A 1,147,361-nucleotide genomic window follows, 5' to 3' on the forward strand; every position below is an offset into this window, starting at 1 on the left:
CTTGCTCATACTCGCTGTCTATGGGAATGTGGAGGAGTTGAGGATCAGAGCTTTTTTATAGGGTTAGGCTAGAAAACTGGCAATCCAATAATAAAAATGTAGATAATTTTAGAAAAACTGCCATGTCTATGAGTGTGTAGAACATTAGCTGTATTCACACACTATGCCCCTTTGCAGATTTTCAGTATATTTCATACCTAAAATGAGATTATTTTGTTTTACTGATTAACAAAGCAAACAAAAAACAGCTACTACACACAGCTTGAAAGTGTCACATCCAAATTACCATGTGCATTGTGTGTTTTGTAACAGCTGTGGTTAGCAAATGGACAAAGCAATGTGAAAAATAGAAATTAAAAGTTCTCTTAAAACATCCATAGTCTCACGGACCATGACACTGAAAACAAAAAGTGCTCTTTATATGTTATATATGTCTCTACATAGACAATAGAATATATGACACAAAACCCTTGGTCCCTGAAATTAATGGCACACATGTTAAATTTTTAGCATCTAAGTATCATCCATCCTTTGATATGTGCAGCTCTAGTTACGTTTTTATGTTTCAGCTTGTTCTCACGTATTTTGTGGAAAGTGTCTATAAGCGATTGTTTGAAAATGTCCTCAGTTATAGAATTTCATTTTCTTACATCTTCATTAAGTGTTTTATCTGTAGTATCTCTTTTCATACATCACCAATAACTGTTGCTGATCATCTTTGCTCTCCATTCTCTATGATGTCCTATCGCACTTTGCTCGTTCAGAAAATGCCTTCTCAGAGGAAATTCAGTTCTAGCCTTCCCTTGCTGTTATCTGGGCTCCCTCACATCTGTCTGCATCAGGTCGAGTCTGTTTGGAAAATAACAATTTTATGTGTGCTTTTGGCAAGCAGAATCAAACTCTGTCACTCTCTGTTGCACTTAACACACTTTCTGCCTGTCAGACCTCCGCAGACCTCTTTGGTTTCTTTTCTTGTATCTGAGGAGTGCAAGGGTTTTTGTTATTATAGCCTGCCACTTCTCTGACATTAAAAGGTTTGGTAACTGCAGCATCACAAAATAATCCATTGTTCTTGGGCTTTGTGGTACAGCATGCTGCTGAATTCCAGGATTCATTCATTGTACTCATGACCTGTTTTTGCAGGACATTTTTAATATTTGACACCACCATTAGTTAATTAGCCTATCAATTAACCAATAAGCAGGTCATTATTGATTTACTACTTATCAATTTTAAACACAGAAATGTTTTCTTGGACACAGATTTTTAAAAGGCTACTGTACTGCTACACATTTCATGTGCATTTACAGAAATTCAGCTCTGCTGAGTAAAGTCAGGGCCATGAAGCATCCCTCCACACGTGTCTTCATGTCTTTGAAAATCAGTTCTCTGCAGATTCTCACAAGTTCACTGGGCTTTTTTTTTTTTTTTTTTTTTTTCCCAACATATAGCTTTTACTAAAAAGCACATTTCAGGTATTTTGAGATGGGGGTGGTGCCTGTACTATCTCAGAACAACACACTGTGTCCACACAGCACCATGCAATGCCATGCAGCAGCCCAGGTCCCAAAAGCTCTCTGGTAGCTCTGCACCTCACCCAGGTTTGGTGCTCATTTAACAATGCCCTGTTCCTGGAGCAAAGTATCTGCTGCTGGCTCTTCCCTTTGCCTCCTGCTTCACTGCATGGTGCAGAATGACCCTGGGACATGTTAGAAGTATTCTAGAACACCACCATCTCTATCTGAAACCCTGAAAGAAACAGAATTACAGTACGCAGAAAAAAAATAAATATTAAGCTTTTGAAAGTGATGGGCAGCTGATTGATGCTTGATTCATGCTTCAGAAAAAATAAAACATAAGCAAAGAGCAAATAAGATCAACCCTTTCTTATCTATTTTGCTCTTTATATTTCAGTTATGTCAAGATTTCTGTGTTTCTTCCATGTGGTTTTTCTGGTATCTGGTTTTCTGACTGCATTTTTATGGTGTTGTTATCACCTTCCTCTCCTGCAGTGGTGGTAACTTCCATAGTTAGAAAGTACCATGGGGCCAACACTGGTCTAGCAACTGACTCAGTGCTAAATCTAAGCATATATTTGCTCTGCTCCTGAATCTTCATTATTTCTAACCTTTTTAAAAAGGTACTTTAATCCACTAGAGTGAACTATTTTTGATCAGCTATTTTCAGGCCATTAAAACTGCTCATTTATTTTAAGGTTATGATTGACAAAATCACATGGTGCCAGTCTTGTCCAGAACAGCTCTTGAAGCTCTTGAAGGTCTGACTTTAGCCATGTCTACTGAGACTTACATATATGTAGTCCAAAAGTAAGACTTGGTTTGGCAAACATCAAACTAGATATTGATTTGTAGCAAGACAAGTAAAACAAAAATAACAAAACCAGCCATGCTCAATTTGATCACAGGAAAAAAGAATGCATTAATTTTCAAAAGAATTTACTGTGGATCTTTTGCATTTGTGGAGAATATGTATTGTTCTGTTTACTGGAGAAAAGCTACATGGAGCAATCTATGGATGAGATTCCACCAAGCTCTGATAGTGCTCTGTTGTACCAAACTCTGTCAGATAATCTTTGGGGTATGTATTGTGAAAGGACACAGTAAGTGGGTCTTTAAGATTTAGATGAATATTGCTCTTCTGTACCAAGCTCTATCAAGTGAATTTTGGGTTTCCTGTTGAGAAAGGACGGATTAAGTGGGTCTTTAAGCTTTAGATGAACGAAGAATATCAAATGTGCACCACTCACTGGCGCCCTACATTTGTTTTTAGGTTCAATGGTAAATGGCTGGGGTTCTGCGTCTGATGAGGACCGTAACTTTTCTAGTCATAGATCTAGTGTAGGTAGCTCCTCAGATGACTCCATCTTTACCAGCGGCACTTTTGCACAAGCACTGGTTGCAGCAGCAGATAAAGCTGGGTTTAGGCTGGATGGAACCAGCCTGACAAGAACAGGTTTGTAGACTCAAAGTTGATGCTTTTTGCATGAAGGGTGTCTCTGCCTATCCTTCTCTCAGTGAAACCGAGTCTCACACTTGTCTAACATGCATGGGATAAGGTGGATGGAGATACTTTTATCGGTATATTTTCAGTGAAACCTTGTGTTATGTTTCACTTTTAGTGATTTGAAGTAGTGAATAGCACAAGCTTTTAATCTGCACCTTTGATCTGCTGCAGTTCCCCTCAATGCTGACTCTGCTCTACATTTACTGACATATGCTCATTTAATATTTCGGTGAAGAGGTTACTAATTCTGCCTTGCAGCCTTTGATAATTTCACTTTCTGAAAAATCTCCTCACAATCATTCACATTTCCAGTGAACATCGCATTTAAACTGTTATCTCCATCCCTGCTCTTCTCTTGCATTTCATCTTGCAAAAGTGTGTTTTTCTGTGAAGTTTTTCTGAGCATGGGGTGAATTGATGTGCTCTGATTGTTAACAATACAAACTGTTTAAAGCTTAATTAATAGCTGATTTTAAAAATCCTTAATTAAATAAGTTAATATATTTTGATAACATTTAATTTTGGTTATGTCGACTGAATCAGCCAAGTAAAATGTAACACAGGTAAAGTGGATATTACATTTGAAAACAGCCAATCTTCTGAAACTAATTAATGAAAACTAAATTTATTATAGTTCTTATTTTTAAATCTCCATATGTTTCATTTCTGATTAAAAATATAAAGAAATATTATCTTTATTCTGGTAATAAAAGAATACATTTGCATTTTCTTAGTCTTGTCAAAATAGCAACAATAACTAATTATTTAAATCCACAAATCTAATAGCAGAGTGTGAACTTGTGTCATATTTTTTGTTATGCTTCCTCAGCTAATTCTGGATGACAGATCCCATAGTATTCCTATCATTTAAACTTTTTAGACTATTTCTCCATGAGGTCTATGAAGTTTGTCCTTCAGTAAAATGTGAGCATTTAAGGGAAAATCTCACATGTTGGGGCTGAAAACTGTAGGCTTTCTGCATGCAATAACTTCATGGCAAAGACTGCCTTTTAGGAACATTAGGAACAAAGGAAAGAGTTGGTGGCAAAGCCTTAAGCCCAGCTTTTTTCAAATCACTGGGACTTTTACCACTGGCTTTGGTCAGACATAGTCATCCTTAAAAGATTATTTCACCATAGCTGAAGCCCTCAGTTGTTTCCTTCTATTAATGGAAAATTGAGCAAATCTGACATATGACTTAAAAAAACAAAAAAACAAAACCACAGACAAAAAAAAAACAAAACAAGAAAACTCATGTAGACCTTAACTTACCTAGTATGGACACATCTGGCCAAACTATAACTTAAAATATACTGTTTTCCTTGAGGAGTCTCCCAGATTCTGAATGAAAAGAGCAAATCTTTTCCAACCTTTTTTTTTTTTTGGTGGTGTTTGCTGTAATAAAAGTTAATGCAAAGATTCACCAAAATTACTGTCACTCGTATTGAACCTCTGAGAAGTGCAGTTTCCACCACAAACACGCTCGTAACACAAGTAAATGGACACACAAACACAGACACTTTAGAATAAATGTTTTTTTTTTATTGTTGTTATGTGAATGTAAACTAGAAGGAAAGGATGAGAGCCCCCTTGTCAGCTGCATTTTTCTAGCTTGATTAGGTCACACATGCACTTAGAGTGAGTGTGTGTGTAATTCCTCAGACAGATCATTAGAACACAGGGGTACAAAAAAGGATCCAGTGGCTGTGCTACTCGATGATAATTACTCTCTTAATGATCCAGCAGGCAAAATGGAAATAAAATAAAAACCCACATGTGAACAAAAAGCCTGCTTTTCCTCTTTTTCCTTTTGCTCAGGAAATGGAAGTGCTCCCCCTGCTCGCTGCGGTGTCATTCGGATGTGTCACCTGGCAGGGCAGGGTGGCTGGGTCAGACACCCCAGAGTGCTGCACGGTGTCTGGCAGTGCAGAAGCAGCAGTGTTATCCTGCTCATTGCTCTGGAGGGAGCCTGAAGGTCCTGACTCTTTATTCCTCTGCAGTCTGGACAGTTACTTCCACCCATTTAGAACAGCTGTGAAATACTCTCAGAGGAAGATAGTAAAGGAGATGTCCACCTTGATAGCCTCACGTGGGAATGTTTGATTGCCGAGCATGGAGGCACTGGTGAATCCAGATGCAATGCGTCTCTCCTGCCAGACACTTTGATTCCAGTTTCCAGAAGCCATCATGTGATTTGCCATGAAGTTCAAACAGCTTTCCTTTTTAACACCCTTGGGAAATTAAATCAAGAATTAGTGGATTCATCCTTGTCTCCACTTAAACACACTAAATCTGCTGCAGAAAGTCTGACACTGCTCAGCAGTTCTTACTGGAAGGGCTGCATACAAATATAAGATGCTGTAACCAGTTATTATTAAGTGCACTGAAAAATGTGATAGGGGCACATCATTTGTGTTTGCCCCATGTATGATTTAGGTGCTATTTACTTTGCCTCATTTTTGTGAAGGGATAAAGGAGAATGTGTCCATTTATTTTTAAAACCAACATTCTGAATGAACAATCACATCTCTTTAGTTAAAAGAATAAGTGTGAAGAATCTGTGTCCTGCACTCACTAGTAACACTTTCATGTTGTGAGTTTATTTTTGCAAAACATCTGTGCAGCATGCTGTGAGTTGGGATGAAATTTCAGGCTCACATCTGAATTTCTTTGCATTAGGAGTCTTTTTTATTTTTATTTTTAAATGAAATTTTAATATTTTGTCTGTGTTCATCTGCTGTGTTATCCTTATCCATGGAACAAGGGCTTGATCACTTGTCTTTGTCTGGCTGCAGCTGTGCCAGCTATAGAGAGGTTAATGTTCCCAAATGCTTATTCCTTGCTTTCTCCCAGCTCCAGAATTAGCTGCTCATGTGGGTGTTCTGTAACCCAATTTTGGTTAAAATGAGCTAGGTTAGCAAAGGCATTGTTTTCAGACTGTATAAATTCAATTGGGCTTTTTTTTTAGCTTTTTTCTTTGCTTTTTTTTTTTTTTATGTAGAAGAGGTTTAGAGAACATCCAAATGAGGGTTCAAACGTGGTAACCTCCAATTGCTGGCAGAGGTGTGCAGCTGGGGACAAACCTGTCTGAGAGCAGTGCCCTCCTCAGGCTGCACAACAGTCAGGAGGTAGACAGCCAAGCTATGAAATCTCTGAAGTCCAACAATGAAATATTGCCCTAACATGTGTGCTTTAATGTGAAACAACATGTTAGAGAGAATATGGCTACTTTTTCACTTTGCCTTCTTGGTGCTGAGAGTATTTCAAATCAGATGCTGAGCTGCATATTACTCCCTGTTAGGCTTTCCTAGATCAGATTGTATGTGACAGCATGTTGGAAGTAAGCACATCTGCTGGAAGGTTTTACTAGAAAATGTAGCCCACTGCGAGGTAAACCATGGTCTAAGTTAACCAGAGGATAAAAAGTCCTCCTTTTTACCATGGGCCCAGTTGACCAGAAAAAAAAACAATCACCCATTTTGCCCATTTCTGTCATCTCTTACACCATTTGGGGCCTAAAGCAGCATTGAAAGAGCAGAAGTTCAGACTGGCTTAAGCATTTTCCACTGCAGATAGCATTAAAATATGTAATTACCAATTCTAAATGAATTGAGATGTTAACATCTCCAAAATTTTGCAGGAATAACATACACATGAACAAAAGAAAGTCAAAAATGGTGATTTTTAGTTTTCATCCATTATCATTAAATATTAAGTCTAAATATTAAGTCTAATCTAAATGTTAAGTCTAGTTAACAGAATAAAAATATCAGAATAAGAGGAAGTTAATGTAGTAAATGAGCTGTGCTCTTTAAATTCCAAGGCTTTTAATCATCTGCTCCATAGAACAGCATCAAAGATATTTCTTTAACAGAAACCATATAGCTTTAATAGTGTCTGTATATATACAGAACAGATATAAAACGATATATACATAAATCTGAGGTCACAGTATATATTTTTAACAAATAGAACTACTAAAAATTAACTGGAAAATTTTATCTTTTAAATATACCCCCATTTTTATTTCTTGAGAAAAAAGACCCCTTAAGTATACAGTGCTGCAATGCTACATAGCTTGCAAAATCAGATATGTTTATCTTGCTGGAGTTACTCCAGATATACAGTGCATATGGGAGCCCCTAAAATGAGAATCTGGCTCAGAAAACATGAAAGTTGGAAGGCAGGAGGAGATAAATTTGATATGATTGCAGAACTGTTTTCCCTCCCTGCTCAAGGCTGAGGAGTTGTTATGACACATCTGTTCAGCACACAGAGCAGGTAGGAGTTATGTGGCATACAGTAGTTTTATCGCAACAGATGGAATAATTTTAATTATAAAAGTTAAAGACAAAAGAATGCCAAGTTCCTCTACTTCACTTGTTGTGGTGTGTCTTAAAGCAGTTGTTATCAGTGGGAACCTTGAGGGGACACTTGCCTGCCTCTGAGAATTAGACCTGATTTAATGTTTTGGAGCAGACATTAATAGAACAGCCCATTTCAAGGCAATAACATTTTTTCATCTGGTTCCTCTCTTCTTTTTTTTTTTTTTTTTTTTTTTTCCCTTCTTTAGGCAAAGCATATTCTTCCTCTCAGAGACCTCGGCCAGGCAGTCCTTTTTCTACTGACAGCAACACCAGTGCAGCTGTCAATCAGGGTCAGAGGCCAAGGCCCACGAAAAAACACAAGGGCGGACGTTTGGAGCAGCCCTCTTTGCCTCATCGCCGGGAGGGAATCACGGACGGTGAGTGCTGGGGGAGGAAAACCTGCCACAGGCAGCTGTGCATGGCAGGGGAAGGCAGAGCCATCTCTTCAGGAATGTAGGTTACAGTCAATTACTGCTTTGCTGGAGCTGGTCCCCAGGTTGCCACCTGAGCAGTGTTGTAGCTCCAGCAGTGTGGGGCTTGGGTGAGTGTTCAGGGAGCCTTTCCCCATTTCTGCTCTGAATATGTCCTCATCTCCTAGGATTTCTCAGATCTTGATAAAAATCTTACCCCAAAATGACTGCATTGCACGAGTTGACATTGAAAAATGGCCTGTGGATAATTGTAGATTTTATGAAAGTAGCCACCAATGGCAGTAGCTGAATGAATTCCTAAGGAGAAGCAGAGAGCTGCTCCCACAGGACTTGTTCGGTTTGTGCTGGTTTTGACAGACACCCAACAGCTACAGAAATATGTGCCATGTTTTCCCATGATTCTGCCTCACCTCTTGTCTGTGCTGCTTCAGTCCTGACATCCACTGACCTCAGTGACTGTGTCTCCCTCTTTTACATCTCCACTTTCTCTTACGACTACTTCCCATCTGGAAATTTCAGGCGTGTCTGTTCTGCTCTTCTAAAAGATAAGATCAGCTGTCTTTCATTTTCTTTGTCTACCCTTCTTGAGTCTGGCAAAAGACACAGTTAGTGCCTGTTAGTTTTTGAGGAAGACTGGATAGGAAGGTGGCCAGCTGGCTACCTTCCCCTCATTTCTTCTGATCCCTGGCCTTGCACCTGTAGGTGTTGAAATGATCAGTGTTCACCAAAGGTGTTATTGTTACATCTCCTGCTCTATGGCTCATTCTCACTGTGATATTATTTGTGGAAAGGCTTAAAGTGGCTTAGATTCTGCTCCTATGGATCCAAGTTCCTTTAAACACTCATTCCCTGCCCTTGTGGATATAATGCAGAGGCCTCTCTATTACACAAATCCATTGAATAGATGTGTCTATGAGAACAGTAACTGGAAAATGATGGATGTCACTTCTATGCTGGCCATACTCTTTCTGTACATGTTTTGTTAACCCTTCTGAGTGCCATATCCTGTCACCCTGAACTGTGAGCATCATAGGGGACAAATTCTGTGTACATGTGAGTTTGTAGTGCACTAATCCTTTTGCTTCTGAATGCTATTGCTACAGAAGTGACTTACAGTCGTGTGGGTACCAGAAAATTAATGAGGATCCAGTTCAGGTCATGAGGCAGATGGAAGTGGGGCTCCTCAGGGAGTGACTCCATCATATAATTTCACATTGTTTTAAATTAGTGAAAGAGATCCAATTTTAAGATTTGTTTTAAAAGAGGAAACTCGTATTGCCTTTTCTTTATCCTATATAAAATACTAATCTTACTGGAGTTTCTTTCATACATTTCAATCAGAATATCAATGATATACTATCTCCTTCAACCTCTCAGGCATGGGCAGTAACCATAAAAGCTTTCGGATGCCATTAGATTAATATTTGTCTTTTATAAACCTAGTTAAAGTCCTTGCTATATGTTGCAAAAATTTATAGTGTCCTGGAGCAATAGAAAAACAGTTCCCTTCCTGTATTAACACAGGAACAAACAAACAAACACAAATGGTACAGTTTTCCGCTTCAACTCCTACTGAATATGAGTCATTAAAGTGTAATGTCAAATCTGAGTCATAGTTAAATTTGAAAAAGATCATTTGTCAATTAAGGAAGCTAAAAGTTGCTGCTCCCACCTGCATGTATGTAAACAATTGAATTTGGGAATCTCTGGTCTGTAAAATTAAAAATGGTAACTGGGTGATTTCTGTGGAATATTGCAATGAACTTTGCAAAGACAGACAATGCCACTGGGCTTAAGCTGTAGCTAGAAGGAGCAAGTAAGAGAGCCTCAGATAGGTCCAGCAATTCCAAGCCCTAATCCAAGCCAGTCCATTCAGCCCTGGGCCATCCTGATTTCTGTGAAAAGCATCACTATACATTTTCTCTGTTTTTTCAGATGTCTCAAATCCATTCTCTTATAGCTGCTTCCTCTTGGATTTGTCTTGTGAGAATATACTTGGTTTGCCAGTTGTTTTCAAATTCCCCAGTTGGATGAGTCCTGGTATCCTGTATTTAAGTCTCATCACATACCGGATGTCTGTCATTTTCAATTCTCATTGACCAAGAAAGCTCCAGCTTTCTCTGCCCATTCCCATACACGTCCTAAGTGCTTCCTCCTTGTTAACTGTAACCATGTGGGACAGTGGAAAAGACCTAAGAAACTGTAATATTTAACACATAGCACACACATCACAGACCATGTAAGCATTTGAGGGTTCAACTTCATGCTTAGTTTTGACAGCAATCCACACAAATCCCCTAAAATCCTGCTTCCTCATTTCCTTCAGCTGCAGATCAGAATCCTCTAGAGACTGACTCTAGATGGAGTCTTCATATTTCTCTTGCTGTACAACTTCTTTTTTTCACTTCCACATCCTGGAAGACTATGGAGACAACAGCAAATCTACTGAGGAATAATATGTTATGAATCCCTCAGATGATCAAAACCTTCATTCTAAGCTCACAGTCCACCATAAAAAACAGAACAAACAAACAAAAAAAAAAAAATACAAGAAATGTTTTAGTGTTAATGCTCAAGGAATAATTTGTTTTCCAAGAAACAACATAGTCATGAATTGTAAAACAGTGGAATCTGTCATATAGTTTGCAGCATCATAACTGCCTGACTGAAGTTGAAAGCCTTTCCTTAACTGAGCACAATATGCAAAAAAAATCAAAGAGGAGGCAGAAGGGAAATATGCTTAGAGTTTGAAAAGGCAAGCTGGAACATAAGACTTATATTACCATGCCTTGCTACTACCTTCCTACTGCGTATTAAAAATAACTTTTAATGTCAAGAAAATACTTACCTTCTGATGCTAGAAAGTGTTTCAGAGGCTTATTAAATGTCACAGTAATTATCACTCCTAGGAGAAGAAATCACTGACACAGATAGAAAGGTGTGTCCTTATAGTTGTAGGTTCTTGCTGCTTTTTCTAGTTAATGATGAGAGGCTGTGCCAAACCTTGACTGGTGCCTGAATCATTTAGCCAATGCTCTGCCTTCCAAAGGAGGGCTCAAGTAATCCCAGACTGAATATCCCTCTCCCCCTTACCAGGTACTCTGATGTCCTACAGCTCCTCAATCACAATCCCTCCATTACTAAATCAATAAGACCATCATCTCCTCACCAATGCACTTAAGAATTGCCTTACAGGTTTGATAATCCAGCCATTAGAGGCTTCAAAATGAAAGTCTGGATGACTTCCTACTGACCTAGAAAGCTACTAGCTCAGTGCAGGCTTTCAGGTATTTTCCTTACCACTCGAATGATAAATGGGATTCGGATGGAAGTAGGGTGAATCGGTGTTACCACTCTGGGTATCCTCACTGAAAATCCCACTGAAGTCCCTACATTTCTAAATTCAGAACTTCTCTGAAGGGGTTGACATGATGGAATGATTGATATGATCGCCTTCATGTGGTAATAAGTCTTCCTGTAAGGATGTGAGACTTCTAACTCAGCTGACATTTGTTACCCCTTTAACCAGGGTAGGAAAGCCAAGGCAGGGCAAGACTATTCTCAGTGGTGTTGGAGGAAGACACTCATAATTCCAGATGCATGGGATCTTCCTATCAACCCAGGCAAGAGAGCAGGAAATATTTAGTTATTTACTAAGGCACAGGATTTACAGTATAGAGCAAATCAAAAGCAACATTTTCAAATGAAGCTCTCTTCCAGCTTCTTTTATTAAAAAGGACAGGTAGGTGTTACTGCAGCTGCCAACCTGAGTAAGGAGGTGAAGAAACAGTAAGTTTGTATTCAGGCCAGAGTCAGTTTATGTTAATTCCAAAGTACCTGTGGCTCTTCTAGAATTCTGTGAAGCTTCGTTACAAGATAAATTTTATTTTCTTCTTCACATCTTCCATAGGTTTTGAGCACCCAAGGAAATTCACAAACATGGTGTTTCATTTCACTTCTATGCATAAGTCAGTCTTTATGATTATTTTGTGGATGGATAAAAGCAATAATCAGGTTAACAGAAGATCAGCACTATAACTCTACAGTAATTCCAGGAGTTGCAGCCAGCTCTAGAGAATGCAGTATAGTTTAAGCACAGGCCTTCTTTCCTTTTAAGTATCTAATTAATAACAACTATTAGACACCAATTTCTGAAGTAGGATAGTCTGTTTAAAGTTTAATACTGCAATAATTTTAACATTTTTTTTTTCTGTGCTACTACTTGAAAATTTTTGCTTATATTGAACAGTAAATATTTTATCCGGGAAAATTGTATAGTTGCATGTCATGTTATGGCTGTGTTTATTGGATTCAATGCATCTCCACAAAGTGCTTATAAATCACAACTTCAGTAATCTCTATTTCAGGTTGCATAAGCAGATGCCAGTGTTGTGGTTCTGTACATTAACTGGTTATGATGGCAATAAAATCAATTATAAGAAATGCCATTTTGGAAGCCAGCACTATAAAGCAATTTTAACATTGGCAAGCTCCCATACCCTCCTGCTTCCACCTACAGTAACTCAAGTGTAGTCATTGTCATGAAAGGTCGCATCTGTATTCATAACCAAAAATTTCTCAAATAAATTAGTGCTGAACATAAAGCATGCACCAAGCTCACTGACAGATTATTAAAAGGCTGCTCTCGCCAGAGGGTGCTTATCTTAATCTGGGACACAGCACTTCAGCTGTGAGCAAGGGGCAGGAGCATCACTGGATACAACTTTTTTCTCTTGCAAACACAAATAACCTGCACATGCTCATTTCTCTGCAAGAGACAGTGTTGGCTGGAATGACATCTCAGCAACTGTGGAAGCATTTCTGCTCCATGTGTGAGGTATAAGTATCACCTCTAACAGTAAAGACATGAAAAAAAAATTCTGTGTAGCATTATATAAAGCAATATATAAAGCTGGATTAGAGACTTTGAAATAAACTCCCTCCAAAGGCCTCCTGACCAATTTATAAAATGAATTTCAGTTACAAACATCAGACTTCCCTGCAGGCAAAACAGAGGTTTACTTTTCCATGCCTGTTACTGAGCCAAGTTCAATTCCTTGATAAACCTTCACAATACAATAAGATAGAAAGGACTAGAAAACAGATCAGACACAAATTTACTCTAAGGTAACACAGGTTTTTGTTAAGTTGGCTGCAGAGATTTATTTGGGCTATCCATTGCCCTGAAACAGAATTATCAAAAAGTGTTCCTTGTATAAAATGTGTATATGATATAGAAGAATTTTCATTATGATACTAAAGGTGCTTCCATTTTCTGATTTTTTTTTTCTTTTAAATAATCTAGGCTATTGTGAGTCTATCATAGAGTTTACATGAAAAAGTTGCATTTAGAATTAGAATTATACTGAGTCTATAATTATCTTGGGTCGTGGACTAATAAAAAAGTTCACTTTTGCCCCCACAAATGTGTTTGGAATGTTGACCTTCAATTCTACAAGCATCTTAATAGTCCAAGTCGCAAACTTGAAAAGGACAGAAGTTGTTAGAGACCAGGCAGGTGCCTTTCTGTCAGCTGAAATTGTATTTTATTTGGTTATATTTGCAAGACTGCTAAAGTAGAGTGGCCATTCTCTAGTCTCTGAAGAGTCTAGCTCTTCATTTCATTGACTAAAATGCTCACCCATTGTTTGGTGGTTCCATTTGAAAACATTGGTCAGAGTTATGCTTATGCTTTTTCAATGCCAGTAGGTTTCACAATTATTTTTTCCCAATATTTGTGGCATTTTATTAATTTTGATGAAGTTCTGTATTAGATTTTGGGTTTACACCTTGAGCTGAAAGTGTAGCCCAAAAACAGGATGGAGCAAGCCCCAGTATGGTGGAGGGAAATTGTCAGGTGGCACAGGTCAGTCTTCCACAGCCTTTCTTAATTCCTTGCTGTTACTGAGCTAAACAGCTGGAGTACACCCCACAGAAAATAAATCCCATGCTTGGAAGTGTAAGTCAGGGTTCAGATTTATATGGAAGTTAGAAAGAGGTAGAAACACAGCAACCAGAATAAAGAGCTAGCAGAAGTCAAAACCCTTTTCAGATTAAAATGAAATTTCCTCCTTTTAAAACCAACCAACTTAGCGGCTCGTACCTTTTGCAAGGCACTTTCCTTTTCAGCGTCGAAAACAGACCTTCTGTTTCAATTAAAAAAAATCAGTTCATCTGAATCTTATTCACATTTTTTAGATCTTCCACCACCACCCGACCCGCCCCCCGGTCAGGGTTTAAGGCAGCCCATAGTGCCGGGCCAGCGCGGAGGCTCAGCCGAGAGGAAGGGGAGCTCTCTGGAGAGGCAGCACGCAGCAGCCAACGTAGATGACACAAAGAGCTCCCTGGACCGGCCCGCTAGGACATCACTAGAGTGGCAGCGACAAGCCCAGGAGTGGATAAGCCCTACAGACCGCCAAGAGGATTTCAGGAAAGCCCAACACAAACAAGCCTTCGGATCAGGTGTGTGCGCGCTGCACCGGCCGAGGCGAGGCAGGCGGCTGCTCCCCACCTCTGCCGAGGGGTTCTGGGCCTGGCAGGGCTCCAGGATCACCTCACACCTCTCTGGGAGAGCGCTGGCCAGGGTCAGGCTGGAGAATAAGGAAAGGCAAAGTGAAACGAGAGCTTGTGATCCAACTACCTTCCCTCCTGCAACAATGAAATTCCATGAGCACCTGACTTGGTGCGCTCTTCGCAGTGTTTTGGATATTAATAATGTTCTCAAGCGTAGGGATGGAGAAAACAGCTTCAGGTCAGCAAGAAAGGAGAGAGATTTTTAGAGTATCTTTCATTAGATGTATTTATTTCTACATATAGGGCCATATTTTCCAGTTCTTTCAACCTGCTTCCAAGTTGGCAGCAGTTTTTACATGTCTGCAAGAAGGCTGATCCTTCTGAGCTGCTGACATTCCTGTATTAAAAACCCTCACTTCTCTTTATTCAAGGATATGACAAAGTAGCATTCATCTCTTAAGCCCAGCAAGATGACAGCACAGGTTTTCACCTTCATACAGGACCTGCACCTTGCCCCAAGCTGACTTCAGCACCTAAATGGATTTCAAGTCTGCACAAATGTGCACAGGAGGTGATGCTGGGCTGGAGTTGTATTTCTACAATATTCACAGTTTCCCTCTCTCAGCCTGACCTGAAGTAAAAGCTGCTGTTTCATCCTAGGGTGTTTTCTTTAACCCATTAATCATCTCATCCCAATGCAGTGCTGATTAGAGGGATACAAGAAGACAGATAAGATTTAAATAAAGAAATTATACTGTGTGTGGAGGTTTTTGTAGGGTTACACTGTTTCTCCACTTATGCATGTAGCTCCCACAGTCATACTAGTGGTACTCTTACCATCCATACTTTTCTTGATTTGATTCACTCTTAAAGCTCCTTGTTAATCTAACATATTAATAACATTGACATACTAAAAAAAGAATAGTAGTGTGCAGACAAATCTGTTATGGGGACAGGAACTACTGGATAAAGTCCTCCTAGGGAAAATACTGCTACCTGTATTTTAAATGTAAACATTTTAAATACAATCCATATTTTAATATATAACAATAATGATACTCTTAAAACCCCCTAATATGTTGGCTGCATAAAGAAATGAGTGGCTGTTCATGTTCTGAAATCATGATGTGAAGTCACAGTTTAAAAATAGCATGTGAAATTCATACTGCTTGGTGAAATGGCAATTTTAATTGCAATTTAGAAGATGTACATACACATAGAAAATAGCCCAAATATATGCCTTGCACTTCTCATTTCCTTGGAAATCATTAAGGATGCTTCTCTGACCTTCTCAGAAGAAAGGCCCTTCTTTTTCCTCTGCCTCATAAGTGTACAAATAGAATTTGTCATTTTTTCTGTGATGCAGAGCTTATAGAGTAGTAAAATTCCCATCCTGCAGGGCACGCATTTTTCTGTCCATAAATAAAGAGAATTTGATCTTGACACTTCCAGTGCCCTGCACTGAAGTGGTTATAGGTACTCTGTTCTTGTCAAATTCAGAATGCCAAGAGCAAGTGAATATCCTTTATGCATAAAGAAGGATGCCTCTAGGAGATGTTACGAGTTTATCCTGGTGTGAGGAGTTCATAAAGTTTGTGCACAAGATGGGCCAGGGCTTCATATCTCTCTGTCTGCATTCTCATTCCAGCCCCTTGCACTACATTCTTGTCTCTGGTAGGTTTTAAAAAGACTACTCCTGTGCACGATGCTGGTTTAGATCACTAAATGTGGGTGTTTTAATAATATTAATTGCGCTTCTTCCCTTTTCCGTTATTAATGGAACAGTTCTTTGGAAATCCATTCTGTCACAGTTTTCAGTACATTTCCAAAAAAGACTTATTATTAGTTATCTGTTTCCAGAAAATAGATAACTTGCAACTTAGGGGGTTTCATTCAGATGTTAGCAAGCTGTGGTCCAAACTTTGAAAGCAAGACCTTTAGTTTGAAGTTGAATAGAATAAAAATACCTTGGTCTGGGATATGTTTCCACTGGTTGCTTTCAGTATAAACAAGATCACTAAGTTCCTGGCAGTGGCTTCATTGTAGAACTGCAGTTAAAGCACATCAAATATGACATTCTCAGCTCTGATGAAAGTGGTGCTAGATCAGGTTACAATTCTTTTGATAAGAGGAAAAGCCTTTTGGTTATTTTCTGAGGTATAGAAGCATTGTTACGCACACATATCCTGATTTCACAGGGGCTAGAATTATATCTTCAAATTAATGGCTCAGCCTTTCAAAGAGAAAGGCACCAGCAAAGCCTCCCCATATTCTTTGCAGGCCTGGACTCTGTTTGGAGAATTTAACAAATGTGAGCCCATTCTCAGAACTGGAGACAACTACTTCTCGTGTGCTAGAATGTTGTGTAAAACCTAGCCTTAGTTTATGTCACAATTCCTTATTTTATGGATTATGTTTATTTCTGAGGCCACAACAGATAATTGAACATACCATATGCTGTATAATGATAATGCACTTTATATTTATTCATGGTTGTTTTTCCTCAATATTTCATTGAACCCGAAGGAGGCCTTATCCTGAGTCCACAAGCTAGAAAAACAAATCAATTGACTATATATGTCATCTTCCAACTCTTTTGCAATGCTAGTGACTTTTGTTTTCGTCCTTTAAAAATGTATCCATCTTTCTGCTAAACTGAGTTATGCTGCTTGCTTTATTTCTGCTTTAATGCAAACTGCTCTATATTTTACCCAGCTTTTGGAAACCAGATTTGCATCTGACTCTCTTGTTAGGTCTTGATATATAAAAAAAACAAAACAAGTAACATAATTTAGGAGAGACCGTGGCTGTTAAATGCCATTTTACAGTGTCTTTCAAGCATTTCTTTTTATTTTAGCAAGGACAGCACACAGTCATAGCACAAAACACTGATAATGCCCTGAAGTCCTGCAGCACAAATACTCTGGTCCCTTGGGCAGGACCAGAGTGAGATACTCTGGCAGGGAAAGAAGTCAGCTGCCTGCCCTCTTCTGCAACAAATTTACCTTAAAAACAGGCTCAGTTCAACAGCAGCTCATGTGGGGAATCCCCACATCCTACTCTTTTGTGGCAAATAATGAAATCCTGAGTTTCTCCCACAAATTTGTTCTCATTTAGCACTTCTCCAAGTTAATTATGTCTCTGCTGAAGTCTTTGAAAGGGCTTCAAGCTTGTGAATAAAAGCGTTTTTATCTCCTCTTTCTTTCCAACCATCCCCACCTACTTTTCCTTCTGTGTTCCTTGCCCTCTGTCAAAGAAAGTCCATTTCTCCTCAAAAGGTTGTTTAAGAGTGAAGACAATTGGAAAACCAAAATAAAGAAAACCCTTTTGGCCTAAATTCACTTTGAAAAAGGGCAAGATTCAAGCAGTAGAAATCCCACTGATTTCAGAAGGGACAAAGCTGTGTTTGAGGTTAGGCATATATATACTCATATTCTTTCTTCAATCAAACTATATTTAGCAAGATCTCTTTCTCCAGCTTCTGAGATGGCAAAAGTGGATCAGATGCAGCAAAGAAATAAAATAGTGCTTCCATTTCAATGTTAAATCAGTGCTGCTGTTTTGCTTCTTAGATTTGGACTATTCCAACAGTATCTCCAGGAAATGCTAATCAGAAGTGATGTCTTGTTTTACTTGATGCTATGTGAAGACATAAAGTCTTATGCCTTATTGCCATTAATCCTGCTCTTGAAAGCAGTTCATTATTACAGGTCTTCACGAAAAAAGAATCCAAGTGAGCAAAAGTAGGTCTTTTGCTCATAATGGAACATGAAACAGGCTGCAGGATTATTTATCCACTCCAACTGCAATGTATAATATAATATTTTCCAATGTAATTCAACACCAGTTAAAACAAAAATGTTGGTGTACTTTGCATCATTATAAATTACTGAGTACCTTGTAGATAATTAAATTAGCTGATATTGTAGTTCTTTGTCTAAACTGATTGAGTTAATGTTGCCATAATTAAAGCTAAAGAAAAGGAAAAAGCATGTTTATGTAGGCTGGAAGCAAAAGCCCAATCATAGCTTCATTGTGTCGGAAATTGCATGTTCACCTATTTTTATTAAAGTATCTATGATTCATGATCTCTTATTCATAATGAATGTAGACTTTTTATAATTAATACAAACTGACTTAGGAGTTCATAGGGAAGCAAGATTTAAATTCATACTGGCTTCCCTGTCCTTGGGATACAAACAACTCTTAGTTGTGTATTTTCTTAAGTAAAATTGTTATGCCATAAAGCAAGACAGATATGAATGAGTATGATGTGCATAAATGAATAGCTTGTTTATTCCTACTTCTAGGATTATTTATTGGTATTTACTTTGCTTTGTCTTGCTTTTCTAGAAGAGGCACTCGTACCATATAGTAAACCCAATTTCCCATCCCCTGGTGGCCACAGCTCTTCAGGAACATCTTCTTCTAAAGGATCAACTGGACCTAGAAAAGGTGAAGTCTTGCGAGGAGGTCACCAACGCAATGCCAGTGACCTTCTCGATATAGGCTATGTGGGATCAAACAGTCAAGGACAGTTTACTGGTGAATTATGTAAGTTTACCTCTAGCTCCAGTTAAAACTATCAAATAGATAAAAGAAAAGAATTATAAATCTGTTGTGAAGGGAGTAGGGAGTTGTGTGTGATAATCAGATTAAGCTTTATCCAGACCTTTTTGCCTTCTGAGGCGTATTGCATGTGATGGCAAACAAATGTCATCCTTCTTTGGAGCAGTTCAAATCTGTGTAAGCCATGCCAAAGCTAACTACATGGTACATCTCTCACTGTGTAATGCTAGTGAAGCATGGGGAAATGAGAAGGAATTCTAGTAACTTAGAAATTTTTTTTTTTTTGGCAAAGTGTAGTGTGCTTGTCTTGGAAATGCCAATGATGGATTTCCTCAGCCTTCCCCTTCATTTCCTGTTGGTTGATGAGAAGTGTTCTCTTAGATGGAGGTCCTCTTTTCTTGATTGTGTAGAGCAGTTTTGCAGTTTTACATCTCCACTCTTTTCCTCAGCATCCCTGGACAGGGAAATTGTTTTCCAAATTTGTTTTCTGTTATCACTCAATATCTGTTAAACTTTGTGTGAAACCATGTTGATGCTGCCTGTGTGCTGGCAGTACCAGCTGCCCAAAGGCTTGACTGTGTTGTTTGAAAAAGTACATCAAAACCCTAGCATGCTCAGGCATACTGGTGTGTTTAACAGACTTATTAATGGTAAAAAAAGCAGTGGAGCTATGGGCATGTCTGCATCCTCCTGCTGCAGTCAAACCCTCAGCACCTCCTGGCAGTTACTGCCCCATAGCTGTAAGAGAGCTAATGGTGACCCATGAGCCCTGAGGAGTGCAGTCTCACACATGGTGTTGGTAAGTGCTAAATTTTAGCATCCCTGGCTTTTCATCTTAGAAGCAATTAACCCTGTTCTCACAACCTATTGAATATTCATCCTGTGCTGCAGTAATATTGCCATAGGCTTTATTTGTGTGGGTTTTTTTCCCCTTATTACAACCTCTTTCTCTCTCTTTTGTTTCTCTCTATAGAGTAGTTGAGAAGACACATTGCAAGCTGCTCTGATGGACCATCAGGTCTGAACTCATGGAAGTGATGACACTAAACAGTGCAATGAACATTTTCTTTATTTATGTACTATTAAAAGAACTGTAAATGCAATGTAAAGACACACAGCCACACATATCCCACAGATACTTTACTTGTGTTCTTCTCTTTAATACACCATCCACCTTAAACTATTCCTTGTCAGGAGTATATAAAAAAAAAGAAAGAAAAAAAAAATCACCCTCCAGGATTAAAAGGATTTCCTTCTGTATATAATTTCTTTTGTTGCATTGCTATGCAAGCTCACCTTCTTTTTAGCTATGTTCATATTCATGTCTGTTTTTACTGGTCTGTTGTACTATATGTGAATTAATAGGCTGTGGTGCCATATATTAACTTTTAATTGTGTAACTTTTATGTTTAAAGTTTGCACTGCAATTTTATTTGGTGATAAGCACAAAACTCTACTCCTCATGACATGAAGAAAAAAGAGACTGAATGTGTGAAGAAGGTTTACGTCCTGTAAGCTACTTTGGATAACTCTGGATGTAAAGGAGTATGTTAGGTGGTTTTCCATTGGGGTGTAGAAATGAGAAAGTGACAGGCAAAACTGATGTCAGTGAAGACATTAGAGACAGATTTTAAACCTTTTAAACCTTTTAAAAGCAAGCAACATAGTTGCTCTTCCTATTTAAGAAGGGGTCAGAAGTTGGAAGTGTGAGATTAAAGAGTGAAAATGAAAACTAAAGGGAGCATGAGATGGCCTAGACCCTTTCACTAGAATGATACCTTTAGTATCTGCTTTTAGCCATCCCATGCCACTAAGTAAAGGGGAAGAAAAACAAACCTTGCTACAAATAAAAGAACTTAAGGTGTTTCACTAAAGCTGTTTTTATTTTGCAGTTTTAAAAGAATTATTACCGTTAATTTCTCCAGCCCAAAATATAGGACAGAGATTTTCCAGGAGAGACAAACCATATAAACACAAGGGATACCTAGTAAGAAGATAAGAATGCAATTTATTATTAAGACATATTCAGGCTGCTTCCAAAAAATTGAAATGTCATAGTATCTTATTTCATCTTTCCAATACATGTACAGTACGATAGAGGATAAAGCTGCACCACTGAAATTCATGACATTAATTGTTTTGATGCAGTCTACACAACCCTTTCTGTTCCATACCTGAAGTCTGCAAGAGCTGAAGTTGGATCCACTAAATTTGTAGTAAAATGTTTAGTGTTTGGATGGAAAGAAATGGTCAAATTATTTTTGGCTTGCATTAAGAATGTTTCAGGCAATACAATTCATCCAAAAAGTTGGATATAAGCAAAGGAAATCTTTGACCTGTGTTTTAGTGAGTGGCTTCAAACTCTACTATGGTGAGGAAATAACGCATGTTTATACACTTTTTGAATAAATCAGACTCTGTAAGTGGACATTAATGACAGCATCCTGTCTCTTCATTAATTTTCATTATTTTGTCCAAGTCTTCTTTACCTGTCAAATCTCAAAGAGTAAATTGTCAAGCTTTTCTTAGAATATTGTGTGTGGCTAACCCACCCATTATTTCGATGCTTAATTTAAATATTGCATCTTAGAGCTTATTTCTGTTAGTTATCTGACCATGAACACAAGTTTCCATTGAATACTCTTTTTATATAACCAGTCTATGTTGTTTTATATTTTGCCTTGGAGCTCACCAGTATTAAGAACACTTTTTGTCATGGCAGAATTTTAGAAAAGTAAATTCCGATGCTAAGTATGTGTTGCTTTTCATTTCATTAACTTGTTCCATGATAAGATAAAACACTACAGCCATCAACTATTACTCAGCACTATTGAATATTGAAAAATGCTAGTTAACTCCCTTAAGGTCAAGATGAGTTATTTAGCAAGCTACAAAGAAAAAGTTGAGGAAAAAAGTATGAATTTATTTACATATGTGACCAATGAGTATATGCCATTTTCCTGCTTATTAAAACACTGTAGTTAAAAACAGAACTTAAAATTGTGCAAAAATGTTCAAGTAAGATAAAAAATGCAGTGTAATTACATATACATGTTTTTTATTTTGGTATTACCATATGGAGAGAAGACTAATCAGAATACAATTCAATCTTAATTCTCTGGAAAATGTTTAACTCAGTCACTGATAGTTGGTTTTTCCCCATTTAATTCAAAAGCTTGTGCTGAGCTTTGGTGGAACACCTTACTCACTCTCTTCTATTCAAAATTCAGTATCATTAGAGGTTGATAAAGCCATTCAAATTACTTTCAAATATGTGTTTTATCTCTTCCACTGGAAAGTAAATGTGTGTCAGTATTAAAGCTGTTCAGTACCATGATATTCACTAACTTGTCCATCTGCTTCTGTACATTTTTGTTCATTAATAATTTGCTTACAATATTACATAAGGTGTTGTTGTGTATGGCAAAGTGTTTCCATTATCTTACAGGTGATGTCTCTTCTTTTTTTTTCTCTCTCTTTTCTATACAGTGTACTTCCAATGAACCACAGTACATATTTTTTAAAATGCCATTTGATTTACTATTTTAAAAGAAGTATTCTTCTTTTTTTAAAAAAAAATTAAAACATTTATTGTGAATAATGTGTTTAAAGAAAAGGGATGTTGTGGCAGCACTTAGAATTGTTTTTTAATTTGTTTTTTTTTTAAAAAAAACTGTTTATTGGCTACAGTTTGTTCACAAAAAAGTATGACCTCTTAATGTGTTTCATTGGTATTGTTAGTGCAGCAAAGTTTAATTGGCATAAGAAGTTGGTTAATAGTACTGTTGAAGTGTGTATTGTATATTTACTGGGGAAAAAATAAAACATATTCACATTTCAAATCTATGTTAAAAGACCTTGAGTAAGGAGTCGATATGTGAAAACCCAAACAGGAATAACCAGGCAGTAATAACATAGACTGAGCTATAATCATCACTGTCCACTTACAGGTGACAAGGAACATTTTATATGCTGTTTTTTGAGCTAAGCAGTAAACACTGCCTGTCCTAGGGGTTTGTGTTTAATGTCCTGTCTGTACTGGAACAGTTGTAGCGCTGTAATTACACTGATACAGCTATTCCAGTGAATATTCTGCTTTATGTGAATATTCTCAGAGTGTGGGGGCTCTGCCTAGAGCCCACAGAGCAGTGGATGTGTAAAACCTGGGCTGAACCCTCACACCTGGGGTTTGGTACTGCTGGAGCTACTGCCAACCCAGTAGAGAATACCCTAAAATGTATGGACAGGTGCTAGGTCAATTTTTCTCAATCTTTGCACTGAATAACTGCTCAATTTTAAATGCAGGTGGGCTGAGGGACCAAATAATGAATTGTTCCATGTGCTTCAGTGGTGTATTGCTGTATGGGCAGCCAGTTCAGTGATGCAAGGAACAGACATTTCCTATTTTTATATTTCTTTTTTAATTTTCTTTTTTTTTTCCTCAAGTACACATCTAAGTCAGTAAATCTTTAGAGTACCTTTTGATTGTCACCTGAAATGCAACAGAAACACCATTCCTTGGGAAAAGATAAGGTGCATGGAATGTTTTTGAGGATGTTAATTTAACTACACACCAGTGCAAAAGGAAGGCATGACTGTTTGAAATAATTGTGTGCTGGTTTATGCTTGCCTCTCAGCCCATGCATTGCCAGCCACAAGAGGTGTGTACTGGGGCTGAGAAAGAGTCCTCACAACTGAAAGAGGAAAGGGAATAGGGTAGGGGGAGATTTTGGCAGGAACTTTTATTTTAAAAAGAAAAATTACAGGCAGCTACTTTGGCTAGTCTACAATATATGCAGTCTGGGTTTTTCTTATGGTTAATGACCTTGTGGAGTTTTAGCAGGGGAACTAGAAAGAAAAAAGTTGACCTCCTTATGTAAAGATTTTGGGGTACTTGTTTGCTGAGGGAAGGCTTTAATTTCATTTTTATATTTTTAACTTGTTTTGTGTTCCATCTATCTGGAACACATTAGCTAAAAAAAATAAATTGTTTTTGAAAACCATGCAGGCGGCGAAAAATTCATTTAGGAGGCACATTCAAATAGCAGGAAAAAGGGAAAAAATAATACTAAAATAAGGAACACATAATGATTTCGAGACAGCCAAGTCCTCCACAGTTTCACATGCAATTTTGAACAGTACAATAATATGTATAAACCTCATTACTTTTGGTTTCCATACCAAAACAAAGTACCCAAAGTCCATAGGAGGCCTAGATCCTTGGGACACTAAATCTGGTGCTTTGTTTTAAATATGTGGTTAATCCAGGCTGGTGAGAGAGGAGAATTCTCAGGGTTGTACGAGGCCCCAGCCCTGGCTGCTCAGACCCCAGCAAGCCTCCAGCCCTCCTGGCTTTAGGCTCAGTGGGTTCCAGTGGATCCCAGACAGGTCAGCATGTAGAGGAAGGTCACTTCTCTGAGGATGGAGTTTTCAGGGCAGGGAAGGTTTCCAATGCCTGTGGCACCATGGTGGTCTGCATGAGCTCACTTAGTCAGGCACTTAGTCTCACATTTTGGGACTGGCCTCCCCAGCTCTTAGTGCTCTCCTGCTGCGGTCTGTGCCCTCAGTGCTGATGCTGTTCCCTGGATCTGGGGTGTCTGCCATGGGGGCTGCAAGAGCAGAAGGGCCATGGAGGTGCTCTGCATACATTGATGTCTGGATGTATGGATAAATGCTTTATCAATTCAGGGGGAATGGGGACACAGCAGAGCAGTGGCACCAAACACCTGCTCTGCTGTGTCTAGCTTGTTTCCCGCTTCTCTTGAGGACTGAGCTCTTTCCTGCCAACACTCCTCCACCCAAATTAACAGGTACAACTCACATGGGACCCACAGGAGATGTAGGGCCATGCCCACATGCACAGTGGACTGGTTATTTGGGGAGAAGTAGCTCTGAGTTCCACAGCTGGCATGAGAACTAGATTCCTCTTCAGCCTGACTTTATTTTACTGTGTAGCTATGTCCAGGAAGAGCTAAGCATAAAACCAGTTCCTAGAGCAGAGCTCAGCATTGCAGCATCTCTTCTGGTGTGTGGTTCCTTATTCAGTCTGTTGTTCACTGCTGAATTCTCATCACATCCTGAGGACTCAGGTGGCTTATGCTGACATCTTGACATGTGGGATTGTTCCTCTTGCTTTAGCACAATGAAAACAAAATCAACCAAACAAAAACAAAAACAAAAAAAAGCCAAAACTTAAACCTTTCTCTTTAACAAAAAACTTTTGAAACAATGTTCAAAAATCCTAGAAAACAGCATTTCAGATGTATGTTTGACTTTTTTTTTTCCTTTTTCTTGGTATTTTACTTTGGCTACCATTTAAATGATCAATTTGGTTTTTTTTCAGAGCTGTAACACTGTCCCTGTAACACCCCCTGCATTTTCCAGTACTTATCTTTCATCTGTAAAGAAGTTATGGTAGAGAATAATGACATTTGTGTACTTACATTGTTCTAACTTTAAGCAACAAGGTGCACAGTTGCATTCAGTTCAATTGATCAAAGCCAGATGGGTGCAAAATGTTTGTGGGGATTTTTTTCTAAAAAGGCCTGCTACTATTTGTGCTGATATTTGTTCCCCATTTATGCTGATCAGTGCATCTTTTGCCTTCAAGGATGCCATTAGTAATTCTCCTTTGTGTTTAAAAGCAGGAATCCATTGTGCAGCACTTGGAGAGCCACTCGGATGCAGGTAAAGAATATAACAGCTTGAGCAAGTGCTAATTAGAACCAATTAAAGTTAATTGACCTCCTTTGGCAGTAAAATGCATAATAGAACTTTTGCTCTGTCCTTGCAAAATGGAGATCTTGCCTCTAAGCATAAGAGTGAAGCAGGGTTTCATGTAGCAGCCCGTAGTAATTATGTGGGTATAACAACCAGGAAGCTGCTTGCTACAATTTGTTTTAATAACTGAGCTCTACTGTATCAGGGCAGCGCAATAAAAGTGAGATTTCTGCTCCAGTCTATTTAAAAACCTAATTTTTACAGAGCAAATGAGCATCCCAAGATACCGATACTAATCTCTAGGAATGAGTTGGCAGAAAAATAGAGTCCCTTTTATAGGTAAGTAATGGTGTGAGCATAAAAAAAAAGGCAGTTTTACGCCTGCTGGTTGGAAATAGCCCTGATGCTCAGAGTTTGCATCCATCCTGGGCAGTGGTGGAAGCTCTGGCAGGCCTGCACTGATGATTTGTCTGGGTGAAAGGTCTGCCCACAGTTCAGTGGGGCTCCCCGCTGAACCTTGCCATGAGGTTTCCTTCTGCAGACTTCTGTTGGAAAAGGGGCACTGGCATCCATCCAGCTGAGGTTTGTGGTGCTGCAGGACTACACCACTGCCAGGGGCAGCACTGTGGACATGGTCAGAGGTAGCCAAATAAAAGAGAGAGAAAGCAGAGGAAAGAATGAGCGGTAGGAAATGCAAAATTGTCTGAATTCAAAAGCATCAGTGGTGGGTGCTAAACTGTACATCGCTGTGAAAAGTTGAAAAGCCATTTTTATTAGTAAACCAGAATTGATCCAGTTTCCATGACCATGCTTTGATGACTTTTTGCTTGGCAGGAACTGAATGCGACTGATTTTGCTGCTAACTTGGCCTTACTATGAACAGCAATAAAGGTGTTAGTCAGGTGGGGACTTTGATGTGACCAGTAACATCACTCTCCCTTCAGGGAATGTTCTGTGCTGGCTTGTTAATGAATTTCTTTCCTAATGAGTATCATTAAAAACCCTTTGATTAGCTATTTGTGTGAATGCCCTTCCTTTTTCCTCTAAGCTGCTACTTGCACGAGTGGCAGCAGGATTTTGCCCTAGGCAGAAAGCGTGCAGCTCTATTCCTCACCTCATGAATACAAGTCTGAGGCAAACAGCAACAGGAAAGAGGGTGAAAAGAAAAATAAGAAAAATTAAAAAAGACCTCACGGATGAGTTGAAGTTATTTTCTACACGTGTACAACCTGAGCAGGCACCGGCATTCAGATGGGACTGTCATTAGGGGAAATGAAGAGCAATAGGTGGTGATGTTGAAGCATGCAACAATAATTTACATACACCTCGAGTGCCAACAGGCAGAGAAACAAATAAAGCTATAACCTGGGGAAAGGGAATGCCAGAGAATAAATGGGCCGCAACGAGCAAACAAAAAATGCCATGTCATAAAATGTAGCAAAAAGCCTGGAAAACAAAATTAAAAACAAAACAAGGCATTTCAGATCCAAGGCACCTTAATGAGATATTGATGGCACAGAAATTGCCTACGCCTATGCAAGACAAAAGAAGACTGAGAAACACAAAAACAATTAGGAAACAGATTTGGCCATCTAAGGTTTAATAGAAAGAGATGTGGCATAGCAGAGTACAATGAATCACCAATTGCCTGAAACACTTTCCTCTCCCAAACTACTGCAGAACTGTCTCCCCTGCTCCCAATCGTAACATGACACACACCCAATCCAGTCTGTATTTTAAATAAACCTCTGCCATTCCTTTCTCAGTCCCTCAAATCTCCCAGTGAATTGCAGACACTGATAAATAAATATTTTGTATTTACTCTGGTGTCACAGGCTTCAAACTACCTTCAGTCTACCCATCCCCTTCTTTCTTTTCTTTTCCCACCAGGCATAAACTTCATCTGCATATTTTCTACCTTGTTGTTAGGCATATAATGAGGCTTTTCTATTTTTGTCCCTCTTTGCCCAGAAAGCTGTCTTAGCCACATCACACTCAGGGATGTATAAAAGTTCACTTTATATTAGATCTATGTGGAACATGAGCTTTAAGTTTAAACTGGGTCACTGGGTGCCTTTAGAGCATTTGTAACTAAGGGAGAGCCACTGATTGATGAGTCCTGATTTGAGTGGCTCAGCCCTGTATTCAGAGCCTGAGAAATCCAGGGGAATGATCAGGGCTGCAGAAGGATTTCAGCCATGTGTCGCAGCCCTGTCTGCTGTGCCACGCGTGATTCCCCGCGTCGGCGTCAGCACAGAAATGCACCTTAAAACACCTGGAACACTAAGTCACTCTCAACAGTGGTGACCTGCAAGGAGATCATGGGTCTGGGGAAATCTGTGGAAAAATTTTGGTATTTCCTTTAATTGAGATGAAGGATTAGTTTCTGTCACGTATGAGCAGATTTTTTCCCTTTGAAGTATTGCCTTTCTACTCTGTGCACTTTGCAGCCCTGGGACATTCACACACATTCTGATTTTCTCTACACAAATGTTAGGGTACATTAAGAACCTACTTCCAAACGTGGGGCTTTGAATTCCCTTCTATCATAGTTGATATGTTCTTTTAGATCTTTTGAGTTTCCCAAACCCCAAGTGTTTTCACAAACACTTACCACTAAGAATATTCAAATAACCCTTTCCATATTTTCATATACTTTGCAGTCTCCTCCAGACCCATAAAAGAGAACAGATAAAAATTTCAGCTTTTGATTGCTGATATGTTACACTTCTGATTTCATGGAGGGATTTAGGAGGCATGATTTTCATAGAAGCCAATGTCAATTAGTTAATTGGAAACTTAACAGTAAAAGTACTAGACCTCTGAGATCTGGTAAGTACCCTTGTACTCTAGCTGAGTACAACCTTTCAGTACTTGTGCAACTGCTTTTTCCTTAATTAATTGGATCATAGAATTACAGTATTTGGTAATATTTCTGGTAGAGTTTTCTGGGTGAACAAACCTTACTTTGAAACTGAGTTGCTCTGATCAGAAATTCCCACTTGGACCAATATATTGAATTTTTGGGACAAATGAGGAAAGTGGGGCAAGTGAATCTCACATGCCTTTATAGCAGTAGCAGCACTCTTGGAAAAAAAAAAAAAGGAAGAAAAAAGAAAAATGCAGGTAAGCTCAGAGCCCTTTAGTGAATAAGTGTCATAAGGCAGGAAAAGTTTTTTTTGGCAGGGATGTCTTTGTGCCTGTCCTGGCACCTCACTGGTGGCACTCAGAGCTGGAGCAGCCATGGGAGTGGAGGGCAAGGAGAAGAAAAGGAAAGTGAGAGGAGAACAAAAGGGTGCAGTATTCAAACAACACTTTTCAGGACAAAAAATAATTCTTCTTTATTTCCCTAGATGGTTCTATAGCCCATTATGGAACCAGTACACAGAAATTCTCCTTTTGCTCACTGCCCATTCTCTTTCTTTAGATTTAGATGAATTTAAATACTTGCTCAGAAAAGAAAATTTCAGAAAAAGAAACCCCTTATGTTAAAAATCAAAACAATGTGGGTCTGCTCTCAATGCAGCCCTCTGACTATCAATATTAGGATCTGTCAGTGAATTGATTGTTTGTAAACTGTTCCTAGTGCTGACAATAATAATGACAGAGTGCTCTTAATTGGTCCCAGGGAACAAAAAAGAGACACAAAATTCTCCCTTTTTTTTTTTTTAATGGTAAATAGATAGTTTTTTTCCCTCTACTACTCAATATTTTCGTTGTAGTCTTAAGGGTGTTTTGAAGCATCTTACACTGTTCACTTCCTTACATCCATTTCTTAAACTGAATGCTGCTGAGCATGAGGCTGACATTTGGTGGTTCTCACGCAGTTTCTAATAGCTGCAGGGTGCTCATTTTTGGAAGCAGTTTTATGATGCTACAGAATGTCTTCTCTGCTTTTGCTGGCACATACCGTGCCATATAGCTGAAGCAGGAGCTGTCAGGACAGCGTGTCTCTATTTAGCAGACCATTGTTTGTCATCGAACAGATATTCTTGGAGTTTTTTCAACTGTAGCATTGTTGCCAATGGTTAAAATTTCAGAGCTTCATAAATGACTGTGCACAGGGAGATGAATCCAGCTGGCAAACTTTCTACTTTTATGATTGTTGTAGAAGTCATCAACGGGGGAGCCAATAATTTTCACTCTCTGATGAAGCCTTCATTGTGGAGCGTCTGAAACCGTGTTGTAATGTGGATGACTTTGACATTACATCTGCAGTTATGTGCTTGCACATCTAGTAGCACATACAGTGGGAACTGAGCACTGCAAAGAGCCCCTGAAAATAGAGCAACTACATTTTCCTCTGCATTTATGCAGTGTACAGGTTTAGGGAGGTTCTCTCATGTTATTTACAATGTCTTTGTCAGATTCTTTTTATTTTAATTTCCAGGTATATAAAACCTGCCAAATGTCAGCACTTGTAACTATCAGCTCTCAATAAACACAATGTGCAGGGAATGTGAGTCATGTTGGGCACAGAAAAGGGTAGGTAATGAACAATTCCATAATGAACAACTGCAAAGAAAGGACAAGTTAGCCCAAGACACATTCTGTGTTTGTCAGATTTAATTTGAGGTTTTGTCTGTGCACAGATTCGGGAACACTTTTCACAGGTGCTCAAGACATGCAAAGAACAACTGCAGTGAATAATAAGGTTATTGTGTTATAATGGTGCCATTACACCTGAAGCAGCCACAGTAGCTGTTGTTTCATCCTTCTTCAGCATTGATTATTTTTTATTCTGAAATGAAATTGTTGCAGCTTTGACCTGCTAGTGGATTCTGTGATACTGAGGAAATGTTAATTTTTTTTTTTCTCTGTTTCTCTTCTTTCTTTTATTTTTTTTTAATTTTTTTTTTTTTTGTCTTCTACTTCCCTGCAATAGACTCAGGCTGATCTTACTTGAGGTGTAGCCAATTATCAACACAATCCTGCTGATAAATCACTCCTGGATGGCTGCACTGAAAAAAGAAACTTAAACCAATAACAATTGGCCAGTTCTGCTAAAAGAAGCTGTATGTCCTTTCTCTCTCACAGAAACTGAACTTTTGTCAGTTTTCACATGTCTTCAGCAAGGAACTTCTTATTCAGAAAAACAAATAAAATTTTCCTTCAGAGAAATAGTTTGATCCAGGCATTAATTCACTGCCAGACAGGATCTGATCCTTATTCTTTAATACACTTTTAGCAGCATCTTACCTGCAACAGTCTCAGACAATAAGTGGGGTTTGCTCAGAGTGCAGTGTCTATCTCATCCTGCTTATACAAGCCACCTGGACCTTGTTTACTCATGTAATTCAGTTTTCACACCACTGTTCTTAAATTGATTATTTCCTACCATTGGGACCATAGCACTTTAATGTATTCTGGCTTCAGTATTCTTAATTTTCTTATCCTCAATTTTCCTTATGTTTTTTAAATGTATGATTTTATTCTTTGATCCCCTTCTACTTCTTTGCTGTTTGCTTGAGAAAAATCAGGGCCTGATGTTCACCCAGAGCAGACTAATTTACAGGTTACCTGCACTAAACCTGTTAGAATCCCTGTTGCCACTTTTACATGTGTATCTGGTATATGTTCAGATTTTCCTTCCTTAAGTAACTCACGTGATGTGAAAAATCCTGGCCAAATAAAATTCTGACTTTGAAGAGCTTTTTCCTTTGTGATATGTTGTATTTACAAAGTGCAATGCAGCCTTGAACAGTTCCACAAAATTTCTTCCAAAATTTTCCTTCAAGTAAAAAAGTTATACCTGGAAATTCAATGAACAGCTTCAGCCTCTCTGAGCATGCATCCACACAGCCCAGAAGGGATTTGGGATGGCTTGAGTTCAGCACAGCTAGTTAGGGAGAGACAGAACATGGCCAGCATCCTCACTCAGCTGTAGTCATAAATCATCATACAACCTGGCACTGACAAATTGATCTTGGCCTAGAGCACCCAGGAGCTTTCTGAGAAACCTGGCCAGGGCAGGGGCTCAAACATTAGCAGCAGGCATCCTGGGATATGCTTTCAAACTTCTGTGTGGAGGGCTATATGTGAACAATACACATTGCAGGGAAATTTCCAGAAAAATCTACTGAAATTCTAAATTTCTCTTCAATTACTTTTCCTGGAATTTTCCTCCAGCTCAGTTGCTGTCTTTGCTGTCCAAACGAGCAGGAGCAAGGTGGACCTCAGATGATAATCAGACTCATCTGTCAGCACTGATATGAGAAAAATGGCAGGCCAGTTGCAACTGAGTGCATCAATCATGGCTGTTAAAGGGTAACCAGCTCAGGTAACTTTGCTGAAAATGATGAGGCTTTGGGGTGGCACTTTCGGCTGCTGGAAGTTGGAAAACTGTTCTAATCGGACTCCGAGGCTGAGTAGCTGTCACATATGGTAAATCTCCACAGAGACTGAAAATAAACTGAGAATTAATGAGCTGCTAATTTCAAGACTGATGTCTTTTGAATGTCCCCTTTTTTTTTTCCTAGATTTTTTTCCTTCTCCCTTCTCTCCCCCTTCCCCAGTCCTACCCTTTCCTTTATACAAATTCCTTATCTCCCAAGCAGCCATTGCAGCACTTTTCTGTTCATGTGCCTGTGTGTGTACAATAGAGCTTAACCTGAATGGTACAAGGAGGCATTTTGGTATCTTAATCTACCAGCAAGTGATTGGCACAACTGGAGGGCTGGGGGCCACAGCCCCATTAAGCTATTCTGTGAGAAAATGGCATCAACTTTGTCCATAAGAACACATTTCTTATTAATTAGTGTCATTGAAATGCTGCTTTCTGTACATTTTAATGTTTCTGCTAGCTGCCAATCTCTATCTGTTCACTTTAGCTCTCCCTCAGATTCTTTATTACCTCTTCCAGTCTTCTCTTCTATGGAGGGTTTTCCTCCCTTTTCTAATTTCATGGTTTTGCTTTCACCATTCTGCCTGCCCTCTACTAACCTTCTTCTCTGCTTTATCTAGGATTTCCAACTCTCATCCTACTCTCCAAATCCAGCCTTCCCACCATCTAATTTTCCAAGATTATTCGTTCCTCCATCTGCATTGCTAATGTGAAATTCACTACTTTAAATATGTCATTCTAATATGTGAATAGCTAAATCTCTGAGCATGCACAGAGAAGCTAGATGTCTTCAGGAAAATGAGGAGAATCAAATTCGCTTGACTGCTAATGTGACTGATAGCCCTGTTTTATCATCTACCTGATTTCTGCTTGCTACAAAACCTTAAAGGATTTTCTTACACCCTGTATGTAGGTGTACAGCCATAGGAGAGGAATTAAGAACTTGCTGAAAACATACAAGTTCTTAAAAAAGGTCTTGCAGAAAAACATCAATCTTTTGGAGGGGTGAGGGGCAGAGCACGCTGGTAATGCTTATTTCTTTTTTGTAATCTCCGTGGTGCTGTTACAGAAAGATTTAGAATTGTTTACATGCCTATTGGCTGGGTAGTGTAAGATGTGAGTACAGTAAAATAGTATTCTTTTTCCTCATTAAAGTATTATGAGTCCACTTTGACATAAAATCCATAAAACATATGGATTTGGGGAACTCTGAATCATTAATAACACAATGGCTTTTTTGTGGAATAAATATAAGAGAGAGATGAAGTGGAAATTAAATGTAATTGAAAAGGAAGTGAATTTTTGCTAAGATAATATACCTTACCAGTATGGTTTAGTCTACCAGTTTTAGGGGGAGACTGAGAAGCTATCAGGGTGTTGGAAGCAAGGAAGCTGGATCTCCTTTCTTTGTCCCATGTGCCAGATCTTTCTTCTTCACTCCCTTCCGGATCCTGTGAGGTTTGTGCCAACTGGTCTAAGTTATGGAAATGGTTCATCTTCTGATTTTTGCTGCTTGCATGCTGAAAGGTAAGCCTCCTTGGTACAAAGATCAACAAAATCAATCACAGTGTAAAGTTGCTGTGTTCTCATTTTCCCTTTTCCAGCATGAGATAATGGTTTCTGTGTTGACTGGAACCACAAAATTACATTGACAGTTTCTGGGGTGCTCTTGTCCTCTGGCACTGCTGGCTGGGAGCACAGAGATTTCACAAGCAAATCTTCATTTCCATGAGTTATTTAAATAATCTGTTAAAACTTTTTATATAGGTAGGTAATGGGATTTTTTTGACAGTTTGTTTTCTTGAGAGCTGCACTGCTGAACTTGAAGATTGGATGGATTTGTTGCTGGTATTTGTTACATCAATTGCCTTATTCCAACCCTTCTGAAAAATCCAGTTTTTCTGATGTGTGCCTTACAAATTGCTGGGCAAATGTTTTCTATTGACACCAAACTAGTGAAATGGCAGGTGAATTGTTTCACAGAGTAGATTACAGGCTGGCAGAGTTACAGAAGTAGCCAGCTGATATTCACAGCATCATTTACCATTAAGGATGGCATCAGGTTAAACTGGGTACCTCAAACTGGTTTTGGTCAAGGTTATACCATCATTTTATACCAAACCATGAAGATAAAAGAATATTATATTACTAAAAATACTTTATTACCTATCAAAAATATGCATTCTATCTAATAGATATCTGAATACTACAATATATGAGTACATTAACATTTTACAAAGATTCATAGATAAAGTAAGAAACAAAAAAGTTTTTGCTCTCTGTTGCTCTGCTGCAAAGATAATAACTAACAAAAACATGCTGAAAAGAGCCCTCACAACCTGAGTAAAATTTATATTTTGACAAAATAGTGCTCCTTGAGGCAGGTTTAATGAACCAATAAGGCAATCCATGGATGTGTGAATTATAGAATTACCTATTAAATGAAAAAATAAATGCCAGAGGTTTGGGGGAACATTACGTTTGGTGTCATCGTCTGATAAATCTCCTTTAAAATGTAAAAGGCTTTAAAGAGATCATTACTTAGTCTAGGATTAGTTATAAATAAGCAAAAGCTTTTTTGCTAAAGCCCTAGGTGAACAATGGCACTTGAAAATGAAACACTGGCGTGATGCCCACCTCCTCTGGGAAAAGACGGGAGAGCCAGCGGTTCCTCTTTGTAAGCAAACAGCCCACAGAACGCCAGCGCCTTCCTGGTGCATTAAGAGCGTGTCAACAGGGCACACTTTTTGTGTGGTTTTGTGATTACCTGTTTAATCATAAGTGATGGTTAAATTCAGAGGCAAATACTGGGCTGCTGCATTTTTTCCATCTGTTCTTTGAGGGTCATGTGTTTACATCTAAGCTCATTTTTCCCTCATCTGTGTGTATTTGGTTTTGGTTTCTTAATTTCCTCCTCCAAATGTGTCTCGCAAGAATGAAAATATTGAAATGTGACCACAGACTTTTAAGAACTGATTTTTCTCCCACATGTTTTTAATTTTTTTTAATATATGTCTTACTGGAACCAGACACATTCCAGTACAAACACACACACAGAGGGCAGAATTTTCCTACTGCAGTAGTTGTGGCACAAGACTTTTGCACAGCTCCTCATAATGAGCTACCTGAGTGAATGGGGTGAGGAGGATTCACACGTTAAAAAAAAAAAAATATGATGCCAAATTCAGCATTTTGAGGAAATGAATGAAATTTTGAGAATTTTAGGAAAAAATTCTCAACTGGGGCTCACAGGAAGAGGTTGTCCATAGGAGTTGTGGATGCCTCATTCCTGGAAGTGTTCAAGGCCAGGTTGGATGGGGCTCTGAGCAACCTGGTCTGGTGGAAGGTGCCTTGACCATGGCAAGGGAATTGGAACTAGATGGACTTTAAGGTCCCTTCCAACCCAAACACTTATGTGATTCTATGAAATGGGAAAAAGCTGATCATCCTGTGTTTTTTGGAAAAATGTGACTTGGATTGTTTCTTGCATCCATAAATCCAGGTTAGGTTTTTGTGCAGAAGAAATTTTTTTAAGATCATATATTTAAGTTTTTGATGAAAACAGCTAAAATGTTGTTTGATCCACCTCCTTAAAAAGATCAGTGGCATGTATAAACATGGCAACAAGTTCCTGGAATTCTCCTATTTGGGATACAAAAATCCCCATTTCACCAGTATACGTTGCTGGCATTTAGATGCCATGAAATGAAAGCCATGGCTTGCACCCATCTTCTGTTATTTATGCCTGGTACTATTTAAAACTAAAAACACTAGAGAGCTTAAAGAGCAGGTCCCTCAGGGAGATGAACACCAGAGGATGGAGCCCCATTACCTGTAATTTCTGCAGGCACCTGAGGAAGCACTGGGGTTTCTGGCAGCCATGGCCATTGGGCCAGAGCGGACTAGAAGCAGCAGCAAGAGGAGTTCACTCCCCCATCTCTAAGGATTGTAAGGCAGGAGGAGCTGGTTTATCCTGCCCTGGCTATCCCACCATCCTAGGGCAAGGACTGCTGGGTTCCTGTGCTCAGGCCAAGAGTGGGTCTGAGGGGAAGGACCCCCATGGGCACGGATCCCACACAGAGTGTGTTGGCAAAAACCTGTGGTTCTTCTCACATCAGGGGCTCTCTGGTTTCTTACATGGATATCTGAGCCAGAGTTTTCAACCTTGTTTGGCTGTTCAAGAAAAAAGTGTGTTTGTTTCCACTTCCTGCAGGATTCTGAGAATCTACTGGTGGTGTAGGATCACCTCTACAAGAGTAACCAAAGAAGTATTACTTTAATGCTTGGGATCTGGTTGGGGGAAAGGCTGTGGCTTGCATACAAAAGAGGGGATATGCTACCTTGGTGTAAAAGTGGCCCATACTGAGCACCTGCACTGGGAACTGCATCCAGGACCAACAATTCCCTGTCCTCAGGGCCAGGTGATGCAGAAAAGTTGCATTTGTGCTGCTCTGTACCAGCTTCCCTCAGAGCCTGCTGACGACTCTGCTTGGCTGCCCGTGGTATCTCCACAGTGCTGAAACCTAATTATTTTCTGCAGGTTTCTCCTGGAGTTTACAGTGTCTGAAACACAGTGAGAATCGTGCTGTGCCATGGATGTCTTTATAGCCCAAAACTGAGGTACTTCATGGGAGCCATGGGACCTGCAAGGCAGCAGAAGCACTTGGGACAGTGGTGAGAAAGTGTGCTTGTTTCAGAGGGAATTTTGTTTATATTGCTTAACCCTGATATGGAACAGAGTAGCAATATATTTAGATTATCCCTACAGCAAAAAAAGAAACAATTTTAAACCTCCCTGAAGTCAAAACACATATTTTTCTAAATTTCTAGCGACAGATGGGAGGCTGTGTTACCCTCCTGGCTGTGAGGGTGCCTCTGAGGGCGTCCAGGCTCTGCAGTAATAAGGATCTGAGTAACCTCAGAGGGGTGTCTGGCTCTGCAATAATACTCTGAATGCAACAGTGCTTTGGTCACCGTTGCTCCTGTTCCCCAAAATTGCTCCTATTTTAAGCTGTCAATTTACAGACTCAAACCACACTGTCTTTGTAATGGATACATGTACTCCCCAAGCAGATAATGTTTCCAGATAGGAGATTTCATCCAGTTTCTGAGCCCTGTGCACCTGGATGACAGCAGCGTGACAATGCATAACAGCAGATTTTGGATTCCCCCTAATAACTTCTGTAAGTGGGTGCTTTAGCTTTACCCCAAACCAAGGAACAAGCACAGGGCTTTCTGCATTCCATGAAAATGGATAGACCTCCCTTTTTTCTGTGTACGTGTGTGTCACAATTGTAGTTTCTAAGGAACAAGTCAGTGGAATGCTGATATATGCTCATGGAAAAACATTTCTATTTTCCACATGCCTCTGGTGCTATGGATTAAGAGAAGGTTTTAACATTTTTTTTTCCCATTAAATTCAAACAGTTAGTTTGTTGTGCTGTTTTTCTTTTTTTTCTTTTTTTTTAATGGAACAGAATAATTTCCCTATTTATATTCTGCATTTCGTATCTGAAGCTTTTGGTGTTAAGTATGCGTTGTGTGTGTGTTTTACAATGACTGCCCCAACACACACACTCCACATATGCTTCCTCTCCTGATTTGAATAGAAATCTAACACTGCAAGTGAAGTACACTGAACTACTGTTTCACAAGCTGTCATTTAAGTGATAGATGGTAAATTGGAATTTTGCCATGCAAATTAGTTAATGCTCAGATGAAGCCAGTGTTTAACTATTCAAATAAGATCTCAGTCTTGATCAGCTGTTTCAGCTTATATCTCCAGTGAAGCAGACAACTAGCTTTCAGCTGGAGCAGACAACTAGAACTCCACAAAACCATCAGCTCTGCTCACTTAGAGCCATCTCAGTAGATCAAATGATGTTCAAACAGCACTGATCTGTAGCTATCAGCTGGAAACAGCCAAAGATGCTGTTTCTTCAGGCAAAAAATTGTGATAGTTTGTAGTATTTTGAAGAGAAAATTTACATCTCTGGAATCCACTACATTGAGAAATGTAAAAATATAACAAACTCACAGTGTGACCTTTCTTTTAACGAGAACATATGTAAAATTCACACACAAAGAATAATATATTTAGAATCATAGTGGGAGCCAGGAATAACTCCTATAGCAAAGTTCCCTAAGCCTACATTTTAAATGCATGTAACCTTTCTTTCAGCAGTTTGCTACTGCTTTTGTGCACAGGAGACCTTTGAAATCCGGGAGGAAGAAAGCCCCTTGGCTATACAAAATGCCCTGTCTTTACCTGAGAAAACTCTACGCTGTTTCACATTTATAGCACTTCATTTAAACTTATTTTTCTTGGATTCCTTAGGGAAATTTCAACCTGTCAAGTAACTGAGAAGGAGACATCCACAGAGCCAGTCCTGCTCCCTCACCAGGAGATTTGCAGCAGCCCTGCTTATCCCTGAGAGGTACCAAAGTCTTAATAAGGATGGGGGGAAGGAGAGCATCTTTCCCACTGCAGATCTTCCTCATGGCCCTTCACTGGAGTCTCCTGGAAAGAACTGCCACAGTCATTTGGAGGTGAGGAATAACTTCAGCTGAATTAAACTGCTCCTGGCTCCTCACAGTCATTCTCAGCAGTTCCAGTGTTTGCCTTTCTCACGGGCCAGAGCGACGGCTGCTTTTCCAGCCAGGGCACTTGATCCTGCAGTACAGGTGATAGTGATGTGTGCTGGGAGTTCTTATCACACTGCAAGTGATGATGGATGATGGGAGCACAGCAAAAGTGTTGTGCTTTTTCAAGAAAAGAGGGCACAGAAAAAAGGGGTTTCTCTCCACTGCAAAAAAAGAAAAAAGAAATCTCATCACTTCTGCCTCCAACAATGTGAGTGCCACAATGCATGTGAAGGGTGACATTTTGGCATCAATGCTGCTTTTTTTCAACCTCCTCAAACTTTCTCTAGAGAGGTTTTTAGCACATATCTTCTAAAAGTTTGAAAATATTGTGCACAGTAGAGACACACTGGGTCTTTTCTTACGTCCCTCAAGACTACATCAAAAAGTTAGATACTGCAGAGTCTGGCAGGGACAGAAGGACCAGTTCCAGCCACTCATTCTTCCTGAGGTGATGCATGCAGCTGTGGTCAGCAGGGACAAGCTAAACAAGTTTCTGAAGAAAGACAGAGTGCTGGGTTTTCCAAAAGAAGGAATCACTGAGGGAACAATAGCAGAAGAAAGGAAACTGGGTTTGAGATGTCTGTGAATGGGCAGAGAAGTGGGAGGAGGAAACCAAAGAGTGGGAGAAGCGCCAGAAGAAAGGACTTAGAGAGTGTGGGGTTACAGGAATCAGCTCCAGATTTTGTAAGTCTCCAAGAGGAGGGAGGAGACAGCAAATGATGCTTGGACAAGAACTCAATTTAAAAAGGAAGGCTGTTAGTTTATACAGTTAGCAATCCTAACAAAGTCCTTTGAACAATCTCTTTTATGTAGTTTTATGTGTATATGTATGGAATGGGCCATTTTCTTGTTTACTAATGTGTATTCTCATCACATCCCATTCTTTATAGGCATCTTAACAGCATCTACACTCTGAAGACATCTGCTGAAAGTGGTGTAGGTACCCAAATCAGTTTGGGCTAGCCTGGCATTTCTCCCAGTGTTCTGACTCAAAGATGAAATGTGTTGCTATCGTTTGCAAGATGTTCACAAAGTTACAAAAGGAGTCTGTACAGCGTGCCACCATTTAAAATCTCTTTAAAATGTTTTTCCATTGAAACAACAAACCTTGGCAGCTACCATCTACTCTTTTCTGATTTACAGCCAGCCAATTATATCACTTAGAATGCACTTAATTAACAGGGATGGAAATTCAAGGCATTGCCTTTATGCTTTATGTAGCTCTAGTTGTGCCTTAGGAAAAACTTACTGTGTGTTTATTTCCTCCACTGTTTTTGTTAATCTCTCCTACATGCAATAACTCCCTTGTAAATATTATTTTAGTAATGACCTCAGAGTGTTCTGAGCGCCTTCTAAAAGTCAGGTATTAAAAGAATTCAGTTGCCTCTAATCTCTTTGTGTGACCTTCAGTCACAACAATAGCTCTGATACTTTGAGAAGGAAGATCTGCTAGAGAGAAAACTGGTCCAGTGAATCTGGGCCTGACAAACCATGTTCTGTTTTTGTGGACTACCAGATGGAAGAGCTACTGTAAGGTCTGCAATCAGAGGGGCACACATGCTGGCTGTGGAGGGGATGGAGACAATAGGATGGCCTTCAGCATGGTCTAACCATCCAAGCACAACCAAATGACCTTGCTGAGCATTTATGATGCACTGAGCCCATAGCAGCAGCCTGGTTTCTTTGTTCTCAAACCATAACTGCTCTGTGTGGTGGGCTGTGTCACCCTCTAAAGCTCAGTGAAGAGGAGGCTCACTGTGATTTAGGTGGCCCTGACCACAAATATACACAGAAACACACAAGCATCTCATGAACTGTGTTAGAATTGATGCCTGACATAGTCACAATGTTTACAGAAACTAGGCTGTGGTTCAACATTGTGATACAAATATCACAGTTTCAGAAAAGCTCTAGATGAAAGGCTTTCCTATCATTATAATATTTTTTCTCTTGGTGAAGGCATAAGAGTGATAAATTTCTTATGGCCCTTAACAAAACGAGTGCCACAAAGCACAAGTTTGGAACTTCATTTTCCTGTGGTTTCAATAAAAGCAAGATCATAGATTGTGAAGAACAAAGCACAGATACAATAGTAGTGGGCATTAAAAAAAATTAGGAACACAATGAAATTTTCAATTTAGTATGATTCAATATGATTTACTGAAACAATGGGTTTAAAATTTTGCATTGAGTCCTACAGATAAAGTAAATTAATATGGGTCTTCAAGTTTTATGAAAATACTTCTTGTTTTTTCTCTCAAAATGTTTGCAAATATGTGCTTTCCTGCTCTACTGACTTGTCTGATGCATCTGACATCCCAGTCACATGAGATTTCAATTTTGCAGTGGGAATTCTGTTTTTAACTTTGCTTGAGTATGTTCAAGACTTTCTGATTTAAACCTAATTCTCCTGCCTCTAAATAAGATTTAAGTATTAAACACCCTTAATCAAAACTGTATTTTCCACAGGGGGTCCCTGGCCAACTTTTTCTTTATGCCTGTTCAGATTATATCACAGTGGCCCCAGGCCCTGTCTGCCTGTGGACTGCCATAGGAAAATATGATAACAGTAATAAATTTCAGCTATGCATTCAATCCCCCATGAAAGCCTTCATTAGTCTCTCTCCCTGCTGTAGCACTGCGATGGGAATGCCAGAATGAGAGCTGCCAGGAGGAGCAGAACCCAAAGTCTTGGCAAGAGCCACACAAGTGCTTGACAGTGGACGGTGGCTGGCGTGAGGTGGTTGTCAGTGGTGCTGCCTCCATGGGGTTTGCTTTGCACTTACTCCAACCAGAGACCACAGACACACTGTCTGACCCTCCTGGTTTTGTCTTCTTCCCCTCTGCCCCACAGCAGAAAGTACAGCATTCACCGATTCCACGCAATCACAGATTGGGTAAGGCTGGAAGGGAACACTGTCCAAATTCCCTGCTCAAGCAGGATTATCCTAGAGCTCATTGCACAGGGTTGTGACCAATGGTTCTTGAATATTTCCAGTGAGGGAGACTCCACACCCTCTCTGGACAGCCTGTTCCAGTGCTTGGTCGCTGCACAGTGAAGAGGTTCTTCATCATGTTCAGGTGGAACCTCCTGGGCATCAGTTCCTGCCCATTGCCTGGCACCACCAGGCAGAGCCTGGCTCCATCCTCTTGACACCCTGACACCTTCAGATGTGGGTACAGTTCTACCTCCTTTCGTGCTGCTCATCTTCTTTTCAGCTGAAGTGCCTCAGGAAAAAGCAGTGTGAGTCTGAAAACCTTATTTTCATGAAAGATGTTAACAACACTGTTAAAGACACCACTGAGCTTTCAAACAAGAGGTATAAGCTGCATGAAAAGCCAATCCTGAAAATAATTCAGGTGCTGGTTTCTTTCTTTGTTCATGACACCTTTCTTTTGTCTTCAGCACCAAGAACACACTGCAGTGTGAAGTTTTCCTTTATTTGTAACATTTTTCTTTCACGTTGCCATAACCAAGCAGAACAAATCTGTTTGCAAGTAAAGGAAGAAAATAGACTGGATGGTTTAGGTTTTAAGTTAAATGTTTTCAGAAGTCCAAGTATCATAAACTGCAATTTTAGGATCAAATCTGACTTGATTTTGTCTCATTAAATGGTTCAATCAATTTGGGGTGTCTTCTTCTATACTTGCTTTAGAGGTATTTTCTCAACAGATGGACATGACACTTTTCCATTTTATCTAATGTTTCTCATGAAGACTGTAGCAGTATGATCAATTGTCACTAGAAATAACTTTGAATTTTCTCATTACTGCAAGACATTAAGATGTCAGGATATGATTTACTACAGCAAGCGACTTTTATGTCATCTATTTTTCAGAAATCCTGTGACTAGTTTAAATTTCCATTTCCCTGGCATTGTATCTATGTGTGTAGTGAAACAAAGAAAGAATTGACTAACACACTGAAAGCGCTAAGCATTTGAAGCTGTCTTGCTAGACAAATACAACAGCAGCACAGTGCACCACATGAAACTGAAGCAACCACCTGGAAGAGAAGGAGAGAAGAGCTCAGGCTATTAGCACAGTCTTTGAAACCATTTTGTCAGCAAAATACTCTTTTTCAGTTTGACTGCAAAGATAAGAAGTGACATGAAAGTGGAAAACTTAGGATTTCCAGACATCTTAAAAGTCTGAAAATATGCAGTGTATTTCTTCTGGTCTTTTGCATCTGATATAACTTTTGTTGACTTCCTGGCAACAGGAATTTCCCCTTACACAGCTTGATTAATAAAAGTGCAGTGAATGGCTGTGTAAGAGTCAAACCATACCCATGGGTTGGCACACACCATACTGGCTGCACTGCAGATTCCTCAGGTTGCTGTTTGCTGGAGAAGGGCTCTGAAAATGAGGCTGGTGGCAACTGCTGTGCCTACCACATCAGATTCATGATATTTAACTGAGTTCACACAGGTAAAATGCAGTGGTGTTGCAGCAGTCAGGTGGGATTGGTGTTATTCATATCCACAAATGTCCCTGAGGAGAAAAAGTTTGAATGAGAGAGTTATTTCTTGTTGTAAACTCAGACCTCAATATCTGCAAAATCTCTTGCTGATTTTCAAACCAAGTACACTCTGTTGTTTGACAGTCTGCTATGTTCCAGTGGGCACCTTCCTCAGCATCACAGGCATGAAGCAGCTCTGCTTGGCTGCCTGGAAGAGGCATCCCTCCTGCCTGGGCATGTGTGGAGAATGGCTCTGCCAGCGGCAGTGCTGGCCAACCCTTCTGGAAGGGACTCAGTGATTTCAGTCACTGGGAAAGACAGAGGTGGCTGTGGCAGTAATAAAGAGAAGAGTGTTTTTTTCCTGGCACCCAAAGGTATTTTATCAGGGGGGTTTAATTTTAAGAAATAGGCTGGGGTACAGGTGTGTGGTGGGATGCTACACTCATGTGAAACTGATAAACAGAGTTACAGCATTTCTGTTCAGGGTGACTTTCAGAAAGAGGAGCTCAAGTGCTGTTAGTTTTCTGTGACTATTTAGCAATTAACTTGGCAATGAATTTTCATAGCTACCTCTGTGATTTGCATATCTGCTTTATTTTACCAGCCAAAGAATTTAAGTCTAAAACCACAGACAGAACCTTTAGAAACAGAGCAAAGCATTATTTAAAATCATTTAACGGTTTCACAGTTGAAAAATAGACTTAAAACATTTAGGATTAATAGGGAAGCCAACTTTGTCACCAAAATATAAAGCAGCTATAATAGCACAGAAGCCTCCTGGAACACAGAACATTGTACCTTTAATTGGGTTGCAGGTGTACCTCAATGACTAATGGATTGCTCTGGATGCTGCTTGCATAGCAAGTTTCCCCTATAGCTGGTGGAGAAAATGGCTTTCTGTCCCTAGCCTCTGTTTTGGTGACACTGCACAGCCACATGTGCAAATAGACACATAAACCAAGGTGGAAATAGTGACTGAGTGATGAAAGGGCACGCCACAGTGCAGTGTATCCAGAAGAAAGGCTGGGTCAGATCTTTGCTCTCTGACAAATCGGCAGCATTAGCTATTGGAACAAATCAATGTTTCCTTCTGAAACAAAAATGGACACAAAGGGCACTTTCAGGTTTTTTCTGTCCATCAGATTCTCACCCAGGAGTGATGACTGCAGGGTTTGCCATGGAGCAACACCTACTGCACAGCATGGAGAGAGAACATTCATGGCCTACTTGGAGCTGCACAAATTGACCTGCCAAAAGAGCACCTGGGATAGTGAATGTCTTAATATGTTTCACTTGCTTTTTATTTTCTCCTTGACACTTAACTTTTCCACATAAATACCACATAGAAAATAAAAGCTCTCTCTTTACATAATTTTAGTCTTAATATGGCCCTGAACAATTATTTTGTAATGTGCATTTCAAAGTGTCTGAAATACTGTGATACTTTGATTACTCTCTGGATATATTTAGTTTGCCTGAAATATAGCCAAATGAACAATGAGATATATTTGGGGGAAAAAAAATCAGCTATTAAAAGAGAATTAGCATGTTATCTTAGTTAAATATGGAAGATTCTTTCAGAATATCAAAGCAGTGTATAGAGTTAATATATTGTTCACCAGGAGCTTTGCACACTGTAAAAATGCAGGACAGTGAGTCAGTCACCTATAGAATTTAATGGGAAATGCTGCTCTTGGATAGGACATAATTAATGCACAGCCTTTTCTTCCCCTTACACCCTCGAAATATCCCACAGAGATTGGGTGAAAGTCTTTCCCTTCTAAAACCAGTGAGGAATTAGGACTATATTGTGAAATGCTGGTGTGGGTGCTCTTTTTGTATGGTCTCTAGCTGATAAGGACACTCAGGATGCTGTTCAGCATCTTTTATCTAAGAGGATTTGAACTGAAACCTCTCAGGGGAGTGCCCTAATTAGCACTCTGTGGGCTAAGCTGAGGTTTCACACTCATTACCTTTTGTTGGAGCTGCTCTGACGTCTGTCAGGTTTTATGTTTGTGGAATTTATGTTTAAGCACCTGTACATGTCCTGACCATCAGGCCAGATGGTTAAAGTGTGATGTGAGTCTGCTGTCTCACAGCAAGGTATGTAGGGGATTATTCTGCTGGGAAGTTTGGGTTGCATGGCTGTGCAGTGTCATTAGGGTTAGGGATAGTTTTTAAGGATATAAATCAGGCATCTAATTGATAACTTTAGAAGCTCAAATCTCTTTTAATTCCCTATGGGATGTATTCTTGAGGTTTTCCCAAGAAACACCTTCTTTTTCAGCTGAGTAAGAAAATTATGCAGAGAAGCATTGCCTACAGGCTTATTATAAAATCCTGACTGTGCAGTACAGATGCAGCTGCTTGCAATTCATCATCTAACTTTCCTGAAGTTCTATTTGTGGATGGCTTTAATAGACACATTTCTGCCAGTAAATGTAATACTGCTTGCATTTTTGTGCAATATTTAAAAATACATGTGTACCTGCATGAAGCACACAGGTTCTGTTGTGCTTTGTTTTGGGGTTTTTTGGTTGCTTTGTTGGTTTGGGTGGATTTTTTTAAAAAGTAAAAACTTGAATAAAATGGCACATTTTTGTCCAGTTACAAAAAGGAGCTGTAATTTTGTTATCTACATGGAAAACCTGATTTGTATCAGTGAGATTTCATGCTACTGAGGCCTGGCTGTGTTTAAGTCCATGTTCACTCACTGTTATCCTTATGCATGATATATGTTCTGTTTATTCTGGTTGAGGTGAGCAAAACCTTCCTGTCAACCTTATCCTAAAGTGCTTTTTTGATTAGAATGGACTAATCAGATGACAAAATCTATACACCCCCTTGTGACAAAAAATTATAAAAAATAATAAATTTTAAAAAGGAAAATAAAAAATTGAAAAATAAAATAATAAAAATAAAAATTAAAAAATAGAAAAAATTATAAAAAATTAAATTGATACACCATATCTCAGTGACTGGTTTTGAAATTTTGAAAAAAATATTTAATTAATTATTGCATAATTTTAGTAACAATTTGTTAAGAACTTTTCTGCTGAATGATAGCACTTATTAAATGAGACAGAATAATTCCTACCTTTGCCTCTGTGACTTAGATGATTTGTGGGAACTCCCATGCTATGCTTCAAAATGGTTTCTCCCTGCATGTGCTGAACTAAGAGACCCTGTTGCTCAGTCAGCTGAAAATAATGTGGAGAAAAACACTATTCCTTTAGTGTTATAAGACTTATAAGAAGTAGTAAGTCTGTAGCTTCTACAAATGATGAGCTAAATCCTTGTTTTGATTTTGTATGAAAAAGGAAGTGTTTGTGGATGCAAAATCAGGCATATTTTTCTGTTAAGAAATAAACTATGTTTGTTCCTCTTGCAGTCCTTGTTCATTTAGCACAGCTACAAGAGAAAGTTAAATGGAGATGATGACAAATAACTTACATGTGCAAGCTTCCTTTTTTCTTTTAGTGCAATGCTCAGTGTGCAGACAGATGCAAACTGGTACTTCAGAGGGCTTGACTGATAAAGGACTTCATCTTGACCAGAAAAGAATGACTTGGTGATGAATATAGGAAATGTTCTTATGGTTCATGGCCTTTCACTTCCACATTTAATTAAAAAAAAAAAATAAAAATTGCCAATTATCTTTGGATGAAGCATTTTCAGTATAGATTACGACTTACTCAGAAATCAACCCCAAACTTAATTTCTGTGATTAATCCTTTATGGATTTTCTTTTGTTATTCAATGCCACCAGCTAATGATTAATACCACCTGGGAGAAGGAGATTATGCAACACTAGAGTGGCATGGTGTCCATACACTGGGTCTGTGTTAATTCACCATGCAGCTGTCCAGAATAAAGCCAACCCAGCAAAAAGGCATATGGGAATGTATCTGGAAGGGAGGAGGGGAATAATGATAATTGTTTTGACAAGAAATAAAGTAAACCTTTCAAAATCTATGTAGGCTTCTGCTGGGTAGGCAACCACTGCATAGCCAGATGTCATCAGTGGTTTCTTGGTATGGAGGCGCATTTACCCTCTCCAAATACCTGCAGCCTTTGTTCTTACACTGAGTGTGTGACAGGCATCTTACCCCACAACTTTCCTACAAAATAAAACCACAGTTCAGCCACAACTTCTACAGTAGCCAGCTTACAATAAGCAATAAGCACTGTATAGCATTTCTATTGTGAGAAAAACCACTTATTGTCACGCAGCCTTAGTTTTAAAAATCTCAGAACAGATGGCCATACTTCGAAATCATGAGTATTCTCCACAGACAAAGGGCTTTTGTCCAAATGGATCTGAGTGCTTATATATATGGAAATACAGACTTGTACAATATTACACAACAGGGTCTGTTGGTACACGGGGAGTGTAAGAACAGAATGCAGTGCCACAGTCTAGGTGACAGTGTAAATGCCTTGAAGACTGTGCAAAGCTTATTCTGTTCAAATATAAATCTTCTTCATCCAGGGAAAAGTTTAATTGTGAGCTAAAAGAGAGGGCAGAAGTCTTACTAAGGAATTTTCTCCTCTCGAAACCCATTCACTTATGCCAGAATATGAGTTACAAAATTAAGTCTATAGCAATTATGAAAAATAAAAGGGAATCTTGAGATTATAAGTATGAAGGTTTTATGCAAAAATGAATACCATTGTTTTTGACATTCATATATTCTGGACTTCAGTCCCTTGAGTGGAAATGATATAAAGCCCTTAGGTGTTTTTTTTGTTATCACCTTTTCATTTTGATCAAAGGAGTCATTATGCACCACAAATGTCAGGTTTTGCTCAGTGTGGTTTTCCCAGCTTTATTGGGAATTTATTGAGTTAGAAAATATCTCGATTTTTAAGTACTTAGAAAACTGCCCAGATGTTTGGTGCAGGTTTGGTTTTTTTGTTTGCGTTCCTTCACATAGAAGGGATTGTGAAGGACATATGAAGGAAATATTTGAAAAGTAGAGGGAATAGGAATTGGTGAATAACAAGGGGGGCAAACCAAGCTGACCAAATTGTGACTCTGAGGCAACTGCATAGTTAACGTTGTCTTTACAGTCAGACTCTTTTTCTCTCCTTGTTGTCTCTTAGACATATCATAAACTAGCAATATTTTGGGACAACAGTTCCTATCAATAAGAACTGCTTTAAAATTTCTAAGTAAAACCACATAAAAGTTTATTGGTCTGTGATTCTTGTTATATTAGTAACCAACATCAAAATGAAAAGGAGAAAGTGTGAGTAATGAAATGTCTGAGGTTCTTACAGGGCAAATATCTTCTCATAGATGAAAAAATCAGCTGTCTTGTTAGTAAGTTTGTTTCTTTTAAGTTGTAGAACTGTAAAAGACAGAATAATAAGTCAGTTTAAAGATTTAGACAACTTCACAAAGTGTTTCCAAAGAGTAGGCTACGTGCTCATGTCCATTTTTACCAAGAAAAATTATATGGATACCTGACAACATTTTTGTCACATTCATAATTCTGTGAACTCCATGCATGCTTCAAATACTGGCCTTCAGTGGCACCTGAACTTCGAATGATTTGGGACTCAGCTGATGAAAAAAAGATGTGCCATGAGTTACAATTAATTTAACTTTATTTTTGTCATTTTTCATTGGCAATAGTCCGGTACCATCCACACAATTCCTCATGTTTCACTTCCAATCCCTAATAGCCTATGCAGTCAGACCTGCCCAAGTTTGTAGAGCTTTAAAAACATTTTGCAAAAAAGTTCATAGACAGTGAAGGGAAAATAGTGAACATTTACAGTTATTTTTATAGCACAGAGAACAATGTTCATACTTTTGGGAAATTACTGGAAGACTCTGTTATGATCCCTCAATAGAACAGCATTTTGTAGAGTTTCAATTCTTTGTCAAAATAACTGAAGTACTTTCCTGTCCCATGAAAAACGTCTGAGAATTTGCTGCTTTTTAGCAATGACAATCTAAATAGGATCTGCTAGTTTTATTTCAGGAACACAGTCCTTAAAATGTCAATTCACAAGATGTCTTTCTGTAAAAAAATGAATAAAAATGAGTATGGGATACAAGTTAGTGGGTATTGAGCATCAGACTGATAATTTGATTGAAAGCTATTAATATTATCTCATTAGAAGCTTTAGAAGAAATAACTCCCATTATTAGGCTTCTAGTTTCTCAAAAGGACTATGGCTAGGTAAGAGACACTCTTTTCCACTCCTGCATTTATTAAAATTTTCACTGAATACCTGTTTCTATATTTAGGTGATGATATCACAGCTCATTACCAGTGAACAAATTAGTTTGAATCAGAATCCAATCTACCTGTCGTTCAAGGGAATAGCGTGCATGGGAAGTGTTCTCAGTGGTGCTCTGCTAGGGATCACCTGCATTTTTGCTCACTAGAACAAGTCAGTAAGGGACAGGAAAGCACCAGTGATGAACTGTTTGTTCCTCTGACCTGGGATGTGAACATTTTGAACAGAAAAAGTGGTTTTTTTCTCATCAGTGTGAACTTTTTCTCTTTGAACTCTCTCCCTTAACATTTTCTGGATGAATCAAATCCTTTCTCAGAGCAAATATCTGGGTCATGTTTGGGGAATCTTTAGTTAATTCTAACCAGAAGAGGTAAAGACATGGCTATAGGTGCAGTGACAAAGCTGCAGGAGGTTGGGTCAGCTTAGAACTGAGCTTATTAAAAAGCAGGAGACTCAAATTCATTGAGCCCAGTTTTGGGGCACTGACATTTCAGCAGCTCCAGCACTGGGGTCACTGTCATTGCTAATTTTCATTCCTCTGGCCCCCAGTAAATATGTTATTACCCCACACCATGTAGGAAAGCTGTAAGCAGAGGGTATTGTGAAAGATCACTGAGTCTGATGGCTTGGGCCTGCCAGGAGCAGCAGATATGGGTTTAAGCAGAAGAGCAAAATAAACTTTGGTGCCTTCCACTTCCTCCATGGTTTATCCAACCCCATCACTAATAAAACTGAGTCCCAGGCCTTCTGGCTTTCACAGGGAATGGGAATGTGTATCTGTGTGTGAGAGAGAGAGAGAAATCCAGTAGAAACATTTTGATGGATTTGACCCAGTTTTGCGACTATTTTTCAGGTCAGCTGAACCTGTTCTTTTTTGATGAATAAATCATTTGTCTATATTCTTCTGCTCTGCTCTAATGGGGTGAAAATTGATGGTGGTGAGGTGATGTATAACATTCATCCATCTTACTAGATGGTCACAATAACTGAGCTAAGTAGTTAATTAAGGTGGATGTACCCCAGCAGTGCATCTACTTCAACCAGTGCAGCTTCACCCTGAGCAAAGGGAAATGAAGGAATAATTGAGGACTGTTAAATGTTTTGGAGCTTTTGAAGGTTACTTAAAGACTGAGTGAACATCTTGACCAGGATTTTGCCAGTCTAAGCCCGTTGTCAGACATCATACCACAGAAAATACTTCTGTCCACCTTTTCCTGAACTGATTATTTGCAATCAAAGGCAATTCCTCTTTGGAACAGTGCTTCTCTCTTAATTGATGAAAAAAACAAAAAAAAGATATTTCAGTCATGAAATGAGGAAGACATTTGCTAAAAGTTGAGCAAAATTTAAGCATTTTGTTCTTTGGGTAAGTCGCATTGTGGATCATCTCAGCTGAGTAACTGATTATCTCTTCTGAGTTTTTGCATTTCTTTGATCTTGAAGTTTTTGGGATGAAAAAATCCTGGGAGAAAAAGTTGCCAAAAATGCCGATTTCCACCCCCCCCCCCCCTCTTATTTCCAAATAACTTAACTGGAATTAGGTCTTAACCAAAATTTGATGCAAAAAATAAAAGAAAAACTGGAAAGCAGGTACAGACAGTGTTTGGGTTTATCCTTCTAACAGGCTGTTATTTAAAGTGAATGTGTGGTGCAATTGACAATTACATCTTACATATCCACAAACTTGAAATTGTTATGAAGATGTTTAGACCTTATCACACCCTAATTTTCCTTTTTACAGTTACAGTGTAATGATGGATATAATGCAGTAAACTACAATGCAGATGGATTACTCTTAAAATTCCTGGAGTAGTATTGTGAGAACACAGTGGGTTTTTTATGCCAAGCAAGTTATGAAACTATCATGATAAAAATGACTTATGAATTTATTACTTTTTTTGCAAGTGCTGTCTGTCAGATAATATCTTGTCAAAATAGACTTGTGACATGAAAATAACAACATCAATTTTGGTAAAAAGAATGCTCTTAGAAGGGCAAAGGTAATTTGTTGACTAAACCAAGTAGACTACCCATGTTGTATTGGATTGCTCTTGGTTCAATGTCCCTTCTTTGCCAAGGAGGGATGAGACTAACTTCTCAAAACAAAGGAAATATCTATTTGAATCTTGATTTCCCTATCTCTTTGTTTGATTAATTTGTTCCTCTAGTAAAAAAGCACTGATATTTTTGTGCTCTCACATCACAAAAATGTAAATGGGTTTTAGACCCAAATCTCAATGCAGGATATTTTCAATCCATGCAGAAAGAAAAAAATTACAATCAATTTTGATAACAATATCACTTTTATATTTGTACTTAATTTGCATCCAGAGATGTGATTTAAGGACAACACTGTGGAAAGTACAGTATGAACACATGGCACTGCCCAGAAAAAGTTAATTATCTAAATAAAAATGTCAATAAAGGATGAAAGGACTAGCCATAGGCCAACAACCAGGGTTTTTGATTTCCATTTGTGTACACTGACTCACACCACCTTTTGCAGCACACACCTCGTATCTGCTCTGACTAATTTCTTCTGGGGAGGCAGGGGTAGCATGAAATCATCTGTGCATTACACAAGTGATCCAACCGTGGCTCGTTTCTCTGATTTCCCTCAAAATAATTTCGATGTGATTACCCAAGCATGCAAAACGGACAATAAGTAGAACATAGAAAATGAATTTTCGGATACCAAATTCAGTTGTTCCAGTGATTATGAATAAACTTCTGAGTCATATGAAATTATTTAGGTTTCTCTTGAGAACAGAACTAAAGTAAAACAATTAGGAGCATTCCAGAGAATGCAGAATTTGGAACATGTGAAGAATGGGAATTAGTTGTTGATGTTCCAGGAGCAATTGCTCCCAGGGATCCCATACCTCTTAAATCAGCAAGAAGACCATCTGCTCCAAAAGATTTATCAATTACTATATTTCTTTTTTAAGCAGTTTAAAGTATACAGTTATACTTCTCCCTGTCTCCTTTCTGTTGAAAAGCTTTATTGCTTTATTTTAGTTTTTAATGAAAAACTTTCATGATGAACATCCAACTAAAATGTGGCCTGATGTGTCATCACCCACCCAGATGCAGGCTCCATTTATAATGATTCCAAAATCTGCAGTGTTTGAAACATAAAGTGTATAAAAATTTATAGCTGTTGTGAACTAAAAAAATACCCCATTCCTTTTTGCATTTTATCTTGTGTTAGGCAGTAGTGAAAAGAAAACAGGGCCAGCTTCTTGACTGGATGTCTGGCTTTCAATTCTTAAATACACAGGGAAGTTTATGTTTCCAAGCATCTGCTATTAAAATAACCTTGGAAACTTTTCCACAAAACTTCTGCCCCAAAATGATTTCAGCCCACAATTTTAAGATTTATACATTCTTACAAACTTACTTAAGCTGGTCTCCTGGCCTCTTGTCAGTATTGAATATTATAGGCCATATAACAGGATTATAAAGAAGTTCTTTACAACTTATCATTAGATCTCAGGGAACTAGGGGATTGGGCAATAATGAAAGCATAGTCCTAAAAGTATTTATTAAATAACTCACATATTTTATACATATAGAGCTGTTGTTTCTGCCTGTAATCATTACATCAAAATCTTTGCTATAAACACTTCATCTTTAGGATATTTTCTTTCATCTAAGTTTTTGTACTTGATCTCACTTCTTGTTTTAGCAGACCAGCAAAGGCATGTGTCCCTCCACACTGCTTGGGGCTGGGCTCTGGACTGCACCAGGAAATCCAGAGCCATCTGGGTCTGTCCTGGCACTTGGATAATTTCATCACCAACCCATGTTGCTGGTTGTTTTCTTTCTGTTAAAAAAACCATTTCTATTTATTAGGAAATGCGTGCTAGACAGTACGACACTAGAATTTGGCGCATGTCTTTGGGTTAACTTGGCCAAAGTGATTTATAGGTGTTCATGACCAGCATCCATTAGTGGAAAATGCTGTCCAAGTGAAATCCCACAGGAGAGGAGCACAATGGGGCATTGTTAGGAGCTATCTGCACAGCCAGAACCCCAGCCACCACTGAGTGCAGGCACAATTACCTGATGGCCTTGCTCTGGACATGCAACCACACTGTTAGGGACCTTTTAAATTCTGTTCCTATTCTTATTTTGCCTTCCTGAATTTTCAGAGAAGGCTACAATTCAGCCTCAGCACTGAGTAGCTGCTCTGCAGAAGGAATGAGCCAAATTATGGGCTGCAATCTGATGCTGTTCCGGCGATTAGCACCTGATCCTCCTGTAGTCCTATTAAAACTTCCTAATGTAGTAAGCATGAGTAAGCATATCATTATCCAATCCTGGCTGAACATGCACCCTTCACATCTGATGGCATCTCTCATTTAGCACAAATGAATGCTTCGTCCTCATATTCATTAAATATGAGATGAGGGAGGGAGGAAAAGGGGCAGTAAATGCTCTTCCCCATGGTAGGCTGAAGAGAATGGTTGGATCATAGCCTCTTTATCCTGTGGTAAAGTACTTTGTAAATAATATAGGAGCTAAAGTATACTACAGGAAATTGAGGAGCTAAGAATGAAAATGGACCTCCTGAATAGATGCACATTACAGTAAGCACTGACTGCCAATTTTGAGACAAGCTAGGTCATGACTGCCTTTATACTTTCACTGTTTCATGACTAGGTAAAAGATTCCAGCAACACTGGAATTCATTCAATGTATTATAATGGAGTTTTCTCCTGCAAAATTGTGAAAGCAAGTAGACTGATGCCCTGCCTACATTAAGGGGAAATTTCTGATGTGACAGGGCACTTTACATCCAGGATTATAAACCTGTTGGGATAACTACTGGGCCTTGGAAATAAACAGGCACAAGGGAAACACTGCCACCACCATTTTCAGTTCTATGAGAAATTATTAGTCTGAAAATATAGATACTGAGGTCCATCTCTGTAAAATCTGATAATGTATTAAATCTATGGGATTTTGAGGTTCTTTTTGTGTGGTTCTTTGGACTTTGGTTTTTTGTTGCATTCTTAAACTTATTTGGGAATTTCTTAGCCAAAAAATTATTCTGAACCCAATGCCTTTAACCCTCTCTCTGTCTAGCTCCCCTGCTAATCAATACTGGTTTCCAATTAACCTCCTAGAGCTACAGAGGTATTTTGAAACCATGGTACCTGTGGTGGTAGCTAAGACACGGAATTTAAACCCAGACTTAAAAGATTTAACAAAAAAGGGTGTTTCAAGAAAGAAACAAAACCACTAACCTTCTACTGCTCTTCTCTCCTGGGAAAACTTTCATACCACAACACTGGTAAGCTTACCTTCCATTCAGACATTCTACAATCATTAAAACATATCTGTGCATAATAATAGAGAAATATTTTAATAAGGAAAATAACTTAGAGGCTTAAATATCTATATTTCAATTTTTTCTACAGTTTTTTTATATTTAAGAAAGTGAGCTATACTTGAAAAATAGTTTATAAGGGTTTTTTGTCTTTAGCCTCAGTTCAAGGAAGAATATATTTATGCAGTAGTTTCTTAACTGATAAACTCTCTCTTACCTGGGATCTAATACAATAAGAAAAGCATACATAAAAATACTAAAACTTATTATTTTTTCTATATTGTGGTCAAAGAAGCCCTCTCTATGTCATACTATATATTTTCAGCATCTGTTTTTGATGCCTGAAAATGTTTCTTTCTCCAATGTGTCTCTCCTCCCTTGCTCTCTCCTCACGCCTGAAACTAAGCATTGACAATAATTCACCTTGGTGTTAATTTTAAAAGCAACAGAATTTTTTTTTTTCCTTTTTTGGCTTCATAGAACAAAGTTTAATTAAAAGGAGGAAAAAATAACCCCTTTTTGAAACTACAGAGTAAACACCTGGTGCACACAATAAATACCTCTCATGTGTGCAGGAAAAAGGAAGAGAACAACTGGAATGGTTTCAAAAGGCCACCAGATGAATAAAGGTGTCATCAAGGAACAGCAAATCACTTTGAGCACATTACGGGAATACTTCACCTTTCTCAGAAACACTAAGCATAGACCATTTTCAAGAACCTCACCAGAACTTGCTGTTAATCTTAATTATGTGCCTTAGCCTACTTGCTAGGAAGAGGGAGTCTTCAGAAATGTTTGCAGCTGATGGCAGGCACAAAACAGGAACACCTTGCACATGAATGCTGTGCAGCCTTGCTGTGTGCAAGGCTCGGATACTTTCAGTGGAAGATTAGTCTTTTTAGTCTTTATTTTTAAATAATTTCAAGAAAGCTGTTATTACATACACTTGCTGACTGTGTGACAGCATAAAAATTGCACGGGAGTTTTATGGTGTGTTGTGGCAGAAAACATAAAATTCAGCACAATGGATGAACAGTGTGTGTATCCTATTACTTTGGTATGCAATTAATAGAAAACCTGGTGCTGTGTGTTTGATTTAGTGAGTTGCAGTGCTGTGCAGTAGATAACTGGCTCACGAAGCCTTCCCCATGAAGTCCTGCCAGAGGAAGGTGCAGTGGTAAATCTCACTTTTGTCAATGAAACCTATTTAGGGGGAAAGATTTATGTTAAACTGCTTTGTGCTTGCAGCCCTTCTCAAAACTGTAACCAGGTTTCTCTCGTTACCTGCCTTTCACATGAGAGTAGCTGTTGCTATCATAACCCCCCATTCCTGCCCCTTCCCCTCTGCTGTCTATTGTCTGTGTCCACACTCCTCCCTGCTTTATAATCGCTCACTCACACTCATTTATCACTGGCTTACTCTGTCCTGCCTACACTATCTCCCATTTTTGTCATGGTGCACTGGTACATTACAAATACAATTAAACCTTTTACGATACCGCAGCTTTTGGCTAATGCATCCCAGCTTCAAGGTTGAAAGATTTCTGATATTACCACTGATATCAGTTCTTCCCCATTTATCGGCAGTGTCCGGACTAATGCAGAAGTGTTGCATTAATTAAAGGAAGCATCCAGTAATGCTGCTGTTTTTGCCAGTCTGACACTGAATTGGAGCTTGATGCCTGCTCATGTTTTAAGAGCCATTCATCACACATGTCATCCCAAAGCAGCCAGCTGTCTGAGAAAAGCCTCATTTGCATTTCATCAGCTACACTCTCCCTCTTCTCCCCACCTTTTGTATGGAGCTTTGGCTTTTTTTAAAAGAGCATAGTCTTCAAAAGCAGCTTAGCTAAAATTAGTATTCCATTTAGAAAGATTATTTTCTTTAGTTCAGAGGTCTTAGAATTGATCTGAGTGGGGAAAAAAGTGTCATACAAACATATCCATGCAATCTGTCTGTATAAAGAAATTAATGCCTTATAGGAGAAGACAAAGATTTTATGATGAATGGACTACACCTCTATTAGTTCTGTACATTAAGCTGTTAGAATTAATAAAACATTTCATTTATTTTGAAAGTTTCTCAAAGGGCATGGGATTTTTAAATCCCAGCAGTTCTGAATGATTCTGCATTATGTATTTTGATTTCCTTTATTGTTAGACTGAAACTGTCTGTGTCAGGTTATATTGAAGCCATTTTAGGAGTTCAAGGAACACGTGAAACTCTCTCAGTGTGCTGAAACCAGCTGGAGAAAAGAGAAAAAAATGAAATTAAATGCTCACACTTTCGTTCAGTGACTGACTTCACAAACTAATTTTTTGCTTTTGTTGCCTTAGTGAATAGTGTAGAATATGTAAAGAAACATATCTACCATATAGCAAAGTGACCAAAATGCAAATCTGTCTGAATATATCTTTGTATTTCAAATATAAAATGTTGTGTACATATGTACATGTGTATGGTCATGTGTCTTCAATTTTTGTGCACTGTCAGGACTTGTTTAGGGGAAAAAAACACCAATCACTTCAAATTTGGCTCCTGTGTCCATTTAAATAAACAGCAATTATAGAGAGAGGTTATAGTTCAATATAATGTAGTTTCCAGTTGAAAAATAAGGGGATACCTTTTTTTTGAACTGTTTAAGACCACCAAATGTTTTTTTTTCTTCCTTTTCAGAAGCATTGAAAATCTATTCTTCCATCATCAGAGGAGATGCATCTGTCACCAGCAGAGACAGACAGGGCTGTGTATGTACAGTGGGTGTCTACAGCTGAATCTAATTGGGGGCTTGGAACTAGATGATATTTAAGGTCCCTTCTAACCCAAACCATTCTGTGATTCTGTAATTTTAGGGGCAGGTGCTTTAGGGAGTGCTGGGCTGTGAGATGTATCTGATGTACCTGAGTTTGTCTGTCCAGAATGCACCTCCAGTCAAAACTGGCATGCAGAGGGGTATCTTAGTTCACCTGATCTTATTTTGACTGCTTCTGGAAATGGCTGGTGTATGCATTTGGAAAGATCCTGGAGTTTTTACATAACTTGGACTAGATGGTGACTTTTTAGAGAACTCAAGATTCATTGGGTGTCATGTGTTTGTTTTATGCTGAATTATTGGTCAAAACCCAATACTTACCTCAATCTAGATTAATATTAGCCAACAAATATATACACTTTATGTGTATATACTTAAGCCCTGTTCATCTCAAAGAGGTTTAGGAAGTGTTTTGCTACATAGGCTGTATTGTTGAACTGTTAAAAAGAAAATTTGTGTTTGCATTGTCAGTACAAATGTTAACTTTTATTTATTCTAATTTTTCTTATTTTAGCTGCCACATTTGACAATGAATTTTAAATACTTGCAGTTAATTTAAATCCTAGTAAAACTTACTGTAAGTCAATGTCTAATCCCAGCAAAAGTAAAGGAAAAGTAAACATCTCAGAAGTCTGGCTTGTTGTAATAGTAAGTGTGGAAGGGATCTGCAGTTCAGAGAGGCTTTGTGGGGGATTCTCTGTGCTTGCTTGGTCACAGAGCAAATACAGGATATGGCACCTTGCTTCTCTCTTCTCCACAAACATGGTTTATTTAATTGTCTCCATCTTGACCAGCCAAGCATTGGCAGTACCCTCAGGGAGACAGAGAAGGGACTGGCAATGAAGTGGGATGTAGAGGATGGGAGTTGTGGAAACAGCCAGGAGCCTGTGTCATTTCTTTCTGGGAGTCAGGTCGTGATCTTAGCTGGTGTCTCCTTTTCAGAGATGTGTTCATGATGCATTTCAGCAGAGTTGCAGCAGGGACTTAGTTTTGTATGGAGATGATTTCGCTCTGTGTTTTGTCAGCCATGGGAAAAGAAGACACCTTAGAGTCAGGTGAGCACTGGACTCCATCCATCTCTTTTCCTAGGTTATTGTGCATGAGTTATGGGAATATATTGCCTGTATTTCCAGGAAAAATTTCCTCAAATGAAAAAAAATTAAAAGCAAGAAATATGTCTATGCACAGCTACAAGATGTGTTCTGTTTATACTTCAGAGTGAGCAAACTGGAAAGAAACATAAGTCTTACATATATATTTTTATAGCTCATGATTTCTTCAAAGAATTACTTATTATTTTTAGTCAATAGGGAAAGAGACCCTCAGAGATATCATTTTTCTATGATACCTTTGGTAGCAGCCACTCCCTGTCCTATTCTTTCTTTTGTACAGTACCACAGCTGTTCTTTGTGTGACACTGTAGCTGCTCCTGCTATTTCTACCACAGACCTGGAAAAAACAGCAATAGTTGGCTTAGCTTTTGTACATGGTTAAAATTCAATACATTTGTAGCTGTTGTTCCTTATATAGCTCCTCCACAAAGTTATTTAATATCACATTTGGGAGTGTGGAGGGCAAAAACTTGAACATGCACTATAACACTTCAATGTTTCTTGTCATTTTTCACATTGTCTTTTAAGTAGCATAAATATTTTAAAATAAAATTTATTTCAGTTTCCTGGTTTTAGCATGTTAAGGACTATCTCACCAATACATTTAAACTAACTGTGTGTATATCTTTATTGTAAAACAGTAAAACACAGCATAAGGTCATCTTTGGCTTTTGACACCTGCTATGAATTTAGAGCTTTTTTTGATTTTTTTTTAATTCAGTCATCTCACTGGGTAATCATTTATCTATCCCCCAAATTGTACAACTTCTCCCTTGCTCTGACGTGCACTTAATTTGCTTTACTTTATACAGATTATTTTCTGCTAATATGATTAGTGGTTTGGTTTTTTTTTTTAGGGATTATTAACAGAATCAGATCTGCTTTTAAATTCTTTAAAAGTTGTCATCTCTCTTTTGTCCAATTTATCAGATACATAATTATAGAACCTTTTTTTTTTTCCAATCTCAGAGCAAAATATATATACACACAAGCTTATCTCTATTTCCAGCTGGAAAATGGGAATTATTTGTAAAAGTAATTAAGAAGGATTGATTCTTAATGAAATTAAAATACTTGGGAGCCATATTCTGTGAACCCAATTGTCATTTAAATAGTGCCTGAATTGGTACCTGAATAGACTAATAGTTGTGAAGGCAAAGCAATGATTTTGGTCCTTTATAAAGCAATGACTTATAGGCCTGAGCAAATACGTGCCAGCAGCAGCACATATGAAGAGTTTACAGTCCATGTGCAGACAAAGCCTGGGGGATTAGATCCTGGCTGAGACAGGGTGGAGACAGCCTGGTAGGGAGGAGAATGAGCAGCAACTTCAGGAGCAATGTGTGGGGAAAGCACTTTCCATATAAAAAGCAGTCTGGAGAGGAGAGAAGGGGGTCCAGGGGGAAGGTGTCTGGCAGAGACCAGCTGTGGGGAGAGTGGAATGGCCTGGAGTGGGAGGAGAGGCAGACACAGGTTGTGAGCAAAAAAGGATCAAGTAGAGCCACAGAACTCTGTTCTGAAGGCTGCAGGTTCCAGCAGGAGGTGATGTTTGTGCGGAGTGTGTCCCCACTGCAGGTTCCAGCAGGAGGTGATGTTTGTGGGGAGTGTGTCCCCACTGCAGGTTCCAGCAGGAGGTGATGTTTGTGGGGAGTGTGTCCCCACTGCAGGTTCCAGCAGGAGGTGATGTTTGTGGGGAGTGTGTCCCCACTGCAGGTTCCAGCAGGAGGTGATGTTTGTGCGGAGTGTGTCCCCACTGCCTAAGAAGACAGTGTTCACTCCCAAAGAATGGATGCAGGGCAGCAGGGGAAGGCCACATGCACTCAAGGTCCCTCATGCCATAGGGAGGTAAGAGGAAATTGTGCACAGCCCCTGAGATGAGGAGAACTGAGTCCTGATTTGAACAGCTCATGTATTCACAAACCTAGAGTAATTTGCTGTGTTCCCATCCAAGCAACTTTGTAGTGAGATTTGTAGGGGGAATTTAATTTCCCCCTACATTCACATGTCAATGAAAGAATCCAGTGGTGTTGAAATGGCAGTGGATGATAGAACAGCTGAGAGCAAGCGAGCCACGGGCACCGTGGTGCAGCAGGGAGGCCTCTGAGATAGAGGAGAGGAAGAGAAGTGTCAGTCTGTGCCTGGTACCAGAAGAAGAGCATCAGGGACTTGTGGGAGGAGTGCAGTAGCACTTTCTTCCTGGCTTCATGCAGATTTTTGGGGTTTTTTCTCTCTCTAGCTTTGCCAGTCCTCCAACTCTTTACTGAGAAATGCGAGTAGCTTGGGCACTCTGGCAACACAGGGAAAGCCTGACTGAGGGAGGCTGAGCTGAGACAAGAAAAGCACCTACACCATGACAAGAAAATGCAGAAAATACAATAAGACAGAAAAAGAAAGGTCCCAGGAATATTACAATCAGCTTTATGCAGCTGCTTCTCTTGCCCCACCCAGAGGATGATGTTTGGCCCAAATCTGCAATTTCTTTGTATGTCTCTGTGCTTACCAGCTTCTCACTTCCACCCTTCTGTTATCTTTCACTCCTTGTATTTCCATAATCATATTTTTCTGGTTCTCCTGGACATTTATTTCTTTTCTGATTCTTCAAAAAGACCATATGAGGCAGAGGTAAATAGAAATACATAAAAAGGGTTTGCTGATTTTGGCCTTAGTCAATTGCCGTTGGGTATATCCTCTTTTAAGTTTTATTTCTAAAGAAAAATTTTAGATCTCAGAATCCTGATTGTGCAATATGTAAATATAAAAGAGACTGTTGACAAAGAGGATTGGAAAGCCTTAATTTTTGTGAGCAGAAAATTTGTGTATTGAATTGTCTTAAAAGGTTCTATTTTTGTTTGCATTTCCATTTCACTAAGAATAAATTTTAGAAATTAAAACTTATATTAAACCATGAGGAATTAAACTACAACTGTGAATGGTTGTAATGAAAACTTATTTTCTTAATAATTGCATTTGTTTCAGTAAGAAACACAAAAATAAAAGTTGGAAAAAAGCTCTTTCATTTGACAAAACAACACAGTTGCTGTGACTGCTATAGGATAATGGTCAGGACTGGTTAAAGCTCTGGAATAGTGAGATAATTTCCAAAGTAAAATCCATATGCAAATTAGTTGATCAAATCAGTACACTATTTTTTCTAGTGTTTGAATTGAAAGAAGGAAAAGGCAAGACAAACTGCAGCAGAATGACATAATATACGTTATTATTGCTAACATAATGTAATAAATGTAATAAACACAAGGAAAATGAAATCTCCAGCCCTCGTGGGGTTATGGACAGCAGCAATTTCAGTGACAATGCAGTGCATAGCTGAGATTGCATCTGATGCACAAGCAGCTAGGGATGGCATTTATTCCATCTGATTTACATTATCTGCAGTGTTGTCATCTGGATTTCTCTTACAGGCAACAGAGAGAAAATAGCTTGTACAGGACAACAGTTCAGGCTGCACATGGCAGGCTGGTCCTCACATCCCTTGCTGGTTCTCAGTAGAAAATTAGTAACTAGATTATTTCCAACAACCTGGCAAATGTTATGTGTTGATTATTATTATTTGTTAGACTTTCACACCTTTATGTGTAATGTCCTGGAGGTTTTTCTGGATCTTATTATAAGGTATTATCATTAATATATATAATATATAAAATATAATATATAATAATATAAAACATATAATAAATAATATCCTTATTATTATAAGGATATGATATATTTTATATATTATTTCATATATAATAGTATCCTTATTATTATAAGGAAAACTTTCAATGAGAGGAAGGCCTATCTATACTCATGTAACATTTTTATTTGCAATGAGGAAATCAATACTGAGAATAAGTCATGTTAGTTTTCATTTTGAAACAAAATGCTTGCATTTTGTAGGAGAAAAAGCATATCCAGAACCCAAAAATTTGCTAAAATCAAGTAATGTTTGGCAATATACTAAAAAATGAGATTTTTGGTTTTATACTAGGTCAAAAAGATGGCAGGTATTTATTGAAGTAGCTTTGTTTTGACTAGTATGTATGCTGAGGTATTTCACTATGAAATTAAAATTGATAAAAGAGAGTGATCAATGGAGAAGAATGAAAATGCCCATTTTGAGTAACAGAAATGTTGATTTTTTTTTATCTAGTCTCTTTATTCCACACCAGAAGTGGAATATGGCAAGGGAATTTTTATCCACTGTTTGAAATCTTAAATACCTACCATGAGATAATTAAATATATAGCAACACTGTATTAATTTAAAAAACATTAGACTTCCAGAACTGAAAAAATATAGTTGTGGCAATTTGTAATGACAGTCCTTCTGCTCCACTGTTTACTCAATACACTGTATCAGCTGCTTAGAAAAAGCACTTTGGAGTTGGACTTAAAATCTCTGGAAAGCATCGTATCTGTATGGGATTCATAAACAGGATAAGATAATTTCTCATGCTGTATACATGCCAAATGAATTAGCATTACTGACCGAAAAATTTTAATGGCACTAAAGGATGAGGTTCAGTTCTCTCGAGAAAACCCAGGGAAGGAAGTGGCCATCAAGCCAGACTTCATCACAGAACGACTCTCATTAATTTTAAAAATCTGCTGACTTTTTGGAATGGTTACAGCAAATGACTTATGAAATGAAAAATTCTTTCCCAACCCAGTGAGCTTTTCAATCAATGTTCTCCATGATGTGCTGTTTGCTAGCTGTCTCAACTCAGCAGCCCTAAAAATATTTAGCAATATAAATGTACATTTTAATAGCTTGCTCTGATCTCTCTTTTGATATCTGGCTTTCATGATCTGCCTCCATTCATCCACAATCTCTGGTGCCATCAGCTGAAAAGTCACTTTCTCTCCAGGGTTCACCTGAAGGCGTCTGAATTACTCAGCTCCCCCCAGCCCCCACCCCAGCACTGCTCCACATCCCCATCAGTCTCACCAAATCTTTTTAAATTTTTTCCTCTCTCATGAAAAATATAATAACAGTTTCTTCCTGTTGGCATATCACTCCATGCCCTGAGGAGAAGATTAAATAAAATTAAAACTTAAAAGAGGCTTTACCAATGGCTTAAATTTCTAGTTAAACTGCCTAAGCTACAAATAAGTTTTATGCAGGTTATTGTTCTTTAGCTAAAGCACCATTACTGTAAGGCTTTGTAGCAGACAGACTAATCACTGCTGAGGGAGAGAGGATTTGTGTACTGACTGGCCATAATACTCCTTGCTGATCAACTTTTCCACCTTTTTGTGACTGTTTAACTTGCTTTTTTCTCAGTGGCCAAACAAGTAAGATCTGGGAAGCCACCAAGTACTGTCACTGTGGGGAAGGAGGGCATTTTGCACCAGGAATGAAGTTATTTGAAGAAAATGTTTTACACAGCTCACAGGAATCATCAGGGTCAGGAAACTGTGTTTCCTATGCATTTACTCTGTGTTTTAGTTACTGTCACTATTGGAGAGGTGTTTGTCTCTCAGCCAGACAATGCAGGTGCCTAAAACAGCCTGGTGTAAGCCCCAGCACCACAACTGCTGGCTCAGAGGAGCAGCAGGGAAGATCAAAAGCCTGTGGAGATGCTCTGAGCAGGCGTGTGCTGTGCTGTGCACGGGCCCCATGGCAAAGGTGGCTGCTTCAGCAGGAATCTGTCTGCCCTGTGAATGGCACAGCTCTGCATCCTGGTGGGGAGGGAGTCAGTCCTGCTGGGGTGACAGCCCTGGTGACGTTTGCTGAGAGAACACTCAGTGCAGAGGTGGGTACTTCAGACACAAAGGGATATTGGTTAGGTACTGCTTCAACTTTCTCTGGTATTCTCCATTTCTTTTTGAGTGTTTTGTGGGATAAGCTGAGGTTCTCCAAGGGTAACAGTGTCAGGGCCAGTCCTGTTCAATGTCTTTATTGATGATCTGGATGAGGGGATTGAATCTACCCTTCAGAAATTTCAGAGACAACACTAAGTTGATCTGCTGGAGGGTAGGATGGCTCTATAGAGGGATCTGGACATGCTGGATTGATGGACCAAGGCCAATGGGAAAAGGTTCAACAAGGCCAAATGCTGGGTCTGTACTAGAGTCACAACAACCCCAGGCAGAATTACAGGTTTAGGGAAGAAGTTTTGGCTGGAAAACTCCCCAGCAGAAAAGGAGCTGGAGGTGTTGGTCAACAGCAGCTGAACATGAACCAGCAGTGCCCAGGTGGCCAAGAAGGCCAGTGGCACCTGGCCTGTGTCAGCAGGACCAGGACAGTGACCGTCCCCCTGGGCACTGCTGAGGTTACACCTCAAATCCTGTGTTCATTTCTGGGCTCCTCACTACAGAAAAACATTGAGGTGCTGGAACATGTCCAGAGAAGGGAGCAGAGCTGGGAAAAGGGTGTTGGAGCACAAGTCTGATAAGGAGAAGCTGAGGGAGCTGGGGATGTTTAGCCTGGAGAAAAAGAGGCTCAAGGGGAACCCTATTACTCTCTACAGCTCCCTGACAGAAAGGTGGAACCAGGTGGGACTCAGCCTCTTGTACCAGGTAACAAATGACCGGATGAGGAAAAGGCCTCAAGTTGTGCCAGGGGAGGCTCAGGTCAGACATCAGGAGTAATTTCTTCAAAGAAAGGGTTGAAAAGCACTGGAACAGGCTCCCAGAAGAGGTGGTGGAATCACAAAAAAAAAGGTGGAGTCACCTAAAGATGCTCAAGAAATTCCTGGATGTGGCACTCAGTGCCTTGGCCTGGTTGGAAATGTGGTGGCCAGTCAAAGGCCAGACTCAATTATCTTGGAACTCTTTTCCAGCAATGATTCTGTGATTCTGTGTGCACAGCTGGGGAAAGACGCTGGAGGATTATGTACCTTCAACATTGAAAAGCTGCTGGAACAAGTGATTGCTGTGTAGCACAGACCAGTTTTTGGTGCTGGGTATGTCTGAGAATTCTGTGCTTGACTGCTATGCATGAAGGTTTCTGTCAGCCACCTTGGCTCCAGATTGAATGGGAAAGCCACAGCCCTCCTGGTATCACAATCAAAGGTATTTCTGCACTGATAAAAATGAAAGCGCATAGTGTTATGTCACTAATGAATAATAGAGATGTGTAGTGCTTGTGTATGTAATAAATCTTGCCTTTCTCTGCTGGGTAAATAAAACTGATTTTCTTGCAATGACTTACATCCTAGGCCATCATAAAAGAACACATTTTAGTCTAATAAATACAAACTGAGAAAATCTGAAGCAATAGGGATTGCCAGATAACTTTCAACAAAGTGAGCAAGCAAGATGATTTTTTAAAACCTGCCCTATTTTTTCAGCTATTTTGTGTAGGAATGATAAAATTTTAAACAATATGTCCTTGATTGCATATCCCTGTAAGACACATAGGACGGACAAAAGAGCCATGGAAAAGTCAGGAATGAAAGAGCAGAGAGGTTTGCACCTTTACAATTTGTTGGCATGAAACTGAAGCAGAATCCTAAAAGTCTGCACTTGTTTGTCAGTGAGAAGAGTCTGTTTGGAAGTACAGCATGTGATAATATAATCCTTGCTATTAGTACAGCATGAATGATGTTCTGCTGTGGATTAAAGAGAGATGAGGAGAAACAGCAGGTTTCAGAGCTGCTGGCCATGGCACCATCAATTACCTGTCTTGCTTAGGTCCCAGGAGGTCTGGCATTTTCCCAGCTATAACTCCTTTGAGGCAACATCCGTGTTGGAGCTGAGAGGCATCACTGCTCTGCCTGCCTGATGTGTGGCAAAGTCCTTGTGCAAAAAGTTCAGATCAGTGTAAAATTATGTGGAAGACAGCATGTGAGGCAGCACAAAATTATCTTAATGAATTGGATTTTTTTTCCTCTTTTTTTTTTCACAGCAATGGCCAGACATTTTATCAGCTAATCAAAAAATGGCAATCAATAGACTGAGCCAGAATTTGAGCCTCACAGAATGTTTTCAGATTAATTGATTCAAACAACTGGCCTTTTATTTTCCTTTATCTTGTATACAAGCATATGCAACAGCAAATACTAAAGCCCCAAACTTGAACCACAGATTTAACCTTGTTGAAAAACATGAAACTTGACCCTGCTTACTTTTCTCCTTTTTCACAAAGGTGTTCTCTTCAATAGGACACAACCTTAAAGTAAGAAAAGAGGATACCAGGTGTGGTTTGAAATGGCATCTTCACATTCTAGAAGAGCTATGAGGGATATCATGTTCCAGGAAAAGAGATGTAAATCTTCCCCCTGATTTTTGATTACAGGTCCCTTTATGAGCAAAATGTCAAAATCTATGCCAGAGTGATAGTTTTTTCCTTAAGTATGGTGTTAACATTTTTTTGTGTTTTTCCATTCTCTTCCATGATCCCTGAACTCCATGTTTCAGTCCTACCAGTCTTGCATTATGCTTACATATGTGCTGCAGTAAACACATGCACTGTTCTGTCTAAAGTCTTCCAGATTCTTACAGTCTCAGGAGAGAAACATGAGGATGGCCTCAGGAAAGGAATCATAAATAGGTGCATATTTGCTCTTGTGACTGTATACTTTAATCTAATTGAGCATTCATGGAAAAAAAAAAAAAAGTCTGCTTTATTACTTACCATAAATTCAAGATAATTCTATTTAATGTTTCTTTAACTGACAAAAAAGGATAAACATAGCTAACCATAAACATGACATAAATAAAATCTGGCATTCCTCCCATTCCCCACCCATTGTCCCAGTTGGCTATTTTATCATATCACTCAATATAAAATTTAACAGTATGGTATATAAATGATCCTTTTTTTTTTTTTTTTTTCTTTTGCATAATAATTGGATGGCTTCCAGTAATAAAGAATAGTAAAGCTAGAATTTATCCCAAATCATAAACCTCTTTGTTTTATGTGTGCTTCTTTGCTTTTATTGTGGAGAAAACAATACAGCAGCCAACAGAGAGCTACATCAGCAAATAGCAATAGTTGTTTGAAAAGAACTAGAGCCACTTGAATTCTGTCTGAATTTAGCTGACTTAGTGTCTTACTCCTTGGCTCAGAGAAGTAGGGGAGATGCTAAAATGGTGACACAAATTGATGTTAATAAATTAGTACGCTCATAAAAGGAGACTCCCAATTTTAGTGCTAACAGCACACCATTATACAGAGCATAATGTAGTTTAAAAGGCACACTGATAAGTGGCTGTATTCAAATCCATTTCTGTGCCCTTTTGTGTTCTTATCTACCCTGGTCCAGCAGACAATCCAGCTTTTCACTAACCTTTGGCACTCCACCATCAGCAATAATCCGTGCTCTCCTTTATATGCCCGTAGCTCCCGTAATGAGCATCACCTGTGGTATGTGACATTTGGAGCTGCAGCAGCAGCAAAAGGGGCCTGCTCTGGTGCCTGCTGGTGAAAGAGGCTCCACTGCTCAGGGCCCATGGGAACCTGTCTGTGTGCCCCAAAGCAATGCCAGGGAAATGGCTAAATACCTCTCATCTCCACCTCAGCCCCTAATCCGTGTAATTGCTGCTTGCTAAGAGGAGATCACCACACGGGGTCCTGAACCCACGTAGGGTGCTTGGCCTGCCTCTAACAAAACTAGAGAATAGCTTGCATTTGAGATAAATTCCTTATTTGAATCAAATGGATTACTGTGGCAGAACCTCAGTTTTAAAGGAATTGGTTTCCTTTAAAAATTAACTTTAAGGGGGTATTTCTGTAATCATATGTATTTTTTAAATTCCTTTCGTACATTTTTAAGTGTATTTATACTGAAATTAGAGACATCTTCCCTCTAGGAATATATATACATATATATATCAATAAATATGAGCATGAACATTCATATGTATGTAAACAACTTTGAATTGTAGCAGCTCTGTAAGGGAATAAGTGGGCTTGTAATTTTTTTCAAAATTACAGTTAACAATGAACAACACTTTGAAAAGGATAGGTTTTCTAGACCTATAAGACGAATGCCATAGCATAAGAAAAAATAAAGGAGAGTAAGAAAGCAGAAGAATAAGAAGCTGAATAAAAATATAAGCAGAATACCAAAACCAGAAAGACTTGCAGAATTGGCATTCCAATTGTCTGAAGAGTATGCTTTTCTATCCTTTCTTTTTTTGTTTGGTGGGTTGTTATTTTGGTGGTTTTGGGGGTTTTTTTAGTTGTTTTTTTTTTTCAGAAGAGAAATCTAGCTGAGAAGTTTAATAAATATATGTTCTTAAAGCAAAGGTCAGTCTAGCACCAAGACTGCTATACTCAATTGTAAACTTCGAGACATGGTCACAGGATTTTCAATGTGGCAGCAAACATTCCTCCAAAGACAGAAGCCTACCAAAATAAAAGCTCTTTGTTGCTGGACTGATATGTTGAAAGTAGAATTCAAGTCAAGAAATATCCAGGACTAAAAACAATTTCTCTAGTAGTATAAATACAAGATTGCAAGGGCTATAAAACAATACTGTTCTGTCTCGTGATACAACTTGCAATAAAGGAGGTAATATTATTTTCTCTTTCAGAAATTCACCAAGACAGGCAGCAAAGAAATAATGTATTTTGAACTGTCAGATATGCTTACCACAGTTTGGCGTCTCATTTGTATATGTTTGACATCTGATTTTGCTCTGGACTTCCCCAAAGAAATAGATGTATGGTCTCAAAATATTGCCTTTTAAAAAGAGAAAAATATTCAGTCATGTGATGAATCAGCAGGCAGAATATTCTGACTCTTGAAATTGAGTGACTGACTAGCAATACTCCATAAGTTGTAATCCTGCTATGCACATCTTTATTTTTTTATTGGAGGAAGTGAAGGAGTGGTCATGTTAGAAGTACCACATTAACTACTAACTATTGATTGGCTGGTTTTTTAGTTTTTTGTTTTTTTTTTTTTTTCTTAAAAAACTCATAGCAAGATATGTGTGTGGAGGTAAAAAAAACATATAAGGAGGAATTCTGTGAACACAACAATCTAAAATCTTTTACTAACTAAAGGAACTTGCTACTCTAAAGCTTGGAGTCCTGGACATTACTCATCAGAGAACATAAACAATAATACCAGGATTACAATGCCACCCACCACTACTGAGGATTAGTATGGCAAAGGTTTGGTTCCCCCATGCTGGTGCAAAATAATTCTGCCTAGCAGGGAAAAACAGTCCTCTTTTAGCTAATGTGCTCATCTGCAAAGCAACTTGTATAATTTATGTTTCTTCAGACTTTGCCCCTGGCTTGTGAGTACAAGACTTGGGGCTCCTAATTATTTTACAGACATTAAAAAAAAAAAGGGCTTTCAGTGAGATCACTTTGTTTTCTCATCTTTTACAACCACCTGACAGTTTTGTAAAGGTGTAGGAGGGCTATAAAAACACCCATCAAATGCAGCTCTGTTGCATTACAAGGCCAGCCACGTTGCTGCAGCAAAGGGAGACATCCACATAGCACATGAATCTCAGAAAAACCTCCTTAAACTGGGGGAAATGTGGGTTCTTTAGAAAAGAAACGTAACAACAAAGAAAATACGTAGAGACCTGTCAAGAGTGTAGTCCTATTGTGAGTTCCTCTGGCTGCCCTGTGGTCAGTGATGTTAGGCCTCTTAGACTGACCAAGTTTTTTGTCCAAAATCAGTGGAATACTTCAGGTTTAGCTGGTCACAGGAATCAATCCAGATCAATATCACTTTTCTCCTTCACTTCCACATAAGTGCATCCACAGAGAAGCCATGACAGGGTAAAGAGTCAAACTGAGATTCAGAGCCCCTTGATGCCAGCTTCCATTTCTCGGTAAGAATTCGAGGTTACTGTTTTTGCATTAGCTCCCCTGCCCTTCAGAACCAGGAGAACTGGAACATAGCAAGCAGGCAGTCCCAGCCAGTGATGCTGCCAAATGGTGCCTGCAGCACACGAGCAGCAGGGCTGGCTGAAGCTGGATGTCCTTGGAGCTCCCTGGAGAAAGAGGCAGCTGAGGTGGGTGTGAGGGGTCTGATACGTGGGGCAGGAGGCTGACTCCTAAGTTGCTACTGGAGGTTTCTTCTCTTGTTGGTAAACTGCACAGAAATTCGTTCCTTTCACAAGGAGGATTTCTTGGATCTTCCTGATTCATTAGGAGCCTCCTTCTCATGCACGGGATCCCTTTTGTGGGAGAAGAGGATAAGAGTAGAAGGAATGGGAAATTGTTGTGAAAGCTGGGGTTGTGCAAAAATTGCAGGGTTCCAGTGCTGTTGTTACTTTAATTATTCAAATAAACAAGAGACATAAATTATCTTGACAGTGCCTGCTGGCCACCTGCCTAGCCAAATGTTGGAGAAAATATGTATGATATTCAAAGAGGAAATACAGTTGAAAATGGCCTTGTACTTTTCCAATAAGCTTTACCTGCTATTAGTGTTTAATTAGTAACTATACAGTTTTCTTCTTAATTATTGAGTGGGATTTTTAAATAGTGACTATACTAGGTAAGAATAATTGAGGAACTATTCTGAAAATAATCTCAGCCTTAGTAAAAGTAGTGGGGATATTTCTTCTTTTCCCTCACTTATTGTGTTGAAAGAAGCCAAATAAACAAAAACGTGCTTAACAAGCTCAATGAGGCTTTACTGGAAATACTTTTATCCTCAATAAATAAAATAATTTCACTAGTGAAACAAAGCTGTTTAGTCAAAAATTAGCAATAGACTTATAATAATAGTTTTGTTGTTGTTACATATTTATATCTTTTCACCACTTCATTGTATATGTTGCCTCAAGATACTGAAGGGCTTTGTTAATTCCAGGAAGCCCCTACCCCATGAACTCTTCTTGTAACAACCTTTTAGTCTCACTGGTACCTTCATCCAGTATCCTTCCACAGACCAGGGAACAGGTCTCTTCTTGAAGTGCTTCTTCCTGCTTTCTGGTCCTGTCTCAGCTCACAAAGCTGGCTGCTCGTGCTGGAATAAAGGAGGATTTCTGTGGTGCAGCTGAAACAAAAGCCATACACAGTAAAACAACAACACGACCTCCAGCCACAGTAGGCTTCTGTGAGCTGAATAGCCTGACACATGGTGATGGTTTTCGGCCAAATTAGTAGTGGCATGTCTTCTGGAAAGGGAGAAATTCATATTTTTGTGATGAATATCAATAAAGGACTTCTGTTTATCTTAACAATGTTGCAATGAGAACAAGGCCAGGGCAGAGTAAAGGAGAGAAGCTTTAAGCAGGAACAGTTTAGAGGCTAAAATTATTTCCATATTCATTAAATAACTAAGATTTATAGAGTTTACTATGAGCATATATTTGCTTATTAGAGATGTATGAGAGAAAAAAATAGCCGAGGTGGTTTTAGGATAAGCTGTCCAGAAGTAAATAGCTTTTGAATCTCTCTTTTTAAATATTAAAATTCCTCTCAGTTGTATTTGAAGTGTTTAATGAGAGAGAAAAACAACATAGTCTATTCCAATCTTTTCCCCAGCTGAGTTACAAATTTGCTCACAAACTTATTGTTATCATGAAGATAATAATCACGGTGACAGCAGAGAACAGTTGGAGTGTGTGAAGCTTTCGTTTCTGCTGGGTTCAGGATCCTGCTAATGACTCCAATTCTCTCTTTCCATCCCTCCACCTCTGGAGCTGTGTCAGGTGCCCACCTCCTCTCAGAGCACATTAAGCCTAATGTGGGACTTGAGAGCATGGAGAGTGCTGCCCAGTGGCAGAGCTCTCTGGCAGAGCAGTTGTTGGAATTAAAATCACAGTTAACTCTTTAGTGGAATTAAAATAAAAGAGTTAGACAGAGAGAGCCTGCTTGATTTCCTCCCGAGGGCTTTGCCAGCCCGGTGTCTGCACACAGCCATCGGACACGGCACATGCCTGATAACAAGGGGAGCAGGAGAGAGCAAAACCTGGGCTTCTGACTCTGAGACATCTCTGATCATGCTTGGTTCCACAATACATGATCAAAACTATTTAGTGAAAAGCCATGAACAAGTTGGAAAGTAAAAGAAAGGCAGGCTGCAGCCAAGCTGACCTTCAATCACCTAGGAAAGGAGATGTGACTTGGACCTTTCATATCACAAGTGAGATGTTTTGGCTCATGAAGAAAAATCTATGGCTTTTCATTATGAAACATAAATACTGCGTATTTTAATGAAAAAAAACCAACAACCATGCAACCAATAAAAGCAACCCAAGGTGTTCATGAATACAGCAGATATTTTTCCTCAGTTAGGGGAAATGTTGCAACATTCAAGTGAATGCATTTCTTGTCTCATTCAGGAGCCAGATCAGCTGACAATATATTAAAATTAAAACCTTTTCCCAGGATTTTGACACAGTACATAGAGCAGTTAGGAGCAGAATAAATGTGCTTCAAACACAGTATCTGGCCTCTGACAGGGCCAGTTTGAGAACTTTCTGATCTTAAGAAATGGAGAACATGGGGTAATTTTTTTTGCCATTATATTCTCCAAATTCTGTAATTTGTAATTCATTCAAATTGTAATTCATACAAGTAAACTGTAGTTTGTGATTTGGTGCTCCAGAAGTTCAGTTACATCATTGTGTTTCATAGACATTCACGGAGATTTCCTTCATTTTGTCTTATTTCTGCTTTACTTATTCTAAGCAGATTTAAAAAATGCTACTGCCATGAGTAACATCATCTAATTATAGCACAAGTAGTAGAGTTTCTTTCTCAGATTTCCCTCTCAGTCTTATGTTACAAACATGAATGTTTTTTCTTTACTTTCTCTAAGCCTTCATGATTTTGGTGCAGTTGTTTGATTACATTTTATTATTGTATTACAGCTGTTTTACTTTATATTATATTTTATTATCTCATTTATGTTCTTTCATTTATCTCATTTTTAAACTGTAGAGTTATAGCAGACTTCAGTTCCCCTATAGAAAAAAAAGGCATGACAGTTATTCTTTCTGCCCCTTCCCAGTGTCTTGCCTCTCACTAAAATGCAAACTTTAGAATGGCATGACCAGGTTTGCACACAGTCAGAACATGGGCAGTCTTTGCTAGAAGAGATGTCATTTTACAGGGAGCCCAATCCATTCCAGAGAATGTATTCTCAATTATCCTGATTTGACTATGGCAAATAGATGATAGGGGGAGGGGATGAGGCCTCAGCTGAAGACAAATCCTTCAACTTTTTGTTATGATTGCTTGATTTTACAACCTTAGTAGTAATGTTCTAGCATCTATTTTCATACTTACCAGAAGGGGTTGTTACCTCTTCAAAATGTGATCATTCACCAGAAGAGAAGTGTAGTAAGAGGCTTAATGATTCTAAAAGCACTATTTCAGATCAGTTCAACAAAAGCAAATATTCTGACATTGGGGTTTAAAAAAATGCAGCCAAATTTCAATTCTGCAGAACTTTATGTTCTCTTGAATTCTGAGTATTCATGTTGAATATGAACACCTACCATGAATACATGCAAAAGCAGAAAACTTTGTCAGATCCACTATTTAGAAGATAGGAAAGAAAAAAGCCGAGGTTGTGACTTGGTCCCCTTAGTAATAAACTAATTATAATTACATGAACATGTAGATTATGTCCATAGGATCCTTTCTTTACTCAGTGTACAAAATTAACAGCACTCCCTTACTGATTCAATACTTTGTTTCATCCTCCATGGTCAATACAAGGTCATGGGCTTTACTTAACTGCAGTCCATTAAAACTCTGCTCCAGAGCAAAAACTATTAATTCCTGATGGGCTTTTCTCTCCTATCACCATTCTAATGTTTTAATGTTTTAGAGACATTAATGAATGCATCTTGCCTGTGCAGTCACTGGGAGCTGGCTCACAGAGATGAAAGTTTAAAGTGTACAGTCACTCTGGGGTTCAACTTCACATGTATGACTGGTTTTCAAGGGTACTTAAAGCTATTTTGGATGTTAAAGCAAAAAAAAACATTGTTTCAGTTGCAACTCTAGGGCTTAAACATTTTTCTCAATGAGTTCCATCTCCAAGGAGAAATGTCCAGCTGATCCTGGTCAACTTCTTGCCTAAAGCACACGGGGAGTTGGCGGCATCCTGGACAGGGCATTCCTCTCCACCCTGGACAGGACACAAAATTCCCTCTGTCTCCCTTGAAAAGGGTTTACAGAGAAGTTGTTGATGCATTCCCAGAACAGGAGCCGTCCTCTGAGAGCTTTGTTCCTGCTCTGCAAGGCTTGACTTTCAAGGTATTTTAGTTAACTAAAGTCACACTTGCATGTACAGAAGTAATTTATTTGTAAAAATTGCTGTTGAATTGCAGAAGAAAAGCAAAAGAAAAATCCAGTAAAAAGAGAAATCCAGTAATCAGTGGACCCCATTCCAGCTGTCTTATAAAACTGCAGATATCATTTCTTTTCAAGGGATGTTCATTGAGTGTTTTAGGTGGGTGAAATATTATCTGTCTTGCTGTAGAAATGGTAGAGGTGTTTTCTATGACAATTCAACTAGAATGGGAAAAACTCAATTTCCATGTTTAAACTTCAGTAAAATGACATGCTACTGAATAGGTTTTACCATGGAAAATGAGAGAAAGCTTGAGCAGTGAGCAGTATTAACATGCTTAACAATGAAAAATCATTAGAGTTCCATATGAGTTTCTCTGGACAGTGAACTTGATTTTCTGTAAAAGGTGTAAAAATGTTGCAGCATTTAATTCAAACAAAGACCTTCAGTATTTTTTACCCCCTCCAAGCATTAGAAAGTGCCCTTGAATTTTTGTGTTGTGTATTATGTAAATTTATTTGTTTATGGTTATATTTATCTCCTTATATTCTGTCTGAATCATCTAAATTACAAGCTGTAATTAATTCACTATTACTGCATTATGTGCTGAAAACATACATAAATAATGAATATATTTTGGATGTGTCTTCTTGTTTTCAACATTTCACCTAAGCCTTCAGAATTTCCTCAGGCCTTCACTTGTGCTTTTACTTCTTGTGAAAAATATGTAATATTTAATAGTAGAGTTCCTTTTTTTACTGCATTAGTTGCTGAGTTTTATGTCAGGAACTATGATAGCTTTAGCACAGCAATTGTTGAATTATTGGATTTGAGTCTGAGCACTGATTTACATTAAAACATAAATGTTTTAATCAATTGCTCTAAAATTTCACAGGTAAATTTCAGAGCCACCTAACTTTCACAGAGGTTAACCATGAACTGACCCAACTCACTTTCAAATATTTTAAATTACAATTGCTGGCAGAAATTAGGCTATGGCACAACTGCTATAGCCTTTACTCCTTTAAAAACACTAGAATTCAAGCAAGAAAAGATCTTTCCCTCCTGCAGTTGTTGGTCACCCCTCTTAATCAGCTTTCAACAAGCATGGCCACAAGGAGTGCAAGCCCCCCAGGCTGTGTTTTACACTCTCCAGTGTAGGGCTGTCTGTTTTTCCACCAGCAGAGAATTCCCCTGGCTTTCCTGCCCACCACATTGTCCTGCTGCTTTGTTCGCTCTATTGTTTTTTCCTGCAGAGTGATGCATTGCTGTATCTTCTCTTGCTGCAGCTGAAGTAGAGCCATCCATCATCCCAATCACTGGAACTAAGGACCTTATGGACTGGGAGTAAATTATGTAGCTTTGGGGAGGGAGAGAGGAAAAGAGCAAGAGGGGTTTTTTGTGTGTTTGGGTTGTGTGTTTTGTTCTGTTTATTTTCTCTCCCTGAACCTGATTTTTTGTGTTACTGTTTTCTTTTTGCATAATAATTCTGCCTTGCTTAGGATCATGATAAGGTAAATGCAGCAGAAGTAGTTTCATTATTTCCAGAATGTAAATTTAATCAATACAAATGCAGTTAGCAGCTCCATAGCTGACTCGACTGTTGCTTGAGTCTGAATTTGAGTTTCATTTGTGTCTTTCCTTTCAATTTCAATGTAATGCAGATGCAGACCTCATTGAAATAAATATCCAGTAAACTTTAAAATAATGTTGTATAGGTGCTGAGTCCAATTTACTGTTACAGGCAAGGTCTTCTTCCCATTCAGATAAAATCCAAGGGAGGCTCCTGGTTTTAATTTTAAAGACTACAAATTATTGAAACCTGAAACTTTGCCCTCAATCTAGGTCATATCTTGGCACTTAAAATTAAGTCTTAAATTTAACTCATAAACTAAACCAGAGCCCAAAATCTCAGCAGTGCATCCTGTCTAAGCAGGACCACTGAAAACAAAGGAAATGATTAGGCCTAATTTTCACTCCCATTCCTGAGTATTCCCAAGTGTCTCTTCCTTCTGGAGCCTTACAATATCTCTGGCCTTTCACTCCACACTTCTGGCTTCCCACCTCTCTCCCTGACAGGAGAAGTGAAAAGTACTTCTTACCCTTCAAAATTTTTCAATGCCTTAAAGGGATTTTTTCAATTTGAACTAAGCTTCAAGTTTATACCAATTAAATTGCTTATAAGGATCCAAGGGACAGAGCTACAAAGGGCACTGTAAGATTTGGGTATTAAGGTGAGGATCTGTACCTCTAGCAAGGCCACACTAGGTTTGATATTGCAGCTACTCTTCAGATTGTCTCTTGATGTTCGAGGCACATCTGAAATAACGGAACAAATGAATAATGAAACTGCAGTTTTGTGACAGGAGCACCTTGTTTTTTATAGACTTTTCATGGAAATTGTGTAAAAATAAATTTGAGTGAGCTTTGTTGGTATAGTTAATGAAACAATCAAAGATGCTCCTATGATGTCTTTGATAATTACCAATGAATCTTAATGCCACCATTGATTCAGAGAACAATGAAATATCCTTTCTAGAGTTTCAAAGTAAAATGAATTTGCTCTGCATTTGGTAAACTTAGAATATCCATTTCAAAATATGCTCAGAGAACTGCACTGTAAGTCCATCAGCCTTCAGCTAACCTTTTTGGGAGAGACAGTATAAGGAGCTTCCCTCTGTCAGAGGTGATTAAACCTTAGATACATCTGGCAAAGACTTAACCAAAAATCACCTTCTCTTGGCCTTAAGGTCTGTTTTGCTGGAGGATGAGGCTGAGGAACTGGGCCCTGCTGGGCCACAAGTCAATCACATCTCCTTACTGAAGCTTTGGTGTAATGTGTGAGGAGTCATTCATGCTTCTGGCTGCACACCAAGTGCTGGCAGGTTTACCTGAGAATTTACTTTCTTCTTTGTGGAAGGAAGTACAGTTCTCTGGGGCTTTGTACAGCTTATAAAATGAACAGTACTGTGAAATTGGCATTAGTTTATTCTTTTCTAGGGTATGAATAAAAGACATGTGTACAATGTAGATTTTTTTTTAAATTTTACTACAAGATTAAGACCTTTGGGTGGGTGAAATCTTTTTTACAGCTGTCTTATTTTACACCTTTACTCAAATTCAATCTGGTTGACAGAACAAAACAAGACACATTTGCTCCAGCCAAGGAATGTTATAGATAGACCCACAGAATGTGACCTGGTACCTCTCTGAAGTTCATAGCTCCAGGGCCATGTAAAAGGATGGAGTATTGTCCCACTGAATACAAGCAAGTACATTTACCTTTGTGATGAGTGTCATTGCTGATTACCGAAAGAGAAGATGGTAAAATGAGATAGTGCCTCTCCTATCTGTGTAAATTTAAGCTAGATGCAGTATGATGCCTACCATTGGAGAGATGGCAGGTACCTGTGGGGTTATAATGCAAAATGATGGAGAATTTCACCCACTGGCCATCAATGTGTGTTAATTATCCACCCGTATATGGTAGACCAAATTATATGCCATCAACTAATTTCTCATACTGAGCAAAAAATATTTACTCTAAACCAAATTATTTAGAATTCATTTTTGTTGAGGTGAATTTGTGGATGCAATTTCCAGACAGAAACCCTTGAAGTAATTTCACACCCTCCACTGAACAGTCATCAGACTGTTTTACTGATATTTTGGGCTGGATTTAGTGGTAGAAGGTGTCATGAAACACAGTTCATGTCACTCATTGGAATCACTAGTCATCACATTTCCCTTTCAGTTGTCAAAGGCCAATATTTCCATTTCCTCACCCTGTTCCTTGATGTCAGAAATGAAATTTTTTATTTGACAGTGATTACTGGGTCTGTATTTCCTTTCTTTACTTAATAAGTGTGGTTTGTTTTTTGTTGGTTTCTTTGATTTTGTTTTGGTTTTGGTTTTTTTTTTTCCCCCTGACAATGTGTTTGTTTTGAATATTCATTTATTTGCAGGATCTTGCAAATATACTTTTTACTGAAAACAGAATAATTACATCTATTTCTGTTCCAGCTCTGCTGTTCTTGGACTCATTCTGTTGCTGAATTGACCTGACATATTCCTTAGCTAAGTAAGGAATGTTATTAGCAATTCTAATGTGTTTCATTTGAAATCCACATGAAGAAGTAAAAAGTTTTACAAATATAAGGAAGAGTAAAATACTGATCCCTATAGGATAATCACTTTCAAAATGGAGGGAACATCATCATAGTTAGAATTTTTCTTCTGGAAATCATTTTGCTTGGTAGAACAGAAAGATTGGGAGAAACAAGAGCTATTTAGCTTTATTTATTTGTTTTCATACAGATTTTCCTCAATGTTCCAGTTCCATAATCATTGCTCAATTATTGCTTTTTCTGGATTGGATTTATGGCCTCTGTGTTCTTGTGTGCTTTACCATAAGTTGTCCTGTGACTCTCATTTTCCTCTTAAAGTGGCAGCCCCTGGGATCATCAATCAGGTTATTGTTTGAAACATGCAAAACATTTTTTTGCTACCTTTTCTTTCCTTTTCTTTCTCTCTCTCTCTCTTTTTTTTTTTTTTTTTTTTTTTTTTTTTTTTTAAAGAAACTTTACCAGCTCTCCCAGGTTGTTCTGAAAAGTTTTAAAATTGTGAAGTTTCATGATTCCAAGACTAGAGCTCAACGTTTTCAGATTTTAAGATCCAAACCATAACTTGGGGAGCTAGGAATACCTTAAAATTTTTAAAACCTGGCATCTCTTGTCATCTACTGCGTGTTTCTTTTGCCCATGAATGGCTGAATGGTAGAAGCTGTCACCATCATTTTCAGTACCAAAATAACATTTCTGATTGCAGGTGTGGCCATAAACACAAAGGAGGACTGGGGAACTTGTGAGACCCTCTTGAGTGAATTTCTGTTGTCTGAGCTGGAAGTTCCTGGAGGAATTCAGGAAAATAATATTTTTATCCTCATCTAAAAAGACATTTTTATGGTGTCAGTAACTACGTTGTCTTCACATACCATGTCTGGAATCTGGTCCAATGGGATGCCAAGTAAAGGGACAATCTTGCCAGTGTGTGGAAAAAGAAAGAGGAATATTTATTGTATATGTTAAATATTATTTATTATTATTTTAGATCTGCCACTGGTCCAAATGTTCATATTTTGCTTATATAAAATTATGACAAGACTCCTTTGTGACAGAAGTACTTAGGTATTGACTAGAATCTTTTGTTTGTATCTGTTTTTTTCTGAATACAGAATAAAATCAACATTTTAAGCCAATAATAGAAGGAAAGAATTCTGATAATGCTCAGCTGGAAGAAGTGAAAGAGTAGAACTGTTTTTATGAGAAAGTGTTCAGGTAAGTGAACAAATTGTGCTTCTCTGTTGTATTTAATACAATCTAGATAGGGAGAATATAACAGTAGATGCTTTTTATATATTTCTATTTTTTTTCCTCTCCTAAACATATAGGTGTGTTTAGACCATGTGGATCTTTGTTTTGATCTCTGTTGCCTACAGAAACCCCACTGATACAGCTTCTGGTTCCATCTTCAGTGTCTCCATTTCACTGCCCCTTCCCCAGCAAGGATAGCACTTATTTATCCTTTTGAGATATGGCTAGCTGAGGCTAGATTTAAACATCCTTGATTCCCAGAAACAAAGAAGAACAGCCTTGAGGGAAGAATCCCAGTTTAGATTATTTTAAATACAAACAGGACAAATGAATGGTATAGCACTGGGAACACACCTTTGGTGTGCCTCTTTCCATCCAGAAACTGTCTTCAGTATGAGGAGCAGCAATTTCAGCACTAGTTTACAACTCTCAAAAATTCTCAAGAGTGAACAGAAACTGACTTTTCTTACAAGTCAGATAGGCACTGGGCTGTTGGACTGAAGTCCAGAGAAAGCTGATCTGGGATGAAGAGAAGAAGGTGCAGGGAGGAGAGGGGCTCAGACACTGAGTCTCACTGCTGTGTCGCTGCTGTGGGACTAGGGAAGAGCCCTGGAGGCAGAGGTGCCCCAGCTGCTTTAATGGGCTGCCTCCCTGGAAGCATGGGCACTCTGTCCTCCAGATGCTGCTGCCCACCCAGCTCTGGGTGACAGGGCAGTGCACACTGCACTTTTTCAGAGTAGTTTTACAGGCTTAAGCATTGCCTGTTTTGCCTTTCACACAGCTGGCTTGAACAGTTTAGTAGGGAAATTGTTTTGTGGATGTATCAGGATCACATGGAGCAATTCCCATATTCACACAGCATCTCTGGGACAACTCCAGCCATTGTTTTTAGGCAGCTTTATATTAGGAGCTGTTTAATGTCTTTTAGCTCTTTTTAATGCAATTTGGCATGAGAAAACAACTCAGATGGGGTTCCATCAGCCAATTCACTGCATGCCAGGGTTTGGAAATCTTGGCTATGTGTCACCCTTTGTTTCATACACCCACCTCCCAGCTTGGGTGAGCTCTGCCTGACCTGGCTCCTCTCACCCTCTGGACGTTGCCACAGCTTCTACTTCCCAAGCTAAAGTGGGCAACAGGACTCCAGTGTACTGGCTGGTGGCCCTGGGACCCCTCAGGGCTGCAGCTGAGCTCAGACCCTGCCTTTCCAGGTTTCCAGGCCATTCTTCATTGTCCTCACTGGGAAAGAGTAAGTATTCAATTGGCTTGTGCAGTTGCAGCATGTTGTGCAGTTTACAGGCTGTAATTTCTATTTGTTTGTGCCTGGTGTGGTGTCCATCTCTGTCTGGCTGTTACTTTGCCTACAATGGCAGGTCTGAAGAGGGCTCAAGAGCCAGGTGCTCAGCTGGGATAGATCAGCATTGATGTGTTTACATCAGTGAAATGTTACTGTTTTAACATAGCTACAACATTCTGAAAATGTTTCCTCTAGGTAGTACCCATGTTGGTGATCACAGCAGAGCTGTGCCTTGTTGCTCACAGAGCGTCCTGCTTGCATTTATTGCAGCCTTTCCTTGTCCCACACCCTGCTCCTTCTGTTTGGCTGTCCTTGTTGATACAGCTCGGAAATATTTTTCAACAAAACTTGTTTTTCCCAAACATTCATTTAGCATTGCCTGAGTTTTATGAGACTGACTTGGAAATGCTGAATAAAATTCTGACTTGCAATGCTGTCTGGACCTCTACTAAACCTCCAGGGCAATGTGCATGAGAAGTGACAGGTTTTAAGATGAACTTTTTCTAAAGGAGGTGTTTAATCCTCCTAAGAAAACCCTTACAAATCCAAAATTGTAATATATTTCCTTAAACTGTTTGATCTATAAGCTTTTCTGGTTTCTTGTTCTCTGCAGGAAAGGTTTTGCCTCACATGTATTTACATTTTCAGTTTTTGCTTATGTTTCCCTGAATTTTTTGCATTAATGGCTTTGAAATGTGTGAAGATAACTAAGTGCTCAGAGGTCTAACTACATATTCAGGGGCTAAAGTACATGTTATTTAAAAGTTTGCTTGTTTGCTGGAGAAAAGTGTTTTTTTCTGACTGAATTAATTCTTTCAAGTGGCTGCGCAGGCAGGGTAGGAAGGCCTTCCCCTGACTGCACTGCAGTTTATAATAATTTCAGCATGAGAATACATGAAGTGTAAATGTCTCATTGGTTTGACTTCTCCATTTGAAATTTTATACCCAAAATAAGTTATCCAAAGCATTTTTTTCCTGAAAGTTATGAATAGGTTGATCTGTAACACCGTGTTCTGTAAAAAGGTGCAATGAGATGAACTCACAACTAAGAGAAACTTCTAGCTCCAGCAAGGTAGTGCAGATCAGCTCAAGCTGGCCTGCTCTGCAGTGCCTGGAATATTTCTGTGGGGGTCTCTGCTTGCTTTGATGAGAGGCAGAGACTCCCCAGGAGAAGCAGCAGGATTCTGATGTTCAAAACAAAGCAATGGTGGCATGGCATGATGCTGCACAAAGGGCACCCACCTGAGCAGTGAGCAGTGCTGTGATGATTTGTAACTGCTGGTGAGTGATGCAGCTCCACAGTTGCTCTATACAAGCAACTACATTACTGTTATTATATTATAGCCCTGCTCAGCTTTCTTTCTGAACATGATAGGAAAAAACCTACATCTTTATTCCCACCCTTGCCCCTTCCCACAGCTAAAATGTTTCTTTAAGCTTTCAGGACTTTTGAAGCAATACCCCACTGTGCCCAAGTCGCCCACCCTGTGTACACACAGCAGAGACTTCAGCAGACAAAAATAAAAAAATCTGTTAGGATTGTTTTTTTACTGCTGCACATGCTCGAGGGTCTCCCAGCTGATACATTTTCCAGGCAGGAATAAATGCACACAAAAAGTGCACGTGCATTGGGAATCTGAAGCGCTCAGGATGTGTCAGGGCTCCTGCACACACACCACACAGGTGACAAAAGCGTGTGCAGCAAGGCGAAGATGTCCTGGACGGACTGAATTTCCTGTGCATACACAAATTGTCTCCACGGCACACAGGAACTAGATGATCTGTCACAGATGAGCCATTGTCACTACACTTGCACTGCTGTGTTCAGGTCTGGCTGCCTGTCAGCTCCCTCTGAGCTCGTGCTTCTGGGAACCACTGGCCAGAAGAGATGGATGGAAGGAGCTGCCACAGCAGCAGAGGCTCAGAGCATGGGCTCAGAGGACTACTAGAGCCATAATAGGGACTAGCAAAAATTCTCAGCTTCCTGAATCCTGATTAAATAGCTTACCCACTGGATTGTCATGTGAAGATACATAATTTCACAGCCTTTTATTGTGTGTTCTAAAATATTCAGTGAAAAAGTAAATTATTGTGTATTGGGGAAAATACCACATGCTAAAGATGTCATAAGAGAAATCAAGAGTCAGCAACTCCCATGATCTATGGGATAGGGGTGATTAACTGGAACAGATGCCTTTGTGAATCCTGCAAGGAACTATTATCATGCTGAAAGAAAAGGGAAAGAGCTGAGAACCAGATATAGCTTTTAAAGTAAGTTGTGCCTTTTTTTATGCTACTGTCAGAAAATTCAATAAGGAATGACCATAAAGAGCTATTTATGGTATCACTTCTTCCTAGAGATACAGAGACTCAAAGGACTCACCCTGCCACTGTAGGGCAAAACATCTAGGGTCTTCTCTGTGTATGCTCAACCCTTCTGTGGGGGTGTGATGGCTCTGTAAGTCTGTGTGTCTGTTTTTGGGGCCTCTGCTCCTTCTTGGTCAGCACTTATAACTGAGGGATGCTCCTTTGGGTAAACTGTTGCCTCATTAGTGTGCTTCATAGTGCTGTTTCAAACGTACATTTAACATAGCTTGGAAGCAAAAGCAAAGCAGTCCCATGGTTTAATATATCCTAATACTAAAATTAATGCTGTAGTTAAAACTTCATTCCTACACAGAGACTGCATGGAGGCACGTACAATGAAAAGCCAGCTGTCCAGAGTTCACCAGTTTTTCAGAAAGGAGATTATCAACCCTGCATGCCAATACAAACAAAAGAAATTGATATAGCAACCTCTGTTAAAATTACTTTCAAAACATAAGTGTTGAGGGGATAAGGTGTAGATGGAAATAGGCCCCTGCCTCACAAACAGCCAACCCATCAGAATGCAGAATACTGAAAAGGTCATCCTGAAATGGCATAGGACTGTATTTCATAAAATATAGGCATTACATTTCTGGAACCTCATTTGTGTGACAAAAACTGTGACAAGAACAGAGGTTGGCACAAAATCAATATACTCTGGCAAGGATGTAATAAATAATAAAAGTGAAGAACAGCATAAATTTTAACCAGTTTTCATTACATGTTAAAGCTGGTCTGATTTTCTGTGTGATCTCTTGAAGCTACATAATTTCCAAAGAAACATCAGCAAAGGTCTATTATTCATTTTGGATGAAAGGTGCTAAGGCAAATATCAGAGAGAGAGAGAGGGTGAGGGATGTTTATTGCCTTTACTTGCACTTGGGCTTGGGTGTTACCAGCAGGACTGGAGGTGTAGAGAAAGGGGTGGGAGACAGGTGAGGGTTACCAAACCCCTTCACAGTCACAGTCCTCAGGGTACCAAGGAACTTTGGCTGTCTTGGTGCTCTTCACCTCCAAGTAGTTTATGTAAAGCTGAGAAACTTCTCACCCATGAGCGGCTGTGCCATAGCAAAAGCCCCAGTTTCAACCATCTCTTTACAGAGACAGCTCAGCATCCACATCCTGATGCCTTCATTTTCCAGTCAAATGTACCAGAAATATCAATTAACAAGCATAATCCTCTTGTGATAATCTGTTGCTATCCTCTAAAATTTCAGCGGCGCTGCGGCTGCTGCAAAAGGATAAACCCATTAGTTGCAATTTTATCAGCCCAAATGGACACAAGCTCCTCCACTTGGCTCAGCCAAGGAGGCAATTGTCTCACTCAGGCCTCCTTGGGCAGGAGTGATTCAGCTCCTGTGGCATCCCTCCCTGGGGGAGTCCGGGAAAGCCGAGCCTGGTCCCTCCACAATATGTCTCCATTTAGATTGACAAGTTCCCCTGACTGCAGGTTAACCTTGTTATGACAGCACAGCTGCAGTTGCCATCTCTCCTCACTGCACACGAGAGCTCAGCCTTCCCCCAGTAATAGCAGCTCTCAGAATCATGGATTGCAGCGGGTGTTTCATCTCTGCTGTTGTTAGTTAGCCCCAAATCACTCTGGCATCAGCTTCTAATGGGGCAGACGTGCTTTTCTCTGATTTCCCTTGAGCGAGGGGTTTAGCAGGGGATAGCACCTGTTATGCTGTTCTGTTTTCTTATTTTCTAGTGAAAAATATAAAATTGTGTTCAGTTTCATGTGTCCATTCAACAAGTGCTTTGTTACTTGAACACCATTTCTACTCTGATATCAGTAGTAATGGTGCTCAGCGTCATCTGTACATCACCATACATTGCATCTATTTCTGCCTGGAAAAATTACATCCTTAATACAAATCCTGTTTCAAAATTTTGTTTTTACTTGGCTTTCACAATTTATTTGGGGTTTTTTTTAAGTTAAAAGAGGGTTTCTTTATATTTTTTGTAGACAGGCAGAAAAATGTGGCAGAAAGACTGGTGGCACCTGTGGACAGTGTAGTTTTTTACTATCAAAATAATTCAGATAGAGGGCTTGTTTAATTATAATCCTCATTTTTCAAATTACCCTTTCTTTAATGTGTTCCTTCCATTACATTACAACACTTGTCAAACACAACTCAGACTTACAAGATTTGATCTCTGACCATTGATCATTTTTCACAAATGTTAGCAGACCCATGTGTTCTCTCTTTATCTTCTGGATATCTCCCTAGTTAAGTACATTTTCTGGATAAACATCACTTTGCCTTCTCAACAACTACTACATGATGTTCATAACTGGCCAAATGTCTATACAACGATTTTATCTGTAAAAAAATCTGATAATAACTGTGTGCCTTGGGACTGACTAATATTGGACAGAAATAACTTTTGTGAGTGGATATTTTTATTGTTGACAAATGTAGAGTGCAGCATTATTGAATTTGTTCAGTTGCCCTCTGTGTCTGAGGAATGTGCCAGACCCAGAACAGCTTTTAATTGCTTCACTCTCTAGTCAGTAATTTTCCTGCTGTTAGGAGTGCAGGCTGCTCAGCAATCACTTGGAGCCAAGACATTTGTAGGACATTTCCTTTGTTTAGTGTCTGTGTCCTCCCTCTCAGCTCCCTGTAACGCAGTTCTGCACAGGCATTTCTGCTCTACACCATAACTGGCTCCAACTGGCATTTCCAAGAACTCAGGGAAAACAATTTGCTTCATGAAGCAGGTCTTCTAGCTGTAACTGAGCCATATTTCCTAAATGAGTGTGGAAGAGGAGCTGAAAAGTTTTGGGAGATCTGCTAACAAACTGCAGACATAAGGTGTTCAATTACATGGGGAGGGAAGAAATCAGGAAAGGAAATAACACTGCCCTAGGCTGGGGAATCCTGGCCTGTACAGTCTTATTCATTGTACAGGTTTATCTTTCTTTCTATCTATCTATCTATCTATCTATCTATCTATCTATCTATCTATCTATTATCTATCTATCTATCTATCTATCTATCTATCTATCTATCTATCTATCTATTTATCTATCTATCTATCTATCTATCTATTATCTATCTATATATCTATCTATCATCTATCTATCTATCATCTATCTATCTATCTATCTATCTATCTATCTATCTATCTATCTATCTACCTATCTATCTATTATCTATCTATCTATCTATCTATCTATCTATTATCTATCTATCTATCTATCTATCTATCTATCTATCTATTATCTATCTATCTATCTATTGATCTATCTATCTGTCTGTCTGTCTCATGCAGAGCTGTAATCTTTATAGCTATATTAAATGCAGAAGGGCATAAAATTCATCCAAATAAGGACAAGCAATGAAGTAGAATATTTTTATACAATATATCTTGGTTTCATCAAATTTCAGATAACGTTCTACTTATTGGAAGTTGCAAATCTGTACAAGTCTCCTGACATAAACCTCTGCAGGAGCATAATGATTAAGTCTGATTTACAACAATATCCAAGCAACGGATACACAGTGGTTGGACCAAATTCAGTTTTTATTGTGAAGTTCAATGTTACCATACCAAGGGGTACTGACTTAGCTGCTGTTATTGTTGTCATTGTTCTGGAGATGAAATGAATCCAGAGTGTCATAGCCTTTGGCTTGTGGCCAATTATTTCAGTATTTCAGTATTTCAGTAGAGGATGGACAACAGGCACATGTGGAAGGGCACAGTTGTGTGTCTTTGAAAAGTTGCCAAGCTCCCTAATATTGGAGGGAGGAAAGACTGGTTTCTTTCCTTGAGGCAACCAACACAAGCCAAAATGCAAGTAAGAGAGCTGGGACATTTTGGAGGGGTCCTTCAGAAATGCATATCATAATAGCAATGTCTTCTTTAATTGATTATGCAGTCTGAATCCCTGGCATGAAGTGCATGGCAAAAGTATTACACTCTAGCTCTCCCTACTGGATTATTATCACACTATTTCTGTGTCTAATGGGTGCAGTGTACTGCTGTGTTAAACAATTAAACAGATAATACAACTATCTCACCACACTATAAATGTTTCATACTTCACATGCATTTCAACAGATCTGGCTATTGCTTGTATCTTTACTTTGCTAATTCTTCTTACTTTGTAATATATCAGAAAGAATATGCTGGGTTCTCCTGCTGCACTTCAGGAAAGGTCATAAGAGGAGTATTTATTTTGGCTGTGATTTCCAAAATTACTCTGTGATTTTTAAGAACTTAAGCTAACTTTTAAAAAATGTTTTAGGCTCTTAGAAGCCTGAACTTCAATGGCTTTCACTGAATCTTAGTTGTCTGTCTGAAAAATCCTTTAGCTATGTTTAACTGTTCTATTTGTATGGATTTTTGAAAGTTAATAGAGAGACACTAGTCTATACAGATTTCATGTTTCTGCCATGCCCAGTTGTGGCTATCTACTTTTTCTGAGGGAAAAAGCAAGCAGAGGTATTTTAAGTGAGTTAAATTATGCATAGTTTGTATTTTACCTTTCTCTCCCAGTACAGCATTTGACATATCTGGACTAAGCTAAGGAAAGGTAAATTCTTCACTGATAAATATTTGATTGCAATATGTTTACCCACATACTGCAATAAATTGGTCTTTACTGGCAGAAGGACTTCTTTGACACTTTATGCCAATGAAAAAAGTGAATATATACTTTTACCTGTATGTTGAGTTAACAATGAGCTTATAACATAAAGTTCTGTTGTTTTTCTGGGGCATCACACTCACTGAGAAAGTTTATAAATAATGTAGTCATGTACTGTGGTTGTAAATGCAACAATTTGCTTTATAAAACAAAGAGAACAATTTTATTGTTTTTTCATTAACTGCTGTTTCACTTCAAAAATCTGTACAACAACAGAAAGCAGATTTTTTTTGGTGTGTGTACCTATGGTCCATAGTAAATATCACTTGGAAAAACTGAAGCCATTTTATCATCACTATAAAATCCATAGGCATGAATTCACCCAGACTAAATCAAATAAAACTAATCTGATAAATTTTAAAAAAGGACCAGAGACCAAGCCCTGTGTCTGAAAATTACAGTCTAGGTAGGTAGGTGTGATCTGATACAGAGATTTGTACAGAGACTTTAGTTCATTCTCTCTTTTTTAAATTTGCCTTGCCACTTTAAATGTCTATTGCATGTATTAACATGTTTTACTGATAGAGGAATTTTACACAAAATAAATCAGTGGATTAGATCAATTTGAAAGATTTTTAATTCACCTCAATGTTTTTGAGAGGTATTTGATAGTGCTAAAATATTGGTTTGGAGGACTGAGTTTTACCTCTGGAAAAATATTGTCTTGGTTATCTACCATAGGTTTGATCCAACAAGGGCAAGATATTATAAAGCTAGAGAAAACACAGAGAAAGGAGAGAAAATAAAGCTAAGCACTGAGTAAAAAATGCTATGTATTTTAGGAGAGACATCATAGAACACAACTTTAATTTGTGGGAAAGGAGCTTGAGAGATTACTCTGATTATATTGATAATCTCTTCCAGTGGAAAAATGCCTAGGTACTAACGGCCCTGTAATAGATAAATGGAAAAGAAAAGAGCCATATGTGCAAGATATAGATTAACCTGAGAGTCACAGAATTTTGGTGCAAAGGTGGTTATGTGTAATAAATCCCATGTGTAAGTGATATATTTTCCATTTCTGTTGTCTTTATGTTAGTCTTTATGAAATAACTACTTGGCTTAGAGGTTCACCTTAGCAGAGCCCTGCATTAGCATGGCTCTACCACCTCTGTGACAGCTTGTTTCACTCTCTGTTGGGCAGTATAGAAATGGATCCAAACCAATTATGAAACTAGTTTTGAGCCATAGTCATATGTTTTAGAGAGAAATCAGCCTGAAGAACAAATACATGAAGTCATCTGTGAAGACAGGGAGCTGAATTTGAAATGGATGTGTACATTTCTTGCACTTCCCAAACAATAGTCCTTAAACACCTTAAACACCTTCCAGCTGATCACATCCTTATAATATCAGGTGCAAAGAGGAAGTATAGATATTGGGCTATCACAAAACATCTTAATTAGTATCTGATGCTGAGCTGGCACTATTTTAAACAGAATTTAAAAGTTGTTTCAAGCCTGTCTGCTGTCAAATTGGGCATGTCCCCTAGGATCCAGGAAAACTCCATTTGGTCTTTATTTTCTTCATTCTCCTTTCCAACTCCTTATTTTTATTGCTTCAAAAATACTTTTCTCTCTGGCATTCACAGAGTAATGTAACATTTATTCTGACACAATTAGGATAAAGAGACAGCAAGGTTGCCACCCTAAGTAGGAGTTATGCATATGTAGAATTGGAGAGAATAGTACAAATTGTATTGCAAATAAATAAATAAAGACTGTGCTTCTGAGTCTGAGTTCCCTTTCCCTTTCCCTTTCCCTTTCCCTTTCCCTTTCCCTTTCCCTTTCCCTTTCCCTTTCCCTTTCCCTTTCCCTTTCCCTTTCCCTTCTTTTTATTTTTTTTAAAAATGACTATGAGTTTCTAGATGAATGTGAAAACAAGAACTATGTTGAGGCTAAAACAGCAAATGCACCCCAACCTAGAATAATATAAAGAACCCTCACAGAATTTATGGCTTATTGAATAGACCCCCTAAGCTTGTATACATCTCCTCTGACATAGAATTATAGTGTTTAAAAGCAAAACTGCACACCCTCAAGAAATTGATGAGTGGAAGGACAGGTCCGTGGAGCACTTCATCAACTGCCTGCCACTTTCAGTACAGCAACCAGTAAAATGTCACTCACTCTGACAAAGAAAGAATAATTAAAAATATATACATCTGGTGGAGAAACTGGGCTGAAGATGGCCTACTAATGGCATCATATATCACTGCATGGCCTGGTGTGGAAAAAGAATGACTTGCTGAAAACACCCCTTTAAGAATATTTATAGGAGCTAAATGAACTTCATTATATCATCAGATGTGCCATAAACACATCTTAAAAGCATTTTAGATGACCTATTTAAGGGAAATAGTATTTTTAATGGTTTAATCTAAAAGAAAACAGTGAATGTGGACCTGAATTTAAACAATATTCTACAAAATAAGCCTTATGAGAAGTGGACAGTCACCTTGATACAAAAATTTTTATGATTAATATATTTTGCTGTTTGATTGAGACCACTTTATGATCCCTATACGTATTTTATGTAAAACCCACCTGCATGATGCTTATACTCATTTTGTGGAAAGCCTGGTAAAATGACAAATTTTTGGTCTTCTTCTGCATTCAAGACTTGAAAATTAAATAACTGTTGCCTCCTGGCTGATCTTTGATCTACAATCCTCAGTTGTAGAGCTGATTTGGACTTCAGTAAACAGAAATAGGATTCTGTGTGGGCTGTGACTAAACTCATTTCAGCACATTTGGAGGGTGCTAAACAAGTCAGCCGTCGTTTGCTGAGTTTCTGACTGGAATCAGGAAAAGTGAGGGGAAAGTGAGACAATGAGAAACAGGAACAAAATGTCCCCAAAACATATGCATGAGGCAATTTTTTTCCCCCTTTCCCCCATGGCTGACAGAAGTGACATATCAAATCTATTTCATGCTGTGATTTATTACCACTGGTCATTCCTGTAAGTTCAAACAGTACGTTTTTCACACAATGAAAAAGTGACAGCACATAAATATGTGAGTATTTGTTCTGAGCATAGACACAAAATATACAATGAATATATTAATCCAAATGAATCATCTTTGAGAAGGAAAAAGAACCAGGTGCATGTTAGAGAGTTGTTCACAGGAGGGATGCTTCTAACACTCCAGTCCAGGAGAATGGGACTTGGCTCATTTCTTCAAGCTGTGTTCTTCTGGTGTGGTTGTTTTCTTTCTTATTTGTCTCCCTTTTAGCACATTGAAGATGGACACAAGGAACTGTTGTGCTGCTCACCCTATTTTACAACAACTTTTGCAACAGTTTTGTTTCCCTTGAAGTTCTAATTAGCTAAAGGCCTATGATTGTGATAAAATTTCAGCATTTATTTTGTGGAGAGAAAAAAAAAAAAGTTTTTAAGTCCTGTAGCTGCAGAAAGCACTTCAGAATAGAATACTTCTAGCTTTAAAATGAATGAGAATAAAGCAAATGAAGTCCAGAAATTATTATAAAGTTATGAGTGTACATCAGTCAAATGAATCTTAGAGGTGAAAGGCAAATAAAAATAATTTATCATTTTAAAACATTGGTGTATTTTATGTCAGCAGAAAAAGAAGAGGAAGAAGAAAGCAAATCTGAAAAGATGCTGAAGAGGTAAGGACATAGAAAAAATTGATGGAAACACAGGCTAAAGAAAGTGTTTGTATTCTTGTCCCAATCCATTTCTCTGATCATATTTCTGGACTTCACCATCCTTAAAATAAAGTAGAAGACTTACTAATATCCCAGATAAAACCTTGAAAGAAGTGGTGAAATAGCATGAGGTAAAAGAAGAAATTATAATTGAGAGGCTTTTTGTCATGCATCTACTCTGGCATAGATAAAAAAAAAAACAAAACAAAACAAAACTGTTTTAAAGTGTTCTGGGAAGAAAGGGTACCTTTACTCTGTGCATTTTCCCCTTCAGTAGAATATGAGAGGAAGGGTAGGCTGAGTGGAAAAATCACATTCTTATGCCACTCAGTGTAGAATGTGACTGAGGCAAACTTCTGTTTTTTCCCCAGGCTTTTGAGTGCTTTTCTTACTGATGTACAGGTCTGAGAAGTGATGCTCCCCAGATTAATTAATTCTCATTTGTGTATCCTGAAGTTTCATCCTTGGACAGGCAGAAAACTTCTTTTTAAACTCCATCATCCAGAATATCGTTCTGATATTTTACAGGGAAAGGAAATTCACTTTTCATGAATGAGGAGAAGAAATGCCTGATTTGATACTTGTTTTTAATAAATAAGTAGATAAATAAGATTAATAAATAAGATAATCTTTTAAGGTCCACTGGTATCAGTGCAATAGTCATATTGTTAAATATATAGCACAAAGAAATAGAGATTTCTGGCCTATGGCATATGAAAGAAGCGATAAGGAAGTACTTTTCACTGCCAGCCAAGTAATCAGAACACACCCATGACCTTCTTTTACACTACTAAATTTAGAGAATGAATGTGAAAAACTGGCTTCCAGGCCATGGTGTACCCTTTAAGGCACAAAATGAAGTGTGGATTGGGCAGAGATAATTCACTTTCCCACTTTTTAGCCCGGGCTGCTAAAAAAGGAAGTTTGTTTTTGCATGCTGTCCTGTGTCTCTGCTTTCCTTCTGTTTTCCATTAACATCTGAACCCATGGGTCAGTTTTAAATAAATGGAAAGACTTCCCCAAGATTATTTCAATTCTACAAGTTCATGACAGCTGACAACTGTTGGTGGAGAGACGCTCAAATATGTATTTCTTACCCAGGAAAACTTTGAATAACTTGTCTGTCTGTCCATAGCTGTCCATGAGCAAGTAATCAGCAATGTGCTGCTCCACATTCACCCAGCCCACCCTCACAAGGATGTGAGAAAAAACAGAGGGGCAAGGAAGAGAGGAGAAGCAGCAAAAGTGATTTTCATGACAGTGTGCAGATACAAAGGCAATCAGCCTCCAGCATGGCAGCAATTTACCAGCGCTTTTATTCAATTTTATATTCCCTTTAATATGGATATAGAAATGAATCTGCTACAGAGATTAGGAGTCTTACATAGTTTTAGAAGGGGCTCCTCTTCTGAAGCCCAAGATCTTCACCCTGTTGGTTCTGGAGAAATACAAGGCTGATTGTCATATATTTTTTATTAAAACAACAAGAACTTTATTAACCTTTAATCAGTTCAAAGAAGAAACATAGGCACATAAATTCTATACAAGGTCTCAATAGTATTTCTATTAACAATGGCTGTAAATATTCATTTTTATTTTATTAATACTATTTACAAAATTTAGGGTAATGCCATGTCAATTCTTATTTGTGTAATGTGTGCTGTCATGACTAGATTAGGAATTCAGAGGACACCCTCTGCATCAGAACATTTTGTAAGGAAAATTGGGAAAGGTGGCACTGTGAGTTAATAACTCCTTTCAGCTGGTGATGAGGATTATTAAAAATGAAGGGGAATGTGGAAATTTGGACTCGGTTTAAATTGAAGTATTGAGGGGGAAGGAAAAAGTGTTTACCACCTGTGGTTCAGGGTAGGGAAGCACACTCAGAGATGGCTAAGAGCATTAGATTAGTGACTGCAGTGATATCTAGGGAATTTTAATTTGTATAATTTATTCAATCATTAATAAGGAGGACTAGAGTTTCATGTAGAACTCATTTTTATATCAGTATGTGTTACAGGCAACTCAGCAAGGAAAAACTTCAGACTGAATTTTATTAAGTAAAATGGATATGGTAAGTACCATGATCATTAGGGATGGATTTTGGATACAAATACAGGTGTATTAACATGTAAATGTTCCAATTTAATACAATCAGAAATGTATTAAGTAAAATAGATTGGCAGTGTTTATGAGCAAAGAACTCTTGAGGACAAAAAAAAGAATAATTTGCGAAAGGATTGGAAGGAAATACTGCAAAGCAAAACCTGAAATATAAATTATTTAAAGCCTCTGTGGATGAGTGATAAGTTGTTAAGCTAATTGCAAGTAACAACAGAGAAGTAAAAAATTCTGGTACAGTTATAATGTTGTTAGGAGAAACAGAGGAAAAAGACCATTTGAAGAATGAGATAAAAAAATGAGTTTCTGTGGAGGGATGACCGGGGGGGTTGAAATATCCCTGTGATGGAGCTGCCTCCAGTGAGTGCAGGCTGAGGCAAGAAAAAGAAGTAAAATGAGTACTAAAATAGAAAAATGCAAGAGAAATTTAACCTTTTCCATAACTTGGTTATTGCTTTTGAGTCTCTGTCTTCCTTATAAAACCACAAACCACCATAGGGAAGGGCTGATTCTTTAAAGTGTCACTGCCCTACTGTGTCTGTCCCAGTCAGGGATGTGCACCTCTGGGCAAGTCTTTGAACTGAGCTCCTCAGACATCTGGAGATGAAAACGGGAAAACAATGTTTAAAGATAGCATTCTCCCCCAAAAAGGGAAGGAGAAGTTGATCCATTTATTGCTGGGAGCAAACACAAGAGAAGGAACATTAGAGGTCTATGCATTTTCCAATATGTTCTTAAAAAACTTAACCCCACTCAGCAGTTGGAATGCATTTAGGGAAATATTAAATATCAAACTACTGGAAGGGCATTGAGAATAATCTCTTTAGTGCTTGACAGTTTTGCATGAGTCTTTTTGTCCCTTTCCTGTGATTATAAAAAAGATGTTCAACATCTGTAAAAACGGGCTTTCCAGGGAAGATGACAAATAAAATTGTCAAACTATAGCAGAGAACACAGGCCCTTCTCATTTATTTGCCACATCCAAGTTGCTTTACTAGTGCTGGACATTAAGTGGAACAGAAGAGCAAAATTTTCTGTCATTCTCTTCTTTGTTTGTTTTTTGTTTTCTCTTTTGAAGCAGCTGGCAGTATATGTCCAGAGACAAAACGTGGGATGTGGAGGAATTGGTGAAATTCCTATTTATTTCCAAAATAAGGTTGAAAAGAATTCCTGACAGGAGCACAAGCTTTTCCTCCCTGGTCTCCAGATTCTGTGACCAGGAGTATGCTACTGGGGAAGACAATGAATCCTGAAGTCATCTCTGCTTTTTTCTTAGCCAACTTCTTGGACAGCACCTTATGGTTACTGGAAATTAAGTATTAGTTAATGAAACACCGTCTACATTGGAAATAAATAAATAAAATAGTAAATTGTGTGTACTGTATTGGATAATTGTGCTAATATTTTGGCAGATGTCTTGCTAATGCTCAAATCAAATCATACCTAGGAGGGATTTTCCTTTAATCTTAGGAGAAGCACTTCAGCTGCAGCCATGTAAGAGAGGAGGGAGCTATTTCTGTTCTGACAGTAAGCATGGTCATATTTAATGCAAAAATATTAGGAAAAAAATTGCATTTTTAGAAGGAAATAAGTAAGAAATATAGTCAATGGGTACAGTCTATACAATGGGAAGGAATGGGGGGAGCTAAATTCTCATCTGAAAGGGAGTGAGGGAGGTGTTTTATTCTGATATTCCAGATGAAAATTTTGAAAGCTCAATTTGCCTATTGTCATCTCAGTTTTAGCTGTGCAATGGACCTTGGGATTGCTATGTTATGACCAGGAAATGAGGAAAATACTGCATCCCTCTAATGTGAATTTTCCAAGGTTTTAGTACCCCTGTGACAAGCCAGAGCTCCTCACAGAATTATTCCAGCTGCCCTCACAGCATCTTTTATCACATTTGTCTGCTTCACTGACGCTTTTGCTCGCTCTGTCATTCAGCTCAGCGTGTGCTGCAGGTGATCAGCAGGCAGCGACCCGAGCCTGCCCTGGCTGCATCCCCCTCCCAGGCTGGAGCCTTCCCTGCAGCACAGCCCTGGCCACCAGGGAGGGATGGTGACCTCCATCAGAGAGCTGGGAGCCTCTGTGTCCTCAGAGGAGAGGTCCCCACAGCAGGCAGTGGCTTCACAGTCACCAGGAGGTGGATTCTTATGGGGAAAAATAATAGTTATGTGGCTTTCAGTGCCCTAAATAAATGGTTGTGACAGCCTTCAGTGCTTGAGGCAGGAAATGGCAACATGCTGCTGCTCTGAAATTGCGCTGCCAGCTAGGCACACTGCTCCTTTGGACCCCTGCTTTGCAAAGGTGGCAGGAATCCTGGATAGCAGACAAGATCCAGACATAACTCAAAAGCAAAAGATGTGTGAGGCATGGAAGCAGGGGCAGGTGAATATAGAGACACTGTCCAGGTGTGTGGAGACAAGGTTGGGACAGCCAAAGCTCACCAGCAGTTGGACCTGATGAGGGATCTGAATGGCCATGGAAAGGTTGTCTACAGAAAATTTAACATGAAAAGAGACCAAGAAAAATGCGGAATCTGTTGCAAAAATGGCACAGGGGACCTGCTGACATGACACATGGAAGACAGTGAGGTTCTCAATGCCTTCTTCACCTTGATCTTCACTGATGAGTTTTGGTAACTAGAATCCCAGGCCGCTGGGACTTGAGGAAAATTCTGCAGCAAGGCAGACCTAGCCTTGTTGGAGGAGGCCCTGATAAAGGAACATCTAAACAATTTGGACATAAACAAATCCCTGGAACCTGAAGGGATACAGCCAGGAGGTGCTGAGGGACCTGTCCTCTGTCACTGCCAGTTCTGCCTCCATTATTTGTGAAAGGTTATGAATAAGACTTCTGAGAACTGGAAGAAAGCAAATGTCACCTCTGTCTTCAAGAAGGACAGTTCAGGGAGCAGCAAGCCACTCAGCCTCACTTCACTCTTTCAGAAATAATTCCCAAACAAGGTGATTTGGAGTAGCCAGCATGGATTCATGAAGGGGGAACCATGCCTGACCAACCTTTCATGATGAAATGATGGGGCTCAGTGAACAAGGGTGAGCAGCAGCTGTTGTTGACTTCAGCAGGGCTTTTATCAATCTATATTGATTACATACATGTGCATATATATATATATATATATGTATGTATATAATGTATGTAAATACCTGGTTGAGGAAGTAAAGAAGACAGGGTCAGACTCTCCTTGGTGTCTCCTACTACCAGCTCAAGAGGCAACAGGCACCCACTGAAATACAGCAAACCACAAGTAGCCAGAAGAAAACACTTTATTTTGTGAGGGTGGTGGCTGGGCTGTGTCACAGGTTGCCCACAGAGGCTATGGAAACTCCATCCTTGGAGATATTATGAAGCCAGCTAGATGTGGTCCTCAGCAACCTCTGTGGGCAATCTTGCTCTGAGCAGGGGTTTGGAGGCGCCTTCCAGTCCCACAGTGGTTCTGTGGTTCTGTAATATAGCAAAGACATACATTCATTCATATAACTTTTGTTTCTACCTTTGGGAGGCTTATAAACTCTTAAAGGGAATGCATGAAAAATAGATGAATGAAGCATTTTCATAATTAATTTTAATCATGGAAATATTTTTTGGTATAAATGAAATAAGCTGTCTGCAATCAAACAAGGCTATGTTTTTAAGAGCTGAAAATAGTGCTGAAAATTCCTGTGTTTAAAAGTTTCCATGCTGTCATTGCAATAAATTAAGTTTCTAATTAAACTCATGCTCACATACACACTCTTGGATGGGAATGCTATGCTTGATCAATAGCCCCAGGCTACACGGTAGCAGGCAGAATTATAGCAAATGGAACTGGATGAATGGGTTTACTTAATGACCACAATATGATTTATTTCATTGGTGGGAAAAGGGGTAGGAAGACATCAGATTGTTAAAAATATTACCTGAGCAAATTAAGATATGATCTTACAGGAGATAGATTCCCCAGGGAGCCCCTGTGAGTACAGTAGATCAGAGCTCAGATCATTGTAAAAGAATCATACTCGATGAAAGTGTGCCAGCTAATCTGCATTCAGTTTGTTTGCCATTTATAATTAAGAAGGCTTTTTTGTTATGTTTTAATGTAGATGGCTTAACCGTGGACAATTGCTGACTTAATCTGCACATTTTCACAGTGTCATGATTTAAGCTGTTGGAGGAGACTTGGTACAAGAAACAAAATTGATGCAGAAAATTCCCCATGCAGTAAAGCAGATGAAAAATACATCTTTGAGTAAACCTTCATGGAATTCAATTTTTTGACCACAGCCCCTTTTTATTTGGCATTTTCACTCAGAATTGAAGCAGCAGCCTGTGAAAGGTGTGCCAGTGCAGGAATGTGCTGGAAGCTTCTGGTGGTGAGTCTGGGACTGGCAACTACATTCTGGTCTCTGCCACTGGGGATCTGTCACTGACCCCTCTGACCAGTTATTTACTTTGCCAGTGAAGTGAATAAACCCAACCAGAGCTGAGACAGAGAGAGAGAAACAAGGCAGTTTTCTGAGTTTTGACCTTGTTGTAAGTAAAGGTTTGTGTTGTATGGCTTATGACCTAAAGTGAGACAAAATTGAAAGAGCTGACAAAACTAGCAGCAGCAGAAGTCTTCTTCAGTCGCCCAAATTACACTCACACACATATATTAATATTGGCTCTGGCTATTTTCAAATGTTCCTTTAGTTTCTCTTTCTCCCTACTTATTTATCTGTGAAAAATGCAGAAACTGAATATAAATCAGGTTTTGACTTTTTCTATAATTGTGCTTTTCAAAGGAGATAATTAAATTTCTGCCTCTTTGGGAAAAGGTCAGCATGTTGGGGTAACAAATATTCGTATCTCTAGGGCATTTGCCCTTATTAGCCATGAATCACTGTTTCATAAGCTTGGAGCCTTGGCTAGAATCCATCTAGCCTAAAATACTTTGAAAACCAATGAATTAACTGAGATCCACTTTAATAGTTCAACTTTATTACTAATTAACCTGTATATGCCCCTGTTTGTTATGCTGTAATTCAGAAACTAACACTGTGGCTATTGTCTAGACATATATTAAATGTACAGTCCTACTCCTCCATTTACTTTAAGGATTTGTTGCTGTGCTGATCACTTGTTTTGTACACAAGTTAAGGCTGCAGACAGTCTAAAGAGGTTAGTGAAGAAGCCTTTGAAAGGCTGATGTTTGACTAAATGTTGACCCCCAAATCAACTGACTCATCTGCAGGATACAGCCCACGTTTTATGTGCTGGAGAGTCACAAGATGATAAACAGAGCAACATGGTGAGAACACAGGGTTTGTGTCTCTTTTTATTTTATGCAATTATTTTTTTAAAGTTTGAACTCATAATTACAGTTTCTGTTCAGACTTTCGCCACTTTTAAGCTTTTGGGATGGCAAAGTCTTTTTTTTTTTTTTGTTACCTGCAAGTTCAGAATGAAGTATCATGACCAATCTCTTGTGACTTGGGCCAGATCCATAAAACCTGTCAGGCCTTCTGATGTCTGCTGAGATGGAGCTGGAGCTGACACCAAGCTGGGAATTGCATATCCATGCTGTTGGAAAACAGCTGGAACTGAAGCACCCTGTGGGCAGTGGGAGCAGCCTGGGGCAGGGCTGAAGCTGAGAGCCCAGAGCATTGTGTTGGCCCAGCTTGAAGCACGGTGACATAAGCATGGCTTTGGTCTTTGCCAGCAGGGGCTTGTGTGTCTTAAATGCTTAGACCTATCATTACTTAAAGTAAAGTTTAGATTGTCAAGTGACCCCCACTCAGCTGCATCCATAGCATCACTGATTTTCATGGAGTTCTGCTTAAGGACTCTTGAAACATGTATATCTCTCTGTTTATCCTAATTTGTGGAATTGAAACACTGAGTTGTCCTCACGTCTGTCACTGGTGGAGGGTCATCCTTAGAAGATACTTCTATACTGTGGTTGTGAAAAAGAAAGAAAAAATAAATCTCTTATTCTGACCCTCATTTCCTCTGTGGATTAGCCATTAGTAGATGCTTCCACTAGTAAAATGTTTAGATGTTTGAATCTTTCCTTTCTTCTTGGATATGTTTAATTAATTACTCCACATAACACTTTAAACCCTGCTCTTTATTGTACTCTTCAGTCTTCATCCTTCCTGCTGAAAAAGTTCTGTGTGGTGTGGACCAGAGATGCAGGGCTGTAAGCACAGCTTGTGCCTTGTTAGGAGAGTGTTTGCTGAGAAGTCTAGGTTCCACTTGAAATGCCAGCACAAGTTTAAACATTTTAAGTATAGATTGGAGCAGGAAGAGTAAGAGTGTGTCCTTTTTTTCCTGGGCAAGTACCCTAAGAGTGAACATATTGGGTCACATTTCTGTTCGAGTGCCTGTTCACTGCCTTCTGCTCTACTGAATATGGAATATTAATATTATATTGAATATTAAAATGGAACAATCACAATAAGAGGGCATGAGAGCATCTGCTCCCACATAGGTCTGTCATATACTGATTCAAACCTTTACCTGCAAGGCAAGAGAAGTGGGTTCACAGCACTTCAGAGGAAGGAATGGAAGCTGCAAGCACTGAACTTATATGTGTGAGAGCTCTTTCATGCAGGATTTCTATATTAAATGTGACAGTAACACATAGTTCATACAAAGAAGTGAAAATTTTCATAATAGAGAACAAATAAAAATGTGAGTGTGCCTAGTCATGCAAAGGAAACAGATGTTAGCAATACATTAAATTACAACTCCATCAGATGCATGGTCTGCCGTTTTTTTTTAATTTGCTATCGATCTTCAGACCACAAAAAGCAAAAGCTTTCTTGTAGTAATTTAGCATTTTTTCAAGTTCTGCCAAAGATCTGACAGAATGCAATGAGTCTCTAATAATAGGTAAGTGTGACTTTATCCAAACACTTAAAATTAGCTTAATGTATGGCATTAAAAGTGCCATAGAACTTGCCTAAAAGAATGTGGGTCTACTCAAGGGGAGAAGAGAAAAATTTAGACAAATTTAGGAGAAAACATTGTGCACATGACCTCATAGGAACAAAACCTACATCAGCTGGTTTAGAAAAGACCAACAGAAATCAAAAGTTGTTGCAAACCTACAGGTTTACAGAACCTGATGTCCTGTATGGAAAAGTGTCCAGAAGCAATTGCTTCAGAGAATGGAGCAAAAAAACTTGCAATAGGAATCTGTATAGGAAAAAAGTTTACTCACCTTTTCTAACCATACCAATAATTTCACTATTTCAATTCCATTTTCCCTAGCTGTGCCTTCTCTATGTAAGGAGAAAAGGTGAAAAGAAGTCTTGATGTATACACAATTTACTATTTTGTTTGTTTTTATTACTTTTCCTATAATTTATCTCTGCTCAAAGATTAATGCTTTCCAGCCATCTTTCCCAGAAGGAAAATAGAAATGGATTTTTCAATTTAAAGAAGCAAACAAAACCAAATCTTCCTCTCTGAAGACAACATTGAAAGTATACATAACTGATGCCAAGTAAATGGAGTTAAAGAAATAATCTCAGCTACACTTCTGTGACTGGAAGGCTTTCAGTATACACTAGCATCTATATGTATTTATATTTATGTACTTTAAAGAGAGTTGTGGGTGTGTGGGTGGGGAGAGTGTTTTGTTTGGTTTTTTTCTATTTGGAGTGTAACCTGAAGATTTTTGATAAACCCATAAAAACTTTTTATATTCAAACATTGCATAGTGAAACCAATAAAATAAAAGAATTCGTTCTAATGAAAGTTTTGTTATACAGATGAAAAAATGTTTTTCTCTTTAAAGACATCCCTAGCAATGCATAGCTGTCTTTCAGTGGCTCTAATTTAATATTTAGAGTGCTCTGATGCCCAGCTGTGTGATGCTCTCATTCAAAGGTGTAGCAACTCACTGAACTGGATGTCACAAGCCCTTTCCCTCATATTCACTCATGATTGGAGTCTCCCTTACACTGCAGGAAAAAAAAGGGGGAATAATGACACATCATCTTAGAGGATTTAAGAAAATTAGGCAAGTTAAAGACAGCAGCCCATCAGTTTGAAGGAGGTCTTTTCAAATATTCCCATAGTCTTTGTATCTTTGTAGACCAAGGTGGACTCAGAAATGTGATGTGTTATAAGTTAATGATCTGTTAGAAGAAAAGAAGAATAAACATCTACAGTCATAAATCCAATTTTTATTTTTTTCTACTATTTGAATACTACTTCCTTGTTAAAAAAAGTGCTACTTTTTTTGGCACTTAGGTGCTGGAAAAAATTCCCTAACAGTAATGTTTTTCCACCCAAATTTTTACATAATATTTTCTTTTAAAGATTTACGTATATTATTTAGGCTTGACTTTATAACTTCCTCAGTCCACCCAACCCTGTTCCTATCAACACTAGAGGTGTTGAATCACTTCATAAGGTAAAAGCCATAATTTTCCATTTTGACTTTTCAAGTAGCTCTCTGATGGTTACCTTGATGAAATTAGGATATTTCAAGGATATTTTCCAAACCCGTGTCTGCTTTTTGGATTATCATTCAGGGCTCCATTGTGCTAAAGTAACCAGTGTTCTTCAACAGTTTTCTGTAACAGCTCTAGGGAAATGAAATGGCTTTTTCCTGTCTGAAAAAACTTCCCAGTTCCTTGTCCTATTGTCCTTGCCATGAGACAGGGATTTGCAATGCCTGTCAAAGCAGCCTTCTCTATGATATCAGAAATGTCAGTGAAAAAGCTGCCAAATTTTGATCCTGTTGGCTATGGGCATTTATATTACCTTGTTGGGGTGATTATTTTTTCAGCCTTTCCTTCATATTAATGGAGTGTGTTAGCTTATGAAAGCCAGCTTGACATTCATTACCACACAGATTTTTTTCCTTTTGTCCACCAAGAATATCTTCGTGATTTCAGCAAAAGCTGTTTACATAAGAAAAGAATTAGAAAATATTCATGATTTTGTAGGTATTTGGGGCAGTAAGTCCTTTTTTTCATTGGAAGCAATAATATCAGGCATGACCCAATAAGAGTTCATACTCCTGCCATCTCAGGCTAACAAACTAACAATTCTTTGTCCTGCATAATTCCTTCATTTAACTTGTATATAGCACAGGGCTGAAGCTTAGAAATTGAAGTGTTCATCAGTGGCCTAAGTACTGAGGGTTTAAATCCAACCCTTTCTGATAAAACACAGATGAAGGGATGGCTTTTCCTGTCAATCAAATGATAAAAGCATTTGTTCTGAATTCAGGAAATACAAGAACACATGTTTTAGCATCATCAAATGTGTATCTAACCTGTTGGGCCATAAAATATTCCTTCTAGTGTTTTCTACTCTGTTTTAGCACACATTAGAACACCAACCTTGACTGCTTCTTTACCATTCCTCTGCACTTTTCTAATGATCTCTTATTCTGTCTTGTCAGGATTCAATTATTTCATGCACACTGAAGCAATTTCAGCAGGGGAACTGCCTCACATGCCACCTCCTGAGCCAGGCCACATCAAAACAGGGCTTGTAAAATCTGACAGCCTTGTTACTTGGGGTTGCCAACATGTTCAGGAGGAGGTCCCGTGACTGGCTCTTGTATTTATCCACATTTCTCTGATTTTTCCCCTTAGCTTTCAAAGACAAGGTACAGAGCCTGAGGCTTACTTATTTTAAATGGTGGGCCACTATGAGGATAGTAATGGCATGTTGACACCTTTGTGTCACAGAGGAAAAGCATATTTAAGTGGTAGAAAAGTATTCAAATAGGTGGGTGGAGAACTCTTAATCCAAGTGTCCTAGATCATGGATAAATGATGTTGGGCAAAAGCATTCCCTGCCATACATCAACAAACCTTATTGTGGTGGGATGCCAGCAGCCAATTGCTCTTTGTTTTTTCACTAGCAATACTTCAGGAATAGGATTTAGGAGTTTTTGGAATCCCAGCTTTGAGCTTTGTAGTTTTTTTTTATTTTCCCCCAGAACACTGCTGTGGATTTAGACTTCAGTGAACAACAGAAATGAGCAACAGTCCCACTGAATCAAGAGAGATGAGCCTGTGTTTAGGGGAACAATATCTTGGCTTTGTTATCCCATTCTGTGTATCAGGGAAGCCAAATCAGCATTTTAAAATTGATTTGTTACAGACCAAGGAACAGAATAAGACTCAGAATCTGCTACCTCAAATCCACCTCCCTCTGATACCTTCTTTAGACATTTTAATTAATATTCCTAAATGCTTAAAGGTAAATGAAAAAAATAATGTCTTTTTAAAATAAATAAATACAGTATGAGAATTTCCAATTGTTTCAATTAAGAGCAAGCAGATGGCTCATTGTAGTGTTTTATTTTGTTATTTACAGAACAGCTAGCTTGTACTACAGTATCTCTACATCTCCAGAATTTCTCTTCCAAGATTATGTATAGGCTCTGTCTTACTAGTAATATTTTAATTCATCACCATATATTTAGCAAACTCTTCTTTTATCACTTGATGACAGAAGGGATTTTTTTCTCTGACATTTATTGCTTTTTAAACTGTATTTCTGGTACGGTGCCAGGTTTCTCCCAAAATATTGTAAATAAATGTGAGTAATACAGATTTGGATTTATGAAGCATAATGGTTGGATGCTTTAGCTATGAGGAGAAGCTTTATCATAGTCCACCAATGTGTGGGGAAACTTTTAAGACTTACTTTGCTGCTCTATTTTACTACAGTCCTTATAGGTTTTAAACCAAGTTGCTTTGAGACTTAAACACAATAACAGTAACCAATCTGACATACACACAATGTGAATAAAATGCTCAATTATATACAGGCATTTTAACACTGATACATTCTACACATGGCACCTTGAAATAAAGGCACCTTGAAATAAAACTCTTATCTCCCTCACCTCACTTATCTACTAATTACATATAAACTCACGCAATTAAAAAAAAAAAAAAGATTCCTGTATGTATATCATTAAGGAATATAAAAGAAAGGCTTGTTATCTTCCTTCATGCTTATCTGTAAGACTCAGTAATGTTCCTATCTGTAAGATTATATACTCTCTCTATATGTGTGTATGTTCATATATAGTTTATATATACAAATATAGCTCCCTTCAGACTCTGAATGATTAATACACTGTCTGGGGAACTGTTCTGTATTCACACTTTCTGCAATCAGAAATTCTTAGATGGAAAGCTCCCATTTCTTCCTTTGCAGGCACTGCTTCAAGAGACCATGAAATCAGTCCTGCCACCCTTTTGGTAAAATTTGGATTCAAAACGAGAAATTGTCTCTCTTCTAACATCCTTATTTTCTTTCAGTCATTATTTCACAACCTGGATCATTTATTTTTTATTGTATGCTGGAGTAAATGTGCCAGTAACAAACTTTGGAAACATGGCTAAGCAAAACCACCACTCCTTTGCATCGTGTTCCTTACATTTTTGGCATGATGAAACACTGTGAGGTTTACCTTGAAGAACATGAACGAGCTTTATTCCTGAAAAGAGAACATGTGCCTGGAAAAAATTTAAAAAAAAGGATATTAGTAATCAGTAGGAAATAAAGCTCCTGCCCTGAATCATGTGTGGCATTCCTGTCCCTCTCCTGATGTAGGGATAGTTAACCTCTGAGCTGAGTGTGCTGCAGCTGAAGATGAATATTATCAGCTTGGGCTCTGGTGGGTTCTGATGGAACCAGTCTGGGAATCTGGATTTCCCCCACTTCTACCTCAGGGAAGAATAAAGGGCTCCTTGTGCTGCCTGCTGCAGCAGCAGGGGCTGCATCACTTCTCATACACTGAGAGGCCATGTGCACACATCAGACACCATGCAGGACTGCAGGCAGCAGATCCCTTATCTGCTTTCCATATTTCATGATTTTTCAGTGGATCCAAACGTTGCATAAGAATTCCAAGCAGAGGAATGACCCAGATCAGAGAGATACCATCCGGGAACATTTCCCAAGTGCCTGTTTCATGGGGATGGGAAAGGAAGCAGATGTTTTCCATCAACAACTAATGCTGAAGAGCTACTATTACTCCCTCCCTAACCACAAGCTCTGTGCCATAATCATCTACTCCCTTCTTCTGCTTCTATAGATGTAACAGCAGCGTGTAATAATTCAAATTCTGTCTTGTTGACACAGCTTGCTTCAGCTGTACAGAAAGCAAGTTGTTTGTTCACTGAGTCTGAGGACACATCAGCACTTTGCAGAGAGCCTAAGAGGAGTTGCTGCTTTCTTGATGGCAATTGACTGCTGTCATCCAAGCCTCCCAGAAACCTGTGGCAGCACACTGGAATAGCCAAACACAGTAAATCTCTGTCAGTGTGGCATGATTATTTTTGTTAGACAGGATCACAATTTTCCCCTGAAATATTCCTTGGAATAATCCCTATTTAAAAAAAAAACCCAAAAAAACCCAACTTTTATTTTCCTCTTTATTCAGGAAGCTGATCTCAAATAATTCTTTATTTGCCTTGAGTAGTTATGCTGGTAAGAATTTTTAGGGCAATTGTAGGAATTGCTTTAGCTGGGTCTGTGTCCCTGATGGGGAATGATCTGTCATACACATTTGGCTTTGTAGAGAGTGAGAATAACAGGTATTCTGATATCAAGTTGGAAACTAACTGAACACATATGAGGACTAATGGATTATACTGGATTTTAAATACAGGCATGTGTACAAGAATGTCCCATAGAGAATATTAATGATCAAAAAGAGTGAAAAAAATTTAAATTACTTAAGTATAATAAAAGGGGACTAGCTTACATGTTGAACTGGAAAAGGTTAGCTGGGGGATTAAACAATTTATTTTTGGATATAAACATGGTCAAGATGTCTGTTCTGTGAGGATGAGCCCTTTAATATTTTGTTTGGACAATTTAAGTAATATGATAGCTGTTATATATTTCTTCTCCTAGTGCACAGATGTAGATGTTCCAAACTGGAAAGCAAAGTCCTTAAAATCTCCTCTTTTGCAAGCTCATAGAGACCTGCTACTCATAGAATCCTATAGAATCATTGAAGAGTCATATGGAGTCATAGAAGAGCCCAGACTGGGAGGGATATTGAAGGACCCTCTTGTCCAGTCTTTCTTAGGAAAGGGAGCCTTTCCTAGATCAGATTATTGAGTCCTGTATAATCACACCTTGAAGACATCCAGTGATGGGTAGTCCACCACACCCCCTGGGAGGCTGTGGCAGTGACTGATAATTCTCATTAAAAAATGCTCCCTTACAACAAGAAGAAAACTTATTTAAGAACTCTGAAACGCTCCACAGTAAAAAGCTTTGGGTTTTTTGTTTTGTTTTTTTTGAATTTTTATTTTTTTCTCTATCAAAAGGCTGCATGGACACAGCTGTGGCCTAGGCTCTGCTTAAGGTCAGCGAGCCAAAGTGGACCATAAATTCCTAATCCACAGTGTAGGCAAGTCAGGACAATCCTGAGGTCACTTATATAGGGGATGATCTTATTCCTTCCATAGTGAGAGTTCTGGAAAAGACTGAACTCAGTATGAACATCACTATAAATATGAAGAATGTGAGACTGAGGAATGCCATGGGACCGTAAAGCCTTCACAAAAATGAAGGATCCTCTTCTCTACAACTGCATTATATGTCTTGGATACCAACCCTGAAGAACAAGGAAGGAGGATCAGTACTTTTATGTTTTTAGAACAAATCTAAAACCCACATTTCATGAAAAAGTGGAGCAAAGGATGCTGAGAAAGCATATGGGGTGAAGAAAGCTATGCCACCAGCTCCCTAGGTTCATTTTAAAGGTCAGTTTTTAAAGGTAGGAGTCAGGAGTGGGGGAATTTTCTCCCTCCCCAGACATACCATCAAGGAATCTTAGGAGACAGTAAGGAAAGAAGATTGATGACAGGGTTTGGGGATTTTTTTGCACTGTTTTTATGTTTCTAGTATTTTCCTCTAGATTTAACCATTGTCAGAATAAATCTTCTTTCTAAGTTTCAGCTTTATTCAGGGGTAACAAATCTATAATGTTCTTTTTTCTTGGGAGTACAACTCCACTGCTGTTTTGCAGGAAACCCAAGTAGGAACAATGCTTATGGAGGAAGCTTCACTCAAAACTATGGAAGTTTGGGGACCTATGGGATTTAGTGCTAGGACTCAGGATCAATTCTCCACAAGCACAAACAAGCCAGTACCTTCCTTGTAAAAGATAGGAAAGAGGAGGTAGCTTCTAGGCTGAATACTCCCAAATTGTTACAGCTGATCACTGCAAATTTCCTTTGGTGGAAAGCTATGACAAGTGACAAGAGGGAGTGGAATTTGTTATCTTTGTTATTCTGATTTTTCACTGACAAACGCAGATCAGCAGTGGTGAAAAGGACCTCAGAGTCTATGAAACAGGAGAGAGCTCAAGATATGATGTATAGACTTTTTTTCTTGCTTCATGGGGCTGCTGGGATATGAAAATGCCATTTTGGGGAAAGCTAATTGCCTGTTCAGCAACTAAAAGCAAGATACCTTTGTTCAGTGAGTTACAATTCCCTGAAGTACACCGCAGTAGCAAAGCAGTAATTACAATGCAGCATGTCTTAAAAGAGCACCATTACACATTTCATGAAGAAAAGGGTAACTTAAGCATTGCTGCTCCCTGGTTAAAGAAAAAGATTTAAAACATCTTGAGCATGATCTTGTATGTTTTATGAATATAAATTTGTCTTCATACTTATTTCTAATGTGAAGACTGTGCTTGAAGCTTACCCTTTTCAGACTGCTACCAGGCCAGGTTATAAGCTATTTTGTGCTGCTGGCAACAGTCCAATAATATAAAACACATTTTTAATTTTCTTCCTTTACCACCCCCCACCCCCCCTCACCATTTATGGGTTTTTTTCTGTCTCCAGCAAAAAGATATTGTCTCACCAGAATGGAATGACTTGTGGATAAGACGGCCAGTATAAATTAAAGTGGGGTCTTTGGCAGAAGAAGCACAATGAATGTTCAGAAAAGGATGGTGAAAAAGAGAAGTGTGAGCAGACAAAGGAAACCAGGAAAAAAATACAAAAGAAAATGGGTTTAATATATTTTTGATACCCAAACCAGAGCAAGCATGGTTGCAGAATGCTGGAAATCATAAACACCTTAGAGAGTTTAGACTACCTCATAAATGGGAATAGGAAATTTCTTGGGGATTATTTATAGATTAGACTTTAATTAAAATGTTATGAGAAGAAGAACATATGTTTTAGTAAGTTCATTATTAAATGTTAAAGAATCACTTATTGATAACTACAAGCATGCAATAATTATTTATTAACCACTGTTTATTTATTAACCTTTGACAAATGGAACACTTTCTATGCAGAATAAAATTGCTGAAGGAAACAGGAAAGAAACAAGATATGAATTATGATTTTGACAGAAATCAGTAAGGAAGGTAACTTGTACACCAATTATGTTGTGTTACATTGTAGGTTCCATACTCTCTCCTAACAACTATGTAATTTTCTCATGTCTCCATGGCACATATTTTGTGATTTTTCATTAAAAAATCCACCCCAGTAATCTTTTGCCATATAATACATTATTAGAAGAGTCATAAAGAGGAAGGATAAAGGAGCAAGTTTAATAAATGCTGCACAGCATTCTACTGCTCCTGAATGTTTGTGTTGGATTTCATATGATGTATGAGAAGCTGACATGTCCTGTGGGGGCTAGTTTACATTTTTTTTAATGAAAGGTTACAGTACTCTGGACCTGTAGTTTATTTAGTTTTGCACTAGAGATGTAAATATTTATTAAGGCTTTGACTCATTACATTTTGTGCAAACCTTGCACTCCAAACCTGTGTGATTCACAGTATACTGAAAATAGAAATAATACTCCTAAATCACACCTGTCTGTGAAGAGAAAATCTGCCAGTTCTTTCACTCCCAACTCATCACCTTGCGACAGGCAAGGAAAAAAAAAAAGCCAGAAAGAACTAGCTGCTACTTAAAAATGAATTCACTGGAAAAATGTTCCTTTGTTAAGAAGTGCTTGGCTGGGATGGCTGGGAAAATGCAGAGCTCAATAAAGTCAACATGATCTCGGTTCTTAGGTCACCTAGCCTCTTATTTTGAAAAATACCTGTGTCAATCCCTTTGTTTTACTATTTTTTATTTGTTTGGGAGTTTTGGAGGCTTGTTTGTTTGCCTGTTTATTCTGAGAGACATGAGTTCAAATTCTTTCATGTTAGGGAGATGTAAATTATGGCCTTATACCTTTTACTGCATCCATCTTTTAAACAAGTGAGTCTTCTACTTTATTTTGTAATGAGTTTGACCCTGTCATAGTCTAAAAATACTCTGATGAGTCTCTCTCTAAATAAAAAATTACAGCCTTTGTGGAGTTCAAGTGGTCTCAAGGTTATGCAGTGCTAATCAGTTTTGTGGTTCTTAATTCTGTTTCAAATTTGGCCATAGTAGTCTTTCAATTCACTTTTGTGGCACTTGATTGATTTTGTTATTAACGTTACAAGTCATGGGATCAGATAGCAGTATGTTGAGCAGACATGCACCAGCACCAGTCTACTGAAACATATATTGATTTACATCAGTATTTTTAGTCTAAGAAAGTGTTTAAATTTGGGGATTAAAATTACTCTCTATGTATTTAACAAAGATGAAGGTATTACAAATATTCATGTGACTGCAATATATAAAAATATGTATATATGTCTCTTTCTGTTGAATGACATATGCTTATAGATCTGCACTGTTATTTTATGCCTCCAGATAAAACTGTAAAGCTGCTTTTCCTGAGTGCAAGAAAATCCATCTTGAAACTTTAATTAAAGAATAATCTATCAATGACAAATTAGCAGAGGATGGATATGTCACTCACAGTGTTGGCACGTCATTTCAAAGAACACAACTGAAATCACAGGAGAATAACAGATCTGGGTATTTGTTTGCACTTAACAGACAAGGGGAATACAACTGATATAAAGCAATTTCAAGATAGTTTCTATATTAAGAGATTAGTCTGAAATTCCTTCACTCTGAAAGAAAAAGCAGCACTAGAGCAAATCTGCACCTCCTGTGAAGTCTGTAAAACCTCTACTGAAACAAGTAATCACTTGATATGTTTAAAACTACTAGTTTGTTTGTTTTTTTTAATTGTGCTCATGAAGTCTCTGTACTGGATGAAATCCTGAATAGCTTTTTATTTCAGTTCTTAGAAACAGTTCTTGAAACCTTATTATTTCAATGTACCTTTTAAAATACTTCAAGAAGAGGCAGCTGTGAGGATGTGAGAAGCAGGAGCTTTTTCTCCCCAGTTCTGCAATTCAAACAAATTAATCTTTACATCTCCTCCCTGGTCAGCTGTGTGTGCATTTCCTCTCACAGAGCCATTTACAAAATAGGGGCTCTATGTAAAGTTCCTAATGAGAGTAGATGATAGTAAAAGATCCTTAAAAAAATCTAAGTCATTAAAATTATTCAATTTCCCATGAAATTGAGATTTTTTTTTTTGTCCATGAGTTGTTATTATTATAAGGCCTGTAACAACATAGATTTTAAATGAGATGTATATGACCTCAGTATTAATAACCCTAATTTTAGCTTCTCCTGCTTAAGAGAAAACACCAGCATAGCAAAAATCACAGTGAACAATGATTATCAGTTTTTTATTGCTTCCCCACAGAGTACAGTTTTATCTTTATCTCATCCAGGAGAACTTTGTAAATCAGGTGGAACAATACTTCCATCAGAATCATATGGGAATTTCATACACAAACCTCTTACCTTGGGCTATCTACAGTACCCTGATAACCTCATACACACATATCCCTTGGCTATAACCCTAGATGTTTTCTGGTCACCATTATACATTTTTAAATTTGTGCTGGGTTGATTGGCTTCTCTTTTGATTGGCAGATACCAACTTTTTGCTTATTTTTGACCCCTGAAACGTATCCAACCTTGCAAGGATGTTAAGTCTAAAATAAAGGCATAGAAACTCACATCTAAAGGTCAGAGCTACAATTCCATATTTAGACTCAGTTGGACTACATTTCTTTCAGGAACTACTTTGAAATCTCAACCCAAAGGTATCCATTTAGTCTCTATCATGTCCTTTTGGCACAAATGCAGTTGTACTATGTTTGTCCCAAAATCTATTCATGTTTTCTGTATGTAGAGGATATTGGAATAAAAAACTGAAAGATTATAAATCTGATGAATTTAACTTTCTTAATTAACAGCAGTGTTAATCAGGTTGTTGATTATACTATTATTGGCCAGAACCTCCCAGTCAAAGCGTTGGCTGTCCAGCCACTGCTCACACAACTTTCCATCCTTTTGGATCCATCAATGGTGGATTTCAAGTCACACCCTCTCTGTTGGGTCATTCATGATGCACATGTGATATTTGTGGGACCAAAAGCACTATAAAAGTGCAACATTGGAGGTTGTCAGAGTTGATTGCATTCTGATGATTGCGGCCCTTTTCAGGTATTTTGTCACATGTTTTGGTACTTCCTGTGTTGCTTTAACTGAGTTGTGCATAACTTTGTGATGTTCTTCAGACAAGAATTGCTTCCTTCAGCAGAGGAAACCATAGACATTGTTCAGGAATTATCAGTCCTTCAAATTTCATCTCTTCTAATGGTGGCCTCTTCCTTGCAGTTTTGAAGATCCTTTCCAATCTTTGGCTTTCAATGCAGAGGATGTTTGACATCTTGCAACAAATACCGTGTTTCAGGCACCTGAGAGGACAACAGCTTGACTTTCTAAATCTTCTGAGACTGGAAATTGGATGGTTTATTCGCAAGAATTTGCATTTTTGTCTTGTTGATTCTTCTTAATTTCTTTATTATAGGTTCCACTGTCTGAAGATAAATATAGAAATCTTTCCAAACAAGACCATATGTTTGGAGAAAATAGCCAAACCTGAGCAATTCTAAATGGACTTTTTGTTCCTGAATAACATTTCATTTACTAAATCCTCTTGAACAATTTGTTTCAGGATGAGAGTTATTTTACTTTATTTTAATAGTAGTATCTTTATGTGGCACTATAAAAGATCTTCAATAACAATCCTGTAGTTCTTAAATAATTAATTAATTGTATGGGAAAGAGCTTCCTAATGATGACATTATTCCATTGCATGATGAACATAACAGACCATAATTCTAGCAAGCTGGCAAAATATGAATATCAAGCTTTTCTATGATCACTGGCTTTTATTATTAGGAATTTTAATTTAACTATAAATAACAGTGTCAACACATATATTAAGAAGGATAAAATTAGACTTTTACACGAAAATATGAAAAAAAACTCGGAGCAGTTATATAGCATTTAGTATAAATGTTAAGCAGGATTTGAACTGGTAACATTTTGTTTCCAGGACTAAAATATCTTATTAGGATATAATTGCTTCTATTAAGGATATGGAAGAACTTGGTATGTCTAAATCAATACAAAACAAATAAGAAATACTGGTGGTCCTTCACTATGCAAAAAAGACATCTATTTTCAGCTAAAAGCATTCTCACAGCTTATGATGAGTGACAGTACATAATAATGATGCCACTTATTTCTTGGAATCAAGATCAGAGGCGCAGGCTCAGGAGTTTTCATAGATCTTTTGTTATGTGGCAAACAATTTTTAAGTTCACCTATGCATTCAGAGATGCTTGTCTTCATTAAAAATGCAGGGGTGAAAAGGAAAGGGACAGTAGAAATCATGAAAATATTTGGTTTAGTGACACACACCATGAACATCTGGCATACAGAATCACACCTGAATACACTTTGTTACCTCTCTGCAGGACAGACTGATTCAGGCCCTGGGCCTGGCCAGCTTTCTTTTACAAAATGTCTGTCTTGAAGCTGGCACAGTGATAAGATTATCTTACCTACTTCTATGCAGCCCAAGTACACTTTTTGCTTGAAAACTGAGGGGATGACCCTTCTTTGGGGGCATTTTTTTCTCTAGATGGATTAACTGTTTTCTCTTCCTGGGAGCTATTTCCAAAGAGAGTCACTACAAACAGGTTACAGGAAAATATTTTCTCTCAAGTCCACCTGATTCTTTCGGTGTTTGCCTGTTGAAGTGAACAGTTTTGTAGGGTCTGTCCATCTAAACAATCTTTATCTTGGAGAATCGTGAGCTGCTGTTTACTCATTTGCCCAGTTCCTTTCTGCCTAGTTCCCTTCTTGGTTTTTTTGGTGTAGTTTTGTTGTTTGTTTATGTTTTGTTTTGTTTTGTTTCTGTAAGAAGTGGACAGAATCAGCATAAAATATGCATCTGGATTGTTTGAATCTGAGCAGAAGGTTCTTTGGATACCTGGCTGTCTTCCTCTATTGCTCTTCAACAATTCATTTTTCCACCTAACATGGTCAGTTACCAAATTCAAATATTTATGGCATGACTATAAAATGTACAGAAGGTTTGCTTTTCCCTCTAGCTTCCATGAGGACTTAAAAAGTTTTGGAAATTCAAACTCTAGATTGCCTAAACTGGACAGATAAAATTAATGCACGGAGGAATTTTGTTTGTTTGTTTGGGTTTTATGACGGGGTTTTTTGCCACAAGAGTTTTGCCCAAAGTTATGGAGGGAAATGATGTTTGAGTCAGTCAATATTCAAAGATCATCTTAAGAAAGTTGTCAGAGTTTGAGATCCTGACATCTGGTCATCATTAAGCATCGCTGTTCACACATGATATTTTACTTAGGCTGAACCAGGAGGCAGACAGTAATTTATATCCTGCAGCCAGTGGGGAAAAGTCTGGTAAAATGTAAAAGTGATCATGAATAGAAGTCTCTAGCAGGTTCAGCTGTGGGGTAAGGTATGTGAAGAGACAAATTTAGAAAAGGAAATCACACTTTGGTGATTTTCCTGGCTTAGAATAAGGAAGCTCCACCTCAGCTCATCAGATGAGAAGTGGTGCTAAGGTACCTTTCCCACAGAATGTTGGGCTGTATGCAAAGAAATTATGCAATACAAATGCTGAGCTTCTTTGGAGTTTTCTCTTATTTTTATGTCTATTTCTATAAAATTTCCTGGGCAAAAAAGCTTACAACATTTTTTTCATTCAATTTTAGTTGGCATTGTGAAATGTTAGATTAATAGCTGTCAGGCAGTCAGTCAAATATCCCAAAAGTTTGCCTGCATACTTCCTTAATTATTCCAAAGATTAAAATGTCATCACTGCCACTAGGGACATTGGGTGTGCTCTAAATTATTCTGTGGATTATGCTTTAAAAAGTTTTTGCAGCTACATATATTTCAAACATTCATTTCTTGTACTCAGTATTTGAAAACTTTGTGAATTTTCTTCCCGAACTCAGGTTAATAACTGATCAAAGACCACTAATTTAGCAGACCTCCACTTCAAAAATCCTATTTTAAACTTAAATTCTTTGTATCCACACCTTTATAGTTTTTCATACCTTCAGAGTCTTCAAGAGCTTTCTAAATTTGTACAAAGTTCAGGAAAGTTTCAGCTACTGAAGCAGGCTTGGGGAGAAGGATTAAACAGTGAGACTGATAAAGTGATCCTGTGAGATCAAAGGAGAGGTGGATGGCATTGAAACTGAAAATGCTTCAAAATTCTGAAAAGGGAAGGGAAGGGAAGGGAAGGGAAGGGAAGGGAAGGGAAGGGAAGGGAAGGGAAGGGAAGGGAAGGGAAGGGAAGGGAAGGGAAGGGAAGGGAAGGGAAGGGAAGGGAAGGGAAGGGAAGGGAAGGGAAGGGAAGGGAAGGGAAGGGAAGGGAAGGGAAGGGAAGGGAAGGGAAGGGAAGGGAAGGGAAGGGAAGGGAAGGGAAGGGAAGGGAAGGGAAGGGAAGGGAAGGGAAGGGATTCCACTGTTATCTTTCAGTATGAAGATAGAAGTATAACAAGGCAGGAGGGGGAGCAAATCAAGGAATTTTTGTTTTCAGTTCTAAGAAATTTCAGTGCAAGCTGTAAAGTCTCCACAAAATTGTTCTGTACCTACCCATCCTTTTGCTTCTGTGAATACCTGGAATGAAGGGACATCCTTGTATAGAGGATTTTGTGGGCTTTTCTTTACTTTGTTTTCAGAGAAGTAGTTTGTGGCTTTCATGGTTTCAGCTAAGCTTTGAATAAAGCCTTCAAAATTTGTCCCCATATCTATTAAAGAGGAAAAACGCTCAGATGTCCCAGTATCTGATCAGTGTATCTATTTAATTGTCTTTACTCATAAACTGTGTCCTAATTTCATTAATACTTTTGGGGAGAATTATGCTTGTGCTTAATTATATTCCCACAGACAAAATAGGCATTGAAATGAATCTTGTTTCGCTTCTCAGTGTTTTCTCTGTCAGTCTGACAGTCAGATAAAATCTTGCTGTGGTTGTGAACATATGGACTGTCCTCCAGCCGTGATAACACATATGATTCTCTTCATAGATTGAAAGCAATTCTCTTTCCAGTGATCACCTCTGAGTGCACAGACACAGCAGATGCAGGCAGCTACAACAGTCGAGGATCACTTGCAGAATAAACCCAAGGGAAAAAAAGATCTTTCTGGATACTGTGCTGCTGAAAACCTACTGCTAAAGAACTCCAAAAACATCCCACCTAACAAAGACAAAATACCCACGTCAGCTCTGGTGAGATTTCTGCATTGAAGAAAGACTGGGGTTTACTGTGTTTTTGTAAAATAATCATGATTATTGTAATTAATATTACCTTATAACAGGAACAGCAGCAACTGGAACACCAAACATTGACAAACAGCTCATATGTAAAGAACCATAGGATATTCATATCCTTTTGTTTGACTATTTTGTTTCTGTGGTACTGGGAAACTTTTTTTTTATTTTATTTTATTTTGAGTTTTTAGCTCCTTCAGTGTCAAAAAGTAGCACATTTTCAGTTGAAGAAAACAATACACTTCATAACAAAGATCACCTTAAGAAAACCAGCTTAACAGTTAATAGCTGAATTTTACTTGGAGCATAAGGGTTACTTCTGAAACTGAAATTATTAATGTGAGCTATTCAAAATAAAAGAAAACTCTGATATAAAAAAAAAAAAAGATGTAACTGTGGATTTTTAAACTTTAGTTTTCACTTTGAAACAGTTTTCTTCTAATCTATATTCAAACTCACTACATGTCTGTCAGAGCTCTTCATGTGTCTTCATCCTGTATTTCCATTCCTCATCTAAGCATGAATATTTACAAGGTTAATCTTCAGTACAAAGAACATGCAAAATTTTTTTTTCAAGTATCAAGGAAATGTAGATAAGCCATGGTACTCCAGCAAAAACTATTAACTTTCAGCATCCTTAACACTGATTAGCTCTAAGGTAATTGAGATCAGTTAATGTCTCACTGGGACAAGAACCTTATTTTTTTTCAAAGTCTATCATCAAAACTTCTGTCTGCAGTGAGAACTCCAGGAATTGAATGGGATTCCATCTCACCTTCTGCAGGCTGCAGAACATTTTTCTTATAATTTTAAATTTAAACCTCTCTGGGATAGTCTCATTAAAATGGAGCATTTCACTGGCTGCATGAGGGAGTAACAAAGCTGTTACCCCTTTCTGGTCAATTATATCGATTGCAATTCTGACATTTTCAAATGTATTTCTCCATTTACTCCAATTATACTAAGCAGATTGTTAAGAAGATTGTCTTGGACTTCGAAAGACATGCAATGAGCCAGCTCACTTGTACTTGTGTCAAAGTTAATTAATTTTTCTAAATCTAAAATGACCAGGGATGCATTCTGCTTTCTGTTTTGAATTAAAATCACTTTTTCACTGCTGTGTTATTCTGAGTTTGTATTGATTTTAGGTTCAAAGAGCATTAACTTCAATTCTAAATTTTCTTTTAACCTGTAGAGAACATGGAGGCATCAGAAGCTCTGCTAAGAAATTTCCCCAAGGGGCTCATCCAAAGCTTAAGAAAACATTTTCAGTAACTTAATTTCAGTTGATGTCTTTGAAGAACTTTCTCTTTTATCCATCAGGGTCAATTTTTTTTGGGAATGCCTTTATTCAAATGAAAAACATCCCAAACTAAGAGTTGTTTTCAGCTGGAATTATTTGAATATTTGCAAATGCCCCAAAGCAAAAACAACAACAACAACAAAACCCAAAGTAGGTATTTTAAAGTAATATTCATTTAAAATAAAATAAATCTGTGGTGGGTTAGCTTTGGCTGACAACCAAAATCCCACCCAGCTGCTCAGTTACTCACCTCACTCATGGGATGGGTGGAATTAAACAGAAAAAAAAGGATAAGACAGTTCATGTGTTTGGATAAGGACAGGGACATCAATTACCTCTGTGAACACAAACCATGGGATTTATTGTCAATTAAAATAAGTATTTAATTGGTGATGCAGGCACCAGTAAAATAATAATGAAATAATAAATAATATAGTAAAAATAAATAAATTTTAATTTTAATAAATAATAAAGTAAAAATAATATATGTAGAAACTTGAAAATAACATTTCCTCCTTTTCCCAGGGTCAGCTTCACATGTTGTCCCCAAACCCCACCACCTGAGCAGTGCAGACAGGCCAGGGGCTCACAGGCCACAAGCAGCTGCTTTTCTCTGAAGTTTTCTTCTTCTCACATCTTTCCCCTGTTCCAAGGTGGGCTCCTCAGGGTGACAGCTCCCTTGGGAATGGCCATCTGCATGGGCTGAAATGGGTGTCTTGTCTGTGGCCAGGCAGAACCTTCTCCTCTTCTTCCTCATCCTGCTGCTCCTCTGAACTTGCCTCTTCTTTTTCTGACCTTTTTTGTTCTCTGCCTCCATTTGGCATTTTCAGCCCCTTCTCCTGTGTGTGGCTGCCACACTGGGTCAGCTGGAGTGGTCTGGAATCAGCTGCATTGGGCATGGAGCAGCTCCAGTCAGTCCTCACAGAGACCCCTCCTTGACATCTGCCCCCAGTACAAATTCAAAGGAAGTATTTAAATCAAACCTTACCTCTGGGCTGGTTCTTCAGGATTTTGCTCCTATGGTGTTTTTGCACCCACAGTTAAATCCAGCCAAGGGGACCTGTAGCTGAAAGGGTGGGGAGGAGCCAGGACAGTCAGCCTTCCAGCTTGGACCAGGAGCATGCCTTGTAGGGATCACCCCAATGTGCTGTGCCACGGATCACACTGCGGTGCAGACTCAGAGTAGCCAGTCCTGGTTCCTTTGCAGGCGCAGAGCACCCATTCCTGGTATTCCTGGCCCAGGCCAAACCCAGGCACAGCTCTGGAGCAGGGCTAAGCTGGTCTGAACAGCTGCATTCCCAGGCAGGACCCGGACAGGGCATGAGCATGGACACAGTCATGGAGATGGGCATGGATATGGGCATGGCACAGGCATGGGATGTCTGTCCACACCAGCTGCTTTGCTGCTGTGCTGCACCTCTGGCCATGAACAGATGTTTCTTACTCTTCTGAGAGCAAGAAACACTGCAGTATTTGATCTGGGATCTGCCAGCTCCCCAGGGTATTCTGGCCAGCGTGATACAATCCCTGCTTGCTGGACTGGATGCAATGAGCCCAAGAGTATCAATCTAAAACCCAGTGAGGCAGAATCCATGTGACCAAAAAAAGATAAAAAATACGAGCAGGTTTGACGCAGTAATTACCTCCGTGATAGCTCTTTCTAGGTAAGGTGAATTGATGATGACAACGTAGAGAAATTTGCCTTTCTAGTACTGTTTTCTGAACAAAATTCACCACAGCTGTCAATCAGGTCATTTTCCCCTCACACTAAATTAGCACCATTTATTTTAACAGTGTCTTTTGTACAGTGCTGAGAGGTGAACCATATTTTAATTCAACCTTGAGAATATTCTGTTGTGTTAAAAGTTCTTATATTTGTGTAATCTTTATTTCTTAAAGAATTAGTCATATGAGCCAATCTAATTCTGGTCTGAAGACCATAACCTAGCAAGCATATTTTATTCTTTTTACTTTAACATTATAAGTGAATGATATTTTTCCTTTGATCAGAGTTACATAGATTTCATTTTCATTTTTCTATATAGCTGTAAGATCTTGTCTGCTTCATATAGCAGTTTCCATACTTGGATATTTTGTTTTATTAGAACAGCAAATGCCTTTTGAAATGACACTTGTGTCTCTCCTGCACTGTCAATAAGATGCTGTAAGACTGACTGATGCATGGGACCTTGCACAGACTTGTTTCCACTACAGGCAGTTTTGCAAAGAAGCTATGGCAACATAAAGCTGAGTATTTCAAAGGTAGTACTCAGGAAAATGAATTTTCTTCTCAAAATAGGAGCTACAAAATACAGTGTGTTAAAGCAAGATATGCTAGGAAGTGGTCACCGAGTTCAAGGATGATTTTAAAGTCCAATCCATCATGAAGGTTTAAATATTTTCATGGTAAGAGTGAAAGCTTGGATTTCCATTCCTATTCCAAAGACTAATCTAATAATGCTCATAGCTACTGCTTCAGGCAAAGACCATACCCTGTGCTTCATCTTTCAGTGTCCTGATCCCCTGGCTGACTCATGCTCCCTAAAGAGCAAGGAGAAACTTTTTCAGGAAGGAGTACAGTGCCCACTGCTCTCCTCCTTCCTGTCCCACAGCCCAGGAGCTGTGTGTGACACAAAACCATGAAAGCTGGCAAAGTTTCTGTGTCACATGTGAGGACCTCTCAGACTTGCCTATTATCTACCCTGAAGGATGCTCTGAAATGGATGTGTGTTCCAGACCTGGGAATGCAACAGATGTTTCCTGACTTTTTCAGTTTAGAAAGGCACAGCTTTGGAAAAGTGTAAACAGAAAATAAGCCTTTCCATTATTAGGTTTGTAATAGATTTATAACCTTGGATTTTTTATTATTATTATTTTATACACTTAAGGTTGTCTCAGGTCTATTTCTTCCTTCTACTAGTATCATTGTAATATCAGGTGATCTGGTCCCACAAAACAACCATTATGATGAACCATTATGATGAGGTTTGGAACACAGTATGTTTAATCAAGTTCTCAAGTCTTCTGTGTCTACCACATTCTCCCAGAGCCATCCACGTGCATAGATGATGGATTTTATAAGTTTGAGAGTGAATCAAAACCCGAGATTCCCTCGTCTTTATGCACAGATACAGCTTCCTGTGACTCACAGGAGTTTTGTGATGAGCCCAGGCAGAATTTAGCAGTAACACTGTGTTTTGTCCAGGTTCACATCTGGAGCCTGCTCAGCACATCACAAACCGAGTCACTTAGGGTTTGAAATGGTGATGATGCCATTACTATCTGTAGTGAAGGATAAAAGACACCCATAGGTCAAAAATGGTCTACAAGTTGCTCCATGTGCTTTCTCTGAGGCAGTAAGAGGAGCAGGAGCAGAGCTTTCCCTGTGTTCACTCCTGGTGCACACACAGGCAGGATCATGCTGGGAAGCTGGGACATCTGCTGGCACAAGGACAAGCAAAGTGCCTGATGGAGCAGAGGGGTGAGGCAGCTGCCATGGTGCAGGGACAGGGATCCCTGCCTGGACAGACATTTGAAGGTGTGCAGGGGGCCAGGAGGAGCGGCTGGTTGGTGTCTGTGTTTCTGTGAACAGAGGAAGGATCAGGCATCCTTGTGGGAATGGAGGGAAGAAAAGGCACTGTCAGGGAGGTGAGGCAGGGGCTGCTCTGCAGGCAGAAGTAGGAAGGAGTCCCGTGGGCACACTTGGCACCAGCTGGACCACCCTGGACCCTATAGACTGTTGTTTTACTGAACTGCACAACCTCCATCCTCAAGTGTCTGAGCTCTTCATTAAACCTCAGCTTAACCACTCTGGCCTCATCTGAGCTTCACTTAACTGCTTGGAGACAGGCTTGTGTGATTAAGAAAATTTGGTGGAGCCTCAGAGGTATCAAATAAACCTGAAAGTACTTTAAATTTGTAACTTAAGAAGGCTCTTCTTTCTGGTCTCTTGGTTAGAAAAAATAATGTATAAAGAAAATTTCATTTGGTTTTTTTTTTCCTTTGTGAGCAGTCAGATTTCATTTCACACCACTTTATCCACCATTTAATGAAACTTTTCATCAGACTTATAAATTGGATAATGTCAGGCCTCCCTTTAAAAACTGGAATAAATGAGTGAGCCTCTGCTAGTGAGCAAACCTATTCAATCAGCTTCTGTGTAGAAGCAGTTTTCAACATTAGGAACTGGATACCTCCCATTAACATGACTTAACACAGCTGTGAAATGCTGCCAAACTTATGTAATACAATTATTATGTGGCAGCATCCCATAAAATAAACCAGGGCTGCCACTGTAAGCTCTCATTTGTAACAATTCTAGTTTTAAAAGCTGATGAAGAACATCAGGCGATCCTGTGGTAAAAGGTAGATCTGGGAAAGCTCAAAGAGTCCCATGAGGATAAATAAAAAATTGCAGTACGAGACATCAAATTTACAGCCTGTTGCATTTCTGTGTTGGTGCTTGCTTCCCTAGAGAAAAATGGCAAAGCATTCTCTTCTCTGCAATTAAATAAACATGAATTCTCAATATCTGCATGTCAGAAATCAGGCTGCAGAAACTTATTGTAGTGCCTTGATGACTATTCTGATTCAAATTACGTACAAAAGCTTGTTGATTTAAATAAGATAAACTTTCTGTTAGTCTAATCCTCTATGCAAGGAAGCAAAAAACCAATATGGTATTTTTTAAATTATTGTGGGTTTTTTGTAAAAAAGCCAGAAGACCAGAGGCTGCATGTGCAAACAGATGATTCAGAACAAACTCACCTGATTATGACTTTAAACAAAGATATGAGAATCCAGCCAGGACTCTATAAATTATGTTTTAGACTACTAAATTGTGTTAATCCACAGGATCTTTACAATGCAGGTCATTCTAAAGGCATAGACTAAGCTATGCAATGCTAAAATTTAAAGACATGAGTTTATTTCCCCCATGTTAAAGTAATAACAAAAGATATAATCCTTCCCCAGCTCATTTAAGGCTTTATGCTTTGTGGCCATATTTTGGAATTGCTTAGGGCAGACCCCTGCTGCTGGAAACAAATCTTAATCTGTAACTAAGGTGAGTTTTAGCAGCTTTGCTCCTCCTTTCATTATTTTCTAAGTCTTTCCTTGTAGACCTTGTGTCTCTCACCATTCACTTAACTTCCAAATATCACTTGAAAACACAGATGAACTAATAAGAAAGTTCATTAAATATGGCTTTTCTGACCAAGTCACGACATTTATCATTTTTTTGGTTTTGCTTTTCTTCCTTTTTTTTGATCCCTACTAAATAACACTGCTAAGTAGAGAATGTATCATTTCATTCCATGATTTTTTCACTCGTTGTTAAGGTATTTAGAGCATTCCTTTTTCAAGACAGCATTTCCTCTCACTGAAACCTTTCACTACTTTATGGGAGAAGTTCTTCACAGCACACTCTTTTCACAACCCTTGTGCATCAAGAGGTAGAGATGTGAATAAAAGTCATCTCATGTTCAAGTGTCACATCCTGGAACTTAATATTTTGCTCTTTTTCTACCCCCACTGTAGGATGAGCAGGATCACTTTGCTGCTAAACCTTGCAACTTCTTACATGACCCACTTAATTTTCGGGACACAATACAGGGATCTCCAGGGGTCAAAACCTGGGTAGCTCCTTTGTTAGGCCCAGATTGTTTCTGGAGCACTGCTACATTCTTCCTAAAAAGACCACACAACTTTCAGCTGAAAAGCAAAGGTGCTGGCTGTGGAGTCCTTTCTGCAGTGCAGTCAGTTTGTCAAAAAAGGCTCTTTGTGCAAACCCTTGTGATTGAGCAGATGTGATCTCATGGTTTGCTGCCAGATCCTTTTCCACCGCCCCCTGAAGCTGTAGAGTCCTGCCAGTCAACTTTTGCCATTTACAGACCATTGTGTGAGTCACTTTAACTCACCAAATAGCTGGAACAGGATGCAGATTGTTCTGCTGCATTGCTGAACTCAAACAAGGAATAAAGCACAGCAACCTGAGCAGGGGCAGGGATTGTTTAATGGATAGATGAAAGAAAAAACTGCAGCTGAAGCATGCTCACATCAGCATGGGATCTTTAACAATTGTTTGTGAAAGAATTCAGGTGCTAATTTTCTCCATAATCTGCTAAAAAAAAATCACAACACGCCCCCACCCAAAAAAAAAAACTAACCAAAAACCCAAACAACTCCTCACCAAAAAAAACCCTAAGAAGACAAAAAGACTTACAATGAGGATTTTGAGCTTTAATTGTAAGGACTCTTGAAGCACAAAGTCTGTTATGTGTCTAGACAGAATTAAATTGGGATGCAGAAAAAGGGAGGGTTACCATGGAATTATATTTGCTGTTTCATCACCATCACCTGGTTGCACTTATTTTCCCATTTTAAGTCCATACTGTATGAGTTCTCTAAAGGTCAATTACTATGATCATTTCTCTATTTTAATTAGCTTTGGTTTACATATTTGCATTTTTGTGAAATTTTACTGTAATTTTTTCCTACAATTTGGGAATTTCTCACCACCCCAGCTGCACAGTTGCTGGAGAGTCAAACTTGACAGGAAACCTGGCAGTTAATTTTGTCTGTAGGATGTCCTAAGTTGCCATAGAAATGGTGAGAGCTCTGGCCCCTGATATTTCACTGAAAAACCACAGGATAATATTCTGAGCACAATTGTTCTGAGCACAAGGAACTGTGTTGTTCCAGTGATCCCTAAAAGCTGGAATGCTCCCATGTGCCGAGGGAAGACAGGTGCATCTTAGAATTTGTCAGGAAACCTTGGTAGAAGGTGTTGACCCACAAGTTTTGATGGCCTCCATTTCTGGTATTTGTAAGAGTGTTGAAAAATCAGCTGGCCTTCAAACACTAGACTTCTCTAGCCATAAAGGAAATATGATGCAGTTAAATCTCAGGAGAAACAAATTTTAGAAACCCTGGCTGGTTTATTGGAACAAACCTCTGAAATTCTGAACTATGGAAGTTTGATTCAAAGATAATTGGTACACCTTTTTTAGAATACTTTTTAATTACTTTCCAAATTTTAATTCACAAAATGCAGTTCTGGTCATACACATTCCACTGTGTTTGTGCTCATCAAAATAAAGTAGTGGGGGCTATGTTGCACATATGCTGCAGTTGAAGGGAAATCAAAACTGTAACTGAATACTGAGAATTTGGACCCTCAGAACAACTTTGTCACAGAGTTTTGAAAAAAGATGTTTATATAGTCTGAACATATTCTACTTACTGGCAGTTCAGAAGTAGATTTGGTTACAGATAATATGACAGTTTAAGTTTTTGTTATTGATAAGGGAAAAACTATGGTATTTATAAGGTTATATTTGACTTAAATTTTGTTTTGGCAAACAACATGGGAAGTGCTTCAGTTTTCAAACTTCTCTCCAAGGTGACAAGTTGGGGACATTCTTTACCCTAACAATCTCTTGGTTTGCATCCATGGACACAACTTAATTAAAAAAGTTTAGATTAATGGTCTACCATAGATCTCTGACAGACTGACTGTGGACCAAGCTACACCTGTGATGTTTCCATTTTCTCTTTGGCTGTTTGATTATCTAAGTGAACTTTAGAAATCACACCTGATGTCTCCCATTTCTCTGTCTATCACTTCTTAAATAGTGACTTTAATGTACTCTTAGTACTTGGGAGACCTCCTAATGTTTTATAAGAGCTGTGGACTCAACCTTGACAAACTTTATGTTGAACTACAAGTTTGGTGTAATTATCACACACAAGCAAATACAAATAATTGGCAGAAATCAATAGGCCAAACAATGTTTTTTCAGGTAAGTCTTCCAACCCAAAACACACACTTTGAAATCAATATATTTATTATGAATTTATTTCTTGTTCCTACTGATGCAAGGATTTAGGATTGGGAATTCACAGGCTTTATATCACTTGCCATCACTTGTACCACTTGCCATGCAATAAAGTTTAGGCATCACTTCTTAAGCAATCAGAGAAAAAAATCAGAACAGGTAAATTAAGCCTCTAAATATTTAAAACTAAAGCTTATCTGTAAATACTCTAAATAACTAGATTGAGAAGGAAGAATTGCCATAACTGCAGGAATAATGTTATCCACAACTAATTCTTTAAAGCTCCTAATACAGATTTTTTTATTGATAGAAAAAATTAAGAGAATAAAATAAATATTTATCTCTTCAGCAAAAGAAATATCAGACTTGATACCTCATCCTTTTGTAATACATACTAAATTGCTTCTGCAAATGTTTTCATACAATACTATCAGAAACCAAATTAGGAAAAATTGAATTCTAGATCAATATAAATTCTATTTGCAAGATATGATTTATCAGATTAGAAATGCAGTTAAGACACCGTTAGAGAACAATGATAAATCCAGGAGGATAAAAACCAGTCTCCATTAAATGGGGAATTGCTACATGAGATACATAAAGATTTGGAAGTTAAAATCATGTATCAATAACTGAACAGGCCTTGGACCAGTCAATGTTTGGGTAGAAGAGCTCTAGGAAAAGCCCATTTGCTGCAGGAAATTTGAGTCACTGACCCTCTGAGACACCACTAGAACAAAATCACACCACTGGGTTAGGGAGGATGCCACAGAGCTGTGATCTGTCAGCATTCAAAGATGTTATTGAAAATACTATTGATTTGTGTGCTGGGTTTATTTTTTCTTCAGCAGCCAAGTGTGTTAATTCTGGTTTTGTGCAAAATTTCAAACAGCTAGTTACATTGAAGGCTATAGAGAATAAAAGGTGTGCTCATTTTATCCCGAAATACTGACTTTTTTCTGCCTTGTTTCTAAATTGTTATCTAACAATTATATATGATATTAAGTCAAATCAAGTTAGGCAAACTGATCTTATCACTCCTTTAAGAAAACTTTTTCTTACCTTTTCTGCACAAAAAAAAAGCAAAGGTAAGAAAAAGCCAAAGGAGTTTTTTTTATGAAAATAAAATAGATTATTTTAAAACCTCTAGCATTCTAGCATTCTCACCATTTGAAATTAGAAGCTAGATAAAAAAGATAGAGTGACCTTCATCAGAGATTTGCCTTACCTGTAACAGTCTACTCAAACTTGATACATCTTTGGGAAATCTCTGCCCATCCTTGGCAGGGATTTGTTAAATGTTATAACAGTTCCATATTCCCAAAAGCTACCATCTACACTGGCAGTGCTCCTGATGGGGATAAGAATGACTTTGGATTGTCTTCTAAGACACTTCAGCCATACCTGGTGCAGCAGATGTCTGAAATCTGAGAGCGTGTTCTGGCGGTCTCAGTGACATCCTGGTAAGGACTCAAGGAATCCTCCCAGATCCAAATAAAGAAGATAAAAGTGCAGCAGCAGGATGAGAGGAAGGATCCTAGGGTCAAACAGGGAGAGAGTGATGGCAATGGCAGTCCTGTGTGGAAAGGACTGTGATTTAAAGGGAGCGATGGGAGAAGAGTGTGGGCGTGCGAGGTTGCTGCTGCTGCTGGGACAAAGCCTGAGATATGAGCACAGTGAGATGTGATAAAGGTCCCAAAGGAAAAGTCTGGGACTGGAGGCTACAAAGAGCATGGGGAAGAGGAGAGCAAGAGAGAAAGTGAATGAGAAAGCAGAGATGGAAAATGCCTTATGAAACAAGCTTATTGTGTGACCTGGAGGTCAGGAAACCTCCACACACTGAATCACTTCCTGCAGCTTTAATGAACTCGATACTGGAGGGGAGACCATAAGCACCAAATCTAATCTCAGTCTCTTTGTTTCTGAGCCTGGCACTCTAACCCCAATGGGATATCTGCACCATCATTTAGACAGATCTGCCTTTCTTCCCCTAAGACCTCCTCTCAGAGGCTGACCTGCCTCTTTCCTGGCCTTGAATGATTCAACCTACCCAGGAATTTTTCTGCTTTTTGTCCATAAATCTCCCAGCAATCTCCTGGCTCCAGGTCAGATGTTCCATCTCACAACCTTTACACTCATTCTCTTTATTTGTGAAAACACTGCTGGAACAGGCAACACTTGGATATCCATACAACTCCTGATGGCTTTATATTCAAATATTTTGCTGTGGACCAAAAAACTCAAAATACACAAAAATCTATCAAAAAATGATGACTAGCAAATGCATCCAAATTCTCCTTAAAGGCAAGACAAAAAAAATGTTCCTGTAAAGGCAGAAGTGACTCCAGTCTACTCAAAGCAACATCCAGAATTTAAGCATTCAGCTACTACTTACTGTAAATTCTTTCTCAGGTAACATATTCTCTTTAGAAAGCCAGACAGATGGAACAAACTGATGGAAGTTTTATTTTCTTTCTTTTTTTTTTTTTTTTTTCTCTTTATTCATGTCTGAGGAGAAGGGAAAACACAGAGAAAAAAGCAAAAATTCTAGACAGGTTATGGCTGGTTAGACAAGAAGTACAAATAATAAGACACAGAAATGGGAATTCCATTCCTCAATTTTGAGCACAACTGTGAGCAAACCCACTGACGTCTCTACACCTCTTTTTCTCGAGCAATATTGTTCTTTCTTCCTTCATTTAGCTGTGTGGAAAGCAGAGATGTACATGGGGGATGTGTTGGGAGGGGTTTGTAAGTAGATAACTTGCATGTGATGGAAATAAAGCTCGCTCTCAGCCTGTGGTGCCAACCTCTCCCTGCTCGTACCGCCTGAGACTTCAGACGGAACTTAGCAGCAAACTTTGAAAACATTTACAGCAACTACATGGAAGTGAATAAAAAATCACTTCTGATAATCTTGCAGAAGAGGTGAGGACTGATGGCACAGAAAAAAAAAAAAAAATGACTGCAGGAGTGACTTTACTTGGCAAATGGGTACCCTTCAATCAAAACGTGTTTCATTCTGTCTCACCAAATGTCAGATAACAGACTGAGAAGTACAAGTGAAACCTAGAGAATGGAGCAGTTTGCCTCGGAAAACAGAGACTCTGGAAGGAATTTAGGGGTCACAGTAGATATACTACTCCAAAAGGCTTTTTGCAGAGCTGGGGGAAAAGGGTTAATGCCATCCATGGGTGTATAAACACAGGAGGGGAGGGAGGTGAGCTTACCTCTGTGTGGTTGTTATTGCAAAGCTCTGTGCTGTTCTGGGCTCCGCATTTTTAAAGGATGTTGGCGAGGGTGTTAAAAAGAGCCATAAAAAGTATTTAATGGCTGGAGATGTAATGGCTTACAGTGAGAAATTTAAAGCACTCATTTTGTTAAGCTTATAAAAAGAAAGATTGAAAGGTGATTTGATAATGGTTTATAACCATATGCATAGGGAAAAAAACACCGGGGAACAAAGGATTCTTTAATCTACTGGAGGGAAAAAAAAGAAATGTAGAAGGAATCCATGACTGAAAGCTGAAACTGAAAAAAAAAAATACTATATATATATTTTTAGCTGGAAAGGTAAAAATTAATGAAAATTATCAGTGAAAATAGTGAACACTCTACCTCCTGCTGATTTATATCAAGACTGGAATCTCCCTCAGAAGCTGGCTGTAACTGAAGAAATTATTTTTAATTATGGTAATTTAAGGAGAAAAATAGAAAAACAAATAGGGTCCTCATCAATTTCCAGTATTTTAATTTGTTGGATTTTTAAAAAATCAGTTTAGTAGCTTGTTTGAGCCTCAGGATCATTTGCTTCTAGTGAATAGACAATGCTGAGAGTTAACATCCAAATCAACTGGCTACAGACTTGACTTTAGCTCTGCAAAACAAACTGGGAAAGAAAATGATTTGTACAGAACTGGATATCAGCAGAAGCTTGTCACCCCGTGTATAAAACTTGTCATAAGATATGCAGCAAATAACATCTCCCTCCCTAAAATTTAGTTTGGAAGAATTTGACCCTAGCTGTTCAAAAAGCAAGAGGCAAAATGGTATTTAGACTGAGGATTCCCTTATATGGAGTTCATGAAGTTAAAAGACACTGAAATAAAATATCAGGGGAAAAATTCATTAAAGAAAACCCCTTAACAATTGAAAATAATTGCATGGGCATTTTGGTCTGAGTTTGAATTTTACTTGCTAGTTTGCTTGTTTTCACTTTTCCCTTTTTGCTTCTTTTCTCCCCCATTTTTCTGGGTATTTCTCTATGTCCCACACAAGGAAACCAGTCTGGAATAGGTCTCTTATAGAGCCTGCTCTTGTTACAGCTCCTGTTCCCCAGGCTATCTGTGCTGACAGACTGCTCCTAACCTTGCTGTGGAGACTGGAGGAGATCCTGGGGCTTGCTATTCTCCTTTAAGAGCAAACAAATCATTCAGAATGAATTGCTGATCAGGTTAATTTCACTCCCTCCTCCCTGTTTGTGAGTTATTTATGAATCTCATAAATGCACTTGTTGAACAGTTCCTATTAACTATCCTGGCCTGCATCTCATTTCAGAGCACTTCACTGCAAGGTTTCAACATGTGACATTTGAGCCGTGTTATCTGGTTTAAAGTAAGGATTTCCAGTATCCTTTTCCATCAGATGACTGAATTCCTGGGGTTTGCTTTTCTTAACAGCTTAGGATAGTCTATCAAAGGAAAGCAAGGCTCCTCCTGTCACACACACTGTGATCTCTGGCAACTACTGTCACCTTTCCCTGTCCTAGGTGTAAATTGGAGACAACACTTTCCTACTCAGCTTTCAAGCAGGTATTTTTGTTATAAAGTAATGTTCTGTTTATAAGCAGTGTGTTAAATGAAGTCTTTTTTGCTCTAGAAAATGACACCAGGTTTTTTTTTGCTTTGTTTTGTTTTTTTCATTCTGAGCTCCTCCATATATTCCTGATGTTTCCTTGGATCTCCAGGTCCTTTTTCACCTGATAACAGAGGAGGTGCTGCTGCCTTGCCTATTTCCTTACTGCAGTCACAATTGCTTTCCAATGCAGGAAAACAGAGTCAGATTCTAAACAAATGACATGAAATCGTGCCCATAACATATTCTTCCAACAAGGAACAGAATCTCTCAGTGGTTTCTGAGCCATGGGCCAGATTTTACCATGAGAGCAATTGTGTAGTGCATTTACAGTGCCCACAGTGGCACCTGAGAGCCCAAGGAACCAGAGCTGTAAGACTTTCTCTGGTGAAACTGGAAAACAGACCACCACCATTTTCCTTCCCTGTTCTTCAGCCTGAAAATGTGGGTCTGGCAAAAAAAGCACAGGAATTGGATTTATTCTCATAGGTTTGTCCTTCAGATTCATTGCAGTAATCACATAGTCCATTCTTGCCACAATTTATGCTTTGTATGATGGTTTCAGTCCTACATTTCCTGTTTTTATTCTTAAACATCACCTGCTAACTATGGTGGTGGGAGGGAAGACAAATATGTGTCAGACTCAAGGTGATACATGGGGGTTGTATAGAGGTGGAAAAGAACAAGGAGATTAATTGCTTATTTATTGGTTCTAAACATCAAGGTAATAAGCACAAAGAACTGAAAATTCTCCTTGTAGAGAGGTGACCTGTTCTAACTTGCTATGCTGAAAGCCAGTGAGAGAGGTTGTATGGTTGTAATGGGAAAAAATAAAACAAAAAATATTGGCCACAACGTTTTTAGGAAGGACAAGGCAGAGAGAATCTTCTTTGCTAGGAGATTAGTTCTCATTCAGAACTGGAGGGGCAGGAACATTCATAAATCAGTGCACAGTCTAGAAAGATGAGGGGTGGCTGCTTGTTACAGATAAAAATTAAACTAGCAAAGAGAATGAGCTAAAGCTTCACCAGTGATGTTACAAATTAAACTGCAGTGGGATGAACATGAATAATTATTTCAGATAATTTAAGACAGTTCCCTTTAATAAAACTACTACATTAAGATTAACTTCCTGTTCATCATGGCAATGGACAAAGGTGAATTGATCCTCACACTGAAATTACAGTACTTGCCCAAAACCTGCCCAGTTCTAGATTCACAACATTCAGTAAACATGAACAGAGGCCTTATTTTTTAACTTTCATACTTAATTTGACAACTGGATCATCCAAATCTTAAGAATGTTATACATAAGGATTGGGAGGAAAGAGAAAGGAGAAAACAAATCAAAGTAAGGAACAGATGTTTGCCTGTAGTTAGAAAGTAGCTTCTCTACAAAGATATGGGCTTACCCTAAAGAATGCTTGTATTCAAATGGCAATTTAACCATTTGTTGTTCTTCATATATATATCAGAGGTACTTGTTGCAGAATGAGTAATAATGAAATTATAAGGACCTTCCTATTAAAGTAATTTAGTTTCCATCACTTTTTATACCAACTTTTAACTTCCAATAACTCAGATAATAATTTACATACTATTATATTAATAAATGTTGAGTTCTTATATTATATATTATTCTTGTTATTCTCTCTGGAGGTTCTGTGCATTAATAAGTATTTTGGACCATGGCAGATATTGCTGGGCTGTTTCCAGAGAAGAAAAAATTTAATAAAATGAATAGTCTCTCTAAATGTTCTGCCTGAGCACAGTAGAGTCACATGAGATTTTACCTGCTAAAGTATCCTGGGCCTAATATAAATGTGGTAAAATAACTTCTGGAGGATTCTCTCATTTGTTACCTCTATCTCTTTGCTGATTGCAGGACTCAGCCTAGTCAAACTGACAAAAACCTAGGTGTCTAAAAGAGGCTTTTGTCAGTTTTCTCCCCCAATAAACAATAGCAATAAAAACAATTTTAACACATTATTAAGGTCTTAGTATGAAATATATAAATCTTAGAAATTAATAATACAACATTATGATGAAAATTTATCATATTTTGACATAAATTATATGACAGTCTAAATTGCATGGCCATATTTTCCTTTTTCCTCTATGAGTTCTGTTTGTTGCAGCAGTCACATAATGAGCAATTATTCAAGACCTCTTTTATCATTAGTGCCCAATACATGTCTCTAGGATTTATTTACTGTACTCTGACAAATCCTTTTTGAAATCAGAAATGTTAATTGCCCCATGTACTTTTTCTGATCTTATCTTTAGCTCAGCATCCAAGTACTTCATAAACCATACCACAACGCATCTCTGCAGCTGGAAATAGCATCAGAATTCAAAGATCAAGAATAAAAGTATTCTCTAATTTTAGAATAGACAAATTGTACCCTATCCTGTGGGTGGTGTGTTATCTACAAAAGCATTTGCAGCACACACAGATATGCCTGAGTCCTCAGTGGTGCTTATATAACTCTTATATATAACTTATATGCTCTGTCACCTTCCAGGAGGAATCTCTCCATGTCAGATTTAGGTCAGTTTAATGCTACTGAGAAATACTTGCACTCTCACACTGCTCAGAAAATGAAGTGTTATGCAAATTAATGGGAATCAGATTGCAGTGAAAGTCTTCAGACACAATTTATTAGTCTCTGGTGCATCAATCAATGGCTGTACATAAAAGCTATGTATCAGACTGAACCTTTCATAAAGCATGAAATTTACACTACCTATAACATCCTTATGCATAAACTTAACTGTGAATTGTGAATGTTTGCAATTATCTAGGAAATGGCCTGCTCTTATAATTATTAAAGCAAATGTATAGATGCTGCATGAGAGAAAACATGGTTTTACTGCTATTAAGAGACAATTTAATGTACAAAATCACATTATCATGCTCAAAAGATGGCTTTCAATCATTCACATGAACATTACAAACCCGTTGTATGAAACTTCAAAAAGAGGATAGGTGATTTTTCAGGATAAGCCTTAATGAGTACATTATTTGCACATTGCAAGTAGAGCAGAACAGCTATCTGCTGTCCTGAGAAACCACCAACTGTACAAACTTCTGTCATCTATCAAGGAGTGAAGCTACTTCTGTAAAGCTGATACAAAAATTTTGTTAGACAAATAATGCCAGTTACCAAACCTCATTACTTCATATTGCTCAGATGTTTCTCTCCCACTTCAGAAGCTGGAAGTCTGGGAAGAAAGGAAGGGCAAGGAGTTTTGTTCCTGGTGCCTGTCACACGCTCTGCGACAAAATGAGAGGGGGCTTAGACTCCCAGCTTCCTCTGTCTGGGTGAGTTCAAACCAGTGGCCAGGCTGGCCAGGGGAAAGTGCACATGGAGTACAGACCTTTCTGAAAATGTCTGGGTTTATATCCCTGTGTTTCTTCAGATGCCTCTCCTACAACCACAGTCATCTTCCTTCTGTTTAGTCAAGACAGCTTCATCCTCTCTTTGATTACTTATTTGAATACTTTGAAATTTTCACATACTTCATCCTCAAGGGGAAGTTTAGAAAACTTCCCAGACCCATTCCCTCTTTCCATGTGCCCTCCTGCCATATAGCTCCATGACTATTCCAGCTGGTACAATAGCTACAGGTTTTACCATAACTCTAGGGCTGACTCCTGCTTTTTGGCAATGTACTTCCAAGTTCAGAAATAGCAACAGCAGGAAAATCTACTTCCAATAACATTAACCTGATCCTGAATTTGGAGGATTAGCTGGCTGTTTGTGTACTTTCACTGGAATGTTGCTTCTGTAAAAGTGACAAATATTCTTGGTTCAAGAGAGCCTGCATCAAATTCATAGGAAGGTATTCTGAAGGTAAATGTGGAGAACCAGGACCTCATATAATGGAATATATTTCATATTGTCTTTTCTGTAAATACTTTGCCTTTTTCATTATGGATTATTTAATGTCTGTCAAAAGTCAAGAGCCAGTTGTGCTGTAGCTGTATTTCTGACTGCCTGATAAATATGAAATCCAGTTTAATTTATGAGAGGACAGGTAAGTGCGAGACCTTGATACAGAAGATACATGAATGACCAAGGTCAAAACCAGTAATAGACTTTTGTGTTTAGAGCTTAAATAATAACTCATAATCAGTAGAGATAGGAGAGGAAATGGAGGTCAAATACTGGTAGAAAGATTGAGGCAGCAAGTGCAGATGTTATTCAAACTGACAAAGTAAATATTATTTCAGTGAATGGTATTCACCTTTTTTTTTCCCCAGTCCCTATTTGTGATAGGCAATAAAATTTTACCAGCCTGAACTCGAACTGCTCATCTGTTAAGAAAAGTGATGGAAAGGTGTTCATTTAAGACTCATACAGACACAACCTGAGAGGGAAATCTCATTGTTGTAAATAGGTTCCACCACTGGAAAATAACACCCAAGCTCAGTTTTCATTGTTGCGTAAACATGGGTAGATTTCAACTTCCCTTTTCGACTTGAATTATCATCTATATCTTCACCCTTAAAAAAATTTAAATTATTTCGAAATAATTAAAAACAAACTCTGTCTTTCTGTGCTAGGGGCTTCCATACTTTCATATTTCCTAAACTTTCATTAATAAGCCTCTCTTTGAAAGAATTTTTTACTAGTAGGGAACCCCAGAGACTCTCTTCATCTAAAATTTTCTAGTTGTATGAAATGGTATGATTTATATTCAATTAATGAAAGAAGAGGCACATATTTTACAAAAGAAAATAGAATTAAGATTGCTTGTTCAAATAGTTTTCTTGACCAACACATTGAATGAAGGAATTCAAATTTGAATTTGGAAGCCATTCTCAACCAGGAGCTGGTGTTTGTATCAAGCCGGACATTTATGATCTGTGACACAAGATCTTGGGAGAAGGAGAAACCTTCAAGCTGAAGTCTAAGCGCAATAGGCTATGAAAAGAGCAAGGTGGAGCAACATAGAGCAAAATCTATTTTTAGTCAGAAAAAAATATGGAAAGATAAAGGGTTTCTGATATGTTGGCAGAGTTGCAGCCAGATATGCACAAGGATGAAGGGCTGATTGAAGTGGTGCTCTGTTACTCAAAGCAGAGTAGGGGCAAGAGAGGAGTATGAACAAAAGTAGAATTAATACACTCACCTGGACACATTCCATAGGGACTGCAAACATTGGAAGATCACTGAAAAATGTAGAACAAAAAAAACAAGAGAATTACAAGAACAGAGAATAGAGCAGTAGGGCTCACTAACCATCTGTATGTCATCCAGATTTATGGCTGATATTCCCACACAGAATGTGCTCAACAAAATGTTTATAAAGGGAGCTTGGTCATTTATGCTTAAATAGCATAGGAAGAAAGAAAGATTTAGAACTAATATAATGTCAAAATGCTTTTTCCTGGTATATTGCCTTATATAATTTAGTTGAGATCTAGTGCCAGGATTAGTTTCAAACACACAAATTGTATGTGGTGAGTTCCAACAACAGCAAGAAAAGCTGTGTTGCCTGATGAATGGCAGCCTACTCTTTTCAGATTCTTGGTCACACAATGCAAAAAAAACCAAAAAATCAACCCAAAACCAACACATTAGTGACCTGAATTACAATGAAAATAATCTTTTCACTATGCAAACCTAGCTACATGAAACATCCCTTAACCAAAAGTCAAAATAAGGGAATCAATCAAATATTGATTGAGGAAAAGGATATGAGTTATTTTGCCTGCACTCAGTGCTTAAAAAGCAGATACAAACTGTATATTGTATATCAACAATATGGAAGTCTGATATAATTGAATTTACCAGTCCTTTTCTTGTATCCAACATTCTGACAAGGTAAGACAAAAAACTGATCCAAATGTATTAGAATTAATAAAGTAATATCCTTATTAATAACCTTATTGAGCTTAAAATATGGAGTGCATTGTGGACCAGTGTGACTTCTGGGATCGCTCTACTGCTGATACTCTTGAATAAGGAAAATCAGAGAACACTAGAACTTGGACAACATGGAGTTCAGCTTAGACAAACACAGAACACCAATCCAACAAGCTGTGGCAGGACAGCTGACATCAAAAGGAAATGCTTTGCTTCATTTTGATGTCATCAGCTCTCTGAGCTGCCCTGGAGTTTGTGAAAAGCAACTTGTATAATCAGTGAATTTATACTGATTAGTAATGAATTCAAGTGTAGAGAAATGTGCAGGCTACCAACAGTACCTATAAAAAATTAACGATAAGATGTACAGAAGTACACGAAATTTTTTGAGTGATGACTTGTGTGGGGAAGGGAATCATGATGATGTTTGAAAAGCACATGTACTTTCTTTTGACTGCTTTCCAAAGTATCCAAAACATTTTCAGGATACTTGCCAGAAAACCATCGGGCTATTTTTGACTGGCATATTTAAACAATAAGTTTCTCTCCTAAATAACAGAAATTTAGAAGGTTTAGGAAGAATACAGGATGGAGACTATCATCATTAGGATGATCACAACCCATACTCTCAGTCAAATTAGATCAAACCAGAATAATACAATAATACAGTCATATTCAGAAGTCATTGGGTCCTTCTCCGCCACTTGAAGCAAAGTTATCTTAAATAGATATTTGATTACATTTTTTTAGAGACAAGATCTTTCTCAAATAACTCTGTACTCAATGGCAGGAAAAAGAGAGTGAGAGTGCATCCTCAATTTCAGTCAAAATTGGGCTTGCTTTTATTTATTCCCACCTGTCTCTAGAGGGTCTATTGCTAATTGGAGTTTAGTACCTTAATGACTAAAACTAATCTTTGTGAATGTTCCTCATGTTCCTAACATGTGGAGTATGTAAGAAGAAGTTACTTTTCAAGTTATTCATTGTTCTCATCTCAACAAAAACAAAAAACCAAAATCCACAGAAAAACCTTATTCTGAAATAAGACTTCACTTTTTTTTTTTTTTAAACAAACTAATTTCATGACTAATTTCATGCCCCCAAGCTCCAAATTGGAGAATATTCCAATATTCATGTAAAAGCAATTAAAGGAAATTTTTGGCCTCCTTAATTTTTTGTAAGACTGCACTGTACAGTGGTTCCATGTACAAGGAATTCCAGAGAAGATATGTCAAGTGGGAAAAACAAACTAGTATGGATATTATAGGCTAAGATGCTGATGACAGGTACAGTTAAAGCATTTCCAATGGAATTTATGGCAGCAGTAGTCCAGAAGCTTTAAACTTCTTACAGGATATTAATGGAATTCACACAGCTGGTTCCTTCCAAACAGAGAAACTCAGACAACATCACCCTAAGAGCGGATTCAATTACTACTTTTAAGATATCTCTTATTGCTACGCATTTTTTCACGTCTCTGGACAACAATATTAATGTTGTTCCCCCTGAGCCACACTTAGTGGAGCACCATTAACCTTCTTGTATCCTGGGAATCTGATCCCTTGCTCGCTGGCAGGGAGCAGAGCACACATACACGAAACTCTCACAGGCACACACACTCTTACAAGACCTTAATCTTACAAGATTTAAACAATGTAAGCAAAGTTTAAAATTTTTAGCAGAGGAAGACATGTTCAGATGGAAGCCAATAGGTCTAATGCTGCCATCAAGTACACAAAGTGTATTTAATAAATCTTCAGTTTTGAAATTAATTTCAGGCTGTGCTTCACGTTCTTGCATCTACCACTCTCTTATGTACCTGGGCTTTAATTGTTTCTTTCTTTGATATAATGAATGCCAGAAAGTAACCCTGAAGCACTCATTTTGCATCATAAATCACAGTATCTTTTTAAAAGGGAAAGATAATTACAACAAAATAGCAGTTCAAAACTGCTTGGAATTTACTTCTTACCTTTGACAAATAGCAGAGAAAATAATTGCCTAAAGACAATGTCTAACATTGATTTAAATGACTTGTTATGCACACATAGTCTATTCTGTGAAAATGGCCTTCTTTCCAAAAGAAAAAAAACAAAAGTAACAAAAAAACCCCCACCAAACATGAGAACTCTTCAAGCTCCTGACAAATTAATTTGTTGAGGGCAAAACACTGCACATTTGTTATGCCTTGTCTATTTCCTAAAAGCTTGTGTGTCACATCTCTTCTACCCTCTGTGTATATATATCTCTGCTGCCGTTTATTTTAAAGAATGCTTCATTTTTTTTCAGCCTGCTTTCCTATTGCTGTTCTTATTTTTCACAAGGGTTGTCTTTTCTTGGATTTTTTCCTCCGTAGCTCTTTTAGTTTTGATGAAGATGCGACAAGATACCCTGGTTATATGAATCACTGTGTTCTGGAACTGTTTTGTTTGTTTACTCTCTTTCTGGTGTGGAATCTGTCTCTACAGATTCTGATGCTTTTGCTGAAAGCTGTTTGAGGTCACATAAAGTTAAACTCGAATATACAATGATCTCTTACAATTGTTGTCCCAAACAATGCAATATTATTTGAACCATATAATAGCCATCAGATGGTACAAGATTTCCCACTATGAATAGCCAAGAAGTGTTTCCTTGTTCTTATTTTAAAGGAATGTGAGGGAAACAGAGGCAAAGTTATCACTTCCAAGATTTCAAGCTTGAAGATTGTTCAGGTTTGTCTCTACAAGTTGCTGTAACTTTTGTAATTCTGCTGTTATTGTTGGACAGATGTGAAGACATACCCTGCATTATATAGACAAGTTTTGCCTTTTTTTTTCTGCTGTTCTTCATCCCCAGTCCCTTCTCTCCCCCTTTCAGATCCCATGTACAGTCCCTGAAGCCTGTTTCTCTACACTAGCAGCTCCATTAAAATCACTGAGGTTTTCACCTCCCAGGAGTCTGGGTAAGCCCTCTGCTTTACAGGGCCAAGGTTTATGAGGAAAAAGTTTTTCAGTGGCTCATCTAGAGCTAGCAGAGTGCAGCTGCAGCTTAATCTGAAGGTCTCCAGATACTATTGAAGTAGAAATGATTTAAAAGATGTAAAGGGCACGCACAAAATAGGCAAGTAGTTCCACCTGCTACTTCCCTGAAGAGGGATATGGTTTGAGGGGTCTGAACATAATCCTGTTCTGTCCCAAATGTTCTCTTTACTTCCTTCTCAACTATAAACCTCTCCTTGAGCTCTTTTGTGGATTTTATCTTTAGCTGCAACCAGCTCCATTCGTGCACATACCAAGCTACCCACACTTTCTTCCTCTTCTGCCCTTCAGTACAGTGAATTTCCCCTGGCAGATCCACCATACTCAGGAAACAGTACTCAAGCTGCAAAATAAAGAACATCCAGTATTCTTTAGCACATCAAGGTTTCACAAAAGGCTCTCAGCAGAGATTTAATTGTAGTAGTATTTTTTCTTTTTCATAGAGGAAAACTACATGTGCCAATGAATAAGAAGAGGCAGTGGGCAGAAGCTGATAGACAGGAAATTCCATCTGAACATGAGAAGAACCTCTTCACTGTGCAGTGACTGAGCACTGGAACAGATCACCCAGAGGGGAAGGGGAGCCTCCCTCACTGGAGGCATTCCAGAACCATCTGGACACAATCCTGTGTGCTCTGGGATGATTCTGCCTGAGCAGGGAGGTGGGGCCCAATGACCACTTGTGATCCCTACAGCCTGACCCACTCTGTGGTTCTGAGACAGCAACACAATAAAAAAATACCTCTTGGAGCTACACTTGGGTTTATTACTTATTAACCTAGTCGATTTGCTTAATGAATTTACGACTGGTCTATAAATTCTAGCAAACTGTTGAGTGACTATGAATTTAATAGAGATTAAAACATTGTCTCTTACAATGTGCACTATTATTCCTTTTAAAGTTTACATGTGGTATTTAAAAAAATATTGCTCCTTCCAATCAGAAAAAAAAGTCATTTTGAAATTATTATTATAAGAGCTACTCAAAGTAAATTTTGATTATGCAAATGCCTCTGGCTGGAGCAACAGAAAATCAGAAATATCAGTTTCTGCTAAACAGTTTGCTTTTATGAAGAAAAACATCAAACAAGCCTTCATTTCCTGGGCTGAAAATCACAGGGGAATGTGAATACACTACCACAACCATCAGTGAGAGCAGGAACTAAATTTTTTGGGGGTGGTTGGACAAAAGGAAAAGAAAAAAAAATAAAAATAAAAATAAAGGGTACCCTTAGGCAAATAGACAAAATTGGGTAATTTACTACTGGGGTTGAAGATTGGTTGGAAGCCAAATGTTCACTGGAAGAGAATGAAGAGGGCAGGAAGACAAGCTGAATAACCACCTATGGACAGTATTAAACAAAATAAATGTTGCAAATAAAATAACTGAAAAATTCAGGAAGAGCAGAAGAACCAAACTTCAAAATCCAATGGCAATCTTATTTTTCTGCTTAAAGTTTCATTAAATTATTTTGAATCTGCCGTAGTAATGCTTTCAACATCCTACTGTTCTGTCAATGCACAGAAATTGAGCTTTTGTTATTAAAAAAAAAAAATAGTTCATTGTCAATATGCTCACAGGAGATGAATGTTTCACTTACAGCGTAACACAGTTGGAATAAAGCCCATTTAAAAGACTTCTTTTTTGTAACAAAACAGCAACAATCAAACAGAAGTGACAACAGCCAGAATAATAAAGTTACAATAGAAATGAGAGCTTCCAAATAATCTGAAAATGTTGAAAGCAAAATTTATGTCCTTGGACATGGTACTACAAAATTCATCATTGCTGTGGCATCATTTTAGTGACATTTTGTAGCACAGCTTTTCATTAACAAAATGTTTCTTTTCCTTTGCTTATTAATGAGTTGTGTGGTTTGGCAACAACAACTGTTAAAAGGCTCTCCAGAACAAAGAACAAAACAAAAAATCACACATTTAAAATTTTTTTAGTATTAGAAGCGAACGTAAATGAGGGTATTTCTCCTTTGCTGTAAAACTAATATTCAGAATAAGAAATTAACTGGCATATCAATGGCTTCTCTTGGACTGGATCCCAGGGAACCCCTCTCTAACATTGGCCAGTTTCTGAGGCTGAAAGCTCAGGAACAGAATGACTTGCCTTAGACAAAGCTTCCTCCAGTCTGAGTTCTCTGTTTTATGCCTGGAAGCACAGGAGGGTTTTATTTCCCCTCAAAAAAAAAAAAATAAAAGCCAAACCAAACCAACCAGCCAAACAAAAAAAGACACCCACAAAGCAAATATACAGTCTCACAGGATGCCTTTGTGACCACTCTCAAAAACACCATAAAAAATCTAATTTTGTCTCACAAAGCTCTCTGGCCTTACTGTCATCACGACAACACATTTTGACAGATACTTTGATCAGTGTAAATGTGTCATTCATCTAATAATTATGTTTGTGGAAACAATTTCTCAAAATCAAGTTAGGTGACAAATTAGAATTATAAGTCAGTGTGGAGAGAAGTGGACATTAAGCAAATAGAAAAACAAAGGATCCAAACGTGTCTGAACTGCCCACGGAGTTTAATTTCTGCACTTGAGTCCAAACACTAGCTCCACTTCTATAAAGGACAGAAGAAGCACTCAGAGAGAATATTCTCAGACCTTGGAGTTCAAATTTGAAATTTATGCATGCAGGATTTAAACTGTGCTTCCTACAAGGTTAAGTGAAAACGCTTCTAGTGACTTTCAGGCGGGCATTACTTTGTTGAACATTGCTGCGGTGATTTCAGCAACAATAACAAAGAGAACATTCATGCTCGGCTGAAAAGGTTTTAAGATTTACATGAATGATGTGCAAAAATGGTTGAATAGAGAAACACTTAAACCAAATATATCTAAATCCTAAGAATAGACAGACACCTTTGGCTTATGCCTGAATGATATTGAAAGGAATATACTGTAGGAGGTCCCCTCCTTCTCATATTGCAGAATGTTCTTTGGCATTCCAAAGTGTTACTGCTAACTTCTCAGTCTCAAGTAGGTTAAGCTTGTGTTTTTAACATATTGTTTGCAATTTGATGTATTTTAAGACATATACAAATGTAGAATTACATCAGTAACCATGTTACACAATATACAGGACACTCCCTGGTACAGGTTTGGCTAAGTAGTTCTGATAATGAACAAAATGTCAGGAAAACCATTAGGAGTGGCAGAAAAAGTAGAGCTTTCTAGAAAAACAAATGGCAATCTGAACTATTCTGCAGTCAGAAAAATATCAGACCTGGCAAACCATTCCCATGCAAAACAAACAAAAAATATTTTTTTTCATCATAATTTTATATACCGTAGCAAACAGATTGCTGCCCAGTCAATGCCACTTATTTCTTCCTAATAATGAAATGCAAAATAAAGCTGTCATTCTCCCCCAAAACTCTGCTTGCTCAAACCCCAAATTTACTATTCAAATAACTATTGTTATTCCTTAACCAAACCACTTTTTCTTAATCAGTTGGTTTCAAAACAAATGTCTCTATCACATTCCAGACAACCCATTCTGACCCCAAATAGTTCAGTTCTGTACCCAGCAATCAGTAATTGTCAGCCAGTTCAGTCTGTCAGTTCTTCCAGCTCCCCAACTCTCCTCACACAATTAAATCCAAGGCCTCCTGCTCCCAAAAGTTAGCATCCAAAACTCCCACCTATGAAAACTTTAAGTAAATAATTATATTAAGTGAGATAAAACTAGAATACCAGACATCAAGAAGGAAGTGAAACCAAGACTAGCTCTAAAAATACATATACTCTCAAACTACATAAGGTTTAAACAGCATTTAGCTTTTTAAAAGCATGGCAAAATTAATCAACTAGAAGAAACAGGTCTCTATCAACTGCCAGACAGTGTAAAAGAAACTTTTCAGACCTAGACATAAATGATAGAAAAGCTGCTATCTTAGAGGAAATAAAACCACAGACTTCCCACTGTTTAAGAACAAAGTATGACAATCATGAGCAGCAGAGAAAATGTCATTGAAGTTCTATGTGGGAAAAGCCCTAAGTGTGTATCAATCAAGACAGTATCAGTGTGAAAATGGCCTCAAACCACTGGCAGCTAAAACTGACAAGGTATACTTAGAAACAAATGCTCACCTTGAAAATCTAATGCAGAAAGGGAAGGTTTAAATAATCAGTTTGCATGCTTAGTGATTCCCAGAAAGCTTTTCAGCCCATCCTGTGTGAAAGTGTATGCTGGGACATAGCTATGGCTCTTGCTGTCAGGGTGCATTCTCATGGAAATTTCTCACTGAATCACTCAGTGGGCACATTTACATGGCAAAAAGCTGAAGAAAAATCTCCCAAAGCCAGAGGAAAGTTATACTGCCAAAACTGTTAAGCCCTAAGTGAGTTTCCAAATAAAATTCAGTTGCTCTATTGGGTGCCACTTGAATGAGTCAACAATAAACTAAGAGGCTAGTTAAAAAAAGGCTTTTTAATATGGAAAAGTATCTTTCAGTTTCTGAAACAGCAATCCCCTTGGGAATAAACTGAAAGGTGAGACTTTTGAAAGGCTTTGTCCAGTTTCAGCCCAATGCCTTTCATATATTTAGAGATGCATTCTACTGTTGCTGCATATCAAGTTTGCGGCTTTAGTGTCTTTTTCATCAGTTGCACAGAGCCAAAGAAACATTTCTTTGGACTTTAGACAGCTTTTTAACATTTTCCATATTGTGAGTAACCTTCTTCTTACATACAGGCCCATTCATGGACCACTTTCATTCCTCTTGTTAACCTCATCTCACGCCTTTTCCCTCAAAGTTGATTTGTTTGAGTACATGAAAAGTCTGCAGAAGGTAAGTTTAAAATTAACTTCCTTCAGTGAAGGGTTGTTGTGGAAATTTCAATTAATTTCTAGCAGTAATGAGTCTTTGGAGGCTCACTCTAATTTCATAATGGTCTTCATCATTGGTTTTGATCTGTAATACTTTATGTAAGTAAGGTTTTAAAGATCTTCTTTTTCTAAGATGGAATCATCTGGGGTCTCTGATTGATATGTTATTGATGGTGACTTTATAAAACCAAAAAATACAACTAAAAATACTACACAAAACACAGCCTTGTTGTTTGCAATGAATGCTACAGGACACTGGAGTTGAAAACACTGGGCTAAATTCTTCTCTAAAAATACCAGTAAAATACCAGATATGAATCATGAATCTTAAGGAATGCACTTATATGAGCTCATCAAAATATTCCAGAATATGATTTCATCATTATTAAACAGTTGTTAAAGAATTGACCTTCCTACCCTTTACCTCTAATAGATATGCTATATAAGAATATTTTCTCTTTGATAACTTGAATAGTAAAAATATTTAATATCTTAACAAGAACTCCCAGCAGCTACAACCTAACATGAACAATTCGCTTGGTCTGCTGAAATTTGCCCTTAAATACCACAAACACAGACTTCCCCAGAGAATTTGCCCATGTGACTCTGTGCTTCTCTCTGTGATATTTCATGTGCACTGTGACATTATATCAAATGTGTTAACCAGGTTGCCTACTTGTCATGTTTTATTAAGTTAGCAAAACCATAATTGGAGGGATGGCTCCTAAGAGATGCAAGATGTGGGTATATTTGAGGTCTAGTCTGGTGTTTGAGAAGGGGGCAATATTTGTGACAAATGCACATTTTGACTTCCCACAACATGATATTTGTCAAAATCTCTAATTGCCCTTTAAATTAAAAGATTCATATGCAATATTACCCTATTTTATACATACATATATATGTACATACACACACATACACACACACATAAATATATGTATGTATGTATGTATATTTTCTCTCCATATAATAAAGAATATTTTTCATATTATGGTATATTTGGAATATATAAAATATGGAATATTTTTCAGTTATGGTAGTACAATTGGTCCTACATTCTGCCTATTATTCCATTTGATTACAACTTGGTTCTTTATAATCCTTTGTTTTCTGTTTAAATGTTTTGTTTCTAATTAAATATTCCAATTACCGAACATAAAGTCTGGCTAACAACAGCCAAGAATTAACATATATAAAACATATGAATAGAGCTGTATACATCATCTTTTCAAGCACAAAAAATACCCACTGCCAAATCTTCTTGATACTCACATCAGTAGTTGAAAAAACCCACCCATCTGCCATGAAAGGAATTTCTCATGTTGATTATTTCCCAGTCAAACAGAATAGATGGATAATAGCAGTGAAAACAGGGAGTGAAAAAGGGACCAAGTTTTAAATAGCATAAATGATAGCAGCAGAGAGACAAGGTAGCTTTAATCAGTCAGCCAGCACTAGGCAATTTTAAAACCTGGCAGCTTGCAGTGGTTTTCTTAGCTTGTGATATTTGAAGGACATTGATGTACACATCAAACAGAATTTAGGACATGCATTGTGGAGGTGCCAGTTGAGGCTTTATGTGCAAGCTAAAGTTGGAATTCAATCCTTTTATCATACAGAAGACATACAAACTCTTTCCTATCAACTTTCCACTCGTTTTGAATGAAGAACAATTTTTGTTGGAAGATTTACAGGTAAAAGTGTTCATTAAAATCTAGTCTCTAACCCAAAAATTGTCACATACTCTACACCAAAAGTTTAGCGTGGCTCAAATTACAGAGCAAGCTTGCAATGCTTGTGCTGTTTTATTATTCATAAAATTTAACATTAAAAATAAAAAAAAATGCTAAAGTAGCTCTATTAAAATCTATGAAAAAACCCAACCTCTTTTCCAGAGGTGGAGGGCATGAATAGGCATAAATTCCCAAATCCTGTCTTTTTTTTTTTTTCTTTAACCTTCCCATTGCATTCTCCATGTTCCTTCCACTCCTCAGGATTGTGCATGTTTGAGCACACATATGCCCAAACCCTCTAGTCACATTACCTCACTGGAAAATATTTCAACCCAAATCCTTCTATCTTCCTTCAGTGTGACCCCTATTGAAGCAATATTTTTTTTTCCATCATTTTTAATAGCTAAAAGTTCACCAATCAGTAGTGGTTGTATAATCTCTTCTCCAGGAGATTATCACAAAGGCTGTCTCCCAGTGGTCTGAGGAAAACATCAAAATTGCCTGTCCTCTTAAAATAACCTCCTGAAAGCAAGTTGGTAACATCATTTGTATTGTTGAAAATAGAAGATGACAACCATTTTGAAAGATATTTCTTTGTGTACAACCTGTAAAACAGCATCATTTTCCTGAAAACTACTCCTCAGGGGGTGACAGGGAAAGACCTAATTCATGTGTTCAGGTGGCCTTGTTGTCCCATTTTTGCATGCTTATGAAGAAATGACATATTTCTCCTTGCATGAGAATTGCAGGATATCTTCCTGAAGTAATACATACTGATGAGAAACAAATGGAAGCCCATTTGTCCATAAAGAAATGTTATTATCTGAAAATGAAGGAAAGCTCCATACCAAGCAGCTATTTACCCAATCTGTGAACTGAACTCTTAAATCATCATATGCAGTCTTTACAGAAAAGTTGTGGTATGCCAAAAATTATAATCTAAACCCAGTTTTTTCATGTTTTATACATTTCACATTTGAAATATCAGGAAATGTTTTTCATTTGTTTTTAATACTATCTGAGAGGAAAAGGTGGGCAAAAAATTTAATGCAACACACATTAGGAAGAAAGGTAAGAATGATTTGGAAACAGACTTATAATGAATGCTTGAAAGATGAAAGATAATTACTTTTAGCTAAGTTCTGAATGCTTCACCTGCCATGAAAGGGAACAATAAACCTCTGGCAAATATTCTTAGGAAGATGTGACTAAGTGAAAGGGTTTGCCTCTAGAAATAAATTTAGGATGTTGAAGTGCTTTGAAGATAAGAAATCCCATCATAATTGCAGGTACACTTGATCCCTGGAGGGGACTGGCAGCCCAAGATGTGGAGGGGGAGCAGTGTCTCGTGCCAAGGCATGGAGAGAGGCTGGAGGCTGGTCCTGCTGGTACCAGGCTCTGGGATGGAATTCCCCTCCACAGGCAGAGACCAGCAACCTCCTGCAAGGGCAACCAGCAGCCAACACCCACTCTTCCAGCACAATAAACCTCTTTTTTCTTCCATATGCTCAGTGAGTCCTCCATGATTCTTACAAGCAGCCCCAGGATTTCAGTCAGGACTGGAGAGCAGTGGTTTTATACGTGAGTAAAACTCCTCTCCCCGGAGGGGCAGCTGCTGCCATCGCGGTCAACAGGAGCCACAGGTGCTCCAACAACAGATGCAAAGCTGTAGTCTTTGGAAAAAGAGGTATAAATGTCTGAGTTTATTTCTGGCCTTTACCTTAGGCAACTGTTTCTGTAGATGCTTTCACCATCATGCAGTATAAAACAGGTGAAAAACTAAGGAATCATTTGGGTAGAAGGAATGATAAAATTGTAAGAAATTATTTTTTTTTATCCTCAAATGTCACATAATCAATAGAGGAAAAGTGTTCCTGTGAGAATTATTGCCACTTCTAAAAGATCAACACTGATGAAAAAGAATAGTCAACACCACAACTATTCTACATATTTTTTCGCTTCCTGAGACCATGATTCTTAAACCTATGAATGTATTTCTCTACGTATATGAGAAGAGAAGAGAAGAGAAGAGAAGAGAAGAGAAGAGAAGAGAAGAGAAGAGAAGAGAAGAGAAGAGAAGAGAAGAGAAGAGAAGAGAAGAGAAGAGAAGAGAAGAGATAGTTCATTCCTTGTATCAAAATAAAACATTCTATACTGACTGCAGTACTTGGAAAATGAAAATAAAAAATGAAATTTTCTGTTTAGTTCAAGACACTAGTTACTGTGCAGTAAGCTAGACTAGGTATTCATGATGTGCTAGCTACTTCTTTGAAATTTCTCAAGTTTTCAGTTTGCAAATGTTTATCCTACAAAAAAATCTGAGGAGTAAGTTACCTGACTTACTTGCTTTGGATAGCTGCATGCACAGTTACTTCAAAATCACTGAATCTGCAACTTGTTTGTCCTGTGGTGACTTGCTCAGTGTAGTTTAGAGCAGCTTTGCTAGTTTGTCTGGTGGAGATCACTCAAAAAGATTGATATAAAGAAATTAAATACCTTTACTGTGGATTTGATAAATCTCATTAAGTATTCACTGCTAACTTAAAATATTAATTTTAATTGAGTTTCATTTCATTTTGTTCACTTTCAAGATAAAATCAGATTTAAAGCTATATAGAAATTGTTTCACTAACATAAACTGAGACACAGATCAGATGAAGTAATACTTCTAAGACAGAACATTTTACAAGTATATATTTTTTGTCTCTTTAATTCTCAGAAATCTTTAAGATTTCTCCTAAAGTATCCTTACTTTCAGAGCACTAGGAAATTTATTTGATTACTGTATATCTAACAGCAGCAAATAGTGCTGGATAAAAGCTAACTGGACAATAACTGCTGTGCTGCTCCCATCCTTCAAAGGAATGGCTTCTCTTTAGGAGAGTCAAACTTACATTCACCAGGAACACAATCAATATTTGAAAATTTGCCAGTTTTTTAATATTAGATTTCCATAGGACAAAGCAGAATTATCCAGAGTCTGCAGCAGGAATGTGTGTCTTTTCCTCTAGCCTTTAAGCAGGCTGTTGTGTTAACTACCTTAAGTCACCTGGTGATCAATTAACTGATTTTAGAAAGGCCTCATGAAAAAATCCTCATCATGACACATCTGAAATATTTGCTCCTAGAACCATTTTCTCTGCAAAATGTATAGGTTTAAATTTCAGTGAAGCTCAGATAAACTTAAAGACTGACTTTGGAACACAGCAAAAAATCATATTGTGGCAGGTAGGTGGCAAGACATTAGCAGAGATTCTCAATGTGAGCTGCTGTTATCCAGCACGAGGAGCCACAGGGACAGAGCCCAAGTTTTGGAAAACAGAGAGAGATAGGTGCAAAAACCTGGGCAGATGTGCAGAGTGATGATGAAGGCACACACACGTGTGCACACGTGCACAACCAAAAATGCACAGAATCTCACACACACACAGATGTATGAACACTTATCCCATCCAGAAAGGCAGTAGACCTTCTGGATTTATCACAGAAAAATTCAGAATAACATCTAGTTGGCCTAAAATCTTAAAACAGTAGAAAACCATGGTTCCTTTTGTCCCAAGGAATAAAACCAAAGTTATGGAATAAGTGAAGCACTTGTTTTTCCCATTTTTATACTATTTCTAGTGGTTGTTCCAAGTGAATGGTCTTTTTAGTAGTCTCTGTGTATGTGTCAACCTGAGCAATTGCTTCCTTTAGTATTCTTCATTTTAGTATGAAAAAGAATTATTTGCTTTGCCTTTGGCTGTGATTTCTCTCCTCAGAGGAAAAGCAAATCTCATGCCAAATGTACTGCCCATCACATAGATCAGTAAAGGTGATTTGGCCAGTGGCATCACCTTTGCAGGTGCAGACAGGGTTTCAGGAGCCCTTCTGCTGTGCTGTAGGGCCCCGGGGCCCAGCCAGAGCTGAATCAGAAATGGGGAAACCACGGCAGGACTGGGGAAACTCCCAGAAATGGGAAAATGTAGCAGGACACAGCAGGCAGCACACAGTGAATTTCAGTGCTTGAGCAGACGTCACTGCCCTTCCAATCTGTCCTGATCTTCCCTAGGGAAAAGACAGAGCAGCAGAGGGAAGCAGCTCCTGGGTTTGATCCGTGGCATTACCTTGACCTAGACTATCCAGCTTTCACAAAAACAGCAGACAAGATTAAACACTAGAGAAAATTAATAAAATCCCTAGTTTAATTGGCAGATACTACTGTTATTAAATAGATCCTCTTAAAGAATAGTGTTTCTGAATCAGTAAGGTTGAAATGTAATTGAGAATGTGCTTATGAGAAACATTTTTTGCAAAGCCTGTGAAACCGTGAGGATTAGGCTGAAGTATCCCATGTGATCAATATCTCGCAATCGCATTAAGGCCTCAGGCAACAGGGGCCTTCATTCCTTTCCATTTCCCATTTTCTGTCTTCTGTTCCTAGGCACCATCACAGGCAACCAGACATGAAGAGAAAATGAATTTGCTACAAGCTAGTAGCATTTTAAGTGGCTTTGATATAAGTGGAACAAGGGTCGGTAACTTCTAAGCCCCAGTAGCCTGATAAGAATATTAAGTCTACCATTTATCCCCAATGAGTGCTTTATTAGCCATACAGCGCTCTGCTGACAGAGTTCACTAAAAATACATTATGCTAATAACACCTGAGTGCCAGCAAAACTGGTGAAGTCCAAGACTCAACACAAAGAATGAGTCATTATGGTATTTACCTGGCAAACACAGTTAGAGGCAAAAATACAGGCAGGAGAATGACATCTCAGTCCTGTTTGCAAAGGCACAAATAAAAATAGAGGTGACTTCCCAAAGAATATTAGGATTAGAATAGAAAGAAATACGCCATATTGTATGTCTTAATAAAGATGATTAGTTTTTCAGAGCAGTAGCTGCTAGTGGAGACAAGTCACTTCTACATGTTAATCTTTGTCTAAACTCTGGTATGGCTCTTCACTGGTGAATCTTTCTGCCTGGCTTAACACTGAGCGTGTTTCCTCCTTGCTGTGTGCTCAGACCACATGAGTGAGAAAGTCTGGGATTCCCACTGCATTCCCACAGCTTCCTCCTGTTCCCCAGCCCACTGTCATTGCCCCAGCACAGCTTTTGCTCCCTTCTAAGGGAAGGATTTGCAGGCTTTCCCTCTAAGCAGCAGCTACAGGTGTCACACATCCCAGCAACAATCCAAACAGTACTGCAAGTACAGGAGACGAGGGGATGGTTCATTGCTACTTCAAATTAACTCTCTGAATCTATTTTTTACAAGCACACCCCCATCATTCTCCCAGCTCTCCTGTCCTCTGCCAGCCTGCAATTAGCACCCTGCCTAGCAGGGCTCTGGGCTCCTCCACACAGACATTCTGCAGCCAGCCCGGCTGCCAGCTCCTGCACAGGCAAATTGGTGCACAGCGCTTGGCCACGACTCACAGCAAGGGCAAGCAATCATTTCACAGACATACAACTGAGAGCTTTGCAAAATAAGGATCAAGCTTGGAAAAAAAATAAAAGGTGTGATTAATCTGGCCACTAGAGCTGGTCATTCTTTTTTTCCTCTAGGAATCTTTTACTAGCCAAAAATACCTCTTAAGTCAAGCCAAAATTAAGTCAAATTTGCCATACAGTTTCAAAGAACAAAGAAGACATTTCTAAAGACAGTAGAATGTCTTCTCAATTTTAAAAATATTTGACTTTTCATATATTTTAGAGGTTCCATAATATTTAAGAGTTGATAAAAGTTCAAACCAAAGACTTTTCTTTAGAATGTGTAAAATGGTTTGGTGTACCTGAAATGTAGCTTTATTGTTAGTGCTTGATTTTGCCCAGAGAATGGAAGAATAAAAAATAGCTTGGGACTAAACCAACTTTAGTGAGCCAAAACCCTCAGCTCCTCACAGTCAAGCCACCAAACAGTTTAAATGCAAAGGTACTAAAGAGCTAAGTAATCTGATCTGTTGTAGCTGCTTGTTCATGGAGCAGTAATGTGAGAAAGGTGCAGGCAGAGGAGAAAATCAGGCACTTCCACACCACAATTTGTCTCCTGCTGGTTTAAATGCCTAAAATAGGTCAGATGAATCATGCTTTAAAAATACCCATTCCTCTTCGCTGACTAGGAGAACAGGTGACTGGTGCTGGTGTAGCCTTCTACCTTATCAATGTCAACAGTGGGGTGAGATGAATTTCTGTATTTGAATTATTCACAAAAAATTAAAATTTAGATATGGAAACCCTAAAACCTGGGTCCAGAAGCTGGAAAGATGGACCAATGGAGAGGATATAAATTCTTGTTTCTTACTCTGGCATTCAACATTTCATGATCTACTTACTCTCCTGTATTTGTCCTTGTTTTTTATCTTTCTTTAATTTAACACACATATCTTCCTGTTTTATCCATACATCATTTTTTTCTTCAAAACACACAGCTTTAGAATCTACGTTTTGACAGTGTCCACCTGCTTCTGTCTTTCATCACCATTGGAAAAGGAAAGGGAACACTTTAAAGACATTGAGCACTTATGCATAGTAGGATATGGGAATTCTCCCAAACTGGCAAACTGTACCCTCAGTAGGAAATTACATTAGATGTGGCTCCAAGCAAGGATTGCTGTTTTTTCAGACTTTAACCCTGAAATTCTACTTTCACTGCCCTCCAATTTCCAATTTATTTTCTGGACCCACACTTTCCTTTGAAGTATTGAAATAAAGTATTCCAGGAACCTTAACCTCATTTTATTTGTGTCTTGCCCTTCAAGGGCCTCATGTGAGTTCCATTTGCAATATTTTAAGTTTTAAATTCATCTAGCTTCCTTGCAAGCAAGATAACAAACTTCTTAATGGGATCTAAGAAGAATTTTTAGTTCTGGCCAATGGTTTCACTGTTGGCTTCCATGTTAACAGGACAGTGAGCATATTAGAAAAATATACCTTCTGTACCTTAGCAGAAAAGAATAGTGTGTGGAGATATTAACAATACTACATGTTCCTTCATTATACATGTATATGTATGTGTGCATTTAAATATGCAAACACTGCATCTATATCTTAAATTTAATTTCACTGATAGCTAGAGGTTTCTGATGGTGCCAACTATGCCCAACAAAAATAAAGAATTATAGCAAAAATTAAAGGTAATCTGTGTAATTTCTAGTTGTAAATAATCATGTATTTGACTACAGTTCTGAGGAAAGAGAGAAAATCCATAAAAGCAGTTTACAGGCACCAGACAACTAAAAAGAAAATATAATTCTGAAGGAACTCACTGTACTCCTGGATGACTGAACAGTTGATCACTTTGTCTGGCTGTATGGAAAGTTAAAGCAAGCTGAAAGTTTTCAATTTATAGTGAACACTGTACTTAAGCAGCAGAAAATTATATACTAACTGTTCCACTCCAGCTGTGTGTGATATATGAAGTACGGCGAGCTCCAGTAAAAAAAGAAATGAAACCAGGTGGTAAATAATCAAACTGTACTCTTCATTAGCCTTGGTATTTATTCTGCCATTTTGAAAGCAATAAGGAGTCACATGCAGTGTTAGTGTCTTTTATTCTCTACTGTCCTTTATTTTTTGCCATTTGTATTACTAATATTTCCCCATACATTTTCCATACAGTTGCTTTTTTTCTCCCCCTTCTGGATTCTGACATTGTTATTCAGCAAATTTACTTTCATGTTTAAGCTTGTTTTGGTTTATAAAGTTAATTATCCAGCAGTACAAACACACCAATGTGAGTTCTATAGTGAATCATATCCTGCTAACCAGATAGATTCTCAGTTTTTTCCAGGAGTATAGCACAGGGCAGGAGTTTTTGCTAAGCACTTATGAACCCAATTTTTGGCAGTGGAAAGATGTTTTTGGCTATATGCAAATTACACATGGGGCACAATAGCTGTGATCAGGTAAAATTCTGGCACAGATACCTCAGATTTTCATCAGGGTGAGTCTACAGAGACTTCAGTAGATACTGAACATGAAGCAAATTAAAGACACTGCAGAATGAGGTTTCATGATAGCAAACCATCGTTCTTATTTCAGCTAAATGTGTACAAACACTTTAACGAAAATTCGTGACCTTGGCCCCTTTTTTGATTATTTAATTATTTAAAATCTCTTATAATCTGTCTTTTTCCTGATTCTGTACTGTGCTCTTGGCAAAAGCAGTGAGCATGTTATACTCAGAAACCGTAATTAGTATCTGTTCATACAAATGTTCCGGCCTGTTTTTTCTCATTACTCAAACTGCATACACAAGACATGTTTAGAAGCATAAATTGTTTCCCTACTGCGCTTCTAATTAACACTTCCATTAAGACCTAGGCAGAGAGCATGGAACATACTGAAAGAAACTGCTGTTTACAGAAACGGTGATAAAATGTATACAAATATGTCCTGCAAAGTGCAATCGAGCCAGCTTGCGTGACATGTGGATGTGTTTCTCTGTATGTCGGCACAAACAGATGTGCTACACTCACATGCAAGACTAATTTGTTCATTAACATTAAAAAAAAAAAAACCTAGATGAATAACAGTCCATTAATTTTTATAATTACTTCTTGCATGCCCATATCATTGCTCAATTTATTTTCTGAAGCCCTTGGTAGCTTCAGATTGGCTACTTGGCATGATCAGGCTGGATACTTGAGTTATCTTCATTGGTTAAAAGATTGGATTTACTTGGATTTTTAAATATTTATACTTGATAACCCCCCACCCCTCTTCTTCTTCTTCTTCTATGGATAATTTAAGTAACCTTACATTAAGATAAAAAATAATAATTTAGGTTTGTTGATCTTTTTTTCCTGAAAGAATCAATCAAATGGCTTGCTAAGCATCATAAACAGCTCTGGATTTCTAGAAGGTTTTCTTTAAGCCTTTGAATAAAAACATGCATAATCTTTTCAATTTTGCATGTGTTCACTACAAGACCAAGAGAGAAAACCTCCTGGCAGCTGTAACTGAATTTCACCTGCAGAAATCCCATTGTGAGACTCAGGAGAGTCAATCCACAAGGAAACAGATTAAACAAATAATCTTGTGACCTAAAGTGCAATGAGCTTTGCACTGTGAGAGTAAGTTGGAAAGCCTGACAATTAACTGCAACTCAGGGCTGGTGATAGGGAGATGTTGCTTTTGTTTTTAATTACATTTTATTGAACAACCAAGTGATAAGCATCAAAAGACAAGATTGTCTTGGATCATCAGAGATGGGGTGGGGGACGTTGTTTGTTCTGTGAATTCAGGCAAGCTAAAAGAGCTTTTTCTCTGTTTACCTGAGTAATTAATGAAAGACCAAATTGCTTTTGAGCCAGCAGGCTGCAGTTAATTGGAGTTATGTGCATTCAGTGAACTTAGTCATTTGGCTTAAAAAGGATTTACAGTATAGGTGACAACCCTTTTCAGGGAAATACAACAAAGGCTGAATATTAGAAGACAGCTTCCAGATGATGTAAATTATGTGGAGAGCTTTCTCTTTCAGTTGAAGTTTGAAAGTGGAAAAGGCACTGGCTCATATGAGCTAAATGCTTAGAAAATGTTTAATTATTAATAAATTTAAAAACTAGGATACAGATATTCAGGCTATTATTAAAATTTTTTAACTGGCAAGATCAGTGAATCCAGAGAGGTTTGCCAGTCTACCAAAGGAAAATGATGTTTGTAGGAACAAATTTCTGTTCTAATTTCTGAAGGTTTTACCATGACTCTTCTAACATATGGCACTAAGGACTGGAGACATACTGTGATGCTCTTTATCAGATGTAGTAACACCTAATAATCTACCACTATTATCAAATAATAAGAAGACAATTTATTTTTAAGTGCACTACTCAAAGTGTGAAGGATTATTAACCTTTGTAATTTTGTCAGTTAATTATTTTCTTTTGCAGACATGGTGGAATGGATTCCCTGAAGTGTTTTTAGATATACCTATGGACAGGTGGTCACATAGTGCCCAATGGATAACCCTGCTGGGCTAAAGGACAAAGAGAAAGGATGTTCCCTTTCATCCTCACAAATGCTGTTAGGAGAAAGTTCCTCTTGCTCTTTTCTTGCTCTGGTAAACTGAGAGTTGTTTTCTCTTCTTTCTCCTAATCTAAGAATTTTTCACTTAATCAAGAACAAATTTAAAATTTTCTCAGTCTTCCACCAATGATTTTTTACATTAATTACAGAATTCTTTGTTCAAACACAATAATTGTAGTTCTCCCTCCCTGTCTCACTTCCTTCTCTGTCTTCCTTGTCCTTTCCCAGTAGAAATGCTGATGAGCTGCACTGGTATTTCCACATACTTTCAAGCACAAAGTGTAATCAAAGTAACATGTGAAATCTTCTTGTCATCACTGGGTTAGGGATCAGGCCTGAATGCCTTTACTCTGAGTCCTGCTACCAAAATATCTACAGCACTTTGTGGGAGGCACTTAGATATTTCAACAGTTTTATTTTTAGACTCCCTGTTGGGACTAAATGTGTGCAGTGCATTAGAAAGTTTCTCTCAGCCTCAAGTGCTGTGGTTGTGTGCAGAGCCTGCAGTAAAATCTGAGTTTAAGTTGGTATGGGTTAGATTTCCAGTTGTTTCCCTTCTAATTTCATAAACCTAAGAAGTATGTTATTTTTTAATACACATTTCATGATTTAATAGAAAACATGACATTTTCATAGAATTGTAGATGTCTCACTACTTTTACCAGTATAATTATATCAGTTTTTGTGTGTGCAATATTATTACAAAGAAGCTTTATAAATGACATTTGTTAAGCTGAGGAATTCAGAAGAAGTAGTGGATACAGGTGAATACTGAATATTTAAACACTCTGAAAAACCAGGTTTACTCTGAGCAGCCAAACAGTTTTTACAAGTCAGTGTTGTCATAAACTACACTCAGAGAAAAGAGATTTCATTGAATAATTTATTGCAGGGTTTTTTCACACAGAACTAATATTTGATATTATTAATCCTGTGAATATATTATTTTCTAACGTAAAGCTTCTGCAGAGTCTATTGAATATGTGTTTCTGAGCTCACATAAAATAATACACACACAAAGGAATTTTGCACTTTTCATGATCCAAAATCCATATAAAAAGCAGTGGTTTTGATTCCATGAGTCATCCATGAACAAGAGAATTCAGATACTTCCTCTGCTGAATCTATAATGATATGTTAAATTAGCTGACAAAGTAAATTGCAACTTATAGAAATGGTTCTTTTGTAATTATTTGCAATCAGGAGAGGAGAGGAGAGGAGAGGAGAGGAGAGGAGAGGAGAGGAGAGGAGAGGAGAGGAGAGGAGAGGAGAGGAGAGGAGAGGAGAGGAGAGGAGAGGAGAGGAGAGGAGAGGAGAGGAGAGGAGAGGAGAGGAGAGGAGAGGAGAGGAGAGGAGAGGAGAGGAGAGGAGAGGAGAGGAGAGGAGAGGAGAGGAGAGGAGAGGAGAGGAGAGGAGAGGAGAGGAGAGGAGAGGAGAGGAGAGGAGAGGAGAGGAGAGGAGAGGAGAGGAGAGGAGAGGAGAGGAGAGGAGAGGAGAGGAGAGGAGAGGAGAGGAGAGGAGAGGAGAGGAGAGGAGAGGAGAGGAGAGGAGAGGAGAGGAGAGGAGAGGAGAGGAGAGGAGAGGAGAGGAGAGGAGAGGAGAGGAGAGGAGAGGAGAGGAGAGGAGAGGAGAGGAGAGGAGAGGAGAGGAGAGGAGAGGAGAGGAGAGGAGAGGAGAGGAGAGGAGAGGAGAGGAGAGGATGATTCAGATATCATACTGACAAGTCACATAATAAATATTATACACTCGATTATACTCATCATCTCATATTTTGGACAATACAATAGTTCATCTCATTCCATCCTATGGGATAATTTACATGTAAAACAAGCCAGAAAACTTTGCAAAGGAGAAGCTGTTCCTAGGATCAAAAATATGCAGAGTCCCAGAATTCCTTTAAAGGCATAACAATATGAGAAGTTACTCAAAGTGATTTGGGGATAAATATATTTATAGCTGCCTGATTTGTAGCATAGAAAGAAACAAGAGACACAAGGGGTTTCTCTCACACACACCTACAGATCACAACATATAATTTTGCTCCATACCTTTGTAGGAAGCAAATGATGCTCCCTCAACTATATTTAGAAAGGGAAAACACATGAAAAAGAACTTTTTAAGTTCACTAAACAGTACAAGTGTGAAGAATTCTGTACACTTTCTGTCCATTTAAAAAGGAAATGCAAACATTTAGAAGTTGCTCTGTTCTCCAACTTGTGAGATATTGAGAGACAAAGGAGACAATGCAAGAATGAAAACGAATATATCATAGCACTGTTGTCATTGTAGAATGCAAATTTCTGCCCCATCAAAGATAGTTATATTTTTTATAAAATGTTCAAAGGATTTAGTAAAACAGATTGCAAGAGCCTTGAATCAGAGTATGTTGCAATATGGTGATCAGAAAACACCATCCAGCACAGAAAAAAATGAGCTGAAGTAACTGCAATATAATTTTACAGATAAGTTCTATAATCAGTGAACTGATGGCCATAAAAATGGGACTGTGCTGACCTCAGCCTTGCTTTCTTCAGATTTAGAATTGTTTGGGCACTGCTTACTGGATCAATTCCTCAAGTGGCCCACACAGAGAAGCATCTACATTAGCAACTCTTGAGATAAACAGGGATCAGTCTTGCCCTCTGTTTTCTTTTGTGCTTGCAAGAACATGTCTCTAATGTCCCAATGACACAAGCTGTTTCTAAACCCTTTGCATTAAGGTTGTCCAATTTTTATTCTTACTTTTTGCCCATATAAATGAGTTTCCTGAAATCTAATGGAAGGTAAAGGAAGAAGCTTTTCCTTCTCAGAAGCAAATTCTCAATGTGTTTTTATAGCACTCTATATGCAAACTTGTAACAAACCAAATATTTAAAACCATTAGAATCTCTCATGTTACAGAAGTTTTAAAATTAAATCACTGCATTCAATGGAGGCTGTCAGGAGAGGAAAGGAGCCTGAAGCCTAAAGCTAGGAATCTACTAATTAAGATATGCAATAAAAATGTTAATCAAGTAAACTTAGGGAGGATGGGGGAAAGTGATTACATAATCCTCTTGGCACTGTATAATGTCTCGCTGCTCTCACACAGGAAAATGAGTAGGTAAACAAGAGAAAATAAAACCCAGGTCCTTTGATTGTGGGCCAAAGAAGAAACTGTTCCAAATGGCCTCTCTAACCAACATTAGCTGCTCAAGTAGAAAACATTCAGATCTAAGAGCTCTCTCTAGTGTACCAGGCTGGGGACAGCCGACAGGAACTAACAAAGGAGCCTGGGAAACTGGAGTATTTAAGATAATTCTTGGTAAGTGTGGCCGGAGCAGCGTCTTTGTTCTCCTATTTCTTTATAACTGTGTTCCACACTTCACAACTGTTAAGTAAACAGGATTCTTGACTCTGTGCTCTGCATTATAGCTGTTTCCCTGCTAACCAGCAAGTAGGTACTTCATTCATACTTGCATGGATCCTTGAAGTGAGGGCTTTGGGGTTAGGGCAGTCCGTAGCCTTGTCCTATACAGTGCTATTTGTAAGAGGTTTTGTGCTAGGACAATAACACAACTCAGCACCCATCAGGATCTGTCTGGACTTCTTTTGGCCTAGCTGGAGCCATGCTCAGCCTTGCTTAGCAGGAACAATAATTATGTGATATTATGGTCACTATTAGGTGCTTTGTTTCAGCTTGTGAACAGCTGTATGGGGTAATAGTGAGCAGGAACTCAGCGCAGAATGAGCTGTTTATGACTTTAGAATAAAACAAAGAGAAAGAATACTGACAGGAGGTGATTGCAGAGGTGTTGAAACCATGGGCACAGGATGACACCAGGGGCCACAGGGCTATAAACATGTCACCAGTACCCTAATTAAAGAATGCAACCATGGGAGCAGGGTAAAGATAGCTTTAAGGATAACAAAGAGGGCAATGATCACGTCTCCAACATCAAAGTTAAATGTGCAACATACAGTAAAGTGGAAATGTGAACCAGGGAAGATTTAGCAGGGCAAAGATCATATAAAACACATAAAATTTCTCCAGCCAGACACAAATGTGAGGAGGAAGGAAACCTACATGGCCATTCCTCCCAAAAATGGGATTGTGACGCTGGTTCTTCTCTCTGTAATCCTTCTCTCTTGCCCTGAACCAATACCTGAACCTTAGGATCCAGAAAGACGGTGGATGACAGTAATTCCAGAGAAACATGGAGATACTAGGCTGCTTATGTATATCAGCCTTAACTGGAATTTGAACCATGAGAGTCAAGGAATTGTATGTGGACTAACGGCAGGTGTTTCAAAAAGATGGAAGGACACATCTCCACCAAGCTGTTAAGTCATTTTAGGAGATAAAAATAATATAAATTCCATACATAGAGAGAAGGCATCTTTCCGTATTACTCAAGAATCCCCCTTGGTTTGGAAGTGGGATAATAATAAAAACCAAAATTAAAGATTGCCCAAATTTCATAAGAGATGTACAATTGCTGCCATTGACATCTGCAGCTCAAAGCATGATGCTGGACTGAGAAGTTCTTAGAAACATCCAGCTGTCTGACACAAATTCATATATTCATAAAATGCTTAAATTGAACAAGACTCTGTTTCAGAACACTTACCATTTTTTAATATAACTTACTTTAGCATTAGGAAGAAAAACAGTTAATCACAGCAACAGGCCAATTTCTGGCAGAAAGTAAACTCATTGGTACTAATTTTGATAAATTTCTCTTGTTATATTACCAACACTGTAGCTTTAAACTTCCTGACCTGAATTATTTTTCATTATACTTATACTGAATTATTTTTACCGGTAGAAAGAATATTTTGAATTAGGCTTAAACATATTGTTTAGATTGTGTGTAAACCACTCTGTAAAGCTCACACAGTGCATTTATTCATCACCTGGCTAAAGGTGACTGCTGTTTAGGGATTCTGTATATTGATTTCAGAGAGTTTGCCTTTTTGAATCATCCCAACAAACCTTCCAATTCTATCACTTACTTACCAAAATGGTAATAATGACTTGCAATGTGCAATTTTGATTGCATTGGTGAAACTATCATAGCCAATAAACATAATTATTAGCATGTTACCTCTTGCCTGGAAAACCCACAAAAGTAGGTGCAGTTTGACTTCATGTAACAAATTTGTGTGGTACCTGAATTTTTCTTTTTAATTATGAAAATATTCATAATTAGATGAAAATATTCCTTTTGGTAAGGTGTGGCAATACAGTATCAGAATGATGAAGAGAAGTATATGAATTAAACATGACTATTTAATACCTATGTGGAGATCACCTACTTTTTTAAATCAGCATATTTTAAAGAAAAATATTGAAAGAGGGAAAAGAAAAATTTAATCTACATTACATATGTTGTAAAAAATAGAAGGAAAACTATGATTTCTGTTTCCAGGCTAGCAAAATATGTATCTCTTCTGCTAACATTTAAAGGGATATGTCATAAAATCTACAGAAGTAAGGAAATGAAATAAATTAAAATGTTTATCAATTTTTCTTTAGGTATTACAGTTAGATATAGTTATTGCTGCTTTATGAAGAAGGTACCCTAGGAACAGAAGAGGCATCTGAATTATTTGTTTACAGGCTATTAATGCTCATTCATCCTGGTGCACAAAAGCAGTTCATAAAGTCCATCTGAGACCTTGCACAACCTCAGTTTTGGTTTCAGCATTTTGGCTTTGTTTTGATTGGCAAAATGTAAAGTTTTCTGTACACGGGGATGTTTTTCATGTAGTCTTCAAGCAGATATGGATTTCAACCCAATGCAGGTATTTCCACAGGTGAAATATAGCCCAAATAGCATGAGGTTGGAAACAAATCATGTATATCAAGGAGAAGTCTAGAGAATTAGGCTATAAATACACAGAAACAATGACAAACCTCTAACCCTTAACTGTGTAGCATTACAGACCAATGCAATAATTTATGATATCAATAAAACTGGATTGAACATCAGCTAGAAAATGCCTGTAAGAAGGAAAAAAATTCTCTTCTCAAAAAGATCAGTGAAAAGAAAAGGTTAAACTGCAATAAACATGCCTTTATTCCTTTCCAGTCTGGAGTTTTGAAGGAAAAAGAAAGAAATTTACTCCACTAGCTAGTCAGTGATGTATATAATTAAATAGAAAGGTTTTGGAGGATGTGATTTTATGGTTACCGTAGCAACTAGCACCTAGATGGTCCATATTCCTGTGCTCTTCTACCATGGGGGAAAAAAAAAAAATCCATCTATGACCTACTTGAAAACAAATAGGTTTGTACTGCTCAAAGCCCCATTGTTCTTTGCAGGCATCTATTTTCTCTCAGAACCAGGGGTAATCCTACTCTGGAAATATTCCGGTGGTTTTACCAAACAGTGATATGCATGTGGCTTGACCTATAGCCTAGCACTGGAAATCCTGTGCACAGTCACATGCAGCTCAGTTGGCCATGCATCTAATTCTGTATAGGGGAGAAAAAAGGAAGGTTTTAAATGGATGATGAATTTCTACTTAAAATTAAGTAGAATTAAAACTTAATTCTTAGCTTGATTCTTAATTATATTTAATTCTACTTATATTTAGAAAAGTTTTCAATTTTGTTACCAATGCACTCAACCACTTGATCCCATCCCTTTAAGAATAACAAACCTTTGAAAGGTTATTCATAGTGAGCAGAGGTAGAAAGTTTTCCCCCCAAGCTCACCTTAGTGTGAACTGAAGATGAACTGAAGCAGAAGTGCTGGTATTGCCAGAAAGAATTTTCTGGTGCTCCTGTTGCTTCCTTCTCTGATGTTGCACCTGAGAACTTAAGAGAAAAGGGTCAGCAGAAGTATGACAAAGTTATTATCTGTAGTGGACACTATTTAAATTATTTGTGCAGGGCTTAGAAGATCTCTAATTTCAAATCTTTCTCATGAGAGTTTTTCAAAGGATGCAATAACATTCAACCATGAGAACAGAAATTCAGCCCAACAAATTACCATTCTATCATGCTGACTATCTCTTCTTCCAAAGGCATCACAAGTGGTACTCTTAATTTTAAATGTAATCTTTGGTTCACCAATACCTTGCTTCTACTGTATGCACATCTGAAAGACATATTACCATTGCCAAAAATGGAGAAAGATATGTTTTCTATTTTCTATTCAAATATCTGGATATAATTCCAAGAAAATTTGAGAGCAATTTCTTAAAATATCTCTCTCCCTCTTTCAAATAAGCATTTATTTCTGCAATATTGGAGAGAGAAAAATAATAAAAAAAAATATCAACATAGAACACCTCTTTTATCACGTGTTGGTTTTAGGTCATCTAATAATTGATGATAGAACATATCCAAATGTAATAGATTTTATTTATTTGTTTATTTGTTAACTATGGGTTTCTTGTTAGAATGACAGCCTCTCTTTTCACATTCCTTTACTGTTTTCCCTGTGGGCCTTCCAGTTCTCACTTCTAGACATCTTAACTTTAAATCATAATAATTTCCACTCTGTGATCAGCATATAAATTCTCTGTACTGCCAAATAGGCATACAAGAAACTACCTTGTCCTCCTCAATCAGTTCTTCCTTCATCCTTTTAGAACAGCAGTGGGAAAAGGTCCAGTTTTAGAAATAGGACTGGGGAGAGGTTTTATACACTGAATATTCTGCAAACTTCTCCATAAACCCTCATGTACTCCAAGTCTTCGTTGTACCTGCCAATCCACATGCAGGAGACAGTTGTTTGTCTTTCCACTCTGTTAACTACCTTGTCACAATACATCACCATTTATGTATTATTTTGTGGAGCTGTGGTTTGCACAATTTAGTCTGCATTTCCACCTGTACTTGGGCAGGATTGGAGAAGGGCCTGTTAAAGCTACTGTATTACTTTATGTTTACATAACTGGTTTTAATCCTTACATTTAATATTCATATTACGTATCAAATATTTCAAGCCTCTTCTGTGCTCGCTGGAGGTAGCAAGTTTTCAGTTCTAAAACAGGGATCACCTGGATGCTTGCAGGGTTTAGGCAATGTTTGCACTGTATTTTCCCTTGGGTAGACAACTGGGATGTGTTACCTGTAAGCATGGCAAGACAACCAAGCCAGTGGCAGCTTTTGGCCTCACTCAGGTGCACTCAGCTGTGTCATTGCTCATCTGTGAATTTAAGGGAGAGCCCTGAGGCCCTATACAGGCATTTGAAGAATCACCATATGTTGAAAACTTAGACCAGGATCAGTGTGTAGCATTTGGTCCAGAGTGTTAGCAGAGACAAGAACAAGACCTGTATATAATATCATAGAATCATGGAAAATTTTAGGTTGGAGGGGATCTTAAAGATAATTTTATTCCAACCCACCTGCCATGGACAGGGACACCCTCCACTAGACAGGTTGTTCAGATCCCCATCCAGCCTGGCTTTGATAACTTCCAGGGATGGGGCATTCACAATTACTCTGGGCAACCTGTGCCAGGGCCTCACCACCCTCACAGTAAAAAATTTCTTCCTAGATATCCAATCTAGACCTGCCACGTTTCAGTTTGAAGCCATTCCCTCTTGTCCTGTCACTCCAGGCTCTTGTAAATAGTCTCTCTCCATTTTTCTTGTGGGCTCCCTTCAGGTACTGAAAAGGCTGCAATTAGGTCACCCTGAAGCCCTTTTCATTGTCCAGGCTGAACAACCCCAGTCTGGGCTCCATCCCTCTGATCACCTTGGTGTCTCCTCTGGCCCAGCTCCAGCAGCTCCCTGTCCTTCCTGTGCTGGGAGCCCAGGGCTGGATGCAGCCCTGCAGGTGGGGTCTGAGCAGAGAGGGGCAGAGGGGCAGAATCCCCTCCCTGCCCTGCTGCCCACGGGGCTCTGGATGCAGCCCAGCACACGGGGGGTTCCTGGGCTCCCAGCGCACACGGCCGGGCCATGTCCAGCCTCTCATCACCAGCACCCCCAAGTCCTTCTCCCAGGGCTGCTCTGGGGCTGCTCATGCCCAGCCTGTGCTAAGACTCCAAATAACTGGGTGAGGGGACTTTGAGCCTTCCTGTGACAGTGGCCAGCACAACAGATGAGAGCACAACACGTGCACCAGCATCAGGCATCAACTGAGCAGTTTCAGAACAAATAGTTAATGCTGTTCACATGCTTTACAGTGGTAGAAAGCTTTGGTCTCACTGTAATACAAATGTTATCACTTTCCACAGTACCAAATAAAAATGCAAAATAAACAATTCACATGGTTAATAAACAAAGGCAGATTTTCTAATACTATCTGTTATTTGTCTTAGGTAAACTGCTTCTTGTATTTGACATATGTCCAGCAGTACAGAAATGTGAAACATGCTGTGCCTCCTGACTTGTACTGCTATGACTGAAAGTGGAATTGGAATTATGTGAGGGGAGTTTAAGATGCTTCACCTCCATTAAAACATACCCTGCCCTTCTTCTTTCCAACATCAAATAGAACTGCAAGTATGAGGCATAAAACACAGGCATAAATCTCAGCAAGATGAATAAATGACAGAATTTCTGAGGCGTATCAACACTCCCTAAAGTATTCCTAACATAACCCTGTGCACTGTCAGATTCCAACCGAAATAAGAAAGGGGAAGCTGGGAGGGCTGATGTTCACACACCATCAGTCCAAAGTTATTTAACACAATTGTTTCTGTACTTGCAGCTCCCTGAAATATTCAGTGTTCAATGGTCCTCAAAAATCAGACTTCCAATTGGCTGACGACGGGTTTTGTTAGATGCACATGCCGAATTGGAAAATTCAGCTGCCCATGTCAAGACCAGAGACTTTTCAACAGTGTCACAGGTTTTGGGGTGAAGAGGGTCTTAACAGGATCTAAGGTATTTTTCTTCACACAATGATACATCTCTTTCACTGAATTAGTAACACATATGTAAGAATCTAAGCTACAGAAACTCAATAACTCTCTTACACTGGTGACAGAAAAATTGCAGTGGCAATAGGAAATACATTTTCTAAGGACAGTCTTAAGGAACATAAAATCAGCCATTTATATTCCATTAGCCTTGATGAGATAGTCAAGACTAACTGGATATCATAGACATGACCAAAAACTGAGCTTATAGGAAAAACTTTGCAGATACCTTCTTTTTATTTTTAATTAGCAACATTTAAAAATCATCCCTCAATTCCTAATCAAGTTAAGTGAATTGGCTTCAGGCTTTATCACCAAGAGTGGTGACATACTCACAGCTGAGATAGCTGAGAAACTTTAGGGCACTTCCTGCTACAGGAAGGTCAGATGGCAAGAGTACTGCTTTGGGAAAGGGGAGACAGTGTCTTGGGACTGTAGAGATGGAGAAGCTCATATCCCTTTCCAGGACCACATCTGATGAATGGAGAAATCTCACCAGGAACAAAGATAAAGTAGTGGTCTGGTTGCAAAGCTCCTCAAGGTTGCTCTGTATCCTGTAGCCCCTTCTAAATGCATACCTGAAGATACAAAAAAAGACAAAGCAGGGTGACAATTAAAGGTTATTTTACAGAGGTTTCCTTTCTGCAGCAGCATAAAGTATTGCAGTCAATAACTTTGTTGCCTGAGGAAATATTGTGCTGGGTAAAATCATATCCTCGGGAGAACAGAACTCTTTGTTCAAACACTAGATCTTCCTTTATAAATGAGGCTGTTCTGTGGCAGTAAAGAAAATTACAGTCCCTGTGTAGGAGCTCTTTGAAAGAGCATGTTATGAATCTCAGGCTGGGGCTGAGGAGCTCTGCTGACCCTGGCAAGCAGCCTGTTAGAGGTAACCAAGATCTCTGTGGGTTCAGAGCTTCTGCTTTTGACTCGGTGATTATAGCCTGGAATATCAGCTCTGCAGGGTGAAGATGCTGATTCAACCTCCTTGTCAGGTAGAGCAGTGGCAGCTTTGGGAGCCAAAGCATCTGCTCTGGGAGTGAGAGCTGAGATCTGTGTGCACACACAGCCTGGGAGAGGCAACACTAACATGAGCATTGTCCAAAAAGAGAGTTCCAAATAGTCCATGATGTGCACTTTGTTGGGCTAGTGCTTTAATAGCCATTGTTCTTCCCCAAACAGATCATACCTATGTGTTGCAGAGATGTACCAGAGCAATACTCTGTCAAAAGGGGCCAAGCTCATAAGCACTCCATAAACAAGCTCTCCTGTTGCCTCCACAGTGAGATTGGCTGCTGTGGCAGATGATCACAACAGCCAGGATATTCTTCCCCTTGTCCCATCAGTTAAAATCTTCAACTGTAGTAAAAGCCATAGTAAAGACACCAGTAAATCAAATCCATTATGATTGGTATATGAAGTTTAACCAAGATAACTTTGCAAAGAAACGAGCTGTGCAAACAAAGCTTTGTCTGTCACCATCCCCTGCACACTGGCTCAGTAATCTGCATACTTAACAAAGCTTCCTAGTATTCATGCCTGAAAGTACATACCGAGGGAAACTGGAGCCAGATGGTTAGATGTCACAGTGACTAAAAAACTGCTTTAAAAAAGGTAGCTTCCAATAACTAATAGTCTGGATCTTCAGATAATGTAAATCACTGAAGTGAATTGCACTGTTCTGATTTACACTTCCACATAATCTATTTGCGTGTGTTCAACCTTTATTCTCAGAAACACTTGGCACAGATTGCTTGGATAAGTCATTTTTGAGGTGGGGAGGGGGGGACCAAACATCCGGTTGCTGAAAGCCTTTAAGGACATGACATATTTGGAAGCACTCTAAAACTTAACTATGTGCTAATTAAAACTTCATATTTTTAAAATAATATAGCAGGGAAGAGATGTAAATCCAGCTGGAATGAGCATCCCACTGCACAGTGAAAACAGGGCAGAGTTTCCAAAGGCACAAATGGCAGTGAGGCGCCTCCCATTGAGAACTGGTGACAACAGGTCAGGTCAGACATTCTGCACTCCCTCAGTGTCCTAATGGAAAGATGTCAGAAAGCTTCTGGAGACAAAATGACTGTCACAATTCTTTGCTGATCAAAGAAAAATTTACAGTTTAAATTTCAGTTTAATTCTTAGCACTTGTGGAGTAGTTAAAAGATATTATACTTCTTCCCACCTGCTGGGCTCTTGTGTTACACCACGCATGGCAGTAATGAAGACAGATTAATGCTATTTATTTGCTGACACTGACAAGAGTAGCCTGTCTTTTATTCCTGTATTTTATCATTAAAGTCTTGTTTTTCATCCTCAAATAGCCCCAAGACAATGCACTATACTAATTAAGTATGAACAACATAAAAAAAACAACCCAACCAAGAAAAGCCCACCAACAATATTAATAGGCTGGATGAAATCAACAAGAGGCAACAAATTCTATTCAGTGCTGACAATCCAGGCTTAACATACTTCTGAGGTAGAGAACAATAGAAGATGATGAGTCTATTTTTTTATAAAGATTTCCCTCCTTCAAATTATTTTTCAGGGATTCCTGGACATCAAGCATATAGGTAAGCAATAATAATTAAAAAAAAAAAAAAAACAAAACCAAAACAAAATAAAAACAAACAGAAAACCCCCAAAACAATAACAGCAAAGATGTGTAGGTTGTGCAGCACAGGAGCACATTGCACAGAGAGGCTGTCAAATCTGCAAATTAGTTTTTCACAGCCCAGCTAGACTAAGACAGGGCTGACCTGATCCCACAGTGGCTACAGTCCTGCTTTGTGCTGTGATTTTGACTAAAAGACCTTCAATGCTCCCTTTCCAGTGGTGTTTTTGTGATTTGATGGTTCTAATGAAGCAGCTGCAAGATGCTGTCCTGACATAGGATGTGCTTGGGCAGCCCAAACCTTGATAAGAGAACAATGCCACTGTGCCTTTACAATCTGTGTGCAGCCTAGGACTTTCCCTGTCTGCCAGTGGTGATATAACTCTTACTGAAACGGGCAGGCAAAGCATCCCACAATGAAAATAGTCATACTTTTAAGTACAATTTTAATTACGATGAAAAAGGTTATTGATTTTCATACATGGAAATAAATTTACTCTGATGCTTGTGCTTACAAGACCCCAACCCTAAGTATGGAATTCTTGGCTTGCTTCTAAGTTCCTGAGCTGGCTGCTTTTTCATCTGTTTTATTTTTCTTTTATTAAGAATTAATTAAAGCTATCAAGCTCATCTTTCTGACTAAAGTCAACCTCCTCTGCTTAGGTAAGCATAGCCAGTACTTACAGCTGCAAGCAGTATAAAGTCTATTTTAAAACTATTTTTGATTTTAAAGGGTCACTGCCAAGGTGATTAGCATGAAATCTAAATGAGCTTTCAACATCCCTGCTTCACTCTGATGCTGATTTAACTAGCAAAATCTGGCCAGCAGTACCGGTTTAAAAACCCAGCCTTCGAAGCCATGCCATGGCAAAAGGCTTCTTGAAGTCCAAGGAGATTATGTCTGCCGTGGCACTCCTGTCAGCTGTCATTGTCCTTTCTTAGGAGAAGTTAATCAAATTTGTTCAGCCTGACCTCTGCTTCAGCCAGCCTGGACCTGTCTAAGGCTCCACCTGCCCGGTGCTCCCGTCAGGCTCCTGCTCACCGCTGCAGCCAGGCTTGGCTCCCTCCCAAACAGGGGTGCCAGGTCAGCTCCCCTCCCTGCCCAGCTTCTCATCTGCCTCCTCCAGCTGGCAGGGAGTCCAGCCTTTCTGCCTTTTCTGTCCCTCTCCTTCCTCATCTAACTTAGACATAATGAGAATTTATGCTTTACTTTTCCCTCTGAATAACAGGGTGGATATGCATATCTTTCCCAATTTTAGTGGTTTTGTGATTATCCAGCACCACTAGCTGAAATGGAGCTGCAGGGATTGGGGAGGGATGAAGACCTCCTCCAGCATTAGGTTGTGAAATCCTCCTTTTATTTCAAATGTTTATTCACCATTAACTTCATTTTCTTTCCCTCAGATCAAGTGCATTTATTATGTGGAGAGCTGGTAGTGATGTTTTTAATTAAGGTTGTCTAATAATTTCCTTCATAACATTTGGTTTTCAGTATAGTTTATAACCCCAGGAATGTTAATCATTCTGGGCTAAATTTTGCATGCTTTGTTTTTGCCTAAAGTGGAATTGAATATGAGATCATCAGCTACCCTGCTCCTGCATCCTATTTTTCTTCCCCAAAACAATCTCTTGTTTAAATAAAGTGCAATAGTCTGGGAGCCAGATGATCATAAATTGCCCTTTCATAATTTCTGCTCCATAATGCTAATAATTCTGTGCAATTGTATCTGTAATCAAGCAAGGTGTTACACATTTTTTGCATAGAAAGCAGAAAACCATCAGTCCATCAGCTTAATCAGTGAAACAATGGGCAAAGCCTGTGTGGAGGTTTTCAAAGATTGTGCAAGGTCACCAGTGTAAACTGGGATTAAAACTTCATGGAAGAAATGTGATATTGTCTGCCATACACAGTTGCCTCTAGACTGCTTGCTTTTGCAAAATATTAAGCAAAAGAAGCCGAGACATGAAAAGATCTTGTGTAGCCATCAGGCTTTTACACTGACAGCAGAGGATGTCATGCATCCCATACAACACATCACAGGCTCCTGGTTGAGGTGGGGATTCCCTAGCACTTGGGATAGCTGGCTGAAAGCCTAAGAGCAAGTTGCCAGATCAGCATGGGGAGTGACACATAATTTCTAAAGGTTTAAACAGAAAAGTTCTTGTGATTATTAAAAAAAAAATAATAAAAAAAATTTCTAAATTTCCATTCTACTGGACATTTCAACTATGCTGAGCTGGAGTCTTGACAACCTTTTCTTTTACCCTTTCCATTCTCCTCCTCCCTTTGTCTCCTTTCTTTACAAGGTTAAGATTGCACACAAAATTGGAAATTCAGGATTTCAGATAAAATTTCACTCTTTTCTTTACTGTGTCCTTTTTGGGAAGGAGCCTGCCATCAAAACCTCTCCAGAACCTGTAAGATTCACTGCACTCTGGGGCAGACACAGCACCTAGGGCTGCTCAGCATCAATAATTTTGTTGTGAGCTCCAGCAAGAACTGTTCAGTTCTCTGAACTCCAACAGTGAGGCTGCTTTCCTTTATCCTATTTACTTCTAATGTCTTCAATGAATTGACAGAAGGGCTTTCAAGCCTAGCCTCTACTCTCCCAGCATCCACCAGTTCAAAGCAGGCATCTCACACCTTTTCTCCTCCAGGATTCGGGTGCTCAGAGGTCTGAAGGGTAGTTCAGCTGATGCTGAGCACTTTTGCCCTCTGTGGTGAAGCAGCTGTGGCCCAAGCCCCTTTGCCTCAGCCATGAAGCAGTTTCATTGAAGTTACCCTTAAAGCACACAGGCTTTGCCCATTGTGAGGAAAGCTGACTTCACCTTTGGCACTGAATTCAAGATCACTCACTCTCCTGCTTCTCCTGCAATACTCAGGTCCAACGGATAAGGAAGATATCCTGACTTTAAAGTTCTCCTATTCTGTGGGGTTAACCTTCACTTTAATCCTCATACTTTCCTTTCATTTTTGTGAGTGTGATTTCTTGAATATATCGGGTCACAATCTTCAGCAGCAGAAAGAGAAGGGATGAAAACCATTGTTAGAGGAGAATGCTAATTCTGAGAGCGAGCATCGAAAGGTTGAGTCAGCCTGTGCCACACTGTGAGTGTTCAGCAATGCTCCATTCATTTGTGTGACAAGCCTCATTATGAGGAAGATTTTTAAGAGCAATTCATTCTGAGGAAGCTTTGGATACAGTTCCAAAAGCAGAAAATAAAACCTAGGAGAACAGGGGAAAGCAAAAAGAGCAGGCAGAAGAAACAAGCAGGAAGGCACACAAAAATCAGCTCTTTTGCAAGTTCATTTTTTCATTATGTTTGACATTCTTTGGGAGACAGAACTGCTCTGCACACTTGTGGCCTCAGGCAGTGAAGCTGGAAGAAGATATTTCAAGAGCTGCAGAACACACACATAGCTGTATAACACAGAAAAGATATAAAAACTGAATTGACAAGATCGTGATGCTAACTTGCTCCTGAATTACATCAGCCAAGGTAGTCTATTTTGAAGAAAATTTCACACAGCTCTAACTATTTTGCCACTTGGACCTTTGGGTAGTGATGAAAAGGTATCTAAAGTTCGGCTGAAAAATAAAAGTCAAACCCAATATAAAGAGATTAGACAGATTTCCTGATAAAAACAAGCAGTACCTGCAAGTTGTGTGTGATTTTCTGGGAGATGAGAAATACCATCAGCAACAGTTCTGATCAGAGAATTAGAAAAATGTATAACTTGATGATGACCAATGGGTTCTAGCAAACTTTGTGACTGTCATTTTTAAGTTAATCTCACCATCACCAAGAAATTAAAAGAAAACAAAGTGTTTTGTGCTCCCTCTGCTGTTCTGGAGCAGCAGGTAGCTGACAAATGTTATATTGAGAGCTCTGGTATTTGACAAAATTCAGTGTTGAAGAAGTAGAAATAACAAACTCCGACTTCCAGCATGGTTTTTTATGTAGCTGGTTTTGTTGTTATTAAACAAGTGAACTAGAAAGGCAATATGTGATTTAGTTCCCTTTTAGAAGAAAAGTCCATTTCTCTTTTTGAGATTGATAGAAAAATAATTTCTAATGTTTGTTGAACTACAGGGAACCTTGGAAAAATCCCCCCCTGACCAATGCTTGGGGCAAGGCTGTGAGACTGAGTGGCAAATTGAATTGGCAGATTCCCTCCAAATACTTGTTGCTATTAAGATTTTCAGTCTAATGACTGATTAGGCCTCAGCTAGACTTATTAGCCAAGCAGAATTAAGGAATTAACTCAGATGCTCTGAGAATGTAAATACAAAATACTACCTATTAGAAAGACTTTGAAAGATAGAAGAAATAAAATAATGTTTTCATATAAAGGAAATTTGTACTCATTGGGTTTACAGGAACATACAAATAATTTTGAGATTGGTTGAAGTGTTCAAGACCAGGCTAGATGGGGACCTGAACAGCCTGGTTTAGTCCATGTGGGGACAAAACCAGTGGGTTTAGTAAACAATCCCAGTGGGGTTGGAACTAAATGGTCTTTAAGGTCCCTGCCAGCTCAAGTCATTCTGTCATTCTCTGGTGTTCTGGCAAAGATTTTTCTGCCCTTCACAGTAACCACATTACCACAGTACTACATTGAGGGATAATTCCTCTCACACAGCAGTAGTATTTCTGCTGTAGTCCCTGCTGGAAGAGGAAAGAGTGATGTCAGATTAGAGGGTGACCTTATTAGTCTTATGGTAAAAAATTAAGAGATCAGAAATCCAGTGGGACTTCTGAGATGATATAGATTATTGATTTATACAGAATGAAGCACCTCTAAACTTTCAGAAGAACAGAAGCTAACCTTTCCCACATAAAATTTGTATCAGTAGATTTTTAAACTCTGATTAAAAATGAGTTTTGGTTCCAGCAATAACTCAAGGGAAAACATGCATTGTAAATACAAAGTGGAATAAGGAAAGTACATGCATAAACATCAGTGACATATATAACCCCAACTTCCTCACTGGGAACTTGTAATGTTCTAAAGCACCAAAGTAACAAACAGCTTGACGTTGAAATACATTCTTATGGTCCTAAAGCTATAAAATAATATTCCTCTACCAGAACATGCATAATTGTACTACTTTGTCCTTTTCTTTTTACTGTGTTATTTTTTCTGCTCTGGGGCTGCATCCATGCAATCCTTCTACACGAGTCACAGTTGCAGGGATCTGCTGGGGAGCTCTCCTTTGGTGGAATAACTGGAAACCAGCCTCATCCCAAGGCAGACACAAGGCCCCCAAGGACAACAGGATCACATTAGCAGAGCACCTGTGTAAACAACTGGAGAATCAGGCCACCTTCTTGCTGGATCCCACAACTCTGACCTTATCACGCTCTTCATCACTTAGAGAATTGCTCTTAAAAGCAGTTTCAGAGGGATATAAAAGATCTTCCTTCAGCAAAGAAACTTGCATAAAAAGATGTAGGAAAATTCCACTGGCCTTTTGATTAACTCTGAGGATCAGAACTTGCTAACATAATGAAGCATGACACATCATCAGGACACTGCATTTATCTGGAGAAGTGTCAAACAGCACAGTTTCATGAAGCATGAACAGTGTGCATTACGGAAAGAGAAAAGGATTTATTTCAACCTCAGCTACCAGCCCACCACCCCTAGGGTAGAGATACTTCCATACCCAAGATTGCATAGTTTTGAAAGCCACATAAAATATTATGGCATGAATAACAATGAAAGCATCAAACCCAGACTTCTTGTCTGGGAAAAATTCCTTCCTTTCTATAATAATCATTTTCTTTCTTTAAGGGTACCCTAAGAAAAAATAATTCTTCCTTTAAAATGAAATCGACAAGGAATAACACAAAAATTGAACAGCTTACATTATTAATTTGATTCCATTTTATAAGAGTAAGGTAGGTTCAGGGAATATTTTCCTTGTGATTTGCTGAAAAATGTGTTTTTAATGGGATGTATATGCTTAAGTATTCTGAGAGTTCAGGGTGATGATGTACAGCTGTGTCCTATTTCCCTCTGTGAAAATTACAACATCTATGAATTATGTTTATAACATCCCAAAGCCAGAGAGAGAGATCAGATCTGGCAGCATTAGGGTCTAATTTTAGAATGCACCCAGTTGCCTGATAATCATTTACACCAGAGATGCTACTATGCTTTCTTATGAACTGCAGCTTATTATTGGTAATATATTACGGAAATAAACTCTGTCCTCATTTCTGCAACGACTTTCAAATGGCTAGAGTCATGAGAAAGGAGCCTCAGCTTCTGGAAAAACAGCTTTAATTCCAGGACCAAGATTCAGGACAGGTCTTGACCCAGGTGATGGAAGTCACCTCACAGGGTGTGGGCCAGCTGCCGGCCGATTCTCCCCAAGAGACTGCAGAGTCTGTGCTGTGACCTTCGCTGCTGCTTTTGGGCCATCCTCCCCTTCCTTCAGTACCACTTTCAGTCTGGTTTAGAAACCTGCTCACAGCTTTTTTTTCCTTCTATGCAATGTCATGTTTAAAAATTTTCTGGTCCCACACTTGGTTTTGTTCTCGTCCCTTTTCACTCATTAGACATCCCTATTTCTGAAGAAAATGTCATTTGCTCTCTTAAAGACTCTATATTTGACCTTAGCACCACCCCAAAATGATGCCATGAGCCATTTTAATGACAAAAGTCTCTACCAAATAGGCAACAGAGCTGCTAATATCTCATTCTTTGTCACAATATTCATCAGGGCTATGTAAAGATTTGGAATTAATTATTTCAAAGAGGTTTCTCTTCTGGAATTTTCAAGTGTCTTCATCAAGGTTTGAGAAAAATATTCTCAGATCATTACCAGAATTTCATCTTCTTGAAAACAAAAATTACACAACTGGAATAATAATAAGCAAAATTAAAAGGAAAAAAACCCACCAAGTAACAAAAACACTAAGACTCTTTTTCACCTGAAATAATCAGACCAATTTAATTCCTTTTGTACCTAATCTAAAACAAGTGGAGAGAAAACATAAACACCATCCTGAAATGCTGCAGAAGAATTACGAGGGTAGTGATACTTGATCACCATGCCCAGTTATTTTCTACATATCAATTCCTGCACAGCATGGTGTGCTTGAGAGGTGTAAAAGATCAACAGCTGTAAAAACAGAGCAATAGCTGCACTGAAGTTTCACACCTGCATGCAGAGACTCCATCAACTGCATGAACTTTGTCCTTTAGCTATGAGGCAAAGGGGCTTTTTAAGTGTCATGCTGCTGTTTCCTCAGTAAACAATGAGCATAATTAAAGCTATTAAGTATCCTTCAGGAAAAAGGGTACCAGTATAAGGGTGGAAAAAAATATGGCTTAACTGGCTGGATTTGTAATTCTTCTACCGGAGATGATAAAACACTACCAAATTTAAAAAAAATAAAAACATAGAAAAAATAAAAAACAGCTGTAGTAAATTTTTGTTATTGCATGGAAAATGGCTTACAACACTCAGCTGTAAATGCAGTTCATAGCGAAGTGTTATGAATAAATAGGCTTTTGACAAGAAAAGTTTAGCTTAGTACAGCATAAAGTTTCAGTGGACTGCACTGCACTTAGCAGAGCAACCTACAGACCTGAAGTAACATAAGCTGGATAAAAATATGTGAGTTAGCAGAAACACTTTGATACTGTGACTTTAAAACTAGAACTCAGTAATCTAGCAATCACTTGCTGATCCCAAAGGAGAGTAAGAAGTAGAAGAAAAAGAGGTGTAATTTATCATTCTCTGAGCATTATTTTTTAGTAGAAAAATGATGCTGACTGGAAGAATTTAGTTTGCATTTCTCTTCTTTTTTTTCCAAAGCCATCAGCTATGTAAATGATACAGACCATATTGATAAATGGTTAAAATGGAATGGAACAAACCCCAAAATAGGAATCTCTAGCAACAGCTGTCCAAAACAGAATATCTTCATCTTTCATTTAGAAACCTCCAGCAGGTTGAGTGAGTTATTCCATGCTGCAGAAATGCCTTTGGGATGTGCTCCTACTGGCATCCTTGTACCACCTGCTTGGGAAGTGCTGTGCCGTGGGCCTTAGCATTTGCACAGGGCTGTGTGAGAGGGAAATGTCAGCTTCCATCTGATGTCTCAGTTTGTGGCTACAAAGGCCCTGCCTGCACAAGCCCTGGCCGGGTGTACGGGGGCAAGACGCGCACACGCAGAGAGAGCTCTGTGACTCTTATTTCAGGGAGGCTGGAATCTGCATCCTGACTTTTCCATCTAGCAAAGCCATCATGTGGTGAAGGAACAGTAGATTCCACATGTGTGAAATGAGACTTATTCTATATTAGCAACTAAATGGGGCTCCAGGAACATTGCTTCCTCAGCTTCAGGTTTAAGGCTTCAAAAGCTTCCTATTAGAACTCATTTTTCTTTTTTTTTTTTTTTTTCCCAAATCTATTCAGTTATTGGTATGTCTTCCTTCTAAAAATATTTCCCATGTCATGGCTGAAATTATTTATACAATGATAGACCTTATGTTCTCCCCCTGCTCTTTTTAAAAACAATATTTTTATATCTCAAGGGAAGTGGTCTGAAAAAAGTTTTATGTACAGTGGTTAGGCAGGGAAATGACTAGAGATAAGGTATCTGGAGAATAAAACTAACTGCACCCACCAGGTTATAGAATAACAATAATATATAAAAAAATAAACATTGAAAATTGGAGAGGCCAAGAGAACTGAAATTGGAACTTAACATTTTGGGTAGAAAAAATGTGTACAACAATCCTGTATTGTGAGGGAGCTACACTAAACTGTTATGGTGAATACATTTCTTGGAAGCAGGTTAGCTGGTGAAGTAAACTGTTTTCCATTTTGGTTATTACATTCCCTTTGATTAAAAAAATCATTTGTTTAATACAGAATATCTTGTAAGGAAGGCCACCAAAGCTGGTGTAGACCAGTGTTTTACTGACATAGGACTGGTTCTTTCAGCACAGGAAATATTTTATCTATTTAACAGTGACATTTGGTCTGCTTGTTCTGATGCATCTGCACCACATCTTATTCAGGGCAGGTCCTGGTGTGTACACCATGATATTGAGTGCCAATTGCATTTCTGTCACTTAACAAAAGTTACTTCCTCCTCAGAGCAGGAGGCAATAACAACTGAGAGTTTAAGAATCGGTATTTTAACTGAATCAATATTTCAGAAATCTTACAATCTCCTTTGAGTACCCCTGACAGGACACAAAGTGCAATATTCAGGGAATCAATCAGGCACTCCTCTGAAAAATGAAGGTTTGTTATGTATGGAATCACAGACTCATTTAGGTAGGAAAACACCTGTAAGACCATCTAATCCAACTGTAAGTGTAACAGTGCCAAGTCCAACACTAAACCATGTCCCCCCATGCCACATCTACACCTCTTTTAGATACCTCCATGGAGAGTGACTCTACCACGTCCCTGGGCTGACTCTTCCAATGCTTGGCAACCCTTACTATGAAGCAATTTTCCATAAAATCTGACTTAAATCTCCCCTGGCACAATCTGAGGTGATTCACTCTTGTCCTATTACTGGGAGAAGAGACCAATCCCCACCTGAATCCACCCTTCTTTCAGGATGTTGTAGAGAACAGTGGGGTTCCTCTTGAGCCTCCTTTTCTCCAGGCTCAGCCCCACCAGCTCCCTCAAGCTGCCCCTCACATGATTTGTGCTCCAGACCCTTCCCCAGGTCCATTCCCTTCCTCTGGGAATCCCTCATGTCATCCCTCACTTCAATGTTTTTCCTGAAGTGAGGAGCCCAGAACAAAACAAGGGTTCAAGGTGCTGCCCCACCATTGCCCAGTACAGGGGACAAATGTGCAAAGAATAAACAAGAAAAAGGGGGGGCCTGAACACCTCTGAATACCCCAGATATAAAAAACCCCCAAACAACAAAACACAAGTCCTCCTAGGAATACATAAGCTACCACAGTAAATGATGGTTTCTAAGCTTGATATTTTATTGCAGAGAGAGCATGGGAACAGATCCATCCTAGTAAGTAGTTACTTAATTTTTATGTTTTCTTGCTGTTCATTCCAATGCATTTACAGCAACTCACTTAAACTACATTCACTCTGAAAAATTAAGCCCTGGTGCTGCATTTCAATCTCAAGAATTTATTTCATTGCCAGATGTTAGAAGAACACAAGGACACAGGAAATAAACACTTGAAAGTAGACAGAGGCTGTTTGTGCTTGGCTTACTTTACAGCTCTAAGATTTTCTTTTTGCACATACCATAAGCCTTAAATCCCATATTCCAAGATTCCTAGAAATAATTCCCACGTACCTAAGATGTGTGTTCCTAAGATTCTGGTTACTTCTATGTAGCCAGCAGCTCTGGTTTGCTGCATTTAAGAAATAACCAAAGCAGTTTTAAACAACATCATTTTAAAGACAAATCACCTTTCTGAATCTCCAAAGAAGCAATCTCACTCAGACACAGGAAGATCTATTGTCCTCCCATCCCTAGGCACAAGTTCCATTAAAGCAGATCAAGGAGGGAATACATTTTCTCGTATTTGGATTTTTAAAACAATCTCAAATAAGACCCATGAAGAATATTAAGGCCATTCTAATGGACAAGCCATTAAAAAAGAGAGCAAAGCACATACATTTTATTGAGCAGGTGCAGCAATATGTGACACATGGTTGCTACACTAGCACAATACCATTTTACTGGCTTCAGTGTATCACCCTTCTCCAAAAACACTGAGGTGAAAAACAAAAATCAAGAAAAAGAAAATAAATCAGGGTGTAAGGCTCAGGCCAACAGCAGAAGAGGAGCAGTGGGGCTCATTGTGTGATCTCTGAAATCACCTAGAAAAATCGTGGAAAGCAATAGGAGGCATAAAGGTATCAGGAACAACATCCCATTCTCCTTGTAGAAAACCTTCATTTAAAGCCCACTAACCTGTTTCTGCCTCAGAATCCATAATACAGAAATTTTAACTTCAGTGACACAGTAAACTTGAATATTGGGCTAATATAGAAATTCTTCTCCTTCCAGCATGGAAGCCATAGATGTTACTTTGTGGTTTTGTATGCAACAGCTTCACAATCAGCTGCAGACAGAATTGGAACAGTTGTGAACTTCAAAAATGTATGACCACCAATTTGTACCCCAGGAAACACTGACTTAATTTAGAAACATTCAGTGGAAAATAAGATAATGTCACCGTCTGTTTTTCTCACTTTTTAATGTGCTCCTGGAACAACCATCAGTGAATGTACACACACATAACATACAAATATATCCTATATGCCCTATGTAATCTCTCTGCACTGTTTCTTCTAAGAGGTGAACAAAGACCATTCAGTACTCTAAGCCTGACAGATATTCTCAGCACCCCAGAGTAACTGCCCTCTATGTGCTCCATTTGTTTTGGAGTGGAGCCAGATAAAACACTCAAAACTTAAGTTCATTTCTTTCCCCCCCAAATGCTTCTGTATTCTTTTACACTGTTACAGAGAAGAAAACACATTGTGTAGTGTCCTATTAATACTATGGGCTCATTGTTCACAGACAGATTGAAAGCTGTCTGGGAATAAATCAAAATAAAGATTTTTTTTACCAAGTCACCAAAATCTAAACATTTTTTGTTACAACTTTATACTTGACATATAGATCATTTATTTTATATCAGTGTTAAAGCTCTTTTATCCCTTCCTTCTGTCACCACGTTTGAGAAGGGGCAAAAAAGCCCAAAGTGTTCTATCTTTTGACCAGCTTCCTTTGTGTTTATAGTATTTCATGCCATACCTTTTGGGCCTGAATACCCTGTTCAGGGGGAAAATTACGTCCCATCCTACTGATACTTCTGTATTTTGGCTCAACCAGTTAAATAATTATCTTCTCTGGTGGATACACTCAACTCCTTAACCAAACTAGGAGCAGTTTGGTACAAGCTGCAAAGGAGGTGAAGGGCTGAGCTTCTCCAGTTCCAATCTGTTGTCCACAAACCCTCTCAGGAGCATCACAAACACAGGCAGCATCAGTGCAGAGGAGCTTGGAACAGGATCACGCGATTAGCACATAAATAGCGGGTGGCTTTTCCCAGAATCATTGGTCAGGGAACAAAGAAACTTGTGGATACAAGCAGTCTCATACACACCTTTTCCACCCCATGTAATCTGACTACAAGCCAAGCACTCTGTTCCATAATTATGACACTCTAAGCAAGTTCTTCTTGGAGTTCTCCCTGCTAAGTGCTCTGGCTGCGCCAGTGATCTCCCCTTGAGCTGGGACCCCTCCCACCTTCTCCTTGAGGCACTGACACCTTTAACCAACAGCAAAACTTTGGTAAGTGACCAGTATAATGAGTAACCTTGTATTGTAGTGCACTATGATTTTGACTAATTTTGATTGTTGTCTTGTTCAAATGATTGCACAATGCAGTAATGGTAATATCACCACTGAGCTTTGTTAAGCCATGCTTTAACAACATGTTTCAATTTAAAAAAGTTTGTGACACTGTAGTTTAGCTGCTGAGAGGAATTACATACAATGGCAGTTTGTTATTTTTTAGCTAAAATGTATTTAGTTTAACCATTAAAAAAAGAAAATTCACAAGAAATAATTATTTCCCCAGAACTAGATGGTAAGGAGGAAAAGAATCAGTTTTCTCCTTAACCATTCCCAAGGCTATTTTTTAACAGTTTCTGTGTTAGAGAACAGCCCTTTTTCTCTAACTACAGCAATAACAACAATCTCTTTTACATGAGAATTTTCTTCTCTAGGACCCACAAACAGATAAATCAAGGGCAGATTTATCTCCCTGTCCTCAGACTCTCTACTTCTGTATTGTAATATACAAAGTACAGCAAAATATTACTTATGTTGATCAAAGCCATTCCTGTTTTACTCTCAATTCAGCACAGCAATGTGATTAGTTGCTATTCCCATGCTACCACTCAACAAGTATCCAGAAAAAAGAGATTTTCAACTTCTAATGCCAATAGTGATTTTTTTATCCAGTCTCTAGCCCAGCCAGTGGCTGGTATGTAGGAGTGTGTGTACTTGCTTTGGACTCTAAAGTGCAAAGGACTTGTGATAGCTTCTTTGCAGGGCCTCACTGTGCTAATCTGATTTTATAGTAACTCTGTGGACTAAGATGTTTTGGTAAAACTCTCTCCAAGGATATTAAAATATGAGCAACTGTACCATTTGGTACAATTCTTTATCTGAATCTGTCCTATCAGCATATCATAAAATATTCCTCTACTTTATCACATGCATTATTTTCTTCACTGCGCCATCCAAGGAAAGAGTACTTACATATGAACAGTAAAATTAGGGACCTGAGGTTTGTTTAAGGTTCTTTCTGGTAACTTCTGTGCTCTTTGTCTTCTTCTGTGCTGTTTATCGTTTCTTTTTCTCCTAGGATATGGAGCAGAAAAGACGCGCAAAACATTGAAATGAGAATGGATTGCAATAACGAAAATATTATTCTCACATATAATTGGAGAGTACTGGCTTTTCTGCAGTGCTGGTGCCTTTTTCAGATAAAAACAGTAGAGTTTTAATACCATATCATATAGCTGAAAAGATATTACTTATAAATATGCCTAGACCGTTTTGAAATTTTACATGTGTTGCCTCCTGAGTGATTTAAAGTGATTTCAAAAGCTCTTAATAGATATTTGGTACAAGAACAAATGCTGGTTAGGTGAAGTCTCCTCATTGCTTGAAGTCAGGCATGATTTATTGTTATAGATACCCAAAAAGAACATTGTGCTGCACTCAACCTCTCTAAATATTGCTTACAAGTTTCTCAAAAATAACCCAGTGGCTTCAATGTGAAGGCTTTCACTGTTAGAGAAGCATTGTGAAGAAATACTTGTTTAAGTGATCAAACCACAAACCTTTCTGTGTTAGAGCAATCCATAAGAAAATGTTTTCATCACTCTTGGTCATACAGAAGAATACACAGGACTTGGTGCTATTGCCTACTGCCATTGAAACACTGGCTGCTTTGCTAATATGCTAAAGATTTTGCCTTTGTGTTCCATGAGCTGCCCTTAACAGTAGGATTTACAAACTCAAAACACATACTAAAGAGCTGGCCTTTTTCCCTGGATGGGGAAGGTCTCAGCTTCAGCAGTGACCCTGTTCCCAGTACAGGGAGGCAGAGACACTCTGCCTTCACCAGAAGAAAGAAATTATATACCACCTTGCCTACTACTGCTACCTAACACAAATATCCAGAAACTCATTATATAAACCATATTAATCCTACATATTTTCCTCTCCTTTGCATTATGTACACTGTGCTAAAATGAATCCCTTTCTTTTTATAGTGTGTAGTCCCATTTTCTGACTTGAGTTCTCTGACATTTTTTTTTCTTTGTTGCAATATGATCCCTCCCAGTAAGGAGGGCTTCAGCCTTTTTTAAAGAGAGTGAAATGCTAGGTGCTTTCATAAATAGAAATACTTCAATTATTCTTTGATTCTTTTGCACCTCTATAACATGCTGGAATTTCATTTAGAAGACCATCTCCATATAAAAACATATCATTTGGCAACCTTGATGCAGACTTTTCTTCTGTTTATGTGAAATATGCAGCTATTTCACCTATGTATTTTAACCCAGACTACATTCTTTACCATCATTCTTTGGTTCACAAGCTTAAAAAAACCCTCTTTAGATCTATTTCCCTGCTGTCATATTTTCCTTTAGATATATCCTGAAGAAAGCTTCTTTTTTGTGAATTGAAAAATGTCATTGCATGCTTTGTACTGTCTAAATTTTTATCTTATTAATACCAATAGTATAATGTATTTGAACACTGCAATATTTTCATAAGATTCACTGGGGGTCTACCTTTTTCCAGCACTACTCTAATGTTCAGATAATGAAGCGTGGGGGCTGAAATAGATAGCCTGCTGACCACCTGAACCCAGAAAGATTAAAATGTATGATTCAAAGCTGTTTGAGGGCCATACCTTCTGGAAGAAAGATTCCTGTAGTGCTCTATCATTAACATCTAGACACTTCGTACTGGAAAACTCTGATGAAAGCAGGAATTCAATTGCTGTACAGAGCCAAAAATACACATTCAGGCAAAATTCTAGGGATGGGAATAAGGGTTATTGAGATACACTTATACTATCAATTAAGCTATTTGAAGACATTTCTTCTGTAAAGATTAAACATTTAGGTAGCTCAGAAACGAACAAGTAACTGCAGCAAAATATCACCTCCAGTATTCTTGTAAAAGAGGCAGAAAATGGCACCAACAAATATCAAACAAGAGAACAAATTCAATATGCTGATTATAACACTTCCCATGAAATTTTAACCTCCAAAAATTAGGTGTCAAGAAAAAGGAATAATTAATGAATTGGAATACAGGCAGTAGTAAAATCAACTACAGTAAATACATTGTTATCAGAAATTATTCTTTGCAAACACACTGGTGATAGACAGAGAACTGCAGGGGATTTTCAAAATTTCAAGTTGCAGGTTTTATGAGAGCTATGAAGTAGGTGGAAAGCACAAAAGATTCTACAAAAGTAATGTTCATCAAAATTGGCTTAAATAATAAAAGTTGTCAAAAACCTTAAAAAAAATTTTGTGCATGTCTAATTACTTTGAAATAGCTGTAGTCAATGTATTTGGAGTCAATACCTCGTCTTTGGGTTTTTCAAGACTCCTAGAAGTTCAGGACTGTGTCCTGTATCATTGCCTAGGTATTTTCCAGAGACTATCAGAAGAGATCCTCTCTCTCTCTTCCCACAGTCAAAGCCAAAAAACCCGTGGCTCTTTGTCAGGTGGCTTATTGAGCTCACTGGGGTTGGGGCTTTACTGAATTTTCAAAATAAAATTTACAGACAGATGAACAAGGGCATACACTACTTTAAAGGACATATTTGATCATCAAAACACAACAACATTAATAAATGCTATTTTATTCTGAATTTAACTGCCCTTTGTTATCTTAAGTGTGCTTTGTATCTCCTTGTCTTCTCACATCAAACACATACTGTGATTACAAAGTGCAATCTTCCTGGCTTCCTCAATGTTACGTCCAGATGTATTGCACAAATTCTCTGATGAGGACCATTTATTGTACCTGGGAGACCTGAGAATTTGCTTTTGTATGGAATATTGCTGCCAAGACAGAGTCATCTGCACTTCAGAGGAATATAACGTGGTAAAAATCAAATTCTGCTTGACACCTTGATCGTGCCTCGAGGCTACAAATCTGATGGTTTTTGATTAGTGAAAAAACATTGTGGTTGTGAGAACAGGTGGAATATGACAATTCAAGATGTTCCTAAAATGTAGTAAAAGATAAATAGACTTCAGTGTCTTTGACAGGTACTTCTAAGAGATAACCATAACCACTTCAGTCTCGAAAGCTTTTTGGCCATGAATGAAACTTTTGGTAATCCATAGGCATTGTGACAAATTGTCAGCTCTCCTGCCTTATTTTTAGGCACACTGGAGCAGAACCTACCCTCTCTGCTCTCCAGGCTATTGGGAGACTTCTTTGGCAGTTGCAAAGTTGGATGGGTTGCTATTTATCTTGCTGTGAAGTGGAGTTTTCTCACATAGCAAAATCATCTTACAAGGTGTTAACATTTCCCGTTCCCACTCTTCAAAACACTTACCACGAAACAGATGCACCAAAGACGAATCAAGTTTGAACTCATAGTTTAGTCTCCAGGATTCACTTTCAGCAGATCTGTGTAGATCTGTGAAGACACAATTCAGATAAGAAGGTAAAGCTGAGCAGACCAAGGAGCAGCAACCAGCTCTAAGTGCAGCTGAAGTAAAGTTTACTTTACTTTACAAGGAACAGCAACCAGCTCTAGGTGCAGCTGAAGCAAAGTTTACTTCATCTCCTGTATACTAAAACTACATTATGCTCTGGCCAATCAAAAGGAGAAGATATCAAGATTTGCTCTATTTTTACTAGCTGTTCATGGCCCCATGAGTTATTCCCTCCTACAGCATCACTGCAGAATTTAAGTGTCCTGTACGTAGGAGGGTTTTCACTGCTTCCATGTCTTATATCCGAGTAGGTACATGCAGAGCCACCAAAGATTATGTTAAAAGATGGGGAGGAAATGCAAACTGTACAAAAGCACACAGTTGAATAGGTTTTCAATGCAAAAAATGTGCTTATGTGTTCAAAAAAATCAAAAGCAACATCCAAGTTTGGGACCACCACCTAATAAGCTCCTATTTGTAATAATTTGTAATCTTAAAAGAGGCAAAAAAATTTGATTTGCCATAGCTGAACTATGCTGGCTTCTTCTGAAACATTTGTCCTATTAATCCTCATAAACTCTTAACAGTCCCAAATAATCCTTGTTGCCAGGGACATTAGTACATTATTACCAGGATGAATTCTTTCAGATGCAAGTCCTCCAGGAATTTATCAAAAAATGTTTGCTGAGGAAAGATCACAAATGGAAGCACCTGCTTTTCACTAATAAATTCCCCAGAAATGTATTTCTCCAAAGCAAAATGAGTAGTCATGAGCTTTTATCACTATGAGACTACAGAGAACTAATTTGACAGTTCTTCCTTCAGTCCTCTTCACACTTATTTTATATCAAAATAACTTCTCTGACTTCGCTGAGATTGCTTCTGCTTTGTACCAGGTTTTGAAAATAATCATATCCAAATTCTTCTATTTCAACCATGTACTCACTTTTCTTACACATTTTAGGAAATCCTGGAGAACTGTGACTAGGACCCCCCACCTTGGTTTGTGTGTGCTCCTTTGAATGGAAAAGTTAAGTTATAGACTGTGCAAACTCCCTGGATGTCTTGACAAGGGTTACAATTTAGGGCTGCTTTTTGGAAGATGCCTTTCTAACTTGTTTAAGGCCTTTCATTATTACTAAGCAATCCTTTAATCAGTGCCTTCTATGCTCTCATGTAAGCAGAAAACTCATCCAAGGAGCTGGTTGAGGACAGAGACAGTCAGATTTTGCCAGCTCTGAAGTTACATGCCTGCATAATTTCTCTGCTTTGCTGCTTTGTACATATTCACCTGAAGAGATAAAAATGTACCTATAGGTACATATGCAGCCAATGCCATACCAAAAATATACCCAGGCACCTCAAGTGCCAGCACAGAGAAAGGGAACTTTTCAGACTATACTCAGGGCTGCACACAAGAGCTAACTAACCACATTCACACTTGATTAGTACATGTATAGGGTACTGTTGATATTAATCAAACTGTAACAGGGCTGGATATTAATGCCAAAGCATTTAACATAAAGGGAAAAGGCTTTTTTGTGCAAAAAGCCATGTGGAGAAACAGCCTGCAGTCCCTATACTTGAGAGAGCACCTGGATGTATCTGTGCCTGCCCATGACATGGGGGGTCCCAAAGAAGTTTTGCTGTGATCCCCTTGTGGATTCATGCAGATGCTGTTGTAAATTTCCTTCACTTAAAAAGATGGGGGTTGGTTGGTTTTTTTTTTGCAGGCAAATCCTCACTCTGTCTCTTCATATCAAATTAAAATAATCATTTAGGCCTAACACATAATATGTATGAAAGTAGGAGAAAACCCCATAATTTGCCTAGCTTTTCTGGGGGCTGCTTACAATAATTTCAAACCTAACTATAATTTGATAACTATTTTCTTTCCACAGCTTTATAAAAAGACTCTCAAACAAAGCAGAGCTGGTGAAATTTCTTGTCTACAATCATTTCAAATAAATCAAATAAATTACATGGCCAAAAGGTTACACAAATTATTTAAACATGTGAGTTAAATCTTATGGGACCCATAAACATTTCTCAATGATGAAACATAACAATAAGAGTTTTCTTTGTGGAGGTTATGCTGAGGTTCTCTTGGAGTCTTTATATATATAAAACCATAAAAAGTGATTCCTGGGATATATATATTAAATGAGGTTCCCTCCAGTCCTTACTCGTAGCTAATATTTCACTAAAACCTAATAGCATTATAGCCATAAACAGCACAATATTCTCCATACAGGGATATGTTGAATGTTTACTAAAGCACTGAAAAAATAGTATCTGGTTATTTGACAGAAAAAAAAATAAATTTATATGAGATACATATTATAATTTCTTTAAAACATTATCTATTTTTCAGTGTTTGAGTAGGGTGTAACAAAAACGGATTGTTTAACAGTAAAATACAATGGGAAATTCAAAAATTACAATTTAATCTGCTGCAGAACAGTTCATTTAAATTTCTATTCCTGGCTTACAAAGATCCCAGTCCCCTGCTCTTATTGCTGCTTCAAAGTTCCCAAGCATGGCATCACTTCCCTTTGTAGATGCAGTTTCCTCAATAAGTACAAGCTAACATCCATCAAACATCATAGGAGGAACAAAGAGATTTAAACCACCTTTCCCTTCCTTCCAGGCTAAATACTTTGGTGGCTTATGAAATAAGATTAACAACACTAATACATTAAAAATGTTCTGCAACATCTAAACATTGGATTTGGATGTACAATATCCAAAGTACATGCTGAAATAACAGTGAATGAAGTAATGATTATTACTTTCCAGAACCTCATCTTGCATCTTTAAAGAAAATAATAATTAAATCACCAGAATTCTTGCAGAAAATGCCTGTCTTGTAAGGTCTTTATACATGGTTAGTTGTTCTGTAGTCTTTGTAAGGGGTGATGAGACTTGTATCTGCAGCCACTGTCAACATATATATCCATAAAAATCTAAGGGTTTTTATTCCAAAGCATAGACTTGATCACTTGCTCAGGAAAACATTACTACAGATTTCAATATGTAAATGTTACAGTATCAATTATTTATGGAAGGAAATATTGAGAATGAATAGCAAAACACAAACAACCATGGAAAGATGCATAGAATCAACAACATCACATGATGTTTTCTTGTTGTCTTTGACAGAAATTGCAAATAGAAAATAGTCAAAATATTATAGATTTAAAACCACTAAAATTCAAGCACTAGTAAATGAAACTATTTTTTCTTGTCATCCCTCAGGACCACAATGTTATTACATAAGGGAAACAGAGGAATAAGACATATTGTTTCTACAACTAATTCTCAGAAACTATTTATGTATTTTATAAAAAAATCAGATCACCTAGGGGTTGTTTTTGTCTGGATGGTATCGTTAACTTTATTCACTCTAAATATATGTTTCCAATATTCTTGCTTTGGAGAGAATGCAACATCTTTGAAAAAAAAAATGTTTGAATGTCAGCTATTTTGTGTCATTCTGTTGATAATTTGCTACTTTTACTGTTGCACTTTCATTCACACAAACAAAGGAATTATTTAAATTGCTTATTTCTTGTCTAATGCTAAATAATCTTCTGTAAAGGAAGATTTTTCACAAGGGTAAAATGTAGCAGGAGCTATATTGTCATTAAATCACTAGGCAGTATTACATGCAAAGGTCATTTATCAGCAGAACATGAGCAGTAAAACTGTACAATAGTTTGAGTTGGTTTGTTTGGGGTTTTTTTACTATTTCATTGCCTATAAGATTCTAAAAATGAACTAGTAGCTTCACCTAGCTCTTGTGCAATTTAAAACATTCAATGTTACTGTAGTTGATGGACACTCCTTTTCAGGCTGCCATGCCAGACTTTTATATGTTCTGTTCATCAACATATTTAAATCCACACCTTGGATTCTCTTTCAGACAAGCAATTTGTTCAGCAGATGCTACCATTAAATTTCTTTGAAAGAACATTAAATAGACAAAGCTTTAAAAAACCCCACTTAGTATTTCAAATATACAGAGCATTTTAGTTCAAAACTAGAACTAAATCCTATTCCTCAAATCTTATTGCCAAAATCTGGCTCAGAAGCATGAAAATATTTCTTTTGGATTAAGGATATTTTGTGTCTGCCTCCTCAATGTGGCAACGACCCTACAGATCCTAATAACAAAGCGTGCCTGATTTTCAGAACAGGATGAGCTCATTTCTAATTTCCCTGTAGTTGTAAAGCAAGAGTTTACATTGGTTTCTGCTCTCTGACTCCTTGGAGCCCTTCACCTCATGAACCTCCAACTGTTGTCCTTCACATTATTCTCCCTTTTGGAACTGGTGATCTGTCAGTCAACAAGTCCCCACCTTGGGATCAGTGTAGGGGTTCAGTGAGAGAAGAGTTTTTCCCCAGTTTTTCATCCAGGTGACAACAATCCTGACTTGATTTTAGCCTCCATCTTAAATTCTGGCCATACATGTATAACAATGCATGAAAAAATAAGCAAACTGACACACCCACCCTGGTTTTTCTGAGGGGGGAGCTGCAGCAGGGGGGTTGTTGCTTTGTTTGTTTTTCATTTTTTCGTCATTGTTGTGTTTGGTTTGTCAAGCCTTGATTCTAGCCAAGTGTTTTACATGAATTCAGGGACCTCACCCTTGTTTGATAGCAAGCACAGCTATTGCAAATATAACCAATCTTAACGTAAGCCTAGCTGTAAATTTCCTTGTTAGCGTTATCAGATTTGTGTAAAAGATTTAACTGCAAACAGAAGCAGCTCAGCTTCAATAATCTCATCTACAAAAAAATATATCTCTAGTCAGCAGAGATGCAGGATTTCCAGGTAGATTTTCTCTTTGCTTCTTCCTTGGGAGAGACTCACTCAACCTTTATCCTATCTGCCTTTTGCTTTCCAGCTGTAGTAGTAATTTTTCTCATTCCTACTCTATGCAAACAATACTGGGATGAACTCATATTAGAACAATGAGAATGAATTTTTTTTTTTAACAACAGCTGGTGAAAATTCTCCAAAAAAAACTTATATCCAGCTGCCAATCTCTCCAACTATCTTGATCTTAGGTCCATTTACTAGTGGAAAAGCAGCATGTGAGTGCTGGTGTTTTTCTGTAGCTAACATCCCCAGATACAATAAAAGCTGATGAATTTACTATATTATCAAACTAAGCTATTTTAATGAGTTACATATAAGTGTTCTACTTAAAGCCAAGATATTTGTCAGATATGTCAATAGAGTTTCAGTGAATATTGAAAATGTGTACAATAAAAGGCAAGAACAAAGAAACAAATCATACAGGGGTTTTACCAAACAGGTCTCCTGAAACAGCACAAAGGAGCCACAGTCACCCTCAGGAGCTCACCTTTTATGGGTACATGCTCTATGGTGCATGCCTACCTTCCATGGGAAACAAAAAAGCCTGGAAAAATTAATCTGGAGACCACCAATACAGTCAAAGGCGTATTGGAACAACGTTTGCTTCTTATTGTCAAAATGTTTATGATTGTGAATCTCCTAAGTTAAAAATATTCCTGTTGCTTGAGTAATGTTCTTGGGGGAAAAGCAGGATGAAAGCCAAGCATGCTGCTTCCTTGAAGAATTTGACCCAACCACACCAGGATTTCCAGTTTCTTAAGAATGATTATTTTGGCTTGCCAGATTTAACACAGGGTCCAACCTGCTGCCTGCAAGTGATACTACACTGGGTCACTACTTGGCATTCAGTATCTTGGTGTGCAGTGGGAAAACTCTACCACAGCCTGCCAAATAAGGGAAGCTTATAGCCCCAGAAAGAAGAAACTGTTCCAGTGCAGCCTTGCCATGAGGTGATGATAATGGTTTTCCCATGGAATCAAGAACTCTCTGACAGCAGCATAAAATCAAACTGCCTTAAAACACAAATTGTCCTGTGGTTTCCTGATGACACAGGCAGCCCTGTGCCACAAAAAAAAAAAATCTGTCTGCACATATATTGCAAACCCTTCTATTTATTGAGCTATGGACAAACTATTTTTCTGTGGGCAGATTTTGAATATCAATTGAGGTGCAGATCTGGCCTTCTTTGACGTGAGTAATCAGCACTGAGGCCAATTGTAGTTTCCTAGTAGGACTAAAAGAGCAGTACACAGCCAACATCCTTGGCATCTGAAAGCTTTACCTTTATGAAGTAGAAATGAATAGTGACAAGCTGTCACAGCTTGAGGAGCACCACAAAGGAAAAGGGGAGGTGAATGTCTCTGCACTTCTCCTGAAGTCAGAGAGCCAGTATCACCCTGCATCCAATGTTTATGTTGTCTTTGAATCCATACAGTGCCTAACCCTACACTAGTCCTGCCATCAACAGAAAACACATTCCAGAGCAGATAGAACAGCAGTTTTATTGTCCTATTTTACACCTTCATATGTGGGCAAAGGGATCATGGCACAGAATCGAAGAATAGTTGGGGCTGGAAGGGACCTCTTGAAATCAGCTAGTTCAAACCCCTGCTAAAGCAAGGTCAGCTTGGAATTTTTCATTGACTTAGAGATTTTTGTGTGTTCTTTTCCTTTTTTAAACAAGTAATGCAGGATACTTTCATGAGATAAAAAATGAAATACCTGAGTGTAGAGTCTGCAAGGATGGGATTGGAAGCTTGGGAAGAGAGGGTAAAACTTGACAGCCTCATTTGTATTATGTAGTAGAGAAGTGGTCACGAAGAGTGACTCAGCTGGCCACCAGAACAACCTGAATTCCTTCAAGAGCCATTCTGGAATGAACTTATGCTTGTGGAGCAGAAAACATGGGCTTCAAAATCGGGGGGTAATGACTCTGTGAGCTCTGTGAGCTCTGTGATTTTACCCCACAGACTCGTGGGGATGCACCACAGGGTCCTGCTAATTCACCAGCACCCACCTCCCTCTGCAAAAAGGGCTTTTCTCACTCTGACTGAGCTCTGTGTGAGCTTGGTGCTTCCTGAGCATTTGTTATCCTCCATGTGTGCTCACACAAGATGCCAGGGGCCTCAGTGCCAGAACAAGTGTCTTGCTTGCTCTTCTGTCACCACAGCTTTGCCTTCACACTCCTGACTGAAATAGCTGTGCTGGCAGAATCCAGGGTAGATCTGTGCTTAGTTCCTGGAAACAAAGGAAAAGCACTTAAGGGAAAAGAATGTTTGAATAAATTTGAAATGTGCTGAAGACTGAAATACAGGATAAAATTTAGATCTCTATTGTTGCTACATAGCTTGACATCTGAATTCTTGCTATTCTATTCAGGTTCAAAATCCCCCACCTCATTGTGATCACTGAGTGCTTGTTGGCACAGTCAAAGGACTGTGAGGGAGGATGAATTTCAGTGAGATTTGGGCAGCTAATTCTCCCATGATACCTTGATAATGCCAGTACACAAAATAAATTTTTATTATGTTTTAGTTAGCTCCTATTTTATCCCGATTTTTTTGAAGTAGTTAGGGTTCAAACATCAGAAATCAGTCCGTGCCATTGAGAAATTAATTGCTGATGTTAGATCCCTTTCTAAGATTAACAATTGCATCACCAAAGCCCACACAGGACATACTGCTCTTATGAAAATCACAGTCCATCTGAGGGTAAGGGGAGGTAGGATTAAATAAACAGAGAAGGCCACTTTGAACAATTTGTCCCCAGACTGAAATACAGGACTAACTTTGAAAAAAAAAAAAAATCACAGATGGCAAGGCTCCGGCTAAAGGAATTCTAGTTATAGCAGAAGAGGAAAACATATGTTCCAGATACATCCTATAAATAGACTAGGTACTCTTATGGGATATATCAGCATTCAAAACAGCAGCAATAGAAAAGGACAGAATAAATGTGCAGATTTGGGGGGTTTGAGTCCCATCACTCTCCTGCATGCATCTAGTGGCATTACAGAAGAGGGTTTTTTCATTTCATCATACGTTTAAAATCTAGTCTTTGATTCAAAATAAAGCTAATTTGCATTGGCATAGTGACTTAACTCACTGGTGTATTATTACTGTGTAAGCAGGTGTACCAGCAACTGCAAATAAATGCTTGCTGATGGAATCCCAGCAGGATTTCTGATGAGTTTTCATATTGTTGAACCTCACCCAGGAAATTATTGTGTAAAAAGCTTTTCTCTCAGTTCTTTGCCTGAAACATTATTTAGCTACACTTGGCCAAATTCATGGCAATTATAGTAACTGCCCATAGAGGACACAGGAAAAATCCCATCCCTCTTTAAGTTATTGTCTCAAAACCCATGTATGAGCAGTGAAAATATCCCCCTCAGATTAATATGCACAATGATACCTCTGATCCAAGTGCTGTTCACTCTATAACCTACATAGAGAAAGATAAAATGAAAGATTTAAGGTGGAATCTAGGATAGTCACCACTGGAATATTCTAAGAGTAAGTATTTTAGAGTGAAATATGTCATTTGAAGCAAAAGTATTTCTTATAATAATAGTTTTGGCGAGACATTTGATCATGTTGTTAGAGCTCATTTTCATTTTATTGTTTGGGCTGAGATTAAAATCTGATTATTTTGGTCTTGGAGTCTTATTTGATTCAATTCAGAATAGCTAAGAAACGCTGCAATGGGCACTGCATGTCCCACATTCTACAGTCTCCCATGAAGGAGTTATTTAGGTCAATCTTTCATACCTGCAGTAAAAAGGAGGAAAAAAAAAAAAATCAGTAAAAGGCTGAAGAATAGCTATTGATGCTTTCATATAGATCCTCAAGATTAACCACCAAAAGAGCATACAAAATCCACTGCTGATATTATATAAAGATTTGCAAGTCACCTTCAGATATTATCAGGGTGATTATTTGAAAGCCAACAAACAAGATTAAAATAAATATTTCCTTTTCCTACACTAGCAAGTGACCATTTACCAAAGAGTGGGAATTGAAATGAGTTTTCCTATTGATTGCCATGAATGTTTATGAATTCTTCTAAGTGATAATGATGAAAATTACCATCCAATGTAAAAAAATTTATAAAGTTCCTGAAAAAAAACTGCTATGAAAGATTCTATAGAGGAACTGCACCAATATTTGTGAAGCATACTAACCTATTTTTTTTTTTAAATCCCACTCTAAAAAAAAATCTATACATTCAAGGCAATATTAATTTTTTTTCCAGCTTAAAGCTAAATTTACCTTCCTGCTTAATTCCAAAATGACATTCTATTGCACAAAATTACTTAGCAGTGATGTGAACACTACTGGGCAGAGTTCCTTCAGCATCAGGAAGGGACCAGCCTAGCCACTGCACCAGCATCAGGTGTCCCCTGCCAGCAGCTGGGGGAACTTGCCTTGGTATGATTTATACAGGCACCATTCTGAGCTCCACCCAATTCAGCATATCAGATTAAACAAAAAAAAAATAAAAAACATCCACCCTGTGAACAGTCTCTGCTCCACAGCTCAGCTTTTGGTACTTGCAGCTTTCAGTACCATGGCAAGATTTGCAGAACCATCTCGCCCTGCTGAGTAACCCTGATTTGGAAGGACAACCTACCTGAATCAGAGACCATCACAGATGTCAAACTTCTGGATTTCACTTCAAGATGCTTTTCAAGTGTCGAAATATTTATGCATGGCCAAAGGAAGAGAGGGAACATAGATAGCACAGTCACTTCAATATCTGTATACAGACCTAAGTCCTTTTAAAATCTGTATGGAAGACTTTGAGGGGGGTCCTATGTGTATAAAAGAGTCACCATTTACTTTGGAAATGTGAATCTCTCACACCACTAAACTTCTTTTTCATGGTTTATCATTAACTTGCCTTTCACCTTAAACAGGAAGCAGCATGTGAAGCAGAGCATAGAGCACAAGGTGTTTTTAGGAAGCCATTATGTGGGTACTAGCTTTTGTAGGATGTGAATTGGAGTTTTTTACTTCACAGTGCCACCATTCATTTGGGGAATAGTGCTGTAGGTGCCATCATACAGGTGCTTTGGAAGGGCCCCTCCTGGGAGTCAGCTGTGATTGCAGTCTCTCATCTCTCTAAAAAGTACCTGCTTCTGTTTTTCAGCTCCTGCTGACCTCTGCACTCAGCTAAGAGTCCTGTTCCCTGTAGGGGCTAGAATCCTATTTTCCCCAGAAAAAACAAGCTCCTGGTACCTTCTGGCTGCTGGCTTGGCTCTGCAGGAAGTTATCTCCCAGCTCTGTGATCCCACTCGCCTGCAAGCAGAGCAGGGGCAGGAGCTGCTACCTCTCCTGCAAACATAATTTCCATCTATTTACAGAGCTGTGATTCACAAATTGTGAGAACTCCAGATTTAGCAGGGCAAATTATAGAAAAGCAGAAGTCCTGCTCCTTTTTTCCACTTGGCCTCAGGTCTCAAGAGAAGCCTGAGCCTCAGCAAAAGCAAAAAACCCACCAACTCACAAGAAGCCTTGTGCAGTCTGGGGAAACCTTGCTTTAGTGTTCTACAACTGATTTTTTTTTGGGGGGGTGGGGGGTGGGGGGGGTGGTGTGCTGTGTGTGGTTTTGCTTTTTTTTTAGTAGTTTAGGTTTTTTTATTTAATTAGTAAAGTAATGAGAAAGCAGCATGTGAAACATACACTTCATTTAAGAGGAAACATGTAAACAGAATTTTTATCAGGTCATCCTGGAGGAGATGTGATTGTTACCTGGACAAAAATGCTTTATCTCCCTTACTGAGATCTGCACGATAGACTGACTGGCAGAGCTATTAATTGATTCTTTGTATTTCTGATCTCACTAGGGCCAGCAAGCATTCCTAATGGTTTCTAATTCCTCATCATGACATCCATTATGTTCACCTCTGAGATGTCTAAATGAATTCCGTGTATAATGGCAATGTTATGTAAAATGCAACATGACAGGAATACTTAGAATTGTTCAAAGCTGTGCTGTGGAAACCAACCTTATTTGTGCTAGCCTTCCAATATGGGATTTGCATGTTTTGGTTTTCTACAGGCGCATTGAGAAACTCGACTATGTAAGGGTTTAGACATTGCAGGTGGGATAGTGTTATATCCCTTGTGGCTCCACAGAAAACCAAACACAAACTAAAATAATCTATACAGGAAGAACAGGCATGCTGACAGAGATTGTTTGACTTTAGAAAGGCACAGCTACAGCTGCCTACTCTTTGTTAAAATGTCTACAGTAAATCTGGGCTAATGCTCACACACAAAACAAAGAACTACCACAGGACAATCAAACGGGAGAAATAGATTCTGAAAGGTGTCAATTTGAGTAATTTAACTACAGCAAAGGAAAAATAAAACAGTTCTCTAAAATCTGAGCCTTTCAATTACAGAAAGCAGCTGTGAGAAAATCTAGCCTTTCTTTGAAGAAGAAAAACAAGACAATTGTATGATATAGGCAAGAAACTGTATTCCTAAAATACATTCTTTACTTATATATTAAAGTGTCAATAAAAGAATCAAATCTATTTTTCCTTAACTTGAACTCTCAAGAGAGAAGGGTTGGACTAGATAATAAATAAAAGACTTTAAAAGTATTTTCCAATCTAAGTCATGATTCTGTGAATCTGTGTTGTAGTTTCCAGCATGGCAAAATGATCTGTGCTCATGGGAACGTGTGCAAGTCGTTGGTTCATTGGTGTTATTTTGCTCTGGTAGCAAACAGGAGCTCCCTCAAGGGAGGGTAGGAGAAGAATCACCCACCATGTGAGCAAATTGTAAAATCCAGAGCTCCTCTGCAGGCCATGGTTACGTAAGAAAATTGGCAAGACGCTGCTTCAGGACTCGGAGGACGTGTAACTCAAAAGGTGTGCCAAACTATGCTGAAAGTAGACTTAATGTATTCTTCTCCACTGAGAGGAGAGAGTCCAAGCTTCCCTTGGGTTCACCAAACATCTGATAACAACTGCCTGGGCTGAAGAATGCAATGTGAAGAACAATAGGAACACAAAATGAGTATTTGTGATGCAACTTTCTCCAGCATATCTGAGAAAGTGACCCACTGCATTGCTGACACTCCATTCAAAAATAGATTAACTGCTAGAATATTAACATAGAGAAGCATTCCTTCTTTGTTTTGCACTAATGTGTATGATCTCACAAATATCTGCAAGCCCTGTCTTTTATTTTGTCAGAAAAACTGCTAGTAAATGGCTCCTTACAATAAAGAATTAAGATATATTTAATATTTATATATTTATTATATAATATAGATAATATATATAATATTTATTTATATAATATATTTATATATTAAAACTAAACATAAAATATTTATACATTAAACCTACGCTACTTTAAGGGCACTTAAATCATCAGTCCCTTCATATTGTGAAAAAAAACAATAGATCCTTTCCTAAATCATATCAAAGCACAAATCTGTGAAGAATGTCTGGGGGCCAGAACTGCCAAAACATAAGGTAAGAGCAGAAAGATTAAATGCTATTAAAAGTTTTTTCTGGTTTTTCCTATTTTTTTTCATTTTATTATTATTATAAATTTTGGAATTTGGATTTCACCCTAGTCTTTCTCAGCAGAAGCTCTGAATCAAATCAAAGTGCAGACAGAATAGGTTGTGGACTGAATTCACTATATAAACAGCAGCAAATTGCCAGGTTCTTATGATACTAAGGCATCATTTTAGGTGGAATTTTAAGAATAAAATACCCTTGCTACTAATAGTATTGTATAATTTCTTTGCATCCCTGTTGGGTTACTGGGGTGTGGCCAAATATTAAAAAGATTTGAGGATCTGACATCTATGAAACTTCAAATGGATAAATCTACCACAAAAAGGAGTAGAAGCATTATCAAGGAACAGATGGACTGCTGAACAAACAGGAAAAGAAAAATCAACACACCCTCTGAAGGGGAAGTCCAGGCTCACAGATTGTTAGATTTTTTGAAGGAGTGAAAAGCATATGGATAAAAGTGTTAATGCTAATCTTCATGGTTCCCAGAAAAGCTCTCACTATTGGCTCTAAAGGAAAATATACAATCATGAAATGGGAGAAAAGGCTCTTCCACAGATAAATAATTTTTCAAAAGGAAGGAAAAAAGTAAGAGTAGATGGGAAGGTTTTATAGCAAAGGAAAATTCCACAGGGCTCTATTCTTTTGCTTTCCAGCATATTCATAAGTGATCTGGGAAAAGACCATGACAAAATTTGCTGAGGATACCAAATTATTACATATGGTCATACAGATTAAGACTGAGTGAACCAAAGGAGACAGCAGCTCATAATAATGGCAGTTGAAACCCAAAACAGGTAAATGCAAAATCGTGCACAAAAATAATTCTAGCTTGATATACAAAATGTTCAATTTCAAGATGCCTGTTATCATTTGGGAAGGAGAACTTGGAGGGATAACAGCTCTTAACTCAATGCTTGCCAGTGTGTGAGAAAAAAAAAAAACCAAACAAAAAATAGAAAAGGGAGGATAACTGTATAAATCTGTAATACACACACCATTAGAAATTATGTAAAGTTCTGATCATCTGTAGCCTGGAAATAGTAACATGAAAGAGATAAAGATTAAGGTAGGAGCAAAAAGGGGTGTGAAAGGATTTTAATCATCTAGGAGTGTTGAGTTTGAAAAATTAAAAACAATAAAAGATGCAGTCAATAAAATCATGAGTGGCATTAATAGAATTCTGAAGAAAGTATTATATCTTCCTACATAAGAACTAGGAAAGTAGGTATTATGTGCAAAATGCAAAACAAAGAATCCCCTACCCATTAAATTGTGGGGCTTACTGAAAGAAGATGATGTGAATGTTGAAAATTCAGATGCCTCCTACAGGTTAAATTATTAAGAGAAAGGAATTCTCTCACCTTATATGAAAAGAAATAGCCTCTGACACAGGCAGTCCTTCAGCCACAAACTTTCAGAGTTTGAGAAGAAATTCTGCACATAATGCAATTACTACACCCTTCAATTCACCTATAATGGCCAGTGTCAAATGTTACCTCATTGAACTGAAGTATTACACAGTATGACTATTCTTATGTCTTTATCCTAAACATTTCTCAGGCAAATGAGGAAAATGAATCCAGGAAAAGGTAGCAAATCAAGCAGACACTACAGAGCTGAAGTGAAGCTCGTAAGATAAATATAGAAATACTTTTGTGTACAAGAAATGCTTCCCAATTCATTTGTATTGGACATTTAATGACATTTATTTACTTCTTTTTCTTTAGTTCTTAGCTCTCTGCAGGAAGAAGTTGAATCTGAAGGTGGAGATGCTCAGGAAGGTCAGGTAAAGATCACAAAGAAAAACAGTAAAGAAGATTTCCAGAACAAGGAACAGCTAGTGTATTCTGAGTTTAAAAGGCCACGTGAAATGTAAAAAGAAAAGAATAGCAGAATGATACAAATGCACAGCTGAGATCTATAAACAGAAAGGGTGAAAGAACTGATAAAAAACCCTTTTTTATCATTCTTCAGAATTGTGAATCTGACACTACTTACACAAGAAAGAACAGGCTAAACTTATTTTTTCTTTTACCCTTTTCTTAAAAGCTTCAAAAAGATGCCTACAAAATTATTTAGGTAAATTGTTTCAAGACATTTCAGAGAAATCGAATTAAAACTTCAAATTTTAATGTATCCACACTTCCAACATTTGAGAACAAGAAAGAAGTAAATCTGGCTTAGCAAAGCCAGGCTTTATTCTTCCTTCCAGCTACAACATTCTTTTTGTCAAACACTTTTTAAAAATAGATTTCTGCATGATTCTCTGCATAATCACATCACTGAAAATCCTGCTGGGCAGCTGTATAAGATAGTCATTTAAACTACCCTGCACAGGCACTGTGGGCTCTGTGTATGTGGTATTTTCTACTGTAAATCTTTATGAAAAAAATTAGTTATTAGAGGTTTAATTGATGACAACAAAAACATTTAGTTTCTCTTAAGTGAAGAATTATTGCATATGTCATTGTAAAGACTAAAATCCTGTATATTTCATTAAAGCTGAAAAGGCAGAATCAGAATAGGCACGCTGGAAATGTAAGGCTTTGAATACAACATTTTTATTTTCTTTTTCAAAATACGAAGTCCTTGAAGTAGGGAAAAAAATAGGAGAAACTTCTTAATTGTTACCTTGGCAAGCTCCCTCTACAGAATCCAAAAGAAATAAACCTACAAGGAAGAAAGAAAATGGAAGACAATTGTCATAGCAACCAATTAAGGACATATTTAACACAGGAAACAATCTGATTAATCTCCCTTTTTTAAGAACCAAAGGACATACAGAACCACCCAATTAAGTAGCATGACATCTTTTTAAAGGATAGTATACTAAATCTCTCTTTAAAATTTGCAGTTTAGTTGCAGAGCTTTTGATTTATTCAGTGCATATACAGCCTATAGGGCCATAAACAAAAATAAAAATAGCCAGGTCTTCTGATAGTTTAAATTCCATAGATCATAATTAAGCCCAAATATTTTTTTCAGGCAACAAAGAAAAGGTGATAATACTGTTTAAAATCAGGAGTAGATACTTTTGCACTGAAAAGAAGAGTATTAGATGATTAAACTAGCCCAGGTGTAGAGATTAAAAATATAACCTCAATTATCCTTTTCCATTTTGCAAGCTGACCTACTCTGCTACAAAACTCTTGGTAGCTTGGAGTAATACCTTCCATTCATAAAACCAAGCTTTTGTTTTAATATTGACACCAGCCATTCCCTCAGTTTCAGTCTCAGCTTTCCCACATGCATTAATCAAACACTGCCACGTTTCAATATTTAAGATAAAACACAGACCTTTATTTACTTTCCCTTTGGGTATAGTCTTGCTACAAGTAACACTTTATAGGCTGTGTTTCTGAAGGTCGGACTTGCAGCCACTACACATTGAAAGACTCATTAACATCTCTGGATGGAGAGCATTGTTGCTTATTAGTGAAGCTTTATTGCAAACAGAAGAGCAGGAGACAGCAAACATATAATAAACTTTCCCACCCTTCTTAAAGAAAGCCGAAGTATTTAGTATAGAAGCTTGATCTTCTAAGAGAAAGCTAAAAATCTTGCAAAAAGGGAACACTTTCTTCTGCTAGTAAATAGTTTTGATACTTATCCTATGTTTTCCACACAGAAGAATTTGCTTCAATAATAGATTGTTTGTTATTCCTCAAGTTTTCAAAAAAACTTGCATTTCCTACAAATCCTTTCCTTTCCTTAATCTCAGCTATTAATACTGAAAAAGACAAACAAAAATACTGCATGAGCTAAATAAAAAGGGTGTTTGTTACTTAATGGAAGGCTGCAATTACTTTCTAGTAAGTTAAATGCATCTATTTCAGACCCTTCAGGAAAAAGGCCTATTATTGCAACTATTAAACCCTGCATATTTCTGAAGTTTAAATTTTTACCCTTAGGACTTTCTTCTTCAGCTGCAAGAAATCAAAAATGCATAAACTTATTCCAGTGGAAAGGATGGGTTATAGATTTGATCTCACTCATTCATTTGCTTTAGAATGCTTTAACAGATCCTAAATTTTAAATCTCATTCTCTAATTCAACCCCAGGGCAGAGCCAGAGTGTTTACTGAAGCAGGAGGTTACATCCACTCATCTTCCCTCTCCTGTACAAACCTCTGATCTTCACTTTCTCTCTCCCCATTCCTTCTGTACTTGTATTCATCTTCCACATCTTTGTTCTTGACTGACCCTGGAAGGGAAATGAATCACATTTTTGGAACTACCTAAAGCTCAGTTTTGAACTGAACCTCACAGCTAACACAAAAAAAGTGCCAGCAAATTACCAGTGATGGCAGCAGCTGAAACATGCATTATAAAATAGAAAAACTTTGCCTTCCACTCTTTCCTGACGTGCTCCATCATGCTTTTCTGCAAGCAGGCAAGGTGCTGGCCTCAAAGTAGCAGGGCAGGTGTGGGAGGCTGGGAGAATCCATGGAAAAGTGAGTGCATGTGTTGGGAGTGGAATGGCAATCTCAGAATGAGAGTCCTCAACAAACCACTATGAATTTCACCAAAAAATCCTAGTAACCTCACTCCCCAGGGACACACAGAGGAAAGGGAGCAGGCTCTGGCCCTAGAGCTTGTCCATCACCTGGTGTGAATGTAAAGACTTATAAAGATTCATGGCTCATACCCTAAATTGTTGGATGCCTAAGACTCCTTCTGGTATTTTATATTCCTGACCAGCATAGTTTTTACTTAATGTGTTTTGCCTTTCATCTTGGAATAACTAATTCATAAGTCAAATGCTCACTTACTGGGTTTCATTTTCATCATTTGTTGTTTCATGTCTTCTGAGGATTTTGTTCAAGCTCGTGATAAAAAGTTCATGCTCTTTTCCTTTTGATACTTGACTGCATTTAATGAAGTTGCAACAAAGAATGTGTTGAAAGAACACACATCTTCAGCTATTGTTGCTTTCTGTTTTCCTCACCTTTCATGTAGGATAAAATCCTATTATTTATTTTCTATATAAACACATTGATTTATGATAGATTTTTTGTTGTACTTATACAAAATCAGGAATAGCTGAAAATATTAGGGGGATAAAATGTTAAGCACAGAAGAAAGGAATTAAACTGTGCAAGTGCCAAAATTGCAAATTGTTACTGGAAAAATAAAAAAAAAGGTCTAAAAAAACAAAAGTAACAATATTTTTCTGCTTATTTCCTGTAGTGTGGGGAATATATAATACTGTGTATTTTATATCAACACATACAGTTTAGCTGAATCTCCAACCTAGAAACCAAGAGGAAATTGAACTTATTTTACAATGCTCTCAAAAGTTGGTAATTTTTTTTCTCATTTTGTTATTTTTTTAAAGTTACAATACAGTAATTATTCTCCTTATCTTTAGTTAGCCTCAAAATTACTGTTAACAAAAGCATCAGCAGAAATCTGTAATCAGGTCCCAAAGAATCCACATCAATTTATCTCCTGAAACTCTAAACAGTGGTTAATGAAGGAACAGTCCTTGAACCTACTTTGCATCTTGAGCATTGCAAATGAGGGAGATCCACAGCCCAACACAAGGAACAAATTCCAAAGGGACTCAGAGAATTCCTCTGCCAAACCAACAATCCTCATGACCAAAAGTTACACAAAGTCCAGCTGTAACAAACGTGGCCACTTTAAAGTGGTCACTAATGACAAACTTCTTCCTACAGAGATTTCTGTGGAGCCTTGGAACACTTCAGGCCTATGGTTTCAGCAATAAATAGGTTGTGTATTTGTGCACTATCACAGCAATGATCACTTGTGAGACCAAATCAGGGACCTAAGACACTACTCACTGGCAAAACAATTTTTTGACAAAGCATGATGACCAATGCAGAATTTTGTCTTTATAGCTAAGGACTAAGTTCCATGTATATGTCCTTTCCTTCAGTGCCATTATCTCAAATTTGTACTTAATTTTTAAATGGTTAGCCATTTATACTCTCAGAAGTAACACTGAGATAAAGTAAAAGAATCAATAAAAGGTGTATCATTTGTTCCTCTGAGATTTCTATGCATTCTAGTTAGATCTTGTTAATATTTTTCACAGATAACATTTAATCCATTAATTTAGCTATCTGTAGTCTTTTTTTTTCTAAAACAGATATTTCTTTCTGCAAACTCACCTAATGATCATCAAAACAGTGAAATTACAGTGTTCTACAACTGGGGGAAATAACATTGGAAACAAAACAGATAATGGAAACTTACTATGTCACTATCTATATGAGATAAGTAAGAGTACATTATGGTTTCAAATAAGCAGTAAGAAATTCATATTACTTAAAAGAAATTACCAAGAAACTTGATTAAATGCTTATAAAATGATATATGAGAACTTCTGAAAAGTGAATCAAAATGCAGCATAAGGAGATAATCACATTATTTGCTTTAAAACCACATTACTGTTACCACCCCCCAAAAAACCTAACAGCAACATAACCTATTTAACCTGTTGTGGGCAGAGTCCCTACAGAAGTATGTTTTTACATATGTGTATAAATATGCCAGAATGCATCAAATAGTAACACATGATAAAATTCTGGTTACCTTTAATATGGAAAAAGTGAATTTCCACTCAAAATACAGCATCAAAACAGTTTTGAAGCCAACCCAAAAAATGTTTTCTGTGTCATATAACCTTGCTCAGAGCAGGGCATAATAATGGAGGTGAAGAGAGAGAAAAAAATCAGTATATTAGTATGAACAGAGGTATATGCTATAAAATAGAATGAAATTATTTTTGGAAAGTCAGTAGGAACAGAACATTACCACAGTGGCTCCATGGACTGGATTAATAAAGACTGATTTCTTACTGCCCCTTGCAGTATAAGGATGGGGAGACAACAAGGAAACTTGGGAAGTAACAGATTCAAAACAGTGAAAATGGAGATGTGCTCATACAAACCAGGAAAGCATTGCAGTATCTTTTTCCAGGTTGCTTTGGGGGCTTAAGGTTCAGCTGAATTCAAAGGACAACTGAATAAATATTAGAAGACATAATGGTTGAGAAGTATTAAATATAGAAAAAAAATAAAAAATCACTGGTTTTGGAAGTCTCAACCACAAACTGGAAAAATACCTTGCCAAAGTATCATTAAATGAAGCCTCTGGAGATTTTCTACCTGGGGTCCAAATCACCCTGTTCCAAGAGGGGTGTAGAAGACATACCTCCAAATCCAATACATTATGACTTAAAATATTCTTGTGTGTAGAATGCGTTTATTGTAAGCAAGTCTCATTTCATAAGCATGTTTTGAAGTTTTATAACATTAAAATGCACTGTCCCTTATTTCTTTTCAGTACAAATGAACGTGAAGTCACATTTCCTGAGCTAAATCAAGACCAAAAGAACAAAAGCTACTTGTTTTGTTTGGAGGCTTTGGTTGCTTGGAAGCACTGGAGAGCTGAGATACTTGACTAAGTCAGACAGCACAATTCATGGTTCATTATGTCTCCTCTGTGCCACTGTGACAGCTCAGTCATATGTCTTTAAATCTGCAAGCAAAAAAAATAAGCAGTTTTGTGAAAAGTAAAATTTAAGAAGCTCACCTTCTTGTGTCTTCTTGTTTTATTTCTAAATCTTCCCAATCTGTCAGTTTTTTTTCTTTTCAGTGGGGCATTCACACTTCCAGTGTAGAATCTGGTGTCTGATAAGGCAGTGGAGCTGGTGTGACAGTCTTTATCAGAACATATGGGTTCACAAAACTGTTTTGGAAAGATGCTCCAGGATTTAAGGTGAAGGAAGCAAACAGGTTTATATAGGAAAAAAATCTGAAATTCAGTCTATATCTCTACGGGGCATTTTGTGGGATTTGTTTGTTTGTTGGTTGGTTTGTTTGGAGTTTTTTATCCATGATAGCTGGTAGAAGATCAGGTCAGTCAAATTTCCCAGGACTAGAAGCATGGCATCATCTCCCAAAACAAAAAGCTATGGTAAAGTTGTGCATAGGGCAGTGAACAGGAAAAATCTGTGGAAAATAATGAAATAATGAAATAAATTTACTGAGTTCCTGGTGGACAATATCCCCATCAGCCACTAAGTGGGTCACCCTGTTCCTGAAGGAAATCAGAGGAGAAAGCATTTTACATAGTTATATTTTTTAATATATTCATATTTACAGACTTGTGAACATTACAGAATGAAGTCACACAAATCTTGCTTCTCTACAGTGAGAATACATACACAGACATACCTTTACATCTGGAGCTCAGGACAAAGGTCTGTTTATGGATTAAGCCTATTTTTACTAGTCTCTGTCCCATTACTGGTATGTAATCTCCCATCCCAGACTAATAAACTAATCAATAGAAGCAGAAAAGTAAAGAATAAAATCTGTGTGTGAGAGTGTTTGAAAATTATTCTGTATTTAGGCATGATGGGAATACTGGGCACTGATTTGATTTCACAATACAAGACAGGCTGACAGCAGAGAACTCATTTATCCTTAACACTGAGCACAAAGTAAATATTCAGCCTTGTTGTTTGAATGTTCTGTCAGGACAGACTGCTCACATACTACTTCTGACTGTAATGCTTTGACCAAGCTCAGCAACAACTACCAACAAACTTTTGTGATTTAAATTCCTCTGTCATTTTTGTATCTTCCCCCAGCCCCCTTGGCATGGTTCTGGTGGGGTCTGCAGCCCCCTGAACTGGGGGGGATGAGGCTGGGCATGGGATCAGCTCCTCTCCCAGTCTCAATCTTGTGTGATGGCAGTGCTGCAGAGCAGTTTGTTTATCCTTAGCTGGGGACACACCACGATGCCACCACGAGCAGGTTTGGTTTGCTGAAGATTTAACAAGTTTTGTGGAAGGGCCTGAACACCCTGGTGTGGTTTGAACACCAAGAGACCCCCTCAACCCTCTGGTCACCTCTGACACTTTCATGTTGGCACAACTCTAGGTGGGACCCCCTGTAGCAACCCCAGGGATCTGGGCCTGGGATCTGCTGTTGCAGCAGGATTGAAAGCTCCCTCCTCTATCCCTCCCAGCCTCCTCCCACAGACTGGCAATTAGTGTGACTGTAGGATTGTATTAATTGCAGCGATTGTCATGTTTAGGCTGGTGGGTTAATTGGTAATATCTGGTGTAACGTTTTCCCCTCTGGATATTTTTGATCACAGTAATTAACCTCCCCCATCCTGGGGAACAGACACTCACTTCTGAACTCTCCAGCAGCCCCCAGCGAGGGTCCTGGGAGGATCCCTCTCCACAGGTGCCATGGTGGGCTGTGAGCTGCAGGGTGAGGATGCCCTGTGGCATGTCCCATCCATAGATTTACCTGACATTTTCTCAGGAAGCTCAGGAAAGCAGTGGCCATGCTCTCTTGCTTTTGATCCAGCAGCTGCCAGTGATGCACACTTTGAGGAAGAGGCTGGATTGTTATGGCCAGCTCTGATTTCCTAATATTTCTGTCATGACAAATGGAAGTGCAGATGGGACCAAGAGTGCCTTCTGCTTCTCCTCCTTCAGTATTGTTGGTAAATGGTGATGAATGTCCCTCTCTGGCTGTAGCTGGGATTGGAAGGCAGGAGATGGGAAAAAAGCAGGTTTGAAAAGGTCAGCTCAGCATTCCAGCATGGCTTGCTGTCTACCCTGTGATGGGATCTGTAAAGACAGGTTTGCTCTTCCCACATTTCCAAACCTACTCCCTCTTCCCAGAGTGGTGTACATCTCTGAACAGCCCATACTCAGTGGCTGGAGAGCCAGCTCTTCAGTCAGCAGGTCTGCCTGGGTGATCTTTCAATACTGCTAACCAGGATTTAGATTTTATTAAATTTCCTCCCACTGGTCACAAACGAGGAACTGTAACTATGGCAGGAGAATAGATAAGCCAGGATACTGTGGCTGACAGCCCTGGGAGCAAAACCATCCTTTGGCATTCCTTGTGTTTTACCAGCCTGGGTGAAAGGCCTAAAAAATCAGCACAAACGTCACCAAATCCATGCAAATCTACACCAAAAAATTCCATCAAACATAATAAAATTCCACCAAAATACCCTAGATTCCCACAAAAATGCCCCCACGTGGACAAAAAATACATCCAAAAATGTCCCAACATCCATGTGAACTCACAGAAACTCTCACAAAAACACACCAAAATATCCCAGGAATCCCATAAAATTCCTCCAAATTCCACACAAAATCCCATCAAGTTCCCACCAAAGTACCCCTAAATCACCCCAAATGTACCCAAAATACCTGAAGAATCACACTGATTCCCCCAAGTCGATATTAAATATCTCCATATTCAGATAAAAAAATCCCCAGTTCACTCCAAAATCCTACAAAATACTGAATTTCATCAAAATCCAGTCAAAACACTACCAAATCCACCTAAAATCAACAAAAGTAATGCAAAATCTACCCAGGTTTGGCAAAAATATCCCAAAATTCTTCCAAAATACATGAAAATTCCCAAAAATTCTCCCCAAGTTCACCTAAGATGCACCTAAATTCACTTTAAATCTACAGATAATTCCCCTAAATCATGAAAGTTTCCACCAACTCCCCAAGTGCCCCCTGAATATCTCAAAATCACAAGAAAAGCCACTAAAATTTGCCCCAGTCCCCTCAAGTTTATCACATTTCCCCTCATCCCCCTCAGACCACCCCCAAAAAAATCAGGGCTCTAAAAATCAGGATTTCAGCCTTTAAACCGGTTGGATCCAGTTTGAACCATATGAACCAAATTCAGTTTGAACTGGTTGGAACTGGTTTGATTGATTTAATCCGGTTTGATTGCGATTGGATTCAGTTTTAACCAGTTTGGAGCTTCGGATCAAGTTTGAACCTGTTGGATCAGGTTTGAACTGGTGGCATCTGGTTATATCCTGTCTGATCCAGTTTGATCCTGTTCAAACCAGTTTTATCCGGTTTGAGCTGGTGAGATCTGATTAGACCTGGAATGAACTGGTTGGAATCTGTCAGAACTGGAAATAAAAAGTGAATGCGCCTGGAGCAAATAAAAGATACTCTTAATAAGATTGAGCTATAAATGCATTTAAGAGATTGATTTTCACTACGTGTTTACTGTCTAATCAAACAGGCTGCTCATTAAAAAATGTGTGTCCCAGGAGTCCAGGTCTCCATCTGAAATGCCAACAAAGACACCTTGGCTCAAATGCTGAGTGACAAATAAAAAAATAAATTAGCCATCTAAATAGCATTTAATGAGGTTTAAATGACAAAAAAGAAACAAAGTAGTGGTGGAAGAAGGTCAGGGAAAAAAGTCAGGTAAGTCTCCATGGTTTAGTACACAAAAGAAAAATGAAAAGTAAACAAAAATTTAAGAAAATTTAACAAAAATTGCTGAAAATATTCAGCAATGAAGATGGGAGTATCGGTGGGCTGGAGGACAGAAGTTGGTTGGACAGTAGGAAACATCTGAGCTGTTTGTGTACAGTGTAAATGAAACAGGAAAATGAAATACCATTATAAAATGGAAAAGCAGATATTAAAGATATAGAGCTATAATCAAGCTCTCTAGGGTTTGCTTTTAACTGGTTAACATCAACAAACAGTGGGGTTTTGCTGGGTGTGAAAATTTCTGAGGATACCATTTTCATGATTATAATTTCTGGACAATATAGCACCAAGTGTAGACTTCTAGAGAGAAAGCTCTGAGTCTCCAAAGCTGTCCAAGGAAACAAAACCTTCAAACCTTGGTTTTGCACATCATTTTAAAGAAATGTCAAAGCTTATATGCACTAGAAAATAAAATGTGGAAGTAACAGGAACGAGGCAGGTAGTACAGACTGACTAATTAATGCTAAGTACAATTATAAAGTGCAGGTATTTCAGGATACAGCTGTAAACAGACCACCAAATACCTCCTGAGTCAGCAAGAGATGATTCTGTGCTATTTTTAGATGAGCTTTTGGTTAGTGGCAAGGATAGAAAAGGAAAGCTGATTGCAGAGAATAACCTTGAATGCGGTGATCATGAGTGGATTCAATTCAAACGAAGATTAATAAACTGTGGTTTTCTATTTCAGAAAAACAGACTTTTGGATAGCAGAGTCATCTGGCTTGCACTGATGACTGACTGTAGGAAGCTCAGAACTCCTCTTGGTCAAAAAAGTGAAAGAAAAAATGTGGGATTCACGCCCTAAGGACAAAGTAAAATTCCCAACACAAAGGGTCTTCTCCCATTTGCACTGATTTGAGTAGCTACACCAAATGCCAGGAGCATCAAAGGTGTAATGTACCCACAACAGTTCCGTGTTTGCAGTGTTCCTTTGTGATGATTCATCTTAGAATGACAAGATTCGCTCTCAGAAAGCCCAAGATCTCTGTACTCTATTTATAGACAGTTCTTTTCTTAATGTTAAAAAGTCTGATCTTGGTAGATGTGTTGATGAGGCAAAGTGTCAGTCTTTGAAAAACACTTGGTATTCATCATTACCCAGATTATTGTGTCCTTGCATACTCACAAACTAGTGGATGTTGAAAATATTCTCATGACTGACCACAAAGAAAGATTTTTTCCACTTCAATATATGAGACAGAAACGAAATGTCTGGAAACCATCTCTAGGCTGCAGAGATTTTCCCGTGTTCCAGCTGTTGCCATGAGACCTCTGGAATAACTGACCACATGCCAAAAATTCTCATAGCCCACTAATAGGCTAAAGATGAATGGAAAAACTTGCTCTAAACAAATACATTATTAGCAGATGGAACATCACAAATCAATAACAGAAGAGGATGGTAACTTCTAAATGAACTCATTTTTATTGTATCAGTTTGCTCTGGGCTGTCAGGAGAAATTGTGTCATTTACACAATTGTAAATGTGCAAATGCCTGCCTTGTGAGGACCTAAATGTGTAAGAAAAACCATTTGTACCTACCTGAAATAAATGTATACACAACCAGAAAGTGGCATTGTAGTAAAGGCCTTGATTACTTGTTTTATTAAAATCAGAGATTATGAAGGTAAAAATCTGAATTACTCAACAATTAGTAGGCTGAATTAAAGTAGAACAGAAAGTAGAGGAATATATTTAGCCATTATCAGAGAAGTAGGAAAAAAACATTAGTTTGAAACCAGATACAAATTTATGTTAAAGTTTTTCCGTAAGTTCTCATTCACTGTTGCTGTTGTTTTGAGGAAGAATTGTTTCTGGTCATGAAATTTCTGTCATTATCAAAGAAAAGACAGGTGTGTTCACATGGAAGTGGACAAACTATGTTTCAAAAACAGCATCCAAACAAGGGATTTTGTTTATCTGTACATAAAAAGAGAGATATTTCAGTACAGTTTTGTATTTCTCCCGGATGGTCACAATGTTAAATTCTGTATAAAATTATAAAAACATTTCAAAGACCAGGTACCATTTCAGGATCAAACAGAATGACTGTCCTCTGAAAATCTCAAAATTAAGACACAATTACCTTTTTCTGTTGTTACATTACACTGACATAACATCAATAGGAGTAAATGTGGAGTTAAATACATTAATACAGCTGATACATCTTACTGTTACATCAATAAGTGACCCTGTCCCAACTTTAATATATCAGATTGACAAAATATCAGTGACTAAACCATCACTGTAACCATCCTCTCTCTTGTAATTATAAACCTGTATTCAAACTGAAACCTCTCACAATTCACTGACTTCTCTCAGCACTGTAAATAAAACAAAAAAAAGAAAATATAAATAAATTAATGCTACAGATTTTAATACCGTCTATTTAATTCCATACTAAGGTTGCATGCCAAGCAGTCTTGATTTTTTCTTGACTGTAGACTTATTTACAGGTCTTGTTATATAGTTTACCATAATTTTAATAAATTATGCTAAAATATCCTGTTACTTGCTTTCAAAATTGTCGACTTTGATATTAGCAGTAATGGCACGATTCCCACAGATTTAATAGCTAGCCCAAAGCTCAGTGGCCAATCTGTCATTTAATTTTAACAGGTAGAATGTCAGACTTCTGGTGATGCAAACACTATATATGAAAATATTTTATCTCATAACCTACAAATATTAAATAAGTAAATAGGATCATGTCTTTTTTTTTTTTTTTTACTATTTTACTTTGGTTTTGAAACAGCAGTCTTGTGTTTTTCTGTTTTATGATCATCTTTCAAGCTAAAGCACTGAACAAAGTCACTACATGATTGTGTATGCTAAAAACTTTTCCCCCTGTGTAGATAGGTACAAAACATGTATCCATATGTGTCTTTTAGAAATAAATATGTCACAGTGTTCCAAAATTACATCTGTTACCTGTTTTTCACCTCTTTGCACTGCTTAACTCTTGGATTAGCACAGGGATTAGATGCCAATTTTGGTGTAAATGGCTATTATTGTAATGTATTTAGGAGAATTACAGTTGCAGGAGAGGAAGCCAAGCAGCTCTGAGAATATAAGGAAAGAAGTGAGAGGGTATTAAACAGCCCCCAGAAAGAAGTAAACTAGTTTGGGAACTAATAAGAAGAGACAAAGTGATTTGTTTCCTTGTGCTGGGGTGATACCTTCTCTCATTTAGTACAAATCCATCAGAAGAGACTGCAAGCAGGACTTTGCTTTCATTTGGCTGTCAGTGGGAGGAGGAGGAACTGGTCTGGGGGATGTTCAAGTAGCTGCTCACAGAGAGTAGCCCACAGGTCCCATTAATGAAAGACTATTAGATCCTAATGAAAAGCAGGATTTTTCATTTCTCAGTGTGATTTTACACAGCCAGAAAGAGCCCTAGCAGCAACTTGTCCTTATCCATCAGCTCTGCTTGACAGGGGAGACAGAGGCCAGGAGGTTCTCAAGAATATGAAGAGGAAGAATATGTGCTGTGTTAGAGAGGTGAATGCAGCACTCCAAAGCTAGCCACGGCCTGTGAGCCCAGCTCCTCTGCAGTAACCTTGTCAGTGGTCTGAAGCAGGGGAAGAATTCCACCTGGGAAAAGCAGGATGTGCCACAGAGGAGCTGTGCAGGGCTCCCCTGGGAACGCCTCTGTTGTCCCTGGCCAGTGGGAATCCTCCCAGGGAAAAAGGGGGAAGCAATTCCTGGTTCCTCGCTGAGCACAGGGGTGGTGACTGCTCACACAAGTGGAAGAAAACCCTTCAGGCACTCTTTGCTTTCTCTTTCCCTTCTGACATTTTGTGTCAATAAAAAGTCTACACAAAATGAGGCTCTTAAAAATGAAGCTGAGGATTTAAAACGAAGCGGTTACTATTACAGTCACGTTCCCACAGCTTCTGTCCTCACCCAGTAGCAGTTCTTTGGAAAAGAACTTTGTGATACCTTGCTTGTAAATTATGTGATATAAAATTAAGTTCTTTGCCCTTCCTTGGCAAAAGGAAATACAAAAATCACAACTATAAATACTGCATCCATCATTTAAAAAATGTATAGCTTTTAAGACTCTATCACACATGGTGAAAACAGATCAGGAAAACAGATTGAGGCTTTTTAAACCATTGGTTTTATCCTGCCAGCTGCACTTATTCCCACTGTCATTTACTATCAGCATTTTAGTGTTCAAAAAAAAGTGTAAAGGCTCAAACATATTCTTGAAAAATAGTATAAGCTGCATGCTAATGAAGGCACTCTTCCTGAGGGTCTGTCTCCTGCTATTTGTCAATAAAGACATTTAAGTTTCTTTAGTAAATAACGTCTGCTCCTAAGAACATATTGCAAAACAGCAATAAGAAAAAGGAGGATAACAAGTACCAGGCATTGTTACTTTGTTAAGAGAAACACTAGTGACTCCCTCCATCAATCACCACCTCTGCCCCTCCCAATCTTCTGAAATTAGCATCTAATTAATTGATGCACCATTCAAAAATTTGAATTCCAGAATATGGCAGCACAAATATTATATAGAGGACAGATCATTAAAACAGCAGAAATATTTGTGAACTGTAAATAATGAAGGAGAGAATAGGATTTTGCCATCATTCTCAGCAGCACATAGAGCAATTTTAAGAAGCTGAAGATGACATCTGACTGACTTCTTAGCAAATATTACCCCTGGCTGCACTGGCAGATTCCACTGGAATATCTGAGACTGAAACACTAACTGACTCCTGCCAAGCCAGGACTGTGCCTTGGCTTATACATTTCTTCTTACTGTGTTTTGTTCTGGTCTTTTTTGTTGCTTGGTTGTTTTTCTTCAAAAATTAATAATTTGTGAAAGTATTTGCATTTTCTACTTTACCTTATCCCAATACATAGTAACTAATAAAAAAAAAAAAAAAAAGCATGAAAATACTTTCCACTGGCCCAAATAAGATTTATATACTCTTATCTCTCAGCATTTTTCTGTGCAGTAAAAGCCATGAGAAATATGTGAGGGTAGGAAGGAAGGGATAGCCAAGAGGATATACAAGTAATTTAGTTTTTATCCCAAAAATAAACAGCATCATTGCAGTGTGCATAGATAAGCACTGCTCCAGTTCCATCAGGGGGTTATGCTGCTCTCTATATGGCATGATATTTATCATTCATTCAATGACCTTCAACCATTTACTTTGCTACACCACCTTGGTTCCTTCCTAGAAAAAAGGCCAAGTTTTCCAGAGTTAGCAAATATTAGTTATTCTCTACAGTAGCTTTACAGAGGTCTACATTTGCCCTGTAAAGCAGAGCAGCACGCTTTCACTGTGGCACATTCACATAGAACACCCAGTGACTGAATTTTTTCTTTAGTATTCACAGGACTAAATACAGTCTTTAAAGTATTGGGTGGAAATTTGTGTTACTCTGGGAATGAGGCACACACCCCCAGGACGTTTGAGTAGTTAAGGACTGGAAACAGCAAGTATTCAAGCTGGGTCAAATGAAGATATGGACATATCCAGGTGTGTTTTAAAGCCTTGGGCAGTGTCTTTCTCCTGAAGCTCTCTGGAACTGTCCCAGAAAGACAAGCTGGCTCACAGAAAGGTCCCACCTTCCCAAAAGTAGGATGTTTCTGTAAGTTGAGGACATCACCTGGCTGAAGGCAGGTCAGTGAGTCATTCCTACAGAAATGGCTGGTGTCAGCTGCACTTCTGTAAGAAGGGAAAGATGAAGCCATGCTGGGATTTGAACAGAGAGATGTGACATTACCCTCAGGAGACTGCATGAAGGTGTTTTACTGAGATTAAAAGGAATGGGAAAGAAAAAAAAAAGGCACACCAAACCACTTGGAACATATGAAGAAGTACAGCCTTTGCAGTCCCACTAGGTAGGATAACACTTAGAAGGGCTATTAGCCTCCGTATTACAGATCAGCAGAAGAGGTCAGGGACATATTTCAACAAAGCAGTATATCTCAGCTCAGCAGAAGGAAGCATTTTAATCTTCTTTGGGCCGTTCACTGGCTAAATCAAATGATATAAGCAATAAACAGAGTTTAGGGAGCAGGGCTGCATTTTAAGTCCCTGGATTTCTGTGGCTGTTGCCAGAAGTAAATCAAAATTAGGGGGCATTCCCAGTGCTAGAAAGAGCTTCCTTGAGAAAGACTGAGGGATCATTTAGGATATTGGAAGTCAAAGAGAGGAGTCAGTCTGATTCTGCATTAGTTGAACAGACCCACAGTGGGGCTGAAAAAACAAAGTATTTAAGAGAGGTTGCTTGCACACTTTATTTTTAGTGATAGTGGTAAAATGATGAAAGAGATTTTTCATCCGTCTTTTTAAAAATTAAATTTACAATCCAATATAAGACTCAGAGAAGGGTTAAAAACAGACAGCGAGGATATATTAAGTATTTTCTTTTCTTCTAGTATTTAATTTAGGTTTTAAATAAAAAAAAATTGTAAGGTTCAAAGTCAAATGACTGGTTTCAACACAATCTAATTTAATGCAATTTAGATCATTGTATGGGTGCAAATTCCACTTTTGAATCTGCTCCAAATTGTAGGTGAGGGCAGATAAGAGGGAGAGAAGATTTTAGGGGGGGAGGACAATTTAGCTAAACTGTCCCACTCATTGGGTGGGGGTGAGGGGAGGGGAATATCCTCTCTGCAATGTCAGGAAGAGGCAGGAATCAAAATTAGAATATTAAAAATAAATGTGATTCATACATTTTTAGAGGAATTATTTTGTCCTAGAGAAATGCAATAATATGAATTCTTGGTCAGTCTGGGATATTTATAAAGGTGTCTGTGTTTTTGTTTTCCTTTATGCATACTCATTGCCTGTTAGGAACATTTATTCAGTTTCACAATAAACATTTCATGCCTCTATGTCCTGCAAGGTCAACTCAGCTTATGAAAACCAAGCTGCTGTCTGTCTCCCTTACCTCATCACTAAAATTCCCAGACAGAGCAGAAACTCCAAAACTCATCAAAACACTATCAGTTAGACTGGAGAGAATTAGAGCTGAATACTAATTTTAATACCTCCATTATGTATGCACAAGATAACTATACTTGAGGTAGAAATAAGCAATACATCTTGAAGGACTCTTGTTTATTCACTCTTCCCCAAAAGGAAAAAAGTAACGATTCCATCTAATGAAGTGAGAAGGTGAAGGTAGTTTTACTTTGCGAGTGAGATACTTAATGAGGCAATATCCTCTTGAATCTTTGAGATAAGCTCGAGGTCAAAAGTAGACAAATTAGCATAACATTCATATTAATATATTTCAGAATCAGATACAGAAACAACCTGCACTCTGAAACCTGCCTAATCACAGACAGCTAATTTTCAAAGGAGTTTTGGCACTCATTATGGTGATGGATGACAGAACTAAAAACATCAACATTTCCTTGAGATCTGCCATGCTTTGTAGGCACTTCTCTTATGTACTTCATGAATTGTATTTTATATTTTTCATAATTTATTTAGATACCCAGAGAAGTAAAATGAGGTTCCTTGAGGGAGATATTTTGGCGTGCTGCAACACTGCCATTGTGTACTTGCAGCACAGATAACCCAGTGTGGCACAGTATTTTAGTATCCAGAAGTTGGATTGCTGCTATTCTAAAGCTCTTATTATCACATCACAATGAGAAATACATACAGACATTTCTACAAACACACTCACATGCAAAATATTCTGTACAAGAAAGAAGCTACTACCAGTTTTGAGCTTTCTCACGCACACATATACAGATGCACACATACAAACATTCCACATACAACTCTGCTCTCATAGCTGTGTACACAGACTGTGGCCACTAAATGGGAATTATTTCATTACCTTCCTTTCCTCTAAAATTACTTTCAACATGGGTATGACCCAAAACATTGACAACTCCAGGTTAGCCCTACTGATGCTGTCCAGTAAAAAGCAAAGAGGAGGGAAAGGATGTATGGAAGACACTATTAAGAAAACCCCCAAGTAATAAAATCCAGGAGTGAAAACAAAAAGACCTCTATAATTGTTTCCTTAAGTTTTCTTAAGGAATGAATTCTGTTGATGAGACTGCTTTAGGCTGCCTGCAGTTCTGTGGAGCTCATCTGGACTAATCAACATAGTGATCCTGATTCTAGGACACAGTGCATTCCTTACAGCCTCAAAATTCACTGCTGCTGGAGAAAATTAATTGTGAAATATAGTATTAATCCTCAGTAAAACTGAAACGCAGCCCTTTGTGCTGGGTTTGGATAAATAGGTATTCAGGGCTTCATCTCAGAAGTGTGTTAAACATCTTTGGAGTCAATGAACACACTCAGCTAACGCTGCCTACAAGGGAAACTGATGTCTTTTGGCATCTTCTGTGCTCAGGCTCGTTTTGATTACAGTGAAAAGAACACAAAGGGCTCGTGCCTCAGGCAGCACTGATTAGCCAAAAGCGCATATGCCTAAAAATAAGAAATGACTGGAGAGTGGAAGGCAGCAGCAGGGATGAGAGGAAGATTTATCCCACAACTTACTGGAAGATGAGTTGGCCATGGGCCTAAAAGCAGCAGAAGCCAAGCCAAGGGAAGGGAGCACATCTTATCAGACATGAGAGCAGACAGCGTGCTGGCAGCTGAGGACACAAGTGTGACAGCTGGGAGTCAGGTCACAGCTTCCCCTCTCCTGCCCCAGGGCCTCTGCTCTGCCTCTCCTTTGCAGCTGGAGGAAAATCTGCAGCTCCCTGGGTGCCACAGCAGCGATGGATGCTGCTTGTTACAGCAGGCACTGCTGGAAATGGCTTTAGCACCTAAATGCTATTTCTGCACAGTTTCACAACGCTGCTCCTCCTGCCTGACCTGCCTCCTCCTTTTCTTGCTGGCTCTTTTCTGAACAAGTCCTAGTGGTGGTCACCTCTGCCTGGCTGTTTAGGGCTGAGCAAGTTCTGAGTACTCAGCTCAGTAGGTGAGATATCTCTAGACCCTTCCAAGCACTGCCACACCAGTGAAACCACTGAGCATTGCCAAGAGCTCACCTCTGCTGGAACATTCCCAATCTCTCATCGTTGTACTGGGTCTATGGGACACGGCTGTGACATTGTGGAGGCTACAGGTGAAAACACAAGCCACCCAAACCCAAAGCAAAACACCCCAGCAACTAAAAAGCCTTACCAAACCAGGAAAAATAAATACTATAAATATGATTCCTCTCTCCTGCAAATTTTTTCTGTGGCTAAGAAAATTGCTAGTGAAAACCTTTTGTTCTCCTTAGAATGCAAATTCACCTTTAGTATAGGTGAACAGAAGTTTCCTATCAGTTACCTAGAAAGCTTATAACACAACAAAAAAGAAAAACTCAATTAATGGTTAAGGGGTAGGTGGTATTTTTTTACTCACTGACTTTACAGTGTGTTTCATCTTGTATCTTTAAGCATTATAGATTCACAAGCATTATGCAAAACATTATGAGGATAATTGGCACAATGGGGGTTCACTATTTAATGAAAGTAACTCTCTTGTTTTTAATTATAGCATTTAAGATCATCTTATTGTCAAGTGAAATACAGCCTTGCCTTTTTGTGATTTGCCTAGGATTTAGGACATATCCCACCACCTTCTTCTTTTACAATAAGGACCATCTCCCACATTTTCAGATAACTGTATACATGTTAAATACTTTGTGAGCTTTCCAAAGCCAGGACTAAAAAGCAAACAAAGCCCTTGTACGAATTTCCTACTGGAAAATATTTTACTAATTTAAAATACTTTAAAAGAAGCAGGGTAGAAGTTAATTTTTAGGTATCTCACTCCAAGATGTTTTTAATTTCTGGAATGTATTGTTCCTCACTCTTTGCAGTTTCTTCCTCCTAAAAAGTAAGTCCCATGAATAAAACAGCCCTGGTGCTAGACTATTTTGAGCAGCACTTCAGCAGCAGGTAATTAGATTTCACACATTTTATATTTTCAATTATTTCATTTACACTATAATCAATGTTTTTCACATGTAAGGAACAGTATATTAGACTAGAGATTTCTATCTTGAAAGAAAAAAAACAGCAAACAAAAGAACAAAAACCATTATTAACAAAATGTTCCAAATCCTGTTTGCATAGAGATATGCACTATAACTCAGCACCAGAGGACGGGAATTGTATCCAGACACGCACACGTTTCAAGACCAAAAAGAAAACCATAATTGCTGTGTTTAATGTTTGTGTCTTTTGTGTATATTTTAACCATATTTGCAATTTGCAGAGCTATTTGCCTGATGGCATTATTATAAATCTATTAAATCCATCCTTTGAACAGATGGTGCTATAAAATACTATTGTATCTGGGAAGAGGTGTTTGAAGACGCAGTGTATGTGTAGGCATACATGTGATGACACCTAGAAGACCACAAAAGCTATTTAAAACAGATAAGTACACTGACTGGGAGGGCCAGTTTCCCAGCATGGTTGATCACTGTGTCTTTTTCATAATATCAAATGCCATCTTTGCAATGCTTGTAAAATAATACCCTCTGGGTTTTGGAATAAAGATCTCCACTGGTACCTCAGCAGTATCTTTTTCCTGAAAGCTCTGTATTCCCAATGGATGATCTGTTTCAGCAACAAAGAGATAAACAATGTGTCATGTTATTTCGCTTAGTTTTATTTTTTTGTTATTTTTAGGTGGATTTCCTTTTTTTTTAAAAAAAAAAATCTGTTATTGGTATTAAAACCCAGCAAAAGTTTCAATATTTCTTTTGATCATAGCAGTAGCAGTAAAAATATTTATTCGTTTTCTTTGACACAATTTTTTTTTCATGCAAATATGCAACAGAAATAATAAAAAGCCAATAGTATATTATTTGATTTGATATATATAAGAAGCTGGCTCCAAGTGCTGAAATTTGTACAACATGTTGGCATAGTTCAAGGAGAGCAAATTTGCAATGAATGATGATAATTTGCACTGAAAGAAATTAGTGCCTATTTTGATTAGGAATTAGCCTTCTGTTCAAATTTCAGCAGAGTAATGTATTCATTCCTGGTTAGAGCATTAGCTGGGTTGAAAGGGTGAGAAAAGAGCTTGTGGACAAAGGGAAAATTAAAACGTAAAAAGATCAAAGAGCTATTTCTCTAGTGCAGTAATAAGGTAACTTATAAGGTTCAAACAAATCACTACCAGTGTATAACACTGAAATGCACATTTACCATGGTACCCAACCTTTTCTGTGGTAGGAACTCCTATTGTTCCGTTTTTAGGAATACATTGTTCAGTTTTTTGGGATTGCATTGTTCATCGTGCATTTTTGCACCTAATCACACCCAAATTGCAGTAGAAGAGCTGTCACAGGACAATATGCAGTAGTTGAGGATGTGTTATACCCTTCATAATTACATACTGCACAGCTAAAATTTTACTTCCTTCCCACTAGCCCTGGTATGGAAAAACAATTCATCAATCATCTTAAAGCAATTCATCTTAAACCTACAGAAATAGGCTTCAGAGCTACTGAAATCTTCAGCTGTCTCACTACTCTTCCTACCCAGGGAGCCACACTGGACAGGGCTACAATTCTTTCCATTTCTATCTGGAAAAAACACCTTCCAGAAAGAATTGGCTAGAAAATCAGATTTATGCATTAAAACTCAGCAGAGAACAAATGAATCCTGAGTAATCTCTCCTCAGTAAAAGTCAAAGTGTTGACTGTGATGAAGTGGAATCTGGAAGGGTCTGCCACTCAAGTGTGCAAGCTCTTTGAGGAGTTAATCTATGAGAGAAGCTTAAAAAAAAATGCCAGTATTTCTGTTGTGGTGCCAGCTGTCAGGGCTCTGACAGTTTACCTCAGCATTGAATCTTCAGAACAAAGGAACTAGGTCATGAAACAGAAAATTTAAGCATATTCCCCATGAAACTCACCTTAAAAGATGAGCATTCAGGTTACTAAGTCAAGGACTGAAAAGTCAGAAAATGACAAGTTTAGGGCTGCATGTTCAACTTTCACTTTTCCTCTTTGTATATCTGCACTGTTGAACTGCTAATTATATGACTGCAGGAATAATTGTGTGTAAAGACCATACTTCAGCTGATGACAAAAAGGACCGCTGTTATTTAATTTTAAAGGATTAATAAAAACAGGGGTTTAAAATATCTCATTGAGTACAGTGCTTGTCCACCACTGTTTGTGTATCCTCCTCCCCCACAACCTTGATAAATCTCTACCACCCACAAGCTCCTAGCTGTAGTGCCCTCTTTTACTGCCTCAGTTTCCCCACTGCCTCTGACCACAGTTCAGTTCTTTGGACACCAATATGCTCTGACTGCATTGTTTAACAGCACCTCTAAACCTCAGTGTTACTTTTTATTCTCTGTCCTGCTCATTTTTCATGACTCCCACTGAAATAAGACAGGGGAAGGGGCAGCAGCAGAGGAAGGGGAATCACAGAATCACAAAGTTGGAAGAGAGCTTCAAGATTATCGGGCCCCACCCATGCCCTGACACCTCAACTAAACCACGGCACCGAGTGCCACATCCAGTCTTTTTGTGAACACATCCAGGGATGGTGACTCCACCACCTCCCCAGGCAGACCATTCCAGTACTTTATCACCCTTTCTGTAAAAAACTTCTTCCTAATATCCAATCTATATTTCCCCTGGCGCAGCTTAGTGTCCCCTCTGGATGGGGACAGGTCTCCTTTCCATTGTCTTCCTTGGACAACAAGCTCAGGAAAGCCAAGGCAAGGACTTTGACTGTCAACAGGAAGACACATCCTGGAGCTGATGAATCCTTTTTCCAGAAGACAAAATCATCAATTGCTCATAGGCAAAGGCTTTGACACAGGTCTCCCTCATTCACTGTGAGCCAACTTCAACTTCCTTATGCAGACACTCTTCCATGGACAGCTCCCAGTGTAATTAAGAAGTTTATAGACAGGAGAGAGCAAGTTTCTAAATGCTGATGCTCTCCACAAGAGTAGCAGTGCTCCTGGTTCCCTTCTGTCATGCTCCAGATGGCAAAGGAAAGACACAGTCTGTGTTTTCCCTTGTATCCCAAAGTTCACACAATGCATTTGCCTTGTCCCATTTTCTACCCTGCCACAGAATGCATGTACTTGGCAAACACACCTAAGTTCTGTAAAGTTCTTTCCTCTCTGGGAAAAAAAAATACAATGCTCCCATAAATCAAACCTCATCCTTTAATGAATAGGCTATTTCAAAAGGACAGACAAAATATTTCACGAGGATAACAAATAAAGCTGGGGGAAAAAAACAAAACATGGAAGCCTTCAGGAGTACATTCTTCATACCATGGTTTCTTCAGGTCATGGATTTATGGGTCAAGTCTGTTTAAAAACAGCAGCAATGAGTGTATGGTACCACGTACAAGGCACAAAGAAATAAGGCAGATTGCATCTACTGTGTATTTACAAAGCCATCTCTCATAAACTGTTCAGAGAATAAATGTTTCCTAAAGCCATTTTAAGCACACTGAAATATGGTCCCTGACAAACACATCCTTTACAACCTCTTCCAAGTCAGAAATGTTTTTCAATTTAAAAGTAGGAGGTACACTTTGCTAAAGCAGTACAGAAGTGGCATATTCTTCTGCATAAAGTGCTTGCTTAGTGAAGATAATTGAGGATGGAAAATACATTATTTTTCTGTTCTATCTACCATAGCAATTAAAAACAACAATTAATTGTGTCAAGGTGCAAAATGATGATTTTAATTACACTACCAGAGTAACATAAGAGGTTCACATGCAGTGACAACATCCTTGATTGGTCTACTAGAGAGGAAAAGATAGGATTGCTTCCCTAGGGCAATGTTCTCCACCTCATTCAGGTTGATTTACTTCACAAATAACCTCAGTAACTTGTTTTATTGACCTCCCTAGTAGCAGGTTTTTGAAAGTAAAACAAAGACATTTTTTCTTTTTATAGAATTATTATATTATTTTATTCTATATTTAAACAGTGCTGAGAGAAGTACATGCCATATAAAGCATCATAGTTTACAAGCTGTCCTGTAATTTAAAATTGCTCATGAATGTAGCAGAAATAATTCTAAAAGAAGGAAAAAGCTGATTTTCAACAACATTCACAGTACTATTCAGGGCTCACCAAGTCCAGACACCTTGTTTCCACTGCTGTCACATGGGAGCAGGCTCGGAAAGCAGAACACCAGAAAGACCCTCCTTTCTTTAATTATGCCTTTACCTCTCCCATCATAGAAATAGCATGCCCTAAGGCAAAGTGGGAAGAAACAGCAAACTCTTTCCTGGGAAGTTCATAAAGCAAACATGATCCGTATATCTAAGACTCTATTCCCCTTGTACCTTCAGGGAGAGAGGAATATTATTGAAATTATTAAGTTCATTTTACTGTCTAGTGCCTTTGAATAGTATTGTTAAATTGGAAAAAGAATATCACTGCACTGTTGAAGCCAGGGTCTCTAATCCAGTGCTGGAGGCACAGGGAACTGTACTCACATGCTGCAGAAGATAGATATATTCAGATTTATATTAGACATTTCAAGCTGAAGAGGGCAGTTTCACACTAATGCAATATCCTAGCTTAAATGGCTTTGTCAAAACAAGGTTTCTTACGGTTTCTGACTTTTATTTGGTTGAATAAGAACAGAAATACAGAGATTGTCTTAATCCCTTTTGTTTTTATTCAAACACCTGTGCTGGGCCATATTGATAAAGATGTTTCATATCCCATCATGCATCTTCCAGATGGTTTTTATTATGGATCTGCTGGAAGATTTTCCTCTAACTCCCTTCCTTGCTTCCTCAGAACAGTTAATTAAAATACTTCCATGGAGATGCACACCATGGACCCACTAACTAGCGTCAGTCATTGTGTAAAAAATGAGCCTGTTTGTTGGGTAACTGGTTATTGCAACAATTTTTTTTTGTCAGGGCAGCCTGTGTCCCTATTGTGATTCAGCAGAACTGCTGAGACATCAATTAGTGTGCTTTCTAAAAGCTTTTATAACTCATGTTTAAAATGCCAGCCTCAACCACAAAGCACAGTAGTCCCATAATCTACAAAATAAAATTTGGGGCTCCGTTTCCATTTACCTAAACTTCTGAAATAATAAAAATGCGTCCATTGAAGACATCTGTTAGAACTCGGTAACATCTAATTTTTATGGCAAATAATAGAGTTCAGCTTCATAAGATTAGAGGTTATAGGCTAGGCCTTTTGGCTGGCTTGGCATTCCTGTTGAAATGTTCTGCCAGCCAACTTAATATATGCATTAAAGAATCCCAATGACTTTCCTCCTCCTCCTCCTAAGTCTCAAAATAAAGCAATAGTTTTGTCTCTTAATGCTTTGCTCCATGGCATTGTTGAACCTATGGCAGTGTCTGTTTGATGGGACTGACAAAAATATTGTTTATTTTCACTAAAAATAAAGACTTAATGAGGCAAAATCCAGAGTTAATTATATGTTGGAAACATACACTCTGCTGGAGAGGAGGTGGAGTTGCAAAAATCGCTGTATTTCAGGCCAGCCCTACTTGTATTCTGATTTTCAGATATTGAACTTTGTCAACCCAAAGCTTGAGATTCAGGATTTTTCCAGAACAAATTTAGTCTTCTAGCACATGTAAATTGCAAAATAGCACACAGCTATTGTAGAGGAAGTTTTTGGAAAAAAAATAAAACAACATAACCATTCATAACACTCAAACAATCTGTGCCTATTAACCAAAGTTTTGCATCCCCTTTCAATCCAAAACCCAGTGGGAGATACTTATAATTCCCCTGAGCAATATACACTAGTGAAATAATCAGATTTGAAATGTCTGTGAAAATCATGAGCAGGAAAAGGACACTGTCACTTCATCCAGCTTCTAACACAGAATCCAGTGAATAATGAAGTGGAACTGCTCTCTGGGACATGCTTGCACAAAGCTGCAGAGAGCCATTCACCAAAGACTCAAATACTACTAAATGGGTCTCTGAAAAGCCAGAAGGATCTGGGAAGATTTTGTCATCAATATTAACATAACCTGTATGAAGGCTGAGTATCAGAAAGGCTGGAAAGAAAAATGGTCAGCCAAGCTGCAGACTTACTGCTGGTATTGCAGAGATCTAAACGGCCTGCTGGACTTTCTGAAAGCCAGGAGAGCATGGGTCTCCTTTCTGTCTTGTTTTGGGTTTTACTACCCCTCTGTTCCCAGCTTTCCCTCAGGGAATGAGCCCTTACTCCAACTGTCCCCTTCCGAGCTCAGCAGCTTGCACTCCTCCCTCCTTTCTAGGATGACTTACTACCCTGCTGCTTCTAGAGACTTTGCCTGCACAGACAGTGCTGAGGGGTGGAAGAATTATCAAATCTGCCACTTGCATAATTCATAAGATAAAAAAAATTGCAATCCAGGAATGGGAGAGTTCCTGGAATAACTTCATAGACCTACTCCCCATCTATTGCCATCTTGTCCTCAGCTATCACTCATTTTAATATGCCGTGGTCCTGGCTCCTCATTTATCTCTTCTGGTACAGTTATATGCAGCTCTACAAATCAAGTGCCAACCCAGTGGCAGGTATTTTTATTTAAATTTAGCAGTGCTTTATGAACAAACCTATAATACACTGTTTGGAAGTAAGCAACCACGTTTTGACCCAAACAACCCAAAACCACACTTTTTAAATTAAAGCTTAAATCTGTAAAACAGACACACAACTCTCCAGAGTCTTTTTCTCCTTCCTGTCTTGTCCTCTGCATTAGGACAAGGGCTAGCCATGGGCACCTGTGTCATCATGGTGACACAGCTGATTGAGTGACCACAGGCACAAAAGGGGCAAGGGGACTGCAACCAAGGAGGACAGGACACACAGCAGCAGCAGTTTAGAGGCTCTGTAGGTTTAGTTTCAGACCTGCAACAGAACCAAGTGAATGCTCACCTCCATGGAAAGGACTTTTACCACCCACTCACACCACACACCTCCCTCTCATGATCTGACATTCAGCCAAACTTGAGCTACAAGAGCTGTTGAGCGTTCCCCTCTCTTTCAGGAAGGGTTACTGCACATTTACCTGAGTGCCAAACATGCTAAAGAGAAACAGCAGGAGCATGAGCCTGACAGGGAAGAGATGGACATGGGGAGGAACCCCTTTTCAGAAAGCACAGCCAACTACATCAGCCGAAGCCATGCCATGAAAACACATCTCCAGAGACAGGGGGATGGATAATCCTGCAGATTTAGTCTTAGCTAAACACTCAGGAGGATAAGCAATGCTTACCTGCTATTCACTCTTCCCAGGACACGGCTCAGAAGCAGAAGAGGAGGGAAAGACAAGTGGGAGAAACTCTGGTACTCTCTGTAGTCCTTAGGTAGAGCAGCTGAAAACAATGTTTACCAAAAGGGATAAAGCACTTACTCAGCACTCCAGAGTGGGGAAGGTTAAGAGGATGTTGAAGTCACAGCTACAGTCCATTCTCTCCTCTGCCCAGGGGTTAATTATCTATCTTCCTCTTATTTAGGATGTGTTGTAAAACTACAGGCAAACTCTTTACAAGTGGAGGATTATTTTTATCATTGTGTTTTTTTAATGAACTAATATTAAGAAATACTGTTGTTTTCTCAGTGCTCCTTTGCTGTCTTTAATGAAGTTCTCCGTGTGCTGGATACACCTGCAGAGCTCTTTAGGAACAGAAGATTGGTCATCATCAAGCAAATCTTTCTCCACCTTTCATGACTCTATTTATGATATACTGATTAATCAATCATCAGAGAGATTAAAGGTCATCTTTATAAAATAAATGGCTTATGGCTGCAGCAAATCATGGCTTTGAAATTTATTGGAAAAGGCTGTAAATTGTCAGTCATGTTATTACACAAATAAATCAGATAGTTACTGCAAATTGATTAACTGATTCCAATTTTTTTAGGAACAAATTGTTGCTCCAACCTATTTTTCTCTCTTCTTGGACAAAATGATTGCTTTGTAGTCTGTGTGAACGATTGCCTGTGTGTCCAAGGCCACAGTTATTGCTTTAAGTTGCTTCACACACATTAACATTTTTTTGAGTGTTGCACATCACAATTTGTTTTCACATGAGAGCCACTCTATATTTGAAAACAATGAATAGTACAATGGCTGTTTGAGATGTCGAAAATAACACTGCAATAGCATAATCAGCATTATATTTGTATATGGAAAACCATACAATTAATATGGATAAGCTTTTTCAAGTTTAACAATAAAAGTATAATACCAAAGCTAATTTTCCTACACTAGCAGAGATATATTTAATACTCTCCCACTATAATACTCTCCCACTATACTTTAATACTAATTTAATACTCTCCCACTATATCTTGTTTGCTGTATCAGTGCTGTGGGATGAGGAGGCAAAAGGGAAACAGTGGAATGTGTCAGTAATGGAAAATAAAGTTGTCTGAAATTCAGGATTTTCCTTGCTGAGACTACAATGGATTTTGTTAGTGAAAATGATTATACAGTTACATGAAAATAAAGATTAAGAGATGACTAAGCACATTTACCTTACACCTATTCTCACTGCATTTGTACCATCTTCACGTCTCTAATAAATCCTCCTGGATCACATCTAGTGCACAAATCAGTGGAATTTCCACTCTCAATTCAGACCACTCTTTGTTTAATTTCGGTGTCTTCTTGCTGTGACCAACCACTCTGCATGCCTGCAGGATCCCTTCTGGAGAGAAGCAGGTGAATTCCTCTCACCAGATAAAACCCAGGCACATCTCCATGGCTGGATCAGCCCAGGCAGACATACAGACAGGTCTGCACCAGGTTTTGCTGCTGCTGCAGAGAGCTGTCCTATGCCTCTAACAGGTCCTGTATCCTCTCAGATTCTCTTGGCACGACCTGAAGTGTCACCTTACCAGAACACAAATGCAAAATGTTTTCACCTCTGGCTCACTGAAAGAAGTACCAACTATTTAAATTCCTTAAAACAGCTAAAACACCTCAGGATCAGAGAATGCTTTGCAGAGTTATGAGGCTCCTGCTTCAAGACACCCCAGAACTGGGCAAGAGGAAGAGGCATTCTTAAATGCAAGAGCTCTCGTGGCTGCTCAGGGGAGGATGTATTGCTTATTGCTGAGAATTTTAGAACAGTGCCACTGGAATATGGAAAACCATAGGCATCCCATTTGAAGGTACATCCTGAGAAACAGCATGGGTGTATGAAAATGACAGAACAGGCAAGTTTTACACACAGATTATATGACAGGCCAGAGAAGCCTATGAGTGAGATAGAGAAATCTGTGTCATAGGTGTGAGCCTGTGGTCATTCCATGTGCCATCCTCCAGAACTAGCCAGGTCTCTCTGAAAGATGAATAAAGAGACACACTTGTGCCACATCTTCAATAAAATGGAATGTGATGTATCACTTTGCTGGTCATTGTGTATGTGATTACAGTCATGAGGTTGGTGTATTGTTCAGATTAACGATGAAATAGGCTATTTTTCTGTCAGGAAAAGTTTTGGCCCTTTAGGACACAGGCTACCAGTGTCACTGGAGTAACATGTTTCTGAAACTTCCAAGAGGATACAGGGGGCTGTGCTGCCATTTCCTGCTCTTGGTGAGCAGGAAGAAACAATCTACAATTCTTTAAAACAGTGATAGAACACAGACTTCAGCAAATAAAGATGAAGCAGTTAAAGGAGGAAGAGGATCTCAAACAGAAATGTCTGTGGGAACTGTTTATGCTATCATGAAGCAGCAGCCCTGGCAATGTGGACAGCAGACCTGATTAGCAAGTCAGATTTACCCCACAACCTCATTAGAGTATTACCTCTTTGCATATGCAATAGCACAATAGCTCCTAAAGCACCCACTTTGCCAACATGGAAATGCAGCTGAAAAGGAGATGTTGTTTGGTCTCCTGCATATTGGAGTTCCTGGTCTCTTGATACTGGAATGGCCTCAGCAGCCACGGGTTGCTGGTCATAAAACAGACAAGCTTGAGGTGAAATATTTTATGGCAAAGAATTAACTGGCACCTGGCAGGTCCCGAAAGAAGAAGCAGAAAGATAACAGAAATGTCACATTTTCCCTTCTGAGCCTGCACAAAGCACAGTTCAGGCAAACCAGAGAACCTGGGCCAGACATTTAAAAAGTCTGGTCACCTCCAACCTTGGAAGGCAAGGCAGGGTACCAGGCGTGCTGCATCACCAACCACTGCTTGCCCTCCACTCTTCATCTCCTTAGGAACTCTTGGTTTCAAGGAGACAGAATGGGGAATTTGCTGCTGATTTTTATGTAAACTAAATGATCTCAGGCCAATTATTAAAACTTGTTCGTTATACAAGAAATCATATCTGTTAAGGAGGCTAAAATTCTCCCAAAATACGATATGCTTGTTAACATATTTAAAAAACAAAAGCCCATAGTGTTATCTGTTGAAAAGATTAATCTGCTTAGGAGTTTTCATGTCATAAACACTAATGATTAAAAAAGCAAGTCAAAGTTTACTGGCCTTGAAGGGTCAATAATACCTAGTAACTACATTTTGGAACTTTTTAGGTCATTTCTTCATGTGTACTGTCTCACATGAATCCTATATGCCTTATATAGAGAATATTAAATTATTTATCTGTTGTAAATGAGTCTTATCCCATCAATTCAAAAAATCTGCCATTAATTGGAACTCAGTTTGTGCTTCTGTGATAAACTCATTCCTGCTGATGCCTGCAACACCAGACAGCCAGTGTAAGGTTACTGAATTCAATGGAGCAAGGCTGATTCTCAGCAGCTGAAAACCCAATCCTTCCTATAAGCATGACCAGTTATTTTGGGTAATTTTTTTTAACTGTATCCTGAATACCTTTAAAAAGTTTGACAAAAGTTTTGTGCTTTTTACAATGGATTCTAAAACATTAAAAATATCTATAAATGTTTTAAAGATTTAACAAAGCCAAATAAAAAAAAAGTCTCTGCAGGTTGATCTGTTCCTACTCTGAAGTTCTCTGTGGGCACCCTGCCTCATAGGTACTCTTTTCCCAATGTAACTGAATATCCTTTTAATGCAAAAAGCTGTATTGTTATTCTTGGACCAATATTTGCTTTGGTTACATCATAATGAAATCCTTTCTACAGAAGTCAGCTTGGGCAAAAATAGTCCCTATGGAACTGTGACAAACAGAATGTGCCACCTAGCTCACTAATTTTGAAAGATCACAGTTATATTTTCTGATAAATCTAGTATGATGCCTGTAATACACTTTCAAGTAGCACCAAACAGAGCTGTTGAACTTTGCTTTTCAACCCTCTTTTATTTTTCCTGCTTTGCCCTGAGGTCTCTGAACTTTTGGCAAGCATGTGGAAGTCCTCAGAATCCTCATGACTTTCTCTCTCTTTTTTCTGTTGCACACCATTTTCTGGGTTATCACTAAAAAAAGCCACACTGTTGTAAGCCAGCTGTAAGTGCTCCGCTGTCTCTTGACAATCAGTGACCCAAAGAGCTGAGCAAACACAACTGCTACTGAGCTCATTTTAAGGTGTCCAAATATAGAAACATCCTTCAAAAGACCAGCAGCATAAAAAGCACAATATTGTACTTAACAAGAGACTTCATTAACTCATTGCTCTGAATATTTAAAGTATAGGGAATAGGAAAAAAACATAATTTATTTGCTTTCTTATATTGCTTAAGCAACTCAAAGTCTAGTTGACCTGTAAAACCCACTCATAGGTGCTGACAAAGAAGAGCATCTTTGGATGCATTATCTGAATTTAGAAATGCAAATGCCATATTGAACCGTTATGATGCTGTGATTTGATAATCTGAGTGACACATTCACATGTCCTACTGGCATATTCCAGGTTGAAAACCAAGAGTGCAGAAATAAATCCTGAGGCTTCTGAAGTCAATGGAAAAATCTCCATTGTTTTCCAAAAGGATAAAAGATAAAGCTAACTAGGATCTAACACACTGCAAAAACAGCTGCAAAGAAACAAGTTACAAAAGCTACTTTTCATTTGGCTACAGACCACTGTGCAATGATACATAATTTTTGTATTCCTTTGTTTAGCAAGTGCATATCCTATTATTTTAAAATAAGCTCCAGACTATCTTTAATGTATCTCACTACTCTGTGAAAGAGTTTGTCAGTTTAAAGAAAAATATTGTCCTTCTTTTATTCAATTGGCTTTAATACTGTGTTGAGCTGTTAAAAAAAAATGTCATAATAGCCTTCTTTAGGTTCTCTTCTTGGTGGCATTGCCACCACTGAGTTATTATGTAAATTATTGCAATCTGGTTAGCTCCTTCCATCTTTTTAACAAAAGGGGTCTGCAAGTGCTAATCAAAATGTTGTAATTTACATATTAATGAAGTTTTCATAATGGCATTTGCTTCATATGTAATATGAATGGTATGGAGACTTTTTACTCTTCTTTTGAGCAACCACTACATTTTGATTTCCTGAAGTAGCTGACGTCCATCTGAAAACAAACTGTAAGTGCAACGTATCTCTTTATATATATATATATATATATATGTATAAATATATAAATATGTCTACATATCTTTGATATCAGAATAATACACTCCAGTGTTTGAATCTTAAATGTAGCTTCACTTGTGGCTGTGAAATATTATTTATTCACAGTAGTTTGAACACTTTTGTTGCATTCATTCTGAAAATGCTAAGGGCACATTTTTCTGCTGAGTGTGGAGCACAAATAAGTAGTGAATCATTTATTTTGTGGTTTAAAATAAGATAATAAAGAGGAAGAGGGGGATGGACAGATGGATGGATGGATGGATGGATGGATGGATGGATAGGGAAAAAGAGATTAATTTTTAAAAATACCACAACCCACTCCTATGGGAAGTTGAAAGTTAAAAAAATTACCATGCTGCGACAAATGTCATATTAAAAAAAGCTGGATAGGGAAGAACCCTGAGTTTCTGTTTTCCATTCTATTTCTACTTTGCTGTTATTTAAAAATATGGCAAACGCAAAAACTCTGTTTAGTATTACATCTTTAAAGCTTTCTAATTAAAAATCTGGGATCACATTTATCTGTGACTCAATACAGAGATCTGTATCAATTTCTACTTTCACCTGAATAATGAGTGAGAACAGTGTTGTGTCTCTTAAATTTAAGATGTAAATTATTAGGAAATCTTAAACAGTATTTGGTATTCCAAGTGAAAAAATTACATCCATCCATAGTGAAATTGAATGTCCAGTTGGTTCTTTTCCAGTCATGGGATCTCTTTCTTTAACAAATCCCACTAGAAAATGAAAATGAGACAAAATGTCTACTTGTTAAATTAAATGGACCATCTAGAATCACTCAGAACAATCCATTTTATTAAACCTTTCATTTAACTCTTATTTAACCTTTTCCAGAATTTACCTGTTTCCTTCAGGAATGGACTGTAAACTTGATCATTCCAGACATGTTTATTCTTGGTGAGAAAGCAACCGTAATCCTCATCTGTTCCCCATGTTACTGCACTAAAAAATCCCATTATTTGGTTATAATTTTATCTGGGAGCTCATTTGCATTGGCATAGACATTAACTTAGCTTCCTGGATTTGTAACTCTATGGGACTTGTTTTTTTAAGGTGTTCTCAACACCCCAGGGTAAAGAATTTTTTGTCATTATGAGACATGATATTGGATTAGTTTCATCCTTGAAGGTAAAGTACTTCGAGCTTTAAAGATTGCTTAGATATAAACCTCCATCAAAACAGACTTAGCTGGGTTTTAATAAAACAGTTTAGTGTAATTGAGAGGTGTTCGCATACCATCACCCCCAGCTGGAGCAGGACTTAGAGCTTTATCTGAGAACACTGACCCAGGAGCTTACAAAAAAAAAAATTCTGTCCAAATTTTCAGGAAGAAAAAATGAGAAATAAATTCTTTGTACAGAATTTCACTCATTGCTTCCACACTTTCTCAATCCACACTTTGAAAGTCTAATCCAAGGCAAACAGATCCAACATTAGGCATGGTCTAATGGAAGATTGGATTTAGATGGAAGATGTTTTCTATCATTGAAAAAGAGACCCTAGTAATGGCTGTATCTAAAGCTTCATGACAAACACTTCAAAAGCACATTAAAGACGTGGGAGGTATGGAAAGATATTTAAAAAAAGATAATTTACACTGAATCTCAAGAAAGCACTTGAGAATAAGATTGATTCTGCTACAGGGAATATTCCCAGGGGTGTTGATAAGTGTTTCATTGCTTTGAGTATTTAGAACTGGTGCTAAAGAAAAAATATATATATTTTTTTTTATTTCAAAGCACTCAAAATTAAAGTCATGTTCACTTTTATTTTTTGTTCCTCTTTTTTGAAAATGACATATGATCAATATTTTTAATTTACTGAAATAGCTAGTATTTGAAAAATGATATATTTCAATAACTGTTGCAATCACATTTTCACTAAGCAGATTGAAGGTAATGCAGAAAGGGCACAGCAAATTGCCAGTCAAAATTTAATTGTAAGATTTTAATTCCATAGTTTTAAAAGTGTATTTTTTTCATCCAGAAAACCCAACACATATGAAAATATAGAGCACCTGCATTTCAAATGAAGTTAAACAATGCTTTGGACATGATGCCTGCTCTTTGCATCTCCTAACCTGTTCTCAATATTGTATTCCCTGAAGGGAGAGGCAGGGACAATGTAAAATGACAGCCATCATGTCACTGTCTCATAATGTTGTGCAAGGAAAAAAGGAAAAGTGTTTTGTGTACTTGCTCCCCTTAAAGAGACATAATTTATGTCCCAATCAGAGACAGGAAATATTTTTAGCCATGTGAAGTCCTATCTAAAAACAACTAAAATCTGAAAAGTTAAAAGTTGGCCATCCTGGTCTAAGTTGGCACCTGAATCAGGGAATAACACAACCAGCACAATTTAGTGCTCTTGTTGCACAGAGTGTCTGACAGCAGATAAGGAAGCAAACACTGAAAAATCCTACTTTGAAATCTGATTTTTTCCTCCATAAAGCCTGGTTGACGTGCTTTCCAACGTCAAGCATTAATTGGTTAAATTATTAAAATTTCATTTTAATAAAATATTTTTATTTTTTTTTTAATTGAAGACTTTTGGCAAGAAGTTAATACATCTTCATATTATGATCAGTTTATCTATCTTTATATACCGAAAAATTACTAAATTCTCTGTTTTCTAGTGCTCTTCCATGTTCTGGTGTTTTAGTGGTAGGTGAAGAACTATTGTATTGTCTTTGCTATTTGGAACCAGAGGGGACATATATATATATATATATATGTGTGTGTGTATATATATGTGTGTTTATATACCTGGCATCCATGCCTAGGAGCCCTCCTGATCACAACCAGTTTACTAGCACAGATAAAATCATGCAGATACCCCAGGAGGAGGAGGAAATCAGATGGTTTGTGTTCATAACAACCTAGAGGGTTTTTTCCCTAGGATTTTTTATCTAGGATGGATACACCATCTTTTTTTTCTGGGATTCACCCAAAGAGGACTTTGTGTGCTTTTTCCTATCTGTAATGTGCTCTTGAATATGGGGATCTCTTTATTTTTATTTATTTTTTGGTTTTTTTCTCCACCTTTCCCCCTTTACTTTTTACAATTTTGGTGGCTTTTTCAAACATAATCCAAACAAAACAAGGGGTTGCATGAATGCAGTCAAAGAAAGAATTAACCTGAGAAAGCAGATATCACTCTGATTCTGTAAGAGTGTGGAAGTATTCTTCTCAAAACAAGAGAAAGGCTCAGTTTTGAGGCATAACAATAATTTTTTGCACTTGTTCTTTATTCCAGAACACATGGCACATATTCCAAATCCTGGAAAAGAAATTTAAAAGTCACCTTTTATGATTACAGGGAAACATCAAACACAACTGTGTATAGGTACCCAGAGAAACAAAACACAGTGTTTTGAGGAAAGTTCTCAATCAAGCAATCCTAAAGGAAAAGAATTCACTGATCCATACAGTCTCTGTTACTTCTTATCCCAGATCAAATGACCCACCAGAATTCTTTGTAGAGACACTCAAAAAGACTTTACAGACAAAATGATGTTGAACCCAGCGGAACTGCCTTACAGAATTTTCTATTTTCGTACAGATCTGTACTACATTCTGCCTCTCAGAAAACTCCAGCAGAGTTCTTTCTGTAACATCAGCTATCTATCAGATTTGATCTGCTTAGAACAGATTTAGAAAGAAGTGTAAGGGAAACAGTGAAAGGTTTAAAAGCATTCCCTGGGAAATACACGCGACAGGGCAGCAGCGTGAAATTACAGGGGAGGAAGGAAATGGGGGAGAAGCACATTTTTAGGAAGGTGTTGCCTCTATGACATGCATGGCTGAGGTGTGGGAGGGGACAATAAAGGCTCACACTGGCCAGCCTTTACCCAAGAAGGGCTCAAATCATTTAAGTGCTCGGTTTGTATGAGTATTATAAAGATCAAAGGGTGTATGGTACAGAAGGGGTAGAAGTGGCAAAGAAGAGACAAAAGAGTGAGGAACCTGGATATGCAGTGGTGAGAAGAACCCAGCTGGTGAAAGCAAAAACCCTTGTTAGGAACAAATGAACCTCTCTGCACTTAGGAATTACAGGATATTAAGGTAAACGTAACTAGTTCTGTGAAGATCTGCTAGGGAAGAGAACATAAACCCGGACCACCTGTGTTGACAATTTTTCTCACCATGGGAAATTTATTCCCCACTAAGTGTTGAAACACATCTAGTACCAAATCCACCTCTGAAATAGGAATTTAAAAGTTCCCAGTAAACATATTTCTTACTTCTGTTACCCACCCTTCACATTTCATAAAGATAAATAAGTGATTTGAAACTAGGTGCCAGGGATTGGAAATGAGTCCTGTGTTCCTCTCTGCTTTTACATGTAATGAAAGACAACTCCATGTTTCAATAAAATTAAGTTTGGAGTCCAGCCAGAAACCACTGTTTCTGTGCTGTAATTTCATTTAATTTAAGAGAGAGGTGCTTTTAGTTATAGCTTTCCAGCTCTGGCCAGGAGCACAAGGAAGGAAACATATTATTGACTGACACTTAGAAGGGATAGATGTCACTAGGACACCTGCTTGAGCAGGAAGATTGGACCAGATGACCCAGTGTGGTCCCTTCCAACCTGACCCATTCTGTGGTTCTGAGACTTGGGGTGAGCAGCAATGGCAACCTTTTAACATACTCTCCCTGTAATTCAGCAAAAGTCCTCGTGTTTTCTCATTTTTAAAGCTGGCATTTATGAGCAATGAGGAATTATGGAAGAAAATGTCAGTGAGCAAAAGGTGATATTTGGAATATATGATAAGAATTTGAAAAAGAGAATTTACCTGGAATTCTGAATGAACAGATTTGCTGTAAAGTGTCTGTCAGTTCCCCAGCTCCAGCTGGGAGATGCAGCCCTCTGACTTGGCTCTACATTTCAAATATGTAGGCAAACAGAGAAGCATTTTGGGCCCATATGTCTGGAGATCAGTTGCTGTCCAAAACAACCTCTTTCTCCCCTTTCTCTAACACTTCCCAAGTCAAGCTAAAAAGCCTGTTTCAAGTCACCTCCCACCGGCTGTTAACAGAAATTTCTTGCGTTTCTATAGTATTTCTTTTGGAAACAATTGCCAAAGTGTCCAGACTGTTGAATCACAGGGAAGTTGAGATTTAACCTTGGCAGGAGGCCATGTGATTGACATTTCCATTGCCAGAGTTTGTCCAAGTCATTCTGAGAGCCAACTAGATTTCATTTTGCCGTATCTGTGGGCTATCATTCTTACAAGAATCATCTCATTCTGGCAGGATCTTGATTTAAGGCTTTAAAAGTCAGCTAGGCTCAAACTGATTTTGCAAGGTCACAAACACTGCGGGTTCTCTCCATAATATGGAATTAGAAGATTGAGTGTCAGTCCTTTCAAGGTCCTAGCAACAGTTAGATGTGCCTCACAGTCCCATTCTCAATTAGGGCAATTTTTAAGGCTGTCAGCAGCTCACAATTTTATCCCATGGTTCTCACTTCCATATTCTTTCCAGGTGTACAATCCTGACAAAAATTTGCTTTCCTTCAATATTCAAGCTAGTTGGAGTGCCTTCCTTTGTGTTTTATTTAGATAAGTACATGCTCCAAATTTTCATCCAATCAAATTAAATTTTCCCTTTTGAAAAAAAATCTGCTGCTATAATTGCCTCTCTTACCCATGGGGACACATAAGATGGAATACACCACTTGCTTATGAAGGATCAGCCATGCAAAATTGTTACCATGTTGATTTTAATTGCCAATTGTTTTATTAATTGACAATAATAAGTTATTGTCAAATATATTGCTGCTTTTTTCACCAAGCCTTTACCCAGGGAAACAAAATGAGCACGGAACTGTTGGTAAGTAATTGTGAGACATGGCTGTAATGGGTTTACTGTGAAGACACTGTGAGTTAACTTGTAGATATTGCTATTCAATGGTAAATGATCAGCCCCTTTGGCTAATCATTTTTAAATTAATTTCTTGAAAGATGGTAGCTCACACTAGATCCTAGGTGTCATACACATGTGAACTGGCTCTGAAATACAGCCAGTCCCACTGTGAGTGCAACTCAGAACTGATGCAGACTGCATGAATATGAGCCCAAGGTGTGTTGAGGGGGTCCTGGAGTGAACTTCTTGTAGGTTAGTCTGCCTGTGTTGGATCAATTCTATGGAGCAGGCACTGCATGGCTCATCAGTTAGCCAGTTTTCACTGGCCCTGTGAAACACTGCTATTGTCATGCTAGGCAAACACACTTTCTGTTTTAGAAAACTGAGACAAAAAATCAGAGAGCCTTTTACTGAATTGCCTTTTTTTTTTTTTTTTATTTCAAGCATTGGATAATAAACTTTAGTTGCTGACATGTAGCACTGTATACATGAGATGTGTTATTTGAGGTAATGACATTTACAGGGATGGGGAAAAGCCCAGACCTATCAGATCTTAACTTTTGAGGTTAACAGTTATTTTTAAATCCCTTTGTTTATATTTACTATTGTTATTTTTTACTACTTGATCTCTGCCCTTTTAGTTGTCCTGCTAATTGCTACTTCCAAGACGCTCATTAAGACCAAAAGAGAAAAAAATGCAAGGAAATGGTTTATTAGCATTGCTTCAGAACCTTGAAAGAACAAGGCAAATCTATATAATCTAAAGTACCAAAAAGGTGCTTTTTAACCAATGCAGTCAACAAACTACATAAAGTTTTGTTTTGATAATGACTGTGAAACAGCACAATAATTACTACTACATGCTATTTGCATTGCAGTAAAAGCAGCAACAAAAAGTTACAAATCCTTCCCCACTGAGCTTTGGTCCCAGTCCAGACATGCACTTAAATAAATATACAACTTCAGGTAAACCTACAGAATTCAAAATGCAACTCACACACTTCATGTTGAACAATGTATTTAACGACTTTCCTCAGGAGCTTAAAACCTTATGAATCTCCTTTAGGGCTTAGCAATAATCAGCTATAAGATGCTTTATCTAATGAAGAATAAAAAAATGAAACTTCATATATATTTTTCCTTCAGTCTTTTCCAGTAAGAGTAATTTCCATTTAGGTAAAAAATTGCTTCCTCCAAAAAAATACCCCACAAACATACATGTCAGGGACATCTACTGGATCATAAATATAACTATCCACAATACAGCCAGGCGTAGTCTTGTTATTTATTATATACCATAAAGAACATCTTCTTCCCATCACTTTGAATTATACTTGATGTCATGCTCTGTACCTTCAGCAGGGCACTACTCTTTGCTAGAAAAAGTCACTGAAACCAAATATGGTGAGAAAACTGAAGCCTGGCCAGGAGCTTGCATTCCAAACAACAGCATTTCAATTCCAATGTCCCGATGGAGATGCCTCTATAGCTTCCTTATCTTTTCCAGTGCCATTACATGCAGTCAGAAATTCAACGACTGTTAGACAATAAAACTCCTTTTTTTTTTTGCCTCTTTTGTCTTCAGTTTCCTGTAGCTGTTATTATTTGTCATCCATTTCCTCTCACATACAAGTGAGCACTTTAGCCTACTTGGGGCAGCTTCAGAACCCAGAGGGCAAAAGGAGATATCAAGGCCATATTCACCTTTTTTTTTGTTTTCTGAAGACAAAAATGTTGATAATTAAAAATAGTATTGTTGGTGTTCTAACTAAATAAGTTAGATGATGTTTTCACCGGTTTGGATCAGTAACATGGTATCTTTTGATCCTATTGCTAATCATTCCTTAAAATTTGCTTTGTTTATGGATTTGCTACCAGTAGTAAACTGTGCTAGAATAACCAGGATTGTAACTGGCCAGTGTTCATCAGTCACAAGGAAGAATAGTCCATACTAACAAGTACCCAGAGATCTTATTGGGTGGAGTTCAAGCTAGAGACACTGCATGGGGAAAAACTACTCTACCCCAGCCAAAACCAGCACATTTTCCACTCTCTTCTTCTGTACCACTCACTTCACACTGAGGTCTCACACTTCTCAATACAATCTCATTAACTACCTCCCCACTTCCCCTCCTCTCGTATCCTACATGCCATTCCCTTAGTCTATGGACCATACCTGCAAAGGGTCCATAGAATATCCATAGGGTTGATGTAGTCCATGACTTTGGGCTCCCTTTGTTCTGGTGGTCACTCAGGACCACCACAGGAGAGGTGTGTGTTATGTGCAGTTAGTGGGCACCAAAACCAGCTCAGGTTTGGGTTGCTGCCGCACTTGCACTGCTTTAGGTTTGCTCTCCATTGGTTCAGGTGGTTCCTAGTGCAGCAATTCCAGTAATGCCCAACAGAAACCATGAGTTATAACAATTCAAAGGCTGATCCATTACAGTCTCCACACCTGGTCCTTTTGGGCCAAGTGTAATATATTGCAATGATGTCTTTCCCTTTTTCCCAGCCTGGCTGCAACAAGGGGTTCCTGCTGCAGTAATTGCAGTGTCAGTCCCCGTGGGCTGCAGGGGGACAGCCTGCTTCCCCTCATGGATCTGGAAGCTTCAACTCATCAAATGAGAACATGCTCAGTCTTCAAAGGAAAAGGAAAAGAATACCTTTGCTTTCTTCACCAAGATAATTCCTGTGTGAAATTAATCACTGTCGAGGTGAAATGGTACACATTAAAAAATAAAATGTTGCCAACTCTTTCTATACTGAATGCAGACAAGACTACATAGTAAAAAAAGGGGGGAAGGGCAATGACAATTGAATTAAACTGTATCAAACTCTCATAAATTTATGTTACTTGTCTCTAAAGAAATTAAGTACCACAGCATGTTCCATCACTGACCCTACACATTTTTGCTAATATTTTTCCATAATTGATGTCATAGACCTATCTCAGACTAATGACATTATGTTTGCAAGTTTCTAGTGCTGTGCTCTCATCAAGGTTCTTGGAAAGTAATTTCCAAAAGACTTCATCTGTTTCTGTCTTCATTTTCTTGAACTCTCATAACTATGAATTATTTGCATTCCAGTAATTCTCTTTCCTCAGGATACTAGGAATTTTCCTTTATGATCAGGTTTACATTATGAGGACTACAATCCTGAACCATTTAAGAACACACACTTTTTCTCAAATTCAAGAAGATGAGTTGCCTTTCCGATACTGCTGGAAAAATTCACAGGAAAAAGAATACAATTTTAAATATTTTACAATCCAGGGTCTGAATTTTTTCTCTAGGACTGTACAAGTCAGGCAGTGGTAGGAGAAAGGAAAGGTGGAAGAGCAGAAGGCAGGATGGATGGAACCCTGCCTGCAGCCCAGGCATGCAGGTTGGGCTCTGTATGACAGCAGCACACATATTGGCTCTCCCCTAGTGAATGTGACCAGGTTCTCGCCTCCTCAGATCCCCCAGACTACTTCACATGTTCCTGGTTCCTACAGGAACCCGAGATCCCCGTCCTGCAAACCACTCCAGTTAGGTGGGAACCTGCCCAAAGGCTGTGAGAGCTGTCTGCCAGCATAGAAAGATTTGTAAGAAATAGAGAATTACTCATTCAATGCAACGTTAAGTGTTCATAATTGCTTTAATTAGGAAATGTAATCCTGACTCTGAGCAGCTTGCCATCTCCTCTCTCTTCTCAAAACCTGTTTTTTTTATTTTCAGTTCTCCAGTCTCTGTTTTAAGTAGATCACTTTCCCATTTTCTTTTTCATTTACTGTAAATAAAACAGCAGAATTCTTTGCTGGTAGAAATACCCTTTACAATTCAATGTTCAGTACTGCTAATTATGTTCTTGACTTACTTATGCTTATTTTTAGAGATTTCCCAATCCACCTCTCACTACTTTTTGTATATATTTTTAAAGAAGCCTTCTGTTTATAATTATTTTTACATTGCCGCTTAAACAAACTTGCATCTGCTGCCTTTTTTCCCTCCAGACTGATCCAGGATGGATTTTAATTGCATCACCAACTGTTTCTAAAATACTTCCTAGAGTCTCCACTAGCCTCCCTCTGCAAAATGCAGTCTTGACCAACAAAATAATAACCAAAACCTGTTGGGGCAGTTCATGTTTTCTCAAAGTCAACTTCTTGTGGTCCAGAATGTTCACTTGGCTTCCACCAGCTCCCAAGGATAATTTGAACTAATGATACTGTGAAATCTGGGTGTTTCCTTTCTTCAGTCCTATTAATCATGCTTGGTATATATCCTAGGACTTGGTCCAAATAGCCTTTAACCATCTGAATGTTTCAATAAGCTGCGGAAGAAAACAATCCTGAAATTGCTCTTAAAATGTGTTCCTCCTCTTAATTTTTTTTTTTAATTGAGTGGCATCCAAGTCAACATCTGAGTAATTAAAACTCTGCCAGTATCAAACATCCTGCCTTGTTATAGAAACCTCCAATGTATAAAAATATTTGCTGATCCTGGGTTATTTTAACTACCCTAGAGATGTAAACTCTCTCTGTAGCATCCTAGAATCAGCTTACCATTTCATGGCTCTAATTCCTATACAGATTTCGATGTCAGCCATAATATTTCTTTTCACAAATCAATGTTCTGCCTAACCAGTTCACTTACCTACTGCTTTAATTTACTTAACCCTTTGGCAGGTTCTGTGTTCTTCATATTATATTTCTTTGGAAAATTATTTTTAAACATATCATACTTAAAACAATTATATATAAAGTATGCAAAACATAAAAGCATAATACAAATGTACAGAAAAATATTGGCAAGATGCATACACACAACAGAAAAGAATTTGAATAACAGCTTCAGAATTTAATTTGATGGCCATGTTAAATTCTCCCTGACTTCCTTAGCTGAATTACAGGGTTTGTAGTTACAGACTTATGATTCTTCCTTGCTGTTGGTAGAGATGGATATCTGTTTACCCTTTCAAGTGGAAAATGGGTGTTGATAGATCAGACAGACAGAGAAACGGAGATCAGAAGACATTTTAATTAGATTTTAGATCACAGAGTCATTGAAAAATGGGGGTGCATCTCTCAGGGTGCAATGCACCAGTGAGGTAGTCAGGGTATGGAGAGAGAAAAATATCCAAATCACTGAAGTAAGGCAGTAACTGAGAGCTGTCTCAGGCAGTGGAAGAGTGCAAAGACAGCTGGAATTGGAAGGAAGTTACCTGTATGGATAGGATAAAAACCCTGCATAAAATCATGGGTGTTTTTACAAGATTCAACAAAAAATGAGATAATTTTCATGACAAAAGTGCTTGAAATTGTATATCCTGCAACCCCTGGCCATACTGATGTTTTTTCCCTACATGAATGCTATTTTCCTCTTTTGCTTCTCCTACCATCAGCAAACAGCAATTTCTAAACTATTTCCAGTTGTATGTTTTCCATATGCTGTTCATTTCAGAAATCAAAACGGGCTGCAGGTTCATCCTTCTCGTTTCTTTCAACTCACTAATCAACCTTCTCATTATCTTCACTAGCATTTGGCCTGTGCTGAATAATTAGGCTTATGTTTCTTTCTTATCTGGCTATCCAAACACTAATCCATTAACTCTGTTCTGGCAGAACTTCCACTTCTGTTCCACAGAACTTCCATCTCAGCTCATGACATAACCCCATCCTTTTCTTCCTTCACTGCATGTATCCCCTTTCTCTGAGCTACCTACAAATGGCTACAAACTCTTCAGCCCCTTGGAAAATGAAGTTTTTTACATCATTTTTCTAACCAGTGTCTTAAAAACCAGCAATAGAGATGGATTTGGAAATAAAGTTTCAGATGAGTTCTGAATTTCCAGAGAAACTTCAGATAATTTTCATTCAGGTCCAGATGTTCCAAAATGATGGCACCACCTTGCATTTTAAAGCTTTGAAATTGCCAGGAGTTTAATGAGATAAGAACAGCTTAGAAATACACTTGGAGAAGTTCAGCACTGGGAATTCTCTGCTTGGGTCAGGTAACCTTTTTTTGCCTGTTCTACAGCTTGATCATCCATAATCTACCACTGTTCCTCCATCACACATTTTCATTTTGGTTTTACCAACCAGAATGCTGATAGCAGTTTCAAATACACTTGAGGAAAGAAGATCCTGATAAATGCCTCAGATATAAACATCCTGCCTGGAGCTTAGTTCAATTCTTCCAAAAAAAGAAAAAACAAAAAGAAAAAACATCAAAAACACCCCCAAAAACCCCCATACTGAAAAAAATAAAATCACTGAACTTTGCCTTTAATCTAACATAGTTAAATTAACTGCATTTACTAGGTGCTAAAAAAAATGCTTGATGGCAAGGGAGGGTCATCAAGACTCCTTTTAATTTTTTATCATTGGCCTTTGTTCAAATCATGGTCACAGACATGACCATGGAGCTCTCAGTCTGCAGATGCCCTGAAAATTACATTACTGGTCTACATTGTTCTTTTATCTATGCTAGCAAATTATCCACATTGAGTAGATGAATTCTTATAAAACCAAAATGTTACTGTCTTTGAAACTCTCATTTTCATTGTGATTTTAATTCAGTGCATACACTGGGGTTAAGGATACAGGGAAGGGGCTGTTATTCTTTGATATTCATTAAAATTACTGCATTTATTTTTATGTTACTATTCAGGCTACCTGACATTTATAACAGCTTTTACCGTGATTTTTTTTTTTTAAAATAATCCAGCAGGAAAAAAAAAATATATATATATATTGTCTTTTTAGCCTTTTGACTTAGTCTTTTCTACAAAATGTAGACACTGGTAAAAATATTACCCACATTTTGCCCCCTCTAATTGTTATAGCTATGTTATAGCAAAGCACTTGTCTTCCTTTGATGAAGAAAAGGAAGGAGTAAAAAGGGAAGAAAGACATCTGGATTACCTTCACATTTTACAGTATTATTGTTGGAAAACCTTGTTATTTCAGCAAAGCTTATTTTAGCTAATTCTCAGTTTTGCCAGAACAGGACAACAGAGTCCAGAGAAGTGGCACAGATGCAGGAGGTCCCTCCTCATTTCCAGCACTCTTAGTGCTAAGGCTTAGCAAAGGTCTTTCTGAGATGATTAATGACAGGTTTGACTCTGGGAGGTAATTATAGGTTTTGACAAGAAGTTTGAGACTTTGGGGATGAAAGTGTCTGTGAAGCTTTCACTGAGGAAACCAACCCCTGACAGGCACAACATGCTCATTACAGAAGTTTTGAAAAAGCACAGATATCGATAAAATAAGCTAGATACAGAAGAACATATTTTTTTTAACCCCACTGCTGCTGATGGCATATGCATTCTCCCTGTTGTTTGGGGACTAATGTGATTTGTAACCTCAGTAACTGTAGTCTTTTGAAGATACAGAGGTTCTTTTGCTTATGAACTCCTTCTCATTCTCCCTCCTTCACCCCTTTTTCCTTTGAGGGTTGGGGGGGGGGAGTGGATGGAGAGAATATCAATAAATAGTGTCATGAAAATAAATTATGAGTGATCAGAAAGTCCTTCCCATAATTCTACTAGTTTATTCACTGTAAATTATTATTATTAATTGTTTGGGTTTCAGCAGTTCTACAAATAAAGAAAAATATTGAAGTGATATATGCACTTCTCATTGTTCAAATACTAATTTTCAGTATTCTGAAATGTAATGTCTGAGAACTGGAGCAAAGCCAAATTAAAAGGGCTTCCTCCAAGAAAAAGGTCCTTAAAGACAGAAGGGCTCCTGGTAGGAGCTCTTAGTGTCTCTAAGTGGTTTAAACTCTTCAGAACAGCATCTTTCAGCTGCCTCAATCTGCTGCAGGGACTGACCATCAAATTACACCACTCAAAAATACGCTGACCAGGGTTTTGCTACAGACTGTCTGACTTCCCAGCTCCTTCAGGGATGGAGTGGGATCAGTCTGCATCACGCAGCAGAGTACAGAGCACTGTGTCAATTCAGAACAGAACTTTTCCCCAGAGAAATGCTTTTTTTAAATTCCAATGAATATGAGCATCTAGCTCTAGGAAAGGGCTATGAGAAGACTTATTGTCAAATCTTAATGTATTTACAATTCATACACTGCTTTATACATCTTGCCACTATGAGCTACAGACCTCGTTTGAGTCGTACTGTCTGGCTCCTTTGTGCCTTTTTGTCAACATAAAGCAGCTGTAAACCTGCCTGCTCTGGCCAATTAAGTTGTTTTGTATTTCTGGAGTGGCACAAAGGAAAGGCACCCCTCCTCCTCAGTGTGGTTTAATAAAATAGGGATATATGGGGCACACAGGAATCACAAAAGTCAGAGTGGAACAGGAGTCATGGCCAGATTCTTGAGCTGCAATAAAACAGTGGCAATCCAAGGGAGAGATGGCAAATTATGCTAACTGGGAGTCTGCCTCTGAGATTCCACAAATGCTTTCTGTCACAAAATAAAATGACATAACTAGGCTGCTTGCTACCAAAAATCCAAAAAATGTCTTCTCAAACCATTTGTGGGAGTCTGCAAAGGGGGTGTACTTCCAAATTAATTTTATGAGTACATTTGTATTACTTTGTATTAATTCTGAACAAGTGCCCCTGTGCAGTAGGGACATATCAAGAGAGCCTGGGAACTGTCAAATACCAAGAAGATACACCCTGGATCAGGGAGTCAGCATGTGGTCATTTTATGAGGTTTTGAGTTAAAAACAAATCAGAAATTTGGCCTAGACTTCAGACCAGGAATTTATCTTACCTGCACGTGCAATTAAAACTCTCATAAGCAGGAATGAAGTAAGCAGAAAAGCTGACCCACTGAGGCAACATTAATTTTGCTTCTTCAGGCAGAATTGGGTCCTTATTGCTACTATCCAAACTTTCATACTCTGCATTAAAAAAATAAATAAATCTGTGATGTAGATTACCTCACTGCATTTATTCACTTAACCTAAACTCAGATATCAGCAATGTAGAAATTTCCCCTTGAGCTGTGCTCCTATGATCCCATAAAACAGAACATTTTCTAGAAACTCCCAATTTACTGGGTCCTCTACATTTCAGAGAAATCCTGGATTTGGCTTCCTGGTCTTCACCTGCAATAAGCAATGAGAGCAAGCAAGGGCATCTAAAGAGAGACCCAGAGCATTTGTGATCCAAATTGTCCCTGTGTGGTTCTTGTCTCTCTCTGTACTGATTGAAAAGGAAACCAAAACTGGTGTTTATCATGAAATAAACATTTTTAAAGTGAGGCTTACCTCTTGAGGCTCATGTAAAATTTTCAGTGAAGTGTCTGGAATTAGGTGGAAGGCATCGGTACCTTTCTGTCCAATAGGGATTAATGGATAATATAACTCGTATATGCTAATTTAATGATCTGTCTTTATAGGAACCTCATGAAGAACAAGAACAGATGAAGTACTGCAGCAACTAATTGTTTTTTTGTGGTTCACCTGTGACCTTTAGTTTAACCTTCACTCCACAGTGAAAGCAGCAGGTACTGGAAGATAATCATCACAGGTCCAGGCATGTGAACATGAGGAAAAGGCAGATCACAACATACAGAGTAGGGGAAATTATGCAAAACATGAAGCCTCCATGGGGAACTAAGTTAAAAACCTGAAAGGAAAATATGTTTGAAATTTTAGAGAAAGTTATTTTACTCTGTATCTTCAGTAGCTTTTCACAGTTGACCAATATATTCTTTAGAAGCAGCTTCAAATTATACACTTAATTGGCAGAAACAGACTTTTATGCCTGCACATAAAATGCTCACGTAAGAATTGCTTGTATTCCCATGCAGGCAGGGCACAAAGTACCACGGGATTCATGAGGCCAATTGCAGCTAATCAAGGATCAGATAAAAAGCATTCCATTTATTTCAGTGGAATTATAGTACATAGCTGCATTTTCAAATAGTCGTCAAGACATAAAATAAAAACTCAAAAAGACATCTGTCAAATAAAATTTTAATAACATATGAATCCGAATAAGTTGTGGCCTATTGTTTGAATATTCCAGCAGTAGAAAAGGAGGTTAAATTCAAATAAATTATTCATTGAGACTAGTTGCATATCCCTAGTATGCATCTGTATAATTTAAACAAAAACAAAAGTGTGCCACAGAATAAAATGAGATTTTATAGAAATACTCCCTTGAATCTGGGTGATGCAATTCCCTATCTCATTCCAAAATAATTATTAAACATATGGAAAACGACTAATAGAGCATAAAAATATATTCAATTGGTAGAAGACAAATACATTATTTATTACTTCAAGTTATTGATGAGCTTTCATACCAGCTCGTCATTCTGTTTTGCTCTGTCACTCATGAAGTATAAGATCATCTATTCCTCATAATAAATAATTTATCCACAGCCAGTCTGTACCTTTGGGTAGCTGCCCTTATTTATCTGGATGTATGCACACAGATATGCACTTTCTCACCAAGAGAAACAGTCAGCACCTTAAACAACACTGATTTGCAGGGGTTTCAAACTTACAAGAAGAGAATACAAAAAAGGGATTGAGGATATTACAGGGATTTTTTTTTTTGTCTGTGTGGGGTTTTTTTCATGCTAGGAATGCATTGCTGAATGATATGCAAATGGGGAAGGTTATAAAGGATCTGTTCAAAGCATATGTATGGTAATTCAAAATCATAATGAAACTCTATTTTAACAGATTTGATATAAGCAAAGGGGGCAAAATTAATACAGAGATTGGTGTGACTGTTGCACCAAAGACCTGTATACCTTCAAGTTTATGAATAATATTTGGTAAAGGTTAAAATGGAAAATAAATTCAAGATGTGAGTAATTTTTACAAAAATGACAATTACACACTTTATTGAAATGAATAGATTGTATTGGCAGGATAGATGGATTCTGCAACAATAACATCATTTAGAAGTAAATCTCTAATACTTTTTCATCTGTAGCACAAGTATTCTTGAATATTTGCACTGAAATGCTGACACAGAGTGATCACTAATGAAAATGTTCTTTGTTTTGACCTGCAAAATATTTCAAAATTATATACAATGTAGTTATTAACTCTTTTCCTAACTAATGAAGTAAGAATTAGGTTGGTTCCTGTCAACTATACAATAGTATTCAAAATGGTTAACCTGTTAACTACAATCTGCATTTTCAAAAAGCAGCTGGAAAAGACATTTTCTACATGCTTTGTCTTTGGGGAAAAAAATTTCTGGGGCCAGGTGCTAGAGTCTCCAACTCTGGATTACATATTTTTCTATTGTTCATCTACAGTGTTTTATAACTTACAAATTTTATAACCACAATCAGTGTTTCTAAATGAGTGAGCAGAAAATATGGGTGTATTAGTAACATGAACTAGATCAATTGATTAAATGTGTAAGTAGAATGACCATGAACCATTTCTTAGTTTAAAAAGGCTAACACAACTGTATAACAATGTAAACCAAATATTTCCTTAGGGAGATGCAATATTAAGCCTATTGTGTAAGGTTTTGACAGCAATTTATGTAGAATATTGTAGTGATACTTTGCATAGTTCCAGTCATGTACATTCAAGGAAGACAGCTTCATACTGGAACAGAAAGAAGGATTTCTAGGTTTATAAGAAGACTAAAAGATCTTCCTTTGTTCTGCTTAGAGAACACAATTACTGTTCATGCAAGCAGATATGTATATATTGCAAATGTGTGGGTGTGGGTGTGCATGTGTTAGGGGCAGAGAAGGATAAACATTCAAAAGAAAAGCTATTTACACTAAAAGACAATGTAGTCCTTGGCACATGAACAAAGAGGAGGAAAGCTTGCTCTGAAAAAGAGGAGAATTCCAGAAGTTTTAAAGCAAATTTCTAGTGGAAGCAATAGGCAGCACAAGGAGTCTGACTGGACAGGGAGTTCAGCAAACATGTGAATGTCATTAGACAGCACAAGGCAGGCTGTGTCTGCCCCTGACAGCCCCAGGAGCCTTTCCTGTGCTCTTATAGACCACCATATGTTTTCTCCTGAATAAAGGCTAACACAATTACATATAGAACCACAAGGTCTCATCTCTAAGTGGCCACAAGAAAAAAAAAAAAAAAAAAAAGGGGGAAATAATTAAGAGAATTGCCTAATAAAAACAAATCAACCAAACAAACCCAGCGAAGCTCCCAGCTCTCAGCTGCTTTCTCTGTGCCCAGCACTGAGCCATATGGCCGGTGTCTTATCTTAGCAAGGCACAAAGAGCTACACTACCAATTTATTCTTTTTGTACAGCACCTTTCACCAGAACTGAGAGGTGAGAGGCTGCTCAACGAGAAGAAACAAATGCATATGGCTTTTGCATATTAACAGAGGTGCTTATGGAAACAACTGTGACTCACACCCACTGAAGCCAGTCAGTGTAGTAGCTGAATACACAGAAATAAAGACTGCCATGCCAAAACCCCTCAGTGCTTCCCACTGACTTCAAAGACTCGTGTTAGGAGAAGGTCCAAATTAATTTTGTACGTGTTATTAAAGTTTTCCATCATCCAGGGCAGAGAGAGGCTGAGGCCTCAGGGCTGCAGTGAGCTCTATGCAGAATGCATTTGCAGACTCTCTGAAGCTGGGAGGGGTCTGAGCACCCCGATCCAGCCATTCCTGATGGAAGCCTTGGCTTAGCTCAGGGGCTGTGACATGCTGGAAATCAGGAATCAGCCTGTGCTTTAGCACAGTACCCACATATGGGCTCACTTCACACAGTGAGCATAAAGCAACCAATTACAGCAGCAAGGCACCTAAGTGTCTACACTTCTTCTTCATAAGAATGAAACGAGCTGCTTCAGTCCCCCACAGAATCTCATTCTTCTCCTTTTTAAATCTGACATCTGCTGTCATATCCAAAATTTTACACTAGAAAGCAGCAGCCTGGAATTTCTCAAATGTGTAAATTTTTCATCTTGCACTGAGACTGCAGCAGCCTTACCTAACCAGCTGGATCTATCTGTCAGCTGCCAAGCAGCACTTGCAATTTGTTTACAGTCAACTGCAAGGAGATATATAAACTACTCCAGATGAGGAAGATGTTGAATTTACAGAGACAAGTGACAAATGAGCTCGGAATGAGAATGCATATAAGAATAGCCTACAGTCTGCTATTATATCATGACATAAATATATGACAGCTACTCCAATCAATGCCCATGGCAAATGTTTCTGAGTGTTACTGCCACTGGAGTAATTTCTTTGTGTTTCAGGTTTTTTCTCTTATTTTTTTTTTTTTCTTGAATGAGACATTCATTCTAAAGTAATAACAAGTGAAAGAAGGATCTATTAATATGAGCAGATCATGCTGTACTGAGTCCTGGGACAACAGTGTGATTAGTGCAGTTGTTGCATCTCATTTCTCATAGAACAGTGTCCAGATACCAGTAATATGCTCCACCAGAAAGACATACATGTCCTGTGGCAAGTTATAAGTAAAGATAAATTATAATCTCACTGTATCATTACATCTTGGCTCAAATTATATTAAATATAATAGCCCATCTTGTGCATCTGTAGAGTAATACAAACCAAAGCTTTCAGCACCCATGGACACCAGTCTTTGGTGAGAGGAATGGGTTCTGCACAAGTATTAGCACGGTATTCAGTCTTCCTTCTGGAAAATGGCATTTCCAGTTATTTCAAAGCTTGAAAATCATGCCTCTGTAAAGAAATAAAACATAAATCCTCTGGGCACAAGTGAAATCTTCCTTGATCCCTCCATATGAAGTTTACATTGCAGGAGAAGTTTCACAGACCTTGGGCTAAGCTGCTGGAAGTGAAGGACCATCTTTGAACAAAAGATGACAAAAGGAAAAAGCGACACCAACCATGGCAGCTTCACCAGTCTCAACAGATTGTGTTTGGAGGTAAGACAGATCATTGTTCCAACCTCTGATACATTTAAAAAGTGTCTTTCTGCTTTAGAAGACTAAAGTGTAGCAAATAAAATCTCCTGTCCAAGACATGCCACAAAGGAGTTTCAAGGTAAGGATCCCACCTTTTTTGATTGAAGCCCATCCCCAGCATTGACTATTTATCCTGTCATAAAACTGCACTGTCCTAGTAGGAACTTACAATTTAGTAGAAGGTGGTTGAAAAAGCAACAGACCTTTGTTCAGAACAAATATATAAACCAAATTTCTCTGCCAGAATGAGCTGAAGCAGGAATCACTGTCCAAATGCAGGTCAACAAGTGCTGGCTGAAATTTAATTAGTCATGAGTGAATGACTTGGTTTGTTTTTGTTGACAGATGAATCAAAAAATCACATCAGGAAATGGAAAAGGCAGCAAGAAAATAATCTGTTTCTCAAAAACACATGTGGTAAAACCTAGAGAATGAGAACTATAGATTAGATACCTGTAGGAAATATTTGTAAGTAAGGAGAATGAAACCTAGATTTGAATCCTAAAGAATTCTGAATATAACACAGAGAACATTGCTACTTTTGGTTTAAAATAATTACTGTTTTCTTTCCTGCTGGTAGACATGTCATTGGTTTTTGATGTTTTATGCAACTGTCTACTAAAGACAAAAGAGTAAGAGACCTGGAATTGTCCCCAGGTATCAGACAAGACAACTCTGTTCCAAACATATCACCAGCTGCTGCCTGGTCTTTCTACTCATGCTACAGAAAAATAATCTGGGAAGGTGCCTGGGAAGGAGACATGGCACATTTGGACCATGTTCTTCCTGTGGCTAACCAGAGGGCTGGGATTTTATATTCAGCTTTGTTGTTTATTGACCATTCAGTAAAGATCTGACCATGGTTTGAGACACACACTTTGCATTGCTGTTTACTTGCACTAACAGCTATGGTCTAAACATACAAACAATGAAAATAATCATCATTTCTGCCACACAGAAAAAGCTGGGAGATGGACAAGAGTGGCTTGAATTTATTCTAATAAAAAAATGGGAATTTCACTGAGGAGAAAGAAGCTTCATTATGCCCTTATACAAGTCATTGCATGGAGCAATTTTCAGCTCCAAGAATAATATCATTTCCATTTATGCTTTCATAGCCTAAAAGAGCTGTCCCAATTGCCAGGCAAAATCAGGGTAACTCAGGCCCTCTCTGTGCTGTCTAAGATACCCTTGAGTAGTACCTCCAGCCTTGTCTCCAGCTGCCATGGATCTTCCTCAGTCCTATATCCCATTCTCTGCCCTTGTGAAGGTGTCTCAGGTACTTAAGGAATTCTATCTAAAATAGATACTTATGTCTAGTTTTGTTGTACTTTGTTGGGGTTGTATTCTGGCAGGAGAATCCCACCCATTGTATTTTCCCTGTTTTAATGCTGGGTCGGTAAACAAGGTTATAGCCCACGCTTCTCAACAGTCCTGGGATGTGTTCTATGCAAAAAAATAAACAGTTGCTCCATCTTAACAACCCCTCTGTGTAAAAAGCCACATAAAGAGGTCATATCAGAGCTGAAAACTGGGCCAAAGAGAGTATATTGTCCTCTGGATGCTATTCAGAGGATTCCTCTGGATTCCTCTGAATAGCAACAGTCATAATTGCTATTATGTTTAGGGAATTGGTGTTGATCACTGAATGGAAAACACTTTGCAATTAAGAGGGTTGAAAGCATAACTAGATTTGAATAATTGATGTTAATTTCCATTTGCAGAGAAGACTATCACAATGTTGAATCCAAATGCCACGCAATCTTCTGGTCCATTCCCTCATTTCTTGTTTCCATAAATTGGAAGGTAATGCTAACTGGAGGGCCTTGTATGGAATTGCTCTATGGATCACATCCCATTATACCTCTGAAATCAGGAGGAATCCATGCTTGCATCACTCATGCTCACAAAGCAAGTTCTTTCCTTACTTGGCCACACAATTAACTTAAATGAAACAGAATGTAATGCCTTGAAAACAATACTAAATTAAATGGTAATGCAGTAATCCGTCAATTACAACAGGGCAACTAATGGCTTGAAATAGCTTTGTACAAGAGTTTCTAGTTGGATTAATAATATAATTAATGTTATGTACTCACCATTAAAGCAGGAAATAAAATATTGTTTTAGTTAATCTCTTCTTGTCATTGATGGGGAAGTGCAATGCAACCAAAATTAATATTCATCGTAATGTAGTGCCTAAGCACACCAATATCTATCAAAAACACCCTGAAAACATCAAAATTGGACAACTATTAAAAGAGAGTTCTTACTGGGATTATCAGAAGCATCAGAAATGGTGAGCACATTTTTAATAACCTTATTCGTTCTGAATGCACGAATAGTCAGAGTAGCTTCATACAGGTTAGAAAGAAAAAGCAAGATCTGAGTGAGGCTGTGAGTTTGTAACCTCAGCATCCAGTTGGTTCAAATCTTTCAAGGACACTCCCAGAAGCACAGAAAGTGGAAAAAAGATAGATACAAATTATTTGGCCAGCTGTAGCGAGAAGGAGCAGAACAGAATCTGTATTTGGAGCACTGGAGAGAAGCTTGCTCCTCTGCTTTCTGAAGTTACACATGCAGATGATCAGTTACTTTTGATTTTCACACTTCCTACTGGCATCAAACAAAGCCTGAGAACTTTGAGAATCCAAAGTCACATGTGTGTGTGTGTGTTTAGGGCTCTTTCCATGAGCTTCATGCGTGGCAGGCATCACCCTTTCTAGCCTCCTCCATCAGAACCCGGATCTGAGTTATGCCCATCACCCTCCTGGTTTATTTTATATTATATATAATATAATATATGCCTTCCAAGCAATCTGTTCCAGTGCTGGCAGATGTGAAACAGCCTCCAGTGCCACGGGACAGAGCAGAGTTACTCTGCAGATCCTGCCATCGGCCAAAGGAGGGGCCTGGGAGCGGGAGGAGGGTCAGGAGTACAGAGGGATGATGAATGCCCTCTCCTGCCTGGATCCCACCACAGGGATGTGTTTGCAGGCCTTCAGGGAGAGAGCAGGGAGGCTTTTTATCCCTTTACTTTGTCTCTCCTGCGTTTTGTGCTGCCGTGCAGAGCTGCTGACTGAAGGCCAAAGCTGAGGGCACGGGGCTGCTCTCCAAGTGCTCCTGGAGGGGCACAGGGGTGGGGGCCAGAGCCAGAGGGCGAGCAGATGAGCCCACCCCATGACCTACTGCTAAAGCCATCCTGCTCAAGTGATCCACAGATGGCAGAACTCCTAATGTTCACAGGGAAAGCCATTCTGAAGTGTGTCATGTGCATGTGCACACTGGGACTCTAAAGCTTTGCAGCCCACTCCTTTGAACACCTTTAGATCACAAAGCTCTGCACACAAGGCTGTATTTCAACAGTTGTTTAACACTTCCTATGCATCTAAAACATAGAAAGAAAAAGGAACTCAAAGCTCTGATTTCATGCTTTTTATGGAAAATTTACCCAAAAACCTGTTGGTATATGATGTGAGCTAAGGGCTCAAAGGCTCAAATGCTGCATCTATAAATAGAAGTAGAACGAAATATACATGCAGAGACATTACAATTCACCATTTGGTGTTTACAGTGGCCTTTGAAGCAGACATAAAAAATTTCCATTGCAATGGGGACTGCTCAGAGGCTCCCCAGGAGAAATTACTTGCTCCTACATGGCTTTGCATCGATGAACTGGAACGCAAAGATAAGGGTACTGGCTCCTCCTTCTTTCACCTTTCCTTCTCCCAGGTTTTGTCTGGCCCAGTAGCTGAATAGGAACAGTTGTTTTAGGGCTATGGAAAAGCAAAGGAATGGCGGCTCTGCTTTGCTTTCCTAATGGTTTCCCCTGACTCCAGCAAAACACCCTGCGGGCAAATATATTCAAATAGGCGGTTAGCACATGCTACAGAGGTCACTTACAGAGTAAAAAGCTATCTTGTATTATTTACAAGAAGTATTAGATAACATTTTGGCCAGGGAGACACAAAGAAGCGCCGTGAGCTCATTAAAGCTCTAAAGTGCATGTAAAGCAGAAGGGTGTCTTTTTAAGAGGTTATCAAAGGATCCCACATGTGTATCAAGTCGACTCCAACGGAAGCAAAAAGAAATATGCCTGTTAACATTAATGGGAACTGCAGAGTAAGGAGAAAGGCATTCAATCCTAGTCTCTCTGAAAGCCAGAGGAAGACTATTTCAGTAATGCTGAGAGTTTAACTTGTGATTTAAAGGAATCTATACATTTAAGACAGGAAGCATACCTATTAGACATCGTGCCTAATAATTTGCAGACACTTAACATATCTATACCGATAGACTGGTTTTGTTGTTTGCTATTTAGAAGGGGGAAGGGTGATGAGAAAAATCAGCTTTTCTCCCTGTATTTATTTTATGCTTGTTAGGGAAATGGAAGAAAACAACACAGGATGCCAGAAAACCCAAGGGGCCAGTAGGAAATAAAGGTTAAAATAACTGCATGGGACAGTCTTCATTGACCTGTGCATTCTGTCCTTTAAAAATAAACACTGCCTTTCAAACCAACAGTATTTCATATTTCATTAATGCCTGAGGACGAATAATAAAAATGCAGAAAGTGTAAAAATCAGGCTTCTGTGAGAGAGCTTGAATAAGCTAAAATTAAGAGCATAACCTAGCCAATTAAGGGTTTCTTTTGTGTCATAGTCATGCCTAAGCATTTTCAAATATTGAAGGAGATGATTATGGATATCTGTGGCTATACTTCTTTGTCACTCAAGAAGAAGAAAAACTGCATGAGGAGCTTGGGTTTGTGGGGGACTTGGCACAGAAAAGGGGGTGTAGTGAAAGAAAAGGGGGGTGCTAAGTGGAGGGAGAAAAAAGACATCAAGAGGGAGAAAAAAAAAAGTAATTTTAAAGTCATTTGGGTTTGAGGTAGGATGAGGGAATTGCTTAAGGTTTGTTTTCTTTTTCTTTTTATTGTCTGACTGCCTACAACAATCCTAGGTGTCTTAATGTCTGGAAAAGATTTGAATTATTAAGGCATGAATAAGTAGCAAAACAAACCCTCATTAAATTATAAAGGAATATGTTTTAATGCGCCTTAGCAGAAAAGCACTCATTCTAGGAGAAATGTGTTCAAGTGTAGAACAGTGCCACTCAGAAAGCAGCATTCTCCTGCACTGCTTGAGTTCTGGGGATAGTGGGATTCAGGGCTGGGAAGCTGGGAACAGCCCTGTGTGACCACCTTCCACCGTAATTTATTGAGTGCTGTCACGGCATGTGGTACTGTGCAAACACTGCCCTGGGGTGTTTATCCCCTAAATCAGACACAGATAATAGAAGTCAGACACAAAATACCAAGGGAGAGTCCAAACCAGATGGAGACAATCCATTTTACATCAGTTGTGGCTGCGACTTTCCCTTGTGCTGATTACTTCCCTTTAGAAGAGCTCCTTGCTCAAGCATTTAATTGAAAAGTGGCCATCAGTCCTGTCCAGACAAAGAGTCCCTTGCACTCAGGAGGTGCAGAGCGAGTGCAACAAGGTAAATCAGGCACAGGGAGGCTGCTCAGGGACACCCTGGCACTCAAGAGAGTTTGGCCACATCGCGTAGTGCCACCCTTGAGTAATTTCTACATTACAGAGTGGCTGGTTTTCATCTGCACTGCACAGAAAGCGTTCCACACTGCCCTGCTGCCTTGCTCAGAGCCAGCCTTTGTTCCTGTGCCTGGTTTTACACTGCACAGGCTGTGTTTTACTCAGGACAGGAGAAGGAAACTGAGTTGTACTAGTGCGGTATTTGCCTGCCTCAGCCATTTAGACTGCAATCTCTTCATGGGTCTGACCATGTTTATGTATTGGAGGAGGATGCCACAATCTGACATGTGCTGAATAATTCCAGACCGTAAATTCTGGAAAACTTGCTGACACACCTTTAAAATAATCATAATAAATATCTCCCAAACAGAGACATCAGGAACCCAAGGTCTGACAACTGCATTTCCCAGTGCACCAGGAGTCTTCACCAAGACAGTAACACACTAAAATAAACTCCTGGGAGATTATTAAAGTGTAGAGAGCCCAAGTGACTCAAATGAGAGTATTTTCCACAGAGCAACCACTCTCTCAGTGAACTCCCAGCCATGATCTCAAGAGGAATGTGTAAAACATTTCCAGACATGAACTTGGAAACTAAAATTTTTGTAAATCTACTGAAAATTTCATAGCTCATACAGTGGCTAGTTTAAAATTTTCTCCAGCCTCATGCTTACTTGCACTTGTACAAATCTCTTGAAGTTCTGGAGGGCATGAACAATCCTCTTCTGTTCCTCTGCCTTATCATTCCTTTCCAGTAGTGCCATACCCACCCTCTACTTACGACAGACCTAATTATTTTTTATCTCCTGGTCTAATTGAGAATCAGCTAGTTAAACTCAGTTTATATTTGAAGTTTTCCTCTCTCTATTTTGAACCTGAAAGGTGTGCTAGAAAGTTCACCTCCTCTGATAACTGTGCTATCAGTGTTAGTCTACTACAGATGTTATCTGTCTCTGACTAAAAATTTACAGGGCAGGAAGTAAGCTCCTCAAGAATTTCTAGAGGGGAAACTTCCAATTTACCCAGTTTTTCCATGTATATACCTTAATGAAAAGCAAAATAAATACTATTTCAAATATTTCCACTCTAAAAATGTTTCCTGTTACTGAACAGAGACAATACATTAGGCTGTATTTACCACATGAAGGAATTTCAACTCCAGTGTCATATATATATATATATATGTAAAATGAAAGATGATGATATATATAATATCTCATCCTCTCTGATCAGCTCAGCTTTTTTTTGCCAAATCATGTCTTTTCTGGCCTATAGCCCTTCTTATTCAAGAGCCCAGTGGCTCCACACAGGACTCACATCCAGCCATTATGCACTAGAGAAGTCACCAAAACAAAATGTATTTATTTGCTTCAATAATTACTACAAACTGGATTCTTTGAATCCTCATTCACATTTGGCCTATTTTTCTCTGCAATTAGTTCCACTGGAGAGAATGGGACACTTGAAATCTAATGCATGCCTCAGTGGGGGTAAGTATAGTGGAATGAGGCCACAATGATGGATAAAGTAAACACATTCTTTTGTTGCCATCCATCCCGTTCTTAAAAACCCTCTTTAAAATAGCCATCAGACAAAGAAGATGATGAAAAGACACAAAATGAGGCCATGAATAACAACATAATTCAGATTAAGAATCCTAACCCAAATGGCCTTCAGAATTAATAGGCTATTCAAGGAAACAGAATGCCCTCAATAAAAACAACTATTTGTGTGAAATCCTCCCTTTATACCTCTAATTTAGGCAGAGCTTTTCCTTCTGAAATTCTGTTTTGCATGAATCAATGTGCTGCAGTTCACATCCAGAGAGAAAGACAAACTATACGTTGTACATACTAGAAGATACAAAATGAGTAAGAAACATTGCTGCCATTGCAGGACACTAAAATCTCGGTTATTAAAACTACCTGTTGTATTTTGATTCATTGAATATTAATACCTGGATTATCACAATATTTGGAAAATACTGACATTTATTTTGGAAGTCACTGGTAGCAAGTCTGAGTGTACAAAGAAATCATGTACATTTGTACATTTATGTACAAAGAAATCATTCAGACCTCCGTAAAGCATAACATTAAACTTTGTACTTTACTTATAGAAATAATTTCAATGCACTTTTTTCCCTTTACAATTCAGGGTAATTATAAAGTCTGCAAAATGATGCCATAATACTTTGGAAGACTGGGTGACTCACACTTTGCTGCAGGGCAGCAAAGACTCACTCTCAGTGGTGACATTTTCCTGGAAAAGGCTTTGACCAGCTGCTCTCAACTCTGTAATGATTGACAGTGTCCAATCCACAGACTCCTGAGCAAATGGCTACTAAAATATATTTTCTATCAATTTGCTATGTTTTATCCCTGCAGTGTCTTTATCTTTTTGAAAAGCTCCTCAACCCATCAAAGTCTGTACAGCATTGCTGTTGCAGGATTTTGTTCAGGTTGCACTGTCTTTTATCTGAGGAGTGCCTGATATTATTTCTGGTAGCAGCTATGACTTTCTTGACACACTTGAATGTCCTTAAAAGTTTCCTAGCTAATGCAGGCAAAAGGGACTAAGCATGAAAATCACTTAGGAAAAAACCCCCAAAATAAAGACTTACTCAGTATAAAGCAAAGTAAGTTGTGTTTTGACTTGTTTTTCCCCACGATGTTGTTTCTCTGATTAAAAGCACTTGACTGTCTGAAAGACCATTTCAGAACTGGGGAAAAAAATATAAAGAAGTGAGAAACCATACTGAATCTGGAACTACAATTTCATCTGAAGAAAAGGCCCAACTTGACAAAGCAGGAAGACTCTCTGAGTGAATCAACCAAGAACAGCTGATAGAAAGAGCTCAAAAATCAAATAATTCATCTAAAATGCTACAAGATGAGGCATCTGATGAAAAGAATCTCATATGCTGTGCAAAGCTGGAGTCTGTAAAAAATTGCACATGCTGCTGCAAAAGGAGCATGCCAAGGCAATATCCCTTGGTGAAAAGAAAGAGCTGCATAAATTTTTTCAGCACAGCAGGAATTTGTTAAATGTACCAAGGGCAGAGTTCATGACCATTAAAGCAGATTATGCATGACATTCCTGAAAAGGAATAAGAAAAGATAAAGCTCAGAATCATCTCAAAGGAGAAAACATGCTTTTGTGGGTTAAGAACATGCCAGTCCTTGGTCCACTAGAATTTGCAAGGTGCAACAAAGCCACTGGAGAAATTATCAGAAAGGCACAGAAATCATCTCAACAAATTATTGAAGGGATGTGAAGAACTAAGTGCTAAATCAATGGGCAAGTTCTCTTTCTTTTCCTTATAAAGATAAGGATCAAGAGACTTAGTACCCACCATGATCACTAAAATGTGGGGGGATTGATAAAATAAAGTATAAAATGCATATATAAAAACTTGTTTATTATATATATTGATAAATAGCCAAAAACATGTAACTGAAATGGGTTTCTTTCCTGACACTTTGAGTGTCAGGAATGACTTAAGAAGCACAAAGGATGAGACCATGAAATATTAAATGAATTCTCTTGAAGAGGATAAGTCAGATGATCCTAAGGCATTAGAAATAAAGATGTCAACAAGAAGTTCTGAAGTCTGTTTGGGACTGAAACAAATGAAAACCATGAAAAGAAGGCTACAAGGGTCTATTCTCATTTCAAATATACAAAAGATATTTGACAGCAAAAAATGAATCATGAATGGAGCTGTTTTTTCAAGAGGAAAAATAGAAGGTAGTGGTTGACATTTTTATATTGACTGTGAGGATATGTCCTTGTTCAAGACTACTTAGACTCACTTATTTTAGTCAGTCTTACTAAACAATACTTCAATTCAGCAGTTATTTTTGCTACCCACTATCCCTGAAATAGTGGGTATGACTATGCAATTTCCAGCAAATTACATGTTCTGACAGAAGCTACTGAAAATCTAAATACAAAACTTGGAAAACCACTCTAAAGCGAGACTTTTCTCCATATTTAGCAGTGCTAGATTACAGTTTGGGACTGGCAAAATAGAGGTTACAAGCTGACAACATCTGGTTTGACAGAAATCGTAAAATAAGAATGTCTGCACTTATACAAGAAGTACAAGAGACTTCTGGATGTACAGGAAAAAACTCTCACTGTGATGTGGAGGTGAGGAAGCTTTCATTCATTCCCAAAAAAAGACAGTGAGTAATTCTAGGATCATGGACAGCAGTGACACCTGGGAATCAGCACCAGAGGCCCATGGATTGCTGTTCCAGTCCCACAGCTACTCTTGCAAAAAGCAAATACCCCTTTCCACAGTGGGACACAGCGATGCTCCTGCCATTCTGTCAGGCACAACAGATGGACACTGCTTGCCCTCAGGGCTTGGAGAGACCAGAAAAATGACACTGCTGTGTTTGCCTGCAGGAAGCAGGAGTGGGAAGCTGCACCCAAGGAAAGCCCTTGCTGGAACCACTGGAACCACTGGAGCTGCCCCTGGAGCGCTGGATTGCCCCAGAGCCAGCAGGCAGAGTCTGCACAAAGCAAAGGCATCCCACCCTGACCCAGAGGAGCCAGATGTGCCATGAGCAACATCTCCAGGGACAGCTTAGCTCATCCAAAGCCATTGCTCCCAGCAGGGGAATCCCCATCCTGCTCTCACCCCCTCACCTCCCCAGGGATCCATCCAGGTTTTCCTGGGCATTGCTCACCATCCCTTACCCCCTTAAGAAGGACATGTGGCTGGGGGGTTCTGAGTTAATTCCCCAGGCAAATTAAGGAGAGGAGCCCAGGCCCAGGGTTACCAGGGGGAATAGGAAAGGTAGGAATGAGGCCCCCACCCCCTTTCAGTAGCAAGGAGCTATTAATTTGCCTCAGCCGTGTCTTGTGCAACACCAGCCCGCAATCAATCTCTGCTCAGCATTAACTGCAGCAGCAGAGCGTTTCTGACACACTAAATACACACAAGGAATGGCAAGGAGAGATAGCAGGGGCTTTTGCCATGCAGCTCTCCAGCCTCCAAATTCTGGAAATGGAAAAAAAAACCAAGTGTTGCCCCACCCTGTTTCTGGAAAAAGGCCTCACATTCCTCGGACCACTGCAAACCCACAAAACAGTGACATTTTTCACTGAACCAGAAGCAGCAGATAGCAATTATTAGGCATTACTCAGTAGGGTTGCTGGCTGGAACATCCATTCAGCAGAGGACTTGCTGCATTTCTGTCTGGGAGGCAGGCACTGCTCTGCCACGGGACTGAACCGAGTGTCAAGTAACACGTGTTCTTCTTACAGCTCCTGAACAGATGTCATTCTGTCATAGCTGCTGACATAATTTCGAAGATAAGAAGATTTGGAGATTTAGCCCATGATGTTTTAAAGCTAAACACAGACAGGATTAAAGCTTTAAATTTAAACATAAGCTAGATTTGGCCTTGCGACACAGAGTCATATCAAACCTATCCCAAAACATATCTAGAAAAAAAATCATTGTATCATTTTCAATTTATTGTATTTTTGGTACTAATGTTACTTCAATTATTATTTTACCATCTCATACATTATTAACCACTCTTTTCACAGAATAATGTAGCCAGAAAATCTGACCTAAGATTGCTGTTCTGGAAAAAAAAAAGTAGAACTAATGAGGCTTGGTTTCCTTGGATTAAGTTTTATCGACTTTCACGTCTAGGATGATGTAAACTCTAATGCAAGCTTTTCTCTGGGAGTGGAACTGCTTAAATGAACATCTCCTGTGTGGATTCTCTGGTGTCTGGTGCAGTTATGAGCTCATGCTCTAGTATTTTTTTTCAATCAAGGATATTATGGAGCTTCTCTTTTCCACATGTCTCAGACTTGCATCTCCAAACAGCTACGAAGTGTTAGCCACTTTCAAATTTATGAATTGTGCTCAGTCTTGTCTTGGTTAGCCCAACAGGTTTGAATCTATCTGGTGTGAGAAAAGAGACACAGACCCATATCTGAAGACACAATGGTCACTGAAACGTTGTTTTGAACAGACAACTTTTAGTGAGTTTATATTAAAAACAGAAATATTATATTACAAATAGAGATGCAGTAGGAACTTTTTTCAGCAATCTCCAAGTTACCTTTAAGCTAATCAGTTTAGGTAAGAATATGGTTAGAGATAAAATGTGGAATTAATTGCAAAGACCTGGCACTCAGACCATTTTAGGCCCGTTCAAAGGTTAGATAAGTGTTTCTTTCCAGGTAAGCTGAACTTACACTTTTGACAACAGTAGAGTTTGTACACACAAAGTTATATCCCATTGTAGTGCCAATGTGTATCAGTATAAATGTAAGCCAAATAATGTCAATAAAAGGACAAATAATCTCCATTTCAGGGAAATGAGAATTTAAACTCTCATTTTAAAATAACTCTATTCTGTGATTCTGTGTTCAAGAAAAAAGAAATACTAAATACAGTTGAGACAAGCTTTTAAATACTGTGTGAAAATTTTCTTTACTCATTAAATAAACTTAGCAGAGAACTCCAATTCTGTCTAGTTATCTAGACTCTACATTAGACAAGCAATAGCTTTCTATTGAGATTTGGTCATGCCCACATATACCATGACAGACTCCAAATACATCAAAACATGCCCCAGACAAGAAGTTCAGAACCAAATCAAAGTTTCACATTTGAAAGACTAAAGGAAAGAGTCCTATTGCTTTTTCCAGTGTCTGAACAGATCTTATGGGAGCTTTTGTATCTGTCTTAGTTTAGGGTAAATTTGGGAGCAAAATTTTAAATGGGGTTTTTTTCAGGGAAAAAAAATTTAAATTACCCTTTTCCTCAACTGGTCCAGGAAAAATGATTTCCTTGGAGAGAAGTGGAAAAAGCTGTTTATTTAACAGGATTTGGATAATATTAAATAATAAAACTTCTCGTTGCATTCCTGTGAAGTGCAAGGTGAAAGAAGCAGTTATGTTGTCCTGCAGAACTATTAGTCCCTCAGGTGACTATCACCTCCCTGAGTTCAATACACAAGTAAAGGCTTGTATGCTGAATCTTAATTCATGTACTTGTTTCTCTCTATCGATTTCTTGCTATTGAATTTTTAGAAACATGTGAATTAAGAGAAGCCTGTAGCTGTCATTTTATACTCAGGCAGCTAAATGGTTAAAAATGAAACCATGACACAGTGGAAGCCTCCTAATATTCAGAAATGATTGTAACTAAAATGTTTTTGACCTTAATTTGATTTTCGGGGTTTTTTTATATCACTTTGGTCAGAGATGTTCTTTTCAGCAAAGCAGATGAAGGTCTAAAAAAGTAAGCTCTACAGTCTTGTTCCCCTGCTTAGGATATGAAAACTGTTTACTAGTATAAAAAGGATGAACCAGTGTCCCCAGACCTAAAATAGATCAAAATGTCTGCACTGGGGTCATCACCCTCTTGAGCTGTAGAGGGAGAAGCATCAGCTTTATTTGCTGCTGGTACCTCCATGGGAAGATAGAATATGTTTGGCCAAAAGGCAGCCTGGGGTTGTGTACACTGGATGGATCCTCACCTGCGTGTGCCATCTCTGCAGCTCCAAGAATTCCTTTCTCCTCCAAGTGTGCTGGCAGGGGTGAGAAGGGAGGTGCATCCCCTGCAGGGATGAGGGGCAGAGACTGAGCAACATCCAAGTAGCAGCAGCAGGTACACATCCAGACCTTTAAAAGACAGCAGACAACCTCCAGCTGAGGACCCAGATGTTAACCTCCTACATGTGGAGGTTTTCTGCATGAAGAAATCTAGAAAAGCTTTCTGGACTGAGAACAAAAGTGGCCTTCTGAGATCTTATCCTGCAGATCCTGTGTAAAATACAAACATTTTAGGTTGTTCTCCAGAAAAGCTTTGGTTTTGAGGGTCAAATTTCCATGATATGAAAACATTTTTTCTTGAAGAGGGATTACCAGGCCTAACTTGCATTTGCTTTTTAAATGTTGTCCATTTATAAAAGCAGCTGAGCCAAATGACTGGATTCTTCTGGTTTTTTTTCTTTCTGGATTATTCATAATTTTTATGTTTTCCCCTTAATTTAGGAAATAGTACCTACTTACTATCATTTTATGACCAAAAAAGAACCTTTTAATGAACCTTTTATCTGGAATCATGACTATTAGTATTACATCACACACATTGTCAGACTCCAGTCCTTTTTAACAGATGTGATGCAAAATTATCACAATTCTGTCAATTTCCTTGACAGAAACTCTCACAAAAAGCAACTTGCTGTTCTCATGAACCTCACAGAGGACAGACCTGGGTGAGGGTGGGAGACCACTGTCAGTGACAAGACTGATTGTACCAAGCACTGTAGTTTTGTTTCTAATGTTAATTGTGTCTACTGGAAGTACTTAGCCAGAAAAGTGGATTCAAACATGCTCATGTCTGCAAGCTGCTTTGCATCTCTCTTATCCTGTGGGATACTAAACAATTCCTTTCTTTAAAACCGTAATTATTAAATAAGAATCCCACCCCCAACAGCACAGTGAGAGAATTCTTTTTCTGGGGAAGGGACACTGTGCTTTTTAAATGAAACTCAATAACAAATAAACATGATCAATTTCTTCCACAAACTGCAAATTTGAAAATATTGTGCTTTCCATGGGAAAATACCTCTGTTTTTTCATCCTGTGCCTCTGAACCTGGCTGTCCACACACACTGATTTTCATGTGCCTATGTACATAGCCCTGTGCACATACTCAGAGCACACATTTTCAAGGCTCAGCACAACACACTCATATTTCCCCTGACTTCCTATTGCCCAAGAGCAGACTGAGTACAGGTGGCTTCGTAATAGCAAGCATAAAAATGACAACCATTTTTTTATTGTAGAATAACACACTGTCAGATGTACCACCATCTGTGTTATTCAGGACTACTGCTCACTGCCTGCTGCCACCAGCACTGGCCCATTATTGGAAAAATTACAGGAGGAGATGCCTGGCTTTATGAGAGAGCTTGAAACTGGTCCCAGAGTCAAGTATGACATAAACCCCAAAGCTGGACTTATGTGTGTATTCAAATGATGTGCCCCCCTGTTACACAACCACAAGCATAGCCCAAGGGATGCTCTCTGCTCCTTCCTTGTCAGAGATCAATGAGTTAAAATAATCAAGGCCAGAAAACGATTTTCATGGCAGTGAGAGAGGAATTAAAGATCCCAGTGACTGGAGCTTACTTTCAACATTTGCCTCTGCAGCTGTCAGCACTGCAGAACTGTAGAAACACTCCTCACACCAAGCAAGAATCAGATGTCAAACCTGCACCAGCTCCCACAGCACTGCCAGACTCCTTGGCAGTGGAGTGGTTATTATTGGGCAAATCCTCACAACACCAAAACCTTTATCAGGATTTTTCCTCTTTATTTTCCATTACCAATTTGCTTTACAATCATGCACTAATTAATGCTGGACAATAGCAATGTTAAAATAAACATGTTTAGTGCAGAATAATAACGAAGAGGATGTTAAGACCTTCTAATTCGGTGTTCAGCTCTTTGTTTTCTTCTCTTTTCTGTCACAGCTCCATTGCTAACAAAGAATGCTTTCTGAAATGACAAATACTGTGGGTAGCAGTTTCATTTCTAGTAGACTGGTATCTGATTTTACCTTATTGCAACTTCTGTTTTGAGAATAAAAAGGTTATACAACCCATTATAAAATTAAAATGCTTAAAAATTAAACAAAGACTGAGGGATATTTCCATAATCATAACATTTGAAATGCCTAGGAAAAAAATCTATCGAAACAATTACCTTCAGAGAAAATACAGGGTAATCAACAAAGATTTTGTGAGTCTTTGTTTGGCCTTTTTGTACATATGTATTCATAATTAAACCCATCTACTGCATAAAAAATAAAACCTGCCAGATGGACTAAAGATTTGAGGTAATAATTACAGATTACACATGGACTAGGTATGGTCCCAGCTGTCCCATTCCACCTATGAAGGGCCTGACAAAATGTAATGGTGGTTCCTACAAAAACACTGCTTCCAGGGTGTTAAAAAGGTTGTTCACAGCCACAATATTTTGACATGGATTTATCAGTGAAGCCATAGCATAAAACTCAGGAATTCCTTGGAAGTGAGAGCTCCTATGAGCTCTCCATTGACTATACAGTTTTCACATTGCTTCCAAACAGTGCCCTGGTATTAGCCTTCATCCATTCCCACATACTCCTCATCTGTGACAAGCTGTATAATTTTACTTGTCATCCAGGTCTGAGCCCTTGAAAATTCTGAAGTTAATAAGCCTGTGTTACCCATCCACCAGTGTTTTATCTAATGGGATACTTCATGGTACATGGTAATAATAAATTAATGCAGTAATTTCATATGATAATACAATTTGATGCTCTCTTTTTCTTACCTCTGAAATAATTTATAAGTCAAGGCTGAAGTTTGATTCAAAAGTTATGTTGTTTAAAGCTGTCTTCTCTCTTTTTACTGTCTCCATCCAGCCCTTACACACCTCAAGAAAGTAGGGCACTGTACTTAGAGAGTCCTGTGTTATATTCTTCCTTACAAGGTGCAATAATCTGGCAATTTTCACTGACCATTCTCATATTCAGAACAAATTTTAATTTCTTCAGATTGCTGTGAAAATCTTCCATATATTTGATAGAATCATGATAATATAGCAACACCTCTTAGAATCAGGAAAAAAATAGAAACAGAAATAAAAATCTGAGCATGCAGTGAGCACTGTAAGCCATGACTGAAATGACAGAACTGCAATCGATGTGGATAGTAACCCTGGAAGAAGGATGAGTCAAGAACATAAGTAAGCATAAAAAATCATGACTGTCTTAAAATGCTTTCAATAGGTATAAAATTTCCATTATAATATTGAAACATATATATTTGATTGCTTTGTCTTTCACTTTCTTATATCTACTCCTATGGATAAAAAGGAAATGGATTTAAAAAGAGAAATCAAGAAAGCATAAAGCAGAAGATTAAATTATCCTTTTTTAGTTTAGTCTTACACAAAATCCATCAAATTAAAAATATTAAGAGCTTTGTGAAATTTTCTTGAAAAAAGATAAGGAACTTTTAGTTAAAAAAAAACTGGGTAGCTAAGTGAACTGAAGGTAAAATATTGAACCCAGTGTTTCTCACTGACATTTTAAAAGGAGACTCCAGGCATTAGAACCTCCAAAACAGAATTCCTTTAGGTTGTACATTGTTATGCTGCAGCTATTCCATTTCCTTTTCTTTGTTTAAAAGATGGTTCTTCATCTATATTCCTATTAGTAGAAAAGCATATGCAAACAATTGCACTTCCACATTCTTAAAAATTAATGTATTTATTAAAAATGAAGTCCTGGTAAATCTGGAATATATTTAAAATTAATTTAGCTGTAAGAAAGGAAAAATAATACTAAGAACTTCACAGAGCATGAAAATTAACTGTGTTATGTTAATTGAAGTTGGATTTCAAACAGAACATGGACTCTTGTGGAGCTTCAATTATGAAAATGGTACATTGAATTCAGCATAATAACAGTGTTTATTCTACCCCTCACTGAAGGGTCTTTGAACCCAAAAGTCAAGAATTGTCAGGAAATGTGAGCATCACACACACACACAGTGTCTGCTGGGTATGGGTGTTTTCCAAACACGAATAGGAGCAGCGCATTGTGTCACTGAGCACCTTGCTACAGGAATCCATCTATTGCAGACTGCAAACATTACCACATTTAGAGCAAATATTTGTCAAGGTTACTTCTACCAGCAGGTGTCTTTCAGGGCTGGATTGGCAGTTTGACTAAGTCCATAATTTTCACAGCTGGAGTTTCATGATTTGTCATGCAACGCTGGCCAGCCTGGCACAGTGGGAAATCCCATGATCCTGCAAATGCCCCAGAGTGTGTCCCAGGATTTACCATGGATGTGCTGCACTGCTGGGACACAGTCCAAGACACAAATCATTCTTTTCACAGGCAGGAGAATACTGCTGCTCAACAACAGTACAGGGACACCATTCCAATCTGGAGGCTTACTTGTTGTTGTGCTGCAGATTTTCTGCTCCTTTATACATGTACAAATACAGATACATGCTTGCATAGCTTATTGTGTTGGCAGTGCAGGTACAGACTAGAAAACATTTAGCTCTGGAGTGAAAATAGCTCCTTGCATGCACCTTGGGCTATAATCTCAGCTATTATTAATTCTGTGGACTCTTAAGCAACACCATCTCTACCAAGATAACAAAGAGAAAAGGCTGGTTGGCACCTGGCAGGTCTGGGATCTAAATGATTTGTAAAAGCTCAGTAGCTGCTTCTCTAATTCAGAATAATTCGTATTGAGTATGATTTTATATGTGAAAAGGATTTACTGGGCTCATTATAAAAACAAAACACTGGACTGTAATGAGGATTGGCAAGGAAAGCAAGGAGGAAGAGCATAATATAATGGAAAATAAAATGGAAAAAGTGAAATATGTAAAAGAATGAGGATGGCAGAGGGAAAATAATAATTCCAGTTTCCTTTAAAAATGTCTTCTAGTAGGTTTTCTTTATGCCAGCTACAACATACTCATACAGCATCCTAAAAACCTTTCTCTTAGCAACCTCCATTGAAAATTGTTGTTAGCAATGTAGTGATGACTAAAAATCCAACATTCTTTGGAGGCTGATTAGGTTCCCAGCCTTACAGCTATTATTTCATCCTTCATTGTTACTCTGCTCTTTTATGTGTGCTTCTTTATTTTTCTTCTGGCAACATATTCCTCTGCTCTAGGTTCATTTCAGTTCATGGACCAAGGAATCCTACATCATCTTCTTAAGAGGAACTCATAGTAGCTGAGACTACCAATTTACCCTTTTGACAGATATTTTCTCTGGCCCAGGAGCCAACTGGAGCAAACTGCAGTGCAAAGGGGAGAGAAAGCAGAGGGAGGACAAAAAAGTCAGGGAAATAAATAGCTTATAAACAAGTGCAACCCAAAGGTGAAACGAGTCTATGGGTAGCTGTTGCTCGATTAATGGAAGAAATAAAGTTAAAATACCAGCTCCAAGACAGCTAGCTGTCACAGTGTCAGAGCTCAGGAAAGGCTTTTCCCAGACAGAACATAAAATAACTTATCCCTTTCATAACAGAGACATCTTTGCAAGCTTTGTGTTAAAAAGGAAATCTGTTTCTTTAGGAGAAGAACAACATGCTTTTGTGACAATACTGGAAGCTCTGGGGTAAGTAAAAGGGATGACAACTCCAACACTCCTGATTTTTATATTCCCCAAACTGTATCTGAGGAACTGCTCAGGATCCTACCCTGCCTATTGGGGAGTGCTGCATTTTGGACTGAAAACTTGTTAAGAGCCAAACTTATAAGCAGCTACTGAAAACATTATTCTTTCTTTCATCTCTGCACTGCTTATTGAATATTTATGTGGTTCTGTCTTTCTACCACCAGCAAAATTCCCCAGCCATATCCTGGCAACAAACCTCTGATTTTTAACTTCATTTCTTCTCTGACAATTTCCTGGTGCTGTTTTGCTCAATACATCACTTCACCCTTTTTTTTTTTTTTTTTTTTTTTTTGTGGGGACAGGTTAAGTGTCCTCCTGTTCCATTATAGAGTTCTAGCATACAACTACTCTTTTATGATTAAATAGCTGCAAAAGAAGTGGACAGGCAGGATGATGGATGCAGCAGAGTACAGAGGGGTGATGGTGGGATGGGCACATCAGCAAGCATCCAGAAGCAGTGGGAGCATGCTCACCTGGGAAAACCAGAGTGAGGAGAGATGCAGTAGTACCATGGTTTGGCAGAAATGACTGTGCAGTCATTATTCAGATGGGATCTTTCCAGCCAAACAGAGTGATGGAAACTACATAGCTGTGAAATAAGTATATGGTTATGGGTCATTAAGCCAACAGTATCTCTGTCCTCTCTCTGATGGGGGCAATAACATCTGACTGTAATTTTTAGATTGTCTGTGGTCACAGGAAGGTTAGATTTCATATTTGTCAGATCAATTGTTTGTTTGTTTGTTTCTTTGTTTTCTCCATGAAGAAAGAAGTGTAAAATATTCCTGACCCAAATATAGATAGCTAAAGTAGAGGTCAGATGTTTTGTTCAGCATCAAATGGTACAGTGTGTGTATGTTTTACTTAGGTTCATCTGAGAAAGGGTGGGACAACAGAACTGACCTTTTTCCTGCAGGTCACTAATGTATTATTGACTGCAACTTTTGTTCAAGCACTACCTCTAACAACAAACTTGTTTCTTGATTTAAGCAAAACATAGAGATGCTCATGGTTGGGAACTTCCAAGATAGTGACCTTTCAGGGTAAATCAGCTTTCTCTCCTTTTTAATTTGTTTTTAATTTTGGTATATCTAAATGTGATAGACTCTTCCTCATCATGATCTCACTTCTAAGTACTGCAGAGCCAAATACATGATTTAGAGTATTAAAATGTAGATCCAAAGCACTTGGAAAGAGACAGATCTCTCTCTGATGTCTTTATCACTTCAGAATCACAGTGCATATCTCATGCTGTACTAGTCTAGTTTGTCAAGGTTTGTGCCCTCATGGCACTGTATCCTCACTACTTACTGCAAATATGGGAAAAAAGCACCCATCTCTCTACTTGGGATTCAAAGGGTTAAACTCATCAGTCTTGAAAGCCTAAAGAGGCAAATCCCCTTAAATTCTCCATGGTACACAAATTTACACTCAGCTTCCAGCTCTCATAGGGAAATTTTTAGCTTTAGAGATCATTACTTTCTCCTTTGGATAATAAGTCACATAGGCATTTTCAACTCCCTTATCTTGTCTGCCCCTCAGAGGAAGGAAACATTGTTCAGCTCTAGATTCAGGCAGTACCACTAAGGGATTTCGGTATTGCAATAGCTCCCCAAAGCCCATCCATCAGTGCAGCAATGAAACACAAATCTTTGCATTATTAGTAATTCAAAATAACAATCAGCATGACCATTTTAATGGCTCCTACAGCTCTCAATTGGAACTTTGCTTGCCATCCATTCCTGTCAATCAGCATGGAAAAGCTTTGCCTGAAAGCAGAACTGATTCTGCTCAGCATGGAAGCTGAAAAATTCAGCTACAAGGCAGTTAGTGGTAATATGCTGCTAGAAATGACATTAAGACAGTGAAAAGTTCTGCTAAATAAGAGTAAACAAATTAAAATCCATGACAAAAACACGCTCATACATATACTTACTGTGGTTTAATAGACTCAGTAATGTGTGACTTTTAGAAACATAGGGAAAACTGGCCTGCTTTTAAAGACATACAGACAGATGTTTTAAAGTAAAAAAACATGGGCCCTTCTGCAAGCCTTATTTCACGGTTTTCAGTCAGTCCAGTCCTCATTTTTCCATAAGATACACCTTAAAATGCAATTGCCAGGATAAAGGATTGGATCTCTAACGTAAACAAAGTCTTAAACAGATCTTCATTCCTATTTTCTTGTTCCTGTGCTAAACATCCACCAACTCATCTCAGATTGCAGTGATCATCAATTAGTTACACCCTGAATTAGTCTGCACTGTAAGAAGAAAAAGTAAACTCTTCCCTTCAAGGAAAGGAGCAGAAACCCTTTTTTTCCCACTCTTTGGAAGTAGCAAGCATAGCTTCCCTCTTAGCTCAGGAGAAGAAGAAACAGTGAGAACTGCCCCTGCAATTTGCTGCTGCAGTACTGGGATTGCTTCAGAGGACCTGAGGGAGCAGGGCTGGAGGGCAGCGAGGCCATGGAGGTGCACGAGGCAGACCAACCCACTGGGACATTTTCTGTAATTGCCTCTTAAATGAAGAATCCAGGAGTGACAGGGTCTCTGCTAACTGGGTTAGACCTTGCCTCCTCCAGTACATTGCAGTGATGTCTTTAAACCTTATGGAGAGAGAATTTGCTTCCTTTCCCTTTCCCTTGCTCTTTAGCTCAGACTTTTTCCCTTCTGTCTTCCTTTCTCCCTTTCTCACCCTTTCTCTTTCACATCCTGATTCTCTTGCTGTTCCCTTCTCTTTTTTTTTTAACTTGGTATGGGATATATTCACTTGTTCCCCTTTCAGCAGAAATCACCATTGTGAATGCAAAAAGATCCTTAGATGTTGTTGCTAAGATGTTCAAGGGCACAGAAATATTTTGCTAAGTCTGTATCAGCTCTTTCCCTAGGAGGAGTTAAAGGAACTGGGATACAAAATGCAGTGGAGATCCCTGCAGTTCATGCAGTGTTCTGGAAATCCACTTGTCTGGCTTATCTCACATTTGTGCCTCAGGTGCAGGTAAGTAGGAAAAAGTAAGAAGATGTACAAACCTCCTCTGTCTCCATCACCACCCACTAGACAAATGTTTATCCTTCTATGGAAAACTTCCAGTTCAACTTTTCTGCAGAACAAATGAAACTATTCCTTGATCATTAATTTGTACAGTACACCAACCTTGTGCCCGGGCAAATTTTACAGATGGGTTATGAAACATGAAAGGCAAAATTCATAAAGAAAATATGACAGTGCCATTATTCTGCTAATAATATAGTAATTTCAATCACTTAAAATAATACTGGGGCACAAAGAAGCAGAGAATTGCACCACCAGACAGCAAGAATGAGTGGGCAGAAGTCAGTACAATCACATCATCAGACTCAATTTCTCGCTGCAGGGTAAATATTTGAAATAATACAGAGGGATTCAGCCACAGTCCCTCCAGTACAACCAGCCTTAGGGCACCAATACCAATGCACCCTATTTCTGTCAGAAGGGAAAGCTGGAACCATTTACAGAGCTATCTGATGTTCTAGGCTGTGGCTGTCTGTACCCAGCCCCATTCTCTCCAGGCAAGTTCAGTGGCAGGGATGGTGCTGGCTGCTCGTGGTTTGCAAGGCTTCCAGGCTGTCAGATGACATAGGAGCTCACAGGTATTTTATAATTATGCAACAGAGCATTAAATAGAACTTTCACCAAAAACCCAATACATAATGTTCTGATTTTCCTTACTTAATGAGGCTAACCCTCTACCAACATTCCCACCTGGAACCTCCTAATCAACACTACAAGAGATGAAGATTTTGGCTCAAATTTCCCAGACTTATAAAGATGTATTTTCCTTCAATTTTACTTCTGTGCTATTTTCTGTGCATTATTGAGGGTATTAAGCCTTCACAGAACAGCTAGAAATAATTATGTATTTTAAAATGCCCAAATCTATTTCTTTTGAAACAAGATTTATTAATGTTATAAGACTCTATTTTAGCTTCAGAACTGTGTATAAGCTATAAAAGTCTCCCTACACTAACACAAAAGTGCCATAAGCCTAGAGAGTAAAAGCAACATAGACATTCTTCAAGCATTCACTAGGAATGAAATAGCTTTTTTTCCATGATCACTAAATAAAAAAAAAAATAAATTAATAAAAAAAATACCCAAATGTCAGAACGCAACACCAATCATCACCACCAGCAATTAGTGATAATCCACAGGAACTCAAGTTCTGCTGAAACTAAGTAGAGGATTGTCTTCTAAGACTGCTTTGGTGTCTCTGCTAGGTGACTCAGACAAGTGAGAAAGTGCACAGGATAGCAAGTCTAATAGTTTAAAATCATTTGGGAGGGAAACATTTTTCCTGAACTATGTGGTAATGCTATTAGCTCCAGTAACTCGAGCCTCAGGGTGATCCCACACCAAAGCAGATAGACAATATCTGAGCAGCAGAGTCTCTGATCCCAAGAGATTTGTAGACAGACACAGACCTAGACAAGACCAAAAAAAATCTGAGATCAAAGAGGGGTAGAGAAGCTACAAGCTTGTCCTGCTTGCATAGCTTGACATTAATACATAATATTTATTCATCACTAGGTACAAATCTGAATGATTCTGAGTAAGCTTAGCAGCAAGAGATTACTTGTCATTTAGCTATGTATCTGACTCAAAAGGATTATTTTAATACTGATATCAATATTACTTGGTTTGCACAGGCTGAGTGTTTGCCATGCTGTGACTGGAATTGGGGACTACAGAGTGTGTCTTGCTCTCCTGATGCCAGCTCCGTGGCTTGTTTCTGTCAAAGAGAAATCCTCGCTGCAAATCCTTGCTGTGATTGCAACGTGAGCTGCTATTATGAAGGCGTGAGGGCAGAAGAGTACTTCTGTGCACTACTTGGAATCCAAACTGAGATCTGTTCAGTCAGAATTATTCCACTGCTAAATGGGTTTTTTCCCATTAGTTTTTATGGCCTGAACATAGGAAGTTTTTAAGATAAGATGCACACAACCAGGGACTGTCACCCAGTTATGGAACTGAGTTATGACACAAGAATCATGGGGTAAAGTGAGAAACAGAAAATGCAAGCTTTCTACCCAGAGCAGAAAACACCAAAGCAACACTCACTGCAAGCTATAAAATACAATAATCTCTGTACCCCTTAGAAGATATGTAAACAATAAATTAAATAACCACAATGATCAGCAGGGACAATAACAATAAGATAATAACCAACCTAGAAAACAAACAAAGGCAGACAAAAATCAAATTCTTAAAACCAGAAAAGCCAAATATTTGTGAAATAAAGGTATAATAAATATCCAGGTAGCAAAGAGAGCCTATTAAGTGCTGTTATATATACGTATATCTCTCTCAAGATTTTTCTTCATGTCGACTGCTTTCTTGCTTGTGCAGCTTTCAGCTACAGATGTTATGTCAATGCATTTAGCAGACATGCTTATGACAGGAAATGTATTAAAAATAAATAAAGAACACATCTCTAAAAGTGGCTAATGAATGCCAGCAGGTCTGTAAGTATCACTGAATTTCTATTTTTTAGAAAATCCACACACACAGCCAACAGATGAAATGCTTATGTGCTATTGAAATATATTAACAAATATTTTGCCTTCCTATTGTCATGATGTCCAAAGTCATTTTGTGTTCAAGTGCTGTGACTCCTTATCAAAGACCTCTGCTGGCAATTTGGAGGGAAATCATCTATGTTTTAGTTTTGACAAAGTATTAATTTTTACATTCAAGTAAAGGTCAACTACCATAGCCAGATGCAGCTGCAATGAAAATGTGCTCTGCTGAACAATGAAATAGTTCTTTCCATTTTCGGTGTCAAACGCCTCTTTAAATGAGCTACGTTAGAACTGTACCAAAAAAAAAAAATAAGCAGCCACTAATCCTTCAAATGTCAGGTATGCTAAGGAATTAGTGAGATGTAAATTGCAGGGCTCAAACAGGAAAACAGTCCCAAAAAGAGAACACTTGAGAGGTCTGATTCGTAATGAAGGTTGGGATTGCTTAAAAATAACAAGGACTTAACTGTTATGGATAGCATTTTATAGGTTTATGTACCAGATTTAGAGGTATTTATAGGGTTTCTAGAATTTCAGCCACTGCCTTTTTAGAACAGAAGAGTGGAATATTGTGAAGTTTGGTAACAGTGAAGAATTGGGAGAAATCTGAGCTTAAAATACCAGAGTACTTGCAGTGTCCTGCTCTAATTTTTCTGTATCTTTGATTACCTCTAAATGAACTACCCTCACACAATCAGTTTGATGTGATACTAAGAACTGGGACAAAATTATTTATGAACAGGAGTCAAATTTAGTAACATTAGGATCTCAATTTTCAGCTCCAAGTGAAAACATATTCTGAGCACTTAAAAAACATTTAAAAAGTTATGGTCTATGTCACTAAGGGCTATGCATAATTGATAAATGTGTGGCTCATAATTGCTGAGTTCATACTGACTTTTAACAAAGTCATACTTAAGTATTTCCACAAGGAAATAAAAAATTATGCTAAAATTCAAACTCTTGCTAGAGAATAAAAAATTACCTGCCATAGAGTTTTTCTTCAGAAATAAACCTATGGAATTTCTACAGATTTGCTGTTAGAAATGTCTGTCTCCCTGTTGTCCTTGCTGCCTTATTACAGATTATGATTCAGTTCAATTTGAAGGGTAGCCTAAAAGACAGAGATATGGATCCAAGCAGCCTTCACATCATTAGAGTCTGGGAGCTATGCAGACCTAGATTTTGAATGAAAACTCTGCTTAGATGCCGCCAACCACGATCAGGGTTTCAATCGTATTTGCATTTGTACAAAGCCAGAAGCATTTGGCTGAAACTGTTGACTTTCCTAAGCCAGCATTTTTAAGCTTCAGTGTCTCAAGAAATTCACAGCTAGACAGGAAATGGAATTATTTTTGAGTTTGTTTTAGCTCCCTGTAAGAACCAAGGGTTAGTTCACAAATTTTCCACTGACAGGATATAAAAAAAAACCCTCTAATAATCCAGAGAATGTTGAAATCTTTCAAACCAATAATATTTCATTTTTGCTATGTTAACATGCAGTGACAAACCAGAATTGATACAAATGAGAAATTCAAAATAACTCATTTCAGCATTTTCCAAGAAAAACTGCCTTAGAAGAAGAAGAAACACAGCTCCATAAAACTTCCACCTTTCAGTAAATTAGTGCTTCTGTTGCAGAATTTTTTAGAATAGCAATTCTTATTATCTTAAGAAGAATGAAGGCAAAATAAGCTTCAAAAAAGAAAGCAAAATCAAAGTTCTTTTGAAGGAACTACTTGAGATGCTCAAATGTGAGGGTTTTGAAGCACAGTGGTAAAAAGGAAGTTTGTATCTTAACACTGGAACTTGCTTTTTAAATAGAGATGAGAGGAATCGAATGAACTACATCCAAGTTCAGCCATCAGGAGTGCAGATACTAAAATCTGAGCTGGTCCTCCTGGGCCACTGGCATAGACCATCAGCCAAGAGAAAAAACACAGAGCCAGAGTTATCTGGCTTGCATTGGATGTGGATTTTAGGATGAAATGGGTCACACCAGGAAGGGGACATTTTCTCTCCCGTACAAGGAGCCAAACTGGTCCCAGTCCAGGTGCAAACTGCTGTGGTCATACCAGAAGACTCTGACCCATGGTATAGACTACAAGAAGAAAAAGAAAAAGAAGCAGGTATGGCTGTCCTACCTGTAAAGCATGGATTTAACCCTGGAAGTTAAAAAATAGAAAGGCACGTGTCATCCACGCATGAATATGCCCAGTTTATGTGAGGTTGTTGCCTCAGCACAGCAGCTGGAATGAAAAAATTCTTTCAGACAAGTTTGCCTTCTCCCTTGTTTTTTTTCTTTCTCCTGAAGGACAACATAAGATGTAGCTTTGCAATTTAATTAAATGTGACATGTGTTGCTATAAGCCACATACTTGCAAGTACAGTATTTATGCCAAGTATGAGCAATCCTAGAGTAATTATGGTTTATGTTTTACAGAGGGCATGTCACTCAGCAGACAAGTTTCATGAAAGGACTGAGAAAAAGAAATGCCAAAAAAGAAAAGGAAATTATGGGCCAGAGGGTTTAAAGCTCCCAGATGAATAAAGTGAAACTAGAAAGTCTCTTAATGACAGAGGAGCAGATATGACAATAATGATAATAAAAAACTAGAGGGTAGAGTTTAAGGTCAGACTGCCAAGCCAGACACTGTGCTCGGGCTGCTGAGAGGCAATTACTCCAAGTCTTGCCAGGAGAAGTACTTTTTCCAAAGATCTGCTCCAGAGCCCTTGGGGTGTAATTCCCTTTCAATGCTACAAGCTGGATACAACAGCCAATTTCAGGAGGTGGAGAAAGAGAAGCAGCATCTGCCAGGGGGATGCTGGATGTGTTCACAGGTAGACTCTGAAAAATCCTGCTACAGTTTCCATGTTCTGCATAACATCACTGGCCAAAGCCAGTGAGAGATCATGACAGTCAAGAAAATACATATAGATACTTTGGTAGCAAATATAATTTTCAAAACCACTTAAATACAAAACACACTTTTTTTTTTTTCTTCTTTTTTTCTTTTTCTTTTTTTTTTTTTTTGGTCACAGGATGGATATTCAGTTCAGACTGGTTTATAAAGTGCTTTATAAATTACTTTGATTACGATTCCACAGGCATTTAAATATCATGACACTGTACTCCAATACTCCAATATCAATAAAGCTATTATAAACTATTATAAATCTTCTTCTCCTTTCTATGTGACATTCAGCTATGCAAGTGGTGACATTACTATACAAAATACTTGGGGAGGAGATTAATTACACTGAGATAGCAAAACTTGCACAGCAATTGTGTGGAGGGGCCTAAAATATTTGAATGCAGTAAAATGTGCTCAGGGGCTAAATCCTAGGCTTCTAAATAATTTAAGCATATTTGACAATTATTTCTTTTCACACTTAACACCTCGGGTGAAAAAGATGTGCTCTCAGACACTGAATAACTTCAGCAGTCTTACAGAAAGGAATCAAAGCAATACAGAACACCATGCAAAAAAAAACCCACCAGAGTACAAAATTGTAGGTGAAGTCCAGGTGCCTCGATTAATTTAGCATTAAACTAACATGTGAGGGAACTTGTTTTCTGCTCTCCAGTTTGTGTATGGCAGTTACTTACATGGTTTTTATTCTCCCTGACTCCTGAGGGATTCCATGATCTCAGAAGTGTCTTCTTTTGTCTTATGGACCATGCCACTGAGTGGGATTTTCTCAGCTTTACTTCTGGAGGGCACATTTTCTCCCTTCTCATATTCTCATTTTCACTTACATTTTTTTCTCTGAACTGTCTCAGACATTCAGATGGTCCCAGCTGCCATCTTTGCAAATGGATTAGAATATCTCTAGTTTACATTCAATTGAGGGTGAAACATTCCACTTTGGATCCATCTCCAAAAGATCAGTTAGTACTGGAATGAACTTCATTATCTTCTATCTATCCATTTAATTGTCTGATAATGAAACCAAGTGGACCATCATAGGTTATCTCAAGATATTGGTACTCTGCCATTTCTCTAAAACCACTTAGATAACTGATCAGTTCGCTCTATCTTTAGATTAAGGTTTAGATGGAAAAGCCTAACTTTATTAACCTTAATGCCTTGCTCAGAAACTGAATGTGATAATCACTTCAGCCAGTTTCAGAAGCAGAGTTTCAGATGTCAGGGGAAAAGCTGCATCCTGAACTTTCATGACTTTCCTGTCGAGTCCAGCCATCAACAGATTGCTGCTGAAGAGTGAGTTTTCACTGAAGTTTTAGACCAATTACATGGAAACCAAAGAGAAATTATCCTGGATTTTTCACACATCAACACATCAAAGAGATGTTTTTTTTTTCAGGTGTTTTTAACAGCTCCTACTAAAAAGTTGCACCACGCTATGGATGAAAGTCACTCTACTACAATCTCTCTGTTCACAAGGAACAGATCTGATTATAGAGCGGATACTTGCAATTTTCTATAATTTCCCCCACAGCATCAGCTCCACAAACAACTAGATTTGGACAAGGCATCACATTTGTTTTCATATGTGCTAAGACAATGACATCTGCATTTCTCTCTTTCTACTGGAAATGTATTTTATTGGATGTCTCAGGTTTGCATTTATTTTGTTTTGATTTTATTGGCATCATCTCACTGGGAACTTCTAGAATTTTCACTGATCAACAAATACAGGTCATGGTTTTTCCTTCCTCACTGCATTTTACAACTGATGAATTTCCAGCATATAATAGACATTTGTATTAATCCCCAAGAGCATGACTTTGCATAGTGAACTGGTCAATTTAATATTTTTTTGATCCTCCAGCCCTCAAGGTGACCCACAGCTCCTCCACAGTGACAACTGCTCACAACTCCTGTGATCAGCACTTTTCATTATCGGACTCCTGCTTTTGAGCTAAGTACTTTAATGAAAATATTAAATAAGACTGTCCCAAAATTGATCCTCGAGGGGCTCCACTGATAGTCTCAGAATATCATTAGGCCTTACATTTTACTACTAATTATATTGTATTATTTGCATCAGGGCAGCAGTGCTCCTGTATGGACTCACGACAGAGAGCCCCTGTCCAGAGCAGCCAGGCCCTGAACTGGGCAGAAAAATGGAGAAAGGCTGGAAGCAGCAATGAAGATTATCTAATAATATAAAATTGTTTAAAATTTCAACTTCTGCCACTTGCAGACTAAAAGAGGAGGAAAATATCCTGCCATATCTTACTTAACTGCAAGAATGGTGATCTAAAGTTTGTAAGAAATTGAAGTTTCTAAGCAGCTCATTAGAAAAGAGAAAGTGATAAAGATACTTTGCTGCCCATTATGCTTGCAGAAATATTGAGAGGATATTTCTTGTATGTTCTTCACAAATCCATAACACACAAAGCTTCTCTTGATGTTTTGAATGAGATCCCTAACTAATTCTAATTCCTAATAGAAATAGTTTTCAACATTTGTTTCAGTATTTCTGGGAAAAAAATTAACATGCCATCTTTTAGCAACAGAAGATTGGTTTGATGACAATCAGAAATCCATGAAGAAGGGTTTTCTTCTGATTGCTGAAGTTTTTCAACCAGTATACACTTAAAGGAAAGTTCCATTTATATTTTTCATCTCAGTTTTTTGATGGCAATATATTTCTGATGACAATTTTGACGGCAATATAGAGATTAACTTACTTTAAAAATTGATAAATTGAATCATATGCTTTGTTAAGAACTTTGTCATGTATTTCTGATAGCAGCAAAATTTTCCCATTGTTAGCTGGACTAACAACCTCCATAGTCTGCTGTCACCAAGAAGTATAAGGCAACTGAAATTAGTACATATGTGTTTTCCTGGCACTTGGAATCTGCATTTCCCCAGTGTGGGCATGATGTCAAAACATAGTGACACTGTGCACATATCCAAGAAAGTAAAGCCTACAAGCAGTGAGCATGGAACAAAAATGAGAATCCACATAAAATATCTTTTTAGTTTTCTGCTATTTTTTTGTTTGTTTTGTTTGTTTGGGGTTTTTGTTTGTTTTGTTTTTGTCATGTGGATTTATGGCACTTCAGTGGACTGGTTAACTAACTCAGTAAAAGCTCTCCAAAAGTTACTGAGAAAACAGCCTGACTGATTGCAAAGCAAAACTGACAGAAGTGCTCCTTCTACTTATGGCTTATACAGAAATGTTCATATTCAGAGTGCTTGACAGACATGAAATTAATCCCACTATCATAACTCTAATTGCCACAGGGATTCAGATTGTTCTTACACATATCTGCTGCAGAAGTTAAGTGTTTGAACCACCCTCCTACTGCAGGAAATAGTTAATCTCATTTGTTATTTTAGTGAGAATATTCCTCCAAGGTTATTTTCATACCTACAATTTAAAGTGGGGCTCAGAGGTGCTCATTGGTATCATGTCAGCACAGCCTTTTTAATCTTTTAGCTCTGTAAAAAATGGATGTGGCTGTAATGTCTCATTTGAGAATTTTATGATGGTTACTGTGGTAGCCAAAAATGGCAATCCCACCAGTTACTTGGCTTTCATGTTACTCCTGAGCTTTCATATATGATAAAGTAGGAACATAACCGTCTTTACTTGTTCTTCTTCCAGGGAAAAAATCCACCAAACCAAACCACAAAACACATGTAAGCCCAGTTCTAACCCCCCTCTTCACCTCCCTTGTTCAAATTCTAGATTTAGTACACATAACATTTCTGACCAACTCCTTTCCATGCTCTTGCACGCTCAACCAGCTCATGACAGGAAGATCACATGTTTTTAGGTTTGACAACCTGATTTTTTTCATGGTCCAAAACTAATATTCTGGAATTAAGATTCTTCATCCCCTGTCACATTAAACTGAGCTTCATGTTGCTGCCCCACTCAACTTCCTCCTTGGAGCACAGTGGGAAAAGATGTGTGACAGCCAGAGAATTACAAATGTATACATGGATGGAAGAAAACTGTACCAGGTGCTGCATTCCCAGAGCATCAGTGGACTGAGCTTGTATTTGTGGCATTTCCTGATGTGTAAATAAGGAAAACACTTCAGTCCTTCAGAAACTGAACATCAGCCCTCTGCTAGCCCTCGTGATTTTGATAAATTCTCAGAAGAGCTACCTAGACAGGACAGGGTGTCTGTAGTGTGTGCTCTGGATTTACTGTCTGCATTCATTTTAGCCAGCCAAAGTGAGCTCTCAAGCATTAGGTTCCCAGTGAAGGTATGGTTTTAGTTTCCTAGCAGTATGAATAGTTTTAATGGAAAAATTGAGAATTTCCCCTGAAGAGAAACATTTGCAAAATACTTGCCAAAATCACAGAGTTGCTCAATAAACAGAAAGGGTTTCAGCAAACCAGACAGTCACAGCTTGTGACTTGGGTTTTGTAGGAAAAAGGGTAAAGTGTGAGTCAAAATGTCAAGAAGAATGTCAAAATGCAAGCATAGAAGGGCAGAAAAACTTAGGTTGATGAAGAAATTCAGTCTTTTCCTTGACACCTTGTGCACGTAAAACTGCTGATGATTCTTCGAAAGTTTTGCCAAACAATTCAACCTACAGTAGCAGAAACATAAAAATATACATGTCCCTTAAAGGAATCACATTGAAATGAAATTAGCTCCAGGAACAGACAGATAAATTTATTTATGTAGCCATTTGGCACTCATGAATTGTTTCCATGTGTCTAAATGGATTTTGTTTCCTGTAAGACTGGCACCTTGCATTGTTCCACTAGTTCAGCTATTAGTATCCAAGAAATACACACTTTGGGATTATGATGGTTTGTAAATTTTAAGCTGCCTAAGCCATCAATTGCTGCCACCTTTGTAGCATGATTAACAAAGGCTAATAGGGAACTAACATTTTATTTCTATTTCAATTAGTATTAGTAAGGTGAGTGATCAGTGGGGTAAAGACCTTGCAGGCTGCTGACAGCACTGTGGTCAGCTTCATTTTGTTCAGGCTTTTACCAGGTATGAGGAACTGCATTGCTCAGCTCAGTAGAATGCAATTTCTTGTACAAACATAATTTTCAGGAATATAATAGAATCTTTGATACTATGACAATTAATATAGCAGAAATAAAGGTTCTTGGCCATTATTTTCATGCTATCCAAACAGAAATTAGAAGCCAGAGATCAGAAATATCCTATTAGTTACCATTTGCTGAAAGAAGGGGTGGAAGGTTTTTATTTTAGTTTTTTTTTATTTATTTTGCTTTTGTCCTTCAATGGATCAAAGCCCATAAAGGGCTCCTTTACTATTATCCCTTGCTGCTGACTTTGAACCACATTTGTGCTTTAAGACTGGTGGGAAGCCACAGAATAGAAGTCAATACTAAGTAGCTTCATTCTACATTTCCTGACGCTGCTTCTGCTAAAAATATCTTAAGCTTGAAAAAAAAAAAAAAAAATCAATAAGCACCATTTTTATCTTCATGGCTTTGACTGTCATGCTCCAAGAAAAATCTGAAAAGCAATTGGCTCCACTTTATGGTAGATACAGAGACTAGAATTGAATAGGTCCCATCCTCATCATCTCATGCCACAAGGTGAAAACCATGGTGAATTAAAAACTCATTTTTTTCTTCTAGTAGCTTAAAATGAGGCCATTTGGTGTATATTTAGTAAGAACTCCAAACACAATAAGTATCCTGCAAGGATTTCACTCTTCTTCCAGTGCTCCATTGCACTGTGATGGTTGTTCTCTGCCATTCCATAAGTAGGTAATTCACTTCCAGAACAGTTTAATTCAATACTATTTTGGCCATTAGTGGCAATGACTTAGGTTCCTCATTGACTCAAATTTTATTTTATACTTTTAATATCCCTTGATTAATCTTCTTCAGCCTGTCTTCCTGCTTTGTAGCTTTCATAGAGATTGGACTCCAGTGTCATCAATTCCTCTTCCTTTTCTGAATAGGATGGATTTTTTTCACATCCTCAATATGGACGGCAAATGTAAAAAGATCCTCATTTCCATGGTGTCATCTCAAAATGTTGGAATGTTTCTGTGATCCAATATTCAGTGGGTTGCTAAAAAGAAAGGAGCAGTTTAGAAAATAATCCTAATCTTCAGATATTTCACTGCCACAGACAGCAATGGCTTTTATGAAGAACATACTTCCAGACAACAGGAAAATCATCATAGAAAAAAAACCCTGAAGAAAATACAATCTGGATAAACAGTTCACACTGAGATCCACAGCTGTTGCCAATTTTAAAGATTCATTAGGTGACCTAAATTCTCAAATTTTAAGTCAGTCCAATACAAAATGAAGCTGTTGAAGGACATGTTCAGTGAGGATGATGCCCATGGCAACACTGGGAGCTACTCATGTGTGGGCAAACCTCAGACACCCATAAACAAGTTCTCCTTTAATCTGAGTGTTTGGAAAAGAGTCTCATTTCTCAACCTTAATCTCAGCAAATACAAAATTCCATGCACATGAAAATCTGTATTTGCAAATACCAGAATCTTCCTGTGTACACACTAAACATATTATAATATATGTAAGCAATAAGATTTTAGTTTGCAAAGAGTTTTCATCTGTGTCATAAGCAAAAACAAGGTATAATTTCCTCCACCTCTAAGCAGATCCTTCAATTAATTTGTAAAATTCACTTAGGGGATACAGCATTTTTAATTTTTAATAGAAGGTTCTGTTGCTGACAGAAATTCTTTTAGGAGCTATGGATACAGAGGTGGAATGTTAGCTCTCAAAAAAGCATATTGCACAACAGCTGCCGTGCTGGGCAGATCCTCCAGTTTTCCCATGGAAGCTCTTCCTTCCTTAAGTTTACTGAAGGAAGATAATTGATTAAGGAAAAATAAAATAGAGAATGTTAGAAGCAAAACCTTGTGTAAAATTTACATGCTAACTAAAGCTACAAATTAGACAGGTTGTTATTTTAACACAGCTGGTTCTGGAATACAAGTGAGGTGGTAGATACTTTATAAGAGTTGAAGCAAATTCCATTGCCTACTTTTCATGATCAGTTGCAGCTAACCTAATCCTGTACAATTTTTCCAAATACAGATCTAGAGCATATTTGCATTATCCTAAAATAAAAGCACATTTATACATTAGAATGATTACTCATTGGAAAAGAAACTCACTGGATAGAAATTGCTAAAATATATGCAAGGCATTTTGTAAAATTTTATAAATATTATTTTAAACCTCTTTTATAGTATATTAGCAAGTATTGCTTCAAGTACAATCAAATTTAAGAGAAACTCATAAAGAATTTCACAGAAAACACTAGAAGAGAAAAATAAAACATCTACATATATTATGTTAACTCAGCACACAAAATATGGATTTTCCAGTGGAGTACTTGCTTTTTCAGGTATACAGCATAATCAAAATCCTGAACACTACTTGGGTTGTGTTGGCTTTCCAATCACTTCATAATTTGTTAGTAAATGTATCTTTGTGTAAATGACCTCATTTAACTGTACCTCAATGGCAAAGTCTAAAGCAGGTGTGTCTCAACATCAGCTACCAGGAGTCATAGTCAAGATCAGCCCTGTAGGTATTTTCTCTTAATGGCTTTGGTTTTGGTAAGACCAGAGTGCACCAAACACCAACCAAGTGTGGGTGCAAGAACCCTTAACAACTCCGTGACACTCTTCAGGACACTGCCAGACACAAGTGAATGCAGTCACAAAACAATCCAAAAAACCTCTGAGGGAACACCACCAACAGATTTATAACAACTTCTTAAAAAACCTCATAGGGCAACATTTCCCACTTAGTGCTGGCTGAGGTCAGAACTCCAGCTGGAGCCTGACTTCCAGTGAAGCTACACAGATGGCTATCACTGGGGTCCAGTGTGATTTCCAGTTTGTCAGCACGTCAGCAGAGAATGAAGTGAGTACCTGTCATTTTGGGCATGCAGCACCAGTCTTTCTGGGCAGACACACCTTACAGAGCTCTGCACTCCACAGCTGCAACTAGATCCCAGTTCTGAGATGCTACACAACCCCTCTGGCAGCAGGTTAAGCTTCTGTGCCAAGTGTCACACATGGGGACACGTCTTTGAGTTCCACCTTGTTCCCCACACCCTGCTGTGGGAATGGCTTCACCCCAAACCAAAAGGTTGTTTCTGGTGCCAGGAAAACCTTCCTGCAGTGCCTGTGAAACCTCTCCTGCCTTCTCCAAAGGAAAGGTGCAGGCCAGATGGATGGATATCTCCCGTAGCACATCCCAGGCTGTCTGTGGGCTCCTGCCTGGATAATGCTGGCTCTAACACATGCTTATCTGAAGCTTAAGGACTGAAGACATCCCCAAAAAATCAGCACAGAAAGGCTACACATTTGACTTAATTTACCTAATCTTCATATGTGCTTCAAAGCTGCAGTTATGAAACAAAACCTGTACCTAAGACTTGTGCCTGTAAAGGCTCTAGCAGCGTTCTGTGGCAACACAGCAGAGAAGTGTGTCAGTGAAAATCAGCAATTTTTAACTGGGATGAAGGGCAGAGGATAAGAAAAGGGTGATCAGGATGATTACAGGCTTATGAAAATACAAGAGTGGAAAAGGGGCCATCACCTACTCAGCCATGGCCCACCACAGAATGGCTACAGCACAGGACAGCAGGCAGGTAAGGAAACCTGCATTTGTGCAGGTCCCAGCAGATTTGTTATTGACTCATAACATTCATTCTCTTCACTTATTTGGATCTTATTTCCTTTGTAGCCAATGTATCTCACCCCCAAGGTGAATGCTTTTGTTGGTACAGATTTTCTTTATCAGCTCTCTCTGGAAATTGGCAGGCTGAGAGAAGTTTTCATTATCACAGTCCATGAAGCGCCCAGAAATCAGATCTTTAAGGCAATCAACAGTAATTATGTAAAATCCTAGGCTGCATCCAGCTCCCCCACTTTGCTCATGCTACTGTAGCTGTATGGTTTCAGTGGAACAGATCCTGGCTCTTGCCAACAGAAATAAGATTGGAGTTGCCCCTAAATTATGCTCCAGGGAACACAAGAAACTACACAGGAAAGATAATGTATTTGAGAACATTTTTAATAAATAATGTGACAAAAATTACTTTTCTGATTATTGGATCCTCAGTATGCAAAATTATGGCTAAAATATGAGGTTTCTTACATGAACATAATGAAAACATTAATCACATGGATTTTTCCTTTAGTACTGCACACCCTTTCTATGGAACCTTTCTTTAAAAATTAGCTAAATGAAAAATTTCAGTCCTCGGTAAACACCAAAACACTTTTTTTTTTTTCTTTTTTTTTTTTCATTGGGGCTAGTCCTGATAGCTTTCAATAAACAAACACACATTTTTCCATTAGCACCAATGACAAAGAAATTTTATAATTACAAAAAAGATCAGAAAAATCTACAGACAGAGGACATCATTTGGCAAATTCAATGCAACTAATGCCTCTATTTCAGCTTTAATGATAATCCAATGTTGAGAGAGGCCACAGAAAAATTGGTAATTTTCTGTAAGTCCAGGAAAAGTGAGAAGTGTTTTGATTATGGCCCACATTTACGTTTGTTACTTTACCATCTGTCATCATTCAAATATTCCAAATACAAACATAGAGCATTAACAAAAAAATGAAAAATATCCCAAACAAATGCTTAACATTTTCAATAAGACAAAAAAAAAGGTTAATAGTTACAATGGTTTACAAACAAAGTTTAGTGATTGTGCTTTTAAAACCAAAAAAAAAAAAAAAAGATAAGCAGTGCATTACAAAAAAATTCATTGCCAAGATCAAACAAAACTTCTTTAAGTGGCACTTCTTCTTTAAGGTGAATTGACACAAGTAGAGGTCTGAGATTTGGGCCAGTAGCAGTTGATGGTATTACCTAATCGTTATTAAAAATGTCCATTGATTTACTTTTCATAAGCAGTGTTGAAGCTGAAAATTTGAAAAAAAGTTTCAGATAAACTTGCTCATGCTATGATTAGGCAAATAGCAATCACATTGGCTTACCTCCTGCCTATCCCAAAGGACATTTTTAATAAGACTGTATTTAATGATGAAAATGGAAAGACAAATCAAAGTACCACAGGGGTTTAAAATGAGTACATATTTACAATAAGAGCCATCTTGTCCCAAATTAATTTTACTTTCTTTTGTCAAACTGTATCATCTGCGAAAGCAAGAGACCGGCAGCACACAAGACACAGGGTCTGTGTTAAATCTGCAAGGTACCACTTGCAGTGAGTGCAGCCCCCAGTGACACCCCGAGAACCAAAGGATGTTGTGCACCACGCTCACTCTGGGGATCTCTGATCGCTGCCGTGGCCCTCGCGCCGTTATCCACTGGCTCGCCGGTGAACCGGCAGCGCAGCGAGCGCCGCCTCGCTGGGGAGAAACCTTGGAATCCCAGCCATGGAATTCCTTTCTGGTCTAATCCTGGAGCAGCAGCTGGCCCAAGCACCTCGAAGAGCAGCTTCCCTGCCTCCTCGGGCAGCGAAGGTGATGCACTCAGCGTTACGGATTAGGCAAGAGCCATTCCTAGTGAGGAGGGTTTACAAAGAAAGAGTAAAATAAAAACTAGCATTCTGATGGCATGAGGAAAAAGGAAAAATTGTACACTCTGATTGCACTGAACATTATTTCTGGCGTCAAACATCATCAGACTTGAGGCATCTTAAGTGATTTATTTTTTTTTCTGATTAGATTTTAAAAGCCTGTTACAGTACATGTCGTTGTCTTCAGCTTTCTGTTTCCTGTATTAAAAAAGAGAGGATATAATTACTACATGTTAACCTTTATTATTTAAAATTTGCTTTACATACTTCTTAGAGATTTGCTACCTTTAAATGATAATTACTACTTTAAATTATGCACAGGAGTGCGACTGTATGTTAGCCACCCTTTTTACAATCAGTATTTAAATTGAATCAATATAAATAGGCAGAAAAAGTAAAGACAAAAAGTTTGTATCTTAATATCTAATAGAATCTAGAATGATAAACTGTCAAAAGATGTGAAAGGCAATGTCACAGCGTTCTTATATGCTCTAGTTCTTTACATTACTCAAATTCTTTCAAAACTGAAAATAAAGTGCTCTTTAAAGTATTGCATTTCTGCCAGTTCTGTTCCATAAGTTTTAGTGAGGTGACAATTATATTACATATGACTTGTTTTTTATGTTTTGATACATTTCTAGTTTGTTTACTTGGATTGGGCATAACATTAATGGACAAATAAATGCATTAATTTTCCTGAACAGAAATATTTCTGGTTTAAAAGCATTTTTTCCTGGCATCTGTCTAAAAACAAAAACTGCTTTATTGTAGTGATCTTCAGTATTACAGCTGCAGTTACCTCCATCTCTTCTTCTTCTTCCTCTTCTCCTTGTTCATAGGCTCCCAGTACTTGCATTTCTGCAACATTCCTTCGGGCTAGATTTGCTTGATCTGCCCTCTGCCTGCCTCCTGACCCTCTTGATGACATGGAGCTGGAGGAGCTGGGATCTCTAGGATTGTTTGATGTTGGAAACGTTGGTCTAGAATATGGCAGGATGTCCTCTGTATAATTAAATGCATACATTGTTACAATTGCAAGCCCAGAGATACTGTGAACCTAAAATTCCTGCATGCAGTTGATTTACTTTTTATGATTCTCAGGAGGTTTAAAGCGATGCCTGACAAGAACATGAAATATGCTGCTTCCATAGCAGCATTACAGAAGCTTTCTCAAGGAAATTTATAGTCTTTACATGGAAGCATTTGCTACAGAAAAACTAATTCATGATTAGGGTCCATTTCATTTCAATTTAGGATCCCTGGTCTATGTTCTACAGGAAAATGATAAAAAACCCACCCTTAGTAGTATATATTCAATATGACAGAGTAGGAGGAAATGAGAATACATCTATGATACAAGGAACTCATTCCACCTAAATACTGTACCCTGAATTTCTTAGGCTGAATTTGAGACACAATCAGTGGCCATGCTTTAATATTTCACCACCATCCTCTGTGGTAGCATTCTGATCATTTTTCTCTACAGCAATCCACTGTAGTCAAACTTTTATTCATGTTCCCACTTAACCAGCTTAATACCCAAACACTACTGATGCTATCCCTAAATACCTGTAGGTAGAAAGGACCAGGTATTTGCATAAATCTGGTTGCTCTTGGTGAAGTCTTGACATGTTCAATTAACTAGTAAGCTTAGAACTTTCCATATATAAGACATTACTTTGATTAGGTCTGGCTTACACAATGCTATGAGAGTTAGTATTTATAATTAATCCACAACTACTAGGGCTTTTTCACTCTCGAAACAGGACCAGGTATCATTCCGGCCCTTTTGTTGGCAAAATTTGCAAAATGGGCCAAGTGCTGATCCTTTGGTAGGAAAGTTAAGTTTCTGACTTACAGATCTACTGTCTTATTTCACTCAGTCTTCTTATAAACCAGATTATAAATAGCTACATTAACTATAACTAGACTACAAGTGTGTGGTAGGACCAGGGATACTGATCCTTACAGCTTTTAAGGAATATTCCTTTTCTGTTTCCTCATCATTAGCTTTAATACATGATGGGTCTAAGGGCAGCAAAATAGAAAAAGAATGATTTGTAAGCTTGTAATAAGCTTGTTCTACCCCAACAAGGTCCTGCAGTGTGACCCATATTAACCCTGCACTTATGATGAACAGGGGCAATTCAGCAGCTCTAGTTTCAGGTCACCAGCCTGCGAGGTTCCCAGCACCCAGCACTCCAGCAAACCCCGAGCAGGCAGAATGACCTTGAAGAAGATGACTTTTTGCTGGTGTGCCGTCTCGTTTTGGTGCTTTGCTCGCTCGCGGTTTGCCGTCGCTTTGCTGCTCCTGGGGCTCTCTGCGCTCCCCCGAGCCCGTCCGCACGTCGGGGTGCTGCCTGCCCTCCGCCCCGTCCCTGCCCTTGTAGCTCGCTCCCTTCCTGTCCGCAGATCTGTCCGTCCTGGCGTCCATGGAGGCGAGCTTGGGCAGCATCACCGGCCGCACCTCCAGCTGCGACTTGGACTGCGCCGTCGGGGACTTTATGGCGGGAGGGGGCACAGGAGGAGGGGGCAGATCTGCGGGGTTAAAAGAGGAATTACCATGACATCACACACTAGTGAAATTAAGAAATAATATTTGACTTGAATTGAAGAAACAGACGCTCTTGTTTACTTTCTGCCCTCCCCCCTGCCCTCCTCTCTCCACCCCAAAAAGTATTATGTTACTGTTGAAACTGCTGATGGGTATTTTTCCAAAAGCTTGAGCTTTGAAAACATAAAGAATGACCTCTCCCTGCCTTTTCAAATCACAATATTTTCTTAAAAATCATTACCACAAACTGCAATAAACTTCAGGCACTTGGATATTAAGGTATCAGTTATGGATATCAACAAAGAGTTAAGGATAATAACATATCCTTCCTGATATTTGCAATTGTTTGCAAAGTCTATTCAAGAGCACAGCAGCTCGTGCTGCAATTGCTCAAGGTCTTCAGCGTAGCGAGCATTACAGCAAACAGGCTGGGATGTAAGAATGTGAATCATTGCTGACATATGTAGGGATAAACTATTTCTATTACTGCAATCCTCTTTTAAAACGGTAGGTTAAAATAACACACATATCCTTAATGTCTGTGGGTCTGTCATGACAAATTAAAAAAAAATAAAAATTAAATAAAAGTCAGTGTCAGTCAATGAAGTAATAAGCTCTCAGAAAAAAACAGAAATAGAAGAAAAGACACACAAAGACTTCTGGATTTGTCTCTTTAAATTAGCACAGCTTAAGGGGTTCCAAAATTCTGAATATTTGAATATTATAATATTTACAATATTTTTAAAGCACACATGTAATTTACTTCATTATATTTTTGTATTCTTGCATTAGGACATAAAACTAGAATATGTAAAATGTTCATCAGGATACAACAGTGCTCTGTGGAGTATAAATGTGAAGAAAAAAAATATAGGAGACCAGCAAGGAAGTGCAAATACAAAAGCAGTTCACAATAAAGCTATAAGCACAATTCACACTGATCAGAAGAGGACACACTGATTCAGAAGTGGATGAAGATATTCAGACTCAGAAATGTAGGCTTCTGGAACCATAGATGCTTTTATTTTAACACACTCTGGTTGGATTTGTCCTTGTCTCAACCCTTTGGGGTGCGTGTTGGTCACCAAAAAGGACCATCATGGTTTTAAGCCCAGCTGGAGATTAAATTCTTCTCAGCAATTCATTCAGCCTTCCACTTCTCTCACCCCAGTGGAATGATGAGGAGAATCAAAGTAAAACTTGCATGTAGAGCAAAGAACAGCTTAATAATTGAAAATAAAAGTAAAATAATGCAATGATGGTAAACAACAATAAGAAGAAGAAGAAGAAGGGAAAAAACAAGTGATGCACAATGCAATTGCTCACCACCCACTGGTCGCCCAATTTGGTCTGACCAATGCCAGACCCCCTTCCTGAACCCAGATGGGCCCTTCTGCGTAAATCCCCAGTTTATATACTGGACATGACGTTCCACAGTGTGGAATATCCCTTGGGTCAGTCTGGGTCACCTGTCCCAGCTATGCTCCCTCCCAGCTTCTTCTGTGCACCTCCTTGCTTGGCAGAGAGTAAGACAAGACAAAAAAAAAAAAAAGTCTTTGACTGAGGATAGACATGACTTAGTAAAAAGCCATCTTCAACACCAAAACTCCAAACCAAAGCACTGTAACAGCTTCTGAGAAGAAATTAACTCTACCCCAGCTGAACTCAGGACAATGCAACATCTTGTGTCTCACGTGCTCCACTCACTTTCTCTATGATGAAGCACGGAATAGCCCTTCTCTTGAACCTGCTGAGGTAAAGGGAGTGTAGATATCCAACATCAGCCTTTTCAGCCTCCCTTGCAGCCAGTGTCCAGCAGTTGTGGCATGGCAGTGCACTGGCTGAAGGAATACTGAAGGGAAGGAGCATTCCTACAGTCTACAAAATACAGCTTGGAACAAACTACTTTGCTCAAGAACCTTATCCAGCTACACAGGACAATGAAAAAAGTGGTGTTGAATCTTGACTATGGAAAGGGAAGATGCATTGATATAAAAAGTTTCATAAACTGACAGTAGCTCTAATGGTACAGTAATAACTAAAGAAAACTGATATTCGCTTTCAAGAACATTTTTGCAACCTGCAGGGAAACTATAAAAATATTCATTATAACACAGTACTTCTGACTGAGAAGAATCCTTAACAGAGGGGAAAAAAAAAATCCCTTTCAGAGGTCAACACTATTACACCCCTGTGGTATTTATTTTAACAGCTCAGATCACAGAGAAAATCCAGATTCAATCTGCCTCCTCGAGTACAAACTGGCACACTTACTAAAAGCAAAATGGAAGCTTCCATTGTAAGGAATAAAAAATAAATCACAAAGCAACATCAAACCAATAGAAAGAACTCAGAAGTATTTGTTAAAGGTCAGCTGTGCTCACATGTTTCATTCATGTCTATGTATTACTGCTACCCAGCTTCCCATGTCACTCAAACAATTAATGGTTGCCATACAGAAGAAACCTTCCACAGGTGTCTTTTGAAAGGAGAGCTGATCATTTCATAAATGAGAACACACACAGGAACCATGGCATAAGCAAAACAGTATTGAGGAAAAATAATCTGCTAAATTAATTTTACACTGAAGTGTAGAAACCATAAATAAGCACAAAAAGATGAATTCTAAGTAGTGACTAATGAGGGAATTAGGATTCATTAGGCAACTCTCTCTTTTAAACTCTATCAAGCTGCAGATTTTTCAGTCATACCCTGAAGAAAACAGGGTCTAGATTTGATGCAATACTGAAGGAGATCCCTGGAAGTGTTCAAGACAAGGCTGGATGGGGCTCTGAGCAACCTGGTCTAGTAAGGTGTCCCTGGCCATGGCAGGGGGGTTAGAACCAGACAACCCTTGGGGTTCCTTCCAATTTAGGCCATTCTATCATTCTCTAAAAGACAAAGTGAATTTTTAGTCTATTGCATGTTCATGCTGGTATGCAAAACTGAAGATTGTTCCTGACTTGAAAAAAACCTTAGACAGCATTTAAGATTTCCAGACACATCATAATCTGAGCTATTATTCACCTACTGAAGTTGTCTTCATGCTTTGTCTCTCAAGAAACATGGCTCACACTGTACACAATAATTGGATGAACAAATTAATACAGCAAATCCCAATGTGATGTATAAACGCTGCAGCCTGTTGCTTTTTTTTTTTTTTTTTCTTTTCTGTACATTTGCATAATTATCACAACAATATTCATTCCACAAAACCTCCCTCAAAATTTGGTATTTACAAATTATCTCATAATGGACTCAGAAGTAAGGACTGAGAAGAGGGCAAGCATCTGAAAATTATTATAATTCAATAACAAGCTGATTTTTAGCAGAGTAAGAAATGCATTCTTACTTATTTTGTACCTTGCTAAAATCTGCTTCATATGGAGTAGATTTTTTTGTACTGCACAGGCAGAGGGAGACAAAAGTACAAATGCTGTTGGCATGCATAAAGGCTTAATATTTCCAAGTGAAAATTCGAGGAATATTTGGCAGGTGTTCAACTGCCTTTTGTGAGAAATTCAGCTGCCCTCACATCATGTCACTGGTAACACAGCTAAATAACTCAGTTACAGTCTCAGCCAGTCAGTTGTAAAACTGTTTCGTATTTTTTTCTCACTCAGAGATTTAAAGAATAATTGGGATTTAAAATCTCATATGAACTGTGAACGGCATAATTTCTACTGAAAGACCTACTGAATCAGAACAATGGCAAAGTACTTTTATCCTTTTTATTGAAATGTTTACAGTTCTAAGGTTTATCACAACTGACAAATAAATTCAAGACAGTTCAGAAAAGAGTCTCCCATATACATTTTTAGAAAAGACAAACATATTCTTTTAAAGTTTGGTTTTCTAAATTAAATATGTAAGTAGGTCAGTCAAGGTTGAAAAGGAGGGTACATCTGGTAGTTGGTTCTTGTAATGCATTCTTAGTAAACTCTCCTAAAAGGCTAGATGAAGAGCAATTAAAAATTCATACATTTTAATCCTTACCACCTACTGAGCAAAGATTTTTAGCAACAAATATGAAGAACATTTCACTGCCTGGATGACTGTCAAGGAACAAAAGAAGTGAGCTGAAATCCCATTCCACAGAAAGTAGCAACTGACTTGAAGAAATGCTCAGAGAAAATACAAAATTGTTACTATTTGGACAATGCAGAGACATCAGAGAGAACTCTATTTAAAAATAGGTAGTCGTAGGCATTTTATTGCTACATTAGTTAACAAACACACCTTCAGAAAGACCAACCTCTTTCACAGATTTGTCTGTATGAAGAAAATAAAAGAGAACTTTTAAAGACTTATCTATATTGTTGTTGATAATACTCCTGGCATTTTCAACTATTCATGAAAATCTTCAATTTATTTATATATCCTTCCTGTCAACTAATCACTTAAATTCTTCATTACACTTGTGTTTCATAGAAGTATTAGCAAGCACTAATTCAGATAATTTGGAAACAGTAGAAAATTCTTTATATGCAGTTCTTTAAAATTACATTTTAGAGGCTGAGAAAGTAATGAAAGAATATATTTTTCTCTTTTTAGTATTTATTGAATGCTGCTTCTTTTTATTCCCCCACAGCTACAAACACATATTTGTTCACTCATTATGAAGAGATAAAAGCAACTCTGTATTGGGCACTCCTTTATAAAAAAAGACAAATAGTAGTCTTCAAGCCTATATAAAAACCTAAGTATATCTCAGAAAGGTCAATTGTGCCTAAATGTTTCCTTCATGCATCCATATCACTTTTCTCCACCTAAGGAAAACAACTGCTGTATGTTATTTTATAGCTAATTCTAAAGGGACATAATATGTGTCTATTAAAGTAAATGGTTGGAATCTACAGTAAGGTTCCAAATAGGTTTATGCAAATAGACTGAGGGGAAAAAAACAATAATTAAAAAAAAAATATCAAAACCAAACAAGTCCTTCAGCCTTTGAACTGGATTTTATTAGATCTGCAGGAACTAAAGCCATAATTTGCTATTCCCTGAATGACCACACTATATTGCACTATAAAGAGGTTAGTGGAAATTCCTACCTAATTAGAAAATATGCTGAAGTAAGCAGGTGCTACATAACACAAAACAAATATTGATCATGACTGTCAAATCTATATTGCAATATCTAATGACAATGGCTCTATGATTTAACTCTGTATAACTACTTTTACAAAAACCTGTCATCAAATACAGGCCCATCTCTTATTTATCCCCGTGTTGGAAGCAAATGGCCACATAAAACACCTTTATTTATTTATTTCTGATGTCCTAGCCATTCTGTTTGTATTGAGGCTTGATGGTCTGCCAATTATTCAGTTCAGAGCATTCTCTTCAAGAGAATAAAAGCTGATAAAATGTCAATAAAATCCTGTGAAACACCATTACAAGAGTCTCTTAAATGTAATGTTTCTGGTACAGTTTTGGGATTTACACCTTGTGTTGTCCTTTCACAAAAGCAAACATGCACAAAACCACTGTAATAACCTCTTGAAATCAGATAATATTCCAACAGCTCAGTTTTACTGACAGAAGGGGCCTGGGCACCAGCCAAGAGGCCCAGGTGCACTGTGTCATGCCAGCATTTAACGCAGCCTAATATCAGATAGATGCTACTGAGAGAAAATACTTGGAATAAAGTACAGATAATAGCATGGACAACCACTCATTGCTAAATTACTTCTGCTCATCGTGCTTTGAGCTTTGTATTAAATTTTTTCGTCAAGTGGCAGGAATCACAGGGAGAAGTGGTTCAAAACTCCCTTCTTGTAACCCTGGATAAGGATCTATAATATTAGCCTTTCATATGATAATGGCAAATGATGCCCCTCTTTGAAAAATTTCAGGCTGGTAATGAAAGTCCTAATCAGATTGTTGTTGCAGAGAAGCAGGAGGTGGGGAGCTCTGCCCTCCTTTCCTTTTCCCTTCCCTCCTCTCCCCTCCCCTTCCCCCACATCTCCCTCCTGTTAGCAAATTCAGCAAACTCGACAAGATGGGTTAAGTCTTGGGGAATTTATCTCACATGAATTTCCAACAAAGCCCACGGATTGTTTTATACAACTGGAAGGCAGTGCTTTAATAAAAGCTGCACCACCTGAGGCATTTTCATTAAAGGCTCTCTCTAGACAACATCACAATGTTTGCATTATCATCCTACACCCCCAAGAGAATACAAGCACTACCTTTTCAGCAAGAGTTGATATTGTGTGTGAAGGCACGAGAGAAGATGATTAGATTTTGCTTTCACTCACAAAGTAACCGCTTGCAACAATGCTGTGGTCGGGAATAAAATTCACTGATTTGTGCTGTCCACCATTTGAATGGTGAATTGTTGCTTTTTTTCAAGAAAAGGTTTTAATTTTGAAGGTTTTAATAGTCAGTCACGTGAACGGAGATTTTAATCCTAACCACGCATTATTCTCAATGACTGTACTATTTAAGCTATCTGGGCTCTTAAATACTGAGGGTAATTAGCCGATTAGGACACTATAGAAAACAGGTGCAAGGCTCTGGAGTGGAAGCATCAACGTACTGTATTAAGGAACTCTGGCATTTAAAATGATTAAACTGTTCAGTGTGTTTAGCAACAGGAAACACAAATCACTGGATTCTGAAACACAGCATTATCTCTGTGGAAAAATTTCACGCACACGCGCTGAATGCATATTTAGAAAGGTTCAGTGAGGCTTTCACCCGTTTCAGTGGACTCACCATCTGTGTAGACTTCTCTGCGCAGATGTCCTGGCTGGTGTTTTTGCTTTTTGGCAGGTCGGACCTTCTGTATTACAACAGCACTCATGTTGCTGTCAGTAGATACGGGGCTGGTGGGTCTGGGACAGTGTGATGCGTGAAAATGTCTACGGCCTGCAAATGGTTATGGAACAATAACAATTATTTCTCTTACCTAAAATAAGACTTTCTCTTTTCACATCAGAATGCTCTGGCTGTACAAAACCTAAAAATACACTGCTGGAACAAAAGCAAAGCTCATCCAGTTTTAGAATGAGCTGTAACTAAATTGAAGCATTTGCTATCCTATCATTAGGCAGGCTGGCTTGGTTGAACAGAAATTATCCAGCTGCTTGGTAGCTGGTAGCTCCTGCCCCAGGAGCACAAAATCCATCAGCAGGCAAGCACAAGCAGGATTCCCACCCAGCCAGTTTCTGCAAAGAGCACAGTTTCCCTTTCAGGTTTCCCCTCCCCTAGCCTGGGCCACACGAGGTCATCCCTGACACAGGCAGAGAAAGTGATCAGCAGGTCTCAGGTACAGAATCCCCTCGGCCACTTTGAGTGAATTTTCAGGAACACATCGAGGCTGGAGGGCTGGCATTTTATCATAGGTTATTTGCAGGTAAGAAGTGTCATGGTTTAAGGACATGCAGGCAGGCACACGCAATACCAATGAACCGGACTGTTGCAAAAATATTAGCAACCAGATGTAAAAAGACCTCTTCTAAATATATAGATCTCTACACATATTTACAGGAATTTATTTGTACAAAACTGATAAAATCCTGGCCCTGTAGGTATGAATGGGAGTTTTGCCACCTACTTCAATTGGTCAGGATTTCATCCAGAATTACTAAATTACCTCCCCTCTCGCTCTTCATGATGAACAGCTGTGTTGAAACGAAACAAAGGACTGTTAACTGGGAGAGGATGTCAGAAATGGGAGGAATGTTGAAAATCTGTGGAGTCAGGGTGGACACAGTTGTGACAGAGTACCGCTTCTCCAAGTCTGGCAGTTTAATAGGATTGATTGTCAAAACATTCATGGAGCTGCCTGAAACCTGCATCCCAGCCTCCTGTATTCTTATTCTTTAGATGAAGTATAACAATATACTTATTGGCTTAGTAAAGTTACGGATTACCTGTATATATCCACTGCTACTAGTATCCAGTATGTTGTAACAATGAAATATTTCAAATATCATGTTCAAATACGTTCAGTGGTGTTACAGGGGAAAGGAAAAGTGAAAACACAAACATATGCATAAGGCCCTGCTGCATATGCATAATCTGTAAATTAAAATGCAACTCAAAAAAAGGTTTACTATTTTTTGAACATTTTAATAGAGAGTGACTAAATCTCTCTTTGAGTGACTGAAAACACTGGGAGCCTTCTACTGGGAAAAGACAGACTTCTATAATTGGTTTTTTTTCTCCTCTCTCATTCAGTTCTGAGTGTAAATCTACCAGCAAGGCTGATGTTTGTCCATGATCAGTAAAGACCAAAGAACTAGGAACTACTTATGGAAAATATGTAGAGCAGCAATTTCTTTGAACCGTGTCACCAAAACTCCTTTTCTTTTCTGCCTCTTCCTGACCCCTACATCCCAAGAACAGGAATTCAGAAAGCGCCTGTGGGCAGGTTCATTTTGCAATGGCCACCTTTTTTTGGTTCTCCCATCGGGCAGAGGACAACTCACCTCCTGCTGCCTCGTGCATTTGCCGTCTGGCTACTTTGAGGCCGGCGTACTCGGCAGCCGCTGCGACAGCCTGTGCAAAATCGGCGTCGGTGAAAAACGACCCGTCGGAGGAGCTCACGCTGGAGCGCCCGCTGGAGATGTTGTCTTCTTCAGAGGCTGAGCCCCAGCCATTGATCATGGAGCCTGTCACAGAGCTCTCCAAATCCCCGACGCTGGAGGCAGGGGTCTGCTCCAGGCCACGCAAAAGGAGCCTCCTGTTCTGCATCTTGGCAACCTCTATGTCTGCCTCGTCCTCCTCCTCTTCTGGGGCATCAGTATCCATGTCAGACACCAAGGGCCCTGAGATGTACCCATAGGTATGTGGTGGGGAGATGGGCCTTGGAGGGGGTGGAGGGCTCACAGGCTGACGTCTGCATAGAAACACAAGGGTGAGAAGACTTGAAATCACATAACAAAGTCAGAGGAAACAGCAGATTGATGAAAATAGTTCTTTTATTTCCCAGCAAGCTTGGCCTGCCTTTTTAAATCAACCTAATTTATATCTGAAATGCTCAGGTTTATTTTTTTAGTTTATACTTTTGCTGTAAATCAGAGCTGACAGCTATGCAGCTTGAAATCTATAACAAAGAAATCTGATTTTTTAACACGGTTCCTTTATCACTGACTTTAATGATAAAGCTGTTCATTTTCTGTAAATAACACATGTAGAGCTAAGTAAAGAGTTGGTTACAGATCATGTGGCTATTAAAAAAATTATTTATGCACTCTTGAGAATATAAGCAAAAGAAATAACTGTAAACATATAGCTTGAAACTATCACTGCCAACAGACGCATCTATCCAAATAGATTGCTCCATTAACATTATCCTCCCTCCACCCACCCTGATGATTCAGAAAGATATTAAAAAAGAGACTGCAATTTCATTATTTTTTAAATTGATCTAGGTGATGAAAAGAAAGAGTTTTCTACCATAGTGTTAGTTCTAGGCCTTAGGGGTACCAACATGCATACAGATGTATACGGTAACTAATTTTGATCTTAATTTGTCAGTAATGGTAACTCTAGCTTAAGGAAGCAAAGTATAAGATACCAGATCAATGTTCATGATTACTTAATACTTCACTCAGAAGTTCCAGGTAGCAACACTGTCAACAGTTCTTCGTGGGGCCACAGACACGCTCTTTAATTGCCATTTATCTGGCAGGAAAACACACTTTCTGCAGTAATGGTTCTCCTGTTGGCTGTGCTCACCAGGAATTTCTACTGTAGTCTGCTTTGAAAAAAATTTCAAAGTAATTTTCCTTTGTCAGCTTTGCCCTCTTATAATCACATTGAGAAATGATGACTGTCATGGCTAAATCATCTCTTTCGTGCAGGTGACATGCAACTTTTTAATAAATTTTTATATTTTAATAAATGGGAATACCTATTTATTTTGGAAAGAAATGTTAGAAAGGAAAGACCTTTAAAACTCTATAGCAAGAACAAGTTGGATCCTCCCTGGACTACATCATTATTGTTTTTCACTTGCTATATTGAGTACTGAACAGAATGAAGAATAGTTAGGAATAAATATCCAATAATCATTTTATAACAGCATCTCCAAATCCCAGAAGCTGTCGCTGTCTGGAATCTGTACCTGCTTTGACTAGAGACCTTGCCTAATAAAGTCTTATTGCCTTAATTTAAAGCTCCTGCGACAAATGTCCTTGTGATATATTTGTCTGTTCTCTAGGTTTTGGTATTAGAAGACAGGAAACTGGTTACAAAATATGTTAGGGTTCTTGAAAATGTAGTTTGGCTGCCAACCTTTAGGGATAGGCTAATTGAGAGCAGCCAGTTCATGGGCATACAGAAGTAACAATACTTCATTCCCTTTATCTGATGCAGGTTCTCACTTTAATGGTGACATTGTCTCCTATCTCAGCACTGGGTTTAACACTGACATCACCTGCTATCCCACTAAATCTTTCGTTTTCTCCTCTCCTCTTTGACTCTTCCAGACCACAGTTTTTTACTGCAGTTTGCTACATTTCCAGCAAGCTCACCAGACAGAGAAATATTACAGTACACCATCACCACCAGAATCTTATTTTAGATGCCTGGTTCTGACCAGCAGACAAAATAATACTCAGCAGAACTATGAGCAAAGCTAATAAAAAGTATGACAAACAGCATTTCAGGCATTATTTTCACATCCCAAATCAATGTGGAAAGGCACCACTTGGAATGTATTCTCAGTTTGAGAATATTGCCAAACCATATTTGAAACACGACCCCACCCTCCCAGAATGGGTTACAGCTGCTGAGCACAGGACACCCAGCTCCTCAACAGCAGCTCTGGGTCATTATCAACACCAGCAGATGGAACAGGTAGTCAGTCAAGCCTTACAAAGCAAATAAATAGAATTATATGACTATTTTAAAACTGATGAGATGGATGCAGCAAGAAAGAAGAGGAACAACATTTGAAAAAGATAGAAAAGACAAAATTAGTCACTAACAAATTCTAAGACTTTCAGCAATGCTAGACTTAACTACTGTAAGAGGGACAAAATAAATATACATTTTATTTTTCAGTTCACAAAAAGAGTAAGTTGTATGCCCTAGGAGCTTAAATTGGAGCATCCTTCCAGCTCCTTCTGCCACTACTTTTTGATGGCATTGATGGTGACCAGCCAGGAGTCTTTGTTTTGAACAAACTTTCTGCTTTCCAGACAGCTGCTGGCTAGTTATGCATGTTTGTATACATCTTCTTCTGTGTCTACTCCATTCTGTATGTTAGGACACATGTCCCAACTCCCAGAAAAATCACAGAGGTTCTAGAAAGTCACTCATGACTATTGGTCACTTAACTTTTCCCCTTTTCATTTGTGTCCACCCAGGTTCACCTCTCAAATAACCCAGAAAATGTAAGTGGTTGAAATGAACACCTCTGTGGACCAGTGTAGCAGGGCCAATGGAAATTATGGGAAATTAGTCATCCACCAATGAAAAGAGTGATTTTTAAAGACTCAGGAAGATAAGGAAGAGGAAAGGAAAGAAGAGGAAAGGAGGAAAAGATACACAATACCAAGTGTTACCATAAAGAGTAAAGAAAACAAACCAAGGCAGATCAAGTAGGGGGGAGCTAAAAGAAAAGCAGATGTGGTCCCTTTAGAAAAAGATGCATAACTACTGCCAACTTAAAAAATGGGAACCATGAAGATGACCTAACTTTTAAAAAACATTTGGGAAAATACGTCCAAGATATCCAGTAAGTTATGTTGAAAAATCAAAGTTCTGCAGTCTGCTCAGAAAAATCACATAAATTTCATTGTAAGAGGCTTGCATTTTGCTAAAAATAGAAATTCTACATAGAATGCTGCAGGTAAGTTTATATATTTGTGGCAATAAACAGTATGTGCAAACCACCAGAGGAAAAAGATAATAAAAGCCCATCATTTGGGATGGAAAAGCTGTGCCTTCTTAACAAAAGCCAGAGATGTAAGCATCATACATAAAGGCTCATTCAGAATTCACTGTTTTATGGGAGAGAAGCTGTGAGAGTTTATATGCAAAACAGTCGTAAGAGCAAGTCGGAGAAGAAACAAAATTTCCCAGTAGCAAATATCTATCTTTATTAATGTTGGTCATTCCTTTAAATAAAGTTAGATGCAAATGTTAAGAAAATTTTGCACACAGTGGTTTCCTGTATTAGGATTTATGAGAGAAAGAAAATCTATAGGTTATATAAATTATATATTTATATATATTCATAGATATTGGTGACAAGTTAATTGCACAGTTACTGTGAAATAATGCATGCTATTTTATGGTAATAATGCAGTAAATCTATTGGAAACAATGGAACTGTAATTATATGGTAAGCTGTGTTAACGATACCACTTTAATAACCTGATGACTGTAAATTTAACTTATGTCAGCATCGTACGTACCCTAAAGTGATATACTGCATTTCTTCCCATGGTACAATAATAAAGCAACTTAATTACCTATTTCTTAGGTTAAAATAGTTCTAGCATCCTGGATTAGAAGTTAAAATAGCAACAGAATAATGGGGAAATTGCTGGCCTCACTAAATTCAAAAGGAATTTTCAGTGGGGCTCGGATGACTTGTCACATCTCTCTCACTACATTTGCATTCACACACCTCCGGTCAGGTTGGTGTTGTGTGTGTCCCAGATCCTCCTGACAGTCCTGTAACATGGGCTGGAGTTCCTCCTGGGGAGAGGGGGTGAGAGTGGCAGTTGACTGATGGCTATAGGAGACAGCGGCTGGAGAGGAAGCTGCTCCTCGGACAGGTGGAGTAGGACCTCGCTCATCTTCTTCCTCTTCCTCTAGCTCATCCTGCTGCAGATACATCCTTGCAGGTGGCACAGGACAAGGAATTTCTTGGTCATAGCTAAAATTAATTTTTTAAGAAAATAAGGACTTAAATTTGTACTGTGTAATTAGTATATCTGACACATGTATTAATAGCCCAGAAACAAACCATTGTTCTCTGTGCTCTTGGGAGCAGCTCGGTAAGGATGTGCTGAGTGGATGCACACCACTGTCACTAAATGCTCTCCAAATTGCCACACTACAGCTCGAGGAGCAGCACCAGAACAGTGCAGGGCAAATCACACTTCAATTAACTAGTGATTCAAGTGGGAGGTGGACAATGTCTTCCTCTTCCTTACCTTTCATCCACTGAAAGACTGTAATCTTCGCTGTTGCTGTGGGGAGGTGGGTGTGCTGGAGGGGGTGGGAGAAGATCTGCCCAGTTCATGCCAGCTTGCTTGGGAGCCTTTGGGGTCCGAGCACCCTTCTTGTGCCCTTGACTCCCTGGGAATAAAAAGCAGCATGGATTTGTAAGGCTCTCAAGTCTCTCCTCAGCACTAGCTATGAAAAGCAAAACAACTGTAGTCCCTTCCCAGATGCTTTCACAATCTTTGAGAATTTACTGTTTTGCTCAGTTTGGAGGAAATTGGCATTCCTCCGTTTTACACTAGTTTGTGCTTGTAGCTTCTTTGTAGAACGGATCTACATTTTAAGTGATTGAATTTAACCAGAAACTTTACATAGCATGGGAAAAAACACATGGGATACAAAGCTTTAATTTTTGAAATAAACAGTCAAAATGCGATAAAACCATAAATGAATTTTACAGTGTCATTAAGAGCGAGCTTCCTATTTCTGTTAATTACATTAAAGATTATCATCTAAAACAAATGAGCTGTAGACATATTTTCTGAAGTGCCTTTATCCTATTTAATTGCCAGAACCTAAAATACAATATGATACAGATATGATCTATTAAAGTTCTACTGTTGCATTAAGTCACTGAATATAGGTAATTTGTACTTGTCCACTGAAACATTTTAGGCACAATGAAATTACTACTTTTAGCCTAAATGGCAGGTGCAGTTGAAAATAATGGCTGGAAGAACTAAAATAACAGAAAAAGAAATAAAGATTGATGAAGTATTTCACAAATGTTTTCAACTACTATTACTGGAAAATTACAGCTTATAATAAAGCAATGCAGCCTTAACAGTTCAAATAACTTTGAATAAGACCAGTTATTCAGTTGGTCTCAAATTTTAAGTTTGAACATGGCTATGATGAGAACTGGCTCAATCATTGTTCCTTGGTATATATACATTTTAACTCTTCTTTGCTATTTCTATGCCTTTATTATAGATAAACTCCTTTTATGTAGATAAAATCACTGTGGTTTTGAGTATGTTTAGAATCCCTCACATTTCTCTCTTAAACTGAGGCATGATTTTATATTATCATAGTAAAGTGTTATATACACAATTAAATATACTCCAGTGAGATTTAGTAAGGTTGTTTTTCTCACTTCTGCTGTCTCAGATTTTCCACTCTTACTGACAGTAGTTCTCATTATTATTGTCCCACATGAACTGCCAGATACATGTTTTATCTGTGTACAGTTGTTTCTGTGGTATCTCATTATGTCAAGCAGGACACTAACTATACTAAGGCGACCTGCATTCTGTATCCTAAGCACCATGATATACATATGGTTCAACACAATTAATTTATTACTTTGGTCACCTTTCTTCATTCCTGCTGGAGTTCTTGGCATAGGACTATAAATTGTTAAGAGTTATGGATAACCCTATAAATTGTTAAGAGTTATGGATAACCCTAATAGGTATTGGCATGGAGAACATTACCCTCTCATTTTTAATCTGCATGGTTCATACCCCTGAGATGTTTCATGCTGAATTTCAGGTCTTAACATCATTGAGCATGGGCTCAGCACCACATCCTGATCTTTTAGACCTGGGAATGGGCAAAAAGGTTGTCTCCCAGAAGAACACCTCTGAGTGGCTAGGAGAATTGGGAGCTGTGCTTATCTCGTCCCAGCCTCTGAGAATTCAGATCATCCAGAGGCACAGCAGGGCTCAGCAACAAATTTATGTCTCTGCTGTGCCTCGGTCAGAATCGGTCAGGACAAAGAACAGGTTGGGATTAAGGCAACTGGACTATCAAAGGCAACAGCAAAACAGAATGGAAAAAGTCTACATCTTGATTAGTAGATGTAAAGTTCAGGGCACTCATGACTGTGACCATAACTCACCCTGGAATTGGTTTGATGTAAATAAACAAAGCCTAATTACCACATTTACAGTAAAGCCCCAAACCAAGCCTATGTGCAGTTTCTGGTTTAGCTCATATACCTCTATGGGAAATCAAACCTGGAAATGAACATGTTATACTACAATGATAAAACATAACTTTTGAATTAAAACGTATTCTGTGGTCCTAAAGAACAGAGTGCAATTTCAGTGCTTTGGTCAATGCAAAAAGCTGCTATGTTTAAGATTTTTACAAAGGATTTTTAGATCATTTGTACAGGACATGCCAGTGAGAAAAAAAAATAATTGTCTACCATCTATATCTAAATGATGTATAAAAATAATTTTGACATATAGTGAGTAAAATCTATAAAAATTTTAATGCATGCCTGAATGTTTTTTTACTCAATGAAATATACGAGTTTAATTTACAAAATGAAAAACTTGTTAAAGCAGAGTTCTGTTGGGTATCACTCAACTGCTGTGTATCTTGAGCTCGTTCATAAATTGGGTAAATAGACCCAAGAGATGAGAAAAAAAGTCACTAAGTTACCAGGAAGGCAACACACAAATTAAAATACTTTTTTTTTTTTAGTGACAGTTGAAAAGAAATTGCTATGACTTGCCCATCTGGAAAACATAACATTACCCAGTATGCCATTAGCATTAGGAAATCCAACCTCCCTTCAAGCTCATGACTTTCACAGTTTTGGAAAACCAGTTACTTAACTGACATTTAGATGACACTAAGCAACCATGAGGATGCAACAGAAATGTAGGCACCTATTGGGACAGTTTTTGAGCTGTTCACCATCCACTATGCATGGATTCTTCCCCACCACTCCTTCTCTAAGCCCAGTATATATTGCTAACCATGGCAACAGCATCCAAACACCACAAAGCCTAAGGCTTGGGAAACACTGCAGGCACTCACCAGATGTACTGCTGCCTCTGTCTGAGCTGTTGTAGGATCCACCTGTATTCTGGTCATATGACTGATTGTAGGGAATAGTTGGAGCAATGTTGTCATTTACTCGGTAATCTGCAAGTTTAATGGTATGGTTAATGCTGCCCTTCAGGAACACATCTACTTTTATGTACTTGCTTTATAACACAAAGTAAGATCTCCTGAAAATAGCAAATTAGAAACAAATTCATTTCATGAAAAAAAAATCATCCTGCAATCATGTTTTATTTTTATCTTGCCTCTTGTTGTAGGCTTAGGAGAAATCATGGGAACTTAGTAGCTGCACAGCTAAAATGCAGTAAAATTGGAACCCTGTGCACAGGGCTTTCACAAAGTCTCTGCAATGATCAAGTCTCAATGGATTTGTCTATCTATCTATCTATCTATCTATCTATCTGTCTATCTGTCTGTCTGTCTAATCTATCTTATACCTGTGTGAGCATTTTGCATACAAATACTGTCGCCTTGATTGATTTTCCATGCTCTCTGCCTAATTTGTGCATGCAGGCCAGCCAATGGACTGCAGTATCTACTTTTGGTATTTCAAAGGTGACACACCCACATATGAGTCAGCTCTGCCTGACAAGGGCTGAATGAGCTTCTGGAGCAACAATACAGCTCCAACTGAATTTGGATCACAATAAAAGACCTTTGTTTCAGGTCTGCTGGCTACCAGAATATTTTTATTTATACTTGATCATGCAGGTTCTACAGTCAGGGCCCTTTTTGCTAATAGCTGTTACCATAACTGCTCTCCAGTTCCAAAGCACTTGGTATACACTTACTACTTTTAAATCTAGATCTGGCAACCAGATCTGTAAAACTTCATCACAAATACTCATCTGTCAGAACAATACTCTTGTGCTAAAAAGCAATTACAGTTTACAGAGAACAGAAAGGAGGTAGGTTACTCTTCATACAGCAAATAAAACTGCATCATAAACAGAACCACTGGACATAAAGTAGTGACAATGAAGCACAGCATGTAACTCATCAAAATAGTTACTTCCTATCACAAAAACTAAAGGTATAATCAGCAGCAAGATGGCTTTGACTTAGCAAATGAGAAAACCAGGATCAGAATATTGACTCATAAAATAGCAAACCAAAACAAAAATAAACAAAACTAAGAATTCAGTCCCCATCTGCTGCAGAAATGTTTGTGATAATGTAAGCATGGGAAAAAGAGCAAAATGATAAATTCCACACCAGAGTGTATTCTGTAATAGTTTCTCAGCCTAGTTGCATTCCACAGATCATGCTGAAGCCCTACATACCGCATATGTTTACACAGAGGATAAACAGTAAATCAGCACTCTGAAATATGTATATATGACTGTCAGCAGACAATGCTTTAAGGGGGCCTTTCCACACTACAGTATGCTAGAGAATATGCAGCTGTAATGTACACAGTTTGAAAGATGCAGTATCTTTCAGCACATAAAAACCAAACATGCTTTAATTCCCAAAGAGGTACGTAATACACAGTTCATGAAAGAGAACAATTACAAAATATACAGCTTTCACCCTCTAGTAAGGAGCCAAAACCCTTGAATTTTCTTTTGGCATTTTTATGCCAAGGGAAGGTGTGACATTTTACATTGCCCTTTGAACTCCTCTGTGAGTAGATGGGTCCGGTAGAGAAATCAAAATTCCTGTAATGAAATGTTTCTTTTTACTGGATCACTTATCACTATGCGATCACTTGAGTTACAACAATCCATGCAAAAAGTTCCACGTTAGAATGGGTCCAGCTCCTAGGGATACTGTTTTGCAAATCAGGTTATTAAAAGAGGTTGCATGGTAGCCTGGAGGACTAGAAAGAAGAAATCACATACCTATTTCTTCCAGCTCCCACACAGTATATTAAAGAAACATGCCTTCAAGGCCTCAAAAGCACATTCTGATGTTTCCCGTTAACACTGAAATCAATTTATTTTTAGCTTCTGGATCCACAGACTTCAGTCAGGGTAACACAAGAATTTAGTTTCCAAAATTGTGTGTGGTAGCATTGCCTCTGAATGTGAGAATTGAAGGCTTGCTATGAACAAGTCTAAAATGAATTGGATCACTCCATTTGTGTCCCCAGTGTACAACCACAATACAATTTTACAAAGTTTGATATGCAAAATTTCATTCGTTTACATGAACATGTACATTTAATGAGTCTCCATCCACGACTGGGAAGAGTGGGTTGACCTATTTAAAATTTAAGGTAGAGTATAATGTGACTACCATGCATCTGGCTTATGAATAAAATATCTGGCCTCTGTCCTAACCAATCCCTTAACTACTATTAAATTTAAATTAATCTCATATCCATAGGAAATGTATTTTATTTAACTCTTTTCTAAAGATACAGCTTGTTATTTTTTACAATAAATTCAATATCAGAAAGGTTATTGTGGTGCTAATTAACTTTCTGACACTGCTAAGGGTGTATTTCTGAATCTAAAGAGGCAGAAGTCTAAAAGCACCACAGAAGCCTGTAATTGCTGAACCTGAAAGCTTTAGACTCCCAGAACCAGAAGGTCAAAACTCCTCTGATGCCTAAAGAGGAGAAACAAGCTAAAAGCTCTTCACCTTTGTTTAATTTGTTTTGCTCCATAATGTTGTACTGTATGGGTGGAACCTCTTGCTTTTGCTGAACAGAGGGTTTCCAGTGTTTCTCATTCGTGTCCCCGCTGCCATTGTTAACATTATTGCTGATACTGGACTGGATGAGCTGAGTGGTGGCATAAGGAGTGGGCTGCCCAGGCTGGCTGACAAATCTTCCATCCTTTAGATTTGGACTATTGAAGGTTTTCATCTCATTGATTTTGTTGCTGAGGTCCACGTCCCCATATACAGTTGACTCAGGCAACATCAGGTTTGTCTGCTTGTTGTCCAGCTGATTGTTGTAATTTGCTATACAATCGGCTAACCACAGAGGAGAGAAAAGAGAGAAGGTCATTCTGTTCGCTCACACCAGACTTTCCATGAAACCCCCTCTAACATTTCCTCACTGCACAGCTACATGGCTTGAATCCATGTAGCAGACACACTGAGGCAGAGATACTGCCATTAACTATATAATTTACAGAAAATTATTTACCTTATACACTACTGCTCCAAAAGCAGGGTTTACTGTTCTGATTCACTGTAAATTCAGACCTGCTGAATTATATCTGCAATGACTTACCTTGCTGGGCTTCTCCATAGTGGCCATATAAACATTCATGTTTTTTAGATATTATTCTCACAGATGTATATATATTCAATTAGTAACTGTGATTAAAATCACTTGCATTGAAAGAAAAATTCAACCAAAACTTAACAGCAGGAGTAACTAAATAAGCCCATCATCTCATGTCACCTCAACAGTATCTAGACACTCTTGTATTTGTGGTAAGAAATAGACATACAACAGGTTTTCATAAAACAGACTTAAAAATGATTACATATAAGATAATTAAAGAAAAACAGTACAATGTAAAAGGTAACTCAGTACCCAGCAGCAAGTCTTTATTTGATCATCGTTTGCTTGTACAATTTTGTATTTTAACTTGAAACAAAAAAGGCAGAAAAGCAATCTGGAATTTTTGCCGATTTTCAGGTTTTTTTTGGATATTGCAAAATACGTACTAGCACAGTATTACATTGTCCTGTATGCTCAAGATATATCGTATAGACAGCATGAATTCATTCTTCTGACACTGCATCCTGAGACCACCACCTATTGCAGACAGTAAATTGACATCTGCTGATGCTCTGGCCACTACTGCATGAAACAGTGTCGCTGCCTTGACATGTTTTCTTGCCACTGTGTGACAGGATGCCCACATATTTTTTCCTCTCCACATCCAGTCCACTGGGAGAATACTGAATGAAGTAAAGTACTCTGTGGGTCAGCAGTTAGAAGGCTTAGTGGAACTAGCATTCAATGATTCTTAAGCAAAAATTCTCATTTTCCAGTTGATTAATGCATCAATACATAACACTCACCAGGAATATAGTTTTCCTCTTTTAAAAGAAGTGGTATTTATGCTAATGAATTTGATTCAAAACCCCAAGTCCATTATCTGTGTCCACAATGAATTTACCGGAGAGGATGCCAAGTCAAACTACATACAGAATTCAAGATTTTACCATTACTCTAAATGAAATAACTAGCAAACATAGAGGATTTTCAATTTCAAAAACATTCCCTAATACATACATATTTTTAGAGGTGTATTACCCGAGAAAGGGGAATAAAATAATGCTTGTATAAGAAAACCACCAATCCACATTTTTAGTGACTAAGGAACAGTATCAGAACATGCCACATAGAACTTATCACTGCACATTTCATGCCCCCCAGCCTGTGGGTTTTTTTGAAGGTTTTACTGTTTGATGTATTTTTCCTTCTTATGTGAGGTGTTATTTACTGCCTCTGTTATTTATTGCTTCACAGTCTTCAACTTCTTGATTTCTAGAGTTTAACTGTTTTCATTACTCTCACCTACTGAAACCATACCACAGTCTTTCCTCCTTTCCAAGTTTACTGAATTATCCAGGGAAATTATATATACAGTACATTCTTCACTCCTGATACTTCAGGCTTTGCTACAATATCCTTGAAGAGTCACTTATAACATATAAAAGAAGCTCCTTTCATTTGCAGCTACATCTGATTTGTAAGACAGTATAATCAATACAGTATATGGTACATTTTTTACATAGACACATTAGAATTCCTCATAACAAGTACTTAAAACTGGTTTACCTACACAAGAGAAGATTTATCTAGTTAGATTTTTTATGGTATCTACTTTTGGAACAATTGTTTCCCGTTCTGTAGACTTGGAAGACAGTGCTCTGCTTAAAAGCAATTAAAAATGCAGCTACTTTGCATATACAGAACTACTGAGGGGATATCCATTGCTGCTGCAGCAGAGCATAAACCAGCCCATGATGACAGAATTTAGAATATTTGGCAGAACTTCCAGGAAAGAAGAGGCCACGCTGAGCACATTGTCTGACCTGCAAGCTCCAAAGTTCAACTTGAAAGGAAGGAAACACTTGGTGACAGAACCAAGCTTAATATGAAACCTAAAGTGAGGGAGAGTCAACTGCAGTTCAGTATAAGATGTTATAAAAGGTTGCAACCATCAAAAATGTGCCTTCTCTTCCTTTTCTGAATTTGTTAGTTACCAGAACTTGCTATGTCTGTCCTTGCCACAGTAAACTATCTCTGAATCACAAACCTTTTTATTATACAGGTACTGGTGGATGTGGTATCCTCAGCCAGAGTGAGAGACAAGTTTCTAATGCCAAAATCTCTCACCTTGCTCTGAAGCAGCTGGCACTGGTCACTGTCAGACAGCATTACTGCAGGAGATGAATTTCCATTACCACCACTCATGAATTACCAGCCATTTGAGCTGGTTTCACATTAATTACAGGAGGCAATGTTGCTTGGCACTTGTCACATACTGCCCCTCTGGATTGCTGGGACATGCTACCAGCAAAAAACAGTAGAGATACTAGTGAAAAAGGCTTATTTAATTCCTCACCAGTAACGCTAGGTTAAACCAGAAGGAACCTAAGATCTGTTTAAAATAAAATGTGCAATAATTAGCACTCTGAGATGTATTTCCTCAAATGTGTTCCGTGAGGTTTTCTTCCAGAGCTCTCTGAGTCCTGCTCAAGCTCCCAGGAACTACCACTTAACATTTTATAATTGCTTTAAGTGTGTGACATTAACCTCTTTATTCACATACCCTAAACAGAACACCATCTATCCAATTTTGTTCAGAATGGCACTCAAAATGAAGTTCTGAGTGTGACAAAACAGACTGACTTTGTTGCAAGCACTGCAGCAATGTTTTATTTCTTGCTTCCCATCACGTCCAAACCCGGAAGGAAAAACACATTAGCATAATTTTGGTATTTCTCTTTCTCCATCCAAGCAACAAGGATGTACAGAACAACCCAAAAATGATCTTATCTTCTCTATTCAGAAGCCAAAATGTATTAGTTCAGTGTGAGTTTTGGCAGCATTGAACTTTGCAGGGGCTCCTGCTACAACTATCTAAAGAGGACCAAGAAAGGATCCAAAAAAGAGACCAAAATCACATTCATGACACAGAGGAGACACTATATTAAGCCTAAAAGCATTGGAAATAAAAACCCAAACAAACCTGTACTCTCTGTCAGGTATTAGAAGCACATACTCTGTAAAGAAGATTCCTTAGCAAGGTAGAAACATATCTAACCTGGTCGACTGTACGTTGTAAGGTTGCTATCACTGTTGCCATTGCCAGAGGTGCAGCAGTTGATGGAGCAGTCATTGTGATTGTTCCCTGTGTTAGGCCAAGTATCTGCTAACCACGGCTGAGTGGCCGGTTCACTGATGTTTAGGAGTCCAGGCCTTTAAAAACAAAGCTTGGTCATTTCAAAAATTAAACAAAAGCATTTTCACATTGCAGTGACACTCTTCCCAAAGGGCAGAGATGTTACAAAATAATCCTGTGTACCAACAGTCTTGAGAACTGAAAAACACAGCTTAATTCAATTATTTAGCATTTTCAAGTCTCCTGTCTAACTTGTCCCTTGCTAAATCCCTCAGGAGTGAGCAGTCAAGGACAGCATCAACTATTTTTACTGAACTACACTACAGGTTGGTGTGCAACATTTACCTGTCACTTTGGTTTTAATTTTTTAATTTTTTTTTTCTCTTAGGAGGTTACACTTTTATTTTTCTGCCCCTTCACCCCTTCTTAAAGAAAGCAAGGTAAAAAAGAGGAAACTGGCAAATCAAGTGAACAAAAAACGCACACATGGAAGCAGGATGGATATGCATAAGTAAGAGGCAAATTCAAATGTGACTATTCCCAAATTCTTGGTTATTTATGGAACAGGTTCTCCTCACCACCAGACAGTACTAACGTGGTGCATCAAAGGGAACAGCAGACAACAGAAACCTCTGTGGCTTGGGAGCATTTGGATCTGACTAATGCTGAGTGAGTTACACACACTTGTTCACGGGAAAACCACTCAGCTCCTAAGAGAGTATGGTACTTGGGAATACTGACCACCTGAAAAATATCCAGACATGAATGCTGTGTCCTGGCTGCATTTGGAATAAAGTGTACTCCTGTCATCAGCAGAAAGAAACAGCATTTCTTGTTTTCCAAGTTGCTGAATTTCTGCAGTGAGTGTGAAAGGCTCTCTGATGAATGTTCTGTAGAATCTTTGGTGGCTCTTTAGTCTCCAAGCTAACAATGCAACAGCACATTACAGTCCCACACAATTTAAAATTGCCTTTGATAACTAAGGTGCTTTTAAAAAATAGATAATTTTCGCTACTGTCACATACACATATATGAACACAGTCCCCTTCTCTTGGGATTTAACAGGCAACTTTCCATTTGAAATAGCACGGAAACTATTTTCCATAATATTAGATGTGATGATCTTCAAAAATAAAATATGCTAATCCTCTTAAACTGCAAGTTGAAAATACAAGCTGCATGCAGTTATTTGTGGGGGATAGAGTCTGTCAGTGCTGTGGGCTTAAGTCATAGACTTAGAATGACATTTAAAAGACCTATACATATATATGTGTGTATATATATATTTCTGTACTGCATATGTCATCTGACAATTTAACATAGGAGGTGATGAGGCTTGACTTGCTGTCAGGCATACAAACCAGCCAATATGCATTCAGTAAAGAAGTTATTTTTTTTAAAAAAAATCTGAAATAAATATACAGATGTGTAGGTCTGTGAGCAGGCCAGCTGATTTGAAATTCCCTGCATTTTTCCCTACACTCTGCTCTTACAATGAACCTACACTTCAAGGCATTTAGAGGAGACAAAGCATCCCAGAATGTTTCAGCACTTTAAAGATCTGTGTACTGGATTTTTGCACAGAGAATTAAAGATCCTTTGTTTCTAAAATTTACTTTGCATTCACACCTGCTGTCATGTAAGAAATGTGGTGTGATGTACATAAGCAGATGAGAATTCTACTAATTGGACCCATTTAAGTGGAACTGTAGGCAAGAGATGCTTGCATTACAGCTCCATAGCCTGGTGATGATTTGAGATCGTAATTTGCAAAGATCTTTAACCTTGGCAGCAAATTTCTCTGCTCCCTGAATTACTGGATGGGGGTCTGAGGAAGGGGTGGACAGAGCCAAGTTGCTGTGTGGGTGCTAGCTGGAGTCAATCCAGCACAATTACCACTACTCAAATCCTGTCTAGAAAAGGGATTGCCACAGAAATGGGTATTTTTTCAGCATCACACAAGTAGGGATTACATTGAAATATATCACTGTGACATTTTGAAATCTGAAAAATGCTTTAACATGCTCACATAACTGCAGTTGGCAAAAAATGCTAAACCTTTCTAAAACACTGCAAATATAAAGTAAGGAAGTGAAAACCTTAGGTTTGGATATCAGAGGATGGTTTCACAAGCAAAAAAAACCCAACTTTTTTCTATTTTTTTTTTTACCATTGCAGAACTATGTTTCATATTCTACAAAATAAGTTACACCACACCTGCTGTCAATGCTATAGATGCAAATGAACAAAACCAGCACAGATGTTTGCACCTTGAATCAATCACATTGTTAGATTCTGGCACTGATACTTAACACTAGGACAGTAAAATTGAAGTTGATTCTCTAGAAGAACCAAAATTACTGTGCATGATGTAGACACTTTTGGGCTCATTTCTGTCCTCTGTGTGAGAGTGCTTCATCTAGCCTGTGCTAAGGGAAGAGACAGAAAGCACAGTGGCACAAAGAACACGAAGGATGTTAGCTGAGTATCTTTTTGAACAACTCTCAAGGAAAGAGAGGGTTCATCTCTCTCCTCTCCTATTTTCTTACTATCCTGGAGTAAGGGTAGCAACCCAGTGATTTACAGATTTTTCCATTCAAGAATCACATGGTGACTGTTCTAGAGGGTTCCCTCCATGCTCCTATGGCCATGAGAGCACAGCAACACACAGGGCTGGACAGAGAGATCTGCAATTCCTCATAACATGCCAGGTCCAGCTGCAGCAGGACCTGAATAGCCTCACCTCTGCACAGCACTCAAGTAGACTGGAAATGCTTTATTTTATCCCTAACCTTTACAATTACCAAATGTTTGCATGGTCTTGCAAATTAGGAATCACAGGATGCCACTTGTGAACAGGAATTGTAACAGGACTTTGTTGCCCAGCTGGTCTCTGAGATTTTAGCATTATTTCAGCATCATGCCAGATCTTTGAATGTGACCTAGAAAAAAATGGTGTGCTACTAAAGCACCACTGCTCTGACCTGCCTTTTTGCTAAAACAATTATTTTTCTTCCTGAAGAAAACTTCACCCCTACAGAGGAAATGCAAATTACTGTTTTCTCCACGGCCATTCATTAAGTAATAGCATAAACCCAGTGAACATGCCTTAGGTAAATCCTCAGTCTGGAATGGACCTGGTTCTCAGAGTGGGTGGTTATAAATTTACAACCTGCTTCCCTCTCCTTCAGTGCCCCATCTGTTTTAAGCAATGTTTTACCTGTTTTGCATTCACAGAAAGATTTCTTTTTTTCTTAAAATGTCATCTCATAAGCCATTTATGTCTTCAACAATTTTTTCCAATAAACGTTTTCTTTCTTCGTAGTATTTGTGAAGCAGCTATATTTCTTAATCTTCATAAAGGCCATGACTTAATTACTTTTACTCCCTTAATCAGGTGGAAAGCCAGGTCTTTATTTTGAAGTTAAAGCACTCCCTCTGCTGCTCATTTTTTGAGATGCAGTTTTTACAGGTTAACAAAGCTGAAAATATTTCAAATTATGTTTTGGGAGTCAACCTAAAAATTCAAACCATATACCCTCCTTCTAAACAGAAAATATATGGCCAAAATGTATAGGTTAATATAATGAACTAAAACATATCTCTGCCAATGATTTTTCTGCCATCACTTACAAGGATAATTGAACTCCTGGAATCCTTAAATTTATTTGCACACAATTTATACCTGTAAGAATAAAGCACATAATTACCTGCCTCCACTGCTTACGGCCTCTCCTCCTCTCTGATATGTTACTGAAATAGTTAAAAATAAAAAGAAGGAAAAAATTTAAAAATTATACAAGACTCCTTCAATAACAATATTTAGTTTGCCTTTGTTTCATTTTATCTAAGACAATAATTGTGCATTGTTTATACATTAATTCTGAATCTCATTCTGCAAGCTGCTACTTCAAATCCAAGTCTAGACATAATACTTGTGCTGTTTGATATTTGCTAGTCTTAGCCCCCAACAGGGTTTTATATTTCATTTCTGTTCTGACACACACACACACACACACACACATATGTATTGCTTAAGAAATCAGGAAGCCATACATCAGGTTGAACTTATTCTTAACATAACTCTGCTGACTTCAGTGGAGTTACTCTGTGGAAGAATTTAGGTCATATATTTATTTCATGAATGGCTGGATGTTAAACCTTTGCTCTACCTTATTATTTTGGCAAGATTAAAGAGGTATCATTCTCTTTAACAGACCTTCTATAACAGAGCTTACTTCCAATGTAAATACTGGCTCATTACAGCTGAAGCTACTGCTAAAACAAATGGTCTTTCTGAATGTTACTGCAATAAACTCAGGGAGCAAGCACACTCTAGAAGTCCACAAAAAATCCACATTTTGTAACATTTTACAACTGCATTTATAAATTATACTAAATAATCTAAAAATTTAAATATGTAAATGTTGGTTAAGAACAGCCTGGCAGAAAGGGCACTTTCTAAATTAGAAGGAACAATTTTTCTAGCATTACAGAAGTATTCTCCATTATCAAAGTGGATGTCCACATGCATTTGTTTGTTGGCATGGATTGCATATCCTTCATAGGAAGCAAGATGTTTGAGAAGTTAGCTTTTAGGATGCAAACATCCAAGAAGAAACAGTACTATAGATTTTGCAGGTTTGCATAGGGTTTGGCAAAGGGTTAAGGAGACTGAACTCCCTGCAGATGCTGATGGATTCTACACTTTTCAGCTAGGAATGCGCTGAAAACAAGCAGCCAAATTCTGCTCTTTAAAAGAACTCCAAACTGGGAGTCTGCAAGAGAGAGATAAATGCTGGCAGTGATTACAGTAACAGGATTAAAATGTAGGATGCATTCCTACAGGTAACTCTTTTACTGCAGGTAATGATACAGAGGGGAGCCTGGTTCCATTTAAAAGTCAAAGCATGATCCTGGACTGGAAAACAAGGATTTTTTTCTTTTAAGTGTTTTTTATATGCCTTATGTTTTTCCCAATTTCTTCTTTAAGAATCCCAGGGCTATTTATTTTCCAGCTCTGACATATCTTAAGGAGCACTGATATTTTCTTTTAATGTTAAGAATGCAATGGAGAGAATAGATGCTAGCTTCCAACCTCTGCAGAATTTCAGTGGCGTGCTACAATGGAGACTACAATCGAAGCCCTCTGTTTAGCCAATTAAAGGAACAGCAAAATAATAAAGAGCTGGAATTATTCTCCACCGAGGCACTCAGAGGCCTAGAGAAACATCGAAGGCCACTCTGGCTCATGCTGAACAGGAAGCAGCTCCACTGAACATGACAGGCTGACTTCTGAGAGCAGGCACTCCCCAGCTGGGTTACAAGCACATGGGTAAATCAGCCCAGCACAGCCCGGTCCGTGCGGATGGGCGCAGGCACGCGGGGTGCGCCTCCTCTGCGGTCCAGCTTCAAGGATGTCACCTGCACAGAGGCCACATCAGCACAGTGCTGATTAAAAGCTCATCTTCCCTGGGAAAGTGTGTGTGCAGAGGAGGGGCCGGGTGGGTTTCACCCTGCCGGGATATATACACGTCCTACAAGTCTCATAGGTCTCTTGTGAAAATGGAGGATTTAGAACAAAGGAGGAAGAAACAACCTGTCTGCTCATTCAGGCTGTGGCTAAAAGAAAAGCAGAACACTGATGGGTACAGAATGTGCTGGATTTTATCCACTGCAGAGGATGAACTGCTCAGCTGTCAGACTGCAGGACCCACTGGAGGTCAGCTCTACAGGATGGAAAGGCTCTCATGGGCTTTGGTGGGCTATGGTTCACATTATGTCATGTTTTGCACATTTCTAAACAAAACTAAACAGAAGGTGATTTTAAACTCACACCGATTTTGAAATGAACCTCCTTTTAAGATGAACAGGATAATTATTTTAAAATTTCATAGAAAAATACCATTTAAGGCAGCAAGCAGAGAAATCTAACTGCTGTAACGCTTTGATTTTCTGTATCTTCCAAAGCAGACAACACTGGGGTCACTGGATTAATGCAGATTCAGAGGAAGGAAAAGGAACAAATATTTCACCAACTATAATCTCACTGAATCTCTTTCAAGTCAGCATCTGGGCTCTGCTAACTCATTCCTCCTCCATCAGAAGCACCTTTTGCATTGCTAGATGTGGGAGGTCACACTACTCCCTTGGAATATGCAGGAAGAGAGCCCAGGGTGTACAAACTGACAGGATCATGCTACAGAATGGCATGCTGGCGTGGAATGGTGTGCTATGAAATGGTACACACAAATAGAAAATATTGTCAGCCACAAAGCAAATGCACATTACTCAGAGAACAAATAATGATACCTGCCATTAATGACATTGTTTAAAAAAGCCCCTTCAGAACAGCTGGGCTGGTTGGTTATGTCAGAGAAAGAGAAATAGTACCACAAACACATGCTTAAGTAACAAAGAAGGGGGGAAAAGTGCAAATATATACCTGTTGGTGTGAAGGTAAAAGACGGGACTGAAAAATCAAAACAAAATACAAACTGGTTATTAAGCTGAAGAGAGAAAGGGAAACATACCACATTAGTATAAATCTAGCAGACAGCTGAACATAAAACAAATAAATATAACTAACCCACTAGTTCAGTCACATTGATATAAAAATAAAACTAAAATTACAATTCAGATTGTCTCTGCTGGTACTATTCTGGAAAGAAAAAAAAAAAAAGGCAAAAAAAAAAGCAAAAAAGCTTGATATTCTATTGTGCTCCTGAGGGCAAGAGACTGTGCTTTATCCGTTCAAATCCTTCTCAGTTTGGTATTTTAAGGTTTTTTTTCAGAAAATCCTAGCACAAACAAAACCCCCACACTGTTAATCATTCTAGAATGCAGAATGACAAATTCCTTAACAAAGCCTTATCAAGGTCCTATTGAATCTTATCTTCAGTTCACTAAGTAAATGCTCATTACACTGAACTAATAGGCACACTTAAGTATTCAGTAAGGAAATAATAATCATAAAAAAGAACAAAGAGAACTGCTGTTTTACTGTCTCTGAATCATGAATGGCACCAACTCTCATTCTAATAAAGACACTAAATTCTACTGCAGCAATTAATTTTTGTTTTCAGAGATAAGACTGTTAAACAGAGTTATTATCTTTCCCTCTTAAATAATCACAAAAAAAAAAAAAATCTCCCTAGATATAACACCTTTCTACCTTCCAACCCTTGGCTTTAAGAGGGAAAGGTTAACAACAGAACAATGACAGTGCTTGACAATCTTCTCTCTCACAGCTACTATAAATCCTCTTTGGATCAATAGGGTCTCTAATCCAAATACAGAGCACCGGCATCTGCTCTTCCTATTAGCACATGCTCCCCCTCCTGTTGACAAGACAGTATCGTTTTCCTCTCACTGATGGCAGAACAAGGCTTACATTGCCCTTTCTGATCTGATGACAGCAAGAGGTAAGAGAAACAATCAAATATTCACTGAAACAGCCTGGAAACAGAAGGTGATGAGCAAACCCAGAATGGAAAGAAAATGTTCTGGCTAAGAAAACAACTTAATCTTATTTTTTTAAGAACTCTAAAGTTTGTAGGGAGTGCAGCGTGCATTGTTGTTGTAACTTAGGATATGCTGTACATTTGCCCTCCTTTTTACCAAGCTAATTTATTTCCATGACACTAAGAAAATAATAAAAAAAGTGGAGCATTTGCCCATTTCAGGTTGCATTTGCAGTAAAGCTCTTTATCTCAGGAATACCATTGTATTTGCTTTGAGCTAGGCGTTTTTACAGAGTCAAGTTTAATTTAGATACAAAATGTAGAACCATAGTAACAAGCGTTCATTAAAATACAGTGGGCATTTAAACCTGAGCTATTCCAAAGAGAATCAAGAATCTCAAAATTAATTTGCAATCACAAGGACATGAAAAATAATCTCAAGCTATTGTCTTGTTACTCTTCCGTGAGCTAAGTACTAAACCTAGTTTAGTTTCTTAAGGAACTGAAAGAAATATTATTGCTACCACATGAAAGAATGACTTAATTCTTAGAGCTTCTATTAATAAACTCTTCTGAGTGTGTAAAACTGCTAGTACAGTATGTATGTGTGGGAGTAGTGAAGTATTTTAACAGATGACAGGCCTGAAGCTAAATATAAAAATAAATAAATGCAAGACTGAAGAAAGTTTGGGCTTGCGGTGATGACTTGATGAACTGCAGAGTGGCAAACTACTTTGCAATTCATATTTCACTAAAGATAGGTTTTGTCTCTGAAGAATACTTGATACCAGAGATACATACCCTACTTTGCTGTACACTTTCATTTAAACTCCCCCCAAACTACACAAAAGATATTTTTAACGATATTGAAAAACACAGCTGTTTTGAACAATAGCTGATGTCACTGAAGTAACCATTTTAAGGACAAATTGTATGCCTTTTGCTTAATCATAGGTACTGGTGAAAGCACAGTGATGTTAGTGTGATAGAGCTGTAGAAAGGCAATGTGGCAGCATGCTATTAGTAAAACAAAACAGCGCAGGCCAGTGCAGCACTACTGAGGGGCTGTCCTGCCTAAGAAATCCCAGCAGAACACAATCAAGGGTGCAGCTCCTTCCCTTTTTCCTTGGCTGCAACTCCACTACGACCACCGGGCCTGGAGCCCACAGTGAGCACTGGTACTTTAATAGCACGGAGGACACCTCAACTCTGCAACACTCCAGATGTATTTCCACATTTCCACTCACTCATTTGCTATTTTTAGCATTGCATCTTTTACACAGCAATGTATTGCTGCTGCTTAAAACCATTTGTGTTTGATCTGTCCTGCCCATAACACATTCATTTTCAGGGACTAAAGAACGTAATGTCATGACATCTTTCATACATGAAGATGCATCCACCTTTTAAATCTAGGCCTGTCTTCTGATTGCTAAATGTCAACTATAATTCCTCCAGTTCTTCAAAAGCAGGATATCCCATTTTCCCATTTGTTCCAAAATGTATGGTTCTCACTCTACAAGCGCCTATGAGCTACTGCTTTGAGATGTAATGAACTGTAGCTCATTGAATTCAGCTTTAATTTCCAGGCTTAACCTGGAAATTATTTGAGGTGGAGGAGTCAAGTTTTTATTCCAGAAGATCTTCCAGGTAGAGGTTCTAGTTTTGTTTAAGAGTATACTGCAAAGCACTGTTTGACCACTGACAGTGTGATATATAAGAAGTACCAATAACATGAAATAACATGAAAATGAAGAGTGCTTTAAGTTACTGCCATTCTAATTAAACACAGATGTAGGATGCCCCCAGAACTCAGTCCCAGCCAAGTGTGTCACAACAGCATTTATGAAAAGAGTCTTGGAAAGCAGACTGACCCTTGTGCTTTTGCGAACAGCCACGCTTCCCCCAGAAGAGAAGAAATTTGAGTACCCACACCCAAAGTGTTACTGCAGTGCTCACCACTGTTAGAGCTCCCAGCAAAGCACTCAACGGGGGGACAAGGAGCTGCCATCCACTTCAGACAGCTCCTCTTCACGTGATACAGTGTCAGACAGCAAGGGCATATTGGAAGCTCCTGGCCTTAAACACTTCTCCTTTGTAAAAATATCTTTATAAAAAGCTACTCCTGGTGCTCAGCTCAAGATTTATGCTTTAAAGCCAGACTTTATGCACATTATGTAAATATTGCCACTCTCTGCGCTGGTTCCCGACCCACACTTCATGAAAAGTACTCAAGTAAGCTGATAATTCCTTATTTGAGCAGAAGAACAAGAGACTGATGACAAAACAAATAGGCAGCAAACAGGCATTCAGCAGCCAGCAGACTGAAACAGATAATAGGGCACCTTTTCTGATACCAGCGTAAGTACTCGTGAGTCCATTCCTCTTCTTCCTGTGGCGATACAACCAGATGCTGAAGACCATGAGGATAATCCAACAGGCTGCACCAATTCCAGCAATAAAGGCAGGCTGCTTTACTACATCAGAAATCTGCTGGGCTAAACTGACTTGATCTTCTGAAGACACAGGGTTTCCATGAGAATCTGAAACAGAGACACCCGTAATAGCCAATTAATTTGAATGAACAGCTGTAAAAGGCAGCATGAAAAGAGCTGATATAATTGCAGTCCTGTTTCTCAAGGTAAAATCCTTAAGACTGCTCTTCAAAATCTAACTTTTACAGCTCTAGACAGAAGTGGTTTATTTTCTGTACAAAACAGTACTGCCAGTATCATTGACTTTTGTTTGCTTACAAAAGCTGCTAAGATCAGGCTACCAGGTATACAAAGTCTCCTAAATTACAAACCTGTGGACTGCTATTTTTTTATTTTTCTTTAATTTTAAAAATGCAACATCAGCTTCGGAAAATGATTCAGAAAATCAGCAACAAACATACCAAGTCAAAAAAAGCTCTAGTAAAACATGAGTAACAACATGAATGGGTACAAGTCAACTCCCCAAACATTCACTCTCAGAACTGACAATCACAGTTACAAATTTAAACTACATTCACATGAGGTTGGTATTGAGGGAGATATTTTAATCTAGCAGTTCTTGACAGATTACTTAAATCTTGTATTACACAGTCTAATGTACCGCTTGCAGTCTCTCAGTCTCTCACTTTGACCTCAATTAAAAAAAGACTGAATATTTAAAAGGATGTAGAAAAGTAAAACTACAAAATAACCAATCCTGACCCCTTAAATACGGATGAAAAACTAAAGGATAACTAAAGAACGACTCATGAATTGCTAAAACCAGCTAAGGAGTTTCATCAGTAATGAACAAGTAGTGCTTTTCCAAACCAGTTTAGCCTTGAATAACCCACATAAAAAAACCCATGGGTTTTTCCACAGGCTATTAATTTTATTTTATTTTATTTTTTTTTTTTTATAGAGACAGCAGCTTTAAGAATTGGTCTTTTCTGCTCTTTCTGTACTGAACTTCTGCAGGAACCTTCTAGGAACAGCAGTAGGAAGACCCAGTTAGTGACCAAGCTTCCTGACTGAAGTGAAGCAACTCAAAGCCAGAATACTGCCTTCCTGACGCTTTACCACCACAGTGAGTGCTCACTGGAAATTTCATTAGTGCACAGACAGAGGGCAAGAATTCAATGCCTTTACTCAGAGAGGATATTGCTTTACACATTCCACAGCTTGGTCTTTGAAATACCCACTTTTACTCCTGTACAAATCCAAGAAATAGCTGCTTTATACTATTGGTAGTGACACCATATCCAGAACAAGAGAAAGGTACTGTTACTAATTCTAGGTGCTGTCATTAATTCTATTAATATGAACTATGTAAGAAATTAAAACTTATTTGCTTAAAACCAGTATCTTTTCCCTATGAATTAAGCAGTGAACTGATTTTTTTTTTATGATGACATCTTGCATTATGCCAAAATAAGCCTACATAAAATATAAGAAACTGCAGTACAAACAAGAGATGTAATCACAACTAATTATTTCCTCTAGAAAAGGATACCTTTTGGAATAGAAAAGGTTAAATTAATAACAGCTTCTTCCAGCGAAGGATTCCAGATTCCAGTTTTTGTGACCTTGAAGTCAAATATCTATTTTGCTGAGAAACATCCCCCCCATCTTTGACTGCTACCTTATTGGAAATTTTATTTCATATTTCAGCTCTCTTTATCTTCTGTGAGCCTAAGTGCACTGCCTAGCCTGAAAGTTCAGCAGGCAGACTCATTCTTTTCTTACTAATACACTCTTTGTGTCTGATGGGTTTATGGATTTCACGCCTATTTGTGCAAGGTTAAGATGGGTTGCTTCAGACTGAATGGAGACAGCCAAGTGAAGTTCCACACAAGTGGCCAGATGGGCTTAAATTATAAAGTATACTGTGACCAATGAATTAGAGCTGTCATCTCATCTTTTGTTTCTCTGCAGCTGAGGCCATATTAAGATATGAAAACTTGCATCATCAGTCTTCTTTTCAAAATGAGTAATTTTTGTGTTTTTAAATAGCTACAGTCCCTTATACAACTCAATGGAATAGAATAAAACATTTATGGAGAGCCTGTGGTCCTGAATAAATGAGAAGGTTAAGTATTTTTTGTCTCATCCTTAAAATATATATTTTAAAACAATAAATCCAGGAGGAAAAAATAATCACGAATTCAAAAACCAAATAAGAATCTTTTCTAAACATGTCAACAACTCAGTCATACAGAAAGACAGTACTTTTATACAGAAACAGTTTGTATTGCTCAGTCAACATGTTTCTGAATACTATAAAATCCTGAAGAAGCTTTGACTGTTTATTATTTTAATTTTAATTAACATTAATTTCATGCTATGATTTTACTTGCCATTGTAGGTGTAAGAATTTAAAGAAATTTAAGAAATTAGGCTTCTGGCACATTGAATATGGGTGGACTGTTAGAGCCATTATATAAACTGGTATATATCTATACACATGGGAAAGAGAAAAATACAGCTGTGTTCACATACAGTCTGAAAAACAACATAAGAGGAGATGGAAAGGCTTTTAACTACATCCTACTCTTCTTATGATTCAAAAATAGAAAGTAAGCTATATATAAAGAGAATGAAATTTATTGACCTCCTCACCACTAAAAACTTCCAGGAAGGTTATCTTGGAAGCCTTTTTTTGAGAAGGGCATCTTCCCTCTCCCTAATAGCCCCGTGAGATCCTGAATGATCAGCTGGATCATTGGAATAATCAGTTCGATTATTTGAAATAACTCTTGAACTAAAAAGAAAATAATTAAAAAATCTACTTTTTCTTCGTCCCAGGAAATTTCCAGAACTTTGACTGATATATAGATGGTTCATAATGAACATTCCTGTTCCTGCTTGCACTCTTCAGGGAGATGTGCCAAAACAATAAGTGAATATAAACATTCTATGGCAAAGTTTATCCCACTGCCAGAGCAGCAGCCGCAGCATTTCATGTACTTGGAAACACCTCAGAGATGTTGGAGCAGGCTGATCCCACAGCTCCCTGAAACCAGCATTTTATCACAGTGACTCATCCCTTCTTCTACCCCAAGATAAGAACTTGCTTTTTAATCACCGATTATGTTGCTAGGGCTTTTGCTCATAAGCCACTTGATTTAAATGTCTTGAAGCTCCAAGTTTCAAACTTCAATGGAAATTAATTAGAATTTACATAGAGAAGAACTTCTAATCCTCTAATGTTAATTATTTGTATAAGTAATAATAATCTGAAAGTTAACATTTAAGTTGCTAAAAGACAAATAAAAGATTAATACCCATTTATAACTGGAATGCCAAAGAGTCAAAAAAGACAGGAAATTTCAGGTTCACAAGTGTGCAAGCACCTTAGATTTGCCTTTTACATGTACAACCTATGGAATGGTGCTTTTCCATATGTGTGTCTAATTCAGTGTACAAAACATACAAACACTAAGTAGGAATATCTAAATGGTGTTCACATTGATAATTCCAGCAATTTAGAACATGCAAAAGACCTGAAACCTGTAACATATTGCTTGAGTGTTTTCTCAAATATATGTGCATGATGCAATATGAAAATTATTTGGTGAAATATTACCGAAGTAAGAATAATGTTATTTTGTCTGCTTTCTAGATGTATGTTTCCCAAACTGATAAAATATCAGTTGTGCACTTCAATCTTACAACACAGAGCTTGAGGTGACAGAACCAAACTGATTTGAAAGGGTTTACTGTGAGGGGTAAAAATAGATTACTTTTAAGTTGTTTGCAGGCAACAAACAAAAATATCAACGAAAAAACCCTTACAACTATCACACTTGAAGTACCTTAAGGGCTGACAGAATAATATCCTGAAAGAATGCTAGCTAGTTCACAAATCACATCCCCTAAATGAAGCAATTAGAATAATAAACATTCAATGAGACTTTCTTGTGTTTTGTACACTTGAGACACCCATTGGTTGAATAATACACTCAACATTTACAATATTTGTGCAGTCATTTCATAATAAATAACTGCATACCATATATTCACACAAACTGTGTGCTGAAGAGTAACATTAACTGCAGCTGGGGGGCTTCTCAGAGCTGGCACCAGAAACAAAGTATGCCACAACCTGTCCCAATGCCACTACTTATTTGTCAACAGGCATAGGTAATACTGCCAAGCTAGCACAGGTAGTATCTCATCACTCTACAAAAGCTAGGCTAGAGAACAGCCAAAAATTGCTAATTCTCATCTCTCTGCAGAGAGCATTTTTGTAAACAATGCCTTTAAGTTACATGTTGTGACAAGAAAAGAAAGGTTTGATTGAGCTTTTGTGGCTTTGTTTCTCTATGGCTCATTATTATACGCAGAATATAGTGAGCTGTGGCTAGGTCTCACGATTTTTTTTCCCAAAGCTTTTGCAGTCTTTATGTAAAATATCATCTTTTCTTTTAAAACCAACAAACAAGCAAACTTTTTTTCAGTCCTTGAAATTGCATAGAAAACTTTAAAAGGTCATTCAAAAGCCAAGAGGCAAGCTCAGAAGCTTCACGCAGGGTGTTTTAAGGAGACACATAGTTTTTCAGTTGATCTCATGATTTTATGAATAAGAAGCAAGTTATTTTGTTGGCTTGTCCCTGGTGGCATGGGAAGTCTGGGGTACCACAGCTCAGTGAGCTGCTTCATGTCAGCAGGGACGTGGAAAATGAAAGAGCTTCGAGATTACAATTTGTACCTGTCTTTGTAACAGGTTAAGTGCGTGCACAAGGTCATTTATCACAGCTCAGCTGATGCGTGGGACTGCGATTGCACGCCCCAGCTCCCAGGGAATCCAATGTCTCCTGTCCTCCCCTCTCGTTCTGGAAGGCAGCCCCCAAAAGGTGAAGCTTCCTCCTGTCACACACCTGGCTGAGACTCTGCCCAGGCATGTCCCAGAGTCACAAACCTGGGAGCATCCCACACGGCACACGGGCTCCAAGAGCAGACCCAGAGCCAGCCACAGCCCAGTCTCATGTATTTGTATGAAAAACACATTATAAGGAGAGAGATGTTGGGTTTTAATGAAAAGTTCTTATTGCAAAAGTGAACCTCAGAATCACACAGTATATTCTGCTTTCACACACGGAATTCCTATTTTCTTTTCTCTTTTTTTTTTTTTTTAAATGAAGGATTACACCAATTCAGGTATCGGGAAAAAATTTCCCGAGGGAATAGTTTGGAGCAGTGTGAGAAATGCAGTAGCTTGGAGTGGTCCCACAGCTCTTAGAGCACATATATACAGCACGTCGGGGTTTCAAACCTCCTACAAGGAGCATCCTTAGCCCTCTTTCCTCCCACTCCCTGGCCTCCCCTCCCTCTCTCTGTAACAATGTAATTTATTGCAGGTGAGAAGTGCCAACTGATGACATCAACAAATTAATTTTCTTTCTTCAGAAAGCTACCCAGAAAACTCTGTTCCACCCCCATGCTGGGAGCACTTCTAAGAACTAGGAATCCAATTCCTTGAGGGGGCTGGAGAAGAACTTGCATCACAGGGCATAGTTGAATAATCTGCAGCCATTCTTCTGCCTGGATGATTTAGGTTGATATGTGCTACCAAAGAGTGCTACCTCTTAAATTTAAGCACTCATTTTCAGCAGCCTCCTGCAGTTGCTGAAAGGGTTTTGGCACCATCTAGATATTTCATCGTTCTGTTTCTTGTGGCATGGATCTATACAAGACTCCTGTCTCCACATCTTTGCCATGTAACAACCAAGTTATGGGATTTACAGTACGTCTAGATTTGGGCATGCCACTTAATCAGAGGCAAGCAGTGAAAGCAAATTCCAGCCATGAGGAAATATGTATTCTCCCAGACTTGCACATCTGAACACCTCTCAGGGTGTGGTATCACTTCTTGTTTCCTAACATAGTGCCAATAGAGGCCTGGAACCCAGAAGTGGGCAAAACCCTTACCTTGACGGTCCCATATGTTTCTTTTTCCACTTAACAAAACCTCAAAGTGATTAAGTTCCATTATAAAGTTCACCTTCTTTAAGAATTTGCTTATCATCAGACAAAAGGGAAAAAGAGAAGTGGTTATGGAGCCTTTGACTTTGAACATTTGAGGTTATCCTCACTAATGCAGAATTTTCAAACCTAAGCCATATAGAATAAGCTTAATTTTGACTGGCTGTAGAAAGCTGTGAACGGCAGCTGGCTGTAGGGAGGAACAATCCGACAAATAAATACAGGGTTTTCCTGTAATAATTCCATATTAATGGAATCTTATACAAGCTGTATGCAATTTTATTGTAAAATCTCCATCAAAGTAGTTTGGAATCATATACCTGTTTAATTTAAGTAAGCTAAAGATGACCTTCCTTTCAATACCTAAGGAAATGTACAAGTAATTTTCCATATTAGTTGCTCTGTCTTGTTTTCACATGCTCTTAATTATAGATTTTTAAATACAAGTGAAATAAAAAGGTAGATCTTCTAATGATACAGAGACAGACAGAACATAAAGTCCAAAGCAACATGCTGAGCTTGCTTTTGTAATTATATACTGTAATGATAAGGTATTTTGCTCTAGGCATACTATAAAGCAGCATATGACTATACTTAAAGCTACTTTAAATAATCTTCAGCTAACCAACAGCAAAGATGCATTTTTCCCAAAAAAACATCCAGGAGCAATGTCCCTGGTCAACATTTATGACAGCAATGCTTGGTATAAATGGGATTAGGTCAAATTATAGTAAATCATTAGTGTACATATTTTTTCCTGTACTCAGGTTATTTACCAGCTTTCACACATACTTAATATTTATTGTGCCTAATTTTAGGATGTTTCTTTTTTTGCTTCTATAATGATAAAATCTGGTCAAGACAAATTACATCCCTAAAATGGATCAACACCTAATGATTCATATTCCCCTACAAGTTTTATTACACTAGTCTTAAGGGTGAAAATTCACTTTGAAAAGTCAACTACTAAAAAGCCCTGCTGAACTGGGAGATTAAACCACCCCCCACCCTCCCATGTTGTTTTAATCCCACCTTTAGTATGCAGTTCTAAGGCAAGTTTAAAACCAGAAATGCCAAATGCTGCTATTCCAGAGATCAAGTGACACTATCTATTTCACTTGTCTTGAAAGAATTTCTGGTGCCATAAAAGACAAAAAAGCAAACAAACAGAAATCACCCAAACCAATAGGCAGGATTTCCAGGATGCTTACCTAACTGGATAAACTGGGGATCGCTTTTCACTCCAGGTCCTGCCCCAGTGCTTGCAGCCACCTCCACGCTGTATCGGATGCCGGGAACCAGGGAGGGGATGACTACGGAAAAGGTGGTTCCATCCACCGTCTTGTTTATGTGGTATCGGCTTTCATTGCCAAGGCACCAAACCTGCAGGGAAGCAAATGCATGGCACGTGTAAATGTTCCAAATTCAACCCTGAAGGGTAAGAAGAAGGAAAGCTGACGCATTCTTTTCTTCTGGATGAAGGAATTTACACTTTGTCACTGTTCTAACATCTGCAGTGCTGGATTGCTGTCCTAGGCCCTCTATGAATACTGAAAAGATACTTCTTGTTCCAAAGAGCTGCTCCAAGTACTACCATTTGATGAGTTTATCAGAATTCATTTAGAGTTCAACAAGTGCTAATGAAACTACAAGCACAGAAAAAATGAGGGAAGCCCCACAGCCAAGAACTGTTCACAAAAACAACAAAGGAAGAGCATTCAGTTAAATGAATTTGCAATACTCCAGGAATTATGTGTCACTCTAGTTCACAAGCAAGTCTTTCATCACATGACATCTTATAAGGGAACTGATGTCATAATGGAATCCAAAAGGTTTTGGTTTTTCTTTTTTTTTAGATGGCAGCAAGGGGTGAATTTTGAGTGATATGCCGTCTTCTAATTGAGACAACAGCGTGACATCAGATCTCATTTTTTGGTTGAGACCAAAATACAGGTTTAGTTACTTCAATTCACAACTTCATATATTACATCAGTGACATTAAATGGCTGGGAGAAACATTATGGTGAGATATCTTTATCTCTTTAGGCCTGAACCATTGATGTGGTAAATGCTTTTAGGAAGATGGTTGAACTCCCAACTGCTATTCAAGGTGAAGCAGCAGCTAATCTACATCTGCTAAAAAAAATCATGAAGCTGCGCCTATGTCCTTTTTGTGTTCTTTTCACAAATGTATTGCTTTACAAAGAACATTTATCCAGAAAGTTAAATTAGTTAAATTCAATACCTTATCTGTAAAGAAGCAAACTCGGCTGAGAACAGCAGCATATCAGAACCTGGGCTGATTGTACAATTGGGAGGGAAGATTTTGCTTTCAACATATGGAGCTCCTAAAAGATTTAGTACCCTGATAGCTGCTTTAAATCCCTAGTGGAATTCTGCTGCTGTGGAGGTTGCCAGGTGAGTGGGATAGACTTTCACATGTAGAACAATTGCTACAGCCCCTTCTGTACAGCCCTTCCTGCCTGGACACTGGAGATTTTATCTCACCTTCAGGACATTGTAAAGACCTTTTTTCCTTCTCTGGATGCCACAGACTGAAACAAGGCTAGTGGGACACTGTGAGGATGTGAAATGCATTTTAGGTTCCTTTGAAATCGAATCCCAGCACATGATATACATAAGTGCTGCTGCAGAGCAGGTCACAGCACATGAAGAGAGTCTCCTTTTTGTATTCTGATACTACGTAGAGACTGTTTCAATCAGTGCTAGGAGTAAAACTGTTACTAGTACTGCTCTTGAATCCTAAAGGATGGTCATGAAAATGCTCATATAAATAAGAACTCGAGTAAGTGAGGAACAAAGGACTTAAATCTACATTTTGACTTAGGTAATTTTCACAGAAATTATTACTGCTACCCCGTAAAATGGTGCAGTTACAAACAATGAAACCCACTTATTATGTACTTGTAATCATGAACTACTAATTCAGAATAAAAAGGTTTTGTTCTTAGGTGCTCAAGTACATGGAGAAGTGCATCAAACAAGAATGTCAGGTCAAACATCAAGTTGCTCAGTACTCACCATCCAACATTTGACTGACATAAACAGGCAAGTGAAAATGAACTTTTAGAATGTTATCAAAGAAGAATGAATTCATATTATAACAGACACGTAAGAGAAGAGAGAGAATTAGTAGAACAAGAGAATTTCTAACTTTGTGCTAGAGAAGGAGAAAATTACTTCTGCTGTGAATTTGAATTTCCAGGGTTTTGTGTGTTCTACTGACAATTCTTCAATTAAGATAGTATCCTTCTTCCTATTTATTTTATCCTTTAATTAAAGTAGGTATACTCTTGCTTTTGATCTGAGTTGCTGAGAAAATAATGATCTGCCCCATATATGCATACCTTTTTTTTCAATTTTCTGATAGAAAAAAGAAGATAGAAAAACAAAAGGGGAAGAAAAGAGAAAATTTCTCAAGATTTCTATTTAAATTTTTTTCTTATTATTAGCTCTTAATCTAAACTCAGCAGTTCTGCATTTCTTTAGGTTTTTTTGATAAAATCAGTAATTACATTTAGCAAATTAAGCAGAAATGGCATATATATTTTTACAGATTTTTTTTTTATGTCTGTTTTCTGTCCATGGTGATAAGCACAAAGGAAAATAATGGCATCAATGCAACAAATACAGATGCAAAATGTGCCAGTGTGCCATCTACTGCTACATAAGCACTACAGTGTGCTTGCTCCAGCAGCTGGTAGCCTGACCTCAAAATCCTGGGAGGTGGGGTAGGGATTATATCCACTCAGAAATGTGAATTTCCTGACTTTTATCATTGTGTCATTGCAACCTCAACATTCCTCTGATGCAGTTTCTTGTTGGAAATAATTCCATCTTTCCAGCTCAAGGTTTGTCTTTAAATGAAATAACTTCACAAGTATTTTTTCCAATTATATATATGTGAAACTAGGCCACAAACAGATTTTTTTTACCAGTTGGCCAGGTTCTGAAAAAGGATTTTATTTTTCTAAATTGACCATGAAGCTTAGCAATCTCTTCCCTTTCCCATTTTTACTGAGAGGAGAAAAAAATCAGAATGAGTTTTGATGGGTAGGAATATATGTTTATAGCACTGTGTGTAAACCTGAAAAACAGCCAAGACATTCTTAATACTGTGTATTTGCAAGGGGTTAAAACCAAAGTTCCTGCTTTTCATGGCTACAAAGCTTACTATATCTACATTTGAAACATCTCTTGCTTAGGAAAAATAAACTTCATTTGCTTTGCTATATAAATTATCACCGAAAAATTCAAACTGGAAATACAGTCTGTGTTCATAAATTAATAACGAACAATACATATTTTTAATTTTAATTTGTTAAAAATTAAATAACATAATGAGAACTGTGTTTGGAAGAAAAGAAAAAAATTCTACGTACTAATAGATTTATTATCATAGAAGCACATTCTTTCCTTGAAAGTTTTCCATTTCCAGTTATGCATAATTTACTCAGATCTTAACACTGTTAATTATTACCCCTGAGCTTTTCAACGCATTAAGCCTGTTTATATTTACTACCTTGGCCAGTGTCTTAAGAGTCACAAAGTGGATCTCAAACAGGTATGATTCCCTCTCTCCTCGTGTGTGCATTTCCCAAGTCATAATGAAGGCAAGGCAGGAGCTGTTTTAATTAAGAGTGTTGACCCTTTGCTTTGATTTATGGAGGCTGTTTTAATTGCCTTCCACCACCTAGGCAGAATCACTAAATATGGAGTTTGATTCAAAGCAGTGACTTTCTCTCTCATTTTTTCTGAGTAACCAGAAGATGGAGCCAAGCATCCACGAACAGCCCTTCCCTCGCTACTTGGCCACGCTCCCTCTGCCAGGGAACCAAGCCATGCCAGCAGTACCTTATATTCCTGAACCATCCCGTTCTGGTTGTCCTCAGGGGGTGGCTGCCAGGTGACCACGATTGCTGTCCCGTTCCCGTCGTTCTTAGTTACTGAAACGCTCTGAGGTGGAGCGCTGGGAGCTGTTTGTTCGGAAAGAAGGATTGAATGTTATGTTTGTCACACCCACAAGCCAGTTTCTTTAAGTGGAAGATGGTTTCTGGGCTCTACAAATGCAATCTTTTCTGTCCCACCCTTCACTGGGTGCAGTTTGTGCCCACAAGATAAAATGATACAGAAGGAATATGTATAACCCAACAACCAGGCTCTGAGTTCTGCTGTAGTTTTGCTGTGCAGGCCAGGAAAAGTAACACTCCAAACTGTACTCTGAGATACACATTACTGGCATGTCACAGTTCTGGGCACTGAGCTCCTCACTGGTCTCAAGTCATCTCACCCAGGATCAACAGTTTCAAAAAAAAGATCCTATACAGTCCCCAGTCTAAATCTCAGTTCCTCTAGTGTGTAAAGAATAATGAGTAATACAAAACTCTTTAAAATCTGGACAGAATGTGTTATTATTAACATATTTATAATAATTATTCATGTCCTGAATTTGAAATAATCCTTCTAGAAAGTGTATGCTTAGCTAATGCTTAGGATGAATGCAGCTATGCACACCTTTTGGATAACATGCAGCAATAAACTGGAGCAACACAGCATTTCTAAAGGAGGAGGAAGATGGAAAGGGAAAGGCTGCACATCCTAGCAGCAGCACCAAAATCCCTATTCAGAGGAACTGGCCACCTTGCATACTTATCATGCCTGTGCAGCAACAGAAGGAAGAGCTTTATGAACCTTGTCTCTTTAGCACATGTATGAGATGGAAATACATAATTTAGTCCGCTCTATCTGTTGCCCTCATTCATCTTTCCATTTTGTCTCGCTGATTGATCCACATATAAAAGCCTTCTAAAAACCATGGTTTCCATTCCCCCAGCTACACTGCTTTGATGATTTCTGTGGTGTCTGCTATCTACTCAAGATAGTGATTAGCAAGTGCTTCAATCTGACAGAAGTCACTTGTGACCAGCCCATGAACTCAGCAGGGAGGAGTGCACACACTGCAGGGAAGATAAAAAAGCGCGTTTCCCATTGTGTGTTGGAGGGGATTTTTGCACATCCCTCTCTCTCTGTCTCTCATGCCTGGCTCAGAATATTTACTTCTGTGTCACCAAACAATTCACATAATGATCAGTCTCCTCTGCCACAGATTGCCGCTCTCAAACAGCATGCACTTCAAACAAGATCAAATAATGAACATATCAGAGGAAAGCTGGCCAGGCTGCTACTTCAAAAAGGAAAGATGAAGACAGTCTAGCTCCTACTTGCCTTCTTCCAGGGTCTTTGCAAATTTCACTTCACTATCTGCTCCCTGAAACTCATTAAAGAAGGGGCGGGCCTTGATTTCGTAGTTTACACCTTTCTTCAGCTCTGGAATGATAACACTGTTTTTGGTTGGAGTCCTCACTTCGAAGATTAACCACTCTGATTCTCCATAAGATGCTGGTGTAGGCCGGTACAGAATTTTATATCCTTGAATATACTGGGATTGCTGGTCCACCTGGCAAGACAGCAAAACACAGAACACATCCATAACCAGACAGGAACCAGGGGTGATGCCCATGACACCGTGCATGGCCCCTGGACTATCCCTCATGTTATTCAGAGTAAACATCACTGCCAAAGCAGATAAAAGCTCCTTGCATTACAGTAAATTACAGACTGGATTCACAACTGCATTAATCTCTTTGATGCTGGTAGAACTGTGCTGGTTTCCCTGGATTTAGGAAGGCATTAAGGGGGGATAACGAAGTCATTTAATATGCCCCAGCTCCATGAAATGAACAGTCTTTGCATCCGTGGAGCAAAAGAGCTTGGCACAGGTCAGACTGCTGCCCACCTGAATCTGCAGAGCAGGGCTGGGCACATGGGGAAAGGGAGATTTACAGTGCCATGGCTCAGGGTGATGAATATGGAGATCAAAGAGAGAGCCTGTCAACTCTCCCAAGGTGTGGGAACTTCCCAAAATCTGTGAAATGAGCACCGCTTCCTGCCTGCTTCTTTTTGGAGAAAGCATACTGAGAGGGTGGCCAGCTGGCACTGTCTCCACTGCTGTGTCTGGGCTCTGTCAGAGGGCAGATCTCTCCAAAGACTTCCCCCATGTCCACCCACTCAGTGGTGGTTCCAAGAGGGAACATAAAACTCAGTATGGTAACAGGGATGAGACTTGAAAAGCAAATCAAGCTGATTTTCAAGTGTGAGTTTTCAAGTGAAAAGTGAGTGCTTTTCAAACGAAGGCAATTTTATACCAAATCTATGGAGAAAGAGATCTGACTGTAATCAAGGGCAGATCCAATCTGTTTGGCTATAGCTGAAACAGAAAGATACCTTATATAAATGTCGTGGAGCATTCACTATCTTTTCAACTACTGGTTTCAATTTCTGATGAATAAGGAAGTCCAGAAACAACCACAATAAAATTTTTAAAGTGCATGAGATTTTCCTGTTTTCAAAAATCTCATACAATGACATAATAAAACTATGTGTTTGCAATTTCAATCCAAAGAGCAACACATTTCATTTTTAATAATCACATAAAGAATGCATGTGTTAGCTGAAACTGAGGTAATGCTTATTTTTGAAATTGCAGAGAAGCCACAGGCCACCCAGGAGACTGACAAAAGCTGCCTGTCTGGAAAAGGTTGTTCTGTAAGTAAAGGTCAAACAAAATTTGCTAGGAACCTCAAAGATGTTTTAATGTATTAGTTAAAACAGGAGATTGGCTGCTGCAGGTGGCTGTACTGGAGGTGAGAGTGTAATTACTGTGCAACGCAGCAGATATTATTGCAGCATCGAGGAGCCCTGTGTGTAGATCAGGACTCCTTTGGGCTATGGCTCTTCTACAAAGTCAAAATGCCTTTTGCTCCTGTTCAAAATATTCTGCTATGGCATGGCAGGAGCTACAGCCCATGCTGTCCCACACTACCCCTGCCAATATACTGGAATGTTCAGATGGAAGTCCTACAAAGACCTCAATAAAACACCTTACAGTTTTATTTCAGTTTTTCAGTTACACCTTACAGTTTTATTATATATTTATATAATTATATCCCCAACTTTTTCTTAATTCTGCATTCCATTTTAAAACTGATCTTTCAGTTCCATTCCTCACTCTCTCAGTTCCTCTGCTATGTCCTCCACACGGCCAACTCCCTGCTTTCCTGCTTGCTGCCAGAACAGCATCAATATGATGCAATATGATGACTTTTTTACCTCCTTTCCTTGCACCACGTGTGCTCAGCTCACCACAGGAAAGGATGGGTTCAGGTGAGGCTATCTGATTTGGGTGTTTTTGTCAGCATGTCTGTAGCATGGGAGTAACATTTTCAAATAGAACTGTGCAGTATTTCTCTCTACAGGTGACTGACAGGGAATTACTCATGTTATCTCATTAAGGGACTGATACACATCCCACTGAAAGCAGTGCAAAGGCTTCAAATGGTATGACTTAGGAAGGCTTTGATCAGTCCTTTAGCTTCCAGAGGACTCTGAAACCCTCATCCTATTGTAAACAGTACTCTCTATGGAAACAAAGATGGAGAAAATGGATAAAATTTAATGAAGTAGAAAAGCAGAGCACAAGCAGCATTCTTCCTAGAGAAAAACATTTGCAAGCATACAAACTACTCAGCTTCTTAAAGTGTGACCCCACTGCAGTTGAGGCAGGACATCTCAGCAGTACATGTAAGCACCAGCAGGGAACAGATTTGTACTCACAGTCCAATGAACTTCGATTGAGGAGGAAGAAAGGATAGTAGGGTTGTGCAGATGTAGCACCACGTCACCCAGCTCTCTCTGGACCTGCTTGTGATCCACACCTTGACTTGTTGGCGGAACATCTGCAATAATTTAAGATTCCATTCTCACAAGTACACATGATTGTTGAGATAAGTACATGTAAATACAAATGAGCGCGTCAAAAAGTACATGATGCTATCACTAATGAAGTTGACCCTCAGTACTTCCTAACCATGTAAGAAAAAGCCACATGAAGCATTTTCTTGAGTAAATCACCAACGTTTAGGTAGTACCAACTCAAGACACTGCACTTCCTTTCACAGAAACGCGAGGGTAATGCTGCACAAAAAGACACACCACACTCATAGACAGCTTTGGTAAATGGCTACAGCAGCCTCTCTTTACTCTTCCCTGCTGGAAAGAGAAAAAATTCTGTTTCCCACTGCAAATTCCAAGAGACCAGGCAACCTATAAAGAACAGCAAAAGCAGAAGCTGTATCTTAAGATAACTTAATGACAAACTTACTTGGTGTTACCACAAAATAATGTTAACAACCAGAGAAAAGATAAATTACTCCTATGGCTGCAACTTCTCTAATGGCAAGAGGCTTCTGTAAATGGGAGGCAGAGCCCAGCTGAGGGCTGTCTGGATCACCTGATATTTGGTCTATCCTATAGCTGGAAGAATTTATTCATATGCATGAAGGGACAAAATCCTCCCAAAACATGTAATAGTACAATGAAAAAGTTTGGGTATATTGAGCCCTTGGAAAGCACATTTAACTGAAATGGAATAACTGTCAGATGTGTAAAATTTACAGGGTAATCACTAAGAGGGTATCTAAAACATGTACTATGGAAAAACAGAGTAACAGTTTCTGTTCTAGGTTCACATCTCACTCCTTGATCATCTCATTTTAAACAAATACTGTGTTGACTATGGCTAAAATGCTGACTGGAAATTCATGAAAAGTACTTGCAGTGGTTACTAGTGAGGTTTATGTGTAGCCAGTGAGTGACAAATATGGATTCTTAGCAATCAACATTGATAATAACAAAACCAAAAAAGTCAATGGATTCCTCTACTGAGTCACTGCTATGTCATACTACAGCCATAAAGTATGTTCTGCAAACAATCCATTATCACAGTATTTCCCTCCTCCCAAAGTTTGAAAGCATTAAAGATAAAAGCTTCTGTTCGGGATCATTGCCCAAATATCACCCTGCTCAGGATGTAACAGGAAAGCCAGTGGAATAATTAGCTCTAGCTTGGCTAGTCAAGAGATGAGTCATCCACAATATGGATCAAACTATTCACAGGCTCAGCCATTTGCACATCTGTGCTATAAAATGATGTGTGTGCTTTCTTGTTTCGGCTCCAAGCTTCCAAGATGGGGACTGTCAGTGAAAACACCCAAGAATGTGGTTGTTAATGTTTGCAAAGTACAAAGATGAAGGTACTAGGAAGGTGGTACTGAAGGGAAGAAGGCACTGAAGGTAGTAACCTACCTTCATCTCAGTTTGTGCACTGAACAAGCAGTTAGGACCAGATTATACCACCCTTAGACAAAAGCCAACTGGAAATTTTTGGACTTGCTTAGCTAGTCCACAACTTAAAAATTAAATGGTATTGGAAGAAGAGCAGAACTGCTCTAAAGGACTTGACACCTGATTACATTTCTTAAAATTGGAGAAGATTTTATGTGTTAGTTGTTGCTTTCACTGAGGTATTGTGTGGCTCCTGGGTTTTCAGCTCTACTAGGTGCCCAGGGAACAGTGAAGCTTTTCCATGTCATTATAAAGCACTCAGTTGAGTGAACAGAACATTTGCTCTTTTTCAGAATCAGGTCAATAATCAGTTAGTTTGGGACAGACACAATACCTCTTCTCCAGAAATGAAACTACATTACATGAAAAACAAGCTTGTGCAGCTCTATTCCCAGAAATCAGGAATCACTAAAAGGTTATTAAATCTCTCCTTGCTAACAGACTTGGGAACCTGTGCAATCCTGATTTTCCATGGGGCTGTGACTCTGCTGGCCATACAAATCTGCTGAAATTGTCACCCATCAGGAGAAATGAATGATACCAAAAGACAGCAATGTGAAACTGGTCACACCCCAGGGGAGATGAGAAAGATTTGCTTTCAGACCAACTACAGAAAACATGAGAAGTCACCAAAGAAAAACATTTTGTTTCCTTTAGAGAACTTCCTTTCAAAAACTAACATGTACTCACTTACACAAACAAAGAAACAAACATACAACAAAGACACTCTTAATAAGCCAGTAGGCCAATTTCTCCAGTAAGTAGGAAGATCAGAAAAACAAACAAAAAAAATACACTCTCTATCACCTTTTCTTGGAAAGAGTGTGTCCAGTTTTCCCTTCTTAAGAATCTAAGCTTTTCTACTGGACAAATGCAGGTGTCAGAGCTGTAATGCATTATTCCCTGCACATCATCCTAAGTGTCATTTATTTGCTACAGTGAACACAAAGATAGTTTTAATTTTACATAGCTGGACTTCAGTCACAGCTGGAGTCAGTGGATGACTCCTTCATTCACTTCTACCCAGACTTTTCTTTCACTTGGCTGTATGTAAGCACTGCTTTCTACCCTGTTTTGCTTCCAACACTTGTACTGTGGAAACACTTGTAACATACTGCCAAAACTTCTTTACTGGTTTGTGATGCCAAATTCCTTCAAATTTTCAACTTTTTCTTATTGCAGCAGAAATCAACTTAGATTACATGCTGTTTCTCTCCCTGTCTCAGTCTTAAGCTTCATTTGATTCACTGGACATAGTAATAACATTTCCATGGAATTTGAGGATTTGTGTGGGAACTCAAAAAAAACAGGGATTACTTGGTTGCTAGCAAGAGCTATTCTGCAAGTTTTAACTACCTTTGGATAAGAGATTGGGTTCCCTTAGGCAATGCAACAAGCTGTCAGAGTCTGTGTTACAGAGAAATGTGAGTTTAAACGCTATTTTACTGTAGTAGATATTATAGCCAGGATAGGTAGGCAGTACAAAGCTACCAGAATTCCTGCATCTGGTATTGCTTAGTCAACTTGTGACAGCTGCTGTGGACATCCAAAATGTTCAGTATCAAAAACTTACCTTGAGTTTTCACTGGATCAGATATTTGGCTTGGGTCACTCAGCCCATATGCATTAGCTGCTCTCACAAGGAAGAGATAAATTGCATTTGGTTTTAGCCCTTTCACTGCAAAACTCTCAGTTTTCACATTTTCAGCTACAGTTTGCCAGCTGCTCCCTGATGCATGGCTAAGGATAAACCACACAACAGCAGGTTAGTGGTTCTTTAGCAACACATTACATGTAAACATACAGACAGCAAGATCACGTGAGACTCACATACCTGAAGGCCTCAATTATGTAAGAAGTTGGCGTTGCACCTGAATTCAAATTGGGTTGCCATGACAACGTTACTGTATTTCTGCTGACATCTGTAACCTCAGGCTTTGATGGAGCACTAGGAATCAAGTTTGGGTCAGTGGGTCTTGGTGGCTGCACCGGGACTCCAAACTCTGACAAAAGGAGAGAGAAATGCTGAGTATGGACAGGAAGCAGCTGTAAGCGAAATGCTGCTCATATCTGCACTGGCAAATTATGTCAGAGTCAGGTATCTTCTGCATTTCAATTTCTGGTTTTCCTTCATGTATTTTCTCCACACAGAGGGCTCTAATGGATTTACCTTGGACCTCTATGAATGCGCTCCACGTCGCTTCGCCGCTCGGGGTTGAAGCAATGCAGGTGTACCGGCCAGTGTCACCCAGCTGAATGGGAGAAGAGAAGAATAAACATTTGAAACAGTCAGGCACTCATTGGGCTAGGAAAGTAATTACAGCTCTCTATGTTCCCCCATGAATATGGATAAATGTATTAGCCTGCAAAAACTTCGCACCAGAAACTCCTTCCATTAGAAGTTACAATTTTGACAAGCAAAAATGGGTATTTATTTCTGAGCAATCACAAAAGAATCAGAATAGAATGCTGCAGATTCTAATTTAATGTTAACTATTCTGCAATGAACAAACTGAGAGCCATTTCCTGTAGCATTTATTCCTTACTCTGCAGAGGTACTAACAAATAAATTGAGAAGGAACTCAGATGACAAGACCCCATGCAACTGTCAACCTTCTACATAAATAATGCCAGGGGATTTATCAGGACTGGAGCACTGGAGAACACGTCATCCTTAAAGCAAGGCTTAAATACTGCACAGGGTACATATGAGGCTCCCTGTGTTAGTATAAATTTCACTCTACAGCAGACCCAAAAAAGAATCTCCATATGCTATCCTCATCCAGTTCTGAATGTTGGATTATTTGTCCATATGTGACTTAATCACATTTCAAAAGTGTATCTTTTTTTTTTCCCCAAAAAAGAAATGCTATCCTCCTCAGGTCCCAGCCTCAGCAGATGAACTGAAAGGAAGTGATCAAAAATCAGGGATTCAAGCTCTAAGCCAGTCTAACTTGTAATTGGCAGCAGGGCAACTCTAGGGAACATGACAAAGTGATGTATTCAGCCTAATCTAAAAAGAAATTGCTCCATTTCAAACCACAGAAAAGATAGTAGAGAATATCCGGTATGCTACAACTTCACATTTTAGAACATTATAAAGTGTGCAATGCATGACCAACAGCAATACTGGCCAGGTACTATAACTCCCTGAGGAAGCCAGGTATTTGACAGGTGGTTAACCATTTTAAGCTATGTTACACTGATGAGTAAACATGTTTAAACACTAAAACCTCTTCTGAAAAAAAGCTGTGTACATGGCTCTATTACTGAATATGCTAAACAAAGGTCTTCTTTATAAACATTTGAATTAACTAGATCATTTTAATCTATCAGTGCTAAAGCCCAAATAATGTCGTGATTTGTCTTACTGAAATATATTCCCCTTCATGCTTTAAGTACCAAATAATTCTGTTAATTAATACCTCTTTACAGCATTTTTCATTATGAAATCTGAAATAATGTGCCCTGGGCAGGTGTTAACCATAAAGAATGTATTATCTGAAAACATGAAGTATCAAATATTTTAGTAAATTGATGTAACCTTTCATAAATTCTAAACACAGAGTCTACTACATCAAAAATGCCTGGAGGTTGAAAGCACAAAATGAAACAAAACAAGAAAACCCATTTGCCAGCTCAGGCTACCTTGGCATATCTAATCTGCAGTGCTCCTGTCTCCAGCTGCTTGATGCGAGAGTCTTGGGTGGAAATGAGGATCCCATCCTTTTTCCAGAGGATAGTGGGCATTAATGTGCCTGTGGCCACACAGTTCAGTACTAAAGTACCATCTACAGCCACAGTCTGATTGACAGGACCCTGCCGAATGACAGGGGGAGGCCGGTCTGCAATCACTGCCAGGAGAAACAACAGGAAAGACATTTCTGCAACTGGAAGCAATTTTTTAATCATCTAAGCAACAGCAGTTGCTTGAGGCTTTGAAACAAACTAAAAATAATTAAACAAGTAATTAAAGTTGGAGGCATGCATTATTCAGGGCAGGGTGCACTGCAGTGATGCACAGCTATGGATGATTAAAATGATACACAACGCAGTATTTTCAGAACAGAGGAAGTATTGCATATTTCACACTGCTATCCTCCAGGCATTCTCCAAGTCCAATGTCTTTATGAAGTGATAATGGAAAAAGAAAGGACTTCCCAGATTCTTTGGCAAGACACAAGATTTCACCTTTCCCATCTTTTACCACTGCCAGGCCTGTGTAACACAGCTCATACATCCAGCACTTAAAGACAGACAAAAAGGAGGCAGGCAATCAGGGGATAACCTCGCAAATTTTTATGTGCCACCAACTCATCTTGGTGCTGTGTCCTATTCGTGAGATGCCCAGAAGTAGGGTAAAGAAAACACAAATGACAGAATAATTTTGGGAAGATTTCTTCTATGAAGTCTTTTTCCAGTAGTTTCTGACTTTTATGATGACTTCAGAGCCACAAAGAAAATCCCATAATCCCATTTCTATGTTAATTTTAATGCATCTTTCACACAATGAAAATTAAGTGCTATTGATGGGTTATTTAATTATAGTGTACAGGAAAATATAAACCAGTCTCAATATTCACAGAAAAAATAATGGTAGTCTTCCATTATCCAAAAAAGAGGTCAAAGTTTTCCTTCTGGGTTTCAGGGATCTACTTTACCTGTACCATCCAAGATGACATGGATTGATGATCTGAAAATAGCCATAATTTTAAATGTCATAAATCTGTTCAGCGGTGGCATGGGGCTCATGTAACTTAAAAACTGGTTTTGTGGCTGAAATATAAACCTGAAGTTCTGATCATTTGTGAACATCAGATATTTCTAAATTACTTTTCATAACAACAGACAGGATGTTAGCACTGTTTTTTTTGGCTAAATTCCAACTCCCATGATTTCATTTGCATGTTCAAATGACATTCTGTTTTCAATTGCATTTTTAATCCTTTAGCTCTTGTCCCAACCTGTTGCTACACACTTTAAGGCTGTCACAATCTTTCTCAGCAGAGACAGACAGAATAAGCCCACTTATAATTTGCATTTGACAAGTTTGTAAAGAACTTTGCAGTTGGCAAAGGTACGGAGATGACTGATCTGTGCTTTACAGGAGAAATCTAATGACACTGAAGTTCATGGCTGATTTAAGTCCACTGAAATTGATGGCAACTCCTACCTTTAGGAAAACCATTCATAAAGGTATTCTAATACCTTTACAAATATTCAGCATATTCTGCCTTAATTTTTGTAAAAATACCAAAAAGTGTCCTGAAACATTATAAAAAAAATCTACCCATCAGATCAATCTGGAGAATATAGTAAAGAAAATACATTTAAAACTGATTACTTCTAAGTTCATTAGCAGAAAACTGTTTTAAATCTATTTCTTACCCTGCCATGGCCTTCTCCCCCATGAAAAAAAGAAAAAAAAAAGGATTAGGAAATGTGGCTTACAGTTTGTGAGGAACCAGAAGGGAGTTAGTCCTATTCCATCTATGTCAATCCAGGTGGAGGGGGAGATAAATAAACAATTTTATCCTACAGGTTCACTGCATATTTTAGTACATGGTTATTATTTCTATGTTTTCTATGGGACAAATGGCTATTTTATGGAATCTCTTCTCAGACAACAGCTTCCCTCTGCTCAAATTTCCTCTTTTCCTCTGTAAATGCTAACATTAGTAGTTTCCCTGTGTATCTCTGCTGCTAAAAATAAGAAGTATTTCTGATAATTGGCAAACCGGCCTCACACCAGCATGCATTACTGCTTGTAATGCTCCCTGTAGCTTTTTCATCTTGTGTTTTTTCCTTACTCCTAAAAACAGATGTATAATCTCTGTGTTATTCTGCTCATCTCCATACAGGTTGATAATTTTTTTTTCTTGCTAAAACACAATATTAAGAAACAGGAAAAAAACAGGTGAATGGAAGTGCTAAGCAAATGGCCACACAATAAAAGGGATAAAGAACCAGACAGCAAGCAACCTGAAAGTAAATTGAATCCAGTGGCTAAAAAAGTCAGATAAAAATTAACAGATCTGACTAAAGTCCATACACTGAATATACTTGCCAAATACAAAATGGAAATATAGTTACACATCATCCAGAATTGTAAGCCCCTAACAGAGATGGCCAAAACAGGATTTTTATGTTCAAAGAAACATGCAATCCACATTTATGCAAAACAGATTTCAAAGTAGTGTCACATCACCACACTGCTGTCTTCAAATAAAAATAAAAAACTTGGAAATGATGAAATGAATCTATGATTACCATCTGTAACTTCCAAGTAGGCTTTTGTTATGATACTTCCTGCAACATTTAAAGTCTGGCAGATGTAGTACCCAACATCAGATCTCTGGACATTGGTGATGGTGAGATCTCCTGTCTGAGAGACTGAAAATCGGCTGGATGACTGAGGGGGCTGGTATGAGAAAAGCAGATTCTGAAAGATGTACAGGAAAGAAAGTGGGGAAAAATAGGTTAAATAAATTCAAACATCTATAAGCATAACTATAAAATAGCTAAACAAATTAATCTTTTGATATTATGCAGAAAACATTCTGCTCTTCATGCCTTAAGCATGTCTACACCACAATGCAAGTAGCACCTGTAGGATTTTTTTAGTGACAAAATAGGTGCAGATATGCACCTACAGAATTGTGCAAGACTTCAGACTTTTGGGATTGCTCTAACACTCTCCAGGACCAACACTGGACTTTGCACCAAGTTTAACAGAGTCTAGTGAAGATGTGAAATGTACAGACACTGAAGTGGTGCAAGCAACTGTGGTGAACCTCAGTAATTTGCTTTAATGTTCCTTTTTAGAACTTGCTCCAGGGCATTTGTTTGCTTTCATTTAAATGCAGATGGTGGTTTACTTATCTGTATTTTAACATTTGCCTTCCTAGACTGGAGCAGTTTTTTTAAAAGAGATGCTCTGTAGGTCTCTCTGAATAGAATGTCTGTGTTTTATGAAAAGTCTTGTAATACTGAGCTACATCCTATGCCTATTTAGATAGTTTGGTTCTGAAGTACATAGTATTTACCAATAATCAGTTGGAGGTTGAATTTCTACCTCTGACTGAACAACCTGTGAGTAAGAATACTTAAGGATCACAGAGGGTATATTTATCTCTTTTTCTTGGCTAACTATATTTTGCATTTCCAAAAATTGTCCAAAGAAATGGGACACAATATTCTCCAGTATTAGCAAACACTATTTGTTGGCCTCCTCTTTCATTTCTCTCAATCATCACAAGTGTTCACCACTCAGCAGAGTCAAAAATGAGCAAAAAAGAAAAAAAAGGTGCACTAGACAACATGTGGAAAACAAACAAACAAACAAATAAAAAGCACTAAGTACTGCTATATATATACACACCACTGAAGTTTATCATCTAAACTTGGTCAGCAGTCTAGTTATACTTAGGTATTCAGACAGAAATGTTGCAAATGGAGTAAAGATGCCCATCTCCAACTGTTCTCAATTTCTCTGCCCTATTGTTTTGTAACACAAAGAACCCTGTCATATACTCTTGCACCATTCATTCCTTCATTCACAGGAAAACCAGAATCCCATATTCCTTCTTTCCTTCCAATAAAGAATACTTTGTGTCACATCCCTCCTTCAAAAGATGACTCTGAAAGAAAACTGCAATTCTCTTGCTGAGCTATATTGTGTTTCACCCACTGGCTTTCAAGATCCTTTACAAAGAAGATGAAAATAATTTTCCCTCCCATTCAAATAAGGAACTTGGGAGAAAAGGTGACCTATTCAGGTATGGTCTGTCAGTCGACTGATGGAGTGGGAAAGTAGTTCTCCTCAGCCCAGAACTAGAGTCCTGCCCATGTAGTGATGCAGATCAATGCAGCAAACAGTTCAGCTTGCCAGAAACTCAAAACCACATGGCAAACTAACAGCTGCACCATAAACCCAGAGCCAAACTTTTTGAAAATCTGGGAGTGATTGAGGGATTTGACCAAATTTCAGCATAAGTCTCCATCTCCTAAAAGTTCTCCCTGTTAGGTGAACTAGATTATCAGAGCAGTAAAACATGGAGTGTTTCTAGTTGATTCACAGTTTTGGTTTTTTTTTTACATTCATGGAGAAAACAGGAGACAGCAAAACACAGATCTGTTCTAGTAAGACTGACATCACTTAGCACACACATGCCTTAGAAGTAAAGAATAAACATCCAGCACTTCCACACTCTAAGCCTGTTTTCCACATCTTTAAAACAATATTTAAATATTTTTCTCTGATGTGAAATCAGTTCTTGAAGGAGCTGCCAGGAAGGAGGACAGAAAGGCTGTTTCACCTGACTCCCTTCTCTCCGCCAGAAGATGGCTGGCTGAGGGTTTCCAGTTGCTTCACACTGGAAAGTCACTGTTCTTCCCAGTGCAGCTACCTGGTCTCGAGGCTTCACAACAAACTGTGGAGGCTCTGAAAGGAAAACACCAAAAATAAATAAATCACACTGCCAACAGCTGATTTGAAAGAACAATTTGCCTCCTGTGTTTTAATGGTATAAACCAGAGCAGTTAAATTTCTTTAATAAGGAAAGGCAGCACAAAGACACATCAGTCTTTAACAGCCACAGCTTCAACATCACTCAGATCATCTTTTCTGTGTCTGGACCTCCCAATTAAAACTCTGACTGTGCAACATGTACTTTTAGTGCTGGCCCAGTGTATAAGGAAATAAGTCCCACCAGCTTGATGAGACAACTTGCAGAGCAACAGTCACCAATACAAACAAATCTGCTACAATTTGGTTTTAAAGGAGGACTAGGGCTGCAAGCCAGAATGTAGAAATATTTGAGGGACTACTGGCCCAGAGGTCACACTTTGTTAAGGGCTGCAAGACACACTTCTGAGTAACTATGAATTCAGGCTTACACACACAAAAGTCATCATCTCTGACTTAGGAAAGCAAAAGCCCTTAAGTGCTTATATAAGAAACTTTTGATGTAATTGTGATCTCAAAAAAAGTTGAAGTAAAAAGCTCAAGAAATACCTTTCAAATTATAACCACTTAAAATCTCCAGTTCAAACACACTGAGAAGGAATGAATTTAAAGGAACAGCAGAGCTAAATGTCTTCCTCATTTACATACGCAAGAGCATGTTCAAACAAAATATATATGCAAATGAAGGCAAATTTGAAACATCTGCTCAGCCTAACATTATAAATACTGCCAACATTGTTTGATTTATACTGACTTCAACAACCCCTTCATCCAATAGTAAGTAGAATGTCAAAAAATTGTGTCAGTCACATTAAAAAAAACCCCAAAAAACCCAGCATAGATGGCATTAGATACCTTGGTGATGTTAGCACAGAAAAAAATCTAGCATGTTCTACAGGCTGTTAACTTCTGCTTCTTGAGAAATGTGCATTAAATCAAAGCCCATTTATTTATTAATTTCCAATTCTTTCTGTTCATCTGCCTAAAACTAATTATGCTCTTCCTCTACTTTGGATTGAGAATAAAAGGGATGTTTTGTATCTGACTTTGAGAAATCAAATAATTTTGATATTTGTTTCCTTTTTTTCCCTTGTGAACATTGATGTTTTCACCAGATTTTCCTTTTAAAACAGTGTAAAATATATAATGCAAAGATGTGTTTTATAAACAAATAGTAGTGGCTTTATCTAGAATAAATTCAATAAAATTTAAAAAAACCCCAAACAATTGCTTTCAGTGTTCCTGTGGGCCAATTCTTGCAGTTATCTGTTCCCCATGCCTTGTGTCTGCTCCCTGGTGAGCTCATATCAGAATATATTCTTCCTACACCCCTCCTGCTTTGAGAGGAATTTTTGAAGCGTTACATTATTGTCTATATTTAGATGCAAATGTTACCTTTCCTAGCATTTCCTCAGATGAGAAACTATGCAAGGCAAAGCTAAGACTGACCTACTGCAATTAGCAGACTTCAAAACATTTAGCTCTGAAACGTTCAGCCAGCACCTTGGAAGAAGATGTGGGAAGACTCTGACATGACAACACGTTCCATTTGGAAGGGAGGGAGAACTGGCTGGGGATTTGCCACAGGGTTGTGAGGCATGGCAGGGAAAATGGAGATGAGGGTGAAGCACCTTTGTTATGCTGCTAGATTCTAGTAACAAGAATAAATTTAGCATACAGTTAAATTTAGGGCTCGGCTGGTTCTGCACTAGCCTGTGACACAATGCCACACAATATGGAACTGAGGGTTTCTAAACCCTGTGCTGGTGCAGAGGATTTATGAGGTTTCAGATTTCATCAATCTCAGGGACAGGTACAACTACAAAGAGATTAAAATGGTTCTGACCACTGGAGAAATAGCTGATGGTTGTGATTATAGTACCTCAAGATGACCATTCAGGGACTACTTAACACAAAAAGGAAGGGGGAATTAAGTCCTATAGGCAGCCATGGTAGAATTTATAAAATATAGATGGGTACATCTCCCTCTAAGTATTATTCTAAATACATATTTTGTATGGATACTACTCTTAAAATCTATGCATATTGCCCATATGTGTATTATTCTAAATCTATAGACATTAAAGTAAATAATAAAAAAACTTAGTAGCTTCAATGTTAGAAGAATTAAACTGGGTTAAGTGAAATTATTATTAAATTTCATTCTATGTTAACTGGGAACTTTTTCACTGTCTTTTTTTTAGCATCATTTTGATTTCACACCTTGGGTAACATACATGTGGTACATAAGGATGAGACTGCAAAAGATGCCAAAATAATAAATACCGGTAAGAAAAGAACAACTTTTATCCTTGTAACCTTTTAATCAAACAAGATTTTTTTAGCACACTTTGAAGTTCAATCCATGCAGTTACTGAAGAGAGGAGACATCAGGCTTTGGCTTTGATACATCATATAAAAACAGAAAATTTGCAACCCATTACCTTTCTCTTTGCCATTAAGTTACCCACACTTCATGCGGAATTTATTCTGTTCGAGGTGTCTTGCCAATAACAAGTGAAAGATGGGAGCTGAGTGGTTGGAGGACATGGAAGGGGGTGGATGGAAAGGGGAGGAGAAGTTCCCGTCACAGTGATACGATGACTAGAAGATGGCCAATAAAATTTCAACTTACCAGACACAACTAAAAACAAAAACAAAACAAAAAGAAAACATGGAATAAATAAAATTGAACAGACATGAAACAAAGCAAAGAATAAAGCAAAATTAAAAAAAAAAAAATTCAAAAATGGATCCTTGGTAAGGACCTTAGAAAGCAAACTCGTATTCTGATATATGAAAAATAGGTTTATAATGAACAATGTTTTTATATTTTGATTTTTAAGCAGCAGTCTCTATCAAATACTGAAAGTAGGTGGTAGAGGAAAATGGGTAACAGACTGAAATGCTGGCCAGGCAGTCTGGGTTCTGCTCAAAGACTTTCTAATGAACTGATGTGTACCTTGACTAAAATTATTTTTTTTTCATATTACCATTATTTATCTTCATTAAGATCTTTCTATGGTAAAAATAAATTAGAGAGTCCAGTAAATATCAATCTGCAACATTGCTGAAATGGAACAATAACATTTACAGCATCTAAAGCATAAAACATTTACATTTCTAAAGCATCCAAACATTTACAAATGGAACATATTTTTCTGAAGCTAGTATCTATTAAATAAGAAAATTTATTAAAAAATTACTGATATGCTAAGGCATTTAGGCCACACACAAATCTCTGAAGTATAGGATTGCTGTGTCAAGGTCATAAGGCTCACTCTTAAATGTAATAAGTAAATGCAAAGTAAACCACAATTAAAACTAGTTTAAAAAGATTCTTAACCCTTTTCTTTGTCCCCCAAACCTGAATTTCATTAAAGTATTCAAAATCAAACATTTACTGCAAAATGTCAGATTTTTCAAGAGAAATGATCAGTGGTAAATTATCAAATATTAAATTATCCTTCACCCATAGCTCAAAATTTTCATAAATTTTGAAATGGCTCAGATCCTGGTAAGGTGACTTTGCTTATAAAAGAAAGGCATGTTAGGAAGTATTCCAACCTCATATCAATGATGGAAAGAATAGATTGAAAATAAAAAGTCAGAAGTAATGCATTTTGAAAGTATACACAGATACTGACCAAAAAAAAGGAAATAAGATAATTAAAAAAAATCAATTAGTGATAATTACAGTAAAGGTCAAAAAAATACATAATCATCTAAATGCATGCTACACTTTGGTCTTATCACTTTATGTTGAGAGTAAACCAGCTCTTGTTCAGCATGGGCACGTTTTATATAGAATAACTAAGCACACTGAATTCACCATCCTCTGATAAACACGTGCAGGAAACCAGTAATATCCACTTTGCCAACATTCATTAGGCATGAGGAATCCTGGCCTCCTCTTCTAATAAATACAGAAGACTCCAGGTGTATTACAAAAATGAAGCAGAAAGAGAATCAGATAGAATACAGGAATTTGGAACATGTTGAAGACAAGAAGGTGCAACTGCATATGCCAAACCCAGATCAACCAGATTTGAGTTTTCTAACAGACATTTTTTTTTTTAAGGAAATGATCTCAAAGAGAGGAAGTTTAAATGACCATTTTCCAAAGGTTTGAGTTTTAAAGAATTATTCTGGATGTGCATTAGCCCTCTTTTTTAAATGGTATTTTTCAAAAAGAAAATCAGTGTCCATTACTCTGCTCAGATTATCTGTAAGTCTACAATTCCTAAGAGGAGTAGCCAAGAAATGCTACACACGAATTCCTGAGAGAAATCTGCTCTTCCCCAAGATTCAGCCCCCAGGTACTCTTGTTGGTGTGTTACTCTGTATTTCCCAGTAACCATTGCTTTTTAACTGAAAAGCTCTTTACTGAACTTGCAATTACAATCTGACATGCTCTGGAATTAGAAACTATTCTCCACAAAACACAGCTCATTGTACATGAAACGGCCTGATAAGAGACTTAATGGAATGCAATTCGTGCACAGAGAAAGCAACTCTAAATTCTTTAATTTGCTGAGTAGTGCCAAGAAGAGGAAAGTTCAGCCTTCTCAGTAGCAATGCAGAGCTGCTCAAGTCCTCTACTGAAAACTCACTGGAAAACACCTAACAGATAGAAACCTTATTCGGGTGCTCAGTTATATTTCTACAAATTAAATTAACTTCTAAGTGCTCAATTTCCCCTTTTCTTTTTATTAGACATTTCTTACTGTAGGTCAAAAATAACCCTGTCAAGCAAACATATTTTCTTGCCCACCTGTGAAAACAGAAGGAATACTGATACATGAAAATAAATCCCTGTAGAAACAGGGCATCACATTGGTTGCAAATCTGTGGAAAGGGCAAAGGGTGAAGTTTCATAGAAAAATTTGAACAATTCTGTCAGAGGGATATCATGTGGTTTAAAAGAACAACAATAATAGCAACATCTACAACAAAGACCACATTCTTAGTTTGATTTGCAGGCTGTTGATATCTAAGGTTACTAAAACTGAGAAGCAAATAGTTTTTCCTCTATTACAGCACATTTTATTTGACACCACTTTCAATTATAAAGTAAATTAATTTTCCCTATGTTAATCATGACTTTTCACATAGCAATTAGGTGGAATAACCTGTTTGTAAAGACAGGAAGTTAGCATGTAAAACCACAACTACCAAAGGAATAATATTTTTGCCTTTCATATAATTTCCTTGACATGCAAGGCTTTTCAGGGAAGACGTGTCCAGTCACTGAACAAAAACCAAAAGAAAAGTGGTTTCCAGTCTAGTGACGTGATCTTTTAATGCCTTACTCTTTCCAGCAATCCTATCAACCTCACTGGGACTATTGGTATCATTAAATCCACTCACAGGAGTAGGAATTTGCAGTTTTAGGACTTAAACTACAGCCTAGTACAGTTGCCAGATGTTAATGGAGCAACTATTACATTTGACAGATGTAGTTTTGTAGGTTCACATGATAATCGGGTTGGACCTCGGAGGTCTCCATTCCAACCTCCTGCTCAAGAGGGTCAGCTGCAGGGTCAGTCAGGGATTGATCCAGTCAGGGCCTGAAACATTTCAAGGAGTAACAGTGCACAGACTCTGGCAGCCCACTCTGCTGCTTGGCTGTCCAGCCAGTGAAGAAATGCCTTCTCATATCCAGCCCCAATCTGCCTTGTTTCAACTTAAATCCATTGTCTCTTGTGCTCGCTCCATGCACTGCTGGGTTGAGCCTGCATCTGTCCCACCCTGGGGTCTTATATGAGACCTCAACATGCTGTGTGCAATGCCTGCATCTCAAAAGACACATTTTGTAGCTCTCCTCACACAGCTGAATGCAAATGCTGACCTAGTGTTTCTCTAGAACTCACTGGTTTACTCATATTCAGAATAAAATATTACAGTGTTGCATCCATTTCTTAGTCTGCCATTAGGCAAGTTATAAGCTTCAAGTAAGCCATTCTTGATAGCTTGGTAGTAATTATCTATCTCAAAAGGACTAAAATTATAGAAATTTTAATTTATGCATACTAATAGTATACATATATATATATTTAAATATATACATAACCATGTATATTATACATACATGCATATATAAATATATAATAATATATATACTAATAATATATAAAATATATAAAAGATGCTTTTGAGATCTTGAGATCCAAGGCAGTACTAAACTACTGAAGAGTATTTTGTGCAGCTTGTTTAATACTCATTAAGCATTGTTCTCACTATTACTATTTACAAGTATCTTCCAGGTGCTTAGAAGATATCCTGTTATTTAACTGGCACAAGTTGAGTACCTTTGATTGAAGCTTAGTGTGTTTAACTTTTGATTATTTAAAAAAAATCTTCATGCCTTCAAGGACTGCTGGACATTAATAGAGGTTTTTATGAAAGAAGCAAGAAAATATATCTCTACACCAGAGAAATGAAATAATCCCAATTTTCAGGCCAATATTTACACACAACAATCAAGCTCATATTCCAACTTTAGCTTCTGTATAAATACTTGGTCATTATGACTAATCTAGAAAATGGCAGTCACAACGAAATTTGGATTCCTTTCACGTAATTTTGTGATACATTAATCCCAGTTCAAGTGAAGTATATCAGAGATTCCATGTGCCTGTAGAAGTGAAGTGGTTGGAGATGGGACAGGAGTACGTGCAGAGATGTGCTGGAGTAGACAGTGGAGTGAGAAGCTGGAATTTCCATTGGAATTGGCTGGGTAACAAGCCAGACTAGAGAGTGAGAGGGGAGAAACTGCAGTTAGCAGCAGAGATAGCACAGAGATTGCTGAGTTATCTGTCTGGGAGCTGAGATTTAGCTGTTTGCCATCTTTGTATGAAATAAACAGGTGAGAAACCCACAGTTTATGACCTCTATCTGAAATGCATCGGTACAGAAACTTTGAGTACTAGTCACAATACAGAGGAAATGTAAAAGTCTGATCATGTTTTACAAACTGGTCAAACTCTGACTTTTCACGCCTTAAAAAACAAACGAACAAGAAATCTTGAACAATTCCAAACAAAAACTCTGCAAAAAGCTGCCAACATCTTCTATTCAAAAATGTGTTTGATTTCTAATCCAGCTAAACTCTGAAATCTAATCAAATACTTTTTATGTTCAAATCTCTGAATGAGGACTATTGAATACCTCCCTGCAACACGACTACCAGATATTTATGTTGGTGTTTTGCAAAAACTATTATTAAAGGAGATAGTTTAAGACAATGTGCCATGTTCCATTTCCTATCTGGTGATTTGTAGGCTATTTGTTCTTATCAAAGCAATCTGAAACTCTCAATATCCTTGATATGCACATCTCTCTGCAGTCATTTGTGGGAAGTATCACTTTCTACAGAGAAATAAACAAAAGCCTGAATCTCTTGTCCTGAAAAAAAAAAAAAAAAAAAAAATAAAAAATGCTGCCATTCAGCTGCCTCCTGGCTTCAGCCTGTGAAAAATACATGAAAATAACACCAGGTACAGTACAAAAGAACTGGGGTATATCACTTTTCATCCTCCCTGGACTCTCTGTTTTCAGCTGTCACTTCTTGAGATCTAAATACATATACACACAATTCACATTTTGCCGGATTTTCTGCTGAAGTTCACATTCATGTGAGACCAGCCTGGGCCACCCTTAGTCACCATGAATGTTTTCACAGTACACGGTCCCAGAGCACCAAGTTTGACACAGTGCAGCACAAACGTCTGAGGAAAGGTCTCACAGTCTGGCGCCAAGCACGCCACAGCCACAGAGCTGAGGTAAAATGTTTACATGAGATTTTTGATGTCTCAAATCAAAAGTGATGACTTGTAACTCCAGGCCCCCAGCAAGGGAGTGATTGTGGTTTATTGTATTTATGATGAGTGGAAAAATTCTGTTTTAGACTGCTGTTGATTTGTCAGATAGGCACTTCTTAAGTTAAAGGAACAAGTGACTTCAACAACTTCAAATTCACCAAATCTAAGAAGACAAAAATCTGATTTGAAAAAAAAGAGATTAATTATTTTCTATAATTGTAATGTGAAGAATGAAATTTAGAAAGAAATAGGTGACTTGATAGTTGGAAAAATAGTTCTGATATTAAGACCACCTTTAGAATCAGCGAAACCCATAAAAATGTTTCAGGTTCCCAGACAGAAGTTAACATGGGCAAAATCTCAGTATCAATTAGGTGCTGCTTTCCTCAACACTCTTTCAAAGAATTTTGTAGGTTTTTTTTAAATTTGTATTTACTTTTTTTGTTTGTTCACAATTGATTCACATTCCCTCTCCTGTCTGAACACTGAAAACTGGTCAGGTTGCCCTGGTTCCAGCTGGGATAAAGTTAATTTTCTTCTTAGTAGCTTATGTAATGCTGAGTTTTGGATTCAGTGTGAGAATAATGTTGATAACACACTGATGTTTTGGTTGTTGCTGAGCAGTGCTTTATCCCAAGTCAAGGACTTCTCATGCTCTGCCAAGTGAGGAAGGATACAAGAAGCTGGGAGGGAGCACGTCTGGGATAGGTGACCTGAACTGGCCAAAGGGATGCTGTATGCTATAGAACATGATGGCAGGTATTTAAACTGGTGATAACCAGGTGGGAGCTGCTGATCACTGTCCAGGGGGAAGCTGGTCATCCTTCAGCAGGTGGTGAGCAATTGTACTGTGCATCACTTTTTTCACTTGAATTTTATTTTTTTCTCTCTCTTCATTATTATTACTGATTTTGTTATCATTAGTATTATTATGACACATAACACAGAAACAGACTGGCTGGAGTTTATGCCCTTCACAGAAAGGGCCACTCTCAGGGTACCAAGGGACTGCTACCTGCACTGGTCACTGTGCACTTCCTCCAGAAGCCTCCAGACAGCTGCAGTCTGGGAACTTGGTGCTCACAGCACCCTGACACTACCTCTGAACATGCAGGGCAGGATATATGCTCTCATCCTCAGCACATGGCACATGCCTGGCAGGCTGGATTTAGCCTGTGCCTCTGGACTGGAAACCCACAGGAAAAGGGCTGGCGCCTGTGTGCACTCAGGAGAGCTGAGTGCTGCAGGGGAAAGTGGTCTGACCAGGAAAAAAGGCATGTGTCGCTCCTTGGTGCTGACAGGACAGACAAAGCCTTGGAAATGTACGTGCTTCTGGAGCTGCTGCACATACCAGGGTGACAGACAGGCCAGGGTAAGGCTTTGGAACACCCCTAAACACGGATGTCATTACCCATGCAGTGTGACAGCTCAACATCACCAACTCCAGAAACAATTTTAGATATGAGCCTCAAGCACCATGGATCCAAAATCTGTGATTCTCCATCCTGCAGCAAGCAGGAATGTGCCTTCTCCCAGCTTTGCAGTGGGAGCAACAAGCAATTTGTTTTGAGAGCTTGTTGTTTCCCTTATTGGCATTAAAATGTCTCAAAGCTTCTTTCTTTGGTGGTTTAAACTCCACCCTCTGCTGACGAACACCAGAAGATCTGTGCATTAACCAAACCTCCTGCTTGGGTGCCATTCTCATTTCAAGAGCAATCAAATGGCAATAATTCCCTATGGATTTTGGGCCATTCTGAGATTTAGGTTAAGCTGAGAGGTGTTTCCTTCCTCAACTCTGATTCAAGAGGTTGGACAGTAAAATCTGACTCTGTTTCGGCTGTGTATCAGTCATGTAACTATATTATTTTAATGTCTGATTTTCAGAAGGTAAGGAATTTTCCCTTTAAAAAATCAAGATGAAAAGGGCTACACAAGAGTGAGTGTTTGTCAATATGTGTGAGGAACCCACTGCAAAAAATTGTGGGACGACAACAGTGTGTGAAATGTACTCATATCAGACCCTATGTTTGCAACTCATACTAGCAAAAAATTGAGATAGATCATAATCTGTCCTCCTGCAGGATTCAATGAAGATTTCTATGTTAAAAAATGAAAAATGTGGAAAAAGGCTTTACAATGCAGCCTTAAAGGTAGCACTTCTCAGGTTAATATACGTAGCACACAGTTTAAAATGTGTATAAATCCTGTAGTCACTGCCTTAAGGTGAGAAAAATCTGAAATATGGAGGGTAGAAGACAGAGAAGGAGAGAGGGGCATTTAAGATTTTCCAGAAGTTCCTCTCCTAGTCCACATTTCCCCTTCCTTGCTCTGGATCCTCCTAAACCACACTATAAACCAAACATAATTTAGAGAGCACTCTTATGAGTCTAATTCCATCTATTTAAAAACTAGAGTAATGTGGTTCACTGTGAAGTCCTGTTTCCCAGGCTTCTCTTTTCAGAGACTTGTCTTCCCCCGTGTTTCAAATTAACTGATGTAATTTTAGGCACTGCTGCAGTCTAAGTAGTCGTGGCTACAAATATTTATACAAAAGCCTTTTAAAAGAGTGAAAAAAGACGAATTTTAAATAAACTGTGCAGAAGTACAAAAAGATTATGATAGATAGATATAATTTGAAGAATTCTTAGGAGCTTCCTACTGCATTTTTTGACTTATAGTTGAAGATAGTAGAGCTGAAGAGGAAACTGAGTGGGACTTTTTTCCCCAGCTGTTTATGATAGCACAGAGTACTTCTTGGAAAGGAGAACTTGAAATCCATAGCAACCTTCTTACAACAAGTTAAAGCAATTTGTGAAAAGTGGCCAAGGCCCATGATCAACGGATACCAACACACACTAAAAATGGAAGGACAATAAATCTCTGCAGTGCACTAACCTGTGATCATTAAAAAATGTTGATTTGGGCATGCAGTACTCGGTGAGGAACAGTCTCAACTGAAATGTATTATTTCAACAGAAACCTGGATTTTTTCTCATGGGGATGCCATACCCCCCACATAGAGACAACCCAAGTCTACACTAACACCCCAACTTACTTTTCAATAATAGTAAGGAAGCTAAATGTGACATATTTAAAAAAAAAATAATTATAGGTAGCAAAAAAAACCCCAGTGTGTAAGAATTCTATGCAAACCGGACTATCCACCATGTACCAAGAGATTTTACTGTCATGGAGGCAGAAATGGGAACAAGATGCTTTAGGAAACAAGGATGATCTGCCAAATTAAAATAAAATGAAAAAATTCAGGGAGACTTAGCCTGGTTTTCATACAGTTCTCTGTCAAAAGATGATAATGCTATCAAAAGTTGCTGGTAGTCTGAAAGGGCCATCAGACCTTGATGGTGGAAGACAGCTTTGTTTTCATTTCTTTGTCCTGTTTCATACTTAAAATGATAAAGAAACAGTCACTCCAGACTTTGGGAATTAGTGTATGGTCATAGGGACAAGAGGAGCACACAAATAACTCCTGCAGAAAATGATAATTTATATTTAACAGTTCAGCCTGAACAAGGAATTCTTTCCTTTACACTGGAAAATCCTGTTACTGAGCCTACAGTGCAATCAAGTCCACATATAAAGATGGCAAAATTCTTTATTACCAGTTCTTGAGTTATTCAGCACCTAGCACCAAATCATTTTAGTGTTCAAACAAAACACAGTTCATAGTAACAAATGGTACTCAAAACAGCTTATCAAAATAACATTTGAATGCACTGTTATTCAGCATTTTTAAGTTCTTTGTCTTAAGACCAGTTCAGAGGTTACTGATGCAAGTAAACTAACAAAAGTCAAGGACTGGACTGCATGTATTACCCACAGGGCATGAACTAGGCAAAAATAAAGTATTACCTTTTTACAGATGTTTATCATAATTTAATAAAGCCAATGTTTATTTCAGAATGAACGTACAGCAGGAGTACTTTCTGCTAAACAACCAATTAAAATTATTATTCCTTGCACGCTAGTTTTATTCATAAACCCAAAAAGCTTCAAACTCAACAACTTGCGGTAAAATTCTACTTTGCCTATTCCAAAGTATGAATTATTTAAACGTTTTCTTTAGAACAGCAGTCACAGTAAGTCTGCAGCAGTGAAACCTGAAACAAAAACAATTGCTTTTTCCACAGCCATGGGACTTAGGAAATTTCAGGCACTAGAAAAGAGCCTTCAGATTTTCTTTGCTACTTTTTTTTTAACTGAGTGATGAAGTATGCTACACAAACCTCCTTGCTTCAACTCTCTGCATCGAGTGATTAAAATTTTTGAGAACTATACAGTAAATAAACCCCTTCCAGCAGTAAAAAGCCTTTAGCTTCAACTTATTTCTGTAGTAACATTTCTTCAATTATTTGGATGCCTGTTCTAAATGCTTAAAAACATCTGTCTCAAGTCCTTGTTTCAAAGCATCAAACTGGAGGAAGGAATCTCAGAAGGTATTTGTTATTTTCCTGTAAAATACTGTTGTCAGTGTTGTGAGGTTCTATGTAAAAAGTCAGACCAAACCAAAAGAAGACAACACCCATTTAGCACTTAAACACCATGGAAACAGTTATTAAAATACTTACAAATTCCTTCTTTTACCCATATTTTAGAAATGCTTCAGGAATCTTAGTGTTCATCACTTGCATCAGTAAGACAAGAACCTTCAGGGCTCTAATCTTTTTTTTAGACAGTTTTCTCATTTCCTGCTGATTAACTTTTAAGATTTCTATTCTTTCACCAGAAATTGGTGGCAGTCAAACTCCTCAGATCCTTGATAGAAATCTGACATGCCATCAGGGTTTACTGCAGTCATTAAGGGGGAAATGGGCTCTTTAAGCAATAGAAATCACAGGTGATGGGCTCCTTCATTCAACCTGCCAAAAGTTTACTAATTAAAAAAAATCCTGAATTTTGTTGGACAATCATTATTCTTCCTTCCTTTTTCAAGGGACTGAAGGCAGAATATGGCATCAAATCAGTTATTTCGAAAGAAGAAATACTGATTTAAAGAGAGAACAGGAAGACAAGTTCAGACTTAAATCCAAATCCTAGTTTTAAAATTCCAATGAGAAATTTAAAGCCCTGAGACTGTGAAGGGTTCACTACAATGCATAATAATTGCTGTGTATGTCAACAGCATTTCTGTAATCTCATACAATTCTGAATTTTGTCCTTCTTATTTTAATGCTTAATGCAGTTAAACTTACAGCCAACTTATAATGTGTACCAGCAGCATGACACAGTGGAAACATTTATGTGGTATCAGACAGATGAAAGAGCAAATCCCATTCCTTTATATTCCGGGTGGTATTCTCAGCCCTTTCCAGAAGCCTTATCAAATAGATGTCTTTTACCTGTGTGCCTTGAAGCTACCTTGCACAAAGAGGAGGAGGAAGAAATTCCAGACCTGAGGCTTGTGCCACCTTTTCAGATTAAAATTCCTTGTCAGTTGATTTGTGCAGCAAAATCACAGCCAGGAGTCACTTATCAAAAGTTCTGCTCTCTATCTACCTTGCAGACAAGCTCTGTTAACCTTAAAATTAAAGACATCATAATCTAAAAAGGCTTGGTATCAGAGATGCCACTGTAAAATATGAACTGGCTGGTACAATTTCCATAGGAATTCTTCTTTTTTCCTGCCAAACAGATAACACCAAATGAGTTTAGTGCTTTTGAATGCCAAAATTTACATTTTACAGCCCAGTCACCACTGCAGCAGGTTTAGGTGCAGGTTAGGCAGGGCCCTGTAGCAAGTATTGCACACTCCTCCAGAGCCACTGCTTGGGTAGTGAGAACTAAGAAGAACTCAAAGATTCCTGTTCACTAGCAATCTGCTGCTGACTGACCACAGCCACCTCCAGCCAGTGTTGGTGTCACTCTTGTGAAGTCCTGAAGTCAGCTGAGCCACTGGAGCTGCAGCTCCTAACTCCTGCTGAGTCTCATCTTCACGGTCACTGCTGCGATGGTTCCTGGCCAGCTGCAGAGCAGGGCTGCCACTGGAACCGTAACTTACACTTGTGTGTTTCAGAGAGAACAGCTCGCTTCACCAGAAATTATAAACTTAGTGGAAAAGTAGATGTCAGAAAAGACAAACTGAGTACTGCAAATGGGAGCAAAGCAAATGGAAGTAGGTGAGAATATGTAAAATCTTTGGTTCGTAGATTTGCTTGAGAGCATTTTCATAGTAAAATGTGGAATCTGCAGATTCCTGAAGATGCCCTAATTCCATTTGCATTAATGGTAAAATTAATTCTCTTTTAGTACTGAAGTTCTGAAGTGTGCATTTTTGGTAATTTTATGTGTTTTAGCAACATTGTTTTCAATTATAAATGTAGTAATGAAATATGTTACATTTTATTTCCCACAGTCCTGCTTTGTGGCATAAAACTAAGCAAGTCACATAATGGAAACCTACACAAAACACAAAATGCATCTTGCATATCAATCAAATACATAATACAGTATAAATTCAATAAATATATCCAGCTTGCTTAGTGCTAGAGCAAGAGAGAAGTCCATTGGTTCCAGTGATGCCATTTTTTTTTGCCATTTTTTCCTTTTCTGAAGTAGATCAGCCCCTTTGTGAAACATAATGTGTCGGCAAAATATAATGTATTGTACTCTGGGCTGCTTCCTGGCATTATGTATTGACTGAGGTATTTATTTAATAATTAATCATCTCCTGAATGAAATGCTTCCACATGTATGCAGCAATGTCTCTGGATGCCTTACAGATGCAGTACACATTGCTGCAAAATGAAAACAGAGGGTCGAACTCTCCAATTTTAGGTATATGGAAACAACATCAGGATTACATTTCCTTAACTATTTAATTTTCCAAGGAGACAATAAGATAACTTGACAGTTTTAGGGATGGAAATGCTTCTAAACTGCAGGAGTAAAAAACTAAAGGAAGAGTTCAAACTTCACTACGTCAATACAGAACTCCAAATCTGGTTTATGAATATGGCTGAAGTCACAGTAAGAATACAACATCTGTATGTAGGAAACACTTATGATCCCCAAAGTTAGGAGCCTGTACAGAAGAGAACAGTGATTCCAATAACCAGCATCTGTGACGCCAGTGCCATGAGCAGGAAGAACATAAAAATGGAACTGATATTCCCTCCCCTCTCTTGTATTTTCTACAGTTAACAGTTTATTACACAGAGAGAGGGAGAGCTGAACTATCTGAGCTGACAGTTCCTAGTCCAGGGACGTGGCCTGGGCCAGCTCCCAGCTCAGAGGCAGCGCTCTGGCTCTGGCTGTGCAGCATTCCCGAGAGCATTCCCAAAACAGGGAGCCCTGCAGGGCATGCATCATGCATGGAGCAGGGGCAGGGCTGAGCAGGAGGAAAGGGTCCTGTGGGATCCAGGGCAGCTCCACGTGAGACCCAGGAGAGCTGTTCACCACCTCCCATCCACACCTCCCTGACAGCTGCGTATCTCAATTGCCCTGGTGCTGCACGCTCCACCTTTCAGTGCCCCAGATAACCCTCCACAGGAGAGAGCACACTCGGGTCAGCCACAGTGTGAGTGGAAATGATGAGTAGAGAAGAAGATAAATCCTCAGTGCTGCCAGCCCTGAGGCCCTGAAGAGCACTGCTTGCAGCCCTGTCTGCTGTGTGCCACGTTTCACTCCCTGCCACAGCCCCGCTGTGCAGACACTTGACAGACGGGGACTGTCCCTTTCCTGACACGGACACACGTCTGGGGTCACCACTGACAGCTCTCATATTCCTGCTCTGCCACAGGGGCTGCCACAGAAACACCACAGCCTGTTGCTGAGATACCGAAGAGGAAAAAACCCAAACCAAAGCTCCACAAATAACCCTAACCCGCTCAAACCCATGCCAAACCCTGTCCTTGCACATTGCTGAATTTAACATGCCTGCACAGTGGCAGCTGTAATGTCTGAGGCTGTGACTGGCAATGCAGCCCTCTGTTTACAAATAGGCAACAAAAAGAACTCACTTTGGCACAGCAGAACACACATTTACTAAACTCTACAGTCAATAGATCATGTGACAATAACCAAAAGTGCAGAAAAGAGTTGTCAGTTGCATTCCTTAAATTGCCTAGAAAAAAACCTCCATAAAAATCATAAAAAAGCGACAAACCAACCAAAAAATTCAGAGCTGTGTGTCCACAAACAGTCAGAGCAATCTTAATTTAGTGCTGGTAACATCAGTCTACTTTTCTACATGGTCAAAAAGCTGGTCCTAAAGGAAAAAAAAATGTTTTAACAAGGGAAGAGGAGAGGAGGGAAAAAGAGGAGAAGGCAGAAAAAGAAGGAAAAATGTGAAAAAATCTGAATGGAAAATGAATTTTCTAGGGGGGTGTTTTTTGCCCTCCCATAAAACTTGGTCTCTTGGATACGCTAATAAATGGATTTTGATCATAATTTATTTCATTACCAACAACAAATTGTCCCTACACATTACAGCTTCTCACATCAATCCCTCCTATGAACACATTAGTGCAGACAAATGGCTCAGGAGGTAATCCATTCTCACTGGGAAACAAATTATCCCATACCAGTATCCTCAGAGCAGAGCTGCCACAATGTAAATATCTACTGTGTAATACAAGCACTTTAAAATTAGGATCTTGATGAATCAGGACTTCAGCTATGATCTTGTTCCTTAAAAATATCAGTTTATTATCAGAAAGATCTCACTCAATTTCTAACATCTACACAAGCCATTTTATATCTATTTGCACCGTTAAGCTAAATGGGATTTCAAGTATGTTTTTGCTTATTATTTTGAATAGGACTATGAAAGATTTGGGCTACCAAGATTTAATTTCCAGAAATGTAACTGCTCAACCGGTCATTAAAGCAAATTTTCTTAAAAGTAACATTTTACAGGATTGACGGTTGATTTAAGATGTGACCTTCAGAACAAATCACCATTTAAGAAATAATTCAGTCTTTTCCCTTTGAATAAACTGTGCTTGCTGCTCACAAGTTTATCCTTTATTCTACAACACTGAACATGAGAGCTGGTTATTTTAAAAACATAAGGTATGAGTTTTGATGTATAAACATCATGGTGACGAACAAAACAGAACATCTCAAAATTCTTGGTTTTATGAGAGCTTCAACAAAAGAATTCAATACTTTGCTAACAGAGGGACACCAAATGTTTCTGGTGGAAAAAGGAGAGCAGCTTAAGGACAAGACCTTTCCTGTTACAGTAAATGTGTCAAAATAGAGGTCTGTTACCAAATAAAATACTTTTAAGCCTATACTTCCCCAGAACTCCATAATGACTAATTCCCACTGAACAGAGAAAAGGACAGGACCATCAGTGACCAGAAAAAAGCATCAGGATGACATCATTGCCTGTCTGCTAGCCAGGAAAGGAAGAGAGGGATTATCTGAACAGTGAACATCTGGATTGTGTATATAAAGGCAGTGAAGGATTTTTATACATATTAGTTCACCGAGTTCCACTGAATTTTTATCTTACAAAGAAACAGTAGTGCTATGATACGCTTTTATAATGAAAAAGCAACAGGAATTCCAGTGGTCTGGGTTGGTGTATTAAAAGATACACAAACAGATTTATCATTCACTGCTTCTCTACTACATTTAATTGAAAAAACTTGGCAGATACTTGAACTTGCAACTCTTTCTTTTTGAATTAAAACAATGCAGCCCAGTAACACTGACTGCTTTCTGTGTTTCAGATACAAAGATTTCAAGTGACTTGATTCTGAACTTGAAAAACAGAAATTCAAAACATACTCAGTTCCCCATCCCAGTATTGTAAAGACTGCTTAAAAAAATCTTACATGTGAAGTGTTTCCACTTCCTCAGAATACAACTCAAGCCAAATTTGTATTTTCACATTTTTTTATCTCTAGAGTTGAAGTACAAACAAAATCAACTTTATTCTAGTACAACTTTATTCAACTTTATTCTTTGCAAAGAAACATTCTTACCTTGAACTGTTAAAGTTGCTGATGCCTCAGCTTTTCCAACCATATTTTCTGCAACGCAAGTGTATGATCCCATGTCTCCTGCCATAACTTTCCTGATTTTCAAGGTATGATCATCACGGATTTCATATCTTTAAACAGACATAGTAGTTAACAATGAGCAGGAAAAACAGGACTTTTTACAATTTCTGTAAAATGTAAAAAACATGGGGCATTTGCTCTCAAATATTCTTATTTTTGTATTTCCCATAAGGGAAAAAAAAAAGTATAGATACTTATAAATTGATAATGTAAAATGAAGTTTTAAAACCAAAATATATCCAAGTATTTGAAAACCTATTCTGATATTATTTGCACACAATCACAAAGCTCTAATGGAGAATGTCTGAATTGTTAGAATTCTTTTAACAAGTAAATATAATAATATTTATTACTCTCCATCTGAATATTTTATTAATATGGTTTAAAAGAAAATAATGTTCCCAACAAGATCAGAATTGCTTGAAAGTCAAGATAAATCAGAATTCATTCCTTTATTTTTATTTTTTTTTTCCTTTCCTAAAGAACAATGTGGCTTTTTACCAATTGCTTTCCTTTCATCACCTTTCTCTCTTTTTTGTATAATGTAGTCCATGTGTTTCTATTTATGGTAAGTACATTTTTCTCCTAAAAATGATAGTTTTTATTAAAGCTATAGACTACATTATCAAGAAGCTGGATTTGTTGGCCAAAGCCAACTGTTAAAGGGTTTCTTCTTTCAATCCACTCCCTTGGAAGTTTTTTAAACTGATAATTAGGATTTCAAAGGACGTAAATATATATTTAATCTAACTCTATATTGATCCATCACAGGATGTATTTATTTTTAATAAGGTGCTTTACTTTTTGGCCTGAATAACAGCAACGACAAAAAAATAAGTTCACTGGAAACCTAGTAACAAAAACATGTACAACCAAGCAGCTTTCTACATAACCAGACTACTTTTTATATCCATTGCAATTCCAATTTATACTTCTTGAAGTTGTAATCTCTTTTACTATTTGTTATGCATTCTCCAAAACTTTCAGTAATCACAAAAGACTCTTCAGGTGAAGAATTAATCTGTATCTGGTATTACTGGCTGAATTTGTTTATTTTATATTTGTCATGTATTGTCACAACAAAAACTTGAAAACAGGCCATTCTTAAGTTTCAACATAAATTGTAAATTCAACTAGAGCACGCTGCTAATTAGAAATGTTTCACTGGATCAGGCCTTTTGTACTGAAGACAAAGAAATGCTAGCTGTCAACCACTCAATGGCCCCATCATGTACCAAGCCAGATGCCACAGAAAGGGTAACTCCAAGCACTGCACCTTGCTTTTGGCAGCTCCCCATCATCTTTCCTCCACCTCACTGTAGGGACTGGGTCACCTCTTGCCTCACACTTAAACTCCGCACTGTCATCCACAGTCACCGCCAAATTGCTCGGTCTCTTTACAAAAGATGGTCTCTCTAAAGGGAAAGAAAAACAAGGATTAATCCAGCAGTTCTGTGTCCAGCTTGCACAGGATCTCTGTGAGGTTGCTCGCAGGTGTCAGCAGCAGCAAGCATTCCTTGCAATAATTTCCCATGCTGCATTTGAAAGGCAATGTTTTCTTTCACCAGCACACATGAAGCAAAACAAGCCAAAAAAACCACAGAATGTCCTCTCTGTAGTTTTTGCTCATCAAAACTGCTGCTATCCCTGATTTAAATTGGAGGACATGGATGATCCAGGTCCTGGGTCACCAGAGTCAGATTAATTGCTGCACATTTCCACTCAGACTTTCTGTAACAAAAGGCGATCTCAGTAGAGGCTGCGTTATTATCGCAGGTAAACCCTGAGAATTTCAGGAAAGGCACTGATACACTTTGCTACCTGTAACAGGATTCAAAGCTCTAGGTTGCTGGGCTATTCATACTTTCATAGTTCCACACCAGGCTGCACTTCAGTGAGGTTTGCAAACTCCCAAGGATAAAAGTGGTTTTAAACAATTTCTGGAATATTCCAGGAATGACCCATCTAGAAGAGCAGCACCAGATGACAACAGCATGTCCATAAAAGAACTGGGAAGGTTTAATAGGAGAGTGTTTGGCAGATTCCTTTGCCTAAGGCAGATGAACTTTTTGTCTATAAACCTGTGAAAGCTCTAAGGGAGTTGAGAAGGCAGTTGCATGTTTTGACTTGTATGTACTAAAGATATAAATATCATTCCCCTGGAACTGCAAGAGTCTGAAGCCATCGGCACCATCAGGGAGTGTGAATACCCAAAAATACACCACAAATTTCTCACAGGAGTACAAAATGACCAGACAGAAGGATAAAGAGACAATCCCATGCTCTTCATGTCTCACATTTGTGTTTGAAAAAAGCAGTTCTAAATATTACTCTGGCTTTGCAGACATAGAGGTTCAATATTACAAAAACATAATGGTTCAAAAAGGAAATGTGAACTCAACAAAACCTTATTAAAAAAAAGCTTCCTTTATTCTCGAGGATGTCCAGACCAGTTGGTCTGAACACTTGTGTTGTAGAAAACTTAACTTTGCTGGCAATGGTAGGAAACAATGTTAAATGAAATAGCAAGTTGATCTTTGAGCTGTCAGTTCTAGCCTGAGTTCGTATACAAGAAATGAGAAATAAAACAGAGATCTAGAGACATAAATCTAACTGTGAATTAAAAATATTTGTATCTTTTTATTTTTTTATCTTTTATTCTTATAAACAAACCCCTACCCTGGCCCCTTTCTTGTAGGTGCTGAAAAAATGAAACCTGAATGCAAGAAAAGAATATCCAGATTAAACCTCAGAGTAGGAATAGTTTGGAGAAGAATATCTAACTTAACTATGCAAGAGAAAAAGGACTGCTCTGGCAAGTCCAGGACTGCTGCCCAACTGCAAAACCCACAAGAGGCACATTGCTCTCCAGATCATTTTCCTAAAAGAAGAGTAATGGACTTGCAAGAGTTTTTGTCTGCCCATTTGTAACACTCTCATTCAAATGCAGAAATGGATAAGGGAAATCAGCACTGATATGAGAATCTATCTTTGTCACACGATTATTTGGTACATACAAGGAAAGCTTAGCAAGGATCACTTTGAAACTTTCTAGTATTACAGTTTCTGACATGCAATCCTCCCTCTGATCTAAAGCAGAGACCTAGAAGTAAAAGTTCAACTTCTAAATAACCAAACCTCATAAATAGAAGATTAATGTAGAAAAAGTTTAATATATTAAGTCAGCATATTTCTCGTGCTTTTTCACACATATCCAAGTCTGAGCTAAAAGAATATGGTGTATTAAAGATTTCTAGACACAGGCTGGTAAGACATTCAAAGCTTGACTGACCCATTTGAAAAAAAAAAACAACTTGCTAATCTCCCCAGGCTGAAAATCTGAAATACGTCTGAAAGGAACAAGAGATGAAGAAAGAGCCAGACAGAGCTCTGCCTGCAGTGCACTCCTCTTACAGGTTTTTAGCAAGGGTAGTATTTAGCAAGTTCAGCCTAAGTTACCAAACAGTCCAGCCCATGATTCCCTGGCTGGCAGCAGACCAGTGATGAGCTATTAAATGGTACAGTTAAACAGGAGCCTGGAGCAAGGACTTTATTCATGTAATGACAACTTACTTTCCAGTTTAGATTTTGCTTGAATGCTCTGAAAGTCTGTTTGACAATAAACTTCCTCCCCTAGTGCTTCAAAAGTGTTTTTCACAAAACCAAAGCCTCTAAAGGGTTACATACCACTTTCTCCCTGGATATTCAGTTAGAACAATTTTAAGATGGCATAAAACCTTGTTTTATTAAGGGAAACCCTGCTTCACACGAAACTCTGAATAGGTCTTCAAGTTGCTGGAGTCCTAGTTCAACACTGTAGGGAAGACAGATAAAAGTGCCAAAGACAGACAAGACAGCTCTTAAAACATGAATTTAACAAAAAAAAATCCACCAACAATCTACTGGTACTGCAGCAGCATTGTGATGGAAACCAGTGTGCTGTGAACCAGGGCTTGGATGGTCTCATCCTGTAAAGATAGAACACCATATTTTTGCAGAAACAGTCAGGCTTTCTCAAGCCTCCTCCACTTTAAAGTCAAATGGGACATATTTTTGAAGGAAAACCACCTAAGTTCTCCTGTGCTGAAGGAATATTGTTACTGCACTTGGATTTACAGCTTCCCTTCTGATGTGGAAAAAAACAAAACATGCAATTTTCAGCTAAGCTCAGCTATCTTAAATGAAAACATATTTTTGGATGCTCAGAGGGACTATCAATAGGATCACTTGAACAAGCAGATCTGTTGTAGCATTACAACACTCAGCATACGCTCCTGTAAATGAAAGGATAATTATTCCAAACAGAAATTTAGAGTAATTCTGATTCTTAAGCTTCTTCTTCTTAAATTTGATTGATTGGCTTGATTAAGCCTCTTCTTCTTAAACTTGTTAATATTTATTTTGCTGTTATTTCATAATACTGATCCAGTTATGGACACTGGAATTATTTTCAGTTTAAGAATTAAATACAAAAGCATCTTATACTAGAAAAAATTGTCCCAGGTAGGCTGCAGAGCCATTACCTTCCTTCTATTCACTAGATCTCAACCACGAGAAAAACATTCTCAGCACTGAAAAGGAAATGGAAGAGTGTAATCTTTAGAGAAAGGCTTACTAGGAAAAGCAAAAGATGGACATTTTCATCAGCAGAATCTGAAAGGAGTTCTTACCTAAAACAGTGAGCTCTGCAACTTCACTTTCACGCTCTCCAACCATATTTGTTCCAACACAAACGTATTTGCCAGCATCATTCTTTCTTGTGTACGTGATCATAAGCTTTCCTCCTCTGATCTAGGACAAATCAAGGATAACAAAAATATTTTAATATGAATTATAGATTTCATAATAATAGCTTGGATTTTGTTACAGATAATAAAACAGAACAAGCCATCTGTGGTTTTCCATATCACATAAAAAAGTGGAAAAAAATTATTAGCCTAATTTTATTCTCTTATGCTAAAAGCTTTTGTCTTAGTTTTACGTTAGTGTTTTAAAATCTCTGAGATTTAGACTCTTGTTAGCTTTTTCTGCATTCTGTGTAATGTAATGCTGGCTGCTCACCAGCCTGTTTAATGCTTGTTAGCCAGAAGGACTACAATTCCTTCCCATGTACTGATACAATCAGGTGGAGAGTAAAAATTAGCACGAGACATAAATCTCATTTTCACATCAAGTGCTGCAATTACTTTTTCTTGACAAGAAATATGTGCACGCTATCCTGCTGCTGGTCGTACTCATTATTATTCATGAATTTTGTGTTTGTTTTGGTTTTCATTTCTTAAGGAAGTGAAGGAAATTCTTTATTCTTTAGTTCTTCACCTTTAAATAAGTTTAAAGGCTGATAAGCAGATGAGTGGAAGTAATTATATTCTTACTGGGAAATGAATAACATTCTGCTCCTAATTTTGAATTCAACTTTTGGGAGATAATGAAATTCCAATAATCCCCGAATTAGAAAACACACTTACCTTTGTGATTCCAAATCTTATTATATTTTATAAAATTGTACATTAAATGCATATGAAAATATCTGATCTTCCTTTTAAAAGAGTTTTATTGACTAAATGGTTGAACAAATTTCAAAGTTCACCAAAATGCAGCAAAAATTTGTGTAGGCAGCTGCATATATACCATGTTTACTTTGATATACAAAGAAAGTTCCTTAACTACAGAAAACACATCTTGAAGTGCACATATGTGCTTAGAGCACAATCACTTCTGAAAACCACTGCAGTTCAAGGCATGGGTGGAAGTAGACAATAAATAAAAGCCACATATGAAGCTACATGAAAGGCTCTAATGTGGTCAGCGACAAGGAGGAGTGTGTTCTCAATATGAGGTATTTAGCTGGAGTTGCCTGCAGCTAGAAATCTATCCCTGGAAATTTGACATCTTGAGCAGCGTTGGGCTCTGATTGTCATTGTAGGATGTACAGACACAAAGATGACAGTCAGTTATTGAGATAAATGGACACGCACGTGGGGCGTAGATAGTGTTGCATACAAATTTCATTCTGTTGCCTTTGGCACTCATTGCTTGAGAGCACAAGAGATATGTCCTTTATCATTCAGAAAGCTGGTAACACTGAAATTTCAGCAGAGATTTGAGGCATGAGGAATGAAAAAATAAAGGTGACATGCAAACACACATTTTTCAAGAATCTATATGCATTTTTAGATTGCTGATTGCCTGAATTGGTAAAGCATGGGAAGAGAATGTAAAATATAATTAGCAGTCTATCTATACTTATTCCTGTTTTACATCTCCCTAAATCACAGAAAGCAATTGATTTTCCAGATAACCTATGCAAAGGATTTAAAAAAAAACCCAAATTTTTGAATGACTTTCACTTGCATTTTGGGGTATTTTTATATCCAGATACATATGCAGAAATATATACCTTTAATGTACATAAATGCAAACCATGCTGGATAGAACAAAGAAATGTGTTTATACATCACAAGAATTTGACAACTCATCTGATGACTTCAAACCCACGTAAACTGAAATCTGTGATTTTCGTGCATGTCTTCAGTCTAAATCCTAGTGACATTCAGTAGCATTTGTACTCCTCTTTTATTTCATCACTTAAGAAAATCCCATTCAAATCCACTACAATATGACAAAACTGCATATCTTGCACAAATTGTAACCTTAAGCAAGAACAATCCTAGGAATTTCTTGTAGGAATTGCTACAAGACTCTCTTCAAAGCATAGATGGAGAGAAGCATTAAAGCAGAAACATATGAAACACTAAAAAGTCATTGAAAGCTGCTTTTCTTGCAAGTTATTTGAGATTTAGATAAAGAAGGAGACACACAGGAAACATTCCCTCATGGATGTTGAAGCAGACTTCCCAAGATGTGACACGCATGCTGAAGGAGGCTGCGCTTACAACATGGAATTCTGAATGAATGTGCAAAGGGGTTTCTTTTCTTTGGTTGGTTCTTTTCCTTAAAACACGAGAAGGGTTTAGAACTTTAGCTACAATGACGGTTATTCCACATGGAATTGTGATAAATTACACAGCTACAATAAAATGTGCCACCGCTGAATGTGGAATTACACATCTGTAACTGGAGCAGTCACAGATGGCCAAAAGGAAGTGAACTTCCCCTGGTGGGCAACTACCAAAATTCTTCAATGCATTCTCAACAGTTAGGTACCCACCATCTCAATAAGACTGGCCAATCCCTTCAGTTTTATATGACACTGCAAATGAAAACTGCAGCTATGAAAAAATTTATGTTGTCTACGTGCAGTATTTCTTCTCAACAGGCAATCCCAGAAATACCTATGGACCACAGACCAATGGCTTCAAGTAAAAAGTACACAATGGAAGACATGCATGTGAAATTTGGTAGGAACACATAAAGAATCACTGCTGAATTTGTCTTACTTAGTTCATATCCAGTATTTAGACCTGTAAACAGTCAAATCACCTTTGGAGACCTACATGAAATCTTGCAAATTACAACTATTCATAGTCTGCGAATACTTAACAGTTAATGAAAACATTTTAATTTGAGTGCTCTGGCTCTTTTCATATTTTTGCCTCAAAACACACCAGCTGGACTTCATAGCAGCAAATGAAATAATGGTTTGCAAAAGTGACAGGCAGTGAGTGTCCCATTACTTCCAAACCTCCTGAAGAGTTGTGACCACGCTGAATACCAGAAGAAGTCCTTTCTTCCTAGTAGACAAGGTACAGAGAACAGTTTTATTCCACTACTCTAGTAGATATGGTTATGTCATGGGAAAATAAATGGCTTTGCTAACTGTTAAAGCTTAAAGTCTAATTCTGAAAGTAAGTGTCATGTTTCATTTACACCAAAATGAAGACAAGGCACTTTTTGACTTTTCATGCCTCTTCAGAATTCTGTTCTGTGCCTACCAGCAAAACTATCAGCTTTACAAGTAGAATAATGCAAGAATAATACCAGAATAGCACCAAATTTAACAAGAGAAAAAGATGATGATCAGCATTTCACAGATGATCTTCAGCTGCCTGTAAGATGTATGGATTTTTGTATGTATGTTAAGAAAATATATGATGGGATGGTGGCTTACAAAGACTTTTTGAAAGCTATTTTCTGTGACCTGCCTGCCTGACCATATTTTGCTCCTCATCAATACATTGCTCATTCAAGCAAGTCCACTTTATTTATTTCTTCAAACAATATTTGGAGATAGTCATGCAGAAAACTCTAGGCACCCACAGAGTTAACTAGGTCCCGAATTGTAAATTATGGCCACCCAGCAGCAAAATTTCATATACAAATAATGAATCAACTCAGTCAGCCAATAAATCAAATCCATAAAAACTTACCCAAGGGTTCTACAACATACCACCAAGAATTCAGTATAGCTGTACACACATATATTCTTATTCTGAGACCATATTTTATATACCTATGTGCGTTGTGTATATGTGTGTAAATTTCTGTACATATAAATCCATACCCATCTGTCTGTGTTATGAAATATTTTTATATATGTGGGTGATTCATTTACTTTTCACAGAAATGTGCTATGAAATATGAGACAGAATGAAGCCATAAGAGAAATGCTTGGGGAGTCCAAATAGAAATGTGAGTGACAATTTTTTTTTTCTTTCAGTTCCTAGTTTATTTCCATTTAATAAATGAAATCTGCTGAGTTGCAAAATAATTCTGAAGTGAACAAATTCATAGGAAAGTCAAATTTAGCTTGCAGAATAAAATACTGACTTCTGTTTATACAGCCAGGGTTTCTGCATATGTGATATCACAAATTTCATATACTTCTGTCTTCTACAGTACAGCATACACAACAACCCATATTCTTTCATTTTCTAAATTGAAAATGGTGGGCATGCAATATTAACCTGCCAGACACTGCCTTTGCTTTAAAAGTGTACCATCTAACTATAAATAACAACATAACAGTCGAATTACAAGGTGAGCCCAGGCAATTGCAATTAATAGTGTCACCAATGGTATATCCAAGTAAAATGCAGCTTTTATTTCTTAGTTAAGAAACACAGAGTCTGTCAATTTCCTTCTGTCTGGTCTAGCAACCCAAAATATCCATATCACGTAACTCAATCATTGCAGGAGAGGCTGTAAGGCATGGAATGCCAGTAAAAGAAGGCAGCCCTGCAGTCTGAACAAAGTTGAACAGAAAAGAGTACAAATGACTATCTATCTTGATTTTTATTTAAAAATCTGTATCTTGTTCCAAGCCTTGTGAATCCCACGTATTCTTCCCTACCTATTATAGCATGCTTAAATATCAGACACTAGACATCAAAATGTGTTTGGAGCAGGTTTTCAACAATGATTAAAGTTTGTTCTTGTTTAACTTCAAAGTTCAGACAGACAAGTCTGTCCTGCTTTCCTGTTCCATTCTCTGGGACCCCAGGATGGTACATGCTGCCTCCTCCAGATCAAACACACAAAAAATTTGATTTGAAAGTAGTCTGAAACATTCTTTCAAGTGGTCTTCCTGTGCTGTAAATCTGTCATGACAAAGTGCAAGTCAATTGTTCCCCCCTGCCATACAGACCAACAAAACAGCTTTGCCATACAGACAGGCCTGAAGGCAGCCTAAAGGAAGGTGCAAAACGCGTAGGAAGGTGGCTTTACGTAAAAAGAAGGTATTTAAGGCAGATAAAATGACAATAGATTCAAGCTGCTGCCTCTGGCACCCCTGCCAATCTGATACATCAGAGGCAGAATCAGATTCAAGTCCGTTCACAAGACTCCTTTTCCCACTTTTCTGGCCTCATTAATACTCGCTGTAACTACAAGAAGGTGGATATCTACAAAGGCTAAAGCCTTATCTGTATCCTGAATTGCTCAGTGAATTAGGAGGCAGCTGAGAGTTATTCAGCCCTTGGCATTATCACAAGACACCAAATATCAGAATTACTTTATGTGTTTGATGCTTCACCCTATGAGACTGTGGAAACAGCCGAGATATATGCAGAATTTCACAAATCAAATTCAGAAAATAAAAATCCATGCCTCATCATATGTGATTTTCAGAAGTTTAAAACTGTAACTATTTCAAATTAACTTTCTATAAACATTTGGCTTTTGGTAATCACAAAGGAAGATTTAATTCACAATAATCTGTATTGGCTTGCATTAGTCTGAACTAATTTCTGAACAGATAGCTATGCTTATAATGCAATATCTGAACTAGTAAAATACTTCTCTGAAATGCTTTCACAGCTACAGCCCAAAAATATCTTCTATGTAATACTTCCTTTCTTATTATAAACCAAGATTAAAATTTTATAACAAAAGCATGTTACAACTATCTTCATGGTCTTAAATCTATTCTACAAAGATCACCAAAAAATACATAAAAAAGAAGCAAATGCTCCATAACTGTTTTTTACATTGTTACTTAATAAGTAAAGAAAACATACTAAAATCAACTAATGGACAACACTTAGGCACATTCTGTGGGTCACTAAAATGGTATCTGGAACTATGAATCTTTCTGCAATTTCCAAGGGCCCTGCATGGGAATGATGCGTTTACAATGACAACTGTGAAATTTCTGTAAAACTGTAAATTTGACCCCATGCATAAATCTCCCCTGGATGCACTGGTGCACATGTAGCTTTCACTAGAGTGATTGAAATCAGAAGTAAAAGTGAACTTGAACTGAACTCGATGTCTGGTATGTCTTCATTTCTCTTCCCTTAAGCAAGTCAGATGATTTGAAGTATCAGTTACACATGAATTTTCTTTTAAGCATCATGACTACTGTGTTATTTACACACCACCAAGGATAAAATCTCAGATCAGCCAGGGTTAATTTTCCACACAAAATCTCTCAGTTTTTAATTATGTTACCCATAGAAGCACAAATGAAATAAGGAAAAATAATACTAACAAACCACAAATTTTAAAACATATAAAAAAATCTTACCTAGTAACCATAAAAGAAACTACATAACCCAAATCTCCAGAGGATTTTAGCAGTCTGTTTCCCACTGTAAAAGGAAGACCAAGGTCACTCTGAGGGGCTGTGTTAAATTCACCAAGGATGAAGCCAAAGGCCCACCTACATCACCAGACCTGACTCTGCATGTGGCAAATCACACCTAAACCCTGCAGACAGCATCAGGAGTGGAGGGAAAAGAGTACAACCATCACGACTTTCCAAAGTTCTGGAAAATTTCTGCTGCTGATTCCAAGGGGATTTCAGTTCCTGACTGTCAATTAAAGGTATTGACAATATTGTCTTACTTATCTAAGTCTGGAGCTAATGTTGGCAGGATGACAACACGGATTTAAGACAACTGTATGTTGTGGGGTATATTTCATCAATAGAAAATTTCTATATTCTGCTGTGCAGAGCACGAGTCTTCAACAGCAGAGTGCTACTGCTCAATTTCAAACTTTAGAAGGATGGGTAAGTCACCAAGACTTGTAATCTGATGAAAGACATTTCTCAGAGTTTCTCACAGCTATTGTGCTAAAATAGGTAGTTTTTCAAGGTCCTTATGTAGGGTTTTCTAAAGGGAACTCTTCTGACAGGACTCGAGTTGTCAAGAAATTTGAAGTGGAAGTTTGTAGGTTCTTCTTCTACAAGCTCTCACAAGAAAAAGAAAGGCCTTCAACATGCAAAACCAACAATCTCCTAGACTTACATGTACAACTGTGAATCAGCAACAAAATCCCCACAGTGTGAGAGGAGGGAATAGAAATGAATTATTCACGTTTTTCTCCTGGCTGATCTGTGCAGCAGGCCATTATTTTCAGCTGTGGCTCCAGTGACTCTGTGACCTTCTGAGATGCAGCAGTTTTGGCTCAGACTCCCACTTGTCTCGAACAGGAGGCACATCCCCTCTGAGCCTGGCTGCCCGCTGCTGGCTCCTCACTCAAGGGATGCAAATCTCAGGCTCCCGGATCCTTCCCGTGACCGCTGCACTTCCTGCACTAAATTGCCTGTGAAAGCTTTCCTCCCTGGAGCTGGCACAGCAGCTTCCCAAGGGAAGAAGGATTTTCTTAGCTCCTCTGGGGATAAACCTGAGCTCTTTATGGCAGAGAACATGAACTGAGAACCAAACTAAGCAAATAAAATTAGTCACAGGTGACTAAAATGCAGTGGATTCTTTCATACATTTCCAAATTCGTATTTTGACAGTTTTTGAGACATATTTGACTTCTGATTCAAAACATTTTCTGTAAAAACTTTATAATCAAGTTAACTCCCAGAGAAGTTTCGTCTCTGCCAACTAAATGCTACAAATAAACAAGTATTTTGCAAAACTAACCTTGAAAAAAAATATAAAATGTTTTTGAACATAACTAAAAACCTACTGATTTTCCATCTTTTGACCAAGACAATGTGTCATGGAAATGAGGCCACACTTGAAAAGAAGGCTATAAACCCATTATAAGTTCCTATTGCATTTATCTCTGAGTGAGCCTAAGGTTAGTAGAACTCCTTTATAGTAAATGCTGGCCACACAAAATTGTGAAAACATTAAACCTTTCCTGTCACTTGTGGAGCACTGTCAAAAAGAGGAGCATATGCACTGCAATGCTGATTTTTCATGAACAGTTAAACACAAAAGTCATATATTAATCTGCCACATTTCACTCTTCCATCACCATTCACTACAGCTCTCGTGACTGCAGCACATGCAAATCATAAATCATAAATCTCCTTGTATTTTTTGAGGTCTGCATACAAGCCTTAAGTTACAGGACTGAGGCAAAAACCTGCAGTCACAGGCAACCACAAGCAAACCTTGAGTGTAACTTTCTTTATTACTGAAGGACTGCTGAAAAACCACCGGGCTAGACATTACAGCTACAGAAAGGCCTCTGCTTGGAAGATGCTAAAATTTAAACTTACAAAGAATGAGGAGAATGTATGCACAGAGAAGCAAAGAGCAAATCCCCCGATTTCCCCAGCTCACAGAGCAGCCCAGAATCATTATTTTTGTGCTCAACTTTGGATCCTCCAGAGAGACTCCACAGGCAGGGAATGACCTGCAGATCCCGGTCCGTTCACAAACGCTCTCTGTTGCTGCAGACTTTCCAACACAGGCTGATCTTCAGCAACACCCAGCAAAACCAGGAGCTACTCGGAGTTTCTTTAACTTGAGAAATAAGGCAGCCCAGGTTGCAATGGAGCAGAACAAAGCACACACTGTTCCCATTCTCTACACGCACGGGGAGCAGCGTTTCCCAGTGCCACCCTCCAACTGCGACAGCCCTTGAGCGCTGCTGCCAGGCCGGACATTGAGCAAGGCCTCTTCCCACCTTGGAGCAGCAAACCCGTGTTGCTCAGGGCATAAATGGAAGTGGCTACACCAGGAGAAGTGGGAGAGAAGGAAGGGAGCGAAGGCCGGAAAGCCTCACCGCTCTGAGGCCGAGCCTGGCTCGCTGCTTGCGGCTGGGGCCTGTCCCGCTATTCAGGCAGGCTCTGGAGCCCTACCGAGATAATTGCTTCCTTTGCAGCGGCTCCTTGCTATTCTTCACAGATGCCACAGTGGGTTTAAACTCCTGGCACAATTCTTGCTGTTGTTAAAGGGTTATTGTAAACTGCGCCAATGGAAAAGGCTGAGAGGGAAGAGTGGCTGCAAGGGAAGGAGAAACTGTTCTGGACACTGCAAATACTAGCTGCTCAACTTTTTGCATTTGTATTTAAAAAGCAAACTAGCTGGCCAGGTTCTGTATGGAAATCAGTCTCCTGTTTGCTGATGTTTGCTGTTACTGAAACAGGCTTGTAAAAATGGCAGAGAAATTGAAATTACTCTGCACTTTTTTTTCTTGGTTTATCTTGTATATGTGCTTGACTTTTTTAGAATTAGTACTATCCTATCATAAATGGGAAGCTTTAATGTTTCCTATAGGAGCAGTGTAAAAAGAATATAATGAATAAGAAGTAATCTTTACAGAGCACTAAAAGTGTTACTTGATCAGATTTCAATTCACTTGGTACAAATCACCGTTTCGTGACAGTAACAAGAAGTTAAAAACTGTATATGCACTCTCACAGTATACTTTCTTCCCCAGTAACACAGAAAAAGCCCACACTATGCTTCCAAAACATACAAACACAAATACTCAAATACTGAGTCTGAAGTAAACACTTAACTTCTAAAGACATTACTGTTTCTTTGCCAGCTACTTAGCATGACAAATAGATTAAAAAAATAAAAAAAATAAAAAAAATATTTTGCATTTAAAAGTCTAATCTATGTCACATTCTGGCTGATTTTTTCAAAAGCAGATGGCAAAATTTAGGAGTCCAAAATTTAGGCTGCTGGAGAAAGTGTGTCATCATTTCTGCCTGTCAGATGGACATATTGACATGTCCAGGTAGCTGAATTTGCAATTCCACTTTCCAGACCTGGTCCTGAATGCTGATCACCAAAAGGTGTTGCCTGTAGCCCCTGGCATGCAATGCACCCAGTGTCACCATGGCCCACGGGGGACAATTTACAAATGTGAGCTGCCCTCCACAGAAGGTCTGAAATCACCACTCCTGAGGCTCCTCTGACTCCAGTTAGTGCCCCAAATATGTAAAAATATTTATAGGGAAAATATTTTAGAGTAGCATTTCTTTGAGTTGTAAGGAAAATTATGCAAAAACACACAGTAAAGAGTGCTAGGAAAAGTTGACCCATATGAACAGGCAGGGAAGACAGTATCTAAAGGACTGTCTTGATAACATGCATGCAAACAAGAGACCTTACCAATAAGCTTCCTTAGTCTTCTTGTCTCCTTTTCCAACACAAACTTTAACAGGATCAACCCTACTGCAGTACAAGACAAGTTATAGTATTATGTCACATCAGTACCCTGACGTCTGCACCAAGGTATAAGCTTAAAGTTGAGTTTGTGAAGAGTAAAGATCACCCTTGTTTAGGGTTGAAGGGTGTTGTGTCCCTTAGAGGACACAGATCCACTGTTTGCACTTATTTATCCAGAAAAGCTGAATAATTGATATTTGCTACTCTTGCAAAATACTTTTTTAATTGAAGACTCACAATATGGTTTTCAAACACTGAATAAACATTCAGAATTAAGGAGGAAAGATCTAAGAATTCTCAAGTATGATACATATAAAAAGAAATATTCAGCGGATCTAAGAAATCAAGTGTACTTTGTATATTGCATTGTATTATTAGTTACTATCCTTTGTATGTTTCAACCAGAGATATTGTTGACTTTGGAAGACAAAAGAAAGCAAAGTTCTATGGAAGAAAGAAGTCAACCATGACCAGAAAAGCAATCATTTCTGAGAATGTTTGATAAAGAATGAAAAAACATGTCCTGATGATTCTCTTCTCCTTTCCAATAATTCTATATGTTATTGCACATTAGACAAAAATACCATAAAAGCTTAAGTAGTTTTGTCATTTGTTTAGATTCACTTTCAGTGGATTGCAATGAAATATTGCATGTTTTTCCAGACCTAAGATTTGGCAAGAAATGTTTGGTAGAATATAACATGAATATTTTTATTATATTTCAGAAGAATGCTTAAATATTGTTAAGTTTCTGAAAACAGGGATTCTGGACAATCCTACTAGATTCAAATTTTTGTTCAAGATCTGGCAGGCCTAAAGCATAAATGCTGTATTACAGATATTATTACTGGCACTTGCAAACATGCATGCCAAGAACAATCTGATATGCAGGCCATTCTATGCATGGAATATTAAAGTATTTAGAGTTGCCCTTATTAATGTGTTAGTTTTGGATCTTGGCTCATTTTGCAGACTAATTTCATAGTGGGATTGCCTGGAAAGTTACCACGAAGGTATTACTTTATGATCCTTTAGTTTATGATTAGTTTATGAACTTTTCAACAGATGCTTAAGAGAAATTCACCTCGAGGCAGAGGACTGGGCCTGACATACTTGTCGCCCAACCAGCAACTCTGTGCCTGAGACACGAGGGGAGGCAAATCCAAAGCAGGAAGAGGGACTTAATGAGATGCACACTTCTGTGAGGAGCAAAAGAACAGAAGCTCATTAAATACGGACTTCTAAGAAAGAAGGAATACATACAGGATTCCATTGGAAAGGAATTTTATATGCTAACTTAGTCAGGTAGGTACATAGAATGGCTTCAAGTGTTTCTTTTTCTATACAATCATGTGGTAATATTTTTGCCTTTTACTTGGCCTTTTCAGAACCCTTTTCATGGAACTGTCAGCTAGACTTCGAACACTCCCAAACAGAAAAAACATTGCATCACACCTAAATGGAGTTAGCACAATTGTTATTACTATTAATAACAATTAATAATAACAAAAAATTACTATTAAAAAGTTTTCAGACAAGTCTAAGAGAAGGAAAATTACATACATCTAACTTTAAGGAGTGATTTAAGGCTTGCTACCTTTGTGTTCAAAGCGCTAATGGAGAACACAGAAAAGGATACAGCCCTGTCCCAGTATCATCTCAACTCTTTCAGCTGAATGTAAAGTGGACAGAGATAAATTTGTGTATCATTTGAATGCTGCAATTGAAGTTGTAATGTTTGAAGACTTATTTAAAGACTGCATTTTGTAGCAGGTAAGAAGCAAAGACTACAAAGGTAAAAACTAGCATACTATGGGATTCTTGGGGTTAAAAGTAATCTCCTCCACAAGCAGAAGCAAAAACTCCCTTCACATTCTCTACAACACCTGAATAAATACATCATCTTTACCTTATAAAACTTGTCAACACTAGTAGTATCAATTCTCCAATGAGAATTTGTAGAAGTCCTCTGAAACAATGTTCAGTGAGACAATTAATTGATTTTGGCATTTCTTGGTTTCATTATTTCATGATCACAAAACTGATGGCCATTAACAGCATCCAGAAGTAGGTCTGGCCAATCCAAAGGCCTACATGTTTTATCAGAGGACAATTTTGAGGGGAAAAAAAAAAGAACTCTGCTAAGAGCACATTTAGCATCACAGAATTGTTAATGTTGGAAAAGATCTTCAAGATCAGTGAGTCAACTAATATTTGTCCAATATATTAAAACAGTATTGTAATACAACTTGGAAAATCTGTGTCAAGAGGCTTCTCTTAATAAAAGAGCTCTCTTGGCTAGTTATTGGTGCCACAGACAAGTATTTGTAGATACCATTTTCTGGATTAACAAAACAAATCCCATTTTAATTATAATCAGCTTTTCATCTAACATGATACCTTGGTAAGAAAATTCCAAATAAATAAAGGGCCCTTAACCTGTCAGTAACTAGAACTTATCCCACAGAACCAATACTTAATGCTGACACTTTGTCTGTCACCACACACTTTTTTGCACCATGCAGCAGGTATGAAAATGCCCATTTTCAAAATTAAATAGAAAATGCCTCTTCATCTTTTTATTTTTGTTTGTAGTCATATGGTTGCTATTTTAATAATTAAGGAAAAGCAGAGATAAAGCTGGAAGTTTTAAAATTTCATGTCTACTTTAACACAAAGTTAGGAAGAAGCACAATTCACACTCAAAAATCAACAGACATATTCCTGTGAGAAATGAGGGACTGAGAGTTCTGTTTAGGTTGTGTGAAACACTGTAGGTTGATGAAGGCTCTAGAAGCACAGATATACCTAACATCACAAGCTGTAATGATGTGTTAACCTTGGTGACAGTCAGAAGAAAAGGGTCAAAGGTTCAGCTGGCATCCCTGGGGGGGATCCTTCAAGCTGAATTTGAGGCTCATTTTCAGGGCAGCACAGTAAAACTGACACTGCAGTCTGAGATGTACATGATACAATGAAGAAGAGCTGCCTTTTTCTTGAACTTGCTACTCATAGCAGTAGAAAAAATGGTCTTTGTTTAGTTGGTTAAAATAGGGAGAACACAGTGCTACAACATGAGATAGTAAAAGATAATGTTTTTAAAGATCACATCTCTTTTTGACTTGAAAATAATTATTAGAGCAGGCTTGCAGTTTAATTTATTCTGGTTGCTCAAGCCACTCTCAGTTTTGTGTATTTGAGAAGTTATTTCCCAATGTCCTGCTTAAAAGGTTCAGATTGCTAAAGTTAAGGTTTCTCCTCCTGCTGATGAAACCACTACAACTACCTACCTTAATTAGCTTCAAGAGTAACAGATGCGAGAGATGACCCCTTATAACATCAAAGCCTTGGATTATTGATGACAAATGCAGAGTAACAGGTGTCACCACCAGTTGTGATTTCTAATATTTAAAAATGACAATGCAAAAAATACAGGTGAAACATGGGAATCTTCTTAGCAGAAAGTCTCCTTAGAATAAAAATTGAGAATCAATTTGCAGTATGGTCACAAAACTCCAGCTGGAATACCTTAAGTACCTTAATGACAAACAAGCCAATAAAAACAAGTGAAGCAGTAACAACATTAGCAACAGAAAAGTGAAGAATGTCAACTCATTTAGCACTTTAAAAAGAGGCTTCTCTCTTGCTGGGAATTATACTATATACTTTCCTGGAAAGTATTAGTCTCAGGAAAGACAATGGTGAAACTCACAGTGGTTTCAGTAATGCCAAATTCCACCCTGAGAGTTTAGGATGTGTGCAAAGCATATTTTAGTGAAACATGCTAACCATGCAGATTTCCCAGGAGTTATAATCATGCAAAGTACCTGCTCTGTAGACATTCTTAAATTATTACAAACCCCTGAGATCCTTGAATACAAGTGACAATAATGTCAAAACCATTCTAATGCTTCAGCATATAGCTTGAATAATAGAGATGTTTTCTTTATAATCACAGAAAATCTAAGTATTTGAAGCTGGACTATATCCTGCAAGTATTATACCATCACAAACATCTGGAGTGGAGCTTGGCCTGAATATGTGAGGATATGATACAATTCTACTGTTTTGCTTACAAAAAGGGGCCTATTTATGATTTAGGATGCAATAACCTTTCGCACTTTGCAAGGTGGCACAGCACAGCTTTGTTCCAAGTGTCAGGTTCCTTTCATGTATGAATGAATTCAGGTCCACAACTCATGAAATGCTGAATAAGAACTGAACAACTTCAAGGCTTGCCCAAAATCACATAGGAAGATTGCAGCAGCCCAGCAATCTGCTCTGCTTAGCTTGCAGACTCCACCTCAAGGCAATCTTTAGTTTACTGCACAGTAATTTTCTCTGTAGGAAAGTGTTTTGCAGAACACTTCTAGAAATCATGTTGCAATGACTGTATAGTCTCATGGCAAAAACAGATCTTGTGTGATTCTATCCAGTGTGCAAGTCTGCCAGAGAGCACAAACACTCATTTCTGGAATACTGATAATGCACCATGGAATTGCTTCAGTCAGGTACCTGCAGCTTCTGTGGTAACACTTTAACCTGAATGAGCAATATATATACATATATGTATATTTTTTTTTTTCCTTCTTGATTTTCATTAGGTGCTACTCTCCAAGAGAAATGCTCAAACTGAACACCACAGTTCAAAGAAGTCCTAAGAGACAAATGGTTTCACATGAATGGGGAGAGCAATATATGCAGAGTTTAAAATGTGAGGCATGCTGGAGGGAACTCCGAGCCATCACGTCAACATCATTCACTTCCAAAAACTTGGCATTCTGAATGGCATAGACACTTTGGAAAACAATGATGCAAACCCCCCACAAACTTACAGTTAAGAGACCTTGATTCATCATCCTTTTGCTCAAGGAACCAAATTCTGGATTTTGTGAGGAGAGCAAATTACTTAAGCATTGACATCTCTATGGCTAGCTTCAAAATCCAGTACATTCCATGAGACAGTAGAAATATTTTGAGATATACATCAGGAAAGCTTTTCACTTTCTCATGCTTTACTTTTTTTAACAGCATGATTTTCCCTGCCAAATAGGCGGTGTTCATTTGTGGGGTTCTCAAACTTACTCATTTTTGCCCCTCTTCTCTCTGTGTAATTTATTCTCCCCTGTGCAGCCAGAACCAGGAGGCCAAGAAGAGGCAGGTAGACAACTGACAACAGCAGCAGACAGAGGCAAAAGCAAAGCTGCTGAGTTATTAAAAACAAGATGAGTATAAATAGATCCAAGTATAACTAACCACCCACACTTCCGTGTTAAACAAAGGAACAATCTTCATGTGACCGTGTGCCAAATAGATTCTTGCTAATGATTTTTCAGAAGGAAAAAAAAAATCAATTAATTGCTCAGTGCAGCATGAGTATTAGCATGAATTATCCTACAGCTAGCTAAAGAAAGAAAACAGTTTTTTGGGTTTTTTTTTTTTCCTTTTCCTTTTTAAGAAGGACAACCTCAAGCAGGGAGACTTGGCCCTGCATAATATTACACAAGAGTCTGGAATAACACCCTGCAATGTGTGTGTGAATCCCACACTACTGCACGTGGTGAATATCTGAACTTGGCAGTAAGTAATTGTGAGTATATTATTACCTGGAGAGAGAGAAGTACTCTGTTGGGTTGAGGAAACCCAAGAACTGAAAAATTATTATTTTTGAAGTGCTGTGATTTGAACTAGACTTTTCATATAACCAGAAGCATCACAGGAAACTCAGTAAGGCAAAACTATCCAAATAAAGTGAAATAAGCAAAAGTGAAGTTGACAGAACTTTCAAAAAGTAGACCAAAAAATCAAAGCAAACCAAACAAGAAGCTCTAATCGCTTACAGCTGCTCAAGGCTCAAAAAACGGGCACTGTTCTTCTCTACTATTTTTATTCTACATTTTTCTTTTGATTATGAGAACATAATATGTGCAAACTCAGCACACAGATTGTTGAGGTTTTATTAAACATGCTTTTAGAGTTAGTGTCATTTTTACTTTACAAAAGTAATTCCTAAAATAAGCATGATACACAATAAAGTCTCAGTTAGCCGTTATCCGATATTTAGATTTTAAGTGACAACATGTGGCTGCTGTGGTGTGCAAGCAAGTAGGAATATCAAAAATGCCAAGTACAATCACATTTATAAGGTCTACTAGAGACTTTCAAGAACAAAAATGTACCTTTTTTTTTTTTTTCTTCTCTCTCCCATCCCCCAAAATGGAGAGGGCTTCAGTGTTTGGAAAAGAGCAAACACAGTGAGGAGCTGGGTTCCTTCACTTCACTGTACAGACAATACATTGATTTCTGTGGGATATCTGTTTATTAAAAGGTTTTTCATGCTTTACAAATGAAACTATCTCTGTACAAGAGAGTAAAATAAACCTAAATACAGTAAAAATAAAGGCTGATAGGTCCAGGAGGCTGCATGACAGAACCTTGGAAGACAGAAAATTTGTAGTGCTGTTTTACACATTTCATCTGTAGGGATCCTAAGTCCCATGTCCAATGGAATCTACTCCAAACATTTTCTGCCTGTACACAGGTTGCCCACTTCCCACTGAGAATCCTAACCTTCAGTGTGGCAGACCCATAAAAACCTAATTTTTTTCAATATTACTTTGCCACTCATTGTTTTTGCTCCTGAGGAGGAGTGAGGGGAGGCACAGCAGTCACTAAGGGGCCAGGGAAAACAGCGTTTCCAGAAACAAATTTTTAACTTAGACGAGGATGGCCACACTCTACATGTAAGATTTCCCTGCAGCTGATGAAGGGAGGGGAAGGGAAGAATTAGCTTTCTAAGCCCAGTCTTCATCTTTATTGTCTGTAATATAAGCAAAGGCTCCTTTCCTGACTGCTTAGAAAAACTAACCAAACAAAAATGTTTCTTTTTCATTAGTAGAATAAAATGAATGAAGAAATAATTTTCCTCCCACATCCTTTTTTCATCTTTCTTATTCATCCAAAAAACCCCCAACAATGAGACTGTCAGCCAAACAAAACAAAGATTTTGCTTTCTCAGCATAATAAATCACCTTTGCTCCTAACCATCCAAATCATAAAGTCCTACACACCCTGGATAGCTCAAGTACCCTAGTCAGAGATAATAACCACCTGGCTTTTTATTATTTTTTAGGGAGAAGCTTCCCAGACACCATTTCTATAATTTCACATGGTCCCAGAGGTTCAAAACTCTCAATAAGCCATTTTAACAAGAAAATCCTGACAGTCTAATATCTAGGCCTGTAAACGTCCCAAAACCCAGATATCTAACACATACTCTATTTGCTGCAGGCATTGATTTTCTTTTACTATCTAGGTCATCAGTTCACGACTAGGGACAAAAGAGATCCGTAGAGAATTTTGACTCAATGAGAAGTTTCCAAATTCCTCTAAGTCCACAGAGTATCTGCAAAAGAGCCCCATTCTTCTTTGCTTCACTTTCACAATGGAAAGGAGAAATTAGTCTAAAATAAAGCTGACCGTAGAAAAATCCACCCTTATTTCACATTAAAAAGTACTTTTCACTACTGCTGGGTGAAACAATACTGAGAAACCATAGTTATGCATGTCTAATGCTGAACTTTTTAAGTGGTGAGAAGACAAAAATAGCTGGAGCAAAGGACATCACTGATGCAAAAGAGCATTTTTGAAAGTTGTGAGAAAAAACCAGAAGGAACTCTTACAACTCTAGGGTGAAACATGATCAGCAATAACTTGGTTTAAAATGCCAGCAGATGAATGACCATGGGGAGCCTTTTAATCTAACACTGAATTATTATGAGTTTTAATGCCAGTACTTTTGGTTAGTGTCTATAAATCTGATAACCTCACACAGTGGATGACACTACTACCAGGCATGCCTTGGGAACACAGGAGGTCTGTTTGCTCCTAAATGCAAAATCTAGTTGTTGTGATAACCAGCACAAACCTGCAGACCCTGGTGTTCTCCTCAGCCCACAGGTGTTTGACACTGGGCCACATTTTGCCCTGCAACATGGAGCTCCTTCTCTTTCCTCTAATTCCAGAGACCAACATTACCCTTCAGAGAGGTCATTTGGAAAGACCTATCTCATCAACACGTCAACCTATGCATGGTTTACCCTATCCAGCACAGAAGATGCAGAGCCATTTAAATTACAACAATTATAATGTTGAGCATTGGACATGACCCAAACACTTGAGACTGGTGGGCTTTTCCTTCACCATTTTCTCACAGAAAATGGAGAAAGCACCTTAAAGAAGGATTTGGGACAGCTGACACGTCCAAAGGAGGGCAACAAAGCTGGTGAGGGGCTTGGAACACAAGCCCTGTGAGGAACAGCTGAGGGAGCTGGGGTTGTTTAGCCTGGAGAAAAGGAGACTCAGGGATGATCTTATCACTCTCTACAACTTCCAGAAAGGTGGCTGTGGGCAGGTGGGGGTTGGTCTCTTTCTTCAGACAGCAACTGACAGAACAAGAGGACACAGCCTTAAGCTGCACCAAATATAGGTTGGATATTAGAAAACATTTTTTTACAGAAAGGGTGATAAAGTACTGGAATGGTCTGCCTGGGGAGGTGGTGGAGTCACCATCCCTGGATGTGTTTAGAAAGAAAGACTGGATGTGGCACTCAGTGCCATGGTCTAGTTGAGGTGTTAGGGCATGGGTTGGACTCAATGATCTTGAAGGTCTCTTCCAATCTAATGATTCTGTTGTTCTGCAAGAGCTGCAGAGAAGAAGAGAACATCCACATGGGCATTTTCAGGGAGTCTGCCTTGGTTTGGCACATGGATGGAGACGTCAAGCTCCTTGTGCCCGCAGTGCCACGGGAGCTGTGTGGCCGCGTTAGCCCCGTGCGGTGCCGGCGCGCTCGAGCCTGTCTCGCAGCAGGGCTCGTTAGCCCGGGCTCGGCGCCACATTAACCGCTGCCAGATGGCTGCTGGGCGACCCACAGCCAGCCCAGAGCTCACAGCTGCCTGGCTGTGTCTGCACAGCCACGCTCCTTCAAATGGCAAACCTGAAATTCATGCTGTGGGGGGAGAATCCTGTAATAGGTTAGGATTCCCAATCCACACCAACGTGTAGAATTCCAGCTCTTGGCAGCTGTGGTCAGGGCTGGAAACTGACTGCGGATGTGTTAGAGATGAGAAGTTTTGTTTCAAAGGGCTGAGTCTGAAAAATGAAGTGAGGATGGTCAGACTCCAAGTAGGATGGAATAATCGAAAGAGGAAAATGGAAGTCGGTGTGATATTTCTCCACTTCATGTTAGCCCAGCCTATTCATCAGATTTTTTCCAAGGTGAGCGTGGTCATCTGCAGAAGGTAATGGTTTTAGGGCTCAGCCAAAAACCCCACAAACAAGACACAAAACTATGTGACAACTGATAATCAAATTGATAACAGACCACTGAGAAGAGATTGGGTATTTCTGTGATAATTTTTAAGAAAAAATTACAGGGGAAGTAGCAACACAGCAGAAGATACCCTGAGAACCCTTTGTCTTAACAGACAGTGGTTGTGCAGTTGTGGAAACCTGAGTGGTTTAGACACGGCAGGGGAAGAGGCAGGCATGCAGACAGAACTGAGGGAAAAAATGGGAAAGGTGTTCTCTTGATAAGGCAGGAGACAGCACAAGCACTTGGCATGGAAAAGAAGGGAGAGGTGATCCAGAAGACACATTTTGAAAAATTTGTGGAATCTGGAGAGCAAAGAGATTTCAGCAGGAACAACAGGGACCCTGAAACAGAGCTGTAAGTTGTGAATACAGAACACCAGTGTCACATTTTGGAAAAAAACAAAGAGAAGAAACAGCAGGATATAGAGGAATTATCACTCTCCTCTGGGACAGCTGTGTGGTTAAAAAATTGTTTTTCACCATTTTTTACTTTTAGTTTTTCCCTCTTAGGGTGCCAAGTTAACTCACAGCAACCCCAGCTGTGTCACCTGGGGAAACAGTATTAAGAGCAGCAGAAATATAAATCTAACAAAAAACTACTCTTGATCCTTGAGGAAACCACCACTGTAAGGATCAGATGAAGTAAAAAGAGAGGTAGAGTGAGAAGCCAATGCTCCCAGGGAGTAAGAAAAAGGACTTGGAAGAAAGGAAATTGCTGGGAGGCAGCACATATTGGGAATCAGAAGAAAAAATACACTTCTCTTTCTAACCCTCTTGGGGCCTATAGGAAATTGCTGCTTGCCCTTTAATCTGCCCCAAAAAAGAAAAACAATTAAAATGAAATAAAACCCTGAACTGTAAGTCCTTGCTCCCTGCCTTCCCCTCACCCCCACTGCTTTGTGTGGTGTGCACCCAGGCCATGATCTCTCATGCAGCTCTCCACAGCAGACACAATATTACCATTAGAATTACACTTCTATAGGAGTGTGCACTCTTTTGCTGTGTATCTAAAGTATGGGGAAACAAAGGTGTTAATAGATTAACAATCAATAAATCAGTGAAAAAGAGAGGAGGCCAGAAAAAAAAAAAAAAAGCCAAAGAGAAATGGAGAAGAAAGAAATAAGGATAAACATCTTGAATTAATTTGGAGTGGCACCATAACAGTATGGTTTCTGTCAGGAGCATTGCAGTAGTAAAGGATTAAGATTGTTACTCCACACAAAACACCCCAACAAAATCAATCAGGTTTTTTCTTTTCATTTCCCTTGATTCACCTCCCCACTGCAATTTTTCCCTCTAATTTAACTTTAAAAAGAAAGATCCTTTCCTATAGAGAGAATTAATTCCTGCTCTTTCCACTGTTCCCTCCAATACTAACAACACTTTCTCTTTTCCTTTTTAACTGACAGTCATAGCAATTTCTTCCACTCCCTATTTCTTTTTCCTTATGATCAAGGTCACGTTGGGATCCACCTAAGTAGTATTAAACTTGCCAAAGCACAAGGCTATGACTGGTCTCCACCAAGAAGAATGAATGCCGCTCTCTCTGACAATTCATTAACAAAAAAATTGGGGTAAGCACATGAAACACCTTCCTGTGGATGGCACCGTTAAGGAGGTTTTCCTGTCACAACAGAAGATCAGAAGGCTTTGTTTTCACATTTTGTAAAAACATTTTCATCACTCACTCATGTAAAAATAGCATTGAGTAAGATGCAATAAATGCTGTGCATTTGTGATGTACTATTTTAAGGGCCAGGAAAGGAGATGGGAATTGAAAATTTAAGTTGCAGCTCATCTAAAATAAGAGTGTAAGTCATTCAAAACTGTTGATGTCACAAGACAGCCACACAAAAAGGAATGAAAACCTGTATGCATTATTCATCTTGTAACTTTGATCTTTAAAGCTTTAAAACTTGAACAAGGAAAGATAAATGGCTTCTCAAGCTTTTTCTTTTAAAAATCAAATGAGGATGATTCAGGATAAATGAGAGATAAGAGTTAATACGAAAGAGGGGGAAATTGCAATCACAGTGCTGCATGGAAGTTTCAATGCAAAGGCTTTGCTTTTTGTATTCAATTACAAAGGATTTCTTTCTTAGGTACCAGCATCCTTTTTCATGTATATGTAAAAGATTTTACCTATTAAAATTTCATGTTCAGTATGCATAGCTTTTTTCTTCTACCACCTATACCATGACTCGATGTGAACAATTAGGAAGCTTCCTGAAGCAGGGGCTACTAGTGGTCATGGGGCAGGAACAGACTCAGCTGTGAAATCCTGACCTCCAAACCTGGCTCAAACATCAGCTTGGTCTGGAGCTTATGCAAGATATGTACACTTTCTCCCACTGGGAAAGCACTGATAATTACAGGCACTCTGACTGCATCCTGATTTCACTAAGGCTTAGTCAATTATGCAGGCATTGCTGCTAAAACATAAGACGAATTGATAGATCCAAAGCACACAGAGGTTACCGTGTCTAGATAGGAAAGCCACAGAATCCTCTTTGAACACTCTGCGCTCCTGAGAGTTTGTAATTATTGCCAGTTCTTGCCTAAAGACATGCTCAAAGGCCCCACCACCTTGGTTAGATTACTGATGTCAGCATCTCATAGAGAGACAGTTGCATTTGGGATTCACAAAGAAGACAGAGCAGCAAACACAGCTCCTTGAGGGAGGCTCTGAGCAAACCTGACACAGGGAGACAGTGCCACAGCCATCACAAATCACAGCTCACCATTTCCAGGAACAGCAAAGCCCAGAGAAGAATGCAGTGACTTCACAGCATGCTGCAGGAGGGGTTTGCTTATCTGAGCTTCCAAATTGTTATGTCCACACTAGCAGGTATCAGTGATCAGGTGATAGAGCCAGACAGGCTGGATGTGGATGTGAGCACATGTTGTGAGATGGGAGGAAATGGCTGGGGAATGAGGTGAGAATTTCATGGTGTGTGTCAGGAAGGCAGTGGGAACACACCATGTGAAAAGTAGTGGGATGTTTCTGGGGTACAGCAGGAAGATGGGTGAGAAGTGAATGGAGGCACACTGAATTAACAGGCTCACAGCATTCACTGTGATTACTGTGAGTGCCTGAGCAAGCCTTTGCTAATGGCACTTGCAGCCACTGACACTCTGCCAACTGCATCCAGACAAAATACATTTGGAAAGACCAAACCCAGTGATTACAGCAGTCAGCAGAAACTACACTGATTGCACTTCCTCCTCAGCCCCAGGGAATGCAAACTCACAGCTTTTGGCACCAAGGTGACACACATGGCTAAGTCCTAATGACGCTGTGCTGCCATGCAAAAAAGATGGCTAGACTGATGGGGCTGGGAGCAGGGCTGTTCCTGGGGAGGATACCTGCAAGCCTGGAGCCCAGATCCTTGCTCCAAGCAATGGGCGGGTCTATGAACTTCACCAGTGCCAAATGTGTAAACAACAAAGGCTGGAAACAGAACCAGGAACTTCCCCACCCTGCTGCTCTCCCTTCTCTCTCTCTCAGAGACAACACCTTGCACCTTCTTTCTCCACCAAGCCTCAGCTCCAAGAGGAGTGTCACACAGCCACTCTTAGATGGGTCGTATAAGAAACCAAAAAAATACATTTGAGCTTTACACTGTTTGCAGTGAGAAATTAGAGCTATTAACTGGATTGAGCTGAGACATATATATATAAAATATATATATATATTTTACAGGAGGGATTCCTGACTCCACAGTAATCCCAGGCAATCCCAGGAGAAAAATTAACTAGATGAGCATGGAATCACAATAGTTCTGCTGTGTCCTCACAATAACTGTTTTCCAATTCAATAAATTCAGCTAAAGGTGTTTGCTTCTCAGACAAGACTGTTCCAGCTTCATTTGTAGTATTTGGAGAGGGATTAGTCACCTAAAGCATTTGCTTTCACACCATGGTGTACAGAACACACATGAGGAAAATAATTTTGAGCCCCAGTGCAATGTTTATAGACAACACACTCAAGAATAGAGAGAAAAAATGTTTTGGTGATGATTCTTCACCAGGTGCACCCACTGAAGAGCCTACACCAAATCTCTAAAACTGGGCAGTACAGGGAGAACTATGCTCAAATGAAATGTCTGCTTTTATAAACCCTCTCACAGATAGCTCTGCCCTCACCCTTAACTTGCATTTCCTATTTGTTCCATTCCCTAGTTTATAACCTAAAGACATATACAGTTTTTTCTCTTCAAAGCACATTTATTTGCCCTACAAATGGACCAAAAATATGAAAAGACTGATTTTTATTATGTCACCTACAAAACCACCTTGATTTCCTTAACTCTAACCAGGACAAAATAGTATTTTCTTTTTATTGCATTCCTGAGGAAGTCATGTCTTAACTTGGATCTTATTTATCTGTTATTTATCTACATATTTTCTTTCAAACTCTCAGCCAGGAACAGAGCTTCCAGCTTTGTTTCTCTGGCATTATTAGTACTCACTCTGAAAAGTCCAATTTTTCTCACTCACAGATGACACTGTCATTGCAGAGGAGTGAAAATGCTTCCATATATTAAAAATAAGACTGCCTCATGGAGATACCATCTTCTTAAAGAAAGTATAGATATGAATCAAAAAAGAAGATGTCAAACATCATGCCTTATTCAGATAAAGTGCCATCTTAATGTTTATTTTAAATCTCTTGTCAGAAAGGAAAGCATTAATATGAAATGCTTCACACAGCCTTTGACACTTACAGAACTCTTAAAATTGTAATGAGTCAAAGATCAACAAACCTCTAAGAATGAAAACAACTGGAAATGCTTTAGAAGTGGAGCCACCAAAACTTTTTCATTTATTAAATACCCACTGGTATTGCATATGCATTGAACATTAAGACATATTTGACATTTCCTGATCTACTAATTTCATGGCCAAAAAGAGGAAAATCCTACTTGTATTATGGAACTTTACTGCCACTGAATCAATCAAAATTTTGCCACCACATGAAGGTAGGTGCTCATTTTAAATACAGACATTTAATTTAAAAGAAAAATGAAGAAACCTGTCATTTAAACCCCGTCATTTTCCTTCTGTTTCAGCTTTGGTACTCTTCTAGGGTTTTTTTAATTCCTGTTGCCAAACTGAAATAGAAATGCTTTAAGGAGATAAATGAACAGAAATGGAATTATTCTGAGTCAGGTTTCACAATTAGCATTTCATCCCCATGTGTCCATGTGTACAAGTTGTCCATTCCAATCCCCTCCCCTCCCAGCCACTAGTGAGATCATACAGATGGTTACTGCAAAGCTGGAAGGAGATACATCTGAGTGCATATTTATCCACTTGGCAATATCCTGCTACAGCTGTAAGAGGATGCAAATCTGCATTACAGTGCTGCTTCAGGCTCTCTGGCCTGTGTGAGGAAGCACCCAGGATACCAATGGTGCTGCTGAGGACAATGCCAGGCACATATGACATGAAGGGACACGGCTAAGCTGGGCTGTGGCAGCTCTGTTAACTTCCACCTCTGGAAACAAACCCTCATTTGGGAACCTGACACAAGTGTCTATCTACACCTACATCAAAACTCGCTTTCATCTGTTTGTTTTTGGGAGGCAACACTGATAACACACAGCTCTGCCAGATGACATGGTCAAAGAATACTGTGTGGGTGAGCATTTGATACAAACACCAGAAAATAAAACCAAACTGAGGGGCTTTATTTCATCCTAAGAAAAGCTTTAATGGCTCCATGTGACACTGCCAGTCAGTGATAGCTACTCCTGTTCTGGGTATGTCTTTGTTCTGGCAGCTGGAACAGTTTTCATGTGTAACAAAAGAAATATGCTTAATAGGCAACACCTGAAAATCCTTCGATAGAATAAACTATAGCAATAAAAAATGCAAGTTTAAAAAGCGCTTCCTGGGTAAAAAAAAACCCAAAAACATAGGTAGCACTGGAATCTTCTCTTTATCTCAGGTCAATTGACTTGTCATGGATGGAAGGAGATTTGAAAAGGAAATTGCAAGTTCTTAGCAAGTATGATTGGAGGAATAGAGTTAATAGCCAGCAATCAGTATAGGCTGGGTAGGATACTTAACAATTTAAATGTATGCATATGCCACAACTGCAGAATGTCTGGGCTTTGTCTTGTTCTTAAAAAATTAATGGAATAACAGGCAATTTCAATCTCAAACCAAAATGGTAATTTTATACTTAGGTTGCTGGGATCTAAGAATACTTCCATTAAACATTTCCCTGATCTTGGTATGTGATTGAGGCATGTAAATGGTATGTGCCTCTAATCCTGCTTTACACTGGAAATCTTTCCAGTACTAACAGGACAGTATGTGCTTTCAGATGATACACTTTCTGTCGTGTGGAAAGATGTCTCTCCTATCATCATGTTGGAAGCAAATAAATGATTTTTGAACTCCACTTTTCACTGCCATTTCTGTAAGACATTTGGGCTCACTTTCTCTTAGCTTACTACCAGCTTACTATATCATAAGGATAGTTTTATGATTTGAGAAGCTGCTTTAGCCATACTCTTGAATAGCTGTGCACTGTATTCAGCAAGCTACAGATACAAATGAGTACAACACCTCTAATGCAAAAACAGATTTATTCAAGACAGGGGGATAAGCCATTATCTCTCTACAGAAATGTGTCAATAACTCCAAACCCTTTTTATCCTTTCTGATACAATGCACAACTTTTCTGTGTGTGTTATTTTCAACAGAATTACAAAAATCTCACCAAGACTACCTGTACTTTCTCTTTCCAACCAAAGGCAGATATTACAGGTTGCAGAAATTTGTTGGTGGATAAAAAGGTAGGAAAATTATAGGCCAGTGATAAGTATAATGAATTTCATTTCCACAAGCTTCTAATTCTTCTGAGGAAGAGAAGAACACAGGTTTTGCCTAGGCCTCTTTAACAAACAAATGCATACCCTGCAATAAAGTACTAGGAGATGAGAGGTTACATTCCAAGCTAAATGCAAACTAGTCCTTGCCTGTGAGGCAAGGGAAGGACACATCCTGGAAAGCACAGCACAGCCAGAGATGACCACACGCTCAAGAGACAAGAAGTTTTGGATTAGTTGATTCTTGTGTTGTTCGGGAAAACTTTTCATACTTACTGTAATTCTCTCATCTTTGTCATCTAGAGGGGTCCCATCTTTCTTCCATGATATAGTGGGCTCTGGGTGACCTCTTGGGGGCTGGCATTCCATCACTGCAGGTTCCCCCACAGCCACCATGACATCTGATGGATTTTGTCTGAAGTCATCCCGTAGAACTGAAAGAATAAAGTAAATGAAGCAAAAAATTACTCAATAATATACTAACAGTGCAACAAAGTGTTTTGTATTGGCCTTTAATGGTGCCTGTTGTCACACTTTTTACAAGAGCATGTTGTGAGAGAACTAGAGGTAATGGCTTTGACCTGAAAGAGGGCAGGTTTAGATTAGATATTAGGAAGAAATTCTTTACTGTGCAGCTGGCAAGGCCCTGGCATGGACTGCACAGACTGGCAGCTTGTCTGCCTTACCCCTGGAAGAGTTCAAGGCCAGGTTGGATGGAGCTCTGAGCAACCTGGTCTAGTGGAAGGTGTCCCTCCCCATGGCAGGGGGTTGGAATGAGATGATCTCTAAAGCCCTTTCCAACAAAAAGCATTCCATGATTCCTTTCACAGTTGAAGATGGCACAGTATCTTATGCTCAGGTAGAATGTGACTTGAGGGGAAGCACTGCAAAGGTTGCTTTCTGTCCTTTTTTTCCTGAGACACAAGGTCAATCTGCCAGAAACTCAGAGTTTTACAGTTAAAGGTTGGCCACTGGCCATACAAATTGTACCCATCCCTGAATTAAGGGCAAAAATTAATGAACTAAAGAAACTTCCCAGTTCTTTGATGACATTACACATCACTAAAGATATTTGCAATTTGCCTTGTGTCTTTTTAAAGAAAATAATATTAAAAAATCTTTCCTGATCTCTGGTAGCTGTCATTTAGCCTAAACCTGGACTACATCCTTTATTTAGAAGTCAATTTTACCACCTCTGCACACAGAGAAACATTTTTATTGTTGCTTTTTACTAGAATTTGTTCTTTCTCATCATTTGGCCAACTCTAGTTTCCGCCAGTCATCCACTATGGATTTTATCAATAGCTCTGAGATTATTTTTCTTTCTGGGAAAGGACAGACATCATCCTGTGCTCAACAGACCACTAGACAGGGACATGGTTTAACAGAATAATGGCGTTCCTAAGCCTTGCCAAGTAAGTGGCATTAGGTTTAATCTAAAAATAAATAACTCGAATGATAGCAAACATCTTTTCCAGTGTTCCTTCTCCATCCACACTGAACAAAGGACAGGGTAATGGAAAAGCACAGTATGACCAAAGGAGTCTCAGGATTTTCACAGAGCTGTATGTCACTCTTGTTACCTGCAACAATCTTGTGTCAACAGTAAATAATGCCAAGAAATTGCAGCAAAAAATATGTATATCCTCCAAGCCATGTACCCCAGATACATGGACATTCACTACTGAACAGAAGTTTGGCTGTTAATGCTGCTTCGAGGGGAGGTGAGATTTATTGTCAGTTGTTAAGGAATGTGGCTCTTACAGATTGGCAGGCACAGTGCTACCACCAAGCCATCCTTCACTCTAAGGTCTTTCATACTGGTGAGACTTTCTAAAATGGTCTGAGGGCAAATGGGTCACCTGCTTTGGGACAGAGGGATATGCACCTTCCTCACACTTGCTTTTATTATAATATAATAAACAACTGGGAAAGTTCCACATTGATTCAGAAATGTGGCAGGAATCAAAAACAATAAATAAAGAATATTTTACAACTATTCTAGATAAAGGACATAAATTCCAGAAATAACAAAGAATATCTGTGTGTCAAAAATTGACTTAAATATAGTACAGATCTCACCAAACATCTGAATTTACTAATCCCCTTCCACACTGAAGGAATCACATCGCTAATATTTCAGTTCAATTACTGAAATTTCTGGATGCCCTGGAAACAGGACATATTGATGTTCTGAAAGAGTACAGTCAAGGCTAAAATGTCTCTATCACATTAACAATACAAACTATTAGAACAGAATTATAGGACTTAAAGAAGATAGTATTGAGTAATTTAGATTGGAAGAAGCCCCTGGAGGTCATCAGGGCTACAGTGAGATGCTTTTGAATGACCATGTTCTCTTGGACACATTAGGTATCTTCAACAGATCTAGTCTACAGAGTTTGTTAACAAAAACAACCCAAAGACCAACACAACAAATAAAACAAATACCTATTTCTTAGTGTACAAAAGCCTGAGAAAGCATGCTTCAGCTAAGATCAAAGAATTTCTCTCCCTAAAAGATAAGACTCATGGATATTTTCCTTACATGAATTTGGGAAAATTTGAAAATATTTTCAGCTATAACATCCTGTTTTTAAAAAGGGGAATGATGTCATTTTTAGTTATTCAGAAAGTTAAGTCAAAAGACCAATCCTTTAAATTCACTTCTGCTTTCAACAAAACTTTATTAAGTTCAACCCATATTCTCTTACATCTTCCTTACTATATTAACTTTTATACTGATGCACCAAAATTGCACTTCAAATTAATTTTTGGTTTTGGAAGTATTACAACACTACTCACACACACTGAAAACGTTACATATCCTTGTTCTGCTTATACTGAACTTGGTGTTAACAGCCAAAGACAATTTCTTGTGTTCCCAAGAAACCCTCAAGCCACCCAGACACATGGATCACTATAAATCACGTAGTGCAAATGGACAGCTGGACACTGCTTCTACTGAAGAATTTTTTTTTTTTCTCTTTAATACTTTAAGAGACTTAATCTGGCTTGGAGCCACTGATCATATTATTACTTTTTTTCCCACCCTCCACTTCTTCAAGTTAAAGAACATTAAAGAAGAAGACAGAGAAGTTGCCCTAAGTTACTAACCCCTCCCTCCCACAGATCCAGTTCCCAGTGCCAACAGCACATGAAAGTGCAGGAGAGTTTATTTGCTATGCCACAGTTCTATTGCAACACAAAAAAGAGGTATTTTGACCATGAGTAAGAAGCCTCTTATTACTGCTGAAGATTGTATCACTTGGATAAATTTAAGAGACATATAAAAAAAGCAGCCTGAAGTTTTAAAAAAATTTAAATCAAGTGATCTTAATAAAGCATAAGTGCTTTTCAAGTCTGAAAGACCTCATAAATCTAAGAGAAAGGACTATCAGATAGCACCTCAGATGGCTTTAGCACCAAAGAAGCAACAAAGAAGTCCAGTACTTACATAATAAAACCAAATTACTTCTTTAATTTCTACACTCCTTAGTCTTATAATAGCTTGACAAGCATAGTACCTTGCCTGCAAAGCAAGACCTTTCACAAATTAACCAGTTCTTAATAGAATGCCTAGGAGGACATCAAAGGTCCAGGCCACAGATACTTCAAAACAAGTATTTTTTTCCCCATTTACTATGAATTATTTTGGCTCTAACATCACATAATGAAAGGCCAACAAAATGTAATCCATTAGAGATTACTCCACAGATAGCCATCGTAATTATTTTTGCAGCTGTAAAGTGGATACATGCTCTGTTTTGTTTGCCTCAGGCCCTGGCAATCTTGCATGAAGTTATAAATCTAAAAATTTCATCCCTTACTGAAAAAAACACTAACTTTTTCTTTGCTGTTCTTCATAGTCAAGGATCACTGTAAATTGAGAAAACATTTTCTTTTTAAGTTATATTAGAAGTATACTTTGTAGTCGACTACAGCAAATGCTATTTTCATCAAATGGTGAAATTTCACCTCTTTCTACATATATGCAGCCAGAATGAAAAAAGATATATAAAGAGGACATTTTTTTTTTTTGCCTTTTTAAAAATAATATTCATAGATATAACACTTTCCTCCCCATTTCTGCCTGGTCTTGGTTAAGGTTTTCTAGCTTTTTACCTAGTATTTTCTGAAATCAAATGAAGGATGATTGTAACCATCATCGCAGCACAACTCCGTGATCTTCCTGTGTGGATGTGCTGAACTATTCAGGTTCAAAAGCAACTTTTGTAGCTCCACTTAAAAGTCAGCTGCTCACACAGCTACTTCATAGTGTGTACTCTTCAATCCTCTAAAGAGTTTTACTTTCCCCAGAGACTCTTTCTCAGGGAAGAAGGGAACTGGCAAGCATTTGAGGATAAATTTTTATCGATAAGCAACATAAATTTTTATTGATAATCAGAGATGCACCAAATGATGATGATAAGCAGATGATAAGCAGCAACATAGTGCTTTGGAAAATGCAGCACCCAGTGCTTTTTTCTTAAGTTCTTTGTTGCCTGCTATGAAAAAGAGTAGGGAGACACTAAGACACTACAGGGTGAAACGGGAGAAAGATAGGTAGGATTTTTTTTTGCCTATATAAATTGTAGGTAATTCAGAAAGACTACTGTTGCATTTTAGGTTTAAATAACTGATTTGAAAGGGATATGTTAAATGCAAGAGAAAATAAACCAACCAGAAAGTTCTAGTCAATACTTAAAAAGAATGAATTTGTAAGGAGCACACTGATTACCATCAGGCATTGTGGATATCGTGCCTTAACAGGTGGTATCATTTAAGATCTGGAAATCTGAAAATTTCCTGCAAATTTTGATTACAGGTCCAGACACTTCATGCTAGATCAGTTCAAAGCAGTGCACCAGAATATATCTGGCACCCCTAATCAACCAAGATTGTACAGCCACAGTCACCCAGGGAACAGAGGAAGACGGAAATGATGATGCTTGTGCTGCAAATTTCTACATCAGACCAAGGCCATTTTAATCCATTTTAATTCTTATAAAAAGGCATCATTCAGACTTGCTTCCCATTAACTCTTGCACTATCCCACACAAAACACAGTATTTTTCAAATCTGCTTCTTAAAGGCAGGCTGGTGAGCCAAAGTATGGCACAATTATTTAACAGAAGATATCCCAACAAGCTCCACTCTTTCAGCATGAAGATTACTCGATTCTTTCTTTGAATACAAGCATGTGCTGCAAAAATGGTGGAAAAAGAATGTGAAATAAACACAAGAAATGATCATCACTTTTCTTTGAAAACCATCTAGGCCTCAGCTAATGAGCAAGTTTCCAACAGCAAACAAAACCCTCCTCCCATCAAACAATCTAAATACAACCTTAGTGGTCCACTGCCCTGCCTTTTGGCCAATTTTGTTAAAAGTTGTGATAGATTTTAAATCATTTTAAATATCCACCAATTCTATTATTTTCATTCCTTTAAATACATAAAAAGTACTTCTGTGTTTCCCTTTTCCTCCCCAACAAAAGAGCAATATTTACAAACTAAGTAATACTCCATCTCATACTTCATTTGACTAATAAAGTATGGTGACCAAAACAAAAACAAAAAAAAAAAAACCCAAAAAAAGAAAAAAAAACAACAATGAGAGCTTGCTTTAAGAGCTTGTAAGATAAGGAAAACAAAAACAGGATTCAGGAGGTTATACAAATGTTCTAATCCCATGAAGCTGTAGTCAAAGAGAAACTAATTATTGCTTAGTCAGGATTGAGCTGTTATTCAAAAGCAGAACTCTTCCTGTAATTTAGGATCAGCAATGATCCCTTTTCCCCACTACCTACTGAACTTGTAATTCAAATTTACTGAGACACACCAGACATTTTTGGCATTCAAATATAAGATGGTTGTCAGTTGGAACAGTGCTTCAAACCAGGTGCTTAATTTTAATTACAACTAACTTAAGCAGCAGCCAGAATTATGGTACCCTGTTTAAAGACTTTGTTGGCATGAAATTTATACAGATGTCAGGATATAATTTTTAATACATGCATGCCACTAACAGGAAAGTGTCAGAGCACCTAATTAAGCAAAAAAGAAACAAACAAAGGTATGCATTATCAAATTTAAATCAACCCATGTGTTGCCATATTATATTTTAGACCTCATTAAACTGTTACCTGGTTTAAACAAAAAAACTTGATCATTTACAAATGAGAAATATTCTTGTTGAAGAGACCTCCCTAAAAGTCTCCATACAGTCATAAAAAGTTAAAGGTAAAACTTATTCCCTGAAAAAGTGCTTTCTTTTTCTTTCTAAAGGTGTTAAAACCAGGTCAACACTGGTGTTAACTAAAATAAATAGCCATTAAAATGGAACAGAAGGAGTAGGGCTATAAATAGTCAGAAATTACTGTTGTGATCATCTAACAAGACCTCTCATGAAATGCAGGCTATAATTTCAAGCAGTGACCGAGTCCAGCAGTGCCTTATGGGATGCTTCAGAAGATGTCTACACTTCTACAAGGCTCCAAGAGGCTGGAAGTCACAGCCAGCATGCCTAGGGCTCCTCACTTCCATCATTTCCAGCTCTCTTACATTTCCTACCTTGCTCAGTCAGACTGAAAGCCTTCTACAGGCAAGCAGATGCCAATCAGTTTAGTATCCACATCTCTGGTACTCCCTCAGCCTTCTCTGAGTGTCAAAAACCACACGAGCACTGGGCACGTGGCCACTGCTCCGACCACAGCCCCTGGGATTGCACAGCCTGAGAACTCACAGCAAACAGGTTTCCAGACAGAGGAGGCTGCTCCTTGCAAGGAGGCTGATTCTAAAGCAATGACCAACACTTGGCACCGCCACATTCTAATTTTTATCATTATATTTTTAATCCTCAGCTAGACGTTTATGGCAACACATTCAACGTCATCTATTCATACAGTGTGCTGTCCTGCTCTGCTTTAAAGGCTGCCCATCAGCAAACTTTACCACCTCAGAGTTTGAAGAAACAAAAGCACTTTAAAAGCAAATGGCTTTTTGCTTAGTAGTCATGTGTATTTGTATGAGTTCAGACCTTTACCTGAGTCTACATGATTGAGATCACAACATTATACATATTTCTATTTCAAGATCTCCTTTACTGAAAGGAAATAACCATTACAACTCCTCAGTAAAATAACTGTGTTTTTTCTACTTTTAACTAATTTAGTTTAAGCAGCTCATTCATAAATACTTCCTCCATGATTTCACTGTGGAAGAAACCGAAGGGTTAATGAATGCAAGGAAATATTTCAAAAGGCCTTTCTTTTAGACATTGAAACAATTTAAGAACTGCTTTTTATTATTATGCTTGTTCTCATACTGCCAACAATTTATTATTAAATTTGAAATGACACCACTTCTAAGATTTTGGTAGACATTGTCAGAGGCATATAGAAATTTTAACAGTAATTTATATTTGGAAGAGTTATGAGTGTTGAAGAATAGCATTTAACTTGAATGAATGAAAAAGAATTACTCAAAGAATTAATTATAGAGTGAATGGTATATACAGAATGCTTTAGATCAGAAAACTTGCTTTCCTACCACACAGCAGAGTCATGCAGAATTTCCAGCAATGGGAAATTGCCTCTCATCAAACACGCAGATCTGCTAAAGATTTTACTGAATCCTGCACCACATTCCTCTGTAAGAACGTTAACAGATTAAAGGTGTCAGAAAGCAGCATTAAGTTCATGTTACCAGCCTATGTAATTTAGTACTAACATTATTGGTACCACCTGGCTGAAGATAGCAGAGAGCACCAACAGTCAAAGCAACAAAGAAAACACGGCTTTGTTTTAGCACTGACAAACAGAACCAAGACAACGGAGTTAAATATAAGCGACAGATGTATAAAACAGCAGCAGTGAAATTAGATCACACTTCTAAAATGTTAACAAAATGTACTGCCTCCATTACTGTAGCCTTTAAGTTGTTTTAAAATTAATTCTCTCTTAAAAAAGTATTGTTTTGATTGATTGCTTTTTCTCTGCCCGTTGAAAAAGGACCTGGGGGTGCTGGCTGACAGTGGCTGAACATGAGCCAGGTTGTGCTCAGGTGGCCAAGAAGGTCAATAGCACCTGGCCTGAATAAGGAATAGAGTGACCAGCAGGACCAAGGGAGTGATTGTCCCCCTGTACATGGCAATGGTGGGGCTACACCCTGAATCCTGTGTCCAGTCTTGGGCCCCTCACTCCAGGAAGGACATTGAGGTGCTGGAACATGTCCAGAGAAGGGCAACAGAGCTGGGGAAGGGTCTGGGGCACCAGTCTGATGAGCTGAGACAGCTGGGGTGTTCAGCCTGGAAAAAAGGAGGCTCAAGGGACACTTGATCACTCTCACTTGTTACTTGGGTAACAAGTGACAGGACAAGAGGATATGGCCTGAAGTTGCACCAGGGGAGGTTTTGGTTGAATATTAGGAAAAAGATTTGACACTGAAATGGTGTTCAGCCACTGGAATATGCTGCTCAGGGCAGGGGTGGAGTCATCATGATGGGAGGGATGTATAGGATGTGCACATGTTGCACTTGGCTCATGGTTTAATGGTGAACTTATCAGTGCCGAGCTAGCAGTTGGATTCAATGAGCCTAATGGACTTTTCCAACCCAAACCATTTGATGATTCAGTACAGCATCATCAGATTAGGGTATTTATAACTATTGAAGGTTAATAATTACCATCTCTGGAAAAGTGTCATTCCCTAAGACACTCAGCAATATGTGTCAGCAAATAAAAGAGACTGGATCACACATTTAAAAGATGGTGATGGTAAACATGTCATATGCTTGAATCAAGCAATACTTTACACTGCAAAAGCAATTAAGCATTTAGGCATTTGGCACTAAACTTATGACTGCAAAGAAGGACTTCAAAAATAAATAGATTTATTGTTTTTTGTTACTGTCATTAAGAAGCTCATAATTGTTAATAGAAAGGTGTGCTTAAGAAGCAGGATCAAAAAAAAAAAATAAAAAAAAGAAAAAGACTTCTGTAAAAACCAAAACCATTGGCTGGAAGTTACTGAAAACTATTGCAAAAAAATTATGGAAAGCACTCAGAGAGTCTGAATTTGTTTCACTCATTTAAGATTTGGGCTTTAAGTACTGCCTGGAATCTTACTGGGCAACATAGCTGTCAGCCTGTAACAGTACCTCCATGTGTGGAAAGGAAATTGTAAATGGATTAGAAGATGAATTGAGAATCAATTAAATGACCAAATCTGATAAGTCATATAAAGAGTAATTTTAACTCCTGTGAGAAAGGGTAACTGACAGGCCTCAGAGAGCATGCGGCAGCACTGGGAAACCTAATTAAATCCTGAAGGATCTGTGATGCCTCAGGCATGCTGCTCTGAGAGTATCCCTTAGGTTGATTGAAAATTGAAAATAGATAAAGAGAAGGGACCTAATTAATAATTTGACTGACTGTGCAGGAAGAGCAATCCCTCTCAATGTCTTCCACATATTATGCTCCAGGACAAGGCATCTACCAACTGTAACTAAGAATTTACCTCCTGGAAGAATAGATTAATTTCTACTGCAGAGACTGCAGAGATTATTTCCTTTCACTTGTCATAAATATTAAATATTTTCAGGTAGTGGTAATAGCAGTAGTAGTACTACATTTTACATTTTGTTTTGGGGTTATTTGAATTGTGCTGGATTACAGAAAATATTTTCAGCATGACTAGCACAGCACATTTCCAAATCTATGGACACAAACCAAGGGGTTTTAGACACAGCTCAGCCAAGAAGTGTCTTTCAGACATCACAGACTAGTTTCCATAAGGCAAAGAAGGGTGTTATCTTTATATCCAGGGATTTGTCTGCATTCTGTAAATAAAGATTTTTCTCACTACACTCCAAAACAAGATTCTGATATTTAGTTTGCAAGGAGCTGCTGGCTGCACTGGCCTTCCTTCAGATCAGATTATAATGGAGAAAAAGAACCAGAATAAGATGCTTTGGCCATCCAAATTACATGATAAAGGGGTAACTGAAATCAAAGAAGATATATAAGGACCAAACAAGGAAGGAGAAAAGGTGAGAAGACACTACACCAGTGTTTTCCTAAACTACTCACCAAACTTACTTCATGAGCAGAAGAGTTCTTTTTCGAGGAAGAATATAAGAACCAACCCAGAAACATCTCTGTCATCTAACACAGGATAAAGGAGTACAGGCAGCAAGGACAGAAGCAAACATTTAGCCAATTTTCAATAAAAGGTTAAAGCTAGGATGGCAAATGAAAATAGATTGCAATGGATATAAAAGGTGTTTCTCTCAAATAGCAAGCTACATTGGCTTGTGCTGTGAAAAACTTACTTTCTCCCCACAGTTCCCAAGATGGAAACTCCCTCAGTAGGCCAAATCTGAGGGAACCTCATTTGCTCTAACATGTCCTGCTAAAAGAGGAGAAGCAACTGCTCTGGAGTCTTGCCAATGGAGCTGGCAGCACTTTTCCTGTAGTACATGGAAAACTTAAATGTTGACCATACTTGTATGTTTGCTCATAATCATCCTTTTGCTCTGGAGGAGTCAAAAACTTACCTGAGGAGACATGTGCAAAGAAATAAAGATTTCCATGCCCTTGATAAGAATTTTTCTGCAGTAGTTCTAAAGCTGCATATGCCCTATGTTAGTGCTCTGCTAAATTTTAGCCCCATTCTTCTGCTTAGCATGCAAATTCTAGGGTGTTATAACTGTACCACTACCATCAACAATTTTTGAAAGGACCCTATTTCCATGAAAAAAAATCCCCATTATGCTCTTAAAGTGGTTGAAAAAATGACATTTTAATATCAGAGAATATACAGTATCATTATCACACTCAAACAGCTAAGTTGCTTCTTTAATATTCTGGAAAATTATATTCCCCCATTACACATGAGGTCAAGCCTGAACCATCAGTCAGAGGGGGCAAGATGCAGACACTTCATGTGGCTGAGTGGCTGATTCGAAATAGCAGCAGAGCTAAGAACACCATTTGCTGGCACCACACAGCTCAGAAATGCTGCTGAACTATTACACACACTTTTTTTTCTGTTCTATTGTTCTCTTACTGTACACAATTTTATTGTCTTGGCAGAATCTACAGACCACAGAGCTCCATTGTCTTTATTCAGCTCTCCAGACTGCCATACAGCAGGACATACCTCAGTTAGATAGTAGATGTTTCATCAATTAAACCCTGCATTCCCCAATGTGTGACTGTATCATCCTCGTGGTAATGCTATCTAAAACATTCACGACACAAATTGAAAAGAGATTGCCATGGTAGAAATGGATAAACCATTTCAAAATTACATTTATGCCAAATATCATCTACTGTCCAAATTACTTTTGCTGGTTTTAGAAAATAATGCAGGGAATCACCTCAGGGGAAAATGGCAGACAGAGGTCATAGAGAAATATAGTCTTCATCTAATTCAATTAACTGCTTTCAGCTCCATCCCAAATGGTACAGGCAAACATTTGTTCTATTTCAGGCATATTCTAAGAAATGAATCATTCTGTTTTCCCACTGCACAAAGGCACGGCAAAATATCACACACTCAAATTATTTTATTGTTCAGAATTCATCTGTCTTTATGATTTACAATGATGTCTTATAATTTAGGAAACCATCTGAAAGCTTCAAATATTGTAAAATTCTACAAAGAGCATTACAAAAAGTAGCAAAGTTAATAGCTATAACAATGAAAAATGGTTTTGAAAGCAAACAGACACACCAAATTCACCAAGCTGGAACTCTGAATTGCAGCTCTTGGAGATTTATATGCTATCATAAATGGCAAAAGACAGTAAAATCATACAGAAAAGTACTTCTGGATTTGGACTCTCATGCTGGCTTCAGTCCCTATGAGATATTCGAAGGCAGAGTGCCAATTGATCAATATGTTAGTATTTAATGTGCAGTAAGTGCTACTGAGGAAAAATCACAGAAACATTGTCTGTTAGCAGAGTCTGCTGTACTTCTGGCAGAGGGGAGTGCATGGAGTTGTGGATCCCCCCACGTGGTAAGACAGCAGCCAGAAGTCTGATTCAGAATTAACAAAAGGAAACAGAGGGCGATGCTCAGCGTGAGCACAAATGCACATAAAGCCAGGCAGATTTCATTACTGAAGATTTTAATTTTGATTAAATGCTTCCTTTTATGTCGGGTCACATTCATTGTTTTCTACACTGTGTTTTCATTTATGCTTTAATACACAAGGAACATTAAGTTGCATAACTTCAGTGTTGCAGCTAAAGATAGCATCTTTAATAAACAGCTACAAAAGAGATGCTGCCATCTACCAGTGTCCAACTTTGGGATGCTCCGAGGCACAGTGGGCTGGCAGGGGCTTTGTGACATGCAGGACAACACATCAGCCCTCACACCAAAGCAAAAGGAAAGTGGATCACTGCAAGGTGAGCTTAGACTGATTGAAATGGGAACTTATAAATGCACCCAAGGCAAAGCAAACCAACAGAATGGAAGTGGCTGTGAAAGGCAAAAAGTATCAAGGTGGCCAGTACTTACAGGGGAAATACTGCATTTCATTCCATTGAAATCCCTTTCTTCCACAGCCTGGGACAAACTGCAGTACAGTGCAGTTCCTCAAAAACTTCCCAGGAAACTACAGTGGTAACATGGAATTTTAGTAATTTGACAGTTAGCCTTTTTCCTCTTGCTTTTGGTGTTTCTGCCTACAAACAACTTGGACAAAACATATCACATTTTTTTCTTGATTCCATATGAGCATGGGTACCCTTAGCAGAAGTACCCACACTAAATTTCCCTTTCTCTTACAAACCTGAACTGTGGAGCATATGGTACCCTCCACAACAACCTACCAACTCTGTTAATTCAATTCCTAGCTGTGCTAAGCAGCCCCTCCAGGTTAATCACCTAGATTTTCATTCAGAATTGTTATAGAGAGAAAAAGCTAATGTGGTATTGTGTGAGACCAGGATCCTTTCATTTCTCCAAGAAGTCTGAATCAATTTTCAAGTCAGTTCAGCGGCCTTGCTCTTTTCTGTATGTTTAGGCACAAAAAGTAAGCTTGAAACATTATGAGATTTGGTCTAGACTATCAGTAGATGCTGAAATACGAATGCCGTATCTTTTCAGGACGGTTTTAAAAAACTAAATTCATTGCTATTCATTTTAGCAGACAAGATACTTAGAAGCCACTGAAATTGCAAGATAAAACTACTGGTATATTCTAATAGTTCACTCAGAAACAGCTGATGTAAGGGGTGGGGTGGGAGGCAGGGAAGCAAACCCCAAAAAGTATCTGGATTGCCAAAATCCTTGCATTTATTTTTCTGATATACAATGTGACAACATATTTTTGTTTTTACAGGACTTTCTAGTAAATGAAAACTCCAGTGGGTGATGGATGAAACTAGATCAGAAGATGAGCACCAAATTCCAACAGACCCAACTAGAGTCTTCCTGAAACGTGCACGGTGTGGACATTTCTTCTCAGGATAAATGTTTCTCTCTATAAATACACCTCTTTTGGGCTGCACTACTTTGGAACTCCTTTCTGCACACATAGCAAACATACAGAAGAACTAGCACTTGCTATCATAAAAATTCCTTCATAATATCCACCGTAACCATCTCAGAAATGTCAGGTAAGTTTTAAGCTCACAATAGAGTGTATTTATTGCTCAGACTTTGGGTAGTGATTACAAAGCCCCTGTGAGCAAGGGGACTAAAGAGGCAATGTAAGCCTTATCTTGTTAGGAAACAACACAAACCAGAAAATAGGAACCTTCAAAGTGTTTATTTATATATGAGACTGTAATGCAAAAAGAGATAGTGTCTTTGCTGGAAAGAAGTGCTTTGCTGCTGTTTGTTTGAATGCAACTGACTGGCACCTTTCAGTAGATTATCACAACAAGTCATTACTCAAAAGCTTTCCTGAACTTTCAGACTGAGGCACAGTTACTTCACAGTTACTTCAGGCACAAAATGCTTTTAAATAGTAGATACTCCTAGTGTTTATACAAACTGTAAGGTGCATATAAGAATTTGGTCTTTGCCATATGTTTCTTGTTGGATTTACAGCACTGAGATACTTGTCTCAGAACTGAAATACTTTGAGAATTATGTAGTACCAAATCCACAATATTTGTGCATTACTGCTACCTGTTAAAACTTATTTGTATATTTTGTATTTTTTTTTTTTTGGGGGGGAGGGGGATGGAAAAAGAATATCTGTTGTGTCCTTAGTAAAGCCACAGAAATTGTATTATATAACCACAAACCCACTGAATTGATGGACCTGGTCTAAAATGGGAACCCTTAAGAGTGTAACAGTAAGCAGGGGAAATAAAGAGAGTTGCAAAAGTTTATAAAAGTTACACTGGCTTTCAGAAGTAAGAAGTGTCACCAGGATTTATTCCCATTATTGTGTCAAATTTCTCTTATCACTTTATCTGTACACATAATGCTTGGTAGCCTCTGCTATTCTAACATGCAAAACTGTATGACAGACAAAACTATCTAATCTCTCAGAGGAAAACAATTTAAAGAGGAAAGGGGTAACTCTATACATATTCATCTAAAAAAAACCAGTAACAAATACCTTACTAAACTCTGCCAAGATTCATGGAAGCAATTGGGATTTGTATATACATCATTTGGATATGGGCCATTATCAAACTATCTAGAGAGTTAATCAACAGAGGACACTCTCAGCAAAACAAGACTGATGCTACATAATCAGAAACACCAGAGCTGTAAACAATGGGAATGCACATTATTCCCAAACAGTATAAATAATGTAAGACTTCCAGAACTGAAATTAATCTACATACCATTTGAAGCACACAGAACCACCAATTCAGACAGAATAATGAAAGGTAAGGGAAAAACAGATGGATAATTAAAAAGATACTTTTCAAGTGGGAATAGTCTTAGCTTTGCACTGCTGGCAACAAGAAATAAATATCAAGAAAGTCCTATTACATGCATGTATATTTTATATGACTATTTTTTTCAGACGGGATTGTTGTGTTTTGGTTTTTTTTTTCCTTCAGTCTGATTGGACAGTGAACCTGCTATATCCATCATCATCTATCTGATTAACTCTTCATCTCTTTAAAGCATCATTGTTTTATAGGGCACTGTTTGCAGAGAGATGGAAACAATCTCATTTGCCCATATTTGAGATGAGCATTCTTCTTGAAGCCCCCACTGGCCTAGAAGTCAGCACCCTTTCATCCCCAGATGAAGTCTCCACAGCATACTTCAAAAGAAAAAGATACTTATGGTGTCTTAACCTTTCCTTTGAAACTGAATCTGTGGATCCAATATCATCTAGCAAGGCTAATTGCATAGTATGCAAGGGAATTACTATTGTTTCAATATAACCCACCATAGAGAAATGATGAAAGCTGAGGCACTGTAGTAACAGGCTTTACATAAAGACAGCACCACAAACACAGTATCAAAGGCAAGTATCTTGCACAGGTAATCTGAAAAATTACATTCAAATATCAGCCAGGTTAACCTGCAAAAAAAGCCTTGGGAGAAGATATAGTGAAAAAAAAAAAAAAGAGAAAGAGGTTATGTGATTTCATGGTTAGATGTCACCATAGTTCTTTCATCTTATTAACTTGCTGTACTCCATATTTTATGTTCTAATCTCCTTACCCTCTGCGAGTTTTACATTTTCCTATAGCACAGATCTAAATTAATTCAAAAGCTGATTTAAGGTAAAGTAGAAAAACATGAAAATCCAACAGAGGAACTAATTTGAACATTTCATCATTTCATTTTCATCATTTTCATCATAAAAAAAAGAAAGAAACATTTCTCATGCAGGAAACAAAGTATGACCTAAACAGTTTAGAAAACTCTTACTTCATTAAACAGCTTCTACTGTAAGAATGCAAAGGAAAGATAAGTAATTTAGAGACAACTATAATTTTTAAATTAAAAGAACAGTAACCTTCTATGCCTCTTCATGAAAATTTGCATATTCCATGAATTCCATTAATGCAAAATAAAACAGAAATCTTGAAACGTAAGTTAGAGAAGTGCTTAAGCATGTCTCAGTGTTTCTGAAGCAATCATAATTTTAGATATGCTTAGAAGTTTTCTTCAGTCAGAGAGAGATCAGTTAGTTCTCCCTCTAAATGCCAAAAGCAGGGAAAAAGTCTTGAATCTGGTAAAAGTGCATGAACAGTATTCAGGTAAAAACCCAAAACCAAGCCAAAAACCTACCAAAAGCAAAACACAACAGGAAAAAAAAAAACAAAAAACAAAAACTGAAAAACCTTAAATAACACAACAATCATATTTTTTACAAGATGAGAGCTGCCTTTTTTATTACTTCCTTACGGAAGAGTGGAGGGGTGCAATTACATGAGCTACATTCAGCACTGCTTTGTGTTACCTGTGATTTTACACCAGGGACCACCTGAGTCTGAACGAAGCAGTTGAGCCCAAATTCACCACAGCCTACACTGCAATAACAGGATCCAGCCCCACATGAGGTACCAGGGATTGAAAACACCTTTGTCCATTTATGAAAAACATCATATGGTATTTATTTTTGTTGTTACATTTACCAGATGAAGCTAGAAAATAGAACATGACTATTTTTTACACACACACATATATGTATTCCAACACTGTCCACATACTCTATTGGAACACTTTTTATTTCTCACATTCTCAAATAAAGAGTACTAATGTGTGTATGTGTTCTTTACCACTAATTGGAATAAATCTAGAATTTATACATGTTTACTTTAGACAATATAATCAGTCAATAACAATCAGTTGTGTTTTTAAAGGCAGCCAAATTCTTCAGAAATGAGCTGGATGTTACTTGGTTACTTCAATTACTTTTCCATGTCAGTCTATTAGTAGCACCCACACTCAGCAAGCACTGAAGCAATCATCCAGTATTTTTAAAGACATTTGATGTCAGATATAAAAGTTTCAGAGGAAAAAACTATGAAAAAGAGCACACTAAATAAGGTTACTTATAATTATGCACAGAAATTAATACCTAGCACAGAATAACACATTATTGATGTAGTAATTAAAATATTGTATTCTGAAAGATAAATGTATTAGCAAACCAGAAGGACCTGGCCTTATTTTATTATACTTTAATAGAGAGGAAATAGAGTTAAACAGATGGCACTCAGTATTTCTCAATGAATTCAGCATCTGTGAGTACATGTTGCATAAATGCCAATTAAAATGTGTCCGAGTAAATTTAATTCCCTTGCTGATAGAATGTAAGCCAACCTAGCTGGCTAAAGATCAAGGTTAACCTTCATCGTCTGCTCAACTTGTAGCAAGTTGCTCTCAAATTGTACAGAAATTCCCAGTGAAGTAATAAAACAGTGTTCCTATTGATTTGTATTCATTTACATTCATAATTCTCTTCTCAAGTGTTGGGCCGAAGCACAAAGGGGGGAAAAAATATAGCACTGTGTGAATAGTTTGACAAATCTAAACTGAAAAAATATTTCTTTGATTAAAAAAGCTTCTGCAGAAACGTTCAGCAGAACTTCTCCTTTGGGTAATTTTATGATATAATTATTTTAGAAGCAACCGGATAATTTTTATGAGTAACACGAGACACTTTTTAATTTCCTCTACTCTTTTACTGACAAACTACCACTATCTTATATTAGGTTGTCATCTAAATTTTTCATAGAATGCAAAAAAAATTATTGTATTGTCAAGTACAAATAAAAAAAAGAGACTATATTGAAAAGCTAAAGAAATACCATCATGCAATCCTATAGCAGTTCTAATTTAATTTGGCATTTTACTGTCTTGAAATGAGGCAGAGAAGGACAGAAAAAAGACCTTTCATATAAAAAAAAATGAAAACAAAAAGCACCAAACACCATCCAAAGGCAAAATTCTGAAAACTTTGAGATTTTGCCTCATATTTCAAGAATCACGAAGTGCAGTCTAGTGGGTTTATACCCAGGAAAACTGAGCACCCACCCCCAGGAGAAAAGAGAAGGCATTTTTGTGACTTGCTGAGCCATCCTTAAAAAACTGGTATCATTGACTAAACTGGGGCAAATGTACACCAAGCAAAGCTTGGATCTTTTGCAAAGCTAATCAATTAGGTCCCTTTATACATAATCCATGTGTGCAGTCTTTTCCCATACCAATTATTTCATGCTGGCAGCGTTTTGTTGAGGGAAAAGCCAGTCAGAAACTATAAAACATACAGCCCAACAGCAAATGAAATTAAATGCCAGAAGTGCAAATTACTATCTAGGAAATGAAATCTGAACTATTCATGCATGTATACATACTAGCAATAAATTAAATTATGGCAGTCAGGGAAAAGACCTAAATGTCATTAGAAAGAGTGCAATGGAAACAGTGGTGCCACAATCAGAAAATATAAAATAAAAGCTTTCCTTGAAAGTGGGAAAACAAAAGGTTTACCACTGTTCTCTACAATAGCAGGAATAAAATGACTCAGGAAGACCTCAATGCATTTTTAGATTATAGAAATCATGCTGAAGATAATTTTGCTGAATTAGTGAACTCTTCAAAATCCACTTCTTGGGCAGTTCTGCAAGACTGGCTGGGGAAGACATCATTGTGTCTTTTATAGGAGGTCAGTGCTCAACAGAATGCACACAAGTCTCATTTTCAGACCTATTAATCAGTGAACTATTGAAGCTCTGCCTGAGGAGGACCTTGGAAAATCAGATCCCTAAGCATTTTAATAACCACAGACAGTGATACTGGAGAAGAAAGAAAATAAAAATAAAAACACCCAACACAAAGCCAGGGCCAACAACAGACATGCTTCCAAAATAAAACTATGTATTGGGTAATGTCAGCAGAATTTCCAAATATGAATTTAAGTAAGTAGCAAAGCTGCACTACTCTTGACTGCCTTGTCACTTTATTGCAATAGAGACCACAGAAGGAACAGAAAAATTCTAAAATCTTCAAGTAGACAGCTGTTCTGTAGTACAACATGACTTACTATATCATATACTGGGGAAAGACTCACATGATCCAAAAATAAGAAAACTTCTCATTCAAAATAGCACTAAGAGGATTTCTGAGCTGGAATAATTTTGCTGAGCACAGCCAGCATTCAGCACAGAGGAAGGCTGAGGGAAAGAACAACAGATGGACAGGGCAGCTGGAGGGTGAGCAAACAACAATGGTGTCCACTTCAAGCCCTTCCTGGTCTCTACCTCCACCTTTTGGGAGAAGCATTTTTGCTTGACTTACCTGAAAAGAGGATTTGTAGGGGAAAATGAATAGCTCCCAAACAGCAGATTTGTTTTAATCCCCTGCAGGAGTGCAAAGAGGCAGAAGAGGCCCATGTGCCTTGTCTTTCTTTTGTACTTTGGCAGAGCAGTAATTACTCCTGATTGAACCTGTGCTTGATTTCTGCACCTGGCTAAGTTCACATCCCTTTTCAGAGGCTTCATATCCTTGCACTTAAAAGTTTCACCGAAGTCAGGATGGGTCCATTCCCCCAATCAGTTGATAACAGCTGAATGTCACATCACAGCAAACTACAAGACTTGTGAGAGTGGATTCTGAGCTTTTGATGGCAGAAGCATCTCCAGATTCACAAACAAGATTCGCTACTGATGATTCAGACACACTTTTCACAAAGCTCTTGGAAAACAAAAGGCAGAGCACCAAACAGGATGGATCAGGCCCTACCAAGCAATAACCCTCACAGTGATTGTAATAATACTTGGATTAGATTCTTTACTCCAGCTCGCAGCGTGCAAAATAATATGATTCAACAACTGCTGTAATTCTTTGCAGTTGCACAAAGAATGAGCACTTAAAGATTCAACTGAGCAGCTTTCATTGTCTTCTACTGTAACTATTGCTCTATTTATTCAGAAGAGGTGACCTTCTAGTAACCTTGTACAGCGGCTAGAAATGAATGGAAATTTGCCCTCACTTTAAGACCTCCATAAAATGAATTATACTACAATGATTTTGCATCTTTATGTCAGCATGTCAGATAAATATTTTATTTAGTTGCTAACTAGATAATGCATTTTCAAAACAACTCACATTTCTGAATGCATTTTTTAAAATATATTGCTAAATGAAGCACAAATTCAACTAATTTTTAAATATTTAAATATATTTGACATTTAAGAAATATTGGACGTATTTTCCTTAATGCAAATGCATTATGCATTTTTAGTTTTAGCTGCCATTAGGAAGCAGTACCTATGAATAATACATCTTTTTCTGATGTCTTTTTATGTACACAAAAACATCTATTTGTACCTAGCTTAAAAGAAATCTAAATTACAGGTAAGCCATCTAATGTGTCCCTTACTACCTTTTGGCAAGATTAGTCTAATCAGAGTTTTTCCACTAAATTACCCGGATCAACAGAAACCCTGCACAATTACATCCTGCTCTCTAAAACAGCACATGATCTTTCCTCGTGTGGGTAATTGCCAGGGTGGAAAATTGCAATGAGGATGATGGTACAGATGTTCTTTTTCAGTTGACCAAACAAAATGAAAGAAAACAAGGAATTCCTGTTTCATAATGAATTATATTTAAAATCCACTGGTTTGTACACATCTGCACACACATAAACAAATATAAGCGGAATTTTCAGCAGATTTTTCTGATGGAAGACTGCATCCTTCTTCTTGTTGATGGTACAGGAAAAGATTAGGTTTTAAAGAAGAGAAAGTATTAAGAAAGCATCAACACGTGAAAAGCAAATGTTCAATGTTTGCAACCTGTAAGAACGCACACTAGGATATTTCTTAAATTCAAGTTCTTGAAGGGGATTTCAAAGCAGGATAGTAACACTGGAGCCAGCTTTTTGTGCACTTGTGTGCATGGACAAGAGACAAGCAATCTTAGCATTGACAGGACAAGAAAGAGGTTTGCCTGCACCCATTATCACTGCTGCACTTACTGATCCCCATGGCTGAAACCAGCAATTGAGGCCCCTGGGAGTGATGTCCTCTGTATTCACCAGAGATGGCTGCAGAGCCACAGAAGGGACAGCTCATCAAAGCTGTTTTCCAGATCCCACAGCACCTTGCTTTCCTCCTGTCTTGCTCTTCTCTCCCCACAGGTACTCCTCATCACCATGCCTTTGGGAGCTGTTCTCCATTATATGTTTGTTCCGTGAGATTTTACCAAATTGTGGGCTTTTCCTTACCATTAACTGTTTTAAGTTGTAACCAACACCCATCATTAAGCAATGCTGCTGTTGACTTTTAACATTTAGGATATTTCCAGAACTGCCCTGTTTATTCTCAAATACAAAACAAGCAAACAAACAAGGCCCAGCAATTACTTTGTGCTGGCTGATATCAGCAACAATCTTCAATTATGGCAATGTAGAGTGATAGAAACTGCTCTGCATGACAAGGACACCCAACAATAAAAAAAGGAGACATGGAACAGGCAATGGTGCTGGAGAGCTTAGAATAGCACCTGTTTGAAGCCAGAACTCCACAGAATTCCTTCAAGTAAGCAACATTATTTTGCAATATTATATGTGCTGTTTTATATTCATATCCTGTATAATCTCTAACCAGCAACAGGGATGGAACTGTTCTTCCTATCAACCTCAAGAATGTGTTTTATTTACTCTCAGTTGGAATAAAGTAATGGAAAACATCTGACAAGTATTTTAACAGTACCAAATAAATAATTACAGAGAGTTACAGATGGAAAGTGTAAATACGCTATTTCTGAGCACTTCCTAGTGTTACCCATCAGGAGGGGGGTCAGTTCCCATTTATTTCCTCTACAGAGCACACAGCCAAAATTACAGGCTGGGCTTACCCTGTTTTATAGGCAACTGAGACAAAAATACAACATCTTTTGGGCTACATTTGTCTCTAAACCAATCTGTCAAGGATCCATCACACAGGGCAGGTTCCCAAGATGCTGACCATCTCTCAGAAAAGCAAGTGACAAGAAGTCAGAAACCCCATTTAATTTCTATGTAAAAGTCTAACACCCACAGACTTAGTTGGTGATTGCAGGACCTATCAGCCTCTTTCAAGTATTTCCTGCAAGAGAAAGGAAGAGAGAAGGACGGTCTAGAGAGCAATTTATTCACTGCCTCATAATGAAAGAAAGTAATCTGGATTATCTTTCCTTCTTCCCCAATCCAAACCCCATGTGGATTTTAGCCACATGTGTCTGGTTAAGCTAAGCACTGAACAACATACTTCTTTTTGCTTTGCCTGCCTTGAATCACTAAGTAACTTCAACAAATATATGTTTATATTTCAAGACATTCATAATAATAATACTTAAGCTGACTCCCATACAACACTGAGAAGGAAACAGCACTGACACCCACAATATATATGTTGGTGGCACGCACAGGTTACTCTCACCAAGAGGTCAGCAATTAAGTTTATTTCTCCTAGTGACTCATGGAGAAACTTTTAATGCTGTCTTTCTGAACAATGTCTCAAACACTAAGCGTTTGGTTTATGTAAGCAATAAAATTGGCAGCTCCATCCGAAGCTTATATGTGAGTTGTGTTCTCCACAAAAAGTCAGGCATCCTACCAGGGTAATTGAGTTTGCAGCAGATTTAGGCTTCAAGCTGCTTTAAGTATTTGGTGTTGAAAATAATTTTGTTTTACAGTGATACTGTCAAAATTCTTTTCCTCACCAAACATGTCAGCATTTAATTTACTAAGTAGTACTTGCAGCTTACAATAAAACTATCACATTTTTGATGCCATGTTCACAGGAACAGCTGGATGTGCACACTACAGAATTTACCCAGTATTTACATGATGCCCCATGACACAAAGCTGGACTAAAATTCTGGTTCTTCCAAGGAAAGTGAAGTTTAATCAAGAAATATATAATTATCTGTACCAAAATGAGAATACTAGGACTTGGAGTAATTTACTGATGTTTAATGGTTTTGTCTACAAGATCACAAGAAGTCAGCAGTGTTAGAAAGGGATTGTGTGGGATTATTGTCCAGGTCCAAAATCTGGGACACCACATAACCCAGCACCTGGAGTGACAAAACCACTCGTCAGCATTTACAGATCTGGGAACAGAACCACGCTGATTGACTGTACTGTGCAAACCTGCCTCTACTTTCTCCAGTTCCACATTCCTGGATGAAGAAAACCACATGGCTTCCCACACAGCCAAAGGTCACAAAACATTAGAAATACGAAGGCTGTATGAAAACCTCAATTAGATGTAGAGCGTGACCTAGATCTCAACGTAAATGCTGAAACATAGACAAATACTGAGAGGATTTAGATCACTGAGCCCTTCAGAAACTAAAATGGGTTTATGTTAATGAAAATCCTTCTATCCTCTCCATACTGCCACAAGTCTGCTCACATATGTTAAGAAATTTAACTTAATCATAGCTTTCTGTTCTTAGGGTCCTGTGTTTGCCACAGACAGACACATCTTCCTTGACCACATTATCATATGTTAACCTGACAAAATGTTAACAGGACACTTCCACTGTATTTTTACACCCACATTAAATTCTGAAATAAAAGTAAGCAAACCAGCCATTAAATAGATTTAAATCATACTGAAATCGTACAACTGAGATTTTTCTATGGCCTATTTATAATAGGAAAAGCATTTATTCTGATATGGATCTGATCATTTCCATTCACCTGTTCCAATGGGAGCATGAGGTTAGTAAAAGATGCAGATTTAAATAAGAAGTACCATAATTGGAACATCATCTTTACATTTGCTCTCATACTATCAAATCCTGCTGAAAAAATGTCTGTCAGATTCCTGGGGCAAAATATATGAGGACTTCACATCACTGACTTTTACTGGATAATGAAGCTGCTGCTATACCTGGGTCTAGGCAACCATTTTATGTGTGCTCAAATTAAATTTACATTCTTTAACAAGCTCCTTGAAGCCCTGTTGACATTAGGTGTACTCTAATTACAGCTGGACTTTAAAATTTTAAGTAATCGTGTTAACTTGAATTCAAGTCAGATTGTTAAAGTTCAGGAACAACTACAAGAGATGACAGAGGAAGAAAGAGGACTGCAGTTCAAAATATTCACAGAGATATGCTAAACACAGGATATACTCTTCCACAGGTTTCTATGTTTTCAAATTGCCTAAATATTAATAATCTTCAATAACAAGACAAAGATCGTCTCAGAATCTGCACCTACTATTCAATTCCAACCACGAGCTGAAGAAATTGTTTTATCCCATCCCTTTCTCATAGACAAAATCACCAAATGAAGAATCAACAGTTCCATGTGGTTAAAAATCACAGGTTTATATATAAATATACAAACAAATACGCACATCCTCACTACTTGCTTGTCAGCAGTTCTAAAAAATCACTGGAAGGTCCACTGAAAATCCTGTTCCCTCCCACCACCCCAAGATCCTGACAGTGGCTGTGTGTCCTGACAGTGGCTGTGTGTCCTGACAGTGGCTGTGTGGCCTTGGGGCTGTCACAGCTACTCAAGGACCAACAGAAGCATCTGATTCTAAGCAAATCTACTTGTAAGCATGTTGTGGAATTTAGGTTTTTTTTTTCTTCTGGTGGTTTGCTGTTGATTTTATAAAAATAATTTTAAAAGCCTCATTCACAGGCCATCTCCTATGTAATTTGCCTGAAAGCATTTTTCTGGTAAATCATGGCTGCTCCTGTGGTTGTGGCTGCAATTCTGTAATACTGCTGCAAACTGACTGGTTTGCAAGACATTGGAATGTAGGATTTTTATTTAAAGAAAGGTATGGAGAAGAAAATAACTGCTAAAGTAATGCCAATCACCAAACTTATGCCAATACAGCAAATTCAACATTGAAAATGAAATGTAATTCCTTGTTTACTGCATTGAATAATTATCTATGATTTTATATTTGGGTACTCCCCCTAGATGGTACCAAATTTAAAAGCAATGTATAAAACCACCTCCACAAAAAAACGACAAGTGTTCTTTTACAACTGTTGGTTTTGTTTCCTTTGGTGGAACAGGTTACCCTGTTATGATTTTGAAGTGGTTAAACACTGTTTCTTTAAACAAACTTGTTGCCCAAGGACAAATGCATTCTTATGTGTAGTGAGAGCAATGTTTCTAACAAAACCAATAAACTTTTGTGCTTAAGTGCTTTACCAGCACTAACAAACAGATATTTCCTATATTGTATGAATTAATTCATTTTACTTATTCTGCTACATAATCTTATTTAAAAGACTGGATTTTTAAAAGCTCCCAACTCCGGTCTACGTTTACTTTTGCAAAATTAAGCTAACACCTAGATAAAATGAGTGAATCTTGGGTTTGTAACAGCAGAATCTCCACAGAAAGGGAGCCAAACCAGTAATTTATAAAACTCAACTCCATTTCAGCAACACTGAAATAACAAGGATTTATGAATAGTTTCTCTCCTTGTTACACCCAGATTACTGTGTCATCTGGGTAAGGCTGAAGACTTAAAGAGCATTTCACCTAAACTAATAAAGCTATTTACTGAATCCGAACTAAGTGCTGAAGTTTACTTCTAATGAGTGTTGACTGATCTTGGCTAAGAAAGTGAATTAGAATACACATAGCTGAGCCAGACAAGTCATCACTAGTCAGTAAGTCCCCTGGGACAGAACGAAGAAAAATTGTTTCTCAGCTTATTTTTTTCCTGAAGGATCACCACCAACGCTCATGTTGATAGTAGCACTATCTTGACATCCTTTCAGAGCTGTTCTTAGCACTGGTAATATCTTGCCCTGCTAAGAATTTTTTTACAAGTTAAAAAAATGAAGCCATTTTAACAGTTCATTTTGTTTTTATCTATCCAAACACTTGTAACACACTCATCACCCCCGTGTTTGGAAGCCTGAGAGTCGAGTGTTGTCACACAAAGGATTAGTGTGCAAATCCCTCAGGGCCTGGAGAGCTCTGTGTCAGACTGGTTTCCAGTGCAGCAGCTCTGGGGTGGCAAAGGGCTCTGCTCCAAGGGATGCTGGATTGGTGGTCTGAGGATCCAGCTGGTTTGACTCCACTTTTCTGACACCTTGAACAACTCTAATCACATCTCTCCACCTCAGTCTCCAAACAGAACAGAAGCAGCAATTTCTCTCAAAGCCTATGTCTAGAAAGCCTAAATAAAAAACTCTGCCTCCATGAGCATTCTCAGTAAAAACAAAGTAAATTAAGGTTCACTGAAAGGTTCAAGGTGTTATCATATCTAATTGCTTCTGCCAAAAAGCAATGCTGTAAGGATTTTATGAATGCCACCAGCACTGTCACTCTCATGAAAATAGGAAAAATAGTCTGAACCTAGCAAACTCAAAGTATCATGCAGTTGAAAGTTTTGCTGCTTTCACTCAGTTAAAGTTCATGAAGCTCACAAAGAACAGCAAGGCAGAGGGAAAACGCTCTGAAGTTGTAACTTGATTTAGAGTTTTATGTCTGCTTACATTTGCGCTGCTTTAATTTGGTTTTGGTACATTTTACAGCCACTCTCACCCCGTAATTTTCTCCATAGTTTAGTTTTCTTTAAAATAAAGATAATTCATGTAATGTGTTATAGAGAAGTGCTGCTAGAGCCAGATAAATCAGGCCTCCTGTAAAACTTGTTAGGCATGAAATCAGAATGAAAACAAGACAAACTCTTCCAAAACAATATTTAAAGGTTCAGTCTTATATTTCCTTTGTGTAAGTTGCAAGATCTGATGCCATTTGGCTAGGGAAAAAAAAACCCTCAAAAATAAAACACAAACCCAACAACAACAAAAAAAAAAACCACCACACCCCCACACCCCCAAAACCAAACCAAAACTCAAAAACATAGCAAAAGAAGCCAAAACCCCTCAAAGCCATTGCCTCTATTTGTCAATGGCAGGTATTAGAGGCATGATTCCATGATTTGGAATACAACACTGCTGGGACCACATTATTCTACTGACCATATCACCACACAGGAAGCTGGAACTCCTCAAAGGCTATTTTAGAGACATCAAAAACATTTGCAGCCTAATATTACGATGATGATAAAACAATAATAAAAGCAGTATTTCCCTTTGAGTGCCTCTGCTATGCCTCTCTGTGCAAAGGACACAGCTCCTTTGCTCCCTAAAGATTTTTAGGTGAGCCATGTATCTGCTTGAACACTCATAAAATAAGCAAGTATCACCTGCCATGATTTTTTTTTAAATACATTGTGAGATGGTCCTGGTTCTTTTTATCTATGCTTTTTGTTACCTCTGTTTCCCAGATTAGGATCCAAGGCCAAAAAATTTTGGGTAAAAATAAAAAGCCCTTCAATACTGGTGAAGTGTTGGAGGAGGTAATTAGTGTGCCCTTTGCATACAAGCTTCAGAGAGCCTGGAAAATGTAGAAGGAATTTGGTTTTCCTCTAATTGAAACCTAATATCCAGATAAACTTGCATACATCTAACCTTTGTTCTCTTACTACAAAGCTGCTCAATTACACGTGGAAAATGGGGCACAATAAAAGCTATGGCATCTATTCACACCACAGGAATCCATTTTAATTATTCCCACTAGCAGATATGAAGCATTTCCTAATGCAAATACTGGGCTCTCAGAATGCTGACATCAAGGAGCTGCACTTCACAGGGATGGAGTATAAAAAGGGTTGCATTTTACACCCAGTTTAAGCACAGCATTTTCTGATGATTCTGCTATGGAATTGAAAAGGCACCATTTTCAGTAATCTAAGTTTTCAGCAAAGTCGTTGCAGATTTTCTAACGTGAAATATGAATATGCATATCAGATTACAGCAAAAAGTAGCTATTTCTGTAAAGAGCCCAGGAACATAACACAGTTCACTCTGCATTCATTCATTCATGGATCTGCCACTGAGATACAAGGACCTTTCTGCAGGCCTCGAGCATTTTAGTACTTTAAAGAGTGTTTTAAACAAGAGAGTAAATTGATCTGCTAATAGTTTCATCAACGAGTCAGAAGACCTTCATGGCATAGAATTCAGAACTGAAGATTCAAACTGAAGTCGAATTCTTATCTTTGAAGTCCCTTCCAACCCAAACCGTTCTACGACTTTGATTTATGGCAAACACTAAACTCTGAGTTTTATCCCTGTTCTCTGCCAGTACTCCCTGTTTGACCTTGCCCATGGGCACCTCCATGCCCCTTCTCATCAGCTGCTCTCTCAGGCCTTCTTTTCCACTCCCAAGTCACCTCCAGTGTCTTCTCAGGTGAGTGAAAAAACAGCCAGACTCCAAGCAGTGACTGTAGGATGGGAAACTCAGGTACTTCAGACATGCAAACTTATTATTGTCTCTGCTTCAAAATAAATAGATAAAAGTGAATGAGGGGAGTAGGGTCCTGAGTTCACAGACTGCCATACAAAGAGTGCCTTGAATCTTCTCAGAGTCTGTGGATTCTATGTGAAGTCCCCTGAAGCAGTGACTGAGTGCCAAAGCACGCATCTGTCACGAGCAAAAGCTTTTATTCCAGGGACAGAATAGGAATTAGATTTTAGGAAAGGATCTGTGTATTTTCATTCAAAGCATCTAACATATGATCCTGGGAGAAAAAAAGATCATGGTTAGGCTAAATTAAAGAAACAGTCACAAAATTTAATTTCAGAGGAAAACTGAGATTTACACAGCCCTCCATTCTGTGCTAGCAATCCAAACATTCTCATTTATACCAGAAATGGTTTGGTTGCAGATCACACTTATAAAAGTTAATTGATTCTTGGTGTCTGTGGTGAAGGAAATACATGCATGTGTAAATTATATATATGCTTTTATATTTCTTCATCCAAAATCCTAGCTAATGTAGGGTCTTTGTTGAGCACTCTGTTCAAAGGTACACTTAAACACAAAGAAACCTTTCAAATATTACATTTTTAACTTTCTCTATAATTCAAAAAGATGTTGGATAAACGAAATGTTTTAGACAAATGTGGCAGATTCACCAGTTTAACTTCTGTGCAGAGACATATATATACATACACATCTTTGCCATACACACAGCTCAAAATTACTACCATGTGCCAAATAAACTTTTACAGATGTTCAGCAGCAGAGTTCAAAGAAACTGCATTGTGTCTTCCTTGATATATACCAGCCAAATACATAAAAACAAAGAGATGTCAAGATATCAAATGAAGTGTCCATTTGCTGATGTTCAGATAAATGAGAGATGCAGGGCTGCTAATATTCTCTCTTTCCCATTACTTGAATTACATTCAAACGATACTTTGCAGTTATTTTGAGCTTCCATCATGAAGCACTCCAGCTAATCTATGGCATGTTTTAAAGTGACTTTTCCCCGTGTTTTGTTTCTGCAAAAAGACTGGGTATTTCTGCATCACAGTACATATGTGAAATCCTCCCCTGAGAATCTTTTGTGTGCACACATAGAAAACTCTCTCTCTTTCTCTCAGCATTATATGTATTATTGAGAGAAAAACGCACTCTTATTGGGGTGGGGTCACTTCTTGATATTTGATCACAAAATATATTAGGGTTTTTGCCTGGTAAAACCAGTAATATCCTACAAAAGTTAAGCCTTAATAAGGCATCACCTCTGCTTTTATTTTTTATTACTCTGAAGGCAATTACACTGCAAATTCATGTAATAAATCTAAAAATCTTCTAATTAAGCCTGTAACTGTACATAAAATTTAATTCATCATGTCCTGTTGACCACTCACATGCTCCATACTTGTGTTCCCACTAATGCATTTTCCCTAAGGTCACTTCTAACATTCTTGCCTTTTGAACATTTGAACATCTCCAATTACTTTTTAAAAATAATCTAAAAAAAACCCCATTAAACTTTCTGCTTTCACCAGGAAGTGTTTCCTTTCTTTCTCTTCACTGTGGATTTTCCACTTACCTCTCTATCCCTAAAACACCCTCATGCACACCCTCCCAAATTACACTTCCCTGAGGTACAGGACAAACAAGATTCAGTCCCAAAAATAGTGACAGGTTTTAAGTATAATATTTCACAGAATGTCAGGGCTGAAAATGAAGTCTTTTTAGCATTTAGTGAGCTACAAATTCCCTTTCCAATAAGTAAGATCCTTCTCCTACTCTGTTATTCACACTCCTACTATACCCATGTACACACACACAAAAATATATATATACACACACCCCCAATACTTATCTCTTTGTATACATCAATCACAGGTAATTATTAGATTAGGCAACTTTTAAAGATTTCTACAATTTGTTGCTTACCATTTTCTTTTATTTTCCAGAATCATACAGGTGGATCTGTTCCATAGGAGGGAAAAGAGGAGAAACACTACCAGTGCAATTGAGAAATAATTCAAGGGAGTTTTCTGCAGCTAGATTTTTCTTCCATGCAAGTTTTGTGTTCCATAGCAAATTCATGTAACATAAAAGATGTAACCTAATGGTTTTATTCTCCTTTCCTTAGGACAAACTGCAAAAGTAGTTTACAGCTTTCACACCCAATACCATCCAAAGCTTTTGCCAATAAAAACTAGCACTAACCCTTCATGCTTCCTTCCTCTCTTAAATCTAAAATTTCCTCTCCTAAAACAGAGACTATGGTTATGACAACTAAAGAAATGACCATTTTTTGTGTGTTTGGGTTTTGTTGTTTTTTTTTGTAAACAAAATGAGACTTCATTAGAAAACATAATTTTCACTGCTGTGAAATCAATGAAGCCAGATTCCTTTCAGATTTCTTTCTCACAACCAGTTACTCCAGCACTTCACAAGGTAGCTTTCCACTAGTTAGGTCATTTCCAACATCTCTGTTCCCTGGTGCCTCACAAGGGCTGAATTCATGCACACTTCTTTCCCCCAGAGTCTCTCCTTCTCCAGCTGTCTTTCCTGGGTGCCTGCATTTCAGGAAATTTGTAGGAACAGACTCTCAGGAACTGGGCTCCATCTTTAGTTTTGGTTGAAACTGGCCAGTGAGCTAGAAGCTCTGTGGCTGTGGGAAACACTGACATTCATGTGGCTGCACGTGTGCACGCACACCCAGGCACACACAGTGTAATCACATAAAACTCATTTCCTTCGGAAACCAGCCTCACAACGATTTAGCAACAGCAGATGTGAACACAGTTATGAAAAGCAGCTGCATGAGTTTTCCATGAAACAAACAAACATAAGGTCAACACACATGCAGGTTCCTTTAACAAAGCTCAACTGGCAAGCCTTTGAAATATTTACATAAATATTTTAAATATCCTCTTTCTGTGGGGCAGAGGACATACATCTTGACATCAGTTCATGTAAGGCATGTTTCTTATTTTCTCAGGGTTGAATTCTTCCCAACTGCAGTCAAGTCTGAACTCAAGAGAAGCTTTATCTTTGACTTTTAGATCTACAGTCAGGATTTTTTTCTCTGAGTACACTGATATAATTCATCTGGTTGTGCCCATACTCTTCGTTATCTGACTGCATTTATATAAATAATGTTTTCATATAAATTTAATGCATCGAATATATTTGAGCTACTCCAAAATTTATCACTGACAAAATATGTAAGAAAATCTTTGTAACAAAATGAATTAGAAGCCAGAGACATTTGGAAACAAGTATCCCCAGAAAACAGCCCTGAGGTTTTAACTAGGGAGATGAGCTTTTCACTGCTTCTGACAATGGAACACAGTTTGGGCACTCTTCTGAGAGCCATTTAGCAAATACTTTGTTACATCCAACTTCAAAAGCCATCTGGAAATTATACTGGGGCATGTGTCATCCTGCTAACAAAGAAACAGAAAACTCTGAGGGATACTGAGGGCCAGCAGAATCCAGCCCTATTGTCTCCTCTTGCACTATGCAAGAGACATTTAATCCAGAGAAGTCCACAGCACACCCACCTTTTCTACTCCTTGGTTCTCTCACCTGCTTCAGAAAGCTCAAGAAGGAACCAGAGCAAGGCTCTAATTAACCACCCCCCTCAAGACATCTCATGCTCAAGAGTCTGTGCCAAATATTAGTTTATATGTGGTTTGACAATATTGGGCCCAGTACATCACAGGAGCTACATTTCCTTTCCAAGCGTTCCTCAAGGAGAGCTTCCTGAGCTGAACTTCCACAGTTGAAGTGTTTCAGCTAACAACAGCTAACACTTGCTGCATTTATACCACTTCCAGGGGTGAAAAGGTTTATCTTAATCTACAACATATGCAGTAAAAGATACATTTTGTAATACTTTACTACTAAGAGCTCAGTTTTGCAGTGTACTGACCAGTTTCATAGGTGAGAGGGTTTGTTCTGTTACTTTGAGCTCTGTGGCTGATCTCTTGATGAATAAAATACCTACCCCCTCTCCTAACAGGATCGAGAAATAATAACAATTTTTAAAAAAATAAACAGTCAGAATTTAATAACAGTCAGTTATGGGCAGCTTTCCCAAATCTCCTTTTTGTATGAAGGGAGACTCAAACCTCTGCGATGCAGATCTGGGTAAAAGTTAAAAGGGATGAAGAGAGAAATGCACCCACTATTGAGTGCACTGCCAATTGCATCTCCTCAGCCTACAACCTGAAAATAAAGACCTTTGTGAGGATTTACAGTGAAGCACAGATACCCTACAGCACCACAGCTTCTCAATATCAGAAAACAAATCACCTAAGTTCAGTACAACCTTGGTGATTACCAGCCATAGTTAACACGGATCAGTTATCTAAGCGGAAATATATTCAGCTCACTCTGAAGTTTCCAAATACTGCTTTGCTCTTTTAAAAAGAAAAAAAGTGCCATGTACTTTTACTGCTCCAATCTCTATTTGGTTGAACAGAGTATTTTTCCAGATTTGAATGAACAAACCAGTTGCTGAGACAAGGCCTCTTAAACTGAGTGCAACTCTAAGTGCCTGCATGTACCCTGCTTGAAACACCATTCTCAGTTTTACTTCTTTCTCCCATTCTGTCACATTTGCTGTTTCACAAATGCTGGGGGCTCAACTGGATTATTATTAAGAATTTGAATAGTTAACATTTCTTAACATGTGAGATTTGAAGAAATGAATAAGGGCTTTGCCAGATAAAATTCATGTCACCTCCAAGGTGAGCACTTGCTCTTCCCCTCAGTTAAGGAGGGGAGGGAAAGGCAAGTTCAAGTCAGAAAATGAAGGAATGTAAATATCAGAATGAACTCCATCTATCATGACCTACTAACATTTTAATTGCATTTTCAGTGAAACACAACTCATAATTAATGAGGCCACCAAATTTGCAGAGACACAAGTAGAGTGCTCAGATTAATTTCTGAAGGCTTATTTGCTGCCAGTATTTATCTGATGTATCAGGAATATTATTAGGAGCCAGAAATCATGGAAGGAGGTCAATGTGAGAAGTTGGTCTGCAGTATGTGTGCTTGAGAGATGTTATCAGTGCTCCTGGTTGAGAAAGATTACTGGTACCCAATCTTCTTTAGTGTTTGAGATTAGAATGGTGTCCTAATGACATCTTCTTCTTGCCTTTTTTTTTAAATTCTAATTCTAATTTTTTAAGCACATGCTTAATTTTTTTACTTTGCTAGAAGTATACACTTCCTTGTGTCTACAGTATTTTAAAATAAGAGAAAGACTAACATGATCTGACAGTCATCAAACACATTCTTTCACAGAAAGATACTCCCACCACACACTGAAACCTGTTAATATTATCTGGTGATTTTTGTCCTCCCAGATGTGCTCTGGATTTTTGTTACCAGGGTGTGATTTTTAGCTTGAGGCTGCTGTCAGAGCAATGAAATGCCACCTCCACTGCAGCTCACAAACTGATACACAACTGCATGCACTGGAGAACACAAAGCCAGATCACAATGCCAGCAGCACCACTTTGACCTTGCAAGACAGCTATTTATCCCACTGAAAAGTTTAGCAATATTTGCCAAAGTTTATTTGAAGGAAGAGGAAAAAAACCTGTTTTGGCTGGTTTCATTCTGTGTACTCATGCATACAGAAACTATTAAAAATTGTCCCAGTGTGCGTTTCTCTGCAGTAAAACTCACAAAATTATTTTTTTTTTGGTCATCAAAATGTTAGTCCCATCCCTGTCTAAAGAAGAGAAAGCAAAGACTACCTTTCCTAGTTTGTAAAAGCAAAAGTAAATCAAAATCTAAAATAAAGGAAAAGTTCTGTTTCCTTAAGTGAATCCTTAAAGCAGAGCAAATAGAACTGACTTTTTTTTTTTTTTAATTTTATTTTTACCTCTGCCTCAGGACTGGCACATTCTGAAACAGCTTGCCAGTGCTTGGCTGCTTAGTTCACAAGAAGAAAAAAATTAAGTAATAATAACAACAACAACAATAATATTAATATTTTTTAAAATAATTAAAAAAAAAAAAAGAAGGTGGCTAGCCCACCTTCTGCAGCCTTCTCAATTTCTTTGCTCTGCTTCTTGGATCAAGTTCCCAAACTCTGACACTCCTAAGCCTTCTCACAGCTCCCACCTTTTCCAGCTGCTGGGCTGATCCTGGCACCGCTTTTCCCTCAGTTCCTTTCCAGCAATGAGTCAATCTGTGGTGCAGCACAAGTCTCAGCACAGCAGCTGCCTTCATCTTCCTCTTACTTTAACTCTGCTTAGCATCTCACACAAGGCCAAGCTTTAGAAAGAGTTGTAGAGGTCAGCAGCAGCTTTGCTGCCTTTTGTCTGGTGTTCAGGCTTGTTCCTTCTCTCACAAGTAGTGAGAAATTCAAGACTGATTTTCTTTACCCTTCCAGCAAGTTTTTAGATGTAGGTGCCTACTTATATGGCAAAGCCAACAGGTGATAAGATTCTAGCAGCTTGATAAGAAAATATGGCACAGCATACCTGAAAGATGGGAGGTGGCTTTGGATTTCGTCGGCCAAAAAAACTACTCACCTGCACATCTACATTTCTCTCTATGCTTTTTTTTTGACCCCAAAAGTTGATGTGGCCATGGAATACTGAAATGAATCTAACTTTGTATCCTAATGGGCCCACAGTTTAAGCCTGGTTTCATTCTGATTTGCACCTGCTCAACCTTAATGAATTTAAGGAATTCTTCAATGAAACCTATGCTGTTAGTAGGATTCAGAAACTAGGGGAAAAATAACTTTATAGGAGTCAGAAAAGAAAATTTATTGTACTGACAAAAGTCCTGACTTAGAAATCCAGAAATATTTATATAAAATACTTTTGCTTGCTGCTGCTACAGAAAAACCTCCTAAAGATCCTAAAGACCTCTTAAAGGCAGCTCTTCCATTAAATTTAGAACAAAACCCACACATCCTATCATTTTCCTGCGCCATCAAATATTCATCCACTTTGGAATTCAGCAATAGTCACAAAGCTGCGACTGAAACCCTGAGATAACAAGCAACATCATGCACCAAACTTCCAAAACACAAGGAGCCCATTTATCTTCATGTGGAGCACAGGTGTCACTGGCACATGTTATCAGTTCAATGTGTTATTTTGTGCTTTCAGATACTGAAGAGAGAACTACCACCATGAAGATGGAAACAAGTCTTCCTTTACAGTTCCTTACACAGCTTTTTCCTTCTTTGTGCATTGCAATGCAAAGGTCATATCCTATCAATCCTGCTTTCATGTCCTCCCTATCAAAATACCTTCTCCCGAATAAAACATTATTTTTTTAATTAGTCAGTCTTTTCTGTTGTCCTGAATTGTGATATCACAAGAAGATGTGTTTGAGATTAGGAGTGGAAGTGGAATCCAAGATAGGATTCTGGCATTTGAAGGTTATTTGTCATGTAGAGATTCATGCCATTTTATACATGGCTACAAGGGAAACATCTGCAAGGTCTAAGAGTGATAAGGAGTAACCTGCACTGCTACCAAAAAAAGGAAGGCTGCATTCTATTCAAAGGCTTCAGATAAGACTTAATGAACTGAGATTTCATAATCGAGGAATGATGGATAATGTAGACCTAATATATTCCACATTCACAAAAGCATCAAGAAGATATGTCAAAAAGAGAATCCTAAGCTTTTTTTTTTTTTTTTTCTTCCCCTCAGAGGTATTTGCAGCCCTGAATAAAAATATGGCCAAAACAATTTTAAAGAATTCTCAGTATCAACTTTTCCAGAGATACTATTTTTAAATTCTCATCTTGTGATTCCACTCCCTCTCCTACACAGGCTTTTGCAAGCATTACTGAAACACTATATTAAACCACAATGGAGAATGCAGAGAGGGCCTCAAAATATTAGCTTTGCTGGCCATTTTCACAGAGAAGAGACTAAGCATGAATTTTAATAGTACTCTTGCTGTTCATTTCAGAGAGAAACAAAGCTGTTTGGTGGCATGGAAAAGAAGGATGGTATTAGAAGTTAAAGGAGGAGAAAACAGAGAAAACCTTTTCACTGACAATAAACAACAAGCTTGACCTTTTGGAGGAGGGTACTCCTTCCGAACACTGCATCTCAAATGAGCTGAAAAGGAGATCTTAGCAGCACAGAATGATTTATAAAATGAGGAATCCTGCAGCAGGAGAGAAGAGGAAGCCCAAATGACAATGGACAAAGGAATTAATCCCCATGACTGCGGGCAGTGTTTCACTTCTAGTGAAGTCTGCAACCAAAAGCATTTGCATCTGCATCCCGACTGAACTCCAGCCCTTTTTAGCAAAGGCCTCGCTTTGCATCTGCACTGGGATGAAATGAAACCCATATATTGCTAATTAAGTCCCTGGCACTTCATCTGGCTACAGCCAGCACTATATAGGCTGGTTTTAGTTTTGGAGGTACTGAGACGTTTGAGTTTCAAAGCCGACAGAAATCTCGGAAACAACCAGAACTTCCAATCCTCATCAAGCCCGTCGCACCACAGCCCTTCACAATACTTGCACAGCCTTGTCAACAGTTTTCCTTTCAGAATATATTGCTGAATCCAAAGTTAATCTAAAACATTTTAGTTGGCTGGGAACTGCTGCTTCTCAATCCAACCCTAATTGAGCCAGCAATTTTTTTTTTTTATTTTTTTTTTCTTGTCTCAGTAACTTCGAGTTGTATTCCTGAAAAGATTGTTAAAATATGTTACAAAACTTGTCCTTCACAGCAGTGATATCAGAGTGGTAAGCAAAGAGGCTTTCATCATGTAACAACTCTTAGCTGCCAGCTTGCTTCACTTCATGTTAGTGAATAAAATGGGATAACCACGTGTTGTACAAGAATAATTGGCTGAGGTGATCGATGTGATTGGCTTCCACTCGTGCGGTTTTCGTAGCCACACAAATCAGTTTGCATTTGCCTAATCTCTCAGTTGGCGTTAAATAACCAAACGTGTAATTTGGGATTGGCATTTAAAAAATATTCAAACCAATTAAGGGCAATAAATGCTCCCAGGAATACCAAAGGAAAAGCCTGATACCAAAAATTCAAAATCACTTAAAGACATTAAGGAAAAAAAAAACAAAACCAAAAGGAACAAAAAATACCAAAAACCAAACAAAAAAAGGGAAAAATTCTATGTAAGCAAATGTATCTGGTGAAAAAATTATTCTGTAAAATGCATTGGAGAAGTTACTTTGTTTTGTAACTACTTTCATAATTCAGCTCTTATGTTACCCTTAATGCTCCCAGGTCTGTGTAGGACAAAGGCAACTCTGCATCCAAAAAAGTGATACATATGGTTTTAATTGCTTTTTGCAGGAGAGTCAGGGTCCAATGTAAAGAAAAGTTATTCCAAACTCCAGCTTGCAAACCAGGTTTTCATGTGAAAATTTCCAGTAAAAAAGCAGCAACAGATGTAGCTGAGGCTATAAACTGGCTTGGGATATTTTTTTTCAGCCTGTCCACTCTCAATCAACTACCATCCACTTCTGCCTAATCAACACTAGTTTTACTTAGTGCAGTCAAGGCTTCCCTCACAAAATCTCTTCCCAGAAAGAATCAGCTGTACTCACAGCAATGTCCAATACCTCCCTTCTCCTTCAATTCTCTTTTTTAGAAGTTGTATATGCTTGATTCTGTTTCCCTTTCATTCCTGAAATCATAGATTGGATATATATATATTTAAAATATTTGATGTACAGTATCATTTTAAAATAAGGTGCACAGCAATGAAGCTGTCTCTTCTGACACTAAGAAGAGCAAAAGAAATCAATTTTGAATGTCTATAAAATATAACCAGTGTTTTCCCAATTTGATTCCTTGGTCTTGGCTACAGTCAGGGCATTAGGCACTTAGTAAACCTTCATTTACAGAAATTGTATGAAATTACACAGTACAGCTTTACTGACGTCAGAGTAAATTCTACGTTTTTCTTAAATAAATTAATCTAAGAATTTCCATAGGTGAGGAGTATCTGCTGTTATGTCTCTACTCTTCCAAGTACCTGTAACATGTTTAATTCTGCAAGGGAACAACTCATCTGTGAGGGGAAAGCAGGGGAATGGAGACTATGCAAAGCTAAATATTGGGGCCAATGTAAAGGTTAGCAGAAGATGTGGGAAGAAACATTTCAAACTTCAGAAAGAAGAAAGATGATCTGAGAGACAATGAATGTATTAGCACAGAAACAAAAAGGTAAATATGTTATTATGAAGAAAAGTTAAGATTTATTAGGTTTAATGAATAAATAAATAAGCACACCAGAATGAAATAAAAATAATAAAATATAAATAATCAAACCAACAATAAAAAACCTGCTTAGCCTGCTGGAATTTTTCCAAGTGCGGACAACTAAATTTACAGAATATAGTTCCTAATTGTTAAAAAATTCCTGTCAAACTATAAATATGAATATTTTGTCATGATTCACTGAAGGCCTGAATTGTTAGTATCTGTGACACATACAGAATAAGCAGCTATAGCACAAGTTAAAATGCTAATACATTTATGGTTGCAAGCAGCCACTACAAAATGGCATCTGAATGAAGTCCCTCCAGAACAAATCTTCACTTGTATTTTCAATAAAAATATGGATGTGATGGATAAAGTATGGAGTGAAGGAAAAAAAAATTAATAAAGGTGCCTCTATTCAGGCTTTTGTTTTTCTGTGACTGCATTCTTTAACTGCTACATACTTGGAGCTGGAATTATACATTTTTCAGGTCCTCCAGATCTGTTTTTATGATATATTATTAAATATGTTCAGAATTTAGAATTTCAAAACAACATTCCATATATAACCAAGGAATAAAAAATGACAAACAAAAACCTGAAGCCTAAAGAAAAGAAAACTAAACATTAAAATTAAAACGCTGTAAAAATGCTGACTTAATATGCAAACCCCCGAAAATGTATAAAAGAGGTTCCTTTTAACCTCTAGTCAACTTAATGTAATTTAGGTATCTTGCATGTAATGGAAGAGCATTTACCAGTAACATCCAAGTGAACTGGGGGATATGAAACTCCCTGAAAAGCCATGAGGCTTTCCTTTCCTTCATATTCCTACTACACCACTGTGCAGGTCCTTGGCTCAGCACGAGGGAGCTTTTCACATGAGAACACCTGAACAGAGCCTTTAGTTCAACAATGCTTTTTCCCGTGATCAAAATTCTTGGTCGTCATCTCAGTAACAAAAAAACCCCAGAATTTGTCAGTTTGAAACTGAGCTGAGAGAGTATTTTATGTGAAAAGATAGCCCAGAATTGATCTGATCAGTTGTACAGTCTAGCAAGCTGAATCAATAGCAGTGGTATGTTTAAAGACAATCTGAGAAATGGTTTCTGTTTTTCTTCTTAAGTTTGCACTCTTATCTCTTAAGGCTTAGAATAAAAAGCAAGAAAAGAAAAAAACAGACAAAAATCCCAAGGTTTTCAGATACTTTTCCCTTTATCATTTCACATTCTTTAAGGGCCATTCACAATCTATGTATAATTCTACTACAATTCAATGACTTGAAACTGTGATTCCTACCTATGACTATATCTTCAATCTGAGAGAAAAAAGTCTGAGTTGCCAACACTTACGCTGTTAATTACGTATTTTCAGTTGGTTTTAAAGCACAGATAATCAAATTAACAGATGTTGACATGAAGAAAACCAAAGCAGCCCAACACAGCCTTCTTTAAGGTTGTTCAAGAAACATTCCCAGTAAACTTAACATACTTTAAAAAGGAAATTCCTGGATGTAACTGGTGATATCCAGCTCTTTGGAGACTGCAGAAATGTGTATCCTCTTGAGCATTAATTTGGCTGGAGGTTGGAAATATCAACAGTTTATGGACTAAAGCACAAGAACAAGAAAAAAGAAATCTTGTTTATACGAACACAGCAACCATCAGACATTTGTTAATGTTCTATTAAGGGCTCCCAAGTTCATTAAAAAGTATTTAAGTCTTTCTGATTCTGCTTTGAGAAACCGCATGTTGCCTCTGTACGTGATGACAAGGATGTACTGGAAAAGTTTTCTGGTATCTACAAATTCCTCCATGGAGAACAGCAGCACTGCCTCCATCATGCCCTCAGAGAGAGGTTGTTTATCACTTAACCACTGGGATTTGTGTAACAAATGATAACACTAAACTTTTGCATTTCATCCCTGCTGTTACGTCCATTTTCTGTGCTTCAGTTTCTCCTCTTTGTCTGCCTCTGCAGCAACATTTAAATGTCCATTCTCCTATTAGGAAAGTGTCATACAGGAGTAGACTTTGGATCTAAAAATAGAATAGGTCTGTGGGCAAGCATTCTATCCTTGTGCTTTACAGTCACAAAGGGCCAAACATACAAAATTGCATAATAATGTCATGTCATGCAGGTTCTACAGCTGCCCCACATCACCTCTGAGGCTCGTGGCTTAATATTTACACTGCTTGTCTCCAGGATTTCTCAGGGCAAACAGCAGCAGAAGCCAGACAAGGTATTTTTACAGCAGGAAGCTTCGCAGGGTCTAAATTTGGGGAAAAGAACCAGTCTATCTTCTGTCCATGGGAATCTCTACTGACTGCCAGGCAAACAACAAGAAATCTTGCTCCAATACCTACACATTTTATTTCAAGTCAGTCCCTCAACTCAATGCTTCTTATTTTTATCTGAATACAGGCATTTTCCTTAATCTGAGATGAAAATAAATACCTGAAAAGAGATAATAATGTCCTACGGTCTAGAGGAAAGTCAAAAAGACTTGACCTTCACCTGTGAGGAAGGTTTAGGTTAAAGAACCTGTAAGCAAATAAGTCAAGTGTACAAATACACACATTTTCAACTCTTCCTTTTATACAAATGGAATTTGTGAACATCTAAAGCATGTGTAACTTGTGAGATCTTCTGATGTGAATGTTCCTAAAGTCAGCATCATGCCTGAGAAATTCTTTGAAACCCACTGTTAATAAAAGCCATGAGCAGAAGTATACTAAGAAAGTGCTCAATTTCTCTCATAAATGATTGAAAACAATTTATTGAACAAAGGAACAGAAGCAGTTCAGATAATTACCACCAAAATAATTACAAAACACTGATGTTACCATGGGGCAATAATGAAGTGGCTGAAATTATGACAAATCTGCATTTGTTCTACTGAAATAATTCAAAATCCTGTTTCTGCTATTGTGAACACTTGGCTGTGGGATCTGGCTATTTTCTGTAAGTTTCAGGACATCTGTGGGGTGACCACTTCCCAATTTTTTGCTTTCTTCTAAAAGGAATTACCTTATTTTTTTCTTTCAATATAGGTTTTCCCATGTCTATTTATTCACAATGATTTTATATTCCAACTACTTTATTTACTTACAGAGCTTCAATTGTCCAAGCTTGATTTTTTCCTTCTTACTTTTGAAACCTATAGTCTCCATTACTACATGTACATCAAAATTAAATTTTCTTTAATTAAATTTAAAAAAAGAGAATTTTCTTTGCTCTTTTCATATAAAATAAAAAAAAATATAATTCTGCCCTTATTGTTTTTGTTTCCTTCTTAGTTAGCACTCTGAATTCTAATAACATCTTTTTGCTTTCCCTAATTTTCTTTCCTATCTGAAAAACCTAATGCCATAGCATACCATAATCCTCTATTTCTCTTGTGGCTGTAACAAAATACAGTGGGAAATATTTAATTTTATAGCTTTGTAATTAAGATAAGTGAAGCTGAATGAAGGATTGGTCCTATAAAATTAAAGAAAACTAAAAAAGATTTGTAATTAGTATGGTCTTATAAAGATGCTATAGAGAAAAAGTACATTTTTTGTACATTATAAAACATTCTTCTAAGGCCAATGCAAATTAATATTTACAAATTGTTCTGAATCTTTTTTTCTAAGTATACAATAGTTCACTTGTTAACACTGACATATTTATCTAGCCTCTCCCAGTTGTAGGAAAAAATTATGTCAATTTTCCCTCAGACTGCCTTCCTATTCTGTCACACACATTATTTCATGAAACATGAATCCAAATGTTCTGTTTCTTTTCAATTTCCTTTCACCACAAATTCCAGAGTCCCCCTCTTCATGGCTTTTAGTAACAATTCAGCCTTTCTAGTCTAATGGCAAAAACTCAATACTGCTGTCTTTAATCAGGCTACTTTTCACTTCAATGTCTTCAATACTGAAGATTCAACCCTTTGTTAGAACTACTTTTTTTCCAGGTCAGATGTTATGTCTGTGATTCCACATTAAGGGTCTACTCTCATAATAAACAGCAAGCCTTGACAAGATGTCTGAAAAACACAGACACAGAAGAAAAAAAAAAAAAAAAAAAAAAAGGAGTAGATTTTTATTAAAGAACATATTTTAAAAGTTGCAATAATCAAGTAGTCAAGCACTTCTGAAAGACTCAGGTGATTTTGTACCTGAATATGGTCTATCACAATTATAGTAATTATAATGCAAAGCCAACCCATATTACTTGGAAAAGCAAAAAAAAGTGATGTTTAATTAATTAGAGGGAATAGAGTATGTTTGTCTCTTTCCTTTCCAAATCAAAGATCCATTGATTATTTGGTTCAAACCATCTCTGACCACAAATTTATGTCAGACTTGTGACAGCTGAATGGATAAAGGTCCAAAGAAGCTGCGTTCAAATTATGATCACAAAACTGACATGATCCTGATACTTTCTATCCTAATGAGCTCACTAGTAGAAGATGTGACAGACTGTACAAATTAAGGGGACACCATTTACTCTGAGGACAAAAATAAGTACATGGGTTTTCTTATTTCACTAGCTGTGGTTTTTGAATGGCTCGTCCTGTGGGCAACATACTGCAAACTGTAACCTCAGTGTGAGCACAGGAGCCACGCTACACAGGCAAATCCTTCTGAAAGTAAAGAACAGAAACTCATCTGATGAGAAGAAATAGCTGCCTTTCACATACTGCAGAAAGGCAAGTCCCCACCTGGGATAGATTTTGACACAGGCTGAATAGGCAGCTCTTACTGTCTAAGTCATCTAAGAGCATCCTTGACTGGGAAGAACAACCTCCCTTGATCAGCCATGCCTCCTGATCCCAAAGAATGAAATACTCCAAAGAAATATCATATACCTCCAGAAACTCCACATATGAACACATAGCAGCAACCAGTATGTAAGAGGCATTAAAAAGCCTAAACTACAAACTGAAAGTAGCATAAGTAGCAGACTTTAGGATAACTCAATATAAAACAGGGACATTGTCTGCTCCATTGGATTGTGTACATTATGGGATTCTGCTCCAGAAGAACCAGATGTTTGGTATTAATACAGATACATTAAGCTCAAGATTGGGTACATAGTACGCAGCAGTGCTGATTCAGATGTGTTTATAAACAGAGCATATAACAGAGGTTATGCTGAAAGATAGTCAGGCATTTAGAAATGCAATATATATTTGTGTATGATTCTCTGCATGTAAACTGGCCTCAAGTGTTATGCTTTGATTAATCCCTCTAAAACAGACTTTCAAAACTAAGGTAATTTACAGTAACCACAGAAATGATACAGGGAGAAAAAAAAAAAAAAAAGTTTACCTATGGAAAATACTTGTTTCTTTAAAACTGGGGATTCAGCTCAGATATCCTTCCTTCCACAATACCACATCTTTCTAAGGACACAGGTGGCAGGAACAGATTTGCTTCAACAGTGTCAATACCAGCAGAAGATTAAGAAAATCATGAAAAATACGGCTCTTCAGTATTCAAAACGTGTAGCACTTCACAGAGCCAGTAGCAAACAAAAACACGGTTTGTGTCTTAAATGGGTATGACTACATACTGTTTGGAAATCAGCTAAACTATTCTGGGTTTTATCTAACCAGGTAGCCTGGAAATCTGTTGATATCAAACTATTACTTTATGGGATAGAACCAGCATTATTTAAAACTGCAGCAAATATTTACCATTCTCATCCTGTTCCAAGGGATCATCAGGCAAAACAAGAACACAGCTGAAAACATTTTAGGATAACTCACCATGGAGAGCTACATACCGGTTTCTTAATGGGGTACACAAATTACATCTCTCAGTTATTGATGTACAAATAGACTTGATTTTCAGTGGTTTAGAATTCTTGCCCAATGATGGCAATTGGTTGCTCTAGCACTGAGCTGTAAAAGCAGGTCTATGATCCCAATGCATAACCATAGCTGCTTTCCATGTATTGATCATTACTGGCCCAGTCAATTTGTTTAAATAGTTGCAGTTTTGGAAGAGCAAAAATGAATGGTTCCACTTTCCCATGTTCTCCAATGCCAAAATTATTTTCATATATTTAAAATGGAGGAAATAAAAAATAAATATGGAACTCTGGAAGCTGTCTTGGACTGAAAAGAACTCCTGAGGTCAGTGCTGTATTAGAAATATGACTCTCATGAGTCAAAGAATTAAGGCAAAATAAGTGACATATTGTAACCAGGTTATTGCTCTTAGATCTGATCCTAAGGATGAGAAAGAAAAAAAAATCAATAACCTTAAAGACAGCTATTAAAAGGTATAGAGTTTGTACAGAATCATATAAGAAGGCTGTAATGGAATATACCATGATTCCCTATTTCCTATTAAAAGAGTAAAGGGATATTTGAAAAGACCAAGCACCTTTTGTTGCAATGTTTAAGCAGATTCTCACATTTCCAATCCTCTCTTAGAAACTAAAGTGCCAAAATTCCTGGTAAATCTTAATAAGACCATGCAATTTAATTCATCTCCAGATGAACAAATGGGAAGGAAATATTTGTAAGGAAATATTTATCTCCCAGTGAGCAAATGGGAATAGAAAGGAATAGAAATAGTATGCCAGGAGTGCTATTCCATTCTTAGAGCTTTCCAGAAGACTGTTGCCTGAGTACTGTAGTTAGAACCAAGAAGGATTTTCATAATATACACCCAGGGGATGCAAAACTCACTGTGTGTGATAGGACAAGTCCATTGCTCTGATCTTCCTTGCTGTATTCCTCCACATACTTGGAGGTTTCAGAATAATACTGTGGCTAAGAAAACAGTTTTATATGTTTTCTACAGACAAAGAGATCTGAAGCACATGTGGTTCAACATGTCCACAGTCAAACAAATTGTTAATGAATAGGGAAATCTGGACAAACAAACAACAGATGAGCCTTCCAACACTCCTGCTTTGGAGAACATGGAAGGGTTGCTTAGTACTCACAGAGAATCAAGTCTGGAGATTTCCTGTGCTATTTTAGTTCATTTTACTGTAAGTTTTGTACTATCCTAATCTGGAGCTGAACTAGCTGTAAAAGTGATGTTATGCACTCTATTTTAAATAGGACTGAAAAGATTTTTTCACAGGGTAAAGTTCCACATTCTGTTGATCATACAAACCCAACTAAAATTTCACCCAGAGTTTTCAGCATATTCAGCCATGACAAGTTTCAAGGCAGATTTGTTTAAAAGAACCTGTTTTGTCTCTCTAGCTCCCTGGTATCGTATGTTTGTACAGTACACCTTGTGCATTGAGATCTGTGCATGACTAAAAGTCTCAAAACTGTACATTGTCTAGCAAGTATGGACAGAGGGAGAGGCTTCCTATTTACCTTGATCCAGAAAGCTACAACCTCACCTTATTTTCATATGCACAGCTCAACTGAAATCAGTGCAGCTCCCTCTATTTGCTCAGGCTAAGAACAGGGGCTAAGATTTATACTATTATAGGCCTCCAGGTGCCTCACCTCAGCTGTGCAAACCCACCTTTACCAGATACACTGATCATCAATTCCTTTTTCAGCTGTTAGGCTGTGCCTACACACATGACCCCATTCTTCTTCCTTGCTTTTACCCAGATTTTGCTGCTAGCAAACCAAAACTCCCTCCCACCATCTCTTACTCATGCTTCTGGTACCAGGAATCCCAGACCCACTCTACAAAACCCAACCCATGTCAAAGACCCACTCTGAGTGTTCTAACTTGGCTTTAAGCCAATAAGATTATTTTGCAGGAAATGGACAAACTGGAACATATTTTCTATTTACACTGATCAAGTCAGTCAGCTGGAATATATTAAAGAATTTGCTGGTGATAAATTTAATTTTCTAGTAACTGCATCACCTGAATGGAAGCAACAGAATTTCTCAATTATAATGGTTTCATCTGTAGACCTGTATCTTTCAGATTTTATGACCAAAATGATGAGATGACTTCAACCCTGCTGGATGCTGTACAGCTCAACATCAAGCTTGTGCTTGGAGTGAAACTGCACTCAATTTTAAATTACCTCTGATAAGAAGTATTTACTAGGATACTTGTCAACATGGCTCTGTTTATAGCAAGAGTGAAAGTAAGGGTTTTTTTCAATAATTAATTCATATTTACAGATGCTGAGTTTTAATTTTCATTTACATAGCTAATTAGAAAAATGTGGAATGCCATACATGTAACAGATTTGACTGTCAAAGAAATAAATGATAGTCCTTAGGAAAAGATGGAGCTACTGAGACAAAATGTAGTAATTTTTGGTAATTTATTTTTAGATATGCTATTGAATAAAGATTTTTGAATTTTCCCGCTTAATTTCCAACTTTTCTATCTACCTGTATAGTCAAAGTAATTTAAAATATTGGAAGACATAGACTAGTTAAAAAAAAAGAAAAAAAGAAAAAAAGAAAAAAAAGGCATGAAAAAGAAAAGCCAAGAAAATACTACTAGGCAGTAAAACCCCAAATACTCAAACCTTGGAAACTATAAACAAGTAAAGTATATTCATGGTTCTAAGGATAAGTACTTAGGGCCTACAAATATCAATAATGTCAACCAGCAGGACTAGCAACCAATCTGTTATATTTTTGTGATGGTATTAGTGGTCTCTGCTGTGTTGATATCTTAGATTTTCATTTCCAACTTAATAGCTGAACATGATTTTATTAAATACTTGCATTATATGTTTTCTTTTTTATGACTTCTTGGCTCACAAAGAATAAAACTAAGTGCTTTGAGGTCCCTAGAAACGTGTTCTTAGTACATTGCTTTTTCCAACTAGTTTGCTTGTGGGTTTGATTTGTTGGGTTCATTGTTGAGGGATTTTTTTTTTTTTTGTTTGAAACAATGATCTAAACATAAAATCTCTTTTGCAAGCATGCAGATGACAGTAAACTTAATAAGTATATAAATAATTAAAGACCTAAAGCAACTTGGCTACTGCTACAGTATAACCTACCAGGTTAAACAACTGCAGCTCAGCAGAATTTATTTTATACTGACAAATAAAAAAATAACGCCTTTGAGATTAAAATATAACTCTTGTAACAAGAGACTAAAAACTAAAGCTTGGAAGGTCTTCACAGAGCACAACTAAAACAATACAGACTGCAAGCCCCCAAATAAACTCCTGTTGGACGGGGAAGAAGCCCAGCCCCAGCGGTGTGGCTCCGTGCCAGAGCCAGAGTAACCTTGGCACAGAAGTGCTGGGAGAGACAGTCTGGTCACCAGCAAGTGAGACTAATCTAGCATTACACCAGCACCGTAAAAGGGTTACAGATTTCCCCACTTCTGGCCGGGAGGCAGCTGCAGTGCTCCTGGTGGGGACTTGGATCAGCTCGCAGAATCCAAGGGAGACAAGGGCGGTTTCATCCTTTCCGTGGTAGATTTGGTCAGACGAGCGGACTTGATCCACCATGAGAGTGCAAGAGCCAAGGCAAGAGGGAGGAAAAAGGGAATGTCTGGCCGTGGCTGAGGCAAGAACAGCCCGTTCCCTTCAGCAGCAGCACAGGCTTTGACCAGCCTTTAAGCCAATAAATAGCTACACTCCTTCCAGAACCACATCAAGACAAACACGCCATGCAGCAGTGCTTGGAGACCACTGCCATAGCATGTGTTTCTGATGTAAAACTGTGACCAAAAAACAAAGGGGGAAAAAAAAAAAGGTGGAGCAAGACAGCAATCACTGGTTGTATGCAAAGAGAAATTGCAAATACAAGTGAAGAACTGGCTAGGCCTTTACACAGTGGTAGAAGGCACCCCATCAGTTTTGGGTCCCCGAGCTCAATCCAGAGAGGCAGTCCTCACGTTAAAGTCTAAAGAGAGAATCTATTTTTCCAGGCTAAACTTAGGACTTTAAGGAAATCTCATTTGATTCCCAGCAAGTCTATGTAAAAATGATCATACACGTTCTGGTCGAATCAATAAAATTTGTCACATTTTATTTGTTTTAATTTCTGCAAGGTGGAAAGAAGGGATTAAAGGAAAAACCTTAATTCCTTTATAATTTTACATATTGGTCACGAAGTACTGAAGAATTACTGTTCCTAGACAGCTGCCTGTGTGCTTTGGTTGCCCATGGGGAGTCATGGTGATCCCCCCACATATAATCAGACGGGATGCATACCTCAGTTCTGACTGACAGCAAAGAAGAGAGGAAACAAATCATCTCTCCTTTCAGCATGCATGATGGCACACCTGCTGAGATCATCCTAGCAAACTAATCACCTGGCACAGACCTCAGAAACTGCTAATGTTCTACTCTCTGCTGTCTTCAGCTGCTGTAAAAAAAAAAAAAAAAATATATTTATATGAAGTTGCCAGCATCAGCATGCAGAGATGGGTGAAATTTCACTGGGTGAAATTTAACAGATGTGACATGCAAGGTCCCAATGAGACTAAATGGTTTATTGATCCATTCCAGTCTTAAATATTATGAAAACCAGACCCTGTGTGCACAGCAGACAGATCTGAATTATGATGAATCCCCAGGTGAAAACAACAATTGTGGCTAATGACAACTGGGGGGTGGAGGTGGGGGGGTGGGGAAAAATCAATGCAATATAAAATAATTTCCACTTTAAGTAATTTCATTTGCCTGAGCATGCAGCCAGATGGATCCCAAAGAATTTGAGGAGCTTTTTGCTGCCCGTACACTTAGAGGAGAACATAGAGATACACGTACCATCAGGGGGAATTCATAAACCACTGAGTGTCCCTACTTCCTCTAATGACAGTCATCAAATTAAATAGCTGAGTCACAGCCAGAGGCACAGGGGATAGCAAAAGACTGAGCATATGCCAGTTTGGTTTGGTTCAGCATGCATGAATTAAGAAAAAACTAAAATTAACCCAAAAAAGGACAATTTACACAAACATTTCCCCAGCTCCTGTTTTGCCATCATGCAGCCCGTGGACAGCTCATTTGTACAGGATTGAGCATAACAATGTCCTGGCCCTACAGAAATCCCCAAGGCCTGCTGTAATATATGTAATGAGTGGTAATGCAGTCTCCTGCTGTTTCCTGAGTCTCGAGCTGCTGCGCCGACCCTCTTCTCCTGATACTGCACATGTCAGCTGGCTCCATTTGCTTCTGGAATTAGCATTAAAATGGCAATCCTTAGAGATTATGCTACAGCCAGAGTAATGACAATGGAGATTATTAAATATTTTCTAGGGGGTTTTAATTGCGTGTTTTAAAAATACAACACTTTTCCTGTGAATGTAGGACGCAAAGCTAAAACCCACTGTTTGCTTTAAAGATAATAAAAGATTACTTTTAGAAATTTGTGTCAGGAGATATATTTCTCCATCTCCATCTCTTGTTGCCAAGACAGCCTGTGGATGTATTTCCCAGAGCAATGCCATTAACGAGATTTTATTGCAAGTTTATCTTAATTAAAAGAATGGATGTTTTTTCTAAAATAACTGCAATGACATGAAAATTCCTACAATCTTTCATCAGCCACTAAAATAAAAGATAGATTAGATTACTTTAAAAATCTGATCAGTATTTCTAAGGCAAGTTGAAGGAACATAATGAATTTTCAGGTACTGAAGTGATTGGCTAACGAAATTTTGCATGGGCATTACATCTTGGAGGACGCCTGTCATGTTATATGTTGAAGTTGTTATATATTAAATCTAATTCCTTCTATTGAACTAAACTGCATTTACTACATTTTTATCACCTGCCCTTTACCTGAAACTCAGTAGGAAATATTGTCACAGCAGATTTATAAGATCATATGAAAGTTCAGGGAGCAATAAGATTAAGAAATAGCACACAACAAAGCCTGTAAAATGAAATCTTTTTGTTCCTACATGAACCTTATCATTTAAAAGTCTGAAATAGATCTTAATCTGTATGTTTACATTTCTTTTTTCTTGTGAATATATATATATGGATTTTTTTCATGTATTTATGATGTATGTATGATGGAAAATGACAGCAAACACACTGAATTTTGCACCACACGGTATTAACAATTTAAAGAAATACAGTAATGCAGTTAAGTACTGCACTTACTGAATTTTTTTAAATAGAAACATCATTATATTTGCACCATGTCAACTCTAAACCACTATTTCCTACTTGAGTACCAGAAAACAGGCATATTTCTAGTTAAAAAAAAAAGTACCATCTGGCAAACAGAAAGATAAAGTCCAGTTGCTGAAAGTTGTAATTGGACAAATTCAGTCCAGAAAATAGAGAACACTCCACAGTCAAGGAATGTAGTAGATTCTCCCTCATTTTAAATCTTTTAATTAAGACTGGATGTCTGTCTTTAAGATATGCCCTAGCTCAACCACAAATTGCAGGTTGGATGTTGAAATTAGTGAGTGACATTCTAAAGCCTGTGTTATTCAGGAGGTCCATTTCTGGTCTACATTTCCACTCAGATGAAAGGCACTCTAAAACTAAGTAGCACTTAATTTGATTTCTGTGATGTTTGAAGTCAATGCATGTTCTCAGAGGTCAGAAGGAGAGAAAGGATACAGGCATACAAACTGCAGTCTCTCCTAAATGAACAGGGCATTTTACCTTTCTTTAATGACAGCAACATTCTGATTGCAGTAGCACCTATGCTTTAGGAAACATCAGTTCATGAGAAAATCTACTTTACAGCATTTTTAAAATATAACTATATGTTACTTATCTGATTTGTCATTGTGTCATTCAGACAGCTAACTACTCGACCATCCTGTGGAACAGCTTAGAGCAATATTGCTGCTTTAAAGACCATGGGATTACCACTTTAAATACTTACTTGTAAGTATTCATTTTCTTTTCCATTAACAGAAAACAGAATTAAACTGGATTTCTAATAAATGCATGCAAGATACAAAGATTATAATCTCTTTGTATATAGTGCTGAGTGTGTTACGGAGAGAACATTCCTCACAATAGCTCAAAAGAGTCTCAACAAACTGATGAGAATTTGAAGGCAAAAATAAAAAAGACTTAAGAGGAACCATTATGCAGAAGTATGCACACACCCCAACCTTTCCCTTTGCTAAAACAATGGGAAATGGAACTACCACAAAAACTCTGAGTGTCAAGGGCAGAAAGGAGAGAAAGGGAAGAAAGGCTTGGACTGCACAAAGTCCAGTGGCTTTATTTCCATCCACAGACACTGAGCTTTGAACTCGAGGCTGCAGCTCAGAACTCCCATCCATTATTAAAGGCTGGCTGTGGCTCAAGGAGCCCCCAGAGGCTGTGAGGCCGGAGGGGATCCCAGCTGGGCTGACTGAGCTCTGTGTGCCGTGCTCATGGATGATGCCCTGAGCCCCAGGGATAACAGCACCCTGCCCTGCCTCACTCCTGCCCTCTGACTCTGGGCTGGCACCAGGCTGGCACCCGCAGGCAGCTCAGCCCCCTCGGCTGTCCGAAGGATGTGGAGCCAGCGTAAGCAGCGCCAGTCTGGTGGGGAAAGGCAGGAGACCTTGCCCATGTAATCAGCAGTGCTCCAGAAACAAAGAGCTCAGGATAACCTGTTCTCCCAGGTTAACTTCCCATGCTGCTTGCCAGGCCCTGTAGCTCATCTCTGTCTGAGCCACCGCAGCCCAAAGCCCTCCTTTTCATCCTATCCATCCAGCATTTGTTTGTTTTTCCCTGCTGCTTTCCATCTCTGGACTCTGATTATGACTATATCAACTTGTGAAATATCCACTGGTGGGGCACAGAGAAAGGCAATCTGCTGTCCAGACAAAAGAATTACGAGAAAGAACCAAGTTTAGGGTTGACTGTGTGTGCAAGTCGTCAGCCCTGGCGCAGCCTGTGTGGGCGTGCCAGCAGTAAAACCTGGCTGCAGTCACCAGCTCACCAAAAACTGCTGTGCCAGCGCTGTCCCCAGCCCCGCTGCCCCAACCAAAGTGTCCCAGCTCCAGCAGCCCCAAGCACAGCAGCCATGGGAGCCACGGGCTGTGCAGAGCATCCCTCTCCTGAGGGCAGGGCACAACTCCCACACCATGTGCATAAAAAGCTGCTCCGCTGATGTGAAAGACGCAACGATGTTCAAGTAATTTAAACATCAATTTAATTACTCTCCTTTGGGAAGTAACTGCACTGGTGATGGGATGATCTAACAAGTTTCTCTCTCCTCTGTGAGCCTTTGGAAAGAAAAGCATTTTATTTTTAAAATGCTTACTTGCTAGTGCTACGGTACTATCACCCCGATCATTCTTACAGAACCAGCACCATTTCCCTATTCCTACTTAGTTTTTAAATAAGATGTCAAAACTGTAATTTTCACCGATAAATAAAAATGTAATGCATTTTAAAATGGCAGTATTACTCATTAACTTCACAGACTCCCTTATCTACCACTGAATGGCCATCCCTGAGCTGTCTAACTGGAATCGCCTTAGGGAGTTGCTCCACTATCAGCTGAAGTCACAAAGTCTTTGAAGTTCTTCTCTTGTAACATCAAGTTAAAAAGAAAACATTGCCTCCAGGGAATTCTAATTACAGTATTTCATTTCCAGGAACATAGTTTTATACTGACCCAAATGGTTCAAGGTATACACAACTTTTTCTTGTCACTATGATAAATTAATAAAGCAAAAGATATTTAAAGTATTTCCCAGGCCAGAAGGTTTTATATATGTGTTTAAAAAGAAAGAGTATCAAGGTCAGAAATCATCTCCAATAAAAGAAATTAAACTGTAATGAGGATTAAAAATGAGGTCATTCATCCGCTTTGCAGTTCTGTTTACAGTGTGTCTAGGTAGACTATTTACTAAAGTGGGTGGACAAACAGATTAATGGGAATGGAAAATAATACAATAAAATCAGTAATAAGGAGAATGCCAAAAGCTTGGGTTACGGTTTTTTGTTGCTATAGCTAAATACAAAACAGTTAAACAGGTTGCATAATGTTTTATTTCTCTATGAAAGGCTATTTTACCCTTTTCTTTAACTACAACTGTATAATGGAAATACATCTCACTGTCATCTACATTCTTTAATTTGGTAGTTTGGAAAACATTTCTAGGATTTTGCCATTCTGTAGAACCCAAGAAAAACCTTCCATTAAATCTTCAGCAATGACTTTGTGTGGACATGTTCTAGTGAACAGAAGTTCCCTGAGAAAACATTACTCCTCTTTGGAAAATTTTGCCCACCGACTTTAAAAGTGATTCAGTGTCATGTACTCCACAGTAAGTTTTATGGATATGGCAGAAACACAAAGAAGACTGAACGAACCCTATACACCAGTAATCTATATTGTTTACGTTACAAGATAGCACTCTAATTTTTCTACAGGGAGCACTTAGTGTTAAATTATAAAGCAATAATTTTTTTACATAAAAATCCTACTGGGAAATGATATGAGCTGAGTATTACAGAGGCAGTATGTCTAACTGATTAATTGCACCATCTTAAGAATTCCAAGTTGCCTGTATTTAACCGACTGGGAAATGCACATTTCACTGTATTTTTAATGCTGTATTAATCTCCAGTATTTCCATTTACACGGGCAGTCAAATGAAACATTTTGGAACAGTGCAGTGATAGATATATCTTAAAATTGCATTAAAGACACTCCCTGCTGTGAAAGCTTTAGTATTTATTAGGAATTTAAGTGCAGTAGAAAGAACCGATTAATTAAAACACAAAAGGTATTTGGTTTGACTACCTGTTGGAAAGAAAAAAGAAAGCTACAGGAGGCAATGGGATGTGCTTAGTTTAGCAATCTCTGTTTTTGGAGACATTTCCTACATAGATGTTCATGACCCCAGGTGTAAATGGCCCACTAATCATAACTTCTTCCCAAATTCTGACTTGAGCAGGTGGCAATGTTAACCAGCTATGATATTATTCATATTATTTAGATATGCTCCTGTGTATTTAGGAACCTACTAAGCAACAAAACATGTTTGAAGAGCAATATTTCATAAAAGAATAGCAGAAAGTAAATCAACAAAATCAGGAAATTTCCATCAGCTTTTAAAAGCAATAGTGTTTTTCATCTCTCCCCTCCATACTGTTCTCTCAGCTAAAGAATTCAGTAAATATATCCACGTTTCATCCAACTTTGTCATAAATTCAAAAACTCTGGTTGTCTCCTGGAACACCTTAAACACTTTAATCAATTAGTCTGGCAGGGTTCCAGCTGGAAATTCAGCTTTGCCATCCTACTTTAGAAAATATTTCAGTCAAATATAGAGGTAAAAAGAGAGCAGAAAAGGATAACTTAGAAGTCCAGCTGTGTCTTTAGAGAAAAAGAAGTGACAGTGCTCTAAAGAATGGGTAAGACTGAAAGGGAGACATGATAAGCCCTTGTTTATGCCAAAATTCCATTCCTGAAGTCGGTAATATATCAAGGACATTTCAGTTTGTTAAACACTGCTGGGAAGTTTTACTTGGGCACAATTATCTGTTGTGAGATTTGGGAGCAGACCTGATGGGAAGGGTAGAAGACAAGTTATCTTACACCTCCTGCATCTTATTACAAAGCATACCTCATCCAACTAGTGTGCTAAATGTGAAAAGCAAAACTCTTGTAGAGCCAAACTTATTTTGGATGACATCCTCAGGTGTCAAAACCTCTTCTTTTGATTTGCTTAATTTTAATTCTTCAAGTTCACACTTTCTATCAGAATGACCCCTTGGGGGTACTCCTTTTTGGAGGTATGGATTAGAAGAATGATCCAAAAATGCTGCCATAGAATGAATAAACCTTGGACTTGTGTAAAGCAGTAAATGTAGCTGCTGCGATATTTTCTTTAAGTGGTTTTCATAACTTTACTTTGAATCACAAACTAAAAAAAAGAAGCTATCTAAAGCCATATTTTTTTCATAAACAAGTCACTGATAGAATCAGCCTCAACCTCCATGAACTACAACCCACAATGCTTTGCAATGACTCCAAGTAAACTCAGTTTTGTCTGTCATGACAGTATCTGGAGACAGGAGACCGATTTTTTATTTAATTTTTAGTCATTTAAAAAATTTATTCTGGATGAACCTGAAGATATGTCAGCAAGTTAACAGATATTAAATGCTAATTTCTGGTGTTTCACAATAGTTTAAAAAATCACTATATTGAAAGATTTAACAAGTTTTATGCAGAGAGATACGTAATGCAACAGACCAGAGGGGTGAGAGTGCCAAAGACTTTCTTCATTTTAGAAGTCATTAGGGCAGAGAATAAGTCTTTTCATTTCAGATTTGCATATGCATGTATGGGTGTGAGGGTGCCTAAAAAGGTCCTAAAATATCAGTAATATGATGATGGAAAGGCACAGGTCTAGACAAATATGCCTAAATGAACAGCACTGATGTCAATAGTTAGAGTCAAAGTTACCAGAAGAAGTGAAATTTTTCCAAATATAAGACTATACCTACAAGGTTCCTTTGTATCCAAATGTGTTTTCACTGGGAATTTTCCTATTTATTGCTAATATATGATAAAATGGAATTAATAACCAAGTCAAATATGAGATTGCTACATCACCATTTCAGTAAGGGGCTACGAGAAACACACTCTGATTTAACTTAACGCAAAACTCTGAGACACTACAATGGCAAAGGCACTCCAAAAACATACACAAGGCAGAACTTTCCATAATGAAAACTTAAAATATTGCCATTGCTGCAAGGGATATTCCCACCCTACAGGATGCTGTCTGTAAGAACAAGTTCCTACACAGTTCCTACCTACTATAGCTGCAGGACACAATGAGATTTCAAAGACTTGGTGTTGTGTGAGTGAGGCTTTCAAACAGAAGCAGCGCTCCTAAAGCAGCAAGGTTTATATGGATAGATTGCTTATTTGTCTGCTTACCTGTCTCCTTCTAATAACTTTGTGGAATACAGTCACTTTCAAACCAAATTTAACATCAAGCCATGGTCTCCAGGATAATTATACTCCTACAAGTTCTGTGGAAATGAGCAGTGAGAGCCAGACAATTCTAAATCCAGTGTTTCCAGCAAGAAGAGAGCAATTAGAGCTTTCAGTGGTTGAGCAGTGTTTGGCTCAGAAATCAGCATGTACATACATCCATCACAACAGCCCCATGGCTCACCCTGGCATCACAACACACAGCATTTAAAAGTGGGGTCACACGTGCACCTACCCACACAGTGAGAAAGAAGCAGTAAACAACCGTCAGAATTTGTTTTTCTCTTTAAACAGTATTTTTGCCTGTGACTGCCTACAGATTTGGGGTTTTAACAGCACAACTTTGGATACCAGGACAGAGCACTCTGGTGTGAAACTCTCATGCTGGAAAGTTTTCCATGATGCTCCTCTACAGCAACCAGGAGAGAGGCAGAAAACATCTCTGACTCACCTCTCTTCCCAACCCCTTTCTCTGTTGCTGTAAGAAGCTCAGCTCCATTCAGAGTAACAGAGTCTACAGAAAATGCAAGGTAAAATTAAATAAACCTAAGATTTCATTGACATTTCAAAAAAACCCCAAACCAATAGAACAGTAATTATGTTTTGGGTTTAATGGATTAACTACTTTGTGTTATTGTGCTGTACCGAGTTACAGTGAGCACATGAAATGAGAAAATGAGTTGTTTGTGAGTGAGCACATGAAATGAGTTGTTCCTTGGACAACAAGGAAACCATGAGTCCCCTTCAATGCAATTACACATACAACAGTTCACATCTACCTTGCCCAGTTCTCCATTTCTCTTAATTAGAAAAAATAAATGAGGATGGCAAATTGCCATGTTTGTTTGGATTATTTTCCCAGGAAGAATGTTTTGTTTTACTAGTTTGACATGTTCAGCATCAGTTATTGGACCTCAAAAGGGCATTTTCTTCTAGGAAGTTCAATTTCAGATCCCTCACAAAGCCTAGTAACAAAAGCCCGTGGACTGAAACCTCGCTTATATTCAAAATGTAAAGCAACAAGACTCATAGAGATGGCTATATTTTATCAGAAAAGGACTGGGAAATAATTAAACAGCAGATTTGAGTAAAAGTATTACTTGGTTTTTAGCATGGCAGGCTCTGTCTTTCCAAAAGTCTGTGTAGGAAATACCCATCAACTATCCCTGAATAAAATGAACCTGTAAACCTCACAGCATAAAACATAAGAGATCCCACTTTACATCTAGAAAACAAGGGTCTCATCACTCCAGCACTGTGCCCACAAGGATAATTCTATCCTCTCCATAATAATACAGATTATTTTAAGGCCATACAATACAACCATTGCTGTACTGTGCCACATCATGCAGATTCTATTCAATGGTTTCTTTTTCTTAACCTAGATTTCATTTTAACCATAATTAAGCAATTTACATTAATAGTAGAAATAAAGAATAGGAAAAATCTATTTCAGTCAAGTTCAATACTTGTAATACTAATATCCTCTTAAGATCACAGATACAATTTCATTCAACTGTTGAACTAAACCACTGCTCTACAGCCCATGAAAAAACATCAGTATAAAAATATGTCTGGAGTATCACTGATTGCCTTTTTTTCTATCTACACGCAAAAAAATGTATCAGGATCTCGTGCTACGTTTTAGTTAACTTTTGAATTACTTTTAAATATGCACTATCTCTACCAAAGCCACGACTTGGAAATTTCTATTATTAAAAAATACAATGAAGTTAGATTAAAGCAGTAAAATGACTTCATATCTTAGTGATATAACGTCCGAAAAAAAGCCTGTTTCAAGAACTTTCAATTTTACACCACCTGATAAGCATTTGCAGAAAAAAAATCAGGATTAAGGCAGAGCACAGTAAGTAGCCAAAAGAAGTGAATTTGCTCAAGGTGCAAAAAGATCTATGCTACTCATTTGAGCAAACACAGGGCTTATTTAACAAGTCCCTTAATTGAGTAAGTGTTCAAAGAGCTGAAAATAGTTTTAGTTATTTGACTCTGGTTACAGTCAAGCAGAGTCTTGTTGCTAAAACCTCAATTACCACTTTGAGAATTGAAGTGTTGATGGAGGCTTTGTTTATGCTGTGTGCCTTCTGAAGGCTGCCTGTAGCAAGACACTTTCTTCTTTATGGAGCAAACAACCCACATTCAAACTTCAGGACAATGACCATGCTGCTTCTCATGATCCTGCTGGCAACAGCCTTAACTGCTCAATGCTAAATATCTGGAGATAAATTCTAGCCCTGGAAACGGGAATACAAGATTATGAAATTGCATTATCAAGTTGAAATGCCCTTTTTGCTTCTGGTCTGTCTCGAATGGAAAGATTTAGTAGTGACAGTGGTCTAAACACATGGGAAACCCCTCCCTGCTGAATTTAATAGAGAATATATACAAGGAGTGACCTAAAATACGTCATTTACACCACCCCAACCCCAAAATATTTGAGTACAAAGGCTGAAATAGACAGTAACTGCAGTACTTGACTACTTATCAATTTAGCAAATATTCCTACAGCTTTATAATGAAATTAAGCATTTAGCTTTCTATCCTAGTTCTCAGATAAACCAATTAGGATGATTCCAAAAGGAAAAATCGCTTACATACAATTTTTTATGCCATACTGAAGATCATTTCAGTCCTGTCATAACATACATTCTCTTATACAGCTGTAGTAGAGCAATAAAGACAAACAGACATGGGCAATAGCTAAAAATACCTGAGCTATGTCTAACAGATATACAAAAATATATGTATAGACAAAGACAGCAATACAGCTTTATGTGGTTCAGTGATCCTACCTACTGCTGTAATAAAAATAAAACATCCAAGCATTATACTTGTTTTGTCAGAAAGAAATTTTGCTGTAACAACATACACCATAACCCCCAAATATCTATCCTTATTGTACTTGACTACACACCCAAAAACTGCTTGTAAACCTGCTTGATTTGAGACTGTTAGTGAGTGGATATAAGGAAACTACATTATTTGAAACTATTAAAGAATATCAAGAAAATTAAAAGAAAAGAAATCTACACACCATCAGGTGCATGACATGTTAGAACTCTAAGATAGAAAAAAGGTATAATTACAAAGGAGAGGGGGAACCTAGATTGATGCCTTGTTATTTTTAACTCCTCTTTGACATCTACTGTTTATACAGTCAGAGTATTTACTACAAGTTAGGATGAGGTTTTCAAAAGCTCTCAATGTTGGTTAAATCTGCTACCACTGAAGTTAATGGGGGCCAGATTCACAGATGGTGTAAATCGGCTTAATCCTATAAAATCCAGCTTTGAGTATTTTATCACTAACTTCACTGAGTACAGATGAGGCCACTGCTGAGTCTTTTGAAAATCCCACTCCTTAATTCTTCTGCATACAGTAAATTTAAAGCCCAGTAATTAAAAAAAAATAAAAATATTCCAGGCAAAATGAAGCTACTAGCTCCAGAGGACTCCACTTGTCCTCTCAACAAACATCTCAGCTGAGACCTGTAATCCCTGTTTTTAAGGACATACACTTACATATATTATCAATAAATAGAATCCTGGGGTTTTTTCTAAGGTAAGTAGAAATATGCTGACAAATTTACAATCAGCTACACACTTGGGAACTAAATATTCTCAAAGCTGTTTGATAAAACCAAGGGAGGGCAACAAGAGGTACAATGGCTAGTTTTTATACTCTGTTCATCTAAGTCAATTTGAGACTAATTATAATGTATTCATCTCATGATGAAACTGCACAAATGAACATATTAGTTCACTTCATTTACCATCAACTTTAAGATGTAAATCCTTTTGTAAATAATAAACAGAAAGCAAAGGAAGAGTCTGCTTGTCATAATAGCAAGAGGGATGATGTCTTCAGTGAGGGTATCAGCTTTTGGGGGAATTAATTTCACAGTGCAGAAGGAGAAGTGAACATTGCATATGTACTGTTAATTTTCTCTTCAACAGAGTAATAAGCAAATCCAGTAGCTTTAACTACACCAAAACACTTTCATTTATTAGAAAGTTTTGTTGCACAAACTAAGAACTGGAGAGTCTGAACTGCCAAAGCACTGAAAAACGTCAAAGAACTGATTAGGTAACATGATCAGGACTTTATTTGGCATAGTTTATATTTCACACTGTTTGGAAGAGCAAGACCCTTTTTCTAGTTCCTTCCCGTCTTGTTTGCAAACCCTTATTTTACATGTGACAATCATTTTCAGCTTAAGTATTAGATTACAGGGTACCACGTAGATTTGAAGAAAGTGTGGGCTTGGTCCCATCACATCTAGTACTCAATGCCTCTCTCTGCAGGTATTTTGATATTCCAGAGCCAGAGTGGGGAATGAATGAACAAAGAAAATAAAATGTGCTCTATCATGTGTGTATCAGGGAACAGCCTAAGCTCCTGGCTGAGTGAGAACAGTCACTGACTGACTGGTCAGCCTTATGAGAAGGCTGGAGGCTACACAAGAATCTCTGCTCTCCCCACGGCCCCTGAAGCAAATGCAAGGATTTCCCAGACCTGTCTCTCTCAGGAAAAGCATAATGTCAAAATTGTAAGCATTGCTAACCTATGTGTTTTCTTGCAGTTAGAAGGAAGCCATTTCTGCGCTAGACACACGCAATTTCCTGACACTTCTGTGACATTTTCTCCACACTAAATGTCTCCAAAGTAAGTGAGAAAGTTATAGAGATGCCTTGGAAGTTTTCATGTTATAAAGACATGGAACATGAGAGGAAAATTGATGCTGAGGTTTTCACACTAATTTAGTTAAACATTGTCAGATGGCGGATCATCATACTCATACGTCAATGGCATATCATCATAGCTCTGGCACAGAAAAACAATGTACTCCTTAACTGAGGCTGAACATATGAAATGACAATTTCAACCTCATCAGTCTTTCAGACAGAAACCTGTCCTACAACCTGTTTCACAATTGGAGTCAGATATCCAGACTATCCCTCTTTATCCCCTCTTGAGTTTAGTCACTCAAATTGAAGGGTGCACGTGTCATTTTTGCAATTTTATTATGACAACAGATCAAGTGTTATTTTCTGTGAAAACTTTTGAGGCCCCTTAACATCTTACCCGTCCATCTGTCCTCTGCTTAATCAATAGTTCCTCTACTCTTATTTTTCCCCACAGACAACTTAACTCTGTGATTTCTAAATAGCATCCCTGTAAAAGTAATGCTTCCCACAATATGCTCGAAGTCACAAAGTGCTTTTATTACACAGAACTCATAAATTGCTGGGCTGCTGATGGGCTGACATCATCATGTACCATTTACTTCTTTCATTATTAGCTTGTGTTCTCCCTGGCTGTTTTTTTCCTTACCCATCTACTACTACCTGACATTACCTGCACTCCGCATAGTCTCATGTACAGCACACACTGCGTGAAGTTTCTTCCCATTTTCCTTCTCTATTTAGCAATTTTAATGATTAAAGTACAGCAACTGTTTCTTTCAGTGCTAAGAAATGACAGCAGAGCAAGTGGCACTCCAAAAATCAAGAACCATCTTTAATATCCACATTCATCTAACCCTTCAGCAAGTTGAAACTTCTAAAAATTATCACACAAGGAGGTCCTACAAAAGGAAGAGGCATTTGTTTTTTATTTGTAGGTGTGTACCTTTGCACTTAACTCCAATGAGTAACAGACTCCTTGATTTCAGTGCTTTCAGATCTCATGGTTTGCAGCAACCTAGAGTAATGAACACTCAATTTCCTTCTTCTTTTCCTTCCAGGGAAATAATGAAAAGGAGACAAATCTAGTTGCAAAGGAATCAAACAAGATCTCCACCATGATGCACTCCTTGTTAAGTACATGTGTTCCAAAGCTACTTACTAAAGGTGAGATTTCTGAGCTCTCTTGAATGTTGGTCGCCATAGGAAGATGTAAGTACAATAAACTCCACTATAGTGTTCATAGGGATTTACATACAAAATCCAGAACAGAAATTTTAAAAAAAAAAAAAAAAAAAAAAAAAAAAAAAAAAAAAAAAAAAAAAATCCCTCTCAGGCGTTAAATCTTTAATCCTTGATTATTTGTTCAGCAAGGTGACAGATGGCAAATCTACTGCTATTATTAAAGCTCTTCCTCTGCATTGGCATCTGTTTTCCCTGGGGTGAGTAGGATGAGGGAGTTTGCCTGCCTAACCAAATCAGCCAAGGCTAGATATGACTCCTTCAGTATATTAATACTGCACAGAGCCACATATCCTCACATTGTCTTCTAGCACCGTGCCTGCTAGTTACATACTGGGTTGTCTTGATAGTCTGTTCCACTCCTTGCATAAAGGAGGCTCCAAACTGATATTAATTTACACCTATCTACATATTTCTAGTACATGAATTGCAGACACAAGTAGGCATCAGATTTACCAATCTGAGACACCTGCAATTGTAGTCATGGAAACAAGATCCAAGCATCAATTTGAAACTGGAATTCAAAAGGAACGATCATTAAAAGAAGGTTAGTATTGACAAACTCTTTGATATAGCTGCATGCTCCTGCAAGCATATCTAATCCCCTATCTTACAGACCTAGACTGAGTCCTAGGTAAAACTGAAGCTTCAAGGATTCATCCATTGATGATTCTATGGATGGGCAATCTGAGGTGGGGGTAAAGGGGTGCCCAGTTTACAAAACACTGCACTAGTAACAGACTAATTTTCAATAAATATTAGTATTTATTTATAAATAAATATTTATATATATATATATAGTATTCCTGAAGGTACTAGAAAAGTTATCTGTGCTTTATAACAAGATTTGCCATACAACTTAAAGGAAACAAGAGAACACTGTGTAAAAAAAGCCAGCGGAACTAAACACACTTGGTGAGCTTTTCCTCACAGTCAATCCTTTTACTTCTTTTGAGGCACATGCAAACTCTGGGTGGTGTCTGGCAGGAATATAGGATAGTTCTGCTGTCTATTGTTTCAGAAAGAAAAACTATGATCTAGGTCAGAACTCTGCCAGTTAAAGTTTTTGTCTTCTCTGAAATCCAATTATATTCCTCTCTTCAAAACATGAAACTTAAATTTTGTTCTACATGATGCATAGTAATGATGGAAATTTTTGTCCACATTATAATGAAAGTATTTTTCACTCCTAAATGTGGAATGTTAGAATAAAATCAAAAACTAAAAGATACTAAGCTTTGAGATGCTGATGATTATCACATGCATAGTGCTACATCTCCATACAACCTAAATTATAATACTGTAACCTACTTTCTAGAAATAAACAACTTGTATTCAACGTACTGCTTTTTCTTCTTTTCCTTTTGTGGGGGGGAGGAGAGGGGAGAGAGCAGACCAAGGACTATAATTCATTCCCATTAGTTCCATTAACAGCCTTTTACAAACAATTTCAAACAAAACAAATAGACAAAGCAAAGAAGCCATCTGCACAATTAAATGGTCAGTCAGCACATTTAACTTATATAAGCCATATTACTGCACAATGTAAACACTATCTCCTTGGGCTGACATTCTGGCAAAAAAAAATAAAAATACATATATTTCATGTGCTGGAGGTTAAAGCTGCTGTAAAGTAGTCTACCTTCCTCCAGAGAAGCAGGCAAACATTATCTGTGAAGAAGAAATGGGAAGGAAACAGATCTACTTAGTGTTGTTCTGTTTGTGAGCAAGATTAAAAAGGGGGAAGCTTAAAACATGAAAAATGCAGCAATCAGGATCTTGTCCACCTTTTATTTTTCACCCCCACTCAGTACAGATGTGAGATAAAAATGCAAGCAGGAAGAAAAATGCATGCTTCGACCACTGTAAAACATGCACATTTACTGTCTCCCAAAAAAACTCATTGTTCAATTCTGAGAAACACTTCTGGCAGCCAGTTTTTCTGAACTTAATTATGGACAATTTGCTTTCTCCTGACACTTAGATTATTAAAGTGGCTGATTTATTTAGAATTAAACTTTTGGCCTTTTGCATATTGAAAAAAAAACCCCAAACTATTAAACAGTAGGACTCCAGCGTGTGCCATAATTTTTCCAGCAACAAAACAAAAGGTCAAAGGCTGAGCTTAGAATTGACAGGTTAGCTGTGCTGTAAATCAATACTAGCCTTTGTTGACCACAGCCATCGCTTTATGGATAAAGGTCAGATCATTTAGAAGGTTCAAAGAATAGTAATGAAACCCCGTGCTTCAATCCATACATTTTTCTACGTTCCCAAAATATATTATTCCTTTATTGGTCCTTTGCTGAATGGAAATATGATATGATCAGTGATAAATCATTCTGTTACCAGTCATAAATGGGAAAGAGACAGAAATCATCATCCATAAACTCCGAAAGTTCCCCTGACACCAGAAATTAAGAGGATGATGCCTTTCCCTGCTGGCCTAAGAGAGCGATTACTAGCGCTGCGCTAGTGCTGTAAAATACCACTTAATTTGAAATTCACCATGAGACTACTAATTGGGTCAATAGCCAGAAAGTGAAAGTCGGCAGTGACAGTCTGTCACTCAAGCATGCTTTTGCTGTGTGCTCAGAGACACTTTGTGCATCTGAAAGAAGCCACCAGCCACGGGATGCAGCTGAAGTGACGGGAGGAGAAGCAGAGCCTGCAGCAGCAGCGGCTGAACCTGCAGGGAGGATGTGGGGTCTGTGTCCTGAACACCTCCTGGTACCCAGCTAAAGTTTTCTTTAAAGTTGCCTCCCTGATCATCCCAGCACCAAGCACTGCTCTGAGCCAAGCAGGGGAAAGTTCGGGCTAGGCTAGAGAAGACAATTTATTCTGAAAATAGAAGGGCTCAATGAATCCAGAGTGGCTCTTACTGTCCTTTGTGAGACAGAAACATGTTCATTATCTACACTGAAAAGATAGAGCTAGTTCACACAGATCTTTTCAAACAGACTCATCCTATCTTGAGACAAAATGCTGCAAATCATTAGATAAAATTAAATTCTAAAACATTTAATTACATAACCTTCAGAGAGTCATCACTGGCTCCTCTATCAGTAAAAATGCTGTTTCTGGGGTTTCCAGCGTTTTCTTTGCAAATGCATTCAGAAAGGCAGCGCCTTGTCTGATCATTTCTGTTGATCTATTAAAGTTTGATAAGTTTCAACAATTTTTCCTACTGTCTTAGCATCCTGATTAGTTATCACACAGCCCCATGGACAGATTCCTATTAGCAAGAGTTTAAGCCACTGTGTCACTACACTGCAGGGGAGGGAGAGGCTTTTTCCTGTATTTCATCAGCTTGGCAATCACGGATTTAGGATTTGGAGGAAAAGACAGATGCTTTTCTCTGTTTTGATGAAGGTCAGAAGAAGGAATTTGTCCCTTTCTGGAAAGTCTGGTACTTCTACTATTTTACACTCTACTGGAGTCAGTCAAGGAAGGTTAAAAAGTCTGAGGTTCCCTCTGAGGTCAGAAACATGAAGAAGCAAGTAACACATGAGGACTCAAAAGCTCTGCCCCCCCTGCTTTACCTTTGTTTAATGCTTTTCTGCCCATCCTGTCAATGAAACTTCCAAATGTTTGTATGTCCTTAAGGAAGGTTTTCTTCTCTTTATGGCAAAACTGTGCCTGAAATACAATTCTTCATGCAACCTGCCTCAAAGGTCATACCCTTATGTGCAACTATCAAAAAGATTTAAACAAACCTCTTAAGCTCAGTCTTTACATGCCATCTGCCCTGCTGGAATCACTGCCCTTTCTTCCTCATTTAAATGAGCACCAAAATTCCTAACAAGGCTGTAGGATGGGTTTGCCAGATCACAAGACATAGTGCACAGATTACCTTAAAATGGAAGCATTTGTTTCAAACAGACAACACTATTTAAAAAAAATAATAATATGAAAAAAGGAAACAACAATCTTCCTGCGGTTTTCCAAAAGCATTCCAGCGAGGTTACTTACACTGCTTTGAAATTGGTTTGAGTTATGGGAAGGCCACAGCCTGAGACCAGCAGCTGAGACAGCAACAGAGATGAAAGTTTTTTAGTTTCCAGATCCAAGGGGGAACACAGCTGCTCCAGCTGGTCCCCTCAGATCTCAACACTTACTGGAGCGATCGAGAAAGCGATAAAGTTTTATGTCTCAGTTTGAAGAATGCATTAATAACACCAGTCCTGAAATAGAATGAAAAAAACTCCAAAATAATTAATCAAACCCTAAGCTTTCAGCTCTGGAATTTGAAGCGGGCTGATTTTAGGGAAGCTTGGTTCTTTTACATACAGAATTATCACCTCTGCATGAAACTCCAATTACTGTGAGTCAGCACTAATTTATATTTTTTTAATTACAGTCATCTGTTTATGTTAACCCCACAAATGAATTTATTTGAAATAGAGCAGCAGCATGTATATGAAATAATCACAGAAGTTTTTTTATAGAATACTAGGGGAAAAAAAAATTATGCCATTAGATGTGGACCAAGGCAGATATAATAGGAAAGTGTACTATGAAGCACATTTTCAAAGAAAACCAGCAGCAATAACCTCAGTGGAAAAGAGTGGAGATCTTAAAGATCAATAGTGATTTTGTGATATTTGTACAATCCCCCTACGAGAACTTCATGAGAAATCTGGAAGATGAGGGAGAGTAAATACAAAAATTTTGGAGAAAAAAAGCATCCTATTTCCTATGTATAATTTCAAAAACAGTGCTGATTTCCAAATTTACCTACAAACAACCATCTGCTTTAAAACAAAATGGCATTATGGTAATGGTTGTTGTTAAAGTATCCAGGTCTATTTAAAATCAATTTATCCAGATTCTGGAACAGAAAACAACTTTGCTAAAGCACAGAGGAAAGTAGGAAGCCAGAGACTCAAATTCAAATTTTCAGGTTTCTTGGTTTACAGAAAGGTTTCAGTTCCCACCTGAGGGCAATGCACACCACTGAACTTAGAGTAATAATGATAATGACACAAATTCAATTTAGGAGTTTAAATATGAACAGATCATCTTTGGGAATTTGCTTTCTGTAGTGCTGTGTTCTTGGTCAGGGGTTTTGGCTGGGACAGAGTTTACTTTCCTCACTGCAGCCAGTACAGGGCTGTGTTTTGGATTTGTGACCAGAAGTGTTGATAACGTGGGGACATTCCAGCTGAGCTGCCCTTACACACCAGGGCACCTTCCACTTCTCCCCTGCCCCACCAGCAAGTGTCTTGGGAGGTCCTGGAGGTCTTGGGAGGGTTCAGGTGGCCCCACCTGACCCCAGGGATATCCCAGACCATATGGCATTGTGTTCAGCACAGAAAGCCAGGGGAAGAAGGAGCAGAGGGACACTGGGAGTGATGCTGTTTGTCTTCCCAAGCCCCTGTGATGCGTGGTGGAGCCTCACTCTCCTGGGGATGGCTGAACACCTGCCCAACCATGGGAAGTGGGGAATGAATTCCTTGTTTTGTTTCACTTGCCCACGCACTTTCTGCTTTACTTATTGAGCTGCCTTTATCTCAACCCACAAGTGTTCTCACTTTTACCCTTCCAAATCTCTCTCCCATCCCTCTGAGGGGAGTGAACAAGTGGCTGAGTGCCTGCTGGGATTAACCCACAACAGTCAGGAACAAAGAGCCTTTAATGAAATAAACACCGTCCTCAAAAATGTAATACTGCTGGAATTGTTTCATATGGTATTATAGAATAAATACACTCTTTATGAAAAATGTATTTCAAATGTGGCATCTTTTTTTAAAACAAAAAATATTCTTTTAAAGGAGATTATTTTTGTATGGAAGTTTTTCTGGAAGAATACTACCTAACCAAAATTCTAAAAAACCTTGAAGACTGAAATTCAATAGCTGTACTTGAATGATGATATGACGACGCTGCATCAGATCTATCAGAAAACTGTATTTTCTTTCTTCAGTTATCTCATTTATAATGTAATACTTAGAAAGCTGAAGATTCCTCTGCCATCAGCCAAAATAACAACATTTTATTGTATCTTACATTATCTCTAATTAATTTTAAGTACCTTTTTCTTTCCCCCTATAAACTCCTCAGTGGCTATCAAGTGGCTAGCCTTCAAAACTTTGAAGGATATTTTATTCTGAAATTTATTCATAAATTCTCTTGCCCAAAAGTGGAAAAAGCTGAAAGCAAATGACCATTTGTACCAAAGCAGTTATGGTTCTATTGAGTTAGCTAAACCACACAGGCAACTGGAAATCAATAAGAACTAAGAGCTGCAAGTCAGGATGCAGGAAGGCACAAGTTTAGCCAGTCAAGACTCTGAAACTATTTACTGACAATTTGCTTGTTAACTGTAACATGATCAGTGTTGCTCTACGTCAGAGGATGGATAATGGAATTGTACAAAATCATCACTCTTGCTTCACCATGATTAATTATCACAGTAAACAAATGAGAAGTCCCTCTCTACAGTAAACCTCATTTAAGAACCACCAAGCAACAGGTATGCCATAAAGTACTGCTCTAACACAAACAAACCTTATATGTTTAATTATGCACCATACACATAAATCTTAAGCTGTTTTGTTTGAATATCCTGTAATCTGTCTTGTCTGAAATCAATCTGATCATGTTTTTTTCCCCTCCACAAAGCAAGCTTTAAAATAAACAGAAATTAGCCTTTCTCCCCTTTTCTGTTACTAAATTACATTTTTTTTTTTAAAGCAGAATCTTTATGTCTACAAAAGGATTTTGTACATTTTATTGCAGATGCTCAAATTAAATTCATAAAGAGGCTAGTGATAATTATTATATGCATTCAAATGCAGGTGCAAATTCTTGAAGCTTTTGTTTCAGCATTGTGAGAAGTGATTCATTTTTCTGCTGCTGGATTTAATCAGCCTATACTTGGAAAACGGATTTCAGAGCTTTCATACACAACCTCCAATTTTAAGAGTTAGTCAGGAAAAAAAAAATCCACAACCTTCCTGAGTGAAGTGGACATAGGAAGTAAATATTAACTCATTTTCAGTAGTATTCTGTATGTAATTAAGCCAACAATTGGCTTTTCTGGGCCTAGAATTTCTTTCTAACCTTCAAAAGTGTGTTTCTTTCTAAGCTCACCACTGGAGCCCATACTTTGGACTCCCTTCAGAATCCTCCTGTATCAATTTGGCAACACTGCTGGTATTTCACTGCGAAAGACAAAGCATGCACAGAAGGGCATTTATCACATCCAGCGCTCCGTAGAGACGTAAAATATAGTTTATTTAATTTATCTCTAGCAAACCATGCCAATATAGGTATTGGCATGGATTAGAGGTCATGAAGCACCAACCAGAAACAAGAGGGTCACAGAAGAGCTGGGCAGGTCCTACAGAGCAGAGAGCTCCACAGGGAAAAGCCTGGGGAAGGATGCAAAAGTTTGATTTCCTGCAGGATCCAAGTGCAGTTCACACTGCTCATAACCCCTCTGGGGTCAGACTAGGCTCCAGAAACAAAAAAATGGCAAAAGATGGCAAAAGACCATCATGCCAAGGGCATGTCACACCCAACAGCTCTGAAGTCTTGCATAAGACTGCTGCTCTACCTAAATTTTCAATGGGGGCCACACTCGGTTCTCATCCCTTGCATTCCTGGCCAGCCAGTGATCCCATCATAGAACAATATTATGGTGACAGATATTCATGAAAATCAAGAAGAACCCCAAAACCCAAACAGTTTTTCTATCTCATTCATTGGGCTGTACATCCAGGCACAGCTCCAAATCTCACCTGAGGAATAAATATCAGAAAAAGTATTTGAATTCAGAGAGTCAGAATATTAGCATGTCATAACCTTAATAATTCCTTTGAACATCTGACATTAAAATACTATTCATTAAATGTACAGCATCTAAACAGGTTTGAAAAAAAATACTGTTCTGCCTTACAAAAAATAACTGTTACATGGATTTTAGATTCCTTGAAATAAAAGGTGAAAGCAGCAGGTAATTCTATTTGGCTACTGAACATTAAATGTGATCTTTTCAGTTAGGAATGCTTCAAGACAATTGCTCCTTCAGAACTCACATTTGGGATACATCCAACAGCTCACTACCACAACTACAGTAAGGGTACTTAGAATTTAGAACCAAAACAAAATCCCCATGACATCAATGTAAGAACTGGTAAATAAAATAAAATAGTAAGAAATACTCTTTTATTTTCTCAATCCTTATTTAAATCTATTTATATTAATGTAATATATTATTATTAGAGTATTTAACAACCATTTTAACAATTTAACAATGGTTTAAGTTTCCAAAATAGAGTATCTAATTTTCCTAATCGTATAATAACTGAAAACAATGACAGTGAAATTGATTTGTTGAATTGTCAAACATGACAGAAAAATTTTAACTTCAGAAAACTGGGTAAAACTACCTGTGAAACTTAGATGACATTATGGAAAGAACTCGTCTAAACTTAAGCCATTTAATTTACTCTATTATCAGACAGAATTCAGCAATTAGTATCAGGTAACTTTAGGAAAATAATCCTATTAATTACACATTTACTGGAATTTAGGTCAGAATTACATACTACATGAGCCACTATTAGCAAAAAGACTAAGCTCATACCATTCATATTAAGAACAAAAGCACAGCTCTGCTTGAGAGTTTTATAAACTAGAACACAGAGCTTTTAGTTTTAATGGTTTTATACTTTCTTATTTAAAACATACAGCTAGTTCTCTTAAATAAGGCCTTTGCAATTGTAACACTTGCTCAAGAAGTGTTAAACTTACTTTTAATAAACCTTTGGGAATCACAGGAAACTCAATTTGTCTCTCCTACATCTTATGGTCTTCCTGAGCAAGGATTCTAGTAAACCAATGAAAACTGGCTTTTAAAGCCATTACCATTCTAAAGTAAGGGTTATTATTGAAAAAAATCCCATGCTTTAGGACACATCCCACATAAAAGAGATAACCCTGAGCACCAAACTTTTCAGACAGCACAGCAGCATTTAGCTTGCTTTTCCCAAGCAGTTGTAGGCATAAACTCAAAATCACACTCTGCAATTACAAGTCCCCACAATAATAAAAAAGTAGACAACTGATAAAAACATGGGCTACCAGCAACTTGACAAAGCTTTTTTAGAAATATTTATATGAGTTAAGAACAAAAACTCTGGTGAAATTTTGTAGATTCAGCTCTCAGATATCACCATTACAATTTAAGTAATTGTTTTAAAACATTTGCATTACTTTCCCTTTTGGTAAATACAAGCATGATAATAATTAAAGCTGCACATTACTTTCAGCTACAGCACATAGTTTGCCAGGATTTTTCCTATGAAGCTAAGACACATCTTCAAGCTTTGCTATTATTTCACAGCATCTTGTGGGCAGCAGCAAAACTGTCCCTAATTAAACCAATGCCACACCACTGCTGAGTCAAATGCCTGAAAATAAATCCAAACATTAAGAAAGTCAGGAAATCCCATTATTTGTGGAGAAATATGACCTCAAATCTGGTGTTATTCTGGGCAACCATGACCAAAAACTTGAAACTGGGGGAAAGAAGTCATGCACTGGGAGATGAATAGCGGAGACAGAACTTTGTCTTCCTTTTCTAGTTCTCAGAAGGCTTTGCCATGGGAAAGCATTTGAAATCTCCTTCTCATCTCACCCTCAGTGTCCTAAGACAAATACTGGCTAAACCCAAATCCATGATGGACTGAAGAAGGAGCTGATCAGTGCTAGATGCCAAACCTAATAACTGGTAGCACATGGGCTTTGCCTGAGGTTACAGCCTCCAGACTTTTGTCAACCATCTTTTGAAGATCTTGACACAAAAATACACTTTTTAGTCAGACCAAGCAGACAGTAATCCAAACAGATGATCACTTTTTTTTTTTTTCCTAGAATAATTCATTAAAGTAACAGTCTCTGTAATGAACTGATACAGAGTGAAGTTTAACAAACTAATGAAGAACTAAAGTCAAGGCTAAAAAGTGTGACAGGTGCCAACTTTATCAGATTTTTGCTTGTGTTCATACAAAATTTGCTAACTCTAAATAGGTTCTAAAAGCAAGTGAATGGGATAAGCCAATCTGTCACAGACCTTATAACCATACTCCAATTAGGAGCATGAATAACAGAAGAATAAAAAGTGTCAATCAAATGGTAGGAGAAAGTAGAATTATAGTCAGAACAACTTCTTCATTAAGAAATCCTAATTTACTTTTTCCCTTTTCTGAAAAGCCTAAAATATTGAAATATTCCAAGTGTCCCAGCCTCATTTCCAGGCAGCACAAAATCCATCTGAAATACCACACATTTTAAAAAGCCATCTGTAAAAGAAAGCTATAAAAAGAACTAAATGCATGAGAATCCTACTGGTTAACATCTGTAACTAATTTTTTTCCCCCCAAGTATGTTCTTCCCAAAAAACCTGTAACATTAAACAGGTCTATTTCTTTCATAACTAAGAATTTCTTATAAATGCTACAACTAACTCACAAATGTTCTGCATTATATATAACATGATCTTAAAGCCTATTGCTATGGTTGAAATGGCCTTTCTGCAAATCAGTAATGGATTTTCATCTGGTGCAAGGAGCTGGCAACGACACTTCTGGTAGGCAGTCCAACCTTTTAATGCTTTCTACCAACTTGCAGCCACCCTTGAAGACATTTCAGGTTCTTATTTAGAACTATGCCATACATATATTTAAGGTAAGTGGTTTAGTATGTTTTATGGAAGGTTGAAAATATAATTTATCAAGACACTCTTTTCCTCTCAAAATATATTTGTCTGATTAACTCACTTCCAGTTAAATCACACTGATTACCACCTTGAATGTTCCTTTTTTTTTGGCTGTTACATTCATTTTTATTGTGTGAAGAATATTTTTGAAGTATCATGAAGACTGTAAATTATAGAGTAAATATTTTTAGCACACTAACAACAGAACAACTTATATATGTTTCCAAGTAAAAACAAGTTCTGAGAGAAGAATATATCTACAAGTAATCCAAAAGTCACCAAAATGAATACTTTGAGCATTACTATGGCTCAGGTCCCTGACTTCAACCCTGCAAAATACAAATATTTAGAGTCTTACAAATAATTGTATTTGCCCTCCTTTCAACAATTCTCTGACAATGACTGCAGCTATTTGATGAAAGCCTGGAAATGGAATTTTCTATTTACTCATTTACATCCAAAAGTTTATCATCGTCTGAATAAATAAACCGTGTGCTCTCACTAGAGATAATAAAACTATCATTAATTTCAATCAGCAATGAATTTTAATCATGCAGACCTGCAGTTGTTTCATAACTTGTCTGCAATTTCAAAAGCATTTATCACTGTCATCATTTGTATATATTTTTAGACTTCAGGCCTGTAAAGATTTATGAATGAGAAACTTGTTCCAGTGCTGCTTTTTAATTCCCTTAGAAAAAAAAAAAAGTCATGATCTGTACTTTTTAAGTTTGCAGCATGTACTTAAAACTCCAAAATATAATTAAATTATAATGGAGTTGTTCTAGTTTTTTAAAGAAAACGAATGCAAAATCAGTGAACTATTGTAGTGTTTCCTTGGTTTAAAACATTTAGAAGGTCTATTATGCCTTTTTGTGGCTTCAAATGGCAGGAATGTAGGTATGGAGACCATGCCAGCTTTTTTTGGCTATGTACAGGAGTGATGACCAATGGTTTAATGCAGGCTCTAAAATTTACAGGATGAAGGGCATCTGTTAAGTATAAACAAGAAACCCAGTTAAAGAATCAGATATGCCATTGCCATTTCTCAGCCTGAAAAGATGAGCTGCTGGACAGAGTAGTGCCAGAGGATTGTGGAGCCATCTCTTCCTTTCTGGGAAGAAATCAGCTCACAGCCAGCTCTTACAAAGTTCACCTTTTTGTTATTTACAGGCAGGCTTTTTCCATCCAGGTACTCTCTAGTGGTAGTCAGGGACTCCTGATGTCATGGAGTTTTCCATGGAGTTTTTCATGGAGTTTTCACTTAGCAAGTTTTCACCTGCTAAGTGAAAACATCGCCCTTATCAAGGGCAAACATGGCAATTCATTGTGCACCAACTGATATAAAGTTATATATATATATATCATAGGTTTTATAAACTAATTTAAATTAGGATTTATTACAACATTCATAAGACATCAGTGATACTGTGTTATTAAAATAAACATTCTGTTTAAATCAACAGATAATCAGCGTTTGTACAGAACCATCATAGATATTTACAAATATAAAAGTTAAAACGCAACCAAACTCCTTTGAAGTTTTGACTATTGTTTTGCTATCAAGGAAAAAGAAAAAGCAGAAACAGAAGAGAATTTGGACATGCTGTTTCTTCTGAACTATTTCATACCTCAGCTGAAATTCAGCTCTGTGAAGAAGCACTGTGTGCAGACAGGTGAACATAACCATACTGGAATAACCACTTGAAGCAAACACTGAAAGTCAGGGGAAACATTACATGACTCATAAAACTAGTCTGACCATCTCTCATAATTACCTGTACAACTCAACCAGATAAGAAGACAGAAACTGAATTGTTTAGCAAAGGTATTATATGCTTTGCTTCATACTTCTAAAATAAACCAGCACAGAAATTTAAATTTCATTAAAAACTATGTGTAGCATTAGCCTAAGGCTCTTAAGGGCTTCTATATATTTAAGATTATTTTTGTAAAGCATTTAGACAAAAAAAAATGTAGTTTAAATTACACATAGTTTATAAATAATAATATAATTTATAAATAATCATATAGCAGGAGTTCTGTTCAAAAGAAGGAGAAATCCAAGTCCTTATTGTGAGCACATCATGAGCAGTGGGTTGTTTTTTTTTTGTTTTTTTAAATAAAGTGGTTGTAGACTGTGGGTTAAAGATTTCAAGGGTAAAAATGGAGAGGAAGACTTGGCAAAAAGGAGAGGGGTTCATTGAAACACAAGGAACTGAGAAAGAAAGTAAACCTTGCCATGGAAATGGGATTGCCACTAACAAGATGCAGAGAAAATGTAGCATGTGTTTAGAAATGAGGCAACAGACTTGGAAAGACACCATGAGACTACAACATCACCTGTTTCCTCCCAAGAGAAAGGGGTAGAAGAGTGCAGAAGTGCTATCTGCTCTTGATAAAAGACTGAATACTAATTATTTCTTTGGCTGTGAGACAATCACGAAAAAATTACAAGTAATGTCTCTTCCCTCCTAAAAAGCACACTCATGTGATTAATCTGTGAAATTGTAAAACCAATCCAAATCAAACCAAACATAGTCGAAAATAACTCAGATATTTGAGCACTCTTCTACATGAGAGTAATAAATTTTCATTTTTTGGACTTTGTAGCTTGAAGTAAGAGCAATTGAGCTGTAAGGCTTATATTTTTTCATGTGCAGAAGAGCAAGTGCTTGTACTGATTTGAGGAGGCCGCTAAGTGAAAGTTGTAGCACTTGCATTAAAGTGTGTCATGGCTATCATCCAAAAGGACTTGAGCACTGCTCTTATCTCTAATTAAAACGTAACAATTTATTCTCTGTATCTGTCAGTTGAGGAAGGATAGGACTGGTGAAGCATCAAAGGACTAGAAAATGCATCAGAGTTCAGAACAAGCAGCAACTGCCAAAGAGCCGCCCTGCAGTTCATCATCTCTGAGTTAATACTCTGTCATTGCAGCAGCAGCAGAGTAAGGGCTTGCAAAAAATAAACTGGGCAAAAAATACTTCAGGAAACAAATGACAGCTGACAACATACTTTTCTTCCATATCTATATAGGAGGCAGAGCAGGAGAGATGGGAGACATCCTAAGAGGAATGGGAGTGTGAATATTTTGCTTAACACTCACGATAATGTTTCCTAGAAGGTTGCCTCAGTCCTACAACTCATTTGTTGAATTTTGCATGGGGCTAATGAGGCAAAACTTTCACCCACTGGGATACCATTCTCTTTGGGTTGAAAATGAATACACTGAAAAGTGGTCAAAACTCTCTGATCCTCCAGCCACTCTTCCGCAACGTCTCCACTGCAGGACGCATCAGGGTGATTGCCATAGTATGTAATAATTGTGTGTGCAAAGCACGACATGCCTACAAAGGGTTAGGCTGCATCTTTAATTACTGCTAATTACTTTCTGCAAAAACATATTTCTTAATATTTTAATGTTGCACAAGAATATTTTCTAATGATGAAAATACCTGAACCTGAAGGTACCTTTATATTGCACGAAAGTACAATGGAATTGCTACAAAAGTACCCTGGTCTACCAGCAGGAAGTGGGCCTCTCTCTTCAGGCAAGACCTACAAAGCTTTAAGGTTCAAAATGTGTAAACACCACTTATCCTAATACTGAAAGGTTCAATTAATTCACAGATCAGCAATTTCACACAAAATATCCAGAAGTCAAATCACACACCATCATGGATGTGGCACAGCTATTGGAAGACTTACTCCATGATTGCCTGGGGGACGACTCCTTCATCCAGGAACTGGTTAAAAAGAAATGCTGCAATATTTACATTTGCTGAGATGATGAAAGAGCAGTGAGGCATGATGGACTGTATGACTTTGGAATTCAGCCTGTGATTTAGTGGATTTTGCATGAACAAAGCATTCTGAAATCAGCGCCTGCCACATGGATCACTGATGATTCAGAAAATATTTCAGTGGAAATGATACACATAGGCCCTTGTTAACATTTTGGCAACAGACCATTGCACTTTTTCTGCCAGACATGCAGAAGCTGAACTGGCATAACATCATGCTGCACCCTGTACATCCTGCACGTATCCTTCAGCTGTGATTGCTCTGCTGTAACAAATGGCATCTGAGAGCCCATAAATATCAGCAAACAGTTCCAGCCTATTAATAGCTTGTCTCCCTCTTAAATTTGGCATTTCATACAAATAACATCAGGCCATTTCTGTTGTTCTGAATGGAGGGTATCTGCTCTTGGGAAAGACACAAAGACACAAAGAATAAAATCCACAAATAAAAGAAAGAAATATGCACAGCTTGATTTTTCTTATACTACTGAATATAAGCAGGGCTTAACTCCTGGGTCATAGCTTTACATATGTAACTGAGTGATTGAGTGCAGCTAGGATAAAACAAACACTTAAATTTTTGCCACTACTTCCAGACAGGAAACGCTAAAGCCATACACACTCCATAGGCTGCAAGGAAATCTGGTCAAGACTCTACTTCTTTATCACATACTTTCAATTTTGCCTGCATTGCTGTTGTGAACCCAGTAGCAAGTGTATTGGAAGTCTAAATCTCCTTCCATCCACTGCTCAAGCTCATTAAATGTCATAAAATGTTTCCAAATGGAGAAAGCAGAAAGGGCAAGGTTCATAATAGGATTTGCAGAACAAGATATCCCTTTCATTCACTGTAACTTGGGAGAACACTTGTACCAAAAAAAGAAACAAACTCACCACCAAACAAGCCCCTAAATGATCAGTGGAAGAAGTTCAGTCATCTGACTGCCCTAAACATTGTAAAACAAACCCCATAAAGCCAACCTATTAATCCTCCAGCAGGGCTACTGTAGAAATAATAATTTATGCAAGCCCCCTGGTTACTCTGATGTCTTTATCTGTGGAAGTGCAGTGACCCCTAAACGTCTTTGACCTGTTAAGTGCTAACAAATCAAAAACTCAACGGCTTTTAATATATTTTCAGGCTGGAGTCCTTCTAATCAGATGCTGAGCTCTCCAGCAATGAATATTTCATAGTATTCAGCCAAATAGTGTTAGAGTCAGAAAGTATCAGCTCCTGTGGATTATATGCAATATATTCTCTGCATACAATTATAATAATTTTGTTTCCTAAGTTCTTATCATTTGGCAATATCAAGTGAATGAAAGGAATGAGACCAGGCACGGCAATAATATTTAATCACTATGAAAAATATATGGAAATTTTGGGTTTGTAGAATTATGTACAGTTATTTCATAAGCAATTTTTCTTTATACCTGAAAGGTATGTTTGATATATTACATTCAGAAGTTTATACTGACAGGAAGTATGAAGTGAGAACACTAAACTTCTTTCCACTGAAATTCCATGTCCGTGCATTTATCATATTGGCAAGAAAATACATTATTTTTAAGACAGTTCCAAATGTGATATCATTTTCCAAAAATAAAGGCATTTGATTATAAATTTACCAACTCTACTTTATCAAAGTGTAAAAAAAAAAAATATAGAAATGCAATAAAAAAAAAATCTTAGTGGAAATGAATGATAAAAGATTATCCCTCAAAAAAAAACAAACCTAATGACTGTAAACGAGACTATTTTCTCAGGTTGTTGTCTTCAATTGCCAAAGCTGAAATAATCAATTTAACTGGTCCTTATCATCACAAGCTTTGTTAGTACTCACTCAGTTTGGCTGGTTTCCTTTCTCTTATGACTCAGGGCATAAAAAGGGCTCCATAAGGAAGAATATAGAAAAGATCAGGACAAAAGTTCATTGGAATCTACTTAAATGTGTACTGAAGAGTAAGACTGCCATTCACCATACTAAACACAACCCAGCAGATCATCCTTCCTTCGGTTCACTTTTACTGCCATGGGAACTACCATGTTATTTCAAGCTTGTCTCTACCTAGCAGAAATTAAATGCTAATAATATTTAATGACTCATTTTCCAGTTAATCTTCTACTTGAATGCAAAAAATACTATGCTAAGTAAAATCCTTCCAAATGTGTATATTAAATAAATCCACAGCATTCAAAATCAGGATTGAGAAGGCAAACAGAATTTGCAATGTGTGCCAGTAAGTAGCTTACCTTCCCATGAACTCAGATTTGATGATTGTTTCATTGCTTTCTCAAGCCAAAAATGGCTTGTACTTTAGCAGTTGCCAGAGGGAAAACAAACTGCAGTATCTTGTGAAGTAAAAAAACAGAGCAAGCAAGTGCTAATTTGAACAGTCACTAAGCTGAGTTATCAATAAATAATCGATCCTCTCTACAAGATGCATTATTGGTCTCTCATTTTAATATGGAAAGTGTATTTCCTTTTGAACAACCTTTTACTGAATTAGTTTTGTCCATTTGAATTTTAATAGTGCATCTTAAAGTGGAAAAAAGTTAGTTTGAACTTTGGGCTTTGTTTCCCTTCCACACACACTGAGAGGATTATAAAAAATTCACAGCCTGATTTATCGTCTCATCCTACTGAAACCTGATTGCCCACATTCATTCACATCTGTCCAAAAGCAAAGCTGCTACAGGAGACAACCTTCCACACATGATTTGCCACTCACACCTCACACTGTGACTTGCACTGACCAGGCTCCGCTGAACCTCCTTCCCTCCAAATGCAGAAATATGGTCCCATGAAAAGGACAGGCAGCATATTCTCTTTTTCTAATGCACAGAATAAGCATTTCTTAGAAGCCAGATGGGGAACTCAAGTTTTGATCTCTAGCTGAAGAAGCCCCTCTTTGAAACATGGATTTGTAGTTATTTTCAGATCATTGAAACTGACCCAACTTGCTGTATATGAAGTAGTACTATCTACTTTCTATGATGGTAGCATCTCCTGCATTTCTGGAATTTATACAGAGTGAAAAATTAGCAGGAGGCAGAAAAAAGAAAGTTCTTTGCAATCTATACGTGAACAACAGTCACACCTTCAAAACAATTAAATAATATTTGCAATTATTGTAATAAAACTAACAATGTGGAAAGCAGCCCATAAAAACAACTGGGTTTTCCACAGCTAACTCAACACTTCATATTGTCTATGTTCAAAATCTAAACTTACTTTTCATTGCTAGTATTCAATTAAAAGAAAGATTTCCCAACTAAACATGGCCAGTTGTATGGGAAAATTTTCTAAGGCATAAGGAGAACTTTTATGGAAACCAGGGGGCAGGTAAGTACAGCCTCCATTTATATGCATATGAAAGTATCCCTCCTGTAAATCTTTGATAAAAACAAACATGAGATACTTCTGAACACTGATGTTCACTGATGAGAAGAAGGGAAATAATGTATTTTACTAATGCTGCAAATGCAATGATTCTCATCCTGACCTAAAGGAGGGCTGATGGACTAGACTTGTCTCAGGGAAAGTATAATAACTACTAGGTCCAGGCACTCTGATTTTTCTCCTATGAGTACCACCCTCCACTAAGGCCAGATTTGTAAATTTCTGGCTAAAAGGAAGCTGTTTCTCTGGCCCATTCGAGATGAGCCTGCAGGGCTCTCTTGCAGCTGGCAGGAGACTAAACTGAAGCCTCTCCAAATATTTTAATTCAGAAAATATTCGTTTGGACTTGAAAGTATGTACTTTCCAAATCCTGGGGAAAAAATGGCTTTTCCTCTAGATGAAAGAAGCAAAGCTTAGAATAGAGTAGTAGGCTTGAAATATTTGGCTTTTCTGTCTAGCTAGTAAATGTTTTCTGAAGTGCTGCCAGAGTGTAAAAGACAGTCTGGTGAGAACCAGCATCACAAGCAAGTGGTTGAACCTGTGACCTTGGCTAAACATCTTATAGTAAGTCCTAGAAGGCAGTATGACAGAATTCCAGAGCACAATTCATGGTGTTCCATGTATTGAAACATAATCCCATATCTAAACTGGTTTTATCTCCCATTTAAAAACTGTCAGAAAAAAAGAATAACTACCATTTGTAACACCTCTACTCAGCAAAGACTTTTGATTAACTTTTTGGTACCTTAGCATGAAGACTAATACTGAAATATGCTTTTTGGCACTGTATGTGAAGCAGTGCCTTTTGCTCAAAAGCACAAAATGTCTAATCCCATTACTACAGAGTAACCACATTTCTTTTGTGCTGTTTTTGATTACCCCCATGATGTGGAAATAAAAACATGCTTATGTGCTAATACTGGTTTATTCCAGAACTACATTCAGATGTACCTTGTTAACCTTTAGGTAACAGACTTGGAGCTTTATTTGTAGTAGAAGGTATTAATTCTCTGCTATACAAATTAGCATGACCTGTCTGAAATAAGAAAACCAGAATTGTACCAATACTACTTGTATTAGTCTCCATGAAGAAACACTTTTGAAATAGGCTTTGAATAATGTAAATACCACAGTAACCTATTAGGAAAAATAAATAAATAAAAAAGTAACCCATAGCACTAAACAAGATTTGTCTTTAATAAAGCCAAATTATTTAACTGTATTAAATGAAATTGCAAACAACCAATTCAACATTTTAGAGATACCTTTCAGAAAATGCTCATGGCAGAGATTTGGATAGGTTCAGTGTTCTCTTAGTTACTTCAATTTTTCAGCAAACACCGTAGAATTATTCTTTACAGGTTAGTAAGAAATAAAAACCACATATATTTCAGAATAAGAGTCTGGAAAAGTGATCCAAACTATTAGGTGCTTTGTCTTCCTTATGGTTTTCAATTTTCAAAGAAGCATAGAACAGAACACCATGTTGGAAGGGAACTCAAGGATCATCTTTTACAACCTTCTTGAAAAAATAAAAAATAACATACTAAAATTTAAAAAATCATACTATCATTTTCCATTCCCACTGCAAAATAAACACGAAATGCCTTCATGTGGCATTCAGCATAAGTGAAACCCTTCAGATATGAATCGATACTGTTGAGATTTTCCTCTTCACTGCAGCAGGTGATGACAAGTCAGGCAGAAGAGAAATTGCAGTTGCAATTCCACACGTGTTGGAATTGCAACTAATATACTTCAAGGCCTGCAGGGTTTACACCAAACCATCAACTTTATTATTATAATATCATTATCAAAATTCAAAACACAACCCTGAGGTTCTTCAGACACAGATTCTTAACATAAATAGTAACACTCTGTGGTAAGCTGTATATTTTTATAACAAACCTAGGCACTAAAAACAGTAAAATCTTGAGGTAACTTCTTTATTCTTGTCAAAGCTAAAGATACCTCCCTCTTGGATGAGGCCAACAAACCCAGAAAGAAGAATCTTAAAGGCCATAAATTTAGCAAAGGTGAAGAGTGGTTATTCTCAATTTGAAAGTATATGCACAGGTGCACAGGCACACACAAAAGATCTTTATCAGGCTCATCCTTGATTCTCCAGCCTCATAGAAGGTGCCTCGCTAACCAAGAGAGTGACAAGCCAGCACATCAAAATACAATGTCTCCAGCCTGCCCCACCAAGTACTGCACACATGCAGACTTGCCAGAAAATGGTTTCTGCAAGATGAAAGTCTGCCTCAAATTGCTCTCATGCAATTTGAGAAAATTCCATCTCACGCTCAGTGAGCAGACAGAAAGTACTGAACATGCTGGGAAATGAGCACATTCAGCTGCATCTTCCCTCCGTTATTTTACATAAATATTGGATTTGGGGGTTTTTGTAGGGGGCTAGGCAAAAAAAAAAAATAAGCAAATAAACACGACAGAAAAAAGTCATTAAATTGAGAGGAGGATGGGAGATGGAGAAGGACGAAACCATACATGTGTTCTTTTAAGTTGGAATCCACTACCAGAATGCAAAGCATTAGCCAGAAAAGGGAGACATCCTCGGGTTCTCATTGGATTGTTTCATGTCACAGCGTCTTCCAAGCTTTACCCAACTCCTTGCTAGGCAAGATTTTATGTTCCAATAATAAGATCTAGTTGGTCCAAGTTGAGTGCCAGTCATGTGCTGGCTGAGAGGCTTAGGAAGAGAGGGACAAAAACCTGAATATTTCCATGGGCTTGAATGCTGATTAGCTGGCAACACACTTCTAGAAGTATTTTTGGCCAAAAATCCACTCATCTAAATGCCCACTAGGACGTTTTTGAAGTCATAAATGACACCTACCCATGTATAGCAGAAGGCCACTAAGTGTCTTGAAATACTCCAGCATTCCTCATTAAAGTTCACTTTTGTGGAAAGCATTTGTGGAAAGCCATGATTACTCCTTCAGAAATTTAATTACCAAAAATGCTTCAATTACAAGGATAAATACAATCCAACCAACCAATCTAAGTAGTAGAGCTACAAAATCAAACCAGAATCTGACATGCAAGCTCTAGATTCTTTACCTTACATACACTAATAAAAGTTTTGTAATTTATTGTATGTTAATGTATATGCTATGTAATTTTCTCCTCAGTTATAACTGTATAACTCCACTGATACCAAGGATGTTGTTCCCAGCATTACAAGGGCAAGCCTTGGTGGACAGTAAAGTTACTCATCTAAAACTAATGTTAAACTTGCAGGCCAAAACCAACACACGTGAGACAAATCATCTCCAAATCTACAAAGCAGATTTCAAAAGACAAGTTCTCTTCTGAGAGAACAGATCTACACGTGTACTGAGATGTACTCAGACTCAAAATTCTCAGAAGTTCATAAAAGCAGCATATGGAAAAAAATTTAGTTAAAAAAACCACAGAGGCTATAACATTTAAATTTAGTAAGACTTCAAAACACAAATAGGTCTAACAGAACAATGGAACCTTTCAATGTATGAAAGTACTATGCACACTGAAATTGTAATCAGCTTAAAATTAGTTATAGATTGAAAGATGCAAGAGCAAGGTTGTAAATGTAACCTGCATGCATCAAATTATACAAGTAATTACTGTGATGTTAAGTTCTATCTGTAATTTTAATTATCTTATTGTGCAAATTCTTACTTCTCTTAATAACCATCATGTATTCTGAAAAGAACATAGGAAACTTTTACAAACCACTTTGTACAAAAGGTGTGAAATGCAGTAGTAAAAAGAAGATATTTTATGTATAGATATATGCATGTATATTTCTATGTACACACATATATGAAATCTTCTTTAAAGGTTTTCTAACTTAAAAGTTTTACCTTCCTTGGGGTGAACACCTATATTACTCCCATCCTCCAAGGAGAGAACAGAAAGTGGGAGGGAAGATGAGAAAGTAGGGGGAAGTAAGGAAAGACTGAGGGAGGGAACCAAGTACAAAATTCCTGTGTTTGTAGCCTTTTCACCTCAATGGGAAGGAGAAAGAGAGTTTTGGCTTTGTTTTTCTCCTTCCATAGTGACTGACTGAGCTACAAAGAACATAACCACACATGCCTGTATGTATTCCATGTTTTATGTTACACCTCGATGCTTAGGAGTGCATTCAACATTCCCAGATGTCTTCTATTATAATCGCTGCACACAAACATATCCCACTGATTTTAGCATCCATATTAGTAGCCGTAACGAAAGGCCTGGATCTCATGACGATTGCTCCTCTTTTCTAAGCTCTCATGGCATAATCCTCCTGGCAACGAGCTATTCAAAAATCCAATTCTCCCTCCTTCTAAAAAGATAGCAGTCAGGAAATCAGATACTGCACCAGGCATCTCCTAAACCAGACCACCCTCCTAGCCACAGCATTAGATACCGGTCCTTTGGAAGCCACTACTAAAATGCTAGAAGCCCAATCTGCCAAAAATTGGTTCCAGGAGACAGGAATGGAAACATCTGACTGAGTCTTGCTGGGGTGCACAGAACTGAGATTTTCCCTGTCATCTCAGCCGAGTCCACGCTGCGCTGGCAGACAATGGGACTATTCTGAGAATGCCTCTGTAAAGCTGTGCAATTATAGCAAACTGCCAACTGAAAAACAGATTTGTTTATGTGCAAGCCTAAACATTATTTATCAATCAGATGGGAAGTATCCTGCAGTTAAATTTCCTCTCTAACTAGGTTTCCTCTTTGCAGAAGAGTTTCCAAATGCTCCAGTTAACACGATCAAAATACAGCGTTTCTTTTTTTTCTGTCCTTGAATCCTGTTCTGCTTTGTAAGGCAGCTGACAAAGTCAGCTTTCAGCACTACCTTCAGCTCTGGCTCTGCTTTCCTCACAAGTGCAAGACAAAACCCAAGTAAGCTGCACTTCCAGCTGTAATAAACACATCACTGTGCTATGACCAAAGGCTCTGGCTTTGAGATGATGCTTTATCATGTTCTTTTATACAATTTCAGTTACAGTTCAATTCTTGCTGGGATCATCCACAAGCTGTCCTCCCCACCTCCGCCTGTTTTCTATGTTGCTCTCAAGAAATGAGCTCACAAGACTTCAGCTCATCAAACCAACTTTCTTTGTTCATTTAATGCCTTATTAAACAATTTTTTTCATGGCATTCAGCAAGGTGAATTCCTAGGCACAGGCTACCATTTTTAGTAGAGAAAAAACCAGGTTTTTGAAAACTTACTTAAATTCAGCTTAATTCCTTCCTGTATCGCCCTGTAAGGTTAGTCTTACTTAGATTTTAATTTCTACAGGTCAAAGATATTCTAGGAGCTGAGTTTCAGCCAGGCAGACCAGCAAATACTGTGAACAATCATTAAATAATCAACAATATAATCTGTTCCTCTTCAGAAATGACCAGTTATTGACACTGCCTGGCTGGTTTAATACAAGACAGTGTACAGCCTGAAGAGATAAAGCATTAGGGCTATAAGCACTAGAAACTCAGGTAATCCCACAGAAAGCATTGCATCTCTAGGCCCAGCCAAAGGAGCCATAGAATCAGAGATAGGAAAAGGGATTTAAGAGTTTCATTTTAGTTAAACAACTGCATTTAAAAATTCCTATTACACCTTGAAAAATACTCAATGGAACAGGATTAGTAATAAAAGGACAGACTTCTGAGGACAGTTTTCAGCTCAGGTGTGTTCCCTGACACTTATTCCTGCTTCTGAAGTTTCAGTTTTGTCATATAATTAATCAAGCAAAGGTCCACAGTAAATATAAAATATAAGTGAATGGCACTTTTGAGGTGAAAAGTGTAAATACAAACACAAAGGGACAGTCTCAGCACTAAGTGAAACTATTTATCATTAACACTGTCATACTAGACTACCCTGATATGCAGAGAGAGTAACAGCTTTCCTACATTTAACACAAAACTTCAGGTGAATTTGTGAGCTCTTAAAAAAACCCCAAAAAAGGGAAAAAAAAAACGCAAAAAAAAAAAAATCAACAAAACAAAACCTATCCAAACCACCAAAAACTTGATACATATGGGTTTTTCATCAAAAACTGCTAAACAAAACAAAACCTTAGAACCAAACCTATCCCTAACATTTCCTCATTTTTATCACATTATAAAAAAAGGTTACCTTCTCCTCCTAAAAAAAGTAAGGAAATCATCACAACTGAACTACATTTGCTGACATGAACAGCTGAGTGCAATTTTGAATTTAGCAGTGTGCTTCCCCCTGCTTTGGATTAAATAGCATAGGAATACTTGCAGACTTTTTCCATTTCAGTTCTTGTGCATGAACTGAAAGCTGCAGAAGATTTGGAATTACTTCTTCTAGAGTAAGACCCTCTCAGCTAGAAAATGATGCATGTAGGAAAGCAATCAGGATACAATCCTTACAACTCTCAATATAGAGTTTTAAACTAAACTTTAAAAAATGGAGACTAAAAAGAAACTAGCAAACATACTGAACTAATTATAATCTTCAGAGATAAACAGGGATAATTAGCTCTAACTTTACCTGCAGATGACATTTTTCTTTGAGGTTTTAACATCCAGAATATGTGTTTTTTGGATTGTATCCATTTCAGTAAACTCTCTCCTGCCACAGAACCTTTTAACTCACATTAATAACTTAGTTAATCTATTAACTAAGACTCATGTGCATCTGCAAGAGTCAGATATAACCATCCATGGTAAACGTACAGTTGGGTAAGACAGAATAAATAAATACTTCGATTAATGGATAATTCTCTTTTCACTAACACAGAAAATTAAAAGCACCTGGGATCTGCAGGATGGCTCTGTACATAAGGCAATCTTACTGCAAGTTCCATCAATGCAGGAAGAATTTATCTTGCACTTTATTTGACAGAGGTGACTAAACTTTCTGACTGAGGTGACCAGGTTACTCAAACAATTATCCAGACTTCCATTAGCATGAAACAAAAGAAATACTGGGCCCCTGAAATCTCTGGGTTTTTTTTTAAAGGATGGACACCAAAGTTTGACAAGACAAACTTTGACTAGAGTAGATAAATACATGAAAAGCAGAAACAAATGTTTTACCTTTTATCTTGAATTTTTTTTTTTATTTATTTACTTGACAATATGCATTATAAACATCTGAGAGCTACTCAATAAATCAGGCATATATGGAACATGACAGTGCCAAAGAGAGTGCCATCTTCTTTCAAGATAAAATGTCTCCATTAACAAAAAATAACTATAAATGATCTCTGCATGTGGGGTCTCACAGAACACTACTCCAAAATTTTGAAGTATGACAAAGGAAAGAACAGTAAACTTGTTAAAGGCAGCAGAAGAAAAATAAGAAAATATTAAGCTTACAATGGAGTTTTAGTTGTAACTTTACAGTTTTTACATTCAGACAGAAGATAAAAGGGATCCTTGGTACATCACTGCTGTCTTCCATTACCTGTAATTATCCATGTTCAGACCACACAGGGAAAAAGAAATATACATGGGACAATCATTAGTCTTTCCAATACATGATGCTCACTTACCCATGAAAATCATTAAGTATCTTGAAGGATACAAGGCTTTGCTTACACTGTGGATGTTGTAACTAAATGCAAGGTAAATAAGGCAAGCTTTAAAAAGTCAATTATTTTGAGATGTGTCCCTTGTTAAATTTTATTCAAGGATGTATCCTTACAATTATGTACTTCATAACAACTGCCAATTAGTACAGATGTTCTGAATTAATGAGGCTAGACCTCAGTTTCAAAGCAGTGTGCCAACTTCTTAATATAATCATTGAGATCTGTCTCAGAAAGCAACACTTTTATCCTCAATACTATAGTCAAAAATCTGCTTCAAAATATTTACATCTATTATAATTAAACCTCCTTTCCAGAAGTTGCAGTCAGGTTTTACTTAGGATCGTTTTCTATTCATTTGTTTTTAGGTAAAATCCGGGCTTTTTTAACTGTAAGGAAATACCTTCCTCTTCTACATCAGTCATACAATACAGATTTTTTTTTTTTTAGCTCTCAATTTCACTAGGACAAGCAAAGCTGCTCTTACAGTATCTTCTTACAACCCTAATTCATTATTCTTCCAGAAATTCTTGTAGCTCTCCTTAATATTACTTCTATTCATGTGTCTGGAACATGCGAGATAAAAGTTTTGCACAGTATTTCAGATGAGGTCTCACCCAGTCTTTCTAAAATGGCAGAAACACATCCTTATCTACTTAACAATAACATTTTAAGCTGATTTTCAACAGATGATGTCATCTTCTGATACCCTCAAAGACCTAATTTTCACTCACTTCTGTTTCATTGATTGTATTTGACAATTCTGCTATTCCCCTTAAATGCACAAATTTCTGTTCATCATTCTAGCACAGGCCACAAGCTCCAGCCAATACTGAATTTAATCTGGTTTTGCCCTATCTGCTGAATGAAGTCCTAATCTGTAGATTCATGTTCTCATGTAAAGCCAAAGCTGAAAATGTTTTGAAGCTAAATTCAGGGAGAAAACTGCATTTAATGACAGAATATTGTATCTTTTCCCTAAAACATACTGTTATTAAGAGGTAACAAAGTATGATCAAATATTCACCTGTTATTTTATTTTTTTAAATCCCTTACAATTTTTAAAACTGGAAGTGCATGACCTTATCCATCCACTTTCCCTCCCATCTCTGTACTATTTGATAGTGCCATACCTTCATACCCAGTACTGAAACAAAACCCCAAAGATAAGAGTTATGGCAACTCTGACATCTTCAGCTCTGGGTTAATCTCTTTCCCATAAACCAAAATGCAGCAGTTTCCACCAGACATTAATATATATATATATATATATATATATATATATATATATATATATATAAAGTTTACATGTTCAGCAGAGAAATTTCCATGTCACTAAGTAACAGAAATGCTGAGGAAAAAAATCTTAAGCCCCACAACTAAAGCAGGCACTTGGATTCTCCTTTTGTAAGGAAGATCCTGGCCAGCAGCTTACAAAGACTAAAATTCATAATAATAGCTCATTACTATAAACCAAAGACTAATTTATAGACAGACTGTTTTTTGGGGGTTTGCTTCACTCTTGAGAATATAAACCTCACATTTCTCATGCTATCACTGCTGTAGAGCAGAGGAGGATTTTTATGTAACTTCATCTCTTTTCAAGACACAATAGCAAGACGTCCTTTCCATAAAATTCCAACCTACTTAGTGGTTTCAAACTTGGCCTTTCCACTTGTAGAACTATGTTCCAGCTTCTGCTGTGGCAAATCAAACATATTCAGTGTCTATAATACTGAGAGAACTTGAGAAATTGTGTGCAGCAAAACTATTCCTTCTCATATTTAAAGTAGACTTTAAAGTTTTTCTACCAGGAACTACTTCTGTAGATGCTGTACACTTTTCAAACTTAGCTTTTTAAATCCATTTTCTTTGTAGCTTTCCTTCCTGTTGCGTAAGGCTGAAAATACTTTTCTCCTCTTTCTAACTTACACAGCAACAGTGAATAAAGTCTTTTTCTGTAGATGATTCTATAAGCTAGCCATCTAATTTTACTTCAGACTTTCAAGGAGAAAGGACACAGAGCTAAAATATTTAGCCATAGTCCCCTTCTCACTTCATCTTTCTTCACAATTTCTTTAAACGTTAAATTACTCATAAAATCATTGCATTAAATCATGAGATTCAATTAAAAATATCTTCCCTCTTCTCATTTTCTTCCATCTGCATGTTCTCCTTCCTTTACAAAAGATAAGCCACTTGACAAAGAGTGTTACTCTTACATGTCTCATTTATTTTATTCACCTTTCGAGAGAACTGAGGTAACTGTGACTTTCAGAAGGATTTATTGTCTCGTTTGCACTATTATCTCCCTCTGGAGATATCAGATTTTGCTGTCTCTCTTCTGCCAAAACAGAAATAGATGGGCTAGCTGAAGTGTTAGATCTGATTTCTGGCTTGTCCCTATTCCTTTGTCCATCGACTGAAGCTCTGTCTGCAGTAGCAAGCCTGCACCAGGTCTCCTTTTCCCAGGCTACTGTATAAACATTTCAATACCACCAGGATCACTGAACAATTGCCTGAAAAGTTCATCAGTTTCAAGGTTCCTTCATTGCTTATATCTAGCCCTGATAGTCCTTTACTTAGATTAAAAATTAGACACCTAAATAGCAAAGGCCTTGTCAACAATCTTCTAAATCAGCAGCACGTGATCTCTAACACAATGCAGAGATCTTCCTCTCGCCCAGTGTGACTACATTCAAATGTTTTAAATCACCTTCATTCAGTGTGTTCATTACATAAAGCAAGCATTTTACCCCTCAGTGAATAATTCAACAATTGTGGCATGGTCCCATGCTTGTTCCTGTGCCACAAGTTTTGCTACTTTATCACTTCCACTATTACCAAAATCTTTTCCAAATTCTTAAAGTGAGCTAAGAAAATCTTTGCAGTTCCACTCACCAGCCGACTATATTGAGGTCTTTTGAACAAAACAGATTCCACTGGAATAACTTTAGTACTGGTATGTTACACAGGCAGAACATTCTGGAGGGATAATGGCAATAATACGGAAGAGAGCACTAGATTCCTCTTTTTCCTCCCCAGAAGTCCATTGTTACTCACATCTTCCCAGATGATCACAATCACAAACCAGAGCTCTGCTTTCAAAAGTTCACCCAGCTACGCAAAAAATGTGTTCCTGCTTTTGCTTCTGCGATCACTGCACAAGACATGTGAGATCAGATTTATACAAATTATATTAATCTTTCAAAATGTCTCAGCAGCTGGGAGAAAGGTGACGTAGGGCCATGACAGCAGTTTTCAAATACAAAGCAAAGGTTGCTGCAATAGAGAATGATGACAATTCTCAACACCAGTGGATTGGACATAGAGTAAAGCATTTAAATTAGAGCAAGGATAATTCAGATGAGATGTTAGGGAATGAAATAATGAAAGAATAGAATGTATTGCACTTGGGAAACAGTGGAGTCTCCAACACTGCCAGTTTTTCAGAACAGACAGTAAGTCCTCTTTGCACTTGCTCCCAGGGTTACCCTTCAGCTAGGCAAAGAACATGGCATTTCTGGAGGTACTTAAAAGCCAAGTAGATGTGGCACTTAGGGACATGGTTTAGCAGTGGACTTGGCAGGGCTGGGTTAATGACTGAACTCTTAAAGGGTCTTTCCCAGCCTAAATGAGTCTATGATTCTAAAATATATTCCTATGATTGTAAAGGATTTAATGGTAACCACACTCTATTTGTGAATCTGATCCTTTAAAGAGCAGTTTACTTATTTTTTTTATACATTCTAATTGCAGGTCTACAGAGAGCTTAAGAAGTTTATAACAGCATTCTATTACAAATTCTCATGTGATCCCTTTATAGCCTTCAACTTTTTGCTATTTTTTTTTTTTTAAAACTTTACAGGGGAAAGGAAAGAAAATTTAGACTCGTGTCCATATTCCCTTTTTCCTGACCCCTACACTATGACTGTTCTCTCTGCCTCACTGTTAAGTACAAAAATACTCATCTTTCTTACCTGGAGCAAGAAATCTGTTAATGTTACTCTTTTTCTCCACATGCATCATTACTTCGCTGTTGATCCTCAAACTCCACCCTAGACTATTAAAAAATATCAGAACTCAATAATTCTCTCAAATTCTGCTAGCACTGGATTCAGGACATTTTGTTATAAATGTTATTTTTTGGGTTTTCTTTACCTCTCCCTTATCTTCTGTTTCTGCCCTCTGAATGTTTCCTGCATGCCTTTTTTTTCCCCTTTCATTTGTTCCTTTGAAGTTCTTATGTGAATGTCTCTGATGCTTCAAGTATGTTCAGTAACAGCAACAAAACATAGTAAATCAGTATTTTATCAAAACAATGTGGAAAAATCCAATTTCATTCACTGAAAGTCCATCTTGGACAATTTAAAGGCTGCAATTTGATTCCAATTGCACCTTATAAATGCCAGGCAGAACAAGGAACTGTCACTATAATTGGCAAGTTTGATAGGAGATACAAACACAGCAAGTCTCCGCTTTTATAATGGTTCACTTCTTTGTTATCTCTTGGTTCTGTGGGTGATGCAAAAGAAAATGAAAAACACTGCCACCAGTGGAGTAATTTTTAAGGCAAGTATGCAATTTTTCTTATTTTATATATAAGAATATAAGAAATATTGAGGCCATTTTTAAGATTACCAAAAAATTCTTTGCCAATGACTCATTGACTTCCCAATTCAAGTGCCTCACAATAATGCATCTACCTCTGGCATCTATGTTACATATTCCCCTTGTCCAAAATGCTTGAATCAGTCTATAGGAAATCAACCTACTATATACTATAAAGCTGGAAACTCAGTATGGCTTTATCAGCATTAATTATTCAAAATAAAAAACATAGCTTCTTTAGATACATACTCTTGGACAAACTACTGGGATGAGTGAAACAATGCAAGCTTTCCTGAATTTTCCTCCTTGGGGGTCAATGACTGAGAAAATGCAAGAACTTGTTGCATTTTCACAAATACCACTACTGTGGTGCTATGCATTTACTGATTTATTGCATGCTGCAAAATGATTTGGTAAGAACTCCACTGTGTACTTAGGTTCAATTTCACATTTGTTTCCATCCAGTGGTCTGGCCCAAACACAAGGTTAAGAAATATGCAAGCAAAACCTACATAGCATGTTTGATCTTATAAAAAATTCATGAATATTGTTACCACATGCTTTCTTCAGGCAGAAAAAGGAATCTAAATACCATCTGTGCAAGATAGTCTAATTAGGGGATTAGGACCACAGAAGTTCTGCTTGCTCACGTGTTCCAGTGCCTGCTCCCTTGGCCACTGAGGCAAAAATGTAAGAGAAGAGGAGGAAAGGGACAGCAGTGTCCTCCTGCCTCCAGTGCAGACAGGAGTTAACCACCCTCCCAGAATTAAGTTGTGCAGCACTGCCCACGGGAGTTCGCATTTTTTCCCCTTGATGTATAATGCCTGGCCCAGCACAAGGCCTGTGAATAAACTTGGCACTAGATGAATCACATTTTAATAAGTTCAAATGATATTCTGCAACCAACTGGTATTTAATGGCTGCAGCATACCACTGGGACCAATTTTTCAGGATTTGGCAGCAACAATAGAAACCTAAATGATAAAAGTACATAAGTAGTTCTTAAACAAAATAAATGAGGTATAAACATAAGTAAAGGCTGTACTGAATATATAAAAAGTCTGACTACACACAAAACCAAAGATCCATTTGGAACCATACAATTTCAGAAACAGAAGTGATAAATGTACAAAACAATGTTCTATTACAATAGTCCCTAACATGCTTCCCCATCCGTTTAAATCTGTTTGTTTCCCATGTCATTTTTTTTAATCACAGGACAATTTATGAATGCTAGTAACAACACGCAACCGAAACCCTTAAAGGAAAATCAGATCCTTTTATTATGAACATGAATTCTGACAAGTTTCAACAGCTTATATCATATTCAACAATTTGACAGAAATTTGTAGACCTAAGCAATGAACTCCCTCAGAAATACGTATTCAAAACTTTTTTTTTTTTCCCTTTGGCTCACCAGGCGCTCACAAACAGATGGATTCTATTTGTTTAACACATTTAATGCTTTTATTTTCTTGTTTATTTTTTTTACCATTTCTGTAGTGGCTGCTGATAGTTCACTTTGACTAAAGAAAAATCAAAATGTGACACTGGTCATGAATCACAATTATGCAACTACTCTGCTCTTTGACTGAATGCACATGTGAATCTCACGTATCACCGACTCAAATGTGTGTTCTGAAAACATTTCCCAATTTGAAGCTAAATCAGAACATCTTTGTGAAGCAGTGTATTTTTCCAGACTCTGGAAATAGTAGATGTGATGCCCACTGCTGGGCTGATCTTAAGAGTTAGAAGAACGCTAATGAAAAAATCAAAGTGATACAAAAATGTTGTGCAGGATTACCAAAGAGGGAGGGAACACCAGGTCTCCAGGACCTTGCAGTAGCATTGCCAAGACTGGATCAGGTCTTATAAAGCACCAATACCTTTTAAAAGCACAGCCTAACAGTAAAATGATAACTGTTGTGCAATAATTAAGCTGGAGAAGGAAATTACTCAAGTCAGTAAGTGCTGAGTTTTAACACAGTTATGTCATCGACCCCAATTTTGATTTTCAATGTTCTCCCTTGTTTAGTCTAGCACTGCTGTGGAAAAGCAAAGACTGATTACAAGGAATAACGTCTTAAAGTGATTTGCCAAGATCCAGCTGGCCATCCAGAAGAAAAGCAAATCCTCAAACATAATTTATATAATTACTTAAGCTAGATTTTAAACCAGTTCTGAAATATCAGGGCTCTACTAACTTTCCTGGAAAGATTTACTTTCATTGGGATTTCATGAAATTCACAAAAACAAAAAAAACCCCAATTTTTTAATCAAGTATATATTCAGTAATCGGCCAAGCCAGAAGGGACCAGCTTCTCCCAGCATAATGACCTTTGGTTTTCCCGCTGAGTTCCACAAGAGCAGGAGAAAGAGAAGACAACAAATGCCACATCCACGCTGTGCCACGTGAGCAGTTGACTCAAAGTGCTCCCATCCAGAGCCCTCACTGACGGGATATTCCCGCTCCCATTCCGGACAGTCTGGTGTCTCCTCCGACACCGGATTCCGCACTGAACTCACGCTGCCAGCAGATGTGAGTCAGGGTGCTGCTTACTCAGCTTATGAACGCTTGCCAGAGTTGCTTTGCTGCTTCAGGCTGCACTAAATTAATCCCAGCAAAGGCAAGGTTTATTTGCTTCTCCAGTAGTTTCAACAAAATACTGATGGCACAGTTCTGAGCAAGGCTCAGGGTAAAGTGAGCGCCAGAGACAGCCTTGGAAAAGCCAGAGCTCGGCTGGAATGCTCTTTCAAGTCCACATTACCTACAGGGTATTCACCTCAGAAAATCCACTTACCCTTTACAAGATACTGCTGTTTGCTCTTCAAATGTTTACGCAGAGAAATCTGTTAGTAACAGTGCATATATACATTTAAGTCAAGGACACAGAGGTAGCCAGCGAGGGTAATAAAATTAAACAAAGGGCAAGCTACGGAACCTCCTTCCCAAAGCTCTAAACCAGGAGGAAGGCAACATTTTTTTCAGCAGAAATTCTTTTCAAGATGCCTGCCATTCTCCCAAATTCAACTTTTGCATGGTTCATCTTGTTCTAGATTGTTATGATCATAAAATAAAACCTAAATTAACAAAGGCAGACCAACTTTGTTTCCATTTTCAATACCTCACCTAGAAAAAAATGTCTTGCTCTACACTGGGAGAGTGAAGCTTTCCTATCTGTTCTGAAAGCCAGATGCATGGTGTTACTAAGCTCATTCTTTTTTCTCCTTTCACCTGCCTGGTGAGTCAAAAAAACTGCTCCAAATTGTGCTTTATATACTGCTTTCCTGTCTTTTGCCTACCAGATTGCATTTGCTGAAATGCTTACATATCTACACCAAAGAAAAATTCCAACAGGTACCCAAGAAAGCCAAAATAGCAGTAAGTGGAATATTTTTTAATCTAATATAATTTAAATAATTAAAACACGATTTTAGTTGGACAGTCAGAATCAGCAACAATAGAAATATGAAGAAATTAAAACAAACTATACATAACTGCAAATGCTCAGAAATAACTCAAGTATTAAGAAAGCTGAAAAATGATATTTCAAACTGCAGGTATCTCATGTGACAAGGAATTTGTCTCTAGCAATATTTATTCCACATATTCTGAGATAAAGGCATTACTGCCAATGGGAGCACTCAAATGCTAAACTGTAGGCTAGGCAATATTAAAAAAAACACTTGTCTGCTTGTAGTGCAGAAGAGAAAGAAAGAAAGATGGAAATATCTATACTCAACTTTATTTTATTTATGTACACATGGATTTTCTACACCCAAGCTACGCAAAATATGTATTTGAACAATATCCAACACTGCAATATAGAACTTACACAGTAGAATATTTTTGGTCTCAGGAAGTTTTCAGCTTTTTGAGTAGTACTTATTGTTTTTTTGATTCAACCTTGACCTACATTTGCAGCTCTTCCAGGGCCATTTATAAAAATTATTCCCATGGAGCAAAAATTTCTGAGGGCAGTCAGAGAGCTGACATGTGGGAGGAAATGAAACTGCAAGATAACTGAAGGACAAGTCTCTTCAATCTTTCAAATAATCTTCAGTAATGAAGATACAAAATAATGTCATGCTTATTCATAAATAAAAAATTTTTCAGTGAGTAGTTTTTGGGCTTTATATTTTAAAAAAAACCCATCTTAACTGGCTTTGACATACCCACTAACTCAAACCAGCAGATTACTCAGGAACCTGTTGGAAGTCATTACTTTCATATTCTTTAAGTTTCAACAGAAAGAAATATTCTACAGGTGAGCTGGAACCTAATTATTTCTTTCTTTTTTTCTCTTATTCTGCCAAGCATGCTTTTCAACTAACACACTCAGCTTTACACTCATCCTCAAGGAACTGCTCATTATGGCCTTTGCCAGCCTGAGCTTCCTGATATTTACGACTTTGTGTAATTATTTTGTTAGAAATACAGCAGTAAAAAAGTTTTTAAGCTTGATAAATGAGCTATTTACAGCTGGAACAAATCTGACAGATTCTACTTCCTCCACCAAGGCTGTTTGTTAGAGTCCCACAGTCATGACTTTGTCACAGAGGGCCCCAGCAGGGTTTAATGGGAATGTCAAGCGTTGGTGGCAGAAGCAGTGAGAGTGAATGGAGGACAGAGCAACAAGGCAGTGTTGCCTTATTTTCCCTTCTCCCAAAGGCAAATGGGTATAAGGAGGAAGAGTCAGGCTTAAATTATCAAGCCACAGGAAATGATATTCACGAATGGCAACAGAAACACTGGAGAATTTCATCACTTCTCCCTGTATATCGTCTCTAGAATTCACCAACTCCAGAGCTTTAATAATTCAACCCCACCTCTTCAACCATGTTTCTGAAATACTAGCTCTGAACTTTTTTTAAAAAATGCTGCTGTGTCCATTCTCAGTATCTGAGAGTGCTGCATGGAGGCTCCTGAGACTGCACCCTTGGGAAGGCTGGCACAGGAGTGGGTCCAGCAGGAGAGCTCAGCAATGAAACAGAGCCCAAGGCAGCAGCGGAGGGTCAGAAACCTCAGAGACCTTCTGAAGCCACTTCCCTTTGACTCCAGGCTCTTCATGCCCCTTTTTGAACTCTCCTGAATATTTAAAAATGCCACATACTATAATTTCCTTTTTCGTTTCTCTGTTAACCTCTACAGAAAAATACCTTTAACAACAAAACATCGGAACATAAAATACTTCTTTCCTTGCAGGACTAAGCTCAAATTCTGCTTTTCCCCAGTACTGCATCCCCATCATTGGTGAGATGCAGATGTTTCAGTAACAGTTTTAAGAGAATTACTGTTTTCCTAGAACACAGAGTTAGGCTTCTGGCAGCCAGAAACTGTGGTTTGAAAGAGTTTGCATCTGGACTTATGTATTTAGTAGCCATTGACAGACTTATACTTCACTTATTTACTTCCTTTAGGAAATAGTTTGTACCAGTATATTGCACCATCTCATCATGCCAGAAAGAAAAAGAAAGACAAACCAGGCTGAGATTCTGCAATTCTGGCAATTTTCTCTAGAGTTACTCCAGAACAATGCCTCAATTAAGCAAAATGATAAATCATTCTCCATTTAATGGGAGTGAGAGAATAGACACAAAAATCATTTTCTGACAGTCATCTGAGAAAACATGTAATCTTTAAACATTACATTCTAATTAGAAATGATAACTAAAAAGGGGCAATGGAATTTTTCTTGATTTTCACATGCTGGTTGTCAAAACACAAGAAAAGCTTAGAAAATGTGCTTTTGCTTTCTATGCCCATATTGAAGTAAGCCTTTTACTCCTTAAACTGCTTAATCTGGCCAAATGAAAAAAATCTTCCCTTCCAAAGCATTTCCAAGAAGGAAATTTCACAAGCTCCTCCTTCGACAGGGCTTTTTGAAAAATGTTACCATGGTTGTTATTCCAGTGAAAAAGAATCTTAACAATTTACCAGGATGTACCCAGTTAATAAATTATTCATCACATTGCTTTGCAACAGCCATTTCATATATTAAAATTTTAGGGTTTATGAGGCAATCTCCATTACAGCAGAGGATGAACAGATAATGAAGGAAAGGTCTTCATTGTAGTTCTACAGCTGTTCTCCCACTTTCTTTAAAAGCAAATTTACAGAAAAACACACAAAAACCAAACAAAACAAAAACCTAAAAAGCACTAGCTCAGCTATGAGGTGAAACGGTTTAATGAATGCATAACCATCCAAAATATTCCTGGTGGTCTTCCAGAAGAGAGAGAGGAAACAATGTAAAGGAAACCAAATTTTATCAAAAGTTTAAGAAAAATTGATGACACCTTCCATAAAAAAAAAATAAATCTCATTTCTCTCAACTGAATAACTGATAGGAATGTGATTTTTTACTGAAGATATGTCATTTAGGTATACATACTTATTTCTGGCTGGTTTAACTGCCAGTATGTCCGGCAAGGGGTCAGGGCTACAAAAAATCTTTCATCTCATAGTAGTCTAGAATTCTGACTACTAGACTTGATGGAATTACTACAACTAAAACACCTCTGTGAAATCCCCTCAGCTCCAGAGCTTATTTGGAATAATGATTGTCGCTATTCTTTCATGTCAGGACCTTTTGCCCTATTCCCTTCTAGTACATCCTATTCTTTTCTAACTGCTTTCCCATCAACAATGCAACTCTTCCTATCCTCAGCTTCTTTGTGATGTAGAAGAGTAGAAGTCTCAAAACCAATGTGCTTCACAGATACTCCCTTAGAACAGGTGTAATTAATTTTCATACACTCTGGACAGATCCTGAAGTGAGTTCCTTAGAAGACACTAGCTAATTTAAAAGAAAGAAAACCCTTCCCACACCTCCTCAGGGTATAACCTTCCTTTAAAAGCCTTGTTTCTTTCTTTTCAAATCTAGTGCAAGCAAAGAAGAAAGGAGGACAGTTCATCAGCTGCCTTCCTGGATGCATAAAGAGTTATTTGAAAGCTTTATCAACATTTTGCAAGAGACTTCTCTTTAAAAACCGAGTTCCCACCACTTCCTTTGTGGTTCCACTCAAACTGTGGGCAATAGCATTAATTAAAACCAGTCAGCCAGATTTAGAGTATGCGCTCTGTTTGTTGTTTTAAATTGTTGAATATCAATTACCTTATTATTTTGTGATTAGCATGAAACATATGCATCTATGTCTTGTGGCTTTTGGCAGTGATTTAAAAAAAAATTCAGCAACTTTGCATAAGGCTGTAAACCAGCATGTTTCCAGGCTTTTTAGCGCTGACTAGAGCCATTCTCAATCTGCTCACCAGCATGAAGTTAATTAGGAGAGGCATGAAGCTTATGGCCGGGTGCAGAAATCAGCAATGGAGCAAAATTATCCTTTTTTTGGCATCAGCCACTAACTGCCACTGTGTCTACATGATTTTTTTTTTTTTAATGCTTTTACTGTTAAGTATCAGTTTAAGCTTTAACTTTGTATCTTATCCAATTCTCTAAATCCTTCAATGAATGTAAATTGATGAACATATGAAAACACTGGGAGCTAATTATGTGGAGCTCAGGGAGGTACAATAACGTACTAATTTCCAGAAAATCCAGTTTCAGACATGGCCTTGGGATTCCTTTATCAGCAGTTGATTTTTGACCAGAGTGCAACTGGCCATTTTATTCACAGAATGCCAATCCAATCCTGCACTGCAACACAAACCCCTTAGCAGAATATCCATGTAAAAGAGAAACTCCCTGAGTGCATCATTACAGTCCACACAGGGAAAAAATATCACTGCAGCATTGGATAAGTGGATTTCATCAAGGTCCTATCTATTTTTATTGTTACAATATCGCAGGGAAGGCAGAGGGAAATGATGAAAGAGATGTAGTTAGGAAAACCTTTCTACAAGTGTCCCTAGTATTATATTTTGCTCTTTATATCATATTTGATAAGGGATTTATTAGGAAAGAGGGTGCATTAAACAAACAAACAATAATCTAGGACTAGATGCAATTCAAACTCCTTTGTTTTAATTCATTTTGCAAACTAAGGATGGATTTCCATGGCTAGGTCACCCTTTACAGTAAAAGGACCTCTCAGATACATAATAAAGCATTTATTACCCCTGCTATGCCTCAAAATGTGTGCATACATTAGTTTTTCAATTTAGACAGTCTGCTTTTGGAATTACTCCTGAACATTCCCCTCTGTACTGTATTTTAGTTTGTAGTGTGTGGAGGTCCTGCAGTGTGTGAAATGGATTCCCTTCAGATGAAGCCAAGACAGAAATCAAGGTCCTGGAGAGCAGCAAAGGTCATTCAGGCCAGACATGTGCACCAGACCTCGTTTAAAGCAGAAGCCCCAAAAGAACACACACAGCTGGTGCTGGGGCTTTACCCCAGCCCCTTCACTACTATTGCAATGAGTGTTTGTCAACATCAATATACACTGAGCCTTGTTACGTGCCCTGTGCTAGCAGCTTCACCAGAGAAAGCTGAATCTCATATCCAGTACATCTCTCATACACCAACAGAGACAACATCAGCTGGGTGAACGAGAGGGCACGTGGGAAGATGTAGTAACAGGAGATCAGATGCTTTCAACAGGAGGAAGATTGGGATATTCCAAGTCATCCCCTCTGTTCTCTTCTTCAGAAAGAAGTATTATTATCATGGCTCTTTTTTGGAAACTGCTATTGTCTTTTCCAACACTGACATATGTTTCTGTTCAAAGTACTTCTTTAGGAAGTGCCATGAGCTAATCACATTCAAAAAAAGACCATTTTGTTAAGTGAACTTTTCTCTGGTTGTTTAACCATCAAAACAGTTCTCTGAAAGATGAACCATACTCTTTGGAACATTGCTTCCAAATGACACAGAGTAAAATACCAAAAGCCAGGAGATTTAAGATGGAATCCCAGCCTCCCAAAGCAAAATATATTCAGCACATTGACATCTCTTGCATCAACCACTACCTGTGCACTGCAAAGCACAAAGCAGGACTTGGACTTTGAAACTGGATACAAGTTCAGGCAGAACCACCAGGTTATTTCAAAACTTCGTAATTACCACATTCCATCATGTCAAATTCACATTAAAATATAATTAGAACATTAACATTTTGCTAGATAAATACAAAAGATGAATTTTATAATGGGCACATCAATCAAATTATTGGTATGTCTGACCTTAACTTTTTCTCTGCTTTGAAGAAGATTTAAAGACACAGTCAGGATATCAAAAGCAAAAAACCCCAAAATGTTACCCACAAGCGGGAACTAAGACAGTCCTACAAAAGCTGGAGGTTTCCAAAAGGAAAGAAATGTTACCAATAGAGTAGATGAATACTGAAGAGTAGAGAAGGCAAAAGGAAACAGAATTTAGACTTAAAAATTATATTAAAGCCCATTATTTTTACTATGTCTTGCTTGTGGCAAAAACACACTTATCTCTGATAAACTTTTGCAAAGAAATACAAATAATTTTCCCTCCTTAACTCATTATTCAAACAAGAGATCATTGAAGGATTCTGGGTTTGGGGACAAGATGAACACAGAGAGGAAGCTGCTGCATTTTTCTAAATTCAGAATTAACATTAGAAGGACTTTGAAGGAAAACAAATCAATTAAATAGTGAAAGCACATCCCTGAAACAATGAGAACTCTGGAATCCAGTGAAACTTTGGGTTCTAATGAAACCATCTTGATGCTGCTAATTCTTCTGAAGATAGATATAAAAAAAAGTCATGTCTACTCAAGACAATAATATAAATACATGACTCATGATGGACTATATAGGAAGAAAACACACCCACCGTATTTACCACCATAGTTACCAACTCCATGCTTATAAACATGATGGAAATGCAAAAATGGACATGATTTGTGTACTGCACAAATACTGAATCAAGTACATTATAAGTACACCCAAAGCACATTACTGATCATAGAAGAATCACATTAGACTGTAGCCATTTCTGTGCATATGAGGGGTTTTTAAAGGTATTTCCCCCTTAGTTATTCTTTCGTTTTGAAAATTTTCTCACAGTGGTCAAAAAAAAAGAAAGGATTCACATTGCTTTCTGGTAAGGTAAAAGGTTTTTATACTACATTCTTAGAATTTTGAAGAACAGGCTGACCCTAGCATAAGAAAACTTGAGATTATCTGATTTTACTAGGCAGTCACTAGTTCGTAGCACTCATTTTATATTCAGGAAGGAGCTGTCATTCTATAGCTATTTTTACATAAGCTTAAATTCTATATGAAGACAATTACAAATAAAGTAGTGGAAAGCATGGACAAGTTTTAAAAAGAGTAACAATACTCTTCTGTTCTGTGTTGGCTTTGCTCCACTAATTGGCTGAATTGTGCAGAATTGCTAGGAAGATTAATTGAGGCTAATGAACTGAGGTGGCTGGAAAGGGCAGGAAAGGCCCAACTCTCCAAGGCTGGTCACAGGGGCTGCTTTCAAAGCACACAAATAACCCCAAGTTAGGAACAGGAACTTGACACAAGGCACGAGAGCAACAAAATTCACATAACACAGAGATAATTAACATTGTTATCTCTACATGCTTTTCCAAACCCAAACCAAAAGTTGGCAAAATTAAAAGAACTAAAATGTAAGCAAAACCAACTGATGCACTCTAATTTTAGTTTTAGTTGTTTCATAACCTGCCAGATAAAGCTGTTCATCCATTTAAACCTATGAGATGTCCTCAGGTGATGATGTATCATGGGAGTCCTGGCTGCAGGTGGCCTGGTGGTTTTGAGGTCCCTGGCTGGAACATGTGCCACCACCTCTCCAGAGCAGAGAGCCAACCTTCCCAAAGGCTGCGCCTGAACAGCCTGCCTGAAATCCTGCTCATCAGCTAGCCCAGCTCCAGGCCAGCCCAGAAAGGGAATGGTACAAAGGGAAGGGTGGGGAGCAGCAGGACAAAGCTATCTCTTGCACTAGAAGGGCTTTTCTTGCGCCTCTGTGCCTTGAGCATTGTTGTGCCACTGAAGAGCCGCGTTAATCAGTGTCCAGGGCTGCTTTAAATACAGAAGTACAGAGCTGGCTATTCACTGGTGATTTACCACCGGGCCCAACATGCAGCCAACATGAAGCAAGTTGGTCCTTTGGAAAATGCCACCAAGAGACAAGAGAAGGGGACGCGGCACCTCCAAGTGACAGCCACGCAAGGGGAGCGCGGCGTCGGCCACCGCCCCACAGAGCCTCCCCAGGGAACGAGGGCCTCCCCTGGATTAGCAGAATTGTATAATTGCTGAGAATCCGGAAAATTAAAGCTCACACAGTCATGAATGCTGCCATTATATACACATAATGTCCTAAGTGTCATTTAGAAGTGCCTGCAACCGAGGCTATAAATTAAGATATCCACACTTTCCTCTGAAGGCTGCGGATATTTTAGAGCAGTGGGTCCTTACACAAAGGAAAATAAAACCAGTTTTCCATGTTTCTGTGGCCATAGATGTATCCTATAAGCTCTTTTAATTTAACCCTGAGAGAGAAGTTTCAAAAGCATCTTTCACTGATGTGGAAATTTCTATGTAAAACTTTAACCAAAATTACTTGAATTGTCTCTGAAACCCTTTCTCTGGTCATATGTTTATATCCCAGAGCACATATGACAATGTAGTATCTTCTCAACAAACAGTCCTCTTAAAGGTTACTCAAGAAGAGGGACAAAAAGCACTCTGACCTCAATGACTCTGAAATTCTAATTTCTTATTTTTCCTCCTGTATGCTAGAAATAACAATTGCACATTTCTATTATTACAGGGCAGTTAGTATTTAAATTTTATGCTGAGATCTATAGATATTTTTAAAGCAAAACTACTACTACAGCACAACCCACGTTTAGGGTGTTCCTCCATAAGATATAAATTATTATTGTGCAAACAATAAGAACATAAATGACATACCAGAATTCTTAACACGCATTCATTGCTCAAAGAAGAAACAATGAGAAGCTGCTTCAGGAAGAAGGAGGAAATCACTGCAACTCAAAACACAAAGACCACGACAGTAGCCAAAGGTCACAAGTTTAAAAGTGTGCCAAAAAAGCTCTGACACCAGCCCAAAACAGGCATGCTGCAAAGTGCCATCTGTGCAATGTATGTAAATGTAAATGTTTTTGTGATCTGTCTGAAAACTCAAAGGAAATATAACCACAGCCTGTGGACAATTACACTTTGCTATTTCTAAGAAATTCAGGGATGTGGGATCTCTATTCAAGCAGTGAGTCCTCACACTGGCTTGTATTTTACTTTAAAGGATACAACCCCTCTGATAATTCTGCTTTGAATACAAAACACACAGAATCTTCAGTGCCTATGCAGCACAGGAAAACCAGATGTAGCATTTGGCTGTACAGCATTAAACCTCCTAATATTACACTAACTGGATCTGCCTCAGTGTCTACCGAGTGTCCTTAAAATAAATTCACAATTTTTTAAAAGTGCTCTTCTTCCCAAATTCCACATCATTTGATCCAGCATTTTCATCCAATAAAGTATTCTGAGCTTTTTCATTTAGTTCCCACAATACATTTGTTTTCACAAAGCTTTAGGGGAATACTTTATCATATATTCTAAATAAATATGGCTTTAAAAAAAAAAATCTGAAAACTTTTCTTAAAGCAATAGCAACAAATTTCAGAGCCTAAAGAATTGATTCTTGTATTTTCATCCAAAATTCTCTTTAAAGAAACCCTGAAAACTCCTCTATGCTTTTTATTTCTATTTGAAAGTATTTTTATTTTTATTTTTATTTGAAAAAATATTTTAAGTACACACAAGTGTACATAAGGCATAATACACAGATTTTTTAAATTGCACTACAACTCTATTGACTGAGAGTCCTACAATTACAACATTAACCTAAGCACTAAGTTTCAGTGCAGTGGTTGGTTAATGTAATATTGTACTTCAACTGACCTGAAGGTTTAAAATATTCCCCAAAGAAGGGACGTAGCTCAGAATTAAAGACCAAAGCAATTTAAATTTTATGGCATTTTTCTAAAATTACCCAAATTAAATATGAGAAAGTGAAAAAGTACGTCAAGGATTTGGCTACAAAAGTTACATCACAATTTATCAGTAAATCTTAATATATACACCCACATATACATATGCTTTTAAATACCTTAACCTACTTGTCAGGGGAAGCATAAAACAAAGTATAGCAATTAAAAAAATAATAATAAACATGAATTTCAGAAACTAGAAAAATTGTCTCCCTGGGGAACAGCAAATTTAGGTCTTACAAAGCCCTGGAAGAAAGGAAGACTGTAATCATTATATTTGCAAATTATGTGGAATCATGGAAAGCAAAAGCATTGAAGAACAGAAGCAGAGAAGCATCAACTCTGAAGAAATGTATGAACAAAATCAGGCATGTGGGTGGAATATATTCTGCATTGAGGTTAAAAAAACATATTCACTTTAACTGTGAACTATAGGGGGAAAATAAGAATGAGCCTGGAAAATGTTCAACATATTCACAAGAAAAACTTGCAAGGAGGAAAGGAGATTGGTGATTCCAGGAGGATTCCAGGCTTCAGGCAGGCATTAGTAAAACTGTGAAGTATTCTAGATGAGGATTCATTAGCTACCATAGTATTTACTTAGTTCAGAGAGAGACTGGAAAGGACACAAGTGTAAGATTCTCTTCTACAACTGAATGTACAAATTAGAATCATAATGAGACAAAATGCAGAGAGTATTATTTGGGTCAATTTGCAGTTGATGCAAATCTGGTTGGAGTTACTCACTATGGTGTTTATTTAAATAATCTAGTTTTTGAATAATGGAAACAGAAAGAAGAAGGGAAGAAAACCAGAGCAAGTCTCAGGCCTATCATGTATAAAGTACACAGACTTTGAAATCAGCCATGAAGAATGTGTATTAGTTACTCCAGTGACAGCACTCTGAAGGGGAAAAAAAAAAAGGCAAGAAGGAAAAGGATTATAATGAGCCAAGAATCCACTGTTTAGCTGACTATGGAGCAATTTAAAAACAAGTGTCCTTTTCAAAAGCAGATTACAGGATGAAGTATGAAAACAGAGGATAAAATTTACTAAATCTGTTTTAATACTTAGAAATCAGAGCTCCAGCCATAGGAAATCATGATAATTCAATCTAAGTTCTTCAAATAAAAAGATGTTTCCCTCACTTAAGTAGATAAGTTAGTCTATAGCCTTAGCTGGTTCTATAGCTCCTACTGGAATTAAGGGTGCAGGATGGGAAACTTAAGGCTGAAGCTTTGCATGCACTATTTACTGATTTACTAGAAAAAGAGTCCTACAGCTAAAAGCACATCAGTGCTGCTGAGATACTCCAACTGGAGTCAGCTGGTGCAGTTTCAGACCAAGTAAGCCAGGACCCTGCATGGACCCCATGGCAGTTCCCAGCTCACAGTCTCTTTAACAACAGTTTAATTAAAAAGTTAAAATTATCAGTGGGACCGCTGGTCCTTGAGAAATCTGGATGGCTCATTATTGGCCATCGCCCTTACTGGGAGTCCCTTTACTGCTCCGAAACTTTAAAGAACTGTGATTGCAGCCTCCCAGTTTCAGAACCATTATTAGTTCTTGAATCAATGTCAGTAATTCCTAAAAGCTGTAACTCATTCTTTATTACCTGGGCTGTCATGGGAGAAGCATTACAAAAGCTCTCACCGCAGGCACATGCTTCAGTCACAAAACAATTCAGATGATTTTACTGATACTACTCAGAGGAGTAAGAGCTACAGGAAGACTGCTAACCCTGCCTGTAAATCAAGACTACCATAACATTTCTATCTGTAAGAAACACAGAAATAAATTAAGTAATAAAAAATAATCTTTCAAAAACAGAACAAGAGCAGCTACTGGCCCTGCCTCATATCCTGCCAGCGTAAAGAATTCCTGCTCACAAGAAAAACAGTCCATGTTGGAAGCAAGCAGAGAGGCCTGTGGGAATCTGAAAAGTGTAAGGCTATTATTTCTAGGCTTTCATTGCCAGAAATGTGATCAGAGCTCCAGGAAAACGCAGAAACCAGAAGACAAGGCCATTTCAATGTTAACCACAAGAACGCCAAAAGTCCAGTTATGCACAGCTGTGGCTCTTGAAATCATATCAGTATTACCACATAGATAGACACTTAATTTTAGTCCAAGTAGGTTCCTTTTGGCAAGGTAGCCAGTTCTCTAAAGTGCATAGAATGAACTCAGGTATGTATCCAGAAAAAGAAACACAACTAATTTATTTGCTGGTTAATAAATGGATGACTTTTTTTTATTTTCCTATCTGAACACGAACACAAAAATACCTTGAAAAGTACATATTTGAATTCATTATTGCATTCTCAGTTCTGGTACTACCAGCAAAGGTTTGGAGGTTGGGGAGGCAGACAGGTGGTACAGGGGGGTTGTCCAAAGAATATCTTTAAATTAACAGTAGTCTGGTCCCCATACAGAGTTGGACTGTTTTAATAAATCAGTTCAGCTTCACATGTTGACACGTTTTAATGGCTCTGCCACTGACTTGTATATTTTAACACGTGTCTGTAAATACACAGAAATAAGCCAAGCTGACATAGGCAGTTTGAAACCAGTACAAATATTCAGCTGGGATACTAAACTTATTCAGTTAAGTCAGCTTCAAAACCTACTCTGAAAAGTAAACAAAGCTTAGCGAGTGCGTATGCGTGACTGTAAAACACTTATAAACTCCCCATGAGTCCAAATCCTAAATGTGCCAGAAGTCCAGCTAGAGTGCAGCTTCTACAAAAAAAAAAAAAAAAAAGAAAGAAAAAGGGTTTTGAGTGTGTTTCAAATGTATTTGAATAGAAAAACATCAGTATGTAACATCCTCGATACTCGTTTCTTTAATTTGCTGTTAACAGGCTACCAAAAGTTTTTCAAAATTTTCAAAAATTCACTTTATATTCAAAGTAACTGTGCTCCCAAGCCTTTGACAATGTATCATTCCTAAATAAGCACAGAATAAATATGCAAAGTGACATTAACAGTAGGCCCCTGCACCTCCTGAACACTGCTCCACTTTACTGAATTCCCCTCGAACATCCATGGTACTGGTTTATATTTCTCTTCATGTCTCCTGACTTCACATACAAGCACATTGGTTTTTTTTAATCTCAGAAGACAGACAATGTTTCCCCCCCTTACCAGCTGGCTTTTAAAACAAAATAAAAAATAATTAAAAACACACACACAAAAAAATCAAACAAAACCTAACGAAAAAACTTTATACAGATGGTTCCTGAGTTTGAAAATGTGACTTGCAAGACCAGCCAAACCAAAAACCTAGGACTGGCTAACCAAAGGAGAATTGCATTCACCTAATGTAATAAAGAGAAAATTATTTCCTTATCATTTTTCCAATTACAAAGGATATTTTTAAACTACAAAAGTCTAGGAAAAAATATTTTCTGTTATTAAATTGAAACAACATCGTAAATCTATTACCTGAAACCTCAGAACAAATGTTTGTATTTTTTATGTAATCTAACCAAAAAGAAGACAGAAATAAATAAAAATAGGGACATACATAAATATTTGCTTTAATGTCTTACATTTTCTGCTTCATTCACAATATTCTCCCCTCCAATTATTGTTATATCATTGGAGAGGAAATTTCTTCCTATATAAATCTAATTAGGATTATATATATATATAATCTAAATGTATATGTATATATAATTCTAAATATATTTTATATACATAATTCTAAAAATATTCTATATATAAATCAGTATTTAAGGTAATGTCATAGATGTATCTTTTGGGTTAATTGCTGCTATGAAAACCTACTGTTGTAGATATTGCAGCAGGATCCCCACGACCCAGAGGCATCAAGTCAGCATGGAATCTCAGAAGTTCCCTCTGACAGGAGCTCGCAGCCAGAGCTGTGTCAGGCCTTGATGGCCATGAGAAGTGACAGTCATTTCTGCACGTCATGGAGAGCTGATCAACCAGCTCCACCTCATTACACTACAACCTTGCAGTGGCATTCATTATCAGAACAGAAGGGAAACCCTGCCTCGTGCTAAACACAACACTTTGAAAAAGAAGAAATCTTAAGACCGCAGTAAAGACAAAAAAAAAAATAAATCTTTTGTTAAAGGACTCAAATTTGGAAAGTTGTTTTCAAAATGATGCAACAGCAGCATCTAGAAACCAGTTAAAATTCAGCACCAAACAAAATTTTTGTTGAGGTGGAGGAAAACATTCTTGCACAGAAATTCTTAAAACCTGTAAAATGTTAGCCTGACAGGCATGAACCCGCTTCTGCCTTCTTATATGTAGGAGACACACGAGCCATCATTTCCTCACCCTTACCTTTGGTACCTTAGACCACATCAAGTGTCTCCAGTGGTAACTTTTGTGATAGCCCAATTTCCCCTCTGTGACAGCCATTTTCATCCTTGTTTTTCTCTCTATCACTATGTCAGTTTTTCCCTCATCTGCATTGTCCTCCCCCAGTACTGGTTTAATGATAATGAAATAAATAAACTCAGTTGGCCATGTCCAAGGGAGAATGAATATGCTATCTGATTTGCTTATGAACATTTGAAAAACAGAAAATATTTACTTCTTTTTTCTAGTCACTAGGCCAACCTTTATAGACTAAACATTTTTCCTTTAATTCATCTTTCACTTAAAGATCTACCAAGCTCAGGAAGAAAAAGTAAATCAAGTTTTCAGAAAACACTCAAAACATCAAAAAAGAATCATTAAAAATTAAACACACCAACTAACTCTACCATGCTATAAATATTAAATTGGTCTAAATATAACATATTTATTGACTAGAAATTTTAAAGCTAGATTTTTTTTTTTTTAAATCTAGTGAGAGTGCACATACTAGAACAGGATGTACTTAGTATTAAGCAACCCTGTATCAGATCAAAGGATTTCAGAGCCATTTCTAGCCAGAGAATGACATTATTTATACTACTGTCTCCACAGAGGATAAATCCATTTCTTGTTTGAAAAGGTTAGGCAATAAAGGGAGATTTATAAAACTAGTACAAATAATTGGTTTCCTTTTCCTTATCCCCTGTTGGCTGCAGTACTCGTTGGATAACCTTAAACCTCCACCCAGTCTAAAGCAAAATATTTTTACTGAGATTTTCCTGCACTGTTTTCCTAAAAGATGTACATAATTATCATTATGTTTCTAGTGAATTAAACCCTGACTATAAAGGGAGGTACATCTCCACATATTTTTTCACAGTGTCCCAAAGTTCTCATTATAAAAAACTCTGAATGAAATCTTAGGTGTTTTATGTTCTATTTATCCATAATGGAGGCAGAACAATGCCAGCAAAGAACAACAATTCTTTTTCTGTGTAATTAAAATGAAACCCAAATAAAACTGTAATAATTGTACAGGAGGAATTGCTCAGTAAAATGGTTCAGTGCTGGTATTCATGATCTCAATTAGCAATTTGATCCTTCTCAGCAGAAGACTTGGATACCTACTTATTAGGATGTTTCACATTCTTAAAACTTCTTGATTTCCAAGTGACAGGAGAATGAACTTCAACATTTTGCCAAATTACTGCTTAAATATTTGGTGTTTCACTGATGACAGGTTGCAAATTAATGTGAATTACTGTAGGACTTAATGCACAACTTTAACACCTGGGCACCAGAAATTAGGGAATATTCACTTGAATTCATTTCACACGGGCCTTGAAGCAATAAATCAGGCACAATGGCTAGAGTGCAACTTCTTACCTAAAATGGACAAACTGAATAGGACAAAAGAATAACTTGCCTATAAATAAATGCAGCTTTTGCAGACTTATTACTCTCTATTGGAAATACCCAATGAATATCCAGCCAAAGGAATTATGTAAAAACCACAGATGTTAGTTAGGAGGGAGACTGTCCCCTTAGTTTTCTCCACTAAATGTGTGAATAGACAACTGCCCTTATATAATACATATAACAAATTGCAACAAGCTAACAATTGGTTAAATAAAATCTAGTCAAGCACAGTTGGTATTAGGCTCAGAATCCTGAAAGAAAGTGGTATTCTTCTAAAAAATGTTAAGAAGCAACTGCTGAGTTGGACACAAGCACTTGAGAAACTTTGAAGAACTATTTACTACATTGACAAACATAACAAAATATATTTAACATGCAAAGGGGAAAACAATGAACAAGAATAAAGAGATATACTACAGAAATCAGAAAGTGCATTTTTGCAAAAAGGACATCAGGAGATAACTTAGAAAGGTAAAATGTTTATACCTGACACAGAACTATTAAAAGATCTCATAACAGAGTCCTCATCTTTTGGACCAAATTAAATTATAATAATAAATATAATAATAGTAATAATGAAATTATTATGATATAATTTATTATTATAATAATAAAATTATATTTTAATCAAATAACTGGATATGCCAACAAAAATACCAGAGGGGACACTCGCTCTTTTCTCTTTCAAAGTAAGTTTTGTGGGTTTGCTTTGTTTCTAACCCCATTACACTGTGTATAAACAGCTTCACAATGCTAATACTCACTGAGAGTGGAAGGGACCTCTCAAATCTTTAGTCCAAGCTTCCTGCTCAAGCATGGTCAGCCAGCACAGGGTGCTCAGGTCAACCATGTCCAGTCAGGCTTGGAGTATCGCCACAGACAGACTTCACAACCTCTCCAGGCATCCCTCTCAGCAGAGGAGTGGGTTCTTCTTTCAGATGGAATTTTGTGTGGTTTTATTTGTCTCTTCTGCTGTCACTGAGCACTACTGAGAAGAGTTTGGCTTCCTCTTACTCATTGCTCTCCATCAGGTATATTCAGACATGGACAGAGATCCTCCTGAGCCTCCAGACCTAACCTCTTCTGAAAGAGAGCAGCTCTCCCACATTTTTGGTGGTAACATTCCAACCTGATCTCCACTTCCCAGTTGTCTCTCTGTAGTAACTTCTACTGACCCCAGCATTTGTCTGAATTAATGAAGCCTGTTCATTAATTCAGACCTCATTAAGCTCTTCCATACAGGAAAATAGCCACAGTGCCTTTCCTGTGCTATGCAGTTCTATTCCAATCCACTTTCTTCAAAGTAATATTAAGTCATCAAAACTGAACAAAACCTCCCAAACTGTAACCAGGGACAACACAGTATCTCCAGTATAATACACATGGGACCTGTTTCTCATATTACCTCTCCTTTGAAGTACTCCACCATTCAGACAGAAGCATGCAGCACAGTTTATAGCTGTCTGTTTGGTTATGGTCAAATATAAATTGATAAAATGGACCATTTTTAAAGTCAGAATCAAAACCATCAAACTTGATAGTAAAGCATTTTTTCAGACCGAGATTACTAAGCAAAAAGAAAAACCACCAAAAAGAATTCCTTTTTCTTCTTTAATCCCATTTTAATTATCTTCCAGCTAATGGAAGTCTACTCCAAATGCTATTTTCTTCCATTGTGTTTCCTTTCAGTTATACTGCAGTGCCCATCTTGGCTAATAGATGTCTGCAAATCAACCAGGCTGTCTGTCTCTCCCAGTGTCTACTGACCAGAAGGTATAGCCCAAAAGCTAATGAGCTGCTAAACATTGCTGCCATTGAGGAGAGATAGATGGTGAATTTGCAATTTTGCCAAACACCACACACATAACTGATGATTCCTGTCAGTAGCTGCAGTGTGAGATCACGATTGACTCCAAGATAACAATTAAAATGGAATACATTAAGGAACTCGTTATGGATAGGAGCAGCATAAAGCTTGTCACCGACTATGGCTTCATTTCTCTGATGCAGAGACCTCACAAAAGCCTTAATGATTGGCCAGGTATTACACATGATCAGTCCATGTATAAAACTTATTTGGAATAGTCTGCAGCTTTGCTTACTGCAGGGAAATCCACAAATTTTATTTATTTTGGAATATAAATCTCTTACATGCCCAGGCAGAATAATGGCTAAATCATTCAGAAGAGAAGTATTACCATACAGTCATTTCACTCATACAATTAAAGATCTGATTTACACAAGAGCCTGAATTCCACACTGAACTCTACTCCCATCTGCCTTAGTTCCCATTTTACTGCAGAAGGGGAAAAGGCAGATCAGAATTATATACACAGAGGGTTTTGATAAATGCACTCCTGTACTCAGTACACAAATCCTTGGTATCATTTTCTTTAAACACCAAAGCCCTTTCACAAATCTCAAATTTCACAAATCACATGTTCACTAAAACTTCCATGGCAGAAGCAGCTGTGCAGTGAGAACATGACATTTCATCATTTTAGAGACATGCTCTATATCACTGTATTCATAAACTGTAACTGTCTAGTTTTAGATGCTAAAGATGCATCTTTTACAAGGGAGCGATTCTTTCCAAAATTAGCAATATTTGAAAGTCCTTTATTTACATTCAATAACTCTGTGGTCAAAGCTCTTGCCATATGTCATCAAATCCTCAAGGACCATCTCCCTAATCATCTGGACTGCTACAAGAAAGGGTCAAAGATGTTTATTTTTGTTTACTCATTTAAAATAAGTAAATAATTACAATTTAAAAAATATCAGTTCACTCATGACCACTTCAAAGTAATATTCACATTTACTTTGCTCTCTTTCAGTGAACCTGTCCAGAATGTCAGACTGCAGATTTCAGTATGTTCTTCCAATTATAACTTTTCGTGCCACTTGAGTTCTGAAGAGCAGTGAATTTTACATAATGAAAAGAAAGCTACAGCAGCACAAAGCTCAGGCTTATTTGGAAGGCTGCTAGTTTAAATGAGAAATGAAAACAAGACAGCAACAAAACCAGACACATTTTAAATCAGAGGTAAAAAATAAACTTCCAAAATTTTCTATTTATGAAACTCCTCACTCCAGAGCTGATTGATCTGGAGGTCTTAAGATTACATTTTTTTTTTATTATTGTTGTTATTATTTTTACAAGTTTGCTGTGCTTCATTAGATAAATTCCAAGCTTGACTTTTCGCACCTAACAAAGCATAAAAAACTAAATCTATGAACCACTGCTTTCATTATACACTCCCTTTTAAGGCTAAAACCCAGCTTTCAAGCAGCATTGAACATTATCTAAGTGCAGTGGCTCATGAAATACTGGACATTAAAATCAATCAGAGTTTATCCTGGGAGTCAGAGATAAAATGAGATGTTTCTCATGTAACTTTCAGAAAAGAAATAGGAGAATTTTTATCACTGTAGCTGATCATCAGTGAATGGGTGGCAAAACACATGGACAGAAGAGTACAGACATTTTTCTGCTTAGGGTATACCTGTTTAATGTGGAACTGTGAGCAGTAATCAGACAGGGAAAAAAAAAAAAAGGCATTCTCCAAGGACACATATGATTAACAAGCTGGAACCAATTAAAGTCAAGTGAAATCCATTAGAACAGAAGTTCCTCTAAGTTCTGTTCATACCTCTCTGGGTGGCCATGTGCTGCCTAGGCATGTACATGCAAAAAAAAAACCCTAATGATTCAAACAACTAGTAACTTAAAAGCAATACTATAAAGCCACCCTAGATAATACTCTGCTGGAGCTCTAATTTGGGCATGTTTGAAAAGCAAAAATCACTCTTTGGTGACATGAATTTAAAAAGAAAAAGCCATCCAAAACCCCCAGAATTTCTAGTTATTAAATTAAATAAGATTTTTTGTTTATATCTATTCTTTTTATTCCATGATTTGTAATAAAGATATATAAAAATAAAAATCTATCTTTGGTAGTATCTTTAAAAGGTTAACTTGAAATTCAGAAATCCATACCTAAACTTAAAAGTAATGGTGACATTTTCTAACAAATTGTTTATGAGAAAATCATATCTACAGTGGTCTTTTACATCAAGGTTAGTTGCAACAGTTCCTTTCTCTGATGTTTCTTCTATCTTTAGTTTAAAAACAACAAAAAAAAAAGTTTCCCAAAATGACAATTAACCAGCCAAACCAAATGCTGCCAAATTTTAACTTTGCAAAGCAATTTCATCTCCTCTATCGCAATGTCTCTCGGTTATCATTTCACTCTAGCAAAGCCATCAAAACACCTTTTCCAACTCTTCTGCAAGGTACTACATGTGGCAGCTCAGGAAGACTTCAAAGTTGAGGCCACTTCCTTGAGTGATATGAAGGTTTTCAGTTCTAAAGTTAATACACTGTAATTTCTGCAGATTTTCTGGTTTTGTCTGTCTCATCTGTATTGTAAATTCAAGCCTCAACAGCACTCTAGTAGAGTACAACAGCACAAAACTCACACTCCTCTTCTGGACAGAAGCTTTCTGCTGTTGCTTCAAATCTGGGGTGGGCTTTTTCCTCCAAGGTTATTACATTTATTTTCATTAGCAGTCCAAAAAAAACAAACAAACAAAAAAATTAAAATACATGTCCAAGCATAAACATGGCTCTAAAACAACAGGCACCACCACTAGTGGTCCATTCAGATAAAGACATGAAATTATTTTTAGCTGGGGATAAAAAAGTGTCTGAACACCGGTCTCCCTCAGACTCTGCAGCTGCTGCATTCCCCTCACATCACTCTGCCTCACCCATCCTTTAGTAGGTGTTCCTTCTTCCCTGCCTTCCACCAGGACTGCTGCCAGCAGACCTCACACACATGGCTTTAAACACCACTTCTGTGATGGTAATTCCTGGAGCTTCCTGCTAATCCTTACCATCCACACGTGTCCCTTACAGCAGCTCAGCGTTACCTGAGCTCTCTGGGGCTCCAACCACAGCCCTGGGTGTGATGAAACAATCTGAGGCTGCTGCATTTTATCAATTCACTGATATTTCTTTCCAAAAAAAGCAGTATTTGAAAGTGTCCTTTATCTACATTCAGTAACTCCGTGGTCAAAGCTCTTGCCATATGTCATCAAATCCTCAAGGACCATCTCCCTAATCATCCAGACCGCTACAAGAAAGGGTCAGAGATGTTTATTTTTGTTTACTCATTTAAAACAAGTAGATAATTACAATTTTAAAAAGATCAGTTCACTCACAACCACTTCAAAATAATATTCACATTTACTTTGCCACATGTAGAGACAAGCAAATGAAGCAGAGTCCCAAGGAAGCTGTGCCCATTGCCTTTCATGGAGCATCAATACCTGGTTACCCCAGAGCCTAGACAGTTGCTAAATATTTAAGAGGAAAAACAGCTGTGAGTAATAAAGCTGTCATTAGAAACAGGAAAAAAAAAGAAAAAAAAAAAGCAAGCATCATACTCATGCTGGGAAGCAAATTAGTGTGTTCAGAAAGGAGAAGTTGCACATAGCTGAATGTTAAGCAATGTGGCTGGAATTAAATACAACTGAAGTTACAAAACAATTTTATCTCTTTTCCATATGACCTTTCAGAATCTCCTGAACTGAATGAAAGAGGGTTAATTCTCAAACTTTCCTTCAGTATGGAACTTTATCAGACATTTTCAACAAAAAACCTATATAAACTTATATAACTTACACACTTTTATCTACCATCTGCTGATAAATACCACAGCAATGCACATAAAGAGGTCAGAGAGCCAAGATGAACACAGTTCTACTACTCGAAATACAAAACCACCGAGCTTATGCACAGGTAGTCTGACACTGCCCGTTTGGAAATCAAACAGAAGTAGATCAGAGGGTTAATACACACTTGGTATTGTTGTAACAAGCAGGATATCAGCTGGTAGGTGAGAGGTACAGAAAGGCAGCACTGATGCCCAAGGAAAATACCAGCTGTCTCTGCTCAGAGAAGACAGATTACCACCTGTCCCCGTTATCTTCCACACACAATACAAGGCACGCTGGCCATTTTCACAGGGATAACCGTACCCATATGCTGTTTAATTTTGAACTGCACTCTCCCTCCTGGTAAATATTCGTGATGGATCAGTCTAAATGGTAGATTAGCTCAGTGGTGATGTTTAGCTAGAGGCTGAACTTCACACTTTATCTCCCCGAAGCTTTAATGTACAATGTGCTGCGTGAGCATCACCACTTCAGGCAAACAGCAGAAAGCAAACACATATGCACAGGTTTGTGCACACACATACACACACTAAGAGAGGAAAAGAACTTTTAAAAAATATCAAGATTTTAAAAGTACTTTGTAGAAGAACTGCTTTAAGCCACATCCTGGCAAAAGAGCTTTGTTTTTTATACTGTGAAAAGCCCGGCTTTACCTTTTAAGCAATACATGAAATAATGCTGTTACAAAATCATAAATACTGTAGCTTTCAAAACAAGAAAAAAAAACCAAAAAGAAAAAAAGAAACAATCTTCCCACAATCTATACAATTAGGAAAAAAATTACATCTGTTGCAGTAAGTTTTACAATGGCATTTTTGACAGAAACACATAAAGGACACTTGGAATTTTTTTAAGAGCAAGTAACTAGAATCTCAGCAAAAAACTTTCTGTGGGTTCAGACACTCGATTCTTGCAAGTTAACTGGGTGTTTTTATGTTTGAAATGTGGCTCTGAACAATACCTTTATGACACAATCCCAGTTTATAAAGAAATAAGAACAAAAATAATCTTCTACAGTGTAATGCTGCCACCTTCACAATCACAGCTCTGCCAAACATAAAAAGCAGACTCAACCCAAATCCTCAGATCCCATAGGAGTAGCAAACTTCAGTATTCTGGCTCTTCTTTTTATTGTCTTTCAGCCATTCTGTGTGTTGAAACCACACCAAAAAAAACCTCAAACAAACAAAAACCACACCAAAAACCCACCAAACAAACAAATGCAAAAAAAAAAAAAAAATCCAAGAAAAAATGCAGTTCAGAATTGCTGGCATGGAATCCAGCTGGCTGCTGTCCATCAGCCAGGTGTCAGTGGCTAAAAGCTGCATCACTTGCAGGGAATAGCAAGGGTGTCAGACTAGGAGGCAGGAATACATCAGCGAGCAAGGGATGAAGGACCTTGAATTCTGACTGCCTCTGAAGCTGATTTGCAGAGCTCTCCAGTCTTGCTCAATCCAATACTTTGCCCTAGCAGCTGTTCAGATGTTTGTTTGAATAATTTTTTGTGAAAAATGTTGAAATAATTATTTTGTATGAAGCTCTTGCATCATGGTCTAGGCTGCTAGTTATTGCAGGGCTCTGAGACAATGCACTGTGGTTTTGACCCAGAACCAAGTATTCACTTATGCTGCTTTTAGTTTTAGAAAAAATTAAAAACTCAAGGACATGAAAGATTCACACTGAAAGCAAAGGCTTATAGATTTCCTCTGGTCACTCACTCCTTCAGCTCACTCTGTTCCATCAGGCGTGAAATTCGTGATAGTTCAGAAGAAACTTAACACCATATCCATCTCCATGGGTTTTGCTAAAAAAACCAACACACATCAAAAGTCCACCACTAGTCTTTTCAGCATTTCAAAGTTCTCAATTTTTCAAATTAAAATTTCAGCACATATGTTAATTCATAATAAATATTTTAACTCCTTCCATGTCAGCACTTTATTTGGTGTTAAGTTGCTGAGCAAACACACACACAAAAAAAACCCTAAAGAACAACAACAACAAAAAAATCCCAGACAAAAATCCAAAAACTTACAGAACAACATGATTTTCAACAGTGATATATGATTTCTTATTAGAAATTCACAGGCTAGAAAACATACAGCTTTCATAAAATTAAAACAAGGGAACTTTTAATTTTTAAACATGATGCAAGAGATGCACAATTTATTGACAAATTGTCTGAAGATATTTACTCATTTAATTAGGTCCCACTTCATTGAAGCTGGTAAAAATTTATTTTACTCTCAGCTGAAGCAAGGCAAGGCTTTTCTTGTGCTGATCTACAAAGCAACTATGTTGAAGACTCAAATTCTCTGAAGATGTGTGTCTTTAAATAAAAACAAATTTATGTTCTTAAATTTGTTTCCTTGTCTCATAAGTATATAGCCCTTCAATTTTAAAAGAAAACCTGTGTATCTACCAAAAGAGTATTCATATCTGAACTTGAGACACATCATTCATTTATATTCCATGTCCAGAAAAACTAAATTGACCATTAAAAAATTTGTATCATTTCACAGGTTTCATGCATAAGTATTTATTTCCCATAGAATAGTCCTATTAACTTGACCTAAACCCCTGCAGTGGGATGCAACAACATTATACTAAACAGTAAATATTATAAACACAAATTTATTTAGATAGGTACTGCACTGAGTATATTTTTCTACAGTTGGTCTAAACAAACTTTTTCCACAGGGTTTTATGAATTGACAAATTATTTTTACCTTAGGAACTCTAAAAGAATCAATATTTTATGCAGTGAAAATTTGATTGCTTCAGCTTGATTAGAATTTGTTTTAAGTAACCAAACACAGTTGTGTAATCCAGCCAAGAAACATTGGTCCCTATGAAATGTTATTACTTAAGATTAATAAAACAGGCGAAAATAAGGAACTGGAATTCTAAAACTTCAGTTGAGCATTAGGCTAAAGTCAAACAAGAAAATGCACCCATAGGCATAAATACTGTATAGAGAGGGGTCACCAGAAGATGACAGAATCTGAAGACATATTATTTTTTCATACCTTCATCAAATACATACTTATAGTCTGGCAGCAATAGGCCACAATCCATCCTGCTCATATCAGTATTTCTCTGTGAGAAATGCCTGGAATCCAATCCCTATATTACACTGGCAGTTAAGGAAGAATAGTGCATGCCAATCTAGTATCCTTATTTATGAAAGAATGCTGAAGATGTGCAAAATGTGAAGAAGTACTGTAAAATAAATCCTCAAAATTCAATCAAGTTCCCTGCCAAAAAACTTACCCTGCCAGAAATCAGAATTTCATCCAGTCTCCTGAGAAAGACAACTGAGAGGCCAATGACCTACTTCCAGCCATGGAGAAATTCTGGATTATCACATGGCTCCTCTGACTTGGAGAAAGCATAACAGCAAAATGTTTACTAGCCTGGAATTGAAATCCAAGAAAGATACACAGAAGGCCAATTTATAAATTTTACATGGAAAGAGATTAATCTAAAAGAAGTGGCTGAATATAGATCCGCTCTGGTTGTCTAAGGCACATGGGGATTTTTTCTTTCTAAAACTGAGTACAACACAAGTTACAAAATTCAACAGAGTACATGATGTGATTCTTGGGATGTCCTGTGCAGGGCCAGGAGCCTGATTCATGATCCTTGTGGGTCCCTTTCAGCTCAGGATATCCTATGAGTCTATGCAACTCCTGACAGCAAGATGAGATTCCCACTTTCATGGAATTATTCATATATTTATTCACACTCCTCTACCGGGAGCTCTCCTCCCTGTAAAATACCTGCTAGAAACGATAGCCTAAATATAGGCTAAGTATCATCTAGCACATAGCCTTTTCCCAACTACATTGTGTCAAAACAATTCTGCACAGTTTACACAGCATAAATCAACTCAGATTTTCTCAAAACTGGGTGCCTTGACAGTGGCTGCACATGCAGTCAGACTGCCTCCAAGCAGGGATGTAATAATGGTAGGGAGAAGAGCTAGGACCAGAACCTCTTAACTTGGCTAAGCTGGGGCCATAAGAGCACATCTGACCTAATTTGACCAAACAGCAGTTCATGTCTCACCAGCCAGCTCCCCACCTCTGTGGGGCTGCACATACAGAGCAAAGGGATGGGGTTATCCTCATAAGGAATAAGGGATGGGGTTATCCTCCACTCCCCCCTTTCTGAGCCACACAGCAACAAGAGCAATTGCAGGACAGGGATAATGCAGCCTAATACTTCAGCAGCTGCAATCCAGAGAAGCAAACTCCACAGTACTGGAATTGCTCGTGCACTCAAAATAGCCTGTGCTGGCTGTGCATTTCTGCATGTAAGAAATCCCTTCTTGCTTTTTTTATTGTTTGAGAAGACTTACAAAGAAAGAGTAAGCATCTGAAAATGAATAGTCTGCTGCTGCTGCTGTTCTTTTTGAGCCTATATAAACTCTCAAATATTTAATTACCTATTATATTTTGCAGCTATTAGATAGATTACACCAGGTTTGAGTTTATGTGCTGTGATTGAGATAGAGCAAGCCAGAGCAGCTACACCCAGTCCCTTTACTGGTAGGTTTTCTCTGAAGGCTTAACAAAATACACAGACATCCAGGCTGAGCTCTCTCACATAAAACTGATAATAAAATAAACCTTTCCAAACTACAGTCAGGTTATTTATTTTAGGTGGAGACAAAAATCATTCCCATTAACATCTCCTTTGTCTTATTCATGACAATGTCCATGTGCACAAAGAATTAATTGCTGATCTTGCCACACACAAAGCGAGCTGTGGCACAGCCCCACAAGACCAGCAACAGAAGGGTGGTTTAGTCTGCATATGAGCTGAAGAATCCTGGAGAGCAGTAAGCCAGCTCTGGAACATGTCTGGGACACACTTCAGGCTGCCAGCTCAGGTGGGAAGCACAACTGGCTGCAGACTGGTGAGAAGAAGTCATAAGGCAAAGCCCAAGGTCAACACCCAAAGCTGGAACTTGCTACCTCTGCCTGGGAAGTGTCTACAACAGCGCTTTGAAAGTACAAACCCGTCACTCCCTGCAGCTTGTTCAGCTCTCCCTACCCTCCCTTTCAATATGTTCACTCCTGGGCTAGGCTGTAAGCTCTATTTGATCCTGGGAATGCTGGATTTCCTTCTATGGTCACTACAGAAAGGTGAAAAACGCACAAATTTTCTTAATGCCTTCTTGACTTCCTCAGTATCTATACCTAAAAACTGAAGAGGGGGAAAGGAGGTGGTGGTGAGTGTTTGACATATTTTCTAGGAGAAAAAAAAACCAAAAACAAACCTAAACTAAAAATGCATTAGAAGAAAGTAATTCAATTTATATTTTCGTACTGAAGAAGTTTCTTACCAATAAGAAGAGAATTAACACTTCTGTCACATATCATATTATGAACACAACCAAGAAAATAAGCCAACCAAAGACATTATAACCAGAATAGAGGTGGTGATTTTTTTCCTTGAAATATGTGAGTTCTGAAGCTCTGGGAAAGGTTATATACCATATTTTTGCAAAACTTCATATAGAAAATTAAGTATTTTCTCCTGTTGCTCAGCATAGCATGGGCTGAACAAAAATACATTTGTAAGAGGCTTATACTTTTGTCTACTTCATTTCTTTAAAATAATCATTATACATTTTTAAACAAAAAATAATATACTTTTAAAGAATCTCATTTAATTAGCAGAAAAAGTAAGGCAATCTCACACTGCATTTACTAAAATTTTCATTTTCTCACACACAACTGTACGCACAAGAAAAAAAAAAAAATCCACTAAGAAAAGTCTGAAGAGTACAACGCTAAAAAACTTTCTGGATCAATAGTGACTTTCACTGGTGCATCTCTTGATTTCTCCCCTAAGAAAGAAAGTGGTGATGTTATGAGGAACAGCTAAGAGAGCTGATTTACTGCATCAGATTTATGACAACCTGAAATCTATTACTTTCTCTTATAAACTCAGGCATAGTTTGGCACTGACATTATTTTGAACCCTTTCCACATGATTAAAAGTGAACAGGCTTTGAGAAGGGGGGCCTGGACGATGCATTCTGCAGAGAAACCTTCCAAGCATGGTGATTCTGAGGCCACTAAAGATACATCTTTAAACATATTATTAAAACTACTTCTAGGTTTATTTTCAACTACTACTCTTAATAAATGAAAGTTGCTGCAAAAGACCTTCAGGCACAATAGAAAACAGATTATTCAACGATGTTCAAAGGCTATAAACATGCAAGGCCACATCACACCAACCCAAATCAATCATGTTCTCTAGTAGTCTGTTGAAAGAGACAATGTACAACCAACCTCAGTAAACACCTCGGTGAGAGCATTTGATTGTTTCAAATATGAAGCAAACTAAACTGAAATTTGTACTAATGGTGCACAAATGAATGAGCAGACCGGTGCTGACCACTCTGAAAACACAAAGTATCTAAGATGTCTGTGCTAACCATCCAAAATGGAAAACACCTCCCTTACTTAGCTTGCTAAATGCTGACTGATGTGGTCAAAAATTACACTGAGCTTGCCAAAGTAAGCAAGGTAAGTGAGTGAGCATTGTCCTTCCAGCAGGTGTTATCTGCTGCTTCAGGAAACTGTCAAGGTGCCACCTAACAGAGATGGCTACAGCCCACCTGGAGTAACAAACAGAGACCTGATACAACACTGCCTCTGTAATTAGTATTATCCTAATGATACAGGCTGTGAATGTGCAGAAGTCTGATTGAACTTTGCCGTAAACACAGCCTTCCTCCTCAAGTAATTTATTTTTCTTTTGCAAATATTCCATATCAAACCAAGATATACTTTGTAGACTTAGTATCGGTCTATTTATACGGACTAATTTAATGTAGATCACTTCATGGAGAGATAAACCCCAGCTGGGGGAACAAAAATATGTAAAGAAAGAAAAATAGCAAATAAAAGTGAACCTTAAGGACAGACAAGTTTCTCAAGATAACTAGGTCTTCAAAAGACAAATGAAAAAAAGTAGTAATAATAGAGATTAACAGCGCCTTTACTGGAAGTATGCCCAAGGCTGAGGTAAAAGCTAAGTAAAGGATTCCATGAATAAAAGCCAAATATTCTCCCCATCATTAAAATAAATTAAAATCTGTTCACATTAGAGTTTCCCATTTTTAACTAAAGAGGAAAAAACCCCAGGCCATTTCTGTATCCTGCTTACCAGAAAACGACCAAATAAATGAAAAGTTATTGGATTTAAATTTAACTTGCTCTCCACTCACTAACAGAAAAGCATGTTTCTATCACCTAATGACTAAACACAAATCAGTTTTGTCCTCATGTACAGCCTTTTGTACTCCATCTTGAACTAGAATCCAGGTAAGAGGTTCCTTGCCTCCTTAAATTTATCATAACATCTACGAGTGAAATAGCAGCCAGAGGAGAATTCACATTACACTCCCTCCAAAATCTTCCTGTGCCTTACAAGCACTCGAAGCAGAACTGCAGGGATTTGGCCTGTGCTGCACTAATGAACAAGTTCAGGTGCCCACAGCCACACCATAAAGCCAGCTTTCCCCAGGACATACACAGTATGTCCCACAGAGACTTTTATTGGCTAACAAGTCTTATTTCACACCACCACTAATCCTTTCCCCAGAACAAAGCTGCAAGAGAAACAGTAATTCTCTACCCAGGAGCCTTTTACTATGAATTAGCTCCAAATTATCCTGACTACTATTTTTCTAAACAAAATGGCAAAGCATGCTCCAAAAAGCATTTGTGTTACTTGACCGTCCTAGCACCCACCACTGAAATTGGATGCTAAACAATATTTAGAAAAAACTTTACTACATTACCAAGAGAAACCATCCTACCTTGTATTCCATGGCTGTCACAAAGAAACAATTACCTTCCCATCACCATAAAGCTGTTTCTCCCCACTATAACAAAGCACAGCTTCTGCCAGCATTAACTTTACTCCAATCCATAAAAAGGGGGAGGGCTTTCAGACAGTACTTTCCAAAATATTTTGAATAAAATCCTCTTTCATAAAGTGTGCTTCTCTCTCTCTAATGAGCCCAAGTGTACCACTATTCCTTCCCAAAGTCTTGTTGTACAGGCTCTCTTATTTCCACACATACCTTGAAGTTCCTTGAGAAGGTGAAATCTGCACAATTTCCCAATCAGTGTCTTAAAAATAAAGCTGCAAAGCCCGCCATAACTTTTTATAGTGGCCATATTACTTCTTTTATAGATGACACAGTAAATCTAAGATACAAATATAAAATGCACAGGCTCATAAAAGATCTTTATTGCGTGCAGTAATTGAAAATGTATTTTGTATTTTTTTTTTTTAAGGTAGAATTTCTCTGTGTATTAAATTAACAGAGTTTTGAACAAGATGCCTGAATAAATTTCTGCAGAATTTTTATTTTGAGTAAGATATGCACAAAACTTACATAATGCACACATGTATGCTTAATTAAACAATTTAAATCATAATTCTAGTATAAATTTAATTTAGAAGATCAAAGGTATGTTATATAAAAAGTTAAAATGGTTATTACCTTCAGCAATTGAATCTACATGAACACTGACACATCTTAATGTTCCATTCAGTTGTTTCCCTTGTAATTAAAAAAATCAATGCCATGTCTTCCAAAGTTTGATACTCTGCTAGGCCTATAGAAGAGCCTAGCTGTCATTTTTCATTCCCACTATGCAAATATATTTCAGATTCAATTTCAACTCCTCAACCAGAAGAATCTCCAATACTATCTATAGTGGGAACAATTAGATGCAAATAATCATCAGGCATTAGGCACAGTAAGCCATATATCTCAACAAATCATCTTAGCCAAACTAATACCCTCCAAGGGAAGTAATTATTATCTCTCCAAATCATTTAAATAGAAAGACAGAAGCTCAAATAATTAAAAGTCAAGAATAAAGAGATCATTACTGTTAACATGCCTTTCTGTGCTTTAGGTCTCAGCCACATCCCAGTGCTGAATGTAGAGCAAACACCACACATCATCAGGAACAATAACCTGTTCACTTGTTCATAGGGCCAGAAGTTACCAAATTCTGGAGGGGCTGTCAACACAGCTTCAAAAAAATATAAAACCTTGGAAATAACAGATGCACAAAATTTTACCTAGCTTGGACAGATCCATTAAAGAGAGTTTCCCTGGTTTCTTGTAAGTAATGATTCTGATTCCAAGCCTGACCTGATAGCGCCCTTCCTTTGTTCCCAAGTCCCTGCAGCTGCCCCAACTCTTAAGAACACCAGAAACTCTGAGATCCAGAAGAGGAGACATAAGGTGGCCCATTAAGGACTAAAACTGCAGGTATTATCAGAAAACAGCTACGATTTTAAGAGCCCCCAGAAAAAGGGGAAGAGGAGAAAAGTGGGGAGGCATGCAGCCCTTAGGGACTGGCACCTTCTGCCACTGGGCAAGACTCTTCATTTTCTTACACAACCCCAGCGGGCAGATCTGATCAAGCTGAGTGCCCACAGGCTGAGGAATAAAAAAACCTTCACCTGCTTTGTGCTGTGCACACATCAAAATACTTTAAACAAAATCTGCTGAGCAAGACTAGTGCGTAACCAGCTCCTTTCAACTGTTTCCTGCTCTTTAGGTGGTCTATGGCTTTTACAAGATGCCATCAAGATGAATTACAGACAGAGACAGTAACTAAAGTCTGGTGAATAGTTAATGCCTTTGGATGTAGACCACAGGCCAATTCAGACTTTCTGCTAAGCTCTTTAAAGATACCACACAGAGCTTCTTGCAGTCTTGTGTGTCAGTTCGTTTCAATATAGGAATACTCCAACCAAATGTTTAAAAACAAAACAAACACAAACCCAAAAACTTTAAAATACACATTTCCTCATTCAAGTATGATATGACCAAGGGAAATAAGATTTCCCATGAAAGAAAAGCTTATTAAAAACCACCACTTTTCCAACAATGCTTCCCTTCTGCTTTGCTTGGATTCACTAAAGAATAACAGTATTTCTTCAAGACACTAATTCAGGCTAATTATTCCTAACTTCTTAAGGAGCCTGAATAGTCTGAACTGTACACTTACTTTCTCATCCTGTGACTTCCCTTACTGTATTCTTAACTGAAGAATAAAGAGCAGTAGTGAAATAAACTCCGATGCTGATTTAAATTCCCAGAGCAGTATGAAAGCTTAAGAACAGCAAAACAAGCAGTGTTTTACTACTGATTTATTTTGTAGGCACAGAATTGTTTATGCCTCCTTCAAGCTGTAGCTGTGTTCAGGGTAGCACACATAGATACAGTTTGATAGAGACAGAATCCCTGCATCTGTGGTCATGGAATTACAGTCCTCATTGGCATTTCTGTACTAAATGAGTTAACTTGTAGCCTCAGGCTAACTCTGAACATTTGCTTTAACAAAACTACACTAGGCTGAGCAGAAGTCTCATGCATCCCAAGCTTTTGAAACTTGGAATAACCTGTGCAACTTTTCTGAGCCCATTTCAGCTTTCCAATGTCCTTTTTTGTGCATGTGAGTGGATTCAGCATTCCAGTAATTGTCTCACTGATAAGTCACCTGTACCTTATCTCTTTACTTGCATTTCACAGCTCAATTAAAAATCTTCTTAGACTACCTAATGTGATTCCAGGTCCTGTTAAGCATCACTCTCTTAACAGACTATGGTCCCATAATGCAAAACTTCTGAACTTATTTATACCTTTCATGTTCAGACATATGATGTGGCATTTCAGCGCAAGCATATACTTGCCAGGCCATTCAGTTCAAATATGGAGAGTGGACTTAGCTTTACCACTACTGGTTTATCTGGGTTTTTTATCTTGTTTATCTTACTTGTCCTATGTGCAAATCCTTCAAATTGTGACTGATGATTATTGGGTAAATGCATTTTGAACTATGCACATCTACTCTTTCCACCTCTATCTACTAAACCAGTATGTGTGTTTAGAGGAAAGGGTCACTGCTTGACTCTTTTCTCAAAGTAGTCAGATAATTTGAAGTAAAGTAAATCAGTTTTTTACCATTAGTTTACACTGCTCTTCTACGGATGAGCTCTACTCACACTCGTCTAATCCTCTAGGAAGACTGGTTTAAATCAGGTTTCTTTTTTGTCATAACTGAAGTCAGGAAAAAATTAAGCTTACTTTCTGCTTTCCAGTTACAAAATATTTAAATGATGACAGCACAGTGAAGGAGCAAAACCAGGGACTGTAACTGCTAATTACTGCTCCCATTTTCTACCCTCCTAACTTTGAAGCTCTGCATCTATTCCATGACATAGAGTAGAAATATGCATGAGTTGCAATTCTCCCTCTACAACTGGGATAACTAATTGACAGCCTGAAGGCTGAATCCAGCTCTGCAAGATGGTTTTACTTGGATCCCACGATGGCCTAGAGCAAAGAGCACATCGTGTACTGTGCTAAACAATTTGCTTAGCCCACAGGAGAGCGGGGAAGAGAGCAAGGGAGTGAGGAGAAGTAGGGAGTGGGAGGAACAAAAGAACATGGGTGATGGCTGAGGGGCTAGAATGGAAGTGTGACACTTCCAGCACTTCCCCACCTTCCCAAATTGCCTGTCCAGAGGGCAGCTTGTGTGGGGCAGAGCTGGAGCAAGCTGGGTCCTTCAGAGCATCTGCCCCGAACCAGGCTAAGCCAGAGGAGAGACCACCACCACACCAGGCTCTCAAGCTCCCACACCTCTTGTGATGAGACTTGCAGAGATAGTTTTGCCAGATCTCTGTGTAATCAGGGAGGACCGTGAGCAAGCTGGTGCCCCAAGATCCCCTACAACAAACAGAGAGAGGAAGGCAGCACCAGTCCATGGGAACTGCAATCTCTCCAACGGGAGGTCACGCTGCCGGAGCAAATCGCCTGCAAGTGCCTGGCCTAGACACAAAATCTTCACATCCTCTATCACAGAACCACTGAATAAACTAGGCTGGAGAAGATCTCTGAGATCATTAAGTCCAACCTGTCACCTAACATTACCTTAGCAGTTAAACCATGGCACGGAGTGCCTCATCGAGTCCATGTAATAAAAGGTCTGAATTTTAATTTAGACACTGTCCCTGAGCATGAGTGAAATTAAAATCAATGATTCTCATCTGCTTCTGCAGGAGCAGTCCTAAGCCCAGCAGGACCACAGTAAGCTGAAGGGAGAAAAACAAGTATCCCTGTTTCTATCATCTTCTTCAAGACCTACACATTTCATTTTTTTGGCCTAACTCACTGGGCAGCAGAGGGTTAAAGACTCAATCATCTTGATATATTCATCTGAGCCATGAGCAGCTGGCAGGGAAAAAACAAAAAAATAATGAGGCCCATAACCATAGGGAATCAGCAATACAGGCTCTAGAGGAATAAATCCAGGAAAATGGAAAATTACAAGTTAGAGAACTCATTTTTTATCCCAGCACCACCCAAAAGGGGTAATTTTTGGAACACTTCAAAGGGTTTCCAAAGTTATTTGTAATTAGTGCTAAAAATTGCTATGAAACATTTCAATTAGTCCTTTAAACAGAGCAATGAAGAGCAGTCTTGTGAGGAAGAAACACAACTGCCAGAGAGCTCCCAATCTCTCCAGAGCTGACAGATTTTCTGTGACTGAGATCAAGATTTAATTTCTTACTGCCTCAGTTCTTCTGCCTAGAAAACAGCAACAGTAAGATCACCTTCATTCCCAAATATGGGCAAATTTAAGTATTATAAAATGCTTTCAAAAGCTTCTTTTGAAACACCCACTTATAAATAGGAGAGAGGAGAGAGGAGTTTCAATGGTATTCCTGCAAAAGGAAAACAATGCTAAGGTGCTGGAATAGAAGTATCCCTTGATTCTTTTTCTTCTGTATATATTTTTTTTGTATTTTACTAGCTAATTCCACAATGGCAGCTTTGAATATTTCAGTGTCCACTTCTTCAGTAATTATTACTACATGTCTAATACATTTTATGTGACAAAGAAATTTCGCTACCATACAAAGTATCTTGCCAAAACTGCTGCTTGATGCCTACTTATGAAAGGCCAGACCTTTACACTGGATTTTATATTCATTCAGAAAGTGAAACACAGGCAAATTTTCATATATTTTGAGGAAAACTTGATCTATTAAGAAAACAAAATCATAGGTATTACGAAAAGCAGTCTAGAAGGCACCACTTTAAAAAAATCTCAGTGAAGTTACTTTATCAGTGGAGCTTTTCCTGTTTTAAAACCATACCACACACTACACCAAAGAACTAATTCCACTAATAAAACTGGAGCCATACAAATTCTCTTAAGATAAAGATGTCTACAAGAGAGACTTGCTAGTGTCTGACGAAAAATTTAAGAACACCACGGTATTCAAGGAATCTGCTTAATTATTGCCATCTTACTCTTGCAGAGTTCTTAGTCTAGGTTTCAGGTGAAAAAAAAATAATTCATTTCTTTTATCATCAGAGAAAAGCCTACAGTTTTTTTACAAAACAGTCTATCAGAAATATTATTGTTAAGTAAGGATAAAGCATTGAGCTGAAAACCAGACTTTTAACACTAACACTTTCTGCCAGGAAAGCATTTACTAACAGGAATTGGGGAACAAAAGCAACCAAAAATGCCTTTGCATCTGGAAATGGTTACCAAAATGGCAACTATGTATAAAGTAGCCCAATCACATTACCCTAAGACTCTTTTTTTTATTTTAAAAGCAAGTGTTACAAAAACTATTTGACACTTCACCCTTTTTTCCCTTAAACTCCAATACTTTAACGTTATAAATTAATTCAAAACTAACAAACAAGGGGTTTTTTTGTGTGGTTTTTTTCCCCTCCACCTTATTGTGACCTTTTGGAACTGAGTTATATAGCACATATATAGGTAAAAAATTAAATTTCAGTCTAGCCAGCTCTAACACAGCTCCTCTCCCCAATCAATTTTGATAGCATAGAAGCACAAAGAAGCCCAGTTTAGAGAGTCCACATGTGTTTAATCTTTGATTAATTGAACAAAAACTAAGCGCCTCCAGACATATTTCTTTTAATCACAGGAAAGATATCTTTTCAGTTGCTTTGCTAGTAGGAGAGAGTCAGCAGATGTCTGCCTGGTCTAAAGGGAATTTCTGTTTCTCTGGAGAAAACAGTTTAAATAGGAGAGGAACAGACATATGCTGACTATGCACTGCTTAACAGATGACGTAGAGAAGCATCCACTACCTCAGGGAGTGAACGGGGCAGTTTTCAAATTAAATTTCTTTCAAATTCAAAGCGATCAGCTGAAATCAATTTACATACAGGATGCAAGTCAAGTCAGACAGCTCTCATCAAAACAGCTCACAGACACAAAGATGCAAATCTATCTTTGTCAGCAGTATGATCTCAAAGAAAGGTTTTAAACTGGTGACAGTAAATAGGGAAAATAAAAATTAATTTATTCAAAATTTTAAACACAGCTGATACTTTTGGTTTCTGGGGAATGATAATTCAAAATAATATTTCTTAAATATTGAGTATTTTCCAAATACTCTAAATTCATATACAAAATGTATTGACTAAACACAAATTTATTTCCAAATATTAACTCAGAAGCAAGACTTTAAAAAAAGTTTTTCTGAAGTTCTGAAAGTGTCATACTGGGGGAAAAAAGCATCAGAACAACCAATGCATGAGGATTGCTAGTCAACATTTTACTTGTCTGACTTTATACTTCTGCCTACAGGCATATGTCCTGTATCTTCAGCTAGGAAATGGAAAGACTTATAAAAATAGGAATGATCTTCACTTCATCTAGTTGTACCAAGATGTCTTGGGGGAGGGAGGAGGGGTGGAGGTGGGGGAAGAAAGATCAACAATCTGAAGCAGAAACTGGGGGAAAATGTACTAGACACCTCTTAAGGTGAAAACACCATACAAAGACTCCCTTGGACCAGAGGAAGCTCACAACCAGGAAAAGAGAAGAGACAGCAAATGGTCCCAGTTAATTTGATAACTTGCACTAAAGAGTGCAAGTTCGGTCCCTCTGAACTCTGCTTCAGGCTCAATCCTTCCCAGCCCTCAGGCACACACACAGGCTGGAAAACTACTGAACAGCACATCACTTAATGCCATGGGAAGGGAGGAAAAACAAGCATCAGACACTGAAAACAAAATTTGTATCAAATTTCAAGGTATCAAAATCTCCTTTTCCTCCTTCATGCAATTAGGAGATCTGTTTTTATTTGCATTTACACTTCATGTTAAGAGTCCAAATTGTCTTCCACAGGCAATGAATAGCAAAACTAATGAGATCTTTTTATTAATTCACTATATTGGCTGGATTCAGGAACAATACTTAAATACTCATCTCAGAGTCATGCTGGAAATAGTAGGGCCCATCAACCTGAACAATTTTGATTCCATTTTTTTCTTTGAAACTAACAACTTGATGATTAAATGTGAAAAGGAAAGCTTTCACCTCAATTGAAGAGCCAGATTCCCCAGTTTTGGTTCATGGTTTCAGATAATCTTTTACCCATCAGAGCTCCCATTTCATAGAATGACTGCCACCAAATTGTTTGATTTATGAATTCACTGAGCTGCACAGGAATTTCTGCCAAGACTATAAAACATCTAATTTTGCTTAATCATCCATCCCAGCATGGGCACCATAACATCCTAAATTACTCATCAGCTTAAGAAAAAATTGTTTATTCACAGTATCACAACCCATCAGGAACTGAACTCCTAAATTCCTCTGTTCTGCATAGTTTCTGGGAAAACACAGACATGTAAGAACAATTTTCAGGCAAAGCGTGCATTATTTTGCCCTGATCTTGGCAGGAGTAGATAATTTCACTGAATAGGAATCTTTTATTTATGTGCTCTGTTTTCACAGTGGTTGAAAGCCTCATGTAAGAGCATCCATGAAAAATTTGAATTTTATAAGTATCACTGTTATCCATTGACGATAACATTCACCTGTGAGCTGTTTTGATACAGAATTAGCTATAAAGTTCAAATATGTTGGCACACATCCACAATGAAAGTCCTCTTAGTCTGCTTCCAAAATCTAGTGAATCTTAGCACTTCAGATATAGTATGGAAGACACTTCCAAACATTCTCACAGAACAATTGAAAATACAAATCTCATGATTTTTAAGACTTTCAAGAACTAATCTTACAAATTTCCAAGTACATACAAGTTCCATTTTAGTTAATAAACATGGAAATTTCCTTTAATAATAGGCTTAGACATAAGTGTAGAATGAACTTCTGCCATACCAAACTTACAGGTAGAAGCATATTTAAGTTACAGCATTTCCAGTCAAGCCTCACTGCTTTAGTTTTCTCTAGGTTGGGTTTTAATGTTGTTGCTGGTTTTGTTTTTTTTTTAATCTCTAGCGTTTCGTTTTTCTTAAGTCTGTACATGAGTTTATTCCTTAATGCATGCATTAACCTTTTAACCCCCTCTACAGCAAGCACAGCCAGTAACTCTATTATTTTATCCATTTATTTCAGGAGTACAAGCAAGACTCAAAAAAGACAGACCTTTTGTGATACCTTAAAACCAACCATTTAGTTGAAATGAAGCCCTGATTTTTGTGAGACTTTGCCAAATAAAACTGTAAGCAACATAAACAGCACATGCTTGCCATGCACATGGGATGCCTCAAATGATGGAAGTTCTGATATGCATCCAAAATGTTTTATTTGTTCTCATACAGCTGAAGAAAGGAGTTATTTTTCCCATCTCAACATGTCAGTGATCACACATAAGGTCTATTTAAACAAATTTAACTGTCTGAATTTTGACAATATTGCTTAACTTGTAGGCAATAATACATTCAATAACTGAGGAAGGCTGTATATTAATTAAAATTAATGAAAAATGAGAAAGAATTTTGCAGCTAATTGAGCAGCTTATATTCTGCATAATAGGAAAACGAACTACAGGAAAGTCATAACTGATCTTCAGATTCTATAATCTTAAAACTAACAAAGCATTTTTAGAACTAGAGCCGTCATTTAGTATGCACTGGAAATTACGTTATGATGATGACAAAGCTACACATGAAAGAATCATGCCAAATACCTTGGTCATAAATATACCCCTTCTCCAAAAACTCATTCTGACAAGGCAAGGAGTGAGGGGAAAGAACTTTTGTGGCAAAAGAGAAACAAGCTTTGAGAAATATGATTTGAAAAACAGATTTGCAGAGTCCCTGACTAGGCAAACATAACCAACTTCATTTGCATTTGATTTTTTCTTAACAGCCTGAAAAATCCTTAGAGTAGAGAAAGGAAGATGAGTACACCCTTGCAGCTATTGCTGTCACTCTCCAGATGAGCAGGCTTCTACAAATCTGTTACTTAATAGATATCCACAAGATCCAGAGATACATTTTCCTCAAAAAGGAATAACAGAAAAAAAAAAATAAAAAAATTAAACACTTGAATCAAACTATCACTCACCAATAAATGAATTTAATCAGGTGGATCCATTCACCAGATAACCCTGAGAGATTCAAACAGCTTGCAGACACTTTCCAGTCTGCTAATGCACTTTTTCAAAACTGCTTCTACTTCTCTACTCTGAAAAACAACTGTTTTTTCTGTTTATGTGATAGCCAAAACAGTTTTCAGCCTTTACTCGGAGGATGAAGTATGATTCCACTTTCTTCTCCCACCTGTAAAAGCTGACATTTATAGAGAGAATTACCCAGCTTCATTTTGACAGGGACATGCCCTTTCTACGTTCTTTAGGACCTTTCACCAGCGGAGAACATGTCACTGGTAGGCAGTAATCCAAAACCAGTTACATTCCTCCAAAACAAAACATGGAGCTAATTTAAGAAGGTCTCTGGTGATCAAAAGGCTGAGTTCAGGAAGTCAGGAAGAGGGAGGGAAACGGACCTGGAGCAGCCTCAGTCTGCAGGATGCCTCCAGCCCCGTTACCTGCTTATCCCATCACTCACCCCTTCTGGGCCACTCTGCAGAAGCTGCATCCTTCTGCAAATGAACTCCAAACACATACAGCCAGTCTCCATTGCAGAAAGTTGTGGAAATGGGATTTCAAACACAGGTGAAACAAGTCAACTTAAAAAAAATAAATGCCCTAGTTAAACAGGAGTTACATCGCTTATTTGACTGACTTGTGATTCACATTTGAGTTCTTGTTTATGCAAATTTATCTCTTTCCCATTTATGAAGATACAACAGATCTAAATTACAAAGCAAATGTGAAGTAATAGTGAATTACAAAGCTGCAACAGAGAGCAGTTTTACTGGTCTCCAAAGGTCTGAAAGATTTTAATTCCTGAAATACCAAGTGGCTGGCTAAAAAAGATTTTTGGTAGATGTAGGATACCACTCTTCACCAGCCAGAGGACCACCTTGTTTTTAAGGATTTTTAGGGGATGGGGCATGGTTTCAAAGTAATAACCACAGAAAATTAAGCAAATACAACTGTACAAATACTTTTATATAAAATAAAATAGGACTGTGGAGAAGACGTAACAAGTCCTTAATGCTGTATATAGACACATGGCATCTTCAAACATTCTGGAAGGGTCAAAAGAGCCATAGATTGAATAAGAGACTTATTTAATTCAATTTTCTGATAATAAATGCTATTTAGGTCATGTTCAACGGTATTAATTGAGGACTAACAATATCATTACTTAGATATATATATAAGTGAAATAAAATGCAGCATCCTCTGGATTAAATTAAATGTCATGCAAATGTCAGTCATGTCACCAAGGAGAAAGGGACAAAGCAGAGGAAAAATCATCTTCAACTCTGATTTAAGTCACTGCTCCCCTGTGGTAACTAAATCTAAAGCTGTTTTGAAAGCTCTTAAAACACACAGGTATTTTAAAAAGATGAAATAGCTTTTAATACAGTGCAATCTTCTGAAATCTTTGTAGCTCTGAAATCCCACTACATTTCCTTCTTTGCAACTGCGGAATCTAAGCACAATGTGCTTAAGGAAGATGTCCACCTGATTACATATGCAACGAATTCTCTTTGTGAATTAATCTCAAAAGATGAGCATGGGAACTGCTTAAAAAGTTGAAAAATAACTGCATAAAGGCATAAAAGATATGAAAATTTACTTTAGTATTAACCTCAGCCTAAAGTCAAGTGTACAACACTCATTGAAAAGCAAAGGAACTTAATATAACTGAACGTGTTACTATAGGAGATGATGGAAGAGAAGTGATAAACTTCCTATCACACTATGAAACAAACTGGTGCAGACATGAGCTGCCTCTTCCAGTCAGAGTTAGCAGGTGAACTCCAAAACATGATGCTGCTTCCTGTTTCACAAAAGGTTCTTAGTTAAAATTGTAGCATCAAAGCATATAATGAGCACTCTTAATCATACTCTGTACTTTGTGAAAAGCAGAAATCAAACAAAGGCAATTCGACTCCGTAAACATACAAAAATTAAACTGTAACATATGGATTTCTAAACCAGCAAGTGTGTGTGACTACAGGCATACAAATGTAAATGCTCTGTGCTCAGCACAACGTACTGAGAACAAATCAGCAAACTGCTGTGAACGTAGCTCCAGTTTATAATGACGACAGCATCACACCTATAATGCAGAGCTTTTTAATTTAATGCAAATTTATTCCACCAGCCTTCAACTCTTTCCTTCTTCCTCACTTCTTCTGCATTATTTGAAGTGTTTTGGTGCTATTGCATTATCACATCAGTACCTTTCTACTATAAAAATAACCTTTGCTGTTAAAATTCTTTGTCTATGATGTCCTGGTATGCAACTAAAACTGTATCATTATACCTACAAATCTGGTTTTCAAATAGATATTGTGATTTTTTTTTTTTTTTTTTCATTTACAGCATTGTTGGTGGTTATTTTTTGATAAAAGCCCTTGATAAAAGGGCTAGTGACATCCACTTTGAGGAATATTAACAATTTAATGCTAGATTTTTGTTAAATGGTGTACATTTATACACTTCCAAGATTGTTATTTTTGTCTCAAGTGTTGGCAGAAGCTCTTCAAAAATTTGTGGCAATATCAATATTTTGCATTTAGACCCTGTTGGTAAGACTCTCTACTATAATCACCTGAAAATTAGTTGAGCCAGGGGTGACAAACACATTTAATAACTATGCACCAGTTGAATTGATGCATGCCACAGTGCATCAATCATTGAAGTCCACCTCAGGTTTCTGGGTTCTGATGAGAAACACAGAAACACTGTGCTTCAAGGTACATCAGAAACTTAAAGAAAATGCAATAAGCATTGAACATTAAAACCCCTTCTAAGAATCAAAGTGAAGTGCTATAAATGAAACAGTAATGAGATAAAAATCAAGATCTCAACCATTAATGCCCACTCAAAATTACACTTACACAATAGCAGATAACAGCATTTGGGAGTAACGAGTCAGAGTATGATTCAAACAAGTTTACACATTTACTGGATAAGCCTACTTCCAGCTACCCAGAAACTGATTACTTTTATCACTAGAAGTGGTTAGGAAGGAAGCAGCACGATCTTAATCATGTATATCTACGCTGTTATATGTGAAGCTTGAGATCTTTCTGGTGCAGTTATCAAAGTCCTTGGGATTGTCTTGAATATGAGGGACTAGACACAGGGCTCAAGTAAATGCTCAGATTTATAGTCTATTTCCTTGGCCTTGTGTGAGACTTATGAAAATCTAACCCTTCTAAAATTATACACCAACAGTGGCACTTAGCTTATCTAAGAGATAGGAGCCTCTTCAGAGCTCCTTAACAACATGAATCATTCAGTCAACAGAGATTAGTGTTTTCAGAGTGACTCACCCAGTTCTGTGCTGCTCTTCAACAGGACACCAGGTGGATTGCTACACATTACAAAGGAAGCCTGTAAAAGCCACTTCAAAATAGATACCTAACTTTGAATTGCAAGGCTTCCTCTCATACTTTAGTACCCCTAAAACTGATTTGATTTTTTTTTTTTTACCTACACTTGGCCTTCCATATGAATGCTTAAACCACTTTAATGTACGCTCTCTTCCTCTACAACAAGTAGAGTTTAAAGGATATACAGGAAGAGATAAGCATTACAAAGTGATGTGAACATACTTGACTGCTCCTTCCGTTGGCCAAATACTTAAAACCAGAGAGATAATTTTCTGGGCGAGTTCTTTTAAAGAAAAAAAAAAAATGAAAAAAAATTGTGTTTCTAAATCTGCCATTCTTCTTTCTAGTGTTTATTTGTGCAGCAATGATTATCCTGTTAGATCAAATCCTGTCTGGTTATCTTGCCTCCTATTACCCACAAATTGCATGATTATCTGGAGAGGAAAAAACACATATAAATTGAAATTAAGTATACAAAATCTTACAAACATAAAGCAATCATAATTTCACGGAAGCACAGAAGTAGCAAGAACACACAAAATCATCTGAATTTCTCCAGTGACACATCTTCTGACTCTCCTTCTATTTTTCTATCTCTGTATAAATAATAATTAACCGTGTAATTCCTTCACTGCTTTTAAGTCACTGCCTCAGAGGCAGCTCACACTTATTTTTATCTTCAAATAACATCAAAGCAAGCGGCTGTTACCGAAGTGGGGGAGGAGGGAAATGTACTTACTTGCCACCTCCAGCGATGCATTATGACTTACAGCTTCCCCGAGGTAATTCCTTGCCACACACACGTAGACCCCTTCGTCCGGCCGGCTCTTGCGCCCGTGCACGATGCGCAGGAAAAATAAAGATCCGCTGGGCAGCAGCATCCGGTGGGAGCGCGGGTCATCCTTGTCCGTTTCCACCCTTTCCCCCCCCTTGTACCACTCGATGGTGGGGGTCGGCCTTCCCTCTGCCTTGCAGTTCAGAGTGGCTGGTTCTCCTTTGGAAACAATCAGATCCGAGGGGTGTTCCACGATTCGAGGCGGGAAATCCTCCTGTCGAAGACGGGAACCTGCGAGGTAAAAAGGCAAAGTTTTCTTAGGAAATCACTGCCAGCTACAGTCACGGTGTTCTGCAAAACAACTGCTTAGCCATCACCTCGTAGCTCAGCATTTAATAAGAACAGCTGTTAACATCCTAAAGTACACAAAAGAGAACCCTAGTGCACTTCAACGTGTGCAAGGTTCTCCCAAGTGAGCATGTTCAAAAGCATTTTTTCAACAGGGGACCTAATTTTAGTGAATGGCCATGTTCCAAAATCACATCCATCTTTATATGGATCAATTCTTGTACATAAATTTATACATATGTGCATATGCATATCTTGAACTACAAAAACTAGTCCTACAGATGCTCCACAGAGATCAGACCACCTCAACCAGCAGAACTGGTACTTCTAATCTACAACCCAAAGTCATAGCCAACCTCATGCAACCTTCTGGAAAGGCCATTAATTCATGCAACATCTACAGAGTAACTCTGACATTTCCAGGGCCCACAGAGCTGGTTTATTTCACTTCTATTGTCGCTTCTTAAGTTCCTTGGTAAGTAGTGCCATAGAAGTATAAGTGCCTGGAGGGCCTGGGCGCTTCTTATGCCTCCTGCATCAGGGAAAATTTTTACTTCATTAAATTCTAGATGTCTCCAATTTAGAAAAAACTGTGAGGAAAGATTATCCAGCATAAAAGTTACAAGCAACTAAGATGCTCTTCTAGACAAGGTAATTCTAAACAAGATGTTCTTCTAGAAAAGCATTCGATTTCAGACTGTGTCGAAATTTGAGCTGATAACTTGCATTAAGAAAAAAAACAACAAAAAACCCCAAACTAATAAAAGAAAAACAACCCCAGAAAACCCAACCAAACAAAAAGAAAACACAAAATAAAGCAAAAATAAAAGGAACAAAAAACCCCTAAAACCCCAAACAAACATACAACCCCAGCACTAATCTGTATAGATACACACCTTAGAAAAATATGACAACCTGCTGGGTACTCAAGAATTCCAAACTGGGAATAAACAGCTATCAAAATTTTCAGCATTTTAAAATGTTGACTCAAATTCAAATTGCTCTTTTCCTTATTTCTCTCTGTCTTGAAGCACAACTTTGTCATGGATAAAAATTAGTCTCTTGGGTCACTAATTCCTGATTATTAAAATCTCAGATGCCAAGATTCTTTATTAACATTATTAACATGGGGTTTGAACAGCTGCGAAGCAACAGAAAGAAACACAAGATCTATTCACTGCAGGTTAATAGACCATAAACTGATATGGAAACAGGAAAAGGAGACAAGAAGAGAAGAGCTCCAGGGACTAGTGTTTTAAATATATGATAAATATGTCCTATATAATATATATTTAGGTATATGAAAGTATTTTAAAATGTACAATTTTATTTCACATTTTCTTCACCTCAAGATAATTAAATATTTAACTATTCAGCTAGCACTTCAACATTCTCAAAAATCTCTGTCAGTGTGGCCAGACTATGGGTAGTTTTACATGAACATTACTGATCACTAAATACAAAACATTTCAAACAGCAATAAACCTACTCTTCAGATTAGGGTTTGGGTAGACAGAAGCCAAGAAGCTTCCATACCCTTCTGCTGCCTGCACACCCCAAGCCTGCACATCACACTAAAGCCAAATTTTAAGCAGCACCTCCAAGAGGTTTGGCACAGGCCAATCCCAGTGAAAGCAGAGCTAAGAGCACAAGTAAAGAAAATTGTGCCAACCAGCACTGCTCTTTTGCAGCACCAAAAAAAAAAACTCTAATAGACTTCTGTGTTCCCTGAGAACACATCTCAGTTACTGCAAAGCTGTATTTGTGTCTACTCATCCTGAACTTTTACACAGCTTTTGTGTAAAATACTCATTCAATACTTCTGCCTTCACAAGTGGGCTGACCAATTTAAAATCCCTCTTTCCAAGGTAAAAATGCCTAGAGAGGGATTAAAAACCTTATTTTGTTTATATTTTTACTCACTTCCCATATAATTCCCAAGGAAAGGCACTGAAACAAAGGATTACAGAGCTAAAATCAATTGCTCTAAGACACTCCGGAAAAAATAAAAAGCCAATTTTGATGTAAGATGTTTAAAAGGCAGTTAAGATGTCTTTTAAAAACCAAAGTTTTGACATATGCTGGTACGTACCGTGCTTGAATTTTTGCAGGCAATGCTAGCTAGCCAGCACACAATACAGTACAAGCCTCCTATTGTTTCTGTAAGCCTGGCCCAGACCACAAATAAATGAAATACCATTTTCAGATATATTGTATGCAAGCTTTCCACACTGACATTTAACTGGCTCTGCATGTACTTCAAGCACTGTACAGAATGAAAGCATAAAGACTGACCTCTAAACTTTCTTGAAAACTGAGACTCAAAACCCTAAGCGGGGAAAAAAATCCTTCAGGATCATCCAGGAATGCTCGTATATATTTTTATCTTTGCTAGACAATATTGCAGAAGATAAATAACATAAATGCCTATTAACTTTTTTTTTTTTTTTTTAATCTTAGCATTTTATCAAGTAACATTTCTCTAGCAAATTTCATAACACAATTACATAAATCAGAAAGGTACAAAAATTGCATGATTAACTGACTGGCACATAGTGAGCATTAACCACAGATTTAGTGACAACTGCCTGAGGGGTATAATGGCCTTGACAACCAAGTTATCATCTTTCTACATATCTACAATTTTTTTTTAAAATCTTTCTTTTCTTTTAGCTAGTTATTTAAACTGCATTTATGTTTTATTGAGAGGAAGCAGCTTCAATTATCAACATAAATCTTAGAGTGGGCACCAATCCTATAATTTTAGTGTCAAAAATCCTTCCCAGAAGATATTTGATTAAAAAAAAAAAAAAACTAAAAAAACCCACCAAACTCCAAAAGCTGAGCACCTAATACATACTGGATCTGCCATTTAATATTCAAGAGGTGCTGTTTCTTTTCCCCAAAGATGACAGCACTGGGGTATAGGAACTAACCAACTTGTGTTCCCTGCTTTTATTATAATTCAAGTCTTTCATAAAAAGTCAATTGGATGCCACCAATTAAAGTACACCATACTCATTATTTCATGCTGCTGCTTAAAAGAACAATTATATTAAATAATGTTTCCAGTTTCTTGGACTATGCCACAACAATTTTTGCAAGAATCCAAACAACGACAAAGAGCTGTGAAGGTTCAAAGAAAACTTGCATTAGGTAAATGACAAACTCATAGAAGCCAAGATTTGCCTTTATTCCCACCTTAAAACACCCTGTTTGTAGCATATTAAAACAAAATTTATTGATGAACAGCAGGGAGTGTATTTAAATATGAAAGCTGCTGATATCAGGGGTTCACACACTGTGTACCCCTTGTGTACAAACACATTCTCCTTTGCAGGAAAACAACAAAGTTCTGTGCTATTGAAATAAACTGCATCAGTCAATCTAAACCTGAGCTCAGATGGACATGGAAAACCTCATTTCCCAAGAACTATATATCTAAATAGCAATTTATCATAAGTATTACAAAGTACTGCGTGACAGACTGCATCCTTAGCCAAATTCCTAAGGGCCAGTATACTCCATTTAGGTCCTGTTTCTTTTCCATTCCACAAATACTGCATTTAACATTGATCTTCAGAGCACAAGAACCTCACTCATTTTTTCTCATTATTGAAACCCTAGGTAAGATCTGTGTAACTGGCCTATCAAAGTAATGGGTAAAATGCTAACAAACAAAACCACAGGTTAAAAAGCAGTGTTAGCCGATCCTTGCAAACAATTATCAGAACATAAAAACCTCCCCAATTCCCCAGTGTTTCTAGTACTGACTTAAGCTCCTTCAGAAACTTTTCAAAAAGCGGAGGGGAGTATCTCTGTGGTTTTATGTAAGTTGAATGTAAAGATGATCCATAAGTCTCTTGCTCTAGTGGTTAGAAATGAAATTATTAACATATTTTTGTTTCAATTATTTTTCCTACTAAAGGATATTTTGGGGTAAAGCAAAATAATTTGCTTTAAAAACAAAATCTGATTACAAAATGTAGGCCATGGCTTTTAAAATAAAACTGCAGACATCCACAAAACATTTTTGCCACTCAAAAGACAGCAACAAGAAAACACTTCAAGGTTAAGACACCATGAATTACAATTGCATTTCTGTCATAGCTACTACACTATCAGGAGATGTCAGAAACCAGTAATTTACAGTACACTTATGGAAAAAAATAAAACAACTAGGGTAATGACAGAGTGCTTGGAGTTTTAAGCCACGTCTGTCTGTCTCTTTGAAGTAAGAGATTAAATGAGAGCTGTACTAAAAATGCCTCAAATCCAGACTGATCTCGTGCCTGGCTCTTACACTGAGAGATGTAACCCAAACATTGGAAGCTACAGACATTCAATTTACACAATATTCATGACCTGGCCAACTGAACAGGAGTTAGTTGAAGTGTTGTAGCAATAAGCTAAATAAATAAAGGAGAAAAATAATTTTTAAAAAGTTTATATATCATTGGTGTAAATGGTTTGTTTCTGTTCTTTATTCAGCAGTAATTCTGCACATACATGATTAGGTCAGAAAAAGCCATCAGGTCTAAGCAAAAAAAAAATCTTCTGGAAATCTGTACATTATCTTAGAGTTATTTAAATACTCTGCCTGCTGGGAATGGGGGGCAAAAAAAATGGCAAATACTGCATTGATCAGATATTAACATTGAGTCTCCATGGATGTTCCTAAAGACTTATTTCCCAGGAGATGCTAAGAGAGACTTGCTCTCTGAAATAATCACTTTTAACCAAGAAGCCCAGAGTGGCAACAGTAAGAATCATGCTTTAGTTTCTTAATCCAAAATTAAATTCAACTCTTCCAAATTGCTCTTGCACAAACCACTTATTTTCAAGAGACTCAGCTTTACACTTAATCTTTGTTACCTGAACTCATGCTACTGGTTTGTGCAGCAGTTAGCATAAATAAGTCCTGACCTGGTTATTCATTAAATTAGCTAGAATATAAATTTAAAATAATAATATTTATATTGCACCACGTAAGAGGTTGACATTTACATACAACCTCAGGCAATAGCTAATGTTCCCAGGGTAAGAAACTGGTCAGTTTTATGCTTTTTTTCCCTCAGTCGTACTGCCTGGTAAGATATTTATCTCATCTGACTTTGGTGGATACTGGAATAGTCTGAGATGTCAGTATCTAGAGCACTGACTTTTGAAACTAAAACTCCTTCAATACAAACAACATCCCACACCAAACCGGTAGCTAGGAATAGTATTTTCCCTTAAGGGAAACATTAATGAAATTACAGAAATACTTTCATTAATCATGCAAAATCAACTATGACCCAGTATATTCAAAAACAAGCACAATGGTAATAAAGTCTATTTCATTACTCCTCTTTCTTTGAAAAGGCTGGAGTAACATTGGGAGATATTTTCCACACTGGGATGACGCTGAGAAGTACCCTATGACAGGACTGAGAATGGCTGAGCTGTATCTGAAGGCAAGCTCGTCTTTGGAGATTTGGCTGTGACAAGCTGGCAGTGACCACACCAAACTGCAGGATGAGTGAAGCAGGGGTCAGGCAGCTGCACAAAGAGCGTGCCACGGTGGGAGCTGCACAGCCCCCGGAACGGCTGTCAAGAGCACGGGGGGAAAGGAGTGGCAAAGGATTATGGAAAGGATGTAAATGTTAAGGAGAGCTGAAGTAAAGAGCAGCTGGAAGACCACTGGAAATAGATACTTGAACTATATTAAGGTACAAGGAATTGATGAAAATTGGGTAATACTGTGGACAACAGAGCTGGAAAGATACTGAAAATGACCACTGGTTAAACACAGGAGTGGGGACCCAGTGAGATCTGATACAGATCAGAGCAATCACTTTCTGCCCTGTCCTCCTCCTTCCCTGGCAGATGGCATTCCCTACAAAGGCAGGCCTGACAGCTCTGATCTGCTGTCAGCAGCTTGAGAAGAAAAGACAAGAGTAAATGGGAAAGTGTCAGGACTGAGGCTGCTGTGAGTCACGTCAGAATTTCCAGTTCCAGGGCTTGGTCTTCTATTGAGCAGGGAGGAAGGATGGATTAGGAAACAAAGAGGCAGCCAGGCTCTTCCTTGTCCTCGATAACGTTTCATCCCAGACTGGAAGAGAATCTTGTTGGCTGTGAACCACTGCTTTGCCATTTGGGACAGGAAAACAGAACTTGGAGAAAAACAATGAGTGCACCAGAACCAAAGGAGGACTCTTAGCTGCACTGAAGGGACCAAATGAACTTCCAATGGAGCGACAATGCCTAGGCCTCAAAATTATGCAGATACGTTATATAAACTATAATAACAATAATACAGTTACATATTTTATGTATTTTCATCATATATGTGTGTTGATTAATCAGATGTCAGACATACTGATGTAGAAAATTTTTACCTCACCTGTAGGTTTGTCTGTAATCAATGCCAAAAATTTCACCTATTCGTGGCATAATTACAGCATATTAAGCTATTTTATTCCAAGGCTTAATCTATATAGACAAACAAAACATAAAATATCTCTTTGGATGATCATACTCATTCACAAAAATAGATCTAAACATATTTGTTGTTTGGGGGTTATTCTTTTTTAAAATCACAAAAACAAACACAATGCTTTCTCTTTATAATATTTCAGATGGGTTGCCCCCATACTCTTCGTTACTTTTCAAAGTCACCTGCTACCATGCTTCTAAAGTAACTTCCAGATTTCAGTGTGAGACTCCATCTGATATTGATCAACTGCATGTTCTGAGATGCTGAGTGAAGGGAAAAAGGATCCTCATTTCCACAGGGCTATTGGGAAGCCAGAGAAACAGCAACTTTCAATAGGAGCAGGGGGTTTCTCAGCTGTGCCAGGGAACATTCCTTAACCCTGAGACAACACAAGTATTTCAACACCACGGTCAACAGCACTCCTAGGCTGTGCCTGGGCCCATTTGGGTACATCTCATACAACTAATATTGCCATTCTTCTTGTTCCCAAACTGGATTTAAAGAGAAATATGATGGTTTGAAACACCTGTCCAAGATCACACTTTTTAAGATGCAAATCTGTTTCAGATGCAAGGGGGAACGAAACATCCAAACTGCCCTCATAAATACAAATATTAGGGGTTTACAGGAGATGTATGCCAGCTCAGAAATAAGGCTGAATTTAAATATTTAGTGGTTAATTAATTTATAAATTATTAACGAGGAAACAAAAAGAATTATTATTAATCAGTTTAGTTTCCCAACTCTTATTATTATTTTAATGGTCTAAACATTTGAATTAAAACAGCTCTCTTTCATTCATTTCATTATTTCATCTAATACATTTGACTTCTTGTATGACATTAAGTTTGGACAATTACAAAAAGTCCAGATATTTTGAATTACAAGTTGCTACTGACGTAACAACACAGGCAAGTTTTTGTTGCATATGGAAGGCTGGAAGCTTAAATCCAAATTAAAAAAAAAAATAATTCAATGAGTTGTGTACATTTACATAAAATGTACAGATCAATATAAATTTAACTATTCTATCTTTGTTTAAAAAATTTAAATAAAAAAAACCCTTACTGAAAACTTGTCTATCCCTACCCTTTTTTCAATACATACTTTTACACAAAAAGCATGAAACATAGCATGCTTTCAGGGAAAAGCAATAAATATCTCCTCCCAACGTACTCTGCATAGCAATCAACATGATGTTCACTGCAGGATGACTGAAGGTATTTTTTTTATTCCTAATTTTCCCCAATATAAAGATCTGTCAAAACAGCAAAATTTCACCTAAACTTCTATCCATCGATGCCAATAAAATAATCTTCTGTTGAGAAAGACTGTAAAGTTTTCCCTTTGACTGTGGTGGAATTTCTCGTCCTTTAATAGGCCAGAAAATCACAGAATCTCTTGGGTTGGAAAAGACCTCTGAGATCATCAGGTGCTACTGACCTCCACCTTGTCAACCAGACCATGGCACAGAGTGCCACCTCTGCTCTTCTCTTAAACACCTCTGGGAACAGTCACCCCACTGCCTCCCTGGGCAGCCCTTCCAATATTTAACAGACCTTTAAGCAAAAAAAATTCCCCTAATGTCCAGCCTGATCCTATGTGGGTGCAGCTTGAGACTGTGTCCTCTTGTGCTGTCACTTGTAACCTGGGAGAAGAGACCAGTCCCCACCCAGCTCCAACCCCCTGTCAGCCGGTTCTACAGAACCATAAGGTCTCCCCTGTGCTCCTTTCCTCTCCTTGGTTGCTCCTCCTCAGACCTGTGCTTCAGACCCTTCCCCAGCTCTGTACTCATCCCACCACATCAATTTCTTTCTTGTTTTGAGGGGCCCAAAACTGAACACAGCATTCAAGGTGTGACCTCACCGATGCCAAGCACCAGGGGAGTCCACTGGGTTTGGTTTTTGTTCCTTCAAAGGATTCTTTGGTTCCAAAAACTGAGAAATTGAGAAATGTGCAATCTTCCACATGGCCAATTCTTTTACCATTGTTCCTACTTACACCTTTGCACAAAGCATAATTTTGCAAGGCTCAGTTGAATCCAACTGCAGGTGAATGGCATCACACATGGAAAGCCACATTCCAGGACTCCCTTAAACATCCTAAAGAAGACTCATGCACTGAGTTTTCTTCTCATTAAGAAGCATCATCATCTTGAGGTCTGAATTCTTACCCCATAGCATGACTGCTGAAAACCTAGCGAAAAATGGTCAAAAATGTCAACCAACATCTCTGCCACCCCTATACCTTTCCAGCTGGATTGTGTGAAAATGGTAAAACACCCGAATACAGCACAGAGATGACTTCATTCAGTGGCTAAGAACAGGGCCTCTATATCAAATTGATAGGAAAAAAATGCCTATTTATCAAGTTGTTTCTCAGGAAAGAATTGGTAAGAAGAAATATTAACAGATTCTTCTCCTGAATATTCATAGTGAATTCTTCAGAAAACTTGCGGCTAATAGCCTGGGTGTTCAGCAGCCTGAAGTGTATTTAAACATGTAAAGCAAAGCTTTTGAGATGTTTTATATGATAGGCACACTCAAGAAAGATATTTAAATAATACCAGTTTTCAGCAAGTTATTGACTTTTTCAAGACAAAGTACTGAACCACAATTTCAGGGATAGTTATCTGAAGTCATTCATACTTTAAAGAAAACAAAATATTTGAAACGGCCTTTTAAAGGATTAGTAACAAATCCCTAGAGGAATGCAGCCCACCTCAGTCAATTTTCAACCTTAAAAGCAAATTCTGACATATCCAGAACCTTAATGAAGACAATGTTTACGCCTTACATAGCATGCTAAGTGTGAGAACTCTACAACTCTATCTACAGACACATAAAAATGCTGTTAAATGTCTACTGAAGCTCATAATGGAATGTAAAAAAAGCTGAAAAATAGCAGTAGCTTATCGTTGTTTATCATAAGATTTAAAGAAATGAAGAACATTATTAAAAGTAAGAGAAAAAGTTAAAAATGTAATTTTTTTATTAAAACAAAAAGTCAGGGTTCTATTTCCCATCATTTTAATTATTTTATATTAATTTTTTAATAGCTAGCTTAACAACTAGCTTTTGAATAGCTGTTATAAGGGGTTCTGGTGAAAGGATCAGTACTGAGAAACACAGATCAATATTCAGTGGTCATAAATGGAAAAAAGGAAGGAGAAGGGAGTGGTAAAAGAAAACTAGTGCTACACAACCATGAGGCTGAGTCAAAAGCAGAGAGAAATATTCAACAGACCTCAAGAGTTCTGCAGAGATGTGCAAGATAAAAAAATAGTAAGTAAAAATGAGAAGAAGGGAGCTGTATGGTTTTGAAAGATTTTAATGAGTAATACAACATCAACATGAGCAAGAAGGCAGGGGTTTATGTGGTTTACACATACAAATGCAAATGCTGACAAAGCCTTCATGATTTTAAAGGAGAATAGCTGTTTGAAAACATGGGGAAAGAATCATTATTTTTATTATTACTTCAAGCAGCAATCAGAGTGACGGGGCAAGGGCTCAACCAGCAAAGAAAAATAGTTATTGCTAGAAACTAATAAACCTTAGGGGAAACTGAGTGCCCAGAAATACTGTATTTCTTTTTTTCAACTTTATCAATAGTTCTTGTAGAAGAGATTACTTCTCTGTGTCAGGTCTGTTTCACTAGTTAAGATATCCCCACCCAGAGAGGCAAGTGGAAAAACAATAGCTATAAAAACAGGCAGCTAGATTAAAAGAATTCAACTAAATATGCTCCATCAGCTGAGGAAAGCCATTATTCTCCAGTCTGCAAGACTCTAAGGTATGATTATATATTGGAGTTTACTTTCCAGCAAATTAAACTGTATTTTACAAGGATGTGGAAACATAGATTAAAAAATGATACTTATATTAATATAAAGAAACAAATTTTATCTTATGTACAAGTATCTCTGTTTAGGATTAAGGTAATACTTGTATTATGCAGGGAAGCTGCCTGTTCAATAAATTTGTAATAAACTGGAGACGAGAATGCAAAGTGGACTACTTTTAATTACCACCTCCATGCCCTGCTTCTGTCTCTGCTTTCTCCTGTGATGAGTCCATGCAGGATTTGGTCAGTGCCTTCTGAGAGGTGGAAGTTGGCTGGGACCTTTCCTGCTAAATAAATAAATATCACTGCAAACTCACACTGCTCAAGCCACTACACCCATCTCTGCTCCAGCAGTGTCCAACAGGGATGAGCAGGTGGGTACAAGGAACTAGAGGATTTATTTGGTTTTATTCTTGCAAAGCACGATCCAAGGTTTTAAGTGTCCTTTTTTTTTTTTTTTCAATAAGGTTTTCAAGGCTAAACTACTTTTTTTTTTGTTGTATCATGATTATAATTACAACTTAGTTTCCAAATGCTAAAAGGCAACCAGTATACAGGCTTTTCCACTTTGTGTAAAGAGCTATTTGAAACAAAAACCTTAAATTAAAGCCTTCTGAAAAGCTGAAAGCCTTCAGTGGGACTAATTAGACAGAACCACTAGGCCTTGAGGCTCACAGCTGCTCACCACTACCCTCTGCAAAGACTGAGAATTAAACACATGGTTAGGGGTTTAAATTGATTAACGGGCATCAGTTGTTCCTCCTCTACAGGTAAAGCCCTAATATCAATCTTTTTATTTTCTAATATACCATTATATGACTAATTAGTAGGCATTATGGCACATCTATCAGTTTAAATGAATTTTTAATGACAATTAATCTGCTCATTTTAAAAATTCTTACTTTAAATAAATGGGAGATTCTCCCTAGTGTTTTGATTAAAAACAAAAGCTAAGCAGTGCTAACAAAAAGTCAATTAAAAATAAATGGATATTTTCGTGAGAGACTGTACTGCAAATTGTCAGTCCTCTACACATTACACAGGAATTCTGCTCTTAATTTGTTCTGTAATTTTGTGGCTGTTGCAAGCATTTATAAATTGGTATATCTGCATTAGGTGCACCACACTGGAATAGCTACAGGACTTTACAAAGAGAAGTGAATTGCAAGTAGTCAAGATACACAGGACAGGTTAGACAGTATTTGATTCTTCACATGGTCTGTGGCAAACCACTCACTATCAAGACTATCAGGCAGGAAACACCAGGGAAGGACTTGGAAATCTTTATATCCACCAACTGCATCAATCTGCCAACAGAGCACACCATCATCACTGAGAAACATTTTCATCAAGGGAGTTGATTTTCATCATTAACTGAGTTAATTCATCAACTTTGAAAATAATGATCTAGCAAAACATAAATTAAGAAGAAACCAGTGCATAAGACTTAGAAGAAGGGAAAAAAAAGGTCTCTCAAATACATCAGCCCAAATCTCATATTTTATCATTGGGCTTCAAGGATAGCTCAAAGCCCTCACAAAAGACTGTGTGCCACTCAACCCCACATTCTTCTTTCAGCTCAAGAGTGATGTGGTGAAAAGCCACTCCATGTCCTCTCATGATAATACCCCTAAGAGAAACCACTTCATGCAAACATGAGGTGCATGGCCTTGACAATCTTTTTAAAAAAGTATCTATATATGAATAAATAAAAATTGAGATTTTCTATTAGGTACATGTAACGCCTACAGAGTCCAGAGGAAAGACAAAATGACTCATTATAAAATATTTTTTTAACATTCTAGGCAGAAAATTACACAGAATTAGTCTGTATGGTGTGAAACTGCCTAACCAAGCCAAAATCAAATCTCTCGTTTCTTCATGCCTTGCCACTTTAGTAATGGTAAATTAGTCACTTCCTTCCATCTGGAATGAGCAGGCCAGAGACTTCAGGTGTGGTTGGGGCGTTTAAGCCCTTTCTTTCAAATCCAGACAAGAATACTTATTCCCAAGAAGGATCTGAGAAAGGTGATGAGGGGGCTGTTTGTATCAGCAATTACAGAAGTCCAGAAAACGGAAAACTTTCTGCTCCAAGGGTATTGATCAATTTTACATAAGGCAATTAAAACACCAGTTCTAGAAGAAAGCAATTATGACTTGTTTACAGAACCCAGTCTGGTAGGTCTGAGACAGTTACAGAATGTGTGAGTGGATGGAATGTCCTCAAGACCATTAGAAACGTCGTAGGCGTGTGGGGAATGTGAAGCTCAAGGACAGCCTGTGCTGCAGTGACCATGAAATTGTGGAGCTTGAGATACTTGGGGCAGCAAGGAGGGTGAGAAGTGCACTCATTACCCTGGACTTCAGGACAACAGAGTGTGTCCCCAGGAATATCCCTGGTAGAGTGCCAGTGGATAGAGCCTTAGTGGGAAGAGAGAGGGGGAAGACACCCAAGGACTGTCTCCTCCAGGCAATGAACAAATGAACAATGAACTCCCACAAATAGGAAGTCAGGAAAGATTGTCAGGAAGTCTCCATGGATGAACAAGGAATTCCTAGATAAGCACAAAAAGGCAGCTCAGTGAGGGTGGAAGCAGGGAAAGTCGACTGGGAGGAACACAGAGTGTTCTGAACAGGCAGGGAGATCATTAGGAAAGTTAAAGCACTGACAGAAGCAAATCTGACCCAGGAGACCAACAGTAACAAAAAAACTCTTTAGGTACATCAGCAATAAAAGAAAGCCTAGGGAAAACGTTGAGCCCCCTCAGGAGGAATACGGGACACCTTGTTACCCAGGAAATGGAGAAGGCTCAAGAACTCAGCAGCGATGTTTTTCCCCAATCTTCACCAGCAAGATTTCCAGCCACACTGCCCAAGCTGAAGAAGGTGAAAGCATGGATTGGGAGAATGAAGTCACACCCACTGTAGGAGAAGACCAGGTTTGAGATTGTCAAAGAAACCTGAAGGTGCACACATCCACAGGACCTGACAAGATACATCCATGGGTCCTGAGGGAACTGGTGGATGAAGAAGCTGGGCCACTATCCATCATATTTGAAAATATAGCAGTCTACTGAAGTTCCCACTGGCTGGAAAAGGGGAAACATAATCCTCATTTTTAAAAAGGGAAATAGGGGAGACCCAGGGAAATTCAGGCCAGCCAGTCTCATACAAGTGTCTGGCAAACCGTGGAGCAGATCCTTCTGGAAACTATGCTAAGGCACAGGGCGAGTAAGAGAAGGTGCTTGACAGCAACCAACATGGTTTCACTAAAAACAAGTCACTCCTGACAAATCTGGTGACTTTTTACAGTGGGGTTACAGCAGTGAAGGGCAAGGAAAGGGCAAGAGATGTCATCTTCCTGGCTTGAGCAAAGCATTTGACACTGTGCCACATGAGATCCTTGTCTCTGACCTAGAGAGCCATGGGTTTGACAGACAGACCACTTGGATAAGGAATCGTCTGGATGCTCGCACTCAAGAGTTATAGTTGATATTTTAATGTCTAGATTGAAAGTAATGACAGTAATGTTCCTCAGGGGTTGGTACCGGGACCTGGGCTGTTTAAAATTTTTCTTGGTGACACAGTCAGTAGGATTAATAGGCACCCATAAATCCAACTTTATAACAAAACACAAACTTAATCGCTATTCTAAAGCAAAGCAGCAGATCCCAAAAACATCCTCCATCCTTGTTAAAATAAATGTCTTCAATGCTTAAAAGCAAAAGGAACACTCATATAAACATGTAGCACCAAGCCATAGTAGAGATCATCCCTGACCTTGAAAAAAGTCTTTCTTGGTATACTTCAGTAGGAAAAAAAGGACCATTTTCCTGTTAATGCTGTCATAAAGCCCACAGTGAATTACTAAAAATCATTACTTTTATGTTAAAAGCTCTCACAATGACAAGAATGAATTAGCAGGGGATGGAAAGTAAAAAGACAAGTAATGCTTAAGAAGCCCATCTCCACAAAACACTGCTGGGAATGCAAATGTCTAAAGCTTTGCGTGCTTATTAATAATGCTCGTTACAGTCCCATCGCTTTACAACAATTTACCTGCTCTCCTTGCTAATGTACAATCTCTTTCTCCCCCACACCCTTTAAGAAGATTCCCTTCCTTATAAATACCTGTCACTCACCCCACAGCATGCTGGCTCTCCACTGACACAGAACTCTGCTAATAATGCTATTAATAATCACTGGTGAAAAAAAAACTGTAGAGGTAGATGAAATTGTAGTGGCAAATAATGCATTGTTTCCAACATAGATGAGACAGTATCCTACTAGGGACAATAAACCCAAGGAACTGAAATTTTACTCCTGGAAAAAGGAATCTACTGCTAAGAATTACCTCACGTGAATAGGAGAAGGAAAAGGCAAATTCCAGCAAGTGTAAGAATTGTTCAAAATTTGAATTGATTAGTGTTCCTCCTTCACTGAACATTATAAAACCAAACTGCCTTAAGAAATGCTGCCAACAGTCCATACATGCTCACCAGAAATTACTATTGAATAGTAATCCATAAAACTTAAGATATTTCCACCAATCATAGAAGGTAAACATTACTAAAATAAAACATACCTAGTAATAGTAAAGCTGGCTAGCCCATTTCCTCCAAGTGAGTATGTTTTTAAGTTGGTCTTTCAATCAAAATATGATGGATGGCATTATAACTAGATACTGTTCTCAGGAGGAAAGATTTCTTCACACAGCTAAAAAAGAACATTGACAAAAGGGAATCCTTTAAAAAAACCCAAACATGTTCTTTATACTTGATCCATTTTATTTTTAAGGTCTACAAATCGTTGCATTCAGATGACAGATTAGCAAGGTATCTGCGAAAAGTTTTTTGTTCATTATACCAATTCATTATACCTTAGTTATATACTTATAGTTCATTATACTTATAGTTCATTATACCTTAAAAGCACACTATTTTTCTTGTCATCTTCAAAAGCACTCCCAAAATAATTGCTATAGGACCTTCTCAGGCCTGCAGAACCAAATGCAGACAAAGATCTGACCAATACACTTTTTCCATAAAAATGTCCAAAATAAAATGTCTGCTTAAACAAACAAGGGGGAAAGATCTAAGATGGAGTTACAAAGACATCTATTATGCCTTCATATTGCTCCCATCCTCATGCCCAATAGCTAATTTTAGTGCCATAAATGCATAAATTTAGCTGAGCACAGTTGCTTTCCAAGTCTAGCAGGATGAAAAAATCCCACAAACTCCTACAGAAGCAGCAGGTTAACTCATTCTGTGGGACAGGAGAACAAGAATCTAGGGATATTTTAACATGGACGTGAGGGAGATCAGTACAGGAATCCTGCAAAAAACTTATACTTTGGTTGTTTCTCTGTGATCCTTGAAGAAACTCGATAGAAAAAAACAGCAGCTATTTTCAAGTAATTTATTGCAAATAATATTCATAGGGTTAGAACATATTTGTGAAATAGAGTTGTGCACAGTATTAATAAATTCCTGTTATCCTTGTATTTTTGTTAATGAAAAAGTACAGTCTTGCAGAACCTGTCAGCAGATGAACTTAGATTTCTCATTATCGTTAAATTACATGGGTCAGGTGGCTCATTTCAATCAAAAAAGCACCTACAACATCAGTATTACAGACTTCCTAACTTAAAGACTCAGATTGTCTAATATTTACCCAAGTTAAACATTATAAAGGAATCACACAACAGCCAAACACAAGAAACTTGCTCATAATGAACAACTAAACCCCAACTTATTACTGGAGAGTTGGACCTGTATTTAACTTACATTTTCCTGCCTTACTCCCTCCCCCTTCCTTTTATTTTAAAATACAACTCCGTAGATAAATTCACAGTGGAACTATTGTGTCTTTATTCTCCTGTCTTGACTGGGTCTTCATTTACAAAGCGCAATTTTTGCTTGGACTCACCACAAGTTTCAGCAAACAGGAGTGATCATTATTGCTCTGGAGACTGACCTTATATTACTTTCATTTCACAGATATTGGTAAACGCCTCAGTGAGCCACAAACAAAAGCACCACCATGTTTCAGCACATCCTCTTCACACAAGTATATGTTTTAATAAAAATGTATACAAATGTCCCTCTCAATTATCACCATTAACAACATCATTTGCTTAGAGCATCGAGCTGTTTCTGCCAGCCATAAATGGCAAGACTGAGAAGTGTTGATTACTACTGCAACACATCGTCTCAACTTAAGTGTGCTCTCTTCTCTCCCACATATTCAACCAGAATAATTTTTTATATTATATTATATTATATTATATTATATTATATTATATTATATTATATTATATTATTTATAATTTTTTATTATATTAAAATGGATATTCCAACTCCCATTGGCAGAAGTAAGTCTTCCTGACACTGAAGTATTTCAGAAGACGCACTATTAAATCTGGTTAATGTACCATCAGTCCAGTTGTAAAAACTTTATCTACATACATCAAATAGTTTCCAAAAGAATAAAACAATTTAAAATAAAGATCTGAAAAATTAGCTGTTCATGTTTTATTTCTGTCCAGATTGCCCTACAGCTTCTATACTGTGATGTAACTTGCCAACATATCATGCAATACTGGAGAATCAACAGAGAAATTCACTGAATGTACAAAAGGAAAGGGAGGTTGAGGGAAATTCCAGTGTGAATCACCACTGAGGATCCCTGGGAGGAGAAGGGGAACAGAAGGGAAAAGAGGAACAGAAATAGTTCCTCCTAAAAAGAATGCTTTTCTATTAGGGTTGGAAAGAGAGGCCATGGATTCCTCAGACAGATGGTGTCAATAGATGTGTCTGTTAGTCACTTTGGCTGCAGCAGTATGGTGATGGGGCTCACAAAAAGCCACTTAAACACTCCATATAAACAAAAGAGAAGTACATTAAGAAGTTGATTCAACTTTCCAGTACAAGACACCGTTTCTCACATACCACATAAAACCTGCTACCACTCATTCCTGTTTGCAGTTTGTGCTGCAGTTTCACAGACTGTGGTAGATAAATCCCCCTGTGGGACAGCTCAGCTTCCCACGTGAAAAATCCAGACCCGAGGGCTTTCCCAATTCCTTCTGCACCTTTGCTTTTGTGTAGGAACTGACAGCACACAGAGCTCTTTTCTCAGCAATGTGACACTTAAAATTGGAAATCATGGTGGCCAATGCTTCTCCCTCTGGTACTGGAGGATGTTTAGTTCCTACTAACATGATCACAGAATCATTTAATTTGAAAAAGACCTTTAAGAACATCGAGTCAAACTAACACTGCCAAGTCCCCCACTAAACTATGTCCCTAAGTGCCACATCTACACATTTTTTTAAAATACCTCCAGGGATGGTGACTCCACTGCCTCCCCAGACAGCCTGTTCCACCCTTCCTGCAAAGAAATTTTTCCTAATAACCAATCTAAACCTTCCCTGGTCCAGTTTGAGACCATTTCATAATGTCCTGTCATTTTTACCTGGGAGAAGAGACCCACCCCCACCTGGCTGCACCCTCCTTTCAGAGGGTTGTAGAGAGCCACAAGGTCCCCCTGAGGCTCCTTTTCTGCAGAGGTAAAAACCACCCCCAGCTCTCCCTCATCAGAACCATCCCCACTCCACTGCCTTTCTCAGGACATGCTCCAGCCCCTCAATGTCCTTCTGCAGTGAGGAGCCCAAAACTGAAGCCATCATTTGAGGTGTGACCTCAGCAGTGCCCAGGGGGACAGTCACTGTCCTGGTCCTGCTGTCACACCACTGCTGATACAGACCAGGTGCCATTGGCTTCTTGGCCACCTGGGCACTGCTGGCTCATGGTCATACCTCCTTACCTTTTAACAATCAATTCTTAATTCTTAAATGCTTTAAATCTACGTGGTTTAATTCTCTGAACTGACATTTCAGAAGTGTGTAATGCCAACAGATATAAATAAGACGTAAAAATACTTGAATATAAAATTCTTCACAAACCCTAGCAGCTTGGTTAGTTTCTACTTAGAGGAAATCTAGCAGGGGAAAAAAAAAAACATTAAAAAAAATAAAGTAATTAGAATTATAATATTACTATTGAAAAAACAATTTCTTTTCATAGAACATGGTAGGTTAAAAATAGCTAAATTTGACAAAGTAGCTAAATGCAATAGAAACAAAGTCAACTTTATATTATGCATCAGTTATTAATTGGCATCCATCTGTTTAAGTTCTACAAGGATATTTCACTCCATCAGAAATTAAATATACTTTAAAGATACATATTCTTAGGATTACTCCCTCTCTGTTGGTTCACTGATTAAAATAAGCTGTAGCAATAATGTTAAACAGTCCTTTTGGTGGCAAGGAACTCAAAAAAGCATTTTTAATTCTTGGAAATATTTAGAACATTCATGAAGTCAGAGTCCATCCCACTGTCCTACTTTATTCCTCCAGTAAGAAATTTAACTGAGAAAAGTAGTAGTTGGATCCTGAGGTTGTTGTTTTTTTTAAACAAAGGCAGATGTTTAACACAGATCACCCATCCTCAGAGAGGACAGACATCTAGTTCAAACAATCCCGCATGTCAGGCGCGTCAAAAGAAATGCCTAAGTCAAAGACAAGGTTGGTCTTATCACAGGTGATGCATATGGTCAGAAAACTCCTTGGAAAATGATCAAGAACCAAGAGCCGAATAATTATAATTTAATTACCCACAACAAAGCATTCCACCTGCCTAGCACAAAATCTGAGTCACGCAGCTGCTGCTTTAATTACAGAAGATTCATTGGTTATAACTCTGCCTGCACTAGCATGGCAAATGTACCGAGAACATCTTCCCTCTCTTTGTTTCTGTGCTAGAAGGGGAAGCTCCCCTAGAAGAATCCACAGGACTCACCTGAAGGCCACAGGTCCTGGAGGTGAGTACAGTCACACCCAGGCCAAGGAAGGCAGCAGGACCTTAGTCTGCTTACAAGATCTAAGTCTGACCAAACCACACATACACATGGACAAACCACAATGTGCAAAATACCAATGGCACAAGTCTCCAAAAGTCCTTTTTCCACTCTCTGTCATTAAAGTCCATCTTTGGTTGTTCCTTGAAGTTGGATCCTGAACTGCAGGCCCCGCATGAGGCTATACTTAGAGGATAGTCTGATAATGGGGAACCATCATTACTTTTACAGTGTCTTCCATTAAAGGTAATTAAAATGGCTATATATAGCCATGTACATGGATTTGTTCGCATTTACAAAGGATCTTAATCCAAGAAAGGTAAAAAACACTTTCTGTACTTGAAGACTATTACTACAAACAATTTGTAAAATACTACACTGCTACTTCCATCAATCATAAAACTTAAATCCAGGTTTTGTGTGTATGTTTTGAAGCCAACTATGCTTACCTGGAAAATAATTTGGTTTCTACTGAACCACAACCTGACAGAGAGAGAGACACACACACACACAAAAGGCAGCTCCTGGCATTTCCTGCTGTTTATACAAAAGGCAAGAGCAACCCTGCTCTGTAACCAGTGTTATGCTACATTTTAATTCACTCAGTTTTATGCTGTTGGACATGCACGTCCTTCAGGGAAAAGGAAGGAACAGGAGCAGTGTGGCCTTATGTTCACACAGCAGAATCAAGCCAGGTACAGCAATAAGAGGATGTGGATGCAGGGGGAAGAGTGGCATTTCCTAAGGAAACTGCAGCATTACCATAGCAATGCTCCAATTAGTGTCTCAAACAGATGTAGAAGGAATCAAACAAAAAAAACGCTTAGCAATGTGGATGGGAGGGACAATGGAGCACTTGTCATTCTATATTTTTTAAATGGCACTTTCCATTCTAAAGGAATAGAAAATTCACTTCATAAACAATATTCTCCTGTCTGAAATTTCCCAAATTATAGCAAGCTGTTTAAATATACATATTCAAGCTACACCTTTTTCTTTTTTTTTTTTTTCTAAATAAACATCAGCTTCATTATTTTAATAAAACTCTTCATTTTCGCTTTAAGGCTGAATATTTTCACAGAGAAAACATTCGCCCTGCTTTCCAGCATGCCTTAACCTGTGTTTGTAATGAAGGAGACAGGCAGTAGTAGAGGATTAAAGGCTTGTCTAAAAGGAGTTGCTGAAAATTGTCAAAACCACTGGCTATTCATGAGAAGGATGAATGTAGGCTAGGGTAAAAAAAAGGAATCACAACAGATTTTTATTTGTCTGCTATGCAAGAATGAATCTATTTCACACTAAATAACTGGGTATCATGAACATAAAATCTGGAACTTTGTGATCTGGAAGAACAAATACAACCTCACACCCATCTCAAGGAAAGAATTTGAAGCAAGACAAAGATTTTTGGAAGGAGAATAAAGCAACTTTTACCTCAGGACATTGGATTTGCATTAGGGATTAAAGGATGCAATAAATAATCTAGCTCCATAGCTAGAATAGTGAACCAAAGAAATAAGAAACATAATTGCCTATTATCTTTAAGAACATTCCTTACAGTATAATAAACTCTGCTATTTAAGTGTATTATGAACAATGTATTTGTATGTGTAGAATGTACCAAAATAAACTAGCAAAATTTATTTCCTTTCTATAAAAGTATTTGGAGAAAAGAAAAGTGAAGAAAGCTGACCATGACAGAGTCATGAACATCTGCACTCACCAATCAAAAAAATCCACAGAATAGAGAGAAAACCAAAACTTATGAAGGAAGTGAAACAGGCAATAGACCACTAACTGCCTATTTATGTACCTGTTCAAAAATACTATAAAGCTTCAGCTATTTACCCTGAAATATGTTGGACCTGAAAACTCATACTAGATTAGTTTGCATTAGTTAGCAATTCCCCAAACCATTCCTCTATTCTGACAAACACTGAAACGTGAGTGCATCAAAACAAATTGCCATATGGAGCCTCTGACTTGATTGTTCTAACAAGTACTTAATGATTTCTGCATGATTTTATTTATCAGAATTACTAACTGAACTTAGAAGTCTATTCCCATGACAAACTGCTTTCGTTTCATAGAAGGTGAGGAAGGAGAGAAAGAACTTATCTTTAGAAACTGATATAATTTTTGCTCACAAGGTTTACTCCTTAAGACTGTTCAAAGTAAAAAAGTAAGATGAAAAAATATAATCAAAATAGTTAAGATTTTATCACTCTGGTGAAGATATCTTAATATAGTGAGAGGAAATATATTACCAAATGTAACCTAGATAATTCTTGCCTTGATGCTCTTGAAATTGAAAAATGCTCTTTTTTAATTATGTTGAGAAAATGTGTAATTTTGTAGATTCCAATCTTAAAATATTATACTGAAAGTTATATGATTAATACCAACACATTCCAAGCAGATGTGACACTTCCTACATAGTTTCAAAATAATAAGGTAGTAACAAATATTATTACATGAAAGCTAGAATTTTTCTTGTTGGGAGCAGTTCTAACTATTGTAAACCTAACATCATGTCAGCACTCCTATAATGGACAAATAAATCCAATCCATATTTCCAGCTGTATCTCAAAGCATCCAAACCTTATCACAGGAAGAGCACTTGTAACATTTAACAACCCAATGTCATGTTTCCTGCAATACACATCAGCAGGGAAGATTAAGCGAATATCCAATACTTCTCAATGATCCCTAATAGAAGATAAATACAGTGAGAATAGATAAAGAATTCTGTGGAGTTTTTTATTTTGGGGTGGGATTTTTTTTTGTTTTCCTTTTTAAATATTTTAAAGCACACACATGCACAGAAAAACAAACTGAACTAGTGCATCATTGTTAAAGGATATATGAAATATTTATCCCTAACACAACATTCCTTCAACTGTGAGACTGAAACCACTTCCTTATGATGGCAAGATAATACTGGCTACACTCTGATTTTCCATTCATGTTGTTGAAGGGAATCTTGTTCCAGGGCTACACTCAAAAAGGTAAAATTATTTCAAAAGTCAATACGTAGTTATTTTAATAAATCTTGTTCTTTAGACTCTCTATCAAGTTCCTTCATGCTAGAAATATTTCCTTAAAAACCAAATGCAGCTAGAGAAGCACCTACATTTTAGTGAATGCACAGAATTAAAGGTGGCTAATGTATCAAAGAGGCCTAAAACAGAGGAATTAATTAGCTCAAGTGCTGAATACTTCCGAGATTGTTATTGCTTCTGATGGCTGGGTGCTGTGATCTTCTTCCCTGGCTTTCATGGCATTCTAATTGGTGATTTCTTAAGCCCATTAAAACAAACAAACACACACAAGAGGCGCAAAGAAAACCCCCCCAAAAACAACAATCACCAGACCACAACACAACCACAAAAAACAACACAAAACCAACCTGAACCTTAGGTTAAATGGGTGGCTATTTACACCAGGTCAAACCAAAAGAGCCCATAAAAGCATCGTTATTCAGTCAATGAAAATCAAAAGTGAAGAAAAATCCTGAATGATGTATCTTTCTAGATCCCAGCTAATTAAAACACACACTCCTTAAATTACAGCTCTGGAGATATCCCACACATAGCACACCAGCAAGAAGAGGTGAACACGTGACATAAACAGTTATTTAAATGCACAGTTTGCAAAAGAATCTATTTGAAAATTCAGATGTCTTATATCAGGTTCCAATTCAAAAAAAAACTTCAGTTCAGTCTTCATCTTTTTCCCCCAAATTTATTTTCATTTATGAGCAGAATACTTATAAGTTTCACGGGTATTAAGTCTCCATGTTTACACGCCAGACATACTCTCTTAAACCAAACCATACCTATGAAAACTAAGAAAATTTATATGCAATCTTTCAGGTGTATGGGAATACTAGCACACACCTTTTGACATTTTTCACAACCAAACTGTGGAAACATTTATAGAATGGCCTGGGGCGGAAGGGACCTTCAAGATGATCCTGTTCCAACCCTCTGCCATGGACAGGGACACCTGGTTGCTCAGAGCCCCATCCATCCTGGTCTTGAACGTTGCTTCCTTTAGTTTAATTCACCCCAGAAACAAAGAGGCCTCTGATTCACTTACTTGGTGTGCAGTGACATAGAAAAAAAGTTTAGGAGGAAGAGTTTGGTTTGACACCTGCCCTGAAACTGACTATTAGCCCTGAAGACTGACAAGTCATTTCACTGGCTACAATTAGCAAAATTGCAGTATTAACACTGACAATATTTAACCCAACTTCTTAAATAGAAATGGCTTTTGATCCCACTTTCTCCCCAAGGGTATTACTTCATATTAAAAAAAAAAAAAAAAAAAACAAAAAAAAAACCCAACTTGGTATGTAACTTAAGACTAAAATAATAATTTCTTACACTACAATATACATAAAGGCATAATTTTGCTTAACAGTTGCCAGGGAACTATGCACGTTCCAAAACATACCAGATACATTATATAATATCTGACTTTCAAAACAAAATACATATGTATTTCAGAGACATACCTTAACATGTTCAAAGAAAAGCTAACTCAAGCTGTAATTAAAATAAGTAGGGCAGGGCAAGCAAGACATCTGAAATAGACTGCTTAAAAAATAAATTAAAAAATCTAAGTGAAGCACTAAATGACAGAGCAATCACATAACCAAGAAATTTTCTGTTGTTATGCCCCACAACACTATCCATGCTATGGAACCTCAGATCAGGAAGTAACTGCTGAGGAAGTCCTGTATACAAGACTCATTTCTGATTAATTAGTGGAGATGACACGTTGCTGAGGTCCTCTCTGTCTCTAACCCTCCATCACCCTTCTGTCACACTTGCTGTTAAACACTGCTTCACAATCTGCTGACATCCAAGTGCCTTCAGATCCCCACTGATGTGGAGCTAGAAAATGACTTCCTAATCCGCAGGCACAGAGCTCAGGGCAGACCTTTGGACCACCACTGCTGCTGCCCAGCTGATTACAGAAGGCAAGAGAATTCCCACACCAAACAAAACAGGTACCTGTGCTGGAGGATGTGCCCTCATTACAGACAAACGTCACAGAGACCTGACTTAGCCCTGACTGCAGCCCTTGAGAATTTAGGGCCATGCTAAGGCTACCCTAAACACAAAACCACAGAGAATCCTGCCTCCTTGTATATACAAAGCACATTACAGAGCTGGGAAAAAAAGAAATATTGGGGAGGCTCTCTTTGCATTTGGATGTCTTTCTTTACAACCCTGAATTCATACAGCCAGAAGATTAAATGTCTGATGATTCAAAGATTTTCTTAGGAGTCAAAGATACAAATAGCAGCTAGTCTTACACAGTCAACCAGGGTGCAACCTGGGACAATCATTCACAAAAAAACCCCAAATAAATCACAAAAACAAAACTCCAACAACTTACAATGTGATGATACTTGATGCCATTTGGAATTATAAAAAAAAAAAATCAGGCTAAAAATTTAAATTGAAGTGCCTGTGGACAGGGAAAGTAGCAAAGCTGCTGATCATGTGTTTATGAATGCTTAAAAAGTAAAATGCAGCCATATTCCTGGAGCTATTTGATCACCAAAATAGGAAATACATATTAAAGAGTAAACATTTTGCACAGTTGCACCTAGTGTAAACACAGAGCAATTGGTATGCAAAGCACCTCATATAAGAAACTTCAATATATCTGCATACAGGAGGAACCAAAGTACTGGGCAGTGAAGAGCTGCAATTCAAACTGAGCAAAATAAAATTTTCCAGGCCTGGAGACACCTAGAACATTAAAAACAGATAACCAAATGATCTCATCAGCTAGAAGAGATTAGTCTTAGAGTCCCTGGCTAGAACTGAATTGTTAAAGACAACAAAACTGAGTCTGTTGGCATTTTCTTTCCTCATTTAATGCACACTCTTCCAATAGATGTGTATGCAGTATTGGAATTAAGCTTTTTTACTTTTTATTTGTACATTTTTAAGGAGTGCAGTCCAGTCACTAAAAACATCTGACCCCTGTTCAAGATTTGCAAACAGAATTACTTGATGACATTAGATTAGGAAACTTTAATGGCTTTTGAAAAGCTCTGGCATGGCTTTTGCAGTCACCAGATTCGCCATCTAGCTTGCTAAAACGGCCACAGTTTCTATTTGATCTGTAAGGTTGCTATTTTTTGAACAATAGAAAATTGTAGGTGTTACCAATCTGGCAATTTCCTGTGACATACTTTTGCATCTATAAGGACCAGGCTGACCCAAGCCTGCCTTTGATGAAGTAGTTTTGCATGCATAGAACATAGTCTCATGAGCCTCATCCAAGGTGTAACCAGTCTATAACCTGTTCTTTTACTATTTCAGAGCATCAGGTAAACACCAACTACAACACAGCCAAGTAACCTTTTGGAGTTACACATAAACACAGTGTTTGTTTATTTTTCACTAGACATATTAAAACCCCTGGGATTCACGATGCCTCTGTTCTGTGAGCATGGCAAGGCAAGTGTTAGCAATCTCCACAAAAAGCAATCTTCAGCCTCCTCCAGCTGGAAGCTGCTAATTATGTCAGTCATGCCGAATGCTGACTGACAGTTTTGTGCTGTGAAGTGATACCCACTCATTTTATTAGCAAAGAGGATCTGGAGTGAGAAGCTGAAACACCTATTATCCCTTTATTTCCAAAACAGCCAGAGTTTACAAGCTTTCTCTGGGTGAATAAAATTCTACTTTCACTAAACACTACCGGGATGTAGGAATGTTAACTTCTTCCTCAGAAGAGAGGGAGAAAACAAATACAAAACACCTCACTGGTTTTGAAGTTCTCTTGCTGGATAAGCACTTCCCCTTGAGTTTTCTAGTTGCTCATCTACTCAGGCAGATTCTCAAGTGAAGTAAATTAACAGCGGCTCATTGACTTCACTAGAACTACACTCATTTACAACAGTTCAAGCTGACCTACATTAAAGCAGCATTTCACACCATGGAAGAGCTGCCTAGAGCCAGTTGGATCCAGGAACTGCAGGGTGTTTCTTCCTCATACTTAATCATTATACTGAGCACCCATCTTCCTCTTCTGCAAGAGCCTGCAGCCCTCTTTAGTGACAGCTCATACAACCAGACATTTCAAACTGGGCAGCCCCAGCCAGCTCACAGCTGGGAGATGGCTGCACAAAGCCTCTGAAAGCCTGAGCAACTGCCCTGGAAACTTCTGGGAGGGAGTGGTGTCTGTGCTTGCCAGACTAAGTTCCAGAACTCCATCTCCAATTTAAGTCTTATGGGTTTTGCCAGCCCTCCTTATTTAACCGGTCAGAGACATGTTCTGTCTGGAGCTGCTGGTTTACTCTTACTGGTGATGTGCTGTAATGAAAGGAGGCTCAACACAAGGAGTCAGAGATGAGGCAGGGGGAAAAGAAACAAAATTCCTGCCATTCAGAAGGGAGAACTCTCAGGATAACCCCACGCCCCTGAATTTCTTCTCTACCATGCATAAATGTTAAGTCTGAATACATAATCCAAACCACTAATGAAGAAAACAATCAAACCCCACAGCGACTGAAACTAAATAAAGATTTATTACAGCTGGGGAGATATACAGCAACATTGAAGTTCAGGATAGACAGAGCTCTGAGCAACCTGATCAAGTTGAGGATGTCCCTGCTCACTGCAGGGGGAGCAGGATGAGTGATCTTCAGGAGGTCACTTCCAACTCAAACTGTTCCAGGGTTCTACAAGTCCCAAGAGCAAGCAACACAAGCACTTGCACTCCCCAGCAAAAGAAAATAGCATACAATGGACATAACTAGAAATACAAAATTCTATGAAGTCTCAAATTGAACCAGAGGCAAAACCAAGCAACTGCCCATCTGCAGATTTTAAGGAATAAGCTTAGGGAAAACTAGAGAGATGTTACTGCACAAAGCCAAACACCACAGAAGCACTCAGCAGCAACAGGCACCCCCAATAGAAGCATATCCTTCACACTTTTTACCTTTTCCCATCAACTGGTTAGAAGAAGATACGGAGGCTGCGCTCAAGTTTTGATATCCAATGAATTCACCTTTGACTTGCATTTGTTTTCTCCTAGGTTTTTTATTTTTTCTCTTTTTTTTGATTGTTTGAGGGTTTCTGTTGCTTTGTTTGGGTTTTTTTTTCCTTAAATTATCTTAACCTAGTTAAATCAATTCTAATACTTACCAAGGCATGACACTGTTTACATAAGACTAAGTGCAAAACTCTGACCTCTGTATTTCCACCATGACCTCAGAGAATAGAGCCCACTCACCCTACCCCAGCTCTTACGACTTTAATTATGTTCGACAAGGCTGCTGTGCTTTAAAGGTATCATTTACCGAGACTAAAAGATGTTTATTTTTATTCCCGCTAATCACTTCCCTTTTGTTTCATTCCATTTATACACCCTGGCTTTTGCACTCAGATTGCCTATCAGATTAGATCACTACAGATGCAGCTGAACTGAACAGCTTCTTATGCTACTATACAGTCCTATAAAAATCCTCACTATTTAACTTTCAGCCAGTGTAAATGGAATTGATCACAGAAGTTCAAAAGAGCTTCCCAATTGCTAGGCTATTTAAGGAATCTTTAAGGGTGAGGGAGGGCAATACAAGGACAGAGGACACAGACAGACCCTACCTGCCTCATTCCTCACAATTTTGACATCATACATCAGGCCCATACCTTTTAAAACAAAATCCAGCCTTTGTACATAACTTCCCTGTCATCTAAAAATTGGTCATTCTTTTCCCACATGTGGCTGAACTTACAGTTTCAGGAATATGGCTAAGTCAGAGAATTGAGTGAAAATCCAAGTTATCAATGCTCCTTTAGAACTATCTAGAAGTAAAGCTTAAACACAGTATGAGCGTTTTATGTGTTACTTCAACAGGTTCTTCGAATTATTTAATGACATTATGAGGAAATGCACAAAAATACATTAATGCTAAAAGTTAAGCTATAATAGTTTAAAGCCATTATCATTTAGTTTATCATTATCACTTAGTTTGAAGCCATTATCCTTTCACTTTACATTTAGATGATGAAGAACCTAAAAAAAAGTTATTAGATTCAGTCTATTTAATGGAACTTCTAAATTGAAGTAAAAAGTACGTAGTTTTAACTTTATGGCAAACTGCACAATATTCCCATTTTCTTTTCTGTACCACAAGCTACTTGCTCATTAGACACAAATGGGTAGAAAACAAGAGTTTCTTTGTTTGCATACATTAAAGCTGTAAAACTCATTCAGCCAAACTTTCACCTTTAAACCCTAACCTGATTTGTAACAACATTTGTAGCCTCTAAAATTACACTGCATGCACCCAGACAGAGTTAATCACCCTTCACATTTGATGCATAGAATAATGATCTACCACTTAAACTTGAGCCTTTAAAAGCCTGAAGAAAACTATGTACATATCTGTGTCTTAAATCAGTAGTGAAATAACAAAACTCTACCTAGCAGTGACCAGTTGAAAAGCAAAACAAAAAGAAACATACAAGTTCTAGCTCATGGAAGTTGTAAATAAGTGCATTTCAAGTCTCCTCAGATGAATTTCTTATTTCCCAGCACGTGCTATTGATCAGACACCTGGTACTTCTAGGAAAAAGAACAAGTCACAGGGAAAGGTCTGGTTTTATTTTTTGTGTAATTTAAAACTTCATAGGGAAATTTTTTTAAAAAAAGGAATTTTGTAGATAATTGAAAATAACACACCCTAAAACTTGAGGAGCTTATTGTCATTTTAAATTTAGAATATATTATGGCTCACTTCAAATACTGTCTAGAGGAATCAGATTGTATTAGTTTTTAAAACTGAGAGTTGAGTATTTTTGCTATCTAAAAATCACAACAATGGAGAACAAATTCTCGGATTTATGTGTTATACTTCCCTAAACACAACCAAAAAAAAAATCCCCAACAAACAAAAAACCAACAAAAAACCAAAAAGAAATCAAAGAAAGAAGACAAAAATGAGAAACTAAAATAAAACCAGTTTGCCTGTTCTGGGAGCAGGGAAAAGATTGGCTGTGACATAAAAGATACCAACAGCACCAACAACAAACAAGAAATTCAATCATACAATCAATGAAAAAAAGGGAACCTAAATCACAGAATTTTACAAGCCTTTAAATGTTTCTCATTTTTTAAGTTGAGAAGAACAATTAGCAATGAACTGTTTTTTCCCCACTATTAAGGTTTCTATGTAACATCATGCAGAATAAGTGACACACAACTTGAGTTTTTGCAAAGTAAGATAAAAACTAACATCAATAGTTAAATCTCCTTTGACTTTAAGGGGCTAAGAACTCATCCAGATTTAGTTTTATTTCCTCAGGTCACAAAAGGAATGAGTTGCTGATACTCTTTCATTTACACTAATAAAGAAGAGGGAGCTATTTTTATATTCTTTTTATTACTGCTTAAAAAAAAAAAAAAGAAGGAATCCTCAATTTGAAACAAGTTTTAACGAGTACGATAAAGTCTGCACACATAATGCACTGGGTGGAGTAAAAGCCCACAGCAACACAGCACAGAGCCAATAATGGACTTGTCACCAGCACCCTGTGATTTCATGACTGCCAGAACAAAAACAAATGCCACGTTCAGTTCATTGCAAAGAAAGGGACTCATTAACTTGATGTGGCTTTTTACTTGACCTTAGTAAGGTGAGTAAAATAAAATTTCATTTTATGAGATTCAAAATGATCAGCTTCATGCCTACAGGAATTGTGATGAAATGACCAAGTGAAATTACTAACTCTGTTTAATTCTAATTATTACTAGACTGTAGGTCGCTGTGGATTTCTAGATGAGAGACTGCTGCTTTCCTGCCTGTATTAACGTAACAGAGAAACAAACTCTAAGTGTCTTTCTGGAAACTGATGAAAAATAAAATATAAATTTCTGTCAAAGACATAACTATCAATTCTGAAGACAGTCTACATAATCTCAATGTAGACTTTAGTCAAATCTTTTTGGAATAATAATAGACTTCACAGAGATTTAAGCAGTCATTTCCTGCAAAAAATATCAGTTATTATTCAAAAATCAAACAAACATTCACACTCTATCAATAAACTTTATAGTCAGAGAATTAGAAACAAACAAAAAAAAAATAAAAAAACAAGAAAATCCCCACAAAACAAACAAAACCTCCAAACAAAAACCCAAAACAAACAAGCAAACAAATCAACCACAAAAGTTGCTTGTGAAAACAACATTCACTCCTTCTGGTCACAACATTAAAGCACCAGGTCAACTGCCCTATCTTTGCTGTCCCAGCAAATGCAGAGGGAAAACAAAAAAATCCCCATCCAATATGAAGCACTGAAGGGTGGATGAGGATTAAAAAGTCTCCTTCCACACTATGGTCATGGGAACCACATTAGTATATAAATGAGAAAGATGCAAAACTTTTGATTAGGAAAAAAAATAAAAATCTTTCTTCCTTATTTTCTGTTGAATACACCACCATCCCCTCCCCAAAGAAAAGCAAGATAGCCACTAAAGAAGTAAAAACAAAATAAACAGCAATCCAGAAGTCAAAACTGTTGTGAGCAGAGATTTTTCAGCAGTGCATTTTAGGGAATTTCATCCCCTAGCAGGTAGAAATTAAAGTGGAATCCTATTTTAGCTCCAGAGGGATAATACCTTACTCTAGCTCCCTTCTATTTCCTACCTATATGAACTTGCTGTGGAAAGGTCAATTGTTTTAAGCTATAGCTCTGTTAATGATGCCACTATTTGGTTTTTTTTCACAATTCTGAAGGAAAGAATCTAACACTTGAATACACACTTCACTGGTTTCAGTACTGGCTCCAGTAAAAACTCAAAAGTAAACACAATTGTGTTCATATCAGCACTGTAATCCTCCTACAGAGTAACAGCCTTTGAATATTTTGAACATTTACTCCTGATATGACACCAAGCTACATCACCATTCAGCTCAGCAGCTGCCACGCTCAAGTTAAAGTGCTCACTAAGCTTGTTTCACTTTATGTGTTTCAATATTTGCTTTCCCTACAGGTAACACAGATTGACATTCATGAGTAGGAGAGAAAACAGAAATCACTATTTTCTGAAGTTTTCTAAAAAGCAAAGTATTCACCAGCAGCAAAATCCCATCCTGCACACTCCTTCCCATTTCAAGGTCTGCATTGCTACATATGCATTTGAAAAGTCACAAAATGCCCCTCAAAACAATTACTCAGAAGTTCACCTCTTAGTTTCTAAGCTTAACAGCAGCACTTAACAGATCTCTCCTTGTATCAAAAAGAAGGGAAGACTCCATTCTGCCCTCTGTATTAAAGAGGTGAATAAAGCAATGGTTCCTTCTTTCTGCTTTGCATCTACTTTTAAATTTCTTCTCTTAATTTTTAAAGGCTGTATAACCTGAGCAATGAGCCTCATTAATCACTACAGAATGATTTAACCCAGCCATTCCGTTCCAGATGCCACTCGGTGCTAGAGATATGCTAATTCCTCCCAAGCTTCACCTCCTTTCGCAGTTGAAACCATAATTTTCCACAGTGGTGAAGACAGGATTTTACTCCATGCATGGGGCCTCCTGCCAATCACTTTTATGACTAGCACAGTGCAAGTTTCATTCCACAGTTAAATCAGACCTTTTTGTTCAACCTGTTCATTATAAACACCCTCTCTCCTGCATTCTGTTGCTACAGCACCATAGTCCCAAACTCAACCCTCTCCTGTGCCAACTCCTGCTTTGGGAAGAAAAAAGGAAAACAATTTGATACTATCCCTACTCTTGTTTCCTCACACTATTTTCTTTTTTTTCCCTTTATCACCTCCTACCATCAAACACTTTGATAATGAAGTATCTGTCAGCTGCAGTACCTAGGGCCTTAGATATATTCCAAAACCAGAAAGTTGGACTGACAAGAGCTGTTTTGTGAGTGGGAGGTGAGGGGAGAAGCATTCAGAATTTGAAAATCCCAATTCTGAACCTGCCTGGAATCCATGAGAAATCCTAGCACAAAGCTACACCAGGTGCCAAGTTTCATATCAGGTGCCGAGAGGTTTTGATAAAAGAAAAAAGCCTGGTGACATTGCTGAACACCTGATCCAAAAATAGTATTTTTGGACCTTGTATTATGCCTTCAACACATAAATAGAGACCCAACTGTGGATTTAGGGGCTTCTCTCCTCATTTTGGGCTTACATGATTTGGCCAACAAGAGATGTCTGGGTTGAAAAGTCTGCTTTTGACCAATGTTAGTAAAGTGCACTATAAAAGTGGCAAGCTGAGAAGTTTCTAAAAGGATACATACTCAAACACATTTTTGACTGGCATTTTCTCTCCCTTTGCAGAGCTAATGAGGCCCATGCAAATTTGAAGTTCTACAGCTTTTTCCAGTTAATTGGCTCTTAAATCGATGTTCACTACAATCTCAATTTTCAGACCGGCTAAGAACCCACAATGATCCACAAACATTTGCAACTGAAGATAAAGTCAAACACTTTAGGCAATTTAATTTAAACACTAGAATCAAGATTTTCAACAGGCACTACTGATTTTAAGTGGCTTCAAATTTAGATTGTAGGTTCCCAAGTTCAACAACTCCCAAGGCCCCGGATTCCAAAAATCTGAGGTCTAGTGTCTACTACAAAACCCAGCCACTCTTTCAAGCATGACCATTTGGTCACCATCAAACCCCATTTCTTTCTCCCTTCACCTGCTTACAGAATGGAGTCAATGCACATCTTTAGGCCTACACTAAATCCTTGGCCATGTATTAAAACCTGATTTCTAAGATAAAAACTGTTAATGTCTATTATGCTAGTATAGAAGCAAACAGTAAAACTTGAGTTTTCTGTACTTGAATTTATAACCATGAACTGCTCTATGTGTCTAATCTTCACCATAAAGGCATTTAAGCAATTAGATAAGAGGCAATAGAACTAACCAACAATCTAAAATAAACACCTTGCCTGAGGGCACGCAAATTTCAGAAGGCACAAAAATGCCAGCCAAGCAAGTTTTAATGCAATGCTAGCATGAAGCAGTTTAGCAGTACTAAAGAAATCACAATTCTGATTTATGTGCAAGACAGCCAAGGGAGCAGAAGACAAAGACTACAACATGAAGAGCACACAGACTATACAGCTCTCTCAGAAGGCTTTCATGGATGACTCCAGCCTGCACAGGTTAGACCCTGATCCCTGCCTTACCCTGCACTGTATGTCTGAAGACATAGGCTGCTCCAAAACTGAGCTTATTCCACTGCTAATTCACTATGCAAGAAGAAGAAAATAAAATATCAAGTTTAAGATTTTAAATCCAGAGCTCAGCACAGGCTTGTCAGATGTACAGATCTTTAATCTACAGTCAGGGGTGTTCATATTATTTTAATCATTCACAATATTAGCATTAGACTTATGGTAATGCAATACCATATTGAGCAAATACTTCCCAAGAAAAGGGCAGCTTGAATAATTTTGCATATCTGACTATTCATTTCTTCAAAGAAAGTAGATGTATTTCAAGACTGCAGCAGTCCAGAAAACATGCTTGTTGTCTGGTTAAGAATATTCATACCACTTCAATAAAAATAATGTATTCAACTACCCATTTTGGTCTAAACCGAATTTATAGTAAGTTGTACTAAAATTAAATGCTCCAATTATTTAATTTACAGTTATTTACTTAAATGAAAATAAATTTAAACTTAACATAGTACAAAAAGTTCTATGCCTCTCTAGAGGTGTAAAGTCTACTGGCAGAAAACAAGACTTAAATAGGAGTACCTTGTGGAATTTACCTCTACCACCGCTAAGGAAACCCACAGAGGTTCTCTCCTGTTGTTTAGATACAAAGTCCAGTAATTTTTAAATGGAATTTCTTTGAATGCTAAGGAAGAAATCTTCAACAACACATTTACTATTATGTGAAATCACAGATGCTAATACCAGCATCCTATACATGTCAGCCCTCTGAATGAGAAGATAAATACCTAAGGTGCCTTTATAAAAATAATGGTTTTATGCATTAGCCAAATAGAGTTTATATATATATATATTAAAAAATCCCTTAAGATATAACAGAAATATGTTAAAAATGAGGTAGGAGATGACATTATGCAAACTCCACATATTGAACAGTTACATCTGAAGGTGAAGCACATGCCCAAATTGCACCATGAGGACCTGCACTCCTCTGACAGCACATCTTTTCACTAAAACCTAGATGGAAAAGTGCTCAAGTTCTTTGTAGGTCTTTGGGTAGTGGTGCTGAAAGAAACTACGAGTAAACTTGAGGACCTGAAATGCTGTTTTCACAAAGACACAAAATTGCTTTATAAACTCATAAAACAAAGGATCTTTTATTTAAATCCACAAGTGCAATTTCTGCCTATTGATAGTAGATTCTCTTTTCTAATTTTACAAGTTTCTGCTTCCAGAAAACACAATTAACATTACTTCCCACTAAAATACAAGGCAAAAGGTTTTTTATTCCCCTTTTCAGCATAGCTTGCCTCCTTTTGGTAAGGCCACCTTAAGGTTACACCATTCAATAAACCATTCTGTCCTCAGCAAAGGTGAAATGACTTGGCTGCTCACGGGTGTGAGCAGAGCACTCTGCACCTTCCCCTTGGCTGCACTTGCTCAGATGGCAAGCAGGCTCTAATTAAAAAGACTGGCCTGACGCCACTCACAAATCTCATTACTGTCAATTTATCAATTTTGTTTTAATCACTCATACACAGACACACATACACACATGGGTCTTAGTCAGAAATTTTCCTAAGCTTCAGAGCTAGAGAGGCAGGGAAAATACCTACAAGTCTGAGAATAGATCTCAGTATTTAACTTTGTTGGTTGCTCATATACCCCTCTGCTTTCTCACACACACAAAAAAAAAATAAGTTTCCTCACTTCATTTTCAAAAGACAGGAAAAGAAATAGAATATATTTTCCCTAAGTCCCTATTCATTGTTTTATTTAAGTGTAGGACATTAAGTATGACTACTTACACCTAAAATGGACAATCCCACAAGCATCTCTCCATGTATGCTGTTGTTTTAATACCAATTATATCATACACACTTCTGGTCTAAAAAGGCCCCAAGATGTTCCAGAACTATATTTTATCATTTTTCATATAAATCTGGTTAAATGCACCATTTTTTTCCTAATGAGCAGTGAACCAACAAAGAAATTCTGACATCCAGAATTAAATTAACTCCCTTCTTATTTCAATAATGCTTACTATCACCTTCAGGGTAAGGTAACTCACAGAAATGGCTTCCATTAATAATCAGGATACTAAAAGATTTAGCTCTTTTAAAGCCAGAACTCAAGACCAATGACAGAATATCACAACTCTGCACACCTGACTGAAAACTTAAGTCATTATTAGATTCCCAGGCGTTTCACTTTTTCCCCTGTTGAGATTATCCTTAGCAGCAAGTCTAAGCTGTGATAGTCCAACATAGCTGGCTGTATCTATGTCAGCACTATTAAATATTTGTGCTCATAAGACATTTTCTTTCTTCACATAAAATGTCCTTCTACCCACAACAATTTAGTGCTGATGCTAAGCGCTGACACAGCAATCCAAGAGACAACAGTGTATGATTGAAATATACATGTACGTGTATTAATGTATGCGCATCTTTCTCCTGAAAGAAGATATAAAATAGCAAATTATCTGCCCTTAAAAGCATCTTTAGCTTTCATGACACTTAAGAATATTTCTTTGTTGCTCTTCTCTCACCTTTTGGTCAAGCTTCTCATCACTAACTGAAAAATACCCTTATTTCCCCTGTTCACACAATTTATTGGACTTAAAATATACCTTGGTTGCTACTTCAGTTACCTCACTATTTGCCTTACAATTTTATGAAGGGGCACTCAGGTGAAAAGCTAGGGAAGGTTATCACCACCAAATGAGATTATATAACAGAGCACACAAATAAAATGTGTCAGGACCTCAGCATATGAAATTTTTAAGTGACATTTTGTTTGCTTGGAAAGAGCAAGGTCATAAAATAATCTCAAAATATGAACAAGTAACAGCAACAAAATGACCATTCCTAACTATTCAAATACACAAAACCCACAACAAACTCACAGCAATAACTTAAAACATTGACAATGGGAATCTTGACTATGAAAGGCAAATTTTTTGAAGAAGAACCCAAGGCAGCTACCGGGACACCGAGCCAAGTGACCGTTATCCACACAGAGCATTTAACAGCAACAGAAATACTACACTGGGAATTGCAGCAAGTGACCCGACTTGCTAGACCCAGCAAATTACTATTACATTCATTAGGGAAAGCTATCCCATAATGAGACATAATATTGCACTTGTTTGGGATTGTGAAATAGAACTCTTCCAGTTATTTAGGAAAATTAAGTGGCAACCAAAACCAATGTTATTTGAAAGTGAGGAAACAGGTTCCCAGATATTTTACGTACAACCGTAGATTTTTCTGTCTCGAATTTTTACATATTTTCTCTTTCCACCTTCTAATGAAAACTAAATTGGTTTTGATTCCTTACAAAATCTTTTTGATGATCACTTCCAAACCATTTTATGTTAAAGCATTGTTTGGTAAAGGTATTTGATGTCTAATATTAACATGGTAAGACTGCTACCCAAGCGTCACTAGCTCCTGATAATATTTGTAATGGCTTGTCTATCTTTGTAAATACAATCAAAACCTTTAACATGTAGTTCCAGGAGTATCCTTCACATAAATTCATGTTTCCCAATAAACTCTTACAGGCAGTTCACATGATTCCCCCAAAATTCAGTATCCTGAACAGATGATCCCTGCTAATGAAGTTACTCTTTAACTTCAACATAAAAACATCTGACAAGCAACACTGAGTCCAATGAGCAAAAATCAGCTCGAGTGTTCTCCTGGTTTAAACTAAGTTAATTGCCAGGAAATAGGGGGGAAAAAGAAGTCTCTTTCTAGCTGAAAGATAACAAAATTCACACATAAATTGAAAAAAAACGACGTTTGCTCTCCACAGATACTATCAGTACTCATAAGGATAAGTGGCTTTGAATCAAACACTTGGATACTTGGAGAATATTTCATCACAAGTAAGGAATTATCAATTTTACAGCATGTGGTTATTTCTTTGATAGCTTGCAGTCTTCAAACACAATACAAGTGGGGCCAGCTTCTCCAGCTCTAAGCAGCTGGCTCAATCTTTCTTAGTCTCCCAGCAAAATTACTTAGAACAGCACACAGTGCATTAGGGATAGGTGAAAAATATAATTTTTTTAAGTTTTCTTGGGTGACTTATTTGCTTTTACAGATTAGGCACTATAATCCTTTTAATTACTGTATAATTTTTTAAAAAAAAAATCTTTCCTAATTTATTACTATTAGACAGAGAATACATAAAAGGAGTAGAACCAACCACTTTCAGAAATGCTCTAGCACTTCAAGAGGGAGCTTTTAAATACCAACTTCTGAGGCAAACAAACAAAATGTATCAAGGAAGTAGCTGATTTATTTACTCCAATAGGTAGGTTAGCCAGCTGGAAATGACTCTGGGGACACTCCATGGACACCCTTAAACTATTAACCAACAGAAGATAACTCTCCCATGAAGGAATACAAGAGACAATTTTGCCCTCCACTGGCTAGAACTATCACTGAAAAACACGCCTGCCTCACTGCGTCAGCACTGCCTGCTCCACACAGCCTGGATAAACCTCTGGAGCAAATGTACCAATCCCATCTGAAGTGCAATAATTAGTAAGGGATAACACGGACAGGAAAGGGTGAAAAGGTGGGTGTTGAGCAGATGGGAATCAGCAGTGCAATAACTCGTCAAAATATAAAGGTTTCCAGGGAGTGAAACAGAAAAATCACACAGTAACATATTTAGCCTTGAGAATAGCTAGAGAAGTGAACACCCATGTGGAAAACCAGAACCTTGACACCAGTTCCCAGCAAAAATGTTCTGCATGTTGCCCTTCAGATAAGTGAAAGCTTTTCTTTTCCAAGCATACTCATTTGATGCTGCTGCTTCCTGGGGAGTGGAGAGATGAAAAATCCATGGATTCTGAAGCAACGTATGCCTCAGAATGAAGGAAAAAGGGCAGAAAGTAGGTAAATACTCAAGAAAACATGGATACCAGAGAAGTATCCCTTAAAGCAATTCTTATTTTGTATGCAAAGGAGCACTGAAATTACACTGAGAGAATAGGGGAGGAAAGCTGCTATATTCCAATTTTCAACACTATTCAAATTTAAATTTATTCAACATTTATTAACCAGAGGCTTACATGAAAGAAGGTACTTCACAGGATTCCACAGAGACAAAACCAAGGTAAAAATTAGGGGTTTTAAATTCTAAGTGGTTTACCAATTACTGCTCTAACAAACACTAACCCACTTACTTTCTTATTATTAAATTTTTTTCTCTTTCCCATCCCCCAATTATTTCCCACCTCTCAGCAGAAGTTTCTAACATCCCATTTCGAGTGTGGCCACACAAACCATTGATTCAGCAGAGGGTGTAAGTGAGGGAAGTGAGAACCTTCAGTGGAAGAGGGAGGAAAGGATCAATCAAGTTGCAAGATCAGCTGTCAGTAGAACTCAAAGGATTTCAGTGTGGAAACTGCTGTAGATGACTCCTGTCCTTCCTTCTGCACTGCAGCCATCTGCCCTCAAATTTCATCCTGCCAAAGGTTTCTGGCATCTCCATTGTTCCAGACACAAGACTAACTATTTGACCACACTCTAGTTGAGAGGAAAGAAATTCCTCCTGGTGAAGGAATCGAAACAGCATTATTATCTGGTGCCTGTCTCTTATCTTTGTTACTGAGTTTGCTTACATGACAAAATTAAAAGCCTTCATAAAAATTCATGGCTTTTTTCCTTTTTTTTTTTTTTTTCTCTCTCCAACTCAGCTGGAATCAACATTATTAGAGAGTGCATCCCCATCCTGGGGGGGAAAGAAAATAAATTGAAAAAAACCTTGCATACAACTTTATTGAGCATTTACATGATAAACAGATGAGAGGATTCAAAAATAAAATAATTTTTTTTTTTTTTTCTTGAGTTTAAAACATCCCAATACATAATCAAGTTACAGAGTACGCTATGAAGTCAACTTTTCGAAGGTGGGGACGATTGCCATGAAAGATTCAGAAAGAGCAAATGGGTGAAAAGGCTCTTCCCCATTCCATGTTTCTTCCATCACATGAAGGAGGCAATACAGAGGAAAATCAAATTAAAGATGGCATGACTGACAGAGTCAAAAGTGAACAGGGTGAGAGCTACTCAGGGATGCAAAGTTTGCCATAACCCAATGCCACAAGGAGCAAACTAGTACCTAAGAGCAAAACTTTAGTTAAATTTATGATATAATCTAGAAACAGACATAAATTACTACATTTAGTGACATAATTAAGACTTCAAGCTTTAGGCAGTGTACTTAAGTCCTTCAAAAACTTCATTCATTCACTGACCAGGTGTCTCATGCTACCATAACTTTAATGACTCACAGGGGTCCTCTGCAAACACGTAAGAATCAGTCGAGGTAGAAAAGTTAGCGCCCAAACCAACCTTCACTACGGCACGAGCATTTACTGCGTTCACTCAGCGTGTGACAAAAGGCGTTCCTAAGAACGAGAAGCAACGCTGCAGGGAGACAACCCCGGGGTCCTTGTGCGGGGGCAAACCCCAGCACCCGCACATCCTCTCCGGGAGAGCCAGACCTGCCCTCCACAAGGCTCCCTCAGCGCAGCCCTGTCTGTAACCTGCAGCCACCGTAAGATGCCCCAACACGCGTAAACTGTGCCTAATGACCACTAATCCCCCCTTATCTCCCCGGCCATCGCCCCCGCTCCCACTTAGCACGCCGGAGCTTCACTTCACGCACGTGGGTGAACTTTAATCGCCAAGGTGAAGCAAAACCCATCCCTAGGACCTCCGTTCCCCCCTCACCGCCGTGTCCCCCCGCGGTGGCGGGGTTAAGCCGGTGCGGGGGCTGGCAGGGGGACGCGCCAGGGACGGCCCGGCGGAGGGTGCAGCGAGCGGCGGGCGCTGCCGCCTCCCGCGGGACCGAGGGGTCCCAGCCCGCCGCCCCTCCCCGCCGGAGCCCAACACCAGCCGTGGTTACATCAATCGAACCCCGCGGAGCTGCCGGCGGTGGGAGCCCTGGGACCAGGACAGGACCCGGCGCCGCGCATCCCCCCGCGGCCGGCCCCGGACAGCCCCCGCGGCCGGCGGCAGCTCCCGGGGCAAAGGCGCCCCGGGCGCCCGCGGGGTGGAAGCCGAGCTTCGCTTCCGAGCAAAGGAGGGGGCCGGGAGGCGCGGAGGGGCCAAACTGGGGCAGCGAGGGGGGGAAGGAGGTGAGGGCTGCGGGAGCGCTGCCACGGCCCGCCCGCCTGAGGCGGTTACCTGAGGTGACACAGATGAATCCAAAGAGGTAAAAGTGAGCAAACTCCGCGATCATTGTCCTCGGGTGGCGCCTGCAAGCAGTCTCATGCCAGAAGAGCGGGGGGAGAAAGGAAGAGCCCCCAGTTGTAATTCCACAGAAGCTTAAGGCAAGCGAGGTTCTCTAATCCCGCCGGAGTGCCGGGACGAGCCCGCTCCGGGCACGGCGCTGTCAGCTCCGCGGGGCTCCAGCCGCACGCCAGCTCCGGCCGGCCTCCCCTCTCCTGGCCCGGGCTTTCCTCGGAGCCGCCTTGACACTTCCCAGGACTATCCAGAGCGATAGGAGAAAACAAAAGATCCTCGAGTTCCCGCAGCCGAGGTCCGCCGCCTCCCGAGCACAAGTTGCTGCCCCGGCCCCAGACTCCGCTCGGGGCGCCCGGGACGAGCCGGTAACGGAGCGCAGCCGGGACGGGCACGGACCGGCCACCGCCGCCCTCCGCGAAGGCGAGGGGCGGGCAGGGAGCTCCGTGAAGTGTCCCCGCCGAGTCAGTGCGCTCCCGGCGAGCGGCGGGCAGAGCGCGGCGGCGGAGCGGCGGCAGCGCCCGCTCCCATGGCGGGGGAAGGAGGCGGGCGCGTCGGGGGCCGCGGCGGAGCCCGGCCGCGGTCAGGCGGGGCGGCGGGCAGGGGAGCCCCGGCGGCAGCCCCGAGCCCAGCCCAGCATCGCCGCCGCCCCCGCCCCTGCACGCGGGAATCCCACACTCGCCCCCGCCCCAGCGCCGGAGGAGGGCACGAGAGGGGCGATGGAAGGAAAGAAGAAAGAAACGGGAGAGAGGGCGAGCAAAACTTCCCCGGGCCAACGCCCCCGAGCCACCCACCCCAACCGCCCGCCCTCGGTGCGGCGGCTGCGGGAGGAGGAGAGGGAGGAGGAGGAGGAGGAGGAGGAGCGGCTCCTCGCCTTGCCCCGCCGCCGGGGCAGGGGTGCACGAGTCAGGCGGGGCCGAGCCCGCCGCTCCTGAACTTTCTGGTGTCACGTCGAGCCGCTCGCCTCCGCCGCGGGTTTCCCCTTCCCCCTCCCGGCCGCCCCCGCCTCCTGGCCGCGCTGCCGCCGCCGCGGCAGGTCTGGTGCCGCCTCGGGACACCTTAAAGGAGCCGCACCTACACGGCCCCCGCACGCCCCGAGCGGCGCTGCCCGGCCCGGCGCGCCCCGCCCCGCCCCGCGCGGAGCCGGCGCCGCCTCCCGCCCCTTCCCCCGCCGAAGGTAAGGCGCGGGGCGGCCCCCGGAGCCGGCCCTGCCCCGGGCACGGCCCAGCCGGCAGCGGGGGAGGGGATGGGGGTAGCCTCGGGCGCTGAAGAAGTTCGGATTCCCCGCGCCCACCCCCGCCGGAAAGAAGCGGACGCGCAAAAGCCCCGCGCGGGGCTCCGCAGGCTTTCCCGGGCAGCGTGGAGACCGCGCTCCGCAGGGCGAGTCCTCTGGCCTGGCCGTGCTCCGAATCTCTAGGAGAAGCATCCTCAAATCGTCGCTCCTGCGGTTGGGTGCACGGACAACTACTACAGGAGCATGGCCATGTCACACGATAAGAGCTGGTGGTGGGGGAAGAAGGGGAAGAACACTGCAGGGGAAAAGGGAAGGTGGACTTAGAAGAAGTAGCACTACCACCTCGCAGGAAAGCTCCATCTATCCCTAGATTTGATTCATTAAGTTATGAGGACTGAATGAGGCAGAAGAAGCAGTTTCATTTCCAAGCAGAGTATTGAATATATTAACCCCATTGCAAGCAAGTCTGCAGTGGGATAATAAAACTATACAGAAAGACTCCTGATGTACTTCCCGTCAGAGGATTTATACGGACCCCACGCTGTTATCAGCCAAACAGGTTTGGGTGCTCACGGCCACCATCAGTCAAACCACAAGGAATGTCACTGGGTTTGCCCCATATTTCGTCCCTCAGGGCAAACTGACCAAAAGTCCAACAACAGAAAGATCCTATGCACTGCACTGAATCTGTTCCAGTCCACTTTTATGTGTCTTAAGTTCCATAAAGACAAATTTCAATACCATAAAGCAAAACTGGTTTACATTGGGAAAGGAAGCTCCTGGTTATATGTGTACAGTGTGTCTGTTTCAGCAGCACCAAAGTGGCAAGATTTTCTCCTAAAACTGAAGAGAATTCACGAACATCTAAAAGTTAGAAAAGCAATCCAGTGTTTTAACACCAATCAGACATTAATTTTCACCGAGAAAAACGAATTAGTGTCCTACTTCAAACACATTTAGAAAGCAATCATAGCTGTGCAATCAGTTACAGTGAATACTTTTGAATATGAGCAGATTTCTTCAAGCTGTACTTAGCCAACCATTTCTCTTTCTTTTGTGACCTCATGCAGCATTCTGCACTTCATGAAAGAAAAATGTATTAGCACCTCCGGAGTTACAACCACGCTGCAAAAACAGTGAAGAGGCCTGAGATTATCCTTGAACCCTAGAGAGATATTAGAGATTTCAATAAATTAGATTTGGGCTTGCTCTTTTATAATTGATTAAATAAACAGGAGTCCCGTGCAAGGCTGTAAATGGGCCTGAAGAGTACATTTATTTCACCTGTGTTCTCAGAGAGGGTCAAATATAAGTAAGACCCTAACTCTTCTGTTTCTCATGACTAGAATTTCATACTGTATTTAGCTAATCCGTCCCAGTTACTATATGGTCAGATTTAATTTTTTCAAGCCTAGACTAAATAGTCTTCTGGAAGAAAACACACTACCATCACCACCAATAACATTTTGAAGACCATTTTTCTTATATTCCTTCTGTAGTATCAATACTTGGCAGACTGATATTGTACGAAATTTTGAACATATTTGAAGTGATTGCAACTCTTTAAAAGGCAGATCTACGCATCTACCAGTAGGCCACTCTAAAGGGAATAAATGGGTTCACTTATTCTGTGAATGTACATTCACACATATATTTTTTGTACATTTACATATACATGTACATTCACTTGTAGAGTGTCATTCTTATGTATCCCTCTGTTTGTATGGGATATATAATATTTCCTCTAATGTTTAATTATAAAACATATTTTAATGCATTTTTATGGCATATGTATTATCTAGAAACAAAAATTAATCCATTTACTTTGTAACTGACAACAAATATATACAATGCATACAGAAGGCAAATAAAACATTTTCCTAATTCCCAGAGAGTTTTCTCAACTCAAGATTAATCTGTTTCCTGTTCATTAGTGCAATAGTAGGTTTCTAGAATCACTCATACTTTTGCTTAGCATATTTTTTTTGAAAGGGTCAGTAAAATTTTAAGTCTTCTGTATGCTGGTTGCTAACGTGAAATTCACATGCAGAGAAATTCTCCATACAGCAGTGGATTAAAGCTCTTGAAGCTTGAATGACCTTACCACATGATCATGAGATGAGCCTATGTATAAGAGTTTAAAGCTTTTGTGCCACAGTTACCCCATCTTTAATAAGCCTCTAAGACTATTTCAATCACTATAAAGAATTTTTTATCCTTTGAGAAGAACAGAGTCATTCTACTTTGGGTACCTATAGTGAAAGTACAGTAGAGCTTCAAAGGCTTGTTCAATTTGTACTGTCTCAGATACTTCATGGCATAATGTTTAGCTGTCAGTGCTTTCTTACTTCAGAAAAATTGCTAGGAGTGGATGTATACTGCTCTAATTATCTTTCTTAAAATTCATTTAGATTGTAATAATATATAACAGCTGCACGGCTGAGTGAATCTCTTGAAATTGTAAGCCTACAGAATTTCATCAGAATGTCTTGTAAGTAATTGACATCATCTCTAATTCTGCAGATGTTCTGACAAAATGTGTGCTATTAAAACACCCTTATTGTCCTTGATACTGAGACATACAGACATCCATGTGCGACACACACGTATATGTGTGTCTGTCAGAAAATGTTTCTAGGAAAGGAAATACTGCTTTAACCTCTTCAGATGTGGGGAACAGTGCATCTATGAAATGATAAAGCAGATGTACTTGCCGTGTTCATTCTGTAATATGTAACACCATTTTTAAGAAGTACACAAAGGTAATTTCTGGGAGAACAGAACTACTCTGAAGAACAGAGTTACACATGCTGCCTGAGTTTGAGGCACAGGGCTTAGTCATGAAACCTCCAGCAAAAAAGAAAAGGTTCTCCAGAACTGATAGTTGTGATTCAGCAGATGGCACTCTTCCCTCAAAGTGACTAAAATCAGTTCTGCCTCTGATACAAGGGAAGATGTGCTTTGAGAGACTATTCAGAAGAACTTGAACTTCTGTAAGTACTGAAGATCCCAGGCATTTCTCTACAAGGGCAGAGGCACGCACATGACGTCTTGGATGTGTTGTGGGGGCAAACACACTCTCTCCACAAGCCTTTTTGAACTTCAAATGACTCTCCCCTTGCCTGATCTCCAAACTACCGCGTAGCCTTCCGTTTATCTGTGGAGCTGGCTGCCAGGAATACCTCTGTGTGTACATTACACGGTCACACGCGCTCGTGTCTGCGAAAGCTCACGGAGTTTATCGCTCCCAGGCTGGCAGCCAGGATTACTGCATCTGTACCTTTGTTCTATAGGCTACAACTAAGCTCCCATTGACATCACAGAGATTATGTAGATACAACTAAGTTTCAAAAACTTTCTTCCAGAGTTTTTAGGACACTGTGGAAGTGATGGGTTGCATTATTTAGTGAACTGCCTTAAAAAGCTATTATAAATATTTTTCTAAGTGTAGGCTGAAATTAAGTGGGAAAATATGAGGAATTATATATACATCTTTCTTTGTGTATTTGTATCTAAGTATATTATGGGCCCTAACCATGGTAGGAATTCTAGCTAAAGTAAATAAACATACCTGATAGCAGAACAGTACATTATTTCAGTGGTATTTTCATTATGGAAAAAAATTGGATTTTTCTACTTTAGATCTAAACAAGCACTGTAATGTTAGAAGAAGGAGCACTGTAAAGGACAGCTGAATATAAAAAGTGCATGAGTAGCAAAAGCTTGAAAACTACAGTTGCCATGTAATTAATTGGGATAATTATTATGAGCAAACAAGAAATGTTATGATTTCCATGCCCATATAAGTAAATTACTGTCTCTTTCTTGACCTGTCTGGTTACTGTTTAAACATGCTGTTCAAAGACATTGTTTTCTTGTGTTTGATTGCTTGGGCCTCACCATGATTTTGCTTTTATTTACATTAATTTTGTGATGTAATTCTTATTTTCTTTGATGTTACTCTTAATTGCACTACTAGTAAATTCAGACTTCCAGTGCCTTTCACTACGTACAACATTTAGAATAGTACTCAAATCATTGCAGAGCAAAGAATAATAGCAATAAAATATAGTATTTTATTTGCTATGATGAATTCACAGATAGAGACCCTAAAGAAGCTCAAACCTCGTTATGCTAGGTGTATAGAAACATCACCATAAAAGATGCTTTCTTCAAAGGATTTATAAAGCATCATTATCAACATAAAGAACTTAAAGAAAAAATCACCACTGGCATAAACATGCAAAATTCCATTGAATTTTATCCTTTAATATTCCTTTATATTAGGGGTGAATGTGTCTTTTCATTTCTGTTCAAAGATGCTGTAGCACATCCTCACTGGGGAAAAAAAAAAAAAAATCATTGAAGCTATATTCCTTCTGTTGCCCCAGCAGAAAATGCTCAAGGCATATTTGCTATTCAGTCTACTCAGCAGACTAGCTCAAACGCTTAAAAAAAATTATTATAATTATAGGAAATATTGCATAGAACTGCTTTGTGGCTTTGTTCTTGTTAGTGACAAAATGCTAATCTGCTTAATATGTAATTTATATACAAACAACACAGTATTTATTACAAAACCGGTGTTATCTCTGATATTGCCAAACAAAGAGAGACCTGTCCCTGAAATCTCAGTATTTGCTTTAAATGTTTAACAAATGAGCCATTCAGTACTCACTATCTCCTTGCCTCAATATGAGGAGTATGAGGGTGTCACCTAGTGGATTGTTCTGGCTGCCTGGAAGAGAGCTCACAAGCCAAATCACCCAAATGGCATTGAATGAACTAACAAAATGAAAGAGAAAGGCTTCTTTTTTCTTTATTTAATTACTCCAGGAATTGTGGGAGCTTCAACACAGCGTTATTGTTCTGTAATATCTGCCTTTGGGTTCCCATTCATGCCACAGAATCTGTTGGCACTGAAAAGGGCTTTAAGAATGATGCATCCAAAATGTTGAAGAGAAAATTACCTATGCTCCTGGATCAGAGGATAGGTTTAATATTACCAGAGACAACCTTTTTAAATGAGTTGCACAAAACTTTTGTTTAAGATTACAAAAAATAAGTGGAAGAAATGATATATTGTGCCTGTAAATTTCATCAGTTATATTTTAAAAGAAGGAACTATTCCATGGTTTTCAGCAGGCCATCAAAAAAAGGAGGGGGGTTGCATGTATTAATTTGAGATTGCTGTATGCATTTATAATTCATGAATAGTTAAGGTTAACCTTAGTAATCTGGAGATGAAAAGGATTACATAAACTATCCATCTTATTTCTTTGATTGAATTACTGCACATATTTAAAGCAGACTCCACTTAAGAACTGAATACCTGCAGTGAATTAACTCAGTCAAATGCAAAGCAGATACCCAGCCAGCTCACCCAGTACCATTGCAATTGCATGTTGAAATTTAAAATAACCAGCATACAATTTATAATTGCATGATGAAAGCCTATCTGATCCCATATATTTAACCTCTTTTAATTAAAAAAATGCTTACTATAGTTTTAATATTGCATTCTGCCCTTGAGTGGAGGAAGGGAAGAAAGCAAGGATGGAACTACAGATGATAAAGACATCCTATTTTTGTGCCTAGAGCGTGCATTTGAATTACACCCCTTGAAATTCTTGAGTGTGTGCTGTGTGACCGTCATGGGAAGAGGAGAAAGTCTTTGCTCCATGAAGGTATGCTTATTTTTTTGTGTCAGAAGTACACCCTACCCATCAGCAAACACAGTACGCTACTGGAAGCAGCAGCAAAAATCTTGTTAGCACTACACTTTGCTGGCCTTGCTGTTGGTGCCCTGCCATAATATGTCTGTTTTAATGAACAAGTGGATCTGCCTTCCTCCGTGTATGATGGCTAACACATCCTTAGCCTTTCCTGCATATACAAAACCCACATGGTCAATCTAAAATTCCTTGCAAAATACCCCTGGTGAAAAGGTATGAAGACCCCGAGAGTCCTTATCCATATTAAAAGCTCTCAAAACCACACTTCAAGAGAACTGTGAAAATGTATATTACTTAATTTAATAAGAAAAAGAAAATGCATAAAGGTATTTAAATTGTTTGACTACAGACTACCTCTACTTTTTGAGGTAGGAAATGAAGAAAAAAAAGGAAAAAAAAGATTAGTTAAATCCCTTACCCTCAAAACAGAAGAGAGTTCTGTTGATCAGAAGCATGTTATTTTGTTAGCTATTAAATGTTTTCTGGCCCTTATAAGTGTTTCTCCACTCTTTGGACATAGAATCATTTGGATATTTTCTTTTTAATGTATTTTGTCTTGTCAACACTGTTGGTGTAGGTCCTAGTGGATTCTGCTGTGAAGTGCCCAGGTGATGCACATCGTGGAGTTCAGTAGGAGACACTGACAGAGCACTCAGCCTGCAGGGCAAGTAAGGATTACTGCTGAGGGAGAGAATACTGTCAATGAGCCTTGTATGCCCATCCATACAGCAGGCTATTTTATTTTAAAACAGTTCTTTCCAGCAGCAGTACCAGGCTCCCATACCACATACATCTCCTTGTGCACAGAAGGTCAGACTGCCTTCAGAACGGGGGGAAAAAAAGGAAAACAAACTAGAGGGAAGGCCTTGGGCCCCAGCTAAATATTTCATTAAAATGAGAACTGGTCTTGCATGTGTTCTCTTTAAAACCTCCCAAAGGACAAATCTGTCAGGGTATGTCTACATAGTTAGGAGCATCCAGTAACACAACTATTCCTCCCACTCTCCGAGACAGCCTGACACGAGCCAGCTCCAGTGCAGAAGCTGAGTAAATATTCTCTGCTGGTGCCAAGGCTGAGCTAACACAGGTTGTGTCTCAACAGGCCTTATTAGCTCAGGCTCATTACTGTAATAACAGGGCTCCGTGGCTGCTGTGCCGCAGCTGGCTCCGTGTGCCGGGCCCGCGCGAGGAGCAGCGCTCCAGGACGCGCTCCTGGCAGTGCAGACATGCCGTCAGCGTGTTCCTCCTCTTCTTCCCGGAGCTCTTCTCATTCCATTTCAAGCCGGCAGCTGCTCCTCTCAAAAAGCTGTCCTGGCACACAAGGCCATTTGAAAAGCAGTGGGTTAGTGGAAGGTTGTGAAGTGCTGGCTGGCGAGCACAAAGCGCGACCTTAGGCAAGGATCGCGCAGGTACACGGCTTCCACTTCCCTCTTCCATCGCCTCTTAGCAGAGAAAGTGTGACAGTAAATGACACACCGAGCACTGGAGGAGGACTTTAAAAAAAACAGCAATCTGCTTTCTAATCAAAAGTTGAGAACTCTCCCTTTTCTTTTATATGAATGGGTAAGTCTTGTACTATCCTAGTTGTGACTCAGTAAACACAATTTATCTGCTTTTACCCTCAGCTGCACTCCTGGACAAACAACCTCCTGTTTAGCTGGAGTGCGCAGTCAGAGCTCCATGGGCTCACAAAACCCACTTCAAAGAACACAACAAGAACAGAAAAATGGCTTTTTAAATCCTACTGCTGTACAGGCACAGGACCAGCATGGCAGCTCAGATAGCAGTATCAGACTAAATAAATACTAAGACTAAAGAAAGTCTCAGGCAAAGCTCCTACAGACCACAACTGGAGAGGAGATCTGGGATCTGCACCTTCCACATAAGCTCCCTGCAGTTGTAGTTCTCAGGTGAGTAAGAGAGCAGCAGAGAGGCACAAACATTATGTGTCAAAACCATAATTTGCAATTTACACCTACACACAAAGATGAAGAAAATTATTCTAAATTATTTTGCATTCTTTATTTATTAAATTATTTCAGGTTTTATTTCAACTGACATTTTTAGGTGTTGCTTCATAATGATGGAGCCAAGAAACCGTCTGCTTTTGTGTGTTCAAAATAGATAGTCACACATGGAGGTAATAACCTTAGGCCAGGGGAGATTTCCTTGGCACTCAGAGGGTTTTTAATATTGAAATTTTGCATATTGCCATGGAAAGTTTCTACTAACCATGAGGGAACTCTTTTTAAGTGGTAGGGTAAACTATTTGCCTGAGTAGAAGTTGGAGAGATTTCATTCAAGCATATTCAGTTGGTTCTCATTATGAACAACTTAATGTTTAATTGAATTTTTTTTTTATATTTGCTTCCCAACTTTTAAGAAAATATACATACTTGCTTTTTGAGACACATTTTGGTATGCAATATTACTTGCACTGCAAGATTTGCATTTTGATTTATTGAAGCAAACGAGGTTTAAAAACCCTGACTTTTCTTATTATAATGGGAACATCCTCTCAATCAATTCAATGTGATGATAAATACACGTCTTTCAGTAAAGTACTTACCTAACCTTCAATGTACTTTGTTCTTACCTGGATTGATTCCAAAATACACATTTTAAGTGAACTATGCTGTAATGCCCTCTGCTGGTACTGATCTGGTAAAAACACTCTAAATTTCCTTTGTAGTTCATTTAAAAAGGTACAAAAATGGTATGAAGACCTTGGGCTCTAACCACCATAAACTTCTATCAGTACCCTAGGCTGAGTATAGACTCCTAGAAGATATTTTTAAAATAAAACTAAACAAGTTGACCTTAAAAAATTCCAAATTTGACATAAACTTTTCACAAAGTTGCCAAGAGCTTCAAGATTTCTCAAGAAAGGATATTTCTAAATTTTCAAAATTTAGTGAAAAATTCCATAGTTAAAGGAATTAACTGTTAAAGAGCATCAACTGACATTCATTTAACTTCAAAAACTTGATACTGCATTAAGAAATCAAGCCTGAAAATTTTACCATAGTGGTAATGTTAGATTTCAGAAAGTTTTTGGCTTATATTGTACCAATCCAACACATGGTAATATCCACAGGCTGAAGCCACCCTAAGTAAGGAAATGAATATATGCACTAGGATTTACATTGTAACTTTGGTTGATATTTTAAATGTCTTTAAAAATAAAAAAAAAAAAAATGGGAATGACAACTCAGTTAAGTACAGACAATCCTGCTTCAATACTTTTATGGCATGAATACATGGAAAAAAGGAAATACTGAAAAATCAACTTAAGTTTTTCCCTGCTCAACTTATTGCTGCCTGACAGAAGGCTTAGTGAGAAGCTACCCATTCCCAAGGAGTTAATTAGTACCTTCTGTGAATAAATACCAAACACACCAACATCTTATATGCAGCAAGATTAAACAAGTAATGTTTTTTAAAGTTCCGCAGCCTTTGAAGTATGCTGGGTTAAAATTGCCTTAATTAGATAGCATAATGCTAAAAATAAGGTTAGGGCATTCTTGTTTTTGTCTTCCTTTTCTCTCTGAACACAGAGTAAAAATTATAAGCCTGGCTCAAATTTGGCATCACAGAAACATGAATGAGATTTTCAGAAGTGCATTGAGGAGGGAGATATTCAACTGCCACTGACAGAACTCCCCTTGGTATTTTTGATAATTCTACCCTTAACCCTTTATAAAGAATCCCTTGAAAGAGATTTTTGCTTGAAGCCATGAATCTGCCCATCAGATAAGCATGGCGAATCACCAATTAACAGGAGACATGAAGGATTCTCTTGATTACAGTTTGGACAAGCATTGCTCTGGAGAGCTGCTGCTTTTGCTCAAAATCAGCCTGTCTCCTCCATGTTTGAGCATGCTTCACAATCAGAACCCAGAGAATTTTAGTGCAACAGAAACATGGGCTTGATTGGCCCAAAATTATAATTTTATTGTTAAGGTAAAATCTTATTGTCGTGTCACATCATTTCATATGGCAAAAGCTGGCATCTGAAATGATGCTCTGCTTTTGTGGGACACAATAACGTTGGAAACAAATGATGAATACATGCAACGTGGTAATAAACACGTTAAAGGCAAACATTTGCACTCAAGACTATTGTGTAGATTCAGCCCAATCCTTAGAGGATTTCAGGTTCTTGGATCTGCCATGTCCTAAGCTGGCAGTAGCTTGAGGTGACAACCCCACTGTCTGAGAGCAGGTGTGGGAGGCATTCCTGCCACTTTCCAGATACGTAGGAAAAGCTGGAATCCATCTGTTTTCTTCCCCAACATTTTTAATGATTTGCTGTACTGATTAACTATATTATTTAAGTCACAGCGAAGACAAGAGTAGAGACAAGTTTGAAATAGCATGACAAAGTTCTTTTTGAAATCTACTTTGTTATGATAAATATTGTAGTGACTTTTATTTCATCTTTTTGGGTTTATGTTTGAAACTTAACTTATTAACTCCAGGAAGCAGTTACATCAGTGATCAGATTTCCTATCAATGAAATAATGTGATGCCTAGGTAGCCTGTGAAAAATTTGCTTTATTGCTACTCTGGAAGATACTGCAAAATGTAGTCTAGAAAAGTAAGATTTATGAATTTTCTCTTATCTCTACTCTCCTCTGTAAAAGACTGTATTACAGGTAACCCTAGTTCCATTTATATGTAAACATTTCCTACTTAAGAGGTTTGTATTGTGTGCAGTGGTTGAAACAAGACATGCTGAAGAAACAGCCTATTCTTTTACTACCCACTGGAATCAGAAAAAAACTATTTATTTGACGCTGAATTCTCACTTAAATGGCAGAGAGACTGAGGACCACTGTGAAAAATCCTTGTTACAGACATGAGAGGACTACACAAAAACAGATCGGTGCAAAATTTTAACAACATAAATAAACATCCTCCTCAAATGCTCCCATGCCTGTCATGATGCTACACAAAGCACAGGTCTAGTTCTGAATAACAGTAAAAGAAACCTGTCTTGGTGTGAACTTTACTGTTCCAATGATGGCAGCCATTCCCATGGCACAACAATATTCCCTGTTTCTCACAATCACACGCTAACAGCAACAGGCAGAGGGGAGCACAGAAAAGCCTCAGTGCTCTATTGCCAAGCACATGACAACCCCCTAAGTCTGACTGAGATTCCATGGCCTTAAAGTGGGTCCAGAAAATCCAGCAAATCCAAAATCCTTATGTTCTGTCTGCTCATCCTTGCCATCTGAAACACTGCCATGTCCAAATAAGAACACAACAGCTCTACCTCCCGAGGCCTGAGGTCATGAGTTGTGGGGTAACGTCAGTCTTGTTTCTGTCATATCCTGGAAAACCAGGAGCAATGTATTTGCACCCACAGGAAAAAAAGAAATAGCAACAGATAAATAGCTTTTTGGGCACATTTATGCCTATCTGTTAGCAAGGTTAGTAAGACTTTAAATAGATTTTCTACTTTTGAAATCAGGCAGCAGCTTCTGGAAGTGATATTTACAAACAAATTATTAGTACAAACAATGTCTAATAAAACAGTACTGAAGAGTCAAGGGAAGAAATGGAATTTTCATTTCTTGATCCCTGCAAATTACGATAAGGTGCTTTACTGGAAGCCTTAGGCAAATACCAGTGTGTCTTATGGAGCCCAGCAGAGGGGTTAAATTGGCGAAATTTAAATGCCTTTTATCACAATTAATCAAGTGGTCCTTTTTTTTTTATCATAGATGTCACAAATTGAATTATAGTAGACAATATATTATTTATGAGATGAACAGCAGTGTTTTTAAAATGTTATATATTATAATGGATTTAAAAGGTTTTATCTATCTCTGTAAGTATAACCATGCCACAGCTTGCAAGTGATTCTTTTCTATTCTGTTGACAAAAATGAACATAGATCCAAAACATGATAGCCCATACCCACAAAATGGGAATGAATTACTCCTTTGTCACCCCTTCAGTTTGTGGTTTACAGACTACAGCACGGGCTGATTATATTGATGTGCCTAATTATGAAAGTTAGGGGAATTTTCATTTCTTTCACTGATGTCTTCAGTTGATTACAAGTGAGATTGGAAAACATCTTTTAATGAAATATGCAGCATAGAGTTGTACTAAATCCAATCATACATTGCTCAGCAAAGCTGCAAACAAAATGAAACAAATACAAATCCTCAAATATTTCAATGAAATGAGTAATTAACAGTTTTCTAGTATGGAGCTTCATGAAGTAAAAAGAATAAATCTCATAAAATAAAGGCAAGACACTAACAACCCAATTTCATGCAGAATTCCAACTCCTGAAAGGTCTGAAGCCTCAGGCACTTAGAATTTACTGTTCTCATTCACAGGAATGATTTGCAGAGCTAAATGAATATTTTAGGGTTTTTTCTTTGAGTCAAATGATCCATCTGTTTACTAAAACAATTCACTGCAGAGTCAAAGAGGTCATTTCAGGGTAAAACCTCCATCTTAGCAAAGGGTAAACCAAACAGGGTGTCAAGCTGAACTATTTGAAGTATAAAGTAACATAAGATAACATTTTGGTGTCAATCTGATGGTCAGGTTGTATGATCTATCTGCTCCGGCATTTTTAAGATGGAGATATAAAAAATAATTTTTTTGGAAGGCATTAAATTTATATTTCTATGGCATTATCCCAGTTTTACACTGCTCAGTAGTGTTGATAATGAACATTATTTGTAAAAATGCACATACTCTCCAACTTACAGCCACACCACCACACAAGGGAGTGTTTCCAGTAGGTTATAAATTCGTAAGTTGAATCAAGGCAAGAGCCACACAATATTTTCATCTTATTCAGTGAGAGAAGATGAATGGCAGAAGATGAATGGAAGAATGAGAATGAGAGATACTATTTATTTCAAATTCTCAATTTGCAGTAAAATTGCCATGTTTTATGTGGGACTTATGTGGTAAGGGAAAAAGAATATAATAAATTCAGTAGGAATACATTTGTCTGAACTGAAACTATACCATATCTCCTAATTTTAGCATTACCAAAAATTTCAGTGGTGTTAGATTTTACAACACAGCTTCTACTATAAAAGGGCAAACTCCCTATAAATGTCTGTATTCTCAAAATTAGAATAAATTTTTTCTTCCTAAAATAGAAAAGATAATAGACTACTTGCCATGATTCTTCAAATACCATCATCATTACCAAAAGTTATCAGAATTTATAGAAAATAAAATCTCTTTTCAGTGAGGTGATTCCCTCCAGTTGTGGTGCTTCTTTCTGCTAATCCTTGCATTGCAAACAGGCAGGTGTAAACACTGTATTAGATCACAATATTCTGAGTTGGAGGAGTCCCACAAGGATCAAGTCCAGCTCTTAATGGCCCATATGGAGATCAAACCCACAACAGTACAGAGTCTAGTGGAGGAAAACAAATTAAGCACTGCATTGACAGTATTGTGTATAATCTTCCAACTTAAAACCTTATCTGATGGGTAGAAATGGGTACAAGTACAGCTCTGGGTCCCAGTCAGAGTTTATTGATGCATTTGCATCATCACACACAGTACAGCTCTGTGGACCCCAGGGCCTATTCTGGTTAACCCAAATTTCCTTCCCATGAACATAAATATCGGTCATCACCTCCATCACAAAATTCCAGGATCATTTGTTTTACTTGTATGTTTTTCAAAAGGTTTTTTCTAAAGCCACAGTGGAAACTTGTAGAGGTTTGTTTTTTTGGTTGCTGCAAACTCTGTGAAGAAGCAATGAAACTTTTAACTAAGAGTTCTGAACTTGAGTGGTTTGGCTGAATCATGGATCATCTGATTGGATCACCTGAAACAAGCAGCTCACCTTCCAGAAAATTCTGCAACAGTTGTTTGTACACAATTAATTAGAAACTGAAGTGGCTATAAGAAAGGGATGGGCTAATTACTCTGCAGTTTCCTGTAACACCGTAACAATTCTACTATTATGCGAAGGACAAACAATTTCTTTTCCTAGCCAGAAGTTTTGCAGTACAAGAGGAAATTGCTCAAGCCATAGCAAAGGACTTCTATTGACTCTTACACGTACAAAATGTGTGCACTCCTCTTTGACTCTTTTGTCTTTTACTCATTTATTTGTTTCAGAAGGAAATCATGAGCTCTCTGTGCAATTGTCCTAATTGGAACAATGAGGGAGGGGAGGGGAGGGAGGAAGGGAGGAAGGGAGGAAGGGAGAGAGGGAGGAAGGGAGGGAGGGAGGCAGGCAGGCAGGCAGGAAGGAAGGAAGGCAGGCAGGAAGGAAGGAAGGCAGGAAGGAAGGCAGGCAGGAAGGAAGGCAGGAAGGAGGGCAGGAAGGAGGGCAGGCAGACAGGAAGGAAGGAAGGCAGGAAGGAAGGCAGGAAGGCAGGAAGGCAGGAAGGAAGGAAGGCAGGAAGGAAGGAAGGAAGGCAGGAAGGAAGGAAGGAAGGAAGGCAGGCAGGAAGGCAGGCAGGAAGGCAGGCAGGAAGGCAGGAAGGCAGGAAGGAAGGAAGGCAGGAAGGAAGGCAGGAAGGCAGGCAGGCAGGCAGGCAGGCAGGCAGGAAGGCAGGCAGGAAGGCAGGAAGGCAGGCAGGAAGGCAGGCAGGAAGGCAGGCAGGCAGGCAGGCAGGCAGGAAGGAAGGCAGGCAGGCAGGCAGGCAGGAAGGAAGGCAGGCAGGAAGGCAGGCAGGAAGGAAGGCAGGCAGGAAGGCAGGAAGGCAGGAAGGCAGGAAGGCAGGAAGGAAGGCAGGAAGGAAGGCAGGAAGGAAGGCAGGAAGGAAGGCAGGAAGGAAGGCAGGAAGGCAGGAAGGAAGGCAGGAAGGCAGGAAGGCAGGAAGGCAGGAAGGAAGGCAGGAAGGCAGGAAGGCAGGAAGGCAGGAAGGCAGGAAGGCAGGAAGGCAGGAAGGCAGGAAGGAAGGAAGGAAGGAAGGAAGGAAGGAAGGAAGGAAGGAAGGAAGGAAGGAAGGAAGGAAGGAAGGAAGGAAGGAAGGAAGGAAGGAAGGAAGGAAGGAAGGAAGGAAGGAAGGAAGGAAGGAAGGAAGGAAGGAAGGAGTCTCTGTGTCTCTTCTGGCTATGAAAACCACAAGAGTTCCCTGTGTTCTGCCATGTTCTGTACCTACATATGAAGTGTGAAGACAATGATGATGGTAAGGACTTGATTCTTGCTTTTATCTGTTTGCAAATCTCTCTTGAGTTTTAACACCCAGACAAGTGTTTATCCTTATGTCTTGCTTTCAAAGCCACAGATAGATTCCCAGAAAGGTCTTTAGATAAACAGTAAAAGTGCTGAATGTTGTGAAAACATATGTGTTTCTTCTTTCAGATCCATTCCTTTGTATACTTTTTATTAGTTTTGAGGTTATTACACACACTGGCTAGAGATAAGCTAGATTTAATCTCATAAGAAAACAGATGCCATCTCTAAAATGATTTAAACCATACAGGTGCTTTATATTAATCAAATTCTATTTTGCTTTGAGTATAACTATGTCAATTGAGGTACTTATCTGTTCACATTCTGTTCAAATAAATTACTGCTAATCATGTTTGAGGGCATGTTTAAGAGTTTTTAGACTGGTAATAGATATTACATCTTTTTGAAACTATCATAAATATTATACTCTAACAGCTATAGTACATCTGGATAACGTTCACTGAATTGAATTGATTCATAATCCTTGCTACCAACTGTGCTGCAGTAACCAGACCTAAAAGAATGTTATTATTAGACTGTGCAGAGTACACTTGGACTATACAGTAAATATTTTTGAGGTGGGTACCACAGCCTCACCCATTTGACAATCACTGTATATTCTCATATCTCAGTTGTTAAGTATTTATTGCAAAATTGTGACCTGTGCTATACATTCAGACTTGCTGTGGGAGTAGGCTGTTAGCAGGAGAAGCAAAAGAACCAAAGATATGATTTTCATTTCTCACTGGGAAACACAGTTTTAAACTGTGGGAGCACAGAAGCGTTCAAATTTATTTAAGTGAAAAAATCAATTTTTCTTTTGACTGAAAACACAAAGGTTTTCATGTGAGGTACTTCCACTGAGCTGTAACCCTGCTGTTTTAATATCACCAACTAAATTATTTTCAGAATGGAAAGATAATCAAGTTGAGACTAACAAAAGTCTCAAGTCTCAAGTCTTTGCAAGTGGCAAAGAACACAATGGAAAAGATCCAGTGTGATTTGGTTGATGTCCTAAGGTAGGTCCATACAAAGTGCTCACTGAGAGAAGGGAGTAGGTGATGGAAAAAGGATTCGGAATACTTGGCCATGAATTTCAGAATTACCATTAGGAGATAAGGGGAAAAGTGAGAGAGGGGAAATGAGAGAACTAATACTGAAGACAGTTCAGTGAGAATATATTGAAGGAAACCAGGGAACAGGCAGATGCAGAAGTTGAGAAAAAGTGACAGCCATGCTCTAATGAGAAGTGGAAAGGATTAGAATGGCTTCAGTAAGTCTAGCAGCACAGCATTAACCCTGAGAAACCTAATGACATTTGGGAACTTAAACAAGGCCTCATATCTAGTCTGGATGCTATCAAGGCAAATGAAAATCTTTAGCAGCAGCAGCACCACTTGAGTTCTTATTCCAATGTTATGACAGTTACTGTTCATCAAAAGGCTGCACTGTTGAGAGGAGGACTGGCTTATGCATTAAATATCTGAATAGAAAAAACCCCCTCATCCTCTGAGCATACAGGAATTCCTATCCCTTTCTAAATAATACTCTCCTCCTTATTTTCTTTGACAGGAGTGAAAATGTCCAGTGTTTGACAGCGACTGAGCCTTAAGAATTGTCTCCAATCATCACTGTCTTTCTGCTTTCCTCTTGGCTGCCTATCTCGTGAAATGTGATTTCCCAAGCCCAGTGCCAGCCACCAGTGTTCTTCAATCAAATTTTTCATAGAGACTCACAAATGTCACATCAACCAGTCCAGCACCTCATTATAAAACAGAGGGTGAAACATTGGGAAAAGAAAGCAAACAGAAAAGAAAAATGTAAATAGCATCACTTCTTGGTTACCAGGTGCATTTTATCTTATCTCTCTCTGTCTCCCAGGCTGTAAATTCCTTAGGGATAAAGGCTGCTTTAACAAGTGCCTTTTCCAATGTTTATCACAGCATCATGCATGTGTTCTAGCACAGTGACAAATCTGTCACAGAGCTACTTTTCAGCTATTGTGTGTTATCTTTTGCAATACTACTTTGAGATTATTAATTATTATATCACATGATTTCTGTTTTGCCATGGCAAAACAAAAATCAATAAATTTTTATTTCATTGTCCTCTTTCTAAGAGATTTGTGTCAAGCCTAGCTTCTCATTAGCCTGAAACATGAGGCAATGAATGAATAAAATAAGTATTCAATTTGTTCACTCTCACCTTATTTATGCTGAGATTTGCTGCAGCTTTGTTAAATTTCACCGTACTGGTCAGATTACATGAGGTTTAGCAAACTGAACTCCCTTTATACAAAACTGTGTTTCTAAATTTTAACATTTAAACATTTAAACATTAATTTCTAAATTTAAACATATCTAAAAGCTGTCTTAAAGTCAGGACTTGCCATAGAGCCCTGCATTCTGAGCAATACTGTTCACCTATTAGTCAACAGCAGACATTTGAAGCATCTGTACTTTTATGTCTCCATCCAATTTCTTCTTGGTTGTATTCCTGCATAACCTTTTCACTTTAAGTGTGCTGATTTCAGGTGATTTGAATGTAATTTAATTCCAAATTCATGGCATATTGGCCGTTTTTATCCAAGCCCTGTCTAACACTTGTCCTTGGGGCAAAGGTGTGTGGGTGAGCACTTTCTTTGCACTGTTTATAGCCCAAATTTGCATTTTTTTCCTCCACCTAACAGGAACTGAAACTAAAGGAGGAATTTGCCATTTTTACTTCTTTTGGTACAGTGATCTTTTACACTTTCTATTCATATTCTAAGATTTCAGTTGTAATATTTCTCAATTAATTTATTTTCTGTGGTTTCATAAACTGTTTTTTTTTACTATCTCAGTGGAGTGGGTAGGTTGTATAAGTAAAAATAATTTTTCCTTATGGCTTAATACAAATGGTGAAAAAGGATGGTTTATGGTGTGGGATTAACCCTGAGAGATCCCAGCTGAAGAAGGTAAACTCCAATCTAATTTTACACGAGCATCTACATATATAAAGTGGAATTGAAATTTGCATACAAGCCTAACAGTGCACTCACAAAACTACATGTTAATGCATGTTTTATTCCTTCAGGTAAACCACTGCATGTTCACATTAGGACTGTGTGACAACAGGCTTATATTCATATGGCTTATATTCAGGGAATGAGAGCAATATTTCACATTTGAGCTAACAAGACACAGGAGAGCTGTTCAACAGCACTCAGCCTCTTATTTCTCATGTACAGACTTCATAGTTGCTGGTATTAAGAGCAGAGCTGACCCCAAAGCCTGAGTGAGCTGACAAGCAATGCCACTTGTGTCACTCCATTTCCTTGGAGAGGAAATGGGTGTGCTATTGCATAACTTCCCTCTTCATCCATGTGGAACAGAGTTATGTATCTGTGCCACCGTTTTGTGGCCAGGCCTAGAAAGAAAGTACACACCTTCTTATGTGTGCCAGAACATGGCCATACACTCTCAAGTGATAAATTTAGCAGGGAATTTGAGGCTATGCATTTTTTTTTTCCTTCCCAAACCTCAGGTTTTAGAATCCTAGCTCTTCTAAAGCTACTTTAAATGAAAAGTGCCGCTGTTAAGCGGGACTTCTACTGCTTGCCAAAACCAGGAGGACTGTGGTTATTGATTACTTCAAAGAACTGATTTGGCACCAGCTGCAGGCTACTGAGAAATAGCACAAATGCTACCAATGGCTTATTTTGTTAGAGTTTGGTGGGTTATTTTCTTAGATGCTGCGTGTGAAAGATTTATGCAGCTTAAAGGAGAGAGCTGAGATTTCCTCTCCTCTGGTGTGGGGAATTTCAGCCAGGGAGTTAGTGTGGGATAAAACAGGCTCTCCAGTCAGGTTTTTCCCAGTAATTGCCATGAGGAAGCAAGGACTCTCTAGAATCTACATTTTGCTGTACATCCCCAGTGCGGAAGGGGTAAAGCAAAGGTAACGCTCATTTAACAAGGATCCATGCCTATGAATAACATTTTCTCCCTCTGACTGAATTCCAGGTCATAACATACGTGACAGAAATATATCCATTTATCACAGGATGAAATGCTACACCTAACCTATAATCACTGGTAGGCTTACTTTTTAAAACTCTCCATTTTGTATTGATATAAAGACATTTTCCCTCTAAAATGAAAGAAGACTAAAGAGATCATGCTGAGGAAATGATGCAAATTTAACAAAGTCCATACAAACCAATTAGTTTCAAGGTCAGAGGTGACATATTTTCTAATTAATACCAGTTTAAGCTTCTATTTATGAACCTATGAATAAATACACCCTCACAGGAACAAGTATGAAAGGCAGAATATCTACAGAGGAGGATCAGGTTAATTTTTGTACTTCTATATTATACTAATAAATAGTAACCCCCAAAGAACAGCTTATTGATGATTCACAGAATTTCTATCATTGCCCTGTATTTATGAGTTTACAGAGGAGTTACAGACTCAAAATTTGTAAAGACTACGGACATAATGGCTAGATCCCTGGGGAGCCTTAACACAGAGCCTTTGATTCAGGATATACTACAGCAAGCCTTCATTTGGGGGCATTCCTTGTGTCCACAGTAGCACCACCTGCCTTAGAATGGCTGCTTTGAGCCAGCTCTCCCCCAGAGCAGGCAGTCAACTACTGCTTTCCAGGGCATTACTGCCTCTAATAGCCATGCACTACTTTTTCCCAAATTCCACAGCATCCATTCATTTGGGAATCTGTGGCAAGCTGGACTGAGGCCAGAGAGTAGTCCCCCTGCTTCTGGCAGAATGGCCATCCACAAACCTGCTGCTTTGAGCAGGATTAGTAGAGGTGTGTGGAAATTGCCCTCATGGCTTCAAAAGGAACTTGCAACTCTCTCTTTTTTACTGTTCAGGAAAAAAATAAAAAGAATGAACAAAGCCTGAAGTATTTGGTGGCTGAATATGATGTTCTTGAATTTTTCTCTTTGCTGCTAAATAATGTAATCAGTTCCATGAGAAGAATTTTAAAAAGGAAAACTTCAATATCTCAACCCTGCTCCTATTAAATCACTGTATTTTTATTTTCTCTTTTTACCCTCTTCAGAATTTTTTTCACTCATCTAGTATGTTTTGATTTTGATAATCACCATTTCAAAGGAAAAGTTGTTTTACTAAACAATGATTCCCATTTCACACATTAACTTTCCTGCCAAAGAATTTGATTTTGCACCAGCTACCATCCCTGTAGGAAGGCTATGCCAGAATTTTACTCCTCTGATGCACAAACGCATTTTTCTAATTTATAAGTCAATTTTTGGTCATTTTATGCTTTCTTAGCACTGAGCCAACATCATCTTTATGTTTGATCATTACCTTCTTTTTCTCTGATGTATGCTTTTGGGAACAAACCTTCTCCTTCAACTTTGTTTCTGCATCACTGTTTACCAGTTGTCATCTTGTGATTGATATGTACACTCAGGTGTTTTTCCTTTATCATTTCACAATCATCAATTCTCAAATTTGTGGTAAATAATCTAAGCCCTTTACATTATGACCTTATTCTTCACATACTCAGTCTCACTTCAGTTTTAGTAGTCCTTATGGTCAACACAAATTTCCCTAAATGTCTTTCTGATATCCTTCTCTATTTATGACATCTCCAAATCTTGCCATACATATGTCATATTCTTATACAATGATGGTTAGGAAAAAAAGCAATCTAGGACAGAGGAAAGACAAGTTTTTGAAAGATAACTACACTGTTACTTCACTTCAGCTTCAATATTTCTATAGTTCACCCTTCAGCATCACCTTTTGATTTCCTTACTCAACTTACTGACATTTATACTAATTTCAGTCTTCTGCAGTGCACTTTAATTTTTTGTTTATGCTGAATTAAAAAAAAAAAATTGTACCCAAGATCAGGTATAGAGTTTCTGCTTTTCTTTCATCTCAAGGAATCCGTTATCAAAGAAAAATATGGCATCTCATAATTTGTCTTCACAGTCATCAAGTATATAAAATCTTATTGCACTTTCCTTTTCCCCCCACCCTCCCTTTGTCAGTCATAGATATGAATCTCATTTAGCAAGACAGTGATCACAGTGCTTTTCACAGTAAAAATCCAGTGATCACAGTTTTTTTCACAGTAAAAATCTACGTCTCTGTCAACTCACATGGTAGTCTTTTTTCTTGGACCATAGTCTAAACACAAGCCATGCAAACCCAGTTTCTCTTCAGTTTAGACCCAGTCCTACCAGTGCACAGATTGGAATGTATCAGGCAAGTGTGGGGAACCAAAAGACACCTCCCACCTTGAGTTCCAGTTTCCTGCCAAACCTTCCACACATTCCCCGGTCTTCTACCACCATGTTCTTTCTACTTTAGTTTTTTACCTCCCTCAGAGAACCTCAAGCCCATGTCCACTCCCTCTGCCTCCATCAGAATTCCTAGTGTCCACCTCTCCTCCCAGGAACCTGCTCTGCATCTTCTGCATTTCACCACCTTGCCTCATGTTTCTGTACCCTCAGCTGCTGCAGCAAAGCACCTGTGGGAAGGGGAAAACTCGTGCCCCTCACCAAAACTTGGCTTCTAAACAGACTTTTACTCAGAATGAGCCTCTTTCATTTTCCAGGCATCCATTATAACATTTGTGGAGTCTGACAAAAAAAAAATAAAATAAAAAATTAAAAAAAAAAATCTGTTAAGTCTGTTTTTAATGTAAAAGAAGCTGAAAATGAAATATAAGATTCAGCTGAAGTATTCTTTCCAAATTTGGTCTTTCCAGGAAGTTTGCTTTTCTTGTACCAGGTCCTTTTCAAGTCTTCAATCAAAGCCAGCATATCCAAAGGAATGAGCTGTAGCACGAGATGAGATCTCTTATTCATATTAATTAAAAATAAATCTGAAAAGTTTCAGAACAAAAAAAAAAATAGAAACAGAAAGGGTTGATAAAGAATCCTTCTCATGACTGCTATAGCTAAACAGCAAGATTTTTTCCCTCAACCCAAAAGCTTGTTTTTAGCACCCCCCAAAATTCTACAAGTATTCCAAGGCACCTTGTGGTCTTTGATAGATTCCGTAGGACAGTGGAACAGCTAAAGCTTCTGAAAAGGCCTGATCCTTTGGGAAACAAATAATCCATGTTTGCTTTGCCTGCCTGATTTTGTATTCTTGTGAAAGATGAGACTCCAAGAAAACTGCAGAGTAACACCCCCTCCCTACACACACATGCACTAAAACACTGCCACTGGCTTAGGGACCAATAGTCAGGAATAGAATAGGCCAATGGTTTTGGGGGCATCCCTTCCCTCGGAGCAGTTCCCACACTCAGATTCCTGTCAATGGAGGTGCCAGTGAAGCGTTACCAAAGTCCCCCAAACACTTTGTGAAGTGGGATCCGGCGGGACAATGGCAAAGTTCAGTGCTGGAAAGAGATAGGGTGCTGAATGCACAATGCCAAGCTTTGTCTGCGGGGGCTTCTGTCGAGGGAGAGGGCTACTTAATCTCCCCACTTGCCCTGGGGATTCTGGCTGTTTTCATGTGTCCTTTTTGAGAGCCTGTGAACTGTAGAATATAGGCTGGTAACAACTTTCTTTAGGACTGCCTCTGCAGAACCAAAAGCTGCCAACACAGAATACCAGCACAGTGGTGTTAATGAGCACAAAGAAGACCTTTAACTGTTTTTACAGCTACCATGGCTAGAGTTTCATGTCATTCCTTGGTGAAGGAACTAATTCTTTGGCTTGTTTTATATGAGCCTAGCTTCTATCATGCTGCGGAGGATAGCCTCTTCACCCATTTTTTCTTTTGCTTTCCCTCTTTTTTGAATGATAATAAAGCCTGATGCATCTTTAATGAACTGTGGGACTTTCAGAGCTTTTCCCCCCTTCTTACTATAAGGTGTAGCAGTGCATATTTACTGAATGATAGAAAAAAGAAAAAAAAAAAAAATAAAATTATCAATTTGTTGAAGGATGAGTAGAAAATGCAAATTAAAATCACTGACATATTTAAACATTCAAGGATAAACTCCTGAAGTCACTGAAATTCCTGATGTCAAAATAGAATAAACAAATAATCTTTACTTCAGACATTTTCTAGTATTTCTATTGTTAGAAAAATAGTAACGGTTCATTTTATGTAATTTGGGCCCTTGGCTGTTTATTATCTATTACAAATGAAACTGCTATGACTGAGAAAGATATTGTAAAAGTGATACTATATATTAAAATGGATTCACAGTGCAAGCACAAAGACCCTAAAACCATAGAACAATATCAGAGACACCTTTTAGAGGAATGAATGACCTGAGGCAATTGAAGGAGTCCTATGTATAAACATAGCAACCCAAGGGCTTTCCACTGTCCAACCAAAAATGCTTTCTTTATTAGCTGCATACCACATTATGTGGACATAAAAAGTAGAAATCATTTTCACTTTAGGCTCTGTGACTGGTTCTCTCTGCATCAATCTATTGGCTGCACTTGTCAATTCACCCACAATAGTCTACATGAACATTTGTGTTTGACTGCTCTCTCCTTCCCTCCAGGTATCCAGACATCATGTGAAACCTTCATGTGCATATATCCACATTGGTCTCTGAATATCCTTTTGTTTCCTTTTTATCCTCCTTCACTTTTCCTTTCCCTTTCTACTTCACTCTGAAATTGTTCATTAAAAATTAAATAGATACAGCACAACTAAGGTTGAAGTGTTAATGAGCTACCCAGGGCAAAGGACGTGTTCAAAAGCTGCAGTGAGAAGCTTTTTGCAGCAGTTGCATAGGACAAAGAAGTACAGTTGTTCTTTGTACCTATATTAGCATATAAGTAAGTTTCATATCAAATAATAAATGGACCATAAGCAAGGGATTCCTATATATGCAAGCCCAAAATGCAGCTGTGTATTTCGAAGCTCACTAGCTTGCTGCTGTGTCTTTGTGAATGAATATACTTTATGGTCTCATGAGAAATCACAGATACTTGCTCATATAACCAAATCAAAACCAGGCTGATCAGACTGACTCCATGAGAAATGCATGTGGCAGTTAATCTGGAAGCATTAAATTAACTTTACTTTGAGTACTTTGGGGCTTTCTCTATCTAGAATCATTTACACTCCACTAACTTTTTATGTGGAAAGCTCAGCTGTGAAGCAAACCTGCTTTAACATATCCTGATGCCTCCTGAGACTCACCAGCAAGGTGAGAACTCATGCTGAGACACTGGCTTTACACCTGTATGTCACGAGCCAAATTCACAACCTATTTTAGTATATCATTGCACACTTCGCACATAACGGTGCGAGATGGTCAGTGAGGTCAATTAAATAATGTGGTTTAAGAAGAAAAAATGTCATTAATATAAAGCTGTAAAATTTTCCTTCTAGCATCATGGGATACAGATTTAGGTATTTAGCAAAAAGATAAACTGTGCATGGGATTTTACAGGTGACGGACTTTTGATTGGCATCAAACATTTACTGAGAACCAGAAGGTCATGCAAAACCAGCAGCTCAGTCCTGTTGTAGCAACTCAGATAAACTGTTCTGCTGAAGGATTTCTAAACCAAGTTCTACAGGGTCAATTTGCAAAGATGTGTTTATGCAGCCAGCCTGACAGATTAGTTTTTCCCTAGTAATTGTTGTCTCAAGTCAGGCACAAGCCAGTTGCTCTCATTTACTTTTTCCTAATGGTATTTTGAGCCAAACAAGTTCCTACGGAATGTTACGGACTGTTTCGAGGATGACTCCAGAATTCATAGCTAAGATAGCAATAATGTGAAGGATGCCAGCATTTAATTAGTCACAACCTCAAACAAAACAAAACAGAACAAAGCAAACCAGAATTTGTTGGGTTTTGAAGACAAGAGGAAACATGCAAACATGATTTAATGTAATAAACTTCTAATGAAAAACATGACATTTATTGTTCAACTTTCCAGGTAAGTGTAGGTTATCTAATCCATGCAAAAGCTGTTGGTTGAACCAGAAGAACAGGAGGGAAACATCTATTGTTTGGCTTCCACATGGGATAAAAAGTCACTAAAAACTATAAATGCAGTTTAGTGTCTTTGAAGTGCCATTATGCCACTGGGTTAGCTTATATCTGTCTGAGGAAAACGAACACAAAAAGATGTGATAGGTGCAGAACTCCTTGATGGCATGACATTTCCACAGGCAGGTTTTCTACCACTTGTACTCCCAGGACCTGGGGTAGTGGGACAGAAGTAAATATTTGGTGAAAGGAGGATGAATGTGGCTGGAGCGAGGTCATGTCCATCGGCTGCCAGGACACAAAGTGAGTGGATTGATATATGTCATCATGTTTGATTACCTTGTGGAGGAGAGACTGCTTTGGATAGCAAAGGCTGAAGGAAAAATCTATTTTCCAGGCTTCGACAGTGAAAATTAATCTTTATATTAACAGTTTAATTTCTGACCTAAAAAGAAAAGTTAGTTGGCCACAAGAGATTGAGTGTGGATTCTCATGAAACAAGCTAAAATGTGAAGAGGCAGAGAAAGGGAAATTAATTATATGAAAGCTATATCCACATTTCCCTCTCTGAAGCTGAAGTCCAAACAGAAAAGCTTCTGTGGCTTTGCTTTCCATGGAGCCAGCGCCTGTGACTCTGTGGATACAGGGAGCCCCTAGGTGACTATAAATTGCAGATACCTGCATGAACGCAAATAGAGTTACATTCACACATCTGTGCTTTATTAGAGCAATGTTGGTTGCCAAAATAAGTATTATTATTTCCAGTAATAAATAAATAGAATTCTTAGGACCAGTCAAATTCAAACCCAATTTTAAGACAAACCTGCTTCCACACAGAAAAGCTATGGCCTTGTACCCATTATTTTTATGCACAGAAAGTTTTTTGATAGTGAAGTAATATGGTCTCCAGAAATTATCTGCAGCAGAATCTTACTTATTCATCCTAATAAACAGCATTGTGATTTGTGATTTGTATCTTGTCTATATGAGGACATATATGGCACTGTGGGCTAGCATGTGAATTAAAAGTGTACTTGCTACTCAACACCAAGTCCTTGTATGGATATGCTAAGATCTAGATTAATCCACCTAATTTTGGGCATGTAAATGAAGAATCCAATTTAGGAGTGTCATCGTCTTGTAGGGTTTTTTTTTTCAATTGTCAGTGAAGAATCCATTTGAAATTTCACTTATGCTCTAGAAAATCTCTCTTTAGCTATTACCTGCCGAGAAAAAGCAAATGGGTTGCCTCAATTGCCTCAATTTTCCTCAATTAAATACCAAAAGTTAGGTGAGATGTGTCCTGGTGGGAGGGTGCTGTAAAATAGTGAGCCTAATGTGCAAAGAGGCACCTTGTGTAGGTGTTGGGCTGGCTCTGGAATTGTTCCTTTTGTCTCCAGCTCAGCAGTGAACAGGGGGTTTGTTACTGTGACTGCTTATGTTGTGCTGGCTCTCCACATGAAAAGAAGAGTTCTGTCTTTGGGGCTGTCGAATCAATACTTCTTTTACAAGCTTCAAAAGTTTGTGGATTTCTATGCAAAGAGTATAAATAAAGAAAATAAAATCCTCAGGCCCTTCCCCTCTTTCACTCCCACTCCCAAGGACATTAGTATGTTCTGTCTGGTCTCTTTCAGCTTTAACATTTCCTGCTACACTCAGTGAAATTTAAACAAAATCACTTTTACAAACATTTAAATGGAAAAGTATGGAGTTTTGTCATTTCCCTCCTTGTGTAGCACTAATTAACAAAGCCTTTTTGTGAGAGCAAAATGCTTTCCTTTTTTAGAACTGGCATGCTCCTCCTTACTGATTCCCAACTGTGGTGGCACAATCCAGTATTTCTGAACAATGATGAGAACAGAAATAGATGGAATTCAATAGAAGCATGAATAATGGCAACCAGAAACTGAGTGGTGACATAATCTGTCTTCCAAACTGCCTTGAGATATAGTCAAGAAAACACCACATTGTATCTTGTATGTTGTGATCATCTCTGATAGGTATCACCAAATAGTTTTTAGGACAGATTTATCCACTGCAGTTAGCCATTTAAACATTTTTTAATGAAAGCTAGCTTACACACTTATGTCATGTATGCCTTCAGTTCCCACTTCCTAATGATTATCAGCTGTTTATTTTCCCTCTCGTGCTTGAAAAAAGTGGAGGTTCTACAGTGTTTTCCATGTAGTGGTTTCTGAAAACACACTCAGAAGGGATAAGCCACATAAAATCCATATTGAACAAATATGCTCAAGGGGGGAAAAAAGACATAATGCTCAGGAAGTAAAAAGATGCATGAATATACAGCAGGATACAAGAGAACAGCCAGAATGTGGTAGGAGGCTGTTAAGGTTTCAAAACTGAAGGAGGTAGATGAATTAATTTTCAAGAGAACAAGCCCTGTTTCCAGCTGATGCTGTTTTTGTTCCAGCACCAAACTTTAAGTGTGTTTTCTCACTACTATTTTAGGGTATGAGAAAAATGAGAATATTTTTAAAAGTGGTATCTTTTTTCAGGTCTTTTTTTTCATAATAGAAAGCCACTCTAATTCAATACTAGTAAAATAATCTAACACAGTGAAGATGCGAAGTATTTAAATACTGATTGAATTTACAGTCCTCAGAGGGATATGAACCCTTACAATTTGCCTACTATTATAGCTTTTAGGGGAACAAGAGATGCATGGCTGTTAAAGCTGTGCTACAATTTATCACAGTCTCCTGTTTTCATTTGTTTGGGACTTTCTGAAAGAGTCTTTTTTTGGGCTGAGACCTCTATAATTGGTCTCAGCACAATGGAACTCCTCCTCGCTCAACCCTCTTCCTTTCCCATCCCCCTGCCTTCAATCTGTTCAGCATTTTTGTGTTAGTGGTGAGTGGAAAAAAAATAGTGCTTATTAGAGACTTTTCTTTGGGTTTCCCCATGATTCAAAAGCTGTCTAAAAAGAAACCAAGAGAATTTTTATTTGGCACAGAGAACAGTTCAAGCTGCCCAGCTTAAAGGTGCAGTTGAAATACACTGGCAAAGCGCCCTAGGAGATGTTTCAATTATCTTTGCCACAGACAGGTAAAATCCTTCCAGTTTCTTCCTGCTCACTGACATAACATCATGCCCACAACTCCAGGACCTTCCTGATTGCAATTGCCAAAATTGCCCCAAACTACTGGGAGATCGCAGAAGTCAATAAAGCAGCAAGATCAAATAGAGCACAGTGAAAGGAAAGGTGTATTTGGAGCAACTGCAAAGGTTTATCAGCTCTTTAAGTAAAGACCTGTCCCCCTTCTTTCAGATGGATCTGAAAATGATTTTCATTTCCATTTCCTTTATGTGCAGCCAGTGCTGCAGTTGACCCGTCCTCCATCTTTTTTCCTTCTTCTCATCACTTCTTTCTGATCTTTCTTCTCCCTTTTCTTCTATCCCCTTGAGAGATTTGCTCCTTGGACTTTGGTCTTTCTCACTTGCAAAGGCATTCTGTTTGGTTTTGTTCCACTGCCAGTGTCAGTCCATCAAGGGTTACATACAACCCACAGTAGCACACCCTGCAAAAACTGTAGGGCTCCATTACATTGACAAAAAAGGCAACTCTGAAAGAGAGTTCAAACCCCTGCCAAAGGCTGAGCTCTAGTTCAAGCATAAAGATCTCATGCAGGACTTCCCAGAGGATTATCTATCAAAATCCTATAATTGTTCAGGTTAGAAAAGGCCTCTAAGATCCTCAAGTCCAACAATTAGCCCAGAGTCATCATGTTCAGCACTAAATCATGACCTCAGGTGCCACATCCAGATGTTTTTTTTTTTGAACACTTCCTGGGATGGAAATTCTACCACTTCCCTGGGCATCTTGTTCTAATGCCTGGCCATCTTTCAGAGAAAAAAGTTTTCCTAATAACCAGTGTAAACTTACCCTGGTGCAACTTGAGGTCGTTTCCTCTTCTCCTGTCTCTACTTGGGAGAAGAGCCCAATCCCCACCTGGCTACACCCTCTTGTCAGGGAGTTATAGAAAGTAATCAGGTCCTTCCCTGAGCCTCCTTTTCTCCAGTTAAACACCCCCAGCTCCCTCAGCTGCTCCTCACCAGACTTGTGCTCCAGACCCTTCCCCAGCTCTGCTTCCCTGGATGCTCCAGTGCCTCAATGTTTTTCTTGCAGTGAGGAGCCCTAAACTGAACACAGGTTTTGAGGTGCAGCCTCACCAATGCTGAGTACAGTGGGGAATTACATGTCCAGATTGGTTGGTAGCTTGTTTTGCACCCTAAAGCACATCCTAACCTTTGTCTGTAATAACTGACAACTATTTGGAATAGTTTCTCAGTACATGGAAATGCAAAGTTTAGAACAAGAAGACACTGCTTTTATTTGGGATCCAGTGGTGCGATTCCTTGTCTATAATTAATCACTGCAATGTTTGATCTGGGTTCAAACTTAAGACTTGCTCCTCTTTTCCCTCTGTCTTGAGTTTTGAGAAGTCATTTGGGCAAAGATGGGCCCTGGAGTCTCCTTTCATGCCAAGTCTGCATGGCCCAGAAATGGCCCAGATTTCACTCACATTCCCCCTCAGCTGGACGAGGTCAAGGGGAGAAATACTCACAGTGCTCTGTTCCTTGCACTTGATTAAGTACACTGACACTATCATTAATCAATGTTATGTTTTAATGGTAACTTCACTGTGAAATATATGATTAATGCTGTTGATATCAGAAGAATAACCTTCTGTTATCTTGCAGCCACTTTGTCTTCTTTAGAATGATTGGCAATTCACATTTGAGGGTATACACAAGTGAACGAATGCACATGTGTATTTATTAACAGCTTTAATGTATTTTTATCTACAGTATCTGTAGTACAGATTTGCTTCCCTGTGTCTCAGGCTGCCACATGTGATATGTGCAGAAGCAATTTTGTTATTTACATGTGTGAATCACCAGTGGATGCTTTCAGAGCAGCTCACCACATCACTCCCTGGCACCCAAGGAAGGCCTGGGGCAGCCGAGTCCCAGCACCCTGCAGCCGGAGCTGGGGGACTTTCTACTGCAGGAAGCTGCACTTCTCTGAAGGCACAAATCAGGGGTGTAAAGGAAAGAGAGTGTTTGGCATGACATTGATTTATGGGGTGCAATGTACTCCTTCTGCATACCAAACACGGAGTGCAGGCTGGTCTGGAGATTAGGGGAGGTGAGGCCATACTGTACTTCCTGTCCCCCTGAGAGTCTGCTGGCCCAGTTGGGAGGAGGGATAAAGAACCCTCTGTAAACACCTGTTTCTCTGTATTTCCCTTTGCCTTCTGCATCATTGTCATAACCACAAAAACATTAGGCCATAAATAAATACAATCCTTTAAAAAAATGAAATTGCAATCCATAAGGAACAGGTTTAGCAAGCAAACAAATTACATTCCTAGCTGTTGTCTAATGGTTCTGCTTCAAGGCTTTGTAATTCCAGTCCCTATGTTTACTACATACACTGCTTTTCCCTAAAGGAGCTGACAGAATTTGTCTTGATTACTGAAAACAGATGTTTGTAGCACATGCATTGTGTGTTACAGCTCTGTTGCATGAAAAACTGGAGATAAAATTCAAGTTTCATCTCATGCAGAGTCACAGGATTCCACTAGAGGGAGATCAGCAGATGGCAGAAAAATACATTCTCTACCCAGAAAGAATGATAACAGCATGATCCTATTTTTCCCTAAACTGGCAGTGTTAGGTATGTTGCTCTTTCTGCATTCTTGAGTAACTGGAATCTACCTATATGTACTTTTCAAGGTGTTTTCATGTTTATGCTAGAATTTATGGATTTCAGTTATTTCAAAATTGTCATCTCTGTGAAACTAAACTCTGAAATTAAAATATCCTCCATGGAGGTCTCATGTTTAGCTTCTTGTGTTGAAATTTTGGTGTATATGTGTCTTGTAATTGAAAAATAGTAACAATAGTCAAGAAATACAGCTACTGGATCACACTGATGTTTTGCTTTTGTCTGACCTCCCTAACTTTTATTGCATATACTTGTAATTTGAGATTTCAGGAAATAAGCATGTAAAATACTCTATGTATTTTAGATTATCTTCCTTATGAAAAGAAGAAGATAATTCTCTGGAGGAGAAGAAATCACTTCAATCCCTTTAGCATGCAGAATACATAAACAGCAATAAGATTTTGAAATTTTGCTTAATAACTACATATTGTACAGTTGATACCAGGAAACCAGTACAACACAGACATGGTGTAGGAAACTAAAGAATGCTGTATAACCATGCCCTGGAATTTGCAATTTTTCTTCCTTGTTACCATTCAGTTATAACCATATTGTTGGTGTACTGTCATTTAGGAGCAGAACATTCCCTGGACTCTGTGTGCATTCACATGTTTTTCTAACATCCATGCAAGAGTAAATGCCACTCTTAAAAGTGGTGGCACAGACGTCACTATAATGAAGAGCTGGCTGTGACTTCTGATTGTTTTAGGCAATATTCTGAATCTGGCCTGGCTTGCACCCAAAACAGCTATAATTTTTAAGATAAAGGAACTGGAAAAAGGAAGAATCCTTTGTGGGCATTTTCAAGCTAGATCCTTTTCCCACAAACAGGAAGTAATTTCTGATGCTGTAGAAATGGGAAAGCCTCTTTTATTCTTATTAAATATAGCCTATTTAGTCCAGAAGCTGGGACTAATGAGTAACAGGGAACAAAAACTAATTTTACTTCATAGTACACAATTAAGTTAATTAAATGCTGCAGAAGAAAATATGGGCAGTTAGTCCATCTTGGGAAACATGGTCTAATATTTTCAAGAAACTGCTTCTTCTTTATCTGTTATCTAAAGTTGTGTATTTTTATGTTTCATCCTAGAATAAGCAATTTTTTATGTAGGCATGCTCATTTAATTTTTATTTCATCCAACTTCAAGTGTTCCACCAGAACTGAAATGACATCAAGCTTTTTATTTTTAAATTCTAATGTCTTAATGCCAATGTCTGTTTCCTTTTAAATAGATGTATTATCACACAAATAGAAGCAATACAGCAATCCAGTAGATCTATCTACAGTTTTGTGACTTCCTGTAGGAATAAAACAGAATATTTCATTTGGAATGGACCTCTGGCAATCCTCTAGGCCAGCTGCCTGACCCAGCCAAGGCAGAGCAAAAGTTAGACCATGTTGTTAAGGACACTGCCCAAATGCCACTTTAACAGTGACAGGCTGGGAGCATTGGCCCCCCTCCAGTGTCCAACCTCTTGGTCGAGAAATGCTTCCTAATGTCCAGTCTGAACCTTCTACAGCTTCAAATCATTCCTACACATCTTATCTCTGGGTCACAGGGAGAAGAGATCAGCACCTCCCTCCCCACTCTCGCTCCTCAGAAACCTGTAGAGAGCAACAAGGTCACCCCTGAGGCTCCTTTTATCCCAACTTGACAAACCCAAAGTCCTCAGCAGCTCTATAGGACATACAGGACATTCCTGCCAGCCCTTTCACAGCTTTGTTGCTGTACTCTGGACTCATTCCAGGACTTTCACATCCTGCTTAAACTGCGGGCTCAGAACTGCATACAACACTCAGGTGAGGCCACAGCAACAGTGGGATGATCACCTGTCGTGACTGGCTGGTTTTATTGTGTTTGATGCACTCCAGGATGTGCTTTTTTTGACCAGCACTGCCTGATCTCTATCTGCAGAGCTGCTTTCCAGCCACCCCTTACCCATTTTATATTTTTTATCTACTGTTACCCCACCATGGGTGAAGAATCCAGCATTTGGGCTTGTTAAGTTTCATCCCATTAAGCATTGCCCCTTGCTCCAATCTATCTGAACCCTCTGCAAGGCTTTTTGTCCCTCAAGAGAGTCCACAGCACCTCTCAGCATAATCAGTAAATTGTTTTGTTCCTCACATTTCTGTGAGTTCCAGTCAAGATGAGGGACTCATTTCCCTGCGCTTTGGACCACACATTTCTGAGGATCTCCAAGTAATTTTTTCCCCTCCTTTCAATATGCTTAGTAGAAACACTTTCTTTTTAAATAAACAATATAATCATGAGGGAAATGAAAAAGAGGGTGTAAAATGTGAGGCTGTACAATTCCTCTTTTGGCAGGCACTTTGCCTCAAAGTAGAGTCAGTTGGGTAATTAATGGCAAGCTGTCTGTGGAGATATTGGTGTCCCACTCAAAATTCCTTGGGAACCCAGTGTCTGCCCTTGTAATATCACAGGTACAAGATTCCAACTTGCTCCTGCAGCAGGCAGCGACTCCAGGCTGTCCTAGCAGCCAACACCAGTGCCACAAAGCAGCAGGGTGTTGTCATGCAGTTAGGAAAAATGGTATGACCCAAAGAATGTACCCCTGAAAATGCAGAATTGTATGTTTCTTTCCCTTATCTTTTTCTCCCCAGTTCTCCTTATTGGTTCTGCAAGTGTAACCCACCCTTTCCCCTGCCTTCAAAAAGAGGGGCTTATCTGTACCTCTTCCTCTTTCCCTCCTGCTCCCCGACTTTGTAGGATCCCCAGAAATAAAGCTACAACCGCCATCTCAGCTAAGGGAAAAAGCTCGTTTTTAGGTTCTTCTTTGCTGATCTAAAACCATCTCCTCTGTCTCCCTGGCTGCTGTGGGGCAGACAGTGGTGTCAGAGAGACAGGGGACATAGGAATTATATCACCAGGGCACTAAGGATGACAGAAGATGTCAGAAGTGTCCCCACTCCTACTGTGCCTCCCAGCAGCTACAGCTGCGTGCCAGGCGATGGATGCGCTCCACCGTGAGCTCCTCAGAGGAGCACAGCCACTGAGTCAGCAAGAGAAAATTCACAGTTTGCACTGAAGCACACCAGGGACAATGCATTCTGGAAGGCAGATGGCTAAAGTTTTGTTAAACAAAGCTATGTGAGATCAATTGGGTTCACTCACTGGTAAACAGATGTATTTTTCAAAAGCTGAGATCTCTGCCTGGCTGTCTTTTCTTTTCTTGCTCAAGCAATAACACACACGTGGCTAGCAGTATGTTTTGCTGATATTTATGCTACTTAGATCTGGGACAGTTCATGCTCAAGAGGTATCCTAAATCTTGATTTCTGGGAGTATAAACTTGTGTTTCCCAAAAGCTCTGTTTTGAAACCTGTTTTTAATTTTTAGTTGCAAATTTTATTTTATGAGTTCAGAATAAGAAACTTCTTAGAATTTCCTTAAAATTCAGAAATCTTTATCTGGCTGTAAGTTTAAGAGAAAAAGTATCTTAAAGACAATTTCTTCTATCACATGAAATTCTCTTTTCCAGGATACAAAAAGGCAAGCTTTGAAAAGAATGCCAGAGGGGAATCCACTAATTTACCAATCTAAAAGGTAACAGAGGTAGACTGGAAAAATTAGCATGCAAATGACAATGTTACATATTTATACACACACACACATCTATATATATGCATTACTTTATATACAGTGCAAATTAATTTTTGCTTCTGTTTACATTCACATTCAGATAGATGATTTATCAGTTTCATGTATGTTGAGAAAGTAGATATTAAAATAACCAAAGTACAGCTGAAGAAAGGTGCAGTGCAATTTTTGTGCTGCCTGACTGTGATGACAGATTTGTTTTTTCTATCCCTTGATAACTACTGTTTTCAGAAGCATGCATGTTCTCCACTTGGCTGATTCCTGAACATATTTATTCATAAATATGGGTGTAGGCATTAGTATACATTCACACAGAAGTGTTTCATTATTTACAGCCCTGTATGTATATTATTTGTGGTACTGTAGCTTACAAACTTCATGGTGCACAAAACATCTACAAGAGGTCACTGCAAGATACAGGAAGAAGAGTAAAAGTAGCACTAATTTAGGAGAGGTAGTATTAAGACAGTCTGATTTACACAGTGATTTCCATCCAGCTTACAACACAAATCTTCTTTCAGCTGAAGCTGGGTCAGCTGAGGAAGATTTTTCCATGAGTCACTGCCTACCACTTCCCAGCTAGAAGTCAGGTTCCTATCCAGTTGCCCCCTAACCTGATGGGTGAAAATGAATGATGTGAGCTAAGCAGTGACTTGCACATCTCCTTTGTCATTGTTTTGGGAGTGTTTTCAGGAGCAGCTGAGCCAGCAGCTTGCTGGGGGCTGCACCCTCTGTACTATCCAGCAAGGTGAACCATGGAAAAGACAGGGAAGTCCAAAGGTGTATGAACAAGGCCAAGCAAGTCAGGTAGGTTCAGTTGTCACCACCAGCTGACTGTGAGACTGATGTAAAGGTCTAGGATCAGGTGCTCAGTGAGTATCCCTGTCTCTTCTGCAGTACTTCTGCATGGCATCCCGCAGGAAAACTCCAGCCATGGAACATCCTGGCGTGGTCTGTCACTAAAGCTTAACAAGAGCATGGGAACACTGGCTGCTATTTAATCCCAAAGGCTGTGAAACCCTCTAAATTAAGTAAAATAGAATCACAGAATCATTTCTGTTGGAAAAGACCTACAATACTGTCCAACCTCTGAGCCATCACCACCTTGTGGCACTAAGTGCCATGTCCAGTCATTTCTGGGATGGGAATGGTGACTCCAGCACCTCCCTGGGCAGCTGTTTTAATGCTTAACAATCCTTTCCATGAAGAATTTTCTCCTGATGTCCAACTGAGCCTCAGCAGCTTGAGGCTGTTGTTCACCTTGTACTGTCATACACATAAATAAACCCCCACATAAACGAAACAGCCATTTAAATTTTTTTTCTTCTGAAACCTGCTCTTAATAACTTGCATCACAGAATGAACTGCACTTCACATTTTAAGCATTTGAAATGTGGCACAGTGAGGAATTCAGTGCTTATTTGGTTATTATGTTAAAATGTGTTGCCTCTTTCTCAATCAAAGGTTGTTTTTAAACGCCATTCAGTGTTCTGCTCTGTGCTGCCACCTTCCACATCAAGAGCAGTTTAATAACACACTAAGGGGATGGTAACACACACTGACCAAATTTCTCCTTGATCTTACTTTAACAATTAAGCTAAAAAGACTTGGCTGATTGTTTGTTTTACAGTAAGAAACACAGAACAGAATGACATGCTCCAGCATTCATTTTAGCAATATCTTCTGATAAAAAATATTGAAACAACCCAAAATATAGGACTTCCTTCATCATGTGGATTTGCATCTAAAATTCCAAACTACATAAATTGTATCACAAACAGAGTGAATGGACACAAAGCAGCAGTTTAGCAGACTTTCTATCTGTTTCAGATTCTGAAATACTCTTTTCAGGCTGGAGACATTTGTTTCACTCGTCTACCTTCTAAAGCTGCGAGTGGGAGAGTGTGTCGTGTATCAGCAATAGGCATTTTGTGGATGTATAATTTTATTGTTTGATATAAAATTATAATAATCAAGCATAGGGCATGAATTATTCTCTAGTTAGAATACACAAGCACTGTTTAGAATGTAGAGTGAGATCCTAGACTCACTAAAACAAATGGAAAAGTCCTGTTGACTTTGGTGGGATAAATAGTAAGCATTTCTATTTCCAGAGAAGGATTAACAGCAAAATAATGATCTCTTTCAGTTTTTGTGGTTTGTTTTTTTTTTTTTTTGTGTGTTCTTACTGTACTACATAAGAACATTCCCAGATTTGTCAGAAAAGGTAGATATTGAATACTGATGAAGTAAACTCACCATGCACACACAAGCCCCTATCATTTTACCTGCAGACCTTGCAAAGAAAATTTGGAATGTTAGGTGCTGCTAATAGAGAAAGCTGTTCTAACCACAGCTATGAAGGCTGAAGCACTGGGAACTTTATGTATTTTATCCTCTTATGAACTCTGCTTTTATTTAGGACAAAATTAATTCAGCATATCATTTCTCTTCTTAGCTCTTTAAAGACTGGTCATTCCTATGAGATTTGCCCATATACATTGATTTGATAATATATAAATTGCTAACAGGACTTGGCTGAGCCACAAAGGCTTTTTATAATTCTTCCCTTTCAATTCTGAACCAAGCTGTAGAAGCACATCAATTTTTTTTTCCAGTAAGTCAATTTTTATCCTATAAGCCAATTGACCCAAATATTTTATTTTCCTTTAATAATGGTATAGACCTGTTTTAATCTGTTAACTACACACAACATTTCATATAAAGCTGTGAAAATTCAAGCCCACTAATAATATGATGGGTCTCCTTTTCCCACAACAACAAGAAAAAAAGAACACCTGTATGGTTTTTAAGCCACAACACTGAATAATTTGGCAAGAGATCAAACAGAGCAGCATTGTTTCCAGTTGCTATTCATTTATATGCTGCCAAAACACATTATACTGCTTTAAAAGTGTCATGCTGATTACCACTTCCAAAGGAGATTGCATTTCTACAGGTGATGAGCTCTGCTTCACTGACTGTCAAAAATGAACACTTGCATTGTTAATGCTCTCTCTCACAGGTTCTAAAGCACATAAAAGGGCTTACAAAGTTTGTCAGAAACATGACTAAGATTATTTAAGTGGTAGTTTTTGTTGGTATGAGATCTAGGAAGCTTAACCTAAATAGTACCTAGGCAGGTGTTGATGATGTAATTTTGTAGTTTTCTAAAAGATTGTGGGTTTGAGACAACCATGACTGACATCAACAGATAATTTAGCAGTGCATTTTCAGTCAATCCCAGAAAACTCTTTCCAAATGATCAATATACTAAAGTGTATGAATGGATTGATTTCATTTGTATGGTTCAAATTGTACACAGGAATTGGTGTTATGGTGAACTACTGCTTCACCTTTTAAATTTTCTGACATCTTCAGAACTTCAGCACACCTCTAAGTAAATTAAGATTATTCAGACACTCATAGCTATGCACCTACATGACTTGCAATTACAGTGTGCCTAAAGGGTTAATGCTAAAATGTGTCAATTGAATAAAATTAAAATACAGCATTTCAACACTAATTTACACATTGTATCTAAATAATTTTCTTGAGTACCATTAAGTGCATCATACAAAGCAGATGGAGCTTTCATGGCTAGATTATGTCTTCTGGGTCAAATTGAAGGAAGAACATGTCAGTGAGCAAACTGCTATGACATACAGAGTACCAAGAAGGATTTGTGGTGAAGCATAAAATAGATGAGTTGCAGAATTTAACAAGGTCCATCTTTTCAAAGTAGACCTTCTGTTTCTTACTTTTCAATAAGATAAAATTTTTTAAAAAAGCCAACATAACAAATCAAAACAAAACTGCCACAAAACAACCTTCTTCCCTGGATTTATAACATACCTTTAAAGTATGAGAAAGAGAAACAAACAATACTTAATTTCTCAGGAGTCCACAGCCAACCAAAATTGTTAACAAGACTTCCAAAGTGTAAAGAAGACATTATAAAATGACACATTATAAAAAGCTGTCTTATGTGTTCTACAAGATGAACAGTTATGATTCTTCCTCTATAGAGTTCCTAATCTTTGAGACAGCTAAGAATGAAGAGCAGTGAAGGAAAACTCTTTCTGAAAACTCAATCTTGTTTAAAATAGGGTTGCAAGAAAATTTCATTCTGACATAATAAGACCCTAACTGTACTCATCAAAAATAGATATGCATAAATGAGGAACATATCTTTTCAGAAAATAATCTAGTTCTGGATAAATCAAAGTTGAAAAAAATTCCAACTACTGTATTTCCAAAATTTAGGATTATCTACTACATTCTACAGCAAACTCACATTCATATCATATCATATTCATATCAGCCAGTACTATTTATCCCACACAATTAATGAATGATTGTGAAGAAACTACTTTTTGTTAACTGCTCTAAGCCAAAAATTGTATCACATCACACTATGGGGGGCAGATTTCAGACCTAATTTCCCTAGAACATAGCATGTGTCTAGATGTACTCGTGGGAAATGTTAAATGCCAGAATCTGCCCTAAGGATTTTTGTTTTGGGACACACCCAAATGGGGACACAGACTCTTCTCCTGATCTGTTTTGGCCAGCTGTTTTCAGACTAAGATAAAAGAAAACTCAGAGGAATAAATGACCTCATGAGATTTCCACTCCTTAGGGTAGAACCCTACTAAGAGCAGTTTATGATATTTCCCAGCTGTCAAAGTCATAAGAAAAGCCTTGCATTAACTAATGTAATATAAACAAGACCCTCCAGACTCCATTGACTTGGTTAACATCAAGTTTGCATGTAGATGTTCCAAAAACTAAAAATCTGAGTTCATTTTCCACAGATATATGTGCAGTTATTCCACAAAACATAATCCTTAGAGAAACCATTTGATATTTTTAAATACCGTGTCCGTTTTAATTAGCTGAATGTGACAATGGACCTGTGTCAGTTTTCAGGTTTCTAGCATTTATACCAAATATTTTAGTTCACAAGGATGGGAGCTGCTCTGTGGGAGATTTCTGTGGCAGGTGGCAGCCTGCTTTCTTTCACCACACACCACACATGCATTCATTAAAAATAAAAAAAGAAAAAATAAAAAGAAAGCACTGAATAAATTCCAATTTGGCATGATTATGTGATGTGTGGCCTCGTGCTCATGGAAATTCTCACCTATTGGCACTTGCAATTTTAGTATCGTGTAATTAAATTGATTTTTTTGTCAAGTCAGTTTTAAACTATGTCTTCAAGGTAAAAGGCCAGTGCATTAATCCACTGTGGTATTTATTATTTAAATACTAATCAAGAGGTCAATTAATGTTTTCATTGCTTTTGCAAATGAGTAATGGAGTACTGTTCAGAGCTCTTGGGAGACTCTACTGTTAAATAGGAATCCAATTTCTGTCCTTCTTTTCAAATGGCCCTAAATGTATTTATTATGCAGCTCTTACATTTTTTGCAAGTGACTGGAGTGTTTCACTTGAGCTCTAATCCCTACACAGCACATCCAAAATCTTCTCAAATATTCTAGGATTCTAGTTCCATTTTGCAAGTCCATATCTCTTTTCCTGTAAAAGGGTGTGATGAATATACAGCTGATTTAAATGAAAGTGCTTCCCTGTGCCAGACATGAACGAGGTAGTTTCTATTTGATTCATATTATCTACAATATTGAGCAGAAGGGAAGTTAAGTCAGCAAGGAATAATTAGCTCCTTTGCTAGAATTGATTTATTTGTATGGAAAAAGAGGTTTTGATATATACACTCCCATGTTTACTAAACTTCTATATAAGCTCTATTTCCCCCATGCATTAGGGATAACATTATTTAATGCATTTTGTGTTAAAGCCAGGATTTCCATTCCTTTCTCCTACAGTAGTCAAGCTTGCACAGCTACTTCATCACACAATGGAACTGCACACTGCTATAAAGTGATTTCGGTGTAACATCCTCCTCCTCCTCATGGTTGTCTGTTTCATGATAAATCGTAAAAATCTTTTGTCCCCAAAGCATGCTGGTTGTCCCAGCTTGGAGCAGAGATGCCAGATGTCAGCACAGGAGAGGAACAGGTTCAAGATCTTCATCCTGGCACAGTCTTCCTCACAGTCTCTATAGCATCTGTTACTTTTTGCTCTATTTCCTTTGTTCTCTTGTGCAAAGTAGAAAAATCAGATAGACAGATACTAATACCACTTTCTGTGAAAAACATATAGAACTTTTTAGGAAGTGACACCTAATTTCTTCCTGCTGCTGCATTTGGGAGCAAGGTTGATTGACCAGCTAAAATCTCATTTAACTACTGCCTCTAATGTTATACAAGCAAGGAAAAGCTGTAGAAATGGCCTAGAATCTTTGAAATTGTTCAAATGAATTCTTCAAGTTAGGTCTTTTATATGATTTTGATAAATTAGGCAGTTAGACTAGATCTTTTTAATCTAAATGAGTAACAATGAGTAATGACAAGCAAAATTTGCTTCTCTGTAACATTTCAGTGATTAAAATTATTTTTTAAAATCCCATAAAATACAGTTTGGAAGCCTGCTATATTGATAAATAAATCAAACCCAGAAATATATGTCTAGAAGTCAGTTTGGGAAGAAGTTAAAGTGTTTTAGCCCCTCAGAATATAAACTTGACTGTAGTAGAGAAGCGAGTAGGATGCAAGTATGGCCATTAAATAAATGAGAAAAAAACCCATGAACACTGCAGAACAGGAAACATGACTAAGTTCTGCACTTACACTGAAAGAAGGCAGAAAATTTCCTTCATGTACTTTGTGTAAAACAAGCCCTTTTGCTTAAGTCGAGTTGCAGACTGTCTGCCTCCTCTTTGACCTTGCTCATCCAGTCCTCATCCCTGAAGTATGAGGTGTGAGCTGAGGTGCTGAAATGCAAATCGGGCTCCAAATGAGGATCACGTCTGCGTGGGGGATGCTGGGACCTTCAAACAGGCTCTAAGAGCAAATCTACCCCAGAAATCAGGCATTACTGCTACTCCTCAGGAGAGGCATGCTCTCAAGGCAATCAGGGAGGTTGTCTATCATTTAGCAGAGGTAGTTAATTGGCAGTTCTCCACATCCACTTGAAGAACGGTGCTCAATAATAGGATTTTCTGTCTTCGTGTAAGGGATGAAGCTTCATCACTGTGCAAGAGATTTTTTTTTTTCATTAGACTTTTATCTGGAATTGAAGCTTTGAAGTTTAGGGTCCTGATGTCAGGCTTATTTCTTTTATTGGTTCTTGCTCCCTTTCAGACTAAAGCAGCACAAAAAATTGAAACTGACCATTTTTTTATTACTAATATATTTTTCACAGGTTTTGAACTTCATATTCAAAGATTTGTTCTCACAGGAAAAGAATATCATGTTCAATTTATATCACAGTAAGACCCAAAAGCTTACTTTCAGCCAAGTGCAACACGATGCTCTTAAGAAGACAATTTTACAATATTTCCAACAGTTCTATTTCTGAGTGTGCTGAATGCTTAGCCAAGATACAATCTGACAAATGAGGTTCAGAATATGACTACTGCTAATTAGAGGCTGTTAACAACTGAAGAGAAGCATGTGGTACCAATGCTTCAATGCCAGCACAGGGAAGGGCTTCCTACGTGATGAGAGGTTTCTCACAGGGTTGCACTGGTTCCCTGAGCAAGTCTATTGTTGTTGGCACCCATGCTGGAGGGACAAAGATCTGATGGGCTGAGTGCAGGCACAAAGCCATCCCAACAGATGGCTTCTGTTGTGGGGACAGCGTGTGTGTTGTGTGCAACGTGTCAGGGCAGCGATGCCCACTCACAAGTGAAGTGTCTGCTTCACCTTGATTTTCCACACTGCCATTAACTCGCTTCCCAAGTCAGTGCATTTTAAAGACCTGTTCACAGAGAGATCTGTGGTATTCCTGGGCTTGGCAGGCAGCTTGAGAGGCAAGAAGGGTAACAATGGCAATTCCATCACCACCTTTCATCCTTCAGCTAGAAGAATCCAGTGGTACAAGCCAAAAAATTTTGGTAGGCCTGCCAAGGTTTGTAAATATGTCAAGGAGAGGAGGAAACTGTGTGACAGACCCTGTGCTTGAACAAAGATCACGTGTGGGCAATTTACTCTCTAGTGCTTTAAAGTGAGAGAGCTTTCTGAGTAACTGAGGCTGTGCTGTGGCAAAGCAATTCCAGACAGTGGAAGTATTTTAGCTAGATGTGCTTTACCCCCCAGTAAGAAACAACACTATACTGAGAGCATTATTCCTGATGTTTTGTCTATTTACCTGCTTCACAGGTAAATAAGCAAATGTAATATTTGCAGAGAGTAATATAATGCTACTGAAAGAAGAAAAAAAGTCCCTAAAACTGAGAGTGGATAAATTACTTGCCTTAATATGATGATAACTTCAGCTTTCTTTCAAATTATGCACTAATTGCCCAGTGCTATTGACCATGAATAATACATGACAGCTCATGGCATGAGAACAAATAGCTTCCTGAACAACCAGATCAATAAGGTATGGTTTCCTAAGAATTTGCCTCTTGCCTTCTTCTCCCAGCATTCACATTGCCACAATTTGGTGCTGGCTCCTGTTGTGTTTTCTACGTTGTGCAAGGTGCAATGCACACTCACCCCACAGTTCTCCTTGCCCATCAAAACACTCAGCTCCCTCCTGTGTGTCCCTTTTACCATTTTGCAGATACTGGCTGGCCAAGAGTCAGTCTGTGCTTGAAGGCAGCCTGCATGTAAAGATCTGCTTTTTTTGTCAAGCAATACAAACAGAATGGGACCTGCCTTCTGGAGAAAAAAAAAAACCAGGATCTTCCTTCTCTGTCAAATTTAGTTGACATTCAAATGTGAAAAGCAGGACTGCAATCACAAAAATTTTGTTCACATAAAAATGCAGAAAAATAAGGATGGATTTTGGCCTTAAATGTAAAATATTTGCATTATTTTTATATATTAGTCTACCTTTGAAGCAAGTCAGTGTTCCCTTTTTTCTTTGCTGCTTAACATGCCATCATAAAAATTTTATTGACTCGAAAATGTCTGGTTATTATGGTTTATGTTCTGTACCAAAGCAGCTCCTGATGCTCTTCCTTTGCATTTTAACAGAAACAGAGATTTACTAGAAAAGGCTGCAGAACAATGTTAGGGAGGCCTTGGGATTTACAGTATATAATGACTCCAAGCACTTATTCTATTTTCATTACTTATCTGTGCTTTCTAAACAAACTCTCTGTCATATAACAAAATGTAATGTACCTTTAATAAATATTTTCCTTTCATTTATATTCTATTTACTCCAATGTGCAAAAATTGCAACCATCATTTTAAATGAGGTTTTCCTTCAGAAGGAGGAATATGAGTATTTTTCCTATTCAGTTGGAATTATACAGATCATAAAGTCAGGAAAAAATGGAAATCAAATTAAATTGTGAAACACAACCTCCTTATGAACCCTTGTGATTCATTGCTTGCGGAGATCATTCTTATTTAACCAGAACCCAGGAGAGAGTATTCCAGAGACAGAATGTAAAGCTCTTTTCTTTCTACACCTTGCTATATCTGCTACTGTATAAAACTTATCATTAGATTGCCAGGAGCTTGTTGAAGCCTATAAGGAGAGAAGTTTTCTGATGTTTGCTTCACTTGAGAAGCTTATTCTTGGTTTCTGTTGATTCTGTCTGATGCTCTATCAGGAAATGTTCTATTCTCTGAGTTCTAAACAAAGGTTACTTGGGAAACTTCATGTATTTGTCTTAACATTTTATGTGGTTATCTATGAACATATTTTTTTATATTTTTAATATAAATATCCAAGCATTTCTCCATCCACTGTAACACTGTCAATGCTCAAACCAAATATAAATCCATTCATTCTGACATACAAAGGAACAATATTCACTTCATTATTGATTTCTGTTTATGTTTACTGTTCATCAATGGAAATGTATTTCTGTAATGCAATCATCTGTGAAATTCTACATGGTTTAGTCTCCAGCTTCATTTGTTTAGTGTTCTGGACCAATAATACATGTATCTGTCCTGTAATATAGTGGATGTGTGAAAATTAACTGCTCTAAAACCTTATTCACCTTGCACAGAGGTTATTTATCTAGGTCTTTCTAATTTGCCTTCCTTATTTTTATTCTTTTTCCTAACCAATGCCCCTATTTTAAGAGGAGATACCTTATTTATTCTAAGACAAAAATGTTAGAGTTTACCAGCTGAACAGACTGCTGGGCATTCATTCCTCCCTACCCTCAGAGGTTGCTAAAGGAGTAGAGAACTGGGAGCTGCAGATTGCACAAGGTGTTCACCACTTCAGTCAGACAACTAATTACTCTTCTATTTGCATACCTATCTTGGTAAAATTCCTTTTGATTTAAATCCAGATCTATTTCTGCTAGTCTTGCTATAGAGTATATTTGAGAGAGAGGTGTGGAGTTTGCAGAGGTCAGATCCATAGTTAGATGGAATTTTGGGCATGGATCCATATAAATCTTTGTAAGGCTTAACCCTTCCTTTGAGCAGTACTGAGTAAAGGCCTGGTAATCAAAAGCAATTCCCCCTGAATTTCTGGCCACTTGGAACTGAACCACATCTCCATAAACAATTGTGAATTCATTTGAAACTGTATAGGTTAGAATAATCAATGTAAATGGGACCATGGTGTTTAGTAACACACATGCAGCATTTTAGTATGGAATAATTCAAGACAGCACTTGGCAAAGATCTACAGGCCCAATCTAACTAAATTTAACCATGCCAAAGGGGGTCTTTAATGAGATTTGGATGCCACATAACAACTTTTGCCAAAATAATGCTTCATCTACTGGCATTTCATAGAAATCATAACAATTTTCCAAAGATGTAACAAAAAAACTATATATCCTTGTATTCAGCATTCTATTTTTTTCAACTGCTTGATAAAAAAAGAAACCCCCAGGATTTTATTGAGATATCCTTGTATTCTTACTTTATAAGTGGCAGCTATTAATACCAACCCTTTAATACTCCACTCACTTGAACACAATGAAAACCTCTGGGGAGATCATTTAAGAAAATTAATGATATGGAGCTACCACATAAAATTCTGAATATCCTGAACGGGCTTTTGAAAGAGATTTTTGATATATATCAGGCATTACAGTAAAATCTCTTTAGTGAATTAGAATTTTCCATCCTATCACACTGAGAGCCATGCAATGTGTAACAAAAAGGTATTATGCTTGATTTGGTAGCCATGAGGAACTTGTGTCTATCAATCACAGATGGACTGAACAAAACACACACACCAGGCACCTTTGGGGAACATAAAGCTGTGAAATGTAGTTAGAGTGTAGCAGTACAGTTAATTTCTACTATTTTAGTATTACAATCCCAGGCTGTCTTTAGACAGTCATTCCTTAAAGGAAATTTAATTGTTTCAAATCCCTTATGATTCTTGCCTGTATGTGGAAAGATGCATTGAAAATAAAAACAATTTCAGAATGGCACAAAGCTACTGTTCACTGCTTTTATTCTGTGGCACTATTCTTGGCTTCTTAGTTGAATATTTTATTATTTAACTATTTAGTTTCTCTACCAGAAGAGGGACTTGTGTTGCCCATAATTTAAATTAGAAAGAGCACACATAAGAAATAATTCTTAGATTATATAAACATGAAGCCATGCTGGCCTAATTTTTTGCATCCTTGGGTTTTGCTAAAGGACCTTTCAATGCTAAAACACTGAAAGATCAGCTTCAGAGGAACTATTTTAAAGAATATATATGTGGTAGATCTGTTTATTGCATTTAAAATCAAGACAAATAAAATCTTCATATTTTATTTACTAAATTATATCAAATTGAGTTAATGTTTTTCATATATATATTTATATGTTTATAAATTGTACTTTACTCTTACATTTAAAAACCTTGATAATGAAATGTATAAATTGTTATAATCTTAACGTCATGGATAACATACTTTTTCTTCACTCAGTTTATTTTCTGAATGTTCTTTATCAAGGAATTCATTGATTTGGAAAGGAAAATAAGGTGTGTTATTGTTTTCATTTAGTAGCTAATATGATAAATTAATAGATTCCATTTTAAAGAAAATGCATCTGCTGTTGAGATTTTTTTTCCATTTCTGTCTCTTGAAAGTAAAGTTTATTGTGCTAATGGTAGCATATTTTATGTGTGTCTATTAATCTAATATCCTTGCACAGGTAAAGGAGTATATCTGTTTAAAAAAAATAAAAAATAGAGAAGATCTACTACTAGATGACTCAGACTAAGATTTCATTTCCAAAAAGAAGGTGATCTTTTCTAATTCCCTGGAAAACTATTTAAATGAGGTCTTGTTAGCCTCAGTGATTGGTGCTCAAGGTGTGCTGCTAGGTTTACTAACTTTTTGATGAAATCCCTGGAGGTCCCTGACCTAGTTCTTCTGTGCTGACCATCTAAAATATGTTCTGATGCTTGCTGTTGTTAAGGTAGTCCCAGCACAAGTATAATTAGTGAGCCTTAAGCTATTTAGAGCTTGAAAAGACAAGAAACCATTCATATGGTAACTCGCACCCTTGGTGTCTCTCCAAATGGAATCAACAGTCATCAGGCAACCCTGGGAGATTTTAGCATACCTTGTAAGATTAATTTCCTACTTAACTGTCTCTTAAAAAAATATTGACGTTTATAAACACAAAATATTATCTAGATAAAGCAGAGTTAGATGTTCTTAATAATGGTGCAAAGAGAGGACATGAGAATAGCAATTGTTGGCATTTCTTCAAAAGCAATTGTTATTTAACTCTGTTGGGAGCAAAAGATATTCAAATACCACGCAGGTATGTGAATTTTGGTAGGTTTTATGTATGTTGGAAAGAAGTAGTCATCTCCAGCTAGATAAAAATGAAGTCCCTCAGGGCTTTGTTTTGAGCAATGTCACTGAATGTTTTAGAATATTCAAGTCAAATTATGGCTTGTGTGTCAGCTTGATTTATAAAAACAGTCATAGAACGGTTTGGGTTTGAAGGCACTTTAAAGATCAGCATCATAAAATCCAATCCCATGACATGGGCAGGGACACCTTCCACTATACCAGGCTGCTCAAAAACCCCCTCCAACCTGCCCTTGAGCACTTCCAGGGATGGGGCATCCACAATTCCTGCTTATTATAGACCAGTGTGTTCTGAAAACATATATAAAGAAACCTGTAAATCAGACAGGTACATACAGTATTTGTCATGCCATGAGTCTTAGTAGCTTCTCTAATTGCACTTCTATGAAATACAAAAAAAAAGTATGGAAAACTTTCAAACTATTCCAGTCCTCTACAGTTTCAGCCCCACACTCTTGTTTTCCTTGGTTTTCTTGGTTTCCTTGGAACTAAGAAGCCAAACTCACTGCCTCAGAAGGAAATGCTGACTAAATAATTTGTAAGGAGTTCATTTGCAAGGAAAACACCAGCTAATCGCTCAAGCTCTTCTCCACTTCTGCTCCATTACAGTAGAAGATGCAAGTGGCCAGTGGGTTTTTGCAGTGCTTCACTCTCTGATTTCTGTGTAAGACAAAAATAAATATAAGATTCCATTTATATGGAATATTTCACTTTATTCTGAGCTGCAGGTTATTTTACAAGAGGCTGGGCATAATCCCAATAATTGTCCTGACAATTTGAGTGCTCTAATACAGCTCTGAATGTTTGTTATCCCTACTGGAAAAGACATATAAATAAGCAAACTAAAAACTCCCTACCTCACAGGACAGGGCTTTCCACTGTCATGGTAAAAAAATAAAGAAACTACATTTGAGAAGCTGCTAGAGGACTTAGGGCCTTTTGTTGTTCTAGTTGGACTCATTCTCTTAAGTCAGTTTTAAGTAATTTTATTTTTTTTTTTGAAAAATCTTCCCATGGATGGTATTTACAGAATCCACTGCTTGCAGAAATAATTCAGCTGTAGATCTACCATGAACAGATGTGCTATGGCTAGAGGGAAATTAATTTAAGCAACAAGAGGTTGTAGTGAATCATAATTTCTCACTATATTCGGTTCAAGCTGTGTCCTGACGGATGTACAACACTTCCTAGCGCTGTGTGCTCTGGCAGCAGCAGTGCAGAGCATATCACAGGGACACTGTTTTGGGAATGCTAACTCAGCCTTTTCAAACTGCAGCCCTTTGATGCACTTGTCTGCCTAAATACAGCCGCCCTGCTTTGATCAGGCTGCCAAAATAACTGTGTCGTGACTCTTTTTCTTTATCTCGGTTCAGCTTCTGGACAGCAGATTTTTAAGAGCATCTGCAGCTACAAAAAGACCTTAACCTTAATACAAGGCCATTTCCCAACAAAATAAGTAGGAAATTCATAAAAAGGCCATATGGGTATTACAAAAGATTTAATTATTCAGATTTGAGAACTAGATCCGTTCACTCTTCAGAGAACTTTTATAGACCCAGACAAGAAGGAGATCTCAACAGGTATCTTCTTTCTAAGTATTATATTTACAGTCACGTGGGTTTAAAATAGAAATGAGTAATTTATCCTCTCTATTCTGTTCTCCTCTCAGACCCTACTCACTTGGTATTTGTAGCTGCCTTGCTTTGGATCGATATTCAGCATGTAGGTAAGCACAGAAACACAGAGACAAGCTATCCTGAAGCACTTGTGTGTATACAGGTGGATAAGCCTGCAACTGACATATTGAATTTATGTATAAATTAATTAGTTTATAAAGCACATGAACTATAGAGGCATATTCTTACACATTAGCATGGCAAAAGCACATCCCTCTCAATAACAGGGCTCGACAACTCATCCTTGTGTCCCTGGAAGAAAGAGCAAACAGCTGCTAATTTTGGTGATGTTTTCCATCTTTTTCTGGAAAGAAAATGCCTCTGCATTCTGGACTTTATGGACAGACAAACAATCTTGCTCTTCCTCACATCTTATAAGTTTTAGTTTTTCAAGGAGCATTTTCAGCCATGAAAATAGTTATTTCCAGGTAGGTTAAAATCTACAAAGCTTCCTTTTTGTGGAAGTTTTTTACATTATAGGATCACAGACTGCTTGAGCTTGGTAGGGACCTGCAGAGCTGATCTTGTTCAGTCCCTCTTCTAAAGCAGGGCCACCTCTAGCTGGGTGCCCAGGACCATGCCCAAGTGGCTTGGTTGATTATCTACCAGGATGGAAATTCCACAGCCTCTCTGGGAAACCTCTGCCAGGACTCAGCCATGCTCACATGAAAAAGTGAAAAATCAAAACACTGAGTTTAATGAGAATTTCATTTTTTCTCCCAAACCTTCAGTTTTGCAAAGCCCTCCAAATACATGAGTGTGTATCAAATGCTGAGTGTGATGTCTGCATCTGCTCTCTTTTAAAATTTCATTTGCTTTTTACAGAGGGTTTATTTAATTATTTGTTGCATAATATCAGGTTTTTGTTTTTTTTTTTTATCTTGTTCTGGATATAATTTTATTAATTCTTAACAAAGACAAAAACAGAAGTACTTATATGTATGCATCTAAATTTTGCATAAAATATCCAGTCAACTTATGGGTGATACTGTGTGCTCAAGAACTGAAAATCATTTGAGTGCTAATTGTACAACAGTGACCACAGTATTCCCACAGATTTCTACAGTATATTTCAGAGATAAATTTCCTACTTGATCCATCCATAATGGTCTGGATGTTGTAATTAAACAGCTGAAATTTCAAAGGAAAAATAACCCTGAAGCAATTTTCAGCCCCCTGTGATGTACTTGCTGTCCATTAAAAATGGTCTATAAACTCTGCAATACTTGAACACTGCACAGTAGTTTTTCCAAGTGAAACAGGCATCTTCTTTCCCACCAGACTTTTATGCTAAATTTGCCTTTTGAGGTTTTGGAAGAAATCCAGAACACTAACTTTGTAATCACTTGATCAATAAGTTCCTTTTACCTTCTTTTTTCTTTATCTTGAGCTTCCTGTCAAAGCTTATAGTTTCCATTGATGGAAAGACTGCAATAACATCCACTTGTTTTTAATCAAAAAATAATCTACATATGAAATGATGAAAGGCCTCATTACACACCAGAGCACTAGTAAACTACCTTGCTGAAATGGAAGAAATTATACTTTTTTATCAAAAGTTTAAATCTACTGAAAAGTGAACTGGTGTCCCTTGGGCAGTACTTACTCCTAACAGAAAAAGCAAAATTTTATATTTGTTTTTGCAGTACTCCAGAAACAAGACAGAGAAATTTGTTCTGCTGAAGATTAGATGGAAATAAATACAGAATAATGGTTTTTCAGTGCTTTTTTTGAGTGGTTAAGTTATGAATGTATGAGTGGCCTGGTTACTCTATTCCAAGTTTAACCAAAATGCAACCCTTTTCCTGATGGTTATTCAGAAACAAACCATGGAATCAAGGAAATAAAATTAAAGAAAAGGGAAGGAGGATGAAGCAACTGGATTTTATTACCTCACAAGGGCCATCTGATGGGAAGAAAAGGAAGAGTCTAAGCAGAGGCAGAGAATCTAATAAAAAACACCAGTGGTTTGGGAGAGATTATTTCAAAGTATTCCCAGTTAAAAAAAAAAAAACCAAAACAACAGGGTTCTGCCTGTGTTTAGGAGTGAAAAATAACCTGGCATTTTCTGCAATAAGGAAAGCACCAGTGAATTTTAGTAGTAGTTTTTTCACTGCCTTTTAGGAAGTATTAGACAAAAGCCCTATAAATAATATGTTCTCCAGTAAATTGTAACACAGAAAAACATCTCCCTCCTTATACAAGGGTCACTGAAAATCAATACAGTTCGTTCTAAAAAGCTCTCTACAATGTTTTAACACTAGTAGGTGGTGGTTCAACTTGTTACGGTTTATGGATAAGCAGCACACAAGAATCACATATACACACAAAGCACTGAAAAGAAATGGCTGGCAGCACTTCCAGAGGGGTCTGACAGAAATATCCATGGCTCTTCTCATAGATGTTAAGGTAGTAACTCTGGGAAAAGAGCTGCAGTTAAAAACTGTGCGTGCAGAGATCAGTTTTGATGGGAAATCCTAAATCCTAAATCAATATACTATCTGTGTTTTCAGACTCCCATGTCTAACTGGGTTCAGCACCGTCTCCCACAAAATTCCTGTATCCAGCCAAGGATGTAAATATCTGGGTGGGTGAATCCCCAGATGAGCAAAAACTTGGTGATACACTGCCTCAAAAGTTAATGGTGGGTGGGCTGCAGCCTACCTGTAAGGAAAGAGGGACCTCCATGTCTGTCTGTCCTGGGACATGGCCTGCTTAAGGTCCTCATGGGTCACCTGGAGGAGGGGAGAGAAGGCACTTCTCTCATGCTGACAGGCAAAACCAAGCTGGGGGAGCCAGTGCACATGTCCAACAGCAGGGCTGCCACCTGCAGGGAGCCAGGCTGGAGGAAGGGCCCCACAGGAGCCTAATGACATTTAACAAGGACAGATGCAAAGTCCTGCTGTAGAAAGGAGGCAGGAAGGAGCCCTTGCATCCATACAGGCTGGGAAGCAGCTCTGCTGGGAGGGCACTGGGGCTCTGGGCCAGCAGCAAGCTCAGCCTTTAGTGGCCTCCCAGTAAAGTCACTGGCAAACTGGGCTGAGCTCAACAGAGGGCCAAGCAGGACACTCAGGGCTGGAGCACTTGCTGGGAGGCTGAGGAGCCAGGGCTTGTTCAGCCTGGGGAAGAGGCAATCACAGGGGGACTGAAGAGCCACAGTGCAGCCTCCCTGCCCCTACTGACAGATGGAGACATGCTCCTCACAGTGGTCTGTGCCAGGGAGACAGACAACAGGCATAAGCCAAAGCAAGAGAGGTTCAGACTGAACAGGAGAATAATTTTTTTTTCCCTATGAGGACAGGCAGCCAGTGGAGGCTGCCCAAGGAGGCTGTGCCAGCTCTGTCCTTGGAAGTTTTCCAGACCTAACTGGGTGAAGCCCTGACCAGACTCATACCTGACACTGCTTATTTAGCAGGTTGGACTTGAGTCCTCCAATCGTTGCTTGCAACTTGAATTAGCCTGGACATCCACGATCCTATATTGTAATTATTATGATAAATATCCAACAATGCTAATATCTAAATTATAGAAAATGCATTTCAACATTTTTCTTTTCCTGTACTACCCATGAAAGTGCATTATTTTAGACACAATAAATTCATGTTCTCATCTTTGCAGGGCATTTCACTGCTATGCATTTAATGTAATCATCTGCATTACTAACTTCCTGCTTCTTTAAATAAAACAATTTGCCTGGTTAAAATCAAAGACTAACTTGTTTAACACCCTGATGAAGATGGGGAATGATGTCCTCTTACCTTGCTCATCCTGTGATAATTCATACTCTTTTGACCTAGTGGCAGAAATTTGCACTTCAGAACATCTTCACAAATTGCTTTGCATACTTAATTCACTGAACTGACAGCAGTGTCTGAGGGTAATTTGCTCTGTCTTTGCTCTTGCTAGGAGGCCCTCAGCAGAAAGCCTCTCATCAACTCCAGGGGTTCCTGTCTGTGACAGCCCAAATGGAAAAGAGAAACTATAATATGCTGTGAATGCATTTTATTTTGATTTTACTTGTCTTATAATTAATTAGGAACACATGAACTCAAGATTAAAATGCTCATCCTGGGAAATTAAATTGAGCATGCACAGCCTCTCATAGTCTATCACAAATTTAAGTATTTGGAAAGGAGATTTCAAACTTCTGGCTGAGAGTTGCTCTAGAATCTGCTCCTGTATCACCTCCTAATTTCTATCCTAAATTAACTAAAGCCCATTTTTTAACTGCTTCATCTTTTGTAAAGGGGTAACATGGATAAAAGCTTAGAATCCCCTACTATAAAAGCCCAGATTCTGAGTACTGTTTGAAGATATGCTATTCATCAACAACTGGATTTATCCAAGTTGAAAAATAAAAAAAATATGCTCTTTTCCCTATTTGTACTCTAAAATCATAAGGCTGGCAATAACTGCAGTCACATCTCCCTTTCATTAAGGCCTCCATTAAAATAAACTTTCTATTCCCTAACTATTTTAATAGCTCTTTTCTGCACCTTCTCAGGCTCAATTAATCCTTCTGAGATATGGTGGTTTAGAAAAATTCTTAGCACCCCAACTATACAGAGGCATTTACTGCTGCTGAAGTCAGTACCAGTCAAATTCTTCACACAATATTTTGGCTCTCAGTGTCTGAGAAACATAGAACATTGCCATGATTTAATAAAAGCTCTGCCTTGAAGTAAAACACAATATTCAGAGGAGGTCTATTAACTTTTTCATCAAAATTGGCAGTGTAAGATTTATGTAAGTGGGAGCACTTTTGCTCCAATATTGCTAATATGAGCTTTGATTAAATTATTATTGCATTGATATCAGTGTTGCCTGCCCTCATTGACAGGCAATCCTATTGATTTGTGTTAAATTTACATCTATATTTTAATACATATTAAAACAAATCCTCAGTATCTGTGTCAGAAGACTGCCAGCAAAGAGAAGGATAAAACTGAAAAGACTTTTCTGACAGTTTAGATTGACATGGGGAACAGAGAGCTTTGCTGATAGACAAGAGCAGGGGATTTTTTTCCTTTTTTTTTTTAAATAGGCATAACAGTACCCATCTGCTCCTGGATTTAGAGTGCAGATGTACTCTAAGAAGTAACTTACTGGAAAATTGGTATCCTGGGTCTTTCTGTTCATTCTCCAGTGACTCAAGAGCACACTTGCTCAGTTAGTAAGTTTTAAAGAGAAAGACTGGGAAAAGGGTTTTAACTGCAAGCTTTGTTCATATCCTGAGATGTAAATGTCCAGCTGAAGTCTACTGTGTATTGCCACTAGAAAAAAGGATTCTGTAACTGCAAAAAAAATTTAAAACATAAAAATTTAAAATTAAAATTTTAAATTAAAATTAAAAATTAAAATTAAAAATTAAAAATTAATGTTGCTGCTTTTTGATCTAGTGGTTCATTCAGCCCTGTTAGATGTCTGCTGGGTCTGCAGTGCAAACAAGTGTTTGTTTTTCTCTACAGGTGGTTGCCACAATGAACGCAGTGCAATATGACACGTGCCAGTAGCTCACGTGGAATTCGTGCATGCAAATAAGATTTTGTTTTGCTCAGACATTGCTAGCTACCTGCTTCCCATCTGAAATTACAGCCTCATCCAAATCAAAAGTATCCACACTCTGCAACCTACACCTTTGTCCATCACTTTTTGCAACCCATTAGCCAAACTGCTTTTGCTGTGTGTTTTTTTCCTCTGTACTGATCTTGCTTTCTAACTTACACAAAATATGATAATTTAGAAGGAATGTCTAATAGAAAATATTTCTTTCCAACATTTTTATTTCCAATCCTGTTGCATATCACAGGTTTTTCTCCTCTCCCCTCTTCCTCTCAGCCACAAAATCTGTATGTACATTTACTACCTCTACTAATCTTAAAAAAAAGTGAAACATACTCCCATTTCTCACAGGGTATTATAATGTAGATTTCCACCTTTGATGTCAAAGAAATGATTTTTTGAACATGTTTTCTGAACTACCACTTTTCAAAACAAGCATGCTATAATACATAGCTTAACCTATGCAAAATAACTGGACTAGAGGAAGAAAAGTCTCAGACATGGCCATGAAATGAAGAGAAATTTCCTTTTTATTTCTTAAAATGCTCTCCAAGGCCTACCTGTTGTGTTTCACGTGGGACAAGCAATGATCCACTAAGAACAAATCTCCTGATGACATAACAAAGTAGTAAAGAAAAAGGCAACGTGAGGAAAAAAGTAATCTTTTGTTATACAAAAGAATACCACCACAATATTTTCATGATTAAAATCAGGGGCAGGGGAAATTGATTTCAGGTCTCAGTTGGGAACCAGAAGATTTCTTTGCATACTGGAAGAGTTGTCTGAGAAAACCAGGAATAAAAAAGTATTTGGAAATATCCTTTTACAAAGCTGTGACTCTACTTAATGGGGAGTGGTGAGATGATCCTTGCTTGCAAATGTTTGACTACATAGTGTTAATTTAACAAGCCATCCTTCTGCTCTCTGTAACACAAGCGATACTCTGTGATCTGTTAAATGATCCCCAATATTTATGTCACAGTTGATTTAACAGGAAATGTGCTACTTCCTGGGATATCCTGCATGCACACACTTCAATAGCACAGCACAATGCAATCTCAGAGATTACTCTGCAGCCATTGATTATATGGAAAATAACTGAGGTCCATGCTTGACACCTACTGCCTTTGCACTATTTTGGGGGAGGAAAAAAGAAGCCTGTGAGCCAACAAGAAATCTTTACTATTCAGGCTGGCACGCCACATGTGATATCTGATGTGGAAATATTAATTACTGTAGTCTTTTCTTGAAAATCTGCTCTAACAGTAAATATTAAACAGAGAAATATGTTTAGTAGCTTTGGTCCTATATTCTTCAGGTTTCCCTGCTCCCTGCTGCAGAGTTGTGGCTCTCAAAGCTTCTCCAGGACTATGTGATTTCACTCAACACATCATCTGCTCCATTTAGTGAGTAAATACAAGCCCTTCTCTTGGAAATCCCAATATTTTTAAAAACATTTCCTTCTATGACCTTTTTTCCTAAATCTTCCATCCCCTGAGTTCTTCCAGTGTCTTATTCAGGTGATTTTCCATATTCCTCCTCTAAACAATAGCTTGGTCTGACATCTCCCCAGCCTAAAGCTGACAAAGAACTAAATTCCTACTTGCATCTTCCATTCCTCTGTCTTCCTTCGGTGATCAAATTAAATTTCATCATATTCTCCCACTCCTATCACCTGGTTTTCCTTTCTGAGCTTAAATCCAAGCTGATGGGGATGTGAAATTACTTGCAATCATTTTTAAGTATCTACATTGGTGCCAGTCATCTGAAGTTCCCTTAAAGTCTGTACAAAGAGAAGCAAGTGTGCTCATGCAGCGTTTCAGAAAGATTTGGGTGTCTTCCTTAGGACAAATTAAATACAGTACCAAGCATCTAACTCATATTCTTTTATCCTATTGAATCTCACTGTGATTTAGCCTGTTCTTTATGCATGTGGTTTGAACAGCTATTTAGATTTTTGCTGTTACACATCTTCACTGTGCAGTTATTTCCCAATCTGGCCTTGACACTGTGGAACTGATCTGTTATGAGGATGCAGACCAGGTAATCTTCTAGCCTCATCTCTTTAAACTGACAGAGATACAGTTAAAAGTTCTTAACGTTTTAAAACCAAATTCTTTGCTGAATCAATCCAGCTACATCTAGCATCTATGCTGCCTATGGGGTCACATCAGATTTTAGAGGTTTTTTCATTCTTTAGTGCTTATCTGGTATTAAATATGCAAGAAAAAAAAAACCTTCCTTTAAACTCCTTCAGGATACTCAGTGGCTGAACTTTTCTTGATTCTGTGGTTTATTCAGCCCCTACCTATGCACATTACAAATGCTTTTTGAAAGTGATTGTCTTTAATATCGATGCATATTAAGCTTCTCCAGTAGTGTCTACAGTTAATAACTATTAATAATTGTTTTGATTATAAAACCCTGATGATCTATAAAAAGTGTAACATCTACTGGATGTCACTTTGCCCTAATGATTACAAAAAAATCTAGAGTTCACCTCCTATAACATACTGAGAATAGTGAGAAATAGAAGTTCATAATTTCCTTGTTGTAATAACCTTGAAATGTATTAGCAACTTCAAAATTATCTGAAACATTTTGGGTTATTATCTTCTCTTGTCCTCCCTGAAATTGATGTGTTTACTCTTTGGAATGAGCTTACTTCTCAACTCAAGTGCTCACATCCACAGTGGAGACAACAAAACCTAAATGGACAGGAAAATATCTCCAGATTTAGGAGAATAAATAATAGTGATAAAGGCAGCTTTAGGAGAACACACTGGAACCCTCCCTATGAGTTGTGTACATTCACTTAAAAACAGTACAAAACAACTGCATGTATTCACCATGAAAAACATCTAGGGAAAGGAAGAGATGTAGAAAAAGGTTATAATCTTTAATCCTGAAACTTCCCATACAAGCAAATGCTTTGCTTCTATACCTTGCAGCTAAATTTATGTGGAATGGGAGGAAGATGCACCCTGCAGATGTGTCAGTGCTCTCAGTATGAGCAGCAAAGTACAGTCCTATGGTATGACAGCAGTTATCAGCTTGAATGGGTTTTGTCCATTCAGGCCCCACCTGAAGATAGATACACAACTGAAAAATAAACTGCTCTTTATTTCACCCCTGGGTACAGGCATCATGAACTTAATCCAAGAGATTTCAGGAAAGAGTCAGAGAATTTTCAGTACAAAAATGCTTCTGGAATGGTTTTCCTTTTGGAGAAAAAAATTTTAAAGGTAAGAGGGAACAAAAATTATCTAAGGATACTTCTGTAAAATATGTATATTCCATATTAGGCCCATATAAATTGGCCCACAGCTAGGATGAAAAAAAGAATAAAAAAGGCAACTTTACCTATAAGGTTGGATTCCAATGAATGTTATTTTTTAAACCTCTTACTGCTTACTACAGAAACCTGTTGGACTAATTTTAATAAATTCCTCGGGGCTTTTCTATATAAACCAAGGTATATACACACAGTGCTACTGATTACTATTACATAATGGAGAAAAAGTACTGGATCATTAAATCTTTAAATGTGAAAAACTTGGTCTTTCCTTCACTTGGTGCTCAGTCAAATAGAGCCACAAAATTTCCAATTAAACAAGACCACTCATCTTCTAGGTGTTAATTTTTGTTCAGCTTGTGTTTGCCTCTAACTTGATCCTGACTTTTGTGCCTGTTTGAAAACCCCCTATTAAAACACAGCCTAGAGTTAAGAAGTGGAGCCTCTGGGGAGCTGCTAGACCAGGGGTTGACTTTGTCAGTGCTCTTGAATGACCCCATTAGTCCCGGAGAGGGAGGTTAAACAGCTGCAACGCCCCGCAGAGGCTTTTCCTGGGATGCGTGTCCAGCTGCTCGTGCGCACCTTGGAACAGGACAAGGATCCTGGGGGGTGGACAGATGCACAAGGGCATCTGTGCTCTGTTTGGGACATTGTTCTAAGCCCCCAGGCTCAGGGTGCAGGTATTGCCTTAAACACTGCCCGATTTGCCTTAAATACTGGAGCAGGACTGCCTGCAGCCCTTGCCCCTCTGCCTGCCATCACCTGCCCAGCGCACTTGTCATGGGAGGGCCTGCATCAAGCCTCCAGCCCCTCTCCAGCGATAAAAATGATGGGGTGTCCCTCTAAATCCTCACCCCTGTTGCTCTTGTGCCTAAGGAGCCTTTTGGGGTGCACACAAGGCCCCTCTCCTGCCTCGTGGGCAGGTGTGAGGCTCTCAGGTGCCTGCAGAGCACCAGCTCCAGACCAGGGATGTGTGAGGAGGCTGGAGAGGAGCCAATTGCTCATCTCCAGATAAAACTAAGCCAGTTTATTATTAAAAGGGTCTGGCTCGCTGTTCCAGGTAAGTTAGTGGCTGTTTAAACACAAAAACCAGGGATCATGATTGCCATCCTTGATTTCTGAAAGCAGAGGTCAAGCTATATTTTGTCAATATGACGATCCCACGTGCATCAAAAATTACATGTGGCAAACATGGGGCATGCAAGGGGAAGAATTTTGAACAAAATTAATAGGTATATTCAGAATGTAGAAAAGTCTAAATAATCCACATGCAGCAGGATTCATGTGATGTTTTCCTAAAAAGACATCTATCTTGATTGAGGGGAAATTTGTATTGCTTTACTTTTTTTTTTATCTTAAAAAAAAAAAAATTAAACTGAAATAAAATTATGTGTCAAGGTTTAAAACCACATGCAGAGATGATTGTGAGGGGCAGGTGATGAAAGCTACAATCACTGTAAGTGGCATATAACAGGACCTGAAGCTTTATGAATAGACAAGAAATTGCTCTCTCTCTCTTATATACCTGCCTGTCCTTTTCTTGTACCCTGCAAGACTGTCTTAGGAATATCTGAGTCACACTGGACCACCCCTAGTTCATGAAAACCCATGAGTGCAGCCGAGACTGGGCTGTGGTCAGTGACTCCTGGAGCTGTGTAACACTTCAGGCTGCAGAGGGGTTCCAGGATTGGGTTCCTCAGAAATCACTGCTGTATGGTGCTGCTTATTCTGTGGTTTTTCTTATTTGGCCTAGAGACACATTTCTGTAGTTTATGCAAAGCAGAAGTCAATGAAACAAACTCTTCTCCAACCACAGTTTAGTCTCATTTGGGTTTTCTTCCCTGCTGCAATGTATTTTACTTTTGTTTATAACAGAAACAAAGCAAAAAATTCCCCAAATAAACATATGGAAAAATCCCTTTGGTCTTTGGAAAATTTTTTTTTGAGATTATATATTGCCTCATGCACTAATATATACAGTTCAAAGGAAAATAATGGGTGCATTGTCTCAACATGGCAAATTTAAACATTTAAATCATTGACATGTACTGACACACACACAAGGACAGTCATCTCGGTTAGGTAAAAGACACAACACTATTTCCCAACAGCACCAACAAGGTTGAACTTCTGAAGGTGATGGTGAAAGAGAGGCAGCCAGCAAAGATGATTAAAGGAACGTACACAGGTGGCAATGGCAGATGGAAAGCGTCAGAAGGAGGCAGTCAGGAATATTTTGGAAAGGTGCACTCTACCTGTGTAGCCCAGCGAATTGTCGCCGTTATCAGAGGTGGGGAGTGGTGTCCCGCTGTCGTTCCCCCTCTCTAGGTCTTCGGAGTCTGTCGGAAACAACACCAGAGCTGCTGATGGGGTCACAGGACTAACAGTAGTTGCCATTTTGATCACAACACGTCCAGACACAAATAAATCCACACATGACAGCAAGAGCCACAGTGCCAGCGCACGGCACACCTCGTCCTTCCCCTGCCTGCGTGGTGGAGCCCGGAGAGACACGGTGGGGAGCATTGTCCAGGGTCCCCAGAAAGCTGTCCGCTGTCCCACTCTGCCCAGTCCCAGTGTCGCTGTGCAGCCAGCCAGCCACAGTGGCCACCCTGCTAAGCAGCCAGCGCAGGCTGCGGGGAGCATATGGGGACGGGAAGGCAGGGGAGCTGAATGCTAGCATTGCTAATTTTCCACCTTATTGTTAATCAAAGCTATTGACTGTGATCACTCCCCATCATCGCTTCATCTCCTGGCAATTACAGACCCAGGGGACTTCACCTCTTTGTGGGGAGGAGGCGGGGGGCCACTGGGGCTTGGCGAGCAGGGAGGGGGCTGCTCTACCTCTGCTGGGATTTTGGGGCAGGGGAAAGGGATAGAGCCCTCTGTGAAAAGGCAACGCTTTAGCATCCGCGGAGTTAGATGCGTTTTCTGCTAAAACATCCTTGCAAGGAATCCCTCCATTTTAATGTCACGTTGGAAAAGGGGGGAAAAAAACAAAAAAGGAAGGGCAGCTGGTCAGTTAACACAGAAATGAACATGTTTTAAGACCCCAAGATAAATTGCTGATCAAAACACCACAAAACATCAAGAATATAACTCATAATGAGCTAAACAATTTAAAACAAAAAAACAAAACCAAAACCAAAATCTCAGTTGCTCTGAAAACCAAACAGCACAACCCAAAGGAATTTGTTCACCACATCACTGCACCTTTTTACTCTCAGTGTAAAACTGTTTAATAGACTTAAATCCTATTTTAGTTTACTTTTCACAGTGCACTGTCCAACAGATAATACCTGAAAAGAAACATTAGTATTTTGTTCAGAAGAAAACTTCAAGAAGCAAATGTCTTTGCAAAAATAACACTTCCACAACAATAGGCTGTTTTTTTTCCTCTTTTTTCTGTTGACAGGTGTCAGATAATTAATTTATTAATTATTGCAAAGACATGTTTTGCTCTCTCAGACATATTCTGGACTTCTATAATGACTGCGAATAACTGTTCATTTTCAACAAAATCCACACTGCTAAAAATTACTCTGAACTTTCACAAAACACCTAAAGCAACTGTATATGAAACAAAACTAGAAAAAAAAACAAAACAACTTAAGGGGATTTTTATCTGTTTCTGGATGCTTAATTTTGCTAGTTCACTCACTATTATTTTTAAAATGCAATGCCAAACATTCATTTATCCATTTGTTTTCTAAGCAATTTTAGAGACAATATCTTTAAAGATGAAAATCTTTTTAATGAGTTACAAAGGAAAGATATTAAGAAAACCAAAATCCTCAAGACCAACCCACTCAAGGGGACTTATTGGAAAAAAAAAAAAATTCTTTAGAAAAGTCAATTAAAGGATTGATAGCATGCCTTTCAAAATACTGTCGTGCAAATTAAGAAAATAAAAGACCAAACAACAAAAAGCAGCCGAACACCAAGATGATGTTTCATCTTGGCAGATGAAAGAAGTGAAATATGTTCGTTTATTGGCCCATTCATCTTTGCTGGCTCACTAATGGCCAATGTCACGTACATCTTTAAAATCTGCTCTGAAAATGGCTGTAGATTGACTGGATCAACACTCTGTTTCTCCAGATTGTTCACTCATTTGCATTCAGGGGTTGATTGGGTCAAAGTTTTAAATTACTGCAGTAAAGGACAGAAGGACGGGACTTTTTATTCATTTAAGTGGCAGAGGCTGTGCCTACCTTTTTTAGTGCAAAGGTTTATAATTGACTACAGGAAGCCCAGACCAAATTTAACCAATGAACCTGCTGATCATCATTCTGAGAGACTGATTGCTTTCTAGAAGATTTAACCACACACTACTCAAAATGATTGAGGAGGAAGAAGATACACTGAAAGCTATTGGAAGTATTCTGTGTGTCACTGTAACATTTGGTGTCATGTGCAAAATATAACTGCACAACGAATTGGACTTTTTTAGCTAAGATAGCACCTCAGATCTGGAATTCCAGGCAGTGTGCCATCCCCCTCACAGCACCTCACAACCAACCAATGCTAACACCCCTAGCAAAGCTCCCTTAGGAGTTTTAACAGGACCGGTCTCCAATTCAGAAATGTGGTGAATTCAGTAAAGCCAACAGGCTAGGAGAGAAGCAGCTTTAAAAAACAGGCCACAATTACTTTCAGCTATTTAGGCTTTCAAATCTTGGCTCCAATCACTCAGCAAAAGTAAATGAGGGAGGGAATTAGTTTCTTTTTGATGCTGCTGATACTTACATAATATCTGTCGTGACAATGCAATTGTTATTTACAATCTAAAACTATACAGACACTCTTCACTCTCTCATTCTTTGAGAAATGCTACTTTTCCACCTGATATTGAAAATTTTATTCTACTAATAAATTAAGGTCTCTGGCTGAAAATGACTCAGTACATTTCATTGAACAATAAGTGTACATTTTGGGCTGTTTCCCTCTGTCCTGGGCTGAATTTAATTTCAGCTCCATCAGAAGTTCCAGCTTTGCCTGGGAGTCTGTAAAAACTTCACAGAGGTAAGTAGTGTTGACTTAAATAACACATTTCACTGTAGGACTGCTGTGAAGGCACTCTGTTGAATGGCTAGTAAAAGTCCTGAATGTTAAGAAATGATGTATTTCTTATGACTGCCATGCTGTATGATCAGGCAATTTTCAACTTGGCTCTCTTAAACATAATAAACAATTTTACATCATTACACTTTCTGAACTTATTACAATGCCAGAAAATGTGAAGAAAATGAACTATAAACCCAAGAACAATTCGTCTGATATATGAAGAATTTACAGTTCAGTCTGAGTCAAAGCAGAGGCTGAACCTGGTGCCTCATACCTCAAAGAAATGTCCTAATCAGTCCTTAAGAGGTTTCACAGAAGTGACAGAGAGAGATTTCCCTTAAAAAAAAAACAACTCTCCAATATGGTCGGACATCTTGGTTGAATTTCTGTGTCAGACAAGAAATATTTAAACCAAGGTTTATATTTTTTTCTTAGCTGCTCAGAAAATAAAGAACCCATTTTCACTGAAATAAAACGTAAGCTTTAAAAAGATGCCTAGGCAGTAATTGGTTGATTCATTATGTGGAAAAAAAACCAAACAAAAACCCCACCCAAAGAACAAAAACAACCAAACAAGCCCAAAAAATCAACATAGTTCACCTCTCCAAAAAACCCCAAAATTAAACAGAAAAAAAATACTTTTATCTGTAAGTATGCAAAACTTCAGGAAGAAGTCAAAAGGACTTCTCTCCTTTTTCTTCCCCTTAGTTGAGTTTATTTGGGAAGAGGAAGTTGAAAAGTGAAGCCTAGAGTAACAAAAAATAAGGATCAAGCCACCCCTTAGCAATTGCTACTACACTTTTCTTTCACAGGAGCACTTGAGGCGCTCTTATCGTGATAAAACAATCTCATTCTCTCTTTCCATGGACATTTCCAGAGCAACCATTCATTGAGTTGGGCAAGACATTTAAAAAAATAACAAACAAAACCCAAAAACAACAAACAACAAAAACCAAAAAAACCCCGAAAAACCCAACAAACATCTGCTTGGACTTGAGAGGAAAGTGTTAAGTTTACCAGCACTGTGTGCTCCAGCTTTTTAGTGGAAAGTTTTCAGACTTAGTCAGCCCAAGCACGTATGACCTCTTCAAAGCATAAAGAGGATTTTGCATAATCATGCAGGTTCAGAACAATTTTAGGTGCTAGTGGCAGTTGGAGAGCACAGAAGATTTACATGAATGTGAGGAGCCTTTTACAATGAAATTTTCTACTGAAATCTCTAAGTTATTCCATTTTATTGGATGGCCACACCATTCATGCTTTAATTTGCATATCTTTCGCTCTTCAAAATTTTTAGAAAATCCAAATAGTAAATATTTACTACTGTTATTCATTCTTTTGGCTCTTAGAACACCTCAAACCAAACAGACACACTTATTTACACAGCCATTTATATTCAAGTGTATTTTACAAACCTAACTTCAAAAATTATATAAGACATCTTTTTAACCATGGCTCTGCTCTTCATAGAAAAGTCACCAGTGACTTTTTTCCCCACTGGTAAGCAAAAGTGATGCCATCAGTCATTGCTTCTTTTGAACCAGGAGATATATCTGGATGACACATTTTATTGATGATGCATCCTTAAAAATCCCCAGATGATTCAGTATTGATGCCCGGGCCCAGCCTTCTGGTAGACATAAAGGAAAATTGAAAAGACCTTAACAGACACAACTTCTTACTTCTGTAAGAATTCCATGTGTCTGACTTTTTACACTGGTCTTTGTTTATCTGAAATGAAAGTCACCTGCTGAACAACCTTTGACTGCAAAAAAAAAAATACTGCTACCATATTTGATTCCAAAATTTATAACTTCAATATTTCTTATTATGTTTCTCTGAATTTCATTATCAGCAGCAGCTTGGGGTTACAAAACTGGAAGGAAACAGCATGAACAGCATTTTGCAAATGAGCATTAATAAAAGATTAGGGTGAAGCAAATGAATATAAACTACTATCAATATAAGAATTGTGTTCTACAAATTGGATCAATTCCCATTGATTCTTTTCTAGTGATCTAGATGAATTCAAGAAGAGACATCAGAAAAAAAAGCCATCTGGGAGTGCATCAAACCATAGCCTAAGATGAGGAACTAAATTAGTAAATTAGTGGCCAAGTTTTTTATCCAGTACTTTGATTTATTCTAGGTTTTCTTTGGGATACAGTAGAAATTCACTATAATCTCTTAAAGAATATTTAATTTATTCCTATTCCTTCACTTGGTTCTGCACGATGACAACAGTTTATGCTCTTAGAGCATAAGCATAGTAAGAATAGCAGCTAAAAGAGAATGATTGATAAAAGTCAAATAATTTCATCTCTGAAAAGCAAATTTTGTGCAGGGAAAGTACTATCTAATATATGTTTATTTAGAAAAGTACAGACAAGCTTTCAAGGATGTAGACCTATTCAGATCTGGAACAGAAAGGAAAACCTTCAGGCTATGTGCAGAACTGGGAATAATTAGGCCACCTTTAGACTATCACAGTTTGGTGAGCGCTCACAGGTCTGTATCAGAAAGCTATTAATCTGATGAATGTCCTTACCAATATTTCATAACAGCTCAGAGGAAGTATTCTTTTTCATAATCCTTCTAGAGACTTCCACATTCACCCAGCTAACTTGTTTAAGTAGGATAATTTAGGGAGTTATGATCACTTTCATCAGCTAAGAGTCTCCATAAGTAATAAGTAGTTCTTCATTAAAAATTTAAACTGCTCAGCAGTCTCATTTCAGAAGTTAAGAAGGATTCAAGCTAAGGGGAAAAGGCAAGAATTTGCTCTCCCATAATGTCCTTAATGTGAGGATCTGTCTCAAGTAAATGATAAATAAATCCACAAGGATGTTATTTTTATTAATAGCTTGTACAACTGTGTTCTAGCAATTCAATAAGTAGTCTAAAAATAAAATATACACATACACACATGTACAGAAATGTTATCCGTGACACTTAAAATGCATTCTTTTGATGAGAGAACACTTCTTAGTGTAAAAGAAACCCCTTAGAAATGGATTTTTTTCTAAAACAAGAAAAAGTAAAAAGCATTAAATGCTTTGAGTATCTCTTTGTTTTCTGCTTGTCTTCAAAAACAGTTCATGACTGAAATCCTAATAAAACCTCAGTAACAATGTTATTTATTCCCCTTATTTTCACAATTCATTCAATAACAACCTTCAAGAAAAAAAAAGTAAATGAGTGAGGACATTATAATGCATAAGCATGAAACAACCTTGCTGTATCTTTGCAACTAATTTATTTGTTTATGCAGTAGGTAATAAAGAAAGGTGTTGAGCAATGTCAACACAGGACCAGCCAATATATTTTACTGGGTAACAGAACCATAAGCTGAAGTCTTAGGTGGGAGCAGTCACCGTATGGCTCCAATTACACAGGAACGTTTCTGACTGAACACTTGAATTCTCAAAACTTGGGATCTGGCAGAGAGCACAGCAAACTTGCACTGCCTGTTGTCCTCTCTCCACCTGCCCTTTGGCTCCTTGACTTTTTCTGGCTTTTCCTTGGACTTCCTTGGCTGTCCCTTGTAGCACTCTCTCCTGTTTGGCATCTGCTCCCGTTTCTTCCCCTGCCAGCCAAGCCTGAAGGTACCAGCCACTCAGGCTAATTAAATGTGCTGCAAGTGAGTTAACAGGTGGTGGCCCCAGCTGCTTTGGTTGCAGGGGTAGATAAGAGACCCATCAGTAGCCTGTGCAAGGCGCTGTGATTAATTAGGACAAGAAGCCATTTTCTAGGGAGGGAGAACCAGATTTGTAACAGAATTTTCTACTCCAAGGTAACAAGCAATATTTATTCAGAAAATGCAGAAATAAAGGGCTTTTTTAACTGCTCACCAGGTATGTTGACTATGTTCAATATGCATAAGACCTGCTAGACCACTTTCTTCATACAAGTATTTTCTCTTTACTACAAACTATGAGTTTTAACTTGCTTCAGGATATGTTCTCTCCCTTAGAAGACCTCTTATTCTGTTTTCTTTCAAGTAAACTTACATGTTTGTCAAGAAAGTTCTGACTGCTGTGGGAACTACTATCAAGACGTTTAAATAATAGCAACTAATATCATGTACAGCTGAAGAACTGGTTATTAAATCCTTCAACTCTACTGGACTTCTTGCACTAATCCCCTAACTACTGAATTAAACTCTCTGAAACTACACCCAGTCCTCCAGTCATTAACCCCTGGAGCTCCTCTTCCATGGCTTCAGCCCTGCAAGGATGTTTTGAGGCTGAATTATGCAGCTGCTTTACAAGAAGCTGCCCCCAAAATATCAGCAGAGAGCTGGGTTCCCTTGCTCTTTGCTGTAGAGCTGCAACACAGCAAGAATCCCACCATGCTTAATTACCCCTAATATTTTTCAGTTGAGTGGTGAACTTTGTAAAGGTGATGAATTTCCCTCTTTAATGACAATTACAGACAAACAAGAAAAATGCAGGAATTAATTCAGCATACCAGCAACCTTGCAGAGACATGATTTGAAATTAAAACTACCATAAAAATGAATATTGAAGGGGATGTACACAATCCAAGAGCTGAGAAAGTCCTTTCTCATTCCCTTGCTTCTCTGAATATGCAAAGTCATCTTCTGAGTTGTTAAAGATATATCTGCAACACAGCTGTGTCATTTGCATTTTACCAGTCTATCTGCAGAGCTCAGCACGAAGAATAATATTAAATCAATGTATGTCAATGCTTGCTTTGAGAAAGAACAGACATGCTTGCACTGACACACTGTCCAGCAAGGCAAGACACTAGCACAAAATAACTCAGCCTGTTAACACAGATAGTTAAGCAAGAAAGCCTCCCTCATATCACAAGGATTTCAGGTTATTTGCCTTCAGAAGACACTCCTAGCTATTCTAGTTTGTTTTGACTACCCCTCCTTTTAAAAGGGCCACATTTTAAACAATTTTTCTGTTCCCAACACGTTTTCTACCTTCCAACAGTGACTTCAGCCACATTGTGATTATTGATACCTTTAGCATATGGATTTCTTAGAGGATATATATGTCCAGTTCTTGCTCTTCAGTGCTTTCTCTTCCTTTTTGTCTCCCACGTCCCAATTTTTTTGGCCATGACAAAGAAGCCAGCAGACAGGACAGGTTCTAAAGGTCCCTGTTGTTCCATACTTAAAGCCAACTATATTTTATTTACCTTGTCTTCTGTACCAAGCAAATGTATGCTATAGCTTATGGAGTGATTCGAGGATTAAAAAAATGAAGGTTTAATCCTGTTTTAGCTGACAATTAAAATCACTGTGGTCTACCAGGACAGTATTTGATAGGTAATGCACAGGGATGATTTTGAAGTGACATGAAAAGGTGACTTACAAGGCAAAGAGATATTCACACTGACTTGTAAAAAGGCACGGAGTTGAAAAACGTGCACTGTCAATCAGTATTTCTCCACAAGGATAAATTTACAGCAAGCTGCAAGCATCATCAAACCACACATACATGGTAGTCAGTCAAGCTGTCCAGAATTCCCTTTCCTATTCACCTTCCAAATGTATTAAATGAAGCTCACTTGCAACAATGCCTTTTTTTTAAATACAAAGATTTTTTTAAAAATTGTCTTCTTTTATTCATGTTAAATAGAGATAAGAACTTCAGGGAAGTTCTTTTCCTTTTGTTATTTGATCACAGGCATTCTCTCTGTAAAGAAGAGAGAAGTTCTCTTCTGAAGAACTGCTTTTTGCAGAGTAACGAAATGCATTTCACAAAGAAGGTTTTTGAGTTTGTGCCTTGGAGAGAAGCTGTATAACAGGTGTTTCTGCTTGCTTTGTTTACCTGAGCTGAGCACTCACTGCTCAAAATCGTAGCCTTAAGAAAACAAATGATGGAGCATGTAAGCATTTGCCTGGAAAATTTGATATTAGGCTTGAAGCCCTTTCTTGTTAAAGCAGCAAAATGCTCCCATTGACTGGATGCAGGGTTCTGTTAGCACAGCTGTGAATACTTCAGGGAAGTGGGAGAAAGAGCCACAAATAAAGAATTAGCAATTACTATCTAGCTCATAATGAAACATACAGATATGTCCCAATCAACTTAATAATTCTCAGCCTGAACCGGGAAAGATAAAATAGTGGTAAGTTAATGGAATAGTTCCTAATGGTTCTTTAGCATCTTCCAGCTGGGAATCTCATTTCTCAGTGTGATTAATGTCAGCCTCAAAAAAAAGCACAAGGTCAAAAATTACTCCAGGTTTATGAACTTAAACGCCAGACAAAATAGAACAATGATGAAACGAAATAGCTGAGGAGGAGAACAATCAATAACTCTTTTATCTTGTCAGAATTCAACTCTGCAAAATTAATACCAGATAAGAAATCATACAACACAGCAAGGGGTACTTGGGCTTACAAGGATCTACAGATTTCTCTAAATATTGTTAATTTGCAATACTGTGTACATTGAGCATAGGAATTACTAGCTACAGGCAGTAATTTTGAAACAAGAAGGGACCTTCAATAGATCCACAGGAATCCCAGAATTAGAGCTGTAACTGGAAGCACAAAGCCCAAAGCAATCTAGTACAAGCACTGAAGGATGAGTTTTGAACTACATAAATATGGTGAGACCAATGCCAGTGTAAGGAACAAAAACAGCCACATCAAACTTTTTAATGGATAAGATTATCAAGATGGTAAAGAAAACCAAACTACACATCTAGGTTCAAAAACCAACCAGACCTCTGAGATAAACAGACAGAAAGGCATAACCTTATCAGAAGCTTTTTTGTGCATTGATACCGAATGACAACTAAATAGCAAATGGAAGGAAACATTTGTGTTTTGTGTTTTGTATTTTGTACCAGTTATGCCCCCCTTAAAAAGCAGACCCAAACACCCTCGTAATCCAAACCTCACCAAAACCCACGCTAGAGACCAGGAAATTAGACATCTCATAATAAGGGACTCATTTATCACCAGCAATGAACTGAAAATGGAAGCACAGATGACTAAGAATTCATTGTGTCAGATTTAAGTGTAGAAAATTTCCCACTGCTGACTGGGTCACCGCTTTAATATCGCTGACCTAAAGTACAACACTGCAAGAGTGACAGCTTGAAAAAAGAAAAATTTCTTTATCAAGCCCTGACTGTTTGTTTGTCCTACCTTCATCTAATGTGTTGGTGCAGCTGCTTTGGGCAGGAAATAAAAAATACTTCTGAAGCAACATTATACATCTCATGTGTTTCTAGCGTGATTGGTTCCATATTGTTGGGGCCCTCAAGCGCCTCTAGCAGAGATCCTCTGCAAATTTAAACATGTCCAACTGGATAAAATCAGAAATAGATGCTTCATCCCTACGGGCTAGGATGACTGCTGCCCAGCACTGAAATTCCAGCGGGGAAGATGATGCCCTGGCTCCAGTCTGAGCGCTGCATGCTGCCATGGAGTGCCGAAATGAGCACAGGAGCCCTGAGGGGACCATCAGCATCCCCTGCCAAGCTCCTGCCCTGGTGCCCCTGGGGCTCCTCTCTGCTCCTGACTGACAGCTCAGCCCAGGGCTGCCCCAGCTGGGACACCACTGACAGCGGGGCCAGCAGCCCCCAACCCCTGCTGGGTGCCACAGATGGGCAGCAGGCTTGGAGCACTGCAGAGGTGACACCAGACCTAGAAAATGTCCTTAAGCAGCATTTTTACTGTCTGGTCAGTGGGGACACTCCGAATTTGGTCAGGTCTCCAGTGGAAAACTTTAGCTCACTGCAAAGAGCCTGCAAACCTGAATAGGTGGAACAGAGTTTAGGTATCTTACATAAAAGAATCTCAGAAGATTTAGGCACTGATAATCACAGAACCATTGATCCAGACCTGTACAAATATCACGAACAACTTGTCAAGTGGCTCAGATCCCAGTGACACACCATTATTACTGCTGAATTTAAACAATTGCACGCTGTATCTAATTATTTGCTACTCTGAAACTTCAGCATATTATGATACTAAAGATTTTTTGATATATCCAGGATTATTCCAATTACTATGCTAAACTTCTACCATAAAAAAGAACAATATGAAAAGGAACTTAATATTTTTACTGGCTTCAAGTTTATTTATTTTAGTGGGAATATGGATATGAAAATTATGGAGAAAAGAGAGAGGAGAATAATACAAATGCACAAGAACCTTAGAAAAAGGAAAGCATATTTAGTGTATTGAACACAATCTTATTTCCTTTTAGGAGGTCAGACTATAGAGGATTCCTGGAAAAACCTTGTAATTTCAGAAGGTGCTGGATATGTAAAAAAGAGAGTAACACATTGGATCAAATAATACATCCAGCTATAAGAGACCAATCTGACATTGAACACTAGTTAAAAAATAAAACAGCAAAGAATTCTATTATTTTATGTTTCAAATAGGAAAAGAAATCTCAGAAAACACTGAGAAAATTTAAACTTTAAACCAGAAGAAACTACTGAGTTTACCCCATCATTCCTGTAAGTCAAGCTGTACAGTTTACTCAACTCTACCAAAACTTGTGTTGTTGTTCTACAGCTGTAGAGTGACCAAGGAGATGTGATATAATCTTGAAAGCTTAACACTGGAGATGAATAAGCTGTAAGTGCACATAAATGCTCAAAACTGAACAAAACTAAAGCATTAAACAACTCAGTGAGAAAGATTTCACACCTGAAGACTATTTCAAATACCTTTCAGGAAAAGCTTCTAAAAATGTTAAATATTTTAGAACTTTTACCTTAGCTACGAAACACTGAGCAATTAAACCAGAAACATTTTTTTATTAGAAATAATATATTTAAACTCAATCTAAGATGTTTTCCTTATGGTTTTTATTTTTCTTAATGATGATTACGATTTTGATTTTGAAAATGTATTTAGTCTTAGAAAAGTGACACATAGGAATGGAAACATAAAGGAAGTTATGTTAAATGATGAAGGGAAAACTGGGTAAAAGGCAATAAATAAATAAAACCTCCCATAAGCATTGATTGAAATGTTAACCAGTTTTACACTGATTAGCACTCATGCCTAAGAAGGCTCCCTAGGTAAGCTCCTATTTAAGCTTTTCTCCTCAGCTTGAAACTTGAACATAATTATGTTTGACGAGATTCAGGGTGAGTGTCCCAGGGTCCTGCCCCCTCCAGTCATCCCACTCAAAGTCCTAGACAAAACCTTTCCCACTTTCCTTGAAGCCTCCCACCACAGGTATCTTTCTCAAGACAAGTAAAACAGAGAAGTTGGTGTATAGTGAAATCTTGTCTAATATGTGCACAAAATGCAACTGCACCTCACATCCACTGGTTCAGGAATAGCTTTGAGACTCTTTCCATCTTTCTTTGTTAATTAACAACTGAATTCAGAAAAGACTAGAGCAGAAGATCCAACAGATGTTGACTCTGTCATAGCAGAATCCCTATTCTGTAAAAAATCAGACTAAAGTGAAACACTTCCAAGCCCTTCCTCATCCCATTCAGCTTATTTTATCAATATATATTTATAATCTGAATTTGTAACAATAGAAATTTCATATTTCATATTTCTTAAATATGCATGATAACCTAATTCTACTATTTCGATTCTAACAATTGAAAATAAAGGTCATTCATGAGTAGAAAAAAAAAATGCACTCAATGAAAAATGCTATAGGTACATGAAGATTTTTCTGGTGATATACTACCAAGGAAAATTTAGTCAAATTTAAACTGGCCCCTCATTTATCATATCCTGTGGGCAAGTCAGTTAATAGCTATATTGATTCTCTTTTGTGTTCATTCTTATATACATCATCCAACCAAGGTGAAAGCAACCATGAGATATTAATTTTAGAGAAAAATATTTAAATGATAAATGTTTGAAACTGCAGTTTAGGAATGATTATTATACAATGGGTTTGCTGCTCTTAAATTACAGGGTGTACAGATATAATCACACCAGGAAATATCACATTAATAAATACTGGGTGACCCCTGGAAGTGCTGTACTGCTAGGAATGAAAAGAGACTCAAACATAATTGTATCAGCTGAGGATCTGGGACACACTGAGCATCACTTTCACACAAAACTCAGGAATACTAGATTGCCTGGGAATCTTTGCTCAGTCAAAGTGCAAAATGAAATAAATATTTCAGACCATGGTTTGTTTGGCCTGCCAGTATCTGAAGATTAGAAGAGAGAAAAATATTCCATTCCTGATTTCACATCTTATTTCACAGGCAAATTAAAGGGAGTTGTTTTGTTTTTTTTTTGCTCCCACTGAAAAGTAAAGAGCAGAGAACATGACTCCCATCCTTGTTTTTTTCTGTTTTGAAGAAGGATGATCAATGCAAGAAAGGGAAATTATCTTTTTCCAAGGGCAGAAAAGATACACTGCACTTTGTGCAAATGGCTTCAAGTTTTTTGGTTTTTTGGTTTTTTTCCCAGGAGAAAGGTATGGAGCAGACTGTAAGGGCACACAACCAAAACACAGATCAAAAAATTGAATAGTAGCCATTACTATTAACACAATGTGTCTTTTTAAAATTCTAGATGCAGTGTAATTTTTTTTCTTTGGCCTCCTACTTACAAAATGTAACTATTCTTATGCAACTGTTTTTCATGTTTCAACAGCTCAACTAATAATCAACCCTTTATTCTAGACTAATTCAGTTATTATTTTATTCAATGTGTACATAAAAAGTTGAATCTTTCCAAGGATCTTTGTGATATTTTCTTTATTTAAAAAACTTCTCAACAGAAAACATTTTCCCCAATCAAGCCTGAAACTCCTGAATTTATTTTTTTTTTTCAATGTTTCAGGTTGTTCAGTGTTACAAGTTTTGTAAGCAGAAAATAAGACAAAGTTTAGGATGCATTAGTGTAAAAACTGTGTTCACAGAGGATTCCCTCAGCTGCTTCAAGGTCAAGGGGAGCTGCAAGGTGGGAGGTGAAGTTTTTCTTACCATCTTATTTAATCTTTTTGGAGAAAAGAGAACGGGAGCAGAGAGAGCACACATTTGGTCCGGCCTGTGGCTCCTTTTAAGAAAACAATTGATTTCTTTTGTATTTTTATTACTGGAAAAAGTGAAAACAGATATCTGAGGAAAAAAGAACCAGATCTCCTGTTGCAAGGACACTTGGTGAAATCCAGCTGGTGTCTCATGCAGTGCTGAACCACAGGGAAAGCCTGGGCTTGAGAGGAGCCCCCGACCGCTGCAGCTGAGGCTGCAGCCCCAGCGGGGTCAGGGAGGTGCCTCTGGGGGAGCTTCCAGGGGCCCTTTGGAGCTGAGCTACAGCTGCTGCTGCTGGGAGGGGAGGAGATGAAATTATAGCGTGGAAAGGGGAGAAAAGCAGAAAGTCTGAAGGGATGAAAACACAGCGTTTCGCTTTCATCCCTCTAATATTCTCAGGAATCCCTTTAGGGGGATGAAAGCCATCCCTTGTAAGTCTGATTCCTCTGTCTTTATGTTTTGCAGGCATCTACAGACAACAGAAATAAGTGATAATGAATAAGAATTGGAAACAGGACAGACTGCTGCCTGAGTCTCATTGAAATGAGTGTAGCAAGACACAGGCTCTTTCAACAAACTTTGTTATTTTAGTGAACAGCAACAACTAATATGCAGTTATGATACAACACCCTCGACAACTCCCAACCAAAAACCTCTTCAAGTCAAAAAAAGTCTTGTATACTCTTATGGTCACAAAGCTACAAACTTGGAACTTAGGAAATTGTAGAAGTGAAGCTGCATGACTGATCTTACTACAACTTCCCAAGGCACCTCTTCATCATTAATTTCGCGACCCTTTCAGAGTGTTGTCCCAGTGCAAAGAATAGAGAACCAGAAAGATAACAAGATAACAGGAGACTTAAGTACACCTCAAAAATGTTGGAGGTGTATGGACCCTGAATGATCAGGAATCAGACTTCTTTAAAAACATTTAATTCACAGATACCACTCCTGAATGCTCTCAAAAGCTGAACTAGCACATTTTCCTCAGAAGTCTGCAAGATGGACAAAGTATTATCATCTCATTTTATCTGGACATCTGAGGTGCCATTGTGGCTAGAGACAAGTTTTCTGAAGAAGGTTGCTCTGCAGATTTCCACAACCAAGTCTTCCATCCCCATGTTTAGAAGTTTCTGGTGTTGGAACTAATACAGGGAGAAAACCATCATTTGGGTGAATGCCCCAAAACCCTGATGATCTTTTGGAGCTTTCTCTCTGCTGTCTGATTGTACAAAGCTGACTTGTTTCAAAGTTTACCCTAGCTAGCCCAAGGCATCAAGCAAGCCAAAATTATTAGGAAAGCCTAAATGGGGCCATCTCCTGGCTTCATGAACACATCCAGACCAATAAATAACTAGCTGATTAGCATAAAAAGGAGCATTTGCAATTCTTATGAAAGGATCAGTAAGCATGTAACAATTTTTTTCCTTTCCACTGACTGTATTTAATATAATAGTTAATCTGTAATATCCTGAATAAGACACAAGGGTAGTGTCTGCTTTTTCAAAACACATTTAAATGTTATATATTAATTTTTTTAAAATCTAGGTTTATGCTTATATAACTAACATGAAATCAGATATAAAATGCAGGCTTTGATTGCTGTCTTCTATATTTCTTTAATCCTCCTAGTCCATTTCCCAGCAAAGCAAAATGTAAACCCTATGCCATTTTTAAGTATAAATGTGAAAGAAAATTTTTTGCCCAGGCAAATTTCTTTATGAGCTGCAGAAAATAAGGTTATGCTTAAAAAATTTCTTTTATTTTACAGGAAATAGTTTGTGACTGCTTGGGAAGAAAACAAAGAAAAAATTTACTTTGGAGAATATTCTGGCTCCTGGAATCAAGACAGCTGAAAGCAGAGGAAATCTTAAGGAGTGACAGACATTTTGAAAGAAAGACTGCTAGCCTGGAAACAATCTCAGCTGCTTACTTTTGAAATCAAATATCTTAATCTGTCACTTTTTTTCTGAGTTACCACAGTCAAATTCAGACAGGTACCAAGATGCCAGAGACCTCTCTCGATCTATTCCTGAGCCTCTCTGTACCACTTCTATCAAATGGGAATAAAAGACTAATGAATTCTAAAATTGGCACATTCTTAGCAAATTAAAATGTGTCTTCATGTCTTTGCTGTTACTATTAATTAAATATATGCAGTGGTTTGGTAAAAAGCTGGAATTTTAAGTTATGAAGCATACATTTATTTAAGACGTTTCTTAACCACTGAAACTTTCAATACTTGAGAAGGTTAAGAATTGTGTAAGCACAATTCTTGTCTTACTACCCTTATACTTCAAAGAGGATATTGTCTTTGCATTGTAATAACATCTTCAGAAACATAAACCTCTGTACCCTAAAAAATAATTCATTTTTGTGAGCCTAAATTTGCCACTGTTCCTGAAGCCCAGTGTTCTTACGAGCCTGCTCACTATTTTGGAAAACAATGATTTATTTCACAAAAACCCATTCAAATCTTAGAAACAACTACAGGAATTTTCTTTAACTAAAAGAGAAATATTAAAATGTTAGACATTCAAAATATTTTTTCTGCAATTCTCCGAAGTGATTAGCAACAACTTAATCTTATAAGCTCAACTTTCTTAGTATGATAAAACTAAACTACAGATTAGAACCTTCCCTACCAAGTAGGAACAAAAAATCTTAGATTATTTTTTGCCATTACTAGAAACTAGCGTCAAAATGGTTTCTGGTATTTCTGTGGTACTACAGAAACCCCCAGAAGCATTTAAACATGATGTTTCACAACAGAACCGTGATCCTAAAATGTTACAAACCAGACATATTTTCATTCTTCGAAGTGTCTCACTGCATACAAACCCCACATTTGCAGAAACCTCATAGGCAGCTTCTAAGACTGTTGGCTCAGGTTCTGCTAATTATGAAATGAACTGCAAAATGAGGGTTTTTTTATTCTCTATTACATAGAAGCAGCCCTTGTCACCCACCAAACTGATTTATGGGATCATTTCTAGATGAAGAAGCTACAACAGCTTGCTCTTTTGTAGTTTAAGAAGTTCATGACATTTCAGATATAGCAAAAAGTCTAATTTGGAAAGAAAAATTATGTGGTTTAAATATTTTTACTTCATGAAGCTGGGCTAGCTGCAGCAAACCCAGGTTATTCTCAAGACAAAGAAATCAAGACAAAAAAAATCTTGGCATCTACAACTGCCATATGGAGGATCCATGTGTCATTGTTGTGTGGTAAAATTATCTCCCAAATTTTTTCCCCAAGTTATTTTTAACATATTGACATTTTCCCAGCTCCTTTTTTCTTTCAAATCTGAGAGGAGGCGAATCTCCTTATTTTTGAGTACAGAAAAATAAATTTAGCTTGTAAAACTCCAGCTAAAGTATGAAATGTCTTTTACAGGCATAAACCCAACTTCTTCTTAAGGCCTAGTGTTGTGGGACTGTCCATGGCTTGAGGCTAATGCTCTCCCCAAGCAGGGCTGAGGGTCCATCCTTTCTCATGGTTTGATGCTGCTGTTTCTAACCTTCATGGTTTGTTAGCCAGGTGACCTTCAACCTTTGATCCTGGGAAGACTATTAGTGGTGACACCAGATTTGCCTGCAGAGCACGGCTGCAGGGGAGCGGTCCCAGGTGCACCATCAATGCACCTTTTCACATCGTTCTACAATTAATCACTGGGACATCAAAATACACTCAGAATGGGCATTTATAAATATATTATAAATAAAGGCATGTGAATATAAATAAAAATTGGCATTTAAGGGAGATAAGTCAAGCTGTAGCCATTATTCTGTTGTGACCCAGTTTTATGCATGTATTCCCCACTTATCCTAACCCAAAATAGGATTTATGTGTGTACTTTGCTTCAAGCAAAATCTTACTGCTGTGACTGGGGAGTGTTCTTTAAACAAAGCTGTAGAAATCAAGGACACAAACTTACAGAGAAATTATCTACATGTTTCAGAAGATTTTGTTGGATTGGGATGTAATCTCAGCTCTTTTGAATACAAGCTAGCATTTCAAAACTTGGGACAGGTTTGACTACACGTCAAGGAAACAATTCAACACCTGCCATATTTGGGGCATTATTGCAATAGCAATAATAAATAACATCCCAGAGCCTAGAGCTGTTTAAAAAAAATTTCCATTGAGAAACAACAACAACAAAAAAGTATACATCTTTTTCATTGTAATTTTCTCTGCTTCTTTCCTTCAAGATGGGTGTCCTCTAAAAGATTTCTTTCAGGATAAAAGACAAAAAGGAAGCTGTCTACGGTGAAAATAGTTCACAACTTAAATTGTACTGCGGTAGATGCAGCAGAAAATAAAGAGATTATTGATGTAGGAATGCTGTATCTAGATACTAATTTGGAAACAAACCTAGAATCACACATTTTCTTTTTCTTCTGTTTAAACCAGAATGGAAATGAAAGTATATGCTTGAGACAGGAAGAATAATAGCTCTGACAATAAAAAGTCCAAAGAATATGCCAAAATACCACAATTCTCAGAGCAAGACAAAACAGTATTGTTTTACCAAGCTTATGGAATTTGAAATACATGCTTCACACACAACACACCGTGATTCAAAACAGCTGACGTATTCTGAAGGAGAGTCAAGAAAAGGTTTTATTGACAATTGCAACTTAAAATGGATCCATTGACAAAACTGTAACGTGAACCAAAAGCCTCATCTTACAAAGTCTTTTGTCCTTTTTATAATGTGCTGTGGGAAGTCCCATTGACCCCATGGCTCAGCAGGTTAAGCAGGCAGCTACATCTTCTCCTCTTTATAGCTGAGTTTGCCTGCGACTCAGTAAATGAAGAATTAAGAACTACCAAGCTCAAAAAGTGTGCATTTTCATTTGTAGGCCAATCATTATGGGGACTCAAAGGAAGGAAATAATAGATAAAGAGAGGAGAGTCACAAGGAGATAAGAGGGAAGAAAAAAATTTGGCTGAGAAATGAGCCCCAGCTGCTGAGTCACAGAAACATTTCTCAATAAAGTTCATGAGGATGTTGCACATAGATTCAGTATGCCTGTGTGACAGCTGAATAATCCATGGATTAAGATTCACAGACACAGTCAGCATCCTTCCTGAGCTTTTAAATTGTAATGATTATCAAGCATGAAATTTTCCCTCTCTCTCTCTCTTTTTTTTTTTAATCAAGAAAATTTACAGATTGTATTGTACACACTTAGTCTCTAGGGACTTCCCATACCAATTTTGGCTATATATATATATTACCATTTGGCATTACCCTGTTATATAAGTAAGCATACAGAAAGGTGAAAAAACTCTAACAACCTTTTCCCAGAATATTTTTGTGAACTTAAGTAATAAATAATAAATTAAAAAATAAATATCAAGTCTACATAACACATACCATCCTCAGTACTGAGGGAAAGATAAATTCTAAAAAAAGTATAAAACCAGCCTCCAGCTTTCTGCTCCTCATATTCCACTATTCCCAGCAACACAGGCAAAACCTTTCTTGGAATTTCTCCATCATCAGTCCTTATAGGGCTGCATCCCAAACAACACCACAGTTTAATAGCACGAGGACAATCACCAACATCCTTTGATACAGTCTTTGTTTGCATGTAGTCATATGGCAAAATGCACAAAATATTACAACTTCAATGTAATATTGAGTTTTATGCCTTAAAACAGCAGTTAAGCAGATACTGTGTTCATTTCAAGAAGCCTTAGCCTTGCTAGAAAAGGAGGAAAGTGCTGAGAAATCAATATTAGTTCTATGTTTGCATTTCCTGGTGTCTCCAAAAAGACAGACTTTAGAAATGGTTTGTAAATACATTCATTTATTATTACATATTCACTAATAGACTTGTTCTGGGGAGTCCTATAATAGTGCAGTGCAGATTCCTCAGATTATGCAAAAAAATCAAAATACCTATTATATGCAATGTTTCTCATGTAAAATGATATGCCAACTTCCATAATCATTTCCTATTCTCTCTTTAGAAGAATTTGATATCTTTTAAACCTCCTAATTATAATAACAAATAAAAGACCTTTTTAGTAATAAGGAAGGAAACTGGCACAGAATCATAATAAAGAAAAGCCAGCTGAGGAGCCTGCTAGAAAACAATACTATGTATAATTGGTGTTTAATTATGCAGAATTAACAAATGGCAGCAGCACTGGTTGTATTACTTGACCAGGGCTCTTTGCCAAGTCAACAAGCTGGTTTTAATGTAGGAAGTAACCCATTCAGTTATCTGTGCCTTTGAGCAGGGCCCCGACTGCTGTGTTCTCCGTCTGCGTTGCCAAAAACATTTAGCAGAAGAAAGAAATCTGTTGATTTGCTAAAGCAAGATAAATTTCGGTCATTGATATGGGTGAATGCACCAATAAGATCATAAAAAAGTTTTCTAAACATTTTATTCATCTGGTGCCAATGGTTTAGTAACACCATGAGAGCTCAAAATACTAATTAGTATGAATTTGCAGGGTTGATATATTATACAATAGAATATCGAACATATTTATTTGAATATATTGCCTCCACTAACCCCTCCCCTCTCCATACACACATATCTGAATGTATTTAAAAACATGGCTAAATATTTATGTTCTCTAGAGCCTCATTAGATAATTTTCTCCTATGGTAAGCAATTAATCCGCATTTTGGAATGAGAACAACTACGATGATATGTAGGAGAAATTCGTGGAGAGAGTCTGCCAATGTGCCCACACTTACTACTGTTGCCTGTGATAAACCTCAGTGCTGCCTCACCAGCAGCATTTACTGCTAAATGTGGATGAGAAAAACCTTTGGGTGAAGGAGAAGGCAACAGAAACTCTTGGAGGTCCCCAAAACATGCAGCAGTCTGCCCTGCCTGCTGAAGCTCTCTTTCACGAGTAGGTTTCTTTGGGGGTTGTCACCCTGATAACATCAGCAGCAGATGTCCTGGGAAATGCATGAGAACCTGCAAACAGAACTGCATTGACACATATATTTATGCTGTATTTTTATGCTATTTGCAGGAAGGCACAAAACCTACTGAAAGCCAGGAAAAAGAAATAGAATTTGGGGTCTGATGGAACAGAGAATGTAGATTTAATCTGAACAACTGGGAAAGTCTCTGTCACACAAACTGCTCTACAGATTTGCATAGATTCAGGTTCACCTGAATTGTTAAATCCTAACTGATTTTCTCTTAGGTCAGACCAGGATTTAGCTTACTGCAAGATACAATGAGCTGCTCTCATCTGAAACTCTGGGAGAAAAGTTAATTTTGACTGATCTTTCTCATGAAGAGTCATTGTCACAGAAATCTGGTTGCAACTGAAGAAAAATTAAGAAAAGAAGATTGGTCTTTGCTTTCAGTGCTTCTCAGGATGATAGAGTGCATGCAAACCAAGGCCTATAAAAATTAAAATTTAATTAAAGAATTAAAACTTGTGGAGCACCAAATGTGATGCACAATTAAGTGGGGTCCTCTTTTACATCTTTAAAAATAATGAGCTTTAGCATTCAATACTCATTTTAACACCCACCTTTACTGGCAAAGAACGGTGCTTTTCTCTTTTTTTGCAGTACTTTTTCAATGACATTCGGTCTCATAAAAATCAATTCTTAAATCCGCAGCATGTTATGTTTGGAAAGAGAACATTAAATAAAAATGCTCCTCCATGTGTGCACATACATCAGTGCACGACTTTACAAAGTTGAGCTACTTCCAATGCAAACACAAGTAAATCTGGACATCCTCATATATTCACTGTTTTATAGGCCCAGTAAAACTTGATCAAAATCCACTTATACTTGTGGGGTGTGTGACTTAACCTTAAGGGTAGATTAATTAGATTAACAGACCACATACTGTAGATTCCAGTACTTCCTCAATGACTATTAAATTACACAGAAGGAATTATGTTTTAAAGTCCTGCTTCCTTAAATCAAATTCCAACTGTCACCTTTCTCTCATTTATTAGACTGCAAAGCTCTTGTTCCTTTCTTAATAAAAACTGAACCTCTGTTAAATTTCATCCTTAGTACTTGACGTTATTCGTCATTTCTGTGCTTAGGATCAGATAACTACAGAACCTGATCTACACATTAAGAACCTGAGAATCTACTGAGAATCTGGGTCTACACTGAGAAAATACACTTCATAACAGGTATTCTACCAAAGGGGTGAAAGAGGTGGCACTAAATTGGTAAAGAGTTGTAGAATAGTAGAATATTCTTACTTTTAAATGACCAGTTTCAAAATGTTGTCCAGACAGTAAGTGAAAATTCTTTATGCTTTCCTAATATTCCCAGACAACAAGGAGCCTGGGGATGTGTAGAAACATGAGCAGAACATTCAGTATTTCTCAAAAAGCACCAGAGAACCTGTACTCACAACACAACAAGGTGAAGAAAAGAGAAAATATTTAGAGCTTTCTTGCATCTACCTATAGACTGTTCCCAGGATGTTATAAACAGCACAACAATTAAGAAAATATGCCAAGCTTTAAAAACTAACATCTGAGCTGAGATCTCTGTTCTGAAAAGGCTGTATAGCTGGAAGGAATATGACAATAGCAGTGCCAAGGGAAGGTCAGCCCTCTGCACTCCTTTGATGCAAGAAGGGAGAAGGTGGAATCTCAAGATCCGTGACACAAGAACATTATATAGAATATATACATATTAACATAGAATCTACTGCATGCTCCTGCTGCCAGCATTCCTAGAAACACTGAGAAAGTATGGCAGAGTCTGACATAATGGATTTTTTAAGCTTTCAGGATGCCAATACCAGCTTTGAAGCAGTGCCACACAGTCCACCACCAAACACACTGGTGTGTGCCCAACCTTGGTCCTCATTAGTGCTCCAGGCACCCAGGACTGTCCCATAAGGACATGAGAAATGCTTGCCATCATCAGGACACTGCAGTCTTCTTCTGCAGCTCCTGTGTGGCCTGTGATTAATTTCACAGCACACTCCCAGCTTTCTCACTGCATTTGTTGCTGATGGAGCTCTTTCTGTGCTGCCCACATTGCTGGAAGTGGGTGCTGGCAAGTGCCTTTACAGAGAGCACAGTTGCTTTAGCAGCAAGCAATGGCTCCCAATGCCAGGCCAACTGCCTTTATGGGTCACAACTTACCCAAATCTGTGTAATTAGAGGCAGTAAACTCTGTTCTGCAGCAAAAAAAGTCTTGGAGAAAAAACTTGATGAAGAAAGACAAAAGAATCCTTCACCTTTATTTACAGTGTACTAAAAGCTACCTACTTAGATACATTTTTAAGACAGAAATTTCATTTCATTCCTACCAGGTAGGCAGAGCCTCTAAGCAGTCTGAGACAAAGAGGGTTTGGAACAATGGATGAAAAGGCAAATCCTGACAACCCTGCACTTGTGTGATCAGGTAGCAGAGCCCAGGAGGGGAGCCTGCTAAGGCAATTAAGAGCAGGTGACACTTGCCAAGAGAGACTTCAGTCTTTAGGCAATTCATGTTAAGAGAGACTTTGACAGATCCTACAGAACAACCCAAAGCTTCCCCAAACAACTCAGAACTTCTTCAGAATTTGAACAGAGTCCCACATCTGTGTGGCAAGCTGTGAAGCACTCTTACCACAATCATGGCAGTGCCTAAAAACATTCTTTAAATAATGTTATTTTATTCTATTGGACTTTTATGTCCTGCTGATGCTGACATCTTTGTGCTTTGCACAGCAGAAAAAGGAAGAGTACATATTTTACACTATCTACCCCTGCCATCCTAATTTCGATGCCACCTCCATAGTGGTTTGAAGCACCTGAAGTAAAACTATGACTAGAAGAGCCTGCCCTCATTTATCAAGTGCTTGTCAGCTAGAGGTAAGAGCTAAAATTGCATGTCTAAAATAGGTGACATGGTATTGCTCTGTAAATAATGCTAGAGGGTTTCTGCCCTCAAATGCTTACAGCTCTGAAACAGAAAAGAAGCAAAATAGAGAGGCTTCATTTGCTGTATTGCACAAGTTAGCAGCAGAGAGAGAAACAGTATGCAAAACCTCATCTCCATTCACTAGACTTCATTTGCAGAGCCAAAGGTCTTTGTAGAATCACATTTTGAAGCTTAACAAAAAATCCTTTCCTAAAGAAAATTTTGCCATGATATTAGAAAAAAAAAAAAATCCCAAGAAAACATCCTTCTCTATTCCTTGCATCCTTCAAAAATAAAAAATTTTAATGCCTTCATCTTCTCACTTAAGATAGAAATCTGCATTCTGGACTCCATTTTTCTCTCATCTGATTACCATATTGAATCTGGGGGGGAAAGGCACACGGTGAAAGATACATTCTTTGAATGAAAAAAGGAAAAATTCTTAGTGTCACAGATGGCTGTCAGGATGAAACGAAGCTTGTGTCTGCTGAGGGAATCAGACCTTAGTGTGAAATCTGAATAGAAAGGAACATAGCAGAAGGCAACATTTCAAAAGGAGTTCAGCACCAACTGGCATTGTGAGGGTTAATTTACTGCCAGGAACTGCTGGGCTTTTCATTCTCAGTAGACACACAATAGACAGCTCCCAAAAGTACCCATCATAATCACAGATGCTGGGGATTAATGCTAAAATGAAAGCTTCATGAATATTAAAAATATCAAAACTGCTAATGATGTAGCAGAGTTTGGAATAACAACCAATCTGAAAATCTAAGAGTGTGCCACCCAGACATAGTGAGACACTGTCTTTTTAAAACTGATTAAACCTACTCAATTTGTAACAGAAAGAGGCTTATGCATATTAGGAGCTGAATTGAGTGCCAAACTTTACAAATTGCACAGGCTAATTACCATAATTAAGCTTTGGATTGAAGAAGAAAATTCCATTTATCTCAGAATGACTCAGTGGAACTTCAACAAAGAAGACAAAGTACATCAGATGGTTTGGCCTTTTTTTCTTTTAACCTAAGCGGTGTTTCAAAGGCAGTTGAGAAAATAATAGAGTGACAACATAAAAATACTTTTTCTTGAAAAATTTGAAAAAAAAAAATCACTGTTTAGGGATTTGATTTAAGAATTTGTTGTAAATGCTCCTCTACAAACTTGTACAGTAAAATTTGTCCTGTTTTTCAAATATAAAAGCCAAAGAGAAGACACTGGGGAGGTGTTTGAGCCACCCTACTCTCCTGCTGCTATGCTGATCTCCTGTTTGCCCTCATGCCAATGCAGAGAAGTTATCTCAAAGGATGAAATATCAGCTACATTTTGTGATAAAGATTACATGTTATTGTATTACTCTGAGCTGGATCCAAAAACTTCCACTAATCTCAGATGGGATTTGGATCTTTTCCGTAGGGAATGCTTCGTCTGCGAGCAATCATAGCACAGCTGTGAAAACTTTATTATAGGGTACAGAAAAATGTCTTGCTCCATTTCCTTTCCTAGCCCAATCTAGGAAAAAAATAGAACATGAAGGTCCTCCTTAAACTCACCTAGACTTTTAAGCCAAACATGTGGGAAACTGTATGTGTGAAGCATAATGAAAATGAGAATGCTGAGACACTGAGGGAGGATTAATCCTCCCACGTACAATGTGACTGACTTTTCACCCATCACTTACTTCAGTTCTGTTTGCCTTTATCTAATTTTTGCTTCTGTGATGATGTCTATACATTTTCAGTTCTCTTTACAGATTAAATGCCTTAGAAACAAAATACCCTGAAAAACTGCATGTAGAGGTTCATTCCAAGAAAAAAAGCTCTACATGCATAAGAAAAACCCCAACAAAGAAAATTAACCAGAATTGTATTTTATTCACTGTAGAATTCTGGACAGTTGCAATAGATTTACTATTCTGGGCATGGTGTAAATATTTGTATAAGTAATTATGGATTAAAAGCATAGCTAAGCATATGACAGAAACCCAGGAAAAAATAAAGAGATCTCCTAGTTTAAACATAATTTAATGCATCTAGTTCAGAAGGATCCTGGGGCCAGAACACAACTCTGCAAAGGGAGACCAGAAACAATTTCAAATGCAACTGGCTAAAAGTGAGATGTATGACACAAAAGAAGATGAGAAGGACCTTGTAATGCTTGGGTATCAGCATAGATGTTTGTTGGAACACATTTTTATTAAAGAATCACTAAAGTTACAAAAGAACATATTTATATATAGATAAGAAGAAACTACCAGCAGTTTCTTGTTCAGTATTTGCATCCATCAAGACCAATTCAAAATTTTAATGTGGCATTACTCATCTCATTTGTGCAAACCACACAAAGCTTACAAAGTCTAATCTCGTTTAACAGCTAAGACAGAGAAATTACTACCACATTGATTTATTGTGGAATCAACAGATACTATATTAAACCACCAGATCTTGGTTTCTTACAAAAAAGTCTTCCATCTATGTATGCCATGCCTGTCCCTCTTTTATGTGGTTCAGCCAACTCTGAGATAGCCATCAGCTGAAATTCCCCACTATGCAGACTCATCACCCTGGCAGAAACACGACTCTGCATTCTGAATAATCAGAATGCACTCACTTCACATGCTCAAAATTAAGCTTGCGTTGCTTTGTGTGGTGTCAGAAGACAGAAAGAAAGAAAGACAAGTTGTGGAGACCCTCTCATCATGAGGAATTTCCAGAACTGGATATGCAAGTGATTATGCTGAGGGTGCACGTGTGTGAGACACTTGGTCTGTTACCAATTTTGTACATGGAAATGTATCACACTCCCTGTATAAACTGGCGAAGCACTCATCTGACACAGTAGAAACGCAAGGAGTAAAAGAAGCAGAGTAAGATTTACAGGTTTGCACCACTCTCATAATTAAAAAAGGACACAAACATTAATTACTATTGTACATCACAAGAAAGATTATCTTTTCTCTTTTTACATCATTATAAAAATTTTCTTGTTCTTCTATGGAGAACATATTCCAGAAACACAGGCAGCTGTTACCAGATGGAATAGTAACAGAAAAAGTCACACTTTAAACTGTCCTAATATGACTATGTCTGATTCTTTCTATATCAATCTGTTATCAGAGAATCAATTTTCTCACTTTTTCTCACCAGCCCTGTGTCCAGTAGGGAACTCAGTGGCCTAAAAACTGCACCAGCAGCTCGTGTCAGGCAAACCACTGAAATGCCCAAGCCCTGATTTTTAAGCCTTCCTCTGGCATAAGAGTTTTCTCTCCAATAGAATAAATTAGTGAGTGGCTTCTAGAGATGAAAATACATTATTTCATTATTCTGACAGCAGGACACTCATTGATTGAATTGAAAATCATGAGAAGTTCAATACCTTGGGGGATAAAATTCCAGCACCTAAGGTGTGTCCGTGATTTATCTGATCTTTGGTGGTGGACCATTCCTTGAGTACTTGTGGCTAGAATGAATTGCATATTGATAGTATTTTACTTAATAAAACAATCTCTCTGCTTCCTCAGAAATTTTATTTGTTGCACTCATTTTAGGGCCAAGAAGAACTTTTTTTATTCATAGATGTGTAAACAAGCTCTTAAAACACATCTCACTTGATGTTTACAACCTTTCAACAAAAACACCCATATGCAAGATGCCCTACTGTAGGTTCTCCCTATTGTTGATTCTTCAGATAAGAACAGGAAAGAAAAATTCTAAATTTTAAGGTTTGAATGACTGATTGCTCAGTTAATGATCCAAGGTTTCACATAGCCTGTTTCTTTACATTTGACTGTTTTCAGTTTTTTGTCTAAACTAGCAAAACCACTTAAAATACCTTAATACAGTCTATAATTTTGAGGAGGGAACACAGGAAAGAACAGCTACAGTTCCATCATTTATTATCTGCAGGAAAAAAAAAAAATCTTCAAAATACTTAAAATACAAGTAACAATACAAGAACTGTTTCTTGCTGAAACTGCATTATTAAAGTAACTTAATTCAAATAGTTCTATATTTTACACTTTTTGACCTAAAATAAAAGTGTATGTACATATTTTTGAGCAACTTAAAAGTTAAAAAAGAAATAGCCAAAACAGCTGCAAACACAGTGTAGTCCTAAATATTAATGTTTCACCAGCTTAACAAAACATTAAGGATCCTTAGAGGCTGGGATATTATTACTGAAGAATTATTGCAGTTTATAAAATGTCTGTAATTTCTAGAATCAACCAGGATTTTCTTTTGTTTCCATTACATATAAACATGTCCAGTGATGGTGAGCTAAAATGGTCAAGCTTTGCTTTGGTGTTAAGAATAAAGGTGCTGAAGAACCAACTCTTGCTCCTTCAATGAGCTCAAAGAACCTAAAATATGCCTTCCTTAAAAACTCTAATTCTTGTGCTGGCCTAGAAGGAACATGGCAATTTAACCACCTGATGCTAACGAGGCTCTGGAAGTCTTCCAAAAATTATAGTATAGAATTGAATGCCTGGGTGTTAACCTGTCAGCACAGCAGAGCACAGACACAGAGGTTTTAAAATTCCTGCTTATTTTTAAAGTATTTCCAGACATAGAATAGAAAAAAAAGTCACTCAAGCCACCTTGAACCTTTACTATGAAAAAGTGTAGACATGATCTAAATGATATATGTAATGATTTTTAGAGGGAGAAATTTGGGAAATACCCTCAAAGAGTAGAGTAGGATTTGGAAGAGAACATATCTTCATATTGAACCGTGGACTATAAATATGCTGGAACGTCATTTATTCTGAATCTTGAATTATGAACAGAATAGTGGCAGGATCCAAATACTCCAATAATTAAGGAATATATTGCCTATCACCTGTAGGTTACTGGTTCAAATTCTGTCAGTTGAATAGTGACAGAAAGTCGATATAAAGGCAGTGGCTGTTCCATGAACTACATGTGAATCGGGTAAAAAGTCCAAGAGCAGATCTTGGTGCTGTACAATTCCTGATGAGTAACAGCTGGCACTTGTAGGAAAATGGTGAAACTGAGCTCTCTAGTAAAGACTCATGTTATGAAAATATGCATTTGGAAGCAGGGTCTGCACATCCTTTATGCTGTAGGTTCCAAAATCCATCTACCTTCAGCTGCTATTAATGTGGCATGAACATAACACATTGGTTACAAAACCAACATCACCCAGCATCATATTCCAAAACTCTGCAGAAATCGCTTTTGCTGCCCAGGGAAATGCATTAACTTCACAGAAACGCTCACTCCAATGAATGGTATTCACCAAGTCTCCCTCTTGAAAATTAATTGAAAGCAATTAATGAAAATGATAATTTTAGAAAGGCTATATTGGTGCCAGATGACTCTTACTATGATGACAATATGAAAACAATGCAAAGATACCACCATTAAAGATTTTCATTCTAATACAACTCTAATTTATACTAATAGAGTTTTTAAAACATAAAATTAAAAGCTTAACTTTGTTGGTTTTTTTTTTTTCTTTTTTTTGTTGTTGTTTTTTCAGGGGTTTCTCTTCAGTTGGCTTTTTTTTTTTTTGAAGGTTGAGAAAAACAGAGGGAAGAAAAGGCAGGAAGACAGATTGCATTCTTCTTTTCCTTACAGCTTATTATTAGCACAATTTTCTGATTTAAAGTTAAAATTTTTCATTCTAGAAGTTCATTTCTGGTATATTTCAATGAATTACAAGTTTCAAGTTAGTTTCACTCCCAGGAACCCCAAAGTAAAATTATTTTGATGCCAATGGGGCCAGAGCCTTGGGGAATATGTCACGGAAGCAAATTCATTGGTGCTGTAAATCAATATGCTCTCTAAATTTAATTTCCCATGCTGGACAGAGTTTTTTTAGAAAATAGGAAAGCCAGCTATTTACCACCTACACTGTAGATAATGCAAAAGATTCTGCTAATACCTTGTGGAAGCACAGTAAAAAACTTAAATTATTTAAGTCATCAGAGTTTAAAAGGCATGTTTTTGGAACAGATTTAAGTGTCTCTGAAAGGAAAAAATAAATAAAATTAATAGGTGCTAAATTAAAGAAACATTTAGAAAAATGAGTGATATTATCAATGCTTTTATTCATACTGCCCATGTCATTGTATATGCCTCTTAATGGCATATTTTCATTTTCAATTTCTCTCAAATTCTTATAAAATGCTGTTTATTTCAGAACCTCAGTTACATGACTAACATAACAGTTTTCCACTAATTTCAAGGCAACAGCTTTTCTGACATGCATTTTTAAAAGAAGCTCAGTTATTTACTCAGGGAAAATCCTTGGATTTTTAAGTTACTCCTTTTTCAGTAGATCTAGCTTCTTCTATGCAAATTTTCTATCTCTTCCACAAGTTATATTTTATATTAGTTCAAAGACAAAGAAATAAACCTCTGCTATATTTTTATCACTGAACCTTTTCCACTGCAGCTGAGCTGCTGTTTCACCTAAACAACTTGTAGTACAAAGAGAGGGTAAGTAGCTTTATCTTGGTTATAGCATAGGAGATATTCTTTGAAGGAGCTAAGGAGTACTTGCAATGCATTTAAAATGATAATGCAAAATACTTGGAATATTTAGGAGAAACCTCAAAAAAAAAAAAAAAAATCAAACAACATGCCCTTTCCACAAACACTTTGTTTTGTGGGAAAGGACGACCAAATTTGTAATACCCTGTGAACTGAATGTGCATCTACTTAGCAAAACTCTTTTTAAACCACAAAAATTTGCAGATATCTGTATCGAGGCTGGCTACTATTCTCCAACAGTGGACAATAATATTAAACACCTGCTTTTACAGCCTTCTGGATGAATATGGCTGCTTCTGACAGATAAGTACTGGAACTAAACCATCAAATTACAAACCAAATCAATCTCAGGAGGAACAGAAGAGAGGGAGAGAGTGGAAAAGGATACAAATGTCTATCTGTGTGCAAGCAAGTGATAAATCATTGAGCACGACATTATTTCCTGGCATCTTTTTATAATGTGGCTAGAGACTGATGAAATACGGAACCAGCCATAGTAAATCTGAAAACTGGTTCTATCAGGCCCCGATTTCTGTCTTTGCTGGCTGTTCAGAGAGCTAAAATATGCCTAATCTATTTGACAGTATTAGAGACGCAAGAAGACTTCTCATAATCCATTTGCAGTTGGAAGAATGAGTTAACTTTTTTATTTAATAGAAAGGCCTAAAAAGAAAAGAAGTTATAAAGAAACTAAATACATTGCACATGAAAGATACTGAACATTTCAGCAACAGTTGGTGATAGGAGTCCCAAACAATACACTTGGAGTGGAAATCACTGCCACATGTTTAATGTATTTAGGATGTGATGCAGAAGGGCAAGATTAGTACCAAAATTCTAGATATGTGTGGGGAAGGAGATAATCCCTAAGGAATTCCAGCTCCACATAATAAAGGTGAAACTGCTCTGCTCAGGTTTCTCCAGGCTGGCTGCAGTTACATCTGTCTTCCTATTCCCACCACTGGTTTCACGTGCAGCTGCACCAAAACCTAAATGTGAGGAGAACCCAAGAACCCATCTGTGCTTAGCACAATATTGCCACAGGCACTGGAGTGGCAAACATGCAAATGAGACGATTAATCAGAAGGTAATTATGCTTGGGTTACCCTTTCTGTTACAGGACTGCTTTGATAGCAAGATTAGGTATTATACATAGGAACAGCTCATAGGGGAACATATTACAGTACCCTGTGAGACAGTTTAAGACCCTTTACAAGCTTATTTTCTGTAATATTTAGATGAATGCTTCGTTTATATGGCATGAACTAAGTGAATCTTGACAGTGAGAAGCAAGTCTATAAAATATTGATTTCTAAAATAAAACATTAACATGGCACCTTCCAGCTGAGGTAATTCCCTGCCACATAGTACAATCTATTTACTAATTTCCTGCAAGAATTTTTATCTCAAATTCAGTGATCCTCAAATCTTTCTGCCTTTTAGGACTGCTGCTGCAAAACAAAGTAAGAGTCACTAAAAGAAGAATAAAAAAAAAAATTAAAAATAATAATAAAAAAGGGAATCTTCACTAATTATTCAAAACATCTTGTTTATGAATACAGATGAATAAGTCAAAAAGCAATAAATCTGTAGCAGTTAAGCTGCAGAGTAATAAGCAGAATTTTTGTGCCCCGAGCATAAATATAAGGCACTGGAGGATTTCTATCTCAAATTTTGTGAAAAATTGCTTTAGAGGACCTCCAGTGATATCCCTGGCTGCGACTCTTGGATCAGCAACTGGCTTATTACCTGCCCTAATTCCCTGATGGCTCCTCTGCGAGCAGCAGGACTTGCTGCACTTTGGGATTGGGTGTTATTCTGCTCCCCCGTACTCCGGGGGAAATCCAGTCCGGGTTTTCCAAATTACCGAGTCCATTCTGTACTCTGGAAAAATCCAGTCCGGGTTTTCCCAGTTTCCGACTCCATTCGGTACTCCGGGAAAAATCCAGTCCGGGTTTTCCCAGTTTCCGACTCCATTCCGTACTCTGGGAAAAATCCAGTCCGGGTTTTCCCAGGTATCGACTCCATTCGGTACTCCGGGAAAAAATGCAGTCCAGGTTTTCCAAGTTACCGACTCCATTCCGTACTCCGGGAAAAATCCAGTCCGGGTTTTCCCAGTTACCGACTCCATTCGGTACACCGGGAAAAGTAAAGTACATTCTCAAAATGTGTCATTGTTATATTGCACAGATGATTCAGATTATATTATTCAGAGCACAGCTGACATTTAACATTCATTTCTGTGAACTGTTTAACTCCCTGCATGCACACGTTTCCTACTTTTCAGCTTTTATAGGACCTGGGCATAGACTTCAGGAATCAGTGGAACAACATACTTGTGAGAGCTAGTTCACAAGACAAAGACTTCAGTGCTAAGTTGCACTGAGGACAGTAAATCTTTATGGACTCTATGTTGTCTCTATCAGTTAAGCCATTTTCCCTGCTGAGAAGATTTAGGGCACTTCGCTGCGAGGGCAGTGTGCCCAAGGAGAAGCACTTTCACAGATGTCAAACACAATAGCCCGTTCACAGGTGAGAGTTACACCACGATTAGGATCACAATAGCAGAGGTTCCTGTTTCGGGAGGAACTATTAAATGCCCCAGGATCCATTATTTATACCAAAAATATTTATATGTGAGCAGGTATCGTGTTCAGCTTTGCCCTCCTGGAGGGCCTGGCAAACTGAGCTGAGGCACAGGGAGCACAGCTTGTCCATCCCTCACTACCCTGCACCTGCAACCCTCCATGCTCTCACTGGGGGGAAATCTTGAAAGATTTGTACCCAAAGTTAAACACTGCAAGAAAATGAGGATGAGATGGATACACCTAAAATATATTTTTCCTCTGCAGGGACCTCCTGTGAACTCTAGTGAGCTGTCTGTGAAGGTGTTTAAGGAGGGATTGTGATTACTGAGCTCTGGCACTCATACAAAGGCAGCCTGTGCAGGTTAACTACAACATTCCTCTAAAACACTTTGGTGTGCCCCCTTTCCTGCTTCCCAGCCTGCTCACTGATGTGGGGATTACACCTCTGATGAAAAGCTCTGCCAGGGATTTTCCACTGGTCTTGTTCAGAGTGTGGAAGCTGGTCGCAAACGTCAGTCGGTTTGGAACCTAGCTAATTCCCACTGGGTTTTGGTACCCACATTCACCTTGGATCAGGCCTTATTTAAAAGAAAAAAAAGCTAAAATGGGCACAGCAGCAGTGACAGCCTTTCTTGTGAACAGTCTCATGGCAGCTGTCTGGCTTTAGGAGTCGTTCAGTGCCTGGAATTGCTGGATCAGCCTCTGCTGTGCCTGGGCTAAGGCTGGTGATCCGCTGGATCTGCGTGTGCTAAACAAGCTCCTTTGAATTCAGAAACTCTTCAGTCCTTTCACCTGAGCACCTAGGCATTAGCCTGTTTCCCACAGAATTCCCACAGGAATTAGGGAGATAAAGAACCACTGAAATCATTGTAAAATTCAGAGCTTTTGGTAAGGAAAAGGCTCTTGTGCCTCCCAGATGCTCACTGGCACAATTGAAATAACACTAACTTCTGTATCAACCCAACAGAAAAGGAAAAGTAGCAACCAAAGATAAAAATATTGCTTCTCCAGTGTATTGTTCAGTGCTTTGATATCAACTGTGAGATCCTAAGTTAATCAAACACTCATATAATTCCCCACAAAGACCTAGTAACCTGAGCCAAATCACAACATTAAGATAAATAAATAAACTCACAGGAAACAAGTAATATTGGACAGCTACTTTAATACCCCTGCTGAGTACACAGGCCAGGCTTAATTTTGTAGAAAGATGAAAAAAATGATAAATTTAAAGCTGTGGTGCTCCATCACTTGAGCTTTTCTTACATTTCTTATGAGGTGAGATGGGACAGACCTTCAGGGTGAATATGTCTGCAACCTTCTCTTACATCCAGTACTCAAAGTGAACCAGAGGATGAAGAAAATAGGCTTTATTCAAATAGAACCCTCAGTATTTGAGAGAGAAAACTCCATAGACAGAAAAAAAAAAAAGCAAAAAGCGACTGTCACAGTGTCTGTGATAATCCCTAGAAAGTTATTTCTATCCCTGTTACTGTCAGTAACTGAGTTATTTTTGATTTATTTTTTTTTTACATGAGCTCCCAGTTTTATCTGTGCTGTGACTATCTACTTTTCTTGTCATTCACCCACACTTGTGAGACACCTTTTCCTTTGGAGAATGACAATCTATTGACAAAACAAGTAACTTTTTTGTTCATCATGGCTGTAATTCTGAAAGAAAAAATGTTCTCTGTGAAGACACTTGCATCATTTGAAATCTGAGTAAAGGTTTCACACAAGATGTGTTAAAAGTCAACAGAAAATAAAATAAGATTAATTAAAGAGTGACAGTCAAATGATCATGCTAAGTGAGGCTTTAAAAGCACAAGTTTTGCCAAGAGTGGATTATGCATAATGGATTTGTACGGGAAAACAGAGTAGAACACAGTATTCTATTTTGTAATATAACTTCTTAAAACAGTTTCACAGAGAACAAGAATCCAACCCCATTTAGACCAAAATTAGAAGATTGTGCTAAAGCTCTACACAGGTGAAGCCAGGGGTTTTTGTCTTTTACCAACATAAATTAATAGGGCATTTAAAAAAATTTGGCTCAATTTGTCTGCCTACATTCAGTAAAGGTGAGTTCATATCTTTTCAAAGTGCCAAATCAGCCAAAAGGATAAAAGTTATTATAGTTCTAAGTAATCCCAAAAAATACAAGGCTTAAAGTTTAACTTTCTTCTCACTGACTCTGTATAAATTATATTACTTTAAAAATGTGATGCATTGCACATATTCTTCCTTATCCAGAAATCTCTTCAGATTAATTCTGAATATAGTATATCACAGCACATACATTCAGATTTCAGTTCAGCTAAAGAATAATAATGATGTGATTAAAATGACTGTAAAATAATATAATTAAAGCTTTTAGGTGATCTCTAGAAGCTGGGATAAAGCACTTTGAAAGCACTCAAGCCTCAAATATGTTTCTGAAAAACATACTAAAAATATACTACTTTAATTTAATTTCTTGGCTATTAAAGAAAACAGCATAAACCTCCCCACACCATTTATGCTTAGTTTGCTTTCAAATCGAACTTTCATCAGATATATGTGAAGCTGATACAAATACAATATAGAAATACCATAGAAATAACAAATATTGCCAACTGCCTGGTAATATTTCCCTATGAGTGGATGGTTACAACAAAATGTAGGTAGATTTTTTAACGAAAATAGTTAAATCTTTCAGTATTGTTAGTGTAAATAGTGAAATCGTTACCAGACTGCAGAGAGTTGTTAAAGAAGTGGTAATGAGGCAGCTTCATGAACAAATGACTGCTGTAATATTTGTCATTTATCCTTAACAGGCTGAAATGATGTAGAAATTGAACTGAAACCACACCAATATAACAACCCAGGGAAGGCTGCCTTTAAGTGATTTTTTTTTTCTTTAGTTAGCATTATAAGCAGCTTCTGATACTTTAACTAAAGCATGCTGTTGATTTGCCTGTGAATTTTAGCCAACTGGACAGAATGCTCCTTCATGTTATTGATGTCAGAGGCCCCAAAGGAAAAATTGACATTTTTTCACTTTTTTTACATGGATTAGAGCTTAGGTCTTCCCAGCACAACCTGTTATGTACTGTTTACAATGTGCAAATCAGAAGTGAAAATCTGTGAAACACTTTGTGGTGCTTTTCTCAGCTTGGGCAGCATCAGATGCTCAGCCTTGTCATTCACTCCCTTTCATGCAGTTCTGTTTGCTCCAGGAACTCAGCATTTAGTGATTGAGCAGCAGCCAATGCACTGTGCATGGGATGTAGCACATCAGTGATCACGGTTTTGTTTTCTCTCTTACAGCTGGATTTTAATAAAGGAAAATAGAGAAAATTCTTAGGTCATCAAGTACGGCCCTCTAGTATTACAGGCAGACACTTTTTGTAAACCCTTAGGTAAACTGATCAAGCTCCCTGAAATCCATAATATTTTTATGACCTTCTGATAGGACCTTCTGTATTTATTTATTTCCTTTATTTTAAACACAAACTCTTCCTATCTTTTGCTACTGCCAAAGATTTAGCTCCCCTCTGAAACAAACACAATAGAAATTAAGAAAAAAAGATAAGAAATGTACTAAAAAGTACCTGTCTCAAAGTTAACCAAATACATTTGTGTGCTGAAAAAAAAACCCCTAACACCATGCTCTACCTATATTTCTGGTAAAGTATAAAAAAAAAATACACACCAGTATTCACAAACTCATATTGAAATATGAATTTTTGATAAGAACTGGGCCATTCCAAAGTGCAGTTACCACTACAACGAGGAATGGGGCCAAACGGTCAAAATTAATTCAAAGCATTTGTGAAGCTGAAGTAGCTCAAAGATTCCAAGATTTAAAAAAATCTTAGAAAAATCCAGCTTAATTTGATTTAACTAATACATGGAATCATTCCTACTGAAACCTGAAGAGAAAGGATAAACAATACATTACACAGCAGAGTGATTCAGCATCAGAAGAAGAACCTAATGAGACACTATTATAAGTTACATCTGGAAAATTCATCTCTCATGTAGAATTTAAATTTTAATGTATTGATGTCACCTTCCAAGACAAATCTACAAATTTGTTAAAGACCTGGGAACAGGAGTGGCAGAAAGCATTTCTGAAAGAAGGCCAAATAAGAGCATTTTGATGGGGAAAGGAAGGACGACTGAAACAAGACATATAATTTTTCCATGGACAACAAAGGACTGACAATAATTGGCCCTAACATGTCAGACATTCTTTAAATACATTGAATAAAATATTTATCTATATTTTAAGATCACACTTTTGTGTTGTTTAGAAAGCTGTCTGAGGAAAAGCAAACACCTGCTGTACTTGTGTTTGCAGAACAACAGCTTTATTTGTGGTCTCATGAAATACCTCATATCTTGCCAGTGATGGAAAAATGCCTGAAAGTCTTGCTCAAAGGCAAGCTGAAAAATCAGGCCTTTGGACCAGAAAATGTGTAATGAAATGGTTAGGTTCAAATTATGACTTTAGCAAGCACGTGCTCAGCTTTCAATAAGCGGGATCTGCTAAGGCTTTTCTTAGCTGTGAGGTAATGAGTTACATATTGTAACCTTCTCCAAACACACTGACCTGAGGAGTGAAAGGGTCCCAGACCTGGCACCTGACAGCAGGGAAAGGGGTGGTGCAGTGTGGGGAGCAACATCTGTGCTGTGTGTGCTTAGCAAGACCAGCTTCAGAAACAAGTTCAGAGGGTGAAGCTCAATTTTTTGGCAAAGACAAAGTGATGCTGTGCTGGGGAGAGGAAGACATTTGACCTGGTGGCTGCTATTGTCAATGGCTGGGCTTGGAAAAAACAGAGTGTAGCAGTAGTAGCTGCAGCATCCTTTGCTTTGCTCTCAGTTTTTTTTCTTGTACTGCATCTCAGTCATTCATGTGCCTGGGAAGTGATGGGAGCATGAGCTCTGGTAACACTTACAGCCACCTTTACCTGCTGCCCTCAATCCATCCAAAAGCAATAGTCAGGAGTGCAGGAGAGCGTGCTGAGCCATCTCACACGAGCTCCATCTCTCTCACTAATATCAAGCCCTCCAGACATATTTAATAACTGACCTATAATAGCCTTACTTCTACTTTCTAAAGCTTTGGAAACCACTTTAAAAAAAAAATAGTGTGAAAACAAGGGCCAACAGCCAAATTCAGGCCATTGCAGCTCTTGAAATACCAGCTTCAGCTTTTATTGAGAAACACAGATATCTCACCCAGCAATCGGCCTGTATTTGTTTTGCAATTTGAGTGAGTCAGACACATAAATATTTAAGTTTTAATTCAATTGCCTCTCCTGCGGTCAATGAGTCACTGCTACTCTGATATCTGAGGAGTCTCACTAGGGGAGGTCCTGGAAATGTGTTATGACTCCCAAGTGGGTTCCAGCCGGAAAGTCTGTGAGCTGTACTTTTAAAATGTATAAACTTATTTTCCTTTCAAATACTCAAAATATATGTAATGAAGTAGAATGTGTTTGCTTCCTGGACAGCAAACAATCTTGCAGCCAGAAAAAATGTTTACTTTGTAAACACTGTTTTCTTTTCAGAAAACTGTTTCAGCAAGAGGTTCCATGATGAAAAACAGTTTAGGTCATAAAAGACCTAAAAGAAACAGAAAGCGTAACACTTTTCCTTCTCTCTAAACCCCTGAAATTAACTTAGAAGAACTTACAGTCACTCTAACTTGCTAAAAATACAGAAGATACTTTTTACAAATGGATAATGCAAGATGACTTCAAAAAGCTTTTGCTCAAATAGAGGATATTATGAATATTTCCATATACAAGCTGCAAAGGAAGACTAATTACAAACTAAAGAGCTATATTCCATTGGCATACACTTCACAAATCAAGTGGGGAAGTCAGCTGTGACAGTGAAATAAAAATAATTAATGGAAAGGTATGAGAGGTGCACAGTGCTGTAATGTTCCTGTAACCTTCTTGGGTCATCTTACCACTACTTTGCATGGAATGGGCCATCATTTACTCACTTCTGACAGTGTCTTTTTTGATTAATGCTGGATATAATTTGGGGTCTGTACCAAAGAAATAGATAAAGAATTCATTTTCTGCTCTGAATTCATGAGAATTCATTTGTTTCATCCATGGGTGTACGGGTGAGAGAAGAATAACCACGATGGCACTCAACAGGTCCAAAGCAAGGACAATGGCTGAGCAAAAGACAAATCCTCATGGCCTTCCTGGCCTTGGGAGCCTTGCAGCCCCTGAGACTCCTGACCCTAGCTGTGAACCAAGCAGCTACTTCACAGATAAAAAGTAAACCTGCTGCAGACCTCCTGACACAGACCAAGCCCCCCAGGCCTCCAGCTGCAGGTTATGGAGCCTGTGCAAATGAGCTCCCTGTGGTCTACCTTTGACAAGTCCCAGTCCCCAGAAATGGGTTCTTCACACACCTCGTGGGGTCGAGGCCCAAAGGAGCGTAACCGTGCTGCACATCTGTTAGCGTGGAAATATTAGGTGTGAGTGCAGGATTATTAAATCTTCCCCCACCAATAACCATCTGCTGTTATACCCACTAACCAAACTCTGTGTTTGTACATGAAATTCAAGGACATGCACATGGTCTATGTACTTTGCCCCCAAAACAGGGACAAAGCCCTTTGGTTTGCACTTCACTAACATTTTGAAGCTAGGATTGGTGTTTGCACAAAGTCCAGGCTATCACAGGTCGGTTGGTAGGTTTTGTGGCAGCTCAGATGGGTGTCACAGCCTAATGCCACATACTTATGGAAGCACTGTTTTCATTGCTCAGTAGTGATAACCCAGGAAACACCCAAACCTCCCCTGTTTTTACAGAATTCAAAAGCCCATTTTACTATACATGCTGCAAGCCTCGTACATTCTTCATTTTTCTTTTCCTCCTGCCAGCCTCTATTAATGAGGTGGTAGATATAGGGAGGAAATTACATACTGCCTACACATGTTATTTCAGAATAGGGATTCCAAGAAGAACTTGGAATAAAGTGTCCCCCACATGCTTTAGTTTGAGCCCAACTCTCTTCTCTAATGGTTGTTAGATTGGCTTCTCTTTTTCACTTTGCAATAGGCATGTCAATTTTCTGGATACTACAGTACTTTTATATCATGTTTTGTTCCTAACCGTTGCATCCACCTTCCATCAATTGCATTTTTCTCAGGTACTGACAGGGAGCAGCCACTTCCCTGAACACAAGGAGAGGGAAATACATGCCATGGATAATTTCATGGACATGGAACGACATCATGCCACTGGTGCCTGAAATTTAGCGGTTAACTGTGGGTGCTGCAGGGCTGCTTTTTATCACGGGTGTCAAATTTACAAGAATTTTACCACAGAATGCCTTTAATGTTGGCTACAGTTTTCAGTTCTGGAAAGTATCAGAGGGATGCAGGGCAATGTATCCCTCCCCATGTACAGGGATTTGTCTTTCAAAGCTGGAGCTGTTTTGGATGGTGGGCTGTAGTTCACCAACAATCAAGATGTCACAGAACTACAAAGCATTTCTTTCCTTGCATGTCACATAAATAAGATAAAATTGAATTTTAAGTTAAATAATTAGTTTATTTTTTTTTTTCTTTCACTAATTGAATGTTCAGATCTTGATGGTGACTTCTAAATCCACAGACTAAAGAAATTAAGTGACATCATTTCATCACTTGGAACCTATACGATCTTGTCCTCCATGCAAGAAAACCCAAAACATTTGAATTCAGATAATCACAACTATGCTACAATTGCCTCTAAAAATGTATTTTTATGCATTAGAAATACAGGTCTAGAATATTATCATGTGTAAATTAACCCTTTTCCAACAATAATTGCAGACACTGTCCAGCTTAAAATAATAAAGTAACTAGATTATTAACAAAATACCCAAATTTAAATGGTAGGAAAAAAGTATTTGAGTATGACTTATTACCACTGTAGCAGGAGTAGGGATTTTACACGCATTAATTTGGTAAGATTTGACATACAGTAGTTGTATTTTCCCAAAGGGACATCCAAAATCTGGCCAGATCTGTCATGGTTTTGTAAGTGTGCCAGATATGACACAGAATAGATGTGATTAATTATCTGAAGAATTATACGTGTGTGTGTATTTCCATGAAACAGCCACAATCCCCCTTAAACAAATTCTACCAACAGCCATCTTGCTGGGCAATCAGAGAAATCTCACAGAAGCAATAAAGTTCTACCATGTACTAAAACCCAAAAAACCTGAAGAACAAACCAAAAATGAATTAAAAAAAATAATAAAAAAAGACCAAAATTTACTGGCATTTATTTCTCATTATAGACTGAATTTTAAATTGCTTCCTCCTTCAGTTTCTCTTTATTTTCCAACATAAAGCTATGCATAAGAAACAGATTGAATATTAGAAATCCAAGCAAAAATGTGTGTTTCAACAATTTATTAAGAAGGAAACATTTTAATTGGAAACCTTCTTTTTAAGTGCTGATTTTTAAATCACTCCTTTCCTTAACAACAACAATAGCTGAAAATACTCTTTCCCCCCTATTTTTGTTGTCTCTAGGAAAAGAATACAATAGCTTTCCAAACTGAGCTACATAAATAATTGTCATAATAAGTCATCATAATTACAACAAAAATTAAGTAAGTTTAAAGACTGTATTTTAGTAGATTTGACACCTAAACACTATGTGTGTGTGTTTAGATATATACACACACATGCTCTGTATTGTTAATGATAATTTCCAATTAAGCTTGAGTTACAGGAAAACGGTATTTCAAACATGTTATTGTGCAGTCTCAGTGTTACTGTGACTATAAAGGAATTCCAGAATTCCTTAGGCACAGTTCTGATTTTTGTGCCTTGGGGAAGACATAAAACAATTGTTTTATGGTCAATCAGTGAAGCCTTTAGAAGGTCCTGCTGGGGAAACTGCTACTGCCATCTGTAGTGAAACTGTATAGGCATAACTAAAATGGAGCACAAGATATTCTTCCTTCATAAACTCAGACCTGCTGGAGTAATTCCTGTGAACAGCCACCTGCTCCCACAAGCCATTTGTTCCATTTGCAAAATGGATGCTAGCTCCGTTTTAACTTCTAAATGAGAAATTCATGACGTTGGCTGACCATTCACGCAGCATTTCACCGTGAAAATCATGAATGTTCCTACACTTCAAAATAAAAAACATGTCATTCAGTTGTCATCCATCTTAGATGGCACTATAGAAACATTCAAACTGCAAGACATGAGAATGCAAGATAAGAGGATATTAGAAAGACAGATTTTATTGATATTTTTTTGGCCCACACACTGTATAATAGCCCATATCCAACCTCTCTGGTCATCTCATAACCTTTGAAGCCATAAGAACATCCAGCAGCCACAGCAGACATGAAGGTTTATCCTTAGCTATTCCAGACAGATCTAAAGTTTGGCATTTTCCCCCTGGGGAATGACAGCATCAGACTGCCTTGAGACACCACCAGTTGTTTCCATCAGACAGCGTGAGGGCACTTTGGACCCGCTCTTCAGCTGTCCCTGTGCTGAGCTGCACCCCTACGGCTCCTCTCACAAAGTGCTGAAGTTGTACTCCCAAGTGGAAAAACAAAACACACTTGAAACAGGTAAATTGCATAAGTTATATTTAGTTTTGATTCCTTCAGGATATGCAACAGATGTCAGAGAGCATCTAGGAATGTTAAGTGGGAATTTTCTGGCTAAGTGCTACAGTTAGCAGGTAGAGTAAATCTGCATCAAGGTAGGGGAATTATGGAGGAGAAAGGAGCAGGATAAGGTGTAGTTCATGTCTGCAATGGCAGTCCTTATCTGCTGTGGAGTTCTTTGGGATTGTGAGTCAGAAGTGAAATCTAGAACTTCCAACCAGTCCCAAATGCATCACAGGACTTGGAAATGCTGCTGGGCCTGAGAGTGCCAAATCTTGGCACTCACTCTTTAGGCCAATGTGCCAATGGCACTTCAGTGCCAGCATGTAAATAAAGATTGTGACCTTTTTTGTCTCCAGTCAAATGAAAGTGAAATTCCACATTATGTGATAGCCAAACCAAATAAACAGACTGTTAACCAAGGGCCAACTGTAAATACAAAACTGTTCCCTTACTTCATTCAAACTCTAAGACACAAAGGTCTCTTTTTGTCCAGTCTCTGCACATTTACACTCCTCTAATGCCTAGAATTAACACTGTAAAATCACTGTTCACCTTGAAGTATGTTCCCAGGAGTTGATCCCAAACAAAAGAGTAAAGATCTCTTCTGAAGGATGTAGGATTTCCAGGTATTTTGTACTCATATGAAACTGCTTTCTAAGTGGTGTAACTAAAAAAGATGGAAGGTAAAAATCGATTTCAAAACTTATTCTCACCTAAACACACTTACTAAATCATAGGTATTAATTCAACAGTACATTTCTGAGAGTGTGATCTGATGTAATAGATGGAATCTAATTCTAGAAATATGTTATGTATGCTTGATATCCATGTGAAGTGTTCGGTTGGCTGTGTCATTCCTGCCACCCAAACAGGAAAAGACCATTTTAAATAATTTTTCCCCTTTTGTTATATTTATTGTGTACTCTCAACGAGGACGTGTACACTCAGTCCCAGCTGGTTACCAAATGACATTCATCAGATTATTTTTAAAATAGGAACAATGTAACATCTTTTTTTTTTTCATTAAATAGTTTATATTTTCAGAGTTAGCTTTTTAAATCCTGAAATATTGTTCTTGTTTCAGTGCCTAGATGTCGGGAATTATTTCTAGGCACTGGTCTGAATACTTGAAAAAGCAACAGAGGAGAATTAGCAGACCATATTTAGCCAACAAGTAACAACTTCTGTAGAGATCTTCCTATATTGAGACTACTTATAGTGAAGAGCCTTATCACTGCTGTAAAAGACATTTAATCATGCCCTTTGGGGGTTTGGATCATTTGTACTTGTAAGAAACATCACATGTACTTTCATATATGGTAGCACATCTGGGAAATTTGGTACAGCTCCTTCTGCCTTGGGAAGAGCTGGCAGGCAGTACCCCACTGGAGCTGAGTAGCTGCAGATGCCAAGACTAAAGCAGGTTTCTAAATCCCCTTTCTCCCTCCCCTTTTAATAAATGCCTCTGTTTTTCTCTGTTCAAACACTCTGCAGCTGAAGGTAGCTCTAAGGTAGAAAGGATGAGCAACAACTGAGGAAAAACTCTGAGGCCTCCTTGTTCACAAAAGAAAATAGTAAAACTTCCAGGATTAGGACCTTAGACTGACGAAATTCAGAATTAAGACACAGACTTCCTGTCTGACCTTGAAAAAAAATCACTTTACTTCTGAATCAGGTCTTAAAGTGGGAGTATTGACACATTCTCCTTCATTATCGATAAAGCCTGAAAGTCTGTCAGATACCCTGGGAACAGAAACTGTTAAAGTACATTAACATCATTGTGACTTCTCTGAAATGGATGGCTTCAAATGGATCCCCACTTTATTCACTGGGGCTTTACTTTTAAATAAATAGATAAGTACATACATGCATCTCTTTATAAAAAATGCTTTCCACAGGATTAGGATTTTCTATTTCCCTGAAACACTCTCTGAAGTTTATTGTTGCAAATCAAAGTATGAATTGTCTCCTGTATATTTTTTCCTCTCTACCCTTACCTTCTGAGAGGTCACATTAACTGTCACTTACATGCACAATTCTAGTTATGTTTTGTTTATGGCTTTTCAGCAGCTCTGTAATCCTAGAGGATGAAAATATTTTCCATTTGCCACAGTGACACGTGCTGTGGAGAAGAAATACGAACAGCTGCAGACTTCCCTAATGGTGGGATCAGATAACACGCTCCTCAGGATTTTGGGTTATCTTTTTTCCTTAAAGGAAAAAGCAGGTTGCCTGGCTCATGTGTGACTACATTAGGACTGTCATCCTCTGGATCAGGGGCAAGGGCTCAGTGGTACAGACTCAGCCTATTTTAACAATCTTCTCCTCTCCCAAACTTGATGGCTTTAAATTAGCCATATGTGCTGTATGTGAGCACTCAAGACTTCCGTCCCTTGCAGTTAAACAAACCCTTCAGAGGAAAAAGCAGCCTGCAGGTCAGTGAAACCGAGGTGGTGAGTTACCATTCCCTTACTGGAGAGCTTTCAGTATTTGTCAGTGATATATTAGGTTCATAAAAAATAAAATATCATTATTTAGGATGTTTACTTTAGCTTGGCTCCGAGAGGCATTTGTGACCTTACAGAAGTACTTCATTGGAGGTCATTATTTAGACTAAATTCCAGATACAGAAAACAAAGAGCTCTATTCATAACAACTAAGACAGAAAAGTATTCACAAGAGAAATAAGCATGAATTTCAAAATGTAGACTAAATAAAGGTCCAAATCTAGGAAAGTAACCCTGTAAAGCTAACACTTTAAATGTATAATTATTTTTATTCTAGGCAGCAGCTTATTGCACACAACTTTAAAAACACTTTAAAATAATTTCTTCAGTTGAAGACTAGAATTCCTCTCAGGTTCCTTGATTACACATAGGATACAAGTTTTTAGAAAACAAAAACCCCCACTAGTGTATCAGTCACCACTGAGCTATCAAGAACATCTTGTTCATGGCTCAGACTTGCAGTTATTCTTACCCAATGGCTAGAAACACACGGTTCAGAAAGGGATGCAGCTTGCAGACAGGCAACTGGAATTCACTGAATCAACAATAAATGAGTGAACCAAAAGAGGGAAGTTTGTATTCCCAGGATATGCAGTAGCAGGATAGTCTGTGAAACCTTGAGATCTGAATGAGCAGATCAGTTTTTAATGAATAATTCATCTTCCTATCTTTTCAGCAATCAGCCCTACTGAAAATATCGAGTAAAAAGAACAAGCATTATTGGGGCAAGGACACTGTTCTGTTTTGTCATGAAAGATACATCAGTCTTTCCTGAGGAATACATAAGCATCACTTACCTCAGGTGATCTCAGAAATATTAATGTATTTCAAGGTACCAGCAGACAGTCTCCAGACTAATGACACAGGTGGAACAAAAAAAAATGAGAAGAGAATTGCTATAGGCCAGAATGTACAGACAATGAACTTTTGACTGACTTTACTTCTCTTTATGGAAGCTGTGAAGAGTGGGTCAGTGGCTGGAGAGGCCCTGGAGACTAGTTTGTCAGTGAATATCTACTCTAAGAAAAGCTGGGTACTGGATCTTTCCTGAGAGTCACCTCAAGTAAATATTCACTGATAATCATTAGCTTCCTCTTCTATGAAATGGGAATCCCTTTTAGGGCTGTGTAGTCTTATACAAACTGATTTCCTCATGAGAAAAATGAATCTGTAAATCTCACATTTGTCCTTGAAGACATAAAAGAATAACAAAATTTCTCACTGAGAACCAAGCTAGCTTTAGATTAAACAAACATTGCCATTAAAATATTACCCTGAAAGACCTTCAAAAAATACCATTTTTCAGTGAACACCAATGATTTAAAAATGGATTACTTTAGCTTCTTCTGAAGTTGCTTCCTTTTCCATTCCATTCTGTATGCCTTTACAATGCCAAGGCTTTGTATAGAGATGGTTATTAAATGGTTGTTATACCTCCTGCACCAAAGGGCTTACAAAGCCTTGGAGATATTTGTGGTATTGTGCTAATAATTGGTGAGACATGATAGCAGGAATAAACGACTTTCTAAAGAACATCCTTGGAAACCCAACCCTCTTCCTGTCCTTGTCGAATGCAGGGGTTGAAAAGCATTACAAAGAGAGAGGAAATAGTTTTCACTTCTACAGACATGGTAAAATGAAACCTATGTAGTGCTTATGGGACACACATTTCTGCATCTATATTTATTATTTTTAAGCCTTCACACTATATAAAGGCCATTTCTTTAACAATGTGATCTAGCCCTTCCTCCCTCCAGATTAAAGAACAAAGTTGATTCAATTTAAATGAGGTTAAAGTCATCAATATTTTTTTTCAGTCACAGCAGGTTTAAAGGAAAGAAAGTATTCTGATCTTCTATAAGTTATACTAATATATTTTACTATAATATTTGTAGTCATTATAGCAGATCTTCTGATCCTGATGGATTTTTTTGTATCATCACCATTTTTACTCTGGAGTGATGTTGATCCATAAAGAAGGAAACATCTCGTTTTCCAGAAGGATTGCTAAGAGAAAATTGAAAAACCTACTTTTCTTGCTTTGAAGGGAAAGAAGAAAAATCTTTTCAGCAGCTGCATGGAGCCAAGAATGTACTTTTCCCTGTATGTTCTTCACCTAATACCGAGCTGTTTTGTTGTTAACAAGTCCCTTTGTCATTGTTTTGGGGACTTCACATTTACCAATTGGCTTGGTCGCAGCAGAGGAAACCCTGACTTCACTTACAAGTATTTACAAAGCTGTAAATCCTCATTCTGTGCAATCACCACAGTAAACACACACACACACGCATATATATATATATTAAAAAAAAATTAGTCTCAAAGTTCTTCAGGAAAATAAAGCTTTTACAATCATTAATAACATATACGTTTGCAGTACAATATACTGGAGTGCAGGTAATAAGGAATTTAATACATTTGCAGCAGAATATTCATGTCTTAAAATTCCATTTGAAACTTTCTGAGATACCATTAACTTTTTGATTACTTTTGCACTGTCTGGGCATTTTCTGGAAGTTTAAGATCCAGCATTCTTAAAATGAAGGAATCTTTTCCCACCTTCTCAAACAAATAAAAAATTCAAACCAACTCTTAGCAATTACACTGTTCTGATGTATGAAAACATCGAATCCTAAAGGAAAATTGAGTTAAAGAAATAGACTCCTACTCATACAGAAATACTAGAAACTGAAAAGCACAAAACTCATTTAAGCACAGTTTCACTCTAAAGCTAAAGCATGTTACAAGTACCTTAAAAAACTTTAATCCTAGCTGCATTTATTCCTCTGCCATGTGGAGTATGAGTTATCAAAGCACATGACACTAATTTTAACCACCTTTTACTCTCTTTTTCAGGGAGCCATAAAGATTTCAATTTGTTGGTGCGCAGAACTACTGAAAGCAGATCCCAATTTCTGAGTACAGATCCCAGTTTCCAGATCTCACTGTATCTATTATTGTACAAGCTAACAGGATTAGCCAGCATTAGCCCAGCATCCACAGGAAGCGTGATGCACAGTAAGACCTGAGGAATTCTCTAGGGAGGCAAAAGGTCTAAGTTGAGGCATGCATGATTTCAAAGCAAATCTTGGCACAATTAACTGCCTGACCAGCAAGATGAACAAGCACATAATTTAATTAATTGTCCCCCTTTTTGGAGCCATACTGTGAATTATTTTTTTTTTTTAATAAGTGTAAGATAATATACTGCCACCAGTTTTTAGGGAGACAGTCAAAGAAATCACACATTAAATTGCCTGGTGATGAATTAGGACTGCATTTCACATTGCCCTCTCTCTCATCAATTCTTCTGGTGTGACATAAATATTTATGTAACTTAATATTGCTTCAAAAATGAAGAAACTCTAATAATATAGAGGGACTCCTGGTTCTTACAGAAGTTCCTTTTTTGTTTTCTTGTCTCCTTGAAAATAAGGGTAGAAAAATAAACCGAGAAAGAAAATATTTTAAAGCCCTTGATAAGGAAAGGTGTGAAATACCAAATAATTCTGTTCTATAAATAGTTTCTGTCATTTTTTTGGACTCCAGCAAATATAATCTAGGCTGACATCTGTAGAGTCTAGAGCCTGCAAGTCATAAAAGAAACATGCCTTTTTCTCCCTACAAAAGTAAATTAAAGGAATTTTATCTTTTTTTTTTTTTTTTTTCTATAGATACACACACGTTTCTAATAATTTCTTTAACTGGTATCTGCTTAGAAGCAGAAACATGTTTTCTTTGGATTAGTGGCACACAATGCATTTGGCAATCTATTCTTTAACTTGCAGTATGCACAAAGAAGCACACATGCTTTGATAATTTTAGATAGTGGCTTATAAAATGATGGCCAAGGAACATATAAAAAACTTAGAGAAAAATGACAATTTCTTGTCCAATTTCTTGTTCCTTCATGCAGTACGTTTACAAACAGAAGACCTCCTTTACTGAGCTCTTATGGTTAATATTATGACAAATAGGTAGATGTTTTGTTAGCCTACTGGACAATTTTAGGGGACTTTGTGGCTTTGCCCTGCCCAGGTGAGATTCCACCTGGAGGACTGTGTCCAGTGTGAGCTCTCAGAACAAGACAGACATAGACCTGTTGGGGCAGGTCAGAGGGGTCCAGAGCACCTCTCCTGTGATGAAAGGCTGAGACCATTTGGGCTCTTCAGCCTGGAGACCAGAAGGCTACAAGGAGACCTCCATCTTACAGCCATTTCCTCGTCCTCTCACTGCATGCTCTGGTGAAAAGCCCTTCTCCAGCCTTCTTGTAAGCCTCCTTTACTGGAAGGTTGCAATAAAGTCTCCCCAGATCCTTTTCTTCTCCAGGCTGAACTACCCCTACCATTTCAGTCTGTGTTCACAGCAGAGCTGCTCCATCCCTCTGATCACCTTGGTGTCTCCTCTGGCCCAGCTCCAGCAGCTCCCTGTCCTTCCTGTGCTGGGAGCCCAGGGCTGGATGCAGCCCTGCAGGTGGGGTCTGAGCAGAGAGGGGCAGAGGGGCAGAATCCCCTCCCTGCCCTGCTGCCCACGGGGCTCTGGATGAGCCCAGGATATGGAGGTTATGGTTGTCCTTTGGGCTGCAAATGCACATTGTCAAGTCATGTTGAGCTTTTCATCCACAAACATGTCCTTCTCCCCATAAAAAACAGACACAGACTTTTCAGTAGGGCCTATAGTGACAAAATGAGTCAGATGACAATGGTCTTAACCTAAAGGAAGGTCCAGACTAGATATGAGGAATTAACCTTTCACAAGGAAAGTGGTGAAACACTGGAACAAGTAGTTATCCCATCCCTGGAAATATTCAAGGTCAGTCTGGATAGGACTTTGAGCAACTTGGTTTACTTAAAGATGGTCTTCCTCATTGAAGGGAGGGGCTGGACTTTGTGACCTTTGAAGATCCCTTCTGGCCCAAACATTCTATGACACTATGACTTAAGCAAAATCATTCTAAAAATCTGCTTTACTCACAAAGCTTGGAAAATGGTTCTGTGCTATTAAGAAAATAAAGTTTTTAGTAATCAAAATTCTGCCTTGGAGTCTCTTTAGTTATGTCAGAAGTTCTAGGCAGCCCTTTTGTACACCCATTTACACTTTGTCAGATTCATATTAATTGCCTCAAGTTTTTCAGTCAAATTAATTTTAAAAAGTGATTAGGGTCACAAACAACTGCTTTTTAATTTCCAGAATTTCTTTTAACTCTTTTTGGACTATACTGTTTTATTGCAGTTCTTTCTGCCCAACCCAAATCAATAAACATATAGAATTCCTAGTTGATATCACCTACATGAAGCTCATTATAAACATAACATGAATGAAACCATGTTTAAACAACTACTTTATTTAATATCTTTACATGACCAAATTTAGGAAATAAAAAATTATGGCTGCTTGATGTTCCCTTCCCTAATTCTCCTAAAAGATAAAGCAGAGACATATCTGTATTTTTTTTTTTAAAATTTAGTCATTTCAAAGAGGCCACACTTTTTTCCTGTTTTTTTTTTTAAAAAAAACCCCATATCTTTGTATAATTTAGATGGTAGGTGATTAAATAGGGGTTTTTTTGGTAGAAATATGTGTATTTATAGAACTGTAGAAAAAACAGAACACTCCCAAGAAGCCTCTAGCAATAACAATTTTTTCTAACACCAACCTTTTAGTTTAAATAATTTCTCTTTGATCAAACAGCATCAATCTGTTGCAAAACCTGTTGCTTTTAAGAGCTAGTGAAAGCATAACAAATTTTCAGGAGGGCTTAAGAGTTTACTAAGAAATATATGAAGAGAGTGCAAATAGCACTGACTTTAATAAAAATACAGGGGAAATTGGGTAGGGAGATAAGCTGCAGGGATGAAGGGGAGTGTATGCACCTTTAGAGACTGAGGAAGCCAGCCTTTGGTACCTCTTTTGGTCTCAGAACTATTCTTCCTGACAGCAAGAGATATGCTATTAAAAGCATTTCACTCTTCTCAGTACTTATCATTTACAAAGCATTAAAGACTTTCTGTGACTTTATGGAGTCTCCACTCTCTCACATTCACCTCTGCTCTAAAAAGTACCAACAAGAGTTTTCTCTTTAAATCCCTAATATAATTAAGTTAAGCTTGAAGCAACTCTTCTCTTCTGTGATTAGCTTAAAGTTTGCTGTTTCTGACCTTGGTTCCTGAGAGCCAAGTAATCTGTAGTTTCCAACTGTGTCACTTAGTTTAATAAAGAACTAAAGAATCCCCAACAAGCCTTGTCCCTGGAGCCAAAACTCTCACCCTACTCAAACTGATTTATAAATGTACATTATTTCTTAAAGTGAAGCCCTTAACACACTCTGATGCTTTGAAACTAGTAGACTGATGATCTGAAGAACAGCCCTTCCACAGTTAAATTATCATGGAAACTCAGACATCAAGATGCCAGTGCACCATACCAGGGGCACATAAACAACACCAGGCAGCAAATGGCAGGAAGGTTCCTGTATAATAAAGCAGTTTTATACACAAGTACATTTGAAGGAGGTAAAGGGAGGAACATCTCCAAAAATAAGGCCATTTTCTCCAATGTATAATTTTTATTTCCTCCACCCTTCTTTATTTTCATATACTTGACCACAAGACCTACTGGTGTCACAGGAGATCAGAAATTATCAGCCTGCACTGCCACTCCTTTTAGCCTACAAGCCTAAAGGTGTTATGAGACAGACACAAAGAAAGTGTAAGAGAAAAGCAGCCCTGGGCTGCCTCCTGTTCTCTGATCCTTGGTGGCTTGTGGTCAAGAATATTCATTAGCAGCACAGAGAAACCCACTAATGGCATGCAACCCATCCATACCCCCCTGTCAAATATTGGAAAGGCAGCCCATTGATTTGTACAGGTCACTGATCAACTGCTCTAGCAATGCAACATCACACAAAGAAGGACAAGAAGGAACTCTGACAAATGAGCCGTGCATCCTGTCAAATTTGTGTAAAAGGAAGTAATAACATTTTTTTACTTCCTTGCTATCCAATAGCTTCATATTCCAGTTCCTGAACTTATTGTTAGCAGGCACAAATGCCAACATAATTGACATATATTCTGTTTAACTTCAGATTTGTACATTTGTTTCAAGTAGGTGCAAATAATACAAAAGATGACATTTACTACTTGGAAATCCTCTGTTCATATGAAATACCTTATGAATATTCCTATAAGTTTTTACCTGCCCTTTGGTCAATGACTAAAATTCCTGCTCTTGAATGTCCACAAAGTCTGTCACTGTCTCCATCCCCAGCATCACAAAACATAAGCCATGAAAATCCACAGGCAATCGTGGCAAATTTGAAACAAAAAAATTATTTCTTAATAAGAAACCTCTTTTTTCACAATAGTATTTGCAACAACCAGTAGCAAGAACAGAGTTTATTTTGAGTAAATAATTATGAAATCCTGAAGAAGTCCTCTTCATCCCCAGACATAATCAAAACCTGGTGGGATATGGCCCTGAACAACATGCTCTAGGTGACCTTGCTCTCAGCAGGAGGTTGACCAGGTATATTTTCTAAAGGTGCCTTCCTGCTCTATGGCTGCCAGTGGAATTCTCACCACCAAGACACCTTTAGTAAGCTGTGCAGGAGTTGGAAAGCAACATCCCACAGCTGTAGAATTTTGGGGGTTCCTATCACTTTCATTTTAAAAAAAATATCATCTATCTGATAAAAAGTTAATGCTTTTAAAGAATCGTCAAAGATTACACATTTTGTTTTCTGAGAGGTAAATGTACCATTCTATTTCCAGTAGTAACATTTTAACTTTATTTAGAATGCTGCTGCAACATGTTAACTGATTAGGAATACAGAAAAACAAAGTTATTTTCATCCTATCAAACAAACAAACAAACCAAAAAATCACCTAACCTAATGCACTTTTAAACAAGACTGAAAACTTTCTGGCTATACATTCTTTCTCATAAATGATTTACATGAAACTTTTTAGTACAACTTCAATCTCAAAAGAATGCTATTTTATATTCGGTACTAGTTCTGGCAGTCCTTTAAACTATTCTTTCTCTGACTTACAGAGCTATCAGTCACTGTTTAAAAGTCCTCAATAAACTAAATCGACTGCCCTGAAAGAAATCCATCAATCATATTGACTAGCACTGAGAAAGGCCAACACCACATTAATTGCGTGCAAAATTAACAGGAATTTGCAAGTGGTTTTCTCAAGCAGAATCCCTCCTCTGCTTTGCATGTCTTGAATTACTAAGTATTCTTACCATAAGAAGTAGCTCAGGAAATCACTTAATAATACCAAAACACAGAAAAAAATAAGTTTTTCTTTTGAAAGATTTGACTGCATAAAATAATAACTGCCATGCTTCTCTGAGGTCTTAGGGCAGGGCTGCTTTTAGTGTCTGTGCACCTTCCAACATCCCAACAGCTGCTGCAATCTCAGACATAAGGCTCACAGAAAACCTTGGCCAACTGAGTGTCAGTGTTCACAATGCAAGCAGCATTAGTATAACATACTTCAATGAGGATGAGGAGTTCAAGTTTGCTGAGAAAAGCCCCTACCCCCAGCACTGCTATTGCTGTATTTCTAAACTCCAGAAATGTCCACTTCACTGATCACAAGATTCGTTTTGTAGAAGTCTTAGTCTTAATTCCTTATGAACAGCATTAAAATTGTACACACAGCTGTATCCATTTTAGTCTGACAAGCCTTTGTTCTTAGTTTCAACCCTCTACTTTTTCCACATTATAACTTCGGGGGATATTCTCATATTGATGAGTTCAATGTTTCTTCTATAACTCACTGTGCAGGAGAAGATAATTATCCTCTGAGTAAGGTCTGACACCTTTCTTTCCCCCACCTCCTTTTTTTTTTTTAAAAGGAGTGGATAGATGAAAGCATGCTTTTTGAATTTTATATTGTATGTAAAATAATCATACTCCTTTCCCATTTGATCTATATAATCTTTATCTAGCATCAGTCACATAAGCTTAAAAAACAACAGGAGCAGATCACATGAAAGCATTCTAGAGGGGCAGATGTGGAGATTAACAGCTATGAGAAGGATACATTTTCACCAGCCTTCCAGACAGATCATAATGTCTTTTAAGACATATTTTTAATCCTGCAAGTAACAGACTGATGACCTGAAACATTCTCAAAAGTGTAATATTTTGTACGACATCTACACGTGTTGGGGGAGTTTAAATCCAAAAAACATACAAAATCAAGTGTGAGTTTTGGGTGGTTTGGATTTTTGTTTATTTTAAAAGCAGCCTGTCATCACTTCACGGTCTGTTAAGAGAGTCATTTTGCTTTCTAGTTCAAATTCTATTTCTTCCAGGAGACTTTTCTCAAGAACAAGAAGGGCCAGACTGTAGGTCACACTCTCTACACTGCATGTCTGTCTTGGCATAAAAAGGCTGTAAAACTCAGAGCCATGGCAGGCAAGACAGCTCAGCTGACCTAAAAGGCTACTGTAAGTGACAGGTCACCTACTCCTTCACTGTCTCCTGATTATCCCTCTTTTACTCCCAGACGTGTGCTTGTGCCTCTCTCACACTGACTGCGGTACTGATCTGACTTCACAGCAAGCTGATACGGCTCCTCACTAATTCCCTCAACTGGTTATTACTTTTCTGTTCCCCTCTGAACTGCTTTGGTTTACTAAGGGGTCAACCAAGCATCAGTTTGATCAGCTACACCCTTGTTTTCCAGATACATCCTAACTCACCTAATTTCACAAGCACATGGAATATACTGGTAAAGCGAGGCTCTCCAGGGAACATTGCTGGGTGCAGTCACAGGCTCACAGAATCATCTGGGTTGAAAGAGAGCTTTAAAAGTCATCTAGTTCCAACTCCCTGCAGTGGTCAGGAACATCTTCAGCTAGATCAGGTTGCTCAGCTGGAGTCCACCCTCATCATGACTCTCAGACAGAAGAATGAGCCTTACAGATTGCTCTCCCAAAAGGGAGTTGCCAGGTGTGCTGGAGTCCTCTAGAGTCAGACGAAATGGGTCAAGGACAGAAAAGCTATGTGCCAAGAGAAGGTAACTGTGCTCTGAACTCTGCTCTTTTTCTTCACAAAAAGAAAATTCATTTAAACAATTCAAAACTTCGAAACGGAGTCTGAAAGTAGGCCTCAGTACCTAGAAACCAAGCCATGATTAATCTTGCATTCTACTAGTTCAGCCTGTCTGAACCCAACAGTGTGAAATTCTGCATCCACCTATAGCAAGAGGCATTGATAATACTACTAAAAGATGTATTCAATTAAGGAGTACACCTGGAATTTATCAGAGGACAAGAAAAAGAAATATAATCCTTAATGGTGAAGATTGAAGAGAGAAAAGTAATGTGTTTGGAAAAATTACAATGGTGTTTGGAAGACCAAGCTGAAGACATGGTCTATTCAAGAATCCAGGTAAAATCAGGCACATTCAGGAGGTCTTAGATCTAGACATTATATTTTTTATAAATTAATACAAATTGAGCCTCCTGAGAGGCAACTCTACTACTCTCATGGGTCATTTGATGGTTTTCCCTCTACAGATTTACACCACTTACAAAGATCCCTGTGGTACTGGCTCTCCTGGGGAGCAGAGTGGGAACAACTGAAGGCACTGATAATATCAAAGTATTGATTTGTAGGTCTAAACAAATTCACTAGCCATCAATACCTTTCACAAAGTAGTTTCATGGGCAGAAATTCTGCCTGAAAGCAGCTTTCCAGTCTGTTTGCCAGGCAGCTGCAGTGCTGACTGAAAACATCTCTGCTCCTCTGTGTGTCAGGCCAGGACAGTGGTGCTGGCACCATGAGAACCACACTTGATATTGGACTTGGGCTAATGATAATGTTTTTGTTCATGTCTTTTTTCTTCCTTTGGATAGATTTTCCTAGTAAATTACTCAATCCTGCAGAATATAATGTCTCTAACATGGTTGAACTAAACCATATTTTTCTGAGAGGAAAATGCTGCTGGTTCTGTTCCTGTCCAAGCACCCTAGCCACAGCCCTTTTGAAAAGAAATTACATAACAATTTGGTTTAATTACTTCATCACTAAGTACATGTGCCCTATACACTACGAGCTCAGAGAAGTAAACTGGACCTTAATGGAGGATTTCATTAAGTATCCTCTTTAACTTGTTGCATGTGTATTTTAACCACAGCACTGACTACATAAAACTGACAGTTTCAGCAACACTGGAGTCTCCTTGAAAATACTGACACCTTCAGTGAAGTACTGGAAATTAAATAAATACAGTATTCTACACTGAGACTTTCTCTGCTTTAACCCATACATGCCTGCAGCAGAGCAAGCACAGACTCAGAATAACAGACTACTGTTTTAGGATCACTAAAGGATAAAGAGATGTTAAGAAAACAGAAGGAAGTCCAAAAGCTGAAATCACAAGAAGGATGAATGGATTAAATACAGTTAAGCTAAAATGACATAGCAGGACTCAAAATTCTCCTGATTAAACTGGCATTCTCCATACACAAAATAAAGAAAAAATCCACATCAACCATTAATGCACTAAACATGTGAACCCCTTCATGTGTGCATTCCTGTTGCAGCCACTGGAAGTCAACAACTCACTCTTCTGGGTCAGACTTGTTCCCCCTGGAGTATTTGTCACTTAGTGCTGCCATTCTCAGTACCCAGGCTGGAGGGGAACCTCCTACTGCAGACATGGGGATATGGCACATAAACTGCAGGAATTCACTAATCCCAGAGGAGCCTCTCCTACAGGACAGCAACTCTCTCAAACAGGAAAGCTCAGTTTTGGGGAACCCAATACAGGACTACTAAAAAAAATTGGGCAGCTTTTTCTACTACCTCTTCCATGTAGGAATTCAGTGAAAAATGCACCAGGTTACTTATTGAAGTTTTCCTCCTTTAGGGTAACCCCCTCAGGCTTGCTTTTGCAATAGCAAGAAATTTGAGCTCGATGAAGGGCAGAGCTGCTGGCTGCAGTCAAATGGAATCCACATGCTTGTGCAACATGAAAAGGCAGAATAATAGAAAGAAGTTACTACATGTCATGACAGTAGAGTTTCCAGCCCAACTTCCTCCCAATTTTCCTTACTGTCTGTCTCATTCTCATTCACATCACAACTCTCTAAAAAATAAATAAAACCAGCTGGGCTTCTTTCTGCAGCATTATATCCAGGAAAGTATAGCTAAACCCAGTGTTCAAGTTACACAAATTTAGATCAGCTCAGGATGAGGTCCATAAAACTTCTGAAGGAACTCACCAGTATCATAAAAGCTCAAAACCACTGGCCAAGCCAAAAGGTCTTAAAGCACTGGGAAGCAGCTGAAGCTGGCAAAATTATAAGCAATTGAAAACAGACGTGGTAACAGAAAGTGTTAAGAAACTTTAGCTATAGACATTGCTGCCAACTCCAGCTATAAATCAGACAAGTAAAATGGGAGGGAAACCTTCAACAGTCTGTTCAGAGCTTTTTAGAGTAAGAGTATGTCTGTTTATATACTTTTGTACGGTGCTAGAAAAATATGGTAATTCGAATGGAAATACTACATTTTGCTTTAGACTCAGGAAATTAGAGATCTTCAGAATTTACAGTAAAAGACAAAATCACAGAAGGAAAGATTTCTTTTCAATTTTTCAATGTCCCCTAAGGTTGTGTTAAAGTTCCATTTTGAAACAAACTACATCTCCCATCCAGGTTTGTTGAAAGTGTCAGCAAGACATGCTCACCTTGGTCTAGAATATCAATAATTTTCTTAATGGATTTCATTCAAATTATCAAGCCTACTCCTTCAAGAATAGGTTGGTATTTTGTACAGAGCTGAGGAGCAGCTTTTGAGTACCACAGGGTTAAGGAGTGAGGTGAATGAGTAAGGCCCCTCCTAATTTTGGTCTTTGTGGTTAACCTTCCTCAGATCTGGGCCAGAATTTTTTTCTTTCCATCCTAAAACACCTGACAAAATAATGCTTCTTGCCTCTTTCAGCGTTTTATATCTGAGATACATTCACTCATCACAGAAATGCTGTGGCTCCTCACCTTGCAGATGAGGAACAAAAGTGATTTACCCTTTTTCCTCAGCAGCTCAATAGTTAGAGTGAACAGATCACCAAAATAATCCCCACAAACTGTGCTGAGCTCTGCCACTCCCCCACACCTGAGTGTGAGCACGAGCACTCCTTGCTCCATTCCCTGGCCCTCACAGGATTGTCCTCATTCCTACTGTTGTGGCAGCCCACCCTACTCGTAGATATTTATGACTTTTGAAGATGCCAGTCCTAGATAACTACTAACAATGGCACTGCAGCAATGACAAGCTTTGATCCACAGCCACCACCCTTGAGCTTCTCCAACAAGCCAGAGGCAGGCAGAGAAAAGCTGCGGTAAGAATGACAAGAGAGAGTGGAAAGAAAGTGAAAGAGGAGGGCAGAAGCCTTGGAGTTCACTTAGTACTGGTAATTCAATGATTAAAAATTATATACCAACTTTCTTATTTGAAAATCAGAGGTATTTCTAAAATTTAATTTACCCTCGGCCAGGACTTCTGCCGTTAAGGCCTTTATTGAAAATATAAAAAGAAAGGGGCTGTAGAAAAACACATGCAGTTAGGTTTTTATGAACTGCTTTACTCATTTTCATTAATGACTTAATAATAATAATATTTACTCTCCCCCAGATGGCTTGATAATAAAATACAGTATTAGTTTTAAATAATTCCAGATTATCCTAAAGGTTTTTTCTGTAAAAGCTAAAGTAAATCTGTCACTGACCTTGACAGAAGATTTAAGTCAACTAAGACTTTCATTCATTTTTCAATTTTTTATCTTATTTCTTCTGAACTATATCTTTGTGTTTGATTGGATGGCTAAATGCAAAATAAATTCCTGAACTCTACTTAGTTATTTCATCCAGCTTCTCCCACACACCTGTTACTTGGAAAGAGTCTTGCATACATTTTTAAGAATCCAGTATTTCTTGCTCAAAGCTACAGGAAGTGCAAAACACTTGAGCAACTATTTTTTACTGTAGTATGCAGCCAGGACAATAAATAAAAGTTGGTTCAATGTTTCTTGGACATGTTTGAGTTTCTATTGGATGTGTTTCAGTGAATTCAAGGATAGATTGATATACAGACACTAATTTTGGGTTTGCTCAACTAATACGTGTACAAAAATTCTTTTACATGGAAAGTACTACTATAAGGGACAGTTTCACTTTGATTTAATCAGAAATATAGGATTTTTCTACAGACCTGAAAAACCTAAGATTAGTCCCATTCACTTTGAAATAAATCAGATAAACTGTAGATGGCACAGTTTAGAACCCTTTAATCCAGAAGACCAGTTAAAAAAATAAAATAGTACCTTTATCAGAACACATGGGATTATCTAGAATAGGTATATTTAATAATGAAATGTGAGACTAAATTACAATAAGAACAGCAGAAACACTGCAAGAAGTGCACACTAATTTTGTATCCAAACACTGATTAAGAGTCAGTGTGGAATAAAACTTTGCATGCTTTGATTGACTGTAAAAGATGTGAATTCAGGTATTCAGGAGTGAGAATATTTAGAGTAAAAGAGCTCTGAATGTGTTTTTTTGGGTTTTTTTTACTGCTAGTGATACAAATTGAGAAGTTAAATGAGAAAAATAACAATACAATAACAAACTGTATTGTTTTCTTTAATTTTGAGCTTGGCAATGCTTTCAACAAGCAGGAAAGGAGAATCACTAGACCAGCATGTCTTTAAACAATTAACTTGATCAAGGTCAGCGTGTCAGCTTGCCAGAACTAAAAGGAATTCAGATACTAAATAACACTTTCCCTTCTAAATTATACACCCCAGCCACAGTGGTAGGAAAACACAAGGCAAGGTATTGCTAAACATGAATTAATAGATCATAACTTATTAATTTACCATCTATTATTGATTAGAAGGGCAATTGGCTTCGACCTAGTAGTGATATACATGTGTTTTAGATCTCCATGCCTACCTCCTGTATTTCCTTATACATCCCAGCTCCAGCTCTGTGGTACATGAACCCAGGCTCACACCTAAGGAAGGGTGGAAGGTAATGCAAAGGAGGAGTAGAAAAAAAAAATAAGGGTCTAAAAACTATCCTTAATTTTTTTAATATATATATATTAGTATGTTTTGCTTTTCTTTCTTAGACTAACCAGCTGCTTATACTTCTCTAGCATGTATTATCAAACATGCTTTTGACTTGGTTAAATATCCTTCTTCTGTGCTGGAATGATTAGACTAATAAAAACTCATTATAGTTATTATTTACAGAGTACATGGGAACGACTTAGCAAAAGTTCAGGTTGAACAAAGCTCAAAAGATGACTATTTTTGGCACTTGTCTTGTTTGCAGAAGAAACAATATCTAAGGAAGTGAAGTTAATGAAAGGAGTCTGTTTAATCAGCATAAAATAAACAGCTAAAAGCAGGTTGCACAGGGAGAAGCAATAAAAGAACAAGTGACTCGCTATGGTATTGTTTTCTTTTCAAGCTAAGCTCACAACAGAAGGTTTTCAACAACTGTGCTTAAATGCCTCGGTTTCAACACTGAATTCCATAAGGAAGGAAAGAAAAGCTTTCAGCCCTTTTTACTCTGGTGCCCACAAGCCACCCTGGATCTTCCGTAAGTGTCGTGACATGCTTGTCTAGTAAAAGGTAAAAGCGTAAAATCGATAAAAAAGAACACAAATTGTACACCAGATACAAGCAAAAACACTGATGGAGCACAAAGACTGAATTTTAACTGAAAAGCTATGTTCTCTGAAGCAATAAGCTCCTCTTAACACTATTACGTAGATTGAAGCGTACACATTGAATTTGGGAATGTTCTGTTCATCTGGAAATCTTTATATGATCAAATCCTTTTACCTCAGTGAGAATTACAAAATGAAACTGTAGATTTTCTTCCAAAGTAAGCAGCTATGATGCTATTTTGATCTTCAGCTGCTACTAGAACCAGACACAAATACTGCATATAACCACCTTTGGTATAATAAATACAAAACCCCAAACCAAAATAACAAACAACAACAAAGCCAAACTTCTTTTCCTGTTTTAAAAAGAGTTAAAGGTAATCTGAAATTTTATTAAATCACCAGAAGCAGAGACCTGTAAAATTCCAGTTTTAAACAAAACTGTCTTGTACAAGTTGCCTTATTAAGATAACAAGGCTTCAAATGCAACTCTTCCTAGGAAATTAGACTGGACTGTATTTCCATCATTAAAAGAAACGTGCACCACACAAAAACCACTTTCTGCTGAGCTCTCTCTGGAGGTATCACATGCAGCAGTCAGCAGAATCAGCTGAAGTATCCAACTGAGCTATCACAACGTGGTGCACACAAATTTGTTCTCTCACTGCTATAACCACGTAACAATCTCAATAGCCTCTGGTTCTGTGATCTGGAACAACAGCCTCATACTACAGATATGTGTCTAGAGTGTGTTTCATCATACTAGAAGATGTGCTTCTGTAGAATATTTCACTTTTCAACTGTAGTTTAAGCTTTTAAGTACAGTGAAACTGGTTTCACTGGAAATAGGCAAATAGAAAATACAGGTAAAAGTTTTTTCCTTAAAAACTGTCCAGCAAGGTTTTGACCAACAGGTGGGGCCAGGGATGAAGACCACGCTGATCTTTACGAGAGATGAACAAAAGTAGTCACATGTCACACAACACCCCAATGAAAAACAGTACAGGAGAAACCTCTGAGCTTTTCAGCTCATTATATCTCACACAACACAGGAACAAGAGTGTTGAGATCAAGCACAGGAACAAGACGGAAGCTGAGGCCAGTTGAAAGAGAAACTTATTCACCATGCAAAGAGACCAAGAAAATCACTGCTCAAGCTTAGGAGACTTGGAGATAAAGTTTTCTCCTTTTCCTATTAGTTTGTTGAGGCAATCACATCCATTGCTAATGGTCTGTGATGATGCAGATGATTCTTTTCCTGAGGCCCACCTAGAAATTGTTTATGCTTTCATTATTCAGGCAAAGGTTGTTATGTCAGATATAGCTGCAGAATGAAAGCTTTTCAGCTTCATAATAACCTTGAAGACTGTCAATGTGATTCTATACCCTGGAGAGTCTAAGGTTTCTGAATTTTGTTTTCAGTTCCTTTCCTTAATAAAAAACAAGCAACCAAACAAGAAAAACAACAAAAAACTTGTACAATTTTCCCCTCAGATCACTCATAACATTTAAATGAATCACTGATTACCAATGACATTCCATGCTCTAAAAAAGAACCAGAATAGGACAAAGGAAACTTCTGTCAGCTTAATTTTCTCAAAAACTTAAGGCTGAATACTGAATATGTCTAGAAACATTCATTTCTTTTATTTCTAAAAAAAAAAAAAAAGTTTTCCAAATAAGAATGATAAGAATGAAATGAAATGAGAAATATTCTATTCATAAGGAGTCCAGAGTCTGGAAGGTAGAAAAATGGTAAATATCCCACATCTACTAGCACAGTACAGAAGAAATGAGAAAATTGTGATGTTAAAATTGCTTCAAAGCACATATGTGCTCCGATGAAGCAGGGGGGAACAATATGCAGTGACTTTTTCGTGGTACCTAAACACAGGAGATGTAAAATTACTGCCTGTAATTGCAGTGCTCTGTACTGACTGAACAGCTGCACACTCAGAGAGCCTGAACTGGGGCTTGCACAGGAGCTCAGGAGTTCATGGAGCAGTTGTTGTGATGTGCAACATCTGAACTTGATCTTGAAATAAAACTGTGTCACAGACAAACCATGTCCACTGTTCTTTGGTTTAAAATAAGCACAATACCTGTTGTACCAGAGGGCATTAATGCTGTGGTAGCATATTGATGATGTTCCACTGCATGACTTTGTTTTTTTTCCAGTAGGAGAGGAGGTGGGTTTCTAATTATTTATTTGAATTCATCTGGGATCTTTGAGTTACAGGTATTTTTATGTACTGAGGGAGGGAGGGAGGGAGGAGGGAAGGAGGGAAGGAAGGAGGGAAGGAAGGAGGGAAGGAAGGAGGGAAGGAAGGAGGGAAGGAAGGAGGGAAGGAAGGAGGGAAGGAAGGAGGGAAGGAAGGAAGGAAGGAAGGAAGGAAGGAAGGAAGGAAGGAAGGAAGGAAGGAAGGAAGGAAGGAAGGAAGGAAGGAAGGAAGGAAGGAAGGAAGGAAGGAAGGAAGGAAGGAAGGAAGGAAGGAAGGAAGGAAGGAAGGAAGGAAGGAAGGAAGGAAGGAAGGAAGGAAGGAAGGAAGGAAGGAAGGAAGGAAGGAAGGAAGGAAGGAATTTTATTTAAAGCAAGACTTTTAGGAAAATAGCTCACTGTTGAATAAAATTCCTATGGGTAAATGTATCTTAATTTTAAGGTTTTGCTTTAGGAAATGAAGGTTTTCACAATTTTGTTTTACCCTTTTTTTACAGCTAAAAATGTATAACCTTGCATTTATTTTTGATCATGCTGGGTGAGTTTGTATTTTAAATGTGTATACATATCAACATGAAGTTCTGCCAATTTGTTTTCAGAGCAAGACACACTTGGGAGAAAAAAAGGGGCAATATTTTACTCAGTAGCATCTGTCCACAATTATTTTAAAAATGTACTAAAATAGAAACAAAAAAGAGAACATTTTGTGACATTATGATATGATAGCAATTGCTGTGATAATAGAATACCTTTATCCTATGGCTACATATGAAGAATTAGAAAAAAATGTGACTTATATAGAATGAAATGATTTCTCATAAAAATCTAGAAAAAATTGCACTTTTTTACACTCTTTTCTATCATTTCCTTTTTATGAAAAATATGAATACCTTTAATTCTGAGGGGAAATTAAAATAGTGACAAAGGATTTCTATCAGCTGAAAATACACTAGGTATTACTAAGCTGATTTTTAAATTTATGCATATAAAGATGTATATATAGAGCTTTATAAAAATCCTAACTTCCCTGCTTTAGAAATGAAACTATGACATATAGAAATGCATGTTATCAATTCAGCAATTGATTAAATCTGAAGTGATAAGCAAAAAAATTATCAATAACTAACTCAGGGCTAATGCAGACCAATTCAGTAGCCACATCCTTGGAAAGAGGATCCATAGACTGCCCTTACTTTTGCAGTTTTGTGCTGAAGAGCAGCAAGTCAAGGAATTGGAAAAAGTCTTCTTTCACACCAGTGCTTTGCATGACCAGCTTCAAATTCTCTTGAAACCATATGAGAAGGATGCCTGCTTCCAATATTGAATTTTGCCTTTTGTTGTTAATACCAGAACACAAGAATTGTCCAGGTCCCTAATTTTAAGACTTGTGCTCATATACCTCTAGCTTGTCAGCCTTGACATCCAAGATATGTTACAGTAGAAGAAATTAAGCAATTTATACATTATAATTAAAATATCAAATCTACAAATTATAACATTATATGACATATAATAACGTTATAATTAAAATATCAGGTCTACAAAGATGTGTACAGACGGTTTTGGTCTAGATGACCTTTAAAATGCCCCTTCCAACTCAAACTGTTTGATAATTCTGCATAAGGAAACAAGCTTAAAAATACTTGCATTTACAGCTAACTCCCAAGAAGCTTCATTCTTGCTTTATCCAGCTAACCAGATACTCACAGCTGGCTACACAATCTTCACCTGGAGACATTTCTCCATCAGATCACATCTTTGCTAAGATACACATAAACCTTTATCTTCAAAGCCTCCTCAGGATGCTCCTCACATGCAAACCTTTCACTCAGGAATATTTCACAATTCATAACTTAATCATATCAATTTTATCACTTTTCTAACAAAACTATCAACTGTCCTGGCCTAATTTAAGAAGTATGTGTTCCTACTGGAAATGGCAAGTTGGAACTAATAAATACATATAATGTTAAAAGATGTGACCTCTTTTTAAATTGAAATCAATCTCATACTAATATATGGATATAATATACTATATAGTCTTATACAGGGAAAAAGATATACACATAGGCTTCATTATCTTTTATTTTGGGAGTTAAAAGCAGTTGTTAATTTAGGGTGAATAACCTCTTAACTGAGTTTTTATTTATACTACTTCCTTGTGATGTTTTGGTTTAGATAGATACAAATTTTCTTTCCACAGAAAATATCTGTATTATGGATCTTGTAGATTAATTCAATTTTAGGGAGAGTCAGAATTCATTGCATAATTCTTTATAACTTTTTCAACTGTAAAAGCTGTTAAAAAACAGAATCTGTGGAAGGAATAAAAAGGTTAAAAATCTCAGGCTGTAATTTATAGTGTAGAAGGCTACCGTGAATGCAAAAAAGACTAATAATTTCATACTGTTTTGTAGAAAGAATAACTTAGGAAAGAGGGTGCTAGGGGAATTCACTAGAAATAAAAGAATATCTTTGCCTTGTAGCCATGCTTAATGAAGGTATTAAATTTTTCTCTTCTGAGGCTGTCAACTTACCTTGCTGAGGTTCACAAATTCTCCCTTAAGAGACATTTGTGTAGCATGCATATCAAGGAAATGAGCTGGAAGACGGATATGAAGAGGGTGTCTCGTGAACAGCATGTGGGGAAGCTGAATAAAACACTAAATTTGGCTGCTACAGTGTTGTTTTCTCCCCTTGCTTTGTTAAAGTACCACCATTACTCTTGCACAGATTTAAAAGGAAAGACCAGATGAAAGTTAGGGAAGGCTGAATATGCCAGTGGGTAAAAAGAAAAAAAGAAACAACAAAAACCCATGAAACAGAGGATACAGATACAAAAAAACCCATGGGAATTAATATGACAGAAAAATGAAAACAGACATGAAAATAGCAGAAGTCTGTGTGGCAAAAAAGTGGTAAGGAAGGGAGGAAAGAACTAGATACAACTGGAAATATTAAAAGAAGGCAAAATTTTAAAGAATGCAAAAGTGAGTTTTGAATATAAATCATTTTATGGGATTAGCTTAATATTTAGTTCAATGATTCTCCAAGTGAAAAGGCTTCTAAGTAATTATATCTTCTGAAAATGGGACTTGAGCTACTTTGAAAGTTTTATTCAAGGACAGAAATTATCTTGAGGAAAGAGAAGGGGTTTTTGGAGAGAATAACAGCTTTAAACAACATGTACAGCTACTGAAAGGTTAAAATGGAAAAATGAACTAAAAAAAGATCAAAGAGAAATTAAGATAAGAAAGTGAGTAAGAATAAGGGACTTTTTAAGCTTTTACACAAATGCAGAATGAAGAAAGGAAACAAGAAATGAATACAAATCAGGGACTTGACACAACAAACTTGAGCATTAAAGGCAAATCTGTCATCTCAAACTTGTGTTTGCACTGAGTTCTGGTACTTTAATTTTTAGACATGGAATTAAAATAGAAAATTCTCACTGAATTAGTGACTTTAAGCAAAATACATCTCTTAATTCAGCATGGTACTGAGGTAAAACTGTGCTTCTACTTAGCCTGATACATGTGCCAGCATGTCATTGCATTGCTGCAAAAACCTGTCCATGAACAGGAGGGTGGCTCAGATATATAAACCTTCCCTATTTTCTAGCTGGCATGATGGACAAGGTACTACCATTGGCTATTAAAAAAAATTAAATCAATTTCATTTTGTAGGAATACACAAATTCAAGTCCAGACAACCTTAGCCTGCAATGGAGCAGAATAAATGCATAGCTTATTGTCCTCAGTATTTTTCAGTAGTTTCCAGAGCACCAGGATAAATAAGGGAGGAATGCCAGCCAGTGAAAGTTGACTCCTCCCTCTCCTAACTTAAGGGCATACGAAAAAAGCCACTGCAGAAACCCTGTGTGGACTCAGTGACCCTTCTAATTTCTAGCATAAGGTTGCAAGAGGTAAGTCTTGAAAGTATTTGTTGAAGTACACTAACTGAAATATTTCAAAACGTCAAGATATACCAGTGAAAGTGTTTTATGCCAGTAAATATTTCACACCATTTATTTCCCACTACCTTAAAATAGATTTTTTTAAATTTGCTTTCATAAGGATGCTTTCTTCATCTACACCAAAGTAAAGGATTTAAATCAGGGATCATAATCAGTGATAGCAGTCTTGATTATAATTTGTAGGAAAACAGTCTAGAGCCAGAGAATAAAAAAGAGATGAGCAGAGGCAGCCTGAAGAAGAAGGAGGAGAAACCATGACCTGTGGAGGCAATGTTAACCTAATAACCTCCCAGCTCAGCAAAAGGCTTCCAGGACTGGAAGTGATGCAGGCTCAGTAGGGGCTGTAGAGCCTTGGTGCACAAACCCAATCTGTATTTATGGATAGTCATCAGATAATCCACCACCAGGACATCTGCTATCCTATCAGTCAGGGCTAGGAAATGATGCAGCAGTGTAGGCAAACTTTTTAAGCACAGTAAAGATTCAGTTCCCCCGCCACCCTCCTTTTTTTTTTTTTTTTTTTTTTAACCAGCTTGCATGATTTTGATAATAATTTCCATCTGTCTTAAAACTGCTTGAAATATAATGTTGGAAATGAAAGCACATCCAGAGTCCTGCATCTGCAATTACATTTTCAGCATAGCTGAAACCAGAAGGAAAATCTTGATGACAGAATTCATGGAGTAAAATCTTAGTGTAACCTTGGGAAGATGAAAATACCTTCATTTAGTATTCATTGACCCACCATCCTAGTTTTGATCAATATTAATTTCTGATGCTAATAAATCTTTACACTCTGCCAAGGACAGGGGAGTCAATAATTGCTTATTATAGTTAGAAATGAAAATATAAATATAAAAATATAAGTATTTTTATTATTTTCACACACAGCAATTATCAGAAAGCATTAAAGTTTATAAAAACATCTACTTCAGGATTCGCCAGGTAAAAACAACTTAAAACTTCCTAGAGAGCCATGGTTGATTTAAATACCATGGAAAATGTGTGTTTTTTCTCAATGAGCCACCAAGTACCACCTCATTTAATACCTGATATGCTGCACAGAGATTATTTCATATGGACAATCCATAGAGACATCTCCCAAAACTCCAAAAAGTCTCACCTAGAAACTGTTTTGTAGACTTGGACCTTATAACTGAACACTGTTCTTAAATTTTTAGGCTAAACATTTCTTGTCAAGGTTTCATTCCCTACATCCACTTAGGCATCAGGGATTGAAATGGAGCTCCTGACTATTCTTAAGGCAGTGCCTAAACTCTTATTGATTTCAACTTTGACAGCGTCTCTCTTTTGGGAAATGACGATGACTGTCAGCAATATTGGGAGAGAAGCCAAAAGGCTGAAGTAGCCAGTGGTGGATAATTGTATTTTATTTCGAAAGTATCCTGGTTTTACCTCTAAAAACTGATGCCTGCTCTGCCAGTGTCACTTCTGGCCAGCACCAGCAAATGAATATGTTTTAATGGGGTGGTGGTGTCATGATAGCAGGTCATGCAGATGAGAATGCAATATATAATGACTTGACATATTGATGGCTTGGTTCCTCTAATTTCACTCCTAAAAGGAATTTTTAAGCCCACATGTAAGGTTATACACAAATCTTACTGCACAATTAACTTTAGCTGGCAAATCCACATTTTTAGTTAGATTCCATAAAAGTTAGTGACTTTTGACTTTGATTATTAGGCTTTTTAATGGGATGCCACACGTTCACAGGGGCAAACAATCAATCACTGCAATATTCAAACCATTTCATCAATGGCTGAAGCAATTGCTTTTTATCACACAGTCAGCAATCTCCTGCTTTTAGCCATCAGACACACTAGAGCAGCTTTAGCCCACTGCCATTTTTGCCTCTTGGACACATCAGTGTGTCATTTTTACTTAACTAGAGGAAAGGCAGTTACGGATTCTCAGTTTTCTGATACTTGTCTTTTGGTAGAATCTTTGTCTTTTCACTAAAAAAAAATGAAATTGTCGTCCAGTTTTACTGAAATCTAATTTATACCTATGTTAATTATGCAGCCAACGAGCCTCAAGGGATTATGTGGTACATTCTTTATCATCATAAATATTGCATTACTTCAAATGCACTTTGGAAATTCCTTTCTCAGCATTTCTTAATGATATTCAGAATTCCAGGAGAGAGCAGACTCTTATCTCCTGATGCTACAACAAGTTCTACTGCTTGTGTATTATTTTTCAATTAGTGCAATATCAATCTTCTTTTATATTTCAATAATCCAGTAAAAATTAATATTACTCTTGCTAATCAAAGGAATGCTGAAATTTCTATTTAAATGCTTTTGTTAAAAAAAATGTTAACATTTGAAAAGAAAAGGCTTCTATATGTCTTAATTAAAGGAAATCCATTGGTTGTGGAGGAAGATTTTTTATTATGCCTGTAAAATTAGTACACAATGTAACTTAAGTACAATAATTATTTTATATAGACAGGAATTATAATGGACTTCTAATCATGATTCCTGTCACTATCTTTCTCAAATTGACTCCTACATTTTTAGGGCTATGTTTGCTCCTGAAACTGCTAGGCTTCTCAGCTACTGAAATCCTTCACTGCTAATTTACTGCTATTTTTTTATCACATTAAAAAACCCCACACCTTCATGCAAACACCTGATGTGCATTCTTTTGCCTTTATGGCCATTAATCAGTAAATGCATAAATGGAACTTGCTTCTACTATCAAGCAAATAATGCAAGTACTCTTAAAGGTAAGAGCAATGCAAATCACCTGTAAACTGTATTTTCTGTTTAAACTCACTGCTGTCCATAATGAGGGCTCACAATAGAAAATGTGAGCTGAGAAAATAATGAAAAAGACACTGTGAGAGTGCCATACAGAATTCTACCTGAGTGTTTGGTGATGGGCTGCACAGAGAACACGTGAAGCTGTGCTGTGGAAGGGTCACAGACTTGCTGTGCACTGTAGATTACTTTCATACTCCAGAGTTTACGTACCTCTCACTTATAGAAATGCTGGTTTGCCGTGCCATAAACCACATTAAAACCCTGACCCACAGCTGTGGCTTCCTCCTTGCTCCTTCAGGGACTGGCCAAGGGCTGGGAGCGGAACCGGACTTTGCCTTCTTTGCCTTTGTGGCTTCCCTCTGACCCCCTCAGCACATACGTGTGGTTTCCTCTCAGCTGCACACAGCTCTGATAAGCACAACTAGTGGGACTAATCATATCCCAAAAGCCCTGTGGAAACAGTGCTGAAAGCTTCTTAAAATTCAGATACCTCCACTTGCATTTCAGAAACAGTATGGGGAAGAGGAGATTTTTATGAAGTCTTTATGAAGAACATCTTTTTATGTGGGCTGAAATGGATATATCCATTCCTCCAAACCAACACAGAACAACAAGGCATTTCCAAATTCAACATGGCATTAGAATGACAGTGTCTAGAAATCTTTAATATACTGTGTCCCTGCCATAACTCAATCTGCAAATGGAACTCATGTATCTCAAAAAGGAGATGGAAAGAATGAAGCATGCAGTGTTTCTGAAATTAATTTAAGACAGAGTTCCAAATGGAGTGAGTTCTCAAGTCTCACTTGCTTATCAATTCTTACACCCACTCTATTTGTATCAGCACATGTCAGATTTCAATGTAAACTTAACTGTATTTCATCTGAACTCTGGCAACTAATATTATTCAGGTAATTTAACATTCATGTCTAAGGTTTAGTTGTGTGGTAGTAGATAATAAAAAAGTAATAAGAAAATGAAAGTGCAATGGTAAAAGCAAATACATTTTACAAAAATGAAGAATTTTTCCACATTTCAAGTTTGGAAGTTGATTTGTGAAAACAAGGCTTTTGTTTCTCCATTTAGGTTTTGCCTATACTTTCAGATGGGGGCCACTTCTTTAAAGATTTTTATTAATCATAACAGAAACATGTTCACTATTAGTCAAATGGAGCCTTCCATGACAGAGTTGAGAGATTTCACTCCAAGGTAGAAAGAATATTTTCTTTTTTAAACAAAAAAAATGGCTCCACTTTTGGAAAGTTATTGTAGTGTTCTTCATTTGTTGTATTGTATTCATACTGTATTGTATTTCTTCTCCAGGAACCCTAGATCTCTTTTTGAGGACACTATCTGCTCTGTCTGGTCTTCTGTTACTTCCAGAAGCTATAGCAGTTTTTCAGGATTGCCCTCCCTATTTATTATTTATTTCTTATTAGATATGTTTTTTCCAAATCGGTATGATTTTGATGTGATGGCTGTTTTGGCAAGGAAAGCTGCAAATAACCTGGGTTTTTTTTAACAGGTCAATCAGGATTGAAAGTCCTAAAAATTGCAGAAGACCCAAATCTTAGCAATAGTTGAAAACAGCTGAGAAATCAACAAAAATTTAGGAGATGGAGATGGGGAACCATTCACTGCCTCCAGTGTTCCATCCTGGCTTTGTGCTTCATTTCACTGGGTGTTAGTCTGTTACTTAAAACATGGATTTATCTGTGGGAAGAGGAAGCTTTCCAGTTAATAACTCCCGTATTGAGCTTCATCTCCAGCTTCTTTCCTCCCTTCCTGTAAAAACCAGCTCCAGTCTGTGCACTGAAATGATCTGTCCACACAGCACTGAAAAAACCTAAGTGTTTTTGTCTAGTGAACTTAAAATCAAAATTCAAGCAGGAGTTTTGACCAAAACTGCAGCAATTCTGCTGTTTCCTGCCTCATTCTGCACCTCTGGTGCCTGCTGGCCACGCTGCCCTGAACTAAGGGCTAAGGAGCTGCATCCCTTTGGATTCAGCTGCTTCAAGCTCATGCCAGACCTGGTGTCACAACACCTCATACCTACCCATCCCCATGGAAAATGCAGCTGGAAATGTTCCTGTCTTGTGCCTGTCTCATCAGCTCGTGCAAGTTGGAAGCCTCACCTGTGATGACACATGGCACTAACCTCACTCACTGCTAACCTGATGTCACTTCTAAATAAAGAATTAGGCTCAAATTCGCTGATATGAGAAGACACTGCACACTCATTGTGCAGTATTAGGGCTTATTAATAAAATAGCATAGATTTATATTTTCATATGTGTCTTTTTAAAACCTTGTAAGAGCTCTATGAGCACAATGTATGCTACTTATCTGTCACAGAATTGCTGATTCAACATCCTAAAGCTATCCATAAGTTCTCAGAGTCTTTCTTGATTGGTGCTGACATTGTGCATTTTATGCTGCATACCTCTTCCTTTATTATATATTGATTTTTATTCCTATTAACTATACAATTGTTTTCATCTTTTTTATTTTCCGTTATAAGGTGCTTATGTCACATTAATCCATCTGTCATAGTTGGGGGCAGTCTACTTCAATAAATTATGATTGACTTCTAATATATGAAAACAGTGACTTTGTACAACATTAAAGTTTTATGAAAAAACAGCAGAAGTTAAAGAAATTATAAGTGCATTCATACAAATGTAGATAGTTTCAAATTGTTCCATTTTACAGTTTAAGAATTCAATCAAGATACTTCAAAACAGAATAGTTACTATTACAGGCTGCAATCCACAGAATGAAGAGTTCCAGTCCTACTCTTTAGACACCAAGACATGATGATTTGAATTCTGCAATTAACACCACAACTCTATTGTGTTGAGCCTAAGACATGTTTTCGAAAATACATCAATAATTGGCATTTAAATCACATCAAACCACTGAATGCCAAGTTCTTGAACATCTTAAAAATGCAATGCTATTGGGTTGTCTCTGGCAGGCATAAATTGAAAGTGAGATAGGATGGAAAGGAAACAAAGCATATTACATTCTGATAATTATTCTGAGAGCATTATCAGAATGCAGCTAAGGAAGGTGATTTTCGTGGTGAATGGGCCTGTAAGGCAGTGCACAAGGAGACAGACATGAGGGAGAGGTATCAGTGAATGACCAATTCTCATCCAACTTTGCAGCAACTCCTCCCCACTGATTCTGAAATCAGCTGGGCCTTCTCAACTGTAGTTTGAACTTTGAACCCTCAGCATACACAATATGCATCTCTTTAAAAAACTGGACATGAAAAACCTAGATTAACATTCATGAAAGAGGAACAGAAAAATCCCTAACCTAAAAAAAAGTTCTACTTAATTTCATGCTGTGTGGTATTATTTAAAAGTTAGACAATGAAATTACCTTAAATGTCTCTGATCAGCTTTAGGGTGAGCACAAAATACAATCTTTTCACATTTTTTTCTCTGTTCCCTCTCAACCTGCACCAAACCAAAAACCTTGAGAGTGAGTGTCTTTTACTGGTTTGGGTAGGCAGGTTTTCCTCTCTCCCTTTCATCCAAGATATGCACTCATCTGTTTCCACATCCCTTACAGAGGCAGACTGGGGAAGCTGGGACATGTGTCCTGCTCCTTTAGAGGCCAGAAGACAATCCTTGTCTCTGGAAAAGGAAAGTGAGCATTCCCTCGCTTGGGCTCACCACGTTGACTTTATGTCTTCAACTGCTGGAGATCACTGATCCCTAAACAAGCAGCATCCCAGGGTGCCTACCAAGCTAAGCTTCCTGGCATGAGACTCCTAATTTTGCTTTAAATACATTAACCAGTGTTTCTAAGGTAATAATAAAATCTCACAAGAAAAAAATATAGATTTAAAAATACTGAGTTGCCTGACTAGGCACATTTTATCATCTATTTCTATAATCTCATTTTATCATCTTAATCTTATAATCTATTTCTATAATTTCACAAATCACCAAGACTAATGCAGCTTAGTTAATAATATTGCAGGAAATTAGACTTTGGCATCTAATGTTTCAGAAGAGAAGATTTTTGAATAAAAGTAATATCTTTCTTTGAAAACTTTTTAGTAAAGAAAATTGTAGCAAATGATTTCTCCTATCTGAGAATTTTCCTATTACAACATTCACAAGAGGATATTCTAGCAGTACTAAACACCACCCTCAAGTACCTTTGAGGACACAACTCTGAAGAAATGAATTGATGAAAACATCAAGGAAGGCAAAAAAAAAAAAAATCTACTAAACAGAAATCCTGCTAGGCAAATACTGAAACATCCACAGATCCCGTCTGCTTGCAGGGCTACTGTAGATAGGTTCTATCCAAAACCATTATTTGACACCAATAAATAAAAATGTACACCCAGCTATTTTCAGGTTTGGTGTCAGGAGAAAAAAGCTGCAGAACTGGAAGTGAACAGAACAGTTTGCACTGTTGTGTTTTATTAGATTTTTTGTTTTTCTCCCCACTCTTCTCTCTCCTACCCCACCATCCTGCAGAAGAAATGTAGCTCATTCAGAAACTCTCCTTTACTGTGAGTCAGGGATGGGAAAAGAACAAGGCTAGAGCCTGACTGAAGCATGACTTTACTGCTACAGCTATTTGAAATTGTAGATGTACATGTAACAAAAATAAAAATAAATTATTTTTTTCTTTTAAAGCCTAAAGGACTATCTGTGTTCTACTGGTACCTCAGGTCTGACTGACCCATCTTTAAGGTTAAGACCATTTCTGCTGGAAGTTTGTCAGCTTTCTCATTACTTGTGGCTATGAGCTCAAATCCTGCCACTGTGATTTTGCCTTGGGAGCTTGGGCTCCAAGTATAACATAAATATTTGGATTAAAATCAGTAGTCATGCAGAATAGCCCCAATCTTATTTACTAATTAAATGCCAGATGTACATTCCACACAGATATTTCCCGCTAATTGAAGGTATTACTTTGAAGAATGTATTATTAATAATTTCACCTAATAATTACACTCCAAATTGTTTAAAAAAAAAAAAAAGACACCTTAGGAGATACAACCAATGACTGCATCTACATAAAAACCACTTATTTAATGTTTGGTATTTGAAAAGTATCTTAAAGCCCACTGTAACAAAAAAATAAATTACTTTAATTCAACATCATCCAGCTACTAATTATGTTGCTAAGATATTAACAGGAAAGAATCTGGTTCTATGCCTCTTAAAAGCTTGATTGTTAAATTCATAATAATATGGGACCTGTCTTTCATTGAGCAGAGAAAAATGAAAACCAACAAAAACCAGATCCCTAAAATGAATATGTACAGTTGAGGAGCCTAGTTTACTGTCACTGAATTTTATTCTCCTTTTCATTTTCAGTAATTGCAGCAAAATAGCTGCTCTTCAGGGACATATTAAGGAAAGAATAGTAATTAAGCTTAGGAAGGTATAATCTGTATAAAAATGAATTACAACTGACTCAGTCTAAAAACTAATGTATTACAGATTCAAATGAAAACCTAGCTGTACCCTGTGAATAGCTTATTCAAAAACACTTCCAGATTTCTAGATGTCAGCTCTGTCACTTTGGGCACATTTATTATCCTCTTCAAAATGTGTAACGCTTCAACGTGAAAAATGACATCACTGAGGAGTCAACACTTTTCCTTCCCTAAGGAGCCATGCCTGGGAATAAAAGCAAAAAATCCTAAAAACAGATAAATAGAAGCTTTCTTTATGAATGAGCCTGCATGGTTTATCAAGAGAACCACTTAAATGGTCCACATTATTTTAGCAAAACACATAACCCAGCCAAAAGGAGAGAAATAAACATCCCAAGGGCTTTTAAAAGTTACTTGTCCGGCACCAGATTTTGAATTGAAGCCCTTTATTAAAAATAAACAAATTCACCAATGAATAGTTCCTATACTTGGTTTCCAGAGAGTGAGCAGCAAAAGGAGGACTAATAATCCATAAACAGTCAGGAGCTTTTCCATAAAATGTGCTTGACAAAGCAATGCAGTAAAACATGTCGTTGGATGCATATTATGGGAACATCTCTCCTGCTCCAAAGAAACTGAACAAAAATATTTGTGGATTATTAGAACATACGTTATCTACCAAAATTTCATAAAATGTCATAAACACCATGAAAGATAACATCAAGTTCACTAGCCTTTACACTCCTGTGAGGCCAGAAGTGGTGTACTTCCAGCTTTAGATGACATTGGGAGAAAGGAAAGCAACATTCTTTCAACTCCAGTTTTAGGCCTTCCTTTTTTTATGGGATTAGAAACCCACAGCTTATTCTGTCAAGTCTACATACTAGATTTAGCATTAAAATTACTTTAGTCAATATTTGCACAGAAGAAAATAAAAGGGCTTTAAACAAACCTCTTGGATTTCTTTGCTATAAATTATGAAACCAGAAATCAAATTAAACAGAAAGCAAAATAAAGCATGACCCTCCCTAACCACTAAATCATCTGTGGCAACCTTTACAGATGGACATATTTTGGAATGTTCCCAAAGCCATGCTGTGGAAGCTAGCTTTAAAACAAGATATGAATTAGCTTGGCATGCTCCAACCTTGACTTAACCCTCAAGGACATGGTCAAAAATTCACTAGAATAGCAGTGAAGGAAGCAAGAGCAGTATCACTGTGAACAACTAGTACAATTTCTTCCCTAGAATTTTGCAAATTCCTGCCCTCTGTGTAGGAAATTTAAGAAACAGAGCACTTGAAATACTCTAGTACCCCCAGAAAAATATCCTGTGAGATGATACTACTGCTTAATTTTAATTGAAAGTTATATTTTGATGACTGTCATGTTACATTGCATTTCTGAGCATTATGCACTATTTTCAGCTTCCATCTGAATAACATGTGGAAATCCTGTGTATAAATGTTGATAGACCAGTAGAGAACACATTGGAGAACAGCTTCTAGGATACAGCCCTAAGATTTAAAAAATGCATGATATTGTTTACAAAATTATTGCAAGCAAGGAGAGGTAGTAAAGATTAACTATGCAACTAGAAATGCTGGTTTTAATTACTCTAAGGTCATTTTTCAGCAGATTTGTCTAAAAACAAGGTCTGAAATGCTGTGCAGTAATATTCTGGTTTATGGATACACACAGAGAACAGCTCCGGGTCTCTTAATGCTGATGGATAAGGCACTGGCACAGTTCCAACCTGACACACATGGGCATCCAGTCCAGCATTCCCTGGAAAACAGGCAGTTGGTTTGGAGAATGCAGGACTAGAGAACATCTACCTTCTGTAGAATGGAAGACAGTAAAGGAGGTTTAAAATAAAATATAACAAGGAGGCCATAAAGTAGTCTTAGTTTTATTTATTAAACATTTGGCAGTGGATATCAAATGCTGGAGTATATCACAAGTGGTTTGACTGCATCATTTATTTGCAGTGCAATACAAAATGAGAAACATGCCCCAGCTCCTTATTGTATGTTAATATTAAATCATTACACATGGCAGCTGTTTTGTGTTCCATGTGGTTTTCAGTTTCTTGCTGACAGGTGTCCAAATCACAGAAACTATCCCCACATGTAGTGGCAGCTGGCCACACTGTCATCTCTGAGATACAAGAAGTGAATAAAGAAGCAGTTTGTATACTGGGATGATTAATACACTCATTAGCTGCCTCTCTGTTTGGTTTGAAAACCAGGCAGAATTTAGAATAGTGTATTCTGAAGTGTTCAAGAAAACCCGGGTTTCTGAAAGTATAAGTGGGATCTTGGTTTTGTATGGAAAAAAAAAGCCAGAACCCTGATAATCAGTTGAAATATTTGGTCAAAAGATGATATATAATTTGTGGAGCTTTTCTTTAGCCTAGTAACCTTTCTATAACACAACTGTGCTCAAGTTGGGTAATCCTATCATTGTACACAAACACGCCATGTCATTCCTATATATCCAAATCCAGATTGTTGTGTGCCTTTGGAGGTTGCAGTGATTTTTCTGATATTAAGTGAGAAGAGTTGGAGGAAGAAAGATGTTTAAATTACAGAGTAGCATTAGGTCAAACGTGTTTTTACTTCACTTGCACCGGGCACACAAATCAACCATATTATTTTCAGCTGCCTTTTGTAGCAGCAGTCTATTGCACAAGAACTGCTGATATGCCCTAAAAGATGTAGTGTAGCAACACTTGCCATCCCCATAAGGCAGAAGGTGAGCCCTGGGGCTGGTGGGATCCCCACATGGTGCTGTCCTTGTGACCAAGTGGGGAGATGTTGCTGCAGTGAGGGGACAGACCTCGACTGGCCCTACAGAAACTTCCTCAGTGAAGGAATGGGGGCTGAAGAGAAAACCTCAGACTGATCCACTGGGCAGCCCCTCCCAAAGATGATGTCTGCCCCACATGCCACGATCCAAGCTTTTCCAAAGATTAGAAGAGAGCAGTTGAGGGCCAAATGGGCTTCAAGTCATACAGACACTCTGTTTTCCCTGTTAACTTCCAGGCTTTAAAGGGTTTAACAAACTGTTAACCATCTTGGTTGCAGTCTCCGTCCCTTAAGAAATTCTAAACCTGATATTGCAGAAAGCCATGGATATTTCATCCTCACACCTGCTAACCCTGGAGGGAAATATCTTTAAAACAATCTTCTGGGAATGCTTAAAGAAAAAAAAAAATAGAAAAAAAAAATCCTCAGAGCACATTCCCAAGAAATTTTACCAATCTTCAAGCAGCACTGTGCCTTTGAAAAGGAAGCAAAAACCCCCAGAAAAAAAAAAAAAGGCAAGTTAATTCAAAGCATATTTTGAAGTATCAGATGTGCTCAACTGTAGTAACTTTCGCTTCTATCACATGAAGTTACAGTTGAGCAGTGCCATAGACATGCACATTAAAAAAAAATTCTAAGCAAAAAAATAGATTACTTTTTATTTTAAGTTGTTACAAGAGAAATAAGTGGGTTCTTTTTAAACACCAGTTCTAATTTTGCTAATAGGTGTATATATAAGAATTAGTGAATTCTAATTATCAGCAGTGCACTGTGAAAATTACTTTTCAAAACATACGGAAAATTCTACAACTGCAGTTCACAAAATAGGCTACTTTTTACTCAGCATCATGTTTAGAAATTATTATTACTGTTGCTATTGTTATTATTATTTTTAATTAGAAGGAACCTACATTTATAACAAGCATTGAGTAATCTACTAAATATGGTAGGAACCCAAAATGACATAAATGGTGCTCAGTTGCACACTATTTACAGAGCATTTCTAGTCAGAGGAGGGAGAAGCAGGTCTCCCTTTTTTTTCCTGAGGAGCTGCTGAGGCAGATGGATGCCACATGCAGGAAGCTCCTCAGTGGCATTATATTCCTTCCCTCAATCCAGGGTCAGCTATAGCTGCATCAGGAATCATTCCTCAATATGCTATCAGCAACTTAGCACAGAAACCAGCATTTCTGCTGCAAACACACGCTATTTGACCTGATGAAATCACAGTCCCACAGTGTCTGTGCCTTATAAAGAGATAAATCATGTACCTACATAAGACAGAAAGGAACAAGCTCGGATGGGAATTGCTTCTCAGTAGTCCAAGTCATGTGCTGATAAGCAATCCAAAACTCTGATTTTGGATCTGTATGAAACCAAAGAGAACAGATGCAGAATCCACTGGTCTGGCAATAAATCTCCCCTGCCCCCCAGCACTGTGGTTTGCTTTATTGAACTGGCTCCCTCAGAAGTTCACAGCTGCCCCCAAACCTGACCTTCAACCTTCTGCCCAAGTTGGTGTTGCAAGTATATTAACATTTGCACTTTTACTGCACATCAGCAGTTCTTATAGTTTAATTTTTGAAACTTATTTTCTTTTTCCAGTGGAAACATGTCTGTTGAACATGCCATAAACATTCAAGTAATTATTGCTACCCCACTTATGAGGATGTCCTGAAAAGGGGCACTGATCCTTGGCGTGTTTAATACCATAGTTCAGACTAAATGCAGTGAGAACAGCCCATTATGTGATTACAGGAAGCCCATTCCTATGGGCCACTGAGACCAAGATGTGCAAATGCACAGCAGAATTTAAAAATACATCAAATTAGGGAAAAATTCTATTTATTTTAATTAGTAAAAGGATACCCAGAAAACATTGCTGACTCTTCCCAGTGCACCCACCCTCGACAATGAAAACAAATGCACGGGAAATAAGAGCACGTGTTCTATCCTCACTGTTGATACTGAATCCTCACAGATACAGAATGTGAGGCAGACCAGTGAATCTTGCAATCACTAGTCTCAAACAGTCTGGGCAGGTTTCAGACTACCTGACCACATCCTGTATGTTATGATGTTTCAACCCTAATTTTTATTTTTTTTTACCTGTAGTGTAACTCTGGTTTACCTGACAAAGCTGGAGAAGCTCAGCACTATTTGTGGAGGAGAAACACCCTTTTCTGCTATTACAAAGTTACCTTTGTGCTTTCATAATGGTCGTACACCTATCTGTACATCAACAACTACCATTTCAAAGTATAAAAGAAAAAGATATATGAATGAATAATCTATTTTACATAAATCTATAGTTCTGTTTATTTACACTGATTGGCAGTATGATCTGATTCTGAACTATAAATATCTGTTTCTATTCTGACTGTAACACTCTCTCTAATTTTGTTTGCAATATAACAATTATCCCTTTCTATTCCAGCACTATATGCTTTAAAACATGTTTTTTCTCCATATGTGAAAATAGGTACTTAAATTTCTACTTTTTATGAATGCATGCTTCAAAATTGTTTAGTGGATGTTTTATAATGGTTCTCTGTGACCAGAAGAGATTTAAGGAACAGTTCAAGGAAATTAATCTTTAAACTCAGCTTGCCATTTTAAAATACCCCAATATATCTCTATTAGGCCAAAGTCAAAAGTCAACAGAAGTGCAGTCTGCCTAACCTCCTTATTCCTGCATTAATCAAATCTCATCCTGCTTAATTCTCTTTTTGGAATAGGAAAAAAGTGAAATAAGAGAGGAGCGAAAGAAAAAAGAGAAAAGAGATGATTACACAAACATACACTTCAAGGAGATAGATCCTCTGTAGCTAGACTGTTGAAAAATATTCAATATAAAATAAGGTAGGATAATGCTTTCTTTATGTAAAGGAAAGATCAGTCACATTAATGAAATAGCCAAATGGAACCTTCAGGCCTAATGTAGTAAATCTCCAGTAAATTCCAATTAGTATTGAAGTAATAAGTTTGGAAATTATTTTTCTGCCTTTAAGTAATGCATATATTAAAGGAAAAAAAAAAAAGCAGCCTGGATGACTTGGGTGCAATCAAGGATCAGCTTTTAGATAGCTAAATTAATCATTTGTACATACTGCATAATTCAAGATATGTCTTTAAAAAATGAACAAACCCAAACCAAACCAACAGCAAACCCACACATCAGTAAATCAGGACCATAATGTTGGCCCTTGGAATGGTACCATTTGATGGCCACTTTCAAGCTGGCTGTGCCTTCCATATGACAAATAAAACATTCTGTATCTAGCAGCAGAGAAGCCACTGATGTAAATGGAAGTCTTCAACAAAACAAAATAATAATAACACAAAAGAAAACAAACAACCCCAAAAACCCCAAAAAACCAATCAAACCAAAACAACAACAAAAATAAACCAAACAACTAAAAAAAACCCCAACAAAACAAACAAAACAGAAAAAAAACCTGCAAGTGCTTGATAGTACTTTGTGAAATTATATAAATATGCAAAAAATTTCTCAGCTGAATAGAGAAATTTTAGAGAGAAATTAATTTTTGAAAACTTTGTTCATTAAGGATATTTTTAAATATCAAAATTTGTGACCAAATGACGCTCACATTCTAGCAGGTAAGTGCTTTAGACTTTTGACAAATACTCTACTAAATATTCTTTACCACAAGTGAACCTGGGACCATCTGCATCAAGTGATGCTGAAACTGGAGGACAGAGATGATTACCAATCTCTTTTACATATTCCTACTCCATTCTCATATGTGTAACAAAAAGGGGGAGAGAAATCCTAGATGAACCTGGATTGGAGATAAAATCTTATGGAATTCATAAGAATCAAGATTTCACCCCCAGGTCAGGGCATGAAGTCTTCAGAGGTTCAACTCAATACAAAGTGTCTTTTTTTAACTGATTGTTCTGCTTAATTTTGCACAACACAGAACACACCCACACAACAAACAACCTAATGAACCACCTAATACCTTTGATCAGTAAAATAAATAGTAAAGGTTCTTTCCCTCACCTTTGCTTTCCACATGCTGGCCAGTAAATCAGAGCTAATTCAAAGAAGACTGCCCAAGAAAATCTTTCCCCAATGGGACAAAGAAGAGTGTATGTATCCTTCCTAAGACATCTCTGTAGCAAGCTTTTCACCTTTCCATGGATTTTGCCATAAAATCAGTCCAGTCACTGACAGAAAAATAAAGCAGTTGCTGTTCACCGCTTTCCAGATGCGCTAATAATTTTATTTTTAGATAGTATACACCAAAAACCACTCATTGTGTTCCTTTATCTGCTTCTATAGACATGTCTAACGCTGAAAGGAAAATGGGTTTAACTCTTGCTGCTCCTCATGTTTCTGCCAGCTCACTACTGAGTTCCTCCAAAGACCTGGGCACTCACAGATTGCATTTTTTTGTCACTGTGATTTACAGAGTGCAAGGGGGACAATTACATGTTTACTTAAACTCATAATTTCTCAGAAGCCCTACAGAATCCTTTTGTTATCATAATCTCCAGCAGGCATAAGTAGCATGGATATATCATGGCATGAAACTGGATATAGCTGACTTTGCCTGTCTGACTGGTGACTTACGGAGTCCTGCGTATCTGAACTTCTGGGAAACAGCTGCTGGTCCCACACTGAAATTAGAACATTTGAGCTCATCTGATTTATGTTAATTCCCGTGGGAACAATGACATGAAAAATGAACACCACTTGTAAATAAAGTACCAGTTCTCTCAGCGGTGAAAAAAAATATATGAAATCATCTATTCCAGTACACACTGATCTATTTACCACCTTGCTACACTGAAACATAGGCAGTCTAATGGTTTTCATAAAAAAATGGAGCCCTGAATACACAGCTATTCGAAGGTTATCTGTCCCTAGCTTGTCATTATTTGAAGAATTAGTTTGCAATAGTTATTGGCTTGGTTTTGGTTGAAGAAGAAATATTTTGTTGTCATGTTGTCAGGCATGAGGGAAGTGAACAGGAATTAAGTTTATGTAGAAAAAGGCAAAATACAGGAAATATTTTCAAGGGACCCAATTGCCAAGGAGTGCATATTCTCCAAAAAACTAGCACCCATTACAGTTTATCTAGTCCTGATTGTTCAGCCTGACAGGTCAAACGTTTGAAATCTGCTTTTTTAACATACTGGGCTCACATGGGATACTCCACACAACATTATATTGTCCACAGATCAAAGCCAGTATTTGTGAGACCAAAACCAAGGCAGCTGGAAATGACTCCTTAATGATTTGATAGTTTTCCTCTAGATGAGAAGAATAATCCCCCCAAATATTTAGTGTACCCAAAAAATGCAGTTTAAGCAAAGCAATCAGTTGTCTCTGAGACAGACTGGATTATATGGTAGCATAGCTGAGACACTGCTCAGACATGCACATGTAACAGTGATGATGTCTTATGTTTGGTGACCTTTTATCATTCAGGATTTGTTACTTCTGAAGCACTAGCAAGAAAATCTCTAGCAAAAAGTTTTAAGTTTTACCTTAGGAGCACAGCCAGCCTTTAATTGACTCTGGAGATCCTGCTGCTTGAGTTACATGCAGGATTGCTTAACACCAAATTACTCTTAATTTAAGGAATGTCCCTTCATGACAAAGTCCTCTGCTAGGCTGGCTTGGAGAAGGATGGTCAGGGGAGGAAAGAGGAACCATCAACGTGTTGCAGCTACAGGTAGAGCCATTTCAAAGGACAGAGCACTAACAGACATTACTACATGTTACTACTTTTTTTTTCCCTTTTGAGCTTTCCACAACAGGCAAAAACTTCTTCCCATCCCCCCCACTTTGCTGTTATAATTTAATTTCATTTGTCACCTTCATGTTTGAAAAGACCTAAGATACACAGAAGAAACCTACAATGATACATTTATGAAAATTGAAGATTATTTACTTAAGGACCTCCATGAAAAGTTAGTTTTCATGTCTAAAATTTTGAAGTGACAGATGATAATTTTACTGTGGTGTGTAAATGCTAATATGGATATGAACACTGAAGCCAAAAAGCAGGATGGTACCTTCATATAATGTGCTGATATACTATAATGCTTAAAAAAGCCTTCCTCCCCCCCAAATATATGAATAGGATTGACCATCTACCTCCTCATTCTGTGGCTCCTTGGGTGAGACTTCATTGCAAACACAGAGTGACCTGAATTTAAATTTTGATGTGGTCTGGCACAGTATGCTTTGAAAACCTGGTTGACTAATCTGCAACAGCATGACTGCAAACAGCTCTGAAAAAGGAAGGAGGAAAAGATGGCTTTGCCAAAGGACTGGGGAAACCTACAAATATCAAAGGACTGAAGCAAGGGCAAGGGAACAAGATGCAGCACTTCATACAGATGTTTCATTAATGATTGCCAATCCAATTGTGTCCCTCCTCAACGTGCTAAAGGAGATTAAAGACTTTACTACAGTCTTTGGGGTTTGGAGGTAAATTAATGTGAAATAGGACTTAGTGGAACTGGGAATTGGACTAAAACAAAGCATAAACAGAAGGAAACTGTTATCAATAGAGGCTATTAATAACAACTGAAATTTGGGTTTTTAATTTTGGTTTTAATATTTTTTTTACAATAACTGCACCAACCAAGGAGAATAAGGAAAAAAACACATGTTGGAAAGAAAGCTAAACAGAAAGGAAGAAGAATGTACTACTATTTAAAGTTTTAGTGCCCCAATTTTTTTCAAAAATGTGGGAATAGCAAGACATAACACAACCACTTGCTTATTTCAGGATGTAAACCACAGGGAAATCTATCTTATTTTGAAAAATGTACTAACAATTTGTAAACTTACTTATTTAATATTTACATTCTTTCCTCTTCAAAATTTCCAGCAAAAGAAAGGGGAGAATGTGGGAGGCAGAACAGACACATATAACACATACAAACATTCAATTTGCTTCTCTTTCACTACTATTACTACTACTACTGCTGCTGCTTTTTCTGGTTTCCCTGAAATGTAATTTCATACTTCATGATGTCAGCTTTCCAATGTCTAAAAACCACACAAAAGGCATTTCTGCCTTCTGAATTTCAAAAACTCTTAAAGGAATATTTCTTAGACCATCAGTACAAGTTCTTATTCCTTTTTTCTGGGTCCATCCATTAAAGAGCTACATAAATGTTGAAGTACCTCACAGTCACAATTCTGTTCCCAGGCATAGATGGCTTCCTTAATTTTATCCACAGAAAAGCTTGTCAGAAACTCAGAATCACAAAATTACGAGATAGATCCCTCTAGAAGCTGCATTTTGAGCCTTGTGTCAGCAGTGATTTTGAGGGAATGCATTTCGTGCTTGGCTGTCACACGTGGCATCCTCTCACTGATGAAGCATTCCAGTCAGCAATGAAGGAATATAGATACTTTATACATATATTACCTGCTAAGCTAACAGTTATCTCCTTTATTTGGTAAGCAGAATAACAATTTTTCCCTCTCGTAACTAGCCCAGAAGAATAGCAATTAGAGATTATGCTTTAATTAGTGCTTACTCACTTCATCAGGGAAGCTATAGTCCATTTCCTCATTGAAAATGCAACAGCTACAAATCTGAGGAGTGAAGACCAGATATGTTTTCTTGTCTCCTAGTGCTTTGTTTCCTCCAGGAACAACGCTCAAAAAGCAAATTTCATGGAAATTCGCACCATCACTCCATCAACTTTTGGATGAGGCACAAGAGAAACAATTACACTCCAGAATTCTTATTCCTGTTGTTTCACAGGGCAGACACATGAAGGAAACAGTTATTATTGAGAACAATGAGACATTAAAATTTGATGTCCATAAGTTGACTTAAACCTCAGATGCAGAAATATTCAGAGCATCTATTTCATGGTCAATGCATCCATGACATTACATGAGTACTCATGCAGACAAATCCTGTTGCTGGATGCACTGGGCCAAGGTGCAGCAGACCAGCAGTTTGTAGTTTTTCTAGATTTACTTGAACTACTGGAGCAGCTAAATAGAAGAAGGGATTAGCAGAATGAAAATAACCAGAGAAAGCCATCCTTGTGCCTAGCAGATAACATCATTATTCACTTTATTCACATTATTCACTTTATTATCACAATTCACTTTCAGTTAAATTTGTTATAGATCCCTGTGTTGCAATCTGACATTTGAAGGTATGTTTACAAAAGTCAACTATAGAAGTAGAAAACAGAAGGGAAAAAACCCTCAACTATTCCACCAAACAAAAAACACCCTCCTCCCCCACAAATATTCAAGAAATAACCTTAAATATTCCTTCTTGTACAACAGGTGTGGTAACAACCTGGTCTGGAGTAACACTACACAGCAACAGCACAAAGTGTTCCCCTCTCTTTTTCTCCACTTATATTCTAGAGAACTGTAATGGTTCAGAAAAGAAAGTTAATAATCTATGTTTCCTTTTTTTTTAATTAAGTGTTGAGGGCAAATTCTAAGATCAAAATACTGGTGGAAGCAATTTTTAAGATAGTTATCCAAGTTATTAGTGATTAGACTACTCAATCATTTTTAATTATAAATTGAGAGGTATGTGTGCTTCCACTGTGTTTGTTTTCAGAGATTGTTACTCAGTGTAGTTGAACATTGAGCATTTTTGCCTAAAAACTGAATAATTCTCCATTGTGACAAGTAGTGTAAGTTACTAAGAATTTGATTTTTTTTTTTAGTTCTTAATTATTTACTAATAAATATTGAGACAAGATTTGCTATCTTTTGTTTTAAGTTGTTAAGGCTAGGGTTAGTACTGAGAAGGGGTTTTTTTTTCAATTTCTTTTCAAATAATTTATTTTCTTCAGCTTAAGCTTGAAGTCTTCAGTATGCTGTTTTCCTTTAACAAATAACATAATAGCTTTTACACATGACCATCTCATACAAGAGATATTTTATTTGTTAAGATGAAACAGGACGCTATGGTGGTGGAGCTGCATGTCACACAATCTTCCTTTCTCACCTCTCTTCTTGGAGAACTGTTGTTTCCATGAGATGCACCTTCCCCACGTTCATGGGAAGCCACTCTATCATCTAATAATGGAACCAATATTCAATCTCACTTTTTCTTCAAGAAAGACATCCTTTTTTTTGGTGGTTTTTTTTTGTTTGTTTTTGGGTTTTTTTTTGGTTTGGTTTTTTTTTTTTGTTTTGGTTTTTTTTTGTGGTTTTTTCCTTGTTTTTTTGGGATGGACGTTTTTTGGCATTTCTATAGTGTAAATCTACACTAATCTTCACCCAAGGGCTGATAAGACTTCCAAGGAACTATGATTAACCGTAATTTCTTCTGTATCTTTCACATCTTAAAAGTGCTCCTAAAGCAAAAAAGAAATTGAAAGATGCATGCCTATAACTAACACATCAATATTCCTGCTTTGTCTTGATCCATTATCCTCCTATGGCTGCTGTAATTCCTGACATTTATGATGCAATTATAATTCAGTTGCTCCCAGCAGAATAATCTTTTGTTTCTACCATATCCCCATAAATAGAGCTACTTGGATAGAGCTATGAGTAGTCCAGAATTACAGTGAGAGTGGAGAAGGACCCTGGGCTGAAACACAAATAATATAATTTTCCTAAGCTCTGCTGAAAGAATCTTCGAGGTGGAACATGTAGGATTCATCCATTCTTCTCTTTGATTCTCAGAATCTTGAGTTTTGACCAAAACCAACTCTTTTTCTACAGTTAAAGACCACTAAAGAACTTCCTGCTTCTACATCTAACAACATTCCAGGTATTGTCTTGTGAGGGAAATTATAAATAAAGTATATCCTTAACCTGATATTTAGTTTTTATGCAGTGTTACTCAGCTGTTCCTCAAAGCCTTTCCCTTTCAAGCAGACATTAATCTTGCTGCCACAGAGCAAATATCCAATATTTTGCACACTGTCTTGTTTTCAGAATAATTCTCTTTGGCTTGGGGGTCCTCAATATGGAGGGCATGCCCAGGGAAAAAACCCAAAGCAACAGGAAAAGAGTCCATCCTTTAACAGAGTCCTAGCTAAAAAATAAACCCACAAAGAGAAAACAAAAGTCTGAACCCCCCAAAACAAACATACCAGTGAAGAACACTCAGAAATCTGCCAGATCACAGTCTGCCAGATCAGCTGAAGTCCTCCACATGTATTAAATATTTCTTTTCCCTCTGTAATTAGCTGAGAAAAAACAAAGTCCAGTGGAAAGAAAACAGAAGAGAAAATGCTATGTCCTGTCATCCCACATGAAATATTGATGATAACTCATGTGGAAAAGACTATAATGTTGAAGTTTATCAGCACTTGACATATGATACATTCTAAATAATTAGGAATTACTGTAGGTGATAAATAGAGCAGACCACAGTGTCAATAGGAAGGGTCAGTGTCACAGCAGCCTTAATCTGTGCAGGCAGAGCCACAAAGAAATATGTTACTAATGTGAATTTCCCATTAAAAAGAAAAAAAGAATAAAAAATACACACACACAAACAGTTTTTCTTTCCAAGTGAGACTTGATTCACACAGGATACCAAAAACAGCAGGAAGACCTACAAAGCTGTAAATGCTTTTACACAAAGATCAAGGTTTCAGTGGCTGCAGTTCCAAATTAATTAGAACTAATTTTAAGAAAATATTTGGTACTGGCAAAACCTCTTAAAATCTTTCCAGTTGTAGAATCAAAGAGCATTTTCTTCCTCTCTTCTATCTTTATCTTTTTTAACCTCTCTATTTTTATAGAAGGGTTAGGAAGTTAGAGCAATTCATAGACAGTCTAATAATTCTAGAATGCCAAGTTTTGTAGAAATAAGTTTTAAATCATATTAAATATAGACCTTTGATATTGTTGTGCACAAAAATTTAGAATAGTTAGGAAGGTACAGAGGTGCAAAGGAGCTTAGAGCTCAATTTCTGTAATTCTGAAGTGAGATATTTTCTGAATAAATACATATTATAAAAAAAAATCTGTTCTCTATGATACTTCACAAAACAGGCTGTTATGCAAATTTCTAAGAGATTGCTTAAATAGAACATAGAAACCTCTGCCTGTGTATTTTTCACTGTGCTTTTAAAAGGAATTGTGACTGCAAATAACTTCCTGTGAAATATCCTTGTATTTTTTTACAGAAATAAGAGTTCTCAATTAAAACCATTCTTTCTCATCAGTTTTTATACAGCACTGACTCCCATCATTATCTGTTTCCTTCTCCGTAGACTCTTGGAATAGTTAATTCTCCAAAACACATTTGATCACTGTATCATATTTATAATTTTGGGACAAGAGAGTGAAAGAACAAATTCTTGGAGAACTTTTCTAAGAACAAAAGCTCCTGAATGTTGTTTGGCAACAAGCAAGCAATGGGCCTGCACCTTTTACTCTAAACAATGTTATTTACAGCATATCTTGAGTCATCAGCACAAAGGGATAATAACTGAGGGTCATGGATCCTTTCCAAACTTGCTGAATGAACAAGTGAGGCTTTCTTCTAAAAATCTTGGAGTCCCTTGGCTAAGATTATTAGTAAAAGAGTAACAAAAGAAGGACAGAGCACAGACAGAATTGGCACAAGGACCTGGCAGAGAGTTAAGTAGATGGAAGTGGGCACATGTCCTGCAGGTGTGGACACAGCTCCCATTTGGACAGGGACACACAGCTGCCTGCTGCTGGCTAGCTTGGCCTTGCTCAGGTTGCCTCTGTCAGCCTCCTGTGTCTGCTGTGGGGCTGACAGAGACTTGCACAGGCTGTGCAAGGCTGCAAATGGGAGCAAAGGGCTTGGTGACTCACCCCAAAGAGCTGCCATTCCTAACACAACTCCCTCCCGCTTCCTGCGCGCTCCAGCTCCCGCTGTACGGATGGGTGGGGATGGCTGCGCTGCTGTCAGACAGCCAGAACTAGAAATAGACATGCTCTTGTTGTCTGGCCACATGCTCAAATCTCAGACACTCCATGTTTTGAAATTTAAACCAAACCTCCAGAAAGATGTATGGGATCGATTCAGCTGTGTGCAATTCAGGGGTGGGTTGTTGTTTTCTTTCGTATTTTGGTTTGAATTTTCATTTCCCAGGCAGTTACAGCTATTGCTAAATCAGCACAAGAGAGGTTCAACATAATTATTTGCCATCTCTCAGGTTGTCTAATCCCCCGAGTGAGGGGGCAAGCCTGTTGTGCAGCCTTAGGAAGATAGGGAAGTGAGAGCCTTCTGGCAGCAGATCAAAGAGTTACCCTGCTAGTTTGAAATGCATAAAAGTCAGAAGCATCAGGGCTTTCATTAAGGCAGTGAAGGTTTTTCCTGTTCCGCCTCTTAGCTGGCCATCGAGTTGACTCTGCTGATTACCTGAGGGAGGCACAAGTCAGGAGACAAGGAGGGTATACACAAAGAAACCTGTCTTTCCGTCCATCAGAGAAAAAACATCCAGCCAGGCATGGTTTCGCAAACCAGCCATTGATTGACATGAAGTTTGTACAATTCTGCATTTATTTGGCTACTGCTGCTAAAGCAAGTCACAGCATTTTGCGTTTTTTATTTTGAAGCATGCAGTGGGTGCAGATGCCCAGGGGCTGACACAGGAACGGCTGCCAGGTGGCCTCTGTGAGGAGGGGCTGGGATTGCCCTATGCTGGACAAGGATGGTTCCAGACAACCCAGCACAGGGCACAGCTGAGCCCACAGCTCAGCTTTTCCCACAGGGAAAAACTGGGTAAGGAAAGGCAGAACACAGCTCAGAGCCAGGGATGAGGGAAAAACGTGACGAACAGGAGAGGCAACACACACCAAAGTCAGTGAAGGAGATGTTCCATATGGTGCCTGAGCAGAGGATTCACTCCAGGCTGTAGAAAGCCCACATGTGAAGAGGGGAAATCTGTGAAAGGGAAGATGTTTCAGAGAAATCTCTGTACTCTGTACAACTCCCTGCAGGCTGCTCAGGGCTGAATGCAGAGAATTTGGGAGCCAAGGAATGATGGTGAACCTGGGAAGAAGAGGCAGCACGGAGACAAGCTGGTTTTGCTTTTGTCTTTGTTTCTCGATCTCTATTATTTCATTATCATTATACATTTATTTTCCCAAGCCAAGGCTGTTTTGCCTGTGACAGTACCTAGTAAGATACCTTGCTGTCTTTCTCCTCCTGTGTTCTCCCTGTCCTGCTTATGATGGGGAGAAATGGTGGGCATTTGACTGCTAGGATTAAGGCTGATCCAATGCCACACAGATGTTATGTCACGTTGCACTGCACAATGAAAAGGTTTCACAGAGCTTACACAGGCTTTTCAAATTCAATTTGGGTAAAGAACAGAAAAAGAGAACTCTTTAAAAGTGTTTTTTAAAAATGTATGGAAAAATCTAGCTGAAAAGTATGCTGCAATATTGGAATTCCCTGTAGACTGGGAAAAAGCTGGCTATCTTCATTGCTAACACATGCTAAGCAATGCAGTTTTAGGCTCAGAACCTCACTTATTCATGCATATATGTGCATGCTACATGCAAGAGCACACTGGATTCAAAGCAGAACTCTCCACAATAGTAGCATTTTTCAATACAGTTTGTGTGTGTATGAATGATTTCTCAAGGTAGAGTGAGTAGTCCTGTTTTATAGTTTTATTTTTTTTTAAGAATCTCATTGTAGAGATGGTTTTATGAAAAGAAATTAATGAATTCAGATCCATAAATTCTGCACGAGACAAAAAAGGGAAAACTGTGCAAACTGGGCATGACACAATCCATGGCAATTTATGATAATTTATAGGACCATATGTCAAGTCATACTTAGAAATGGAGGTACCACAGTATCTAGAATGAAAAAGCCACTCCACAGCACTTTACTGCTTGATAGTGATAGATTAAAGCTAGAAAATATGGCCACCACACTTCATATATCACACTGCTAATTGATGCATGCACATACTGCACTTTGGAAACCATCCCGCAGTATTTTTGCCTCATGATAAAATAATCTAGGAGTCCTTTGCCTTGCTGTATATCAAGATAAGCTGTGACAAAGCTAACATCAAAAAACCATTAATATTTCCATCTATTAGAGATGATAGTAATATCTATGTAAATATTTCTACATATTTAGCAAATCTCCATGAATGGAATCCACCATGATATTGAAAATTCATATAGGTTTTCTTTGAGCCATGTGCAACTGTAACATGCCCTTTTCTTTTTTTCCCTTTAAATGCACAGCTGTCTAATTGAGCATTAACAATCTAATAAGGTACACAACAGGACCTGAAATGCAACTTTTCTTTCAGGCCCAGCAGTGCATAGGTTCTGTATCGCTCCCAGCTTTTCAATTAGATCATAATTATAACATGCCTCATTTAGAGCTACAGGAACCCTGACCTTGTCAACAGTACTGGACCATAACGTGTCTGTCTTAATTAGATCTGATTAGTTCTGGGCCCAGATTCATTGTGAATCTCAGCTCCATTAAAAACTGCTCATCTGTTTGGCAGCTGCGGGTGTTGCAGAGCATTTTCCACCACCCTGCATGGGTGTGCTTGGCTCTTCCTGACTCTCCTGGGACAGCAGGACACTTTTGCTGGGCTCTCAGAATAAGGCAAATTATGGAAAGTAAGGAAAAAGAGGTAAAAGAGAAGTCTTTGTTTTATGGATAATTTCATACCTTATCACATAGGACAATTACTTCTTAGAAAGGCTTAAAATCTGTAGCGGCAAGTCAAATACTGGGGAGAAAAGGAAGGATTTTTGTAAAAAGTAATCACAGATATGCTGAAATTGAAGACAAATGACAATAAAAGATCATATACACCATATATGTGTGACAGAAAACTGCACAAATAAGTGGTGTTGCATTTTGGTGATTTGTTATTGTTTGAGGAGCTGTTGGTTTGTGGGTTTGTTTTTTTTTCCTGATTTCTGTTGTTTTAGTTTTTTTTTAAGATCAAAAGCAGTAAGAATTACAGCATTACAATTCTGGGTTTTTTTCTCTACTGCAGTGTTTTGAGCATATTTTAAATCTTAGAATTTATAAAACTCTTTGTTTTCTATAATGATTTAATCTAATCTTGAGTTTTTACTACACAAAATTGACACAAACAAGAGAAATCATACCCTTTCCCTCTTCTAAATTGTAATGGGTGATTTTTCTTCTGCATCAAATTTTTTGGGTTATATTGAAAAACCAATATGATTTTTCCTCTTATTGAGACAGTTATATTGACAGTTATAACAGGCATTTCCTCAGAATTCGTTAGGACTCTATACCAAAAGCCCTATTTCCATAATTAACTTTCATAACCATGTGTACTAATAAAAAACGAGCAAACTTCAAAAACTTCATTTACAAAAACTCCTGCTACAATCTTCTGCTGTTAAAAATTATTCCATATCCAACCACTTTGGCTGCAAATCCCCCCCTTCTTAACTCCCACAGTGATTCTCATGTACTGGCTGTAATTGCAGTGGAAAGCTGCAAAGTCCTCAGCGTTATAAATACAGACTTCAAAAGCTGTCACTCTGTACAATACGCCTACAAATGCATTGGCTAGGAAAGGCATTTCCAAGAGCTCCTACTATTGTCAAAAAGACAGACTTCTATTTAAATAAAGAGACAGATCAGGCCCCTCACAGAAGGCTTGTGTACTACAGACAAGCAGCATCATTTTCAGACAAGAGCTGTAGGTTCCAAACCCCCCTCTCTGCACATCTCCCTAGGAAATGAAGAGATATGTCCTCTGTACTAATGGATTGTTTTACATGCATTCTGTATCACAGCAAGAGTAATTTGCATCTAGCCAAATATAGCTAATTTAGTATGAAATCCCAAGGTTTGTAAAAGTTAGGTGCATCTGAATAACTTCACTTGTGAAAGCACAGCATCAGAAAACTTACTGTTCTAATTAAAGTTTAAGAATGAATAAAAGTTGTGGTAAGATGTTTCGCAGAAGTCAGAGCTAATCAATACCTAAGTCAGCATAAGAGATTAGATCAGAGTAAAACCAATTTATTTTTAAAAAGCCACGAATAATAATATATGCTATGTTATCAAGGCCACACATGGCTGAATATAAGAGTCTGAATTTTCTTAATTCTGCTTTCTTCATAAAACTACTCTTTCTGTTGGTGGGTTTTTTTTTTTTGTCCTCTATACATCACAATAGGTGCTGCAGGAGGTACAAAAAGCCTCAATTACAAAACTAACATAACTATAGCTCCCAAAAGTCCATCTTGTTTTGAATATGAAAACATTGATCAGGAGGTAAGGAAGAGAAATATTTAACTATTATAGTATCTGTGTAAAAAAGAATTAAAATAAAGCACATGAACTACAGGGGCTGTAGACATATTAAACACTAATTACAGTTTTGCTACTGACCCAAGTGAGTTGCAAGTGCCAATTTAGGGAAAATTTTAATCTTATTTGCATTAAAGGGTTCACCATTAAAATCTCTACAAATTATTTTACAATTACACAAACACAATATTTATTAGGTATTAAACACTCAGAATGCCATGGTAATCTTTGCATGTTTACCCCAGTGAATAAATATGAATCATTTTATGTCTGTGCAGATTTCTGCCTGCTCTCTATTAAGAGTGTCATAATGTTTGCAGAAACAGAATATTTACCAGATTCCATGCATGGAATTTACTACAAATTAACACAAATCTATTTTGAATAACAAGATCACCAATTTTGCAAAGCATTGCTGTAAACATTTAAAGTTAAATAACTCACTATTTCAAGATACTGTAACATCATTACAGGTAGTATCATAAAAATAAAAAGACTTTTCCCAAGTTTTATGCAATTCTTTTTGCCATTAATCATAGAAAAAAAAAAGTTGCATGTAAAGATCCATGTGTTCTGTTTAATAAACTGTAAATAAATATGATCATTATAAATCACTGGGAATTATCTTCTTGAATTTATATTAACTAACAAAATACAGTACAAGCTTATACTCAAGTAGTAACCCCCAGAATTTATGCTGTATTGTTATTTTACTTATCTACATTTCTTTTGGTTCTGTTGAAACTACAGCAGTATTGTTTTCCATGCATTCCTAATTTCAGCTGACAGTGCTGTGCTCAAGCACTCAATGCTCTAACAGTAGCTCACAATCACAGGATGGTGCGGGTTGGAAGGGACCTCTCAAGATGATCTAGTCCAACCCCCCTGTAGGTTCACCTTCAGCAGGTTGCAGAGCAGAGTTTCCAGACGGGTTTTGAATCCCTCTAGAGCAGACTCTACAACATCTCTGGGCAACCTTAGTGCTCTTTCACCCACAAAAAAACCACAACGAAACCAAACAAAAAAACAAACCATCACCACCACCAAAAAAAATCTTTATATTCAGAGGGCACTCCCTGTGTTTCAGTTTGTGACAATTCCCCCTCGTCTCATCCCTTCCTCTTGACACTCACCTTTCAGAAACTGGCACACTCTGATGAGATCCAGGCTAAACAGCTCCAGCTCCCTCAGTCTCTAATCATAAGAGATGTTCTCACTCCCTAACCACTTTCTACAGGACCCTCTCCAGTAATTCCTTATATTTCTCATACTGAGGAGCCCAGAACCAGACAAAGCACTCCAGGGGCCTCACCAGGGTTGAGCAGAGGGGCAGAAACACCTCCCTGACTTCCTGGCACTGCTCTTCCTAACACACCTCATGAGGTCATTGGACTTCTTGACCACCAGGACACCCAGCTGGCTGATGGACAGCTTGGTGCCCCACCAGGTCCTTTTCCAGAGGGCTGTTTTTTAGCAGGTCATCACCCAACCTATGCCTGGAGTTCCTCTTCCCCAGGTTCAGGACCCTGCATTTGCTGAATTCCATGAGATTCCTTTCTGCCCATGGTTCAACCTATTCATGTCTTCCTCAATGGCAGCATGGCCTTCTGGTGGATCAGCCACTCTTCCCAGGCTTGTAGCATCAACAAACCTTCTCTGTCCCTTCATTCAGATCACTGAGGAATAAGTTGAAGAGGACTGGACCCAGGAATGCCCCCCAGGGAACACTGTTAACCCCAACAGGGCTCTGCACTGCTGATCACAAGCCTCTGAGGCGATAAAAAAATAAGTCTGCCAGAGGTAAACATGCAGGGTTTTATCAATAAAAACTTTCAGAACTGTCTTTGAAGGCATCACAGTGGACACATGCATGCTAAATCCAAAGTAAAGAAAGTGAATTTGGAAGTATGAATGTCATATGTCTAGATGAGGGGGTGAGAATTGAGAATATTGAGAATGTGATTACTGGGATGAACATCCAGCCATTCCATCATATTCCTACAATAGCTTGGCAGCAGGTTTGGCACTGACCAGGGAAAGAGGGTGGATATCAGAAGTTAGAATTTCAGCAGCAAACAATTTAGTCCTGCAGACTCTACCATCTCTTTTGACTGTGTAATTAATGCCCCATTTGGATAAGAGTTTCACTTGATGGAGAAAATCAATAATTATAAAAAGTGTTCTTTTAGTCCACAGTGATACAAATATTTGGCCGGCAGGGATGTGGGGGAAGAAATGTGAGGATCAAATATACAGATTTTTTTCATTTTATTCCCTTAAAGGTAAGTCAAAACCACAGTGTTTAAGTCAATAAGCTATTAAAATTGCCTATGAACTACTGAAGCAAGAAAACATCTTGATGATAAAATAAATTAGAACAGAACTGTCAATTTCTCTCCACAGTTAACTTAAAATATTCCAAGAATTACCATTAGGAAATGCCAAGCCTCTTTCCCTTATTACTGTTGTCATCATCTCTTCCATTTCCCCATCATTCCCTCTCCCTTTCTTCCCTGCCCACATAAAAACACAAATGCAAAACTAAAGAAGCCATTTCCAGCCAAGAGCACAAAACCATAATGGCAACATTTAAATATACTTGAAAATTAAAAAAATACCTACCATGTAGGAGAGGGGTGGAACATTGGGGTTTTAATTTGCTTTCTTTGTGGATTTTGTGATTTTGTTGTGGGTATTTTCTTTGTGTTTTTGTTTAGTTGTTGTTGGTTTGGGATTTTTTTTTTTTTTAACACAGAGGTCATAATGGAAATGTGTTGTAATCCATAACCATAATAATGGTGCATAAAATAAATTCAGATTTGCCTTAAATGTTAATGAGATGTTAGATTTATATATTGCCACTCTCAATGTTATCCCCCCCAAAATGGATGCCAGGCTTCATCTATGTAAATATAGAGCAAAAATAAAATTGACCCATCATAAGGGAAATTAAATTGTCCCTAAAATATAAGGACTTCTGGAAATGATGAGGAAGAGAGAGTTCTGACAGTCAGATAGATTAATAGCGTGATAATAAATTAAACATAAACCTCCAATCCCAGCTGCCTGTGATCTAATGGTCACTCAGGGACATTGCAGAGCTTTAACATCTGGTGCAAAGAGGGCAAAATTACCACTACACTGGCCTTTCACCTCCTAAAGACACTGGGATTGCATATGGCACAGTTGCATGTGTGCCAGATGCTCACTCAAAATGTGCAACAAACCCTTCCCTGCAAGCTCACACAGTTTGAGTGACTTCAGTCCAAAGTAAATCACAATGATTTTGAAAGAAAAAAACCCAGAATACTACTTTTGACATACAATATTTCCTACTTTGAAGATCTACACTTAGATAAGAGAGGCACTCATTTTCCTCCAGGTCAAATGAGCGGGCTGGCCCTTAAATCCTGGGAAAAAACCTTGAAAGACATTGTATAACAGTCAGGTCTCTCTAGCACATTTTCAGTATATCCCTTTCAAATGAAAATGGCTATGCTTGAAAGCACAAAGTTGGAGTTAAAAAAAACTAATGACACAGCATACAAAAATAATGACGTCCAAACCAATAAAAATGTAAATCCAAATATAATGGGAGATTAAATGCATAGGGAAATTAATATTAAAGCAACAATTTTATCTTGCATGCAGTGTATTATGTTTTGCTCTTTCTTAACATTTGGGAAAAAGATGTGTGTAAAAGATTGACTGACAATACAATGTAATATATCATTATGCTCAGTAGTTCTGCAGCATTTAATCCTTATATAATGGCTTATTTCTGTTCACCACCCAAATGATAACTTGTATCAACATGACACTACTATATCTGACTCGAAATTCTTGTTTTGAATAAGTCTGACCTTCATCAATCAGCATGGGAATATTACAAGCTTTTGTTCTTTTGTGGTTTTCTTTTTCTTTCTTTTTTTTCAATACCGTACGTTTTTTGGAATACCTTATTACTCAAGCTCTCCTTTATTATTTAGCCAACAATTAACTGCCTTTCTAACTGTTAATACTACTAACTGATTCAGCTCAGGAGATAGAAATTAGCTGGACAAAATAGTAAATTCTTAACAGTGCCTTGGGAAACTGAACAAACAAATCCCACTCCTACATGTCCATGAGCATTTCATACTACGTGGCAAGAGGACTTTGTTTCAAACATGTTTCTGGATTGGCATGACTTCTGTGAGAACTTCATGCACAAATGACTTCATGGAAAAGGTAGTTTAAGTCTATGTAAATCTTTCCAGAAATCGCATAAAAGCTCAATTTGTTTTCTCATTACGAGTTTTTTTCTTGTCATGTATTGTAGTATTTGCACAGCACCTCACATAATGAAATAAATTTGGCCTAGGTAAGCATCTGTAATACCACAATATAAAAGGAAGTGCAAATATTTTCTCTTGGAGAAGAACAGCAGACAATCATGGGACTGTTTGCTTCCATGCCACAGTGGGTGTTAAGACAGGAATTTTGTTAATCATGACAAATATCAGGCCTCTAAGCTTGCAAGATTGTGAAATCACCAGAACTTAGCTGACTCCTCCAAAAGGAGAGATGGATAGCTCCATTTTTTACTCTTACTCCTCTTAGAGGGGGGATGATGAGAGGAAGGCATACGTGTTTTGTGAGGGAGAAAAAAGGGCTTAGAAAAATGTAATTGTTGAATTAGGGACCTTTTTAGGAGACAGTGCCCTACATTATTAATCCGTTGTTTTGTTTTTTTAATTCATCCCATGCTGTGCAAATCCAAATAACTCAGAAGTCTTAAAACAAAGTCAAAAAACAAAGAGATATTTCAAAAACCATCTTCCCCCAAAAGGCCTAATACAGCACAGTACACAAGAAAGGCCTATTTGATTCAGTGAGTTGACCAAACTGAATTTTTTATAGATGTAGTTAATCTCTAATTCTGAACGTTATCGAGTGTAGTTCAACTCAACACTCTTCTGCATCGTTATCAGAAATTAATGCAGCATAAAACTACTCCACACTGCTCGGTTTTTTACCACGTGTTTATCACTGTGGGCCACCATTTCCCCAAAATCAAAGATGGTGGCTTCAGTATTGACAAGACAGAGATGATCATTGATCAAATCATGATTGTACAATTATCATGCATCACCCTCTGAGATCTTGCAGCACTGTCTAAAGTACATTTTGCATTTAATATTTTTAAATTTGTACATTCAAAAGCAAGTGCCATGCAACTGAAGGTAAAAATTTGGGTAATGTATTTTCCAAACTGGAAGACACTTAAAGTGACTCCCAAGTTTACTCCCCATTATTTGAAATCACTCAAGTAGAATCCCACTGTTGGGTTTTCTCAGCAAGAACATATCCTGATCTGAACCACAAAATGAAAAGAATTTTGTATTGAAAACAGGAAGTGAAGGGGCTATCATGGCAATTAAAACCAAACAAGTTTTTACCACCTCTTGTTGGGTTTTATTTTATTCTTCTTTTACGGTTTCTTGTGGAATTGTATTACTGAGGGAATGCTTTGCATATGAGCTAAACGCAGGAGACAACATCTGGATGTTACATTCCACCTAATAGCATTTGCAGAAATGGGCTGCTGGGTTGGATCTCCCTCATGGTGAGACTCCATTTTATTTTACTACCAGGCTCCTGTATAAAAATGCCCGGGCAAACAGCATCCACATATGAATTGAAGGATATACAAGAAGGTAGAAAGTTTTCTCCTTTTACATGTTTGTGTTATATTAGAAAAAAAATAGATCTACACCACATTTGAGGTGCACTGCAGGGCACCTCAAGAGAGTTGACAAATGTTAGTGAAGTTCTAATATCAAGCACTTTTGCATAGCCCTTTGACTTCCAAATGACTCACTAACTCTGCAGAACACAGAAAAAATTTGAATGTTTCCAGACTACATAACCTACACAACATAATCCTTTAAAACAAGGAATCAAGACAGCAAAACGAGAAGATGTTCAATTAGTTTCTCACTCAGACTGCTGCAAATATTTGGTCAATTTAATTTGTGCCATTATGGCTGTTCTACCAGAAAACAATGACAACTTTATGATTTCCTAAAAATTAACTATTCCTTGTATAATTAAGCTTTCAGGTACACAATGTGTTGCCAAAAATTACTCTCATATTGAAATTTATAATCTATTTTTTAAGGTTTTTACAATATAAATACTAGATGCAGTATAATGCTTTAATGGGTTACTAATACTCATCTGTTTGGGTTTTTTTTAATTATTATTGAGTTTACTTTTACCTTCATACACAGACATTTCCATGATGAAAACACAGATATTTCAGAAAACTAAGTCAGGGAGTCGGGAGTACAAATACTACAATAGGAAAAACAGAAATAATGTCATTTGGGCTTGACAGCAGCTTCCTCACAGACCTCAAGGCACTCGATTTTGATGCTCCTTTTGGAACATAACCAAGTGGCTAACAAGCACCTTTTCAGCCATAGTCTGAAAAGGATTGAGGGATCAGGAATCACAAGGAAAATCACAAAAACATACAAAAAAAATCACAAACCCACATTATAAAATCATTTATATCAGTCATCTGACTATAGAAGGTTAACATAGAAATATGGAGAGGTTAAGGATACAATATGTGAGAACTAGGCTATCTACACACTCTCATATCTCATATTTAGCTGCAATATGATTTTCAAAGCAATCACTCCAAACTTTCCCTTTTATTGCTGCTTATATTGCCATTGGGCATTCAAATCTTCACTACACTCAACATGGCACACCTGAACAGAGAAACACAGCATTTTTCAAACCTTGCAAAAAAAAAAAAAAAAAAAAGAGAAAAAGAAGAAATAAAAGCTGTGCTAGCTGAGATTCATGTAAGAACCTGGATGAGAATTTTAGATACGTGTGTGAAGAGCAGTTACCACTTAGGTACAAACAGGTGATCACCAGAAAGGGCTACCATGGCTTCACGAGCCATTGAAAAGATATCATTTGTTAGCTGAGCACACACCAACTCCCTCCAAGTACAACTGCTCCAAGCACAAAGGCTGGTGTTCTCACCACCACAGGGCATGCACCAGCAGGCCTGCACTCAGCCTGACGCAAGGCTCACTCCTGACCCCTCAGCTAGGAATGATCCGTCATTGACACAGAAATGTCGTGTTAGAGCTTGTGCGTTCTGGCGGGCACACTTGAGTACATCCCCTTGACCTCTGAGGTACCTAACTGATATCTGCAAGAAACAGCAAAACAAAATCACATCACAGGTGTCTCAACCCCACCATTTGCCAACACAGGGGTCAATTTGCCCTCAATACAGAGTACCACTACCTTTCTCCCTGAACTGGCCCCCTCAAGATAAAGGAAACAAGGACTTAACACTCAGTTGTATGTTAATGTTGAATGTTAAAATCACAAGGAAGAAGACAGCTGTTGAAATCTAGACGTTTTACTTTGGGTACTCCTGACTTCTTTATAATCATAAGAAAGTAAGCTATTCCAAAATTAAAACTATTTCATGTGGTGTTTAGTTATTGTTGTCATTTCAGTAAACAAAAAAGTGATGATCTTCCCTTTTGTTCTTCTTTGCCCTCAGATTAACTACTGAGAGTTCAGTTGCAAATACTGCACATGAATTTGGGAACCTCTGACACAAATCAAGTAATTTTGTTAAGATATAAAAGGACATTTATAAAATTCACTTATACATTCCCCTCACACACAGTAGTACCATCAATAATACATGCCCAGAGGCTTTTGGGTTTCTATTTTATGCATATGCATTATGAATAACCACATTTTGTGTATTTATTGTAATCAAGATATTTTAAAACAAACTTTTCATAGCTCCATTTTCATTGACAAAGTAAAAATTTCTTTTTGGAGGGGTTGGTGGGGAATGCCAATATTGAGCAAAGCAAGTGTAACAAAAAGTAAGGTTTTCATTATTAAAAATGGTTATCAAAGCTTTGTCAGGTAGGAGAAACATCAGTCTAGGCTGGATGAAAATCCCCAGAGGGACACAGAGGGGTCTGGGGTCCTCTCAAGGGAAGGCAGCTGATCTTGGCTGCCTGGCACCTGGAGAGAAGCACTGGAGTGCAGGTGTTCCAGAAGCAGGCAGCACATCTGGATGCCCATCAGGCCCAAGCATCCAGACAACTAGAACAAGTCTGGTGAGCCAGTGAGCATGACAAACAGCAAATCTGTCTAAGATGCCTTGATATCATATTACAGAAAATAATTTTTTATTTTTTTCTCCTTTATAGTTAACCTTTTTGTATTTCTTAGAATTTTCAATTTTCTTCTTTTGCTGGTACAGATTGTTTTCAGGGCTTAGCCTGCCCCTGCTCCCCCCACAAGAAAAAAACAGCATCATGAAAATTTAGACTTGGTCTTCAAAGAGAAAATAAATGGCATTAACAACAAGCACCTGGCCTTCCCAGGGGTAAAGCTACTTGGAGGTCTGTGCCTTCCAACCCTGCAGCAGTTCTTGAGCAGCACAGACCTCTTCTGGCCAGTACTTTGGCACAGGCTGAGCCCCATTTGATCAACAGCTCCCAGAAATGTATCTGTCTTTCACTGCAGAACTGCCAGGGTGGGGAGTCTTTTTCCTCCTTAGCACACAGAGAAGGGAAATGCCTTCATACATCAGGAATAAATACATGCATTTGAAATGTAAAGCTGATCACCACACTGGCTGTTGGGATTGTACCCCCCCAGCACTCCTTTCTTGGCATAAACAGAAAACAAATCCTAAGCTTGGTTGTAGCAGTTTTACACAGCTTACAACCATCACACTGCTTCGAGTTTCTAACTTCATGTAGCTCATTAGCACTAATATTTGTTTAAAATGCTTTGTTATAAGCAGCTTTTCTTAGAAGTGTTTACAAGTTTATTTTCAATGCACGATATTAACTTGCTATTGATTATTCAGATGTTAGCCACAAAATTTGTCCTAAGCCCCTCAATTCCTGGACAACTGACTAAAGTTTGAGGTAAATAGAGAGTCTGAAAGTTTCAGTACGTTTGCCTGGGGAAAAGAGCATGGATAAATTGCTTCTAGTGCAGAGACCATAAGATGTATTTAAAGCATCCATAAATAATGGCTTGAAGTATTTTAATTATCATTTATGATTCTTAATATTACTGATTTCCTGGTGCCTCCCTCAATCTTCTGCTTGGTAAGACAAATACCATTTCCTCCAGTCTAAACCCTGCTTACTAGCACTGGGACCAATATTTGGCCATTAAGTTCTAAAAGATTAGAAATACTTTACATGAGTGAATTTCCCTTCAAGAAAGAAAGAACCCTCAATCAATAACAAACCTGGAAGGAGTTATGTAGCAGGCCTGTGTGTTAACCAGAAACAGACATCAGAAGTCTTACAGCTGCTTGTATACATGGGATTACTTTATGAACAGCAGTAATTTTTATTCACAGAGGTTACTTCCCAAAAGACAAGTGAATTAAAGAAAATTGCATTCTATTCACTATTCTTCTTCCAGTATTGAATTCAAGAAATTCCGTCTTTATCTGATGAAGTAGTTCCAAATTAATAATTAAAAAAACCCCACAAACCCAAACAGTACCAATATCCAAAACTCTAAAATTTTCCTTTTCCTAATGTCCTGACCCCATATGGAGGCTGATTTAATGTAAACTAAATACGTAAGTAATAGCTATAATAAGTCTCCAATCAAGTAACGTTAAAAAAAAATAAGGAATTAAATAATTTCATTTGATTGTTTTCATGAGAGCCTAACATTTTTATAATGGGAAAACCAAACCACAAATGTGCACACTGGGAAGTATTTCCAAAGCCAGAGATAGCATAACCCAAACAACAGCACAAAATTATTAAGGGCTGTCTTTAAGGCCCAAGAGTAAAGTTTTTTAAAAGATAATTTCTCCTCAGAGAACCTTCTGAAGCTTTTGTTCATTAAAAAAAACCCAAACAAACCTGTTCTTATAACATGTTTGTTTCTACAACATTTCTCACATTCTTTACAAATTATTTTGGATACACTTACTGTAGTATTTCTAATGCTGCTAAAGTCTTAGGCATTTGGGGGGGGTTATTTGTTAAAATTAATTTTGTGTGTTTTAAAAATTTATATATTGTCCCTAAAAAAAAAAAAATCACCAGGAAAGTTTTATAATTAAGATTTTTTCAGTTAAAAATAAAATCTATATCTGATAAAAATCAGCTAATAAAAACATGGCTAATCAACAATAAAATTTTTAGAAGGATTTTCTTGCATGTCTCATTTAACACACATCCACAGTCAGGTACATATTGACTAGGTCTTATCTTAGCACAGCCTCTATCATGGAGTTACACTTTCTACAGATATAGAAAACTATACATATTTTATCATGTTCCAGTTTCCTATACAGAAAAATAAAACAAATACAAATGTTCCTAAAGAACATAATTTTCTCAGGTTTAACATGTCCTTCATCACAGACAGAAGACAATGAGCAGCAGCAGACCACCAGAGACAAGGATGGAGCATTTCTGCATTTGGCAAGCAGCAAGAATATTCAGTCTCTAGGTGTTTCATTACTGGTGTCCATAAAATCTGAGGAGAGCATGAAAGTTAAAACAGGAAAAACACAAGAAAGGCAAGACAAAGGGGCTTACTATGATCACTAACTTTTGCTACTTTTCTACACATCAGAAACTGCACAAGAAAATGTATCCCAGGACCTACAGAAAGGGAATAAAAAAATAAAAATAAATTTACAAATATTGCAGGCACAGGTCTGGGAGATGAGCACTCTCAGTACTACTGTTCTAGGCTGTACAGGACACCTGAGCTTGGCAGCTCCTCTGCTCCTGGGCATGTTGAAAGGCCATGATCACCTCTGAAGCCATAGATAATTGCTTGAATACATAAATGAGGGTTGCACCAGATGTCACACACATTTCCTCCTGGAGAGCTACTACAGCCATCTACTGCTTTGACCTGGTGCTCAAAATGGCCAGACACCCAAAACAGCGTGCTGTTTGGTTTCTCTAAGGGAATGCATTTTTAGTATGCTCCAAGAGTCTCCCAAACTTTGGCCACAGTCATAGTCCCAAAGCCCATTTTCCACTAATAAGTCATTTCTAACACAAAGAACATTCCCCCACAGGTTAATAGGATTTCTTTTCTGACCAGCTGCATATACAGGCTGAATGAAATGATGATTTTTTTTACATAATGCCTAATCTAAAACATACTTTCACATCAAGTCATGAGCTGGGCTCCTTGCTACCTGTACTTAAGAAAAATTTTAAACCACTTTCTGCAGCTGTATTCCATGTCATTTGGTATCAGCCTGCAGCTAAGAAATTTTCCTGATCCTTCCCTGCAAAGTGACACATTATAATGAACTGATATCTAATCATCTCTAAAGGGAGATATCAGAAGCTGTCTTAAGCTCTGTCTTCTTGGCTATAAGCCTGCTTTTAAAGCTTGAAAACTTGGCTTCATTATGTACAGTCCATCATTGTTTTAACTTCCTGCCTAGTTCCTTTGAGAGATTTCTATTAAAGTAAGTTAATAAATGAAGAAACCATTTGCAGCAAAACTTACACATTTACTACAAAAATTTCCTTTTATTTACAACTTCACAGGGGAAGCCCTTACTTACATATTGCTTGCAAATAACTTCAAATTGAAAAATTTCCCCTCTGAGGGCTAATTGATTATTTGAGCAGCTAATTGTACACAAGACAGGAATAGGCTGCTTTATTTACAATTATTAGGCTTAGACAATATACTTCAAATGCCATGAGTATGTTTCTAATAGAAAACCCAAAAATAATTTTATTTTTAGACTCTCCCCTCATCTAGACTCAGTTGCAGTAAGCAGTCACCAATAAAATGCCTTGCAGAATCTATTGTTTTCTACACTTGTTAAGAGTCCCTTTGTTTTCCACAGAGAAAATGAACTGTCATAATGGGCACAAACAAGATCTCCCATAAAGCAGAAACCCAGGCATTAGGCATGGAGTTGCTCAGTAAATATCTTTAAATCCAGAGGCTTATATCAAACACCTCTCAACTACAAGTGCAGGAAACTTACAAGTGCAGGAAATCAGTTAAATTAAAAAAAAAAAAACAAAACTGAAAAGCCCTGGCAAGGTACAGTAATAACTGTTTCACTCATTGTACGTTATGAGAAAAGCCTAACTCAAGATTCAGGCTGAGAAAAGGTGTTTTTTTCTCCTTTGGTGGACATGAATCAGAGCTTTTTGCAACATCTTATGAAGATGGTGCTCCTGGGTTCCCTCTGTAATCAGGAGAGAAACATCCCTAATGGTGTCCTAGAGAGCTTCTCTCCAGCTGCTTTGAAAGAGCTGGATCCTGCCCTTAGTGGCCATTAAGCACAAGCACTTCCTCGAGTGGAATGACCTCCTGAACCTGGAGCAGCCTGGCCTCCTGGTGAGAGCTGTGGGACCTGCTCCATAAAGAGCACACCAAACTCCTAACTCCACTCCAAAATCAAAAGCAAGGCTGGAGTCAGTGATTAAAGCCAAGGGTGATGTATGAGGAGGAGTCGGCACCTCAGGTCTCTGGTTGTAGTTACCACAGTAATGTAAATTGCTGATATATACTGCAGTCGCCTTGCAAATAATTTTCCTGCTAGGAGCAAGGAATTCAGGCCCATTAAACTTGTTCTGTGATACAAAAAAAATCCTTATTATACAAGATTTGAATGGAAAGGCAGTAATATAACATGCAATCCCACGTGACATGTTTTACTATCCTGCCATGCAAAAATCTCTATTACCAGCACCATGTGGAATACCATCAGAGTAGTTTCTTCAAATATTTTTTTTTATTATTTTATTTTGTGCATCAGCTATCACCATGGGCTGATGGGGGTTTCCAAGGCAGGTTCTCAAATCCACATCTCTCTCTGTTGTTGGAGTTATTTCTGTGAGGACTGATGGCAGTCCAAGACTTCAGTCTGCCCTCTTTTCTACTATGTGTATACAGACCACCTCCATCTGGTACAGAAATTAGAGTATAAATGTTATTAACCGATGTACAGCAAGGTGACTGTGAACAAGACTCCAGTGGTTTAAGTATCAAAGTCTGCCACTGCTGAATGTGATCTGACCCCATGATAAAAGAGGCCTTGGTTCCTTCTGGGGTATGGAGTTCAGCAGTTTTTCATATCACAGTTTCTGCTCTTTCCCAGAGCACCAATCTTAAACAAAGGAAACATTACTATCTGATATTGTGCTTATCACCCAGTAACATCCCTTTGATAAGCACACTGTCCTTGAAATGAATAACACCAAGTAAAAAGTTGAATATTATAGAATTTATAATATTGTCTAACTGTAATACACTTTAAACCCCAGAAGTACAGTTTCAAAAATAGGAAGGAATTTTACTTGGGAAAGGACCATACCTGCTTCATTTTCCTTAAAATATACAAAGTTCAAGCAGAATTGAGTTCAAGTAGAGAACTGTCAATGAAAACCAACAAGAGACAAACAGAAACAAGAAAATTACTGTGCATATTCCAGCGTGTTGTACAGATGCCCATGGAAAAGAAAAACCCTTTTATGGCAGTTATTACATAAAAGTAGTGCTACTTCAAGATGTCACAATTGGTTTTGCTGGAGTACACACCTGCACTTTGGAAAATGCATATCAAGGCAGTTTATCAGTATCTATTCCACTGTTCTAACAAAGTCTTCAGCGTTTTGACTAAAAGAAACAGCAGGAATTAAAAAACCCAAACGCAACTGAATATAAATCTATGAAAAAAATATATAATCTAGGGAAAAATAATAAAAGGATATTTTAGAGGGATTTAGATGTTCAGAGTCACATGGTAAAAATCCACAGCCATCCAATCTGGGTGTAATTGAGCTTATCCAAATGAGCTTTGGAGAAAAACTAAAAGTCAAACAGGACTCCAAAAAATCCTGTTTAAAAAAGAAATGCCTACTGCATACATTATGGTAATCCTTCACACAATGTGATTCTATTCTCCTAACAGATACAGAGGATAATTATTTATTCAGACAAGGAACAATGCACAATTGTAAAAAAAAAAAAGACAAATATTTAAGTTCTCAACCCCTTACATATAAACCTGCCTATCAGGTTGTATCCTTGATTTAGAACAACTTGCTTTAGGTTCTGCTCAATCCATGCTAAAATTACTTGATAATAAGGCAGTAATTTGTTTGCCTGTTCAGCATTTTAAGAGAGATTAATCTGCTAGTGACATTTAATGGAAATTAAATCACAGGCATATTACAGGATAATTGGGAAGCATCAAAGGAATTGCTCAACTATAGTCATGCACATCCTGTTCTTCAAAATTACAGTACCAGAGTCTTGACAGAGTTTCTTTAAATTTCTCTGTGAGGAGAATGCAGTAGAATTTAGTGCCTAAAGGTTATAACAGTAAGTGACTATTGAAGACCAAAAGCCAGAACACAGCTTGCAGCTGGCTGCAGGACAGCTGCTGAGGGAAGTGGGCAGTGTGTCCATCCTCCTGCTGGACCGGGGTGGGGAGCACAGCCAGCTCCCAGCAGAGCCAAGGCCAGGCACATTCTGCACGGACATCACACTGCTATTGAACCCCTGGTGTTTCCATTCTGTCTCACCAAGGACATTCCGGTTTTTTGAGTTATTTAAAAGATTAAATGGGCTATTTTGTGTTGTAGTAAGACTTGATCTGTTAGTCTTTGAAAGCATTTTGGTCAATCTCAAAACTGCTTGACCAAAAAGTCTAATAGGGTTAACAGTTGTTAACTCTTTCATAACAAGAAGTCTGCCTCTGCAAACTCAAAATCTATGTAATATAGACTACTGATACTTTTATCTCCTTCACATCTTCAGATAAACAGACCCTTCTGAAATTTCAGTTGAAAGAGACACAAAAGATTATGCATTTAATTACCCACCTCCTGAAAATGATTTGCAGTCTTCTCAAAACACAGAAACCTGATACAACCCTCTTTGATACCCTTGATTATTAACAGAGAGTAGTTTTCAATCCTGATTAAATAATGAAACAAATCTGAGACAAGTCAAACTTAAAAACATAGTGAATCTCAGGTACATGAAAAAACTTCCAACAATTGTTTTGGCCCCATGCTACATTTGCACATAATTTTTATATATATATATATATAATAAAAATATAATAAATTATCTATAATAAAAAATAAATAAATAAAAATGGGAAAAAAAGAAAAATTCTTTTGAAGTAGAACTAGCTGACTTGCAGTCAAGAGAGAATGATAATAGCCTGAAGGGAGAATGATGGTAAGCTGTACAAAGTAAGGAATATTGCAAACTTTTCATGCAAGTTTAATACTTGGGAGGAGAGAGGTGGGGCAGAAGGCAAGACTATTCTTCTGCATGTGTGAGGCCTGACTGAAGGCAGAGACAGCTGCTGTTTGGGTAGAGCCTCCTTTGATGGTGGCACCCAAGCAAGCCAGACTGCGACTTATCTAAGACGGATGAGACACAGATGAGTCTGCACAGCCTGGTTAGAATGGGCGGATGCAGTTTCTTGTGTTCTCTTGCAAGGTGCACTAGCAGTGATTCTTTGCCTTTATGGCTCACACTATCTTTAGTTGTTATCCAGCTGGAAACAGCAATTTGTCCCCCAAACCGCACATTCAGGCAAAATCTGAACTTCAGTAAGAATAACAAAAAACACAACTGAGGAAATACCAACAGATATCGGTGCATTTAATTTTAAACAGAATGAGATTTGGAAATTGCCTTCCATTCCTCTGCCTTTTAGCAGCATAGCACCAGCTACAAACTGGAGTAAGCACAGCAAGTCTTGCTTGGACCTCATCTCAACGCAGGCAGCACACTCAGAGATGGTCATCAGCTTGCACACCATATGCACAAGGAGAGTGGTTACAGGTCAGGAATGCTATGCATTGGTAAGATTGTGTGGGAAAATGCATATGGCACCTGCTGACACCCTGCAGGGCATTTCTAATACCTTACTCCTTCAAGAACACTACATAAACCAGTGAAATTCCTCATTCTGAGATTTACAGCTTAAGGGTGGGCAGATTGCTGTGCCCACATGGTGCCTCACTGAAGCCAGCGTGGCTCCGTGCAGGTGCAGCTGTCCATATGCACGTAGTAAACTGCAGGCTCAGAGCTCATACTTCCTCTTATAAAACAGAAATAAAATCAAAGACACAAAAAGAAAAAGAAACTGCTTTACACTTTCCCTGCACTCTAAATAAATGAATTTTCCCAAAAGAAATAGCAGAACTGATGCTGGTTCAATTTCTCTTTCTCTCTGGATGCCTGAGGAAATGTATCCCCAGAGCAGCTTGAAAAAGGCAGCAGCACATATTTTTCCTTGCAAACCAAGGATATTGGAGTAATGGTAATCTAGTCAGAGTAAACTATAAAGAAGTATGATTCACTACTGCTGAATCTATTTTGACTTCTTTATGTATACATGGATCCTTACAAAGAAAAGATCTTGGCTGCAATATGCCTGGCTTTGTCAGGTCCTCCAAGTCTGGCTCGGGGAATGCGTGGGAGTGGCACAAAGCAGACAGCTGTTCCTATAATCTTTACTAACCTCCTGTTTCGTAACTGCTAGGTCATATTATATAGAAAGCACATTGTAAGTATTACCTTTCAAAGCAACTCTGCCTGTACAGTTGTTGCTGTAAGGATACTCTAAGCTGGCACACAAAGCAGAGCTTCTGCCGTCTGAAGAAGAAAGAAAATGGGTCAGAACCTCTGTCTCCTCTCACACTCTCAGAAAATACAAGTCCCATTTTAACCACCTGAATTCTCAGTTCTGAGGCTGGGAGTCACAGACTGTAGACTCATTAAAACAAAGTGTTTCAGTATGCTGTTCATTTTGAATGATGCCAGTTCATCACCTCAGCATTGATTCAGAAGCCTCTTCCCATGAGCCAGCAAAGACTCGCAGAACTTATTTCATCCGTTTTCGCATTTAATTACTTAGTCTCATTTGCTGCTCTGGTGTTTGAGAAACCTCAGGAGGCAGCAAAGCTTAGTGTCATGACAGAAGCCATTTTCAAAGCAAGATTATCTCCCTCCCTTTTCTTCCAATTGCATATAATTTCCAGTTTTTAAAAGGGGAAAAAGAAAAAAGAAACCAACAAAAAGCAACCTAGCCAGCAGCCAGGCACATGTCACTGTGATATCAGGGATGCAGCATCATTGTTCTCATACACCCCCTCACCATTCTTATGTGGATTTCCAATACAGGCAGATCTTCAAAACAGTTTTCCTCAAACAACATCTATCTTTTGACAGAGATAGCAAGGCTCTTAGATGGCAAAGTTAAGCAGCAAATTTTGCAGCCACATTTCATCTTTGTAGCAGATATGCAACCAGACACTTTACCATCACATTTGAAGTTAATATACTGGGGAATTAATTTTTTTCCCACTCCAGCATATACATGACAGATAATGAAGAGAATGCCAGGGCAGACCATGACTCCACTCTGTCGTGGTTACACAACACAAGGGCAGCTCAGAAAGGCCGTACACAATTCTCTTGCCACTTAGTATATTAAATACATATTGCACAAATGAATTAGATTTAGGAGGTTTTGCTATACTGGGTATTTTAACAGCCAGAATAACACTTGTGGAATAAAAGACAGTTCAGACAGGCTTAGCTGCAACAGTAGGGCAGAGCAGAGACCACAGACCTGCGTGCGGCCTCCACAAGCATTCCTTTCTCCTTGCCTGAAGAGTAATCCGTCATGAAAGCTTGTTTGATTTCCATAATAGAAAACAGTTCAAGAATATAGCAACATATTTTCCAGTCCCTCGGTTGAAACTGAGTATTTTCTAGTTTAAAAAAAGGTTGTTGAAGCATTTTGTGAGAAAGTCTGTTAAGCCCATTGTTTGGGGACTACTTTTAAGCCCCTGTTCTTCAATTTCCTGAGTCGTGCCTTAAGCGGCAGGTTGTAATCACTTCCATACTTCACAATATTTTAAATGTGCCTATTTCAATCTACAGTCATTAAAAAAAAAGACAAAAACAGTGAAGTGCAGCAAGTTTGATTTTCTAACCATTAGCCATTTTACAAACAATATGGAAAGGGTAAGACCTGCAACAGCTTTTTTTTCCCCCCAACTTCTTTTTAATAATATTTTATATAACAAATACAAACACTTGAAAAATTACAGTGTTTAAGATGTCTTTTCTGTTAGATACTCATGGAACAAGAATACTGGTAAAAGACGCACTTTCTTATTTTTTACCCTCCCAAAAACTTATTTTTCTCCAAGTGAAGGAAAAAGCTTGCTGCTATTTTGCTTCCCCTTCTGGAATTAGTGCTTTTATGAGCTAAAGATACAGAAGAGTATCAAATCATCCACTAAAGCTCAGTGCTCAAGAGGAAGAGAAACAAAAGCTTTACTGTGTCTATGATTCTTCCTCCCTTCCAGACCAAAAAGCTTCTGAAGGAATTTTTGCTTTATATTAAATGAGCAAAAAAGGTCAACAATAAGTTTCATCTATTGATTTCTTCTACAGGAAAAAAATAATCTAGATTTATACAAAAATGTACAAGGTGTCAGCAAAAACAATTGCAACATTCTTAAGAGAGTGGAATAATTTGAAGACATGAACTACATACAAATCAAAGTGTCCTCTTGTAAAAACTCATCTTTGGGAATTTGGAGTCAATTACCAAAATCTTTAGGTGAGTCAAATAACACTTAAGACAATTCTAGTTAAGAGCTTTTGAACTGAATTTTGAACACAGTTTACAGCACAAAGCAAAAGGCTGAGTATATCCTGAAGTAGTGCAAGTGCAAAAGCAGTTGCATTTTATAGTGACCCAGTTAAAATTTCTTTCTCCATGAAAACCTGCAAAAACAGGGTGTACTATGTTTCTAATACTCAGAAGAAACGGGCTTCAGGCATATCACTCATCTGTTATATTGTTCTGCCATCTGTAGGCCACTGAGAAAACTCTTTCCTCCTAGCATTTTAGATCACTTTGTTCATTACTCTGCATTTTTGAGTAGATTGTAACCAGAAGCATTACCATCCATAGTATCCTGTACACAAAATAAAGCACTGATTTTCAAATCATTCCAGGTACTTGATCATCACTAGGCACTTAACACTCCCCACCCAAGAAACCCCAAGGTGCACTGTTAGTCTTTTAGCCTCAGCTCTAAGGGTATTCCAGGATTATTAAGGTGTGAACTACAGCCTCAGGAACTGCCATTTATATTTTCTCAGCCCCATCTTATCCTTGCTATGATGAAGAATACTTTTATTATATATATAAAAACATATTCTTGCATCCCGCATAATTTCCTTGTGGGTTTCTTCCAAGTGTCACACAGAATGTTTATGAGAGATGCCACATAAATAAAAGAAAAATCCAACAGCCTTATGATGCAAAATACTCTCTGTCTTTTGCATGTCCTCAGTCAACCTCAGCTGCAGTTAGATGTGAGTGCTCAGATTCAGCAGGAAACAGGAACTGCTGTGTCTGCATGTCACGCTCACAGATGTCACTTAGACTGCTTGGTAGGAACAAGTGTTCCCTTGGAGATTCCTCCCCTTCTATATTTTAGGATAAAAATTAAAAAAAAACCCCAAACCCTCCAGAAGAGTTGAGACAAGGCACAGGTAGAAGGCTCAGTGCCAGAATCTCCCAGGTTTGGGCAGGTTGTCTAGCACATTCCAGGGTGTAAATTAAGTTAGAGTCCACTGGGATTGTTGTGCATCACACCAGCACAGGCACACAAAAATTCTCCTTAGACTCAAGTGCTCTGCACTGCAGTGACAAGCTATTTGAGGATAAATTACTTGGAGGAACTTTTCTTCCATATATCACAGCCTTTCTGGAATGAAAGGCAAAGGACTCTTTAGGTTTACAAATTGGTGAAAAGTTTCATGCAATATGCATCAGTGATAATCAGCAATTGTAATGATCACAGCTCCAGCACTGAAGTATGGAAGAAACTGGATACACATTTATAATCTGTAAAATCGGAAACTCTTGACAAGTCTGTGGTACTGATGAAGCAAGAGATGATCTTTTTGTTCAGACATTTCAGATCACTAAAATCTACTCTGCACATTCTTGCCAAGTTTCATACAGAAAAGAACATCTGCACTGCACCATATCTTATTGATCTGTGTGCAGAAATGTCTTGGCTAGTGCTGAACAGCTGAATCACTGGGGATAGAGAAGTAGCTGAGAAGTCCCTGCTCAGACCAGTTCCAGTGGGATTAGGCTCCTTCCATGGCTCTGGCCACTACTGCTGTCTAAAGTTGTGTGTGCTGCACAGCACTGACGCATAAACATTCACTTGGAGCAGCTTATATTTCCAACACTTGGATTTTTTTCCATATATTATGCTTTTACTGTCGCTTTGTGTGTGTCTACAGCTGGTGGATGTAGTCAGCACAGTTGGAATTTGACTGAAAAAAAAGCAGCTATTACAAAGGAACAGGGAGGATAGAAATCCCTATACACAAACCCTCCAAAAATTACACCCTGCTTTGTGACATCTATTTCTTCATATAGCAGACAGCATTTTTTGGAAACATAGCTGTATGTTGCTGAAAATATAGACCATCATCTGTTATTCCAGCCTTTACTCCCTAAAATTTAAAGGTGAAATATTAATTCAAATCTCCTACTTCAAAGCACACAATAGTCTTTTCTTTCTGAAAGCTGCATAGAACTCCTCACCCAGAAAGACACTTTTAACACAAGGCTGTACTACTGATCTATTAAAAAAAAAAAAATCAGAAGAAAACCCTACCAAACTTAATGTCACCAATATTGTGTTCTCAGTTCTGCCTTGGATGACAGGAGCTGGAATTTTACCTCACTTTTAAAATAGCACAAGAAGAGTTTTCCCACACTTCCAAAAATCAAAGCAGTGCCCCAGAGGAAGGAAAAAGGGGGTCAATATTCTTGCAGCACATCCTAAAGTGCAATTTCTAGGGATTACCACCATCAGCAGAAGCAAGTACAGATAGCCTGCATCTATCAAATGGGCATCCTCATTCTTTGGGGCACTTTGGATTATTGTTTATCAAGAGACAACAATACTTCCCAATCCCATCTGAGCACCCTAGCAGCAAGATGGATCTAATTCCAAATTAATTTAGAAAATCCTACTGTATTAGCATGGTCTCAAATAAGGACAAATATTATAATGAGGATTCACCAGTAAATCAGATCAAAGAGTCAAGAACCCTCTTTAGACAGGTGTCCAAGAAACTTTCTGCACTTCAATACAGAACTGATACTTCCCTTAAATTATCAGTATCCCATACATGGTGATCAGCTCTACTTACTGTGTAAGTACTGTAGAGGTACTTACACAGACAAGATCATTTTTTATTAAATATTTTCAGGGCTTTGTTTCTTTCCCTCCTTCTGTGCAGTCCCAAAGATAATGTTTTCAGAACTTGTTTGGACTCTTGCTAGTTTCCAGCCTCCAAACTCTCCTTTGGATGGGAATTCTACAGTGCAACTGCTTCTGGTAGCAGTAGCATATACTTTAATGAATGAAATGAGTAAGTAAATAAATAAACTTCAAAAATTTCTTCCTCTCTCCCACTTGCCCCAACCCCTCAAAACCCCAAAATTAAAAACCCAACACAGGCCCTGATTGTCACCTGATTTCTTCTGGACCTTGGACTGGAGGATTGCACTGTGCAGGCAACTGAACACTTTGGCTCAGACTGCCAGACAAGTTTTTTTAATCTAATCCTAAATTGCCTCAGGAACAAAGAGTGTTTCAAAATACAGACTACCATAGCCAAAATACAAATTTAGCCCTAATGTGGAGAAATGTTAAATCCAGAGGAGGATTTTCTATTGTGCAGAGCACAGCTGTGGGCTGAAGTGTCCCACAACAAGACACAGCATGTGTGCAGCCCACAGCTCCAGCGTGAACGTGGCTCATGTCTTGGCCAGTGACAAAAAATTCCTGGTGACTACCACATGATTAGATCTGTCACAAGTCCCAAGCTGAGCAGGAGAAAATCTGGGTCTGGAAATTTGAACTGTCACTCAGAACTTGAGACTATGAGATATGTTTCTAATCATTCCACTTTTCAAACAGACTTGTTTTCCTGCAGAAGCCTGCCTGTGGCAAATAAATTGGAAAAAAATCTGAAAGTTATATCATTGCACACCTGTGAGCTAAGTGAGCCTCTGCAAGTCTATTCTCACAGCTTGAAAACCCAGAGCACATAAACCTGTTGTGATCTCAGGTGAGATGAGGTGATCTCTGATGAAGGACCAATTGGATTATTATAAACAACTACCATTTAAGATTAGTCCTTTTCCTAAAACACCACTATAAATACAAGTTATGGGGTTCAGTGTGGGGATATCTGGGAAACTACTCCATGGTTTGTAGCCCAAAAGCTACATTTTCTGATTACTTTTTGGAGGTAACAACCCTTCTATAATTATTTCTGTATTTAAACATATATACATACACACACAAACTTATTGGTCAATACAGGTGTCCTGTGGCATAAATAAAAAACACTTCTTGATTAGATGAAAGATAAGAGCAATATTAACTTTGTGAAGAGGACAAACAAAATTGTCTGAATTGTCACAATTTCTCTTGCTTCAAAACTCACAGACCCCAATATATTCCAGTACTTGACTGTTCCAGCTGTGAAAACAAACTTTTCAAAGTTCTCAAACAGCAGGCTTTCACATTTCTGGGAAATGAAACACTACTAGTTGTTTTATTTATGGTATCTTTGCTTTATGACAGTTAATGAGCTGTAATTTTATAAAAGAGAACAAAAACAATACTTCATGCCATCACAAATAGCCATCAGCATTATTTATTGCAGATGTTTTAATCTATTGTGGTAATAATGAAACATTCATTGTTTTGCTACCCTGAGCTATCTGTGAGAAATTTAAAATGACAAAAGCTTGCCCTCCCTTTCCCCCCCTGAAGCTTTTGCTCCTTTCCAGAAGGTTCTGTTGTGGAAAGGATAATGATGTTCTTGGTAGAAAACAACATAGTGGAGGAAACAGCCAGTGTACAAAAATAGTTTCCTGATGAAGTCTAACCAATGCCTTCTGCAGAATGCAACTGTTTGGTAGACAAACAGGACATTATAATTGTGATTAAAATATATTAATTCCTCAACTCCATGGTGGTAATGTAAAAAAAAAGTTTCACAGTATTTAGTCAGTGGTTTTAGTATTGTAACTCAAAGACTTGAAAGAGCAAGTTGCAAACCATCAATTCAGACGCATCCAGCCTCTGTTCTGATTAGGAACTCCCATGGCTGTGATCTTATCAAAGCCAAGGAGACACACTCATGCCTGCAAGGAAATGCCTGCCAGAGGTAGCAATGCTACTAGAGAGCAGTACGCTGACCCAGCATCCCTTCACTCTAACCTTTGCTTTGAACCAGCAAGGAGCAGTGCTGGAACCTGTAAATGGCAGCTCCTTCCTTGGCTTCCTATCTGCTAAGGAATGATAGAAATCTGGGGTGGTTTTACCACTGAGCTGCATCTACCTTCACTCAAAATCATCAGGGGTAAATTATACCCAACCAAAACCAACCAAGTCCCTGAAGACTTGCAGGACCAAGGTTTCGGATTGTGTTCCAGTGAACATTCCACATCGTTCCCCCTATTTCTCAGTTAGCTCAAATATTGACTAATGCAGCCCCACTTGCCTGGTAAAACAAGCAGACAACTTAATCTATAGCAGCTTTAGCATCTGTCAGGCAAGTAACAAGACAATCATTCACAAGGCTCCGTACCTAAGAGCGTGGGCAATTACTCACCCGTCTGGAAAAGACAAAAGAAAAACTGAGAGATTTCGTGTGGTGAGCTCATGTTCCAGCGGTTGATTTTCTGCAATAACATTAAGGAGCAGGGAGCCCAACTTGCACAGCTCTCCAGTGTTTTGCCAGCATTGTAGTTTCACTTGAAGTCAAGTTTAATCACAGAGAGAGTGAGAAACAGAAAATAGAGATGTGTTGGGGAAGAAGACCTGTAGCCTTGTTGAAGCTGTCTAGATATCATCATTACATTCTTATTGTTACAATTCAGGGATAAGGAAATGTATAATTTGTTTATATCACAGCTAAAACATAACTCTTCAAAGATTATTGCATTAATTATTCCAGCTTCCCTAAAAATTGCTCCTATTACCCAGCTGCAAGGATGTGACACTCATGCTCACAGGATGCAAAAGCCTCCATCCAGCTCCTTGCTCAAAGGGGTTCCCAGTGAGGAGCAGCTCCTTTACCGTGTGCCCCAGACCTGTCTTGTACCTATGAATCTTACCCAGAGTGACTGAAAGTGTGAGATGAAGCACAATCCTCCACTCCCACGTTCCTACCCTAATCCTTCATTTCCACTGCTCATACCAACCAGGCAGTGCAAGGCGAGCCCGAGGGAACCTCAGATCTTGCTCTTCCTCACAGCTCATCAGAAAGGGTCTTAAACACCCAAGGAATTCACTTGGCATTCATTATGGAAAGAAAAATCAAGTCTTGTGAAAGAAAGCTGCAGCATCAAAAGATCATGTTACCTTAAAAAGCGCTCTGCTTTTTTTCTCTTAACAGCTTCTGCAGCAACTATAGATAGAATTTAACTGTGAATCCTGCCCATATAAAATGACAATTAAGCTCAGTATTGTTATAGTTGGATTGCATTGCATCTCTTAAAACATTGCCAAGGATTTCAGGTACTATTTCACCTACTTTCACCCCAGCCATAAAACAGGTAAAATCTCAGAATAGCTTGGCCTATTTTTCCAAGTGGATTAAAAGCCACAATCACCTAGCAACTTCCATTGTTGTATTTCCCTCATTCAAGCCAAGTCTCAGGTATGTCCTCACTGTCATTATCTATCTCCACAACAACCATATCTCCACAGCTCTCAGTTTCCCCTCTGAATAGCTCAGTGATGTTATCTGCTGCACAAATACCTGGCCTCTTTAGTTTCAGCTTCCACAAAATTAACTTAAAAATTTTCTAATATTCATTTTGCAACAGAGATCTGGGCCTTGATGTTTGATTTACATTGATTTACATTTACATCCTTGAATTTGTTTGCCTGAGCCAAGAGATCTTGAAACAGGTGATTTACATAGAGATCTTTCACAGACTGTTTCCAATAGGTATGCTTTCAAATGGAAAACGAGGTAAATGGTACTGACTTTTATCATCAGAGGAAGGAGATTCCTTCCCTGAGCTCTTCAAGAGAGTTAATTACGTTGTTAATGGGATAAATAGACAAAGAAGCAGTTAAAAATGACCTTAAAGCAGCCACCAAAATGCAGAATATGTAAACAGCAGTCATTGACCCTTTTACTTGAGGCAAAACTAGCCATATTTCCTAGTGTTAAGAGTAGCAAATCTAACTTGATTTATTTATTTTAAGCCAAAGAACCTGTGCTCCTACAGGCAAGCTAATGCCAGAGAGCAAGAACACCAAATGCTGAGGTTCAATAAAGACTTCTCATACATGTGAATACTCAACAGAGAATGTTGGTACATTAAAGGTAGAGATTTAGAGATAACCAGGGAGAAGGTCCTGACAGTGTTGAAGATATGTCAGAATTAAAGGGAACTGTTCCCTATAAGCACACTGTGATTTGCTTTGCAAGATGGAAAGAAATATAATTGAAGAGCTGTAATTTTGAATTCCAGTGCCCAAACCCTTAGCTAAAAGCATGTACAGCAAAGCCATCACTACATGCAAAAAGACTTCTACAGCACAAGGAAAAAACAAAACAACCAGTCAGGAAGCCAGGGGTTCACCCTGCCACATGGAACAACCTGGATTCCAAACACAAGACTGCAGTGGATTCAGTATCATCACAAGAAAGTGATGAAGGACTGAAAGTTTAGTCATCAGCAAGTGCCCCTCAGAAGCAGGAGGGTAATCTCATGCTTCACAAAACCCTGATGACTATTTGGAGATGCCTGTTGAGACAGCAGATCTTGACATGAAAAACAAACCAAGGAATACAAAATAGAGTACACCATCAGATAATCCTGAACTGCTGTTAGAAGAGGTAATTACCAAAGAGATCCTTAGATGTCTTTATGTCAGATTTCACACCCAAACCAATTACCTGCAAAAGTGCTGCTTTCAGCTGGAAAATAGCAAACTGAAAAAAAACCCCACTCCTCTGAACTTTTATAAATGTTTTTATAGGAAGGATAAAGGAGGATTTTCCAGTACAGCAAGGATTGCTGTCCCTATAGCTTCACAATATGAGCAACCTTATACACCACACATTACCCTTTAAGAGCTTTTAGCACAATTATTTGTAGCATTTATATAACATGCAAACATGATTAGGAAAACACTACAGACAATGAAGTAAAATACAATTACGATCTACACCCTAAGATTAAAGGCAAGGTAAAACTTTGACTGTTCTTCACTGAACTGTATATAACTTATTTAGCTGACAGGGCCACAGTTTTATCTGTTAGATGTTATAATCATCAAGTGCACTTCAATCTCTTGTAATCAAAAGGGTTGTTTTGTTTTTCAGTGATCTTAATCACTTCAATGAGATCAACAAGCCTCTGTTAGATACCATTTTTTGTAAGGCTCAGTGGGGAAAGCTTTGTAAAGACTCACTTTGATATTCTAGACTCAGTATCAACAAAAGTTTTGGCTCTAGATTGACAAAATCAGAACTAGATATATGCTATGTGCTGTGTTGCCTAGAGGCCTGCAACCAAGGTAAGACAGTAAAAAATCCCAAAACAACTAAGCAACCAACTAAAACCAGTCCACGAGGTAAGCTTTAACCACAGAAGTTTGAACAACACAGATAAAAGGATTAAGAAGCAGTAACGAATAAAAGAAGTTATTTTAGCTTTGTCTACCCATGACAGTTTAAGCTACCAACTCATGGCTAAAACAATACTATTATTTCCTCAGAGAGCTACCTGGGCAACCTGTTCCCACTTGAGTGCTTCCATCTCCCTGTCCATGAAATGTGCCACATACTGAGATTTCATCTTTTTCAGATTGTTTCATCTGTTTCCCAGCACAGTTCAGCAGTAATCTCTCCAGACTGGACTACAAATATCCACCAGCTAATCATCACCATTGGGTTCCAGTACTTAAAAAACCTGCTCAAGACCAAACCAAGATCAATTTAAATGAATAGTGAAAGCCACCAAGCCAAAAAACACATGGTATTTTCATAAGAAAAGTAAGATATCCCTCTGTTTTACCAAAAAGTTCTGTAACACCTACCTTCAGCTCCCACATCATTCTAAAACCTTTAATTCTGCAAGACCACACCACTGCTGCCACTCTTCTTTCACAATGAGACAGCTCCACAGCTGGTATAAATCAATTTCATCATTAAATTTATTCCTGCCAGCTGAGGAAGGGGCCTCTTTTTAGTCTGCATCTTGGAGTACACTTCATCTACTGTGCCATTTGTCATCTCTTATGCAGCAGCCTTAGCCCAGCAATGGTTATGTTTCTGATAGACAGCCACTCTCCTTACTTTAAAAGGCACCTGACAACACATTTGCCCATCAAACTCTTGACAGTAAAAGTAATATAAAAATCTGTGATGATACATATTATAGTTATTGAAATCAGATGTGAGTCTTGAGTGCGATGAGTAAGGGTTTATTACCTCAGACTGAGGGTATTCTTACACTTATTTCTCTCCATAGGTGGACTGGAGGTAATTCATAGCTGTGAATCAAAGCATGTGGCAAATGTAACAGCAATCTTTCATTCATAAAGTGTGCACAAACCCTCCACTCATTTAGAACCCAGAACCCTTATAGACAGCTGACTACCCAACAGCCTAAAAATTCCTGAACCATTCCTTCCCCCATCACCTCTCTTTTTTGGTTTGATGATCATATGAATCCTGTTTCATATAAAACACATTTAAAATGGTAAGTACTGGTTTAAGATCAATACCTTCTGATACTCATCCTATTAAATATACTACTGGCATTTCCATGAGATGAGAACAGTGAGCTGTTTCCTGCAGCAGGAACCTGGAAGGGTTTTTCTCTCAGATGTTGAAATGCAACTGCCTAAATAAGTATTCTGTACAAAGAGAGATTTACACTGTAACTTTATACTACACATGAATAACAACATTATAAAGAATTAATGCACAAATGGAGCTTTTCTACATTTTGATCATCCTTCTGAAATTCAGACTTGTATGCATGCACTTTGGACAAATTAAGAAAAATTTCTTTGCACCTGTAAGTTGTTTTCAGCTCACCAGAGCAACAATTGCAGTTGATAGTTATGGAGCTGGAATGGCTAAAGCCCTAGATTAAATGTTTTCTTATCTGCTGTTTGAGAATTAAAAACTTTTTTGACTTATATATGCGTTTTGCTATAAACATAAACTACTGAGGCTGGGGACAAAAGTAAAAACAAACTTTCTCACAGTAATCAAAGTATCTCATTGAAACAAAGTGCTGTCAGAAACTGAAAAATAGAAACTTCTACAGATGCTGAAGGGTTCAATCTGCAGCCTTGGAAAGAATTTGGGTTAAGGTAATGCTGAAGGGACACAGACACTGGGGAGAGAAATTATAAACTTATGTTCCTAAAGTTATAAGTAAGAATATGCTTAGGGTAGGTAAGAAATTATATTAGGTAAAATAGTTTGAGGTTTAAGCTGTAATACTCTGACTTATATGGCAAGTTAGAGATCTAGAAACTGTAAGAGAGGTGTATGAGTACCTGACCTATCAGCTTCTTGGCTAAGAGAGAGACGCAGAGCAGCAAAATTAAGCAAAGGTGATAGGTTAATAAGTGAAAACAAGCTTTGTGTCAACTACCTACTGAGCCAAAATGTTATATATTGCTGGGCAAAGAAGAAACTCGTGACTTCCTCAAGCTATGGCTGACTTGCTGCTCCTCTAAATCTCACACCTTGAGACTGATATCTTATCTGGCTACTTGAGCAATAAATCATCTCAAAGCAAGGTGGTCCCATCCCTCATTTGTCATCTTGTCAAAGTGCCTTGTATTATATAGGATATTATGCCAACAATCTTAGAATTCTTAACAAATATACTTTAAGTAGTAAATATCCTCCTTTTGGTCTCGTCTCTGCACTTTTTAGATCTCAAATTAATTTGTTAGTTGTCAGAAATATATGAGTATTATTGATAACAACCAAAGTTGCAGCCTGGCAAAATTGAACAACTGTTCCCTTTTCTTGCCTTTTTTCCAAGAACCAATAACCTTTTAGAACTTCCAGCACTGAGATCCTGGTATTTTTCCGTGATGCCATCCCACATGAAAATGAGTGGTGTTAACTAAGCAAGACTGGCCTGATTCCTTTTGAATGAAAGAACTGTTTTTCTGTGCTGGTAAGCACACAAGTGTGTTTCCTTTCAATAACTGGAGCAGGTGTAGTCTGGAAGGTAAAATCTCCCATGGCCATACATTTCAACAAGTGCTTGTGACCGCCTAAATCTGGAAGCTACTGGTTCTGTTACTGTATGAAAATATGGAAATTGTGCATTAAATTCACAAAGTACAGTTAGATTCAATGATATCCAGGGTCGTTTCCAATCTAAATATTTCTATTATTCTATGAAAATGTGATTCTTTCTCTGAACTTGACATTTATAACCTAAGAATGTGCTATGTGAGAGTGCAAGGATAATTTGACTGCACAAGTGAACTGTTAATATTAGGTATTTGCATTTTTTCTGAATGGATAAAAACACTTGAGTTACCATGGGCTACTTTCAGATGCTGGTAAGAAAGAATTGAAGAAGTGCAAAAAGTCAGAAAAAACATTTTAAAAGCACAAAAATAGTATAGGAAGAGCTACAGATTTTTTTTCAGGCACTGACACTGACAAAAGTGATTGAGAAAAGAGTATATTTTGAAAGAAATCTAATTAAAACTTATTTTATGAATACTCCCCCTCTCCAGTACTGCAGCCTGAGTCTTTAACTGCTATGCTGAAGTATGATAGTAACACACAGTGGCAAGCAAAGAGCTTGAACATGTCTTTATGCATATTCACAGAGCAGAAAAGGGGCTCTATGAATGTGAAATCACATTCAATGTACTTGGCAGCTTTGGTGTGTTTAGTAATTTATAGTTTTTCTCCAAATGATAACCTTCTGAAATAGGTATAACTCAGCTGCAAGGCACTGACATTTGGATATAAAATACCATACCTCTAAGAATACAACATACTTTCCAAGAGCTCTACAAATAATCAGGAACACACTGCCAGGCTGGAGCTGTGTGTATACACATAAAAGATTTGGGCTTTTGGGCTCTACTTGTCTTCAAGATCAAAACTCTCAAGTGACTACTTATAACACTCCAATAAAATGGTAGAATTAAGGGTCACATCAGGCAAAGCTGGGCTCAGACTGGCTACACTTTAAGTTTAAGGAGACATTTTTTGCTAAATAGAACCAAAGGTGTTTTAACAAGCTATTGCTTAAAGCAGCTCTAACATTTCTCTGCTGAATCTCATTTGAAAACAGTAAAAAAAAAAATCAAGTATACCATGAAAGCTGCTGAGAAAAACAGATGCCCATATCACATCTGATTTCACATCTTAAAATTTCATGCAGACGTATTATTACTTTATTGATATATGTCAAACTCTTGCTAAAATAGAGAGGTTTAATCCTAACTTTTTCCATAGCATGTTTGGAAATGTGTATATTCAGATCTCCCATAACCAACTAATGAGAAGCTGTTTTCTGCTGCTTTTTATCCAGAGCCTCATTTTGTCACACTGAGTTTATAGCTTACACTTTTTCTCTGGAGAAAGTAACAATTATCTAAGTACTGAGTAAATGCTTCTGGTATATGTAAGAGACATATATGCTGCTGTGCATGCTTTAAAAGTACTATAAATTTGTTTTCCGGCTCTGCCAAAAAGAATTCATTCCTGTTGGTAATTAATTACTCAACCATTGAGCAGGTTCTGCTTGGCAGACTATTTACCATCAGAATCTACTTTTTAAAATATTTACTTCTCTATGTAAGTGATGGGGACTGCTGTGTGTAATCCTCAGCCTGATTTATTGTTTGGTAATACCTTATTCTTGCTTAGTGAGTAATATCACTTAAATGCAAACCAGGACTTTTTATAAGAGCACAGAAACTCTGATTTTCCAAGGTGGTTTCAGTACACTAACTGTAACTGCATTCTTCAAGGTCACATGTCAATGAGATTGATCTCACTGTAAGCATTCAGTTGTCCCCTAAGAAACACATATTATTGCATGTTTTCCCTATGTCTGAGAACCCTTTTCCTGGCTGCTTTGGGTTTATATATTCCTGGATACGTTCTTGGCTCTTAGGACATTTTCTGTTTCATTGAGGACCCCAGGCCCATAGCAGAGATATGATGTAAATAAATGTTGTTGCATGTTGAGTGGTCCAAAGGCAAGCTTTACTCTAATGAGCTTAATTTCCCAAGGCTCCCCTTACTGGCTCCTGCAGCAGAAACTCTCTGCTGAGAAGCTTTGGACAGCGAGGCTAAATTCAGCTATTACAGAAACACCACCCTTATTTAGTTACTACCTTAATTGACTTATACATCTGGTCTCTTGGACTCCAAACAAAATGTTAAATCATTTGATTTTTCTGTAACGCAGAGAAAACACATTTTACTCCACCTGAAAAAGCTGCTGTAGATTTTGCAAAGCTGATTAAGTCCTGAAACCATAACTTAAATTTTTATTTTCTTGCTTATTTGTTCCTTGTGAGTTGCTATCATTGTGAGAACTAGGTACTGGAAAGCATTCTTCCTCAGAAGACAACAAGCTGCTGTAGATATAAACACAATTATGTTGAACTATCACCAGAAACTGTGCCTAAGAAGTTTTTTTGATAACGATATGCTTGCACTAATCCAGAGTTACATTCGCTTCCTACCTCTGCTGCAATGTCCTCAAAAGCCCACATATGCCCAGATATTTATGGATTGCCCCTATTTCCCTAGCTGCTCATAACATATGGCAACACTGTCAGTAATCATCATAAAATACATGGAGAGCCAAGAACACGTACAAGGGATACCCATATATAGACTTTGCACTCTATACTGACATATCAATTTATCTTTTTTTTTTTAGCAACACCATGTTCTCATGAGCAAGAATCTCATGACAAGAATCTGGAAGGCTACTAATTTTCTGTGTGGCTTTTGCAAATTATTACACACGTTTTGTCTATCATTGAATTAATCCATGAAGTAAAGAAGACAAACACAGAACTATTTATACCACCTGGCAGTGACATGAAGAAAATGGATCAATTAATGTCTTTAGACTCTACAGTTCCTGTGAGGTTGATAAATTTCTTGGGCTGGAGCTACTTCAGAAACAAAATGCTTTTGATAAAATACTATCAAAAAAGGAGGTTGAATTCCAACTCTTCAAATTGCCTTTTGAGGAAGTACTATTAAGTGACCACTGATGATTCCTAATGTTAAATTAAAAAGTGACAATAAGTTAGAAAAGGAAAATAATTTCGTTCTGATGGAACACATTTTCACAGAGCAGAAGGTGCTGCAGCTGCAGAGGGGAAGAGGGAGAACTCAAAGAATGTGTCAGGAAACAAATCAATTGCATTTGCTGCTCTCTCTAAATACAGGATGAATCTCTCAAAAGTAAATATGGTATAGACCAAGGCATCCACAGCAACAGAATGATGGACAATACTTTAAACAATATGATGATATACTGAATATGCATCAAAATTCACAGATCTAACCTTACCTGACTCACAGGTCAAGATTTTAATATCTAAGATTAAAAAAGAAGAGGTGGGAATTCTCTAATCTGAGTAGGATAAAATGCATGTCAAAGATTTGCTTTGGCACCTGCCTCATCATTTTCATATTTCTCTAGCAGTTCATATGGAAAGGGTTTCTGAAATACAGCAGACACCCCTGGGAGACAATCTGACAAAACAGGCTCAAGTCTGCATCTCCCAGCACAATAGCATCATTGCTTCTCAGTCTACAATTCCCACATTATCTGGGAGGTGCTTATGTACACAGACTATCAGATGTCCAATTAAAGCTTAAAGGTGCTGCATATAAAATGCAAACTAAAATGTTTACAGTCATTAAAAAGAAGACATTAATGTCGTAGTGTTATATGAAATTAAGCAGGTTTTGCTAAAAAAACCCCACAAACACTGCTATTCAGGGCCATGTGATTTTTAAATTGAGTATTGGATATAAACCCATCAGAAGCTGGCATGTAAAACTGTTATATTCCCAGTGATCTCAAGAAAAAAAGAATAGTTAAGTCAGTGAGAGTTTATTTCCAATGATTAAATTCTTATGTTGTTGAACTCACACAAAAATGGAAAACAAAAAAAATCTTTATTGGTACCTGAGCAAATTACACCAACATATGTTAAAACAACCAGAAATTGATTGTGAGAAAAATAATTTTAATAAATAATTTTAATAATATCCAATTTGGGTACTGTTGGAAGGACACAACTGCTATCAAGAAAGAAAAGGATTTTATTTGTAAAATTTTACTGAAAGAACTAGAAGCGGCAAAAATAATTGGAATATATATTTGTTTCTTTGTTTTTGGGGGGTTTGTTTTTAAGGAAGACCTACACAGGGACTGTATATTGGACAGAGCAAGTTAAAAACTCATTCTAAGTAATATCTTAAACACAAAGCATAAAATTAACATCTTGTTACAATGTCCTGTAACTTTGTTTTTATTCCTGAAGTTATGTGTTGGTTGCTCTTTACACAAAACAGTAGTCTTTCTCCATTAACAATACACAGGCCCCATCTGTTTCTCATTAAAACCCTGCTTTTTCTGTAGTGTGCTGTGTTTCTCGTGCTGAAATCTCCCTGACAATAAAAGGGTTCCACAACTGCGGATTTAGGTAAATTCTCAAAGCCTCCTCAGCTCTGATTCCCACAGCAAAAGAAGGGTCTGCAGTTGGGAGATATTTCCTTGTCACTGACTCTAAAGAATCCCCACGTGCCTCCTCACCTGCACCAGCCAAACGTACCCAAAGCAGCCCCAAAACATGAAGAGCCTTCTCTGTGCACTGTGGGAGAGCCAGGATTTGTTCTGGGAGAGAAGGGATGAAATGAAGCAAGAGAGTGAGACCTCCACAAGGTAGGTCCTTTCAGCTAAGCCTGTTAAAGAGAAAAAACTAATAAAAATGGAGGGAAGAAAAACAAGTCTGTTTTCTGGACTGCAATGTATCAGATGAAACATTCCACGAGGGTAATTTCCCAGTTTGACAATTCAGCCCATTGGGCAGGCTGAAACATATAAAAACCTTGATGAAAGGCAATATAATTGAGAGTAGCAAGCAGATTGATTCTGAACACACGTAAACAAATAGCAAATAAATGTAACAGTACATTCTTCAGCGCCAGTCATCACAGGCAAATGTTTCACACTAAGATTTACTAGACAGCATAGCCCAGGATTTAATTTTTGTGATTCATGTATTTTTCACACTTATTACTCAAATATAGACTTTTGGCATGTTGTGATTGCTCACTGCCTATCTCCACTCAAGTATGTGGTTTTGTTTTTATATCATTCTCAGTCTTGAGTAAAAAGAGAATGACTCACCAAAGATTCTGCAGGACAAAAAACATGTTACAAAGGATAAAAAGCATTTTGCCTTAGTCAGTTTGCATCACAGAAATGACACGTGATGTTGTATCACAGTATCAAATAAAACTACTGATGTCAAATAAATTATCTCATACAGTCTTTATTATCTAAAAAGCAATCATGATTTTCATAAACATATTGCTTATAAATACAGACAGTGTACTTCTGGAGACTACATATGTGTTGTAAAATCCATATTCATTCATATCTGTATAAAGTTGATTTAGGGAGCATGCACCTATTTCCTGAGCTAACATACTATAGGTTTTTGGTGCCTGTTTGGATTGTAAACCTTTATAGATAGTGAGAACAGTTGAGATATTTGTCATTTATTACTCACAAGAATGCAAATATGAGTAATCATACAAAGAACAGCCATTCCTTAATTGTTTGTGGAGAACTCCAGTTTAAGTGGGTGTTTGCAAAAAAAATCAAGCAATTCACATCACTGGTGGGGCCACTGAACAAATATTTAGAAAATAAACTTAAGGTCACAAACTCTTCAGCATTTGTAACAGCATCTGTTGCCTTGAGCTTGCTCTCCTGTAGTTTTGGAATAGTGAAAGCAATGAACATAGTGTTTTCAACAACTTCCACTTTTGGAAGAGTCTGATTTGATGATTTATAGTCTGACACAAACATGCAAAGATTGCTCAGGAAACATTAAGCACATATTACCCTGGAGATCCTCTGTACAGATCAAGCTTAATGTTTATTTTTTTTGTTTCACTATTTTTCCTAAGTGCAACTCCTGGTTGACACTGAGTTCTGTTTCTAAAATAATGCATACAGGTTATCTAGATTTGGTTGAGATATTTTCATTAATCCCTCTGATAAAAATAAATATTTCTATGAGTATTCCTATATTGCCATAAGGATTTTTTTATTTTCTTTTGTCTGCTAGAGTGGGGACACATTTATAACATCAGTAGTCCAGCATCATGTCATTATAAAGCAATAATTGCACTGGAGGGCAGACCTGAAGCAGGACAGTGATGAATCAGGAAACATTTCATTTTTAAGAAAATATAAATGGTACATCAGAAAAATATTTATTGCCTATAAAAATAAAAAAATATTTAATAGCCAAATCCATATTTGTTTTCTCAACGAATATGCTTACATAAATAAAATAAGCAAAAATAAAGGACTTTGTCTAAAGAATGTACCAATGTATTCTGATCTCTGGTTCACTCTTGAAGCTTTGAGACAGGTATGGGCAACCATCATAATATACAGAATCAATGTAAACAAAATAACCCCTTTTACACACACTTATGGTCGACTCATGGTAATCAAGACTTTTCTAAAAAAAAAAAAAAATCTAAAATAATAAGGAAATATTTTTATTTTGGCTAAAACATCTCTCCCAGCCAGTCCAGGTAGCCCTAAATCCCTGATGTGTTCTGACTTGAATTTTTTCAGTGGCAGCCAGATTTCCCAATACTTCCACCTCCAACAGAAAGTTTCCATGCTGCTGAAGTTCAGCAGGTTCTTTGGAGAACCCCACCCAGTAACTCTGATGCTACAGTCAAGACCCAAATCCTTCAAGAGGCAGGAAGGAGAATCCCAAGGAAGGACAAGAATCCTGATCCCAGCAGGTTGCTGGTTTTCATGGGAATTCTGGCTGCCCCAGGGTTCTCTGCCACATGGGTTGGCAACACTCACACAAGGTACTGGAAGAGATGCAATAGATTGGAAAAGCTTGAAGAAGCTTTAAAAAAATGACAACTGGAAACCAGAAAATGATCTGGTAAAGAAGAGGACACAAGGGAAAGGCAGAAGGAAAACTAATGCATGGGGTGAAAGGATAAAGATACTCCCAAATCCATGGCCAGGCAATACAGCACTGCTCTAGCCCCAGCTGCCATTCCCTTGGTGGGTATGGTGGGTAAGGAGTCTCCTTTCCTTTTGCTGGATGTGGGAAAGCAGGCTGACAGTGGGATTTCAGATTCACAGGATGAGAGGAAAGGCAATCATAAGGAAAGCATCCCTTGAAGAAGAAAAAGGGAAGAGATAAAGTTCTGTGGTCCCAAAACGTTTTGCCCCTACTTGTATGACTCCCATCACAGGCCACGTCAGCAATGGGACACAAAACATGTCCCAGCTACAGCTCTCGGCCCTGGAGGTGAGCAGTGACTGTTTCAATCTTGCTTGAGTTGGGAAAGAGCCTGAAAATGGAGGAGCTGGACATAGGCTTTAAGATTACCCTGACAGGAATGAGAGGGAACTGCTCTTTTCTGTTTCTTGAGACTTCTTAATCATGGGTTAAGATGTTTGGAGTTAATAATGGTGCTCTTGGCAGGAAAGCCAAGAGCTGGAGCACCATAATCTGCTTATCTAGGTACTGGGTGGTCCTCATATCCCTCTCTGAATGTTTGTGCCACATGATTCCATATATCTCCAAGCAAAGAGGCAGTGAGAGATGAATTATTGGTGAGCCTGGCTATCTAAGATAAGAATAAAAAAGGGAATGAAGTCCTGAGGATTTTAGTAGTTCATGAAGAGAGTTCTGTTAACTTTTCCATTGTCCTTAGGTCACAGCTAAAATAAAGTGTTAAGAATAAAAAAGGATAAAGTTACTCTTGTAGTTGTTAGGAAATGCATATAAAATTTTATAAGTCAGCTACAGTGGGATCTAAAATAAATTATTGGCAAATATATTTCAAGGAAACTATATACAGACTGACTTTAAAAAATGGTACAAGAAGGTCCACAAAGGGAAATGGGGAATTATCTCTCAACATAACTAAGTCATAAAAAGAACACCTTCTTTGCTCTTATTCAGAAATAAGAAATGAAAAATAAAGTTTCTAAAAATTTCTAATAAAATAATTTTGGACAAAAATAGACTAAATAGTAGGTAATAAACCATATTTTCTTCTCTTCAACTAAGTACTTCAGAATCATTTAAGGGACCTCTTGAAATTGTGGAACTATTACAGAAATATAATCTCAGAGCAGCTTCACTGTCTATCTATCATATGTTAAACTGCACACTGAAATTCAATTCCATTCAAATTTATTAAAGGTCAAAAGTTCGGGGGCACCAAATGTTCCAAATTTTAATTACTCCAAAATCTTTATGCATTCATGAATCAATGTCATCTACTTCTGTTTCAACTGCAAAATCTTACTGAAGAAATTTTAAAATAAAATAGTTCATTTTACCTTTGTAAGTTAGACAGAATTCCAAATAAATTTATTTCTTGACTTAAGTGATCATTTCCCAGATGCTACAGATCTGCTATAGGTCTTTGATGGAAGTGGGACATTCAAATTAATACCACAGACTAACTAGTTTGTGTGAGGAACTGCAAATTAGTTAAATGTTAACTGCAGAAATAGGTTGCTTTTTGCTCTTCCAGATTATTTTCTTTTCTCCTTCTTATCTTTCTTTTCCCTTTTCTTTACTTTCCTTCAGCCTTCAGCTATTTAACTGTCACCTTTTTGTTTGCTTTCAATTCCCTCTTCTTTTTCTCCTGTTAAAAATACCTCTCCTTCTTTTCTTAATGTCTTTCCACCATCCCTCGAAGTTTCTTATCAAACACATCTACTTAAGGAGAAAAAAAGGCTCCAGCATCTAAGGGCAACTGTCTTTTCTGTTCATAGTTCTATTTAGATACTGAGTTACTTGACATTAAAATGTCTGCAATAGAACACCTTCCTCTGTTGTGTCAAGTAAGATTTCTTGTAAGAAATACAACTACCTGAAAGGGGGGAAAAGGTACTCTGGAAACAGCCTCAAGATTAGGAGAGGTTGTGTTAAACCTTTCTGGTTTGACCACCAAAGATCACTAAATGATTTTCATTTGCTGTTCTCTTTAAAGCTTCCAAAGAAGCCTCTAGTGCAAGATGATAATATTAATATGCAAACTTGCAGTTAAATTATTTGGTACATGTCAAGGTTAAATACTGTAATAAAAGGGGAAATTTGAACATCAAGACCACTCTGTAGCTCTTCAAGAAGGACAAAAGTTTTATTCCCTTCTTTAAGATAAGGAACTTGCTGGTTTCTTTGAAAGAACACTAATTTTTAACTGTATACCTGACTTTTTTTTCATCAAATCAAGATAGTTCATCTGGGCAGAGAAATTAATTTCCTGTTGGTGATGTGCTTCCAGCAGCTATTTGTCTGGGGATGCCAGTGGTCACTGCCACGTGGAGAGATGGGCACACAGGCAGTGATGTCCCTGGGCAGGGTCACACGAGACCTAATCTCTTTCAATACTGATTTGAACCTTTTCTTTTCAAGCATAATTTTATTTGAGGCAGCAACATTACTGTTAAATCCTTTTTGTTTTCTTTCTTTAAGGATCCATACAAGTAAAGCCACATATCAGATTCCTTTACCTTCTTACCAAAACTACTTGAAAGATATATTTACTCAATAGTCAAATATAAACCATGGAATTATTTGCAAGATTTAACCCCAATGAACAATTCAACTTGTCTAAATTGTGATCAGTCTGAGGAAACTTGGTAAGAAACAGCTAGTTTTTGCTCTATAGCAAAATGAGGACTCTGTTTCTTTATCCATAAGGGACAGGTAAAAATTATGAGTACTGAATATCATAAGCAATTCACAACCTATCAACCAATCAATGAACATCAGTAGGACATATTTAGAAAAAAAAAAAAAATAAAAATGTTAACCATTTCAGCATATTCCCTCTACCTAGAAAGTACAGGACTAGGACTGACTGAGAAGTGGCTGATATGTTACTGACAGGATTTTAGCAGCACAACAGAAGATTGTTGATGCTTTTAGCAGGGTAAAGTAGCTTTTTATGTGCCCACATTTACCTGTGTATGTATGTATGTATATATATATATACACTTCTATGTGCATATATATATTCCAACACACAAAGAGTCAGTAAGAACAAGTATAGAATTTTTTTACTACTTCTATATTAGTAGCATTCATAATAATAATAATAATAATAATAATAATAATAATAATAATAATAATAATAATAATATTGGTTAAACAAAGACCATGGTATTTGATATTTCCAGTGCCAGCTACAGTAAATAAACCAGTTATGCCAATCCTAAGCACTACTACCTGAAATGCAAAATGAATTGAACAACAGAAAGAATTATTTTAATGTCTTGTAAAATCTCAGGATGTCATAATTTTGTTAGTTCATATGTTCATATTTCTACCAGAAATATGAAAGACCCATATCTGCTGCACTCTGGGACAACTTTAAGTTCTGACCTTTATATCCAAAATCTTATGGAAAAAAATTTACAATTTTATTCCCTATAAAATGAAAATAAATTTATTCAGAGATTAAGCAATTTTGATTAAGTTTTCTTAAAAAAGAAAATAACACATAGTACAGAAAAAAAAAGAAAAAGTTATAAATGTCAGAAATACGCTTGTACAGTGTTTAGTGTAAACATTATATGCAGTATAAAACAGTTAATAATAACCAGGATATTGCTCTATAATACAGTTTTCTGAGAGATAGCAAGATAGTCTTAATGCATTGCCATTTCATCTTGGTATCAAACCACGAGATTTCTTTGTATAATTTCCAACCATCATAGGCATGTAAATCATAAAATACAGGCGTTCAAACAATAATTGTTGGCTTTCTTAAACATGAACTGAATACATAAAAGTAATAATGTGCCAGAAGAAGACATCATTGCATAAGCAATTAAGGAGCGCTACTTTTCACATATTTAAATATTTTAATATTGCCTCCAAGATATGTGCTTGGAGGAAAATAATTAATGAGAGCACCATTATTACCCCCAGCACTACCCAAACAGTGTTATAACGAAAACTACAGATGCATATGGGAATAGATCCCCTTATTTTCCTTCCATGCTGTTTTTTGTTGCAGTTCTATTTGTCAGAAAATAACATTTATCTCTGCTCTCCTGACTTCATTCATTTGAGCTGCAATGGAGCAGAACCAGGCTACAGATTTCCCAGTTCCAAGATCCCCTATGGAAAAGTAAAGAAGAAAACTTCTTCCGATGAGGTGTAAGCTCAGATAAAGGAAATTCCAGCCATAGAAATTAAATATTTGTTGTGGTCCTTGCTGGACCTTGAAAAGAATGACTAAAATTGGATCATGACATCTTTTCTGGACAACTTCTTATGCCCCTTAACATACCATGATCTTTTTTGGAGAAACATCACAGGAAACTTAAAGAAAGGTTGTTCTGCCTCCTAAAAGACGACTTGGAGCAAAAATATTTTGAAATCTCTTTATATTGTAAATATAAATTACTTTTAAAGCATTGCCAAACTGCTGCATCTGGATGCTTTAGTGAAAATTACAGTTAAAAGATGCAGAAACCAGCTGTGTCCCCTTTCATGTAATGTCATACCTTTTGGTTTTAGTTATGGAATTTAAGTGAAACCCAGTTAAATAGAAACATCTATCACATAATCACAAGCCTTTTCAGAATATATTTTTCATTAGAATTTTAACTATGATTTACAAAACTGAACCAGGAAAAGAACTTCAAGTGCAATGTCAATTGATAGGCAAATATACAACATTAATAGCAGTCAACAAGTAATCCATCAGCTATGATTACACAACATTTTTTCACTCAAAAATGAGCTCTCTACTGTTCAGAGTACCCAGCTCTGCATGGTAATCTGCACCCCCACTACTAGAGAAATTTTGACATCATGGATAGCAAAGGCAAATACTATACAATGAATGGCATTCCTATAAAATGTTCTTGTTCTTAGTGAGTCTGCTGCTAAAATTTAAATAAAAGGAACACTAAAGTCTGCTTTACACATCTCTTCAAGAAGAGCTGATTCAGATCAATAACTTTTAATGCATTCAACAACTGCTCTCTAAACAATCAAGTAACACAATATCAAGGTATTGTAACAATTAATTTACAGTCTATTTTTCCTTTAACCAAATATGTGCTATGTGCTGCCTTGAGAGCACCCTGTCCTGAGAGACCAAAGCAAGCAATTTGAATCAGTAAGGTCTAATAGCTAATACAGGTGACATTAAGTGAATTACTGTAGTTGCAAAACTATTTTCAAACAGGTGGTAGTCTTAAACTTCTGAATATTTGCATAATTTACTTATTGCAGCTAAATGCCATCTCTTAAGGCTGATTAACTTTATTAATGCTTCTGTGAGACATTAATACCTATATCACCATCTATTTCAATTTTTCTTAGGAAAAAAAAAAATCAGACTGAATACCCAGAATCAGAAATTTTCAAACACCTGCAAGTCAACTAATCAAAACTGAATGTACAATATTTTTTCTCTAGGATCTGGCTTTTTTCATAACAGATCTACAGATATTCATTGTAGATGGCCTTTTTACTGAGAAGAAAAGATACTGTGGAAAAATTTTGTTCAACAAAATTTTGTTCAACATATTTCAGTTGTGCCTCGATAATTGTTTCCACGATAATTAAAATAAAGGGCTCTTTTAGTCATATTCAAATATTTATAAGCTGTGGGTTACTATTTTTGTGCATCCTTTATGCACACATTTATGCCCTGCTAATTTGGGCAGTGTGGGCTTTAGATGTAAAGTACCTGTGAGTGGGCAAGGCTCAGTTCCACTGTCCATCACCTATTTCTTTAATGCTACTATATAGAGAAGCAGCAGATTTATTGATATTATCTTCATGCTTTGGGAAAATAAAAATAAAAATTGCTCAAGCTGCAGATTAGCTTCCAGATAATGACAAAATAATGCCTATTCCAAGGATACAAACAGCCAGCCCTCCACGTTCTGGTTATTTTAGGGACTTCCATTCACATATGTTTTCCAAGCAACCACATCACATTTAGCTGTATTAAACAGAAAACCTTCATTCCATTTTCAATATTCCTTCTCTCTTTTAGTAGTCTAAGTGTTTCTAAAAAAAAAAAAAATCCTAAAATAACCCCAAAACAAAACCACAGCAGATATTAACAGGCATAATTATAATATTATGCTGCCCATCAAGGGCATTCTTGTTTATAAATAGCTGGACAGGAATGAGAAATAATGTCAGGGAGAACTGAGTTGCCCTTAAAATGGAAATAATCATCTGGTTATTTCAGTCAAGCAGCTGTGTATGCAGTAGGAAGTCTCACTCCCAAATATTATGATGACTCATCTACTTTCCTTTTCTAATAGCAAATGCTCTTTTTTCTTTATATAAATGCAGCACTGATAAACCTTTCACAAGCTGCAATTCTACCTTACATCCCCTCACCTAAATCTGCCGATTTTAAAGTGCATCTATGCATTTATATCCATAAAATTAGCTGTTATAATCACTGAGGTTACAAGATTCTTTCACACAGACTGCAGACCTGTGAGATTTGCTGCCTTTATCAAAGCTAACATCTGAAATAGCAATGCAAAATGCTAAGACTATAAATAGAAAAGGTGCAGCCTGGACTTCTCCCAAGTCCCTGGAAAGAGAGGAGTTAATCAGCACAGGCAGCTTGGAGAGCTTGCAGTGAGGCACAGGACTGTACTGCAGATGTGTGGAGCTCACCGAAGGTGTGGCCCGTGCCTTCCACATGCATATTTAAATACTTAAATTACATGGCCTTAAGGCTTCTATTAGAGAACAACCTCACGGAGAGGAAGAATTACACAGTGAAACAAGGCCTAACACATTTCTTCGTACAGAGAGCTGAGAAGAAGAGAAGGAAAAGCCTGGGTTACTCACGATTCTTTTCACCTCTCCACCTTGACCCCGCTTTTATTCTAGGTGCGACGTCCACGGCAGCAGTTATGTCTATTAGCCCAAGCAGCAGCAGCAGCAGTGACAGCACAGCCATGCCAGGTAACCAAAAAAAAATAAATCACCTCTACCTGGAGTATTGCTGGAGATGAATTAGAGAAGACTTTCCTTAGTAATGAACAATTGGAGCTAGCAGCACTTACTCAGCAGAGGCAGAGGGAGATGTAAAAGATTATTCCTACTAGAAATGTTTATTAAAAATTTCCATTGCATCGCTTATTTCCTTGATCCAGGGAATGGAAAACAGAAGAGTTGTAAAGGCTTCCCTTAACTAGGAGCCTCTGGCACTCAGACGCCGGAGGAGATGCAGTGGCAGCTTTCTGTGGTCCCTCAGAAGCCACCGGCTCCTCACCTGCCTCTGCCACCTCTCAGCCCTTCCCAGTGTTTATCAACATTCCCCACAGCACCCTAGCAGGGGACACAGCCAGGCTGAAAACTGAGATTTTTCTCCCTCGCTTCCATATTTCACTGCAGTTTCACAGAGCTGATGACACGGAACATTTTAATGTTGACACTCAAATCTCATTACGTTTATCAATGGGCACAAAAACACAGTTTGTCAAGCTTCCCCCCCCCTTACCCACAGAGGGGGGCAAGGGCAAAAATAACATATCCACGATGAAAAATAAATGCTTAAAAAAGAAACTTTTTTTTTTTTTTTTTTTTTTTTTAAGCTGTGCAGTAACTCTCCCTCTTATTCAGCACAAGTATCTTCTATTTCTAGGGAAAATAACACAAACCATACCACCTCCCACACAGGTTTCTGTCAGCAGATGCTGCAGAAATGGAGCAGTGCATCGGCGGTGAGAGAAGCTCTGAGGAACTGTGTCTAGAATCTGTGTTACCTAACAAACCTTGCCCCTGCAGCCCAGCAGCCTGGGGGCACCCAGCACCAAGGGCAAGCAGATTCCAGCGCTCACAGTGGCACTCTTGGAAGGAATTTAACCCTGGATCCATCAGTACCAAACAGCCGGACCATCCTCGCGGTCATCGAAACAGTCGCAAGGAAGAGCTGCAACACAAATTATCTGCTACCCCTTTCACCACAATTAGGAAGCCGTTCCATGTGAGTTGTGAAGAGACAGAAAAGCTTCATCCTGAGAGCTGGAAATCACTGCAATAAGACCAGAGGGCTTTTGGTTCATGGTGGGGGCTTTAGTCTGCGTGAAGTCTACATTTATACCCAGTAAAAACAATGGCAACATTTCTAGTCCTGTAGCACCATAAGCATGGGCCTCAGGGATACTCAAAATTGTTACTTATACAACAGTAAAACTTATTTTCTTCACAGAATAGCAATGAAAGCATTCTCCAAGCTGCCTCACACGTTACATGCTGTCTGCCGTGTATGGAAGTAACTGAGCTGCAGAACTGAGGGCCTTTTTTTGAATAAAGTACTGGAGTAAATTTCTAGGTACAATTCCAACTACCAAGGAAGGAGAGACAATGTAAATTATCTCCATCTTAATAATGCATTTATTAATTTACAATGTTCACAACCCCTGCTCCTTATGAAATTGGAGCTCAAAATTATTAATGCAATTGAAATACTGCACAAGAACCAGTTAGGAAGTGACCAGCTGAAGACACTAATTTCTAAATCTTCTCATGTCAGTGACAGGAACTTTCCAAAAGAAGGCAGGAAGAATTTTCTAGCCTAGACCTGGCAATCTACAGATGATCATAAGAAAGTTTCAACAGCCATTAAAGTAGTTATCCACAAACCCTTTAAAAGGGATGTTCTTTTTCTTTGGACCAATTGGAGAAATTAGGAAATGTGCTTTTTTCTCAATTTGGGTGAACTTCTTTCAGTAACAAAAGCAAAGTATCTATGGAACAGGATATAAAGAACTTGTGATTTACCAAATCTCCTGCTTCTTACATATTGCAAGCAGCCTTCAGTTTTGCTCTGACCTCAGCAGTCCCTTGTTTCTATTCCCACTGGAGAGATGACCAGAAGGAAGTGGGTTCCACATATAGACCCAGTACTGTGTCTGGGCAGGGAGAGGATCATCACGTCCTTGTCTCAGTGGGATTTCCTTATGAAAAAAGCTTTGGGTTTTTTTTGTCATTTTATCTGACAGGAGTCACATCTGTGTGCTGAAGAACAATGGAGATCACTCCTACACATGCTGTTGGGCCTTTGCCCTAGAGCAGAAATAACTCCTATGGTAACATAGAATGTGAAAATAAATGGTTGGGGCGTTCAGATTGCCTTTTTTTAAAGTACTTGCTAACTGCACATTTTTCACCACCTGAAGTCAATAGTTGCTCTCAAAAGATGACTCATCGTGTTGCTGGTTATGTAAGACACCTGAATGTACCAAATTGTTCACTGCACCGAAATACAGAAAAGGGAAAAAAACAATCAATTAATATAAGGCAGCCCTTTAGGAGCACATGAGAGGTAACATAGAATGGTGTATTTTACTGTGAATGCAGAAATACTGACTATTCAAAGGACAGCTGCAGTTTTGAGCACCGAAACCAAAAGGCTTTGCAATCTCACAGTTGGCAGTGAACTGTTTGAAGGACAGAAGATACTTTCAAAGAAAAAAATAAAAACTCAAAGCAAAGCATGAAATTCCAGAGTGAAAGAAATTAATCTGAGCTAAAAATTCAAGCTGCCTCATTGAAGAATCCCCTGCCTTGTAGTTAATACTTGTTATCCTTTATCTGGTCCCAGATCCAAACTTCATTGAGCCTTGTACTGTGCAAAAGTAAACTGGTGCATCAAATTGGTATTTTAGCAGATGTTGGCTGAGCTCTCAAGCCCCACAGTTGTTTTGTCTAACAGGGAATCCTGCACAGAGTTAATGGAAAGTTTCAGAACTGTAGTCCAGATGGCTTTTTTTATTTTACAAAGATTAATGGAAGGCTACTTTTATAGACACAAACCACCACATGGACACTTTAATGCAGGTTGCACCAATTTATCCCATCACAGCAGAAGGAGCTGTTGCCTTCAAAAAAGCCACACTGTATCCTGAGGAGGGTGAAGGGATGCCCAAAGAAGCATCTCACGAGTGGCCACTTTTCATTCACACAAAGAAATGCAATCAGACATTGAAAACTCACCACCAAAAGAGCTTTTACATCACTCTGTCTAACAGAGTGCCTCATGCACGGTGTTGCTGGTTAGCAGGGTGGTGGGCAATCACTGCCATCAAAGCAGTGCCAGTCTACTGCCTTCCCCACTGGAGTAATAACAAGTAAAACCAAACCAATTAAGCATTCAGAAGTGTGAAGCCAAATAAAAGGTGGCCTGCTCCTATGTGATTCAGTATTTTATAGCTCATTTAACAAGTTTCAGTTTCTGCTGTATAATTTCTGCTCACGACATGACTTCCTCAGCTATCTGAAAGCTTTCTCAAAAGCAATATAATTAATTCTGGAATTAGCCATGTGAACAAATTTTTCAGAGATGCGGTGGACCACTTGAAGATATTACACTAAGACTGGATGCCTTCCTGACTTATATGTTACAGTTCAGTCAAAAGGACTTGAAGATAAAATTACATAATGAATTTATGGTCTGTGTTATACTAGTTCTATCTAGCTTTAATACACATCATTTCCTCAAATCTTCAGACATATTTAATTTCTTTTCTCTTCAGCTTTCATTATGTCCCAAACTTTTAATTTCTGGTTTAGTGCGCCATAATAAAAGTCACTTGTAATTTACTGCACAGATCTTTCCTTGGATCAAGTAGCTTCCACAGAGCTTTTTATCCGTAACAGGCAGAACTTTTTTCTAAAGTTCTCTCTCCCTTCATTAGAAACTTCACCTTCTTTTAACTGGTAACAGAGCTCTCTACAGCATCTTGGCAAGGGCTTTCAAGGAGAGCTTGAAATAAATTTCCTCTGCATTCATTCACAAAGACATGATGAAAGCTACAGCCTCTCCCACTGGAAGAGCAGCTGTCCTTTGAAAAGTCAGCTCCTCTTGTGTACAGGGGTCCTTCTCCACTCCCCAAGGCCAAAGCCACTTCCTTACACAGCGACACCTCTGTTGCTTCTGAAGATCCTACCACTGACTCTGTTGGAAATTGATGACCTGGGAAAGTGTTTTTATCACAGAAGTCAGGTGCTGGTTCAGTGCTAAGGAGGACAGACTGACAAGGAAGAGCCTGGCTGGGCACCATGCACGGGTTTATGAGTCATCCTTTCCTCAAAGTCACACAAGGACTGGCTCAGCTCCTCAGTAAAGGCAGCTCTCACTCCCTCCCTTTCTTATCCTGCAGGGTAAGGAGCTGAGCTGCCCTTTCGAGTCCTTGATTTTAAGGCATCTCTATCAAATTTGCAAAACAAAGGATGTCTCTATTTCTGCAGTAAGAGCTCTACTTAAATAGCTGCCACATACAGTTCTTACACTGCCTTTGATGCGCTTCTGCAATAGTCTCCCTTTTTAAAAGCAAAACTAAATCTGGTGGCTATCAAGGAGCCTCTTCGAGGCAGCTGTACAGAGACTTTGGGGCACGACAGGACAACAGTTACAGAACTCATTAAAGCTAAACATTACCCAAGTTTTATTTTACAAGCGTTATAACTCTAAAAACTCCGGGGAGATCAACTCAGATGTAGCAATGTTTGCCATGAAAACATTGTAGTGCTGTGAAGTGAAGGGCACACACACATAATTCAGCAGTCTGGCTGTGGAACAGACCCACACACCATTGTACCCCTGCAGTTTTGGGGAAACAGTCAAGTTCCCAAATCAGCTTGACTGGGTTATTTTTTGTTTTTATTGTAATACAGATCTAATTAATATTTTTATTGTAATACAGATCTAATTAATACGTCAACTGAACAAAGATCCCGAGACTGGGTTTTTAATCGTTCAAATGCATTAATTTGAAAAATACCTGTCAAATTCACCATTCTAACACATCTGTTATTTTTCTTCTGTTTACTTATAGAACACCAACAGTGTGCACTCAGCACTGTATAATCATATAAATTAACATTACCTCTCCCCTAAAGATGTCATGGTCCAGCACAACTGAGTCTTAAAAGTCACCACTTTTCCGAGGGCATATGTTTGTTTCTTAATTTCCTCACGTTAAACCCTTTAAATTCTCAACCATAACATTGTACATTTTGCTAGCACATTTTACATTTTTGGGGATGGAGGAAAACAAATGTGTTCTTCATGCAAAGAAACACACAAATCTTTAAGTAAATGTATGGCATCTATGTATGCATGCTTCTACTAATAAAAACCACAAATACAAAACCATAAACAGAGCAGGATTTGCACAGTTAGAAAGCAGGTCTGATTTAGTCTGGACTAAATCGACATTTAAGCAAACTGATCTTGGTTTGGGTCCATCAGCCTTACATATATACTCATTAATTACATACAGTTAACAAGAAATATAATTCTTCTTGATGAAATTGGAAAAAAGATGATCCGGTTTTTGAGGAAAAAAGAAAGTTTTTCTTACTCATATACCTTATCAATTTGCCATCTAGTCTCATGCCCTCAAGGCAATATAGATTTTGATTTTGATTTATTTCAGAGACTTCAATTTTCCTGGATTTATTTCTTCCATGTGGTTGCAGAAGATTAGGCATTAGGCAAAGCCTGTAAAGTTAAGTCAGGAACTACTATGACTTTTACAAGAAATTCCCCATTACAGTCCTAGCAAGTAATACCATGAGAAAAGCATTTCTAGGTTTCTCTTGCTATGAGAAAAGCAAGAATTAAGACTTCATTTTTTTTTTCTTATTTAATAACAGATTTTTTTCCCCTCTTTGTCTGTAAAAGATGCTTAAAGTCGATCAGGAAGTAAGTCAAAACAAAACAAAACAAAACAAAAACTCTGATCTAGGAGCATGTAATAAAGAAGATACTTGTCCTTGCTGTTAAAAATGCAAAGTGAGCTCCTATGAGATACCTCCAAACTTGCTCTCAGGCAAAGGGATTGTCCTTCTTCAGCAATCTAGACATGTCAGACATTGTAACTGGCTAAAATCTACATGAGAGAACATCTCTTAAAACCTGCTGTTTGAGCTGGAGGTGGCACCTTGTCCTTCATACCAGGAGAGTTTATGCATTTAAAGTCACTATTGGGAAAAAAATTGAAATAAAAATAAAGGGAAATAGCCAAAGGGCTCAGGACCAGAAGAGCAGGGCACTCCAACACCAGCTGACCCAGGGTACCTGAGTGAGCTTGCACCACCTCCTCCTACAGCCACAAATTACTTCTGCACAATAGAGAACTAATTCCTCTTTAAAAGCAAAGAATACCAGCAGACTCTGGATGCCAACACACCATTCGTGAGGGAAGCACAGCTTTCCTGAAAGCATCACTTCTCACTGTGCCTTCCTGGCTCTGGCATTAAATCAGCAAAACCCCTGAGTGCATCTCAAGTGTTCTCAGGACCCTCAACCACGGCACTCCAGGCTTTTAAAGACTCTCTGTCTCTTACTGCTGTGATCCCACACCAGCAGCCAGAGCGTGCCTTCCTTCTTCTAATGAAATTTAGCATTTTTATGTGTGACTGCACAACTAACAGCTCTTCACAGCTCTATGTGAGCTGATATTTCAACTCAGCCAGTGTTTTATGTCAGCATAAATGAGAAGCCGTATGAGACTACCGCAAGAATGCTTCCCAGATCATGTTGATAGTAAAATTTTATAAGATAATGTTGGTGCTTTTAACATCAAGCTTATGGATTAAATATGTCCCAAACACATTTAATGTATTCAAGTTGTTTATCATTATCTGTTCTAACAAACTGGCAATATTTATCCTATTAATTCAGGCAAATGTAGGACTGTTTACTGAGTAGTGGAGAATTATAAGGCTATGTTCAGACAAAAATAAACACAAGAAAACTAAAGTGAATATTGTTTAATGTAAAAATATGCCATCCTACTCAGCTCTCAAAATAAACTGCTAAACTGTCGTCGGCCTTCTGCTTTTCAGAAAACCTGATTGTTAGGCTAATCTGTCAGGTCTGATTTGCATTTCTATATTTACTTTTTCTCACACATTTAAAATATAATCTTAGCGGGTTTCAAGAAAACATTCAGAGAAGACCTGGACATTTTCTGATTGCAAGATCAAATACACTGCTTGTTGCATTTTTTCTTCTTATTTATGCTTTTAAAATGTATTTCCTTTTTACTGATGGCTTTTTACTGAAATCTTATTTTCCTTTCCACTGATCTCTGAGTCCTCCATGCTCCATGACAGTGTGCTAATCGCTTTTTTTTTCCAGTATATAATTTTTCTAGCTTATCATTCCTCATCTCCTTCCTCTCTGTCTCCAGTTAACCAAGCTCTGCTCAGAAGTGAGGTATTGCCTGGAAGAGATGCAAAGGGAAAGGTAGTTGGGCTGAGAACTGTGCCAGCATGAGTGAATAACTGATGGTGAGAAACCTAGGCAAGTGTGGCGTTATCTCAGCAGGTGATTTTGAGTAGATAACATGAAATAAACATGTATTTAGTAAACTGGCCCTGTGATGTACAGTTCAGCTTAAAAAGCTAGAAGCTGAAGCCAGCCTACCAAGTACCTGAAACTCCAGGAAATTTATCCCAGAAGACAGAGATATTCCTGCTATTCAGTCTGTTCGTTTAAGAAAAGAAATTGCTTTCTACACATGCTTGCTGTATAGGACATGTTGTTGGAATACAAAATCAGCTAATTTTTCCTGGGGTGGGCGGCACCAGAAACGTGGGAAACTCTTTTGGCAGATGGGCAGAGAAGAGGAACTATGACAAAATGTCTAAAAGCAGGTATAAGAGTCTGGTTACACTTTTTCTGCTCCTGCCAACCCAAATTGCAATGCAGTGAAGGTTTTACAATGTCTTCACCCAAGCATGTGAGGACATTTCCTCCGCAGTGTTTCCATACTGATTCTTCAGAACGAGAATTAAGGTCAATGTCTCGCAGCCTAATAAGAAAAAAATTCAGTTGAAGAACAATTTTATCAGGCAGTTGCGTTGGTGTTAATTAATCATTTGGGGATTTTTTTTAACTTTTTCAATTTTCCGTTTTGTCAGGGAAAACTTAATTCTCCTGTGCTGAATCTTGTTATTAGGAGACAGCGTAATTTATAATAATTTTAGCAATGACATGGCTTGTGTCCCAAACGGTGCAAATAGTGCACTGACTGTACTGGATCTATAGCAAACTCTGAGCATCTGGCCTCCTCTGCTTTGATCAACATTTCCAAAGCCTACTTGAGAAAGATGGATGCTCTGTCCTATTAAGAGAACAATGGGAACTGGGTTTCTCTGTACCCAGAGAGAAGGCAGTAATACAATTTTCAGCAGTCAGTGGAAGTTAGTGGTCTGACTTCTATTTGTGCCTTTGTAAATCTCCCCAGTGAGATCCTTTGGGTGAATTAGAGCTATGGGGTAATCTCCTAAATTGGAACAGAATCAATAAGCTAAATGAAAACATTTACCCCAAACTCTAATTTAAGCCCTGAAGTGATGGAATTTAAAATGTCATATCTTTAATAGATGTACAGAAATAAAATTGTCACTGTTAGCTGATATGTCATAACGAGCATGGGGTTAAAATTACCATCTGAAACTGCATGCAAACTATACATTCAAGTGAAATAAAACACAAACACATTTAATATGTTTTTCTGTGGGTTGAAATACAGCAATTGTAGGAACACAGGGCACTGTTCCTGACTTTTGTTTGTATTTCAATCTAAAAAATACATTCTTAGCTGATTTGGGGCAGCATTTTGCTTTGTATTTCATGTTGTCCTACTGTACACAGATGTGCTAATGGAAATCAGCTGAAAAACAAAAGTGTGTGTTTTTAATGAGTTCCACACTTTCTAAACTAGAAAACTGCAATCATAATATATTGGTGTTTAGAACAATTTCATAATAACCAAGACACTGGAAAATAAACATTCCTAAGTATATGAGCTACTTGAAATTAATAACCTCAGTAATAAAATCAATACTCTCCTTATAGTTCTTAGTTATTTTTTCCAATATTGATTTTTATTTTTTTGTAAGGTGCTGTAAGGTTAGTTTATTATTTGGATTCCTGATATTGTTTTTATCTATTATAAAGACATGCATTTTTCCTGGAAAATAATTGAGAATGAACATGTGAAATAACCAAGGAACAACTGGAAACAGCCAAGTGACCATTTTGAAGATTAAAAAATCGAATTTTGGAGACATCTAATGTTGAATCATTTTCCATCTAAAAGATTGAAATACCCATACAATGCAAATATACCATTCATTTTACTGGTAGAAGTTTGTTATGGGAATAAAAAAAAGTACATTAAAGGGTAAGATGTGGTTTTAACAAAAACTATGATTGTAATTACCAAATTCTCCTCTCTAGACCAGGATTAAACATAGTAAATTATGATATAGAAAAGATGAATTTCTAAGAGGCAGAGCTATGTAGCAAATTTTTTTTACAGAAAGGATGAATATATTATTTATAACATAAAAATAAGTAATAATAATCAAAACAAAATTAAAAGAAACTCAACTTTGTTAAGGGCAGAGAGAGAGGGATTATCTTACTTCCTCATTAGATTGGAGTGACAATTATCACCTTTCAGAATTATCAGCATAAATCCCATTTATTCAAATGAAAACAGCTGGAATGTTTTACAATGGTTTCAGTGACTTCAGGTGTTTCTTCCCACAGATTTTTTTTCTCTAATTAGTAAATCTAGTCTATTCTTCTTCTATTCCTTTTTATTTTGTCCTGATTTTTGTGTTTTCCATGTTGGCTAAGTTAACACGTTCACTTCTTACATGGGGACCAGTTGTCTGATGCATTTCACAGATCTCTGCTCTGTTGACAGCTACTCTAGGTGCCTTCAGAGTTATTTTAAAGATGAAAGCTGTTAACATGACTTTCTCAAATGTGCCAGCTAAGACAATAGTTTAAAATTTTAAAGAAAATTTTAAAATTTTAGAGAGCCTGTAAAAACCTCCGTAAAAGAAACAAAAACAAAAACAAAGAACAAAAAAACCCTCAAAATACACTTAAAAATAAAATTTTAATCAGATTTGAAAAATATTAGCAGTCACAGAAATATTAATAGCTTTTCAGATAAAAGACTAATTTTGAAGTATAAAAACTATACTGCTAATAAAGATTAGCATAAAATCAAAGTATATTTGGCTGTGATATGGTATAAAATGGGCGATTTTTGCAAACAGTAAAAATTACCCTCTGAAACCTACTGGGCTTGCATGTAGTGCATTTTTACAGCAATGAATAAGGAGTCTGTAATCTGTAAAAAATGAAGCCTGTAAAGTCTGCAGTATGACAGCCTGCCCATGACTCCCAGTGTAGGTACTCCTGTCTTTTCAAAGTGAAGGCTTGACATGAACAAAAATAAAGACCAAAAGTGCCACGAAGGAGGTGAGTGAGTGCAAAGTGTGAGTGGCAGTCCTTGGGAAAGGTGTGCACACACACAGGCCTGATATGTCAGCAGGGGATGGAAGCTCATCTGGAAACTGCCTGAATATGATTTTTTGTGTGGCCCTTGGAGTAGGTGAAAGCATTGCTGGCTGACTCCCACTCCTCGTTTCTTTCTGTCCACTGTGGATTGCTGCAATTTGGCTCAAAATGTCTAACACAAGCCCAGAGGGCTGGCTCAAAAGTATTTTTTTTTCCAGATTTTATATACACTCAATGTCCATTGCATAAATGAATCTCAGCCTTGCTGTACCGAGACACCTTCAACATTCCCACTGGTTTTGGAGTGAACAAATGCCTCTAAAAGTGGTTTTTCCACCCCACTGTATTCCAAGATCTATCATTAGCTTTTGCTATGCAATGGGCTTTCATTGCAAAAATGAATTTGAGTTTTAAAAGAAAAAAATCAGTCAAAGAAAAGCCACAGTCAACTCTAATATAAACAAATTCCATGGAAATTAAAAGCATTTGGTTCACAAACCTCAGGGCAGATTTCAATCCCACATCAATATGACATCTGGAAAGAAGCAAAGAAGGGAGAGAAAACCCTGTAAGAACAGGACAGAGCTCTTCCCTTTGCTCATCACTGTTTTTATTCCCTGATCTTTTTCCTTGTTTTCTCCTTCTCTCCATCCTCCACATTTCTTCACACAACACACACTTAACTGGACAGCCAAGGCAAATCACAGGGCAGAATTTTACATATGCCATTTCAGTTTGTCTAAATAATTTATAGATTTAACATGAAGTTCATTGGCTTATCAGACTCCACCTTTGGAGGATTTTTTTTACAGAAAGATTTGTCCTCAATTGAATTAACATATTCTCTTCACTTAAATCCTCTTCACTTTATCTTTGCAGGAATTGCTTAACAATTTGTTCTTTTCCTCTCTTTGGAGCAGTTCATGTCTTTTTCTTGGAATATAGTACCTCTTTATATATAAATAAATATACACAATATACACTAGGATTTTTTTTACTTATTGTTTATAGCAAGAAAATAGACGGAGAACAAAATTAGATGAATACCTGACATCTTGTTTTGTAACATGATAGCTTCTCCTGTTACTAGCTGTTCCACTCTGTGGCAGAAATTGCAAGGCCACCTGTGGATCCATTCCCAGTTATCTGTAATTTAGCCTATTAGCCCTAACACTACATGACATAATTCTCTGCTTACAGCATATGTTGGCAGTTTCACTCTGTGAGGTCCATTTATCGAATCTCAAGCACCAACACACAGCAAAACTGAGCAGTGTCTACACAGAAATCCCTAGACTAGCCTGATATTTTTAACCCATAATCCTGCTTGGTTTGTTTTCAATTAGATATATTTAAATTAATGATTCTGAGATTTTTATGTAGCTTTTTTATATACTACCATGCTCGCTGTGCTCATTATGCAATACAAGGCAATGTAGAGCAGGAATCAGGAAATGTAACTTGCTATGACACAGGTTAGAAAATGGCACAAAGGAAAACCCAAACATGCAAAACACCCAGCTGAAGTAGGAAGAGGAAGCTCAGTTCTTCTGGAGCTCAACAGGAATCATAACCAAAGTACTTAGCAGAGCAATGAAACAATCTAATAAATTTGCAGCTACCGGGAGATGTCTGAACTTTATTTTGTGACTTACTCCAACTCATCATATAGGCATTTAAAAGTTAACCTCAAAGAAAGTTTGGAGAAAAATCCCTTTTGAAAACTGATTTAAAACCACTTTTATATTTTGTTTAATTTAGACTGTAGCTGTCACTGAATCAACTGTTGCTAAAGCCAATAGTAATAATTATAAATGGCACCAATACAGCCAGATTAATTTTAAACAACAGACTTTTAACAGGAAGAAATAACGGTTTTCATTTGTATAGGTTTTAAATAATTAAACAAATCTAAGAATATTTGGGTCCAAACTATGCATCAAGTTTAAATGAAGGCTATGAGAGGTGACTGTAGACATTTTGAGGATTATTGCTGAAAAATAACATTTCTTCAGACTACAATACAGAAATGTGAAAGGCTTTGGGTGTACTTTCTAAATGTTTTGCTATCAAATACTGACTTGGCTCTGGTACTTCAAATTCCAAAGGTAAGGATTCAGCAGACCTATAAATACTCCTTTGTACAGGAATATTTTTTAGTTCTGCAGCACAGTAGAATTGATTGATTAGTATTTACAGAAGTATTTAGGCCTCTGGATAAAATTTGTTCTGGGATAGAAGCATGTGCTTTTGAACTTGAACCACCCTACACTGATGAGTTAGATATTTGGCCTTGTATTAACTTGTGAAGTTCAGCATCAGCATTTTACAATTGTAGCACATATTTCATTTTCATTGGCAAACCACAACTCATTACAAGTCTAATTCATACATAGCCAAGTGGTATGGCTTGTCAAATAGGAACATATGAACTTGGAAATAGCCAACATTTTCCAGTAATTTCAGAATTTTTCAACCTTCTTGAAATGGAGAGTTAACGGCTTTAAGACTTTCTAGGGTACATCTGAATAGCTTCAGGAGCCAAATCTTTTATTCTGTGTTTCAGTGCCAGCACAAGTTTCCTTCAAAATCATCTTCCCAGTTTATATTCTTGAAATAGTACTCCATGCAAAACTTCTGGTTCTGGCAGCAGAACATCCTTATTATCTTTTATTCTTCTTTGAATCTTAAGAATTTCTCCAACTCCTCATAAAAAAAAAAAGATCATGACAATATGCTATTCTCTCAAGCACACAGACAAGAACTGTAGACAGGAAAATCATAAAGCAGAATTTGAAAATAAAAGGGTAACAAGGATTAATGAAGAATGAAGAGAGTTTTGATGCTCTAAATTGAAATGAAAATCAAAAAGGAAAAGAAAAATCAGCCAAAAAAGAAGACTAATTTTTGGTCATATTTTTGTCAGGAACTTTTCTCAAGCTGTGAAGCTGATGAACTACTCCAAATGGTCTTTGACAAAAATACCCAACCCAACCCAACCAAAACCAAACAAACAAACTCCCACAAAACAACAAACAACAAACAAACAAACAAAAAGAAAATGTGAGGTTTGGGAGCCAAGAAACTTAAAATAGTGATCAGTTGCAGTGTGCTCACCACTCCTGCCTGAAAAACCCTTTTTAAGCTACAGAAGTTAAAAACATTAAAGCAGCAACAATATTCTTTTCTCTTTATGACTGAAATACCCAAATTATCTGCTCAAAACCTTCCTATTTTAGTGCAAATAGTTTGCCTGAAATCCACATGCAAAAATGTATTATTTAGTACTCTTTTTACAGTATTTTTTTCCAATAAAATTCTGCTAGACATTCTATACCAAAACTTTTTTCTGAAACAGTCTGCATGGCTATAGCAATCTATAATTAAACCAAATATGAAATTTAAGTAATTTACAAGAATCTATCTATTGGTTGTTGCTTTGTTTACCAAGATGTTTTCAAAAGCAATATTGTTCACTCAAAGCATACCATAACTGCTTTGTCATGGCTCTTGGCAGGTAAAGCAGAATGCACAGGTATGTGTACTCTACTCACTAGACAGGAGTAAGACTACATTTCATTTATTACAGCCTTTAAAATATCTCTAATGTGTGTTGCACAAAATGTCAGTCCAAAAAAAAGTTTCAGTGGAAGTCTATTAATAAAGTTTTTCATCACTCAGACTATGACCTCACTGTACATTTTGTTCTGAGAAACGTGCACATACTTTGCTTGTTCATTTTTTATTTTTTTTTAAAGTGAATCCAATACATTGACTTTTATTCCTGATTTTCTAACATTAACTTTGAAGGAGAATAATTACCAGTTAGGAATGATAAAGCTGTAAAGCTTGAACATGTCATTATTCTCATTAGAATTAGGTTCTAATTCTCAGTATTTATTGAGCAAGGTATGTTGTTGCAGCTAGCAGTGATTAATAGCAGTTTAGGCTCCAGTTATAATTTCATTAGAATGCCATATATGCTGAATAATGTCACATTGGACTGGTCATTTTTGCTCCAGCCACAGAGTGCATTTTGGGCCATCCCCTCCTGGAGAACAGGAACACAGCAGCAAGTCTCCCATCAGCCCCGGAAACACGAAACCAAAGCCAGATGTCAGAGATCTGCAGCTGGGATTTGGAGATATCTTGTGCCTCTCAGGCAAAAAATAAAGCTCTAATGATTTTTTTAAAATGTTACAGTAAAACTTCAATTTCACAAAATGCTCACATAGAATATTGGAAGTTGTTTCTACCTTATGCAACACCAAAACTAATCCAAGCATCTTAAAGATGGATACTATATCAATTTATTTTTTCTTCACTCTCCCTCATTATCCCTAAATATATGAAAATTGAAAGTTAAACAGTACTAAAATTTGGACTTCCAAGATAATTATCCAAAATGAGATGGAACCAGGTTCAAGATATTTTTCTGTTGAATGAAATTCTCTTTGGCTTCCGCTAATCTTCTCTTGCTTAAAAAGTCTTAGACAAACACTTTGAAATCAGAGGCTCTACAGTAAAGATGGTGCAAAGCTGAGAAGCTCCACACACGTGAACTAATTATGTAGCTGACAGTCTCAAAAATATCCTTCATCTCAAAAATATCCTTCACCCTTAGAGATAATTTAGACTTGTGGACATCAATGGAAGTTTTCCATTGTTTCATATAGAATTTAGTCAAAAAAGTTTGACCAAAAAAAGTGTCAATGTCCTTTAAAAAAAGGACCTTTACAGGACCTTTAAATAAGATGACTGGGGAACAAGAAAAGCCCTGCTTTTCTCAGATATTATGAATCCTAGAAAATATACAAGCAATTAAAATCCCAACTCATGCTGAAGCCTTAATAAAAAATCCTAAAATATAGTATGGTTTTCGTCAAGGAAAAAGATCATAAACCTGATTTAGCAACCTTTAGTTATGTACAAAAATGATAAATTTTGAGTTTTAGATTGTTCTAGCTTTCTTTTATCATAGACTTTGAGTGATTAATGTAATTTTTACCTATTTTAGAAAGATTAAAAAAAGAGTCTCAAGCAGTTAAAGTTTGTGTGATGAAAATTTATAACCTAATGTTTCATAATAAAGTACTTGGCAGAGTTAATTCATTTTCTGTATTCTGAAAGAATCCTAGACAGCTGTGAAATTATCAAAAGGATTATTAAAAGTGCTGAAGTAGTTTTCTCTTACTTTAAGTCAGACAGTCCTATAATGCTTTTTTCTCATTTGTGTGCATGCTAAGGAAAGAAGATGCATTCTTCTGAATATAATTATAAGACATATTTCACTAGCTCATCCTTCTGAAATCTTCTATATGTTCCACCTACAATTACAGACAACTAAATATTGAAGGAATTTACATTCCTACATCTGATGCCTTTGTTTACCAAGCAAATTTCAAAGCAGCATTATTTAGTTAAATTTCAATTTGATTTACTATTTTTTCCTAAATTATTTTTTCAGCAGAAACCTCATCCGTGGTTCTTATCATTGATATCTTCCTCCTCCAACTAATTTAATATAGGAAAATGTGTTACAGTCTTCCTTGTTCATAAAGCAATTCCTAATTCTTATTTAGTGAAGTTTGCAATTAACAATATTATAAAAATACACATTCCTTTTTTAATTATATTAAATAGTGTCTTTGATGGTTATGTTATTTTTCATTAAGGGTTTTAAATTTTAATCCTTATCCATGAAGATATTTAGATGCAAGATTTAAGTGGACTAATTCTTACAGCAAAATTTACCAATACATAAATAAAAATGCCCTTTAACAATTTTTTTGTGTATGTTCTGTAGTAAATTATTAAAAAAATCTCTCCAGAGATAAGATGAAGGATAAGCCACATACATATGCCACAGACAGTCCTCAGTCAATTAAAAGTGGAAACTTCAGGTGAATTGATACTGTCAGTCCTGAACAAAAAAAATCCCAGACCTCAAAATGTGCCCTCTGTACAACAATTTAATGTACAGAAAATGAAATAAAAGTCTTGAAGATAACCTGTAGATATAATTACCTTACAGAAGAAGCTTTCTGTTTTCAATATAATTTACAGAATACAGAAGATAAATTGGTAAAGATAACATTAAGCTGATAAAAGCACAATTGATAAAAGAGAGATGATCTCTCTTAAATTACAACTTACAATAAATTCAGGCAAGACAAATGAGGTTTTGAATTGATGTGTCACAGAAGTCAGGGATGTCAAAACTGTATTTTCTATGAAATGTAACATTATGAAATGTAACTAGCACTGAAATTAATCTTTGTGGTCTTCAGAAATTACATTACAACACATAGCTCAGGGATGCAGTGAACTGGTTTATATCTGTCCACAGAAAGCAGAAGTGACTTTTTGGAGTCATTAGTCAGCCTTGTACAAGAAAAGGCCCAAGAATTGTATTGAGAAGTGAAAATATGTTACTGCAGGGAAGCTTGTCTGTTTATTTCCCATCAGCTTCACCCATCTCTTCTGGCTGATGCCTAGACTGCAAATGTGTCAGCTCACAGGTGTCACGGTCTAGAGCCCAGTGCTTCAACGTGAAAGGGTAGTGCACACAGGTGATAGCAGCTGGATGTGCAGCTTCATGAGAGCAGAAAGGTGAGAGCAGCAGCTGCTTGGCCATATGATTGTCATGCCTTTTGTTTCTAAGTCAAGACAGGGGAAATTCCACGGCTCACTTCTGTCCCTCAGTTTCAGCCAGTCACTTCCATCAGCCAGGTTCTGAGCTCTGCTCATCCTGTCATCTCCATGGTCATGCACACACTGGAGGATCAGGAATGGCACTCCCTTAACATCTTTGAGGGTGTTCTCCTTCCCCCAGGCTGGATACATCGAGCCTGGGAGGAGATCAGAACCAGATAGCTCTGTTCAAACATTCACAAACCACTTGTACAGGCTTTGGGCTGACAGAGCAAACGAGTACAGGCCAAAAATTTATGGCCAAAACCTTCTGAGTCTCTTCATTTATCCATGCTGCACAAAAGGCCTTTGACCTTGAAGATATTTGAGTGCCATGGACACCCTCCCTCTCACTGGAATAGAGACTCCCAGTGATTAAGAACCCAAGATTTTGCCAGAGTTACTCAGTTACAGGTATGTGCTACACCAGACAAATTCTGAAAGGTTCTGATGTGATAAATAGGAATAAACTTAAAATTGTTTTAATGTCCATGTCCACATGTTTTTAAATTGTGAATGTATAATGCCACAGCAAATAGAAACCCAAACTCAACATTATATTCAGTCAGAGAGAAAAAAAATGTAGTTTTAAGCTAGCAGAGTGATAACATATGAGGCAGATAGCTACTGCCTGTCAGTATAATCTGCTAGGAATACAGTTTTTAAACTCCATCCTTCCAGGCATGCAGGAAAAAGAAGTCATTACAGCAGTGAGAAGGGAAAATATTCTTCTTTAAATTCAGAGGGCCAACTCCTATTTGTTGGCAAATAGACTCCTTAAAGCATGATGTGATCAAAGGGACACTCCAGAACAAAGCCAGGGCACAATGGCCTGTTTTTCTAATGTCACACACACTGAAGTGAATGTGAGATTAAAAGAACACAGAATTAGGCAGCACACTACCTCCAAATTTTGTACATGCACAATACCTTGCTAAGAATATTAAAATATTACTGTTGCTCTTGTGATGTGTGCTACTAGAAGGGTAAAACCTGATTACAAGGACGACCCTGCCCATGCAGAGTCTTGTGTGCATTGCACATGATGCATTAAAAATGGAATTCTGCAACAGCTGACAGGACAGGGAAATGAGGACTGGGGAAAAAAAAGAGAAGGAGTCAGGGAAATGTAGACCCCCAGGCACAAAGCAACAATTTATTCAACCTGCCTGCTAGCTGTCGGGTACTTCAAGCTCACTAGAATATGTTCCAGTACTGATGAAAAAAATGTGTGACACGGAGGTGGAGGAAAAATAGAAAAGGGTGCTGAAATTTGTGGTCAGAATTCATAATCCTTATTCAGAAATGCCTAGTAAATGAAAAAAAGAACAAGCAGCAGTAAACAGTTTTTGCTTGACCTTCAGCTAGGATTTTGTCACTATTTTTGGGATGATTTGAGAGACTGGTAGAGATGCACCTTCATTTAACATCTGAATTTTGTCTCTTCCTTTTGCTCTATGAATTCCTTGTGTTCACAAAATATTTTTAGAAATTTAGTGTCCAAATTTCAGCTGTATCTTCAAGTATTTACTGTTTTTGCTTGGTATTGTTTCTGTGCCTTGGCATTGTTTCTGTGCCTTGGCTAAGCATGTAAAAGATTACTAAAAAATGGAAATGCCAAAAAAATCTACAGTTTTTGCACAAATCTGCACAACACGTGTTTGCACATCACATTTCCACTTTTTGAAACAGTATTCTAGTTGGGAAAAATATCTGGAGTTCAGATATGAACAAAACTTCTAGCTATCTATAGAATATAATTCTAATATAGATTAGTAATTCTAATATATATATAGTGTATGTAATATAGTTAATTAATATAGTATATAATATATAAAATATATAATAATATATAATTATATATATAATCTATATAATACATATAGATTAATAATTCCAATATAAATCTAATATAGATTCTATAAGCTTCATGCTGTCATTTATAAATACACACTTACAAACCCACAGTGTCTTTATTTTCTAGTTAGCTTACTTTCATTCCCTAGCTTATCATCCAAATATTTGCTCATAGCTAGTGTTTCCTAAAGGTGTTTCCCTGTGTTGTAAGCCAACAAAATGATGGCATAAGGAACTGTTGGCAGTTTGGTGTTTTTTCCCTCCTAGTGACAAGTAATACCTTGCAACAGATGCTATTCATTTCTTCTGGGTGAGCTTTGTCCTTACTGGGCTTGAGAGGTAATAGAGGGGATGGATTGCTGAATAGTGTAAAAGTAAATGAGTTTAGAAATGTAATACTTTAGAAAAACAGAAATGGAGCTGGGGTGTGAAAATTGTGGTGGAGACAAAAGTGTTTGTGGTTAATGAAGAAAATAATTGGAAAGGGTAAGTTTTACAGCCTGCCTTGGCTGTTCCTATTAGAAGATCCAATCTCCCATATCCACAGGATGACAACTTAAAAGAGATCTTGGAGGCTGACAAAGCCCTCAGTGTTACACCATAATGCTACTTTCACAAAGAATTTATGGGGACATGGCAGTGAAAACCTGGAGTCCTTCCCTTCCTCTGACAGAGGGCGGGAAGATTAGAAAGACAAAAAGATTCACACACATAAATAACCCACCTGCACAAAACTCAGTTACATGTCTAACACCACTCTTCTGCAAGCACACTTGAACTCCAGCTGCTGATAACAGTGTTTTTGAACAAAACTGCTAACTCGTGGCTAAAGCATCTAAAATAGGATTTTCAGAGGCATTCAGTGCAGATTTAATTGGTTTGCCAAAAGCAGCAGGGATTTTTGATGCTGCTTCAACAGCAAACAGTTGAATCATGTTTTCCTTTTGGATCCAGCTTTACTAATGATTTGTCTTTGCACAACTTTTCTGCAACATAAAATTAGTCAAACAAATACTCATGGCTTTGATACCTGAGTAAAATATTGCCATAAATCCCATGTTAGGCGAGGTGTCACACAGAAATCAAGGTAAACTTAAACCACTGCAGCTCTCTGGGACCTTCTGGTGATTGTGGATTTCCACCTGGGTATGTTACATCAGTGCTTTGGACAGCACCAAGGAATAAACTGTTAGGATTCAACATGTTTGTCTTAACTAGAAAAGCCTCAAATGGTTTAACAATATGCATAAATGTGAACACGCCTTTGTGTGGTAAATATCTGAAGCTGTTTCAGCTCGAGCAGAAGGCTCTGCTGGTTTGCATTCATTTGGCAGAAGTGCAGATGAAAAAAGGATGTGAAGGCCCCTGACCATGTCCTTACCTCCGTAATTTCCAAGGATATGGGGGAAGAGGGAGCTCAGAAAGAGCAGAGCCATTGTTTAGCTTCAGCATGGCTATGGTTTTCTTCTGTGCTATTTGGTTTGCACTTGCAATTGTGGATTCCAAATTATATTGGTAATCCAGAAGTTGCAATAGGCATTCTCCCCATGACTTCCACCACAACATTGAACTGACTCTACAAACACACGAATGTAAGTTCATCACAGATCGCTTCAACAATGAAGAGCATTTCCCTGCAGAAAATTCACTTTTCTTTTTATGGATCGTATTTGGTTGTACTATTAGAGGATAAATGTCTCACACATGTATTCAATTTTGAGAGGTTTAAGGAATGTCAGTAAATTTGATTCCTCACCTTACTGTACTTGCTAACATATGATCAGAAAATACTTATGCTTTAAAACACTATACCTTCAGCAAAATAAATGTCTTGAAGTATTAATCCTAGATTTAACAATAATTTTCTTCAAGCAAATACTGTGTAATATTTTACATAAATCTTTTTTATTCTTCCAGGAAATTAACAGAGCTAATTGTAGAGTCAATGACCTGGGTGCTTTGCCTTCTCTTTTGCAAACTTTATGAGACTAATCTGTCAAAAAAATTAAGGTAAAAATTCAAAGATGAAGAGGAAAGCGTACCTGCCAAAATGCCTCACTAATTAGAAATAATTTTAAAAGGCAGTTATGAAATACAATTTGTTCTGCATTTCATATCAGTGAAATGTACTTGAACATTTCAAATCCTTTCTCACCATTTTTCCTAATCACAACTTCCTACGTTATCACAACTTGGGAATCCCAATGCATTATTTTTGGAAGTGCACACATCTTCATAAAAAATTGCTTTTCAATTTATATCATCACTGCTATGCCCTATCATTGTTCCTGCTACTGAAGAAAAAGTTCTGTCAGTGTGATGATAGATGGCATGGAATCAGAACACTGCAATTAACCTTTCTTAAGCTTATTCTCATTTAAGTATGATAATGGAATTTGATCTTTCTTGTCAGAGACTTCTGAGTTTTAAAAATTATTTTACGGTATGCAGAAGCCAAGTTCTTTCTACACTTCTTATGAAACAATTCTACAATTTTTGTCTTATGAATGTGCTTGTCATTCAAAATAAATTTCTTTTAATTATTTTAATAATTATAATCAAAATATTATAATCATTCCACAAAAAATATAGCTCTAAATAACAAGACCTCCTGAATAAAAAAAATACAGTTCACATTTTGTGCTGTAGTTTGTTTTCTGGTTTCTTGATGACTTTAAAATGCACATTGAAGTTCTTAAGCATTCCTCTGAAAGCTTACTCTCTACAAGAGAGTTGAAAATGTTTCTCTAAAATAAGGATTAAATAAGGGCTTCAAATTCTGGTGTTAGAATGGGCTAGGAGCTGATGGGAATTTCAGCTTGAAACAGAAGTGGAAGAGGTGGAAGTGTTCAACATGCACTCACCTTTTTCTGGACACAAAAAAGGAGAACGAGTCCACTTGTGACAACTCCTGCTTAAATGGGCTATGTGACTTTTCAAAGTCACACAGGGATGACTTTGCCTTCTGATTTCCATTCCCTTGCTCCATTAGATCTCCACAGTGCTCCACACTCATCCTGACAGGAGGATGTGCATGAGCTCATCGTGACTGACAGTTTGCTGTACTGTCACCACTACACAAGGAATATTAAAAGAAAAAAGGAACTGCAGTCTTTAAAGCAGGTGGCAGAAAACCTTAAAATACTACTTCCCAACATTATAAATACATCACTATGTCAGTCAAAGGCAGAATTTTATTCCTTGGAAACATGTGGTTTCACATTTAGCTTCCTATTTTTTGTCCTAGTGGGAAGAGAAAATAAATAATGTCTCTCAGCATACCAGGCCTCCTTGAAAATGTTTTCCCAGGAGAAAAGGTGCATAGTTTTTGGTTTTAAACTTTGGGCAATCCCACTGGGATGAATTTCATAGAAGAAGTGTTATCCAGTAATTTGTCAAAATGAATACTTAAATTGGCCTATATTGGTCAAAGCATTTCTTTTATGCTGGTCAGCCTGACTCAGATTTAACAGAAAACCTCCCCTGTGCTTTATTGTAGCAGAGATTTAATCTGTGGAGGGTTATCCCATTCCTGGCATAAAAGAGCCAAGATATCACAAAATAGTTGTAGGGGTTGCATGGTGTGCATGGTAGGTCCTCCTGAGACAGACAGTCAGCAGTGAGGCTGATTTTCTACGGCCTCTGAACTTTGTACAGTCAAAGAAAATATCCAGGGAAATAGGGCAGCCAGCTCAGAGGCAGAAACAGGGAATCTTCCTCCAAGAAGTGAGCAGGATATTGGAGTGATGTCTTTAGCTTCTGGCTAAAGATGCAGCAATACTTGCTTGAGCATCACTCCAGACTCCTCTTGGCACAGCAGACCTGGCTGACCAAGCTATAAATGAGCATTTCCCAGAGGCCAGGCTGGGCACCGAGCTCTCTTCACTCCTTTGTAAAGTGACATCACTTGATAGGGCAGGGAGTACCAGGAGGAGCTATAGAGCACACAAGGGGTCTAACAGTGGGCAAAAAATGGGAGAGCATTAAATGGATCCTTAAGAAATTAACACAATGAATTTACTGCCTAAAGATACTGCTGGGATCCACCATTTGTGGAATTCTTTTCCAGGACTAATGTGAACTGGCATTTACTAATTTTTTCTTACCAAAGAACTGACACTGTTAAGTGCAAAAAGAGCATTCACACTTGCAGTGCCAGAGGAGAAATATGAACTAATTTCATGCATCATTGTGTGTAGTAAAAATTAAGATACATAGTTGAATTATTTTTCGTTGCCTTACAAAGTGGTAGATTTTGTTTATCAGGATCTGAAATTTATCTTATTACTTGTCTCTTAATTGCATGCTTCCTTTCCTCTGCATTCCTGAACTGAACAATAAACAAACAATTGAACAATTAAAGACTGATGATGGTCTGCCTAAATGCATGTGCAAAAAAGAAGAAAATTTATTATTTGAGTTTTCTTTCCTCAAATAACTAGAAGCAAAATCATGCTTTACATGCTTGTTCTATGGTTTGAGAGAAGAGGCAGAGTTGAGAAAACGTCAGGTTTTGCAGCATTCTACACAATTTAATCCTTCATACCATTATGAATAAAATAATGCACAATCCAATAGGATTTTGCTGATAATTTATCATCAATTATTGTTCCTCATTGTAGTGTTAAATAATACCAACCTCATCCAACATGTGAAATGAGTCCCATTGATTCCTTTGTCCTTGTAATTGAAAGGGACAGTCCCATCAGTTTCATTAAGGGTTATTTTTCCTCTGACACATCAAACAAGATTTAGAGCTTAAATATTTTGTGGGGGAAAAAAAATCCATTCCAAAACATAAATAAACCGAAAAGTAAAATTTATAAGGTCAGTGAAATACTAATATTAGGTTCAGCTGCCCAAGCATCCTGACACAGATAACATATTAGCAGCTGGTACATGATTTCCCTGTGAAAATTGCAATAAAAGAAATGACTGTAATTTAAAATCAATGCTAATATAGAGAAGTATGACAATACACATTGCAGGCCAGTGTACACTTCTGAAAAATGTACTTTCATAACTGCAGGATCAGTAGCTTTGCCAGTCACACTCTGATTTAGGACCCAGAGGATGCTGGGACAGCAGAAGCATCTCTGGTCAATCGTATTATTTTTGGCTTAGGGAGAGAATGTGCTTTTTAAGGAAGCAATCCAAACCATAGATAAAAATCAGTCCTCCTTAAATAAGTACTGGAATTGCTAAAGGAGCTTAGAAATATGAGGCAACACGTTTACTGGTCAGGGCAGTTAACTGTTTTTATGCTGGAAAGGCAAAAAAGTAATGTAATAACATCAGAACCTGTGCAGATGCTCAAGTGCTGTAGTAGATTATAAATGTATAATCGATTATTTATTTCATATTCAGAGGCTTGGACCATTACTATCCATTGTTTCTAAAACATTTTAATCATGGTCTTTAATAACGTGATGTACTATCTTGACTAGAAATGACAAAGAAGAAAAGAAAAATAGCACTTGTCTGTCTTGGAGAAACCAATCACCAGAGTGTTCATTGAGTTCAATATTGTTATTCATGCCTGAAAGAGCTACTTGTGAAAAGCTGTTATGGATTAGAAGTTATATTCCTCACATTAGTTTTCCAGAATGAACCTTTGTCTTTAAGGTGTTATGCATTTCCCTGCTGCGAGAGCCCAGTTCTCTTCCTCCACTTTTTGGAGAGAAAAGAAAGTGAGGCAGAGATGCACCTGTAATATCACATTACCTTGGGATTCCAATCTCTCCTGCAGCCCAAACCCCCAGATTATCTTCACCCTTCATATGTTGGTTCACTTCTGCCTCTCCTGGCAAGAAAATACATTTACAAGGTAAGGCCAGCTCCACCTGAGCTTTGCTTTTAGGGGGAGGATGAGATGAAACCTGGGTTCGAGACCAGTTATCTATCAAGCAATGCAGATATATTGCCTTCAATTTGAGAAAAATGAGAAATGAATGTTAAAAACTATTTAGCAATTAGTATGTCACAACCAAAAAGACAAACTTGTAAAAGTTAATCTGGTTAACTAAACATACAAGGAAAAGAGAATAGCTTAATATTTTATAGCACATTTGTCCTTCTTGCTATCTGAAAGTATGTTTTAGCTACTGCACCAAGAGTGCATCACATTAGCCAGGTCTTCATAGTTACCTAGAACTCTTCTCCTCACGTAAATTTGTGTTAAATTTCTTTCTTGGAAGACCAATGTGCAGTTAACATTTGTATGACCTAAGGCTTAGCTTGAAAACTTTATATCTGCATACCATTTTCATCTTACTTGTGTTTTATTTTCTCCATAAACATGTCAAACATATATTTCTGTAAGCATTGGTTCTCCTTTCCCTAAATATCCTTAAGGGATGGAATTCTTTTTACACAAAATGGCACTGAGGAAGTTTTCTGAACTATTTATTGCAGACAGTGAATATCTAAGTGTTAATTTCTTCTTTATGAAGCAAAAGTCAGCTTCATTTGAAGACTCAAGCCAAATTAGCAGTAGCTAATGAGCCTTGGCATACAGAATCATGACACAAATATGTGTTTACTTCTATAGCTTTATCTGAAATAATGAAGCTATTCTCTATTTCATATTCTAGGTTCTCTCACCAACACTTTAACAGAATAGAAATAGCACATCTTTAAAAATAAAGGACCAACAGGAAGGAAACAGCACAGACAAAATTTTTCCCAACACTTGGATTCTGGAAGCAAAAAAGAGAAGCAACATTTTCTCCTACATAGACATCTATACAAGCAGTGTTTCAGGCTTTCCCACCTTCTGTGCAGTAACTGATCACAAGCTTTATGGGATGGTCAATAACGTTCTCTAAGGAACATTATTCCTTCCTTGAGGAAGAATTTCAAATAGAGGCTTTGGTATGAAACCTGAGTGATCCCTGGCACCACAACAGATTTTCCCCCTGCTCTGTAATGTCTCCAGCAGAGACATCAGCTTCTTTAGCTGCCCCTCTGGCCAGGGAGCAGAAAGGAAATCTCAGGTAAAGGTCTTCAGGCTTCTACACAAAGCAACTGCTATAATTTCCATCTGGGAGTTTGAAACAGAAAGTTGACTCCAAAATCCAGCACGTAATCTATAAATCAAACCAGAGACCCAGCAGTAACATGAAAAGAAAAAGAGAGGCAAGAAAAGATGGTGATTTAGGGCATTTTTAAAAAAAAGGAGCTAATAAATAACAGCAGAACAGAGGATAAGAACAAAGAAAACAAGGTGAAGAGTGAGGTGACTAAAGGGAGTGCTGAATGGAAAGTACAGAAAATTAAAGAATTTTATCTCTGTCTAGTTTCTGATAGCACAGACATGTTTACAATGTTTCTATCACACTTTGAACTTCATTTAAACATTTTTCTAAATGCTGCTTCATAATTTTCATTTGGGTGACCATGCTATGTTCAAGGCATTGTCTTCAAATTTGTGCTACAATATTCTGGCACCAGCTTGAATCATTATTTCAACATTTATTTACTTATTTTCTGCATTCAGGAATGAGTCTTGAAAGAGCTCCACAGAAAGTGTAAGGGGCAAAGCTGTCTTTGTGTTTGGGATGTCCACTAATCCCAAAATAAACACATTCTGTTGTCTTGAGTGTCACAGAATGGTCTGTATATTACCTGGACTAAAAATAGATGTTTTTGTTTCTCTGCTCAGTTTCCTACCTTCAAAAAAATATTGAATCTAAGCAAGACCTTCCCACACATTGAATGAAATTATGGATTTACAATATACTCCATCTTTTTCACAAATTCTTTTCTTGTTTTTTTGAAAACCGAGACAAGGTAGAATGATGCAAACTATTGTGTATAAATGCATTTTTAGTGGGTGCTAGACAGCTTGCTATTAATTAATATCTTACATTATTGTGTAGTATTTTCCCTGTGTTCCTTAAGAACAGAAGCAAATGGAAAGTGATGGGTGTGTTGTACTTGGAATCTGAAGGAGACTTTATGTTTATGTTTGCCATTGTTCCTTTTAATGTCCCAGTAGGGTTTCTCTAGGATATATAGTCAGCATTCTGAATTTCATTAAATCTGCTGGACTAGGTTATGAAATATGAAACCATATAAGCAGAAATAAAAAATCCTTAACTCCATTCTGTCCATTTCTATCTATTCAAAAAAATACATTTATGCCATCTCAGCATGTAGATATTAGATCTACAAAACATTGAGTATGTTTTACTGTATTGAAGGACAACTTTTATAACATAAAAGAGGATTGCTAAAAGAAATATTCAGCTGTATCTGTCCCAGATCTGTAAGAAAATCCAGAATATGGAATTTGAAGCACTCCCTCAGCTAAAGGATGATCCTCCCTATTTTTAAAGATAAGTCATTCCTCATTTTCATCTCTTTTTTCTTTGAAAAGGGAGTATGCATTTCAAATTCAGTAGTAATACAAAGGTCAGTATCACTGTGCTCAACCATTTCCTCTCATATTGGAGAGAAACATAATAATCCTAACAAAGTAAAAATAGAAAAGTTCTTGATAGACATAAAAATTAAAAAAATAAAAAATCAGTTTTAGTTACAGAATTTAGTCCTTTCTGTGGCCCCTTTAAAAGTTTCTAACTTCCTAAATATTCTTTTAATTTTTCAGCAGCTTTCTTTGGTCCACTGAATATTGTCCTTCCATACAGAAAAATAGGAATACCTTTTGTTCCATTTATTTTTAGTTCCTTCTCCTGGTAATGACAATGACACCAGGAAAATATCAGATGGCATGATCTTTTTCATGCAAATCAAAAAAAAGTAGATTTTTTTTCTGAATTACAGAATTTTTAATATTTATTCTTTTATTATATCTATGTGATTCTACTTAAACCTAAGTGGATCAAATTGAGAAGGTTTTCACTTCTCATCAAAGGGCACAGTGGTTTCAAGCCAATCACAGACTTCATCATGATATACTGACATATATTAGCCATGAATCCCATGGACCTCCACCAATATTTAAAAGCTAATGATCTGCTTGACATTTCTGCAAATATGCTTTTTCCAGCTTTGCAGAAAAGGACCTGAGGGTCCTGGTAGACAAGTTGAATGCAAGCCAGCAACGTGCCTTTGCTGAAAAGAAGGCAAATGGCATCCTGGGCTGCATTAGGAGGAGTCTGGGCAGCAGATAGAGCAAAGGGATCCTGTCCTTTGCCCAGAGGTATAAAACCACTGGCAAGGCCACTCCAGGAGTGCTGGGTCCTGTTCTGGGCTCCCCAGTATGAGACAGGGATGGACACACTGCAGAGACACCAGTCTGACTAGTATCCAGCCTAATGGCACAGCCATTCTTCATTTTTACATATATACAAGCAGAATATGTAAAAAAGTGTTACTGAACTCCAGTGTTTCCATGGCCTTCAGAACTTCAAATTCCTTGGGCGCTTTAAACTGCTAAGAAGTATCTCAAATATATTGCACGTTCTTTGTAGTAAATACCTTATACAATCCCAAGGTTTATCTTCTTTAAATTAAGCTAGCCCTCAGAAGCTTAATGTTTAAATCAGGATTACTTCTCCACCAAACCAACACAGGCTGCACTTGAATATTCCAAATCAATGCATGACTAACAGGATTTTTCAAGCTGCAGACAGACTAAATTCAAATATAATCTTAGCTTCTGCTTCCTTTCTACTGATTACAGTCAAGGATGCAGCAACCTTTGCTGCCTGAGTGAACTCTTCCTGATATCTTTATGCAATTTACAGTACACCCTGGGATAATCCTTGTTCAATATTGCTGAAGTGGCTTTTTCACTGACCAGTGGTTTGAGAAAAGCTCAAGGCATTATTAGTGAGCAATCATTAATTAAAACTGTTTATTTTTAAAATCATTTTAGTATATATAGCTGAACAAATGGCTTTAAATATGTTATTACAATAACATATTCATATTAATATATTTTAAAATATATCAAAGTAATTAATTTTATCCAGACCATTAATTTAGTTAGATCCCAGTACTTTATTCAAAGGAAACTCAGTCAAATATGTATGCACATTTCTGTACATGGAAGAACTGTATTCAATAATTTAATTAAAATATAATTTCATTAATTAAAATTAAAATTTAATGTTTCCATAATAATTTCATAGTACATATCTATTCTGATACGTACTGGTATCAGTGGAAGTGACAGCCCTGGAGTCCCCAGCACAGGAAGGGCATGGACCTGTCTGAGTGAGTACAGAGGAGGCCACCAGGGTGAACACAGGGACACAGGGCTGGAAGACCCTTTCCTATGAGGAAAGGCTGAGAGAGCTGGGATTGTTCAGCCTGGAAAAGAGGAGGTTTTGGGGTGACCTAACTGTGGCCTTCCAGCACGTGAGAGGAGCTGCAAGAAAGATGAGGAGAGACTATTTACAGTGGCCTGGAGTTTGAGGACAAGGGAGAATGGCTTCAAACTGAAAGAGAGTAGGGTTAGATTAGGTATTAGGAAGAATTTATTCCCCGTGAGGGTGGTGAGGCACTGGTACAGGTTGCCCAGAGAAGCATGTGGATGCCCCAGAGCTGTTCAAGGCCATGTCTGAGGGGGCTCTGAACAACCTGGTCTAGTGGAAGGTGTCCCTGTTTATGGCAGGTGGGTTCCAATGAGACGAGCTTTAAGATCCCTTCCAACCTAAACCACCCTGTGGTTCTGTGAAACATCCTCCAGCTTTGCCATCAGATGAAAAACCTCTCAATGTGAATGACCAACCCTGCAGCACACTCCCACCTTACAAAGCATCTCCCCTTTCTGGTGGTTCTTCCTCTTCCCTGCCCAGTAGGTGAGCAAAGGCAGATTCTCTCAAAGTGCAGAGGTCAACTCACATATTCTGGCTGCAATTAAAGTACCTTTCATCCATGCTGTAGTTTAAGGCAAGGATTTGCAGGATACCTCAGGTTTTACATTTCAACTGTTAAGGGAACTATAGATGCTTAAAAGTGGGTCAAGCCCTTCCCAGAACAGGCAGCAAACACAAGTGCTTTTAACTCATGCTTTTAACAGCTAAATAAGAGTGTTCTGATTGTTCCCTTTCTTGTGAGAACAATTTTTAAAAATGTTACTGGTAGGTCTTATTATATTTATATATTTATTATATATAAATTATTTATATATGCTATTATATACACCATTCTGTCCCATTTACACTAAGCTGAGTTAATTTGGGAGGCTGAACAATGACAACTCTCTCCTAGCCCCTGCACTAGGCAGCTAAAGAATTGTTGATGAAACAGCCTGCTTAGTCCCTTTTGTCTCTTTTCTGTCCTCCACATGCCTTGGCCAAGTAAAACAATCTTTCTCATCCTCTCAGAGACTATTTTGCATGTGTACTCACAGCTTTGCTGTCTGTGTTTGGGGACAATGCCTATTTATGAGAGTTCTCTGGCAGCCTCTCTCCACACTGAGCTCCTCTGTTTACCCAGGCATGGGGAGCTACATCTCCATCACTGCTGTGTAAGAGCAGATGGAAGGCATCCTTGGGACCATTCTTTTCCTTTTCCTTTAAAATTCTTGGAATCTGGCTTACCTGCTTTTCTGATTTTCAAGACTCCCCTTCACTAAAGTATCTAAACACCATATCACTTTTGCAACTCACTTATGATACACCTGTGAGAAGTTATTTTTATTCTCCTTGAACTTACCTGGACTTCGGGGATGGAAAGTCTAATGGAAAAAATCCCACATCTTTACAGGGAATTTCCCTGTCCTCAGCCAATCCTATAAGCATTTCAATTTATTTAGATAGGAAAGGAAATAAAATTATTCATTGCATCTATTCTTCTCTTCCAGAAAAAATCTTGAGAACACCAGAGAGATAACCAATGTGTTTCAGGATGAGGAACATTAGTTGCTAACAAACTGGGGGGTGTTTCTACAGCATTAAGGTCAACATGTAGAACTTCCAAGTAGGAGAAGACTATATTAAAAACTCAAAGCTGAACTAAAGTTATTGTATTCTCAAATGCTGTGACTAGCTAATTCTATAAACACAGAAAAATTATTTGTTTCCTGGGCAAATGATACTTCAACATTTTAGTTATGTAAGTAACTGGCTGGATGACATTTTGGAGCAGAAACTGCACAGTAAAACACTCAGGAGATTATTTTCTGCATTTTCCAAAGTAGCTTAGCACAAAGTCACGCTCCAACTTTTTATTTTCTGTTTTACAAGTGGGAGTTTCCTTCCCATTCTCTTGCAATGCAGCTGGGAAGGTCAGAAGCTCCCGGGTGGCAATCTTTCGAAGGCAACTTTCCTCCTTGTTCCTCTGAGCTCTTTTATATCAGCACACACCAATGTCAAATGTAATTACTGAAAATAAAAAATTTCCTAATCGATGAGAGAGTCTAAACTGAAATAAATGGGTGGAACTAAGCCATTAACCAAACATTGCCCAGCATAGGAAGTGTTCTGTAATATATGTTGCAAGAGGGATTAACTTGAGATATTAGCAATGAGCAAACCCAAGACCATGTCTGCCAAATTATAAATTAATTTATCCCAAAACAGAAAAATTAGATAGAACAGATATTTCCATTACAGTGAAATCTCAAGTTAGTTGTAAGAGGCTCCTTTTGCTATTACAGACATTTCTTTACACTAATTCCTAATTTTAAAGCAGATCAACCTAAGGTTATCTCCAAAGAGAGAAGGGCTCTTCTCACAGCTCATTTTACATCCATGGAATTAAAAAAACCCCTGAAGTTTCTATTCATTTCAGTTCTTACCCATTACTAAAATGGAGAGAGTGGAATGGATTCTGGCAAATAATAGCACAGTCAGTATACGGGTGGAAACAAATACTGAGGGCTCCCTCAGTAGCTGTGATCAGTGAACAAACATATCTGCACTGCAGCAATCTGATTGGAAATACAGAATAAATCCATAAACCCTCACTTTAATTAGAGACTTCACACAGATGGTAGGCTTTGTACCACCTGAAAAGCATGGTAGTTCTGATAATCAGGACAGAAAGTCAGAATACATTAAGCAGAGATCATCTGTAAATCTCAGTTTAGCATGCAGTGAAGTATAAAGCAAGAACTGCTGGGCTGTGGATGTCCACCCAATTGTTTTCACAGAAAGTATCTTGAAAAGTGTTACAGTCAAGAAAAACTGGTATTAAGTCAAGCTCAAAGTAGTTCAGTCCCTTTTGAACCACCAAAACTCAAGGTGAGTTACGTAATTTGGGGAAAAACAGCTGCAGTTTTTCACTTCATGTTTTTCATTTCCTTGTAGCAGACATTTTCTGTAATGTTCATAACTACCTTATCTGTATCTGCAAGAGTCATAAACTTCTAACTGATTAAGTACTATTTCTTTCCATAAAAACTCAACCTGCTACTGAAATTAAGGAGAAAATTTATTGTGATGGACTTCCCACTTATGTAAGAGCAAACTTTAAGAAATGTCCTGTAACATGCTCTCACACTTAATTTTCATCTGCTGGATAGATTGCTATGGCAAATATGTTGAAAAGTATCCCATATGTTATATTAAGGACTGATGGCATTTTCACTACTGGCAGAAGTGATGACAAACATCTACCAGCAATAGAGGGGGACTGGGCTGGCCAGAGGTTGTGAGGCTTTGCTTAAACTCTTTATATAAAATCAGAGCACGTAGTGAGCTGCAGAGACAAGATGGGAGAATTACTCCTACAGTGGTCAAGGTCAAAGAGACCACACCACTGAAAAGCACAGATATTATCATGCAGTGTTAGGTTTTACTGAATTCTTTGTTTCTTTCAGGGAACTGAAGAAAGCAAGCCTCTTGGGGAAGAGCTGAGGGATCTTAGGCACTGTCCTCAGAGCCTGCAACACCTTCTGAGCTACAGGACAAAGTCACATCTTAATATTCTTGCCTCAGAGCCAGGGCTAAGGAGAGTTTTGCTACAGGTATTGTTAATAACCGATTAGTTATGTTTCCAGGTTGCTGGCTGAAGATCTATAAGATGTATATATACACATATATATAAATATAAAATATACTTGCATATATATAAGATGCATCTTCTCCCAACTACAGAAAGAGAAATCTTATAAAATACAATCAGCATCCGTACAGAGTCTCTGCTCTGTCAGAAAACAAACCACTTGTGGAGCTTTTTGGTGCAGTGTGAGGGGGTGTTAGCCATGGCATCTGTTCAGCTGGGGCCCTGGGCTGGACTGTGGCTGTGCAAATCTGGGATAATCAATTAGGCAGGGTGTCAGCGTGCCAGCACAGATGTCCTCAGTCAATTGCAGATAATCATCGCGTTCTTTGAAATTTCCAGAGGAGATTGCATTACTCTTGGGACACCCTTGACCTTCCATCAGGAAAGGTTTCCCAGATAAGAAAAATAAAAGGATCATATCTTTTTCCTAGTGCAGCAATATATATTGCAGGCTATTCATAACCCTGAAAGGGATAGAGTGATGCACTGAGAGCTGCATGCTTACTGCAGGACACAGGAGCAGAGCTCTGCTCTCCCTCCCCTCCCCAGAATGAAATAAATACTACAGCACCTTATGAAATACATCCAGGCACTCACTACGAGATATTTCTCCATGACCTACCTATCGTGACAGCCTGTCAATGAGGGATGAACAGTGCCATCAGTGATCTCAGCAGACATTCTTTACCCAGAAAGACCAGCAGCTTTCTGGGTCTGTGGCTTTTGCAAGGTCATACAAAGTGAGAGGGTTTTTAATTTCAGTCCATGCTTATTCAAGATGGCACCTGGAATATAAGGAACTGTTTGTGGAAAAATGAGATGAAACCTCATCTCACAGGGACTAAAACAATTTATCAGTGCTTCAAGTTTTACTAGTACTGACTTCAAAAACTTCCTACATAGGAATAAAACAAGCCTAAAAAAGTTCTTCCACACCAACCAGCTTCAAATATGGTGTTAGAAATTTTTTTAGAGCTGATCAAGGTATCAGTGGTAAGGGCTTGGAAACAAAGCTTTGTTTCATTAGAAGCAGAGGACAACTTTTGAATCTGGAAGAACATCTTAGTGAGAGAACACAAATGAAGCTCATTTTACTTAATCCATCACTGCACAAAGGAGAATTATTGGAGAAACAAAGGCTGAAAATGACTATGATACCCAGGAAACAAGCTGGATTCAGAGGACTATTTTTAACTCTGCTAACCATGTTCTGATTCTTAGTAAAATTATATTATATATTGATTTTTTTTAAAATAAAAGTTATGGGATGAGCAATAGCAACAAGAACTTGCCAACACTGGAAAGAACATACAAGCAGAAGGGTCTTTTATTTAGCTGAGGTGCATCTGGAAAAGCTAAGGGTAGAAGAATACCCCACTTTGCTGTTTCAAAACAGTTTCAAAACCCAGGCAGCAGCTAAATGGACCAGGAGGCTGCAAAAGCAGGGATTGTCTGCTTGAGACAACCCTAATTTCTCTGATCCACACTACTACAGGAGAAAGCAAAGGAAAAGTAACGCTTCAATAGAAAAAGAAAAAAAATAACAAAACATCAAGGCTCCTAGGCAACAGTGACAAACAGAGAGAACTAGGTATGCTGGAGTTAGTCATGTCTACATTGTAGCAGGGCTGTGTAGCTGAGAGATAAACCTGCCAGTCTTTATCTGGCTTGGGTTTCAGTAGTCAAACTGTTGTGACAGCACAGAGCTCATCAATTCATACACAAATAACGGCTGTGACTGTATTTTAAATATCTGTGGGCTCACTTGGACATGCACTGCATCTCCTGTACTCTGATTTTATTCACTCTCCACACACTTTTTTATCACATGGTTGACCTAAAGCAGTGAGTTCCTGTACTGAGTGGTGTACATTTTATAATTTCTATTCTATTAAGCATTACTTGAAGTGAAATGAAACATAAAAAGTAGAATTCTTTGTCTGCTGTTCCTAGAGCCTTTGGCTAGGTAGCATTAACTTTCCCAGCAAGTTTTTGCCTGTTTCAGTCAGACCACTATGAAAAATAAAGAAGCCAGTTTGAGTACCCTGTAAAGACAATAATGGCTATTCCTGTTTCTAAGCAAATGTATAAAGGGTCACCATTCCAACTTACAAGAAAATGCTCATCACACAGTCAGGCTGAAGAAACAACTCTGTAAAAAATGAATTATTTCACGTGCATTGAAAAAATTATATTCCAGAGTTTGAGCATCCTACTGTACTGATCATTTCTCATGACCACACTGTCCAGCAGTACCTCCAATTTTGACACTGGAATATCAATACATCAATTTCTCTAAAAGTTCAACTAAAAATGTTCACACGAGCTATTGAAAAGTTTGCCTTGCTCATTTGCTGTAAGAGAAAAATAAAAATGCTCACCCCTTAGATGTGAGCCTTGAGAGTCTGAAGAAACCTATGAAATGCTGAGTTCTGTGCCAATGCCATTGATCAGATGTCAGCATCTTGCAGGACTGATTTAATTGTTTTGGATCAGGCTGGACCACCCGGATTCTATTAAGGGTGTAATTGATTTTACTGTGGTGACTTGCAGAGAAAAGTCCTATCTACTCTGTATAAGAAATTAAGTCTCCTGGTACAGCGAGAAAATGGGCTAATCAAACAAAAATTGCACATCCACCTTTACAATCTGGGGATTTTTTGAATAGTCTGCAGAGGTTCCATGCATTACCTGTGTAAGATGGTGTTGTTGGGTGTTTTTTACCTTCAGGAATCCTCTCAACGTTGCCATAATCCACACCAACATGAGTATGAGCATATGCTCTGCTATGTGGGACCTTCTAACACTGCATGCTTCCCTTAGCCCTGAAGGCATCCCAAATATGAGAATGCTCATGCTAAGACAGCCCAAGCTATAAATGAAATGCAGATTAAGCCTTAATTGTAATTAATTATAAGCACATGTGGCCATGTTCAGCACCATATAAAATTGGATTTTTTTCTATGAATACCTATCAATGTGTTAAGTTTAGATGACAGCAAAAATTCATACTGGAGAATGCTAAATATAATATCAATGAACTTCATCCAAGTCTGTTGACTAATGAGAGGAATTTAATAATACCTTTGTAGTTAAATGTCTGGTACATGTTGCCCTCTTGTGGAAGCTGTGATTAAGTACAACTTCCTTTGAATTCGTCAGGATTTTGCAATGATATTTTAATGCCTGGAATGTAATGATTTATTAAATTCACGATGTGAGTAGTTTATCATGTTAAACACTGAGTATATCCTGTTAATAGCTTTCACTTGACAAGCAAACCTAGGTAATTAAATCTGCTAATCACGCTTATCCGCTGCAAATTGCCTGGCCGTAGCCTGGTGTTTCATTTGCTCATTTGGAAAATAAGAAAATAATTATCATGTATAATTTTAGATCCTGGTCTAAGTTAAAGTTTTTTTCTAGCCATTAAAAATGATTTTTAGATTTTTTAGCTGCTTCTAATTGAAAAACCCAGGCTCACCTCACCTGTGAATGCTTGCATCTGTATTACATATGACATAAACAGAATGCCTTGGACGCTTCACATCTCATGATCAAATCACTCACATTCTTTAAATGCAGATTAATTAAAATACTTTCAAAGAACAACACATTCATTAAATTTTTTTCAATACATATTTAAGATACAAATATATTCCTTATCAACTAAGTAGAAAATCATTAAGCCTGAATTAAAAATTTAAGAAAACATTAGAGAACTAGAAAACAGATTTTAATGAAGCTGAAGAGATGAATCAAGAACTTCAAAGGCAGTTTAACACACTATCAGGATACTGTAAGTGTTAAACATTGAATGGTACCTGGATTTTCCATGGGATACTCTGCTAAACACAAATATTTTGATTCCTTTTGAATGTCTGCCAGCAGAAGATAAGTTATACTTGACATGCTTACATACCATTGTATTTAGGGCAACTTCAGATACTTCTAAGTGGTTGTCTTTGTTGTTTGTTTGGGCTTTTGGGGCGTTTTTTGCCATTTCATTTTGATTTCAGAGATGAGACAGTTTAGTACAAACTTGATCAAAGATTTCCATCAGCTGTGGACAAAGGTCAGGTGTCCATGTTAATGTTATCAGTGGTCTCTGATACTGCTGACAGCTAAGTGTCACTGATATGTCTGCAGGATCTGATGGATTTGGTGTGATTGCTTTATTCTTCACCCACTGATGTTTTATTTAGTTTGGGAAAAGGGGTTGAAGGGAGGTTGTGATTAGCTAACACATCTCAGCTCACCCTGTTCTATGACCCTTTGCCTAGTGCTTGCACACACTAAACATTTTGCTTAATTTGCTTGGATTAAATCAATCCAAGAGGCAAAAGTCTTCAAAGTTTAACTGGTTGGTATCCCTGGATTCTCTCACCAAAAAAAAAAAAAAAAAACAACCAAAAAAACCCCACGAGTAAATTTACAGGATGTTTGAATTCTTTCAATCGATGGGATCATTTATGGAAACTGTAAGTGACTTGGGGCCAACATATCATTGATAAATATTTGTGTGAATGGAAGTCTTCAAACTTTTGTTTTTTTTCCAGCAACTCCCTCTTTTCTCCCACGTGAAGTTTTTGGCTGTAGCTTCCGCCTGCTCTAGGAAAACAATGATTAATGAGCATCCTATAAACTGAAGGTATGTCCACTGATAAGACCCTAAGCCACTGGCTAACATCCTCAAATGATTATTCCATATTTCTTCAAGACCAGTTTTCTAAGAAAAGCCTTGTATTTCTTGTACTTTTACCTCAGAATTTTATCTGAAATAACCTGTAAGTCTGGTTCTGTGTTTTTACAGTATTAGGATGTGTAGGCTTGTGTTTAGAAATAGATTTTATATGCCTTCTGACATATATTCATACATGTTTATTCAATGTAAATTACTTGAGCTACCCTTGCTTCACAGAAGTGCATTAAAGGAAAATAGCTTCTGCAATTTTTAATGCATTATAGCTTATCTGTTGTCAAACTCATAAAAAGTATAATCTCAATAATATTAATATAGATACAAAACTACTTCATAAGGCTTGTGTCAATATGAAATACACTGATCTGAAAACCAATTTATTGTTTTTTAGTGTTCATTTATTGGTGCTGGTCTGATCAGCTCTTGGACTGACCATCAGCTCCAAACACATCAATGCTGGCTCAAGGTGGAGAGCACTGGGGAGAACACAGCCATTGCTTCTGCCAACAGCATCAATTTACTTCGACTTGATTGAGATGTGAAGCAACACCACAGCCAGATGACCTAGGTAAATTGAGGTTTTAGCAGTTTGAGGTCAATAAGGCCCAGACTCAAAACCCCAAACCACCTACACGTATCACAAAGCATTAGGCTCACGTGTTCACAGAGAACAGCAGCACTGACACAGCCCCTGCCCTTCCCATGAGCTCCTGGGATTTCATTCATGGAGCATCCTGCAGCAGAATTCATCTCCACACCACCAGAAAGTTATGGATCACAAAACTTTAGCAGCACTTACCATAACATCCAAACTGAGGATAAATGAAAACAACGTATTAGGGTGTCTGGTTTTTTATTCTTGCTCAAAAACAGACATAAATACAGCAACAGTAGCTCTACCAATAGCCAGGGTGCTAAAGGAGAGCTAGTTGCTCTCATTTCAAATAGCAAAACACAGTTTCTTCTGGCTCTTCACCTAGACAGTTAGACATTCATCTTTATCTGGTAAATCATTTTGGAAAAGTACCATTTGCCAGAGTCATGAAGGCACTGACAGGGTACTTGATATTTCTGTTGATTCTGACAAATTGTTCATAAAGAGAAGAAAATAATCAGTGCCAAAAAACAATATTCATGAAAAAAAAAGAAAGAAATGTGAAAAAAAAGATCAAAACTAGAGTCCTTCACGTGCAGCATATACACAGCTGCACATACACAGAGAACTAAGTGAAATTTATAAAATAGTTTTGGCAGCTACGCAATCCAGATACAGGTAAATCCATGTCAGCAGTCTGAGTCTTGACCAGCCTGAGAGCTTGTTCAGTCCAAGTTTTCATAATTTTAGTGCAATTAAAACTTCAGTGGAGCTGCCCTGTCTTCAGGTTACTTCTGCAGAGGAGGATTAGAGAATTGTAGCTTCAGAAAATCAAGGGTGAATGTGTTTGGTGTGAAATGCTCCAAGGAAAAAATGTAGGCAATATCCAATACTGCCATCACTGTGGGAAGAGGATCCTAAGCCTGAGCATCCCTGGCTTCTCTTTCATTTCCTCACAGCAGAAACACAAGTTGTTGTTTGCAAGACTCTTTTACTAATACATTACTTAGCCCAAGGACTATCAGAAAACTCTGCTAACAGTGCCTGTGAGGAACAAATAAAAGTCATTCTGTGCATACACAGTACTTTCAGTTGAATAAAACATTTCATGGGTCATGATCAGTGTTTCATATCCTGATAAATTTAGATTAGCAGCTATACTCCTTTACAAAGGTGGGTGAAAAAAGCTGCTTGTTCAATAGACCTTTCAAAGGCTGAAGGTCTCAAAAAGCTTCTAAAATAGCTTTTCTTTTTTTTTTTACTCTACTCCAGAAATCAATATGCTTTAAAATATTTTACCTTCAGGAGTCACAGCACTGTAAAAAGAATGAAGTAAAAGCAGGACTATTCCCCCAAGATATATTTTAATCTAGCTTCTCAATATACAATATTATTATATCCCAAAATCTGAACCCAAGAATTAAGGTTCAAAACATATATTCTTCTGTCACTGATAATTTTTTATTTTTGATATCCAGAACTCAAATGAAATATCTTTATTTCACACACCTCAGGGGAGGTAAGAAAGGGAGACAGGCCACAAGATTATGCCTACTTCATTCTTTTTTGCTTTCCAGCTAGTATAAGATTAGTATGATACTTCAGTCTTCTGCTGAATTCACTTCATAGTGAATGTGCATGTATAGCAACTTTGCAGCCAAAATCAATGTAAAACTTGCAGATCTTGTTTTATTTGTTAGTCTGCTAACACAAAGCTCATCTTTGCAGTAATATCTTGGCAAAGCAAAATTTAATACATTTTGTTATATTGAATGTGATTTTAATTATCTTAATACAAGGCCTATATGAAGAAGGAGCAACTGCAATGTGCTAAAGCACTTCATACTGTTTTTCTTCTAAATCTGAACCATGAGAACAATGATTTTCAAGCAAACCTGAACAGGAATACAAGGATGAGGAATATCATCAGCTTTTGGCCCCAGATCTCCACAAAATCATTAAAATCAGTAGGTTATGAATTAATACCTCCAGCAACAGCCACAGGTTAAAATGAACCTAAAGCCCAGTATCAAAAAGTTACCTCTCTCTAGTCATGGGATTTATAGATTCTCTGTCATTTCTCACAGATATCTGCAGTTTCTGTATTTTCTGCTCTTCACTGTTGTCCCATTAACTCTTCAACATCCTCTGAACACAGCTGGTGACAGGGGCCACGATCACAGCTTCAGGGAATCATGCCAGATTAATTAAGAGGTACATGAACAATGATATGCAGAATACATCCTGGGCAAAATGCAACAGGGTTCACCACTACTTGAAAACTATTTATGCATACCTTGGAATGGAAATTTTAATCTGAAAAAATTATTTACATAAGGTATGGTTACTTTATTCACTCATATCAAGACAGCATTAAAAGGGATGGGAAAAGCTTGCCCAGGCCAGCCCTCCCTGTCCCTGGAAAGAGCAGATGTGGGACTGCTGAGCTGTTAGCCTATGCCACAGGCCTGGAATTCAGTCCAGATGCTAGTCAAAGGGAAAGGTCAGGGCCAGTGGTGGTAGCAGGTTCTGCTGGCAGACTACAGCTCTCATTTTCAATTTTCACTCACAGGATGAGGGGGCACCCTTATACTTCTGCTGTCTGTGTGCATGGCCAGCATAAAGCTAAATATTTTCTCTTTGCTCTTCAGCCAGCACTCTGTCAAAGCTCTACTCCACAGCAGCTGGGAGAGGAAAATTTATTTTTGCCTACATTGTTGAGAAGCCCTGAGTCAGCTCTGCTAGAATGATCCCTCATGATGAAAAATTTATGGCTTTTGCTTTGCCTCACTCCCTGCCTTTTAATATCCTTCCCTTTTCCCTGCAGTGTTTTTCCCAATTGCATTTGGCAACCTCCCCAATTCCTGTTTTACATTCTCCATCATCATTTTGAAAATAAATGTATCTAGCCTCGTGCCTCTGTTTCAAGACCTCTATAGTTTGTTTTAAGACTGATGGATTTTAAAGGGTGAGCCAAATCCCTAAATGTCCTAAATCAATATTGTTCTTTAAGAGTTACTTTAATCACTTAGATGAAGCACCTATTTCTGGCAAACTTGTGGAAGGAGTGAGTTACACAAGACAAGGCCATCAGATGTGAAATGCTGTCACCATCTAGAGATGTTGGAATGTGCACAATCATCTAAAAAGTCAGTTAAGCACAAAAAATTAACTGGGAAATAAGGAAGAAAATCAAGTAATACCCCTCTTTCCAGCTGCCTGCAAATTACCATTCTCCACCCACCCCAGGGCTCCAGCCCATTAGGGTTGATGACAATCAGCAGCCTGGATAAGAGAGAGGAGCTTTGCATCAGTGCCATCTGTACAAAGGGAAATGGGAAGGGCCAGCCAAGCAATCTCCTTGCTCGTACAGTAAATGGGCACTAAGAAACTCAGGGTAAAACTACCACTGGGTTTGCTCCAGAATTTTGTGGGCTTGATGTCCTCGTAAATTTTCCATCTCAGAAGAAAGACACAGCTCAAAGAAACATTTAAAATAAGTTTGTTTGTTCCAGCATTGTATTTTAGAAACAACTTCATAAAAAACAGACACAAACATTTTCCTTTGGTTTTCCTGGGGATTTCTCTGGATCTCATTTTGATCTCTGCACTTTTCCCTTGCATTGGTGTGTAAAACTCTCTTTGTCTAATGTCTCCAGGAGTGTTTCTGCTACATCAGCAAGCAAATGAGAACTGACCTAGATGCTAACACACTTTTACATATTATTACTATTATTATTATTATTATTAATATTTTTATGAATATTACTTGTTTATGTGTAACACAAAAGTAACTCCTGTTCACACTCCACCTCCCCTTGCCTTTGGAACAAAGGAATCTGCATCTGTGCTCAGAGGATGCCAGATTGCTGCCTGTGCCTGCCTAGATTTGGCTGGCAGGTGGCCCACTGGGGTGGCACAGCAGCTGGTAGGAGTTGGGACAACCCTTCAAGTTTCTGCTTTTTTTCCCTAAAACTGCACCAGCCATTGTCAGGATGTAGCCAAAACATCTCAATTATCTAAAGTTACATGTTCAAAGAAGCATGGAATATCCTGAGTTGGGAGGGACACACAAGAACACACAAATCCTGATCCGAGAATTCCCGTGTGTGCCTGAGAGTGTTGTCCAGCCCCTTCTTGAAACAAGACCTTCTTGAAATCAGTGAGGATTTATGCTGTGACCACTGCCCTGGGAAGTCTGTCCCAGTGCCCAGCCATCCTCTGGGGGAAAACTCTTTTCCTAATATCCAACATAAACTTTCCCTGGCATGCTTTCCTTGGGTGCCATGACAGGTTAACAGAGGAGATCAGTGCCTACTCCTCTGCTTCCCCCCCTGAGGAAGCTGTACACGGCAGTGAGGTCTCCCTCACTCAGTTATTGAGGAACATGCAGTTACTAAAAGTCAATGGAATGCTGATTCCAAAGGAATATGCAGTGTTCTAAAACTGTCTTTTGTGAAATTTCTAATTTTGATGTCTGCCATTAACAGAATATCTGTGTTTGCAGAAACATGTCAAGAATTGATTAGTTCTTTTCTCTCTTCCTAAAAATAGGACCACTGCCTTTAATGAAGAGCTAGTTTCAGTTCAAAGACAGAAATTCCAAATAAGTCATAAACAGGTGGTTACAGCAGGGAGCAGAGCTGCCTGTACACCCTCTGGACAATGGGAATCAGATTTTGGGGGATGGAGGGAGCTGCCTCCCAGCTGGAGCCTCCAAGGGAACTGGAACCAAGGACCCACCCATAAAGATGCTGTGAGCAGAGACAGCTTTACAGAAACTTCTTATTTTCATCTGATTTTACCACAGCCTGAGAACTTCAAGAAAACCATCTGGAAATACATTACACCTTAATTCACTAATAAGAAAACCTGTTCTGCAGGCAGCAGCAGCAGCCAGGTGAGAGCAGCACTGAGATCTCCCATGCAGGAGAAAAAGAAACATTCTGTATTCTGCCTGCCCAAGCAAACACTCTGAGTCAGCATCCACCTGACCTTCACACAGAATAGGAAATGTCTTGCAGCACTGTTGGGGTTGAACATCAAAAGAATTGCATTTCTGATCACTGATCTGTGGACAGCAGGAGAGTTTCAGAGAACAAATAATATCAAAAGAAATATCAGCAAACTAACTAAGATATTTAATGTAGTGTAAAATATATTTTTTATCTTTACAGACTGATCCATGTATCTGCTGAGCTAGTATTTCAGAAAATGGTGTTAACAACATGAGAACATCTTTGTTTCTATGAAGAGGAGCTCATTTGGACTTCATGCACTTATTGATAAAGGCAATAACATTTCTAGGGAAACAAGTTGCACATTTTTTTATTATTTAGGTACTTTCATGCTTTTAAAAAGAAGAACACCTCTTTAAATGTAAATGTTTGTAAGCTGTGCATTTTGTCATTTTTTTTTTAAATTAACATTGCAAATAATTCAGATAATTTAAAAAGGTGCCAATAACACTGGTATAGTGATAATAATAAAACTTTGTAGAATAATGGAGATTAAAACTGAGCAGGTTCATTACTAAACTGGAAGGTCAAATAGAAAAGTGTATTTCTTTCATTCTGGAAATGAAATAGATTTATTGAATTTTCTTGCCCACGTATGAGAATGCAAAATAGAATCCAATGATGGCAAAGTGATTTTAAAGATATATTTTTACCAATATCCAAACAATGTAGTCAGAGCTATGTTTATTTACCATTTACAGCTTTGTAACTGTAACATGGAATTAATAATAGTTTTGAGTGTTTTGAATCAGCCAAAGAGCTTGTGAAGCTAAAATTGAGGAATACATTTGAAATATGATGATGAATTCATTGCAAGGATGGGAATGCAATAAAATTATTTGCATTTTGAATTTACATTTTTTATAAAATTAACATGCTGGGGGAAAATAAGGCTCTTTAATTACTACTAACTAGTGCATGCTAGGAAGTCATATGAAGTTTTTAGCAGTTTTTTCTGGTGTCTTGTCTTTTACCTTCTTAAAGAGCAATATGTACATGAGAAAGAAAAAAAAAACAACATATCTTACTTTCTTTTTTATTCCCCCTTCTCATTTTCCTTCCCATCACACCCTCTGCTGGTGTGTTTATCTGTTCTCCCCCTCATGCCTTTCATGTTCACTCCCATGCCCAATAAGAATGGATGCCTCTGGTACATGATTTTTCTCTTCTCTCCCTCCTGGATTATCAGCATAATTTGATGTACTAAAGTGACAATGAGGGCAGAGAAAATATGCAAAATAAAGTCAACATGCTTCCTCATCTGCAGTCACTTGAAGACAGGTGTTGGATGAGGAGGTAGAGAGAAATTTGAGCCAGACAAGCTTTGCTTGTTGGCATAGCTCCTTTTTTTGTTTGCTGCTTCATGATAAATGACTCTGTTGTCCTGAACTGAAGGCAGAATTTTCCCTCCCTTCTTTTATCTTGTACCCATTTAGAGTTACATCATGTTTGCTTAAGGTTTTCTGCAGAACACAGGCTGTGTATTTGCTCAAACACAGTGTGTTTTCTTTGTGCCAAAGAATGGAGAGGAGTGCACTGTCACTGAAGGGCCCTTGCCCTCTCCCACAGAGAAAATGTTCCCCTGCTCTGGACAAGAGCATGGAAGTCTGTTATTTTAGCATTATTAAAATAGACATCAAAGTATCTTTAAGCCTTTTGTAAGATGGAAATTGAAATGTAGTTTTTTTTCAGCCTTCTTCCTCTTCTCTGTTAGCTGGAATTATGCAATCGTTTTTCTTTTTTACTTTTTTATGTGAATGTGGACGTTCACAAATATTATCAAGATACATACATTGAAAATTTTGATTTGAAATGGCAAAGAAATAGGGTGTGCATAATGGTAGCCAAAAAAGGATTTGAGATTACTGCATGGCAAACAAAGCAGCTCTTTTTGAGATGCAAATTTCCATATTAAATGTAAAAATTGTCTGTGGCCAACCAGAAAAATATCAGAGCTATGTTGTGCCATTTCAATACACAGCTGAACAAACTTATCCATCTGAGGTTTTACTACTGCATAAGCAATGTATTCACACCTGACATATCCAAACAGGAGTATGATTTTGACTTAAAAAACAAATAATAATGTTTATCTGCGTAGAACAGGAATATGACTGGATGCTGAGAAGTTATTGTGAAAGGAATAAAGACAAGACTGGATTCTGAGTGTTACAAAATTCAGACTGAATGGGATATTTTTTGACATATGAACCATGATAAAATCCATTGAGTGGTTGCAAGAATACATTCACAAAGGCCTGGCTTATAGGATAAGGGCCTTCTGCAGCAGCAAAATGCAATTTTCTGAGATAACTTGCAAGCACACACAAAAAAAATGAGCATTCTGTCCCTGATTTCCATGTAGTAGATTTTTTTCTTTTGGTCATAAATTGCTTCATACCAGAAAATAAAAATGAAAACGTTGAACATGGAAGGTTTTATAACAGAAATAAATGTCACATTTAAAGGTGCAAACAGGAGCAAAGACCCTGTTCTACCAATATAAAATGAGCTGTAAATTTTACTACATCTGACAGAAAACAAAGCAGCCTTTTTTTTTCTTTTTGACCTCATATATATACAACGTATAAATAGAGAAAGACAGGATCATATTTTCCAGAAAGCAGAAAGAACCCCCAAACCACTTAAAGCCTGTGGATTGCAATTCAGAGATTAACTTCTTTAGAGCTTTTGGGTGCTCCAGTGCTGTTAGGGCTGTAGCTGGAGCTTTTTGAGGATAAGCATTGCATGTGCCAAAGGAGAAGGAAGATGGAATGTTTGAGGTATGCTTGGACAAAGGAGGTGTGAGAAACATGAACTTACCATTCAAAATGTTAAGAAATAGAAAGAGGAGTAGGCAAGTATGATTTTCTTGCATCTCTTCAAAATAGGACAGAAAAATCAAGTACAGTTACTGACATTTTAAAGGTTCTGAGAATTTTTTACCTTTTGAAAGGGAGGGACATTAAAAAATTTTTATATCCCTAATTCTTCAAGCTATCACAAAGACCAAAAAGGATCCAGGTCTGAAGGAGGTGTGAATACTTGGTGTCACAGAAGAGATGTGATGTGCAATTTCCTGATCCTTTCTTCTCATGGAGGAATTTGTGCTATATTGTGCTGCTCAACATGCCAACAGGATATCCTAATCCACATGTTTGTCAGAGCTATCAACAGATCTCTAGCAATAATAATGATGCTTTCTTTATCACCTTTCATCTTTCTTATGCTTTTAGAGGATAGTGCCCAGAGACTGATCAGAGATAGTATTAAAATTGGAAAAGGAAGACTTGGGGCACCTTGGAGCATCCATCATGCATACCAAACTAGAGAGTCTTTAGGCACTTTATGGAATTATTTTAGCATTCTTATTCATCAGAAAATTTTGATCACATTGCAGAAAATTTCAGATTTTGAAATAGGAGATGAGTCTACTTAGGGCTGAAGAGGTCTTCTGCCAATTGTAAAGTAGTGTAAGTCCATGTAAGTCCCCTGAAATTAAAGCATGGAGTGGAGAATGGAATCTGATCCTTATTAAGCATAAAATGCTGAAATTGTGTATTTATAGTTTTGTATCCCTTTTATTTTCCCCCTGGAATTTCACTCTCTATCTCTTTGAAACCTCATTTTTCTCCCATAATTTTCTTTCCCTCTCAACACCACTGAGATAATACTATTCCCAAGTATTCCCACTACTTCCATTCTTGTCTAAAGTTCAGCCATGATTCCCTGCATGTGATTTACTTGCAGCCTGAAAATTATCCTCATTCCAGACCTGGAAAGGCACAGCACAGCTCAGTTTCCCAGAAAAATCACACTCTGGTTCCCAACAAGGCCAAAGCCTTTCCTTTTCATTGTTGAGCCAAATGTATTATTATTGCAAAAGTGAGGGCATCTTTCTTCTTCTCATCCTCTCCCTTTCCACAGGGAAAATAATTTGTCAAAATTATACAGGCTTGCTCTTCAAGAGCTATACTTCACATTTCTGAAAATGTTTATTTTGCTTTCTTTTTTCCTCAGTCATAAAACTATTTATTAAAATTTGGCACCAATCTGTCAACAAGAAAATAGCCCTCTCCCTCAGCACCCCCACCACTCAAAAAAAGAAAGAAAACCTGGGAAAACCCACACAGAAAAGTAACCAGTCAATTAGGTAGAAGTTAATATTGGAAAATAGTGGCTGTGCAACATTTGAAGATGACTCCATGAATGCTTGTATTTACCAGAAAATGAAATTTGCTGTAAACAAAGTACAATAAAAAAATGCACTTAATCAATATGTGTTTTGTTTGAGTTTAACAGGGATCTCATCAACAGAGTTTTGTACTATAACTCCCAGTTAAATAAGTTTCCACACCATCCCTAGGCAGAAGCAATTTGTCTGATAAAGAACCTCTTGTATGGTCTGAAAGAGAACAAATAATTTCCTAGCTTTAAGAGCCCAGATAATCAACTAATTATTCAGATTTCAAGCAGTCAAAAATAAATAGTCTGAACCATCCCCCCCACCACCACCAAAAATCTGAGCAGTAATTATCCAAAGTGCCTGGTGAGTCTTTCTAACAACAGATGCATGGTAAGAAACAGCTGGATTCACTCTTCAAATTAAATTGCTCTTATCTAAACAAAGGAGAATTCAAAATTGTGGGACTAATACAAACCTTTACAATTCTGACAGTGAAAAATGTTAGCCTAGGTGATGACCAGTTAATTACTCTCTACAAGAGCAATTCTATTTAGAATACAAACAATGACATTTGTATTGAGCCTTTCCCCATCTGTGATACATTTTTTCACACTAAGAAATGCTGTTTTAACACCTTCTTTTAAAAAGTTTTCCTCTTCCCTAAAATATACTTCAAAACCACTTCGTTGAAGTGAAACTGGCTATGTTAAACACTAGATGGCAGAACAAGGCTGGAGCTGAGCATCTGAAAAAGCTCGTCTTTTAAGCTCTTCTGCATTTCCAGAGGTACCAGTTGAAACATTTCACCTGGTTTTTGCTGTGGAAGTTGTCTGTGGCCAAATAAAAATCATGTCCATATCATATCAATCATATCATATCATATCATATCATATCATATCATATCAATATATAAATATAGAAATGTAAATATATATATATATATAAAATAACCTTTGTATACACACCCTGTTTTCATTCCCTGAAGAAGAAAAGCCAGAGGTGTCACTTGAGCAGCCTCCTGGCACTTCCCTCCTGTACCCATTTGCCCAGGAATGTTCACTGTCCCGGGACCTCTGCAGCACCACGGAGCTGCAAGGTCAGGTCCTGAAGTCAAATCATCTTAAAATCTTTAGTTGGATGCCTAAACTAAAAATGACCAAGAACTCAATGTAGAATTTAGGCTGAAGTACAGATCAGAGAAAGGGATTTACCTTTTCAGGCTTGTCAAAAAATCTAACAGTAGGGCACACAGAAGCAATACATGGACATAAAGCATTCAAACAAAGAAATGAACTGATGGATTAAAAAGATCTGCTCTGCACTCTCTCTTCTAAAATTTTGAATTGTTCTTTATAAACAATGTAAAATTAATTAAGAGTTTAACAGAAATTGAATTGGACTGGTCTTCCTATACCTGAAGGGGGCTGACAAGAAAGATGGGAGTGATTTTTTACAAGAGCAGGTAGTGACAGGACAAGGGAGATTGGTTTCAAACTGAGAGTAAGTTTAGATGTGATATTAGGAGGAAACTCTTTACTGTGAGGGTGGCAAACACTGGAGCAGGCTGCCCAAGGAAGCTGTGGATGTCTCATCCCTGGAAATGTTAAAGCCAGGTTGGATGGGGCTTTGAACAATGTGGTCTAATGGAAGGTGTCCCTGCACACAGCAGGGAACTTGAAATGTAATCATTTTTAAGGTCCCTTCCAACACAAACTATTATATGATTCTATGAAATGAAGAGATTAACACATAAACTAATTCACCTTCATGCTTAGAAGAATATGACAAACAAATGCACCTATACAAATTAATAAAAGTGAGGTGAAATTCAGTTGTATTGCCACTGAAAACTATTAAGATACCATTTTGTTTACAGTCAGGATCACAGGCTCCTGCATCCCTGCATTGTCTATGACAAACCCCACTGCATCACTTCAGTGCAGCACCTCACATTCTGGGAAAGTGGGTAAAATGGAAAAAAATACCTGTGTTTGCTCTCTGGGAACTTAAATCCAGCTGAACTTGAGCATCATTACATGTAATTTTTGCTAACAGCACTGGCAGTAGGTTTCAGATTGGACAGCAAATTTCACTGAGGCTGCACTGCAACTCTGCCTTTGACTCTAGTATGAAGGAGTCAGCTGAGGCAGCCAAAGGTTTTGCAGACAAGCAACAATGCACCATTAAAGCCCAACATATGCTGGGCAGCTTCACCAAACAAAGCAATGGGTACACACATTATCCCCTATTGTCAGCCTACCCCATACCACAGTACTTTTCTCCCCACTCCTAGAGTTATATTTAGAACCTTCAGTCTTCCATATTTTAGAAGAGAAATGTCCAAATCTAAGGCAACAAATGGTGGTGGAGGGCAGCTGAGCTGCTGGTCCAAGGAAGGCAGAGCAGCTGCTCAGAGCTTGCCTGTCTCACTCAGAGCTGCCTCTGGCACTGCCCCTGAAGGAATGTGCATTGGGAATGGCTTGGGGAACAGCCCAGCATAAACTACCATTTGCAATCAAATATGTAATTCATGCTGCATTATTTCAGGCTTGTAATATCACATATATAGTATTTCAGGCTTCATGCTGAATGATAGGCTGAGGATGGCTGCTTTGGGAGGATGAAATTGCATCATCTCCGAATAATCACTGTACAAGCACGTAAACTACAGATTAAAGACAGGTAAGGGGAGGGAGATGGACGAGAGTGAGAGAGGAGAAAATCTCACTCTATGCATGGCACTCACTGCTTCTTTTGTTCCAGTTTTGCCTCATTCTTAAAATGATACATTTAACTGGAATTAAGCAGGAATTTCAGACCAAATGGGCAGCAGTGAGAATATGTCTGGCCTGCCAACTCCCCTGTCCCGTGGGCAGCTATGGCCATGGCACTGCAGCAGCAGCACCCCACATTTCCCAGGGATCTGTTGTTCCTACCATTCCTCCCTCCACATCTCCCCCTCTGCAGCCCAAACACACACAGAAATGGGAGCAAGCTCCGAAAATGATGAGAAAACAACACAGGGAAAAGCAGATGACCCTACCCCAGATAATTAGTAGTTGTATTCCTTGTCCTCACAGGTGCCTTAGCACTGCACAAAGGTATTTCAGCAAAAAGGATGCCATGGAAAGTTAACAGGAATTTCCTTTCGTTGTTGTCACACCTGAGCCATGCAAGCCTTTATGCCTGGAGTTTGGTATTGTTCAGGTTAATGAGACACTGCAAGTTTCCCCTTCATATACTCCAAAAGCAGAACAAGAGGTGTTTTCCCATCTCTATTCATAAATCTCAAAATGTCAAATTACAAATATATAATAGAGATTAATTTCTTACTTTTTTTTTCTCTGGCATTAATTAGCTGTTTACCAATTGAAATCAGTCAAGCTAGCATAGAAGTACTACAAGAGGGAGGAGACCCAAAATCTGCAGAATCAAGTAGGTTTTGGATGGCTCAATTTTTGTATCAATTTTCTGCCTTCCTTCTGTCTCATCTCATGTGCAAACATCCCTACATATATACTCAGAAATCCATCTCACTGCTCTCTTTCAACCCTTTCTTTACCATCCAAGATCACTGCACAAACCCTGTGGTGAAGGCAATTTCACAGCAGCTCACTTTGCTCTCATCTGTTTCAGACCCTGGGCTCTATTTCACCCTGTGAGAACAAACCTATTCATTTTTCACCTCAGATTCCAGCCTCTTTGAAGCATTTGCCAGGTTTTTTACTGTATCATGATTACTTAGTTGACATTAAAATAAAAAGAATACATATATTTGTGTATATATATATATATATATATATGTACATATATATATATATATAAATATATACACCTATATAGAGAGACATATATATATTTGAAAAATAACATGGCTACTAGTTTTTTTTGTTTGAGTTTGAGCATTATAGAGATGAACTGAAATATGACCCTAACCCTGCATCATCAGTGCAAACTTCTGGGTGCACATGGATATATATATATATATATATATATATATATATATATATCTCAAATATATCATATATATCTAGCATATATATATATTAATCCAAATTTATCTACATATTAGGTATCTAGATATCTAAGTTCAACAGCTTTCACACTGAGCACAACACCCTCTTTCAGTGTCAGAAATACCAGCTTTCTAGCCTGTTCATTGGATTAAAAGTATTAGCATCTATGAAGAGTTTATTCAAGGATAGGAAAACTCTTCTCCAGATACAGCAGAAGAATCACAGAGCAGCAAAAGTAGGTGGCAGCAGGTTTATACCCTCTGGAGGACTTCTTTCTTCTCAAAAGCCAAAGAAGCCATTGATGGCACTGTCTCACACAAAACAGAGGTGATGCTACAAGTTTACTTATCAAAAACATTTAGATAAATTAATGGACAACACTTACTCCCACTAAAGACTGTTAAAGACACTACCTTGGGCTGGGAAACCCCTTGAATGTTTTTGGGAGATGGGTTTTCCTTGTGCATATATTGCACATGCATTTGCTCTTGGCAATTTTGGATTTCAGGCATCAAAAGAGATGGGACCTGTGATAGCCTTTTCTACCTTCTTAAGCTTCACTGTATTTTGATGAGTGAAATATTAACCTACATCCATTATTTCAATGATTATTATAGGATTTAATTAAAGAAACACATTTTTACCCTTGTTGATTTTAGAGGAAGTACTTCATCAGTAAAGCTTGTGCATTATGCTGTCCCTGGTTACTTAGACAGTAAAACAAAAACACTAGCTTTTCTTGGCTTTCCTGCATTTTTGTGTATTTTCATTCAGATTAGGGCAAGTTCCTGAGTAAACAGAATTACTGCTGAAAGCATCACTCTAATCATGGGGAAAAACATGACAGCCTCATTAATAGTGAACATAAACAGAAACAGCTTTTAGTTTTATTAAACTAAGCAAGACCTTTTGGACAGTAAAATAATATTTAAGCTGATTAAGCACAGCAGAATAAGTTAGTGTATGAGTTAGTTCAGATTATTTTTATATTGTCTTTCTGAACATGAAATAATAACTTCAGCTGCAATTTACCATTGAAAACTGATAGCTGTTTGTGCCTTAAAAAAAAAAAAAATGATCCTGTTAGTCATCTAGAGAGATGCTGTTTTATTTGGAAAAGAAACACCTTGTCACCAGTACTTACAAAAATTGCCTACAGCCTTCAGTTTTGTAAAAAAATCAGGCCCAGTTAAACTTCTAGAACAGTCCCTACAAATGAACAAAATAAAAATCACCCCCTTTCCCCCCTGGAAAACCTTGTACATTAGAGTCTGACAGAGGGATCCAAATGATCATTTTTCTCCTGTGCTGCTCTTGATAAACAATGGCTTAAATTCATGGGCAGGGCTGGGGTTGGGGCAGGCACAAAGCACCAGAACAGAAAGGGGAAAAGATCTTTGCAGACAGGGATGTGCTGGGAATGTGACAAGAGCAGCTGACACGGAATGCTGGCACACCTGAAGCACCAGAATGTGGTTCCTTCTGTGACCCCTCTGAGGGAAAAATTCCCACAAATCCCCATGTATTCAGTTATTTTGAACCCTAGCAACCAAATGGGTGAAATTAGATGGATCCTGGGATGAATAAATTTCCAGTAATAAAATTCTAAGTGTTAGGTAACACTACCTATGTGTATATTGCTGTCTAAACACAAAGGGGGGTCATATACATAACCCTTATTACGAGCACATATAGGGAAAATCTTCATGTACTAAGAACAGATTCTATTTTTGTTTACTGAGCATACTGTATTTTATCAGCTGTCTCACTACAATGAATCAATAAATATGCACATCTGACAAAAAATATGACTGTGAATGACATATAATCACAAATTCAGCTCTATTGCAAATATGAGAAGGGATCATAGCTATTCTGACATGGCACCAATTTTATTTTTTAACATCTAAATTGAGACATTACAGTGGTAAGCAGGTTCATGAGCCATGGAGTCTTGGAAGAAGACCAGCTGAAAGTGGAAACTGGTTTTAGATAATTGGAATTACTTAAAAAAATAAGTAATATAATTAATTAATTAATTAATTAATTAATTAAATAGCAAATAGAATTTAAAAATGAATGAATGAATGAATGAATGAATGAATGAATAAATGAATAAATGAATAACCCAGACATGAAAATGTGGACTCTGCTAACATTTTTCTCACTTTGATTCTGAGCAGAGTTGGGATTCTAGGTGAAAAAAATCATGTGAAGAGTAAAAGTATGCTCCTTGCAAGGAAGAATTTTATAGTGCTGAACTATTGAGTCCTGTTCCCAGATCTGGACACTGGGACCTGTTTTTTAAACAGACTACATGAATCTGTCCTGCTCTGAAACACACTCAGTAGTACCCCACTGCTTGCACAATTTCACTACAAATTAGTGGACTATTCAAGCACTAGTTGGACATAAATAATGGCAGTCAAAAGCAGAGAAAGCAGAGAAAGATAGAAAAATAAGTCTTTTTGCCAGTGCTGAACTGTGGTGCTGGGTGGTACATTCCCTACAGTTTGCAAGAAATTGATGGCAGGAGCCAGAGCTGTCTGCAGATCTCCTGAGCCCCAGCCCAGCATCTGTAGCGCCACACAAACCCCACTAATGCACTGGAGGTACTCACAGCTTTGTTTTCCTGGAGAGGTCAGTGCACAGCCTCACTTCTTTCCCAATGAATGCTTCAAAAAGCAATCATCTCCCTCATTGACAGATACTTCTCTCTGTCAAACTGTTTTTAATGGCTCTCTGCATATTCTGGGTTACTTATATTTTCCCTACCTCCCTAGAAAACATATTTTAGAGGTGTGTGGTGCTGTCCAACAGAGATAATAAGTCACAGCAGAGGTAAGGGAAAAGAATATTTTGCTTGCCCATCTCCAGGGGAGATTACAGCCACTAGCCTAGGTGATTTATTGTCTTGGACTGTAAACAGCCTGCTGTAGCCTGCAGTAAAGACCCCTTGTAAAACAGCAAGGCATTCTGCTTTTATATTCTCTTACACATACTGCTGTCAGCTAGGACAAATTCACTGAAGTCAATCTTCACTGCTATAAAACCATACAACAGAAAAGAGTAGAGCTCTAAATACTCTAGTATTGCACCAAAGAATTAAAAATAAAACAAAACAAAAAACTACACAAGCATAATGAGAAAAAAGTTTCATCAAATGAGGACAAGATATTCTTTCATTCCCCACTAGGAAGCAGTATAACCATGCTTCTAACTATCTGGAAATAATAACTATTCGAGTCAGACTTCTGGAATATTTAAAGAGAAGACCACAAAACAAACAAAAAAAAAGCCTTTTCAGTCTGACGACTACATCAACTACTTGTGACACTGAATGCCCCTGCAGGAAAGTAAAACAGAAGAGAATTCTGGAGAGAATGATGCAAAATCTTCATGGAAGATATTTTTCTCATAATTAAAGGAGATAAACCTTTGCAATATTTCTCGGACCTTTCCTGCACATGTTTAGCAAGCAAATAAAAAGACAAAAGGCACAGAGGCTACTTTACTCCATTGCACCAGGCAAGCTGCTCAGTTACAGCTTTTGAAACTTTCTGATGTCTTTGTAGAATGCTTTTATAAAGGTCTGAGAGGCATGGTGCATTTATAAAAATAATGAAATAAATTTTGGAAAAAAACACCAATATCATTATAAAAATCTATGGAACAAAGTTTACCAGGTTGGATTTGGGACTGGATTAGTGTTTAGGAGATGGAAATGGTGAAAATGCTTGCTATATACATCATACTTTGTGATAATGAGTTTTACATCTGTCTTTATCAAGAAAAGGAGTGGCAATATTTCATCTCTGTCTATAGGGAAAATGAGTCCATAATCCTCCTGACCCTTAAGTTCTAAAGATGTCCTAATTATTTCAGTGGTAAGATGTCATATTCTTAACTGAGATTTCATTAAGAAGAAAAATCTGAAGGTTTAGATTCTCTTGCAATTCAAATATCACAACAAGATTACTTGTTGTGGTAATGGCACTTAACATTTACATCCCCTCATTCATCACCTACTTCACAAACATCAGCTAATAGGGCAGACTTGGAAGTGTTTATTTTCTTCACTTTCTGGAATAGAAACCCAATCCAGGGGAGTCATTCATTAGTCAAGAGCAATGAGTGCTAAAGCCCACAATGTTATGTCCTCAGCCTTTTTTTGCTACCTGAAACCACTCTGTTCCACTTCTTGGTATATATCGTGTTTCAGGGCATTGCTAATGTGACTGCACTGCTTTAATTTCTAAGAATTTTAGTACATTCCAGAGTTTTGGATGCAGTTATCTTACATCTTTATCTCAATATAAAGGGTTGGTTATTTTTGAAATATTACCAAATGAAAATGTTAGTTTGATAAATACTTCATAATGTTCACCATTCTCAAATTATGTTTGATGATGATACAAATAATGCTTATCTCCCTTTTCTAGGCAGAAAGTTTCAATAATAGATGTTTTATACGAAATGGTGGATTATTTTTCAATCCTGACTTGCACTCTCTAGAACCTGTACTCCAAGTGATACTACAAACACTTTTCAGCTCTTCTGAATCTTTCATATTTCTCTTTCTTGCACATCAAGACATTTCCTTTGCTCTTTCTAATCTAATTCTGTCAGTTTTGAAGACTGCTGACCAAGCCCTTGGCAGAACACCCTGTTGGTATTTATTCTAGCCTTAATGTAAAATGTCATTGAAATTCACACACACACAGAGGATCAGCATAGACATCGCCTAAGAGAGTTTACATGACCCTCTAGACAGAAAGGTCATCACTAGAAGGCAGATTAGGTTGGGCTGGGTAAACAGTGAAGGCTGGAGCAAAAAATGCTAAAACTGCAAAGTGAGGACTTCATTCTGATTTAAGACTTCACAGTTCTCCCCAGGCGTTTTGGTGAGCTTGCTCTGAGTCTTTTGGGGGCAGGAGGGAAGAGTCCTTTCTACATTAAACCATTTTCAAATTTATACTTCATAGAAGTAATAATACACACTCTCTAAAACAGAAGTACTGTGATTTCTCCTCCCCTCAATGAACTCAAGTATAGGAAACATGATGAAAATGGAGTACCATGCATCACAGACAGGAGTATAAATGATACAGAAATGAAATATAACCCAGCTGGCATCATTCCAGCCTTCTTGGCTACTTATCAACTCTCCGATGTGATGATATGCTGTGTGAGATTTGCCTCCACATCTTCTACACATAACCCTTATCTGACTGGGGCCTAAACAATGGTCTTCAGAGGAAACAGAATATGGATGCAGCAGTTTACATTTCAAGCTAAATTCCACAATTAAGTATAATTATGTGCCATATGTTTTCATCCTTTCAATTTCATGTTATCTTAAAAACTAAGTAAATATGTAGGCCCATCAAATAATGGGCTGTGTCACTGCCCTGATGCAGCATCTGTGAAATTCACTGCACTGCTGCAATTCTAAAATAAGAATACAGTCAATGTAATTATTCTAAACTAAGCTATCAGAATTACAGGGTGGTTACCATATGAATGAGGAACAGTTTTGAAAGTTTGCCTGTTTTTACTTTTTCTATATTTTTACTGTATTCAGGTCCCATTTCAAATCTCTTAACTGTTGAAGATCAAAAGGAACTAACGACAGTGCTCCCTAAAGCCAGTACAATTTCCCCAGAAAACAAAAGGAGGTACAACCTCTGCTCATATATTCACAATGAGCATTATTGACAACTATCACTTCCTTCTCTCATATTCACCCATTCAGCAACCTGAATATGAGGAAGAGCTTTGCTGTGCAGTGACCAAGCACAAGAAAAGGTTGTGCAGAGAGGGTGTGGAGTCTCCCTCACTGGAGATTTTCAAGAACCATCTGGATACAATCCTGTGCTGTGTGCTCTGGGATGGCCCTGCTTGAGCAGGGAGATGGGACCAGCTGATCCACTGTGGTCTCTTCCAGCCTGAGCCATCCTGGGATTATGCCTCTGCAAGGTCAGATCCAAAATAATCTAATTTCATAAGGAGAATTGAAAATCAAAAGATATTATAGAAATGCTTTTAATATAAGTCTCTGAATTAAAATGCTTTTTGGTTATTTTTTTTATTTGGACTTGGTTTTAGGGAGATTTTCAAGGCATTTGTGTCACTGTCAGACACGAAATAATTTACATAGATGCAGATCAAAGTGAGATAAAAGAAGAAGAAGGTTTATTTGTTCTTTTAGTATTTACAGGTTTTTGACAACAACTAGGGATTAGATAGTCAGGTTACCACCTTCCCAAATACACTAGCTGTGAGAGATGTCTATCAAAAAGCATATTTTTAATAGAATGTATAAACACCTATGATTATACTTACTTTCCTAGGAAAGTGGTTAGAAATCATGAAAACAATATTGAAAAGTCTGATTCTCAGGGTGACACATTTGCTCACTTTGAAACAAACATGAGTTCGATTAATCAGTTGTCAGATACTTCAGGAAATTATGATGTTTTCTCCTTTAAAACAATGAATTTTAAATACCATGCAGACATTACAATGCTATTATTTTATCTGATACTCTGAATGGCACATTTAGGACCAGTATTAAAATAAAAAATATGCAGAGAAATGCTTCATCATAAGGTAGGTAGTTGAAGATTCTGCTAATTAAGCATTAAGAGCTCTCTGAGAATAGATTTGTGGTTTTTTCCCAAATAATTTACCACAGAACTGACAATTACATGGTTATTTGCTGTTGCATTCTAGTAACAATTAACATTCACAATGGTAGTTTGTGTACACAGTAACATATTAAAAGATATTCCTACCAATGGAATAAAACTAGAGAACAAACCAACAATGCTCTATTGTCTAAATCAACAATGAAACACCAAAAATGCAGCCTTAAAGACATTTGGAAATCTCTCTTCCATAGTGTATATAGGTCCTGGAGTGCTGCTTTTTTGGTTATTAAACATTCACACTAGAAATAATATTTTAAGAAAGAAACCAACAAACCATGAAGACAAATTCTCTATGGTGACTTTGGAGTCCTAACTCAGTTAACAGCCTTGCTCCAGATCAGAACCAGTAAAATATAATTTTAAATTAAGACTGTGAACAAATGTACCACAAGTATGAATCAAAAATATTTTTTCATTTCTACTTAAGGTAGATTGTAGCAGCCAGAAGTCAGATGCAGATAAGAAAAGCTCTTCTTTTCAGAGTTTGAACAATACTCTTGGTCTATTGGAATGCCCAAATACCACCTCAAATCCCACTAATTCTTGGCCTCTACTCCAATAACAAGCTTCACAATCTGCTTTGAGCAGTTATTATGGAATAGACGAATTCAAAATTATTATTAATATTATTATCACTGACTTTATTGAAGCAGCACACTTCCATTAAGCTAATGTGACACCTCACCCTTCATCTTGCAAGAGATTGTAAAATGAAACAAAGCTCAAGAGTGAACCTTTCAAATACGTTCTAAAGGTTCTTTTTCTGATCTTGCACGAGCTGTTCTTTAAAAAAAGTAGTCAGGATAGCATGTGTGTGGGGGAAAAGGGCAAGAGTAAATCGAAGAGGTAGAAGAAATGAGAAAAAATTTAACAGTCACAAGAGAATGAATCAAGCAAAATGAGTCAGGGCAAATTTGGGGCTCAGCCAGGAATCACCAGATTCCTGTAGTGTGCATGCAGCTGTATATCTAACATGACAAAAAGAATAAGTAGGACCTTATGAAACCATATGATTTCATATAATGCAAGTGGTTGGCAGTGTCCAACAGACTTGTTGACTTTCTCAGCATTTGCAGACACTTCATGGCCTGCACAGCCTGCAGCTGTCTCCAGAGAGATGTGCATCTCACTCCTGCCCTTACTCTGGTAGACAGCCCACTCTATCCTGAAACAAGAACATGCCTGGTGGCCAGCAGCAGAGTTCAAGGAGCATTTCATGGCTCAGAGCCTGAACTGAGAGCTCACAGTGAGCCTGGTCTCTCACCAGAGAGGGTTTAATTCTAAACCTCCAATCAGTTACATAAATCTTTAAATAGCTTAAACTCTCTTTCCATTGATCACTGACAAGATATTTAGCAAGTTTTGTCCAGGCAAACATTCACTACCCTTGATTTCTTTAGACTATAAATAAGAAAATAAATGATAATGTTGTAAACACATAAATTTATGATTACCTGGAGCGAGTTTCTCTAATTATTTGCAGAGAGGTTATGTCAGCTTCTGTACCACCTTGTTTGTTTGCTTGTTTACAAATAAAGGCCACAAAGCCTCCACTTTCTGCTCTCCTTCACTATTTCTTTTTAGGGTACTAAAAGCAATGTGAGCTGCAAGGGCAAAGATTGTGTTACAGTGAAATGGAAATTAAATTCTATGGTCTTGGCTGGGCTCTGAAGCGACGCACATAAGAATCAGAAAGCAGAACAAGGTACCAGGAGATGTGCACAGTGACAGTTTGCTGCTTTTACAGCTCTGTATGGATCAGCCAGGGAGGGATTTTTCACAGAACACTGTGCTGGAGATCCCTCTTGGTTTTTCCTCTCTCAGTTCTCACTGGCAGTGGAACAAAGTACAGCAGGTGGCTTGGGCTCCATCTGGATCCAACGCTTAGAATTATTATGCCACAGTAGAAAACCACAGTGAATCCACATCTTGGGTACTACATCAAAGGTAGCTTACAGCACAGATAGAAATAATACAGGAAAGAGCAGCAAAATTGATGTGAGACAGGCAGCAGAGTTTGCATCAGGTAGACTAGGGATTTTTTACATGGTTTTGATTCTGAGACTTGACCATTTATCTGATCCTGTTGATTTATTTTGAAATAATTTTCTGCATATTTTCTTTTTTATGCCTTTCAACATTTATTTCCTAATAAACAACAAAATTAAACTCTTTTTCAAAAACTCATTTCATTGTTTTAATTATAGCCCTCCTTGTCACGAAATGTTGGGAACATCAAAACCAAAAATTGTGACTGCAATTCCCTGCAGTGGAAGGCAGTTCTGAGGAGACAGACCAGGATTTACATTTGTGACACTGGTGATGGGATGTGGGAAGGGATTGCCCCCTCCTGGTGCAATTTCAACAGAGAAGGGTCTGGAGGGCAGCTTTTGGGCTACATCAGCTGGTGAGGTGCAGGCTGACAAAGGAAGAGCACAGACTACAGAAGTGAGCAACTGGTAAAACCCAGAAGAGAGCAAAGAGCTCGTGCTGGTTTGAGCCCCTGTTCTCCTTCCCAGCTGCTGGCAACACCCAGCCATTTTACTGGGATTTACATTAGCTGGGCATTTCAATTGTAAAGTCTATTTATATTTGATTGTTAATACTACTGCAGCACTTTACTAAGTTAAAATCCCAAGTCACACCAGGTAACGTCAAATAAATAAATATGATACTGAATATCAAACCCTTCATGTGGTAATATTAAAAAAAATGGTCAGAGAGAAGTGGACTCTTGACACTAATTCAGTCCAGTGTGGACTGATCACTTAGTGTAAGTAAAAGCCTTTAAGGACTATTAAACACCATTAATCAGTACAATCATTCACCTGACATTCCCTAATCTGTGTGTGAGGGGAAATCTTACAACAGTTCTTCTCTAAGGTGCCGGTCATAAAAATCCCAAGTTGGGCCTTTAGGCTGATCTGGTGCATTGTATTTTGCCTGGGGCAATTCAGAAGCTATAAAATACATCTCTCTATTTAGTTAGTGTGTTGGTTTATTGGGGATGCAGGGGATCCACAGCAAAATCTGGTCATTTTTCTCAATTTTCATCTTCTGAATCTAAGTCAGTTTTTGTTATGGTCCAATACAACACTTACAGCTTGTATCCCATGACTATTAAATATTTTTTTAAGTTTTGCAAGAGTTCAAAGTTTCGGCAGAGTCTAAACAAAATGTCAGTTATGATCTTCTTAATATGCTCATATATTAATGCTTTTGTAAAGATTCCACAGATCAGGAAGAAGGGAGACTTGTTCTTTTTCACAGTATTTTCTGCTGAGGATTGTAACATGGTTTGGAGGCCTGCTGCCCTTTGGTTCAAACACAGAACTCTGTAAAATGTGGGTGCAGTATCTCTCACTCCCCTGAATAAAAAACCTCATATGTTTTCATTAGCCTCTTGTTCATTTTATATTCCACTTTTTTTTTTTTAGCAGATATCAATTTGTCCTATTTGATTTTTTGTTGAAAGTGTGAATAGCCCCAGAAGCTCTCCAAATACTCAGGGTTTTTTTTTTGCCAGAAAAGGGAGGTATTTCTTCACACCCAAGTGTCATCAAGTCATGCATACAGTTAATTCAGCTGCTTGCCACTCTCCATTGCTCCCATGACTTCCATTTCTACATAATCAACACTTTGCTTACTTAAACACCACTGAAAGGTTTCCATATGAATTCTCTGGGTAAAACAAAAACTCTTTTAATGTCTTTAGATGAATCTCAATTAGTCCTAAATGACAACGTTAGGAAACTATTTTCTAGCAGTTATCTAGATTGTTTTCACCACTGGTGCATACATTGATACAACAATTCCAGCTAAAAGGAGTTTATCTGATATTGTGGCAGTTTTATATTATCACTGTTGAAGACATAGGTAAATGTCAAATACTCTCTGACATTAGAATAACTATACTTCTGATTAAAAATTGAATTTAAAATTATTAAAAAAGAAACCACTCATAGATTAAACTAGACAGAAAACAAATTAAATTCTACCTAATTTTTTGACAGTTAATAAATCAACTTTAAACAAATTAGTGCATGTGCTCAGAACAGGCCTGTTTGAAAAATAATCTTCTGAGCTCATGGGAAGTGATGGTTTAGTGAACAAACTTAATTTCCACGTTTTCACAAAGAAGAAGAGTGAAACAAAATACTTCCTGCATACATCTATGGACTCACACCTTCAAGTTAAATCCTGCTATAATCAACAAGCAGAACATTTGACAAATTCCATTTTCCAGTTCTTTTTTTTTCTTTTTAATCTCTTGCCACTCTGCAATTCATCATGCTGAAATCTTTGATCCCTGGCATTGAGCAGACATGAATTTCCTAAATGACTAAAACTTATGGGTAAGTGTTTCCTTTTAGAGCTGTATGTAAATGCAGTGTTAAATTTTATTTTTGTAATCTCTTTAATCAGAAACAAGGGAATTAGCCAGCTGTTTGGAACTCATGTTAAGATCTAATTAAGCATCTGATTGGATTTCTGCGCATATCAAACAGCAAAGGCTGGTATTTGCACACAAGACCGATTGCTTTCATTAAAATAAAAATCCCACCAAATGACAACAGAAAGGGTTTACTCCAATGGTTTGTCTCAGAGATATCCCTCCATGAGAAACCACACATTGGAATGGCAAAAAAATTTGCTTTATGTGTCAATCATACCAACAGGATCCCTTACTGAGTGACACCTAGCTTTCCCCTACATCTGTACTGCATGCTCCTGCAATTCGCCAAGGAATTGCCTGTCTTGAAGGCTTCACACAGGAAAAAAAATTCCCACAAATTGTCAATTATTCCAATGTGGAAAGAAGCTTCACTGCCACCTGTGCATGTTTTATTTTTATTTATTTGGTGGTGAATGCTTTTTGGGTTTTAATTGCTAGTGAAAGACCTGTTTAAAAGTATTAGTGCTGAGGTTTATGTATTTATATCACATATGGCCAGGACTATTATATCTGGTAAAGTGAAAATCAAATTTTCCCCTTTTCATGTGATAATGTCCAGAGATGATATATCCTATTTTTTAAAGCTAACAGATAAATACAATAACAAGCTAAATTTCAAACACATTTTTTATGTGTAGGATGATGCCTGGTAAACAAATTATTGGAGAAAACTGCTTCTTTAAACAGTTTCACCTCATGCAGGAGCATCTCCTTGACTGTTGCAATCAACTCTGATATGGGGCATAGCACCCATATTCCCTACGTGCTAGCTAGGAACAAATCAGAGGCAGGAAGAAGTGCCATTAAAGTAGGGTAGTTACTGTCCTTTTCTCTCAATTTCCTAGAGTGGATTAGGCTTAAATCACTGAGATAAGTTTAAAAATTCGAAAGACTGTACAAAGTTTAGCACTAGAAAATAATTCAGTTTATACAGAAGATTCTATCTGGTCTAGTTATTATAAATAAGGTATTTATTGCTAGAAAGAATTGCACTCATACTATTATATTTTATCACAATGTTGATGAGTTTGAACTTTAAATTTTTGAGTAACTATTATTGTTAATATCAAATATCTACATGGCCACTAGAAGGTATTATGGATGAAAGAAAGAGTCTCTTCAATAAAGCAAGCAGCCCACATGTAATGTCCAATGAAGAATATTTGGCCCACTCCAAACACACTGAGTGTTCTCCACCATAAAGCACTAAGAGCAAAAATATTTCTTCAGATAAAAAAACCACTTGAGGTAGAATACTTGGGTTTTTTACAAAGTACCCCAAGCAAACAGAACCTCCACTAAAACAGATGCTGCTGGAATTGGATGCATGTAGGGAATCTAAATACCCTTATGTCGACCAATATACCTATAAAAGTACATTAGACACATGCACACATTTGTTTATACCTAAAAATATTTTTCAACACTGGTTTTGTTCAAAATTCAAAGCATAATATCAGCATGGTTGTCTAAAAAATGTCTGTCACTATGAAGCCTCTTTCTCTCAGCACATCCAGCCATGAAAAAGTGAATTCTGCTCATAATTTGTCTCTGATTGCAAAGAAGCTGTGACTCAATATGTGGTTATTAGTCTATGAGTTCTTTTTGTAAGTAACAGAATATCCTTTCGACCTGGTCTGTTTTCTCTTTAAACTTCCCATCTTCTTGTGGCATAGTGACCATGAAATTATAGAGTTCTCAATATTTGGTGATATGAGAAGGGACATCAATAAGACTTTGACACCGGACTTCTGGAGGGCAGACTTTGGCCTATTTAGGAGACTAATTTGGAGAGTTCCCTGGAAAGCTGCCCTTAAAAACAAAGGAGTCCAGGAAAGATGGGCATGCTTCAAAACAGAGATCTTGAGGGCATGGGAACAGACTGTCCATGTGTAGTGAAGGATGAGTTGATGAAACAAACGTCCAGCCTGGATGGGCACTGAGGTTTTGAAGGAACTTATAAATAAAAAGAGGATGTATCGTCTTTGGAAGGCGGGTCAGGTCTCTCAGGAAGTATTTAAGGGCGCTGCTAGGCCATGTAGGAAAAAAATCAGAGAGGCCAAAGCTCAGTTAGAACTTAATTTGGCAACTTTTGTTAAGGATTGTAAAAAACTGTTTTTACAGACATATTAATGGTAAAAGGAAGGGTAGGACCAACCTTTGTTCTCTGTTTGATGAGGGAGGAAACTCAGTTACTGCAGATGAGGAGAGGGCAGAAGTGCTTAACGCTTTCTTTGCCTCAGTCTTTAGTGGGAAGATGGTTTGTCCCCAGGACAACTGTCCTCCTGGGTAGGTAGATGGTGTCAGGGAGCAGAATGTTCCCCCTGTTATCCAGGATGAGGCAGTCAAAACTGCTGAGACACTTGGATGTTCATAAATCCATGGGAGCAGATGGGATCCATCCCAGGGTGGTGAGGGAGCTGGCAGAGGAGCTTGCAAAGCCACTCTCATTTACCAATTACCAGCAATTTACCAGCAGTCCTGGCTCACTGGTGAGGTTCCAGATGACTGGAAGCTGGCCAGTGTGACACCCATTCACAAAAAGGGTGGGAAGGAGGATCCTGGTAACTATAGGCCAGTCTGATCTTGGTACCAGGTAAGGTAATTAAACAGTTTGTACTGAGTGTCATCACACAGCACTTACAGGTTGGCCAGGGTATCAGATCCAGCCAGCAGGGGTTTAGGAGGGGTAGGTCATGTTTACCAGCCTGGTCTCCTTTTATGACCAGGTAGATGTTGGAAAGGCTGTGGATGTGTCTATTTGGACTTCAGCAAGGCCTTAGACACTGTCCCCCACAGCACACCCCTGGAAAAGCTGTCAACCCTCAGCTTGGGCAGGAGCACTCTGTGCTGGGTTAGGAACTGGCTGGATGGCCGGGCCCAGAGAGTGGTGGTGAGTGGGGCTGCATCCAGCTGGGGGCCAGTGAACAGTGGTGTCCCTCAGGGGGCTGTGCTGGGGCCAGTCCTGTTCAATATTTTTATTGGTGACATGGATGAGGGTATTGAGTCCTTCATTACTAAATCTGCAGACAAAAGTAAGCTGTGAGCATGTGTCAATCTGTTGGAATGTGAGAGGGCTCTGCAGAGAGACCTGGAATGGTTGGATGGATGGGCAGAGTCCAATGGGATGAAGTTTAATAAGTCCAAGTGCCAGGTTACTGCAGTAACCCCCTGCAGTGCTCCAGGCTGGGGACGGTGTGGCTGGACACTGCCCAGAAAGGGACCTGGGGGTGCTGGTGACAGCAGCTGGACATGAGCCAGCCCTATGCCCTGGTGGCCAAGAAGGCCAATGGCCCCTGGCCTGGATCAGGAATGGTGAGGCCAGCAGGAACGGGGAGGTCATTCTCCCCCTGTACTCAGCACTGGTGAGGTCACACCTGCAGTGCTGTGTCCAGTTCTGGCCCCTCAGTTTGGGAAGGACATTGAGACATTTGAGCACATCCAGAGGAGGCAACGAGGCTGGTGAGGGGCTGGGAACACAAACCCTGTGAGTAACTCCTGAGGGAGCTGGGGTTGTTTAGCCTGGAGAAAAGGAGACTCAGAGGTGACCTTATCACTCTCTACAACTTCCAGAAAGGTAGCTGTGGGCAGGTGGGGGTTGGTCTCTTTCTCCAGGCCGCAGCTGACAGAAGGAGAGGACACAGTCTCAAGCTGTGCCAAGGAAAATATAGATTGGATGTTAGGAAAAACTTTTTAACAGAAAGAATGATTAAGTACTGGAATGGTCTACCCAGGGAGTGACCATCCCTGGGTTTGTTTAAAAAAAGACTGGATATGGCACTCAGTGCCGTGGTTTAGTTGAGGTATTAGTGCATGGGTTGGACTCAATGATCTCGAAGGTCTCTTCCAACCTTGTGATTCTGTATTTCTTTCCCAGCTATTGAAGGGTTTTGAAACAAATATTCTAGATGATAGTAAATGATGACTGAATTGATCTTTGCATGACAAAATTAGTCCCAAACCAGTTCTGACTGTTACTTATCAATTACAGCTCATAAACTAATGCTAGTTTAGAATTTTTTCTGTCCTTTTTCCTTCTTTTGTAGAACAATCATTAGATAAATTGTCTTAAACAAAATAACCTACACACAAAATTAAAATTATGTTCTTTTAGCTATTCTCTCATGCTGGACAGCTAACACAGGTCTGCAAGTAAAATACACTGTGGCAGATAAGATTTGCTTTCCTCAAGCTTTCTTCCTTAAATATTGTCCTAAAACAACAATTACTATCATAGGATAGACTTAGTCAATTCAGAGAAGAAATTATTCAAAAAGTAACTGCTTTTTCACACTGTAACTTTGACTAAAACACTTGCTAAGGTTTGACCTGGGTGAAGACAGTTTAAAAACCCACTTTACACATAGACCTCGCCATGCCTTTGATTTGATAAAACTCGATTAAAAAATGAGGGAGCCAGCTACTTTGAATGTGCTTATTGGCTTTTTCCTGAGAGTTGGACAGGGCTCCATTCAGTCTTGGTGTTGGTAATCTTTGCTCTGAGACTGATTCCACTTCTCACTGTTTGTGAAACACTAACACCTGGATCTCTTGTAATGGAACAAGGTCCAGTCAAGATCTTAGTGAACAGCTTGATGAAAATGCTGCTAAGATAGGAATTTAGCTGAAACTGCCCGGCATTTATTAGAGCTTTAAATCCTCAGGTTCTGGATTCACATAACTCTGTCAAGCTCTCTATTTATTTATTAATTTATCTGAAGAAACCAATAAAAAAAAAAAAAAAGAAGCTCAAATAGGAGGAATTTAAATAGTTGGAAGGGAAAATAGGTGTAATTTTTTCTCAGCCTATATCATGATGGTTTAAAGCTTTGGGCAGGCAATGTTGGATGTAAGTGTTATTTTCAGCTTTAACTATTTATCTTAATAATAAATGTTATTACAGTTTCCAAGTGAAGAGGGGAAAAAAAGAAACCAAACCATAAATATCAACTTTGATGCAACCATGCTTCAGAATAGACAGGGAACCCTCACATAGCCCACAGTGACTGTAAAAATGGTTTATAAATCAGTTATGAAGCAGCACTAACTGCAGAAAACAACCTTGTAGAAAGAAATCAGAAAACATAACATTCACCTGGGAACTCTGATATTTTCATAGCCTGTGGTTGGACTCAATGCCCTTAAAGATCTTTTACACCCTAAATGATTCTATGCTTCTAATTATAACTGAACAGAAGGTCTACACACATTTCCTGAATTCTCAGTTCAGAGATAATTTATTTTTTCTAGTTGTTATCAATATTTGTCCATAAATAGTTTTCCCAAGACAAAACCAAACGCAAGAGGCACTATCTCTCTCAGAATATCGTAAAACTTAGATTAAACTTTTGTCCACAGATGAGTATTATATTTGCCAGTATATCTGAAATCAATTCCTCTTTCCATGGTCTGCTGGCTGGAGACTAAGCTGTCTTAATACTCACAGGTATTAGAGCTTTTAATGCAATTTAATTTTAAATGGATCTGATTTTAGTCCTTAGTGTAGGAGACCACATGTCCCTATGCAATGGCATCATAGGCATTTCAGTCACACTTCACCTTGGAGGCTCAAGTGCTTGTTGCCTTGGCAACACTATGCTTAATGTGTTTCATTTTGCCTCTCTTCTTCTTTTGTGAGGGTGAACTTAAAAAAGGAGGAGAAAGTAATGTATAACACCTTTTTCTAACCAAAATCCTATTCAAGTAAATGCTAATGCTAATAAAAATAATTATAATAATAATGCCACCATAGGTGTGGCATCACTTCATAGGAAAACCATGAAAACAATATATGTCATAGAAAAAAGACAACCTGTTCTCTCAGAACTGAACTCAGGAATTTAGGTTTTGAGCTTATTTGCAACACCAGATTCTGTTTCCTTCAGAGGATAAGAATAAAAAAATATATTTTTTGCCTTTGTTTTCAACATGCTATTAATTTTATATTATATAACTCTCATGCATATTGTATTTTTATAAATATTAAAATAATTTCTTAATATTTCAGATTTTACAGATTATGTCAGTACCTTCAGTGAGATCATTGGCAACCTTCAGAACCCTGCAGCATCTTTGCCTCTCTGGCAACAGCTTTTAGCAATGGAATGGCCAAAGAAACTGAATATCTGCACAAAAAGATGCACATACTCTTCTCCACTGCTCACACACCTGTGTAACACCTGCACTCACAGCTGCAGCTGAACACAAGGAGATCAGAGCTCTTATTTCTTCAGCAGGTACAAAAATTAGCTCCAAGTGGAAGACACTAAGTAGGCACTTCTTATCTAATCCTCTCAGCATCTCAGCTTCTCATTTACAAATCAGGATAATGCCTCTGTTTCACCTTGTTGGAGTCATCTGAATATAAGTTCAGTGGTATTTCTAAATCACTGACATACTTTTGGAATGAGCAGACTGGGAGAGACCATTATAAAATGAAACTGCTGTCTTCAAAGTTTAGCAGTAAATTCAGTCTGTATCCATAAAACCACAAATATTGCGTACTACTAGTAGTTTTAATCACCCTTCAAATCTGCCACATTTCTGTCCTTTAGAAGAGCTACTGGTTGATACAAGCATTTCAGAAAGAGTAGCTGATGACATGATCTGGACCACAGATGAGTTTGCAGTTGAGATTGTCACTCATGAGTAGCTATGTCAAAAATTAATTGTATAGGTGAGCCTGAACAAATGCAAAGTGTTTCTGTTTCACTGTTATGTATTTTCTATGTAATGAACAGAACAGTATTTGAATGAGCAATTTGACAAGGACCTAAGAGGTTTCTGTAGTTTTTCATTTTAACTGTTACACTCATCTCACTATATGCTCTATAATTTAGTTCTGCAATAGACACACAACATTTACTTGAGTCTACTTGACTTGGCCTGCCTGGAAGGAAAGGATCTAAATGAAAAGGGTTTTTCCTCTATTTAAAATACAGAAGAAATAATGCTGTGACCTTATTTTCAAATATAATTAATGTTTTATTTGGAGACACTTCCAGGCTGCAGTGTTTCCCAGCTACCACTACCGTGAATACTGTGTATGCTCTGTTGGAAACTTAGATCTTATTTTAACATTCAAGATATCATCCAATTCACATAATCTTTATTTAAAATAATGATCAATTACTCCTTTCCTCCTAAAGCCCTATATTTTCCCCTATTTCCTTTTACTTAGTTTTATCTTACAGCTACAGAAGCCATATTAATTTCAATACAAACTTAACAAAGCCATGGTTGTGCCTAATGTTCCTGCCTGTTTTTCTTTGGGGACAACACCTCTATTACTCTTTGAAATAGTTATTGGGCTTTTTCTCAAAATTAAAACTCTGCTTGTTACAATGTCCTCTGTCCCTATCACACAGCAAGGTGCAGATGTCTGTACACACAAAGGAAAAAACACTTCTAGCATCAAACAAGCAAAAAGATGAAGCTTTTTTGAAAATAAATGTTATGTTTTAGCTCTGCAAGGTTATATATATATAACTAAGTGGACCAAACCTAAGTTCATGTGATATGAACTTACATAATATAACTGTACACCCAGCAATTGATAAAGCAGTGCTGATCTTTCACTGTGAATCAGATCAACCGGTTACATCCTCACCCTAAACCAGTAGGAACTGACACAAAAAAAAGTTCCAAGGTTTTATATACTATATACAATTTCCTGGTAGTTTCTGCCTATGTAGCTAACAACAGCTTTCTTCCATAAGCAAATTGGACATGGAGTGTCTTTAATGTTGGCTTATGGGGCCAGGCAGTTAAATATCCTATTATTTGGGTTTGACCATATACCATTAAATGCATAAAATATAACAAAGATAGAAGATACAGAACAGCACGTTTCCCAGAAAGCATCCCACTGAAACATTTAATCTCTGCTATTAAAGGCATGATACAAGTGTCATAAAAAAGTTGCTCATCCATTTATGCTGTCACTAAATTGATTAATGATGAGGAGGAGGTGAACAGTTCAGCAGAGTTAAGCCTGAATCTAATACATACCAAGGCACAAGCATTTGCTGAACAAAAATGATCATGTTTTTATTACTTAGGTTCAGATTTGATGGGATGAACCATTCACCCAGACACAGTCATAACTCAAGAGAGCTATAAGCAGCAATAAAATGGTTCTTCTACTTTGGCATTTTATATCTAAATGTACAGACATAACACGGGTCAAATCCTATTTTTACAATTAAAATGCTTGAACATATATTATCAAAAATATTATTAAATTAATATACTGTATATTAAGAAGCACTTGCCTACCATAATGCTGCACAGTTTTCCCATTCAATCATCTTAATAAAAGAAATAATTCAATTAGGGAATTTTTTTGAAGATAAGTAATGAAACAGGGAGTATTCGTGGCTACAAGAAGCCATATTAATCTAATTAATACAATCTGCATTATTAAATTTCAGAATTCAGGTTTCTTTGTCCCTGGAGCACTGGACCAACAAGTTTGCCTCCTCATGTATTTTTGGGTGTGAAGAAACATGTAAGGAGGAAATTTGTCCACTTTTTTCCTCATTTCTCTCTCTCTCACTGGAGCACATGAAATATGCAGAATCTAACAAATGAATGTCTAAGGGCATTGAAAGGACAATTTAGAAGCATATTTGCAGTTCCTAAAAAGATGTTTTTAATCACTCGTCATTAAGTACAGTTATCACATCAATCTGTAGTAGTGTGAACCACGAAGGATATGGACCATGGCCAAATACACTGGCAGAGGAATTAAAGGGCCAATGGAAACTTAGGAGGAATATGTTACAAAGAAAACAACTGAACTACATTATATGATCAAAGCCAAAGAAATAAAATATGACAATCTAATGGTTTAAATATTCTAAAACTCTGAAAGACTTCAACTCAAAAAGTATGAAATAAAGAAAATATATTTCAAGGTATATTATCACAAATTTGTTAATAAATTTTCAGTTGTAAGTGATTTTATGTGAAACATAAATTTAATGCTATAAATAATTTGCAATAATTAATAATTTAAACAATTAATAATTTATTACCTTATTGGGAAAAGATCAGTGCCTATTATGATCTATTTGAAGCAGCAGTAATTGTCAGGATGCTCTTGTCTCCTAAGACTGGCAAATTGTATTCATTTCCTTATGTGACTATAATTACTTGTTTAAGGGCAGGTGTTGTTTTTAACTAGTCATTGTGATAGATACAATATAATCCCACATATATCTGAGGTGATCCTTGCCTGAAAACTTTGACATTCCAACTGAAAGGAACAATAGAATGATTATGAAACAAACAAGGAAAAAATGATGGCAGAGTTCAATAACAAATCTTTTTGCTTGCAAAAACAACCATATGCATAAATAATATATTCTCTACCCTTTAATGTATTCTATTTTCATATGCAAGCTTCTATTTGATCTGCTCTTCTTTGGCTCCTCACTAATATCACTGCTGAAATAGACTCTGATGCAAACCTAATGCTCCCAGTAAAAAGGGAACAGCCTCTGTGTAATCTGGAAACTCTGAACATCAGGTTTCTGTAGACTTGTCTTATGAAGGAAAGTGTGTGCACTGCAGTTACAATGGAAAACACTGCCAAAAGTGACTCTCTGGTCATTATAGTTAAGCCTCATACAAATAAAAATGTGCTTAACATTAGTGAACCAGACCAGCCTATTAACCAGGACACACATACAGATGTGTATCCTGTGGTACTTAAGGACATTAAATAAATTCCAATAACCAAGTTAAATTAACATGCAGAAATTATGCATGAATATCTGAAAGTACTTTAAACATGATTAATGAAGTCTGGATGATAATTACATTAGGAAACCAGTAGCATTAAACAAAGATAATTCTGTGTAAAAGTACAAAATTCATCAAAAATTTTAACAAATGGGTGAAAGATTAAAGACAAAAATCCAACTCAATTACAGTCTATGGCCCCAGTCCAGCAAACCACTTAGAGCTTAAGTTTAGTTTTATCAAAGTTAACAGGCCTCATCAGTCTAAAGATAAGCATCTGCCTCAGGCACTTTCTAAACTGGGGCCTATGGGCTCTGTGCAACTACCAGAACACAACTTATTTGCCTGGAAATAGTTACATATTTGACTATTAATTAAAATTATCTTGTTCAAACAAAGTGTACCATAAAAGGTTTTAGTGAAATACAAATGATTATATTTCTAGCCCTGTTACATGCAGCATCTGACCTGGAAAATTTTCCAGGAAGCCAAGAGGTCTCTGATCCCTAATTGCAGAAAGAGACAAATTTTACAACTTTTTTTTTTTTTTTCCTTATAGTTTATGCCTCTTAGAAGCACATTTAACTATTGAAACAAAAATCCATGATGGCTGAATGAAATTTAAGCATAGCCACTCTGCCAGCATTTAGCATTTGCTTCAGCTTTTTAGGGTAAAAGAAATCTCCTAAACAAAAGGCAGAGTCTTTTGGGATAGTGATAAGACCGCTATCATTGGCTCTGGATATCAGTAGAGAGCTCTGCTGAAAATTAGAGAGTAAATCTTATTAGTAATTATGTTTTACATTGAAGATACAGCTTAGGGAACAAATACTGCCCTTGGGAGTAGGCTTATCTGCATGTGAAATTTGATGATCTCTTCACCACTGAATCACCAGCTCCTGACACATTTTTAGACATGGCTTCAATAAGAAGAATAAACAAACAGAACAAGTTAGTTTAAAAATAAACCAAATTAATTATATGTTAACTGTAAGAACTGGTACATAATATAAAGTGAACCTGTAAACAAACATCTGATCACAGTCCACTCAATACAGAACAAAGTGCAGTCGAAAATCCCAAAGATCAGACTGTGATATTGCCCTCGAATGTTGAAGACAAAGAAGAAAAACAAAACCAGAGACTGTTTTCTAGATAAGAGGTATCTCTATCAGAGAATGAGCAAAGAAAGGACTAGCTGAACAAAAGCAGGCATATCTTCTTAGAATTGCTTTTTGAGGCTATGAAAATTGGGAAAATCTGAAAAATTGTGACTACATTAAAATATATTTTTGTAGGTTTTTAACAGTACTTGATAATATGATATAATTTTATATTAAAATTTCACTTGAATTATTTTTTCCCCCTTTGGCAGTTGCAAAAGTAAACAAAGTTTGACTTAACCCACTGTTTTGGTGTTTCAGGATTTGATTCCTTAAGGAGAAAGACGATGTTGATGAAGTGCTGATGAGTCGAAGTGTGGTCTTTTTTCTTATAAAAATTCAACATCAAGTACAGAAAATTTCCAAGAAAAGTTTCAGTTTCTTCTCTAACAATTTCAACACATGAGATCTCAGGGAGTGATAAATGTTTGAAGTACTAATGATGGTAGGATTAATGATGAAGTACTAATGATGAACTGGACACGTTCTCAATTCAATCCTTTTTAAAAGGAGTGGGGCTAAAGCATAACACTTGGAAAGATGTCCTAACCAGCAGATTAGACAAAAACACAAACATTGTCACAAGAACACCAGAGCACAGACATTTGTGATGGGTAACCCTGGCTGGACATTGGGTGCCCACCAAAGTGGCTCAAAGGGGACTTCTTGCTGGACAGGGGAGAGAAAATGAAGCCAAAGGTTTGTGTGTCAAGGTACAGATAAGGAAAGATCACTCACCAGTTACCATCACAGACAAAACAGACATGACTTGAGCAACTTAACATAATTGATTCCAAATCAAATTAGATTTTGGTAATAAGAAATGAAACCATTCTTAAAACACCTTCCTTCTATTCCTCTCTTCTTCCCAGTCTTCATTTATTCCTGATCCCTACCTCCTCCTCCCCAGTGCTACAGGAGAATGGGGTTCATCACACATTGCCTCTGCCACTGCTTCCTCTGAAGGGTAGAACACCTCACAGTTTTCCCCTGCTTGATGTAGGTCCTTCCAACAGGAGACAGTCCTTCTGCTCCAGCATGGGCCCCTCCATGGGGTGCAGCTCTTCAGGAGCAGCCTGCTCCAGCACGCGTTCCCTATGAGGTTACAAGTCCAGCCAGCACGTCTGCTCCAGCATGGATCCTCTCTTTATGAGTCCACAGGTGGTACCCAGTAGCCAGCTCCAGGGCAGGTGTCCCTTGGGGTCAGAGCCCCCTTTGGGCATCCTCCCGCTCCTCTGTGGATCTCCATGGGTTTCAGGAGCACAGCTGCCTCACAATGGTCTTCATGGGCTGCAGAGGAATCCCAGCTCCTGGACCATTTTCTCCCCCTCCTTCTTCACTGTCCATAACCTCGGTCCCCTCTCCAGCTACAGTTTATATTGCACAGTTTTTTCCTCCCCTTCTTAAATACATTATTACAGAGGCACCAGGCTGTCACTGACGGGTTTGGCCCTGGCCACTGGCAGATCCAACTTGGAGTCTCCTGTCATTGGCTCCATCAGACACAAGGGAAGCTTCTGGCAGCTTCTTACAGAAGCCCTGGAGCCCACCCATGACTAAAACCTCACCACACAAACTCAATACAACATTTTCACTCAGTTGCATACAAGACTTCATTTAAGGATTCAATGGAGATTCTTTTGCTTTGCATAGTAGCATGTATAGGTTTTACACAGCCATAATTTGAATATATATAGAAGCATTTCAGTTAATTAAAAGTTTTGGAACAATAAAACATGTGCAAAGAAAATACACAAAATGTTATTCATATGAAAGAGGACTGTGCACATTACTTAGGTTGATTCATCAGACATAGTTGAAGTAGTCAACCATTGAATCTTTTAAAAAAAGAACATTCATCCTATTAAAAATGATTCCAATTTTCAGGTAAATTTTTGATAATTTACAATTTATGTGCATATTAATTTCAGTAACTTGCAAAAAAGTTTCATGGGTAGCACCCAGGCAATGTGTTCAGTGGAACTTGTTCTCTCTTTTCAATTGGTGGCAAGAGAGAAAACAAAACTGTTGTGATACAATTCCACAGGAAGTACATAATCTGGAACTGCCAATCCTGCCCCACAAAAAACCCATTTCATAATATGCAATTCTCTTTGAGACCCCTGGCTGTGAAAGCACTATTTGTCTACACTGAAATTGTTAAATTGATTACTTTAGAAAGCATCTGGGTTAGGGTATTCCTCTTCAATTAATGGATATTTCTTTCAGCTCTAAAAGAATATTCTCTGTAAAGAAATGCCAAGAAATAAACAGGTGAACTCGCCATGAAATCAAGTATATATCTATTAGTCTTTAGGTATTCTAACAATTCCATAACGTAATGCATCAGATATACTGTGTTGAAGTATCTTCCTTTTTAAGAATCAGGACACTTTTGGTGTTTCAACAAGTTCTTACTCATAGAGCATTTACAAAGACTGCAATATCCTTTTCAACAACGACTTTTGTTTTTTAAGTAGATCAAGCAAAACTTTCAAACAAAATCCACAAGTCACTTTGTCCTAGGTCACCCCAGATGGATTTAAACTTTTTTTAGCCTATTTAGGTATAATTGAGAAAAAATATGATGTCAAAAAAAAACATATGAAATCATGTCTTTTTAGGAGTTTCATTCCTTCTTGTTGCAAGTCAGAGACTGCTAGTTCAGCAGGTGTGAAATTCCAGTTTAAGTACAAGCTACTCCAATTTCACAGTTGAATCACAGAGTTGCACAGAGTCCCCATTGAGCAAATTCCACATTTGCATTCATTCAAGGTCATTACTGAAGGTGATTGAAATGAGACTCGACATCTCCATTTATTTATTGTCACAGAATGGGTCTGAAATTTGCACTGGCTCTAATCATTCTGATTCCACGTCTAAGCCAAGGTTATTGCAGTCTCATCTTGCCTTGTCAAAGAAGAATTTCCACTTCTAAAACACTAGCTTTCAATAAGTCCCATCTTTGATCAGATTTCAAGCTCAATAATTCAGACACAGGTACTGCACAATCTGCTTGTACATTGCATCATCAATTCATATTATTACCTCTCATTGGATTAACCTGGCCTCTTTTTCTTTCCTTTACTCTTTTCCTGAGCCTTCATTCAATGAGGCACCCCAGCATCTTAAATATCACAGAATACAATTTAAAATAGATGTATACTTGTGCCTGTGTTTAACAAGACAACTCCTTCTATGCATAAATATATTTACACATACAGGCATATGGTATATAAAATATATATTCATAAAAATGCAAACATGCATCTAGAGAGACTCGTCTAAAGAGAGAATGTACACTTTACACCCACATAGAGAAGAAACAATGTGTGATTGCTAAAACAGTAATTTGAATGATGGTTTTGGTAGGCACTCTATAATGAGAAAGAAAATCATCCAAATATTGAAAAGACTGAAAACCTTACTAATTATTTTAAATGAAAAACAATCGTGCCCAATAACTGTTTTTGAAAGCAAATTCCTGAACTTCTGAAAAACACATTATTGGAAAACCCCCCATATTTAGTCTCAGTTTGATTAGTCTTAAAATATGAAAATTTCAAAGGTCTATGAGCAGTTCACATGAATGGGACTGTTTTACCTCCATTACATAGATGGAAAAATTTATTCACAGAAAAATTACAATACATGTACAAAATGACATATTAATCTAGAAGTGCTGAGAAGCCACCACAGACTGTGCAATTCCTTGCTCTAAAAATTATATGAATATATATTTTTTATATATTTATTATATATAATTATTATATTATATTCCTTTCAGAGCTTGGTCAAGTCCCAGGAATCACTAATTTACTTTCTTCTCTAGAATCTTGATGCAGCTCCTGAAATCTAGAGATTTGTTGGTTTGCTTTAATAGCATATTTTTCAGGAATATGAACTTGAACTTGGAACATGCTTAATTTAGTCTATGAATGATCATATGTAGTTATTATGAAATGAATTTATTATGTCAGACTAATTCATGAAGTTAAACCACCCTAATTTGAAAGGTCCAGCTACATTTTCTTGGATTAACTTCCATGGCTAGATAATCTCTAAACAGACTGGAGAGGCAACTGCTATCAATTGATTTCCTTTCACTCATTAAAAAGCTTTCTGCTGAGCTGAAAAATAAGCAGTGAATTGATAAGTGTGAAATCAATTCCTTTTTACTCTTTGCAGGCCAAAGATAAATACGTGTAATAGACTTGGAAGTTACAGCATATGGCTAACTTTTGATCCTTGTACTCCCTGTACCGCTCTATATGTCACAGTTATCAATCAGAATTTGTCTGATTCACAGATCTATTTATCTTCCCTAAAAAAAATTAAGTTAAAATGTCACAATAGGGAACCCTGAGGAAGAACATCAATAAATGGTTAATTTGGTCACTACATTCATATAAATTGGTATTCCACTGGGAAATTTGTTGAGCTTAATATAGTGTATTTTTCATGGTACGTGTTTAAGAACTCTTCTAGGTATGTAGAAATAGATAATGTCTTTAGTATCAGACTTTTTCAGTTCTTTGTTTTTTCTCACATATACTTATCATTCAGGTGTATTATTATCTAACTTTACAGAATAACAGAAAATAACATAAAAGTATTAAATGAACTTAATTTAGCTGCACAAGCAGGCTACATAAAGGCCAAGGCAAGAATTTTTCTTTCCTCAAGCATTTACTGACACTTCCCCTGGGAGACATTATCTATCCATCAAGGGAGAGTTTGGTACTAGTTCCCAGTAATAGGGAAAATATTCCATCTATACAACACAGTTTTAAAACCTGTTCCTAAATAAACATTTTTATTGCTCTTTAGTTTGCAGTTACACTCTTAAAAAAAATTAAAATAATGACTCAATAAAATAAATTTAAATATAGATATTTTCTGGTTTCAGTCCATTCAAAATGATTTTGAAATTCTTAGTCTTGTTTCAACTCTTCTAGGAAAACCTGTTTCTCCTGAATGTAAAGCTACAGAAACAAATCTTATGCAGAAAGGGAATTCTAGCTACGAAAGGGCAGAGAAACACCCCAACAATCCTCTGGTCCCTTTCCTGCTTCCTTTTATTGATATCACTTCAACACTTTAAGAGATTCCACAGCTAAAATCAACACTGATTTTTAAAAGGTGCTATCTGGTTTCTTGATGAACTTTAGGTATTTCTGAGATTCAGATTTCTTCTTTTAAGACACAGCTAACTATGAAAGTGTTTATAAAGTCTTTCAAGGACTTGTGATTCTTGTGTGCCTACAGCAGTGAATTAAACACTCCACTGAGGTCCTTCCACATGGTGCAAGCCCTGTCTGTGCTACCAAACTCTTTCAGCCTCCAAGGGATGGGGAACTCCAGGGTCTGCTCTCTGGACAATGTTAATGTCCAGTCATGACTTTTTTTTGGGATATGTAGTTTGTAAAACCCTAAATTTAGCTTTGACTTTCAGAAACTCAGCACATTCTCCCATTGATATATAATGTACTTAATTATTTTTCAAGCTAGAATTCTCTTATCAACCCTGAATATTACTCTTAAAACTATTATGCAGCTAGTAGTACATGTTAATGATAAGCTAAGAATTGTAGGGAGTGTCTGTAATTTTATGTTAAGTAAATAAGGCCCTTAAATTTCTATTTAAAAAGATTCTTAGTATTACAAAAAGTCCAAACAGCCAACAGAAGACTTTGGATGACAGCTACCAGGTGATTACTAGATTATATTAATATCTGATAGAAGTGAAAATACGTAATATGATATTTTGTCTTGTTCTATAATGCAAAACATAAGGAAAAAAAAAAGTGAAAGAAAATTAAAGTACAAGCTACACAAAGTTCTAAAATGTCTCATGTTTTAAAATTGCCTTTCATGAAAAACCACTGGAGAACCTGCTTCTGAATGATGTTTGTCTTTCTGAAGGACATTATATCCCTTATTAAAAAGACATAAAATTGTGGGCCACAGACACTACTCTTCTTTCTAAAATACATTGCAGATAATGATAAACTAATTCTTGAAGTCCTGACAACTTATTTTCTGAGTCTAAAATTGATTTGTGTTCCTTGTTCATTGATTTTATGACAGAGGTGAGAAATATATCTGGGATGCATTGATATTTAATGATTTGAAGGAAAATATATCTTTTGAATGCAAACCTCAGGTTTTATATTGTCTACCTTGTTGCTCCAAGGGGTTTTTGCTACTTTGCTTTAGAAAAAAAAAATACTTTTAACTTGAGTTCTAAGTTGTATTTTTGAAAAGTAGAAATGCAACATACAGAAATCCATCAGGGAAACACTTAATAAATTCAAGCTGTCTCAGCAAGCCAGAGAGAAAATGGTACTTTTACAACTGGATTTACAGAAATCTGCCTTGTTTATAGACTCGTTTTACTCATTTTTACATATAAAGCCAATGTCAACTTGTTTATCTTTCCTCTTTTGCCTTGGAGAAGATGTTACCAAGGCTTTCCACAGGAACCCACTTTAGGGTGATGCAGAGCAGCCATAGCTCAGGATAAGCACTGTGCCCAAAGTACCTTCCTCCTGCTTTATGTATTTATTTTCACAACACACTAATCAGGAAATATTGTACTGTTCTACCTTTCTGATGCAAAAGTCAGTCAAAGGTCCAATAAAAAACTTTGGGATATATACTAAGTAGAACAGGGGTGACTGAAATTTGTTTTTCTTTTCTTCCAAGAGGGGAAGAAATGAGACAGTTTATGCAATTGGTTTTGAAGTTCCTCTGGAGTCTGGAACCACATTTCTAAAGACACCTGGAGCAGCCTTTAATCAAGAAGCCACGAAGATCAGTTTAACAAACTGAGACTACTGAGCCAGGATCAAGTCAACATGGATTTGTTTCATGACAGAATATTCCCTATTCAGAGACCAGTACCCCTCCAACCTGTATAAGAACCTTTCCTGCAAGCCCTTAAGTCTGGCTTAAGAATCTCACCAGGACAGGAGCTACTTGCAGGAACACCATCAACTGTGACTTCAGCCCACACAGAAAGGATTCAATGCACAAATATCTTTCAAGAAAAGGGTAATATTAAAAGATGTACATGATTATCTTCATTGTAAGAATGAAATAGCTACGAGGGACCATATGCTGCATTACATTGTGAGAAGGGCTCTTCAGGTATCTCCTGACCAGCTGCAGTGAGCAGGCTCATGCTCCTTCTGGGTCATGCTCAGTAGAAATGATTTAGTCCTGTATGAACAGAATGAGTACCTTGGACAGGGAAAAGGGCACTTACTATGTGTCTTTCAGCTGTCAGAAACACTATACAGGAGTTATAAAGATACCAGTTTGCTGCCCTGAAAATTAAAACCTTCTGATAATGTTTTCATAGTTCTAGTTACTTTCCCATGAAAGTTCCATAAACATAAGTTGTTTATCATATTCTTTCTAAGAAAAGTCTTTTGATGGACATTTTTCATGAACAGTGTGCTTGGGAAGGTGGTAACTTAATTTTCCATTCCCTGGTCATTGTTGAGAATCTATAAATACTGGAGTCAGAGAGCAAAGGTTGGGCTTTTCTATCCTGACACTGGGAGGTGTTCATGTGAATCATTTCATGTCCTTTAGTGATACCAGTTCATGTTATTGCTCACATTTTCCTTAGCATACACATTATAAAGAAAACAAAATATATTTCTGTCACCCAGGGATCTCCTGGACAATTTTTTGGTTAATCTGTTTCCCACCTCACTATTGCTTTCCCAGAAAGAAGAAACTATGTTCTAATACATATATTGTCAAATAGTTGCATACAATGTAAAAGCACTAAGGTACAGACACTCAAGCATGTTGTTTCCCAGTTAAAGAGTGAATTACTGAGAAAAGATATCATGCCCCTTCCCTACAATATTTCCCCTATATTCAGCATGACCCCCTATATTCGGGTCATGGATTTTAGTGCTAAAAGTAGCATTTATTATGAAAGTGGTTTTTTTTTAATCTATTATTTTTTCCAGTTAATTTCTGACATATATTGTGAAAAGAAGTCTGTCAAGCTGACTTAATATTACATGAAAGAACAATAAAGTGGTTTGTTTGTTCATTTTCCTTATGGGGGTTTTTTGATCAATAAGTCTTCCTTAAAACATATTGAGTACAATCAAAAACAGGAGAATAAATATTTAGTCAACTAACAATTTTTCCTTTATTTTTGTTGTTTTGAAATTTTTGTCAGGGAGAAATACATGTGGGGGAAAAAAAATGTACTGGCTTTATAATTCTGCTCTTAGCAAGTCTCAGGCAGCTGAGAAAACTCCCTCAACTACTAAGTTGCAAACTGCAGAGCTGCAGGTCCCACATTAGAAATCACAGCCTATGCAGCAAGTGAAGGAAGTAGTTGATTCCCAAGCTAAAAAACTGATATTGTTGTGCTTGTTCCTTGTGGCTCAGTTCCTCTTCGACTGAAGTCAAAACTGAAATATCCATTGGCTTCAGTTGAGCTGGATCAAATGGAACTGCATGTGTTAATATAAATGCAAAATAGGGCTAATACAGAAAAGGGTTGCATGAACACAAGGAAGGGAAAACACAAAGAAGACTGCTGAATGAGCCCTGAAAAGGTAAAACTTTGGTAACTTTATCAGCAGGTCTGAACAATCTGAAATATTCAAGAATGCTGTGCTGCAAAAGAGCAACAAAATTATTGTGGTGCTTTGGTTATGGTAAGAGCTTCTGATAATGGTTTTAACTTTTGTTTTTTAACATTAAACTTTTCAGAGAAAAAGGGAAAAAAATTCAGGTACCCAGCAAAGGCAGCTAACCAGCACAGTAGTCTGCATAACTGCTGTTTTAGATATCACTTTAATACACAGTCTCTGACAAGTTTTATACGTATTAGTTCCTGGCATCAGAAAAGTAAAGATAATTGTTATCTTTAAAACTGACTCTTTTTAAAGTCTAAGCCCAGAACTTTACATTTAGCTGTGCAGCCAGTGGAAGAAATAGATGTAACATAAACAAGTAGGGAGGTAGTTTTATACACGTTTTGTCTAAAATCCCATTTTATATAAGAACACCTCACGAAGTTCTTAGTTCCTGCCTCCAACAACAGACAGTGATCAATACCCATTGAAGCACATCTCTGGGCAAAGGAATAATGCTCCCTCCTCAATGTGTTTTGCATATGTTCAACAATTACCAGGTCATGGATTTCCACTGCTAAAAGTAGTGCTTGGTATGGAAGAGCACTTTTTCTTCCCTGAATTCTTCCAGTCAATTTTTAACATGGTGTCTTGTGGTAATGAGTCCTCCAAGCTGATTAAATGTTACATGAAAGAAGAACAAGGTGACTTGTTCATGGAAGTGTTATTGTTATTTTTCTCTTGTAAATATTACTGAATGTTTTCTGTTCTTGAAGAAAATCTAGTGAGCAACCTCTCCAAACTCAGTTTCTCTGTTACAGCCATATTTTCTAAATCTCTGTCCTTTCTACCTTTAACTGTCTCTCTCAAGGGCTGACTAGTCCTAAATTACTAAAGCAGTCTGTCTTTCTATTCAGTCACACTCACTGTTTTTCTCCATTTTCCAGCTCCACTATAGACTTTAGAGATGATAGGACTAGAACCAACTTCAGACAGCATTCAAAATTTTAGCACACTAGAGATTTTTTATATCTGCATATCAATGTTATTTGCCTTATGTTAGATTCCTTTCCTAATAACACCTAACATTTGATTTGCCTTTTACTTGACTGTTACTGAGCTCCAAAATGACATTTTCATAGAACTATCAATCATAATTCCAAAATCTCATTTGCTCATTTCCATGTGATAATAGTCAGCTAGGAATCCATCATTACATATGTAAAGTTGGAATTGTTTATTTCCCATGTGCATCACTTCATATTTATCTAGATTGCATTTCATCTGCTGTTTTACTGCAGTTACTTTGCATGGTAATATCTTTCTTCCCTTCATCATAGTCAGCCTTTGCTCCTATTACCTTGAAAAGCTTGATGTCATCAGTAAATTCTGTCTGTTCAAATGCCCCCACTTTTTCAGTACTAATGAAAATGTTGAATAACCCAGACAGGTATGACTCTGCTGGCAACCTCCCTCCTCTCTCAAGAGAAAGCTTTTATTTTTGTCTTCTCATTCCTGACTGGCTTGACTCTGCCTGGAGACTACAGTTCTACTACCATTCTTTATTTTTCATCCTTTTCCTTACCCCTGTTTCCATTCTTTTGTTAAAATTGCTTCATCATCATCTATAATGTTCTACCCTGGCATCCAGATGCCTTCTACAACAAAACCAGCAGCTAAAACTGGTAACTTCTGGATAGGAGGGCTGGCACTGCTCACACAGGGATATGTAACAAACCTAACCCTTATTGTGTGCATTTTCTGATAACTCTTATGGGGGTAAACAACAAAAAAACCCACACATCAATCCCCAAAATATTTTATAACCATCAAATACAAATGAAATCTCGCTGTCAGAAGTAATGACTGCTGAAAGCTGCCATACATCACCATGCTAAAGGATTGTGGTAATTCCTCAGTGAAGAACCACGTATTGTGCCACTTATTTTTCCTCTTTTAGTGCCTTCCCAAATTTCTTTAGAAGAGTTACACTCATTGTGAATCATATTTCATCTGTATGCCTTTAGAATGTGAGCAATAATGAAAATCCAGTTTCAATATCTGGCTATTAAAACCAGTTTGAATCATTCTACAGCAGTTTTCAAGAGTATGTAAATGCTTATATATAATATGACTGACCCTTTCATTATAATACATTGACAATATTAATCTACCACAAAATAGATTTCCCTCTCTTTGGCTTTTATTTGGATAGCCATGAGACTTTCAAATTATATAAATTTACAATGAGTACTGGGATAAAAATGGAGATTCTTCTTTTATATTTCCCTGCTAAGCTGATTCTAACATCAAAATGAAGGCACCTGGAGCTTCACAGCTAATAATTTCAAACCTTCAAGCAAAGGCAGGGGTAGTAAGGAAGGTTCACTTTGTTGCAAAATAATCAATTTAATTAGCTTATATGTACTGCAGGTATTAAAATGCTTAATGTGAAGATGTAAAGATCTATACTGCTAGTCCCATCTTCATGCTTTTCTTGTTTTGTCTGCCTATCCTTCTCTCTTGCAAGAAGAATCAGAAGAAAGACTACATTTTATCTGCAGTGTTATTGCCTTTTTTACCTCTGAGATCAGTAAAGGTCTAGACTTGTACAATCTACCCTACTGTCCACATACCTCAACTCTCACAGTAGCACAAGACATACCCTACACTGACATAAATAAAGTATGGCTAGGGTGACACATACCTTCCTTGTTCAGTGACTAACAAAACAACAAACACAGAAAAGAAAGGAAAGAAAGGAAAGAAAGGAAAGAAAGGAAAGAAAGGAAGAAAAGGAAGAAAAGGAAGAAAAGGAAGAAAAGGAAGAAAAGGAAGAAAAGGAAGAAAAGGAAGAAAAGGAAGAAAAGGAAGAAAAGGAAGAAAAGGAAGAAAAGGAAGAAAAGGAAGAAAAGGAAGAAAAGGAAGAAAAGGAAGAAAAGGAAGAAAAGGAAGAAAAGGAAGAAAAGGAAGAAAAGGAAGAAAAGGAAGAAAAGGAAGAAAAGGAAGAAAAGGAAGAAAAGGAAGAAAAGGAAGAAAAGGAAGAAAAGGAAGAAAAGGAAGAAAAGGAAGAAAGAAAGAAAGAAAGAAAGAAAGAAAGAAAGAAAGAAAGAAAGAAAGAAAGAAAGAAAGAAAGAAAGAAAGAAAGAAAGAAAGAAAGAAAGAAAGAAAGAAAGAAAGAAAGAAAGAAAGAAAGAAAGAAAGAAAGAAAGAAAGAAAGAAAGAAAGAAAGAAAGAAAGAAACCACACAACCAAAAATCACCACCACCAAAAAACCCTCAAAAATTTAACAAAAAACAAACAGAAAACCCCTAAAACAACCTGTAAACCCCACTTCCATATGAAAGTGAGAATACTATTTTTCAGAAACGTAATAGATACTTCCAAAATTCATTGAATCCATTGCTTTTTTTCCACTGCATTGAGCACTTGAGGTTTTTGTTATCATAGGCATTTCTGTGCATGTATGAGAAGGCTTTGAATGTCATTTGTGAAAGACTTTCTATAATGTTTTCCTTATTCCACTATTAGAGTCTCCTTTGCTTGGTATTCAAACTTCATTAAAACCAGAAAACACTGAACTAACTTGCCTTTGACAGTTCATTTAAAATAATCTAGTATGACATCTTATATCACATCTCACACTTGTAGAGAAAACCACAAATTATGCATCCCAGCAATTTTATGAATTTTCCCGGGTGATTTATCCACACCGGTAATTTTGTACACCTGAATGCATCCTCAAAAGAATATGCAAAACCATTTCAGCTTTTCAGTACTTTTCTTGGTAACCTTTTAAACAGATTTTGCTAACACTCATTCCTTGCTCCCTAAATACACAGGCATAAAGCTGAAGTCTGAATCACTACATACACTGAGTACAGATAGCACAGATATTAAACACAGATATTCATATGGAGTTTCAATCTCTTCTCTGACCATAAACTCTCACAGGAAGTAGAACCAGTAGCAACATAATACATATTAAACATAGCTACATAGAATCTTAAATAATTAAAGATTAACTTTTTGAAAAGTTAGAACAATTAAATTTGCAACGTGGCATACGAACGCATGACATGGCAGAAAAGAAATTTCCTTTTCAAATCACAGACACAACCTCAATCCTGTGAGTGAGTACAATTCATCTTTCACTTGAAATCTCCTTTAAAGTCTAGAATTAAAAGGAATAGATGAAAGAGCCTATCCCATCAACCTTTTCCCACCCTGTACATTAGATGGGCCACAGTAGGTAAACGGAAAGAGGTAGTATTTCACCCAATTAATTTCACAGCATGAATATTAGAAAGTAGGTCATAGTAGAGGAGTAGTAATTCTGCATTCTCTTAATTTTAATGAAAAAATAACAAGAATTGTCATAGTTCAGTACTTTTCAATATGACCAGCATCTAAGCATATTGCACATGTCTTTCATTAAATAAATGGGTTAATTGCTAACAAAGTATCATCATCTTTCTGCTGTGTGACAGCCTCACATTGGAAAGACTGTGTGACCACTAAGTATATGTTGGCAAGCCATGTTAGAAGCTTCTGTTAAAATATTATAAAGAATTATCAGTAAAGGTAATTTGATTCAGTTGATTCTTCTTGTTACTGTAAAAGTTACAGTACATTTTTTCTGACATTACTGGCAAACCTACATTACTCATGCTGGTGCACTCAAAAAGTCAGGATCCATTAAAAAGGAGGGAAGCACTTTTCAGTGCTGGGAAAACAAAAATAACAGTCCCAAAACTGAAAAGAAAGAGGTTTGGACTGGATACAAGAAAATGCTTTCCCCCATGAAGACAGTCAAACTTTGGAGATGGTTTTTCAGACAAGTTGTACAAACCGAGTCTGGACATTCCCAAGAAGGGACTGGAGGTCTTGTCAGACCTGGTGGCTGACCCTGTTTTGAACAGTGACCTCCCAAGGCTGTTCCAGCCTGAACTATTCCACATTCCTGTGACTGTCCCCTCTGTCTACAAGCTGGTGATGTCATCAGGCTCCCCTAATTTCGGGAATCAGGACTTGACAACCGAAATTGTAGAGGCATTGTCAAGACAGGTTCCAGGTATAAATACACATTGATGCCACAAGCCCATACCTCCCTGCCCACCCATCTCTGCCTTCTCTCACTCTGTATTATAACAAGCTGCAACAGGTCCTGGTGGCCATATTCAGTGGTCTTTTGGGATGAAGGCTGAATGTCTTCCTCAGTGTTTGCTGATTGACTCCCATCTCTGGACAGGAGCAGTGGAGGAGGTTTGGTTCTCTCTCAGGTCAGCTTGTCCTGCTTAAAACCACCCATCTGGTCCTGCCTGGTTTCTGGAGCCACAGGTTTCTGCTTTGCTGGGTTTTTGCAATACCTAGGTCTTGCTTTGCTGAGTTTTCACAATATATCTTAATGTTTTGGTTTTTTTCCTGGCAGCTAAGTACCTATATGGTCTGTTGCAAACTGTTTCTGTATGTGTTTTCTTTCCCCTCCACCTGTTTAAGCATATTATAGGCTTCTAAAATTCTGAATTTTTATAGCCATATACGTCCCACATCACACACTCCTGGAGCATAATTTTGGTTCCTTAGCAAAAACGACCCAGCTCCTGGGTGCCCCAAAGTGCTGGCCCACACATATGTATGTGTGAACACAAACACACACACTCTCTGCTTTAATGATGCCTGATGCAACCAGAATTTCCTCAAAAGCCCGGTGGCACTGAGTACCATGTTCTGATTCATGCTACAGTATTAAAGTACCTAGGATTTAATTTGAACAGAAGAACTGTCTATGAATGTCTTGTCACTTGACTGAGTTTGAATATCTTCTGGAGTGGGGGGGAAATTTAAATATTAATATGAATAATGCATTAATGCATTTCAGAAAGAGATTTCCTTTCATATGGTGACTTCACACTGATCTGGTGGACTGAAAGAATACAAGGATAAGAGTTTTAAGCTGTATGATGGAAAGTTTTAAACTATGCCAAATCTCCTCCACCTTTAGCCAAAGTAATTAGGTAGCTTAGTCTGCAGACTGGAACCGGTTGCTTGACTGTGAAAAATGTGTGGCAGGGTAGTATTAATTAACAGGAATCTTGATGGAACATATTCTGCATTGGCAGATTGGCAATAAAATATATTTTTAAAAACTATATAGAATATGTACTAGTGACAATTTCAGAAATACATATATAAAAGTAATTGATGGGCTGTTCTCACATTTCTGCATCACACTTTTTCATATCCAAGTCTTTCCTGCTTTTGGTTTGTGTGATCAAAATTACTTTGTTGCTACCTGGCACTTCACTGCTACCATCTCTGAATCTTTATTTTTATACCTTTCCACTGCATTGTGTTTCCTCTCAGATAAAAGACCCTTCTTTGTTGTTTCCCCACCTTTCTTTATCCATCACTGCATTTACAAGGAGACAAAGCACTTTCTCTGTTAATACAATTACAATTATATCTGCCAGCTCCCCAGTCTGATTTAGTTTGACTACTGTGTTATATAAAAACAAAAAGTGTTCATCCCATAGTCTAGTATATTTTAGAGTGAGCTCTGTACTGAGGTTTCCTCCTGACTTCAGAGCCTATCAGGAAATTTCAGCTTACAAAGTTGTGGTTTATATGGAAATCTCAGGAAAACTCTCAAACACAACTTCTTGAGAACATCCTCCTGAGTAATGCTGTAAAATCTGAGCTATCCTGGAAGTCAATCTTGGTATAAGCTTATGGAAACTTGGCTGGGGAAAAAAGAATCTCACATTTAATGAAGCTTTTCATTTCAGACAGTGGGTTTCAGCATTCAGTGCTGTGTAATCTAAGAGCTCATGCAGGATTCTTATTTTACTCATTTTCTAATCCACAAATCTTCCTCAATACTGAATCTATTCCTTAAAAAATATAGCCAGGTGAAGGCTAAGAGAATATTTATTTGACATATAGAACAGATTAAAACACATTAGCTTGTTTTTGAATTTTCAACAGTTACTTTCCACATTGCAGATTTTCAGAAGATAAACTCAACATGAAATTATTTTAATTCCAACATAATCCAACCTCTAGATATGGAAAATACTACAGGACATCTATCACCTTGTGATTCTGTCAGTGCCCTGAGAAGAGTGGCTCAGAGTACCAGAGAATCTGCATCTCTGAACAGTGCCCTTGATCAACTAATTTTGTATTAAATCTGAGACCTCTAGTAAGAAGTGATGCATACTTTTCTCTGTGCTTTCTGTTGAAAGTGATTTTTATGTGATGAAAAAGGACAATTTTTAGTATAGTCAACATGAGATTTTTCTATTCCTATATCTTTTTTTAATTGTTTAAGTACTATTTAGTCTAGTCAAAGAGCTTCTCAAAGAACTAAATATGTATAAACAAAAAAGGATCATAAAGGTAGCATCACTACATGTGAAAGAAAAATCACAACATAAAAAAATAATTGTTTCAAAATTATATCTGACTTTCTTGCAACCAAACATTTTATCCATTTGTTCTAAGTAATAAACCCTTGATTATGGGATAAGTTTCTCTATGCCAGACCCTGGCATGAAACTCATAGGTCTTCTTTTGCAGTGATAAAATATAGTAATATGCATTCATCATCTTACTTCTCCTTGAACTGGCTTTATGCTATGGCTGTGTAGTTTCAGCAGTAAACATTAACTCCCAGCTTTTAAAACTATTTTGAAAAAATGTCTCTATTCCTTATTACTGCACTACTTGAGACAGTACACAATTTATTATTCTGAATTCATATAAATTCAGATAAACTCACTAATAAAATAATTTTATTATTTTATAGGAAACCATTTAGAAGCACATTTCTTGTGCACTTACCTGAAAGCAAAGTAGTTGCTGAGCTACTGATGTGTTTTGATATAAAAGTATTAAAAAGACAGAGTGACTATAGTGACTTCTGAGAAGGACTCAGTGGCTGTCTGACACGTTTGAATTGCACTGAGTGCTAAAAATTCTCCCCAAGTGGCACAGGGGAGGTTAATTCATGTCACCAGACATGTCACCACACAGAGCTGAACCCTTTAGTCAAATGTTCTTTTTACTTTGCTTTTCTCTTGGAAAGTAAATGTATTATTCCTGGGGCTCCTTTCTCCTTTTCTTTTGCCTTTGGGCTACAGCTCTAATTCTCATGTTAGTTCTCGAGTTCTCAGGCTGCTCACTCTAAATTTTAACAGCTAGTTGAGCATGTGCCTCAAATATTGCTGTGAGGATACAACTTGTAGGGCTTCTGCCTTTTATTCTCTCTTCTCTCTGTTACTGCATTTCTTTAATTTTGCAGATGTGTTTAGTAAAAGCCTCTCAGCTATTTACCTGGCAACTTCCCTCACCCTTAACAAGTAATTTCCCAAATGCATGAATTTTCTCTGCTCATTGCCCTCTGAGTTCAGAGTAGGGCTCCACAGTAAAAGGAAACTGCTCTTCCTTTCAATGCATACTTTGTCAAAGACTTGGACACAGCAAGAGCAAAAACTCTTCTCTCTCAAAATTTACTCAGTTCATAATAAAAATTAGACATTATTTCATGGATTTTATGAAGCTGTAAAAATTCTTGCAAAGCTATTGCTGATAACTCAGCAAAAACAGTATTCAGTACCCCAAAAACGATATTCAAAACCCAAAAATATTAGAGAAATGTAGCACTTGAGAGACAAAAAAAAAGGCAGGATGTCTGTAGTGAAATCCATCCATCTCCTTTTCATTATCAGCATGTAAACTGGGATCACTGCTCCATTATTCACAGGAGAGTTTAAAATTTGATGGTTCACTTGTGCAATATAATTTTCAGAGACCAGTAAGTAATTTGGTGTTTCCTATCCTTAGGTAAGGATGCTCACTGCTGCAGTAAACAACTACACTGAATTATAGCCCTAACATGGAAATTACCTCTGAACCATGCCGGGGTAATGACTTCTGTATGTACAAATTAAAGAGGCTTTTAATAATAGAGAAATAAAATCTTTCATGCAGAAGTCTGGTAATAAACAGTATCAATAGCCCAGCAATAATAATATGTATATTTTTACTAAGCTTACAACATGGGATGATAACTACATCTATAATTCACAAAGTGTAAAAATGCAGGAGCAATAAAGCACTAACATCAACATGCTGAGTCATTAATCAGAAGATAAGTTCCATTTATGAATAGCAATTAATTGCAAAAAACCGTGATCTCTGTTGGTCCAACAATAATTCCAGGGTTAAGTCCCTGAGTATTTTTAGACTCCAAAGAACACCAAATATTTATAAAGACAGGTGTGGAAAACATTAAATTTCTACATTCCATTTCACTTGAGTGAGCCAATCTGGGGTTTATAAATATCACGGGCCTTTGATAATTCATGTAGGAAATCATGAGAAACTTTGAGAAGATCTAAACATTTTTAGGTGTGGTTTGGATTGTAGGAGAGATTAAAAAAGCATGATATAAAGAAATGAAACATTGTTGTAGAAGCAAAATATCTATATGAAAATTATGCAAATAATATCTGCATGTGCTATAAATTAGGGAATTGGGATGTGCCTATAAAGTTGGAATGTGAAGGTTTACTTTCATGCTTGTGAAATGAATAGATTGACATTTGAATTACAAGCAGCATGTAAGATGAAGTACTTCCTATGTATTCTTTCTCAATTTAAATTTAAATTAGTTCAATTAAACAGTTTTAAATTAGTTATGTTAGTTCTAATTATTATAAAACCCATTTTTCCATGCCTTGTTTGAAGTCATTCCCTGGAGCAAGTCTTGATATGACCAGGCATGCTGAAATCTACTTTTGTGTACACTCTTTCACAAATCTTAAAACATCAGTGTGATTAAAAAAACTGCAGCATAAAACAAAACTTAAATTACATTTGAAAATTAAATATTCTGATTATCTTTTTTAACTACCATGCAGAAAAAAATTCCATGAAATTATTAACTTGGCAAATGCATACATTCTAACAGGAAAGCTTGTTCCTTAGTTCTGCAGTGTTCTGTTCCCCTGTCCCATGCCAAGAATTTCACTGTTTTATTGTTATGGTATTTTGTAGAAGAAAAAGCCAAGCACCTTTCAAAATAGATTATTTCCACCTCAACATTATTTTACTGGCCTTTTAGAAAACTACGCTATCATACATGAGTTTATGGTGTTTATTTTATTTAAAAAGCAATTCTAAAGTGAAATTAAACATTTAGGAAAAGTCAGCAAACTAATTTTATGCAAAACATTAATTTATTTTTTTCCTTTCCTTCTCTAATTAAAGTGCACTCACATGATAGAATATCTCTTACAGTGCAAAGGCTGAAGATTGGTCACAATACCTAGCTGCAATGCTTCATTTTGTTATCTTCCATAAAACTGAACCCATTTTATTTAAGGCAAAGCCTGGTAATAAATTATTTTCTCTGATGGTTCCTATGTTCTTTTAAACTGCATTCTAGCACTTTTTTTTTTTTTTTTAATTCCTAGAAGAGGAGAAAAGTAGTCCCATGAAGAAATAGCTTGCAATTTAATATAAGACTCTTCACTACACACACATATTCTAGGACAAAAGTAGAATAAGGCAATTCAGAATTGTCCTCAGAGCCTGACACCTGGAGAAGCTCAGGGATCTGAAGAGTGGAAAGAATTGCTGTATCCTGTATTAGATCAAGTGATGTCAAGGCTCCTTCACAATGTTGTTAATGTTTCTTATATTAGCATACAGGTTTCCTGCCTCCATAGAAAATGAGAACACAGATTTTAGCCTGGAGAGTGTGGCTGGATTATTCCCTAAGAAATCTCATGGGTATCTATATAAGAAAAAAAGATTCAGTAAATTTGATCCAAAACTAGACACCTATATCATTTCTGTTTCCTTCTATAGCCAATGGTGAGACACAGGCAGCCAAGCAACAATTCAGCCCACTTTCACCTTGGCTGCAAGGGTGCCCTAATTCAGATGCCCCCACTTAACATAAGCTGGAATGAATTCAGGCCCTACCAAATTTATTTCCTTGAGCATTACACAGTTGATCTTTCGTCTCCTGAGTCTGGTTAACTTTCAGGCACCGTGCCCAGAGTTAAAGCTCCAGGCATAACTCTCTTTCCTCTTCAGAGATCCGAGATGCTCTCACCCAGCTGCTGAAGCTCGTGACTCACGATTCAGGCTTTTCAGCAGACTCACTCCAGAGTCCCTTCCAAGAGGATGCAAGGGTGCTGAGGACTTCACAAAGGTTTTCCTTTGTGAAATTGTCCTCATTTCTTAGAGTGTCAGTTCAAAAGATGCCATGGAAATACATCATTTGTTCCCACAGCCTTGCTTACTCTAATGAATCCCTAATATTTCCACTCTAGTGCTAGTGCTACAAGCCTTCTGCATAACTTGGAGCTGCTGCCAGAACAGGTTAAAAAATGTACTTTTCTTGTACCATCTTTAGCTCTCCTAACAGCTTGACAACGAAGCAGGTCTCACATTCAAAATCCAAATACTTCTATGCTACAACAAAATAAGCAGGTTGTACATCCTCAGACTGACCCCAGCTTCAGGCAAGAGCCAAGGGCCCTTTCCTACACTTTGGTTTTCCTGGGAAGAAAGCAGGAACACGCAGACTGCAGCACAGCCATATAGTACTTTTCCTTGACCCTTCATTTGGATAGTTATAGGACAAATAGGTGCGAGATACACAACTTCATATCCACTGTTCAGTCAGTTGTCAGAAGAGAAATAACAGACTCTGAGGATGGGATTTATCTGACCAAAGGTAAATCCCTAGTCTTTAGTTTAATTGAGGGAGAAATCAGAAAACTAGAGAGGATAACCCCAACAGTGCACCTAGAATGCCCCAACTCTACTCTGAATTGCCTCACTTTATTGGGTAGGATTTATGTAGAGCCTCAGGGATAAGTTCAGATGCAAGTACCCACACCATTACATGTCTCTCATGATGGTTAGACAGAGGAAGACCATCAAGTTCAGCACAGAGATGGAAAATCTGCATATTTGACGGGTCCAAGCAATTTATTGCAACCTTGCTCTGTGTTACAAAACACAATGAGGTTTCTTGGTTAAGGTGTTGATCAAATCTTCTTTTTTTTTTTATTTTTTAAAAAAATTGGGTATTTGTTAAGCTTGTAGATAAAAGTTACAATGCTGTTAGGCCACTGTTTTTGAGCAGTTACGTTCAGAGTTGTGCATACAGCAGTACTGAAGCTCAATTATTGGTAAACCCCTATTGATTTTTCCCTCCTAAAATCTGTAAAAAAATATTAATATATCCAAAACTATTAAACTGCAAGAGAATTTTCTGTTGTATTATTTTTAACATTTTCACAGTATACTGTACTCTCAAAGTATGTGAACTTCTTAATTTTCCCCATGCAAAATATTATTTCTTCCCTTACACAGAAATAGAAAGTATAAAGAAAGTTACCCATATTACCAAGAGTTTCCAACAGCACTGCACAGATAAGCTGAGACATGGAAGATCTCATTTTTAAAGAATATTTCACACCTTCACAAGCTTATTTTGTGGTGAAAAATGTGATTATACTTAATTCTAATAGCAAATGTTCAGACCTGCTGAAAAATGTGTTCATGGGAATCAAATTAGATAAGTCATGGAATGAGATGTGGACTATTAATGTCTGTGACTTGGCAATTTGTTTGAGGTCTACTGTGCAGCAGCACTTGGGAAACCTGTGGCAGACGCATGGATGGGCTCCAGTTTTGTGTGGCTGCACAGGAAACGAGACAGGCATGCTAAAATCAGCAGCTCTTTTTTATATTACCCTGACTGCAGTTTAGGAGCACTGTGGACTCAAAGATGGGGGAATATTGTAGAAAAATATACTGTTCCATAAGACATAAATCCAACAAAGCACAGTCTTCTCTCATCTTAAATTCTCCCAACATGATATTCCCAGCTCTTTATGAAATACCCTCTGAAATCCTTTTAGTGGGGACTCATTTCTGCTGCACTCTGTCCACATCCCTCTCTACAAAGCCCAATTCTCATGTGAATGTCTCATCCTTTCAAATTCTCTTTTCCTGTTACATCCAAAAAAATTGGTGAGTAGATTCCAAGACTAGTGAAGGATGGAGAATTTATGAAAATGAGACAAGAGTGGGAAAATTTATTAGCCTGCAAATGTACAGGACTATCAGAAAAGCTAAAACACACACAAAATATCAAAGTGCACAGTAATATGACCTGCAACAGGAGTTCTGATAGTATGGAAAGCAGATAGCATGGAATGCTAACTTGTGTCATACTGAACAGGACAATGACATGAAGTGAACAGGCTTTGATCACAGATGTACTCAAATGGCACAGCATATTCTATTTTCCTAAGCCTTTAATACAACCATGCTCTGACTTTTCTACATCGATTTCAACAGATTGGCTCTCCTACTCAGCACCTCCCTCCTGGAAATTTATTTAGCATCACCTTAAGAGCACAAAATACTGGGTAATCTTCCTGATCACTTCAGCAGTCCAACTCCTATTCTTCAGGAGCAATGTTTATAAGATTGGCAGGATTTTCTCTTTCTAATCTAAGAACACAAAGCCTTTTTTCAAATTCCACCAATATATCAAATACATCAGCTGCTGAACATGAGAATTCCTGGCATATAGAACTGGAGTGCATTTAAAGTAAATTTTTTTAGAACTGCCAAGAAGACATCAAGCAAGCCTCATGGCCATTTTTAAATTCTTTCTCCAAAGTGTTAAGGATTTATTAGGAAGGGTAAAAGAGTTCTTTTATCTGACCTTTTTTTGGAAAGCAAATAAACAAACAAACTAAAAGCCACACAAAACCAAACAACCTTGAGCCTCTTCTCCCACATTAAATAAACATGAATTTGGTTCACCTGTAACCATAGAAAGTTGTAATCTAAATTATTGAGCTAATCAAAGGATAGGTCTTAATAAGCGAGGCATCAATATGGTGGAGTTCATTACTTTATCATTAATGAAGACTGAAATAAACTTTCCAGGTGATGGAGAACTTTACTGTATGCTTGAAACTGAACAGGAAAAAAAAAATTTGAAACATATTTGCACCTGATAAAAATATCATGCTATTCCTGCATCTTTTAGCAGATTAAAAAATAAAAAATAAATATATCTGTATATAAATGTGAGCTAAAGCAACTAAAAGGAAATATATGCAAGGTAGGAATGAAGATTTCTGCAGTGAAAATGCAGCAAACCAGTCTTTTAGAGCTGGGAAATGAAACAGGGTGTACCTCTATGAGGCTGAATGGAGATATTCAAATAGGAGGCAAGACAAAGGCTTCAACTGAAGATGATTCAGACCCACTTAATTGCTCCCTTTCTGTCATCATTTGTCTGAATAAGGATTTTACTCTAGTTTTACTCTAGATCTTCCCTCAAATTCAAAAAACATGGGAAAATGTGCTTTTATGAATTTCAAACATATTATTATTGTAGCCATAGACACAACACATTATTTTAGTCCTTTTGTTTTTTAAAAAAGAGGGTAGGCTAGTTGCTTTATTCCTAGTTGTGTCAGTCTTTCTGAATTAGCCCAAAAGGCTGCTCTGCAAGTGGTGATCAAGGGATTTCAGTCATTTCTTACAATGTGACTGTAACACAGATTGATTGGAATTTATGCAGTAATAGAAAGGTTAAATATTTTGAACTAGAGCTCAGAGTCAGACTTGACACTGACTGAATAACTTCATAAGCTACTCCTGACCTCAGACCATCCTTCTCCTCACTGTACTAAGTTTCTTAGAGGATTCAGACTTTCCTGCTAAAGCACACACAACTTAAACCCTCTGCAAAGCCTTTCGAAGCCATGGGAGACAAAATCCCTTAATAATAGAATATTTATGGGGGGTAAAAAAATTCAGGAATCAGAAGCCAATTTCATTTACAGGCTTTATTATAACTTCTAAAATGTCTACAATAGCACAAAACACCAGAGCCCTGAAAAAAAAGCAGCACTATGAAATAAAGACACCAGACAGTGAAAGAACAGAGACTGTAATGTATAGTCAGGGTGCCAGACTAGCTTTAAATAAGCTCACTCAGTTTCCAGAAGTAATCTAGCCATGACAGCAGGGAGGTCAATTTGGGAAAGCTGTCTGGGTGCTGGAAAGAGCTGAACCTAAGCTAACATTTTGACCTCTCCATGTAGCAAGTACTTTCAAGGACAGAGAAATTTCATTAAAAAAAAAAAAAAGCTTCAAAGGGATGGAAAATAAACCAGGTAGGCAGTAATCATTGTCCTCTTCCCAGCTGTGTCATGCATTTTAGTTCAAATTCAGAATTGTCTGTATGTTTTGAAAATCTTTCATTAAATTCACACAGCGGTTGTGAGCAGTATGTCAGATTGCCATGACTGACTCATGAGACCAATCCAAATTACCTTCTTCATCCCAAGTCTTAAAGTTATCACCTAAGAATCTTTCACTACTGCAACAACTCCAACTTAAAACCAGAAGCCCTCTTTGAATGTTATTTCAGAAACAGGCCACCAGAGAGCTGAAATTTAAAACCAGATGTTACCTTCCTTGTGCAAGGTGGCTGAAGTAAACGTGACATCTGCAGGAAAGCAAATCACGGCTATTTCAGTCTGTAAATTGGAAACAAATTTAAAAATTGAAGGCTAAAACTCTGAATCAGCACAATGCCCAGTCCTGATTTCAGAGGTAGATAAAATCCAGCACATCAGCTCCCTCTCATGAGCAAAGATGCACTTAACAGAAGTGGCAAAAAGTGATAATAGAAACTGATGAGCAGAAGTGGTCATGGGCACCACATCCTTCAAAAACATGATGCTTCTTTATTTGTTTTACAGGTCAAACAAGCAAAGAGGTCTAAGTGTGCAGCAGATTTCTACAGTTAACCTGTCCCAGACATTTTAAGTAACATACACTCAAAGAAAATGCACTTACATATAAGTATCTTCAAAAAGCACAAGTGATCAGCTCTGAGCTAGGTCAGTGCCATGACCTGTAGTGAGTCCTAGTGAATATAACAAAGCTTATTTTCTGAAACTGTATTACACATGAACAGAACATGGACATTTTCATCTCTATTTTCAAGTGCCAGATGGATGCAAGAACTGGAAATTGTTTAATCTTACTTTGAGTACTGCATATGAGTGCAGTCCTGAAGGGCACAGCTGATCCATTTTGCAAATACAGAAAGGAAAAAGCAACCCTACAAGCATCCTTTTGTTGCTTACCATAAACCACCTTTTAATTTTCATATTTTCATATATTAAAAGTCTGACCTTGATGGTCACCAGCATGTCTAAATGAAGCAGGCTTAAAACCTCAGTCATTTACGATCAGATTTAAAAACCAAGTTCTAACTAACATAATGAAATTTTACCTTTAGGGTAATATTGGGCAGAGAATTAAAAAAGAAAAAACAAACAACCCAAACAAAAAAACCAAACACAAAGAAAAAACACACCCAAAATGCAATTAAAACCATGTCTAAACATGGGAACATAACAGCAAATGGCTAACCAGATGTGCTTCCCAGCACTTTTAAGGGTTATTTTATCTTTGTGGTAGCCTGCAACAATGCCTTGAGCAAAATACATTTATAAAGGATAGGTGTTTCTTTGTTTTTATGCAGCAATGGAAAGGGGACTGACTGGCTTAATAGTAGCTGTTACACAAAATAATAATAATAATAATAATAATAATAATAATAATAATAATAATAATAATAATAATAATAATAATAATAGAATACATAGAATATTTGATGATATTTTAACCATTCATATACAATAATTACTGCAAGGAAAAGGGTTTAATATGTATTAAAAATAGAAACTCTCCAAAAGTCACAGCACCTACAGCCTTATACTGCTAAATTACTCAGTTGACTCCTCTGAATATGGGCCACATACAAGTTTTCTTCTGGGTCAAAAATAATATTGGAGATTGTTAAACCTTTACTATTAGAGAAAAGTAAAGGAGTTTCATGAACAGTTATAAAATGCATTAAAAATGGTTGGAATGCAGAAGATGCAGCAATAGTTAGTTGTACAATGCTGTACTGATAATACCATCACAGTATAAACACTTGTATAAACTTGAAATAAAGTTATTGTCAATCTAAATCAACAGTTAGGGTTGAGAAATGAGCTTAAAATAAGACCTGCTTCTTTCACCAATGTGACTTTGATTTAAAATTCAGATTAGCTAAAAGGGAGTAATTTCCTGTTTCATTTATGCAAAAATAAGGTGGCAGACTGACAAAAGGATATTTTTTTTCTGCATATGCAGATACAGGTGCATATAAATCACCCTTTGTCAGGGCAGGAATTCTGCAAATATGTTCAACACATTAAAATATCTAATAAAGCATCTCTAGACACTCTATTTACAGCACTGAAAATAAATTAGCAAGTGCAGATATATCTGCTCTAACCCCTTGAGTAGTCATAAGTGAAAACACCCTTGTAAATTGTTACATTCTTTTACTGATATGACTGAAATTAGTTTTATAATTGATGTTAAAGACATGAAATTGCTTTGAAGCATTAACAGATTGATCATCTAAATAAATATTAGAATCAAGAGAGACTGTCATTTTGTGCTCTACTTTTCTAACTGAAAATTATTCTCAGGATAATTGAAAAATTATGTAAAGAAACATTTATTCTTGTTAATTTTAAGATGGGTAGAATAACTTATTGGGAAAATTCTATTTATATTATCTGCAAAGATAGAGCATTTATGCCAGTTTTTCCATTTGAAACACAATCTTTACAGAAGAATTTAAGCAAATGTATTATTCTTAGATTCTAGTGTGGAAATGCCTGTACAGTAACCTTGCTATCAAATTGGGACTGTCACAGAGCTATGTAAATTAGATAGGCTTTGCAACTTAAGTTTATAATGCATATGAATATTCATTATAAAGGTATGCAAAATCTGATTATGCCTTTTTCATAACTGGCATGTTTTTTGTCCCCAGGAGGCTAAAAGCTTCAGGAGAAACTGTTCATGATACACATAATCAATTTACCAAAAATTTTACCAATAAAATCTTCAGATTCTGGGCTACACATTTACAAAATCTTTAGCTGTGGCCAGCCAAGTCCATATAGAAAAACTGATTACGTCCTCATTATATATAATCAATCTTTTGATATCCCCATGATTGTGATTATTTTTTTTTTTTATCTTAAAATATATCTTAGAGGGAAGTCTTCCCAAATCCTGATTTTGAGATCAGCTTTGGTGAATGCTCTGTCAGTGCATCCAAAACAAGTAGAATATCAGCATATTTTGAGGAAAATCACAGGCATCAGCTTCTCAAGGGAAAAAAAAAAAAAGGAATAAATGTCTCTGAAATTACATCTTTGAATAGTAAGAGAAAAGAAAGACAAAAAGTCTTCCTTCTTACACACACAGAATCAGCTTAGAAAGGCACCCACCTACAGGCACAATGACAGCAGCTGTAGCATCTCACCTCTATCAGTCATAATCTAGAACAGTGCCACTTTCTATTAACCAAGCAATAGGGGAACTAAAATTACTTCTACTGGTCTACTCAAGTCACTCCGGTTGCTCCAGTGCATTTTGATGACTTAATTAGGAAGACAGTGCAGCACATGTGGTTTTCCAGCCAGGTTCATCACAAAGGCCACATCATCAAAGCACAAGAGTTGTGTCTTCTACAGCTAGATTAAAAATAGGGATTTCTTCATTAAGTGTCTTGCAGCTGACTGTGCCTCTTGGTTTGTCTCCATCTATTCAGACAATTAAATAAAGCGTCATGCTTTATTTATTTCTTTTTAAAGGCTAATAAAGAAGCCGTGAATTGAAGTACAGCTGGCAATCTTTTTATTTATTAAGACCTCAGTGTACACAGTGACAATCTCTGGAAGGCAAGGCACGTGCTGGGATTTTTTTTCTCCCTTTTTAATATAGGTCCTTTTTGTGCCACAACATTTCTCCTAATAGGAATTAGAAACCTTTGTCATCCTCTCAAGCAGGGAGAGGAATCAGAAAAAAACCAAAAAAACAACAAATCATAAAAAGCCCAAAACAATTAAAAAAAAAAGACAAAACTAAACCTACCATCCAACAGGGAAAACCTAAGTTCACACAAAAAAGAAAAGCCCCCAAATGTGAAATCTGAGTACACAAATCTGAATACTTTGAAAAAGAGGGGTAAAAATGACAAAACTGTAAAAATTAGCTGGCATATAATTGAGTCAAAACATTTAAAATTTGGTCACAATACTCCAAATTAATAAAAAAAGAGTGATTTGCTTTTACTTCTATCAGCAGGGATGGATGACTAAAAAAATTATACAATTGTTATGTAGGTATATTAACTGAAAATATTATGTGAGATTTGCTGCACGCTTTTCATTTCCTGATAACAAGAAATTATTATCTCTTGTGTTATTAAGTAATCTCATTTATGTGGCCACAATGGAAATTATTCATGGTAATCTCATACCATGGAAACACCATAATATTTCCTTGCCAACAAATATATTGTATCATGATGTAGTGGGATCTAGCATTAGTCCATGAATATTAGGACATGTTAAAAATATTCTACAAGGGAGGATAGCATATTGCTCTGCACGTCAAAGAAATGCTCCATGAGGCAAGATGACTTTGCAGTTTTAAGAGTTACTGACTGATAATTGTATGTCATGATGCATATTTACAAAGGCATATGCACATGCATACAAAAAAATCCATGGTGAAATGAGATGATGTCAGGTGGTAGCTCTTTCTGCAAGAGGTTTAAGGGTGTGCCTACGCACTTTGCAGCGATAGGAGAGAAGGAAGAGGCCAATGTGAACACAAACTTGGTGTTTATCAGACCAGAGACAGCAGTTTCTCTTAACTCCTTATCTTTCTTTTTATTCACTCAGCCTAAATAAAACCCTTTCTTTGGAGGGTCTAGCCAAAATGTGTGGGGTGTTTGATTTGGGTTTTAGTTTGGTTTGCTTTTTTCACTTCTGAACTGACAAAAATTTTCTGGCTGTTTCAAATTAATTGGATGTGTATGATAGAAGCACATCTTTCTACATGTTCCTTGACCCCAGGAAGGCCTAAACTGTCAATCTACTCTCCCTGAATTTGACCTTGACTTCCACAACCTACAAACTTGGTGGCACTTACAAGTGGAAGCAATGCATTAAATCATCACTCCTTGCTACACATCGCTTACAGATGCATTTGTCACTGTTACATTAAATTAGGATCACAAAAATGTAATTTATGGCCAAGAGTGACATTTCATAAAGCCTGTGAAAACAAAATTACCAGTGAACGTGCACCAAAACACAGTATTTCTTGCCACTCCAGTCTGTCAACAGAACAGATCCTCCATGATTATGCTCTCTACAGCAGAAGTTATGTGATGGAAAGTGAAGAGCATGACAGGATGGACCTGGGAGCCTGGTTGGTGAGCTGGATTTGAGCTGACACTGTGCCCTTGACCTAGGGAAGGCTACCAACATAGTGGGACACTTTAGTGGGAACACAGCCAGCAGGGCAAGGGTGATGGGCTCCCTCCTGTTGTCATTCATGAGAGCACATGGAAAGAAAAGAAAAGAAAGAGTACATCCAGTGCAGAGTAAATCCATGTGCCTTCCAACCTAAGGAGTTCCCTGATTCCATGAGTGTTCCTACATCTGAGCTATTCACTTCCATTCATATCTATATATGTATGTATTGAATAAAAAATAGATACATGTTATCTTCATTTGGGCTCAGATTCAAGGACAGAAATGGAAATTCCATGGAGTTTGAGGACATATTGTTAAAAATCTGACTCTTTTAAATCGTATCCTTCCTCTTTCAGAGTTAACATTACTCTGGGATTTTTAGCCCTGATAAAGCTGCACCTTCTCAGGTACAAAGTTTTTGTTTTGATATTTTTTGCTTCTGTCCTTTGCCTTATTTTCCCTGTGACCTAAAAATCAAGATTTGGAGGGCTTACTGGCTCATTTCACAATAGTTACCAACATCACTTTACTTTCAAATAATACAAATTTATAATAAAAACCACAATGTCCTGACACTTTTTTTTGTTTGTTTTAATATGAGCTTTGCTGTTGGATCGCTTGCTCAGAAAAGGTGAAAACTATCCTCAAGTACCTCCCAAATGAAAGACTTTAGATCCATTTCCACCATTCTTCAAGAAGTGCCAACATCACTTCATTTTCTTAGCTCAATGATTCTTCACTCTTCCCTTAGATCTTCATCATCAGATGCTTACATGAAATTCAAGAAATCAATTCTCTGACTCTCTGCCTATGCCAAAAGACAGCCAATAGATAAATTATGGGTTGCTTGAGTTTGGCTGAACATTCCCTTTTTTAAACACTATTTTCAGAAAAAGACCTACATAACCACAAAACTAGTTAAATTCTTCATCTGAGCAATTTGATACCTTGTTCAGTCATTGACAGATTTATTTTAAATATTTGATTGAAAATCCATTCAGGCACTTAAAAAGTACAGAAGAATGCCTGAATGCATGTTGCAAGACTCTGGTTTTCTTTATGAAGCAGCAAATTAAGATCTTCCAGTGCTAGGAAACATTTTTTCAATATACCTTCACAAGTTTCAGAGAAACTAGAAGAATGTGGAATTTCTTGTCAAAATGTATCAATCAGACATATAAATCCTAAGTACCATATTCTGAGAGCAAGTTCAGTAATGTTACAAGTAGGTCAAAAATAAAAATCTTGTGTTCTCTAGCCAGATGACAAAGTTTTGAGAACTAAAAAGTTAATTGTGATTAAAAAAAAAAATAAAAATTATACCAAACAATTATGATTGACTTGACAAAAGACCTAGTGAAAGAATATTCAGATTCCAGAACAATTGTCTCTTTTTCACTGCCTCTAAGATTCTATAATAAGCAATCTGAATTTATGGGAGTTTCATAATGAACAACTGTTTCCTGTTAAAAACAGGCAAACAAGTTAGGATGGTGAATTTATTTCCTGTAGTGTTTCAGTAATAAGACAGGAAGTATTAGGGAAAAGGAAATTTAAAATATTACTTTCTGCCCCAGGAAAAGTCAAATCCTGATCTGATCTTTTTCAGTTAGCTTCTATGACTGCCAAAGAGAGTTGTTTATGTTTTTTACGCTTACTCCCATGAATAATTTCTCAAATTTATGTTTCATAATGTGTGTTTTATGTCTTTTATGTTATTTTATATATCTGCATCTCTTGAAACCCATTTTCTGGAGAACTAATGCACAGTAATTGTAAATCACAGAGTTCTAGAAACTCTGTCAAAAATTTCTCAAAAACCTGGGTTCAAAAGAGGTATTTTTCTAATCTTCCTTTCCTAAGAACTACAGAGAATTCTGTTGCAAAAATCTATTATAATCTATCAGGAGCATGAAAAATTTCTCTTTGTTTGTTTTCAGCATTGCTGACAAATTTGTCATGTTTTTACAGGTCTTTCTTTGTGCAGGTATCTCTGTGAAGCTCAAGGATTAATGACACACAAAACAAGTGGCATCTGCTCCAGTTCCAATGGAGAGATCTTCCACAGCACACACTGTTAAAGAATCAGGTTCCAAACCCAGGCAAATTCAGCCAGAATGCTCCTGTCATCTTTATCACCAGCCCAAAATTTGGTAAGCTTGCAGTTATTGATGTTGAAAAGAAAAATCAGTTTAAATTATTAACATCTTTTGCTGTATGTCAGATGTATAGTTTTTTTGTTCCTAGACTTTTTTGGCAGTCTAGGAACTGGTAACTTTAAAATAACTGAAAACACAGAACTCAACACATGCATCTAAATATAATTTAGCATTAGTTTATGCCGTGTTTTCTTAGATCAGTGCACTTTAAAATCAGCTATCAAGTTTTCCAGCTTTTAAATATGCAGAGCAACTGGCAAGGAAAAAAAAAATCACATCTTTCCCAGATAGTGTTCAATCCCTGATTAAATAAAGATGTGCCAAGGCAGAGATACTTTATGCCTCAGGAGACAGCCATAGTGGAATTGTGAGTGTATTTTATATGTGAATTAGAGGTAAGATGTAATGACATGAGATGAAAGGCTCAGCCATGGTTTTAATAAAGGGGGGAGACAGTGCTTCCCTGTGGACCCCATATGCAAAAGAGTGAGACTCAAGGAGAATATATGAAAAGATTCAGCAAAAAACTACAACAAATGTTTCAACATTAGAAGGCTACTATTAAAATTCATCACATTTTACTGAAGCTGAGAATTCCAGATCTGAGGGTGAGCTCTAACGCATTTCTGATAACTTTAATTTCATATGACCAACTATGTCGTCAGTAAGGACGGAATAATTTCAATTTTTAGGTAAGACAGAATTGGAGAGTTTGAAACCAGAACATTTCATTTTTTAAAATGTTTCTAATATAATCTAAAAATAATTCCATTTAATTTGTTATTTTAAGAACATATTTTTAATTGCAATAAAATTTCACAATTTAGTAGAACTATGTTGGCAGACATTTTAGCTGCTTAGTGCTTTTAGCAATCCTCAGGAAAAGCTATAACCCATTTCTCTATTGATTTTTTAAATTATTTTTTTTATGGCTACAACCGATTTCTAAAGAACCAGTATTTCATTTTCTCTCAATAAATTAAGGAAAAAATTGAGATTTTTCACAGTTCTCTCTCTTTCTGTACATTGAAAAAAAAGAAATAAAATTAAGAGAGAGACATGCCTTTGTAAGGAATAGACATGAAAAGAGCAAAATGAATGGGATGAACTGCTTAAAGGAAAAAAAATAATCCTGCTTTATTTGATCTTTTGTGATAATCACACTCCTGGCACCCTGCCAGCAAGGCTCAGCATGCTGATGTCTGGCCAAGTACAGTAATCTCTTGGTTCAAGTCTGAGGTCTGTGATGAAAATTACAAAGCAGGGACAAAAATCAAAATGCCACCTGTGATTTTATTCTGAAGCTAATTTGATGGAAAAAGGAATACAATGAAAACAGTCTTTTTAGTAAAGACTACAAACCTATGACTAAATTGAAACCAATGCAAGTGGATGGAGGTAGCGATCATGCAAATACATTTGGATCTGCAGGCATTCCTTTTAAAATGAGCAGTAGATGTCTTTGTGACAGGTAAATTGCTTTGAGATTATGTTTGAAGTCCGAGGTCAAACTTTTAAAATGATAATTTTAACTTACATCTTTCTTTATTCTGGAGTCTTTCTTAATTTGAAAACAACAAAACCAGGAAATAAAAAAAAAAAACCAACCCCAAAACCAATTTATTTCCTTATTTTATTTTCTGTGAACCACCATTCAATACAGGTGAACAAATCCTTGAGGAAATCTTTTTCCTTTTTTTTTTTTTCCATTGAGTAGTCTATATTTGAGCTAGCTGTCCAGAGATATGGGGAAGAGAATTACATAGCCACAAAATTCTACATTCACAATGTATTCAAATCAGAAATTCAGACAGTAAAGTCTTCTTAATTATTATTCAGATTGAAAGCAGAAAAAGCAACCAGTAAAACCAGCATGATCCTTTTCTTTCTATATAGTTATTGTGTTTTCCTGAAAGGTTGTACATCATTAGTGGAACTGATCAAAATTTGTTTAGATTTTTCTTTATAAATATTGAATTTTTTTTCAGAATTACTTGGAAGCTGGTTTTAGAGATTTGTTCTTAAACAAGAACCCAATGCAACAAAACATTTTGTTTTCTTTGTGTTACTAGAACAAAAATCCAGTATTTGCTGAAGTGCTACAGGTTCCCATCGCCTTCTTTATAAAATTAGGACAGTATCTTGCCATTTTTATCCACACTACTCCTCTCTGCACTGGTAAGAATTACCATATGTAAGCACCAGGACAATCCCTGATCTCTGGGCCTCACTGAAACACTGCATTCCAGCATACCCCAGTTGCTATTTTGCTCTTTCTTCAGGAAGGTTCTCTATAGATTTCCAATTCTCTTTGATATTCAAGTCTGTTTCCTCACTCTATATCTTCCCCCCACCGACTGTGCTAATCAAAGGAATGCTTTAATAGCCACCTTAACCTCCTCTCATATTTTTACACCACTCCTTTTCTATATTTTCTTTTGAAGTTAAAAAAAACCCCAATCATTGCAGCACAGACAATACAATTAAATTACCAAATTCTGCCTGTTACTCATGCAGATACACTCACAAATTTCTCAGCTCCACACATACACACGTTTTAACACCCAGAGAGAACTTCAGGTATATTCATGCACACCCTCACATGGACAGCAAAAAAAACCATGAACATTTATGTTTAAATAAAAGGTACCTACCTGGAATGAGCTGACCCAGTAACTGATGGCATCTGGAAAGGCTGAATACAGCTACCACAGCCAGAAAAGGATAATGTTTCCATTTCATGATGTGTCCCTGCTTGCATTACACCAGCTCGGCTGCGCTATCGTCAATGTCACCTGCAATACACCATGGAAATAAGGACAGAGGAATTAATGGTAAATTGAGGTGCTTCCAAATATTTTTGTCTAGAGTAATTCTATGAAGAATGCTGGTTTCAATATAGCTTTAGCTATTAAAACAGTGTTAAATTATCTAACAGTTAGGCAGCTGAAAACCACAACCAGAATATTAGCTATCCTTGCAGAGAAGACAACCACAAACCAGATGTTTTAAAGGGAGACATGAGGATCCCCATAGAGCACATATGTGTTTTAAAGAGCTGCATGTTGTTTGGTTAAGTTATTAAAGAAATTGCCCACTTCAACAAGATAATTAAGTAAATGTTTAATCCATCTCAGTGCAAGGAAATACTTAAGCCCTTATGTAAGTTGAAAACACTGCTAAGGTTATTCAACTTATTATGAAAGCAGGGTAAAAACTTCACTTTAGTCCTCTTATGAAATTATGTTTAGCTAAAGGAGGATTACAGATAATTTTACCCAGTAATAACTTAAACAGTTAAGAAAATTTTCTGGTGACTTTCTATGTTCTAAAGGGCAGAAAACTTCCATCTGTTTGACAGGAAAATGGAATCCTGTGAAGTAAGACAATATTTTGAATTTAAAAAGAAATCAGAAATTTTTAACCAATATATGACTTTTAGACGCACCTTTCTGGCCAACACATCTGTAGATTAAAAAGCATTTGCAGCTCTTCTGGTGCTTAAAAGTCATCTCTGCTCATCCTATTCATTTGTTTATTTTTCACCTATGTTAGTGCTCAATACAGACTTGTCCAGAATGGAATTTCTGGGGTTTGAAGAGCCCCCTGAAGATCATCCAGTCCAATCCCCTGGCAAAGGAGGGTTACCTGGAGCAGGTTACATGGGAATGTACCCAAGTGGGTTGGGAATGTCCCCAGAGAGGGAGACCCCATGGCCTCCCTGGGCCTCAGGCCTTGTTTTCAGCCTATTCCTGATGCCTTTCCCCTAAAGCTTTCTAAAATACATATGGTGTTTTGCAGATTATTTCAGTAGATTTTTAAAAGCAGTAAGATGCTTTTTAGATAATTAAATACACTCAATCTGAAATTGGATTTATTATTTTGTTTTGGCGGGTTTGTTTTGGGGGAGGTTCTTTGTTTAGTTTCTCTTAAAGGGCTTTTCTCCCAGTGCAAACACAAATGCATGTGAATGTAACATTCCATATATTTCATAGTATCTGAGGCTCATGTCAAGGTCTTGATGGTGAAAACAGACACTGTTTTAAGTGTCTGTCAAGTTATGAGATGTGCCAAATTGCCTGACCCTAACCAACAATTAGAGACCACCAAGCAACTGTAAATCTGATGTACACTGACACATCAAAATCTACTCCAGCAATAAATAATTATGTTAGACTTTGATAACTCTACAACTACACCTCTTATTTCACCCTCCTTGTCCTCCTTGTAGTTAGTGTATACTCAGAGATGACCAGTTTGGATGATGAATCCTATATTATCTAAATGCCAGCAGACATAATTATAATAGTGAAGGAAATTACAGTGACACAGTCACTTGCTCAATCTGTTGGGATGGAGGAGTTTCATCTGTAAACCTAATACATATTTAATGAATACAGATTGAAGAGTTGCATGACTACTGGGAGCATTCAGTGCCACCTGACACTTTTAGATGTTCAAAAATGCATAAATAAGTTTAATATTAACAGATTCAATCTCCTACACATGTTGCATTTTAAATTTTCTTTTTGTGTTGTACCTGTGCCTCTACTATCTTAGCAACTAAAAATAATAGCAACCCATTTCCTATTACAATTACCTGTATCCTAGAAAATATTTTACTTTTTTTTTTCTCATTTCAACCACACTGCACACAAAAACTCCAGGTTCCTTCCATTCTCATTCTTTTAATTTCCCCTATCACTCATATGGTTGCTCTTCTGTTGCAAAGAGCTTGACAGCTTTTAATGGCAGAATTAACAGCAATTAATGGCCAAGGTGTTACTTACTGCTCTAAATGCTGTTCATGGTATGACACCAAGACTGAAATGAGGATTTGCAGGCTCAGACCCTTAGAGTATCCATCTCTTTCTCTGTACAGTAATATAGGTTTGCTCTGTAAACTATTTATACTTTGGTTCCAGACTCACATTGTTTCTTCACCTTTACTTTCTGCTGCAAACACAGAACTGAATGTTGTTTCTAACACAAAGCTGAGGAGGCAGCCCTTAGGTTTTGCTTCCTCAAACAAAATTAGAAAAAAAACACTTTTTTTCTGGTTTTGTTTGGGGAAAAGTTTTAATTTTTGTCTTTTTTCTCACCATCCAACTCTATTTTAATCAAAAATAAATTTTGATCTTTAGCCAAGGTCAACTGACCCCAACTGTAAAGTTGCAGAGAAGAGATGAATCCCAGGAACACACTTGATGGGACTCACCTTCTCTGTGAAGGTATGTCATGCATGAGTCCAACATCTTGTCTTTCCATACCTCTCTCTTGCATTTACCTAACTGGTAGACTATGACTTCTTTTTAATCTCTGTATGTGACAGGGCTCCACAGGGAGCTCTGACCATGAGCACTTGGCTGTTTAGTTAAAAGTTTTTCCACCCTCTTACTCTGCTTGTAGGCTTATGTTTGAAATATTGCATTTCATTCTAAAACCTGAAATTATTTCAGTGTCATTACAAAATTGTTCTTAGAGAAAATTTCAGTGAAGACAGCTTTCATGAAGCCAAATAATTTTAATACGAAAACAGTGGTTTTTAATCTACAGTTTAAAAACAAATCCTGTAGGTATTCCTTGAAAACAATCTTGAATAGGAGGCTAATTCTCTTTATTTGAGGTGCAGAGCTTCTGAAAGAGTAGTCCTGATCATTGGAAAGATAAAGTAGAAAGAATTGTCATCAGAATGGTTTTCAGATAGAAACTGAGTCCAGCAAAAGAGAAACAAGATCTTCCTTTTCATCATCTACTGCCACAATGCCACAATTCTTGCACTACACAACAATGAAAGAAACACCCAGAAATGTACTGCAGCCAAAGGGACTCAGATGCAATTCTCTGCAATCATTTTTTCAGTGTCTGACCTATAAAACTAATACTGCAGAATAAGGACTGGCACTAATTAGATGCTGCCATTGACAGGAGAAAGATGCACTCAGCACAGACACTTCTGCTGGCCTGAGACCTCACCTCACCCAGTATCAAATGGCCACAGACCTTCACCAGAATGTGCAAGAAATGATTCAGATCCAAGGCCTTGTCCTGAGTGCACAATGAAGATAAACACTGGCTTCTCTATGACATTATAATCATTAAAGAATCAATGGCAAATTAAACTGCACAAGCCCAGAGGGGAAAGATGTAGCATGGTAAATGCAGGGAAATGGTCCAATCAATTATTTTCTTCCACTTCCAAAGTCTAGTGCTATTTATCACTATAGCCAGTGCAGAAGCAAAGACACAGACAAGATCAAACTTGTCTTTATTTTCATGTCTTTAGGGGTTTTGGGTTTTTTTCTCAAAAATTTGATGACTACTGATGCTTCTCTTGGGTAACCAGCTTCCTAAGACTAGATTTTGACTGGGTCTTGAGTAGAAAGAATGGACACAAAAGTCAGATAATTAAGATTCTAATTTGTAAAAATAACTTTTCTTTATGAAATATGTGCACTTTGGCAAATATTGTGCTAAAGAAGATTGCTTATCTACAGAATGAAATACAGAATTTTGATTTGCCGCGTACCCAACCATTTAGGAGTGGACTAGCAAGGTTTCACCAAAAGTAGAAAAAAAATTAATATTCCTTTTGAAGCAAGGTTAACTATTTTTGGAAGTGGGATTTTTTTAAAGCTTGTCATGCACTGTTAGGCCTGCTGGTAGTGGATGATCCTTCCCATACTTTCAATCCCCATCCCTATTAGTCAGACACTCAGTTATTTGGTCATCTCTGTTTAGACTGACACTACTTCTGAACTTACTCTCCTGTGCCTTACCATCAGCACAGTTATAGATCACTAAAGTTGAGAACTTTCCTCTACTATTTTAAACATCCTGTCTGTGTTAAAATAAATTTATTTAAAGTTCCAGAAGGAAGCTCTGCCCTATATTGTCTCAACTGTGTCCATTTAGGAGCAAAAATGACAGGGAGTTGATGAACTAGGGTAAAAATTTGGTTAGCTCCTTTTTTGCTATAAAGTAAATCTACCAAGATCAAAGCAGCTCAAAAATATAAATCTATTTAAACCAGAGTAGTTATCAGTATAACACATCTATGGATGTGGACTGTCATCCTTTCAGTGACAGTTTCAGCAGCCATTCATGAAGCTCACCTTATTTAATCTTTTAATACTCCCAGACATTTGCTTTCTTGCTGCCCTTTTAACAGTTATGATGCAAGATTTGCACTTTATTTACTTTAAACTGTGGTTTGCTTGCTTTTTTAATGCAATGAGAAACCCAAGAGTAAAATATATATTGTTATTATTAATAGCAATGTATTAGCTCAATTTACATTTCTAAGCTGACAGGTGACAGACTTCTATATAAAACAGTCTTACTCAGATTATGACTTGATTTCTGTATGGTATTTTTACTGGCTAGTCAGTACAATAAGAGTAATTCCTCTACTATAATTAAAATTAAAAAGAAACTGTGTCCATGCTCATCCCCTTGTACTTAAGCTCAGTCAGAGGCCTCAGATATATGACAATAAAAACCAGTTTTTCTGCCACCAGTCTTTGTCTCATATACAATTTCTCTACTAGAAACTCTGCTAATCTCTAATGTTTCCTTCATGTCTGACCATACAAACTGAGGTTAATCTTGATTAAAGGACAACTTGAACAAAGAAGCTTTCCTCAGGGAGGAGTACATCAGTGAGACAGTGAGCAACAGAACAGGATTTCTGTGTAAGGAAGCAATACATTTATAATGTAATATAAATGTGCAATGTAAGGTATGGAACATGCAGAGTTAAGGAGTATAAATAGAATGAAAAACAAATTATATCATGAATTGTATTATCTGTGTCTAAGTTTTTTAAAAATTATTCTGCAGGTACATAAGAAGCCATTTCATCTGTTCTTCTTCAGAAACATGCATATGTATGTGACACAAAAGGGAAAAAAGGATAGGTCAGGTAGTGGTCTTCCTTTGAAAGGGTGAATGCTTTAACAGAATAAAAATAAAAACCAAACTGCCTAAGCAATCAATTCTAAGAGATTCCCCACCATTGCCATTCACACTGTGGCTGCCCTGCAGCAGCAAAATGAGTTGGCATCCATTCATTATTGGGTGACATTAAGTAAAAATCAGCTCAATTAAAAGACTAAACACAAAGGAAAAAAGTTGTCGCATGGGGTTTTTTCTTCAGTCTTCAGGCAGGAACTGGGAGCACTTGAGAAAAGTGACAGTGCTCTGCAGGCTCCTGCCCCTGCCTGACCCCCAGAGTTCTGGTCTCTCTCAAGGACTCAAATTAGGTTACCAAGTGTTTCCTGCTCTCTGTCTTTGCTGCCTGCTCTGTCAGGAGCAATGGAGTCAGTGTCTGAGCATGCAGGGAAAACAGAGCCCACCTGGAAGTCAGCCTGACAAAGGAATGTGAAGGGCAGCAAGAGGGACTCTTACAAGTACATAAACAACAAGAGAAAGACTAGAGAGATGAAGTGGGGGACATGGAGACAAAGGAGATGAAAAAGGCTGAGGTAACTGCTGCCTTCTTTTATCTCAGTTTTGTTGGAAAGACCCAGAACCAGAGGAGAAGTCTGAACTAAGGAATATTTGCTCTCAGTTGATCAGGCTAGGAAGCACTCGAACCACCTGGACATACCAGTTCCTTGGACCTGACAGATGCACAGGAGAGATTCCTGGGAAGTGGAAGAAAGTAACACTTACAAACTTCCATGTTAGAAAGAAGGGTCTCTCTTCTCCCAACCCCATGCTTTCCTGGGCTAAAGAAACTTCAAGCAGCTGGAAATGCCAGCAGGGTCTTCTCTTTACTCTATCCAGCCTCTCGCAGTGGAGATGAGGAGAGAAACTTCATAACCATGGTAACTTGATGCCAGGTAAACAATTAGGAGAAAGAGAAGCTGGGGGGGGGGAAATCACAACTAAAAAATGGGAAAAGACACATTTCAGGCTATCAACTACAACAAGTAGTCAGCAAGGTTTTATACAGAAAAAGCCATATTTAACCATCCTGAAAATTTCCTGTGATGAAAAGATTGACTTGGTAGATAAGGGGAGACCAGTGGGTATTGTTATTCCACTTGTTATTCCATAAGATCCTCATAAAGAAGCTGATGAGGTACAAACTAGATCAGCAGAAAGTGGACTGAAAACTGCCTGAACTATAAGGTTTAAAGGATTTTTATCAGCGTCACAAAATCTATTCATGCATCCAGTCCCTTGCAGTACATCCCAGGGGCTGCTACTGGGTCCAACACTCTTCAATATCTTTACCAGGACAGTAGGGCTGAGTACACCCTCAGCAAGTTTGAAGGTGACATAAAACTGGGAAGAGTGGAGGATGGTTGTACCACTACCCAGAGGGACCTCTGCAAGCTGGAAAAACCTCATGCAATTCAAAGGGTAATCCCAAATCCTGCACTGGGTGAAGAATAATCTAAGGCACTAGTATACCCTAGAGGACAGCTGGCTGGAAAGCAGCTCTGCCAAGAAGGACTCAGTGCTCCTTCTGGACAAAAAGTTGAGTAGCAATGTGTTCTTGCAGAAAAGAAGGCCAAAGGTATCCTGACCTAGGAATACCTAAGCTATTCCCCTGGTATACCAGGGAAAGCACTGACAGCAGGTAGGAGGAAGGGTTCCTTCTCCCTCTCCTAAGCAGAGGCGAGGCCACACCTGGGGTGATTTGCCCCGCACTGGGCTCTCCAGTGCAAGACTGACAGTGGAGAAAATTCAGCAGAGGGGCACAAAAATGGTTAAGAGTTAGGAACATCTGTCATTTGGGAAGAGGCTGGGACTGCAGAAGATCTGGGGAATCTGATCCATGTGAATAAATCCTTGCTGTGATGGAATGAAAAAGAAAGAGCCAAGCTCTTGGCAGTGGTGGCCAGTGACAGAGCTAAAAGCCCACAAGTTGAAACACAGAAATTCCACTTAGATATAAAAAAACCACTTCTCTACTGCAAGGGTGAATGCACAGTGGAATAGACAGCTGGGATAAATGTGGTTACTCCATCCTTAGATGCAATTGAATCCTTAGATGTAAAACCTAATAAGACAGTCCCAAGCAACTAAATTATCCTCTTCCTACCTCATCTTTGATTATTCTGCTTACTGCCTAAGGAACATTGCATCAAAATTAGCAATTCATATTCTGTCTTGGGAAATAGAACATTCTAAAGTGTCCAGCACAGAATGAAGAAAGGCTTTTTCACTGAAAATTGGTCACAAAATGCTTAGAAACTGTAGTGGAAAGTGTAGTGGAGGGTAACTAGAAAAACTATCACCATCAAATGGTCCTGAAGCTGGGGCAGACTGAATGAAGATAGCATGCTGGGGATGTTCTTTAGGGCTTAAAAGAAAAAAAAAAATATTAAAAAAATAATGTGAATACAAAAATCACTTATTCTGTGAAAAATCCTCAATTCACAGTCAATAAATAGAAAGTTGAGGAGGTTTGTGATGACATTTTTAGGGGAATAACCTTAGGATCCCACAGGGAAACAGAACAAGCAGATAGATGAACGTTTAAATCTGCTATGCAGCACTGTAAGCTATGGCCTGTCATCACTCTGATAGTTGTGTTCAGGTTGATTATTCCCCTGGAATGCAAAAATCAATTCTAACTTGCAGACTATTATTTTGCACAGACCTTCAGTATTACAGATTTTGTTCTCTATTTTATATTCAGTCACTCTCAGGGGAGCAATCAGAGGCCAAAAGGTAATTGGTAACAGTCACCAGTGAATTCACTGAACAAAACTTTCCTCAAATCCAGAAAGTGATTTCATTCTGCTAATTAGACCTTTTTTGTTGAAACTGCTGATATAGCTAAAAGCTGTGGGAAGAGAGAGGAGAAGTGAAGATTGTGTGTATCATCACTCATGCCTCTCTGTTCAAGAGAGGGAAAGACATCAAGGTCTTAGCTAAGAGTTTTACATGCAGGGTAGACTGTGTGTGCACACAAGTGCCTGAGTGAGAGGAAGAGGTGATGTGGCTTTAGAGATCTTTAACCTGATAAAATTTACTTCAAATCTAAGTAAGAGGAAGGTGACACACTTTGGGTCATTCTTCCCAAGAGTCACAAGACACTTCCCAAGAGTCACTCACGTACTTCATGCTGAGAGAACACAGAATTTCTCTGTAATTAAAATAAGTCTGCCAGAGGAACAGAATTACCATCAACAGCAGCTTTAGCTGACTTGCTCCATGCAACTCTAAAACACAAGACTTTTGAAACAGCTGTTTGGGGTGGTTTTTAATGCAGTTTCATGTTTTTCAAAATTTTATCCCCTGTAATCAGGGTTTTCCTTTCTGCATAATGAGGCACCATCTATTAATAAAGGACAAGCAAGTAAATGGGAAACAAGCCCTGTAGTAACTAACAGCATTACAGAAAACCCTGTGAGAAAATAAATGGAATTCAGACTTGGATTTGGGTGTGGTACCATACTCATAGTATAAAACAGGGAGGGGAAAGTAAAAGCTGACAAATCTTGGTTAGTAGCTGGATCACAAACTGAGGCAAGTAATCTGCAAAGAAATTGCAGATAGTCATGTGAATAAAAATGATAACAAAATTAATTAATAATCTATAAGGATTTTTATCTTTAAAATTCTTTGCCTTGTTAAAGTGAGATTTCTCCTTTTCTCTGATTCAACAACCAGGAAATAAAACTTCAACATGATTTTGAATCCAAATTACAGGACTGCCAAACATCACATACTTGTTTATATCTACTCAGAAGAAAGCAACCTGTATGATATAAAATAATCATTTCTCATCATTTCTCAAGCCTGGGAGTTTCTCAGTTCAGGAGTCTCCTGCTGAATGTCAGGAAGAAAGTGGTGCTTTACTCTTTTTAGATCAGATAATTCCACCTTTCCATTCTACAAATTCCTTTTGCACATAAGTGGTCCAAGAATTAAGTACCTCTAGATGAAACTTAAATGAGTTCCTTCAAGGTGGTTTGAGCTACTTGAAAAAAAATGCTATCTTTTGAGAATTATTTAAATGTGTGAGAAATTCAGTAACAGTGTAATGAGGCCTGTGTTTTCCAACAGAATAATTTTAAAACCTGGAAAAATGTTTAAAAATTTTGTGCACAGTCAAGAATTGATTTAGATAAAGCAAAAACTCTCATACCTTGCATTACTGATACACTATCTCCTTTTGTCCCTTGGTAAATTAAACAAAAGACTCATGTCTCAGCTAAGACTTTCAACAGAGCATCTGGGAACTGTGTTCTCTAGAACTATACACTCATTTTTTTAACGGGAAAAAAAGATTGTAATTTAATTAGCCTTGATGTAATTAGTAGTTTCTTGATTTGTAAGAAATACTGTCAGTTTTCAAACACTATTAAGTAGTGGACGTTTGAAGAAGTGGTGGTTGTCAAAAGTGCTTCCAAGTTGAATCACAGTGAAAAGTAACATTTGATATAAAGAAAAACTGGTGTCTGAAAGGTTAAAAAAAAATAAACCCAAACCACTCTGTTTAACTGCATTTTGACTCCTCTGTTATACCTGATGCAAAAAAGCAAGGGTTTTTCAAAGGCATTAAGCTTTAAACATTCACAGTATCTTTGAATGTCCTCAGCAGCACCAGAAAAAAGGGATTCAATTTTCAAAGATAATTGTGTCAGATAACTGTCTCATCCCTTTTCAGAAACAATCTGATAAATACCTAATTACCAGCCAAGTGATTTCAGAGCCACACAGCTGGGCCTGAGAAAAGGCTACAGGGAATGACAAGGTCCCCTAAAGCCATCGAGAGCAAGAGGCATTTGGTTTGTGAATTACTTCATTTATTCAGCTGATAAAATGCATAGAAAGTCCCCAGAGAAAACAAAATATTCATAAAATGTTGAAATAATAAATAGAACTAATATTTAACCAGAGAGGTAAAATATTTTCAAATAACACAGAATTGCAAACTACAGAACAATTACATTCCAAAATCCACAATGGTAATTAGAGTCTTTAAAAACATTCATTTTTTCCAGAAAGCATTTGTACACTACTCAGACTAATGTTGTCTTTTCTTGATACTGCTGTATAATAGGAAAATTGCTTTACAGTAAATTTATATTGCAATTTTGTTGCAAACTGGAAAAGCATTCTGATCTTAAACAATTATAGTCCTAGCTGTTAAACAATAAATAATTTATAAATTTTAAGAACTCTCTCATTCTTCTTGAAAAAACTTAGTTATACAGCAATCCTTTCTGAAAATATCAAATTTCTTCACTTTTAAATTATCTCCACCAATTAAAAAATCCCACAGGTATTTCATGTAACACCTCAGATTTCAGCAAATCTTTTGAAGAATCGACATTGTAGAAACCAATCCTGTAATCTTGCTGGATTCCTTGTGCTTGTAGAAGTGCTGCCCCCTGTTACATAGCCTAAATGCTAATGGATTGGAGAGCATGAAATATCAAAGTAATGATGTAGGGTTCAGAATCACAGATGGGATGGAAAAGATTACTGATAATGCTTCCACAATATGAAGTCGAACAAGTTATATATTCCTCAGGCTTTATGTGAAAATGCAACAGATCTGCTGTGGTGATCTCAGAAGTACCTATTTCTGACCTGAATCTGCTCCCAGATGGGAGCAAATCGATTGGAATCCTGCAAATGCAAGGGAGCAAGGATGGATCCATGCAATTGGGTAAATCTCAATCACATAACTTGAAAATGAGGACACAAAAAAATCTTGCATGTACATAGCAGAGATGTGAGTCAGTGGCTAATGTGAGAGGTCAGACTGCCCAGGAAAGTGGTAGAGTCACTATCCCTGGAAACACTTCAGAGACATGTTGATGTGGCTCTGAGACATGGTTTAGTGGTGACCTTGGCAGTGCTGAGTTAACAGCTGGACTCAGCCTTAGGGACCTTTTACAATCTAAACAATTCCACAACAAAGGTTTAAACTAAGCCGGTTTGCCTTCCCTCTGCTGTCTCGCAGTACTGATCACACAATCAACAGAGTGAGAGTTTTCAAACCTGCTCCTTTCTGACTCTCAGCTAGTAAGTTTGAGCATTTCAGCACTTGAACATGAAGTAAAGCTGTCTGGGAAGAGCTGACACTCCATTAGCATTTAAGTTCCAGCAGTCATATTCAGTGGGGCATGCAGCAAAAGGTCCTGGGGTTTTGCCTGTCTGAAAATTGAGACGTGACCTCAGGTCACAGCTTTGGCCTAACCACTGTTCTGAAACAGTTTAAATTATAGAAGCAAAATTCCTGGATAAATTCTCCCCTGCAACTACATCTGAGAAGACAGACCCAAGTGCAAATTACACAGCACAAAGGAACACCCAGAGTTCTCTTCAGTATACAGTGAAATCTTTGTGTTCACCTAGTTTCCAAACTTCTTAGGCTTCTATCTATCATAACAGGCAGGGACATTAAATGCTCTCTCAAAAAATAAACTTTGTGAAATGTAAAAAGTAAAAAATAATAAAAAAAAGAAGAAAAAAAGAAAGGGAATCCTAGACAAAACAGGGACTGCTTTCTAGTGCAAAGCTATGAAAGCATTTTGGGACTGTGAGCTGCAGCTTCTGCAACAAAAGGCTTGCTGGAATTGTTCTCCACTTGCGATTCAACTTTGAAGGAAACAAAAATAGCTTGGCTTTTGCCCTTAGTAAGAACAGAAACAATTAGAAAGGGTTTTCACAACCTATCTCACCAACAAGCCTTCTCAGACGCAGAAATGTAGATCAGGATTCAAAGAATACTCAGCTCTCCCCTACAGCACACTCATCCTTCTCGAGTCACCAGCAAAGGTGAAGCTTAAACAATACAAGGACTTTCAACCTTGTCTGCTTCTTGGTTAAAGAGACTTCTGTGAAATACTAACTCCTTGGGGGAAAGGAGGAAGATGCCAGCTTTCATGAAGCTACTGGAAGAGTGGCAGAATCCCTTTGAAACTGAGACTGATCTGATAAGGTTGTAATGGTGGTTAACAGCAACTCCTTCCTCTGCTTCCTTGCAAGAGACTGTGGCATTTCGTGGCAGGTCAGGGCAGCCAGCAGCCAAGCTGTCATGGAAGGGCTGTGACTCTGAAATTCCCATCCTGTCCATATCTAGCAGACAAAAGAGCTTCTTTCTGTAAGTGAGGAGTACTAATGCATCCTATTGTTTCTGGAACTGAAATCGGGTAGCTTTTTGTTATGCCTCATACTTAAAGCAGATTTGGCCATCTCACTGATTTTGTTCCCACTGGACTTTAAACCAGGAGTCCAGAGAAACAAAAAGATTTAAAGTAATTGAATTTCTACAGCTCCCGAGACTGTAAATCTTTGGGTCAAAGGTAAAAATCCTAAATGTCACCACTCCCAGCCCCAGGAAGAATGCAGGGAGGATGTAACCCTTGTCTCTTCTGTCTGGCTAATGGGCTCATGCAAAATTCCACACTATCTCCAGGAGAGAGAGATGAAAACAGTGCAGAGGTGGGCCTAAAGTACGTGGGAGGGAATGCAAACAGAGGTGTGGGATTATTTCAAAGAGAAAGTTTAACAGATGCAGGAATCCTTTAGATCAAACATATATTACAATTGCGGTCTTGCTATTTTTGTTTCAAGCTCCTAATGAGAAGAGCCAACAAGGCAGTGGGACCACAGACTACATGCAAGAAAATGCTGTTCTGTAAACTCTAATAATCCCTTGAGGATGCTTTATAAAAGGGATTTATTTATTGCAAGGTTAAGGTATCACCAACAAACTGCTCCCAGGAACAGGCTACCTGTGCTCAGAAGTAGGAAAGAGAAAATCTGAGGCAAGACCTGAAAATTCTTTTCTAGTATGGTCTATGGAATCTCAGACAAAATATATTTAAAAGCTACACTAAATTTGATGAAGAGCAGGATCTGCAAAAGAAGCTTCCTTCATAATCTAAACAGTAATTTGAAAATTAAGATCACTTCTAAAAAATGCCACCCTCCTTTCCTCCACCTCCCTCTTCCTCTTTAGCTTTTTTTTTTAAAAAAAAAGTCTCTTACAGCATATCTTTAGTCATCTCGGGGTCTATTGACTCATAACTTCATAATTACAACATCTTTTAAGGACTGGTTATCTGTTATAGAGTTAGGAGTAGAAGAAAAATCAAATGGATAGACTGAGAATTCTGACCCTGGACAATTTCCCTTGTGAGGATGCTCCCAGATCATTAATTTTGTCTTTTAGAAAGACAAAAGCTGTTAGTGTCTATCAGCATATGAAAAGCAGTAAATAACAGGGTGCTTTTAAAGTTTTGTTTCTAAGTATAACTTTAAAAAAGTAAATTAAAAAGATAAAGCTGAAAATACCCTGACCAGTAAAGCACAACAGCTATAGAAGAGAGAATTAAGAACTTAGGTCTCAAACAGGCTACCCAAATTTATAAATTCTCTCAAAACATGAAATAACCTTTACACTCAAGGACAAACAACCATATGTGTCTCAATACCAAATTCTAGGGTTTCAGCTATTCAAATAGAAAAGCAACTCAAAATTTCATACTTATTTTCTCCTATCAATACAGTGCACTTTTCTGAGAGAACACAATACAAAAAAGGGATTTTATCAGAATATATACAATATACTAAAAGTTCAGATTAGCTGGTTATTATTTTGACTGTTCTGCAGTTCCTAGCATGGGTCATTTTGCATTTTGCATCTGTCAGATGCACGATCAGATGCTCACACATGTATCATGCTCCTTGTAAGTACAAGGGACACCAGCTATAAACATATTTTAAAAGTTCTGGATGTGCCTGACATAACTGGTGTGACCTTTCCTGGTAGAGGAACTGCTGTATAATCACATGAAAATACAAGAACATCTTGAATCTCTGAATTCAGTTGCATCAGTAGGAATATGAAAACATAGACCAAGCCACTAAACTATATCAGCTCCTAAACCTTCAGAGGATAAATGAGTTGGAGCTCAAGCTTCCCCAAGCTTGACAGACGTAGACAATTGGAAACTTACAGAGGTGGACAACTGATTTCCTAGCAGTAAACCATAATGATGACACTAACCTTTATTGGATGAATAACTGGTTAGGGGTAGAAAAAGGACTGAATCCTCAGGAATTATGTGTTCATGGCTTCATAATCAGCTGTATTTGCACATATTTTATTTAAATGTTTTTTGTGATCTGGGACTACTAGGGAAGTAGGTATTGTGAGATTGTATTTTTAAAAAGGCTAAGAGTGATACAAGAGGAGTATCACTGTCTTTGACTTTAGAAAATTCTACATTTTCTTTCACTGAAGTGGCTGACTTTTTGAAAATACTTGAAATAAAGTGGCATTCATTTTCTAACAAGCCTTGTGTCATAAGAAATAAAATGCCAGTGGAACAAGAGAACTATATCATGTACTTTATCTCCAAGCTGGAAAGCAAAATGAAGAATGTTAATTTGATATTAAAGAAAATTATGTGCTCATTTGTGCTATTGTCACTTTTGGGGAGCAATATTATTTTTCTAGGACTCAAAGAAAGACAACATTAATTCAGCAGAAGAAAGTCACTATAAAAAATGACTCAGGATATTTTTTACCTCATTCACCCCTATTTAAAATAAGAATTTTGTTTTAATATTTCCATTGGCTTGGCTTTCCAACACCTGCCCATTCCCTCCTCTCCTTTCAGGCAGGTCCATGCAGGTGGGTGCTTTGCAGCACACTAATGCTGCCACCAGTGAGAGGGCAGTAAATTAGATGTTCACATGGCTGCAGTGTAAATTTACTCTCATTTTGAGCATTTGAGTTATCACACAGTCAGATGAACTAATCAGTATTGATGAAGAGGTTCATAACATGCCTCAAAGTCACATCCCTAGCACACATTAAACTGATTCAGAGCTACCCTTCTCCAGTTATTTTCCTGTTAGTGAAAGGAAAATAAATTTATTTTAAATACTTGCTCTCATCTGCACCAACCTGTATCACAACCATTCATTTCCATCCATCTCCTGATAAATGGATACTTAATTTTTTTCAGCCTACCTTGGAGATTTCTAGTATGTATTGACAGACAAAAAGCAAATGTCTTGAATGCCTCAAAAAGCACATTCTATCATTCTATAGACTATAAAGCCTTCCTAATCTTTTCACTAGAAGAAAGTAAAGTAAATAATATTTTCCCAGAGAAATTAGCATGCAATAGCACACTTATATGTGCTTGTAGACTAAAATGTATCCTACACAGCAAGCACTGAAATTGAAACTTCTAACAATATATGATCACATTAATAAATTCATACCAGTAAAGCTTCTTTTAAACCACAAAGCAATTCAAGAATTTTCATATCTGAAAAAATATTTTAATTTTTCTCTGGTATTCTCATTTTTTTATGTCACCCTGTATCCATACTTTTACTTGTGTCTTTTTCACAGGTAGCAGCATCACAACTCTTGGTCAAACTTTGCTGACTGAGCTTTTACTGACTTCATTTCCATGGGATGATCTGCTCCTAAGCATAAAATCTGCAACTATCTTGGTCTTTGCTTAACAGTTTATACCTTTTGTTTATAAACAGTTCCTGCCCCTCAATAACAACTTCAATAACTCAATTTTTCTCTCCCAGCTGATGCAATGTTCCATGAAAAACTGTTTCTCAGTTCCTCAAATGTCTCCCAGTTCCACAAAATCTCAGCTTATTCAGAGAACTCAAAGAAGAGCCATGACCTGAAGTGCCAGCAGAAAATCAAATCAAAATCTCACTTTCATAAAATGAACATAACCTCTCCTGGCATTTAAAACTCTTGTCAAGATTATCTTCAATAAAATAAGAAAGTCAAATTGAAGACAGGGAGAAAGAGTATGCTAAAGTATTGTTATGTTTGCTAGTGGACCAACAAAAGTACACAGTGGGATACAGCCTAATGTGTGTTTTAGAGAAAACAACTTCATCAGGACACTGGGAAAAATTTTGCCCTCATTAATGCCTACAAAAGATAACTCCCTCTGCTTCTCTCCTCCAGAAAAATCACCTTAAAAGATACTCTCACAGATAAAACATAACCAAACACAAAATAATTCATGACTGACAAGTTGTTGACATTCTTCAAAGCAATAGATGCTGCTCTACTACTGCAAGCAAGGAAAACTAAGATAAATAAATAAAAATATAGAAATATAGGGCAAGAATAGAAGTGACAGCAGTTTTGATTACAGTGAAAAATAAGAAAAACCAAATCTCCTGAAAAGTTGTTTGAAAACTAACACTCCTTGATAAGAAAAAAACCCCAAAACAACAAAACCACAATCTGTTTCTCAAATGTCATTCAGAAAATCAAATTCCCCTGCAAAAAAACTTTTCCTTTTTAAATATTCAGACTCCAGTCTTCAAAAGCCAGTATTTATGAGACTCCTATTTAGCAATTTGCTGCACTAATCTAAAATAGCATTGCTCACATTTACATATAAATTAAGCCAAGTACATCACCACATTCTTTAAGCAGTTTATTTACTGTGTAAGTACACAAAGCATCTGTTTTAGTTTTCCATAAAATAGAAAATATCATACAGAGAAACATACAACTTCTCTGAATGGGGAAATGGAATAAACTGAACTGCATGCTCAGTGTGATGCAGAAGACTCAGAATAAAACATCTGAAGAAACAAAGTAGAAAGGAAGCAGAAAAACAGAATTACATTATATTTTTACTTCCATTTAGTGTAACCTGTCAGTCTAACTGTGAGCCTAAATCACTAAATTCCACATATGAAGGTCAATCTGATCTGTTAGGAAAACATTCTGGCAATTTGTTTTAGTGGATCACTGTCTCCTTTCAAACATGGATCAAACGCCATGTTGTAAGGAACAGAAGACACAATAAATTCTGGTAGCAGATCCAACTTTGAGTCATGAAACCTCCAGTAAATGCTTCCTTTATTAAAAATATCTTGTCCCTGTCAATGGCTTTTAAGGGTTTCTTGTTGGTTTTTTTTTGTGATTCTGTTACAGGCTTAATAAAATTTTTTACTAAACAGAATACAAAAGCAGCTGCATTGACAAATCCCAGATTAACCTCTCCACTCCTGACCTCTCCTGTACCTAATCTCCTACCTCAGCTGTCTCACTGATACTTCACCTAGCTGGCATGCCATCAGTTTAACATGGCCAAAATTGACCTCTTTGTCTTCCCACCAAAGCACTGCATCACCAGCATCCCCCTGTCACTCAAGCCTGTCGTAAAAATGTCATTTTTGTTTCACCTTTCCCTAGCCTTCCTAATCCAGATCATAAATAAATCTGTCTGCAGCTTCTCCTACACATCAAAGATAATTTTCTTCCTTTGTGCCTGCACGGCTAAATGCTCACTTAAGCTCTTGGTTCTCATTTTGATTCATTTATTCTCAAGCTCCATTACATCGTATCAACCATTCCCTTTCAGCCCATTCTAAATGCAGGTTTTAGTTTTATCTCCATTTAAGTTTCATCACAATGGATAAAAATTCCAAAAGCATAAAACAGTCTAAAACCCAAAGATCCTTGAATCCATTTAAGATTCTAAAGGAATATGGGTTACTTTGGTAAGCATTTATGCAGCTCAAGATGCAGATTATTATTAGACACGTGAACATCTATAAAAGCTTCTCCTCCTGACAATGGTGCATAAGCCCCTAAGTATCTTGGAAACTGGACAATTTTACACTCTCATTCACTCTTGTAATCCTTCTGCCACCTTCTTACATTTCACACATTCATTTTTGTTTGGTATAATTTCGTAATTTTGTCCTTTTTTGCCTCATCTTCTCTCTGGGCATTTTAAATTATATTTCTTCTGTTACCATCTATTTTAAATACAGCTTTGCCACCTCATCCCATAAATATCTAAAATTCCATTTCATGGTACTATGCCTTTGGCATAAAGCATCTTCTGTGTACTTCCTCCTTAATGGCACACCTAACTCTAAGCAGCAGTTCACTAATGCCAGCTCATTAAGATGCTTAAAGCTACAATAGTAACAAAGCAAGGAACTATTCACATAAAGGATGTATATGTACATAAACAACATATATCTGATGGCATATTGTCACCCTGCTTACTTTACATTCTAATCTGTGTCATTTTTGTGCTGTACCATGAGACTGAGTCTTCACTGGGAACAATAAATCTTCCATCCATACATGTATTGAACCCACAACTTCTAGTAATTCATGCACAGAGACTATATAGAAAATTATCAAACACCTGACACTAAAATTTTGAAGACAATCACACTTAACTATAAATGAACAGTATTTCATTTTTTCCTGATTGTTTCTGCCTGGGACTGCCCTCTCTCATATATTAAAGAATAATTTTGCTGAATTTACTATTAGAAATCAAAATTTTGGGGATCAAATGAATGATAAAGTAGAAAGAAGCATTTTTATGTTGTTAGCCAGAGAAAATGCATGAGGTCCTGCAGCGTGCCCTGAGGCAGCAGCAGATTAACAACAGTGGTTCACCACTGACTCAAAGAACACAGTGACCCAGAACCTGTTGATGTTCCAGCAGCCTGATCTGAGTTCATGTGCTGGATGTCACAGAGGGATGTTTCTGGGCTGTGAAGGACACCAGGCCCTGTGGTGTGCTGAAGTGGCAAGTGGTGACAGGACTCAGCCAGCATCTGTCCACTTCCATTCTGCAAGGAAGAGGGGATTGACTCTCTAGGAGCAGTGTGGTTTACAGGTTTTGTTTAAAATTTTGTCCTTAGAATCCAAATAAATACAAACCACCCATGACATCAAAATTCCAACAGCAGTTTCTCCTGTTTGATGGCCTGTCCTGTTCCCTCTGCCCTGAGCTGGCACCGTTGCTAGGTTTTGTTTTCAATGTGTCAAAGTCTCTATCCCTGTGAAAAAAGAACACCCCCAAGCTGTTAGCTCAGTTCTGGTGATAATTCCTTCACTCACCCAGCCAGCCAGCCAGCCACTTCCATTTTATTGGATAAGGCTTCCCCTCAGCCTATGCTTTAGCTTCACAAATGCTACGGGCAGCATGAAGGGCATAATCAGAGGAAGGGGAAGGAAGGAATTGCTTCTGCTGGCATTTGTGCCAAACTAAATAACTGCATGACTATGGCTTTAGACCGTGACCAAATAACAACTGTAACTTGTCATATATTCTTAATAACAAATTGTTGCCGTCCACAACTGCTGGATCATGTCCTGGGAAGCTACAGTTCCTGGGAACCAGCATGTAATACCAAAGAGACGGGCTCCTGTTCATGAAACCATTTATTCAGCATGGGAACAAACATTCAGAGACAGAGAGCCTAGAACAAAAGCAGGGTGAGGGGTTCTGAGGGACTGAACTCTTGAGGGTCTCCACCTTTGAGGGTGGAGTTTAGGGTTAGGGACTACTAGAAACACAGCAAGGGAGAAACCCCCAGGGACTCAAACCCAATCAGAACTCCTGGGCCACTCCTCCCAAGAGGTCTGGGGTGTGATAACTCCATCCAGGGCTCACACTGACCATCCTCCAAAGCAGGAGGTCAAAATTCACAGCAGCCTGGCTTACAGCCATGCCTCTCACCTTAACAATGCTTATCTGAAACTAAGTCTTTGCCTCCCTGAGGTGCCTCACAACAACAAATCTCTACCTTCTGGATCAATTTTTGAAGTATACATATGCAGGTGAGCACTACACAACAAAACAAAACCCAAGGGAAGGCATTTTAGAGACTTCATGGGTAAGATTTATACATAATTATTTTAGAAAAAACGCATAGTTCTTTTATACCCAAAACAGAAAATACATATACACTTCTATTTATACGTTCATTTTACAGCTATAAAATAAAGGAATATTTAATTATTCTAATCAAAATATCAGACCTTCTTATTTAGTAAACTCTCCTGCATTTTTATAGATTTTGCTATTAGAAGGTTTTTGATAAGCACTAAACATGAAAGCAAAAACTATCATATCTATTTTATAAAAAGAATTCTGCCTTAAAGCCTGTATAAATTCATCCCATAAAACACTTGGAATTTTTCCTTCAAAAAAGGTACTAAAATTTCCCCCTTTAATTCATTAGTTTTCATTCAACTTTGATTGCTGCTATAAAGTGCTATTCCTTTTTTATGATACCATGATCAGGTTTTTTGGCTTACCATAAAGTAAGAGAACATCAATCATTTGTATTATTCAGTCTTGATCAGTGCTCAGGTGGGAATGCTCAAGTAACTTTATTAAATCATGCATTACCTACAGCCTTCAGTTAAAGAAAAACAAACCAGTGAATTCAAAACTATGGTTAGGAAAGAAATATGAATTGCTCTTTTCTATATGTATTATTAAGAGTCCTGCACAAACAAAGGCCTAATACTGAAGCCAAAAAAAAAAAAAAATCACATTAGATACATCTAGGGATGGAGCACTTAGAAATTTCTGGCAGAAGTGTTAGTTCAGCACATTTCAAAGATGGAATAAAATGTCCAGCACAAGTATTAATCACCTGATATTATCTTTTGTTTAACAGCACATACTTCTCTCCTGTTAATTGTTGCTAGCTGAAATGGCATTTGAGCTGAGGAGAGACATGAGGATTAAGGTCATAATGATATACAACCAGAACTGCTTTGCCAGGTGCTCTGCTGAGTATATCTTGGCTGTGACTGTCAAGGCCCTGCTTCTGCTAAAAGTTGTAATCAAGACACCCCTACAGTGAAAGAAACAGAAATTACCCCCAGTCTAATAAGCACGTTCTAGTTGCTCATGAGAAACCACTTGTAACCAACAAATCAAGAATGAGTATGACCAAGAATGTGTTTTCCTTCTGTGTCATGGCAGGAGTAACCATGAGCACAAGACACTTTTCCACACAGGAGTATTGCTACTAACAACTCCCTCATAAAGGTGCTCCTCGTGCTAGATTTCATACATTCTTACATCTGTCCAGAAGCTTGGAAGCTTCCTTCACATTCCTCCATTTATGCTTTGGTGAATGTAGTCCCCACAAATGCTGGACACTCACCCCTGGATAGGACTTTGTTACCTTGTCCTGTATCACAACAAAAAACTCTGTAAATAGTGCCAGTAACACCACCAGCTTACTCCCACTAGTCCTAAATTTTAGCTGTAAGTCTGTGGAAGTAAAATTATGGTCTTTTCTGCATAAGCCTTGGGCGTGCATTTTTGTTAAACTTAATCATCTTCTAGCTCTCCAAATTAAAATGGAGACATGCAAGCATGTCTCTACAATAAAAGAATGTTATTGAAGACACAGAAGGGATTAAAGCCAGGGAAAAGGAATGTTTTAGACTATATCTCTAGACAAGGAGAAACAATACAATTGAATGCATTTATTCTCTTGCCTGCAAAGGGATACTGTGCTAACAAATTTATGAAAATGTAAGAAACTCATCAGTAGAGTAAAATGGCCATAAGTTGCTTGAGTATTTGAGGATGAGGAAGGAAACAACCTGACTTCAACCTCTGAAGTCATACAAAGAATCTCTGAATCTGAAAAAACACAGTTACTGGGGGTGTGGGCTGGGAAAGTGCCAATCTTCTAGAAGTGGAGAAATCCCAAAGTCATACCATGGAACCCTGTCTCTAAGGAGCACATTCTAACAGGAAAGCCATGGCACTCTTCAGTTTTGGTGATACTTAGAGGAATATTTGCTACAGCAGCAGTCTCCCCATAATTTTGTGGGCTATGGATATGGAGCTACTAATCCCTATTTCCTAAGCCATTTGCCTCGGGGTGGCTCACATCCACACTGCTCTGGGCAGCACTCCCTGATTGCAGTTACACCACCTGGAGTTCCAGGTAATCTCTGGATTGGTCCCTATGGCAAAGATATTCAGGCATTTGTCAGATTGTCAGACATAAAGGCATCTTTAGCACATTTGCATAAAGCAATAAAGCACATCTCTATCTACTCAGCTGCCACTGGATTTTGTCTAGGGATGCTCGTGCCATATCACACAGGGCTCAGGGAGTGATGTGGCACCATGGAGTGAAGATGATCCAGGGCAGGTGCCCAGGACCAAAGAGGGAGGGATGCCACCTGAACCACAGAAGCAGGAGGGGTAGTCAGGAACATAATGAATCTATTTATCAGATCTGGATAGATGTGAACACAAACTTCAGCAGCAATGCAATGTGATTCATACACTGGCTGAAGTTACAAGTCCTATTTGTTTTTCAAAATACCTGTCAAATACTGAACAACCTCTAAAAGACATTATTCTTGCTCTAGACATTCTAAATTGAAAGGGAATCTAGATGCTGAGTTTTAACAAATACAATAAAGACCCACATTCGACATTTATCTTCCTAGAAGATTTTTAATGCTTCCTACATGACACAGGGCAAAATTCAACTCCCAAGGTGGGTAGAGGTCTAGGAAAAAGAGTCTCTAGGGTAGAGACTCTAGGAAAAAGTTTTTAAAGATCCCTTGGAAAAGAAGGCCTGTTTTTCAAGTATGGTTGGCACTGACAATATTAAGTTACTTTCAAATTCCATCAGGAATTATTTTTTTTCTCCTCATCATGTTTATATACACAGATAGTGAAATTAATCCTTACTGAGACTGGGTGATTGCCTGGTGGTAATGGTGACAAACAAAAATCATGTTACCAAAACACCTCGAGAGAGGTTTGTATGAGATTCTATGACTAGCCACAGAGTAAGCAAAGCAGCATTTTGTAGATGCTAATATGGGTAAATACTCCATTTATTTCCATATTTATATATGGAAATGATTAGCTTTCCATAATTCAGTGGGGAAAAAAAAGGAAATAAATATCATAAACATAAGTAACTGGAAATTCTTATTTAATTTTTCTTTTTGTAATGCCACCTATCATGCATTTTCAGGGAAACTTCTAAAGCACAGCTTGCATATCATAGTCCCCATATTTACTTGTGCAGAGTTTCACACATGTAGGGATAAGATTTCCAGGTAGTTAGGAGCTGAGATACTTAAGGATCAAAAGTTCAAGCATACAACTCCAACCATGCCACACTTTGGGGCTGCCAGGGCTCAAGTCTCTACCTGAGGAGACCCTCTGGCCCAGGGGATTGCATTTCCTCTTCCAGGCAGCACCGCCCACTTCCCTCTGCTGGGATTTGTTTTGGCATCACTGTGCTTAGCACAAGAGGGAAATAAGACCCAAAAAAATAGTTATAGACATCTGGACCTCTCTGTCTCCACAGAAAGACTTGGCTCACCTGCCACTCTTGGGCACATCCCTCCAATGTTTGTCCTGAAAGAATTTAAGACAGGTGGGCTGATTCTCTCTCCCCCTTCCTCTGTGACCTCCCTCAGTTTACTACGTGGGCATGGCATATTCTGGCAAAGAAATCAGAGCCTCCCTAGTATTGTACTGGGAAGAAGTAAGCAAAACTTTCTCACCTGCTTGTTTAATTCAAAAAACTTGCCTCAGAATTAAGTCAAGATCTTTATTTTAGTACCCATGAAATAGAACAAAGTGTCAGGAACTTTGAAGTAGTCCTGGCTGGAGCAGGTGGTTGAACTGGCTGCCAAGTACTGAAGTTTGAACATCATTTTATGTGCATATGTTCCAACTACAAAGGCATGGGGAAGCAATCTCTCTTTTCCTCATGGCTGCAGCTCATTAATCCCTATTCTCTGCTTGTCACCTGACCAAAAAGAAGATACTTGGCAGCTTTTAATTTTCAAGTTCTACTGTCTGAGAAACAAAAGATAATATGCATGCACTTTAGCATGTCTGAAATAAAGATTATCTTCTTCAGCAGACATTCTACACTGTAGCTTTAATACATATAATTCTGATGTAAAACCACTTGCATAATTTCATAGTGCTTTACCTGAGCCTTCCTAAAGCTTTGGTACTGCATGTGCAATTGTCACCTGAGCTTGATAGATTTAAATCTAATAGTATAAATCTCAACATTTTAATAGGAATAACTAGAATCTGAAATAACTTATGGTTAAGTTGAAAGTACACAACCTATTGACCTAAGAAACTGGATAAAATTATTTTATGAAGTTTAATAATCTTATTTTGGTCTTCATATTTTGGCTGGGTTTAAATAATAGTAATTACTGTTCTAGGACTAGGATTATATCCTGTGTACGTGGAGTAGTTGCTACTTGGGTCATGGGAAAAGAGCTCCCGAGTATAAAGATTGTTTCATATTTGTTCCTGAAAGAATACTAAAGAGTTAAAAAATGGGTGTTTTAAATAGAGAAGAGAGACAGACAAAGCGTCTGAGATGCTAGAAAGCAGCAGACAGAGTAACTGAGGTCTCACTTCCCACATTTCTAAAAATATCTATTTTCAGAAATAATTCTTACTGCAATATCAGTAGATGTTGCTTTATAGTACTGCATTCTTGCTGGATGGGCAATAGGTCACACACACCTAGGAATGTCTTTGCATCCACTTAAAATAACTGCACATAAAGCTCATTTATCATGCCTTGGTAAAAGGCAGGTTTTCCAGCTTGCTCTTATTTCACTTTTTAGTGATGTTAACAAGAAAGTAACCAGAACATCACCACAAAAAAAAAAAAAAAAAGAAAAAAAAAGCCCCAAACCACACCACAATCCTCGACCTGCATGGACTGGATAAAACTGCATACAGAATTTGCTGAATCCCCCTCTTTAGCAGTCTGCATTTACACAGCTCGCCATGCTTTCATTTACATATGAAATTATGAACATACATTTATACATATCTCTGTTCCCAGTAGTAACTCTGGCACAGGAGAGTTTTCTCTTAAGGAAAGCAGTTTTCTCTTAAGGAAAGTGCTGATTGATTGCTGCCAGCTCCTGCCTGCTCTCCATGCTGAGCCCCTCACAAAGGGCTCACTGCTTCCTTCCATCACCTTAGCCTGAATGCCTGAAGCAAGGTATCAGTATCTAAGCTTCAGATCAGGTTTTCAAGGAGCAAAAGACCTAATTAAATGAACTGGAAAAGGAGTTTAATCAATAGCAAGCTATAAACTCACATCTTTGTTTTATCTGTAAATACATAAATTACAAAAGAAAAGTTGTATGCAGCAAAAGAGATTGAGAGAAGCACTATTCAATCTACACTATCCAATGCTTCCATTAAATTAAGCCTCAAACCATGCAAAAAAGAATAGCTTGAGTTTCAATCAGGAAATGCAAGATTCATTGTATGCTTTGATTGAAGCAGGTGAAAAAGTATAATTTATTCCCTGTTTTCAGCTTATTTCAGCTTGCAATTTCTGCTCTTTAACAATCCTTCAGCTATTCAAGGTAAAAATTCTTTTCAATTTCCAGTAGTGTTAATCGTATACTGCAATCTCTGTCCTTGCCCATTTAATTTGGAATGCAACATAATAGATACAAATACTGGTCAAATATATCTTCATTATCCACAGTTTTCACAGTATTTTTTTTTTAAATACTGCATGTAATTTGTTATCTCCCCAGCACACGGGCTTTTCTGCACTGTTAGAAGGGACTTTGGTCATCCAGATAGACTTGATAACTAGGAGTACCACTGTGATTTCCTCCTTGCATGAAAGCTGTCAGGTTTTCTGCTCTGTTCACATAGTTCTTACCATCTATGCCTTTATGAGCCACAGGCTCTTCCACTGTTTTCATGATGCTGTGTTTGTAAGCTCTAGACTCCACTGAAGGAGTGGTGAACGCCATCACACCACCACACCACACATGGTGTCCAGCACCACGTGCCACACTCAGATATGCTTGGTCTTAAGCAGTTTCTTAAGGAGAGAATTTTATAAAGTGCAAAATCCACTTTATATAGTGGGCATAACTCAATACTGAATTTCCAGTCCATCCCACTCTGCCTGCGTTGCCCTGACTTGTTTGCATAGTACTAGGCAAACATTCTTCTCAAACTTGCCTTCTTTTATCTGCATGTTGACACCTTCATATGCAAAATTAGAAGAATTCCATAGGATTCCATATTTCTAAAATGTCACACAGCATTTACCTAAAGAACCCTTCCTCCTAGATTTGCAGCTTGCTTCCCATAGATGTATAGTGAGGTTCATTCAAGTAGACAGAATTTGTCTCAAAACTCATGGAAACAGATACATCTGAATGTAGTTTTCATTTCTGTTTAAACCAAGTACCAAACTGTCATGGAAACGGCAGTAAAAGTTACCTAAATAGGTGAATATAATCTATATATAATAGCAACTTTCTTTTCTTGGTAATAGCTGCCTAAACCTGATAAATAAATAAACCTGATTCCTTTTTCACCTCCTGGCATCCTTCAAAACAGGATTTATGTAACCATATGTCATATATTCTGAATCCAAGATCATGGCAGGTGTTGAATCTGCTCATAAACTGCAACCAAGTTGGAGAGGTGTGGTGTCAGAGAGAACCTACACCTGGGTGCCTTTCCGCAAGGACACTCACGGATGTCTGTCTTCCAGTGCCCATTTCCACCGTGTGGACATGCAGCAGGGTCTCTCCTCACCAAACACCCCTCTCTGCCCATTCCAGACAGTTAATTAACACATCTGATCTCTGGGAAAAACAGCACTCCCTCAGGCTGTCAGAACTGCAGGTAGGGAAGGCTGGAGCAGGCACCTGCCAGGTAACATCTACTGTGGAGGGATGAGGCTGCGCTCAGAGGTGAAGCTGTTAGGACTGCATTGTGACAGGAGAAACAAAAACCTGGAAGAACATGCTTCATTTCCCCACAAAAGGACTAAATCACACGTTTGCCAAAACAAAAAACCCCAAAAACCAGTCCACTACTGTTTTAAAGGAATATTATTATGCTACTGACAGACTCCAATTCCCTTTTCCCATCATCCTTAATTCTGCAAGGAAGATGCAATGAGACAAATCAAAATCTGTACCTCTCACTACAGTAATCAAGTTTAATCTTAGCTATTCAGTGGAGTCAAATATTGAGTTTAATAAAACAAATTGCTCAAAAAAAACCCCATTTGTTGCATAGCATTGACAATTTTTTTCAACCTGTTCCTCTTCAAAAAAAGCTAGGAACCCCATTGCTGTATTTGACCTACAAATCACTGACTTACATTAAGTCTGCAGTAGTATCTTCTCTTCCAATATTGCAAGGCTCATTTTATTACTCTTTATACAAAAAAAAGTGGAGAAATATGACTTCATATTTTAAGCCTTGCTTAATTAATTAAATGTAAAGGACTTTATATCTTCCCACAAAACCTACATCTTATTTATGGTTACAGCCATGCCATTTGGATTTGTAATTTCAGAAAGAGAATGAGGAAGAATTGCCCTTAGTTTCTAGCTCTTTTTTAACACCAGCAAAAAAAGTCACTCAAAAAAAGTAGAGAAAAGAATGAATAATTCTAGAGAAAGTTATTTAAAATTTATTTCAATGCCAACTTTACTTAGTAAAATCCTTTACTAATGTTTTTAGGCAAATAAAAGGATGAAATTATGTCAGGCTTACAACTGATAAAGAAATTAAACCTTCAGTACGTGAACCATTAGGCCCATGCCAAAACATTTCCACTTCTGCAAGACAAAGCTAGAAAAGGCACATCTGAAACATACCCTCCACCCCCAACTGGGAGCTGTGAAAAATAAGTGATATACCTGCAAATTACTTCACCTTGCACATAAAGAGTTGAAATTAATTCTTTTGCTATATTCTTTCTTTGACATGTTTGAGCTACGAAGAAAATTTGCACTTTTGATGAAAATGGCAACAAACCAAAAGGGTAAATTAAAAAAAAAAATATTTATATAGCATATAGTCACTTGTACAGTTTTCAAGTTATAATAAACAACAAGTCAGCAATTCCATCAGGTGTCTGTATGTCAGAGTGATCATGTCATAAAGAACTGAGCTTGCATCTTGAAAATTTAATCAACAGTAAAATCAGAGAGCCACTTTAAATAAGCAGACTTAGTGCTGGGTTTTGTCTGTTTTGTCTCTCATCTTTAGCTAGAGATGTCTGTTGGAAAATAAACTCTTCTATTTACTGATCATCAGCTCTTTTCACTTTGGATCCTGTTTGCAGCTAAACCTTGGGTCACTTACAAATGGTAAGAAAATAATTGATACATGCCTACAGTGACAATCAAGCTTGTATATTCGGTTTGAAAGCTGCAATCATTTTTAAGGAAGTAATTCTTTCGTCTTTTGATCCAAAGACATTAACAGGCAGATCTTCCCAAGTGCATGTTGCTCAAAACATAGAATTAACTAAATGGCAAAAGTGTTAAAGCTACATAAAAAGGTGTTTGAGGAGCAGGAAAAAAAAGCCTGAAATTCCTGTTACATGCAGAAAAACATGCTACTTCAAAATAAACACTTCATTATGGTAGTTCAAGAAAATGCCAGGAGACTACAACTGTTGACATTTATGTAAACAATTAAATGTGATTAATGAAAAGCAGAGTGGCTAAATCAAATCTAGTTTATGCTCACTAATTTCCAAGTCCTGGTAATGTATTGGCAGCATTTTTTATTTTAACAAAGTAAGTTTTTAATGTCTGTTGTTAACTCCTGGTAAATGCCCAGGTTTCTACCACATCTGGCTTCTAATTACACATAAAGAGCAGCTGCTAAGATGTGCTCTACCATTTGAGAGAGGAGATGTCATTTTTGCTCATAAACATATCAGTTCAATGCATCATTTATGTTTTGTAACAGCCAAAACCTCTTCAAAATTACATTTCCCTACTCCTAGCAGCTGGGTTGGGCTTGTATTAATCTGAAGAGCCTTTACAAGATGCACCAAAGAACAAAATGAACCTACACGGATCTGCTCCTCCTAGAGTACCAGTCTGAACCTCTCAAAACACTGAACATTTACATGCCCTAATGAACTTACCAAGATGTGCAGATGCCTGGCAGTGCAAGAAAACTGATAAAGTAAACTAATTAAAAACAAATGTAAAGGCTTAAAGAACATTTTAACAATTTAATATTTTAATCTATTTATTATTGCTATGGTTTGAGGAATGGAACAGAGATATTCAAGTTCCCAAATCCTCCAAGACAGGTAACAAAAATGACATGGAAAGGTGACAGCATTTTTCAGTTTGTATTTTAAAAAAGAATCCCCTACAAAAAAAATTTTACCTTATATTTCCAAACCAAACACCAGAAAACAGACCAGAACTGTAACATTAATGACGTGTATGAGTATTTCCTTTGGTTTTATTCCTCCATTTGGGTACTATTTGACTTGGATATTTTTGCAAATTTTTTTTTGTGATTTTTTTTTTGTTTGTTTTTTGTTGTTGTTTGTTTTGGTTTGTTTTTTTTTGTGGCATTTTTTGTTGTTGGTTTTTTTTTAATGGAAAAAAAAGAGATTATGTCTCATTCTACTCTTTTTTCACTTCCAGCCCAGACTTATCTTCCTGGTGCTTTGGTTGGACTTTTTTAAACCTTCCAGAATCAAGTCCAGGAATTTTATTGCCTTCAAATAAGTACTGAAATTCTCTGCCCATGAAAATCTAAGCCTATAAATCCCAATGTAATTGTTATTCTGTGGTCAGCTGATGGTACTTATAATATGGACACACATTTAACTACTATTTGAAACATTGCAAAGTAAAAAATCAGTTATTTGTTGCTAAAATCACAGTATTTATATAAATACTACACCTGTTTAAGAATGTTGTTTTTGACATTAACTTGTGCACACAATGATGTAACCTAAGAGTTTTGGAAGTCAGGGCTTTGAACTGACATCATCACCTCAAGGTTATGATTCCAAAGGAAATATTAAAGCTTTTTGCCTTTGAAATTTTTCAATTTTTATTCTTCTTTACAAAGTTAATGTGGAATTTTTATTCCATATTTACTCATTGAAAACATCCAGTAAATCTTAGTTACAGAAAGGTCTATGTTGTCTCTTTGCTATCCTCAATTACCAAGTGACTCAACACTGCAAATGGTAGGGGGAGGTGATACCTCTCCCTGATCACAGTGGCTTTCAAATATCCTTCAACTTTGTGCACCAAGCAATATTTAAAGAATGGGAAAGCTCAAATGTTCTTTACATTTGGTGTTTTAATGCTCCCCTTCAGTGTCTGCAAGGATAAAACAAATTATTAATATCCATGTGCAAATTATGATTGTCTGTAGGATGTCAACATTTGGATAGCTGGAAGCCAGAGAAACTGGATTGTGACAATTTTCCCATTTCTCATGGATTATGGAACAGCTGTCAGATGGTAACAACTTACACTATTAAGCTAGTCTGCATTTGAACTGGTGACCTAGGAGTGAAATATTCTCTCTCTCATGATCGTTCATTCTCTCATTAACAAGGCCCCTGAGTCTTTTGCTTTCCACTGAACAGTTCTTCCTTTTTTCCTTCTTTTCCCCAGCTTAAATGTATTTTCCTGATTATCCAGTAGAATCATTCTAACTGGTGCATCTCTTTCAGACACCCGTGATCAGGGACAGAACAGTTTCTGGCTGGAAACTTAAAATGGAGAAAGTAAAAGACAATAGAGAATATGTACATTGTACCACATAGGTGAGATACAGGCTGTAAATAATTTGAAGACTAAAATTCAAAATGAAGGCAAGGATGTAAAGATGTAAAGCATAATTCTACATATTTATAGATGCATCTCTCCATACAGTAGCACTGCCTATATCATGTTTGTCAGCACTGAGACTGAACAAGAAAAGCAGAGTTGATCCTGATGGAAAAGCACTGAGTTCAAAGAAGCTATATATCAATATATCTGCCAAAATGCCACAGTGGATGAACAACCTGTCCTAGCAATATCACACATTCTTGCTTTCCAAGTCCTGTAACATTATTAACAAGCTGATACCTCTTAAAGACTCAACAAACTCCTGCAGGATTTTACTGAACATACCCTGAGGCAATAGATGTTGTAGAACTATAAAAATCACAAAAAGATATACTAGAGAGAAAAAAACCCCCACAACCCCACTATCAAAAGACACAAAACTGTCAAAGTGACTATATATTTATTCACTAGAGATGCAGAAAACTAGGAGAAACATAAAAGAGGCATAGGTAGCAACCACTTAATCCTCAAAGCAACGAAGAGTGGATGACAGCCAAACAGAGGAGCAAGAAGCATAAAAATACACTATCATTAAGAAAGGATAACAGGCATTTAGTAGCTCCAAACCACAACTATGTTTTCATTCATCCTTCTTGGCATAATGGGCCAGGAGGAAAGTGGAATGGCAACAAGGGAAGGAAAATTCACAGCACTTACCCGTATTTAAAAGACTTGGTGGAGTAAATTCCATGGATATGAAAGACTATATAGGATTTAGGAGTAGAACAATGAAACAAGAGTAGGCTAGAAATTCTAAACCACCTTTTTGTTTTTGTTTTTTTTAACAAAAACAAATGAAATAAATAATGGTTAGTGGTTTCTGTTATTTTTTTATAATCAGATTCCGCAAAGCATAAAATGAAGCTCCCAACCAATATATAACAACTCCATATATAAATAAATACTTATGTCATTCAGCAAAGAGTCTGACCTGAGGCATATAAACCAGGTGTCTTTTACAGTCAATTAGGCAACTAAAATTAAATCTGGACACTCTTACAGGTGAAGGTGCCGCTTGATGTTTCAACATTTGATTTCAACGGAGATTCTAAGTGTATTGGTGTTTCTGCAAGCTAGGGGTTAAATTACTCTCTCCTCTGCCTGAACCATAACCAAAAAGCACTTTATGAGTGCAATAATGCACTTCAATAAATGGAGCTCACAATGGATACTCACTTTTCTCTGGGGGATGAAGAAAACTTGTGTTCTCTTTCTGCTTCACCACACATTGGCAGTCTAAGGTATCCTTTGAAGGCACAGAGCCCGTTGTATATCAAGGGATACATTTCACTTATACAGATGCAGGAAGCAGTTCAGCACAGGTCTAACTGTTCTCATCCCTCCAACCATTACCTTTCTTACTTGTGCACAAACTAACACAGTATTTCTTAACCCCATCTGAGCTCCCATTTTGGCAAAAAAATTGTGAGGTAATCATAGGAAAGGGCTTTAAAGTTAAACCCCATATATTTGAATTCTCTTATTTATACTATAATAGCCATTCTATTACCATAATAATAGGTATATGAATATAAATAGATGCTTCACTTCATTTTTGTCAGCATTTGCAGAAAATAATATGACAGAGCAGGGCTCCAGGGACTCATCTGACATTATTGAGCAACCTCTTTGCCTAGGATATTCCTGTAGCTGCCCTGCTACAGACAGATTACACAAAGGAATCTGTTGGCTTTTCAATGGAAGTCTCAGAGACTGATCCCTGCTACACAAAGAATCTGCTAATGAGAATGCAAATAGCAGCACCTGTATAAAGCAAAACAAAAACCCCAAAGCAAGAAAATCCCAACAATTTAGCACCTAGATAAATACCTTCTAAAGAATGCTTCTCTGAGGGGGCCCTTGTGAAGACTCTGCATGCACCTCAAGGAGCAATGGCTAAGACTTCCCATATAAAATTTATATTAAAATTTTATACTTCCATTTCAAAAGCAATGAAATACAAGAGAGGTTTTTAGCTTCAGAGGCCATAAAACTTAACAAAAATGTATCCTAACTTATAAGAGCATAGTATCAAGTGCTATATTACTGGATATAACTCACTGAACTGATTTCTGAAAATTTAGTAGCAACCTGCATGTGGTAAAACTACCAAACTAATTTTAAACAATTATTTTTAATAGAAGTGCACCATGTATTATAGGCTGGCTTTAAACTTCAAGAAATTTGGTATACTCTGCTGCAAAAGGATTTCCAGTGTTTCAGCTGGGGAATATCCTAACCTGTTATGAGGAGCTCCAGGAAAGACCTTATTACCACTATAAACTGCAGAAGGAAAAGAAGGGGTGTGGGGGCAAATCAAGCCTCTCAGTGGGGCTCCTTTAAGGACAGACTCCTGCTGGTCCTGGGCATATTGCATAGCACCTCATACCCTGAGAAAAGTCAGCAAGGTCAGAGTCGTTATTCATAGCAGAATGCTACTAAAGTAAGGATTTAGAAGGTCATTAGAGATCATTTAAACAATAGCCTTTAGTTTATTCAGCAAAATAAGGGGCAGTCTCATTTCTAGGTGTAATCACTTGGAGACAGATACAGGCCTGCAGTCTACAAGCTAAAAATATCTTCTAATTAATTTTTTTTATTTTTTTAATGAAATGTGGCCATTTACCTGCTTTTTATATTTTGCGTTTCAAGTGCACTTGAATGTTGAAAAACCACAAACTTCCAATTCTTATAAAGCCCCATGGGGGGAAAAAGAGAAATTTCAATACAGTGCTAATAGCTTGACCCATAAATTTGTTTAAAATTAACATGGGGAGAACAGTCTCCAAAAAAACCTGTGGATCACACGGCACACCTGAAGCCACCTAGACAGACAAAGGTTCCACACAAAATTTCCCTGAATGAATGAAGGTAAAATCACAGCTCTGAAAGGAGTACTTTTTTGACTTTTCAAAAATTATTAATAACTTCATGTGAAGAATTCATTTAAAGTCATAATGTAAAAGTTGAATTTTTACACTGTTCCACTGACAATCTTTTATAGCATTTTAGATGTGCATCAAGGATGAATTTAGAAAGAAATAAAAAACCAAGCAGAAAGCTACATGACTGTATGAAATGGCAAGAATAAGAAAGCCGTTTGTGAATATATTAAGCCTGACCTTAAACAGGTGGAAATTCACAAAACATCGTTTTACACCAGCTGAGAATCTGACCTATTGAATTTCAGGTGGCATTTCCCATCAATCTTTTTTTTTTTTTTTTCACACCCATTGCCAGTTTTCTATGTATTGTATGAACCAATGTGAACTATTAGCTGCTGTATTCAAGAGTCAGCATGATGACATTAGAAATAATAAGGACAAAGTTCAGCCCTTTCTTTCCTTTTTTCCTCCTTTAGCATGATTTACAATTCTCTTTCAGAACTTGATAATTCTCCTTGGCACCATTAAGGCTACCTTGTCTTATTTCAATAAATAAAACAATCTGAAAATTAAAGTGGAGCATGCAGAAAGAAACTTACAGATTAAGGACAAATTGCGGATGCTCTACAGCAGTAAAAATAAATTGATTTTTATTGCGGTGAAACCACCTGTAATAGGCTGCTTCAGCGATTTTGTAGCATGTGATAGAGACCTGACCTGCCCACATATCAAAGCACAGAGGGTGAGGTTCACTACAAAGTCACTTCTCAGCTGAGGACCATACTTAGCACAGGTGGGAGGAAAATGGATCGAGGCCTGGCCCTTGCCTGCAGCATTCTTCTCAGTAAGGCTGGTATAGAATTTGTAGAGATGGAGAAAGCAAAAGAGAAACTGGAAATTACCTGCATTAAGATTTTACTTTTATTTCCCAGGAGCATTGGAGATACTGCCTTATATTTGGGGCAAATGGTGGGACAACCATCTCGTGCAGAAAGGTCTCAGGTGTGGAATACAGGGGTATAAAAAGTAGAGAGTAACAAGGAAAAGAAGGGGGTGTAAGAAAATTAAATGTGAACTCCTGATAAAGAACAGAATCAACACATTAGGAAAAACAGCCTTCTTCTGCAATGGGGTACAGCCAGTACCCATTTATTCTACAATAAAAAGTTCAGCCTAAAATGACTGGGAAGCCCATAGCTTTGCAGCAGTGCATGCCACATTTGGGAGGCTGAAGCCGAGGAGATGCTTGAAATGGAAATCTTCTTCTTAACTGACAAACTGCAGTAAAAGAACCTGTAGTTAATCCTTGCATTGTGCCACTGGATATTACTCCCTGCCATTAATTTGACAGTGCATCTACATTTTGGTGCACTCAAAGCTGCAAAATACCTTGAATATATCACAGACTGTTGTAGAGGGAAGTAGGAGATTGTGGCAGCTGCAAAGGAAGCAGTTTGGATATAGCATTTGGGAGCAAATTAACAAATAATACAAAGTAGCTAATTGATCATTGAGAATGCACTCTCATGTCAAGAATCTTGGCTAGTAAGCAAAGCTGATGAGGGTAGAAAACCAATCTCACTTTGCTACAGCTCTTGGGCTTCCAACATCTGTTACAAATAAATTGACCCTGCTTTCTGGTGAAGTTTATCCTCTTACCCTCAAGAGCACTCAAAAAATGGTCTTTGAATATAGGAAAATAAAGTACAAGCTTTCATCTTCCACATCTCAGTCCCAATCTGTAGCTCCAGCCTCAACTCCTCAGATTGCTGATGTATTATAAATTTATCATCCAAGCCAAATCTATACACATCCTCAGTAAACATTTAGTTTCAATAAAACATCATGTTTATTGCACAAGTACTTTTGTTGAAGTAGATTCCATTTCCTAAATACGTTAATTCATTTCACAGCTGTATTTAGTCTTGAAAAAACCAGCAACAAAACCACACAACAACTACAAAAAAACCCAAACAAACCACAAAACAAGAAAAACAACCCAAATGCTTATCAGTACCCACATCTCGGAAAAATAACTCCACATGCATAAAACTTTCAAGTAAATATCTACAGTATTAAGAATCCTCCTAATACTGTATCCTGAACTCCATCTTCTGCCCTTTGAGCACAGGCAAGAGCAGCTTTTAATTAAGCTTCTACAACCAATAATGAAATTCAGATACCTTCAGATACATGATTCACCTTAAAACAAATTTTAGGAGGAACCAGCTCTCTGGACACAGTCATTGCTTCCCAATGACATTTTGGTCATGCTGTTAAAGTGTAACAGTGCAAGCCTATCCTGAAGATAGCTGAGTTGGGATGGCAGATTCCTTCCCACTGTGGACATTTGGTTAACATTTCAATACCATCTAAAACTGGAAGGAAATAAAGCTGTTCTTCTCAACACTTCCAGAAGACATCTGACATGCAGCCTGCAAGGGAGTCCATCAGAAAACTGTTAAAGCAGATGGTTTTCTCCTCCATTCTCTGCATATCGAAGGCTTTGCTCATTCCCAGTCAGTTCCTCATTGTCACTCATCTGTGACTTCACTCTCCATCTGTATTGCCGTATGCTGACTGACAAGGTCATATCAAAATCCTATCCAGAATTATAAAAGAAAATAAATAAAACAAAAACCTGCTATGTAGCAGCTTAGGCAAACAAGATAAAATTTAACAGCAATATTAAAAAATTCTCCTAACTCCCATCTCAAATGAAAACATACCCACTACAAGTACATGAGTACAAAACTAGTGTTACATTCAAATTCTGCTTGTGTTCCAGCTCATGGCTCTCAAACATCAATACTTCTGGATTTCTTTAGGGTGTTTTTTTGTCAAATCTGATGAAGAGTTTCTTCCCTTTATCGTACATTCCTGTTCAAAGGAATAACAGACTATCAGATATTCTTTACAGTAACCATGTCTAGACAAAAAAAGGAACCTGCAAAATGGCTGAATTAAATTATTTCACAACAAAAGGGTTTTCTTTCTCCCTCTGTTACATGTTACTGCCTCACTCTGGCATTCTAAAATACCCAACAAAATGGTGGCAAAATTTATATAGATACTCAGACCTCTAATGTCCCCAAAACTGCTGACACAATATCCTTCTCTCAGGATGCTACTTCTCATGGGTGATGAAGCAAAGAACACCTTAATCTGCACATGTCAAGATAAGTAAAATTCATGTCAGCTCTTGCAAAACAAAACTACTGGTGCAGAAGGTCACTAACCACTTCAGGCCAAACACTGAACTAAGGAACTTATCCTGCAAACTTTTCCACGATAATGCAGAGTCAATGGAGAACATGAAGAATATCTGAAAGCAAGTGAGGACAAACCCTTGTTCAGGGGCTTTTACATGAACAGGAAGTATTATCCTGCAAATTTACTGTTGTTCTGGAATTCTGAAATTGGTTTACATATTAAAAGCTGTTTGTTACTCCCCTCATAACCTAGGAAGAATTGTAGGTGTGAATACAGGCACTGGAATACCAGTTCAGCAAAGCATTTAACCTTGTGCACTACAGCTATCCCAAGTCAGCAAACTCCCTTGACTCAGATGAAAATTTTAAATCCTCTAAGTAATAAACAGCAGTGGAGAAAGCCACTAGATACTGTAATTATGAGCTCAGGGGGATCATTTTTACGCCTGTGCAAACTAATGGCAATATTTGAAATACCATTGGCCCTCATAGTCAACCAGCAGCTACATAATTGCAAAATAAGAAGGAAGAAACAGCTGAAGTAAAAAAAAATAAAAAATATATAGATTTATATCTAAAAATCATAAACCAGTTAGAATGCTTGAAACCAGAAGTTTTTCTATCTTATTACCGAGCATATCAGTCAGTGAGGAAGAGGAAGGACAAGAATAGTTTCAGGTACACAGAACTGCTTCTCTGGTGTGACTGCCCAACTTGTAGCAGTTCCTGGTTGAGGAGGTTCCCAAGTCTTAGGTCAAATCTTTATCTTTACTCATGTTTTGTATAGATTGTTTTTTCCTTAATTTATTCAATTGATGTTTTCATCCATTTCAGCCGCTATGGCATTTGCCGACGTGGTTCATGAGCTATAGAAGCCATTCCCTTACATTTCATAAATGTGCTGTTTAAACAGATATATCAGACTCCATGAATTAAACCAATATTTGATTAGTTTGGTGCTCCTTAGAGACAGAAAACCCTTGAGTTGCTGAGTTTAGTATGGATGGTGCAGGCTACACCAGCACAGGATTCTCAGTGGGCCCACAGGTATCACAACACCACTCCTGACATTTTGTAAAGCTGTGTGAGAAGCAGGGAATTTCCACATTTGTGTCTTTTCAAGCACTTTGTTCATCCACAGCTAACACAAATCTGAGTGCATTCCCTTAGCAGGTGGGTCTAAAGGACTTTCAATGCCCAGGGAGGGCTGAAGCACTTCCCACTGAGCCCACCTCACATCTACAAATGGAGGCAGTAAAGCAGGTGTCCCTGAACTGCTCTGTCTCCACAGCTGCAGACAAGGAAGCAGGAAAGCATTGATATTGATTATGTTATTTTTGGGTTTCCCATGGGAAATAACTTATTCGCAAAAATACAAAAAATTCTTGGGCGTGCTAAAAATCCTATTTATTTGGTATCATAAGATATAGTCTTCCAGATAAATGAATTATTACTGATATTAAAAACAAAAAAGCCCAATTTTGCCGTAAGTCTATTTTCTCTGTGTATCCCTTGTGGGCTGCAAGCTAAGATAAGCATAAAATTAGAGAAGAAAACTCCCAAATTTCTCTGTATTAAATAACAAAGTTAGCATAAAGAAATGTGTTTCAAAAAAAAAAAAAGAGAAACCAAAACCACAGAAAATTAAAGAAATTAAAACCATAAATGTAAATTTAAAATTAAGAAGACACTTTCAAGTCTTCATCTGCAGGGTCCAGTAATCACCAACAAGGTAGCTACAGACTGCTCTGAAGCGGATGGCATTTCTATGTCAGGGGTTTCTTCATTTTTATGATTTCAGACATCAGGACTGGCTAATGCAAAATCAAATCTTGATGGGGGCAGGCAGAGGAGGAAACCACACAAATAGCACAAGCCAACAAATTGTGGAGTTTTGCAATCATAAAATACCACATCACAATGCTCATGGAAATTTTTCATGTAATCAGGGCTAACATAGATTTGGTAAGAAAATATCCTCAAAGGCTATTCTCAGTGTTAATACTTAAACTGAGTCAGTTACTCATTTGAAGTCATAAATTACAATGAAGCATGTTACTACACTTCAGGTGTAGCTTAAAGATTTTCAGGAAGGGTGAGCATGGATTTGTGAATGAATCTTATTTAGCTTCACAAATAGCAAGTAATGAACAACAAGCCCAATTGTATCTGAAGACTTGATTAATATTAGTTTCTTTCATTAGAACCCCAATATATCTTGCAATTTCTGGGTGATCAGGTAGAACTCCAATTTGAGATATTCACTGAATTTTACATTTTGTTCTTTGGAGAAGTAACATATTTCTATGGGACACTGGGCAGATTTCAAAGGCAGTGAAAGGGGGTAGGATTCTCCTCCTCTGAGGGATTTTCAGAAGCAGTTGGTCTAAATTCACTCCAAAATCCCTTTGTATGCTGATTAACACTCTCTCATTTACATAAGAAAATCTTTCCCTCAAATCTCGCAGTTGCCATGCACAGTAGCGACTCTGGGCTGTCCCTTTGATTACATTATAAATTAATATTTGTCCTTGGTTCCCAATCAATAGGAAAGAGTATTTTGTGAAAAAGGCACGCTGTTGGCAACACTCGAGCATATTCATGAGGGCTTAGCGGTGATTACGGCGCTGAGGCACAGGCAGCAGCGGATCTTCCCTCAACCCTGCGTGCTCCGCACCTTGCATCCCTCCTGGAGATTTTCCATAGGCTCTAATAGCTCCCAGTTGGCCTCCCCATGGCAGACCTTTGCACAGCTGGGAAGGCCACGTTGCTATGGAGCACCACCACCATTACTGAACAAAGGTGCAAAACAGTGCATTACAGCTGACATGCAGCTCGGGAAGGCATTAAGTGTCTTTACCGAGCTGTCACTTACAGCCCTGTGGGAGACAGAGGCAAGTCACGGGTCCAGGAAAATAATAAAGTGCATTAGCAATAACTGTGACAGAAAGCTGAAGGGGTTACGCAGAATTAGGTATACCACATATGGCCGTGCTTGGCAAAGGTTGACTGAACTAATATTGACTGTTTCAAAGCACACAGCTCTGCTCCAGCCTCTCAGAAACTCAAATGTGTTGCTAGAGTGATGATCTGACAAAGAGTTATTACCTATATTAAATATAGATCAATATTAGACATTATATGTATATATAAAATAGACATATAGCCATTAATTTATCTACACGAGACTGAATCACACTCTTTTGAAACTTATAGATGCCAGCCTTATTCACTGCCCTTTGAGTTGTGAATGCACATCCTTACACCACAGTTTATACCTTATAAGCATATATAAGTAAGCCAAGTAGTGCTTTTCATTATTTTGTATTTCTGACACTGTCTTCTGTAACTTGGAAAAAATTTCTATACAGTCAAATTAGACAACATTATTGATCCATCAAGCGTCCCTGATGCTGGCAACATCTTCAGTTCTTGGAGTCAATCTATAAAATATTCTTATTCACATACATTTTTAATCACAGGTTTACACAAGAGAGGAAACTCAGACTTCTTGTTTCTCCAAATTTTTTCAGAGGAGCACTATCAACAGGCAGGTGGCCATAAAAACCCATCAGTTGTTGTTTGATAAAAAAAGGAAAGTCTGCTCTTGTATTAAAATATAATTTACTTTGTGTAGCCTTCCAGTTTAAGCCCTCATATTCCTTTTACCAAAGTTTGAAAATCTGTCATTAAATAAAATGCTCCCCTGGGATGTAAGTGTGCATGCACCATACACAGACACACAGGAAATCCTGATCTTCACATTACCTTGTGAACGTACTCACTATAAATTAGAGAATCAGTAATTTCAGTTACCATTACAGCTGTGGTTACAGGTTACCTTCACTTAACATATTGGATCCAGTGTTGTATGGGGTATGAATTCAGCTGACCAGTGCTGATCTGAGAGTAGAAAACAGCTTCTGATCAAACCTTGCCCATCTACTAGAACTTCTGCAATCCATATCAATTCATAAATAATTACTGCTATAGTTCACTATACAGGACAGGAGTAGCATATCCATTCAGGGTTTTGCTGCATTCTGGCAATATTTAGGTGTTCACTCTAGATCAGGACCTTTTACAGAGCAATACATGCAGTAGGAGCAAGAGGTTTTTCTTTCACAAAGATTTCAAGATCTTTTGTTTTTCTACATAGTCCTTTTGTTTATACTCATCATGGCTGAATACTATTTTATATCATTATTCCAGAGTGGGTTTTGTTGTGTTTTTTCTGTTGTTGTTTTTCTGTTTGTTTGTTGGTTTTTTTTGAAAATGCTAAGTAGGTCTTTGCTACAGCTAATGGAAAGAATCAAGAGTTGAAGGGTTTATTTTAAGCCCAGAAAAGTGGGGAGATTTGCTTTGACAGGAAATCACTTCCATTTTATGGTCCAGATGGATAAATCCTTGCAGATCTATGGAAACATAAACCTGTTCCACATTTCTCAGTTAACAAAAAGGCACAAAATGTGGAGTTAAATTGTATCTCCACTATGAAAACAGCAAATTAAATTAGACTGTTTTAAATCTATGATGAGTTTAATTCAATCTTCAACGAAGTTACTGCAAGTACAAGCACAGGCAGACTTTTAAAAAGTACGACAAAATAAACAAATTCAAACATACACATTATGCTAAATCAGTAAAACCTGGTTCAAATGCAAACAGTGTCTGGATTCTTACTCAAAAAAGAATTCCTAAATTTAAATGAAAATACAGTAGGGGGGAAATCACATGATATTACATATTTACCAGGGGATGAAGAAAGCAGGCTCTCCCTTCTCCAAGCACAGCTCCTTTCAGCGTCCCTCCTGGAGATGCTCAGGAGTTATTACACAATGCTTTGATGCACCCTGGCCAAGCTTTTTTCTGCTGCTTTCATTTTGCCCACATCTGACTTCATTGTCCACTGTAAAAAGACCTTGCTAAAGAAAGTGTACACATAGAATTCATGGAGTGTTCCAAAGGATGAACAGAGAAACCTGTTAACTTGGACTTTCAAATGTGTAACAGAGGAGCACTTCTGTGATATAAATGCTTGCAACAATCCATATAAAATATGCTTACAGAAAACGGAGAGTTTGGATTAATATTACCTACGGAGGTACTGTTGCTTGACACCACATTAATTCAGTTGTCTCCAGGGGAATCAGACACTACAGTGGTGCACTGAATAGGAATACTAAAATAAGTAGTTTTTTAATAACTTCTGATAATTCAATAATTTCAAGACATACTCTGAAGATGTTATGGCTACAAATAATGAATATTTTATATCAATTATTTAAGATTTTTTTTTTTTTTTTATGTAGGATAAAAACAAACCAAAAAGAATTTAAATTGAGGCTTCCTAAAACATTGGAAAGAAGTAAACAAGAGTTATAGAGTTGCCAACCTTTCTCCTAAAGTAACATTGTCTTTCTATTAATAAAATAATTCAAGTCCACTACTACTAGCAAAATGTAGGGTTTTTTGTTAAATTGTGGGGTTTAAGTGCATCATACCTTTATTTTAACATTTGCCCAAATAATTCAATTCAACACTGGTAAAAAAAAATGACAGATGCCCATTAGCATAACTGACTGATCAAAAAATAACATTAATGCCTTATTACTTATAACATATTCACCCAAATGTTTCATTAACTTTGTAATGCAATATTAATGAGAAAGATAACTAAAATTTTCTGGACCCAGCAAGTGCAAACTGCCAGCTAATCATTAAATCCCAGCTCTCCTTTCACTTAGTTTCATCTGCACAGGTTCCTCACAAATTCCCATTCACAGATCACAAAAGAACAATTTGGGTTACTTCAAGAATTAATTAGACATTTGTATGAAAGCCACTAGAACAACTGCTCCTCCTGCGAGTTCATAAAGCTGTTTAATTTGCTCTTGTATTTTCATTCAGAGAAGCTGGCAACGCCACAATAAAACGCAGCATGCAGAGATAGCAAGCCAAATTTCTCACTTAATTGTTCACTTTCATTTACTATGCTCATTTAAAAGAAGCAAGCACTAACACCTTTTAACCTCAGCAGTGACACAGCTGGGGCACTCTTCACACATAATACGGAATGACTTGGAATAACGCGCCCCTTGTCAATCTGTAAAGAGCATTCAGGTTGAGATTTAAAGTCTGGGCTCGCATTAGCAAAAGGCTGAAAACCCCTCTCTTGCACAGTTTAGCTTTTATTATGTTTATGTCTTGGCAGCTAATTGCTTGAAGAAAGGAAAAGAAACGCTGAACAGGAAGTATTCAAATGTGTATTAAATGCTAAAGAATAATAAGACAGCATAATTACTGATTTCTTTTCTGGACCATCTTACCTTCTCCACTGAGGAGTTAAATAGCCATTTGAATGATGCTCTTTTGCAAAGCTGTCTTTATAAACCTTCTATTGAGCAGAAGTAATAGACAGTCTCCCATACAGGACACAGGACAGATCGGATTTCTGTATTTAGCAGAGGTATTCCGCAAGAAACTTGGCTTAGCCATGGAAATAATGTCACTGAAAAGTCAGAGTGAGTCCTGTGGAGAGCTAATCGAGGGTGGAGATGAAGATAATCCTCCCTCTGAACAGCTGCCCTGGCTAACCATAGCTAATATCTACTTTGTACAACTGCAATATATTTTCCTAGTCTCCCACCACGGAGCTGGAGAGCAATGGTGCATCCTTTCTCCCGCAACCTGGAAGTCCTTTTAAGATTTTCAAATTTGCTATCTGCAAAGGAAAATGTGGCCACTCAGACTCATGTGCAGTGTGAAAACTGGCTGGGGCATACCAGCACTGATGTCCATCTGTCAGCATGGCACTTAGCCCACAGACAAGGTGGGACGCCAGTTTCAGCAGGGCGTAGGTGCCAATTAAATACAAATTTAGAGTGATAGCCTGCAGAAGGCAGAAAATAGCATAGATTCTGCAAAGAGGCATTTCTGATGGTAAATACTGCCAAATGTTTTATTATAAGGGATCACTTGTGTTTATGATAGCAGGCATTACGAGTCAGATCCAAATCCCATGAAAGTCAAAGTAGCCTTCCAAACACTGCAGAAAGTATACATATGTAATATGTGTCACAGTCTGCTCTTACTAACTTGAATAGCAAGGCTCTTTAATTCATCAGAACAACTGAGGCCTTAGAGAACGTGCCTTTTCCCAATCAATCTGCATGAAAACTCTCTGTGCACAGAAAGTACTAATTATGTGTGATTGACAAGGTAAAAAGAAAGATTGCAATGCTTACCCTAAAAACACACCCACAACACAAAAATACACTAAAAGAAAAGCTTGGCTGGTTGTAAGTCTGTCTTCATCCTTCCCCGTGGCAAACAGGTTGCAATTAAGTAATATTCATTTCAGCTACCTCCTAAATAATTTCTGAAAAAAATATCTTACCAAGATAAACAAAATGTAGAAATTTATGTTTATTCTTCAGTGAATAATGTCCAAAAAATAAATAAAATGCACTAAGGCATTGTTATTATTATTGTTATTTTTCATTGACAGCCTCACAAGTTTTCTTCTCAATTCCCTCTTCCTTTGTTTCACTGTGTACCTTCCAACCTCTGCTACTCCAGATTTCCTCCAGAGACAAAGGGAGATGGAAAAAAGCACAGTGCAAACCTCAATGATTTCTGTGAGCTGTAAAAGGTAAGTAAGAAGGGAAGAGCTGCAAAGTCCAGATAAAGACAGCAGTCCAGGACCAGCCGATATCAGACAAGTCAGACCTCACAGGTGTGGATCCAAATGAAAAGCTACTGGAAGCAGCGGGGTGTGGGAGGAATTGAGAGGGCAGTGGCTCAGAGAGGACAAACCATGAGCAGTTGTGGGTTGTCAGAGCCATGGACTGCGGTGCTGGACAGTGCCTTCCTTCAGCCAAGCTTCTGGGGCTCTGTGGTGTCACCCTTGAAAGGCAGGCAGATGGAGCACAGAAGAGGAACATGGACCATTTTGCACCAGGCTTTCAGAAACAACCACCTTACCAAGTTCAAGCAGATCTTCCTCACTTTTTCCCCTGCTTTTCAACCTCTTACCTAATCCTGCTTTCCCAACCATATCTGTCATCTCCAGAGGTTTGCAGATGCTGCCAATAAGCACAGATAAGCTGCTCTGAAAGTTTGCAAAAGAGATAATACTGGGTTTTACGCAGCACATAAACTCATCCTGACACTTTAAATGGTGGAAGTGTGTTGCACAGGCACACTGTTACATAGGAAAGATGAACACCTTGGTATAAATATAGTTCTTTTGGCTTGTTTCTGTGAGGTGTATCACTCAACCAACCTTGCCCTTCACAAGCTTCACTTGAAACTGACTGACCAGAGAAAAAACACCTCATTTCCAGTGCCTGTCTGTTCTGTCAAAATTTCAGCATTTCAAAGTGTCAAATTCAGCTATCGGGTAGATTTCTGCCACTATAACAGAATTATTTTTTCTGTCTTGTGTTGTTGTATTATTCAGACACAGAAAATTTAAAAAAAGAACCCCAGAATTCTAAATAAAAATAATATCTACAGTCTCTTCAGATTACATTTCATAAAATATTCAACATAAATTTTCTTTAATTCATGTAGGAGGATTGCTAGTGTCTGCTTTACAAGGAACTGAATTTTATAGGGGTATGTAAACATCTGTCCTGCATTAGAACAAGACACAGGAAGGCTTTTTCAGAATCCTTAACATCAAATGTTTGATATATCCACTATCTTTAGGAGCTTGGACTGGGGTGCTTTTTCTATTCAAATCTTCCCTTAGAGAAGCCTTGAAGAATGAATTTTATATTTGGGGAGGGGTTGGGGGGGCAAGAAAATTTAATGACTTTGCATTTGTTTTCCATTTCCTTTCTATCCCAGAACAACCTCATCACTCTCCTTCTCTCTCTGAAAAATATTAACTACAACAACTTTCTCTGTACTGAATAACACAGTCTCACATCCTGAAAGCAGTTTGGGGGAGACGAGCTTCTGGGAGGTTTAGGGATGGAGGAATTGCAGTCTGATTTCCAGTTCCTGCAAAAGACCCTGGTAAAAATTGCTTTTGCTGAATTCATCACTGAAAAGCACAAAACAAGTTATCTCTAACAAATACAGAGAACCTTAGGTAATATTCTAGCACAGAACAAAATTAATCACTCTCTAAACCTTCTAAACCTCTAAACTCTAATCTTCACAGAAGATAAAGGATCTGTCAAACACTGGAATCCTAACAGTTGATAGGTACCAGAAACAGCAACCAGTTAATAACAGGTCTGTAAAGTGCAATGCAATCCTTCAGTGTGGCCTAAGCAGTGCATGCCTTCAAATTTGTCAGTGAATTGTAAAACCAAAGGCCTGCTATTAAAATTATCTAGCAAGTGGGCTTCCCTTGCATTCCTTGTAATATATGACAGACATGGTTTAACAGATTTAAACTTCCCAGACCTGAGACAGGAGAGAACCTGTGCTCAAATTTAACAGGATCCCAAATCACTAAAGCTCGTTAAAGTATAATGACAGAAAATTTTAGTTGAATCCACAGTGTTAATACACATTGTAAAGTAGAGAATTTTGATAGAGGATAATTGTCTGCCTTTGCTCTGCCCAAATCTGAGTAACAAGTTTGAAGAATACACATCAATTTTAGCATTCCATTGTACATACCCACTCTCCCCCAAAATCAAGACCTGAATTTTTGTGAGAGTCTTAATTCCTTATATTCCTTATTTCCCTACATTTCCTCATATCAAGAACCCTTAGCCATGTGTGTCTGTCTTTAGGACAGCAAAAAGGCTCCTTCCAAGTGACAGGGTGTGAGCACAAATTTCCTGGTAGAGGCTCACAGAGCCTTCCCTAGAGTTTAAAGAACATCTGCTATGCTTTTCCATAAGTAGATGAGTTAAGGGGGGAATATTAAATGGTATCAAATCAGAGTGCCTTAATTTGGCTGCCTGGAAAACAGACAAAGGGCAATCTCTGAAAGAACATGAATATAAAGCATGGAGATGGATTATTATTAACACAAATTGAGATATTCATTACTAGTAATAACAAAGGGTATTATTATTATTGATAATATTAATAATAATTCTATTATGCAATAAGGCAATTCAGCCACTTTTTTTTCACAAATGAGTAAACTCTAAAAGCTCATTTTGCCAGTAAATGACATGTACTGAGATGATCACCAGCCAGCATTTCCTGTGTCAGTGTCTGAATTAAAATGGAGCCTTGGTACCTGAAGGGTGGTTGCTGGAGACAGATGTTATTGAAACAGTAGACAAATCCACAGATTTAGGGGCACATTTAATGATCTCTCTAGATGCAAGACTCCTAGATGAAAGATGTTTCACAAATGGACTTCAGGTAGTCTAAGCCCTAAAGTCACCCCTAGCTTGATAGAGCCGGATCATTCTCTTGGCATCCTCAGTTCTGACTGCACAGCAGCCTGACAATCCTTTTGCCATTGGTATGATCTGCAGAAGTGTCAGGGAGCTACAAAATGAAAGCATTAACAATGGCATAATGACTTGCTTGTGCCTGTATGTCATAAGCAGAACAAAATCATGACAGGAATTTGGAAAGATCTGCTCTGCTCTACCAGGGCACTTCTGAATGCTGGCTCTGACACAAGCCCTTAGAACCAAAGCCTGCTCTACAGACTAAATTAAACACAGATTTTGCCTGCTTAAACCTCCTCCTACTAAAATACTGCTTCTGAACAGTGTTTTCTGTTTTGGAGGAACCTAAATGGAGTACAATCTTTCCAAAATCTCAGCCTCACTTCTGGCCTCTGCTGCACAGCCACTCTAGTATGAAACACAGAGTTTTAGTTACATGAAATCTCCATAGTACTGGACTACCACATAAAGACTTTTTTTTCTTCACTTTTAACAATTCCTTAGGGAAAAGTGCCCAAGCAGAGGCCCTTCCTACTAAGATGGGTCTGTTACAATGGGTTCATGGTCCCGTTGATCTTCTCCTCTCCTCCAGACAGAAGGTGCTGTATCACCAGTGCACCAAGCAGGGGCTGTTTCCCACATCCTGCCTGCTCTTTAACTCCAAGCCACAAGACACTCTGAAACCTGAGTATCTCCAGGCACGCCTGTGGTCACTGCCCTCAGCCCACACAGCCAAAGAAAAGAGTTGACTGAGGATCAAGCACTCCTCTGAAGGAAAACTGATGTCCTTCAAGCTGTAACTCCAGAAAGCTACTCTAGGAACCAGAGCTCAGGCAGGAGTAAGTTAATCAGCCCTTTCCTGCTTTGGGTGGTGTTGCATCATTTTAGAAGCACACAGTATGAGTGACTGTCAAAAAGAAAGTCATAAATTTTAGTATTCCATTGTACATACCCACCCTCCCCCAAAATCAAGACCTGAATTTTTGTGAGAGCCTTAATTCCTTATATTCCTTATTTCCCTACATTTCCTCATATCAAGAACCCTTAGCCATGTGTGTCTGTCTTTAGGACAGCAAAAAGGCTCCTTCCAAGTGACAGGGTGTGAGCATAAATTTCCTGGTAGAGGCACATGAGCCTTCCCTGAAGGTTCAGCCTTAGCTGAACCAGATCCAAACTGTGCCAGGGAAACTCTCATTGTTCCTTAAGCTACAAAGATGAAAACATTCAGTTGGGGTATGGAGGGTACTGAAAAGAAAAAAAAAAAAAGAAGAAAATAGAAATTGATATTTTGCAGAAGGAAAGAAGTTTTACCAACAGGCCACATAATGGATCATTAACCAATACATCCATATTCAGAAGCCCAACAGATTTACAGGCACTGTACAGCTCATTAGCACTAGAGATAATAGCCCTTGATTAAAAACTGGCACATTGATCATTTGTTCAGGTTTTTGATTTGCAAAAAGCTTCCACACAATTTCTTACAGTCTCTTGCAGCATTTTATGCCCCAAATCATGAAAACTGTGGTTTCAGCTACATGAACACCCATCCTTAGTCCATCTATTTATGGTATTTATGCAGCATGTCCATTGATAGGTTCCTGCCCATATAATTTAGTCATAAAATCTTGCCAGGCCCATGACATGATTTGCTTCAAATTATTAAACCACTTTGTTCATTATTTATTATCGCAATATTGTTTGCCCTAGAACGGCTAAGGTTATGTTAGCATTTCCATTACAAACACAGATACATCAAGGGATTTAAAACTTGACTGTAAAAATCTTGCTTTAGGCTGGGAATCTGCAGACAAGGTTTCAGCTGACAAGAGATATTTTTTTTTTTAAAACACTTTATATTAAGAATGAAAACAAAATCCATCTCCTAACAATTTGGCTATAGCAATAAGGAAGAAAATAATTGCCATTTGCTGTCAAATCACTTTCACATAGAAATTTTCCTAAATTAAGGTTTTTATAGCATGCCCTGGGTCATTTTGTTGTATTTCAAAATTATAAGGCAATTCAACTCTGTAAAGCTGGCCACTATATCTTCATAATAGTTTCATATTTTATGTATGGAACTCAGAAATTGTACAAAACCATCATACTCTGCACATGTAAATGTAACAAATTGCTATTTAAGGACCCATAATGGACATTTCTTTACCTCAATATCCATACAGAGGGGTTTCAATACAACTTTGCAACCAAATTGAAAATCTCAAATTAATAAAAACATTTTTCAACACTGAATAATTCATTCATTCTCCATAAAGTGCTGATCCTATTGCTTATGCCTATCTCACCAATGTTTATGGGACTAGCATATATTTTTTAAGTGTGGCTGTTATTTGTGTATGGATGCAAATGCCTAACAGTATGAAATTATAGTTCTTACCAGCTTTAAGATTAAAAGAAAGAAAGACTTGAATTTTGCCAGTGCATTTGCTCATAATTCAGATGCACAGCACATCCTATTCTGATGGATTAGAGAAACAGACAATTCACCTTCAAAGAAGGTGGAAGTAATCTTTGCTTGAGGCACAGCAAATTCCAATACAGTTCACTTTTTCTATTAATGCATAAGCAGATATATGATAAGGATTAGTAATAAGGCCATATGGATTCCTGTACTAGGTTGTCTCAGAAATCTTAAGCAGAATTTCTCCATTTGTTTTTTTAAACAGGTATCCATAGGCAACTCATGGGTTACCTAAATTTAATGTTTTGGTGTATCAGCTATTTTCAGTTGCAATGATTTAATGGATCTATCCCTGAGATATTTAAGTCATCAAAATAAGCTGGAATTTTAAGTCATCATTTGTTTTAGACTTCCAAGTACTGCTACTTTATAATCAAAAGGATTCCATATTGTACATGACTGCAGCGTGTGAAGTGTGAACTTGAGATTGAAATAGAGAAAGAGGAAGAAGTTCAAGTTCACACTTGATCATGCTTCAGTACTGAATTTCATTTCTCTGACAACTACTTGAAGTAACCAGAAGACTGCTGTTTTTAATACAGGAAAAATTACAGCAAAATTGTAAGTAAAATTTTAAACTCCATCTTAAAAAAAAAATTATGCTTGGTAGATACACTGTTCCAGAGATATCTAGAACAATACAGCATTTTCATCTTGCCACAGTGAAAAAAACCATGAAGACTATATATTTGAGAAAAAAAAATCATTTCAGTCACATCTCAGAACTCTTGTTTCTGTGATTTAACATATTATGTACTTTGTCATCTAGAGTCGATTATGTCTACATGTGAACAAATTTAACTATATTTTGAAGAGATTGGTTTTAGGGTTAGGTGCAGACATTCTGCACTCACTATAGATACATTTGTGAACTTGTCTTTTCTTTGTTCTCTGCACTACCTTTATCAAATTTGGCATTTTGATATAAAATGCTATCATTTGTCTCGGATGCACTCCTCAAATCTTTTTCGCACTCACTCCACTCTGACCTTCCTTTAGCCTTCACAGTCACACGCACAAAATAAGCAGAGGATAAGACACCAAGAAATTATTCAGCCCTCTGACTGGAGGCTGCAGCAAATAAAGAATCGTAGAATCACAGAATGGTTTGTGTTGGACAGAAAAATGGTTTGTGTTGGACCTGAAAGAACATCTCATTCCGTCCCCTGTGCCATGGGCGGGGACACCTTCCACTAGAGCAGGCTGACCAAAGCCCCATCCAACCTGGCCTTGAACACATCCAGGGATGGAGCATCCACAGCTTCTCTGAGCAACTTCTTCCAGTGCCTCACCACCCTCACAGTAAATAATTTTTTTCCTCAAGATATTTCTTCCTAGGTAATTTCTTCCTAGTATATCTCATGGCATTCCCAACAGATGTACTCCCAAGCTATTCTTGCGGCTTTTAAATCATGGATAATCCACAGTTTTCCTGACTAATGTATTTCAGAGTTTTACCACCTCTGTTATTGCAAAGACTTGTCAGACATATAGAGGAGTATTCCATGTTGTCATGGAGAATTTATTTGCATCTATTTGCATATGCAAAAACTGATGGGATGACTCTCAGTTTTCTCACCTCTGGAGTTAACAGTCTATTACCTTCCTCTTTATTTCAAAATCGTGCTCCTGAGTTCATCTGATTGCTTTCCTCCTCATGATTCTACTTACTTGAAAATGCATTTTCATATGTAGCTGTCCCAGCAGATTCTCAGGCTCATTCTGAATAGTTTAATTTGATCCTGGAAAGGCTGAACAGCCTTATCTTCCTCCCACAGAACTCTCTCCCCTTTCCTTTCTAAGGCAGCCCAATACCATGCAACTCCTGAAGTAGGGAACTTCCTGACTGTCATTTGTGTAACTATATTAAGATGCCTAGTAATCTTCTCCTTATCAAGCAGGCCATAAAAATGGGAGGGCACATAACTAGATTCATCAAGATGAAAAAAAAAAAAAAAAAAAAAAGAAAAGATCTGATTTTATTCCTTTTTATTTCCTGTGAAGTACAGTTCTATCCAAAAAGCTTTTTAGCCATATTTAACGTATTTAAAAGTGCATGCTTTACCAAACTTTGTGGTTCAGTGGAAGACACTTAACCATGAGCTTGCTTCATGGTCCAGCAGAGCTGATGTGATGTCAGCCCATGAGCAGAGGGCAGTGATCCAGGTGAGGCTGGATAATAATGTGCTGAAAGCTTGGCTGTTACCGGGGGCACTAAGCGTGTATCTTCAAATTGATTTGCAGGTCACCTTTCTGTAACCAGTACACTCTAACACTGTTCTCCTACCTTTCTTAGTTCACCTCCTCTGCCAACACTCTCTTCGAGTGGGGAGAGGCAGCAAACATCAAAGAGACGTCAGTTCCTGTTAATCACGTAGCTGCATGGAAGACAGTGAATTTTATCTGCTTTAGATGAGAAACAGGTTCTTACTCTCCAGAAAAGACCTACAGTTAGTTATTCCACACCTTCCAGTTTTATTTCTTTTCTCTTCATCCCGCTCTGGTTTTTAGATAGTTTAAATATTTTAGCACTTAAAAGCTGTTAGGGGAGGGTACAGTGACGTGCAAGAGCAGCACAGATGGCAGATATGGCTCAGAAAGAATCCAGCCCAGGTAGCTAAACCAGAGGAACTACAGTAACAAAAGATTCTGATTCTTTCACCCTCACTGCTGGTCTCTGCCTGTGCTCTGTGTGTTTCTGAGTCAGCACAACACTGCCTGCACTCAGCTGCTCCATAGTGCTCTTCCCTCTGAGGAGAAGAAGGGTTACCTGGTGCTCCTGGCACTTGTTGGCAGCTCTAGAAACCACAAAACCATGGCTTTCCTGCTCCACCTTGGGCACGTCACCTCAGTTCCTCTGGAAAAAATCAGCCTGTGGATATACACATGCAATATGTGGTGGTGGAAAAAAAAATAATTCCAAGATCAATTTTGACTTCCAAAGATCATTAGAGCCAGGACAAGTAATCAGGGGCTTTAAAAGCTCTCATTAAGCACCTTTAAGTAACTGAACGTTTGAAATTTGAAAAGGCATCAATAACTATTTCAGTTCCAACCACACTCCCTGCCACACAGTGGAGGTGACAAATATACAACAGTAGCTATCGATCTGGAGAATTTATTTTCTACTCCTTCTCTGGGCTTATCCCCTTTGACTGATTTACAGGAAGACATTTCCACTATTTTTCTTGTCAACAGGATACTATGTTATTAAAGGAGAGGTTATTGATTTAAAGCCACGATAGCCTGGGCAGCCCAGTAAATTTTCACAGAGAAGGTTTTAAATTTGTGAATGTATTCTAATCTGGAAATCCAAAATAGTGTCTGAAACCATTAGGTAGATTTGAAATTAAGATTCTGAAAAGTTTGTTGCTAGCGACAAAATTGAATGCCTACTAATCTTTTTTCTTATTTTCTGTTTGCTTCTTTTAAGTTGGTTTTTCTCAAAGTGTTGTCCGTGCCTGTGAGCTAAGCTGTGAAAGAACTGCCTGGAGACTTTGGGAGTAAAATTCAAACTTGTTTTGTGAGGCAGCATCCATTTCCCTGTCAGAAGGAATTACCACGGGACCTCCTTCATGCCTCTCAGCACAGACATGAGATTAAAGTTTTCTCTACAACACCCAGGGGGAACACTCCAGAAAGCAGTTTAAAATTTAAACAGATAATTCAAAAGCAAACCACAGTGCAAGGGCAGGGTCCACTCAGATGCTGAAGGGGAAGTGGGTTAACCAGGGGCTAGAAAACTCCCCCTTTGGAATACAGTCCTTTCCCACAGGATCTCTCTGTGCTGTGCTGGAGGTCCAGGGATGTGTTTCAGGGAAGACCCTAATTGATCCCACAGCTGGGTGGCCTCTTGGCCCAGAGGAGATAAGAACTGGGCTGCAGGGGAGAGGCAGAGATAGGTGCAGCATTAAAAATCATTAGGTTTTAAGAATGACCAAAGTTGGGATTACTTAGTGATATTGATTACTTCCAAAGATCTAAAAAGAATTTTGCATTTCTTGAAAGAAAACACTTAGGAAAGACACTTCTTGTAGAAGTTTAATTCTCCTCATAGTCTGTAACACGGCAGCCTGAGAAATGTCTGTCTTTGAGAAAGAGTGGGCAGGTAGGTAGGAACCCTTTTTCTTGCATTGCCACTGGCATTTGTGTCTGATCCAGCCACAGCTTGGATGGTCACTCCCAAACCACATGAACAATAATCCAATCAAGTGGCTTTTTAAAGTGGATGATTTAAAAGCAAACCCCAAATTAGCAATTAACTTTTTTTTTTTTCTTTATAATATGCTGCCAGCCGTGCACAGATCCAAACCAGAAATGGTCTAAGTCTACATAAATTTAATCAGCTTATCTGCAACCACAATGTTAAATGATACAAGCCTCTAGTTGATATTGTTAATTTCATTCAGATGAAGGTCATATTGATTTATCTTGCATTGGTAAATTGACAGTCACAAGCTATAACTGTTCATAACCTGACACCTCAGTTATTCAGCTAAACTGGTGTTTAAATCTAGTTTAGGTCAATTGGTGAAAATTGTCTTTTTACTCTTTAGTTTGCTGATTTGGAACAAAAAGGAATTGCTATTTTCACACCAGGATCAGATCTTCTCTTGAAACCCATTTATCTGCTCTTCATTCCCTTCCCATCTTTTCATTTCTTGTACAATGATGTTTTACTTATTCCTCCCTAAGGCATAAAAACATATCATATGCCATGTGTGAACTTATAAACTCTTTTGAAATACAGGGATAGTAAATTCTGAACAGTACCATTTCTAATGTCTGAATAACTCTACTGAACAAACCATCTGTCAAACACACAAGAAAACATCCTCCACAAGGCAAAAATTGGAGGAAGAAATAACATTATAAAGCTTGTCTTACTTCCCTAACAATCATATCTTATAACAAATACACCTATTCATTCATAGTAATGTGTAAATAGTATTTACATTGATATTTAATGCAGTGTCACAGTCATCAATGTATACAGCCAATCCATGTACCATGCATGGATGGACACACTGCTGATTATTGCACCAGCAGCTATACTGCAATAATCAAACCCTACAGGCCTACAGAAAATGTCTAAATCATTCTCTCACTGTTATCCTTAGATCCAGGAACAACACACTTATAAACAAATTGTTTTTCACTTAAAACAATTATTTCTGTTAAGGATAAACTTTTCTTCTCAATTACACCACGACGAGAGAACTTCACAGAATGATAGAATGGTTTGGATTGGAAGATCATGTAGTTCCAACCCACAGTTAAGGAAACTTCCCAGTGTGACCATTTACAAGACTCTGTGGCAGCCACACTCCCAGTGTCCCAGACTGTCACTGCTGGCACTGTCACCCCTCCACAGGGGTGGCTCCAGTCCCCTGGCAGGTCCCTGCCTGACTCCCTGCACACCCACTCAGTCACCCAGGTTTCCTCACTGGCTCAGTCCCAGCATTTCCATAGCAGAGTCTCAGATGTTTTATTCCACAGAGCCATTTACCCACAGTGCAGTAACACACACACAGCCTGAGCTGTGCCTCCAAGGAGGGACCCTGAGCAAAGGAACCCCTGGGCTTTTACCCCCTCCCAGCCCAGGAGTGCCAAAGTCCTGCTGCTCCTCCTGAGCCATGGAGCCATGGGCTCCTGCCGTGTGCCTCAGTGTCCCTCAGCTGTGCCACAGCTCCCTGTGCCCTTTGCTGTGCAAGGGGTGGTGTTCACAGCCTCTTGTCTCAGGCTCCCACACAGAGGTGAACCTGCAGCTCCATCTGCAGCTGCACCCTGAGCTCCCTGCACCAGATGTGTTCCTAAACATCAAATGTGTTCCTCAACACCCTCTGCCATGAGCAGGGGTACCTTCAATGAGACCAGGCCCCTCCAACTTGGCTCCATAGCTTCTCTGGGCAACCCAATCTAGTGCCTCACCAAATGCACAGCAAGGAATTTCTTTATATTAGTTAACCTAAATATACTCTCTTTCAGTTTTCCAATCAGTACAAGCCCTTTTAAAAAGGGCATTCACTCTCCAGCTCTCTTGTAGGCTCCCTTCAGATTCTGAAAGACTTCTCTAAGTTCTCCTTCAAACCTGCTCCTCTCCAGGCTGAAGAGCCCAAGTCCCTCATCCTGTCTTCAGAAGGAAGGTGCTCCAGCCCTCTGAGCATCTTTGTGACCCTCCTCTGGACTTGCTTCTAAGGTCTGTGTCCTTCTTATGTTGGGGGCCACAGTGCTCCAGGTGGGGTCTCACTAGAACAGATTCTATTACTTTGACACAGTCAGAAAAACATATTCCAACTGCTCATACTGAACCACAGACAACACGTTCAAAGTGTTTAGAGAGCTTAAAAAGAACTAATTTTTAATTCATAATGGCTTGGACTAATTTGTCATGAACTTACAAAGAAGCATCTTCAAACCATAAGAGGTTTATTGCGTTTTGTATCAGTAAGGATGTCATGTACAGCCATCATTTTGGTTGGTAAATCAGCACACCAATGATTTCTATTACGTTGATTACTGTATGTGAAAGTGGGATAGTAGTATCTTTACAGATCATTACTTTCTAGATGTTTATTCAACTAATTATAATCATCCTTTAAGGAGATGTAATCCATCATTTTAATAGGCAAAAATCTCTTTTTTTTTTTTTCCCTGCACTGCAAACAAGTTAGATGAAACATTAGGTTTCAATTTCACACAGAGATCTTTATTTTAAAATATGTAATGATGCCAGAAGCACTTGCCTATGAATATTTATTAGCTGTCAGCCACAGAGATTTCTGTAATTAACTGTGTGTGGTGACTGCTTTGCCCTGTGTGCCTTGATAGGCTTGACCACTTTGTGGATTTGGCTGGGACACTTGAGTCCCTGACAGCAACATTTCCAGAAGTTTCCAGAGCTGTTCTTTCTCCTTGGATCTATTGGGCAGGGAGGGAATGTGGGCTTGAGTCTCAACAGGACAGGAGGGGTTGGGGAATGAAGGGGTCTGGTTCCAACTTTGGCTGGCCCAGGGAGGGGAGGGACTTGGTTGCTTGGGTTTGCTCCAGGACTTGGTTGCTTATCTTTGTTTTTTCTCCCTAGTACCCAAATTGGTCATTAAAAGCTTGTGTTAATTGACAAGAAATTAATTAAACTGTCCTGTGGCTACAACCATTTTGCCTCTCCAATATGTTACTTATATAGCCAAGTGGGTGTTAAACACTGAAGAAAGGAGCGTTGTCACAAAAGATTCCTCTTTTCTAGACTTCAGCTCATTATTGTTGGCCCTATTCATACCCCATATCATAAAAGGATGAGTGAATTACCATCTGAGGGCTGATACCTCTCTGCAAACTTTGCAACAGATTAACTGGGCACGCTGGTTCAGAACACATCAGTCAGATCTCCTCCCTCAGCTCATCTCCCAGGAAGGGATGATGGAATTCACCCTCACAGGAAGACTGAAAACTGTGTGGTAACATAGAAGCATTTAAAAGGCAAAATGAGATAGACAAAACTAATTTTAGAAATATTTAATTTTGTTTTCCTCGTTTAGAAATTTTTTTAGTGCTCAAATAAAATCTGGGGTCTGTTGAAAACGGTAATTTTACAAATAGGGATTCAAAAGTGTCTCCATTCTGTTTACTCACATAAACTAATAAGAAGTTCACTTTCAGTTCTAAGAGGTTCTGTCAAGTTGGTCAAAGTCAGATTTAATGCAATTGGTGTTAAAAACAAAGACCAAAATATCCTCAGCATTTTGAAAAATAGGCAAAATGCTCAATGAATCCCAAGGTTCCAGAACATCAAACCCAAAAACTCCCTGTAATAAATGTATGATACCTCTTCTAAAGCCTTTAGGGGAGATTAAATAGTTACAACCCCATTTCCTGTCAGTATTCTGCTCACAAAGGCCATTTGAACATTTCAGAATCTTAATATAGCATAAAAATTAATCAAGGAATCAAAATTCTTTTTTTGAATAAGAAAGGGCAAAGAACTAACATGTTAAACTCAGAACAAAAAATTATCCTCCATATTTCAATAATTCACAGACAATCACAAAATGCAACACTGGTAATTTCCAAATTACATTGTAAGTTAACTACCCTGAAAATACTTCTTAACTATACATTCTATAATTTTGAGATCTCATTAGCCCTACTGAGTTTAACTCTTCCAGGACCACAAAAAATTAGTGCAAACACACGGTTCACCAACAGTGCTGCTGAAAAGTTTCAGACATGAATTATTATCATGAAGAAATCCTGAGAGGTTGTTTGTTTTGTTTTATTCTGGCTGTTATCCATGCTCATAGCAGCTGAGATCAATTGAAATATCTACAGAGTTCCAAATCTTACAGAGGTTTCAATCAAACTCTTGAAAGAAAAGGATGATTTGATAGGTTTGTGATTCTCTTTCTTGTGGAAAATAACAAAAAACAAAACAAAACAGCATGAAGTTTGCTGTGCATGCAAGATTAATATGAATGATAAAATAAGACAAGACAAGCTCTCCCACTAGCTTTTAATATTAAAACCAGAAGTGTAAGCACAGTAGGTTTAAGGCATTTGTTTAAATGTCAATATCTTGTCTGCTTCAGCAGCGATGCAGGTTTTTGTGTCACTTCTCCTGACTGCTATCGATTAAACAATCATGATTGCTAATGAGAAAGCAAAAAGCATTATTTTAATTCCACACTGATTTTTAATTCCAGTATTTCAAATGTGAACTTACCTTTGTTGTTTGATAAAATAGTATGTTCTTTGTTATAGACTCTGAAAACTATAAGCATGTACATTACAGTATCTCTCAATAATTCACATTCACATCCAAAGGTTATTTTTCCCTCCCCTGGGAATTCAATTAGTCTTAATGAATTGGCCTACCACAAGCTGTCAGTGAAGCAGAACATATAATCACTACGAATGACGTTTTCAGGAAAGGCAAGGTCTAAATATCCAAGTGCAGTCTCACATAAGCAGAGGTAAGGAAAATGTATGTAGCTGAAACCCACCCAGTCTGTTTGCTGGAGGCACTGGAAAATGTCAGTACAGTGTTCTTACTCCACATTTCTGTGGAAGTCTTTCATTCATCCTTTAATACAGATAATAAAATAATTTACTCATTTTGTCTTGTGAAAGAAAATGAGGGTACATGAACAGCTGACACCAAGCTGATCCCAATGGTGTCTCATTTCTAATGAGTATTAGGAAAAACATTCAAGCTATGAATCCTGGAGGTAATTAATTTAGCAAGGCAATGTTTTCTTGAGCTAGATAATCAAAGTAGGCTTGGAAGTTGTAAAACATTTCCCTTTGTTTTACTGGAGTCAGGAGTTGGGGGTTTTGGGGTTATTATGTTGGTAAATAAAGTGATAAATTTCCAAGTAAATGCAACTTTTTATTGGGAGGGCAGTATTTCTGATATTTTAGCAGGATCTTACTACTTGAGTCTCTCCTCCCTTCTGGGAACTCACTTCCAATGATTCAAGAGACTTTCAGACAGAAAGTATCAAGTGGTTTATTTCTTCATGTCAGGAGGATGATCTCTTAAGGCTTTATCTCAAGTACTGCTGTTGTACTGAGACCATACTCCAGTCTCAGGTGCCTTAAAAAGACTTTGTAGTACATGAAAAGCATATTTTGTAGTATGAATTGACATGGATGCTCAATAAAGTCAGCTGGACAGTGATTATTAGCTGTAGATCCAACATGCTTTGGCTTATAAAGGATAAACAAATACAGTTCAGATTCTGACAGCAGCTTCATGAAAGAACTTGGAGGGAGAACAGTCACAAAGTGGAATTATTTGACTTTGACTTATTACCAGAGAATTCAGTCTAATATAACCTATAAGGGATTAGACACAAAAAGTAAAACACACATATCTTGAACAGTACTAACATTCAGTAAGAAAAAATTAACTGGGTAGTATATTATTGCTTCAACCACAAACAACTCTCAAGGCAGCATTGGTGACACCTTCTGTGGTGCAAAATCCACACAGGTGGATTAAATGGTTAATCCAAAACATTACTTTTGATCAAAACATGCTTCAAGAGAGGCCTAAAATACATGCAGGGTTGCAGCACAAGACAGGTCATGATGGTTTGTGATGGGGTTTACAGCACCACGCTTTACTATATCTGCTTTCACCTTTACCTCCTAGTGTCTCAAATTCTCCAAAGTCCCTAAAGGTGAGCTGCTGGTGTGTACAGGAGCACCACACATGCAGGGTGCTATTTCTTTCAGATGGGGTCAGTGCAGTGTGGAAATGCTGCTGGAAGGAGAATAAGAGATTCCTGCTAGTGCAGGGATACCAATACTACCTTGGGGCTGCATCAAAAAAGCTTTCTGGTACAGCAGTTGGGACAAGAAGCTATGCCAGAGCTTCTCAGCTTCTTACCAGAATTCCTGTCCCCTAGCACGTCCCAACAAGAGAGACTGGCTCCCAGTATCCACATCAGCCCTCTGCTAGATAAACTTCTCACTGGAGCCATATCATTCATTGATCTGTTCTGCAGGACTCTTCCTGCCTCAGATGAGGATTCATGTTGTATTCAACCATTCCCTGCATCTCCCTGGGCCCCCCACAGGGTATTTTCTGGAGAACACAGCTGTCAAAATGATTTCACATGCTGTGTGGTATTCCACTTGAGGCTGGGACTAGAAGCACTTTGTACTACAAAAATGTGTCTCTTCAAACAAAAGTCTTAGCATGCTATAGTAAAAGAAAGTGCAGTGTCATGACCACCACAGAAAAAGCTGGAAGACTGTTCATGGAGAAGCACACAATTCTTTTCTCCAGTTTTGCTGCTCTTCCCTGAAAAATATCTTAAATCATTGGCAAAGATGTTTCTGCATTACCACCTCCAGAGCTTTGGCAGAGGACAGGTAAATCAAAGATCCATAAACACCCAGTCAGACTGATTACATTTCACAGAGGGCCAGATCTTCACAAAAACGCCTGTATTTATGCCATAAACATAAAAAATGAATTAAAACCAGAACATTTTAAAGCACTTAACATAACCACCATAAATTGTTACCAGGAATGCAGAAGCTTTTAGTTTTTCACCTAGTGGAGTATGGTCAATTTTCCCATCTATCACACCATGAGATTAACTGGTTAAATTCCTAAAGTCATACTTTGAGCTTAGAAAAAAAAAATAATTTATGAAAATCATTTATTCAGAATTGCTTGAGAGAAAACAGTGCAAAAAGTCTTCAGTAGAGTTTCATGTCTTATTTATTTTCAATTTTAAAGCTTCAGAGAAAATATACTCATCTAAAACTACTTGAGAGGGTTAGTTTGGCTTATCTGTAAACCTCTGCACCATGTTCCATGTAGAGATATACCATATTTGTGGTGAACTGTCTGTGCTCTGTGCTTGATTGAGTTACCTGTTACACTGATAAGGCATCTGATGACAACATTCTGTTTGGTAATCATTTAATGTTGCCCACTAAATGACTTACCATTACTTGTGCTATGGCATTTGTGGTATAACTCAGATCAAAAATATATTTTTGCATTTCTAGATTCTTATCTAAAACATTTTATTCTTTTATCAAGAATGTCACCTGTTATTTAGGCTCCTGAAAGCTGATATGACTGATACTGCATTCAGATATCTAAGTAGTAGATATGAAAGAGATACAGGATGAAACCACCACTTTTCATGTCCTAATGATTCCATGTTGACAACTGCTTGTGAAATGTGGGTTCCACTACAGGAAATGTGTTCAAGCAGATCATTTCCCATGAGAGACTGCTGCCTGTGCAGAAACTTTGAACACAGTATTTGTGCACCATATTTTCTTTAAATTAAAAAGGAAAAGGAAGGGGTAGAATGGGGAGCTGCAAGCCCAGCACAAAATTTAAAATATAGTGATCAAAATATAGAGTAAACATATTCTACTTATCCATCCAGGTTGATGTGTCTTGAAGCATTAACAGCAGAGGTGCCCATAGGAAGGTGTGTCTGTTTGGCACAATAGAGATCAAGGATAAACTCATGAGGACTCTGGGTAAGTAGCTCGAGCTGAAGCCCAGTCAATCACATTGTTGCCATGATCCACATTATCTGTGGAATCTGGCACACGAAATAGATGCTATAATCACAAGGATTTTGACTATAGGTCAGTTATTCTGCTCAAAATGGTTTGTAATGTCATTAAACACAGTGGTGAAAACACAAGTTTCATCTTAATTTTTCTTTAGAAAGTCAAATCAAGCAAAAAACCATGCTGCTTGAAGTCCCTCTACTACATGTAGGCATTTTTCACCTTGTTATATTTCTCTTTAAATTATCTTTCCCAGTCATGCAGGCCTAGTTGTGAAGACAGGAAAATAAATTTTATATTTCCTGATTGTTTATGATCCAGAATCTAAGCTTAGAGTTTTCAGTGGTTCTAAATGGAAAACCACAAATATATGAAGATGTTTGGGGGATTTTCACAAGGTCCAAATCTTCACACAAAAGCCCAGCTTTTCATTCACAATGGGCTGCTCTGGAGGTATGAAATGCTGATACAGATCCTGTACTTAGATTTATTTATTTTTTTCTCTCAGGTGACTTTTCAGATGATTCTGGCTCTTCCCTCTATTGCTATGCTGACTAAGCCTGCTGGGAAGGCGTGACCTGTAGACAACAGCATCAGTGAAAATTTGGTAACAGGTCCCTGAACAATACTGAATAATGGTTAGGATTGTTGTTAACAGGAATTTAATCAGAGGAAGAGATACAGACAGACAACCCTGCCAGTTGTTAATTTGTGAAGAAAAGGGGTAGAATAGAGAAGTCCTAACAAGCTCCCCAACTTTCCAAATATTATTAAATAAATATGTAAAACTGGTCTATCTACAGTGCATGAAAGCCAGAGCTGGTCTTTAGGAGTGCTGCATTGCCTTAAGTGCATTAAAATGTCATTATCCATACTCACCAAAGTACCTTTCTCACTTTCTTTCTTTAAACCTTTTTGTGAACTATAATTACAATTAAGCAAAGACATGTTTATTGTCACAAAATGTATGCCAACAGCTCACACTAATGCAATCCAAACATTAGTATGAAACATTTTTCCAATTACTGCACAGACTCCCTATAGTGTTTCAAGCTGCTTTATGACATTTTAAACTCCACATATAATACAGTCCTTTAGAAAGCTGCAAAATCTTTCTATTTCTTTCTTATGACCCGAGAAAACCTAAATCTATTAAAAGCACATTTTCATAGCAGCAGGATAAAAATGCTTTTACTACATTTATCTTCAAAATTGGTGGTGTTAAATAGTGCCAGGGGATAAATAACCATAAAATATCACATTAGTGTACAGGGTACTGCTCTAACTAGGCATGAGGGGATGTCTCTCTACCCTTTCATTTCTTCTTTCTATTTGTCCCATTAGAGCTGTGCAATCATTCATCAGTCACTGTGGCGAGCAGTGCTGCTCCATCCCGACTTCTGCCTCAAAAGAGGCCCAAGAAATAAAGCCACAAAGAGAAAACTGAGTTCACAGAATTCCAGAGATGTCCGCACCTACATTCATAACTGATTATCTGCCATAACACTCTTGCTATTTATGGAAATAATATTTTAATACCGTCACATATTAAGCCTTGAAGTTACATTAGAGAAACCCTTGTCTAGCACATTAGATAGGACTAGAAAAAAGTCTAAATAGTTAAAAACTATGCCAAAATCCCCCAGTTTTCAGCTCTGGTTTAAAACCCAGATGTTGCAATCAGCTTCTGCTTATCTATTCTGATTTAGACTCCTGGCACTCCCAGCAAACTTATGATAACTTAGCACAGATGAGCTTTCAAATTGTTTGAGCTTTAGACAAATGCTTTTATTCCAATCAAAATATAATATCAGTAGCATTGACTCCTAAAATAAACTTAATAAAAATTGAACAAAGAATAATATTTATCCATGGTAAAGTCACACATTTTTTTACTAAGAACATTGAGAAAAACAATACGGCTTGGGGAAAAGTATTGACATAGGTTTTGATAAAAACATATCCATCAGTTCTTTATCTATTATGCATCTAAAACTAGAGTGCTTGCTATGTGTCTTACAGAAATCAATACATAATAATACCATCTTGTAGTTCATACATGTTCTTTGTTTTTCAGAGGATAACATATCCTTAAAATACTTTAAAATACTAAAATTGATGTCCAGAGGATTAGGTTTCTTCAGGAAATCTTGCAAAGGAAGATTTCCTTGAAGGACTGAAAACTGCACATTCTTGTTGTGTATTTGACCAGACACTCATTAAGTACATCCTCATTACTTCCAAATATGCCTCTAACAGATGTTTTAAAGAAAGTAGACTTCTTAAGAAAAAACTAAACAATAAAACCCCCAAACTTTTAAGCTTTGAATAAAATGCTGAAAAAACTGAAAAAGTATAGAGTCTTCCTTTCAAAGGTCAAACAACTTTTTGAACTTAGAGCTTCTGTGAACTCTAAACCATCTGGATTTTTTTAATCTAAATTATTTATGAAATCAAGGAAAAGAAGTATCGTACTTCAAACCCGTGATGTCTGAGGTACAGAGGTCAGTAGACATGAATTTCTAAATCACTCCAGCAAGACTGAGTCTGACTCATAAAATTACCATTTTATTTTACTGAAATTAAGGAGTGATCTCACTAAAATAAACAGCAGAAGGCCTATGTTGATGAAACTGCCCATTTTCATGTTAAGGCTGAGAGTCAACATATCTGTAGCCTTGATGACCTCATGGTCACAGTGTGTGCTTTAGATTTTTTTACTTGTTAACTAATTCAGAGTCAAAGCTTAAATCCACAAATACAATGAACCTAACAAAGTCAGGGGTTTATTTTAAATTCAAAGTGGTGGGTTTTTTTTCAGCTAACATGAGCCAGGAGCCTTCATTTATCATGGACAAAAGTGGAATAGTCATAATGGAAACTCTTCAACATTCAGATGACTGGCAGTAGGGATAAAGGAAACTCATGAACAAAGCAGAAAGGATACTTCTCATTTGAAATATCATTTCATTCACAAATTCATACATCTTGTATTGGCACTGCATCTGTTGCTGCAGTGGATTTTATGAAGAGTCTCAAAGCAACTTGGAGATGGCCCTTTTGTCATAGGGAGTGCCAGATAAAACTAAGAGAATTGAAATTATGGCAGTCACTTTGCAGATAGAAAGACATACCTTCCTCATTTTCTCTCCAAGCCTGACACTCATGCTTCACTGAAATTTGTGGCTGCGCAGCTGTAGGAGTTTACTGCATTCCACAGTTCAAATGTTTGGATGGAAAGAAAAGCAAAATTTTTTAACTGAGCTTGTTTAAAAGAGCAGCATATCTCTTGGAAGATATGAAATATACGGTGTGTTAAACATGCAGAATTTAATACACTCAACCCTCGAGTACTCCATTCTAAAATAGGTGATAAAACAAAAATGAAGTCCACATCAGCCTTACAATAGGGATGTTTCATTGGTATTTTCAGGAGACAGACTGTTTCACAAACTCTTGAGAGCAGTTATGACAGTTCCTATGTTATCCAATAAAGCCACAGCAAAATAAGAAAGTGAAGGTGTTGGATCCCATTGTGGACAACCACCACTCCCTCAGTGTGTAATTCCAATTCATTAATACATTAATAATAATAATTAATAATACATTCCAATACATTAACTGTGACTATATATATTAATGTTGAAAACTTCCAGCAACAGAGCTTAATTAGAAATATAAACAGACCTAAATTTTTTACCTTCATCACTCAATTCCTAATTAAGCAATGCCTGAAGGTGGGACCATGGCATCAGAATGGGAAACCAAGAGCCCAACCTGCTGGCAACATCTGAGAAACACACATGAGCTTCATGCCTTTGAGAGCCTGCTCCAAAATTACAGTAACACTCTGTGCTTGACATAAATACACTCTTAGGGAAATAAATTTCAGCACTAGCTGGCTCCAATGACTATGGTTGAATATGTGGTAAATTGCCATGCAGACTGGTTTCACTGTATCTTTATTTATACTCTCCAGATCCAAATGTTATATGGCTCACAAAAAATACTTCTATAGGCTGTTCAAATCTTTGGCTTGTCTCCAAGAGTTCTGCTGGTTTAGATTCTACACACCCAGGAGGAACTATTTGCTCCTTAGACATTTATATTAGCACTGTAAATATTCTGTACTGGAGAGAAAATGTCAGGGCAGTTCACAGAAAACTATTTCAGAGTTTCATAGCCAAAAAGGACATCTCTGCTGCTCTCTTTTCCACATTACTTAATTTTTTATGAATGAGAGTAAGGACATAAAATAATGTCTCCACATAAATATTCAGTAATGGATTTTTGACCAGCTGAACTAAGACACAGCAGGTTTAGTACTTAATCAGAGCCCCAAAATGATGGCAACCTTTAATCTTGGGAGAGGGGTCACTAAAACACAAATGCCCCACTAAGACAACAAAGCCTTTCAACTGACTTCAATAAGGATTTAGAGATGGGGACAACTGATTTAAGGGATACTATTATACGTACTAGTATCATATTTTGCTGGGGGGTAGGGGAGTTGCATGGGCTTTTTGTTTCTTTGGTATTGAGAAGATAAATGAGATATCACACTGAAGCCTTTTGCAGAACCTTTCAAGTTCAAAACACTCCAAGGTTTCTTTAAAAAAAGAATCTGATATGTCAGCACCTGAATAAAGGCAAGATCAACCCAATCTGTACACAGAAGTTGAAATCCAGTATGTTTCATGTGTATTTTCTGACCATAGGTTCTAACAATATTTCAAATGTTGTAGAGATAAAGTTTTTCCCTACATTTAGCAAAAAGTCTGTGGGACACAGGATGGGGTTCTTGATGCAGGATTATTTTTAATGTAATCTGAGGTAATGTAGAGAGGATGATTCCTATGATACATGTACAGCTTATGCTCTGTCACAGGAATCATGTGAATTTACTTTTTGGATAGGAAATAGGATATAATATGAACAGCAAAAGATGACATTAACAAGCACATTGCTTATAAACCCTGTGAGGAATTGTAACCTCCATTATACATGGTGGATGAAGCTTCACATTGTTAATGCAAAAGAGCTTCAAATTCTGAATATTAAAATATTCTTTTAATCTTGAAAATTTTTCTCACAGAGTTTTTTCTCTGTAAAGTACTGGACACTGACTGTACAGATCTGTGATGAAAAATAGTTGAAATCTATGGTTCTAGGACCCTCTTTTGTCTTCATTTAACCAGCAACAGTTTTCATTTAACCAGCTACATGAGCATGATAAGGAAAAATTAGTTCTATCTACCAAGCGTAGATCAGGATTAGAGGCCATTATCAGATATTCTCTTGTGTTTTCAAATTTATAGAACATTTCATTTAGCTATAAAATGATGTCTTTTACTTGATTCATAGTTCATTTATTATCTTAAAGAGCAGTATCACAATTTTGCAACTTATTGTCCAGGTCAAATACATTCTGAATGTAAGAGAAATTAATTTCATAGACAAATTGTATGTCTACTTTGAAAATTTCCTGACATTTGCTGTCCCTGTCAACATTAACTGATATTTGCCTAGACTCAAAATTAAGACTTTTTTTTCTTCTTACATAGATGACTCCTCTGCAAGCACTAAATCATCTTTAAAAAGTTTTAAAATTACAAAAAACAATGTTTCATTATTTTTCTATGTATTGTAACTACTAAAGATCAAAATCATTCTTCTCAAGAAACATTATTTTGCATAAGTGTTATACCAATATGCAAGTTCTGCAAATAAAATGTTGCTAATTTAAAAAAAAGGCAAGCTTTTTGTCTAGACACTCTGGTTCAGAGAACAATATCTCAAACAGAAAGAATGCTGTATGAAACATATCAGTTAGTAGAAAAAATCTGAATATTACATGGTCCCAAATGGTCTCCTCTATTAAGCAAATTATCAATTTAGCTGAATATGAAAAATAAGGAAAAGAGAGGGGAAACAAAAGAAAAATATTTTGATGTATTATTATTTTTCAAAACATTACAAAGAATGCTAGATCCTATAGGCAAGGTAAATATTTTACATTAAGTTAAAAACCTGCAAAATTAAAATTGAAGGAATTTTTTAAGGGATTTTTCCCCAACTTCATCTTAGTTACGTACTTACTAGGAAGTTTTCCTATCTAGACGAAAATTCTCTTTTACGGGAATGCAAACACGGATCTTCATGTTCTAGTACAAAAAAGACATTTCTAAATACCTCTCAATGTAGTTTGTGATCTTGTTTTTTCTTTTCCAAAGTGAGTATTATCCAACATTGAACTGCTTTTCTCATAGAAGTTACTGCCTAAAATGAAAATACTTTCTGGTTCGTTTCACCAATTCAATGAGAAGATGTACTGGATTAACTGCAGTGAATGTCTATTACAGCTGCTCAGCAACTTATTTGTTTAGATTACTTTATAGAAGAACAGTTCTGTAATCTTTGTGACTGTCACAAAGACAAACAAACATACTTCAGTTTCTGATGCAAGACAGGAATGCTGAACATTTAGAAAGCAAAAGTTCCTGTAATGTACGTGGTCACAAGGGGACTTAAAAAAAAATTTAGTCAAATTAACTTTTCTACCTTAACTGGGTTTGTTTGGATGTTTTTTTTGGTGGTCGAGTTTTCTTAATTTTACAGTGGTTTCATAGTTCTAGCAAATTAAGCCTCTGAGGCGGATGGATGGATGGATGGATGGATGGATGGATGGATGGATGGATGGCTGGATGGATGGATGGCTGGATGGATGATGGATGGATGGATGGATGGATGGATGGATGGATGATGGATGGATGGATGGATGGTGGATGGATGGATGGTGGATGGATGGATGGATGGATGGATGGACGGATGGGTGGATGGTGGATGGATGGATGGATGATGGATGGATGGATGGATGGATGGATGGATGGATGGATGGATGATGGATGGATGATGGATGGATGGATGGATGGATGGTGGATGGATGGATGATGGATGGATGGATGGATGGATGGATGGATGGATGGATGGATGGGTGGATATGAAAGATTTTCACAAATCATGATCAGATTTCATTTACAATTGTTTAAGGAAAACTTATTTCTCTCAATAAGCTCTGAACAAGCAACTTAGTGATACGTTATTGGAACACACAATGACATACGTCCACTATCACTTCCAGAAACTTCTCTGACAAAACCTAGTGTATTTTTATCTTGTGTTACCACCACTGAACATCTTGATTGAATTAAACTTGAAATACAACACACGTGTCCTTAATCTACATACTCTAGTTCTGAGTCTTGGGTCCATAAATTACCTTTCTCCTGACGTGTATCCACTTAGGTCATGACTAGATAGAGATTAAGTGGGGATTATTCTGAGGTTAATTCATTCAGTAGAAACCCCCAGATACTCAGCTTTATGATTCTGGTGTGCCAACGTTTTCCTTTCTAAGTGGTCTTAATAAAAGACAGAGCCAAAAGTTTTCATGGCTCCATTTAAACCATTTAAAGTCACAAACTGAAGTTTGTAAGCAGAGTACATCTTAGAAAGTTGTAATGAAGGAAACTGGTTTCATGTCATCCAAAGATCTATGATTTGGACAAGAGAATGGGAGATTTTAAAAAAAATAAAGCAGAAAGAATTTCTTTCCTCCTGTTGTATCAGATTAGTTCACTCTCCTTAAGCTGCCTCTGGCTGCTGATTCTTCCAGCCAATACATTGCTGGTGTACCGAATATTCCTTTTTAACAATGTTTCATCCGTCTGATCTGGTTTTAATTTACCCTACTAAGAGGAACAGGAAAAGAAAACCAAGGGAAAACCAAACCCTAAACAAGTATATCGATACATTGGCTCAGAAATAAACCAAAACAAATTCTCAGCATAATGTCATAACATTTTACCATTCTACTACCCCAAAATACCAATTACAAAATGACACAGAATGGCAAATATAAGTCATTAAAGTTCAATATATTTATGAACCTTGAAAAATTAAACTTGGTTAATAGTAGTATCTTTTAGAAAATCATTTTTTTTGGAAAATATACTGTAATTTCCATTTTAAATCATTACCTTATCCTGAACTGAACATCTAAGACTGGAGGAATATGTATTCCTACAACTTTAATTAGAGAATCAGAAAAAGTAAAGAGAAATAATTTTTCCTACTGCAGGGGCCCACTAAGTTACCCTTTGCACAGATCAAGTTAAGTATGCAATCAGGTTTTTTCAGAGTATGAGAGGCTGAATAATTTCATTTTAAGGATATAAGCAACAGTATAATTTATTAAACATTTCTTAAAAGCTCAGATTTCAATGCTCCTGTGGCAGACATTTGAAGTTTTGGTGTTGGAGCAGATGGAATGTTTTACAGCAAGACTTTAACTCTCAATCCAAAAGACATTGCTTTTGCTTCTGGTCAAAGGTGAATTTATTCCCTCTGCTAGCTGTGTCCTGGGGCTCTCCCTAGGCAAGGGCTGTCAACTGTTCCATGCTTCTGCCAAATTACGTGATGATTTTGTCATGTGGGCTAATATTCCCCAGTGATTCAGTTTTAATCAAATGCATAAAAGTGAAGCATTGTTGAGCAGCACAGTAACAAAACCAAGTGCTTTAGAGAGACATGGGAGAAGCACAGTTGGGTTTTAAAACCTGTGCATGAGCAAATGCAAAAACCCTTCCCCACCTCAGAAAGGCTCTGCAAAGCACTCACTACAGACAGCAACTCACTTTTATAAGTAACTTTATAAACCTGTAATGTTTCTCGCTGCAATCATAGGAAATATAATTCATATTGGAATTTAATCTGTGGAGCAAGGTGGGATTGAGTGTCATACAAGTGAATTTTAGGGCTGCTACTTCATACATACTCCAACAGTATCCAACTAGATTTTGTAGAATTGTACAGAAGCTTGAAAAATGACCTATTCAAGTGTTGGGATAAGGTTTTAAAAGACAATGGCAACAGCAAGAGATGGCTCTGACCACAGAAGGGAGCTTCTGCTGAGGGATACAGATCATGCAGGTTTTGCAACAATCTAATATTATGCAGTAATGATGCTGTTATAACTGGCCATCTCACTGAATACATGTGAATACTTTGTGCTGCACTGTAGCAATGCCTGCTATGGTTGTGTAGGAGCAATGTCTAATCCCTCACAGAGAATGATAAATCAAACAAAAAACAAAAAATAAAATAAAATATAATAACATACGAAAATGCAAAGGCCATTTCTGGGTTAGCAGATGGTTTATAGATGGATAGTGGCAACCCTGTAGAGAGAAACAGTTGATGCTGACAACACGTGCCCTTAATGTACACCTTTCAAGGCTTTTTATTTCGGATTAACTCTAGTCTGTCTCTCTGGACTGAATGCCCATTTGCAGCTGGAGTGCATTAGTTACACTCCTGGAGTGTGCTAAATCTTCCAAATCTGAATCCTAGTTTCATCTGAAAGGAATCAAGTTGAGGCACTGCAAAAGCTCCCCATGACATGAAGCAAAGCTCAAAAAGAAAGAAAAATATGCACTTCAAAAGCATGCTCTTGGTTCAAACCAATGCACTAACAAAGATGTGCCCTGAAAATACATATGCATATCTCAGCCCACACACATATGCATAGAAATATATATTGCCAGTTTAAAACCAAACCAAACCAAACCAAACCAAACCAAACCAAACCAAAATAAAACAAAACAAACAAAATAAAACAAAACAAAACAAAACACATTACTAGCATAAATTAGTGGATATCATTTATCAGTTTTCCTTATGAGTTAATTTTCTTTACTACCAAGCAGCATAGTTCTATCACGATGAATATTCCCAGTCTTTTTTTTTTTTTAAAAAATTTCAGTCTAAATAAATTTTAAAGCATTCTAATGAGCCTTATCATACAATTTTTTCCTCCATTAAAATTTGATCTCAGAATAGAGATCCAGTAATCTGAAACTAGTTAAAATTGTTCATTAGCATGGAATTTTGAATACTGAATTTGATGTTGCACATACTTGTAAAACAAATGTTGCATATAAACAAGTTGGTGTTTTGTAATACCACACAGCTTATCAGGGAAATTATCTGTGTACATTTAGCTTACAGTCTTGCCAAGTACTCCAGTTGAGATATTTATGAGCAATAACTATCTCTTTGTAAATAACAAGTTTGGTTTGTTTGTTTTTTTCTAGGCAACAATGGGAAAAATAGCTTTGAGTTTGATTCTACTACAATAAACTCAAAGATGAACATATGAAAATAGTCAGAAATAAGGTACAGACACACAAAACATTCAAGTACTACAGAAAAGACTGACAAACATTGCTTCTTATAAATAAGGATAAGGTAAGAAGGGCTTGGGGATTTAATCACTCACACACACAGTACAACAGAGTTAGAAGACAGAATTTAGGGATATAAAGCAGCTGGTGTTCAAAATTTCTGTGTTGGTTTAGAGGACATTTTGCTCAGTTACAACCAGCAAATATTTGCATTTTTTTTTAAAACTTGGGTGTATTGTTCATTTCCAAACAGTTTCCAATAAGCATCTAGAGCACTCACTGACAGAAAAATGTTCTCTCTTGAAGCGTGCTATGCTGCCCAGAGTTTTGCATTGCTCAGTTTGGGAATTCATCTCCTTTGCTTTATACTCCTGCATCCTGAGCAACGTGTGCTCACTACACACAGGACTGTACACTGAAAAAACAAAGTAATTGCACTTTGTTCCAGGAGGCACTCCAGAAGGCACCCAGCTCAGCACATCACCACTTCCCATGGAAAACAGCTCTGCTTATCCCTCAGGACCTCAGCTGGCTGGTGCAGAGCAGGACCACGTCTTATTAGGATGTCTTCATTGAGCAAGTATCCCAGAAAAATCAGAACCCAGCCATAAATTCCCTGCTACTCTGCTACTTTAAAATAGCTTGTGTTTCTGCCTGTATGCACAGGCTGTGTACTCCACAATAGTATTTATGAATTCATCCCATTTATATTGCAGTAGCTGAATATTTTAGACACCTGGACGCTCTGATATTTCGGGTGCTCAGAATCATTTGATGTTTACAGCATTCAATGACATGTGGAATATGGTGATAGGGTGAGCAGCAGCTTTGAAAAGCTCCTGTCCACAGTACAAGTCCACAAGTGTCTTTAGCTGACAGCATTGTTGGGAATGAAGGCAGTTGCATTTAACATGGAAAAGGTTCTCCATGAAGTTTTGAACAAAGAATTGTACCGAAAATGCATTTAGTTATTTTTTTTACATATCCCAAAGAAGCAGAGCAATGACAAAAGCTAACATTTAAAATGCAAAACAGCCTATGCTGTGTGACACAGCGTGAGATGTATCTCAAAGTCTTAGGGTTGACTAATTGAATTGCCATTGATAAGATGTCACTTAAAGAGACATCTCTGCAGTGAAACATGGGTTTGCTGTAAATGACCTGTCATTAGAGCCACGGGTAATGTCCGTGTCCAGACTGAAAAATATTGTAGCTCCCAGCAATATGCTCAGTAGGAATTAAAACAGCAAGAATGCTAAGGAGTCAGTGTACACGAACCACCAGAGAATTATGCCTCAGGTGCTACCTTAATTTACTTGTTGGCATACATTAATTGAAATCAATCAATAAGGCTGGTGGTACAACGGAGGAAATGCAAAAGAAGTAATCGATTGCCACACTTGCTCATTTTAAACTTGGAAAACAGGAATAATTTGGTCTAAGATTTTTCATTTCTGTCAATACAGATAATGGGATTACTTATTTATTTTCTATTCTTTCAGCACTAATTATAATAACGATGATGTCCTTCAGCAGCCCTCTTGCAAACCCCAGTATTCTAATTAGCAGCTGTTAATTTGCATATAATGGGAGTGACTTCTTCCAACTGAAAAGTTAGAAATTACATGTTTTTGCTATTACAAATAGTGCTAATCAGTTTGTCACAATGAAATCAATTATATATTTTAATAGGTATAAACTTGAATTAAATTTGATTTTTTCATTTGTGGCATAACAGCTCTTAAATTTTTTCATTCCAAAGATAAATATATTCAAAGTAATTGTGTAAAAAGAACAGAAAGAAAAGAAAGAGCTGTGCTTCTGATTTTTTTTGTGTTCAATTTCCTCTAATATGTTCATTCTATATGTCCAGTATTGACTGATATTACTTATAATTTAATTTTTAATGTACATTATTTTACTGTAGGTAACTTTGGCTTTTATTTTTTTCTTTTTGCTGTTGTTTTATTTTCTACAATATTTCTGTGAGTCCCTGCAGCCAGTTCTTAAGACTTAAAAACCAAAATAAATAGGACCATTGCTTCCTATGTTGCATTTATCACCCTCTTTTCACAAAAATGGCTCATCCTTACTGATCATCTGTTTCCAGAGAGATCAATGGAAATCAGCACACTGTTATCCATATCTGTTTGGCACAAGGAATGGAAATTTATTTCGTGGTAAACGTGTTGCCAGACACTGTCATTTTGTCTTGGGTGGCACTGAGTTTTCTAAAAATTTGTGCATAAATGAAGAAAACCAAGAAATTTAGCTTCTTCCAAACCTGTAACAGTATTACTTTCCTTCTGATCATGCTCAAAGGCATTAACTCCACATAACAGTGCTAAATTTAACCTCTGGACAGAGAATGGATCAACAACTGTTGTCCTTGTGCTCCCAGAACAAGAATGAGCAGATTTGGATGAGGTCTGCTGATGGCAACCTGATTCAATAAACATTGCTTGCCATGCTTTTGGAGAGGTGCAGGCAAGACATGAAAGATAAAAAAAAAACAAAAAACCCAAAACCAACTAAACAAAAAAAATTAACCCTTACTGATTGGTGGGCAGGATTCTTATTAAGGGGTTGCCCACACCCTGCAGATTTTTCCCACACGGATGTGTTTAGCTTGTAAGTGAAAGGAACCATCCAGCTGCAAGTTCCATGTGCAAGTATAAGTCTCCAAAATCTTGCTTCATTTGGTTCTAATGTATCAATTCTACAGGATTATTTTCTAGTGCAGTCTAATTACTCCTTAGCCTTGGAGAAAAAAAAACAAACAACAACACAATAAAACAAAACAAAATAATAGGAAAACATAACCCCTCAACTTTTTGTTATACTGAAGATAACATGACCCTGCAGATGTTTTACTAGATCTTTTACCAGAGACTGGGAATAACTGTGAGTACTAGAAGTGCAGACAGTGAGGGTGGTGCTCCTGCTAGACAAGCCTGAAAGCAAAATAATAATTAACATCCAACTGGAAAACCAATTGTCTGTGAACACAACTAAGTCTAGTGCAGGCCTTTAAAATTACCTCTTGACTACTAATGTGGCAGAGATTTGTGAAACACTGAGAAACAGAATCAAACTCAGGCCCTTTTCCACCACAGTGCTGTACAACAGTGTGGAGTTATGGACTATACATATTTCAACAGTTCTCCAGCCAAAGGTTAATTCAGTTCCCAGAAAGGAGAAAGTCCTGTCTGCCAATTAGTGTGTAATGTGTGAGACTGAAACCAAGTACTGAGTCCCAGGTTGCTGCTTCAGGAACTCAAAGTTAGGCTGAGGCTCATTTTCCTTCTCATATTCCCTAAATCTTATTCACGATTAACAATTTCTATAGTTTGAAGCAGTCTGAGCTTTTCATTTTGAAGCTTGAAAGTAAGGATACTGAAATATTCTGTCATAAGAAGCCAGAATTGGAATATACAGACCATAATTATAGAAGTGGAAGAAGGTACTTCCATCTCAAAACCATTTTTTTTTAAACACTGTTAAAAGAAAAAAAGTTTTATAGCAGGAAAAGAAATAGAGTATTCTACTGCTTAAATTTGTTTACTTGTAGCTACAGTGTAGGATTCAGAGACAGCTATTAAATAGTTCTATTAAATTTTTAAAAATCACCTTTATGTAATTTACACTACTGATGTAAGATGCTAAAATTATGTCTATATGATAAAAGCTAAGGACATAGTAATTCTCCTTTCTTGTTGTGGTAAAGGCTAAATACTTTGCATTTTATACAGTCCCATATAATTGGTCAAATCCAAACCTAAAATTATGTCATATAATTTCTCCCATTTGAATGGAGAGATTTAATAATTACAATTGTGAGAGATAGAACAACAGCCAGTTTATGGATTTGTTTCCTGTCAATAAATCTAGGGGATGTTCTCACATTTTCAGGAACTGCTATTGATGGCAAGTACACCCTATTTTCTCTCTGTTTTTTCCCCCCCTTCCTTCTCTGCAAGCTGTGCCATTCATCTTCTGAAAAAATGCCATAGGTTGTCCCTGTGGATGTCTGCAATGAGCAGCCTGTGCTGTGAAAAGTCCCTTCCTAAAGATTCAGGTCCTCAGTCCCTTCTCCAGCTCTGTCACAGCAGTGATAGCTACAATCCATTCACCTTCCTTCCAGCCACAGTGGAAAACTGTACACATCAGCAGGTCAGCTCCACATCTCCCAGTTTCCCACCAGCACATGCCTAAGTCATGCAGAGGGACAAAAGGGAAAAGGATCTGGGGCTGGTCTGGAGCAGCTTGCTTCTCTTTGGGCAGCCAAGAAGTGCACTCTGCTCAGCCACTCAGTGAGACTCACACAACAGATAAATGCTGTGGTCATGTGGAACTTAATTTGGGTCTCTCTCTGCTCCTCTGCTACCTGTAGGCACTTAGATGTCTTTGAGACCTCAACCTCTCACACAAATGGAACCGCAGATTCCAAGATTAGCTGTGAACACAGAGTGTCACTGTAATTGTTCACATGTTTTCTCTTTACCTGTTTGAAGCGTGTGAGAAGAGGACAATGTAAAATCATCCCAATTTCAGGCACTAGGTCCCAACTGTGTTGTCCAACACCACTGTGAAACCCATCCTGACAAACAGTGTAACTGAGTTCCCTCCTGTCAGACAGGTCTTATCTTAAAGTCTATGGCTTTATCAAACATGTTTTAAATAGAATAACTTTGCAAAGAAGAGAGTAGAATGTATCCTACCCTGAGCTGTTAAGTGTCCTCAGACAAACAACAATGAAAGAAACAGATTTCTTACTGAAAAGAGACAAAATGGACAGACAAGGGGAAAAGGCAATATACTACTAAAAATAGTAATATTTAAAGGCTTACTGCAGCAGCATTTGTCCAAGTTAGGCTTTCTAAAAAACCCTTACAAACCACTAACAGGTTTGTAAAGAGATGACAAAGGCTGGAATTTATCCAGAGTGCTTCAGCTGGACTTTTTTCTTTGTCTTTCAATATAAAATAATTCACTGAAGTCTCACTTCAGATGGAAAAGTATCCTATAAGCAAGTACAGTACACTGTAAGGACATATAATGCTTGAGTATCCTCAACTCAGTGTCTCAAATTTATGTTCAAAGATCCACTTTTAAAGCATTGTATAAATGGCTTCACAATTTAATTAAAGGCTTATAAGCTTTATTGAATGAACTCTTCAGCATGATCTCCTCACCAGCTTATGACTACAGAGACATTATTTAGGGAACATTAACCTCAATCTTTCATTTGAATCAAAACTTATAATTTTAAACTTTTAAAGGCAACTTATCTTGCGCATAAAATTACAAACAAAAAGTGGATTTCAAACATGATATAAAATAACTGCCTATCAATCTTCCCTACCAGACCTTCCACACTCATACTATCTTAGCCTGCAGATCCAATTATCCTCCAACATTTGCTGCTCAACCATGCTGAGATTATTCACCAGCCCTCCAGTTAGACTGTAATAAGAGGTCTGTGGGTGCATTTCCACTCAAAGAAATAAGGTATAAATGCTGGAATTGCCGTCACATCTTTTTGAGTTACATGCACAGCCATAAACTGTACAGTAATGAAACAGACTCTTTCCAGCTGCTTTATCCATTTATTTGCATGATATTTGGACTTGCTAATTCAGAAGAAAAAAAAATAAAAATCCAGGTGCAGTGTGCCTTTAAGATGATGCATCTCTTGACCTAAAGGCCTTACAAAGTACTAATATCCCATGGAAGATACTTCCTCCTGTGCCCAGACAGCCAAAGATCCAACAGGGGTGTGTGATTACCCTCTGTAAAGGCAATCTCAGCCCCTTACTATTTTTATTGGTTTTTTTTAAGCTTTACATCTTAAGAGAGCAATCATCCACACTAAACCAGGTTGACCTCAAAGATTATGTTCTGCACAAAATTCAGCAGACTTTTTGCTGCTCAGCAAAAAAAAAAAAAAGATCTAACAGTAGATTAATGATAAAATGGTTTCTGATATGCCAGTCTTCATGGTGTTTTCTCGCTGCAGTAGTTGTACATCGTGGCAAAACAAAAGCCCTCTGCCACAGGACATCAGTATACATTGCCAAAAGTGTCAGAACCACAGTTTTCAGCCCAAAGCTGCAACTACTTGAACTGCAGGAGTCATTTCATTAGCTGACAGCTGCAATAAGCTGTTCTTTCTCTGTGTGGAGAAGCTACTGGTGGGAGGTACAATTCACACAGGCAGCCTCCATAAATCATATACCACTTTAAGAAAAATATACTTAAGGAAACATTGACAATGTAATGTGCAGTACCTTTCCTATTTATTATCCTCGTGTTCTTAGTGCATTAATTCCTTAACAGCCTGTATTTCAAAAGCTCTCAACAGACTTTAAATACACGGACAAAGTTCAGGAAAATTCAATCATTTTGTTCCCATTTGTACTATTTCTGCTGATCTAGAGAATCTAGAGCCTTGGTGTTTCTTGATGACCTGCTTCTAGTCAATATGTTCCTACTGACCCAGGGAAAAGAGAATTAGATTCTTTAGTTACAGGCTGAAACCATGATGCTGGAATTTATTTACTGTGTTGCTGCTATGTAAGGTAACGAGAAATTGTAACTGGAAATGTAATCAGCTGAAAAAGCCACTAAGACACTTCAAAACCATATGGCATTAATTAAATACAGCCTATCATTGAATAATTAACATGCATAGACATTTTCAAGTCTTTAATGCTGTGATAACCTTTAGTCTCCTAAAAGTCTAAGGAAAATTGTAGATGGATATGAGTCATGAAGGGGGTGGGAACAGGCTTCAGTGTCACAAATGAGGTGTTTGCCAGCCACTGCTGAGCCAGGCAAGTAATAGGTCCTCAGATCTACCTCTTCAAATGGTTTCTTTACTATTCACACACTTTTTATTGAAAATTCCTGGCAGGTAATAACTGCAGCTGAACATCCAGCTTTGTTCTGTTTCTTTAAATCCATGTTACATTCCCTACACAAACCCATATCAGGTATGTAATCTCCATTCTCATAGTGAATCCCCTCTATTCTTCACCAGTAGCTTATTGTTAAAGAAACAGAAATGTTACATTTGAATAAAAAATAACACTGATAGAAAGATGGGTTTTGTAATATTTGCTGCTGAATTTACTGTCCCTTACATTTTTTTTTAATCACATTACATTATGCAAGAAATTACAAAGCATGTAGTTTTGTTTTTTGGTTTTGTTTGTTTTTCTTTTTCTTGTTTCATTCTTTTTTGGTTTTTTTGCTTGGTTTGATTTTGTTGGTTTTTTTTAATTTGGAAGCACACTGAAAAGGATTGATATGGGCATTTTACTTCTGAACTGCAGTCATTCTACTTTAGATGATTATTACCAACCAATTAAAAAACTACTGCAGTTGAAGCAGATTCTTGGAGAGGGGTGTCACATCTCTGTGACAGACACATAATTAGGTGTCACATCCACAGGGTATTCCCAAGCACCAAGGAGAAACAACAAAGCAAAGCAAACCAGGCACCTTCCTCCTGCACTCCAGCAATGGCTCTAAGCAGCAGGTGCTCCAGGTGGAGCAGCATTTAAGTTGTCTTAGCTGCCTATGGGAGCAGTTCTTATCCCTTCAGTTTTCTGAGCCACTTCAGGAAGTCAGAGAGAAGAAAAATACACTGTCAAGGTTATGTATTTCCATTCCTTTTCTCCAGAATTTTCATCAGAATTACTGATGAGAAGAATGTCTGTTCCACTAGAGGGAGGAGCAGGCTCAGGAACTGAATTCCCAACAAATATTCCAGAGCCACCTACAATAACAGATTTACTCCTACAGGAAGGATGATCCGTTGTCAGAAAGTGTTGAAAGGGCACAACTGGAATAGCAAGTTTTTTAACAACAAAAATAAAAGAAAAAATAAAAAGGAAGAATCCCACTTGAAGTACACTTGGATTTCTTGCTTTGTCCCTGTTTATCCTGAAAAGAGGGTGTGGTTTTGGTCATAAATAATTTATTTCATAATATACAGAGGTTTCTAGACCATTCTTTTCTTTGACATAGAGATAAAGCTACCTGGAGTAGAGCAGCAATTTGTACCTTCGTTCCTTTCATGCAAAGGGCTTCATGTAGATGTTTATTTCCTTGCATTCTGTCTTATTGCTTCTTGTGGCTTAGATTTGGTAGCAAGGTATTATCTTCACCAAAAAACAGATATATTTAAGAACTTGCACATTATCCATACCTTTTAAGTATGAGGATATTAATACTTCTAATTCTCATGTTTTTCCCCTGAAATATAGTTGGGATAGAACAGATCTAGAGATTTCCAAAGTTCAATTTTTCCCAAAGAAAGTTTGAGAAATGCAAAGCCCCCTGGTCAGAGCTTCTATCTGTTCACCTGCATATAACTCTATGGCAAATGACTCATGAAAAGACTAAAGTCACTCACTACAGAAACTGTTTTTAGTGACTTTGGCTGGGACAAGTCCCCTGACTCTTTAGTGCAGCTCAAGGAGATAAAGGAGCAGCTGCATCTTATGCAGACAAGCAAGGCTACAAGGAGACATGGCTGCAGTCCAACCTATCCATCCTACCTGACAGAAAATAGCTGTACCAGAACAGGAGGACATTCATGGAAGGGCTGGAACCTGCCACACATTTCTCTCCTCCTCCTCCCACTCTGAAACAGTGCTCGGAGTGAAGCACAATTTCTCCTTTGGGGCACTTTGTGATGCCATCCATGCAGTACATGCAACACTAAGCAGGTTTCTGTCTTCTGGGTGGGTTTGACCAGCAGCTGTCATGTTTGACTCTCTGTCTGATGACTGAGAGGCAGTCTTAAAACAAACAAACAAACAAACAAACAAACATACAAACAAACCCACTCTGTTGGGCAATCAATCTAGACATGACTCCAGCCTAGAGAGGTGCTGTGTTCAGAGAGGAGGGTGCACTTAAATGTGTTCTGAAGTCCGCAGGGAATAGGTCTCACAGTGCTTTAGCACACACCCTCAGAAGATCTTGTCTCTTGCAGAGGTTTTACTGCATTCTACATTCCATCAGACCAGAAAGAGACATTATCTACAGAGCTTTGAAAATTCTGTTTATCCTGTACCAAAAGCATTAAACTCCCTGGATATTAAGACAGGAGCCTTGAACTTGATGGGATGCAAAGAGTAGGGTCAACATGCTTCTGGCAGCCCCAGCAGGAAATGTGCTGCATGATTTTATATTGCCCAGTGTTTTCTAAATATTTAGTCTCTCATGCTTCTCATTACTGAGGCTCAGCCAAGAATCAATGAAAATCTGAGGTCAGCTGAAATTTTCCTGGCTTCTCAGAGATGTGTGAACCATTCTTCCAAACAACACGCTATATTATAGTCAGAATAAAACCAGAAAGAGCTTTAGAATCACCCATGATCATCTCAGCAGAAAAGGGCAGAACTGTCTTGTACTGAACTGCAAGAAATGTCTAGTGGTTGTCTTATTATAGGTTATTCCTGACAGCAGGATAAGAAGACGTGTGTAGTCTGAGATTAGAAATGCATTGCAGAGTCATACAGAGGTCAGTGAGGAGAAATTTGCATTATTTTTCTATTCCTGAAGTATATAGATTTCCTTTCTGGCTGTCTCAGATCTGTGATGATAAGCAGATGAGCAGCAAAGCTGTAGGATTCACACTTGGTTCCTGTTGTCAGAAAAACCCCATTCTGAATAATATCTTCCACCAGCGGTTGGGCTCTCTCTGGGTCAATGCAAAGTGATGGCCACTGCCTCTCTTGATCTCTGCTGATTAGCACAGAACTTGTGTCTCATTAGTCAGAGTTGGGTGATGTTGGGCACAGAGGGCACTTGAGCAACAGCAGGTTATGAACTATGCAGCCTTACAAAAAGCATCACAATAAAATGCATGTTTTTTGCTTTGCAGTATTCTGCATTCCTTGGCATAGATCAAGATGGGTTTCACCTGATTTCATCTTTTAAAGTGCTGCCTCTTGCCGGGAGTTGCATAAAGTGAAATTGTTTCATTGGCACGAATCAATGGGAGTAGGTTAAAAAGAATTATTGTACTTGCACTTAAAGTTATTTATCAAGTGAAGCAAATGCATACCCATTAAGAAATGTCCTAAAAAAAGCAAAGAGGGTAACCATCAGCAAAAAAATCAGGGAGCCACTTTGAGCCTATAGGCATTTTTTTTTTTCCTTATGCAAAAATATATGTGGCCTCAGAAAATAAAGCAGAGGTTTACCCTAATGACAGTATAAATCTATTCTAGGAGATTTAGGGTAACCTTCCCTGAAAATCAGGCTTCAATATTTAAATAGACAATTTTCAAAAGACGAATTTTTACAGAAAAAGAGCTGTGACCTACGTTGCCCATGAGCTATTGCATATTTGCACACTGTCTGTGCCATATATGACATTAAAGGAATGATATTGAGAGAGGATAATCATTCAGATCACCTGCTTCAAATTTCTCCTAGCAGAGATTTTGAAAGACCTATTTCTTATTTGAAAAAAAAAAAGTTCACAGGCAGTATTGTTGCTTATATTATGACTATGATGTGAGAAATACAAAAAATAAAATAAAAATCTGCAATTGCAATTTACATGCAAACACAAGCAAAACCACTTTAATTACACAAGCTACTGACAGAAACACAACACCCCTATGCAATCAAGTCTGAGTATGGCAAGACATGAAAATGCTCATCCTGCTCTTAGCCATTTATGCTTATTACATTCTAATATTTGTTACCAGAACTTTTCAGATGAAAAAACCTCACTATCTCAGAACATGTCCAAGAACTAAACTTTGTATAATCTTATACATTACATGTACATTTCAAGATTGAAAACTTTGTACTTCTCAAGTTGAACTGTTATGGACAGAACTCTGTGCATTTGATTAAAGTATGGGTTTGATCTTTTTCGGCTGAGATAATGCTTCAAAGTAGTGAAATACCCCTTATCCTGCACATTGTTGAGGAACTAGAAAATTTAAATTCTTGTTTGGGTAATGTGTTGAACACAAATGATGGAATAATCTTCATTCTACCATGGCTGTAAAATTACAGAATTTTACACAAAATTAACCCTTTTCCCCTTAGAAAAGAGGAAAACTGCTTCTTGGTTTAATCTAGTCATTATCATTATTTAGATATATATTATTTATTTGGTGGTCCTCTCCTTACTGTGGCTGTTTTCTGATAGGAGGTTCAGCAATACACACAGGCTCTGGGGTACTCCAAAATACACTTCAGCAAGCAGAGATAAATTTAACTCACAGTGTCAAATCTCCAGGCAAGATGAAGAATATTTGGACCTCGTAATTCCTTCTGCCATACTTTCCATTCTCTCATTCCTCTCGTATTTCACCCAGAGGAAGTGTTCCTATCTTTGCATTACAGAATGGAGATAGTTCAAACGAGTGCCTTGCTTTCATCCATGTGCAGCACACCCAATCTGAAAGTTATTTCAAACAATTTCTTCAGTGCTTCATTTTTAAGCCATGGCCAGTTAAACTTGATAACCATACCCTGATATGGGAAACAGTGACACTTTTTGAATTTCCCTAGACCTTATGGGTGTAATGTTCTCAAGAACAGCTTCTTTCTTCTTTTGAAAAACATTCGGAAAGATTATTAGCCAAAAATTCTTAGCTGCATCAGGGGTTTATCTGGGGACTGAAGCTGACTTTGTTATATTCAAACATTTCAGTTAGAATTGTCTGCAGTCCTGTCTGCATGCAGACAATTTGTTTAATTTTCCTGTTCGATTTTTTAACACAGAAAGGATTTTTTGTTTCAGTTGTCAGCTATAAAAACTCAAGCATGGGTTCAAAGAGTCAAGCCGTATCCTTAAATTCATTTATCACTAGCAAAATTCTTTGTACAGCTAGGGTGGATTTCAGACATAAACTTGCAGAGTAATTTATCTGAGTCACAGCTACCACTGGTGATAAAGGAGAGTGAAAGTAAAGCAATTGACTTTCACATATTATGTTGGGTGTGGCAGGAGTTGCAGTTGGAAGTTTAGTAAGCTGGACGGTTTTATAAGGACTCAAAATGAGTTAACAACTCTTTTGTCCAGCTGTTCTTAGTAAAATCCTAAAGTATTTGCATTCTTGGAACAAAAGCAAGCTACAGACATTGTTGCAATTAGTTTAGATTTCCATATTTTCCCCGGGCAGCACCATATGCAGTGAATCTCCTCCTGTAATTTGTTCTTACACCTATATTGGTTTGGAGGACCACATTAACTTTCATCTTTAGGGGTTTTTTGGTGCTTTCTATCACTAGTTCATTTTGAGTGTTGAAGTGTTAATGAAAGCTTGAAAAAAGTTCCTTAAGCCTTGAGGTTTTTAGGAATGTACTGCAGGACACTAAAAAGTGTGATTTAAGCAACACAACACATTTACTCACAACAAGTGTCTTACAAAGACAAAATTTCTTCCCTTAATTTCTACAGTTACTTTTAGAAAGAAAAGAGCTAGAAGAACAACAAAAAAATATTAAATAAAACAAACCAAGTGCTTAATTGACAATCATGTCTGAACTCAAACAGGCACATAAAATAGTAGAAGCATCAAGGAGTGATATATTAGATGACATAGTCAGATATGGCTCTTTTTGAATATGTAGTCACCATTACAGCAAACTTAGTGTGAAAAGTCACCTTTGTTGGCAAGTGAATCCTATTTTAACAGATGAGTCAAATTCTTTCTTATGCCACTTTTAGGAGCAGAACAGATTTAATTGTTATGGGGAATAACAAAGATGCACACTTAAGTTTACTTTCCATGCCTCTGCATTTCTTCTCTCACACAGAGTCTCTGAGAGGGAAATCCAGAGTTTATGCAGAATGATTTCCCCTAAACTGAAGAAAGTGATATTGAAAAATCCACATTCCAATTGCTCCTTAATGTGTTTCTTTCCTCAGCCTGAAAATTTCTCCAGAGGTGTGGGGATAATGCAGAACTTTCTCAGGTAGGGAACTTGGATCAACCTCCCAGTGATCCAGAATCAGGATGAAAGGACTTTTGGACTCAATGCCACGCCTTGGTTGAAGGAAGCCTTGTGCTCTGAGCCAAGTGAAGATCCAGGCAGCATGAACTACAATACAAACCATGGCAGCTACCACACCTCAAAAGACTGAGGAGAAAGAGAAGGAATGATGTATTGGAAGGAATTGCTTCATGTGGAAGCAAGGGACCTCAATCCCAGCTCTTGCTAGATCTTGTGACTGTTCTAGGTCTCTGATATCTCCTCAGCCCTAACTAACTATTCAGTGTCATGGTTCTAGGAAGATTAAAGGAAGAAGGACAAGGAACAGATTCCATCTCTATTGTCCCAGGCTGCAAGGAGAAAAAGATGGCACTAGGGGCCCGAAGAGCACATAAGAAAAGTCTGAGGCTCAGAAACTCAAGCACTTGTCTGAAGACAAGACTTTCTGGGCTCTGGCTTCTACTCTCCTTAGATTAATTTTAAACATTAACCACAGAGTATTTGTTTGAAACCAGTTGTATGACAGAGTCACACCAAAACTAGCAGTATTTCCCCTCAGCTGGGGATAAGCAGTAGGTCATCAGTTCACACTGCTCTTCTCTGCCAACTCATTTTCTTCTGCCACATTCATATTGTTGGTAAAAGGATCAAACTAACTTACTCCTCTTACTGAAGAGCAAGAGATGAGCTGAGTGTGGAAAAAGGACAAATACACTCAATGTGTTCACTAGTGACAAAGGAAAAAGCTAGAGGACACCTGGGGAAACAAATTTACTCTACAAGAACATGACTTGGCAGACCTGGAGGACAGATCTGAAAATGTCTAAGAAAAAGATGGATGATACAGGATTTGAAACAAACAAAAATGTGCTTAAGGAAGTCACACAGAGGTGGCCAGGGGAGGTGGGAGGATGGTCCACACTTGGATCTCACTATGGGCAAGGACAGATTAATGAATGGAGAAGTTTGGAGGACAGAGTTAATTGAAGCAAAGGATTGATGTGTTTGGACAGACTATAAATTGGCAATGGTGAGAGAGAACTGATGGGGCTGATGATTAGAAGAAGGATAGGAAGTGAAAGATTTATGGACTGAGCAGTTTAGACAGATAGAGTATTACAGGTGAAACACAGGGTATCTATTAAGCCTCTTGTAGATTGGAAGAAACATTTCATTGCATCTCCCTGCATGCTAGGTGAGAATTACTTGAGTCTTGTGAAATCTAATGTGCTGTTTAACCTACATGCTCAAGTATAGATCCTTGTTTTACAGTTCTTTCAAGGGCTTTAGGGTTATTCATTTTCCCTGTAGTGTCTACAGGTTTTTTTTTCAAGTCTGTAATGTAATTGCTGGGGAGGACACACCATGATTCTCTTCGTATTTCTGTTAAGTGATGGATCATTTTGATGAAGGTAGAAATTTGAAATTTTCTGAACTTGAAGAGACTCTTTTCCTTATAATACAACCAAAGGTGTGCAAATCCACTTAAACTGTGTGAGTTATCATGTTATGAATCAAGGAAAGAAGTGGAAGAAACATTAGGCCAAAAGTACCTCAGGAACCTGGAACCAAGGGATGAACTATTTTCACAGAGCTTGACTAATACAACTTAAAATAAAGTGTTGAGAAAAAGTGTTATCCAGAGACTTTAGTAGCAATATGCAATTATTCCATTATTTTCCTCAACAGAAGAAATGAAAATATGTAAAGTTACTGATCTTGTATATTAACAAAGACATAGTTAAGGAAGTAACAAGGCTGTAGAGAAATACATTCATAAAAGGGCATGCACTGTATATGTTAAAAAATAATAACATATAATAATTTATAATAATTTGCACTTTAAGATGTACAAAAGGGCCTCTGGAAAAGACATAGAGATGGAAAAAGTAAAGTTTAAGCCCACTATCTAAATCTCCGTCTTTTCATTTCATTTTCATTTCACAAGCACACTTCATTTCACAAGGTTAGTAGCCTCGGATGGATTCACACATTATACACAAAATTTCTGTCACCTGCTACCTGACAGTCCAGGTCTGGCCCTAAAACAAAGCAACATGAGATTGCTACGTATTTCTGAGTTCACAAAACACACTCAAAAGGGCAGGTGCAAAATTTGGGCAAACAAAAATCACAGTGTCCTAATAATTGTCGTGTTTTTACCTAGACTCATTTGCTTATCAGCTTATTCCACCATGGAAGCATCACAGCCCATGGAATTGCTCTCAAATGAAAGGTCTAGAAAATAAAAGTCCCTTCCTTTATCCTATCATTCTTTTTTCCTTTCTTTCTCCTTTGTCTGCACACTTTCCTATTGACTCATACAAGTGTGCTAAATTATGCAACAACAAACAAGTCAGGGAATCCCAGACAGAAGAAGACAGATTTGTCAAGTCTCAGTTCTACTTAATACTTTACACATGGGTAAAGCATATTGCCTCTGCTTATCTGGTATGCATTGAAATTTCCTATGGTTTCCTAGAAAAATGATAAAAATCTGAGCCTCCTAGGAATAACATTTTTACCTCTATTGCTTGGATTGGAGTTTGGTTGTGCACATATGCCTTGAAAAGCTACTGGAAGGAAAGACTTTTTCATGTATAAGGTCCATGTGGGTTATGTTGCTTATTGTGGTCCAAACCCAATTGTATCAGGGACAATATGAAAAGTTCCCAAAGCAGGGGAAAAGAAAAAAAGTCCCAAACAAAAGAAATTAAAAAAACAACAGAACTCAAATAATCCTTCCCTCTTTTTAAAAACCTATTGGGATATCTTTGTCAATTTGCAGATGCCTCATTGTAAAACTGGCATTGTCATGAGTCATCCTCCTTTCTCCAGTATTCAGCTGGTCAATGCTCAATATTGAGGATTCAATATTACCAAGGAAAGAATGAGGAAAGGGTTGAGATCTTGTTTCACTGACTAAAAAGTCAGTCAACAATCACCAAGCTCAGTTGTGTCACATTTCCACAATGACATTCTTTGTTTTTATGAGGGTTCTTACAGAAATCAGTGCAGCTTTTAGGCAAGTGTCAGCCATGCTACCAAAAATGCTTGCAGAAATCTGTTATTGTAGAGGTTTGGGACAAAATTTCTATAGAATTTGTAGAAGTTTGGCTGTGCTTGATGGAAGGCTGAAAAGCAATAAATTACTCTGAGAAGCATTAGAGTAATTTTACTAGCTTTCTGCCTTCTTTCCTTGCTCTTAATCACCAAAAGCTGGATCTCTTTCCACACTCCTGTAGCCTCTTCATACCAGTGTAATGCACCTGGAATGTACAGCAGTGCAAGATGTAAGGAGAAGACACACATGCAGACAAATATAAAATTAATTAAGAAAAGCAGCACGTAGTAAAAGCCAGATGTGATGTTTGGAGATTAGCTTTACTACTCCATAATACAGCAGGACATGTTTAACCTGTTTTGTCTACAAGGTGCATACAACAAAGCCTGCTTTTTCCTTAAGTAAAGAGAGTGAACTTCAGCTTAGTAAGAAACCTTCTCAAATGCCACATCTTGCCTATCAGCTGAACCTCAACATGTATCTACACACAATGTTCTACTATTAGAGAACTGTTATTTCTACCCACATGTCTGTGAAACACGGGTCTGACACAAAACATTTTTTCCCTCAAAGGAAAAGAAAAGCCTCTAAAGGTCTTCAGTGTACTAAGTACAACCAGCAACTTAAAAATATTCTTATAACTAAAATGTGAAATTGAAATGGAAAACATCTTAACTCCATTTAAACCCATTTTTGAATCATCAATCATTAATTAACCCTAATACATCCCAGTGAACATGAAGGAAAGAAACAACAACCAATAAAAATGGAATTTTGATCTAGTTATAGGTAAAGTTAATGGCATCCTGAATTTCTCTTGTGTGTTTTGCACTTTCCTCTCCGTATATGCCGTAATTTTTTTTTTTTTTTTTTTTTTTATTTTTTTTTTTGTGATACCCTCACACTCAGGTGCAGCACCATTCCTGCTCCCAAATCTCCACCGAAGGAGAGGTGGCAGAACCGCGCAGGGACCGGGAGGAGCCGGCAGAGAGCCTCCCCCCCGGCTCCGGGATGGGCTCCGGTCGCCTCCAGCGGCGGCGAGGGCGCGGTACCGTCCTGGGCCGGGCCGGGCACCGCGCCGAGCATCCCATCCCCGGCCAGGGCGATGCCCCGCGGGGCGGGGGCGAAGCGGGGCTGCGGCACTGCAGCAGCAGGAGCAGCTGCTGCAGCGGAGCCGGAGACGACCTCCCTCCTCCTCTTCCTCCTCCTCCTCCTCCTCCTCCTCCTCCTTCTCCTTCTCCTCCTCCCCCCGCCCCTCCATTGTGCGGGGAGGCGGCCGCACACCCGCGGGATGCGCATCCCCTCCGAGCGCCGCAGCGCCCCTGCCTAGAGACAGGCGCTGCCCCCGCCCTCGGCTGGCGGGCTCGCTGTCACATCCCCCTCCGGTGCTGAGCTTTCCATTTCTAAGCATACTCACGCACCCACATAAATGTATATACACACGAACATATAGAAATATACACTTCCCCCCCCCTCCCGCGGAATTCCGCTCTCCGCCCCGCGGGGAATCGCCGGGGGCAGAGGAGGGCGCTTCCCCCGCAGCGCTGCTCCTCGGCTCCGGCATCCCCACCAGAAGGGAAAAGGTTTCTGCGAGCGCGGCGGAAACAAAGCCGGCGCTCCTCGGCCGGGCTGCGAGGAGTGAGCCGCCAGAAGTTGCGGTGCGGATCCCCCGCTCCGCTCGGCTCCGCGGGACAGCCGGAGCGGCACCCCGAGGTGCCGGCGAGGGATGCCGGCTGCTCAGCGGCCAAACTTCTTTGTTAATCACACCCGAGCCCCGCGGGCGGCGAGAGGAGCGGGGGATGCAGCCCGCAGAGCCCCCGGCAACTTTTCCCGACGAGGCGCACGCCGCCGGTACCCGCGCAGAAACTTGTTGGACCGCAATCCCTGCGCACTCGCCACTCTGGCATCCCCTCGCCCGCGGTGACCTCTCCCGGCGCCTCCGGGAAACTGCTGGAGCCTCCCTGGCCCGGGGCCGCTGCCCCTTAGCGGGGAGCGGCCAGCCCGTCCCTGCCGAGCCCGGCACCGGCCGCCGCTTGGGGACCTGGGGACTCACCCTGCGGGATCCGGCGGCTCTCAGAAAACTAGAGGTTCCATCATCCCGGCGCTCCTTCCCAACTTTCCGTGCATAGGGCGAGGACGGAGCTCCGTGTATTTATATGGAGAGGGAGAGCGAGGGTGAGAGAGAGAGAGAGAGAGGAAGCGCGCTGAAGTCGACAAGCTGTTCAGCAGACTTTTGAATAAAAGGGGGATGAAACCGGATTCTTCCCAGTATCAGGACCCTGGAAAATCAAATCCTTCTCCGGAAAGGGATTCTTTCGGCCCCGTTCTCCGCGTTACTCTTAGGGCTCGGCGCGGCAGGCATTGCATACAAATAGAGCCCGGCAGCGGCGGCGATTGGCGGCGGCGGCGCCCCGCGGGTCCCGCAGCCCCGGCGGCCACAAAGCCGAGCGGCGGCGGCTCCGGGGCGGGCACGGGCTGGGGGACGGCGGCGGGGGCGAGTCCCGCTCAATTGATTCGTTCCCTCGCCCATTGTGAGACGTGCGGCGCTGCTGGAGCGGGAGAAAGGCGCGCTCTGAAAGGATGTCATGCCATCTCCCCTAACTGCTCTTGCAGGGCTATTGTGCCTATAGTGTGGTATGAGAAATGGGTCTGATTTTTTAAAAACAGGGCTTTATTTGTCTACAACCTTTTTTTTTTTTTTTTTCCCCTTTTTCCTGAGCTGTCACAATTATCTGTCACGTTCCCTAATAATTATGTTGTTACTTCAGTAATCAATTATTCACTGAATTCCACCTACCTATGCTTTTTCTTTCTCAAGTTATGGCTTTCCAAGGGCACATCGTACTCTGTGCAAAGAGAGCAAGCAAACAGTCTTTAAAATTAACCAAGTTATTCCGAATTAAAAGAGAATAAAAATAAAGAAAACCCAGTTATCAGGGTAAGTTTTCTCCATTACAGAATACAAAGACAGACAATGATTTTTAAATTATGATCCACTTTTGGAATCATTGGACTAGAGAAAGTACCCCATTGGAATATCCAGGCAGTGAAGACCAAAAAAACAGATGCTGCATTTATGTATCAACTGCTACATGGAGGGCAAATGTGAGATAATGAAAACATTGGTCAACATAATGAGAAATGAAAGCAACATAAGCACTTATATGCATACAAGGGTACCACACACAGCTAAACTTTTGTTACTGCCTGTAGATAATATGCTCTATATAGCAAACATACATTTAGATAATAACCATTAGTAGGCTTAAAACTACGTATGTAATGAAGTCTTTTAAATAGTGTATGAAGATTATCTGGGAATAAAGCCTGTAATATATTGCAAAGCACGATGCTGTTGGAAGTCTAAACATGCCACTTGTCCTACAAGGAATCAACTAGGAGACAAAAGGTCTCTTACAGTGTGTAAGGTGTTTACATGGCAAGGTCCTTACAGCCTAGCTAATATAGATATTACAAATATTATTGACAAGTCATGTAGAGAGCAAAAGGTTATTTGCTACTATTCCATTATTTCGTCAGGCATAAACATAGAAAGAAACATGATAAAACACAGAGGAAAATCAAGTGTTTAAACTACTCCTGGACTCTCAAGATCACTCTGAATGAAGTACACTGTACACCTTGGAGAAGAGCAACAGAGAGGGCAGGAGAAAATCAGCATTTTGTACATCAGTAAGCTCTGGTGAGAGAAATGCTGACGAGTATGGGATCAAAATCAGGTCTTCAGTGCTACGGTTCAGATCTACCTCACACTTTACCTCTTTAAGTACTTGCATCTTGTAACAAGCCTCTAATTCTCTGTTCTTTGAATTCTGTTGCTGCTTTGGTTTGGATGTTTAATCTTTTAAATAAATGCTATAAACAAGCAGCATTTCTGTTGTCAGAGGAGGTATAGTAGAACAATTAAACAACCTCTGTGTATACACACCTTCAGTTATCACTGTAGCTACACATACATATTTTTTTCTTGTTAAATAGAAGAAATTAAGTTTACTTCATTTAGTTTACTTTGAGAACAGCTGCCTATTGCACTAGTAAATACAAGCTGTAAAGGGGGATGTTGTAGTTGTTTGCAGTTTTGACCAAACACTGTTTCACTGTTTTGCTTTTGTTCCTCTTAGCTTTACTTGGAACAAATTGTGTTTACCTGACAGTTCAGGATATGCCTCTCATAGTTTATTACTTCTGTTACACTTACTATCACCATAAGGAGATTTCTGATCAACATCAGTTTAAAAGACAACAGGCTCTGGGCTCTTGTATTCCACAAAGTAATGTGAAATCACTGGCAAATTTGAAAAAAAAAGAGTGGATTAGTATAAGTGTGGATGAAGGAGGCAATAACCAACACTATCACAATTAAGAAATTGCCCTGTGAAGGAGAGAAATTACTATGCCCATTGTGGAGCCTACAAAGATTAATGGAATATGGCTGTGAAACTGTTTTAATAGATAAATTGGGTGGGTGGTTAAACATCTGAGCGAAGATGATTACTTTGTAGTGAAACAAAACAAAGAGGAATAAATCACAAAGCTACTCTATTACCACAATTAAAATGCAATTGCTTGATCAATTATCACTCCAGCTAATAGCCTGATGGGAGACAAGCAAATAAATAAAACATTATGCTAACCAAAATTCTTTGAAACATAATAATACCTGTACATTTACATGTTGCTTGTTTGCATTCTTTTGTGCCTAATACATGAATAGTGCATTACATGACATAAGCAAAGCTGTATATAATGTGTAATATTTATATTCTACAAACTGTGGCTGTCATAGATCAGCTTTACATTTTTATACCCAGTGATCAGCAAGGCATGCATTCCTGCCCAGGAAGGTAGGTGGTAACATGTATGTTTGTATGAAATAAAACCCAGGGTATAAAGGTTGCACAAAATCTTGTAGAGAGTGAGCACCCTGTGATAACCTGATCCAAAGTCAAAGGCAATGACCAGATCTGTCCCCTTCACCCAAAGTCCTGCTCAAATATAATACTTGACTTCTCCATAGAAACATTCACATAAAATAATTTAAATACATAGGGAACAAACATTTTGTAATGTTTATTTAACGTGGGGAAAAAATATATGTACATCTATTGATTAATAACAACACAGATGGTGTCAGAAGTTGAGTAATACATGAGAAGATGCTTCTCAGGTATAAAACTGTAAGTAAAAGTCAAGTAATTCCTAGATTCAGTTGTAGATAGTTATGTCTGGTGTTTCTTTATAACATTTTAATGCTTTCTTGTATGCAAAAAGATTACACATATTTGGCAAACTAGTTTTGTCTTTCCCAGGGCAAGAATAATCAAAAAACATATAAGGTTCATTAAGTGATCAGTGTATATGCTGAAAATACATTTGCTTCAGTGTACTATTGCTAAAGTACTATACAGAATACAAGAGCAGGATTAGTGCTCTCCCTAAAGCCATAAGAGCCTTCACCAGACCCCTTATGCTCTTCTTTTGTCCCTGGCATAAATGGCACCCACATCAAATCCTTTCACTCCTGTTCTTGCAGTTAATTTTTATTCTTTTTTGTGTTCAGCAGTTTATTTGGAGAAAGTGTGAGAGAATACTCCCATCTCATCCTTTCTGACTAAAACAGCTTGAGAAATGAGGACTCCTGCCTATCAACTTTCTTATTCATAGAGGCAAGAGGAACCTCCTGACTATCAGAAAGAATCTACTGCTGAAGTCAGAAATTCAACATAGGGAAATTTTGCAAGAAAAACAGTAGAATGGTCTCTGAAGAACAACTTTTGAGGGTGAAACTGGAGTTTGAAGTTTTCCTAGAATTCTGGGCTGGACCTTCTTCAAGTACCCTGTATTACCCAACATCAAGTACATCTGGTGATGAAAATGTAGGAAGGAAGGAGAGTGGAAAAAAGAAAATTTAGAATGATTAAAATGAGATTTCAAAAAGCAATTGGATAGCATCAGAGAATCAGAGAATCAGAGAATGGTTTGGGTTGGAAGGGGTGATAAAAATTTTCTCTTTCCAACCCTCCCCCGTCCGACCTGGCCTTGATCACTTTCAGAGATGGGGCATCTCCAGCTTCTCTGGAAAACTTATGCCAGTGTCTCACCACCCTCACAGGGAAGAATTTCTCCCCAATAGCAAATCAAAGCCTATTCTCAGCTTAAAACTATTCCCCTTCGTCATATCACTGCATGCGCAAACCTACATACGTACAAAACTTGTACTGTATTGAACTGCTCTATAACTAAGAGTAGACAATAATAAGAAATAACAAGCTTTCTTACAACAGAGGAAAAACAGCAGCAGGACTAAGGACTGATTCCATGAACTCAAGCTGGCAGCTGTCTTTGTTGCAGTGCATGATATAATTGAAGAGGAACACTCATTTAGCCCCTCATACCCTTACAGAGTCCCATATGTAGCCCCCCAATACAATCCTTTTATTCCAAAGTCGCTTTCAGTCTCATTGACATCTGTTATCAGCAGCAAGCAATGGTTGCAGATCACAACTCCATGTGCCTCCCACATTTTGGGAGAGTGAGGGCTTTCTGTTACCATTTTATTTTTATTTTTTTTAATGTGATGGAGAAATTGACAGCTTGGATGTTTTCTGCTGTACTTCTGTATTATTATCCATTGACATGTGCTATGAAATTGGATAGCTGACCATTGGAAAGTCATTCTATATCCTTCATACTTAGAGTTATTTTCAAAACTGAAAACCAAAAATCAAATAAACATAAAAAAGTAAGACAAAGCCATAAACTCAAGTTGTGCATAAAGACTGAAGGTTAAAATGAGCTTGAAGTAAATGTGAAAAGTAGGAAAGCTACGTATACACGCTTAGTGAGGGCTGCAGGGAAAAGATAGTGTCAGGAAAAAGCTAAATGACTTAGTGCATTCCAAAAACTATAAGAGAGGGGAAAAAAAAAAACTTCAAAAGTGTTTATCAGAGGAAAGTGAAGTGTCAGGGAGAAATTGGTGCTATTGCCAAATGAAGAAGAAAATATAGAGACTGAAGAAAATTGATTCAGACACTGGTGCCTTAATTTTCTATGTTTTTTTTCCTTCTGATAAAGAAATCCAGAGAGTCACTCTGAAAAGAGTTTTGATGGAACTTCTACAAAAAATTTAAAAATCATGCCGAAAAGATAGATCTGTGGAAGATATTAATTCTAGATTATACTGCATTCAATTTTAAGAGAGTAAACACAGAAAGATACAATCACTAGACTCACTGATGGCAACCTGGCAGCTTGTTTTATCACATCCATAGACCATGACAGCTTCAGCAACATGAAAACTTGCGTTTTGGTTTGAAGCATGAACTTGGAAAAGTGCTTCCTCAGTTGTAGAGTCTTCCTTCCAACACCAGAGGAAACCTTGAAAATTTTTCTCTGATAAACAGAAATAAATAAATCTACTGATTTAAAGTATACCAAAGTAGCTGAAATAGAAAACTCAAACAGTGTAATTATTTTTTATGTGATGTAGATAATACTGGTCTCAATATAAACTGGAACAACAGTATAGAAGGAAGGCTCAATACACTCAATAACACTTAAAAACTTAATGAATTGCTTTGTTTTTTTGGTGTGTGTGTGTGTATGTGTCAAGGGGCTGGAATACAAAGTAATTATGTCAGCAAGTTTACTGCTGTGTATAAAATAATGTCCTATCTTGTTTCAGATCCTTGTTGCTCAGAAGTAGAGAAAGAATGGGAAGATTTTCATTAAAATTATCATAAATTTAGAAGGCAGTTCTTTCAATTCACCATTGTATGTGTTTAACTGTTGGACAATAATGTTTGTTAAGGAAATATTTTGGGGAGGGAATGGAGTGTTTAACTAACAAAAAGGTAGAAAATTTTTAGGGAAACACTAATATCCTATCAAACACACAAACACACAGAAAAGCCAAAAAAGTTAACTGAATCCTTAAATTCAGAAGCACTAATTTTGTATCTCCCCAGTACAGCTGTAATGCTTCTGCATCATTTTATTCGTAGTTTCTCAGTCATGCTCCATCGTGGCTTGTACATTCTTCATGTACAGAAAAAAAAAGTTTGGAATGGAAAGTAAAGTTCCAAGGTCTTTACTCTGAGAGAGGAAAAAGATTTTAGTGGATTTTTTTTTAAAAAAAACTTTAAGATGTAGGAGGAAATTATTCTAGTTGATAGGAAGACAGGTGTGGATGAGAGGTTGTCATTGCTACCTTTAATTGACACTGTCTTTTTTCAAAACCTGGAATTTACTTTTAGCTGCACCATATGACATATAGGAAGAATAAATCCAGAGCTAGAAGATAGTAAAGGATCTTCCTGTTCTTAACCAACCTCCTGAGATGAATCACTGATGGGAAAATGCTGATTAGGTCAGTGATGATGTGTGCAGGTGCTTCCTTTTCTTTTGGGAAACCTTAAGAGAGAGACCCATGGGAGTGAAGGGGTAGAGTTGGAGTGTGCTTTTGGGGAGAATGTTGTAGCTGAGAGCATGTGCAGGCAAGAATGTGGATGTTATTTGCTGTTTATGAGCCTTTTAAAATTTATGTTATTTTGGTATATAAGAGTTTTCTGAACCTGTAAACTTTGAGGAGAGAATAATTCATTACTTGGTGCAAAAAGGAAATAACTCATTCAAGTTGAGCTAAAGTTAACTTAGCTTAACTAGTTCAATCTAATTTATGTTAAGAGTTTGATGAAACTGGCAAATGGATTTCATTTTCTAAGGTATTTCTGAGGCATGGAAAGACTATGTAAGCAGTGGGAGGCAAGGATAAAAACTGGAAATGGAAAGGACAAGGAAAGGAACCAAGATGGTCAGCTGGACTTCAAATGTTTTAAAGGATGAAAATGAGCAATACAATATCTGGGAGGGTTCACAGGGCTTGTTACATGATGAAATAGGAACTGAAAAAACCTAAGCACCTGACAAGGGTTTCTCAGTTTGACATATTTGTGGTTATTCTGCAAAAATCTTTTAATAAGTGTTTGATAGGGAGCAATTCTATGTTGGTACAGAGTTTTTGTAAAGTGATTACTTAAAAGTTATGCTTTGTGTGACTCTAAGAAGTTTTCCCGTTGTTTTTGGTATTTTTTTTTTAAATGCTGACTTTTAGATTTTTGAATTTAATTTTTAAATTTTTGTTTCTATTGTAAGTGATGTTTTGGAGGAGGCCTTACAATTTATTTTGTAATGCTCCCTTGATTTTCATCACTGACCTGTCCCTTGGAGAAAGTAATGTTTTTTTAGGAAACATTAACTCCAGTTTGCAATAAGACAATGAGGAACTATAAAACCCAAGGATTTTATTATTTCTTTTGTAAAAAATTGTGATTTGGAGGTTTTTTTTTGAAGTGCTGTGCCACAGGAGAACAAAACTTTTCTCTCAAAAAGACTCATGGAAGCTCTTTTAAAGCAAATTGGTATGGTTTGGTCATCAGCTAAACCATTCCTAAGCCATAACTTTAAATTTCATCCCAAAAATTTTTATATTGCACTGTTGAAAGACATTTTTACTTTTATTTTTTATTTTTAATTTTGTGGATTTCAGTTTTTTCCCCTCTCCCTGAAATGCTGTGCTGTGGTGACAAAGTCACATTCTGTTTCTTCAAAACCTGGAATTGTGTTTTTGACTATGTTTTCTACAAATCAGCTTTTTATTAAAGCAGTCTCAAAAATACAGATTGGTTTGGTTTTTTCCTTGGTTGAGGTTACCAGAAGAGCACCAGAAATCAGTAAAGAGTCTCTATACCTATGTCAGCTGATTGGATTAGATTGATATTCTCCTTTCCACATCTGTTTCTCCACTCTTTTGACGCTGATGCTCTCAAAGGTGTAGGAGTGTTTGGGCTGTGCTTGGTGCACAAGGGCTGCTGAAGAATTAGATTTTGTTATTGGCTGCTATATTAGGCAACAATTAATTAAATAACAATTAATGTTTCTGGAGACAAAACCCAGACTTCATTTGGTCTGTATGGAGAAGTCCATATTTGCATGGAGACTGTGTGTTACCAAAGTTTTGTCTAATTTGAGGGATAAGAATAAAAGAAGCAAGATTTTTTTTTGTGTTTTCACTAAATTTTTGAGGGTAGTAACATGGGGCCAAGGTGTTTATTTCAGTGATATACCAAGCATAAACAAACCCTTAAATTCTGCATGCAATTATTTTTTTCAAGATGATTTTAAAAAAACGTATGTGTAAGTCTACATTACAGTGTTTGTTCTCCTACTGCTGTTTTCTCCTCTTTCTCCAATTAAATACTACTTGTTAAGCCTCCCTGTTTTACAGATGCGTGAAGAGATTAGTTCATTGAGTCCAGAGGATAAATTTTACCAGCTTGCCTAAATTTGAAGCTATTGTTAACAGTTAATTTTTGGTAGAAGAATGATGATTGAATTTTTCTACATAATTAGGATTGTCTGGCTGATTTTGAGGCTGGGTAGAACATGAATGATAAGTGATATTTTAAAGAAAAATGCCTTTTCCCATAAGATACCAATATATAGTCACTTATTCTGAGGTCTTCTTTTTTCCTTCCTCTCACAGTAGTCTCTAGAAAATGAATATAAATTTCCCTTTGCTCTCTTTTGCTCAGTTTGAACCTCATGTTTTTGCTTCTAGTGGGAATGGGAGACAAATGGCATGGAAATGAGACACAACTCAATCTGAGTGAAAAATCAATAATCAATTTTCTGTTGTCTTTCATTTACTGCCATTTTTAGTCTTTTTAAAATTTGCAAACAACCATGAAGACTAGCAGAGAGATCCAAAGGCAAAGAGATATATTGTCTAGAAGGCTTCTGGAAAACTGTTTCATGTAGCCTTGTCTGAAGCTGAGAACCAAGCAGATTTTGTGTGGCAGGATCTCCCATTCTCTGTTTTTTTAACATGAATGTTACCCATGCTGACCTCCCAGCAGTAAGGATGTGTCCATCTGTGCAGGATTCAGACAAATACACAGCTCTTCCTTCAGTGAAGCTTTGCAAGAGAATTCTCTAAGCCCTGACACCACAAAAAAAAAACAACCTGATATGTGCTTTTCCTACTGGCAATTTGTACTGATGATGAGAGACTTGACAGCTTGGGAAGATAAAGGGAATTCTTGGGGAATCAAGAACTGAAGCTCCAGCTTGCAGATGAGGTGATTTTCAATGTGGTTTTAAAAGTGACTAAAAGCAGCCCTTGATTTTTGGGGAAGGAATGGAGGCATCCCAAGCGGTGGGTGACAGCTGGGGGATTAAAAAAAGGGGGAAGAAAAGGGAGGGAAAAATTTGGAGTCCAAAATCAGTCTGGAGAGAGAGAGAGAGCTGTGTGGTGAGCAGGGAGGCTGTTGGACTGCCTGCTCGCAGAGGTCACACTACAGCACAGAGAGAGCACAGGCTGAGGAGATGAATGATGACTCTTGAGAGGAAAACGTGATCTCTCTGGGTTTCTGCAGGAAAGCTGAACAGTGAGGAGCACTGACAAGCTGAATCCCAGGGTCTCAGGAGGTAGAGAATGATGATGTCCAGACCAAGGAAGGAAATGGAGCATGATGAGAAGCCCGTGGTAATACTTGAGATACAAATAAGTTTCCTTTTTCAAACCACAGATACAACAAATGATGAAAACACTAATCTTAATGGTGGCTTCTGCAGTGAGTATTTTGTACATGAGGGGAAAAATAACAATTTTCTGTTTTGAGACAGATCTCCAAGTTATAAATGGGATAATCACAGCACTGCAGTGCCTTATAAGTAGGTTATATTCAGAAACTGTGTTGTGTGTAGGAGGGCCGTGACAGAAGACTTCAATTAGTAGAGCCTCCTCAGAGAAAAATGTTAATAGAAATATTTTTTAAAATAAAGTTAATATTTATTTTGCAAGTAATGTAAATATAGCTCCTACACACTTTCCAAATTTAAAGCTTCTGCCTGTATAAATGTGTCAAAATAAGATTTTTACTATCTGCTCAGTGAGTAGTCAGGAAAAAGTCATCTCACTTCGCTCCTTCACCTGCACAAATCCAGTGAAGTTAGGGCAATTAAAATAAGACACATATGTATAATTAATACTGCCCTTGATATTATAGCATTTATGCCTGAAGTTAAACCTGTAAGAAGGAATTTTGGCAGCTAAACTAAAATTATTTAAATCAAAAAGAAAAATTGACATGTAATGATTGGCATATCCACTATTGCAAAAGAGGAATAGTGAAATTCTTGCATTTTAATTAGCAAAACTTCTTTTTCAAAACTTTTCCCATTTGAGTTCTGGTGCTTTCAGCACTGAGGTAAATGTGTTTTAATAAAGACCATATCTGCCTATTTTAAAAGCTTCAGATAGATTAGGTAGAGTCAATGTTGCTGGAAGTGATGAAATGATTGATGAATAAAGCAGCTGGGAAATCCTTGAACTAACTGTTACAGAAAAGTCTACAATAGAACCTGAAATCTTTATTTGAATAGAAATTTTGGCAGAAGAGGGAAAACCTTTATGGAAAATCAGATCTTCACCTTTTTACAATGAATTTTACAAGAACAGCTGTCCTATTTTGAGGTATAATTGGAGATTAATCAATGCTGATACTCCCATTGCTTGGTGAAACAGCACTAACACTTATTTTGCTGTTTTTATGTCAGTTCTCAGGTTCTTGGAATGTACATTTGCTTTGTGCTAATTGAAATTAAAGCTTCATTTTATTCTATTAAATGAAATTTTAATGGATCTAGGAGGAGTTAAAAAATGGCTTCAGTTTTGAGTAGGGAGGTTAACATCTTGCCCACGTGCCAGCAGTAGCATCTGGAATGAGAAAGCAGCATCTTAACCCCCCTTGAGCAGGGAGGTTGGCCCAGACAACCCTTTGGGGTCCCTTCCAACCTGATCCATTCTGTGATTTGTTTTCCATTCTGAAAACGCTGCAGCAGAGCCGCTGTCAAGTCAGCTGAATCACAGCTGGGTTTTAGCATCCTCTATACCCACTGTTTCACAGGAGCTCCTTGGAGGCCTCCATGGGCATTTTAGATGTAGATTTTATGTATTATTATTTATGTAGCTTTGTGCAATAGCTGGATGTGAATAGAAGTATCCCTTGGAGAACCAGACATTTTGAAAAGCTAGATTTACACATAAGATACAGAAGCATGTTTGATAAAAGGGCTTCCCATCTAATCTTGCCTAGAACAGATTAATCTTTGTCACTCTCAGGCTTCAGTTGTTGAGTTTACAGACACCAGAAATCAACTTGCAAAGACTGAAACTTATTAAGGCTTTAATTTGCACTTTAGTATACTTTAAATATACACAGTGAAGACTTTCTTTGGCTACTTTATTTTTTTTTTTTATGATAAAATTTTACATCAGGTGATTTAATTTAAACTGAGTTTCTTATACCTAAACCTTAAACTTCCTCACTTCAGCAATATTTAAACATTTTTCAATAAACAACTATAAAGAAACCCAACAATGTATCTATGAGTTTTCTGGGGTCTGCATGCTTCTAGACTCAAGCCTGCAGTGTTAAATGTTTTGCTGAAATCCATTAAAATGCTCAATCACACAGTTTATTTCTGAGCACTAAGTAGTTTCAATTACTATACATTAATGGAGTACTGCATTCCTTAATAACTTGGATGGCTCAGGAGTGCATGGCACATACCAGCCTCTAATCACCTAAGAATCTCTGGAACATGAAAGAAGAACTGAAACAAAGCAACATAATGAGCTAGGCTTTGTTTTACTCAGTTCATTGTTATGACCAAACTTCTATTGGGTTTTCATGTAGATTGCCTCAGTCTGCATTAGCATTACAAATTTTTATTCTTGTTGGTGTTAAATAGATATATAATACTCACATGGCTGTAACAATGAGCTTACTGGCTCACTTATTTTATTTGATAATTCAGTATTGTAGTGGAACAAAAAGCAAATATTTTGCTATAATGGTTATGCTAATTGACTTTTAATGTTGTTTTATTTTCCAGCTACTCATCAGCAGTCTCCCAAGTTTAATAAAGCTCAAACATTTAATTTTATTGCTTTGGAGTATTGATTATCTGTTTAACACTAAGAACAATGTGATCTGTTGTCTTTGCCTTGCTGATTGTCTGAATTATCTTGAAGAAATAAGAGATGTGCATGAGGAGAATCTCATACAGTAAAAGTCACTTGCATGTATCACTCATGGCTATTGTACCAAAACCACAAGCCCTTAATCTCAGACTCACAAGGGAAAGAAATTTTATTGTTTCACAACTGAACTCAATATTCCCTCAGGCATTACACCACCGTTTACGTTTCTTTCTAGATTTTTATTGCCAACATAAGCTTATTTAAAAGAATGAATAGCATACTGCCTAGTTTGAGACAAATATTTAAATTATGCTTAAAAATCCTACTAGATTTATTAGAAGGTATTTTTTTTTCAGTCTTAGAGGTTAAATTGTGGAGGAAAACAACATCTGTTTCAAAGAAATAACAGAAAGAAAGAAAAATAAGGACAATGGAAGTCTGCATCCATCCATTAGCATGAAATATTTTTCACTTATCATAATGTGCCTATGAAAACTTGGAGAGAGGGGAGACTGAAACAAGCTATTCAGCAGAAATAAAGAGTAACTCTTGAGATATCATAATCAAAGGAAACCATGTTTTGCAACACTTTGGAGTGAAGCATTTCATGACAACTACCCAAATTTGCGTGGGTATGTTTTCACTATGTGTTAATCACACTCTTGGAAAGAGCTAGTCACTTCTGTCAAATGTATGGGGTTTGTCTGGTTACACAATTAATTCTTTTGAAAACTGCCATGGTGTTGACTGTGCTGCATCAGTTTTTTGCTTGTGAAGTAGAGCAAATTCCAGGTGTTGTGGCAGCAGATGTTTTACTCTCAGTGAGTTCATAGAAGCTGCCATTCTAGTGAATCACCAAGTGTGATCTTGTGCTCAGGCAGCTGGAACAAATCACAAGAGTTTCTTGCTGCCTTTATTTTAAGTGTATCACGTGTTGGGTCTCCAAATTTTTCTGAGGAGTGTGTAACAGGCTTAACAGGGACCCTTCATTTTTCTACCTATCTGCAACTTCAGCGCTTAACACTGTAATTGGGACTATCCATTGAATTAATTCGAGAGAAGAAAACAAATGAGAGAACAAATCACCTGGGATATTACTTCTGAGGAAGTAAATGAAGGTAGATGTGCACAGAAGGTGTTGGGTTGTTATTGGGATCTCTAGCTTGTTAAGAAAATCAGTGTTTTGTTTCCATATAACCTGGAATATTAATATATGCTGCTTAGCCAGAACAATGTTAAAGAATGACTGAAATGCAGTGATTGTAGAGCTTCTAGAGTAAGAAAAGTGAAGTGTTATCAATTCCATTTTAAAAATCTCCTCTCCCCTCAGTCAAATTTTACCTTCAAGATTATACTGTCAGGAAAATGGAGCACAGAATCATGGAATTGTTTGGGTTGGAAGGGACATTTAAAGGTCATTTGTTCTAACTGTCCCTGTGAAGAGCAGGGACTTCTTAAATTCAATCAGGTAGCTCAGAAATTGAACCATCCTGACCTTGAGTGTGCCAGGGATGGGGCATCTGCAGCCTGTTCCTGGCTTTCACCAGATATAATGTGTTAACTTATAAATGAAAATAACAATGTCATGCAGATTTGGACTATTCTCACCTTGGCTATGAGTTTTTTCTTATAATCAAAAAGAAACTTTTCAACCAAAGGCATTAGTAAAGACCAAGGTGTTTTCAAAGTCTGAAATGGGCTGCATGCTTTAATTTTGTGATAACCTTTTGACCAAAGCTAATAAAGACTACTAGTTCCTGAAAAGTATGGTTTTAAAATTGAATATTGGGACCCTCCCTGTCAATAATTTGGCATTTAATTTGTCTCTTATATTTATGGAGAAACTATAAAAAGATCAAGAACTCCATTTCTTAGTGTTAAAATTCAGGGAGTGTGAACCAATTTTCTTCCTCATCCAAGCTTATTTTTGGTTCCATCTCAGTCATGAGAGCATTTGAACCTTCATAATCTCCCTTCAGAAATCATTCTTAATAAATCTTTTGTGAGCCTGAGTTTTGAATGTGCATGAAATAATAATTATTATGAAGACCATTTGCTTACTTTAGAAATTTATCAGAGGGAATGTTTGCATGACCTTTTGACCTACATGCAAATATTCTCCATGTTTCTTACTCTCTTCTACTTAAAATTTAAATCTAAAAATTATCAATGAATCACTGCACTATCTTGGAGGCTATATAAATTTTTCTTTTCAAAGGTGGCATTTAAACATGGAAAACATGCCATTTTGTGAGGATTCTGCTTGTTTTGGTTTGTTTGTTTTTTTTCCTGGACAAAAAATCTTTCATCAGCTCTTGCAAAATGTTTTTACATTGTACAGAAGTGGAATTGAGAACAACTTGGTAACATCAGTTCTTGATATCCAGACATCTCTCTGTAAGTTTGTAAATGCTACCATTCTTGGTGAAACATGTTAAAAACATTTCAGGAAATATTATTCTGCATGCACCTTGCCTGTGGGCTTAGTAGGAGCCAAAATGTACTGAAGTGAAAAGTTTCCTACTTTGGACAACAGACAAATCAGTAAGACACTGATTGCTGTTATTGATTTGAAGTGTTTTCACTGTGTTCTTATATTGTAATAGTGTTAATATATAAATGTTTCAGATACACAAAGGAAAATTGGATTTTTGTCATATACATTTGCTTTTTGCAAGAAAAATAGTTTAGAAAATTGAGTAAAAATAAGATGATAGAAAATATATTTAATAAGAAAATTTCAAGACGTATTTTGTTGACTCATTTTCAAGACATTTCACATTTCAAGCCATTTTGTTGTAGCTTAATGCTAATTATTATATTCTTGTACTTTAAAAATAATAGTTACTATATATTTTCACATTAATTTTGCATTTTATATAAGGCAAAATAAATACAAATATATTTGGGCTAAAAAAAAAATGATATTTCAGTGTAAGAGTACGTAGGCTGCTTTAGAAGTTAAGACTTGTAAATTTTAATGGAGTGTCTAATGAGTCACCAAAAGCATCTTTGTTTTCTCTGTGTCAGCTACAGGAATGACTTTAGATTTTTCTAACTAATGTGTATAAATTATTTTAACATGGCCCATAAGATTGAAACAAATTGAGCTATAGCACTGTGTGACAAAATTGTCCATAAAACACCTGCAGAAACAGTGGATTTGATCTTAAGAATTTGCATTTTTTTACCCTGTGAGATCTGGCTAATGGCTGTTATCTCCTGGAGGAGATTGTGCTTTTAAGAAAGGTTTCTGCCTGCATCTTATGTGGGCTGAGTTGTTGATGTGAATTTGTTACTCCTGCAGTCCCTCCACCCACCCTTGATTTACCAAAATATGGATATGAACCAGTATCAATATCAAACTGAGATGGACAAAGACTCTTTTACTGTTTTAGGGTTAAAAAATGTAAGTTTATTAGCAGCTCTGGGCCTGTGCTGGCTCTCCCCTTAATACACATGACCCCGAATACAGGTGATTACAGGCTTTTGATTTACAGAAATACTGAATACAAATGCATATTCATAACCCAGTGGCCACCCATTCTCCACTTCTTATGTTAATTAGGAAAAAAAGCAATTAAGCATGTGTAGTTAGTTCTTTGAAATGGGTTGGTGGTCTTATTATGAGGAGTGGTCACAAAAGAGAGGAAGGAATATATCTCATCCTCCTCCTGACCTTTCTGCCTTTTCAGGGCAAAGTGACAAATGGACCCTTGGCTGGGCTGCTAGTTTCATGTCTTCAATGGGTTTCTGAATTGAAATTGTCTTATGCTCTTGAAGTTCCTTACCAGATTCTTTGTTTCTCATTATAAGCCCAGCTGAACAAGCATAAAGTTGGCAGATAATTCGTTATTAGCCAATAATTAACCTCTAATTTTAACAAAGCCTTTCTATCTACCTTTAATTTTAACGAGGCCCATCTATTTATTTTATTTTTAATTAAGGCCTCAGCTTCTCTAAAATATTAAGGTCTTCTAAGCTTATGTCTCACCCCAGTGGCAACTGTCTCTCACATTTGTGTGGCACTGTGAAGTGTTTGAGAGGAAGATGCAAAATACAGAGCAGAACTGCCAAGTATCACTTTTATGTCAGGAGTATGAATGTCAGTACCCAGACAAGTGTGTTGTGGCTGGTGTTGGGTTTCTCTGTCCTTTTTTAATCAGGTGCTGCGGGGAGTTGAGAGGTGAAGATGAGGGTAGGAAGAAGAAAGGTGTGAGGTTCAGATCTATTCTTGTTGCTGAGAAATGCAAAAATTATACAAAAAGGTTGTGGATAAGGTGAAAAAAAGTGGATGATGGCTTAGAAGGCAAACAAGGTCTCCTTCATTTTCTGTGAACACAGTCAGACACCGCAACAGATTTCCCTGAGCAGGTGGTGGATGTCCCATTGCTTGAAGTGCTCAAGGCCAGGACAGATTTGATGGGGTTTTAAGCAGCCTGGTCTAGTGGAAGTTGTCCCTGCCCATGGCAAGGGGTTGAAATTAGATGATCTTGAGGGCCCCTTCCAACTCAAAGCTCTAAATGATCAGCACAGTTACGAGTGTGGGCACCTTCTTGTCTCTCACGCTGTGAGCTCGAGGCAAGCCTGGCACCACCAGCCCTGGGGATGTGGAGGCTGGTGCCTGCTTGAGGGAACTTCAGGACATGGGAGTGGTGTGCCCATGCTTGGAAAAAGCTTTCATGACCTCTCCTTGCTTTGGAATTACCAGTCATTTAGGGCATTTCTGAAAATTTGCTCTCTGAGTTGCCTTCTGGCTGTGGCCTCTCTGCTTCAAGAAGCTCAGGAATAAAAGTCACCCCATATGTTGAGTTGGAAAGAATAAACAATTGCTTAAGTGTAAAGAAGGTGAAAATATGGAAATTTACACTGGTTCAATTCATTTAATGAAATCTCTTGTCAGTCCTGTGTGTGCAGTGTTAGTTAACAAATTTTAGCTTGCTTTTATTACAAGTCTCAGAAAAACTTCTAGAAATGGTATTATTTTGTTCCACTGAGAATCTGAATGGAAGAGTGATTCAATGATATTTTTTGAGTTTATTAAAGGCAGAGACAGGGATAAAGTTGTGCTTATGAGACCTCGACCTTTATTTACTAGATCACAGCACTATCAGTAATATGGTTAAGTTCTGAGTTACAATTCCCATTACAATGTTAATTCAAATATTTCTATGAACTCTCTTGTTTACAGGTGCACTAGGAAAATTATATTAGTTAGGATCATCTGGCATTCTCTAATGTATATCCTACAAGTGCTGTAGTCTTTTTGTTTTATGTAGCAGTTTTTACATTTTTACTAGCAGTTAAAATAATTTTGGGGGGAATGCTTAATATAGTGAGTTTTATTTATCTGGTTGGTGGAATCTTTTTTTTAAAAATAATTTTGTAATGGTTTTGAGTTGCAAATCGTATCTTTAAGCAGGACAGGCTTGTCTTGCTGTGTTTGAGCAGATTCACAGTTTAAATTCAGGGTGTATTTTCTTCTTGCTCTCTCTTGCACACATTTTTTTTCTTCTCAGTTCTTTGTGTGATTCTAAAATCTGAGAAAACAAACATGATTGTTTTGCAGATTAAAACAGAGAATTGGATATATCATGAAATAAACAGAGAACCAAGCTTGGCATTTTTATTCTTGGAAGGATGAGATTTGAATTGCTATTGATTAGAAAAAAAAAGAATAAGGATAAACTCAGACTTATTTGCTGAGGCTTTGTAAACAATTTAGATCTATAACAGACTCTTAACAGAAAAGTCTGTGTTTGCTGAAAGCCATTGAGCTTTGTTAACTCTGTAATGCTCTCAACTTTCTAAATGACTATTGACAAATTTATAATTTTGAATCCTATTTAATTAAATGTTAAAATCATAGAAGAGGGAAGCCTAAGGCCTTGTTGTGGTTTAACCCCAGCCAGCAATGAAATATCACACAGCCACTTTCTTCCTCCCTCTCTCCTGTTGGGAACAGGAAGAGAATCAGGGGAAAATCCACCAAAAAAAAGCCCCCAAAAACCAGCATTTGTGGATTAAGACAGGAACAGCTCAATAAAAATACTAATGATAATAACAGTAATAAAAAGGAGAGGCGGGAGAGAGATAAAGTGCAATAAAGACAAGTGGTACACAATACACCTGCTCACCACCCACTGGGCGATGCCCAGCCTGTCCTTCAGCAGTGATTACCCCTCCCAGCCAGCTCTCCCCAGCCTGTGTGCTGGCCATGATGTTCCCTGGTATGGAATATCCCAGTGTCCTGCTCAGGCCAGCTGTCCTGGCTGTGCTCTCTCCCAAATCCTTGTGCTCCTCCTCACAGGCAAAGCCAGAGACACTGAGCAGTTCTTGATGTGGGGCAAGCACTGCTGAGCACCAAGCAAATCATCAGCCTGTCATCAACATCATTCTCACACTGAATCCAAAACTCAGCACTGCACCAGCTACCAGGGAGGAAATTAACTCTATCCCAGTAGAAAACAGAACATGCTTAAAGTTAAATTTTGAGCTGTTTATTTCTGAAGTGAAGAATATGCACTTGGGCAGGTTGCTCTTTTGCTTTGCTTTTGTTCTGTGGTTTTTTTTTTTAAAGGATAAAACCTGGAAAAAATTGTGATGTGCATGATCTTCCTGGAAGGTGAATGTTTCTCCATATTCTGTGGAATAACTGGGTTTATTTCTGTTCTGGAACCTCTTGCCCTGCAGAACAGCAGGTGATCAGAATGCTCTGAAGCAGCTGCTGGCGCTTTTGGAAGGTGTTAATGCCCTTTGCTGCTGAGCCATCACATGCTAGTGACACTTTCAGACTGTTAAAGAGTAGTTCTTTAAATATTTTTATCCTGAAGGGTTATTGTGATATTGACCTTGTTGCATGCAAAAAAAACAAGGGTAACTAACAAAAAATGTCTCACTCTTACAAGGGATCTGAAAGAGCTGATATTTGTTTAACATCCTTGTTGACTAAAAAGACTCCCTCCTTTGCTTGGTTTTTCATGACCAGAATGTTTCTGCTGGGGTAAGGATAGAAGGTTTTTATTAGGTAACTATGGCTTTCTTGCTCCATTTTAATCTGTATGAGTTTTTTTTAGATAAATTTCAATAATTTTAGAACATTAATAATAGAGCAGTTTTAGTTTTTGTCTATATGAAAAGCAGCCTTAACATTTAATTGTTTTGGTTGCAGTGCCTATTTTTATGCTAAATTTGCTTTCTGAAGTACTCATAGGAAGGTATAAAGAAGCTCCCAGAAGGGACCTTTTAGTTCTAAAAAAAGGCAGGGATTTCAGTGTAGTTATCTTTGCTTTTAAAAGCTGCCTCTTCCATTTTTATATTTCTCTTTCATTTTTTTTTTCTCAATGTGATTCATCTCACTGTTGATTTTTTTTCATCCTGCCTCTACTTTGCCTTTTTTCCTGTGCTACTAATCCACTGTGTGTGTTAGGACTCCCTTTTCCTTCCTCTGAAGCATCTGGAGTAGATTAATGCGAAGGTCAGGCTGGTAAAGTGAGTGAATTTCTGCTGTGCCTAAAATACAGGCAGAGAATTAATTTTCATCAGTGATTCTCTTTGAAATATATAAAGCTCAGCCCTTTTCAGCATGTCATTGCTTTATTAGTGTGCAAGATTTTAGGTATATACACCTTTATAAAAAACAAATCGCCACTCAAGGTGCAAGATATAGGGTGGCCTCTGCTTGAGATTCAAAATTTTGGCTTTATAGCTGAGAAGTTTCCTGAAATAAGGAAGAAGGAAAGGAGATGTAAAAGCGACATACTAAATTTGTCTGTTTTGAGTTTTTGGGGGCTTAGGGCAGTTATTTAAGACTTCTCATTGTCAGTAATGCAGAGGGATTTGTCCTGAGCCTGCTCTGTGATTATTTATGCATAAAGGTAGATTGCTGGGGTTTGGAGACACTTTGCCCTTGTCCTTCTATTACATGTTTTTGTTTCCATGGATACAGACAATTACCTGAAAGGTCCAGAAATAGTATATAACCCAATTTGATGGACCCCAATGTTATAATTTTGAACCAAAATGACCTTGATTTAATGGTGTTCTCAACAGGCACAGTGAAGTTTGAGCTGTTAATCATCTGAGGGTGTGAGGAACACTATTGCAAAGATATACTGATCCAAATGCACGGTGATGAGGGTTTTATGACCTACTCATTTCTTTAATATCTTAAGTAGGATGAGGCAATTGACTGACTAATGAGATCTTAATGGGTGTAGTGGTCTGAGTGAGGGGAGTGTATAGCTGTCTTCATTTAGGCTGAGTCTGTCCTGCTAGGAAATTGACTGTCCTGAGAATTTTTCTTGTAATACTGCAGAAATGGTAATGACAAGATTACCGGAGTATGTAATGGCTAGAAAAGGGGCAAAGATAGCAACAGAGAAAATAATCCTGGCAAATGTAGCACTTCTGGTGGGGTTTATTTCAGAGAACCTGCATAATTTCAGGAACCAGACAGATTTTTTTTTGTTAAACCCCACAACTTTAAATCTCTCTGCCCTAAGAGACAAACTTAATAAATAATTTCACTTAAGGTAATAACTTTCATTGTAATTTTATACCAGAGATGCAACAAAAGTCTGAGCGTAGTAAAATAAATCTTAATTACGTGGGTTTTGTTTGTGTCCTCTAGTTTTAATTTTTCATTGACTCACATTTCTTCCTATCTTTATTTCCCCCCTAACTTCTGATAGACCTTTTCACTTGAGAAGTTTACTTTTAGCTGATGTGTCTCTTCTATTTAAAACCTTTGTTTTTGCTCTCTCTTTTCCCCTCATCCATTTGCATCTGATTTTTCCAAGTCTGTTAGCACACAAGCATAGTAGTTATGACTCACAGTTTATATTTACTTTAATTTCCCTTTTGGTTTAAAACTGCTTTCACTGATGCCTCTTTTACTGCCATGTGTTTGGAAGTTAAACCTCTTCAGGTCAATTAGGTTTCTGAAATTTATGTAGCATTTGGTAGCAGCAAGAGTACTGCAGTGGCTGTTATGCTCTACGAGATTTTGGCTGGAAGTAACATCTTAGACCAAGCAGTGTAGTCTGGAAGGAAATCTGCAGCTTGTCAGGATATGTGATCTTCCTGTCTGAAGGAGAAACAGCAATCATTAAATCCAAATACCAGTTGAAAACAATTATTCTAACTTAATTTGCTGTGTTACTTAGACCATGGGATAATAGATAATTGGCATCTATAAAGGAGGCGTTAACCATGACTTTGCCTTTTTTTCCTGACTTACAAAGAAAAATTCATTATCTCCCTGTCATCTGTGGGGTGCTGTAGGTTAACAGAGGGAAATTACAGTGTTCCATAAAGGTAGTGCTTCTATGGAGTTCCTAAATTTGAGTATCCTCCAGTGTTATGGATTCCAGTTTTTATGTGAATGAGTTCATCTTTCCCAGGCTTTTGGGGACCTTCCCTGGTGGGGAGGAGAAGGGAGCCAGAGCTGACTCAGGATAAATGCCCTGCCCTGGCTGCCTGTGCCCTTCATCCACTGTCTCTGCAAGGTCACTGTGAGGTTGTTCCACACAAACTGCTTTGGATGGGGTGCCCTGCATTTTGGAAAGGGGGTGGGCTGGGTATGGGGTGATTTTTTCCACTGTGGGTGGTATCTCCTGTGGGTGTCTAGGTTTGTGCTTTTTTTTCCCCTCACACCTTCTGGTCTGAGCAGGTCACATTTGATGCATTTAGTATATTTGGGGAGTTTAATTATAAAAAGGGCTGTTTGAAAGGTAGGAGTTTCTGTAAAATATATTTTAAAATTGAAAATTCTTCCAGCACAGGCTGTAAGTTTTCAGATGCTGTATTTTTGTGAAAAAGAATTGTCCCATAGGAGGTGTTTTCCAAGAATACTGCTCTAGTCAAGTTAAATATCTTTTTAGGTATTTTATAATATTATTTTAATATTATCTTGTTAGTTCTTTTTAGCTAAGTGGTATCATGGCAGTTCTCAGAAGATATGCTGGTGTTTAAAGGAGTGTCTCATATTAATTATTTTTTTATCTATATTCTTAAAAATTAATTTATGATGACTGATTAGAACAATTGCTACTTCTACTTTGATAGCAATAGCATCAACAAGTAATAATTCTTGTTCACAATACATGTGTTGAATTCTTTCTCATCTCATTGGAAAGATTGTTGGAGGCTGAAATTAGTCTGGGAAAATTCTTGATTTTCTGCTGGATCTCATCATTTAGAGGAGACAAGTGTCCTAAAAGAGGCTCAAGATTCCTCACTTTCCTCAGGGGTTTTTAATGTCTTTAGAATGACAGTTTGAGTACAGTTGGTACACAGGAGGGATAGAGATATAACACTTTCTAAAAGTTTGTTGCAGTGAATAGTCTCAGAGCTGTTTGTCAGCCTCATTGATGTATTCTTTCCATTTCATGATTACTATCTCCTTTCTTTTGTTTGCTACTTTAATTGCTATTTGATGGTTATGGACAGTATGGATTTTTCCCCACTGAAAGATAACAACCTTTTTCTCTTCTACAGCATTTTCTGCTCTAGTCAGAAAACGTCTTTCAGGCAGACTGACTAATATATGCAGTTAAACTTACTGTATGCAGCTTTGAAATTTCCTCTGCTTTAAATCTGAAGAGCTTGTTTACCTGAAAGTCTATTTTCTTTTCCTGATAAAGACTCTTTTTCTGTAAATCTTGAGTGGGAATCTGCCTCTCAGGCAGCAGCAGAGATGGAGGTGAAGTTTGTAGTATGCTTTGTGTGACTACATATTAGCTGAAGAGGATAAACCAGCCTTTAGAGTGGGTTTGCAATTAGGGTCCTTCTCTTTCATTAAGATGAATGTCTTAATGATGAAAATAAAGGGTTGAGGGTTGTTTTCTCTACAGTAAGGTCAGCCTCTTTGTTGCTATGAGGGCATGATCACTACAGCTGAGGTCCAGAGAACAGAGTAGGAGAATAAGGACCACAAGGGCTATAAGGATGCATTTTGATAATTATTTTCCCTATGCAAAATTACCATGTTTTATTTTGTAAGTCCAAGCACACATCAGGACATCTGGAGGAACAGTAACAATTTGAAAAAAAAACAAGATGGACACCAACACCAATTTTCCTGGAGATAGCTACAGATATTGCTGCTGATAGTATTTTGTAGCAGAAAGAGGAAGTCCCACTCTGTTTTGACAGTGGGGGAAAAAAAGCAGTGAAAACAAAAACAAATTAAAGGAAATGGATTTACTAAACAGGTGGGAATATAAGAGTTTGACAAGGGCTTGCCTTCATGTGGTCACAGGGACATTAATGTGCAGAGCAAGCAGGTAAGGACAGGCACCCACCAGGAGAGAGAATTGTCTTGTTTTTCATGTCTTTTTGGCCACTTGGAATAACCTCAGCTGCTTGTGTGGTGTTTTATTTGCCTTCCAACCTTCCCAATAACCTGCAACAGAACCTCTTTGGGGAACACTACAGATCCTTCTACCTTATGGTTGAGTTCAAAATTGGAAGATATGTTCCTTTTCCCTGATTAATAGAGATTATAATAATATATAATAATAGATTAAGAGTTAGAAGGATTTTAATTTTTTTTTTTAATTTTTTTAGGGGACTGATACTGTTTATAGCTTTACCTCTAATTACCTGCTTAAAATGTAGCTCTAGGATATATGACTGGTCTGGTCCCACTCTTGTTAGTGATGTTGTTGTAATCTTCCAATCCATTTTTGTTTTGGCACTCAGTTTGTAGCTCTATTTAGCCTGTCAAACCTTTTGACAGCAACTCTAAGCATTTGCCAAGCAGCTATCTTTAATCTGAGGAAGGAAACAGTGATAGAGATGGTTTTCTCTGCAAGTGTTGATGATTTTCTTTAGAAGGACAAGTTCCAGACAATGACTCATGCTTTGGGAAGCAGTCTATGCATCCAATTAACCAACAGGAGTAACTACTTTATCAGGAATTGGATGAACTCTAATGCTGCAAAGCACCATTTATAGAATTTTTCTTTGACTTGAGTGAGCAATATTCTTAATTTTATGTGATAATATACATACTTCCACTAATGAAATGTGTCATCGTGATATAGTTAAGTTTTTTTTTTCATATTAAGAGCCTTGATGTAGCTGATGTAAACTGATTTTTGCTCAATGGACTTAATTCATACTGGTCCCAGATCTGGTCAACTGTATTCCATTTATGTCACTTTGCAAGTGGAAAATAACAAGGTTAAATTCATAACCTCGTGTCTCATTAAGTAAAGCAGCAAACATAAAAAAGTTCATTAAATAATATTTAACTAAGCAAGTTTGTCTCTGGTTGAAGATACAGGCAGAATGTGTGCATAATTGACAAGAAAGGAAAACAAATTACAAAGAGGACAAGTTCAGAATAACCTCAAGAAAGTGTTAGAATTCATTCAAACTCACTGTTGGGAGTTATGGGGAAATGCCTTAATTTTTATATCACTTGAGGAAATGGAGTGGACTGAGACAACTAAGCCAAAGGAAAAAACCCTCATATTAATAAATAGACCCTCAAGAAATCACATACAACTTCTATAAATTTTGGGTTATGTGGTTACCCATGTCACTCTTAATATGTCCATTTTGATAGACTGTTTAAGGTCTTAGGTAATGTGGACTGGAATGTGCCCTTTTTAATCATAAATGATGAGCAAGCAATGTAGTATTGGAGATTTACCAACATATACTCGTGATCATTTGAGGTCTTTGAGATGATAGATCTAAATGTTTTTGTGAATATCACTAGGATTAATTAAGAACATGTTATCAGATTTTATCAGGCTGCTAGCTTGATAGAGGCAAACATGTAAGCAATATTTTTTACTCTACCTTGTAGAAAGATACAGTGCTACATGGTTTTTGGATTGAGTTCCATCATTGTATTTCTCCTCTCTGCCTAATGTCTGCAATAAAAAAAGGAACATTTAATTTAAAGTAGTTATCAGGAAACACAAATTAGCTAATATTTAGAATTATAACCTGGCTATTTTGTGGTTAATATTCTTCCCTGTAGATTTGAATTATAATTTCTTCCCAATTACCACGTTTGCACACATGACATTCTTTTTTATGTGCAACAGTATTTCTTCAGTACACTGCTCAGTGTGCTGCCAGAGCTGGAATTTTGGATAGACAGGGCTGCTCTAAATCAGCTTGAATTAGTCTAAACTTTGCCTTTTGTATACTTAGTTATATATGCAGGAAACAACGTAGTAGAGAATAAAATACATTTTCTAAGTTATTTAAAATATTGAGGTTTCACTCAATAAAGTGACCAAGGTTTTCAAGACCATTTTCCCTATGGCACAGATGGCTACATCCTGTATCTGCCAATATCCTCTATCTGTTTGCTAATTATGAAGATAATTTATATTTCAGCTGCAGTGGCTAATCTTTTTATCTGAATAGATATAGGGGTACACACTGTCTAAGTTAGTGTCCTTCAGAGGTTGATTCCAAATTCTCTCTACCTGCCACCATTCTAAGTCTAAATGGTATTTATTCATTCCTGGACCTACTTTTGCTCACTAGTATGTTATCTTTTCTAGTCTTTTTGTTCTCCCTTATTTTTTAATTAAATGCATATTTTTTTACTACTGCAGATGAAATTTTCCACTAAAATCTGTCTGTAGTGATCAGAATAATGAGCAAATGATATTTTTAATACATGTAGCTTTGCTTTTGAGCTTCTATTCAAACTAAGTGGAGTATTAAATTAAACAATGATTGAAGTTTGGGGAAAGCATTGTACCAGCTAAATTTTAAACTGGCTTTTAAACTAGTAGAATTATCTAAAGGTAATCTAATATTCTTCAGGTATGTTGAGATTTTCTGAATGACCATAGACACATTAAATGTCATTTTAGGCTGTTTATACTGGTGAACCTTTCAATATTGCTTTTCAGATGAAATGTGTGCTCTTGTTTTGAGTCCACTTTGTACATCTCGTGTCATAATCTCTTCTGGAGTCTGGATCAAAATACACTGCATAAGATTGCAATTTGGAGAAACCTGATTTCTTATTTGCCTTTGATTTTGACACTTTCCCTGTGGCCTTGTTTACAGATACAGGTGAATTTTCTATCTGTACAGCTTGAAATCTTTCTTAGGAATGTGGATTCTTCATTTTTTATTATTTTGTTTTTCCTAGTGCACTAATGGTTCCTGAAAGACATTCAGGTGTTTTCCTGATTAAAGGCTCTCATACATTAAAGGGAAGTTGTCTGAGGTCACAAGCTGTGCACTACAGCTGTGAATGGAAACTGCTCTTGGGGGTGATTTGGTTTGTGGGTGTTGGTTGGTTGGTTTTGTGGGGGTTTTTTTGTTTGTTTGTTTGCTTTTTTTTGGTTTTGTGTTTTTTGGTTGTTTTTTCTTCCTAAGGAGCTATGGGAAAATTTCAAAGCAGGAATTTAGAGTTGGAGATTTTTCCCATTTTCAGATGGGAAGACTGAGGCTTGAGGAAGCCTGTGACTGTCCCACTGCCACCAGCCGTGTTAGCCACTCGTAACAGCACTGACAGAGGTGATGGACTCAAGACAAGGAGTCTGCTTGGCCAGAATGCCTTTGAGCTGAAAGGTGTTTGCAGCTTGAATGAGAGCTGACTCCTCTCATTCTTTGTTCAGAGAAATTATTAATGATCTTACTCAGCCTGCTGTCTTGCTAACATCAAGGCTCAATAAAAATATTTAACCTCATACACTCATCATCCTTCTTGAGAAAGAGACGGTGTTTGGTAAGAGCAAGCAGGTTTATGGACAGCTGGAGTGTGCCAGTTTTGGGAAAGGGGGATAGATACATACAGATGGATGTAGGAAAAAAAACCAACAAAGGGTAAATAAAACACAGCAGCAGGATGGATGAAAGCAGGTGGAAATATGTAAGTCCATCTGGAGTCAAGTCTCCTGAACTGTTTACTGTGAACTCTTAATACAGCTGTAAATATTATTGATAAACCAAAGAGAAACTCTGCTAATCAGGATCCTGAGAATTTAAGAAGGTTAATGTCTATAATATAAAAGTAAGCAATGTCCTTCTAAATTAAAAATAAAATAGTGTCATATTTGTCATTAAAGAATGAGACACATTATTTTTACTCCCACTGGCAAGGGCCAGCGGACGGGAAAGATTAGCAGTAAGCAGCAGAAGCTTGAGGGGGAAAATGACCAATGTCACCTTTCAAGCCACAAAAGCTGCAGCAACTGAATTTTTATGTTGCTTCCCAGCTCCCCACAATGACTTACAGTTAACATTTGCAGCAGTGGCTGCTGAGAACTAAAGGCTTACTCAGCAGAAGTAACCTAAGGTGAACGCGCGGCGCTCGCTCGTGTGGGGTCAGCGTGAGATGAAAACGCTTCGCACCCCACCATCATCAATATTGCCAGATAGGGAGGGCAAGCCCATGATAACAGCACTGGCTGTGACCTTGGTGGAAGTGACAAACACCCCACGTTACAGCAGCTCACAAGTGGCAATAAGTAACAGGGCTCGCAGAGGTGGCCATCAAATATAAGTAATTAACTGGAGCAATGCAGAGAGAATGCATGAGCCTGGGAAATGGTCCAAGGGAGAAGTATAAAAAATACCCAGACAAACTGGAGGAAAAAGACGTTTTTGTTTTAAGACAAGAGACTTATGAAGGTTGCTGATAGTGTCCTGGACTGGCTGGGAAGTGGAGATAAGTTGGATGAATGCTATATAAAAAATAAATATCTTGCATGCCTTGGATAGTATCACATTGGCAGAATTGGTATTTTCTGTCCTGCTCTCAAATGAAGCATTTAGCAAACTAAAACATATCTCATGGGAGGGGGGAGGGAAGGGCATGTCCAGACAGAGGCTTAAAATGTAAATACATCCAGGGCCAACATCCTGGACTTACAGTAAAAAAATATTGCTTTCATTTTAAATACTTTTTTTTTTTTTTTTCTTATTCTCACAAATGTGAAGGGAAAGAGATGAAACTTGAAAACATCTCCAGCATGTAATTGAAGTAGTGGTGCCTTCCTGAGTCAGCAGCTGAGGGGTGTGGTGGGGAAAAATGGAATTAAAACAGACTATTGCAATGCAGAGGTGTGTCAAAACTACAAGCAACACAGAAAGAATTAGTCCTGCAGAGGCATTTCTAGCAATGAAGTGTGGCTTGAAGATTTCTTAAGCATGTGCACCCTTATTAAAGGTATAAATTCAGAAGAAAGCCATTTCTGTTAGCTTTGTCTCTAAGCTTCTATCATTTTCCAAAACTTTGAAATCTTCTGTGATGGAAGCTCAACCTTCAAAATGCTTCAGTCTCTCATTGTGAGAAGAGAGTACTATTTTACAAATATCAAAATCTTTCATATTTTTTTGCAGCAGATCAAATTTTATTATCTGTCTTCGTCATATTCTGCTCTCTACCTTTTCTAAAAACTGGGTGTTATTAAATAGACAAAGAACATTTCAGGTTTCCTGCAGTAGGGAAGAGCCACACACTGTACAGCTCTTAAATCCAAGGCTTTATACCTCCATTTTGTGAAACCTCTGGAGAACACTTGAGTTGAAAATTGAAGAAAAATGTAATATATCTCTTTTTCCCCTTTGTGTTTTGCAGGTATGGTTGTAAAATAGAGCATGTGAATAATCAAGATCTGAGACATATGATAGGAGAGTTCTAAGTAGATCATTCAATTGAAAAATTTTTTATTTTTTATTTTTTTGTATTTGAACAATCTCAAAAAACAAATTTTAACAAGCAATTTTTATAGTGCAAGCAAGCACTTTTGTATGCAGAGAGAAATCTTATTGAGCCCTTACTCCACTTTTCTAGGAATTCCATAACTGGAATTATTCTCTCAATATTCTCTCTCCACCCCCACCTCCTGCCTCTACACACTTTATGTATTGTCCTTTCAATTTAATAAACTGGGGCAGTCTTAAACAGGTGCCATGGAAAAGAAACAACAATTGTTTAAGATTGTCCTGTGACTCATATCAAAGGTGCTTCTGAAACTACATGACAAGCAGAGAGATTTGAACATGAGACAGAAATAGAACTTCTTCAGAGGCTGTGATTGCAGAGAGGTGACCCAAGGAACACTTGGTCAGCTCATAAAGAACTAGTTTCCTTAACTGGGGTTGTGGGCTTTTTGCTTTATACCAGATTATCTTTTTAATCTGACATGTGGGTTTGAAGGTGTTCAACTTCCACAAATTGACCAGAATTTCATAAGTGCTCAGTATTCAATGTGCAAATTCTCTTTACAAATAGCTGATTCCCTGGAGATAAACCAATTGGGACCTCTTGAAAGTCAAACCTAGACTCTTGCAAAAAAGTAAAGGCAATTTTATCTTACATGAATTAGCAGCACAATGACTTCAAATGTTACAAAAAGTAGAGCCTGGTGTCTTCAGCCTGGCGTATTCCAGTGTTAAAGAAATGAAGAATAATAGTAGGGATGATGCTCATGAATAGGACTGTGAATAACTGAGAAGTGGAAATAATTATGGTTGCCCTGGAAATCTTCAATTTTGTTTTTTCTATATGTCAGAAGTCTACCAGTTATAAAAATGAGTATGCATTGTTGAATGTCTTTGAATACTTGAATTGTTCGAAGATGCTTTGTCAACAAGTCAGATACTTTTTGTGATATCTAAATCCTGCTGTGAAGGACAGATATCAAAATCACTGGAGGATTTAAATAAAAAAAAACCAAAAACAACAGAAACCAAAGGGTTCCAGATAATGAGGTATTTATAGGTATTTCTATGCTTTTGAAAATCTGTTCTTGAACACTACTCTTAGATGTGTATAGCACCTAAATAAATAAAGTATATGCAATGTACCACAGGCAATTTTAAGATAAAGTCCATGAAAATTTCTAGAGTGTTATTGATCAAATAATTATTGAGGTATATATTTATTTTGATTATTCTTCAGTAGCTACAAACTCTTTTTCTCATATTTTTTTCCAGGAAATTACCATGCTCAGTAAGTAAGCTTCTCTTTTCTTGAACACACTCCTAGCTGGAAATCCCATTGAAAACAGTGTAGTTGACTTTGTTCACATCACCTATGGAATCAATCCTCTGCTTGGGTTTAGAAACTGTCTGGTCATGTTAAATATTATTCTGGTAAAAATCTGGGGGAAACTTTGGAATTGTCATGGAAACATTTCAAGTGAGAGCTGGTAAGTTTGTTGCAAGCACACAATTTTCACTCACTGCCTTTAATAGCTGAATTCCTGACTCTTTCTTCATTTTATCCAGTTCCCTAAAATGTAAATTATCCTAAATGATTAGACTTTTGTGGATGTGTGCATATGGTTCTTCCCAAGACAGGCACCTTTTCAGAAGAGAGAAGACGCTGTTTTGGGATGAAACCACCCAGAACAGTTGCTAGAACATATTTCCACCCACAGCTGATGGCCAGCTGGCAATGGCTCCTTGCTGGCTGCAGATGCTTGCTAGAACTAAATGTGGTTTTGTCCTCCCTGCCTTCCAATTTTGCTCTCTCTATTTTAATATTTCCTTTGTTTCTAATATTTCAGAACCATCTACCCTGTGACCCTTTGTAAGGCAGCTATAACGACATGCTACTCTTTCCCTAAATATATTTTACTGGGGCCAAACAAGTATTCCTCAACTAGATTGGAAGATAAAAAAATCAATAGTTTACACCCAATGTTGTACTTCCTTTATGTTCAATTCACAGTCCATTTTGTGATAAAGCTTCTACTGAAATATTTATAAACTATTTCCCTAACTAATATTCTGTTTATCTTAATGATATTTTTAGAATATATTAGCTATCTCTTGATAATTCTTAGGGGCATAATATATATTCAATTTACAGAACTTATTTTATCTTTCAGGATGCTGAACGTTGCCACTAGCATTAGTTAGAGCAAGAAGTATGAAACATTTTAGAAAACAATTAAAACCAGATTTATTTTGTTTTCCCTATGGTAAAGAAACCAGGAGTTTGGCTATAGGTAGAAACTACAATTTTACAACTTTTGAAGGGAACTAGGAGGTAATACAGACTGACAGTGGGTAACTTTGCATGTTTTTGGGTTTTTGTTCCAATTATTTCAATGAAAAAAAAGCCTAAAGAGCATTGCTGAGCTAAATAGTAAATAGCAGTTCCACTTCATGTGCATGTTATATTTTGTATTAAAAGTAAAATTATGCAATGCATTATGCATGTTATTTTGGGAAATTATGGCTTTTTTGTTTGTTTTTGCAATGTGCTCTCTGAAGAAAATTTTAGTGGAAGTTTTCCATGTATTAGATAATATTTCACCTGATAATCTAACTTACTAATATTTTTCTTTACAGTCTGGTGCCTAATTATCATAAGTCTCTTCATAAGTTTTTATATACAACAGGAATAAAAAAAACTTTAAGAAGGTTCTCTTGAAAAGTGTTTCCATATAGAGTTATGTACAGGTACTTGCTGTATTTGCTTGATTTTCTTTTTCTTGGATGTATTTTACCTTTCCTATGCACTCTTAAATATATACAGTTGAAAATAACAGAAAAACAGAAAATTATTTCAATGAAAAATCTCATTCTATTTTCTAATAAGAAAATTTCACTGTGCTTTCTTGTATTATTGTGTTCACAAAGAGACATTTTCAGTAGATATTATGAGGAGTTAAATACTGCAATGTGCTGAACCTTGTCTTTGAAACATGTTTCTTGTAACCTTTTAAATCAGTAGAAACATCTTATTTCAGATAAATTCACTGAAATTCATTACAGAAAGCCAAACAGAAAATGTCAGAGAAAAAAAAAAATCTCATGCAAACTAGCAGGAGCAAAAATGTACTCTAGAAAACATTTTAAATTTCATATTAACTCCTTAGAAATAATCATAAAATCAGTGCAATATTAATTGTGGAAATTGCTATGGCTGGTCACTGTTGATTATTTCTGAAACACTTTAAACTGGTTTTTGCTAAGTGCTGAGTGTTCAAATCCCTTTCCATGTGGTATAATAATTTTCATACTCCAAATGTCATCTAGATGGAAGAACAGATATCAGGCATGGCATGGTTTACTTTGAGCAACATTCAGTGTCTAAATGTTAACCTGGGAAGTGGTTTTACAATTGATTAAATTTTTGGAAAAGTTTTTTTTACTTTTTACAGACTTATCAAGTCTGAGGCACATTAAAAATGCAAGTTTTAAACTCCGTCATTCTATAAAAAAATTATCCATGACTCTCTAGATGAGTTTTGAGATGCTGTACATACAAAAAGAGAAGCTACAAGGCTGTTAGACTGTTTTGGCTCCTGAAGTGAAAATAAAAGTGGCAAAAAGAGGAATTTTGAATCTGAAACTTGCAGGCAGCAGGGCAATGGGATTTCTTTTGAAGGGAATCAGGGAGGTAATGATCCTAAAAAACCTCCTCTGTGCATGAATAAGGAGGCATCAAAAAGTCCTAATGATGAGTGAGGAGAAAAAGGAGAGGAAGCAAGGTTATTAAAACACTAATCATAAATTAGCAGTGAAGATTGGTAACAATGTGCCACAACAAGAGAGAGGAGATAACTCAAAGTATGATGGTGGAGGAGGAAAGAGAGAAAAGCCAAGATTTCCTACTCTCCCACACTCCTATAAGCCTTAGTATCTTTTCTGTCCCTTGCAGGTTTATTGGGAAATGCAGCTGTTATTTATCCTGGTCTGGAGGCTCCAGAGATCCTTTCTGTCCCCATCCTTTGCCCTAAATTTGCACATCTGGCACTCTAAGGCATAATATACACTTCACTGGCAAAAATTCCTATTTTTTAGATTGATTCTTTTTGGATTTTGGATTCTTATCCTGTCTCTTACCTTATTATAAGAGATAATTATAAGAGATAATTTAATTATAAGATAATCCAATTATAAAAGCTATTATGAAACCAAATATGTGTTTTTGCATGGTGGCCACGGAACAGCGGCATGGGAGATGGCACAGAGAGGGGGAGAGTATCAAACTTGGTGTAGCTAGCCCCTGGACAGTTTGAAAGTGGCAGATAAGAGCAAAAGAGACACCAAATCAAATGAATTCCAAACACATATAGGAGCATTCCACAATTCCTCTCTAGTCCAGCTCCAAATATTTACCTGTGTTTTCCTACAGGCTTGTGAATTTTTGCTGCTCACTGGTGAGGGTATGGAACAGGTGCCTCCTCAGAAAGATGAAAATAATGATAAACATTTAAAATCTGAAAAAAAGGAGAGTGTAAAACATTCACTTCAAAGACTTCACACTGTATTATTGAAATAAATGTTAAGGTTTATTCAGTTCTCACTCATGATATTTGTCTTGTGTCGAGTAGTGATGATTACAAGACACTGATGCATGAGCTAATATTCTAATAGATTTTTAATTGAACTGAGGAAAATACTTGTGGGTCAAAGTTTTTAATGAATGAGCAGATTAAATGTCCCATGAAAGGTACCATATGGTTTTTTAAAGTCTGAAAATTGGTTGCAAAGTCACAGTTAATTTAATTATATGGCCTCTCTGTCTTGGGATAAGAAAGTAGACTGAGAATTATAATAGAGAATGAACCTTTGCTACTGAGAGACCTTTTGAAAAAGAAATGTTTGGATAACTATTTTTAAATTACTCTGCTCATATTTATGAGGATATTATTTTAAAGATAATTTATTTATTTAGGTCATTTAGGTCATAACACAGTAGTGATTGGTGGTGTGTCATCTTCTCTGCTGTACCTCCTTGCTGTGCCTGTATCACTCCCTATGCACACACATTTTGCTGACAGTAAAACAAAGATGCTCTTGTAAACACATGGGAAGCAAGTATTTTGGGGCCCTGACAAGGTTTCTTAGTTTTAAGTACAATGAACAACCTTTTTGACCTGTATGGACTGACTTTTACAGAACATCCTTGTAAGGAAACCTCTCCTTTCAATACACCTGCAGGTGTCATTAAAATGGTTAAAAAAACACCAACCTCTGTATATTAAAACCTAGAATTTTACAGTCCTTATTGGCCAACAATATATTCTCGTAGTTCTTCTGGATCTCTAGTTGATTTATGCTCATAATTTTTGAAATTTTCAGATGTCTCTTCTTCTTTCCAACGTAGTAGTATTTACCAAGTGTGATCACTACCAATATATCTCTTTTTTTGTTGTTGTTGTTTTTGTTTTTTTTTTAATGTAAATTCTTGACCTGCATTGCTTTTCTTCTTCCCAAGTAAATGATAAATAAAGTATTTGAATCATTAATTAGAATACTTATGGAGATCATGAACCAAATTTTAACTTGTGATTAGAAGACAAGATAGAACTTGTGTAAGAAATTAAATGTGATTATTCACGGAAACATTCTCTACACCAGTGAATATTCTCCTTTTAATGAAGCAGAGAAATCAGGAGTCTGTTCAGCAGCAAAGTCAGTCACTAGAAATAAGAAATAAGGCTGGTTCTGATTGTATTTTTTCACATGCAGTGTAATAACGTTCTTTTAAATGTAGTTTACTTTTTATTCTGGTCAAGTAACTTTCTTGAAGATGTACACTCAAGACACTAAGATGTGAAGTTGACTTTCATGTTCTTCTGAAATTGTTTAACTTATTTATGGTGTCTGGAGAAAAGTAGCCTCAGAAATATTACTAATAATTGTTAAAACAAATATATAATAATAGAAAATGAACTGGTTAGACTTATTTAACGAGAAATCTGTTTTAAATTATTTTTCATAAAAGTAAATGGAGAAAACATAAAGTAAAATTTAACTGATCAGCAAGATCTGTTATTTTCTTCACTAACAGCTTGATGAAGCTGTTAATTTTTCTTTTCAAATAGATTGGTCAGAATCTTTAAGTATCTGTTCTGACTTCTTATACCAAAATTAAACAATAGGAAAAGGCTAGGAGTTGTCATGCTTCAACACTTCCTGAATAGAAAGAAACCCTGGTTTGAAGTAATGAATACCCAGAGGAAACTGGAATAGATAACCTGAGTCATTAAACTGCACAGTTAAAACAGATTTAATTATTTTCTTTTCCTTATCTCCTCTATTTTCAGGGGCAGGGGTGTTTCTTCAGACCTGTGATATTGTCTTGTACTAGGCAATTTCCTCTCAGACCTATTGGCCTTTCTTTTTCAAATGAGCAATTTTGAATACTTTCACTCAAAAGTACAGTAATTTAGTGAATCTTATTGATTATACTTGTGTTGAAATACTTCCTGTTTCTTGTCATATTATTAAATTATGCAGCACAGGACTCTTAGGACATAAAGGGATCTACATATACAAGCAATTTTTGCTGATCTTATTGACTGTGCTACTGAGTATTAAAAAGTGTATTTTATGGGAGATAAAGGAGTTGGAGTGCTCCTCTGTGCAAAATACTTTTGGTAGATAGAAAACATTTCTTTTTTCCCTCCAAAAATTTCACACTGAAGACAATATTCACAGACAGATTGATTAGAATAGGAAAACAGTTTGGATTTTATTTATGTTCCCTAGGATATAAATCATTCTCAACTACCATTTGCCTGAATCTCAGTTCCTTGAAACCTGTACTGAAAAAAAACATTGATATTAAGCACAAAAGGTGAGTTTAAATATTTCGAAACCTTTTTGCATGGAGCTGATTGGATGGAAACCTATGGAAAATACTTTAAAAAGTAATAGCTTACAAATGAGAATTTTGGCATGATTTATTGTCTGCAGAGTCAGGGAGAAAGGAATAGTAGCAGTCTTTTGTCTAGTGCCCTGAAGCAGAGGTGTATCCAGCCCAGTTATGCCGTGGAAATGGAAGGCCCAGGTCTCCTGTGGCCTGAAAAGGTAGAAGAATATAAAAATCTGACCTCACTTCCTGAGCTGACTTTGACCTCAGTCTTGTGTTGGAACTGAGCTTCAAGACCAAGTGCTTGGTCTCACTCAGTGCCCAAGCTCCTGTGAGGTACATTTGCTCTGTAAACACCTTTAACTTCTAAGTTGTTTTTCTTTTTAAGCCATAAGACTGGAATAAAAGTAATTTTTACACAGTGGCTCTTCAATTCTGCCCACCTTATAATGTTGTGAGTAATAACTGTGATGGTTCTTACATTAAATGCAATCTTTGGCTTGATGCCTGTCATTTGCAGTAGCTAGAAAACTGAAAGTAGATTTAAATTGACCAAAAATAGCCAGTTGAAGTTTGAAACCTGTGAAAACTGTTGGTTTTTTTTTTGTTTGTTTGTTTGTTTGTCTTGGGTTTTTTTGGGTTTTTTTGTAATAGCTGAAATCTGAGAGAACTCTGGGCATGTGTTTCTACCCCGGCATGCAATAAGAATAGAAGAATATTTAAATCTGGATTAGAAGCAGCTAAAATATGAGTAGGATATAAGTCAGTGGAGGAGAAGTGGAAAAACATTAATTTTATATTAGCATACCATGTGTCAATAATATCTAATAATTTGATATTGATATTATGTTACTATGAGAAATAAGTGGGCTACTTATGATTTAATAATTTAATGTTAAATCTAATGTAAGTAATCTTTAAATCCTGGTTTTAAAAAAATGAATGAAAAGCCAAAATGTAATGCTTACGCATTATTAAAAAAAAAATTTCCAAACTCTGTTAATTTTGTTATTTATTACATCTGACTGTGTCTAGTGACAAACATAAGGAAGATCACCCTTTGTGATGAGCTCTTGTAGTTCCTTCTTCCTTCCTTCCTTCTTGCAGTACCTTCTTTACACTATTGGTTTTTGCTTTGCTTAAATTAGACCTTGTCATCCTTTAGATTATAGAACTCTGCAACTAATCTGATAGATTCTGATAGATTTTGTGTGTTTTTTTAAGGATTCTACATAACACCAAATTCTCTGCCTATTACTGACCATAACTACTTGGAATAATATTTCCAGTAAAAATATCTCCAAACCATACCGTAACAATAAAAAATAGACAATTTATACTTTAAATAATTGCTGAAGAAGATGTTCTGGTGAAATTATCAGGGTTAGAACAGTTTGGTTGCAACCAACAATGAGGAAAGATGAGGGAAATTTATTCAAGTGGCAATTTCTTAGCTGAAACACAAAATAAAACAAGGTGAGAGAGAGAAGAAGGGGGGCCAAGTTTTTCTTCCCTGATAAAGGCATGCAATCTTGACTAAAAGATAAAGAGAGGTGAAAAAAACCAACTTAGCACAAAAGTCAGGTTCTGATTTCTGGACTTTTGGCTGTACAGAAGGTAAGGGAACTGGTGTCTAACCAGTTACATGTGTGAAGGGAGCTTGGCAGTGAGTGACTGATGGCGACGGTGCTCTTGTCATCTACACTGTCACCCTCTCCAAACTACAGGGAGACTGTGTTGGACTGCTCATTTAGCAGCTCTGTTTGACACCTTTAACTCTTCTGGTATTACAGCAAGAATTTATTCAGAAGCACCTGCATTTTTAGTGCCTGATCCTGAAAATGTGAACATGAATAAAGTTCTGCGTGAGGCCTGTCCCACTGGAACGCTACGCTTAAAGTGAATTATGTGGCTAGAATTGCTCTTGTGAACAAGGATTTGTGAGTAGGAAGGGTGTGGTATTTTCCAAAGGGATATTCCACACCCTAGGACATTGTGCTGAGTATATAAAGCAGGGGAGAGAAGGAGGAAGGGAAGGATGTTGGGTGTGATGCTGTTTGTACTCCCAAGTCAGTTATGTGTGATGGAGCCCTGCTTTCTTATGGATGGCTGAACACCTGCCTGCCCATGGGAAGTGGTGGGTGAATTTCTTATTTCACTCTGTTTGCATGCCTGGCTTTTGTTTGACTTGTTAAGCTGTCTTTATGACAGCCTGTAAGTCTTCTCACTTTTGTTCTTTCCCCCATCCCAGCACGGGGAGTGAGCAGGTAGCTGGGTGGTGCTGGGCTGCTGGCTGGGGTCAAACCACACCACATCTCCTTTTTTTAAAAAAAAACAAAAAAACCCAAAAAAGCTTCATTTTTTGGAGAGGGTTCAGTTTTGTGAGTTTATTAAAAAAAGCAAATGAAAACCAAGAAGTGACATTTCACAGGTCACCTGTATGGCTGGAACATGTTAAAGCCATTTCATGGATGTTTGCTACCAGACCCAACAGGAGAACTAATAAGAGAGGCAGCTTGCCTTTTTTGTGTACAAAGTGTTACTGGACTTACTCAGCTGGTGCATTTCATAAATATTTGCTGATAGCTTTAGGCAAATGCTACATAAGCATCGCTTTGAAGCATTTTAAGTGGATGTTCTGGTGGCTGCACATCTCAAATCCTGTAATAAAGCCAAAATGTATTGCATAGAAAATTGGTGTGTTCATAACTTTTATACTTCTCTTCCCTTTTATGTAACTTTGCTTCTGCAGCTCCAGCCAGCAGGTTCACAAGGAACACATCAGAAAGTGCCTTTTTTGTGCTCCTCAGTTTGTACACATCTCTTTCAGGTTCTTCATCTCAGTCCTTGTTCAAGATTTTTGCAAAGCCTCCATGTCTTGATAGTACTTCTTTTTACTTCTTTTCTTATTCCTTCCCTATGGCCCTGTTCAATTATTTTTTCAAACTTCAGACATGAACCTAATATCATGCTTTCTCAATTACTCCTTCCCCTCCCCTCAGTTTCCTGCATTTACCAGATCCATGGATCTTTTCTGAGTTAGCCTCCATTTTTGTCACCAGCCATCAATCCTATTTTTCTTCTGATAGCTCCCACCCAAATTCCCTTTTTTTTGTTTACAACAACCACTTTTGTCTCTTTATCACCCAAAGGGCTGGGGGACATTTTGAAAAATTCAGCTTTTCCAAACAAGGCTGTTATTCTCCCTTACATTAGGATATTAATTCCTCAAATACCTTGGAGATACAGATAATTTAAGAAAATCCCCAGTAAGCATAATATTATTTCCTTTTTATCCCATTTATCTCATTTCTGCTAGGTAAAGTGATATTGCCAGTGAAGAAAGTAACAGCTTGACAAGTTTGAAGCAGCCTGTGTAAATGTATGGCTTGTTTCTGCTTTTCTGTTTCCTATCACGGTGTGTCAGCATCCAAAGGGTATCTTGTTTTTATTTTTTCCTTTTGCTAAATGTGGAGGATTGCCAGCAGCAGCTCCATATTTGCTAGCATCAGGAGGACAGGCTCAGCAGTGCTGGGCAGTGAGGCAGCTTTCCTGTGCATTTCCAATTAATCCCAGCAGGTTGTCTCTCTGTGGCAGGATGACACAGAAAGTGCACCGTGGGATTGTGGTGCTGTCTCTTCCACAGATGGAAAAGAGAATACCTGTGGCTGTGCTTCAGAGCCAGAGCTAGGCAGAGCTTGCCTGCAGTCCTTTATCCACGTGCATCTTGTGGGCAATCTCGAGTGTACCACGCAATCTAGCAGGTGCCCTTCCCCAGCTGAAGATCCCATGACTTATTTTGGAAATCAAAAAGAAATCCTGTCCACACCCTGGCAAAAGAGTGAGCTCCTAAGAGTCAAAGCAGATGAAATGATTACTTCTAAAGTTACCATAGCAGACAGGATTCTGTTTTGCTTGGCACATCTATTATTGATATGTGCAGATGTTATTCACAAAAATACACAAATGAATTGTACTGAGATATCAGAATTGCTGGTACCTTCCCTACTTTGATGATGAATAAATGCAAGCACTGATTCCTGTTAGTGCTAAAGAAGAGCAAAATTATGTACTCACAAGTACAGATGTACAGTCTCTTTTAATTTCTGTAAATTATTAACTATCACAATATGATTTTGGTTTTTTTTAGACAGGAGGCTAATTAATCAACACTCCTAAACTATCAAAGTCATTAATGAATGATATTTTATTACAACAGATTGTATTTCTTAGAGAGTGGTAGAGTTATGTAGGCATTTTGAGTTTCAAATGAATAGCTGCACATCTTTGGGATCTGGTAATGCACACCAGCTATTCAGATAGAGTGTGACATTTCTGAGTTCTCTTTTCTCCTACAATCATATTTGCAGAAATGAAAGCAATTAAGACAGCAAACATTTTTCCTGAATGATTTTGTCATCTGTACTTAAATCCTTTTTATTTAAAGGCATAAATGTTTTTCCTAGTTTTCATATGATGCTTAGAAAAATGTATATATTGCACCTGTATAGTGATCCAAAATTGAGGGGGTTTTACATATTTATATGTTCTATATATTCTCCCATATAAGATTCAACTTTTTTCTTACCATTTACTTGCCTGTGATTTAGATTAAAAATTCATGTTTCCTTCCCAAATCTGCTAATTTGCATAGAAGATGTAAAATTGTCTCCTGGAAAAAAAGAAGCAGCTACTTGATGTTACATATTGGTAACACGTATTGGTGTTTGACAGATTTTTTAAAAAATATTAAGTTAAAAATGTTACTTTCAAACATAGTTAAAAATAGTTTAAACCTTTCTCTGCTATTAAAATATATGTGCCTACTGTCTGTGGTTAGAAAACAATTATTTCTATGAATTACTGCACGTTCATTAATGAGATGTGATCCTGAGGTCTCATTTTGCAGTGAAGGTTTGCAGTAGGTGACTAAGCTTTAGGGGTGAGAGCAGGGTATTCCATTCAATAGGTGAACTCCAGGCTTCAGAACAGAGATAAGATAAATATTCTTGCTGGTAACAGCAGGAAATGCTCTCTGATGTGTTCTCTGGCAGTTCTGTACAAATGGGCCTATCATGAATGCTGATGGAATTGAAAACTAACTTAGAGGAGTCAGCCTTGAGAACATATCCCCTTACAACCCTGTTTTGGAAATAGAAGTATAGCATTTTATAAATAACAAAATTAGTCAGACAATCCAAACTTTTATTACCAGTGTATGAAATTAATAATTTTCAGAAAATACTATTAAGATCTCTCAGGAAGAAATATTTATCTTTAAAGACAAAAGTCATTGAGTTTTTTGAATAGTGAAATTGTAATCTATCCAGAAACTATTTTTTTAAAAAGTGTAGTTTTCAGAGAGGACGAGAAATTAAGATTCACATTTCTCAGAAAAATCTAAAGATTTATTTGAACTATTAATGTTTCATTAATGTTCTTGGAGTAGGGCATTTAAAATAAACAGATACACAATTCTTTTGATGGCAGCTTTGTGAAATGAGTTGAAATACTTTCGTTTTTCTATATTATAATATTGAACTTGTGTCTCCATGTATTTTCCTGGTATTTCACAGCATGTATTGAATATCTTTATATGCTATGCCAAATCCAAGTAGATTTTCCAATATATGTAATATATTGGGAAATACATTATTCTTCCCCTCACACAGGCCAAGGAATTTTCTATGATATATGTGCTTCAGCCAAGAGGAAGCCAAACATTTTTTTCTAACAAAAAACACCATAGTAGATTAATGAAAAATCAGATGGTTTTTTATAGCTGAAAACATCTTTGAACCTCCAAAACATTGTGACCTTTAAATGTTTAAAGGGGATTTATACAAGAGATGGGAAGGAGTGTTTGGGCAAGACCTGTTGTAACAGGATGAATTGTAATGTTTTCAGACTCATAGAGGGCTGGCTTAGACTAGATACAGGGAAGAAATTTTTTACAGTGAGGGTGAGGAAACTGGCACAGGTTTCCCAAGGAGGTGGTAGATGCCCTGTTCCTGGAAAAATTCAAGGTCAGGCTAGACATGGCTCTGAGGAAATGTCCCTGCTCATTGCAGGGTGTTGGATGAGGTGACCTTTAAAGGTCCCTTCCAAACCAAAATATTCTGTGACTCCATCCAAATACAAATGCAGACTTGAATGAGAGCAATATACTTTACATCCCATGCAGAATATATTATTTTTATTTATGTGTTTTCCTGCCTGCATAACCATACACATGGAATGGCTTGGAATAATTTATTTGAAGGATAACATATATACACTATTTCTAATTTATAAATGATAACATAGTACAAATAGCAAAAACCAAGCCACTTGCAGTGAAAATTGAACCTGGAAATAAAATAGATGTGCTCTTGTCCTTGGAGAGAAGTTTGGGTCCCCTGAATGCTTTATTGCTTGAGAATATTTTACTAGAGATAGAAATTATCCTTGCCAGGGAAGCATCACAAGATCACAGTTTTCAGATTTTACAAAATTCCATACTGCAGGGAGGGACAAGAAGATACTGATGTGAATTTCACTAATTCTTGAAATAATCACTACTTCTAAATTTGTTTTAAAGAGGATTAAGAGGTTACTCCTGCCAAATGTGAGGCATCCTGAAGTACAAGTGCTAGTGACCTACACAGCATACACAGGAAAGCCTTGGGTTTTTTTAATGTTCACTTGGGGAAGAGGATTGCCATAGAGACAATATGGTTTTGGATTTAAAATTTACACATGTTGAACACGAATTCATCAGCTAGAGGAGTCATTTTGATTAATTTATTTTTGTTTTCCCATGGCTATGTGGATCATGTTTCAATTATAATGTCCAGAAGGATGATGGTTATCAGACAACAGAGTCTGTTCTACTTCACTACAGGATTTTTTTGGTTGGTATTTTGGCTCTGAAGTTATTCAGGCTATTAAATAAATGCAGCCTACACCACCTGTTCTAAGGAAGAAGTATTGAAATGTTGAAACCAGTGATAATAAAGAGGAAAATTTTCAGCAGTTATTTTTACTTCATGAAGGGTTTCAGAACCGGTTACTCCATTTCTTCATTGAACAAACAGAATTGGCTGGAGGAGAGAACGAGCAAATAAAAGTTTAGAGGTTTATCTAATAACAAACTCATGTGTCAGCACTTCCAAATGATGACAGTTTTACACAACTAGATATTTTAATGTAGCACTATTAATACAGCTAATGTTCAATGGGGAAGTTAGAGAAAAAAGCTTTCTTCTATCAATTTGTCGCAGTGCTTTGCCAGCAGGAATCTACTTAATTATATCTTAATTTGTAGCTTTAATGAATGCCATGAAGTTGCTTTTTCTTCTTTTTTTTTATCAAGAAAGTACTCAGTGTATTCTAAAAAAATTGATTTACAATATGTATGATAATAAATTTTATTTTTTTTAAAAAAGATTATGTTGAAAAATAATGTATGATCCTTAATTTATGCTTTAAACAACTGCTCTAAAGAAACTCTAAGGGGTTTGTGGTCTAAAGATTTGGTTTCATGTGAAGATTAAATTTTGACATGTCAATTGAGAAAAAAAATTCAGATCATCTTCAAAAAGTCAGGTAGAATAAAACCCAAATTCTTACATTAAAAGAAACAAAATAAAACCAATACATTTTTTCGTATCACTAACCATTTTAGTTATATATGTATTTAATTGCACATCCACATAAAAACAGTTTTATAATATTGTTTTGTAACTATGTACCTTCTATGGTTTTCTAAGATGGTATTCTAAGATGTAAGTGGCATTATTAATTAATTATTTTTTATATAAATATTGATTCAGAAAATATTTCTCCTATTATTTTTTATACTCTTTCCAAGGGGGTGGAATGCAACAAACTCAAGCTAAGTTAATGCCATTGAAATCAGACCATGTTAAGAAGTTTCTCAGCATAAGAAAAATAGGAAGCATAAACAAGACTAACTAAGAGCAATCTGCTATTTTCATCTATCAACATATACTCCAGAAAAGGGCATTGAGGAAGCAGAATTCATTTGCAGGGGAACTAAAATTATTCTTCAGATTGATGTTTGCTATTTCCTGTTACTCTCTGATGAAAGAAAATATAGTTCCTTGCTATACAAAATCTGTAATATTCATTCATAGTATAAATGGCTCCCAAATGATTATTTAAGCCAAACAAGGTTTCATTGTCACCAGGGAGTGTCAAGCAAGGTCTTGGGATTTACATAATAATTGGTTTGAAACAAGTGATATTCCATACAGAACTATGTATACAGAGAGTAATGAGTATGGTAGCCACAGTCTGTGAGATCAGTATCAGCACCATAATGAAAACTGAATATTTTTCAGTCTTTGGAGGTTTTCAGACATCCATAAAGCTAATGAGCTAATTTAGATAAGCATTAAACATGAATTTAATCACATTACTGGTAATTATTAGCAGACACACGGTATGAAGGCCTTACATTTTCCTTCAAAAGTTGTAATTAACCATAAAAAAATAAATTGTTTGACCTAATGCACTGCATATAAATGACTCAACTAAAGATTTTGAGATTTAACAAAATGCTTAGCTTAGAGTCATTTTTCCTTATATATTTTCTAGCTTCAAGTGTGTTTTTTGCCACACATTAACTTAAGAGCAAAATCTCACATGTCTGCAGTGTTACTCACTGAAATCCAAACACATTTCCTAAACAAACACAACATAACTTTTTCTGATCCATGGCCTCCTTCCTACGCTGGTCATGAGTTAGCAGGTAAGAACCTGCTGCCAATACTCTTCCCAGCTCCTGGGAAATAATTAAAGTTAAGCATGTGAGCAAAAGCCTTGAGTTTTAGAATAAAAACTGTACTCAAATAAGATCTGGAGTTTTGCTTGGCAAATGTGGACAGGAGCACCTGACCCAAAAGTCTTGGGAGAGACAAAAAAATTTCCTCACTGGCTGCCTACAGCAACATTCCCAAAGCATTTCAGTGATAGAAAGAAATGGCTGGAGCATAAAAAGAAATATATAATTTATTTTATTTTTTAAAAGGATTTTGAAATAAAGTTTCCAGCCCTAGAAATGTGTGGCCAGACAAATAATTTTAGTTTGCCTGTGTTAAAGTAAAAGTAGCTCTTTCACAACTGCTTAAAGATGGAGTATATGGAGCCTGGTCCCTGAAGTTATGGTTCTGGAAAGAAATACTTAATAATCTAATTTCAAATAATGGAAGAAAACTGTTTTTTGAAAGCTGGCAAATGGCTGTGACTCCTCAGTTTCTCTCAGGTAGAAGGAGAGGGCTTTTTTATTTAACAGAATGGTGAACTCGTCTACTTTTTCATTTTTCAATGGACCATTGCTCAATAACACATCTTCCATGCCTTTACTCATCTTACTCAGAAGTTGCACTTTTTCAGCAATAGTGAAAAATGGAGATTTATATGAAAAGAGATAAAAGGGCCTTTTTCCAATGGATTATCACTGATATAAAATTATTATCTTTTTAGAGGCTTGTAGAAATCCATATTTTTCACTGTAAAATTGGCAGAGAAACCATTTTCTGTATAATAAATTTTCAGTGAAAAATGTTCAGCCACCTCTCTGCCTAGCTGTGCTCTCTGTGCCTGTGATTAAGGTGAAGCCTTTTCTTGGCTCTTGCAGGTCAGCTCTCAGCCTAGGCTGGTGTGTGCTTTTGCACACAACCATGTGGGTAAGGGGGAATCAAGCCAGCTTTTCCTGTCTGAGAAATGGATAACAAGATGGGCAGTGCTTAAACCTCATGTGGACTTTTATGAAAACTCACTTCCAGCCCCCAAGCCCCACAGTCTTTGGCACAGGAGCAAGCAGAATTCCTCAGATGGAAGGGTAGTTAATGAGCTGTAGGGATGCAGACATCAGCAATCACCAGGTGTAGGGTGCTTCTGTTGTGTAAAATTCTCCTGCTCCTTACAGCTGTTTCTCCTTCCCGTCCTTCACCCAACTGTTCCTCACTCTACTTGAGAACATTTTTCTCTCCTTTCACCTCTCTCTTCCCCTAATGTAGTCACAGTTTCTTCTTCTGTTGGTCTTCCAGCTGGGCAATCCTTGTTAAATAGAGCATTCCTGAAATATTGCAGAGCCGTGATGATTCCTGCAATTGCATTCCTCTTTTATTTATGTTACACATCTCTCTCCTATGCAATGTTCATGTGAGCAGTTACAACAGTGGAACACACTATCCACAGACTAATTAGAATTTACTATAACAATCACAACTATGAATCATTAATTTCATTATTTCCTGCTCTAATAAACTGTTGATATAGTGCAGGACAATGACAAGGAAATGATCATTAATAACAAATATTTAGTATTTACTAATTAATTAAAGCTGCTCATTAATTTATGTGAAGGATAAAGATTAAAGAAACAAGCCATTCATGTAATTTACTGTAAATGGAAAACAAAATATCTTCTCTTGGAATTAAAATTTTCACAAAATTTTTGCATATTACATTAAGGACCTTGTGGGTGGAAAGCTACAGCTGTTTAATGAATAAACTTCCTCATTTAATTCTCAGTCAGAGCACTCAGAAGCTGTATATTGTGTATGTGAAATTACATTACGCAAATAAAAAAAAAAGATATTTTCTTTTGCACACTGACTTCATGGAAAGAATATTTCTTGTTGTGTTTTTGTGCTTTGTCTACAGCAAATAGAGCTGTGACTCTATCTCTGCCTCTCACCTTGATGTCTCTCGGGTCTGTTGTGTTTAGCTAATATAACACAAAAATAGAAAATATCAACTTCTCACAAGAATAGAAAATAGGACTGAGAAAGGGATTTTAACATTTTTTTGTTGTTGCCCCAGGCACAGCTTGAGTTAAGTGACTCCCATGCCTATGAAACTGATTTCTGCAGCCTAAGTACTGGAATTACCTTACACAAATACACAACTACGCCTGTCTTTTGCTGATTTCTTTCCCAGTCTGTTTTTGCAATACCCTAATTGCACCTAGGCATTCTCCTCCTGTTTCACTATGTCAAATCTGAGTATGAGGAATTTCTAGCTGTTAAAGGCTCAGGTTTAATTAACATATGGTGCTGTCTTACCTCTTTCAGTGTCTTCATCAAGAGCCTAAAGCACTTCATGTCCTGTGTTGGTGTAATAATTTTGATGTACACTGGGAAAGAGTGGAATGGAATAAGAACATAACTGGTGATAACTCGAGCTAGAGGTTATTAGAAAAACTACCTTTAATAATAACTCTGGAGTTTTCCCAGTTTATAACAGGGTTTGTCTCTCATGGTGTTGAAGGGCTGTTTGGTGCTGAGGAGGTTCTGGAACAGCACAGCCACTTCCCAGGGCTCTGGTGGGAATTGTATTTGAGAGCAGTTCTTACTCAGACACTTGGGCTCCACTGCCCAATTTATATCGGGAAATCCTCGTCTGGATTTTTGAATTATGAGAACAAATTTGCTTGAGGTGTGTTGAATGTACTGATGCATTGCACCTGTATCTTTAATAAAAGGGTTATTACTAAGGAATATCCCTTCAGGATATTAATTTATAGGAATATTATTACTATTAATATGATATTAATATATATTAATACTAGATAACAGTATAATAGGAATATAACTTCAGGACTATTGTCCCAAATTAAGATAACTGTTTTCGAAACCAAACGAATCAAAACATAACTTCAATGGGTGTCATCAGGACAAAAAAACAATTTCTGTTTATGTTTCTTTTTGTTATAAATTATTCCATGCCAATGATATCACGTTTCCAATTTTCCAGAGCCAAGAGCTTGACTTTTGTAAAGTGCATTTTGAAGCTCCTTTGTGTTTGGTCTCTCTGAAAGCAAAATTATCTGTTCAAGTTGTAAAATTTATGTGTGGTTTCATTCAAGTAGTACAATTCCAATATGTTTTTAGAATATGATTTTTTTTAAGTCCTTCATGGTGGGACTAGGGCATTCTCTTAGATTGTGGCGCTGCCAGAAGCATTTGAGATTGTTTTAGTAGAAATTACTTATTAAAGTTTATGACTTGCAACTGTCATGTTTAAGCATGTTAGTTTTTTATAAACAAGTGACAGATATGCTCATCACTAATCTGTGACAGGGCTACATTAATTCATGTCTCATGATAGTCCTAAAACTTAAGGTAGCCTTTCTTTTTTTCCTCATAAGAAAGGTACTTTAAAAATTATACTCAATGAATCAGAATGGGTTATAATAGAAGAAATATTCCTATATCATGTTTACCATCCTCCTCTTCTTTATCTTTTCGTTTTCACATAAAGGGAAAAAAACCCCACCTAAAAAAGAAACATCAAAACTATAGCAATTTTGACCTATGCAGCTCCTTCAGTCAGTCATTTCTTTTTTAAAAAATCCCACTGAATGAGTAAAAAATGATGTGCCTGTATGCCCATGGAAGCAGAGGCCTCCAGTGGGATCTTGTTCACTCTGTGAGTTTTTGTGACCTCTGGATGAGCAGAACGTTGCACATGAATATGTACCAGCCAGGCAGATGTTACACTTACTGACCTTCACTCACTGAAACTGATAATCAGTTTGGCTGTCATTCATTGTCCTTTGGAGGCTTTCTGGCAGCAAATGAATGCCAAGGAGACATATTTGATCCTGTAGGTCCTGCCAGGAATTAGGTTTGGGCTTGGATATTTTGAAATGAATCTGAGTCGAGTTTGACAACAAAGGGAAGGCTGCTGCAGTAACATGTGCAGGTGATGCACTTCTCAATCTGTTTGTATTCTCCAGACAGGGGGAGATCAGGGCCCTTTCCTGCCTTTCATTCAGCTGTGGGTATCAAGGCCAAATACACAGTAATGTCAAAACATATAATTTATTTATTTATGCAGACAAACTGCCACTGAAGTCGCACCTGTGTAACCTAATGAATGGGGCATCAATGTTTGAGTTAATAACAGGCAAAGAATTAATTATCAGCAGCAGAAGCCTTCAGCTTTGTAATTTGGAAATTAGAATGGGGTGAGAACACACATTAAATATTAAGATAAACCTTTTTTTTTTTTTTTTACACAGCTAATAGTGTCTTGCATACTGTAGCTGGCCACTGAATAAATAATGTTTGATTAAAAAGCAAATTTTATACATTTTTAATCAGTTTTGGTTTGGGGTTTTTTTGGTTGGTTGGTTGGTTTTTTGTTGTTTTTTCTTTTTCTCCCCTAGTACTTCATTACTGGTTTTCAGAGGTTTTGCAGAAGTAGATGAGGATAAGCAATACTGCACCTGCATGTGCTGGATAGAAGGAATGTGACAAGAGAAGCATAAAAACGTTTAAGAATCAGAACATATGAAGCTTTGTAAGGCTGCAGATGCTGCAGTGGGACACATGCCCGTGCTTCACAATGATCCAGAAACTCAGAAAAGGTAAATATGCTGAGTGTGCTCTTAAAGTGGAGTGAAAAAAGGATTGGGGGGGAAATGAAGAAATTTAATTAGTAGTAATCAACAAAGATTATGTTGTTATGTACTGGAACTTAGACTGCAGGGCTGTAATTGCAGCTTTCAGCCGAGGAGCATCTAGGGCAGCTCATCAGGAACCTCAGCCTGGTCCTTTTCCAGTCTGCAGTTTTTATGTGCTGATCTATTCTTCTGCCATGGCTGTGCTTGTCCAGAGGGCTGTGATGAGCAGGAAAGAAATCCTGGACAAACAACCCCCTCCCTCCTCCTCTGTGTGCTCAAAGCAGAGGAATCAGAAACTGATATTTCTCTCAGGAATATTGGCGTGATTATTTTAGCCTTCAATCACCTTTCCATTAGCGGTCATGTTCCACTAAAACGCAGCTGTGAGGAGAATATGCACAGTCCTGTTTCTAAAATCCTTCAGTGGGCTCCTAAGTTAGTGCAAGTCCTTTATGGCTGTGCTGCCCAGCTGACCTCCCGGTGTTCCTGGGCCTTTGGGGTGCTGCTGGCCCCCCTGTGTGAGCTGAGCCAGTGACCTGGGCTGTTAACAGCACACCTCACAATTGTCATGGAGGAGCTCGAGTTTTTCCAACACTCTCCAGCCATGAAAGGTTCTGTGCCATTGGCTAACCCAGGCTGTTTCTTGTTCCAGAGCTTTTAGCCTCTGTTTCCGTGTCACTGCTGAGTGCGGGTGTGATCCGTGCTGGCTGGAAAGGTGTTCAGAAAGATGAAAGGAAATAGCTTCTGGACAAGGGTGAAAGAGTATCTCACTTGTATCCATGAATATATTTTTGACTTTGAAAATATATATGATAATTCAAAAAACAAAAAACCCCAAAACCTCACAGAAGATTTTAAAGATTTGTTAATCTGTATTGTTAATAATAAATGCATTTTCACTATAAATACACTATTTCCATGTGGGTGTAACCAAGGCAATTTTATTTTTAACCTATCAATCCTATTTAAGAAGTTCCATTTCCCCATTGACTTTTCTGCTTTTCCAGTTCTGAGCTCCAGCTGGAAAATTCTACTCTCTTAATGGCAACTAAAATCTGATCAGCAGCACAGAACCACCCCAGAGTGATACACAGCCACTAAGTCCTTTGAATCCTGTCCTGCCTGAGACCTTAATCCTGGCTTCAGAATGAACACTTTTTTAAATATGGAAGACAATTCAGTCTCTGAAAAATCATTATCCCATGGATTTCTGCAATTCCCAGATCCAAAGGAAAAAACCAGGAAAACATTTCTGACTCTGTGCAGCTGTAAATTAAGAAGCAAGTCGGGTGTTAAGGGGAGACTCCAAATTTGCAGTTTAGAGAATTCAAGAAAAAGGGGGGGAAAAAAGATCCCTTTGTGTGTTTATTCTCCACATATTTTCTTTTTCAGGGTGACATTTAGTGCTGGTCACGAATGTGTGCAGAAGTTTGCTATGTTTGGTTTATTTTGTCTGGGAAAAAGCATCAGTTGGCTGGTGCTTTACCAGAAAACTGTTAATGTTGGGCTTACACGTGCAAGTAAATAAGGTATAAAGTGGCATAATGACATCTATTCAGCCAATTCTTGTTTATTTGTTGAACCATTAGTGGCTCTGAATGGGTCTCATTATGCTGGTGTCAATGAGGTTGTGCTTAGTCCTGTGAGCTTGAGAACAGTTGGTTATGGCTGAGAAAAAGGCTAAATAATAGGACTTGAAACACTGCTTAGCAATTACCGAGGCACTGAATATTTGTTTTACTCTGGAGAGAGGGACATTGTGTCCAAGCAGAGATCCTCAAAACTGAAAACTGAAAGAAACTGAAAGTGTTTCTGCACAGGACAGTCTGAGTCAGGGAGATCTGTAGCCAATTCTGTGGTGCTGTATGATGTGCTGTTTCCAAATTGATGGTTCTGAGTCTGCACTGGACCACAAGTTTCTGATATACCCAGGTCTCCTCCAATGTGAGTAACTCCTTTATTTGTGCTCCCCCACTGCACAGATCCCAAATATCTTTAGGTCCGCCAAAGTGGTATGAATATATTTAAGAGGAGGAAACCTCAGATCTTCTGCTGAGGAATTATGATTAAGCAGATGGTATTTTTATTTCAATTACTATTTATTACTGTCCAATAAGCACGTGGCCTTCATGCAGTGGTGCCCTATAGGCTCTTGGTAGAGGAAGAGCTGTTTTCTTGCTGGTGCTTTGGGAAGTGATGGGAAGGAATTGGCTCAGGGTGCTGAAGACTGAGCTTCAGAAGTCAGGTAATTCATCCTGCCTAGGCAGAAGGTGATCCTGGCCTGGGGACTCTCACAATTTGTTTGGTTTTCCCGTGGCCTAGCTGTTCCCTTGGGGTAGATCAGGGCACAGGGAGGAGGTCAGAGTCTGCAGGTTTTGTGTCAGGTACTGTGCAGACAGTGTAAACAGCTGCATTGCAGTCAAAAGGGATGGGATGGTAGGAAACTACACCCTGGAGTGTCTCTTCCTCTCTCTGCTGGACTGAAGAATATCACAGGCATGGACATCATCCTTTGTTATCACTGGCATGCTGGTCATACTTAAATGTATCATAATCCACTGAAATAAGTGATTGGGATTTTCATCACCTATCATGGGTGACAGGAAGCACAGGACTCTAAGAGTGAATCTGGAAAGGATATCACTCCCAAAAGACAAAGAGGAAGGCTACAGAAGGAAATGTAAACAGAGGTGAGCCTGGTGTTGCCAATAAAAAATACCAATACACCAGGAATGGTAATTTGGCACAACAGTATGGGAACCAGTGTATTTTGTTTCAGCAAAAATCACGTTCTGGACACAGCAGAAACCGATGGGAAGGTGAAAAAGCTCCTGTTTCCTGGCATCTTTGGGAATTAGTAGAAAATAGTGTTGAGGACAAGGTAGGAGTGCAGTCACCACAACAGTATCACAACTTTGTTGATAGACAGTATCAACAAAGGCTAATTTCAGTACCTATATGCTGAAAAAGACAGCTTAAATATAAGACTGTATTCATGTGAACTTAAAGGGACCAACTGGTGTTTTTCAGCCTAAAGGCTGTTGGTCTCTCAGCCTAAAGGCACCTGCTGAACCATTCCCACTCTCATTTTAATCCAGAAAATTCACAGGTGGTCCATGTTAGATTGTGGGGACCTTCATGGTCATCATTTTCACGTTACTACTCTTCTGCTCACTGTATTTCAGTGCTTTGATCAGGGGACCGGTTTTCCTTATAGTCACAGATGGTTGGTGTTTGACAGGCAGAGAAAGTAAATGGGCATGAAAATAAAATATTCCTTTGTTTTGGTGAGTCAGGACAATGTCACGTGGGTAGACACTGCTTTGTAATCCTTCTAAATGTGTCAGGGTGGGGAGAGGGTATTGTATAATAATGGCACCTAGGAATCTTGCAGCTTTCTTTCCTGGACTGTCTTGTTGAGGATTTGATCAACAATCAGAGCTTACAATGACATTTCACTGTTGCCTTTCTAATCAAGGTGGTAAGCAGTGCCATCACAGAGAACTGTGAAATTTTGAGGGGTTAGTCTGGAAGAATCCCATCTGGCAGAGATGTACCTGATCCTGCATATCAATAAGAGTTCTGAGCAGAGATCAATAGTGCGATGAAATGCTACATAATAATTGTGTGTCTGTGCCTGTATCTACTTGCCTGCATTCACGATGCAAAAAGAAATAAAACACTCAGAAAAAAAAACCCCAACCAAACAAAGCAACGCTTCAGGTCAGCAGAGATACAGCTCCTAACATAGCATTAAACTAGTCACCTAGGCAGTGTAAATGCTTTTATGAAGTATTTCTATATTATGAAAAGAGAAATCTAATAAATCAATACTGATTTTGAAATTGATTAAATACTTTGGATTAAGGACTGTTGCACAGCGTTTGTGGCAGCTCTTGATGTGACATCTGGTCTGTGAATTCTCCTGGGGTAATTTTGTGGGATTGGAAACCTGGTTTTCCATAAAGAATTTGTTACTAACCTATTGATGTGACGTGACATTGCTTCCTTCTTTGGCAGCTTAGGCAGTAGCAGAGTGAGTTGGTCCCATCAGCCCTTACACTGATGTGTTGCCAGGTAAACAAGAAAAAGAATCAGATAGGGAAAGGGCTGACTGCCTTCTCTCTGCCCTCAAAACAAACCAACAAAACCAAGAGAAATTCATGATGTTGTTATCTTTTTCTCATTGTTTATCAAACAAAGTGAGGCTAAAGCTGTAATTTTTGTCACTACCTTTAGTTTTATTAAAAATAATGAAGTTACCAATGAAATGGATTTTGCTTTATTGATACATTACCTAGTTAAAGACCAACCCTTAATACTGAGTACTTAAAAAAATTATTTGGTTATTGTAAATAATTGAAAGAAAGCTCCATTCCAGAGTTCTCTTTATACATTTTTTTCTTTTCTGTGTCTTGAGCAGTTTGGCTGGATCAGGTTTAGCTGGTCAATCAAGATAAATAGTGGTTTGTTAAGCACTGGTGTTGAAAAGGAAAAGCAAGTATGTTATTCCTAAAGGCATGGGGCAAAAAAAAGGTGTTGATTTGTTCTTTATTATTTCATTCATTTTGGAACTTAGTGGTTTGCAGGCCATAGCTTCAGAATAGGACCTTTGAGAGAGCTCTTGCTACAAAGGCTGCATCTCCCATCAGCCCCAAAAATAATAGGGTAAAACACACTTTGGGGCTGGCTTCAGATGCTCATCTTCTGCCCATGGAAAGCTTGGGTGGTGGGGCAGGCACCCAAAAATTTTCAAAACTTTGGTCTGATAGGAGGAATCCTAGACTTGCCTGAAGTTCTGGCCACCAGTTTTGGAAGAGATCTTTTGGTTCATTTTGGTAGCTTGGATTTGTTAATCTCCTTTTCCAAGGACAATTTGCATTAATTGTGGTTTCTCCAGCTACTGAAAACAACTGGTTTGCTTTTAAGGAAATTATTTTAAACCACTCAATTTCTTAAAAATGGTAGATATTGAGATTTTAAAATAGAATTTGCTTTGTTCTGTAGGCATACAACTGCAACAGATTATACTACAGCAAGAAAAAGAGTAGGTGGAACTTTCAAACCTGTGTCTACAGATACTTTCCTAAAATTCCTACTATTCCTAAAATACTAATTTACAATCTGTGTAAATCAACACTGTAAATTTGTATCAATAACTTTTCCTCAGTTGCCTAGATGCAGTTGGGTAATTCTTAGTAATATATCAGTGGAAACAAGAATAAATGTAGACATAAAAAAGATGTTTTCACAGATGAAATTACTTGATGGTTGCTTACGGATGCTTTCCCAGGTTGAGATAAATTAAGATCAGGAAAGACTGTATCTCAAAAAAAAACAAAACAAAACAACAAAATTAGGTCAGAAGAGAACACAGAAAATCTCATGAAGAAATAACCAGCAATAATATTGTAAAAGCATTCAAAAATACATATGGAATGCATGTATTAAATATAAGTTTCTGGATACTTGGAGTGGATGCCAATGATCAAATTATTTTTGATACTGTGTACTAAAAACAGCTGAAGACATTTCTGTGTGACATTTGAATATCTGAAATAATGATTGATCATGACTAAATCAATCTGCACTAGAAACATGTTTCTTTTTATTTTTACCTGGGTGAGATTCTGCTGTTGCCATAAAGTTCTGTTGCTTCTCCCAGAATCTGCAAGATGCTGATATTTATTTTTCCATTCTGTGTTATGAACCGAAGGATAAATTGGAAAATAACTTAAAATGATAATGGTTTTATCACTGAATTGTTCTACAGTATATGAGACATGAGGGTTTTTTGGTGTGCTATGTGAAGATCAAGGCACAAACACATACACAGTGATGCATGCAGGCTCAGGCTTAAGTTCTGAGTAAGTCCCAAGCTTTGATTGTTTGCCACAGCATTGTGGTCTTTCTATTATATATCCATAATGAGATCCCCTCAATCTGCCTTCTGAAGAATCCTACAAGCTCTCTACACTGCAAATCTCACTTAGATCTGCAGGACAATCTGGCTGATAGACATCTTTGTTCAATTTGTTCATTGTATCCCATGGTACAATTTTTGTATTGTTTCCAGCTCCAGAAATACTACGATTAATTTTCTCTCCCTTGGTTTCCATAAAATTTATGTCTTTTTTGAAAAAGGAAAATAAACCCAAATGGCAAAAAATATTCTTATTATCTAAGTTCAAATATTATGACTAGGCTGTTAACTTTGGTTACTGCTAGCAAGAGTAACATCATCCATCTACCCTTCCTCTGCATTGAATTAATGGCCAGGTTTTTATTCATCTTAACTGATTTTTTTCACTGTTCTCCCTGTGTCTATCACTTCAGAAAAATTAATGAGTAAACGTTGTACCAGTTCTAGAGAACTGATAAATGAGAAAAATCAGTCAGCTTGTTCAGCTTGTGTCTTTGCATTAAATCAATCTTGAAATAATTTATCCTTCCCATGAGCCTTGCAGATACACAGATCTCATTTATGCAGCTTCTGTGCAACTTTCTTCACAGCTTTCATTTCATTTGCTTATCCATGTGCTTCTGCTACTAATGTTGGATACTGGGCTTAATAGGATGGATGGCAAGTCTTCATGGTGTTACAAATACTCTGAGTAAATCAGATCATTAAAATACAGCTTAACCTAATGCATCACCCTGGAGTGTAAAAAAAATCCTTTTCTATACTAAAATGAACAGAATTGTGGTTTTTTTGCATCTTCCACAGAGTGGAAAATACCTATTAAAGTGTATGTGGAAAAACAGTATGAAACACTATGTTTGACTTATAATTCCTTAAAGCTCAGGTTTTACTCCTCTGTCTGCATTTTCCTTTGGGATTTCATTTGAAGGAGGGTCCATTTCTTTGTATTTTGTTTGCACAGTGCCCTGGCACATGGTTGGGTGCTCCTTGTTGCACAAATAAGCTCAGTTTTTAATCAGAAACATCATTATAAAATGGTTTATTGCAGAGTATTCCAGTCTAATCAGGTTTATATTTGCCAAAACTTTGGTCATGGATCTAAATGTATTTAGAAACACAGAAATATCTGTGCTTTGTAAGGCACAATTTAATATTATTGCTTGGTTTAACAGGTGGAATCATCTCAAAGTTCATTTGTGCCTGGACAGCAAGCAGAACAGCTCTGGCCCCAGAGCTCAGCACCCCCTAGCCCTCGTGGGAGGCTCAGTTTAGACACAAAACCTCTTTGCTCATGTGGCTGGTGACATCCCTTGTCAGCCAGAGAGGACTCAAATATCACCTGTCCAGAACAAAGGCAGTGCACAGCTTCCTAATTTCTGATGCAAAAAAAGGGCTGAAGGCTCACTTTGACCACCAAGGCTGAGCTTGGACTTGCACACAAGAGCTCACAGAGGCATGTTTTTAGGGTCCTGATTCTTCACTCTCTGTCTCAGGGTCTAGACCTCCATTCAGTCTGTGCATGTTTTATTTGCTTCTGTCTTTGTTTTATTTTGTAGTAATTGGTGTGTGTGCAGAGTGACTGGAGCCAAGCTGGCTCTCTGCCTGGCAGAGCCATGTCTCCAAACCTGGGAATGAGGAAACGTCCCCAGGCCAAACCAATGTCAGAGAGACTTGCTCTGGGGAGGGCTGACTGGAAGAACAGAGGTAAGAATGTGGTCTGCTAATGCTTCTCTACATCAGAAATCTGGTAATTCTAAGAAAAATGTCATCATGGATGATCAGGATGCTGACAAATGTACATTTCAAGCAGAAAATGAATGAATCATTCAAAAGACCTTAAAAATTATCACCTGCAGCAGGTATTTTAAACCAACTCTGTTGCCTATCCCACTGCTCTTTGCCATTTGATGCAGTTCCTGTTCAGCCTTGCTGCATTTGCCTTATCTCTGGTCAAGGCTTTAATCCCCTAATAGCAAACTGAGGCCATATCAGCACTCAAATGCTGCTGTGATGTGCAGCCACTTTATCAATGTGAGAAGTGCCTCGCCCCCTGACCCTGGGGCCAGGCTCTGGAGCTGCACTACACGTGCCACCAACACGCAGGTCACACACAGCAGCCAGCACCAGGCACCACCCCTGAGATTTCCAGCAAGCAGAAGTGTCCATGTGAAAGAAAGAACAAGAGCTGGAGCTGCTGCTTCACAGGTTTGAGCATCAGGGCTTCTGCATGAAAGATAATAATATGTTTTATGTGCATTAAATGATTGGGCCAACTGAAGAGTAATTTTAGCACAGAAAGAAAAGGTCAGTTAAAAAAAAAATTAAAGGTAAAGAGAAAAGGTGAATGCTCACAGTTATATTAAGCCTCAAAAAACTAAATGTAAACATAAACATGAAGAATCAAAAAATATTAGAAAAAACCCAGAGAGATACAAAGCCTGTACTTTGTCTTCCACTATGGGCTTCCTCCAGGCCTGCCAGCTTGACTCTAAACCAACATCAGGCCTCAAAAGGATTTATAAATCTAGGATGTGAAATACTGCTTTCTCTGAAAGCTGAAGAAAATATAAAATCAGAATAGATCTCAAAGGCTTAAATTCTAAATTTATTAGTAATGAGTGTTCAAACCTGAACAAATACTCTGGGCAAGTATTTGATTTCTTTTTTAAAATTATTTTTTCATAAAACGCAATACAAGATTTTACAAGTACAGAAATGCTGATTGGAGGGTATTTGCCAGGTTCCCTTTAGAAAGAATATTTCCAGAAGGAATTTATTTCATGGTGCAGTCCAATTAGCATTTCTGTAGCTGCAGAACTCCAAAACCAGCTCCCTAAGTTCATGTGCATTGAGCAGTTCAAGTGAAAATCTGTCAGTGGAACTGAATTAAAACCATAGAGCCAAGGTCTCTCCTAGTATAAATCATGTACATTGCTATAATAAAACAACATACAACAGAAGCAATTCTTCACACCACTGAGTTTTTGGCATGGGAGTTGGTCCCAGAATCCAAATCTTACTGTTCCAGCTTCCATATTTCATAATGTGTCGGAAAACCTAAACTACAATATGCTGTAATAATTTTGTGACATTTGAGAATAGAATAAATGTGATGTGGGATCTAAAAAAAGCTAAAATAAGTTGGGATTTATCTTATTTTTTTTTTTTTTTAATGGTCTTGCTCATGCTAGTAAATGGCATTTTCTCATGTGTAAAATGAACTGGAGGTATTGTACTATATCCTGATTTTACCAGTTGAAGCCTCTTTCTTTTTCCAAAGTCATAAAGTATATGTCAAGCACTCTGAGCAACTCCTTTATGCCTTGCTGGCAGTGCTGCAATTAGTATCACACTGTGTCATATTCGAAGCTCAGTGACTGTTAAATGTGCTATGCCTGCATCACACTAACTACTATATCAGTCATTTTAGATGACCCCCTTGAAAATTGCTGCCAAAAGTTTATATGTCAGAAACCACTTTCAAAATGCTTATGAAGTGAAAAATTTTCACAGCTCTTTACCTACTTAAATACTAAAAACTGTCAGTCAACGAAATCAGGCTCGACAGTTTATATTCCAAGACTCACTATTCAAAGATTTGCTTGAAAAATTATTCCTATCATCTGTCAACAAGTGGCTTCTGTGTTTAGCCAGTTGCTCACTTTTATATTGTAATGACCACTGTAAATTGCTACAAAGGACCTGCCAGAACCCCTGATATTGTTTTTATACGAGGTGAGCCAGGGACATCAGCAGTGTCTTCATTCCCATGTGATTTCAAAGAAAAAATGATCCAGGCACTAAACACCAGAGATTTATTTACAGGGCAGTTAACGACAGATAAAACTTTTAGAGAAAGGAGAGGAGGAATTATTTCAATTTTAAGGTTTTGAACTGTTAACTTATCTCATACATCCACTTCCAAGGGTGAGGTTTGACCTCTATTTCTTTTAATTTCCTGGAAAAATATACAGGTGGGACTTTAGTAATGTGGCTGAGGTCCAAGCCTAAGCTCACAATATCCATAGGCTAGATTTTAGTCTTTATAAATAAAATACTTATATATATATATAAAATATTTATATATTATATATTTAAATATATTATATAAATATTTATATAAAATAATTATATATTAATTTATTAATTATAAAAATTAAATTTTAAATAATAATTTAAGTAATAATTAAATAATATTTAAATAAATAATCTTAATGTATTTAATTCATCTATATAATAATTATATAGAATAATATATAATTTAGAAATTATATATTATGTAATATCACCATATATTAATATTTATATAATAATTATATTACTACTAATAAATATATTATGTAAGTGATATTTATGTAATATATATGTTTAATATTTATATTTATTTATATATATGTATTCTATATATTTTATATTTATTTTTATATTTGTATATATTTATATACAGCCATCAGCATAGTGTTTAGAGTCAATATCTACAATGAACTTCTATTCATTAAAAGTTACTCTTTCATTTGTAAGTTAAAGACTGTTACAATGAATGGCAAAACTGTAACAGGACTTTGTGTGCCCTGTTGCCAACCTGTACCAAACTTTTTCTCTTCCTTTCCTTGTAACACTGAGGAGTTTCCTCAGCACCATTAGTCTTTTTGCTCAGCCTGATTGGGGGGGAAATCTGGGCGTTGGGGATTATTTAGGAAGCAAACTTATCTGTTCTGAAGGCTGGACCTACCTGACAGACCTGCTCAAGGCATAATAAATGTCTGTGTCTATGACTGGGTTCTTCACAAAACAAAGTCATAGAAAAATTACACTATGGTCATCTGTCTTTTGTAGAGTAGAAGACAGGTTCAGCACTCTCTTCATTCTCAAAGGATTTCATTTCCTCTTGTTTGCTTTCCACGAAATGGCTCTAGGTCAAGTGCAGGACTTTGTGTCCTGTCCCAGGAAGAGGGAAATTCAAACAGAAAAGGAGGATATCTGCGTCCTCGTCTTTTGATTGCTGCTGTGCTTTACATGAAACTCTCACTAGATGGAAAAAAATAATGATGGGACTGAAAAATGACTGCAACCTATCCTTTATGTGTTAACTATGGAGATTTTTATAGCTCTGGTGTGGGTGCTGCCTCATTTTCCTAGAAGAGCTAAAAGAGTTTTCTTCCTCATTTAAAGCTCTTTTTCTCCCATGAAATGGGTTTTGTAGACCCAGGAGAATCAGTCAGCCAGCAGGCCATCCTGTCTGGTGCTGCCTTGCCTCCTGCAGGATGGAGATGCAACTTCCAGAGCTCCAGCCCCATGAAATGTCCAGTGGCAACCAGGAATTTACATGCAAAGGATAAACTGTATCACAGTTATAGATGCCTCTTAATAAGGCATCTATACCATCCTTATAAACATCCCTGTGTTTCAAAATGTATTTAGGTGTATAAGTCTTTATGGTTATAACAGCATAGGTATAAAAAAAAACCCACCATAAATGATGTTAATTGAATGTATAAACCATGCACAAAAGTGTCAGTGGCACATGTTCACTGAATTTCATGGGCATTCAACCAGGCACTTCCCAAGAAAATGAGGTTTTGAGGTTCTCTGCTGGGTACAGAGAATTCTGGGAGTCAGATTGCCCTTGGACAGGAGCAGAGACAAAAGCATTTCCAACAGTCTGTTCTTGTTTTTCTCTAGCCTGGTTAGCAGCCCTTTTTGCTGTTTGGCCTTGCCATTTGAAAGGCCAGGCCTTTGGAGGGTGTTTAACTTTTAACCTCTAATTTTGTCCTCGTTTCCCTGGCTTGTCTCATCATGTTGCCATCAGAAATACACTAAAACAAAGGCAAATGATCTCTTTTGGAGCCATATTTTAATGGTATGACATGAGGAATGGTTGTATCTAATATTCTGTTTAGAGACATCTTCCTTGATGTCATAAATGAGTGGGTCCTACTGTAACAGGCAAGTGAAAGTATGATTTAGTCACAAACAAATATGTTGCAAGGGAGTGGCTGCCTTCAAATCTCTTTTTTTCTATATTGCACCAATCTAAAATAAAGGACTGGTAAACAGAGACTTTAAGGGAGATGGGAGTAGGATCTCTTATTGGTCTATAGGGACAATACTGCTTGGGATTTGGTCAAATTTACTGCTGAATCCAAAATCTTAGTTGGATTGTTAGGAGTTCTGGGTTTTTGTTTTGTGGGGTTCCCAGAAACCACCACGGAAGGCCTGTGACCATGGAATTTACTACAAAGCTTTTCAGGTTTAGGTTGCCTGTCAAGAACATGAAACAAGTCAGACTAGAATGTTGAATCTTAATAAAACTGGACTCCTGAGCCACTTGTGTTATCTACCATTGCTGGAGTGATAAACCTGCTTGAGAACACAGCAGTCATTTTATGTTGTGTAGGTGCTTTGCAAAGATTTATGTGCCAAGTGCAAAACAGAAATATGTGATACTTTGTGTATTGCCCAGAGTACACAAAATGATGATAATTTCAGCATGAAGAGCATCACCAGCCCTAATCTTCAGGTTAAAGCAGACTTTTTTGAGAAAATGTCCTACTAAGGTGACAAAAGAAGGTAGACTCAAGAACTCAAGAAGAATTTTGCTGTGAGTAGTGTAGGCTGTTCTGGCATGTAATTTTTTCTTGATGAAATTAGAAAAGGTAAATAAGTAAGCCTCAAATAGGCTGGGCTAATATATGAATAGGACCTATTGTATTATTAAAGGTGGTCCTTCATAAACAGAAGCACAATCTAACCAGTATTTATTGCACTGCATTTCTGGCTATGGGGCTACTCTTATCTTTGTTTCTATTTTGATCATACCTCAGTGGGGATAAGGTCTGGGTTGTCACTGATCCTGACAGACAGTGCAATTCCACTTGGAATTCCTATAGTCATTTGCTATGTCAAATTCCTGGATCAATTTAAAATCCTCCTGCTGCTTTTGGGGTTCATGGCTGGTGGAAAAAATGGTGACCAGACAGGTGTCTCAAACTTGTTTAATGATGGGAACACAATACACTGTCAATGGGTCGTTTACACAACCAAAATATCTACATTTGTGATTTAACTTGGATCAATCCACACCCTGACGTGGAATTTAGGGATTTGTTGGGGTTTTTTATAAACTGCAGGAGTGATCAGTGATCTTAATCTGAGCTAGATTTCTCAAGGAACTTTTTAACAGTTTTTGTTGTTCAGAGAGGGATTTGATTTTCAAACCAGTTTAAAATCCTTTGCATTCTCATTTTCTCAGTGCCTTTCCTTTTTGGCAACCTGGTGGGGTGAGTTCAAGCAGGGGTCAGCCCCTGTGTTGCCTCTCAAGTGTTGCTAGATGAGAAGTCATCTGAAGGTGCTGCATTCTTCTCCCCTCACAGGAACCAGCCCTTTGTTAAATTAATGCTTTATAGTCACATTCAGCACTTATAATACTTTTACCTCATTGCAGAACGCCTCTTGAACCAATGTGCTTATCTACTGCATTTTGCAAGCACTATCAAACCTTGTTATTGCAGTTTTGGTTTTCAACTCCAGGTTTGCATTCTGTCCCAAGAGCTTTCTGCTGCCCAGCAGTGTTAGCAGGAGAAAATGTACTGTCTTACTTCAAATACTATGTGGACAAGAGTTTCCCCTGACTCCCTTGTAATACTGGTAATCTGTCCCAGAGTTGGAGGATGCTAATTTCTACAGCACAGATTAATTATCAATTAATCCTCAAATGCCAGAAGCCTTGTACAGGACTAAAAGAAAAAATATTTCTGTGGTCTGTTTCAGATCTGACAGTCAGGCTGAATTCTCTGCTGAGTGCTGTATTATTATTTCTTGTAAAGAGCCCTGGATACTATTTCAAAATAAGTAAACCAATCTACTTCTAAAGTTTGCCAACTTCTATTTTATTTAGGATCATCTTCTTTTGGCCATATCTTGTACCTTAGGATCTTTGTCCATCAGAAGGCACATCCTTTGTCAGAGCTCCTTTAATGGTTGTCCTAGCAAGGTACAACTCACCCAGCTGGGCTGGAGCCATGGAATGGAGGAGAAGGGAGAACATCCTTCTAGAAATCACTTTTCAATTGCTGGAGTCTCCAAGCACAGCTTATCCCTGGTTGGTGCCACCCTTAGTTGAATAAGGCTGCCAAAATTCCAGCCTTGCTAGTCTATTTCCTTTTTGTCCTGGCAAATGTTAAATCACTGGTTTGCTAAATATGTTTAAATTAAGTGAACAAATTAGTTATTGCCTGATTACTTCAGTCGGCAGTTTGTTTACTTACTCTTTTGTCACAGAAGAAGTTAAATATATTTGTGTGGAGCTGGCAATTTGGTTTCTGACTTATCTTGGAGCAACATTTTAATTTCCCCTATCTGTAGTTTGTGATTTTTTTGATACCTCAAGGAGAAAAACCCTGGTTGGTTTTGTGTTTCTCCTTTTTTCCCCCTGTTATTTTGGAGTTTTCTTAATTTTTCTCCCATTGACCTCCCTGCTTTTTCTTTTATTTTGTCCTTTCTTTATTCTTATTATTTTCTTTATTTTTGTTGCTATTATTCTTTTTTTTTTCTTTCCCTGCTCCAGAACTTGAAGGATGTCAGATTTAGTCAGAGGAAAAGATGGAATGCTCTCCCAGAGAAAAATACTTTTTACACTGTCCATCTCTGCAAGAGGCAGAACAATTCCTGCAATTGCTTTTTTTTGAGCTTACCTTTGCTAAAGGTAATATCCAGCCTTATCAGTGCAGTGCTTAGTCCTCCCTGTGCTTCTAACAGAAACCAGATTTTTTATGGATCCACTCTCTTTTGTCTTGAAGGAAGGTGCTCCTTCCCTAAGGCCAAAGGGAACAAGGCCACGTTGATGGCTGGAGCATTTGTGAACTGAAATCATCAGTGGTTGAGAACCGAGTGAGCTCAAATCCCTTAACACAGAACCAGGGTAACTGATTTAAGCAATACTATTGCTCCATGTGCTTCATAAGGCAATTTAGTATTATGCCCTCCCAAATGGAATGTTTAAAAAAATATTTAAATTGATCATAAACCTGAGAAGGAGTTTCACTAAGTGCTTATCCAGCTCAGCTATTGCTTGTGATCCTTGCTTCATGCTATAGCTCAAATTTCATTAAAAGCTGCTTTTCATTCAAGTTAAATAATCCCTTAAAATCCTTATAAAATCGGAAGATACACATGCTTGAACTGTTTTTCTTCTACTAAAGCACACATTGCACAAATGAAGCTGACTTTCAGATTATGATTTGCACAGTACTGTATAATATAAATGCATCTGAAATTTATAACACGCCACGAACTGTTTAATACTCAACAGTTAAACTGCTGTGTTTCTACAGCAAGCTGTAATAACTAAGGATTTAATACAGAATCTGAAATCTGGACAGTTATTAGCATTGTTTCCCTAGTATTTTACTGCCTGCTTGTAAACACTAGTATATTGAAATATACCTACATGGCCATATAAACTGTGAAAAGGACCACGTTGTTTTCTTTGTCAGAGGTACTGCAGATGTAATGAAAAAGTCTGGACCTTAAACTTAAACAACCAGTCCTATATACACAAAAAAGTAAATCCCTTCCTACCACACTATTTTGACCTTGTATAGCTGTGCAGGCTTTTGACAAACAGCCAGAGGAAGTTGCTACTCTGGAGATCTGGTTTGTTTGAGTTAGGTTTTTAAACTCTGTAATTCCCTTTAAAGAGCTAGGGCTCCCTCCCTCCCCCTTTATAATCTGTAAAAAGGAGGAAGGACACTTCAATGTACAGTGTTATTTTTATTGCTGGATCTTGTGCCAACAGAAATGCAAGGTTTAATTTTATTAGACTATAGAGATTAAAAGTACCATAAGAATCTCAGTAAATGATTATGAGTTGATATATTCATGTTTCAAAGTAAGTATCTCCTGTGATCTCACTTAAGTATACTTTAAAACTTGTCCTTTCACTCTTTATCACCACAGAAAAAGATTTTAGGCAAGCCTTTAGCAGATGTACATAACAAAACCAATCAAATAAAAACACATAGATAGGAAAACTGGTGCCTAGGTGTTGAAGCCAGTGAAGTGTAATACTAACTGGAAACTACAGGTCATCCAGTAGATTCAGAAATTAGGATGTTAATGACTTACCTCTATTTACCTAACTGAGCAAAGCCTAGCAGACTTGTCAGAGTCATAGTCATCATTTTCATCATCATCTGTATCATCTTCCACAATGCTGGGTTTTGTTTTTGGGAAAGAAATCTACTTTGTTCTTCTGGAAGGGGAAAAATGAAGAAAATCAGCAGCGATTTTGGTAGGGAGGTTGTCATAACTTATGCTGCCAGCTCAGCAGGATTAAGTCCAGAATCCGTACAAATAAAAGGAGCTTTCATGTGTTTTTTGTACAGACTTTCACTTCCTAAGGCTGGACCTATACTTTGAGACCTAAAGTCTGCAAGAGCTTCCTCTGTAATCCATGGCACGTGCTTCCCTGCTCTCTAACCAATATTCTTTGGCTAGATCAGATGTTTCAGAGCCCCTTTATGGATGCTTTTCTCACTTTGTTTCACAGAGGTAAGTACCTGGCAAATGGTGTCAGGTTCTAACTTGGTGAAAGATCCTTCCTTGATGATTATTCTCTATAAAATTTGCTCTAATAGGAGAAATTTATAATTAAGTCTCCAGCTAACTTCAAACACTGCACAGCTGCTTCATATATATATATATATATATATATATATATATATATATATATGTTAAAATTTTAGATACCTGACTATTACAACCTATTTGATTGGGTTTTAGATCTAGACATAAACATATCACAGACATGGCAGAGAAGGCATCATCCATCTCTGGCCACTTCTGAAAAGTTCAGGCACACAAAGGCACTGTTAGTATTTTGAATAAATCAAAACTTGAAGAAAAAGAAAAGAGGTAAAACATAGGAGTAAAAATAAAAAGAATAAAACATAGGAGTAAAAATTTCTTTAATAAAAGAGAAAGAAGACCTGGTAGTCTTCTCACTATTTTCATTGACTTCCCATGCCAAACATCAAGTTTGTTTTTGTTTGATTGTTTGTTTGTGTGTTAATCTATTAGACAGAAAGGAAATTCCAAACAATTCTTATTTGTCCTAATTTTTTTCTTTTTAATTCTTCTACATTCTCAAAATACACATTCCAAGATTACAAAATAAGTGTAAAAAAAGAACAAAGAATTATCCGTGTAAGAGTGTTTTATTTTTAACGTTATGGAACTTAACTATTCTTTAAAATGGCAATTTTTTTTTTATTATTTTGATATGAGTAGGTATTTTCTATATTTTCTACATATATTCTACAAGTAGAATAGATAGTTCCTTTGCTGGCTATCTGCCACCAGTCTATTTTACTGCTAGGTTTGATTCATCCACTTGTACATGAAAAGAGTGAGCACGAAGTGATGCTATTTTAAAAAAAGTTGTGGCTTTTTTTAAGTCTGGTGAGTGTGTCTATCACTAATTCTGATTTTATTCTAAATGCAGACACCAGAGGAACTACAACTAAAAGAGTAAAAATGATGTAACAAAGACACAGAGTACTACACTCACCAGTCAATAGCCCTGTTTGCCTCTTACCCTTTAGAATGACATTTTAAAAGTCCTAACAAGGTCTAAAAGGGCTTCAGTAATTCTGTTTAGTTGTTGGTTTTTTTTCAAGTAAAGCATTGAAGTGTCAAATAACAAAGTTTAAATGAAACATGAGAAGGCAGGATGTGATATTTTTAGTGAATTTTTTTTTCCTTCAAGTTTATCCTACTTGGCTAAATAGATCAGCTGGTATATTATATATATATATATTCACATATACATATATATATATATGTGTGTGTGTGTGTATGTATGTGTATATATGTATACATATATATTTTATATTATGTATATATTTTTAATTATGTGTCAGGAGATATTTTTCAAGACCAGATATTTATTCTTTATATTCCAGCATGGCATGGGGTCTCCCATGCACATATATAAAAGAATGCAGAGAGGCTTTGAACAAAATTCAAGTTTTTTAGTACTCCTCAGTTTCTCTTCAGCACTGCAGCACATTTCCTTTCACTCTCAGATGCCTAATTTTTGAATGGACAGCCAAACCCATGTTATTTTGGGTTTTTATTTTTGCAAAGACTACTCTTGCTCCAACAGAATTGTGAGAACAGTGGCCAAAGTTCTGATAGCTCTATCACATCTTTTAACACAGAGGTGAATTTTGCAAACCTTGGTTTTGCCAGCCTAAGGAATGATTAAATGGACATGACATTTTAAAATGACTGAACTAGGACTTAAATGAATGCAGCCCAATATCTGAGATATGTTTTCTGACATCCTAGACTTAGGGTAAGTAAATCCTGTGCTTTTAGTTGGCTGGTTTGATGTCATCATCTGGCATAAATGGGCTAATCTGTATCTCTAAATTAAAACTCCAGGTATGCTGGTGTTTTCTTCTGCACACATATTTAAGGCAGAAAAGTACTAGTGGGGATTTCATTAACATAAATGACAATGACACATGAAAAATTAGAGCCTGCTGTCAAGGTAAAGACAGTACTGCAGGGAGAAATCATTTTGGAACCTACTTATATAGGATTAATGTTTAAGAACCTATTATAATTATCTTCACTGTGAACTTGATCTTCAGATCAGCATCTTATTTTAAAATATACAGGCATGCATAACAAAAAAATCCAAGTAAAATATACAAAATCTGTATTATTATGGTTCATTAGTGCCTGATGCTCATTCTAAATACAGAAGTTGCCATCATCCTGCTTCTGAGATCCAAAAGGAGTTTGGGCAGGAAAGAGAAAAAGTAGAAACAGAGTAGTCTGTGAAAGACTCAGCATCTCCTTGATCACTCCTGTGGACCATCATTTACACTTCAAACCTGAGAGCTTAAAACCTGAACACATAAAAAATCTGTTTCGTGCTGCTTCACCACAGGTGCAAAATCTGCACAACCCCCAGGACAGTCGGGGTCAGATCACAGCACTTGTTCCTGAGCTGCCCATCTGAAACACTGCAGTCCTGGATGGAAATGGTATATCCTTGCTCTGTGCAGTGTACATGATCACCTGTGCTCACAAGAAATGGCAAAGTGCCCCCAGCAGCTTCTCCTTTGTTCAGGCTCCAGCCCTTGTATCCCTCCCTATTGCTGATTCTCAGCTTTAGCCTTGAGCCCTGTCCTCAGGTACAAAGGAAACCAGCATATTTCTTCACTGGAAAATTCATCTTTAGCTGTTAGGGAGTAAAATGATGGTAACTAGCAAAAGAAGATATTTAAAACTACTGTAGCACATGCACTGATATGAAAAAGTAACTTGCAGTTTTTTTCTTTCTAACCTAGTTATTGTTTTGAAAGCTCTTGTAATAATTAAAAATGGTGCTACACTAACTATTGTTTTTTAAGACCAAGATTTGACTTTGTTATTGTGTCTAAAAAGAAGTTGGATCTTTCTGGCTGATGATTTCTTCACTGTCAGGAAAGTCTAACCTTCAAGAGAGAAGGTTAAACTTAGCACAGGTGCAAATGTATAAATTTTGGCTGGAGGAATATAAACCTTGAATAGAGCACTCCTCAGTCTACTAAGGAAAAAATGTGTGGAAACAGACCCCCCAGAAATAATGAAATCCTCATTCACCTATGCTAGCATGAATTTCTGAGTTATCTTGGAATCATATGACAGAATAAGGGGTTTTAAACTCCATTTGTGTTTTATTTGCATTGAGCATAACCATGTGAACTAATGCATGAAAGTAAAAAGGATACATAAGTCCAGCCCAATCAAGCCACAAAAGTAGACCTGAGCTTTATGAATCTGCATTTTAAAATTTATTTTTCACATTGTCATTTTCAAGATGAAAAAAGTGTTGTACAACACAAAATTAATTATCCCCATATACTTAACTGCATTAGCACTCCTAAAGGTGCATCTCTAAATAGAAATATAATAAATTACCAAGGCACCACTGTGTGCTTGAGCTACCTATTTTCTAATAATCTATAAAATAATTTAGTAAAATAAATATTATAAAGTATTTTGATATCTCTAATATATTTATTGCATTATACATATTTTCCAGACTGTTCCTGTTGTCTTTTGGCTTAATATTTTCTTGAAGGTTGAAAGGACAAGAAAAACCATACTGTAAATCTGTTGGCTCTTACTTGATAAATTATAAAAAAAACTTTTGATCTTTTGATCTTGAAACAACGTAACCTAAAAGCCTTTTCCTTTTGGCTGGAATCCCAGACTCCAAATGTCATTCAAAGGATGCATTTTCATGATAAACTATTTGATACTCTACATCCTTGTATAAATTTCTATTTTTTGTATTTTGTTTGTCATGTAGATGCTTACCACGAGCTTTGTCATAGTCAACTTCAATTATTTAATTAGGGTTATACAAGACTGGATATTTGAAATAACATTTAAAATTTTTTTTCCAAAAAACAAACACCAGAGCTTAGAGAAGGTGAAATTTAAAGTGGAGACTAATTCATTTTTCGCCATTGTAAGATGAAACCAAATAATTTTGAATTAAACATGTGCTACTATACTATATTTGAGAAGACATTTGAGAGAAAGAAGGGAAGAACAGTTAGGAATTAGTAAAATTATCTTGCTCAAGATTACTCGAGTATAGACACATCACCAAAAACCAGATCTTCATTTCCTTTTCTCTTTATGGCATATTATCAACACCTAATTGTCTTTATTAACACAAATTTTACAGTTGAAGGCAAACCAAATTTCTTTTGCAATCGTGGAACACATACTGTGGGGAAATTGTAAAGACACATTATGTGGTGTACATACATAAAAAATTATTAAATCCTTGTCATCCAGTATGTCACTACATGTAAGTCAAGAAAATATTTGGCTTCAGTCAACTTTAATTTAATGGGAAGAGTAGGAAATTGATTTACTACAAATTGTTTTAATATTACTGCATAATACGGCCTTGTGAAATTGCCATGAAAATTTATCAGTATGAATGCAATTATTTATATCTTTGCCTTTTTTTTCTAGTAATCAATCATGGTGGTGAACTAATAATTTTTTTTTTCACTGCATTTCGTAATATTATTCATTTCAGCAAGCTGAATGAGCAAAAATTTGCTAAACTGCTATACTATAAATATAAATACAATAGTCATCTTTTGTAAATAAATTGTATGTTGTAGCTCTGTAGCTTTCTTGTGTGTTGGGGATGTCACCAACATTGAAATTGAAATAGAATGCAAGAAAGTTACATAAAAATGACAATTGTAAACGGTACAAACTATTTTGGTCTGTTTTGATTTTTAATTTTAGGAACCTTATAGGCAGAAGATTAATATTAACTACATGATAGGGCATGGAACACTTGTAGAGAAATATATTTAGCACTTTAAAATCAGGTTTGTAGCATTTTTCTCATGAATTGAATGATGATATTTAAGCTCCAAGTGCTATCAGTGGTGCAGTACTAATGATTCACTCATCTCTCTCTACGGGTGCTTGCACAGGAGGTGTGGGACCGAGAGGTGGGTCTGGATTTCATGGAGAAGAGGATTGACAGTGATCTCACTGCTCTAACAATTTGAATTGAGAACATTCATCTGTCTCTTACCCCATTGTTTTATTTATTTGGATATTGGGCTCATGGTTCAAGCTGGGTGTCAAAGCAACAGAGTTTTGTGGAAGATTTTGGGTTCTCTACTGAGTTCAGCTCCATTTGAAATGGAGGAAGTTTCTGGTTGTGGAGCCCAGCCCTCATCAAGCACTTCTGTGCACTTGGATGGTTCAGCTCTGTGCTGTCCTGGACCTGGAGTGGCACTGCAAAGAATCAGAATCCTAGAAAATTAGGTCTCTATTCACTCCTTCTGTGCCTTTATCCAGTTATGATGACCTTACTACATTATTGAAAGAATTCTATATCTCACCAAAATTAACATGAAAATCCAATTTAATGTCAAACAGATATTTTTTTTTTATTAATTCATCGTTCAGTGATGTAGAGCTGGTTGAGATGCTGGAGAGGGATTCTGTTGTGGGAAGATCCCTGTCAGTGACAGGGCGTTGAAGTGGGTGAGAAACTTGTGATTTCTGAAGAGAGAGAAAACTTAAAGTAGGAAAACTGAGCTGGAGGAAACAGAGGACAATTTTCAACAAATGCTTAGTGGCCCTGGAGTTCATGAAAACATTCAGGGTTGTTGAAATTAATAATGAAAATTGAATCACTGTTAGTAATATACTCTATTAGGAAACAAACTAGATTTACTATTAAGGAGGAGGGGGAAGAAAAACAACAAAACCAACCTCTTATTTGTACAAACAGAAAATGTTTTTGTTGTGGAATAAAAGTCAATGACTGAGAAAATAATGAAGGCAGCTATATGAGAGTTTATGACAGCAGTTGCATCTGCCAAAGGGTGGAATATTTTTCCATGTTCAGGTGGGTGATTCCAGAACCAAAGATTAACTTTTGACCAGGGATATATTGTATAATTTTCTTTCTGGCATAGTTGATTTAAATATATGAATTGAGCTATGCAGGAGTGGGAAGCAGATAAACTATCATTAGCATCATTCTAGTAGCACCAGCTGCAGTGAATGCCAAACAGGTTTATACTTAGCAAGAGAAAGTGAATGTAGCTACACAGAGATTTGGAAATCTATTAACAGCTTGTCCAGTGGCTGAGATTAGAGCAGTCTCCTGTCAGTTAATATGTTTCACTCACAAAGTGTTCTGCTTAACATTAAGATAATCACTGTTTATGAAAAGACAAAAATCAAAAATACATACAATAAATCAGACTGCCCTATAGGATCCTAAGTCCATGTCTGGTCATATATAGAATTTATTACTTCCTTCCTCAACACACAAGATTGAACTTTCAAGAGATCCGGCATTTAAACCTGAAATTTAGAGTGTGCTCTTGCCAAATAGCCTTTTGCTGCTGTGGAAAGCATTTCAGCTTGTGATGCAAAAGAGAAAACCTCCTCTAAATTTCCCACAAAACAAACAAACAGAATGCTACATTTCCCACAATTTGAAGCCAGGGTAGGACACCTACATATTTTTCAGTATCAATCAATGTACAGTAACATGAGTTACTAATGTAATTTCAGCCAGTCTAGCACCATTTTTTGTTCCATTTTGAGGTTTTTGGGGTTCATTTCTTTTAGGCTTTGGTCACTACTTACAGCATAGAGTGGTTTGGATTCAGGGTAACCTCTCTTTTATTGCTCCCATCTAATGTGTGGCTGCAGGACAGTGTCATTGTCCCTTCACTTATGAGCAATTGTGTTGTTCAGAGTGGAGCATGGCCTGGTTTTCATCCCAGCTCTGTGAGTGAGAGTTGCTCTGGACTAGAATATAGGTGAGTGCCACCAATTAGTGCAACTAATTGTTCTGAGCAGTGCAAAACTCACTGTGAAATGTTTTCAGATCCTGACCTAATGAAAATCTGAGGCCAAGATGTGTAGAAATCAAGCATTCAGAAAAATAGTGAAAGTATATGCTTAAAAATAAGTTATTTCTTTATGATTTAAACATCTGCTTACTCTGCTTTCCTCAATATCAGCTTCTGATTTTACTGATGTAGAAGGAAGCTGAAGGTGCAAATTGCTTTGTGTGATTTTGCCAGTAATTATAGTATTGGAGAATTTGTGGATATTTTCTCACTGGAAAGCAAAAAACAATCCTCTTCCTGGATATTTCTTCATCTGCAATAGAAGTAGACTGAACTTGAGATTTTCAGGGGCTGTGATTAAGCAGGTATTGACTTCTCTGATTCAGAGTGATATCTATATACCTGGTGGAAAAGAGATAGTTCCAGCTTTGACTCCATTGGATAGTGGAATCAGAGGTTAAATATAGTCACAGTGATAAAGAAATTCAGGTATCAGTCAACACATGGTAATCCATTAGAAATCTGCCCTGAAAAATGAGTTTTAACCCCTTGTTTCACATGGATCAGCTGCAGTGGTCCTGCCAAATGCTGTGACAACTAAATCAGTTTTAAAAATTCAATTTGTCAAGCAAAACACCTTTTAAACACACAACAGAGATGGACATAAATTAAATTATCATCTCAGCTAGTTCATAAGAGTAGGATAATACATACTGGTTTCAGGCATATTTATTTCCATAAAGAAAACAATTGGATGCTTCTGTCACCATAATCTTAATTACTTTCTGGACCCTGTCCTTTGCTTAAATATCTGATTGCTATTATTGGAACAGTAGACCAAGTACATAATGTAGCATTTTTTTGTTTTTCTTCTCTAGAGGTCTTTGGAAATTAAAAATAATTTAGCACAAAAATGCTATTATCTCTGAAAAGAACAAAGGAAAATATTTTAAAAAGTGAGTCTTCTCTACCCATTAGTTCTGGATATAATCTTGAGAAATTTTGTGTAGTAAAAAGACAAAAGTAGCAATTTATACATTTAGTCTAGAATTCAGATAAAAATTACTTGGTTTCCTGTTTACATTATATAGGTGAAACTGGAAAAGAAGATTGTTCAATTCCTTTTGCTGTTTTAAAATAGCTTGTCCCTGGTTTTTGAGAGTTTGAGGGGTTGTAAACTTTAAGTTTTATCTCCAAACATAATGGAAACTCCATCAGTTCCAACAGATGCACATCATCACACACACATCTGGGCTTGCAGAACATTTTTGAGAAGACTTGATGCTTAATTGGAGTTATTATGCACCTGTTGAATCCTTGGATCACAAAAATTTCCTTTAAAACAGAGTGAGCTGGAAATAGGAATAAAAGATGTTGCACTTTACAAGAACAATGATTATGGTCCTTCTTGTATCTCTGAAAGCCCAGTAAGAACTGTCTTCATCAAACATCAGTCCTGACTATTAAAAGTAGTATTAATAAGAAATATATCAAATAATATATAAATTTGATATTTATTTCCATGTCATATATTTCCCTTCCAGGAAAACCTGGTATGGGGAAATAACAAGAGATAAAAAAGTGTAAGTGCCATGTTCAATCTCTGACAGAGACAGGAGTATAAAAATCTTCTCTCATCTTTTTAAAAATGAGTGGAGTTGCTTGTTTTCCAGTGTTAAATTTAGCACTGAAAACACCACTGAAACAAGTGTATTGTGCCTTGAAAAATGACTCAGCCTTACCTACAATTAACTTTTCATCCACTTCAGTCACCAGTTCACTTCTGCTGTAGGATTAAGGCAGAAATATGAAAGTAAGATGGTTGCTCTTATCATTCCTCAGCTGCTTTCTGTCTCATTTTCTGAGCATTTTGCACGTTGGCTGGATGGATGCAGCCAGGGACCGTGGTCATTGTGTCTGTGTCCAGGCTGAGGCTGGTGAGCAGTGGTGTCCCTCAGGGCTCCTTGGTGTCCTCACCAATGACATGGTGATATCCAGTGTGTCCTCAGCAAGTTTGCAGGTGATCCCAAGCTGAGAAGTGCAGCTGGCACAAGAGAAGGAAGGGATTTCATGATTTCCTGTGTGCAGGGCATCACCAGCAGCAAAGCTCTGGTAGGTACAAAGCTCCACAGCTCCAGGTCCCCAAACATGGCCAGTGACAAGGCTGAGCACGTGAACACACATTTACCTGCCCATCTGGGCTGGAGAACTTGTACCACAGCACTGAGTGTTGGGTGAAAACCCAATGATTTGGATCACTGTTGGGTCAAAACCCAAAGATTTGGATCACTGTTGGGTCAAAACCCAAAGATTTGGATCACTGTTGGGTCAAAACCCAACGATTTGGGTCACTGTTGGGTCAAAACTCAAAGATTTACCATGCTTTGAAAAGATGATTTTGGAAAAATTAATATTGCAGCTAGGAGTTATTACATTAATTATTAATTAATTATTTGAGCCATGAATCCAGGGCCCAACACTTCTCTGTTGCACCGCTGAATCTGCAGAGAGGACACGAGCAAAAGGCAGTGGGAGGACGTGTTCCAGAGCTGACATTTATCAAGCTGATAAGTTACAGGCTTCACCTCCATCACATCTCAGAGTAGCCTCTTCTTGCTGTGGTCATCTATAGATATTGGACAACATGAACATTCAGGAAGACAAATGTAGTGAGATTGATTTTTAATGTGAAGATTTTCTGTATTCTGATTTTTTTTTTGTTGTTATCACCTGAGAACCCTCTGGGGTGTATATGATAAGGCTGCACAGGCTTGCATTTTGGAAACAGAGTAGAAAGTCTTTGTTAAGACTGTCAGTTTTAAAATAAAATCCCTGTAAAAACATTATTTAAAATAGCTAAACTTTATGCTAGAAAATCTAAGTGATTTCTCCATTAGAAAAAGATAAAAATTTAACAAGAAAGATCTAACTGGCACAGTTAGGACATAGGAAAATAGGCCTTCCTCATTAAAATGAGATAACAACAAAAATTCTGCAAATTAACCAGCATAAATGATTTCTGGAATCTCTTTTCTCTGCTGGCAGATGATAGTGATTATACTAATTATAGTTATATTTTCTGCAGAAGTTTACGAATAATGCATGAAATTAAAATATTGTGTCAGGTTTTCTTTGTCAGATGTTAAAATTACAGAGACAAAGACTTTATGTGAACTTTTTGAGAGCAGTAATCTCAGGAAATGGGCAATCCAAGTTCAGCATTGTTTTGGCATTACATTCCCTTTGCAGTAAAATGCTGAACAGATGTATCTGATAGCAGTTGTAACCTATTCAGAAGGAAGCCTGCCAGTGCTAACCTACCACTGGTAGAAAGCAATAAAATGTCTCTGGAACCTGTTCACTACATATGGTTTGCCCGAGGTTACTGTCTTGCCTTTCTTACAATGTTACCCAATAAATCACAGAAAATATGGATTCATTTTGAACTTAAATGAAATAAGACAGGGAAAAAAAAAAAAAAAAGCAAACCAAAGAGCAGTGAAATCAGCTATTTATAAGACTAAATTATTTTAAAAATCCCTAAAATATTGCCACTAAATAGTTTCTATTCTTGCTTAATATATTTATTTTCTTTTTGTACAGAAATGCTATTGCAGCCTACACTTATACATCTGCTGTGTTAATTATCAATATATTACTAAGCCCTCAATTTCCTTACTCAAACATAATTCTTCTAAACATTACGAGAAACAATGGATTTATGAGTATATCACTTGGGGATTTGATGTACTGTTCAACTTAGATTCCTTCATTCTGGCCAGATGGAGTTCATAAGAAATTGTGGAGGAGGAAGCCTCTAAACTATTGCCAAAATATCTTTACTGCACATGCAAGATTTGCAAAAATGGTGAAAGAGCAGGTTATCCAACCAAGCAGCAGCCTGTAGGGAGAAAAAGCATAGGTTTTACATATAAATCAGTTATGGCCTTAATGCAAAATCAAAGTAACTCAGCTTCAGACTGGAGAAAACCTGTTCTCATATACTGCAGCTTCTACTTGAAATGAGCCATTTGCTTAATCTGTGCCCATATCAGTTTCCACAGAGTGGAAAAGAGTTTGTTTTGAGGAGTTCCACTCTTTAAAACAGATAAAGAGTTAGAGTCTTCCTATGATATGTATCAAAGAATAGGACTTTGAAAGATAAAACCAGGATGAGATACACAGCCAAAAATTCTGCACGCTTGATTTTAAATTAATTCCATTTGGAGGGAGAGAAAAAAGTTTATTTTCAGTTACCTAAGGTAGGAGTTGAATCATCTGCATCTGAACCTGGCATCTCGACCTGCCTTTAAGACAAAAGAGATGAGCTGCCACCTTTAGTAAGCCAGCTAACTTGTTTTGATGATTTCTGTGCCTGAGGAGAGCTGCTAATGTTTCTATTTTTCCACTGATGCTCCAGGCAGCCAGAGAGGCAGGTTCAGGGTTTACATTGGCCAGCATCATCCTTCCCCCACGGCCACGGGAACGTCACGGGGCAGAGCTCGCACTGTGAGCGCAGATGAGCCCAGAGACAGCACTTCACTCTTTTCTTAATTTATTTCTGCATTTACTCTGCTCGTGATCCTCTTCTGAGAGTGGAAATCGTCCTGGAATTGAGCAGCCAGGAGCCAGGCCCAGGCCAAATGGCATGTATGTTCATTTGGGTAATGATTTACAGAGAAACTCAGCTTTGGCTCCAGGTGTGCTCGGGGTAGGTGAACCCTGGACCAGCTTGTTAAACTTGCCTGCTTATTAGACACACCTTGTGTGGAGGAGTCCTTTGGATGTGCAGAGATTCAATATGAATGAATATGCCTTAAGGTCAAAGAGCTTCTTTTTCCTCAGGAAATAAATTAATTTATTGCACCATATTGTATGCAGTAGGACACTGTTTAAAATATGTATAACATTCTTCAGGCATTCAGAAAATGTTTATTTAAAAAGGATTGACTATATAAATAAATTTGTAGAAAATATGAATTTATCAAATGCTACAATTAAGGTTTCTTTGCTTTTCTTGGCAGTTATTCCTGAGGAACAAAATTTTTGCTCTTTTGGAACAATGGGCCTCATTCCTAGGGATCATAAATCAAGTCAAAGTAGCCTGAGGGATTTATACCAGAGAATGATCTGCACCACCAGGTAAAATTATTCCCAAAGGAAGGTTCTTGGTGCAATTCCAATGAATTCACTGAATAAATGTGTCCCTTTAATCATATATGAAATAATCCTGCTTCCTCATGTGCGATGTCACTGTCTTGCAGAAAGAGATTTCTAATATGCTATTTCCTATCTATTCACTGGCTGAATTAAAACTAATAACACCCCTTCAGCTGGTTTCCTTCTCTTACACAGACAATATCATTACTTTGTTACTTTATACTACTTTAGAAATGGAGAGTAAATATTTTGACAGTAAATAAAGATTAGGTTGCCTCAGTATACTTAAAATCTTTACGAGATTTTATTAGAAAATATATATACCTGTACCAAAGGGTTGTAAATGCAGTCTGTAGTGTAGCTCAACAAAGTTATGTTATCTTTTAAATTAAATCGTTTCTGTGTGTTAACCTAATATCTACAAAGAGATGGAAAAGCCATAACCCTTTGGAACAAAATAGGATGTTAAGATATATGTTAGGAATTAATTTGGTCTTGCTTTTTCTGGTTCTCTGAAGGAAATAGAATATATTACAAACACATTCTTGAATTTTTGTAGGGCTTGAAACTGCTGATGTTGTTTAGAAACATGTTTCTTCTACTTCTGCAGCTTTGAATTGTTGCAACAGTAATAATTTTTGCTTGAAAGTTACGATCTTATTTATATAAAGAAACTGAGGCCCCAACAGAACATTTACATTCATATGTCAAACTCCACAGAGACATTTACTATAAGCTGTTTGCCCTGCATCAAAAAAAAAATAAATTATAATATGAGGTAGATTTACAGATACAATAAATAACAATTAAGATAAAGAAGAACAATTTCTCCAGCAAAAATAGGTTTTGCTCTTTTCTCCTAGAGATTTATTTTGGTCACATATAGTTTATAAATGAAATACCTGTGTTTGAAAACAGAAAATGTTTGCTTTCACGATTTAGTAAGAAATTAAGATTTACTGCTGACTTTCATTTGAAGAAAACATTTGGTGAAAGTCAAAAGCAAGACAGGGACAACTTAAAACTCATGCAGGTTTTTTTCAAAACTATTTTCAAAAGGTACTGATTTTACTGTTGATTCTCATTTCAATAAAAGGGTAATATACAATTAAACTCGCCCTATGTTTAAAGAACATGAAGGCTGTGACAAAAACTGACAACAGACAGGAAATTTAAAGTTAAGGCTATAACTCTGGTTTTAAGTCATGTCATGGAAAAACAGAGAGCATTATAGATAGAGTGTCAGCCTTAGGTTTCAATTTCCTGGCTTCTGTCAGTTTATGTCACAACGTTAATTATGTTTAACATAACTTTTAGATTTAATTTCCTTGTCTGTTTTTCTGTAACTTCTTGTTGCTGTTGTTGTTACAGGGGAAAATAAATTTCATTACAATTAAGAAGGTGCATGGTATTTACCAAAATGACTTTTCTTCTTTTTTTTTTTTTTTTTTTTGAATTTGTGCTGGTTTTGTCTGGGAATGAGTTACTTTTTTCCACAGAGGCTGGTACGGAGCTGTGTTTTTAAATTTGTGCTAAATTAAATTTGTTTTTAAATTAAAGCAGCGCTGATGACACAGGGTTGTTTTAGTTTTTGCTGAGCAGAGCTCGCACAGTCAAGGTCTTTTGTGCCTTTTAAGCCACCCAGCAGTGAATGGACTGGGGCTGCACAAAGGGGGACAGAGTCAGGACAGACAAGGAATATCCCATGCCAGGCTCAGCAATAAGAGCTGGTGAAGAAGCAAGAAGAGGGGACGCTGGCTCTGGTGGCATCTGCCTTCCAAAAGTCACAGTTCTGTGTGATGGAGCCCCACTTTCCCGGGGGTGACTGAACCCCTGCTTGCTGGCAGGAAGCACTGAATAACTCCTTTGCTTTTCCTCACTCCTCTGTGCAGATTTTGCTTTACCTATGGGCCTGTCTTTGTATCAACCCGTGAGTTTTATGACTTCTACACACCCAATTCCCTCCTCCATCCCTCTATGGGGAAGTGAGTGAGCATCTGCATGGGGCTGAGCTGACACAGAAAGCCCACAACATTCATCTCAAAGCCATGATGCATAAGTTGGAAAGCCTGTTTTTCTATATCTCATTATTGCTAATTTAGAATTATTATGTTGTTTTTTTTTACCTATCTACAGAAGATAGAGGTTTATGTATTATTACAAAATCCGTTTATGTAATAAAGAAAATGGCACCAAACCTATTTGAGTAACACACAAATTTGCAACCTACCACAGTTTTAAAGACATAATGGGTATTCTTGATCAAGAAAATGATAGTTTCTTAGGTGTTATGACAGTTTATAATGAGTGAGCCATGCTCTGCAACATGAAATTTAAGGGTTCCAGCCAACACAGTCTCATACAAAAGACAGAAAATGAAGGTAGAGAGTCTGGTCTTGCAGTATGTGCTGCAGTCTCTGTGGATGCTGATGCTGAATATACACAAGCAAATGGTTGTCTTGTGAATTGCTATGAGTAGAGGAAAATGCTTCCAAACTGCTGACATAATTCCATCCTCTATGGTGTTTAATTCCCTGTTCATTTCCATATTCCAATGGAAAAAAGAACCATTAATTTTAGACTGCTTTTTGTTACCAGAAAATAGATGTACTTATTTATGTCTTTATTAAAATTATGAAGTACATAATGATATTTGATGAAGAACAATTGATTTTTACCTAAAGAAGGAGTCCCTAGGTGCTGGGTATAAATCTAATCTCACTCTTTGAAGTGTTATATCTACCTTGGATCTGAAGTCTTGTATCACAGTATCCTTGGAAACCTGAATGCAACACATTGACTTTCAAAGCACTTATTCCCAGCTTGCAGGATCTTCAGGAGCTTATGTTTGGAGTGACTGATGAGAAGCCTTCAGATCTGAATTTTAACAGTGAAATTTTAGGTGTGTAAACAAATAAGTTTCCAAACAATAAAAATTGATAACAGACTTTTGTCTTTTCAGTTCAGTATTTTGTAACAGCTGACTGGAACTTTTCTACTTCAGTTGCTGAAGCTGGACAGGTCAAGGTAGCATTCCTTGAAGAACAGCAGGTCTTGGATTGTTGGTCTTAGTTGGACATTTTGCTTCCTGCTGAATATTCATGCCTGTATTTGCTCCCCCTCTTCAACATGGAAATTCAAGCCTTGGTGGCTTGCAAATAAGTCAAATGTATACAACCAGCTTGTTATCCACTAATACAGGTTTTTAAAATAACAGATGATTTCAGGTGCAATCTGTATGCACTGCAAGACTTAAAGCTGTGTTGTTTGTAGCTTGCAAAAAAAACAGGTAAAAAAATCCCTTCCAACTGTGTGCATAAGTTCCATAGAAAATCAGGAACAAATATGTAAAAACAGTAAAAGTAAATTACTTAAATGACTTTAGTTGGTCCAAGTTTGAGTTTTTCCTCACACAGCTGGCAAAAAAAAACCCCTATGGGATAAACTGTACTTGCAGATATTGGAAACAATCTGTTTCCTATAAGAGGTCAGCCAGCTTAATTGGTCTCTTTACTATTAAATACCTTTCAGAAAATATGTTTTTAATGGCTGAAGTATTACTGAGTTTCAAAAAAGTTTTGTCTATCTTTAACTAGTGTTTGCTTTTTGATAATGCCTGTAATTTTACTCAGCTTCAGTTTAGTGAAATAGTTTGGAATGATACATGCAGGTTAAGATACCCACTATATTCACTATTAGGATATGGATAAATGAACACTTAAGTCAAAGGAAGACTTTCTGTAGAACACAGTGTGCTTTAGCCCACATCCCAAATTAATTTTTGTGTGCTGTTTTTCCCTACTTTTTACATGCATCAGTGTAACTTCATGTCACAGTTTTAGGTTGAGTTTTTTACTGGTTTGTTGTTGTTTTACCTTCTCACAGAGATTGCCACTTAATTTCCTTGCATCTGTAGCATTTTTATTTCTGATTGTCTTTTAAGTGGTCCCAGGAATATAAGATATTCATAAGAAAAGGCATGACTTTATAGGGAATAAAAATGTGACTGTTAAGTTTATGTGACTGTATCATTACATAAAAAAAATTAAATTTTTCCTTTTTTTTCTTTATAACTGATAATAAAGCTCTCTGATGAGCCATTAAAGTACTGGTGTGGAAAACTACTTCTTAGTCACCACTATACAGTATTTTCTAGAGACCTATTCACTGGAACAGCCATTTTTATACTTTATCTGCTCATTTTCAATGTTGCCTTTTTTTTCAGTAACCTAGGACCTAGATGTTTAAAAATTGAACATTTCTCTATAAATGTTTTAGAATGTGATCTCACATGTTCTAGACTAAAATGCTTATTTTATTTTACAGATTCTTTTTATTATCAAGATAGACCCATGACTCAAAAGAGGAAGCTGTGCCAGTTGACTGCTCTATTTTATGTCACCAGCCTTTCTCCTTATTAGTCTTTTAAAATTCCTTATTTACCACTTGCAGCAGGACTGAGCTCCTGCAATAAAAGCTGCAGCTGTTTCTGCTTTTTTCTTTCTCCTTTTGCCTTCTGCTAACTGTGTCCCAAATACAGCCAACAATGCTCTGTCTACCCAGGGAACCAACATCAAAAGTTCTTTTGTTTTAGTGAGCTCCTCCTCTGTTGCCCCAAGAGCAGCAGCTTTTATGGCATTTGTGGCACGTCAGCAGCAGTTGTGAGGAAGACTGTGGGCCGTAATCTCTCATTAAATCTTCTGAGCAGAAGCTCTCTGGGGTGGCTCCAGCCTCCAGTGCCAGCAGCACCAGCTGGCCCAGCGTCCCTGTGGGAGAGTGTCTGCCCTTTTGCCACTTCTTTTGTAGAGTTGCTGCTGGGCCAAGAGGTTCTGAGGAGTCCCAAGCTGTCCTGCTGCATTGACTGGAAGGAGGGAGAGGTGCTGGCTCTCGCTGGTGTTTGGTGGCACAGACCATCCCAGAGGTTCGTGGCTGTGGCTGCACACCCTGACCTGTGAACTGGGAGGGCACCAGCCCCTGGTGTCTGCTGGTAGATGTGCTGCTGCTCATCAGGTCCTGGTTAGAATCCAGGAACCATTATGGTTAGAAAAAAACCTCCAAGATCACCAAGTCCAACTTTTGACTGAGCACCAACATATGAACTAAACAACCAACTGCTACACTGAGTCATTTCTCCAATACTTGCCAGGATAGTGACTCCACCACCTCCCTGGGCAGCCCGTTACAATTCTTGACTTGGCGGACTGCAGGTAAATTCCTGATATAAACAAGAAAAGGAGAACCAGACCTGGGTTCAGTACTCAGGAGAGGCCACCCAGTGGCTGCTGCTCTTCTGTGTAGTGTTACCTGTTTTATAGTGACAACAAAAGGAACATCGAAAGCCTGGCGTCCTCTTGACGACCCAAGAATGAATTATTAAAACAACACTTTGTGAACCATATATTCTGTCTCACACATATATTGTCTCAAGATGATCAGCCTTTTTGTATTGTGACATGAGAAGGAGAAGCTGCTTTGATTTCCAAGAAAATGCAAATTACCAAAAAAAAAAAAAAGAACAAAAAAAAAGAACAATCTGGCACTCTCTTTGTTGTATAGACAGGAATTCCAAGAGACATATTAAGCTGTTTTCTACTCATGCAACCTTGATGTGGCCAATGAATGGTTTTGCCATCACACCCTCTGTCTGTGGTTTAACCCCAGACAACAAAAAAACACCACCCAACCACACACTCCACATTGGTTTGGGGGGAAAAATCAAGAGGATAAAAGTGCAGAAACCCGTAGGCTGTTAGTTTAATAGGGAAAGCAAAGGCTATGCAAAAGCAAAGCAAAACAAAGAAGTCATTCACCAGTTCCCATGGGCAGACAGTAGTTCAGACACTCATCTTTGTATTCCAAGCATGATGCCACGTTCTATGGAATATCCCTTTGCTCAGTTTACATAATAAAATGTACTTCATCTATTGAAATGTCCAATTGTAGAGGGTAACTGGAACTGAGAAAATATTACCTTGTTGGTTTATGGAGAAATCAGGTGAAAACAAAAATAAACTATATATAATATATAGTATATAATGTATACTATAATATATTTAATATATTTATATATTATGTATTATATCTATAATATATTATAATATATATTATAATATATATATTATACATTTTACTTTAAAAATATTACTTATGGTTCCCCACTGTGACAAATCCTGTCTAAATCTAATCCTGGTCTCTCTGAAGCCCAGTGGCTTACTCCAGGCTGAAAATTTAAATTTTATCAGGTAGATATTAAACAAAACCAAATATTTGACAGCTTTTGTACATTAAAATGAAGGAAATGCTTTTCATACTCTTAGTTTGATTACTGATTTTGGTGATGGTAGTAAAAGTAAGGCTGCATTTTCAGGCCTCTTCTAATGAAAAACACTAAGTATTTGCTTTAAGTAAAAAATTCTGTGTTACATTTATGTTTAAATAAAATATAACTGTATAAATTTAAACCTGCATTTCTGAAATGTAGCACTGATGATATATCTTTTGTTTATTCCAGGCTTCAGAATTTTCCAATACCTGTGAGGCATTTGTTATCTCATGGTAATATCTCTCTTTTCTGTCTTATTGTTCAATAGCACCATTGCCCAGCTGTATAACCTTGATCAATCAAAACTGATTGTGAAATTTCCCATATCCCTAATGGAGAGGGTTCCATTATATCCATCTTTAAATTGAGGAATCTTTAGGTGGTGTATTCATTATTCAGTCTTTACCAGGAAATTGGTACCTGGAAACTAATCATATGAACATGTGATGGTTAATAAATTGGTAAAAAACTACTTTGATCCATAACTTTTTATCAGTTTACATAATAAAATGTACTTCTTCTATTGAAATGTCCAGTTCTAGATGGCAGAAGTACAGAATTGTATGTACATGTTCTGTAAGAAACTTGCACTTAAATATAAATGTAAATCAGTGCATAAAGAAGCACCTGAAGAATTTATGAACTATTTTCATTCACAGAGCTTTTTATAAAAAGGATAATTTCTTTGCAGATGTTCTTAGGTATGTATGTGATTTTAATGTGAGGAGTACAATGGATTAATTTAGTGTTTTTAAGAAAATGTGTATGGGTAATATTAGATTATAAACATGGGGGTTTTTTTACTTTGTAAAAAAAGTAAAATTTTTTTGCTCCTGCAATTTTATGACACATTTGGAAGAAAAAAATCTAGAATCTTTGCCAAAGTAAACCAGCCAATCTTTAATTTTGCTGAACTTGCTCCATTTCAGAGGACTCAGACTCACTGTGGAGATGTCTACACAATCTGTAAGAAAGAATAAAGCATCACAAATTCCCATTTACCACCTAGACTTGGGCTGTGATAAATTTATAATGGATTAATATTTTGCCTGCTAATTTTTACCACAAAAATAATGAGTCAAAATCTGGTTAAATTCTAAAACTAAGTTACTTTGATTTGTGTTGGTATTTGTTTTTCGTACTTTTAATGGTAAGCATATTAAGCACTGAAATGATTAGAAAAAGTTATTTCCTGCAGACTTTAGTTTTCAGCATTAGCACATTTGGTTTTTCTTTGTGTATAAAATAGCTGTCATCGAAGTGAATCTCAGTCATTTTCTCTTAAATCTTTATGCTTTTCTGTATGACATGGGATTTGCAGTATGGGCTCACATTTGCCTTTTAAAAATGTAAAATCAAAATTAAAGAACTTGAAAAAAGTTATGCCATGCAAGCATGTAATAAAGCTTCTTTTTAGAATTATTTTTAAAAGCTACCTCCAGCCAGTGCTATTTTCACAAGCACTGCCAGTAGGATTGTCTTGTATGAGCTGATTGAAAACTGTTTTTTTCAGTTGTATAAACAGGAAAGGACTGAGATTTGTAAAAGGTTAAGGGACTGCAGAGCAGAAGTGTCATAAAGGATGGTAAGTAGCCCTACCACATAAAGCTGAAAGGTGGGAAAGGATGTTAAACTGGGAATCTTGTTTTGGTAAAAGAGAACACTTTGTATTGGGAGATAAGAATTCATTTTAAGTATAATTAAATTTGTAACAGATTGGTCAAAAAAATTACAGTTACTTTCAGTCCGGTTGTAATCATGCTAAAGCCTGTAGCCAAATTACCTAATTAATGCAGAAAAACCTCTTAGATAACAAAGTTTAAATTTTTATGCAAAAATTTGCTATTCCCCACCCTTTTCCTCTGCTGCTATGACCACCCTGGAAGTCCCCTTCTGGCCCCAAAGGTTCAGCTGGACAGGGCATGAGGGGTTTCAGTAAATGCCACAGCAGCCTGGTACATCTGGATGAGCCCTTGCAAGTCCTGTGGCCCTGTGCTCTCAGGGAATAAAATAAAAAGTCTGGGTTCTTTCATTGGGAAGTGCAAAACATCGCAACTACTGGGCTACCAGGAGCCTTCAAATTGTCTCTCTTAGTATTTAGCAGGGTGGAGGTCAGATGGTAGGGGCCTTTGGTGTGCCATTTCTAGAAGAGTTTCAATTTAGAGAAAAAGGGAATTGTAATGATTTTTTGCTGATCCCTCACTGATATCCTTTCCCTCCTTTGAAAGCTCCCATTTCATTCATGGATTTGGCACAGAAATCAATCTAGTAGAGATGCAGCAAGGCTTCATAATCAGCTGTTGCAAAAGAGATTGAGCCTGGCATCAGAGGAGAGGGGTTGGCTGCTCTAGCAGCCAATATGAAGTCACACAATAGAAAAAATAACAGCTTTATGATTTAACTCTTATTTTTTTCTACTTATTTTTTTACCTTCTGGATTTTGATTAAATCAATGAAGAATTTAACGAAGTCAAAAGTGCCACCCATGTTTGCTTTTTCCCTTCCATTAACTGTAACATGTATATGTTTTACATTTCATTAGCAGTGAGCAGGTTTGATCTGCAGCCTGATAACAGTTTTAAAATCCACAATTTCAATTAAGAATCTGTGTTTTGTGTGAAAAAGTGCCTGTGTGTTGTTCTTTCTAGCTTGACTACTGTAGCTGGTATTTTGCAGTAAGACTTTCCAAGCAGCAATGAGCACATCAATAATCCTAGACTGAAATTCTTTCTACTTATTGGTTCTTTATGTAAAGATGCAAAGATGAGAACTGATGACCACAGTATAACAATGTGTGGGTTTAAAATTCTCAGTGGTGCTTTATACAACTGGGATCAATGTTTAAGTGTGGGAGGAATGTACAAATATTCTCATGTATAACTTTGTAGCTGGAAAAAAACACAGTGGCTCATTTAATTCACCAGTTCGTCATCACATACAGAAAAATCTGCCATAGCTTATTGTAAGGAGAGCAGATTCATTTAATAATGGGTAATACTGGTTACAGGAATGCCTGATGATGTTGAATAGCTGAAATCTCATAAGTATATAAGTACAATTGGAGAACAATTTAATGTATCTAATCCAAATATATAATTCAGACAATATGAGAAACAGGCCTGTGGAGAAAATTGTAGTGGTCCCAAGAAATAAGATAATAGCCTCAATGGGGAAATCTTTACTTACTGTGTCATTACTACTGATGAGTCAACAAGGTTGGTATTTGGAAAACAAAAATAAGGTTTTTCCTGATATTCAAAGCTCCAGAAAATTCAAGATAGTTTAATTGCTGTATTACATAATCAGTGAAATCAAAGTGAGATTGGTCTTGCTTCTGATCTTGAGTACCTCTGATCTTGAGGTACTTTGTATTAGAAGCACACTGGGGGAAGAGGTCCAAGGTACAAATTATCTTACCCTGCATTTTTGTTTGCTACAAGTGAAAGCTTTTTGAAGCACTGGGAAATTTGGTGGTTTTTTTTTTTTAGTTTGTTTTTTTGGTTTTTTTTTTGTTTGTTTGTTTTTTGTGGTTTTTTGTTTGTTTGTTTGTTTGCTTGTTTGTTTGTTTTTTTAGTGAGGCATTGTAGATTCCTGAAAATATTTCATGCCAAAGAGACTTGAGCTGGGAAGACCAGGGACACTCACAGAGCTGCTCCAGTAAGAGGTGATATTCGTATGAGTGACCAAATGCCTAAACCATAGAAAATTTCTGCAACAGCAGATGACAGTCACAGAGGCTTTCAGAAGTCACAAAGGAAAAGATAATTGTGCCAAATGAATCTTTGTAATGAACCTAGTTCTTCTGCTTTGTGCTCTCTCTCTCAAAAACATAAAGCTAAATGCCTTTTCCAGTTACTGTTTTGGCACTATTATGTCTTCTCTTCACCCCTTAGTAGAGCTTTTACCTTTAATTTTGGTGTATCCTGCTGTGGCCATGCTATTACTTAGCTATGATAAGAGTTTTAAAATTACAAACATGTGGGGCTGGAGTTGCTGCATTTTGCTTTAGCCTTTCAAAGTGGCTTGTTGATGTTAATATACAGCACCCCTGCTGTGCTATTTTTTCTTATTCTGACTTTCTCTTTTTGTTGCATTTTGCATGTGGAGCCTGAGTGATTAATATTTCATCGGTTCTTTAGTGCAGAATGTCACAAGGATGTGTTGCATTTGGCTTTTCTGGAGCTCTGTTGCCACTGAATTGTGACTAATAGGTGGAACTGGACCTCTAATGGCTTCATGGGATCACCATCAAATAGAAACAAACAACTGTTTGCCACATCATTAATCTATAAGAATTAAATATTTTCATCTGCATTTCAAATGCTACCTTCTCTATGTTATAAATTAATCTTACAATGTATACCCCTGACTTAATTCAATGTTTAATGTAAAATTCAGTGTAAAGTAGCACAGTTTCATTAGTAAAGTGGTCTGTTGAAAAAAAAGGGTTACAAAATTTTATGAAGAGCAATGTTTATTTGTGTATTTTGACTAGACATGATATAAGGAAATGCATTTCAAACTTTTGCAATTTTAAAACTCCTAAATAAAAAATGTATGTGTGTACACACATGTGTATACATAAATACCAGATGCTGGCAACACAACCACTTCATCTCAACAATATATTTGTATCCATAAGTTAAATTGGATGTAATTTTTCATGTTTAGCTTGAAATCATCTTGTGTTTGTATTAAAAAACATCAAGAAGAAACAACATATTTTTCCCTGATGTATTTTATTGCAAGCAAAAGATTATTATACGATGGAGCAATTGCAAGTTCATTTCTTTCTAAAATGAATGAATGTTTTGCAGGTGTTGGTGTGTGATTCTTGACAGCAGCTTTTCACATGCACATCAGATTGCAGACTTGGGGTAGCCTTGCAAAATAGTGACAGTGGTGATGGTGGGTGGTAACCCAGGGAGATACCAGAATTCCAGGCTTACATGAGATAAAAACAGGACTTAAAAGGGGGGGGATATAATCAGCTTAGCTAAATCTGCAAGAAACTCAGGCTGGAGGGCTCTTTGGTTAGATTTCTACCAGATAACCTGTTTGAGCTGGAGTATAAGTGGATAATCCACATTAAGTGCTCTTATCAGAAGGCTTTGACTCTATGGAGTGATCTCAGTAGGATACAATTCTTCTACCAAAACCTCAGTGATCCCATTAACAATTTAAAAAACACCAGTCAACACCAGATTTTTAAGTTACACATAAAAATAATTCATTTTCTAGTTTTCCCCTGTTTTGGTTAATTTCTGAATAATTTGTAGGTCTTTCTGCTAGTTATTTGCAAAACCTAAATGGGGAGTGTTTAACAGCAGACTGGTGCCCAGGCTTAGGTGAGGAAGATACACAGTTAAACAAATCAAACTGTTCTCATATAAAGTATTGAGCATAAATATATGGAAGGGATGAAGTATATCTTTTAGAAAAATAAAGAACATTTTAAAATGAAGAGCAAAAGACGTTATGAGTCTCATCTCAGAACTTTGATACTAATATCAAAAGATAAGAATTCATTACAGATTTTGCTCTATGTAGCAGAATGAAGTCAATTCTTTCGATTATTATTTCACTGAAGCCATTTCTAGTGCAGACAAATTTTCCTCCAAAATTCTCATGGGAAAATGTATTGTGGGAAATGGAGATCAGATTGTGTCACCAGCCTATTGGAACTGAAGGCAACCAGAGCCCTGCCCTTGATGATTTTGGGTGGTTATTGCACCTTGCCTGTTGGTAAGGTCTCTTCTACGTCCCACTGCATCTAAATTTGTTCATGTATTGTGCTACTGGAGGGAAAACCCTGGCATTCTGTGTTGAATGTTTACATTTGAGTAATTTTCTTTGCAACATTCCTTAATGGGGTTATTTTTGTCTTTTTTTAATCTAGCAAAGACAATCAGGAAATTGGTGGTTTTAGCTCACTAAGGCAGCAAGTCCAAAGTCCCTCACTCTTCTTGGGTATGGTGAAAATTTTGAAAATGAAGCCATTAAAAAAAAGAAACCAGAAAACCAGGGGAAGCATCATGAGAAGTGCTCTGGTGCTTAAGGAGAGGGGAACATTTTGTCATTTTTAAATGTTTGAGAGTGCTATGCATTATAACTTGGTGTCTCTGTTTCCATATTACCAGGGGTACATCTGCAGCCACAAAGCTGAGAGAAGGAGCACAGGAAGGAGTGCAAAACTCAAACCAGCCAGGGGAGTGCTGCAGCTGTCAGGCTGGTGGGTGTTCAGCAGTGCAGAAGCCTCACTTTATCCCTCACAAGTCATCCATCCCACCCCACAGCTGCAAGGACACCAACCTCAGCCTCTGAGGCATTGCTGAGTTAAGGGGCTGCAGAGCCATGATGATGAAAAGTGTTTTATTATTTAAAAACAAATAAAGGAAAGCTCCAAACAGGAAATCTCCAGAATGTCCATGCAGGAATAAACAAATCCTCTTGGCTAGGAGACACTTCCATGAGTTGCAAGATTAAGGTTTGACTCATCTCTCTGAGCCATATGCAGAGCAGCAATTGTTTGGAAAACAGGTAGTTTCTTGCCTTCCTGTTCAACAGTCTTGGCTTACTGCAATGGTGAAGAAAAATATAGAAATTCTTATTTTTTTTCTTTTTGTGGGGTGCAGAAAAAATTTAAAAAATAGAGAAAAGGTAGGCAGAGATGGCAAGGTAACTCTTTCCTGTAAGTGTTTTCCCTTTGGAGAGGCAGATCTGTATGAAGCTGAGGAAACATGGCCAGCTTGTTGCCCCTTTCCTTGGTGAGGCTTGCTGTGAATAGGCAGATAATGCATTTCCCTGTGGAACTCCTTACCTGATAACTGCCCACTCACATGGATTTGAGTGTGCCAGAAGCCTGCCTCTGGCTCTTGGCATGATTGTTTTGTGTAGAGGAATGCAGTGCTGCTAAAACAGGCTTTGGGACTGATGGCCACAGACACAGCCATGGCAGTCGTAAGCGTCCTTTTCCCATTTCAACTGGAAATGTTTCACCCACAGCCATAAAACTCCATTTCCAGTCAGCATTTGGCCTCCTGCAAGCATCAGTTAAAGTCAATCACAGTGGAGTTTTTAGTTTGGGGAGCTCCATGCAGCCACTGTATTGCAACTACTGCATTTAATTAGAGCAAAGCAAATCTAATCTCGTGTGATGTACCCTGCCGTCACTTTGCTGTGCTACAACTGAAGATGAAGCTTCAGATCTGTCTTGCTCCTGAGCTGAGCTTAATCTGAGTGTTCACTATAAATGTGTGTAAAACTCCATATCCCATTACTGGTCTCCTGGGCTTTCTCTAAACAAATACAGTGGATTAAAATGCAAGTTCATTAGGTTAAAGTGCTTAATTATCTTAAAACTCTTAGTGTTAGAGTCAGATGTCAGGATTTGATTAGCACTGCAGGGAGGCTCTGTAAGAAGCAAAATGGAAATAGCCATTGTCCTACTATAGTTAAAAATGCTATAAATATGTAAATAAGGACACAAATATAGGTCTAGCTACATATGCAATATTTCTTAACTCTCAAATGAAATAATTAGCATAAGTTATTTTGATGCATCCCTATCTCTGATCCTTAATTATATCAATGCTACATTATTTAATATTCTATGACAAGTTGTCATAATCACACTCCTTTCAGTGTTGTTTATTGCCTTCTTTACTTATTAACGTGTCCTTTAGTTTTGTGTAAAGGAAAAATTAATACCATTTATTATTGACCCCTAATGCACCAAGATTTAGAGTTCTGAGACTCTCCCACAAGGTGTGTTATAAGGATGAATTTTAGCTTAAGAAGAGTACTCTAAAATGATTAATGAGCCACCACCCAGGGAAGAAATGAAAATACTGTGTCTTACTATAAGAGAACACAATTATGTTAAAGCAGTCAAGGGATCTATATTTTCACCTTCCTTGTTTCATGGGCTTTCTTTCTTACTCAAAAAGAGTTGGTGTATAGGAAAAAGAGCAGAAATTACTTTCCATGTGAGAAAGACCTGTAACCATTGTCCTGTAAATGTTTATTTACCAGGTGTGTATGGGAGGAAATGGGGTTTGATGGTTTTCAGTGCTCTAATTGCAAATCCATCTCTCCAGTAAGAAAAAAAGTGTGGTGCAAAATACCAAAATCCACATTCAGTTTCATTATTCTCTTCACATTCTTGAAAAGGAGAAAGAACCCATCTACTTAACAGCAACAAACAGGAAATGAAATTGAAAATTATCATTAGAATACTCTTGAGTTACCCCTTCATGAATTTCTTTTATCTACCTATTCTTAGCTTCAAGGGGCACTTGAGTAAGCCAGTTACTATAATTGTTATTTCTTAGGGCTTTTTTTTATCTGTTTAGTTTTGAGCTTTGCTTGTTTGTGGTTTTGTTTTGTTTGTTTTATGGCTTTGTTTTGTTTTTTTCTCATACAGCAATTTTATACTTACAGTGTGTTTATTTTCTCCTCAGGGCTTTCAATCCTTTTTTTAATCCAAGATGAAACCTGCCACATAACACTGCACTGACAGTTTCCTGTGAGCAGGTGAAATTCCAGGTGTGCCAGTGGTTGTGGCTTATACAGGCTTGGGCAATGCTAACCAAGCATGCCTTTGGTAGATGTGGCAGTGCCTGTTGCAAGCTTTATTTTGTGCCAGGAGGTGCTGCATAAGAATTTGATGCATTTTTGAGTTGAAACATCTCCTCTCTTCTGCTTGGATGCCTGGCCTTACACAACATTCGTGATGGGTCTGCTCCGCTGAGGCTGAGGTATTTAATCTGCAGCTTGCTGCAGGATTTTGAGACTTGCTGACAGGGTGAGGTTCAGGCAGGGAGCAGCTTTCCAGTCTGTTCCATTCCCAAGAGTGACAGCTTTGCTGTAGGAATATTTCACTTGTATCTCTCTCTCTCTCTCTTAAGTGACACGGTAATGAGATTTTTCACGTGGCATCAAAATGGTTCTGTAAATAGCTAAGGCAGAATCCTGCCCCAGGGAAGTAAGTAGAAGTGCTGTTGGAGGGAATTACAGTCAAATGCAAGTCTCTGGGCAGGTGGTCTCCAGGGAAAAAAATCAGAAGGCAGAGATGGGCTTGATCAAGCCACCTGCATCCACATGTGAGCTCCTCCAGAGAGGGAGAAGAGTCTTCCACTGAACAATGGTTGTAGCAGAGGGTGCTTAATTCTCTGAATAATGATGGCCCTGAATAGAAATATACTGAAAGTAAAACATCCACCTGGTGTGTTTCCTTTTATTCCATCCCTACAATATATGTATTTCTGTGACTTGGGAAAAAATAACAACAAAACATTTTTTCTCAAAGCATGTGTCTAGGAAAAAAAAATAAAATCTCTAACTGAAAGCAGAGATTGCAAGTTAAATAGTATCATCTTTTAGTTAGTGCTTCCAAAAAGCATATTTGAATTACTTTGAAAGGCAACCTTGAAGATGTGAAATGGCATCTCAGGTTGCTCTTGTCTTATTTATCCTCAACAGTTTTCAGTGCTTGTAACTTTGGGTTTCAGTTTCTGCTTTGAGACTGTGTATCCTCAAGTTCTGTCTTGCACTGCTGACTGCCTGAATTTTCTCACTAATCCTAAAGTGTTTTGGTACCCTCATACTGCTGCAAATGCATTAACCCTTGCGTTTCTGTGGATATTTAATATTTTATTCTCCACTGCTCATGGGAGGAAAGGGAATAGCAGAAATGTGCCAGCAGTGAGATGGTTAACTGGATCCAGGACAGATGTTCATGTTGCTCTGATTTTGACAAAAGTACATTGGCTTCCTGTGAAGCAAAGGATTGATTTTTAAACATAGTATTTGCAGACCAAGCACTATGTGGCTCAAGTCCAGCTCTCTTGAAAGACTTATTAACAGCCCCTCACAGTCTCTTTGTTCTTTGGAAAATCATCAACTGCTTCAGACACCTACTGTAGCTTCCTGGGGTTCCTATACCAGCATTCTATTAATGATTGCTTCTTTTATCTGTTGAACATTTATGCTTTATTATTTCATGGTTTTAGAACATTTTTTTAAATTATATTCATTAGGTAATTGCAAGAAGTCATGATGTCTTTTTTCTGTAAACAAGTATTTGCGTGCAATTTCTTAAATTATGCTTTTCTGTTACACAATCAATAGATTTTGTCTTCTAGCACCAAAACATACTTTCAAGAAATTTATTTCAGACCAGGTTTTTCAAATGGGTACCACTATCATTATTATTATTATTATTATTATTGTTATTTTGGTTTATGAAATTTTATTTATTTTTATTTTATTTATAACTACTAATTTATTTATGAACAGGTTTATAGAATTATCAGGCATTTCAGTGCTAACATCTACCATCTTACTCTAATATGTGCCATGCTTTTAGAAGTAATAAAACAGGAAAAACATCAGAAACCTGCTTTTATGGGTTACAGCAGCCCCTTACAAAGTGAGGCTTGGACCAACCTTCCAGTGTAGAGGAGCTGACACTTTCCCTGGCCACACAAATCAGGTTACTCACCTCAAACAGCAGGATGAGGAGTATTAAGAAAGTATTCTAAAAATAACACTTAAACCAGACCATTTCTTAACAGATCATTGAGTGCCATAGCAATGTCTGTCCCTATTTATATATAAATTTCTATATAACCTGTGTGCAGATGTATGTAAAAGGACCTAAAAGTTTATTTTCACCATGAACACTCCTGTGTATACCCTCAAACATTTAGTAGTTTGTGAAGAAGCTTTACTACAGTGATGAATTTAAAGATATCCAAGAATAGCTCTAAGCCTGATCATCAAAAATTTTTCAGCATTTGCTGAAAATAATGCTTACTTTTTTCCAGCAATTGCAAGTTTATTTTGTATTATGTGTAAAAGAAATTCCCCTTTGTCCTTAATCTTTTTGTGTGCTCAATGTGTATATTCGTCATCAGCTGCAACAATGTAAACACAGAATAATTCTGTTTAGCTTTCTATTTCCATTTCCAAAACACACATATTTTTCCAGTAAATTTTTAATACACTATTGTCCAGAGCTAAATCTGTAATTGAGTAAATACATATTTAAAGGAGTTTTTGGTCTCAGATAAAAACTGAGGCAAAAGTTAATAACAAAACAAAACATTCTGTTTTCTCCCACTAATTTCCTGACTTTCTTGGTTTGCAGAATAATGTTCTAAAATTAATCTAATGTATCAATTGAATTCACTCCTTATTACTTGTAACATGTTTTAAGCAAATTGCCTGTAGTTTACAGACGCTGAGAATCTTGGTCAAGTCTTGCTGAGTCTTGATCAAGGGATCATCTAAAAGAAAATGTAGGGAACACCATGTTTCTATTCTCTTTCAGATCCAGGGTTATTGTCTTTTTAAAAGGCCCTCCAAGATACAATTGTTCTTATCTTGAAGAAAGAGGTAATAATATTTCAGAGCAACTTACCAAGGTTTTTTAAATGGTGCCTGTGAAACTCAAACCAATCATGGACTATCTTTTGGATAGAGCTGCTTGTCTTTAACCAAGATTCCAGTGATCATTTCTGAAAGGAAATAATTCTAAGTGTGATTTATTCTTTCTCTTTTTTCTTCTCATTTTTGTTTCAGTAAGTTACTTTTCTTCTTTATAATCAGCGAAATTGATCCCATTTTATCACAATTTAGATCTTCTAATGCCCTGCAGCAGACTCAGTCTGCTGTGTGTTACATTTGACACACTTGAGTCACAGCTTAAATTCAAACTTTTGTCCCTGTTTAAGAAGGCAGAAAAACCTGCTGGCATAAATTAACTGAACCTTACTGCTTAGATAAAAATGTCACTCCTCTAAAACTGAGTAACATCAGTGTGCAAAATTCCACCATGATGGACTGTAATTGAACAAAATGTTCCTAGGATGCCTGGCTTTCTTATCAGTTTTATTGTTCCTCATCTCTTACTGAATTATGAAATGCTGCATGTGATCCAGATCATTTATTCAGACTGCTGTGAGAGCAGTCTTTCAGAGCAGATTTTAAGATATTTATTCTTATTATTTTACAGTAAATATATAAAAACCTTGAGAATAAACAGTAGGAGAAGCACGGATGAATGACACAGATGTTTTACATATCAGAACTATTATGCTTACACTTACACTGGAATGGGAATAGAGGAGGAAAAGGCCAGGTATGATTCAGCCTGTAAGCAATTTTTGTGGTGACTAATCATTAGGAAAAATAGGCAGCCATAATTTTCATACCACTGTTGTTATCCATTCTTCTCTCAGGGTAAATTACAAAGGAAATTTAAGCCTCCTCTAAAGTATGATGGGGTGTATAGCACTTTTTTCCCTACCATCTAATGAGTCTCTCTGAAAATCATAATGCTGAGGAATGCTAAGATACAGATAAAGCACATTTAAATATGTATTTATAGTAAAATATAAAGAAGACAAAAGACAGTTTGATTCATACAGTAAAAAGCCTGAGCTTTGGATAGGAAGATGTTTCTACTGCTCATACAGTGCCCACAACTCAGCCAAAAATGATCACCTGTAGAAAACCACTCTTTGTAGGTTCTCAAAGAAGCAGAACATTTTTTTTGCCCTGCAGTTTTTTGTTTGTTTTTTTTTTAACTTTCATGAGAAAGAGACCATTTCATGAAGCACAGACCATTTCTGTGTGTGAAAGCCTGTTAGGGGTAGGATATCCCCCAACCCCTACACCCCAGTGCTAGGCACTGAAAGCTTCACCCATCTGCTGGCTGAGTGCTGCAGCACCTTAAAGGTGAGGATTAAGCAGCAAAGAGATTTATTCCAGGCAGATTCATGATGGGTCAGTTTATCTGCAGGCCTTGGGCACCACAGTCAGGTGGCACCTTCAGTAACATCTGCAGCTCACAGCTGGAAACAGGATCCTAGGGAGTGTAAAGCCTCGGCAGGGTCTCTATTCATGATGAAAAGTGTGGGTTTACATCTGTGGCCTAGCCCTGCAATCCCCATAGACTGAGAAATTAAAATACAAACTGAGAAAATAAAATACAATTTTTTTTTTAAAAAATTGTGCAGTTTAGACTTTCTTGTGGACACCTGAGACAAAACTGATCCCGGGGTTCTCCATGTGAAATTCACAGCTATAACCACGTACCTCATTTCCCTTTAAAATGAGACCATGGCTAAGAAAATGTGGTGGTTGTGTTTATATGTGTATAAACACAGAGCTCATACATGTAAAGTAGTCTTTATCAGATTTCATCATGTTTAGACTATTTGCTCAGGAAATGACAAGTTTTCTCTATTCTAGAATTGCCCTGCCCTTTTCCTCATTTCAAAATATTCCAGTGAGCAGGGGACAAGTGAGGCTGGAGGAACAGGGCAGGAAGAGCTCTGTCAATTCCAACACATTTTCCAGCCAGTGCACAGCTTACTTGGGGGAAAAGGAGTTTTGGAAGCCAGTGGCTATAAAACACCTGCTTTGCCCTGATTAATGAAATTTTCCTGCTGCCACAATGATACCATGAAATATCTTTTTGTCTTCCAGAAGCTCAAGTACAAGTGTTGCACACTGATTCCTTGGGAAGAAATACGATTTCTCCCAGTAAATATTTTCTAATGAATGACTATAGTGGATTCTGAAGAGTTCTGTAATCTTTAGGTTTTAGTTTTGATTAACTAGTGTGAGGCAAATATGAACCTGTAGGCAGTTAATAGCATAACCCCTTTTGACTCTCAAGATATAAATAAAGATTATAAAACAAATTGGGTGTGCCAAACAGAAAAGTCTCTCAGCTGATATCACTGTGAAGAGATAGAAAATCTAAAATCTTCTGAATGAAAATCCACGAAGGTTCAAGTATTCCACGTATTTATACACATATTTACAGATCTATACATGGATGTATGTAAATGGAGGAAAATATGGATCCTTAGCCCATAACACTTTATATTATCTCATATGAATTTCATGGTGCAATGTGTTCAGCTCAAAATTTTTAAGTGTCTGCATCCAGTGGAGACATTTGAAGGAATAGCAGCTCTTAAATGAAATTCTTTAAGAACAGAGTTCTTGCAGGTAACACCAACTTTTCTGATATTAAAAGAGAAAACTTTCAATATGAAGAGATGTTGCAAAAAATTACTCCAAATTAGGAGAAAATAAAATGCATTCTAATGTCCCATCAGATTTTTTGGTTTCATACTACAGTAGGAAGATGTGGAGTGACATCAGAGTATAGAAATAAGTAAGAAATAAGAAAACAAGGCAAACTTTTGGACAACTAATTTTAATATGAATCTCTTGGGAGCACAATAAATAAGAAATCATATGTAATTATTGGAATTAGCATGATATGGCATGAACAAGGCATGGAAGTATCACACAGACATTTTTCCAAGTTCAGGGAAGCTTCAACAACCGCAGAGTACAAAGTGGTAGGAAAAAACACACATCCTCATACTTAAAAAGATGAAATTTTTTTCTACAATTTAAGAAGACAGAAAAAAGAGCAGAGTGGAAGAAAACAGCACAGGATTGAGGGGTTTGTCCCCAACACCCCCTGAAGTCACTGGTATTGTTTTCCCCAGCATTTAGAGACCTTTATCAACAATTCCAGTCTCTGCATTGAAGCCCCTGGCAGGGAGGAGAGGTTGTTTCCCCTGACAGTATTAATGTTGTGGAAGTTGTACTGAATGAGCTATTTCCAGCATAAATAGGGCCTTTTTGCTCTATTATGCAGGAGACAAAAAGAGATATCACTTGCAACACCATGTGCAATTCTTATTGCTTGTGTTCTGGAAGATTAAGTGAAACAGAGTGATTGAGGAAGTGGGAACCTTGCTTATAGGGGCAAAGAAAGGTTCTAGCAAAATAAAAACCATGTTTAAATGTAGAAGAGACAAGCACAGAGCAGGGGGAAAATCCTCTCAGCTAACAGATAACACTTGTCAAATGACAAATAAGGATAACCTCAGCATATATGAATTTATGAGGAAAATTAAAAGCAGCTTTCAGGTTCTCAGAGCAATGAAAGAGGAACATATAGGTGCTGGGAATTTAGCTGGTTGCAATATTAGTTCTGCCACAGGACTGCAGAAGGAAATGTTTGATGACAGGAGAAGGTCAATCTCAGCCTGCTTCCCATTATCTTGGCAGTTTGAAATTGTATCAGAGCTTTTCAGATAAATACTTTGGAAATCAGTGTTTCATCTTTTAGCAACTGTGTCTGTGTTTGCCTTCCCAAAAGCTGAAATGCATGCTTATGTTTAAGTGTGTAGACTTTAACCAGTTTCATGGAAACAGATCAATACACTAAACATGGTCAATGTGACACCTACAAATTCATTCTCTTTGTATGAAGCAACATCATGTTCTGTAAGCAGATTTTCAAGATATTTACTTGTTTAAAAGTTTAAAGGCTATTTTAAGTAGAATTATCATTCTTCAAAACAACCCGTTGTTCAAATGCAAACTTTAAGCAAATCCTATTCTTGTACCATATTAGTGGTAAAAATTCACATCACTAAGGCCTTTTTAAATAGTCACAGAATTTCTTTCTGCAGACAAATTAATTGAGTAACAAGGGTGCTAACATAGCTGCTATGTCTTCCAAAATTATTAATTCTGCCCAGTATATTTGTGATTTCATTGGGATGCTGGTGATTACACTGGTTAAAAATTAATTTATGCTTTGCAACGAGTTTTATTCACAGGGAATTGCAGTGATAAATATATTGCTGATGCGCTGTCTTTCTGTAAGGCTTTTCATTCAACCTATAATTATGGAGCCACATTCTTCAAATGGGTAAATGTATTTTCAATTATAAACATTAAAGTGATGGGTATGGGAGAAAAGGAATATTGCTATTGCATATTTGCTTGTACAAGTGGAAGGTCAGACCTTCATTATCACTATATTTTCTTTGGAAATTTGACAGAGGTTATGTTATTAGCGAGATAATTAACATTACAAAAAGATTTATGTATTTTTAAGGCTGATTTTTCTTCTGGTAATTTATTTTTATACCCATGGAAAATTACTTGTTGCTTAGGCTTTTTCTTTTTTATGAGGCTGTAACAAGATAAAAATTAAACAATAGTAAATTCATCTTTTTGAGTATTAAGTCTGGATTGCAAACAAAGTAAGTTTACTGAAAACTGTGGAAAAATTGCAAAAATTCATTGCTGTAACTCTGATTTTGGAAGTTTTATATATGTAGTGGAAGCAGAACAGAAAAAAATTAATTTTTCCCCGCAGCAATCTTAGTTCTCCAGACTTATGGACTTCTCCAGGTGTTGTTTTTCTTGCACAGCTTTATGCCTTTGTTTACTTTGCATTCTCAGGCTGTGTTTACGTGGTTTTTGTTGTGTAACTGCTCAAGATAACAAATACCTGGCAGCTGCACAGGAGGAGCTGCAGCCCTCTGCAGGGCCCAGAACAGATCTCGTGGTGCACATCCATCAAACTGGCACCTGGAGAACCCTGGAAAGGATCCTGTGTCTTAATGAAACTTTGACAGCCCTGCAAGTGCCTTCAGAGACTCGGCCCTGAGTGGGACATGGGAGAAGTTAACAGATTGGTTCCCTCCCCAATTTATCATTTGTCAGGCCTTCAGGTACCTATGCTTTAATCCTGAATTTTTCATTGTTGGATATTCTGGACTTAATTTTCACACTGTGTTGTGTCAAAACAAGAATAAATCATTGTTGGGAGCAGAAATGTGTTTTTGTAGAAATAATGGAAGAGAGTGTGTCTTTTTTTTTTATTTTTAATTTGGGCAGCTATGGCTATTTAATCTCATACTATTTTTAATTTTCTAAGTAAATGAGCTGGATTGAATAAAATCAAGTAAATTGATTACTGATTTTGATCCTGCTACTGTGCTTATAAATTTATGCTATCTGCAATTTCAGATTGTTTGAATTCCTTAAAAAATGTCTTCTTATGAATTTTTATTTGATAATGAAACACCTTAGAAAGGCTCAAAAATTATGAAAAGAACTGATAAAATCTCTAGTCTGACAAAGAACTGTCTTGCAATCTAAAAAGTAAAATCATTGGAACCCTTTCTTTCCCCACAGTAAACTACAGTAAACTTCTAAAAGAAAATCTAAAACATGTTCTCATTGTTACATAATTTTCCAAAGTGGAAGAACAGATGCCATTATCTAAGATCAAAGTTAAAAAGATGTTAAGCTTTAATAACAAAAAGAAAAGCTAAGGTAGTATATTCTTTTATGCATGTAAAAATTATCAGTGTTCTTTTATTTCTCACTTAAACCTGAATTTAAGAAAAAAGAAAAAAAAAAAAAAACACCCTAAGTAGAACATGTGCTTTATTTGAACAGTTAAATAAGAAAATAAAATTTTTAAGAGGTTGTTCCTACTGTTACTTCCTATTAGGGTCCTTTAAAAGTCTGCAAAGCTGATCAGCTACCAAGTATCTGAACACAGATTCAGTGTTTTTATCTTGGGCCTAGATTTTATTTAATTTTTTTTTCCTTGTTGATAAAACATCCATGAGCAAACTCAATAAAATTGAGAGACATGGAAAATACTACATAAAAAATGGATTATCATTTTCCAGAAATAAAAAATGTGGTTTGATTTTGTAGGCTTCTTTTACTGTGTTAGTAATATTAGTGGACTTTGAAAAAAATGATACTGTGAGATGCAATATTGTTTTGTTATTAATATTTTAAAAATTAAATATATCTGGGGTTTATACTTCAAACTATGGGATACGTTGCTTCTTCAGTGTCAGCTGGTTCTCCAAGCCCTCTTAAATTTGGGCATTTCCTCCTCTATTTTCCTTCTCACTACTTTATTTGACATCATTTTCTCCAAGGGATTTTCTCTTTGTTATCTTCATCTTTTCCCATGCACTTTCCTGCACTGCTTCTCATTTTTCTCTTTCCTGTTTGAGTCTGTTCTCCATTTTCTGTTGTTAAGCTTCTCATCCTCCAATCTCCCTCCAGTTCTTGCTTCTGCTTCACTCACAATTTCCTCATTTTCTCACTTTTTAAATTTGTCTCCTTTTATTCTTCTTCTACTTTTGTTATTTTCTTCCTTTACATAGACTGCTTTTCCCCACCTTATCCATTGTATCCTCTGCAGGGAGCCTTAGTGAAGGTTTTCTTTTGTTTCCTGTTTGCTCTCTGCCTTGGGGTCAGGCACTGCAAACACTGCAAAAATCACGAGCAGCAATTTTCCAGGCAACCCCATCATCATTTCAGGAAGTGATCCCTGCACTGCTGCTTTCCCATGCATAGTGAGTGTGCCTTCCTCCAGGATACACACATGATTATATGCCTTTTTTCTGTGCTGCTGTCCCATTTCTATGGTAACACTGCATCTCTACCATTTGTGTGTGATGGAGATTCTGGCACGTGGGTCCCTTTAGGAGATCAAAATACCTGTAACATACAGAATGCTTGAAGAAACTACATGGCCATAATTCTTCCATTTAGTCCACAAACTGAATGGAATTTAAACAGCATTTTTGTAGCCTTTTCTCTTTTTAAAAATCTGCTTAAATATGGTCAAAGAACAGAATAAACATACTCATTCTCTCTACTTTAAATAATAATATCTTTTTCCTCAGGAAAGTTCTTGGATGACAGCACTTCTGTGCTTACTGGTGAAATCTTTTCTAAAGCCTGTCTACCTCGTAAAGCAAAACCTCCCCTTGGAATGGGAATGGAAGGGGAATGTGATGTTACCAGAGAATCATCAGGTTTGGAAAAGACCTCTAAAATCATGGAACCAACCATCACCCTGCTCACAAGTAATGCCAGAAGGAAAATCAGTCTGTGTTCCAGACTGTAAGACAGATTTTAAAACCTGCAACCTGTTCCTGGCACAGATAGGGTGATTCTCATAATTCTGCCTGGAAAATGATTGAGTGTGCACCTCATAGCTCTGTGCTCTCTTTCACTCTGCAGTCAATAATGCTTTTTGCTTGCTAGGGCTGTTTGAGACCTGATTCTGGGACTCTTAGACTGGACAGCTCATGAATAAAGATTAAAATCACAAAAAATGAAATAAAAAAAGAAAGCACTTAATTTTTTCTACCAAATCAAAGTGTTAAACTTCAAGCATGTTTTTACTTTTGAATGTGTTATAAATAGATATCATAAAGTTATAATGTCTTTGATTATTTTTTCTTTCCGGTTCATCATCATTAAGACAATTAGAAATGTTTAAATGGATGATGTGGGGTTAATAATGCTGTCTCAAATACTTCACCTCTTTAAGTCTGAATCATAAAGTTGACCACTTTTCTCTGGGTTAGAAAAGGATCTGAGAAAAATATTCTGAAATGTAGGCTCTGAGGATACTGATTTTAGCTTTTCTACTGATATTCCTTCAAGATCTTAGGACTTGATGTAACTGCTCTGCAGTTTTCTTGTTAAAAATTTCAATGTCATTTTAGCCACACTGTCTTTATAGATACTGGTAACCTGACTCTTGCATTTCTTTTCTCCCTTGTCTATATATTTTTTTTAAATTATTATTTTTAAGCTATTTGTATTCTTTTTTCTTTTTATCCCTGCTACTTTTCTTGATGAGACAGAAAAGTGTTGCTTGCTTGTTTTTGTTTTTTTTTTTTTCCCCACAGAGTGGAATATTTTTTGCTTGATGGTGGATAAAGAATGGTGCAGACCTAACCATAAATTTGTATAAATCTGAGTGTCCAGTCTTTGAACATCTGCTGTATATCCTACCAGATGTCCTACTCCCACTGCCATTCCAAAATGATTAGACTCCTCTGAGTCAAAGCCAAAGGAAGGAATGTCTCTCACAGGTACTCAGGCTACCCCACAGGTAATAGGTATTGAATTGTGTCAGACTGCAGTCTCTCAGGAAACATGGGTGAAAAATCAAACAATTCAGTGGAGTGTGGCAGAATACTCATGAGAGCCTATTCAATATCCACAGAGATATCAAATAAAGCAACAGTAATGAAAATGGAGCTATGTACGGGACCTGTGATGGCAGAATTAATGAATAACTGAGATTTACTGGCTTCTGCTGCACTGCATCCAGGTTAGTGTAGAGGAACAGTATTGATCTGTGAGAGAGCTTTACCAGCACAATTAATGCATTTGTGGCTGTATCCAGGTTCCCTGTGTATTAGCTGGACTGTGCAGGTGGCAGAATAATTGTGCAGTGCACTGAAGCACATTCCAGCTGAAAGGGCAGTGCACTCAGGTGGCTGCAACACAGCTGTATTCCCACTCCAGGGGAAGGAGCAGCTTCACCAACTTCTGGGGTGGTCCCTGCACCAGCCCTGTGCTCTGTAGATCACCCTGTGTGACAATTAGGTGTGTGCACCTTTGGGATGGCTGATTGGTGTTTAAATAGCAAGGACAACAAAGTAGCTTTGGCTTAGATTGAGCTGCAAGTGTGGTGAGTGCATTTCTTCCAAAGTGGAAGCACCACTTGGAGCAGGAAATGATGACCCTACACATAGTCAAAGGTAAGGAATTAACCTATGATATGACCCTAATCAAAGCATTTTCCTGTGAGGCAGATGCCACACAGCTGATATTTGAACAATTATGGGTGCCTAATCCCATCTATCAGACATACTGGGAAGGCTTCTATAAATCCTTTGCTGCTTGTCCATTAATGTGATAAATTGGAAGGCATTATTCTGAGTGCCATTGCTTTGAAGATGTGTTTTGATATGCCCCAAAAATTCAGGCCTAACTTCTTGATGAGGTAAATTCAGTGAAGTCACTGACATTTCATCAAGTTACACGTAAATCTGGTGTTTTGTCTATTGTGAAACAATAAATAGAACACTCAAGTGGAAAAAGTGAGGACTCAGTTTGAAGCTAGATGGTCAAAGTCTTGTTCTTAATGATGATTTTGTATAAGCATGATGCCGTTTATGCAAAAGCTTCAACATGTCAAAAAATGACTTCAATACAAATAAATTTTCAGTCCTCTAGAAATCAAGAGGGGCTTTGCCATGAAATCTGAGATGGCCAGGATTCCATAAAGTATGAAAAAAAGTATGACAACATTTAATTTGAGCCCCAGAAAATGAGGGTGCTGCTTCATTATTTTCCTGTTTTCTGTCACAGACTGAATTGTATTGTGCTTTACCTCCAAGTATCAATTACAACTTCCTTCACAAAGTCAAACACTAAGACGATCCCTCGTGAAACTAAAATTTGCAGAACAAATTTGTTCTGCTATTATTGTCTCTCTAGTTTACACACAGCTCTCTTGATCCACAGACCCAGTCCTACAGGGGAGGAGGTGTTTCTGTGTAGTGGTCTGTGTCATGGAATGCAAAGAAATGATTAATCAATGAATCACACAGTAAATAAATTAGATGGTGATATTCTGGCACTCGTGCCATGGGCATTTTTTTGCACACAAAGAGCAGGATCCTTCTTCTAGAAGGGATATGGAATTTTTCAAGCTCATCTCAATTCAGCCCCAGGCACCCACACTCCCCACTGGGAGCTGAGTATTTAATTTCTTGGAGCATTTCTATTACTAATTTGTCTAACAGAAACAATCATCCTAACATGATCAGGTCTGCTCTGGTAATCAGGATTACATTATTAATATCTGTAAAATCAATCAGATCAACTCTAGTCTCTGCTAGGTGAGAATTTTATTCTGCCAGTGGACAGAATAAAGGAAATATACTTCTTTTAGGGCATGCATATGGTGACTGTCTCTACTTGGATGTAAACATTTGAATAGAAAATATTGTAACTAATATTGCCCATGAGCTTTGCATGACCATGCTACAGAAAAACATATTCTGTTACATCTGGATAAAAAAACTTGTTGCTGAAATCAGCTATAAAATGTGAAAGTTGTGGGTTTTTTTTTTTTTCCCTTTTTAATGATAAGAAAACATGGATTGAAATCTCTGGAGATACACAGCAGAATCTACAGTGGCAGCCCCTCCTCCTCCCCAAGCCAGATAAGAAAGCCTATTAGGCAGATGGTATCACACATGAAAAAAGTGATCAAGCTGTGAGCAAGAAAGCCAGATCTACTTAGTGTGATAATTAGAAAAGAAAGAGCCCCAAAGGAAGTAGAGAACAATAAAATATAATATCACAGCTGGAAAATGGGGTGGAGATTGTATTTTGGATCCAAGAATAGGTCACATGAAGACAAAATGAAGGAAGGGCAATGAAATTAGGGAGAAGAATTTGGAGAGAATGTGCCTATCAGATTTTGAGACTGCAGTTTACTGTGACACTGAAAATAAGGTTGTTCTGATTCCTGTCTCATGCCACTAGCAGTTCAGGAATTCAAAATACAATGCAACTAGTCATATATTTTTTTTAAATTCTGTTCTCGGCCCAGAAAGTCATTTTCTGTATTTCCTTGCCCTATGCATATGTGTATGCCTGGTGAAAAAACCCATTTACAGCCACAAGCTTTAACATAATTATACCATAGAGAGGTTTTGTAGATATAAATTCAACATGGCTTCGTAGTCAAAAGATAGCCACTTAGTTAGATCCATGCTGTTATCTCATAGAATAATTGTATTTCAGGGTATAAAATCTTAAAAAAAAATAAAAAAAAAATAAAAAATAAAAGCTTTATCATCTTTGCAAGTTGTTTGAAAACAGATAGGAAAAATATTAAACAAAAGGGATTTTTTCCTCCCCCTCTTCTCAGAACCTCAAATTCTCTTTTCAATTACTATAGAAAAGGCATTTTCTCCTCACAGTGGTAAAATGTTTTCTTTTTTCCCTCACTGCTGCAGAGCATTTTAAAACTTCCAAGTATTCCAAAAGCCACTTCAGTATTTAGAAGGCATCAAAAAGTGCTAGACTGCAGTGCACAGGACAACTCCATCAAAATGTACACAGGGATCAGCTCTCCCAGACCCCAAGGCACACGGACCCATGCAGGCATTTCATGGTTTTGAACTTTTCTGTAGATTTGAATAACAAGCACTCTGCCTCTTCCATGTCTTGCCATTAGGTTATGGTTTTATTGTAACTAAAAATGCTTTTTTAAGTGTCTAGGCAGCTTAACTTAGAAAAAAAAAAATGTTAACTTTTCAGTTTGACCTTTAGCTTCACTAATAGTTCTGTTCTAACTTTTATTTCAATGTTGTACTTCCAGACAGCCCTGGCTTTGGCCTTTAAAACAATTAAGTGACTCTACTGACTCATCCTGCTCCTGAAACTCATGTAGCTCCAGAGTGAACATTTGTGGCCATTAAGAAAATCCATATTTAAACTCCTGTTCAACTCCAGACAAAATCCACAGTAATGTTTCTATTGGGTTTGGGAGGGAAGATTCTTTTTCATGAGCTGTGTTAAGGATGGAGACATTTCTCAGTGAATTCACATCAGTTCAAGTCCATATTTTCATGGGTATAGAGCAACATCACTGGTTTTCAAGGTTAATAGAAGTCTCAAAGTGGACAATGATGGTTCTTCCCTGTGGGAGCTCCCTTCACTCATGTAAATCCTTTTTGTCTTTTTTGGGAGATATATTCATTCATAAAAGAGACAGTAATGCTTCAGACCCTTTCTGTGCTGAGGTTTGAATTTATTTATTATTTTTTGTGGAAAAAGATGGAAGGAGGTGTAATGAATGAAAGCTAATTACATATTGTACAACAGGGCAGTTTCTATCAGTTCTTCCCTTTGGTTTAACTCAACTTACTTTCCTTCTGTAGATGTTAGCAGAAAAGATAAGTAACCTCTGTGTTTAGCTTGGCGTCATATACTTTTAGGAGTACTTCTGGTAACACTTCTTATTTATTTTTTATATTTAAACCTTTATTTATTTTATTTTATTTTATTTTATTTTATTTTATTTTATTTTATTTTATTTTATTTTATTTTATTTTATTTTATTTTATTTTATTTTATTTTATTTTATTTTATTTTATTTTACTTTATTTTCTTTACTTTATTTTCTTTACTTTACTTTATTTACTTTATTTTCCAGGCTATTTTTCCTATAAGCTTTTGTTTCCCTCATCTTTGAATGTCATCCTTGAATATTTCTGCTTTCTCTCATTACAGTTTCCTTCCCTGGGAAAATAAAACAAATATTAAATATAAGGGCTACTGGAATGCTGCTGCTTATTTTTCTCTTTATTTTTGTTTCTATTGGTTGTTGTAAAGGAAGGAGATTTGGGGGAATTCTTAACACAGTTATTCTTTTTTCACGTTTTACCTTGTTTTGTTTTTCAAACAAATTTTTACTTGCTCCAGGCAGAACGTTTTACAGATTCAGAGTACAGAGTGAAGAGAGAGCCTTGAAGTGCTTTACCAGGTATTGCTTAGGAAAACTTTGGATAAAAGTGTGAATTTGCACCCACGTCTCCTATAAAAATCTTTAGTATTTGTCACAAATATAAACAAATCAAAACATTTTGTAGATCCTGCTGGGTCCCTTATAGCTCAGGAAATGTTTCTTAGCCTGAATGGAAACACATCACATGTAGATATAGCAGAATTATTTCAAAATTATGTAACATACCCACTTAAAATATCTGCTTCTGGTTCTGCTGACACGTGGGCAAATAGGAAAACTCTTTCTTGGATTATTCTTTCTTCACCCTAGAGAAATCTCCAAAAATTCTTATTGCAGCACATAATTCCTGTTTCCGACTTCCTTTTTTCCCCTTAACTTTATGTAATAGAGGTATAAAATTGGAATAGAAATAAATAGTTATTTATATTGAGACAGATACAGTTTTGCTTCATGCTCACTCCTTATGGATGGCCAGAAACACACAGTTCTGCTGAAGCTGAATGGGGCTTTAGGATGGGTTTGTCTGAAGGCTGTGGCATCAGTAATCTGTATTATTCTGTGGGAACATAGACTTCTTTGCAACTCAGAGGAATTCTTTTTCATATGCTTGTTTTGATAATTGTTTAGTAGTAGATAATAATAAAAAAATAGCAATAATTTATTACTAACAGTAAACAGGAAAATGAAGTTTTAAATCACATTTTATACAAGTGAAGCATGAAAACAATTCACATCTGAAAGGCACATTGTACTTTATATTTTTATTCTAATACAAAAATAAGCAATTTAATTGTCATTACCTTCAGCTATACTTGTGTTAGATTTTCTTCATGTTGATCAAACAGACTCTTAAATCCCACAGAAAATCCAAAGAAAATGACACATTTATATGTTTATTCACATGATATTTGAAAAGCATTGATCAGGGAGGGACAACAGAGCTGAGGCTTGGTTATTGTCATGTGAGGTGATGCCTGAGCAGAGAAACGACCTGAAAAAGGTTTGTCTGCACCTGTTGACACGAGATTTTTATATTACAACTAAATCCTATTCCTGTAAATTACAAAAATTAAAATATTTCTTTTTAATATTCCTGTAATGGGAAAAGTTTATGTATGTCTTTCATATGAGGGTGATAATGTTTCTCTGTGCCATAGACAGAAAGACTGGATCATTCAGCTTTATTTAGTATTTAGTCAAAATACATTTTAGGTGCTTTTATAGGAATGAAAACAAGCCTGATACTTATCCCCTTGCTAATGTCTTTTTTGTTCTATTTTACATTCTGTAATATTTTACATTCTGTGTGTTATCTGTATTCATCCACCTGACTGTTTATTCTCTGTAGCCAACACTATGTTGTCTGTACTGGACTGTGCTACAGAAGCAAAGTGAAAATGCTGCAGAAAATTCTGCTCTGAAGCTCTGATTTTCTCATTTTATGATGCTTTGATATTATTTTGTATGTTTTTATTCACTATGTGTTATTTTTGGCTAAGAGCCCTGTCAAAGACTTTCAGAGACGTTTGCAAAGCAGGGATATTTCCATTAGGGATCACCCACTGGTGTTCTCTCCAGTCTCGTGTTCCCTGATGACAGCCACACATTTCAGTTTGCTCTCTTCCTCCTCACTTCTCATGCTGTAGGATTTGTGAAAACCTCTGGAAAAGGCTCCTCAAAGTCAACAGATCTCTTCATTTATCTCAGATTGTTTTTGTCACCCATAAATCCTGACGAGGCCCAGCCTTCAAAGCAGGCCACAAAATGCTGTGTGAGTGTGCTGATGGACATGGTTCTCCTTTGAATACAGAAACTGATGTGTTCTGTGCATTCCTAGCTTGAGTCAGTACCTCTGCTGCTTTAAAGTGATTGTAGCTTGTTTTTACCATGATTTACTGACCCTCATTCTTTTCTTTTGCTTACAGTATTCCAGCAGATACTATAAGCTCTTATGTCTCAACAAGAAAACATTCTGAATTACCTTTTCAATAGGCAGAATTAATCCATGCTCTGTTTTTTTTATAGCTATCTGTAATTTTAGCAAAGAGAAACGGCTGGGGTTCTCTTTGTCTGTAGTATTAAGGGTTTTCAACATCTCCCACGTCCCTGTTTTCACTGGAAATTTTTCTTTTAAAGCTCATACTTAGCCCTGACTATATCTACTAAGATGAAGCAAGTGTTTATCCTCCTCATTATTAAGCAGCAGGCTTAATGTGATGCTTGCCCATTGTTTTTAATACTTTTTAAACCTCCAGTGTTTTGCCTGTTTAGCAACATCCACATATATCCAAACCCAACAGGATCTGGACTCTACTTTTGGCTGGTGGTATTTTGTTGTCTTCACAGATCAGACCATGCCACAATTTTCTTTTTCAAGTCACTAAACCTTTTAAGACATTTTTCTTGGTGGTTTGCTTCTGCAAGGTGTTGATTTCCATCTTTTCCAGTGGTGTAAGCCTGAAAAGTTCAGAGCACTTGCAACTTGATAGAGATATATGGTTTCTTGCAATATTAATTTCCTGGTTAGACCACAATAAGTATCTTGTTTTTCTATCACCATGTGCTGGTTAGAATGTCTTCCCTTTATTAAATTTTTATTTAATTAGGTTTTTTTCAGGCTGCTTTTATTTATTCCACAGGTCCTGGTAAAATTGAGTGTAAACAAGTACCAAAATATCACTGGAAGTAATTTGATTCTATTAGGTAATTTAAACTGGACAATACTGAAATCTATTAAAACCTCCCTAATGAATGTTTTTTTGTAAAAGTTTCTATGTCTGTCTTTCATGTCTACCACTCTGCTTCTCTATATGGGGTCAGAGAAAGCTGGTACTTAAAATTTTTGTGCCTCCAGTGTATAAATAATCCTCAAAAAATATTTTTTCAGGCTTTTGGAATCGGTGACCCAAATCATAAGACACACATGAGTTCTTTGAGTTTGCATCAATTTTTGATTACAGCAGGATGAATGAAAATCCATCCCTGCCAGTTACAGAAATATCAGCATTACATAAGTGTGATGAGGTCAGGAGACTCTTTCCCTTTCCAGATCCATTGTCTCCCCAGTACCCGTGTGTGGAATTCCACTTTCATACCATTGTACAAGAAAATGTTATAGAATATTATTTGGCTAACTCTAGAGCAATTAGAAGCCAAAACATTTCTCAGCACCTTAGGGGCAGCTCCCAGGAGAACCAGCAGTGGCACAAGCTGTCATTCACTGCTCCTAAACTGTTCCTGTCTGGTTGCACAGGGATGGAAAAGAGGCAAGAGAAAGGCTCCTGCAGAAGGTTTAGAGTAAGCACTACATCCTTTTGAGAAATTCCCTGAGTGCACTTCTGGCGTTTCTGAGGGTTTCCTTTACCCTTAACCTCATTATATTCATATGTCTTGTCAGCAACGTGCAATAACAGCTACAGGTTCAGCCTTTAGAAGTCTCCATATATGAGGGCAACATAAAAGTTTTGCTTTCACTGACATGCTTTCATCTGCCAAAAATGGATGGAACCTTTTATCTCAATCCTTTCTTCTCTTGCATCTAATGGAAACAGTTTTCATTTCCTGGTCTGACCAACTCCCAGAGTAGCTTAATTTTATTTGGCGGGTGGTTATAATGAAAAGCAAAAGTGATGTGTCTGCAAAGCTACTCGCAAGCACATCTGGACATTAATGGCACTGCTCAGAGAAGTTACTGCTGGGGTCTGGTGCAACTTTTCCTCTCTGTCCCCTGCTGTTCCTGACCTGGTGGTAACATTGTGTGTTATGGCTCAATTTCATAAATATTGAATTTAGTGCTAAGAATAAAACCATTGAAGATGACAAATACAAAATGTTTCTTTCCACATTATAGAAGAGAAAAGAAATTTCTCTGTTCTGGCACAGTAAATGAAGTTGTTGTAATTAAAAAAAAAAATTATATTCAGTTGCAAAGCCAAATATTAACAACTGATTTGCAAGCCGGCAGGTTTTTTTTTAGGTCCTCAAAAGAAGCCATCAACTACCTTGCATTAACCTTTTCCTGTTAAAACAGCTGAGTAATAGGTCTAAAATTTCAGTGAATGTCAATCTTATCTATAATAATGTGTAGATATTAATATACTCTCCATCTCTTTCTTCTTACTTTCATTTTGGGAAAAAATATTCATTCAAGTAGGTAACTTAAACCAAAGGCTAACAGAAATTGTATTAGCATCAGACACTTGTTGAGCAAATTAATTTCTCACAGTGCTCATAATATATGTGTTAAGAGGAAAATGAATGTTTTTGTAATGTATAAAAATGGAAGATGGAAAAGGAAAGAAAGAAAGAATAACTTCCCTCTTCTGCTCCCACCCAAACCTTGTCTTTCACTGCTGAAAATGTCCTACTTATTTTCCATACATAATGGGCAAAAACCCCATTTCTTTAGGTTTATGATGGTTCAAATCTGAAGACTTTTTCACTGGATATAACTCCATGGAAATTCATTAATTTAATCCTAGAGTGATGAGCTGAGGAATTAGGCCTTTTATCTTTAATAAAACTCATATTGTTCACTGAGTACTTTTCTCTGTTGAAATCTCATTTCCAAATATAACCCTTGGTTTCGAAAACCCATGGGAACACTATGATCAGGTGCAAAGTTACTCATTTTGTTGAGGTTAGTGCTGACCCTACATCTTGGTGTGAGGGGACAGTGACACTGGGAGCTTTGTTTGCGTGGAGGAGGTGCCCAAGCCTTCCCACAGGTGCAGGGGATGCATTTTTGAGCAGGCAGCACATGTGCAGCGTCTGATCACACTCAGCTCTGATCCCTTGGCTGGCTGCTGCAAGGGAATGTTCACATCTGGCCCCTCGGAGACAAAGATGACATTTTGTCAGCAGTTAATGGGAGCTGCCCCCTCACTCAGGCAGCTTCAAGGCCATGTGGTCAGTTCATAATTCAGGACTGGGAAATTGCTTCTTGCCAGTGTGAATCTTGGTGTGACTCAAGGAGAATCTCATTCTCCATTTCTCCTCCTACGACTAATTGCCTGGCAGCAGAGTAGCAGAAAAGAAAGAGGACCCTTCAGATTTCCAGCACACCGTCCTTGAGAATGTAAGCTGTACCTCTTGTAAATAGATAGAGTGTTATATTTAGTGATAGAGTCTCAGCCAGGGGTGTAATAGATACAGCACAGCTTCCTTTGCAACTGTCCCAGTCATTTTAGACCAGCAGTTTTATTTACTATGTGTGTTTTACATTTTTCTTCTAATGCTATTAAGGAAGAAAACTTTGGATCAATTCACTTGGAAACTGTGAACTCAGCCAAGGTGAAATGTATAAAGCACTCAGGATTGCAGATCTGCTTGGCCTCTTTCCATCTCTCTGTGTACTTTGCCCTTCAGGATGTTTTTATTTCTTCTGTTTGTATTTTTTTTTAGTGTGTCCTTTCCTTAAAAATTGGTAATTTTATAAGTGAGAAAAAGCCCACAAAATGTAAAACAGATTGCAAAAGCAGAATGCTTAAAGAACTAAGAATATCACTGCAGAATGTTTGTTTTACTACTTATTTGTTTATTTGTTACATTTTGCATCCTTTGGTCTTGTGCCCTTTAAACTTTACATATTCCTTACCTGCAGTCTCTGATTGCCTCTCCAATTGCTTGATGTCATTCCAAGAAATGTAAATGGATGTTGACTTGCTAATATTGATTGATTGATTTTTTTTTTCTTGTTGTTTGTCTAGTTTATTTTATTTTCCCTTTGAAGATTTTATAATCCAGGATGGTTTGTAACACAGAGGAGTCATTAACTGCTGCCTGTGCTGCAGGCAGCAAAACTTAAAATATATGAAAGACCATTACCATGCAGTACATGATGGAGAAAAAATAGGCTTTAAGTCATCAGCACTTAAATGTAGCCCTTCTTACTTTTAGGCTGCATTTTATAAGTACCCAGCAGGTAATTTCAAAGTTAGTAACAATGTAAATTCAAATTTTTCTCATTTGAGAAGAAATAATTTATTTTTGCTAACAATTTAGCTTATGTCACCTGTCAGCTTAACACGAGGCTGAATGAGAAAGGCAAGATTTAGCTTTTTAATATCAATTCAGATAATTAAAAAAAATTCCATCAACAGGCATTTTCTTTTGCAATAAATGCTGACAATGGATTTTACAGGGTAATCAAAACCTGATCCTGTCTTTATGAGGGCAAGTTATCTCATTGATACAACTAATGCTGATATGGTTTAGGTTCCCTGTGTTTGGCATTGTTTCTAGAGGAAGTGAGTAAAAAGAAATTTGTAAAAATATTTTTCATGTGGCCACATGAAGAGTCTAAAAAGCCATAATTCACGCTAGACCATTTTTCTTGGAAAAAGGAAAGGTCTGCTTCCTCTTTTGTGTTTTTCCAAGCTCATCATGGTCTCTGCTTAGGGCAAAGCGAAAAAAAATGGATCACATGAGACATTTGAAGTTTCCCTAGTCCAGCATAGATGGTTCTGTGGATTAAGTGAGTCTGGAGAGATGCATTGACTATAAATTATTGTCATTGCATCCATTGCACTGAGGATCAGTATCGGATTTAAATTAAAATATTGCATTTGGTTCAAGGCAACCGAAAACATCTTCATTAGTATCTCACCAGAGCCTGTGATTATTTGAAATAGCACAAGAGTACAGAGAGATTGCTAAAGGGCAAGACTGGTAGAGGGAATATTGTTTCCACATATCCATCAATCATTGTCTTACTTTAGGCTTGGGAACAAATAAAGATGAAAAAGCTCACACATAATGACATTCATATTTGTTACAGAATTCTTTTTATTTATGATGGTTTGAGCCATAATAAGGAAAAGTTCACTTTTGTGTGAGTGGCATCATTTAGTCAACAAAAAATAAAAGTAGGATTTTTTTTAAAGCCTGAATAAATTTGCAAGAATTCTCATTTTGAGCACACAAAAATATGCAAGACAATTTAACTTTTCAATGTCATTATCACAAGTATCTCACAATTCACAAACTCTGCAGCCATAACTATTCTTTGAAATGTGACATTCAAAATTTTGAATTAACAGGCATAAATATTTTGTGGGGTATATTCTTCTACCTTTTTTTTTTGGAAAGACCTTTCCTCTTAACACTTACTAATGGAGTAAGTTTAGTATTTAAATGATTAAATGTGAAAAATTTCAAAAACTGTTATGAGGCTGATCACCTGGAATGTATTTGTGAGTGTGTGGGGTGATAATGGCAATTGTTAAATTATTTTGGGCAGTGAACAGAAACACTTTTGATGCAGACCTTTAGCTAGGAAGAGGAACCTCATGGGAGAGCCAAGTGATTTCTGCTCCTCACAAGTGAAGATAGGATTGAAAAGGGCTGAAAAAGAAAAGGTTGAATGGTTAGAGGAGAAAGGGATCTGCAGCATACATGGAGTTCTTCCACTGGAATTAAAAGTCCAGTTCAGCCAGGAGAGATTGTTTTAAGTGGATGATATTTAGGTTTGGGTTATCTAACAGGAATTCTGTTCGGATCCAAGGGATTCTTGGTGATGCTGAGAACTCTTGGTAGAGACATTTGCAGCAGCTGGGGTGGCATCCAAGCTCATTCCAGTCCTGGAGGCTCAGCCAGGGAAGATGAAGCACCATGGAATATGAGAAATGTAATACTGAGATTATAACATGGAGATCTACAGACTATTAGTCTTCTGAATGGTTAAAAATTAAGTAAAAGTTAAATGAAAATAATTAAAATGAAGTGAAGGAAAAGGAATCTGGAGCTCATAAGAAAGGCACAACTTGAAGATGTCCCTAATTTTTTTTCCCCAAACAGAAATATTCCTTTAGTATGGCTGGAGACCTTAGTCCACATAAAAGTGGCAATGCAAAATTTGTATTTATATGAGGCTTTGCCACATTTTCAGAAGAAATTAAATATAAATATAAATATAAATATAAATATAAATATAAATATAAATATAAATATAAATATAAATATAAATATAAATATAAATATAAATATAAATATAAATATAAATATAAATAATATAAATATATATGTGTAAGTCCAACATAATGCCAAAAGGTAAGTGACATTGACCTATGGAGTAGGTGTTGTTTTCCTACTGTTAGGGGATGTTTCTGATGGATAGAATGGATCACGGCCTTTCTGTTTATGGTGTTCACATGATTTCCTGAAGATACTGAAGAAGGAAAGTTACCCTAGAAAAGAGTGGGAGTGAAATTGTAATAAACCTTACCTTTCATTTTTCAGATGTTTTTTTCAGGGCCTTTGACATTGAAAGCCTGTAGGCCATTTTTTGTCCCTAGATTTTGTCTTTCCTAAGCTCTCTACACACTAGGTATAGAGAGTTTGGTGCTTTCTAGTAAGAATTTAAGGGGATTTCTGTCTGTTTAAGTTTATAATCATGCTAGAACAGATGAGGGAAGGTTAAGAAAATATCTTACAAGCTTTGATATCGTTCAGGTATAAACAGCACCAGGAAAACTGAGACTCCACTGGCTCTAGAGTAGATCACTGACAGAGAGATGCACAAATTATTCAGTGAAACTTCAGAGTGGGGTTTAAGAACCACCTGAAAGCTCACTGGGTTCCTGGTTCTTGGTTTGCTCTGAATCCAACTTCTGTGTGCAGGAAATCAAGATCTGTAGTTCAGGGTAATGAACAACAGGTTTCCACCTCTCACCAGTGTTTTTCCATGTGGTAATGACTTCTGTTCCTTCTATCTTGCTAATATTGCTGTTTACGTGTCAGATTTTCTGTTTTAATAATGTTAATGTGGTTAGTCTGATTATATTGTGATCAATCTTTTCTTTACAAGGCACCTAAAAATCCAAGCTCATGATTTTCTGCTTCCATATGCCCCAACAGACTCCAAAGTGATTTTCTTTTCTAATATCAGCCATTTATCCTTTGTGTAGATGATTTGGCATCCCAGCTGATATTGGCATATTGTTGTCTTTTATGTTGTTTTTTTTTTAAGTCACTATATTTAGATTTTGCATTTCAGAATACTTAGTGACATGCAGTAAAAACAGGATACAGAAGTGTAACATAACTTCAATGGTATTTTAGATAAAAGCCTCCAAATTGCATCCTCCATATAAACTGGTAGGTTAATAAGATTTCTCAGCTTCAAAGTGTATTAGTTCGCTTCAGTAGGGCAAAGGTTGATCATGTTTTTGGGGAGGATAACAAACAATTTGGAAAGATTTAGATAATTAGCAGAAACAAAAGTGAAAATGTAACCTATTAAATGCAGAAGCCATTAAGGAGACAGATGGATAAACAAAGCTGTTTTTCTCTTTGGCTTCGGGTTCAGTTATTAAGGGTGGAAAAATCAGCATAATCCTTTCATTTGCTCCAGATTCCAGGTCAATACTCAAAGCTGTGCATAAGTGGTGCAAGAGTTTTGAAAATGTAGCTATTGCTTTGGATATTCACACCATCTGGATTCTTGCTTACAGCTGCATGCAGAGGCCAGCAGGACAGCTGTCAGGTGGGTGATGGGTTGTGACTCCTCCTGCAGCGCCTTTCTCTTTGTCCTGTCCCCTTCCCATGCCTTGCACACCCCACACCCTCTGCTCCAGAGCAGAAGCAGGAATTGCAGCGCTATCCACTCCTACAGGCTCCTTGGTGGGAAGATCTGCTGTGGGAATTGATCATTTTTCATCCAGTTTGTTCTCAGCACATGCTTTTTGCACATAACCAGATTTTGTGCAGATTTTCTGCTCTTCCCAGTGTCCCCATCCAGAAGCCCGTCTCTGTCGCTGTCGTTCACCTTGAAATCCACCTTTTCAGAAATCCCCTCATAATCCAAGCCTGCACTAATATCCAAACCTCTATTTTGAAAGTATTTTGGAAATGTTAGGGTGCAGTATGTAGACAGAAAAGCTGGAAAAGGACATTTCAGACTTGGTCATGTGCCTCAACAGAACACACTCCCTGCTTCCCATACCTTATGTGTAAAACTGAGAGGTTGGAAGATTTAATTGTTCTGTTGCTTTGTTGGCCCCATAGAAAAGCTCTTTCCATTTTTAAAATGAAATTAATCCCTGAGCAGTAACTAAACACATTATATGTTTAAAATTTACATAAAAAAACCCCAATGTCTCTGTGCCTCACACTCAGTCTTCTAGATTGATTTATTTATGCATTAAAGAGTCAGCTTTGATATTCCTATCTAGTTATTCATTTTATCCATGCTCAATGTTTCCTTAGTTTCTTTAAAATTTATATGAAATATTAATATGTGGATTGGGACAGTTTAGTTCGTTAACTATAAATTAAGAGTTGGCATTCATTATTTAGTAGTTAAATTCTGGCTTCTAGTTTTTGTGCTTTTTCCTGCTCTAATTATTCTTTTCTTAATAGAGGTCATTATAAAGTGGTATAACACCAGGTCAAAAAATATCTCCTCATATTTAGAAAGACTCCTAAGTGTATTTATTTAGAAATCAGAAGCTCATTCCATGGTACAACGCTTTCTGAAACCTGTGAAGGTAGAAAGAAATAATCCAAAATTTAAAAACTTGTACAACTTTACTTGTATAATGTTTAATTAGTGTGCCTATTCACATTAACAGCTGCAGAATACATGTGTGCAGTATTAAGTTCAGCTGAATGAAGTCCCTGAACAATCTATTCCTTTACTATGACCTAGTCCTGCTAATTTTTCTCACACTGTAAAGCCATGTGTTTCTACAGTAATTATCCAAAGCTTATGGAGTACCTACGGATGAAGACAGTGCTTAATGGAGGGCATAGATTATTGCAGCTCCAACAAAACCAAGAGAATAACAGGGAACATACAGGCCAATATAATACAAAGTAAGACCTATTAAAAAGTTCCTACCTTTAATAGTGGCTTTCACCTGCTGAGGAGGGCTGAAGAGCCTAGCTCAGTTACCTGTGCCTGCACTAGCAAATCCTAATCCCCTTGTTTTGATGGGTCCCATGCTAGCTTCTGAAATTTTCAGTGTACAAAAGAAAAAAGCAACTAAAATAATTGTAAAAATAGATCAAGCATGCAGCAAGATTCTTTTACAGCATTTATTGTTTGTGCAATGTAGTCACCAAGTCATGTACATGAAAGCAGTAGAAACAGGAGTGAAAGAGGGAACAGATAAAGATGTTGGTTGTTCAAGCAGATATCTTGATTACCCCTCCTTCTCCCATCCTCTCTTGGTCCTTGTGCTATAAGAAAATAAAGTATGAGGGTAAAAACCAATGTTTAACAGAAAATATCTTAAACACTGGCATGGAAATTTCTCTAAGATTTTGAAACTCAAGCTGGTTAGGATTTTGGCCCTGCCTGTTTTCCCTCCTCCCTTTAGGTAGTGTCTGATTTGTATTTACCTTTTGCACCTGATCTGCTACACAGGAAATTGTCACTGCTTTTCCTGAAGTTTCCAGGCATTGCAGTTTGGCTGGGATTTTACTTACAAGACAAGGCAGAAGCAAAATGAGGTTGTTTGTCTCCTGCCTTTCTCACTACTTTGCCTGTCCTCCCCATATTTAAGAACTCATTTTTCAGGTATATTTTTTTTCCCAAGGTAAGCCTTCTTTAGATTTAATTTACTCTTCAAAATTCTCCTTACAGTTTTTATTCTCTGAATATCTTGATAAAATATAAGGGAATGTGCTGATAGCAGCAAAAAAGGCGAGATTTATCAATCATACCTCACTCTTTAGCATCCTCACTAGCAGAATTGTTGTAATGTTTGCAAAGATGTTAAAAGGAAAAGATAAAATAACTGCCTTAAAGAGATGAGCGGAGGGAAATGGATGTTGATGGCAGCTGTTCTTCCAGACACTGACTTGGGAGCTCAGAGGACAAGAGCAGACGTTGCAGAATGTTCCTGGGGACACATCAGGCCATCTCTTATCACCTAAATGTTTCTTTTATTTGATACTAATAACGCCATGCTATGGTCAACGATATAATAAAAATCCCATCAGAAGCAGCAGAGTTACTCATTCATGACTGACTAATTCCTCCAGTGTCAACAAACAGAGTTTAAACTACCCTGTAGCACAGAAGGTTATTTCTCCTGTCATTTCATCAGTGGAAAGAAGCACAATTTTGTCTTTCTTAAGTCAGTATGACCCAGCACCTGATAACGCCTATAAATCATAAACTGCAGATGTGTTATTATGTCAGTGTTAAATAGCATAAAAATAAACTTTCCACAGGCTCTTTGCTAAATCTTATTCACAACAAGTGAGCAGAAATATTAAACTCAGTCTCACATTTCTTGAAGAAATGTATGACTGTAATTTAAAAGCTGGTTTCTGAATTATTTGCTATTTCACAAACCTCAAATGCAACAAGCTATTCAGATTCCTAAGCGATGTCACCATCAGATCTGTGGTGCACAAAAAAACCAAAAATCTCTTCAGCTAAATGATTGTTAGTTTTGGGGTTTTTTTAATACCTGCTTAAACTGCCTCATTTAAAACAATTAAAAATTCACAACATTTTATGATTTGAAGGAGGATGATGGTAGTGATACATCTTTCAATTATGTCTTTATGATCACAGCAAGTGGACTGTGTGATTCACACCCACAGCTATTAAGGTGCCTTTGTTATAACCTCAGGCCTTTATTTTATCCTGGATGGACTTCATAAAATGATGGCTCCCACCTTTGGGATTTATTAAGCAGATATGTTGTCCTTCACAGTTCTGAAAAAGGTCAGCTTCAGAATGTTGCTTTTCCCTACAAGCAGTCATCAGAAAATACTAATATTGGAAATGCTTGATATCTGAAACCTGGAGATAATGGTGTTGGGGCTTTCCAGCTCCTCTGCAGGCTGAATCTAAATTCTGTGCAGTTGACTCCAGAAATGTGTTGACTGGCTGCCATCTCTTTTAATACAATGAGAGTGGTCTATTTTTAACCATGGACTTAATTTAATCAGTATAGTTGGAGTTTTGGCTATGGTGAGGGAAAGGACTGTCATTATTTAATTTATTTAAGTTGCCTCATTTTTCCAGTGTGAATGCAGTTGTTGAGCAGAAAAATCCTCAAAAAAATTGTCAAATCTTGTTACAGTTTTGGGTGGAGCTGGAAATCTGCTACATTGCACACTTCATTTGGAACATAAAGAATAAAGGGCAATCCACTCCAGTGACATAACAGCAGCAAATTTAGAATTATTTAATTGTAACGTATTATATGCCACCCTAAGACCTTGGGGTCTGTGAATAACTGCATAAAGATGGGAGTGAAGAGGATAACGACACTACTGCTAATCAGGGAGACAGGAAAAACTCTAATCCACCAAAATGCTGATACTGGAGTTGCAGATCTGTTAATGACCTCTGATGAATGCACTAGGTCTGGGGAACATTCAGGAATGTGAAACCCTGGCTTATATGGGTTACTGTGCTTAAGAATTAATGCACAGGTAAAAAAGGGAATCCTCCCCTCTTCTGAATTGTATTAATACAAACAAACAAACAAACAAGCAAGCAAATAAACCAACCCCAAAGCCTTAATTATTTTCTAACTTGTTTTTTCAATTGTTTCTACCTGGAATTAATTGTCTTGCCTAAAGAGCTTAAAGTAGCAGCTGACAAGTCTATATATTTCTCTTAAGGCCAAGGGTAACTGAGGGATGTCTGGGGGTCCTTCTCAGTCTCTCACAGCCCAGCCCACCTGTAACCCTTTTTTCTGTGGAAACTTACCTGGAATGGATCAAAGCATTGATCAGAAAGAAGAAAAAAAAATCCCATAAGGAATGGAAATTTTATTCCTTATTACACCACATTCTCCAGCTGACCTTTAGGAACCACAGTGAACCTGTAATGGCCATCAAGGAAAATGCAAAATTTAGGTCTCTATATCACTTCTTAAAAAAAAAAGCACTAACTTTGAATTGAAATCAGAAAATAGTTTGCTTAGGAGCTAAGAGCAGATTTGATGTATCATCATGCAGATACAGCTAGGCTGATGTAAAACCAGAGTGCAAGCAGTAAGAAAATGACAGGAATAATTGGAAAATACTAGTGCAGTATGTGCTGTATGGATAGACAGGAGCTTGTTGCAGAATGCAGAACATATAATTAGAGCTTCATGTTTCATGTAGAGTTTTCTGCGAGCGTTTTTCATGCATGAATTCTTTCTTACCACTGATGACATTTGGAAACCATAATGCATTTCAGATCTCATGAGCTTCACTTCCAAATTACTTACAGGGTGTGGTGTGAATCAATTAATATCTTCTGTTCTGACATAAATTCAAAGACTACAGTTTTCAGGAGAGTATAATGGTATAATTGTGGAATATGCAATATTTATTGATGAGCATTCTAAGAGGAATATAGAGATAATTATATGCAAATGTACTTATGAAACAAAATCAATGTTATTTTCTACTGATTATTCACAGAGGCATAAAATAGATTCAGTGTTAATAGTTCTGCTAATTGCACATATCCTTATGCATGTTTATGAATAAAAGACAATCAGAGTACTTCAGAATAAAAAGAAGCACAACTCCTAGGAGGCATTTACTAACTGAAGACATTAAAGTAATAAAAGTTAGTTTATAAAGAAAACAAGGACAGAACACCAGAGAACCCTCTAGATGAAAAAAACAATTCTCAGTTTTAAGAGCAGTTTTTTGTAATAATTCAAATGCTTTCTTTGAATTGGACTAAACCACTAATTTTCCTGTATAATTTTGAATTTTTAAAAAAAGGATGCCTGTTTTTCTTCTCTTTGTTGAAATTTCTTCATTTTCATGAACACCTTTTTTCATGTAGCAGGCAGGTCTTTATAAATGGGAGAAATCCAGTGACATCCAACATGGTTTAGAACATTTTGGAAAAAACCAGTATTTTCTAAATGCCAAGTGGGATTTGTACTCAGAGCTCTAAGCCTGCTTGAAGGTCCTTGCAGCCCTGGGATGTGGGACATCATGTCACTCACACTCACCCACGATAACTATAAAACATCTTACTTTAATTTTTGATATAAAACATTATTGTTCTTATTGCTTCAAACAGATTCTTGAATTCTTGTGTGGTTAGGTATAAGGGGGAAGGGAATGTGTGCAGAATGAACGCTGCTGGATCAAACAGGGAGCTTGGAAAGCCTGTCTGGGAGAGGATGGGAAGACAAACCTCTGAGAGCTGGTCCCTGGGGCACTCTGATGGCAGCAGAATCAGTCAGGAGCACCATTTGTAGAATGAGCACGCTGGAGCAGCCAGGCTGGGAGTGAGACTCTGTGGAGGGCTGGTTAGAAAGGACTCAGAGCTCTCACAGTACCTCCTCAGACTTTGAGAAGAGGCCAAAAAGGGTGAGTAATATTGCTTGAGTCAACACAGCTTCTGTAAAGGGAAGCCATGAATCACACATCTGTCCCAGTCCTTAGAAGGAGTCAACCAGCACTAGGATAGCATATCAGTAGTCAGTATAATTGAATTCGATGAAATTAAAGTTAAATTATGTCTTTTATGTTTTAAAAATTATTCTAAGATAGATAAGAAGTGAAGGTTTTTGGTTTTGTTTTGTTTTGGTTTTTTTCCCTATTAATTAGTGGCTGAAAGAATAATAAAAACCTCATTAGAAAGACTGGGTTGAATGAAAGAAACCCCAGCTGAATATTTATGTCACTGGAAATTATTGAGTGAAAACTAAAAATTGCCATAGCATACTGGTGAGTGCCTCAATGTTTATAGAAAATGGATAGTTGTTGGCAGAGTGGCAACAGAGGAAAATCAAAGCTGTGTGCAAAAGAGAAGTGGCTTATCTTTGGCAGGGGACAGTGCACTTAGACCAATTAATGTAGACATTAAATCATATAGCTATGAAGTGCCAATGTTTAGGAATAGTCTGAGTAGCCCAGTTTGGTAACTTGGAAAGTATTCTCAGAGATTTTACTTTTTTGTCCCTGCTGAGTCATCTGAGTCTTCATTGCATAAATTCCACTCCCCTGGCTTTGGCACCCCAGTCTTATGAGAAATTTCCTTAATTATTTCCTTAATGCACACTGTTGGGATCAGCTTGCACCTGTAAAATATATAGTTGGTATTTTCAGGTTTAAGCTTGGGTGCATGGAAGAAAAAATTATATCCCATCTAATTTGGTACAACCCTGGACAGGAGTATATGATGAAGACCTTTTAAGGTACTGGCAATTTTCAATGTGATATTTCAGCAGATTTCCAGCACTAATGACTTATGTGGTTAACTTTATAAACTGCTGCTTTATGGAGGAAGTGATAAATTAAGTCTCCATCACATCAATTGATGGCTTTTCTTCTGCCTTTATAAGTGAAACATTTGAAACCAATACTGCAACTAAATGAAATTGTCATTTTATTAAATCTAGCTTATGATTCAATAATTCTGTTGAACTGCTCTTCTCCTTTAGACATGAATTTTCTGCATACTTTTTAAGAAGCACACAAAATCCCAGACTTTGCTGATGGCAACAGCATGCAGTGTGAAAATGAGGAGGAAACTCAGTTGCATAAAGCTCTGACTCACATACAGCCAGGGCAGTGATTTAACCTAGGGAAAGACAGTAAGCTTACAGAAATAGCCCACTTTAGAAAATGGAATCAAGGTTGGCCCACAAAACAAGTACCTAAACATTTATGGAGCTATGTTGGATTGATCATGTCTGGGTGCCAGCTGCTCTTCCAGCTGGACTCTCACTCCTCCTGAGCAGCCAGGGGAAGAAAATAAGAAGAAAAATCTCAGGTCAAGATTAAGACAAGGCAGCCACTTACCAGCTGTTGTCATGGGCAAAACAGACTTTACTTGGGAAAAAATTACTTCAATTTATTGTCAGTGAAAAGAGAATTAGATAGTGTGAAATAAAGGAAGATTAAACCATCACCTTCTCTCTCTTCCTTTTTTTCCAGGGCCAACTTTACTCATTGATCCTCAGTTCCTCCCTCTTCCCTTGCTCATGACTGGCACAGTTGGATGGATAATGGAGGCTGTGATCAGTCCATAATATCATGTCTCTACTGCTCCTTCTTCCTCAAAGTTTTCTCCTGCTCCCACGTGGGCTGGGTTTCCCTTGGGCTGCAATCCTTCAGGATAAACCTGCTCCTGCATGGGCTTTTCACTGGCCACAGCTCCTTCAGGGCATGTCCTGCTACCATCCACCTACTAGGCAGAAAAATGCAATATATCTTACCAGGGGAAAAAAAAAAAAAAAGGAAACATGGATTCATGTTATTTTTCATATGACTGATACTCACAAGTAGTTTTGACCAATGGAGACTGAAAATTTTCAGCTACTTTGGGATAAGAAGGCCTAATCCTTTCATAACCTTATATTTCTGTTTCTACTGGTGTGGAAGATGAGGTACTTGTTCAGAATTATATCTTTTCAGCATTATGGCTTGTCTTGATACTAGGAGTAACCTTATGACAGATTTCTGTAACATTCCTCTGCTCATTTTTTTCATACCTGCATACTTTGCAGCTTTTTTTTGTTCTTGGAGATGCTCAACAAGTTAAACCACACAGAGGATTATCTCAGTTTAAGCTTAACAAACTTGCTTAACTTAACTCCTCTGCAAGGAGCCTTTGGAGCATGCACTACCACCAGGAACCACTAACAGAAGGAAATGGGAATTTATGTAAAGCCATGAAGTAAAAAAAAAACAAACAAAAAATACCTTAAAGATCAAGAATCTTTTTATTAATACCATAAAAGTAAACTGTATAAAAAGACAATTTTACTACAGCTTGAGGATTATTTTGATTTCAGTTCCATGCTTATTTCCTAAAATATTGCTTTTGAAAACAGCAATAACACCAAACATCATCTCATCAAGTTCCACTAGCCCTAGAAACCATGAAGCTTACAGCAGAATGAAAAGCAAGCAAGCACTTGCATTTAAATTTCTGTTGTTATGACCTATCATTTCCATCTGAACCATGAGAACTTTTATGTACTAATTTTGCAGGCGGTTGCCTTTGTATTTTTAAGCTTGTGGGTTGTTTTTTGCTCTGTTTTGTTTTTCCCCAGGGAGGTTAAACTTTTATGTTCTTAAGACTGGACCTTTTACTGCTTTAAAAAATCCCAAAAATCAGAAAGAATAAAATTTGTATTTTATGTCTCACTTCCAATAAAGACAATAGTTTTATGCTGGCTGGTTAATGCCTGTGAGTTGGCAGTGCTGAATGGCATGTTTCATTATACATTGAACCTACTGGTGTCTCACATTTTAATAACACTTAGATTCATGTGATAAAACTTTTCTGTGATCTGGCAATAAACACTGAAACAAGCAAATAAGTCTTTTCACAGTGCAGTTTTGTTGATATAGGGATGCAGAGGCTGGAAGAGACTTTTAGAAGCCAGGAGAATGGTTTTTTCTTGTGGGAGAGAAAAAACTCCCAAAGGCCAACTAAAAAAAAAACCCCAAAGGCCCACATGCAGCACTCTTAAAGAAAAAGAATGGACTGTGGTTGTAAACATAAAAAAAAAAAAATTAAAAAAAAAATAAAAAAAATGGAAAAAGTAAAGTGCAACTCAGGAGAAATCATACAAAATCTGTTCTTTCTAGGGACAGGAAGGAAAATCAACCCAAACAAACCACCTTCCTAATAATATTCAGAAGATGAAGACTAGTTTCCATGAATATGTTCAAGCCTCTGGGGTAAAAACTCAGGGGAACAGGTTTTACCTGAAGATATTTCATCAGTGTGCTCCTAATCCAGTGGATAGGAGAGTAAATATATCCACATATTGCACAGGGGCAAAAAGTTCAAGAACAGGTTTTACTAATCTTATTCTCTGATGGAACAGTAGTTAAAATAGTCCTTTTCTTGTTTTCATAGAAAGCCCAAGAAAGAGAAATATACAGTTTTATACTGATAGTCCAGAATTCAAATTGCTTTTTCTTGAAAGGCAAATATTTGCCCGATGGAGGAAAACAAAACCCAGTTGTGAAGTGCACACATAGGTGAAATTTCCAGTGAAATGGTCTTAGTTTACTGCTCACCATATCACTCACAATTTAAAAGACCATGGCAAACCTCCAGCAACTCAGATTTTGGAAGAATTGGCAAGTTGGCAGAAGTAGTTCCATAGGGAAAAAAATATTTCAGAAAGCAAAAATATGATTGGTTTAAAGTGGAGTTTTGCTCAGATTAGGTTTTCAATGATGGTTCCCTTATTTATAATACCAGCATGCAGTACATATCACCAGAGGAAATTAAGAGAAGTCAGCAGTCAATTTGGCTAACTAAAATAAACCTCAGAAGCCTAAGAAGCAACAGTTCCAGCTACTTATGCTACAGTTTCATATATGTATTATGCAACTAAGTTTTGAAATGGAGGAAAAATCTGATCCAGAATCCTGATTTCAAAAGTCAAAAATCCATTGTCAATATTACTTTGGATTTCTAAGGTATGTGGCTGAGTCCCTTGTTTTTTACTGCTTAAATTCTCACTTTGAGTTTGAGACTCATTCTTGTTTTCCTGTGTATGGTTTTAGAAGACAAGGTTTAATCTGGGACTCCCAGCTAAAATCCATTCACTGCCCACTCAAAAAAATCCGTATAATTTTTTAGAGTGGATAATAATTTTCAGTTTTGCAATGAAAAATGTTTTGGAGCAAGGCCAGGCTTGGTGTTAAAGAGTTGTTGGGTTTTATTCTAGAAATTATGGCTTTCACATATAATTGAAATAATTCCAGTGCATGCATGACTTATGTAAAATGCTTTGAGGATACAGGAGACAATATTTAGCCAGTAACTGACTAAGCAACCAGTGTTCTTTATTTCTTTCCTGAACCTGAACTTTAAAAATTTGAGGTATTTCAGGATCTGGGACAATTTTAGCAGCAGTTCTCTTAGGAGTGAGAACAGTACCCCTGGCTATTGCACAGAGATTTTTCTGCTGTTATGGCAAGCCTGACTGAGCTCAGAAATATCCTACACTTCATTAGCAGCTACTCAAGACACACAAATCCACTTTCTCTCCCTGATCTTCTCCCAAACTCTTGGATATTTGCTTTCAAGACTGAAGTTGCATGACAGTTTTCAGCTGGCAAAATTCTATTAGATTTGTATCTATTTATGCTGAGTGTAATAATTTCGATTTTGTCAATTTAAGACAAGCAATTATAAGCTAATACTATTAGCCTTATTAAGTACTTAAATCCTCAAATTATGATGTCTTTACAGCTTGGTATTAACTTAGGCATCAACTTTTATTTCAGCATTTGAGACACAGGCTTTGTTGTTGCAGTTCAAAGAAAGGAAGAACAATAGTTACATTTTGTAAGTGCAATTCAGATGGACAGCAACACCTAATTTCTAAAATGATTTTACTTATGCAATTTTGATTTTCGTAGATGCTTATTATCAGTATTTTTAGTACAAAATTTGCATATCTTGAGAGGTTTGAAACTCACAGTGTTTTACTGACATAGAGAAAGACAGAAGGGGAAAAAGAAGTGTATTATGACAACCTGTTAGGCTGTAGGGTAGAGGGTAAAATAGGGAATTGAAAATCAGAAAGAAGAGAAAAGAGAAAAAAAAAAAACACAGACAGGTGGGTGGAAAAAATGCTAGAGGGAACAGAAATCGCTGCAAGCAAGATTTTCCATAATCATTCATGGAAGGTTTACAAAAGGATATTACAGCTACCTGGGAGACCAGAGCCTGGGGCCATTTTGGCACACAGACTAGTGGGAAACTGTAATGCAGAAATGCAGTGTTTGGGGATCCAATCATAACAGAGGTGCTCGGAAGGCAGAAGGTGGCAAAAATGGTCAACATGTGAAAGTCAGCTAATTTTAAGTAAATAACACTGATGGAATGACACCATCAGAGGTTTTTCTCCTCCACAGACAGTGGAATGACAGGCTGTCACATCCACCTGAAAAAGCAAATATCCTGCAGAATGAGGGTGAGCATTCTTTATGTTGGTTTAAGCCTGGGGATTTGCACTGGCTAAAAAAAAAAGAAGGCAAACATTGGCATCAGGAGCAATTCTTGTCAGACTAAGGACATCCCACTCTATGAGCTTTGACAGTAAAACAGCTTTGTGTAGCTGCATTTCCTGGATTTTAGCAACTTTCCACTACTGTGGGTTAGAAATGCAAAACATCTCTTCAGTGTTTCAATAATAGGAAAAGTATTATTTTTTTTTCCTCATCTGTTAATGGCAGCTTCTCTGTGGCTATTGCTAAGGGCTGTTGATGAGCCTGAGAAATTTTCTGACTTTGCTCAGGAGATTTTCCATATTTGCCATTGCAGAACTCGGGATGCAAGGTCTCCTTCATAAAGCTACTACTTCATAACCTGCCTAAATGATGAAATTGGGATATGTAAAGGGGTGGACCTGCCTGTCTTCCCCTTCCCTTCCCATGAGGCATTCCAGGCTCACCTCCGTGTCAGCATTGGTTATGCAGTGCGTTAGATCCCCTTGCCAGCCTGACAGCACATTTGCTCTCTTTGGCTGTAATTTCCAGACATATCAGACCTCCAAACCAGTTTACCAGGCAGCCACCAAGTTGCAAGGGATGGGGAAGGAAACATACCTTCCACAGGAGCAAAGGAGGGGATTCCAGCCTGGCTAAAACAGCTTTACAGTGTCTTGGAGACTCAGCCTCAACTGCAGGACCCTGGCAATAGCAAGGGAGTGGGGATATAGCAAGGGATGCCATCAACAATGAGAACTGGAACTACCTGCTAAATGTGTCCAGGAGCTCCTGACTCCTGGTATTTCAGCCCCATGTGCTTGGTTTCCCTCTCTGTAAGCTGAGAAGGATCACACTCTCCTTTTCTTGGTTTCTGTTATTGGACAGCCAGGTTTTTCAGGTGGAGTGATGTCCTTCTGGAATGCCTGGTACAACAGCACTGTGACCTCAGGCAAGCAGGGGAGAGGCAGAAGTCAGGATATCTCTCACTGTTACAGTGATACAAATGAAAAATAGCAATCTGTTTATTTGGATTGAAATCTGGCTAACTGTAATTCATTCAGATTTCCAGTGGCTATCTATAAATTAAGCGTGGGTCCTGGCTGTGGTCAATTAACTCTTTCATTTTATTGATTAGTACTATAAATAATTATATAAAAGGTATGTAAATCCTCATAAATGTGATATAATTATCTCAACAATTATTCTGCATCTCAGTGGGTATGAGGGAGAATGAAACCTGTTCCTAGAGCATTTCTGGTTGCTAAGGAACAGTTACTTCAGTCGTAGAAATTGTCTCTCACACCAGATACATTATTCTGGCAAATTGGACTTTCAGATTGAGTACCAAGGGAAAGGAGAACAATCAGAAATGAGAAAATTGCTATTACAGAGCTCCATGGGGTCTAGTATGTGTGTGTCAAAGATTCTGGTTTTATATCTGCCTCTGTTTCTATTGTCATGAACTCTATTTTTCTTTCATTTTTTTTTATCCCACCCTCTGAAAAAAAAAATAAATAGAAAAACAAAAAAGAAAAAAAGAAGTAATTTGATAAGGCAGCATACCATAAAATCTGCTTTCTTATTGGTGGGGGAAGGGTAGGAAGTAATACTTCCTACATCTCACATCTCCAAAAAATAAAACCTGTGTGGTGGGGCTTAAGATAGCTTTCAACAAAAACAATTGGGACGAGGGGAAGAAGATACCAAAGTCTGTTTTATGTCTGTTGGTCTGTTAGGTGACCCAAACTGTGAGAAATGAGACCTGTGCTGGGAGAATGAGAGCACAGAACATTTCAGAAGGGACTGGACACTGAGAAATCACCCAGTTCATTCAGTAGGCCTGGGACTACTTTGTGTGGGTGTGGGTGTGTTTACAGCTCATTTACTCTGTACACAAGGTATAAATTATCCTGGGTCCTCTTCAGACTGAGCTATCCTTAATTCTTTTTTTGCTACAGCTTCATATTTCATTGATTTCAGATAGTCTTTTTTTTTTTTTTTAATTGAAATTATATTATCATTGCATAAAACAAACAAGACCCCAGCTAGCTAGCTTTCTGTCAAAAGCAATGAAAACTGAGAATCAGTCTTTGCTGAGCTCTATCCTTTCAGTTTGAAGCTGCTACACATTCTGAGCTATGTTACTGTGTTTTGTGCTTAAACATCTCAGCTAATTAAATTCTGCCTGAGTTTCTTCTCTAGCTTGTTGCAAGATTTATAATGCTAAAGATCAGAAGGTTGAATCAAGGATTTAATAAAATGTGTTGTACAAAGAAAGAAGTTGTGTAGGTGCACAGAATAGTAAGTGCTCATTTTAGCACTCCTTGTGGTTGCAATGATAATTACTGCACTTCTCTTGAAACCAATTTAATTCTCAATTTTACTTTGAAGTTTAAAAATGTCATTAATTAATTACTTTATCTAAACAGATTTGAGATACTGCTGAAAGCCTTCTGGGAAAAAAAAAAAATAAATGGAGTTGCTCTTGTCATGTATCGCTTTCCCCTTCCATTTTTTATGTTTGTGAGATAGAGTGTTCCTATGTACACACAAGCAGACACAGAAATGTATTTCAGTCATTCACAGATTTAACCACAAGCACACAAAGTGTTATCCTACTGTGTGCTACTCAAATCACATTATAGCTAATGGATTTGCGTTTCCTACATCCAAGACAACAAAACTTTCGGAAATTTTTTCCAGGGCTTTGCTTCCCTGAGAGTGATGGGATGACACTTTTAAGAGCTCTCTGTCTGCTACTGTAACATACAGATAAAGCAGCTTTAAAGAAAAGAGGCAAGAGAAAAATAAAATTGTAAACACACTGCTGGTTCTCTAAATGTTATGTTGTACGACAGAATATTAAAAAGTTGTTTCTGCTTGATATCAGTCAAAGGGTTGTGTTGCTTGTTTGTTGTGGGTTTTTTTTCCCTGTGTTCTGTTTCATTGCTTTTTTGTGTCTTTTTTTTTTTTTTCTTTTTTAATTTCATCTTTTTGAAGTGTCCTGTGTTTTTTTTTACATTGCTTTAAAATCAGAATTATAAGCTGACCTGCGAGGGAAGCTAGTTTGTTGTTTTGTAATTCAAGGCCCAGAAGGTGTAAATTGGCTTGAATCCAAGTGTTTGTACTTAGAACATAACAGGGGCTTTAAAAAGTAACCCAGACAGTGGGGTTATTAGCTTTCTGAACTCAAGGTACTTTGCATAAGACAATGACTGAAGTGTTGCCACATGGTCTTTAAAGACGCTTGCTTAGGCAAACATTCCTCAGGGGAAGGATCAACCTAAATTTTCATAAATCCGTGCTCAAAACTGGTATTAGTCATACCTTTGAAAAAAGGAGTGATTACTGTTGAACGCTCTCAGGAACTGTATCCAAAGGGACAGGGGTACACAGCCCCTGTCCTTATAAATCTTATCCAGCCCATTTACAGCTGCTCCAGGGTGGACTTTATCAGAAGGCTTGGAACTATATTCCAAGGTATTTTTATACCTCATATCTACTTCTTAAAGTGCTGACATTTTAGTGTATCTTGTTTTTAGGGTCACAGCTTCCTTTTGAAGACAGTGGGATGTTAGAAGAGCCCCTACAAATCCCACCAAGGCTGCACAGTGGCATTAACCTGCAGCTCAATAATCTCCATAGTCAGAAGGTCAGACTGAGCTTTGGATTCAGCACCACTGAGAAACCTCTGGAGCGCTGTCCTCTTCCAAGTGTGCTTTGCCTCTGGGCAAAAACAGCTATCTGGGCATGTCAGAGGCAGGGAAAATTGCCAGTTTGACCTGCATTGCCTTTGTGGTGCGGGGCCAGCCTTTGGAAGCCTCCTTCATTCCCTCTGCCGGAGAGGAGCTGTGGATGAAGGCTCCTCTCCCTGGGGGTCTGCCCCTTTGGGCTGCTGGCAGCTTTTGGAGCTGATGTGGGGTCTGGAAATTGAGCCAAGGCAGGGGAACGAGGTGCTTCTGTCTCTCTTTGTGCTGCACAAGGCTCAGCTGCGTGGTGGATTGAACCTGGTGACTCTCCTGAGCAGAGTGAGAGTGCATGAAGTAATAAAGCACTCAGCATTGTTTGGCTGGAATTATTCCTCCCTGGTCAGATTCTAAAGCAAAAAAAAAATAAAAAAAAATAGATAATCCAGCATGAGATTCCCTTTACAACTGCAAGTGCCATTGTTGGACAAGGAATTGAATGTATTGATTAAGATCTCTTAGCAGAAGAGAAGGGAAATGAGCTGATGACAGTTCAAAAATAATTTTTTTTTCAATAGAGTATGGCTTAAGGCCATCAAAGGAAAAGAAGGAAAAACTAAATTAATGTGCAGGAGAAAAGGGAATATGTTGTCATCTGTTTGCTTAGACAAATAAAGCAAAAAAAAAATAAAAATCATACAGATAGACATTAAATATTACAAATAATTTATTTGAAAATAAGTAAAGTGGAATTGTAAAACTTTTAGATGTGTTTCATAATCATACATTTTTATTTTTCGAAAATAACATATTTTTTATTTCTTCTAGTCACTTGTCTTTTACAGAAATCAAATAAATATAAAATATGAATATACAAAAATATACCTAAATAAAATAAAAAAAAAATTATGAAGGTAAAACTTATTTTGAAATAATTATTTGAAATATGATGGTATATTTCCCTAAACAACACGGTTTGCTTTATTTTTTCTGTGTATGATATTACTCTTTTTTTTCCCACTGGATGAAAATTACAGAATATACCATAATAGTTATGGTGGCTTGATAAATTACATCTGTAATATAAGAAATAGACTTTTCCTAATTCAGAGCAGACAAGTAGAACAGTACAGAAAACACCTCACTCCAGGCTACAATGAAAGTCACTACAGTCATGCTAACAGGAAGTATTTTAAGTCAAATAATGTCTTTGATACACTGTATTTTACTGATGAATATCTACTCTATATGTAGGAATAAACCAGCACAGTCAATATCTCATTGTTAGCATGTAAATGGCAACTTGAGAACATCTGTAAATGTATTAGCCTCTATTAACATTTCTAAAGTTTTATTAAGATGAATGCAGAAAGTATACTGCAATACCGAAAACATAAATTTAAGTATGTTTTCACAATGGAGCTTCAGAAATAAATAGAATTCCAAAATAATTATTCAAAGAAAACACCAACCAACCTGGTAAAATCTTGTCAATATTCAATTTCTTTCAGTACTGCTGTACCTTGGAGCATGGAAGCTGTCTCTGGAAGATACATGATCCTAAACCTCAGAATCCTCCAAGACAAAAGCCAACCTAAACTAAAATTGTCAGTGCTGCTTAGAAACAAGTTTCAGATCTAAATTAACATATGAAGGCCATGGATGTGACATCTATCTTACACTTATATATTTCACTTACTTTCATTAGAGTTTCTTCCATGTGATGAAATCAGACTCCCTGACCATAACAGAAGGATATTTGCACCATTTTTTTTTCATGTGTCTGACAATCCAGGACAATAGACACTTACTTTAAGAGATTTACGTTTCTTCCTCCTTCCTCAGCATTAACTTAATAAGTCTTGGCAAAAACTTATTTTAACATTACCTAAAATATTTCAAATGAAGAAAATTTGATGTAGACATCAAATAGGCCTGGAAAAATATCAGTCCTCACAAACATTCTGGATTGCAACCTTACATAAATTTTCTTTTTGATTTTGCTGTCCCCATTTAATGTTAATTTCCCAAAGATCCATAAAGAACTCAGATTTAATCTAACATTTCCAGCATCTGTGGAGATTAAATTCTCAGTGATGTTTCTGATGGAAATGTATTTTATAAGGAAAAAGATCCTGTTCCAAGAAAGAGGGATCTAGGAGAGAAAGGATAAGAATTGAGCTATTTTTAGTGGCACAGCAGTGATAATACAACATCATTGTGCAAAGTTTGATTCAGAATGAGCAATAATAAATACAAAATGTGTCACCTATGTGACACAGGAGGTCACACATAATTTTCAAAAGAGACTTGAGCACTTGAACCCTCTTTCTAAAAGTCAATGACATTTAAGCTTCTAAGTGCTAGAGACACTGAAATTCAGACATTATATGGTTTCTTATCAGTTCCTCTCTTTCAGCTCATAATTTTTAAATTAGATTATTTTTTATTGTGTTGTTTTTGTTAGGTTTTTTTTTTTTATGCATGCTAGGAAAGAAGTTTGATAGCCACTGCAAGGGCAGTCCTTGTTTTTATGGCAAAAAAGCAAATCCCTGAGGTGAAAAAATGGTCCATATACAGGTGAACTATCTGTCATTCCCTCAGCAAGATCATTGCAGTCTATCTGCTATGGACATGCCACTGAACAAATATTGGATTACATTATGCCTCTAATCCTCAGGCATTGTGCACTTTTCTAAATTATTTGCACGTAATCACTCCAGGGGATTTCACTTTGGGATGACGGGAGATGCCTGAAATCAGACAGACACAAAGCACCTTTATTCTTCAGCACGTTCTTGGAATACATTAATCTGGAAGCTTAAAATGCACAGTGGTGAGTTTACCTGTTTGGAAAAGATGATGATGATGATTGCAGATCTGCCAGATAACGAGTTAATTGCTATATTTAACTTATTGAGAAGGAAAGGCAGGCTTGCTTGCTTTATTTTTTCCCTTTTTTTTTTTTTTCCAAAGGACACATTTAATGACAATTCTTTCTTATATGTGGCATGGCTAGGCATTTTCAGCAGGTAGAGCTGCTGCTTGAAAGTCTTGCTGTCAGAAATAACAAGTGCTTTAAATTGGGTGTCTTCAAATAGTAATAGAAGATTACTGTTATTAATAAAAGTATTTGCTTCATGAAAAATGCAGTATGCCTAAGGAATTTTTTTAAGTGTAAAACTACCAAAGGTGATGCTGCATCTGCTTTTCCCTACTCAGCTTGAATTTTTTCCTATTATGATTAGAATACAGAATAATATTGGACACAGAGAGGAATTCTGGAAATTTGAAGCTTATAATAAAATCTCCTCAGCTAACTGTTCATGTTTTACAGGGACATTTTAATAAATCAACACCTGAAAATGATGCACAGAACAGAAATGGAATATACTGATGTTCCTGCCCTATGTCTGACCAGGTCATCTCAGTAGAAAGGATTCAGCATGGTGAACTTTGGAAAACAGCATCGGAGAATATTCTTTATTTTTCTTTTTTTAATTTCATCTTTCTGAAGTGTCCTGTGTTTTTAAGTGTTTTTAAGTAATATTAAGTGGAATATATTTTCATGACATTTAAATTAAATACAGGTACCTGCTGCAGAACCTCTTGTTTAAAAGTAAATTAAAATATCTTTTGGGAATTATTGCAGAGTAAACAATTTTGAGACTGAAATGCAGTGTTTTCAAGCACATATATTAGCTCATGAGAGGCTTAGGTGTCACCCACCCTAGCTGTGACTGCTCCTGTTTTCTTTGATGAAAAGAAAGAGGGAAAACTTTTTTTTTCACCCTCCCTCCCTTATTTTGCAATAATTACAAACCCACAGAATAAAAGAGTGTTGAAGGTACATCTGAAGATGATCTGGTCCAAGCCCCTGCTCAGGGTCAGCCAGAGCAGATTTTTCAGGGTTGTGTCCACTTGGGTTATGAATATCTCTAGAGATGGACACCCAAAAACCTCTCTCTGTTTAAGTGTTCAAACACCCTCTCAGCAGAAAATTATTTTCCAGTGTTTAAGTCACGTTCCTCAGGTTCCAGGACTGCAGATCACTGCCAGTTTTCCTGTCACTGAGGACCACTGGCAAGAGCCTGACTGCCTCTTCTTTACCTCTCCATCAGGTATTTATACACATGGATCACATTCTGAGCCTTCTCTGCTCAAAGTAAGAGCCCCCAGAATTTAAATCTGAATTTTAAACTAATGGTTAGGCTATCACATTTAAATATGGAGGATTTATTTATATATTTGGTGCATTTTTTTTTTCTTACAGGAAATATATTTTTCTTAAGGAATAAATATAAAAAATAAAACTCTCAGTAACTCCCACACAGAATTTTAAATGTATTTAAAAATGTCCCCAAACTGAACAACCTGAGGGGTTTTTTAATCCTATTTATATACAGATAATCAAATAGAGTTATTGGGAGTGTTTCAAACTTCAGAAAGATTGGACAATAAAAAAAATTGAGATTAGAGCACCAATTCAGACTAGAGGGAGATCTGGACACTGGGGAACAAACCCTCTGAAGAAACACAATAAGCTATACAAATATTTTGACATGTTGCTGTTTTGTAAGACAACATGCTCCAAAAGTATGATGAACTGTCCACTCTCAGAGTCTTTGGGAAGTGTTCATTCGTGGTGTTAATGGTACATAAAAGTCTGTGTATGACTTTTTGGGGTTTTGGTTTGGTTTGGGTTTTTTTTTTGTAAATGGAGGAGTCACAAATCAGTGCAATTTGAGCTTGGGACACTTACAGCTAATATTAGTTTTACATGTATTGCAGCAAAACCTGGGGTATCTATGGGAATATTGAGACCTCTCAAATGGCATCCCAGTGTTTGAAACACAGGGAAAGAATTCCTCTGTGCTTTCTGTTCATGGTTCAAACATACAAACATGAAAAGAAAATGTTACTAGAGTGCAAGTAATGAATCTGTTCTAAGAAGTGAAAATAGCTCTTGATGAAATCTCCATGAGAAAGGAGATTCAAGATTAAAGGAAAATGTTAATTAAATTAAATATTTTTATCCTGGTGTGGTTCAAAAGTGCAATCATTCTTCCTCTGAGCATGATGCAAGAAAAGATTTTTTTTTTTTCTGGTTGAACTGTGAGCGAGGTTATGTACATATCTTTATTCCTAAATGTCTGCATGAGTGATGAGTAGGATTGTGGGTGTCTTGACTCCTACAAAAGGAGAAAAACAAATAGATCCTTGAGGTCTTCAGCTTCAGATGCTGCACTCCTGCAGATGTTTTGTTAGTTTTCTGTACAGCTGCCTTTTGTAATGAAGTTTCATCATCTCCCTGGGAAATCTTGTATATGTGATAAAAGTAAACCTGGTCCACATTCTTTGAAGTAATAATCCAAAGGGAAAGGCATCAAGGTGGAGCAGATTTTTGTGGAACAGAATGCAAGAAGCAGTACAGCTAATAGCTTGCAGGATGTTTCTAATGCCCTACTTCAAACCCTTAAAGAGGAATTTTGCCACTCACTTTTTAGAAGGTGAGGCTCACAGGGCAGCATAAAATGCACTTGGTATGTAGATAAGGATTGGATTACGGAGAAAATGGCTAAAATTTACAATTTTACACAGACATTGACTTCTCACAATGCTTGTAAATAATATATAATATTCACAGATAAGATTTTCCTTTTTGATTATTTTTTTTGCATCAGTATTTTTCTCCTTCCACCACAGGAGTCCAGTACTGGATTTACCCTTTTTCCACACCGTGGGTACGACCGCATCTCCCAGGCTGGATGTCTTCATCAGGCTTCTTTATTAGGTGTCACAATGGATTAGAGGTGATCAATTGCCTGAAAAGACAGCAGAGTTTACTGCACCTGTGAGATTAAGAAAAACAAACAAAACAAGAATTCTATGTCAGAGCACCCAATAATTTTATGTGGAGATTCTCATAACCTCTGGGTTGTGTTTTGGGAGTATTTCAATGAATTTGAAGGTCAAAGAAAACAACAATAAATAAATAGATAAATAGATAAATAAATAAATGGATAAATAAATGAACAAATAAATAATCCAATTATATAAGTAATATACCTTATATAATGCATAATATAAATAACATTTTTCATTATTTCTTTTAAGCAGCACAACTTTCTGTTCATAGTCTTATAATCCTTTTGCGAACCCGTTAAATAGTATAAACTATTCCAGGAGGGAAAAAGGTTTCTGTTTTCATTCATGAGTATCAACAAAATGTGTCATCATGACAACAATAGAAAGACAAGAAAGTTAAGAATGTATTTTCAGGGTGATAAATATTTTCACAGGAGACATCAGTCTTTATATCTATATTAGTTTTGTTTTGGTTTTGTCATCTACAAAATGGAACTTGTACTCCAAAAAGTACCACTCAATTCTCCTGGTGGTGACTTTTGGTGAAACACAGAGACATCATTTTTCAAGACATATTTTATGAAAAACATAATTTTTCAAGAATTTCAGATAAAATGTAAATTTGAAAGTTATTTTATACAGGAGGTTTCCTTAAATAATCATGTTTATTAACAGTTTATTACAAACACTACCATAAAACCAGGATTGAAATTATCCCTCAGTTTTAACTGAGTCCACTTAGATTAACCAAAAAGATGGTTTTTTTTCAGATGTAGCTGACAGAATATAAGGAAATGATTTTAAAGTAAATTGCTCAATGCACTTGAACAAATTCCAGTTGCTGCCTATCAGCAAATGTTGTAAGGTGTTACAATATGTTTGAATTTGGCACATTCCATAAGTGAATGTCATATATCAGCTTACAATGAAACCTGCTGGTAGAGTGCTGGAGACATTGATATTAGATTTGAATTGTGGAAAATACAGGGTTTCTCAGGTCCAAGTGATCAGGATCTCCTACTGTCCCTGCCCTTTTGGCACAGTGATGCTTATAATTTTGGTGGAGGTGTATCATCAATCAGTTTTAAATAGCTTTTGTTTCAGCTTCTTTTTTTTTCTTCATAATTCTTCATAAATAGTCCAACTTTAATTTTCTAAAAGATGAAAAGGTGATAGGAAGCTGAATATAATGTAATAAAAACTCAGCTTTCTTTGTAATTTTGGCTTGAGGAAGGCTTAATCCTTTATGTGGTACACATGTTCCACTCCTTGGAGTGTATGGTGAATAATAATGAGGTGGCTGTGCCTAAAAACAGATGAATAATTCTGGATTCTAACAAAAGTCCTTCAAGCCCAATGTTCTGCCTGTAGTGGAGGGCAATTCCTGAAGTTTAAGAATCAGGATTTAGGCACATTGATTCACACTATTTGCAAATATTTAATGATTTCACTGAATAGTTTACAAGGCAGTTTATACTTAGAAGCAGATCACCTTCCATGTTTTCATGATCATCTTTTATGTTAATATCCAACAATCTTGCATCAAAGGCACCTTGAAAACAGCAAAAGGCACATGTTCTGTACCTTACTCCACTTGAAATACAGCTATCTATGACACATCATTTGACAAATGCTGAAATCTGAACAAAAGCAATAAAAAGTGATTTCAGGATAAAAGTTTTACCTCTCCATGTAACATTACATTAGTCTTCAGGAAAGACATTTTGTTTCATTCTTATTTTTGATATTTTTACATATGAAAATATATATCATGGTTTTATTTTATTTTATTTTTTTGAAAGTTCCTTTACATTTGATATAAAGTTCTTTTGCATTTCATGTACATATACCAATTAGATTTATTTATTCATCCATATAGAGCAGCATCAGAAATTTATGCTTTCAATCATACTTCAAAAATGTCAATATTTTCATTTTGTCTCCATGAAATAAATGGAATTTATTACTGATTATAATAAAATATTAGAATGCTGAAGTTTATGAAAACGTCTGTAGATATATATACATACATAGTGATGAAAATACATATACCCACTTTTGTTTCTCTTTGGGACAAATTATTGTATTTGAAATGAAGCTGTAGATGTCCTTATCAGGCCATAATGTATGGCATGTTTCTGAAATGTATTTATTTGTAATATCCTCTTCTAGTTTTTTAATTTAGATGCTGAAAATATCAATTTAAAACAGAAGCTTATGTATTTTTTCTGAAAAAACAACTCTGTATAATACAGCAATGCTTAGAATCATAAACCACACAATATCACACTGATTTATAAAAATACCTAACCAAAGCTACCTCTAAGCTAAAGGAAATATAATTCTGCAGCTGATTTTAACATTTTTCTCTTTCAAGAAACACCAAGATTCTCAGTATTTTAAAAGATTATTAGGATTTCAAGTGAGTTGTTTTTGCATGTTAAGATTTTAAATGGCATTGAATGAATTTATACATCCCTTTCAAAATCTTACTTCAGGTTTCATTTGCAAAAAGTGAGACAAGAAAATGATACCATTAGTTTTACCTGTTGCTTGTATTTTTGGGAACAACTGATCCCATTTTTTATGCCAAAGAATAGAAAAAGTCTCAAGTCTGACATTTTTAATGATAAAGAGAGTGAGGTAAAATGGGAGGTGAAGGGACATGGTGGGATCACAGAAGGTTGGTGATCTTTGACACTAGAATAAATATCTTAAGTAGACCAAGAGAATCATGTCTGAAAGCAGTCTTCTTTTCTCTGTTTCCTTTAAAAGGAATCCTGTTCCTAAGCTCAGGTGGAGTTGTCCTATGAAGATGCTGGAAGATGTGTGAGATAAATCCCATTCTTTGTGTGTTAGCAAACTGTATTTTATCCATCCCAAGTGATTTCCAATCTATCCAGGGTGGGATTACCTCTGACTGCAGGCAAAAATCTTCCTTCAGTGCTCATGGGTGTATTTTAGCTACCTCTGCTGTATCTGTTTCCAGGTGGGAGGACACCCCTGAATTGTTAGGTATCCACAACCCCGGTTAACAGTTCTAAAATAAGATCCCATTTCAGTCTAGATCGTGGTGAAGCAATCCCTCACTCAGGAGATGCTCTATCAATGTGTCCTTCTGTCTAATTCCATGAAAGGGGAAAGGGAAAGAATTTTGTTTTTCTGTACAGTGATTGTATGTATATTATCTAGGCTGTCTGTAAGACCTCTCCTATTTCAGTCTCTGTTCTTTGTTATGAACAAGGGGATGGTTTTTTTTCCATAAAACTGACAGTTTTATGTGAATTGAAGATCAGTACATGTTATGGTCAAGTCTATCCAGGTAGTTATAGCTTATGTCTAGACACATTTAGATACCAGCATCAGTCAAACATTTGACCATGGTGTAAGGCTCTGGAAATGCTGTAAAATGCATTTTACAGTGATTGAGAAAGTATTATACCTCCAGCAAGTACAGTCCTTTGATCACCTGAGTACTATCCACAGAGCTGGAGAAACACCTTCTCTTCTGAAATTTCTTTTATGTGAAATTATGCATTGTGTGTGTCATAAATCAGCTGTGAGAACATTTTGAAGCAAATATTTTTGGATTTGAAACTGCTAAGAAAATAGGAAATAGCTTGGTGACCCTTGCTGCAGCAGGCACATTATAAATACTGTCAAGCAGAAGCCATTTGTCACCTACCCATACTGAGGAGGCAAAGTCAAAGCAAACTTGATCTACCCTGCTTCTGCATTAGAGGGACAACCATTCACTAGAAGTGAATGGCCCAGCAAGGGAAAGCCTTTCAGTGTAAAGTGAAATAGCATAAATGGAATTTATGTTAATCTGAGTTACCCAAATCCTTTGGAATTTAGCATGTATCATATACCTATGGAAATGCACTGAGCTTTTTCAGTTCTAAAATTAGTGAATGAAATATCTGACACTCAACCTAAAAGAATTTGTAAAATCATAATTTTTTTTTTTTTTCTTTTTAAGCCAGTTCAAATGAGCATTATTTTGATTTGTATACAGAAAATGCATGTATTAGTATAATATCAGTTCTGCAGGTCTAAGCAACTCATCCGGGGTCATGAAACAAATAATGAAGTGCACCTTTGATAAGTAAAATAATAATAATAGTAATAATAATAATAATAATAATAATAATAATAATAATAATATAGCAAATTCCAAAAAGCTTCCTTGCACCATGTCATTCCCCATCCCTGTGCATCAGTTTCCAGCTTCCATCCCATGAGTTTTGTTCTACTCTTGCCAAAGTGACAACTACTCTGTTACCTGTCAGGAAGAAAAGGATTTTCTTTACTCTCTCCATCATTTATACCCTTAAATTATTCTTTAAAAAGCAAAGATGCAAATGTGATTATACAAAATGCATTATTTCTCATTTGTCTGTTAGCAAATAGCTATTTCATTAGGTGAAATAAAGGAACTTTACACTATCAGCCAGCTTGTGACCTGTGAGCTCAGCAGGGCTGTTTGGCACAGGAGCTTTTGAGGTTTGGAACGTAAAGATTCAGCTGTAGGTGATCCAAAGAGCCAGCAGGTGTTTGGAAAGGGTCTCAGAATGGGTCAGGTTGGAAGGTACCACAGTGGGACAGCTGGTCCAATCCCCCCTGCTCAAGCAGGGCCATCCCAGATCATATTACTCAGGGTTGTGTTCAGGTAGATTTTGAATTTCTCCAAAGGGATATCCACACCCACATCCTCTCTGGGAAATCTGTTCCAGTGCAGTGTCACCCCCAGAGTGAAGTTCTTCCTCATTTTTGGGTGGAACTTCAGCTTCTGCCCACTGCCTCTTGTCCCATTGCTGGGCACCAGCAGGTCATTCTCTTTTGCTCAGGTCTTGTGGTTCTCAATGCCATGAATCTGTGAGGATAATAACATCATCTTTATATTGTGATGGTAAAATGGGGCTGAACCTTTATTTTGCTTCACCAGCATTATCTGATTCAATCAGAACAGCACAAGAGGAAAGAGAAATACTAAGTGTGACTGCAAAATCCTTCAGTGCTGCTACTTTATAAATACACTAATGCAGCTGAACTAATTTAAGCCTGTGTTAACATTGCTCACGAAGCATATCGAGTGTTTAATTGCAATGAAAAAGGAACAAATAATGAGAATAAGTTACCCAAATTATTTCATTATAAAATAATTAATGTGATGGGCAATTAAAATATGCATTAAAGTGTGCTCCTCACATTGTCATTCAAAATTACCTACGCTAAGGTTAAAGGTGTTATTAAAAACAGTAATTTAATTTGTTATATAAAAGGCAGATAATTATCATAAAATATTGCAAATTATAATGAGAAACACTTTAATGAAGTCTTGGTTTAATTAGCGGGGGTATCATTATGATTTGCCTGTGGGTAAAATGGCAGACTGTTAATATATTTTCTTTTCATTATGATTAGAGTCTTAGAGAGTTATTTAACAACTTATATGAAGAAATATAGGCTTACATTTATATCTTTGGGATGAGATCTCGTTTTGTTTGACACAGATTTATGATATTATAAAGACTTGATAAATCCAGTTTCTGATTATAGTGTTCCAAGTGTTGTTTATCCTGCTTAACCTCTCAATCACGTGTAGTATCCACTGCTGAGAGACATTTATTGAGAAAAAAAACCAACCCCTTATGAAACTTGAAAGAACCTCAGAACCTTTTTTTTGGTGGTTTTTGACCTTTTCAGACCACCATGAAAAATTATTTGAAAATATTTTAAAATTGCATTGGTGTTATACTAGGTTGTATTTCTAAAACAAGACATGTTGTTCTACAGCACAAACTAACTCAAGATACCTTTCTTGGTATAAAATTCTGAAAGAACCCCTTTTCTTAATTCCAAGAATTAAGTTTGTGAGTGAGCCAAAACACTGAAGAAAAACCTCTTTTCAAGTCAATGAGTTTTAATTTCTGCTGAGTTTTAAAAATGATTTAAAATTAAATTCTACAGTATTCTTTGTAGAAACAAAATACTATAAATAGACATTTACCCAGAGATTGTTCTGTCAGGGAGAAATGGCTGTGCCTGAGAACTTGTGTCCTTATGATTATGGTTTTTTAATTGTCTTTCTGATTTTCCTTCATCCACACTTCTTTAGAGCTGGTAAATGCCACCAGAAGCTACCAGGTTGTTATTTATAACAACTGGAATAATTTGGAAAAATCCCTGTTGGCTGAGGCAGTTCTGGATTCCTCATCTTTCCTGATTACAGAAACACCAGTCAGGATTTTTTCTTCAACAGCAAAAGGGCTGAATTTCAGGGACATTGATGAACTTGGCTTGTCTGCCTGTTTTACTCAGTTTATTTACAGTAATACACAGAGACTGGGGGAGATTAAAACAGCTGCTCTCATTTACCATCTCCTCTTTCCCATCTCTTTTTTTTTCCTCTTTCTGTTTCTCTTTATTTCGAACTTTCATATTTAATTCATGGCTAACACAGTAGCAACATAATGAATTCAATCCCCACTCTTTGCTCACTGATGCTTTCAGTCCACATTTCACTCGATATAATCTTTAGTGTTCTTTATTACACACATGAATTTGGCTTGGGATAGGTATTGATTTTTAACAAAACTAGGTGACCTGTGATGTGCATGCTGTTACATGCACCCCTACAAGATGTATTATAGCATTTTTAGGTGAAGAAAATACCATAAAATTTTTCCAGGGATTGAGTTTATTTGCCTAGAGAAATGAAAATAACATGGGCATCTTTTCTGAATTTTCATAATAGCTACTCTTCTCTACCAAGAACTGCCCAAAAGTCAATTTTAATTGCAATCTCATTTACCACTGCAATGAAACTCCTTTTAAGAATTAAATTATTTGACTTCAATGAAACAGAGCTATAGTAGAGTATATGTAAAAGCTGTATTTGAAGCACTAATTTTTGTTGGGTTTCTTAAAACAGTTTCATAGATTTTAATAGGTTAACAAGAAAAAAGGTCCCCATGAAAGCCTGGTAACTCTGCCATGCTCTTCTCCTCAACTGGCAGACACTTTAAAAGTTACTGAGCTGTAGCTAGAGTTACACTTGCTCCAAGTGCCACGGTGATTATTTAAATCTAACAAAAGTAATATAAATAAGACATTTATTTCACATGTGGATAGGTTACATTCATGCCAAAGCAAACGTCCACGCCTGTCTGATGAGAAAGTAGGTCTGGAGGGTACAATTTCAATCTGAGTTAAAATTGTGATATTAGATGCAGCTGGATATTTCAGAAAAGGGTAGGATAAGAACTCAGTGACACAACCATGGCCACTGTAATTTTAATAATTGGAATTGTTATGTTTGACAGTTATTTCTCATGCAAGGGAGATATTTTAAGATTTGTTCAATCAAAGTACTGTTTGCTAAAGGAATAATATTCATGGCTTTTTGTAAATAGGAATTGATAAATGTATGCCTATAAGCCACAAGACACACTGTATAGTGCTTGCTGCATGTTTTTATTAACTCCAGTATTGAATGAGTTCTCTGATCAGATATTCTCTGATGCTGAGACAAAGCAAGAAGCTCAATTTGCTCTTCAAAATCAGTCTAGTCAGACACAAGAACAGGTGACTGAAGAAGGAGAAATAAAAATACATTTTCCATTAATTGATAAATATGAGTTTTGCTGAAATGCTGAATATGAATGGGTTTTCCTGTGCTTTCCTGCAAATATTCTCCTGCCTAACCTTTCCTCATGAGTCAGTGTTGGCAATTCCTGAGCATATTAAAACCCTGAGTTAATTTATAATTATTTTTTTCCTGTTTTCTTCACACATGAGAAGTGATATTTACTTTGCTGTGCTGGATGAACTTCTTACAAAAGCTCCTGCTAGTGGTTTCTCATTTGTTTACATATTTTTGCACTCTGTTTTGTCCCCAAAGAACATAACTATATTTAAATTAGAATTCAGGGAAAAAAAAATATATCCATTTAGATAATTTTCACAATGAATGGCTTAAATTTGAGAGTTGTGTGAGGCATCTGGAGCATGGACAGATGAGGTCACCCACTATCCAGACCAAAATGTCTTCAGCTTGTTCTCAGGATCTTAGAATTTTAAGGTGCAGTGATTAGAAGTGTTCCCTTTTTGATACAGCAAAGGCAATTTACCTTAGTTACCTTTGATAATGAGATACTGCTACTGGCACAGTCCTGTTAAGGCAGCAGGCTTTCAGGATTTTTAGTAGTAGACACAAAAATGTTGCTGGACAGTTAAAAATTGTTTCATGTCAGAAACTAGAACTAGAAAAAGTGCATGACCTGTTGCATGAGATATAATTAAGTTAGGAGCAACTTGGCCATATCTGAAGCAATAGAAAGCAATTTTCTTGAGAAAGGTTGAAAAAATCCATATTGATCAGCACTAAGTAGTAAAAATTTATTGCAATGTTGTCAGTTGCCTTATTCCAAATCAATACAAATCTCACCGAAAGCTTCTTAAATGCAATAAGAATCTGACAAGGCCTTTTTGTCACAGATTAGTGTTAAAGCAATGAAAAGGCCCCCGAGGAAAAGTGTCTCTGACCAGAATGCCAGCTGTATCCCATTTCAGCAATACTCCTTCTGGAATAGGACACCTTTATTGGCATTTTGGAACCCTGAAGAAAAGCTTAATGTTTTGTCAGTTAACTAAAGCAAATGGTCAGAAATACCTAAAGACCTCTAATTTCTGACTGTTTTTATCAAATTGTAAAAGCTGTCAGTTTTAAGAAGAAAAAGTCAATCAGCCACCTGAATAAAAGTGAAAGGTTGGATATGGAAGGATTTTCCTTCCTGTTTACAATTTAAAGGAAAAACTTTCATAAAAAGCTGTTTTAGTCAGAGGCCTAAATGATCCAATATCCATGATAGGATATTGGAACCTGAAACTCACACACCCTGGTGTGAGAGTAATACTTTCCTTAGAAAAGCATTCAGATATAACATAGATTTAGATGTTGAAAAACTGCCTTCCCAACGCAGAGCAATCTAATTTCAGGTAGAAGGAAAATATGACACCATACTCTGTACTTTTAGAACAAGGGTATTTCAGGAATTCTTATTGTATCATTTGATTGATTAATTGATCAATTGATTGATTAATTTGCATTATCAGAGTAGTTTGGATGAAAACAGATATTTTACTTACAAAATTATCGTGTCCTTTATTTGTGCAGAAAATGTAGACATATATTCATTAAAAATTAAACCATCTAAAATTAGTGATAAGTACTTAACATTTCTAATCATGTCTTTTTCAAAGCTTGAAATGATCTCTTGATTTTATTTAGGACTGGGGACATGAGTGCCTGCAAAGGTGAAGCCACAAAGAATACAATGGAGATATAATGGAGTTTTTATCCTAAATCACTCATAACCTACCAAGAATTTGCAGTATTTTTACAAGTATTTCTGTCCTTTCTGTAAGACAGTGTTTGTACAGTAATGTGATTTAGCTCCTTAGCTCTTTCAAAATGCACTTGCCAAAGCCCTGAGTGTGCACTACACAGGTATATTCACTTTCAAGCAGAAATGTTATTAAGTAGGATAGAAATTACCTTTTCTTTACCCTGGTGCTGATATGTTGAGGCATTTGTCTGACAAGCTGCAGTTGAAAGACAGAAAAAATTTGGGAGGGTGGTGAATAACTGTAAGGAATGCAAACACTGAGACTTATCTGTTCCACACAAAACCTCAAACCTCTGGACTGCTCATTATGAACTTTCAGGTGACTTGTAACAGGTGTGGGATTCCAGAACCTTCCTGAAAATTCTTCTGTGAGGCTGAAGTCAGGAATGAACCAAAGCTGAGAATCCTGTTTCCAATGTGAACTTAAATGTAGAAAAAAAAAAAAGTTTCTGCTTATAAGGTTGCAAAAAAATGACAACAGAACTTATATTTTCATTGGAAAGGAAGACCATGGTAGAAATGATCAGTAATCCACAAGAAACACAGGAACAGGCCCAACCTTGAAAGCAACTGCAGAGGAAGAATTAGCAAGATCAAAGTAGAAGTGCATGGGAGATGTGGAAGCAAACCAGATTGATGCATTTGGAAAGACAATCTGCACTTACAATGCATTTATAAAATTGAAAGAAGCGACCAACCAACCAAGAAACCAAAGCAAAAATGAGAACAAAATAAAGAAAAAAACCCAAGACCAAACCAACCAAACAAAAAAACATTAAAAGAAAAATAAAAAATAGTCATCCTCCTGACCTCTACTGTGCAAACTACCAGGGCTTTAAACCACTCAGTAGAGCTCAGCATCAGAAAAAGTCATCACTTAAGAGAATTGCATCGGATACAGTAACACTTTCATATTGCCACTATTTTGCAGTTTTCAGTGCTTTTATCTTCTGCCTAAGTTGGCAGAATAAGCTATTTATTTAATTTTATACTGGGGCAGAGTAAAAGAGGAAGAATCAACTGGTCAGACACAATTTAGATGGATGAAAGTAGTACAGTGGCTTCAATTTCAAATTCTGGTTCTAAACAGGCTTTGCTTAGCTTAGTGAAAGATATATTATCTTGGCCTGTTTCAACTGAAAAGCACTGTAGATAACTGTTAACAAAGTGACAACAAGAATTTAAAGTCTGAAATTCTGAGAATTCATCAGGCTTATAGGCCTTTGAATGTCTACATATTCACATTAAAAGAGTCAGAACTAATTTTCATTCTAAGTTATATGAACAATTTACAAAGAGAAAAGTAGTTGAAAGCAATTTCTAGCATTGAGGTTGATTGTCATGTTTTTTATTCATCTTTTATCATCTTTCCTTTCATAAATGGGTAATACATATATTTTACTAGAAAAATTCCCTTCCAGACCCAGTGCTTAAGTCAAATGCTTAGGGGGAAGTTTAATGCAAATGGAACACAAGAATTGTAGCTTTGTTTCATTTATTATTTTCCTTTGGCCTTCTGGAATGGAGTTCCTGAAGTCAATAGCAGAACTCTCTGCAGAGCTACTTATCTGGATTTCAAATTTCTGTTCTTAAGACATGATGAAGCCAATGGAGAGAGTGAGACCTTGGTGTGACTCTGGGGAAAAAGTGAGATACTGGTGGGAGCTGGAGGGACTCCTCAGAGAATGCTGATTGGTGAGAATAAATCCCTCCCTGCATGACTTGGAATCTGGCTTCCATTTTTTTATGTTTTCACTAAATTTATGGGATATTGAAGTGTTTTATTAAAGTTCTCAAGTGTTTCTCAGCCACCTGAAAAAAAAAAAAGGCTTCATGTTAGTAGGTATTGCACAGTACAGTACAGTACAGTAGGTACAGAGCAGAAATGAGTCTGAAAACCAGTAATTTTAACATAAACACACCAGAATATGGGAAGAAACAGCTAAATGTGGTTTAGGAGACTGCTTCTTCTTACCTCTCAGCTACTGGTTGTCAGTCCTTTGAAAGCCCAAAAAATTACTATGGGAATGTTTATTTAACCTTTCTGGACCAGTTTAAGTCTTGAAATATTTTTCTTGGTTTCCTAATGAGACACAGGGATTTCATTAACTGAACATGAATTTCAGTTTTCTTTGCAAAATCAGCATACAATGGCAGAATTTTAATAATGATAATGACAGCTTCCCATTCTACCTTTTACTGAGAACACACATTACAGCAAACCAGAGTAAAACACAGTTCTTTCAGAGGTGATGGAGACAAAAATGCATTCAAAATGTTAATCTGGCCAATTTAATTATAGCCAATGGTGGATATGCAGAAATGGGCTTGGGAGAGTTATTCAGTGGGAGGGTTGGAGAGACAGCTCTTATATTGACTGTTTTTCTCATGGAACAAAACACAGAAAAGAGGATTTTTCTAAGTCATTTGCAAGGCATGACTGTCTCTTTAGAAGGTTTAGTTGTGTTAAAGGCTGGATTATGGAAACATCCTTATGTTCTGTGGTGAATTAAAAAAAAAGATTTGCTGTCTAGGACAATGGGAAGTCATGCAGTCCAACACTAAGCAGCATCTGCTATGTACTTTTAAGCTACTTGCAGAATGTAAAACACATAGTGGGAATCTGTTGGAAAACACACAGATTTCAAGGTCCAAAATATAACAGGTAACAGCTGTTTTGGTCAGATGTTCAGACTAAAACATACATTTTGTACTGTACTGTGGTCAGAAAACAAGAATTCTTGACTTAATGAACTTCATATACTGCAAATTTCTTAAAAAAACTCCTCAGCACAAAAAGCAACATTGCAAATAAACTTTGTATTCCTATTATTAAATGATTCTGCTTCAGATGTCTGTGAGAGAATCTTGAATTTTAACTTGACTGACCCAAGCACTTGTGTCAGATTTCCAGATTCTCCCTGTATCCAGCAAATTAATTAAAATCACTTACAGATGGTACTTATGGTTTTAATATGCATATTGTATTTTTATAAGCATCTTCTGCTATGTCTAGTACTTCAGTGGGGAAATTGGAACACGGCCTGTAGGAATGCTTTTCATACTGCTCAGATATTTTTACCTCTTCTCATCAAGCTACAAAGCTGCTTTTAGCAGTCTGGTAAGACTTCATTTTTGACCATTCTAATTTAAGCTGCTTGTCTTTAATTGACAAAGCTGTGAATGTGTTTTCCAGGGCTCTCTGAAATTTCAGAGAAGCAGGAAGCTGAGCGTTCCACAGCGAGGCTGTTTGAGAGACAGAGGGTGATTTCACTCAGTTGTGTTTGAGGAACTCTCATTGCTCATGAAGCCTTTGGATTTCCTCAGCACTTCTGGGGGATTCAAAAGGCTGCTGTGCAGTCCATGAAGTGTCCACTGGGTTGTACTGGGACTTTCAAAATCTTCTAGATTCATGGATGGCTTCAGGAATGGTTGCTTCCTGCCACGCAGTTTACCAAGCACCTGTGGCTTTGAAGGGCATAAAGTCCCAGAACTGAAAGAAAATATGACTATTCACATAACACCATTGCTAGTTTATCCCCTTATGACTCATAAAACATAATTCAGTTGCTAAAGTATTGCTGTACCCTTAGAAAATGATTTGTCTGCCACGTTTCATGTTTTTGCCTATCACTGACACTTTATTTCAATTGCTGCACTCAAGATATCCACCCTTGGCAGTGGGGAATCTGATCTCTCTCCATCACATCCCAAAACTCTTCAATTTAAGCTATCTTACATAGTCATCATGTCTTCTTTCTAGACTTGCCAATAGACAATTAAGTTTCTTTAATTATTATTATTATTTATTTCAAGATCCTCTATTTATTAATCTAAACTGGGTGAGACCAGTTACCACCCTTATTGGTTAAATATTACCACCCTTTCTTTTTCCTTTCCTAAAATCCAATTGGTTTGATTTATGTATTTTCACATTTCAGATCCCTAAACTGACAGGGTACATAGAATTTTCAAAAATAAACAGAAAGGAGTGCTTATCAGAGCCCTGCAGGTTGATCTCTACCCTTTCCCATGGTAACACTATTTCAGCACAGTAGCAGCCAGCAGAGTAGATAATGGGGCACTTCTGAACCTGAAAATTAGATGCTCTCTGCCATGACTTAAAAAGGAAAATCTCAGAGTGGAAGAATATGAGGAAAGGGGAATGAAGTTATTTTTTATTTGTATTTTTTTTAAAAATGGCATAAGGAAAAGTAAAGGAATTCAGAACTCATTTGAGAGGTATGTGCATGAATTTAGGGGACACCACAGACCTACCTATGCAATTGCCTGAAACAACTAACACAGACTTTTACTCTTATTTAACAGGTAGAAAGTTTGCTTGGATTTGCTTATTGGAAATTAATGATTGGCTTAAAGAGGCAAGTCTTTTTTTTTTTCCTTTCATATAATTCCCAAACCAGGTTGTCTGACTAGGTAAGAAATTATTTTGTATATACATTAACAAAGGCATTGTGGTAACTGTGATGCCATTTCCTTTTTGCAGTGAAAACATTTACAAATAATATATATATAATATGTGTATTTTTCAAAGCACACAGCAAAAAAAAAAAAAAAAAAAAAAAAAACCAAAACCAGTTTATGAATAATTCTGTGATACAAATGAATAAGGTATTTTATTACAAAATAATGGGGGTTTGTACTTATTATTTTCACTTCTTTAGATTTTCATGCGTAAATATCTGTTAACAAATCAACTGATATAAAAGAGATAAAAAAGAGGAGAAAGATCATCACCTGTATTTTTTATATCAATTCAGAGATGCTTTGTGCCCAAAAGTAAAGTAAAATGATGAATGAATTTTCCTGAAAATTTTCTGAGCAGTGTCTGCTGAGGCTGGGAGGCAATGCTCCTTTTCTGACTGACAGCTGGAGCACTCCAACTCTGTCTGTTATAATACAAACATCACACTGAATCTTTCAGGAATAGATGTAGTCTCCTTGCCTTTATTAGCTTTCTCATCCCATAAAGTGCAGTCAGGATAGGCATCATTCCTGTCCTTTAGAAAGCAGTAGATTAGTCCATTTCCTCTTGGGGCTTTGCAAAGTCCTTCAAGAGACGTGACTGGAAGAGGAAGAGGCTGAAGATGGTGGCCTAAGGGAATAAACTGCTGACTTGATAAATCTTTGGGTCTTAAGAGGTCATCTCTTGATGTCTGAAAGAAAGATTGACTTACCAGCAAATATGAGCACCAGTCTTTATGGGTTTTTGAGGGTTTTTTTAAAGTAATATAGAAAACATTTGTATATGAAGCGCTTATAAATTTTCTGCAACTACAGAATAACAGTGCTTTCCTTTCTCAGGTCTTATTCAATTCTCATAGATTTATTTATTCTTTCTTACGTGCAGTCCATGAGATGTGAAGAGAATTTTAATGAGTTTTTACACTAACAAATGCAGCTATAAAATACAGCATGAAACAATCTGAAACTCTGTGAACTTTTGATACCTGTGACGACTCATAGACCCTAAAGAGCTTAAACATATCATTAATAAAAATTATGATGCTTCATATCCATTGCCCTGAGATGAAGAATAAATTACAGCTAGGAGAAGATTAAATTTACTTAATTTTCTTTTTCCAGGGGTATTTCCTAACTTATAAAGCCATACTTAGTTTAGTATGAGAGAATCTATATATTTTTGATAGGGGATTTTTCACAAGTGTGTAGCACTTATAACTACTTGAAACCAGTACATTCTAAAAACTCAAAGTCAGACCCTTAGATATGGAAATTGATGTGGTGCATCAGGAAATAAAGGTATTAAAAAGTCAATGTGTGTTTGAAAACAATTTATTTATTATTTTATTTTTCCTTATTTCAATATACAGGTAGGACACACAGGCAAAAACAAAGTGTAATCTGCTCTCATTCAGGATGTAATTTAAGAATGATTCTTTTCCTAAACAGCCAGATCATCCTGTTGTGGAGGCTGAGTGTGGGTGAAGACACTGAGTTTTGAGGGAGGGACACCTCAGTGGATCTGCTGTGCCCATTTCTTAGCTGACATTAAATCTGTGGGTAGGTTATGCTTTCTAGATATCTTTTGTTTCCATAACCTGCTGCTGGCAAATTTCCAGCTGTTCCTCAGGACTTGGAATCCACAAAAGGCCCTTCTGGGTACTTCTGGGTGTTTTATGGGTGCAGAACGCTGTCTACACCCTGGGAGGAATCTAAAAGAAACTTGGATTCTTGGGGGAAACAACAAAGTGCAGCTCTGTCACAGGACACACTCAAACTCTCATCATCTGTAGCTGAGCAGGGAGTTATAATCCCAGAAAGATTCCAGGCAATTTTTTCAGCTGATTTCAATTTCAATTTGGACAAATAGGGAAGAAACACAAATGTCGCATGTATGGACAACAGTGTTTTTGAAAGCATGATAAATCTGTCAACAGAATCTGTGACCTACCTCCTAAAGATTTTCCTTAATTCCATATTGTTAGGGTCTTCCATTGTGAAGTGAGTTGATATTTTTTGGAATAACAGCTGGCACAAGAAGCAGTTCTATGCAGTTCTGGTTTGGTTTGTTTTTTTTTAACATCTCTCTCCTGAGATCTTTATAATATAAGTCCAGATTGCTGCTGTCCTCCTCTGACAGGCTGGGAGAGAAGTATTGATCTATCATGGGAGGATGGGATGAATTGGCAGCAGCAGTGACTTTTATTTGCTCATCTCAGAAAGAAAGTACTAGAAGGCAGTGTTAGCTAATCTCCATGTTTAACTAGGAAGAAGATGCTTGAAGAACAAAAAAATGTACTTGATTATTCCTCCATTACAGCTTGGGCAAAGGTGTACTGGCATTAAAGTCACCTTGCTGAGAATAAAACCTCTCTAATTTATTGCAGCTTTATATGCAACAGGATTGAGGGAAGGATTTGGGGCCCACTGCACAATCAAACCCAACAGTGACAGAGATGTTTATTCACCTTTCCCACCACCTGACAGGGGTCACAAAACATTGCAAATGATTAAGGGTAATAATGTACACAGTAAAAGAAAGGAAAACATAACCAGAGCTACAAAGAGTCAGGTGTTGCTTTTTTGTCATAGGAAAAAGCAGAGATTTAAATAAAAAGGAAGAGAGAGGTATGTTCAGGGGTATCAGTGGAAGTCAGCATTGAATAAAAATACTTGTTTCTACAAATCTTTTGGCAGAACACAGACTCATGCTGGCTTTTTTTTTTTTTTTAGGAGAAAAGTACCAAAATTAATTTTTAATTGGAATGTATATGATTCACAAGTACAATCTGTATTTTTTGCTCAATAGTACATTGTGTTCTGCATATATTGCCAAGGAAATTAAACAAGTATAACGTCCCCAAAGACCAAGCTGTTACATTTAGGAGAGCAGAGGTACATGAGGGGAAAAAAAATTCTGTTAGAATTCAGCAGGTGTAGCTGAATTCTAGCCCTTACATGTGGAGAGCAGTTGTTCTGATGCATAGAGACATCGACTTCTACATTTTATTTTACACAGAGATGTGCCATGTCCTGTTTGGCTCCAGCTCTGCAGTGCTCTGCATATGTCTGGTTTGCTGCATTCATACAGACTGCAGAGGAGCCAGCCAGCTCAGAACAAATTCTAAAATTGGGGCAAAAGTGAAGAACATTAAATTGGAGAATAAGCATGATAACAATTTTTATTTTTATTTTGTCAAAGGCAAACCCACAAAATGTTGCTGGCTGCAGGAATACAGGCTGGGATCAGGACACAAAAACACACTATGGCACAAGAGCACTGCATGTACTGCATAGTTTTCCAGATTTTTGTCCTGCTTTCTTTCCAAATACATTTTTGGCTGTATAATGTGTTGCTCACTCTTTCCTGGGGAACACTTCTGAAAGGCAAGGAGAGATTCTTAGCACAGCTTTATTTTGGTTTTTATAAAGAAGTAAAAAATAAATCCATTTGCCAGACAATATGAAGCATCTTAACTATCAGCCATCACCAAATAATAACATACTTAATATCTTGTGAAAACTAGGGAAATTTTGTGACTGTATTCTGCTTAATCCCAGTTAAATCCCTAACTATTACTTATTCTTTATTTGTAAGTCTTTTACCATCTCCATGACTGATTTTAGTTCCTGGAATCTGATCTTCAGCCTTAGTAGCCTTCTCTGATTTTTAAGCAAATTGAACTAAGCTTTTCGTTATATAAAGGCACAACAAAGAAAGAGGAGAAAGGAAAAAAGATAATTCTCCAGAAACCTCTGAATATTTTGTTCTCCATATTTAATATTTGTCATTTTTTATTGTTATATTTTCTCTGATAACAGAATAGCTGTGCCATTAAAATTGCATTGCCTCAGGTAGATGCATAAAACTACAGACTACAATATTCTCAAACTGAAGAATATGATTTGAAAATTATAGTGTGAATTAAACAAAGCATGATTAGTCATTCACTTGCCTGCTGACCTCTTAATGCTTGTGCTGGTAACTATCAGTAAAGAGAGTCACTCCCTCCCTTGCAGCCTCTGACTTTGACAGGAAAATGTGAGTGCTTTCAATTGATACACACAGAAGGAAAAAATAATGAAAAGAAAAAAAAAGAGGAAAGGAAGGGCTGTATAAAAATGTGGGAACAACAAAGCAAATGAGTTGTGTCTGATAATTCTGGTCACTAATTTCCTAACAGATCCAAACTGAAGAGCAAGTAGTAAATCTTAACGTTTACCAATGGATTTTAGGTTGTATGGCTTAGGAGACACCATGAAAATTAAAAATCCATTAAGAATTTTGTGGGGCTTTCTTTCAAATTCTAATCTTTCCTTAGTTCTCTGAATGGCAGGAAAATGTAATCTAAATTTAGAAAAACCAGCAACCAAAAGTGAGAAAGGATGAAAAACAACAGTAGTATTCAGCATCCTCAGTTATAGAATGGCCATGTATATGACTACATCCTTTGTTAGAAAGATGATAAAATTCAATTCTCTTCTTTCTGTGGAGAGTGTATGAAAAATTTATTTTAAAAGAGACCTTTAGGAAGCTTTACTTTAATGCTGTTAAAACTTTAACTTTGTATGAAACAGCCTGGAATGTTAATCTTGAAATTTGCTTCAGGAAAGTGAAGCATTTTCTGAGAAAACTGGCCTCAAAGTAGGAAAAAAATTGATTCTGCAATGATTCCCTTTTACTACTACTTTGTTTCTGATATACTAAATGGTTGATGTAATCATTCAATCTGATGTTGTTGCAAGAGAAGGAAAATTGATCAATATATCATTATTGATCAGTTGCTTTCTGATTGGCTTAGCAAATCTGTGTGTTATTTCTAGCCTCTCACAGAGGCTAATCCGGAGTTAATCTAAATAAATGTTTGTGTCTTCTAACTCACAAGGTTACAAAGAAGTAGAATATAGGTAAAGGAACTGAACAATAGCGTAATTCCATATATACATATATGAAAGCATTTAATATGTTCTTAAAATTCGGCATGAAATTAAAATCACACTTAAATCTCAACATGAAATAAGGGTACTTTGCTTAGTCACAGTCACAGTAGTGCAATAACTACTCCATTCAGCTCAATTTATGTAAAGCCTTTTAAAATTAAAGTTTCTAGGAACCATAGACTATAACTCTGAGTATTTCAGTATTTTCCAATTAAATTCATGTAGGTGTTTTATTAATGGAGCTCTCGAACACAGATTGAAATACTTTACAGAATTATAGAAAGGCATGTTGAAACTGGTGCATTTAGCACAGTCCAATTAAATAATATTAGACTCATAGTCTAGTGCTTTACCTATTTTTCATGTATTCTTATCATACTTTGTGAATCACTCTGAATAAATGCTTGTGATTATGTGAGTACATTCTGTTATCTCAGGACCCTTACTTGCTTCTTGCACATGTTTTTTTTTTTGTAGCTTCCCCCCTGCTCCCCCAATTTTAGTAAAATGGATTTTAATACCGAGTTAATTAAGAAACTAACCAGCAAGCCGTGATAAATTCATCAGCTCAGAGTCCTCTTAACATCCAGCTTCAAACCTCTAGTGGTTAAAGTGCTGAAAATCTAGTTATCTTATCAATTGCGTGTCTTTCCCAGCCTGGTTCTGTGTGGAACAACATCTGATTAAGAAACTGTGTCACAGCACAACTGTTTCTCTTTGGGGTTTTTTAGCACATCCAGGGGCACAGAAATGTGTGGGAAGAAGGGTCAGCAACATTTGTGTAGCTCAGCCTGAGGTCAGATTATGCCAGCCCAACCCAGGTATCATGTGTTTGAACTAATGTAATTACCACATTATCCCATTATGTCAACAAAAAGAGGTGGCAGAAGCTTATTATCTTGCTGCTGCAATGTTACCCTCCTCCATCTCATTTTCTTTTTCTCAGTAAAGCCTTCGAAAGAGAAATAAATTGATTATCAATTTTTTACTTGCATGCATCTTGGGTTTTAGTCAGTGTGAGCTGATTTTTGTGCTAGAAATGGCTTTGGAATGAGAATGGAGACTTAAAGGCTGCATGCTAAGGACTGATCTTTTTTGGCTTCAGGCACGGATGAGAATTATTACAGCAGACTGTAGAAAAACTAGATTGTTTAGGCCAGTCCAAAGAAGCAATTTATAGCCACTTTGTGAGTTTGTGGTCTCTTGATCACAGACATCGTAACCTGCTGAGATTCTCCAACATTCTCCTTTAAGAAAAGCCAATGAAAGACAAAGTTATGCTTCAATACATGCACCAGGAACTCCCTAAAACCTTACTTCCTCAGACTGAATAAGAATAAGAGCAGAATAACTGATGGTTAATTATCATATCATCAGTCATCATATCCTGATGGCCTGGATCACACACATATTTCGAGGAGGGGAGCTGAAATAATAGAATCAACCAGTGTTCAATACTCAATATTCAAAACCTTTAAGTGACAAGCATCAGTGTGAAGAGCTGACAGTTTCTCTTTCAAGCCTGAGGATTGATTCCTCTCCTAGATTCTTTATCTTCAAATCCTCCCAACAGCCTTTCACCTCATCTTCCTGCTGATGGGTGTTATTTCTAATGTTATTCATTGACTTATTTTGTGGAACATAAAGATATTTTAGTTTTCATGAGTGCTCTGCCTTCTGGGGCCAGATGTTCTTCCTGGCTTTGGAACCTCATAGCCCTTGCTGGACTATGAAAAAGTGGCCAGATGTTACCTAAGGACATTTCCATCTTTTCACTACATATCACCATGAGATGAGAGAGCTCACCCAGTATTCCTTCTCTTCCTGCTAGCTCATCTTCATGTGCTCAGAGAGGTATAAATGATGTTGCATATCCCCTGTTTAGGCCATAGATTTTGTGGCTTCTGTCTTGATAAAACCAGTCCAGGTGGGTTCTTAAAGTTATATCCTCTACAGTTTCTTTCCTAGCAGAGTGGAGGGCTAGGATTTCAGGGCCTGGCCAAACAGTGGTGATAAGAGAAGACAAATTTTCATAACAGTAGATAAACATCTGCCTCCCTGTTAACATAAATTCTCTTCCCTTTCCTCTCTTTCTCTTTTAAATTTAGGGATTCACGTGCCACTGCGAGTAGCAAGAATAAAAGAGAGGAAATCTCACTGTAAATCAGGCTGAAAATAGCATAAAATATTGTTAGAGAAAATCTAGCTAAGTGAAAAGGGAGGGGAATTTTTACTACACTTGAGGATATTAAAAAAATATTCCAGTCAGTTGAATGTAGGTAAATCTCAAGAAATTATAAAAAGCCCAGGGTACATCTCTGCTTTGTGAACAAAACATAAAGGACAGACAACCTTTTCCCAGCCATTGTCTGTTCATTACTGGGCTGAGGAAAAAAAGAGGTTGCAAATTTCTAATCTTTTTCCAGTCCCAGGAATCTGGAATTCTGGACTTGAACAATATAGCCAGGTGGGACTGCCCTGAAAGCTCAAATTATTAAACAATTATGACTATTTAAATTATTAATTAACTAGATTTTGTTGCTTCTTAATTTTTTTTCTGACTCCTGATCTTCTAGCATGTATCCAGATCATTTTTACAAAAGGAAAAGAACTCAAAACAAAATCCAAGACTTTTGCTGATTGCAAACTCTAAACTTGTGAATCTTCATTAACAACATAAAAATATTGCTGTGAGATTCACAGTAAAATCAGAGAAGATTCCTCATTATTCTTTACATACAGTTGAGAGGGATATACGTCAGTAATAATGAAAACAATGAGATGACCAGATGAAGTTAGAGCAAAACAGCTTTTTGTCAGCTTAATAGAAATGAAAATTCCCCAAGGGACCACAGAGAGCACAACTGGCCACCAGTTGCCATGCACCAGTGTGCTGGAGGTCACAACAATTTCCTATACAATATTCCTTTCTTCAAAAATTCCTTCTTCATTCATGCTCAGTGCCTGCTGAAATCACAGTGAGACCTAAACATAAATATAAACATTGTGGGGTTGATATGTGTCATAACTGTCATAAATTATAAGCTAGTCATGTTTTATATGACACCATTTTTAGGAAGAAATGTGTTCTTGGACATTTCCAGTTCTTCCCTGGGAGGTGCTAAATATTATCTGTTTCTTGTGTCTTACCTCTTCCTCTCCAGCAGCAGCTCCTTACCACATGTAAAGGGCCAGATGAAAAAGCAGCAGCAGGACTGTGGAAGCTGCACCTTTTTTAGGGGGATACAGCTGGGGCCAGGTGCTCTCTGCCACCTTCTCCCATATACAAGAAATTATTTTGGTGCTGCCCATCTTGAAAAGTGAGCTGCTGTTTAAATTGCAATTTAAAATAGCCACAAGGAATTAGAAGAAAATAGAAGGGATGGAAGTGAAGGAGGCTGATGGTTGGATTTAGACTGGATGAGTTTGCTGGGCACCAGGTATTGCTGTGGGGGTCTGATCAATAGCAACAACAATAAAACTGAAAGATAATGTGGGGTCTGCCCTGGGAGCAGGGGGAGAAACTTTACAGCATCATATTTTGTAGTAGGAAATACCAGGCACTAGGCATGACCAGACCTGAATGTATCCTCTTTGTAGTTCTCATTTTAATAAAAACCTTTTCTTTAGATAAAATAAATAACAGGGTTATTTTATATAACAATGAGAAATGAGTAACTACATGTTGAATTCAAGACCTGTTCTTCTCCAGCTTGAATTATTGCAGCAATGTGGAATTAGTTTGTAAAACCATGACACTGTGCTGAGAACCATGTGAATAAGATTCTAATGTGATGGTTTAGGATCAAAAATTTAAAGAAAAAAGAAATCTTAGGTTGAGATAATAAAAAAAAAAATCTATTTTTCGGCTTCCACTTCAGAGTTAGATGAAATCTCTGGACTTTTCAGATTTCTTATACAAAAATTAGTCACATTTGATTTCAAAATATGAAATCAACTTCTTTCCTACATAGCTAAAATATTTTGCTTTCTGTATTAATTTATTTCTTCTCCTTTTTCTTTTTGTTACCAAAGGCTATTTACTGGATTGCCACTTACTTATGCTAAATATTTTTACTTAAATGCCAAGTGAGAACTAAAGATCCCCTAAATTTCAGCTGAGTTGTTCATTTTTAAGTTCACAAACTCAAATTACTCTGAGTATGGGTGAAGCTGTGCAGGTTGTGACAAGCTGTGCTTGTGAACCACATCCTGAAAGTATTCTGAGTTTGGAAGTAGGTGGTGAAAATCAGAATCATTGTACAAAACCACTTGAATGAAAGTGTCTCTACGTATTCCTTTCCCCAGGAGCCCAGATTTAGCAGGATATTATCACTGAAGCAATGCAAACTCGGGAATACTCATCCATCACAGCAAACAATAGAAACACCTGCTGAAATCTGTCTCACAACCAGGTTGGTTTTTTGTGGGTTTTTTTTTTGTTTGGTTGTTTGTTTTTGTTTTTTTTCTTATTTTGTTTATTCCCTAAATGAATTTCTAAATCGATGCTTAGCTAATAACCCATCATTAAATCTACAAGCTCATCATTTCAGCTTGTGAATGCTGCTGCTTGGTAAATTAGGCTCTTTTTTCCCAATATTATAACAGTGATAGTGTGCAATAGAACAGGCATTTACCCAATAGCATTCTGCAGAAAGAGAATCCTACACTTTCTGCAGTACATTTTTAATGGCTTTTATTTTCTGAAATCCTTGCTATTGATGGTGAAAGCTGATTTACAGCAGCAACTGACCCTCTTCAGGATTATTGTCAATAAATGTGAAGATGTAATTTGAGTGATAATGAAAGAACATTTTATTGAAAATCTCCAGAGAGTCTGTTTCACAGGATATAATTGGAGAGGGGCTAAGAGTCTCCTGCACCAATTTCCAAGTTTAGCATCTCAGCCATCAAAATGTGTATATTTTAAAACTGTCTAGGGGAAAAAAGCCTGTAATATGATCAATAACAGTATAAGATTAGAATACACCTCTGCAAAAATGGGAACATGGAGGGGACTGGAGAAGAACTCAAATATTTCATTGTCCAAACTCCATCAATTTTGTCAATGTAGTCTTAATTTTCCTTTTCATCCATATATTTGAAACTGCTGGGACAGACCTTCATATTTTGCAAATTGTACAGAGGTACTGACTGGCTTGTTTTCTAGAGATAGAAGATGCTGCCATTTTTATTTTTCAATTTTTATTTTGTTAGAAAAAGCTCCAACAGTTTGTTGGTAGAGTGCAAGTTTTGCTTTCTTCTGACACTTATGTTTCAGGTAATACTGTGAGTATCCAAAACCCTCCTCCTTCTTTTGTGGATCTAAGTTCACATCTGTAAATAAACTGTGTTTTCAACAACTTGCCAGTGTATTTTCAGAGATTATAATGGCAGGGTTGCAAAATTTTCTCTGGTTGTGTGTTTGTTCCCTTGTGCCATTTAATTCTTTAACATTTTGGGCCTAAATGACTTGAGCCTTATTTGTCTCAGAGATGGCCTCATTTCCTTCTTCATTAGTGCTTTGGTCCCAAAAGCTGAAGCTGGGACTCATCATTAAAGAAGACAAGAAATTACTGGCTTTTCACTGAATGGGAATTTCGTGGATGGAATCTCTTTTTCTCCCCTGCTCCAGAATAATTCAAATCAATAGACTGTTAGTCCCATTTCTTTCTTTTAATCTAAGCTTTTGTGAAAGAGTAGAAAGGCTGGTATTTGAGAGTGAGGAGTCCTTTAAATTCCATTTCTCTGCAGATCTGCCTTTTTTTTTTCTGCTGAAAAATCCTTTTAATTATTTTTCAAAATTATGCCAAAGGTACCGAGATTTTTTTACTCATTATCTTAATTTAATCTATTAATAAAAAGTATTTTTCAGTATTATCTTTGATCTTCACTTTACAAAATCTATGCTCTTTAAAACTCTTCCTCTAACGCAGACTGAAAATAAATGAATACTCATATTGCAAGATTAGTGAAATTTTAGAAACTCACCAAGTTTCTAAATGCTGAGTATTATTTTTCCTGGCTGCACAAACCAGATTTTTCTATAATGAAGAGTCTATTCTATTAGAATTTGAATAAGCTGTGATTTTTTGGGGAGGCTTATTAACATTACTAACAGGACCACCTTTTCCATGGTTTTAAAAGGGCACAAGAACAAGTGAGGAACAGATATTTATATTTAACACAAAAATAAATTTCCTCTCTTTATCCTATTATTTTTTTCTCAAAAAAAATAAATTCAAAAAGAATAAAATAAAAATTGCCTTCTGATTTCAGATACACTATCTTCAGTCTTCTAGGCTTAAAGTAAATATTTTTTTTTATTTGTAAGAACAAACTTTCATGTAAGCAAAAAAAAGAAAGTATGCTAAATTATTGTAGCTGACAACATGGAAAGGATTTTGGAGCATATTCTTTTACAAAATAGGCTTACAATTTGCTTTGCTTCAAAGGCTGAAAGCACAGAAAATTATTTGGTTTAAAAGTCAGGTTTTTTCCATATGAAACCTGTCTTTTTTTTTCTTTACTCCACTTACCTGTAGAAAGAGGTGAATGGTTAAAACTGATCTTCCTAAATCATACTAGAACAACCTGAGCACTAAATTCAGATTTAATGATAGTGATATCTCCAAAATTCTGTTTAGACATTGAGAAATAACCCACATTACAGGTGCCTGACACTTAACATCCTGAGAACAGATCTGCTGCTGAGCAAACCTGTGTGAAATGCACACAGTTCAGATAACCTCATTTTGTGCTGCCATTTTTACACAACAGGTAAAGCCACCCTTGTGAATTTACACAAACAGCTGTTTTTCTTAGTGGGTTTTTAATGTTTTTTAGTCATGGGTAGTGAGACAGAGTTATTTTATTTCCCTTTGAGGGTTCCCAACAATGCCTCATAGTCATGGGCTGCTCAAAGCTGTTGGGAGTCCCTACAGTAACCTTTGTAAACATCACATCAGGGCTGCTCATTTTCATCTATATGGTGTTATGTTAGTCTTGTAATGTCTTTCACTACTGAAAATGCATGCATGGCACAATGTTGGGCTTTTCATTCAGTGGTGGTGCTGGTAGGGCTGTTGGTGGGCTTCTTTCCTCCTTCTTTATTATCAAAACATTTAATGGCTGTGGAATACTAACATTGGCAAAAAAATGACCAAAAGCAGTTTGCCAAATGTGAAGCTGGATGGAGAATTAATGTTTGTTGGCTTGATGAGACTGTGAAAAGTTGTCTGGACAGACCATCTGAGCTCATGGGAAAGGGATTTTGAAAAAATGGATTATAAAGGACTCCACTTTAGCAAGAGATATAACATTCACCAAATTATTCAAGCAGAGCCTGCTGAGCTTCAGCAGGACCAGCTTGCTTTACCTTAGTCTTGACTTTATTAGACCTTTTCTGGTTCTTGTAGGAGCCACAATCCAGACAAATCAACTGCAGGTTACTTGGCAGTGAGTGTAATTTGATAACCATTGTTTTAAATCCCTTTCTTATAAAACAGTAAAACATTACCTTGATGTGAAACAGCAATGACCAAACCTCAGTACAGGGAGAAAGGGAAGGAAGAAAAAAATCGTAGTTGTTTTATCATTTCCCTTACATCTGCCATGCTGGGACTGTCTGGACATCCCTTTTGTTGTGATGGATATGACAAAAGTCAAAAATGTGTGACTAATGGTGGTTGTTCTACAAAGAGCTTGGTTTTTAACTGGGCCAAGTTTTCAGAAGAAGCTGGAGCTCAGGACCTCTGACCAACAAACCAATATGATTTTGCAGAAGCCATTTATTGTTTACCTTATGCACTTATTTTTAGATTCTAAAACTGCTGTTCACATGATCACACATCTTTCCATTGGTGCCCCTGTCCTGTCCACTTGCTTTGCACCCACCCCTTGGGGCACAGGACTGGTTACAGTCCAGGTGTTCAGTCACCCTCTGTTATCTGGCTCTTGTGGTCCTGTTTTCTTGCTTTTCAGCCTCTTCCTTCTTATATTTAGAACAGCTTATGTCTCAGCAACCTTGAGAAATTCCAGAGGGTCTGATAAGAAACTCTACAGACAGTTTGGCTGGTGCACACTGTGGCCCAAGCTGTTCACATGCATTGCTACACAATATGAAGGAGGTTTTCAATTTTCTAATGGTTCAAAATGTTAAGTGTATATGGAAAAAAATGAGAGAGCAGGCAAATGCTCACCTACTTGAGCTGCTAAGTGGAGAATTGACACACATGACCCTGGCAAAGCTTCACACAAGAGAAAATTCTGGAATAATAATACTTCTCCTTAGAGGGCAGCATCCTCCATTATTCACCATCCTACATTATAGACAAATGATCTGTGCACCCTTTGGGTGATATTTATATCTGAGGGCTGCTCGGGGTGTTTCTGTCCTGCTTTGTTGAAAGGAATGTGTGAGGGCATCCCGGACCTCCACAGCCTATTTTTATAATATAAATATCACAGGAGACATGAACTTTACACCTGAAATTGTATGACAGGATCACGAAGGCTGAGTGCCTGGAACAAATGAAGGAAGTTACAATATTGTTTTCCAGTTACATCAAATCTTCCCTCCTCAACAAATTCACATTCTTAGTTATACACACACAAATACACATATATTTATATAGTTTAGGCATGAAGCTGAGTGCCAAGTGATTGTTATTGTGGAGATAGAGCCACTATGATTTGCTTTGCTTTTTGGCAATTGCTTTTTGATAATTAGCTTTTTCCAGAATAGTTGGTATGCATGAATGTTTGCTTCTGTATTATTCCCATTGATATTTTGAACCTATTTTGAATTTTTGAGGGAATGCTTAAGTTGTGCCACCAGATAAGTGAAATAGCTGTCCAGTTTTCCTCAGGGTTTCTATACTCTGTAGAGTCAAAACCTTCTCTGAACTCTCCTGCAGAGGTAATTGTGATGGTTTGGCTTTTTTTCCTTCTCTTGATTACGATTTTATGGAGACTAAATAATTAATGTGGCAGGCTGAAAATGTAGATAATAGTGGTGGGACTACTGCCCCCTTATTTTTCATCCCCTTCACTGAAGGATTCCTCTGAAAGGTCAAATAACCTTTTGAATATTTGGATTCTTTTCATACACACGTGTACCTTTGTTTGTTCTTTATTAATGTCTTCAAATATTTAAATATTTGAGTTCTCTTGTGAATACAATATCAATCACTACAGACACACTTTATTTCCTTGTTATCCTCCTCCAAACTTGGTTACATCAGGACACTGTGACAGACTATAGCAGTGAGAGGGAAAATCCCAGCTGCTAAGGAAGCATGTAATCATTGACAAAAGATGAAGAACAGAGAGATCTTTAAACCAAAACAAAATAAAATTTCCAAAGCTGAATAGGATAGGAGTTCAAAGACAGGATGTGATTGCTATAGCTTTTTTTCTGTGCATATTTTAGTTATCAATGGTACTCTTCAAAAGATGTCATTGGGGGATTTTTTTTATTTTTCCACAAGAAAAGATTGATAAATAAGTTGCAGTTATGTTCTCAGAATGAAATGCCATTGCCATTTTTATATTATTAAAAACTGATACCATTATACAATCATGTGTTTCCACATTGTATAGTGAATATCTTCATTTTTAAACCTCTCCCTTTAAAGACTTGGCAAGTAAGGTCAGATGACTCTTAATAGAAATAGAAATGAAAAGCACTACCTCATTGATTTCTTCTCCTCATCCAAAAATGAGATTGGGTTTTTTTTTAAACTCCCTGCCTCATCATGATGATTTCAGATAAGCACCTCCATAATAACAGAGTAGTATGGAGAGGTATAATGCTTCATTTCAACTATATTCTACAGTAAGTTTATCATAGATTCAATTCACTGCCATAAGACTGGCTACAGTTGCTAAGAGGAACTCTCATTGAAAGAATTCATCAGTGCATGGAAGACAGTGAACCAAATTCATCCCTGCTGTAAATCATCCAACTTTATTGGAACTGTCTTAGGAAAAAAAAAAAAAAATTGTCCCACTCCATTTATCCATTACTCTACAGAAGGATGCCTTTCATAAAAGTTATTTTCCTCTTTGTTGCTCTGCTACTTATATATTTCAGTCACTGATTAGGTAAAGTGAATCGTAAAGATGAAGTTGAATATTTGACACCTACTTCATTTATGGAGAAGATCACATGCAAAGGAGAACAGCCCTGAGCATTTTGCTCTAATTGACTCGAGACAAAGTCTAAGCTTTCCCTCAGAGACTGTAAGATAAGGAAATGAAAGCAAAACTTTACAAAAATATTAGTTTAGGAAAGTGCTTCCACCCATTTAATAGAAGCTATGTTTACGCAGCAGCTCTGTTATTCATGGGGCTGAAGTGCTCATAAATAACTGTTCCTCAAAATGTCACTGTCAATGAGGGAAAATTATTGCTCCTGTTCCAGTAATAATGTTAACAGGTTTGATGAACACTACAAGCTGAGATAGTCAGCTAATCATCCCACTTAAAAGAAAAGTATTTGTGCCAAAAAGATGCAGTCCTTGAATTAGTTTCTGACAGTTTGCTCGTCATCTTGGAAAGGGCAAGTTGTAAGAGAGTTTTTCATTCCTTGAATAAATAAAGTCAGCCAGAAGATAAATTCAGAAAGAAATATTTGGTGGTGAGTAGAAGAAAGGCAATTGGTTCCTATTTACCTTGTTTTTAGTAATAACACTGAAAACTAAAATGGACAGAGAGGAAAAGACTACTCTGAAGTGTAAGACAAAGTGCTGATAATCAAATTAGTCCTTCGGTAGACTATAGGTCTATGTCACATTTTGAATTACTTTTAAACTGTGTGCATCTCTAAATTGAGACAGCTTTTATTGATTATAAATATTTTACATAAGAAAAGTCTAAAAATTCAGATCTGGGGTTGTGTTGCTCTGTTCCCTAAACTAATGTCAGTTAAGAACATTTTATTCACTTTGAAATTCTACTTTTACCTACTATTCCCCTTTGATATACAACTTTATACTTACAGAAATCTGTCAGTCATGAAGCACTTAAAAAACTGTCAGAATAAGAGCAAAAAGACAGTGAGCCTTTTTAAAATACACTTGTCACTTGCATGCTATGTAAGGCAAAAGTTCAATTAGCATTTTGCAGTTTGGATTAGTGATGTATTGACAGCACACTGATTACATACTGAGCAAGAGTTCTCATTTTTCCTTCAGCACCCAGCCAGCCTGACTCCTGAATATTGCACAGCATAAAGCACAAATCCATTCATTCAGCAATATTTCAATCCCATATTTTCTGTTCTAATGGAATGAACTTACTTTATTCTTTAAGAAATACATCATTGAAAATTAACTGCTTAAATCAGCAATTAGATTTTTCAATGGCAGAAAATAATCTCCAATATCCATAAAAGATTTCCTTTTTCTCCCCTTCCCTCTGAGATGCTGTGTACTTTATCCTGTAGAGGGTGCAGTGCACAAGAGTTTAGGTGAATGTTCAAGGAAAAAGTGGAGATTAGCTCTGAGAATCCTTTGTGTGGGACCCCATGTAATCAAATGTGATTGATACATCAGTGACCTTCCTCGTGTACAGCCCTGCTTCTGAGCAGTCTTGCTCTTTCTGTGAATCTGGGTTCAGTCAGAGCTGCACCTGCTGCTGGAAAACCTTCTGGAAAAGTCTGTTACACAGAAGGAGAAGGTGGAGGACCCAGGATGACATAAGGCAAAGCCTTTGTCAATAAACTCACCCTAAACCCATTAATATTAAATGGTTCCTTTTGGCTATTTTGTGTAAAAGGTGTGTTCAAATGCTCTGCAAAGCACAGTCTATATTACTTGCCCCTTTTGAAGGCAGGATCTACTGAACACAGAAAAATCTGTCTTTGGAGATTCAGATTTCATAAGATGGGATGTTTCTCTATATTTCATTCCAAATTAAGAAAACAAACAAGAATAAGATGCCATATAAGTTCAACTCATCAGAGAAAGACTGTAGCACAAATAAATCTTGTCCTGCAAGCTTAAGGGGATGGAGGTATTTATTCCATCTTTAGAAGGTCCGAGTAATTTTATCACCCAGCTGGAGAGCAAAAGAAATACAGGAAGGTTGGCTAAATTGAACTGAGGGGAAAATTTATTTTGAATGATGATGCCATCTAAATGACAATACATATTTAGCTGCAGGAGTAGTTTCATGCAAAGTTCTCTCAAGAGAATTGGAAATCTCATGGTGATTAAAATAAACCTTAGATCAGACAACATTTGCGATTTGTTTTTCTCTGACAGGAGAAAATATAAGCAGTCCTACTGCAAATATTTTAACTGGTAGTAGTCCAGAGTAACAGAAGTGATTAAAAAAATAATTCTAGTACCATAATATTTGCTGGAGTGCTTAGTGATATTTGAGTGCTGCATAAGAGAGTCATCATATTGCCTCAGCTTATCCAGAGTATTGTTGGATGAGTGGGGTGGAATATATTGAAATGTTGATCGTGTCACACATTAACGAGCTGTGTATTGACAAGCAGCTTCCATACTCAAGGTGTTGATTTTGATTCCTTGTTAAGCCCTCCCAGTGATTTGTGACTAATCTATATCTAATTTAAAGTCTTCAATAGAATCTCCCACATCTCTATTTTGAAGGCCATCCTCTTTGATAGAAATGCTTCTGAACTTTATTGCCCCCTGATTACAGTTAAGGATGTTATGCACAAGCCTTGAGAGAGCTCGTCTAATGACTTGTAATTAGTTTGATAGCCAGTCCTATTAGGAAATCCACAACATTTTCTTCCCCACCTATTAGTTTTATGATCTGTGACCGCTTCACGGGAATTACAACATGAGAAATTGCAAAAGAAGCGTTAAGATGAAATTGAATAACGTTATTTACTTGTGATTGCAACTGTAATTGTTTAAGTATTGGCAACATGCAGTCTTCAAAAGCCTGACTCTCAGCTGCTGTTTGATGTCGTGATTACCTCACCTTGGGAGTGTGGTACCAATTTTAGTGTTTCTATTTCCCTCATTATTGAATGCAGCTTTGATTAGTGTGAATGGCATTGGCCAAGATACAGAAACACTCAGCTCTCCTTAGAAAAGCTGCAAATTTACCTTTAAAATCCTACAAAAGCTTTGTTTGCAAGAAAAAAATAAATTAAAGAGTCTTTTAAAGCGAACTTTTTTCACAAGATTAAATTCTATATAAATCATAATCAAATTAATATTATAATAGCAAATGCAATAAAAATAAAATATTGAGAGGTATAAAAATATTATAAAAATAGTCTTTTCCCCACAAATTCTGGCAAGATGAGGAAAATATGAGAAAAAGGACAAGTATCTTCGCCCTCCCTTCTGTTTGGAATAAATACTTGAATAACAGAAACTAAGGAAAACCATGGAGATTAAGAAGATGTGGCCCAAAAAACTGAATGGTGTGGCCACTGATCATTATGTGAATGTCTGGCAGGGCCTCAATTCAGAATACAGATCCGAATTTCCATTCAGAAGGTGAATCTGTCTCTTCAGCAATGTGCATGTTGAATTGAGATGGGTGAGAGAATGGGCTGGGATCCCTTAATCTCTCATTTCTACCTGCTGGGAGCTACCAGATCAGAGTCTGTCTTCCCCCAGCAAACAGCAATTGTTTTATACAAAGTGAAAGGGATTCAGAGAGCAGCACTGGCAGACACTCAGAGCTGGCTGGCCTCACTCCTGCAAGAAACCTCAAGTCCATCCCCCTAACTGGAAAAGGAAGAGAGAAATGAAAGCTTGAATGCCTTTTTTGCTTTTTCTTTTTGTTTTCCTTCAGTTTTACCATGTGGCCTGGTAAGTGGTTGGTTTGGCAGCAAATCTGCAAGGCTTGCTGAGGCTTAGGTGTGAGAACAGCGCCATGAGAAACACCTAAGAAAATATTAAGTAACGAAAAATATTGGATGCTTAAAGGACTTAATAGAAATTTCTCCAACATAAATGTGGATGGATTACAATTTGAGCATGTACATTTAGGCAGCTGTAGGCAGCAAAAGAACTCCCTGCAAATCTTACACGGAGTGTCTCTGAGCAAAATTTGATATACTAGATCTTGATGACAGAGCAGGGGGATACAGATGGTAGATTTCTTCTCACTCAAAAAACCAGGAGAGAAAAAAGGTCCCAAAACTTTATTACTATTTTATTCCTGAGCAATATACATAATATTTTATCCATGTAAAAATACCTTAAATTTTCATATAGATTGGCGGTGTTAATAAGGTGCTAGAATGTTGGCTAGAGTAAAGCAAAGTATTTGTTAAAATGCTAATTGATTCCTTTGAGAAAAAAAAAAAACAAACAAAAAACCAAAAACAATAAATAAAAACAAAACCACAACCAAGGAGTCAATATATCTGAGGAGTGCTCAGTATTTCTGTGTGTGAGCCACAGTAAGAGGATTCACAGGAATTCACAGGGGAAGCTTTGAAGCCCTGTGCTCCAGGTGACATTCCCTCAGGGGACTGCCAGTTCCTGCTGGAGTAGTGAGGATATGAGAACAAGCTCTACAACAACCTTAGTAGCTGTCTTAAGTTAGCTGTGTGAAATATTCCTCATAATGTATTTTGCAAACTGTTGCCAAAAGTAAGCAGAGGTTTTTGCTTTGCTGAATAAAATTACATTATTTATGTTTTGGTTTTTTTTTTTTATCTTCCCATATTCTTTCATGATTAATTATTTTTGAGGAAAATACCCATGATGCCTTAGAGAAGGTAACATTTCTCTGTGAAGAGAGGAAGCAGAAAGCTCCCACACTCTACAAAGGGCATATGAAATGTCACAGTTAAACCTGTCCAATGCAAATTTTAGTGGGGTGACCCTGGCTGGATCCACAAAAGTCTCTCCATCACTCCCCTCCACAGCTGGACAGGGGTGAGAATCTATAAGAAAATATTAATGGGCTGAGATAAGGACAGAGAGAGAGCATTCACCAAATACTGTCATGGGCAAACCAGACTCAAATTAGATAAGATATTAATTGAATTTCTTGCTAGCTAAATCAGAGGAGGATAATAAGAAGTAAAATAAGACCTTAAAAACATTTCCCTCCCCCCCCCCCCCATTCCTTCTTTGCTCTACCTCCTCCCCTCCAGCAGTACAGGGAGACGGGAATGGGGGTTACAGCCCCATTACAGTTTAGACTTGTAATCTTGTAACCAATTACACAAATTAAAAGAAACAGGTGGAAAACAATTATTGCAGCAATTTCCTATATTAATGCATTGTCATTTTTCTTCTAGTGTGTCTTACTGATCTACTGGATAAACAGACATCTGCAAGGTTAAAAATAGAAAATAGATAAAATATAAAATAGAAAATTAGATAAATAAAAGGAAAAATTAAATGGTTCTGTGCTTTGGAGAAACAGTGGTTTCAGTGCTCCTAGGCTAAGGAAGTTGCTTGGTTTTAAAGCCAGAAATTCTCAGGAGTTCATCTCTCAGAGGAAACAGGTAAAGGGTTTTCACAAGGCAAAGACTGAACATTCAGGACATGAAAGGGGACCATCACCTTACAGGAGACCCACTGTCCTTCACTCCCAGTGCCCACTGCTTCTGAGGGCTCAGGCACACACATCCACTGACTTTCTTGTCCCTGGAGACTCCTTCTGTGAAAGTGCTGGTGTCCTCTGACAGCCAGAGCCAGGCCACTCAGCTTCAGGCAAGCCAAGGAGACAGAGCTTGCTGTCCAGCTGGACAACGTCCCCACACAGCTCCAGTGATGGAAACTGCCAGGAGCATAAGGACACCACACTATGCAGTGACTTTATTGTCACAAAACATGAGAGCAGAAGATGTCAAGAGAAATAAGCTTTTGTAAAAGGTTATATGTCCTCTTCAGGGTGTAGATGTGTCTGGTAAAAATTGTCTCTCTGTAGTAGCTTGTGAATTTTCAAGAAGTGCAACTATCCTGCACAGCTCTGACATTTATTCTACAACTCCATAAGAGAATTTAAAGCCAGACTGATTAGGCCATGTCTGGATTTGCCACTGTCTTAACCTAACCCCATTGTTCTGCCTGAAAGAAGTGTTAAGACAGTGTTAAGACTCTATATTTTCTTAGAAGCAATATTGAGTTGTGTAGCTCAGAAACAGAAAAGAATAATTTCTCCATTTCTTCAGGATTTCTTGGTGCCCCATGTCCCTGTGGCAACTGAGCTGCTGGGTTAATGGAATTTCTCCTCTGCTGAGATATATGAGTCCTAGACATAAGAGCCCTGCCTTCTGTATTATCCATCCATCCATCCATCCATCCAGCCATCCATCCATCATCCATCCACCCACCCATCCATCCATCATCCATCCATCCATCCATCCATCCCTCCATCCAGCCATCCATCCATCCATCCATCCATCCCTCCATCCATCCCTCCATCCATCATCCATCCATCCATCCATCATCCATCCATCATCCATCCATCCATCCATCCATCCATCCATC

The 1,147,361-nt window shown here is 37.7% G+C and overlaps 2 protein-coding genes and 3 long non-coding RNA genes across 53 annotated transcripts in view; 3 read left to right on the forward strand and 2 right to left on the reverse strand.

The window, feature by feature from the left end:
* Positions 1 to 22,758, forward strand: part of ROBO2 (roundabout guidance receptor 2) — a 1,015,778-nt gene extending 993,020 nt beyond the window's left edge. For 11 of the 28 annotated variants that reach the window (XM_086883509.1, XM_086883506.1, XM_086883513.1 and 8 more), the window contains 4 exons: positions 7,598 to 7,768; positions 14,021 to 14,284; positions 18,689 to 18,889; positions 19,878 to 20,025. In XM_086883509.1, coding sequence (XP_086739635.1) covers positions 7,598 to 7,768; positions 14,021 to 14,284; positions 18,689 to 18,889; positions 19,878 to 19,879 — 638 coding nt within the window. In that variant the 3' untranslated portion in view covers positions 19,880 to 20,025. Of the gene's footprint in view, positions 1 to 7,597; positions 7,769 to 14,020; positions 14,285 to 18,688; positions 18,890 to 19,877 lie in introns of all 28 variants that reach the window. The other 17 variants (XM_086883528.1, XM_086883521.1, XM_086883526.1 and 14 more) reach the window with 3 other exon arrangements.
* A 265,174-nt stretch (positions 22,759 to 287,932) lies between these two features.
* ROBO1 (roundabout guidance receptor 1) lies at positions 287,933 to 973,996 on the reverse strand. Of its 22 annotated transcripts, XM_086883538.1 has the most exons (31): positions 973,580 to 973,996; positions 883,411 to 883,551; positions 638,502 to 638,585; positions 536,282 to 536,608; positions 398,084 to 398,241; positions 371,492 to 371,612; positions 368,098 to 368,236; positions 366,744 to 366,871; positions 348,819 to 348,943; positions 346,771 to 346,942; positions 344,149 to 344,354; positions 342,671 to 342,752; positions 342,335 to 342,503; positions 342,074 to 342,240; positions 338,932 to 339,053; positions 336,484 to 336,715; positions 335,113 to 335,234; positions 331,449 to 331,620; positions 324,124 to 324,321; positions 320,761 to 320,787; positions 318,026 to 318,068; positions 314,238 to 314,392; positions 310,582 to 310,917; positions 307,966 to 308,073; positions 305,121 to 305,265; positions 304,589 to 304,840; positions 300,435 to 300,844; positions 298,717 to 298,869; positions 291,669 to 291,977; positions 290,239 to 290,441; positions 287,933 to 289,637 (listed from the first exon to the last, which is right to left on the reverse strand). In XM_086883538.1, exons 2-31 carry the CDS (start codon positions 883,496 to 883,498, stop codon positions 289,623 to 289,625), a joined length of 4,968 nt encoding a protein of 1,655 aa, XP_086739664.1. In that variant the 5' UTR covers positions 883,499 to 883,551; positions 973,580 to 973,996; the 3' UTR covers positions 287,933 to 289,622. The 22 variants fall into 22 exon arrangements, with proteins under 22 accessions (XP_086739664.1, XP_086739666.1, XP_086739663.1 ...); XM_086883540.1 differs by lacking the exon at positions 320,761 to 320,787 and having other exon boundaries at positions 973,580 to 973,978; XM_086883537.1 differs by lacking the exons at positions 883,411 to 883,551; positions 973,580 to 973,996 and adding an exon at positions 775,948 to 776,092.
* Positions 404,079 to 410,087, reverse strand: LOC147654423 (uncharacterized). Its single transcript, XR_015285199.1, has 2 exons — positions 406,817 to 410,087; positions 404,079 to 406,758 (listed from the first exon to the last, which is right to left on the reverse strand). It is a non-coding gene; the product is annotated as an uncharacterized LOC147654423 (long non-coding RNA).
* Positions 593,109 to 599,413, forward strand: LOC147654424 (uncharacterized). The gene is made up of 2 exons (XR_015285198.1): positions 593,109 to 593,487; positions 595,107 to 599,413. It is a non-coding gene; the product is annotated as an uncharacterized LOC147654424 (long non-coding RNA).
* Positions 973,997 to 1,073,741: 99,745 nt separating the features above from the next.
* Positions 1,073,742 to 1,076,446, forward strand: LOC147654425 (uncharacterized). Its single transcript, XR_015283983.1, has 2 exons — positions 1,073,742 to 1,073,964; positions 1,075,954 to 1,076,446. It is a non-coding gene; the product is annotated as an uncharacterized LOC147654425 (long non-coding RNA).
* Positions 1,076,447 to 1,147,361: the final 70,915 nt, after the last annotated feature.

Source organism: Cyanistes caeruleus, chromosome 3, assembly GCF_971803275.1.
Source record: "Cyanistes caeruleus chromosome 3, bCyaCae1.hap1.1, whole genome shotgun sequence".
Lineage (NCBI taxonomy): Eukaryota > Metazoa > Chordata > Aves > Passeriformes > Paridae > Cyanistes > Cyanistes caeruleus.

Excerpts from the sequence above, each read along its gene's own strand:
- ROBO1 (XM_086883537.1), bottom strand. The coding sequence starts at position 776,059 with ATGGCTGTGCTGTCACTGCTGCTGCTGCTGCTTGGGCTAATAGACATA. Across the intron at positions 342,504-342,670 it reads CGCATTCATAGAGGTCCAAG|AGTTTGGAGTCCCGGTGCAG; the intron begins GTAAATCCATTA and ends TCCTTTTGTCAG. Across the intron at positions 305,266-307,965 it reads CAGAGGCAGCAGTACATCTG|GGAGTCAAGGGCACAAGAAG; the intron begins GTGAGTGCCTGC and ends TTTTATTCCCAG.